This window comes from Osmia lignaria, chromosome 2, assembly GCF_051020975.1.
Source record: "Osmia lignaria lignaria isolate PbOS001 chromosome 2, iyOsmLign1, whole genome shotgun sequence".
NCBI lineage: Eukaryota > Metazoa > Arthropoda > Insecta > Hymenoptera > Megachilidae > Osmia > Osmia lignaria.
The window spans coordinates 9,351,005-10,262,757 of record NC_135033.1 but is presented as its reverse complement, the minus strand read 5'-3'; the positions used below and the strand labels follow the sequence as shown (position 1 = coordinate 10,262,757).

Genomic DNA, 911,753 nt, shown 5'->3' with positions numbered 1-911,753 from the left:
AGAACCTCGTCTCTTTAACGAGAACGTAGCTCTCCTATTCCGTCTCCTTTATCGTGATAAAAATATCTAAACGATGGAAGTTTCACTGAAATCGGTTAAGTTTCTTCGCGTCTAACGATCCACGGGAAGGTTGAAAAATTCGTGATCGAATCGAAGGTTGAATATCGTGGGCGCTCTTAAAATTCCCTCCCACGCTCCCCTCGCCAAATAGCTTCGTCGCTCTATAATTTTCCATTTCTTCGTAAGGATAATCCAGAGTGAAAAGGCACGTCGTTTCATTCAAACTTGCTATTCCGCGAATTTCCAACGTGTTTCCTTAGAAACAAAGCGGTGTGGATGAAAGAAAAATGTCGACGAGCAGAGAACGGCCGTGTCGCATTCCGATTTCGCACACCCTCCGAACCCTCGATTCCGATGCATTTATGCAGTGATGCAGCCGAGACGCGCCTTCCTCAGCAACGGGCCACAGCCGTTTCTTTTTCGTCTGTCGAACACCCATCTTCTCGGTCCCCTTTTTCTCCTCACGGCACCGAGCGTCAAATACAAATTTCACCTGCCACCAGGGCGAAGTCAAAACACGGGAACGACGAAACGTGCCCGCGAAGCGTCGTAGGCTCGTTGTTTTGCAGCAGACGTGGCGCGTTGACACGACCGGCACACGCGTGTTAAGTACAACGCCTCCTTGTTTCGTGCGTTACATCGTGCAATGTAACGCTGTTTCAACACGCCGGGGGTCATTGGTGGCCAGCGACGGCTGCGTCGCGACGTCAGGTCTGGTGCGTAATCAACGCGCGACGCAACGGGTGCGTCGTCATTTCGAATACGCTGGTAATACTCGACGCAACGGGTGCGTCGTGCCTGAAATAACAAAATCCTCAAATTTCAATATCAAAATTTCCATAATATCTAAAAGCCCGATATAGTAATGGTATTGGAAAAAAATTTTAACGATCGATCGATCATCGATAAGTACCCATCACGAGTCATGAATCGGTGATTTATGCATCCTGCCGACTTATGGTCAGGACACGTCGTTGCATCGGTATGACGGCAAGGTGCAAACACCTTCCTTCTGAACTTTTCTTTTTTTTTTTTTACGAGCGTGTGTATCACGGTGAAACGAGCGTTCAATGTGTTTATATTGCGGGGTGGACATTATCGTTGGTGCACGATTCGCGAAGGGAAGCAGAGACAAACGGCGATCGGTGTTGGCCATGGGTAAGTTCAGTGATCCCGTCGTGTTCGAAACGCAGATCAGCCTCGTCCGGCAACGCGAGACACAACTAGCCCTGTTGTATGTATAGCGAGAGAGTACACGGGTCTTTGCCGGGCAACACTCGTGTCGCGAGCGAAGAAGAAAAGGAAAAAAGGAGAGAAGCGAACTCGCGCTCTTACACCGAGAACACGGCCATGACGTGAAAGCAAAAGAAGGCATGCGTTACATCCGAGGCTGGTGAATGTCAATGGCTAGGGCACTTCTTGGAATTTCGACGAAAAATCGATGATCCCGACCGGTGGATCGATCACGAAATCACCAACCTCGTCCGTTCACCTTTCCTCTTTTTAGAAACCATCGAATTCGTTAGATTCTAGCAAAGAATTCGTCCCTCTCTAAGTGTCGCGGTTCAGCCCAGATCAGCGACACTTTCAGGGGTATCGTTGTATTTCATTTAAATTGAATCAAACTTGAACTTGTGCTCAAGATACTTAGGTTCGTTTAATATTTCCGTAATGTGAATGATAGTTATGTTTTTTTAGGTCGATGCATAGGTTGGAGCTATGCATAATTATATTACCATTGTGTCCTTAAATTTATCAAGGCTTCAGCTATGCTAATGTTCTTCGTTTAAGATTAGGGCATAATTCAAGAAACATCATTCTTTTAGAGGACACGTTAAAATAACTCTTCTTTATTACAATGTAAACAATAATGATTTAAAGAGAATGATGGTAATGAGGCTATAAATGTGTTTCATTGTCGCAGCCTTGAAGTTTGAATATTTTAAACGATGCATATTTTCATATTCTTCATTTTATAGCGTATTTATACTAGTTGCTATCAAACATTTTACTTCACATTCGTATCCTTTTTTCTTCGAAATTTAATAACTGTAATCTAGCGCAAAATCGTTTCTCATTCGCACCGATACGAATAACAATCTATCACTTACGTAATCCGCTTGTCTAGTTAATATTTCATCCTGTTATTTTCTCATCACTAACGACACATCGGTTGATCGTAGACAACTAACAAATAAAATTTTCAACGTATCCGTTCGTCTGGCGCAATTAAAGGCAGAGCCAGTAATTACTGGCGATTGTAGAACGCCAGTAATTAATATCCTCTGCAATTAAACGGACACCGTTTTCCGTGAAACAGTTCCAATTCTTCGTTGGAACAACTTCAAGTGTATTTCTATTAGAAAAATTTTCATTTCTCACTATTCCCATCGTTTTCCTGTTTCTATTATTTTCCTTTTTCCGCTGCATCGAGCAACGTATTAATTAAGAATCATCCTGCATTCGCGTAGGCTAGTTATTTACGCGACCAAGGTGAAGTTCAGCAACGATCACGGGAATGTTTCGACGAAGCAAACATTGGCTGAGTGGAGGTTTTCACCGATCTCGTCTGATCGGTTCTGTATCGATCAGCTCGAGGATGGAAAAGTATGATCCTCGAATGCACTCCGGTGCATACTCCGTCTACTCGAAACGCGTGTTTGCTCTGCGTTGAGAGATCGAGAACGGCGTGTTACCGGGACAAAAAGGACCTTGAGAATCCTGCCGGTGTCACCGACATTCCCACAGGAGTCATCCTCTATTATATTTAAATTGGGCGAGCGTGCCTCGCGCCCAATATGCAGCTGCACGTGTGCGCAGTTGCACGTGAGTCAATACGCGGCCACGTAGCCGAGCACGGCCCACGTATCGTTACTTCCATTTTCTCTTTTTTCCCTTCCACCACGACAAAGGATGCACTTTCGTTTGTCATCGGCCGGGTCCCCGTTCGCCGGAAGTGCGGAATGTTAATTGAGCGATGCTGTCTGCGTTAATATTTATGCTAATCGCTCGTATAATTAGGTGACAGGGTTTCTTCAGGATCGTCTCGTTGGATTTTTCGATTCTTCTTTTTTTCCAACACCGAATGTTTGAAGTGATCGGTAGCGTTGTATTCAGTTTTGCGGTGAGATTTGAATATTTAACGAGAAGAAAGTCAACAGAGACGGAGTGTTTTTTAAATGCTTCTTCTTTTGTTACCGAGATTTTAAATAACACCGTTTGTACAGGTATTCGATGTTATCTTTTTCAGTGAAGAATTTTGCCTTTGAGCTCGATGCACTTTTCTTTTATTAGTTATCTTGATTTTTTGAATAAAAGAAAATTTGTTACCTCTCAAACCGAAGAGACTTTTTCATCGAACAACACACAGGCAGAACATTAAATTATACTTTTATTATATTCATAAAAATTAAAATGTACACACCTTATTGTTTAAGTCATACTCGTATCAGCTTCTATACAAGTATCGCAGTATGTATAATATTTAACAATAGAGGTATAGGTACTCTCGAGACGAGACCAGACTTTACGAAACGAATACATGAATTTCCAATTTCGGTTTTCCTTTTTTTTTTTTTTTGGTTGATTTTTTTGTTGGTTTGGAGGAGGAGGGTGATACGGTATTTTGTTTAGCTTACATCCGATAATTATTAATATTATTGACTGCTTACAAAATAATACTATTACACAGTAAGTCATCTCTCGGTTTACGACACAGTTCCGGTGTACTCCACAGAATAATTATATCATTTTAGTCCCGCGGATGGCCTACGAGATCGAATAAAGTTTTATTTCAGTAAGTATATTCTGTCTGCGTTTACGGCGATAAACGGTGGGGGACAAACCGCGCGATTCGCTATAAAAAAATGAAAGGTGAAATAATAAAATAATGATTAGCTTCCTTCGAAGAAGTTACATGGAATATATCACCTACCTACACTTTTAATCATATATTTTCTTAATTTTTTTTCTTTTTCATTACTTTTATCTCTCTTCACCGTCTAAGCACGTCGTGCCACTAGTGCGTACGCCTGCGATCGGATTTTTCTCTGTGCGTCTGATTAACTCTGTGTGATTAAAGGTCCGTTCACTCATTAAACATGATAGACACAACATTATTTAATAATAAAATTGTCATATTCTAAATCGAAGATCATTCAACGAAAAGAGTACTTTTATATTTCCACAAAGAATACAGGTATTTTTAATAATTATTATGCCATACATGTGAACGGACCTTAAGGCACCTGATAACTCGTTCGCTATTAGCATTCAAATATAACATTCTTTTTTTTAATTATAAAATAATATAATTTTGAACCATGTATTTTGTATTTTATATTATTTCCTTTCGATTTTACGACAGAGTTACTAATTGTAATTAATTTTCGCTCTTAGCGAAAGGGTTAATTTTAATAAAAAATGTGAGGCTGATAGCGAACGCGTTAAAAGGCGTCGCTGAAAAGTGATGCTAACTAAGAAAAGAATCATATAGGTAAAATGCATAAACCGTTAAAATGAAACTGGTCCATCAAGCAGTCGGATAAAGGGTGTCGATTAGTTACATATGTTTTGGTACGGTTTGTGTTTACACTCGAGCGAGTGAGCGATCACGTCGTTCAGTTCACAAGCGGTCTCCGGGCAACGTGCACAGTAGCAGCAGCGTGCGCGAGAAAGGTACGATGCTAATTATTATCGATCTAATTAATGGAATCTGAATTTCCGTCGACGCGACGTATTTAATCGTTCTCTTTCTCTCTCTCTCTCTCTCTCTCTCTCTCTCGCTCTCTAACGCGTAACACGAAATAAAAAGTCGCCTAAGCGCCTTTTTCTCATCTATGTATTCTTACTTTATATTACACTGCCAGCTGGATCGTCGCTGCGATCGTGATCGTAACAGTGATTTTACGATTCGTCGGAAACCAGTCATGGAATTAACGTATTTACATCGCACGATTCGCGTGGAACGATTTTTCCATGACCAGCTTCCTTGAATTCCGTGTACATACAGTCAGGTTTCGAGTGATTTGGAAAATTAGTAATTTATCGAGGGTAGAATTTTGATACTTGATTATATAGTAATTAACGATGGAATATTTGGAAAATTTTTCATTCGTGTAATAAAGTTTTCTTGCACTTTTACGATTTCGATCGGAGCAACGTATCGTTACAATTTTAGGACGGTTCAAGTTCGATTTACTTCGTGTTCTTATTTGTCAATGTTTCTTTTTAAATGAAAAAGTTACATAATTCTATATTGCAACAGTAACAAGATCTCAATCTTCATTGAATTTATTTATCTTCAGTGAAAATCATAGTCATCGTTGATTTATCTCTATTTAATAAAAAAATTAATTGCTATTGTCAGTAGTTACGTAAAAAAAAAAAGATTTGTACGTTTAATTGACAGTTCAATGAAGTAAGGAAAGGAAGAAATGATATTTATAATTAATTATGAAATTCAAGTGAAAAGACGGGATAATTTGATCACGCGAGTATAATGAAATAGCAGAACATCCCGGAAATCGTCCTTGTACCGTCCCATAGTCTTATATAAGACATCCGAATAGATATCAATTGAATGGGAACTGACTCTAAACACGTTCTCTGCCTTTAATCACGCAATGCAAAAATAGGCTTTCCTATTTCCGGTCACCTAGGTACCGGAGGGAGTGACACAGCGAATCTACGAATCTACTGAGAATTTCCAAAAAACCTTACAATCTATGTATCGATCATTTTCTTCTCGACTAATTTCTCTTGCTCTGCACATTCGAACAGATGTTATTCTACTTTATAGTAGCGCGAATTCCCGATCCATTGAATTTATATTTTAGCATCTTTAAAGCGGTAATACCGGTATTTAAGCATGTCGAAATATGGAAATACAGGTATTCGAGAGATCCCGAAACCGAAATACCGGTATTCGAGGAGTGCAGAGTATGAAATATCGGTATTTTCGAGCTCCAGAACTGGAAATATAGACGTTCGACCATCCTAAAATAAAGAATACCGGTATTATAGTACTGTAAAATATTAAATATCTCGTTTAAAAGCGTTCAGATTGAAAAAAAAAAACTCCATTAAAGTTAATTCCAAAATACGTGGTTCTTTGAATCGGGAATTCGAGAAGGTACATACAATGAACGAAAATTGCACGGTCGACAACGCTATTTGGTCGCACCAAGTTCGACGTAATGCAATGTACAATGTCAGCCTCCTTAACGTTAATACGCTAACAATAAACGAAGGGACGATGATTGGGAAAGGGAAAGGAAAGGGTTGTGTAATTGGGCCTGAAAGCTGGTGCACATCGTGTACTATAGTATTCTTACATACTGTGTCGATAAACGCCTAAGTACCAGTGTGGTTGATGGTATTTTTTTTTTCTTTGCGCACGTACGTTTTTGTCTTTTGTTATTTGCTCTTTTCATTTTTTTTTTTTCTCTCTTTACATTACATTAAAATATAACACCAATCTCGACTCGCTTACATTATACATATACATGTGTGAGTTTTTTTTTTTTTTTAAATGTATTTTAGCGATGATCGTTCGAACAGTCTCTCACCGTGAAGCGTTTAGAAGAGTTCCGAATTCAATATTAACGTGATTGCACTTTGTCGTAATTGACGACACTGGAAAATCTAGGCTCACTGTGTTAAGCATTCAAAATTTTTCATTAGAGGAAATTTTCAAAGGAATTAAATGCTTGTTTGTGAATCATTTTTGCATAAAGAAAAACAGGCCCAAAAATTATAAAATAAAATTTTTAGACAGTATAATAATTCTTATTATACTACACAAGTAATTGTACAAATATGGCACGAAACGTTTGAAAAATGATAAGTGCATATAGAAAGAGAGTGATGATTAGAGAAACGAGAAGAGTGCAGCGTAAAACAGCAAAGGATTAAGTTTCACAGCCTTTTGTTATTTAGGAGAATAATTCGTGTAGATTTTTTAATATTCGGAGAAACTGGACCCGTGCAAACCATTTGTTTTTATTTTATTATTTTGGAACTTAGACCGTGTCTGGTTGCAGCTGTGTTGGGTAATGTTAAACTCGGAAGTCTTCCAGAGACAGTTCGTAAAACCGATTGGTCGAAAATATTATTTCTAGAATCCGTTACGGGTACAAAGTACAGTTGCGAACGATTATCACATAGATAATTATAACGATAAAAATGGACATTGTCTTATCGTGGGATGGAATAGGCTGTGTAAGCTCCGTCAATGCTAGATGCTCCGCTGCAATTAAAAAATAAACAAAAAGAAAAAATAAAAAAAAATAGATATTTTATAATGTACATAGGGTCGTTCAAAGTTAAACGATCAAATTGTATACAGAATGCAGCCGCATAATTAAAAGAAAAATATTTAAAAAATTCTATTTCTTGATAGTTGCATCAACTCTTAAGTGTTTATCGTATTACATTTAAAAAGAGGAGCTTAGATTTTAGAATGTTTAGAATGAAAATTTATTCTTAATTACAAAAGTCACATAAAGAAATTTGCAAGTTTTATTCACATTGCATAAAATTGAAATAAATATACACCATTCTTTATAATAGCAATGTTTGATTATTTAATTTTTGAGTACCCTGTATGTACATATAAAACAAAAATAAAACAATTGTATAAAACATAGCGTGTAAAAGAAACGATTGCAAGTTGTCGAAACTTTCTCGTTAACCCTTTGAGTGTCAAATATGTTACTTTCATTTATAAAAAATTTTCTCTTTAATAATAAATGAATTCCAATATGTTATTATTATGTAAAAATTTCATGAAGATCACGCGTGATTGTTGAAATATTTCATCTGAAAAATAGTCTGACACTCAGAGGATTAAAATTCAACGAAACGAATAGAAAAAAAGAAACAAATGTAACGTTAAAAGAAAAACTAAAAACCTGTTGTCTGAAACGAAGAATTTTATTATATCCTATGCCAGGCAGGCATGTAGCATCACTGTGACATTTATGAGTCTTAATTTTCTTTCATCTTTAATAATCTTGAATTACCAAAAAATGGACAGAGATATTACCGTTCGATCGCGACGTTTCTTTTCTCGTACAGAGACTCTTCTTCTTTTTTTTTTCTTTTTTAATTCACGTTTGTACGCGAGAACAAGTCCCATTTTTTGTCGCAACAAAGAAACGTCACGTTACGGTGTTTTTTTTTTTAATTATTTATATTCAATAAATATTACGTACAGTAATATGTTCATTATTGATAGCGTTAGTATTGTTCTAATTGGACAGAAGAGTTATTTTCTTTTTTTTGTTCTGCGGTTGTTTCGTGTTGCTGTTGTTCACAATTTCTTTTTTTTCGAATGAATTTATTTGCGACTACACCTTAATCGTTCATTCCTTTACTTTTCTCCACTTCTTTGTTTCGTCTTTGCTTATCCTTCGTTATACTCCACACAATCTATTCCGTGAATTAAAAAAAATACGTTATAGTTATTTGATTTTTCCCTCAGGCGATACATACAGTTGTGATTACATATATTTCGAGAAGAATTCATCTTTTTTTTTTTTCTTTTTATCCTAAAGAAGGGATTACATTTTAATCGATTGAACGAGATGACGTGAATATCGTTAATTCATTTTGTTTCACTGAGCTTAAATCGCATTGAAATCTGTATCAAATATATATATGTATATTATCAGAGTTCCTCGCGATAAACGATTAGAGAAGAAATTAGAAGGGATGGTGCAACGAAGCTTATACAGGAAAAGAAAGAAATCAATATAATTACATAAACGATGAAAGTGTAATAATAAAGCAAGCTCGGTTTTCTTAGTCGTTTTCTTTTCATTGTCTACTTAGCTAAACTTACGAACCTAATATTGCGATCCTATGTAACCATGTTGCATTCGTAGAAGATTGTGTTGGCCTAAGTGTTAACGTAATTAATGTAATTAACATAATCCAAATTAGATTCTTTGCAAATTTGATGCTTTCCAAATTGGACCTTTTAAAAATTCGATGCTTTCCAAATCGAGCCCTTTGTAAATTAAATTCTTTGCAAATTGGAATTTTCTAAATCAGATTCCCTACAAATTGGATTTTTTCTAAATCATACCATTCGCAAATTACATTTTTTCCAATTTGCATTCCTTGCAAATGAAACATTTCCCGAATAGCATATTTTTCTAGAGTTAAGAATCAGAGGCTAATACAAACTTCTTTTTACCATGCAACATCCAAGTTCGACGCATCTATAAATTAACGCGTGTCATGTTCGCGTGTAATAAACGTAATATTTGCCGGGCAAAAAGGGGTATTTATGTTACAATAAAAAGGAACTTAACGGGGTCGCGCTAAAAAAATACAATATGTATATATATATATATGAAACAATTGTATACATATAAAATCTTTAAATTAATCTACACAACAGCGCGGTGATTCGCGGTCTTTATTTTTCTTTAATTCATGAATTTTGGCTGTCCCAGTTATCGATCAATTTTTCTGATTCACTTCTCCACAATTTAAATTACCGCCTGGTAATTTTGGAGAGTGTATCTATTAATTATTATGTATGTATTTGCGTGTGTATTTAAATATGCCAGATACATTCTGATTTTATTTAAATGCGATTGTTGTTTTATGGAATATTTCTCTTTTTTTTTTTTTATTTATCAAAGTCGACTCGCCATCATTCGTCTTTCTCCCTTTCTTCTTAAGAATGTACAATTAAATCGGAAATTAAACGATCACTTCCAGTTTCGTGTAAAAATTAAAATGGCTCGTCAATACCAGTCGGTGAAACGAAAATTGTGGAATGCTTACAGATCGTTCGTTCTTCTCCTTTTTTTTATATATATATATATATATATATATAATTAAACATCGTCGTCGTCGGTGACTGTCGATATATAATTAAGGGCCAACCGTGTATCGACTCCGTTCCTACGCTACTGAAAAAATGCGAAATAGATACTAAATGCTTTTTCCATCTCAACACGTACCATATTATTTTTTTTTTTTTTTTTTTTTTTTTTTAAATCGTTATCGATGGATTCCAATGCTTCGTGTGTGTGTGTGTGTGATACACATTAATGACCTAACGTTTCAAGTAATTATTTATAAGTATTAATAATCCATAGCTGCCCTAAACGTCTAAGGGACTGAAACACTGCTGCTACACATATCAATAGGCATGTAGCAATTAGGATATATTTTTTTTTCTTGTTTTGTTTTCTTTAGTGGCTTAGTAGTAGAACGAAGGTTACGATGAAGCGGTGTGTGATCCGTTTACTTGCCACGTGGAGAGGATCGTGTGCCGGTTGTTGAGAGACCTTCTCCTCGGCTTCGACTTCGGTGCAAGGAATGTAAACCCTCACCTGAAAGAAACACACCCATTTCAAACTAATTAATATTCGTATATAAGTGGTCCCGAGCATTAGCTTTATCGTTGGCATTAATTTTCCTTGAGATATCTATTCGATAGATTTTTATTTCACATACCTCTGCTGACGCTTCTGCGCATCGGTGCAGATTGAGGAAGAGTAAACGTGTAGTTTCTAAGTGCTCTGCCTCGTTTGTCTTGAATTAATTTGTCCACTTTCACGAATATTCCGCATTTTGGTCGACACGTGAAGTACCTATGGCCGTTCACAGCACCATCGTTTTTACCTGAAACATAAATCGAAAACCCCTCTTTAGAAACTCTCCCCTTTCAACTTATAAATAATTCTCATTATCTCTTCTAATATTTAACGCTGGATAAGACAATTTTTAAGCGAAGGAAATCTTACCAGTAGGAGCATCAAGTTCCACTCCTATCCACGTCCCAGACGCGAATTCTGTTGGACCAACGTAAGCTATTACACCTGAATAGCTGTAAGGACGAACCAAAACCGATTCACCAACTATCACCCAGTCTGGTAATAATGTTTCGACTCTGCTCAAGTCGTGTCTCGAACCAAATGTTGAACTCTTTTCGCTTACATCGTCTGTTAACAAAAGACAGACAAGAAATTTTTAATAGATATTCATCAAAGATAAAATAGATCTAATTTTAAAGAATAGTATGTATGTACCATCGATTCTTTCTGAGGAGCTGTTATCACCGTTTTCGTAGGGCATGCTAGGTTGCATTGATTGTTCCAGTCGTGCCGCAGCTTTGCTCTCTGAAACTTGTGGACGGACCATAGGGAATGAAGCTCTGTGCTGAGAACTCGTAGGCCTTCCTGTGTTGGCAGAAGCTTTTCTTCGTCTGACCACCTGGAAATTAGAATTGTAATTCCCAAATTGAGATTTTTCCAATTTGCATTCATTGCATTAAATCCACATAGAATAACTAATTATTCTACCAATCAATAATTACCTTTCCCGGTGGTAATTTTGTGTGCACAACCGAGCTACCCTCCAAAGGACTATCTTCACCGGAATTCGAGGTCTGACTGATTTCCATATCACTTTTCCTTCGATTGCTTAAACTTTGACTCGGTGTATCTTTCTTCTGAACAGTTGCATTCGTCGAGTTGCTATTCGCATCGCTGTCGCTTTTCGTCGACGATACAGGACTGTCCATATCCGCGTCCATGTAGGCACCCGTTTCTTCCAAGTTCTTCCTAGTTCGCTCTGAAATCAATTACACATATTTAATTGAAATATCATTTCGTGACACGAGGAATCTAAAATTTATTACACTGACCCTCGTTACAACTGCTCTCCATCACGTTCAGATTATCCAAAGCGTTCGTCACCTCTCCCATGTATTCCTCCGGCGTTTCCTCCACCAAAGAGCTGTCCATTCGTTCCGGTTTCTTCCCCTCGAGTAGATTCCGATACTCCAGATCTGGCGTTTCGTCAACGCTGATCGATTTCACGCTGATCGAATCCTCGGACGTGAGGTTCGTCGTCGACACAGCTTGGGAACCGTAACCGCTGCTGCTCATGCTTGGCGTGTTGATCTTCGTCGATTGAAGTTCGACAAGAGAATCCAGTGTGCGTGAAGAAGTTAGCGGTTTTACTGGTTTCGCCGGTGCCTGAACGTAATCGTGTGTGACTTGATTGTGACAACGATGGCATTTATTCGTGGTTATGACATGTCTTGGCGATCAACACCACGAGAAGAAACAATCTTACGCGAGATTTTCTCTGATTCTGAAGAACGGTTTCGTTAGAAATTATTTCATCTGAAATAGCTAAATTTTCGTTTATAAAATAGGCAATTTTGTTTAGAAGCTAATATTGTTTTAAAAAAAAAAAAAAAAAGAAAAAAGTTTCACGTTGAATGTTTCTTCTTTGAAAAGAAATTTTTGTTTCAATGCCTTCGAGAGTTTATCAATGGGATCATATTTGCTTTATTTAGTGTCTTTCAAGAATTTCCATGTGTAAGATTGCACGGAGATGGAGTTTTAGTCTTACGGTAAGGGCAAGTCTGACCAATGACGCGCTGTACTACTTGCCCGCGCGCTGCACCGCTTTCAGTAGTACGAGTCAACGATAACTCCCCCTATCTTCTAATACAGGGCTGAGCAAATAGCGGCTCGTTAAGAGTTTTTTGTGGCCCGCCAAGATATTCAGAAAAATCCGCCTTGAACCCAGATTTCCAATAAAACTGCCATTATTTTATTTAATTTATAGTTATTGATTTTTATTTTAAAAGGTACGGCCCTCCGCTAACCTTGGCTTCCGAGCCAAAACAATTGCCCACCCCTGTTCTAATACATAGAATACTTGAAATTTCGCTTCGAGCAAATGTAAAAGTGTACTCTTTTATTAATAATTGAAAAAATCAGTGATGATAGTGAAAATGCAAAGGATTCAAAGTATCTAACTAAAATCTATGTAATAATGATTCCAATATACCAAAGAACGTGTACTACCTGATACGATTCGTATTCCGAGTAATCAGCATCGCTCTTCTCTTCATCCTCGTCGTTGATAGGCGTCGGCAGTTGGTTTCCAACGTTCGAGGTTTCCTCGTGCAGAGTTGTCATTCGTAGGGCCAGTTTACTGCCAACCATATTTGGAGATGCTAAAACGAATATCGATAAATCAGATAGGAATACAGTGACCGATGGGAAGTTCGAATTGTGATTGATCGAATATCAGGGCCGATCTGGCCAATAAAATCAATTCCATTGTTGATTACAATTATTTCTCTTCGCTGGGTCGAACACACATTCTAATGTAATAATCGGGCTTATGAGTCGATCACACTAAGGGTGCCAGGTCGGTTCTGATATACATATTAGTGATAAATATTGAACAAAAGGAGTGTCCATGCCGTTCCTAAAAAAAAAAAATAAATAAATAAAAGGATAAAAATATATTCCACGTATTCGGTTATTTTTCTGATTATTAGGCAATCACTGGTTGATATACAGAGTGCAAGAAAACTTTCTCTTCGCTGTATCGTCCCAGTTTTCAGCTATTCTGTATTTCAATAAGTATAATTTTAAAATTTTCTTTACTTATCATATATTTTCTACATGATACATAGTTGAAGTTTCTTTAATTAGAAGAATATTTCTGTCGAGTGTTTTCCATGTGTAATGAGGTGTGAGTCCAAATCATTCGTCTCGATCGGCAGTTAACTAACAATAAGGCTCAGAAGATTAAGCACATACGTGGAATATAAGGCAGCCTGAAATAAACATAAAACAGAGGTGAAAGAGGTACCGATTATAATTCTAAGCGATATAAAACATCGAACATATACGGAACTATGCACTGCACCATTCGGTACAGTTAGGCTGCAAAGAACGACATTAACTACGAAAGTTTCGATTGAAATAATTTAAAAAAAAGAGAAACAAAGAACAGAAGACCGTGATTCTTAATTACGTATATTTATATATCTATTGTCACACTACATTAATTATTGAAATAAGGAGTAAGGAAACCAAACAGTCTACTAATCACTACTAGAATGATCGAATTGACTCTTTCAGACTTGCAAGCATTTTAGAATTTTTTTCCAAAATAATTTGACGGTAGAATTTGTTAAGAAATTTAGCTAATTTTGCTGTCCACTCAGTTCTTAAAATAAGAAAATATAATTTTCTAAAAAATATGAAATTTCTCACAAAAATAAAATAACTCTACAATGCAGCTGATCAAATATAATTTTAATTATAAAAAATTGATTCTTTTTTTCAAAATAAAAATTGAGCAAGTTTGAAAGAGTGGTCAACAGCGAGTGTCACCTACACTTGGCAGAGGTGGATTGTTGCAGACGTGTCAATGAGTTGAGATTCAGGTTGAGATTCAGGAAAGTTGGTCTCGCTGAAAGGAGATAGACGTACTGATTACACGGCACTCTTTTATATATCATTTTTCTTTCTGGTCGTTCACTAAAAAAAAACACACTACGATCTTTTTTCTCCTCTGAATGGCGAGCCTTTTAATGACAGCCTTTTTTTTCCTCTTTTTACAGGCTTGTACAGTGATCAATCGTGCCTGCAGGCTAGAAGACACTGGATAATGTGAGGCAAACCACACGAAATGTACACTTACACGTCGTTTTCTCGATGGCTGATAAACATTCATTTGCCGATACAATTACTGTACAGGTAAGTGATAACAGAAACTATAAATTTATATTTCTTAATTGTTGTTTCTTTTCTCTTTATTTTATTCTGAGGATCGAACGTTTTCAACTCGCCATTTTAAACACAAATCCAAAATGCACAAATAAAATTTCTAACATTTTTCTAATTTCTAATATTCTGCCTCTCGAGCATAATTTTCAAAGTGACCTCCTTTATGATATAAAATTAAATATGAAACTATAGGAGTCGAATAGTTAAACTTTAATTTATAAATTAATTATCCATATCTTTAATTATCCAATAATTAGAATTTTGAAGTCATATGCATTTTGAATTCGTTATGAATAAATTAACTCGTTTCGAGCCACTCATTTGAGAACATTAAATTTGAAATATTTATCCATACTAATTATTTTTGATACATTATTAATTCAATTAAAAAAAATCTCATACTTAATATTCCCTAATGAGTAACATGAGTCGAAGGGAATTCAAATGAAGAGATTAGTTTAAAGTCAGTGGTGATTGTCTCAGTGTTTTCCAATAAAGATTTGTTATTAATAATATAGTTAATAGCGTTAGACAGATTCTATACCTTCACAAAGCATGCTTGACTAATTCTTCAAACGATCATCTCATGCATTACTAATTACTGTTTAATTGTTTCCTAATTATTTCGTTGACTTTAAACTAATTCCTCTTTCAGACAAAGAAAATGGGAATCTTGCTAATCATACTTCATCATAAACTTATATATATACAAAAACAATAAAAATATAATTTGTTATATTTTTTCCCATTTTCTTATTTAATTATAAAAGCATCAGCTTTTTTTTCCTTAATTCTTCTGAAAAACAATTCAATATCTTCAACGAATAATTTCTTTAATTATCTATTTTAATATCAATGAATTCCAAATTGTTTTTCAAAAGTGAATATCCACCTAAATCATTAATCGTATAAATAAATATTTATGTATGTATATTATGTACACATATATGATACAGTTATCCTACATCTGTTTCTAAAAAGAAATTTGCTCGATAGCACATTCACAGATAGTGACAGTGAAATTAGAACAACTTTACAAGCGACTCTCTTCTCATTTCTTTTTCATTTCTTTCTCTTTTTTTTTAAGTTGGTCCACTTTGAATTCAGAATTCTTAACATACAGAAGAAAATATGATAATTCATTGAACCCGATTAAACGCATTCGTGCGCGTTCAACGAATTAACCAGATATAGAAAGAAAACTATAGAAATCATTTCTATTCTAATAGAAAAGAATTGTTTCATATATCCATGCTTTCAATTTTTAAAAGATCCGTAGATTCGGTAGATTAAATTCGTGAATACAGTGCCGGTGAAACAAAAAGAATAAATGATTTCTACGGTGTGGTGATTCTTTTCCTGATATGTTTTTAAGTTCAATCATTTGATATGATTCGATCAGCACAGATCATCGCATAAGAGAAAAATAAAATTTTTGTGAGCGAAGATACGATTCAGTGACTAGCTGGATGCTTGGTACATTGAAAAACGCATTCGCATGCAAATACGTTGATGGATAGATAGCGTTGCTCACGATTGCAAATGCACAGCATAAACATCATTATTCAGATAGAAAAACATTAACAATGTTCAGAACTGGAGTTTCGAATTTTCGCGACACTTTTCAAATACACAGAAACGCGGAAAAATATTCAAATTTAAAATAATAATTAAGAGAAATTAATTACGCCTAAAGGCAGGGAATTAATTTATTTTCAGAATAAGGTTCCAAGTTCTGAACATTATCAATGTTACAAAAGAAACATCGTCGATCAGGCTAGAAGCATACTTTTTGATAAACCTAATAAAATTAAAACAGACAAACAGACAGACAGACTCAACCACTCACGAGACATATGTATACTAAAATAAAGTCGTCACTGCCTGTAACGGCATCGATTATTAAATATCAATCAAGACTCCATTTTACCTGAGTTCAGAATGGAGCCTTGCGTGGGCCGAAATAGTTGTAGAAGTAGTAGAGACGTAGTGTTAAAACAGAGGAACAGAAGAGACAAGTTGCATACATTAATCTTGTTGACCTCAGTTATTTTTCTATAAAATTCGCTATTCTTATAACAGCTCGTTAGAAAAATGAAAGACAGTCTTAGATACCGTAATTATAAGTGGTGGAGCTTAAGTGTCGTTGCTAAAAAAACGCTAGGCGAATTCTTGGAAAGAAACCACCCTAAAGTGTCCTCAGGTTTTTAATAAAATTTTGGATATCGATAGATAAGAAAAAAATATTATGTTCAGAATACATATGAATAAATAATTTTTATTTTTTCCCACTCATTCGATAACGCGTCAGTAATAAATATCCGACCACGCGATATTGCGTGTTCAATTGCCAGTGTTTAGAGATTTTGGCACACATCGAACGGTTGGTTTCTTGGCTCTTGTAATACTAAATCAAAAAACAGTAGAAGTCACGAATCACTGGCACTAAGAATATTTAAAAGAAATAAATTCAAGAAAATTTTAAGTAGCATCAGTGTTAAATTAATTCAGTAAAGTGGCAAGTGAAAAATTTTAATTAAAAAGTGTAGTCTGCATCCAAAATAATAAAAAGAAGGATTTTATATACCATGATCTATCAACATGCAAAAGCTGATTAAAATCTGAGGGAGGTACATGGGGTGGTTTCCTTATCAGAAAGAATCAAGTTTCTTTCCTTTTTTTTTCTTTTACCATGCTCAACTCTCTTTTAGCCGCAACGATGATAATCGCGGTTTATGTATGGTACGTTTCTAAAGAAGCTGTAACAATTAAGATGGGTCCAACAGATTGTGCGAAAAAGTTGAACATAGCGTGGTGACATAACAATATGATAGAAGCTGTAAATAGAATAAATACGAGATTCCAGTGTAATGGTGTTGGCTAATTGGGAAATCGGTATTCGCTAAACATTTTGTAAGGACTGTGATCAGAATGTCTTTTGATTGTGTCTGTTCTAAGTGACTGCTGTTTCCTTGCACCCTGTCTAATTTTATTGCATTTTAATTTGAAAATTAAACTTTGCAAAAATAGATAGAAAATTCATTTTTTGGTTGCTCATAAATATTTGAGAACTCAGTTCAATTGTTATTTAATAAAAGGAAAAGAAAGTGCCATTTCTTACATAAGTACAACAGAATTGTTTTTTCAGTGACAAAAATATTAAATAAAAATTTGTCTATGTAAAAATTTAGAGACCTAATGCAAGGAAACGCAAACGATGGATGACATGAATTTTAACAACAAAAAAACCCAAAGAACCAAAAGGGAAACAGATGAAATGGTTATTCTCCAATATCCAATACAAAAGGAATACATAACAGTGGAATTTTCGAACAATCAAAACTAGGGTAAAATTGTAAAAAGTGACTAAATATATATCATGGCAAGGTGATAATATATATGTATATATATATATATATAAATATCAAAAAACACTGCATAAGCCACATTTCAAAAAATGAATTAATAGAAATCTCTTTGGTTGAATGTTATTTAAGAAAGCGAAAAATCAAGGCAACGAGAAGTGATTCAATAATCTCTCTAAGGCTAAGGTTCTTAATTAAAAAACACAGTGCCATTAAAATTCATCAAAGCGTTATTATCCATTTGATAATAATTCAATCGTGATCAAAGCAAACTAAGATGTTGCATTCATTAATAATGATGAGATCTCGCATAAGATAGTAAAAAAAAAAAGAAAAAAACAAGTTGTCAATTCTCCAACGAAAACATTGAAACGAATTTCAATAATAAATTCATGGGGGAAGGGGGTAAAAGTAGCAATCCATTTAGCGATAATAATTCTGCGTCTGATAGCAAGCTTCTCGTATAAAAAAAAAAAAATCAGCGTGATTAAATAAAAATAGTTGTCCTTTGCTATTTCATAAAACTCTTCTAACGTTTCCAACGTTCATGGCAAAAATAATGCTTGCAGAGCAACAGAACTTTCCTTGCACATAATCTTGAAATTACCTTTTTGTTGTCGTACTTTATGGTAGTACCGTTGGTTATTGTTAAAGTTATTATGAACAATAGTAAACGTGTTAATTCGATGTTACCATTTTGAAAGGATAATTAAGAGTGATGTAATAATCGTTCGTAATTGAAAATGGATTACTACAGAAAAACGAACGGTGAAACTAATACATATGAAAATGAGAAGATGAATGTATGAGTGAATTCTGTGTGAATAATAAGAGAAAGAATTTTTCGTTGATCGTTTAGTATCGTTTTATTAATAGTACCAATTAATTTCTTCATCTTCTATGATTTCTTATATCTCATAATTGTGTGCTAATCATCAACACCTTATCAACCTAATTAATTGACTAAGAATCTATGACTCAATTAAAATAAAAAGTTATTCATTTCTAAAGTTACAATGCTTATTTATTTGATTTGCAAATGGTAGGATAAGGTGTTAACAATCGTCTGGATAATTTCATTTACTCAAGAAATCATAGAATATTTATTTACTGAATTTACGTGAAAATGTATCACTATCGAATTCAATAAGTGAAAGGTGAATGCATGCTTACCGATTCCGAATGGCTTCGATGGGGTGGACACAAAGTTCTCCTCGTTCCTTGTATGACCCGTGGACGCACGTCGAGAGTGTAATAAACCGTTTAATTCGGTATTGAGATCGGTTACGCTCTCGGAACGTGTCACGTTCAAAGAATCCATCGACGTGTCGGATCTCATGATCTGCAAGCAACAGCGTGTCGTATCATTCACGTTTCTAGGTAATCTGGTTACCGTTGTTCAATGCATTCTCTAAATAAATCTAAATAAATCAATGTTGAATTTGAACGAGGAACAAATAAAATAAAATATGATCCAATAATTATTTAATCAAAAAACAAAATAAAATAAAAAAACAAATGAACTGAACTAAAGGATATAAAATCTATTTAATGTAATATAAAATTAAGAAAGAAAAAACAAATTAAACGAAAAGCATACAGTGCGTCCAAGACGGCGAAGAGGCAGTAGTACCTGCGAGAAGTTGGGTACACTTGCTGTCTTGCGCATAAGTGGTTGCCCTTGTGCTTGCAGCAGTTCTTTCACAGCAACACTTTGTCGTAATCGGTCTAAGGTCAAGATACTTTCCACCGCAGAAACACCACGTGTGTATTTTTCTAAGCAAACATCAGAAGCGTTAATTTCCGGGCTACTATTCTAAAATCACCCCTAATGACACCCCTGAGTCATATAGAATTCTTCATTAAAATTTCCCTTACCAATGTACGTTTCGCCATCGCACAAACTATTATCTTCACCGCTCGCTGCTATTTGAGCCAAACTCTCACGGTCCTCCAGTTCTTCGCTCGCCTTTGGTATGTTAGATACAACTTCGTAAGTGACGCCAGTTTGGGTCAAACAGTCTGTCCGAACAATTTTCTTGAAGATTCTGTCCGTGATGCTCTGTCTTTTGTATATGTTTAAGGCCAATCGTTTACGTAGCACCAGATCCATTGGCGCGGGATGCGACAGACGTACCGTTGTTTTTAGAATCAGGAAAACTCGCTCGTTAGCTGAAATATAATTTTTGTTGTAGAAGGAAAAAGTTTCGGATGATCGATAATTTAATGGATCATAAAATATAGCAACCCACCATCTGTAACTTTGTTCAGGTGTATGTTGTCGTGTATACTGGAGTCCCAAGCAGCAATGGCACACACGTCCTTTTCTACGTGTCGAATTATTGGTAAACTGTAAAATTTATTCCCGTGTTCCTTGGGCAAGATAGAGTTCAACCCTGTCACAGAAACCTCCTCTCCGGACTGGTGAGTGGAGAGGTCGTCAGCTGTACATATTAACATAAGGGGTGATTTATGGTAACAGAAACTTTCAATAGCTATAAAGAATGTTGAAAGTACCATTGAGATCAAGAAAGAGAACTGGAATGTGTGGTTCCATGCCTGCAGGAGGATTCCAATCAGCAGGAGCACCTGGAATTCCTGATCCTGCTGCAGGAACTAACACCGCGTTTCTTTCCTCTGTCAAACTGACCCACTGATCCACCAGGCTCTGTTCCCTTTCAATATCTTGCTCCGTTTTATCTGTACACACAAAATTTCATCAGGTTATGCAATGATTGTTTAACTAATCAGCGTATCTTTCTGATAAGCATACCCTGTTTGTTGATCAACTTCTGTATCTGTTGATCCAAGTATTGTCTCCTTCTCATCAACGCCTCGCTCCATTTCTCTCTTAATATTCTTAAGTCTTCATCTTGATAACTGTCCAACGGAATTTGCAGACGATTCCTTACAGACACACTGCCGACGGCTATGTTTAATATCGACTGACAAATTATTGGCAATGTTCCTGAGTTTTGTACTGGTTTCACGCGAACTTGTATTCGCCGTTGTTGCCCTTGCCGTAACTGATAAATACCCCCTTAAAAAAGGAACAACAGGCTTTGGTCTTCGGTTCTCAATTTAATTATTCATCTGAAACACTTACCTGTCCACATATCTTGTTTCACTACTACGTCAACTGGTGAATATTCTCCTTGTTCGTTCAATTCTTGAATCTCTACCCACAGTTCAATCTTCCTCGTTAATTCGGACCATCTATCAGCCAGTGATCTAGCTTTGGCTAATTGTTGTTCAACTTCCCAGCCAGGTTTGCTTCTCGAGAAACCGGCGCTTCGGTGTCCCCAAACTTCTATGCTTAAGGCCCCTTCTGCGATTCGAAAAATTGAATATCGTATAAATTTTGTTAGGATTTTATGATAGAATTTTCGATTCTCAGAATGGTCCCTTTACCAGAACAGTGTTCCATGAACTCTTCCGTGATGGGCACGTTAAAATCCGTCGTGTGATCAAACTTGAACACCAAAGAGTCTCTCTGTCCCATTTGACAATTGGAATTAAGCTGTTCGGTGTTATCCACCGCCGGCACCACTATTGGTTCTGGATGTCCATAAAACATATACTGACAAAACACAAAATGACTGAGGGACAACGGTAAACCGGTGGCTTGTTTGATGGTCACGCGACAGGTGATGTGACTCGATCCGGAGTAATCTTCGGGTTCCGACGAGGTACTGTCAGCCGATGATTCCGATGCAGCCTCGCAGATACGATCCTGAGGGAAATGGCCGGATATGCGACTAATCTCGACCTGGAGTCGTCCAGCGACTTCTCCCTGTTGGCTGATTATCGGGGTGTGATAGTCTAACCGTACGTCGTGAAACAGAACCTCTAAGAAAATATTCGCTACTCCGATTAGATTATGGTTCTCCTGGGACTCGTAGAAAGGATCTTGCGTTTTCCCCGGTACCTCGTCCTGTTGAAAATAGAAATGTTTATTCATTCTTTCATTTTCAATTTCACGTCAAGTCGATCAGCTTCGCTTCTGACAGCGTTATAATTGAGCTGAAAATTTACCTTCATGACAGGTGGTCGTTGACAATTGGGATCTTTTCTGTCCTCGTACATATCCCGCATGTCGACTAATTTGTTTTCTAATTTCTCCATCGTCCACACTTGGCTGCCCGTGTTCATTCTCTTCACTAGAATCGCTGGTTCGCTGACGAATGCTCCACGCTGAAAAAATACACTCTGCATGTCGGAGAGTGTGAAAAGTAAAAGAAACAGAAATAAATAAACGAACATAAAAGAACAAAATAATAGCAATGAAAATATAGAACAAAGAAAAGTATTCATAAATAATAAAAGAAAATTTGTAACATAATAGATATATGGAAACGTTTCTTCTCAGAAATCTTAATAGCAAACCATGAAAATTTCAAGAAACACCCGACAAGACTAATGATACATTAGTTTTTCTCGTATATTTTACCTTTCTATTTGGACTTAAATTATTCGGCGGAATTTGTAAAGTGACGCTAAACTTGGTCTGTTTCCCCATTTCCTCAGCCAAGAAGTTAGCCTCCTGCACCAAAGCGTTCGCCTTCAGTATGTCAGCTTTTAATTGACCTAAACTCCTCTTGAACATCTCGTCCCTCTCCTGCGCCCATTTCTCCACACGCATTTGAGTGGTCGGTGTGCAAGCGTGCATTTTACCGCTTTGACTACCCCTCAGTGGGTCGTACGGTACGTACGGCGAGTACGGTGTCGAAGGAGACAAAATATTGCGAAGCTGTTGAAACTGTCGCTCGTATTCCTGCCTCTGCTTCTCCAGTGCAACCTGAAGTTGAAACAAAAATATTTCTATATTCATTTCAGCAGATACATGGTCACAGTAGCTTGGATTAGAAATTCAGTGAATAATTTAATATTCCAAGTGATAGTTCAACATTCTTAACTAAAAACAGAAGTTGAAAAATGAATTTAACTTAAATTAACACCAGAAACATTTAACGAAGAAGTAGACCAATACCGAAGACAATAGGAATCTTGAAAAGGATTTTAAAAAGCAGAAGTTTCAAGCATACCTGCTTATCTTCCTCGTGCTGCTTTTCTAGTCTCGCGATGGCTCTTTGAATAGGATCGTTCGACAGCTCGTTAAGCATCAATTCTTCTCGGGCAAAGTTGTAATCAATATTCTGAGCGGGTGTTTGAGGCTCGCTGTTAATTGCTGCGAACGTAGACTCGATAAGAAGGCAATTTCCTTTTTTTTATTTTTTTATTCAATTAATCAGACTCGAGGAAACATTACCTGTTGCACTTCTCGGACAGTTCACCCGGAAGAAATGATGATTGCCCCATACGATCCTATCCCCGTGTAGTAAGGGTGTTTTCTCCACCACCTGGGTGCCGTTTACGAAACACCTAGCACCGTTTAATGGCGTCATGTAGAGGCCAGATTCTTCTATCGTGATGACACAGTGTTCAGGGAGGATACCTAATCCGTGTAATTGAATATCCTGCTCGGTTTTCGCCGAACGACCTCCCACCAGAGTCCTTTCCTACAAAGTACATCAGGCTTTAATTTGTTAGAAATACCATTTTCTTTTATTTCATCTGAGAACATCCAATCGTACTTTTAGGTAGTAAACCAACAACTCGTTCAAACTAGGATCGTCGTTCAGATTGACGAGGTAATACTTGTTCTTCTCCACTTGGATACCAGAAGCTTGAACGCTGATCCCCATTTTCTCCAGGGCTTGCTGCCTTTCGTGCTGCAACCTCTCCGTTTTTACCAGCTTCTCTTCCCACGTTTGAGACATCTCCTTCATTAATCGTTCCGATTCAGACAGCTTCTCCGTGATGTCTGTGCGTTGTTGGCCCACTATCGAACCTTGTCCCTTTTGTTTAAGAAAAAGAGAAGAAGAATTTTGATCAAAGTTCTGTCTTTACTCGATGATCGAGTAATAATAGTTCAATGGAAAACGGATGAAAGGTCTCTATATACAGTGGGTCTGTCTTTCAATATGCCTATAATTAAAATTTTTGAAAATTTCGGCTTTTCATCTAAGAACGTGACTAGTTATAACATACTTAAATTTACAAATGTCATATTTTAAATTTTCATTATAAACTCACATAAAAAAGTTGACAAATTATCCTTCATTATTTTTTTTTCACGATTTCGACAAACTGTAATTTTTTAAAACAACAAAATTACATATCTTAGTAAATTAATTTTTATAGCTTCTCAAAAAGCCTCAAGTCATATGGTCGAATTTTAAACGAGGTACTCTGTTTTAAATAATGTACAAATACTTTTTGAACCCACTGTATATACTACAGCGATGGTGCTAATGACCATTAGTTCGTTTGAACGCGTCTCGATGACTCACAGTCGCGTGTAACAGCATCTCCTTCAACGTTTCCACTTCCTGTCTCAATTCCCGTATGATCCTAGCGTTCGGATCCTCGTTGACCACCGCGTGATTCACGATCCTCTTCGCTCTGTCCGCGTATCGAAGAGTAGAAAGGGTTTCCTCGTAGTTATCCGCCGCTGGAGATATAGTAGCCACCATCACTGTTTTACTGTTTCCACCGAGATTATCCTGAATTTCAAATAACCCATTCAATATTTATGAATCTGAACCCGTTCACAGCCACTGACGTAATTTCTATTTGATTTCTATGGAAATTCTCTTTGCAGTCAATTTGATCGATTTCTCTTGGATTTTAGTATTATTTTATATTATATCGATACCTTTAACAGCCACGTGAGAACAGAATCCCTGTACGGCACAAATTTGTCCTTATTCTTATTACTTCCGGAATTCTGATCCGCCAGCTTTGAAATGACTAGACCCAACGTCGTTAGGGATCTGGAAATATTTTTATAATATTATATAGAAATATTATCCTCTGCTTGGAAAATATTTTATTTTCAAACAAAGGATTTTTACTTGTTTATATTGCTTCCTTCTTTAAGCCTATCGCCCACTGCCCCAGTTTTCACAGCCCTTTCGCTCCCCGCTAAATCCACCAAACTCATCCGGGATACCTTCTCCCCGCTCACCCCGCTCTTCGAATCCGTCAATGTCTGCGTAAGGATCACGGAGAAGACCGCGTGAGAACGAGAACTCTCGGAATTCATATTTGTCGCTGCCACCGTTCTCGATTTATTCCCCTCCGCCATCAGATTGTCAATGTCCTGTCGAATTAACGATCAATTTATTTACGGTTTAAAAATCGCGATGGTGTTCGATGATGAAAAATTGAAAGGAAGAAATGAAAATTATTAATCCTAGTTCACAGTCGATAGAGCAAATTGAAACATATCACGCGTTACTGGTATGTACGAAACGTGTTTGTTGCATAAAACAGCTAACCACTACCTTCGATCCATGTAAAACGACCTGATTTTACTTTCTGAAAGGATCGTGTATCATTATCTTCGTTCAGTTTAATGTTCCTACCTCGGCTGGACGATCAGTAAAAGTCAGTCGATCGATCGATCACGATCCTGACGATCCATTGTTTCCTCTTTAATTCATTCATGAATACAATTTACACGATATCGTACAATCGATGGATCATTCGAGGTGTTAATTCATCGTTAATCATTCGAAGCTATCGTCGTTCGAATATTGATAAAATAATAAGACTCTGAGATTTTGAAATCGTCGAATTTTATTTTCAATTGCCAAACTGATATTGCTGTTTGATATTTGATACTCGGTCGGAGCAGAATTGTCTTTTGCTATAGAATTCGATCACGCAGAATGTTGTATCGTTAGAGAAATTAAATTGCTGAAGCACTGCAACGACAGATATTGATCAACAACAGTTTCGCTTTGGAACTGAGCCAATTGTCGGTCAAAACAAGTGATAAAGAGACATTACGCCGTTTTGTGGAGAAAATGTACAAATGTATATCGATGATCATCGAAACAGAGATATGGTTAAATGATACCGTTCGCAGTGATCTAGGTTTCCTTGTTAATATTCATTTTGGTTTAGTCAATGGATTATCGCATACCTGAAAGGATGTGACTGCGAGTTGACTAAGTCCATCCACGTACGGTCCTAGGACATTGTGTTCCCTCACTTTGAGCGACTGTTTGTTCGGCTTTGGATCAAGCAGGTCGTGCACCTTTTCGTTGTAGATCTCCATATACGATACTTCAACCTTGTACGTGAGTTCTAAACTCTGTTGTTTCGCGATCATGTCGAATAAGTTGTCACAAAGACGTGGTATGATGCCTTTGTTCTCGCCGCTTCCCATCATCGTGTACGATTTCCCAGACCCTTGAAAGAAATCATTCCAAAATCCCATTAACACCTTCGTTACGTTACGCGAGTGACTCTTCAATTTTCATAGGATCGCAGATTACAGAAATTTATAAATTTCCAAATTTCCAGGTCCTCAAATTGCTAAGTTCTCAAATTACCAAATTTCTAAATTTCTAGGTTTCAAATTTCCAAGTTCTGGAATTACCAAATTTCTAGGTTCCCAAATTACCAAATATCTAAATTTCTAGGTTTCAAATTTCCAAGTTCCCGAATTACCAAATTTTCAGGTCCTCAAATTTCTAAGTTCTCAAATTAGGGAACTAGGTAATTTAGGAATTTGAAAGCACCAAACTCGTTCACTTTGGGATAAAATGAGTTTCTTCTACTATATCGTCATCTCCAAGAATCCTCCGCTCCTAACTCGCTCTTTGGCAATATAACGAGCGTCTACCCAAGGGAAACAGATAAAGCAAGTATTTGCAATGCCTACGAAGCAAAGTTTAACCCTCAATTGACACTACACCGTATTCTCAACCCTTAACAGGTTTCTCATTCTCAACTTCTTGCCAAGTTATCTTCGTCTTCGAGTCGATAAGTGCTTTGAGAGGATGATAAGTCGAGAGGTTAAATCCGATTCGTCGATGTCAAGCGAGCACCTAAGTGAATAAGAAAGACCCGCTAGAGCCTTTAGAAGTGTATAATCTGATTCTTTTTTTTTCTTCTCTCTTCTCTTCTCTCCTAGAATATACAAGCACGATTGTTCACGCGACAACGTTAGTCGTCGCTTCGGTCAATGTCTCTCTGTGTAAGATCAACCCACGTTTACCGTCGTTGGCCCCTCTAATTGCATTACTCGTCGCGTTCAACTATACACGAGCAGACAGTTATTGCGTCGGGGTTGGAACTCTGCTCTTATCAACAGGAATTAAATGGTACGGGGAACCTAAATGGGGATCGACGCTGAAAATCTCTTACAAAACTGTTTCAATTTCATATTTTTCCAGATAAAGATTTTTACAATTCTTCAATTTTCTAATTGATACACTATCGATTGATTTATTTCACACCACAATTACACAAATTTTTGAAGAACAGGTAATTCGTAGATCCATGAATTTAGGGCTATCTAATCATTTTTAATTACTATACAGATATAATAGTGTTAGTGTGATTTTTGGAAAAAGGGTTGATTTCGAAACTCACCGGTTTGCCCATAAGCGAAGATGCAGGCGTTGTAACCCTGGAATGCATTGTCCAAAATATCACGTCCCAGGGCGTCGAACACCACCTCCTGGCTCGCGAAATTTTCTGCACTTGGGTCCAGCGAATGGAAACAATGATCGAACGCGAACGTTTTCGGTTTGTTCCTGCAATTAGACAAATCAAGAAAATATATCATTTTCATTCATGAAATATATCGCGATCAATATGTGGCTTCAGATTTATTCCGAAAAGGGTTAGGGTTAATATGCATAAAAATTGTTAAGACAACTTGATTTTTCTAAATACTTAAAATTACTTGTTTCTTTATTCCGCCAAATATTAACACGTCAGTGATGGAATTAAAGCGTCACAGCTTTAATGCAGTCGCGATATTAATCCATATGTTTGCAATAATGGAAGTCCCAGGAGGTGCAGCGCGGAACAATCACATTGTATCAATAATTACATACATCTCACGGTATCTTTCATCAATTTATAGACGCCTGGGATTTCAGCAGCAGGAAAGCTGGGAATGTTGTCACGTAAAGGGGTTGATTACAAACCCTTTCCCTGCTAAAAGTATTTTCTCTATTAAATCCACTTTTTCTCGAGGGAGTAAAATGAAACGCTCAGATATTAATTGCAATCTTTTTATAATATTCCAATAATTATCCGCGATACAATGTACAATCTTATATTAATTACTCGTTAGATCAAATTATTATAAAGTGCCACTTATGGTATATCAATTTCCAGCTTAAAAATTAAGGAAAATTATTGCACAAAATTTTGATAAATTTTTTTATATATGAAATAATTGAAATAATGAATGGCTGATTTAATCCTTACGTAATAAAGCCAAGTGAACATTAGACGGAAGGTAAAGGTAGAAGAAATGGGATCAGATGGGAAGTGACAAAGCAATCTTATTTTTATGTCCTTGTTGAATTATTAGAAAAGTTGTCGTTTTCCATTGCACGGGAAATACGAAGGCTTGCACGCTGGAAATGAAAACGATTTCCTCTTGTCCTGGATATCAAAGAGCACGACCCTGTCTCAACGTCAAAAAGCTCGATCCCGTTGAAAACGAACGACGTTCTACGCATCGACTCCCTATTGATTTCCCGTCGTATTTTCTACCCGAGTAATCAGTTTCCATCGGCTTTTCCGATTCTCCTCGCGGAAAAAAAAAAACTGGAACGTTTAGTTCACCGGCGAATCATTACGGCTTTATTACTTAAGAAAGCTTGAAACTTGTTAGACCGAACAGGCCGAGTAATTAATGAAAGGGACCAAGAAATGGCAATTGAAAGCTGAATTTCTATCTCTACCCTTCTTCATTTTTTATTTAAAATGACGTTTGTGACTTCATATTTTATGTCGAAGAATTGTTTCAAACTTTTCAGTTACTGTTTATTATAATTAATGATCAGCCATTTTATATAGCAAAAATTAATTAAGCGTTTATGTAGTTATTTTCTTCAGTCTTTAAGCTTTAAATTGATATATCGTAAGCGCTGTTTCGTGATACTTTTATGTCATGAAATTGTCTTAGAATTTTTACGTTCTACAATGTGGTACTTGTGCGTTGCGATCCACGATCGCTCATTCCGTATTAAGAATATTAACGAAACCTTTATATAGTCATTTTCATTAGATTTTAAACTTTAAATTGATATATCGTGAGTGCCGTTTCGCGATACTTTTATGTCACGAAATTGTGTCAGACTTTATCCGATATTGTACTTCGACATTGCGAAAGATGTACAGTGAACGGTTCATCGATAATACTGAAAAATTTACCATCTCGTTGATGTACACTTTCCAACTCTGTTCTCGTCCCTTCGATGTTTTATGTAAATCCAATATTTCCAATTTTTTTACACGCTTTACTTGGACGGTACTCGTTGCAAAATCAGCGACGAAAAAACCCTTGCCGAGTTAAATGAATACGATTTCATCTGAAATAGTCGTGAAAGCCTCCCATTTCGAATCGAATGAATGCCGGGGAAAAAAAAAAAAAACGCCGGGCTTCTTTAATATGCATGGAAATTCCGAGTGGCTGTTTGATTCATTCAACCGAGCCGAATTTAAATTCAGATTACGCTTTTCTTTACATCTCTCGCTCCGTTGTTTTGTCTGTTTAAACTCTGTTCAAAACGATTAAGTTTACTGAACGAACAATTCTCTGATAGTAAAAGCAATTTTATTTTTCACCAAAAATTTGTCAACGCGGAACCTTTCCTTTTTAATTTATCATTTTCCATCAAATTACTATAAAATATTCATTATTCGTTATAACGAATCGTGCATAGATTTATTAAAAATAAAATCGAAATAACAAGAATCAAGTATTCTCCTTCTCTAAAAAAAAAAAATAAATAAAACTCGTTTTATATTTAATGATGCTCGCAATTCAAATTAGTTTGATTACTCGATCGATCGACGTTAATCGAAATTCCCCTAATGGTATCGTGTATAATAAAAGTTTCCGTTCTATCACCGAACCAGGCTATGTATTAAGAGCAAACATAATTAGTTGAGCTAGTGATGTCGCCAGCTAAAAGTTTACCCGTGACATTCTAATTGCGAACGCAGATAAACAAGGAGAAAAAGCAAACGCGTACAGTTTCTCAGCAGCGGGACAAAATTAATGGGGACAGGTGTGGGATCGATACTGATCCAGGTGTATCTAGAATTTTTTTTCTATTTTTTTTTTTTCAACACGATTCTAATACTTACCTGAATAAAAATTTCTATTTGCTAATCTTATATTATTGATGGCATTGTTTTCTGTTAATTTACTATACTTCGCTGTATTCAACGCGTTTAATAATTCATCGGTCACGCACGATATTTCCTCCCTAAACTCGGACCTTTCGTTCAACTTTGAACTTTCATTCGATTAGCAAGAAAACTAGCCAGAGGTACTCGAAAGTTTTCGGATCGGAAATTTTACGGGACACCATAGACCTCGGTAAACGATTTCGCGTAGTTTGAAATCGATTGGAAAGTTTGTTGGAAAGGACGAGTGGCAGTAAGCAACGGTCGTTTCCCTGCGTTTTCATCGGGCGATAAAACTTTCTCGATCGGCCCTGGCGAACGTGCCAACAGACGTCCTCTTGGTCGTGTCTAGCCAGAATTGTTTCGCCGATCGGCGAGGATATCAACGTTTTAATGGCGTCTTAAATCTGAGAAAACAACGGCGCCACGCGAGAACAGAGAAAAGTAGTTTGCATAATTACCGGTGGCACGCGTTTCATTGCTACGATTAAACCCTTCTCCTCCTCTAAGATAGAAAAGTTTCGGAAGAGTAACGATCCTTATATTCTTCCAGCGAATCTTACCAACTGAAAATGTTCCACTTGAACGGATAGTTTCCAGAGGAATGTGCCATTATTAGGTTGTTGCATATGAAATGGCTAATTTCGAAATAGGGAGAAATTCATGACTTAAAAGTACCGCCAAATGGCACTTGTCGTCTATCAAATTAAAGCTTAAGATTTAAGGAAAATTGCTGTATAAGAATTTCATCGATATTCTTAGCAGAAATTAGTTGAGGTTTCGTTAGAACATTAATTTTAATTAAAAAATAAATATATTCTGGCCTCTTTTAAAAACTTTTGTAACATTGCAAATTAGCTGCACCTTTTTTCACATTGATTAGACAAATATTTAACCAACTGGCAAACATCCTCCACTTCCAATATTTCCACTCTTATATCAAAAGTGTTCCAACTCGTCTGAATCATACACGTACACATCGAAAAATACCTGTCTCGCGTCCAAAGATTCCCTCGTCGATAATATCAGGGGGATGACACAGAGGGGTCGTTCACTCCCGAAACCTTCCCAGGGGTGGAGAGGAAAAAAAAAGGGCAGGGCGTAGTGGAAGAAGGCTCACGAAAACACTTGGCACACGCAAATTGGGCCGACCTCGACGGCTCCAAGAGATTCGTTTTCGCGTTTCTGGCACGATGTTTGCGAGACTTGTGTGCTAAAGTAGACGCAGGCCGCTCGATAGTCCCTGTTTTAATCGAGACCGAGTTCCTAACGGGTTGCACAGAAGGGTTGACCATCGCGTGACCGTACCCCTTCGACCTCCATTCTACCCAGTGTCCATTAAATCACTACCGTATGTTTCTGTTTTATTAATGGTGTTGTTTTCTGACTTTATCTGATGGTCAAAGAATTTTTCATAAGCCCGATGGATTTTTATGGAAATTTAATTATCTTAGGAGACCCATACATGATATTTAAAGTTACTTTCAATAGAATGAACTCACCCTTCGACCTCCATTCTACCCAGTGTCCATTAAATCACTATCGTATGTTTCTGTTTTATTAATGGTGCTGTTTTCTGACTTTATTTGATGGTCAAAGAATTTTCTCATAAGATAATTAGAGTTACTTTCAATAGAATGAATTCACCCTGTATAGCGATGATCTTTCAGAAAGGGATAGAATTTTTATTAACACCCCATGCGAATGGAAAATATAGCTTTTCTAATATAGGTGAGCTTGAACGGCCTTCGACACGCGAACCACTGCAGTGGTCAGACGATAAGTAGTAAAGGTGTACAGGTGGTCAGACGTAACCGAATTGAGTGATTCACTGCTCTAGTTCGAATCTTTACGAGCCCTTTCGTCGGCCCATATTTCTTCGCTCGTGGTATTCTTAGTACGATTCATAGAAAATGAAAAAAAGAAAAGAAATACAGTGAAACCTCTATAAGTCGTCATTTTAAAATTTACATGGTTTTTACTCCGCTTAAGTCGTCAAAATTTCTTGATCCCTTGAGTGACGACTTATCGAGGTTTTAAATTGAAAACGAAAAGGTTGTAAAAGAACAATTTGCAAGAATTTCAATTAGAGAGACAATAGGTGGAAGCCGACTAGTGGTAGTCGCACAATTGGCTCGACAAAACGAATTATCCATGGTGGAAGGCTAGGCTTTCGAAGGGACGGATGCAAATCGGTGAAAGCGGGGGCCGATGAAGATCGCTGCAGGCGGGTCGGAAGTGGCAGGGTGAACGGTGAATCGGGGCTTTAACGAAGGTAAACTTAATTAAGGTAGTTGTCGCTGTCGCAGCACAGGCTGCGTAGGCACAGGACCAATAAATCCGGCATTTCGTTTCAGTAATACAACAAACCTTTCGTCCAACACCTCTGGAACTTACATTTCTTATTTTTCGTTATTAAAATATTCATTTACAAAATATTAGTATCTCAGAATTTTTAAATAATTTTAACTTTCATTAATCCTCGGGCGGCGGACCATGGAGAGAGCCCCAATTTTAATTCAATTTTATATTTCATATTATTTTGGCTCTTCGAAAATTAAATCTGAAAAATCATTCTCTTTTTCTATCCCAGCTTCGAAAGTCATAGAAATAAATGATCAACTCGAAGACTTTTCACTCTTAGCACGGAATCGGTTAATACCGATCCGATAAAGCAGGACGATGTTTAATGTTTCAAACTCTTATGAATAAAGGATGAAAGGGGAAAGTTGTGCCGGTCGATGGAGGCGTTTTTTCAGGGACGCTTCTATCTTTCTGTCCATTCCAGTCGATAGATAGGTCGGTATAAAACGAAAGGAGGGGTTGAAAATCAGCCCTAGTGTCTTTGAATTTTCATCTATCCCCGTGAAAAATGTTCGAACGCGTTACACTGCGAAACTTTCTGCTCTCGTTCATTTTATTTATTTCGCTTTTTATTGGAAATAGCGATAGTCAATTCTGATGACGAATACAGGGGATTTCCACTGACGATGAGTCAGAGTTTTCACATTTTCTCTGATCGTGCGATAATTTCTGGTCGATAAACGTGGGTTGGATTTCAAATTAATTTTTTACTCGCGTGTGGCGAACAATTATCGACGTTCTTTAGATAAGTAATTTGATTGTACTATTTAGAACAATAGATTGAGATTTAGGATTCCCAAGGAACATCGGTTATTTTTAATTATTTTAACAGCTTGATCCGTTGCATCGAGTTGTCTAATAGGAAAGGAGTAACAGGTAGGTGGCGATACAGCCTTGATCGATCGTGTGAGAACGCATCAGCGTTGCACCGGAAGTGGAGTGAAGAGCATTTAGTAGGTAAATTACGTGGACTATGGGTTTCATTTGCATCGAAGGACGTCGTTCATCGTCGTGGTGAGGAAAGATTTTTATTTCGATGAAATGGGTGGTGAATTAAATAAATCTTGGAACTAATTAATCTTTGAATTCTTTATTATCAAACTATGATTACATCCTTTCTATAAAATACAATAATATTGCGTACAATTTTCTACCTTTCGGATTTAATTTAAATTTAAAATACAAGGAACTGAAGGAAAGGGATTACGTAAAGGATGAACAGAGACATTGTATTATTCATTAGCTGTTATAAATAAGCGAAATCCCGGGCAGAGAATTTCCCAACAAAATAAGGGAAATCCTATGCGGAAAATACAGTCATTTAAGGTTACCCGGTATCAGGGTGAAATGGAAAAATTCTTGATCCTTGTAAAAGAGCACGCGCTTCGTGAGGTGAATTCATTAAATCGAAATAAAGGGGTTGAAACACGTCCTCAAACTGCGGCATAATTTAAACGTGGCATTATAATTGCGCGATACTTTGACCAAAGAAATTTTTTTTTTTTATTTTACTTCGGCCTTTATGCTTCGAATCGTTCAAGGTTGTTTTTTTCTTCTTATACGCGTCGTGAAAACGATTCTGCATGCAAATTTAAAGCTTCCAGGTTAAAATGAATTCACGTTAAATATCAAATGAATTTTAAACAAGTTTAGATTAAAATACCGATAAACAGTATTTCTTCAACAATTCAGTATTCGCTTATTTATCTCTTTGACCACCGTTCAGTGGAATAAAACAGGTTTATAAAATCGGGGGTTGATCGATTCTCACCCGAGAAAATACTTCTTTAGAATGAAACAATCGAACAGAAACAACAATGATACGACCACTTTGAAAAGCCTCGCGATACAATGTCTCGTTAGCATAGATACACTTTACCAGTCTGGCAAAGCTTTGTACCCTTTCCAAAGATTCTTCTTTTTTCCTTTCCATTCTCCCTCCTCTAATTCTGCACGTCGAGGCGCCGTTTGAAAGCGTCGCAAAGCACAAGGTGTTCCTTTTTTCACTGAAGAAACTTGTGGCAAGCTCTGTGTCAAGTATCTGATCTCTTGTTCGTCGCCAAGGAGTTTTTTGGCCCTCTGCCAGCCCTCTCCTACGCTAATATCTACTCCTCTCCGTTACTCGATTCGTATGCTAACTTTCTATCCGAAAGTTGTTGTCAAATTGTTAGTGATAAATTTCAGAATTTCACGATAATGCGAATTCCATTATTAACACTATCATTTCCTGTCACGCTATTTCGTGTTTCGACTCTGATAGCTTTACCACCAAAACTGGTGGGGCCGTTATCAACGATTTTCAGATATTGATTTCAACGATTTTCAGATATTGATTTCAATCATTTTCAGATATTGGCCGTAAGGACCGCCGGCGTCAGGAGTGGGAGCTCCTCTTGCACGCAGCTCGGTATCGGCCACATCCTAGCGGGTGGAAGGGCCCGGCGGCCCACGTTAGGGAGTGGGTTTTTAGAGGGTAGTATATCACCCCTTCCGGGTGGTCCCACACTGCCTGGGCCCCCTTAGCCGAATACTGCGACAGGGCGGAGCACCCACGCGTACGTAAAAGTATTTTCCCCTCCATTATCCAACGGTGTCGGCCACATTCTTCGGTGGAGGGCTCCGGATTAATACACATAAGCTCCAGGAGTCCTTTAACCCCAGTGTTGGTCGCCGTGGGATTTTAATCAGTAGGAATAAAGGTAGCTGGCTGTGGCACCGTTATCAACCGTTCTACCTAGAGCGAAGTGAAACAGCATCAGTCTTATAGCGACCGCCGAGGGGTGCAGATCTACCTGCTAAACATAAGTACTTACATGTATCTATGTATATTTTATTTTCTACTTACATCCATTTAATTTGCTGTATTTATCTTCTTTGCTTATTGAATAAACTCATTAGGAGGACGAACGTGTTGATTTTATTACTCCCATGTGCATCCTTTACATCTCTGCTTTCCTTACATCCCTGCAACCCTTACATCTCTGCATTCCTTACACCCGTGCATTCCTTACTTCCCCGCATCCCTTACATGCCTATATCCCTTATATCACTGCATCCTTTATTCCTTATAACCCTGCATTCCACCAATCACTCTATTCCCTCCAATCTGCGGTGCCTTTCATCCCTTTATCACTTATATTCTTGAAATAACGCTTTCGGCGTTCGTAACAGCGCCCTCTAGCGGCAAAAATGTGAACTAAAATTTCGATGTTGAATCAGCGCCATCTGGTTTTGGAAAAAGGAACTAAATCAGGGTCCATTTTTGGCCCTCTAGCGGCAAAAATGTGAACTAAAGTTTCGATGTCGGATCAGCGCCATCTGGTTTTGGAAAAAGGAACTAAATCAGGGTCCATTTTTGGCCCTCTAGCGGCAAAAATGTGAACTAAAGTTTCGATGTCGGATCAGCGCCATCTGGTTTTGGAAAAAGGAACTAAATCAGGGTCCATTTCTGGCCCTCTAGCGGCAAAAATGTGAACTAAAATTTCGATGTCGGGTCAGCGCCATCTGGTTTTGGAAAAAGGAACTAAATCAGGATCTATCTCTGGCCCTCTAGCGGCAAAAATGTGAACTAAAATTTCGATGTCGGATCAGCGCCATCTGGTTTTGGAAAAAGGAACTAAATCAGGATCCATTTCTGGCCCTCTAGCGGCAAAAATGTGAACTAAAATTTCGAGGTCGGGTCAGCGCCATCTAGCGGGCAAAATTTGAACTAAATTTTGAACGATTTTTCTCTCTATGGTCCAGGAACACAAGAGATGTAGGGATGTAAGAGATATATGCAGAGATGTAAGGGATACTGAGATGTAAGGGATGCAAAGATGTAAGAGTTGCAAAGATGTAAGGGATGCAAAGATGTAAGGGTTGCAATGATGTAAGGGATGCTGAGATGTAAGGGATGCAGGGATATACGCAATGCAGGGATATGGGAGATGCAGGGAAACTAAGAATTCAGGGGTGTAAGAGATGTAGATGTGTAAGGGATGAACAGATGTAAAAGATGCAGGGATTTAAGGGATGTAAGCGATGCAGAGATACGGGGATATTGTGATTTATATGTAGACCTCGCGAGGAAAAAAATTACGTGCATTAAATAAATAATTCAGAACGGAAATTGTGTAAGTTAAACAAATAACGCGGAAAGGAAATTGGGTAATTAAATAAATAACTCAGTTGCTCTTTTAAAATGATTTACCAACTCCCATGAAGTGAATACAAGTTTGTCTTACAATTATTTTAATAATGTTTCGATCTTATACTAGTATTCATTAATTTATAAAAATTGAAGTCATACGGAGTCCAAATTGTGTCTTCAGTTGTCAGTGCGATGTGTGGTAAAACTGACACGACGATGATGCCGGCTGTGCTCTCTGCGTGTAGTCGTAACCTCATCTGGGGGTGTTTGGGACCCCATCAAATCATGACACCTCGATTTTCTTGTATCTGTGTAGTCACTGGCGTGTGTGACGATATAAACGTAGCGCCAAATTATAAATAATAACTAAATAACTAAATAACTTTAAATTTCACTAACAAAGCACTTCCACCGGAAACTGCAGCCGATGCAATTTTTCAACGTCTGAAAGACGCACGGAATATCTAATTTCTCGCGATAACGAGACGGTCTAAGGTTGTTCATGGAAATCAGCAAATTCCACATCAGTTTCGTGCATCCCAACAAAGTGCATACGAGTCGCCACGCGACAGCCATTCACTACCTTAATCCTCTACACTGTTGGCAATGATTCAAACGCGTTGCTGGATCAGCAATACGACTGGCAACAGCCATCGAATCGACGCCAAAAATCTACTCTTGTCCCAGCCTGATGAATCTTCTACCTGTTTTCCAGGAGAGTTAGGTGATTCGTCACGCCATTCTGATTTACCGTGCAACTATCTTTTTGTTCAAGCTTCCTTTTGTTTTATGCTTGTCTGACAGGTGAAATACATTCAGGGTGATTCATGAGGATCTAACACCTTGGACCATTCACATGGAAGATAATTTATTATCCGAATAATTATTAAATTTATAAAAGATTTATTAATTTTTACTATAATGGAATTAAAAAAAAGAATCAACGTTCATTTTGTAATATTCAATTAGAATTAATTCACTTACAATAATTATAGATCATTATCACCGCCACACCCTAATCTAATAATTTACTGAAACAAGTATCATTCGCTAACTGGGAGGGACAGACATCAAGTTTCACTTCCGTTCTTATCTTCATCAGCCAGCCACTCTCACGTTCCCTCGGCCCCTTCTTCTTCGATCATGATCGCGTTAATGATCGCATCGCGTTAACATCATCCCTAAATGCATCGACTGCTTCGAGCGGGTCATCTTTCACGGGACGCTGAATTCAATTAACCGTAAGACGATCGTGTCGAAGCGTCGCGTCGCTGTGAAAGCGCATGTACATAGATCGTAGATCAGAAGGGGCTGTAAATCGAGCCCCGCAATATGCCTAACCCACCCCATAAATCCATGTGCGCCAGCACACCTGACCCCTGACCTTTCCCAGGATACGATTTTATTGAATTCCAACCCTTGCCCCACCAACCCCTGGCTCCTAAACGATTTTCCACCGAATTGTTTCCGATTTAATCGAATCCTCCTATCTTCTCCAATTTTTTCCCCTACTTTAATGAAATATTTAACCTACTTTCCTATCGTCTTTCTAATAAAAAGTTGACTGCGGTTTTTCGATGACACCGGGCTGGCTAACTGATATGAAAGTTGTAAAGGGTAATTAATAAATTCTTCGAATATTACTTGCTAATTACCTATTTAATTAAAATACATTCTTCAAGATATCGTTTTAATTAGAATCTCAACTATTTCCGTAAATATAATAATAATATGTTAATAGAATACAGAAAGGAAACACAAAATGCATCTTAGAAATTAAAGTGCAGTCTTTGGATGCAGTTGGTGTGCATTTGAAAATATTTCAAACAACTGCAATTATAAATTTTCTTTTATACAGCGTTAAACTTTCGTAATAATACCAATTGTGAAATAAAAAGAATTATTTTTTATCGTTTCCAGAATCATGCAACGAGGCTGCCGTTCCAAAAGTCTAGGGAGTCGAGAGGGCGTCAGAGAACAATGCCAAACGAGTTCGTTGCACCGTTCCAAAAAAGAAGGCACTCGGTGAGAAAAGAGCACAAGCTGTTGCCCGTAGAAACAGAGGATGCCTCTCGGTGTGTGTACACGGAAGTAACGATGGACGTACGGTTGTTTGCTTTTGCATTCATCAAAGTCTCACCCCGATGCATGGATGCATCGGATTCCGATTGAATCCACAGAGAAACGGGCCGAGAAATTCGTGGTATATTTATCGCCCAGCATGCTATGCTCTTTTATGCGACAAAAGTAAACCCTACGAGATAACCTGGCTGATGTTGCTTCCCTTTCAGTTATTATACTAATGGATACCCTTTGAATTATTGTAACTCGTCTGTATTAAATTGAGAAATAAATTTACAATGTTTTTATTAAATATTATCATTGGTTTATTATTATCTCTCCCTGGTCCGTCCTCTGAAAGTTCTGTATTAAATTGAATAATAAATTTACAATATTTTTATTAAATATTATCACTGGTTTATTATTATCTCTCCCTGGTCCGTCCTCTGAAAATTCATTCCAGCAGCACTTAGGTAAATCGAAAATTGTAATTTATGAAGAATTTGTTAAATTTCTGGTTAAATTGAAGAATAAATTTAACCCTTAATCGAAGTCTGAGCGAAGGAAAGAAACCACTTATCTCCCTACCTTTTTCTCAGAGACCTAAACCTGAAACGGTCATCTCGTATCACCGAATGGAAATCCTTTAATATCACGAGATTGAGGACGGGGCTTAAACCCTGGCAAGATCGACTAGGCCGAATAAACGTGAATCGCTAACTCCCACACCGTGGACCAAGCTTCTGACTTTTATCCGGTATTAAGCTGGCTTTTTCATTAAAAGAGAGCCGTGAACAGCCGGCCTATTAAAAGCGATAGAGTTCCTCCGATACCACGCTGGAACTCGATTTTTAACCAACGATCTTTCTTGATTTAAAATGCAAAAAGTTCTGAGATTTTCATTGAAAAAAAAAAAAGAAATAAAAATATTATATATCAAAGAATTCATAGCAATTATAATTTTTCACGAATCATTTAACCAATTGAAAATCGAAGAAAATGTTTCTGATTGAAAGCCTCGTCAAGTATTTCCCGGATGAAAGAGAAAAAAAGAGAAACGTGTTTTAGAAAGTTGGTTCGATTTCGAAAAAAAAGTTTTTTTTTTTCACGGTCTATCTAGCGGAAGCCGGGAGAAGTTTGACTCGGCTCGTTCAGAGGTGAGCCGCGCGTAATTAACCCAGATTCTTAATTAGTATACGCAACTTCGTGACCCCGTGGATTTTCCAGCGTCGTTTTCCCCCTGTAAAAGAAACCCTAAAACCTCTGTCTCGTGTGAATTTAACACGTTCAGATTCTCAAAGAGCATATGTAATTATACGAAATTAAAGTCGAGTGACTTTAAAATTTATAAATCTTTCGTTTGTATTGTATACGAGAAACTGAAATAATGAAATTGCTGTTTAAACGTTCAAACGTCGTCGGACCACAATGAAAATGAACAGATTCGATTGAAATTGGCGAACTTCCAGTTGAACGTCGACTGAGATCACGTTTTCTTCGTTCATTCACTGATTTTCATTTTGCTTTTCGTATTTCGGGAAACTCGTGAGACGAATCGTTGAGCTTGTTGGCTTTTACAGGAAATTTCACCCTTTAATTTCACTCTTAACAATCGAATTCGACGTTCTATTATTTTATTTTAATAGACGGGACAAGTCCCATTAGTGTACATAAATGAATTTTACATAATTTTACAAATATTATTTTTTTTATTTATTTGTTAATAAACGGGATTAACCCTTTTGGTATAAAATTTAAGAAAAATCATTTTTAAACGAAAACCTTCGTGCCTATAAAATTATACTGTAAACTAAATGGATGAAAGTTTTGTTATTTATGCTTCTATATTTTTCACGCGTCGATCTTTTCGAAGGATCGATCGTTTCAGGAAAAAATCTGATAACACCGCTCGATGCAACACCACTATGCACCATTATTTTTGCGTAGCCCGATGCAATAGTGTGCATTACTATGCGGTTATGCGGTCATCGAAGCGTGCTGCAACCACGCTCTACGGGCATTCGTCGTGTATCGATCTCGTTTCGATGAAAATAGAACGAAATGCAAAGAAACACGCGGCTACGATGGGATTTTTCTTATTTCAATTCATAGGAACCTTTCGTCGCATTATATCGCAGATCCTATTTTTATATTTGTAAATTGGAAAATTTATTCAAAGAAATTGTCTGCGAAACGAACCTCACTGTTCAGAAATCTCTTATATAATCCCGAGGAGTGCAATCTCGAGACTTCCGTTTCCTTCGAGCAGCAGATCAAATTATCAAGGAGACAAATCGAACGCGAGGCCGGATAATTTTCGATCGTTCAGATTCAATCCGTTCGAGTGTTAGCGTGGACGGAGGAGGGTTTACGTATCGTTTTCGAGGCTCGATGGAAAGTAGAACGGCCTGGATTCGTCCAGGAAGCGGAGCAGTTCCGATAAGACTGCTTCCTCTATGTACAACCACCCCCTCTCCCTGACTAAGGAAATTTATTCGAGGAAGGGGAGGCGTCGGGGTGAGTAGTTTAAAACGATGTCGCTATGTGGGTCAACCTTCTGGAAAAGGGGCCAGGTGTATCGGTTGTTCGAGAAATGCCAGAAAAGGATTTCAACCCTGTTATACATACATTGCGTGCCACCCGACGCCATTCTTATCGCCTAACCCTTCCGCGAAACATTATACCGAGAAAGGGGGGACGAAAAATTTACATGAGAGACATCGGACTGTTTGGACGTAATTTTTGTTTCACGAAATTGATTATTGGAAAAAGAAATTTTTCATTTGGCATTATAAGAGATGGTCTGAATTGTCAAAGGTGATTAGAGATTAGTAGAATACCCTTTTATTATAATTATAATTCAATTTGGAATTAAATTGGAAATAATATGAAGTATAGAAATAAATTAGAATTGTGGCTCTCTCCATGGTCCGCCATTCGAGAGTTAAAAAACGCGTTAGATTAGGAAAAAGAATATAACTATGTAATAACTTGGCATTGGAAATTAATATTAAATTAAAATTTCTAATTAGTGTGGAATTGGCATTGGTATATTAATTACTAATAACCTCTTCTTTTTTGTTGTTTGATAATTGAGGAGAAAATACTTTTACCTAGCACTGATAATTAATAGGAACTTGAACGCGAGCTCGAAATATAATAAAAAGATAAACTTTCCAAGGAAGAGGATAAATTTTGAAAGGTAGGTCGAAATATTCATAGAAATGTCGCCTATTGCAACGGAACAGCCTATTTGTTCATCCCCCTTTCTCGCACATACACAACCCCCTGTAAGCGTGAAAAGGATCCCCGTTGAATCTCGCGAGCTTTTCAGACGATCTCCAGGAAGATTAAATGCGATCATCCTCTTTCCCTTTTCCCTGTGGTGACGCGGCGAAAACCGAGGCTCTTCCCTTCATTTTCGCGGCCCGTTTGTGCCCGTACGAGCTGACGAACTGCAATTTGCATTGTGCCGGATGAAAGTGCGCACAGGAAGCGGTGCGACGTTGCGAAGGAAATGAAACTCCGCCGATTAAGAGAGTGTTTTTCGCCTACTTCAACTATCCTCGTCCTTATTACATTTTTACTGGGTCGCAGAGATATTCAAATGAATTTTAAACCCTCTTTACCTTCGATTCTTATTATTCTTATTTCTCCGCCTAGCCATTCCCTCCATTTGGAAATTAATATTAAATTAGAATTCCTAACTAGTGTGAAATTGGCATTAGTATATTAATTACTAATAACCATTTTTTTTTTTTTCTGTTTGATAATGAAGGGGAAAATACTTTTACATACGCGTGGGTGCTCCTCCTGTCGCACTTAATTTTATTTAAACTTCCCTGCCCTCTTTTCATCCTTTATTTATCAACTTCAAGAAAGGGAAGAAAATTTAAACGTCTCTCTAGACTTTTGTCGGTACAACGGAAATTCGAAGGTTTAATCGTACTTCCGATTTAAACGGATGAGGCTGCAAATGACATAACGCGTAACTCTTTACAATTACATCGATACAAAGCGACAAAGTGATACAAACATGCTTCTTCCGGCGATTGTCCCTACCACGATCATTACACCGTACTACGTGAACAGATTTACAATCGATCCTGATCAATGGCGATCGGGTAACAAGTTTCGTTTTCAGGAAATTAACCCTTTGACAATGAGAATTTTCAGAAAATGAAAATACCTCGCTAGGATGATTCAATGTTTTTCAACGCATGGGGATTCGCAGGATTTTTTTAGAAGAGGGGGCATGATATAAAATATCACTTCTAGATTAAAAAATGTATGCTTTATATTTATACACCTCTTAGAGATACGAGATAGTTCGAAACGAAGGAGACAATAAATGCTGTATTCGACATCCGACTCTTTCTCTATTCGGGGGGGGGGGGCAAGTGCCCCGATTGTCCCCCCTTGCGGACGCTCATGTTTTAACGTCATAATTGAAGAAATTGGGACAAGAAATTGTTTGCAAGTTATTCCGAACTTTGGAATATCCAACAGGACGTATTTACCGTAATCGAGTTACATATTTCTGACCTACATTTCCCGTGAACTTTCCACGAACCGAGAAGCTCCTGACGAGGAGATACAATGGAACGAGGCAAGTTTGAATTCCCAGAAAATTGGTGGATTCAGGTCCGTGGGACAACGTCAGCCTACGGCTCTACGAGTTTCCATTTTCACTCTACCGTGAAATTAATTCAATCCCTGCCTCTTTCCCCCTCGCCGCGTTTTCCCAGTACACGACGAAAGACTCGATTAAGTGGACTTCTCTGGATGGAAAACCTATTCTTCCAGAAATCGTTCAACCTTTCTCCCCTTTAATCGTTTCTATTGTTTCTATTCATCGACGTTTATCGTTTTCATTAGACGATTGGAAAATTTTCAGAGAAAAATAGTTGCAATTCATTTTTCCTAGTATATCAGAGATTAATAATGTCGTCGAGTTGATTTTCTTCTTTTTACCTTTGTCGATGGTCAGCCGTGCGAACGCGAACGCGAACGCGTGCAAATCGAACGACAATCATCGTGGAAACTCGAGCGTGAAGTATGCGAAAACCGTGTGATTACTGTGTAATTAGATGCACGCGTGATTACCTCGATCGTTTTGTCAGCACGGTCTATGATTTAACGTTTAGTTTAACCGTGAAACGATCACGCGTCGAACGACTGGCCTGTGACTGTTTCAGAATATTCAAGAAACGAGACAAAAAGGAAAATAAATGAAACGAAAATGAGAAATATTTTTTAAGTTTTTATTATTTAGATATCGGGGAACTGTAACATTTTAAAACACCTACGCGTATGGATTTTAATATATTAATCATTTGAAAATGAATAATTATGATTAGTTTGGAAAATGAAAAATTAAAGACACCTGGAGGATAACGTATACAGTTATTGACCCTTGTATAATAATTGTCTATTTTCCTAAATTCTATTTGAAACACAAAAGTTTCGAAAATTAAAATAATATAAAGGATAGAAATAAATTAGAATTTTGGCTCTCTCCATGGTCCGCCGTCCGAGTGTTAAATAACGCGTTAAATTATATTTGTTACTCTATTAAGAAAAGGATCAATCGTTGTGCAAGGTTCAACAACTGTTACCCTATCGAGATTCTAACTAGAAGACCATTCCTTCTAACAGAGACTGTTTGATCAACTCATTCAAAGCATCAATTCTCGATAGGAAAACGACCAAGAGAAGGGGTTAACAGCTTCATGATTTTTTCGTTCACCGAACCGTACCATCGTAATTACCTTCTAACTACGACGAACACTGTGAAAGTAGAACTCGTCAACCGTTCTTCCTTTTTTCCTTCGATAATTACTTCGGACGAGTGTCGTTCGCGTTTTAACTGCATCATTTCTCCATTAGAAAGAATCATAGAAACAGTGGTAGACAGATTCGTTCGATTTACTGATATAACAGGTGTCTTTATCATGATGAAAGAATAATAATAAAAATAGTAATTTGGTTTAAATTCGAACAAACTTACGTAAAACTCTTACTCGCTGGTTCGTTCGATCACTCACCTGAAACATAAAAAGAATTCTTCTATTAGTATTAGTTATTAATTATTCATTTGTTAAAAAGAAAAATTAATCCCTAGATTACCCTAAGTTTCACCGATAAAAAATATCTCAACAGAATATTCCAGTGAACAATAAATTAAAAACATTAATTTACTAAAACATTGACATTAATGAAGTTAACGCCCACGGGTTGTATAATTAATAGATAAAAATTATCATTCCAAAGTGTTAAATGAAATGTTAAAGTCATACAAACAGAGTTCATTCGAGTTACATTCCTTCGTTTCGATAATCTCAATTAAAATTCTATTTTATTAAACGAAAGGGAGTTTCGTTTCTGTTTTATCGCGAGACGTAGCTCGTTAATCGTTCGTCGAGCTTTCTCAAATAATGTAAACAAGAGGGTGCTGTTTATCAGAATAAAGAGAAGAAGAGTTGAACGAATGGAAATGCGAAAATACACGATGGAATCAATCTGTTTCTCGCTTCATTTAAGAATTTACCAATGGAAGAGTTTCTAAGTACCGTAGATTAATAAGACATTTAATCTACACCTTGACTGAAATAGTGAAAATTTGCACGTTCACGAGTTCTGGATAAGAGAGACGATATCATTCCATAAAACCATGTTTAACCCTTCAAATGCAAATCCTTTTCGAAAAGGAAACCTCAATTCCGCGTGGCAAAAGGCGAGCTAGCGTATCCCAGCCTCTCGCCGCGCCGTCTCGATCTCTTATTTTTCCAGCTGGAAAAGATGCGATGGAAAATGCACGAGGAAGTATCCGCGATCGGGGTTCTCGAGCGTATTCGAAATTCATCGAAAGAATGTAAATTCGCTTAAGTGAAACGTGCTTTTCTGCTTTCTCTTACACTCGACTAGAATATTTATAATTAACTCATAAATATTCATCCATCGTCGATGAATTATAATAAATTAAGAAAGTCGAATCCTTTCGATAAATCGATATCAAGATTATTTGAAGAAATGGATGAAAGGAAATTAATGGGTCAAGGAAATGTACGCAACGTGTTCAAAGCGCGACAATGACTGTCTCTCTGTGTAAAAGAAACAAACGGTGGCCACCGTTACTGTCGCTTTTAATGTGCCTTTGGAACCGCGCCGGCTGTCACTGAAACTATTCCAACCATTTGTACGTATAATTAAGCCTGGCTTTCCATATCCACCGCTCGTAATGCTTTTAGTTCAGCAACGAAACCTGCTGCTTGCCCAGCTTCATCCATCTTCAAATATCCTAGCTGAAATTTTCCTCTCTCCATACATCTTTGTCTTCTTACAATTTTTCTCTGCAAATTAGTCTAAATTAATAGAGAATAGCAATAGCAGAATACAGAGACGTTGGGTTTCAAAATTGGCTCAGTGTCAAAGTGTTGAAGAATTTTTCAAGAATATTTGAAGTACCAATTTTCACCAACATTCGTACTCCTCGATAAAATATTCTATGTAGCATAGAATATGATGGAGGACGATAACGTTGGTTCGACGAACTCTTGGAGGGGAAAAAAGAAAAGTCAATAGCTGCCGTGCTCTCGTGGGCTGAAGAAAAATAATCCTTTTCTACGTGTGGGTCTGCCAGAAGATGTAGGCGGCAGACAAGTTTGTCTGGATTATTTAAAAAAAAAAAACTGTTTCCGAATTAAGTTCGTTTTAATTATCACGGGAAAAGTTTATCGATTGAACTTTTCCCAAGGGAAAGGGAAAAGATGAATCTAAGAAGAGCGACTAATTTTAGAATAAATGTATTTTTAGGTTACCGCGATAAAAAGAAAATTGAGGGAATAAAATTCGCAGAAAATTCCAATTGCTATTAAACAGAGAAAATCTAATCCTCTGCGACAATTGGCCGTTTGATTAATCCTTATTCGATAACCACTGTCATCGTTTCAACGAATTAACACGACCGGCTAATTAAGCTTCTCTCTATACGAAACAGCTGTTTTGCATTCGCTGGCTGCGAGCCATTCGTTATCGGACCGCCATGCTTCGTCTCATTATACTTTCATTCGAGCCTCGATTTTCTTTTGCACTTCGACCGATCGATTACGTTCCATCTTCATTATCGCGTCTTATTAACCAGTCGATTGATCGTCCAAATTGCGCCGGCCAAATGGAAAGAAAATTCTTTTCAAAAATTACTTCGTAGATACAGTAAACTTGGCAATTCTAAAGAACGGGGAATTATCGAGCGTCTATGATTACTTTAAATAATTAATTATTTCTTAAAACAAGTTAATAATTTTATATTAATAATAAAATGAATTATATTTTATCTATCGTATATACTATTTTTATCAAATTTTTTCATTAATAACAAACAAAAACAAATATATTTATAACAAAATATTTATAAAATAATCTAAATCTTTATTATTTTAATATTTAATGTTAATTATGAAAAAAAAATTTTTTTCACCCAAGTGGATTCGAACCTGGGAACCAAAGATTTGAAGCTCTATACATATAGAATGCATGGAAGAAAGAATTAAAAGGATTAATGAGAGAAAAGCAATCAAGACAAAGATCAATCTAAAGAGCGTGTCAAACTTTTTCTAATAACAATAGAGACACGACCTTATTTCACAATCTTTCACGCGTTCCGAATGGATCAAAGGTGGATTGAGAACGATAGAGCTGCCGCTAGGAAACCCTAGAATCGTCTCAGTCCACCGAACCTATCCTAACGTCGTTGCTCAATTTCCCAGAACAACGGAGAACCGTCGCCGAATGATGCTTTTCGTTTCGAATGGGAAACGTTGCGGCAGACATCTCGATAAATTTCTCAACCTCGAAACAGAACTGGAAATTGATTAACCAGAGAGCCCCGGGGCTAACGTTCATCGAAATTCGATAAATGCTCCTTCTCCAATCTCGAAACGATCGCTTTGTTACAAATAACCAAGTTAAATAAGTTTTCGTTATGATTTTCACCATGCAGATTATTTTCTCCTAATTAGACTTTAAAAGACGAAAAATAACATTAGCGGATTTAATGGGAAAAATTGTCATTTTATTGTTTCTGGAGTTTAGTGTGGTTTGGGGCTTTCAAGAAACTGAAAACTGGGAATTAGAAAATTAGGATTTGGAATTTTGAAAATTGTAAATTAGGCTTTGGAAAATTAGAAAAATTGAAAATTGAAAAGTTGGAAAATGGAATTTGAAAAATTGCAAATTAAAATTTTTTAAATTGAGAAGTGAAGTTTGATAAATTCCAAAATTCGAACTGAAATAGCACAAGAAGAATAAATTACTACAACCCTCGCGAATGATTCCTTTTCAAGGGACAGCCCTTAATAGCGAACAGCAGACACAAACGTGTTGCTGGCCTAAATACCAGCTGGGTTTGACGTTAATTTAACGGCACGAGGGCACATGGGTGGCAGGTGGGCGTTTCAATATGTTCAACCTAGAGAATCCTGCACCTTCGGGCTACTCGAACAAAACGCAAGGTCTTCGTGGTTCCAAATTAATGGAGAGAACAACCCCGAGGGTAATGATGCATCGATGTCTACGGAATGACGCGGAAAATGGTCCGCTGAATACTACTGCCTAATCACGAGATCTTTCAATCGATCGTCTATCAAACTCCATTTCAAAAGGAGTTCTTCTAATTTAGATATTGAAAAAGAAAATTATTTAAAAATAATCGAGGGAGGATGAAAGTTATGAAATATCATGAAACATAAGCAGGGTGATAGAACTTTCGATCGGATAACAGGGAAAGTTCGATTAAAGCGTCGAGTTTCCTTTGCTCGAACCTCCTTCGGGAGTCGGCGAAATGAGGCTCTCTTTAATGGACTTAACGCGCTGACACAATTGCCGGCTAAGGAGACAGGGCGTCGTGTGTCGTCGCGACGAGCCTGGATCCGGGATATGAAGTTCTAACAAGCACGATATATAAGAAACGAGGGGGTGAAATATCGTGTGAAACGCAAAGACACATTCCACAGCCAAATTTTCTTGCAAGTTCCACCATAAATTCTTACCATCTTTATGATGATATTCAGAATAAAATATTGAATCTAACAAATATTAAAAAATGACTCTCAAAAAATTTTACAAATTAAATCAACAATCCTTGAAAGAAAAATAGAATAAAACGAGTGTAATGAAACTTAAATTCTGTGCACGCGTGAACACTTTACATTTAAATTAAAATGAAATCTGAGATTTTAATTAAGCACGAAAGGGATGGAACAACGAACCACGGAGTACCGTGGTTGTTTTATCAAGAAAGCAACCGAATGGAAAGCAACTGGTCTCTCGAAACAGGGTTAGAAAAAACCGTAGCAAAGGCGACGGGGAAAACTCTTCAGATCCCTTCAGACTGGTCCCAGAAAGCGTATGTATACGAAACGAAAGCCGTTCTCTACCTCGAACACCCTCGCGACGTCCCTCGAAGAGGCTGACTCGGAACAAAGGGACGGGTAGCAGAGGTTGACCCGTCGCTTTGCTTCCTTTATCTTGCCAGCAGAGGGGTAAAAGTAGGAATAATGGTGGCACAGTATGCAAAGGAGAGTAGAGACAAAAGAAGAGAAGCGAATCAAAGGGAGACAGCGAGGAAAACTCGCCAGGCTAGTTCTCCTAACTACCACCTTCTTTTTTTCCCTCTTCTTCTTCTGCTCCACTTTTCGAGTTCCCATCCCCCTTCAACCCCTTCGAAGAAGGCACTTGACACGCGTGCTAAGTGTACGGAACCCTCCTTGGCCTCCCTGACCATGTCACAAACCCAGGCCCGTTACAACCCCTTCAGAATCGAGTCATCGATCCTCCTCCTTCTTCTACGTCTCGTCTGGCAGAGACTCTAATCATCATAGTCTAATGAGTCACCTCTTGATTAACATCAACGCGATCAACAGGGTAGTGTCTTCGAGTTAACGAGCACTTCTGACATACATTATTCGTGCCACCTTCGAGATTCAACCGACGCTGATGAAGGGGTTGGAGATGGAACTGGGAGATACAGAGCTGGGTAGAATTTAGAGGGAAAATATGTGTATCAAATATTTGAAATTTTTCATATTTTAATATTTCCTAATTGAAAAGATGCAAGTACCAGGCAGATTCATTTTTATTAATTTTATAGGGACTGAAAAAAAATGTTTAAAAAATTCTTTTTTAATATATAATGAAGTGTGAAATTCTAGAAAAAATGGAGCTGCCTGGTTCTTGTACCCAACCCTTCAATTCTACTTGAAAGTCATAAAATATGTAGCAAAATTTTCTGGAAATTTTATAAAGAAAAATTGTTCAAATATTTAACACGTTGATTGCTATGTATAATAGAACGCGTTAGAGCTCTAATTAATTACGAATGACCCTTCCACGATAATTAAAACGTTCAGGAAACTCTGAAAGAATTTTCCGCACTGAAATTCTTTATAAAATCGAATAAAATGAATTTTTTAAACCGAACGATCTTTCGAACATGATTTATCTGTCGCCAGTGACAATGCAGTCAGAAAGAAGTTCTAATATACCGTTTACGAAGACAAATAGCCTGGCACATATTTTAACAAGATCTCTCGCGTGACAAAAATAGCGAGGAAGCTAGAAAAAAAAAATACAACAGACAGAGAAAATTGATCGAACAAGGGGTGAAATATTGACGAGCAAAAATCGTTCTCGTAAGGGATCGTCTTTTTCCACGTATCAAATCCCCGAAAATAGCGTTCGCCGAAGCAAACGCACGGGTGTGGACTCTGAAACGTTATTCCCGCTGAAAGGGTTCGTGACTACCTTTTATTGACCCCTGGGAGAATCTTCTCCTCGAGAGCTGAATCAGGTTAGCTAGCTGAATAAATTTTCCTGGTGTACAAGATTTCGTTTCGACGACAACCAGTTTCTACCACTGATACGTTTCAGAGAGGGATGAAAATTATTCGGGAGAATTTTGCCCCTCGATAGATAGCTTACAGTAATCTCTTTCACTATATCACCAGCTCCAGCGAGTTTCCATTCACGCTAGTAACGCTTTCCTACTTAGAGACTTTGGAAGGAGCTCTTTCTATACTACCAACTTACTCTAAGAATTTTAACCAGCGATATAGCGAGCATTCGGAACACAAAGACACTCGTATCCTGGCTCCGAAATGAGCGAATTTTCGCATGAAAACTAAAGCTCTCCATTGCCAGAAACTTTAGTTTAAAACCCATTCGGGAAGTTCCCGGGATATAACATCAGCCGAAGTAACAAGCTCCGCTTCTACGGAAGGAAACGAGCCGCGACGGTAACAGAATGTTCACCCTCGTTCCGTGGAATTAGACGGGACACAAGAGTCAGGAAGTGGATGAAGGAAAAAGTGAAAAAAAAAAAAAAAAAGTATATAGGGCATCAGGGTCGTCCTTCAATTCCTACAATTTTCGTCCTCGACCCGACCGAATCCCGCATTAAACGTCCTCCCACCCGTTTCGCCCTTTTTACGCTACTGGCCTGCTTTCGTAAGCCACCGCAAAACCCTGTTCGCATCCCTTTTACCAGCGTATCTAACGAGGATGAGAAGGAAGAAAAAGGATTCGGTGAAACGGAAATCCTCGGATAATCGCTTTTGCATCAGATCGACGCATGGCGCAAAGTTCAAGAAACGGCGGACCATGGAGAGAGCCCCGATACCCTTCTATGCGTTTTGTAATTTTGGCTCGCGATTGACTCAGCCAAAGTTCTTCCACTTTTCAACCAAAAATCTTATTTTTATATGGAACACTATTCGATTCAGGAAGAAAGCAACAGTTCCCTTTTCTCTTCGCAAATGCGAACGAGAGAAGGAAGTCGTCGCGCTATAACATTCCAGCAGGCAAGAAGTTTGCCGGAAATTGAATCGCGTAACTAAGACAGAGCCAGACGCCCGTGACAATAGCAAAGGTACGCTTCTCGACCGATTCAATTTCCAAGTTGCACGTACGAAGAGAAGTTGGTTGCTCGCTTCGTGGACGACAACTTTCACCAATCATAAAGCCGTGAAAGTCTAAACTCGATACTAATATCCATACGATTCGTGTAACGGATGTACTTTGCCTACAATTTCTCTTGCGTAGACTATGATTTTCTACTTTGTTCAAATTTAACACGCGTTTATATTAGTATAACTTCATGACACACCGGGTGCGTCTTATACTTTGAACATAAATGACGCACCATATGCGTCGCTCGCTAAATAACCAACTAGATAACGAATCTCTTATCACGAATGCTTCGTACAGTCAGACATTATCTAAAATTACTCGTTCTACGTGATTCCTACGAGCTTGTCAGTCATTACCATCCACCCAACCTTTCCGCTTAATATGTACGCCCGTATGTCGTACACGACGTAAATGGGTGCAGATTCTATTTACACGACTGCTTCGCGGAAACTCTCACCCTTTCCTCGCTGAAACTAATAACGCAGTTAAACCCGGTTCTCGGTGTACAGGCGACGGTGGCGATGCCGGAACGTTTGGCACAGTTTCTTTCCGTGCGTTTATTGCCATGGAATTTTCACCGTGGAAGAAGCGGCATAGACGTTCTATACATAGTTCCAGCTAGAGTAAATACTTGTGCTCTCGCAATAAACCTTCGTGTTATTGGCAGAACTTACTATTATGCATCGGATTACTGGTTCTCTTTGGCACCATGATGCGTGGTTTATGCGTGGTGTGGGTGGATGTAGTATATGACACACGTGGTGCGTCGTCTATTTTACGGTGTATATGGCATATGACGCATAAGGTGCGTCATCGATATCAAACTCATTCTAGAAACATTACTCCTGATAAAAAATATTAATCAAGACACCAAGAGTGCCAAGTCGCTAATGTACATACTTGCGAATTTTTATCCCTTCGCGCATGAAAATATCCGCGACGGTGAAGTGGTTCTCCTGGCGCCATCGCGTTCAACGAGCTTTCCAGTTTTCGAATGTTAGTCGTTCTTTATCCGGATCCCCTTGTCCGGAACGTGGCTGCGTTTTTATTGAAGGTAGCCGTGTTTACTGGTTAAGCCGAGAGACGAGGGTGGAATACGCAACGGTCTCGCCGGTCGAGGGGGATGAAATTTGTCGGAGGTTTATGACACGGTCGCGAAAACGCGGCTATTTCTGGGTTAAGAGATTCGGTTTTTCCCCCGATGCGCTGCTACGCCCTTCTATTTGCGAGAGACTCGAGTTGCTTGTAAAGCGTCGAGTTCGCGTTGAATTACCTCGTACGATGTTGCTACCACCGTCGAATACGTGTCTCTTTTAGTTAATTTTCGAGCGTTTTCAGTTTGGATTTTATGTTCAGGAGTGTTTTCAGTTTTATTTCGTATCGTTTCAACTCTGATTTTTACGACATTTACGAAATTATTATGAATTCTATATGTTAAGTACAGGACGCACCTGGTGCGTCATTAATACTATCGCATACAGAGTACAGGACGCACGCGGTGTGTCATCGATTAATTTTAAATACACAGTACCTAAGTATCTAAAAATCTAAATACTCAAATGCCTAAATACTTAAATTTAACTTCAATTTTAATTAACTTTCAATACATTTCAACTCCTTTCAAGAAAGTATCCGATTATCCAATTGCTTGAAAATCGTGAGAAAATTCTGAATCGAGCCGATCCACGTAAATAGTAATGATCGGGATAGGTAAGAAGCGGCTAGTCGTATAGAAACAGAAAGGCGTGTTTGCATCGAACGTCAGCAGCGAATGAGTCACAATGAGCCCATACATCGGACAAGATACTATCCGGAAAGCCGCTTTACACGTCTGATGCTGTTTCACGAGGCTGTTTGCTAACAAAAATGCACCTGAACAGTGCGACGTTTTCAACAAAGACCAATTATTTATCGCTACAGGCTGAACGAACAATGAATGCTCGAAACGTTGAATCACTTGGGTGTTAGTCAGAGTTACGTGGCAACCGAAATTACTCTTCCTGTTGCCTTGTGCTTTGCTGTTTAATACAAGAAGCTGTTCGATTTTAATTGAACTTTAGTGAAGTGAAATTCTTTTTGCAGCTACCATTTACAAGGAAAACGAGCGTGCAATAATTATTTTATAATGGCAATTTACTACCACCAATTACCTCCATCAACCTGATCATCGATAATCCTTAATTGACTATTTGTTAGAAAATAATTACCAAGATAATGAACCCTACTTTCTTTAGTATTAATAATGAGCAAGCACTTAGGTTAAATGAAGAAATAAAACGTATTCTGACTAATTACAATTTTAACGTGTCATTCTGACACTGAAGATAATTAAAATTTATAAACTTCAGATTAAAGAACTCGATAATTTATTCAGAATTTCTGACGATCTAAGCTGACAGAACTTCGAGCAAACTATTTAATCCGATTAAAACCGATTTGCAATTCAGTTTCCTCTATTTATTTTATAGAGTTTGATAGTTTGGTAAAAATGATACAAACAGCTGTTCAACCACGTGACTAGATACTTAGCCATTTCTATTTCATTGTTGGACGTAATTGAAAAGCATTGTGCTCGACTTATTACATAACTCGTTTGATTACGTAAGAATTGAGTTTGGTTACGCTTTGAAGGTGAGGAAGAAAAAGGAAAAGGTATACACGTGTGCCGAGGAAATGAGTCAGAATTCGGAAATTCACGGCAATTGTTGAAGGAAGATTTCTATTCTGCATTGACGAAAGGTATTAGAATTCAGAAATAGTGGTGGGAATTATTTAACGTGGTCACTGTCAGAGTTAGGAATAGGTATTTGGGTACTTGGGTGCTTAAAAACCTAGATTCTTAGGTATTTGGATACTTGGGTGCTTTGGAACTTGAGTATGTAGTTAGGCATTTGAATACATGGAGATCTAGATATTTATGTACCTGGATACTTAAATATTTGGGTATTTCAACACCTAAATACTTAAACACATGAGCACATAAATAATCCACGAATGGGTTAAAAGAGAAAGTAACTTGATTTTCTATACGTTCTTTTCTATTTCCTCGACATTTAATGATCATAATCACAGATTCATCGTATAACTGTTATGAAAGAGATTGCGAACTAGGTGAAAAGCAAGCCTGTTTTCTTACTCGAACCTTAAACACGCTCGTTTTTCCTCGACAAATGAAAGCGCGAATGATCGCAATGTTTCATGTGAAAAGATTGCTGTAAAGTGAATTTCTAACTAGAAAATCATATTCTATTTTGCTATAATGTTGAAGTTTAATTCAACAAACAAAATCGTTAATTTTCCATTGAAGCAAACAAGAAATGATTTTCAATCGGGATATTTCGAAACAAAATTCACTGATAATTGAACGTACAATACAGTGTTAATCTGACAAATTTTCAATCAGAAAATCGTACGATCAATTAAAATGTATCACTTTCAACCAATCGTGGATTTATTAAATATAGATATACCAATATTATTTTTACCTCCACTATTTCATCCTGAATAATATATCATTTGGCTTTAATTATTGCTTGATTGTCAGCGCGTTTATTATGACACAAAGGATATTGAGAATTTTAATTGCCTAATTAAACATCTATTGCACGAAGTTATTGATAGCCCCATTTTCCCAGTGAACACTTGAAAAGGAATATTATTTATTTTTCTTGTTTTATAAAATAACTGTGGAATCTAGTATCGTGTATATTTCTAATAGTCATTTCCATTCGTATGTTTAATTTACATTAATTAAATCCAGCCTTGCGTCAGATATTCAAAATTCAAACAAAACTACACCAGCAACTTTCTCTTTATTATATTACACTGTGCTGCACCAGAATTCAAATTCACCACAATTGTTACCCATTTCAAAGAGAATGTTCCAATTCGAAGGAAGATCTGCGTGTGCTTACTAACGAATCCTACACCCCGCTGAATCTCTTCTTTTTTATTATATTACAATTAATGAAAACAAGGGTGGAGGGATATTACAAAATGGAATTGTGTAAAAAATGAATTACAGAATGCACAATTCTATTCTTGCCAATATGAAATTATTTTAACCAAAGTCGATGTAAGACTTCATATATGGGGCGCAAGGATCTTGAAAATTTCTAGACGACGTCGTTTGAAAATGTTTTACGAGAAGGAAAACAAGCGAACCGTCCATGACACGGATGGATTCATAAAAATTGCAACGGACGAGTTTAGAAACTGATCGATGCCGGGAGAAACAATCTTGCTGCTCAACTTCTTCATCTGCTCGACTCTCGATAAAACGTCCAATTGCATTTTTACAAACCGACAAGTGTCTCATATATTTTTTATTTTACGATTTTTTGAAACATCTAAGAATCTGAAAAATCATTTCAAACAGGCAAGAATAAAATGAAACATTTTTTCTTAATTCTTTCAATGTGTTAGTGGCGCGTGTCGCTTTTAACAATGAAAGGGTTAAACTCAGCTACGATTACAACGCAACGAAACCGCTATCAAGTATTGAACTTGATCCAGTCACCAGTGGCTCGTTATTCGCGATGCAAGGTCCGACTTCTAACGAGCCAACACGCGCATGAGTTAATAATTATGCGCTTTTTTTTTTTTCTAACCGTCATGCCTGTTTATCATATCTAAAGTAACGTCGAGAAATCTTACGCACGCCCACTCGCGGTTACCGCAACGCTGGTAATTAACACGTGGGATAATTAATCGTGAATAATCGGAACACGAAGGGCAGTTTCCGTAAAACGTTTCCCTAGTACTATCTTATCTTGTCTAACTTTCTTTTGCATGATTACACAGGTATAGTCCCCGGGGTTGAAAAACTTTAGTCAATTAATTTCTCACACGTGCGCTCGTGAAAATATCAAGTTTTGATTAATAAATTATTGGAAAATTTTATAAATAAAAATTTAAGTAGCTATACGAAAATTGAACAGTTAATTAGCAAGAGGTTAATTAATTAATTAACTTCCCACACGTGTACTCGTGAAAGTGTTAAATTTTGATTAATAAATTTTTGGAAAATTTTAGAAATTAAAACTGAAGTAATTGAAGGGTTAATTAACGAGTGCAGTACAAAAATAGGAAGTGGTTGAAATTTAAGGAACACAACTCGTCTATCGAATACCTAGTCTCAAATGATTCAGAACGCGGTGAATCATCGATGCAGATCGGAGAAAGCTACAAGCAGTTTATATACTTTCCGAATCGAACTATTTCAAGTTGAAGGATCCAGACCATGAAAGATAAACGATACTTCCGTTAACATTAATACACGCCAGAACTGGCAACCTGTCTAGGACTTTCTATCCTCTCGGACCTGCTATATCTCCCTCAAGATTCATGGGCTCGACGTCAGCTTCGATTCCGAGGAATCAGCGAAATAGGACGAACCGCTAGATGCCTGTTACATTTTTGCAGAATCTTTTTCATAGGCCAGTTTCATACAGAAACGTTTCGAAAAAAAATATATAAAACAGACCTACTTTGCATATCTCGTATGCTCATCTTGTATTTTGTACTTCTTTAGAATTCTGAATATTCTTTAGTACACAGAATTTTGTTTTGAAACGATGATTTAGAATCTACATGATAATCCTACATTTTTATTCTACTTATTTGTTTTTTATTATTTAAAGAATATTCAGATTTATGTTTCCGTGTAAGTTTCCAGAAATTCTTTGACAATATTTCATATTGTAATGTAAAATGAAATGGAAAAATATTTTAGAAAAAGAAATAAATAAATGTTAATTCAAATTTTCCCGCGTGAACGTTTATACGCAATTGGTCCGCCCCCGCCCTATATATATAAGGCCCCTTCGCTACACTGTCAGTATCCCCTGGAACGCCAAGGAGTAAAGATGGAAGACCGGGGCATCGCCATTTTTCCCGGGGAAGCCTGATTTGATCTCAAGTGTACAGAATAAAAAATTTGTAAATTTATCTAAGTTTAATAAAGCGTTAAATTTTCCTTTTGTCTCATAATGAAACCTTCCGACCCAGTATCCAGCTCTCGAAATTATTATTCCAAAGCGTGCATACTCGTTGAATAATTTCAACGAGCAGCCGCACAATAGTGCTATGGATCCCGTGTGAATGGCCTGACGGAGAATCGTTCAATTATGCAATAACCATTCGTCCAACTTCGACGGAGGCACGAAACAAAGCTTCTCTATTCAACTGAAATTTTCCTTTTCCAATTTTCCTCTTAACCGATCGTAATCGAACGTCGTAGATTCTGACAGGACAGATCTACGAGGTTAGATATAAAAATTCGACAGGGTAGATTTCGAAAAATCAAAGGGTTAACAAGTTCGAAACCGGGGTAACAGGTGCACCCTTACTTCTGTGATTTATCGAGGGTAGATATACCCAAAACGGACCGAGTATATTAAGATCAAATCCAAACGAATTGTATCGATCTTTCGCGTCATGTCTCTGCGAACATTGCCGGCACTCGAGGCTCTTTCGAAATGCACTTTTGTCCCGGTTGATATGGGAAATCGTTCGAGGACGTGTCATTGCAAAGTTTCGGGGAAAACAAGAGCTGACGCTATCTACGCTCACGCGTGGGAGACGGTGGCACCGTTTCGATGCTGAACAACGTATTGTTTCACGGTTTACAACGATATCAATAATCTTTGCCAGCGAGAATTTCACACAAGAAAATTATTCTATCGCTGCTATGATACGGCACGTGGAACTCTATTTATATCTTACACGACTGTTATTCAAATTCAGGTTTTCCTCGACCTTTTCTAAAAAAATATTATATCCTGATCGTTAAGTTGAACCGTGGGTAATCCCAGAGATGATGAAATGAAAATTACAAATTAAACGTCGAGGAATGAGGTGGAATTGAAAATCACTCACCGTTCGATTTTGTCCATCGTGGTGGGATGCTGCAAGACGGTTTGCTGTCCGGACATTTCGACCACGCATTGTGTACCGAGTTCCAGCTCTGAAACAAAGAAAAATACAATGTTAGTCCAATTGAAAATATAGGAACTTCACGGAATATGAAATGAAAATTTACGTATATGTACGTTCTGGCGATAAGTACCCGTATATATACGCTAATGAGACAAATGTGCAGCGTCTGTACGGATGAGACGCGATCGAACGAGAATCCTTCTAACGGCAAAGGGAAAAAAAAAAAGAAGCGATGAAGCAACGACAGACAAAAGGAGGGATGATCGAAAGAAGCAAGGTACGATACAAGGAAGCCATGCATGTAGTAACGTCTTATGACAGTCGCGAGTCATAACGCTCATAACATTCAACTCAGCGTGCATACGTAATCGTGTAAGGCAGCAAATCCATACTAAACGACCGCTCGCCTTAACTTTATTCAAACGCTCGTCCGGCCGCACAGATCGATCCGAGTAACACATGTGTTCATTCATGACTCACTGATCGCTTCGTACGAACCTTCTTACACTTTGAAATTTTCTACCAACTTCGCTTTTTACCTCCATCCATCGCTATTATCGATCCATTCCTTTACCTCGTTTAACACATTCGCTTGCCACGGTGGGACTCCCGTTCTCGTGCCATTTCATCACAGAAAATTATTACAAAATAATAATTGCGATACGTCGATTTAAAGTTTCAAGTCTCGTGTACGTCACTGTACAAACGTTTTTTCAAAATTTTCAATGTAAAACAAATGATTGTTGATTGTATCGAATGATTGACTGTCAGAAATGAAATAATAACTCTTTGCGATTTAAAGAAAAAATTCATGGCATCGTTTTTTATCGAACATTATCACGAGGAAGAAAATTAATTAGCAGAGGACCCATTGACATTTCCATCGGTGTTCATTGACTGGATGTTCACGCGCGAGCGCGTGTCGTACGCGGCGATTTATCGAGCGTGTCCACGCATAGCGAGTACCGTCTTAGAACTTCTAATTGCTTTTGTTACCGGATGTGTCACCGCTTTGATTGATTATATTAGATGATAGGGAACTTCTTATCCAAGTAATTAGCGAGTGATTGTATATTTCATCGAACGCCAGTGGACGATGGGTGAATTATGGAAAATTATTTATATGGAATTATTCCATGAGTGGACCACGAATGGAACTTGAATTATTTCAATTCTGTCTTAACCCTTCAAGAATAATGAACAATGCTCCACTGATTAAATGGTTCAAGTCTCCTCACCGAAAATAATGCAACAAAAAAAAAGAAGGAAAATTTCCTCCTTAATTTCATTCATTCCTCTTTTTGCATAAGGTTAATGCTCCAGCTCGGTGCAATTAGATATATCTTTTAATTTCGTTGTACCCTCGTAAAATGTCGGTCGACGGTACAGAGGATAAAAAAGGAAATTTTAGAGAATAAAAGGAAAGAAACTTGTTCCAAAGTCTAATTAATTGAAGGAAGCACCAGTTCCTACTCTTTTCGAGGACACAAGAAAGGTATCGAAGCAAACCGTCCAGCGACTAATGAAAATTGAAGAAAGAATTAATGGAACGTGTTAATTGGCTTCTGGAGACACAAACCACCTGTGATGATACTAAAAATGCACAGTTACTTTATTTAACGCTTCCAATATCCTGTGACCCACATAAATATACATCTAAAAGAAAAATATATTTCTGAGGCGAATAATTGCAATTTCCATGATTGCCTCTTATCGATCACCTCATCATTTTCCTTCCAAAGAATTTTCCTCTCAGATTGCTTCGAGAAGCGAACCAAGGATCTCGAGGCATCTTAAGTAAACACGGTTTTCGTTTTCTTCGAATCCATCTGCTGATCCAGGTAGACAGGTGTTTCATACTGGTTTCAGGTCCTCGTTACGCGAGGCACTCGTGGTAGAAATTCGAATATTTTTAACCCTTTGCTAGTCTCAACTGTACTAGATTCTTTATTTTTTAATATTTATATCAGGCCTCCAATGTTAGTTGATATACGTATGAAAATATATCATTCTACGTTTAGAAAGATATTTAAGTGCTCAGTTTTTGCTGTGCCACCGAGTATATACACTGGCTTTAAAAAAATATTCAGGTACAACAAGGTGTATGTACTGTACATAAGGGAAGGCAAAGTAAAGCCTCTTCTCTGGTAAAAAGTAAACGCGTACACACAGGGAAATTGCGGTTCTCTTTTTCAAAGGGTGTGTTTCCATGTCCTTTCTCTATTTCACCCGGGCTTTTTTTTTACAAGCGGTTAAATAGAGTAGCTGCTCTTTGCGAAATACGAAAAGGTATCCATAAGTTTTCATAAAAAATTTCGATCAAAATATGTTTTCTTACTGCAAAAATGAACGACTTGAGAAAAAATGAAATTGATAAATAAATGACCTTAAATAAACTGCTATTTCAAGAAACGATAACGATATCTATGAGTAACCGCAATGATACCAATGATAGAATTATGAATAATATTTGTTATAATTAGTCTGAAAGAGTAGATTTAATATTGAACTTGTGATTTTTCAAAAAATGAATTTTATAAAATGATTCTATGAACATTGAGGGTAATTTTCAACCCTTGGATGATTATATTATTTTTGGTACGTGCTAGCAAAGAATATTCTCTTCCATCTTCAGTTCAAGTGGTGTTATTTTTTAACCCCACTTGAAATGATTCTGGGTTTCAAAGAAAGAAACGCAGACATGCTTCTTGAGAAGGGCTTGAAAATTATCCTAAATTAAATTAAAATTCAGGCTTTCTCCATGGTCCGCCATCCGAGAGTTCAACAGAGTATTTGTTAACAATTCAAAATTTTTCTCTGTTTAAGGAATTTCATTGCAATACTGCTTTTGCAATACGATCGATCGAAGCCTCTTATTACTTTCTGAAGTTGTTGCAATAATTAAAGTATATAGTTGGAGTTCTTGATAACACTCGAGTTTCTTATCAACCAGTAAATTGAGCCTGAACCGCTGTCGCTGTAGCTTCAATTATTAGTAAATTTATTTTTCATTTTCCGAGTACTCTATCATGCCCAATTATTTCTCAATAATTTATCATCTAAATTATTAGGTATACCAATTCATTCGGGGTCTTTTCATTTTAATTGCAACATTTTTTTAATAACTCCTCCACAATATCTATAAATTCGGCAGTCTTTCATCATACCTCAAAGAAAATTGAAACTGAAGTACCGTTCCCGTGAAATCGTTGTTAAAATCAGTTCAGCGAAACTTCCACGAGAAATTATTCACCTGTCGCCTCGTGTATCTATCGAGATATCACGAAATCACTGATAACGGAACGCGTTTATCAGCGACGCTAAAGTATTCCACGTTTTTTCACGATAACCTTTACCTGCTCGATAGACTTAACGGATCTATTGATACGTGGCGCTAACGTGAAATATCATCGTTCTTTTTCGAAATTTCAACGCTAAATATCCGCTCATGCGATATCGCGAGCTTTTTAGAGACGGTAACCGTGTGCCGTAACATTCGATCGTCGCCTATTTACCACGCGATACCGCGTGAACGGCGTCGAACGCGTTAACGAAGGGTGAAGAGAATCGGTAGCTTTGAACCCGCGGAAACCTTCCTCGGAATCCTTGGCCCAGATATTCGCACGTGATCGAATGCCTGGTCAGCGTTTGCGCGTATATGATCGAACGAGCCGTTATAGGATGATAGATAAAATGATGACACACCGTGAAAATCACTCGTCTGTGTTCCTCGAAATGCCTGCTCGAGCTTTTCACTGATTAACGAGTTTATCAAACAAGAGGGTCCTTTAAGGTTTTGATAACCCCGGGGCCCGAGATATCCTAATCCGCTCCTATATGTAACTATAGCAGTCTTATTTTTCCCTATGAGAAAAATTGTTGTCTAGGGTGCAAATGCTTCTCTTAGTTACAATCAAGAGTAGGAAAAACCACCCTCCATTTGCACTTAATTTTAAGGGAACCGAGAGAGAGCCTAATTTAACCCATTAGCTGCCACATATATGTATAATTTATCCGGCCAAAAATTTCAAAAAAAAAAATTTTGCAGTTAATGGGTTAAAACCTATCATTTCCCCATATAATATGATAAAGAGAAATAACTTAAAGACTAAGTTCTTTTGATAATTATTCCATTATACAAGATACGAGGTATTAGTCACCGATGACCTCCCACAGTCGATGTGTTAATACTACGATGTTGACATTATTCATGTATTCATTGTACGCGCGTAAAATTCACGGGCAATGCTAATGACGATGTTTAATGACGTACGCTCATTAACCCTTTTTCTACTAGAAACGACTGTAGTCTGTCGCGGAATGGTCACCGGCTGTGATAATTAAAAAAGAATGTTTGCAAATCAGATCTTATGTGATAGTTTGGCTAAACTTTAGAAATCCAATGGTTCAAAAGTTATAAATATGTAAATTTCGACATTTTTAATATACTTTCAAGGTTAGTTCGACGCTATATTAATCAATGATCTGTCCACTTAATGATATTGCTATCTGCAGACAGAAGCACGTGGGCGACGTTCATTTTGGCGGAATAATTCAAATGTCTATCTACGTGAATTTGCGCGGCTTAGGTTAGGTTAGTTCTTTTAACAGCGTTCTGATACTCGACTCCGCGGACCAATCATGTTACAGATAGAAAACAATATGGCGTCAGACTAACCTGTAAGATACGCTAAAAACCCTCAATTTTAGATACACCTAACTTTTAAACCGCTGAATTCTTAAAGTTAGAAAATACATTTTTGGATTCTACGCATGGCAAATAAAAAGATTAATAATTTCGTGTACCTTAAAATAAAGCTTAACCTAGAAGATAATATATTACACAAATATTGTGCAAAGTTTGCCGCAGTTATATTAACGAAAATAGAAATGGTATATCGAATGCTGGTAGCGAATGTGTTAACGATATGCTAATCACGAGACGAACATTACCGCGTTACGTCAAAACGATCGTTGATAAACGTGGAGACGCTATCTACCTGCTGGTATCTCCTACCTAGAATACGGTAAAACGAACAAAAACGAAAGCAGAAAAACTTAGCCAGCTGTCAGCTGTTTGGTAAAAGAGAAAAAAGACATGGCAACAATAAGAAGGACGCCTTATTTTTTCCTCAAACTTACAAAACTAATTCGCGATAAATCATACTCGCGTTATCGCTCTCAAACGTCACTTGAATTGTTTACCAAAGATACACAAAGCAAAGAGGAAAATTATACAAACAAAAATTATTTATTTATTGAAAATTAAATTTTAAACAATTTTTAAAATGAAGTTATCTTGGTTCAATGATTTTCTAAGCTAGCAAGTCAACAACGGTCTGAAGGAAAATCAAACATTAACGCACACCGTTTTGTTTTTATCGAGTCGCACTGATAATCTTCACTAGAGATAATGAAGTATTTCTTTTTTTTTAAAGAACTCAGCCTGTTTCTGATCGGTGAAAATTCAATGTCCGAAGGTCGTGGAGAGTAACGTCACCGCTGGCATTTTGGTCACATGTTTGTTCTTTGTCACGCGGTTTTGCCGTGCGACAGATGAACAGGTACGGTGCGAGATCGTTTTGCAGGAATGCGTGAAAACGGGTGGACAAAAGACCGTGAACGCTTGAAAATCTTCCACGGATCTCGCTTGCTGCGGTATCGGTATTAACAAGTGTACAAGCAAGGGAGAAGAAAACGTCGCGGATGTATGATCGTAGAATCTATACTTTGGACAAAGAAGCGACAAAGATTCAACTAGTAAACACTAGAGAAGTGGGTCTTTGAAGAGGAGGGTTTGCAATCTACACTTTATGCACGCTTCCTTTTCATCGGGACACGAAGCTTTAGATAAGAGGAACATTAAATGATAACGAAGCAGTTAATCGTTTAGCAGGTGTAAAAGAGCGATTCGTGTATACAGACCGGATGGGAAAACGTCATTCTGTCAAAACGTACTCCGATCGTAGAACGGTATCAAAGGTCGATTTCGAAATCGTCAATGGATAATACATTACTCAGAGCATGCACGATGATTAACGTTACGATAATGGGAGAAAGTATAGGAGAGACAGTATAATGATTTCTTTGAAAATTACATACCTCTGCGATTGAACGGCCGAACCCGAACGGCAACCTTTATTTTATCCGTAGCCATGATTTCACACCGGTAACGCACACTGTATAATTCCTCGATCACAAGGAACTAGCTCGATGCTTTTGTATACACAAATATAATATTCACACGATCTTCATAGCGCTACATTATTCTCAACCCATACCGCGAACTTTTCATATTTTCAAACGACACTACGTCTCACCGAGCCCATGACACACTTCGCCATATTGCTTGAAACTCGTCGTGCGCCAGACGACGGTCGTCCGTCCTATCGAGTGAACGTACTTTCGAGAACTGCCGCTAGGAACGCTTGCGAGCCTCGCCGCTGTGACGTCACGCCGGTGGTAGGGAGAGCGCCTAGTGGGGGAACATTGAACCGCGTTATTTGAAACGCCCATTTCAATGACGTGTATATTAAACTTTATTTATTTAATAAACCTCCCTATTATCTATAATTTATCATTTATTTTTTTGAAAGAATTTCTTTATTATTACATATGTATATAATACCTACTTTGATTCGCGTGTACAAGAATTTTATGGCTTAAAAGTAATCTAAATAATTGGAAATTAGTATTAATTTATTAAATATCGAATTTCATAATGTTTGCTTGAAATTTATAAATGACTGGAGAATATTACCTTGCGTAGGTCTTGCAAAAAACATGAAATTCGCTTATTTTATGAAAAAACTTGATTTTCTACTTACTTAATTTCACCATTTACCGTCAGATGGTGATGCTATGTTTTTAAAGCGCGCATTTGCGTTTTATTTGACGTGTACCTACGATCTTTTTATATATTTAAATGTAATTGTGATTTTTTAAAATTATTCATGTAATACTCTTACGTATTGTTTATAGTATGTAAGTTTTATTAAATTAAATGCGCCAAACTAACTTACTATTCAGTTCCCTCCAAAACTAAAACTCGATCAGTCTGCACTTATATACGTTCCCGCGTTATGATAAAACTATGAGAACAATGAATGTAATTATATGATAATGTAATTGTACTGAAATACAAATAAAACAGTAGATAAGCAATAAACATTTTGGATCAAATCTTTTCATTTGTTATTAAGGTATTACAAAAGAATGTAGGTTAAAGTTGCACTTGATATCTACTTTGTAGTGTTAAAGGCAGCATACTGAAACAATTTAATTTAGTAACACACTTATATTTTATTTTACAGATGTTGTAAATGGTGGTTCCTTCACGAGAAGACAATCAAGATCAGTAAACAATGATTATTAAACTAGTCAAAGTAATAAGTTGTTCTTCTGAACATCCATCTTACCCTGTATCAAATCTTCTTCAGCATCGTTCAAATGGGGGGTGGAGATGTGCTAAACCTGGAGAAATGCTTGCTACTGTTGTCTTTCAGTTGGCAGAACCATCGTGTATCACAGGATTAGATATTGGTAATTATCGTAGTTGTGTGATAATTGTTACTGCTTCTACATCAGCAGAACCTGACAAATGGGTCCCAATTGTAAACCATCAATTTCTGACACACGACGAAGCTGCAAATGGTAAATTCAGAGATCAAGTGCAAATATTCACAAAGAAGGAACTTAATCCAGAAACGATAAAAATAAAATTTGACCGTGTCAAAGTAACTTGTATGCAGTCTGCAAATTTAAAAGAGTTATTTGGCTTATCTTTCATTGTATTGAAAACAGAAGTTGTGGTTGATTTAGGATTGGATGTATTTGGAAGATTTAAACTGAAACAGCCAGAAGAGAACAATGCTAAATCATCTCTGAATGATTTCAAAGAGAAATACTTAAAAATGATTGATAACAAGAAAACAGATTACAAAGGAAGTTTACTTGCAAAAGTCAAAGAAACTGGGATGAGTAATTTTTCTAAGAGACAAGAAGAGGACAGGGAACCAATGAAAAGACCTTTATTAGAAAAACTGGAGGCAGGAAAAGCTGAAGAAGTGTTTGGAAAGAAAGATACAGATTCAGCTTCATTGAATAGCTCTAAAGTCAAAGATGAAAAAACTACAACTGATGAACCAGTAGTGAGAACTCCATTTGGGGATGTTGTACCTTCACCCTCATCCAAAACAAATAAAAAGGACACAAAAAATGAAAATGAAGCTCACAGTAAAAATTCTAGGAAACGTTCCTTAACTCCGGAAGAAAGTTCGTCAAAAGAAAACATAATTAAAAAGAAGCAAAATTGCCCTCAGTGCCAAGATGAATCAGAAAACAAAATTTGTAAAAATTGTGGAAAGGTGCCTCCACCCAAGCCTGTAGATAGACCAGAAAGACCTGCAAAGAAGAATGCTGTGAAGGCACAGAAACCAAAAAAACCATTTTCTAAACTTTTTGAGGATGTTTCATTTTCACTCAGTGGATATGTTAATCCACAAAGGGATGAAATAAGGAAAAAAGCTCTTCAAATGGGAGCAAGGTACATTGCTGATCCTAATACAACTAATAAAAAATGTACCCATCTGATTTGTGCCTTTAAAAATACTCCAAAGTATCAACAGTTAAAAGGCCATTCTAAAATTGTTTCACATGATTTCATTGAAGATTGTTTTAATGAAAAAATAAGGTAAAACTATTTTTATTATTCTAATCATTGAATGAAAAGCAATAAACTCATATGTACATTAAACAATATTTGTACAGATTTCCGTGGAGGCGTTATGCTTTGGATAGAAAAGCAAGAGCTGAACCTGAAAGTGAAGAAGAAATAGTAGGTAGTTCATCACCACCAAGAACATCTAATGTATTTGAAGAAGATACTGATTCGGATTCTAATTATTGAATAATCGTTCATTCATTTTGCTACATACAAAAAATAACTGCTGGCACAGAATTTTACTCAATATGTACATAATTAATTAATTTTCATGTAAAAATATTTTATTTGCGGATGAAATGTAATGAATCTGTTAATATAATCTCAATTTTTGTAAGCTTTAAAATACAAGTGAATAACTATAAAATGTATTTTAATAAAAATTGTTTCCTAACTTTTGATATTCTAATAAACATTTGAAAGCATTATGATTCAACTTCAGGGATTCGTTTGTTTTACGTCACGATCAATTGTCATTAAACAAACTAATTTTATTAACAAAATGTTGAAAAATCTAACGTAAATTAAGAATATGAAATTCGATATTAATTTTAAACTCGGCGATATGTAACTTAAATTATTCAAGTATTGCACTTGTTTCCGGAAATCAAAGCAGTCGCATGCAACTGTCAATGGCGTAAACTGGAGAACTTCAAAACTGTCCATCATACACGATCAAAATGGTTGATGAAAATAATACGTTTGGTTTTGAGCTTATGCAATCGATATATGATAATCAGATAGCGAAAAAAGAGGATGTTTTAATATTATTTGTTCACTGGTATCTGATAAAACATGGATTCAGATGCCTCGGGCTTGGTGATTCAGTAAGTTACGTTGAAAATACATTTACGCGCAATGTCGCGCAATACAAACGTTTTGTCTAATAATCTTTTATATTGTTTGTTACTATAATTAAAAAGCCAGAACTATTGTATTGTTTTATACAGAATTTGTAGTACGTCATTTGTAAAGGTTATATCGTTATTTTTGCAAATCTGTCAGACTAATAAATTGTCTTCTAAAAATGAAATTTTTAATGTAATCACCTACTGTCATTGCGTAATTTGAGCAATTTTACACTCTAATAGGCATATATAAAACCTAGAAATATGATTCTTAATGAACATATGTTTGTTTCTTTCAGAAAGCATTTAATGATTCAGAGAAAGGCTGCGAATTATTGCCAGAAGGATGGAATACACGTCCAAATTACACATTTCGTTATATAAACAATAAAAAATTATATATATTGCATGGTATAAAATCTGATGAGGATCTGCTTATAAATCTATTGGTAATTAAAAATTTGTATTTATATATTAGTATTGTTATTGATACCAGATTCTATGAATAATAATGAAAGTTATTAATATTTTACTTTACAGAAGGTTGATGATCAACATGTATCCAGTGCACAGTTTCCGATAAATCAAATTGTAAATAATCTTCATGGACCATTGGAATCTTTAATATCTTCCTATCAAAGCGTCATAAATATAATTCAAAAGGAACTTATTGATCCTGTGCTTCCTAATAACACTGCAGAAGGTTCTACTCAGACAACATCAGTATGGAGAGAACCACGCAGTACTGATTCTTACAGTACTCCTGATCCTTTAAGGGTAGGACCAGGGGGGTCACGTCCTTCATCTGTACCTGGTTTACGGTAATATTCGCATCGATTCATAGAATATGAATATGTATAATTTTTGCCTGAAAAAGGAGAATTTAAAAAATACATATCGTAATAAGGGATGACAGGGAAATGATCGAAGAATCGATGCGACTTAAATATAATAAATTAGTAAATAATACGTAAAACATCTTTACAGACCTCTCGTGATGATATAAACCTGGAAGACATTTTATCACAGTTCGAAATTTGAATTTCTGTCATCTATTTTCAAGCACAAAAAAGATCAATCCCTTATTTCTGAAAATTATTTGAATTAGAATTCTTAATTTTAGCAAGTACAGTTGATCCTACAAGTATTAAGGGTACAAAAGTTTTCATTCTCTCCATGATCTGTTTATAATGATAAATTAGCTATTATTTTTGTATAATCTTTCAAATTCTTTGATTAATAATTAATTATTAAAGTAATCACAATTTTATCTAATAAAATGTATGTTTGTTTCAAAGGGATCCTGCTACGGATCCTTTGAACGTAGGATCTGCCGATTTAAATCCATTCGCTCGTGGGGGCGGTGGCATGATCTATGATCCATTTCCACCGCTTCGTAATCCGGTTATTCCACGAAGACCGGCTTTAGGAGTTCCTGGAAGACTGCCACCGTAAGTTGGAAACCATAACAGCAATACAGTAAGCGCTTGATAATTTCCCGAATGCAGAGAATTATCAAACGCTTACTGTACGATATTTTATTATAATTTCTTTTCTTACAATATATCATAAAAATGTATTTATATTGCAGAGGAGCAGTTCCTCCTCATGCAAGGTTCGATCCTTTTGGTCCTCCTGATATTGAACAACCCAGACCACGACAGGATCCAGATAATGATCATTTACCTCCTCCCGGATACGATGACATGTTCATGTAAAACTAAAACAATGTACTGACAGGAAATATATATATATCAGTTTAACGTGTAGTTTTGTACACAACTATCGATCTTTATCTAATTTTGTATAAAAAAAAAATAGAAAACAACGATATTTAAATAAAGCATTTCTGTTGTTTGTAAAAACAATGTCATGATATAGAAATATTTTATTTCGTCAATGTAAGAAGTGACATGAAAACATGGCTTCTTCACAAAACGACTTCCATTCTTTTTTTATTTCATTACTGATGTTTTACAATATAACAAAATTCATCATTTATAATTTAATTCAATTTCATTAATACAGCGGTAGGTAGGAAATTACATTAACAAATTAAATACAATAATAATATAGTAATTCTTGTTTAAATTGCGCTAACTCGTTAAATTTATTTTTTTCCTTAATCGATTCGAAAAAGAGTGACTTGTTCTTATCCCGTTTACGTCGGTTCAAAATAGAGGATATTTTCTTTGCTACCTAAGTTGTTTCTGTTCTCAGTATTCGTATGAGTCGAAAACATTTTTATTCGAACGTAAAGTAAATGAAAAAATAATTTCCATAGTCGCCATTGTTAAAAAATATGGCAATTAAACGAAAAAGTTATATATACCCTTATATTTTTTTAATGGATCGTTCCTCTGGATAATAAAATAAAAATCTGACACAACGTTTCGATTCAATTCTTCGAGAATAAAAATACTCTGCGAGTACGGGAGATATTAAATATTCAGATCAAAATACATTCCTAAATACAATTTCACAATAAGATCTACCAATGCCCATTTGATTTGAAACAGTGAATCACACGATTCTTGTTAGTCCTGAAAAAGATTTCGAATATATTATATCATTTTCCCAGGTAGCTCGTTTCACTAAGCCCGATTCATTTAATCCTCTTCTAATTTTCAACCATTTTTTTTTTCTCGCGAAAATTGTATCACAGATAAAAAATATTCACTCATATATGTATATTTATATATATATATATACGTAATTACTTCTGACAGAGAAGTACATCTCGCTTGAAGAAGTGAATCGACGTGCAAAATTAAATTTCACATTTTTAAAAATTCGTTGGTAACTTTTCTTTCTTTTTTCTCAATGAATCCTAAGGTATACCTAATTTAAAGTATCATCATCTTACTTTAAAAGGGCTATTATTGAGAAACAAAAACAAACATTAGCAATCATGATAATTGTAAAGAGTAAACTAAATATTAATAATAATATTAAAAATAAATTGAACAAGTAAAAATTATTCGTTCAATTTCGGATCTAAGGCTTGATAAGTTTCTTTTTTCTTATAAGAATGTCCCTCGTCCCATCCTCTGGTAAAAAATATTGCAGTGTTTTTTTTTAACATTACAAAAAAGGAGCTGTACCAGGTTCAAATTTCATTCCTAGTCTGCGATCACAGTGAATGTACTTGGTTTACCTAAAAAAGAATAATTATGCACAAAAATGGCAAATCTTTGATCACTGGTGACGCAACAATCGCGCAATTAATTGATTAGTCAGTTTCGTAGAAAAATGTCATACCTTACATGCTAATCATGAAAAGAAAACTAACGATACAAACAGCTAACGACAGTTCACATCACTCTTGTACACAATTCTCTGCCAAGTACGAAAATATTAAAAACAATTCACATATCATAAATACATTGTAGAAACGTGCGTACATTCACGTTAAATCGACAGACGCATGAAATGAATCTAAGTATTATATTCATTATTTTAGGAGCGAATCTTCTTTTTTTTTCCTTCTATTTTTTTTTTGAACACAGTTTAGTGTGGCGTACAGCGTCATCGACAATTTTACCAAAATTCGTGAATTACCATTACAATAGATGCTTCACACAAAACGCGTATGCAGCCTTTTAAAATTTGTCGAATAAAAGTGGATGTTTAAAAATATTTTGGTGAAATTGTCGTTAAGCTACGATAAAAGTGATATATAACTCTGGTGTGATTTACTTCACTTTGTTTCGCAATATTTCGATATTTCAAGTTAACGCAGATTTCAAGTCCAGTAGAAGTTAAGAATACCCATCAGTTTGGCATGCCACTGGAAATGCAACGCAATATTTTTTTCTATTGTATATTGTGCTAAAATGTTTCCGAACTGATACTCAAAGATTTGATCTACCTATGAATCCATGTATTATTGATTGTATTTTGCAATATCTCCTTAACAGATGCAGCAGTAATTAAAATATACATTGTAGTTCAACGCTAATTGGTTAATTTAAATGTTGCAACTGCAACATACTGCGAAATACTTGCGAACTATTTCAAGTGAAAATAATATATTGCATAAACCACGCACTGTTAAGGAGATACGTTTTGTAATGAATACGTTACTCCGATCTTTATCTGAAAAAAATCATGTAAGTATCATGTTATAATTTCTCATTCTAGTTATATGCAAAACACCTGTAAAAAAAATCTGGTCACAGTAATCTAAAGGCAAACACATTAAATCACTTTAAAAAGTGTTGACAAGATATTTATGCATTTTTCTGTAATCAATCTTACTGGGAAAACGTAACTTTTTATTGCACTAATATCTCTAAACTACGCTTCATCATGACGGCTGTGTACACTCGCAGTACTGAAAAAACCATCCTTCTTACAAAGAAAAAAAAGAAATCATGCTAATTTCCACGTCCTTGCTTCGTTTTTAAAATATTTAACATAAATAACGTATTAACTACTGTTTACAAATTAATTAATCAATTAATTAATTAAGTATTGCATGTTTTATTATCTTGGACCAAGTAAATGCAGCCTTCTAGAATACCTATACGTAATAATGTTAAACGAGGCACCCAAAGTATTACCGTATAACGCATAAAGTTGATCCAATTTATTTTATTGTACAAATCACGATCAGATCCATTCTAATTTAATTAACTGTTCTGATCACGTGCAAGAAGGTCTCCCCGTTCGTTCTGCAACGTTAATTTAGTATAAAACATAAATACAAAAATTTTCGTAAAACGAAGAATGCAAATAAATCACTTTTCAACTGTTCGATTTAGAGAATAAGACAACGAAAGAGTATGCCTGTAAAAATTTCTTTAGTTTAAGTAGTTCGGTTGCATTTCCATTGATAGGCCTTTCAGAACAGAGTCGATACAATTATGTCTCTTGTTATCAGGCGCGAAAACCTATACAATTAGATATACCAATCAGTATGAATTAGTAACTTTTCACAGAAAAAAAAAGGAAAAAAAAAATCGTTTGATCTATTGGACACAGCAGGAGTTCTTTTGTCCATTTTTGAGCTTCAACCGAGATTTGGGACGATACTTTTCAAGATAGGCCAGCTGCTTCGAATTGATGGCGCCTCGTCTTTTACTGGAACAAACGAAGAAAATTCTCTTATAGGTATTTTTATACGCGCGACGAAGTTTCTCGGAGAAGTTGAATAATCGCGGCATCGATAACTTACTCCCTGATTAACGTGACTGCATCCTCGTACTTTAATCCAAGCTCGATAAGAGCAAGCGCAACTAAAACCGGTGCTCTACCGAGTCCTGCAACGCAATGCACCGCCACGCATGCATCAGGTGACTCGCGGAATCGATTTTTTAGCAGTTCAAACCATTCATCGATGACCTAATAATAAGAATTTATTTATTCCCATCGAAATTTATTGCATTTCCTACACTCATTTCATAGTAACGGTGTATTTACTTCGTTCGGTGGAAAAGTGCCATCGTCAAACACCAAGTCCACCACGTTGATCCCTTCAGCTTTAAGTTCCTCAACTTTGTACGTTGGTTCGCACACCCTCACTACTTCTTTTACATTGTGCTTTTTCAGTTCCTGAAACAATGATGATGTTTAATAATTTCCAATCTCGTAGATTCATTTTACAATATTAAGGAGCCTACTTGAATAAAAGTATGAATGGTCTGATCATTGGGCCGATCAGTGATGAGGAACTTCATGTTTTTGTATTCAATCTCGGCGGGCTCGGGTCTGATATCCTTCACCCTCATGTTGCTCATTTCCTCTTGGACAACAAGCGATAAATAAAAAAACTCCTACTCCTGTGTGTATTCTTCTATAATTTCTTCAAATGACTTCTTTGTACGACACTGTTTCTCTTTATTTCTGCAATGTGTGCCACACTATACCCAAGCGATAAAGGCTGAATTTGACAACTTAGCCCATAGATGTCAGTCTTATAAAGTTGTTTTTCATTTAACTAATTGAATACTTTGTTATTTTTTTACAGAGGACAGAACAATGGGTTTACATGTAGACCTCGGAAAGGGTTGGTAGGGTGCGAATTTCACTGAAAGAGTGAGGGCTACGTTACATTAGGCGTTCTTGATATGCGATTGATTCCCACTTGGGATCCTCGACTACAATTCGGAAGATTATCTGAAAAGAAAAAGATACATTTGTCAGTAATAGTTCGTGCAAATGTTTATCTTATGAAAATGTTAGTAGTATTAACTCTTACCTATTTGGCACTGGGTGCGCCTGAATCAGGTGCGCTCAGTATCTACAATTCTTGCATTTAATTATGTAAATTAACAATTGATTCTATTTAATTCTTCTATGTTTCGTATGATGACTAGCTGATGATTTTTTCTTTTTTTTGTTTTTAACTTTGAGGCAACGATCCCAATATTATCAAATTTTCCTTTGCCTGATTATGATGTTTTGTTTTTTTTTTTTCTTTTTTCCTTTAATAATACCTAGTTGATTCTAGGATGTTTGGGCGTGTCTCTCTATTTGTGTTGAGCCTGGCAGTATTCTGCGCTATCCAGCTGAAACTCCATGTATGTGAGGATGCACTCACCAGGAAACTGCAACAGAAATAGAAATGAAATATTAATTAAAGGAACCCTTTATAAGAGCGCCAAAGATTTATCAATGGCGCTAGTTGCGCCCGATCTTGGCTGAGATATTCGAAACGTTTCACCAGGCGCCGAACAAAAACGAATTTTCTTTATCTTTGGCACAAGCGTTCTGTACCTATGCCAAACGAAACAGACAGTTGAAAACGTGTAAGAGTCGAAGAAGTACTTCCGTCATTTTATGAATCTGATTTGAGGGGGTTTGCGCTGATCGCAAATAGAAATGTCTAGGTCACCATTCCGAGATCATAACGCGATGTTACCTACAGCTGATACACTCGCGAAAGTCAGAATATGTCATTAAATATTTGATTTTAATTTTATAACACTAAAGAAGAATAAAATGTTTCATGTATTGCAGGGCCGGCCCTGAGATTTAGGGGGTCCGAGATTGAGTACCTCAAATAAAATTTATAAAATTAACATTAAAGCTTGGATAACTAATTTAGATTTCTAGTTACCTTTTTCAAATTCAAATCTTCGAAAAAATATATAGATTTAAAAATACTAAACTTTGTTAACACTTTCTTCTTTCAGAAACTTTATAATCGCAATCACTTCCCATTTCCGTTTCAGTGGAGACTCGACCGCATAGTTGGATTAGCTCGATCGCGTAAGTGAAAATAAGCTCTCGACTGACAGGACGTCTCTTTACGTTTGTAAATTTGAAACGCACATCGAAATAAATATAGGCATCGATACAATCAGAGGGGAGACGAATTGCACACCGGCGTCGTTCCGTCAGGATGTCGAGACGATTTACGAAATACCCTTTTTACGTAACGAAAGCTTCTTCCGAAGCCGAAGACGGCTGTCTTCATCTTCGAACTTGCTACGACAATCGGATGACGGATAGGAAGAGAAAGTGAGAGCGCTCGAATCGACGTACCGGAATAACCCGAATAATTGGCAGCCGGTATATGATCAGTCACGAGTGCTACTCTGCACTTTACAACGATGCTTCGTTTCAAGGTCGAATCCATCTTGCCAATCTTACAATTGTCGATTATTCGATTCTCTACAACCCTTTGCTCCAAAATATCTAACACGGTATATTCCACTGGATTCGAAATCTTAAATATCGTCACGCGCCCCTAGGCCCTAGGGATTTTGATACTTCGACTGGCACGGCGGCCGTCGGTGAAAGTATTCAAAGATCAGAAAGATGTATTAAAAGCTCGCATTGTTAAAGGAAAAGGTTTTAAAAGTAATGGGGTAAAGCGTGTCAACGAATGGATGTGTGTAGAGGTCGCCACGTATCCGTCGTTTTACCGTTAGCACCTTCGGTGGAAGGCTGGTGGAAAAAAAAGATTCACTGAAATCAACCTAGAAACCTACTTCCTCGACATAGAATACGTTAGCCCCAGTGAAAACGAGTACGAACTCGTCGCAGACACCGTTTATCTTTTTTTTTTTTTTCTTTTACTCTCGAGACAAGTGAAACTTACGAGCAGCATACATTTAGTTGGTTATAGATCAACTCTAATATGTATACGCTAACAGTATGGCGTTATATGAACTCGAGCAGTTGGTGTCCGCTAACGCCATAACGAAAATTTCATTGCATCATTTTTTAGGTTATAATGAAAATAATTATTTATATCTGAATACTTAATTTTTCTACAATTTTACGAGAAATTTGTGCACCAACGTTAATGCGGCAAAATTCAAATTGAAATCGCAAAGTGAATGCAAGGTTTTCTAATTCACCATTGTTTCCATCATACAAAGAATGCGTTGCTATACCAAGCTACGTGTGAATTCAATGAATACACGAGAAATGCATACAGGTGTTCCTCATATTCAAACAAGATAAGTCGTTTGCAACGAGGGGCTGGCTCATTATGGCCGCGAGCGTGTAAATTAAGGCCGTGAAAATCTCAGGACGGCGCGTCGATATAGGAGGGAACAAGAACGACGGATACATTGAACTTTCGCGTAGCTATTTTCATCGAAGTGTAATTCAGCGAACTATAAATACGCGACACGCTGAAACACTCTACACATCACGGACAATTCCGCGATCTAGGCTGGGGACGTCGTTCACGGAACCGTGGAATTCTTTTTCAATTTGCTTATCGACACCTTCGATACGACCATTTCCGTATCGAAGGATATAGGTATATCTATCTTCTATGCGACAAATGAAATACCGAGTAGAGAAAGATTCTCTAGGTCTAATAAGAAAATCAATAAGGGTCTAAAGGCCAGTGTTCATATTCAAGGTGGCAATTTCAATGTATAAGCGGCTACAAGTGAATCAATCGTTAAGAATATCTATATCTTAATTAAAATATAATTATAACGTGTTTCTTAACCCTCGGATGGCGGACCATGGAGAGACCCCCCACCCAAGACGGCGGACCACGGAGAGAGCTACAAATCTTAATTTAATTTTGTATTTCATATTATTTTCTTTTTGTTTAACAACGATACATTTAACTGTAGTTTAATTATTGTAGTGGGAGTAACAACCTTGAGACATAAATCTTTAGTTAAAGCTATAAGACACGACACTCACTAGTGGTTTAGCCTCGTGACACTGGATGATGCAAAGCCGGCCGATTTTAACGCAACGAAATGCGTTCGATGCGCGTCAGACCGTCAGACCGGGAATTTTAATGACTGGACGGGATGGATAGTCATCAATTTACTCGCTTTTGATCGCCACTCAAGAAATAAATTTCATCGCGAAGCTAACACCGATAACCGAATATCTTTCCCTCTTTCGCGAGAACTGATAAAATTTTGCAGCTAAATATAGTTGTGCGCCAAGTTTCCCAGCGAATAATTCTTCCTCTCTCCCACTCTTTTCTTTATCATCAACGTTCTGACGATACTAATTGAAGCTACGATTTGATATAATTTCACGGATCTTTAATACCTGATGAACTAATAGAAAATATTGATTTATGTACAAGGAAAAAGATAAGATTCCTGTTTCCCTTGTGTTTTACAGTGTGCCAATAAAACAAATATTTTCTCAATCTGATAATAGAGATTATTTTAATCCCTTTCCTATTTGATTATCATTTTCCGCAAAGATTACCAAGCAGGAAAATGATTTTCTTAAAACAAAATTAGTCTGATCGAAATTTTGGGACACTCTACGTTGCATCTTTCGAAACAACGGTTAAAATAGATACTTTCTACAGGAAACTTCCACGATTCGTCACGCGTTCCGTCTCGTATTATCGTGGAAAAAAATACGGCTCATCGATGATGGATCAGCGTTGTATATTTGCTTGATCGATCAGCGAAACAATGGATTTTTAAATACAAAACTTTCCAAATTGTCGCGGAACATAGTTTGGGAAACCCTGCTTTATAGGATTCGATGCAACTGACGACGCACCGTATGCGTCATACGCTATCTGATGCAACTGATGCACCATCCGTCCAATGCATTCATACATGACTTATGCACTTGACGACGTACCACGTGTGTTCTACTCCGTCTATACAGTGCAACTGACGAGACATACGGTGCGTCCTGCTCCACCCGTTCGATGTAATCAATGACGCACCAGATGCGTCCAACTCTACACGATACAATCAATGACACACCCAATGTGTCCCGCGCTGTCCGACGCAACGGAGCGTAGAATTTTAAAGAAAATTTTTGTTGTTAATCAGAGTTATGTGGAGTGTACAGGACTGATACAAAGGTTTGCCTACGACGCTATGGGATATTTATGGTTCTTCAACGGAACCATACGCCCCGATCGTTTTTCGAAAAGGAAAAGGTCCCGTATCGCACCAGGCAATAAAGAAAGTATTGCGTTATAATAACAGGACAAGTTGTCTCCAAGCACAACAATTTTCTTCATCTAATCATCATTTTATCTCGTTTCTACAACTTTCCTCCTCCGAGATCTCGAAAGCAACAGACGAAAAGCCGTCGTTAAGCGCAATACAAATGCGTAAATTCGATGGGATAATAGTAAACAAAATTTTATCAACCGTTGAGGGTTTAAGCTGTCGGTACCCGTTGCACTTTATCTCCTTCTGTCAGCGTTTCCCTTGCCTAGATATTTTAAGCCGAACTAGCGAACTTTAAATATAGCCTCTCTCTCGCTAACGCTGTTTACCCTCGAACTTTCGTCTCGTCCGCGAGATTAATTTTTACGTCAAGTATCGACGCTTCTGTGCATTGTTTCGCGGAAGTTCGCCGGAATACTTGGTATAACAAGTAGAAAATATAATTTCGACACGTGTCGGGAAGGGAGAAATGTATGTTGTTAGCGATCCCAGAATTGGCGATGGAACAATTTGGCACGCGAAACGTGCAACACGAACCGACAGAAAAATATCTATGTTGTGTTATGTCACAAGATAATACCCTACGCGTGGTCGACATTGTTCTTTGCACATCATCGACGAACAAGGACGCTGCTTTGCGCGATACAAGCCGATTAAACGACAAAAATTTATCGCGATATTTTATTCTAAAGGAGGATCAGCTTGTTGGGATATCGTTTGAATGCTACAAATGGAAAACCTTCACACAGGCTCAAATTAAGCTTCGCGAAAGTTACAGAAACCAGTGTGATGTTAAACAAGGAAATCCATTGTTAATTATCGCGGGAAGAGAATTCACGGGTCAAGAGTCATTGCGAATTATCACCGTTGGAGAGTTTATCGGGGATACGCAAGAAAGAAAACGCCTATGATGAAAATGAAATTTTCTGCTCAATGGAGGAACATTATTTCAATTAAGGTTGGCAAAAAACTTGAGGAAATTCTACTATTAATATCCCTCTACAATCCTGCAAAAAGAATTTCGTAATTTAACCCTTGCGGGATTAAATTAAAACAGGGGCTCTCTCCAGGGTCCGCCGTCCGAGAGTGAAAGGTTTAACACGAATTTCGTTTCAAGTTACCAAATTAATTTTTCATTTCTGAGTTTATTGTTAATTAGAGGAGAGCGAGAAACAGATATACACATCAAACCTTGAAACTAATCTGATTCTGATGTCATACTCTTTATATCAGCTTCATTTTTTTCGTATTTGTATCTTCATGGTGCTTATCTAAAGAAACGAAGAAGCCGAATAACCCGTGCAAATATTTTACACCTGTCGAGAAATGATATGTACGAGTTTTTGTGAAGTGCTCGATAACAGTGATAAACTAGGTATTTGATTTATCGACGTCTTTTCACGGTCACGATCAAAATCCAATTTGAAGTCTGACGTGTTTGCTCGATGCTGAATAAAATGAAATTTAAATATAAAAGATAGTCATAACTTGTATCGCATAAAATTGTAAAAATAAAAATTGCAGAAGCCGATGACCGATGATTAACCACAGTGGCAAATGACATAATGATAGAAATTTCAATATCTAATTAAAAGTTTCTCATCGCACATTATTATGATTACTTCATCTTTTAATTAGAATGAATCATCGATACAGATTCTTGAAAATTTTACTGAACTAGGGATACACATACATCACAAATGATTCATTATGATAAACTAAAAGTTCTCTTATCCGTTCTAATTCAACTGAATTGATGCAATACTTAAAAAACAAATAGTATATAAAATTAAAGCATGAATGGATGGAAAAACTGGCACGTTTACCATGAAACGGTGCGCATGGTCCTGACATCTGCAACGTGCTCTATATTTATTCAAAAACACGTGTTTACTGAATTGACCCGTCTTCACCCTTCATCTATAAATAACTATTTCTTTTGTCATCGACCATTGTATTCACAGATCTACGGGGCAGCATATTACTTTCATCCTATAAAAGGTTACGAATTCAATGAAAATTCAACAATACATATTTGTCCGTTTTAATTATAGACCAAACATTCCAAGTCGCAGCTTTCATTGACTCGTCATCGTGGAAAATTGATTTTCCGGACAATTAACGTGTCGATATGCTGGCGCTTCTATTCCACCATGATTATGTCATCGAACGACACAGGAAGCGTAGAAGAAACGCGACGAACCAGTTTACTGCGGTAACACGAAGAATCTGAAACGGTCCCCGATCGAATGACAATATTTTCACAACGAGTTATGAAGTTTCAAGATCACGCGCCGATCGCGTATCAATGCGTCACGGGCTCAAATTACGCGTCAATAACAATATAATAAAATATTTCAAAGAAAAACTTGCTACGCGTTTTATAGAATTTATGCGATTCAATAGAGTACGCACCATATGCGTCATACGTTCAATGCAACAGATGACGCACCGGGTGTGTCATAAGTTAACCATCCCACGCAACAGACGACGCACCGCGTCAGTCTCGTGAAGCAACTACGAACAGGGTCAAATCTGACCCTAATACGATGCTTAAAGGTTAAGCGCAAACGTTAGGGGTCAGGCGCAAGTTCAATGTGCTTGAAGAAGAAGCGCGGCGATAAAAATGGCGTCCGATTACTTGGATGTACCGATCGGTAATTTAAGCCCCGATAAACAGCAAATGGATACCGTGCGGCGACCACGCACACACCCACGTGCCGATTCTACATTTAGCCAGAAACGAGCAGACGTTTCTTCGCGGAGAGAAAAATCGGTCGATCGATCACGCGTTGAACACACCAGAGAGACGGCTTTAGCGAGGACGGTATAACGCGACGAGAAAACACGTCGAGACTTGTTAAGAAAAAAAGCAGACAGAAGGAGCCGGTGGTAGGGACGGCGCTTATTTAATTTTACTTTTTGCAACGTATGTATTCGTGATAAAAGAGACTTACGTGAAAAATGAATTACCGTGGTCAGCTGATATTCAAAGTTCGAGAGAGAAAAAATGACGGTAAGGCGTTAACAGATCGTACAGTGCCACTTGAAACGCAGCCATCGAAGTTGCATCGAATCACGTTCGTTCGCGAACGCTCGTTCACCGAGGAATGCCAGATACGAAGGAAAAATGGCGCGACAAGTGGCCGGGCCTGTTGTAATCAACACTTTCGTTTAAACAATTCCCCTTAATAATCGATGCCTGTTAACGCTTATGAGGTAACGAGGTCTCGCAATGCCAAGGAATGCGTGCGACCCGTATGCACCGCGACTCATGAATGAAACCATCGGTGTACCGTTCAGGTGAAAATTCCGCCACGTGACCAACAATAGAGAGCGAAGAAAGTGTCGTAACAATGAGAAACGTACCTTAAGGTCATTTGACGACGAGCCACGCAATCAGCGTGACAAAAGGTGTACGTTTAGCCTCCGTACCCTTGCTGCACAGCGAATACGACAGGAAAATACGTTACAACACACAGAAGTGAACTCGCGCGTCACAGAGTTGTTCAAGCGTTCGAGAAACGACGTGAGGGGTAGCACACACGGTACACGCCGAGAAGTCACATCTTACGAGCAGGCACTTGCACACAGTGTGTGTCGTACACGATGAGATTTCACTTGGTCAGGAATCCCCGTAGGGTCATAAAAAAAACACGCTCTCTCTAGAGAGAGGTTTGAGAGAGAGAAAAAGAGACGGACGAACTTCCAGCAACTTCAAGAGGTCTACAACACAACAACAATCGCTCACCCGTATCTCGAGAAACTTCGTTTGAGGATTCGCGCGCACAAGACACGGTCAACGGACGGCGGCGGAAAACTTTGCACGGAATTAATGTCGATTGAAGCAGAAGGCGTACAACGAGCCGGGAGGCCCAGCAAACTCGCAGACAATTCGAATATCACGTTCACGTCGTGACGGTCGCATCGAATCTGGGCCAGCAGTAGCGCGCCGATGAAAATAGCACAGCCGACGAGACAGCTTCGCCTTCCTCGCACGCTCGCCCCTCTTTTACTGTTCTATGTCGCGCGCGCTCTTATCCCCACCACCGCCACGACCGTGACGCTTCACCTCGCCGCCGCGCCGACCAATCACGGCTCTCCGTTGCCCCAGTGACGTCATTCGTGGCGAATAGCGATCGCTTCGAACAACGTCTGAGCGCAAACAAACTCGAGAGAGTAATCTTGGTTTACCTTGCGTAATTTATGACCCGGAATCCAGCTGAACTTGACTCGAATACGCGACAACGTTCAAATATTTGAACTTGCTTGGATGCTGGGAGTTGATTTCAAAAATTCGATTGCTCTGAGTAACTAGTAACTTGCGTAATGGAATGAACTTATTACGTGATTTGTTTGAATCATGTAATAGATTTCTTTAAAATCTTAATGAGTTCGATCTTTTTTAAATTTCACGTATATGTTACCTATAATATTTCAAGTTTTCTCACGAATAATTGTGATAATCGTAGTATCGATAGGACTCAATTTGGTTCAATGAAACAAATTATGTTCCACTTGAATTTTTAGCACTTTACAACTTCGACCTCTAGATATCTCCACCGATAATTATGTAATTCCATGATATCTATATATAAAAAGTAACTTATCGCTTACGTACTTAACTAAATTATAAGAAATTAATTGATCTTTTAAATTGTTCACTTTACCTCTCTGTAGAATATTGAATATTTCAACAATGAAATAGTTAACACGAGAACCTTGTAAGATTTATTCTCACAAATAAAAGTTAATTCTTCATATTGATTTACAACAAAATAGATCCTAACTTTTCTTAATTGTTCACCCATTACGAGACATTTTTTTATAATTGCATAATGATTGATGTCTAACTTAATATTAAGATTCGGAAGATTTCAAGCATGCCCCACAATAACTTTTCTATTCATGGTGACATTAAAATTAAACAATCCGATCACTACAATAATTAATATTGATAAAGAAGTGGAAATCAGAAATCGCCTGATTTTAAGCGAAAATCAATTAAGATAGAGCGACATTACGTCGCCTAAACTTTAACCAGTCCAGACGGGTCGACATCGAAATATACGATTCCACGTGTTCCGATATAGATTATCACCGATAGTTTCCAATTCATAAATAACGTCGCATGTTTCTTCGTTAATACCCGTACGATTTTAATATGACAGTTTGCTAGCTGTAAATATTGTTACAAGATGAAGGTACTAGGAAAGTTATAAATTTACAATAAGTGCTAATTTGATGCCAAAGAAGAAACTTTGAATATTTAATGAATCGAGTTTAATTAAACCGAGGCTTTTATTTTACTCAAATTTTGAATACCAAAAACAATTAAATTTTAGGTAAAATTGATGGGTTTATTGTTAACTTATTATCTTGTCTATACAATATCGACCACCTAATTTCTCTAAGTGTATAATTTTAATTAAAATCTGATCCACGCGTGATACGCTCCATTGCTAAGAGGTAATCTTAAGTAAGGATCTCTTATCTTCCACCTTTTTATTGTCAAACAATCACACTGTAGTGCTGCAAATATGATTTTTGCTTGCATATAATATTTAACGAGCAAATATAAACAAGAAGTAGATGCCACTTAAAAAAAAATTGAAAATTGCATGTTTGTTTTATATAAAAATACCTGTAATGTATATTTATCAATAGAGAAATAATACTTCTTTTTTCTTTTCTATATAAAAGAATATCTAATAGCACTAATTCAAAAGGATGCTCAGTATATTTATAAAAAAAGCTATAGAATATACTGTCAAGTAATTATAGAATACTGACACTTTATAGAATATCAAATAATATTTTTATAACGTTTAAAAATATTCTGAACTTTCATTCCATTTGTAGCCTTATGCCTTTTTAATTACTATTTTAAACTTGAACACTTTCCCGCGCTTGTGTGTTTGAAAAGTGGTGCGACTTTTAAAAATAAATCTTCAATTAAAAGAAGAGGAATCGAATTCGATTCGATTTTTTTTTCCACGTTATGTTTTCCCAGAAGAAAAATATTATTCTTTTGGTAAAACTGTTACGATGTTTTTCAGACGAACCACGTAATATTACATTTTAAAAATTGTTAAAACATTGAAGTTTTCAAACATCAGCTTCGAGGAAACAAAAAATTATTCGAGCAAGCTGTAAGCCTGTGTGTAAAGCATGCTAGAATCTTCCGTTTGTACAAGTTTTGTAAAAGTAAATGGTTGCAGTACCAGCCTGTTTTTGTAATCTAAATATGCCATTCTCTGACGTAGCATTACGTTCCTAAAAATAAGTCAATGTCGCGAATCTTTGACGTAAATTTACGTTTGTCTGGGAACAATTTATACCCATTAAAAAATTATATTAAATTCTGAAACTTCTTAACAAGTGTTTGAATTGGTAGCATTATAAACACGGTACCTTTGCGGAACATCAACGTTATGCAAACTAAATTTAACGCCTGATTATGTGATACATTCCGACACGCTGTGTTTGTTGAACACTGACATTATGTTAATTAAATTTAACACGCGATTAACTGATCAATTCTAACACGATACCGGCTATCGATTTCTTGTTAACTAAATTTAACGCTATACCGAATTCTCCGAATCAAGTCGAGTTAATTTTAATATTATTAAAATTATATAATTTCAAAATTATATTATAAAATTATTATCGAGTGAAACTGTTTAATCTTGCTAATATGCAAAACATCCATGCAATATCAAGAAGAATAATTATGGAAAGATAAAGGAAATCGAAGGCTTTCTTTTATCGTCTACGATCAAATATACATATATCTACTCTTATCTACTTGTTACACCTAACTATTGTATCATAGAATACGAATTGATAAGCCGAAAGAATAGTGTAAAATTTAGAAAATGATAACGATAAATTAAAATTCTGGCTCTCTCCATGGTCCGCCATCCAAAGGGTTAAAACCTTTGACGATAAAGCCACCCTTCCACCATCATGGTCTACGAAAATAATACGTTTCTATCTCTCTTCCCCCCTTTATATAAGAATTTGAATGCTTGACAAATTTTCCACTCCTACAGTCTCGTCGGCGGCAATATAACGAGAGTCTACTGTATCATCATTCATAAATCATCGAATTCCAGGTACAATCTTCACCCGGTTCTAAAGTTCTCGATGCACTCTGTATAGCTTTCGAAAAAAATCCTCGGTGAATCATGATAAGTGTGTCAACGTGCACGATAGCCGTACACGGCTGACCCTTTCGAAGTTGCACGCTATTGCATGGTGTTGCATAAGATTGCATAGTTTTCTACACTGAATGTATTGCGCAGGCCTAATAAACTTCTATTATCAAGCATATTATTTCGTGGTCGTCGCAATATTTACGTGTAAGACGCACATGGTGCGTCGTCCTCTCTATGACGCACAAGGTGCGTCCCACGCTGTTTATTCAGCGCAACAGATGGCATAAGTTGCACAGATTATACGTTACGTATAATCTGATTAATAAAAGAAATATTTAGAAAAATTCTTCAACTGTATATCAACTGCGATAAGCCTAAAGAAACAGATTATCTTTCCCCATAGAAATAATGTTTATGATAAAATTAGGTGAATCCACCTTGACCATTTACGTAGTCGAGTTTAGATCAATGTCGTCCTTGAGGAAAATTCGATTCAAAAGTGACCTTCTGGTAATTGTCCGAAAGAAACAAATTTAGCTCGCGTAACAAAACCTTAGGTGAACCAAACACAAATTGTTGGTCCGTGTTGGGTAAGCCTCTATCGGATATTTATAAATAGCCTCTTCGAAGGGATTAACCGATGCGTGGAAAACAGCCACGTGAAACAACGAAATGATAAGCTTTTTCAGAGAAGAACGTAGCGAAGAAAAAAGAAAAAAAAATTGCAGAAATAAAATCTATTACTCAACCCTTTTCCGAACTACTCCTTTTCATCTTCGAAAACAATCAATCAGTATAATGATCGTTCGGAACGCCCTTTATCATCGAAAAGTATCTGGCGAAACGAAACTCCTCTCAGGCTTCAGCGAGTTTCGTGACGTCGCGGCTAGAGGGTGGCAATGGGTGCAACAGCATTCGGGGGTGGCGCGTGGGCGTAGCAGGATGACGTCGGAACTACGTCACGAACGGTTACGTCATAGTTTGGGATGGTGCGTGGGAGTTTCGATTCGAAGCGGGGACGAAAGGGGGGACGATTCGACTACCCCTACACCTTTCTCATCCCCTGTTCTCCTGTCGTTCGCGAGCCTTCCATCGCACCCTCGCCGTTCCAGACGACCAACAGGGGATTGAACGAGCGTAGGGCGACGAACCGCGGCCATTAGGCTCTGTTCACAGCGAAATCCTTTCAATTAAAATTTCATTGATCGCCCATTTGCCACTTTAAAAAGACTATCGTCAGAAATTTTCTAACGTTTCTAGATTGAAAATTTCAGCATTTCTTTCATTTATAATTTATCCTTCACAAAGGATTTATGAAATCGATTTGAAAGTATCAGAAAAATAATATACCTGTACTTGTTTCGTTGTTCTTGAAGTGTTTTATTCGCGAAAGCTTGTTTCGTTTACGAGGAAAGAAGTCACGGAACCGAGGTGATGGTTCGAATCGATATCCCAAGTAGGACACTGGGTTATTCGGTGAACGATGATAAGGGCCACCTCGAACCAAGGATCACGGCCGATAATGGTAAGAGTCATCGTAGAAAAATGTTAGAAATAACTCTGCGGGCCTAGCCCAGAATAGACGTCCGTGAGGTTGAGGTAAAACGTGGACTTTGAGAAAACGCGAGAAGGTTTCGAAGGAAACTTTTACCATTTCATCATACCCTGGTAGGAGGGTCGAATTTTTCGAATAGAATAAAGAAAATGCAGTACTTGGAAGGCTTGAATAAAATTCACGAAACAAGATTAATACGTTCAGATAAAACCACATTCGCAATTTTAATTGCAAACGATTAATACTAATTTCAGAGATATTCCAACAAAGCGTGTTTATCAGGACAGATAATCGTAACGACAAACAAAACAGGTGGTATTAAAAAATGGATAAGAATTTGATCTCATCGATTAGAACCTTTTAATCTAACAGAATGATTTGAAATAATTTAGAGCTAACGAAACCTCGATATTTGATGAAGGATTATAAAGTACTTAAAGGATTACTTTTAATAAGCTTCGAAATCTTTTGTGTGATGGCTTTAGAAAGTTAGCAGACCAAAGTTAAATCCTAATTTTACACGATTGTTAACTAAGAATTAATTAATACATAAAGGGGTGGTTAGTGAGACAGTGAAAATTCAACTCTCTGACGACGGACCATGGAGAGAGCTCCAATTCTAAGAATAATTTTACAAAGACGACTACTATTATCATCAGTTTCACTATTTAGCTTCATACTGTTGCACTACACATTCAACACTACATTACTGTGTTATATCTAAAGTGTTCTAACAAAATTTCTCTAGGGACATATCGTCGTATCGTGTAATCTTTCGTTTAAAAGTTCATGCTGAGTTCACTGAAATATTTTACTCGAAATATCGCTTCAAATCAAATATAATTTTCAATAAAAAGTATCATACAAATTTCAAAATAAAAAGCAGGCTTTCTAATAGAATAAAAAATAAATTAGTTCCCCTTAGGTGCATTTGTAATAAACTTAATATGTACTTAAGTGCACCTTGCTATCGTCAATGTAAGGTGCACAAGATCATGTTACGGATCACTGATTATGAAGCACAGGTTCTGATTGATCAACCGGTCAATTACAGATGTTCCAACATTAATTGGGATCCCGTGCAATAATAAACAAAGTGGTGTTGCAAAAATCATACAATGTTACCCTTTTCAGCTCTATTGTCCTAACATTTAGAGGCCCAAAAGCAGGGAAATAAGACATTTTAACTGAGAGAAATAGATTCTCGTACATTTACTATACTTCATCGTGTATTATACTAAACGGAACTAACCCTCCCTAAATTCGAACGTTAACAGCATTAGCATCCCCCTCTGTAATCGAAGTTGACGGGGAGCTTGCAGACACAGGCGATCGTTAAGCAAGGTCAGTGACACCGGTCATCCACCCGTCTGGCATTGAATATCCTTTTCGACTTCTATTCCTCTTTCCCAGGGTCAGAATATTCGTATTTCGCGAATAAAACGTTATGGAATAACTAGGAGTTTTTTATTACCTGACAGCGAGCGAGCTTACGTGTTCAGCATTTTTAACAGGAAAAAGCAAAAGGAGTTGGTATCTTAAAATGGGTCGATCAATATCCCAGGATTTAAGAAAGTTGTTTACCTGAAACGAGAAAAAAATAAAAATTAGTTAAGTGCCTTTAAAATTAAGCTTTCTTAAATTTTAAATTTCAATATCTTCCTGCGCTTTTGTGTATTTGAAAAATGGCCCGAAAATAGGATAACAATAACGATTGTTGAAGGATATTCTTGAAAATATAAGAATTACTGCGAAACGAATGAAATTGAGTCAGTGTGGTTGAGTAATACAGTGTATAAAGGGTTAAAAGTCGAGGACCATTCATTTTACTTCAATTCATTTCATTTATCCAGTTTCAAGTGACGTCAACTAAGGTATCGCGTCGGATCAACAAACGAGTAACAGAATTTCTGAAGAGGCTCGCCGCGACCACTTTAATTATCCCGTTTGTTCGATTCATAATCGAGACGAGACATCAGAAGGAAGCGACGAGCTCTCAGTTCCCTGTGGATGCTATTAAACCGCCACGGGCAAAAATGGAGCCGGTTAAAAATAAGAAACCCGTTCAACAGGTTTCGAAATCGTTGCCGAGATTTTTACAGACCTCCAGCTATCACAAAACGTTTCGTTCATCGGAGCAGCGCGTTATCGATTCACGGAAACGAGGCCTGGGTTAAGCATACCAGCGGTCGAATCAGACTTCCCTAGGGAAAATAGCGATATAGGGGAAACGGGAATTCTCAAGATCTTAATTTTGACGATATTAATATTAAAAATAATTTAGAAAGAAAATAATACAATTTTTAATTATTAAATATAAAATTTAATAAGTTTCAATTCAAATTTTCCCGCACAAGCTTTTATTCGCAAATGGCGGTCCGCCACAGGCCTATATATATGAGGCCCACCCACTCCATAGTCAGTCTCCCCAGGGATGCCGATGGGGAAGGATGGGAATCGGGGGCATCGCCATTTTTTTTTCATTTTTGGGAAAACAAGAATTTTTAAAATTTTCTTATTGTTAAAATAAGGAAAATATTTTATTTTCTCATTACGAAAGGTGTTCAAAGATAAATAAAAAGATAGAAAAAATATTGGCGCAATTGTGTAACGATGATAATTATCGCGTAGGTGGTAATTTTCACCATTGCGTCAATAAAACCAAACGCACGAGATCGTAATGTGCAACAGATGCTAATGAAAATGTTCTTTCGTACTTTTCCGAGACAATTTAAACGTTCCCATATTGCAGTAATGTATCAATTCACCGCGCATTCAGATTAGGTACACCAGCTGTTTCTATTGTTGCCAGACTAATTACCCGCAGTTAACAGTTTAATTGACGGGTTACGTAAGAGCAAACAATTATATACGGACATTATCGAGGAAGAATCATCGTCGGAATGATAAGTATCAAGAAACTTTGTTGATTTATTTGATTCTCAATTGTTTGTTATTCTGATAATATGCAAGAAATTGAAACGAAGAAGGAAATAAAATTAAGTTATTCTTCTGAGTTGAAAACTATGTCACGGATGTGATCCAACGCTCCCCTAATTAACCTAATTAATAAGTGAAATTCAAAAACTCTCACCTAGTTCGGATTTCAAGTAACCAGCCTTTCAATTAGCCGCGCAGTTGAAAGGTACACGCGCAAGCACTTTGTTGGCCGATGGTAAACGACGAAACAACGTATTTTTCACGAATTCAATCGCCCGTCGTTTGCTCGGCAAACAAAGCTCGTCGAGTGGGTGGAAAAACGAAGAAAATGAGGGCAAAATGTGTATAAAACTGCACGACTAGTCACCGAGACGGCACGAAAGCAACTTTTTCCTCGTTGTCTGCATCGAATGAATCTCATCAGAGGTCAGAAAATAACTGGTCGCTGACCTAACACGCTTGATTTTAGTCTGGAAACTTCAGAAAATCGCTTTCCATTTTTATCTTCTCAAGATAAAACCTTTCAACCCTTTCGAAGACACGCTAACCCTGAGATGTTCAAAAATAGACAAAAATTTAGATTTTCTGCAATTGCGAAATTTCTCATTGCTCCAAATTTAACTCTATTAATTTACATAAGTTACGGTTCCTAAAACCTTCAGACCTCTATAAATTTCAACAGTGAAACGATATTTGAAACGAAATCGCAACGTGTTCGTCGCGTACAATATACAACGTCCACTCGAAATGGTTGCCAACCCATCACTTCGGACACCCGTCTCTATCGGGTTTATTACCGTGTTTGTATAACACTACGATCTCGAATGACAAAAACAAAGGTGTTTGCACGTGAAACATCATCCACGCTTGTTGCGTCTCCGTTTAGAAAAGCAGCAAGGGTGGTCCGTCGACAGAACTCCCTTTATCGGCACCACCGAATCGTGTGTCAACAATGAAACGCTTTTGAAGTGCCGAAATTTCAACTGTTTAATCCTATTTATTTATCTTTCAGCTATTGCGGTATCGCGGTGGAAAAGATGGTAAGGAAGAAGGAAGGTTCGAGGGGAGCAACAGGCACCTCTGTCTCCGGTGAAATAGTAGCGCGAAATTGAAAAGAAGCAAAAAGGGAAGGCGACGCGTGAAAGCGAGAGTAGCTATGCGACCGTCTATTTTCGAGAGCTCTTTGTCTTTCCCTTTCGGGGCACAGGTGTGTCTCGTCGAGGGCGTTTCTTTCGCCGCGACTTTTCACCTCGTTCGACGAACGTTATCGCGTGTTTCGGGTAGATAGGACACAATGTTACCATAAATTGATTCGACGGCGACGTGGGTGGTAGCCCGACGCGGATCGCTTTACAAGTGCTCGAGCTGCACCCAGTGCAACGATCCTGTTTCCTATCAGAAATATCTGTATAATTTTCTATTATTCTAAACAAAATTGTTTGCTTTTCAATTTATAATATAGCAAACTCTTATAGACAATGATAGTGGAAGGATAGCACTAGCATGCTTTGATCCTCCGACGGCGGACCATGGAGAGAGCCCCAAGACGGAGTCTATTGTGTAATAGATTTTTAGCACAAAAAATCCTGCCTCTTTCCCTTTCACCAGAATGCTTCCAAATTTCACAGCTACCATACGACAAAGTGTTTTCGCTCCTTTCTTTCACGAACGACGGCAATAGGTTTTCCGAAGCGGAAGCTGTTAGATGCACCGACGAATCCCGAAGGTGGGCATGGATAAACCCGAATAATGCATCCCGGAGGAATGGTTTATGACCGAAGAAGCCTTGCTCTTTTCTTTCCACGCAGATCTGACACGTGTACGAAGAGAAAAGTGGCACCCAAAGGGTCCCAAGGAAATTTGTTAGAAATTTGTCTTCTAGATAAGATTAAACACCCCGGGGGAGGATGCGTTAAACGCTTTCAAAATAAAAATTTTGAAGTGAAAAATAAATTATAGACTTCCTCCAACGTTCAATCCACCTATATGTAATCTTTCTAACAATAATTTTCCTTGGAAACTAACCAACCTTTTTCCCAGAAAAAAGAAGAAGAAAAGGTCATCGCGTACGAAGAGGAGTGAAAAAGAAGTTTGAAGAATCGTAACCAAAGAAGCTTGCTCGAATGATGATGCACACGGGTAACCCGTGGACCCGTCTGCTCTTGATAGTAATTTAAATCTGACACGTGGCTGTGATAAAGGAAAGAAGAAGCGTCTTGGAGAATAATCTCGAACCGGAGGGTGGTTGGTCGCGTTCGCCAGTGGAAAAACGAGACCAAGACGAGAGATATATCAACCCTGAACACTCTTCGTGTTACGTGCACTCTGATGAACGCGCGTGTGCACACATTGTACCTATTTCGCGCTTCGTTTGCTCTTTTTTTCTGTCTAATCATTCTATTGCTGAGAAACCTTCGAGATGAAGGTGAAGGCTACGGAACGAGGCTCTTTTCTCGAAGTTGCCGGTATTATTTCTTATTTTCGCCTTATATAGAAGAAAAATTAACCCTCTGGTGTATTATCTTATAAATCTTTGCTGGATAAAATAATATCTATAATTTTGCCTTCGGAGGGCGGACCATGGGGAGAGACCCAATTTTAACTTAATTTCGTTAGAATTCTTCTTCTTTTGAACGGTTAAATTAGTAATTATCTCGAGGAACATTTGCCCGTTTGAAAGGAGGCGACATTCAACGTACATTGTTATCGATTTTGAATGGGATACGCGTTGAAACGTGCGTTTTGTCGCGTAACATACGATATTGTGGTTAATGAGGAGCAACACGGTTAGAATTCTAGTATTAGCTTCGCGTTAGCCACTCCTCGCTTCCTGTTCCGACCGTTCACCGTTATGTAATGTAACGCAATTTACATAACAGGAAACTAGGTTCTATTCAGCGAGTTGTAGGCGTTATTGAAAGCTGTTATCACGTATCGACAACGATATGTAAAGCTGAACGATCAGCCCCCAGAAGAGATTCACGCAGAAATGGAACATTTCAATTGACGCGAATAAATTTTAATTAAATCGGAATCAATCGCCAAATTGATTAACTTCAAAAAATTAAAAATTTATCGATCAATTGCTTTGGAGCTACAATTTAAAAAAATTCATAAATTGAACGACGGAGCCGGGTCGATTCTGACCCAGACCTAGAAAATATGTCACGTGGCACAATTTTATGAATGAAAATCCACCATGCTCCATTTCCTTTCATTTTCATCCATCCTGGTTGAAAATAAAATAAAATAAACCTGTACTCGTTCCCAATCGCATTCTACGTCTACTCCGACCGGTAATTAAGCTTCTACATCGTCCTTTATTTCGTATCAATCGATCGTCAACCTTGACACATTTTTCACTCATTTTATGCGTTCTGGTTTCGCAAGGTTGCCTTGAAACTAAAAGGAAGCACGTGGGACCCGTATAACAATGGCTGAACTTTACAACTCTTCCACGGATAAAAATTCGATAAGGAAACGGTTACTTCCAAAAAATGACAAATTCATACAAGCTAACCGAAAGGTACTTACGAGCGTGTAAATACGTGACACGCGTGTATTCGCAATGGTAACGAGCACCTATGTATCGGCAACAAAGAACAATAGCCCGGGAGGTGAAACAAAGGGAGCGTTTAGAAAACACTGACGAAACAATCGAGTGAATGCCGATCGATAGCCTGCGTATCTCCCAGCCCCGTTTAAACTCTGACTATTAGTTTTACCCGCGAAAATCGCCATTTGATATTCCATAGAGAAGGATAAACTAAATTGTAACAAACAATAGAAATTCGATAAAAAAATTTTTAAAAGGACCGGTATTTAATTGATATGATCGAAACCGATAATGAGATACACGGTCGACGCTGAACGCGTTGATAAGAGCAATTTTTTAGAATTGTAATTGTTCACAATACTTTCTGACGGTCAAGACAATGAGATGCAAGATTCAGTGACGTGTGCTGAATTTAATAAGCATCACATAAGTGAAATACGACCAGCCGTAATCCGATGTCCCGCGTAAACTAGATGCGCACGTGGTCTTGTAAAGTGACACGCCAAAGAGATAACAAGATTTCTATTCAGAAAAATCATGCTCTATGTTATACGACTCCGTAAGTCCTAGATGAATTCTCTGAATGTACATCTACAAGAGTTTGCAATTAGAAAAATTTCCTGGATATGCCGTTCTACAATTTTTCCCGCGGGAACTGTACGGTAACAAGCACCGTGGGCTTCTCCTGGGAGAATGACGGTGCAACAGAGATGGCCCCATATATATAGGAGACTGTGGACCAATCACGTGCGCGCAACGTTTACGGGAGATTTGATTGGATGTTTATTGCACTATTCATACTCCTTGGTTACAAATTATATTTTGTGATATTTATTCATTGAAAATTGTATGTAATAATAAAAATATCTTTAAAATTAAGATTTAGAGAATTTTTTTTAAAATAATTTTCTTAAGGAAGTTTATTTTGCTTGGTACTACACCATTTTGTTTAACTTGATTGCTGTAAACGGATGTAGAGGAAATGCAACACCGAGTTGCTAATATTTTTTATTTAAGGAACCAGATGATATTCCATGCGTAACCGCATCCTAACTTACATGGCTTTGTAACAGTTGCACGAGGCGCAAGGTGTCTTGTAATAATGCGATTCGTATTTATCGTTCCCACTGACGTCAATCGAAATACGCACAAGCATGTATGAAAATAATTTCTGCCACTGGTGTGCTTATATTTTATCAGAAAAAATGAATACAACCGTATTTCCTAATATCATGAATGCCGAATATAATACTTAACCTAACCTAGACTGAAGTCGACTATTAAATTATAAATGCTACTCCTTCTCTATAATTTTTGTGCCAGTCGGTGACATTCATTTGGTGCCACTTGTGCTCGAAATAATTGCAAATTAATGGACTGCGGAATGGTTGAAAGATGCACGCACGACCTTGCGTTTCTTGACGTCATTCGACTGGTGAAACACGTTGGGGACCATAAATGTATTCTAATTTATTAACATGGCCGTCGAGCAAGAACAAACCCGCAACGGCCTGACATTATTTTGGTTTCACGTTTTTCAAACGATTCATAGAAACCAACTGGTTCGTTCGTGACCCAAGTATCCTGCGATATATCGATCTGATATCGACAATCGATATCGATTTCGATTCCTTACGATTTTCAATAAACAGGAAATTTTATCGAAATGTAATTTCACGCGACACGCGATAGCAGTACAACGTGAATCATTTCGCAGAATGACGCAAAATCATGACATTGGTCAACCTGATAATTTCGAAGCAACCAGTATATCTATACAATATGTTTTACATTTCTCCCCGATAATCGTTCGATCAATTCTTTCCAAGTTCAAATACAACCTATACTTCGATGTATCAAACTTTGTAGTCAAAAAATAACATACACGTTGTAATAAATGTATTCATTCAATAAATACATCCACAAGCTATGACGTTAAAATCTTTGACTACTTAACCTATAAATGTAATGTGCCACGCTTGCCAGTGAACGTTAAATTTTCGTTTCAGTTCATAGTATGAAATGGATTTATAATTAACTTTAATTTATGTAACAGGAAATTGTCACTCACAGCTAGAAAGCGGAAGTCCCTTTTGTAACCAGATGCTCCAATGAACGATTGCTAACGCGAGGACAACGACCGTCTTCGTCCAGTTAAAATCGATCTCGCGATCATCGTAACGACCCATTAAACGCGAGATCACAAACTTTGCGAGAAATACACATCCACACGTTTTTCCTTCGTTTGAAACCGAACTCGCGTGATTCTGCCATCTTAATTCGCGCGTAAGGAAACAACGACGTCGAGGCTAGCTACCGTGGCAGGATATCGCGGCGGTTGAAAGCGATTCGATTTCCGCGTGAAACGGGTGTGTCCGCGCGATCGATCATCGTGGATCGTTGTAATAAGTGTCCACGATGCGATGCAAAACAGAAGCACGCGTGCCCCCGGCGTGCACTCCGCGTGTTATCCATCCGTCGTTCACCACTAGCCCCGACCGCCTGTCACTCGGTACACGGGCAACGGAACGCGTTTTTCAGCCCCCACAATCGTCTGAACGAAGGAATGAAGGACTACTCCATCATAGGTATAGCCTTTCGGCGCATGGCATGCCGTGTCGTCCGGAATCGTTCACGGAATTTGCGGCTGGTTGCCGTGAAACAATGCGGACGGTCTGGCGTGAAAGTTTTCTCGAGGGAAACAGGTCGGGGATGATCGACGAAAAGAAACGCGTCTTTTCGACGCCTACCAATGGCTAGGGATTATTTCGAAACGAAGGGAAGAACGAATGGGCTGGCTATGGTGGCGGCGGCTTTCGACGGGACGCCAGAGTTCGTCGTCCGCGCACACACGCATTTCAAAGCGTGTACAAGGCGAGGGGCCGATTCGTGTACGCAAAAGCGTGTGCGCGCGCGCGCGCACACGTACGCATGAGGTCGCAAACCGAGTAACACACGTAATGCGAATATGTATAATCTACATATATATATATATATAATACACACACACGCGCACGCACATATACAAAGAGAAGCACGCAGCCAGACGAAGGACACGCGCGTGTAACACGACGGCTGCCGCGAATGCAACGATCGACTTTTTCGTCAAACGGTCAGCCACTCGACGCGAGAACACGTTTTTGTCGGACGAATTACCTTTCTACGATACGTATTTCGTTTAAACACTCACCTGAATCGCCATACACATTGAATATGGAAGGTACGGTGGGGCGTTCGTTAGCGAAAACGCGACTCCGTAGCTGACAGAACACACTGAACACTCACGTACGTCCGCACGCTAAAGAAGCCTGTGGACAACTGACGGAAATGGCCGAACAAGGCCGCGAGGTGGCTACAGGCGTCCCGTAACGCGATTGGTCACCCGTGGCGCGCAACATTTGAACGGTCGCCTGGTGACGCACGCGATTTTGCCGACCAACAAAGTTGCGAAACGTTATCTTCGTCTGGTTTTTTTCTTATTGACCAATGGGTGACAGTTTATGCTCTCTGGCTGATCAAACGAAATTAATCGTTGCATCGTTTTCTAAGAAAGTCCTATATCGTAGATACGATGTTGTAATAATTACACCGACCTGCAACAATTTTTTTTTAGAGTTAATATACGTCGAATGCTAGTTCGATTAAATTTCGCGCCTTGCAACGCCCCGAATAATTATTATACATCGACGACACGTGCGCGAACCTGGCTATTTTTATTTGTTTGACGTAGGTCACCCGTACAAGGCGTGTCTAATGAACAGCGCACAAAGAATGTGCAAGTCTGATAGAGGGATAATTTTATAAAATAATTTTTAAAGAATATATCTCTTTAAATAGGCGTTCCTTTTTATAAGTATGATTCAATGGAATGATACGGTAATCTTTTCGAAGAAAAGTAACGTTAGTCATGCAATATTGTTCCGGTAATACTACGTCGCTTTCCAAGAAACAATTGTAATCATTAAACTTGATCAAAGCAATGACAAAAACATGAATTTACACTTTTTTAAAATAAATTTCCCTCCTTTTTAATTTAATAATATTAATAAGGTATAGGGTTTAACAGTTTTCAAAACATTTATTCATTGTAAATACATTGTTTGTGCCTTACTTCTGAGAGAGGGAAATAAAAAGTTAAGTTTCGACCAGCGGTGCGAAATAACAACCACGATCATCGTCGTCGTTATTTTCCAATCACCGGGTCGAGGGAGAAGAATGAAATAAAAATTAATTTTTCCGAATGAATCAGTGTTCGTTATCGAACCTAAGGAAGAGATTCACGTGTTCGATACGAAAACAGAGAAAATTCTCTCTAGAGAATAAAATAAAAACCACAAAACAGTGTCTTCTCGACCGCGCACGCACAACATACTTTTCTATGTAGGATTTTAAAATTATGTTAATCGAGGAAACGATAAATCAATCGACAATACGAGATTCTCTTACATCTAACATGATTTTTATAATATATATATATATATTTTTTTCTCTGCAAATTACGATCGTCCGTCACCATTGATTTTCACGCGCCACTTGTACCATCGTCAGCGTTCCTTATGAATTACGCTTCTTTTTTTTTTTAATCTTTCATTTTTTTAAGGCATATTATTTCGAGTGTTCAACAACGGGATCGATTATGATCTTTCCATCGATTCGCGTATCAAAAAAGATTGATTTCTGATGGACAAACCACACCGAACAGGTGATTTGCTCGCCGACTAAATTCAAGCGATCTCTTTTTGTAAGAATTCGTACAATATTCGAAATATAACAAAGTAACGTACAGTGTGTATGCGTGTGTATGTGTCCTTGTTCGTGTAATGAAATGGCATCGCTTTAGAAATTGCTGGAATCAAACTAAAATGCTTTCAGACTCATTCAACATAATCCTTTTCACCATTTTCAGACAAACTGTGGCCACATGGATATAAATAAAATCCTCCTTCCTAAGAATTTTAATCATTCCATATTGTTTTGAATCTTAATTGATCGTTCAAGGCTGCATTCTGCATTCTTTTATATTTTTCCCAAATTTTGTTGTTATAGAATTTGATCAAAAATTGCTATATCTACAAATTTAATTAAGAAAGGAAAATAGAATTGTAATTTTGTTATAAATGTTACTCAAATTTATAATATGGGGCCTTTTATAATTTTCTAAAATTGCAAGTCTACATTTTGTAGAATTTACAAAATGTACATCAAAGTGTTAAATTAAGAAACCATTACAGAACAATATTAATTTAAGATGATCTCCATTAATGGGCTCAGTCAGAAGCAGCCTTGGACGATAATTAACTTCAATTTTCGAGGCCCAAAGTATTTGACTCGCAGAAAAGATCGAATTCATTAAACGGGCCTCTTTCACGAATTGTACAAAGAAAATATAATCGTTTATCATTCTTAGCCGATCGTAAACACTCGACATGGTGTACCTCTAAATTTTCTTTACTGAGCTTTTATAATATATCTCTGAATTCATAATTCTCAGGACACTCATCTCGTCTCTCCTCCCATAAGCAAACGGGTATTGCTTTTTTTTTCTTTTTCACGAAACTTCGCATAGAACCATTTCTATTCATATCTTTATATCACTCTTATCAGTACCGTTCTAACACGTCTCATATTGTTCTGTTTATATATTATGGTCCCTACAAAAAATACATTACATCTATAAGCAGTTTATATTAATCATATACAATAGTCAATATCTATGTACACAACATTCTTTAATTTAATTTTCATCGTTATATTTGTTTTAGAACTTCCTACCTAATACTTTAAACGCAACCCTCTCTAAACTCTGTTATATATATATATTTTTTTTGTTATAATTTTCTTTTTCTTTTATTATTTCGCTTCTGTTCCTTTTTTTAACTGTAACTTGGGAATGTATTACGTACAATAAATCAAAATCGTACGACCGAAAAAGAAAGGAAAAAGAAACAGAAACAGATATCGTTCCTGATTAAACGTTTAATAAGCTACAAATAAACGTAATTAAACTAACTAACTAAAGATGAGTATACTAGTATAATAGATAATCAAAGCGCTGTAATAATAACAATAATTATAGAAATAATGATGGATAAATGAAATTGAGAATAGATATTTGTATGAACAAGTTCCGTGCCGCTTGAAATTGAAGATTCATGGCAAACCAGCATTCAAAAATATATAATGCTTGGTTGTAATAAAACTATAATTATACTATGAGTTTCTTTCACTTTGTTTCAATCTTCGATCATATTAACCCTGGTATCAAACCATCGGCGACGCAGGACGCATTTTAAAATATAAGAAACACGATTTTTGCACGCTCGCATGATTCGCTACAAAATATATAATACCGAGAAAATTATGTATAAAAAAAAAAAAAAAAAATTATTTAAGTAACACGATTTAAATATTGCGCGGGAGGCGATCGAATCGTTCGCACCCTCTCGACTAAAAAAATATCCTCGTAGAAACAGAACCGTGTGATTATTTGTTCGACGATCGCAGCTCCTAATTGAATCGCGTACTTTACACGTAACGCGTACTCTTTCATCCCGATTTTGCTCGATAGAAAATCGTTCTAACTACTTTTCTATGTACAGTTGCGGCGGATGACGTGAACAATTGACATCCCTCCTAATCACTCGACAAGACAATACGTGAAGGCTGATTTATATCATTTGTTTAGATAAATAGCATTTTGTAGAAAAAATAATTTTATAATATTAGCCAGGTTTCAATTTAAATAACAAGAGTGTGTAGTATAACAAGAAATTATAAAATTCCTTTGGATTTGTAAATGGTATCAATTTTCATTTTTTTATGTAATATTAGCGATTGTAAGAATACTATTTATCTGAATAAATAATATAATTCAGTGTGGAAATTGCAAATGAAATTTGATTCGACGCGCATTCCTTTCCCGCTTTCTTTCATAATTTCCTTTTCTATTATTCACAGCACATATTTCCCTTCTTTAAATCCTCTACACCCGTCCGGCAAAGCCTATCGTTCGACTTTGTTTCTATATCACAAAGTAGTTATGTATAATATAATAAGTTCTTGACAATACGCGGTTTAGGAGAGATCATCACGGCCTCTTAAAATCATTCGAACGATCGACCCTGCGGACGTTACACGATCGTGCATACATCAAAATTTTCCCTCTAAAATATATATATATATATATATATAATAGAGTAGCGTGTAACTACACATTTTGAAAAATTGACAGTGACGCGGGTCAAACAGCGTGCGAGATATATCGGTACATATGGTTAAGTGTTTAAACGTAAGTAAATGCTGTAGACAACGTCAGCATATTAGTTTATCGAGACCGTGTAAAAATTAAGACTATACTCTTTCATTTCTCTTCGCTTCATCCTAATTTAAGCATAATATGTGTGTGTATATATATATATATATTTATCTTGTAAAACGATTTCATACCCCGAAGCGACTGAGAAAAACGGTTGAAATCATGAATTTCATGCGAATAGAGTTCTCTTATTTATCAATCTGGTTAAAACGTTTTTCGTGGTAAAATTTCTTCGGTTCAACGTTATTTTGCTTAAAACAAAATTGAGCTGATAGGAGTAACATTATATTTTTTCTTAATTTTCTCTCTTAAGCTAGGATTCCTTTTTTTTTGTTTTTTTTTCTTTTTTTTTTTTTGTTTGCACTTACTCGTGTCTCTTCTCTATATATCTTTCCACTGAATCAAACGGTGCTTCTTACACCCTATAGAATTTCATTTTCCTGAGTGAGTTTTCTTTTTTCTACATAGTTTCTTTCATTGTTTTGTTACATCGAAATTGATACGAGAGGCATTCAGGTACAAAACAACGAGCGGACTCTCCTTAAGAAGAAGCGAGTCCAATGGTGTAAAATCGGATTTCCTCGATTGACCCATGCGAGGCCATCGTTCGTCAACTAAACCTCGATTGTTCCTCTTACATACATCCTTTCGTTTCGTTGCTTGGAAGCATAATTCGCTCCTACGCAGAGGACACGAAGTGTATACGAGAAAACGAAAATAATGATTCGCACGCTTGCATTCGAAGTTCCGAAAGCTTCTTAACTTTGTAGTATCGCTCGATACGGATCGTTTCGGAAGGAAAGAAACGTTAGAGATCGTGTGTCGCTTCGTTAAAAAAAAAAGAAAAAAAAAAACGAAGAAAAGAAAGCGTGATTTTGTCGACGTTCCGTTTGCGAAGAATAAAAATGTACGGCTATTGCATCGTGTCAAAAAATTATCTTGTAAACGAGTTTACAATCTTACGATCGTCGTGTTAAATTCTATTTTTTTTTTTTTTGTTCTTTTTCTTATACATCGCTACACGTTAAATTGACTACTTCATTTTTTTTTCTTTTGTTTCATGAGAAAGCCTAACGCTATAGTTATAAAATAAATCGCAGCTCTCGATCTGCAATTATAATGATATTCATATTTATAGATAGTTAAATCTATCGTTCGCTTAATCAGTTATATTTTTTTTGTTTGTTTGTTAAATATACGTTTCTCTAGTCTTGTATTTCTTAAGGCAGGAATTTTTATATTTACAGTGTATCTCTTTTGTCCTTGTTGGTCATTCCTTTCCTAATTTTTCCTTTCGCTCGTTTTTCTTTTTTTTTTTTTCTTCAAACCGTGCAAGACTCTTTTCATCGAAACTCGTTTCAGGCAGCGCTTTTTTTTTTAAGTTAATTTCAAGCTGCTTTGACAGAAACGAGCTGTAGTTCACCTATTAAGTTCCTACTTATTGACATATATATCGCATCACCGTAAAAATGTACACCCTAGTGATATATATATATATATATTAGTTCCTAAAAAATAGCCAAACCATAGAAGACAAATCTGTGGCAAATCATTTCGTCCGATAAAACCAGTGTATTTCCTTTTTCACGCAAAAATATTTGTCATTCGGCGCGCTGAATGTATGCGAGAACAGACGATTCACTTAACACCTTCAACGTAATTTAAATCTGTATTTCGATAATGTACGGAACGATATGAGATAATTCTTTGTCTTTCGAACTTGTTAAAAAAGTATATTAGCACCATACGCGTGTGTGTGTGTGTGTACAAATCACTCGAGCACATTTTATTCAAAGTTATAATATTTTACCCCCTTAGAACCCTTTGCGCTTCAAACAAGTATCTCAGGTACAATGATTTAGTTTTGAACTACATTCAGAAAATTTGTACCAGTTTTAGTATTGAAATAATGAAAAATATTCGCGAACTTGTTATTTTTCATAATCTATATTTTCTGTAACGATCATTTTAAAATTAACCAGAATAAATGTACTATCCTGTTTGGAAAAATCGAAGTGCAAAGGGTTAATAATATAGGTACCTTGTACAGAGAGTTAAAAAAGTAATAATTATGACTTACAGAGGCGATTCTCCGCACCATCTATAATTTGCAAAGGAACTCAGGTCTAAAATTAATTAGGACCCTGAAACTGAAGCTCCAAGAGTAGTGTACCTCTACTCATTCCACTCTTTTAAAGATGAAAGATTCTAAAGTAACTAAGATTCTATCAGAATAAACTGCTACAGTTGTGCAGAATTTTTATGGCCTTATTTCAATTTCCTGTAATACTATAGACTTTATAGGCTTCATAGTATACACACTATAATACTCTATTCTACTCTATAAGGTAGAGCTGTAAGGGGTCATGCAATAAATAAAACCCCATTCACAAAAAACGCTACCATCACTTACCTAGATAACCTATTACGAAGGTGTCAGGTGTAAGCACGAAGAATTCTAAAATAAACAAGCATAGGTTATGTCTCAACCTTTTGCTTGATAATTTTTCACAGTGTCTGCTGCTTCTACATTTACCTATTTACTGCTCGGGTGATTGAACTGACGAAGAAAATTGATATGTAGTACTTAAATCGCCCTCAGCGATCCTAAATTCGGTACACTGTATTCAGAGGTACAATTGAAACTTAACCGTGCCATAATTGAAGTAAGGCCCTGTAATCAGGAATCAATAAGTAGAATAAATAGAGTTAAACTAAAATTGGACCTTCGATTCTAGAGGTGTCTGAAGGTTCGTCGTTTCTGTAAGCCATGATCATCATCTTCTTAACGTCTGATAGTTGACCTTAAAACAATTTGCCACAGACTCGTGTTATCACCACTTTGATATATTCAATTGCATAGCCACTAACACGAGATAAACATTAAACGTTCCGTACAAGCTTCTCCGTTTGACCAGCGGTCAATGGTTTCACCTCAGTGTCTGGCTCTTCCATAGCTAGAGGTGCTTGCCTCGTGTCGGGAACATCAACGTTCATCGAGTTCTTCGATCGATTCCCTGTCTCCGTCGAATCCTGCGTTTGATTCGACGAGCCAGTCTCCTCAAGATTCGTCGATTTCGTAGGCTCCGTTGGTGACGAGATCGATGACGGTGTAGGTACCTCCGAGTTAGGAGAAACACCGTCCACATCTCCAGTGTTGTGATGATGCGGTTTCTCTTCGAACACTGCAACATTCCGGGATAAATAATATCCAACTGCCAATTGCTACCTTACCTTACCACCTTACCAATTGGAAATAAATATTCTCTAATCAAGTGGACTTAACTAACAGCATACTCACATTTGTCAAGACTGATAATTGACCCTACAAACTCGTTAACAGTGAAAGACGGCGCTTGGTCTTCCATCTGTCTTCTCCTCCTAACCAGCCACCAATCAATAAGGAACAAAGCCAGAGCTAAAATCTTAATGCCGGCACAAAGTCCAACATATCTGAAAACATTGAAAATGATTCGAATCAGTTGATTTATCGACTCCACTTGTTTCAAAGAGCTTCATAACAAAAATACCTATATCTAAATTGCTCGATGTCGTAAAGAAGACATCGTCCACCTTTCTCTCCACAAGTGCTTTTCCAAAGTAAGCACGTAGAGTCAATTAAGTTACCGAATAAAATAGGAGCAGGTATGTAACCGAACAGTCTGAAGATTACGAATTGCATGCCCAAAGCAAACGACCTCTCTTCTTCCGAGACTGACCTATATTGAAAGAGAATGTTCAAAGTCACATATATAAAAAAAATACAGTTTTAATAACTGCGTATAACTGTACATGGATAAAATTCAAACTAACCGCAACACTATCATTAATAGAGGCATCTGAGTGATAGCAACGATAAAAGTCATAAAGAAAAGTAAGATTAAGAAAGGGAATATAGTTCTGCATGGCGAAGTGCAGGGACCAGCAGTGGCTACCGGTACCACAGTGACTTCTGCGAATTCTGGTGCTGCGGGAGGCAACAATGTTAAATTTCCATGTATACCTGAAATGAAAATAGAAAATTGAAAGTTAATACAGAGAGCTTATAAACTAAACTCTGCCGGAAGTTTTGTATCAAACTTACATGCGCAATTAGTGAAATTTGATTTCGAACTGAAGGCAGTGCAGCCTGCATGACAAGGGCTGAAATAGGTGAGACCGTTGTTTCCACAGACCGGCTCGACGTCTGTCATTCGACATTCGCAACCAAAGTTGCATGCGGCAGTGAGATTAACTTGAAAGGGCTCCGGGCCCTTCGTGCTGCTGTTGAAGTACGGAATAGTGGTCCCAGCCATCTTAACGTTGTCACAACCGAGGAAAAAGAGGAGGCCATAGCACACCAGGCATATGATGTTCGATACGAGAACGAACTGAACCGCTCCTTTCGGTCTTAATTCTAAACGTTTGAGCAAACATCCGCCAAAGAAGATTCCAATACAGGCACCCGGTATTGCTATAGAGCCGGTGAACACACTGGCTTGACTTTTTCCCAGACTGAACTGAGTCTCCAGGTATTTGGGGAGGAAAACAACGAAGCCAGAAACGATCACTAGCTCCATACATGCTCCCAAACACGTTACCACGTACACTGGATTGCACACCAGCCTCCACATACTTCTAGGAATATCTGTAAAAGAAATTTAAATTCCACTTTCGACAATTCGCTCCCAATTTTCAATCATTTCAATATCGGGATAACTAGGATTCTTTTAGAGGTTGGGGTTTCTTAGCTTTATTAACAGAATTGTGAATAAAATCGAGAAGCTTTCTGGGATTTAATGAAAGGTATACAAGATAGCACCTTTCACATCTTTCCCGTAACCACTATCATCGAGTTTCTCCTTTTTTGGTTCCTTGCATGGTTCCTTCTCCTTCTGCGACGCCGATTTAGTTTTCTCGATGATTCGTATTTTCTCCTTCTCTCGTTGCAGAGTTTTTGGAAAACTGAAGAACGGAATTGCGACCAGAATCAAGAGTAAACCGCAGAGTAAGAATCCTCCCCACCACATGCCAACCCACCTATGATCACCTGGATCTACATATAATTAATTAGTAATAAAATTCTTTTATAAAATTGGAAGTTAACTGGATATTTTTCTGATTACCTATACTAATTATTGTTCCAGAAAAGGAATCCATATGAAATGATAACAAATAAGCTCCAAGAAGGAAACCTAAAACTGGTCCAAATGCTGCCATACTGTACATACAACCTGAAACAATGAAACAAATGATTGGTGTTATTTAATATTGCACGCATCGAGTTCGTGATATTTTTTTAAATAACATACATTCTTACCAATATACAATGAAGCACTTTCTGGTCGAACATGATCATCTATGTAAGTGGTACCAAGGGTAAACAAAGGAGAACCACCACAGCCTAATAATAACTGAGCAAGTACAAATAACATAACAGGGCCAGCTGTAGATGGAGATCCTTGAATGCAATTATCACCTCTTAAATTGTTGTGCGGGGCCAAAGGTGGAGATGATAATCCAGACGATAAACGACCTATGAAAGCAGGCGAATTGTCTTTTTTTTTCATTCAATATCAAACTTATTACAGATACACTGATTAATGTTTTCATTAATTATACTCTCAAGCTAACGTAAATTGGTATTAAAAATTTACCCAATCCCATGTCCTGTTCACGTAACGAGACCCCACGACAAATATTATCAGAACTGGAATTATTCGCGGCTGTCATCAAATTGGGTTCAGCTGTGAAATGTGGCACCATAAAGATCATCGATCCCAGTCCCATTATAACAGCGCCTGAAACAGCCATCAATCTATTCAAATTTCCATAAATAAATGGAAGATGCAGCGCACTTCCAAATACTTGTTTTTCGAAAATAAACCTATCTATGACAGAGAAGTTTATTATATAATTTGATTTCCTTACCAATCGCTATCCACACAGGTATATGCCTCCGGCTACCTAGATAGCTGACGAAGATGACGGTGATGACATTTCCAATTTCGTAGGAGCTAGCAATGACGCCTGAAAGGCTGGACGGGATTTCGAACCTCTTCTCAATGGTTGTGATCACAGAATTAATGTAACCTGAACTAAGTGCTTGTTGCAGCGTTACGAGAAACGAGAGAAGGAACACAAACACCTACAACAAAAACCATACAGTTTCTTAGCAACAGTTTAAGCCTTGAACATTGTAGCCTGGGTCAATCGTGATCCAAACTTATAAAACCTATACAATGATAATTTTTAATAATTTTCAAAGGAACAGGGTAAAATTTAGAAAATGAAAATAACGTGAAATATAAAATTAAATTAAAATAGGGGCTCTCTTCGTGGTCCGCCATCCGAGAGTTAATTGCTGTGGGTGTCTATCTTTACAAATTAATTAATTTTCACGCTTTTTTAACGTGAAACGATATTGTCAATCGTTATATAATTTACCTTGTATATCTGACTACGGACAAAAACAATTTTTTTCAAATTAAATTTAATTGGGATTGTGTAGGAAGTTCGTGTTGCTTTTGAACGAGGAGTATCTATTGTACTGGAAAAATAATAGTTCGGCTGTTCGCTGAACACAGTGGACGTCAGGAAGGATCATCGTTAATGCGGGTTAATTAAACCTTGAACCACGGATGATGGAAGACACGTGTTCAGGTAAATCAAACAAGTTGTGTGATGTATTTTCACTGTGGTGTTACGAGTGTCGCAAAGTCTCTGTGTATTTCAAATACTTGTGCACACAAGTGGATTAAAAATACGTACGATAAGATTGTGAACATCTGCAATCTCCATGGAATAGGAACAGAATTGTCGTTTTTTTAAAACACGTTTCGGTACATGTGAGTGAATGTTGTCACAAGATTTTTTTTATATTCAAAGCAAAGTATTTTTTTCAGCTGCATTGGAACATCTTTTGAAAGCCTAACATTAATAGTTATTTATTGTAACCTTTGGAGGAAGGAAAGAATTTTAAATTTCAAATTTAAAAAATTTAATATTCATTTATTTTTTTCAGAAGTGAACTCAGAAATGTATTCTCGTGGATTTTTAATGAAACAAAAATGTTTCATTCATCTTGGAAGAATTCTTGAATTTCTTGTATTAAAAAAAATTTAGATTTATCATTCATTTATAAAAGCAACGTAATATTTTTGATCAACATTTTTAATTGAAAGAAGGAAAACAAATCCAGATAAAAGTCTTCCCTTCTATAATGAATTACAAAAAAACTCATTCGGTTGATAATACCGATTTTTGCTTATATCCTTGCTGCCGGATCAAACGATTAAACCCGATTAGATAAGCAGCAGGTTTATCGATTCGATACTATTGTACCCTTGAGTGCATTTTAACTAACGAAGGTAAAACGCCGCATTAACGATGATGAGAACAGGATAAAACGTTTTTCTGATAATGTTCTGCTACGCTTAATAAAACAGTGGAAACGAAAATGTTTGGAGAGTAGCGTTAGAGAACCTATCCTAGTTTGATTTTTCAGGCAAGTACAATCATTGTACTTGCATAACAAAGCGTTTGCTTTTAACAAATTAATGACACTTGGAAATTTTAGACTTTTAAAAATTTCGAATACAGTAAAACCTCGATAAGTCGTCACTCAAAGAAGCGAGAAATTTTGACGACTTAAACGGAGTAAAAACCATGTAAATTTTTTAATGACGAGAAAAGGAAAATGACGACTTATAGAGGTATAACTGTATTTACATTAACAATCGTTATCGATAACGTTAGCCCAACTTTCGATGACTTAAAATCTTCGACGGAATGTCAGCTACATTTCAATGTCGTGTATCCTTTCCAATGGTGACTCACGACACCTGGTTTGTACATCCGTGAGTACGCCGTACACGGTTAAGTCCGCTATGATACATCATCGAAACAAAAGCTATTAACAGAACTGGCCCTGAAATTTCGGGGATCCGTGGCGAGCTCCGAAAAAGGGTCCCTTCACATATACGACTTGAAAAAAAGGACCTCAAATAAAATTTATAAAATTTATAAAATTAACATTAAAGCTTGGATAACTAATTTAGATTTGCATTCAAGTAAACACTACTCTTCTTGCATTCTTAGACGCAAAATCGTCTTATGGGGGCCATGGACCTTGGGGGACCCTAGCTATTAACTGGTACATTGGAAATGGATCATTTTGCAACTAGATTCTCAAACGAACTCGTTTAATTAAAATTAGCGGGTTAAATTAATCCTACATCATTCTCGAGTTAAAAATAAAAAGATGAATTACAACTTAACGAACCTTTATTCCGGCGAATCTCTGTATAAAGGCCGGCCTGCAGCTCAGGATTCCACAGTCCTTCGAATCCGGATTAAATGGTGGAGTTTGTGGTCTCTCTTTCTCCGTTCTGAATTCGTCGCAAAAAATAGAAACTTGTTAAAGATATGTAGATAATAAAGAAGGAAATGAGAAACAGGTATGCTAATTTCATTGATCCTTTGATTGCAATAAAATTATTAATTTTTTTCTTTAATTTATAGAATCATTTGATTATTCCAGCTAAAGTTATTCAAATTAAGTTAACCAGCTGTAATTCCATCAATCCTAATTCATATCTATTTTTATTCAAACTCGAGCAAGTTACTTGGCGTTACTTCAAATCCTTATTTAAAACAAATCCTGAGCGCATCAAGTGAGATAATTCTCAAAAGGAAATCTGACTCTCAAGCTTCGTGTCCTTCTATCTTCTCAGATCGTATCTCGCAAGTATTGTGCGTAATTGTTTAAAAATAAATCACAGTCCTTGTAAAGGTAATTTATTGCAATCTAAGGATCAGAGAACATAAAATGATTGAGAGACTTAGAATCAAAGGGATGCAACAAAAATATAATGTTATAAATAATTTGATTAATTAGAGTTAGTACAAACGATACAAATTAAACATTAAATTTTTGTTCCAATCGATGCTGTTTTATCCGTTAGTTACAAAAAACGATAGGAGATTCGTGCTGTGTTTACCTGTCCACCATGGAAGCACTTGGATTCCTGCTGTGACATTTGATGATAAAATCTCTGAAAAAGTGTAAGAAGAAGATACGGGAAGCATGAATATCTCGTGCCAAATGACGCACAATGAATGCGTGCATACAATGTGTTAATTAGAAATTTTCACAAATGTTAAACGTTTAATATCTACAATAGGCCACCGGTGAGGCATGTATTAAAAATCCCAATCACAGTCGTCGAATGATTACAAAATTCTCGATTTCGCGATCAAAGAAGAAGTTTGAACGGATAGTAACAATTACAAAAGAGTTTGTAATCTATTTCGTGCACGATAAATGTGTCACGGTCGTACTTTCACTGTTTGCTATTTCAGAAGGGAATTACATTGCAATTTTCAAGGGAGACTCATTCGTACGCCATTTCTGTACGGAAATTTGGCAAGAGAACGGTGCGTGCTGCAAACATTTTTGATTTCGTAATAAAGATGATCACCGAAATATTTTTCGTCACTCGACAACAATGGCTTTCTCTTTTTCTATTTCTCTCTATTTCGTCCAAGAATGATCACGTTTTGCTCGCGTTAGTTGGTTTAACGTAACTCACAATCGTTATTTTACATAATCTACTTAGCGGATTCAGTGAGCAGAAACTGTTTAACTCTTCTCGCAGTGGAACGGAACGAATAGCTTTGTCGGAAACATTACATTTATTGATTCAACTTAAAATGTACTGCATTTTTTAAATACAAAATTTTATTAAAATTCGAAGATTTTATTTTTATTTATTCTGTATACAATAACGAATTTGATTCGAGGCAAATAAAACAGTTTCGAGCTAAACGCGTCGCCCGAGGCTGCTGCTAAATTGTGAAAGGGTTAAAAGCTCGAACGTACACTCGATGAAAGAAAATGCTTTCGAATGTGGTGGAAATATAATCACGGGCCTTTGTACTATCCTCGAATACTGAATGAAATGAGGGTACTATCGTAAATCTTTGTATGCTTTCTCGCTTTCTGCCAGGAACAAAAGGCATCGTGATCCTTTGCATTCAAACTGTTTCCAGATTAGTTCAGATTCATTAATTGTATAAAAAAGGTGGTATAAACTCGAGGAATATTTAACCAGAAATAATTACCTCTGGTTTCCCTTTCAATCGTTGAAATTTCATAAATAATAATATTATATAATAATAAGGAGGTGTGAAATATGTCGAAAGTGTGCGACAGATTCCGTACAAGTGAGAAATTAGTTCACAGAGCAAAGGAAAACCGATTACTCGAAGCAGAACAGCTGCATTTGCTAATTAATCTTCCGAAGAAACACTTTCCTTTCGTTGGTTTATTGTTTACTCTACCAAGAAGTGTAACGATAGCTTTAAATGTAATCCACTCCATTAACTGCGGTGTTAAGCTAACTATTTAAATTTTTAAATCAAATAATTATATAGTAAAAAAAAATGGAGAATAAAAAGTGTTAGCAATGAATTATTCCACCGTTTAATTTCACTCATCATCAGCTGTGTGACGCAACAACGATCATTCATGAATCACCGTGCAATTCATGCACCTCTTCAACAATGCCCGAGATTTTTGGCAATGGCGCATCGAAATGTCTCTTACCTATGATCCACGAGGCCAGAACTGGGATTTCTACTGTGACACCTGATCACAGTGTCGTGGGTCAGTCTGCTACCGGTAGCCTGTAATGGGTCCGTAGTTTCGTCAGTGGCTGTCCCCGTGCTCTCCGCGTAAAGCCCCGTCATCGCGTACATGCTTTCGTTTCTTCGATGCCCGGCATGATAATTGCTGCCAGACTCGGACCTGAAAAAAAAAAACGTGAGAACGGGAGGGTCAGTGGACAACGTTCCATTTAACCCCTTCGTTCCAAACGCCCTATACAGGATGCCTCAAAAGATGTAAACCATGAACCATAACGCACGGTACTTATCGTTAGAAATTATTCCCTCTGTCTCGAGTGGAACTTTGATTTATTTTGAAAAAGCGTTGTAACTTGAAATGAGTTTTGGAATGAAACTGAAAGAAAGAGGGTTTCATTTGCTGGAAAGTAAATTACATAGCACGGTTCTTCTATAATGGTATCAGTAAAAGGAAGATCTCTACAGCCTGACAAATGTAATTTTCAGTGCTTCTGTTAACGAATAAGGGTGAAAAGGGAAAAGAATCGTAGAAGCCTCTGAAACACGTTGAACCTCTATTTAAACATTACACGTAGACCCCTTTAAGGATCGTATTGCTTAGGAGGGTAACAGGAACCTCCCCCGTCTTACTCGAATTATCTCTCGAAAAATATCAGTGCAATGGGTACGTAAGAAAAATTCGACAATTTTTATTAATGCAATTAATTTCGAGACGTCCTGGGAATATTCTGGTAAGCGTGAAAATTGACGAGTAACGCTGCTTTCAACTTTGTTCCATTCGAAGTGGGGAACAAAGAGGAGCGGACCAAATTCCCTGGTCCGCGAAGAACAGCCTCCTCGAGTGGCGAGAAATTCTGTTCACGGTGTAAAATTCACCTTTTGTGCCCGAAACCACCGCCGCTCTCGTTCCTCTTGTGACCACTCTCGGATCGTTTGTGGCCAAAGGCACTGGATATGCTCTCGGCCCGCTTGTGACCGCTCTCGGAACGTTTGTGGCCGATGAAACCACCGCCGGACTCGGTGCGTTTGTGGGCGAACATGCTCGAACTCGAGCCGTTCCTCTTGTGCCCGCTTGTAGACGCCATCTCGTCCTTACCTACCGCTTCCTTTCCTCCCTCGGCTTCCTTTCTAACCAGTTCGCCGAATTACCGCTTCCAACACCACATTTTTCGCCTCGTGCTTCCGCTGCCTGAAAACACAAAACGTTTCATTGTTAAATAAAATTATTCAAACCCACCCCGTTAATTCACTCTAAACAGTGAGTGAAATAAAAATTTCCAGTTGGTAATCAACACTAAATAGATCCGTCAAAATAGGTATAGCATATATGGATTTTTGGAACTAAGGAGTTGGAGGGGAAGGAATTAGTATTTGTATACATTTCATAATTCTATTAAAAACCAACATATGTTTTAAAAAAAACATATATATAGCATTTTTCTATATATATAGCAATAAAATCGTAAATGAGTCGAATTGACTCGGCAATCTAACAGATTTCGGTGAAAGCGGTGGTGTAATTCGTTTCGTTCACTTCTACCGGGACGACGAAACCTGTGTACGAGCCATTGAAAAAGCGAATCCGCGTGTCGACTACGTTTGATGCAATCGTGAGATCAATTGACATCTCTATATTGAACGGTTCAACGAACCTGCTTCCGTAAGGTCAGGGCCGTTCAGCAAGGCGAGCGAGCCGCGAGTAAGTAGAAACTCTGTCATCTTCGTTAGAAAGAGTCACGGATAACTGTATCTGCTCAGTTGCGCCTGTCTAGCATGTAGTTTCCAGCTAACTCGAGGTGAATTCCATTGTAAAACAACAGGAATTGTTACAAGACAAAAGAGACGCGGTGGTCCGCCATAGGGGTATATATAGGGAGTCCCATCCGATGCATTGTCATTGCACCCGAGGATGCCAACGGGGTAGGACGATGCTAGGAAGGAAGAAATTTTTTTTGTCGCGAAAGTAACAAACATTTCGATTAAACTCGCGTAATTATCGAGGTATGTAAATGCCTCGCGACTCGGTCCTGTCGACGTCGCATCGATTAATTCGACGCCAATTAAAGTTCCTAAACCGACGAACTCCGGATCGGTCCAACTTCCGCAACTAATCGTTTTGGCCGCTCGTTTTCTGCGTTAATCGACCCTGATTTATTTTCGTGATCGACCCGCCCCGATCGCCATTTTTGGCACAATCGCGAATCTGCCACGTGTCTTTCTATATCAAGATCCATCGAAAAGTTTTTACAACGTACGCGGCTATAAAAGTACTTTTTTCAACTTCGTGCCTAGTTTTTAAAGGTTGCGAAGAGACGAAAATAGATCTAGAAATATATCTATCAGAGGGGAGGTTGATATACGTTGATGTAAAATAATAAAATTAATATAGATATCTTTCTCCAACGTCCCGTATGTTGCATCAAGGAATTTCTGGGTAAATTGGATAGAAGTATCATCTAGCTAGTAGGACACTTATGTAGTTGTTTAAAAATCAATTGGTTGCACAAGGACACTTTCTCGACAGTGAACAGCGTCACGAGTGTCTTCTTTTACAATCTCGGGAGAAATTTTAACTATTTCTCAATAAATTCGGAGAATTTACGTAATTAATGATAAATCATTTTTTTTAATGACTGAGAATCGAGGCCGAAAAAGAAATGTACAGAAATTTTAAAAGTTCGTAAAATTATCCCCCCAATAATTAACTGAATTGCGAATTAATTATTCTAATTTTCTCCATTATTTTAGGTGTGAAAGGGAATAATTTACATGAAATAACCGGGTTCTTTAAACGACGACCATCGGTTTTATCAGCCAACAAGACACGTGGAACACGTTTTTTTACAGATGATCGATCACCCGCGACCTTGATTTCGTACTAATGAAAAATTGAAGGAGGCTATGTTGCGCAGTATAGACAGCTAACGAATTCAAAGTCAGGTATAGGAAGCACAGTGGCTGCCTTGGCTGAAACTGCATCAGCTGTTGACGTTTCATCGACTTCCGGTCAGGTCTGCTGGTTAATGTTTAAAAGGCTCTATGAGAAGTGTGAAACATTGTTTCTAAACTGAAACTACAGTTTATAAATTTGAGAATAAAAATCATACTTAACGATGTTGCGTCAAATAATTACGTCATTATTTGTTGAAACTGGTAATCAGCCGTTTTATATTAACATTCTTAAGGAAATATTTATGTAATAATTATCGTGAAACTTGAAACTTCAAACTGATATATCGTAAGCGATATTTTATGATACTTTTATGTCATCAAATTGTATCAGACTGCTTATGTCTTGGACTGGTCTGATATACAACAGTCTAGTACATACGTCAATGTATGACTTGATTGTGTATATGAGTCATCGAACGAATTATCTCTAGAATATAACATTCGCCTGTTATTGGTTTGTACAGATTGCGAATAAACGTGAAAAAGAAGAAGAACAGATTGTCGAGTAAACGCGTCCGGTACAGTTATGTTGCGAATATTTGCGCTGATGAGAAAATGTATAGAAAGGAATAAAGCTGTTAACGGGAGCCATGTTCAGTCTCGTTTTAGAAACACTTTCAGCTGGCCCAGTCGGAGCACCGTTAAATTCAACAGAGATCCTTTTTTATTGTACCGTTCGATGTGTTGATTTTCGAACAGTCTCGATTCATCGTTCGCCAATTATATTGGCTCGACGAGATTCTTCTGGAAGCTTTAGACGAACCCGTGTTTCTTTCGAGAATATTTAATTATGGATACCCAGAAATATGGATTGACCTCATCAGCCTCCTAAGATTCTAAAATTGTACTGTCCTCCGCTCACGAGAAGTCATGCCGAACGGCACAGGGGAAGACGGGGTAGTACGCACACATCGAGTAACCCCCTACTTTTATACCAGCCTAATTGGTACACGCGACCGCTTCGACCAATCATACGTCGCGACCGAAAATACGCGCGGGCTGGGGTGGGGCGCGACCAATCATATTGCCTTATTTTCATAAGACTGCTTATTAGTGGTCGATACATTTTTAAAATTTTGAAATTCTAATATCCTAATATTTTAATACGTATTCTGAGATTCTAAAATTCTAATAATAAAATTCTAAGATTCTAAGATTCTAAGATTCTAAAATTCTAAGATTCTAAAATTCTAAAATTCTAATAATAAAATTCTAAGATTCTAAGAACCCCATTGCTAATGACTTAGAAACGAATGGAAGGCAACCTCTATTAAAAATAAAGCAATCACCGCAATGAACGGTTCACGGTCTTGATTGATGGAGCAAAGTGACTATGAATTAAAGGTAGAGACTCGTCGCATTTTTCCCTGTAACCCAGTTCCTGACCTTCGATCCGTTATTCCCATTGCCGGTAGGATATCGTGCGAGTGCAGGCTGGAAAAGTGTGCTCGGATTCGGCGAGAAGTTGAAATACGGCGTTGCGGTAGGATATCGTGCGGTTCGCGGCCGACCGAAAGGCTGACCTAGTGCCCAACCCATCGCTACCAACTTGAAGACCTTCCAGCACGCGAGGAACCATTCGATCTACACGTGTAACGATGAACGGTCACTGCTAGCGATGGGATTCGAACCATCTCAAGACACGTTCGATCAAACGTTATTAACCCTTTCAATGCTATCCTCAAATATAGTCACCCTCTATATCACTGAAAATACAAACGAGTTTCTATCACGAAATTTCAGAAATTTTCAAATTTTATTACTTTAAGTTACGTAACTAGACAGGTTCATTACCATACACGGGCGCCGCTTAAATTTCCATAAGAATCCATAAATTAGCATAATTTTTAATTACAGACTAAAATTTTACACTCGAGTAACGAGGCCTCCTTTCTCTAAAAAAAAAAAAAAAAGATCTGAATTTGAAATTTCATACAATTAATGTTATGTAAAAATTCTCAGCAAAAACGAATAACACGCGAACGAATCGAACAAACGTCAGTGATGATAATTGGCCGATGAAGAACAGAAAACTTGCTTAATTACGCGAATCACGAACAACGGCATAGTCTGAGAAAAGTTCGGCAAACTTTCGTCAGCTCGAGGCTAAACAATGGGTAACATCGAGAATGAGACGTGGCTCGTAACGGGACACCCGGTATATGTACATCGACCAGGCCGGAAACTTTTGGCACCGCGATAATATATCGCAATACGGTACTGCAGAAAAATGTAATGCGACGACCTGCTGGGTTCATATAGATTACCTAATGTACCTGTACGGTTGGAACTCGCTAATTCCCTGTTTGAAACACCGGAGACCCAAATAAAGGGAATTACCGAGCACCTACTCTACCTGGGTCATAAGACATTTATTGATCCTCGATAAATCATTATGATCGTATATATGCACCTTTTTGAAGGTACACAGATGCAACATTATTAATATTAATGACTAGCTATAAAACCGTCGCATAGAAATCAGTTGACCCGCAGTTGATTGCACGGTTAATTTATATTTAACCATTTGCATTATAACAGGGTTTCTCCATTGAATTTGCCCCCGTTTTATATTGTATGAAATATAATATCGTACATATGTCAATATTATATTTCAGAGCGAGAAATGCATAAATAAAAATTTTAAATCATTTACATATGGTAGGAAGATGTAAAGTAGGTTTAAACAATTTTCTTTCTTTCTATGGAATTTCATCTCGTTTCATTTGAAATTCTTCTTGTTCCAAAGAAGTGTTGCAAATTTGGTAAAATTTCAAAATTCTATAAATATACATCAAATCATTATTCTTCGTCCCGCTAAGAGAAGGTAATTTTTGCGCAAACATCAAAGGATCAAGTGAACGTAAGCGACCGTAATATAATAATTCAATTTGATGATATAACGAAGACGAGCAACGTGACATTGAATCGTGTAAGGAAGTACGAAACGTCAGCGAAAATCCGTGAGACATCGCGAACGACAATCATTTTAGTTACATAAACGTGTCAAACGAGGAACTATTTACGGGAAATAACTTTTATCCGATTCTTCTGAATACTTGGATAATCCTAGAAGATAATCTCGTTAAGACACTTTTCACGAATAGTTTCCTTTAACGCGACGACCATAATCAGGCCAACATTTAATTACGCAAGAGCGGAAAGTATAAATGGTTCTAATTGTTAATTAAATCAAATTTCTAACTTCCAAACATAATTTTTCGTACAATTATTTTCATATTCGAAAGATTATCACTTACGAATGTCTACGAAGGATTTCCATGCTACTTTTACGACTAATTAAACCACCGTCCGAGTGTTTAATGTACATGAACTGAATCGTTGTGTTCAGGAATGAGCGAACGATTCGCTCGATGCCTCTCTAAATATAAATCGTTTCCTTGAGAAACTCGTACCCGAGTGTCTCACAATTACACGGGTTACTGAAATCTCTTCATTAGCGGCTGAACAAGAACCGTTCTCGTTGCTAATGTGGATCAGCCGCGACGGATGTGAACAAGATCCAATGATTTCAATGAATCCCGACGCTTATCCTACGTCGTTCAAAGTTTTTATAGGTTTCTTTTTAAATTCCGAATATTTTTCAAAGGTATCATAGAATTTTCCAATGCTACCCCTTTAGAATATTATTAATTCCAAATTTGATAGCTATATAATTTTGCATAACTGAAAGATTCTAAAGGTAAGCTGTGAAATCTTCAGAAATCTCTCTCGCTTTTCTGGAAGGAATAGCAAGGTATTCTGGTGAATTTGCGAATCGAGCACAGGTAGGAAGACGACAAAAGAACCGTTCGACTTTTGCGAGAAAAGGCGGATCCGTTCTGTTCGGGTTGAATCTCGAGCAGTTTAAGCTGCTTAGATTGCCTTTGAACGGGAAAACAGCTATAATTCAAGTCTATTGAAATTGGATAAAGGTCTCCCTAATGTTTCCGTAACGATCGACAATTGTTGCTTGTCGAATGAAAATTTGATTACTCCAATCGCAATGTATAGCGAAACGTTTTCAATTTATAAAATTTAACCCTTAAACGGCCGAGTGTGGTCTCTCTCCATGGTCCGCCGTCCGCGAGGGTTAATTACACAGGACATTACCCTAAATAAATCAGCGATACTTCTATTATTTAGAAGTCACGAATTGCTACACGAATTGTGTACGATTGTTCTCGCTCGATGCTTTTTCACGGTCGACGACAAAACAACAGAGCTATCGAAGAAAATTACAATAGGAGCTGAACGCGAAAGAGCTGGGAAACAATCGCGTTTTTTCTTCTCTTTTTTTTTTTTACAACATATCGACAACGTGACTTGTTACAGTCGATACGAAGAGAGAGAGAGGACAAAAAAGGAGATTAATTAATGGAGCACAGAGGAAAATCTCGTTCGGTTCTTTCCACGATCGTTAGCCGTGCGATAAAAACCATGGCGCAATCAACTTCGTCCACGCATTAATCTCGTTAACTTTTACAAACTACTGATCTGGAATTAGAATAGGAACGTAGAACAGGATACGCTCCATTAATTTTTTGAATTATAAAAATTAATGATTAGTTTCATCTCATCTGTTCAACAGATGCACCTAATCAGTCACCAGTTGGACGCTGGTAAAACCTTCGGTACGTTCCATAATTTCAAGTGGTTGCTTGAAACATCGCATCCGGATACCTGATTCATAGCAAATGAATCCGGGGAACGCGTTCCTTAAGGTGAGCAACACGGACCTACCGAAATAAGCGAAGGAAATAACTGTAAAGCGATCATTGAATCGCTTTCGTCTGACACGATGACGAGGTCGATGATTCGCAGCTAGGCATAAAGGAATAAAAGAAAAAATATTTATCTCGGTCCTCGGCAAAATTCCCGTTCATAGTTCATTAGCCTCTACTTCAAATTAGCATTATAAAAAGGGAGCAGAGTGCTCTTGCGTACACTTAATAATTGTAAGTGTACCAAACCCTACCCAGCTGGAGGTTTGATAACGCGATATCAAACTTTTTATTCGGCTTCCTTCACTGGTAGGTGCACCCCATCAAGGGTTTTCGGTGCCTTTGGACCGGTGCCAAAACTCGCTCTGTACAATGCTAATTCCTGATCGCAATGTCTCGCGGTGCCAGGCGAAATTATGCGGCTCGCTCTGCCAACCTTATAATGCTTTATAGCCGGTGTTCGAACACTGCCACAACCGGCTTATCGTATCCGACGTCAATTCAACGAAAATACTGTTTTCATTTACGTAGTTGGCTACCCATCACCGGATACAAACACGATTGGCAAATAATTTTTTTTCTTTCTCCCAATTATAACATGGATCATAACGCTACTTAATTTTATTACCGAATAATTTACAGTATTATGTAAAACAGAGTTTGTAACAAAGTATTCGTTTAATAACATTTATACAAATGCTTTTGTCTTCTATCAAACACGAAAAACATGTTTTCGATACAAAGAAACAGATGTTTTTTATGTTGCCTGATAACAATTGATAACAGTTCAATAGTTTGGAATAAAAAGATAACACTTGTATTTCATTTCTTTAGAATGTACAGTACCGAGCATGATAGTCTTCTCCAAAGAAAATGGGATTGCCCCCTCCTGAGAGGTCCCATCCCTTCCCTTCGGCGGTCCCGAAGAGAATGAGGACGTAGAAAAGATATTCCCATATATATAGGTTATCGCTCCTCAGCGCATGCGTATAAGCGTTGACACGGAAAAATTTGAATTGCATCGAAGGTATTGAATAATGCAGCGTATGTAACGCCCATATAGAATAATACTTTATTTATATCGTGAATGAAAATTTCTAATTAATTCTTAAGTCGTTCGCGCTAACAGCGTAGAACTGGTATTACGTTTTCATTAGCACGAGAATCCTTAATTGACAACAACTTTCACGCCTACGAAGCTGTAACCTCGGTAAACATTTCGCGGAAAGACAAAGCTTTCGTTACTATTTTCCATGAATCGAGAAGGTTTACTTATTTCATTCCTACAGATTACGGATAAAACTTTGTTAATGAAGTTCAGTTTATCGACAGACTGAAGTAATTAACCACCGCGTGAAAGTTCATCGGGTTTTCTATAAATTACTCCGATAAAACGTAACCTCGCTCATAAGCTGATACTATTGATTTATTAGTTTGTTAACATAATTAAAACCAATTAAAATAAAATCAATAGAAAATAGAAAACTCTGATCGTTAACAGCCCTTCGATATAGCACCAATAATTTCAACCTCCCTTTGTCCTCGTTAATTACTGTAATCCATTTCTTCTATTGTAAGGAGATAAATGCCCGTTCGCGTTTGAATACAAATAAATGTCTTGTATTAAAGGCTGGTTCGTGGAAAATCGTAAACAATGAAAGCACATAAAGGCTTATCTATCGCTTCGCTAGCAGATTCATCGGAAACGATCAATATTTTACCACACCATCCGCAAACTGTTCGAATTAATCACTTTGAAACATCTCTGCCTTGCTCCAATTAACTAAAACTGTGATCTATCTACATCGAATATTAGTGATCAAGCCATGCTGTTTCGATTGAAAAATATACCTTAATGAAAAATTTAATAAAGCGGTACATTCTGTGATTACACTAGTCTAGCTTACCGAGCAACCTTAGTTTACAGGATACAGGGTGTGATTAAAGGGTTAAAAATAATGACTTTAGGAGATTGAAAAAAAGTTGCTACGTTCGAAGGAGATAGGAGGTCGTAACGATGCGTGGGTACCACGTACCTCACACGTGTGTATACAATAGAGAAGCTGAGATTCTTGTTGGTACTGTTACGTGGGAGGCCTTTTGAATCTTTTTCTTTCACGACGGCTCGACTTATTTTTAAAACGACATACCACCCTGCCGGACAAACGACATTTCTCCTTCATAGGTCGATTGAAAAAAAAAAAGAAGCTTTGATGGAATGTGATCAACCATTGCTTATTTTGACTGTGTAACCATACGTGTGCCCACGTAAATAGTCTTCCAGAGGAACGTAATGATCAATGAAAAATTTCATAAATTAAATGAATCTAATCAGTTACTTTCTATGATAACTAAATAGATGTTTCTATTAGACGTATTCTTATGTGTGCGATAATATAATTCATAACTGGGTAGATGTGAATCAGATCTCCTTAGAAACTGACGTATCACTCAAGAGTGAAGAAATGGAGATTATGCAATGAATGTTGCTTTGACCTAATTTTTATTTTTACAGAGGATTGGCAAACATGAAACATTGTATATCTTCTAGATTGAAATGCTTTGGAAAAATAATTTATTTTCATTGCTTCGATACGAAATTGTATTTTAATTGTAATTAATAGTACCATAGAATTTCCTTTTTTTTTTTTTTTTTTATTTTCAATATTCTAAGCTTCTCTATGGGTTCATCAATTTCCTTTAAATTCGCAGCAAATGCTCTTAAATTATGTCACTGTTATTCTTACCAATGGTACCGTAATATATCTCGCTTAATGACGACCACATTAGCTGTTCGTTCATTCTGAGCCCATTCCACGGTTACCAGTTACCATTTTATTGCCACCATCCCGGCAAATGTACGGAAAGTTAGCGTGTATGTATAAACGATTATGGGTTGAAAATAGGGCAAGCGACAAGCAACAGCAATTTTCCAATTCTGATTTTTCTATCATTATTTCCCTTCTGTTCTGGGCATATCGATTCTCGCATCGTTAACCTACCGAGTCTCGATAAATTATCCTCAACCTCGACCTACGTGCATTCGATTGCCAAGAGAAAACACGAGATTACGGTAACCGGTGAACTTTCACTAACAGAACTGCTGATCGACTTTAAATACCGTCATCGTGAGTTTTCTATTCGTTTACGAGGTTCTTCGCGTGGAACCGAAGTTTTTACCAAGAGATTAGCGACACGAGAAGAATACGAACCCTAATTTTAATTAATTAAGCCCTAAATCCCTACAGATCCACCGAAAGTAGATCAGGCTTTCCCAGGAAAAATGGTGATCTCCTGGGCGCCCGTCCTTCCCCTTCGGCGCCGCCGAGGAGAATGACGATGGGTGGGAGGAGGCCTCATATATATAGACCTATGGCGGACCACCACTTGCGACTAAACGCCCACGCGGGAAAATTTGAATTACTCTGTTTATTTGTACTTATCAGTTACATACTAAATTGTATAATATTTAATAATTAACTCTCATATAATAGTCGCACGATTAAAGATTAATAGATTAAAAACTGACCTGTGAAAGTGATTTCCAGCTGTTTAAATATGGATTTTGTACCATCCTCTTTGAAGACCCGATAAACGCTAAACAAAGAAGAGTATTTTTGACTGACCTTCTTTGTGTCTATCAGACTTTCTCAGAAACGATAAGGTTCTTTCTAAGAACGAGAAATCACAGAACGCTAACAGTTGTAATCAATTCAGAAGCTAATGAAATCTTTGGACGCGAACGAATGGTCGTCTGGTATGATGACGATCCGAAAGCGTCAGCTGTTACGCAAACGGTGCTGGTTTACGAAGAATCGTGAAAAGAAAATTACGGGACACTCTCCTGGATCGATTCAATAACCGATCGACCTTAGCCTCCTTTCACGATGGAATGGGGAAATCGGCAATTATGGCGAACTTGTACTTTCGCCGCGTGCGTGTTACATAGCACGCGTACATACCACCGTAACAGGTAAATACGACAGGTGGTCATGTCATTTGAACAACATTCAGTGGTAACTGTTTCGGACATCTCTTTGAGAATAATATTGCGATGACATCTGGAACAAAGGAGCTTTAAATACCAGATTCCTTTTTCAACCAGAATACACCATAGAGTTTTAATTAATTTTGAAATATTTCTCGTGTCATTTTTCAAATACAGAAGCGCGAGAAAATATTCAAATTTAAAATAGTAATTAAGAAGATTCACACCTGATCCTTATCTCGAAATAAATATTAACACTGTCTGTTCGTGTAAGAAATAATAACGAACCGATCCGAATCGTTCAAAGACACAAAAGAGAAGTTAGACCTAGTTCAGATTGTTTTCTGGTTAATCAGAACTAATTATCCGAATCGAGGCTAGGATATGAAGCTTAGGTGGATATCGTGGAGCATGATGCAACGGCTTATAATGCTTCCAGCGGATAGCTACATGCGTGGATCTGGAACAGGAATGTTTCCGTACGATTGCCGAGCAATTTATCTGGAATTTTTCCCAAGCAAAGAACACGTCGATGGATAACAATTACCGCGGGCTGACAGAAGACAAACGTTTCCTGTGTCGCGGAGAATTTTTGTTGCTTTGTTAACGGTGGAACAACTGGTGCTGCTTACAAAATAGTGTGCACATGAAATTTTCCATTAACATATTAATACCTGAATTTACCGTGCCTTCTGTTCCTACAAATTTTCTTTATCTTTTCCAAACAAAGAGAATTTTATTGTTCTTCGAATGGTTTGTTTTGCCCAACTTGGAAACACTCCATAAAATTTCTTTCCAGCCATAAAGGAAATTGTTCTAGTACTAAAACTAGGAAGGTACCAGCACACAATTCACCATCGTCGACTCGTAATAAATATTCCTTGGTGAATAACTGATTTCTTTGCCTGGCACAGCAGCGAACGACAGTGGAAGAGCATGAATAGCCCCGGTGCAATCGGGTGTTAAATATACGCCTATAGAATATTTTTAGGCGTAGCTTTGCCTGAAATCGTTTATTCTATTCTAAGGAATATAACGCGAAGTGTAGTCGTCCGTGAAGCAAGTATTCAGTACTCGATAAACATTTATTTCAATCACCAAATTCATGACTCTGATTCTTTTGTTGATAATTCTGAACTGATAGAAGAGAACCAACTCCAAATACGGTAATTTCGTATTTTGAATGCAGCGATGGGAAACTGCATCCGAGGAGTGCACCGACATGCAAATCGATTTTTGCAAACTACGATGAAATTGTTTACGATAATTGAAGCAAACTATCCGGAGGAATTATAATTAGCAAAACTGCTTTCGCGATCTGATATTCGCGGGGAAATTTCAGGTATATTACCTGGGAAATTGAGTTGCAGCTTTTCCAGTGGCAACGCTGATCAGTAAACGGATATTGAATTTTCGAAGCATTACGTCGGGATTGTGGGATGTAATCATTGATTAATTGCTAATCAGAACCAGAATTAAATCATAATTAAACTATGAAAATGGCGGCTAGTAACATCCTAGGATTCTAACATTCTATTGATTAGCAAACAACATTTCTACCGATTTTTTCCATTTTTTTTTAAGCCAGACTCAAATTACTCTATGGTTTCTTGTTGATGTTACAGGTGCAATCAGTGTCCAGCACGGAAATCACTATTTCTTAGTGGTCGATCGAAACGCGGCTTTGTGAAAGGAAAAGTTTCCCGTAAAAGAACGAAGCCCTTGAAATTCTTTCTCTATACCGACGTTGATCCCTGGCGATCGTTTTTTCACGGGAAGATGGATTATCCTGAAGGCGAGTAGGCGTTCGAACGTTTTGTGAAAGGAGGCGGACGCGTAACATACGAACGGTTATCCTGTCCTTTCAAAACGAACGTTCTAGATACAAATATTATTCGAAGTGAATCGATACCAATAATAAAATGGTTGTGTCTTTATTGGTTCTACTTTGATCAATACCGCTGGACAATTGCTCCCTCACGATTGATTGTTAGAAATTTTCATTGATTATAAAACATGATATTAATTTTAAAAATTTATCGCAACGTATAAGCATTATATTGTAACACTTTTGTGTCACGAAATCGGGTTATAATCAATGTACATGTTTCCCAATCGGCCATTTGATATGCAACAAGGCGAGATCCTGGAGGGAAGTTAACAATGAGAATTTTGAAGAAGTCAATCTCATTACTTTCTTTACATACCACGTATGACAATCTACTATCCTCAATTTTTCAACACGAGAACCAGGTCAAATTCTCGCTATCTCTGAAACACAACGAGGCCATGTTTGCATCGTCATCATACTGATACACTGATTAATTTGTATCGTTCAGCAATCGTTGAAAGCTTCGAGAAGCCATGCTTATGAAACGAGAATTATTTTTTAATAATATTGACAAAGTTTCGTTTTGTCGAGACAACTTTAGTTTTGATATTTTTTTTGATTAAATATTGCAATCAGTCAATTAACAATTGTTACTTCTGCGAAAGCGACGTCGTATGACCATCAAACTGAGCGTTAAAAAAATAAGAGCTACGTCTAATTTTCTCGAGCATAACGGCCTGTCGTGAAAGTCATCGCAAATACAATGACAATGGCGGTATTTCGAGCTTGACTCGATTAATGCTGACCACGCACCACACTGGAATTAGCTTAGTCGTTTCTTCTATTCCCTTTCATAAATACCGCGAACCTTTATACAGTATGTACAGCGCCGAGCAATGTAGCCTTCCCTTGGGAATATGGCGGAAAGAAAGAATTTTCAAAATCCTAATTCTGAAGATATTAATTTAGAAAAAGTTAACATAATTTTGTAATTTTAAATATTATAACATTTATACTTATTATTATTAGTAGGATTTTTCCCTAGGGAAGGCTACATTGCTCGGTGCTGTACAATATCAATCATAGTGTCCGTTCGTCTAGTGTATTTTGTAATTTCAAATAAATTATTGAATATTCTAAAACTTTTATCAGATGATTATGTTAATTATTTTGACGCTTTTATTACATAATTAGATTTATCCAAGTCAGTGCTTTTTCACTAAACGAACGGACACTATGATTGATATTGTACATATATCACAAAGAGAAAAATTCCCAAGTCTGCTTTATTAGCTTGGCGAAACAAGTGTCTCTGCACACTCTTTACGAAAATACATTACATAATGAAGAAATACACGACACGATAATGAAAGAATTGTTCAGGCATAGGTATACGTGACTTTCAGTTTCAATGGTGTCAGAGACGTCGAAAGTTTCGACGAGTTTGATTGCTAAATCGCAAGTCGAGGCGACGTCTTCCCACGATGCACGTACACCGTGGAATTAATAGAAGTTTCTGATAAATTTTCTCAGACCTAAAATCGCAATTTTTCTTTCTAAATTATATTTTGTTACCGACCGATTCGCGCCAATAGTAGCGACCGCTTACTATTCGCCGGAAACGGAAGAACTTGACCTTCTCCCTTTTCCGTGTTACTAGAACCATGACGGACCGTTGCGAATAAAATCTCCCTGCATTTCATCTACAGGATTCATGAGCTGACGCACCGTGAAACCTGAACCTCAACCTTGCACGTTGAACGGACACGCGTTTTTAACGACAGGTTACTGGTATCGTATCGAATGATAACAGCTGGCTGCTGAAAATTAACCTCTCGAAAAAGAACGCGACATCCTTTGTTCCTAATATCGACGATCATATGCTACCTTCCCATATGCGAAGGGGCACTGCACTTTGTCGCAGCGTGGCCGACGGAAGACGCCGTTACCCTACCGTTAATTACAAAAAATACATTGAAAAACCTCAGTAACATTGAAAATGTATAGAATATGACGCTACAACTCTTCTAATTTACAAAAACTCTTCTAATTTAATAATAACACTGGCACTGAGGATACACGTTTCCCGCGAAATTTGAATTTTGAGGTTAGGATCCGGAAATTCTAGATTATTCTATACCGATTCATACATATAGAAAAACTTGGTTTTTTCTCTATGTTTCATCTCCCTTGAATGATATTAAAAAAATTGGGATAGGTAAATTGTAAAATTGTGAAGCACGACAAAGAGAAAAGATGGCTCGCGTTTTTAACAATAGCAGGACGCAACGGTTAACCGGCCTGGTACTAGTCAACTAATTAAGCCGCCACACCGAGTTGTCAGTTCGTTAATTGGTAGACCGATTAAAAGCACCGTTGAACGCCTTGGATATCGTTTCGCATAGGGCAAGGTCAGAGTCCTAAGGACTGTACCAGACGACCGACGATACAGCCGGATTCCTCTTACCCGGTAATCCGTCGCGGTGACAGAGAACGGAGCGGATGTAAAAATAGTCTTACAGACGCCGAGGTTCAAGACCTCGATGTATAGATAACGACAGTACTACGATAATCTTATCCATGTGGAATTACGGCACAGCTGTGTTTTTGCGTGTAAACAACAGGAGAGAGGCGAACGAGATACCGTTGACGTGCGAAAACATTCGAATTTTGTGAACATAGGTCTACCTCTCTCTTGTCTCGAGGATGGCTGTGACATGGGAGAGTTTCCGTTCCCTGTGTTTACCACAAATACGTGCAAACGCACACACTGCGTAAAGAAGATATAAATCTAAGGGAGAACCGTGCGCGAGATAACAAAACGCGGTTCACTCGAGTTCGAGGGGTTTCGTATGCAGGAGGAGACAACAAAAGATAACGAACGATAAGAATCTCTTTCTCAACAGGCGATACCTGTACGGAATCTCGCAACCGGATTACGAAAAGTTTCTTCTGACCTATTTCTGAAGATGCTGCACAACACACTTCCGGGGAGTTTTTTTTTTCTTCGCTTGAAAAATATACGCCGTGTACGCGAATAGCATGAAACATTCGTCGCTCGGAGAAGCGTCTAGAGATTCGTGTTTTTCGTTTTGAATTCTGATCTTGAAAAGTAGAAGTGTAGGTAATTTCACGGACACGAAATGTAGACGTTTGTTTCAGGAGGATTCGAAAAAGGTCACTTGACTTTGCGAATAAGTTGAATGTTTTCTAACGTACACGATACGAGAGAGCGAGATGCAACGAATGCTTAAATAGATGCTGTCGTAAACTTACCGAAAGGACGCTTGAAGCACCTCACGAAACTCCTTTGTATCCAGGGCAGTGAAAAATCCTCGTGGTGACACCGCGATTAACGAGTTTTGCATACATCTAAACACACTCACTAACACTAAGAGCAGAGCACTAAACGAATTTTCGCACACGTCCGCCTTGACCTCACGATCTGACCGGTAGATCGGCAAGAATTTCACGAAAATCACATTGATAACGTTCGACCGTCAGCTTGCTTCGGAGATCATAGACCAGCTGTGTTTTTGCCCGACCATTGAGGAACTCGTGCATGCGCACTAGGCTCACCGACGCCATCTTAACTTTCTCGGGAGTAGGAAAATATACCGCGCGTAATTTGAACTGGATTGCTTAGAACAGCCGATTAGTTTATCAGTACTACTTTGTTAACATACGTTATTAATTTTTTTAAATTGATTATCCGAATTCTTAAGGACAATACTACTGTTATATTTGTATTTATTATTACGCGAGAAGGTTTTTGATATTTTTAACACATTTCATTCTGTAAACGTAATGAATGCTTTAGGTTATTAATAAATGTGTAACATTAAAATAGCATCGGGCAAATTAATACTTCAGGAACTATAAATTTAAATATCAATATTACTATGTATATGAAAGCACATTCCTTTAAAAATAATAAGCTATTTATACTTTGATTACGTATTGTCGACATTTTAGCAAATTCGTTTTGAATGAAAAAGTTGAATGAGATGAAATAGATGTAAGTAACAAAATGTTCTATATGTAATAGAAAAAATGTGAAAATGTGTTTCATAAGTAAAAAGATCGGGCCCCTCCGGGATTTGAACCCGGGACCTCCTGCACCCAAAGCAGGAATCATACCCCTAGACCAAGAGGCCTCGTTTGTAAGTGCTGTAATAGCAGTGTTGATAAAGAACAAACTCATGTACTTTTATTTATATATATAAATTATGTCTATAATCTTAATTTGAAAACCCACCTTATAATAATACTATTGTGTTGAAAATATTTATAAAAACATACGATAAATCATTAGCGTCACACATTTTTGAGTTACATATTTGAAAGTCCTCATATACGTACCTCTAATAAAATGCACATACCCATACTAGCACAAAGCTCAGTTATTTAAATTAAACACTTATACATTGAGTTTTCAACACTTAATTTTCATTTTTAAACTTAGAAATGTGCAATTTGCAAACAGTACCTGTTCCGTTATCTAACGGGGAACGGAGAAACTAACGAAACTAACGAATCAAAAAACTTCTTTTTTTCCAAGCAATTAAAAATGCTCATACGCTATTGAAATAAATAAAATATCCTACAATCTGCATATAGTTAAAATAATACCATCACACTATAATTAAAACGTTAAATTTGACAATTAGAACACGTGCACTTACCGGAAACAAGAATTCCGCAGCCATCTAGTGGCAGCCTACAGGTACTAACCATGTTGCTCACTAGTTTTTTAATTTTGTCATAAACATTACTTCCAATTTTATGGATAAAGGCATAATTGTAACAGGTATGATTAATGTACTTACATTATTTATTCTTTATGAGGGATACTTCATTAAAAATGATACAAGGATTATTAATTCGTGTATTTTTTATAAATGTATATTCACAATAATAATTAATTGATATTTTCGTGATATTAATCTTTTTGTAAGCGATAACATTATACAAGGAGTGATATAAATTTTATAAAAAGGAATTTCTTTCAGACTTATCCCTGTGGAACAACAATTTACAATTTAATTGTTGAAAGTAACAATTACACCTTACAAATAAGAGGAATACCGAGATGTGTGACCATTTTCTTTTTCTCAGACATCAACTGCTACCATCTGTGGTAAATATCTTCCCTTCGGATTTAATTGACAATCGTTAAATACCACATTTATAATTATAGGATATTGGCATAATAAAAATCACATTCAGAACAGACAATAGTATAATTGTAGACAATTTTGTAAGTCTTTTTCGATTCGCATATAACTGCTGCTATTAATTTCTATATCATATTACAAACAGCATAATGATATACATCTTAAGTTAATACTTGTCAGTACATTTTTATTGATATCAAAATCTAACGAATAATTATATCAAGTTAAGAAATACCGTTCAATAAACATCGAAAAAGGACTACAAAGTGCACTTGCCAATTGTTTCTCACACTTGGTACTTATAGTTTTCACATGTAGAACAGGATATATATTTCTTATCGAATTTCGATAATAAAAACAATTATCTGCGCTTTTTTACAATAGTTCTGGCAGTGAACAGCTCTTACAACACACCCTATATATTGCTATTTGTATAAATGTATCTGTACAATCCTAAACAGTTGTCGAACTAAATCGTCTCACTTGAGTAGCGTAGTTTAGTTCGCTACCACCATGTTTTTATATTTTAAATTTCCCGTTAATATGCAAATTTTATTTGCACTTCCCTTATAGTAAGAATAAATTAGTGTACCTGTTACAAATCCTTTATAAAATACTTACGAGTGAAATAGCGTTTTCCCCGGTAATCGTAAACGATGACTACTAAAGAATAATAATATTAAATAAATACCCGTCTACTTAATTTACATCGTACATCTGCTTACTTACACCGTAGCGAAATATAAACACAGTTATCAAACACGTTCATATGTATATACATACATTACATTGATTAGTCAATATATCCACATATGAAATTTAAGTTTTTGCTATTAAAAGTACACAGCTGCGCACTTGATTAAAAATGCATTAATTCAAATTGAAACACTTTCGCGCGTAACTCCACCCGCCCCTACGTAATCTATAAATGTGGCGCAGTTACATTGATTATAAAATGTAAATGTTTATTGAAATTATACTTTTACTGTGTATATACGCTAAACTGTTTCAAATACCGTTCCATTACGAAAATATTTATGGTATCGTCTTGGCGTCCTTGCTTAACTACATCTGAAAAAACCAGATGTCGCACCATTGACATTTATCGTTAGTGATCTCTGAGCAGTCTAGGTTGCAAACGGTGTTTCCCTCCATTTTCGAATAAGTCAAGAACAAACACGTTGTCTTGAAACAGCAGTTATTTTCTTCGGTAAGCTGTATCAATATTAAAAATCTTTCATTAATACAAGATTATTTACTATATCGAATTCAATGGAATGCGGTATTGCGTTTTACGCGTCAATTATAGGATTTATTGTCGCCGGCGTGGTCGGTGTTTCGTGTGATGTATCGTTTAACATTAACGTCGTCGTTGGTTCTTCCCTTGAATTTTGATCAGCTTGTCTGCTTCCAGGTGGAATATACGTCCACCAGGCTAAGAAAAAGAAAAGAAGGGATGCTGCCTTGCCGATAAAAGCTAACGCCAGCATGTACCTGAAAAGAAGTTCAACAATGGTAAGTGCTTTATACGTATTTGCATACAACATTTACCCTGCTTTTAAAAATCATCCGGTGCAAACCTGCTCATATATAAATTGTCATAAACGAGGCAAGCTCCTCTGCCCTCGCATGTCTCGTTCCACAAGATACAAGTATCGTCTATAAGAGCACCAAAAACCATGGGTGCTGGTATGGTGCCCAGTATCCTAACTTTAATCCACTGAATACCCAAAGCGAACGACCTTTGGTCGTCTCGAACGACCCGAAGGGTCGCCGATAGTGCTGGCATGGTGCAGAGAAATGTAATAAGCATATTGCAAAAGGCTAGGGCTATAAAGGGCCACAGATAGGAACACGACGTGTTGCAAGTTGTATTTATCGCCTCGTAGGTTATAACATCGCTTCCGGTAGTTAAGTTAATCGGTGGTGCGCGTATGCAGGCGCAGTCCGAGTATACCTGTGAAATAAAAAATTCAATTTCCTTGAATCCACCTTGATTTTTAATTTATATTCAAAGCGAGATTTCGCAACAAAATCCTCGGCAATGTTTTACCAACATAATATACGATTCCAACGAGCAAAGTGTATATTTGTATGCATACTAAATAAGATAAGGAATGTTACTGACTTCGACATCGTTTATTCGCGTTTCCTGATAACATCCTGCATGGCACGGGGAATAGTACGTGATTCCATCCACACCGCATATTGGACTAAATTCTGATCTTGAACAACCGCAGTTGTTATTGCACGCGTCATCCAACGAGAAAGATTTTCTGAAAAATTATTCGATTATTATTTAAAACCTATATTCGTATATTATGAGTTAGACGTATAAACCCTTAAGCGACGTACTTGGTCTGGCCTGAATAGGGTACCGTAACTCCAGCAAAGTTCAAATTCGGGCAATTTAAAACGAAACACAAAGTGAAAGCGATACAGGAAGCGGTGGCCAGCAGACAGAACTTCAAAATGCCCGAACAGGGCAGATTAAAGCGTTTTATGAGATAACCACCGAGAAAGGTACCCCCGCCGCCTGCAGGCACGGTCACCAAACCTAAAAACAAAAAATCAAACGCTTTCATTTACGCGACTCGCGTGCAGGAGCTTTTGAAATTTCATGGAATCGCGTTCAAATACTGCTGGATCGTAAATATCCCTGGGGATCGAGTATGCAAAAACACGTATAACACCGGTATACACTACTGCTCAAAAGCCATTCAGGATTTACAGGTATTTAATATTTAAGCTGTTTTCAAATTGTCATCAAAAGAGACAGAAAATACGAACCTTTCAATGGAATTTCTAAAGCTTCTGAGAGACAATATATGTTCGATCGATAAAAATGAAAAAACGTTTAGCTATTTAGCGTAAAATATGGTCGATCGTAGGTGTAACCAGGGGTGGGAACGATTTTGATTGATTATAACAGAAAGTTTCAATATTATTCACCCATTAGTAACGCGGCTGAGCTAGCGCTGACGTTGAATTGATTTTCGATCAGCTTCGGTAGAAACGCAGCGAAACCAGCTATAAGTAATCCTTCACTTGCACCTGCCAGGTTCAACATGAAAAAGCCCGGATTACCGAGCAGATCGGTCAGTGCTCGTGGCAGTTCGCGTATTTTTGAAAATGCCTCCCCGCTTTCGCTCGAGGGCGATTGCTTCGATTGTTTCTCGTGCGCTTCCGATACTCTTTCCTTGGCTAATTCCTCGGAACCTAGAAAAGTGAAAAGGCTAATTTTCCTAGCATTTCATCAAAATGCTCTGTTTTCAATAAAAAAAATAATGTTCCGGTACCTGGCAACGCGGGAGGAAACGCCAAGATCGGTATAGCAATGACGAAACACAAAACCGCAGCCCCTAGAAAACCTATCCACCATGCTCCGACCCACACGTTACTGTCCGGTGTTAAACCAATTCTGAAATGATCGCAGAGTTCGTTAGAAAAGAAACGCATTAGTGTAACTAGACGTTACGAAGCAAAGGGTTAAACGTTTTAAAGCGCGGCCGATATTAAGGGAAACCCGGTGAAAAAGTAGGACGCGGTGTACGTAAATAAAAGAACGGCGAAGGTTTCCCTGTGAAAAATGTAATTATCCTGAAACAGTAGCAACGGTTTCGTTCCAACGCTTGGATAGAACGGAATTACTTCTCCGGCATAGAAGTTCCGGCTTAACCGACCGATTTCCTCGCGCTTTTTTAATTGCGCCCGCTCAGAAATTCCCAACCGACCACCAGGCTTCTGCAACTTTTCCGACAAATTGCCGGTCCACGAGTATGTACAGTCGAAAGCTATTTCCTTTTTTGCACGCGTTCCTGGACCGCAACTACCCCTATCTCTCTCTGTTGCCTCGATAATTTTCCCTCCGGGTAAAAGTACGGTAATATCCGGCCGACCAGACGTTCGTGACAATCATAATCTTCGAGACTAAACGAGGATATCTCTTTTGTTCCTCGATCGCGTCAATTTTCGGCTAAATTTTTCATTAGACCCTCGTTAGATCATTTTCTTAATTACGGGGTTGAAATTGACACGAACCCATTGCTACTGACGATCACAAGAGATTCCTTGGAAATCTCGACGACAAATATAGGATACGCTATCTCGGCAAGGAAAGCGAAAAGTGAGAAGGTGGAAAACTGTGAAAAGTAGTTGGGAACGAGCTTTGAGCAAGTTGTGCTCGATGCAGCATCTGCCGTCTCAGGGAAAACTCTTTTCATTTGCCTGCGAAATTAAACGCGCCGCATATACGATCTACTCTCAGACGTAAGCTTGCACAGCCGGAAGTGGCCGTAACGCAAGCAGTTACCCTTTCCTTTTTCTTCCTCTTCGTACCATTTCGAACAGACGTCGCGTTGGAAGGAAAATGTAATTGCACTCGTCAAGAAATGCTATTAATTTTATTATCATATCAAAAGCGTTCGTTCTTTGATGCTGGAAAGGAATCGATGAGAAACGAGACGATTTATTTGCTAATTATTAAATTGCATCTCCCTCTGTTTCCAATAAAATCAATCATCTTTACTTCGAAGTTCTTCGAAACTTGGAATCTTTACGGATAATATTATTATATTTTATTATTATTTCTCGATTCATTTATGCTCTAATGTTCTACCGATAAACGAAGCAGATATTAGCTTCTTCGGATGAAAGTTGCGTTTACTTCCGACAGGCTGGACTCGTTTTTTAACAGCAAAACCCGACCCAAGAGGTGATTGATTGCCCGGAAATGGCTGACTAACCGTGCGATCATCCCTTAGCAAACTTAACCGCATTTGCTACACTGACACCAAGATCATCCTACTTTTCTATCCATAAGCTTCAAAAAAGAAAAAATAGATAAGAATAGTAGCACTTCTGATAAATTAAGCAATTTTACTTGTAATCAAGACACAAAACCGTTGTATATCCACCTCTGGAAAAAGATTCCTACCGAAATACATCCCAGTTTATCTGTAACACGGTACACAAGAGAAATGACGGAAAAAAGCATACGGGAAGCGAAATCGATAGTCGAGCCATTTTAAAGTAAGATTCGAAAGGATGGAAACCGTTGTTGGAAATACTTTACACGGTCGACAATTCGATTTACCATGGTATGCGCGACGGTGGTATACGTCTGAGCGATAAAATAGGCAAAAAATCAAATGGGGGCGGTGGAGGAAAGAAAAGAGAGAGGGAAGGATGGTGGGTACAGGAACGACGGTTAATTCGATTCTCACGTGCATCGCGGTGGTTGGAGTGACTCAACGAAAGGGCTCGGGACGTTCCGTAGGGAGCCGAGTAGACAAATGGAACTTGATTGTCCTCTAAGTGTCGGGGGATGAAGTGACAGTTTTGAAGGGTAACATCGGCGTCATCGTCAAACATTGGTTCACCGCTTGACATTTTCCCCATGGGGTGTGCGTGTACCACGGGGTTACATGCACTATTAATCGCGGCCCATTATATGCTCTAATGGGCTGCCGGGATATTTTCAACGGGGTAGATCCTCCATCTTTTAAGACGCGCCCCCCCCCAGACATTCATAATCGAACCCTTTCTATTAAGGAATTTTGGAAATTACGAAAATTTCACGGACGCCTTTCCCGGATGGTCTAACGAATTGAAACAAATTAATTGGTACTGCGAGACGCGACGATAAAGAGGGGAAAAAAGAACATCGAAACGGGCATCCTCATTATCGTCTAAAGGACAAGAATCCAGTAATTAAACGTCGCAAACACGTCTAACGATGTTTCCTCCTCGCTCCGGGGAAACGTCCTTTCAAGGCAGAGATGGATTATAAAAAAATTCGATACACACCGGGTTCTGTTTGCAGAGCGTTGCAAAAAGATTAATCAAATTTTTGAATAATTTTAGCTGATCTGAAATTGCTCTTTTTGTTCCAATTTTTTGATCACTAAAAATGTCCCGAGTCTGGTAAACCCGTCACGAGGATCAGGAACAGGATATACTTGCGTTCCACCGGATGTCAGTTATTCCATAGAGCACACACGTTTCTCGTGTAACCGGAACACGAGTGCATACCCGCACACCTATCTGTCGGACAGATCGGAGCAAACAGCCGATAAATCCTGGCGAGAATTTAATAAAGTTGCCGTGACGCGCGGCTAAACTCTCCCCTCGGAGAGGAGGGGAAAAAAAAGCGGGAAACGTGTTGAACGTGGCAACGAGAGGCGACAAATTCCGATGGTGCAACCCATTACGCGTCATTCCCTATCGGCATTCGACCGCTATGAACCCCTTTACATCGTGAAACGCATAATGAACGCGGACAACCTTCCAGTCATTGTTCGTCCGCTGTAATTCTTTTTACTTGCTCCGCGAAGGCGTAGCAATTAAAATTTCCTGATGACAGAGAAAATATTTAGAAGAAATATGAATTCACACTCACTCGGACGGGTCCACCGTGAGGAAATCCGTGTACAGCTTCAACAGTTCGCCTCCAATTACGTAGCCTAACGCGGGTCCTATTATGGCCATCGTGTAGAAAATTCCTAAACAGAAGACATGTTTCTTGAAAAATTCAGATCTCAATAATGTAGGCGTTTAGTGGAAGGGGAAGGCGGTGAGTCTCCCCGGGCGCCCTTAGCTTGGGTCGGCGACCGCCAGGTGGCAGCGGGATTTGGGTCCTTTCTCGCTGGCGGTCCCCCGGCATGAGTTCCAAAAAGCGGAATTATAGGCGTCCGGGGCAGGGATCGTCTGTCGTCTGGCAATTTCAATTTTTTGAGTGTTTTGGAGATCTAAAAAATTCCTTACCCACGTATACAGAGGACATTTTCTTCGACACGTTCTCGTCTATGTAGGTGACACCTAGAGTGTAAAAAGGAGCGGAACCCGCACCGTGAAGAAGTTGGGCCATTAGGAAGATAATTAAGTACAATCCACTGTACGGCTCCTGGTCTGTTTGACCCATGGATCCATTACAGGATATCTGAATAATGGGAACGCAAATACGAGTTTATGGTTTATTAATAAATTGAAAATTATTTGAGATGCTCACTGAACGGGACGAGGTGTTATTCACCCTCTGGCACATGTTTTCTGATTGCTGGCCACCTCTGTAGGGTCCGGCAAGGTAATGGGGTGACGCGAATAGCAGACTTCCTATGCCTAAGACTAGAACTCCTATACCTATATACCTGAAAAATAAATTCATCTGTAAAATTTTGTCTCGATCGGAGGGTATCGATCTCCTCGAGGGTTATCGATTATCGATTAAGGATCGAACCGTCGAGGATACACGGGCGAGGGTAGAAAGTGTCGAGGCAAAGGAACGAAATGGAGATTAACGTCGACACTGTCGGCCCGGCTGACGTTAAGATTAATATTTATGAGAACTGCCGGGTTGAACTGATATCAGTATTAATATTAATAGGCAGGACAATGGCCTGTACACGGGCATACGTATATTTCATTATATAATCAGTCCCTTGTTATTTCACCATTCTGAAATAATGTAACTTTTTAACATAATGTTTATGAGAATACTTTTTATCTATCCTGGCATTTTATAGAAAATTTTCATCAATAATTTATCATTCATTCGTTTTTGTCTTATTGTTAGTATTCTTCGTGTTTGAAGGGGTTGGTGTTGCAGATACATGTTTCAAAACTAAAGGATTTAATTATTCATATTGTAAGTGTAGAATTTCTTGGTACCTTGGTTTCGATGCTTTCGAACGTCCACCCAGATAACTAACTGGGACAAGGATCAGAAAACTAGCTATGTCGTATCCTCCTGCTATCAGACCAGTTTGCGACGACCTCAAACCGAATCTCCTCTCTATCGTGGTGATAACGACGTTTACAAAACCGTTCACCACCATTCCTGTAAAATAATATTTTGAAAAATATCAAAGCTGAGATCTGGAAAATATTCCATTTCCATGACGCAATAGAATGATCTGTTAATTATGTAATAAATTTCTTAGACACGATCAACCGGTTAGACGAGAGGAATTAATGATTATGCAATTCAGTTCTTAGACTATGAACTGAAAAATATTATTTCTAACCAGAAAATAAAGGTTAGAAATAGCTGATTTCATTTTCAATCTGTCAATCACCAACACATGGTGACTTCTTTTTGATTTATTTTATTTACTTCACAAATGAATGATCCTTTTTCAATTGATAAGAGTTCGATTTCAAATTCAAAATCAATTACTCCAAGGCTATTTTCAAATCCAGTTCAAACCATCAATTATTTAAATCTCTAATTATATTCAATCGTACACGTAAAAGTGAATACTCCAGGTCATACGTTCGCTTCATTGATTTCGTTGCAGTTCGAAAATAGCCGTTCAATCGATACTCGAGGATTTTAATAATATCCTCGATCCGTGTCCTCGTTCTCAGCCAGCGATAACGTCGGTCCAGGATAAAAGCTGTCCTCTCCCGTTTTGATCCTCTGTATTCGGCAAAGCAAATCCGCGTGCCGCGTGTAAACGAATCAGAAAGGGTAAACTAATTGAATTACGTCTCCCCTCTGCGACCCGGTATCCGCTCACCCTTCAAGAAATCGTTCTCTCGTACGTAAATCTATTAAACACTTCTTTCTCACGAATATACAGCGCTAATCGACCCCCCCTTCAACCCTCGATCGAACTCGTTCGATATAATTCGAAACTGCAAACAAACCATAGACGGGGCGTCGAATTACAAATAGAGAGGCAGGACACACGGTGTGCCATCGTATCGACTGACAAAAGCATTCATCTGTTTTTGATAAAAATCATTTTTGTTCGTGGAATTCTGCCGAAGGACCCTCGTTGTCCTTTGGAAATTTAACAATTTTAGTGATAATCTATTGCAATATTGCAAAATAATAAATTTTCTAGGGGATCAATTGATATCTTCTCAATAATGATCGATAATATCGTTAAGACGAGCGAAGCAGAATGTAACGCAACATCCGGTCCTCGTCAAGCCGGAAAATTAACCAGCTTCGTTTCCCATTGTCCGGTTAATAGGAGAATTTTAATTAAATTCGGCCCGCCGAGCAATGGACAATTTGTTTCTCCAGCTGCGCGAGCACCAGGATCTCGATACGTGTACGTGCGTGCACTTAGGCCTGGCGAACTTACAATTCTCGACTTATACAGACTATTGCCGGCTGCCTATTGTCCAGCAATTTGTTCAATCCCGTTCGTAGCAGAGAAGGCACGAACCTCCACAGGACGATTTCTTTTGTCGTGCCCCGAAGAAGGCAGAAGGGGCACGAACAAACTTGTTTAAACTAAGTACCTCTACGCTCTGCACTGTTGTTCGCCCTTTTCTTTAACTTCCCCCCCCCCCCTCCCTCCCTCCCTCCCTCTTCATCTTCACTGTAACATCACCCTACCTCGACCTTCGTTTCCTATACGAGTTCGTCTGTCTCCCTTCGGTCGACGTTCACCACCCTCGAACGTGCGTCAACCTCCTGCCAGCGTGCCGGAAAACTCGATTTCCGGTTATCGTCAGTCACCGTCGACTCGCCCTGCCATCCCTTTCGGATCTCCCCGTGAAAGCCTCGAAATTGCATTCGAATGCACGGCTATTAGTAACGCCAAACGGCGATATCGAGTCAATCAGCATACGCTTTCGATGGAGAGAGAAACCGGTTGGATTATGTGGGAAAAAATCAGCGTAGATTTGTTCCCGGTATCGGAGATATTCCGTTTGACGAATGTGACAGAGAGTTTCAGGACAGAGTGGTCTTTCGATGCGCTCGTCGTCGATGGATTTTTAATTGATCGAGATTTTAATTTATGACAGAGTGCTTCATTTTAAATAAAATTTGGATATAACGTGATACTGGAAAAAGTATTAGATATGTTTTTTTTTTTTTTTTTATGTAAATAGCCAAATTTTTTCTAAGGGGTGGAAATAGTCGTTACTTGTTTTTCATATGATTTCCTGTAATTATTAAATCAAATTTATATTTCATACCTTGTATTGCACCTGTCCAACACAGCCAGAATAACGCCCATTTCGCGGTTCGAAATTTCTGCAAGGAGATGGGCCTGAACCATAACCAGCCACACTTTGGATTATCCGTCGACCTGTCCGATTCCTTCGGCGCGTCCGGCTTTATTTCCGGTTTCCTCGGACCGTCTCCGAACTGTTCCGGAAAACTAGACAGTGTCTCGTGCATGTCCGGCACCGCCGACTGTAAATCATATTATTCAAATGATACCTTCACCGCCCAATTGTGTCGATTAATCTTGAGACTAATAAATGATTATTAAGGATAATTAATCGAAGCTTATGCGGGTAGATTCTGATATTGAATTACAAGGGAATTATTTAAATTACTAATTGATGAAAGAAATTCATTTATACCTATGTTTGCGATCGTTTTCAAACAGGTTAGAATTGCAAATACACTCGAGGTAATTAATTATTGGAAATTATCTGGAGGATAGCAAACAACTCGAACTAATGCATTCCTAGTTTCCAGTTTAATGTCTCATATTTTATCGTCGTATCTCCGACGTGAACTCGTCGGAGCTTAACACGTTGAAATGATAAAGTCATATAAATACGATGTTTAACAGGTTATATTTAGTGAATTAATCTATGACTCATTCGATATAATTAGGTCATTACAAATGAAATTAGCAATTTAACTAGAAAGTTGTCAACAAATAAGTAAATTCAAATTTTCCCGCGTAAACGTGACAGGGCCCACTCCCCTCCACAGTCAGTTCTCCCCGGGATGTCGACGGGGAAGGTTGGGAAACAGGGAGATCACTGTTTTTCCCGAGGAAAATTAATTTAATCGCAAGCGAGATAAAAAAACAACGTTATTTATGGAATGACCCGATATCTCGCCTCCTAATTTTCTAATCAGGTCATCGAACAGTTTCCAATCACGTTCCCTTCTAAAATAAACATCGATTCAATTCAGAGCACTTACGCTGAATGAAAATTTATCCCTCATGATTGTTGCTCGCTTTTCTCTCTTTAAGAACAACACGAAGAACCACCTTCTTCAATCTATCGGTCCGATCGCGACATTTTTCCCTCTCCTCTTCGACCGCTAATTAATTCTTCTTATCAAAAACGATGAAAGTCTTCTAAATGGTCCCAAAGGAAAGTTCCCTCGTGACGATCAAAAATCCATAGAGCGTGTCTCGTTTCACGAGGTTGTTTCTCATCGCGAGAGAAAGTGATCGCGTGGCGTATTGAAAACGGAACTTCCGGTCGTTGGTCACGCTCCGTTGTCCGTGAAGCTGAGAGTAACCGCGAGAAAACTCTCCATAATTATCCTCGGATCAAATGAATTCGTTTTTTCGCGAGGAGGAAAAGCTTGCTTTATCGATGCTCTGTCATTTGTCAAACTTCCTGATAGCAGACTGCATCCGTTTCCGATACAACGCGTCTTACAGCAAAAAAGGCTGGAAAAGTTACTAGGAACGATTTTTCTCTCTCATCGAGTGGCATCGTTTATAAATCCTTCGGAAAGGTAGATAAGCGAACAACCACCTACTGTTTCACCTTATCTCGCATGAAATATTCACGAGGAAAAATTTATAATTCTCCTCGGATCGCACTGAATTTTAATCTCCTCTGTTTTCTTTTTCATTGATCACAGGAACGATCTTAATTGCACCGTCACCTTCTGAGACGCTTTTCACACTTGCACTGAATTTTCTATTTTATTATCTCTGACACTAATTTTCCATTTTTATTTGCAAGTTTCACTATTCTATCATACCAATTTCAATTTTCACCCTTTAATGATTTTCTACTAGTTACCGAAACCTAATCACCGCCAGATTCATCGGCAAGTTCAACAGGCGATCGAGCACGACGTTGTTTCGTTCGAAACGGTTCGGAGTGCAATTTTGACCCGTACCGACTAAGGCCGCGTGTCGCACGCGACTGAGGATCGTGAGCTCGTGCTCTCAGAGTTTTCCTCGCGAGTTAAAACGCCGTATATGCTACTACTACCGCTACTCCGATACGACAGACACCTTCTGTCCTTCTCTTTCCTTTCCCTCTCCAACCTTTCCTATACATCTTTCTCTCTTCGATGCTATCTACCTCCTCCGTTACACTTTGTCCGTGTTTCTCCCACCTTTTCATCCCCCTCCCGATATATTTCTCTCCCTCTCACGCTTGCTCGCTCTTTTTCATCTTCATCTACCCTTCGCGCACCCTACAGACTACCTTTCCACCCCTGTTGAACCACCCCTACTAGCTGTTGCTTCGGTCAAGAAGCGAAAAAAACAGCTCGCGCGCAGCGATCTGATAAGACTCATTAATTCGCGTTAATTGCAGCGATAAGGCGACCGGGTGGTATTCTGAGAACTGTAAGTTGTTTAATCGCATGGTCGGATTTGATCTTCTTTCTTCTTTGAATAATTTTATTTTATATTTCATATTATTCAAGTAAAATTGTCAAACTGCACCAAAAATAATCAATGTAGAATGAATTGCACAACAAGTAACAGGGTGGAGGAGATTAAAACCACGGTAGAATGAAACGAAACAGATATCGTCGTTGCGTAAATTGCTTTCCTCGACTTTTGACCGCAGTAAAACGAACAATCGGTAAACGAACTAAATAGATAGGACGCAACATCGCCGTCGGATGAGACCGATAACCAGAGTTCAAACTTTACCATTACTATTTTCCTAGCTTGCCCGCGTAACGAGTCTCTTAATGTGCTGTTGTATCGAGAAACGCATTTGTCTTCCGGCGTTCCATTAACGAACCAAGCCGGTTGCTGGTCGATTTCAGACACCAGCACCGGTGAAACGAGCGAAAAGGTGAACGCGATAAGGGTCACGGGAGGACAGTAGCTACTTACACGCGGTTCGAGGAGAAGCATGAGCGAGAAAAACGGTAGAGAAGCGAAGGGAATATTTTATAGAGACTTCCGTACGCCACGAACTTTCTCATATTTCAAGACGAGGTAGGTCAGGCATGGTATCAACCTTCGGGGACGTGTTTCGAATTTATGACGGTAATAACCCAAGTATGCAGACTCGAAAAGTTCCGAATAAATCATGCCTGATAATATTGGTCATCTTCGAGGGCCACCTAGCTTTGAGATTTTGTAATTATTAGGAAAACGTAAGTCGATGGAGAATCCTGTTCCGAGTTCTTAAATGAAAGTCACTACAGTGGCTTAATTATAATTGAGCTGTCTGATAAGGTGGTGCAAAGATGATTAATCTCTGTTATAAAAAAGATTGTTTAAATTTCTTAGGAAAGGGAATTTTTTTAATAAAAATAGACGCGGCTATTCTGTGACCTCTGAATCTTGGTTGCTTTTTGTCGGATGGAATCTTCTTGTAAAAACGCGATCAGAGCCGCGTGGGCGTCAACCCGGGAAGTAGATATTTGAGAAAACACAGGGGGATAAATTACTGCTGTATAGCTGGCGCAGGAAGTGGCTCTGAGGATGACTTTAATTATGCGGCTGGAATTACCATCGTTTATATGAATAATTTTTGTTGCATTTTAAGTCGATGGTTCCATGACCCTAAGGCTCTAAATTTCCACAGTTCCAAAATTCCAAAAAGCAAAGTTTCTCCATCAAACTTTCACGAAAGCCCCTAATTTACCAACGTGCAAATAACACGAAAGAGACATTTGAAAAAGCAGCGTTCCAACGATGTTTCTGCCACGTTCCATGGAATACGGGAAATCTAAACAGCGTGATCGCCGAAGGCGACGAATCGAATATGTCGCGTTCATTAAATGGACATTCGTGGACGACTTGTTTGACCAACGGGCAGACATTAACGTGTGCTCGAAGAAAAAAACGCAATATACGAGCCGCATCGGCGTGTACCGGTTTCACAATGGGAACGGCGTGTGTCCAGATTCGTTTGCTCAACGCAAACGTGGATCGTGCGCGTTTGAAAAGCGGAGAGGGATAAATACCCTTTCGGACAGAGCAACCGGGGCACACGTTATGCCACGCGACCGTCTCGACATAAATTTCATGGATTTAATAAAGATCCATGGCTTCCGTTTTCGGGGGGGCCAGTTCACCGCCATCGTTCCGCCTCCACTGATGCAGCATTGCTGTTTCAAGCATGGAATCGACGATGCGAAAATATTATACAATTCTACTTTTCCGTTTTTTAAATTTATCATAGAATTTGAAGGATTATAATATACAAAAAAGGGAAGAAATTTCAACCCCTTGTGATATATCAATCTTGATACAATACCTGTATTCAGAAATTTTTAATTTTATTATAATATATTTTAATTAAGTTATATTAATAGCAAAAGTTAGCTTGATACATCGTATGTTTACGGCGCGTGTCACGTCTCTACACCCGTGGGTGGCCCTCAGCGTTTAAAGGAAGTTTTCAATAATTTCCTATTGAATTTATTAACGCCTACGCGTTAGGTTTCAGGGGCACGCGTTAAGTGATATGTCCCTTATATTATGTTGCTCTTCTGACAATTTACTTATTTAAAGTTTAGAAAACAAGAAACGGTAAAAGCATTTATTTCAGTTTGACAAGTTTCTTGAAATCAGGTCGATCTGTTCTGTACCCATCCGATAAATAGAATATTTTATAAGATCATGATGGATCGTAGTAGATGGTTTTTTAAAAATGGAACATTATCGATTTTACCGTGCAACAAATAATAGACGACCATTCCATTTAATCTCTAAATAAAAATCGAATGATATAAATTTCAGGAGAAAAATTCTTTTCTCCTTTCCCTAAAAACAACAAACAGCTGGTTCATTATCTCACCCTCGTTACGTTCACCAAAAAAGAATAAAAGAAACACTAGTTGCAATAAAGCGTATGTTCCCCTCCACCCATGGTTTTAATTAATCGATAGCAATACCCAAGGTACCGACACGGTTTCTCTTCTTCCCTCCGGTAACAGATAAGACCGCGAAAGAAAAAAGGGGTGCACGTTCCGGTGTAAAATATTTCTTCGTTCAAGTCGCGACGATCGTCGAGTGGCGAGCGACTCTGCGAGAGAAAAGCGGCAACGATATTCTTACACGGCTGGGTGTAATGGAATACATTTCTGCACTTCTCTGCTCTCCGTTTTCCTCCGGTTCCGCCGTTTCTCGTCCCTCGTTTCGCCGCTCTTTCGGCCGCACTCAACGGCTCGCTCGGTTCGAAATGAAAACGAGCCTCAAAAGAGCTTTGTACGCGTTTCCGTCACGTTCGATATTCGTGCGTTCTTTTACGCCGTCACGTTTCCCGTCCTGCAAGGATTTCTCGCCGCGGAGAAAGAAACAGAGAGAGCCCTGCTTTCTTTTTTTTTTTCTTCAGCAACATCTACCGACTGACGTTTGTCGCCTAAATTTCTTTTCTTCCGATCCCTTTCTCCTTTTGTCCCGGGCTTTCTTTTCGAATCGAAGCTCGCGAGGGTGGCATCGTAATTAATATTCGCCGAGAAAGCTCGCGAGTAATGAGCGACCCTTTCTGTCCTTCGTTCTCCTTGAAAAGTGGACTCCAGGGTTGCAGCCTCCCTTGATCCACCGATGGATTTTCTGAAATTTTCTAAAATATTCTGGTATGTATTTATTTAAAAAAAAAGGTTTTTAGTTTCTTGGTAGGGGAACCACTGTGCATTTTCAACCCCCTCGTTGCGCTTTCGTATTACAACACCTAGCGGAAAGTTTCCGCGGATGTTTGCCCGCGTAACGGGTGGCTGTGGCCCACACCGGTGCATTCCTAACGACTCCATTCAGAAGTAACTCGATTCGTGGGCGAGTATAAAGTGAGCACGTCAAACAGCTTGTTAATCCAGATTAAATGGCAACCGAGCGGCAAGCAGCGTTTCTCGCAAAACCCGCTGCCAATTATTTTGTCGGCCGTTTCTCTTGAATCGTTCGTTCGCCACTCTGTCCCCGGCTTTTTCCCATCCTCTGTCGTTTTCATCGACTAACGAATGCTGCAACGAGCCTCTCTCTCTTTCTCTCCCCCAGATTCTCATTTTCCATTTCACACGGGACAATGGCGCGCTCGCTACTTGTCGTTGCTCCTTTCAAAGAAAAATCCAACGTGGAAAAAAAAAGAAAAAAAAAATAGATACCCGGACGATTGATTGAAATTTTGCGGTCGATCGTGATTAATGAGCGCCACCGTGGACTTCTTCTATTTCTTCCATTCCCTTTTGATTTTCTAGTCTTCTCTGCTTTCGAGTACACAGTTTGTTTCCCGCTTTCGCGTGCACGGGACCGGTTCACCGGTGAGCCGATCAACGCGCTTGTTTCTCGGAATTCAAAGGGTTTTCGATTCGCCGCGTTGATATCGAGTGGAAAATGAAGCTTCGTTTTCCCAGAGAATTCGGTGACTTTTCCAATCGGATCGAAGAGAAAGCTCGTGCAGTGTGTTTGGTCACTTGGACTATATTGGATTGAAAGGTCGTGCTTCCCAGAAATCATTTATTCAATCGCTTTCATCCTCTAATTATTTATTTGTAAATACTACCATCAAAATTATGGAACGTTATTTTTTGGAAAAAGATCCAGAATGGAACAGGTTCGAAAGTTTAATCCGTTCTGATCCTAGCGTTCTTTGAAAACGCACCTGTGCACCCTTTGTCACGATATCGTCAATCCTAATCCTACTTTCGTAATCGTCGCCCCGTCGTTCCCACGGATTCTTTTATTTTTTTTTTTGGCCGCGGCCCATTAATTTCGACGATGCTCGTCCTCCATCCGCCCATCCAGCTTCCTTTCTAACCATTATTTTTCTCTTCGACATCTTCGTGATGGCGTACCGCTACTCCTCGTAATTGCAGCACAATCGTGGCCCGCAGGCATTAACCGCGCACGACTACTATCACGGGAACAAACGGCTCGGCGAAACCGTCTCGTTCGCCACTGATAATACCGAAGGCAACGATAACAATGGCCGAGCGATGGGAAAAAATGGCTGGGTAGAGGAGGTGACGCTGTCTAAAGTATGTGGACCGCTTGAAATTTTCGTCCTATATTCCGTCGACAGATTAGACGAACAATCGTGTTGGAAAAAATTGGAACCTTCGTCGAGCGAGAACGAATAATGTCATTTTTTTCCGGCGTTTTCGAAGTAAAATGGTTGAAAAGTTAATTTATCAGATTCTAAGAAGAGATTCCTAATTTTTGGGGAGTGCTACGTCCCTGAGGGATAAAATTATTTTAGAATTTTAGAACAATAAGGGTTCCATTTTTTTTTGGAAGGGGGTAGATTCACAAATTTTTCAAATCACCCAACACCATCGCAATTAGAATCTGGAAATTGCAGTTCGATCGAATCAGTCTCCATCAACCGCACCTCCCTCAACCACGGAAATGAACAATTACTCTGTTCATCTTCTCCCATAAAACACTCACAAATAGAACAACAACATGATTCTTTCATCAACAATTTTATCGTGAAAGAAAGGAAACATTTTCTCGTTTTTCTTTTGTGCGGGGGATGTATCGAGGACGGCGCGAACTGCTTTCACAGGCTCCTCTTAAATGAAAACTAGCATCGAGATCCCAGAGCTGAATAAAAGAGGGCTTCGTAAGCTTGGAACGAGTTTACGTTGCACCGTATTGTGCTAGCCATTCAAGCTGTTCCCTTGCAATACACGTCGCCAAAGAATTCGGCTTGACTTTTATCCGTAACCGCTTTCAGCTAAGAAATATTTTTTGGTCAAACATCCTGCTTGATTCTTCTTATCTTTTGGATTTTTCAATAGCCTCATTGTTCATTTACTGTTACCGAAATCTTGGGAAACTTGGAGAAACACGTGGTCTGTTATTTAATAAAGAAATTATGACTTTTTAATGGAGTAGCTTTACGATTCAGGGGGAGAAATTAAATAATTCATAAGGGTAACTTCTTTTTTTCAAACTCCACCATCAGGGACTTTTCAGATGATTACTTTGAAAATGATTCGAGTAAAATGTTGGCTTGGGAAACACTGTTTCGCTCTATCTCTCCAAGGTGTTTTTCGCAGATTTTTTCCCGAACAAACAAAGTTCCTCCTAATCTCGCGGTTGATAAGCCAACAGTTTTGCCAAGCTGGCGTCTTTTCACGGGATATCCCATGGGTATAAACAACTGCAATATCTTGCTACGTTTTACCTATCCCAGTGGCTTCTGGCTTCGTGAAAATTTGCATTAGACTTGCCTGAAATTTGCATAAACGCATAGACACTGTTTTCAAACTTCCCTCTATTCTCTCGTGAAAAGAAATACTAATATTTGTTTCTATTTAACTTTCCATAAGTGTTATGTCTTTCTTAAAATTTGCAATAATATTTATTCAATTAATAATCTTGCAATTTACCTGTGTTTTAGGAGCATCGTAGGCAAGATTATCGACCCCAGCCATGATTCTTCTGAAAAATAAGAAAACATCGAAGTAAGTAAATATATTTATTCGTACAATGTTCATACTGCAAAGAGAAATTCAGTGCATTCTCGAATGGTAAGACAATTGTTGAGAAGTGCGAATGAACCGTAATGGAGCCAGTAACAATCGAAGTAACAAGGTAATAGATGCTCTGGTTAAATTATTATGCAGACCATATGGAATGTCTTCGGTCAAAGTCTCGAAGGGTTTAGCTTTTCTCAAGGACGAAATTATTACTCGAAATTAACAATTAAAGTATACTTTGACCCTCGTTAGTTGTTCAGCATACGCCAAGTTTTAAATTAAATATCGGAAATTTATGCCTCATTATCTTGCTCGATGTACATAAACAAAAATATCTCTCAGGCGATCAATAGGTTGTTCTTATACTGACAACGATGCTATACGACAGTAACACACAGACGAGCAGCGTGTTTATCGAGAAACTCACTTTCCCCAAGAACATCGTGAGCAAAGCCGTATTTCCGTCTTTAGTACGTTCTCTCGTAACGGGATATAATCACGAAGGTATTGAAGAGCAGACGTTCTGTTTCTGCATTACTAACCTAATTGTTACTTCCGGATGTATAAACATTTATTTACAAATTTAGATCATCGACAGATGATCGTACAACGAAATTTTCACAGAGAGATTAATTGACATTATCAATTTTTTGAAATAAAGTAGCTAGAAATGTGGGAGTACACAAGTGGTAATATATTTCTAGTAGAATACACGAAACCATGAAAGATTAATGTTTCTTTCTCCTGCCATTTTACAATAATTAACGAGAGAGACTGGAAATTTGTAGACGTAGTATCGCATATATTCAGGGAGAATCTGCTTTATCTGTCGACATTAATTTTAAATGTTTAAACTTTACGGTTCTAAAACAAAAATTGAAGAATGGATTGCAAAAAAAAAAAAAAAAAAAAAAAAAAAAAACAGCCTTGCTTCTTCGAAGTCCAAGAGCAGACTGACTGACCTCCGCGCGATGCAAGCAGCTTTATCAGATGCATCTGGCCCATTTACCTAGAGCTGGAGTAACGAGCTCTCTGATTGGCGGAGTACGGACGAGAAGACAAGCGCAGCTATCTGATTGGTCTGAAGCGTTTATTCGGTAGCACTTGTAGGAGTAGCGTATCGTAATATGACAGGCGCGAGTTTATAATTCTACGCGGAATTTATACCATCGAAATGATTGTACATCAAAAGATATTTCCTTCCTTAATCTCGTTATACCACACAGCCATTCACCATTCTAATCCGTTGTTTCGTGCTTTTTATCATCGAAAGAAGCGTCCCAGGGATTCGTGCTTTATCGCGAAAGAGAAACTGCATTCGAATCGAGCCTTGCTGACAGCACATTTTATTTATCGCTACCCATTGCACGACCTTCTTGTTGCTTTCATTTCGTTTCGTACACAACGTGACAGGAAGACTGAAAAATATTGCACGGGTACGAAAGAATTTTCAAAGTAAACAGATAATAATGTGCACTGTAGAGAAATGAAAAATTCTAAGAAAATAACACTGTTAATAAAACTAGGGAACTTGAAATAGACTTGACTCGCCCTCAAAAAGCCCTAATTATATCAATGACTAATTAAAGGGTTAAAAATTATTTATCTCTTACCTGAGACTCGATCACCTTTTCACGATCTTCTATCAGTTTATATCAATTCCATGAATGAACACATCACGAATAAGTAAAATTACAGCACATGTATCACGATATCATGAAACAAGGTACACCGTGTTCCTTGACGATGTTTTCAGCTTGCTCGTTAAGGTGACAAGCAAATGTGACTGGAATTTCCGGGACGATGCTTAATTGTATCACACTGCTGGGACGGATCGACACGTTAATTAATTCGCGTCCGCTCGTCGCGTTTCTTCTTCTTTTTCTCGGTGATGTCGCTAATTAGCGAGCTGACAACCACCACGAAGACATGTACGTCTATTCCGACCGTTGTTCTGCTTATAGATCCAAGTTTGTTGCCCCGTGCTCTCTGATGAAAATAGATCTGCTAATCGCGGTAGCGACATTAATGTCACGGTCTACCTTCTCTTCTATCATCACTAGTTCGAATTAAATCATTGCACTTATCGTTAGGTCTCGGTCAAATCGAACTCGACACTATATTTTTAGAGTAGTAGAATCTTTTTAGAACGAACTGTTAATTTTATAACAGAGATCGCTAGTTTCGTGCCAGTTGGCTGTACATCTTGACCATGGTAAAGTAGAATCGATCTGCTACGTCCTTTTACTATTCTATAGAATTATACTAAGACAGAATTAATTTATCATCAAAAATCAATTCTTTCGCTCTCGAAAATGAAATAACTTTACTGTAGGCCTTTCAAACCTCATCAAACTCCAATAATCCTTCTCAAACTTCTTATTCAAATCACTTCATTTTAGAAAATGCACAGTGCTCTATTTCTTTATATAAAGAAGACCTTTATGGAGGTAAACAATTCTCAAGTTATTGTCGATAACTCTTCGCATTGTTTTGGATCGATGTCACACCGTCGAATCTCGTCTCGATCTTTTCTTCTTCTCACGATTTCTGTTGTGAACCGAGCACATCGACGGTGTCTTACTGACTGACTAAAGTCAGCGAAGACACGACGAGCAGGGCTGTTTGCATAAGTATACAATCGTTGAACGACACTTTCAAGGTAGCTAGAATGTGTTCCTAGATATTTAGGTTTCACCAGGCTCGATAATGACCGGTGATGATGACGAAATTCTTGCTGAATCCTCGGATTCTAATTAACATTTCTGCCTTTTCAACCATTCGCAACTATCACTTTCAGGTTCACAACTTTCTTTTCGTAGCTTTTACAATTTGGAATATTTTTCAGATTTAATTTCAACGTCGAATATTTATCTTTATTTTAATCGCATATTCATATAAGAGAACAAATTACCGCCTCTAAGAATGATTTACAAAACGTGAGACTATCTTACGTAGATACAAATGATTAATTAACGTTCGTTAAGGAGACTTCTAATTTTACAGATATCGCGGAACGTTCAAGAAGGAGGTAATTACGGTAGATTAAATTGTCGTGCAATTCTAAGCTTTCAGAGGCGAATTTTAATTAAACATTCCAGCAGATATTCACGTGTATACTGTGTCACGCTGGTGGTTGCATTTCGATGAATGCTACAGTATTTTATTAATTACAACACTCGAATGTTATTATTAACAATTTGTTTATCGCGTAGCGAATTTCGAAACGTACGATATAACATTGCTAAACGAAACTTGTTTGAAGCTTATCATATCACAAATTAGCTTACGTTATATTATTTGATAATAATTGATAATTAAAGAATCATATAATATGAACATATTTCAACATTGAATAACCAGAGATCTGATTTAACGCCAGAATGAAATTGTCTATTTAAATTTCTCCTATATTATACGTTTACGATATTCCATTATTCGTCCAAGCTTCTTTATGCATTATTCAAGCAAGTTTCACGAGCAAATTAATTGCCATCATTTTTCAGGCTTGATTTAAAGCTGATCATTTTTAAAGTAATTTCATTAAAAATTATTAAACAATGCTCTCGCGTAATTCACGTTGTACGATGATTATAACAAGTTTGTACTGTATCGTAAAGTAGGCAAAATCTAGATTCGTTTAAATGGCATAAAAATAAACAACGTAAACCACGAATAGGATAACGATTAGGAGCTAAGGGCACACCTGAAACCAATCGAGTCACCTCCAAATAGTACAAGTATTGTCCTTGCTAGCTGTGATAATGGTATCACCATTGTACGAGAATGCACAGCTGAAAACATCGTCTGTATGGCCTTCCAAGGTTTGCACGCAACGATTGTTATCTAAAGACCATAATTTCGATGTTCTATCCGAGGATGAGGTCAGCAAATGTTGCCCGTTTGGACTGAAACACACTGATTTCGAATTTTTAGATATAATCAAATGTGTATCGCATTAATTTTCTGGGATAATTATAAATTATCTTTTCATCAGTTATTGATATAATAGAAAGGGTTAAAGGGTTTTACCTTTCGAGACTTCATCGCGATGACCTTTCATGGAAGCCAATTCCTGAAAAGAAGCTACCACGTCCCAGACCCGGGACGTGGTATCACTGCTCGCAGTCGCCAGCTTTTTCCCCTTGTTATCGAAGGTCAAGTCCAGGACCTCGTCGTCGTGACCTCGGAGAGTCGCCAAGCACGAGTTCATCCTGGTATCCCAGACTTTTGCTGTTTTGTCCATAGACGAAGATGCAATTAACGAGCAGTCGAAATTGTAGATGCAATTTGATAACTCTGAACGGTGTCCTATTAGTACACTCGTTCTCCTGAAGATATAATAAATTTCAGGACTTCGAAATTTCTAAGAATCCTTATTACACCTAGGGCAATGACCTTATAAGCGAAACTAAATTGAATCTACCTTAGAGTTCTTACGTCCCAGATGCTGACAGTACCGTCAAAAGAACCTGTTATTATTTGATTTCCGTCGTTGTTAAAGTGCAGAGCGATCACTTCCGCCGTATGACCCTTTAACGTTCCAACTTCGTCGCCTGTGAAAAATATGAAATATTAATTCTCTGCTTTCGCGGATGAAAGGAATTGTACCTGTTGCTAATTGGAAAATTTTCGACGTCATATCCAGAGATGCTGTCGCGATTTTGTTGTGGGAGGGTGAAAATTTTGCGACCACTACTTCACCCTCGTGACCCCACATTGTCGTTAAACAATGACCCGTTCGAGAGCACCAAATCCTCGCTGTTCTATCGAAAGAACCTGTTACGATTTTGTCGCTGAAAAATAAATGAAATATTTGTTTTTAACGTTGAAAACTATCGAGCCGAAACGATGAACGATCAATGAATTTTTGTCCGTCTTATTATTTAATTAAAGAAGTCAATGCCTTCTTTTATTACGAATTAAACGAAGTGTCGGAGAAAGGGTATATGTTCGTTTCCGGTCGACGATGGTACAAATGAACGGTAAGAGGAATACTTAAATTAGACGTACGAAGTCGGGTTGTTGAAGGACACGGCGTAGACCACATTCTTATGGCCTTCGAGAGTAAGAAGCTCTTTTCCACTCTCAATGTCCCAAACTTTACACGTTCTGTCGTAGCTGCCTGTCAGGCATCTGTAAAAATAAAAACGATAGTTAGTGTTTCAAAGAAATAACGATTTCCGATATTAATCTAGGAAAAAAGAATTTATTTCTAGAGATACACCGAGTAACAAAGAGGCTATCCTCTTCGTTGAAACTTCTCCGAGAATGTACAGAGTAATTCTGAAATGGATGGTCAAACTTTGGGTACTTGTTTCACTCATATTAAGGATGAAAAACGGTCCATGAAGCTAATGGTAAAAGTACTTCTTACTTTTCGAGCGGAATTCCGTGACAAATTTTTTCAAAAAGTTATCTTAGATGAATAGCGGGAAGAAACTCTTATCATTTGTAATATTTCAATTCTATAAAATTAAAATTATTGCAAAATTTGACCATTTATTTTCAAACAACCCTGTAGACGTGAGACGTATTTGAAATAGCGATAGAGAGTGTAATTAACATTTCGAGGTGGCCATTTTTATTTTTTCACAAATTCTTGTTTAAAATTTCATAATTTTACACCGTCAAGGTGTTGAAACTTTGAATCAATGCTGAAACAATGTTAACCGAGAGTACCTTTTACCTAGTTTATCGAACGCGATATTCGTAAGGGGTAGAAGATGGGTCTGCAAGGTTCTGTATTTGTAGTAGCGTTTCGCGTTTGTGTCGCAAACTTTTGCTTGTAGCTTCTGCAGGGTCTCCACTAACTGCTCCATTACACTTTCGGTTATTACGGGCTCCGTCGCTTTTATGCTCTCCGCTAATGCTCTTATGTCCGTTCTGCAAAACGACACGTATACAGCTTCCATTACTTCCCTTCCCAGTAATTATACAACAGTGATTTTATTTTTTATTTCTTGTTAAATAATTTTATGTTTAAACTCGAGGTTCTAATATAATTAAAAGTATTTAATTACTCTGTTGATAGATCCAGAAGATCGATCATCTTCGTCTTGACGTCACCGCCCTGTACGTACTCCAAGGCGAGACCTAAAACGGCACCAAGAAAGAGGAAAAACAGATTGCGATTCCAAAATTGGCGCTGTTGGATTGGTATACCTGGGGGGAAATAACGAAGCAAAAATTTCAACAGCTTCATGTGGACATCCCAATTAAGCGTCGCGTCCGGTGTTTTAGACAGCAGCAGGATTGCCACCGCCGGGTTTTAATTATAAAACGTAATCGGTATAGCGCGACTGCGAGTCGCACGAAACTGTGGAGGTTTGTTTTTTCTGCGGTTGACAGTGTAGTGATCCGCATCCGTCGGTCGCTAACTGCCGACTGCCTTTGTCCTATCAAGTAATCGCAAAAATAGACGAATTTCAGTGCTAAGCGTTGCCAAGGCACGCTTGATCGATTCTACTCCTTTATCGTGTCGGAATCTCGTGACTAATTACCAGCACGGGATCCTGAACAACGCGGGAAGTATCTGAATGATCGTATACAGTCACGATTACGATGTTAGAAATTTTGATGGATTTTTTGTTTGACAGAAGGTCGTACACTGAGTTGCATGTATCTTTTGTTTTAATGAACGTGAGAATAAGTGTTTTGTTATTGATTTGGATTTTATTTTGTGCATTTTCTAATTTTGTATCGATGCGCATTTTGAAAAGAGTACCCCTACCGCCATCGGTGGCGAGTGGCGGAACTGATAGTGCAAAATGGACATGTCGATATGTTAGCGACTGTCGGTTAATTGGATGTCTTTTAAAAATATTTTTTTATTTTCACACAGTTATTCACATTTATATAAAATAATTATTCTTATTTCGTGATTATTTGAAAAGGAATTGAAATGGAAAGAAAAACAGTATCGTATTATATAATCGTTGATTGCACATTGGTAAATTATCCTTTTAATTATAAACAGCTATACATTATATAATAGTATGTAAGTATTTTTTCTATCTTTTACCAATTTCAATTTATACATCAAGTTTCATTTATGTAATGAAATATAATGCTTCCTCGAGCGGTAGCCCCTGCTCGAGGGTTTCACAGGTTCGCAGCTGCGCAGGTGTATCGCCGGCACCTTCTCATTAACATCTTGGCCAAAAAGCCAGTCACGCCAGTAGAAGGATCTGGTACGGTCAAGTCATCCTATTGATCTTCATTCGCTAATACGTTTCGAACTTACGATAAGCTGTTTGATATCGGATACCCTTTGTAATCTGACGAACCAAGGAAGTGATCGTTGAACAGGACGATGCAATGGGCGAGGGCAAAAGCGACCGTTCCAGCAAAAGGTAACGTCTTATCCTACTTACTTACTTCGAATAGCTTCGGCGGGAAACGAATTGCAGGCTATCGAACTCCTAAGGTTTAACGAACTTCTGAGGAAGAGACTTCCTCAAAAGCTATTTATAGAACTCGCTACTCTGTCTGCTTTTATGACCTCCTTACTCTTACTCGTTCAATGAAATTTTCTGGATTTATTAAGTGATCCATGACAAGAATAATAGTATCCCTCATTTATGCCTAATTGCTTCCCAAGAATGTGAAAAATATCCTTGAAATCCAATGGACACCCTTTATTCTTATAAGCATAAAAAAAAATATTTTTCTTTGCTAATAATAATTTGATGTTACCCGAAGATTGAAGAATATTGATCCTGAGGGGAATTCGGTGAAAGTAGATGTTAAATATGGAAATTGAGGGTTTCTAGAGGTTCGCTCGAATTATCATATAAATTTATGGTGGATTCGTGTTTTCGTGGCGATCGAACAACGAAAGTAAATTCGAAATCATTTCTAATATTAGAGGATTCGTGTGGCTGACACAGATATCTTTAATCGCTATGCAAATATTTTCACGATTATTTAGGATTACTTAAATGTATCAATTGTACTGAATCGCTTAAAAAGATTTCAAACAATAGATCAAATGAATACCGATAACGAGTGTCTGTAATCTATACGTTCGAATCGAAGTTTAATTTCCTGTCCTCGGTAAAAGCATCCCCCACTTCAGCTATTCATCATTCAAATAAGCGTTAAGTGCTTCCATGAGGTCTTCAAGTTATATCACACTCTAGATGGGTGTTCAATTAACGATAAATTAAATTTTACATTTTCTAATTTTCAATTCTTTTGAGGAGGGCCTGTCCTCTTTCCTGAAAAATGAAAACTGGTCTCCAAATATTCCAAACAAGCAACAACGATGTTCGATTGTCTCAATACGATTAGCGGAAAGCTTTCTAAAGCACGTGGCCTCCTTACTTCTTTAAAGTATACTCGCGTGCAAACATTGCCAACGAAATGCATTGGGAGATCAAATCACGCAAACCGGTAAAATTACTGACCATACCAGCTGGAAGAGCTGCGTGTGCGTGTGTCAACGCGCCAGTGACTATTATTTGTCCGTTCGAGTCAGAATGAACGAAAATCGGGGTCACCGGGCCATCACGTTGGACCCCACGTCGCGTTCTCCACCCTCGTGGCTAATAATTCGGCACACGAAACGGATACCGATGTAAAGAAGATAAGTCAAATTCGGATAGTAGTTATTTCTAGAAATATAAAAAATAATAGAGGCTCAGTTGCTCGATGTTTCTTCATCGCAATGTGTCCAAAAGTAATGGCAGCGATGGGATTCGAACCCATGCCTCCGAAGAGACTGGTGCCTTAAACCAGCGCCTTAGACCGCTCGGCCACGCTACCTTTTGCCAACCCTGTTTGTTTATTGCAAATTACATATAATTAATTTTTTTTATTAAATTAAGGACGAAATTGAAATTGTTCGAAAGGAGCTGATTAAGATAAAGAACGGGTAGACGATTAAGAGAGACACGTTCAGAATTTCAGTGTAAAGCACGCTTTCGTTTAAAGTCTGGATAGAATCCAAATCCGTATCAATAATGAACAAATGTCTGGTATCGGGGCCAATTTGTAAGAGCACCGTAATTGTGTGCCAATCACGAAGGAACGTTAGTCAATTACACTCGATTCCTTATTTTGTAGGTCATGTTAGGGTATTGATTATTGAATGGGCATTTCTTTCAATTAATTACTCTCAAAAATTCTCATTTTTTTTTTTTCAATCTTATAGCATTTTAAAAAAGCACAGTAGGATGAAAGATAATAAGAAATATGTTTTGCATATTTTATCTTTTATAGATGATGCTGACTGCCCCGGAAATTAAAATAAAAATGTTTCTTATCTACAGAAACGATTACTTCTTGGAGAGTAGTCTGAAATCAAAAGCAAAAATAGCAGTAGATAAAATATTAATATTTTTATTACCCTCGATACCACCTGAAAAGTTATTTAATTTTGTTTAAATAAAATTTAATTTAGAGAATAATTTAGAATACCCCCTATGTGATAGCTGAGACTGTACTTGAATTTTGATAAGGTAGACCAATTTAATAATACTTTAGCTATCATCGATGATGTCCGGGGTAATACCTAAACGCTTCCGTGCACTTCAGTCGTTACGTTACAACGAAATTTCTTTTTCAGACCGCTCTTCGTAGATCGATGCGTCGTGTCTAGGAGGCTTGCTGTGTAAAGGCATTTAGCTTCGTACCACCCTTTTCCTGTCCCTCGTTTCACCCTCTTCGCGCAGCCCCGCCGCCCTCTTCATCATTCCACAGCTTCAGTCGAAAACCACTGAAAGATTTCAGTCCGTTCCGGGCATCCACCCGGGTCGGTGCTCCATCATTTCACGTTTACTTCGTATCAGAGTCACGACAAAACATTATTTTTACCAGCAAGTTGAAAATATGATCAGACACGATATTAAATCTATTTGGGAATTATTTTACTTAATTAGATATTTTACTTAATATCATTTTGTATTGAATTGAAATGAAACTGAAAGCAAAAAGCCGGCTCTTAAAGTCACACGTGCATACGTGCAAAGTATAAACAAGTAGAGATTATTTTTTGGATCCACGGCAAAGTCGACGTAAAATGAAATAATGCTCCAAAGGGGTGTGAAATTATTTATTTTTAATATCGTTTTTAATATCTTCCCAGGCAAAGGTCCTCCCAGAGAGCCAACAAGTCATCCTCGGACAGTGAGCTAGCGCAGGGTAAAAACAAAGGGCGGAAAAGCAAATCGAAGGAAAAATGGCCCTTACTCGAAGGGCTGACGGTCGATGAATTGGTTCGTTATCGAAGAAGACGCGTCGAAGGACAACCGAAAGACAACCTTGGAGTTTGTCCTGAAACGGAAGGCAATGATCTCGTCTCCGAATATGGTGAGGCGTTTCGTGCGAAAGGCGAGGAATCTCTAAAGGTTAGCGTTGTCCAGATATTTTTTCAAAGATGTTTGTGAAATTATCGAAAAATGAAATATGTAATCTAGTTTGGATCATTGGCGTAATTGGGTAGGGACCAAGGTGGACCATAAATGTCGACTAGCCCCCTCGCTATTCCCCAATTCCAAAGCTCCTAATTACGCCATTGATTAACGTATACAATGTACTTCTAAATTCATTAAGCAACAATTTTCCAATTCATAGATGTACCCCTTACCGTAGGAAAGTATCTGGTTGGAAAGAAGCGAACGACTCGAGGATCTTCCGTTAAAGGATTTCGAAGAAGGTGGAAACAACACGGATGAAGAAGATCTTGATGAACAAGATATAGAAAATATTGAGCTTCCAAGTGAATATAAAGAAATAGAAACTGCTGGGGTACAGAACAACGATAATACAATGGAGACTGATAATGCAAATTCTAAAATTATAAGCCATACCAATCAACCGTCTTTAACTAGAAGGTAAACTTGACATTCGTTGCTGTCTATAAGCATTAGGATACTTGCAACTGCTGTTAGTAATTTAGAATTCCTGTTATTCTATATTGGATCGATTGGATAAGATAATTGGATAAATTTAAAAATCTATAATTCTATAGTTTTAAGACTCTAAAGTTCTAGTTATGCCAATGGCCATAATACTATTCCTTCCTCTACCATGTTAGTCTCTAATAATTTCTTATATAAATTAACAGTTTAATAGGTTGAATTAATTTGAATTATAAAATAACAGGAGAGGTGCATTAAAACGAAACGGAGAACCCTACCCCGATACGGAAACGTATTCGTCGTACGTGGCTTACGAAGGTCAGCATAGACCCGAACTCGCCCGTAGACCTACCTCGTTAAAGATGGAAGGTGATATGGACACGATGACTGAAAAATGTGAAAAATTCATCGAATGGTTAAACGTCAGTCGACCGGAACTTCTGCGTGTACCGACGCACCTGAAACTCGAGGGTAACTTTGAAAGCTCCACGGAAAATCATGATAAGTATGTGCCGTTTGTAGGGGTACGAAGACCGGAATTATTGAGACGGAATACGAATTTGAAATTAGAAGGGGAATTTAATTTCGTAAAGGAGTATGCTGATGAATTCAAGAGACACGATAATAAAGGTAACTCTTGCAAATTACGCCAACGTATATGCCATAAATTTATTTTGTATTATTATTCTGTGTTACAGAACGTTTGCCACCAAAGAAATCCGATAATCACTTAAAGGCTGAAAAGAATCTTCACAAAGAGAACAATACTGATAAGATGAATAACAATTCTCGTGGTAAAGAAGTGCAATTAACCATCGAGTCGAAGAAACATATAGTAGAAGAAGAAGATAAAAAACAGAAAAAAGAAATGGAGATGGATATGTTGATTTCAAAGTTAGAAGATCTGAAGAGTGAACCGCTGGAAATTCCAGAATACAAGGACGCGTACAAGGCAAATTTACAATTTCTTTTTATGCCATATTAATTTTGCTATTAGAATTATAAAAAAATGAGAAATGTTTTACACGCAGGATTTCCCTAGAGAGAGACCTAAGATCGTAAAACCTGAAGATGAAATAGGACGAGCAGATGGCTCTAAAATATCCTCGTCTCCTACGCACAAATTTTCGGCGAAAATTGATCAGGATCCGGAATATAAATCTAAATACTTGGATTATCAAAGAGATTATCCTGTCTACCGGAAACCACCACCATCCGTGAGATCGACGCTGATTCCTACGGAACATAGCCCTCGTTTTGTTAGACAAGGATCTAGGAGACACGATTATGAGCTTACCAGCGAGGTACAATCTCAGTACGTTCCTTACGGTCGTATACCAAGAGTTGAAACTCTAAAAATGCCAGCCAACTTACGTCTAGAAGGGAATATAGACCTTGAGCCAGAATATAGAACAGCTTATTGCACAAAACGTGATTATCAGTTATGCACCGAACCGAGAATGCATCGTAGACGAGACCGTAGTTTAAGTGCTTCCAGACATAAAGAGAATTATTGGATAAATAGTAACGTAGAACAATTTGGTTATAAGAATGCAGCCCAAGATCAAAACGCGTTTCAAATAGTAAACACTCGGGTACACGAGGATACCATTTGCGAAAAACCACCGCCACCAACCAGTCGAAGGTTTGTGTATAAATCTAAATTAATTGATATAGAAATAATTGAAATAAGAATAATTGTTATATAGAGGTTCAAGATCTTCCCACAACCAAGTTCAAAGAGCAATGCAATCAGGTATGGTGGAGTGTAATACAAAAGATCGATCAACCAGCCCGACTTATCGACTTCACGTGTGTAATGTTGACGATGAACAGGGAGGTTTCCGACGCAGACGATCGCCACTTCAGTCTTCCGGAAGGATGTATAATCCTTCACCTAACCATGTACTTCAAAGTGATACTACCAGACCATATTCTCCTAGTTTTGGAAAATCCGCTAAGCAACACAGTAATGATCAATCATTTGTTATTTTGGATAATCGAATTTTCGACAGGAACAAAAATGAAATTCGTAGAAGACGAGCAGATAGGAATTATAATATCGATAGTATACTTTCTCATTCTAAAGGGAAAACTAGGACATCAACAAATTGGATGCCACCGTGGTACGATAGTACAAATACTATTTAAAGCATTATAAACAATCTTTGTTTGCAACAATTAAAGAATAAAAAATAGCATCGTAGCTTTCTTCTAGTATAGATTTTTGAGCCTCCTGTAAGTTCGACCCGATAATTATGTGTAGGCACTTCATTAATATTCTTAGTAAAAAATGGCTGAATGCCAATTACAATAAAACAATAAATATAACTTGCAATTTTCAGTCTCTTTTATGAATATTTTAAACATTTGCGATTGTAAATTGAAGAATTTGTAGTTTACTTTTATTTTAAGATTTTATTTATTTAAGGCTTAATATTTGTAAATCGTTGCTATTTTACGATTAATCCCAATTTACCCCAAAAGAGTAAATTATTAAATTATTATTAGAGGACCATTTTCCCTAAAGAGCCGCCAAATTCGTATACGAATTTCAACCTTAACTGAGCATGCGCAGATTAATTCGATTTGTATACTTTTGCCTACCTTCACGTTCCTTACCGCAAAACTATAATAAGAGTTTCGTTGGAATTGTGTGCGAGTTTTTACGACTAGAAAAACATTAAATTTCAAAGGTTTCTCAAAAATCGAATAGTTAACAACAAATACTTAAAAAAATGTCAGACCCAGAACTTGAAGCAATAAGGCAGCATCGATTAGCTCAGTTGCAATCTCAATATAAGGTAAATCAAGTATATGATTTCTGTCAAATACAGATTATTTTTAAATATTATAAATAACAAATTATATAACTATAGAGATGAATCAAAATAATAATTTATCGTATGTAAGATCATTAGAATATCAATTTGACACTCTAGTATAGTTTCAGTTCTGTGTGATTAAACTTATCTTGTTGATGTTATTTCATTAAAATTAACCTATTTATGATTGTTATTTAATTTTACTTCATTTAGCCTGGCAATGCAGAGAATAAACAAGCAATGGAAGAGAAAGTGCAACAGATGCAAGAGATGAGAAATTCAATTCTAACCCAAGTATTAGATCAGTCAGCCAGAGCAAGATGTATGTTAATATGGTATCATTTTATATATTCAGTTATATGCAATACATATTTCTGTTTTAGTAAATACATTATCTCTTGGAAAACCTGAAAAGGGTAAAATGGTAGAAGATATGTTATTAAGCATGGCACAGCGAGGTCAGTTACCTGGTAAACTTGGAGAGAAAGAACTTATTAATTTGCTTGAAAGTATAAATCAGCAAACACAACAGAGAACTGTTGTTAAGGTAGTCATGATATTTAACATATTTGCTTTGTCTTTTGGAAAGAAGTGAAATTAATGATAAAAACTAAATTTCAGTTTGACAGGAGAAGAGCAGCATTGGATTCTGATGATGAAGATTTATAACACTTATAATTGTTACGTGGTTTATGAAGCAGTGACAAAGCTTTTCTGATTTACTTTTTTGAATAACAATTGAGGTAACAATACACAACTATACGCTTAATTAGCTGTACATTTTTATTTTTTACAATATATTGAAATAAAAAGGAAAAAATTATGTATTGAATTAATGTTAATATTAATTTAGGTGTCATTTTCAATTATGTGTATTATAACTTGTTAATTATTTCCATTTATTTAATTTTGTTCGTTTTATTTGAGATTATTATTTAAAAAAAAGATTTAAAGTATCACCTTTCTTTATTTAATATAAATAAATACATATTCAAATCACACAATAGTTTTCTGTTTTTAAGAAAAATCGTTTTTAGATGCTTTAAATCGAGCATCTAAAAAAATTTATATGTGGCAACTTACATAAACATTTCGTAGTATTTCAATATATTTATACAAACAAATATACATTTTTGGTTTCAAATACAATTTCACGGAACATTATTTACCATTCATATTCTTTACATAATTTTTTAATACGTTTTATATTTCATTTACTTACAATACAAGACAAATCCTCGGAGAGATTTAAAAAAGCTTGTTTAATTGTATAATTAGTATTGTCTTGCGAAAGTTCCGTTTACCCAAGATAATTTATTTTTAATATTATTCTATCTAACGTATAGAATATTTTCACTTTGTCAACTACGTAAACAATCGATATTACAATTTTTTACACCGAAAAATAATATCAGAAATTCAGATTTTTTTATAAATTCGAACTAAATAAAATTATGAAATGTAAAAAGCTAAATAAAATATACATCCTCTTTTCTTTAAAAAATTTCTTAAGTCTAATACAACAATACAAGAACCAATTAGTTTTATTGTTAGTCTTTTTTCATATGATTTGCTCCTGGATGATCTACAAAATCACGTAATTAAGATACATGTACAATTTAAATATATGTACATACCAATTTTAAAAGAAAAAGGTTTACCTTCTTCATCATCGTCTGCATCTAAAATATCTGGACAACAGATACCATAACATATTAACGATAAAAATCCAGCTGGTAAACCAAATAAAACCATTGTCAAGATGGGATTACCCATCCACATCGCTGTAAGAGTTGTTTTTAGTTCGAACCATGATCTATAAATACGTATTAACCAACTGTTTCCGCCATATCGCTAAAAATTGAAATTTTATTATTAATCTTCTATAATAGCACTTCAGTATACAAAGATAATTCTTTATCTACCGGAGCACTTTCATTCCGAATCTGCTCTAGAAACAACTCTATCACGTGAGGTGTCAGTTTTTCTGTTTCGTCCTCTGGAATGTGATGGTGGTTTGTTGTAGTGTTAATAACAATTAAACTTGGTAATGGCAAAACCATCATTGCTATACTATTGACTAAATCAGGACTAGCTATCCAACCAAACTGAAAATGACTGTACAAAAAACGGAATTACAGTTAGTACTTGCAATGAAAATTTAATAAAAATATAACTATAATGGCACTTACTCGTGATATTTTTCTCGTTTACTTTTAATTATAGATTCTACCATATCTTTGAACTGTGTCATATGGGGAGGTACTTCTTCTAACTGATTTTCCTCTACCACTGCCAAGACCAGATTTTTATTTGTTAGAAATAATTGATTTATATTTCCTCGTGTAACTTTCGGAAATGTAGGGAAACGTTCTGCGTTTATCCATTTGTATACTGTTTCATTTAATTTTTCTATATCAACTATATCATGACCTATATCGTGAAGTCTTAAGATTAGTTAGTTGATATATATTTTGTAAATCACAAATCTTTTATATGTATTACCAGTAAAATTATAATGCAAATTTTCTTTGTAAACGAACAATGCCGGAGTCTTTTTTACAGGAGCATGCTGACTGACAACATTTGGATGAGACTGATAGAAAAATGCATGTGGCTGAAACACATCTGCGGTCTTATGGTAAAATTCCTAAACATATAAATTTTTATAATTCATATTTTATATTAATTGACTAGTGAGGTATAAATTAAATTACCCATAATAATCCAGATCTTTCTCCAACGTACAAGAAATATAAATCGCGTTCGTTTTTTATTGTTTCAAAACTTTGAGTTTTTGTTATTTCTTGAACAGGTGGACCACTTACTCTCAATGCAAATTTTACTATTTCATCTCGCGTTCTATCCCCGTGATATACAAATTCTTGCTCACCTTTTAAACTGAATATAAATAAATGAATAAATGTATATTGTTATAGATACTGAATTTATAATATAGTAATGAATTTAACTTTTCTTCTTACAACAGAATTGTTGGAAATCCTTTAACTTTAAATGCATGAGCTACACTTGTAAATCTAGTACAATCAACCCGGCCTACTCTTATAGATGTTGCATGTAAATGTTGTGCAACATGAGCCCAAATTGGTTCCAAACGTTTACAGTGTGCACACCATGGTGCATACATCTAGAAAACAATACATGAAGTTTATAAATAATAATTTTACATTTATATGTAACTTATGTGTTTATACCATTACTAGCCATTGTCCATCTTTATGGATGTCCAAGAACCTACAAGATAAAAGCTTCAGTAAGAACATCAAGGTGCTTCGCATTAATAACAGTAGTACTTTGGTACTGAGTTTTACAAAATTTTTAAAGTAGAGTTAATCATTTTGTACCTGTCACTTAACTCCAGTACACGTGATGCTGTTATCTCAGTGAAAATACCTGGAAAATTTGTTTACATTTCAATAATATAAATTATACTTCTACTATATTGGAGGTGCTGAACATTAAACAGCACTGAATTATCGATCGATCACGTTTGAAGGTTATAAAATGTACTTTATAATAAATTTTTTATCATCGAAGGGAATTGCAGTTGACAAATAGTTAATGTAAAGAAATGTATATTCACCATAGAGGGTTGCGACGAGCACGAATTTCGTTATTGTTACCATTGCAGCAACAGGACTCTTAATCGGAGAAAACCTGCTTCTTTTACCGTGTAAGGTCCAAAATATTACGTTTAAATGATTTATTTTCATATAATCATAATGATTAACATTTTTAGTTGTGTAAATTGCAACGAGAATAAAATTTAGCACATCTTTAACATGTTTTCGTTTTACAACGCCACACGATCCTCATGCCGGCTCCTTCTGAACCATCCTGAATGCTGACTTTTGTATTTTAAATCCGATGTACGAGGTCTTTATCCACGTATGAAATGCATAGAGAGGGGAATAAAAAATGCACTAATTGCAAATTTAAAATAGGTGTATACCTTTCACAGAGATTATCGAAAACTACGAAACTGAAAGGCGATCAAGTGAAGAAGCAGCCACAGAAATTTTTATCATATTTGTTTTAATATGTTATTTAAAACAATGTGGTGAAATTCAATTACAAAATATTATTAATTGAATCATTCTGCGTAATTGTGTTACCATACCAATTATTAATCTTCAGGGAATTATTCACGCTGCAAAATAAATTAATTGGTAAGTTGAATGCTAATGAAAAATGATATTTATAGAAACAGGAATTTATTTATACATTTTATAAATAAACATTGTGCACCTCGATCGAATATATGCAAATAAAATTATAAATCTTTGTCGGTTGCAAATATGAGCGTATAAAAATGTTACGAGTTATCAGATTTGATTCGTATCTTCGGTTTCCGGATTGGATTCATCATCATCAAAATCCTGAAAGATTTTTAATTTATCTCTTTCGCTAAAAATAATTGAAAGTCATATATTTTTTGTTTATAAATTTTGAACAACTCACGTATCAATTTAATCGATAATTGAACTATCAGTAAGATCGTTAAGTAACATTATTAGAAAAATATAGAACGAATGGACGATATTGAAGAAGAGCATAATGAAGAATATGTATACATAGCAAAAAAATAAGAAAGGTATGAAAATAATGGTAACACCAATAGTTGCCAATGTTGTCAATATACTACCCATATTATCTTTTCTTTCACGAAATTCAATTTTTGATTGTAACGAATTTAGTATTAGATCGAATTTTCTAACTTCTTATTTTTTACATACTTAATGGAACATATTTTGTAATCAAAAAATTGCATACCTCTTCTTCGTTTATCGTACCTATTGTATTGATATCGATCAAGTTAAATAAGAGTATAAAATAAATTGTGAGTGCTGCGTTAGCTAAATTCGTTAGGTATAAAGAATATAAATATGTTATATATAAGAATGGAAGAACAACTAATTTCAAGTAAATTATAATTATTCCTCGTAAAAAGTGTCCCATATCCGAGATGTAAAGATTCTGTGTAGACATCGGGTTATTTAACTAGCTTCACTTATTTTTCAATCGGTACCGATTCATGTTCGCCGGAAATAAAAAAATTTTTTATTTTGAAATGTATAAAAAAATATACACATAAATAGATATAAGAAATAATAAGAACACACATCTCGCAAATTATTAATTTATGTAAATATAATATACTGAATAATGTAAAGGTACTGTATATTGAATAAAATATTCAATACGAGCCGTGGTACCCAAGGTAGACTTCAAAAAATCATCGCGAACTCAGTGTTTTAATAAATTATTTTAAATCTATCTTCTTTCTAGGCTTTGGTATAGGGACTTCATTCTCTATAGTAAAAGTTGCATTGCTAGCCACTGAACTATCACTGTCAGAACGTTTTGCAACATTTGATTCATTTTCTGTATCACTTAAATCTCTATCCTCAATTATTTTTATTGATTCTTTATCGATTCTTTCTACAACATAAGTCCCAGTACTACCAGATGAATTCGAATCATCATTCTTAAAACGATTATTCTTATGAAAAACTAATGACTTAGAATTATGTTCTTTGGGTTGAATAATGAAACTGGATTCCATATTTTCATGTGGTTTAGTTTTCACACTTTCACAGTGAACTTTAGACTTCTGATAGTTTATTGCACTATCAGAGAAAGTCTTTGCATGATCGTCTTTAGATAGACCATGGCTTCCTATTTCTTTAGCGCTTTTTGATCTCTTCTTCCATTTTGTATCTTCCAACGTTTTGAGTTCTATTATTTCCTGTTTATCACTGCTCGTCGCAGTTGATTCCATATAAGAATTCTCATTATTTAAATATGCTGATTTGTTTTTTTTTGATTTAGTTCTATTATTCTCTACGTTTTCGCTCAAACTCGTTAAGGGTTTACTTATACTTGTTTCTTGAATGAGATTCCATCCAGACTCCACATCACCCGGTGATCTTGATGTATTCGATAAAATTCTATCAATCTTCTCAATGATATTATACAAACGACTAGCACTTTTACTTTTTAACGTTTGTCCAGCTTCGTTTAATCGCTGAAGTTTTATTCTTGCATTGCTGTACTTATCACCTTTCTCTGAAGAAGCACCATCAGGTGATTTATAAAGACTAGAATTGTAACTATGACTAGACTGTAAGCTTCTTTCTTTTGAAGCATTCTCTGGTATTTCATCTTTATCCTTCAATCGTGCTTGCTCTCTAGATCTTACAGAGGTATTTAAAAATCTTACTGAAATATCGTTGTTGTTTACAGTACTCTCAGTCTCTCCAAATATTTTTAAACCTACATCTTCTCCAGTGGCGTCTCTATTAAATCGTAAAACTTTCACTGGCGCAGCATTGCCAAAAGTTGAAAAGGCTAATACATGATCGTAAGGATGATAGTCCACACAAGTAACAGCTCGACAGTTTCTGTCAAAGGTATATTCAGCGAGCAAGTTTCCAGTTTCTAAATTCCATACGTTCAACGAGGAGTCTTCACCACCGCAAAGTATCAGACCGCCACAAGGAGAAATACAAGCTGTTGATTGTATCCTATAAGTAATATTTGAAATAAACACAATACAGTTTTTAATACAGACTTTAAGTAATAATTAAGAAGACGTAATGCTTAAATACCTCTGATTATTTAATTCATTGTACTTTTGTAATACTACACCAGTTGCAAGATCCAACATCCTCAATCCATTGTTTCTCGAATGAACAAGAAGCCTGGATTCTAAAGGGTGTAAAACAATGGTATTGATTATGATTCCATCAATATCTCTAACTCGTATCTTTCTTGATATGTGCCATTCTTTTCTAGACGAAATTTTCCGACTTTTCTTTACTGTCCATACTATTATTATCCCAACGCTATCTGCGGTTAATAAGTTACTGTTCTTCTGAAAGCACATAGAATTTACAAAACCCTCGTGGCCTTCTAATTCTTGGCTGAGGTGACGATTTTTTAACTTTTTATCTTGTATCCAAATACGTGCTATCTGATCGTAACATCCTGTTGCTACTATAGAAGGATTTTCAGGATCAAATTTACCACAGTACACGTACAACGGATGAGGCATCATCTAGGACAAAGGAAATCCAGTTTTAATTTAACTTCTGCTTCTTCTAAACGTGGATATTTAACCAAGTACTTGCTAACTTCTATATGTTGTACAATTTGATTTTCTACATCCCAGATACGAGCTGTTTGATCAGATGAAACAGAAAGTAGATATTTGTCGTCGTTAGACCAGTTTAGAGAATAAACGAAAGTGTTGTGTCCTGAAAATCGAACATGGATCTTCTTCGTTTCCACCTAACAACAATTATTATTATTATTGTTACAATTACAATCATAGTGTTTTGTAGCTGCATTTACCTCGTAGACAATGATAGGATAATCGTGTTCCTCGGAGAAACTACAAGCCAAATATTTACCCTCGTTGCTGAAAACAACGTAGAAACACCCATTCTCACTAGTATCGGTTTCAAAAATAGTTTCATTTGGTATTTTGCAAGATTGCGCTGCTAATCTTGTCCATTTTGGTAAATTTATTAAGTCTGAAGAACGTACGGATGTCTTTTGTGTTTCGTTTGACGCTTTTGATAAATCATGTAAAGATAACTGCTGGTAGAAAACAGGTTCTAATTTAGGTGGTTCGATGGATGCTAGAGTAATAAATAAGCTGCTGGGATATTTATCTCTGGTGTTTGATTTCCACCATGTGTACACCTGTGAACGATAAATTATTATTAGAAACTGAAATTCCAAGTCATGTAGGGCATGTTAATTTTACTTACTTCACACGTATGAAGATTTTCGAATTTTCTCAAGTTTTGTCGAGGTTTATACAGCTGTAATCGAACTTTTTTATTAATATGTAATACATTATTTCGTCCGACGGGTTTCAGAAAAGCCCATGCAACTTTGCACCAGCAACCTTCGTGTCCTATGAAAATAATTCAAATAACATTCGATTTTATACATAGAAAAGAATTTTAAAACATATAAAACCTACCAAATTTATCGTAATTAAAGCTTGCTTCGGCGAAACTCAAAAGATCAACGATTTCAAAAAGAATTACCACTTGTTCGTTGTCCACCTTCAAAAGTGCATCGAAATCATGTTCAAAGACCAGCTCCTCCTCCCACACTGGTATCATAGATTTATTCTCTTTAAAATCAAATTTACCAGTTATCATAGGCTGTAAATATGTAGCAGTACCATGTTCGCATTTCAAATATTTCCCATTCTCAGCATTTACAATGTGAACCTTTACCATAGGATGTTTTGTTATATAATCAACCTCTAACATATCCGCTCTATGGATCGTTACAGATATATACTTTGTATCAGTCTTTTTCTTCTTCTTTTTCTTTTTTGTGTCCTCCTCGACACGAATGGACGGAGTATGCGAAGAAGAAGAAACATTTTTACTAACACTTTTCTTCTTATCCTTTCTGCTTTGTGATCTAGAGTGATGCTCCCTTCTTCTCCTATTAGATTTTAATTTATTCTCATAACAAGCTTCTGTTGAACGATTCTCATCAAGATCCTCGTTTTCAGTGGAGGATATTATACATTCGCTAGAATTTCTTAGACGATCCTTATCGTATCTTAAACGATCCTTCTTAAAGTCATCCTCAGACTCAAACACCGAATGCTGTTTACGATTCCTTTTACTTTTTCCCTTTATAAATTCTTCTGAAGAATAATTATCATCAACTTCTTCCGAGCTCTGTGAACTATTTGAATTATCTGAGGCATCATTTTTATTGGAATGTTTCTTCTTATTTCTTCCAATAAAATTATTGAACCGCTTGTTATCTACTGCTACATTGTTCATGGAGTCGTTTAAATTTTCTACTTCATTTGAAGGATTTTTATTGCTAGAGGAATCTTGAGAACTTGGATTGTCAACTACAAGAAGCTCATCTTCCAACTGATCAACTTCTTTAATTTCAATCTTTGGGTCTTCGCGATTGTGATCGGTTTCTATTCTAAGAATTTCCTCGTTCTCTAAAAGAAACGCTTTATTATCGTAAACGGAGAATGATTTTTGAGTCGATGGTTGTCGTATCGCTGGCAATGATCTCTTTCTTCTGTTCCAGGGAACATTTCTCGCTTCCGGTAAACGGATCACACTGTTGTCTTTCGACCAACGCTTTCTTGCCGGCTTCTTCAACTCCTCCACAGGACTTTTTATCGTAGCCCATTGCTTTCTGCTATAAGATTTTTCCTCAACGTTTTGTTTATCCTTTTTATAAGTTGAAGACTCTTGAAATTCTTCGATTATATCTAACGAATCGATAATTTTTATATCATCCTGTTCTTCTTCAAAGCTTTCACGTTTAGACGGACTAATATTTGATCTTCTATTTCTTTTATTCGTTTTGGAAAATAATTTTAAATTATTCAAAGATATGTCTGCAGCTTTTTTATGTGACTCAATATTTTCAATATGTCTCTCTTCTTTATATTCTCTATGAATATCTACAATAATATCCACTGACTTTGATGCCAGTTTTGATAAATCTGAAGAATCCGCATTACTTAATTTCTTTGTTTTATTTGTGTTGAATTTTTGCATTTCATGATTGGATTTGTTTATAAATGATGTTAAATTCATGTTGTCTAAATGCTGCTTTATCTTCTCCTACTTTACTCCAAAGTGAATCTTGTAAGTCAAGTTGCCATGATAAGTTGTTTTCTTGAGATAAGAAGAAAGTTCTAAGGAATCATTATATCGTGTACAGAATCTGCTTCCACTGTTAAAGGAAAATAAACATGAATTTACAAATAATTTATATTTTATTGCATTTTTTGAAAAGCACATTTACAACATAAAGATTTTGTATGATACAAAAGAAATTGAAGCAACTGAAATACCGCTTACTTGTTTTTCCTTTATCCAAGTAGTACAGTAATAGAAATTAATTCAACATCTTCTTTTCTGCTAGTACTTACATTGAAATTATTTTATTGATACATAGTTTCCCAGTCAATACTGAGTTTTATATACAGAGGTATTGTAATTATCTGTCTTCATTTTCGTGAAAATTCCTTCTGCTGATACATAAATTAATATGATTGATTAGCTCTTTTACATCAATAAGCTTCATCATTTAAAGTTGCTGCCATACCTAAAATAATAACTACAGATAAGTAGTAGAAGACTGTGCCAGGGACCCCGAAGTACCAGTGACCATCTCTGCATACCGACCTGATATCATATTGGGGTATTAAGGACCCCACAACGCCGATAAGTATCTTTGCATACCAATAATATAGCATCCGGGGTGCCAGGGACCCCGGAGTACCAGTGACCATCTCTGCATACCGACCTGATATCATATTGGGGCATCAAGAACCCCAAAACGCCGGTAAATATCTTTGCATACCAATAATATAGCATCCGGGGTGCCAGGGACCCCGAAGTACCAGTGACCATCTCTGCATACCGACCTGATATCATATTGGGGTATTAAGGACCCCATAACGCCGGTAAGTATCTTTGCATATCAATAATATAGCATGCGGGGTGCCAGGGACCCCGAAGCACCGGTGACTATCTCTGCATACCGACATGATATCATCTTGGGGTGTCAGAAACCCCGAAGCACCAGTGACACTCTTTGCTTACCGACCCTAGGCATTCGGGGTATCTGAGACCCCGAGGTACCTGGTAACGCTGCATACTGATAATATGCCACCGGGGTGTCAGGGACCCCGAAGCAAGTAGCGAAATATAAGACCTAAAAACGAACAAATCGTGAAACTCGCTTGTTCGGGATAGTGATGGGTACGACCGGATCTAGCGAAATATAAGACCTAAAATCGAACAAATCGTGAAACTCTCTTGTTCGAAATAGTGATGGGTACGACCGGATCTGTAGCGCATGCGCACTACAATTATTTATTATAAAACAAACTTGGAAATAATTAGGAAATTATTCACTCACAAACAATTATAGATATATATACATATTTATTTACAGTTCAATATTATTACATTCAAAATTAGTTTTGGACAAAGCTTTATGTTTAATTTATCAATATAAATCTATTTAAAGGCGTCATGATCAGTGATAATTTGATACTATAATTATAATTACAAAACAAATCATTTATAACAGTTTTTTAACTGATTACTTCATTTGTTTCTTCTTTTAGCATTTCCTAATAAAGAATAATAAATTTGTTAATCAAAATAAGGTCTTAATACTTGATTTGATGTAAAACTATATGTTTTAATGGCAATTTATTTATACTTACTGCTTTAATAGCTGTTTCATAGTCTTCTTCACAATGCTTTAATATATTATTTACATTTGAATTAAGGCATTGGGAACTTACTTTTTCTTCTGTTCTTGTATTTATTGTTGAAGAATCAATTTCAACATTGGCATTTCGAAGGGATTTCATTTTTAATCTTAATTCTCTGTTCTTAGCTTCTATTACTTTTTCCCTGCGTGTCTCTCTGTCGAGAAGCTATAAATTTTAATAAGATTAGTTTTATAATAGTAGTATTTAGTACAGCACTACAATTTTGACGACACTTACTGCTGTAAATAGAAGCTTATCATTTTTTTGATTAGTTGTCAATGCTTCTGAGAATTCGAGTAAAAATACTGTTCCTTTTTTATTAGCAACTGCAGCTAATTGTCCTTCTTCGTGCGGTTTTATGTAAGTTAAAACTTCATCACAAACCTAATATGTATTATTTTAAAGATATTAATAACGAATATAAATAGTAATTAAAGAAACATACTTTCATGCTAAGAATTGGAGAATCTTGTTGAATCAGTAGATCCCATACATCCAGAGTTCCATCCATTTTTATTAAAAAAAATACAGAAAATCGGGTTACACTCCATGCTCCACCTGTTAAGAAATCTCTGTGACCACTAAAAAATAATTTTAATAACGTTTTAATAGATAGTTTTCATGAACGTTAATAAGACAAAATAAAAAATTTTAAACACATTTACGATGTCCAAGCAATACAAGATTCCTTGCAATCTTCAGACCATATTCTCGTTGTCCAATCGCCAACAGTCAGAAAATTTTTAACAAAAGTTGGATTTCTTTCTAGACTTATTACAGGTCCATATTGTGCTTTGAATTTAGTTGCAATTTTCTCAGCTGGAGTTTTACCTTTACGATTTCCTGATATTACTATTCCTAAAAATATAAAATATTTTTATATGCAACAAACTTGAAAATACTAAATTAGACTTAAAATTATTTTACCATTTTCAAGACCACACATAAAACGTGTACCCATAGATGGTTCGAACTGCAATGCTGAAATTCCAATTGCTTTATCAACATTTTGATTATCAGGCTTGCATAAATCTATTACCAATGTTTCTGTAGGTGCTTGTAATTTTCTTATATCCCACCACATTATCTAAAATTCATACTCACTGTTATATACTTATAATATTGTATATTTCTTTTAAGTACTTTATTTTACCTGTCCATCTTTTGAAGCACTAAAAAATTCAGTATTAGTTTTAGAATTTATCCATAGGACTTCATTACACACATCTCTGTGACTAGACTGAATTAAACTTGTTTCAACTGGTTCTGATCCTTTCCTGATATCCCAACAAGCTACTTGTCCAGTCGTTAATCCGCTGATCAATAGATTGCTATCTTTGGGATTGTATTCAACTGTTAAACTTGGACAACATGATTTCAGTACTATATAAGGTGTATTTGGATTTTCTACAAATTCAGGATATAGTCATTTGAGCTCTTTGATTCACGTATTTTCAAAGTATCTAACTTACCCACATCCCAAATGTATGATAAGGGTTTGTCATTAACTCCAGTTCTAAAATTATCAGTACAATAACTAGCTGCAAAACGATTTCCTTGATCTGGTGACCAGGAAAGATGTGTTACTCGTCTCTTTATTGGTAACACATCACGATATACATTAACTGTCCGTGAGTATGCTCTTTGTACTAAGGAAGTTGGTTTCATATAACTAAAATACTGTTCATAGATGTTACAAGCATTATTTTGTAATACACATTGTTCCATTGGCTAGAACGAATATATTATTAGTATTAAGCTGTAATAAAGTATTAAATATAATGGAAAATGTAATTACAGGTAACAATTGAAGCATTGTGTGAATGTACAATTCATCTTTTTCTATTTTACGCTTATATCTCACTGTCTGTTCTGTATCCTTCACATTTAAATCCTTTGGCCAGCCACCTTCAGAATGATACATTCCACTAGATTTAAATTTTGCAGTATTTGTGTTTACCTAAAAAATATTAATGACAATAGAATTATGTGACATAATAGCATCTATACATATACATATATCATATAACTTTAATCTGTACCTCATGAAGAGAATATATTTTGCCATATTGAGTTCCTTGCGTTGAGGGATCTACTCGAATATAATTATTCATGTACTCCGAATGTGGTTTGATATCAGCTTCTACTTTCTGATAATTTGAAAAGTTACATTGCTTTCCAAACTGCTGTCGCTTTTTTGTATAAGTATAATTTACATTCATGTTCTTATATTTTAATATAATAAATGCGAGGTTTTAATAATTTATTACAAAACACTTTATTGAAATTAACTGTATTTCTTTTTTTTTTTTTCAAAAGCTTTGATATAATTTTTAACTTAATATCATAATTATGTTACTTATTTAATATTAAAGAATTACACTGACTGAGATACTGTATTAAAAATCTGCATATAATATCTATTAAAACTTGTGTGATTGAGACCAATACACTCAATGACTGTATATATCTATGCTTCTTAGTTACTATAGTAACGTCTAGATTAATTTATAGACTTCTCAATTAAATTTCTTGAAATCTTTATTTATTTGTGCTTACTAATACTGGAATTTTTGGATTTAAACCCTGATACAGAATATAAATCATTTTATACATTTTAATATATTCTGATTGTGTAGAATCAGAAAACATTTTCATATTAGGAAGTACTTCTTTTAAAAGCATGTCAATTAAACTTTTAGAATAATGTATATGTTGTAACTGTTGTAGTAATTCAAAGAAAGATAATAAGTAATTTTTATTTGTATAACATATACAACACATCATTGACAATCCTAAAAGAAAATAACGGAATGTATATAATATTTACACTTAAAAAGAAAAAAGAAACTATACCTTTAAAATTTCTAATGTAGGAAAGATCCCATATTCCATTTGACATCCATTCTTTTAAATTAAGAACAGGACATAGTGGTATTTTTTGCACATTTGATTTCAAAATATGAGCATTATCAAACTCTTTCATTCCAAACGTTTTCCATGTAGATTGTAATTCAGTATGAATTTTTTTAATAGCACTAGAGTTTAATATTTCTTCTCCGTCTTTGGAAAAAAGAATTTGAAAGAAAGACATGTATTTAGTAAGTAAAATTATATCATGAGATTTTTGTACTGAAGTTTTTTGTATAACTTTGTCCTGCAACAAACATATATGTACACATATCTATATACGTCGATATATAAATTTTATTTTTATAATAGTATGGAATTCGTCGCTTACCGTTTCATTAAATTTCATTAAAAATTTATTGACCATCTTTTGGCGTTTTTCATTATTAACTGACTTTTTTGAAAATTCAGTGTTTAAGTATGTATGATAAATTTTTAACGGTTTAATTATTTCTCCGGGAATATTAGATGCATTAATACTGTCTACAACATCAACAGTTACAAAATTTCGTTCATATTTAGATTGTGAAATTACATCTTCATGTGATGGACATTTTGTACTATGCATATCAGAAAATGAATTATTAGAGTTAGATGAAACTTTTTGTATTAAATATTTCAATTCACTGGTTGATGTTGCAGAAAATCTATCATCAGATTTAGTACATCTTAACTGCACAGAGAAAATCACATATTCCAAAATTATTAATTAGGAATATACAATATACTGATATAGGAAGCAATTCATGTATGTTCATCCATAAAATTACCTTTGACATGGAATTAATGGATTTAGTATTCTCTCCCACCTTACAATTATTATTATTATGCTTGTTTATTTCACTCTTATTTTTAATATTGCTTTTGTTTATTACAAGAAAGTTTTTAGTTGACATTAATTTTCCTGAGCGAGCTATCAATTGTTTATCATAACTTTTTATCTCCTCACTATTTTTTATATCTTCCCTTGCTACTTTACTTATTGATCCTTTACTTAAATTTATTTTTAGGGTATCTTGCTTCACAGCATTAGTATCTTTGTTAAAAAGTAATTTTTTATTGGTAGTGTTTAAAGTTTTTTTTCGTTTTTGTTCTCTGTTATCTAAATTGAGCAACAGATATAATAATTAATCTTCTATTTAATGAGAGCAATGTTTAAAAAAATGTTACCAGCTGTTTGGGGATTATAAATTTTAGACACACTAAGACATTTCGAATTTTTTCCTTTTGTTACATTAAAATATAGTTTTTCTCGTAATTCCTGTGTTTGTAGTAATGTTCTACTAATTCCTGCAGCTATTTCTTCAACTTCAGTTTCAGCCTTTTATATAAAAATAAAATTAGTAGATATAATTTTATAATAATGGATCACATAAAATAATTATTTATGATAGTCTTACGTTAGAACAAGTGCAAATGTTTTTACTAAGCTCTTGTTGATTATTAACTTCCTTGCGCCATGGTTTTAAAACGAAGATAGCTTCATTACAGTTTGACTTTAACACATGTTTTACATCTTCTGTAAATACAAATGCTTGATGCAAGAATCCAATTAATTCTGAAAGGTCGAATGTTTGTTTCGTTTTCATCGTCAAATCTTCTTGTTCCTAATGAAGAAAAAAAAAATGAGTAAAGAAGAGATAATTAATCATTTAATAATATACAGTAAATTATCATTAAAACATTGCATATCGCTCAAAGTGTTAACTGCACTCCTTTTACTATCGTACTACATATAATATTATATATATATATATATATATATATATATATATATATATGAGTACAAAGTATTTATATTTTACGGTTTCTCTTAATATATATGTTAAATTGTTAACCATTAAATTATTATCAACTGAACTATGTATTATTTATTGAAATCTGTTTATGGGAATGGTATAACTATAAATATCGTACATATTTATATATTAATAAAATTTCTTTTACAAAATTTTTACTTATTTGAACTAAAGAAACCATCAAAATCGCTTCTATTTTAAATGTTTACAAAATTATGAAATGGTAGAGAATTTTAAATGCTGTAAATGGAAATGTATTTGTGAATCATAAATTTTAGTAAAACAACTCTTTAGAGTTCCTACTTTATCATAATCGAGACAATAATTTTTATTATATATATGTTGTATGAGCGCATACGTGTATATATTTAATAAAAAACGAAATTTTCTTATAAAAATAAAATACGATTCACAACTTTACAAGAATCTTAGCTTAATAATTTTTCACGAGTTCACCTTCATACATTCAACATCACAAGATACAGATATTGTATCCGATATTAGATTCCAAAAAGTAAAAATAAAAATTCACACAAAAGAAAGATAAGAATGATACGAGTGGCACAATCGCCTTACTCCTAAATTGTATTTTGATATAGACGTTACGTTTGTATTACATGTATATGTAAAATACATTTGAAGTATAACACATATAAAATAAATTGTTTTATCCAACTATGTGCAATTTATCACATCAGATACTCAGTCATATGGAGCACACATCGGAATAGAATTTGCCAATCGTATGCACATTTGTTCTCATATACATGTATATATATTTCATACATACATACATACAAGATGATTTTAATAGCAAGTCATGCTCTGGTGAAAGTGAAAACAGAAAAAAAGATTGTTTTTTCTACCATCACTTTAACAGAGTTATAGCTCAGCCAAATTATTAAAATCATCCTATACCAACAAACCGTATGTAAAACTGCAAAGAAATACTTAATAAGTACTTGTACACTGAATAACCAATCAACTGAAGTCTGAAATAACAAAATGATGATGAATGATTAAAAAGTTTCCTATAAATTAATATCTTTCAAGCAGAAATACAAAGTTTATAAACAGCAAGTACAAGTTAAGTCTCTTTATGATGATGTATGTTTTATAATTCATCTTTTCTTGGCACATCATCATCTTCATCTTCCTCTTGAGCCTGCAAAAAACAAATGTTACAATTTTGTAATAAATATAAAAACTGGATTGATATTGATTAAATGCGTATACGAACTTCTTCAGCAGCCTGACCGTAAGTTCCGCCAGATTCAATAAACTTAGAAAGTCCTTCAAGTGTTCTCTCACCATTGTATTCTACAGCCTATAAGTTAATATTATTTGTAATCATATTCATATCGCTAAAAGTTGATGAAAAAGAAAGCAAAATCCTTACTTCATTAGTTTCCTTTTTGAAGAGAGTAATCGTAGGGTAATTAATAATCGTTATATTTTCTAATTCATTTTCAGTAGCATCCATTTTTGCTATGACTAAATCTTCACTATCTTTGTATTTTTCTCCAAGCTAAAAATATATTAAACTTATTCCTTTTGAAGATTTCTATTTACTATGAAAATAAAATATATTGTAGTATAACATACTGCTTCATATATAGGAGCTAATTGCTGGCAGTGTCCACACCATGGAGCATAAAATTCAACTAAAACGTCCTTGTTTTTATCAAATGCAACTTCGTGGAAGTTAGTACTAACAAGAACTTTTACGGGGTTCTTATCCCAATCCTCAGGTAATTGTTGTGTAAGCAAATCTCTTGTTAATTTATCCTCAACAAAATCAGTTACAAATTGCATAACACTTTCACTAGTTAATTCAGGTTTCTCAGGTTTATACTTGATCATATCTCTTTCCAGTTTGATGATCCTCATGGTGGGTGCTGCATCTTTCTTCATACCAAAGAATTCCAAGATCCTCGAGTGATCATCCTCATCAGTATTAATTGTTACAAACAAAACCTGGATAGATGTATTTCAATAACGTATTAATATTACCGTTATCAATATATGTTAAATTTTCACGTATTTACCTCTCCACGGAATTTCTTAGCTGGTTCCTTAACATGTTCTATGTATTCTTCAAAATGACCAGCTTCTTTACTAAGGAAGAGAAGACAGTGACTCTTGACATCACCATTGAATATTTTTTGTGCAGTCTCTTGATTAAAATCAACAACTATAGGCAATGAATGTACAGAAATAAAGCTTTGTAATTTTTTAACATCAAGTTCGTCGTTGTACTCATCTCTGCCCTCATCAAACTGAAATTCATATTAATGAAATAGAATACTAAGTTACTGGATAATTAATAATAATTATAGTTAATTACCTTCTTGAACAATATAACTTTGCCATCTTCTACTTCATATTCCTTGAAAACTTCCTCATTACTACTTATACCAAATGCATGATCATGAACAGCATTAGCAACTTCTAAAAACACCTTTGCTCCTTCAGATTCTGTATCCTAATTCATGCAATGAAAAATCAGTATTCATGTTAATATTTTATAACATAATTATATTATTTTAAATAGAATATAAATAAGATTAAAACCTTGAAAAATCCAACAATTGCAACATTATTTGCTTCAATAAATGATTTAACATCTTCAACTGTTGGTAAATCTTTAGCAGCTGGACCAGCTTTCTTTGTTACCCAATTTATAATATCATCTGCTTTACGACCACCACTATAATCAATGACATGGCCTTTACGATAAAACTTAAGGGTGGGATAACCACGAAGTCCGTGTTTCTCAGCTAATTGTGTCTCTACAGTTGCATCAACTTTAGCTAATTTTATAGGAGAATCAGTTTCTTGCAATTTCTTTGCTGCCTTGGCATATTCAGGTGCCAAAGCTTTGCAATGTCCACACCATGGAGCATCTATAATATGAAAAATTAACAATTAACAAATAAATTAAATTGACAAATATAATTGGATATATATTAGTAAGTTTCCTTATTTTTCTAATTACTATGCTACTACAGATAATCAATTATAAATTGTAGCACACTGTTTTCATAAAATTATTCTAATAAAAGAGGAATACCGTAAATATAAATAAATAATTCATATGTAAATTCTGAATTCAAAATTCATTGATTCATATATCAATCATATCAAGTAAGAAATTTTAATATTGTCAACAAGTGTAATCAATCTTAAGAACCGGCATCTAAATGGTGACGTGTAAGCGTTTAGCATCTGGATCAACTTCAATCATATTTTGAACATGTATATAAAAGGAACGAATAAAATAACGATTCTATTGAAGTTTAAATGCAACTGAAACTGTTTGAAACGATCGATTATTACTTACAAAATTCAATAAGTATGTAATCATTTTGTTCGATAGCCTCCTCAATATTGTCTTTCGTCAGCACTAAAACCTCATCTTCGGTTTCAATTTTAGCAAGAGTAGCAACAAAGAATGATATTACAGTGAACGTTAACACAAAGAACTTCATGTTTAAATGAAGATAAATATTATTTGTAGATGATTAACTCTGCGGCAAGTAACAAAGACTTGTCGTTCTTATTAAAAAACTGAATTTGCCGTTATAATATTGAAATTATAGACACCAACACCATTCGTTGAGGAATACGAATAAAGTGATCAACTACAGTGATGTTGAGAACTATACAGTCAGTAGATCGTGGTTAATGCGTGGCATCACCATTCATCGTGGGAGTTGCTGATTGGCTAACATTACATTTCAGAATCTGGTAGGATGTTAACGCGAGATTACTATAGAACGTTTGATTCATCATCTCGTTCTCTATTAATGATATGAGTTTCTTATTTTATAGGAGAGATAAACATATTTTGTATTTTTTATATGGATCCAAGTTCACGATAATATTTGTTTATTACTATATATATTTATGTTATCATGGTCACATGTGTGCAACGAAAAAGAAAACAAATGATACTAATCTGCACTATTTAAAAAAAATAATAGGTTGTAATGGCTAACTGATTTTGTTACTTTACAATGATTACTTAGTAATTAATAAAAAAAAGTATATAAGAACTATTTTTTTGTTTTATACTCTCTCTATATATATAATTGAACATTTTGTCACTGTAAAATTTAATAAGTAAAAAGAAATTTAAAACTATGTACAGCACATTTTATTCAAATTTGATTTTGAAGAAAATTATTCAATTTTTATAGAAATGTTACTACATTTATATATATATATGTGATATATGTATGTACATACATACAATATGTATATATCAGTTCTAGTTTAGTTACTTCTTTTATAGTTAGTTTATTTGACTTAGGTTGAGATAATGCAAAACTTTTTCTTTTTTTGACTTTTCAAATTTTTTAAAATTGTATATAAATAATTTTAATGTTTGTCACATGTATTTTACATTTTAAATGTTGTTAATCTTATGAATTAAAATTTCATTAGTTTAGAAGACAAAATAATGCACTTATATGTATGTAATATGTGAAAACATTTTTCAAAATCAAAAATAATTTTGAAAATATGTATTTGTATGCAATAATGCATTATATAACTGCAATTAAAATATATAACTGTCTAAATGAATAGAATAAAGTCACAGTTTAGTTGTTTGCAGATAGTGGAGCTGTCTTGCATTATCTTTAAAATAAGGAAATTGATCTGAATTTGTTGGCAAAGATGACATCGTATACAGTAACATCTGAAATATTTACAGAAAATAACAATTCTTCTATAAAAATAAAAAATAATTGTAAGTTCATTGTTCACCATTATTTTTCTTATTATTTTTGTGTTCTTATAAATACATATATTGTAACACATATATATAACATGTTTCTAGGTGCAATAACTAACTTTATTTTTAAGTATCCATCTTATATGATAAAACCAAAATATATCAATGAAGGTATAATTTATGACAAAGATGATGACATAGATGTAAATAGGCAACAAAAAGGAAAATTAGGAATAGGTATAGTATTGATTTCTATAATTGACTGTATGCCTTAAAATTGCTTAACTGCTCAATACATGAAATCATATGTTTAATATTTATAGAACACTACATATCTACAGAATTGCAACATGTTGGATTACAAGTATGGCGAGGTGCCCTGTTATTAGCTGATTATGTTTTATCCAATCCTGATTTGTTTAAAGATAAAGTAGTTTTAGAATTAGGTGCTGGAGTTGGCTTAACTAGCATAGTAGCCAGTTTTCTGGCTAAAGAAGTAATTTGTACAGGTAATAAAAATAGTAATCCTGTTCTATTAAAATTAAACATTAACATAAAAATATTAAACATTATTTTTATATTTTAGATGTTGATATCAAAGGGATATTGAAATTAATACGTAGAAATTTTATACGAAATAATACTTATGTTAAATCTAAACTTTATATTAAAGAATTAGATTTTTTAAATTTAAAATGGCCAACATTTTATGAAGAAAGAATAAATGAAGCAACCATTATTTTAGCTGCAGATGGTGAGTAATGAACTTACAGATTTAGAATAAAAATATAAATAAATTATTGATAAAATCTTATATTTACAGTAATTTATGATGAAAATATAACAAACGGATTCGTCCAAACATTAGCAAAACTTCTGAATTCAGAAACATCAAAAACTGTCTACATTTCTTTGGAGAAAAGATACGTATTTACTACAGCTAACATGGATACTAGTGCACCAATGTTTGAAGAATTTCTAAACTGTATTGAAAAACAGCAATTCAATTGGCATATTGAATATATTAAAATAGATTTTCCACAATACTTTAAATATGATAGAGTAAAACAAATGATTCTTATAAAAATAGAAAACAAATAAGTGAAATAACTTAATATATGATAGTAATATGCATGTACATATATGAACTATAATTTCAAACAGTATTAAATAAAAGGTTTAAGAAAATGTACGTGATCTAGGATATAGCTAATGGCAATAAGAAAATAATTTACATTTTCATTCATTTGTTTAATCATGATAAAAGTATATGCAATTTTATAAAAGGATGTATATATTTTTAAAATAATAAATACTTATATTTTTATGTATGTATTAAAATCATTATTATTTATAATCGTAATAATGTTAAAACATATGATACCTTAATTAACTGTAAATTGATTTCTGTATAGATGTAAGAATTCAACTGTCAAAGGAAGTTATTTAATTACCAATAGCACTGTGTAATTTATTATTACGTTTAGAAGAATAAAGAAAGAATTTTGACGATTTCAAATAAAAATGTAAATATTTTAAGTTATTAGGTTTCCATATTTATTGTATTTTTTTTGTATTTACAGCCTAGAATAAGTAGTAATATTAATGGACAGTGATTAAAGTCGTTCGAAGAGAACGAGATTTACTAAAAATCAATACTTGCTATGTACTTAAACAAGATCAAAAACTTCAGCTAATTAAATTACAAAGAAACGTCACGTACTTCGTACGGGAATGTAAACGTTTCTTCGAACGATTATCGGCAGTAAAGTTGCGTATATTACACTTAGGATAAGTTAATTGTAATATACTAAATTTCATCCACAAGTTTGTCTGAGAGAACGACAATCGGCAAACGAATTATGTTAACTAAAATTTTTTCAACGCATAAGTGAGTACAAATACTCAGTTGAAAAAAAATAAAACACTAATTGGCGATAGTCACTCTCACATTCAGATTTTTCTTGCTTCATAAAGGCACTTTTATATAACACTTCATTCCTCATTTTTTGGGTAAAACTTATAATTTACAGCCTCAGTTTTATATGGAATTAAATTTACAAGGTATATCTGAAGTAATTGTACCAAGGTCCCATCTTTCAAGAGATTATGTACTAGCTTTTCTAATTTCGTATTAACTTTAGACATTAAATTCATCTATCAAATAATTTAAATGAACATTACACAAGAACTACAATTGTTTTATCGTATAAAAGAATAAGCTATCATATCTAAGTATGAATTCAGTGCCCTTGTTTTCTGTAATTCTGTTTTTAAAATTGTAAGTATACGAGGCAATACAATTTTATTTAAGCAAATAAAAAGCTTTAGAAAATTGGAAACATAAAAAGCATTATTGACTAGACCAAGAAAGAACGGGTATATTATATTTTTATGAAATTAGGTTTTCGATTACGTATGTTCAAAAAAATAAATTTTTTTTTTTGTATCCACATTCAATTATTTCCAAATTTTAGTTAAAACTATGGGAATTGTTTACATTATTTTTTCCTTTCTTTTAAAATTTGTTGCATACTTCATTTTTACAATTACAATTTTCAAATTCATAGAAAATTCATCTAATGGCTAGAGCAATGATTATCAAATATTAGCTAAATGTCAATCATCCTAATTATAATTATATTCTTTGCAACAAATACCGTACAAACGCGTGCGCAATTAGGTTTCTCTCGGTTAAGGACAAGTGTAGGAGAAGGAAGATGCTTCCCATCGGACTCACCGTTATTTTTTATGTGCAGAATAGGTAACTTCCTATCATCGTCTCCCACGCTTCTTAAACCACTAAATGGCTTCTTCCCCTACACTTCTCTTACATCTTCATTTAGCCGACAAAAGCCTTCGTTGCACGCGGCTGTACAAAAATGTACAATTAGTAGCGTATGCATACTGATTACTAATAGCTACTTCCACTTTGGGGTGGTTTTTGGTTAGCATTACCACTATTTGATACTGGATCCAAAATCAATTTTCTTCTATGATACTCGGTAGTCGCATTTTCACTGGCCATTGACTTTCGACGTAAAAGTGTCGTATTCTCTGAAATCTGAATTATCGAATTTGTACTTTTACGCCGAGTTGGTATATCACTCGCTTGTCTTCGTCCTATTTCATTTTGATTGGATATCCCATTAGTGATTGACACTGTTGTAGAACTTTTACTATTAGTAGTATTCGTTATACAAACTGTAGAAGCAGTTTTATTCGCACCGCTTTGCATTGATGTAAATGTATTAGCATTTTTATTAATAGAGTTTTGTATTGTACTATTATGATTTACAGTCTTATTCGATGTTGTCGACATCATGTTAGCATGTTTAGTAATAGTATTGTGGATAGATACCGTTGTTTTCACGGATTGCGAATTTGGTGAACCAAGAGGTAAAGAGGTTTTACGTCTTGCATTAGAATTTGATACGTCACTATTAAAATTTACTTTAGCAGTTGTACTATTTTGTTTAGTATCTAAAGATGCATGAAAACCTGAACTAAGCCATTTTTCAACTTGAGCTTCGTGCGATTTTTGTAAAACTTTTCGAATATCACTATTTTCACCTCCTTCCTTCATTATCTCTTGTAATTTTTGAATTGTTTGATATAAAACCACAGGGCTAATTAAGCCAAAATCAAACAAACTACACATATGTAGAACAAAATTACGATACAAATTTTTCATGAGCAATTCCTTTCCTTTAGTTTCTAGAAACATTTGGCAAGCCAATGGTATTTGACAGTCTCCTACATAGCCATATTTCATAACGTGTAAATTCCACATTTTCATAAGTTCTTTTTCTCCTTCGTTTACGTCTGTAAAATCATCGATCATCATCATCGTTTTAGTTTGCAACCATTTTGGATCGTTTTCTCCTTCAGAATCAATATCCATTTCTTTTGGATATATAGGCAAACATGTGACAGTATGATGATATAATCTAAAAAAAATTTGCATGTTATATTTCTTTGATTGTATAATAATTGGTAAAAGATATATTTATTATTTCTACCTATTATGTCCTGTAATGTAAGGTCTTTGGCTTTCGTACTCATTTTCATCAAGCTCCAGAAATTCTGAAAGACTTGGTTTAGTTCTTTTTGGGCGACATACTAAAATATTTGTTACACTTGTACGTCTTGTTGGCCCTGTTCTGGAAAAAGCTACGCTAGAAGGTTGTGATATCAATTCATGAGGGCTTCCTGCATAGGAGCCATCATAGCATTCGTTTATTGCTACATCTATACGAGCACCTTGTGGAATTGGCTATTAAAATAAATATGATTTATTTTACAATAGTTTTGTAAAATTAAATATGACATGTACTGTAATGGACACCTACCACATATGTGAATGTAAATCGTGAATGACATAGTTTTAAGTGTTTTAACAACGAATAGAGCTTTCCACAATCTAACGAACACCAAGGGCAATGTAAATCTTCGCAAGCTTCTGTTTGTTGACGACTATTATTATTGTACAGGAACTGGTAAACTATTTGCTGAGTACCCGTAGAAGTGTCCAACTTTTCACTGGGTGTTGTCATTCTTGAAGAGTTAAGAGGACTAGGTGTTGGCAGTGTAGAATTGTTATTATTGTTAATACTACTATTATTATTTGTGGAAGAACGTTCTAGACCAGCTAAAACAAGGATATGAAATATAAGTTATATTTTTCATCTCGGATTTACTTTCATACGACGTAGAAATAACTTACTATTTACTGATCGATTTTCTTTATTATCACCGTTTGGTGCTGTATGTATCGGAGATGGTCTATCAACTAAACCAGTACTCGGTTCAGTCGTCCAATTAAGTCGAAACTTTAATGTTGGTCCTTTGCTAAATACTTCAAAAGGACCGCATTCTTTGATGTCAGGTACAGACTCCCAAGAGCTGTGCTTCTTTGGGCTAGATCGAATATTGGTTTGTACTTCTTGTAAACCTAATTCATAATCGCCATCGGTCAACAAACATCTATTATGTTTATCATATACTATCAGTTCAGAACCATACAATTTTACTTCTTCTCCTGAAGTTTTAATTGAACCAGTAGAAGACTTACGACGTTTTTGAGCCGGTTCTGAAAAATCAAAACAAATACTGTGAAACTATATTATGTAAATTAATATATGATAAGGTTTTACCTACCATCTAAATCACAGTTATGCATAAGGCAGCCAGTATTTGATGTACAATAAACTCTAAGTAAAAGCATATAGGTCTTTGCTACATGACCATTATTTAAACTGAAGCTCTCATTAGGTATAGATATAGTAGGTACTTTTGGAGGTGGTTGATTTTCACAAGGATTTATTGGAACTTCGCTTGTACCAACAGAAACCTGAAATAAAAAATAATTAAAACACTTGTAGCAATAATTATTAGTTTTACTTATTTTGGTTTTTATTAATTACTAAGTTTAAGAAATCATACTTGCCTGCATAATTGGTGAACTCACATCTTTTCGTTTTTTGTGACATATTTTCAACAACAATGTTTCTACTTTTACTGGATCTTGAGGTATTTCAACTAAATATCATTGCATTATCGTAAAATAAAATTTAATTAATGGAATTGAAACTTACATATAATTAATATAAAAATTTTAACCAATTTTGATACATGTTTACCTTTCTTATCATAAAAACCTAAAAAAGTAAGAGTCATATATCCACGAACACCTGGGTTTTCCTCTTGTTTGTTTTTTGACATTAATTTTTCCAATATCATGTCAGTTTTAAATCCTCTTCGAGACTTATGACTTCTGGACATACGTTGCTTCATGTAAGTTAAATTTCTATATAGAAATATTGGCTAAAAAAATTACATAAGGTATTTAAATATAAGCATATAAAAATGTGAGACAGAAAACAATCAGTAACTTCAAAAATCTATAATTTATTAAACTGAATTTAAGTTAAATTATAAAATAATAAATCTGTATACCTACCATGTACAATTATTAAAAACAAGTACATAGAAAGTATCAAAATATTTGAATAACTATAATTGCAATGTATTGAAACCATAAAAAAATAGTTCACTAAACTGTTGGTACAAAAACCTGCACCCAATACATGTTTTCGTTCGCTTCTTGTAATTATAAATAAATATTTATCATTTTACTTTTTATCTGGGATGTACATTATATTAAAACGTTAGAATATTCAGTTAACACTTTGAGGATAAAATAAACTATAAATAATTATAAATTAACATATAATATAAAATATAAATTAATTGATTTTTACTCACTGAAATTTGGTTTCTTGTGCGTAAAAATCGATAAATCTGGGTTGGCTCTGAAAAATAATATAAATACATTATAAAATAAAAAATTAATAATACAGATTAAATATACATTTAACTATACATAATATATAAATTTAAATATTATCTTTATGAACATAGTTATATTTTATTGCATAATAAAGTGGATAGTGTAATTAAGTTCCGCTAGGTGGCCCGTAGGTTAACGTCGTTCTCGAAAGTGAAAGGATTAATGGAGAAGCTTAAAAAGCCGAATAGAGAAATGTACAGCCGATCCTTCAGTAGGTTAAACAGGGAGGTGATGACACGGTTTTTCTTGTTTTCATACGAGAAGCCTGCATGTTTTACGACGAAGCAGGTTAAACCTTTCTGATCCCTTAATTTTCAAATCGCATGATATTAAATCAACAAAACATTTTTAATATTATATAAAAACTTAAAAAAATATTATGGATTAGTTACATTCTATAGCTGCATATTTTATGAAAGTGAAAATTATTGTGTGAATTTTAATTATAAATGTAATATATGGAAACAACGTACGAACGCTAGCAGAATTTACCAGTATTCAAATTTAAATTACAAATGCATTAAAGGGAATTGTGAAAACTTACATATCGGAAGCCTCGAATACATGACACACCGACCATTAAAGTGTTAATAAAAATTATAAATAAAAGAATAAATGTACAACTTAAATGCAATCATCCATTAATGTAAAAATATTAACCTAAAACTTTGCAACCAAGAGTTTTAGCTGACATTTTAATACAAGAAATATTTAACATAGATCTTAGATGTTTAATTTTTATTTAACTGTAGCTTGACAATTATTGAATTGGCTGGTTTACAATTTTTTCTGTTTATTGCTACAATTCAATTTAACACTTATATTATGTTCATCCTTTTTCTTTACTTATAACAATTTTTATAAAAGATATTACACTATAAAGAGTGGACGAAAAGTCGCTTTACCCATCATAACTAATACAATATAAGAAAAGTAAAAACTTATAAATTCTCAATAGAGTGAAGCGATTTTTTTGGCCACCCTGTAAGAATTTATGTCAACTTTAATTAATATTCTTGAAATATATATTTTTATATTTCAAATAATATTAGTTTATGTGATTTTTGTAACAATTTAAAAAACGTGTAGTCTTATCAATATCAAAACAGTATTACACGTAAAAAGATTGATAATATTGAAAAAAAATTAATGTAATAATATATACAATCCTCTCGTGTATATTAAATATATTTCATTCAATCCAGGTTTATCTAACTAAAAAACTATAAACATGATAAAAGAATGACAGGTGTCGGTATGAATTGACGTAAAAGGAGGGAACGAAAAGTAGCGACGCGAGAATCGGCGCTTGGTACATTCTAAGCAAATGGGGTTATGTACGATTACAGTTAACATTGATAATAAATATTCACAAGAAAAGCAATTGTTAGCCGTTCAATCGTTAAATTTCTTGATATTAACTGATATTAAATCACGACAAAACATGGAAAAGGAAAATTATATCTGTAAATTCTTACTTTCGAAGGCCTGCAGGAATAGCTCATGATCTGCTTGTATTTGATCCATTCGAGGACCTCTTTGTCCATCCACTTCTTTCTCCCGCTTTTTCGGCGGCATTTTCACGTGATTTGTTATTAAATATCCTAAGAAAACTTATTTTGTCACGTGAAAATACAATGACAATACCCGCCCCGCGCGAAATCTGCGGCGCTCAGCCTGCAACTAAAGCGCACTCTTATATCACTATTAATTACTAACACGACCAATCATTTGTTTATCAGCGCCAAATGTAAATGCCTTATTGTAACAAACGTATATTATAAATATATCCTGCTATTATTATATTATTTATTGATATTAATAGTATAAAGACAAAAAAAAATTAGTATAACTTTTATATCATTTTAAGCATTCTTCTTAACCGATGTTTATGATATATATTCTGACAGGTGTCATAACAAAAATGTATACATATGTTATAATCTATAATTTAAAATATTCTTTATTATATAAAGAATAATTAATAATTTTATGCAGAACATATTTACTTCGTTTTAGGATTATTAAAATTTTCTAAAATTTCTTCTTTTATTTTTATGTCATTTCATTTATTAATTAAATTTGTGTTTATTTTATCTACAAAATATGTGAAACTTTAGTATATAAGATAATATGATTAAATATAAAAACTATAAATGCAATTAAAGTATTGGAAAATATGATACAACTGTATATATATCTATACAGAAGAATACAATATGTATTTGCATTATATACATTATGTGCATATTTATACACATAACTTTAAACAACATTTTATTAATATAAAGATTAGTGAAATTCTTTTTTAATACTTTTTTTGAATTGATGAAACATGGAACATGTATCAAAAATAAAAATACTGGTTATTCATCCATCGAACGTAAGCGAAAGCGCAAATGAATTATACGCTTTCAATAACCTATTCCCGTACATTTTCGTGTTACAAGTAAATAGTGACCTTAAAAATTAGATTACTTTTTGTTGATGCATTTCTTGAAGTTATATTTTACATTTCCGTACTGTAATTTAAACTAGGATAATTTTTTACTACACTTAATGATATTTACAATAAAATTTTAATTTGTTTTATATTATAAAAACATGAAATATAACATATTTCGTATTACAAATGTACAATTTGTGCAGAAACGGTTTTTTAAAAAACTTCAAGTAAGAGTTAGATTTGCACCTAGTCCAACTGGTATGTAAAGTGGTTATTTAACTTATGTCTTTTAACAATTTACTGTAAAATAAATTTGGAGCTGTATTAATTTTTATTCTATTATTATAAGGGACCTTGTTTTTTTATAAACAATTTATTGCCAATGTATATGAAATATTATATTTTATTTCTAGGTTTGTTACATATAGGAAGTTTACGAACTGCATTGTATAACTATTTATTTGCTCGTTCTAATAATGGCTCATTTATCTTGCGGATCGAAGATACAGATCAAGCTAGATCTGTACCTGGAGCAATAGAAAAAATTGAAAATGATTTATTGTGGGCTGGGATTATACCTGATGAGGATCCAATAAGAGGTGGACCTGTTGGGCCTTATATACAATCAAAACGACTTGAAATATATAAGTATGTTGTCTAAATGTAATGTTTTTTTTATATATAAGCAGAAGTTGGAAAGATTATCTTTAAGAACTGTGAAGAGGTAAGGAATATTGCTTCCCATTTTTGCTTCTAACACATACATTTATTGCTACTACTATGTTAAAATAAAATAAAATGATCACTTATCACTTTGTTCTTAGAGATAATGCTACAGTAATGCACTAACCCAGTCACTGTTGTATTTCTATTAAAAGTAATGCAGTATTAAATGAAGGATGGTATTTGAAACTTGCTTTTATGCTGCTAAATATTTTTTAGCTTATTTAAGATTAATCTTCAAATTGTCTTTAATATATTATTTAAATTATTTACATTCTTAATATCCAATTAAAACTTTAATGCACAACTCATTAAATTATAGGGAAGAAGTGCTTAAACTAATAAATAATCAATCTGCATATTACTGTTTCTGCACAAAAGACAGATTGCAGTTATTGAGAAGAGAAGCTATAAAATGTGGACAAGTGCCTAGATATGATAATAGATGTCGACATTTAAGTCAGGATGAAGTAAAACAAAAACTCAATAAGGGAGATCCTTATTGTATTAGATTTAAAGTACAGTAAAATACTATTAAATAATATTATCTTACTTAACTGTAATTTCATAGGGTCATTCTTGTACATCATTGCAGTTATCTTCTGGGACAGAAAGTTTTGATGATATAATATATGGTAAAATAGAACATGATATTGCAAGCAGGGAAGGGGATCCAATTATTATTAAAGCAGATGGTTATCCAACTTATCATTTTGCAAATGTTGTTGATGATCATCTGATGGGAATATCCCATGTGCTACGAGGAATTGAGTGGCAAGTATCCACTCCCAAACATATAATGATGTACAAGTAAGTATAATGATTACTCTATATTCACATCTCCTAAATTTCTAAGTTTCTAAAAGTTTTGAACATTATTTACTATTTATTTTAATAAAATTTATGATAAAATTCTATTTTTATAGAGCATTTAATTGGACCCCTCCAGTATATGGACATTTACCATTAATACTAAATCCCGATGGAACAAAGCTATCAAAAAGACAAAACGATATAGACATTGCATATTTTAGAAAAGAAGGGATTTTTCCATTAGCAGTTCTAAATTTCGTTATTCATGCAGGTGGTGGTTTTGATAACAAAGGTGGAGCTTATTATATTGATAGTTATGAAGAACTTATTAAACAAGTATGGTTTTATATTAAAGTTTTAAAATATTTAAAATTAAACATTAGAAAAAGTTTAATAAATCATCTTATTTTATTCTATTTTTGGATTGTTTCAGTTTGATATTTCCAAAATAAAAGTGGCTTCTAATAAGCTTTTATCTGAAAAGTTATTAGAATTTAATAAGTTAGAAATATCGAAACTATTAGCAAATGAGAAAAATAATAAATTTTTAGTTGAAAGAATTAAGAACCTAGTCATGGAAGCATTTCCGGAAAAGTATGGAATTATTTTTGCACATACTTTTTGTTATTATTATTATTTAATGCTTATCAAATATTTGAAAACATCGTTACAGAAAAATTGATGAAACTTTGCATTTAAATGATCATCATGTAATTAAAACATTGAAATGGGCACAGAATAGAATATCTAAGTTAAGTGATCTAGTATCTCCACATCTGGCCTTTATATGGATACTTCCAACCACATCTGTAGATAAAATTCATTCAGAATATTCAGGTATAATTTTTATTTTTTGGACTTCATTATATAATAAAACTTACTATTTTTCGTTACAGACGTACTTAAAATATTAAAGGACAAATTGCTTGAAACTGATGCTGAACATTTTAACAAAACATGGATAAATAGTTACTTAAAAGAATTTGCTAATGAGCATGGAGTTCCATTTCCAACATTGATGAAACATCTACGTCTTATTGTTAGCGGTTTAAAGGTAAATATTAAATATTGCAATTATTAATTTCAAATTATTTTATACAGCAAGAATTTTTATATTTTTAGGAGGGTCCGCCAGTTGGTGAAATGATGGAAATTTTAGGAAAAGATACTATATTATTTAGAATAAATCGCTATATTTCCTGAAATTAAACATACCGTTAATAAATTTTTCCATGAGCAATATAATGAAATTTTATAGATATAACATCGAATAGAAAATGTTTAAATAGAATAAAAAGCTTAAATATCTAGTCACTTTTTTTAATGAAGTTTATGGAACACCAATCTTTTTTGTGTATGTTGAAAACCATCAAACCATTATGTATATATAAAATAGACCACTCTAAGTGCCATCAATTTGTCTTTAAAGTTATTAAATATATACGTTTTTTTTATTATTGCAATAATATTTCTATATTAGTTTGATTCATTTTAACACAAAATGTACAGTTTTCACGATGTACATTAATTACAGTTGTAAATATGACGAATATACGTTTAAATAATCTCAGACAATAATTACAGACAAAATATTAATTCAAATATTGAGTATTGGACAAGGATTAAAACGCGTGCATAACTGTAATATTATTTATTTTTTTTAAGTATATTGAAAGATGTTGGATATACATAGAAGTACATAACAATCAAATATTTAACATTATATAATACTGTAATATTGTTACCTGAATATAACTTTGAATTTCGGCTATAAGTAGTCTTAAATGAATATCACATGCAAGTTACTTTTCTGATTGACTATTATTTACAATATCAGATACACAGTTTGGAATGCATAATACAATTTTGTTGTGCATTATAACATCATGTCAGTTAATGAAATACATTCAAGATTAGAAAATTTAAGAATAGGCACTTTTGTCTTTGCAGTTTTATATTGAAATTAATTAATTCTTTTATATATATATACATCCATACATACATATACACGCATTTACATAAAAGAGTTAATTAATTTTTGGGATTTGAATTGAGCATATATAATAAGATTCAAAAAGACAAGATTACAAAGTACTACATCAAATTATATAGTTTGGAAAAATTTGTTGTTATATTGCCAACATTATTACTTTATAGTTTTTATTCTAAAAAGAATGGCTAACACTAAATTAATATCAATTAGATGGTTTCAAAAAATTAAAAAATATGATATACCATATGCTGCTATGTTGAGTTATTGATTTCTTTCTTAATATACTTTTAATATTTTTAGTTTATTGATTAATAAAGTTCAATATGTTTCGTAAATTATTTGTACTACTAATCAAAATGATAAATGATAGGTATTGCTAAGCTGGATAAGCTTCAATAAGATTACTGATATTTAGTAAGAAGAATTTTTTTAATTTCATTGTTGCACAGCTGTAAAATTACATCACAAAGGAGGAACTATATAAAAACATCTGCTTTTGTTTTATATGTAAATACATTACCTAGTGATATACAATAATGTAAGATAACAGTAAAAAAGAAAAAATAATTGTAACTTTGTTACTTGTAAATTTTAAAAAACCACACTTTTTTTGTAGAGATATAGAATTTTTATAAAAAAGAGTAAACTCATACATTTTTTTGCTTAATTCTGGTTACACAATCATAATTTATAAATCAATAAGAAATTAAACCGTTTTTAACATGGAGATTATGCAGATGTTATTACATAGCTTAATATTTGGATATTTAATGACTAGTAAAAGTTATGAAAATTAAATAAATATATATATATATATACACAAGTAGGATTTAAACACTGTAATATATAGTGTACAGATAATTAAGAAGTAATAGATTCTGATGCCATTTCTGCTCTAATGATTCAGACAATAATAATACATCTTTGAAAGATAACAATTGTCTATTTGTGTCTATAAATTAGTAGTAATAAAAGTACTGGCAATAGCCATTAGGTAGTGCAATACTATTAGTTTTATGTGCTTATTTATAAGAAATTATCTTCTACTTAATAAATGTACTATTTAGAAGAATTTCATATATTTAAATTTTGTCAATCGCGCCTTCCTACTTTGCCTTTATACTAATGGCATCCTCTTCAAACATACTTACATCTTAAAAATTTGTTTTCTCTTTCTTTTCCAGTAAATTTGTACATGATATTTTTATTGCCATTGGCGGGTGTTTTACACACGTTCTTTTTACTTTATCATTGTCAATGTCATTATTATCATTATCATGATTGTTAATTTATTTTTTCAATTGTTATACAGAGCGGTGCACGTAACAGTTACAAGTAATAACTACTTTTGAAGTGTAATTAGAAAAAAAAATGTTGCAGGAAGAAGGTGAATAGTTCAAAATGTAAATATGTACATATATAGTTCTATTTAAAAAAATAATGCAATCGTTAAAATGCAAAAAATGTATGATCCTACAAATGTAATACTATTTGAACCATTCATCTGGTTTTTTTTTAACGTTGTTTTCTAATTATACCACAAAAAAGCTATGATTTGCAACGGTTACATAGTTTACCCTGATCATACTGATTAAATCTCACTTTCATTAGATATTGTTATGTATTAAAAATGTTTCTTTGAGTATAATTCAAATGTGATAAAATACTGTAAGTACGAAGTATTGAACATAAAAAAAAATTTCAGAACATTTTACACGTATACAGTGGGATATATATTGTAAATATATGTATGATTAATTTTGTATGATTAAGCACATGTGCACATATATGTATATGTGTATATACTTTATATAATATAGTTTAATATAGATTATGTGAAATTTTAAATATAAACATAATAACAATTGATTTTAGTTTACTGTTAACATTTTATGCACACAGTTGTATTAAATTTAAATATAGTTTTATTTTAAAAGTATCTTGTGTATATATTGTGTATATATATACATACATACAGTACATACACATTTATACTTTTACGTAAAAAATTAAAGTCACATCAAATTAATGTAAATTGCAAATAGATTGTACTTATATAAATTATATAATTGACAATACTTATTTCATACCTAATATTTAGAATGTAATTTTTAAATATATTAATACTGTTTTAAGTAAACTTAACATAATATATTCCGAAATTCTAAATATTTATCAAATTTATCATTATTTATCAAATGTAAAAATTGTCAAATAAAATGCATAAACACGTATTTCTAAACTTATATATGATTTACATTAATACGTAATTTTTAAAGTCTTTAATTTTTGTACAATATACAAAGGAATAAATATAAATGATACTGTTAATTAAATTACTTTTTAATAAATTATTATACTATTAAAATTTTACTCATTTTATAAATGCATAATGAATAATTACGTTTGTGTTGTCATTGCATTTAAAGGTATTGTATTAAGTATGGATATAGCATGCTTAACATGAAGTCAATTTAACAATTTGGCACTAATAACATTATTTTGTCACGGAGCAGTGTAGAAAATAATTTTTTTTTTTTTATAACACCGTTACGTCACAGTAAGTGTCCCTTTTTATCAGAATATCTACATTTTGTTTATATTGCATATTTAGTATTACATAATGTTTGCGATAACAGCGTAAATACCCACTTATTTTTCTACTTTCAAATGATTTCTGTGCACCAAAAAAATGTAGTATCATTAATGTATCTCCGTAATTCTGTATTTTCAGATAATTATTAACTAATATAATATATTATCTATTGATTGTATGATTTATACTTTGAAATATTGAATTAAGTGTCATATAACTAATTATTTAGATCATTAATAGCTTGCAAGATTCTTTTAACGTGTCCTACTTTAGTAATACCAAGTTCTTTGAGATCTCTACGGGCTAATGATAATAATTCCCTACCTCGTATATCATGAGACACGAATTTATCAGTATATTCAACCAACTGTAGACTTTCTAGCCAAGTGCAAACTTCTTGTACTCCCCATGTAGTAACTTGTTCCCGAACAGGGTGTGCACCAGAATTACCTCCTGAACGTCGGAATTTTAACCAAAACAAACCTTTGTGTCGATTCTTTTTATCTCCCTTTTAAAAAATAAAAAAACATTGATAAATTCATATTACGTCGATTTCAGTACATATTGTACATATTATATCAAATACTAGTAATCAAATAAATTTACAAATTTAAAAACATATACCTGTTCATCTGATGGTAAATTTTGTAAGTATACTAATCCTGTACCACCTTCATCAAATGTACATTTTTTTAATTCTTGTTCCATACTGGCCAGTGAAAAAGATAAGTTATTCTCCAAACCTTCTCGTAATTTCTGTGTTATATAAATTGAAATATTAGTAAACTTTCGCAAAAATATAAAACTATAAAATATTTACCAAATTATGTGCTTTATCCCTAAGTAATTCGCACGAATCTTCGTAAAGTTGTCTTGCGCTTGATACCAATTCTGTTACAACCGGCCTTAAATTGTTCTGTTAAATAATATTTGATGCAATTGATTTGTATTTATATTTAAAAAATATTAAAAATTTAATTATAACAAAACTACTAACTCCCTGTAATATTTTTCCATCTGGATGAACTTGTTCAAGTGCCTGGGCTGTTCTTGCTGCGACTTGATACAAATCAGCTTCCAAGCTTGGATGTGATATAATAAGAAGCTTCACCCATTTAACTAAAGTTGTAACAACTTCAATAAAACCCAGTAAAATATACATTTCTTCTTCGTTCAAATGTGATGGTTTACCGATTACTGGTAAATGAGACTTTGATTGTGATTGCAATTGTAATTGTGCACTGTTTATGGTAGACACTGAATGGGATATTGCATTAAGTGTATTGCGTTGTTTTTCCTCCCATGTTTTTAAAGATGTTTCCAATGCCTGCATTTTAAAGTCTATATTGTAATTACTTTTAAACATGCATACACCTAACGGTATCATCAATCAATGTTACTTACTCGATTTCGGTAAAGCATTTGCATACGATTTTTATGTATAATGCGTATAATACCGGGCCTCTGAATCCATGCCTCACCATCAACTTGTATGGGTACTCCTTCCTCTCCCAAAATATTAATTTGAACCGTTTGACACTGTGCAATTCTATGATGCTGCAAATTAATAAGTCGTGATGCAGCCATTTGAACAGAACCAAACACAGCCACAACTTCTAATATGCGATCGTCAAACGAAGGCGCTAGAAACAGGTCTCCTTCTTTCGTGCCTCCCCAAAAATTTGTGCCACCCATAAAACTATAATAGAATATGATTTAGTAAAGTATAAATATATATAATTGTTTCTGTATTTATACCTTGGAATGTTTAATACAACGATTCCTTGTAAAGACGGTAATGGTATACGTTGACCATCACATTCTAATTGTACTCTTTGTTCAAGATTTTTATATGTTTTTTGTAACAATTGTTTGGATCCTAACACACCATACCACATATAGTTCTTTGCCCGTGATCGGCATTTCTCAGGATGTTCTTCTCTTTTATGATGAAAATCAAGACTAATTTTTGCATCTATACCAATTCCAAAATAGTTGTTCATAACACAACGTTCAAAGTAACCTTCCCTGTATTAATTAAAGAAACAATTAATTCTATATATGATATAGACATAATAGATTTAGTTAGTTTCAATGTAACTCACATCAAAGTTTCATCAGGATCCATTAATGGTGACACTGCTGCACAAAGTGCATCTGCATTTGCAAGCAATGCTTGACTAATGAGACCTGTTCCTCCACTGACATCTGCAATTGGATAATTTTCATTAAAAAAAAAATATCTAAAGCATGTTAAATACGTATTAAATAATTTAACAAATATCTATAAAAATGTTTAAGTTGACTATTTCGCATGATTCTAATTACAATACATATACAGAAAGATATATACTGCAAAAAAGCGAAACGTTTACTTACTTGGCCACATAGGTAACTGAACTAAAGGATTAATAATTGGAAGTTTTTTAACATCTTCAGTTTTGTCAACAGATTTTACTCTTTCATGGCGTAAACTTGCATTGGAACCATCAAATCTTGCAGCTGTAGCAGCTAAAGATACTACTTCTGATGCTTTTATCAAACTTCCACTGCTAATTCGTCGAGTTGCTTGCGGAGAAAAACCTGATTCTGGTAGCTCTACACTTACTAATTATTTATGAAACCGATTAATAAACACATAATAAATAATTTATACACTAAAATAAAAATCCTCAACAATAAGAAATACAACTACAATGAAAAAATCGGGGATGGAAATGCAGAGTATTTTATACAAAAAAGGATATGTATAAGTTATAAAGTTATTGCTTATTTAATATTAAGCAACTAGGAAGCATTTTCGAAAAGATTACTGGTCTATGAATTAATGTATGAAATGTTCGTTTCCTCACATTTTTCCATGCTTTCATCATTATATCGTCTTAAATACGGACTCATTTTATATCCTCCGTCTGAATCATGTTGACTTTCAATTGATGCCGATGGACTAGGAGGATTAATTATAACACTTATCGATGGTGGAAAATTATTAGGTTTTTCATTTGTTGTAGTAGTATCTGAAGAAACATTAAAGCAACATACAGGACTTAATAAATCAGACGTTTTGCCATCTCGAGAATCTTTTAATTGGTTAATATCATTACTGTTCTGTCCAGATGATCCTATGTTATGCTTGCTTTTATTCTAATGGAAATTAATATAAGATTTAAGTTATATCTGTGCACATTTAAAATAAAAACTATATAAATGAAAAAAAATATATATATCTAAGTAAACAATTTACCTCAGTTTCTATAACAGAGTTCTTTGTTGTTTGCTTTCTAAATGATCGTTTAGCGATATCATTGCCTTCAACGAACTGAGCTATGCTACAATATTTCTGTGGTTTTTCCATTTGCTCTGGCTCAAGACCCTCTCTTACAGAGTCATATTTTTCTCCAATATTTGTGCTATTCACATCTTGTCCAAGAGAACTTAAATCATCGTTTAAACTTTCAGAATTTTGTACGTCGCTAGGAAGTATGTCTGAATTATCAGGAGAATCAATGTGCCCGATATCAGAACTATCAGACCTTTTTGTAGAATCAAATATGTCGCTATTTATACGAGCTAAAATAAATACATCAGAAAATTTACAAATTTTTTTTTATAATTATCTAAACTTTTATTGATACACTTACCAATTTCACTTTCACTATTTCGTATCATATAATTCTTAAAATCCAAAGTATCAGAAATTGTACTATCTGTACTAATGATACTATTACTACAGCTACCTCTATTTGTATCAGTTTTAATTCTATTTTCAAATTTCTGAGTATGTTCTGGGGATATATGTCTAGATTGAAATGACTCTGTGTCAGGAGAAATGATAGTATCTTGCATAGTAGCATCATCTGAAGGCGAGCTCGTATCAAAGGTAGTTCTTGTAACACTAACTTGAAAATCTGAAGAAATTTCTATGTTATTAGATTCAGATAATTGTTGATCATTAGACACAAAATTTTCTATTTCTTGCTGATTGTTCATAGACTGAACTGTAGGCATATCGAAATCAAGAGAACTGAAAGCATAAGTCAATAAAAATAATTTTCATTTTCTGTTATTAATTTATATATGATGTCAAAATTAAGGTACCTACGCTTGTGGTAAATTTTCACTGTTTCGTCTACTATCAGCAAAACCATCGGGAGCGGGTAATGTTAATAGCTCTTCAGGTTGAGAATCTCTCCTAAGATCAGGTATCGGACTTAAAAAAGCTACATTAGGAGTAGGGCTATTACATGTTAAGTTATCTATATTTTGTATAGAATCTATTAATGGTTCAATAGATAAATTATCAACATGGTCCACTTTTAAACCAGGAATATCCAGTTGTTTTTTACCTATAATATATATTTTTTTATTTATAAAACCCAACAATAAATGATCAAAAGGATTATCGTTATATAAACTTACTTGATATTGAATTTAACACAGTACTATCATCTAATGAAATACTTGTATTTGGTATCTTAGTAGTATGTTTTGTGTCTGTATTAATTTGATCATCCATAGCCACTTGGGCATACTCCACTAGATGTCTTATTATCCGTTTCAAACTATTTGCTCTACAATTCAATAAAGATGACTAAACATTTTATTCAGTGTCCCAAGATAAGTACCATTTGAAATAGCACTTAAGCTACTGATTCTAATAATAGAAATATACCAGACAACGTAATATTTAGATAAAGCATCAATTTCAAATGTTTATGCTTCTAATCAAAAAATAAATTAAATACTAATGAATCAATCAAGGTGTAATGTACCTTGATATTACACTTTCTTTTTCCGTAAGTTGCCTTGTTCTTTGAAGTCTTTTTAAATTTGTTATGTCTTTTTCTGGCTTTTCTAGCACTCCTTTCTCATAGCTATCAGGTGAGACAGAAATGTCAGTATTTAAAGTAATATTAACGACGTCTTCTAAATGTTCAGTTAAGTAACGTTCTTCTTTACATAATGTTTGTAACAATAAATCAAGCTTGTTTTGAAGTATTTTACATTTATCATCCATTTGTTGGTCCTCGGAGTTTACATTCTCCCTTATATATGTTGCAAAATCTTTTACTGTGTCGCACAGAATTCTGTAAATAAAATTTTTCATCTCATTATTTACCACGTCATATTTAATATACTACAATAGTGTATCCTTTGTAAAACACTTACCTAATACTAGACATAACTACGTTTTCCTGATCTGACTCCAAAATGCTTGTTAGGTGAGTAATAACATTATTCTCATATTGATGAGCAATGTTTGACTTTAACATCGTATTAGATGGACTTAACTCATTTTTTGGGCATGGTAAAGATATGCTACGTTCAAAAGTCATGATACTCCATCGATCAAGCATTTTTGTGCCCGCCTTTTCATATTTTTCTAACAATTGGGGTAAATGAGCATCATCATCACAAGAGGACCCCCAACCCAATACACGTGCCAAATCATTTCCTGTTCCCAAAGGTAGCACTCCAACTTGACACTGCTTCTATTTTAAATTTTTATGTGAAAAAAAAAAAAAAAATAATTATATTAAAAAATTTACGAAAACATACATTAAAAAGTAGATAACAATTATACATGTGTATAAAAATCCCAAAGTTTATGTAACAATTTATTACTGCCATGTAAATAATTATTTGATACGTATTTACGTATTTAGAAGGCAAAAATTATAAATACGAATAAATTACATAAGCTTTAAGAAATAATTTCTATTACTGAGTATGAAAACTTTTATTTCTTATACAACATACATTGCAAATAAGCAAAGCAATAATGAAACATTCAGAAAGAGATTTTTGGAAAAGAATATATTGTATAAGTTTACCAAATGCTTTTCAACATAATCACCATTTACTGCAATACATTTTTCCAACTGCTCAATCCACTTTTGAATGCCATTAAAACAGAATTTCCTGAGTATCCAGAGTACCAGAACTTTATGCTTACCGAAATAAAGATAGAAGTTTCAATTGAAATAAACCTTGTGGTAGAATGTCTCCGTGTAGTGTACAGGGAATTCCAATATAACTTCTTTAAAAATTTGAAAAGAAAAAAGACTTTCAACTTAACTTTATTCTCTGACTCAAAAATTGATGAAGGTAATAAAAAAACTTCATTGATTTCCAATATTTGTTGGTTAAAAAATGTAATTTGGAGAAGGATAAATGTTTCTGAACAATAAACATATTTCTTAAATTACAAATAAAGAATATATAAAAAAAAAATCATAATAGTAACATTTCATCTTATAATAATAAATATTCATACTATTTATTTAAAACATTCAAGAATTCTAAAGAAATGCGTGCTTGTTTTACACTTACCATCTACAAATAAAGTTAATGAAGCTTCACGCATACAAAGAATCCTAATACCAAACACCAGTATCATCTGAAATAAAATTATAAAAGAGACACGCCATGCTGTGGAAAATATTAAAGCTTTCTATTATTGTTCACTTAATCCTTCTGTGATACATAAATAATCTGTCTGATTATTTATAAACAATAAACATGAAACCTTAATTAAAAGGAAAGTAATAGGTGCAAAATATATAGAACTCTTTAGAACCTATCTTTTTTTTATTAAAACTTTGAAAAACATACAAAATATATACAATAATCCCAAACATATCAAAATAACTTTTTAAAACAAAATAATATCCTTCATTTCCTCGACCACTTCAAACACTGAATGCTAATCCATTAGAGTATCTGTGGGAAAAATTAAATTGGCAAATACTATAACACCAGTAATATACAAATTTAATTTTTACAACTGTATTAAAACAGAAGCATAGTAAAATTTCTATAACTATGTTAGAAATAAATAAAAAATGAGTGACATGGATACTATAATTACTTATTAAAGGACCAAATGTTTCGTTAGTTTTAAATGTATATTGCATTTTGTATTAGCAACAAAACATTAAGTTAAATTTTAGTAAAAGTAAACTGTAAATTATTTATTAATTGTAACAAGTAGAATATTTAATTATTTATATATTGACTAATTAACATAAGTCACACCTATTTCACATGATTCTGAATTGTACTGAATAGTAATTGAATCTGCACAAAAGGATTAAGCAAACTACAGTATAAAAATATATGAAAGGATATTATAACATTCTAAACAATCATAATAAAATGTTCATGCTGATGTATGTGCACATGAACAAATTTCAGTATAAATTCTAGAGAGCATTACAACCCCTACATAGCATAACCATATTTAATATAAATCTCTCTATATATATACAGAACGTGATTAAAATTGAAATTCATGCAATTAGTTAATATTTACAAAACCAAAAAATCATGTAATTTCCTACTTACATGCATCCCTAAACGGTCAATTTCCGAAAGAACCCAACCAACAGATCCATCCCCGCTGCATACCAAAATCCGAAATGGATCGAAATGACGAAATAATCTCAACCTATTTTATAAAAAGTTATTAATACATAAAAGTTAATTAATATGAAATTACCAAATAATTTACAACAAACCTTACCCTGGTCCTGGTCCTCCTTTTATAAGATCAAATACTTGTGCTGGATTTAATAATTGTTTGAATCTTCTAAGAAATTTAACACCTTGATTGTCACCAGATTTACTATTTACAAATACTAAAAGTGGACTGCATCCAATAGGTCTAGTAGCTTCCCAAGCTTCATCGCTACCTATTGAATATCAATGTACACCATTTAAAATTAATCTAAAATATGTTTATTACTTTCCACAGTAATGAATAATACTGTATTTCGAATGATTGTCAGCTTGAAACCTAATCGCAACTACTAAACAATTTTGAAAAAACAATACAACAATAAAAGTGTGGAGTTCAGGAAAATTCCCGGCAAGCCGAGGGGTTTTGGGATCGTATTTCCCAGTAAAAGTTTAAGTTTCACTTTGCTCCTATTAGATGTATTATCACAATTTTATGAATAATGTTACCTATACTATGCAATGCTGTCGGAGGAACTACACTCAATTTAGCTGGTCCTAATGGACATTTAACACCTATGACAGGTCTACATGCTGTATGTACTGTAGCTCTACACCATAAACATCTCCAATCTTGAAGTCTAAATAAATGAAGTAAGAAATGAATAAAAACTTTATAAACTAATTAATACACGATTGCTATAACAAGAATTTATACCTGAGTACAGAGCCACAAGTTTTCTCACATACTGAACATTTTGAGGACACAGGTAAATTGCCTTCCATCCACTGATGAGGCATAGTAATGTTCTAAATAAAAAAAAAAAATTGAATTTTACTTACATATTATTATTTGCACTTGTTTGTTTCTATAAGTTGAATTATATATTTTATACATACCCCATCTTGGTCCTCAATAATGTCCTTACCAATGGATGCCAATGTGGTCCACTTGCAATTATTTATTGCTTTTATACTACATCGTTTGTGAACCTTATATTTGCATATTTCACAACTCAAACCATGAGATGTAACACCTATGATACACGAATTAATACTTACGTATTATTTCTAATATTAATATCTAGAAAGTAGAAATTAATAATAAAATAAAAATTAATTGAAATAAATTAATTTATACAATTTAATAATTATTTCTTTGATGTTTCTGAATGTTACAAGCTGATACTTAACATAAAAGTTGCACATTTATTTGAAAAATAAATTTGATTTGTTGTAACCAATTTTAGGAAATTGAAATAATTAAAATAATAAAAAATTATAAATGAATGAATCAATATTTATATTTACCATAAAGAGCATCTCTGCAAACATTACAGTATGTTGGTCTTGCATGACTTGTTGCATACCAATGATGATTACCATTTAGCATTTCGGCAATATCAGAATCTGTTTGAGGACGATTCTCTGTTACTGTTCTTATTGCATTCAACCAATCTTCCATTTCTTGTCTACTTTCACCACAGAGAACCAATGATCGAAATGGAGTTATCACCTAACAATGAATATATAATTTGTTATTACAATGCAAACATTATAACTAAAATGATTAAACTAAATTTACACTTTATTCGATAACTTTTTACTGCTATAATTAAATGCATGTATTTCAAATTACTATCTTCAACAAAATATTTATGAAACAAGTGTTACATTATTATATGATAAAAATAAGGATAAGATGCATTGTTCTCCAATGCACAAAGAATTAATTGCCTATAACATGATTTATTATGAAATACTATACAGATATAACAAATACAATAATAAGTGAAATATTTAGACTGAAACATTAACCATCACATAAATCTATCAAATTAACCTCGCACACGTATTTTTTGTCGTAAAATGAAATATTACCTTGAATCGAGAACGAGTTCTCTGTTGCTTTGGTGACATTTGAATTGTAATTTCAGACACAACATTTGAATGCGTATGATTTGTACGTATCTTGAACAATTACAAACATTACATTTAAATAACAAAAAACGACTTTTGAACATACGAAAAGTATTATAGGAAAATGCATAGACCATCGGAACAACCAAAGCAATAGTTGTATGCGCGATGCTCTTTTCTTCTTCTTCAAGCCATTGCTGTGTCCTATTTTCCATGGCGCATGTCATGTCACCTCGTTTATAAATAAACATCTAAACGAAAACGACATACATTATCGTAGCCTTATTATAAACATAATTTCTTTCAACAGCATTTTTTTCTTAAAAGCCATTTAGTGGAAGAAAGTAATTCAGAAAACGCAGAAAAAGAGAAGGAAATACCTATTCAATGTTTAAGGGTCGAGCATTCAAAAAGGGGTTCAATAGTACCAATATAAATATACATATATTTTACTTTCAGATATTGATTATATAATTAATCTCAATTTCGAAAAAGGTAGTGTTTAAAAACTTACGGAATTTATTAAAATCAATAAGAAACGCATTTATAATTAAACGTAAAAGAAATTGGATTGATTATATCTAATACACACAGTTTATGATATTTATTTATAATACAATAAAAATACTATATTTTACAAATTTATTTAAAGAATTAATGGAACATTTGTATTAACATTAAGTAAATTGCACTAAAATGTATAAGGTTTCTTATGCTTGTTATATATTCATTTTATATGCAATATAAAATAATATATAAATATAATTATACATGAAACAACTTATACATTATATTCTTCAATATCAAAACTTTAAGCAGGAGAATAAAGTGATTAAAAAATTACAATTAAATAAACACTTCAGGGAAGAATAGAATCCCGCCGTGACGGCTTACGTCGATCGAGCGCTCTTTTTAATACATTTTCAATCCGTTAGTGGCGCAAATATCACATTTTTCTGATGATAAACTACTTGCTGATTAGTTCTCGCATGTTTCCGATAGATGGCGTTCCCTTGTTTCGAAAAATCGATCGGTAAGTTGTCGAGTAGTTTGAGCCATTTTCGCATAGATGGCGCTAGGATCGAATTTTAAATATTTTAATTTATGGCGGTCTTTTTAAATCACGAGTTTGTGAATATAAGTTTGTCAAACAATTATTTAAATAATTTTCTGATCTTGTGCTGATTTTAACTGATTTCTAAAAAATAGAATCAAAGGCAGTCAAAACTGTTTTCAGTTAGGAGTGCCAGGTATAGAAGAAGAGGAATTGGTAAAACGTGCACGACTATAATACTAACTGTGCTCTGTATGTATGTACATACAAACCTATCCTCACCTCGGGGTGTCTGAGACCCTAAAAATCATGACCTATCAAAAAGAAAAGGCATGTTCAGTCTTTTTGTATCTGTAGTCACTGCTTTCAGAGAAAAGATTAGAAATTAGTCAGTATCGTGTATATGGTTATACTCTTGAATAGATTGGCATTTGGTGGATTGTAACGTTACAATTAATTAATACAATATATAATAATGATCTTGTTAGAGATACATAACAGAATACTAGAGGAAACATTAACTAATAAAATAAAAAATGCTTTGTCAGGGTAAGTAAAATGTTTCCTTTTTTAAGTTTCAGATGTTTTACATATTTCTAAGATAAAAGTTAGAGATTACAAAGTTTGGGCGGTGTCCGTTTTAAATATTAATAATTTTTGTTTATTATAATATGAGGAAATTTGTTCCAGTTAAGCAGGTATAAGTCTCTGTTCAAGTTAAGGCAAAGGTTTTAAACTCAACAATATTTATTTGTATTATGTCAAACAATTTTTATAACATCTATTATGCTTGATTCTTTAACTATTAATAAGAATATTTTGATAGCAAATATATGCTTTTTACTTAATATAATTGTTGTTTTTTTTCAGTCACAAGCCAGAATCTACAGACGTTGTTATAGCAGATTTTGATGGAGTTTTATTTCATATTTCTAACTTGAGTGGTGATAAGTCAAAAATTAGAGTAAGTACAAATAGAGTATGAATAATTTTCTTTACATAATAAGTTATTTGTAGTACAATCAGCTGTGTAATATATTTGATTATATTTTGTTAATGTATTTAATTTTTAATAGATAAGTATTTTACTTAAATTTTATAAACAATTACAAGAACATGGAGCTGATGAATTACTTAAACGTGAATATGGCTCTTATCTGATAGCTCCTGAAAGTGGTAAGTAATTCAACTGGGAAACCATCAGATATGTATAATTATTCTATATGTAGCTATCTAAATAAATTTGTTATTTCTCTTCTTAGGCTACAATGTTTCTGTATTAATAGATTTGGAAAATTTGCCAGATGATTGGGAATCATTGGTTAAGAAAATTGCACTTTTAAAAAGACATTGTTTTGCTAGTGTTTTTGAAAAGTATTTTGACTTCCAAGAAGAGTATTATGATTCACCAGGTACACAGTTACAGAAGAGGGCAGTCATTCAATATAGAGATAAAGAAACAATGTAAGAGCATTCTTTTATTCTATAATGAAGCATAGTATAAGTAAAAAATAAAAACATATATTTCATATTAAGGTATGTTGAAGCTAAAAGTGATAGAGTAACAGTGGTATTTAGCACAATATTTAAAGACGAAGATGATATGGTTATTGGAAAGTTATTTATGCAAGAGTTGAAAGAAGGAAGGCGTGCAAGTCACACGGCTCCACAAGTTCTATTTAATCATCGCGAACCACCGCTCGAATTACAAGACTCTGAAGCAGCAGTTGGAGATTGCATTGGATACATTACATTTGGTAAATATTTTAATCTGTAAGAATAAATAGAGTTGTACAAGAAATATATTAAAATCATATGTTTATCTCTTACTTTTATCCTTTCTATTTTTATAGTATTATTTCCAAGACATACAAACAGGGAAGCTCGTAATAATACCATTGACTTAATACACATGTTTAGAAATTACTTGCACTATCATATTAAATGTAGTAAAGTATACATTCATTCAAGAATGCGCACCAAAACCACAGACTTTTTAAAGGTATTAAATCGAGCGAGGTCTCAGTCGAAAAATACTGAAAAGAAGACAATTACGTAAGTATATATTTCAAAACTATTTATTCGTTGGAATTTCGTGAATATGCTACGTTTCCTGTGAACATTTTTATATTTAAAAATGTTATATTTTACAGGGGTCGAACGTTCATTAGAAAGGAATGAGTGCAAACGTAAAGTTACATTCCTAATATTGTTTTACTAAAGGATAAATGACAGAAGATTCATTTATCTTTATAGATTTGCTAGAATCTCATTGATTTTCTGGCAAAACATATTGTTTGTAATGGAAGGTTTTAACCCATAAAATTAATGAGTTAGAAACTTCTGGTATTTGAGTTTTATCACTCATTGTCTCTAAACAGTACAATGTTCTGTAGAGAAGACTATATTGCTGTAAACATACTCGAATTGTTATATATGCAGCAACGAATGCATGATTAAAAAGTCATTTTATATTGAAATTCTTAAAGTAATGCTACAAGAATACACATAAAGTCTTCAGAGAAATCAGGGAATATACTATAAACGAAGTTAAGAGTTTATCTTCTGTTCCACTATTTCTGTACGTGAAAAGTACTGTTAACTTCAGAATATGTACAATTGCATGTTCTGTTTCTTTTTAAAGCATAAATGTATTTTGTGTTTATTCATTTTACGGAAATTATTTTCTATTTAGGTCCACGTATAACGAAAAATAAAAGTAAAAAAAAACGCGTGGATGTTATAAACTAATACATTGATATATCATTTGTATGTTTAACATAGCACTGTGTTTTTGGATAAATTATTTTTATTGTCCATACTCTTATTAACGTATAATTATTGTAAAATAATAAAAGTATTAATTCTGTACAATAGGTAAAATAATTATGAAACCTATGTTCATATTAATTGAGGAATACTTATCTAGCTTTATTACGAGAATAATTAACGTTATTGATTTGTAAATCGTAAATGATTGTAAGGGTTGGATTAGGACGCAAACAAGGGTGTGCCAAATGACTGGTATTCATTAATAACCACACCCTTTTATTTAACACTGCCGCGAAAGCTACAGTATGTGTCTCTTACAGTTTCAGTGAGAAGTGTTCTTTTAGATAGAGTATACTGCAATATCTTTTCCAAAACTTTGTTATAATAATTGTTTTTATACTTTATAATTAAATGAATTTGAACTTTTCAATGTTAGTACAAATTTTGTATTATTCAGACTAATGTGTATTATAAATTGCCATCGAATTTTTATCATAATTAAAAGTATACACTCTTTATGATGTGTTGTTAATACAGTATTTTAAGTAAAGCATATCGTTAATCATACTTAAAGGTACAATTATATATTATTTTAAATATCTTTTTTTTTTACTACTTCATCAAATTTATTTGAAACAAATAAAACTTATTAAACAACTAAAATTTTTCAGTTATTATGAAGAAAATGGATGAGGCAACTATCACATCGATTTTGTCTTCCTCATCTTTTTCACCATGTTCGCCTAATGAAATAGCTATACGTCCAGGAGACTGTGTCGAAGGTGGTGTTGAAGAATGGTTAGAAGATGAAGCATTACCAGGGTTTCGTGTTTGGCAACTTGCTGGCATTATTCTTTCTATCTTACTTAGCGTACTCATTGGACTTTGTTGTTGCTTTCGATTCAGAGTACCACGAACTAAGCAAGAAATAGAAGCTGATTATGTTAGAAAGAAGATAACAAAAAGCTTTAGACATGAATTATCCAAAATTAGTAATACAGAAATGGACGATATGGATTTGAAGAAAGGTAAAGAAACACTGCTTAAAAAGTGATATCAGTATACAGAAATGTTAATTACTCTTAATAAATATACTTTTTTTATCTATTATTAGCGTTATGTAAAATCCAAAATAAGTTTGAGATGGAAAATCATGAAGTTCAGAGGGATCAAGAAACAACTTATGAAAGTATACATGGATTAAGATCAAGATTCAGTGCAATGTTTAACAGGATTCACTTCACTAAAGAAGAACATATTAATACTGATACTATAATTTAGTTAATTTACAGGGATAAAATTAACTACTATATGTATTTAATTTCAAATAATTAAGTTCTGTTGAATGTAATAGAATTGAAGAAACAATATATAAGTAAATTCTATACAATATTAAGTGACTAAATATAATCTTTATTTCATGATTAAAATACAGAAATCAAGTCACCTTACATGCAACAATAATCTATAGCAAAAGATAATACACTTTGGAAAGCACTTAATGGGACTATGATGTATATTACCTACCACATTATGCTTTATTCGTTTATATAATTAGCCGGTTAGTACTGTTAAAAGTGCAGATTTTTTGTTACTATCATTAAATCAAATAACTTTTTATAAATTATATGCAATGTAAGTGAAAAGAAGAGACAATTATAGTACAAACTTTATACGATCGTTAATGACTAAAGATAATTGTTATATATTTTTTAATGATATTGTTAACATTATTCTTGCGCTTATGCAGTCAAACATTATTTACATAAGAACCAAAGTCATTTAGATGAGCTACAATTCTTATTGTCTCTCTCTCTCTCTATCTTTCTTTCTCTTTACCTCCTTTTTGAAAAATCAAATATTCTTATACTTTACTGCATATTCTGATAATTATAAAATTGTTCTTTATAACAATGATAAAATAACAAGTTCTGGAAATATAAAATAAAACATAATGGAATGTACGTACTCATAAAAAAACATTTATTGTTCAATAAATATAAAATTAATAGTATAACTGCAAAACTAAATCAAACATACATTTGTAGAGAGTATCACGGACAAGAATAAACTAGCAAAAAAGAGATAACAAAATGTCAATGTTATTGATAAAAATCTGAAAACTCAAGAATATAAATTAAGAAGAAAAAAAAAAGTAAAACTCATCTAATCCTTCTTTTTAATATGAATTTGTTTGCAAATATAAATTATATTTCTCACAGAGAAATAAAATTTTGTAGAAGAAACATGACGTCATATACACATCGCTCACACAACGCTATACACGCACGCATATAGGAATGATTTGATTAATCATAGTACCTTAACTACTTTAATGCTTCTTCCATTTCAGAAAATGAATCTAAATCAATTTAATAAAGAAATCTAGATTCTTAATCTATATTTTTTTACGTTGTACAACACCAACTGGTGTATTATTTTCATATTTTTAATAATATCACATATAGTAGTTATTCACATGGAATATTTTAATTATATTTTAATGTACGCATTAAAAAGTCTAATATTTTCAGAAACTCGTATGGACCAATAAGATTTTTCTTTTATAAATAACATCCAATTAAGAACATTATGGATGTTTAATATTTAAAAACCAGAGGAAATATATTTAACTAATTAATGAGTTTTCCATTTTAAAAAAATGTTTCTTTTTAATCTGCTTGTATATATCTACTTCTTTAAAAGAAGTAATTTAACATAAGTTTTTTAATTGCTATTGTTTCTCATTAGATCCATACTGTAACTTAATTTTTGATTTTAGTATAATAAATTTCTATAAGTAATACCGCTATAAGGGGCGAGATTGTAATAGAATTGTTCATTTGGAGCAAAAGGTGTGTGGTTTCATTCTACTTATAAATTAGCAAACAGTAGGAAAAAGCTTCATGGACTAGAGGATCCAATAAAATCATAATATACAATATACACATTATTCAAAAAGAATTTCAAATGATTGTATATTGTGCAAAAAGATTTTCATAAAGTGAAAGAACTACTTATGCTTTTTTTAAATCTACCTGCATGCGTTCTTTCGGTACATTCCTATTTATAGTAACAAAGAGGTACAGACTGATTGACATATAAGTGTAACAATGACAGGATACCTCTAATTGATGAAGATTGGGAACTCACTACGAGGTAAGAGGTTTTCAATAGAATTTTAGCATTTAATTGCGCTACAAGACCACTAGCAACGATAATGCTAAATGGTCATTTAAGCGTACCTTCACGAGATTTTATTTCTCCACCATGAGAATTTCATTTTCGGGCTTAAGTACTGAAAGCTGATCACCGTTTGCGGAATCAACGACAATATTGGTAAGAAGTTTCCACAAGTACGACTTTTTGGTTCATCGTCTAGCGATTCTGTTACAGGCTCGCTCATAATATTATGATGAGGCGTGGAATACGGATACGGTGTTGAAAGTGGATTACAAGTAATATGTACCTCCCCCATGTTCCATTTATTTTTAGTATCACTCGAGTCGTTTCCTTGAGTTGTTTCCAAAAGACATGAGAAAGGTACCTTTTTATCTGTGGAGGTGATGGAACAATTAGAAATATTAATTATACGATTTTCTGATGCTGAAACATTAGTTTTACGATGATTAAGCGCTGAATGATCTAATACAAAGTTTGATAAGTTCATAGATTTTAAAGATGCTTTTCTATAGACTTTTGATCGTGTGAGGGGTTTGATCGTTAATTGTGGTGACGATACTGATCGTACAGAGTAAGGATTAGTACCTCTATTAACATCCATATGGTTCTGCGTAAGGTGCGAATCACTACTATTTGTATTTAAGCACTTATTTTTTATAGATACATCGGGATTAATGGATTCGGGTGTGGATGTAATTACTGGATTCGTGGGTTGTGTAATATTTGACACAATATTTCCTTGGGTAATTACAGAATTTTGTATAGTGCACTCGTTAGATTTTCTTTCATTATTATCTTTTATATATTGAGTAGATACAAGATCATGGTTTTTGTAAATACTTGCAGGTTTTAATATACGTATTATAGATTGATTATTATATTTCTTTGCTTCGTTTATGGAATTGGATAAAGATAAAGAGGTTTGAGAAAGTTTTGTGCGCGCTTCATTTGTTCCTAACTGATTAGGATCGAATGAAGCGTCCATGAACCCTCAGCTTGGAAATCTTGAGTAAAATGCACAGGTCAAATCATAATTCTTGAAGCGGCAATATTGAACATCTGTACGCAACCAATCGCCAGAACATTTGAGATAATCAGTTTGCTCCAAATCACGTGGACAACTAGCAGCTATTGATTCTTTGTTAGCAAAGATAGTAACAACGAATTTTTGTGGTTTAAAAGTATTCAGCACACGTCGTATTATTTCCTCGTACGATGTTTCTGGAATGTTACTCTCAAATGAAACATAGGAAAATTCTGGTTCTGGTGTAATGTGAATAGTCATGTAATTTCCCTGTAAAATATTATTATTTGTACATGGGACACACTAATTGGAATTAATAAAGATGCAAATTAGCCAATTTTTAACAGAAGTACTTACATTTTTAGATACTCCGTTCATTGAATATCCACACGGTTCAAACAAAAAATCGTCTATAATCATATTTGGAATAAGTTTATCAATTCCTGACTTCTGAGTTGCTTCATCTGCTGAAGAGCATACTTCTCTAGTGAAAAGAGCCATTACTTCTGGGTCCAAATGAGTCATGAGGATTTCTAAAGTTTGATCTGGTTCTGAAGGTTCATCTACTGATTTTTCTCTGTTTAAAGTATATAAGTACCAACAATCTGAATCTACAGAGCCCAGACAATAGGCTTCCCCATCTAAAAGAAAGAAAATGTGTCAATTAAATTTTATTTGACAATTTTTCTTTGTAATAATCATATCCATTACAGTGAAACTTAGATGTATGTAATATGAAGAAACATAATTACCAGGAAAGAATGTATCTAGCAAAGCAACTTCTTCTTCAAATGCTTGATGCGGGGATATCTGTAACTCCGGTTTTTTATAATTTTTTCGTGAATAAAATACATTCTGAAACAATTATGTCAATATAGTATAAATTTCTTCTGGTTTCATTTCTATTTTTTTTCTTTTTACCAAAGAAATGAATGGTTTAATCATGGAATAGTTAAAATAAAAGTAACTGGAACATATACAAATAAAATAACATAGGAGATACTAAATTTGAAATGATTTTGGACAAATGTATTTCATGTATAGTATCATGGGTAAGAGAGATCAATAAACCAAGAGGTAGAGATGTATCCTGTATACTAGAGGTTTCCTATATATAGACATCACTTATCCATGCACTAGGTCAAGTTATATAGCTAAGTACTTTCAACTTCAATTGGTTTACAGTAAGTGATAATTGTTGTAAGCAACAATTATAAATATTATATACATATATGTATATTTACACTGTACTGTTCTTGAATAGAAAAATAAGTGTTACCAAAATTGATATTTTTAACCAACTGATGTTTTAACATAAAAATATTAACTGGCTGCTCAACTGAAAGAAAATCTTACCTAAAAGGATTACTTAATACAATTGAATCAATAACAAAGCAATTAATAATACAAAGTAAACAATAATAAGACAAACTGTATACCTCCACTTCTTCATATCCAGTATATTCTTTGACAAGCTCTAAAAGGGGTTCCAAGCATTGAAGTGGTGTAGTTGTACCACATGTTTTCAATATAAGTCTGCGCTTTGATAGGAACATACTGCTCTCACTGTAAAATAATAATTTATATTTATATAATATTTAACTAACATAAGTCAATATTGGTTTTTCTTATATAATATTGTAATATTTTGTATAATTTATATTATAAATATATAAGCAAATAAAAAGTATGCAAAAATCTGAATGAATTTAAATGAATATTAAATTATGTTAATTTCTATGCACATAATCTATTAACATATTTATTTAAATTTAAATATAAAAACTTCCTGCTTATTTTCATTATTAAAAGCTATTAAATGTTAGAAGGAATTTTAAACAATTTTAACGAATCTTTATTTACATAGGCCAATGTTTCAAATTCAGCTAAAAAGTTTACGTTATTACGTCTTCTCGTATGACATCATCGTTAATCAATATTTCAGAATAATGACGGATAAAATACAAGTTTAGTTTCTAAAATCTACAATTTATTATGTCTTCCCTACCGAATATATTGCTCTCAAGGCTAGTGATAAAGAATTACAAAAAAAGCATGAACATAGTTTTAATAAAGATAAGTTGAAAGAAACTATGGTTGAAAAAAAAATTTCAAGCATTTTATTAAAAATCATTTTGATCCTTTCACACATGTTTTTGGTGCAAATAATGGATCGAAGGTTATCAAAGAATGAAGGATATTAAAAGACATTTATTTGGCTTCTACTGTAAAATTATTTTTAGCTCGAGATTTAGATGGTATTACGCGTGGATACAGGGAAGTGAAAATTTTGCAAATGTATCTAACATTGTAAATATTAAATAAAAAATACGATTTTATAGTTACATTAATGTACAAAGAAAGGAAAAATTCAATTGCAATTGTCAAATCACCATCCTTTGATTTTTATTTTCATCAACACGTGACTTCTTAATCAATTTAAAATCTTTCCGCATTTTAAATCGAAAGTATGCAAATATCGTGATTTTTTTCTAGAATATATTAAATACCCCATCGGGTTATCGGCAATATTTCGTATAAACATTGACCCTAGATTTTCTCCCTACAAATGCAAGATAAATGAAATACACGAAGCGGATTTATTAGTCGGAACGAAACGTGGTGATAAGCGGCAGACAGATAAAACGGTAAAGTACAGTGACCATAGGCAAGATAATTGTGATACTGATTGGAAACGATAAAATGCAAACATTAACGGATAAAATACTGACTTTTTCCTTAATTACAAAGCTGAGTAATCAGCTTCAACGTTTCATTTCTTTTACATTTCCTGCAAAACAACAAATTTATTTTTTCAAAGTAAGAAACTTTCACCGTTTGAACATAGAATTTCTTCGAACACTCTTTAGGGTACCTCGAATACGGCAATGTTAACTTTGTTACAAAATTATTTTCTATTCTCTCTTATTACTACATTACTTAAATATAACTTTCAATCTTTTGTTTTAGAATATCGAGTCACGCTAGACACATTTGCAGCATTTAATTTTCGTTCTAATTATAATTTGTAAATCTGAAGATTGCCAAGGACAAGTTACGACTTTATGCATCCAATCAGTAAATAGCTAATTAAAAAGTATACAATTATTAAAAACAGGTATAATATACATATTACCTTCGTACAAAAAAAATTTCTTTTACAAAGAACATACATCCTATCTCGAACACATGATTTGTTAAGAAATGTATGATTAAATTATTCACGCTAGACTAATGATGCATAGATTGATTTAACATATACAGCAGAGTTTAAGTCAATGATTCTTAACTTATTTTGGTCATCATACGTTAGAATGTTATTTTCTCATTTAAGTCTGCAGGTAATGTTAAAAATCTTTAAAGATTAAATGAAGCCAAAAGAATAACAGAATCGCATAAGAGAGAAGCATAAAAGAAAGCGAGCATCAAGATACGAATAACTATTATGAACAATTTCAACAGATTCGAAATCCTCGCTGGTTGAAAACTAACGGGCTTAATTAAATATTTATATAATATTATTACCTGAGGACGTAAGCGTCCACTTGCTCGGTTCGGCAAATACTGATTATCTCACAACGAACGATCTTTAGTAACGACTGCCATTTCCATCTAAAAAAAGAAAACAATTCATGTTTACTAATCCTACGTTTCCATCAATTCAAGCCCACTCTATTTACTTAAAACTGTGGTGCAAAATTGAGTCTATTATAAAATCGTATATCTCTGATATGTACTATGAAATATAAAGAATAAAATAAAAATAAAATATAGAGATAGAGAAAAAGTAATTAAAATTCAATACAATGATAAACGTTGACTCAATTCTGCTCCGTACGGTATGTGAACATATTATGTATGTATAAATGTTTAAGACTATTGAAGGAGACGAAGAAAGTAATATGAGCTACACTGAAACGTAAATCGTCACCGATGAAAATTTGTAACACCGATAACAGTCCGGCTGGGCTAGCCAAAATAAACAGAACGAATCTACAAACGAGTCAGCACTTACCAATGTTAGAAAGAAGAGATTATTGTGGTTCCCGTGTATGAAGAATTGATAAGAAGAATTCCTTAAGTTATCCTTCTCAGATTTTAATAAACATTCGCGTGTTTATATAGATCCTGTTACGTGCTACGATGCTTTATTTCAATCTATCCACACAATAAGCTACTGAACACTATTCCAGTAATTATGCGATATTAAATTAAATTAAAATTATGCAAAGTTATCGCATGAATTGTAGTCTACATCTTCAATGAAGACTATTCGAGTGACCTACTTATCAGTGGGTCAAATGTGGGTACAACGTGTCACAGAAGAGCGTGTATTCAAATTTCTACAGACAAAGAACTTGAACTTTTGGGAAATTTAAAGAAGACAGAGGTTCAGATTAGCCTTCGAAGATGCAGCCACGCAAGGCATAAAGTTCATTGCATGAAAGCTAGCATATATGATTAGCGATAAGACAAAAGAAATCATGATTTAACTGAAAAACACAAGCCGTTGAACTTCAAACGGGCTTTTCGAAAAGGTGTGCATTGACGTGTCAGGCTTAAATTGTCGGATTACCTTGAAATTTAAAATGAACATTGAGAAAAATGTTCGCGTACAAAGAAACAGTTTTTTTCTAATTTACGTAATTCACAAATTTGTATACAATGAACTCTTCTTTTTATTCATTCAAAGCGACTCGACACTTATCATCTCTTTTCGATGATTTTAGCTTTGAGTCCCAAACTAATCTCAAATTATAAAATACCATTTTCCCGAGCATAATATTTATCTACAGATTACAATAGAATACAAGGGCTGCACGTGTTTTAATCGTTACATATCAATTATTTTTATGACACTCGAAATAGCTATAGATAAGTAATCAGATATTGCATCAATTTATTTACGGGTTAAATTTGATCCCTTAAGACGGATCCTTTGATACAGGGTAAATTTGGCCTGTAATGATGTTATTATAATTGTATAGAGAATTTAAAATGTATACAGATACAGTGTCAATCATGGTAGGGGTCTCCAGGGAGAATGATGATGAAGGGAAACTGCCCCTCAGTATACAGAAGTCTGTGGCTCTACTAAATTTTATAATATTTAATCACTGAAAATTATATTCATTGTACAAAGGTTAATCAGTTGTTTAGAAACTTTCGGTGGATAAAGACTTGTGCTCCAAAAAAAAATTATAAGAAGAGAGTGTATGGGAGTCTGATATCGGTAATAATCAAAGAACACGTTGAGATATGAAGCATGAATTCTAAGAATATTTTAAATTACACAACTTCGTCGTCGTATTAACCAGGAAATCGGTTCCGACAAGCTAATGAAGTAAATGAAAAAAATATTTAGATAAGCAATTCAATGAAGTGATGACTAGTTGAACACGTTAACACGTTTTGATAGTTTCTTACCGAATTATCTACAACTGCTGACTATACATTGTTTAATAATACAGAATTCATATAATCTAACTGTTTATTCTATTTCAGGAAAATGAAGAAAATGAGCGAAAACGATTATTCATTCTGAGGATATTATGATTAATACATTCCACGCATTTACGTTTAGATAAGATATTCTTGTTATTTGTATCAATTTTGCAAAATTTTAGCATTTTTTATATACATTCAATAATGGATAATTATAGCACTACATATAAAATAATATTTTTGTATTGTAATACTATTTCTATTATAGTTAAATTTGTGTGATAAATACCAAAGAGATATGTAAGGATCACGTGTCAAAGAAGATAAAATGACGAAACGATCTACGTGTGTGAAAAAGAAAATGAAATCCAAATGTCAAATCTTAAAAATAAAATTTGTTTCTTCGTGGTGTCGAATTTGATTTGTTTTCTGTGAAAACGGAAACCGATATTTATTTTACGCGCGCGATGTGTAAATATTGTATTTTATTTGTGTATAATAATTTACGCACTGCGTTTTAAAGATAGAATAACAAAACGTGTTAAAAGTAACAATAATGTATTAAATGTTTAATACTGATAATGTGAAATAGTGTATGTGTATTTACACGTGTTACGATCCGGTTTAAATTACGCGCCTGGAAGTTCGGCCATCTTTAATTGCTCATATCTTGAATACGTAGCCGCAGATTAACAAAATGATCCCATTTCTTCTAGTATCTTTTTAGCTGAGTAATGAAATAACTGATTATATAAAATAAAAAATTATTTTCTATATGAACTAATAATTTTATATGAAATATTAAAATAGCGGTTTATTTCAGACAATTCTTATTTCTCTCAATTGGTTTTTGTAAAAATTATAATTGTCTAAAGCGTTTAAATAATATGTAATTATTTTTCTTTTCTCGTTGAAGGGAATGGAAATAAAATAATTACCCTGACTATTTTCTTTGTTCATAAAATATTTTCAAAGAATTTCTGTATATGATTTGATATGTGTAAATTGTACAAATATATTTTAAACAACTAGCGCTATGCGTTTCTCGAAAGTACTACGCTAAGTAATAATATGTAAAATTTGATAATAAAACACTAGGGAATTTTAATTAGATGTTGCGACTAAAAATAGCAAGAGATATTTATAAAATATTATAAGCTTTCAGAGGTAAGTTTAATTTATTTGCTCGTGAGAAAGTAATCGACGCGATGAGAACTGCCATTGGCGTTTATACTATCTACAACTTCCATGGTTTCGAATTTATCTATGAATTACATTATTTCGTTAAATAGACCTCTAATACATAATATATTCTGGAAGAATATTACTAATATCAGAATGATACCATGGACAAAAGCATCGTTTCACTTTGTGTATATGATATCATTCATTATCCTAATATCAAACATTAACTACAGCCTACTATTATACAATTCTCATTTAACAGCATATTAAAACTATAATTCAATGATCTCGTAATGGAATTGACTAAAACCAACGTGTTCTGCGAAAAATATAATAGTTGGTCATATTCAATTACAAGAAAAGGAAAAGAGTATAAAGTATGTGTATTTGTAACACTGGTCATTCTTGAATCAATGTTTATTCCAAATGCTACTAAAATCCTAGAAAAAAAGGATAGCATCGGCGTTTATATCTATTTATATTCAATTTAAAATAAGGAGAAAAGTGATGTATATACACATCACAGTCACGTAGCCTCACTTTAAGCGCTCGGTATTACTGGAACAAGAAGGTGGGCGCATCGATCTTCGCCAAAAAACGCGACATATACACGCTACTGTACAATTCAATGTATTCAATATTAGCATGTCGTCGGATTACACCTTATTAACTAAATAATGGTTTTCTTTTTAACTAAACATTTGATAGAATGTTCAAGGATCGAATGAAAAGAAAATCACAATGACTTTCATAAAATATTAGAATTTCATAGTTGTTCCTTCCAAAAATTGACACACGTGAGAAACTAATTTTCAAGCAAGTGTTAGGTTAAGCACACTAATGATTATCCGAACATATCGCGAGGTACCGGCGATATACGATCATGGTTGCCAGGCCGGTTTTATTTGATCAAAACATTTATTTCAATTAAAGTACGTGTCATTAATAAATTGTTAAGATTTACGATACTTCGAATTATATTACGTTTTAGTAAATTAAATGCAATTTAAATAAAACTGAAAATCACGAAATTTTGACTAATTCCTCCATAGGGATACTATTATACGAAAATGAAAAATTATTCTAACATCCTATATGAATAGAGAATTTTTAATGAAAATATGGAATTGGATGGATAGCTAAATAGATTTTAGGAATTGAATGTTTTAACTTACTGTGGAATTTGCCTGAGATCGCCCTGCTTTCTGTTTATGCTATTGCTGCTTGTGAACCAAATCTCGAGCAGTTTCTCCACGCCTTCGAAGAATTGTACACTGTCGGCGGGGTCGTCTTTGGTAGTTGCCATCTTTTAGAGGCACTAAATTTGATTCACAATTACGATATATGTGAAAACAAGCAGAAATTGTTTCGTTGAGTTTGTGTTTCGCTCCAAATGTATGATGAACCACTCCTCTCAACGAACTTTGCTTTACTACTGAGAACAAGTGAACGAGCAATCATATTGGCGGTGATCTCTATCTTTCTCCCTCTATTTCGCGTGCGCAGTATAGTGACTTCTATCCTTCTATCTCTTTCTCTTTCGTATGGCGTCCTTTTCTAATTGGACCACTAGCTAGACCAATCACATATCACATTTAACGCAGGCGCGGTCATATCATTATATTTCAAATAATACATATTTCAAGAATATGCTAAAAATGAAAAACTTTATCTTTTTAATATAAATTATAGAAAATTATAGAGTATATCTTTTAACGAATTCAAATATTAATTAAATGAATACCTAACCAACAAATATACGCTTCTATATTCGTTGACCTATGAATACCTAACATATTGTTATAAATATTTCATAAAAGCAATAATAACCAACAAGTATTAAATAAAAAATGTTTAGATGAAGTAATAAAATCTATTGCATGTTGATAAAAAGTACATTTCAGAATCAAATTTAAATGTTATTCGTTCAAAATTAATTGTTACACAATTACTGTATGATATAAATTTATCTATTTTATTTTTTTCTTTTTCTTAGGAATAAATTTTTGTTTCTGGTTTCCTTGTTTTTTAATTAATACATCATCACTCATTGGTTCGATAATTTTTCCCAGGGTAGTTTTAACAGGAGGTTTGATTAATTTCTGAAATGAATTTTCTGGTACAAAGTTTCTACCAATTGGCATTCTCAGACTAGCTTCATAATCTTGAACAGTTGTAAACGGATGCGGCAACTCGTTAACCAAATGTTCCTTTATTTTAGACTTCTCTTCTTCAAATATTATTACATCACCTTTATTCTCATCCTTACGAGGTATATCTTTTGGTACTTTTATAATAAGGCGTTTTCTTTTACGTCTTGATGCCTTTACATTCTTTCCACCCCAATTACCCCAACCTGGTAGAGTTAAGTCAATGTCTTTCGGTCGAGACTGTTCTACCTAAATATAAAATTTATACGTTTTAAAAACAATTAATAAACAACTAATGTATAATAAAAACGTACCTCTTGTTCTTTTTCTTTTCTAAATTCTTCTACAACATCATCGTCCGCAAACGCTTCACTTATTACATTATACCTTTCTTCTTCATCTTCAACATCATCCAAAGCGTCATTACCTTCTAAAATATCAGCTGGGATATCTGTCTTTAATTGCTTAGGTTTTACATTTATGTACTTATTTGGATCTATTTCTACTTCAGACGTGTTTGATTTATTTACAGATAATACATTATCGTATTTAATATTTTTAGAATTCTGTAATTCAGTATCTAATTCTAAACTTCCGTTAGTGATACTTTCGATTAAAGATGAATCTATGATAGGTCTCCGATTTTTAGCTTGAATTTCAAGTCCATCAAAATGATCTTTTTCGTCCTCGATAATATTCTTAAACTTACTCTTTCTTTTAGCTGTGATATATTTTTGAGTAACCTGTTGCAATTTCAATTCAATCTGATCATTCATTTTGTCTTCCATAACATCAAACATTTTATTTATTTTTTCAGTGTTCGAGTGACCAGATGTTAAAGAATTAGATACATTCGGTGCATGATTATTTTCTAAGAATTCCACATTCCAAGCGGAAGTAGCTGTAATATTATTTGATGCGTGTAAATTAGCTTTTTTATCCATTTTCTTATTGTTGTTAGATAATTTCCTCTTTATAGTGATATTAGATGAACTATGTTTTATAGTTTCAGCATTAAAAGCCAATATTTTTTCATTCTTCTTATGGTTTTGTTTTTTAAATGACTCCACATTACAAGTACTATTTTGATCTGTAATTTAATAATGAAGTTTATTTACCTTAAAATGTAAATATCTTTTTCACTAAACAAGGTGCCCCACTTAACTTGAACATGTTAAATATCTCTGTAGTTGATAATGTAAAAAATTATTTAAAAGTAAACATTAACAATGTTATACAAAACCCAAAGAACCATACATTTCGAAAATTGTTCCGGGCTCAAATTAAGCAGAACACTATTTATATATTTTTAATTCTTTAAACATGCCTTGAAAAGTAGAAGTCTTTAAATGGTCTAATGGAGTTATTTGATTATTTGATTTCTGTTTTGGTATTTCTTGAACGTGTTGAATTTTTGGAGATTCTGTTTTAGACACAGTGTTGTAATGTAATGTAATGTTGGAAATATTAGAATCTTTTAAATTTTTTGAAGAAATTTCTGTTTGTTTATTTTCAATTTCAATTTTGTTTTTATTAATGGTATCTGACTGTTGATTTTTGAATTGGCTCTTTTGATCATCCCAATATTTACGATAACTGCTAATAAATTGATCGATTTCTGATTCACTTTTAGTGTTATTAATCCATGGATTTTCTTTGTCATTGGATGATCGCAAATATGCAGTGTAATTTATACTCTCGTCCTCTTCTTCATCATCTTCTTCTCTATCAGTCGATTTTTTTAACTTTTGTGTTAATTCTCGGCTAATTGATAATTGTTGTGCAAGTTCTTGTCTGGTCTAGTAGTAAAAAAATGGAAGTATTATCAAATAATATTTCAAAATGTTTTTTATATGTACTTACTTCTTTATCATACTTTGCCATAATTAGCTTTGATTTAGCCCATTTCCCTGTATTTTTATGTCTTAGTGACATTCGTTCTTCTGCTCTAGTTTTATCTAACTGCTCAAGCTTTTCCAATGCAGCTTCTGGATTAGTTTTTTGTAACTGCTCAAATTCTTTTAATTGTAGTTTTATTTTCTCTTTCTTTTGAACACGGTGAAATTTTTTACTTTTAATTTTGTTTTGACGACGAGCCCTTGCTTCTTTATAAGACTAAAAACGGATAATATTAAATTTTAGAATAGAACTATTTTGACAATAATTTAAATTACTGTAATATAAATATCCAAACCTGTTGTGCCCTAATTCTGGCTGCTTCTTTTCTTCTCATAATAACTTCGTTTAATGTCAATTTTAATGTATCCTCTTTCTGTTCAATATTTTCCTTTTGTGGTTCCAATAAAGCAAGCTCTTTTTCTAAGTCTGACTGTATCCTAAATCTTTTAACAAATTCTTTAGATGGTTCTAATTTCATTGATGGTTGGTTTAAAGGAAAGTGAAGGGTTTCTGCTGTTCTGTTTTTTGTTATTATAGCATTCCATTTCTTTAATTCTTTCTTTGCATTTTCAAAACCAACTATGCGTTTTATCTAAAGATAAATTAAAAACATTTGTATAATTTTGTCTCTTTATAGCAACATTTTAAAATACTGAATATAATAATATTTTATTATACAGTCAATGCTTATTATACTGCTTCTTTTACAGCCCTATAGCCAGCAATATAGCAATAATTTATTGCAGTTGGATAAGGTACAATAAGACAAAATATTCTTACTCTTTCTGCAGCAGGTTTTTCCAAGGGTTTCTGCAGAACACGGATCTTTCTTTTCGCAGATTCTAGGCTTTTAGTAACATCAAGATGATGACCCTTTTTACCTAACACCTTAGCTAAATCATGTACTCGAACAGTATCTAAATCAGATACTCCACTTTTTACCAAATGAAATTCTGATACTTCTAATGTAGGTTCACTTCTTTCTGCCTTTTTAACCCTAACAAAGATTTAAAAGACATAATTATTTTATTTTTATTATGGGTTACTATAGGTTAAGTATCAGTTATTGTTATTTACCTTTGTCCTTTATCAAGCTGCGATACCGCATCAAGTAATTTAGAATGAAATTTTGATACATCTTGCTCTGTATCGTCTAAAAATTCTAAATCACTCATTTTTCTATTTTTCTGTATCAAAATTCAAAAACACATGCTTCCGTCCCGGAAGCAGAATAAACCTATAGTCATGAAAGAATTAACACGTTGAATCCGAAGGCGCTCCCTACTCACAAAATAAGAAAAATGTGGAAATTTTTCAATATATAATTAATTCCCTAGTATTTATTTATGAATGTAGGAATATTACAATTAATATTGTTGGTATATATATTTTTGAACATTATAACCTTTAAACCGCTTTGTGAGTTGACATTAAAGAGCAACTTTTTAATTAAGGTTATATTTTGATTATTATTTATTAAAAGATATTATGAAATGTGAACTTTTTCTTATCATATATATAAAATGAATTTACTTATAATATCAACTGTAAGTTGTGTGTTAGAATATGTTATTCCAGCTTTAATTAAATACGTAAGTATTAAAATATAGGTGATTTTATATTCTTAATCATATTCTTTTATTAATTGTTAGTTTTATTGCAGATTACGTCCCGTTTTTATACAATGAATAAACAAGATATAGAATTACGAAATGAGTTAATTAACTTGAAACAGGAAATGACTGGGATATCTATTGTAGATGAATTTTCAAAGTATGCAAAACTTCAACGTAGATATAATAAATTAGAAAGTACCGTAAAAGAACAAGGTAAAATAATTGCATTATATATAAAATATTAATAAATAATTGTCAAATTCATATGTTCATTATAGCAAGTAATATTTTTCAGTAAATGAGCGACTGTCTTCCAGAAAAAAAGTACAAATGTATTTGACATATGGTTTCCGCTTATTAAATGTAAGTACCACTTTTTTATTTGTTTTATATGACTTTAGTATATGTAAAAAGTTATCATTTAATTTTACAGGGTTTATTCATGATAATTTTACTATATCAGCATAAAAATAAACCTGTAATAACTTTACCAAAAGGTACATTATGGCCAATACAAAGTTTATTAAGTTGGCCATCTTATCAAGAAGATTCAATTTCTTTGTTTATGTGGCTAATAATTGCTAAATTAGTTATATCTACATGTAAAAAAATTGATGTAACATAATATTAAAATTTCAGGAAATTAAATTGTTTATACACAATAGAATAAAGATTTTTCAATATATGCATGTATGTACATGAATTTACCAAAATATTTAATCAAATATAAATCAGTGTTTTAAACAAGGATAATAAGTTTTACAAATGTAATAGCAAAAAAGTGACTGTATTTCGTAAAAGCTTGAGTAAAGTACATAATATATAATAATGAAATATATTTGCATAATTACTGATAAGTAATAATTCTAAATTTTAACCTAGATTTTAACAAAATTTCTGTATGTATGACAATTAATACATTTATATTTCATATAACGTAGCAAACAATATATTATTTATCTATTTTTTAGAGTATTTATGAAACATCTATTTCATAGAACCCATAAAAGAATTTATAGTTTCTTCCGTTAATTGTTTTAGGGAAATATTTATTATTTCATCAATATCCTTACTGTTTTAATTTAGCTTTCATGTTTCATTAATTTTTATTCTTTTTAGTGACATTATGCTTTAACATTGTGACACATATCTAAATGTTATATATATAAATTGGTATCATGGGAAATTTCAATAATGCAAAAATTTAATTTTCTTTATAACTTAAATGTTGAATTACTAAATAAGGAATAAACACGTTGTCCACAAAATATTTTTTAATAACAAATTGAATCATCTCACGATTTTAATAGTTTTAAGCACCAATAGTAACTAATAAATGTTCGAATTGTTATATTATTACAGCACAATTTTGTGCTTATTTTATCACATTCAGATAAACATTGATTGAAAATATTTTATACATGACATATGTTATAAGACAGTTAATGAAATTGTAAATAAAAAAAAAAAACATATTAACTTAATTTTTAAACAAAACATTTTCAAAAACCAGTAAAATCAAACAAGCAATATGCATATCACATAGTGGTATGTTCAACAAGTCAAGTTAAACAAATACGATGCTTGTAACATTGATAATATAAACAGAAAGGTATTTGAAACATTTCAAAGAGAATATTACAGATATCAATTATCTTCTCAAACGTTTTAACATATCCATAAGTAAATGCAATAATGTGTCATGTAAATGTTATCTTCAATGTAGTATTAATTTCAAACATAGTTTGTGTAAGTTAATATGTAAAATACTGAAGTTATGTGATTGTATGTAAAAAAAAAAAATTAAATCAACAGCATTTAACAATGTTGTAATATAACGAACATTCTATGAAAAATTTATAATAATTTAGGATAGCTTAATGTTTTTATTTCATTTTCCGTTGACAGTTCTTTTTTAACCACAGTTGCGTATTTATCTTCAAGGCATATTAATTTTTTAATTAATTCTCGCTCTCCTAATTTCGTTATAAACATTATTTATACAAAATTATTATGTTTTCGTATTATGCTATATAGTTCTGTTTCAAGAATTAACATTAAAACAAAAAGAAAATATTTAAATTTAAATAAGTTACATAGTAACCATTATAAAAATATGTTTTCTTACCACCTAAGTACTTAAATTAACGATAAACTTTTTTCGTACTATATTTAAACATCGAAAAAAAAAATGCATTAAGGTTGTCATAACAACAATGAAGTATAAAGGAAATTAGAAGAGCGAGATTATAATAATATCTCTCCCTTCCTTAACTTTTATTTTGTTAGATTATTTTAAAGCAGATCAAATATTTATAAGTGATTATTTACTTTTTTTCGTAAATACTGCTTTGTATCATGTTACGAGAAATATTTAAGCGATTTGATATGAAGTACAGAGCAATTTATAGCATATTCATTTTTTTATGGATATTTTTATAATTAACATATATGCACTGTACTATGAATGTAAAACAATTAAAATGTTAAAAACTGAAATTCATTCTAAAATAACTTTTGATGATGTTATACAATCACATAGTACAAATGCATCAACAAAAGTGTTATTTTATACGAATACATGATGAAATATTTATGATAAGAGAAATTCAACTGACTTATGTTTTAGTAATATCCATTGGTGAGCCGCCAGTTGCATTTGTAGTTGCGTTTGCAGCGATTGGTGGACCAGTTGGACTTACAATTGTTGGTGGAATTGCAGGTTTAACAAATCTATCTGATGTGCGTCTATTAGACATTACCACATGGGCCTGTTTGTCAATAATGAAATATTAAAAGTTAATATGAACTTACAATATTTTACGTTTTGAATTTGTTATTTATATTATTAATAATACTACTGACATTTTATTTGATGGATTATTTGACTATAATTAAATATAACTCACAGTGGAAGGAGGCGATGAACTTGCAAATGGAACTGTAGTATGCTGACCACAAGCATAACATCGATTTGTATTAAATCCTTCTCTGGTCGCTGAACCTATTAAAATAACATAAAAGTATTTAAATTTTTGTATAAAATAATTACAATAATATTTGGAGAATAGTAAATTGTTATAGTTACCTGGACTTAATGGTCTAGAGGAACTAGGTGAAGGATTATACGGTACAGGGCTAGAAACAGTACGATTTCTTATGTTTACACCAGACATCACGATTTCATTATAGTGCCGTTCTTCTTCCATTTCCAAACTAATAAACAGGTAAAGTTTCAGATTAAAATAAAACACTTTTACAATTTTTATAATGCAATTATTTACCTAGATTCTGATTCTGAAAGATGTCTACATAAAGCTTCGCGACGTTCTACTTCCAACTGCAATTTTCTTTGAAGTCTCAAGTTTTCTTCACGAATTTGTTTCTCTTCGTTCACATATCGTTGCATTTTCTCTGTATCTAATTTGAAAAATAACATACATTAGACAATATATAAACCATATTTGTTATTAGTTCAATTGAATTCATATTTCTGTATGATAAAATTTCTTACGTTCTTGTTGCGAGATGAGCAATGTATGTCTTAGTCGGGCTACTTCGCTTCTTAAAGTTTGAATATGTGTACTTAGACTAGTAGCAGTATCACCATTATTAATTTCTCTCGGTGAAGCGGGATCCGATACAGGTTGATCTAATTTTATTTGAAGCATTCGTTTCTCTGCCTCTAATTTATCCATTCTTTTCCACAATTTGTTTACTAATGCTTCTTGCTCTTGCTCAAGTGTATTTTCAAGTTCAACTTTCTCTCTGCGTAATTGCTCTAAATTGCTTTGTTTAGCAAGTGTTTCAGCTTCAAGCTTTTCTATTTTTCTCATTAGTTTATTTACAAGACATTCTTGCTCTTGTTCTAAGGTTTGTTCCAAACGACATTTCTCTTGACGCAATTGATTTAACTTTCTTGACAGATCATTTGTTAAGCATTCTTCTTCTTGTTCATAATGATGTGCTAATGTTTCCTTTTCTTTCTTAAGTGCCTGAATTTTCTTTAATAATGTATTACTTATAAATTCTTCTTCCTGTTCAGCTTTAGCTTGCTATAATATAATCCAATAAACAAAACAATAATATTACTACAATATATATATGAACAAATTAGTGTTAAATGTAATTTTTTAAATTATTTTTAAATTACAAAGTACATTTATAATACAATATGGAAATTAACATAATAGGAAATGTGCATGTATATGTATATTAATATTACAGAAATTTTTTATTACAAGTTAACAGAATAACATTTATATTCAAATCTACAGATTAATAAACTTTTCAATACAATTATTTCATCATTTCAAATTAATGAAAAATAAATCTAATTTGTATATTGAACAATATTATGCAAAATAACATTCATTACATAAATTGAAACTGTATGTCATTGATTCGTACTTCATGTGTCAATACAGAAACCATAACTGAATGAAAAATTAAAATCTAATTGTAATAAATCTGAGAAACAATAAAATCAAAAAAATAAATCTTTCTTCCAAAACATTCTGTTTCATATTAAATAAATGACTATAATTTCGAATGAAATTATTAACTACTTATATATAACAACAGAAAATATTGAATATGAAATAGTATATGTAATCAATAACTGTGTCGATATATTACGAATTGAAATACTAAAAATACAAAAGCAACTTACTATGATGACAGAGGCTTGACGAAGACCACGATTCTCCTCCTGCAACGCCTTTACTCTTAATTTATACGTTTCAAGCTCAACTTTAAGAACTCGATTATGCTGTTGCAATGATTCAATTCTTTTTTGAAGTTGTTCTCTAGTTACAGGAGACGGTGGCATCATTATCGGTCCTCCGTCAATTGAGCTTGAGTCGCTTTCAGATGCGCTATCACGGTCAGCCATTTTTCTTAGACAAAAATTTCTTAAAAAAGAACTTACTATTCTTTCCTTTTCATTGCACGCTCAAGTGAACACGTACAATACGTTTTCTTTAACACGTAAATATGCAGTTTTTCGTTAGAACTTCATTACTTTATGAGAAAAAAGCGTTATATTACTGCATACTACCGCACAACATGTGCTCTACCATAGAACGAATCAGCTGTTTGATTCTCCATGAATTACTTGAAAAGAAGATGTCAAATTGTACTTTGAAACTGTAATTCCCTAGAGTTTAGATGACTTTTTATGAAAAATATGTTTTAAATAATGATTAAAGCAAATTACAAATTAAATTCATTACGATATCTTCATTATTTCAAACATTAATCAAGTGTTTCTAAAGAAATTTATAAAAATTGCAAACAGGGCGGAACACATATTACTCTGCAACTTCAAGCTCCATAAACAAAGAAATAAGAAAGTTGTTTTGTGATGGACGGTTTGTAAGAAATTTGTTTATTTATTATTGAGGTTATAATTTTTTTAAATAAACATGGATGCAGATTTTGAAGAATTATCAAATGATACAAATCTCATTGCAAGAGTTACACAATTTCATGATGCAGCGATGAGAATCGAAGATACAATTAAAATGGCTACAGATCCAGAAATATATGAAAAACTCTCTGATGAAGATAAAATTCAGTATGATCTATTGATGTCTTATTGTTTAAATAGTACGTTTTGGATGTACTTGCGTGCAGAAGGTAGAATGTATTTTTTGTTTTTATATTGATAATTTATCTATTTTTTATTTATATTTTATATTCGTTTAATTAGGAGTGGACCCAGCAAAACATCAAATAAGATCTGAAAATGAACGATTGAAAAAGTCTATGGCACGTGCAAAACAGATCAGTGATAGAAATAGTCTTATGCCTAGAGTGAATAAAGATGTTGCAAAAAGATTTGTAAGAAATTCATTATGGGAAATAAATAAGAAAAAATGACATGAATGCATTTGAACTTGGATCATAAATTAAAGTGGTTTAAATTGTTTAATGCAAAATACTTAAAATATCATATATGTTCTATTATGTACATATTTTTGTATTTAAAGAAAGAAACAATTTCATGTATTGTATAATGTACTAGGCTCTACACAAACTCTATATTATACACTGGACATGTCATAAGTATATATAAGACACTTTTTACATTTGTTTACCATTGTAACCTTGATAAACTTTGCGATCTCGTACAAGTCAAAAATACTTCGAAATGAGAATGATTGTAACAGTAAAGTACATGAAAAATATATTTTTGCTTTGATACAAAATTTTTCATACACTTTTTTCTTTTTTATTAAACAAAGAAGATACAATAATATAAGAAAAGTTGAGTCATATTTGTTTTCATAAAACAGTGAACATAGTTTAAATATATTATCATTTCAAGTAAAGGATAAAAATTCTGAAAGAATTTTACATTTCACAACAATGGATCAGTAAGTAATTTATTAATCATGCGCATGGTTATATGTATGGTTATAATTTCATGTTTTAAGGATAAATAAATGCTTGGAAGAATTAAGAATACAATCTTCAGGACAGCATAATGAAAAACAAGAGAACTATGTGGCTGGAAAAATTAATAATGTTATTAAAACATTAGACATAGTAATTGTAAAACCATATTCTTCTAAATATCTTTTATATTTTGGAAGTCCTTTGTTTTTGAGCTGTTTAAATTATTCAGATTGTAAATCAGACTATGCATTGTTAGGCTACATAGATGATATTTTTGGATCTATTGCAGAACCTATGTATTCTGTAAGTGTAAAATGTGATCTAACAAAGATTTTGGATGTTGAGGCTTCAGTATATTATTTTCCTAATAATTCAAGTACAACACATATGTATGTGGAGTATATGCTAGATGAAACTATAAATAAAGAAAAATATAATATTAGAATGTTATCATCAATTTGATGTAGAAGACACTTTCTTTTACATTTTTTGTACCATTACTTATATACATTCTATTGAAATTTTTCAGTTATAGAACTTGTTTTGTATAGAGATTGTAGAAGATTAAAACTAAATTGCCATCAAATGGTTTATTTTTTTTAATGATTTGTGATCATTTCGTCATGATAATAAACATAGTACGAAATAATAATTGCTTTTATTTTTTAATATAATTCACCTATCAGACTATTTAACTCTTCAACCTATAATTTAGATCAATTTTCAATTTATATACCCATATATACATACATGATATAATTATAGATTGTGTAATTATATAAAGATGTGTTCTATAGAATACATATTTCTAAAATATAACATATTTTAAAAATCATCTGGCACGTATTATACAGTTATTAACTATATAACATGTCATCTGTTAAAGCGCTAGTGTCTACAATTGGTTCACAGTACCGTTAAAGCGTGCTTCGCAGTGCTTTGCAGCCGCTACTGCTTGGGAAGTTCCCGTCGTTCTTTATAACGTATTGTTTATTATAATTTTAAACATTAATGACAACTTTTAGAAAGTTCATACACGCCATAATAAAATTTGAATCTGTATTTTTATGTTTAGTAAGTTCTTTTCCATTTAAATACGTAACACATTAAATTTTCATTCTGTTTGACTAACTGCCACGTATATACATAAATGTACATATAAATATACAAAAGCAAAAATTATGTCAAACGAAACTTCTGAAATCCCAAATAAACGAATAATGACGGTATGTATCGACTAAACAAGTTCTACATATATTTAAATATATTTTATGTCATAGTATATTGTTAATTTTTGTTTTAATAAATGTATTTTTTTTTATATAAGTAAATGCATTTATGTTTATGTGTAAAAGAATAAATAAAGATATTTAAATAGTTAGAAATTTTTAAAAATAATTTTTTTAAGTTTCTTGTTTAATATCTTATGTTATAAAGAATTCCTTTTTTTAGACTTGTTCTAACGTATCAGAGCAAGCACATCATGTATCAAGAGCAAAAAGAGGCCAAGCAATAGGAAGCGTAAGAGGCTTTCGAGGATGCACAGTTTGGTTAACAGGGCTTTCTGGTGCTGGAAAAACTTCTATAGCTTTCCAAGTTGAAGCTATTTTAGTTAATCATGGAATTGCTGCTTATGGCCTTGATGGAGATAACGTAAGGAGTGGTTTAAACTGCAACCTTGGTTTCAGCAAAGAAGATAGGAAAGAGAACATAAGGAGAGTTGCAGAAGTAGCTAAATTATTTGCTGATAGCGGTCAAATTTGTTTATGTAGTTTTGTATCACCGTTCGAAGAAGACAGGCAAATGGCAAGACAAATTCATAAAATGTCTGATCTTCCATTTTTCGAGATCTTCGTCGATACGCCCCTTAATGTATGCGAAGCTAGGGACACGAAAGGATTATATAAAAAGGCGCGTCAAGGAGCTATTAAAGGCTTTACTGGAATAGATCAAATGTATGAGAGACCAGTAAACCCTGATTTAGTGGTAACCACTGAAAACTGTACTCCAGAAGAATCAGCTGCAACAGTTATAGATCTTCTGGAGAAACAGTGTATTATACCAGTGCTTCAAAAACCAACAATACCGATACGGGAGTTATTCGTTCCAGAATCACGAATATCTTCTGGCAAAGCAGAAGCAACTACTCTTCAGAGCTTAGAAATTAGTGAAATAGATGTACAATGGCTACAGGTTTTAGCAGAAGGTTGGGCTGCTCCTCTCACTGGTTTCATGCGGGAAGATCAATATTTACAGGTATGAATTTTTCTAATGATGAAATATAAAATTATAATAAAAACATAAAATACTTAAACAATATTTTTAGACCCAACATTTAAAATGTCTCCTTGATGGAGATAAGGAAGTTAATCAATCTGTTCCCATAGTTCTTGCGATACACACGGAAGATAAGGAGCGTTTGGATGGGCTTTCGGCTTTCACGCTAAAGTACAAAAATAAAGCACTTGCAATATTACGTAGGCCGGAATTTTATTTCCATAGGAAAGAAGAAAGATGTGGATGGCAATTTGGTACTAATAATTTGGGCCATCCGTATGTAAAAATGATTCATGATTCTGGAGATTGGTTAGTAGGTGGTGATATTGAAGTTTTTAAAAGAATTAGATGGCATGATGGTCTGGATAAATATAGACTTACACCGAATGAAATCAGAACGAAATGTAAAAAAATGAAAGCTGATGCTGTATTTGCATTTCAACTTAGAAATCCTATACATAATGGTCATGCATTATTGATGCAAGTATGTTGATTTATTATTTACATATATATTTTATATAATAAATCTTTCCATTTTTTTCTACTTTTCTATAGGATACTAAAAAGCATTTATTAGAAGAAAGAGGATTTAAAAATCCTGTACTACTTTTACATCCTTTGGGTGGTTGGACAAAAGATGATGATGTACCGTTACATACTAGAATTCTTCAACATGAGGCAGTACTAAGTGAAGGTGTTCTAGATAGTAATTCTACTTTATTAGCAATTTTTCCAAGTCCAATGATGTATGCTGGACCAGTTGAGGTATGAGTTATACGTATATAACTACAGTACTTTTCTCCGATTTATAATTTTCTGTTTATTATTAGGTACAGTGGCATGCAAAAGCTAGAATGAATGCAGGTGCTAATTTTTACATTGTTGGAAGAGACCCAGCTGGTATACCACATCCTAACAAAACTGTAACCTTAGATGGAAATCTTTATGATCCTACTCATGGAGCTCGAGTTCTGTCAATAGCTCGAGGTTTGCAAGATCTGGAGATCATTCCATTTAAAGTTGCAGCGTATGATAAAAGGCATAAAAAAATGTCCTTTTTTGATACAGAACGGAAAGGAGATTTCGAATTTATATCAGGAACAAAAATGCGTAGTATGTATTTTACATATATATATCTAAAATGTAATAGAATTTCAAAGAATAATATTTATAATATTCTTTTACAGCTTTAGCAAAAGTAGGTGAAAATCCACCAAGTGGTTTTATGTCGCCTAAAGCATGGAGTGTTCTTGCACAATACTATCAAAATTTAGAAAAGTAAAAATTATAATTGGTTATAATAGAACAATATTGGTACTTTAATTGTTAAGGATAATAAGTACAATAACGTTTTCTTTTATCGAAACGTTCATTAAGATTTAGTTTTTGAATTATTAACAAAAAACGTCAACCAATTAGAGCGCGCATAAGGCGCATGCTCACGCGCAGGAGTATCGAGTGTCGGTTACGAACCGACGCGGTTTCCGAGTAGTTTGTTTCCGACCATGGTCGAGGCCGGTTGTCATTGCGAATATTCCCGCGGCTGATGCCGCTCTGATTAGTCAGTGTTTTTAATTAATAATTTAAATACTAAGCTTTAGCCAGCATTTTGGTAAAGGAAACAGTTGTTCAGAATCACCCCAACTACCACCCCCTGAAAGGATGTTCAACCATAGCCGGACACCCTGTACATTTGTATGTATATTTGTACATTTTTCTTGTATAGTACAAGGATTTTAATATTTACCTCTGCATCAAATAAGTTAATACTTATTTGCATTTATTTTTAACGTAACATATATATGTTTTTATTTTGTATAAAATACAAAATGTAATACACACTTTATTTGAATATACATAAAGTGTTTATATTTATTAAAAGAATTGTATATTGTCAACTTCAAATTATACATAATTGGAATATAAATTTATTATACGTATGCAGTAAAAATTTTTTAAATGCAACATCAAATAGAAAAATATTTGATATTCAAATTCTTTTATTGCTACAATAAAATACAGATAAGATTGATGGACAAAAAGATGAATAATGTAAGAAAATAAATATAGAAATTAAAATGTGCAATTTCGTTACAATTAGGAAGAAAACAAATTTGCTAATGTATAAACTTATAGTAATGTGTGTAGTTGGAAGATGAAAAGTATTCTTGTCATTATAATTCAATTAATCATGCAGTATTTCATAATAGATTTAGTAAATATTAAATTTTCTAATGTAGCACGTAGAAATAACAAATTTAATGGCAATTTTGCAACAATAAGAAAATGAAGATTTTTAGTAGCAAAAAATCTTCTAATTCATAATAATATAAAAATGAAATATCATTATAAAGTAATGCAAATGGTTTATTAACTAATTATACTTAATTACACCTAAGTGATGTTTAAACTAATGAGCGTTAATTTTGTAATGTATAAAATTTTTGTCTTAAACGTACAAAGTTATATTTGAAATATATATTATATGAACGTATATTACATATTGGACGATTTTCCTATGCAATCAAAAAAAGAAACCAAAAGTATTTGAGAAAATATTGGATCCTTTTTTTCACTTTGCTATATTTATAAAATGCATGAATAATGGGTAAAAATAGTTATCACCCATAGTTCATAAATTAGGGAATGAAAAACACTAATGAAAAAGCTTATGTAATTAGTAAATGTGACAAACTAAAGAAATTTCAATCGTATAGTTCACAAATAGGCATATGGTTATGAATAATGTCAATTTTATTAATATCGTGAAATTTATATTTGTATTATTAAGTAAAATACTTGTTTATCTTTTATAGATTTGTACAAAATACTTTATATCCATACTACAGATATTTTTATTCATTATTTATAATGAAACAAAAAATTTTGTATTGAAAGCATTACGAGGATAAAATCTGTTGTATCATTATTTTTTACAATCTTAGCGTGATTTTACTAAGTATCTTCATACAGTAAAATAATCTTACAAAACTGCAACCTTAATAGCAAAATGTTATTTTGACCTTTGGGTGTATAGTTAATATCCTAAAAAGTTTGAAATCTATATATGTTTCAAGGAAATATACATTTTTAGAATATGCTGTATTTGGGAATGTGATTTACTTCCTACAATTTATCCCAAATAAACAGTTTTTTAAGTGTATAATTAACCACAATAAAGTTGATTATTTTTTCTTTACAAAGAATATCGTATATATAGAATACGATACTAAATTCAATTATTATACATAATAGATGCTGTAGCTAAATTGACCTCTGTATTTGCATCAGACAGATCAGGTAAAGACAGCATAACTGGGATCACTTGGATTTTTCCTGAATCATCTTCTTGCTGCAAATGAACTACAGCACCTGATTGTAATATTTCATTTGTCATCATTTCATCTGTTATTATTTCTGCCGGTTCAATATTGTCCGCCGTTACTTCTTCAGTATAGACAGTGGTATCTTCCATGTTCATTATAACTTCCGCTGCATCCGAAGCTTCTCTAGACGTTTCTTCATATTCCTATTAAAAAGATGGGTGCATTATTAAAATTTTAATTAAAATATTAAATACTGAATATAAAATATAAAATTATGATTATAAATAATTAATACCTGTTCATATACTTGTTCATATTCTTCAGTTATTTCTTGTTCTTCAAACTTTACTATTTCCTGTTCTTCAAACTTAACTATCTGTTCTTCCTCGTACTGTTGATCTGTTTGCTCTTCGTATTCGCCCTCGACAATCTGATGTTCTGCATTAGTTAAACTTTCTTGTTCGTGTTCAGAACAGGAAGAATCTTCCTGGACTTTAGGTTTAATATTTCTCCCAGGTACTATTCTTTTGAATCCAGATCCTCCTAAACTTTCGTGTCTTCTCTCATGTTTGTTTTTGTCACCTAAATATTTAAAACGTTGCCTACACACACTACAAGAGTATGGTCGTTCATTAGTATGAGTCCTTTCATGACATACAAGAGCACTAACTTGTTTACATCTCCAAGGACAATATCTACATTGCAACGGTCTTTCATCACTGTGTCTATTCTGGTGATGTTTAATCAATTGTATTTTCGTTTTCAAGTTAAATCCACAAATTTCACACGTATATGGTCTCTCTTCAGAATGAGATATCATATGTGTCTTCAACCTGAGCTGATTCACAAATCTCTTGGGACAATGTGGACACGGTAATGTTCCTTCTAATCTGTTATGAGTCACCATCATATGGTGTCTTAATCTTACTTCAGAAGTGAATGTTAATTCACAATCTAAACACTTCATTGGATCTTTCTCCATATGAGTGTTTTTAATATGCGTTCTTAAAATCATTTCTGTTTTAAATGTTTTATTACAGTGATAACACGACACTCTTTTCTTTTCCGGTGCTCCATCCGTGTCTTCTTTTACAACACCAGGAAGAGACTCATTGTGTATATGAGACATGTGCCATTCCAATGATCTAGTCGAGATCATTGATCTGTTACATATGTGACATGTATACTGTCTACCATCCTTGTGAACTCGATTTCTATGTATAACAAGTGTCGAGTGGTTTGGAAACTTTTCACCACATACTTGACATGAACATTCTTTTAATCCTCTACTATCAGTTTTCTCGTGTACTCTCATATGCAATCTTAAGCCATCTCGCCTATTGAATCCAACACCACAAGTGTCACAACGGTACTGACGTTGATCTTCATGAATTCTTACATGTTGTTTCAAAGTTGAGCTATTCTTAAACATTTTGTCACAGTGTGGACATTGAATGGTATACGCTTTATGAGTATGCATATGCTTAGAAAGACTATAAAATGGAACTAATTTATGACAAACTGGGCATTCTCTTTTATTGCCAACCGGTTGATGTTTACGTATTCTATGATGTCTAAGACTCGCAGGATTTTTAAAGTCTGCTCCGCAATCCTCGCATAAATAGGCCCTTAATGTTGTATGTACTGACTTTAAATGAAAGCTCAGCTTCTGTTTGAATGCAAATTTTTTCGGACACTTTGGGCATTGATATATTTTCTCCCAGCTCATGTGTTGGGTTTTTACATGCTGATCTAGAGTTCCTTGATGTTTAAACTTTTCACCGCATACATCGCATAATTGTCCATACATATTATCGCAATGTTTCTGCTCATGCTGGCGTTTCTTTCCCTTTGAATCTAACATCACTTCACAGTATTTACATAATAACTTTTTTATGCAAACTACGCTGTGATTTCGTTTTGCCTTATTAGTTGGAAATTCTTCCATACAATCTTCGCAAAAATGCATAATTTTATAATCGTGCATCTTTAAATGCTCCTCGAGAATATCTTTAGAAGCAAATGTTTCTGGACAATAATCACATTCCAGATAATTTTCTTCTGGAATGTAATCTGCTGGTTGACTTTCGTCTATTAAATCAGGCAAATTGTTTTTAAGCACTGCATTATTTCTATCCTCATAAAGGGAAATAATGTCTTCGTCTTTTAATCTTGTAATTACGATTTTACGTTGCTTTAAATAATCTTGAAAATCCTGTAAATTTTTTTCTTTCTCCCCTAAAATTCTTGCCAATTTTTCAATATTTCCTTCTGTATAAGATTCGTCAAGTTCTTTCTGCAAAGATTCTTTTTTCTTCTTTGCTTCCTCCCATTTTAGTTTAAGCTTTGCTAAACGTGATAAATACTCCTCGGTATTTACATATGATTTTTCATTAACGGATTTTTCTTTTTCTGGTTCCGCCGCAGTATCCGTAATATCATTTTCAATTTTTGGAGTACAATCATCTTCATCTTTAATAAATTGTACGTTTACAGTTGATTCGTTTTCCGCATGCGGAGTAGGTTTCTGGCTATCTTGACTTTCGTTACGTTTGAAGTAACGAGTTTGAGGTTCTTCGGTCTTTATAGGGAGCGAAATACTAGCATGCCCACCTAATACCTTCTCCCGTTTTTTCTTATATTCTTCTATTTGTTCTTCTATGATCTGTTCTCTTATTTCAGACTTTTTTGTCCGTTCTGGAAACAAATCCTTTTCTTTTGTAACAAGTGTTTCGTACCGTTTAAAAATTTTATCCATCGGTTTAATTTCAAAAGGCTTTTTTCCCAAACATTTGTCATCTTTTTTCTCTAACGGTTTATCCATTTTTTTTACTTTCACTAATAATATTTCATTCGGTTTAGATCCCTTTACTGTAACATACATGATTCCATCTTCCTGGGTACTATTAATGTTCAAAGAATTATTTACATCTAACTTTTGTACTTTAAAATCTTTATGACCACCATTTTTATCAGAAACACCAGACTGATTTTCATCTGTTTCTTCAGACAAGTCTTTTCTAGTTTGTAATAAAAGTCTTCGTTTTAATATGTTCGGTTGTTTCGTGGATTCTTTTGTACTTTCAGCATTACATGCGGTCTCAGTTCTAATTATATTTTGTGGTTCACAAGAATGATTATTACCTTCTGTATCTTCTATTTTAATGTATGCTTTTAGAGATGAATCATACTTATATGTTGTTTGATTACAATCAGTACTTTCATTATCTGGAGCTGAGTTATAATCGCAAAGAAACATTGATGGAGGATATTGTCTTGGAATATTTTCTTTCTGAATATTTCGTCTTTTTACAGCTGGTGTTTGTACAACTACTTCATCATCAGATTCTGCTGCATCAGAACTATCAGGTTGAAAAGGAGGATCATCCGGATCAAACTCTTCTATAGATTCATTATCACTGTTTTCTTCAATTATCATTTCTTCAAAAACTTCAACTTCAGGCTTTTCTAACTCTTCAACATTCACTTTTCCTATTTTTATACAGTGTAAATTATCTTTCACTGGAATATCCTCAGGTACTTTTTGTACAAGTACCTCTTCATTATGTTCCTTACTTGTAGATGGATTGAGGAAATTATCTTCCACAATATTCTCTACATGTTTCTCAATACGTTCTACAGATTGCATCTTCTTTGCTTCTAGATTTCTTGTTGCTGTCTCAGTCAGAGTAAAATGAATGGACTTTAATTTAACTTCTGCTTTCTTAATTTGCATAAAAAATTTATAACTCATTTTCAAATCACAAATACAGTCCATACACATTTGAGTGGATAAACTGTCATATGAATTTATTTCTTCCAAGTGTTTAATCTGTTGACTTAATCTCATCTGAATACCTTTCTCACTAAAAATATCAACTAATGGAAACTTTAAACCAGCACAAGTCCTACAATATTTTTTCAATTCTTGTTTAGTTTGCTCCAATATAGATAATTTTTTTTGTGCAGATATTTTGTTGTGCAACGAAATTTTAGTTAACTCATTCAAACTATTAGCATCGTGAGTCAATAATTTCACACGTGGTGTTATCTTCTTTAATTCATTTATGTCTTTAACTTGTCCAAATGTTTCTTTAGTGGATTTACACAGGGGTTTAATATCACTGTCATATGCATTTTGACTGTTACTATCACTAGATTCAAAATTATCTGGTTTTACTTCGCTATAATTATGATCCTTGTTATTAATTTCAATGCGCTGCATCTTTGATCCACTTATTTAAATTTTTTTCATTGTACATATATATGTCCTAAATATGTATGCGCAGAAATTTTATGACCTGAATAAAGAAATACAAAATATAATTTTAATTCATACTTTAAGAATTTTATATAACATGACATTATAAATAAAAATATCTGGCTTACCGTTTTATCATGCTGTTTATGCATGTTGTATGTTAACTACTGTATATATTGTATATCATTATTACAAACTCATTGATTCATACAAAATTGATAAAAATATGTTCAAACAACTTAATATATATTATCGTTACTTAAGAGCTGTAGTAGTTATCGATATTTCCAAAGTTCTAAATTCTACACTGTTATTTGTAAAATTGATAATATTTTGAATCTGTTCTCTTAAAAATGATTTAATATCTTTATTATCAGCATACGACAAATACGAAATTACATTTTCATAATCGCAGGTATTCATTTTTCATTTAAAATTGAGGTTAAGTAAATATAATCATAAGGAGTGTGTACTCCTGCACATAAACATAATGAAAACGTGATCGGTGTATGTTACACCGATTTTTAAATTTCTTAAATTTTACCTTACAATACTCGTCGTACGGAAGAGTAATAACGTTATTCAAAAGTTTTTCCAAACTCTCGCTAATATAATTTCTTTGTAATGTTATCCAGATGGCGCCGTTTAATGGCGCCTATGGCGTATGTTATTTTCGACCTACGCAACGGACATTCTACAGTTCCGAAATTCATGACTAGTTTTCAATAGTCATAGAGTATTTTTGTATACAATTATAACGCATTACAAAGATTCATCATAGAGTAGAATTCGAGTAATATAACTTTCGTGAATAAAAACGATTAATCTACGCGCACTAGGGAACGAGAATTCGTGCCACGTTCAACTATCGTGTTCTGAAATTCCTTTACTGATGCTATGACGTTGTTAAATTCGTAATGGCCGCGATTCTATCTTTCGTATTAAAAATACAAATGATAAAAAATTTAATTTAACTGTCATAGCACCCGTATATAGAACGATAAAATATGATTTTAATAAAGAAACAAAATTTATGTTTTCTTTATTTATTTTATTAACAGATTCAGATGTTTATCGCATGCTCGTGTAAGCAGCCGCGAAATGATGATATTTGAAAGGCTGAAATTGAAAATTTAGTAGCTTTAATTGTTTTAAATAGAACGGCAAAAATAACAGTAAAATACTTATAAGAAAATAAATAGAAAATAAATAACATAATAAAATGTGCAGGTATTGGCTCAAATTTTTAGGTTTCTTTTAATTATTATTCGTTCAACGAGATCATACTTGTTATACGACGAGTTTCGTTCGTTCTGCGCATGTTAGCTCTGATTGGCTTAAGCATGCCTCGTCTGCGCAAGCGCCCCGGGATATTGCGCATATACCCAGCGATCTTATATTCAGTATACTCTTCGACCTTTGACGTTGTTAGTTCTTTGTTCCTTGTATTCAAATATTTTTGTGCACCATGTATACGACCACGAAGTTAGAGGCAAGAGTGGAGGGCCTTCCTGAGCTGCGTGAACAGGTATGGTCTTTCGTTAAATGAATAACAAAATTTGTGTTAAAGTGTACTACAACTCTGTATTTTCTTTAGCATTTATTTAAGATATTTTATTTATAAACACATAACATGTATTTAAACAATAAGGGTATTTTAAAATAGAAGTATTGAAATTGTTTCACAATATTTCAATGATCACAAACTTTTATGCAGCGAGGTCGAATATTATTCTAAACTTAAAAAGACAAGGAACGGTACAGTCGAACTGCATGAATTATTTAACTGAAACTACGTTATTTCTTATATAAAATTGGTCCTCCATCTTCATTTCTAATATAGTGATTTTTTATTAATAAAAGAAATAGCAACATCGGTAAAAATATAGATTTAGATTGTTACTTTTTAAAATATATATCACAATTGTATATTACAAAAGATTATGAAACCTAATAATATACTCAACATTATCACATATTAAATTTGGTAATTTACAAATCGAATCTATGATTTGTAAATTGAAATGAAAAGAGTTTCATAATGTTTGTCATTAATCAACAGTAATCGCTGTAAATTAATGATATCTATAGTTTTCATATCTTGAAAATATGTTTCTCAAACACAAATTTCATTTTGCAAGAGTAGTGAACATTCAGGAATACTAAATTTTCACTGTATTTTTTTTTTAAATGTTCCGTGATAATACTGTTTGTTCCTTTTTTTGTTTGCAAGCAGTAATACCCTTACTCTTAAAAATGTAATTCTTTTTGTTCAACTTCCACTTACTTTCCAAAATTCACTTTGTGCTCGAGCAACATGTTATTTTCCGGAGGCAACGCAAGGCATGCTCTTAACATATTTTCAATCGCAGCTCGTTGTCTAAATAATGCATTTACTACTGGTGTTCCTGGGGGTACTAATGGTGCTTTGCATAGATATGATAGTATGGAAAGTACACTGTGAAATCCAACAAATTCGTCCTCCGTATCCGCTTCTTTAAAGGTCATGCGTGAGCAAAGTTCCGCCAAAAGAACCAAGTCTAAAATGATTGGACTAGCTAACAAAGAGTCCTCACACGTGTTGTGTATTACAATTGTGTTCTGTCCTCCAAGTAAGATTTCTGATGTGTACTCATCCATTGCCCGTTTACTATCACCTACCAAAAGACGAACTAATTAGTCTCATATTTCATCTCATATCTCTGAATGACATGGTAGTCAGCATATTAATACATATGCATATTTTACCATACATACCAACATATGGAACATATTTAATAACAACACAATGATCTGGCTTCTCTCCAGGTTTGTAGAGAATTCTATTTGATTGTACCATGTCATCTACGACATTACTTTTTGAAATCTGAAAAAAGATTAGATTCCATTGTTAATATAAATTACATTTAAGTTGAGCTTAGTAAATAAATTACCTCTTTTGATCGAAATTGTTGAGGGGCAGATAAATTATATCCATCATTATTTCCAAGGTGGTTGTAACTAACGATTGATACTGGTTTAATACCAGCAGACACTAGAAAATCTACAAGCACAGATTTCAGTTTTGTCTGGCCAGATTTAAAGTCATCACCACTAATAAATGTTTTATGTTTTTCTGCTAATTCCAAGGCTCCTGGCACAAAAGTGTTCTGAGGAGAGCCATTGATATATGTACACTGGAAAAACACGAAGTATATTTTAATATATATTACTGACAACACAGTTGTTAATAGAAAAGAAAAAAATGAACAGTTCTCTTACTCCTTCCAAAGCTGCTGCAACAGCAAAAACAGTACTGGGACTAATTTCTGGGTGGTTTTCTTTTATAGCTTTTAATAAATTTTCTGCTGTATCATTTATACCTGGAATGATCTCCGAAAATCGTTCAGTATTAGCAGTCCACAGTATAATTACTTGATCTAATTTCTTAGCTGCTTTAAAGTCTGCAATGTCTTTTCTAATCTGTTCTAAGTGTTCAAATTTTGTACCAGAAATTAAATTATTTGCTCTTTTCTCCTGGAAATATAAAAGCCATTTAAAAATTTAAATTTGCTTGTAATTAATATATCAATAAATATTCATATAGATTAAATAGTAACACAGAACAAAATAAACTAAGAACACTTTACCTGATTAGAGGCAATAAAATCAGGATAATATGTACTTTTTCTTGGTTTCATATGCATCATGTGTGGTATTAATTGCTTTTGTAAGTTAATGTCTAAGACCTTTGCACGTTGCATAGCATCAGCTAAATTCATGCTTGAAATATCCCAGCCATCAAGTTCAATATCATCTGGGTTAACCATTGGAAGCATCCAAGACATTGGAACAAAGACATCTTCTTTGTTTCTTTTTCCCAATCTGACAGTAGATGCTTGAACTAACGATCCGTACCTAGATATTTAAATAAAAAGCATACATAAATGTGTTATTTTATTTAAATATAAAATAATATTACAGTTAGAATGATAAATACCAATTTGCTTTTTGAATGCCATTCTTTGTTTCCCATGTCAAGTTAAGTTTATTTGCTAATAATGCTGCAGTAATAGTTGTACCATTATTTCCACCCCATCCTACTAACATTAATCCAAGTTTTGGAACTTTCAGTTGCGTTCTAATCAGCAACTTTGTTGACACAGGTGTCACCTATTATAATAAATACATGTTTATATTCTGTAATATATTAGTTTCAAGCGTTTAAAATAAATAATATTACGCGTAGTAATTGTTAGTATTTGTATCCAAGCATTTTTCTGCTAGTACACAGTGGTGTACAACACAGCATTTTCAAAAAGTGAAAAATTCATTTCCAAAATTAAAATCATAGCGTTTGAGCAGCTGTTCATTTTTTTATTATATTTGTTCCTTTTCCCTAAAAAAGAATTTTTCAATACAAAACCTGTAAGTTTGATATTTATACAATTTTTTTTTTTTTTTTTTCGAAAAAACCTTCCAACCTTCAAAATATTTATTAAAGTATTAGCATCTTTTCTTGATTAAATGTATTTAATATAGAAATTGATTCAGTTATAAATTTAAATTTCTGTTACTCATTGGACAAGACGAATTAATCATTATAATTTATTAAGGTTTTATCGCATATGCGTAAAGCAAAGCCGATACATTGGAAATGCAGAAAACTGTAAACTACTAGAAGCGGTTATTTTAAAGATTTTTCTTAGTACTGTTATTATTGCAAATAGTGCAGCTTTATGTTCTATCTTAATATTATTCTTCCAAAATGTTGCGAAAATGAATTTTCGCAGTGAAGAATCGTTCTACGCAAAAATATGTTTCCCTACAAGAAAAGAAATAACATTTGCTTAGAATCACAATCCATCTAGTGGAAACTCGCTAAATTATTATTGGTCAGGTTTACCGCTAAATGTAATTACTCGATGACAATTTCAAAATGTAATGAAACCTGTTGTTACACCCATAAAAATAATTGCAGCTAAAAAGAAACATAGTTGTAGAAGAAACGTTTTTATATGCTTACCGTATATTTCATATCGTCGTCTTCCTTAACATTCGTTGTTTGATACTCGTACTGTGCCTCCATATAATCTTCTGTGTACTTCACCTTCGGCGAATCGACGCGAATTTTCAAAGCCATTTTGTATGATATTAAATTTAAACACTGACCGTAAGAGTTATGAATTAGATTTTCGAAAAATTTCTTTGGAAAATATGTGTTTCTTTAGGAATATCGAGTTCAAGGATTATAGATCGATTGGAATGAAACTGACGGTAGTGAATTGATGTATATACCAACGGTAAAGCTAAGGTACCGATCAGTACAATTGCTTTTTATAAAATAATTGTTTTTCGACAACTTATACGTGATATTTGCAATGCAAAGAATAAAGGAAGAATTCGTAGTCAAAACGAACGTAAATAACACTCGAAGGTGAATATCCAAAACGTCGTGTTCGTAGCTGAAACGTAAATGTCGGGAGAACGAACAAGCATGCGCTTTAAAAGAAATGGCGCGGCAGCCCCCTTCCACCCCCAGTTTAACTGGAACCTATTATATTTGGTTACTGCTGGCTTTTTATCAAGCTAACTGATCTAACATAAACTAAACATATGCTTCGTTTGCAACTTCTTCGTCTTCTTTCTTATATTTTTTTCTCCTATCATCTTATAGTCACATCCTGTTTTTACTTTATCTTCTAAATGTGTGTTAGTTGAATATTTTGACGCTTTCAATCGTTTCTCATACGTATGTGTACGTATTTCTCCAACGTTCTTTCGTTTTCCTTTTTTATCGAATCTTATTTTAAATTCCACCTTCAACCGTGTTTATACCGTTTCTGCGTTACAAATTATTCATAAATGTTATTTTAGGTAAATTAATTATCTTATCATGCAGGGAACGTATAATATTCATTTCTCTTCCGCGTTTTGTAATTGTTATAGGATACACAGAAGATCTCGAATATTTGTAACATTTTAACGTGTCATTTTATTTATAATTTTTTTTCTTATATTATATGTATATTATACATTATAGTACATTTTTTAAAACTGCATCCATAAGTTTATTTTAATATAAATAATAAAACTATTTTAAACAGTTCCATTATCAGAAACGATATCTCCTTGTTGCCGTACAACTTCCGGAATACAAACAGATGTTATATCCTCCAATGATTTTTGTTCTGATAATCGATTAGTTATCAGTTTAATTCACCTTAAATAATGCATAAATACGTTTTGTATTTTAAACGATCATTGTTGGCCGGTCTGTGAACTGTTCAATTACATCACGTGTAGCTGGAATGCATAGATTGTTTCAATCAATTGGCACTCGGTGCCTCTGGAACTTTCATAATGGGAGAATTATGTTGCCAGGCCATTCGTAAGACGACCCTCGACAAACGATTATGAACTATAATCTGTTTACAAAGGCTGATTTTATCCAACTCAACGCTACCATTCGAGCCGTTTCGTTTTCATCCCAAGAAACAAGCATCATTACCTATATAATGTACATAACAAGCGTCGTCGTATGGCTGGAAGTGTTCCGGATCGATCAGTATTCGAAATATAATACTGATAACAATCTGCTGATATCGACACGTCCGTTACGACAGTAGAAACGTTCTCCAGTTAACCAGAAACACTATTTTCCCTATAAATATCTGAAAATGGATCAATAAGTTAACACGTTCAACTTGGCAAATGATAATCAGAAATTCTATTTCTCATATATTCAAATAATCATCCAAGAATTTTAATCCGTAAGATTTTAAAATTACGTAAATTTCAAGTAATTCATCTGTAATAAAAAAAGAAGTTTAATCCTATCTTGTGCAATTAAAAAGAAAACAAAGAATTCTTTGAAACAGCCAAGTTTATTTCATAAGGCATCATTGAGGAAATAACATAATGCCTTATTTCAGATAGTCTGTCCTTTCATATGGTAAAATGTTCATCTTTCATTTAATAATCGTAAAGGGTTACGTAATTTGAATGATATAAAAATTAATTCTACTTTATCTTGTTATGTATTTCAATTTTACTTTAAATATTTACTTTTAAAAATAAATTGAAGTATTGGAATAAATTGGTACCAATTGATATGAAGATGGTGTCTCACCATCTTTAATGATTGTTCCGATATATGTATTTAAATGTTTATAATGAATTAGAAATTTATATCGGTATATTCAGGAGTATCTTCTTTCTTTTAAATCAATTTTCTTAAATATTGAGGGTGACGGAGAAAAACATTTTGCAGATACGTAATCAGTGCATAAGTCTAGAAAGAACAGATACCTACTAGACAATATTATTAAATTGTACTTAATTAATTTATTTACTTTACAAATGAGATTACGTAAACCTGTCTTAAATATTAAATGGAATTTAACCGACAGTTCAGTCCATCATTCGTGAAGGGTGATAGTTGAACTCTGTCCAATACTTAAAGTAAATTGAAGTAGAATTGGACTGTGGGAACGACCATCATCATACATGTACCAACATAATAGTCATCAACAACTACCTTCAAGTTCCGTATCCCTTCAATTTGAAATTTATGAATACTAAAATGTTTTTATATATGAAAAGTTTCATAAGATTCGCAATATTTTAATGATTTCAATATAAGAATTTATTTAAAAAAAACAAAATGTTTCCAATTGAGATTGTTTCATTTTTCTTTTATTACTTTAATTTTCTTCTATTCATAATTATAAGTAACATTATGCTTAGATATTATGTAGTACGTATTTAAATATTTATGTATTAAAATCAATCAAAAAATGTATTTATTGATAATCGTTTTATGTATATAAATATATAGTATACAAAAGAATAGTTTAATATAATTTTATAACAATTAATCTTCTTCAATATGCAATAAACAATTTCATGTTTATATACTCTTATGTATACAGGTAAAAAAAAGAGAAACATTTTTGTTAGGTTAGAATATTATTTGCAATCGTGTTTTGACAATGTTATTAGTAACAATCCATTTAGCTATGATAATATCTCATGACAATTTACATATAATAAATGAAACAAAAACTATTGTATACATATTTGTATATTTTTCTTAAGATTATTTTATATAAATGTATAATAATGTATAACATGGCCACAAAAAGATGTCAAACTTAGTAATATTTTAGACGATTACAATAATTGGTTTCAACATTTCAATGAATGTATCACTACAATATATTTATTTATATCGAATTAAAAGATGTAAATGCAGAAAATGATAAAAAGTCAAAATTAATTTCACTTTCAATGCATAACACAGCTAGGATCTCACAACGTCATTACTCTTAATTTTACAAATTTACAATCTATTATACTTCTACTTAACATCTCTTTATCTTCAGTTTATTATTACTAAATACATCGCAAGCAAAATGAATTCATTAGTACATATTAAATAAAATTGTCACAGAAATTCATATCTTGCTTATTTCAATAATGCGTTACATTGTATAAACATATTTAAACGTTCAAAATCGTTTTAAAAATTAGTATCGTATATATTCAATTTTTATACATTTAAATAAAGATTGAAATTTCAATTCATTACATATAATGTAAAATGTAAAAGAATAACTACGTGTTGCGTTTTGTAAGTTCAGTATGTTACCATTTTTTCATGCAAATATTTTTCAATAATTTAATCTTGAACATATACGATACATACATTTGAATATCTCAATTTTATATACTCTGCATAAAGAGTCTTTGGTTATAAATTTTTGTTCTCAGAGCAAGGGAGACTCTTATAAAACATCTTGTATTTAAGCACCATCTTTCACACAAGATGCAAATTTTTTATATTTTTATAATGCAAATTCAGTTTCTAGTTAACCATGAAAAAGCTTTAAGAATTAAGTACGTCAATGTTAATGCATATAAAATTTTGTCTCTTTGTTGACGTTGTAACATATCAAGTTCAATAGCCATTACACGTCGATTTAATTTTCCTACTTGTCGACGTAAATGCTGTATCTCTTCACTAGGTGGCAGAGACACATCGAGTGCGCTATATGAGGGAGTTTGTTCTCTGAAAAGCAATAGTTCATATCAATTTTTGAAAAGAAAAATAGGTGTAGTTCTGTAGACAAATAAATAAATTTATACCTGACATGCCTAACTATTTGTGTTTCTGTAGGATATTGTCCATGAGATCTAGAGGATACTGAATCCTTAGCCTCTGTTAAATATGAGTTTGGATCTTCTTCATCAACAGCAGGGAAATAGTGATTATCCAATGTCAAGATTCTTGGAGGAGTCTATTGATAACATACAAAATTATATATTGCTTTATAACATATGATCTGTTAAAAGATTTTATTTGCATTTAAAAATATTTACCTGTACTCTAACTAAGCCTGGTTCAGGTGGTAATACTGCATTCTCTAATGTAATTTCTCTAGGAGGTGCTTTTGTTCCTACATGTTGCTCTTGTCCTATGTTACAAATTAATTATATCTTGTATTATTTTAATAAGATTATTGTTATTTAATTATTTAATTATTGATATACCCATATCAATGGGTATTAAAAAATATTGTTCTTCATATTTACCAACAACTAAAATTCTATCTGGAACATGCATCTCAAATTTTTCTGCTGCGACCATCTGATTCCAGCTAGAGCCATTTGTACCAGCTACTTCTTCATCCGTGTAATCACCGCTCACACGAATACTCTTTGGCACACGCATCTTCTTATTAATGTCCAAAGTAAAATTTGGGTCATAAAAATTGTCAGCTTCTCCATTAAAAATAGGACTATGTGCTTTTGACATTTTACTAAAAAATAAAAAACAAAACTTCAACTTAATCTTAAGTGTTATCAAAACATAAGAATCAATATGGTTAAACAATATAACAAAATCAAATTAACTGCATATTATTATTTGGAAAAATAAATGTAAGATGCTTGAAAGAAACAATGAAACATTTGTCAAGCATAATAAACCATATTTCATCAAGTGAAATACAGATTTACATATATATTTTTTTATTACTAGTGAACTAGATAACTAAATAATAAAGTAAATTATATCTGATTAGCTCTTTAACAGTATAATTATAGTAAAAGAATGCGATGACGACACAAAAGAACATTTACTTTAACCGTTGTGTAATAACAACACAACCCAAAAAGCTGTGCCATACATAAAATTTGTTAATAATAATTAACAGCAAACAGATATAAATATTGGAAACATTAATCTTACAGGTAGCTTACCTTTCAAAGCTTAACTTTTTATACTTTCTCAATCGGTGAACACAAATTCTTAGGTGAAGTTAGCCGTATAATCACAGTGTATAATGTCGTATGCTAAATCAGTGCCGTTCACAAGACCCTTTAGGGAGCTTTTGCAAAGCAAGGTGATCCTCATATGCATGTGTGTCCACATATATTTATTACCCAATCTCACGTAGAGATTAGATATGTATTTGTTTGAAGTAGATTGAGAGAACCACATAATTGAGAAATTGTTAGTCTGTGTTAGAAAGACTGAAAAGAAAGGAGAATTTTGGGAACCATAGGGGCTCTCCTATGTACAGCACTGTTGAGAACTGTAGCAATATAATAATCGATTTCAATCAAACTCCCGCCAAAATGACTAAAAGCACCTGCCATTGAAACCTCTAATAGTTGTTTTCATTTTCTTCTTTTTGTATATAAAATAAGAATCTTTATAACTTTTAATAGTTATTATTTGTAATACTTTCTGGCACTCTAATTCTGCGAGAAACATGAGTGATGCACAATGTAAGTGTTTAAAAACTGGTTGCATTAATACCGCTTTTTCATTAAACATTAACATTTAATAAAATATATTACAAATTTGTTTAGCACCCTCAGCAAGCAGAAGTAAACGTCAAAAGATTGATAAAACTGGAAGGCTATCAGCTTTAGAAAAATTAAGACAATTGAAAGGTAGTAAACATAAATATGAGGTTGATGAATTGGAAAATGTTTATGAAGAAGTTGATGAGAAAGAATATACTAAAACTGTAATAGAAAGACAACATGATGATTGGATTATTGATGATGGTAATAACTTTAATATGTTTATAATTGTATGACAAATAACAAGGTTAATGATTATTAAATTATTCTTTGTTTTAAAAGGAAACAGTGGTTATGTAGAGGATGGTAGAGAAATTTTTGATGATGATTTAGATGATGAAAGCATACAAGAAGCAAGAAAGCATAAGGTCACAGGACCTAAAAAAGCTAAAAAGGATAATGAGAAGAAAAGGAAAGGAAATATTCAAAGTATGATAATGAACATGTCTTCTAAAAAGAAACATGATGTTGGACTGGATCATGATAATATCTTAGGAGATTTAATGTCTGAATTGAAAAAGAATGATACTCCAAAGAAACCAGAATCAAGAACTGTCAAAAATAAATTCTGTGTTAACACTCAGTCAAATAAAACGTAATCAATTTTGTTTTATATATTTAATAGAAAGTTATATTTTAATATATATGATGTTAAAATGAATTGTGATTTTAGAAATACTTGTCCAGAACAAAAACTACAGTCAATTTTGGAATCTGATAAAATACAATATCATAATCAGACTGATGATGATTTAATAATGTTTGATAAACCAAGGAAGACAAATGTATTTAAACAAACAGAATCAATTTGTCAAATACAAAGTACTTCAAATCAATCTAGCAGTCAGATAATTACAGATGATGATGAAATTATTGATAATTTAAACACAACAGTATCAGATGTAAATTCAAAAGAGAATGCTAAAAATACAAGTAGTAGTCAAGTAATTGAAAGTGAAAGTGAAGATCTTAGTCAATTTATTAGTGATGTAAGTTCTCTTCATGTTCTATTATGGATTTTAAAATAAACAATTAATGTCATACTTGTTGCAGTTCAATACAGATTTTGAAAGTAAACATGTTGATCATGTTGAGAAGTCAGTACCATCTGTCATTCAAAAAAACGAAAAAAATAAAATGCTTAATCAACCGGAATGTAAGAAAGACATTGAAACAGAAATATTTGATTCCGAAAGTTTTAGTAAGATGTTAGATAGTGACTTTGAAATACAAACTCCAAATATTGAAGTATCTACAAATACTACCGAAGTGCCTTTACCACTTGTAACTAATGCAAATAAAGAAGAAGTATTTAGATTCTATTGGTGGGATGCATATGAAGATCCATACAAACAGCCTGGAATTGTGTACTTGTTTGGAAAAGTTTTTGTACCATCTATAAAAGAATATCGTTCTTGCTGTATAACAGTAAAAAATATTCCGCGAAGAATTTATCTTCTTCCTAGAGCATATGTATGTATGAACATATTTTCTGTTACAATTTAAATTTAATAATAATGATACAAATTTCAGATAAAAACTTCTTCAGAGGAAAATAATGAAGAACAAGCAAATACGATAGAAAATGTATATAAAGAATTTAATCAATTTGCAAATAAAGTAGGAATAAAAGAATTTCGTTGCAGTAAAGTTCTAAAAAATTATGCTTTTGAGCAGGAAGGCACTCCAGCAAAGTCTGAGTACTTAGAAGTAAGATACTCTGCTCATTATCCAGTCATGCCTTCTGATTATTCTGGATTATCGATAGAACGTGTTTTTGGAACAACTGTAAATGCTTTAGAATTATTTCTGATAGAAAGAAATATAAAAGGTCCATGTTGGTTAGATATTAAGTGTCCATTGCCTACTGGTGTACAGACCAGCTGGTGCAACGTAAAGGTATAATTTAATTTTTTTTTATACAAATTGGTGAAATATTATATATTGACGATGTATTGCGCAATATAATAGGTAAATTGTATGAAAATGGAAAACATATCTGTTTTCTCCGAGTGTCAAACATTACCACCGTTAATAATGATGACTTTGAATGTACGAACTTGTTTGAATGCTAAATCACAACAAAATGAGGTAGTTATGGTTGCTATACTCATACATTATAAATATCATATTGATAAAGAACCACCAAAACCACCGTTTCAACAACATATTTGCCGTACGTCAATTATTTTAATTTAACATTATAAATATGTGTCTTTCATGTGTAATAAATACATTGTTTCAAATAGTAATTACACATCCGCGCGACATTCCTTGGCCAAGACAAGCGCGAGAAATATTGTCAAATATTTCATATACTAAAGTAATGAAATTTGAAACAGAAACAGATTTACTTGAAGAATTATTAAAAATAATTAATACAACAGATTCGGACTGTTTAATTGGATATGATTGTGGCTTTCAATTTGATATATTAATGCATAGAATGATAACATTAAAAGTTTCAAATTGGAGTAGACTTGGAAGACTAAGACGTTCGGCACCTCCTTTTATCAAGGTATAATACTGAAACATCTTTACAATGAGTTGTATAGAAAAATAAATAAAAAACTATTTTCAGGGAAAGATAAACTTAAATCAAGTGATAGCTGGGCGTCCTACTTGTGACATACAAGTTTCAGCTAAAGAATTGAATCTCAAAGTTAGAAGTTATGATTTGCCATCTCTTTGTACTGCGGTATATATTTAACAATTTTTGAATGTTATATAAATCTTTACTAATATTTATTTGAATGAAATAATTATTTTCGTAGGTATTAAAAAAGAAAGAAAATGAATGTAAAGAAATAAAACCAGGCGAATGTGCATCATTTTACAATACAACAAATAAAATAGACAATTTAATTAAGATAACATTAACAGAAGCATTGTATATTTTGTCCATAGTTTTTGAACTCAATGTTCTTCCACTTGCATTGCAAATTACGTGTATTGCCGGTAGATATAGTGCACCGATGACAAGATGTTCCATGAGACAAATGCAAATGCGTGCTTCTCATGGGACATCTTGTCATCGGTGCACAGTACATGTACATGTTTCAAACAGTGAAGTTCTATATACAGCAGATTTGTTATAAAAATAATATTTATTTAGGAAATATTATATCAAGAACGCTAACAGCAGGACGTGCCGAGAGGAATGAATATTTATTGTTACATGCTTTTCATTTAAAACAATACATAACACCTGATAAACGAATTACAAAAAAAGTAAAAGGTGATGAAGGTATGTATTCAATTTTTAAACATTTGTTTATGATATAGTTATAAGTAATTAATACTATTTATCCAGAACATACGGGTAGAAAGAAAGCCGCTTATGCTGGTGGCTTAGTTCTTGAACCAAAAAAAGGATTTTATGATAAACTTATTTTATTAATGGATTTTAACTCTTTGTATCCCAGTATAATTCAGGAATATAATTTATGTTTTACTACTGTACCTGGAGCTGCATATGCTGATAGTGCGGTAAATTTATTTATTTATTACTGATCGGATACGTAATATGCTTTCATTTATAATCATATATATGCAGGACTTATCTATACCTGAGTCAGGTTTGGAACCAGGAATAATTCCAACCGAAATTCGAAAATTAGTTGAAAGTAGAGGAGAGGTGAAGAAATTAATGAAAACGCCAAATATTTCACCCGAATTAAAAATGCAATATAATATTAGACAACTGGCTTTGAAACTTACAGCTAATTCTATGTACGGTTGCTTGGGTGCAACTCATTGTAGATTTTATGCCAAAGGACTTGCTGCTTTAGTAACAGGTAGAACATAGAATAAAATTTTATACTTATTTTATACTTATATATACAGATTTTATACTTATCTTTTAAATATTATTCTAGCAAAAGGACGAGAAATTCTACAACATACAAAAAGTCTAGTTGAAAAATTGAATTATGAAGTCATATATGGAGATACCGATTCCATAATGATAAACACAAATATATTAGATTATGAAGAAGTTGTTGTTGTTGGAAGAAAGGTACTATATTGTTAACATAAATATTTAATTCGCTTAATATTAATCAAACTTATATTTAGATTAAGCAAGAGGTCAACAAGTTGTATAAACGGGTAGAGTTAGATATTGATGGCGTTTTTCGATATTTATTACTTCTACAAAAGAAAAAATATGCTGCGGTTACAATGACAAAATTGCCTAATGGGCAAATAGAATTATCCCAAGAACATAAAGGTTTAGATATTGTACGAAGAGATTGGTGTCAGTTAGCTTGTGATGTTGGGAGGTAAGTAAAACCTTTTAATAATTTAATAAAATAAAAAATTAAATAACTATATTTAATGATTGTTAGAAAAATTTTGGATCAACTTCTTTCTGATCAATCAAATGAAAATCGATTGGAACAAATTTTCCACTTGTTACAAAATGTTGCCAAAAATGTTCGAGAAAATCAAGTTTCATTATCATCGTTAGTTATAACAAAACAATTATCAAAAAATCCACATGAATATCCAGATGCTAAACAAGCTCACGTACAAGTTGCTTTAAGATTAAACAAAGAAGGAGGTAGGATGTGGAAAGTTGGCGATACTGTTCCATATATTATATGTGACGTATGTGTTTATTAACGTTATTAACGTTTAAATTTATTAGTATCTATATTAAACATATAAGCATTTTACTAGGATGGAACAGATAAGTCTGCAACTGAAAGAGCATATCATATTGATGAATATAAGAAGAGTGATACTTTAAAAATAGATGTCAATTATTATTTGCTAAGTCAAGTTTTTCCTATTGCTCTGCGAATTTGTGAACCAATCGAAGGAATTGATGATGTTTTGCTAGCTGAAAATTTGGGTAAATTTTCATCATCTTATATAAATTATTACACATATACTATAAATAAAAACTTTCACACCAGGTTTGGAAAAAATTTATAAATCTAAAAGAATAATACACGAAGAAGAAAACAATGATATACCGTTATTGGTAAATGATGACAGATTTAAGTATTGTCTTCCTCTGAAATTCAATTGTACAAATGAAAAATGTCAATCAGAAATTATAATTAAGGATATTCTAACTAAAATAGTGAGAAATTATCAATTTTTATTCATATATTTTGTATTTTATAAATAAATATTTTACACAGTTTTTAATTATAGACATTTTACAGCCTACTGGTAATCAGTTATCACTTGCTTCCTGTTCAAACCCGGACTGTAGAGTACAACCGTGGACATATGTTAATGCTATACAAAATGCGATGACACTCGCTGTACGAGAAGCAATTTCTGAATATTATGTGGGCTTGTTAGAGTGTGAAAATCCATTGTGTGGTGAACAGACACAAATACTCCCGTTAGGTTTTTGTAAAAAATATCCGACTTGTAGAAAATGTGCAGATGCTGATTTACATAGGGTGGTAAGATAAAAAGTTAATTATTGCTCTTAAGTTCTTCAAATATATCAGAAAATAAAATATTACTTCCTAAAGTTTTCAGAAACAAAACTTTATAATCAAATGTGCTTTTATCTTCATCTTTTTGATGTAAGTCAGCCAAAGTACAAAAGTGAGTATTTGTAGTTTTTTGATAAAGAACAAACGCATAACAAAAAATAATAAATACATACGTTTGTAGATTTATTGTCTCAGCGTCCACAGGGTATGAGAGAAGCATATGATTCTTTGAAGGAAGCAATGGAAAAAATACTTAGGCGAAATGGATTTTCTGTTGTATGTTTGGATACAATATTTTCATGTACTAATTCACAACAAAAAACACCAAGTTTACATAGAAGTACTTTAGATATATCAGATGGATCAGATGATGAAATGGTAAGTAAACAATAAATAATAAATTTTCAGTATAAATAAAAAAATTAATTATAAAATTAATTTCTTTTATTTCAGTGAAAATAATCTGTTATATGATCCAACCTATATTTATTATAAAAACAAAGGCTTCTTCTTTTAAACATCTTATAATTAACTTTGCATTGTTATATTTGAATGTTACTTTTTTAAATACTTATAACTGAAATATAAATATCTTTTTACATATTTTTAATATTATAAGGAATAAATCAAGTTTTAAAAGTTCGCTGTATATTTATACTTTCTAACAAGTTTTAATAATGATATCAGGTATACTTTATTTGCGTGTATTTAGACGTAAAAAGAAAAGTACTTCAGAATTATCTAGTTTTGTATATTTATCTTAAAATAAATAATATATCAAGATAAATTTACAACATTATTTAATATTTTTAACGAATTTTTATATCAATAAATACATCAATATTTTGATATTGATTTTGCTCTTATAATATCAAGATATTCTGTTAGCTAACCAGAAACATATTTCAAGTTTATTATTTACTATATGGTGGTAAACCAAACACTTCAGGTTGAAATTCTTCAAGACTATTTATTATTAATGTTGGATTTTCAATATAATGTTTTGGTAACCTTGGATCTGGAACCATGATAACTTGCATTCCAGCACTAAGTGCAGCCTTTACACCATTTGGAGCATCTTCAAATACAAGGCACTGAAAGAATAATTGTTGGTTTAATGATAATAGTAAAATAAAATCTATAAAGGTATAAACATGAATTATATCAAACCATTGAAGGATCAGGATTATCAGGAAAACGTTTGGCAGCAACCAAAAAGATATCTGGTGCTGGTTTACCCTGAACAACATCAGGATCAGAACCTCCAAGAACTTTATGATCAAACAAATCAAACAACTCTGTCCATCTTTGAGTTTTTAATTTAAAGTTCTCTTTGTTTGAACTGGTAGCTAATGCAATTGGAACATTATTTTCTTTTAAATGTCTTAACAATCGTTCAGCACCTATATTCAGGTAAATTTTAACATAATAATTTATTGCAATTCTATTAATGTAACTTATTTTTATAACTTACCAGGCATAAGATTAGCAGAGGGAAACAATTCATGATATATTTGTACTATCTCAGTTTCAAACTCTTCTACTGTCATAGGTAAATCTAACATTTCAATTGTAACTTGGGCAATAGCTTTAGTTTTAAAGCCCATAATTTTTGCTTTGTGCTCCCATGTAAATTCTTTTCCATAGCGATTTACAATATGATTAAAGGCTTCAGAGTAAAGTGTTTCTGTATCTATTGACATTTTAATAAGAGATTACATCATTAATACATGTACTATATACAAATCATTTAATTCGCTTATAATTTATAATTTATATATTAATTTGTAGAAACTGTGTTGAAGGTAGTTTTAAAATTTGATTTTTCTTTAACAAAAATTATATGCATATCTTTTTATATACAAGGGTGTATGTACAAATTCTAACACAGCTTCTCAAAGTTAGGAGTAAAGCACGTACAAACTCACGCATGATGAGTGCTTTTTTAACCCTTTCATTGACAGTAGAATCCGCTCATACAGATGCATGGTGCATTTTAATTTATATTCCTCATATTTCTTAATAATTGCCATTGACATTTTATTCATTACTACACGTGCATAGACAAAACAAAATTACTATATTCGCATAAATATAACATTCATATACAGGTTAATTTCTGATATACAAATTATTATATGATCAATTTTGCAATACACATGTTCAAAACATTTTTTCTGATATGATCTGTACATTATTTGTGTTAAACAGAAATTATCTTTAACGAATAATTGAATTATTATAACAAAGTTCACGTAACTTCATAAAGTACAAACCGCTTACCAAGTAACAATCCGTCCATATCAAAAATACAATGTGTAACATTTTTATACTGATTTCCCGACATTTTTCAATTGATTTTATATAATTATTAGAACTTTATATTGTTGAACAATTTTACTGTTAAACCAATGAAACTTATACAATTTATGTGATAATTATTAACGCTACTCGCGCCGTGCCGAATTTGGAGTGAATTATGTAATACATATAGTATATGATATAATTCCAACAATTTGATTGGTTTCACAATTATTTTATATCATTTTCTTTGTTTGCATAATAGAATATATGTATTACATTCTCCTATAATCAGGATTATATTTACACATGTTACATATAATATACATATAATAAAATCTTTATTTACAACTAAACAACGATAACAATATTAATACAAATATTTCTCAACCATATCATTACTAACTATATTATATTTATTTATAAATAATGTATTTTTTATTATCGTACATTTTTCATAATATCTTAGACAATATAATTACTCTATAACTGTTAGGAATATGAAAATCGATGAAAATGGTTTATACTCTGATGATTCTTGCTAAAACTTTCAAGTTCTGCTTAGAATGACGATTTTTGGTAATGTTGTTTCCTTGTCGATCAACGGATGACTGTTGATTACAGAGAACCAATCAGAACGATCCACGAAAAGTTATATGGTTATAAAGAGTGAAGTAGAGAATAGAGCGATTGAACTTTATAAGAGGAGGTTGTATACGTTTTAATCATATATCTGACAGATTTATCCAGTGAATAGTTTTACAGAAGAAACTGTAAATATATGATTACTTTACTAAGAAACATGCAAGCATTTTTAGGTACGTTTTCTAACTCAATATACATACTCGTATATACTATTATCTTTTATAACTGTATCGTTAGGTTTTAACCGGTAGATGTTTATTTATCCACGTCAAATATTTATTTTTATTCGACTTTATGCAATATTTCAATACTTTTCCTTACGCTATTTCCGTTCAAATTAATCATTTTTATGCTTCTGTTACTTATAGGTATCCTAATATTAATTACTGGAGCTCATTCTCTGTACTCCTCCAATTCCCATGTTATAGATCTAAAACCAAACAATTTTGATAATTTGGTATTAAACAGTGATAATGTATGGATAGTGGAATTTTATGCCCCATGGTGTGGACATTGTCAACAGTTAACACCTGAATATGATAAAGCTGCCACTGCTTTAAAAGTAAGTTTTATTCTTGCAATTTATGTTTGTTTTATTGATTCTTTATTGATATGATGTTTTGTAAATGTGTATGATGAATAGGGTATTGTAAAAGTTGGTGCAGTAAATGCGGATGAGCATAAATCTCTTGGGTCAAAATATGGAATTCAAGGTTTTCCAACAATTAAGATTTTCAGTGTTGATAGTAAACCAGAAGACTATAATGGGCCAAGAACTGCAGCTGGAATTGTTGATGCTGCTTTGAATGCAGTTAGTCAGAAAGCACGTAGAGCTTTAGGTGGGAAAAGAAATGGTGGAGATTCTAAGGTAAATCTAGGTAATATATAATGAAAATGGAAAAAATAGTTAATAAATATTAACAGGTCTTCTATTTTTCTTATAGTCTAAAGATTCCAAAGATGTAATCGAATTAACAGATGATAATTTTGATAAAATGGTGATGAATTCAGAAGACATGTGGTTAGTTGAGTTTTATGCACCATGGTGTGGTCACTGCAAACATTTAGCTCCCACCTGGGCATCTGCAGCTACAGAGCTGAAAGGAAAAGTGAAATTGGGTGCTATTGATGCTACTGTAAACAGAGTTAAAGTTAGTAATTTATCTTAAGATTAATCTTACTTAAAATTATATGTTATTTTACATATGAAATATTAATATTACAGGCTAGTCAATATGAAATAAAAGGATATCCTACTATCAAATACTTTGCACCTGGTAAAAAGTCGTTTGATTCTGTACAAGAATATGATGGTGGCCGTACAGGTAGCGACATTGTAAATTGGGCACTAGAGAAATTGGCCGAAAATGTCCCAGCGCCAGAAGTAGTTCAAATTGTAAATGAAAAAAGTTTAAGAGACGCATGCGAAGACAAACCATTGTGTGTTGTTTCAGTTTTACCACATATCTTAGATTGTCAGTCAGAATGTAGAAATCAATATTTAAAGATTTTGAATAATCTTGGAGAAAAATATAAACAAAAGATGTGGGGGTATGGATAAAACCTTTCAATATTTACTAAATGGAGAAATTTATATCTCATAAAAATATATTTTTCTTAATAGGTGGGTTTGGGCTGAAGCCGGTGCTCAGCCTTATATTGAAGAAGCATTAGAAATTGGAGGTTTTGGTTATCCAGCATTAGCTGCTGTAAATATAAAGAAAATGAAATATTCATTACTGAAAGGTAGTTTTTCGTATGATGGTATAAATGAATTCTTGCGAGATCTAAGTTATGGACGAGGTGGTACAGCTCCTTTAAAAGGAGCTCAGTTACCTAAAATTCTGGAAACAACACCGTGGGATGGTAAAGATGCTGAACCTCCCCAAGAAGAAGACATTGATCTCAGTGATGTAGATCTTGACGAGAAGGACGAACTGTAATTACAAAATCCGGTTTTTCTCAGAAACGTGTGCACCATCATATAAATGTGTTAGTAAAAATAATTCGATACTTATTTTTATATAACATCATTATTCTGAGTTAATACAACTGCATATTAATGTACAATAATGTAGCATCATTTCTATGATATCAGGAATATTCTTTCCATCTAAAACATTATATTATCATCCTGTTAGTCACGTATCAGTCCTCAGGAACCTTACATGTATTACATTAAGCGCTTAGATCAATTCTTCCACCGAAGCTAATTTGAAAAAACTTTAGTCTGTTCATTCCGGTAAAACTGAATATAACCTGTTTTAAAATGAAATTAAACTGATACTTCGTTTTTATTGTGTAGGAAACATGCATTATTAGGAATGCGTCCGAATATTTTTAAGCAATTATTTGTACATTTTTTAAATGGTAGATTATACGAAGTTGTAAGACTTCATATTAAAAGAAAAACATGTATTTGTCCTCTAATTGTATTTAAACTAAAACTTTTTTATGAAAATGTTGTAAACGTAAAATAACAATACATAAAATATTAATGTGCATTCCATAAGATACTTTAGTTCTCCCTACAATGGGACCAAAGTAATTACTCTCATTATATACACAGTACTAATTTTTAGGTTTATTGAGATCTCATTATTTGACTGAGTTATGTCACGTCTTCCATCGTGATTATAGCAACAAACTTTATACCGTTACTTAAATTTATAACATAAAATGTGTTTATACTTTTCGAGAATTTAATCATTTTCTAATTGTAATCCTAGTTTAAGTTTTTATTAAATAAATTTCACTATAAACTTGTAATACATTTTATTGCTCTTTTGTGTAATTTAGTTTTTTATATGTTGATTCTAGTTTTTAGAAATCAGTTAAAATCTGCACAAGACCAAAAAATTATTAAAATAATTGTTTGATGAACTTATATTTTAAAAAGACCGCCATAAATTAAATTTTTTAAATTCGATCCCACCGCCATCTATACAAAAACGTCGGAAACTACTCGACAGTTTACCGATCCAGTTCCCGCAACAAAGGAACGCTAGCGCCACCTATTAAAAAACATCGGAAACTATTTGTAGACTAGTTTCCACTGTTTTTTAATAGGTGGCGCTAGCGTTCGTTTGTTGCGGGAACTGGATCGGTAAACTGTCGAGTAGTTTCCGACGTTTTTGTATAGATGGCGGTGGGATCGAATTTAAAAATTTTAATTTATGGCGGTCTTTTTAAAATATAAGTTTGTCAAATAATTATGTTAAGGGTGTTAAAATTGTTAAAGGGAACCAAAATTGTGTATTTTCAGTTGTAAATGCAAGGCACGATAGAAGAAGAACTGGTAAAACTGGTACGACCGTCACAGTACATGTAGACTTAAGCTTGCCTGAGGGTTCCTAGGAACCCCATAATCAGTCTTTGTATCTGCGGTTACTGCTCGATAGGATCTGTAGTCACTGCAAAATGCTATTTTCAAAAGGTTAAGATCTTTAAATAATGATTAACTTTTGTATTCACTTGCATTGTAAGTTTGTAATGTCATATCAAGCGTTCTGATTTACTGCTACTAAGTTTTGTAATAAAAATGGGCACAAAAACATTAAATGACATTCACAATGATATCAAGCAATTAATAACAACAATAACTTCTTTTGAGGTAAAGTTTATTTTAAATAATCTATTTTAAATTAAGATTATGAACACGATTTTACGAATAATCATAAAAAATAATATATTTTTATTAATCCTGTTATATTTTTAGGAAAATGAAGAAGGATTTAAAATTTGTGAAAGGTTTTGTATGGTAAATATTAAACATCATCGATACCTATCTGTTAATAGCACTACTACAAAAGAAGCAATTAAAGCTCTGATCACAAAGTTTTCAATTCATGGAAAATATGATGTAGCAAAAAAATTCAAGGAACTTGTTGATATATTTTTATCTAGTTTTGATTTTGAACAACATCCACAATATGATTTGCAATGGTGTTTATTAACTCTACTATTGGAATTAGCTAAAGAAACTCATAAATCAGATTTAGAATGTTTAACATTAATACGTGGAGAATTTACTTTCAATGTAACAAGTGAAAATGAAAAGGAAGTTCCAGATGAGATTGATTGGGCTGAATATTTAAAAGAAGGTCATGAAAATTTTTTTGATGACTATAAAAGTGATACAGAAAGTGTAAATATTTTTCATTGGATACACTGAAAATATACTATGCGATATACCATGTTTGTATAAAATGTTTTTAACAGGAATGGTCAGAAGATGAAGAAGATACTGACAATTTGAGTACAAATTTTGAAAGATCTACAGGTGTTACAAATACAGATAAAACAATATGCATACCAAATACTGAGAAAGAAATAAATAAATTATCATTAGCATTAAATGAGGAGCTTAAATCTAAAAACTGGTTACTATCAAATGTTCAAAATACATGGTGGAATGAATTACAGTGGAGGAAATATCCAGTTAAAAGTAGAGTCTGTGATGCTCATCTTTGTGAAATTTGGTACTTATTTTATTTAATTTTGCTTTAACAATGTATTCAAATATTTTTCATTTACAATTAGTAATGTTAAATAGGCATAAAGCAATAGAAGGAGATTTTTACTCAATTGGAACACTTAGTGAATATTCAGTGTGTAGAGAATTGTTGTGGATGTTTCATGCTCCAATGCATATGGTAGTGTTTCAAAAAAGTGGAGAAGCAAAATTTTCCATCCATTCCAATATATCTATACCCAGTTTAACAACTGTAAGTATATAAAAGTAATTTATCAAAATCTGTTTAATAAAAATATAAATTCTGATTACTCAAAAATGTTAGTCCTAACAAATTTTAGGTTGCTTTTAACAGTATTCTCTTACCATTTTGTGAACATTTTTCAATAATATATGATATAGAAAAATTTGGAACCGATTTATATGTAGAACAGGATGGTTTAAATAAAAAACCACCTTTGACTTATGAAACATACAATTCAATTCTTAAACAACACATAATGAAATTTAAATCTGAAATAATTGATATAGAAAAAGAACTTATGAAACAAGGTATAGTCAAAACTTTTATAAATATAAAAAGTTTCTAAAATTTGTGATGCTAATTACACTGATTTTTAGATAAAACCTATACACTTTTATCTTTATCATCAGTCTTGAAAAAAAATTTATACAATTTAAAAATTTTACATCAAGTTCACAAAAAGGCTGTATGTAATTGGAGGATTTATCCGAATTGGAAATGCGCATCAAAATTATTGTCGTCTTTGTATTTCGAAATACAGAAATCACATAATCAAGAAAGAACAAATATTTGTATCAGTTTATATTTATCTAGTCTTACTGTATATTTAAATATAATTGACACGTGGTTAAGCGAAGGACGATTTGAAGATTGGAGGGAGGAATTTATAATTGTCAGGTAAGAATGTTAAATATAAAAAGAAATTAAGAATAATAAATCGTAATTGTGTTTTCATTTTAGAGTATTGAATGATATAGCGTTAGAAAACACTGAGCAATATGAAACATTTTCTTTGAGACCTTTGGATGGCATATGTTTATCAGATCCTATAATGCGATTTTTAATAAGAAAAGTACAACATATTGGTCAAAGTATTGAGTTATTAGTATCTCTAGATCGTATTTCAGATATATGGAAAATTAATATTGGAAATGATGGTATAGAATACTTTTTATTTTACTGTTCATATAATAATAATTACTACAATACTTAATATTTTTGATAGGAACAAAACCATCCCTAGTTGAAGAATTTTATACTAAATTAGATGTGGAAATTTCTAAGTATAGTAAATGTAAACCACATAAAGAAATACCTTCAATTAATGAAGATGAAGTGAAAGAAGATAAGCATAATGAAGACATAGATAAAAATATCATACAACAATTAACTGAATTTAACAATCCATTTTTATTAAAAGCTTTAGAAGATTATCTACCTTCTGAATTATTAAACAAAAGTAGCACTGATACTTTTATAGCTAAATGTCAAAGTAACAAAGTAAAGAGTAACAATATATTTAAAAGGTATTTTTGTAAGTTTAAGAAGCATTTTACTGGAGATGTTTTATTTTAAATATAAAATATAATCTTTTAGACTTGAAGAAGTATCAGATTATATATTGCCATTCCGAAAAATATTAGAAAATATTTTAGCAGAGATTTTAGTTTCACGTTATAATGGTGCCAGTAGATTAGTGAAACAGATGATGTCAGAAGAATATAAATTGGAATCACATTTAACATTAATGAGATCTGTTTACATGATGGAAGCTGGTCATATCATGAACAAATTTTATCAAAAATTATTTCACGAGGTACAAATAATACATCTGTTTTTTATTCAACTTTTATTATGTATGTTTCATATTAAATTTTATTTAGATTGAAACCAACCAAATGTGGAATAACTCGTATTTTCTATCGTGTATACTTGAAGAAATCCTTTCTCAATGGTGGCCGAATTCAAGTTCGCGTTGGTCTATTACAGTTTCTAATACACCTACAAATCAAGTATTAACGGCTGTAGATAACATAACATTACATTATACTATAGGCTGGCCTATGAATATTATTTTAAATGAAAAAACTTTTATTAAGTATAATGAGATATTTAGGTTTCAGTTAAAATTAAAGTGGGCTTTATGGACGTTAAATAATTTAAGATTTAGCGGTAAGATTTGATAGGAAACATTTATTTCATGCTTTGCAAATAGCATAGTGAATTTTGATATGTTTTTAGATTTAGAAGGATCAAAATCAATGTATAAAAAGAATAAATTAGAACAATTTCATATAAGACGAATTGAAAGTTTGCGATTTTGTTTATTACATGCAATTAGCTCAATACATACGTATTTATCAGGTCAAGTGCTACAAAATTTAAGTATCATATTAGAGAAATCTTTAATGCAAACTGATAGCCTTGATGCAATTGTATCAGGTAAATTAATCTACAAGTTCTTAAATTTATTGATATTTAAATACATATTTCAAGGATATATTCTAATTGCAGTTCATAATGAATATTTGAAAAAAGTTCATGAACATTGTTTGCTAACAACGGAATATGAAGATTTGATGGCTACTATAAATAATGTATGTACATACCGTTTTGTCATTTGAAATTGTATGTAATTCATTCTTATTAATTTGTATGTTTATTTCAGTTAATTGAAATGTGTAGTCATGTTCGATCTCGATGGAATTATAAAAAGTTAATGTTTATCAGTGAAGAATTAGATGTATTGGAAAGTAGCTATAATAAATATCACACGTATCTTGCTTTAGCTCTACACAATGCGATACAGAATAAAGATGCGAGTTACTGTAAGTATAAAGCTATTTTAATAGTTTCATACAATACATAAATCGTGAAATTAGATATTTGGTAATTACAAAAATGTATGTTAATTGAAATCATTAAATTTTTTAAATTACTTTATTTTCAGTGACTGGTTTAAGCTCGGCATTTAACTGCAATATGTCACGTGTTTAACGCTAATACGCTTACATATTAAGTTTTCATAATTCTTTAGCATTGTGTCTATAAAGAAAAAGTAATGCCGTAGTAAACATATATTACCATTAGAAATTTTTTAATTATTTTTTATATTAATTAATAATATGTATTTATTGTTATCTTTACTAATGTTATAGAATGTGTTCATTCCTTGTATATTTCTACAAATTTTGATATTTATAATTTATATAGTATAATCAGTATGATTATAAATATCGTATTAAATAATTTACAAATCTTTTGTAAAGTAAAAATAAATTTTATTTAAATTTTTTTTTAAACTCATTACCTCCCTTCCAGAATCCAACCCAATTCCTGTAAATTCGTTTTCAGATGATTTAATGCTACAGTATCACATTAGCACAAAAGATGAATCGATAGAAAATGATAATCTTGTTTATCCATTTAATAATTTTAATCAGAGTTTATTAATTGAAATAGCCTATCAACATTTACCTCCATCAGGGCTATCTATTCCAATTCCAAGAATAATTCATAAAACAAACTGGAATAGAAACAGGTAAAGATAAGAACAAAGAACTAACAGTAAAATATATAAATATTTAAAGGTTTAAAATTTAAATGTTTCAGCTTCAATTCTGAACATTCCTTACCTAATGATATTAGTCTAAATGAATATGAACAAACGTTTTCGTACATACGGTGGTATCAATTAGAAGAAAGTATGGTTACATTTGATCTGTTGTCCACGCAAACTTTATATGAAGAAATGAAGGATCTTATTGATGATGATAATTCAGAAACTACGTGATAATAAATTGAAACAATTAATTTAGTAAATAATAATTTATTTTAATAGATATTAATGGCGTATATATATACATTTACGTGATTTGTTTAATGCAATTTCATTAAAAAAGTTGATAAGAAATAATAAAGTAATTACATCTTTTATTAAGTAAATACCTATGAAATTAAGGTATAGATAACAAGATCGTGACTTATTCGCAGCATGTAAAATAAAATGGAAAATTGATATGAACAATCTTCGTTTTTGTTTAAAAATTTAGATAAAATATTTTGTATACAAAAATTAACTCTGTGCAATTACAACAGTACCATTTTGTCCCATTGTTCCACTTTGTGATACTGTAGGTGCATTTGAGGTCTCATTAATAGGTGGTGTTGAATGATTATTTACATTTGTGGCTGTTATAGTTTTATTACGCAATTCAAAGACTTGCTGTATAGCTTTTCGAAAACAGAGAAAGTTATAATCAATTACACCTGCAAATTTAAAGAAAAATTATTAAAAATTTTTAATAATTCATATTTTTACGTTATTCAGGAATAATGTATTATTATAATTACATTACCTTGCCTATCGAAATTATCTTCGCGTAAAATACAAACTAGGGCCAAGAATTTATTAACTTCTCTTAGATACAAAATTGTTCCATTGTTTAGTTTAATTAGGCTAGAACTCTGATTATCAAATGCTGCAGCCTCTAAATCTTCTCTTAAACTAAAATTAATATAAAGTCAATCACATGATATATATATATATAGATATAATGGTTTCATATAAAAATTATTAAGGCATACCCATATATACAAGATACATCAATAACAACATCAATCATATCACAGCAAAGCTCATAACTTTGCATGTCTACAGGAGAGCTATCAGTAGCAATATAAATTTTAGATACTACATCAAATAAAAATGCCTTTTCAATTGCAGAATTCTGTAAAAAAATGGTGTATGATTTTGTCAAGAAATAGAATAAAAGGAGTTATAATTATTTTTCTTACTGATATGAGTATGTTAAGTAAATTTTCTAGAGTTGGTAACTGTGGTATCAGCTTTTGAACAACTTTACTAAATGCTTCAAATATACTATGATCATATATAGATGTCAAATGAAAGCTCAAATGTATCTGATCGCATCCTGAAATATATGAAAATTTTCATATGTTGTTAATGAAATAAAAATGATTTTTTAGCTGCTTTTGTTTACCAGAATCTGCAAGGTCATCATTTGCTCTAGTATGTATGTCTCTTTGTGTTTCCATTTTGCAATCATCAGACAAACCATCAACTTTGTGTATGAACACCTCAAATTTTATTGCCTGATTAACTTTGTATGCTTTTGTGACTGTTAAATGAAGTTTATTAAGTGCTTCCATGTAATCATCTTGAGCATCAATTACAAAAACCAATGCTCCACAACCACCAAATATCATATCACTGTCAAAAGTAGGATCAAAGAAGTCAATTTGTCCTGGAAAGTCCCAAATTTGAAATTGAACAAAACTAGAGTTACTTATATCATCCTTAATAATCTTATTTGTGCTTTCCAAGAATAATGTTTCATTTGGTGACATTTTATGAAAGACTACTTTTTGTATTGATGATTTTCCACTTCTAAAATAATCATTCATTTCATTTAATCAATAATTGATGAAATAATATTGCAATTTTTAAATATGGTTAAAATCTAAATACCTTCTAAGTCCCATTAAAAGTATTCTAGGTTTTTGTTCCCCTGCCAAGGGATCCATTGATTCTTCTGTTTCTCCATCGAATGGAGCATATCCAAAATCTTTAGGGAAAGAACCTACATCATAACCTGCTTGATATTGATCATCATCATCCTATAATAATAATATTATTTTAAAAATTATAACAAGTATTGAGTAATTATAATATTTTTAATATAGATTGTTTGCACACTATAAGAACTACTAAACATTGAACAAATAACTTGAAAGTTATTTAAATGGTACTCAGATAATAAAGAAAAATAGTGTTAAGTAAAAATAATTTTATCAATAAATGAAATGAACTACTTACCATATTCTTACTTTATGTATTTTAAATTATCTTTGTATCAAGGCAGACTACTATTTCCAGAAATTCTCACAATACTACAAATATATTGTGTGTTAATAACAATTAAAAATCAGTACAAATTAGACATATATTTGCAAGTGCGTGGAACCATACTAAATTATATACAGTAATTATTTGATACAATATCAATACACATATCAGTATGACACATCCATACACAAAAATAAATATTCATTTTCAATCATTTAACTAATTGTAAATGAAGTTTGTCATTCATTAGAATAACATTGATCATACTTTGTATTAATTGATTACAATGATCATCTTCATAGTAAGTACATGATTAAAGGAGTACAAATTACAAAATATAAGAATGTATTATAATAACTTTATTATTATACGTGATTACAGTACTGAATAAACGGTGTAATGAAAATAGACACGAATACAAATTACCAATCGTGCAACTACATATTTCTCTAACTATATCACCATTTTTCTAACAGTACTTGTAACTTACTTCACGTATCTCATGTGTTTCTGTTTGCGCGAAAAACGTGTAAAACGGAATGAAATAAACGTGAAGAGCAACGAAATTTTACGAAGACACAATTGCATAAAATATTATAGTAAAACATGAAAGTGATTGTCGCAACTGTGTAGTTATATTTTATAAGCTAAAAAGCTAGGAAATGGCAGAAATTTCGAATTCCACTGTGTTTACAAACGATGCATCCTCTACTGGTGCTTCCGATCTTCTTCAACAAGCGTTCCAACAAGTTGTTGATGATGATGATCAGAACAATGAATTCGTCGCATTTTTACAAAATGACGACAATGATTCTCAAACCATTCACTTGACTCCGGAACAGGCAGCGGCCTTAGGGTTAACTTTCGAGGTAAATTCGGGTGAGGAGGTTATGTATCAACAGGATCAAGATAATACCATTTCAACTCTACAACAGAATGTTTCAACAAAGAATAACATTAATATACAGGACCAAAATTCATTATCTTCTCAAGATTCTATGCCAATTGATCAGTTAAATTATCAACCAGAAGAAGTACACAAGTCTAATGTTAATGAATTGATTAAAACAGAATGTATTGATTTCCAAGAATGGCATATGCAAAAAGTGTCCGATAATGAACATCTTCAAGTTCAAAAATTTGATAATGATTTATCATTAGAAGAAGTAAGCTTACATGATCAAAATCATGAAACTCAATTGATTGAACATCAAAATAATATGATTCAACAGAATTCAGGTACACAGACAATAGTTTTAGAACAATCTAAGGTACATGCAGTAAAGACAGATGTTGCACATATTAAAAATATTCATGAGAATGATTTACAATATACTATTGAAGATAGCATAGCACAAAATCAACTTAATACAATACCTAATTCTCAGGCACAAATCTTACAGAAACTGCCTGTGATTTTACCATCTTCACAATTTATTATAAAACCTGCACAAACTATACTCAAGCCAGCTAAAAATATTAGATTATTTCAAGGTTCAAACAAACTTACTAATGCCACTGTTAATCCTATTAGTACTGTACATTCGCTTAATGCCAATTCTAATCCTAATTCTGTATTACTTTCAAAGGCAACTATATTAAATAACTTGTCCCCACAAATAATAAAAGCCACTCCCATAACAGCTCAGTTATTAAATACCAGTGGTATATCTGCACAGCTTTTGAACACTTCTCAGATAATAACGGGTACTTGTGAAATACAGAATCAGTCTGTCAGTACACCGCATATTACTAATACTATAGTAAATTCAATGTCTGGAACAACACAGAATCTTGTTACTTCGCAAATACGTTTATCGCCGATTGTAAAAACATCTCAACCTCTTCAGAGAGGAAATGTTCAACAATTTTTAACTCCGGTGCTAAAAGGTACATCAAATGTGCTTCCAAAGACTAACCAAATTATAAACAATACAAGTGTAGCAACAGCTATTCCTGCACAATTTTTGAAGTCAGTACAAATTCAGCCCCAATTAATTAAAACAAAAGCCACGATTAGTAAGAAAACTGCTATAGCAACTGGAATGCCAAAAGCTACAGTTAATTCAAGCGCACCGGTTGTGCTTCGTGCTGCATCAATCGTTAAAAGTCAAGATTTGAAAACCGCAACGACAAGTTCTACATCTATTTTAAAACCAACTCAAATTTCTTCAACACCAATATCTATCTTGAAACCTCAAGCAAAAATTGCATTTAATAATTCAACCAAGCAAAATGTAACTGTGACTACTCAAAATGATACTAACATTTCAAACAACTCTGTAAATGTTTCACCAAAATCATCTATTGTACAACAAGCTGGTGTACTCGAATCTGGTAAACCACTGCAGAATGAGGCTATTAAACATAAACTTAATCTCATAGTAAATGGCACAAATCTTAAAATGAATAAAAAAATTAAAACTACTCCAATTAAATCAACAGTACTAAGTGAATCTTCGGACGCATCTAAACCACTTGGCTCTAGTGAGAATCCAATACAAATAGTTCAACAAGGACAAACATTTCATAGGTATTTAAATAATTCATGTATAATACGTTTTTAGTTCTTTTTTAATGACACTGTTTATATTTATTTCAGTATGCAACGTTTGACACCAACACAGTTGAAACAAATAGCACATGTATTGCAACAACGCAGTCAAGAAGCAGCTGCTTCAAATGAAAGAGTTGTATATAGGTTAGTACATACATATATAATGTATTAACCTTTATAACTAAACAATTAATATGTCTTCAGAGTTGTATTTCCTGAAGAACTGGATTTGCGAATTAGAAATCCTAATAACTTATTAAAAAGCCGTGGTGGAAAAAGAGGCAGACCAAAAAAAAGTGCTGTTAGACCTTCTTCCTTGCTACCACCTAAGCCACCACCGATTCCTGATGAAGAACAAGAAGAAATAAAAGTATAAACGATTTACGCCTTTCATAAATAAAAATGATTCTGCGATTTTAATGTAATAATATTTTCTTTAGGATGAAAGAAAAAAGGTTGTAGCCAGAACACGATCTGGCAGACTTTCTCGGCCTCCAAGGCACATGGTACGAGATTACAAACATTTACATCATTTAGATTTCCTGCAACCTGATTTAGACGATTCAGACGGTGGTTACAGTGATTATAATACTAATAACGATAAACTTGAAGAAGAAGAATCTCCTAAGGAATTATTAACAGGCTTAGAAGTACCAAAACGTAAAATATCAGATCATTTTAGATGTCCTACGTGTAATAAAATATATTTAGGACGCACTCGTATGGCGAGGCACTTTGAAATGCATCCTGATCATGGTAGTCCCGAACAACTACCTCCCCCAACGCCTGAACCTGAATTAAAACAAAGCGGAGGGCAAGATCCTTTGAAACGTAAGGGAAAGAAGCGGGGCCCTTGGGCATACGTTACACCGGAAGCTAAGTCAGAAAGACGTCAGATAAAGTTAAGAGAAGCTATTTCTGTATGCGAAGATCTTGAGATAATAAAGATAGCAGCAAAGCCAGTACTTAATGCACAATCACTGTTTGATCTGTTAGTACTGAAATCAGAAAATAATGTAAGAAATTTTTTGGATGAATTAAAACAATTAATGGATAAGATACGGGAAAAGGCTGGAACAATGTTAACAAGTACGAATAGCGACGAAGAATCAAATAAGGATTTGATTGACATCAGTGAAGAATCTCTTTGTGATGCTTTGGGTCTTAATCCTGGTTTATATAAAATTAATAACGAAGCTCTGAAGAAGGTTGAGACTCCTATTTGTAGTACATATGATAGCCGGGAACCTCCGCACAAGTTACAAAAAATAGACAATTCTGAGGATGGTAAAGAAAATTTGGAAGAACGAATGTCTAGTGGATTTTCTGAAAGTTCAGATCTCAGTGTCTCAGACTTTCTGACTGATAGAAGAAGCGAGGCTGTAACAAATCCTACTTGTCCAGAGGTACTCTCTGCTTTAACTTTGATGAGAAGAAATCCAAGTCCTGTAAATAGTACAGAGAATAATAAATCTAACAACATCTCGAAACTTTTAATCTCAAATCCAGAGATTCAGAATCAAATATCAGATAATCCCGGTTTTCAAAAGGTCGATATCAGTTCGTCAAAAATTTCGAACTATCAAAAATCAGAAATTCGTAAAGAAAGTTTTACGAAATTAGGGAACAGTTTAGGATCAACAGACTTCTGTAAAGTTGATGGTAATTATGAACAATCTAAGTTAGAGCATATAGAGCAAACTTTCATTAAATTAGAACCGCCAGAACAGGGTTTTGTTAAGTTAGAAAATGGTGCTATGGAAACTTATCCAAAACAAGAAACTGCACATTTTGAGAACAGTATAGAAAATAGCACTCAGAACTTGGCTAAAGGGTTTCAAAAGTTAGTCTCGAAAATAATTCCTATGACTTCGTCGGATATGAATTGCATTAAAACTGTATCATCTGATACAAGTTCTAAAGTAATGCCTGCTACATCTAGTTGCAAAATTTCAGACAACCTAACTATGCTTCAAGATACGGTACCAATAATTTCCAATAATTGTGATACTAATATATTTGGTAGTTCAGAAAATTTGGATATGTCAAAAATAACTCAGTACGACCATATTGCACACTTAGATATTTTAAGTACAAGTGGAGTGATAGACAAAAATCTATTAATCGATGAAAAATTAGTTGAACAACTGCATCTAGTAGATCAATCAAATTTAGTCGATGAATTAGTATCGGAACGACTAAAAAATATTATGCCAGATAATATATTAGAAAATAATTTGATACCAAATAATTCAAATTTAGACGCGGATCTTGATTTCGAAGCGTTAAGCGAAGAATTTAATAGGAATACCAGAAGTTGATTCTTGGATAATTTCCAGCAAGATGTTCCTAAAGAAATTGAATTAATATGTATAGTGTATAATAATGTTAAACTTATTATACAATTGAAATTGTATAATATGTATGCATATAATTACACAATGGTGTAGATATTTTTTTATAGAATTTCTGACAGTATAACAATAACACTGTAACTTCCATAATTGAACAGAGAATATCAAATATTAAAGTAATATAATACATTATTCTCATATGTGTATGTAAATAAGACTGTTTCTGTTATATTTATTGTGGATAATGTATATGTCGTATTCAGAAATGACATTAAAAAAGTATTCATAGCATATAAAGAAACTTTACTATGTTGTATATTTTTTCAGTGTAAACGAATTTTTATTATTACACATAAATATTTTTTTTTATTTTTCGGTGAACGGTCTTTATAATCATACACATAATGCAGTGAATATTTTCAGTTTAAGATTAGTTTGTAAAAAGACTCGTATGTAATTGAATCAAGAAGTAAGGAACTAAATCTACTAGAATGATGAATTGCATATTATAAAACACGCATGCACTCATTCATACAACTCCCACTCCCACATTCAGACATACGTGTATATATATATATTTTCTGTAAATATAATTTTTCGTAGTTATTAGTTATACAATCAGATGAAAATATATTATCATAATTTTTTTTAGTTACAGTACTATTAAAATGATCATGCACAAATTATTTTCTGAATCAATTTTAGCTTTCTGCACCTATGATTGCATTAATTTTTTAATGATATTTAACAATATTTACTACTTTCAGTGACTATGTAAATTGATAAATAAAATAAATTATATTTATACTGTATTAATAATTTTATTACGTTGAAAAGATAAACAAATAATAACATTGAAAATTACAAATAACTATTAATGAATTACACTGAATTGTCTACAGCTTTCGTATAAAATATTATACAACTAAAAATACTTTAAACATCAAGAAAATAATTCCATCCACATTGTTATAGCATTTATGTATAGCAGAAATGATTAATTTTGTATCTATCTGTAAATATGTATTATACATATATAAACAATGTATTGATACAATTAAAGGTTAATGGTACTAGTAGCATTAGATTAATGACAAACTATAATCAATTGCAATTTATCATAAACTACATAATTTTAGTTCCTTGTGTTGAAGATACAATTTGTCTACATATGTAAACCAATGTATACCACATTCATACTACTTTTTTGTGATCTCAGATACCAATTACAAATAAAATTTCACAACTTGATCAGAATTTTAACTATACATTTCAATTACATACTTCTTTTTTTGTAAAATTATATAAATGGTGTTTGAAAAGCCACAAATAAATGATCATTCTGTTAATCTTTGTTTTATTTCAATAGTTATAAGTTATTATATAAATACAAAAAAAAATAATTATAAACATGGAATCGTTTTTAAAATAAGAAGATACTTACCCAAATAAATACCAACAATAATTATCTATGCCCAGTTTCTATCAATAATGATTCCAAAGATATTGTCAAATTTTCTGGTATTAATGATTGATGCACCCAGGTAGCAAGAAACAACATTTTCCAGGATTCTGTGTAATAATGAGCTACATCTTCCAGAATTTTACGTTTTATCTTTGCTTCTTGAAAGTATGTGTTGTATATTAATTCTGCTACTTGTTCTAAAAAACAGATACATAAATTACCATTTTATACCACATATGTTTATGAAATAATTTTATATTTATTTGAAAGATAGCATATAGCTCTTTATTAATGGAACATGATCATATATACCAAATTTTATATTTGGCCATGTTACAAATAGCTTATCCTTGTGTGTTTCTAAAGATGCTGTTACTTTTATTTGATACGCAATATCACCTAGACTCTTCACAGTATTATCCTGTGGAAAAAAGTCTGCTTAAATTGTTTCTCTTTTAATACAAAGATGTATATTTAAAACATGTTTTACCAGTGCATCACAAACATCTTCCAATTTATCGCATAATTCTTGTAGAGTTTGAGAATACGATTCATCTTGTTTTAGCTGAGATATGTTTTTTAATAATGTTACTCCTTGTAAATGAAATGTATTCCAGTTTTGTATATTTCCATGAATATCTGCAGCTAAATCTCGTATATGACGAACAGAACCTGTTAAGTTTCTTCCTTGTGTTGATTTTGGAGATGAAATTTCTGTAAGTTTAATTGAAAAAAGGTTTTTATATTCGTTCCTAAATTACATATAATTTTTAATACAAATTGTTTGTGCTTATTTACGTAAGAATTATTTGAAAGAATAATTAATTACTTACTACTGACAGGTGAAAATTGTTCTTTGTTCATTATGCCTGTACAAGCCTCTTTCTTATTAATATCACCTGTTGTGATAAAATTGAATTATTGTTTGCAAATACAAAATTAATGAAATAAAAGAAACAATAATTCATATATAATACTTATGTAATCAAAAATAAAATATAACAAGAAGAAAGTTTCTTGTAGTAATTATTACATATGTAAAATATTGTGTGATGATACAAAATACGAGTATATGATTACTATCGATATTACATACTAATAAATCGTAAAAATTAGAGATTAAGTTTTCTATTTACAATAATATATTTACAAAAGGTTCGAAATACCATCTTACTGGTTATTTATTATGAAATAAAGTATTATGGAGAAGCAACCAATGACAATAGTGCTTCTAAACAATCTGCTTATGAAGATATTAATTATAAGAATAACACAAAATATTACAACATTTTAAATATAATCTAATTGTGTTAGACATGTAAAATATACAATCGATCGTGTTTTCTTTTAAATTTTTACAATAATTGTAGAGAATTTGCCTTGTATTTAAAAAATGTTGAAAGTATATCATGCAGATGGCGCAATGATACACTTATGCGGTAAAATTGAATTTAAAATTAGATGCGCGCAATTTAAAAGCAACGGACAAGCATGCGAAATATTAATATACAAAAAAGTGACTGTCCTTTCATACAAAATTAGATTTTAAATAAATTGTACACTAAATAAGGTACAATGTATTCTTAACTTTAACATTTTTCAAGATATACATTTTCTTTCAATATATTAAATATAAAGAAATTTTAATTAACAATGATACATATAATGTCATGAGAAAATCAAATGAGAATTAAACTGCGTATAATTGTCCCCGTCGTCGTTCCTGGAAATATGACATTGACAATATAACTTAAAAATAAATGCAGCATAATGCATGCCGATTGTTTCCAGTTTGATCAGTAACCAAATTAAGAATCTTAAATATCTTGGTTAAAGTTCAAAGTACGAAAGGAATGTTACACACGTGATAAGACAAAAGTCAGGAACGTCTGTTCGATGCATCGTGTTGGCTCTGTTACTTTTGTTCGAGGAACGGCCGGGGAACAAGGTCACGCAGGTAAAATGGCAGTCGCCGAGCGAACTACGACCGCGTCTCGATCGTAACTCCGTGACTTGATAAACGAAGAAGAATGAACGTGTTTCTTGTATTTCGAGAATTTGTTTCGAAACCGGCCTCTCGTTCACGGGCCACGCAATAACGTACCGGCATCTCTTGGCCGTGGTTTCTCGAGGCTCGACCAATCTGGTTAGGCGTATTCCAAACGAGTCGCTGCGAACACGATTCAGGTTCTCCCGTGTTCGTGCAAATCTACCGGTGTAAGATCGGAATCGATCAAGCCACAACGAAGCTTTCGAGTCGCGGAAGGAAGTGGAAAGTTTCATACTTGTGAGACGTGTCCGTCGTCGAAACCGGATTCGTTTGGTTAGCAGTCGGAAGAGGCTGGATGGTGCTCGACTTTTTTCGGTGATTCGAATTTGGAACAGTTCTTTTTCGAACAGGTGCGAAAGAAAAGAGTTCCGACCGGTGACGTAACTACGCGGAATGATAATAGATACAGAGGTTAACCGCTTGCGTTCACGATCAGATAAACAGATCGAAATCGTGCTTCGTGTTCGACAACTCGTATCAAAAGGTGCGCCCAATAAAAGGTTTCGCTGGTGTTCGGTACTCTGTGCGAGATCTTCACTGTTACAACAATGAAAATGGAGGTAAGTGTCCTGGATGGATTGTCTTTGATATACTATAAAACGATTATTTCCAATCAACAATATATATCATATGAATTAACTTCCTTTTTAAAGCGCGCAACACCTGACCGACGCTCAGGTGTCACTGTATTCAATATTTATGTCTAACGTTAGGTACCGTTTGAATTGATCGGTTGGTAGAGCGGTACTTTTCGATGCTAATGAAACGAAGAAACGATATTAGAATTGGTAATTTCTCTGACGAATTTTTAAGAAGATAACTTCGAACAGACGTCGCGTATCATTTGTCTAAACAGAATTCAAAGATGCAGGGAATTCAGTCGTTCGCGAACGACTGGTCGGACGGCTATTCAAATCAGTTTGTACGCTAGTTTAGAATGAGAGCATTTATTTTCAGAAAAACGGTGACGATGATAATAATAATATCGAGTCTGATGGAAATTTGATCATATACCGGAAAAGGAGGGTTCAGATGAAAAATGCTAATTAACGGTAGCGATAAGTTTACAGTTTGTGGACAAAATTTATCCATACGCAAACTTATCGTTAACCTCGTGATTGCACTTGTACGCGTTGAGAAAAGAACCGGTATTGTACAGCTCCTCGACATAACGTAACAGAGCAATTTTTTACACGCGACGAATTATGTAGCTCGTGATAGGACGCAAGACCTGAGGTGTTTCACACCGTACTCGCAAATTGGTACCGTTTGAATATTTATTAAATTCCGCGGGCTTAATTGCTGCAACTTGAAGAGTTGCGTTTCACGGCTACATTCGATGCTGGTTTAATTTAATTACATATAAGGTATGTGGGTCGTCGTCGTCGACTGTAAACGTGGTTAGTCCCGTTTCTAAAAGCAGTTCGACAGATGTTTCGATGATAAAGGTAGAAGAAATTAAAACAGCTGTTGCGCTCCCGTTTTCTTAACGACGATGACAGTGTTTGAGGAAACAGGCCCATATACACTACCGTCAAAAAGTTTGGATACACTCTTCAAAATAAATATCTCATTTAAAATTGGACCAAATGACTTGAGATTTTTTGAGAAGTTATACAAATTAATTTACTAACAATAAGATATACGCTTTTGTCGTTTTAAAAAATTACAATTTATCAAAATCGGGAAAGAAATAGTAAAAGGCAATTTTTTAACTTTCTTGACTCACATAAAAAAGTTAAAAAATTGCCTTTTACTATTTCTTTCCCGATTTTGATAAATTGTAATTTTTTAAAACGACAAAACTACATATCTTAGCAAATTAACTTGGATAGATTCTCGAGAAACCTCAAGTCATTTGGTCCAATTTTAAACGAAGCATTCTGTTTTAAACAGTGTGCGAATACTTCTGCGTATAGCTGTATATTTCTTTCTTAACAAATCAGCAGTGGTTCCCAATTTTGAAAGAAGCTAGTTTCATCTACAGACGAATATTGTTTTATTATATTTATAATAAAAAAATATCTCGATCAATCCCTTCAGAACAGTTATTCCTAATTCAATTAATTACATATCTTGATCATTTTTACCGGGTGAATCTTTGAAACTAAAGATTGTAAGATTGTACTTATAATCCTTCGTTGAAATCGAGCGTGTATCATCGAACAGGAATTTTAAGTCGGTCATCGATACAGATAAAAACGGGGGATTCTATCGAAAGAAGACTCGTGGCTCATTTTTCTCTTCCCATTTTTCTTGTTTCTTTTTTTTTTTTTTAGAAAGGAAACAGACACGAGTTACAGTTAAGCAGTCGTACTAGTCGGTGTTCAGTTTTCAATGAGCAGCATTCCTAACTGCTCGAGTACAGCTGCTCACCTGGAAACCCTTCAAGAACTCGTTTCAGTAATATTCGGTTCCTACGCGGAAGCGCGGGTGAAACACCTGAGTGAACTTGTTTCCTACCTGTGAACCACAAAACCACCGGTTTCTTTCTTTCGGACACATATTCTGATAAATATTCATTTAATCGTCGCGATGGGAATGGTACAAGTGAAATGATTCGATGATACCGTAAAACTGTGATGAAATCGTGTTCGAAGTTTCTAAGGTAATTGTCATAGAGATGATCCGTTTCACTGCGCTTCTAATTATTCATGCCTAACGCATCTTACGATTTGCATTGAATGAGATCGTTCTCTTCGCGTGAGAACTCTTGCTAAACCGATAAAAAAACGTTCGAATCGCCTTTTCTGTATAACGCAGGGGAACGAACTGAATTTCATGGATGAAAGAAATACCGCGGTTAAAGTACAGTAATTGTTCTACTTAACGTCTAATTTATGAACAACACTAGGACTTTTAATCTATTACATCGGTGAAATATTTTATTCAGTAAAAATGCGAAGTAATGTCAATAAAAAATATTTATCTTAAATTGTAGAAAAGAAGATATTTCGAATCAGAATCTTATCGTTATTTATTGTCTAGTGAGTCACCTGAGAGGCTCGTTGAAACGAAATTCGCCATGCGATCATCTGTCGATCGGTAATAAAATTGACCTTGATTTTCATACACGTTTCCTCGTTTCAAAGCGTTAAATGAAAAATATCAATTGGGTGATATTCTTTATTAATGTCTCTCTTCAACCAGTCAGTGAAAATCAAACAACAGTCATCGATTGCGATATCAATTGATAAAACTAGATTAAGAACGGTCAGCGTAGATAAAGCGTAAACTAACAGTTCGATTGTTCGTTGAAACAAAGTCCGACAAGACACGGATTCGTGTTACCCGTTCGGTAAGTTGGAAAAACAATTTCTCATTCGGTTCTCGTTTTAAACGGTCAACAACAAACATACAATAGAAGGTGTGCATCTTATTTATTCTTCCGAAAAGTGAAGTAATAATTAAGATAGTTCTTAGCCAATGCATTGGATTTCTTGTATAATGCAAAGATTTTCAAATATCCATTATTAATTAAGATGGATCCCTTAAAGAATAATCTTAAATCATGTAAACAAGCCACGTTTATGATAGACGTTCGTTATCGATCAAAAAATCTAATTATCCTGGTTGCGATAAAAGTTTTGATGGATCGCAATCGGTGAACACGAACGCCGTGACAGGTTTAATCGCACGGCGGTTTTGTTCGGCTAGTTTTCTGGAATTTGCTTCCCGTTAGCGGGACGCAAAGGTAGCCTGGAATTTGATTCGTCTCGTGGTTTCTATTTTTTTTTTCTCTCTGTATCTCTCCCTACGGACAAGTCTCGCCAAGGATCCAGGGACCCTCTAGTACCGCATTGAAAATCCCTCGACCGCGAAGGTGTACGGAAAGCGACGTTTAGACCCGGTCGCACGGTTCACGTTGAAATTAGAATGAAGGTCCAGAGGGTCAGATTGCGTAGCCGTTAATCCGACTTGAAACACTGACTTCTGTAATTACGAGGATCATCACGAATCGCAATCATCCGACGTGCGGTTGAACGAACCCTTGCATCTGCTAAGATGCAAGGTAATTTTTCATAGGAATATGATGTAATCACTGTTATTAGCGTAACTAGGGATCCAGGCTGAAAATGTGGATTTCTTCTGGTTAATCGAATTCCATTTGGTTGCATACGCAGGCGGAGCATAGGTTGGAGCAGCTGAAGAAGGCGACTGACAGAATACAGAAAGAGATCGAAGAGGTCACGGAGAGGGAGCACGAGCTGAGGAACGTGGGCAGCATTAAAACCACATCCCACGAGACGGTTGATTCCAAGGTACGCCGCGACGTACACTCAGGTGCAACGCGGGCTTCTCTTGGTTAAGGGATGGGAAAAGCCTCCCATCATATGCTTTTGATCTTGGGAGAATCCTGTATTTGCTAAGGTTCTTTTAAGTTCTTCCAGAGTCCTCCTGATACCTTCTCCGTTAACTACGAGAAGCCTACATTTCCCCTGAACGTAAACCTCGATTATGAGTAAGTATAGAGGAAGGAGCTTCCCACCACTTGCCGTCATTAACATAGAACCTCCTATCTTTACAGATAAAGAATATGGACAAATAAGGCGAGTGATGGATTCTTCCTTCCCCTACACTTCCCTTAACTAAGAAAAGCCTTAGTTTCACGATACTGTACATACGTATATTCTTGCTCAAGGTCGTTGAATGAAAGAGAGAAAAAGTATACGGCTGATGGTATCCTTATAGGGACGAAATGCATCAGATCATCGTATAGGAGATGTCCGTGAACGACAAGGACGATTATATACGCTCGGTTACCGATTTAATGATTCACGATCCGTACAGTATTTCAATCTTGTTAGCCGCGTGACCGGAATAATTTTCATCTTTCGTCTTTAAAATATTTCTTCTCCTAACGAGTATCGCGATATCTCACGCAGAGTTCTTCTTTTTAAATATTTCTTTAATATAGTTTGAAAGCAAAGGACAGAAAACGAATCTGTTGTTAAACTATAGTAAATTTTGTTATTGCTTTAGCAATACAACGAATCTATTTTATTATTATGTTTATAATCGCAGTGAAATTGCAATACATAAATGCGTACATTTATTTTCGTAACACTGTTGGATTTTGATGGACGTATCTTATCTGCTGATACGTTAAAGTGTATGTAATGCCGTTTACCGTAGAACTGTCTTTTTCGTACATGACGCGGCTATTGTCGCCGATAATAATGATTAAAAATGCAGTTTTCCTATCTATGCTCGCGAAGAGTCTACCGTAAGTTACAAAGGTTGTTTTATTTAGTACGCGTTACGCTTTCTCGCACGCTCTATTTAAAATAACTGAAAATAATAGATAACAAATTCGGGCGTTACAGGTACGACGAATGCCGCAAGCTTTAACTTCAGGAAAGTTAAAGAGGACAACGTCCACCCCGCAAATTCTGGAAGCAGTTAGTTTAACTCCATCGACACCACCTTTAACACCAAAGATGACGAACGGAGTGATATCCAGTCGCACAACACCGACACCTTTACGTTTCGCGACAGCGCCCAGCCAAAAAGGGTTGATGCATAGGTATACATTTACTCGTTAATTCTATCGATATTCTACTCGGCACGTTCAAATCAGAAGCATCCAATATTTACTTGTGCCAATTTCATAGGTTTCTGGCTACCCGAGGGAAAATTTACAAACCGAAATCCACTGTTAACGACACACTGACACCACCTACCACACCTACTATCACACTGAATCCATTGAGTATTAAAGCTTTCAACAAGAGTCTGGAAATTCAATTTGAACCGGACGACGAACCTAAGAAGCCGCCGGTCAGGAAAGGATACGTTCCGGTGGAAGAAAAAATTCAGAAAGAATTGCATGAAATGAAAGAGCGAGAAAATGAGCTCAGGTACCGATCTGTTTTGTTAACGCGTTAAATACCGTAGAGGTATTCATTACAGGAAGAAAAGAAACATAAGTGTATCGTTGTCTTTAGATTTTTTTTGTACTTTAGGAGTATTAATACATTATATTTACAATATCATTTTTCTTACAATTATGCGTTATCGGATCTAATGTATCATTGAGGTAAATTATGAGGTGATGCTTATATACAGTACCTTCGTTTATTCAGAAAATCATAAAGTACGTGTACGTATTTTTAGATTAATGCGGTCGCAGATGCTGGCGAAATCTCAACCAAATTTATTAGATATTGGTAATGACAATGATTCGGACATATATGATGGTTCGAGCTCTTTAAGAAGTGGCACCTCGTCTAACACTTTAAATGAGGATGAAGTAGAAAAGGAAGCTAAAGGAAAGCACAAGGTATACAAATATTTATTTTTATAACGTGTCAAATACGTATTTCTCATACGTTAAAATGTTTTAACTGATATGTATATTCAATAATTCATTAGCCTAATCCACGACGCCGAAGCACCCTCATCGCGCAATGGGAAAATTTGATAGCTGCAAAAAAGGAATCGAACGATAAGAACAATGAGAACGATTTAAATTTCTAAAAAGTTTCTACGCATTGTAAAAACTAAACAATCAATTTTTATCATCGTTCTTTGAAAGTCGCTAACGGGTATGGTAAGATCAGCTGAAACATTTCCATTACCCTCAGCATTCGAACCTAACACAGTACCACCCTTACCATACTGATATTTATCAGTCTGATAAAACAACCTTTTTCATATCAGTATGTAACTCACCATAAGTATAATACGATAAGCATATAATGTTTTATTCTTAAAATAATTATACGCATCATGCATTTTCGGGCGACGCAACAATGCATGTCACGATTTATAAAAATACTTAACAACAGGCACACCAATACACGTATTAAGCGAAAACTTATCATAATGACGATCGATGTATCTACCGCAGTGTTGTTGTCGGTGTCCATATCAGTTCCAGTAAAATCCATAATTTAATCAAAATTTTTACTATATTTTCTTGTTGGTCTTTTTTTAATTTTTTTGATCCACTTGGTTTTGATCTGTTGTATTTTTTTCTTCATCAGAGAGTTCGAATTATATGTATTTACCTTTAGTTGGGTATTGTCTCTGGAGCTGTGTGGAGAAGACTGATATGAAGCTAAACATTTAAGTTATATTTATACTACCTGCTGCTGCCGCCGCATGTCCTTCTCCACGTAGATTTTTATAGCTTACAAATGCGCGCGTGCGACAATGGGTTTTCATTTTTAAAGTATGTTTTATGCCAATATTATTGGTTTTGTTCATCTGTTCAACTTGCGTACTAATTTATTTAAGAATACGATAAATATTTATTCAAAAGTGAAAAATTTACCTGATTAATTATATATTATATTTAATGTTTTCTTTTTTTAGAAGCTTTCAGTATTAAAGAATAAGCTACACTAAAAGTAAAATTATCCCTATTATTTTTAAGTATTACAAGCATATATATCTCATATATTTGCTTGTTAATTGTAATATATCTATTACTATACATATTATATGTATTTTTAACTATGTATTATGTACTTAATCAGTTGTAAGGAATAATTACATATATGTATGTTTGATTTATTTGCATATGTGATAGTATAATTCTAATTACATATAAGGATAAACGATTAGTTTGTGCAATCATTCTTGAGTTAATAAGATGTGTATGTTAAACTTTGTTTCCTTTCTTTTCTCCTAAATATATTAAAGATAAGTACAAAATAAATCCTTTGTACTTGTTCCATTTTTACCACACCTCGCACTGGTAAATAAAAAGACACAATTTTGACTCCCTTTGATTCTATTTTTTTAGAAATCAGTCAAAATCAACACAAAATCGATAAATTATTCAAATAATTGTTTGACGAACTTTTATTTTAAAAAGACCGCCATAGATTAAATTTTTAAAAATTCGACCATAGCGCCATCTATACGAAAATGGCTCAAGCTACTCGACAACTTACCGATCGACTTTCCGAAAGGTCGGGGTCGGTAATGTTGCCGACTAGTTTCCGCAAGTTCTCGATAGATGGCGTCAGTATTCCCGTTTCCACACTCCAAGCAGCCATTAACACGAATTATTTTAGTGTGGGACTAATATTGACGTCTGTGCACGTGTTTTGAAGCGACAGATAAGAGCTATGGATATTTCAAATAAAAAGAAAATGACAGATGACGAGATTGCAATTTCTTTACTAACAAATGTTATTGAAGATGAAAGTAAATATAAAATTAAGAATATGCCATTTATGTATGAAATTAGGTTATATTTTATCATTTATGTATATTAATTAAGTCACTTTACTTTCTCTGTTTCAGCTGTTGAAATATCACACTACATAAAAAGCATATTAAATGGACAATATGAACATGTTATTAATGATGAATTACCTTCAAGACTGTGTACAATATTATCTGATACTGATAATTTTGATAAAATAGTGAATGAGAGTATAAAGAAAGAAGACACGCATAATTTATGGCTAAGCATTGGAGTAGCTTCATTATTATACTTTGTTCAATGCAATTGGACAGGCCCTCAAGTAACTGGGGACATTGAATGGTTAAAAGTTAAAAGAAAGGATGTACTTAAAGATTTATCTTTGCATGATGAATGCAATGCAAATGTTAAAATGCCAGAACTCCTTTATTTTTCTAAGATAATATTCTCTAATAAATTGTTACAAAATACTCATAAAAGCTGTATTTGGTGGCTGTTGAGAGTGAAACTTTTGCATCAATTTATATTAAATGAAAATTCTGGTGTACTATATGAGGAGGCAGAAGAGTTAATTATTCAGATTAATAATTTGCCATTATTGAAACATGTCTATTGTAAAACCTTGTTTTATATTGAGGCTGCACAGTTCTATTTCTATTATAGAAGAATACAACAATCAGAAAAATATCTTGAACTTGCTATAGAAGCAGCTAAATTAAATTTAAAGCTAGAAGGTGTATTGGGTAAACGTACAAAGTATCAACAAGAAGACAAGGCTCAACTATTTTTAAAAGTAGATACAGGAGATAATCAGTTTCCTTCTAGAGATTGTAAAGATTTACCAAAATCTTTGGAATTAAATGATGATGTCAGATTGGAACATATTAAGTTTGCAGAAAATATAAAAAATGTACAATTAGGAACAATTGAAGAAGCAATAATATTAGCTAAATAGTAAGTATATATTTTATATTTTATTAAAACATTAATAAGAATAAGTGTATTTAATTACAAATTTTGTTTTTAATAGTACTCAGTTGCAACTATCACAACCAAAGGATAAATTAACAGATGAAGAATTGAAACCTTATTTAACCGTGAGTATGTTTATCTTTATTATATTTAAATTAATTACTGAAAAAGATTATTTTATAGGCAGTAATAGATAGTACAAAGAATTGGTCCTTAAAAATGGCTGCTCTTTATTATCGGTGTGTATTAGAATTCACTGATAAAAGAGCCATTGAACGATCGATGATGCAAATGGAGTATTTGATACACGAATTGAAAAATTCAAAAGTTTCCGTTACAAATAGGATAGATATGTTTTTTGCAAGTGGAGTGAAACCAATTTGGCACTTGGAACAGATGTGGGCACAATTAATGTTAAGTCTTGGATTAGTAAAAGGAGCTTTAGATGTGTTTTTGAAGCTAGAGTTATGGGAAGAAGTTGTTACTTGTTATAATCTGTTGGAATTGAAACATAAAGTACATTTCCTTAATTTATATAAAACATTTATATATATATATATATATATATGCAATGAACAAATGCACACTTTGTTAATAATTCTAGGCAGAAGAAATTATTCGCCAAGAAATATGCAAAAAGCCAACACCTAAGTTATGGTGTTTACTAGGTGATACAACTCAAGATCCCAGTTTTTATGAAATAGCATGGAAGCTGTCTAATGAAAGAAGTAGTCGAGCTCAAAAACATTGGGGATTTTTCTATTTTACAAAGAAAAATGTTAGTATATAATTATTGTAAAATCATGTATATATATTAAATTCTACTGTTTAATCATTTAAATAAGTGCATTCTATTGTTTTATTTTCCAGTATAAAGAAGCTATACCACATTTAAAATTATCAGTTGAATTAAATAATATTCAGGAGGACGTTTGGATAAGACTTGGCTTTGCTGCTTTGGAAACAGAAGATTGGAAATTAGCAGTAACAGCATATAAACGTTACTGTGCTTTAGAACAAACGGTGTGTATGGTTCCTTAGAAACACTTATTCAATATCAAATATTCAAGAATAAAAAATTTTATAAATTAATTATAGACATTTGAGGCATGGAATAACTTGGCAAAAGCTTATATAAAACTTGGTGATAAACCAAAAGCTTGGAAATCTCTTCAAGATGCTATCAAGTGTAATTACGATCGTTGGCAAATTTGGGATAATTTAATGATCGTTAGCATTGATTTAGGACATTTCTCAGAAGTAAGAATAGATATTACTTTTAAGAATAAAATAATTAAACCTTTTCTATTAAAAGTTAACAATTTTTTAATATTTTTGTAGGTAATTCGATGTTATCATCGTATTTTGGACCTCAAAAATCATCATTTAGACGTTCAAATTCTTGATATACTAACCAATGCTATACTAAATAATATAAATGATTCAGAGGGAAACCCAGCGCAGAGATTGCTTCCCAAAGTTTTAGAATTATTTGGAAGAATTAGTTCCTTCGTACATAATAATTCAGATGTATGGAGAATGTACGGAAACCTTACCGCACTTAAAAATGCAGATACCGATGATGAAAAAGCGGTGCAGTATTTGCAACAAGCGCATCGAGCTGCCGTTTCAGATCTTAAATGGTTTCAGAAGGAAGAATCAACTACAAAAATATTGCAATTATGTTGTACATTAGCAGAAATGTATTTGCAGTGTGCTTCCAAATGCGAGGATAAGAAAAGGAGAACACTATTAGGAAGTGCAAAACTATCTCTTCAAAGTGTCGTAAAAAAAGTTAAAGATCAACAGTGGGACAATGACAAAATTTCTACATCCTTACAGAAAGTCGAAGAATACTTAAATACTGTAATAATTGAGTTAGAAAAAATGAAATTGAACAATTTATAGACATTAAATACTATATATGCGTTTATATATTTTATGTTTTATTTTATAATATTACAAAATTACAAATATGTATTTTATATAATAATTTTATGTAGATACTATACTCATTGTCCCCTTGGTGCCAATCAAAAATTCGACTCCTCCATCTATGTAATAACGGCAGAAACTACTCGGCAATTTACCGACTGCAGGATGGTCGATCGATAAGCCAGCAAGTTATCGACTTGCGGAGTAAGTTGTTGAATAGTTTGGACCGTTTTTGCATAGATGGCGCTAGGATCAAATTTCAGGTCTTCTGATTATCTTCTACTATCTATAGTCGCTGTTTGCTACAACCTGTTTGAGGAGAAAGGATACGGAGTGAATATAAACCCGACATTCTGTTGGATGGAATTATTTTTTCGTCGAAGCTCACATAAATCTCAACAACTCGGATTATCAAATATATTTAAATTTATTTTTATTCTTGAAAATACGATAGTTGACCTTGCGCAAAGGTACTTTAACTATTTCTTATATTTTATTTTAAAAAATAGAGTAACAGACATTTTGCAAATTGTGATTTGTTTATAATAAAACATTTATAATCAAATAATTTCTAATTCCAATTAATGTTCTTTTTAGATGGCATTTACAGGAAAAGTTGTGCTAATAACTGGAGCTAGTTCTGGAATTGGAGCAGCAACTGCAATACATTTTGCTCAACTTGGAGCAGAACTAGCATTATCAGGACGTAATGCACAAAACTTGAATGCAGTTAGTGAAAAATGTAAACCTAACAAAACATTTATGGTAACTGGTGAACTAACTAATGAGGCTGATGTTAAAAATATTGTTGAATCTGTTGTCAAACATTATGGTAAATTAGATATTTTAGTTAATAATGCTGGTGTATTAGAAAATGGATCAATAGAAAATCTTTCATTAGAACAACATGATAGGTATAAATTTATTTTTGAAAATTAAATTTCATGAAAGGAACATGAAAACAATATACATTTTGCAGAATATTTAATGTGAATGTACGCTCATTGATGCACATGACAATGTTGGCTGTTCCACATATAACAAAAACTAAAGGTAATATTGTAAATGTATCAAGTGTGGCTGGACTAAGAGCATTCCCAGGTATTTTATCATATTGTATGAGTAAAGCAGCAGTTGATCAATTTACCAGATGTGTCGCCCTTGAACTTGCACCAAAACAAGTATGTATTATAATTTTAAATTATTATCTTTAATACAAATTTATATTTATACAAATTTACTATTTGATTTATAGGTACGAGTAAATGCTGTAAATCCAGGTGTTGTAATAACTAATCTGCATAAAAGTAGTGGTATGACAGATGAACAACTAAAGACATTCTTTGAGGGTTCTAAACAAACCCATGCACTAGGCAGACCAGGCAATACTTCTGAGATTGCAAAAGCAATTGCATATTTAGCTAGTGATGATGCTAGCTTTGTTACAGGTGTAACATTATCTGTAGATGGAGGAAGACATGTTATGTGTCCTCGTTAAGAATATTGCATTATTTAAAAGTGTTATATTCATACATTTTATAAAACTGTTTAATATGTAAGAACTTAATGTTCCTAATGAATGTAATAAATTATGAGTTATGAATTACCTAAATTATTATTTTATAATCATTTAGTTTTTACAGTGTATTGTATAATTGGTAAATAACAATTATTTTTAGATTTTAGATTTCTTTTTAAATTTAAGTGAAAAACATACTAATATAATTTTCTGAGAAGTCATACTGTCGTTTCATAATACATCAATTAAATATAATTCTTGCATGGACTGAAGTTTTTATTACTAACTCAGATATCAATTATCAACGAAACGTACATAAAAAATATTCACTGATAACCCGTACCATATGTTCGATATTTGTTCATGAAACGAGGAGCTGAGGATAAAATTTTATATAGGTATATTACAAACAATTAACTTTCATTTTATAAAACCGAAGAATATGCTGTGTTATATATTAGTTATTTTAAAGGAAATTCTTATACAGTTATGAAACAAATTTACATTAACTGATATGCAAACTACGTCACCTAACCAATTCTTTATCTTCTGTTAAGAACACTTAAGACTATATATATAGTATGAAGCATTAAACGTATGACAATAGTAACAAGTTAAACGCGGCATTAATTGTAAAATACATATATTATGTGTACCGAAAACTTACCGTATTTTTTATCTGGATTGGTGGTCAAAGGTTTCGGCCGAGGTTCCAAATCTTTAGGAATACCAACAGGTAAAGCCTGAAATCGGAATTTTAATTAATGAATTACACAATTTATCAATTAACAGAAAACAATAATTATTTTAACATTGTACAAGGTAGTCTAGAATCTTGCATGTGATCAATTTCTAACGAAAACGCCAAGTATTTGTTCTACGCATACCTATTGGCGGGAACATATAAAAGATGGAAAATCGATCTATAATACACAATTTTGTTTTTTGCATAATGTTTTTTCATAGCAAATATTGAAGATAAAGTAGTTGAAGCTTTACCTGATGATTTTAATACTGGAGTTTATTATGGATGGGCTTCTATAGACGGAAATGTTTATAAAATGGTTGCAAGTATTGGTTGGAACCCATTCTATAAAAATGAAAAGAAGACAGTAGTATGAATTTGAATACATTTTATATATTATTCAACATTTAATATTTAAAAATTTCAAATGATTAGAAAATATTATTATTTTAGGAAGTACATTTTCTTCACAAATTTGAAAATGATTTTTATGGAAAGCTAATTAAAGTAACTTTCCTGGGTTATATACGACCCCAACAAGATTATACTTCCGTTGGTAAGTATATAATTACGTAACAACCGTTTAAAAAAATTAAATGATATATTTTGTTCTTTTAGGGGAATTAATTAAAGCAATAGAAAATGATATTACAATTGCTGAACAACAACTGGAGCAGCCACAAAATAAGGCTTATAAAAATAACAAATTTTTTACAGAATAACATATTCGTATTTGTTGATATTAATGCATAAAAACGTACTTTTATAGAATTGACGATATTTTCTTATTTTAAACATAGTTTAAAATAAATTTGTTAGACAATATGTGGCAGTATTAAAATATGTAAACTTTATGAAAGTAAATTCACCATAAAAAAATATTAATCAGTAAATCGAATGATTTAATAATTTATACATATAATTATTTGTATTTTATTCATTGAATAATATTTGTACATTTATCTATATAGTACAAGATAAATAAAAGTACAAAATTATTTTTATATACGTACTTTTACAAAATAAATTGTAACAATATGAATATTTAATTCATATCTTGTGTTGTTGTTGGTGGAGGAGGTGGTGGCGGTGGTGGTGGTAAAGGTACCCATGGCATTCTCATTCTCATAGGAATCTGAGACTGCCAAGGCATATTTGAATTTTGAAATCTTACATTTGAAGATGAATTTGGACGATTTTGAAATGATAAATATCCTGGAGAAATTCTTGGAGGTACATTAAAAGGTATTCTAGGATTTAAAGGTGCCGTTGTATCGTCTTCGTTATAATAATTATGCGAACTATAAAAGTTTTGATTCATGCTATTCACATATTGCATTGATTGCATCGAAGATGTTCCATATCCATACTGTTCGTTATTCTCTGAATGTACATTTTGTGGCCAATTCTGATAATGTGACCACAGATTTTGAGACTGATTTGCAGCATGAGGAAAAGGAAATTGTTGGCACTCTCCTCGTGGGTAATATCCTTTTCTATTTTTTTGTGTATTTCTGCTCCATGGATGATTTGATTGCCACCCAGTAGTAGGATCTAAAAATATAAATATTATGTAAATTTGTAATTAAATATATGTGCTGCTACACAGGCAACTTACTTGAAGTACGTTTACGTTTAAGTGGAATATCAGTTTCATTCGAATTATTCGTTTGTTTTGCCTTTAATTTTTCATAATACGCTCGTTCTTCTTCATCATCTGAAAATTCTGGCGGTTCATCTGCATTTGCATCAATACCTTTAATTCTGTAATGATTATATGTCATAAAGTCCATTCGGTTTATTATATGTTAAAATAAAAAGAAGATCGTTATTTAGACTTACTTCATTATTTCATGCAAAAATACCAAAGAAGTATATTCGGTATTAGGACAATAATAAACAGTCATTCCCACTTTAATATCACATTTTTCTATGTGTTCAGAATTATTGAACCGCACACAATAATGAGGCTCGCTCACTTGTCCAAAAACATCAAATATTTTACCTAAAGCTCTTTGCCCCCTTTCAACAAATAAGACTGTGTCTAAATTTAATGTTGGTTTACCAGCTTTTGGTTTTACAACTACTAACTGTTCAACCATCCATGCAACCTGAAATTTTTATTTGTTTTACTACATTAATTTATTTGTTTGTTAATTTATAATTAATAAATACCTCGCCTAATGGATCGCATAATACTTCAGGTACACTAATTTGTAATTCTTCAATTGGTGGTAAATCATCAAATTCACTCTTCATTTCATTACTCTTCTGTCCTTTTGTTTTATTTTTTTCACCTTTTCTACGAATTTTAAGAAGTTACTCCTTGGTTTCATTACATAAAAAATTATAAGGTAACTTACTTATTTGTATTGTCATCACTGTCTGATTCATCTAATTGAATTGATATTGAAGAACTACTGCTACTAGTAGAATCATCTTCATAATCACTGTTTTCACTAAACAAAATTTCTTTGTTTTGTCTGTAAGTTTGCATCTGTGTCCCTTTTAAGGACACATTTTGATTATTTTCATGTGTATCAGAAATATCTTCTATTTCTGAATCTGAATTATTATATTCCACAGCAATACTATTAAGAGAAGATACCTTATCATTTGCTGTTAAAAATATAATGTATTTTAATTAAAAATTACAGTTCTAAATGATATAAGAAAATACATTTTATACACTTACTTTTGACTGCATTGTTTTCATACACAATGCAAACATCGTTGTCTTTGATACTTGGACTTTTCAGTAAAGGATAATTCTTATTCTGAACATGTTTTTCACTTTGAGTTACATTTAAGAGTTCAATGATTTCTTGTTGTTTATTTGTATCACTTTTTTCATTACTATTTTGTTTACTTACAACATTTTCATCAAGTAAAACTACTTCACAATTACTTGTGATTTGACTTATTTCAGAAACACAATTTTCAATGTTTACTTGTTCTGCTGATGAGAGTGTTTCAGTAACATTTGATGTACTATTACCTTTTTCAATGTTTAATATTTCCTTAGATGATTTGTCACTTAAACTTTTATTATTTATTATTTTCTCAACTATAACCTCATCTAGATCCATTGTAATTCTATATAATTTTCGTTTAATTTCAAGTATTAAATTCAATAATAACAATTTGTAAAAAGAAATTTCATACTAAAACATAATGATATTAGAAACTCTACAGAACAATGTATTTCTCCTAAGTAAACTTATAAACCTTACAGAAACACATTCATTAGAAGCAACCACGTGTATACATACCTATTCGAATACGACTTCATGTCGCTGACTGAAGCGTTCCATTTATTTTGAGAAACTATTTTTAAATATTAAACATAAACTATATTTAAATATTATAACAAAATAGTAAATATTTTGATTTTCTAATTCATTATTCTCTTTTTAATTCATCTAATTAAATTATATGAAATGTGTATCTAATTGTGTAATAATTTTGTAGAAGAAATACTTTTGTATAGTAAAAACTATATAGATTCATATATTTATTTAAGTTTATACTTAGAAATTTGTTTATATTGTCTAATAATTTTAATTATACTGTACACTTACTTCTGCAGAATAATACCATAATCACAACATTTTTTTTATAAGCACATAATTAGTATTAAATACATTTATAATATATTACATTCTATTCTCTTGTTATTACATTAACAATTGTCTGTATAATTTTTTTTCCATTTTGATAATTTAAAAGATTTAAAAGAGGATCTTTCATCTTTTGTTCCAATAATTTAGACAATTCCATTCTTACTCTTTGTAAAAGTTGGGCCACCTGAATAAGATAAAAATAATATTTGAAATGTAAATAAAATATTTCATTTGCATTTTTGTTTAATATTAATATTCTTACCCTATGTGATTCAACGCTGAGTAAAATCCAACCATCTTCTAATGACACAATAAATATTCCATTATGTAGCTCTACATTTAACTCATAGCCAGAAAATAAAATTAATGGTAAAAGTGGTACCATTGAAACTTCTTTAATAAATACTTTGCTTGTCTTCATTTTTTCTTGAAATACTAGATATGGACTAGGGAAATGACCAACATGGAAGTTGACAGAAGATGGATGAATATTGACAAAACCATCATTTTTAGTTTGGAATCTAAGTTCCTTAGGCTTTGGCTGCATTGGTACTGCTCCAACAGATTGTACTTGAAAGGATTTTTCCGGAGTAAAAACTTTAACTACATTAGGATAAAGAGCTGCACAAAGTAAACCTTGTAGAAGTTTATAATTGTCATTGTTGACATTAAGTTCATATCCAGTAATTTCCAAAATTTTATCGATGTTCGGCTGCCGTTTAGGTAAATCAATAGGAATAAATCCAAGCGAAACTAATAATTCTAAGAATTGATACTTCATATCTGCCAAAGTATGCAATGTACGCACAGATAAATAATTTTCATTAGCAAAAACTTGTCCTGCATTATTACTGCGTGAACATGATTCCAACCATTTCTGTTAAATGAATAGGATAAATATAAATATCTTTTCCATGTTATAATAAATATTTACACATATATGTTTACCTTATAAGCCTTAAGAATAGTTAATTGATCAGAATTAGCTGTAATAAATTCTTCTTTAATTTCAATTTTGTGTCTTTTATCAAATGGTATATTAAATGGATTTTTATAAGATAAATAAGCTGCAATAGTAAGTGCAGAATCTAGGCAACAAAATATTGCTCCAAATAATATTAATTTCCCAATCCGTATATTTACAGGCAGCATCGCAAGGTGATGGCCTAATGGTGTCAATGTATATTCAGAATTAAATGCACCAACATCTTGTAAACGTTTGATTGCATTAGAAATACTTTCAGTTGTTAATGGCTCTATCATTTTACCTGCAAATACAATAATAATGATAATTAAACTGTATATAAAAGCATAAAAAAATGAAATAATTATCGTTATTACCTAAAATTTTGTGAAAGTCTACTTTTTTCCCTTTATGTAAAAGTTGGATACGTAGTAATAAAGGTTCTAACGGAATCCTTAATATTTCAGGTACTGATTGGGCTGTAAACTGGTACTTAAATCTGGTAAAATAAAACATTTTTAATAGAACACTTACTTGTTTATTACCACAGAATGTAATGCATTCAGTAATACCTGTACGAAGTATATAAATGAATACAAATTCCGGGCATTACACGGCCAGCACGACCTTTTCTTTGTACTGCATTTGCTCGCGATACCCAGCATGTTTCTAAACTTTCTATGTTTTGATTTGAATTGAATCTAGTCTCCTTCATTTTCCCACTATCAATTACAAATACACAATCATCTATAGTAATAGATGTCTCAGCTAAATTAGTGCTTAGCACAATTTTTCTAACATTTCCAGTTTTTTTAAAAACTAAATTTTGCTCCTCATTTGACAAAGATGAATGTAATGGTATAACAATAAATTTTCCAGTTTTTGGTGAAAGTTGCTGATTCTCGTTCAACAAATCTTTTAATGAAATAATTTCAGCAAATCCAGGTAAAAATACCTAAAATTATAATAGTTCATATAACAGATGTACATATAATTTGTATACTTAGGAAAGTATACTTACTAAAATGGAACCTGTTTTTGGATAATTATGGTCTCCAAAAATAATCCATTCTAATGTTGCCTCTATAAGTTCAAAATTTATTCTATCATGATCCATAACATATAAATTTTTATGCGTTTGTTTGTTGTAATCATAATATCTAGAGACAATCTGTATTAATGATAAACTTTCATCCTGAACGAATTCTCTGGGTGCAGGAGCAGTAGGACCTTCAATTTCTGCAATTTCTAAATCTGTTTGCAGTTGCATCCAGTCACCTCTAATTTTACGTGTAAATTTTGAATTTTCCTCAAGTATATAATTTATTTTTTCAAATACATCTTCCAAAAAAATTTGCTCTACAGGAAATGTTTTTCCTGGAATGTGTAAAATAGGAGCTTCTTTGAAGTATGAAGAAAAGATCTCTGGTTTAAGCGTTGCACTCATGAGTATTACTTTTAAATTCGAATTTTTAGATAATAATTCCTTTAGAAGCATCAGTAGGAAGTCACTAGATAAAAAATAATAATATTTGAGTAAAGAATAAATGAAGTGGTATAATAAATAACTTACCTTTCTGCACTTCTTTCATGAACTTCGTCTACAATAATATGTGTCACATCGGATAATTCTGGATTAACAGATAATCTTTGTAACAAAATTCCAATTGTACAAAATGTTAATCTCGTTTTGCTGGAAATTTTGCTCTCTAATCGAATTTGATATCCTATCGTGTCACCTATTTGTTCATCTCTTTCTGATGCAACTCTTTCAGCAACTCCTACTGCGCTTATTCTTCGAGGTTGTGTACATATTATATTAATATGTTCTTTAGACTTCGATCTATTAAGAATCCAATTGTCTAATAAAAATTGTGGTACCTAAAAAATTATACAATGTAAGTTCAATACAAGATTAATTAAATTCATAATATCCTGATTACCTGTGTACTTTTACCACATCCTGTTTCACCTGAAATTATAGTAACCTGATTTTTATATATCACTTCTAAAATGTTATCCATTTTAGACCAAGCAGGCAGTGTTTTTCGGATTTCTTGCATTTTTTTGTATCTGTGGTTTGTTTGTCTTTCTTTAAAACTTTCTTGGATAATATCATCTTTTTTTAATGTCTCTTCCCATGTAATGTTATCTCTATTTTTTCTACTAATAGAACCTAATTCATGGTGTGTAACCTCATGTACAATATTTTCATTTTCCAATTGCTTTGGAAACAGTAATTCGCTTTGATCTAGAAACTGTTCTTTATTTTCTTCTAAATATTCTTTTATTTCGTATTCATTCTCCAGAAGAGATATTACTGAAAAGATAGAAGGAGTTCCATCTGCGGATAACGATAATGCTTCGTCGTACAATCTTCTTGCTATTCTTAAGCATTTTATACTAGGAAATGTACCAATCTCTTTATAAAAATAGAAATATGGTGGTTCATATGGATATTTACAACCTATTAACATATTAATAACAGTATTTTGTAAAATAAAATATTTAAAGTATTGTAATTAATTGATTTAAGTGATTTATACCTTCAGGAAATCTTATTTCCAAAGTAAAATATGGATGTTCCTTTTCCATTTTTAATGCTTGTGGTTGCTGATGCGAAAATCTACATTTATTACCAAATCTGCATGTCTTACGAAGAAAAAATTTACAAACTTCTTTCTCTTTTTCTTTCTTTGGTTGTTGTTTGACCGTTCTGATTTCCTTTTCTATTTCATCATTTCTCACTAAATAGTCCAATTCAACATTTACTATCCAAATCTGATTTCTTATTACTTCAATAAACATATCTCCATAAATAGATTCAAGTGCTTCTTTTTCTTCCTGTTGCTTTTCTAATAAATCTGTGACATCAATATCATCAAGTATCTTATTCTTTGGAATATTTTCAAGCCCATAATATTTATAAAATAAAATCTCTAAAGATTTTCCCACATCATCTTCTGCATGCATTAATGCTTCAACACAATGTGACTGATGAAAACTAAAAATAAAATAACAATATTTATAATGTACATTATAATTATTAAGAACTTATTTTTATTATTTACTACTTACCCATAACTTGTAAGTTTAGATGTAGCAAATTGTCTAACGATTTGTTTTTGAGTATTAGGTTTATCATCCTTAGAAGAATAATCAACTATTTCTTTAATAACTAAGTTACCTCTTTCCATCCAATATTGTTTGCTTAAGTTTGATTTCTTATCTTCAAATTCTGACGCATTGGAAAGTTTAAAACTCTATTCAAAAGTTATATTGTTTTCCCATAATATGTTTTACAGAAAAATACATAGAAATACATTTAAAAGAATTATGCAATGTACATACCGAACCATAAATATGTTTCAAAGTATCAAAAAGTTGTCGCTCAGATTCTTCTGACATTCTTAAAGTTTGCATTTCAACTTTAAATTTATCTGAACCATGGAAATTATTACTTTTTTCTTTATTTCTTCCTGATCTGTTAAATGCACATAGATTTGATTAATATCAATTTTTATTATAAACTAATTGGAACATATAGGATACTTCATTGATGAACAATTCTAGACTCACGTGACATCTTTCTCCAAATTTCCTTCTAATGTAATATCTTCCATTAATTGAATAGTAGTATGATCCATTTTTTAATATTCAATATAAACTTACTGTATATAAATAAATGTAAGAATAGTTTTATACACTTCCTCTGTTATTTATAAAACGTCGAGGTTAAGAAATGTTAAATGTGTAACAATGACAGATAGAAATAATTGAAAGAATCCGTTTCTGTTTATTAAATTCCTAATTACACATAAAATAACTAGTTGATTAAGGTGTCAAAATCTAATTATTTATATATGTTTTGCTATTTCAAGAAATAATATTAAATGTTGAAAAAATAAATAGAAATTTATTTATATAGTTTTTAATTTATTTCTATATATTATATTATCTTAAATGATTCATGATTTGTTTTCAATCTGATGAATAACTGCTTTGTTATAACCACAAAGTAGCAAAACATTTCCTTCTGGGTGCCATCGAGCATCTAACGCTATAATATTTCGCGGAGTTGGTATGCACCTTGCACTACTTGGTGTCCATTCAAACATGTGCGCGCATTCGCAAAATATTAACATATGAGCACGTGTGGGATTCCACTTCACAGCTAAGAAAACAAATTCATTATAATATGAACAATATTTTTACAATAAAAATGAACAAGATACATACACGTAATGTTATTTTCAAGAAGCAAATAATCAAGATAATCCTCGTTAATATTCCAAACCCATAATGTTGTAGGGTAAAGTTGGTGTTTTATAGCCAAATATTGGCCGCAAAAACTAAATACTAAAATATCAAATTTAGCAACTGAAAGCCTGTCGATATTATCCTTTTTACCAATTTTTATATTTATTGGTCTTTCCGATTTCTCTTCCACTATAATTATTTTTTCATTAACGTTAGCGATAGTTATAAAAAGTTTTATATCTATAATGATGTTACTTACGGATATGTTTATCATAAAAGCTAATATTTTTATTTGTCTGTACTATAACATCTTTGTATACTTTGTTCAAATAATTTTCTTTAATTACTGGGTCAAGATGTAACTGTAAAAGTGGTTTCCATGTTACGTGATTTAATAATACGACCTGCACAAAAATTGATGTTATTTATTAACTACGCATTTATAAATAAATAAAAATGCATACCATTTCATTAAATCCTGCTACAGCTAATAACTGTCCATTGGGCATCCACGTTACATTTTCAATTCCTTTTAATTCTTTTTCATAGGTGTATTCTATTTCAGATGAATTTGAAATTTGCGCAGGACAAAATACCGCGATATCTCTTTCTAATTTATTTGAATAAATAATTAACTTTGCTTCATCGCTAAAGGAACACCATATACATAACAATTCGCTATTTGGCGACCAGCATATTCCATCGATACTATTCAAACGTCCACATATTAATTTCTAAAATTAAAAAATTCGAAATAATATATTTGAAAAATTTACAGAAGAAATTTTCTTTTATGTCTAGGAATTTTCGCGTTAAAAAGGTATCATCTTTTAAAATGAATAAAAACAGCGGCGTGCATGGCGTATTGTTAGTTCTCTAAGGTTAGATTATATGTTCACAATCACTTTATGTATTAATTAAAAATAAAAAAGATAATGACAGCATCTTATATATCATGTGCCTGTAATCGGGTCCCACATTCTACTGATTGGGGCAAAAATGGACTTATTTGTTATGCAGCATGTCATGCAGTTGCAATTTATGATCCATTTGTTTCAAAAATTGGCAAAGTAACAAATACACTTTACCGACATAAAGAGCGTATTAATACTTTACGATGGATTAAGCATAGAAACTTACAAGCTGAATTTGAAATATTATCCAGTTCAGTAGATGGAACAGCTATTATATGGAGCAAAATTGATGAACATTACAGACATACGTCTATTATAGAACATGGTGACATTCTGACATTTAGTAATTCACTGTACCTTTCTGATGATAATTTTCACATTAATGAAAGCTTTCCAAAACTGTTGATATGTACTGGATCAGTAAAAGGAGATTTAAAATTATGGTTGAGAAAGACATGTGGCACTGTAGAATGCTTTCAAACACTTACATTTGGAACAAAGCTTCCAATAGAAGCTTGTTTTTATCATCTACCAACAACAAATTTACCATTTTTAGCTGTTGCAATTGAAAATTCAACAATTGAATTATATGTACCTACTTACAATGTTCCAAAAGATAGTAATTTCATAAAAGTACAAGTTCTAATTGGACATGAAGATTGGGTAAGATGTATGGATTTTAGTTGGGATACAGAAAATAGTATTTTGTTGGCAAGTGGATCTCAAGATGCTATGATACGTTTATGGAAAATATCTGTAAACAAAACAGAATTATTAAATGATGAGTTAAGTCAAAAAGAACAAATATTTGTAGTTAATGATAGAAAGTACAACATCACTTTGGAGTCTGTATTATGTGGCCATGATGGCTGGATTTATGGCGTACATTGGTATCCACAGCAGTCAAATAAGAATAATTTAAAATTATTGTCTTGCTCGTTAGATAAATCTATGATTATATGGGAATTAGATGAAGTAACTGGAATTTGGTCTGAAAAAGTAAGAGTCGGTGAAGTTGGTGGTAATTTAATGGGTTTTTATGGATGTAAATTTAGTGGGAATGGATTGAATATATTGGCACACGGTTATCAAGGATCTTTTCATATTTGGGAATATTCAGATGATGCAAAAAATTGGATCCCAAGGTCGGTACCAAGTGGTCATTTTGCAGAAGTAGTTGACCTTAGCTGGGAACCAAATGGAAGGTACATATATCTAAAATTAAGATCAGATAAACTTGGTAATATTTAATTTTATGTTACAGGTTTCTTGTAACTGCAAGTACAGATCAAACAACAAGAATCTATGCACCTTGGCAAAATGAAAAAACAGAATTTTGGCACGAAATTGGACGCCCACAAATTCATGGATATGACATGTCCTGTTTAGTCATGTTAACTCCCTGCATGTATGCTTCAGGGGCAGAAGAAAAGGTTGTGCGTATATTTACAGCTTCAGCAGCATTCAAGAACTGTTTAATGAAAATTGCCAATGTTGATGATTTTAAAAATATGGTAGCTGATAGTGCATCAGTACCTGCTCTTGGATTAACCAACAAAGCAACATTCGATGATAATAATAAAATAAAGACTGCAAATCATGATTTGAAAAATGAAAATTATATTCCTCCAACAGAAGAAGAGTTAATGCAAAATACATTATGGCCAGAGGTACAAAAACTATATGGTCATGGATATGAAATATTTTCTATAGCTGCTAGACACGATGGATCATTATTAGCAACTGCATGTAAATCAACATCATTCGAATATTCTGCAATATTATTATGGAACACAAATACATGGACACAAACTCAAAAACTCGTGTCTCACCAGCTAACAGTAACACAAATGGAATTTTCACCAAATGATATATATTTAGTATCTGTATCTAGAGACAGAAGGTGGTCGTTATTTAAATTCGACGATAATATGTATACCTTAATTGCAGCCAGTTCAAAGAAAGATAATCTTCATAGTCGTATAATATGGTGTTGTTCATGGACATATGATTCATCTTTCTTTGCGACTGGTTCTAGAGACGGAAAAATCGGAATTTGGAATCCAAATTTTAGAGATAATAAGATTATTCCAACTACAAGTTTAGATTTGAAAAGTTCTGTAACAGCACTTGCTTTCTCTTTACAAAATATTTCAGAAAATTCTCACGTTTTAGCAATAGGATTCGAAACAGGGTACATAGAAATACAAAAGATAAAAAGATCTTTTGATAATTGTGTATGGGAAAAATATATTGTACTTGATTCATCTCAAGCACATCATTTAACTGTAAAAAGGCTTAAATTTCGACCACAAAAGGAACATTTAAATACCTTACAACTAGCAAGCTGTGGATCTGATCATACTGTTAAAATATACAATATAAATATTTCAAAATTAAAAGATTTATAAAATAATTGCATTTTTATATAATAAAGTAAACAATTTTAATTATATTTAACTACTTACTTTATCTAATTTCCATCTATCAGTCTTGTAAATTTCTATTTGATCTTCACCTTCATTTGAAATTACTACTGCTAATTTCTTACCATTTGGACTTATATATAATTTTTTATAAGAAGACTTTACATTTTGTATGTGAGTTACGCTCAAATTTTCCAAGGACCATATTGATATCTGAATCTAATCCAATAATTTTAATGATTATATATATTAATATTAAAATTATGTATTTACTTACATTGAAATCTGAGAATGTTAGAATGTGTCTATTATCAGGAGACCAGTTAACGCTTTCTAAACCATCACTGCCTTCTGTAAGCTTAAATCTCCATTCAGGGTAATAAATAGAATACACCTGAATAATAGCTTTTTTAATATTTGCACATACAATGTACTCACTATTTTTGGACCACTCCAAATACTGTGATAGAACAGAAGACAATTGTCTTGTTATAAAGTATTTTATTCCTTATAATAGTACTAAATATTTACAAATATAAAATATTAATGTATAAATTTGTCAAACATTAGATCATTTGAATTCCTACTTCCTCTACATCGTCATTTTCCCTAAAAAAGTCTATTTTGCTCAATACTGTTTGTTTAATTTCATATGCACTAACCTCAATTATACTTGGAAATATGAACGAATGAACAGTAGCTGCGGTTTTGCTACTTTTAATGATTAAATTCGCTTGATATGCAACTGCGAAAAATTGTCCATCTATAGAAAAATAACATAACTGATTATTCACCCGTATAAAACCATTTTCTGCTTCTGATGACATTGCGGCTTCCTTAAATAAAATTTATACAATACAAATACATCCCAAACCAATTCCACCATCCCACCATTGTGAGACACGATGATGATGATGATGAAGTGGATAACGATTCTAGCATATCTGCAATAAGTACGTTTTTTAATATGAAAATAGTAATTTTAATATTATATATAACTGATATAAAATTATTTTAGCAAAATGTAAGAAAAAAGAAAAATCGCATGAACTTAAATCAAGTTCTGGTTTTGATGAATCAATCTAATCTCAAAGACGATGTATGTATTCCGATTTCTGTAAACAAACAATTACTTTTTTATGTATGATTGTTACTATTTTTATTAGCTACTGTAAATCTACCTATGTCAAGTGTAAGATCAATCCGAAATAAGGGTATCGATTTAGCATTGCCGCGTCCGAAGAAAAATAAACAGGCTGTAACACCAGTATGTTCTCCAAAAATATCTTCAGTTATCTCAGTTTAACTAAGGCTAAAAAGGAAAGTATAATAAATAAGTACATGCAAATCGATTTTTTAATTATTTTAATAAAAATAATGATAAAATACCTTTTGCAGTGTATCTATTTTCTTAACCGTACCAAATGGTAAAGACAGTAAAAAAATGGACTTTATTAGAATTTTAATTTAATTTGACTTACTTAATTATTTTTGACCCTAAGTTTTTATCTCACAGTATTATCGTGTTCATTGATAATTAGTTTTAAAAAATATTTATTTAGATGAAAATTATAAATACGTAAAGTAACAGTTAGATGGTTGATGGTACTATATTACAACATAGTATCTTTATATATATATATCACATTTAAAAGATTAAACAGAAATTAATGTAATTAATTACATTAAAATGTTTTACAGTTTTCTCCTATTACTGTAAAATAAGTTCATACATTTATGTATGCTAGCTGAACTATAATGGTAATTAGGACACTGTATTTTATTATGCATTTGTATACAACAGATACACTGTATGACACTATTACTCTGTGAGAAAGACTAGTGTAAAAATCTTGTATATTAACAGATGTTTGACACGTGTATCACTAATATCGAAACAGATTTGTAAAATTTAGTTATCGTTATACCAAATCACGACTAATGCTACGTTTAAACGTCATAGAACGTACTTCAGTTCCAGGCTTTCCTGATTTACAAGAATTAGAAGCATTAGGATTAGGAGTAGGACTTTGAGAAAGAGATGCTCGTTCATCGTTAGTACTAGATTTTTCTCGTTCTAATCTTTGTTTACTAAATTTTCCCATTCCTGGGCGATAAATTTCCATGGCAGGACGATCCTGTTAACATTTCTTTTTTTTATTAAAAATATTCTAGAAATGAAATTTTTGTAATACGGTAATAATAATAAAAATATACCTTATTTCGAATCCTACGTTCTAATCGAGGATCTTTCTTGTCTTTTTCTTTTTCTTCGATTTCAGTCTTTTGTAAATTATTTTGATCCCCGCCATCTAAAGACTTGTGTCGCCTTAAATAATTCCCATCTCCTGTACCACCTTCTCCCCCACTTTCAAGTGAACTACGCCTCTTTGTAACTTTCGAATCTTTCTTTTCCTGAGAATCATCATTCTCGTTACTATCTTTATTAATATTTTCATTAGATTTTGATTTTTCAATATCTTTATTACTTTCATCTATCGTTGATGTAGTTTCTGTAAATAATTTAATAAACATTATTATAAAGAGTCGACAAATAATTATCAATATCTCTGTTTGATACCTGTTTTCTTCTGCTCTTTCATTTGTTCAATATCTTGGATAGAATTTTCTAGTAAAAGCTTGTTTTCATTATTTTCCTGTTTCTCTCTGATTTTAGTGACTTCAGTATCACTTACGGATCCCCCTCTGTCTTTATTTTCATGTAAATCAACTTGGGACTCTTTTCTTGGAAAATCTTCGTCTTCAATTCTTGACTTTATGCTACTTTCCATATCAACATTAAACTCTACATTTTGTTTTTTGGTTTCTGCAAGTCTTTTCTTCTCTTGTCGCATTTTCTCGTAGCTTTTACCCCTTTTTTCCTCGATTTTTCGATCCCTGAAATCTTTAATATCCTCTTTGAAATCATATTTTCTATCATTGCCATCAATTCTTCTATCATCCTTTATTCCATCTCTCTCATCGCGCCTTCCGTATAGTTTTTTGTCCTCATGACGTCTTTGATGTTTTATTTCTCTATCCTTATTTCTATCCTCAATTCTTTCTCTATATCCTTTTGTTATTGACTTCGAATCACGATCACGCGGTATTTTTTCACGTAATTTATCTTCTTTCTTAATACGATTTTTCAAATCTTTCGGTGAAAGCTTATCTCTTTCCTCTTTATTCTCTTTATTATCTTTACACATTTCCTTATCGAGATCTGGATTTTTCAATACCTACAACAAAATGAAATTTTTATTTTAAATAATGTATCTTTTTATTTAAATTTGTATATCAGTGAAACTTTGTGACATATCAATCTATGTAATGAATTACAGTAAAGAAACAAAGACCTTTAATATTTTTTTCTAAAAACAATTTCTCTTACAAAATTTAATGTATACAAACTAAACAATAACAAATCAATTACATTATAATAAATCCATATAAATTTGACATACAATAGTAAACAGAAACAATAATAGCATTGAACTAAATCGCACAAATAGCAAATAATTCATTTCCCCTCGTGACTTTTTAACGTACAGTAAATAAATACATAACGTAAATTTCCCTGCTAATGATTTGCAGTTCCCGTTTCATGAATTTTTACGATACGCTGGCAATCTTGATTCACAAATTACTTTGAAAGGATAAAGTTTCTGATAATCGAACATAGCACTGCAACTTCTCGACTTTGATACTTCTGCCGGTATTTGCATTTTCCATGTTTTATGCAGATTAGTGAATTGAGATTTTGATAATGCAGAAAAATAATTTTTATTGTTAACGTAATGAGATGCATATTTAGTATTATTATAAATATAATTATTTGTAATGTTATTCCAATGATTATAATTATTCTTCCTATAATTAGCATCTTTATCTTTATAATTTTTCTCATAAATGTAAAATAATCTCGGCTGTTTATTAGTATAATGCCAGCGCTCATTAACACGAGTCATACTTCTAACACAGTTTATGTATACTTCTGTATTTTCGTTTCTGTAAAATTGTTGTTGCACGTTTAATGAACTTTTGCTCGCTTGTGTTATGTTCTCTGTTCCATTAGTAGAAATTTCTTCTTTTTGTTCACGAGTTATACTTTTAGTAGAATATTCAAAAAATACATCTTCTACCTTGCCAGTTGGAGAAGTAGAAAGGAAGGAATACTTGCTCTGGTTATCTTCAATATTATATACGGACTGTAGGGTGAAAAGATTAGTATCAGCAAATACAGTAGAGAATATAATACTTAAAATTTATGATTAAACCTTTCATCATATATTTCTTTAATTGCTGTTTCATTCTATACTGTATTTGTCATATTTAGAATTAGTTCAATCTGGATCAGGCAATGATAAATGAAGATAACACAAGATATATCACCTTAGATATAATAGGATCTTCTTTCGTCCGTCTTCTTTCTAAATCTCTTCGTCGTCTTTCTTCGCGTTTTTCATCTCTTAGACGCTGCTTTTCTTGCTTACGTTGTTTTAGATATTCCAAAAGAGGTGTAGTTGTAACTTTTTTTGGTGTATCTATTTGTGACAAATATTAATTTATAAGAATTCGTTTTACACCATAATGTTGTTTGATCATATTTAAATAACTTACTATCAGGTGGTTGATATGAGTACTCTGTTTTTGGTTGTGCTACATTAGATTCAGCTTCTTGATTTTTAAGACTTTCTAAGAAGCTTATATAATAAGGATCAGATTCTATTGTACCACATTTTAAATCTTTCTTTTTCCCTACTCTTTTCTTTGGTAACCTTTGAAATGGTGCAAATTCTACTACTGCTGGATATTCTGTGCCTTTTGAGTCGACGAATACATAATTATCAAATTTTTCTCTGAACATAAAGATGTCTTGTTGTTCAATAAAATTGATATATGCACGTGAAAATGAAAATTGTCCCATGTCAGCTTTGACAAAATAAAGGTAATCATGTTCTGGTAATGGAGAAACTTGCTCCAGGAATTGATCCTGAGTCATAGTTGGAGGTAATCTTCTTATTACTACCTATAAATATATATCATTGTTTTTCATTCTTAGCTAATATATAAGAAATTATTTCTAACAATAATTACAAAGACATTTATGAATGACCACCATCGCATAAGTATTTCTTATTTTTTAATTCAAAAAGTGGGACAACTATATAACTTGTTAAATTTGTTTTCATTTTAATAATATTATCATAATTGTCCATATCCAAAATATAAATTATTTTATAAAATCTGATAAAGTATTTTACACAAGATTCATACATAAATAATACTTTTTTACAAAATTATGTTATAAATCGAACATAAGATTTCGATTTTCAATCTGCTGAATACAAGACATTACATGTAGTCAAAACATATTTTATGTTTGTAATAAAAGGGCTGATAAATTTCTAGTGTCATTTTAATTGAATATACCTTTGTCATAGGCCGGCATTTCTCTTTTTTATTATCTTTAATTTTTCCAACATCTGGAGAACTAGTTTGTGCTTCATTTTGTGCGGCTGACTCAGATTGTTGTGTTTCCTCGGTCATTGTCATCTACATTTATTTAATTTCTTGATAACTAAGATCTATTCAGTGTCAGTTCAATTCACTCTGGTTTAAAATAATATTCAAAGCATGCAATTTTCTTTGAAATATCAAAATAAACGTTTCCGTTTACAAAGTTTTCGCGGCCATCTTGATTCACTTAACCATAAAGGAAGAAAACTATTGGTTAGAGAAAAAAAACTTTCATTTAATGGGGAATTTTTTAAATATACGTCTAGGGAATTATTAATTAAAACCTAAGATAAAACAGTTGTTGAAATCTACAATTTTTATAAAACAATTTATTGTCTAACTTTTAAATATTTAGATTAATTTATGATACATGTCATAATTTACATCATAAATAATACTTGGCAATATGCATTGAGATAATGTTTTCTTAGACCATTATAAAATAAACATAGAAGTATAAAAAGAAATTTCATAGGTTCATATATTTACACGCAAATAAAATTTACAGTCTTCTATAATTATCACGCTGTTGCGATTGAGATCCTGATGTTAAAGTTGAATAAATAAACGGTAAAATTGATGCTAACGCTAGACAAAGACCTATTACTGGTCGATACCACACCCAAGCAAAACCAATTACTAGTAAACTAATAGACATAGATACCGACATTGTTAAAGATTCAACTGCAATAATTCCACATAAGAACGTCGAATTTAAAATTACTGTTCTCAATATATTTGCTAAACACGTTGCTGCTAAAAATAAAACCAGCCAGCCAAGTCCTCTGAAATAGTAATTCATTATTTAATCACCTAAATTCAAGAAAATGACGGAATGTTTAAACATATTCAGATTACAAACAAGGGTTACCTAATACTCCATGTACGCCAATAATTGTGTACATGTTCTAGATGAAACATTTGATCTACTGACATTTTATGCTTCCTTTGGAGTAAAATTTCTTCTCCATGTGATGCAACATACGGTACAATAGTTCCCTTTTGTAACATACCAACTATAGAATATAAATCTCCCCCTTTCCCTGCATACGAAAATTGTATGCGTATATCCCCTACCTATAAATAAAAGTATAACATTTAAATCTACAGAAGATTTAACATTGCATGAGAATTGCAATAACAAAAATTATACCTGTGGGTTCCATAAATCAGCACTGTGATAGTACAAACCAGAATGCATTTTAATATCTTTACGTTCTGGTCTCTCATCACTAGTAACTTCTACAAAATCATTGAATCTTTTTTTTAACTCAGTTCCCAGAGTAAAGGCTCCAATTTTAACTTCATCTGCAATTTGCACCTGACTTTTAATAGGCATTTCTTTTGGATTATGATGACCAGTTCGGATGTAAAAATGATCAGAATCAACAAGTTTATCCTTCCATTCAGTTGTATAATAATAATGTTTCTCTTCCTCTGTCACTCCACCAAAACTGATGTACAAACATTACTATGACACAGATGAAGTAATAAATAGGTTTATAGATTTAGTTGTAGAAATTACCTTCTTTCTTCTTCTATCTCAACCCACTGATACATTTGAACTCTGCGTTTTAATTTCACACTTGATACAATTACTCCATAATCAGGTTCAGTTAATGGTTCTGATATTTTTAAAGCTCCTGATAAATATATCAAACGTCCTTCATATTCAGGTAATACTTTCATTGAATTTGGAAGTACTGCTACATTACGCAAAGCTTCATCTAAAGAATGTGCTACTTTCACTGCTCTTCCCTATAATTTTATAAGCATATTCTTGTTGTTCACATTTATTCATTTGCTAAGATACACAAATATTCACAAACCTCATTCCAAAATAAAAGGCACATGCCAGTTGCAAACATAATAAGTCCAATGATAGCAGTGAGCCATGACTCTCTAAATTGCTCAGAGACTGTCATTGGAACATTTATTTGGGGAGGCTGTCTTCCATTAACTCGATTTTGATGAATGGGTTCGGTGTTTGCCCTTTGAGGTTGCCCATTTTGCTAAAATTATATTTTTTATATTTAAACTATATTATTCTATATGAATTGTATATAATATATACAAATATTTATGTGGATTGAATATTACATACTACACGCAATAGGTGTTATTGCATTAATAAATATACACATATATAGATAAATGTTAAGTTAAATAACTGTTTAAAATTTTGACACGTGCTTTTTATGCTTACATTTGCGCGATACATTTTAATAGATTACATTACGTGACAATTACAATATTCAACTTGTTTATTAAAACTGATAGTTACAATATTTTGAATGGAGTTCTAAATAAATGTTTAACGTGCATACATTGATGTCCCATTTATTCACGAATTGGTACATCCAAAATTACACCATAAATATTACTATTACATCGTGTATATATATTAAATATAAATGTATGCAATTACACAATTTTGCTGCAATTTCGATGATGCTATGAATCACGTGCAAATCACTGCAAATGCATTGCAGTGACTACAAATGCAACAAACTGGACATGTTTTTATTCTCAAGGATCATGATTTTGGGGTCCTAGACACCCCTAGTTGAGATTAACGATAAGTGTGCATTTACAGAGCATAGTTGGTATGACAGTCGCTCTTCTACCACATCTCACATTAACAACTAAAAAAACACAGTTTTAATTCTATTTTTTAGAAACCAGTTAAAATCTGCAAAAAACCAAAAATTATTAAAGTAATTGTATTTTTAAAAGACCGCCATAAATTATTATCAAAATTCGATGCCAGCGCACTCTATACCGAAATGGCTGAAACTGCTCGACAACTTATCGACCGGTAAGCGAGTGTCAGGAAACTGGTCGGTAAGTTGTTGAGTAGTTTCAGCCGTTTTGGTATAGATGGCGCTGGAATCAAAATGTAAAAATACTTAATTGATGGCGGTCTTTTTAAAATACAAACTTTTGACTGATTTCTAAAAAATAGAGTCAGAGAAGGTCAGAATTGTATCATTGTATCTTTCCATTTACAATTTACTTTTGTAATTAATTTATAATTAACGCGTGACACCATCAATGGCTTTATAATGAACTTGCGTTAACTTGCGTTAGTCTGTTGCAATGCGAAATGTTTCACGTTTTTATACTAAAATAAAGCAGATAGCGCTCGTTTTCAAGGCATAGATTCAAGATCCGTATAAAAACGCATGTCCAGCCTTGTGTCACCTACGAAGCATATTCGTTCCGGGTTCCGGTGTTAGTTGTCCGACGTGGTTCGATGTTACTTAAGTTTGTATAAGCTTAAAATATTAGAATAGAATATGCCTATAATATGAAGTGGATAGTAATTTCGTGTATTTTATGTATATTTGGATGTTTCAAAGAGTTTAGACCTTCAGAATCTTTCGTTACCGATTATTTAACAGGACCATGGAAAAATTTTACAAATGTTCAAGTAAATATCGAGTTTTTTTGTATATAGTAGTTATATGTAATTACAGAAATTGTTACTTCAAAAAATAAATTTATTTATTTAAAAATAAATGATGAATTTCTGTTATTAAATTCTTTATTTTTAATTATCATTCATTTTTTTTATATATTACATAGTAATTACAGGATCATCATTATTTTTCAGGTAAATCAAGAAATTTTTCCTGTTGCAACATATTCTTATTTTGCAACATTAGTTGTTACATTTTTAGTAACAGATTTTGTACGATATAAGCCTATCATTATTTTGTGTGGTTTCTCTGGTGCTATCACATTTCTTTTGATAATGCTTGGAAAAGATATATTAACTATACAAATTGTGGAGTTCTTTTATGGCTTGTTTTTGTCTACAGAAGTGGCTTACTATACATATATTTATGCTAAAGTTGATAGGAAACATTATCAGGAAGTAACTAGTCATACAAAAGCAGCATCTCTTTTTGGTCGTTGTATGTCTGGTATTGTTGCACAATTGACAGTCTCTTTTGATATATTAGATTATCATCAGTTGAATTATATTACAGTATCAGGTATTTATTAAAGTAATAATTTTTAGACTGATGTGAAATAGTTCATTTTTATCCTAATAACTTAAATATTAAGAAAGAAATTTATGAATTAAAAATATTCAAAAGCTATGTAAATTATAGATATTTACAATATCTTTTTATGAAAAATGTAAAATTTATTTTCTAGCTACTTCATTTGCAACAATATGGGCATGTTTTTTACCTTCTGTTGGTCAGTCCATTTATTTTCATAAAGAAAATGAAAATTATGAAAATCATGATTCTTTAAGTAATAATGAAACAGTATCACAATCATACAGTTTAAGTGAAGTATTACATAGACCAGAACAGCACAATAACAACAATTCTCCCAGTACAAATATTTCATTGATACGTAAAATAAAACAAGCTTATATTTTATTATGGAAAGATTTTTTGCAAGCATATTCAAATAATCATGTTGTAAAATGGTCAATATGGTGGTCATTTTCTACTTGTGGATATTTACAAATTATCAGTTATATACAATTACTTTGGCAAACTGGTGTATCACATGGAGATAGGATTTATAATGGAGCTGTAGATTCTTTATACACTATCATAGGTGAGCAAATATCCTGTATGCTTTACACTCAATATAGTTTTTTAGATACATAACATGTAACTTTAGATGCTTAGAACAATGTAAACACTATAAACAATATTCAGTTCAATTAGAATTATTTAAATCTTTTTTCATTGAACTTTCATATTTTTATATCGCAATTTAAATTAAAAAAAGAAGTAATATCCTTGTTTTTATTACTAGGTACAGCTACTGTTTTTTTCATTGGAAAGATACCATTTAATTGGTCTCTGATAGGAGATGTAGTAGTATCATTCATGTCATTTGTGGAAGGTACTTTATTATTAATTTCATCATATAGTTACAATATTTGGTTATTGTATGGTGCTTATATAATATTTGGAATTATTTACCATACAATGGCTACTGTTGCAAGGTATAATCTTAATGAAATTTAATTAAAAAAGGTGCAGTATTTCAATAAAAAGAAAATAGTATCCTAATTTATCATGTAATTTTATCATTTACAGCTTTGAAATTGCAAAATGTATATCAGAAGATAGTTATGGTTTAATATTTGGTGTAAATACCTTTATTTCGCTATTATTACAAACTATATTAACCCTTATTGTAGTAACTGGAAATTTAAATTTAAATATAAGATCTCAGGTAAGATTGGAAGTGAAATTTTTTAAAATTTTTTGTTTAATATGTAGTATATTAAATTAGTGTATCTATTATTTGTTTTATCATGGTATTAGTTACATGTATATCTGTAGTGTTAAAACCTATATTGTATCTTCTTTCAGTACTTTGTTTATGGTGGTTACTTTATTGTGATAGCAATACTATATACAATAATAGGCATTTTTAATATTGTAAAACACTGTAGAAGAGGTACAGAATTCAATATTTGGGTAAATAATGAGAATACCACAGTAGAAGTACGTCCGTAAGAAGAAGTAAAATCATCCAAATTTTACAGCTCTGGTTGATACTGTAATTATTTATAAATTTTAAATATATTGCTCCTTTTACAGGTGCAATATTTACTTAGATAATAATAGAAAATGTAGTATTATTTATATTTAATAGATAATCGTTCAAAAACAGTACAAATTTTTATTGTTATACTGTTCATTTTGAAGTATAGATGAATGAACTTTTACCTGTTAAATGTATTTCCTAAAAACACTTAATTATTATGTACTTATAGATGCATATCTTTATTGATAAGATATGCCCAATTTATAGTATTAAATATAATATTTTTTCACAGATTAAAAAAGAATGTAGTATAAATTACATAAATGTTACTATTAAATTATTTAATTAGAAAATGTGCAGTGTATATAGATGAAATATACAAAACATCGATATTGTTAAATTTTCGAAGGAAAATCATTTAAAAATATTATACTTTATTAATTGTTATGTTTAAAGAATATACTGAAATTTATTTTTATAGAGAACATGGTTTTTTTAAAAGAAAAATACATTTCCTACTTTAAAGTGATCCTATTTTTCTTTAAATATCTTTATTTACTCTTAATTTTCTTTTACAGAAAGTAAAAGTAATTTTATTGTATTTAAAACGTCTTCTCTGCACTTCTAGGAAATAAAATATTTTGTAACAATTTTTTTGAACAATGTTATTGTTATTCTTAATTGAGAAACACACTTACAGATGAGAATGTTTGAAATAAACATTTACCCAATTCACGACGAGGATTTGAATTTTTATCAAAGTGTTTAAACAATTTCCACCAAACTATACAATCCTGTATGCTTTGTTCAAAATCTCGATCAATGCGATCGGTTGTTTCGTTTCGTACAATAGATACAACAGAATTCATTGATTCGTCTTGAATTAATTTTGAAAACATACAAGGATAGTCATCGCAATCATTTTTATTAGAATGCAATTTATCTAGTAATGAACTGTCTTTTAAGCATATTTGCAATATCTGTAACAATTTATATTAAAGGTCGAATTTTTAGATATTTAAAAAAAAAAAATTATGTACGAGTGTTTACCCGGTCTTGGGGGACAATAACGGGATACGCTTCGAACAAACTCGTATCTAACTTATCAAAATCTCTATTTGTGTCAATGTTTGATGTTTTAGAAATACGACCATCATTTACTGATAACATTAATCCTGTCCCTAATCAAGAGTACGTAAAAACTGTGATAAATTACTGAATGATATATAGATAACATCTAAGGTTAATTATGAAATCAAATCGTTTACCACGATAGTGTAAGATCATTATGTATACTATCACTATTATCATTATAAAAATATGTTGCTATTAAATGAAAAAAGAAATTTAAAATTATATGCGAATTTGATGCAAATTTATCGGTTTGTTAAATATTTTCTTTGCAATATAAGAATTTAAAAAGAAAACTATCGGGGTAATATACTTCGAGTTCGTTTTAATTGTAACACGAAAATAGGAAGTGTTAGAATCGTTTTAGTACATGTCTATACAATTTTAATTATTTTTATTTACAATAAATAAACAAGAAAACGTAAAATTTTCAGATTTAAGGTTCATCGTATGTATGAAGTATGAAGTATTTATCGAATTATGTGTTTAAAAAATTTTCAAACTTAAGAGAATACATACATACGCGCCTTTGTTATTTACCCCTTCTGTATAATATTTCAATAAAATGATTGTTCAAAATTATTCAAACATACAAGATGGTGTACACGTGGTAAGCACCAGGATGAATATGCTGGCAAACATCCCGACACGTTACGGTAAGTTTTCGGATGTAGATAGGATGAAAGTTAATTCAACAAAGTAATTTTGAACATATTGGTTAGGACTTAATCGATGTATTGTGGTATTTATTTAATGAATAATATTGTATTTTTTGTTATTATAGCATAATGAGCAGCAAGGTAAATGCTGGCTGCAAAACTGTTGTTGCACGAACTAATAAAAATATATTGGAAAATAAGCAACATTTGGTAATTCAAAGTTTTTAATGTAAACATTTTTAGGGTTATAATTGTATTTTGTTATACTGATAATACTTGTGTATTGTATTTGTAGCCCACATCTGAAACATCTCAAGAAGGTCTTATATTATATGATAATTGTAATACTTTAATAGAAGTTTGCGTTAAAACTAAGGGTCGTAAACGTACATCAACCATGGTTAGCAGCAGTTCACCTAGTCATAAAGGAATAGAGGCAAAAAAACGACCTAGTAGTAGTGGTGATTCTCACCAAAGCTGGGGTGGAATTTTGAGAGAACAAAATCGGGCAGCTCTAAAGCAAGGTTTGCAACAATTAACCAAAAGAGCATCAGGTTCAAAGTCATCAAAATGTGGAAGTGAATCTAGAGAAACTAAAAAGCATTCCTTAAATCATCAGAAGCATGAAGTCAGCATTTATTTAAATATTTAATAATATACTTACATAAAGACATTAAAAAATTAATTTGAAAATATTAATTTTTTTACTATAGCATAAACACTTGGATGAAATTCCTGTAAAACAATCAGTTTCTCAAAAGAGAATTGAAGATCATATGAAATCCACACCATGTACTACAGTTCCATCAAGTACCTCTATACCAAGTACTATGCAAGCTATAATGGTTTGTGACAAAGGTGTGCAGTGTGGTGGAATACTAGATTATTCTGATGAGAAATATGGTGTATTAAATCCAGTTCGTACATTAAACTTTCTGATGACAGAATTGAAACATTTAGTAAAAGATGAGAGAGCTAATAAAATTTTAAATGATATGGAACAAATACTCTTTAGAATTCCAATAGAACCAGGAAAACCATTTCCTGTGGTAAGATTAATAAATAAAAAAATAAAAAACATTAATTATCTATTTAATATACTAAGAACGGGTAATTTGTAATAGGATCCAGAAGCTAAGGCACTTTGTACAAAATTAGAAGCTACTACAATTCAGTTGGAGGAGACAAGTAGAAAAATGAATGCAATGTGCGAATCATTACGCGAGGAAAGAGATTCATTGCAAAGGTATAAGTTTTTTATAAATACTTACATTCCGAATTATTATACTTACATAATTTTGTTTATACTAGGCAAGTTCATAAACAAGTATTACTGTTAAACGAATCTCGCGAAAGACAGTTAGATTTGGAGAGCACTATGAAAACGTTGAAACAAGAACTAGAAGAAGCAATAAAAATAGCCCAAACTAGAGATAAAACGATAAGTGAATTAAAAAAAGAGATAAAGGGATATGAATTTTCGCAAAATGTCGTAGCAGATTTGAGGATTAATCTAGCCGAACAAACGGAACTTGCAAGACAAAGGCATTTAGAAGTGCAATATTTAACTCTTGAGAAAGACAAATTTTTTGCCTTATCTTCATATAAAGATTCTTTATTGATCGAACTTCGTAATGCTATCAAGTTAGTTGTATCATCATTAAGCTTTAATTAATCCTGTTGGCTTTATAAAATAATTATTTTAATTTTATATCACAGAGAGTTGCAAAATCACATCGCGGATCAATTAAGTGGTTTAAAGAATATCTGTATTCCCGCAGAAGATGCCAATCTACATATTTCATTGGTTCACGGAGGTCTTGCATGTTCATCGCCTACATCTATGTCTTCACAAGATTCTAATGCACCTACTTCTTGGCACGATATGTCAGACGTTTCTTTGTCTACAGTGGATCATAATCCGCCTAAAAATGGGAATGTACAAAGATTTACACAAAAAACGAACAAAGCATTAACTGTTTCGGAAAGTCAAATGAAAAATTCGGATAAGAAACGAACGAAGAATGTTAGGGAATCACAGACTAAAGATTCTGTCAATTTAGAGTTTATTAGCTTACCCGGAGGAGAATCTTCTCACACACTTTTACCTTCTTACAAGGATCTTGGTTATACAGAAATTAGCCAATCTGGTAAGTACATTCGATATGTAGATATTAAAAATACTGTCGTAAATTAAGAGTATAATATTTCTTTCAGTTAACAAGGGGAAGGAAGACGTAGTAACAACGATTGGTAATGAGAAAAATGATGGTTTACGGAACTCTAAGAGTATCGGTAAAATATCATCGTCGGAACATTCAAATTTGTCTCCCGAGAAAGAAATTCGTGTAAAAGATCCACCTAAATCTCAACAATCTTTGGAGCTAAATAAAAAACAAAGTTCCGGGAAAAAGTTGCATTCAGCAGAGGATGTTGCTAACACTTTAAAAAACAATTTACCTCACAATTTAATAGGTTCTAGTATAACGGAACAGTTTCAAAATATGTTCCATGACATTAGGGTTCAAAGTAGAATGCCAGTTAATGTACCAAGTCCACCAAGGAATTATCCCCATCCTGATTGGAGCGATAGTACTTTACCTAGTATTAGTACCGCTTCAGAATTAAATGTGATACAATTGAATGACACTTAAGATTATATTAACTTTTTCAGCAAAGTAATATCAAACATCGTTACGCAATTAAATTATTCTTTATCTAAAAACAAAGTTTTAACAAACATATAAATCGAATTATATTTTTGTGACCTCGACAATTTTACAGTATATTTTTAAATAATAATTTACAAGAGATACATATAGTATAAACTGTATCAATTTTTGGCTCAAAATGTATTTTCCTACTAATATATGGTGTGTATATATATATATATGTATGTGTTTATTTTTGATTTTGATTTATAAGTAAAATTTGTACACAATAATATATATATATATGATTTAAAAAAATATTGTTTATAGGTACAAGTTACATTATTGATTAAAAAAGATGATACAAGAGGTGTAAGAAGTTACATGTAACATAAATGTTACAGTTATATTAATTGTACATAAGCGAAGGAAACCCTTCGGGGTAACACATTGGTGTTAATACCAAAGCACATAGTGTGGTATTGTTATTTATATAATGTGAAATTAAATTTGTATTTTGTTTATAAACATGATGATGCATTTCATTGACAATGCATGAAAGATAGCATAAGACTGCACATTTCTAAGAAATTATTGATAATTTAATTGATATTTTGATAAATAAAAAGAGATGCGTTCGGTTGTAACAAACAGTTATTCTTCATATTCTCAATCTACAGTCGGCAAATTCTTGCTAAGAAACCAGAAGGACATAATATAAATATGGCATGAAAACCCAGATGTATATATATATATATATATATATATTTTATCACATATGTATATATACAAGTAAAGTATAATACTTATATTTTGTAAGTCTTTATAGGATTAAAAGGGAACATTTTAGTACACGTAAAACATTCATCAATTTTGCATAAAGACGTCTTTAAGTACATATACATGTTTCCCAGTAAGCGTGTACATGTATACTCTCTTTTCTCCACGAAAAATTCGATCATTCTTTTTATTTATTTATTTTTTTTCTTTCTAGAGACCGAGAAACGTTCATTTACTAACAACTATCATAATACAAATACAGTCCTAACATTCGATACGTGTAAAATAAGTAATGTTAATCTCGAAACGATAAGGACTGTCTCTGTATTTGAACGACTTCGATGAAGATTGCGATAAAACGTGAAATATTAAAAATGTTTATTTATACGCGTTCGATTTCACGAACGAACCTTCCTCGATTAAATTTCAAACAGACTTCCACTCTATTCTCAATATGTTTTTTATTTTTTCTTTAAATCCATGGAAAATTACAAATACGAATTCTCACGACATTTTTTTCATTCTTTCATCGAATTGAAAAAAAAAATCACATTGCATTCGAAAACGATGCGAAACACTTGCACTCTCGAAGAAAATTCCTTCGTATTCGCGAAAGATTAAAGTTCCCTTGTCGGATACGTATACTTTCACGTACAGGTCAGTACGATTTTTCTTACGGCATACTCGAGGTGTCTTAAAAACATAAACTATTCAATTTATTACTGTTTCCCGATGGTCATCGTGATTAACCTTAGAAACAGTTATTCTTAACTCATGATATAAAAGTTTTCTTACCCTAAGAAGAATGTAGAAATCGAAGATCGCAATTACATAGTAACAATTTTTTGAATTGAAACTCCCGCGATAACTCGAAACCCTTATCGATCGATATTTCGATAAATTCTTTCTTCTTTACAGTGGAGGAAATGTACAGAGCAGACGCGTCCTCGTGGTTGCCGTGAATTCGAAAAATCTTTCGTCAAAGTACATAAATACTTGGGTTCGTATATTATTTCATTATTTGTCGTACGAAATTACCAACCTTTCGGTAATAATCTACGATTAAATCACGAATCACAAACGTTTCGTTATTTTTTTATGTATTGTTATCGTAATGACTCTGAGGTAATTACGTATGTTCGTAATTTAAGAAAAAAATCAGCATTCATTCAACATTATTCTGAATTCTTTTCGGGAAATATATCTTCAAATCTTATTTCGTATTGTAAAATGAAATTTTCGTATAATCCCACTTTGTATCGATCATCCCATCGGGGATCGTGAGGTTAATTAACATCGATTACCATTTGGACAAGCGTTTGGCAGTTACAGAAGAATAAAAATTTTGAAACTGCTTTGCGCTTGTCTTGTTGATCATCAATGTTATGTATAGAAGGTAGTCGCACGTGCTGTTTACATTTGAATCTAGACGCGAGGCGGTCGGCTCATTGTAAAGCGGGTCAAAACAAAATGGCTTTACGAACACGCAGTTGGCTACGGCGCGTGTTTGGATACGAATCGTTCGAGTCGAATAGCGTACGAAATTGCGTTTAATTGTGTCAAATCGGTAGTACTTTCGCGACCAGGTTACTTAAAAGTGTTGAAATAGTATATTTATAAATCGCGAACGTGTTTTTCGCGTGTGTAAAGTTTGTGAACAAGGAAAACCGAGGATAGATGAACCGACCACACAGCCATGGTTACTTCCGGCATATCCTTCGAGGGGCCACAGACATCGAAGGGTAAGTAAAGGCAAAATTACTTAACAATTAAATAGATTGCAACTAACAGCACATTGAAAACCTTCACGTATTACGTAAATATGTATATTTGTGTCTATGTATGGTGTGTATGCGTGTGTTTGGATATAGCTACCTTAAACACATACGTTACAATGTTTTCATTTTTTTCATTTTGCTGATCGATTTTCGCTTTTGATTTTCATTTAGTCCCATGAATTATAACGAAAGTATACAATAGGTGAAACGTATTATATTGGAACAAATGATTTTGAAGCGTTTTTTAGACGCTTCGGTTTGATTTACTTTTCGTCGTCATTTTCGCCGCCATATCCGCCATCTTGCTTAAATCGAATTTCATCGGACAATGTTCCTTTTTGGTTCATACGCTGTTTTTGTATTTTCTCATGATCTAAGAAAAGAATAATAGGAAAAATGTTGCGCACAGTATGATCACATAAAGATTGTGTTCTGTATATGTGTGAAACGATCGACGTTTATACAATAATAATATCACTAGCGTAGACTGCATCTGTTGTGTCGTTCATACAACTGCGTATATTACAATAAACGATCGTCGAGTAGAAATCGTAAAATCTTGAGTGTGTCGATTAAAAATGAATCCTAGCCGACTTTGTTCAATATCCTACTTAAATAGTTTCAACTATGAAATATGCTTGAATATAGCTCAGATATCGGAAGTGATATAGTGGGCTGTTGTAAAAATAAAAATTTAACATTTGTCATCTTGAGGTTGCATATGGAAGGACATGTTTTATTGTTTATTGTACGTTATATACTGCTTTGTTCGGTGTAAAAATATAAAGCATTTCGATTACAGACTTCGTATGTACGGGCGTTGCCATTGTTACCAAGTAATCGGCAGTTATTTACGATAATCTCTTTTTCCTTGATGCAGAGTTGCACTTATTTCAATCAAACCAATAAACTGATCTTTTAAATCTATTCAGGTTAGGTTAACCTAATATTCTTCATAGGGAAGAATTTTCGTAAATTGACGTTTCAATAAAATTCCATTACTAGTGACATCACTTATCGAATTCGTAAAGTAATCTATAACAGTGTTACCGATCGATAATTTTTTCTATAAAAAATTTTTTTTCATAAAACAAAATTTAACCAGTCAAAGGGCCTTGCTACTAGGAAAATGTAGAAATACAAAAGCAACATTTCTGTTGTTGTATAGGCAAGTTTGAAAAAATTTGAAAGAAAACAGGTTAATTAATCGATTAAACTATGAGGGAAGTCTATCAAAAATGTATCCTCAGTGCAACCCAGTTTCAAGAAATAGTCTCTAACTCTCTCTCTCTCTCTTTCTCTCTCTCTCACTTTCGTTCATCTAACAATGGCCCAGGCTATGGAGTTTAATAATTGCTTTTACGTGGCAATGATAACAATATGCGTGTATAACAAATGTACTTAGAAACGGTTTCACTTGTGCTATTACTGCTCTCTGGCGATAAAAATCAGATATCATTGTTCAACTGTTGGCTCGTAACAAGGGGCTGAGGGGGTAGAGTTTGTTGCTCTTTTACTGCGAGTTTATAAACACTATACACTTCCTGATTGTGCGCCCAAAACATGGCGTACGGACCCGTGAACAACGACGACTGGTCACAGTCCGTCAGGCGCGCAACAAGACACGCATTCAACTTAATGTAGATTACTTATAGTTAAATGTGTTGATTCAATAAATGTTTATGTATCAAAGGTGGCCAAACTACGGCTTTTTAATAGCCTTACTATTACGCATTTATTTATGCATTTATGAAATATAAAAGTAAACAAAACAAGAAATTAATGAGCAACTTCAATAAGAAATTAGTAAAAACTGTATTTACTTTATTAAAATATATGCTTTCTCATGGAAAGATTTGACCACTATTAGTACATACATTTATTAGACAATGTATCCACATATTAATAAAAGCATATTTTGCTAACAAACTTGTATACCAATCTGTGATCTTTAATGTGGATACATTGACTAATAAATGATTTGCTGAACCAACACTTTTACTGTGATATATTCACTATTCTTTGTTCTCCTCCAGTTTGTTCTTTTTCTTCCCTTAAATCCGAAGAACGTTCGTGTTTCTCGTATTGTAAAATTAACGAACCTGTGGTCCTATATATTAATGATTCCCATTTTTTTTTTTTTTTTTTAATTCTTTAAACTGTTTCCTTTTTGGGTTTCTGCGTATACCAAGAGAGATTCGCGCAATATAGTATCGTGATTAACATCGACGCATAAATAAAGTTTTCGTATTTTTTTCTTTTTTACATTTACTTACCAAAAACACTAATTCCCACGCTCGCAAGTCTCGATAGCTTGGTCTCCGTGTCGTATTGTTCTCGGTCTTTTGTATACCGGGTATCCCGAAACGAATCTTACCCGAGATATCTTTTAAACGGTAACGAACACAGAGAAACAAATTTTCTCAGTTTTTTTTTTTCGCGATCGTTTAATTAAAATATCAGGGCACATTTATTTCGCGACACCCTGTACGTCGTATACATATATATATATATATTATAATATATTCTTTAATTCGCCTTTTCTACCAGCGAAAATGGACATTGAAAATTTCGTAAATTCTTTTTCTTCGTTTCTCGATCGATGTATCCCAATACTTTATTGCTGTACAGCGCGTATATATACATATGTATATATATATACGTATAGAAATATTTTTCTCGTGCATTCTAAAAATGATTAATCGTATCGAAACCGTGAAGACTTGAGATCGAAAAATCGATAAAGCTCGAGGAATTAAACTGAAAGGAAATGTTGACTGTACGTGTATACTGTGTGTAGGTGTGGAAAAATTTCGTTGAATGGACGGCCAAACGAAAATTAGCAATGTCTTTGTGAACACGTGTTCGGAAACAAGCGTACCTTATTAATAATAATAACGAATACAGTCTCTAGTTCTAGTTGAGAGAATAAAAAATCGCCGCTAATCTTCGTTCCAGCGATCCACCCTTAACGATAATCAGTCGATGTGTGTTTTAACCCTTGGACAGTGGATAGAGCGATGCCAGCTCAAATATGATCCGACGAAATTTTATAATAATCAAAAGAAAATATATATTTCTTCATAGTTTCTGATACTTCGATATACTAATTAATTTCTAATGTTTACTTTCGAATAATCGTAGCGTTATGTACTGGATCTCGAGCGAGCCAACATTCGTCGTCCAAGGGTTAATTTAAATAACGCGCATTCGCCTCCCTTCTTTCCTTAACCCTACTATTATTACACGATAACATTTTGATTAAATGACACGTGTCGCGACGCGTGCAATCTCACGAGGGAAACCGTCTTAATTATCGAATAAAATAAAAAGAAACAGAGATGATGAACATCGTGGCGCGTGGAAAAGTTGAACAATCCTCTTGCAAGACAGATTTCAGGCCAGCACAGAAACAGCATTTCGATTGTTACGGCGTATACTGTGATTTTCGAAAATGTGTACAGGACGATTAAAAAACAATTTAAAAAAAAGGAACAGCACTTTGATTGATTTTCACAGAAACCAAAATTAAAGTTGCAAAGATACGATAAAATTTTCCAATATTATACTTTTATAATTATTATTATTTAAAATTGCGATAAGTACGTCTATCAAAAATATAAATGAAAAAAGAAAAAAAAAAAAAGAAAAGAACTGTGAGGGGTAGAAAGGATAGAAAATTAAATCAATGACCCTGAAGTTTTTCAATCATCCTGTACAATAAAATGTCGCTATTCTCAGGTGAAGCCTGACTATTGTTGATCGTTCAAAGGTGATGGTATCGAATGATTAGCATAAAAAGAATGATTGTGCGTGTCGCGAGCAATCGAGTCCGTCAGATTCCTCGCCTGTCCGTTATCGGTAGAATATAATGCAACGTATCAAAAATATGCTGAGAATCTTTGAACCGAGGTGTTTCACTTTGTAATTAGTTACGCGACGGCAAACCGTGGCAACGGTTTAGTCTAATTAAGAATGGAAGCATGCTGAACGAAACCGTTTCCGTCTCGCTCAAAAATCTTCTCTTCTCTCAGGATTGTCACTTTCTCGCGTTCTCTTATCGATACATTGTCGGAACGAGCATTGAAAACAGTCATTTAAATCCTACGTATTATTCATTACTCTGTATATCACACACATCCATTCTTTCTTCTATCTTACACCTCTTTTCGCATAAGTCACACTGAATTACGTATTCTTCGGTAGAGCGTGGAAGATGCTTGCAAAGTTCGGAGCACCTGCGCGATATTACTATGTACACAACGCTGTGGTAACAAAATGTTAACGAAAAGTCATTCATACCTCCTCTTTTTCGTTTACAATACGATCCATAAGTATTTGGATACGTTTTCACCAGAGTTACTGTTATAATAATTATATAGAATAATAAATTGAAAGCTTGGTTTTTGGGAAATTTAAAATGTTGAACAATTCCCGGCCATTTGTTGGTAAGACTTGTAACATAAAATTCGTGTCTATAATGTTAATTGATATAAATTCATTTAGGGAGGATTTCATTAGAATAACAATCGAGTCAGCTTTCAGCAAATACTTATGGACGATAATGTACATCATTTTCTTTGATTCTTTTCATTTTGTTCGCGCCTCGCTACGACCCTTACATTATTAATACGTATAATTTGATTTAGCGCGTTTGTTGCTTCCTCGCAACAATCGACGTCGTATCGCCTTATAAAAATTGGACCTGTTTCATTTCATTTTTTTTTTTTTTTATTTTTATCGTCTACGATCCGCTAATTCCTCCTCGATTCTCGCGGAAATCTTTTCTATATCTTACGATTCATTGACGATTTTGCGGTTCGTACCAATCACAACGTTCCTTTAATTCTATAACAACGAAACAACGTTAGAAACGGATTTAAGAGGAAACAGACGGTAGCCTTCCGACCGATAAGACTTTTGCTTGGTATATTATTAGACTACAGTTAACAATGCGATTGTAAGCTATGAGATCTATGGTAAATGATTGCCATTCATCCTTTCGTTACATACAAAGGGTGATCAGAAATAATATTCTGAAGAATTTAATTTAAGTCATAATGAAATGGACTACAACTTTTCTGTTAAAATAGCCGATAAAAATAGATAGTAAATCACACGATAGATTCTGCAACGAAAGAATCAATGGAACAAACAGTTTTTGTTCAACAGACGAGACAGTTTTACGGATAAACGATAAATGTATGTAGATGTTATCGGTCGAAAGGTTCGAATGTTTCTTAAAGAATTGGTCTAGCCTACGGACGAGAAAACAATTTTTACGGCTAAGAGAATTAACAATGGTGTTTCTTGGTATCGTATCGGCAAGCCCGTTTTATACGAGGAATATCTCTCAACGATGAATCAGTGGATACGAATAAATGGAAACTTTTCTTCTCGTATGAAAACTCTGGAATAATAGAAAACGAAAAGAGGAAAAGAAAGAATGCATCGATATAAAACGGGCCTGGTGTTCGTTAAAATTCTATTCATTTACAATACGTGTCCGCGTTCCACCCTTTGCGAGCATTTTATGGTTTACCTTCAATAACTACGCTTTCACACAATTATCGTATTTCTTATCTTTTAAATACGAGACTCTGCCGCGACGATTTTAATCGACAACGCGGCCGACGCGACGCGACGCGACGCGACGCGACGCGTTATCAGCTGTTTGAACATCTTGATTGCGGATTTGAAGTTACCCTTTCATGTCCGTCCGCATCCGTATGCCTTTTCTATCATTTTCAGAATTTTTCTCACTTTTCTTAACGGTAAACTTATTTGAAAGCAACGTTTGGAGTTGCTTTTTTTTCCTCTATTATTTTAATCACAGAACTATCGCATTTAAATTTAAGTATTTGTCCGTCCTCTAAAGAATAAATCACCGTATATGTTGTATGCCGGTGGCTGATTTTCCCCTCTCTACGTGTCCGTTCCACGTTACTTCCATTTAGATACGCGCGTATTTCGAGCGTACAATTTCGAGCGCGCAGCTTGAGTTCTCCGACTCGTGGCTACACGGCTCGGAGTAGAAAAACGTTGAGAGTTCGATTCGAAGGTCGGCAGGAGTTTCATTGGCAGGTAGCCGGGGTATGCAAGGCGAAAAACCGACCGGTACATAAACAGTTTGACAGACTGGGAGGGACAAACGCTCGGCACCGTGACCCTGCGAAAACAAAGCGTATCGATCACCGAGTCAGCCTGATTGACTCGTACGTCGCACCAGCCTGGCTAATGATCCACCAAGGACAACCCTAGTCGCAAAAGATCGCGTTCCTGATCGTTGCTCGCTGAACAAAGCGTGCGTTTCGTTATTCCACCTTGTTCGTTTACACTTTGGAACTTTAGGGAACGACCCTTAGCCTTTATTTTCATTTCAATTGTTCATTCATTAATGTTTTTCGACATCGGACGAAAGAATTCTCGATGATTCCCATGAAATATGTCGATCGACAAACGAGACGACGAGAGATTAAACATTAACGGTCTGTTTTCGTGGCTGATTAACCTGTTGCTCGCAGGTTGTTTGTCGCTGGTTGAATACGAATAGATTTAATCGGACTAGCAAAATCAGAGGGATATTATGCGAAACTTTTGCGTAACAAGTTGGAGAGCAAGAAGCGTCCCTTCGCGGTACACGTGTTATCCGAACTACCCTTTATCATCGCCTAGGGTTGCGACGATTACGCTGGAATTATGCATGGGATTTCATTAAGCGCGTTCCCTCGTGCAAATGATGATTGTAATTAAAGTTACGACGAATTTGCTATCAAAACTGGTCGATCAGATTTTTCTTTCTCAAGAGTGGTAGAAAGAAAAGGAATTTTACTCTGGAACAGTGATAATTAAAATGACACAAATTTCCAAATAATTATTAGAAAGAGATGCGACGAAGATAAATTAGATTCATTTGGATATCGGAAGGATCCTTGAGCGCGGATGCTGTCGGTAACGCTTTCTAGTTGAGCAACACGCTTAGAAAGCTCGTTGGTACACGTGTAAAAAAAAAAACCAACGATGTCCCTGGTTTAACTAGTTCGAATTTTGTGGCGTGGTTAATTTATGCAATTGGAACGATCGCGTTTCCGAACGAACGACCGATCATTTTCAAGCCTATTAAAGAGAGGAGATACTTGTTGGAACGGCGCCATCTCTAGCGCGCCACTTTCAAACGGAGAGCGAGACGGGGAAAGGGAATAAAAAGGCGGAAAAAGCAAAGAAGATAGCGAAAGGACGAAAGGAATGACGCGAATAGATTTCGCACGATGCCGATCCATGGTTTTCGTGGTCGTTTCGTGTGTTTAGATTTCTCCGTTATGCGTTGCATAATCCCGTGGCCGGGACCCCTGGTCGAGCAACAACAAGAAAGGGAAAGAAAGAAAGGAAAGAAAGAAAGAAAGAAAGAAAGAAAGGAAGGAAGAAGTCGGGAATGGAAGACGGGGGCGAGGGAGAAGAAAGAAAAACAAAGTTGGAGCAGGAAGTGGCTGGCGTAAAAAGAAAAGCCCCGGTAGCTGGTCCGTGGCGAGCAAGCGAGTGGAGTGGAGTAGTAGGCCAAGTGGAAGTTCCTCCGAGTTGCTCTCCTCTCTTCCGACAGAGAGAGAGAGAGAGAGAGAGAGAGAGAGAGAGAGAGAAGGATGCCGACCTTTTATTTCGTTCAAGAGAGTAACTGTCAGCCGGGTATTTCGCGTGGAGGCAAAATAAAGTATAAAGGGTGTTTGCTGCGTCGTATATACGCGAATCCAAGTATGGACCAACTTCTCCCACTCTGACCTCAGGATCGTCTCGACCACCTTTCGTCCTCTCTTCACCCAGACCTTTCTTCTCAGTCTCTCTTATTATTCCATCCTCCTCTCTCTATTCGCGTCTGGCATCTTTCTTCGTCTACTCTCCCGTTGCCACTCCTTTTTTATTCTGAACACTCTCCGGGTTCCTTTAGCCTTGCAGACGCTTCTGGCAGACGAGGCGCGTTTTGTTCTCAACTTCCTTAATTTCACCTTCCGGGGGCCCCACGGAACATCACTTCGTCCCTTCTTTTTTTCCCCCCCTCGCTCGGTCGTTTGGTTATCGATAGAGACAAGGCCGATCGAGAGGAGTAATCGCGGTAGGCTTCGAGTGAGTTTTGCTTTCAACTCGTGCTGAGAACTCTGATGACTGTAATTAGCCGCGCGACTAGGCCTCCATCCGTACACGTTGCCTCGTTTCGTATAATCACTCGAAATGACGGGGATGATCCTCTTCCGTGGAAAACCCTATTTCTGCTCCCAGTTGCGTTCGCCCTAATCGAATTTATCCCTTCGAACAGGGACTACTTGGAACGCAATTGTTTTACGGTGCCGCGTCCTGGCAGAATATAGAATATCCTGGTGACGCGTTAGAGGACTATTCTCCATCGCGTTCCATCGAGGAGGGTCGTAACCCGATTATCACCAGTGTCGCCGATGCACCGGTTTACCTACCGGTAGATGCAATCAGAGGATCGGAATGTTTTTTCACGGGGACGAGCAGCAGCGGGCAAGGAGATGGTTCTTTCTCGCGGGGCTGCTGTTGCGCCGAAAAGGAATTTTGCTCACGTGACCAGGGGAGGACGAGTACGCGGCGAGTTGCGAGCCGTCGCGACGATCGTCGTGGCAAGTTCACGAACCTTGAACCCTTCTTTAGCCCGTCGACTCGTTTCGAGAGGGCCGCGTGACTGGCGATCTCCGGATGATTAGCTTTCCGTACGGGACCAGTCTTCTTCCGTGCCTTTTTTCCCCGTCTCCATTTCATTCCATCCGTGTCTCTTTTTACCACCGATACCCCTCGAGCAACTCGATGCTGCTGAAAAATCATGGATCCATTTTCAAGGCGCAAGATGGTACAATTATGGGATTAAATGTCGATGCGTAGGGAGACAGACGGACAGACACCGGTGACTCATGGAGTCGCAGGAAAACAGAGATCTCCGGTGCGTTCACGATCGATCCCCCATCTGCACGCTGCGGCAGCGAAAGAGGAGAAAGGGAAAACGACGTGACCGCGAAAACACGAATACCATAGGAATGTCACGAAAACAATGTCGGCCACCTGACCCGCGGCCCCCAAGCGCATCTGTCTCCTTCTCTTGCGTCGATTACAAGTTTTCTTGGCCGCCACGCCGCGAGGAACGTCACGAATCGCCAGACCCCCGACGAGACTGCGAGATTGAGAAACGCTGTCGAAGAACGAGACGGGCCGACTCAAGGCCGAACCATGGTCCCACTCCCCCGCCAACCCAAGAGTCCGAGTCAAGGGCGTTCCCCCCCCCCCCCCCCCCACCTACCCGCCCAGTTATGAGTCGGGAGACCCAGCAGAGTCTCCCTGCTTCTCCCTCTCGTCTCTTCGTCGGGGCCCCTTCTCTCTTCGTGGCTAGCCAGACTCTTTCTCCGGGTTACTCTTGTCCCTCTACGATTATCCACTCTCTCCTCTGTTTATCGTGTAATTTTTTTCTTCAACCATCTCCATCGTACCCTCCACTCGTTGCTGTTTTCTTTGCAGATAAGGAGTGAATGGGAACTCGAGGATTAGTCATTTTGATGATCAGTTTGGAAAGTGTTTCCACCTAGGGGTGAATCTTCCTCGTCGCATCAGCTGCGATTTTCACGTTTATTCCGCGCTCTTCTCGGAAGAGGCTCCTTGTTTGGGGCCGTTTCTGCGTCTCTCCTCCCGTTCTCCCTGTGTTCGTGGTGTCCCGCGTGAAACGACGCCTTCCTTTTTTCTGCGTCGCTTTTTGGCCCGTCTCGGGTTCATCGTAACGCCCTGCTCCGTCGTAATTGTAATCACTTTGTCCCGAGATCGTTACACTGTTCGATTCGCGTTTCGAGCTGGGTTCACCGATTGCCGATATCGTTGCGAGCGTTGCCTCTCTCGTCGGCTGGATTCTTCCCTTCCCCGGTCAACATTCTTCATCCGCGTGCAGTCCCGACGGGTTTTCGGGCGTGCACGATGATCCATCATTCTTCGCGCCGTTCAAATGCCCCTCTCGTTCGCTCTTGTCCTTCGACTTACGTTTCGCGCAGCACCGAGTCCTGGATTAGTTCTCTTTGCCTCAGTACGATCCTTTTTTTATTTCACACTGTTAATTATACTAATTTTTCTCGCGACTCAAACGCTTTGATCGATCCAAAATGACGGTCATTGTCTCCATTTTTGCACTTTTTGCGATTTTTTTTATCACCAAAGATGGTCCGCTCCATAATACCGTGTATTTTTTGGATGTTCGGTAAATAGACTGCCGCTCGGATGAGAAACGGAACCGGTTCCTTGGTACCACACGAATAAATCATGCATCGATTAGAAGACTTGCTAGTAGAAAGAAGTTGCCCTCGGGTGTGATTGAACTTTCCATCGTTCCGAAATTTGTTAACATTATCGATCGATTAAATTCCTTGATGAGACAACACCGTTTCTTATTATTTATATAATTCGTTGCTTTTAACTTTTGCCGTCAACGACCCAGATCGTTGACGAAAGGTTAAAATCCAACGGTGATAGTTGATCTTGAATCGATGTAAATCGTGCAGGTGAACGGACAGAGCAATGAAATCGGCAAGGACCGGGTAATTACCAGCCGATACGTATATACTCGTCGTTTCATTCGTTTTCTTTCTTGGTTAAAATTTCGCTGCACTCATTCTTGCATCACCTTGCCGGCCACGGCTGGCCACGGCGGGCCCCGCTGGGCCCAGGACTCCATTCAAGGACACAATATTCAGAAACCGAAAGTGCGATCACGCGAAAATCTAACGTCCCGCCGAACCGGTCTAACCGGATTCGGTTCTGCGGCTGGTTAAGATGGTACGGCGATCGGTGGAGCCGCGTAAACTCGTTCCTCCGTCATTTTCGGCAATAACAACATTAACGCACCCGCTCGCCGGATTACGCTCGTGAGAATTCGACACGGAGTCTTATCGTTCCTCGATTACCACCGCGGTCCGTGTCAAAGGTCGATCCTCGGTATCGACCGTGACCGTCGTCGATCGTTATCGTACCTTATCGTTCACAGACTTCTTCTTTTTGCTATTCTCCATAATTTACATACGTATAATTTCATACGATCATCAAGCTGAATCTTTTTCAATAAATTGATCAATTTCAGTGGTCTTCGTAGAATCGCTTTTAAAACGGTTCTCCACATCTGTCCAAAATAATGAATAACGTCGTTCCTTAAAAAATCCCAAGATCCTCAGATCGGATTTTCCCTCTGGATCGGCAGAGGTCGAAGAGAGGTAAAGAAGATGCTTGAACGCATCGAAAGGTCGGATCGATCGAGAAGTTGGGAAGAGCGATTGAAGAAGGTGCGCGGGCCAGACATAACGAGTTTGAGAAACTCTGCCGTCTGCGAGGAGGTGCACGACTGCACTTGACTTTCCAACTTCACCAGCGGCATGCACGGGCTACGAAAGTCAGCCGTCTCTCCCTGCGAGATTCCTTGTAACGCCACGGGAAAGGGGTCGAAATTGAAACGGGCGAGGGATCGAACGGATAGAAGATCGAATCGAAAAGGGTCTCGAAGATTAACCCTTCAAGTGTTACAATGGACGTGTAAACACGTCCGACAATTGAACCGATGCTAACATTGTGGAGCAGTTGATACGGAGTCGTTATACCGATTACTCTCTGCCGGCGATTTAATTGCCTGCCCTTCGATTCTTGAACGGAAACTTTTCGAAATAAATTCCTAAATCCTTTGACTCGGTCCGAACTTACGGCGATGAGTAAGAAGCAAGGGGTTAAGGTCAATCGCGAACGTTTTTCCGACATTTTCCAAGGAAGGCAAATGGTTTCTGTGCCCGCAACAGATTTGAACGCACCATTCCGCGTAATGAAGTTTAACGTCTTCTTTCGAGCTGCGCGGCTGTATTTAGCCGGTAAGTAAGAGGAACGCGTTTGTATGAGTGTGTAAGCAAGCCACGGTGCAAATAATCCAAATCAAGAGCGAACCCGCGTTCTGACAAGTGGCTGTTCTGACGTGGCCGTGCAAAACTGGTTGCACCAGCGATGGAACTGTTTCCGAGCCCGCTTTGCCGCTCGTTCCCAGGATTTACGACGCGCCGAATTTATTCCCGGCGAATTCGATTCGACGCGGACGAACGTTCAATTATTCCTCGCCTGTCTCCCTTGGATTTCGTACGACTCGACGCTTAAAATGCGTCTCTCCTCCTTTGTTTCTTGAATAATTATTAGAAAAAATACCGAAGGTAAACGTAGAGTACCTTTTTTTAAAAATGAAAGTTCAGATCTCAGAATTCTAGACGGAATACTCTCGGTGGGATAGCTTCGACTTGGCTCCCAGTCGTTCGTTCTGTTAATTATAATTCGAATGGCGTACGATGTATCATCGAAGTAGGATAGCTTTAGATTGGTTACACTAGTAGGATTAGATGGATCGAGCAGGGACGAAAAGAGATAGGGAACAGGAATTTTGATCGGTATCTTTGAGTGTTTGTCGAGTTCGAAGCGAATCGGATCCGTGCCATCGCGAAGACACTCGTCAGTCACAAAATATTAAGTACCCGGTTCCATTGTAATTTTGCATGTGACTTGAACAGCAACGAGAACTGTACCTAGACTCAACCAAACTAAGGAAAAGATTATTAAAAAAAAAAAAAAAAGAAATGAAATTATATTTTTTGTCGCTTACGCGTTGTTACCGTTAACGCCTTACCAACTGAAAGCTCATTAAGAGCTTTCGTCAATTAACAAACCTTTGATCGTTAAAGATTCTTCTCTAAATCAATGGAAATAATGAAATTGCTACAATTAACGCGTTAACTGATACAGTGGAAATGGCCGTGTGTAGTGCGTCACGGTATAATTGCAATTATTCAGAATACGATCGTTTTGTTTTTCGATTTGAAAAAAAACTGCTGTACACCGCTGCGATCGGCGAAATTTTTTAAAATTAATCAAATGGTAGGTAAGGTGTTGAACGGTGTATAAAAAGAAACTCTCGAGCTGGATAATAATCGAATGAAAAGCAGAAAAGAAAGAAGCGCAATGAAGATTAAAATACATAAGAAAATAGATTTTATTCAGAATTTATTGAGTGATTTTGCGAGGAGTTTTCTTCTGTATGTTTTTTCACTGATTTTTTTTTTTTTTTTTTATTTAAAAAAAAGGAAAGATATACTTTGTTATATCGTTTTCGTTCTCTCTCTCTCTCTCTCACACACTCTCTCTCCCTATCTTTCTCTCTGTTTCGTTAAAATACGTTACAAAAAAAAACAGTGGCTGATTCGCGATGATTCGAAGAGAGATCGAATAGAGAAAAATACAACGGGATGAAACGAAATTTTGAGCTAAAAAAAGAAACAAATATTAAGGAAAACAAAACACAAAGAGGTCAGTCTTGGCTCAGTGGTTCGCTGCTCTCGTTGTAAAATATCGTATAAAATCGTACATACAAAAAAAAAAAAAAAAAAACACGACACAATACATCACCGGCGCCACACGCGTCCGCTCGGTGATCCCTTGTCTATCTTTTCACTTCCTCCTTTCTTCCCTATTATTTTTACTGTTTTTCTGTATTTTTCTTTTTTTTCCATTTTAACTCTTTACATTTACGATCGTGCGAGTTCCTTGTGTATACATATAAAAAAATCTATATATATATATTTATATCTTATTTATACGTACACGTACATAAATAAGAGACGAGTTACGCGTGCGTTGAAACACTAAGTACACGCGAAACAAATCTGATGATCACAGGAGCGACGGGAAGGAAACGGATGGACGAAATGCACGCGACGAAAAAAGAAGAAAAAAAAAAAAAAAAAAAAAGAAAAAAAATGCAGAGAGACAGGAATTTTCGGTTTTGTCGAGCTTACAAAAACGCGCGAACGGTTTATCGTCGCGTTATAAAGGTGGAAAAACACCGATAACGTATCGATTATTATCGACAGTTTTCATTATCCACCTTTATTAGAACATTCGACGAATTAACAGAAATGAATAGCAAATGTTTTCCAACTTGGACGCGAAATTTCTTTTTACCTCTTCCCCGTTCCCTCGTTATTTTCGTTTCGCTTTTCAATATAAAACTCGTATAATAGTTTTCAACGCATCGCGACACGATCCTAAAGTGTGTACGTACGCACATCCGTAACGTATTGCACCTGCATCGGCGTCCGCATCGAAGGTTTTTAAAGCTAAATTTTGAAAACGAGATCTCGCGGTGTGGTGGCGACGTTATTGTTACGTCGCCGCTTATAAATCAACCCTTTCGCTGTTAATTGCGAAAGGATTAACGATACAACTCGTGTATAAGACGGTCGTGAACGGTGTGTTGGTGAAATGAAAAACAAAAGAAGAGAACGAACGCGAGCAGAACGTAACTAGAATATAAAAGAGAGGAATCGACAAGAGAAAAAGAGAGATGCGTGTCACGGGTCGTGTCATCCTGTCGCGAGGCTTGGTTCTACGGAACCGTAGCCCTGAGTCTTATCAAAGGGGGGTAGGGAGGATGGAAAAAGAAAAACAATAATTTACATAATCGTTATAGGTAAATATATAAAGCTTATAACCTAATCTATGTTGAGCATTCAGTGGACGACGAGGATGACACGAGCCAACAACGGTTACACTCTCCAAGTTTCGATAGCACACAACCGAAAATCTAGCTGGATGAGACAAGAGAAAACAAAATTACAAAAAATTACAATAATAATAGTAATAATAATAATAATAATAATAATAATAATAAAGGGGATAAAAACAAAATTCGAGAAACACTGATCGCCTTGTTCTTCCCTTCTGGTTTACGTATACAGACGTATATGTGGTTGTACGTGTATGCACGTGACGTTTCCGGTCGTCGGAAAACGTTGCGATCCATTTCCTTTCAGGAAAATTATTGAAATAATTTAAAAAATAAAAGATACATCCTAATTCTGCCAACGTGCCTAACGTTTATAAATAGTTGAACGACGTCTACTATCGCGAAATAGTTATTCGATCGACGCCGGGACGACAATTTTCCCTCCCCGTACAGCGTCGTACAAAGAGGCCAGGACAAGAACGTTTCGTCGAGGCCGGATAATCCACGATTACTCGTCGTGCCATACTGTACACATTACAATAGAGAAGTCGCTTATAAATAAACATTAGAGCAATAACATCGTATACGTGTCGACGATAACAATCTCGTGGATCATCCGATCGGCCGCTACCCTTATCTTGACTTTTCTTCTCAAAGTCTTATCTTCTTCTTTTCTCTTATTATCGCTATAGTGAATCGATATCACAGTACCTGTATTGCCACCCACCCACAAATTTTTTTTTCTTTTTCTTTTTCTTCCCCTTTTGATTCGACAACGACGGTCGAACGAACGTGTTTCGTCGATCGAAATGGCACCACACAAGCTTCTGACGTCGTCCAACCAGTTTCGAGTCGGTTCGCAACGAGTTCTGGCGACCCGCATGTGTACGTGTGTGAGAACTTAAAAATAAAAAATAACGTGTCCCTGTGGTCGGTGCCAGGATCAGCTGGCTATCGCGCGTTTTGCAAAGTACGGTTCGCGACTTGTATAAAATATTTATATTTATATATATATATATATATATATATATATTTATGTATATAAAGATTAAACAGTTTAAAACCAATCCGACAACGTTTTCTTTCGCGACACACTATAAATAAATATATAGTATGTATATCACACGACCGATTTTGTGACTGCGAGATTAAGAGTATAATTAAGCATAAGCACTAGTAGTCGATTAACAAAATTAAAAAGAAAGGGGGCAGAACGAAACGAGAGGCACGAAACAATCTCTAACAAAGGGTACGATGAAAATGTGTGTTTGCGTGGGTGGAAACGATGGTGGAAAAGTAAAAAAACTCTATAAAAAAAAAAAAAAAAAGAAATAGGGAAAGAACGATACCAACCACTGCACCGTATGCAAAATCTCTCGCGAAAGAAACTTAATAATAATTAATAATTAATAGCGGTAATAATAATAAGATATGAGATGATATATCGCTACATCGAGTACGACGAGTTAGAACAAATAATAATAATAATATATATATAAAAAAAACAAGGATTCATTCGTATCTACAATTTGTTTACAACAATTAGTCGTTTTTCTCTTTTCCCCTTCTCGTCCCTTGGCAACCGAGGGTCGCAAATACTCAAAAGAAATTTATAAAAAATTTATAACAGTAAACGCAAGTAAATGCAAATGCAAATTAAAAACAAAATTCTAGCTGAGGGATTGTAAAATTGGTGGCAAATGTCTGACTACACACAGCTATTTCTACTGCGACCGTCAACCCGTACAAAACACGAACAAAAGAATAACAAAATTTGCTGTCACGAATTTTAAAACGGGACAGAAGACCAACCAGCCACGTTAATGAAGATGTTTACACGCTCGTGTTCGATTAATGAACGTTTTCAATGAATGATTGTCTTTTCGATAGAGCACGGCAATGTTTACTCGTCCGCCGACAAACACCTAATAAACCAATTATTATTTCGTCGACGAATTATATTTTCGCACGTTTCACGGGAAAATCGTTCTGTCACCGGGCTTGGAAAGATTGAATTATTGTTTCCACACGTGGCACGTATTTTTCGACGGACCAACAAAAAAAAAAGTGAAAAAAAAAAAAAGAGAGAGAGGAAACACAATTCGTGGATGACCGAAAGTTTTTCACGAGCGATCATTAGCCGTTCGTTTCTTTTTTAGTGGTGTCGATTGACTACAGTCGAAAAGGATGATCTGGAAATTATGAGGATACTCGTAAAATTTAATAACCTCGTGAAAAGGCATACGGATATCGACGATCGACGCGGTTTTCCGTCGAATTAAACCACAGTAGAAGTCGATGATTCGAAAACATGTAACGAGGAGGGTCGTAAAAATCTGCGAGAGTTGATTTAAAAGAATACCGTAACGATAATACCCGCGAATCACGAGAAAACATCGCTTCTTTATCTTAAGAAGATGAAACCTTTCCTCTTGATCCACCTTCGGTGTTTTGATTTTTATGCGCGTTCCCGGTTAACGAGATAAAAGAAAGAAAAAAGAGAACAACGAGTACAATAAAAAAGAAAAAACAACGGTTAAAAAACGCTTATTAAACGAACGATCACATCGTCGTCGTATCTTCCCCCCAGCTTTTTGGCGCCCCTGTTCATCTTGTTTTTTTGCATTTTTTGTTTTCTTCAACTTATAATATATATAAGTAGATTCTCTAATAATTTAATGAGTCGATTAACGTGGCGCCTGACGACACGATCTTCATTCATTCATTCTTCTTCTTTTTTTTCCACGATTTCTTATTTCTTCTTCGTCTTCTTTTGCATCATTCTTATTTCATCTCTAATCCGCTCACTTTCCTTTGTTCTTTTCTTTTCTTCATCTTATTCCACTTCTTTTTAGTACTGTATCAGAGTATCGATAATTGCAGTTCTCAATATAATTAATTAATTAATATACCATCCTAAAATACGGTCAAATCACTGCCGCGAGCAGCAATTCCGAGGCACTACGAACAGGCCACAGAGAATATGGCCGCACAATTATTCATCTTCAGATCATCTCTGTGTCTAAATGATAAAAGACTAACTGTAGAACGCCTAATATACGTATAATCGTAATTATATACTTATGCATCTCGTCATCTATAGTTTATAGATCATATATATATATATTTATATATATATAATGTACAATAATTAGAGAGATCACACGTCTTAATATAGAAATTTAAAAGACTATTCTCTAGTACGTTGAAATTTTCTTCAATATTTTGTGTGTGTTTGTGTTCGTGTGTGTTCCTTACTTTTCTTCATCATTTTCTTTCATTTTTTTATTTTTTTTATCATAATATTGCCACGAAATATTTATTCATTTCTTCCTTCTTTTTTTTACCGGTTGATGTGATGATAAATTGCGTTATTATTATTATTACTATTATCATTATTATTAAGTTTCAGATGAGCGGACTCTTGTGAAAGTCTTTTCTTCGTTTTCTTCATTTTCTTCTTTTCCTCCTTCTATTCTCGACTGTTTCATTTTTTTTTTTTTTATCTCGAGCTATACTCTCTATCGACTAAACCCTACTTACGCTACTCTACGGTGTCTCAGCCTTCTTCCACGTTCCCTCCTCTTTCGTTTTTTTTTTCTTGTTTTCATTGTCGCTTACCTAGTGTTATAATTCAGCACCAATCTGATTTTAAAACCGATTCAAAATATCATCATTATAGTTAATAGAATAATATAACCTGTCGTATAAATATACATTCAAATATTACTATAGTATACAAGAGTCGTACCCTCCCCTTTTTGCACAACTAGCGTCGTCGTCAAAAACTTGTCGTACCTCGAAGAGAGAAAAAAAAGCAAAAAAAAAAAAAAAATTATGGCTCAGCACACTGGGGGGATACACCGTCCTCGTAAATCCTGCCTAATCTCTCTTCTTCTTCTTCTTCTTCTTCTTCATCCTTTTGCACATTTTTCTCCCACACTCTTTCTTTCTTTTTTTCCTTTACCTTCTTTTATTTCTTTGCTGTTACTTCTTCAATTTTTGCCTTCTTTTTTCTTGTGTATCTCTTCAACGATCCTTTACCCACTCTCGTATCCTCTTCGTCCTTCTTCCACCCCCGCGTTCGAGCATCTCTTTCTCTCCTTCTTTCACACACGTAAAGCATTCACGCACTCACGCACTTCTTTTTCGCGCCATTTCAACGTGCTCTTCTTCTTCCTTTTTTTTTTTTTTTTACCTTTCCCCGTTTTATTTGTTCGTCGAAGTGAACGGCTTTACATATTTACAGGCATTCCTCTCGTGGTCTTGTATTCACCTTCCTCTATCGAGGCAAACGTATCTCACATTTTGCTGCTTCTTCTTTCGCATTCTGTTGCTTTCCATTTCTTTGTCTCTTTAAAGATAGGCAAGTTAAATATCGTATCACAATCGTTTAGATTTTTCTTTTTGTTTCATTCGGGCAATGTTCTGATCGAGATGGAACATTAATATTAACACCCCCCCCCCCATGTGTCTTTACGAAACACGGCGTATACGAGTATGCGTGTTTTCGTGTGTCTGTAGTGATGTGTATTTATGAGCGGTGCGACGAACGACACCTCGGACGGCCTGCCTGCGCGCTGAACCACCGAACTCTCTCAAGCTATTCGCGTATCCACGAAAAAAACGCGACAAGGTACGTCGTTAATTCATTTAATATATATAAAAAATACGTATCGGGGGGGAGGTTTAGGGGAATAGACGAGATTCTTCGTTGGTTGATTCACTCAATCGACGCCGGTGATGTGCTCGACGGTGAACGACGAGAAAGGCTTGCCGCACCAAGCATGCCCTCCTCTTTCCCTCTCGAATCCTTCGACAGTCGCGTAGCTCGTTGGATATATCCCACTGGATTTACTTTCTATCTTGCTTAAACTATCTATAGTCATTGTGTTACGCCGTGGTAGAACACGGTCTCGGTTGGCTGCGTCCGGTGAAGCAGAGTATTCGTCAGGTAACGATGATCGGTGATCAGAGAACAGTTGCTTATCGTAAGTGTACTATGGCGATCTCCGCGACTGTTGGTCTACGTTCGTCGAAGGAAAGGTGATCGGGCGCGTTAGAAGTGGGGTAGCATCGTTGATGGAAAGAATGGCAAACCGGTCGATCACCGTCGAGCTCAGGACTAGCTGGCCGTGAGGGGTCCCGAGGCTGCGCGAAGCAATGGAACGAGGAAAGTAAGCGAATCGCGAAACGAAAAGAAAGAGCCTAGTAAATGCACGATAAATGTCACGGGTAGTGTTGCTGGATCGGCTGCTGGCTGCATCGGTGCGGCGCGACACTGGACGTGGTTGCTGCTGCTGCTGCTGCTGCTGCGACTGCTGCCGCTGTCGCGTCGCTCTGTAACGCGTGACCGAAGCATCGCTGAAACCTCAGCGGTATTCCTGCTTGCTAGTAGGCGGCAGGATGGACGGTTAGTCACTGCGGCGGCAGACCAGTCGGTGGTTTGAACTCGCCGGCAACGGATACACCGTTCGCCTGAGCCGGGAACTGCGCCGTCGACACTGGCGGTTGATGATTGAACGCGGGCGCGTAACATTGCGGGAAATAGAGCTCCGGCTTGACGACCGTAGGCGTGAGACCTCGGGGCACCGGTACTGGACCTAAACCGGCCGGTGTACCGGGTGGTTTCGAATCGCTGCTCGAGTTCCTACGCACCTTGGCCGCGTGCGGGTTCATATGGTTGTCGATGTGCTTCTTGACCTCGGGTTCGGTGGCGAAACGCCGCCTACAGTTCGGCATCGGACAGCAGAACGGTCGGTCACCCTGATGGGTGCGCGTATGCTGGTCCAGTATCGCCTTCTGACGAAAATCTTTGCCGCACTGTTGACACTTGTACGGTTTCTCGCCGGTATGGATACGTAAATGTTGATTCAAGATGGTGCGTTGACGGAAATTACGTCCGCAGTAGACGCACCCGTACGGCTTTTCGTTCGTGTGTATGCGAAGGTGTTGGGTCAGGTGGGACTGTTGCCTGAACCTCTTACCACACTCCGGGCAGGGATACGGTCTCGACTCGATGTGTATGCAACCGTGCTGCAGCAACGTGGACTTTTGCTTGAACTCCTTCTGACAGATCGGACATCGTACGTACAACGGCATCCCCGCGGAGCGACCGTGTTGTATCACGTCCGGTAAACAGCTCTTGGTGCCGCCCTGTTGCTTGATATACTGGAGAGCACCGAAGCTGCCGGTGCCAGCGGGACCGAAGACCGCGTGATTGCCACCCTTCGGGTCCTTGAAGTAGGCGGGATATTGGATGGAATTCGCGTCCGGCGCCGGGCTGAACGCTCCCGACTGGGTGTCCGTGTCACCGAACGTCGATGCAACTTCCTCTTTGCCCTCCTCAGGCGGGAACGGCACGTCCTGCGGCCAGAGCGTCGGCGTCATCCCGTTCTTGAAGATCAGATGCGGGCTCACGTCTGCAACAAACATACGAATCTGTTCATCCTCGGCCTACCAGGCGGACTCTGGTAGCGGAGGAATATTTTTGTTAGTTGCCCGGACTACGGTACTACGCGCGGCCACTAAACATACTAACTACAACGCCCCACGGTTGGAAGAATCAGGAATCGCGACGAATGCACCAAAAGTACCCAACAAGCTTTTTTGCCCTTTCGTTTTCGTTTTCGTTTCTCTTTTTATCTTTTTATCTTTTTATCTTTTTATCTTTTATCATTCTTCAGATACGAATAGAGTAGTCGCGATCTAGGGAAGTTAATGAAGCAACGCGAGACTTACGGTCGTTGACCGATTAGGGATAACCAGGTCCGAGATCCACCTCCTCCACCTTCGCGATAGGATGCGTTTAGTAGGGAAGTTAGCTGGAAGTGAGGTGGCGTTAAAAGTAGATGCGATAATTATAGTTGCGTTAAGTATCGTGGTCGAATCGAACGATATAGAGGGCGGTAGAATTAGATGGATCAGATTAGACTGAGGATGCGGGAGATCGGAGAGGGAGGCTGCTATATCTCACAGCTCACCAGCACTCTTGCGTCCATCGGCCGACGCGACGTGGCCGATGTTTCGATCGATTTTCAACGAATTCGCGCGTTCGATCGTGTGATTGATTCGTTTCGAAACGAACAAACACCCGCGAATCGCGTCTGTCCGCTGGGAACCGACAATGGGTACCAGGAGGGGAAGGGGGATAGGGAATACGATAAGCAGATAAAAACTAGCTGGATGAAAGAACGCAAAAACAAAAGGGGGATGATTGGTTAGTTAGCTGAAAGATGATCGTCGAACGAAACGAATGGCGAATGGATGAAATACGATGATGCGACAAGTATCGAACGGTATTATATTCTATTTTCTCAAATGATGACGATGAGAGAGATGACGATGGTGTGGCGGCGATAGTAACAGTAAAGAACCGGTGAATGGGTCATGTGTGGTTGTGGTGGACGCCCTCTGGGAGTCTGGGAGGCAGAGAGAAATGCTCGCCTTGGTGTGTGCGGACGTGCTGATTCAGGATCGCCTTCTGACGGAAGTGTTTTCCGCACTCCGGACATTGGTATGGCTTCTCACCCGAGTGGATGCGCAGATGCTGGTTGAGGATCGCACGCTGCCGGAACGTACGCTCGCAGTAAACGCAAGCGTACGGCTTCTCGTTCGCGTGTATGCGAAGGTGCTGCGTTAGATGCGATTGTTGCCTGAACCGCTTCCCGCACTCTGGACACCCGTATGGCCGACTGTCCGTATGGATCCGCTCGTGTTGTAGTAGCGTCGACTTCTGTTTAAAATCTTTCCCGCAAGTCAGACACTTGAACAAACGTAGATCGCTGTTCGCTCCTTTTCCCGACTTGCCGCTCTGTTGGACGATGTCCGGCAAACCGGTGCTCATGTTCGGTGCCCCGGGGCTCGCGTATTGATGAGGATCCAATGTGGGCCCACCGTCTCCTTGGCCGAGGGACGTAAGCATTACGCCAGGTTGTTTTAAATAATGTAACGCGGAGAAACCACTCGGTGTGAGCATGTGTGGGGGTACGGATGGCGATGGATGGGGCCTGGTCTCTTTGAAATAGTGCTGTGGATACTGCTGCAGCTCTCCAGCGCCAGGAAAACAGTCGGTACGGTCCACTTCGTGCGGCGTTAGTTGTTGTTGAGGCGAATGATCTTGTTGTTGAGTCTGTTGTTGTTGCTGTTGCTGCTGCTGCTGCTGCTGTTGCTGTTGAACTTGCTGCTGCTGCTGCTGTTGTTGTTGCTGCTGCTGCTGCTGTTGTTGCACTTGCTGTTGCGTTTGTTGCTGCTGCTGCTGCTGCTGTTGTTGTTGCTGTTGCTGCTGTTGTTGAGAGGTGGCTTGACTCGATTGTATGTCGTCGTCGGGTGGGGTTAAGGCTTGAGGCTCAGGCGGTGCCGAGGGGTACGGTGAGGGCACGGGAGAGGCCAACGAAGGCGGGGGACCGCTTTCTCCTTCGACAGGAGGACCACAGGCCTGCTGTGGACTGCCGGACGAGGAGGAGCCCTGCTGTTGCTGTTGTTGCTGTTGCTGCGGATACAGTCCCCCGTCCTGGAGAGATCCCGGCCCCGGGCCCCATTGCCCCTGGGGTCTCTCCATGTTGTCCTTGTACAATACGTAGGGCGCGCCAGTATCTGCAATCAGACAAGTCGAACGAACCTTTATCGATGCGTGCTCGTGAAAAGTAACAAGCGTCCGGTTTTATTCTTTGTTCGCTAACGGGAATCGTTCGGCATCCGATCGACCGGATTCGTCGTTAGGCTCGAACCTACTATGTATCTACGCCTTTGTACCGAAATTTTTCATCGATTATCTAATCTGTCTTCGAGGTTTTAGCAAAGGTTCCTTTGGGTTAATTCTTTCGAAAGTGGGAGAACTGCACGGAAACGCAGGTCTTGCTTCGTCAAGTTTCAGCCTGATTTGGTTGATTCGATTCGCAAAACGAAAAAAGAGGGAATCAGGGGTTGTCATGTGTCTTCTTGTCGAGGCGACGAACGATCGTTCGAAGCCCGATCGTATCGCGTTTAATCTACGGCCAGCTAATCGCGTTTCTTTCGCGGCCAAAGTAACATTCGCGCGGTTTGAAACATTGTGTCGGATCGGTTCACCGGGCGTACGCTTTCTACCACGTTGAATCGACCACGTTCCTGGTCACGCATGGTCAGATACGTCCGGTTCGAGCTTCGCAAGTTCAACGGCTGTTATGCAGGTCGGATGAACGCAGGGATACACGTCCCTGCGAATGATTTATGAAGTGTTCCTCTGTGTATCTGCGATGTCGAATCTCCCTGCCCTTCTGTCCGCGTCAAAAAAAGTCCGCTTTCTATCTCTTTCCTTCGTCTTACCTTCCCCCGCCATCTTCTCGTCTCCCTTCGTTCTCTTTGAATACGAAAGAAGTCTAAATGATTCCAGCGACTCTATTCAACAGGTTCGGATCCTGTATTTAGAATCACAGAAAGTTGGATAACCAGATAGTCATTCGAATTACTGTATCAATGAAAAGCCGAGCTTGATTCACGCACCTGATAGAAAACAGTACCGAGAAGTCAAGTGTCCATTGGCAGGACCTGGATAAAATCTCTCCGCGGTATCACCGCCACAAAACCACAAAGACACTTGCTTTACTTAGAGAGTTTCTATCCGAGGTGAGCAAACTCGAGAAGAAAGAAATCGAAGCGAAGGATGAAGTTCAAGTTCAACAGCTTCTCTCTTAGCTAGACCAGCAAGAAATCGAAGAAGTCTTGAAAGTATAAAACGAATCGGGATGGAAATAATTGCAAACATAATGCAGAAGCATAATTAAGAGGCTCGTGGACGACACGCGGTCACCGCTATCACGTCCAGCTGCGTTACGATGAAAACAACGAACGGCGGCGCATCTCGTGATTACGGAATTCGCGTTATGCAACGTTACAACAAAGTGTTTCTCCGTTTTATCGGATTAATTACCTCGCTCTTTATACTCCAACTCTTTCGTTTATCCGCGGTCGGTCAACGCTTGCCGGTATATATACGCCGGTCCGTTCGCGAGTGCCTCTTTCAGGCTGTCTTTTGTTTTTTTCCCTCGGTGCACTGACGCATCGACGGATTATCTTAGCCCGTTCGTTTATTAATATGTCGGAGCCCGCGCTTTCTTTAATATCTCTTTCTTTCGAGCCTTGTATTCCGCTGTTTGCCAACCGAAGGGAAAGAGCACGTATCTATTCGCGGCGGTAGACACGCTCGCTTTTGTTGCTCGTCCACGGACGATACGGTTTCAGCGGTGACAAGTGTTATTGAACCTACAGGCGGAAAAAAGATACGACAGCCACGCGGACAGTTCGACCGCGAGCGTTAATTGTTGCAATAACGACGGTGAACGATCGGCGAGCCGCGAAACCAGCACGCGACTAAGCAAGTTGTAGAAAAAGATCGCTGGCAGGGCGCGTAAAACAGAAAAACCATGTGCTCTGATTAAAAATTTCATTACTTTAGAAACGTTAGACGCATCTTCTTGATTACACCGGGGGCTCTTTCAAGATCATTTAATTAATCTTCTCGTCTTTGGTAATTAAACGAAGCAGCGGTATTAAAGCTTCGTTTGAACTTGCATAAATCAGATAAATCGTGGAACGTGCATCAGTTCGTCGAGCAGACGGTATCAAAAGACATGTGTAACAATCGAACGGCATCGGATTGATTCCTTTCGTTCGCGTTCAGAGATAGAGAAGGAAAGAAAGATGGCATGCGAGGGTTCGGATTAATCGCGAATCGATCGCAGAATCGCAGCCGATTTGACATTAATGGTCGTCGCGTGTTCCATCTTCCTCGACGGAACGTTTAAACGTTCGTCAAACATTTCTTTTTCCATTTTTTCTTCTTTCTTTTTTTAACCTATTCTGGCGGAGAAAAGTGGTAACACTTTTTTCAAACACGATCCTAGATTCATATTCAGAAATTTTGGATGTTTTTTCGTGGTGGAGCACACGACTGCGATTCATTTTTTTTTTACCCGCTACCACGTTTTTATTTCCTTATCGCGCGACGTCAGGATTGATCGCTTGCATCTACATAACATTATCGCTTATTTATTCCGCCGGCTGTTACTGAAACGGTCTCTCGTATCATTAATTACGTTAATGAGTTTGCACGAACGTGCACGTACTTGCGTGTTACGTCTGTACGCGTGCGGAAGTAAACGTGTGTGCGTGTATTCGCACTCGCGACCCGTAATCAATAAACAAGTCGTATGATTCGTATTAAGGAGACTCGCCAGTCGAACCCAGCTTCTTTTTTTTTTCTTTTCTACTTTCGATGCGTTTCGGAAATCGCGACAGGATGCAATTTCACCCCATCGTTAGGGAAAGATATCTCAATTTGTTTGAAAATAATTTTCCGTGAAAATGGAATGAAATTTGTCATCTGAAATCACAAGAAAAATCGGAAGAAAAATGAAATTTTGTGTAAGCAAGTTGTTAATGAAACAGGTTACACGGATGCGTTCAAACGTTTCGAATTATTCGGAGAATAACCGAGAAGGAAAACTTTGTTATATTTTTTATGCAAATTCCGCGGTCAGATTCAAGCATTTTTATTGCATCGTATGGAAATATACGATAAAAACAAACGCGCCAATTGATTTTGTATACCGATAGTTTTTCCAGTTCGCAAACTACTAATATTTTTCTTGGAATTGCTACCGTTTTTTTAACGAAGAGTGAATCGATCAATCCGATCGAAATGAGGAAAAATATTGTTTGCATAATTTTTCTGGTTATTTTCGACGATTATCCTATTGCAACACGGGGAAATATACGAAAAGGATAAATACGGATGACGATCTTGATCTCTCATTAGTCTTGTTTGAAATTTTTATGCACAAAGAACGAAACTAAATTCTGAATGTAAAACACATCGATTATTTATTTACGAAGCGATATTATGTTTCCATTGGTGAAAAATTTTCTGCCTTCGTTAAAAAGCTTTTATCGAAACGGAATGTGTTACATCGGTTTACATAACTAGTCCGGTATGCTTCGATATCTCGTTCCAAAAATATTATGTTCTCTAGAAAGCGATAATCTGTACAATGCGTGTTCGTTTATCAAACATTTCATTAGGGGGAGAGATTTTATTTTTTGAATTTTTAGCTAAGCGAAACAAGTTGAAGCGAGTTAGAGGAAACGTAGTAGCGAAGTTTAATCTGCTTTTCAAGGCATTACAGGCCGAATGCGGCGGTGCAATTTTAAACGAGTGCACACTCCCGCCAATTCGAGTCGGCCGCGTCGAAGGTTGATATACAGATTTCGCGGTGAAGGTCGGTTTACAATATCCGGTATCCGAGGCTCGGTATTCCGCGAGGTATCTATCTTGCTTTCTCTTCGACGCTCGCTGGTCTCGACGATGCACCAGACTGCGCAAAAATAATTCTCCTCCTCTTACGAAAGGTACCAACGAGGCTTTTCATCAAACGATATGGAAAAATTATATAACGTTAGTAGATTATGAAATAATTTCGTGGTAACATTACGAACAGGCTTAATCAATTGTTATTAATTCGTAATAAGCTGAACAGATTACGACGTTGTAATATTTGTTTCGTTCGGTCAGCGGTTCGATTATTTCGAGAAACGTATTTTGAAGCGGTACCGTAACACGATTCCGAGGTTAATCAATTGTCGTTAATTTGTATAATGTAAACAGATTATTGGACGGGAATTAATCGGTTCGTTCGAGAGTACAGGTGATTGTATAATTATCTTGAAAGGTTTATTTCGGTGCCACTTTACGGTTTCAGGATAATCAATCGTTGTTGCTTCAGCAACCCTTATTTTTATAACAAAGATAACGTATCGTGTATCGCCATAATTTATTCTCTTATGAATATAGCTGTAAAGTTATTAGAATATTCTTAAACGAACGCTCGTTCATCGGGACGAATCTCTTTTAATTCTCAAAGAGTTTTCAATTGGAATTCATTGAGACGCTAACGTCTAACTATATTTACGAACAGCCGATACGTTCATTTATTTATTCATTCGATGATGTAGAAAGTTGTCTAATTTATTGGCGAAACAACGGAAGACAGGTAATATTTTTATCGAGGACGTTTAATTTCATAGAGATTCCTTGGCTGCCCGGTGAAACCGGTTGCACGCCAAAACCTTTTATTCACGCACACGCCGTATTTGTTCGTATTTTCTTTCCATCGGGATAGCTTGCAAAAACGCGGTTCCTCGTACAACAGGTACTGTTCCACGATTGTCCCATCGGTACTCTTCGACAGCGAGGACGATTCAGGTGAGAGGAATGCGTCGCGAAGTGACCTTTGAATGAAGTTGCAGAAAATATGGATGAAAACAACGTTAAAAGGAAACGTTATTCGATGTCCGGACAGGGAATCCTGTTTTTCGTTTGGACACGTGGAAAATAATTGCCGATCCTTTCTCGCGATTCAATTTATAAGACGGATATTTATTTTATGATTTCACTCATTTTTTATTTTGGATGCCGGAACCGCGAGCAGAAAGTAATTGAACCGGTCGTTAGCGTTTCGCGCGTAGACAAAACAACGCGGTCTGCTGATTTTGTTGTCGGGAAAAGCGGGTTACACGCCATTAGTCTCCTCGTAAAGAACGACTCATTTTCTATTTCATTTACAAAAGTTTCGATAAGTTTGATTTTGATAAACTTTGCCGCAGAAACGCAATTCTCCGTTTCGCACGAGAAAATATAACCGAAAGAGCCGTGTCAATTGAAGACGTTAAGTTAAAGTATCTGATGGGACGGGTTCTTTCTCGTCCAATTAAATTTTCAGATGCTGTTGATCGCGGCTTGTTTGCTCATCGAGAGTCAATAGTTCGCATCAGGAGCCTCTGAACACGCGTTATCCGGCTGCCACGAAATAAAACGATTATTTGTCTCCACACCATCGACCCATTATCCCGATGCTTTCTACGCGAAAATCATCCCCCTTTCGCCCAGCACGATTCCCCGAAACCGATTATTACCAGTCGCGCGACCAACGCGAACCAAATGATTCTTTAACGAGATTTCGATCGCGAATCGCGACAACGCTCGCGGTGCATTAATATTTCGCCACGTTTCATTGATTTTGCAAATTGCACCTCCCTCCGAACCGATCGAACAAAGCCAGGAAAATGAGAGAAAAAGGAGACACATTACGTTGATTTCCATTTTTCTGTCTAATGAATCGTTGTTTCCCTACCCTTTTAACCCTTTATATTCGACCATCAGTCCGTTTCATTCGATTTTTCGTCGAATTACATGAAATTCGTAATTGTAAATAAAAATTTCCCACTATGGGACGTGGAAAATGTACGGTGTATTGTTTCAAAATTGCACCGATACATGGAAGGTTAACGATAAAAAGCAGAAGGGGCTGGTAAGGCGAAGGGGCTGCTGGAATCGAGCGTTAATAACGCGAGAGCAACGAATCGACACAAATTTGATAGAATTTTTTCCGCTCTGTTGCCGGTCATCGAATTATCGAGTAGCAATTGTCGCGTGTTATAAATTCGAAATCGTCGCTAATGAAGCGACCCGTTCCCTCGGGATTTCATTCCCGTGTAAAAACGAGAAGTACCGAGCGAGGATCGGGTTGAAGGAGGTGTCGAGGCCGATTTCTCGAAGGTCGTGCATCCGAGTTGGCCGCGATCTTTCGGCGAATAGAAGCGACTCGGTTTAACGAGGATGAATTGGACAAACGAGGCGAACCAGCTTCACAGAACCATCGCGCAAGAAGCGACCGAATTGCTGGAAATCTACCGCAAAAATCACCTTCTCCACGCATCCGGAGAACACTTTCGCGATATTCCTTTCGAGTTGCACGCGTTTATACGCTCTCGCCGAATCGATTGCTTTTTCCTCAACGAGATTGTTGAAGCTTTTGTGCTGAAAACTTCTCTTACCGCCTGTAAGCGTGAAAATATGAAGACTGTTATTGGATGTTCCATTGGAGAATCCATCTTTACCGTTCCGTTCGTAATCTTTCGACACTATTTGTCACGCGAATACAAACTTTAAACGTTCCTGTGATTTATTATGGTTTCGATCAAATCGTTGCTTGCCAATGATAGTGGCATAACTCAAAAAATTTCTAATTTTCCTTTATCGCATTCTTCTAAAGGTTATATCTCTTGTTTTCTTTTACGTTGCTTTTTATATAATTTTGAATAATTGCATTTGCAAATTACAACTACGGAAGTGCAACATTTTCATCTACGACTTTTTTTTTCTAACTTGAAACAGAGGCACAGCCTGACCCAGTTGCCAGGATCACCCTGAATATTTATCAGTGAAACGTTGATGAAACTTTCAAGCGAACTTCAAAAAATCTTCACTAGCTTCGTTAGCGATTTTCTTGCCAAGATTCTTCCTGTTCTTCCTGTTCAATCTTTCTGTGTAACACTAACTGATAACGCTATCAAAGTTGCTTGTGTTTACGATTCTCTATCGTCGATTCAGCAATCAACGATGCTTTTCTTCTTATTTCTCTTATTCCTTAATTCTAATCGCTTATCTCGCAAGATTTTCACGAAGTCCCCTCGCAAAATGTATTTCCTCAACAAAAAAAAAAAGTTTCAAAAACACTGCTCCATTTTTCTAATTGAAATACCTTTACTTTTGGTAATTAATACACTAGTCGAAATTCTTCTTTAATTCTTTAGAAAATTGTATAATTGACGGATTCTCGTTTCGTTCACACCGGATGCTTTGACAATAGACAGAGGAGTCGAGGAACAGTTGAACAGACACTTGTGTCAACAGATTTGCACGGATCGCGAAGAAATCTTGGCGACAGAAACGGAATGGCTAATTGCAAGAAAGCCGCGTTCAAAGATTTCCTTTGCATTCACGGGACGTGAATTTTTCATCTGCACTCTTTTTCATTTTTTTTTTTTTCTTTCTTTATTTTTTCTGGCCAAGCACGAACGCTGTCTTCTTTCGTTCCTCTTTGCTGTTCGTTTTTCTTTCATAATGGAACGACAGAGTTTCTTTTTTTTCGAAGACGTTCCTTCAGGATAATTCAAGACGAACACGAACGTGAGAATTCTTTTACCATTTCTTTTTTATTTTCTTCGGTAGATGCTTTTACTCGTAGGTCGAAGTACCGAGTACCCGGGTCCAGACTCGATAGCCCTAGCTTAGAAGAATCGGCTTATGAATAATTCGCGATATAATTACACGGATGTTGGACGCGGCTACCAGCTGCATCCGATTGAACGTGACCCTTTTCGATCCTCGATGCCCTTTTCGCTAGGAACAACGGTTACGTTAGCCAAGTTCATTGAATGCTAAAGGCTAGAGGCGCGATAATTGCCATCCGGAGACAAAGTGGACTTTGACGAGGAACTGCACGCGGCTGGCCGATTAGAAAGCACTACGTTACGAGCGAGATTATTGAGAAACTGTTGGAGAAAAATATGCAAGCTTTTGTGTCGATGAAATTTCGAGAGGAACCGAGGACCAAAAAAGTAGCGATCCTCTGAAAAGATTCAAACGATTTTCTTCGACGAGCAAACCAGTTGTCAATGAGGATAGAAAAAAAAAAAAAAGAAGAGGAAAGAAGTATCGATGAAAATTCACTGAACACACAATTCGATGCACGAGGGGTGAGATTCCACCGAAGATTCGATAGAAAAGTTTCCCGTAAGGAAGTTCCGGTTAACTTACGCGAAACAACGAATCGAGGATGCATTTTCCATCCCCCTGGAAACGGTTCTCTCGATTATCAACAACGAAATTTCATTGCTAGCATCTTCTAAATAAAAGATTCCGTACGCTTTTGGGATGGTATAAAAGTAGACGAATTTTCCCGCCAAAACAGCGAGTATATATTTCAATGATACTTTCGTGAAAATTTCTCCTGTATTTACTTGGCACAATTTTAAGAAAACGATGTTGAATCGACTTATCCACTTGGGCGATATCGTTGAACCCCTTTAAGAGAAGAACACGTCCCGTAGCCTTACAAAGGGATGCGAGCGGAAGTTGAAGAGGAAAAAAGGAAAGATCAGAGAGGAGAGGAGAAGAAGTGATCTTCGAATTCGATTTGACGCCGTGTAAAAGAAATTTTCCTAGCATCCTAACGGAGGATATTCGTTCGATGCTTTGCCGTGCTCGAACAAACGAGTGTCATTGATTTTTCGGAAATGACTGGACGATTACGCGGTCGGAGACGACGTCTTTACGATTTGTTTTGGCGGCGTGGAACGCGCGAAGAGAAACGAGAGAGGGTTGGAAAGGAAAACGGCAACGAACAGAGAAGAGGGGTTGGAAAAGGGAACGAACGAGGGGGTAACAAAGTGAAACGAAGAGAGAACGAGAGAGCGAAGGAAAGAGGTAGGGTGGGACAGGTGGATAGAAGGAGAAAGATCGAAAGAGAAAGAGAGAGAGAGAGAGAGTAGGAAATGGCTCGTGGTTACGCATGCGCGCTTTTTTCGTCAGACAGCATTTTTAAAGATTTTTCCTCCCGTAGCAGCTTGCAGATTTAAGTCGCCAGGTCGATCCCGTCGATTCTCGAATGCCCCGAACGCTGCCTGCACTTCGTTACACCACGCGTCCGCCCATTGCGACTCGATGGAATATTTTTTCCCCCTTTTTTCATTATTATACCGTCATTCTTTTATTCTTCCTACGGAAAAAAGTTCGTATGGACGAACAGCAAGGATTTTGGACGACGCGACTGTGGGAATTTTCACGATTTTCAACTTTTTCTTCGTTCGATCGTTAAATCATGGCAAATTTTATCATAAAAATTTCAGAATTTTATTTTACGTTATCATTGTTTCATTCTTGAGTTCAATTTTGTGTGCAGCAAAGAGGACTTTGAAAAATTTCAAAATTCTGCTTCAATCATTACAGGAATATCTGGATTTAATTTCTGAAATTGTGAATCAGAATACTAATTTATTCGTTTATAATCATTTCATCGAATTCATTTTCTGGTAGCAGTGACGAGTTACTACACGGACAGTTTGTGTGTTAATATTCTGTGCTGCAGCTTCTGATCAATATGACACTTGAAATTCTCCTTTAGTGTGTTCTACGATCGTCTTTGAATATTCATAAGTTTCGATGTGACGAGTGGTTATGGTCAATTTTAGAATGTCTACAATTACTCACACCCTTGATATTCGAAATTCATTATTGGAAGGGTAGTTAATATATCGAAAGGATATTTGATTTTCAAGTATTTCGACATTTTTTTCAAGCAACGACTATAGAGGACAGGATGCTCGGCGAAGAAGGCGTGGAATTCCGCCACTTTTGCCGTTGCTTCTGATCAATATGACACTCGAAATTCTCTTGTAACCCTTCATAATATTCTATAGCGATCCTTTAATCAGTGTGAAATTCTCCTTGGTACAAGTTCTATTATACCTACTCAAAACATTGAAAATATGTTATTTTCAATTATACCATCGAACAGATCATTTTGATTTAGCAAAGATATTAAAAACAGAGAGCCTTAGGCATTCCTCTTTCATTGAAAATTAATGTCAATCCTGCAGGCAGTCAAAAATCGCCGTGCAAACAAATGTTAGCGAATATACATGCAATTTGTAGCGTTTGATCGAATTGAATAAAGTTGTATTTGAACAGTTGTTCAAGATGATGCAGCTGTTAAACTGGTGAACGATGTCAGTGATCAAATAGCAATCAGTAGACACTTTGTTTTCTTATCTCGGCGATTTCATCGAAATGATTTTCGTTCGTTCGATACGAAAATAAAATAATTCTGTTAGGTAACGGAGAATAAAAATAATTTAGTTTCGGATAGATTGAAACTGAACAGCAAGGTTAAACGTTTCCCTCTTGTGCGTACCACTTGAACCAGTTACAACTTTCGACGGACGCATTATTCGGAATAAATTGTTCGGTTTTACGCGGGATTTCATGCTGTTCCCTCATTGAAATTTTTCTCGGTAATTTTCGTCGCTTTGCCGCAGAATCGTGCTCGATTACACCGGTCCCGTTTTGCCACAATTTAATTACTGTCTGTAATCTTTCGCGTTTCACTTTCACCACCTCTCATTCTGCCTTTATTAAAATTCAATTTTAATCTCGATTTTGTACTCGCAGAAACAAGAGTTTCATTCATCGCCGACGTGTTTCATTTACCGTTTCAAATCGCGAACAGTTTAAGAAAGAAAAAACGAGTAAAGTTGCACGAGAAAGTAGCAGAACTTTTTTTTTCTTTTCTTCATAGTATCTTGTTCAATTATAATCTTTGAAAAATATATAAATTATTCCGGATAAACGTTCTAAGGAAACTTTCCCTCTTTTCGGTCGATTTCAACTTTCAAATTGTGCTTCTTTTGTATACTCTAATTATCTGCTTTCGATCAAAATTCAAGTTATTCACTTTTTGGATGATTTCATTAGCTTGGCAATTAAATTCGCAAATACTATAATACCTAACAGAAACGATCGTATCTCTAATAATTAGTGCCAGTTAAATAGTTTCATCGGAAAAAAATCTGACCATCATAGAAATTAGTTGGTAATTTAACTAGAAACGTTAATTAACCGTTTTCGATGAATTACCTCGAAGATTGTGGCTATAATTCTTCTCTATGAAACTATATAATACGATTCAATCTTTCTGCTACTAAATCGGGTAGAAGTCTTAAATCTGGCTATCCTTTCGATAATTGGGGTGTCTCATCTCTCGAGTCTTAACGAGGATCCAATTAAATCCAAGACGCGTAGGTACACGAAGAAGAAGAAGAAGAAGAAGAAGAAGAAGAAGAAGAAGAAGAAGAGGAGGAGGAAGACTCATGACAAAATTTACGAGGGACTTTGTCCAGCTGGTGATCGCAAAATCGCCAGCAACTAGAGTTCTGTTTGCTCTCGAAAGTGCTCGGTTAATTGAGCGAGTGAAAGCTGGTTCGCGGGCTCAAAAGTGAAGGCGCTGTCTCGATATGCGTACAATAAAAGAAAAATATATATCGGATGTTGCGACCGAGGGAAAATCTAGTCCACGCATCCTGGATCGTCGAAGGATTATCATCGAACGCCACTCCTGAATCGTGAAAACGTTGATCCATCATCTTCTTCTCGATTCATAAATTACAATCAATTATCTACAATGTAATATAGTCGCTAATTTGTAGCTACTTTGATTAGTAGAAAAATATGAAGGCAAGACAAGATCTACGATCGATACTAAGCGTATGCATCGAGCACGTCTCGGCTATCCGATTACGTTCGACGGACCACGTGCGTGAAACGTGCCTGACGTCTTCAGCGCGTGAAAAGTACTTGCTATTCCAACTTGGGAACTATAGACGGAAAATTTTACGACTGTCTTTTCCTATGGTCCACGAAATAGGAGAGAAAAATGTTGATGGTTAAATGGAATCATTCAGAATTTTCTCTATTTTTTATTTCTTGGAGTTACATAATAGATTCGGTTAATTGGCGGCTCGATAAGTTATCATCGAACAGATGACTCGTTTCTGTTCCTATTCTCATTCAAGTTCCTCATCGACGTAGGTTCGGTCGTTTCGTCCGCGTCCTTGCAGTGTCGTCGCCGACTGGTCGGAGTATCGGTCGTTTAAGATTCTCCGTGAACGCGGCTGATTTAATCGTGCGCGGATAACAATACCCGCGGCTGCACGCGACTCGGCATATTGAACTTTCGCGTCGTGAGGAGAAACAGAAATGGTCGTTTACCGGCGATAACCGCCTATTGGCGAGGCCCGTGCAGGCGCTAGAACTCCAGACGACCGACGAGACTGAACGCGAATCGTTTAGAAATCACTTTGTTCCTTAAATTCGACGATTACCATCGGTTTTTCTTTTCTTTTTTTTTTTTTTTTTTTTTTTCTATCCTACGAAGGCGTACGGTCGCGTTGGTCGAAGAGCGCGAGGAAAGGATGCAAAGGCGATCGATGGATATCCTGTGTGGGATTAGACGGAATGGAAGGGGTAGGATTTTGTTATTCGACGGGGATGATGGGGGCGACGAAGAGAAACGGAGAACACGCGCGACGGGTAGAAACGGTTGTATCGGCAGGAGGCGCACTCAGGAGTTAAAATCACTCGTCGCTCGCGGAAAACATTCATTTGCAAGAGCAAACATTCCTCGCTATTTATCGAGTGTCAGAGGGAATACCTGCGGCCCATTTTCGTATCGAGCGTCGAAGGGACCCGATGAGAGGAGAGCGAGAGAGGAGCACGGTGGACGCGAGGGTTGGGTTGGGCTGCGGGGGGGGGAGGGGGAGGAAAAGAGAGGGAAAAAAACAGGAATCGAGCGCAACAAAAACATAACTTTTCCGCGATGGCGGCGCGAAGGGTGCTCGAGAAACGAGTGGTCCTTCTCTAGTATTCCATTGGTGTTATATAGCTCGTCAGATCGAATGTTTGTTTTCAGAAAAATAGACAGAAACGAGAGGAGAGAGCGAGCACCGGCGATGTTAACACCGTTCGACCCCTCGCGCGCCCACCGGCCTCCTCTTCTAGTACGCATTCACGAAGCCCAAAACGTCGCGTGCTTTTTTTCCCCGCTTTGTCCCGCGTCTTTTGTTATTCCCCACCGGTCGAGGCTTCGTTTTTTAACACTTTGCTAGATCGAGCCTACCTTCCCTGTCAACGATCCACCGATGATCAACCCCGAAACAACCCCGAACGCGCGATACACGCTAGGCGTTGAAAATTTATGAAAATCCGGTAGCGAGACGATGTTTCTCATCGGTGAAAGGTCTTCCGATAGAAAGGATTCGCCGCCGACTTTATTCCGTTCGATCGAATCCTCTCGTTTCGTAAGACGCGCGGTTGTTCCGCTAGAAACGGAGCCAAGAATCGCCCTTGTATCCGAAGGAATAAGAGCACAGCTTATCGGTACGCTTAGAGACGTACGAAAACGAAAACACGAGCGGAGCCTGCTGATTGCTGGTACAGTCGTTTCTGGCGTCGATTCGAGGCAAGGTTAAGCGAGATCGTGGAAATCGATAGAGATCCACGACGCGCGGCTTCTCCTCGTACCGTGCCTGATAAATCAACGATTTATTCCCATCGAAGATACCGAGCCGTTCTCTGAACCATCGTTCATCCTCCGACGAAATACAGAGCGGAGATCAGTTGCGCGATCGAAACGAGCGCAGATTTTCTGCTCGAAACAGAAAGCAGTCGTTCCCGCGCCCGCCTCTTCGTTGATACGAAGCAACGCTCTCCGCTTCTCTTATCGTCAGAAGTCACACGATAAACCCGTCGACGTTTATTCTCCAAATATACTCGCGTCTCTGTTTCTCTCCTCGCGAATCTCTCGCCGAGAGATCGATGCTAATTGCGTGGCCTATTCAACAGGGAGGGCCTTGTTTCAATAACGAGAAATTTCAGAAAAATTCTCAATTCGATCGGGATTAAGGTTCTTTTACTCGCTGCACTTCTATACCTGTAGAATTTGGATTTTTTCAATATTCCAAGGATTTGATTTTTAAATTTTACAGGATGCGCATGCATCGATCGTATCGCTGTTAATGAGCTACCGATTACAACCAATGCCGTGGAGATAAATACTTTCGATAACGAATCGCATCTGATCCAGTTGCAATTTCGAATTCAGAGCCGTCGTTTTCGTGAATGTTAATTGCATAGTATTCCAGGTGGCTGTTTCATTTGAAATGTGCCGTATGCATTAACACGTTCGCTGCGAACCGAGGGGCTGCGGACGTTCGCCGGGTGAATGAAATAAATATTAATATTAATATCATTAGTATTAATGTTGATAGTATTAATTGAGTGTGACGCGGATACGCGTCGGACACAGGCGGCCGCGATCCCTTTTTACATTATTATTCTTAGCCGAATTAACGATGCGAATTATACATTGAAAAATGAACATCCCGTGATATACGAAATCAAAGTGTTATTCGAATTAATCATCGATCATCGATGACACCCATAGCGATGAACGCTGAGCCCAAAAAACGGTCAGTTTTTTTCAACATCCTTCTCGATACGTTGTTTTGTTTGTTTGAAACGGTGGATCGTATAGTGTGCGATTATTATTCTCGCGTAGGGTTCGTCGGTTATCGGTCGTTTAATGATCGTACGCAAATCGGAGCGCGAGTCGATGCTGTGTGTTCGAGGCGAGTTTGATGATAAGCGACGCGTTTCTCGGATACAACGGCGAGGGAAAAAAGTATGAATTCAGACGAAGGGAAAGAAAGAAAAGGATTATAAAAAGAAAGAAAGAAAGCAAGTGTGTTGGTAAGAAATCGATTGAGAAAAGTTGAAGGTGACAAGTACCTCTGAAATAAGCAAAGTTCCACAGACCGATCATTTGGAGTTATGCTGGTCCAAGTTGGGAAGCCAGGTTAGCGTGGCTAAACGAGAATCGATCGTTTTATTCGTCGCGATTGACTTTATACCGTCCAATAACGATCCAAGATCACCGATCGATGCCGATATCCTCGTCATGTCAAACGACGAAAATGATCCTGTTTCCGATGATGACGACGATGACGACGACCGATGACGACGACGACGACGACGACGACGGCAAAGTGGAATATCACGATAAACCTACAGCAGAGATAACGTTCACTCTTGCCAGTCTGATAGCTTTCTTCTCTCTCTCTCCATCTCTCTTTTTCTCCTTCGTTTTTCCCCCTTTTTTCCTTTTCCTTTTATTTCTACACGAAACTAGATTATAAATCGACGCTTTCGTGGAACGAAAACAAGTGAATCACTTTACTTTCGCCGCGAACAGATTCCTTTGCACAGGTGCGCGACGCGCTCCTCCTTCAGACACTTTGAAAACGTTCAAAATCTTCTTCTCGTCGTTCACTCGGCGTTTAGGTACAATGAATAAATCAGTTTCACGGTTTGTTTTACAACGATCCTATGAAAAGACTTTGGGAGCCGGGCGCGAATCGCCCGAAAGGAATACACTAACGAGATGAAAACAATCTCCGCGAGGTTCCGTAGAGTCGGCGACGCTTATAAATTTAAACGAGAACCGCGCTTCGCGGATATATTTGAATGGAACGACACTCGGGCACCGTTCGCGAGGATCGAAACTCGTTCTCGGAGCGAATTCGGTTTCAGCCTTGAAGGTTCCGCGGAGTCGGCGACGCACGGCGCGGCGTGCGCGTATTCGAACGGACCGCGGATTTTCGTCGATCGAAAACACTCGGGTAACTGGTTGTTCGCGAGGAAATCTCGATTCGGGCACGAGCAGTAACGTTCGTATCCTCTTTATTGGCACACGATCGAGCCGTCGAAGCAACTGGTCACTGATTCGGTTCGCGTCTCGCGTGGTCGACACGAATGCACTCCGTTGCGATCAAACGCATCGTCGCTGAACCGGTGATTCACGTGCACCACGATCGGCGATCACAGCCGGCCGATCATCGTTGCTAGCTGCCGCCAGCCAGCCAACGTCTCACGAGGGCCGTTCTCTCTGTCGGTCACGAACAGCACGATCATCGCACGAGTCCTTCTCTCCCGTCAGCAACGTTCACCTTGACCAGACGACGACGGGATAGCGATCAGCGCTGGCTGACAGAAACCGACTCTTAGCGCACGGGATTCGAAACCGATCGGAAACGAAAGAAATTTAAAATACCATTCGACTTTAAAACGACTAATCCGAGAAACGCGAGGCGCGAGATCTCGTCGAAAAAATCATCGAGTAACCCTCGAAAAACTGATTTGCTCTCAGAGCCGAGAGAGAGAAGAGCGTGTTTCGTCACTCGGCGCTGGCCAGACGATAATTTCAGAGGCGATTAGATGACCCAACGGCGACGATAGTGTAACGAGACCGTATTTTGCGGATCAGTATGATCTCTCTCTTTCTCTTTTTACTCGCACGTTTGCTCTTTCGCTCTCTGTCTCCCTTCCACTTTATCTCTCTCTCTCTCTTTCCCTTATCCCTCCTACCACCTATCCCCTCCCCGTCTCTCTTTCTCTCACTTTTTCCTTTCTCGCGTTTTGCAAATCGCCGGAGCAGACGATCGCATCGTCGGATACCGAGATTCTTCACGGTCCTTCTCCTTCTTTCTTTTCCTTTCTTTCGTTCCTTAGCGATCCCCCTTTCTCTACCTAACTCGAATCTAACAACACGTTTTCGAACACTCTCTTGTTTTGCACGAGACGATCGTCGTGACGACGTGACGCGACGCGAGGCGGCGCGAAGCAGCGTGGTTCAAGCAAAGAGCACACACTAGTTTAGAGTAGCAGGCACGTGTCTAGCCAGCGGCGTGTTTTAATCGGCGTTGGAGGAGCACTTCTCCGCTAGTAGGTGCCGGCCGGGGTAGCCTCTGTCTGTCGCGTGTACCCTACACGCGCTGCTACATGTGTGCACGCGTGTATACATTGTGGGGGAGACGGTGGATCAGGAGGGAGCACAGACAGAGAGACCGAGAGAGAGAATAGCAGAGTAATGTGTATGTGCACGGAGGAGCGTAACGCGCGCGTGTAAGAGAGAGCCGTAGAGCGAGGAAAAGGAGGGAGGGCGGGAAGATTCGAAACCGCGCGTAGATCGCGGCGCGCGCTCGCGATGACGTCGTCGTTTTGGCAAAACGTGGACGACGCACAGGTGGGCAAAACGGTCGCGTCTGCATGATTTTCTACCGATGCACACGTTCGAGCATGGGTAAAGAACGGAGACACGACGATGCGTGTTAGCTGGTACTCACCGGAGTTGTAATATTCCTTAAAGTAGCGTGTCGCCGCACGTTGGACGATCGAGTAATACAAGTTCACGTATGACGTCGACTGGTTCTGTGCCGAGAGCGCCATTTACACTGTTTATTCGTCGCGCGTTTCTTCACAATATACCTTTTTCTCTATTCTTTCTATCAAACTCTTCTCGCCGGTTTTCGTTCCGGGACAGAGCGACGTTACGTGGATGCGTGTTACCGCGCCGTTCGTCTATACATGTATGTATACGTGGGTGGCAAAGTGTCGTAGAAAAGCGTATATAACGTAGATCCGAAGCGCGCACGTTCGCGTGATCACGGCGGGCAAGATGTGACGTGACGAACGACAAACGCGCGAAACGTGTGTCTTGCTCGTTCGGCTCTCGGTATTTCTTCTCTCTTCAGCTCCTTTCGCGCGTTCCTTCTTTTCCTCTTTGCCGATTCTTTATTACGTCGCGATCCCTCCGTGTAAACGAGATCGTTTCGAATCACGAGCGTAAAAAAAAACTCCGCCGGAAAATAAAATAAAATAAAAAAAAATTAAAAAAAAAAAAAAAACAAAAACGAAGAACAACTTTTCTTCTTCTCCTCCTCCTCCTCCTACTACTCCACCTCGACCGGTCCTCCCTTTCGATCACGTTTTTCCGGTACGGCCTTCAAGCAGCGAGACGGTCTCGCATGCCGGCTAGAGGCCCGCGACTTTGATCCTCGGCACACTCGCTTTCGGGTTACCCGCGCCGGTAGACACAAACTCGGTAGACTCGGCCTGAGCCCCCCCGAGTAACTCGCCAAGACCGAGACACTGGCGAGCTGCAGCGTTGCCACACTTCCGTCGCCGCGGTGCGCGTCCACGGAGTGGGGATTTCTGGACTGGTTCGGCTTTGGGATGGTAGACAGCGTCGTCGGGTGGAGGACGAGCGGAGAAGGTGCCGGCGTTGAACGAGAGTGGTGATGGTGGCAGGGGCGGATTCACGCGAGTCCGGTTCCTCTCCGTGAACCGAGATCCTTGATCGTGGCCACGGGACGAAAACCCCTCTAGGAACCCCCCTTTTTCACCGTCGCTACTGCACCAGTCCTAACCGGCACGGCAAATTGGGGTAGCGTGACGGGCAAAATTTCGATCGTTCGCATGCAGACGATTGCCGGTCAACGAGTTCCTCTTGATTTTCTGGTTAATTGGATGCCAGAGAGTTTATACTTTGTTCGCGGCTTAATTACAGATCCGTCAGACTCCTGGTGCGTTCTGGTCCCTCGGTGGGCAGGGTCGCGCTCCGGGGATCGGTTTAAGTAATTTTCGAAAATTACCAGCTCCCGTGTGCACGCCTCGGGAAAAGGATCTCTATCGCCGATTTGTATCGCGTCTCGGCTAAGGAAAAGTTTGAAAGTTAGGATGATTATATTTTTGGAGGAGGTCATTTATGGAATAAAATGGTATCTCTGTTTGGTACCGATCGAGGACGATCGGCCGAGAAATCGGCGCGAGAATCCAAGGGCGGCAAAACTCGAAGCTCGCCCCTGGCGGATGGAACGGAGGGTGGTGGCGACGGCGGTGGTGGTGGCGTCGGCGGCGGTGACCGCGTCAGAGGAGAGTGGGCCACGGAGGAGAGGAGGCGCCGTGAGCCAGAGAAAGGGAGACGGACCGAGAGAGGATCGAAAGGAGTCGGAGAGAGACAGTTATGTCCGTTGCACGAACGTAGAAGGGGGTTTGATAGCGCGTCGGGTGGGGGCAGCCAGTCGGTTGGTGGGGGTGTTTCGGCGGAGAAGAGTGTCCTCGGTGGGAGATCCTCCAGTCTTTTTCCCTCTTCCCTCCGCGGTTGCCCTCCCTTCTTCGTCTCTCGCTCCCTGGCCGATGTAGTACCCCTGGTTGCGCGGTGCGCCGTGATGCATCGCGCTGCCGGCCGCCTCTGCGAGTCACAAGGTATGCTCGTGCCACGAATACGAACTGCCTCTCCCAAATCAATATCAGTCGTCGAAAAAAAACGCGACTCGGCACCTATAATTGCCGAACTTCCGCGATAACCGTCTCTTCTCTCTGTCGGCCGTCTCTGGCCGCCGCCTCACCGCCTCGCCGTCACGGGGGCGACACAACCGCCCCTAACGGCTACGTTAGGTTAGGTTCACGCGCTAGCTTGATTAGGGCCTCCCTCCGTGCACCCGTAACACGCACGTTTCCCGCCACCCAATGTCCGCGCACGATGATTTCACTGACTATGCTGGAGGCTGCTCGTGTAGCCACGTGCACCCAACGCGACACGTTCGCGCTTCGTCGTTCGAAGGTTATGCCTGATGCTGCTGCTGCTGCTGCTGCTGCTGCAGGGAAAACAAAGCGGCTGCTGGCGCTTTCGCTCGCACAAAGCCGCGTTATCCTCTTGTCGTTGTTTCGCAGCTCAGTTTCCCAAACTGATCTCATCGAGCACGTTACGATCCCAGTTTCGTTTGGTAAAGATTCTTGCCGCATCCCGGATGTTTTTTCGACGGCGTGGCATTCGGGCAAACATCGCGGAATAAACCATTATTGTGATGCTCGCGGGCAAGCTTGACAATGCACCGTTGTGCCGAGCCGATTGTGAGTTATCGCCCGCTGTAACGGCGGTGTACGATAACAACGCTATTCGAACGAGCTTTTACCCAGGGACGTCCGAAGCGTAGGAATCGAGTTTTCCCTCTGCACTTGCAGGATGCAAATGCTAGGTCCACGCGCGTTCTGATCGTTCTCAAAGTGTCTGACGTTTTTAAATCGCAACGAAAGACACCAGAGAAGAAAGGGAAAAGCTCGTAGAAAGCGAAGAGAAGAAGAAGAAGAAGAAGAAGAAGAAGAGGACGAAGAAGAATGGAAAGCAGCGGAGCAACGTACCGGCCGAAGTTCTCGGCCACGAAACGAATTTAACGATCGCTCTGGCACATGGAAAGAGAGAGCCCGCAGGAGGAATGCCGTCGGTGGCTAGATGGCTGCGCTGCCGTCCCGAAAGACGCGACCAGCAGAGGAAGAAAAGTGCGCTTTAGCAGCAGCAGCAGCAGCAGCAGCAGCAGCATCACGGCTCTGCAGCCGTGGGCCGCCTATATTTATCCGAGGATGCAATATTTGGCTGCGTCTTCTAGAGACTCGACCGGCCACATTCGTCCCAACTTCGAACGCGCGGATGGGCGCATGAACGAACGCAGCCTCGGAGCATCAGCCTACACCTATCTCTTTCTTTCCTTCTCATTCTCTCGCTTTTTCCCCTTTCTCTCCTTTCTCTCTCTTTCTCTCCTCCCTCCTCCCTCCTCTCACGATCTTTCTTTCTCTCTTTTTTTTTTTTCCTCCTCTTTCCTCGTGTCCTTCTTCATCCGCCTCCTCTCTTCTCTGCTCCTTCTTCAGCTTTATCACAATGAGCGACCGCGTGTGCGTGTCCGTGTCGTTAGGCAGTAGCTGTCGGTGCAGGCGTGGTTGGTTCCTTGCCCTCTGTCGCGTATTTATATCTAGCGAGTAGAGCGAATGCATTGCGGCTCGCTTCTTGTTTGCCGGCTCCGCTCGCTTCTCTCTTTCTTCGTTTCGACGACGATGCTCGCGGTCGACTCGCTGCGCTGGTCCACTCGCCGTCTCGCTTACACGCCGCCGCGGCCCTCGTCAAACCTGCTCCGAGCAACGTTAACGCCTAGCGCCGGCTAATCACCGGGATACGCCGATTTTTCTTTCTCTCTACGATCTACTTACCCGTTCCTACCGATATTTCCCCCATTTTCTTCTACCCTTAATCGTTTTTCAAACGAACCTATTCGAAATGAAAATATTTGTAGAAAATGACTCCTGGTTCGATAGGGGTTTCATTTGCAAACGTTCCGCAACGATCGTCTTTAGGAGAAACGAAGAGAGCCGGTCGGAAACGAATGGAGAACGCGTACGCTGCAAAAAGTGGACCACGAGAACGGTCTTATTGGTCTTTGGTTCCATTATAACATCCTTGGTCGCGTATTACCATTCACTTTTTGTTCTAGCCGGTCCTATGGTGCCCCGTTAAATCCGCTCTAGAACGAGCACGTCTCGCTTAGCGGTTCGCGTGACGAGTTATAATTTCCAACAGTGTTGCGAAGAAGCAGCCCAGAATGTCTCGATTTGAAAGGCATCCATAATTTTACGACATCCGGCGTCGCACGGTTGACGCGTCCATCAGCATCGCAACCGTGGGTATTAAAAGAACGTGTAATCGTGAGATTACCCGGTTATCCAACTGCTTCTGCTCGCTTCTTCTATCATCCGTTTCGATTCCCCGATTCGAGGAAACCATAGATTAATTATGTTTTTTCCCCGTCTAGAAGTATCCCATCGCGGCGTTTCGTTGAACCGCTCTGGAAATGTATGCTCCTTATACAGGGTCACCGTAAACTCTACCTTGTACCGCGAAATTACAGTGATCGGTAAGCTGGAGCGCGAAATAAGAATAGAATGTTTCGTGGATGGGGCTCGTAAGCAACGGAAATTCGAAACGATTATCTGTGTACTTTGGCTCGATGTTATAGTATAGTAGAACCATCAATGGATCAAAGTAGTTGGCGTTTGTGAAAATGGAACGGCGAAATAGATACATAGAGCGTTCTTCTTCTTCGATATTCAAATTATTATTAATATTTGGATCAAGATACAGTTATCTCTAAAATCAATAACCCTCGTCGAATCATCCGTGTCCGTCATCGAATTTCGTGTCACCGATGGTACTTTTCCAAAGCGCGCCGTTTCTCGCTAATGAGCCAGTCGATTTATTTTTCACCTCAGACAGGCTATTTAGCACTGAAAACTCTGGTTTTCTTGCCTCGGTCGTGGAACGGATTTCTCCCAGCAATCGACGCGTTCGATTATTGGTAATTAAGCAGTCGCGTTTACCGCGAGATAAACGAAGGGGCAATGGCTCGTAGTCCCGGCCGATCGTATAAACATTCATTGCGTTTCCGATCTCGTCTACGCGCAGCGACGAGGAAAGTTTGTCTCTCGCCTCGTCTGCCCGCGATCCGCCTGATCTACTGAAAACGAGCACGATACCCTTTCCGAGGAAATCAGACGGGAGAAAGAAAGATGCACACGCATTTCTTACACGTGTTTCTTCCTTCGTTTATTGCAACTTAAAGCTTAATCCATAACACGTATCCCGAAGAAAGGAGAAAAAGATAGGGGATAGGGTGAAAGACTGTTAGAAAAAAAAAAAAATGACAAGTTGTCGTGGCTGTAAGGAAAGAACGACGGAAGGAATCGTGCCTCTTTAAAGTATCGGGAGCAATCTCCCCCCGGTTGCCACTGTTACAATTTCAAACAGTCCTGGGTTTCATTTATTTTTTATCGGGGAGAAGTTTGTTGACCTTGCAGTGCGAAACGCCAGGAATACATTGGAGCAGGCAGGAAAGTGGGGTAGAGTAGACGAGGAGGATGGCGGTGGTGGTGATAGTGGTGGTGGCGATGCTGGCGAATACCGACGGAGGGGGTAAGGGACGTCAGGGTTGCGAGCCAACGATGGTGAGGGTTGTTAGAGAAAGAGTGGGATGAATCGGACGGTGAGCAAGTTATTTCGCGCGAAATGTACATTGGCCGAATTTGGCTCGCTGATTTTTCTTTTCTCCTCGCCTCTTTCTTCCCATGCGTTCGCTAAATTTCTCTTACTACGCGTTTCTAGTACGCCTCCTTGTAATATCGGTTATCAAGGATAATAATTTTCTAATCCGATATTTAAATCTGTCATTTCCAATTATATACTAACATAAATTTGATTTATCTTTTCAGAACTGGGGCAGCGGATATCGAAGATCTTCATCGGTAAGCGAATGCACTTATAAAACAAGTAATCATTTTTCAAAGTCACTTTAAGAAAGTAAGTACTCGCGTTGAAGTGTGCAAGATTAAGATAGAAGAAGTTTATCATCGACGATTACCGGGACAATGATAACGCGACGATGAAGGATAATGATACCCGAGATGTTATTACGCGTACAAATAATGGCGGATTTGATACACCGTCGTAATTATCGTGATTCCCTGTAATATCCGCAATGTCTCCCCGATGTCTCGCTTATTAATCACGGCGTTACAATGTTGCACGACATTATGTATCTCGCAGAAACGATCGCGTCCCGTTCGTGAAACACGGCCACTAAATTAAAACCGTCCTTGGCGAGGGAACGTGTTTTTCGCGGGACGATCCGGCGACTAGCGATGAATCAAACTAATTAAATCGTTCTCCCACGCGGTACGATTATTCTCTTTGAAATCGCGACCAGCCTGTATAGCTGGGATTCATTCTTCGACAACGCGCTCGTAAGCGTTGCTCGTTTTTCGATGCTGGTCCCAAGAGCCTCGAGTAATCGAAGGACGTAACCCAGTTTCGTTGGGATAATCGTAATCGTAATAAACACGTTCTGCGCAAAAATACGCAACTGGTTCGAATACGAAAACAGCCAGAAGCATTGTTCGTCTGGTTCGCTGGATGAGCCAGTGAATTTTCGACAGTTTTTGGGTCACTCGGCGAACCGATGGCTAAAATTGAAAGTACAGGGGGCTTAAAAGCGAGCCTAACCACGGGTTAGGTTAGTCGTTTGGTGTTCGCGTGTCTGTGTCCGGTCTGGCCCCACGCGTATCTTAAGCTCCGCTCGTTCGGCTCTTTCGCGAGTTTTTTGACTACACGAACGAATCTCCGGGGAACTCTTTTGGCCGGCACGCCGGTTGAAACCGAATTTAGAGCGTGTAGTGGTAGTGAAAAGGAGTAGCCGTCTGAAGAGAAGGGCAAGGAAGAAAAAGAGAGGATCTCTCTTGCTCGTAGCCGCAAACTCGCGGCTGAACGGGCAGCATAGGAGATTCGTTATACGGCGGCGTGCAGGATGAAAGATACGGCCGTACGACGAAACGAAGGAAAATTATGAGCGGGTGCTAACGCGAAGTAATATTTAATGCGGCAGAAAATTTTGCCCCGTGCGGACCAACGTTGCGAAATACTCGTGATTTTTCTCCTTTCTTTTTTATTCCCTCTCATCCACCGTCTGTTCTTTATTTATTTTATTATTCTTTTTCTCGTTTTCGTACACGTCGTTGGTGGTGCCTCGAAGTGCCGTGCCGGTAATTAATGGCGTTAATATGTTTAACAAAGGCAATTAATATCCAGGATTGGCAAACAAACGAGGGAAGCGGAAAACGCGGGACGCGTTGGTCGGAAACGAAACAGCCCACGGTTTTAAGCTGTAAATTTATGACGAACCAGACGATTGACGTGTTCTGATAATTAACACGTAATAGCATACCGTTAATATTTCTTCTACAATTGCATATCCTGCAATATTCATGCGTTCCTCTTTTTTCTTTTTTTTTTTTTTTTCGCCGTTCCACTACTGGTTGCATAATAACCCGCTCATTAACTTTGCAATCAGATCGAACCGTGTGTTGGCGATCTTACGTGAATAACCGCGCTTCTTTTATTATTCCTACATTGTGTCTATTCTTCTAAACGTATTCATAACGCAACTAGCGCGCGCTTTAGCACCGATTACAGCGATGGCCGTCGGGATTCGCTCGATTTTTGCCGCTCGAAATTTTCGCTTCGCGGAGTTTGCCTACTGCTCGCAGAGTAGTAGGGTAAAGTCATGCAAACACTTAATCATTTTCGTAGTCAAACAAATCAACACCTAATCAGTTCCGCTAGGGGTGAGATTTACGGTACCACTTTCCAGGATCAAAATGAAATCTTAGGCGTGTGACAAATTACGTTCCTCTTCTTTCGTTCCACTGTTATGCTATAAAGAAAAGTAATCCAATGGTACAATAATTAAATCGCATCGCAGTAAACGATCAAGTGGTCGTCCGGGGAAGGCAACATTGAAGAAGAAGGAGAAGAAGAAGAAGAAGAAGACTGAACGGGGCCGAAGTGAAGGGAGTAGTAAAAGAAAGAAGGAAAGAGAGAGAGAGAGAGAGAGAAAGAGGGAGGAAAAAAAGGAGAGAGGTAGCTATGGTGGCTTCGTGTGCATAATTGTCGTGATTATGGGTGTGTGTGTCGGTTCGGCCCGTCTAGGTGCATACACGCATTCGGTTCTCTAGATGCAGCTGATCCTTGGTGCGTGTGTAACGGCGCAGCATCAGCGATGCAACGGAAGCGTTGGCAACCGCGCAACGGCGCAGACCGATGCGCAGCATCATTATCTGGAGCGCTGCTTAGCGAAGAGCATCATCCATGTTGCTCGTTAACTCGCGTGCATCTCATATGAATAAACTTCTTTAATTATCGCGAGTCGACCGTCGCGGTCGGGGGAAGCAACGCTCGTCTTGCCTTGCCTTGCCTTGCCTTGCCTTGCCTTGCCTTGCCTCGCCTCGCCAAGCCACGCCATGTCGTTTCAACGAATTCCTTTCTAGTCTCCGCCGCGGCCTCCTCGAAACCGCCTTCGCCATTGGCACACTTTGCCTTTCGTTCGGGGATTGTACCGGCCTTTTTTCGCCTGCTTTACAGCCACCAGAGTCTTACGCTTTCGTATCGGCCCCGGCACGCGTCTCGGTTGCGCGCTATCCAGCGCGCGCATCCGCTGCCGCGAAACCGGGCGACGCGGGAAAAATTTGAAATTCAAACGCCCTTCCGTGCGTTGGTTATTAGATTGGAAGGAAAGCGGTGTGCAGATAGTATTTTGGGGTAAAATTTGTGTTCGAATCCGTCGCGTTGTTTCAATTTCCACGGGCGAGTGGCGCAGTTTTGCTGCAGTCCACCGAGAGGATCAATGTAACGCGTTTACGTGTTTTCCTCTTGATAACGCGCCGAAATCGATGCCGGTAATTACGTAGAAAACTCTGCGTGTCGTCGATAGAGAGCTACTTTGCCGGGATTATTTTGCGTGGAAACGGGCCGGCACGCATGATTGCCAGACATTTTCTTCCTTAATGATCGACCGTGCTAGTTACGTCGCGAGCACCTTCGAGGAACTTGCGTAACTTTGGTAATTACAAATCTTCTATCGTTGTTATTATTATCATTACCCCGCTGGGTTCTTTCCTAGACGCGTAACAGGCCACGCGAACACCACTTATCTCCTATCGATCATCGTACTTTCACATTTTTCACGAAACTCTTGTAACAGCTTCGGGTGAAACGAATGTTTAATCAGATTTATTGGTATTCTTCTTTTTTCTTTTATTATTGATTTCAAAATCTAAACAGCGTTCGAATGCAATTTGAAATCAGGAAATGAAAAGGAAAGAGCGCAGTGATCCAGGCGAAAAACTTGGCTTGTACAACGGTACAGGATTTTTCGTTAGCCAATATTTTAATTAGTGGTGGATCGGTCGGTTCCACGGTGTCTGGGGAGGGTAGAGGTGGAAAAGGCCGTTCCATCGAACGTCCAAAAAATCGAGGATTAAAATTCATTTAGCATTAACAACGACTCCCGTCGAACGCACTCCGTGTAAAGGCTGCTCCCTGAATCTATATTCAGCACCGGTTCCACCTCTCGGTTACCATAGCTAGCCGGAGAGCTAACGGCTTCTCGATTTTTGTGGGATTTTATCAGGCAACGGGCAGCAGAGCTACGCCCGCCGATGCGTATATGCACGAGCTTGCGCGCAAAGAGGAGCAACACGAGGAAAAATAATAATAAAAGAGAGTGAGAGAGAGAGAGAGAGAGAGAGAGAGAGAGGGGGCAAAAAAGAGAGCAAAGGGAAAGAGGAAAGCATAAGCTATGCGATAAAAAAAAGGGACAGTTAGAGGAGAAAGGAGGAACGAAGAAGAGGAGATGGAGACGAAGAGAGAGGAAAAAATGGAGAAGCAACGTGAAAACAAGAATCCATGCGGCTATTGCGGCTTCCGTTACGCCGCGACGCGGCGTAGAGATGCTGTTGCTGGTTCGTTCGATCTCTGCGAGTCCAGAAACGAAGCCAGGACGATGCTTCGAACCGGTTTCCAACTCTCGATCGCGTAAACGAAGTGACAGCCTTTTCGAAACAGGCTTTCCCGCCCTTCGATCGTTCGCGAAACGGTGCAGGAACCCGTAACGATTTATCTTTTACACGTGTTCGCCATTTCAATTGCAAGGGTTTCTATAGTTTCATCTAAAACTCCCATGACCGAGGGAAAGTATTCGTATTTCTTTTCTCGTAAGGGAAGTATCCCACCATTTGCCTTCAATCTTGGGAGAAGCCGATTCATTCATAAACATTCATTTTAATCAATACGAGCAATTATTTTCGATGAGGAGGAGCAAAGAAACTCGAATCACAGGATGCACGTCCTCGATTAATCGGTTCGAAATCAAACTTTTCCATGCGAATTATTCTCGAGATAAACACGGGTTTAGTCGATTTCCTAGCGAATAATCGATCTCTCCAGTGATTAATCCAGTTTTCTTGCAGGCTCGATCGTTCGATTGGCCACGGCTCGTCTCGATTGACACGCCGATCGCTCGTTAACTCCGTTATTGCTAATCGATCGATCAGATCGACGTGTACGAAGCACGTAGCGAATCACGGAGGGAAGGGAAGATAAAGAATAAGCAATCATACGCAGAAGTTATCCTCGATCATCGTTTTTACGATTTCGTACACAGAACGCAAGGTTCGAGGGTAATTTAGATCGACTGCCGATCGAGTTATTCTCATTCTTGAATTAATCTCAACTTCAGTAATTACTCGGGACAGGATGTTTCGGCTGGAAGATAACGCGGTTCAACTTTCTAATCGTAAACGCGGACAGGGCTGGCCTGGAGCCGCGGAAACTGTTTACGCTTCGATACATGCCTTTTTGCCTTATCATTCTACACTTTATGCTCTTTTGTATAACTTACTATGGTAGTTGCACGCGTTACGACCCATCTAAGCTTTCATTGTGCCGGATTTTTCTAGGAAATGATTAAATTCTCAGGTAGAGAGAGTAATTAACCGTGTGATAGGTTGACAATTCGACCAGTTATCCGTGATTCTTTGTTGCGATTTGACTGACCGAATAAGAAAGAGGCGTCGGATAAAATTCCTCAACAACCGGCACAACGGATTACGTTATATTATAGTTGTATAACAAGCAGCGCGTAACACTCTTAATTTTCTCCAGTTTGTACGGTAATGATATACGTACGGGCGATTTGACGTAGCCGAAAAAGAAGCAACGAGATTTCGTTTCCTGCGAGCGCCATTGCATCGCATCGCATCGCATCGCATCGTCTCGAGGTTTGCTTTCTTCTTTTTTTTCCCTTTGCAACGCGTCAATCTCATTCGCGTAAATTTCGCCGCTTGCACACGATGTTCCTGCTGCTTCTGGTCTGCCGTTCGAGCAACAACTTCGACATGGCAACGAGAGAGAAATGCGTAAACACGAACCAACCAGCAACGTTGTTCCGTGAAACGAAGAAGAAGAAGAAGAAGAAGAAGAAGAAGAAGAAGAAGAAGAAGAAGAAGAAGAAGAAGAAGAAGCTGCCAATAGTTGTTGCGCCGGTGCATTCCCGTTCTACAAAGTTAATTACGTGGCTGACGCTCGTTAGCGAAAAAAATCCAAAGGCGATAAATCATAGTGATAACTGAAATACATTTCTGCTCTGCTAAGCGTAAGTGGCGTATCTCTGAAATGTTCTGCTCTGCTCTTCGTTTTCAAGACATTAACGGGTCTATCTTTCTCTCTCTTTTTCCCCCTTGTCTCGCGAAATCCTTGTTACGGTGTTGTTTCGAGTGGCGCCTAGGATGTTTGATTAAAAAAAGAAATATTCATCGGCACTGCCAATTACTTTCCAACCGTCTCGATAATATCGTCACGCTAACACTCGATACTCGCGTCTCGTTTAATATTCTAAACGCAAGCTCTACGCTTATCAGCTTGTAACTCGGTTCATTCCACGCGGATCTGCCTCGAAACACGTTCGCAAGCATGAATTACCCGCATTACCACCGGAAAGCCCTCCAGTTATAACAGTTTACTCGCGACCGAACCAATGATGTCGCGAATTTTTCCTCGAGACTATCAATTTGAATGGCCTCGTAGATGAAACTATGCTTTGAGGATCACCAATACCGTTATATCTGCTTCGAATCTAGGATTTAGGATCCAAGAGACTCGGTATCTGTAGGAAAGCATGGTGTTAGGAATAAGTTGACAAAGGGCCTTGACTTACAGAGCCTACAGCTCAAGTACCGTGCGTCGCCGACCTTCTGAACGGAGCATAGTGCTAGGCTTAGACGAAATCTTAAGTCTCAGAGCCTTAAATTACATCGATCCGTTACAAATGACGAGCAAAACAACACTCTGAACGTACAATTTGCGGCGATATCGAACGCGGTTGTTCGATAGACGTCGAAAGTCTTGCGCAGGAACGCGTGCAAGCATATAATTACGCGCACGGGCGAGGGGACAGGCTAACGAAGTCTGCATCGTGGATACGCCGAACGACACGATACGAAAACTGCTCTGACGCGGAGGGTTAAGGGAGGAAAGCGGCCATGAAGCGAGAGACGAAGACTAGAGGTGACAGAGGAGAAACTAGTCGGAAGAAAAAAGATAGGAACGTTCTGTGAGATAGGAGGCGGGTGAGAAGAGGGTGGAAACGGAGAAGATATTCTTGGCAACGACTGCGATGCAACAACTGTCCCCATCCGTCATCTACCAGGCAGTGCAAGAGGCCCACGGGAACACGCTGCCCGTCCCTCTTCTTAGTTCCCGAACCAGAAGAGGGGAAACGACTGTAATCATCGAGATCTCGGCTAATGACACTACGCTACCGACTCTCATTACGACGTTGTCGTCGCACGAATTTCCGAGATTAGTCGGGAAAACGGCCTGTCTACATCAAAGTCTCGAAGGAGATGCTCGAAGAAGCGTCTTTGGATGTTCGAGAAAGTGGATGCTAGATTTACAAGCTCCAACCGTTACACCTGTTTCTGGATGAAAATTATTATCGTCCAGTAGCAGTACTCGGTAGAATAGCCGTCCAGAGGGAGATTTCCATCGAGTTTCCATCATCCTCGATGACTAGATGAAAATTTGGATAAAATTCTTACGTGTATTCCGGTCGTTCGAGTTCCAATCATGATCGCGCTTCCATCGGCTACCATTTATCATCCCTGTATCGGTAGATAACACTCTCGATATCCATCGATACGTCCAGTAGAAGCAGACCGATAGAAAGAGAAGACAAGTGGAGAACAGCTCGGCAATGTCAAGTTCATCGGTTCTAAATCGACATTCCAATCCCTGCTCCATCATACGAGACGGATCAGGCATAGTCAAACATCATCTTCGCTCTTATCCGTCTCTGATTCTGATAGTCAACCGAACATACGCACACGTTGATTGACCGATCAGAAATCAGGAAAAAATATCCTCTTTCTTGCTTGTCACGAAGAAAATCTTCAGACGAAGAAGATAAAAAAGAAGACTAGAGAAAATGATTCGCGGATCTGAACCTACGGCAATCGTGTCGCGACTCTAAATCCGTCCTCTGCGCACGATCTTATTTTAGCGAGGCGTCGGCTGGTCAGAATTCACCCCTAGAAACGGTCCGAATGGAATTCTATTCCAGTTCGACGAACTCTCGTCGGTCGTCGGCGACGCAACCCGTGCACGCGTCAAACTCTCCGCGTCCAGTGTTAAGGACAGCCAGAAGAAGCTTATTCACCGTCGCTTCTCTCTATTTTCCAATTGAAAATAATTCTCTCCTACTTTACGTCCGATGAAACTTAACGAATTCATCTAAATTAATTACCCTTTCCGGCATCAATTTCGTCGGTGTATAATTACCAGCTCGGCGAGTTAATAAATCAACGAGGAATAATTCAAATGCCATCGCGCGGCACTGACCTTCTTCATTCGAAGTGACTTATCAAACATGCTGGAAAAGTTGTTCGATTAACAGCTAGGATATCTTGCGATAAAATTGTTAGTTTGTATGGCTCGATTATCCGTCGCTGAACGTTGGGTCGACTGTGGTGGATCCCTGGCCATTCGATCATCTACGCTCGATGCGTGTGGAACGAGTCTAGGCGTTCTAGTAATGGGTTCGGGCGGGTGTGTCGATCCGCTCGGGCTAAGGTAAGCCGGTTAAGAGAGCGTTCGAAAAGAAAGAAGCCGACGATCGGTCATCCCGATGCATATACGCGTTCCTGATGCGAACACACCGGACGCATGGACGTTCAAAGAGAGTGTAATGGTGAAGGTGTATACCTCACGCACACGCGCTTCTCCTTTTTTTATGTGAAATCGCTGAACCGCTCCACTAGGTCTCGGAAATTGAAATAGCGTTATCCGACGACGAGTAACCGTATCTGGCTAAATAATTAATCGCCTGCCTTAGAGACCCCTGAACGCAAAAGTCCATTGTAATCGATAAGTCGAAGAAATTGAATGGTAAAAAGATGGAAAACTGGCGAACAGGAAAGCATCCATAGAGAAAAGTCGATCGAAATTGTACGATCGATAGAGACGCGAACGATCGTACAGCGAACATTTTGCATCGTCCGATATGTTATTAAGTAATTATCCTTGAATTATGATCAAGACGAAGTAGTTTCGAAGTAAATTGGACATCGTCCGGCTGCCGTCGGCGTGGATCTTAGAAAAATGATTTTTAATCGAACGCTGATATTAAGCTCAGCACGGTGCTGTAATAAATCCGCGACTATCCTCGATACCGCGGAATCTCTGGCGAAATTACGACCGACTGGCCATGGGATTAATTGCGTTCTCGGTACCTTTTAAGCCGCACCGCCACCATCCCTCCTCCTCGCCATTTAATTTCTATAAAAGTGTTCAGAGAATTATATGTCATCGATTCGATACTTTTTTTATGTACCTTTAATTACATTATTAAACACCAACCATGAAGGAGGTTCCTTCGTTCCATAAATTAGAATATTATTAAAAATATTATTCCGAGTTGGAATTTTTTTTTTTTTTTTTTTTTTTTCCTTTTAACTACGGTTCGGCATCGTTATTGCAATTAAAGCGTTGATAAGGGTTGATAAGGATGTTATAATAATAAAAGTGACGAGCAGAGTGAACGCAAAGGAAGACGGCGAAAGGGATGATTTATCGTCGAGGATATGGCGCATATATAGCGGAAATTTAACCGGTATACCGAGCCGAATCTAGCGCATTGTCACACTTAACCGTAGCCTTTCGAGACCGACACGCCTAGCCGAGTTTAATGAACTTCTACGATCGTCCGGCGATGGCTGTTCGCGCTCGAACTAGCCGCGGGAATAAGCCGTTATCCGAAGGCCTGACCTACGCCGAAGATTTCGAGCAACGTAACTCATCATTATCTAGATAATACGCGGGGCACCGTGTATGTACTCTGCTGCTGTTGCAAGATGAATCACATCCACGCCCGATGGGATGCACTCGCGGACTCTCCACGCGAGTGCTTTCACGTTCGCGGCACGCTTTCCATCCTATGCTGAATTCTTCGCCCAACTATCGGTCACTCGGTACATCAGCTGCACAGACTTTCTACGTTTTCTTTTCGATCCTGACTAGATGACAAAAATCATTTAAAAATGTTTTTTAACATCAAACTCGAGGATTTCTATATCCGCTGATATCGGAGCAGTGATAGTCAGTCAGGCAAGGCAACAGTGGATGTTCAACGTGTCCTGGTAAGACAGGAGAAGAAAAAGAAGAAGAAGAAGAAGAAGAAGAAGAAGAAGAGGAAGAACTAAACGCACACATAGAACAGTGTCTCTACATTGAAAGTTCTCTATAATCCAGCGACTGATTACTCGGTCGTGTCGTGCCCGCCCATTCTCCGGCTGAATTTTTCCTGCTCCCTTTCCTCTCACCCTCCATCGCGATTCTCCTCCTTCCAGATCTTTTTCTCTTCGCCAACTGCAGGCGTGTAACCGTTGTAATTAGTAACTATCCCCGTTTAAACGTTTCTAAACCATGTATGCATATACACGCATAGAAAAGAGAAAGAGATAGAGAGAGAAAAGTGTGCCTCCGATAGTAGCGGATCGACGGACGGATCCAGAGGAAAGGGGATGGTGGTCGATGGAAAAAGGGGATGGCAGGAGAGAACGGTCGATCATACGAGTGAAAAGGTATCAGAGAAAGATGGTATACCCGGAGAGAGGAAAAGTAGAGAGAAGAAGGGTGGTGGATATGGTGGTGGTGGTTGGTGGTGGTGGTGGTGGTGGTGGTGAGCAAACCACACGGCGTCGTAGCTGCATAACTACGCGCTTATTGCACTATTTTCACCATGAACCGATACACGTGTGCTGGAATACCCCCTCCAACGATGGCTACCGCGCATTTGCCTGCTGCAGGATCAAATAGGAGGGCACGGAAGATCGACGCGCGCGCGATCAGAGAGGGGGATGAAAAGGAGCAAGACTCGTGTACCGAGCGAACCGTGGAGGAGGGGGCAGAGGTAAAGTTAAACGCCTCGTCCTGTCGAAGGATCAACAGGCGTCGAGGACGTATGTTCGATTTGGAAAATGCTGAGAGAAAGGAGCGACGAGGGTAGCCGAGGAGAGGGCTGGCTTCGCCGGAAGACGTAAGACTGGTTGATGTTGGAACGCTGATTTGCTTTTCCTCTTTTACTCTTTTCCACCTTTTTTATCCGCGACACGCCGATCCGCTCTCCTTCTAACGGGAATATCCTCACCTCGAACAGGGACACTTCAATTATGCAAACTTCTCGCTACGATACGGATACACGCTACGACAAGAACTGTTGGTAGTTTTAGGGTTATTGATTCGAATCTGAGGATAGGAACTTATCAGAGAGAAAAAAGAAAGCGAATCTTTTTCTTATCTTCCACTTCTTCACCCTCTTAACCCGGTGCGCTCTTCTTGTTTCGCCAAAGGTTCTCGTCTTTCTCTCGTGGCAGCTTCGTTCGCATGCTTCGTCTTCTTCTTTTGCCAGGGCAGTTCTGTTTCTGGCCTGGGTTTTTTGCTCGTTCCCAACCGGGGACAGATCGGTTTCTTGCGGTGTTCCCGAGCCGATTGCGTGCGTAAGTATCGGGCCAGTCGCGATGGTTAATGAACTTACCTTAGCCAGAGCCTCGTGTTTCAAGCGACGCGTCGCGACGTGCGCCCAACAGGGTCGCCCCGTGTCCTTGCTCAGCATCCTTTTCTCAAATCAAATCGGATAGGAGCGTATAAAGTTTTATAAGTTCGAGTCGATCCATCGAACCTGTTATTTCCGTCGCCAAGACGAATCGATTCGAAGCAGGAGAGGCATCGTTGTCGCGTTCGAAAGGATCGAATCGGTTTCCTAGCTGACGAGCGTGGTTAATCGTCGATCGGGATCGTTGACGCGGCTTCGGCGACCCGTTCCATTTCTTTCTAGTAAATCGAAAGATTTCGTTTCCGTTTTTAAGGAAATTCTCTCCGTTAACACTAGTGAAATTGCTTCCGAGTTAATAATTACGATAGGAGAGCGAAATATCCGTTGATTTCTAAACCGAGAACACGCGTGTTTCGTTCTTTCGCGACGCTCGATAAAAAGCATCGGTGGAGATCCACTTTCACGTCCGCGGCGAGATGCTCACACCCGTCGATCATTTGTAAGCCCGGGGAACGTACAAATCACCGGTGAGACGAGTCGTCGAGAAACGAAAGAAACCCGAAACATCGTCGGATCATTACGCACCACGCAAGAACAGAGCCACTTCTACTTGCTGCAGATAGTAAGAAACTAGGAATACTACTAGGCTCGATCCTCGTTCGAAGAAGATTCTTAGATCATCGGGCAACTCGGAGGGATACGCGAAGGGACCGAAGGACTTCATTGTGGAGTGAAAGACGGTCAGACAGTCGCGTTGTCCGAGCCGTGCGATCGGCGAAACGGATGTCGATCGGTGGAAGTGGATCGTTTGCAACGGAGTAAATCTGAATAGTCATACGAGTGGAATGGTAGAAGCGGGCAATGGTTCAGAAGCTGAACGCTTCCGTGTGCCAGCAACGACGCCGTGGGCGATGCGGTCCGTACGACTCTTCTCGACGAGATGCTGTCCGTCGCGGTTCTTCACCTTGAGCACACGCTGCTCTCGTCGAGCGTATCCAACTGGAACACCTGCAGCGCGAAAATTTTTGGCGTGGTTTCCCGCGACCTATTCGACGATTCCATCGACGTGTTAGTCGAATTCCGTACGAATAATTAATTTCATAACTTTTTTTTTTTTTTCTTTTTTTTTATTCTTTCGTTGTTGCATTGGAAATCGACTCGTCGCGTCGACTTAAAAAGCGTCTAAGCCCTCGCTCTCTCGGATCCAAACATTTTTAATCCCGCGTTGATCGATAACGCCATTAAGCCAGCCTCTTCAGCGCAATTCAAAGTCTACGGTTTTACGTCGAGCCGGGTGTTCCGCGAACCGAATTACCAGCACGTCCGAAGGAATGCGCGTGGAAGAGTGATTTCGATCACCGGGCGACGAGTGGCCGCAAAATCGAGCACCATCTAATATCCCCCCGAGCACCGTTAATAAAACAGTAATATGGAAAGGCGTGCATAGGTGCGTGTGCAACGGAAACGGTGCTCCTTCTTTCCCTAGGCTTACTCTCGCGATATTACGTTAATATCGTAAGTACGAGAACCGATAGGAGAGCTAATACCGTGGAGAGATTACGCGGCAGCAAGTTAGCCTGTAGCTATACTCCGGTAAATACAAGGTGTCGAATATTAGCGAAATTCTCCTTGGGAAATATTATATTCGCGACGTTAAAGCTTTGCGCTCGATGATCATTTCGCAACGACTAATGACAGTCAATCACCCTTTAATCAAAAAGGTTAATCACCCTTGGTAAGATAATTTTCCGTGACACCCTGTATAATGGTACTGGGATCGCGCGGATGAACGCGAGAGAGTAGAAGTGTAGGTTGGGCAAAAAGCAAGCAGGCAAGTGAGCAAGCAAACGGCCAAGCAAGGAGGAAGGGCGTCGGCCGGCCTCGCGAAGCGCCACTCGGTCAAGCTCACTGCCATCATCTAGAATCTAGATAGCCAACAGCCGCCGCCACACAACCAGTCTCTGTCTATACTATACGTACGCGTTAACCGTGTACCAGCTTCTAGGACTGCCGGTCAACCTTGCCTTGCCTTACCTTGCCTTGCCTTGCCTTGCCTTGCCTTGCCTTACCTTGCCTTTCTTTTCGTTCGAGGGACGTCGAGAGAGAAAGAGAGAGGAGAAGGAGGACCCTATTTACATCTTTGTTTCTCCCCTTGAACTCTTTCTCTCGGTTGGCGGCAACTCGTCGCCACGGTATGCAGAAACCTCGACGTCCGTCGAGAACGGCGACGGTTTCTGAACCGATGCCCAGGGAAAACGTATATGTAGCTTTCTGGCGCTCGATCCTTGTCCCTGTGTACCGGGGACCTGTTTTCTTGTTGCTCGGTATTAATCATAGCTCAGCGAACAGAAACCTTCCCCCTGGTTATTGATGAACGAATCTCGCTGCCTCTTGTGAGTTTTTTATTAACTGCTACCTGAAGATTGCTTGTTTTTAACCATTCTTACGTAGACAATGTTCGTTTGGATAATTTGAGGACGTTTTGATTGGTTATTGAAGAACTTAATCCTTGAGTCGTTGGTCATCTCTAAGTTTTTCAATTATTATTCCTGTAATTGCTAAAATTTCTATTTGGTAGAGTACCCAAATACCCATTTCTATATTTTCCTAATTAATTTCCCAGATCTTTGTGAAAATATTAGAAAATCGCTTAGAATGCGTAGATTATCAGAGTCAGAGCTCATCCGGCTTCTAAACTTCTTTCCTATCCCCGTGTTATCAACGGTACTTCTGTTATCGTATTCACGTATCGGGAACGATCCGCAGCAGGATCGCAGCTTTTCATCGTTTGATATTTAGCTAATATCGATGCCTGGTAACCGGCCCGTTTGTCACGGTGCAATGAGTTTCGCGGTCTGCACGCGTGTTCGAGCCGGAGTAGCTGCAGCCTCGCCCAGATCCCGTGGAATTTTCATTCGACCGACAGCAGGCTTTTTAAGCCGGTCAGATCCGGAGGGGCAAAGGAAAGAAAGAAAAAAGAAAAAACGGTCGCAGCGAGTGTAAAAAGAAGATTCACGATTAAAAGGTTCTCGGGTAGACGTCGTTGATCTTGACGGCGCGAAGAACGCTCGCGTAAATATATTTTATTAAGGCTGCAATAATATCAATTATCGCGGTGGATGGCTGGCCGGCAAAAACATGATTTATCGTAATAACATCCCTCGACCGCTCGACGTATTTATAAGAGGCGGCCATCGCGCGACGATGAAGTTTTCCTTGGATAGAAACAAATTGAACTGATTTTTCTATCCTCTACTGTCCGGCTTGCTTAAAATGCGCGGTGCACTAACGACGATGCGATTATCAAGATTATCTTGGAAATTATCAAGCCAAGACCATAGTTTGATTGAGAAGTTGCACAGCCATGCTTCCATCGTATTTCGACGGAAGTTCGATAGCTGGGTAGCCGCTTTCTCGTTTTCCTTTCGAGACACTTACCAACTCTCTCTCTCTTAATATTTCCAATAACTTAACAGAGGATCGATATAGTCAACCCTATATATTTTTAACAATTTTTATTTTTACCCTAAACCCGAGAGAAAATGAATTCTCTTGTTCAGAGAGAGTTGGGGTAGATCGTAACACGATCGGCGTAGTTGAAAACTGATATAAATTAGTCTGACGACCAACCGGGGGCATTTATGATAATGAGTCTCATTAATATCGCATGAGCCAGATAATGCCGACTTGTTGTATACCGTATTTTTTCATGTCGCCCCCTCCCCCCGCGACCCCCTTGGACCTTCCGTTGTTTGCGCTCAAAGCACAATTATGCGGCATTAGGTTTCCACGAGAGAGGCGAACCTTGATTTGGGGCAACAGGTGCACACAATACGCATGCATAATGCACACCCAGCACATGTAAACTGTCCTGCACGAGGCGGTGCACCCACACCAAATTGGCGTTATTAAATTTACATATACGAGGGAGGTGCTCGCGCGTTCCGACGCGAATTAAGCGATTCTTTCTTCCGTTTTCTTTTTCACCTCTCTTCCTGTCTCTTCTACCGTCTCTTCTGACGGTGACCCGTTATCCGGACACCTACCACCTCGAGGACGTCGGTAATTAAAGCGTTTAACCGTGATTTATGATTCGATCGATAGATCCTCGTTAAGTTCAACACGGAAATCCATGAAATCTTAACGACGGGAGCTTGGCACAGGTGTCATCGAAGAAACACGACCATGATCGCAGCCGCGGACGCGTTTCCAATCGGTTCGATGTATATTTAGCGCGTGTCGCGTCTAATTCGGCATTCGGTTCGTCGAGGAATGACTAATTCGACGATTTCGTAGACGCGAACGTTGCTCGACGCGACGCGACGTTTCAAAGGGATTTTCGCGTGGCGTGTCGAGGGAAGGGTAGGAATTTGACCCGTTGAACTGGATAGTGGTCACGAGCAGAAAGAGTAGCGTGAGTATCGGAAGCTTTGGCAGTGGCTCATGGTCAAACGGATCGGAAAAAGTTGTCTCGTGGCCAGTTGCCAAAATTACTTTCCCACTGTTCGATTAATTTTCAAGTTAACGCGTTGCGTGGCTGGCTCGTTTCTAAAGAAAACTCGCTTCTCTTCTAACTTGAAATATTCTAATCCCATAACCAGAATATGCAATTCAGTAAATGCCTCTTGCCGAGGATTAGACTTCCCTGACTCGTTTCCCATTGAATTTGCATCGAAACTCTCATTACGAATAACCGTGCAGACTTAATAGCGAGCTTAATCAAACATAACACCATGATTACTAGTTAGATGCGTTTATTTCTCGAGCCAAGTACACTAAAAAATGTAATACAAATGCGTATATATATATTTAATAATGCATAAGATGAAAAGTTGAGGTTCGGATAGAAAATCTGTGTTCACTTTTGAGGCGAAGCTCGATGGCGGAGTACCGTCGAGGAGTTCGTCTTGATTTAAATGCGTGCGAGGACTATGGTGGCGTTGCGTGGCGTGCACTTGTATGCGTGCTACTAGAATAGCAATGCCGAGTTATTTTCAGGTGACACTTCGGAGCGAAGAGGATTCGTGCGAGTAATGTCACTCATAGGCTTTTTCAACTCGTTTAAAACATCTCCGCTTGTATTGCTCGCGCTGATCGATGCGTGGATTCTCTTCAACGTCCGATCGATCCTTTTCTTTCTCTTCTTCTTCTTCTTCTTCTTCTTCTTCTTCTTCTTCTTCTTCTTCTTATTCTTATTCTTCTTGGAAATTCGATCCAACCGCTCGAACGAAGTTTCTGAAATTCATTTGTATCGATCACGAAACAAAATAAAATTACACCCATAGGTTGAATCGCAAAAAGTAGATATTCTTCGTATAAAATTCCGCCCTTTAGTGCCGCGATTACGAACACGAAATTATCGTTGACCGTGGAAACAGTTGCTCGGCAAATAATAAACAGCGATTAAAGTAAAAGCGTGTCCGTATGATACGTGAAAAGGGGCGACCGGTAATTAATCTGCCGCGGCTAATCCGCCGCGGACGCGGCCGCGCGCGCTGGAAACAAGAGAAAGCATTCCTGGAGAACGCGGTGTATGGCAGGTCGAATCGCGTTGTAAAGTGAATGCACGCACGGTCGCATACATAAATGCAAATAACACACGTGTGATGGCAAAGCGGAGCGTGCAAGTATCACGACTAACCTGTTGCGCGTCATTCATTTTGGTACTGATCCAGTCAACGTTTGTTTGAAAATCAATCCCGCCCGTCTGTCGGCCAGCTGATGAAACCGACCAATATTTTGTAAAGCCCCCCAATCGGCTCGGTATCACCGTCAAACGGCTGTTATCCTTCGAACCGACAAATTTTCTGATCAAATCATTTCTATCACCGCGATCAATAAAATTAATGTACCTTTTTTACGGCCGGCGAATGTTCAATTTGCATAAATATGCGAGATGAAACGATTATTAAAACATCTATAAATTATTTAGCGTCCAGATAGGCGCCAATAGCGATAAAAAGATGAACGCAGGTTCATCCCGTTAAGGTGATCACCGTTAGAAAAAGTTGCGAATCGAGCGGAAAAATGGGAACAGATGATCCCTTTCTCTAATCGTTTCTTGCGCAACGATCCTCGAGTAATCGATGGCAAGAAACTTATTTATCGCATCAGAAGCGTACCGGTTCCTACTTTCGATCCCATTAAAACGCAATTGGCATACGATGACCGTCTATTCTGTCCTGCCGATGGAAACGTTATCGCGTTTAACATCGAGGTAATTCGATAAAAAAAAAAAAATAATGCAAGGACGTCGCGCCGCTATTTGCACCGCGAGATACAAAAGTCCGCTCGAAAGAGAAGTGGTCTCGTTACCGTTGACTCACGCTCTGTAAGTCTAAAAATACGCGACGAGCGTCGTGGAAAAGCGTCGAATAAAAAGTGGAAGCGTCGCTTCTGGTATTGGAGTAATCGTAATCCGCTGGTTAATCGCGTTTGCGTCGCGGCGCTAATCGTCCACGAAAGACGGTACTCCATTTTTAAAGTGCACCGTACTTTGATGTTCACCGAATCGATGCCTCTTATAATTATCTATTCCCTTTCATATCGGAAAAGGGATTAATGACCATTTTTCAAATTCTAATTAATAGAAAATAACTGCCGGTATAAAAAGAGAGTGGTAGTTGAAATTTCTACGAGCTCGTGATAGCGGTGGATTCGCGAACGCGTCTGAAAGGAAGGTAACGATGACGGTCAGCTCGCGTGCAGGAAAAAGCGGAAACGAGATTAATAATGCAGATGAAACGTCGAACAATTGTATCCTTTGTGTCGGTCGCGTTCGCGCTCGATTTACCTCGCCCGATAGAATCACTCGGTTCTTCGTGCGGAGAGAACGTTCGAAAGAAAGGTCCATTCGTGTTTTCTAAAAAAGAAAATTAGAAGAATTTGAATTTCTCTAATGTTAGATATTTTACGAACGAAAAACACAAAGGTGACACGAGGGTCTTTGTCCAAGAAACTGATCGTTATTCCATGCCTGTGCTTACGTCGTTCGTTACGTTTACCTACTTCCGGAGTTTGTCGGTCGAAAGATAAGCGAAAGTTCGGAAAGTTCGGTGGCGCGGAAGGAAAACGGGAGGAAAATCGGCCGAGTCGAGTGAGAAATTATCGTAGACGGAAAAGAGGAGAGGGATCGGTTATCGGTAATTGCGATCGTCACCTCAACAGACGTCAAGAGACGTTTCCTTCCTCTTTTCCGGTATGCCAACTTCCTTCCCGCCTCGGTCCAAGAAACCACGCCATCGATACGATACGAGCAGCCAGGATTTCTAGAAGTCCCCTTGGATGCAACTCCGCTTGTCGCCTCGAGCATCGACCCACACAGATCGCAATCTCTCTCTCTTTTTCCGCGAAATATCGACGCGTTCGGTTTCGATACCAGACGCTTTTCGAAATTTGCCCGATCTTTCGAGGCGACGATTTTTCTTACTCCCCGGATTGCCCGCCAAATTGAAGTCCCATGGAAACTCGGAGCAAAGAAACGTTTGAATGAAATGGATTTTCAAATGGAAAATGGAAAATTGAGAGGGGAATGAAAGATACAAACGTAGAGAAGCAATGTTTCTGTTTCGAATTAAGAATATAAAGATGCAAATATTCGTTCAGAATTGGATAATATTATCTTATTAACCCATCGACGATATTTACGTATTCGCGAATGTTAATCATAGTTAGTTGTAGAGAACGATTAACAGGCGGGTAAGGAAAGTTCCCTTAAGTCGATATAACTTCTAGCTTCGCAGCGCTTTCATGAAACTATTTAGCCACTTCCATCGACGACCAAGAAAGTGATTGGATAACTTCGTCGCTAAACGAGGAACACAATTAAAGTTACAATTAAGATACTAATCGAACCGGTCCCTCTCGCGTCATTCACTCGTCGCGATTTTCAAAGAACGACCTGTCGTTTGGCTCGTTCTTCCAAGGAAACTCGTCAAATCGTCCGAATAAATTCGTTTAAATTATACTAAACAATTTTTATTCAACATTTTTTGCTACTTTTCTTATTGCTTATAGCTAACTGGATTATCGTTATGGTATTCGTCGAATGACGCGTGCCAATCGATCGCTACTAAATAATTCATTTATTATTCTTTCAATGCTTTCAAGATTAATTTATATTCCACTGTATTTCGATATTAATTCTCTGATAAAATCTGAGAATTGAGAATTTCCAAAGGTGCCGACGGCTATCTAACTTGCGAAAGAATACTCTACTGCGTATTGACGAATAGGGATGAAATCAAGAATAGATTCCCAAACATATTTTTGCGATATTCTTGGATCCCGTTTCTAGCGGTCACTCTACTTTTCTGCGTAATTACTTCGAACACGGAAGTTAACCCGCGTCAGCGTGTATAATTTTCGTATCACCTCGGCGTGATACAACCGTTTCTCGATTTCTCTCTACGTAACGAGCTATGATCTCCTTAAAATGACAGATGACATAACGAGACAGTTTTTTTCCCACGAAAACGGGACGCGCGACACCGGCTCGAAACGAGACGAAAATTCTCACCGCTAGCTTTCAAATATTAAGAGCGAACGGAGATATCTGTGCGGCAGCGAAACGCAATCAGAATAGTAATTAAGGATTCGGTTAACGCTCGAAGCGCGAGCGTAGAACGCAACCCAATTTAAACACACAAAAGTGCACGCTGTGCTAGCGAGGGGAGTAGAAGGAAAAAGAGGACGGGTGGAACGAGGAGATGCAACGGCAGGGTGGAAAAGGGAGGACCCGTTTCTTCGTGTCGTACGGGTGCGCGCGTGTGTGCAGACGACGCGAGATTCGGTCGCGTTCCCGCGCGAAATCGAGTCGCGAGCGCGCGCGTGTTAGAGGCAGCCGCTGCCAAAATCTCCTTTCTTCAGCGAAGCAAATTTATTTCCCCGTTTCATTACTATTCGAGGCTACTATTTTTTTCTTTTTGTTTTTACAACGAACGCGTTGCAAATTCGAGCAAAAACTGGAAACGGATTTTCACGAGTCATCGGTCCTCTTAATTGGTTTCCGAGTGCGATGATGTCAGGCTTGCAAAAAAATTCGACGCAACTCGAACCCGTTGGAACGTCGCGACGCGGCGAGGTTAGGGCGCGAGCACGCGCCCGCGCCCGCGCCCGCGTCCGGCTGCGCACGCACACTCGGCCGCTTTTTTTCACGAGGTCCTTGCACATTGTCAGGCGTACGCAAAACCCGACTCCCTCTCTGGGGTGCCCTCTCTTATACGTGCATTCTTTCGATCACGCGTGTACGTGTCGTGTATGCACACGCGTGCACACAGCTATCGGGGGGGACGCGTGTGCGCGTTCGTGTCGGAGACGATGCATCGCGCCACGCCGCGAACTCGGCTCTGAAAAGTAGGGGAAGAGGGAGAATTCCTGCGCCCTCCTCCCTCTCTCTCTCTCTCTCCTTGGTCCTCCGTTGCTGTCGTCTCTGCTTGCCCCTCTGGCTACTCTTCCTGTCCTCCCCTCGGTCCTCGGTCGCTCTCCTCTCTACCTACACCCTCCGTCGTCGCTGCTGGTCGACGAGGTGGACGGTGGCGCGCGCGAGACGCGCTTACACCATCAGGCCGTGGGGCCGTTTCGAGAGAGTAGCAGCAGGTGGACCAAAGGGGTCGGCGAGGGACAGGGAAGGAGGAGGACTAGGGTAGCAGGAGGAAAGCAAGAGGGAATCAAGTGGAAGAAGGAGAGAGGGAGAAAGATCCGGCGGTGGCCAATGGGACGGAGGCTGGGAACCCCGAGCGGGAAGATCCGACAACGTCGCCGTGCAGTTTTTGTTTACCGCGCGCGCTCCGAGGAGAGCGCGTAAGCTGCTCCTGCAGCAGCAGCACCACTAGCAATGCTTGCACCAGCAACGATAGTAGCGACGGGGAGAAGCCAGCAACCAGAAGCACGCCACGTCTCTCCCCGTCCTTTTCCATCCTTCTTCCCTTCTTTCCTCTTTATCCATCTCGCGCTTCCGTTCCTCTCTCTCCTCTCTCGCGCTCTTCCTGCCCGTTGCTCTTGCTACGGTTCGACTCCTCCCGTCGGACACCGTGACCACAGATATAGGGTAGCAGGCTGTCTCCACGGACACACGGGTCGGAAAGAGAACGAGAAACGGTGGAAATGGTGGCCACGATTTTGATGTTAGTCGATAAAATTATCCCCGTTTCTTTCGTTCGCGATGCTCATCCTCCTTTCGCGTCGTCCCGGACGCCGCGACGCGAGTCCTGTCCACGCGTCTAGCCTCGTCCCATCGAATTATCGTCTCGCGGATGGAACACCGCGAGATCCCGTTCGAGATTTTGCTCCAGCTCCGGCGCGACCTCCAGCGTTTTAATTAAAATAATTAAATCGCGAGGGTTGCCGCGCGGGCGCAGACCGATGGCCGAGCGTCGCGGAAGGAAAAGTAATTAAAAGGAACGCCGTCGGCTTTTCCAGCAAGTTACGCGGCCGTTTCCCGATTTCAGGTACCCTCGATGATGTATGACCGCCGCTTCGGGTACCGGTTTTCCCTCGCCGCTAGCCGCGACGCATCGCTTCGTAAAAACTTGATTGATAGTACTGTTGCCGTGCTAAGTTTCCTCCGCGATATTAGAATCATTCGTACCGTGAACTCGTATCGTTTTTCGGAGTTAACGAGCGAAATCGTCGCTTCTTTGCGCATAAGCGGTGAACCTGATGAATGGCGCTTTGCACTTTCCTCTATCTCTATCCCGATGACTTTGTAGCTTTAGATTATTTCATAACGATTACTTGTGGTTTGCTACTGTGATTCGCGATGAATTCACTATTCATTTTAGGATGATCCTTTGCGGAGCTGTAAATCCTAGTCGTAACGTTAAGCAAGCAGTTGGCCAAAGGCTAATTCGTTTCAACAAGCCTCTCCCGATGATGAAATTTATGATATCACTCGAAATTTAGGGCAGAGACGCGTCTTAGCTGGCTTATCGCAGCGGCGCCTTTTGCTGACGAGAGATCCGCGAGCGTGGTTAACGATTTTCGACTGCACCCGGTCGAGATCGAAAGATTGCGCGGGTACCTTCTTAATTTATGGTCGAAGCGGGTAACATTTCTCAGCCACCCTCGCCGGGACCTGGCCATAACTCCAAGATCGGCGCCAGATTCAACGTGGAACGAAGGGAATTTTGCCAAACCTGATGCAGATTGATGGGATCTTTTAGCCGATGAACCGCGGAAACCGTGTCCTCTCGCGGATTCTGGAAACATAGCTTCTAATCATTTCTTTACTAATTTTCTACTTAAATGATTTAGAAAAGAAAAATATCGAGAACTTACCTCATTTTCTTCTCTTCTCCTCCTTCGGTTTTCTTTCAATTTCTTTTCACTGTTCGGATTCCTTAAACGCTTTTCTTCTTGCGTTTAATCCTCTTAAACGTGTCGCTCTTTAAGTTTCAGTTACTTTAAATGTTTCTGTCTTCTTGAATTCCTTTTTTGAGAACAGAAAGGAATTCCTGGTCCGTTTTTTTAGATTTCTTCCTTCTTAGAAAAATGTGGAAGTCCTTGTGTTTGAAGAACACATTCTTCGATCATTAAATCATTTACAAAGTGGGAAAAGTTTCACCAAAAAATATAACGATTGTGAATAATCCCATAGTCACGATGTTTCCTACGGCCTACGCACATTCGTTTTTACTGCGTCATTCACCGCGTTATTAATCGAAATGTCAGTTTTTAATTCTAACTAAAAGCCAATTGACTATATTTTCCAAATACCCGTGAAACTGACGAATATCAAACACTAAATACTGAATTTCAATATCAACATTTTTCCAATCGAATCACGTAAATCTTTCAATAAACAAGAGGGTGATTGTTTTTTTTTCTTTATTTCGGATCGCTTTAACTTCATCCCTCGAAGTTGAAGTGTTCTTCATCGATCGAACGTTTAGGAAGCTCCGACTGAAGTTTCATTTTCCAATCGAACTCGAAACAAAGCCGAATGACGATTGTCGAGACGGATCAGGAAAGTTTTCGGACAATCTTTTTACAAGCGAACAAAAAAGGTATCTCGAAGAAGAGTAAATTTAGCCGGTGTAATATTTTACTAGGACAGTGAAGCAGTGGCGAGTGAACTGCTCGTTTTACAATCTTCCGGAGTGTTCTTCCTTTCGTCGTTTGCACCCTTCCCCGTTGGCCAGTTCTTCGAACCAACTTTTTGAATGTAAAATGCCACACTTCCTTAAGTAAAGCCATTTTACGTTGCGATGAATTCACCAACGACATTTTCAGCCGGCATGAATCGTTGCTATTCATGAATTATTTCGTCGACATTTGGCAAGACGAGGTAAGAAGCGGAAGGAGGAGGAAGAAGAGAAAAAGAGATACAAGAAGGCGGGCTGGTTGACGAAAATTTTTTTTCAAAAACAACCCGCCTCCAAAGTGTCGTCGTCCCGTAATGATATATTTTCTTTAACAACGCGCGTGTAAAGCGGAGGAGTTAACAAGGTTGAAAATGAATAGAATCATTCGTAGATGAAGCACCTGGACCCGCGCGTCCATACAATTTCGCTGTGAAAACTTCTTTAGAAAGCCGACAAAAAAATTGGGAAGCTCTTCCGTAGAAGATAACGGAAGCATCTCTTGCCGAGAAAAAAGAAGGCAATAAATTAAATAGCAATTGCTTTTCATCCGCGGATAGATGCTGGAAATGAAGGAATTCATGAAAGGATAAAAAAGTCTTTCGACGAAACGGAAGATTACTATGCGTAGAATTTCCAAATGAAAGCTATTGCTAGAAAATCTGATTGCAGGAAAAAATGGAGAAAAATCGGGCAAGCGAAATGTCGAGATGGCAAAAGAGGCGCGTAAGTTGGCGTCGCGCGAGCCGCAAAGTCGCCGGAACGTTTCGCAGCTGCGGGTGGTAGAACGTTGCTATAAATTACCGGTGCACCTCGAATAGACTCCTCGTGTGGCGAAAATCTCGTATTCCTGTGTCTGCCGTTGCTTCTCGCGTTCTTGCTGGCCCTGTTTGTCGTGTCAGGGCCGATTGAGCCTCGACGTTCCAGAGAAAGTAGCCAAGGGACCAATTGTCTAACTTCACCGAAATTTCTAATTAAAATTTCGATGCATTCTACGTACGAGTTCATCGCGATTACCGTGACATTCATACGCGGATGCCACCTAAATTTCTAATTTCATTTCATGAGAAAGGGCAAGATTTTCGTAGACGGCTAATTTTCGAGTAAATCGAATGGCGGTAAGAATTGTGGTTTCGTTCGCTTGAACGTTTACGGGTTTTTTCTTTTTTTGTACGTTCAACCGTTACTTTTCGTTACTTTACACAGCTGTTCAGGTAGGAAATGCGATTCGCGCTCGGTGCAAAGTCGAGATAATCGTTCTCGATGACACGCATCGCCGGCCACCGATGATCGGGAACCGCTTTCGCGTTTCCTGTGCGTCTCTATTCACCGCTCGATTATGCTCATTTCAAGCCGTCGAGGTGTGTTTATGACGCATTGTTGCTTTTCCCGTGGGGGGAAAGCTTGTGTCCGATCGTTTCAAAATTGAATTGTTGGACAATCCAGATCGTAGGGAATAACAACTTATACTCGACGGCTGTAAATCTTCTCCATCTCCTACTTATTATTTCTATAGATAAGTGTTCAAATAACCTGTACATCCGCCTATCATTTTAAGAACTTCTCTTTAACAACATTACCATTAGAGATCATTCTGCAAAAAATGAACCGAACAACATTCGGTCGAATAATCGCATGCAGAGCAATTAACACGTTAAACGAAAGAACATCAGAAAAGCTCGTCCCATGGCGAGTTAAATTTAACGATCCAAGCTCCCTCCTCTTCATCAGTTAGGTGGTATCTGGTGGAAAATAAAACACGACGCCGCGGAAATTCGGCCTAATTGTGGAAACACTGCGCAATTAGCCGGAAAAGGGAGCGGCGGCGAACTTCTCCACCGCTAGTAATAATCTCTCTCTTTGACTCCTCTTTCTCTCTCCCTCTCTCCCTCTCTCTCTCTCTCTCTCTCTCTCTCTTTGTCAGTGGAAGTTGCGATGCTCGAAACAAATTTAAAGGAGGCCTGCCGCGAACCTACGAATCATCGTTTGTACGCTTTCGACTTTCGAAGACGGGACGAGGACGGAAAGTAAGGTAGGCGAACGAAGAAGAAGAAGAAGAAGAAGAAGAAGAAGAAGAAGAAGAAGAAGAAGAAGAGGGAGAGGAAAGATGTCATCAACCTCGGAAGGCTCGCCGTGGACGGTGACTAACTGTGCAAAGTTTAACCCTTCTCCCTAGAACCTCCCCGACGCGGACAGAGAAATGTCGCGTATGCAAATCGTTGCCGAGGAGGTGAATGGTCAGCTGGAAAAGGAGAAGGCAATCGAATGTTTTTTGGCCGAAAGGAAACTGGAACGCGCGTACCAGGCGAATACGTTTCTATCCCATTGAAATTTCTTTGGATAGCGGAATGAGTGGAGCATAAATTGTTGATTGTGTTTCGTTGGCAGCATTATCGAAGGAATAGTAAATCTATTATTTCGAAACGAAATAAATTAGCGAGGACATCCTATATACGTTATTCAAGAGGATGCATTTATACCAACTCCCTTATAACGACGACCAATACAAAGTGCGCATCATTATCGCGCGACGAATGGTGTTTTGAGAAAAAAGAAATTTTTTTCAAAGAGAGCCGCATTTTCGGGGCGAGGCTGCCTTAATTGCTCGCTTTCGACGAGAACGCCCCGCGAATCTCGCCGGTCCGACGATAGCTCGAGGTTCGTCGGCACGACGCGACGCGACGGGGTGCGGATCGATAGAAAAATGCGCGACTTTTCGGCAAGTCGACGCAACTAGTTTCGGCAAGTTAACGCCGGAACGAACGAGACGGGGTGAGCGTATGTAAATTAGAACGACGCTCCTCGAACTTTTCCGAATTTCCAAAGTTTCACGCTATTCTCTGCCGCACGAAAGTTCACGCACAATCCAACACGTTCGTCCATTCGCTTCTTTTTTATCCTTCCTCGCGTACGTTGACTGACGTTCATGAAAAAAAAGGGGCTCGTAAAGTTTGTTTCACGAAGAACTCGCTGAAACATGTAAAAAGAGAACAGAGCTTTAAATTTTCAAGTTTCTTTAAATGACTCGAACGAGCACAACCACCCTCGATAAGGTAAATAAAGCAATTAAGCAACTTGAAGATATTTCGATCGCCATAAAAAATGTCTAACATTTTGCTATTCAGACATCTCTGTACTCCGCTAAATAAAATGTATTTTCCCGGAGATTGTCTCGAATCTCGAGTGAAAAAAAGAAACGCGTACAACAACAAAGGAAACAAACACAGGCGAGTTCTGGAGAAGAAAGCTCTTGCTCGAATGCAAGCTACCGTTTTTCCCTGGCGATTCCGTGGATCCGAATGGCTCAAGAGGCTGAATAACCGAACGGCGATACAGCAGCCTTGATAAAGAGACAATATAACGCAGAGCAACAGTTCCGTCGTCGCTTTGCTAACCTTCTCCCCGTCTACGGGACAAGTATAAAGGAATTTTTCCCTTAAGGAAATCGTACAGGGGCTGCTTGTTACAACGAGACGATGCTTTTGAATAAAAAAAAAAAAAAAAAAAACCTCGAACGCTTTTGCCTGCCGGCCAACGAACCGGTCACGATGCACTCGGAAGCTACGGTTTTTCATCTACCGCCATCGAAAAGTATACTACATTCGACTTTCCCCGTTAAAACAAAAGGTACGTTCGGTTGCTTTTGTGCGAAAACAAGAAAAAAGGTAAACATCTCTGGGTTAGGGAAAAACAAAAAAAGAAATAAAAAAAAGGAAAGGAGAGAGAACCGATTTTTCCTCTCGCGGGGCTTTTCGCTACTCTTTCCATCCGTTTTCCTCCGAGTCGGTTTCGAGTAGAGGGCTGGTGTCATGAATAAAAGCGGCCACGATCAACGGCTGCCTCGAGACGAAAGGTATTACCCTTCTTTCTCCGTAAACAATGCCGCTCGTTTTTCCATTTAACAGGGGCGGGAGAAGTTATTCATAAGCCCTTCAAAAGAATCGTCGACGAGCCAAGCGGAAGGGTTGAAAAGGGTTAAGAGGGTCAGAGAAAGATCGGACAACGACGGAGGGAAAGGAGTCAGGGAGTACTCGAGCGAAGTTGGTCAGCAGGATGAACCAAGGAACACAGACTACGACTACGACGACGGCGACGCCGACGACGCCGACGACGACGACGAGGAGGAGTGAGCCAGCAGGGAGAGACAGTAGTCCATCTTGCTCTTCCTCTATCTCCCTTGCTCTTTTCTATCTCTCTCTTATCGCCCTGTTCCCGTCCACGTCCCTCCTTTTTCTCTCCCCTGTTGACTGTGCGAACAATGCGCGGAAAAGTGTGCGATAAGAGAAAAAAATGGACCGCTGCCATTATGGAGTTCAGGGCCACTCGAGTTGTTTTGCTTCCACCTCCGCAAAGGAGCCTCGTACAGAGGCAACTGTGCTGAATGAATCAGTGAGCGAGAGGGAAGGATGTTGAAGGAGGAGCAGCCTGGAGAAGGGAGCCAAGGCCTGGAGGATGAGAAAGGGAAAGGGAAAGGAAAAAGGAGGAGGAGGAGGAGGGTGCTTTCACCACTAGTGGCCTAGACTTCTTCTTCTTCTTCTTCGTCTTCTTCCGTCTCCTTCTTACGGTCCCGTTGCCGTTTCTTCGTGTCTACCACCGAGTTTTCTATGCATTTGCAAACTGCCACAATTGTTTCTCTTCCACCCTTCTTTCTCTTTCTCTTTCTCTTTCTCGGTTTCATGGTTACTCGAATACCACAGCAACCCCCTCGGATACCCAGCGTCTTTGTTTCCCGCCTACTTTCTAACCTCCCCCGCTTTTACCTCCAACTCGTGTGTATTCATCGTTCGCAGCATGCTTTTCTTCGTAGCCGCACCGTGCGGTCTGTAACTTGGAAACTGCTCGAGAGCCCCCGGGGATGAGATGATTTACGCGGGGTGATACTTCTTGATTAGAGGTCGCTGTGTTATACTTTCGCGCCGCTTACCGGATCTCGTTGCCTCCGTTCCGACTCGGGAATTATCGCGATACCAGACCGCCTTTCTTACTCTTATTCTTTAGAACGAGAACACGGCGAGCACTTGTACGCGTCGTTGGGAAATACGTCGAACTGTTAGCCGAACTATCGCGGAAGAAATTCCGAACTTTAAGACCGTCCATTCTTTTCAATGAAATCTAGCAAGTAGTGGGTATAAATTGGTATGAGAAAATATTTTATGCGCTAATAGAGCTATTTGAATCGTTCATAGATTCTTGCTGTGCTTAATTAAACCAAGGAAATCTGGAACTTAATTTACGGTTCGTGCCCCTGTAGCGATGCAACGGAGCGCGTATGCAACGGAGTAAAGTGGGTTGCGGCTTTTCAGGCGCTGATTCGTATCGTGTTGCAATATGAAATTCAATCCTTTTTAAAATTATTAATTAATCTGCAAATAGAAATTATTTAGAAAATCCTTATCCACGATTTTTTTCGAAGTAAAAGAATACACTAAAGAAGTGTAACATCGTTTTGGTCTACAAAGAGACATGGACGGGGGTGTATGAAGTGGCGGCCGCGGAGGCGCAGGAATTACCATAATCCTCAACGTTAGCGTTGCGCGCGCGTGTTGGATAAAAAAAAATGCATCGTCCAGCGGTCGTTATTGGGGAATACAGGGTTCTGGTTAGGTTCAGGAGAGCCGGTTACATCGGCCGCCGGACAAAAGGGCTTTGTCGAGTAGAGACAGTGACAGTGATCAGACCGTGATGAGTGACAATGACGTCGGTCGGCTGTGCTGCAGCCCATTATTCCACCTGGCAGAAAGCTTTCCAGTTTGGCACACATCGAGTATCCAAGCGATCACTTATTATAATCATGCCGACCGTGTTGTTGCCGTTGCCGTTGCCGTTGTGTTGTTGTTGTTGTTGTTGTAGTTGTTGGCCATGGTTGACATCAGTGCTAAAAGAGGGTGTGGAGGATGACGAGGGGGTTGGAACGGGATGATCACTATTGGCTGATCAGCTTCGTCTCTCTCTCTTTCTCTCTTCCTCTTCTCGATCAACTGCTCTGATTAGTGATTAGCGCGAAATCGCGGCAGCTCGTTCGTACATCGCCCGGATGGTTGCCAGTCTCGGTTCACTGGCTTCATTCTTCTCTCCTAAGCTATTTAATTAATGCTGAATTCTAAAAATACCGACCGTCGTTCCTGCCGCCCCTTTTGCCCGCTGGACAACCGAGTAACGAACGTTGTTCGCTGCACAGGGAAAAAAAAACGTTTATTCGATGCTAGAATAACCCTTTCGACAGACATCGACATGCTACCCCTGCCTTTTGTAATCGCAGAGATCGTGTCGCCTCGGTTGCCTTCTAACGCTCTTTCCCGACGTTTCTTTGAACTAAAACAAAGCTAAGTTGCACCTGAAACACACACGGTGTTCGTGTACTCGTAGGTAGTACTATTGCAGCTCCTAAGTATAGCTCTTATGTTCGAACGAGCAGCTAAGTAGACGCGTTAACACGGTATTAACCTTTCAGCCAGGTGAGTCACTCGAACGCGGTCGGATTCGCTTTTCGCGTGTTATTAAGCGGAGAGCTGAAACGCGTGCTGCATCCCTAATCTGGTACGCTCGCAGCCGCACCAAATGATCGGGAAACGCGCCGCGCCGTTTGTCCGTAACCACCTCGTTAAGTCTAACAGTCATTGTTTGAGAAAATTGATGTTCGCTTCGAAGTAACGTCAGAATGAAACGCTTCCGAGGCGTATAGTTTGCTTAAGATTGCACAAGCATTAATTTCAACGTTAGAATTCCCCATCAAATCACGTCCACTTACGACGAGGAAAGGAAATAAAATACAACGAATAACGATCGGAGATCTCTATTAGTCAACGGTCCCTTTCAAACCTCTCGCGTATCTCTTACCGATTGATTTTTCTATTCAACGAGACACGAACCTTCGAGCAGTTCAAAGGATAATCGTACCAATTACGATATGCCGCGTTTCACGATCGATCCACTTGCAGCGATCCCAATTACGACCGGGGGATCCCTTGAACGCGACGAAAATCCGCTCAAAGGAGCCTAAAACCCACCCCGTTGAAAATACATCAACCTGTCCCTCTCTCTCTCTCTCTCTCTCTCTCTCTCTGTCTCTGTATCCACCCTTCGAATCTCTCGCATCCCCGTGAGTAATTGAATCCTCAAAAATTCCAACACCGAGGCGACCCGCAGGTCATCGACTTTGCTTCTCTGAATAGCGCCACGTAACCCAAAGGACGCGTCCCTCGAAGAAGGCTCGTGGGACGTACCGGATTTATTGCATAACAACCCCTGAGTCGGCTGGTGAACCCTTGGAAGTTGCGTAGGTCCGACGGTAGAGGGTGCTGGATAGGCTCGATGATCTACTTGTTGAATGGCGAGGAGAGGAGGCAGGATATTTCTGAATGAACGAACGACTGAATGGGCCGCCGCACATGGCATAGGGTGCCTACTTGACACCGATCCGTAACCTCAACAATCGAGACCGCCTGTCTTCGACTGCTACTGCTGACCTCCTCCCTCCACGTTCTTCCGTTTCTTACAAATACGCCGGCGTATCGGACAATTATCGGTACGCGACCCTTTTCTTTCGTCGCACCTTTTATAGAACAAGATAAACAGATTGTTGAATATGCATTGTGTGTTTACGCAATTAGCTCAACGTCGCGATGAAAAACAGGAAATCCCTGCGACTTGTTAGTCAGTCGTAGGTTAACAAACAAGGAAACTGTTTCTTCGTTATGATGTAAAAGGATAATTGGTCATTTTCAGATTGGCAATCGATACAAACGAAATGGGTCTCGGAAAGAGATATCGTCGCTGTTATCATGGAAACTGAAAAGTTAACCCCGAGAAGCTTCCTCTCATCTTATCGTACCCGGTCATAATAGTTGGTAAGTAGTTTAAGTCGTTTATCGGTTCCTACCAGCATACCAATTATCTCCAGCCAGATGTTGAGAATTTTGAGGCTTGCTAAAACTTTTCGATCGCGTTACTACGGAAAGTCCAAGACAATGTGTCCCTTGATACCTCCTCACAAGATTACCCATCAAAGTTAATCGATGCCACTTTCGATTCGAATAACTTTCCAAGGGAGCATTATCATTTGGAAAGCGCCATTTATAGAAATCGAAATTAATCGGCCAACGAACTTTATTCTCCTTTCTACTAAATTTATGTTTTTCTCTTTTTAAACAAATGAGAAGAACAAAGTAACGGAAGAAAAACAGATTTGTTAGTTCAAACAAGATTGTCCTCGGTTGCGGTTTAAGCGGTCGTAAAAAAGGCAAGAATAGAAGACGATTTAGCGCGAGAACGTAACGCGTAAACGCGAAATCAATTGGAGAAATAAAAATCTCGAGACGTCTGAAACGACGCGACGGTCACGGTGCGTTGACACGCGTTTACGACCGCCCTTATCCACGAGGAAATCCACTTATCCTTTTAACGTGTCCCGACAACTCGGCAACGATCGTCGTTAAAATCCGTTTAACCCTCGCGCGACGAATTAAGCATCGACCTCGTTAACTCGAAATTAAATCGCCCCCGTGATCGTGCGACGAAATTAAAAACAAAATCGAGAACAGCGTATAACAACAAACTAAAAGAAGAAAATAAAAACGACCCGATAAGCGTTCGAAGATCGCTTATCGCTGTTCATCTAACCCCAAATAAAAATGAAAAAAAAAAAAAAATAAAAAAACCGAAGTGGAAATCGAAGAAATCCGAACAGACGTGCTCGTCGATGCCACTTAAACGGGGTTAAATCGTTTCCGGATGAACCCTTCTCTTCGAACATCTTCAACGAAAGGAAGGGGGGTGGCATCGCGACGCGAGCCGGAAGGCAAGCGTCGAGGGTAAAAGATCGTCATGCACCATCATCCGAAACTCTTTTGAATATTTTCGTAGAATAAAAAAAAAAAAAAAAAAAAAAAAAACAGAAGAGATAAAACGTGGAGGACGAACCGAAGGTAGGATGAGAAGAGAGAGAGAGAGAGAGAGAGAGAGAGAGAGAGAGAGAGAGAGAGGAGGAATGAAGAGGGTTGGAAGGTAGCGATGGTGTGGGATAAATGTGGGTGGTGAAGGGGGTGTTAGCCGGGGCGGAGACGGTGCATTACGACCGGGACAGGGCATGGCATGGCTAGCTCAGGAAAGTACAGGATGTGAGAGGAGGGGTAGTTGATGCAGGAGGGCGGTTGCCCCAGTAAAAATCGATCCTCCCCACTCTTTTCCTACTTTTTCCCCTAGAGAGGTTCGCAACCATGAGAGGATGGGGCTACGAGGGTGGTAGTCAGGGGGTGGACCACCAGGGGTGGTCGTGGTGGAACGAAGGGGGGTGGAGGGCTTGCAGGGTTACCTACAGTGGCTCACGAAAGTATTCGAACGCATGCAGTTAAAAAGTTTTTCAACAAGAAAAACATACATTTAGACTTTAGTTTTCAACGTAATGTTAGAAATGATATAAGACACACGTGGTAGGATTACAGAAGATCTCTCACCTAAGATCTTATTTATTTTTAACATGGAAAAATTCGAGTCTATTACGATATTATTAATTATAATTTTTTAATTTTTTTTAAATGAAGAATATTTTGAAAATTTTTCTAGATAAAAAAAGTAATACATCCTCGATGTTTTCTAACTGATGAGGTCGAGAAGCCTTCCCCTTAACCTTTCTAGGGGTAAGGTGCACTATACAGAACCAACTGCACCCTTCTTCATAGAATCACCCTAATACTTGCGCAAACGTCCATCCTATTTGTGTGTTGATCCACGTGGTTACCACTGAGAAGCGTATACGTATGCGTGCACAGCATACCTCATTGACGACTGCAAACGCCTCGAACTTTTGCAGCGTCTTCACTTTCGTGATGTTTATGACGGCGAAACGGTGTCAAAGCGTCGAGACTCGTGGGAATGAAACAACGAAAGCGAGACTCCCTGTGACGTTACTTTGACGGCTGTTTTCAGTTCTGACGGGATTTCTAGTAGATCCTCCCCTATCAGGAACACCCTTAGCAAAGATCCCCGTCGTGTTAACACGTCTATACGTATCACTTGTTGGAGAAATTCAGATGGCGAAGTTATTATCGTTTGTATCCCTTGTTAGAACATTTCGATGGATTAAATTACCTGTAACATTCCATGAATTTTATAAGGGGATGAAATTTAGTATATACTCGTGAATCCTAGTCGGTTTCGATAGAAAAGTTTCAGGGTTAATGGAATCAATTCGCGAGGCAAAAGTTTGAAAATATTTGAATGAATCGAATTAAAAAAGTATCCAAAGTTGGCCGGGTATTCTGAAGCTCCCCGATCGTAAAGCAGCGTTTCAGCGAGACACGGAAAGACGGACGAAACAAAGGAACAATCCGAAAGTTAAACACAAAGTTAATTACCATTAAAGCAACATCAACAATCGCGAGAAGCAAAATGCAAATAGTCATGAAAGTTTGAAAAAATATGAGCAACACCGTTCGAATCGGTTTCCTCGTGGCGGCAGGGGATTAATATTCCTTATCGAGTTGAAAGTTGCGATCTAGCTACGCGTTCGCGGTCCGCGACCTCACAGGGGGGGTGGTAGATAAACGATAATTACACTTAACTGCACGTGAGCCAACGGTAACCGTCATTTACTTGGTCAACGATTTTCATCGATGAATTAAAAACAAAGGGGGAAAAGAAAGAAAGAAAGAAGGTAGCGACGACGATCAAGAGACGATTTGAAAAGGTTGGCCCATTTGTTGCTCTCTTGTAGAAAACTACCCTTTACAGGATTTCCAAAGATAAAAAGGTGCTCGACTCGGTTCGTAGTTCAAGATCAGAACGAGACGATGAAAAGAAAACTTTGCTTCGCGGCAATGACAAACACCTTAACCAGATTTCATCCCCCCCCCCCCCCCCCCCCCCCCCCCCCCCTCCTTTGGTATGCTACCCTTTGCAAACAGAAAGAGATCATAAACTCTATCCCATTCACGGAACAACACAGTGAAAAGTCGCACCGATTCCGTGGAGAAACATTGCGATTCAGTGGCCTAGAACTTCTCCGAGGAACCGAGAAACTCTACGCGACCCCAAAAAGAAAACGCATAAACCTAGCCTCGCTCGTATATTTCTTGGCGAGCCAAAAATTTTCCTGATCCCCCGACGATATCCAACAACCGTGTGCCACTGTACCCGGTGCAAACTTGTGTCGGTGTATCTGTGTGCTTCTAACCCCGTGTCTGTGCGGGTGCACACGCGATAGTCGTGTGGTTCCACGTTGAAGAGGGTGAACGGTTCGCGCGCACCACCCTCCGTGTAGGTGCACAAGCTGGCACGAGGGGTGGACGCGTGTGAGTGTCGGGTTGCAGTTGTATGCGGAAGCGCCGCCTCCGCCGTCGCGGCGCTTCTGTCGTCCGCTGCAACGATGAAAAATTACCCAGAAGCAGGGTTGAAAGAGGGAAAAAGAGGAAGAGACATGGAAAGGTGGGACATGGTTGAAAGAGAGAAGAAGAAGAGGAAGCGCGATGGAGGGAGGGGGAGTGAGAGTGAGAGAGGGAGATAGAGACGGGGGCAGAAAGAAAGAGGCTGCTGGTGAACAGAGGACCGGCGGAAAAGAGGGAAAGAGAAGAGGATAGACGAAGCGGTTTTTTCTCTAGACCCCGAGCCCGAGTCGTCTAGCGCTGAGTTCGCGAGCCTGACAGACAGCTGCAGCGGAGCCCTGATATATCGACCGGGCCACCTAACCAACTACCCGCACTCACTATTATACACCTGGCCACACACACATGTACACTGGGGGCGAGGGGGAGGGGTAGGGGGCCAGGCCACGCGGGTAGACATGCTGGCGTGTACGAAAAAAAGCCGGCACACAACCACCAGCCTCTCTTCCCTAGGTGGGAGCCACTCTTTACGCTCTTATACACTCAAACACGTACACACCGAATTTTCTCTCTCCTCTCTTCCTTCCTCTCTTTTTCTTTTTTTTTTCTTTTTTTTTTTTTTCATCCACCGCGTTCTCTTCACCCTGTTCTCTCTGTCTCCGAACAACCCTTCCTCTTTCTCTCTCTTTCTTTCTCTTCTTCGGTTAGCCCCATCCTACCGGTCTACTGTCTTCATCCCACACCAACACCCTTGCCAACGGTATATATACCCAGTCTCTCTATCTTTCTTTCGCTTGCTCGTTGCCGCTTCTATCGTGGAAAAAGGGTGGTTGCTAGAGCGAAAAAGGGTGGCCTCCGGTGGGATGGCTGGGGTGAGTAGAACAGGCCGGAGGATCAGCCAGCTAGGAAGGGGAGAGAGACCGGTACCAAACCGGGGGTGGACAAGACGAGCGGTGGGTGCAGCGAACGGAGCCCAGTCAGCTCCAGGATAATTAGATCCTTTACAGGTTACCAATGATTGATAGTCTTCGAAATACGTACCTACCACCCTCGCTCTCACCCCCGTTGCCTTTTTCTTGCACGAGTACGTGGTCGTCGACGTGCACGTGCACTTATACAACCGAACGAAAAATGTACAGGTGTGTATATACGTATGGTGTGTACACACGTGTGTATACGGACATAGGGAGCATGTACGGTTTCGTAGCTCGTACGTCGAACTGTGCGAGAGACCATCGGGAGAGGGTGGATGTGTACGATAAATGCGAAATCCCCTTCAGGGACGATTACGTCCTACTGAGCTTCGGCTGGGTCATGACCGACCCTCCACCTACACCCCCCTTTTCTCTTAGCTATATCGCCTTGTCTGAGGGAAAAAAGAGCTACGGAATTGTTGGACTTCGCCACTTGGCTGCACCAACGACGACGACGACGACGACGACGACGACGACGTCGACGATCGGCAAACACCATAGAATTCGATCGATTCTTTTCACCGAGACATCGTTCCGAAGGAATCGTCTTAAACGATCATTCCCGTGCCACGCTTACGAACAAGCATCCGGCTGGTTTTAGGACGAGCCAACGGTACCGGCAGAACCTTCTGTATTGAAGTTTCTACTCCGGATGAATGGGCTACTTCTGTTTTTCTTCTTCCTTTGCGTGGCTGTTTCTTTAACGTTCTACTCTTACAAGGCCGGTTATTCGATCGTTCTCTCCTCATTCTGATTCTTCTCTTCGAGAGTTTTTACTCTCAATGAATCGAGTGCTTTTACTTTTTTCTTTTTTTGTTTCATTTTCACCACTCTTTCTTCAACGTTCTATCTTTAGAGGGATGCTTGTCGGACAATTGGTACTGTTGCGAAATAATGAGAGTAAAAATAAAGAGATTGAAGGGGTTCCTGTGTAGGAACGAACAAGTTGAAGAGGAGAAAGTTACCACGCGACCAAGTTACGCGTCTCATACATATTTATCATTTCACTTGTTCATCCACTTTTTCATCAACGATAAAAAGAGAAAAGAGAAACGATATCCCGCGTGTGTAGGACCCGTTTGTTCTAATAGTTTTTATTTGCCGCACGGGCCCGCTTCAATACCGGTTGAATGGGCGCGCAAATACCATAAACTTCATCAAATCACGGTTTTCGATATTAAATTTATCATCGGCATTGATTGCTTACAATGCACCGGTGTCAACCGGTTTTCAATAGATCCGAGACAAACGAGATCCCGATGAAACGCGGGAGTACCGCTTAATTCTTCGTGTTTTTATCCGGCTAAATAGTTAAGTGATCGCTGGCACGCGCGTTTCTCTTATTCTGGACGAGGATAAGAGCGTTCTATTATCACGAGCATTCGATTGCTTGCGCGGTTGCTCGTTAATCCTTGATTCACGTGAAACCGATCGATGACGTCAAGTATGAATAGCTGAAAGAAAGGAAAGGAAAAAAGAAGCAACGGGACACATTTTACCCTAAATCGACGAGTAAAGCGTATGCTCCTTGACGTCAAAGAGAAAACGCGTCGCCATTGGTATCTGATTAGCCGATCAACGCGTATCCGTTGACGTCAACCGGTCGGTTGATTTCGCGGTATAAACTCGTCGTATTTTGAAAATCAAAGGACGAAATAGATGGACGCGTAACAATGCGTGAGTGAATCGATATCTCAATACTGAATAGAGAAAGTTGTCGATAAATGAGCGAATTCTGTTATTTTCTATATCTTACGTCGAAACAATCCAAAGATAATTATCATTGCTTATCGAATTAATTTGAATATGATTAACCCTTTGAGGTCGGCAGATTTCTCTGCTGGGAGTACCCCACAGCTAGTCGGGGAATATTTAGTTTTCCAGAATCATTTTATATTGCACTGAATCAATAATATATTGCGCGATAGTGAAATAACGCGTGGGATATGCGAAATGTCTCAATTGCTCTTTCGAGACGTGTCGGACGATCATGAATAATAAAATCATGATAAATCTTCTGTGGGTCATTTCATGCGAAATCAGATACCTTTTGGAGCACCATGTGGGATTTTGCCCAAATTGAAATATGTTGTAGGTTTTAGTGATATATAAACGTGTCTCGACGGATTTTAATTATTTTAAGGATTTTAATTATTTTAATTGAAAAATTTTTATTAGGTATTCCCATATCTCCACTGTAAGTTTCTAAACGCTCACTTTTATCAGTTTGTTGAAATATGTTGTATAATTTATTGAAAAAATGTGAGTACTATATTTCAAACAGCTGTAAAAATTTTTTAAAATCCTTCGAGATACGTTTATACATTACTAGAAACTACAAGAAATCTAAATTTGAGCAATATCCGACATGATGCTCCAAAAGGTGTCCGATTTCGCATGGAATGCCCCTATGACATTTGCGAAGTGTCATCTCTGTAGTGACACCGACCACAAAAAGTTAAAAAACAGGCTGAAAGAGGTATGTAAGTGGATATACTACTAAGCGACTGTCATCAAAACTTTCTCTGAATCACTATTTCAAAGATGACAAACATGTTAATAGTGACTAATTTGCTATAAATTTCAATGGTATGTTCTATTTAGACTTTCATAATATATAGAATATATAGAGTTATGCAAATTCATCGCCGGAAACCCCGAAACCGGTATAATGGTCGACCATCTCGCGAGCCAAGTATCGCACCCATCGTTGGTTAATTACTAAATCTAATGGGATTGTTCGCATAATGAGTGTCGTCGGTGGCGAGCCGACGCGACGATGTCCATCAAACAGGCCGGACGAGCAACTTTTTCAACCGGTCGGAAATTAAAGTAGCTCGTCGAGACGTTTTACGGCACCCCTTCCGTTTCCCTTTTTCTCCCTCTACGATCGTTCTGTTCGTTTTGTCAATTACCTCGATCGTCCACACCCCATCCTCCTGCTGTTGTAAGGTGCTCGTTACCAACGTTCAAATGAGTCCAGGACGAGTGCGTCAAGTATTTGGTTTTTCCTTCTTTCCTAACTTCGATTTTACAGTTTTCTTGACGCACTCGTCGATCGACATATCGCACACGGTAACTCGTTCCTAGTTAATGGTACGTTGATCCTTGATGGATGAGTAATAATTTATTTATAGTAAAATCGCCAGAATATCATCCGCATATTTTAGAAGAATTAAGTAAAAACATTGAAACATTTTCGTTTCTGCTAATATTTACTGTTTGTAAACGGAATAGTTGTTCGATGAGTTTCCTTTGTTCAAGGAAATTATAATAAACGATATTTCAGGAGTTTTAATTGAAGCTTGTACCTACCAAGGGTGAAGCTCTCCAGAGAAGCAAACAACAGTAACAAAATAGAAAAAAGATAAAAATATGAAAGTTTCGCGTTCCTATTTGCACCGGGGAAAAATATAAAATTTCAGTGTACCGAGCCGCAAAAGAAGCGGGAAATACGCCGTTCGTGTTTCCGCTCGTTATGAACCCTTTAACGGCCGTTATTCTTTCGAAATCCGATACCAGAAAAACTGTTTCCCCTCCCTCGCCCTTCCTTCCTATCGATACCTTCGCCTCTCTGCGCCGTTAATTGAAAATATTTTTCACCGGCCAGCGACAATGTGGAATAAAATCGATGGAAATTTCCTCGTAAGACGGTCTCCATTTATAACGACTGCACAGACTTTGTATTTATTCGTGTTTTTATTTCATTAAAATATCATTTGCAAAGAATAATTTTCAAAATATTGCGCTAAATAAGATTTTCAAGGGAACTTATTTTCTCCATTAAGAATATCGATAAAACGTTCATACAGTCATTTTTATTAAACTTTAAACTTTAAATTGATATATCACAAATGTCATTTATGCGTTAGACTTTCTACCGTTTGAAGCCATTATTAATATCTGTACGCGCATTGAACTTTAATCCTCCAGTAATCAATGATTAACACAAGAAAGCAATCGAATTTTATTCACCTTTCTGTGGTAACAAAGAAACGAAAGAAATAGGGTGCTGCGTAAACAGTAAAAGGAGTTGCATGAAGGTGGTAACACGATTATCCATCATCGACGGCGCGGCATCCCCGTGAGGAATTGCGGCTAGGCTAGCAAGGATAAAACGCCTTTCCCGTGTTCCTCGCTTTCCTGTTTTCCGCGAATACACACCGATGACGTTTCGGCCATTTCTCTTTCTCCGTAACCTCCGTGAATTGTCGCTGAAGTTCAATCAGGATGATACTGTTAAATTATATACAATTTAAGAATACGTACAGACATCTGAAGACAGGAGGAAATGAGTTACCGGTGACGTCAAACCTAAGGTGAACATAAGAAAGGTAGAAGGGGGTACAGATGCGGTGGCATCAACCTACGCGCAATGATCATCAAAAATCCCATGATGGGGAGAGGAAGAGTTCACTTTTACTTAAAACTATAAAAGCCAGGACGCTTTGCATTCATCCTCAAACAATCATCGAAGTTTGACCAAACCTCATCTAGTCCGTCCATTCCGGTCTAACATAATATAATAATAGACAATTGTGCGCCAACATCAAATTAAGGTACAAAACGCTTGTGCAAATATCGAAGAAGCAATCTGAAGATGTGTTCCAACCAAAGCCTGTCGCTTATCAAAGGAGCCTTCCTGTGCGTGTTGCTGATCTCTTTCATGGAGAAACAACTGAACTCAGAAGCCAAACCATCAGAGAAACAGAACCTAACAATGAATGAATTCAAGAATAATCAACATACCTATAAGGTGGAAGACTTGCAGGAGACGTCAAGTTGCACTTACGTCGTCGAACCTGTCAGTAAACGTAATTATCGATTTGCCGAAATGGAAGAATTGTACGACATCAAGTGCAGGAATCTCAGTCGACCTTGCTCAGATACGAAACGGCCGCAGTACATGTGCTTGCAAACTTCCAAGATAATATACAAAAAGAATTCGAAGGAAGGCATGGAGATCTTCACTGGTTGTGTCTGCGCTTACAATCGCAATGGCAGCAATAAAACCAGTATTAATAATATTAATTCGTAATTCCGCTATGCGTGTTATTTATATTTAGTACTTATTGATTAACATTCCAGATTAGTATTATAGTTGGCTAATAACTCCAAACTCAAAACCCTCGATTCGATTTAAAATTAGACATTTGTTAAGTTAAGGATTAGATTAGGTTTTATTCGATCCTTGACAGTTTCAATTTAATTTCTTATTTTTCAAGTCTTTCATTTGACAAATGTTAAGGGTTAAGCGCGTTAAGTACCATATTGTTTCCTCTGTAGTCGTAAGTCACCACCGTTTTTGTTCCTAAATCTGTTACAGTAATGTTTCACTTACAAGATATTTGTTCCAACGATACCTATAGTCGTAATACCATGTTATAACACAGTTGCAAGACAATCACCATTATAAGTTAGTGAACGAGTGAAAAATACTCAGTGACGTACTATTACAGCGGGGAAAATCTTGTTTTGCTCAATACTCGATACTCCACGGACAAATATACCCGTGCAATATGTATTATATAATTAACGATAATTATGAAAATAATGTTTATGCGCTTTATCGGCGAAGCAATGTATCAAACATAATATTTATTTATTTATTTATTTATTTATTTATTTATTTATTTATTTATTTATTTATTTATTTATTTATATATATATTTCTGTGAATCTCTTCCATGACTATAAATGTGATAAAGGTATATTTTTTGTACTCTTACCAATCATCTTTCAATGGTGAAATTAATATACAACTGATCGATTGATATTTACTTGCTTTTTATACATTTATTTAATAAAATACAATATCTTTTTGCTCAAAAACCTGTACTATTTCTTTCATATAGAACCACATGTTATCGACTTAATAAGTGGAAATTTGCGTCCCTATAATTCAAATAAAGATTAATACAAGTATAATAAAATGAATAATATATTAATTGTTAACGTCGTTTGTAGATGTTAAGTAATTTATTCATCTCAGCGCAATCCACAACCTGATGGAACTTCTTGCTCGATGTTCAAGCTATCTTTTTCCTTAATTTATTTAATTGACAGCTGATAGTACTCACTTTACATTTCTTCATTTATATTTGTACGTCACACTACGTTACACGTTATACGTTACTCTTCTACATAGTTATAACAGTTTTGTGTACGCGCACTAACGACATATCATTATGACCCTGATTGATACTTCTAATTTGTGAAATTATTCCATCGTAACGCAAAGTAGATTTCCTTCTAGCTTATTTTTTAAAACTCAACAAACTGGTTCTCGCCAAAAATATCCACCATTTCGGAATCAAATTCGAATTGAACTTTATTGACAAGGAATCCGTACGTTCGTCAGGTGTGATTGTTGGAGATACCGTTCGTTTGTTTCTGTGCAGTTACAACGGTATTAAACGCGTAATTCGATTTCAACGAATTAACCCTTTGACTATACGCTAAAAATCCGATTCGTTTGGTAGTGGAAAGCGTATGTCATTCGAGAATACGCAACGAAACAAAATTCCATTTTATTATATGCTACCATAGGAGTGGAGTTCAATTATTACATTTCATAGATTGCAAATATTCTCTATATTCTTTTATCCATAGAATTATTTATTACGATTGAACAAATATCCGAGGATCGCGCGGCGTCCGCGTTGATCGTGATTGATCTACCACGGATCCGCCGGTGATTCATTCGCCGAGTTCGAATATCGATCGATAACAATCATCGAACGAAATAGTCGGAATCTGTTATGATACAGAGGAAAATTGTAATTATTTAATTCGAACGACCTGTTTCCTGTACCGTCGAAGAGCGAGTAACTTTCATGGTGAAAACGAGATAAGTTGCAACACACGCACTGTGCGGGCGCAACTCGCGTGCTGCTTCAGGGAATTCCCTGGGAACACGCGTCCACTCCCACTCGCGACTGTATCAGCTTGTAACGGCACGGGGTCGACTGCGTCACACTCGTGTGGCAAGTGGATGTCGCACGAGGAAGATTCCCACCTTAGCCATTCTAAGGAAAGAATCATTTCGGTAGAAAAGAACAGTTTACATATTCATTAATCTTGCATACTTTTCGTCTTCTCAAATCGATAAAATTTTTGCAAAAAAACACATAACACAGATCACCTCACGATCGTTTCATTGAATCCGAGGATAGGGAAACAATGTTGCGTTCGTGACATGATTCTTAGAATATCCTTGATCAACCAAATTCACTTTCCATTTTGTTTTTCTACCGGCGCACCTCGTATCGCGATAAATATACTTACGTATGTACAAGGAGAACTTTTGCATATTAATAGATCATGCTAGTACGAATCATTCTATATTTAGTTTTCAAATTAAACGACTGAGATTAGCAAGATTACTTTTAATTGAACCTCACAATGAAACCTTCGATCCTTGAATGTATCATATTCTGTTGGCTGAACTTCCGAATAGTTCCCATACCCGATTTTCTTGACATCCTCCTGAGTAACATTCAAAATGTTTAAGTCAGCGATTATTGTTTATTCAAAAGTTATTAACAAAGAAAGATCGATATACATATGCACCGCAATTTGGGAAAAGCCCCCACACCCGATCACCTTGACCTTGATATATGTTATGGAGACAAGGTGATTGGGTGCGGGGACTTTTTCCATATTGCCACGCATATATCGATCTTATTTTGTTAATAACTTTTGAATAAACAATAATCGCCGACTTAAACCTATTGAATGTTACTCAGGAGTCATATTGAATATATATCAAAGTCAAGAAAATCGGGTGTGGGAGCTATTCGGAAGTTTATTCATTCTGTTAAACGAGCAACTTCGTAAACCGGTTATCAATATCTTCTCACGTATACTTTCATTTCACTTTCACGCTTATATTAAAATGAAATTAGGATTCTTCTTTCTCAAAAAACAATCTATTTTATTCAATAAATATTTCATCGAATGATTAACAAGGGGAATAATTTGAACGGAACATTGTAATAAGAACAGAGAAACAATAAACAAACGTAAGTTTGATTCATTCGACGAACAAATCTGGCGACAAATCGCTCCTGGTCGGAAAGCTTGCGTGTGTACCGCTTTTCAGCACAGATTCCGTAGCGACCATGCAAGCTCTTCGGATACATTCGTTCATCGAAAGGTTTGGGTGATAAGCTTTGAAGTATGCAAAAGCACCCAGAAATGCATCTCCGGCTCCCTAGGAAACAATTTTGATCATGTTTCGGATGACAATTTCATTATTTAAACAGAGCAAGAATCAACGAGTATACTGTTGTGTCTACTGGCTGAACACGCGTGGTAGGGACCAATTTAACGCTTCTGTCGTCCTGGGATGCATACGCTGCTCCTTGCTCTCCAAGAGTAAGTATTACCGTATTGCAACCTTTATCTAACAATATGTTGATTGCCTGTTCCATGCTCGAAGATCCCACAAGCTCCACTCCGGTCATAGCCTCTGCCTAGAAATGCAAGCATTAATGTATGTACCGATCGAGATCAATCCTGGGCCGATTCTAATTAATTAAAAAAAATATTCTGTTATCATTGTGAAGTGTTTGCTTTCTCAAACAGTTACGTGACGCTAACTTGCAGCGGTATCATATGAGCCGATTCACGAATACCTCAGTTTCGTTAACACAGAATACATCGCAAAGTTTCAACAATTCCGGATCAATTTTTTTTGTAACAGGAGCTCCATTCACTATCGACAGACCTGTTGAATTACATTACGTGTAGTTATTAACGTGATTTCTTGAGAGAACAACGATCATTTCGAGATGCGACCAACCATGGTACTTAAAAAGCCTTAAAGCGTGTAATGTAGTTTCTATAGGTGTCTCGAATTGGCATAGTAAAACGTTGGCGCCCTTAATAACGTCAACTGCAGAGTCCACGTGTTCCGGACTTAAAGCAGCGTTTGATCCTAATACAGCTACTATGCAATTCTCACCTGAAATTCAATTTCATGAGAACGATTTTATTTAAAAAGTTGTTAAAGGTATAGAGACAGTTTCTAAATGCAGTTTATTGCTTACCATTGTCAGCAACAGTTATATGTGCTATTCCACTGTGTTGATTTGGTTGTATTTGGACATGAGAAGCATTTATGTTTTCCTTCTTAAATATCTTTAAATATTCTTGAGCATATATGTCACAACCTAACTGTATGAAAAATGTATTAGAATAAGATTTGCTCGAGTTAATTGTTTAAAAAATGGAATGTTTATTAGAATCATACAGAAGCAACAATTGCTGTCGAAGCACCAAGTTTGTTAGCTACTATACATTGGTTGGCACCTTTACCTCCATACTTTATCTCATAATTATGACCAATTAATGTTTCACCAGGTTTCGGTAAACTTGGAGAAAAGCTGCAACAGATAAACCAGTTAAACTCAACAAATTACTGAATTAAAATGAGTAAGTGATTCTGTACGAACCATTAAAAGATTATATACTTATGATATTATTATTACTTACCAAGTAAAATCAATCATACATGAACCCACGACAACAATTCTTGGAGACATTTTTAATAATTGATTTGATCAGTGAATTGTGTTTCTACGCAGAAAACTCTTTAAAGGTTATGTAAGTACAGACTTTCGTTCAGAAAGTACTATTCTTAATAAGAAAACGAAAAATATTCTTATGAAAGATTAAAAGTCGCTATCTGCTTTTATCGCAATTATCGCATAAACCAACAAAGACATTGAAACGATAAACAATTTGTTTCGACACATACATAACCTAATTTCTGTATAAATATATTTCATAAAAACAATAAATTCAGTTTTCAGTAAAATTAGTTTAACAATAATATATAAATACAATTGTATTATTAAAAATTTAAAGTTTATTAATCATAATATTTCCAAAATACATACATACATATTTCACTAAACCTTAAAACTACATATGACCCTTATCAATTTATATATTATATACATACATATATGTACATATCGGGATTGATATAATTAACTTTCACAGTCTAAAATTTATTATCATAATCAGTCATGGAAAATAACAAGAGTTCACTAAAAAAAAAGTAATAAAATGACGACTGATACACATTTTCCTTAAATTATGTAAACATACATAACACATTTCAGAACACTGTTCTATTGCCATCTATCAATATATAAATGAACTTTTTAGTTGAGACAACCGATTATTTTCCATCAGTAAAACGATTTTCTAAACAAAATGTTTATCTAAACAAAATGCAAAAAAATTTGAGGGACGTGTTCAGGAGGCTCTAAAGAATATTAGTCTGATCCTTATATTATCCAAATCGTTAAAAAGTTATAAAATATTGAAATTGCTGTCTGTCAACGGTCAAGAAAATGGCGGATCGGACTCATCTATATTGATTTATTCGTAATATAAACATTTCTGCCAATAGTTTGTCCAAATAGGCACCAGACTAATATTCTTTGTGTCGGATAAAATAAAACGAGCACCCAACACGATTTCGTTGATTGTTCACACGCGAAAGACGTCAGCAAGGTAAAACAGACCAGAAATTTAGTTTCTAGTCCATTCTGTAGGGCGCAGTTCGTTCGTTTGATTAATAAATAATTGTAAAATTAAAAATAATAATTAAATAATTTTTAATAAAATAATTAAACAAAATTTTGCAATATACCCACGCGGAAATGTAAAGAAATAAACAATTTAAATAGATATAACAATAATTTGATTAATAAACAATTGTAAAATATAAAATATAAAATAATAATTAAACAAATATTAACAAATATTAACAAATATCAGATAGAAATAGTTAAATCTGCGGAACCGGTGAAGCGGAACGTCACGCTTGATTGCGCGCGCCGCGCGCCGGTACATGCGCGACCCGTACAGAGGTCAAATCTAATCAGTCTTATCGCGACCGCTGAAGGATACGGATATCTGTCAAACATATACCGGTACGGGTTCATACCATGGATATTCGTGCATGGATTTATCAGTGTATTATCACAAGTGTTACTGTGTTTGCCTATAGTGTTTCCTATAGTGTTTCCCATGTGCTTTGGAATATTTATACGGATATATTAGTTCGTTTTATGGAGTGGTACCCTATGTGTTTTACTACAATTTTGCAAATATTTTATGGTGTTCTATGGTTTTGATCCTCATGTGTTTTGGGATGTATTTATTTGCATGTGTTTTACCGTATTTTATGATGTGGTTATTCCCATATAGTTTTGCATGCATATTTTTAAATTATAGTATATATTAGCATATTAACTACAACAAATTGAGAGAAAACATATATCATTCAAGAATCGTGATTTTTATGCTTTCAGATGAGTGCTTTGGCCAGTGGGGATACCGTTTCTTTTACGAGCCAACAGACGAGCTAATAAGATGCGTGGCGAGAGCAGTGGTACAAGTCAACGATCGGTGAGTCGCATGCTTTAAAGTTCCTCCGGTTCCCATCATGTCGTAGGACGAATGGTCCGTAGCGACACGGGAATTGGTTGTAATTATTATTTTTTGAGCGAGCATAGTGACACACGAATATCACTGTATCATTTTATACAATGATAATCGTGCAAATTGCTTTTTTGTGTATTTTATGCCTTAGCTCAGGATAGGGTTTTCTTGTACATATTTACATATATAGATTTCGAGTTTAAAAATGTACAGAAGTCGGATGACCCTCCGACTTCACAATACACTTTCTTTTTTATATGTACAAGAATTTATTTCGCGATGAGCGGATTTCAATATCAAAGTAATAAGCATGAATACTATTAATTATTGTAACTACTTACTTTGATAACGAAATCGCTCTTGAAATTGAAACGTTTATCCGATTTTACTCGTGATATTGGCATCAGTTTAGTATATGGGCTGGCCCCCAGGGGGGTCGGTATTTGCTCTTCAAGCATTGTATAAAGTTCCCCTTTCGTATTTGAAATTCATTCTGTCACGTTCACAATTCTCGACCCTAAACACTCATCATTCGCACTTCAGCCTCACGAACTCTATCACATAATCATTTATCCACCCGCATACCGTTGTGTAGTGAAATATTACCCCGTTAGGATTTTTAAGTTAAAGTAGTGTTGCGAAAAATTTTCAACGCGAGAGTAAATATTACCCCGTTCGAATTTTCAAGTTTAAGTAGTGTTGCGAAAAATTTTCAACGCGAGAGTAAATATTACCCCGTTAGTTCTGTTCTGTTTTAGGGTGGGTCACTAACGTAGCCACCTCCACGTGGTGTGACCTGGTAATTGATATCGTTTTCTAAAGATAACTTTTAGAAAGCAATATCAAGCTAAGAGCTACGATATCTTATATCACTACATTCCCTATATTCCTGCATCTCGTATATGCCGGCATTCCTTATACCTTGGCATCCCTTACATTTTTGCATCCCATACGTCTGTACCCTTTATATCTCTGTATCCCTTACACCCCTGAATTCTCCCTGCATCTCCTGTATCCTTTCAACCCTTATAAATAAATATATTATAAATAATATACTTATGGCCACTGGTTCGAGTAAATTTAAGTAAAGGTAAGTAAAGGTAAGTAAAGTCTCGCGAAAAATAATTTAAAATCTAAATTTTTTCAAAATTAAGTTTCTTCTTTTACCACCAGAGGGCGCTGATTCCACATCGAAATTTTAGTTCACATTTTTGCCGCCAGAGGACCAAAAAGGGAGCATGATTTAGTTCCTTTTTTCGCCACCAGATGGCGCTGATTCGACATCGAGATTTTAGTTCACATTTTTGCCGCCAGAGGGCCAGAAATGGAGCGCGATTTAGTCCCTTTTTTCGCCACCAGATGGCGCTGATTCGACATCGAGATTTTAGTTCACATTCTTGCCGCCAGAGGGCCAGAAATGGAGCATGATTTAGTTCCCTTTTTCGCCTCCAGATGGCGCTGATTCGACATCGAAATTTTAGTTCACATTTTTGCCGCCAGAGGGCCAGAAATGGAGCATGATTTAGTTCCTTTTTTCGCAACCAGAGAGCGCTGATTCGACATCGAGATTTTAGTTCGAATTTTTGCCGCTAGGGGGCGCTGTGGTGGCGAAAAAAGGAACCTACCTACCTTTACTTACCTTTACTTGAAGCAGTCTTTATAATATATTTATTATAAGGGATGCAGAGATGTAAAGAATGCAGGGATGAAAACAATGTAGGGATGAAACGAGTGTAGGGATGAAAAGAGTGTAGGGATGAAAAGAATGTAGGGATGAAAGGAATGTAGGGATGGAAAGAATGTAGGGATGATAAGAATGTAGGGATTTAAGGGATGAAGAGATGTAAGGAATGTAGGGATGAAAAGAATGTAGGGATGATAATAATGCTGGGATTTAAGTGATGATAAGAATGTAGGGATTTGAGGGATGAAGAGATGTAAGGAATGTAGGATTGAAAAGTACTTAGGGATTTAAGGGATGTAGCGATGTAAGGAATGCAGGGATGTAAGGGTTACTGAGATGGCCTTGGCCTATAATGAGGGATGAAATTATATAAATAACTGGAAAAAGTAAAATAAATGGGGTCCTCAGCTGAGACCCACAAGAGGGATATAATCATAAATGTTATTCCCCTTCGATGAGCTTACTTAATAAGCAAAAAAAATTAAATGATGTAAATTAAATAAATTCTGGAAAAAAATTATACTGGTGTGCCCTCTTCATACGGACCTGATATTATCCAGGGGTGTTAGAGACCCCTCTGCGCCAATTACGCCCTGTGCGTAACGATCTGATATCGTATTGTGGGATTAAGGACCCCAAAACGCCGGTAAGTATCTTTGCATACCAATAATACAGCATCCGGGGTCCCAGGGACCCCGAAGTACCAGTGACCATCTCTGCATACCGACCTGATATCATATTGGGGTATTAAAGACCCCAAAACGCCGGTAAGTATGTTTGCATACCAATAATATAACATCCGGGGTGCCAGGGACCCCGAAGTACCAGTGACCATCTCTGCATACCGACCTGATATCATATTGGGGTATTAAGGACCCCAAAACGCCGGTAAGTATCTTTGTATATCAATAATATAGCATCCGGGGTGCCAGGGACCCCGAAGCACCAGTGACTATCTCTCTATACCGACATGATATGATTTTGGGGTGTCAGGAACCCCGCAGCACCGGTGACTCTGTTTGCATACCGACATTTTGGAATCCGGGGTGTCAGGGACCCCGAAGCATCGATGATACTGCTTACCGACACTACGGCATTCGGGGTATCTGAGACCCCGTCGTACCAGTGACGCTACATACTGATATTATGCCACCGGGGTGTCAGGGACCCCGAAGCAACTAGCGAAATATAAGAACGAAAAACGAACACGTCATGAAACTCACTTGTTCGGAATAGTGATGGGTTTGACCGGATCTAGCGAAATATAAGAACGGAAAACGAACAAATCGTGAAACTCACTTGTTTGGGATAGTGATGGGTTTGACCGAATCTAGCGAAATATAAGACCTAAAAACGAACAAATCGTGAAACTCACTTGTTCGAGGTAGTGATGGGTGCGACCGGATCTGTAGCGCATGCGCACTACCATTATTGATTATAAAACAAACTTATAAATAATTAAGAAAGTATTCACTTACAAACAATGAAAATGATATATTTATAAATCACAAGCGATTTCCAATCAATTACAGTTATCAGTTATCACAAAATCTGTTTATTGTAAAAAATTACTAAAAAGTTTCGGTTTATTTCATGAAATAAAATTGCTAATTACAAAAGAACGATTTACAAACGAAATAGACTAAGAAAAATTAAAAATAATCATATTTTATTACTCCTTCCGGCTAGCTTCATGTAGGTCCCTCTGGATACCTGCCTGATATCACCTTGGGGTGTCAAAGGACCCCGAAGCATCGTCGACACTTTTTGCATACCGACATTATGGTACACGGGGTGTCAAGGACCCCGAAGCGCCGGTAACGCTCTGTAGTTACCGGCATGATATCATCCTGGGATGTTAGGGACCCCTAAGCATCGGTAACACTTTTTGCATATCGACATTTTGGCATACGGGGTGTCAGGGACCCCGTCGCATGAATATCCCTCCCTGCATTACCGACCTGATATCATCTTGGGGTGTCAGGGACCCCGTAGCACCGATACTGTATATCAACATATCATCTTGGGATATCAGGGACCCCGGTGCTTACCTGACGCCAGTACCGTAACGAGAGTATGGAACGCCTGTGGCAAGTACCTAACTTACGCCACCCCGTAACGCAATAATGACAAAAAAATTAAAAATTGTAATGCAACAAGTTAAATTTTACTAAATGCTGTATATATACCGGTAATTAATTTAAATGATTGTTGAATAATAATGTTGAAATCATTGTGTTATTCAATTTATAGAATTAAATCAAGAAAAGTAAGTAGTATATGTGTATTCATCTTTTCTTGTCTTCATAACCTTTTTCTACATAAAAATCTATTTCAACAATACAATATATATATTTAAATGCTTTTATCAGTTAGTGATATGATGCAATATACATAATGATTTATTGTATTAGAGTTTGTGGATTCAGCAGTTGAAACTATGTTCAACACTAGCAAAAGAAAATATAGAAAAGAACAATGAAAGCACCGATCAATTGTTAGAAAAAGAAAATGAAATTTTAAAAGTAATAAATAAAAGTAAATTAACACAATTGAAAAGGTTAGTATACATTATATTATTTAATTTCTAATCAATAAGTATTGTATAATTACAATTTGTAGTTTGTTTATTATATTGCTGTATTATTTTCACAGACACATTGAACTTCCCTATGCTGAGATGATAATATCATGTCGTGACACAAATGGATCCTATAAATCATTAAATGATTTACTATTAAGGAATAAATTAGAGTCTGATATATTGAATACATTTTGTCATTCAATTTTGAATTACAATTCTAAGCTGAATAAATACAAGAAATATAAAGTAACTCCTGAAATAAAAAATATACAGGTGCAAATATACTAGAATAAAAAGTAATAAGATACTATTTTGATTTAATATTAATTTATTTTAATATTACTTCTTGACAATAAAGTAACTATATATATTAATATGATTTTCAAAATTGTTTTAGATACCAAAAACTACATTGGGTATACATGTAGGGCATACTTTATTAAGCTGGGCATTAGTAACCAACACTTTTGAAGTGTTAGAGTGGGATTGCATTCCTTGGTTTGAGAAGGATCCTCGAAGCAATTGTTATGACATTATCAAATTAGTAAATGTCTTAAAGTTGATATGTAAAAATGTAATTGAATGTTTTCTTTAAGTATCATCTGTATTTTAGATAGGATCTATTATTCCAAAATTACCCACATGCGATAGCTATGTAACCGAAGATGTTCGTCTGTGGCACATAACAAATAAAAATATGGTGTACTGTCAAAAACAGTTAACTATTGCAATCATGGCTTGTCTAAAAGTAATAGAAAATCAGAGTATGTTAATAGTATTAATGATATTTAAAAAATTATGAACGATATTTTATATTTACTATAACATTAATTTTATAAAATGAACTTTCTAGAATTAGGTGCTTCATCGGCACCAGTAAACAGCGTATATGTATTACCACCTCGTGGATCAGCAATATTTTATAATCTTATTGTTGGTTTTGAAGTAGTATCTCCAGATTATGTTATAAGAAAGTTTATAAATAATGATAAGAAGGCAAATAATGATGAATTCACAGAGGTATACTTAAACGATGCATTGAAAAATAAATACTTAACAGCGATCGCAGATCAACGAGAACAAATGAGTTGGTCTCTTTTAAAGGCTGCAATGTTTGTACAATTAGTTAAACAGTCTACATCAGTTTAATAAAGAGAGAATGAAAGTAATAATAAAGTCTATTATGTTTCAAAACCTTGTCACCTTATGTTAAAAAAAAAGAAAGAATCAGGGAACTTTGTATAAAGTAACAAAATGAACGTGTACAGGTCCATTCATTTATTATATATTAATTTTCATTATACTATCTATTCATAGTACACCGTACGTCTAATATTTCTCGCTTCTCGAATACAAACTCATCTCGAACAAATAAACAGACAAGTAAACGATTCGTCAGAATGGTAGCAGTAAAGAGTTCCATTTACCGAAGCACCCGTACCATTATGAGCGATGAGTAAGCATACGAGAGCAAGCGATGACTGTTTTGTGAACATAGTCAACAAATTTATACGGTCAACTAAAAATATACAGGTTTGAACAATATTTTTGTGCTCAAATTTACAACGTCAAATTAGGTACGTTCGTTCGATAAAAAAAAAAAAAAAAGAAAAAGAGAAACACCGCTACTAAATCCGGCAGTGATGCTGTAGAAGAAGCATGTAGCTACGTATCATCGTCTAATCGAGTATGGGTAAAGCGCACCACGGTTCTCCACTTGCATGTATCCGAAACGATAATTTTTCGGGTACAATTCACATAATGGTGTTTCCGTAGAACAATAATTTGAAGTAACAACAATTGATTTAACGCAAACATTAGATCTCATGCACCTTTGGTAGGACATTGAATCCAATCGCGTGTGCTAATGCGTCTTGTATACATATTTCCCTTAAATTAAACCGAATCCCTTCAGATAAATAACAATACATACGAAGGAATTAGCAGAGTATCTGATTATTCTTATATTTCCTTAGATATCGATATCTGATGATTGGGATTTACACGTTGCAACGAATTAACGAGATTTTCATTATAACGCCAATTTTTCACGGTGGATATCATTTATGTTTACAAACGATGCTTACTTACCCGAGTTTTTCGATCGCACATATACAATTATTATATCTATGAATCGAATAATCAGAAGTATCAACCAGTTATCTCCTTATTCACTTTCATCGTCGATGGACTACTATTCTTTACCCTTCCAATTCACTAGGGCTGTCGTCGAAGCACGACGATAGAGATACAATACGCTATTATAATTATCCTATGTGATTGCACGCACCTCTTTCAAGTGTTTTTACTCGCAATCGCATCGCTGCCAGGTTAACGCAATTATAATCGTTAAAGTAATACCCGATCAGACCAGCTGGAAACGAGTCTCGACATATATATTATATATATATATATGTAGATTGACATATCTAATATATATAATTCTGTGTATATAATATATCTATATGTATATAATACGTATGTGCACGTCTGTTACGTTATAACACATCGTGAAACGAAAAACCGTTAAGTACGTTAATAATAATTACTATTCCTTTGTTTGTTTGTTTTTTTTTTTTATAGTTTACAACGCTTTCTTTTTCGTTTTTTAAATCTTCTTTTCTCTCTCTCTCTCTCTCTCTCTCTCTCTCTCTCTCTCTTCTTTCTCTCGCATAACCGGAGATGATCTTACGCAAGCGTATACGTGTATAAAATCTAAATCCAGCTTAAAACGTACACATCTCTCGTGGACCGCGCATCGGAAGCGATATACAATTGGCTCGCCTCGAATATGCAAAACAATCACGGTTTGAGCATCAAAAAATATAACAGGGAGGGCAGAAGTGTGTATGTGTGTGCATGTGGATCACGAAAAGTAACTACCACTAAAATTATGCTAACTTAAAACAGCAAATAGTACGATCAATTTATTTAGCATATCATCGAATATCGTGATCTTTTTACTAGTAGACATTTTCTTTCTTTCTCTCTCTCTCTCTCTCTCTCTCTCCTCAATAAATACCAAGTGCAATTGCAGTGACATCATTTTCACGCATACAAAAATCAACATATACTTCAACGAAAGCACCTTAATAATTTCTACAATTAAAAATAAAATATTTCATTCGGTTGTTATGCACCCAGGTGCAACGTAGGCTTCTCGATCCTTGGAGAACCTGAGGAGCGCCTTACATGGAACCTCCTGTCTTTGCAGACAAAGAATATGAACAAATTCCTTCTTTTACGCTTTTCTTTAAAGCAAACCTAAGTTGCACGAAACTATACAGACAATTGTGTTCATCAAGAGAGTTACTTGACGATGATAGAGGACGATTGTCGATACGCAATCGAGTCGAATTACTCGTATTGCTTTTAGTGTATTCACCGGTCAAGAGTTCGAAGATTTTTGACTGATGCAAACGTTAAGGCTATTATATTTGATAGGAAGTTCTTGCACGGACAATGGGGTCGCGTGGGTGGCGACAACGAGACGGTGAAATTTACATCTTTAACTTATTATTTTATACACACACATACACATACGCACAGACGATCGTGAGCACGTTTGATACGCGTGGAATCACCGCGTGTAGTAAGGCGAATGATTTTTCAAAAAAATTTTTTTTTTCCCCCACAGAACTAGAGATAACACGAGAAGGATTCGTATGAGAAAGGGAGAGAAAAGCGCTAGGAAAATAGTCACGAGCTTCCTTTTTTCATTTTTTTTTTCTTCTAAAGATACTTGGTCCAACGCCAAGAGACTGTTACACTTAGATACGTGCAAGAATGAGTTTATCTGGAACGGATGTTCGATAGTAATACACCTGGAAATTGTACGCGAGGGGAATGGTGTTCTACTCGTGATGCGATTTCGACTAGACTGGTGACGATAGATATGGAATCGCGTCGATTTGAAGCAACCTGGCACGCTTCAAACGAGCATAACACGAATAAAGGAACCGATGGCACACACTTGAAGTGTACCTATTACAAATTATGTAACATTCATTCGCAACGCGCTTTTGGATCAGTTGTTACATCTACCGCTCGATTACCTTCAATGACAACGACACGAAACAGGACGACGGTTCATGCAAATCAAGTATAATAAATTACTGGCTCGGTCGTCGCATACACACATACACGCACACAAGAGCGACACATAGGAGAGAGACAGACCACACTATTAGATACACACATAGTAAAGTTGAATCGGGCCGACTCTAATTAAGCGTTTATACATTTAATTCATTGAATCTGTCGCCTCCGCACAGATAAGTACTTTTGTTTAAATGTACAGGGTGTTTTGTACCAGCTGCGACCCATTTCAATGGTGTACAACAAATCATATTTTATTATTTCTTTTTTTTTTTTTTTTTTTTTAATTTTTTTTTTGTCCCATGTGTTACAAAATACCCTGTACACTTTTCAATTCAGTGTGCAATATACATGTATGTTTTTCTTGATAATTGCCCGATTATTTTTTCCTATCTACTCGACACGTTAACGCGATCGGAACTTCTAATCACCTTTCATTAACGATGCAATCAACGATCGACCCTCGAGTGGCGGAGCCGGATCAATTGTGACCCAGACCTCGGGACCCATGGGCAAGGGTACCCCCGAATAGAATTAGAGGAGATTTTTAAACAAAGGCGATTTAAAATTTAGAATTATGTTAAATTAAACTTTCATTCGCCACCGTCCGAGGGTTGAAGTTTGGTCGAGATAATTCCTGAATACGACGATACAATTTTTCTAAATTCTCTTTTTATTTCTCTCTTCCTTCTAATCTGCTGTTTCTGTTCGTTTGGAAGCTGCCGCGACGAGAGGAGACGTCTTTTCAGCGCAAATATAGACTTAAGATGAAAGGAATGAGATACACCGCCGAAAATAATATCACAGCCTGGAGACACGGTGGAAGACTAAGAAACACGGTTAAAGGGTTCGTTAAACTCGAGAGAAATTTAACAGAATGGCACGTACGTTCGATAGAATATTACTCAACGAGGTTGCAACGATATAATCTTAAATAATACATTCGTTGACAAAAGAAAAGGAACTGGAACATATAATCGTTCAAAAACAATGGCTCGACGACGCGGAATACGTTCGCTCTCTTTGCTTTCGATACGCTAGTCTTCTCCTCCTTCTCTCCTGTGATTGTGATATTATTTGGAAAGTTGACCACTTATATAAGTGAGTTTCAGTCGCACGATGAATACATAGCATATATATTTTTTTCTTTTCTTTCTTTCTTTCGTAGTTAATAATAAAAATTACACGTACGACCGTATCGCGAGAAGAAAACACGACGGTCGTTAAAAAAGTGACTAGCAACACGCACTTGTTCGCACAACGTTTAAATTAGTTTGAAACTGCTTTTTATCACGATGCCAGACGTATATTATACATGTATAACGTGTACCATAGACGCGTAACAAAAATAGGTTCATAGGTTTCTTTTTGGTCGATATTCGTTAACAGGATTCACCAATAAGACACACATGAACAGGTTGAAGACCAGAATGCTCACCCATCTCTTTTACACTGTCGTATAATGTGCTTTTTTTCTCTCCTTTTAATTAGTATACAGCGAGTATAAAGATCTTGATAGATAAAAATACGACGGAATTAGAAAAAACGTGGTTCTTATTTGTTTGTTTCGTTTAGCACCTTGCGATCGATCGCAACACCAGGTGTCTATTATAATTGTACAATATAATCACGTGAAAACATATGGTTGCGCATTCGAGTCTACAATGAGAAGATAGCTGGTTCAATTAATTAGTGTTTCTTTATACTTTTTTGCTTTCCGCGATAATGGGACAAAAATTTGGAAAATAAACCAATTCGTTCACGCAAATTACGTAACTGCGAATGTTGTAAACGATAAGTAAAGCGTGTTATCGATGATATGATTGGCATTTTTTTTTTCTATTGAAAATGAAAAAAAGAAAGAAAATAAGTATAATATATAGTTTCGCGATTGAAAAAATACGACGATGTGCGCTACACAGCAAGCATTCTATTTCGAATCGTAACAAACGATAGTAAGCGATAACAAATATAGATAATATACGCACAGATAGATATTATAATGATGCGCGTATACATCTATATATATATATATATATATATATACATATATGAACAATTAAATAAATCTTTGTTGTATTGTGCGCCACACACGACTGATGCATGTCTCGTAATACTTTCTTTTTTTCTCTGATCGATGCAAAGAGCAAAAACTGATTAAACTAGGAACATGGGAATTAGGAAAATCGTTCTGTTAAATGTAATGACAGAGAGATACTTTCAACCGAGAAATTGTTACACGGAAATATCGAAAGTGTTTTCAAACGATATCCTCCTTTCCCTCCACCACCTTTCTCACCGAAGGATGAACATAAATGCTTGTACGTTCTTTATAGAAAATAATTACTGTTTCCCACGTTTAAAAAATTGCAGTATCATAGGTACTAAGTAATTGCTCTAACTTGCCTGTTGTGCTCTTTGCCTTTTTTTGTTAAATATTTCAATCTTTCTAGCACAGCTTTATAGCTGTGATTCGTGGAAATACACCGGTGACCAAGAATTATTACTATTATTTTTTTTGTTTATCCAGTGTATTTCCATGTTAACATTTCTTTTTTTTCATAACTAAGCTAATAGTTCGACGATAAGCTATCAATAAAAATTCTCCTTCTACTTGGTGAAGAGAATGTAACGCAAGACACTTGAGCAGTATCTTGATCATCTTCGATGGGATCGTGAACGATCGTCGAAGCGATTATCGAAATAATTATAATCAATCCGATCCTTAAGATTGAAACAACAGCTCCCAAGAGGTGTCAAGTATAAGAATAAAGAATGACGTTGAAAGGTACATCGTCTGAGAACTGTGTGCGAGGAATCTGGTGATACGTTGCCATCACTTCGAGTATTTCCATTCTCTGTTCTTCGTTTTTTATATCTTTCATTTTCTATGATTCAATGAAAATCTTACTTAATACTCAGACTTCTATCTTGTTAACGTTTCGAGCACACGACAAGATAAGCTAATACTTCTTGATCCGATGCAGTCTTAAGAGAGTTCACTTCAGTACTGTGATGCAGACACGAACAATCGAGATGCCTACAGTTTTGTTTCTTTTTCGAGCTTTTTTTTTTTTCGTGTGTTTGTGTTTTGTTTGTGTATTTATGTATGTGTGTGTGTATGTGTGTGTGTGTGTGTGTGTGTGTGTGTTATAGGTACAAACTTGGTAACTATTAACGACGATTCTTACTGGTACACGTCTAAGTGAACAGTCATTACGAAAGTCGACTCGAGATGATGCTTGAAAACATGCGGATGAGATTCATAAAGTGGGTGGTACAAGTTTGTGCTCATTTTACATGACTGTACGAAAGATTGTTGTCTACCTTTAGTACAGCAGTGCAACGTATCACTGTCGGCTAACAGTTCATCGGATATCGGTAATATTAGCCTTGCTGCCAAAGATTTTGACTAGCTGATCCTCGTAATCGTCGAAATTACGCTTCATAAGCTCCATGCAAGGCCCAAGTAGGCGTTCGAAAGCTTCAACGTCCAAAACTGAAAAAGTTATTTTAGAAAAATCATGTGTCTCGTGACCTGATAATCAATTGCCTCGCGTATCTCTAACGATCTATTCAGTAGAGAAATTTCTAACGTTTCAACGTTGATTGTATTACAAAATATAGAGACAAATTGATAGTATCAAGTTACCGCAGAAATTCAATCTATAAAGGTCTTCTAAATCCAAACCACGTAGGGGTCCTCGACCAATTTTTCGCCCACGCTAGCTCAAAGTTCAACAAAAGGTAATTTCGTTGGCATTTAGAATATTGGAGATACGTTTACCAATGTATAGAACTTCTGCGGTAATTCGTCTAAATTTGGCTACTTCTTGTCTTAATATTTCTTTAAGCTTACGCTCGAGCGAGGGTGGAGATAAGGAAAAAACTTACAGGCCAGCTTTATGTCGCCCACAGCGTAGGCCGAAGCAGCGCGAGGTTTGTGTGTCACGAGCGCTAATTCGCCCAAATAACCACCAGCGGGAACTCTGTTAATCTGCGGCATCAAATAGAATACCAAATGACATCTATACAATTGACAATGTAATTAAAGTGCTAGTCTCCTGGCAGCCATCGTACCAGTCTCACCGTACCGAGCTATGTAGGTCGATTATCGTCGCAATTACATTACGCGATGGAAAATGAAAAACGAATAAGTTAACGTACCTCGATCTCGCGACCGAAATCACCGAGTATGGTGATCCTGACGACGCCGTCTTCGACGAAGTACATCCCATCGGCCGTGTCACCCTGTTTAATTATTTGTTCACCGTCTGAGTACTGTTTCGGTAGCAGAGCATCCGCCAGATTCATGCGTTCGTACGACTGATGATAAAAGAAAATCCGAAAATCAATACCATCAAAGTTACAGTTTAAACAAAAGCAATTCATTCTGTTGGGTTTATTTGCAAAAAACTTGCCTCGAGGGATTTAAGCATCGGGACCTTGTTGATAAGATCCTCGTACATCTTACGCTTCTTGTAGGCTGACTTGAGAAGAATACGCCGGAAGGTGTGTCTGTCCATAGCCCATAATGTACCGGACGTGATGGCCTTGATACTAGCTGCTCTTGGCATATTGTAGAGAAGTGCCAGTTCACCAAAAGCACCACGATCATCGTACGTGTGTATCATGGATTTTGCGCCCGATTGATCCTTAACGTACACCTCGAACTTTCCTCTGAAACCAACAACGACGACCATTGAATCATCCCAATTGTTTCCCATGAGCGAGTTTCATCGCTTTGTTCTCCCGTCTCTCGCTTTGTTCAATGAAATTAATTGATACTTCGAATGCCGTGGGAATTATTGGTTACCATTGGACGTTATATCGATAATACGAGAGGATAAATTAACAAATTAAATTGAAGAACTGCATCTCCAATTAATAATTTTTTATTATACCGCGTAATCAAGACACCGAGGTCTAATTCGCCGCTGCGTTCAACGCGTCCGATGGAAATTAAACGACCAACCAGGAATATTTTACCTTTCGATGACGTAGAAGTTGTCACCGTCATCACCTTGCCGGATAATGTATTCTCCCGGCTGTACGCTCTTCTCGAACATCGCGTCCAGCACGTCCGCCATTTGTTCCTGCAAAAGAATTCGCGCGATGCGTGTGTATGCGTGACTTGAATATTTCATGACTAGCAAACTTCTATTCTGTTTTCTAATATTAGAGAACAACGACGATAATTGTCCCGTAATTTTCAACTCGCTTGATATTCACCGTTCTCGGCTTCGAGTCGTATCTTAACTCATATCCGGTCAAGGTGAGTCCAATGGACTCGTAACATTTTTTTATTTTTTTTTTTTTCCTTTTAAATTATACATGTGCATTATATCGTAATCTTTATCTCAAAACTATGAATGCGTAAATCTTCATTTTTTTAGTTAAGCATTGGAATAAATGTATTCCTTTTCTAATTATCGCATAGATAAAATACATTGTATAACCAGGACAAAAGTATCCAAGGATACGATACATTAAAAATACCTTTTAAAGCGAACATTTGAAAAGCGCAGCATAGAAATGCAAAGAATCTAAGGCCGTTTGCCTCGTGACGTTCTTTTCTATTTCTAATCGTTTCAAAGCTACAGCCAGCGTCCCAGTTAGACACGGGATATCCTGGTATATGATTTAAAAGCGGTAAACGTTCCATACCCCGCGATAGTTAACGAGGAATTGAACGATCTCCAAGAGAAATTAAAAGTAACCGCCGCCGGGAAGAGTGACACCATCGTTACAGGTTTATATTTGTCCTCGGTGTAACTTGGCCTCCTCTTCCCAAGCATCTGAACTAGCGACGGGATGCAGTCCAATATGTAAATAGTTAGAAATTCAAATGAATCTCAATACCCATGTTTCACTTGATAGAGTTCAAAGCACTCGTAAAAGGTTTTAATCTATCGCGTTTAAATTTGGGTCTACTTAAACGTACGGCTTTTCTCAAAATATTTATAGAGTGCGAATGTCTGAATCTACTTGTAAGACACTTGAGACGATCGCTAGTTTAGATCTCAGGTTGAGCAGATTACACGTATTGGCATTTCCACGAGTTGGCGCGAACCCTGGTCGCACTGTATTCCTATTTTGATTACGCACGAACATCTGTACGTAGGTGCACGAGTGCGTACTATGTTTAACTTACCTCGTCTAGGGCCCGAAACAGAAGAATATTCTTGACACTCTCGCTGAGCCTCTGTCGTTGCTCGTCGCTCTTCGGATGCACCATCTGCAACCAATGAATCGTCGTTAGTCATACAAAACGGGATCAAAGTTTTATGTATTTATGTAACAGAAATATTTCGAGTGTAACTGTTCTAATAAAACTCTCACCAATTCATTGTTTATCGTCTAATTAATACGCATGTACCGTCTTGGTCTTTTCCCTTTTTCCAATTACCGACTAACAAACGGGGAATAATTGAGTGTATAAACACGCTCGCTCAAAGTGGCCGCGTGGATTGTTCAGAAATTACGATCGTCACACGGCACGCATCGATATTATAACTTAATTGCAGCATGATCGATCGATAACGCTAGGCCTGAATATACGTGTCCGTTATAAAAAGAAAGGGTTTTCCATTAGATACGCGTGGGTAAATTGCACAGTACGGTAAGTTTAAAAAAAAAAAAAAAGGAAGAAAAATCGAGCTCTAACGATCTTACGTTTCGTTTACCAGCAGCCGATACGACAGTGAGAAAAATAAAATGTGACGACTCCCCGTTGAATTATTATGGTGGTACGAGTTTAGATTATCTTCTAGCTTGAAGGGTACTATCGATGTTCATAGGAAACGATACGTCGAAGGTTACTATTATTGCTCGGCCACAGATGTTCTGCATCCTCGATCGGCTTTTTTTAGAAATTCAAACCGAGGATAAACAAATCTAAATCGTGTTTCGTTTCGTGTTCTCTGACCTTTTCATTCGGACGGCGGCGCTGGCCAGTTTTAAAAAACGTCAATCGATCTTTCATTGTTTTTATCGTAGCTCTGTTTTTCCTTTTTTCCTTTATCTCTAGAAGAGGCTTCGGGTTTCAACCATTAGCTTGCTTTGTTTGCCTCGTCGAACACCTGTTACTATGTATTGCAAAAGTAACGAGTTCTTTGCTGATCTACAACACGGCTGTTACGTGTTCTCCTAGTAAGAAGTAGCGCTTCAATTGATTCATCTGCATCCTAATAGCGAGATAATGTTGAACGCCAGTTTGAACGCGTGCAATTAACGATTTCACAAAGTTTCTCGGTGTATCTAGTTTGCAAAATCACAGCGTAGAGAGTTAAAGTTTTGTTGAAGATGAAACGACAAACTTAAAACACAGACCCTGCTCCGAGTGTTGGGTGACGTTATCTAATTACTCAGATTGAAACAGGATGGAAATTGAAAACCTTAGCAGAAGTAGATTTTCGAGCTGGGTCATCAAACGGAACAAGATAAACGTTACAACTAAACGTCCACTAAAAACAGAATGGTCAATTATGAATAATGAAAACGAAAATATGTAACTTACTCTAGCAGGAATTTGCTATCGATAAATCAAACGCTATGACTAGAAAGAAAAATGATGAATTTAACGTTTCTCGCATGATGGAACTTTTGTTGTACCTTGTTGAGCAATTAAGTCGTTCGAGTAAATGACCCTCTAACTATTTTAAGCTGCGTATCACGTTTTTACACAAGGAATAATCAAATCGGCTACCTTCTACGTATGCGTGTGCATCTACGCGTACAGAGGAACATATTGCGTGATTCTGCTTGAAAGAACGTCTATATACGACTCTCTTGCATATCATTTTCCCCGGTTTCCGTTGGATCACCCGGTACGTTCGGATGCTTCTTCGATCAATTTGAACAGCCTCAGGTTCCCGATAATCGAGATCCAACGCTGCCTTTTGAAATGCTTTCGAGCAGTACGATCCCGATCTGACGGCCTTACCCGTCTCCCTCTTTCTTGCCGTCTCTCACCATTTACGAACACACGTTCACGTGTACGTACGTATATGAGATACATATGTAAGTCACGTCGGTACCAGGTTATCGAACACGCGCTCTGACGTCACAAAGGTACATCGCTCGCATCGCCGAGCAAAGTAAATCATCTCGTTTCGTCACCCGCACAGCCTGAGTACGGTGTTTCGATGGGAAAAAAAAAAAGAAAAAGTTACATTCTATATTTCAGGAACGATATATACGGTGATCGTCACGGGTATATTCAGAGGATATAAAATACTGGCCTCAGTCGAAACGGTAACGTCTTCTGGGAACCACGTGCGGTTTCTTTCTCGAGCGATCCATCCACTCGTTCTGTTATTATTCGAACGAGTCATAAAGCATCCATATTTAGCTTTTATACGCTCCGTCCACGTGTCTGTCCTGTGTACGTATACATGTGTGTACAGATGGATAGAATCATACGTGAAACCCGTTTAGTTAAACCCTATCCCTTGTACTGTTCCGATATACCGGAGTAAAGGGATTTTTTCGATCCCTCCAATACTCGAACGTATTTAACTCTGAAAGACCCTAAAGCAAGCGCTCTTTGAATCGTCCTCCGCATCGTGGTCGATTCTTGCCGTGTGGTCCGATTAAAACTGAATCAATCGATTATCGATTCGATATGGCACGAGGATATACTATCGACAACACGGTTCCTTGCGTAATGTGCCGAAAAAGTATAATAAGGAATGTAGGGGAATGAAAAACGAATGTCACTGAAAACAATGAAGAAACAAACAACAGGAATTTAGAAAGGAAGAAATTAACGCACCTTGACTCCATCGTCTTCTTCGTCTTCTTCAGGATTGTAAGCTTCGGCGAACACACTCTTCCTTCTGGTCGCGAACCTTCCGATCGGCGGTTCTGTAAGGAACGAAATAAATTTCAGTGTATAATTGTAAAATGTAAAACTGGACGGGCTGTTTTTTCTTTTTTTTTTTCTTTTTTTTTTTTTTTTTTTTTTATCTTCAAGGTACAAGTTCTAAAAATATTCCAACGAATCATAGATTACACGCGACAGTAATTGGAAAGAAAATAAATTTGAAATTTTTAAATTTGAAATTCGATAGAAAAACTTTGATCCAACACGGTTTCAACGCATACCGGTTTCCATTTGATATAATGCGTATGCAAATTTTTCACAAAGTCACACAAGAATCACTGAACACACCGCTGATATTTCTGACACAAAAGTTGTAGTAAAGTTTCGGAAGTTGATAGATTGTCGCTAAAGCGCGGTAAAAATCATAAAACGTAAGGTATATCGCACGGGTACCAGAGGAATACTGGACGCGATGGGAAGTCGCATCCCGAATGAAAATTCGCTGGCTTACCTTCATCGACGGACTCGTCCGGCGTAGAAGAGCAGGTCTGCGCAGGGGCCGGAATTATCTGAGTTTGACGGCTTTCCCGAAGTTGCGTGAAAAAACCTACGGCATAGTCGATAATATCCACTGGTTGCTCCAACAGATAGCTAATCGTGAACTCCAACAGAATGTCCCGTAGCTCGTCTGGCACTGTAATCTTGCCAGCGTTACGTTGACAACTCATTTTTTTCTTATACACCGACGAAAAAAAAATTGTTCAAACACCGCACACTACAATGGCATACACGCCGGTAACAGGCTTGGCAATGAATTCGAAACTAAAGTCTAATTGTATCGCCGCGGGTACGACGTTAGATACGATTCGATGTGTCACTTGTCAAATACCGAAATTTCTATCACGTACCGTAGCGAGAGGCCAAGAGAACGTAAGCCCCACGCGTTCCACCCACTTTCGCGCTGGGCTACACTCTCGGCACAGCTTAAACGCTTATCCGGTTTTGCCGAATCGTTTTGCCCCCTTTCGTCATCAACTTTCAACGATTTTTTTCTCCGACACTACATAAAGCTGCGCGTAACATACGACGGGCCAAATTCAGGGATGCGACCCAGTCGCAAAGATGGCGACTATTTCAAGGCGCGGGTCTTAACGTTAGCAGAAGGATCACGATAGATGTTTCATTGCTAAGCCCCAGGCAAATTTCATATTATTGCAACGAATGCAATTACATGAATTCTTGATCAATATTCGATTCTATGTCGCGATTATACGATTGTACGACTTTTAAAAATTATATTTATATACAGAATTCATTTAACCAATGAAACTTTTACTATTTGATATATCGCTCTGTGCAACAGTTCTCTTATTGGGTAACGAACATTTCGATTGTAACACAGTTGAACGCGTGTTGTGTATACGGTTTGACGAGTAATTATTTCTATTTCCTTGTCCTTAAGTCTAATTCTCATTGTTGCGCAACGCCCCCTACAGATATTTGTACGAACCAATTTCTGCTAAATTTGGATTTCGTAAGCGATTCTGTGTTCAAAGAGAGATATTTTTAGCCATGCTTCTAGTTAACACGTGCAACTTTCTGCGTGAAAAATAGAAGTAGTGTTAAATAACGTAGAGTTTATTTGTAACGATTATTTCGGTACTCACTGCAGATAATCCTCGATAGTATTTTAATGTCAATCTGATATATTGACGTTTATTCCTTGGGAACAATAGGTTCACGAATATTTGGTTAACTCAGTGTAAACAAAGATAAACGCTCAATACAAAAAATGGCGGGAAAAGAGCAATTCGATGAATTTTTAGGTGGTTCTGAAAAACTACCAACTCAGGTACACATTATGAAACTCGTTTCCTCCAGAGCTAGTGAAATCGCCGCAATGACATATTCTATAGGTATGTCGCGTGATATTGTTATTAAAACGTAAACTAATTTCAAGAATTTCTACCATTAGTTGTCAATTACCATACGTTCGAGTATATACCGTCGAATTAAAATTATTTATTTGCAGAAAATCCTCAACAAACGAAACTGGTTTTTCAAAAGCTTCCCGTCTACATGCGCAGGCGCATTATGTCTCATAACGTAAAACGGTTACCGCGCAGATTAAGGGAGGCACATTTGAATCAAATGATTAAATCCGGATTGCCGCCCAAAATTAAAAGGCCGTCGCGTAAATATCGTAGACGACCTCGCAACTTATTATCGGAGTACAATCGAAGACAACGAAGCAAAATTTGGCTGGAGACTCACATTTGGCATGCCAAACGTTTTCATATGACAGAAAAATGGGGCTACAGAATCGCGAGCTATGCAAATGATAAATGTTTTAAGGCCAATTACCGTGCTGTTGCTAAGCACTGCTTGATGCAAGATATTTCTTATTATACGTGTATTGAAATAAATGGTCCAGAGGAAATGTTAAAGGATACCTTAAGAAGTCATTGCAACCCGTACGAATTAACATTTGCCGCGAAAATTTTTATCACTGGTGTTCGAGAAGGCACTGTAATGTTTTTTAAAAAAAATGGTTATCCTAGATTTCCAATTGGTCATGTACACTTTTTATGGAGATCGAATCAATCTAATTCGAGAACAATTTGGATCTGGGTCCATCCGTCTTTTCTTGATGATTTTGTTGCCGAAATTATATGCAGTTTCGAATTTAAATCAAACGAAACTGAAAATGATTATTTTAACGAGCAGAATTGTAATATGAGTATTCATAAAAATACTTTAAATCGATTTCGATTTTACGGTCCGCTGACGATCAGCGTTCTAACAAATGCTCTTCATTTACCGAGATTCGATAAAGGTTTATTTTCTGCAAAAAATTATGAAAATGTGATAGAAACTGAGAAAGACCAAATGGATTATGAAGAAGAAATTCAAGAACCTAATAAGTCATGGCACATTGAATATTATGAAAATCAAGAAAATATCGAGTATTTAAAAATTCAAAGACAATTATGGGATGTATTGAAAACATTACAGTCTCCTAGTCAGTTGCCACCAAATATTGTTCTTGGTTTTACAGTCTTAGATCCAAGATTTCACCTGCCTCAGAAAAGAATTAAAGTGCAGAGAGATGTACAGGCAATTGAAATGATGCCAGTGCCTCCTACAAATGCAAATTCAAGCCCAATTTGGGAGAAAGAGATACGAAAAAAAGTTAGTAAAGGTTGTGTAACAACAAGTGCAATCAATAAGTTAAGAAGCAAGTGTTTAGTACCAGGTGTAGATAATGATAAATACTTTGACGAAGGAATCATGGCAAAGATCCCTATACTTATAATTCAGAAACCTGGAATTGGTAATACAGGTAATCTTTGGTAGCATTTTAATTTCAGCATAAATATATTTCAGACTAATGAACATGTTATTTTTATAGGCTTAAGTTCCAGTATAGATATTGTACTACCAGCTAATTGGGCAATGCCATTTTGGCTTTCATGTATATTTCGTTGTGTAAGAGTTGGTGCACTCAGAGAATCACAATCTATAGCATTTGAATATGGAAAGATGCAGTCATCAGATATCAATGACCCAGACACACCTGCTTATGCACGAGAAGCATTAAGTACCAAGTTGGAATTAAGAGAAAAATATTTTCGTTATCCACCGAACAGGCGCGTAAATTTTATTAAACTTGGAATTTCTAGTCCTTTCTTTTGCGAATGGAAACTCTTAATGAAAGAATGGGCAGATACAGAAGAATTTTTTGTACTAAGAAATCGTAAATTATTAAATTTGTTACAAAAAAGTTTACCAGTTAAAGAAACTAATAGAAGAAAGTATAATAAATCGAGTAGCCGTATAACAGATCTTACCGTACACGATGCATTTATAGATAAAAATTGTCTGGTTCGTGTTAAAATATCTATTTTACAAAAAGGATGCCCTAAAAGATTTGCAATGATATGTATGCCAACAGTAGAGGACGTAAACAAGTTTCAACAAAATAGAAAATGGTCAGGTCCAGTTGAAAAATTGAATAATGATCCGAATGAAACTGTTCGAAAAAATTTACGAAAAACTCACTTAACTTGTTTGAAACGTTTGAAAAGACAAAGGATACGTTGTAGAAAGACATTAACTAATAACTTGAGCAAGATGTTAAGTAAAAGCTTCCTAGCTATCGATTACGAAAATAAAATCAAAAATTTATTAAAAATAAGTCACACAATGGTGTGTAAGAACTACGAAAAGATGTCACAGTTGTATCTTCCAGACTGTACGAATGTACGGCATTCCTGTGATAGAGAAATTATGGGCTATCTAACTATGGGCGATTTCTCCTTTGCAGAAGCAAAAGGCATAGGTTTTGGATATGTAACATTAAATTCCTTAATTGATCTGATTAACAAAAAATACAATTTCGTTCTTGTCAGAAACATTCAAACAAGGCAGTATAGAATTGCTAGCTTAGATATAATAAGTTAACAAATGTAAACGAGTTATTATTAATGAGAATGTAATATGAAATGTAATGAAACATAATGAACGGCGCACTGTTTTTAAGATTTGTTTTTTGAAATGTATATATGTACATAGTTCTTATCTTAATAAAAAATGTTCACTACCGAGAGAAGTTATAACCATTGCTATTACTGATAACGTAGATAAACAGTAAGAGATTAGATACAATACATGTGTGTATTTATCATTAAGTCTGATAAGGAGTTGTAGAAAGTCTATTAGAAAGGTTGGCATTATTGAGGTATTATTTGATTATAACCTGGTTAGAACATTATTTACATTTGGTCAAATAAGCTTTTGCAAAGATCGCATAAAAATGACACGGGTAGCTGTGGTAAGTATATACATCATAATTTATATAGTCTAAAAATCATATACAAATATTAAATCATTTTTATAACCATATGCATTGCTCATTATTTCGACCTTTTAGGTAACTGGAGGAAATAAAGGCATTGGATTTGCCATTGTAAAAGCGCTTTGTAAACGATTTGATGGAGACGTATATTTAACTGCACGTAATATTACTCTTGGGCAAAATGCTGTTAAAGAATTAGAGGGGCAGGGTTTAACACCAAAGTTCCATCAACTTGATGTTACAGATGAAAATAGTATTTCTGTTTTGCGTGATTATTTACAGAAAACATACGGAGGACTTGATGTTTTGGTCAACAATGCTGCAATTGCATTTAAAGTAATTATTCGTTAATTTACTATATGGTTTTTTTTTTTGTAAATATGTATATACATTTTGTTTTGTGTATAGACGAAGGCTACAGAACCCTTTTCTCTGCAAGCTGAAGAAACAATAAGAGTAAATTATTTTGGCTTAAGAAAAGTTTGTAGCATACTTTATCCACTCTTGAAACCACACGCACGTGTAGTGCATTTATCGAGTTCTGCTGGCCGTTTATCATTAATTCCTGATGAATCATTGCGTAAACGATTTTCTGATCCAACTCTTACTGAAGAGGAATTAGATAACATCATGCGTGAATTTGTTAAGTATGTTGAATTATAAAATTAATTAATTAATATGTTGTCATAGGTTATACATTCTAACATTATGGTCAAAATGTCCTTTCAGTGCTGCTAAAGCAAATACACATTTGGAAAATGGTTGGGCAAATTCTGCATATGTAGCAAGCAAAGTGGGAGTGTCTGCTTTAGCTAGAGTTCATCAAAGGATGTTTGATTCAGATTCTAGAGAAGATCTTGTAGTAAATTCTGTACATCCTGGTTATGTAGACACTGACATGACTAGCCACAAGGGAACTTTAGCACCTGATCAAGGTGCTGAAGCTCCCGTATTCTGTGCATTACTGCCAGAAAATACAGATATAAAAGGTAAATATATTTGGTATGACAAATCATTGGTAGATTGGACAAAAGATGCATAAATTCAAAATAATTTGATTTGGCATTATATACATTTATATACTTGTTATCTGTATCAAAACATTAATAAATATTCTATCACATTATTTTATATTTCTAAATGTTTCTGCATTTTAGTCACATCTATATGATTTAACATTCCTGTTCTTCATACAGCATAGCATTCACAATGAAAAATCAAATTTCTTAATACTACATATAAATTCACATAAAATTATAACTTGTACGCTTATGTATTATTGTTGACTTCAGTAATATAAAATAAATGATTTTTAATTCTATTAACACTATGAACTATCTTGCTTGAACTGCCGCTTCTTTCCGTGCAGCATCTTGTAATAATTGGGTATCCACCTCATCTCCTGGTAATTGTACATATCGTACTACCGATCCACGAATAAAACAGTTTTTTACGGACAACTAAAATATAATTTCAGTTCGTATCATAACCTTTTCCATACTAAGCTTAAAATAAAGATTATGGAAGTTACAAACCATGTGAGGGTATTTATCCGGGTCTGTTACACTTATATCAGTTAATTTTATGTTAAGATACTGATCTACGGAATGCAGAGTGCCGCAAATACTGGAAACAAAGACTATTAGATTATATTTTTCAACATTGTTAGACAATTTTTTTCTGCTGAACTCACCTGAGGTCATTTTTTAATTCTACAACCACGTCCTTTCCAATTAAGGACTTAAAGAATGAATAGAATAACTATAAAATATAATGAAATAAAGTGGCATGATATTGTTAAAAAATAGATAAAGGTTAACCCGCCAAACGGCAAACCATAAACTTACCATCTTGAACCAGTAAAAAAAATATTTAATTGCTGTTTTTCGACTGTACTATTTAATTAACATAATGCAAAAATGATTATTATTTAAATCGAAGATTAAGTACGATTCTATTACTAACAAAGTTTTTATAACGACTCCGTATACGTTAGGAGTTTGGAATCGTTTCGTTGTATACCGGTTCCAATGTTTTTCTTAACCGGTGATTTTAATAAAAAATAGTAATCTTTATTTTAACTTATGAGTAAACTATATATACTTATTGATAAAATTTTAGATAAAAGATAAAAGTTAAAATGTTATTCGATAACATTATACCGGTGACTGATTGTATTTACTATATAAAACATTTCAACTGTATCCTACATTTCATTTGCTCATGTTATACTTGCTGATTGGAGTTCTCTTATATTACCTACACCTCAACCAATCGTTCTTTGTACAATAGACTTAAGGAATTTCGTCAATAACGTTTTGTCAAAATACATTTTAGCATACGTTGTTGTGCTTGTGTGGGTGGTTTAAATATAATCTGAATTATTTGTTGGTGAACTGATTTATAAAAATATGTTACCTACACAGTAAGATCACCGTTTTGCGGTTGGTAACAGAAGGGCGTTGACATTTAATCAAAAAGGCAAAACGCGAAGATGCGTCTGTGACATTAATTCGCTAGTAACGATTACATTTTATTCTTACAGTCGATTTTAGATTAATTAATTGAGAAACATGTCAATTAATTTAACAAAAAATAAAGACGCTTTGGTGGGTGCTTGGCAGAACGTAGTCGACGATAAATCGTCTACTAACTGGTAGGCTTGCACTTTCTTCCTTTTATGCTATTTCATCGTCCCGGCTATGCCCATTCACACGAGTCATAGAAAGAACACAAATGTTCAATTAAATTTATCAATAAATAGTTTTCCTATGTTTCATAAATCCTATTTTCACCTTTATCGATCGATATAAGTAGCGTAAGGCACGCGATTAGTGCTTACAGTAGCGAAATATGTATTCTATAATGTTCGTAGATGCATGCATTAAAGAACTGTATTTAAATTTTTTTAAATGAAATAGAAACATTTCTTTGTAAGGAAGATCAATAATACTTTGAAAATTTTACAAACATTATAAAGTACATTAATCAGGTAAATGTTATTCATAGGGCTGTATTTGGATATGAAGGACAAACTAACAACTTAAAAGTTGTTGGTACAGGCAATGGTGGTTTAGAAGAAATGATTGACCGTTTAGATAGTAGTCATATCATGTATGCCTTTTGCCGAGTAATAGATACTAAAACCAGTTTGCCAAAATGTCTTTTAATAAATTGGGTAAGAATATGAAAATGAGGGGCTTTTTAAATTGTACTTGAAGTAATAATAATACCACAACATTAATTCTATATTGTAATATATATTTCAGCAAGGGGAAGGAGCACCAATTGTTAGAAAGGGTACATGTGCAAATCATATTAGAGATGTAGAAAAATTATTGAAAGGTGCGCATATAACGCTTACTGCTCGTTCTGAAGATGATGTTGAAGTAGATTCCATTATGGAAAAACTTGCTAGAGCAACAGCTTCTGCTTATAAATTTAATGAGCCTCGTGGTGAAAATGAGGGTAATACAGCCCCAGTTGGTACCACATATCGCAGGTACATATCTATGCTGTGTTGTATATAATTATATTAGAACTCTGGATTAGAAGAAAATGTATATTGCAGAGTAATTCCTGAACAAGAAATAAATGCAAGCGAACGTGATCAATTTTGGCAAAGAGAAGAAATGGAGGAGAAAAAAAGACTAGAACAGGAGCGTCTTAAATGCGAAAAAGAACGTCAAAGACTTGAAGAAGAAATAAAATCTAGAGAGGAAAAGGAAGCGTTGCTCAGAGAACAGAAGGTAAATAAATGTATTTACAATGTTGTATTGCATTTAAAAAATATCGATGTTTTTATAGGTCACTGCTAAGGAAAATTCAATAGCACGACAAAAATTGGCTGAGCAACGTGCCGAAGCGGCAAACAATTTTCGTAATCAACTAGCAGCAAGTCAACATTATAGCAATGATACCGATGATGATCATAAATCACGAAGCGAAGAATTGCGACGGCAAAGGAGTAAAGAGACGCAGCAACTGATATCTCAAAGAACGATAAATGCGCGAGCCATTTTTGAACAAAATTCAGCGGCTGGTCAGATGAAGTCATCTTCGGCACAACAACAATACGTACCGAAGAACAGTCACGTAGAAGCGGCGAAAAGGGCATTTGAGGAAAATCAACAACAGGAATTATCTCATACAATGGTACAAGAGGAAGTAAAAACGGAACCGAATAAAACGCATAATGTAGATACAGTAGTTAATGCTGCCTCGAATATATCTTTAATTCAAACACAGTCTCAAGAAACGAAAGTAGCAGAGACACAACAGGAACCTGAGCAGGCATCATTGATGAAAGAAGTAGTTACTGAAAATGAATTATATAGCCAAATGGATGGCCAGTACTTATATTTTGATCCAAATAATGAAGGAATGAAAGCAAGAGCCTTATATGATTATCAGGCAGCTGATGATACAGAAATTACTTTCGATCCCGGAGATATTATTACGCACATAGATGCTATTGACGAAGGGTGGTGGCAAGGTCTTGGACCTGATGGAACCTATGGACTTTTTCCTGCTAATTATGTTGAAGTTATCGAATATAACACAACATGATAAGAAATGTACTTGTGAAAATAGATTGTCCCCTTTTCTAATTGAAAAGACACTATATTTGCTTTTTGCATATAACAAGTGATATTCAGTATTTTTGTGGTTCTGGTGACTGCACTTCTTTTTTTCGATAAAAACGTTGGACGTTATTTATGTAGGCACGACGTATCCCGAGGAATGTAAGAGAATGAATTATGTTTTAAGTATTTAATGCACATTCAGTAACGAAGGAATTTAATATTTCTAATAACGAGCACGCGAAAAACGAATATTGTTGATATTTTAGCGGACAAGTTATTAAAAGTGAATAGTCTCACAATGCCAGCTCATAAATAAATGGCGAAGTACGTCTTCCCATATTCAACGTCACAAATTAAATAAATTAGTGGCAAACAATATATCTTTTTATAACGTTCTACGTCGAAAATCGATGCGCTCATAAAAATAGCGTGTTTAACAATTTAGCAAATACCCTTAAACATATTAAACTTATTTAGGAATATGTTTAATTCTTTAAATAATAAATTAAATTTGTTATAGTATACATTTGACGATATTTTAGCCTGAAATACCTTTTCATTTCATCAATTTTGCATCATATAACAAAATACGAATTTTCATTTCATACGGACACGTTGGAATTAAGAATCAATATTAAATCGATTGTATTAAACTTATTTTACTATATGACATAGAAATTTTTACAGGTGAGTGATTTTATCGAGTTAAAATAGAATCACAATATCGATCTTACATAAATAAAATAAGTAAAATCATCTGCGATAATTTTGATTTTGAGTTCCACTTCCACTACCCCCAGCATGACTTAAAAATGCTAAATGTCCCTTTGGACATTTATTTGCATAATGACCTTTAGTTCCACACTTGTAACAAGTTACTTCCTCGAGCGGTTTTTGAGGACCCCGCGGAGGAGGTCCATTGTGCATATTCATATGATGTGCTGCATGAGAATTACCTTCTATTTCTTGTCTAACTTGAGCTTCACGCACATCAGGTGGCATTTTATTACAATAAATAGCTTTGTGCCCACCCTCTCCACAAAAATGACAAGTAATCATTACCTTTTTACCCTCTTTAGGCTGCATATCTTGTACCGCTGGTAATTCAAATCTTGGGCTATAATAGAAATCATTATAGTATACCTTAAATCTAATAGAAATTCAAATAAAAAGTTAAACTTGTGATGAACTTACTGCATGAATTTACAATTTGGACCATCAGGACAAAACCCAGCTAAATATGCCATACATAAAACACGACGCACGTGTCGATGTCTGCATAGTGGTCCATGTCTACAGAATCCTCTATCGTACCAAGGACAATCTCTAACTTTTGTTTCTGGATCGATGTGTAAGAATGGGCATTCCTTATTGTGACAAGCATCTAACAATTCATAACTGATTTTAACATACCTATACTGGGGGAACTTAATAATACCATTAAAAGGAAAAAGTATTAAAAAAATATAGGAAAGAGCTTATTTACAGGCTTATGATAAATGTATACTTAAATGGTAAATAAATTTTATCATGTTTCAACTATACTTACTGAACCTAGAATAAAAGTAACATTCTGGCATTTTTGTCATATCATATTCATGTAAAAATTCACATTGATCACCCTTCTTACAAAGGCCTCTTAACCAATGTTTGCATACAATTGTACGATCTCCTCTTACATGCCGAAATGGACAAGAGGCTCCTTTAACACAAGTTCCTCTTGGATAAAATTGGCATACTGCAGCAGTAGATTCTAAAAAATAAAACATTTTGAAAGCTGATATTAAATAAATTAACAGTAACTAAATGTAATGTAAATATAAATAAAAAGCAATAATATTGTATAAAAAATTATTAATGAAATACACAGTTTTTATTTAATACACAAACAACAGTGATATTCATTATTTTTAATTAAACTATTTCGATATATTTATACTGTTAGCTTTCTTTACATTCATGGCATAACCTAGGTAAGTGTGTTAACAATACACATAATTATTACGTACTGTCCATTCCTGTAAAAGGTAAAGGAAGAGCTCCATACTGTTCATCGAGAGCAACTTCAATATCAAATCGCATATTATCTACGTTTGCCACTATACACTCCATTATTATTTCAAGTTTTCCAACAGTCACAGTCAAATCAATCGTTTTCTGAATACACAACAGTCATTTCCATTTGTAAGATACTCTATAGTTTAATATTCATTTTCGGTTAGTTATGTGTATTTTAAAATTAGTTTTTTATCATTTCTCATTGAAAAATAATCGCGATTTGCACTATTTGTCATATAAAGAAAATTTTATAAGCATCACGTCTTGTTCTATGCAGAGAAACATCATTCCACACGTGTGTTGATAATAATCAGTGACTAACTGAAAGCGTCATCGCAGTTAAACGTTAGCGCTCTCTGTAAATTCTCGTCTACTATTATCTACTAAACGTTCTCGAAATAGAAATTCTCAATTTTTATCTAGTTTACGTTAATTACCTTTTTATTGTTAATTTACTGAAAAGGCTCATAAAGAGAATGAAACTTTAAAAAGACTGCCACAAATTAAAATTTTTAAAAATTCGATCCTGACGCCATCTATACAAAAACGTCGCAAACTACTCGACAACTTACCGATTGATCTGAGGGAAACACTAGCACCACCTATCAAAAAGTAGCGGAACCTTCCTGTCGAGTAGTTTGCGACGTTTTTGTATAGATGGCGCAGGGATCGAATTTAAAAAGTTTATGGCGGTTTTTTTAAAATACAAGTTTGTGAATACAAGTTTTTCAAGCAATTATTTTAATGATTTATCGGTCTTTTGCTGATTTTACTGATTTCTAAAAATAATAGAATCAAATGGAGTCAAAATTGTGTATTTTCATTTGTGATTGCGACTGTGCTCTATACATCCTGACTAAACCTCACTTGGGGTTGTCTGGGACCCCCAAAATAATGATTCCTCAAGAACCAAGGAATGTTCAGTCTTTTTGTATCTGTAATCACGGCGTTACATCATGTAACACCGTAGTTTGGAGGGGGGGCGTTGCCAACTACTTCCGGAATGAAGAACCGTCCACTTTTTGGTACACGCGCAATGGAGAAAGAGCCATTTTGTTCGAAGAAACAACGTGGCAGCCGGTGTACCCGGTATTCTTGTAACCATGAATATTCGTAAGTATTATCTAACTTTATACTATTTTAAAAGTTTTTCCTAATGTATGTGAAAACGCGAACAAAACTATAGTATTCATACATCTTAAATGTATCATCTTACGAACCTACTGACCACGTTTTTCTAACGTGAATGCAATTGATTGTTTGAATAATTAGCACAACTTGACTATAACTTCTACTGGTTTAAAAGTATAAAATAACATCCACGCTTTAATACAAATTTGTAAATACTTAGTAGAAATGAAATTATTATATTCGACGCTACGCGGTAACTAAGCGAGTGCATGGATCCATTTCGATCCGTATGATACGCATAACTTGGTAATTCCACAAAACGTTGATCATAAGAAGATAAAATTATAAACAGTTTATTCCCTTCTTTTTCAGGCCTACTGTTATTAATTACCGTCACGTATGTAACTGTCTGCCTCTCAGCGGTAGAATTACTACAGTCAACAAATTCTTACCTAACAAAGGCTGATAGTGCACATTTAAAGAAAATTCTTGAACCAGGTTTAACATCAAATGATTTATCATTTGTATACTATGCTGTCCATGGTTATGGATTTCTTGGAGAAGCTTTACCAAACAAGCAGGTTAGATAAGTGCACGAGTATAAGCATGTACATAGATATGTATGTAACTGTAAACTTGCCAATTTATGATGAAGAAATGCAGTAATTGACATATAATGATGTTTAGATTAGTCTTACTGACAAACTTTCTATATTAATATGCTCAAAGGATTAATTTGATGAAAACTTTATAAGATGAATATGTTTCAGGCTATCTGTGATTATCTAACAAAAGTTACAGAAGGTGACAATCTTACAACTGAGAATGCATTTTACATTGCATCTATATGGAAAACTATTGGAAGTTGTAAACAAAAACCTGCATCATCTATTGTAAAGGTATATACTTTTCTTCCTTACCTTTGTCTCTCTCTCCCTCTCTACCTCACTTTCAAACATAATGATGTTTTAAAAACTTTCGTTCTACTGCAATTATACATTGAAGAAAACTATTTTTACTGAATAAAAATAATAATATAAATTTTGTATCCTTTTCTTTACATTACAAATATCAAAGAGAAAATTCTTATTTGTTTAACCAGGTACTTATGAGTACAATAGAAAAAGATACTTCCAGTATTATGGAATTATATTATGCAGTAGATGGACTGACTGCTTTATCCGAGAAATTGCCGCGCGACAAGGTTGACAAAGTAATCAAAGCAGTACAAAGTACCCTCCAAAAAGATGACAATTTATGGAAGTACGATTTATATTATTAATATGCTCAGTCTCTTAGTATTATAGGTTTTTTCAAATGAGTATTTTACGAACAGCCTAGGTTACACTTTTCACATCGCCTCGGATCTAGGAACAAGTGGTTCGTTCGCGTTGAATCGTATCGAAGATGCAATTATACAGGCTGACGAAGTAGATGGAAAATATTTACAATTTGAGGGTGGTCTTTCTGTGACTAGTAAGTATCTGATCCACTGCAGTTAATATTTTGTAGATACGTGATTGATTTTTTCTCGTAATAAATTATTTATTTATTAGGTTTCTTAGTAAATGGTATATTTAAACTTTCCAACACATTGAAGAAGAAACCACCATTAACATCTCAGCAAACTGTTAAACTGGCTAATTATCTTCTGTCACGTCGTTCCGTACAGACACCCAGAGGTGTTACCAATTTACTCTCAGCGTTAACGACTTTATCAAACAATGATTACGAAAAGCCAATCTGCGTAACACTAGCCAACGAAGGAATTAGCATTTCTACTCAGCAGCCTTCGGTCACTGTGAAAGTTTGCGACCTTCTTGGCAATCCGCTTGTCAGCGCACCGAAAGTGGTCGCGAACTCGGCAACGAGAGTCGGTGACGACGTTGCCATTTTGAGTAAAGAAAATTTCCAGCCCTCACCAAGCGACAAGTAATTATCAACGCTTTCTCTAATCTTCCCCAATACTTTACCGACTTTGTTTCATATTTATTTCAAAGTTGGTTATACCTTGGGGTATAATAATTGTTGATTCTACCCTTTGACCTTTTTTCATTCAAATTATGGAAAGGTCAAGAAAGTTAACGAACAAGTATAACTTTATCTTATAAACGGAAATCATTTGAAACATCGTTTCATAAATGTATTGAATCTTAGAACGTTGTTTGCGCTGAATTTGATGGAGAAAAAACCGGAACGTGGATTTTATAAAATATCCGTCGCGGCAGGATCTGTGACGAATACTGTCACGGTAAAAGTTCTTTGCGAAGTGGTAGTTGATTACTTGGAAATCGGTACTGCCGACGCCGATCAAACTACTCAGCCAAAGCTTACACGGTAATTTATATTCATCGAATAATCAGCTTACTATCGTTGCTTTCTTAAAAATTCAAAGCACATTGTACATTTTATGCTTAATTAATTTCAGAGCGACATATCCAAAGAAATTGTCTGAAAAAATAGAGGCCGATTCTCAACAGAAGTTGGTAATGCGATTTTTGTTCAAAGATGGTACTACTAAGAAACCTATGCGCACCCATCAGACCTTTGTGCGACTTTCTTCGGTGCCTGATTCGAACAACGATAAGAAGGAACGTGAAATTCTGTTAGTTGCCGAACCAGATGCATCGCATCTTTATAAATTCGATATGGTAATTGCGCACTTGTTTCTTTTATCGTTATATTTGATTTCTACCGAAATTCTTCAAGAAATACTATTTCCCTATCCGAAACGTTTCAGCCAGTAGGAAGTATGGCAGCAAATTTTGATTATCAAAGCGGGGATTACAATGTGGAGTTGATCGTTGGCGATGCAGTATTAAGTAATCCTTTCCAGTGGAAAATTGCAACGGTCAGTTTAAAATTCCCTGAACCGACTTCGATCGAACGAGCAGACAAGAGTGTCTCTAAATACAAGTCCAATATTTACGAGACTAAACCGGAGATAAAGGTACGAAACGTACTTTTATTATTTCACTGAAGATAAAAACAAAGGTAGAAACCAATGCTCGTTAGTGACAGCATTTCGTCTGCGATTCTGTCACCTCCTTATCATTGGGATAGAAAACGTTATCGTCAGATACGTATTACATTTAACGTTCAGTACTTTGAACGTTAATCGTTGGTCTGTTCTGACGAACATTTTTTAAGAGGATCAATATTAAATTAGCAATAAGTTAGCAGTACATAGAGAAGCGTCAGATTAATTTTCATTTTTGTATGTTGTTTCAGCACATGTTCCGCGAGCGCGAAAAGAGACCTCCTGCATTTGTGTCCAATTTATTCAGCGGTTTGTGCTTAGCTCCGGTTCTTTTGTTACTGATTTTGTGGGCCAAACTTGGAGTGAACATATCAAATTTCCCAATTTCGGTTAGCGCGCTTACATTCCACCTTGGACTGGGCAGTGAGTATTATTAGACACACATCATCGCGAAGCGATTTTTGCCTAGGATATAAGCAAATTAACGCTTATTAATTAATTTGTTTTCTACTAGGCATAAAGTAAAAGATGAATTTTTCGCAAATGTAACTATGTTTTAGGTTGCATTTGTAGCCCAATATTCACGACATTGTTATCTTTTTAAGTGGGCTTAAATCGTGGAGCGATTGCAAGTTGTCGTTGAGCAGTCTATCAATAACTTTGATCTGTTACAGGTATTTTCGTGCTTTTCGGAATATTTTGGTTGAAGCTGAACATGTTCGTCACTCTTCGATATCTTCTTGGCCTTGGTGTCGTTACCTTCCTCGCAGGCAACAAAATGTTATCGCGTATAGCACATAGACACAAATTACGTTAAAATGTGTTACAGGGCGCAATAAAATGTTTGCCTATTTTAATGAAATCATTCATCGAACGGAGAGAAGAAATCGGGGGAATAACGTAATCGGATCGATTACGATGCAACATTAATTTTATAACACAAGATCATCGACTGTGCGATAGAGCGATGATATTTTCTATCGCAGTTAGGCGTAAGCAAGATAGTTTTTAAAATAATTTCTGTAGCGATTCTCGGTGTTATCGAGCAAGATTAAACATATTCAGTGCGCACCTACCATTCCATTGCTCTTGTTATCCGTTAACCGTTGATGTATGTGTGGTCTTCAAGAGTATGTGTAAAAAACAACTTGAACAAAATATACAAATTCTTTACATTTCGTCGTACGATTCCTTATTTTTAAAACCATCATCCACGAAGGTGTTGCATTTTTGATATAAAAACAGTCACATAGCTGTTGGTTTTAGCAAGTAGAGATAGTGCTTAATCGATTTCCGTAGATCCCTCGCTTCCGTCAATAATTGATCTCTTTCGACGTGTAATTGTGTGGCGATTAATTGCGCGAGACCTAGACGATGCCAAAATTTGATCGTATTTTCATAGTCTTCCAAAGCCTAGAAATGTTACTATTTACTTTAGTACGTGTACGGATCATAGATATGTAATAAAATGAATCGGTTTCTAACCATTTGAAGCGAAAAACCTTTGATTTGCGGCAAAGGGGTTTGTTGAATTTCATCGATAACATAATTACTCATGGTTTGAATGATTTTTTCGTCTTGAGTTTCGTATCTCCGACATATCTGTAAGTACGTGAGCATACGTTCGGCCTTGTTTATCAATTTATTAAATCGTTCTAAAGTTGCATCGTATTCCCTGGACATCACCGTTGCTTTACGTTTATCTTCCTCCCTTCCTGTTAAATTATTCAGGGAGCATGTAAAGTTTTTTCTTATTTAGATTTTAAAGATAAAATTATTCGCATACCGAGGACAAAATGCTTATTTTTCTTTCGATAGGTAGCGTGAAAGAAATCCGACTGCTGGATGACTTCTTGTAGTTCCGTTGTAGCGTCGACCTTGTAAGAATGGATATTATCTCGAAATTTTGCGATCTCATCGAGAAGAAATGCGGTACGCTGCCACTGCCGAATTATTTCCTGTCGATCGGACTCGTCCTTCCTTCGAATCGCTTCGTAAGCTTTCCGTCGATCCACGGTACCTATACCCGGGGGGTGGGCGAGACGCGTACGATCAATCGAAAGGGGTTCGTTTAATAAAAGTCTCCTTAACAATCACGTACTTTTGCGATAGTCGGTGAAAATGTTTCGTAAATCATTCCAATGATCTTCGAGCTGTTTTTGAAGCAGACCGCTGATTATTCTTCTTTCGTTTTGTCCATCCTCCGTAAAGGTATCGATCTTACCTTAGCCATTTCAAGGTCATTCGAAATGTGTAATAAGAGAGGGGAACAGCCGTGTATCACAAGTAGATAGATAATTAATAAATCTCACCTACCGATCGCAACACTTTTAGCAATATTTGCCGCATTTTCGTCTCGACGATTTACACGCCATACGGTTTTATGTAAACCATTTTCATATGCGTTCCGAGAGTGATCGATTCTTTCGAATTCACGGTTTTTTGCTGCCAACGCTTCCTCGATATTTCGATGAAATATGTCATCGATGCCTTTCAACCGGGCCTCGTGTATCTGGAGAGATCGATCGAACGTTTCCACGCGTGCACCGTTCGCACGACGACGCTGGTCCTCGAGTTCTTGTAAGCTGTCCAGCAGTAAACTAATACTATAAAAAAGCATAAGGAATTTCCGTGATTAATTAATTTTTTTCCCCGCTTTTTTGCGCTCCCGCAGTCTCTGAGATTGCAAATGTACCTGTAGTCCTTGAGATCGAACGTACGCTCCACCGTTTGCCAAGCTATTTCCACGTTCCTTCCGATGTCTGGCAGCTTAATCTGCGTAAGCGTCTCTCGCCAAAGGCGGCGGTAACGTTCCGTATTCAAAATTCCAAGCTTCATCTCGTGCAGAAGCATTTCTTGTTTGGGATCCCGTACGATTTCCTCATCTTTCTTTGCTTTCTTTTTCTTCTGTGCCTTTCGCTTCCGTTTTACAGGCATTTTGATTCGCCTGTCTCATAAACTGTTCTTCCCTCGATACACAAGTGTATTATACAATAAAAACACAGAAGAATAATGTAAGGAACACGGTCGAACAGATGATGGACAAGTTTTGCAATGCTGCAGCATTCGCGAAAGAATCATTGGTCCAAAGAAGGCATGCTAATTGACACTTGCCCACCGAAGTTTGCTTCAACTTAAAGCCTGAACGTTAGTGAATCGAGCTGGAGAGGGATAGAGAGACTCGTGGCATGTTCAAGGTCGTCAAAAGCAAAGAGAATCGATCAACACAGCATCGACCAGTGAAAGCTGATGGTCAGTAACGCATCCGTCTCTCTTTTCTCCAGTTTTCAACGGATAAATCACATCGTTCTTTACGCGATTCAAGAATGAACGGATCCTGATTTACGAAGCGAACCACGGCAACGGCCGTTAATTAACCACGGCGTCGTAATAAATAAACAAGCGATTTAATGAGAGGTTAATGATCCCGTTCATCCACGATCATCCTTGTTTTTTCTTCAAAGGTTTCAACCGGTTGGGAGGCGAGTCCAACTACGAAGGATCAAAAGTAGGGGGAAATGGTTAAGCAAAGACGATGCTTGATAAGTCCGAAGAGGAGGAGATCCGCGAAATCCGGTTTTAAAATTAGAATGATCCTAGTAGAAGGGATAAAATCTGGACTTCCCGCGTATAAAAGTCTTCCGCTTTAAAGCCCGCGAACATTTTCCTCGTAAAATCAATTCCGACGAAGTTAGTGTTTCTTCTTCCATTCTTTCGCAAATACATTCTATGTAAAACATTAATTTCACTTGTAACTTTCTCAGATGAATCCGCGTTACGTTCTCGTGCTGGTGGTGATGTTGCTGATCGAGTGTTTGCATGCTCGATCATTGATCGCGCCGGAAGAGGATCCGTCGATCAGGCGAGAGGATCAAGCAGAGGAGACGGCGGTTTATCGAGTGAAAAGAGCTCCAATCGGTAAACTTGCTTTGCTAGGAGGAGCAGCCCTCCTTGGAAAGAAGGCTCTTTTACTCGGCGGTGCTGCGGTAGGAGCTAAAGCCGTGGTTGGGGCAGGACTTCTCGGAGCAGGCTTGTACAAAGCTAAACAGTGAGTAGAATCATTGTTCGCAATGCTTTTCAAATTACACGCATTGCTTTCGTTGTTTCTTGTAGCTTCGCGGGTGGTTACTCTGGCGGGTACAGCGGTGGTTATTCTGGCGGCTACGGCGGTGGTTATGAAAGCGTCTATACGAGCGGATACGGGCATTACAACCATGGGCCTTCTGTTTACGTAGAAGAATCAGCTTGGTATTAATAATGACCGATAGTGTTCATGGATGTTTGTTTGGGTTTATACAGAGAAGAAATTCTATGCAATAGTCAGACGCAACCACCTGAAAAGGGAAACGCAAAGTTAGATCTCAAGTTTCTTTTTGCAATCTGAAATAGAATTGAACATTAACATTCAAATTTTGTTATTATTATCATTTCCGAGTTTTCCTAAATAAAAGGAACAGTCTACGAATATACCCACGCATAGTTCTTGATCTCTTCACTTCAAACGTTCAAAGTGTATGTAACCGCTAACGTTTACGTTCAAAGAATACCACTGTACGTGGCGAATTTCACCCGTGACGTGTTGTAACGTGTTGTAATTGACGGTAGTCAATTTCGACGAGCGACGATTCGGTAAAAACCGTCGGCGTGAGTTTGAAAACTCGAGTATGGTGAGAATTGGGTAACCCGTTCGTTGGGAGGTAAGACACGCGGTCAAAAATATTGCGTGATGGATTTCCATTGACGAATACGCAATGACTCGAAACGATGCAAGAGTACGAAATCGAAATCGAAATTGAAATTGAAATGGAAATCCGAATGGCAATCGGAACGTAACTACTTCAAAGTATTAGGGAATCTATCCGTAGCTATCGACATTATCCATTCATGGTCGCACTCTTTGCTATTTGTCCTGCGATTCGATAAGTTTCTATGATTTTTTTTTTAACGAAAGAAGCGGGGTGGGAGACCCGGATTAGATTGGTCAACGGAATACGATAGGATAAAAGACGATTCATTATTATTCAATGATCGTTTGTCGAGTTCGTGGTACGAGTGAACACATAGCCGCAACCAGCAGTCACGTACGTACGTACATACTTTAATTTACTTACGTCGAATGTAATGGGTTTGGAACGCGGATCATCGATCTCATTTCCCCGGCTCTCATAAATGGTCACGTACTGGATTACGTTTTACTATTGTTACGTATCGATTCATTGTCATTGTTCTAATCCATCCTTTTCCTCTATGCAGCAGGCTAATGAAACGTTTAGAGCTGTTTGAGAAAAAAAAAAAAAAAAAAAAAAAAAAATGAAAACGATAAAACAGGGTAGAATAGTACCATTATCGTGATAATAATTTAAAATAGAAAATTGAAAGATTATATTAAAAAAATAATTATCAATATCTCTACCAGGGTACCATGTTAAATACCACTATTTTTATTGTGCCAGTCTATTACAGGACAGCATAAAACAAAATGAACCTGATTTCTTTGTAAATTTTCCAATTTGATATCAGGATGAGAAAGTTATCGGCAAATTTTCATTGTTGCCGCAAAGGAATGCTAATCTTCAAATTGGCAATATCTATACCCGAATCGTATAACGAACTTGTTGCAATTGGTTCACCTCCAATATCGAACATCGGAGGAACGCGGATAGAATCGTATTGATAGGTGGGAGAATTGGGTGGTCGAAGGTAGGCGCGTCTCTATAAAATCAAAGGGGGCTATCGAAATGGTATCACACGAGACAACGCTCTCTTTACGTTCCTGATCATCGCTAACCCGTTCGATAAACCCAGAAGACACAATGGTAAGACAAACCAACGAACATTACATTGGACGTAAGTAAAAAATTGTAAGTGCGTATGCAATTAAATTGTTCCACTCGACAGGTGCATCTATCCAGCGTTGCAATTCTTGCAATTACGTGCTGTTGTTTGGTGATGTTCACCAAAGCCGAAGACGACAGCTCGTTGTCGGAACAGAGTCAATCAACGCTGTTAAATTACGATGCTGGTGAAATAAGGGGAAGCGATGAAGGGGATGCAACAGCCCCTTTAAACAGGCAAAAAAGAACGCTTTTCTTGAAAAAGAAATTGATCGGTGCTGGTCTCCTAGGATTCGGTTTGGGCATCGCGAAAGGGTAAGCGATTTTTCTCTACATACATACCACCAGTAATTCCTGTTGGAAATGTTTTAAACGTCTTCTCATTTGTACATCTGATTTCAGGTACAAAGCAGGATATTATTCGGCACCGGAAGTACGCCACGTGTATCTGTCGCCACCCCCGGCGTCCACGAAATACGTTGAATACGTTGAGAAGCCTGTTTACATTGAAAGAATAATCGAAAGGCCTGCTCCAGTTTATAAACCTGTACACGTTGAATACAGAGAGTCTTCTCCTTACGGGTGAGCATCGTTTATCATGGACTGTCTCTTCTATTAGAGGAGTATGAACAAAATTGTAATTTTAATTTTGTCACCTCTGTTTCAAGGAGCTGGTAACATGAAAAGCGCATGTTGATTATGATGGATATTTGGGACGATTGCTGTGGAGTTAAAGATAAGAGAGCGTATAATATATTGTAAATACAAAGAGCGAATAATATACGTATGTTTGTATTTCTGTTGAAATTTTGTCTTTTCTCTTTTTTTTTCCCTCTTTCTAACACATATCTCTATAATTTAAATTCATACAATCCGAGCAAAATGTTGCTCAAACTCGTTGTTGAAAAACAACGTTACTTTAGAAAGATAAAAAGTTCTCTAAACATTCATTTTATATTTCATCCTCGATAGTATCATCGTAGAAGATAAAGAACACGGACATATATAGCACATTAATTTCCCTAAAGGCATTCAAAAAAACATACTTGCATTTACTTGCATTTTACACCTTATACCGATCAAGTATTCTTCTCTTTCTTTTTTTTTTTTCTCATTTATTTTCACGGTAAGAAGCTTTGTCAATGTCGGTATAATTTATTAACAGGACGTTCAATTTAATACCATGATCTCGTCACAAACAAACGAACTTATTGAAAATTTTCCCACACAAATTTGTCCATTCGTGTACATATTCCGTGATTATATACACTTATTCATATATAATTAACATAAATTATTGCATGATCACACGAGACACGTTCGCGTGTGCCCTGTTGGAATTCATTTGCCATATATTTTATGCATGGTATGCGATATCAACTAATATTCTTATCATTAATTTCGATATATTCGTAGAATTCGCGTAATTGTAGGACGAGGGGAAACGCGGAAAAAACCAAGAAAATCGTGTTCCCCTTCATGATGAGATATCGAATTATTGTCTACGATTCGAACGTGATGGTATGGTTGTACCAATAAGAAAAACTAAGTAAAAGAAACAAGAAAAAAAAGAGAGAAAGACATAACTTAAAATCATAGATGTATCAAAAATTCCTTTCACAGCAGATTTGTATAGAAATAAACATAAGAGTAATTATTCGAGTCGTTTGAATAATAAGAAATAAAGAATTGAAATAATAAAAAAATTGATATACCCACAAACGTTTGTACGTAATAGAGATTGTCATCCGCGATAACGAGTGTAAACTTTTTCCCTCTGAATTTTCATTTTGTCCAATTGTCGATCCACGACTGAAAAATTGTAGAGAAACGGTGATGGACAGACGAAAAATAAACATACATATCGTTTTCGCATCGATGGATTTTTGCAACGAGTTCCTGCTCGTCTTGCAAAACAGGGCGATTCGATGCTTGTCACGAAATGTTCACGATTTTTCGATACATGACGATTGTCTTGTTTCAGCGACATTGAATCTTAATGGTGATCGATCTGAATGCTCTTAACGTAACGTCAAAGATTCTACAGAGAGGGATACCGAAGCTGCCTGTCTATAATGTTGCAAGAGAGGAGCCGGGGTTGAAGGAACTTCTTCGATGCGTTCCAAATCGTTTGCCGCGCCAGCGCTGTTTTGTTTATACAGTCTAGGTGTGTTCAGATTTTGTTGCTGCTGTTGTCGTTGTTGCTGATGGTAACTGGTTTGCTCGATGAAGCTAGCGCAAACAGCATCATCAGGCCGATCCAAACTGAACTGTCTTTTCAAGAAACGACACCCTGTACTTCTCCCTAGGGTAGACAAGAAACGGGGGAAGACAAAGAAAAGTTACACCACCTGGTAGAGTATGAAGGAAAGAAAAATAAAGTATAAAAACGATGAGATTTACCATACTGTTCGTTGGGAGAAAGGCATCTGTAATGATTATACGGGGTGCTTAAGTCATTCTCGTCGATGTAGCCAGTTATTCTTCGATGTCTCGGAGGTGCTGGCCTGTAGGGGTTCGTGGCTGAGCTTGAAATCGATGCGAGGGAAGTGGTAGACGCGCCAAGAACCGTCGTGTCCGTATAAAATATGCTGGATGCTCCAAGAGACGCTTGATTATCGCCGGAGGTGTTTTTCGTTACGTTACTCGAATCCACGTTACCGGTTCCTCTTTCGTTCGACTTATCTTTCAACGAAACGGTGGAGATATTTGTCGGTGATTTTCCAGAAGAATTCGGACCGCTAGCTTTATCATCCTCGATGGATACTGCAACGTTACGCGTTCTCGTGTCATCCTCGTTATTCTTGTTCGCGTTAGCACCTATCTCACCACTGTCCGATTTCCCGTCGATTCTTTCCTTCGCCTCTGCCTGTGGCGCGCTCGTTTCATCATTAGTGGTCAGATCCTCCAATATCAGACTCTCGTTTAGCCTTTCGTTGAAACAGATCGAAACTAGTTAAGCAGTGGGTTTTGATGAAAGAATACATTTGGACATTATACATGTGTCAGGCTATCATGCACACATATATTTCTATCATTCACCCTGCTGTTTGTTAACGTTCACTTACCTATTGTTTTCCCTGAAGATGGCGGCAGTATGGCAACAGATAAAAGCATTAAAAATCTGAAAAGCAAACATCTCGAATAAAGATCTACCAAAACATCTATATGCAAATGCAATGAACGTTACCGGGGTTGTTAATGTTGAAGAATGTTCGAATCTACTTTTGTTTACTCACTCACCTCATAGTCGCAGGGTTTTACAAAATATTCAGGAGGATTGAAAAAAAATTGAACGAAATTGAACCGACCCGAACTGAACTGAATGAAGTGAACCGAACACACACAAACGTGCATCAGCGAAAAGACTTACCCGAAAATTGGCGGCGTTGGAAGTTCCTTATCGAAACCTTGCTTTCCTAGCAACCAATAAGTAGGCATCCTTCCTTTGCCTTTCACTTCCGTTGAGCCACGATATTCAATGTGATATCCGCCCACCTGAGTGAGTCGATCTCTGGTCGCTTGACTCAAGTGTATACGCCAGGGTGCACCGGTTGATTCCATTCTGGACGCGGTGTTCACGGTATCACCGAACAAGCAATATCTTGGCATCGTTAAGCCAACCACACCGGCACAACACGGACCTACACGTTTAGGAAAGGATTAATTAGGACTAAATTGATTAGTTTATAATCAGTTTCCAACCGTAACGACACTTAACCGGTGTGAAGGCCAATTCGGAGTCTCAGTTGAGTATTTGGCAGGTGTTTCACTTTGAACTTTCCACTCTGATGAAGTAAATCGAGCGCCATCGTAGCTATCTGTGCAGCATGGTCAGGTATTCTTACCGGACAGCCACCTACGACCATGTAAGCGTCTCCAATAGTTTCGACCTGTAACGTTAGAAAAAGTTGTTAAAGTACTTAATATTTAAATATATTAATTTCAATCACCTTATACACAGTGTACGCGTTAATGGTTGCATCGAAACAGGTATAAAGATCGTTTAGAAGATCGACCACTTGAAACGGGGTGGAATGCGCGGAAATGGTGGTGAAACCAACAATGTCCGAAAAATAAATTGTCACTTCTCGAAATTCCTCAGGATCGACAGGCATGCCCAGTTTCAATTTTTCAGCAACGGAACTGTAATAAAATTCCAGGAATCTTAGCAAACAAATCATCGGCATTCGAACCGATACGTGTAGAATAGTGCACCTCGGTAACATTCGATTCAATAACTGTTCCGTTTTCTTCTTTTCCATGTCCAACTGTTCCGTACGTTCGCGTATAAGTTCCTCCAGATTGTTCGAGTACTTCTCCAACATTTGAAACATCGTATCGACAAAATTGACTTTTCTGAAAATGATAATTATAATAGGGACAATTGTCTTTGGGAAAACGAGGAAATTTTACCTTCCATGGTTGAGTTTCTTGAAAAGATCGTGAACGTCGTCGAAATCGGGTCTCATATCGGCCGCTTCTGCCCAACATTGACGCATAATATGTATCGCTTCGGGAGGCGCGGCGCCTTTGCTTACCGAAGGTCTGATCAACGGTGGTGGTTTCATTACTTTTTCGATTATCTCTGTGGCAACGCATAAAAACACTACGCGTTAAAAAACCTCCTTTGAACTACCTTTCCCTTTTGTTATTATCATAAACTTTAAGTATTCATTTCTTATCGGTTACCTTCCGGGGAGAGAGAAAGCATGCAGAACGGTTCTCCACGAACTACCACTTCCTGCATGATAATGCCAAAACTGTAAACATCTCCAGGTTGAGTTCCCCTTTTTCGTACATTCGGTTGCCTTAACAACTCGGGTGCCGTCCATAACAGATCTGCCAGCAAAGATATAAAATCATCGATTCATAAAGGACAAAATGGTACAACAAATATCGCACCTCGAGCGGTTTTTGCCGGAGGAACAATGTTCTGCGCTTCGTAGAAAGCGGGTAATCCGTAATCGGTCACTTTGAGAACCCAACGAGCGTCGATCACACAGTTTCGCGAAGTTAAATAACCGTGTACTCGCACTGGCGTTCCATGAAGATATCTCATACCCTTTTGAACAGAAATCGTCAATTAAGAAAATGAGCGAGATGGTAGCTGCCTCTGTGTTGATTAAATATTTCGAAACGATTATTTACTCGCACAAGATCGGTGAGTAAGGACAATCTGAAAGACCAATCGAGCTTGATCTCATCCTGCACCAACACATCTTCCAATGATCCCCTCGAACAGTACTCGTAGACGAGACAAGGCCTCGTCGGCTCGTTCAAACATCCTATCAGGGGATTCAGATTTTCGTGACGCAATCCGTGGATCTAAGAAACACGATGTGTCGTAAAACGTGGAATGTTGTAACCTTTAACTTGACTCGAAAGATATCCTTACCATCACCAGCACGTCCATAGCTTTGCTCTTTAATTCAAACGTTCCCTGACCTGGCAGTTCTTTTAGTTGTACCAAATCACCCTGACGAATCGTAAGACATATAAGTATTAATCGTAAACGTATAAACACTGGAATCGGTTCGCGTATGCTCACGTTGTATCTGGCACGCGGGTCTTTGAAGAAACCGTGACGACTGAGGTTCCCGGTGCTTGTCTTCAAGCATGGTTTCAACGAGGACACGCTTCCCAATTGGAGTAGATCCGGCTTCTCCACGTCGGGACCACCGAATTCTTGAAGTTGTTGCAACCAACAGCACAGCATCGTTTCGATGCTCTCGTCCACCTGTAATATTGTTTTATCGGACGGTATCGTCGACAACGTCTTCGTGTACATACATACAACCAGTCGAGCATTCTTTGTCCTCTTATGCCGTAAACGGTCCTCCGCGACTCACCCTTCTAGCATCCAGCTGAGGAGCCACTTGAGGAAATACGAAATCCGACGTGGTTAATATGATCTTGTACGGCCCTTTCGACATCCGTCTCGTAACCAGCCTTTTCCTACAATTTAAACGTTTCAACTGCAATTACCATACGATATATGATAAAATTTAGTAAAATGTCTCGTACCTAATTAGAAGAGCTGCCAATATCGCGACCACGGTAAGCAACATCGATCCCAGAACGATGCTCACGATGTGCGCGATACGAAAGGCTGATTCGTCCGAAGTATCCTCTGAAAGAAAATATCTTGATGTATCAATAAAACTCAATACGACGATATTTCATTTATTTCCTGAATCCTTTACCCGTGCAATCGAAAATGGCGTACACATTGCCGTCTACGTTACACTTGAAAAGATCGGTATCCGTCGTATCGCGAAACGCTACGGCGTTAGTAGATAATCTCCTGACGGATAACTTTTCTCGTCTCTCGATAGTGATCATGATGGGCTTCCAAACATCGTTGCGCCAATCCAGCAAAACATACGTATAAATTTTGTTATTGAAGGCATTTATACTGGAATTGTCGTCGTATAGTAAGATGTTGAGAGTTTCGTTCAGACGGTCCATCAGCGTCGGTACCATGTACTCTTGTACGCCCTCGTACAATTTCTCTACATCGTATCTGTGGACAAAAGCGTCTTTTCAATTTTCACCTTGTTTCAACTACCCCTGATAAATTGGACAACGATAATATACCTATAATCGAGTGGCGTGATTGTCAGTAATCTTTCTAGGAAAGCAGAGCTTAAATTCTTTGGCGGAAAGAATCGACGTTCATCGTTTTGTTCGTTCTCCGAAGTTTGTAATTTCTGCTGTAACAGTCGTCGTCGCCTCCTTCGACGTCGTCGTCTTCGTCGTTGCGGTTGTTGTTGATGTTCCTGTTCCTCTTCTTCCTCTTCTTCCTCCTCTCCTCTTTCTTCTTTATATTCTTCTTCCTCGTCATCTTGTTGCTTCTCTTGTTCACCCACTTGCTCGCGACTATCAACGCTCAATTGTTCGTGCGACGCGTTCAATGTTGAAAAATTCCAGGATAATAAGTCGGAAAACGTAACGGACGTGGTGGAATCGAGGCTGTAAGCCGACGAATTAGTGTTCGGTAGAAAGAGATCATCGTCGACGGTGTGTACGATCATGATCATGGAGTTCCATACGGAATTGGAAGACTGCTGCGCGATGTCCAGCTCGATGAGAACACGAGACGTCAGATCGTTCTCCTCAGACGTGGGAAGGCATAATATGGTAACTGTGGAGAATCGGATACGAAGAGAAGTTTGAAGAACTTCAAAGTGGAGCTTGTAGGGAGAAACGAACTCACCTCTACGAGAGATGTTGTAAGCAGGACGAAGAATTTGCCGAATCTCTTGAAACGATGCTCTGTATGGTATTATTGCGCGATACCGCAATACACTTCCTATGCTTCGAAGAGAATTCAAGAGAACTCTCTCTAGACTTAACCATGGTTCGCGATCTGTAATTGGAATTTGCAAACGATCCATCCAAATTCAAACAATTTTTCTAATTGCAAGCAGCAAATTTACCTGTTCCTATTACCATTACACTCTTCCATTGTAAATGAATCAGCATCTCTGCTAAGGCTTTCGCTATCATTGGTAAGGAGGGAGATAATCTGACGACGGACGAGAATTCTCTTTCTTCCAAATCTGTCTGAAACAAACATTGACCAAGTCATTGTGGGTACATGAGATGTAAGCTCCGGGTATTCCCTCAATCGAGGGATGTCTAAGACTTCAACATTTATTCATCCATCGCAGAGTTATTGTTTAATTGCTTACTAAGGGACAGGTCCATGTGAAAAGTGGTATGTTCCAGAGGCGTGCAAGTTTAACAGTAACTTCGCACATTGGCGAATCAAGCGCGGCTACCAAAGCTTTCACCCTTCTTTGTCCAAGTACTCGTAACAAGGCATCGAGACCCCAGGTTCTTGTTTCGCAGGATTCTACAATTTTGGAAACTCAATTACGCCGTTTAGTTACTACGACAGGAAAGTATAATAGAAAAATAAAAAAACATACGAGAGGAGGGTATAATGGTAATTTGTACGTCGAAGTTAGATCGATCCAAGTAATCTTGGATATCCGTCGAATTCGTCTCAATGTCGTCGCAGTATTCTCTCAAAAACACCATTATTTCCGTTTGAAATTGATCATCGTTGGCTTCGGTTGTAGTCGGTACGTAAGAAACGCATGGAATTTGTTCGCTATTCAAAGGAAGCAAATAGCCGGGCAGGATCACCATTGAGATCCACGACCAGAGCCAGCGGAAAGAGTTTCCGGCCATGTGCCTGCAACCCTATTTACCGCTCGCCCACGCTTATCCTCCTTTGATAGTCTATTGACCCGTATCTATTTGTCTCCGTATTCGTCTTCTGCTACTATCCTTGCTGCGTACGAAAAGAAAAAAAAAACACAAGATCATTTGTAAAATCGACGGAGATCCTTCGTATCCGGTCATTTTTTATTATTCGAAAGAAAAACTTTTCAATACTCGCTACGTTATTGACGTAGAACGATCATTGATTCCTTCAAATATACATATATATACATTCTACCGCAGTCAAATAATTTTTCCGCGCTGTACAGATTTTATTTATGGCGAGATCGATTTAACAAGCGCGGAAGTCCGGAACGACGCAGGATAAACCGAGTTACTAGAGCATGCACGATCTTTTCGTACAAAAAGGTCTACATAATCTCATTACGGTAAATTAATTCGCTGTAAACATTTTCCACCGCATTTAATATTCACCGTTACTAAAAATATTTTTCAACGATCTTTCGCAGCTGCTGTTGCCCTGGCTGTTCATAATAAAAACACTTTGCCGTTGTAACTTAATGGATCTAAATAATTAAAAATGCTTGAAATTTTTATCGGACAGAGATAGATAACGAATGGATGAATGATGTACGAAAACGAAGAGGAAAGAATTCTCTGTTCGATTGATAAATTGCATCGGTACCGATCGCGATCAATGTAGCTCAATAGCTAGCAGTGATAAAGAATCTACGAATAGACTCTTCGGATAACGTTGAATACTGGGCGAAGTTAATAAACTGGAATAAAGGAATGCAAAAGTTGTACATCTTTTAGAAGTACCATTTGATATGTAGCATTGTCGATTGTCGCTTTTCGATTATTTCTATTAAAATAATGAAAGAATTATCAAGGAAGTATTGGTCTCGCAGTTATGCAAATCGGTCAGTCCAATGTTACTTCGATGCCTGATTAAAAAACACGACGGTAGAAAAATATTGTTTAAGTAATTTTGATTGAAAACGTTGGAAATACTAGCATTTAGACGAAAAGAATTAATCGGTTCGTTATAAGATTCGAATCACTCAGGTTTCAGTTAAGGCTGATGTACCGTGAAAAGTTTACGGCGGGACAAAGCAAGTACAAGTAGGTAATTAAAAGTTTACGCTCATTGTCAGCTCGACGATTCGTCTTACCGTTTGTCTGTTCGCGAGAAAGAACAACGATGAAATAGTTCCCTCTTCTTTTGCTTGCGTATGTACCAGAAGGGGATGCGTGATGTCAAAGACGTTTTGAAAATACGCATATCGTGACTAACCGACAACAAAGTTACGTTTTCGTATTTCGAACGTCCTCGATTTCTAATGTAAAACGAATAAAATACGCGTGTCAAAGCGGAAAAGATCGAAATGAAAAGAACACAAACGTTTTGGACAATCCGAACGCCACGGCGTTCGGTATCGAACTAACGTCGCGAATGCTACCCCTCTACTACACATGCTCCGCGTGACGTTATCACGAGGGAGCAAACGGTTGCTCGCGTCCCGGGGAGCCGAGGACGAACACCATCACGCAGATCCGCCCGCACCCGTTTCGTTTCTCGTTGCTATTACACCCTTCTCCAGCTTCCTATTATTCACCATTCCACCCTCTAAACTATCCTTTACCTCGTCCCTCCTTTTTCCTCTTAATAATCTTATCGAAATGTTACTTTCTATTTGGCCAAATCTGAAAGAAGTCTAGCTATATCTAACAGTTTATACATACATATACATAGTAAAGGATATGCTTTGAAAATTACCTAAAATTTACATTTTGAAACGAAAAATATTGATATAAAATTATGTTAATAGACACTGATTCATCCGGATTATAGAGGTTCGCCCTTCTTCCTCTTAAGGTGTTGACGGCTCCTCCTCTATAGGCCTCTTATAAAATATTTATTCATATACTCTTTAACAACAAATGGGAACCTATTATCTGCTGTGTAATGGTAGGAAACCTGTTATCTGTCGAGTAATAGGTACCTATCTTTGCATAACGTTAAAATTATGTTATTACTGCACTGTTAATCAAAGGAAGGAAATAATTGAATAATTTGTGTAGTAATAAAATAGATAACATTTAATATGTGTATTTTATATAATTTTACTTGCATGTCAAATAATACATAATTCCCAAAGTGTCTTTTAAATGATATTAATTCAGATTTTCTTTTCAAAGGATGTTTAAAGAACAATGCAAGTATGGGAGTTAGAAACATAATGTATGTAGCTGTATGTATAGCCTGTTATAATTGGAATAACAATCATGCAATGATGTTATATTTGTGTATATACCTATGTGCATTTTATATGTTTACCTTAGATGTAGAAAGCATATATAGCGTACTTTATTTCAAATATGAAAACAATACAATAGGGATATTTTATTGGTCCTGTGCTTGTATATAAAAGTGCAGAGGAGCAATTCTTTATGTTTAAAATGGGCACCCCATCATTTTTTAGTAATTCTAGATATATTACCTTACATGAGAAAGTGTCATATATCAGATACACGTTTTCTTTGTCCATACATGTAAGTATATCTGCATATGCATACGTAAAGAGGGTTTGCTTAATATTAACAATACAAACTTGCATATGCATTCATAAGAATGTATACATCTACCAAGTATTGTCCAAAATGGACTTGTATGTCATATTGTTACTATAAACATTTGATCTAAATATATTATTATACGACATAGATGTTAGAGGAATCGATTTTAAAATATTACCAATTGATTGTCATTCAGGGGACTACATGGGACCTTCTATCATACTAATTTTCATTGTACAATAATAAATGCTGCGTCCCAAGCACAAAAGTGCCAGTAGAAATGCACCTAGAGAAAAGACTAGAATTATAACAATAAAAATTGTGTACTTATTACGATAATTAATGCTTATATCGAGAAAATAGATCAGATAAAGATCATTTCTTATACTTACCAACATAAGCTACATAAATTCCACCGCTAGTTTTCACATATGTATGTGTACCAACCTGTAAACGAACATAATATTAGGATTAACGACCTCTCGTTAGGAAAAGTATGAATGAAAATAATAAAATAAAGTCCATTTCTGACAGTTCCTTATGAGCTATATAAAATATTTATTGAATAATTTTATAAAAATATATTATGATAATACTTACAGTCACAGCTATTGCAATTACTAGGACTATTATTCCAACAATAATGAATGCAATACCTCGACCTCTAGCAAAATCTGGACCAACAGAAGATATTTTTCGACAATGTGGACATCGAGCCAAAGCATTATTCAAAGTATTAAACTAAGGGATATAAAATGGTGCATGTTAATTAAAATGTACTCCTGTATGAAGAATATATTCCCATTTGATTCTTACCAAAAATGTGTCATGACAGTGAGCACAGCATACCCTACACATTCCAGGCATGGAAAGAACAGGTGGTGTAATTGGACTTGGAGCAAGATTAATAATACGTTTACAATTTGGCCTTGGACAAGCGATACGTTGTGAAGAGCTCTTACAAATTAGTAAACAATTACAGGGACAACGAACATACTTCTTTCCTGGTGGTGCATTTCGTATGGGCTAGAAAAATAATAAATACTTTTATTATCAATTCATTGTTGTTCACTACAGTGAATTTGTTTATGAACATACTGTAGCTTCATTGCATTGACCACATTTGACAACATGTTGGTCCTTTTTACCAGATATATCTATCATAGCCTGACAAACTCTACAAGTAACCATAGGCATACCACCTGATTGAGTGCATGATTCATATGGAGGTGGTAACTCATCAGGACCTATTGCAGGTACTACTGCACTGACCGTCAACTGCGTCTCATCTAATGTTAAATATAATGGATAAATCAAGGAACTGGATTAAACAAATTTAATCCTTGCACAACTGAGATCAAATATTATTTACCCAAATCACTCGCTTGTGAATTGTAAATGACATTATCGTTATTTAACAACGGCTGCCGTTCACCATTCCTCCCGTCACCCATGTCGGTCTATTAATTTACCCTTAACGACAACAATTTATTTCGAGTATTGTTTGACAGTACTCCCGGTACTCCGATGACAAGGATGACAAAATACAAATTTTTCTAACACCTTCCGTGGTTCTGCCTGTTTGTAGAACAGAAACCGTTCTCTACAATGGATATGTCCCGTACTAATACATTGTCGATCATTAATAGATTGGTTTAGGAATTCGACGAGCACTTTGACATTTTTCCACGTTGGCTGCCCTGTTACTCAATAAATAGTGATGTTTTCGATGTGGTTAAGGTTATTCCGTTCTGTTTTTTTTAATAATAACAAAGATCACTATTAGTTAAATAACGCTATCATGAGAGTCGAAGATTCTTCCGAGAACTAATGTAATCTGCTTATGAAGCATAATACTACGTTTATCAAACGTTATACTGACACACTTTAACCATATAATACGATCACTTCTTGTCCGCAACTGCATTCCCCAACGTTTACACGGCTTTTCAAAAGTTTGATTGCTATTATATATCGTTAAAGCGGAAGTATTCGATCATTGGAGATGTATTATCTATATATATACGTATTATCTATACATTTATGTAAGCATTCGTGATACACATAAGCAGCATGTGTAACATCTTTTAACTTTTTTTGTTTTGTATAAACATAAACAAGTGATATGGAAAAAGTAACTCATTTATGGAACATAAATCAGTTCATAACAAAATTGAATTGTTCGCAAAGTAAAAAGTTGCAAACATTTTACATGTAAGTTATAGATGATTTTTGTAATCTTAGGTTTAATATGTACATGTATTAAACAATTTTATTGTATTTCAGAGAGAAATGTAAAAGAATAAGCAAAGGAATACTATTACCATCTCAAAATTTTAGTCCCTCTGTGATGTGTCCATATTGTGGATCACTTTGGAATACAGTAAAACATAGTATTCGATTACTACAAGGTAAACCACTTTCTAAATCTGTTAAGAAGATTATACATTCTATGAACAATAATGAAAAAAGAATACCTAAAGTTCAAAGAAATCTGGTAGAAAAATGCTTAAAAAATAAAAGAAATAAGTTGCTACTGAAATGTTCAGTTTGCTTAGAAAGTACAAAACTACCTTTTGATAAGCCACAGAGGATAAGAATACAGAAACCTAGTTTAGAAATTGATAAAAGTGTGCAAAAACGAAGAAAGAAAAGAACCAAAGATAAAACTGCTGGTTTAAATATTTCTGGAATTTCGAATTTGAGTACAGACAGAATTGAGGAAGAATTAAAAGAAACAAACACAAGAAAAGTAGGAGGTACTACAAACTTTATTACACCAACTCCAAAGTTAAAGAAACTAAACATAAATAGATTAAAAGATATTGTGAATCAAGGTGCAACACCTCCAAAGAGAAAGAGTCTACATAGTTTCTTAACAGAACTCTGTTAGAAATTAATTTATTATCAAAGTATTTTATAAAAGTTCTATTACTTATTATATAAGGAATATTTGACACATTTTTTTATTAAAAAAAAAAGAAAAGAAAAAATTATCATTCTTGTATTGTAATTCAAAAATTTCTATCCTCAATTGACAAAATCGACTCTTGTACGTGCATGAATCATTAAATAATTGTCAATTTTTATTTCCTGTAATTGTAAACTGTTCTCTACAGCATTATCCATATAATAAAATAAATACACTATACATCATGCATCAAGAGTGAATCATACAAAGTCGCGCGTTAATTGTTCTTCTATTTACTCCAGTGGAATCTCTTTTCGTACAACCTGTAAGATAATCAAACGTTATATTCTCTTTAATTAACCATAAAAAATTATATCTTATTAACGATGTAATTCATCCACAGAGCGGTTGTTTGATGTAAGGTAATGAAAACAAAAAGGAATAGGAGGTGAAAACTGAATACTGACTTAACAATTCCCGACCGTTTTCAGCGGTATTACACGTATGCACGTTTTTCGACTGTGAAAGTCATGCGCGAAGGTCTACTTTCATGCATTTCGTGTTAATTCGGTCAGTGTGTCGAGGTAGAAGAAGAGAGGAGAGGAGTTGTTAGTCACCTGAATGCACGCCTCGAGATAATCCCGCTCGGACATTTCCTGGTCCTTCGCAGGGGGAACTTTTCCCCGACGGCGCAGTTCTTGCTTGGCGTCGTTCAAGTCAAAGATCGCCACGGGATCCAGTTTGCCCTTCAGTACCAGGCCCGCCAAGTATTCAATGTAGTGCTGCCTGCGGGGAAAAGTACCCAGAATTTAGTCGTGCCACGCACGATTCTTTTTCGTTTACCTCGATCAAGTCCATCCTGTAATGTTCTGGATCACGACCATACCAGTTTGATGGCAACTTTATCCCTGCGCGTCTGACACAAGTCTCAAGATCGTCTATATTTAGCAACGAAAGTGGTTCCAGTTGGGTTTGCCGGATCAATCGGACTAGATACTCGATATAGTGAATCCTGAATATCGAAGGACACGTTAAGAGGAGACTATGATAGGAAATCATTTCTTTCTTTTAACATCTCCAAGTATTCTCTTTGTTGTCATGTCTATTGTTTTAATGAGGAAGAAAAGAAAGGTCGCCTTGAAGATGCTAAAAGAATTGTCCCATGCAGTAAGTTCCGGAAACGGAGTTGGTCTTTGATGTTCCTTGTAGCAATCAAATGGCTGTTCAAGGTCATTATAAAGTACACTCGTCTTATTAATTACTGTATCATTAGTTATTCAGCCTTTGTGTTCTCCTTCACAAAGCAGCTGAATCACGCTGCGAGAGTACGAAAGAAATTACGTCATCGTCACAATGGAAAAAGTAATCTTTTAAGTAGCCAATTCATTTTTTGGTACAGCATCAAATTAATACCAGACTTAATGCATATTCATTAATACCTAACGAAGAAGGGTGTATAAGATGATCAAAAAGGTGTTGCTAATAACCCATGCAAAAGTTTGACAGAATTACCTGCAGAGACCAGCGTGTCCCTCGACCACGTCCGAGTTGCATATCGCGTCCACGACACCGGTGGGAGTTTCTTTCTGCAACTGCACTTTGCACTTGCGTTCCCCGGCCGGACCGTCTGTATCGTACTCGATTCCATTATCTTTTAACAGCTGTTGCAACTGCGCCGGCTCCTTGTCGCGAAGATAAAAGAGACAGTTTCGCGGATGATGAGCGTGAAGGCCCAGTTTCGCGCAATAAGGACTGACCGAGCATTTCGCTCCCATCATGAATGCCTTGCCACAACCGCAGCAAAACTCGTATTTGCATTGACTGCACGTGAAGTGCATGCAACCTGCAGGGGGAATTTGTGATCCAATAATTATGTTAAACATGGTCCACTTAAAGACACCGACGAAGAAGATCCTATTCAACGTAAGGATAATGGTATTTTGTTAAATCCACTCACCTCCTCGTGACAAAGAATAACGAAATTTACATTTAGGACAATCTATCCCATTATCAGCCAGGTGTTTGGCTAAGCCTGCGGCTTGATTATCCGGGTCGTTCTGGTCTTTCCAAGCGGCGAATTGCTCGCACGTAATTCCTTGGTGCTGTTTCTCCCACTGAAAGTGAAATTGATCATTCCGGAGGATGTAATTTCCGTTTACCCCTTTCGCTTCGCCGCGTTTACTCTTAAATTTCCTAAGATACGTACCGGTCTTCGACATTGCGCGCAGGTGACCGATCGACAATCGGGACAAATTAATCGTTTCTGATCCGGATCCGCGTAAAATCCGCTCGAGCACTAAAAGCAACATACATCAGATTACTCGAGGTGCTGAAGGATAGAGAGGTTCGAATATCCTGCACAAAGGGAACACCTGAATGCACCACTTGAAATTGGGATCCTGCATCAGCGTTCTATCCCTCAGTTTCCTCTGGAAGAGTTCGTGAATAGGAGGATCTAAAAGTGTCTTCAGCTGTATGTCCAGATTACTGAAGTACTCGAGCACCTCGTCCTCGTTCGCGTCCTTCAGATTAGGTTCCTTGCAGAACGGGCAAACCGCGTCGGTGATGTTCCTGTCGCTGATCTGAATGGTGAAGTAATTCTTCGCGCACTCGTTGCAGCATCGATGCACGCACTTCAGCATCGACACCATCTGAAACGATACAAGTTCATTAGAAGCCGCTCTTCAGGGATTAAACTTGATACAATTACCTGACTCATCGCAAAACGACCGGTGCAGAGCTCGCATTCTTGTTGCAAGAAAGCCAACGCCGATTCCACGCTGGAGCATTCTTTGGCCGCTTGAAGAGCCTCGACGTCTCCGAATTTCAGGGCCAGCAAACTGGCGGCCACTTCCGCTTCGTCGTAATTCGACGCTTTACCTTCGGCCAACAGACGACGCGCTATTCTCTGCAAACGCAAACGGAACCTTTCGAACTTGAACGTAAAAGGGTCGAATAAATGATTCGAGCGCCCTGAAACGGATAGATGGACAATGGTACACGCGAATAGAGGACATGCAAAACGACGAAGAGACTAACACCAACGTCTAGAAACGAGCTCTCGACGCGTTAACGATGACATCGTGATCGAAATGTTAATATCGTGCTTACTCGTTAACGTGCGAGCCGCAGGAAGTATTAAGGAACGTTAATGCGTTAATGGGACGCACAGCGAGGAATGCAAAACGAATTTTCCGTCGAGTCTTCTTCGTTTCGACGGTCAGCTAACTGGATGATGGAAAAATTGTGTCTTGCGATATTAAATTAAACTCCAGTCGCGGTTTCCTCGTGAACGGTACAAACCTCGAATTCTAATCTATTCAAGCAATTATTCTTTTTTTTTTTGCTGAAGCAATAAGCAAATCATTAGTCAAAACAAAAAAAAATCAAAATAGGAGCACTTACCTTACGGACAGTTTCTAGTTAAAAAAAGAAAAAAAATCAGCTTAAGATTACAGTCAAAACAGGGTTATCAAATTGTAAAGGGTTGCTTTTTGCTCTTCGTTTTTTGTTTTTCGGTCACTTGATACGTTTCGAGCTGTTTGTAGACATTGGCCGACAATTGATTCTGACAACTGACGTCTACTGACCTCCCGTTCCGTTTTGGGAGATACCCCTGTCGTCGAGTTGCCGCTTCTACTTTCCACGTACTCCCTTTCTGATTTCTCTTCGCCCTCGAACCGATGAATACAACTGGCTACCAGGGAGAATCGTTTCTTCGACGTTTCTCCCTGATCCAACCCCCTATCGCAGCCTGTACTCGCTCTACGATTCCCTTTCGTTCGTTTCTCATTCATCCCTTTCGATATTTTCACCTCACCCTTCGAAACAATCTTCTTCCGCACCTCCCCCATACAATTATTACTTCTTTCAAGCTTCTTTTTATTGTTAGTCTTAGCAGATTTCTTTTTAACAGTGTCACTCGAAGAGGTACCATTTTTTGGTACCTCAAGGGTGATTTTATCTAATTTGTAAGTCTTCTGTTCGTCGGCTTTCAAAGTTTCATCCTCGGATGTTTCGTCATTAAAACTTCGTTCTTCATCCTCCTGTAATTCCTCTTCTTCGTCGAGCGACCAGTCTTTCACGTCCGCGTAAGTTTCGCTGGAATTAGAGGTGTCCCGAGCCTCGATATCGCTGACGGACTCGTTCTCGGATCCCTCGAACTCCGAGTCGGATATCTTAGCCTTGATCGCGTTGATGGTCTCTTGGAGGAGGATCTCGGCGTCGGTTAATTCCTCCATGCTGTCCAAAGCGTTGTCGGAAAATTGTTTTTCCGTGCTGGATATGTCGGATTCGGCGGCGCTTTCGAATTCGGACGTGGCATTGTCCGAGGTCTCGTCCACCGAGTATTCTTCGCTCGATTCGCTGTTACTCGAGTCCAAATCATCGGATAACACCGGATCTTCCTTAGACACGATTACCTCAGCGTTGCTCTTCGAGTCTACCTGGGATTTCTTTTCATTTCCAGGTTCTTTGCCCGCAGGAATCTGGATGGTAGGATTTTTTACAGCTTCCATCTTCTTATTCTCGGAATCATCATTGATTTTCACCGCTGTGACTTGTAGTCGAGATCCAATCTTCGAAACGCTCTCCGGAGCAATTTTTCTTCCGGTCTTCTGACTGGACGCCACGGTGTTGTTTAAACTACCGGTACATACTCTATTGGAAATTTGCTGTGGACTCTTGGAAGTCGGTTGCCGAAGATGACGTCTCGCAGTGAACACAGGTATCCTCGAGAGGAAAGATTTTGGTTTCGAATTCTCTTTCACCCTCGGCGGTTCGTTAGATTTCCTGTCGTTGGACTGCATAATTGATTTCTTAATCTGCTCGCAACCCTTCGACAACGTCCTCAGGATCGTCGATCTCTTTTCAGGCGTTTTCAAGGTAGAACTCTTTGGAATTTGCTTTTGTTTCGTCCACGAAGCTTTCGCTTTGCTCGCGACATTTTCGACGAGGACCTTCGAGCTGCCCTTTACCGGGCTCTCCTTTGGGCTCCGCCTGAACAGGGTCGGTCTGCGGGTTACTTCGCTGACCTCTTTCACTTTTGCGGCCGTTCTGCATCGCGGGCTAATTTTTCCGAAATTTCGTCGCGGTATACCGGTCGGTTTTTTCACCACTTTCACGGGAGACCTCCTTCTGGCGACCTTCTTCGCCGGAGATTTGGATCTCTCCTTCGTCGGCACCTTTTTCTCAACTTCGTTCGCATCGACTTCATTATTATTACCAATGTTAATTTCGCTTTCTCTTGTAATCGTAACAACTTCCTCGATTACGCTCTCCGTTTGTGACTTCATCGATTCCTCGTCAGCCGAACTGATTTTATTCTCCGGAACGTTGATTGGCGCACAATCGTTCACCGCAATCATCGGGGATTCTGTTATTTTGATCTCTATGATTTCAGCTACTCCGGGGGGCACGTCGTTAACATGGATCTCATCGAGAAGACCGTTCTCTGTTTCATTTTCGTTAGAAAGAGGAAGAGGTAACGATTGGGACGTATTATTATTCGAATCTTTTGCAATACTTTCATCTTCGCAGGAAGGTTTGCCAAGATTTTCACACAGTTTGGGATCTGAACGAAGGGGTTCGATTTTTCTGCTCGAGTTCGATTCGTTAGAGGATGTATCGGTTAGGTTATTAGGAGCAACCGGGCTTGCTGGAATTTTGTTAGTATTCGTAGAATTCGGCTTGTTAACGACCGATTCGGCGGCCGAAGTATGCGAGTTTGACGAGGGACCGGTAATACGAGGGCCACTTGAAATAGTTAAAATTGTCGTTCCGGTATTCGCGAGTGCTTTCCAAGCTTTATTTGCATCGAGGCTGTTTGATATCGAGCAAGGTACCGAGGACAGAACCACCGTCTTTGAATCGTTCGTTTCAATTATTTCCTTCGAATCCTGCTCCGGAATTGTTGAAGCATCGTTATTGGCTTCATTGGAAGATGGGTTTTTTCTTAGTTCATCGATTTTCTCGCTGGACGTTGATGTTGATTGATCATTCCGTTCTGTTTTTGACTGAACATTAATTTGCTGAAGGTTTTCTTCAGAATCGAGGGACTTGATTCCAGAAGTTATTGGACGAGTATCGATTTTATCCTTGGGGATATGATACGCGACAGAGATAGGCTGTTCCACTTTTTCGGATACGTGCAACGGAGTTTTTAATATTTCTTGGACAATTAGTTTAGGTTTGTTGGAAATTTCAAGCTTTTTGGATTCTCTCGAGTGCTCGAGAGTATTTTCATTGGGTTTGGAGGAAATTTCGTGTGGAATACTTTCAGAATCCTTTGAAGTTTCAGAGGCTACTGTTTTCAGATCGGTAGAAACTTCTTCAGTAACGTTTTTCGAATCCTCTGAAATTTCAGGATTTACAGAAACTTCAACAAGGATTTCAGAATCCTTTGAAATTTCTTGCTCGACATTTTTAAAATCCTCTGAAATTTCAAAATCCTGAAGATCCTTTTCGATACCCATTTTCAGATTCTCAGAAAATTCCCGCTCGTCTAATTTCTTTTCAACGTTAGAAGGCTCGATAGTGATAGTTAAACACGTTACAGGCAAATTAGTCGTATTACTTTGAAGCAATTTGTGCTCTGAATTAACCAGAGAGCGTTCGTTATCAGCAACCAAACTGGCATCAATTAATTTCATACGCTTATCATCGGCGACCCTAGTTCCTATGTTAGATGATTCACCGACACACGACGATGACGTTTCGCTAGATAATGATTGCGCGCCAATGGTCTCGTTGTGTCTCATTACGTTATCAGTCGTGAATGATTGGTCGTTCAAAGATGCATTGTTAGCTCGAGAATCTTTGATGTCGTTCACGGAAGAGCTGTCTACTTCCTTTGACGATGACGATGGATCATGAATTTCAGAACTTCCGTCGAGACGATCACGACCGGATGAATCGTTCTCGATCGACGATACCATACCTCGTCGAACGTTCGACACCATGTCTTCTTTAACTTCCGGAGAACTTACTTTGTACACCGCGGCTTCTTTTATTTCTTCCCGCGATTGCGTTACTTTCGCGTCGTCATTTGGAATCCGACTATTGTCAAATGTCTCCGCTATCGTTTCTTCTTCTACCCTACTAGAACCGCTATTGTCTTTCTCTTGTGTACCTACCCTTTCAAGATCGCGTAGTCTCTCGATGTCTTCAGCAGTCGTCGCAGGCTCCACCGTGATTTCAGCCCCCCCTTCTTTCGTTACAATTTCTTTTTCTTCAATTTTATTTTCCACCGTTTCGGTGGAAATTTGAACAGGCTCGATATTCAATCTTTTCGGTGAAAGCATCTGCATTGCTGATATAAATGGACCCAACAGTTGCTCTGGCAATGATTTCACAGCGGATATCAGTGCTTCTACAGTGGCCACTTGTGTTTCGCTGCTCTTCTGCGAACTCTCTTCATTAGCATTATCAATAATTAATTGTTCAGAATTTTGTTGCATCACAGGATCATTTTCTACTTTATTTGATTTATTCGTTGATTCGTCAACATTTGGAGTTTCAGAAGAGGATTTGGGTACATTAATTATGTTCTGCTGGGATTTATCTTGTTGGTTTGTTAAATCAGATTGCTGATTTTCCGACGAATTTTCTGCCACGTTAGATTGCAAGGGAATGCTCGATGAAGAGGAATCTTTATCCGCGTCCAGTGTCCTTTGTTGAGGATCTGAAACCTTTTGGGACGTTTCGCCTTCTTTCGAGCGTGAAGGAGCAGCTTTATCTACTTGCACGCTGCTTTCCAGAGGATCTGAACTCTTTTGGGATATCGTTTCGTTTTCTTTAACGCGCGAATCAAGCGATTCTTTGTCTTTTCTTTCGTCTACTTCTACATCCACACTTTCTACGCTTACTTTCGAAACTACATCGTTTGCTTTGAATTCTACATTTGACTTATCTTTTCTCACACTTGAGCCGGAGACGGGTTTTTCTTCTGAATTTTCCTTCTCCTCAAGATTTTCTGTTTCTTTTCTCTCATTATTTGTGACTGAATTTACCTTCGCTGTTTCATCGTTCGAATTTTCTTGCAGCAAATTTTCTGCAACACTCTTTTGTACATTTATTTCCTCAACTATCGTTTCATTTTCTACTTCTTTCTGTTTGTCAGAAACTAGAATTATATCCACCGTTTCCTTTTCATTTAAATTTCTCAGGGAATCGTTATTTTGAATAATTTGATCAGCTTTTTTAACAACTGAAGTTTCATTTTTTATTAGTGGATCATTTTTACCCTTATCGGAAATAAAAATTTCTATTTTCTCTTTTCCTTTTAAATGATCATTTTGAATACTGTCTTTGATCTCGATAGGTTCGTTCGCTTTCTCAACCATAACATCATTATTAATCATCGGTGTTTCGATTTCATTTTCGAGGGGTCTCTTCGACTGCTCGTTCTCCAATGTCTGAACGTGAACAGTGTCGGCTAGATCGAGGTGTTGTGCGGCCCTTGGGACCAGATTTGGATTAATTAGAATTCGATGGTCAGCGTTACTTTCATACAGATTATCAGGCTTATTACCGAGCGTGTTCAGGGGGTCTTTGTCAAGTTGCCAGTTATCGGTCAGTTGTCTGAGGGCTGCCAGTTGCTTTTGAAAGTCGGCCTGCAACGCGACGAAATTTTCAACGATTGGTGATATTACCTGCTTCCTGGCTTCCGAGTCCGACACGTTGGAAACCTGTTCGGAAACACCCTCTCCACCACCGACCGCACCTGCCGCATCTATAACAATCAACATTTCCTGATTACTTTTGGACAATCGGAGAAAGCAGAACGGCAATGTTCGCCGAACCTTCCCGCGGTGCAGCCTCGTCGTTTTCCACCCCGACCGGAGGACCCCAGATCCTCATCAAGAAAGGCTTCAATTGATTCTTTTGCAGCTCGAACAAAGCCGCGTCCTCGGCACCGGCGTTGTTCTCCAACGCTTTCACCACTTCCGGCATAACGAAGTTGCCTTTCTTCATGATTTCCTCGCACTGTCAAAAGTTATTTCAATTTCTCGTCAACGCGTCTCTCAGAAACATCCCTTAAATCCTTTACCTTTAACTGTCTACGTTGAATCGCCATCGCGACAGCGTTCCAAACGTCTCCTTTCGTCAGTCTTAAAGCTTCTTTCGCTTCTGCGGCCGAAAGCATCCCTACATTGTTCTCTTTCAGTTCTTTTCCTTGAGTGGTCGCCAGAACCTGCACCGTTTCCACTAGATGAGGCCATTGCGTCTTCAGCCAGTCGATAGGGTTGCTGGAACCCTGCGACAAAGCCACCTGAACGTCATCCGTCGAGTATCCGTGTCTCTCGGCCTCTCGCAGAAGCTCCACGATCTCCAGACCTTGACGGGTCAGCGTTGAAACGGTCTGCGAACTGGGGCCAGCCTCCAGGAATCTCGGCTGACTGGATTCCTGAAACACCAGCGAAATTCGTCTGTCGATAATCGAAACGATTAAACGACGAAGAAGCGCAATGAAAGATACGATGCAGGATCGATGAACAAGAAGGATTCGATCGTCGTAAGATGTACCTTCTGTTACAGGCTTAAGACTATATTAAGACTATTCTATAATAAATCACACATTGTGTATTTCAGGGATGATCGTTGGAAGTACAGGTGAATATCAGTGAATGTATCCTGTCTACGTTCACACCGAGGCTACGGAATTTTTCATTAACGAATAGTGTTAAATCGTGGCGAGGATTAGCTCGGATTGAAAACCAATGATTCTCGAGGGATAGCTGACAAGTTTACCCTGGAACGATAATAAAGGTGGGTCGAGTCGATGGAGTTTCGTCGCGTGCGGTCCCTGCTAGGAGCGGCGATCAGTTGCTGAAGATATTGTTCCTGGATCGTGTGAGGATAGAGCTCTGGACTGTTCGCGAATCTGCTTTGTTCCTGGAACAGACGCTCCGTATCGTTCTTTTTATTAAATCATTGAAATATTAATAAACGACAGTGTCTCTCCCTTTTGTATCATTGAAATTTTTCTTCCAATCTCTAAGCGATCAAAGAAACATTCAAGTTTGAAAACTTTAGCTTTAGATGAAAGGAAGTTCACGAATCTACGTATTGATTTTTCGTTTTACCTCTGCGTCGCTGTCCTCATAATACAATAATCCCTTCGAGGCGGATGCAGCTCTTACGAAAGCTGCGCTTCCTCTCACTGGAAGATAGTCGTACGTCTGGAAAAGTATATTCCCAGTCCAATAACATTCAAGTTCCTTCTTTTCTTTACTCGAAACGACAGTTTCTATTTTTTTCCTTACGAAATAAAATACACCCGTCTTACTTGAGTGGAGATGCTCTGAGGCGGCGGCGAGGTTCCGGTGGAAACCGAATGGGTTTTGGAAATTTTTTCGAGCATCGGTCGTTTCGTTGCTTCCTGACTTGTTCTTCTATCGTTCGCAATATCAACGTTATCGGCAGACTCTGGTACACTGTTCGTTCCTACTGTGGACTCATTTTTCGTTACCGAAGAGTATTCAACGGGAGGATTTTCTTGCGTATCTGTAAATTTAATCAGATCATTCTTTTGGAAACATATGTTTTTAACACAGGTAGGTTTGGACTAGGCTTAGAAATTTTTCAAGGATACAGCTAATGGTTCATTAAAACAGATTTTCAAAATTACCTTTACGACGAAAGGGTTAAACTTCAATCCAGAGAGGATTCAAAGGAACTTGCACGAGGAACTCGATCAACTGATTTTGGATATGGAAAGAACAGTAGCCAAATGCACGCTCGTGCTTGAAACTAGCTCCTCTTGAATGAATAATAAGTACGTCAGACATGGATCGAACACTGGATGAGAATAAAAAAAATGAGAGAGAGTGGCTTCATTTCAAATACGACTATGCATTTGGTTTCCACCGGGCGTGTACGAAACAGTTTGCACGTCTCTTTATTATTCATCCAAGGGTATACATCGACAAAGGACAATCTATTCGTTCTTGACTTTCGTAAAAAAAAAAAAAAAAAAAAAGAAGAAGGTGGACCAGGAGAAGGAGAAACATTCAAGAGAACAGGTACAAATAATCGTGATCACTTATTCGATTTGGTACCAAAGGAAAAGCTGATTTTGCGTCTTGCTCTACCTTTGTTCTTTGCAGAACCGCTATCTCCACTTTCCTCGCTGTTCGAAATTTTTAGCAAGCTCGTTCGTTTTTCCAAATCGGAACTCGGATTGCTCACGTTGCTCGACGTGGTCGCTGACTCGCTTTTAGAAGGTTCGCTGATTGCGCTTGGGACATCCTCGGAATTTTCAGGGTTACTCGGCGGTAACGCACTGCTCTTAGTTTTGCAACAAACCACGCAAACGCGATCGTTCACGTCGTTTATGAAGGTGCAATGCTCGCAGGCCCATTCCTCTTTCGGTATCTCCATCGCGATCCTCTCGCTGACATTTTTCGGTGACTTCGAACGATCCTCTATCGTTTCGCGTTTCCCTTCTTTTCTCCGAATCTCTTCTTGATTCCTGCTACCGGGTCTCGACGTCTGTTTATCATCGCTCTGAGGAATTCTCCTAGGGACAGACTCGCGAGACGGTGTTTTCCTGCTGCTCTGATTATCAGAAGCTCGTTTGGCGGGAGATTGATCAATTTCATCGACGGAAACGTCTCTTTTCGAAGGTGTCTCCCGATCTCGGGACGGATCGCGGCTTCTTTGATTTCTCGAGGAAGGACGAGGCACGAGCTCGTCATTATTTTCTGCTTCCCGGTTTCTTCTGGAGGACACGTCTCGCGAGGTAGTCTTCCTGGGTGTTTGCGTGTCGCTGTCGATGGAGGATCTTCGGGAATCTCGGCGAGAGGATCTCTCAAAGTCGTCCAATCTTACGTCCCTTCGTACTGAGGAGGCTCTTTTCACCGGAACATCGTCTTCTTTCCGTCTAGCTGATATTTCTGCCTTCTCGAAATGATCGTCGGAGGAGCTGGTGACCCTGGACGATCGAGCTGGTAAGGTGGACCTTCGATCCGACGATTCCTCGTCGGTGCTTCGTCTTCGACGATAGCTACCGTTTGGAACGCGATCCAATCGCGAATCTAGTTTCGAGAGTCTGCGTTCGTCTTGGTCGTAACGTCGACGAGAATTGGTGGTGTTTTGCAGCGGCGGGTACTGTTTGCTAGAGTGACCCTCGGACCATTGATCCTCGGTGCTCGTCATCCTCTCTTCCGACATTAAGCGCCTGAGAGCAATATTATTAATAATATTAATAAAAATTGCCAAAATTACTGTCGCGAATTTCAACTTACTCGCGACGGCTCCTGGGTAACAAATTCCTATCGTCCTCGTGATAGCTCCTCTGTCTGGCGCTCCTGGACACGCTTCCCCGTCTGCTTCTCGAGCTGCGCGAAAGCCTGTCGTCAAAGTCCGATTCGCCGGAATCCTCGGAGCTCGCGTCGGACGGCGATCCTTGCGATCTTCTGGATCGCGATCTCGAGGCTAACGATTTCCTGGATTTCATACTGGGCGAGGGCGAGGCAGCCCTGGATCTTCTGCTCGATTTTAAGCTTCTCGCGGGACTGTGCGCTCTCGACAGAGAGCCTGGATAATGCGGTGGAAGCATTTGCGACGGAGGATATCCCATGGGATATGCCCACATTGCTGGGTGGTTCAAACTCATCGTCGAACCACCCATGGTCATGTCCCATGGGGGATTCGGTGGGTACCACATTAGGGGCACGCCTCCTGGGCCCAGATGAGCCATCGATTGTGTCTGAAGAATAAAATAATCGGCCACGGTTAGATGTTCTTGCGAAATTCGAGGTGTAAATTCAAATTACCTGATGCATTCCAGGATTCCACATTTGAGGCGAGGATAAATCGCAAACGCTGGTCGACTGCATCATAGATCTAGGCGGGGGCGGAGGTGGAACCGGAGGCGGCAGTTTCGGGCTGCCTAAGCTAACTGGCCTTGCGTTCAACGCGTCTCTCGAAATGTCGGAGGAAGTGTGTCTTCTTCTGTTCGCGTCCTGAGCTCTCATCGCTTCTTGGTATTTTCTGTACCTCTCCTGAACATTCGCAGAAGGATTTCATGTTTCGTACTCCAATTTCGAGGAGTTCCCTCCTCGTTAGAGAAGCTCACCTGAAGAGTAGACATCTTGTCGGTGCCTGTTCCCGATGTAGATCCATCGATAGAGGGTGAGTTGACGGCGTGCATGGATTTCGATACGGTTTTCGCGTCTAAGGTAGCCGAGAGTGGCCGGCCGGTATTCGGTAGATTTCGCTTCAAGCTGCCGACCCTCTCGATCAAGGAGAGATTCGTGGATCCCTGGTTTTGCGTCGATTTAGCCTAAGCGCGAAACCTGAACTTTATTACACGATCGGGACTGTAACCGTAGTCGTCACGTGTCGTCGTATTTCTCATCTTTGAAAATTCTTTGTTCTCTTTCGTTTCTCTTTTTTTGTTTTTTGTTTTTGTTTTTGTTTTTTTTTTTTTTTTTTTAACAGGACGGCGACGAGAGGAAGGTATTCGAATGAAAAAGGGTTGGCGCGTCTTCACGGCTGAAGGTAGCTCGAGCAGGGCTAAAATTAAATTGCGTCGACAGGCGAGGCTAAATCGATGATAAACAAAGCGTTAGTAGACAAAGTTAAATGAAATAAAACGACAGTGTTCCTGATGCTGAATCAAGACCACTTGCAACTTAAATAATACAAATTATAAATAAACATTGGGTTAATTTGTGCGATGCTGTAAGCTGAAACTAATGTACATCGTGTGCATGTTAAATGAACAGTGAAAAAAAAAAAGAAATAAATAAAAGTAAGGCGCATCGAAACACCCTGTTCACCGTAATCATTCGTCCTGCCATATTCACCGTGGTGTTAATTGTTTTAATCAAAGCTCACATATGATGTACGAAAGGCAGGAAGCTCAAAATTGTTTAATATCTCGTCTTTTGCAGCCATTGATCGTCGAATCGACAGTGTGAAAGAGTGAACAGGTTCAGTGAATACGGCAGTAGTGTTTTGCGGTAACGTGGTGTATTAAAAAGAAACAACGACAATATACAATAAAATCTGTCAGTATCTTGAGAAACAACTTAAACATCTATATAAAAATTCCTTCACGCGACTAACGGTTGCGCTAAATAACAATCATCGTTGCCTCGGTGTGACGTGTTCCCTTTTCCCTCTAGAAACAAATCGGCCGTCGTTCGAGAAGTCTAAGTACATGATATAAACAACTAACAACAATTAACAAATAACATCTCCAAGTAGATTTCGTCGAGGACGATACGAATCACCGGAGACAAAGTTGCGACTGATGGTTGTTCATTAGTCAGGTTAACAGAACAAAGGGTAAATGCATGAAATTTTAAAGGGATGGGCGTCTACCGCGGGCGAGTGACATCGGATGAGAAAATTTAGGAATCGGTAATGCCCGCCTTACTACTCGCTGCTTTAAGAAGATAAAAAAATATGATTCGCGACTCTCGCAACCTGGTTTCCGCTGATCTCGAACGAATTTCGTAGCGAGCCCCTGATTCGACTCGGTATCGCCTTGAGGTCGACGAGGCGAGGTGAGCCTGAAAGAAAATTCACGAAAAGGGATGAAAGCGTCAGGCCAGGTTGCATCCTACCTGAGCGTTCTTGCGATTTCGTCTGGGCGGAGGGATCGGTGGTGGACTCGACAGGTTCTCCCCTTTCGGTGGCAAAGGCGGTCGCGTTTTCGTCGCGAATTCCGTCAGGATTCTTCTTCGTACGTGGCCTTTTCTCTTCGGGTGCTTATGGTTCATGTCGTCGCAGGCCTCGCAGTAATTGCCGTTGCAGATGTCGCAACGTGCGAACACGTTCTCCGTGCCGCATAATGCACACTTGCCGACGTTCGGTGTCGAGGACTTTAGAGGTTGCGGTCGGGTGGGAAATTCGATGATCTCGTAGTCCGGGTCACCACAGTCTCCGGAGAGCGAGGGTGGAGGTATCTTCGGTGGGGTCGGTGGTCGTCGTTGCTGATGTTGTTCCGTTTCCTTCTGCTGCTGCGCCTTTCGGTAACCGAAACGTTTTCTAGTTATTCTACTCGATGGGACGAGGGAGGGAAAAATGTTGAAGTTAGGGTGTGTTCGTACGCACCATTACCCAGTGGGGCATGGACCTTGCCATGCGCAAACGGGTCGATGGGTTCGAGATGGCCATCGGGCGCCATTTTTCAGCTCCCGGGTTCTGGAACAGATTTCAACCTTTGGAGAAACGTTTCGCACGCGGATCACGACAGATTTTTTTACATGCAATTTCGAATTGGGCTGACAAGCTGGCAGCGTCGATGACTCGTGTTCGGCTGCCAAGCAATGCCAACCGTGAATTCATGTCATCGCACCTTGGACGAACCGTCGGTGAATGCGATTTCGCAGACGCACAATCGAGATTTTTCGAGTGGATCATCGAGAAAGCGTGACGTCACTGGGCCGGAAGCGGCCAAAATCGAATCTATTTCTGGGGATAAAAAAATCCTGTTCCGCGTCTAGAAATAAAACCGAGCCGAATGGCACGCGACACCGGTTCGTACGAATGCACAGAAATTCGCAAGCGAATGATCGATCGTTCGCTCAAACGTATCAAGGATAATGTTCGTGTTTGTTTGAACAAGTTAACTCGATACGAATGAAATTTTATTTATTTATAAAAAGCAGGAAAGGAATAAATCGATCGTTCATCGTTCGGTTGCGATGAGACTATTCCCTGGGTGGAAGAAAAAATAATTTCACGATTCCAGTCCAGTTGAGTTCCACATGCATGAATTAGAATCTCGAATTAGAGCCATACGTATCTTTAGAACGTTCGCCCCTTCTGTTCTTCCCGACGGTTCACACTCTTTTGTTCTATGCTGCTGTCCGATCTACTATGCGAGCAACAAACCGTCTAATTTCCAAGAATTACAAAATTAGATCGCGCCACGATAGCTACAAACCTTCTTCACTATCCACAGATACAGCTAGAGAAATGAATTCTAACAAGAGTAAATTTTAACAATTTCTTCGCCTGTCATAATCATAACAAGTTTACTCGAAAACGAAGAGCCTTTTGATACAAAAGAATCTATTTACTCTATCAGACGCTATTTTTTGATGAAATTGCAAAAGTCTAGAAAAGTTGGAAACGTTCCAAACTCTAGCCCCTGCCCACCAGACATCTTCTATAAACAATTTTTTCAACCACGTAATAATATCTCCTTGGAAACTTCATCATCTTTCGGTTAATGATCCTACAAACTTCAATTTAAATTCAATCTTGAAGGCGTTTAAAATCTAAAGACTCGTTTAATAGCTGGTGATCGAACATGTTTTGTTGACACGTGTCACGAATCGCGTATCCCTGCGGAAGTAGGCGAAGTTGAATCCCAATCAACTAAATTAAGTTTCTAAGCTCGTTTCCCTCACAGTTTAGCGCAAGTAGAATGAGATCCAGATGCTTTCGCCGCGATAACAGTCATCATAATCCCGTGTCTTTATAAACAAACTTCGTTTCAGCTATGAAATTCGTCACTTTTTCTCGATACGATAGTAACGATAATACGAGGATTGCCTTATTTTTTAACTGTATTCGCAAAATTATGAATTACGAAGGTTTACAAATAGGGATTCGAAGGCGTCACATTTATAACTCCAGTAGTTCGCTACTCGTGTTAACGCGACGAGTGAAGGGTTTAAGAGTGTTACACTCTAAGGGTGGTAATGGAATTGTTAAAGGATAAGCTAGCAATATTTATCCCTAAGATAACAAACTTATTTAGAAGGTCTTAATGAATTTCGCGAGAACGAAACGCGTTTCGAACTATCGAGGAAATGGAGGATGTCCACGCGGTGGAGAGCGGTTCCAGGCCGATGCACCATGTTATCGAGAACAGCACTAAGAAAACAAAGGACGCACTGTGGCACGTATCGTATCGTATCGTATCGTATCGTATCGTATCGTATCGTTACGTACGGCCATGATGCGACGGATAATGCACTCGTGAAAGGAAGATCGCACTCACATTCATGTGGGACCACACGAAGGCGATTTCTCCGATTTTCCTCGGCAACTGGTCGTCACGGTACTGGCTGCTTCCGAGCGTTCGGCAACGTTCGCCTAGAAGGAGAGCTGGTTGCATCGCCACCAGCCGAAATCTATTTCCGTAACGTGGCTGCTGGACCGATGCCACCGTTTTACCCAAGTCTCCCCGTTCGCGTAAATATATCAGGAGACGACGGCACGCAACTTCTCTAGACCGACTTCTCTTCAGGGTATACGAAACCCGGTCGCGCCTCTTTTGAACGGCGCTCTACAGGGATCTTGATCTTGTTTTTCGTTCGCTCGAATTCCACGGGCAACGTCGGCGAAATTGGGACGTTCGCGATATTCGTGGCACACGTCGGGCTACGGTTAGGTTTAACGAACCTTTTTCTCCCTCGATTTTCCACGGAAAAACGACATGTTTTTGATTTTGTAAAGCGAACGCGAAACCTGTTAAAATACTCGCGATGCTTCTCTCGCGGAGAAGAAAGAAACGTTCGATAAAGGTACAAATTATCGGCATTCCATTCACGGTAATTCATTGGTCGGCCAAGGAAGAGGGGAAGAAAAAGTATAAGGAATGCTCGAAAGGCGGAACGTACGAGCTGGAAGTCGTAAAACTAAATGCAGTCAAGTGTAATTACATGCTAACTGTGCTCCTTCTTATATTTGCATCTGTATTATATCGAGGTTGCATCATCGCTTACAACTCGCTTCCCACGTGCGTAGAAACGCTCGCACTCGCGTGGGCATCAAATGCCGGATTACGTTAGAACTTTGACTTCTTTCCTTCTCCTTTCAAAACACGAGAAACGGCACGAAAACCGCCGACAATTTATCGACTCGAGATCGTTATCTTAACAATTCATTTCAATAATTTATCTACCTGTTTTCCATTGAAACGAGGAAAGGTTTGCACACCTACGGTATATCCACCTTTTAGATGATCTCATTTCAGATATCTTTATTTTCTTTTATCATAATAATTCTTTTGCTACACTTGCCTTCTTTTCCTCCAAAAAAACAGTCGAATACTATTATGAAATCATTTAGATTTTCGAAGACAGTAGCCGACTTTCTCGATGAACGTACGGTTCATCGTCTGGCTAAAAAGTCCACGCACATTCCACCGAATTGTGTTCCCAATGCGTAAGTGAAAGTTGCGGAGATAAAAGAAGTAGGCGAAAAAACGATGCCAAAGCAAACAGAAAGTCACGCTCTTCCATCGTTTACAATTAACCGTAGAAAATTGCAATAAATCGAACAAGTTGTATCGGTGTACGGAATATCGTGTATCGCGTGGCATGGTTCACGGGAGGATTTCAAAGTGATCGCGTCGAGCATATCCTAAAACGGCGCCCACCAATCTCGCCGAGCATACCCACCACTCGTTCTCAGCTTTCTTTTTTCCCATCGGGTATCGATCAGCCGTTCGAATGAAAGTAGTGAATCGAGACCGCGTTCCAGCAACCTCGAGAAATTACTAGGGCCTGAAATAATCATCCATTATTAACCCTAGAGTGGGCGCGTACAGTATATCCGACTGACGCGATGATTAATGTTAAATATTACAGTCATTATCGAACCTGCAGAGATCAATAAGGCTTTAGTTGATTATTTTCACTTGGGAAATAATATTTCTTATCTATTAGCCGATGATACCAGGGTATTTAGATTACAAGATCGATTCAATGAAAAATAGCAAGTTTTGCCTTTGAAATTTCATTCGATCCCTCGGATCGATGATCTTCGTGTTTACTCCTGACACTATCCGCCTAAATTAGGTCTTAAAAAGGAAGCCGTAAGAGGCAGTAAAGAAGAAAAGAAAGCAAATTCGTTCGCAACAAAACGTTTCCCAAGGAACATGTGCGAGTATCGGTACAGGTGAGAGAGAAAGAGAGAGAGACAGAGTATCGCCAGGTGAGCTCACGTAAAACAGTGATACCTACACACCGGTTCAGGCCACGGTTCTCCAACGATAGCGCCACCTGAGAGCCAGAACGGTCCCTCAAAATGGCCGTCCCTCTCACCTCAGATCTTCCTGGAACGTCGAAGGAAGCAGGTGGCGATATTCAGGTTCGAGCTCTCGCGTGGCCGCCTCGCTTGGTGGCGAGACCTCATTTTCCAGGTGGCGGACACACGAAAACCGTGGCAGAAAACGTTCTTACGCGTGGTAGCGAAGGTCGAGAAGCAACCGGAACAGCCGTGTGTAACCGTGAACCAACAACGATCCGAACCATCAACGAAACTACCATCGTAGTTTCAGCCTTGCCTCTCGACTAATTTGTCGGCAGGTGAATCTATTCCTGGAATCTTCCTACGTCCTTCTGTGCGACTATTCGACAAGGTGCGCGCGAGCGCACGCGCGCAAAACACGAGGTCCTCTTCGGCACCTGGTGACTTCAATGCCTGGCGCGGCGGTAACCGGAACAGGAAAACTCGCCCGTGGATATTGTGTACGATTTTTTCGCAGTGTCGTGCTTCCTGCTAGGTGAACACGCCTCTTCGGATATCGAGTAAATCGTGCCCGATCGAGGAACACGGAAGAAACAATAAAGAAACTCGCGAAGAGATGGTCGAGCCACACCGGGAGCAGCGTCGAGGTTTCTCGTGGAGCACGCTCGCGGATATGGAAGCATGAGAACGTGAGTATCGTTGCTACCAACTGGGAAAGAAGGGAATCTGGCCTTGCCTCAGCATTTTTCCATCCAGCTACAATTGTTTGCTCCCAACAATGACTGCTTCGATATTTGCCTGGAGAACATTCCTGCCCAGAGACACGATCTTTCATAGCGTTCCCCCGAGCTGAATTTCTTTCCATTCACTTAATTCGCGTACCACGGTGATCGGTACACGTGTTTGACAAATCTGATGCGTCCCGAACTGGTTCTCGTTGGTTCATCAGAATTGCAATTCGCTTCTTGGCATCGATAATGGCATTAGTCAAAAATAATTGAAATGTCTATTCAGTAGAGAATCATGGATTGATTGTTTCATTGTAGTTGAATATTGACCAGGTAACTTTGCTCAAATTGACCCAGATATATCGGAGAAGGAATTAGTTTTGAAGGAAAAAGTGCGGAAGATTGGCAAGAGGCGAATTCAAATTTAAGGATGACGGCGAGTCGTGCAACTTGTACCAGGCACGTTCGATGTGCCCGTTCAATGGAATGCCTGTTATTCACCGGTACTTTCGCGCGTTAAGTAACCAGACAAACTGTCGCAAACACGGGAACACGCCTTTTTTCCAGGGGGACAAGGATGCCGTTAACTCCGTCAGCTCGCGTCCACCTATCTACGTATTCTCTTCGATTCACCTGGATAAAGTTTCTCGTTTCTTTGACTCTCGATACACGCCAGTTCCTTTTTCTTCTTTTTTTTCTTTCTTTTTATTCCCTCGGTCGCGCGTGCGTGTCGGTGTGCGCGCACGCGAGTGCATGCATAGGTGTGTATACACGCGTGGAGCGTAAATACCTAGGAGAAGGTGGGTCAAAATGGGGACACACCGGTGTTCGAGCCGAGCGTTATCCGAGTGATAAACGAGGCGAGGAATGCGATAAATAATTTTCACGCGCGTGACGTCGCGAATTTTCGACGGATCGTGTCATCGGGCCGAGATGCATATCATTTTCAACGGACGGGAATGAAAAGGGGAACGGAAGCGGGAACGACGCGAGGGGTCGTTCCGAAACGTAGAAAACATCGATATTGCGTCGACGAAATCGTTCGAGCCTGGCGAGCCGTTCGATGAATGAAAAGCGACGGACCTCCGTAATTGGAAGCGTCGCGTTTTACGGCGATCGTTACGATTTCCTCTTGCCAGGAGATTGCGTAACGCGGCGCGATTGAAATGCACGCAACGAGTTGCTGATTTATTCGCGTGCCACGGGAAAAATACGATCTCTGTGGATGGAGAAAAATGAAGGGAAATGGAGCGACCGATGACGAGGGGGAAATTTATGAGCATACCGGTACGTCGACGGACACAAATCGATCCTGCCCGTTTCTTCGTTAACCCGACGATACGAATGAACCTAATTATCACCCGTATGAAGATTCTTAATACTTCCGCGTTCGTTACGTTTCTAGTTCACGAGCTTTCGCAGGTAAACGAAATCATAAAGAGACACTTGCCCTAAAGAAAGCTACCGCGCGTCTGTCGCGAAACGAAATGCTTTCTCCGGATAAGACACTCGTGCGCGTTCTCCGGAAGAAGAGTCATCCAGCGCGTTTCCTTGCCACGGATTTACTCGCGGGCTGAAAATCATCGGGATCGAGGGGCAGCGGTTGAAAAAAAGAATCAGTGCGTGTCGTTGCGAGCGGAAAAGCAGGATTCGTTGATGCGTGAGAGGAACTATCCTGCGTTTATTACGGTATTGTTGTGTGCACGCTCGCTAACGTTGTGACGTAATCGCCATTGTGGTCGTGCAACGGTGCAGAATTCGTGGAACCGTCGGAAGAAGAGAAGAAAAGAGAAAAAAAAAAGGGAAAACCTCGATCGTTTTATGTAACAGGATCGATTAGGCGAATCGGTGATACCGGGGCTAATAATTTTCGAAAAATTAGCCACGGTTCATTTAGAAAGTTTTCGCGTCCGACCACGCTCGGACTTTCGTCTCCGCGCGGATACGCTTTTCTCCTCGATCGCTTCGATGATGTAATTTCAAAGTTGAAGGAGATCGAAGAGGCGTGCGTGAACGTAGGTAAGACGGGAAACGAGCATGAATGAAATACGCTTTTTTTCTTTTTTTAAACGGAGGTCATCGTGGATACGAGAGAACAGTATGGAAGAGTTAACGAGGACGCGCGGTTCGTTCACACGGGCGAAAATTTCGATGACGTTATGTGTATACCGATGGAATGAACCTATCGCCAGTTACATGGCCAGGACGCGTGCAAGGAGATCGCGAAATCTGTTGTAATTATCCGTTCGTTAGGTCGCCCACTATGAAAAGTATTGGCAACGATTCGTTGCAAAAGCAGGAAAGTGTTGGCGGCACGATTATTTTTTTTTCTTTTTTTTCATTTTTTTGCCAACGTCGATGCGTTTAGTTGATCCTTTAATCGCTCACGATCGTGATGCTATCGCCAGCTGGATTTTCTACCACAACTTATCTGTGTTTCTTTCTCTTTCTTGGACATCCTGGCAAACGTAATTATCGAGAGTTGGGAAACAGCCTCGGTCTGATTCGCGCGAGACTTTTGCATTACGGTAATTACCTCCAATTAAGGCACGCGTTTTGCCAGTATCGTTGAATTTATGAAACGTTCCTGCACTTTGTAAAAGGAGAAGATCGAGCTGACACGTTTTCTAGTTTCATCTGATATCGGATCAATGTTATTCAAGTTAGAAACGAGCCGGTCTAGTCGAATCGTGACGCGTTTGTTTAACAAAATTACCGACTCGTGTTTCTTCGAGTAAGATTGTATAATTGTTCGCTGCACGCGATTCATTGCCCACTTTTTCTTTGCGAACGAATCAAATTACCCAACCTGATGTCTTCATTTCTACGAGTATATGAAATATTAAATTGTAGAAATTGGGACATTTGCTTTGAACGGTACGCGATAGGAGCATTTTATTTTCCAGTGCTCCGGCGTTAAAGATTTAACTATTGACCCCGAATCCGAGCGGCAGAAAAACTGAACGGTGCTGTTCGAAAACGGACAGAGCCTTTCAGTCACGAGTAGTCGCGGCTCGCAACGATTCGCCCGACCGCGTTGAAAATTTGCGATCCGGTCGATCGGGTCCGCGTCTATTACCGATCTCGCTCGCTTTTTCCCCGATATTCTCGCCTATCTCGCTGACTCGAAGTCGTTTTACTTGCCAAGGTCGCACGTGCTGGCTTCCAGAGCGGATTGAAGGCAGCAGATCGATCGGGTTCTATCTAGATCAGTAGCTGAACAAGAGGATACCTCGTTCCGAGACGATGTATCGGCCGAATTTCTACGAGAGCACGTGTCTGAGATGCGCTCAGACCGTGTACCAGGTGGACAGAGTTGGTCCGCTGAAGGATTTCACCTTCTTTCACGCGGGTTGCTTCAAATGTGCGATCTGCGGTACCAAGTTGACCCTGAAGACCTATTACAACAACCAGCACACGATCAACGACAAAGAGGTGTACTGCAGCAGTCACGTACCGAAACCGGGTCCGGGAACCTTGGACGGATCCTGCGTGGGCATCAGGAGCGCCCTGAACGTGCCCAGGAGCGGTTACGTCAACGAGCAGATCAGAGCTGGCGGCGCGTCACCCCGAGGGGTTTATCCGCCTTGGTGAGAAATCATTCCTTCTTCTTTTTTTTTTTTTGTTTTTCATTTTCTTTTTTACATTTAATTATGTTCCTTTGTCACTGTTCTATCTCGTTATCGTAGCTGCATCACGAACGGAAGAAAAAATACCGATCGGTATTCGTGTCGCATTCCAGTCCACTGGAATTGTTCAGCCTTTTGTCGAGCAAAGGCGGCTCGATGAAATAACAGTAACCATAATAAGGAAATTAGTAACACGTAACGCGAAGGGGCAGCTAGTTGCAATGGAAACGAGGCCGGTTATTTGCATTCTCTCCTTTGTACGTACCGCTTACTACCGGAAGTAATAGGCGCTTCGACGTCGAGGCTCGCGTATCAGGAAAAGTGTCGTGTCCTCTCGTGACACGTCGCGGGAACGTGTAATTTTCGAACGAGCGCAACGTGATCAGCGCTTAATTAAACCTTCTTAAATCGCGTTTGACGATTCCAAGGACGTGGCTGGTCGTACGTAACCGGTATCGTTATTCCAAAAGTTACAGGTTGAATTACGATGATGCTAACGCAACAGTGAATCACCATAGTAACCTCTGATAACGAAAGGGTTAAAGTTCATGCTTCTTTTTCCTTTTAGAAGAATTACAAAACGGTTGCGATCAGGAGAAAATGAACGGTTCTTTTACGTTTCCTGTGTTTTAATGGGATACTCCGGAAAGTCGATCGACTTGCCTCGCGTTCGGTTTCACCACTTTCCCTTTGGTGTTAAATCGAGATCCTCGTTTAAATGGAGTATCGAAGGTATTCTTTTTTTTTGAAGAATTTCAAGATGGTATTTAGTCTACTGTGGCGGTCAAAGTAGCAGAGAAATTGCAGAGAAGCTTCTTCGAAAGTTACCATTTTACGTTCTACTTTAGTTAGAAAGGAGTGTGATGAAAATTAATCCTCCCCTTTCTAGTATGGAAATTAACAAATCGCTCACGTATCTCGGACACTTTTCAACAAGTTCACGAGTCGTGCTGAATTTTTCTCACGAACCACGACGCGACAATTATTTCCTACAAACACACTTTGCTCCCCGGTGATCCTCGAGTTCCATATACATAGGCGACGGTCGACTCGGTTGGTTCATCTTCGTTACATAACGCATCGCCACATTGGCCTTAATCCGAGCGAGCAAAGTCAGAAACCGCGATTCCTCGCAAGAAGTGCACTTGCTCTTCGACCGGAATGTCAATGGCTGACCCGATTTCCTGGAAATAACTAGCCTCTTCTCTTGAGATTCTTCGTTGACCATGCGTTCAATCTTCGATCGATAAAGAAAGATATCTTTTTCTCTTTTAAATTACACCGACTTCCTTGGCTTGGAATTCCGAATAATAAATAACAGAAGGGAGAAAAGCTTAAACTTGACGGTACCAAGCGAAGGACCCGAGCGATGGCAATTTAGCGAAACACCTTTAATCCAGATTAATCGAGGATAGAGATTCGAATCGAATTAAAATTGCTATGAAATTACTAAACCACAATCGTCCGTTCGGTTAATTCCACGACGAAGACTCCGTATTAACCAGCTTTTACCGTAATTACGGCTGGCGGCTTTAAAAAACGAGCCAACCAACCAACGACCTGTTGCGGCGTTCGGGAAATCAGGCAGCAAACGACGCGCAGGAAGAAGAAGCGCGATTCTATCCTTGCTGATTTCTCGAATCAATTATTTCTTGACTAATCGATTTCTTAATCACCTGATCGAAGAATCCAAGAAATCACGTAACAGTCGCATCGGTTATGTGAAAATCCAGCGTCGATCGGTTAAATGAATGTGTTACACCTCTGGCTCGTTCTCTCCTCCGGGGTTCATTCACTCCCGACGATGCTTCTCCTCCTCCTCTCTGTCTCGCGTGAACGCGCGCTCCTTATGTAAGCCGGAGGCAGCTCACGAAACGCGGCTACGAGAAATTCTTCGAGATTTCTTGCGCGTTGCACGACGACGGAGAAAACGATCCGGACGATAAATCAACGCGTCGAGATTTCGGCAGCTCGTGCACAAACGACTTTCGAAAACCGTCAGTCGAGCAGGGAATTTGCAATCCTCTCATTTCTTCGTCCTCGAATATCCGGTCCATTTGTATCATCAGTTACGTCGTTATACCCCTTTACACGATATCGATCTTTAATCGATCAGCTTAGAGAATAGAAACCGCGAGAAAGGCCGGAAACTCTAATTCTTGAAGATGCTAACCTACTTTTTTCCTCCACGATTTGCGTAGAATCGTGGCATTTGCATGGTAAACACCGGAAGTGGTAATAACTATGCGAAGGAATCACGGTTAGCAGAGGTTCTTCTAGGAAAGAGTAGCAAGTCGAAGAGTAGACGACCGACTTTTGATCGATTCTTTTCTATTTGTCGCGAGGAGAAGCTAGTTTCGTCGTTACTTGGACGATCCCTAGCCCCCTTGAAGACCCGTTGCATCATTTTGTTGCAGCTACGATAATGTAGACTCGCCTAATTGTGCCAGGCACCTGAACGGACACGGTTCACCACCAGCCACGAATTCCTCGCAACGGGACGTCCACGGGAACTCGGCAGGAGGAGGAGGAGGTGGATCCTCGCCGTACAACCATAATTATTCCGGGGACGGAAGCTACCAGTATGGCAGATTCGATGCGAGCGCCCTTCACATCGCCCATGCCCTTAAGCAGACCGAGCTACAAAAGGGTTACAGCAAGGCACGCGAGAAACCCATCGATTATTATCTGGTGAGTCATTCTCATAGTTGGTGAAATCATTCGTCACGGTCAACGCCATATTAGGTGCGAGTTACCTATTCCGTTCGCGAATCCGCGCCAATTAAAAGGCATCGGGTTAATTACCGCCACGCTCGGCATCGTTTTATCGAAATTATTACTAGCTCGCTGCTTTGCTCTCGTAAAACGCGTTCCCACTCTACGGATCGGATACAAAGTGTGTTGCAGAGTTACCCCGAATTTCATTCGATCGTTTCGTAAAAGCTCATGAATACTTCGGAAAAGAGAATAAAGTCTCTTCAGTGGAAACGATCCAATTGTAAAATGCTGGAATTTTAATTGTTTCAACATTCTTTCGAAGCACGGAGGATGTTATTTGAATTACAACATTTCTGGACTACTTAGCTTCAATTACTCTCCGCTAATTAGGATTACGAACATTCCATCACCATTGAATTCGTTCACAGGTGTTTTCCTCGAGTCGTACGTAGGCGATTATCGAATTCCATTATGATTAATCGTGAAAATTCGTCGATGCTGCTGATAATATGTCCACATCTTTGCGCAGCTAATTAAACCACATTCGAATGAACGTTAACCGTAAGCGAGGCGGTAGAGATCGCGCGCAAGATGCAGTCAAATATCCGGTTCAGCTCGTTCTCTCGCGTGGCACAATAAAATCAGGTATTTCGAGGGTGTTCAACGACGCGTAGAAGATCGGCGATCGGTGATTAACCAGGGCGAGAGACGGCAAGCGGGTGAATGGATTTTAATGGAAAATCCTCGTTTAGCCGAATTTCCGAGGCGTACAGGTAGGAATGCGAGGGCGATGCATTCCGTGTCAGCTTCGGTGACTTTCGTGGCGGTGCGCGCGAAATCGGCTTGACAAGCGAGGAATGCGTACCGCGGCGAAAACGGACTCTACATGAAAATGAGATTGTCGTTGCTTTTCCCATCGGGCCGACATAATATAAGAAGGTCGAGCCGCTAGTCGCTCCACTATCCGTGCGCGTTTTCTCCTCAATCCGCTTTCGCGGATCCCGCGGATCCGACACGAAACCTCTCCCACTGTTAGCTATTATAATAATACGCGTCAAAAATTCTCGCTTCTATTTTCTAGACGAAAAGAAAAGAAAGAAAAAAAAAAAAAAAAAAAAATTGGAAATTTGCTCGTAAAGCATCGATCGGTGATTTTCTTCTCTCCGCAAGAACGCTCGCCGATTTCTACGATTCGCGGAACGATGGTTTCCTCGAGGATCGGTTCGACTCGTTCGAGCGGACAATTTCGTCTTCCCCGGACGACTATTCGATCGCAAGAAACTCGGCGTCGTAGCCCCGTGAAGCGTAAACGATCGCAAAAATTACTCTCCCCAAGAAGTCAACCGCTTCTGTCGATCCTTCGTTTTCGCGTTCCTTCCTCGCGTATTCCGTCAACGTTTCACGCGACTGATAGACTTTCTTACACGCTTCCAAGGTATCCGAGAACAATAACGATTGAACGTTCTCGTGAACGTAGCTCGTACTGTTACTACGGAAGAAAGCGTGTTCCGTCTTCTTTTCTCTGGGTTGGCCTCTACACGCGAAGAAAAGCCCGCAGAATCGTTTCCGCTTGCGGTACTCTACTGCGCTTGATAGTTAATTAGAGAATCGTAGCTGGCCTGCGGAAAGCGTTTCCACCAGAGAAACAGAGAGAGTGAGAGAGACGGAAGGATTTTTACCGTGCGCGTATCCTGTTAAGGAACAATTGTGGCTTACCTCTCACGCGTCTTTGCGAACAAACAACCCATACATGCTAATTGCAATCACTGTCGCGGTCAATGGTATACGAGACTCGATCGATTTTATTGTTACTTTCTTCTGCACTTTTTCGCTGCTACTTCGAATCGAGCGGTTTCCAGCTCGAAATGGAATGTTGCATGGAAACGAGATTAGAGTCGTTTGATAATGGAATTATATCGGGCGCAAAATATCATTTTCGGCATCTCAATTTGAAGTTTAAGCTTTTCTAAAACTAACCGATCTAAAACTTCACCGAAAGTGGAAAATACATTTTCCCTCGTGTACAGAGATGTAGATAAAGCTTCTCCATTTATTTGTTTGCTTTAAATTTTAATTTACCACTCCATACCGCCCTGCTAATCATCATTAGTTTTAATAAGAACGTTCCTTGTGGGTGGTAGAAAAATTTTCTTATCTCGCGGTTGAAAACAGGAAGCGGATAATCTTGTGAAACAATGTTTGAGTTTAATTAAGAATAAGTGTGATAAAAATCTGGTGTTTGCAAGCGAATAGAAGGAATTAACAGGGAGGGAGAGATTTTCTTGAATATCGATCAGATGGAACAAGCTTTTATCGAGAGTAGTCATTATCGATACGCGTCGAGGAGTTTGAATCGACGGGCAATTTTCGTCTTAGAAGGTAAACATTTTTTATTTGAGGGGAAAAAGCAAACAGAAGCAAGAGGATTCGCGATGAAATCGCGCGAGGGAGCATCGAAGAAAATTAGTCGATTACTCGAATTAATCTCATTAGCAGAGTTTTTTAATAACTCGTCAAAGTACAAATGAGCATATTTTTATCTGTCCCAAGAAACGTTCCTCTAAACAGGAACTATTAGAATTCTGTCGAGTGGAATGTTGATTAACCAGTCGGTGATGGGGGAAAAAGTTAAAGGAAATTACTTCTTCAATGACACGAGTAAACAGATTGACCGAATTAATCCTTTTAACGTGCTTTCTCGTCGTCTCGAGGGCAAACAAGACTTTTACCAGACCTGTTCGAGCATTAGCAACAAACGAACGACGATCACTGATTTCAAAATAGAAACTTCTCAATTGTTGCGAGGAATCCGGTCTCGGAAAAGAAAAGAAAAAGAAAGAAAGAGTAATTGCACCTGTCGCTGCAACGGACTGACGCTCGTCAAAGCAATTTTAGCAAATTCAACCGCAACCTTCTGTATAAGGTGTTTCAATAAACAACATCGAATTTTCTGTGTTTGAAATGTCAATGGACTCCAAGATTGTCCTTATTTATGGTTATTCCACGCAACAACCTGTAATGTCGTGTCGTAACCGTAACGCAAGCTTAGATTAGAGAAAATCGCTTGAGCAATGCCAGACCAAACTCGAAGAAGCTCTTTTTAGCGCGGATTCGCTTCGTTTCGTCATTTCTACGAGACGAGATCGTGGGAACGAATCGACGAACGGTAGATGTCCACGTTGGGATCGTCCCGTGGATCGTGGAACGCGCGTGGTTTCCGGCGCGACTGCCGTCGGAACGAAAGCAGAAACGCGGCGTGAAAGTAAACCGTACAAAAACTGGACGAACACCGGCTATGGGACGTTTAGGAACGGCCTCGACCTTTTGATAAACGAACGCGTTTCGTTTTAATTCCACCTACATCTGAATGAAACCCGTTCGAATTCAAAATTATTGTAATTCGTAATTTTCTAATTACCAGGATCGGGATGAGCAAACGCGTTTGGAGATGAAACATCGCAAAGAAGAGGACGATTTGTATCGGAAGTTTGCTCATCATCGCGAGGAGGAGGACAGACGGATTCGAGAAGAATTCAGGGTACGTAGTTTCGATTATTTGATCCGATTCGAGATTAAAATGTCGCGTTTCTCTATTGATCAGGACGAATGGGAGAAGGAATTGGAACAGCTATCGGCAAGATGGGAACGCGAAAAAGGCGGAAGAGTTCGAACCCAACAGTTCCAGCAAGAGAAGGAGGACTTGGAGAAGAACATGACTCTCCGCAGGGACAAGAAGAAGGAAAGTCTGACGCGCAAAATGTTGGAGCACGAACGGTACTCATTACCTAATTAAACTGATTCTATTCTGCGCTACTTGAAGTACATCGAGGGTTTAAGATGGGGTCAATGTTGTTGCATCAATCGACCTACCTTAACTTAATGTTTGTTTTAGGAAAAGTGCCATTTTTGTTTAATTTTTGGTATCGTAGAAAATATTTTTAATAGAACAGAGCCTTTGAATGTAGAGGAGAGATGATGACTAAAGTTTAAGGGCCAGAATGAGTCACCTATATTGGGATTTCAAATATCTTTTTTATTTCTGATGATACGACTTCATTAAAAGTGAATTACGTACATAAAATCTAGAGTCTGACCCCTCTAATCAATATCCTTCTCAGTCACTTCGTCGTATCATGCAGAACAATAGAAATATTTTAAATTCCCGTCGAGGCAAGAAATCAATGTCCCATGCGTCGATGGGAAGCCAGACGCAGGATCGTTACAAATTAAAGCATTTTCGGTGTACTTTGTCTCCCTGTCGCGAATCGAACACAATTGGCACAATTAGAAATTCCTCGTTAATACCATCGGCGAAGTTCTCGCAATCTGACCCGCGGCTATTTATTTAAATTCGTATCCCGAATTGCCAGCTTTGTTCTGAAATTTCCAGAAGAGACGGAAACCTCGACAATTCTCGTTCGTACAAGTTCTGATGAATTTCTAGGGCCGCGACCGCGGCGTTGGTGGAGAAACAAAGCTCGGAGATGTTGGAGCTGATCAACGAGGCGAGAAGCGAATATATGCGTCAGGAGAGCCTGTATCTCGACGAAGGGGATGGTTATACCCAGGAAGCACCGCCTATGCCTTATCCGTCGCGAGCACCACCCCCGCAACCTCCAGCCCTAGCCAAGTATCACATCTACAATGATCCTCTGGAGTTTGCTGACATGGATCAGATAGCTATTTCGGTAAGCCAGCTGATCTCCCTTTCAGCCTTGAATCCTGCTGTAAATGTAATATCGACGAGCCTAACCACGCTTACAACCTCGGAATTTTAAACGATCCTTCGTATCCGCCGCCATATTTTCATATATTCCCTGCCTTTATCCGATCTGCGTGCACGACCAGTCCATCGGTAATCGATTTACGATCATTCTTTCATTCAACCCCTAACTTTACCTACGACTTTCAGTGGTGGCCATTTTTACGATCGAGGATAGAGCTGGTTAAGGGGTGACTCGTGAAATTACACACTGTTAAAGTTTAAGGACACTTTGGATAATTCTAACGTATCAAGGGTTGTTCGGCTACCTTTAACCCTTCTGTTTTCCTTCCAATAAATCAGGTAGCTCAAGAAGACCAGAAAACGTTCACGGATTTAGTGCGACAGTTGGTGAGCAGATGCGGATCGGATATAGAAAAAGCTAGGACAATATTCCGATGGATCACCGTGAAGAATTTGAACACCATGCAGTTCGACGAGAATCTGCGAGGAGACACGCCTATGGGTTTGCTCCGGGGGATCAAACACGGGACGGAAAGTTACCATGTTCTGTTCAAACGACTGTGCAGGTACGGTTTCGATCCTTACTTAATTATAAAAACTTGCAAACAGTTGTTCGGCAGGGTTTCTTTTGATTTCACAGCTACGCAGGTTTGCATTGCGTGGTGATAAAGGGTTACAGCAAGTCGGCCGGGTATCAGCCAGGGGTTTGTTTCGAAGACAATAGATTCCGTAACAGTTGGAACGCGGTTTACGTAGCTGGTGCGTGGAGATTCGTTCAGTGTAACTGGGGGGCACGACATCTCGTCAATGCCAAAGAAGTTCCTCGTCCTGGTCAACCGAAGGCCAAGAACGATAGTCTCAGGTGAATCTTTTTAAAACAATATTTGTCTATTCAAACTAAATAATTACTCAATCTATAATAATGATCCACAGATACGAATACGACGATCATTACTTCCTGACCGATCCACGCGAATTCATATACGAGTTCTTCCCTCTTCAAGAGGAATGGCAATTGCTGAAGCAACCGATTTCTCTCAAAGACTTCGAAGAATTGCCTTTCGTCCGATCGTTGTTCTTCAGGTAAACTGAACAATTATTTAAATTATGTAACCGGTCGGTTTGATCTGCAAATGTTTGTCTAGTTAATTTCTCCTTGCACGTTCCGTTCGTGCACCATCCAGAGGAAAAAAGAGACGATTTATGTAAATTTCGACAGGTACGGTCTTTACTTTCCGGATACGAACACGAATGCCGTTATGTACACGGATTCAACGGGTGCTGCGACCGTCAGGATAGCCATGCCGGCACACATGCAGTCGTCCCTGATTTTCCACTACAATTTGAAATTTTACGACAACGACGGCGACGGATACGACGGTGTGTCGTTGAAGCGATTCGTCATGCAGGTAATTCGCGGCCAACAACTTCTTCGGGGGGGTCAAACGAAAAAAACACTTTTTTTTTCCCACGACATTTCTACGGTTAATTACACGGACAACATCATATTGGTGTTAAACTAATTAGGGAAATACGTTGAAAGGAGGAGATCCTTGATGAGAGAGTTTTAAGAGTGAAAGCTACTAATTAATTGCTTGAAATTGAAATTAATTGACCAACGGGAGGAACTTGCGATACCGCTCACCGATTATTGACGTTTGATATTTGCAATAATAATAATAATGTTTGCCAATATCGAACCCTATTTGAAGAGTTCAAGTTGGGCTGAAATATATTTCTGAAGTTTTCTGAAAATCGATGGATGTAACGGTTAAAAAATGTCTGTTCACAGTCTGTCGTTGGGAATATAGTCGCGTTCCGGGTGCACGCCCCATGTTCGGGGGCTTTTCTTCTCGATATATTCGCAAACGCTGTAACGCCCAAAGAATACTTAACCGGCGAGCCCATGAAGTTCAAGAGCGTGTGCAAATTTAAGATCGCCTGCGAGGAATTGCAAACAGTTATGGTGCCATTACCAGACTGTGCGAGCGGGGAATGGGGTCCCACGAAAGCCACCAGACTGTTTGGCCTCATACCGATTACTCATCAGGTACGTACGAATCACCTGCCATTCAAATTCACTTATATAAAGTTAATTGTTATTTTTTTTTTTTAAATATAAACACAGGAAGCTTTGGTGTTTGCTGGTCGCGAATTAGAGATTCAATTCCGAATGTCGAGACCCTTGACCGATTTCATGGCGACGTTGCATAAAAATGGAATCGAAGAGAAACGATTATCCAAATACGTGGCGCATTCGATCGCCGACGACGACATGGTAACTTTCTTCATCAACTTCCCAGAAGAGGGTCAATACGGTCTGGACATTTACACCAGGGAATCGACCAGCCCCGCCAATGTACCTCACGACATCACCGGTGAAAAACATTTACTCACGCATTGCTGCAAATATCTGATCAATTCCAGTAACAGGAATTAACAAGTATCATCTTGGAAGATCATCTCACGTGATTATGGACTAAAAGGTGCTGCAAGTTCTTTTCTCGAGTGACGTGTAAGAACTAATTCGCGAGATTAGCCTTTGCTTGCCAGTTAAAGTACACTTAAAGGTGACGAGCATAAAAGGTGGTGTTGAAGAAAGCAAAGAAACGGTACAATTGCTTCTTTCTTTTTTTTTTTTTTTCATTTTGAAAGGTGCAAAGAACTTTGAAAGACGTAAGAACAATTCCGAGCCGACGCGCTACCTCCACGTTCTTTGTAGTTTAATAACGATAAGCCTGTTGTGCGAGTCTGGGTCGCGATCGACCCTGCTAGCATCGTTCGAGGGTTAATCGTTCGTCGATTTTTCCACGATCGTTTTGTATCGTTTGTGTTTGTTCTCGCGGGAAAGTTGGCAATTAAAAGTTAACCAGCTTTGCGGCTCCCTCTGACCGAATTAATCAAACTTTCTCGCCTGGGCTCGAAGCATTAATCCCAATTATCCCGAGCTCGTTTTAATTCAATCCCGGGGATCCCGTTTTGTCCCGTTCGTTCGAGTGGTTGCACGGAAATCGGATCAACAATTTATTTGATCGCACGAGGTGCTTTGTGTATATAAAGTATGCACACGATCGTTTCAATTTTTTCTTATTTTAATAAAGTCGACATTCTCCTTTCGGTGAATACGCGTGCTTTTATACTATTTAACGATGATTCACGTGTAGCATTCCTTTCTCTTTTGTTGCAAACGATCGTTACCGCAAAATTATGCTTGTTCTCGATGATGAGGACGATATCATGGGAATACGCGATCTTTCAGGGATCGTTTTAGGTGTAAAAGGCTTTTAAAAATGTACAATTTTGCGGCCACGGTGGTTTTTCAAGTTCAGGTGCTATATATTGCTAGCTGCACGATTCTAGTTATTCCTTGTTTACGAAAAAAGCGTGGAAATGCTAAATTTTTTATATATACTTTTATGAAAAATTTTTTTTGTTGAAGTAATTTGTTCGAACGCTTTGAAATTTCCACGTTTTTGATAGTGTAAGAATCACAAGTTACGTCGAGACCCAAGGAAAATTGTTTCTATCATTAATAGGCTATATAATTGTTAATTTTTGTAATATTAATATTATTTTTCTTTGTCTTTGTTGTTATTTGAAATTATAACGACGCTTGCGTAAGAATGCTTTCTCGATTCGCGTGGAATAAAGTATAACTCGAGCTTAATATTATCTCATTGTTTCTATGTAACGAGCATGTAAATTAATTTTTATACATATTACAGATGTGTAATAACTCGTGTTATTGTAAAAAAGCAATTAATAAAATCTAATTTTGTGGAAATTCAGTAATATTTCTTTAAACAATTTACTTAACTAAAAAGAAATAATGGAAATATAATTCTTACCTTTTCTACTGACGATTGTAGCGCATTCAAAATTTCCCGCTATTAGTTCATCGCGTCCCTGCCAGGCGGCAGCAGTTCCCACAGTTCTTTTTCCGCGCCAAAACGTAGTCGGTGCCTGCGCAGTAAAACGTATTAATTAAAACATTAATTCGTCGCAAAGTACTTAAAAACGTATCGATTTATGAACAAACGCGAAGTTTTATTCGTTCGAATGTAAATTCAGTGCCCTGGTCAACTATTTGCTGCGAATTCAGATGAAAGGTTAATCACGCCCCATGAACGACAACGAGACCGGTGAGTTTGCCAACTTTTTACGTCATAACTTTAAAATTACACTTTGATAGAACGAAATATGGTCATAAAAGTTGAACATCATTACCAATGATTACTATTCGATCAAAGAAACAACGAATACCGATTCATACTTTTCGAATTCCAAAATATATTAACTTACGTATTCCCGTACTTCTTCCGTCCGCCATTGCACTTTGATCTCACGTGGTCGCGCTTGAAATACACTCGTAACTGAAATTCCGTTCATAGCTGACCGCATTACGATGTTCTCTTATAATTATGAAAAATTTCACGACCGTACGTTTATTAAATGTCGTTTCCGGTTTGTCGTGTTTCGTATGTGCATACACGGTCCGACGACACGGGCATATCGTAGATATACACGTTCTCGCTGATGCTTGCACACAGTGTGTAGGGCTTTGGAAAATCAATTTCCAACATTTACGAGCAATTAATAGAGTCGAGAGCGGCCAGACGGTTATCGATTTTCCTGATATCTGATATTAGAGGAACGTGTTTGAAAGTTAAACGTCCACGGCGTCACGTGACGTCGTGGCGCCGCGACGCCGTTATACGATGCATACGAGACAGCGCGCTCTGTCGGTATATGCGATAAAATTATACTTTATAAAACACTGCCCTCTGCACCGAAAAACCGACTGCCCTCTTGCACTATATGTATAGAATTCTACTCTCTCTCTGTATGGATTTACGGATACATATTTATCAGCAACCTGAACGATTTATTCGCTGAACCGTGCGACTAGCACGATTGCATACCGTGATCAGTATCTAGAAGAAAATTCGTCCAGAATATAGGTTACTTTAACTTTCTCAAGTTTAGGTGTTGAAAAACTATAATTTAAAATAAATCTTTTATTTTTTAACGATCCATTTTGCATAAGTACTTACTATTCGTCCAAACGACAAGTTCGGAAGCGAAAAGAGGGGGGATAGCTAAAACTTATCTTCTTTCGAAGCCGCTAATTAAATAGCCACCAATTCTGGCTGTCCCTTTAGCGGCAACTTCCGGAATACGTCCAGCCGGAATTGGACGGGGACGGGAAAAAAGTTTTTCTATCTCGAGCGCCACTTCGTGATTTATAGCCGGCTAAATGGGCCATTGTAATTGCAGATGAGGCTATTTACTATTGTCGTTTGTATTATTGTAAATGACAGCGAAGACGGTACACGAGAATGGTATCGCTGTTAACTGAAACAATGGCTTTTCGTCATCGGAATGTCTCGTACTAATAATTTCAGCAGACGAGTTAGGAAATATTAATGAATTTTTTCTGAATTTAAGATTGATTTATGTTAACGACCAACTTCGTACTTTTTTGTCAATCTTTGGAATCGTTACACGTAGATTTCGCCCCACGTTTTAATTTACTTGTCGCACGTTCTTGGTCATGAGAATGTCCTTGCCAGCGCAAATGTTTGCTCTTCAGCGAGCAAACTATAGTTTTGCAAGATAAATATTTTTCGACACACTTTCACCAAACAGGCGTTCGAGAAATTCGTTTACTCTTTCCTACAGGCGTGTTTAAATTTTTTAAGTGCAATTTGCATTTTTTGCAAATTTGCAATTTGCAGTTCGGTTCTCATCGTCGGATTAGGGAAGGCAGAGGTGGTGGGCGGGTGGCGGGCAAAAATGGTGCTCTCTCGAAAAGGCAATAGCTTTTACGCGAGCGTGCGAGCGTGTATTTCAAGCGGACGGTGTCGTCCACGAACGACGGCCACACCTCCGGTCGGGCCTCCGCGAAATTTTAATGCGCTCGCGAAGAAAAAGTTGCCAGAGACGTGAACGCGAGCCTCTGATCCCAGCACGGCAACAATCGACGATAAATAAACCTTTGTACAAGATGGGGGACCAGGTTCGCAATTATTCGGAGGTGTGCCGGGGATGAAGGGCACGGGGATGCGTCAACTTTCGCGAGAATCATACTATATGACCGAGGTTGTTACCGCGGATGCTTGATGGGAGATTGAATGTAACGTTAACCGGGACCACTTCCTGTGGGGGTGGAAGAGTATCTCTTGCTTGGTATAATTCACGGGTTGAATGTTAAATGGCCTCTGTGCCCGGGGATTTGGAAACTTCTTCGAACATCCAATTTTTAATTATTCAGATTTCAAAAACGGTTCCACTGATTGCAAAATGCAACAAAACATTTCTAATCCGCGTTTCGAGATATGCCGTATAATACGAGGGCAACCCCCCTCGCGCCTTGCCGAGATAGCGAAAGAGCAAAGGGAAAACGTCGTTCGGAGGGTTGTGCGCGTCGGAATATCGGGCATCGAAGTGGCGCGATGTTTTCGAGGGTGGCGTGACCACGGTACCGTGAGTCACGCGCGAAACGACTTTAACCCCCGCCGCGATCCTCGCGAATCCGACGCCGACGTCGGCGTCGTTTATTTGTAATACCCACGGCACGATACGACCGCGTTCACCCTCCTCGTCCTAGATAAGACCGCGTTTTCACGCTCCGCCATAGACATAGATATTTGACGTTGCATACCCACGGACGGTTCATTCTTTTTCTCCCCCTTTTTATTCGTCTGCAACGATTCTGACAGTCGGTGAGTAGACGAAATCGAACGGTGCATTATTTATGGGAAGTGGAAGTAATCTGGCACGTTTACGAGTTTCGAGATAGGGGATGATAATTAGCGTTGGGTAGACGTGCCTGCTTTGGGGGGTTACACTCTGCTTATTTTTTCATTCGAAATATTCGTTTAAAACGTAGAGATGTGTTTTTCAAATGATACAACATTTTTGTATCGTGGCTTGAAATTTGATTATCAAAAGAACTTTGTTCTGTTGCATAAAAATTCAAAGATCGAGTTTTATAATTAAGCTTGATTCGTGATATTTTAGATGGCACGGATTTTTCGTGCTTCTAAATAGACGTGTATCATCAGGTTTGCTTTCAAACTGGCTTGCAGCTAGCATAAACAGATTGAAAAATAAATATTGCTTTATCTGATGTACGCAATGTGTACGTTTGCTCGCTGTTTTATTTCGATGTATGAAGTTTAAGGGGAAAAACAGGCGAATTAAATATTGGCCTGATTCGTGAGGAACTAAAAATTGTAGTTAAATATTTCGACGCTTTCGAGAAGTATTTTCTCCAAGTTCCACGCATTTGTCGAGTATAGGAAAACGAGATAAAGATTCCATTTCCCTTTTAACCTGAAATACGGCTCCCTTATATCTTCACGATTATTTATGTTTCGATGCATAAACCGAGCTCAAAGCTCGGTTACTTAATAAATAATCGTTTCATATAGGATTTCCGCCAAGTCGCATCCCCTTAAATCATCATTAAAAATAAACGCGGGTCATAGAGATCCATGCTTGAGCTTGCGGAAAAGAGATTCTTCAAATTAAGTAAACCGAAGGAAGAATCTCGTAGCGTAAAATACACAGGTGGATAAATAAATGAAATCTCTGCTCTCCTCTCTTTCCGTTTTCTCTCGACTGAAGAAACAAAATCATAAAATTCAGTTTTTATCTCCCTCTAGTAAATCGATGATTAAAAACAGTTTTTGCGGGCAGTTATGTTTGAATAACAAATACCTCCTCGTTTTTAATTAATAGCATTCGGATCGAACAGAAATTTATTCGTAAAATATTTTGGTGGGTAAATAAACGTATATCCGCCGGTGGGTTTACCGAAATTTCTGCTATGTATCATTTCTATCTTTTATTTGTGAAATTTGTTGCCTTTAATAGTTATTCAGCTTTCACTTTTTGGAAAATTCGTCGATTCAAGCTATTTATCGTCCCACGTAATTTTTCATCGGCTCTATTCACGATCGAAAGGGGTGAGAAGCTCTCTCGATTCTCCTATCCACGCAGAAAACCGCCCCTGTTATCTTTGACCGGTTCGAGTATCGGCTGCACCCGATCGCGAACGAATCCCAGATCGATCCGATCGATTGACCGCGGATTCTCTCGATTCGTACGACGATAACGCATCCGTTTCCTCGTCGTGGCCACGAATTTTCTTTCGAGTCGTGTCAGAATACTGCCGAGCATCGTTTCCCGTCGGCTGGAGCTTAGAAAAAGCTGCGACCGCGATTGGACCGCAAGATTGCACCCTGCCGAAACGAAGCGTGCGTGTCTCGGATCGCACGGACCTTTTCCTCTCCCTCGGCAATCTTTCCTCACTTTCTTTTCATCCAGCTCGTCCGGACTGTTCTTGGCAGCGGCGGCAGATGCTGCCGGAATTTCAGCGATCGCTGCTGATAAGCTGGCGAGAGGAAATAGAAAACAAGAAGGCTCGCTCCTTTGTGTGGTAAAGCAGATGCGCCCCGCCGCTTAGATAGCGACAAAGAGGATTTCATTTTACGCTATCTAAAATGTTAAACATCCAAGAACTACCATCGTCCACGAAAAAATAACACTCGAACAATTATGGCGCAAAGGGTATAGAACGTACGAAGGAGAGAGCAGGAAGAATATTAAATTAATGAACACGTTCGTTGATGCCGCGTGACGGGGCTGTTAAAAATTCTAAGACGCTCGTTGGTTGGCTACGTGGCTCGGATGAAGTCCATTTGGCCGGTCGTCACGACGGCATTATGCAAAAACGAATCTTATTTTCCGGCTAATAGCGAGCCACGGGGAAAAACGGGGCACGCCTTCCTGGTCACTATTATGGCGATATAATGTACTGAGACGGCTGAGACTTTTTATGGCGGTGCGTGCGAAATTTATGTGCAATATGTGGCTCATCGTTTCAACGAAAGCCGAGGATAAGGTGGAGCAACGCGAGGAGAGAGAGAGAGAGAGAGAAAGATATAAAAAGGAACAAAGGGATAGGAAGTCACGAAACACACGGTGCATAATGTCGACGACAAGAACATTCCGAAAAAACGACTGAAATATTACAACTGTCGAGATTTATGAGACGGTAAATACATTCTCGGTGTATATTTAATTGGATCTCTCCCCGGTTCGCCTCGTTTCACCCTCAACCACTGCTACGAGGGGGACCAGGTCGGAATAGTTCGAACGTTTCTCGATTGCCTCGCGAATTTCCATAATCGTTCGTATTTATCGCAAAAATTCGACCGTCTCGCTCGTTTTCACGGAACTGTCTCGGCAAGGTCAACAATCTGCATCGTTAAAATGCAGGGAACGAGGGAAACCCGGCGAAATTTCGTTTCATCCAGCCGCATGCTAAGCACGGAATTTTTGTAAGACTTTATTACCGGTAACAACGTTTGTAGAAAGTTCCGTTGGGGGAGAGAAAAGAAACCTGGTTGACGTTCGTTTCGCGTTAACGATACCGTTCGTTCAAATACAATCGTGAAATTCAATTTTGTTTCATCGTTCGTACAAATTTTAGCGAGAAGCTTTCATCGATATTGATTATTTATCGATGGAATTTTAATTGCATAATTTTGTATCTTAAATAAGGGTTAAGAATACGTGCATTGGAAAGCAAGATACGTAAGAGTTTCCTCGAAAAATTCTTCTGGAAATAGCGTGTGCGTCGAGACGACTATTTTGTACATGCAACGATATTCCATGCGATTTAGCTATCACGAAATGTCCTTATGTAAGTTTGCTAGCCAGGCTGACTCGAAGTGCATTGTTTTCCAAAGTATTCCTCGGGTATGCGAAACGATTCGAAGCATCCGATTATTTAACTAAAATGTGGTCGAATAAGATGCAAAAAAATTCTTCAGAAAAGCACATTACCTCTTACAACATTCCCAGCTATCATTTCTCATTTCTTAATTAAAGAAACTGATTAGCCACAGATGGCTAACATGATTTCCCAGTGAAAATACATACTGGGATTATACGAATTTCGATATCCCCTTTGTTGCATCTTCAATCAGAATTTCTTCTTATTCGTTCCAAAACGTCCCTTTAAATTTGCTACACCGATCTCGTACGCAATCAGCTAGAGAACTGGTTGATTTATATTAAAGCGAACGGAGGAAAGAAACTATCAACGCGCTGATCGAGTACAAGAATCTTTGGTTAATGTTTTATCCGGTCCGCAACGAGATTTTTATGAAAACGGAATAATTGCTATCCATCTGGTCCGCGCTTCGGGCCGACGTTTACCATAATATCCAGGACATCCGATTTAAATTCGCCGAAGTATGCGAGCACGAACGAGGGAAGTTAGGTTTTTAGAAGAGCACAAAGGACCGATTGGTAAAAACTTTCAGACGACCAGGAATTTCGTCCGAACACGTAGGGGATAATCGGGTAAACACTCGAAGGATCGGAGAGAAAAGATATTTATACGCGAAACGCGTGGATTTTTCTGATTTCATCGATGCGCATTGAAAATAAAATTAAAATTCGTTAATCGTAGGCCATCAGTGTCGACATAAATGTTCTTGTTCGTCAGTCGGATGGTCATGCAAAAATAATGCGGAAAGTTTCGTGGTTCGCTTTAATTAGATACGCGATGAGTCAACGTCAGTTATCCGTCAACGTTACTTGCATAATAATATCCTTCGAATATTTGTCCTACTTCGTTTGAAGTCTGCTGATCACTCGCGAAATTATTCGCCCTCTATCGATCAGATTCCTCGACGTCACCCTGTGCTATAAAGTTTCAGGGAAAGGAAGGAGAATTCTTTTGCTTCTCCTATGAAACATTTAACAGTCTCTCATATATTTTGCATATGCATCGAAAAATGTGTCCGGACGCTTGCATTTCGGAATCGTGTCACCGGTGACTAAAAAGAAAAAAAAGGAAGAATAATTTTGCGAGTTTCAAAAATCCGAGGAAACATTAAAATGGTCGCTTAAAGTTTCACCATTTTTACAACGTCGGCTCGGGATCCCTTTTTACTTTCTTCTCTAATTAAGAAGCCGCAAATAAAAATATTCTATAGTAACCGAGGAGCAAGGAACCAGAAATGGAAACGCGCTTTTTTAACGAGTCCTGCTTGAAATTGTAGTTCTTGACGAGCTGTTGAAAAAAGAAACGCCCGTTTCCGAGATAAATAAAGTTAGAGATCGAGATTCCGAGATGTTCGGATCGATAAGAGAGGCTGGAATCGACACGGTATCGCGGCGAAAAGTATTAATAAAATTTACATTTATTTCGGTAAGCGGTTGGCAAAATTTTCGAGCCGGTCTTCTTATTTTATCTTCTCTCGAATCACCCATCGCGGAATACTAAAATATCAAGGATTTGAGATCGAACCGTATCTTGTTTTTACCTTTCGTCTGGGTCACCCTGTATACGTTTACCGAAGCGTGTCCATCAAAGCCGGAAGCACCCCTCCGACCCGTTCATTTGCATATTAAAAAGAGAAACGCCCAGTGTTTCGGGCGCAGCACGCCCCCTCGCAAGCGAAAAATATCAATCAGTCCGGTACGAAAGGTCGAACCGTGGGTCATCGTTGACCCACGCGGCCCGTTAACCGTCAAACGATCCACGAGATTAACGATTTAACGCCGATCGAGGACGCGTTGGCCAGGGAAATAAATCGGCAAATAGTAAGCAAGTAAATATTCCGCTGGCTGGAAAATTAACCATCGGTGAATGAATTTAGGGGAGGTCATGACGGACGTCAGGGATGTTTGTTCTGCCTGGGAAATGACAGCTGACCCGCAATCCCGGGTGCTTCGAATCGCTTTGCCGAGAGGGACAGAGAGGGCTCGCGAGTGACAGAGACGGATAGCTGAGGGTGAATCCTTTCTGAACGATATAATGGCTCCAAGTGCCATCGACGGAAATGAATCTTTCGCTCGCGAACAGAGTAATGCACTCTTCATTATCTAATGCCGACCCGATCCCGATCGGCACTTTAAGGATTATTTGGAAAATCCTAAATCGTTGAAATCGTTTTGCACCCTTTTCCCAAAAATCGCAACCAGACTGCGAAATATATCTAAAATTATATTAAAGTTCGCTCCACGCAAAAATTCTAGTTATTCCAATGCAGACGAGTTAAATATAAAAATTTCTTCGATATAAAAAGGTACATCAAGAAACGTGATTTCCTCGTACAGTATTCACCGTAAATTCCATCGGGCCATCGGGCGCATAATCAATCTTCTTTCGATCGATGTTAATATAATGCCCAAGCACTGCATCTTATTACGTGTCCATCGGTATCGAGACGCGACAAAAAGGAAAAGTGGATATTCCTCAGCGGGTAGTCGTTTACGATAATAAAAATTTCGACAGTCCATCGTGCGCGTGGCGTCTCATTAGACGGTATAAAGACTTAATATGATCTCATTATGGGATAACGTAAGAGCCATCAAAATCTATCTAATCCGTCGAAGAGCGTCGCTTGAAATAAACGGAAATTAGCGCTCGCGTTAAATAGCCAGCTGGACGATAATTTACACCTTTGAACGTTTTATGTTACTCGCCTGGTCGCGAGTTGCGCGCAAAGATGTCGGCGGGACGGACACACGAATAAATTAGACGTTTGAAAATTAACAAGCCCTCGATAACCTTTCGGCTGTATCGAGGAAAAAGAGAGAGAGAGAGAGAGAGAGAGAGAGAGAGAGAGAGAGAAAGAAAAGAAAGATGGAAATATTTATGAGCAGTGGAAGACCTTTCGAAAATTGTCGATGTCCTAAACAGGTTTGAACGTGGCGTCAGATCAGGCGCGAGATAAAACAGCGTCGGTCATCGGTTGATTCGCTTTCTGCCGATCAACATCTCGGCGAGTCATTTCGGGTTGGCCACCGATGGGAACACGGTGAATAGTTTGATTCGCGCCGGAAACCGGTTTTTATCGAACCGTATCCGCCTACTCCACCATCTTTTTTCGTCCGACAATTTGCCTGCACGTCGATGCTTTTCGCGCCGATTGATTTGCCCGGACGTGTGGCCAAAGGGTTTTTCAATTTTCACACCTACCCGTCCGATAATTGACCGTTTCTCTTTCGTTCCTTCCTTCTTCCTTTTCTCGTGGGTGTTCCGAGTCTCCTAGTCTCTTCTTACGTTATTGTAACAGAAATTCAATTAAAAATTACTATCTGCTATTCGAATAATAAATCGATCGTAGAGTGCAATAGTGAGAAACATTGATTTGTTTGCCAACGTCTTGTCGCGATACAGATTCAACTATTCTTCTTCTGAAAGAAAAAGATTTGATCATGCTTGTTACCTTTCAATACTTTCCTTTTGTCATATCGGGGTAGATGCAAATTGATCGGGGAACAGAGTGCACGTTCAAGATAGTATCGTCGATAAAACAGTGGAAAAAGAAGAAAGAAAAATGAAAGAAATACAAGTCGAAGGAATGTCGAAGGAAGGAAAAATTGACAGGTACACGGTGTTCGCTACAAAGCGTATTGTTCCCCTGTACGTTGCATCTGCTGACTTCTTTCTTAATATAAATCAACGGCCACCAAAGTTCTTCCGATTCGTGCCATTTTTCCGTGCGCGCGTGAAACAAACTTGATCTCTTTGTTGTTTCGTATTTTTATTTTAACGCCGGAACGTATTCGTCGTATAATATTTGTCTCGCTCGGCAAACAGGAATACGTGATCCGTGCAATTCGTAATGATTACGGAAAAATATGATTTATAATATTCATTGTCGAAGAAAAATATTCGCCAATGTTTTGCGCCATCGGCGAGTAATGGGAGGAAAACAAAAAGTCACGTAGCTATATCAGAGAATCCAAGGATGAGATTCACTCGAATGGACAATTCGTTTTTTTTTTTTTTTTTTTTTCTTTCAAAGCACACCTCGCTTCCTGGTGACCGTGGCTTAAGTAACAAGCTTCTGGTAACCATAGACCTCCGTCGGAGAGACGACTTCGCGTTTATGGTTTACGGGTGCTATAGGCAGTTCGGGCCCCTTGGGTGGGCCCACAGATGCGTGAAGAGAAGAAAGGAAAGGGAAACATTGTGCGTCACAACAAACTCCATCGGTGTTTCTATACAACCCCGAAAAGTCCCCGAGATTTTCGAACGGAGAATAAATATTTCTGCTGGTTATGGGAGGAGTCGGAGTTTGTGGATTTGAGGGATCGCGAAACGACTTTAAACGGTTTCGAGGGATGACACTTCCGGTTTGCTGATGGAATTAACCTACTCGAAACGAATGAAAGGATAAATAACAGAGAATATTACATATTTTTTCAAAAATTCGACGAATGAAAGGTTACAACAGATGGTTGTTCTTGTTGACTCACCCCCCATTGATTTCGAGGGATTCTTTTAGTAAAATATTTCTTGTCGAGGCTACCAGATGTAAACAGTTCCTTTCTCAAGGCTGCAAAGTTTCGCCAACATTGCAGGTAGCTGCACCAGGTTCTAGGATGACACTGATACTCAATACTACCTTAAGAAACGTTCTGACACCGACAGTGGCCTTGAAAGTTTGAAATATTGAACGACTAAGCTACCCTTAGGTTCTCAGACAAACGCGAGATACTGTGACACGATCTGGGAACGCGTTTCTCTATTCCCTTTTTACCCTTCTTCCGAAATTCTCTTTCGTGAATGCGTCGCGACGCGAAGCTGCGACTGGAGTAAAAAGAAAATCGTCTTGTAGGATAATGTTACTTGAAGTTTCAAAATTTCAGAGATTATTTCTCTTCTCCCCTTATTTTTTTCATTTCTAACGAAGATGAAAGTAGCGTTCCATTCATTACGCTCTAATTTGACCGCGATCAGGGTTGCCTTTCATATTGTCCTGGATCCCCCTGGAACTCGTTCGTGTTTCTCGTAACTCAGTGGGTGCTCCCTATACACGCGATCGTCTAATAGGAAACATAACCGTTTCCTCTCTGGAACATCCAGGACTCGGAGATAAACGATTCGTCTCGGACACGGTGCTTCCTTTCAGGACGTTGCGTTTCAACGACGGAAGAAGGGTTACACACCTCTTTTTCTTACGTCTACCTCATCCTTTTTTTTCCCTTCTCCTTCGCTCGTTCTACTTCTCTTTTTTTATTTACCTCGAGGGCATTTCCATCGCAGTGGGGGTGTCCAGTCTCGAAGTTGCTCACAATGAGAGCTAAATTCGAGGTTCTCTCTCTCTCTCTCTCTCTCTCTTTCTCTCTCGGAGACCTTAACCAAAGAGAAGATAGTCAGATAGGGGGCATATAAAGGAGAAAGAATCTGCAACAATGAGGCAACAATGAACCGACGTGCACCCTGCTGCCTGTCAACCGGTGGACTTGTGCATTTTGTGGGAAGCCCATTTATATATTTTCCTAACATACCTGACCACCGTGGACAGAGTTTCTCAAGCTTTCTTGCCCGTCGAACCGTGACAAAAATCTATAATTTAATAGCCAGACCAGCGCGAGGATCGTTATTAACGCGTGAACGAGCATCCTTCGAAACGTAATTACATAGGTGAGCTGAAAAATTCGATTGGACCGTGCTAGACGATAAATTCGCTACGTTTCCTTGTTTTCTCTAGTATCAGTTTACTTCCCTCCTCGGTAAAATTGTTAAAACATAGGAAATAACGTTATTTAATAACGCGAGGGTGAATTCAAAATTGCTTAGTTAGTATAGACTAGTATAATTCTACGTTTCGTGCTTTGAATGTAAAACATGGTCTTAATTACTCAGAAACTTTCAGTCAGAGAAGATTAAAGTTGAACTAAAGCGGCAAAAGGAAGCGTGGTTACCTAATCCGAGAAGCTCCTTTCGGTTTTCAAGCTTCTAATAATTATTTAAATATCCTTCTAAACCCATTCAAAATTCATTTCGAATATGATCAGGAAAAATCACGAGATCGTTTCACGACAGGGGTTTGCATTCTTGTACAGTTTTTCGAATGACTTTGGTAATTTTGAAAAATTCTCCAGTTGAGTATCGCTGGTTTCGTTTGTTAAAAGGCACGATATGGAATAATAGGATTACATAAACAACGGCAACAAGGTATTGTGGCGGGAAGGTAGGCAGGCAAGGAAGGCAAGGAGGAGGTAGAGCATGGAAGATGGTACAGTTGGCCAGGGAGAGACATTCGCCAGATTGCGTTCGGTATTGAGCCGGATACTTTGTGGATTTCGGACAATAAAACCACCACCACCACATCTGACCGGCAACGACATCGGGTGTCGTCGTCGCTTTTAGTCAGCTACCCTTCGACCGCGTACTTTTATTCAAGTAGCGACACGCCGGTGCTTTCTATAAGGGCGCCACCGCAGCGTCACCATCACCACCCCACAGGGGACTTTTCCATGGTTAGATGCATCCTCTCCACCCTAGTGTCGTCGATGGCCGGTGCATTGTCAAAATATTGGCGTCGATCGGATCGCGGTAGCTTTTGTGCCTTCGTCTCATGCCCCGACCTGACTTTTTCCAACGTTTCCCTCCCTTTCCCCAATTTTCTCAAAGACCCGATCCCTTCCACCCTTCTTCTCTACGATTCTCTACCTTTTCTCTCGCGTACGCGTGTCTCCTCGCTCTTTTCCATTGGATTTTTCCCGCAGACTCGCGCCATTCCACACACCTTTGTCCCGGAACGGCGATCGACACGAGGTGCTTCAAGATCCACGTAGATCTATCGGTTCCTCGAGCTACGAATTTGTGATCTCACGGGGAAGCATTGTCGGTTTGCATGAATCGCGCGAAGAAGATAAATGGTGGATCTTCCTATTGTTGCTATTCTCTTTCAACGAAATTTCCGAAAGTTGACGTAGGAACAAATTTCCAAGTATCCGTATTCCGTCGTTCGATAGTTATTAACATTCATCGTATATTTCCGTGTAATTTTCTCGTTTCGTTTGAAATAATCGATCGAAGCTGTAGCCAGTGGCCTAGGAACTCGGATACGCGTATCGTATTCACCCATTGTTTCTAATACACTTGACGAAGCAGGAACATTGCGTACCAACACTACGATTTTGTTGTTACACATGTGCGGTGTACCAATAATTTTCAGTACATTAGCTGGCTGTACTGATAACGGCTTAATGATTGTCGTCTTCTTACGAACAGACGTTGTCAGAGAATGCGAAAATAATTATTACCTACTGAAATAGATTCTTGAAACGCTTCTTTCTTTTCCTCGCTAACGACACTGTTCTCAGATTTGTCGTTTATAAACTACCGTATACTATTTAAAAGCGTTGTTAGAGGAAAGATAAACAGCGACGATATTCAAAGAGAGAGAATAAGAACAATTAATTTTACCGAGTAAACGGGCGAACGGGAAAAGTCGCAACCGGAGGCAATAAGACGCTTATCGCGTGCGTTTTTTTTTTTTTCTTCTCTTTTCTTTTTCTCACCCGCGTTCCATCGTCTCCTAGAAATTCAAAGAGACGAGAACGACGCTAAAAAGGGGCTCCATAGAAATCGCTTATCGTTCATCGTTTACAAACGTCCCTCGGCAGACCGCAAACTGCCGGCCATAACCGCGTCGCGGTCGAAACAGTTTCACCAAACGTACACGCGAAAGCCTGTGTATGTACACCAGCTAGCGTTGACGTTTCTTACGTCATGTGGGGAACAACAAATATCAATTACCAGGACGAGCATCTTCTGCTTGTTCGGAGAGTTTCTGTGGTGAACACCGACGTGTCTTCATCTCGCTTGCCAGAGGTGTTTGTCGAGTTCCTTTAGAAACGTCTTTTCTTTTTTTTTCTCTCTTGAAAATTACTTTCGTAATTGCTGCCGCTACGGTGGAAGGAAACAATTCGTGTGGCACATGGCTAGGATAATGCTTCCTACTGTTAGGGATTTTATTTTTTCTCCGTTTCAAACATTAAGCTTCGCAAACACGTAAATTTACATCACCTCGCTCGTTCTACGACAATTGTACGTAAGATCCATTGTCTTTTCTAAGGTGTGCCAGAGTCTCATAATCGTTGCATCGAATAGAAACCGATCGAATCGTATGTATTCTTGGCACGACGAACCCCTTTGTTGAAATGATCGCACAATCTTTACCCGACGATTATAATTATAATTGATACACTGCACGCGACGCGTACACGCTTCGATGACTATTAATAAGCGACGGAGCGTCTAATTGGCTTGGTAAGCGAGCACAAGTATCGTCCATACCGTGGCATTCCCCTTTCTCGATGAAACCTCTTTAGGGCAATCATGAACTGGTCCCCGCCATAAGCGGCTTCGCTAAACGATTCACGCTGTTTGCCGCCGGTATTAGCCGCATTAAACACCGCCTCGCACGGTCTCATCTGCATGAACCATCTGACATACGGCCGATTGAAACGATTCCCGCCCCATCTGCCGCCCTTTTTCACCCCGTTCCTTCTACTCCCTACGGCCCTTGGCGAGCCGATGAAAGCGAGATCAGGGCCGTAGAACGCGAGCCGATTCGCATTCCAAAATTCCACTCGCATCGGATTTCATTCGCCCTCGCTTCCGCCCACAGAAACGATATTTAACCAGGCACAAGCGTTATGAGACAATCTGGACGCCGATCGAGGCACGTGCGAATTTTTTTCTCTAATTAGAGCGTTCTCGCGCAAATCGGTTTTCTTCGTTCTTGAAATTCTTTCGGTTCACCTGATCGTTATTCGTACAATTACGAGGTGTCACGAAAATTCGTAGAAACCTGCGCTAACAATGAGTCACAGAAGATCCCGACTTCCTAATGTACCCTCGTTTATCGTTAATTTGAAACGTATACACACTGCAATAGAATGTCTAAGAGATGACTATCTTCAAACATCATTAACATTTCCCTCGAAGCGGAATCGATCGTTCGATTCTTAAAATATGACTGACGTAGAAAAGTGGAGAAAGAAAGAATGGTAGAACTAAGGGATGACGTTAGAAGAAACATTTCGTAACGCCACATTCTTCATCGACCGTTTAAGAAGGTTTCCCACGTGAAGCGTTCGAAGCGGTTAATCCGTCATTTCCATAGGGGTTCGTAAGAGAAAGGCAAAGAATATTCGAGGAAGGAAATATCGTGGTAGAAATGGGTTAAAATATTAGCCGCGACAAGGTTGCTCATCGAGCGAAGAGAATACCCGTGGCCTTTTCATCATTTTGTTTCTTTGGCCCGTTGAAGGGACCAGCTTCGGCGTATACGGTGTGACGGATGCCAGAGTATTTCTTTGGTAAACGTCTCGCGTTCTTCTTGTACCGGCCGGTGGCGTATTCCTTCCTTTGTTCCGCCCGGTATACGTACGAACCGTGACAAAACGCGACGGACTTAAGAAAGTCCCCGCGTTTTGTCACGCGGCAACATTTGGACGACATTCGTGGCAAACGAGTCGTGACGACACCGGGGCCAATTCCTCGGCTGAAAAGAATATTCACAATGCCCGTTCCGCGGCTCATCCTTTATTTTTAACGTGTTCTATCCACGACGGATACCATCGCCTGCTTAACGCGCACCTTCAACCACGCCGCGTGATAATGAATAACCACCGAACGAACGAACGCTTTCGTCGCATGAAACCAGCATCCTTTTCTCTTATTTCTAATTCTTACCTTTTGTACACGCGTTTGAAATTCTAAGGATTTCATTCGAACGTTTCTTACAATCGTAGGATTATTATTGGTGTTAAAACGATGAGAGGTTTTCGTGGATGAATGGTTCAAGAGAACCAATTTGGCCTTCAGGTTTTAATTGATTTAGGACTAATTATGATTATATTTCTATTGAAAGGTACGTGATTACCTGTTAGCTTCGAGACGTACAGAGGGAGATAGGTGTTGCAACAACTGATGAGATTGTAGGGTTTCCAAAAAATGTCAATCGAATTTGCTTGCGATAATAATTGCCGATATTCGTTTTGGAAAACTTTCGTACGCGTATTGACTCGAGGAAGGCCCAAGAACGAATAAATACGATCCCGCTTCGACTTGGTTTTCGCCGCGTGCCGATAAACCGAGTGTTTATGCAAAGGGATTATCCCTTCCTCGAGCATCCAGGCGTAGCAAATTTCAGCCAAACGATTACCTATAGATTTTCAAATAGTATTACGCGACAATTAGTAATGTCACTGATGTAAATAACTATTACATTTGATTCGGACGCGTAACAGTAATGTCGTTAATTAGTACATGCTTATCAGGGGGCGATGCCTTTATCGCGTCGTGAGTCATCGGTGACCCACGGAGAACTTGTTTCAAGCTAATTGATATATTCTCTGTTACGAAACGTTTCGTAATATCCTTAAGTGATATATAATTATCATATAGAATGCGCTTGTCATGATTTAGTGCAACGATAACTTTTTGTCACCATCGAACATTTTCAGAATTTTCCACTCGATGTTAAATTTAAGATTCTTTAGGGTATCGTGTATCAAGAGTACATAGAAAAAAAAAGGATTATTGTCGGTGGAGCGTGGCGGTTTAAGAGATAATAATTGTCCCTAATGATCGAAGCGGTAGCACGATACGCTCCTGGGTCTCAAGCAGGGCACACAAATGTTAAACAAGTAACAACCCTTCGCGATGAAGCGCGCCCCACTGTGGTCCCTTTTTTTCTCTTCCTCCTCGACCCTTCAATTTAATCAGCCTCATTCAGTGTACCGCGAAACAACCTGCCACATGGTGGCCATTGTAGTACGTTGGATATTATTAACGACACACACTCAGCACGAATCGTTTCGTCAATCTCCTGCTCCGCGTCTTCCTCTTCACCTCTCTTCCATTTCTTTTTTCTTTATTCTCGTTCCGCCTCTACGTAGATATACTATCACCACCGTGAATAAACATCGAAACCACCATATGCACTCTTGTGCCTTCTTTGTTGTTGCATTAGTGTCATTTATCCACCCTATGCGGTCGCGTGACTAAAATTTCCCGCAATAACGACCACCACTTTCAACCCCATCGGGACACGCGTCCTCCTCGAAAACCCGCAATGTTTATTTTATTTATTCTTTATTCGGGTATCGATATAGGTACAGTAGCGGGGTTGTAATTCGTCGAAAACGGTGGTCAAGGTGTTGTTCGGTTATTGCAATTAATATTCCATGTTTGTTACGTTCATTTTAATAACACAAACACCATGGCTCGGTGTATATTGATTCCGCGATCGTATTTTATCGAAACTAGCGGATTTTCGTTATTATAACAGGGGGATATGTTTTTGTTTATTCAAAGGGTCAATCGAAAGCTATTGAATGCAATTATTCTGAGGCTTTTGTTTATTCAACCCAGTCTATTGGGAAATGCTTCTGTTTATTTGAACATTAGATAAATTATTTGCAATTTCGAAATACTATCAATTTCAATCATAAAATCGTGATTCCCCAAGGATTCATTTACGTAAGATGTAAACGTTTCATGGACACGTTAGAATCATTCGTTACGTCAGAAAATACAAGCTCGCGTTTTTGTTCAGGATATATTTGGTCACCGTTAGAGTTACAAAGAATCTTCAATCCTTTAAAGACTTCGACTTGGATCTAGCGTGGCCGGCATTCCGGAACTGTGTCCCATCAAATTTAATGGCCGCAATAGAGGACACGGCACTTGTAAAATAAATTACGCTGTTTTCTTTTTTCTTCTTCTTCGTCGTCGTCGTTTTTTAACGACCGTCGCGTCTTAATGTTACAATAAACGTCCACGGGGTGACTGATTGATACTCACAATAGAAACTGGCTGCTAGTCGAAATGATCGATATCATCTTGCGCGGACAATATGAGCACGGTTTACAACCGATGCCAGCATGAGAGTCATTTTTTAAACGGCTAGTTTCTCGCCCGTATCGGCTGTAGATCGATGGGAAATCATATGGATTCCAGATATTTTACGAGTCGAGTCGTATTCAGTGGATGGAAGAAATCAATCATCAATTCTTTGAAAATTAATGAACTTTTGTTTAATTATTGATTTGTCATAGGATTAATAGGCATTCGTGATTATGGTGCTTGAATTTTTGATACATATATCATAACATAATTGCTCGAAATAGAGTACGATACAATGAAGTCTGAACATTACCCTAAATAGTTTTTAACGACCGAGTCATCGATCAGGATCAAGTTAGGGGCCGATTCTTTGACGAAAACTCGTCGATTGTCGTAGTAAATTCATTAGACAGGTGGGAAAGTGGTGAAACGATTAAAGGATAGTTTACTGGATGCTGGTACGAAGACAAATCGAACGGAATCGAATGTCAGACCGCGATCGTTAATCATCCCAAGTGCCACAGTCATCTTCGTCATTATCATAATTGTTGGCTGCCACGGCGCGGAGCCGATTGATTCGTCGATTTTCACCGATGCATTCTATCGCATTCAATATTCAATCGAGAATTAAATCGATTTTATAATCGTGCTCGTTAGAGAGATCCATGCTGTTGCATGGATCGTTATTGAACGATCACAGTGATTGTATTTTCCCTTTCGATTATTTTCAATTTCGCGTGTCGGTGGATGTATCGATCACTGTTGCAAAATATTTTTTTAAACTCGTGAGAATAATATTATGAAAATAATAGATGAGGGTATTCGTTTGACACGCATCCGCGGATAAAATAACGCTCTTCCAGGTAGTCGGGTTGAAAAGGGGGCACAGGGTGGGTCCTTAAACCCTTTGTCAGGGTTGGCTAACAGGATGAGAGCAACGGTGCTTGTTCTATAACTACTTTGACACGTTCCCCGTCGTTGTTGTCAGTGAGTTTCGCCTTAAAGAACGGCGGGATGTCGTGTACCTCTCAGCGGTACATCGGCGTCCCGTGGTTCCTTAGCACGAAACGCTTGAAAACGCTCGAAAACCAGCGAGATATCGAGCCGATGTCGCTCACCTGACCCACTGATGGATCGGATTTATGCGAATAACAAAAATCTGATGGCTCCTTCAGACACAATCGGCGATCGATCAATGTAAAAATAACATTGGAAGGATACCCACTTATTTCGTGACTTCGTTTCGATATTCAGAGCTTTTGATGTTTGAAAATATTTGGAGTTCTCTAATAATCATTTGAAAATTTAATTAAGACGGATTTGATCTTCGAGCCGAATTGCAAAGAAGCGCATTCAAAGATGCACCGTGGCTTTCTCCTCGGTGAGGCGCATTTTTGTTCCCACGCAATATCGGAAACGATTTCACGAGGATAAAGTAATTAGCGATGATATCGCGAGATTGAACCGTTGGAAACACGTGCATCGCCCGTAGAACGATGAATTTACTTTATTACGCGGGTCAGATAAACCATACTGGGAAATATTACATGGGTACATCGGATTTTCGGTGTAATCAAGTTCGGAACAGTTTTATCGTTCATTATACGCAATGGGCTGTCGATGAGTAGATTATCGGAGTCGTTTAATGAATTTCATCGATATCGCGTTCGGTTGTTATCGTCGTAGCTAATGCGATTCCTTGTCACTCGTTAACTGACCGTTTAATTATTTTATACGTAACGTTTGTACCCGATAATGCACCGACCCTCGGATGATGTTTCACGAGTTGTCGAAAAATGGTAAAATTTGTGTGATGAGTGAAGAACCAGAAAGCCTTAAATCTTCTCTCCGAGGTAGATTTGTATGTACACGCGCGCGGATTTACGTTGAACCATTTATAGGGGTGCAGCAACACCGGGATCGTTGTCCGCGAATCAAAACGGAGCATTTGCGAGTCGATATTTCGGGGGCGCTGACATTGTTGCACCCCGTCGAGATGCCATTAATCCGACACTCTCCGCGGCGGCATCTCGCAATCTGTGTCATCCACGGGGATGCAACATCACCGATTCGTATCTTGGTTATACGTACCAGGGACTAGGGTGCTTTTCATTGCAAAAATATCTCCAGCCATCCTTCGAAAAGTTATTTCAAGATAGCAATTGGGGAGAAGATAACTGTCGTGATGGAAGAGGGTGTATCTATTGCAGTGACGTGTTTCTTGCTCCAAATTGATTTCAACAAAATAAGTTTCGGTTAAGGTAGAATCTTTTCGAGTGTCATTAATGGAACGAAGGAGTCGAGGACGTCTTCGATAAACCTTTCGGAGAAGTTAGGTTTCTCGGTGTACCCGATCGGGGGTTGGTACGTTCGTTGTCGGGCAACTTGTGCATCGAATAGCTTCGAAATAGCCGATAGATATTTACCTCCGGGCGTGCCAAGTATTCTCGAAATTACATGAAACTCCCCGGATATCCGGGGCCTCGCGTGATCCGTGAACGACGCCGGGAATTCGAGTAGCTCGCCGCCAGGGAAGCTCTCAGACCTTCCGCGCGGATTCATCGGTATCTTCGACGCGTCTCGATCCTCTATCTAACATAGCAAGTATTACCCTTTAAATATTCATCCTTTTGTAATCTTAGAGTGATTGCGATCCATTCGGAGGTGTCGTCAGGTTATTCGATCGGTTTAGACGAGCCATCTGGCAAGCAGCGACCGATTGCCGAAAATTAACGGCTGCACCAGGTAGATACGTCGAAGAGGCACGCGTGTGCACTCGCGTGCATCCTGGTGCACGCAACGTTGACGGGGCGATGAAACGATGCATACAGGGGCGGTCTTGCAGGCGGTCTTTCCACCAGCAAAGCTCCGCCTGCGAACATTGCTACAGTGCATGCACGAGAAACGTCACGGTGTCGGTCACGGTGCATCTGCCGACACGTTTCAGGTATCCGAGGATGCAACTTGCCACGTGTCGCGACCCAGTCGTTGGTATGCAACGAACGACCGATCGTAAGGCGCGCGAGAATTTCATAAGCGCGTCGATCATACGATTCCACCTACAAGTTATCAACAATGTTAATATTTTCATCATCCCTCTTCCAATCTACAACCCATTTACAATAGCCTTTCTCTGATACAATAAGATCATAATCGAATCTCGTTCACGGTGCTCCGGCAACGAGCAAACAATCGGCACTGAAGGTGAAAGTAGAAATTCACTCTCCAGTCACGTTCTCCACAAATCAGATCAGTTACTTGTACAATTTTCAACGCGATACACAATTGCGATGTCTTAGCAGAATTATTCCTTGGAAACAATAATCTAGAGAAGAAGAAAGAGAGAACAATAACGTGTCCACCCGGTTTGCTCGCAGAGGGTTGAATGTATTTTCAATTCCGTTCTCGTTTCGAACTCAAAGTAATCATAATAATTCGATTAGATAAAAATACGATTGTACAGTTGGTGACTTCTATTGAAACTTTCTACCGGATAGCATTCAGGTGTCCTGTATGCTAATGTTCCGGTGCATCATGACACGATGCAGTTTTCCTCGTTGAACCAGCCCAGATGAGCCACGAGTGAAAGTGCACCGCGTTCGGTCGCCTGCTGGTCGTCAGTTGGATCGATCGATTCTACACGGAAATCCTTAGGTCCCGTGGAATGGCCGATAGACGACTTCCGTCGACCGATCGGATATACACGTATAGCTGGCCGTTTGCTGCCCTATCTACGGAGATTCTCGCTAACCTTGCCTCGCTAAAGAGGATTTCACGGCGAACCGTTTCGCGCTACTTCCACGGGATTTGCCCTGCCAAGCAAAGGATTAGATTTTCCGGAGAAAATTCTGGTGTTTGAGGTAGACGCGAGAGCAGGATATTAAAGAGGATATATCAAGCGTTATTGCGCCAGTTCACCGTGGTTATTCGAATAAATTTTCTCGATGAAACGTTGCGGAAAAGGTTTCAGGTTGTTGCCACGAAATATCTCGGCCATATTCGAGCTTGTATACCGTTGCTGTTGTTAGTTTACAAGTTTCCATAGGGAAATAGAATTTCAGTCTCTTTCTGCAAACAATTTCAATTTTCTTCCACGGTAGAATACATTAGGAAGACGGATATCTGATTTCTTCTTTTAAATTATGTACAAAAGTTGACTGGAAAGTCCTCGACGAAAAGTCCTCAAATCAACATAAAGAATTGAATTTCTTTCGGAAATCTTTGTTGTAAGTAAATTATTGCAAGCACTTTAGAAACATCGTACGGATACCTTCTTTATTATTTAAAATCGATTTATCGTCCATTGTGGGAGCGTCCAATAAAAACGAACGAATCTTCAAAGGGACGTAGAATTTATTTCTCGAGTTATTATATTAGCTGTCCGGTTCGTTGTTAGCAACGAAATTGAAAGCTGGCAAGTATCGCATCCTCGAATACACCGGGTCGTAACGAGGAACGATTTATGCCTCAATATATTCTCCATGTACGGTCAAGCTACTTTTTTCACGTCGCTTCGAAAACGCTTTATTGTTACACGATCGAAGAATAGAGCCGGTGTAACGAGGCAGGTTAGAAATCGTGAACCGTTCGAGGAAGAAAGTGTGCCACGAAACCGCCTCTTCGTTCCTTGTAAATCTAATGAAACTGTAAACTTCACTGGACCACCTGTAACCCGTCTGCTTGCGGCACGTTGATGAAATCGACCTGTTAAGCGATAAAGTCAACGACCAAACTAAAGTAATGCTCCTTCTTTCGTCCGACGCGACGCTCGGAGTTTCGTGGAATTTTTCTAATTCCATTTGTTATTTCGAGTTACTCGTATGTCATCGAATGGCGAACTTTCTAACGTTTCGAAAACGTTATCGTTCATTCGTCTGATCGGTGTATTTTGGAATTCAAATGTTCAACGGAGACGTAGCAAACACCTAAGCCATTGTTATCTCGAACTGGTTATCTTCTCTGTTAGTCCAAGCAATTCTCGTTAATGCGTTCCCGATCCTCCGCGATTAGCTTAAGCAGCCGAATAACGGCGAGTACTTACGTCACCGACGCGTTTGAAATTTTCCTCGAGTACCTCTTCGGGTACTTCGAGAAACGCGATACGCGCCGAATTGTCAGGGTAGTTTTGAAAAATTCAATGGTTACGTAAGCTATTACGAGGGTTGTATCGGATTTAAAATGATTTTCAACGATTTCAACGACGCTGAACGGTGAAAGAAAATAGAAACAACTTGATTAAGCGATTTCAAGTTTCACCGGTCCGAAAGCGAGTTTGACCGAGTTGATCAAGGATTCCAATTGGCACGCGAGTCGGTTAATCTTTGACCGGGATCACCAGGAAGTGATATCACCTTGACAACCCGTAAATACGTAATGAAGTGTGGAAACGCGGCGTGCTCGGCTCCGTGAACGCCTCCATTCGTCATTGTGCGCGCCATGCCGTGCCTTCGAATTTATAATCCCACGTCCTCGTCCGGCACACTTCTGCTCTGATTCATCGTCTTACCTGTGCTCTTATATCTCTTACTTTATACATACTTTCTTTCGTACGAATGTAAGAAGAATAATGATGTTGATAAAGTTTGCCGGTTGAGATCGGATCATATTACACGTCAAAGTGAATAAATGAAAAAAATCGCTTGTGTAATATTTATCGAACTTCTATCTTGTACTTTCAAAGTTTGAAAAATTTCTAATTTTTCCGGGGATTCCTGGCATAGTTTGAGGACCGCAGAATAGATGGCGCCACGTACCTGGCTAATGTAATTCCTCGAAACTACCCCTAACGTGAAAAGAACGTTTCGATTTTAAAAAAGGAACTTTTTCGGTACGGTATTTTCAATTCATTCGCGTTAGGATGAGTATTGATACCTGTTTACATTTGTAAAGCTGGAAGTTGCGTTTCTGGATCACACGGAGGGGAAACGAAGAGGTGTTAATCTTTCTGGATCGCATTGAATGGGAGACGGTAATGGGTGTTAACACGTTCGGTCAGCATCCCTGGCAGACTTTTAAGTATTATCGCTCACGAAACTTGTCTAACGTACAAATACCGTGTTACTACTAAGTGTGTACTCGTTTTTATCAAATTGGAGTGATAATAGGAAACTCTTTTTCTTTCGAGGGTTGAAAGAAATATTATAAAATAGAATAGATTTTTAACTTTTCCGTGCTCGTGCATTATCCCGATGAATCTTCCTTTGTCGTTCATTAAAATTCTTGATGATAACAGATTACGACCTCACAGAATCTTATCCCCCTAATGATCTCTGAATCCTCGCGATGGGAAATTAGGCAATTAAGCGAATAGTTTAGTGAAACGCATCCTTCGAATTCTCAGTGTTTCATATTTCTTCCCTTACGCATACTTTCTTCGCCGTTCATTCATAACGCTCGTTCGAGCTAGCACGTTCGATTAATTATACCTTATCCAAGCGTAGCAGCGATTCCCGTTCGCGCAATTACAAAGTACCATTAAGCTTTCTTTTCAAATAGAAAACCGTATTTTTCTTTCCAACGATCTGAACACGGTTTCTCGTTCGCTCTGAAAGAAACCTAAAAACTTTCAACTTCGACCATCCCTCCGTTGAACTCTGCCACTCGCGAGGCGGTAACCCGAACAACAAGGTGTGTTTCATCGTTCGATCGTGAAAAAACTTGTTAGAAAAGTCCTGCCTCTGTTCCCCCACTCTGGCTAACCGGAAGTGTCAAAGTACAAATGATGGTTGAAAAGAAAGGCGGTGGGGCGAGATACAACAAATCACGAGGGTTGTCCGTTCGAAAGCGTAAGAGGACGAGGAAACGGCGAGGAGACAACCCCGTTGAAGAGTTGTTCTCGAGTGAAGAAGCCCGAGGGAAAGGGGAGGGAAGCCTGGAAGACGGGGAGAGGCGCGCCGCCGGTTGATAAATGCGCGTCCGTACTCCTAGGAACCAGTTTGGTGTTTACCTAGTAAGTAGTGTTGTCAGTCAGCTGGTTTGTTGCATCTTCGCCGAGGAAGTCTCTTTCGCTCTTCACCGTTTCGACTGACGGTGGCTGGTTGTGTGCGCGCGTTTACGGAGCGGAGCCGAGTCGGACCGGGCCGGGTATTTACTATAGCGGCGCGGTGTAGCGTATTCAACGGGAGGGAATTGAGTCGGGGAGAGCGTTGGAGGGATAGATGGTCCGGGTGGTGGAGGTAAAATTGGCCCATGGTGGGGTGAAGAGTGGGGGGTTGGTGCACGCCGCTAGTCATACAGGGTGCGTGAGCGTCGTTGGAATAGGGATTCGGCGTCGGAGTCAGTTGCCGTCCGACGTTCTTGGTGGAATGTCGACGTCGCGTTTGGATCCAAGTCCGTACAAGTCGCGCACGTACTTTCTCACGAGGAGCAACGCGCGCTCTTAACGAGTTTTTACACGCGATACGAACCGTCCTCGCGATCTCGTGGTTATGACAGATCGGTGTTCGCGTTCCTCGTTCGAGCACCAACACCGTCGTCGGACTAGTTCGACTAGCGTTCTCGATTATTAGTGTATCGGTCAGTGTGAGATCGTATCCCTGCCGACGGCGGAGGACATCCAAGTTACGCTCTGATTTTTCTTCCGTCGTTCGCGCGTTTGGAAACCGATCGAACGAAGTGGTGTTGTGTCGAGTGACTATGAGTGCGTGACGACGGTACGAGGTTGTTAACCGATCGCAAAGCAAGTCCAGTTGTTTCGAAGAAGACGACGAGAATGGAATCGACGCAGCGGCGTCCGTTGGCCCTGTTGGGGATCGTCTGGTGTCTGTTGGCCAGCAGTGGTCCGATCCACGGACGAAGCATCACAAGCCTAGAGGCACCGAGCGGCTGCGAGTGGAAAAAGGACGGAGACGAGGGAGAGAAAGAGCTCGGGTGTAGGGTCAGGACTATCGCAAACGTGCCCGGTCTAATTGGCAATCTCTCTACTATTCAAGTGGACTCGATCAGCTCTTTGGCGTTGGAATGCAGCGACGTGTTGTTCTTCGAGAGTCAAATAGACGGCCCCCGCGGTTTCTTCTCGCCGCTGCCACGGTTGCAGAAGCTTCGCGTGGATTACTGCAAGATCCGCAACCTGCCGGCCGGTGTATTCTCCTCGGCGCACAATTTGAGAAGTTTATCCGTGAGAACGCACAACGGCGACTGGTCGGCCATGACTTTGGAGCTACACCGTGACTCGCTTCGCGGTCTCACCAGCTTGCAGCATCTCGATCTCTCGGACAATAATCTCTGGACCCTGCCGTCCGAATTGTTCTGCCCGGTCCAGAGTCTGGCCACTCTGAACTTGACGCGCAACAAGTTACAGGACATGGAATCGCTCGGCTTCGCCGACTGGGTGGAATCGTGCACGCCTAGCCTGGAGGTGTTGGATCTGAGCAACAACGACCTCGCCGCGTTACCGGATCGAGTTCTGAGCAATTTGCGAAGCCTAACGGTGCTGAGGTTACAGGAGAACGCGATCGACGCGGTGGATGATCACGCGCTCGCCGGTCTGACCGCGCTTCGTTCGTTAAACATGTCCAGCAACAAATTGGTCGCTTTGCCGCCGGAATTGTTTTCGAAGACCAGAGAATTGAGAGAACTGATCTTGAGCAACAATTCGTTGACGGTGTTGGCACCGGGACTCTTGGACAATCTCGCCGAACTGCAAGTACTGGATTTGAGCAGCAACGAATTGACGAATCACTGGGTGAATCGAGACACATTCTCGCGATTGGTACGACTCGTGATTCTCGATCTGTCTTTCAACGGGCTGTCTAGAATCGACGGCCACGTGTTCAAGGGCCTGTACAGCCTTCAGATTCTGAAGCTCGAGCACAACGACGTCGAGATCCTGATAGACGGATGCTTCGGTTCATTGACCAATCTACACTCTCTGACCCTGTCGCACAATCGGATCGCCAGGTTCGATCCAGGACACACGATCGGGCTGAACACTCTCGGCCAACTATTCCTGGACACGAACAAACTGAGGACGTTGCATCGTCACGTGTTCGACAACCTGACCGGCTTGCAAGATCTCTCGCTGAGCGGCAATTACCTCACGGAGATCCCGTACGCGGTTCGCGTGCTACGTTCGCTCAAGACCCTCGACCTTGGCAACAACCACGTGTCCAGAATCGACAACGACTCGTTCGCCGGTCTCAGCGAACTGTACGGTCTACGATTGGTGGACAACAAGCTGGAGAACGTGTCGCGTGACGCGTTTTCCGCGTTACCGGCTCTTCAAGTGTTGAATCTAGCGAACAATTATATCCGTCACGTGGAGCAGAGCGCGTTCGCGAGCAACACGGTGTTGCGCGCCATCAGGCTGGACGGGAATCAGCTAACGGAGATCCGCGGTGCGTTCACCAGCCTCTCCACCCTGGTCTGGCTGAACGTCTCGGACAATAAGTTGCTCTGGTTCGACTACAGTCATTTGCCGACCAGCATAGAGTGGCTCGACATACACGCGAATCAGATAAGCGAGCTGGGAAATTATTACACGGTGCGGAACACGTTGCGTATAAAGATGCTGGACGCGAGCTACAACCAAATCAGCGAGATAGCCGAGTCGAACGTGCCGGACAGCGTGGAAACGTTGTTCCTGAACAACAACAAAATACGCACGGTCGCCTCCGGTACGTTCCAACAGAAGAGGAGCCTCCAGAAAGTGGTGTTGTACGGTAACGAGATAAGGAATCTCGATGTGACCGGTCTGGCGTTGCAAACGGTACCGGACGACGTTGAACTGCCTGAATTTTACATCGGTAACAATCCGATCTTGTGCGACTGCACGATGGAGTGGTTGCCGCGGATCAACGAGATGGCCCGTCTTCGGCAATATCCTCGCGTGATGGATCTCGATTCGGTCACCTGCGATATGGTTCACGCTCGCGCCACTCCGCGACGACCTCTGCGATCGTTGAAACCTAAGGACTTTCTCTGCCGATACGACGCGCATTGTTTCGCCCTCTGCCATTGTTGCGACTTCGACGCGTGCGACTGCGAGATGACGTGCCCGGACAATTGTTCGTGTTATCACGACCACAGCTGGTCGAGCAACGTGGTGGACTGTTCGAACGCCGGTTACAAACACGTGCCGGAACGGATACCGATGGACGCTACGGAGATCTATCTGGACGGGAACGAGCTTGGCGATCTGGGCAGCCACGTGTTCATCGGTAAGCGTCGCTTGGAGGTGTTGTACTTGAACAACAGCGGGATCGCGGCGCTTCACAATTTCACGTTCAACGGTGTGGGCGCGTTGCGCGTCCTTCACCTCGAGGACAATGCCCTCCGCGAGTTGCGCGGCTTCGAGTTCGATCAGCTGGAACGAATGTCCGAATTGTATCTGGATCACAACGCGATCGCGACCGTCGGCAACACGACCTTTCGAAAAATGAAGAATCTCGAGGTGTTGAGGTTGGACAGCAATCGTATCGTCGACTTTCGACCGTGGGAAGCGTTGCCGAGCGTCGGTGACAGAGCGAAAGTCGCTCTCGAAGGAAACGCGTGGAGCTGCGAGTGCAGCAACGCGGCTAAATTGCGCGGTTGGTTGGCCGAGCATCGCGGCGATCCGGAGAAGATGTACTGCCGCGACGGCGTCGAGACTCTCGCTCAGGCTATGAAGCGTTGCGGCGATCCGTCAACCGAGGCTGTCAGCCGTGGAATTCAGGAGATCCCTCTGCTAGGTGGTAACTTTGTCCCGCTTTTAGCCGGCGCCTTAGTGGCTGTGATCGCGATTTGCCTCTTCGTCGCGCTCGCGTTCGCGTTTCGCCAAGACGTTCGTCTCTGGGCTCACGCGCGATACGGTCTACGACTTGGGAAAATGACCACGCCGCCGGACGAGGAGCGGGATCGTCTCTACGACGGATACATCGTCTACAGCGAACGCGACGAGGACTTTGTCTCCAGGTTCCTGGCTGCCGAACTGGAGCAATCGGGATTGGCACTCTGCCTTCACTGGCGTGATTTGCCACCGGCGAGACCGCAGGAAGCGGTGCCACCGGCAGCGGCAGCCGCCAGACGCATCGTCATCATCTTCTCCCCTGTCTTCCTCGCGAACGAGTGGCAACACGCGGAATTTCGAGCCGCCCTGAGGACCGCGCTCGAGAACATCAGACCAAGTTCGAGGAAGAGGCGCGTGCTCGTGTTGCTGGCCACCGATGCGCCCGCCCGTGATCCGGAACTCCAGCTGTTGCTACAGACCTGCACCGTCGTCATGTGGGGCGAGAAAAGGTTCTGGGAGAAGCTTCGTTTCGCCATGCCCGATTCCGTTGGCAAACGGCGGGACAGCAAGAAGGTGAACGATCGAAATCGCAAACCGACTCGGTACACCGCCGCCCCGTCAGCCGGCGACGTCTGGAGCAAGCCTAATGGCGTTTTGGTCGCGCCGGTGCACGCACCCACGCCCACGCCCACCCAGTCCACCTATGTCAGCTCCGCGTCCAGCAGGACCGAGGACGAGGACAGCGGCGCGGAACATCAACACCAGCTTCAGCATCAACTCCAACACGGTGGTTATAGCGCGTTGCACACAGGAAACGCGCGGCCAGCTAGCCTCTCGTCCAGGGGCAGCCATCTATACAGTACCATACCGGAACCACCGGTACCAACGGCACCTCCTGGCGAGGTCTTGACGCATCCGGCCAATCCTCGTACTTATTTCGTCTAGTACAAACGATCCGCTTCCATCGTCCATCGTCGACTGATCGAGGCTGCGATTGTAAAAAGTTCGTTGTAGACCTGCGAGCGAGGAAACGGTGAGACGATGGCAATGATGATGATGATGATGTTGTAGGTATTTGTACAGTGTCGTTCGTTGCTCGCGATGGATCGACCAACGTTTACGCGAATCGTGTCGATCCGTTTGCTCTTCCACTAGAAAATCGGTCGCGAAATCTTGTTCGCGCTCAACGAAACGAGAGACTTTATCGCGACGAGGGTATCGCCTCGCGAGAAAATTACGCCAATAGACGCGAGGCTTTCGCTCTTTCGTTTACCTCGACGTACGTAAAGGTGTTTGACGATCGACGAACAGATAGATTTATTTAACTCTGCTGATCTGATTTGCACTGCTCGATTTCTGGCATACGTTTTCTTTATCCGGACTAGTCAACCTTGTTTCAAAGTTACGAATTCTTCTCTTGATATGAATAAAAGCTAAGAGAACTGCAGGGTTAAATATTTACTCCTTTGTAAAATATAGGACACCGTGATCGAGTCATTTATTTTTACCTACCAGCCGAGAGGAGAGATCATTTCCTTGCGCAAAGATCTATACTTCTACGAATAATAAATAATGTATATGTGTACGTACACAGTGATACGCGAAGAGAGTAAGCTTTAGGTGATACATAATGGCAGTCAATGAGGACATAGATTGTAATTATTATTCTCGTCGGTGATTAGAGCCTAACACGGACGTACGCAACCCCGGTTCGAAGTAGATTGTTATAGTTCTTCTTCGTTGTTGTTGTTGTTGCACGATTAATGGTCCAGGACACGTGTTCGCGCTGTATATTTTCCGATTCGAACGATACAGAGAAAGATCGTGGAGAAAAGTGAGTGGGAAAGGCTCGAATTCGAAATTTTCAACGTTGTCGAAAGTTTCTCGCGCGAAACGAGGAGGATTTCGATCAGCGGTTTGAAAAATAGCTGTTTCTCGTTTCGTCAGTTTCACCCGCGACCGCACATCTCGATCGATCGATCGCCAATGCGACGCACCAGCTGTTTCGCTTTCTCATCGACCATCTCGTTATTTATTTTACGTTCGACGAGAATTTTCCTCGATTACTCGTGATTTCGTTTTTCTTTCACAAACTTTGACTATCGATACCCGTTTAACGCGTTGGTTCACTTTACTTTCGTTCTTTATTCTTTCGTTACCCATTATTATACATTATTCTTTCTGATTTAAGCACCTTGCTCGAAGTAATCGAAACGTCGTCGACTTTAGTTGAAAAATTCTTTTATTTATAGACTTGGAAACCAATGTCTCCGAATTGTTTCGAGCAGAGTTGTTAAACGTTCGCAAGCCCGTGTTCAAACATTGAATTCTATCGTTTTTTAAAGTTATATAAACGGTTAAGAACTCGGTATTCCTTACGTTTCGTTTTCTTGAAAGATGTTACACAAACCCCAAGTTTTCGATTGTTCGCTGGGAAAACGCGGAAGCTCGTGTTTCAGAAATTTTCCGAGGGAATCTGTATTTATGTTTCCAGGTTCATTTTATTTCCAAGACGATCGAATGCGTTTCAATTTCTGATTCCGAGTATACTTTTTTTAAACACTCCAAGGGTACAGCTGAACGTTACATATAATAATATTTAAAATTCTCTTCAAGTTCTTTCGTACGAAATTCGCGGTGTCGGTCACTGGTGATCATCGATAATAATTAGCGCGTCGATGGAAAGAGAAAAAGAAATAAGACGAGAATGATACGTCGTCGCGTGTGCTCCAAATTCTCGGGACGACTTGTTCTTCGTACTAATCGTATATATATATATATATATATATATATATTTTTCTTTCTTCCCTCGAGAAACGGAGCAATCGCGATCCTAGTTCTCATTCCTGTCGCTCGTTCGTCAATTCATTAGTTAGCGAATGGAGGGATATGATAATCGATATGAATCGTGTTTGATTAATTCGAGAGAAAAGACGTCTAGCGAGACAAAGCACACCTCGTTCCTAAGATTCACGACTGTCTTGGAGAAAGCAACGGTCGCCAAACGCTTATTAGTTTGTAAGTGGATCCTCCTGTAAATAATTGTGTATATCTAATGAAAAACATTGTAAATAATTCACGCGCACACTTGTCGAGCACATCAAGGTGGCCAGGCACTTGTACCTACAAAAATATAGGGCTGGTCTCGTACGAGGGCCGTGTCACGACTAATTCGAACAATTTGCGAATTCTGTACTCTATTGTTGTAAATACGCTCATCGGATCACGCATATACTATATATAAATATTGTATTCACGATCTGTTACGTGATTATTAAATTAATTGCCACTTTCCATTTCAGCAAAGAACCATGAGAAAATAAACACGTTTGTTTTGTAAAAAAAATAAAAAGAGAGATTTAAATATTCTTTGATTCCTTGGTCAGTTCCCTTTGAAAAATTAGAAATTCTCCGAGATAAGGGTAGTTTTTTGAGAATACAGCGAACCGACAGCTCGTCGAAAACTTTCCATCGAGAAAATTGAAATTCCGACGTGGTTTTAATTCACCACGACGTTAATAGCTTCCTCCTCAACCTGTTTCGATCTTGATTTCGATCGTCCAGAATGCGTCCGCGTTAATCCAAACCGTCCCTAAGTTTTCCCACGCGCGCGTTAAATAAACGCGGACGTTAAGCGAGCCAGACGGCTTGGAAAAAGAAAGGAAGGTATGGAAAGACGAGGAGGAAGAAACGAACGAAAGAGCGCGGTCGGGAAAGGGGTGGTGGTGGCTCGAAGATAAGCAGTACGCGGAATAATTTATCGCATTACTCGTATCGCGGAAAACTGCGACGCTTCTGGAAATAAAATGTTAAATACGGCGGTTACATGTACCGTCGCCAAGAACACCTTTATCACCACGGTCCACCGAGCAAAATAGACCTTTCCACGAGGCTAGCCGTGATAACACCGGAAACAACCCCATCTCCTCCCCAAAAAGAATTACGGTGCCGCGATTCTCGACGCCGCAACTGCGAAAATATTAACCCTTTACTTACCCTCTGTCCTAGTCGTCTGGCAATGTTTTACGTTTCTTCCCTTTTTCGCTCTTTTCCTTTTCGTAGAGAAATTAGATCTTGATTAAAGTTTTTTATCGATCTAGTTAGTCTGAAACGACGAGCAACGGAGACGCGAATCAATCGACACTGATCGCGATTGGCTGCAACCCCTTAGGTTTGCCGTTTCGAACGTGGCCAAGAGGGCAACGAACACTCCGACTCGAGGAATTTCGCGTTACACGGTCAGGTCACGTTCCCGAGCGAGATTCGAGGGCATAACTTACGGTTCGCCCGTAAGAGGATGCCGTGGATCGGCTTTTTAGAGGGTCGTCCTCCGTGGACCCTGGCAAAGTAATAGTTTTATCGTGGAGCAAGCACGAACCAGAGAAATCCCAAAACGCTGCGACTAATTTATTTTTTATATTCACTCTAAAAGCGATTCGAATGAAATTGACAAATTAGGGTGGAATTTTTCAATCTCTCCGAAAGACGAAAAGCATTAAATTATCGATCCGATTAACACACGGACGACGGTTCGCTTTGACTGTTAAACGCGTCCACACGAGCCACTATTCCGCTCGATATCAGGCTGCTCTTATTATTATTCCATTTGCTCGCGGCACAGCACGGCCGGCAAATGTAATTTGCTCGAGAGCATCCCACCGAAGTCGTAATCTCATTAACCATGCTAGGCGACCCGCCACTTTTCTAGCATTCGTGGCCGGTGGTCATTCAAATATTTCACTAGCAACCACCTTTCTGCACGCTTAACCCTTTCTTCGCGTAACCACCGCTTACGCGATGATCGAGATACAGTCACGGAAAAATATATATATTTTTAATCGTTTCTACGAATCGAACGTTAAAATAACCTTTATTCCCTTTATTTAAAGATCCTCGAAACGTTCGTGGATAGATTCGATACAAGAATGATGAGATGGAAATTTCCCGGTGCCATGCCGTGTTTAAGAGCAATATTCCGTACAACGATGATTTCGACGTGATTTTAGCAGTGTTTCGAGCTTCTAAATTAATCAAGAGTACAATGGCAGAGATTTCAATCGTTTACACACGAGTTTAATGAAAAATCGACCGTTCTCCTTTCCGTTCGGTCGTACACGCTCGACGGAACGCTAGAACAAATTGAACGGCTGTAATTGGAAACTGATACCGTCCCTCATTATACTCTCCTTATCGGTTTTAATATACTCTCATTGTTTCCGGGTTGCTTTAATCATCTTCCGTGAAATGCGCGAAGAAACTTGATGCAACAACATTCTCGTTCCGGACTCCGGTTGCCCATGGGATTCGTTCGACGTCGAGGACGTCCATGGTCGGCAGATAAACGCGTTCGAAAGAGGGAAAGGAAGCGAGTCCCGGGTCTGAAGGAGCTGATAGCCTCGTTGTCCGTGATAGCCAGAGGTACAGGTCGGTGTTATCGCGAACACCGGTACCCTGTACGCCACAATTTCGAGGCTCATTTATTTACCGCCTGGTTCACGGTCGCCTCCACCTACCGAAAGACCCTTCCTCAGTCAACATCGCAGTTCGTTTCATTTTTATTTCGATCGTTTCCGCGACCGATGGAATAAGCGGAGGCGCCGCTGCATCAATCAACTGTCGAACGAGAGGCCGCTAATTGCACCGGCCACAATATCTTGATCAATCGAGCGTGGGGCGTTGGAATTAATTCGAACGATGACGTGCTCGCCGGAACGATGTCGGCTAATGTAGTCCGAGGACGAAGAGAGTAGAGTGGCCGGTCAGATAGGCTATCTTAAACGACCAGTTTTCTCTTGCTCTTCGCCAACGGAAATAAGAAACGTTTCTCCCATCCCTGGATAAAACGAACAAATTGCACCCCCCGCCGCGAGTTTGGCGCCTGCCCCGACTACCCTGCTGTTAATACGATTCCGAGATAAATTTGCAACGCGTCTCCGCGCGACGATAAGCAATTTTATCGGTTCTGATGGATTCTATTAGCCAGGCCACGGGGAACTTTCGTCCTCGTCTACCTTCTGTCGCCTGCATCGATCACCCGAAAGGATTATTTCTTATTTTCCGAGTTTCTTTGTTTCGCGGATTAAACAATTTCATTATTTCACCTTCGATGTAATAATTGTTTGCATATTGCAATTTGATACCGTATAAATTGTATCGGCGATGTGTAAATTCAATTCGTTTGGAAGATAGAACGTATTATTCACCGATACGTAAATGGTAATTACAAGGGTGTAATTAACATATATCAGCTACACGAACACCGACATCATATCTGTACCTTTACATTTTAATCAATATTATTAACGCAGAATTTAATTGAAAATTGCTCGTTACGCGATCATAGTGAAACGAAAGAAGTACACGAAAAATAAAAAAGGAAAAATTCTCTGTGTAATGTTTACGAGCGTGCTCTACCTGAACCAGAGGCTTCTCGAGTCGTCAACAATAACACTCGAGCATCGCGTTTATTTTGACCTAGGCGTTCTCGAGGAGCGACCAACATCGACATTCGTAATTGTATCGTGGCGTGCGTTGTCAGTTTGTCGCGGAACGTCGTGTACGACGGTACGGGGTGTAAGGTTTTCGAAAGTCATCGTCGCACCACGGGTTCAGACCACGATTACCAAGTTATTCTGTATTAAGTGGCCATTCTATCGCCCTCCTCCGGCATACCTTATTAGGACTGATTACGCCATAACGGCCGTCAACTCAATTCCCCGGCTCTCGGTCGTCGTCGTCACGTGTACAACGTTGACGAGTCGAAAAACTGCATCGTAACAGCCGTGTTGGAGAGCTAACGCCGTCTTATCGTGTTTTTTTCCATGTGAAAGGTGTGAAATGGCTGCCTGCTCGAGCCCTGGGTGTCACTCGTCCTCCAATCGGTGTACACTGGAAGCCGGATTATCGGGACACTCCGTTTAACCGATCATCCTTATATCTCGTACACGCATCTGGACGCTGAGGAAACTTGCTTGAAGGTGAAGACGCGGTGCTGTATCGTCAAGGTAAGTCTTTCTTTTTAAATATTTTGCATGCGCCTATGTACGATAACGAATTTATAACGTATGATTTCGAGCGAAGATAAACGAAGAATTTTCATTTCGAAATCTTCCATCGGGTTTAGCTCCACCGAGAGCGCATTCATTCTCGGCGAACAACAATGTTTTGCGGCTTAAAAGCAACAATTCCCGTGGTAAAAAGAAAGTCGAGGAGGAAAAATTTGCTATCGTTTGCGAGCGATTCGATCGGCAACGAACGGCCGACTCTTCGAATAAGGTGCGAGAAAACGGTTGCAAGGAGGAACGATAAAGGGTCTAGGCGAAACGATAACAACGAAAACGTTGGATCGTATTTAATTTAGGAAAAGCATTTTCATGGTGCCCGCAAGCGTTTGCACCGTGAAATATTATAAGTGTCAGCTAGCAGACACAATGGACCCGAAAGCTTACCATAAAAATGCGACTCCGGTATAACCCTCTGCCACTATGGCCTGTGTTCCCCTGTCGACTCGGCTAAACGACCGGCAAAATCAATATCGAATATAAACAAGCAACACGTTCGAATCGAAGCAATTCTAATAAGGCAATTTTAATAATAACCCAGCCCACCCTTCGCGTGCCCATTCATTACTTTCGTATGAACGAATTCGATCAGCCAAACGATCCGGTTTACCGTTAACTTTGTAGACCTCGATTAGACATCTGTTGCTATCATTTCGGTTCACTGACTAGCAGAATTTTAATGAAATTTTCCACTTGCTGTTTTGCATAATTAACGCGGTATTAATATTATTCGGTAGAATTTTCTTCTCTCTATAGAATAGAAGCATTATTATTCGAAAAGATTTCGTTAGCGGGCATAGAAGCGGTGAAACAATTCGTTTCATCGACACTCTAATTGCTTTCCGTCAGACTGAACAGGGTCGAGCAAAGAACTCGTTTCAAATGGTCGGGTAAAGCGGGAGAGAAGCTACGACCGTGTCGTAACTTACCTTAAGGCTCTCAAAGTAATTTCGATGCAGTGGCAAGTGTCGCAGAGATGCACCCCTACGGCTAAATCCTCGCGACATTTCGGCGCTCTCGATTAACGTAACGTTGAACACCAGCAACATCGGCTACCTTGCCTGCTAATATTAATTAAACGAGCTCGGTCATCTTTATTAACGCGTTCCATGCTCGTTTCGCCACGTTCTACCTTCTACGCAGCTAAAATCGTGACAATAGCTTTGGGAAGTATTAACAATTCGTAATTTTCAACTATATCCGGCTAACAAACGGGTCATTTGCGAAGCGACCTAGAGTTGTTAACGTTCGAGCGAATAGCAGGAGGGTAATTACGATTAATACGGGTTGGAAAGGAATATTTTAACGGAATTAATTTCTTGAAATAAATAATATAACAAATTGATCGATCGCGAAAACGATTAAAAAGAATAAAGGAGGATTGAAAAGAAAGAAGAGGTAGAGTAAAGAATAGCCGGAGGAAAAACGGTGACGATGCTTAATTCGCAGAAAGGCCACTTATTAGCCCTAGACGCCTTCTATCCCGAAGAGCACTCGTGAACGTCGCGACTATCGCTTCAATTGTCGAAGACAAAAGGGCCGGCTGCGAAGGTAAAGGGCGTTCGCTCTCGTTGGATGCTCTTCGAATAAAACGGACCATTTGGCAAGGGCCGGGATAAGGGTGAGAGAACGAAGGGTAAATATGCAAGAGCACCCCACGTTGGTCGCTTTCTTCCTTCGAGGAAAGAGGACGGATAGAGTTTGAAACTTTACTTCGAAACGCTTTACTCTCGGTAGTTGTGTTATTACAGGCAACCCCCGTAACTTCTCTTTCTCTTTCTCTTTCTCTTTCTCTTTCTCTCTCTTAAACGACGAAATATCAGCGTCAGCGTGTAGATTCTTCGAAATTACCGCACGACGCGTTTCCGAGCGCGACATTAGGAGAAAACCGGTGTGAAAATTCCACAGCCAGCAGCAGGAAATTTCCTTTTCCTTCGATTATCCCTTAGCGAAAGTCGACGCTGGTTAATTTATTATCGGCGGATCGCGCGCGCAACCGGGCTCCAATTATATGTTTCGACGGTCGTGAGGAAAACGTGGAAACCCTTATAAATAGGAAATTTCCAACGTGGGGTAGACGGGAGGACAAAGTTACGTCGTCGACGGTATTTCGCGAAAATTCCAGCTTAAAATTATCCTGAACCGAGAATTTCACTTGGTAAGGCCAGCTGATGTAAATATGGTGCAGCCTGGAACTAGGGGAGAGAGAGGAAATTCTTAACGTGCCGTCGTAAGACACGTATCGTTTCAATATAGCGAATTCGTCCACCGTCTTTCCGTTCGTACCTTCCTCGATTCTCGGCGAACAATAACGTTCGTCGATAATTAAATTTTCTTTCGATTATCCGCAGCATCGGAAACTCCGCGGAGATCCGATAAAACCTTGCGAGGAATAAATTACCCTCCGGCTAGAGGAAAAATATGTAGATTCGTAAAGGAAAAAAAAAAAAAAGAAATGTCGATCAACTTTCGAGATGTTTAATATTTCATAAAAGATTGCGTTGAACGACAGACGTTTAATTACAAAGTGTTCTTTTATTGCGGACCAGCTAGAAGTTTTCAAACTAGCGTTTCCGTTCGAAATCCGCGGGAAAGGAGGAGAACTCGAAAGACCATACGTCATAATTAAACAGAGTCGTGGGACAGGACCACCCGGATCGTGGGCCACCCCTATCCATTAGGCTCTATTAAATCAAAACGAACGACCAGCGAATAGCTACGGTCGGGCGTGTTCGTGAAATCGACCGTTTCGGATCGTGAATTGGCTGCCGATCTATCCACTCGATCGAAACGTTGCTCGCTGAAATAATTGGAAGTTGCATACTCCCTTGTTTTCTTCTCACCAACTGATTTATAGTTTGTTACACCGCGAGGGGTAGATAAAAGTTTCCTTTGTATCGCTTCATTGATTTCGTTGAAATTTTACACGCGTCACAATAGTAGAAAATCCCCTTAACAATGAGATCGTATGCTAATGTCTCGGAGGTTAACCGAGTGTTGATTGTAAGGTGATTTTATTGGGGGGAAAATGAATCAGCAGATTTTGAGTAATTGCTCGAGATTTGAAGCTCGTTTGCACGGGAAACGTGTTGCGTGCCGAAGTTAGATGGTTTGCAAATGAAGTTTGTAAAAATCGTGAAGCGAATGGTAAAGTTACTTCATTGAATATCTCAATGAAACCTCGATGAAAATAGAATTGAATGTTATATTGATTAAGTTACACCGAATGTTTTATTAAATTATGCTAACGAAATGGGAATTTACGAGTTTCTGAAAGTTAATTAGATCGCTTGATTAACGGCTTGAGAAAGTAATCAACGTTTTATCGCGCATGTATGACAAGCGGAAACATAGCTCAAGATTTATAGGCTTTCTAAAATTAACATTTCAAAGTGTTCCCTATATTCGTTAGTGTAATGAAAATTGGAAACCCGTTACAATTGACAAAATCAATTGCTCTTATAAATTTGAAATGAAAAACAAAGCAACCTCGTGTACAAATGCAAGATGTTCATAGAAAAGACCATGTGTCAGGGAAACGTGTTTCAAATTTTCACCTAGGACGTAACAATAAGTGGAAGGTGGAAAAAACGTCTGTTTCTCAGCGAATTATTCAGCGTGTCGGGTCGAAGTACAGATTTCAATGCGTCACCGTGTTGCCTGGTGGATCCGTCAGGGCCGGCGAAACGTTGTCACGGTAGCCGAATTTCGAAGCGATTTCCTCCTCCACAGATCTCGCCGACAATGATCCCAGATGCACGCGTGCAACTGACGTCCCGTTCCTTTCCTTTCGCTACCAGCCAAGGTAGAGGGTGGTTCATAGAAGCGAGCCTCGTGGTATCCGGTTAAATTGGTCACGGACCGGAACACGTGTTCCCTGCGATCCCTGACGAATCGTAGCTGCGTTTTTCCCACAGAAAGAAGAGCGTGTTCCTGCAACCTCGTACAGTTTGCTCGAGAAAAATTTTATTATTAATATAGTATATATATTTTTTAACAAGTTTCGTGCTCCCTGCTCGAAGTACAATGGGGATCTTGACTATCTGGTCACAAAGCGGACTCGAGACGGGCAAATATTGCTCGAGTGTCACCGTAAGATGGCAAATATTTTCTTTCTCGTCGCTTGGGAAACACGATGTTACGCCACTTCGCTTCGCGAGACTGTATACATCGGGTGTCGCGCCAAACAGGGGATGTTGGAAGCGTTTGCTGTTTGCTCTAGGCTACTTCTCGCGAGATCATTTTTTCCCTTCCTATCTTGAACGTTTCTATACTGAAGAAAGAATAATTTCGTTTCGCAACAATTTTCTGTAGAAGAAAAATAAAGGTGGCAACTGATGTAATTACGAGGTCAAAGGGTTAATTATTCGATGGGAACGAGGACACGTGTCAAGCGTTAACGAGATGACCCGATAACGCAAATTAAATGGCACACCGAATCGCTTGTTAAAGGACAAACTTATTAGAAAGCTCGTCAGTTTTCTTCGCGGTTTTTCTTTCTTTTCTTTCATCGAGACGCGGATAGGAAACGTGCTGCGGAATACATTTTTCCGAGACTTTCGTGGAGATGGGAAAACGACTTTTCAGAAAATTCGCAAGGAATTCCTAATTTTCCAATAAGGAGTTAACAATCGCTTTGTTTGTCAAATCGTTTTAATGAATAAAAATTAAAAACGTCCATAAATTGTATGAGAAGAAGGGAAGAGAAGAGAGGAAGTTTCGAAAAATCGTTTTCTAACGAAATACGAGTCGAATAGGTGGCTCGAAAGGGCAGCTGTTCGATCGTGAACCGACCGTTCCGTGCAGATCCTGAAGGAAAGCCTCGGTTCCGATGGCGAAAGCCAAGTCCTGATGGAAACTGACTGTGGCAGCGATCTGCCAGTGACTGGAATCTCTCGGACGTTGGAATGAACAGGCAAAAGGACAAACTTCATGGGAGATGCCCCGTGAGCGGGCGAGACGAACTCGGATTAGACATGGGTTATGGGGGTCTCTGCGCCACCCGGCTTTTCGGCTTCCATTCACTTCAGGATCCCTCTCGAGTGGATACACCGACTGCCTCCGTCCAATGCCTTTTTCTCGACAAAATTCACGGGAAAACGAGGAATTTCCTCCTGATCTCCTTACAATTCCTTAACTTTTTACTGGATCAGTCAATGTTAACACTTGGAATTTTGTTTCATAGAAAATCACGTTCTTCGTTTAACTTTGTAAGACTTTTTTAGCATTTCATACTTGTAGAATGATATCAGCGTTTGAAATAGACAATGGCTCGTTCTGAAGCAGGAAGCAGAGGAAAATCCATGCAAGAGAGAACGTGCCAGGTTTACCTGACGCACCTGATTACGAGTGAACGACCCTGTTTATACATACAAAACGGTAGCTGAAACGTTGATCGGTTTCTAAAAGAGCAACGCCGAGTTGCGGGTAAAATTAGCGTGAACAGCCTCTTACCACGCTTCAGCCAGCTTTCGCTCTGCTTAGATACCGATAAGTTCGGGTTAAACACACCCTCTGTAAACCTTTCATTCACCTTTTCATTTCTCTCCATTGATTCCGTTAACAACGTGAAATCAGCCTTTTCTTATAGAAACTATTCGAAAAAAAGTACCTATAATTGATTCGGTCGATTCAATTTCCTTTTCCTTTGACAAAAAATTTGGTGCAACGTTTCCTCGGGTTTAATAGAGTTTATTTGGAAAGTTCCTGGTTTTTCTATAATCGTATCGCGATATTTTATTCTCGAAACAAGTTCAACTCGAAAATTTTCGAGTACTTTAACTATAACGATTGTACGCTGCTCTCGTGACGATGCAGGCTTTCGATCAATCCCAATTTCCCGGAAGGAAACAAGGTAAATGGCACTGCATCGAATGAGAGAGCAGGCTGCACCAGTCCGAGTGAATTAGGGAGTCAGACCCACTATTGTGGGAATCGAGCAAATGATAGATGAACCGTCACCTGAGAACCGAGACAGTGATCGTTTGGATCATGAGAAAGAACCGTAGAATAGATCGTGGTGTTCGACAACGAAGGGTAAAAGGTACCAATGGAAGACCAGAGGAGCTAATGTTCTTCAGAATGTTGAACGTTTAAAGTACCTATTAGCAGAAGTAGCATATAAAAGCTTTCCAATTAATGAAAATCCTCTTAGTTGGAAGAAAGAAAAATAATTGCATCGACACCCTTCCAAAGGGTACCAGAAACGGAGGCGATCCGCGCGTTTAATTGCAAGGAAAGGATCGTCATTCGTAGGAGGGAAAACGCGCGAAAGGTGAACGCCAGTAAATCACAGGATCAAGCAGCCGGGTTTCCGCGGTCGCCGCTATTATCCCTTTCTGAGAAATGTTTAACTGAATTGCCGTCGGTAAATCGATGCTGCAGTTAGGCATTCCATCCGTCAGCCCGTTCGTTTCGCGTTGGGAACGCGAGTTGCCCTGTCAAATAAAAGGCTATATTTCGAAGCGGCTCGCGTTTCCCGGATCGGACGATCCATTTTCGCGAAGCAATTACTCGGTCGCCGTGAGGCCAGAGCTGGCTCGTCGTTAACTTTCGACGCTCGTCGATTCTCCGCCTCTGCTTCTGCCGTGTTGAAAACGTTTCACGATCCCGTTGCCGCAACCGACGCGAACGGAGAGAAAAGAAGAAGAGAAAACTGGCAAGCTGAAAAACTCGAAGGTCGGCTAACGGCGGATAAGCGAGACAAATCGTGGTCCGGCCACGAAGAGCCTGGAAAGCGTGACGATTAACGCCGTGGCTACGCGACACAATCGAATCCGAGCTCGAGCTTTCCGGCTAAACACGCGTGAAGTCCCTCGAATCCGCGGCGAAACGACAAAGGAACCTCCTAGCCCCAGGTCTCTTCTGACCTACGAAAAGTTTCGGACCTGACGTCTAACTACGAAATGACTCCTCAATTTTCGCTTCCCTTCAAACTCTGAAGGATATTAGAGAATATCTTCGGGGATCGATAGTGGATCGTTCTTGTAGCTCTGTTAAATCATTTTTAATATCTACCTTGATCGTCGTAGTTTGATAGAAAATCAAATATTCTTATTGTAGGGGGGAGAGAAAAATGGTGTCATATAATTTTACACGCCACGATAAATCATCGATTTTAAATCATCGAGCCGTGATTAATGATGGTGACCGGTTAAACGTGATTTATGCTCGGTTATTCTCACATTCACAGACAATACCTACAACCGCGTTATGTATGATAATTGAATAGGTTAAACGCGTTAAACTGAAAGTTGGAATTTTCGTTGAAAGTCTGCCAGAGTTTCCTGAAAATCGTAGGAAAATTCTTTGGTGACCCGAATTTTCGTGGTAACTAAAACGATCCAGCCGAATTTCCAGACGTTTCGATTGCATGGAACCCTCTGCCTGTTGGTAGTTTCCGTTTCCGGTTCGTCGCGAACGTTTGCCCGCACAAAGCGTTTCCCCGAGATCCAATCTAATTTCTCTGGAAAACGTTTAACAGGTTCCTCAAACGTAGCGAGCTGCGGCGTCGCGACGTCTTAATGGAACGTCAGGTTTATTCTGCGCGCTGGGAATGCTCGTTGCACCGGAAGTGGCATGGAAGTTCGCCTTCTTAATGGGTTGCTCGACGACCCGACCCGGTTTATCGCGTTCGATTTTTCGCGCCTGGTCGAACGCGACAAAAACTCGTCGGATCAAAGAAACACAGAGAAGGAGGAGAAGGGACACGATGGAATAAGAAAGGAGGAAAGAAATAAAGAAAGCGACGAGCGGCGAACAAAATGAAATTGATGGCGTAGACGTCGCGTTTCCGGTCCGCCTTTTCGATCGAGACGCGCGCGACCACGCGACCAAAGAAGATGGAAGACGATGGCTTTTTCGGACGATCGTCCAAAGAATTGGAACACGCGCACACCGCCACAGAAAGTGTCTCGAAACATTCGTTTCAATTTAATCCGTGAATCGGATCAGACGAGTTTTAAATGATTCTTCGTTTAAGCATGACGAATTAATTTCGAGCAAAAATATCGATCCCAGTGATTTCTTGCAGACCGATCCTTCGAGTTCGAACGAAACACTGAACTGGATTACTCTAGATTTTTAGTTTATTTTCTTGGAATTATTTCTCTGCGAGACTTTCTTAATTATACGTCTGATATTATTTCTCTGGTGTACATACCATTCGTAAATCCTGCGAGAACGCGCAAAAATAAACGATACTCCAACTTAAGGAAAACAAAGAGACCCCGGACCCTCGTATAATTTAATTAGTAAGTTCGCGGTTAAATCATTCGCGCAGGTGTATCGCGAACTCTGCTTATTTACTTGCCAAGAAATCTGAAAGGAAAGCGTGAAAGAAAGCTCGTAGAAAATGAAAGCAGATTACTCGGCAAAAACGAAAGGTATCCTCGATGGTTAATTGATTTGACAGGGAGCCATGGCGAAAGCGTAATCGCGCAAAGTTCCGCGAAAAGAGGATCGAAAGGAAACAAGGGAGTCCCATTGACCGCGATTAACGCATATCGAGTTTCTTGCGTGGAGTTGATCGCGGTTTAAAAATCGAGGAAATCGGCGAAGAAAGCATCCTAAGAATCAAGTAAAAACGCGTCACGTCCCTGCGATCTTACCTATGCCGCAGGGGACCACCCGCGCGCAACCTGCGTCAATTTCTTTTCTTTACATCCCACCTACTCCGCCCCTTTCTTCCTTCTTATTCTTTTTCTTCTTCTTCTTCTTCTTCTTCTTCTTCTTATTCGTCGATCGTTCTCCGCCCGTTCGACGATTTCTCTTCACCTCGATATTTGAAGAACCTAGGGAGATCTTGAAGAATTTTAGCACCCTAAAGAGACGCGCTAAAATTCGAAATTATCCGATTTAAAAATACCTAGCATTCGAATTCCACGAACTGAACGCATTTGTTTTGAAATTGACTCGGATTTTCTACAAATCTTCATCTCCTCCGCCCTTCTTCTTGACTCGTCCCCTTCGGTTTCGTCCCCTTTGCCGATTTACGAGTCGGGTAGAAAGTAGAAATGGACAGCCGGCTCCTTTTCTGGGGCAACGTGTCGCACGTGGTTCCTGTGTCGGAGTCGTCTTTCGATGCTGACCGTGTTCGACGCCACCCGCGCCGACGCAACGTCCGACGAGATAATAGAAAATGGTAATAATATATTGCATCGTAAAGCAGGATGAAATATAACGGGCCCTGTGTCTTTCTTTTTCTCCTCTTCTTCTTTTTCGGATGTCCGCTCGATACATGGGAGACGGTAGACGGTTCGCGAGCTCGGGGTGCCTCGTATATTCCGCCCTGTAATCCGGCCGTTCGATGGAAACAGTTTTGACTTTTCTGTGCTTCACTTTACCGGCTGCTTCGAAATGATTTTTAACCCGGGTATAAATTATATTCGGATTTCAGACACGCGCTGATTGGTTAGGTTCGAAAGGATTTATGGGGATAATTATTGTTTCAACGATAAGACTGTTGTTATGTTTCTTTTTAATTTACGCAGAAATAGAAGGAAACTCGTGTTGTTTTTCATCGTATTTTTCAGCGAGAAACTGGAAAACAAGATAACTCAGGGTAAAAGAGAATAGTAGAAAATATTTTCGATGGCAATTTCGATCATTCGCCGGCGGCCGGGTTATAATTCCGTGGACTTTCATTTCACGCCCGGCCAACAAATGTCCCGTGGCACAGCTGTTTTTGACAAATCCAGTAATCATATTTCATTCCCCGCCGGCGAAAGTTCACCGGCTAGCATCGACTGGCCGTATTCAACGATTTTCAACAATCGACCACGCGTTATCGCACGGGCAAGTTTGCGCGATTTTCATCCTCGCCGAAGAGAAAACGAAATAAAATCGACGAGAGAAAACGCTTCGCACCGAAAGTTCCTTTTTTTTTTTTTTTTTTTTTTTTTTTTAATTTTCAAACGAAAGAATTTCGCGTCCTTTCGTCGACGTATCCTCAACATTTTCATTCCACTAGCTTCGCCGATATTCTTGAAACGAGAACGAAAGTTCCTCCTTTGTTAAGATTAACTCGGGGATCGTCCGCGTGATAAATTTCGATTACGTGGTCGCGGCAAGCCTTGGAAGGAAAAGGGTTGCGTCTCGGCATAGGAGGTGGTCGGTGACCGGAATAATTAGGATCAACGGAAAAGAGAATATCTAAGCGTGTCACGTAAGCCGAGAGGGTTTCCAAAGGAGCCAACCCTGGCACAAATGTATTCACAGCGGGGTGGTCCAAGCGTGCGGTAAGAGTCAAAAGACATTACCACAAAAGGCCGCGGAAACGGCCCCTCAAAAAGGGGCAGTACCGTTCTTCCGCTGACAATTAGGAAGCCGGATTAGTATAACGAGTTTTCCTGCCGTTTACGTACGAGATGCGTCGCGTTAAGACTTCTAAATGTCGACTGGAGAACCGCGTTACATTGCCACGAGGATCCGGGGGAGAAACACCCTTTTCTTTCAGTTAGCTTGAATATCAAACTCACCGAAGGAAGTGCAAAATGAAAATTTAAACAATCTCTTTTGCGTTCTCGAGTAGAATTATTTTTTGCCCGAGTATGTTATTCGAGCCATCTCGAAACGGGTGGAACACGGATTGGTTGGCAAAGTTGGTCACACTCGATTCTCGTCGCGCATCGATACGATCGAACAGGACGCAATTCTCTTTGTCGTCGAGATATTGCTTCTCGAAGCGATTGCAGGACGCTCGGATCGAGCAATCGCGAGATTGCCGCGGTTTTTCCGACTCGTCGATACGCGTCGATGAGTCGGCCGCTTCCGCGACTCTTTACCTTATTCACGGCCGCGTTTTCATACAACCATCCTCTCCTACGGCTCGTACCACGGCCAGAGGGATCGCCGTGGTTGGTCTTTGCGAGAGAAGAAGAAGAAGAAGAAGAGAAAAAAAGGGAAAAGAACCCATAGTGGAAATTGCTGTTACGGCTGCTCGACTGAAAGCCGGTGCACGCTTCTTCTGCGAACGGCAGAAAGAGAGAAGAGCGATCAGCATCTTCCCTCGCAGCGTACTACTCGTACCCCTGACCATTATCCCGGCCCATGGATCTAGCATGCTACTCGAGTGACGTTGTCAGCCGAAGAATTCGAAAATGAAAGTCCCATGTTTCGCGGAATCGAATGAAATCCGTGGAAAGAAACGGCAGACAATCTTGTCGCTTCGTACGATTGTGCATGAAATTCTGTTTGAAAGCTTTGCAATTGAGCAGAGGAGTTATTGAAAATTGATACCCGCGGCGACAATGGACCCTAATCTCGTTAAGTAGCGTTTGTTTCGACACGGCTTACGGATCTGACGAGAGTACCGTTCAGGAAGATCGAAGAACAGGCAGGTCGTGACGAGGGAACGAAGGTACTTTGGCAAAAATTGCCAAGAAAAATGGTACCTGGGTTGACCTTTTAATCTTCACGGACATCGTACGGTCCGTTCGTTAGCTCCGCGATACGAGTTTCGGATGTAATAAACGTTATTGATAGAGATTCACGAGGCAGATGATTACGAGTAACAGACACCTGTCAATTCGACGTTCCTTTAAAAGCGTTGCCCATCGTCGTCCAGCACCGATGAATCACTGAACCAGCTGATTTCCAAAAATGGCCAACGTTGTATATAATTATTTCGAGATACGATACGTACTTGGCGACAAGCGTACCCTCGCGTACGAATCTTCCTACGTAAAATCAAGATAAATGATAAATCAACTTTTCGACACTGAAAAATTCAAGATTATCGCGATCTTCTTTTTTTTTCTGTTTTTCATTTTTACACACCACGAGTTATAAGCTTTGCAAATCTTAAATACAAAAGTTTGACTCGCTCGAACGGCGCGATAATGAGGGAAAATTTATATTATTGGGAAACTTACGTTACAACTTTCTCGATAAGTTTGCTAACGGTACAAAGTTTGGCATCATTATTACGCGATAAGCGATCAAAATCGACGTACGATCATCGAACGAGCTAAATCGAGGGTAAACAAAAAGGATAAAGAAAAGCGGAGCAACGAAAGGTTCGAAGAGAGAAGGATCAGTGGGCACGGACCACGGACGCCTGTTAAAAATGGCCGGCGTAAAGTGCACGGAGCGTGCAATGGTAACCGGGTGGAGGATCGGAAATACGAAAGAGGGGCCTTGGTAAAACGGCGAACGCACGAAGAGGAGGGCAGAGAGTCGTTAGCTGCCCCGGGCCATGGCCGCCATATTTTATTACTTAAACGGCATGCCGGGTAGGTTGTTTGTTGGTTAAACAAGGAATTAATGCCGCGGTAATCTGTCATTACGGATACTCGTGTAGAAGGATCCGTGGTTGCATGCCGTTCTCTCTTCTACATTTTTCTCTCCTTTCTTTTCACTCGAAACGCATCTCTTTCTACTCGATCCTCGCTGTTTCTCCCGTGCCCCGCATAATTCCCGATTAGTTGCTTACAAAAATAGACCCCGTTACAAAAAATTGTCCCCTTTCTCGTCGCTTGATACGCACCGAGTGCGCGACGAATCTTTCTTTTACACCGTATATTTTCAAACAATCGACTTTTTAAAATCAAATACTATGCATGTAAAAGGGAAATTTCCGGTGGATCTTAAACATCAGGATGGAAAGGCTGAACGCTGCGGCCGGAACGCTGGTATTTGTCGAAAGCAGTGTTAACGCGGTGATTACGCCTCCTCCTGCCAATTACCAGACTCTTGCTCGGTTGCTATACCGTGATAATAATCGACTATCCGTCCAGTATAGCCGAGCCTCTTCGTGTTATTCAATCGCTACGTTCAACACGCGAACTCGTGTATTCGAATCGACCACTCTGCTTAGAAAGACCAAGTCTTCCCGATAATCTTACACCCGGCTATTAGCTGAATTTCGATGGAACGCGATTGAGTCGTTTTCGTTTACCATCCGTTTCGATATTCTGGAACTAGGATTTTTCTCCGTTTCTGCCGCGGTGACAAAGTTTTCAACGATACGGTGTCTCGATATGGGATATCTGTTAGGTAAATTGGTTGAAACTAGGCTATCTCATTTCCACGTGTCGCGGAGGCGAGAAAATTCTTTAAGTGCCCGTCGGGAGTTAGAATGTTTAGAAAGTAAAAAGTCGGCGTGGATGTGTATACACGTGTCGGAATGGCTTAGTGGCTGTTTGTAAGTGTGTTTACGTGTACACGAGGGTGAGTCTTCTTAAGGGCTAACGATGCGTGGTAAGTGAGAGATTTAGGGCGAAGCCGTTGCAGGGCAGCCAGAGACTTTCGAAAGAGCATTAACGTGAGTGCTTAGAAGGAGCACATTTTCTTGCTAGATTTATCGCTGTTATTTAATCCTCCCGTTTTACCTACCATTGTTTCTCACGATACCAAACAACTTATTCAGCTTGCCGTATATCAAATTCCGTAAAAGGTCCAACACGATTCGATGACTAATAGTGTTTGCTTTGACTGAAAATTGTCGTTCGTTAAATTCTGATAAATAATTCTATGAAAAAAAAAAAGAGGAAAAAGAAAATAAAGGTTCAAGCCAACACGATATCCTTCATCCGTTTGACATTAACAACGACACGTGGCTGTTAGAGGAGGAAAATCTGTCAATTTTCGGGATCGACGTATCGAAATTGATTAAGAGGCTCGTTAACGAGTCTCGGGGCAATGTTTAGAAACGTTTCGACACAGTGTTGATCGAGGTAGAAGAGGATGTGCCTGGTTGAAAACGTCACCAGAAATAATCGACGTCTAGCCCCGAAGGCGATACCGATCGTATTGGGAACGAGCAGCTAATTGTAGCGAACAAGCGGCGCACGCTGCTCGACTGGGCTCTAAATGCAGGAAATAATGCATTTCGTGAGCCAGTCAATCGGTCATCTTATTATGGGGACTCATCGAACGATGAGTAGGTATGACTTTGCTGGCCGGATCATCGGCTACGGACAATTTAATTGTTCGAACTCTGAGTGGATAGCAGCTGCTTTCTCTTCACCTAACAAGCCGGTAATAACCCGTCTCCTCCACCTATTCTTCTTTTTCTCTAACGTTCTTCCGTTCTTCCTTTGCCACGCTATAATATCCTGCTCTCGAACATTCTTAGATACTTAACGTCGTTTATCTACTTTTATGATCTAATTGGTACCGTTAACGCGAAAGAAATTTAACGTTAGATTAGGGATAATAAAAAATTGGAAACTTTATTAGGATGACAGTATGGAAAAGTAACCTTGAGTGGCAACAATTGTTTGCTATAGACAGTAAGAATGAAGTTAAAAGGGGCATAAGCGTGAAGCTGGGATTTACAAACGATCGCCGGGCTGTCCGTGAAACAGCAGGTGCTCTCGTCAAAGAAATCGAACAAAATAACGCTCTCCAGCCACGTTCCTCTCTTCCTAATTCCATCTTAATCAGCAGGATCGTTCGCTTTGATCCGACTGAGACTGAAGAGACTGAAGAGACGTGGGTCCGTTCTCCGCGTCAGGAATCGGTCGTTCACGCGTATAAAAGCCGAAAGAGAGAAGATAATCCTCTTGGATACCTTTGGACGCGTCGTTTCGTTGGCAACGGGAAAAGAGGTAGAAAATTTTACTCTCGGCAATCGAGTTGATTTGCCAGCCTTCGTCGAGTACCATTAACTTTATTGATATTTATACTTCTAAAGTTCTACCGAATCATATTCCAGGAATCCTGTTCGTATCAAAGTTATATTTAAACTATTCCTAATCAAACTGCGTAACTTATTTGCGCGTCTTATCGTTCTTTGTTTAAATAAACACATCCTGAAGACTCGGTATGACCTCGATACCGGTTACTCGTATTTCGACGAATTGTAAGGGAACGAATATAAGTTCCGGCTGATTGGCTATCCTAATAAATTTCATAGCGAGTGTAATTACCTCTCGTGTAGCTCTATCTGATCGATAATCGTTAACGATCGGCCGAAAGGGTCGCTGAAAGAAATGCAGGAACCGAGGCCAAAGCCCGGCACGGGTTCTCCTCTCTGGAAAGTGCATCAGAGCTCGCGATACCTTTCCGCGGAATAATGCGAATTATAGGGGCACCGAAGCAGCCGGGGCAGCGATACATCGGTCCGGGAATAATGTAAAATAAGTTTGCGAACAGGTAATGGCCCTTTACTTTACTTTGCCATCCTTTGAGATAAGAATCTCCTGCGGCGAATCGCGTTCCGTTGCACTCCGAAAGCTCGCGTCGAAGAAGCCCGCAATTATCCGACAGAGAGATCGATGCATGTTCCTTGTGTTTCTCTTGCCCCCCTTTGCTCACCTTTACCATCCCAAAAAAGGATCCTCTCGTTGTTTCCTGTCGAAGTACACGGCTTTATGATTCCGATAACGCCGCGTACTGGGTCGGAATTCCGAGGAATAGAAAGGAAAAGTATTTTTAAACCAAACAGGGCTTAAGAAAATTAATTCATCTTTTCGAAATTCGATGCGTTCGTTTTGGCTGGAATTTTCAGAGACACGCGCGACAAAAATGAAAGTGAACTGGATAGGAGGAAAAGAGAAAGAGAAAGATAGAGGCTCGTATATAATAATACAGGTCGTGATCGTTTCCCTGGGCAACATTAATAGTACTTATCTTCCGTACAGCGTACACTATACGTGGTAATTACCGTCCAATCTTGGAAGGACCACCGGGTCTCTACGATATAACTCTTGCCAGTTTGCTACTTGAAGCCGTGCGTGTTCGTTTTTCGACGAATCCCTTTTTGTACCATCTTCTTTATTTTTCTTCTTCCTTTCCTTCGTTCTGCTATCTTCTATCTTCGTTCCACGAGTCCTATGAGAGGGGCTCGAAACGAGCCTGGATTTAAATTTAATTCAACGCTTTCACGTACCGTCACGATAACGAGCCACTGACAGCCGATTATAATAATCATCGTAGGAGAAAAGTATCTCGTGGGGATGCGTTTCAGGGCCGAACAGAGCTGTAAAGTCGACAGATTAACCCGTCAACCCGGTGTCCAATTCGTTTCAACTTGCTGCGTTTCTACATCGAATCGCTGGCCCCTCGAATCGAAGAATAATTAAATATTCATCGGGGTAATTGATATTTCGTGATATTTCATGGTATTTGGACAATTTCTTATTAACCTTTTCGTAACTATCCAATATACCATTCGATACACCCCTAAAATTATGAACAAAAAATTTAGAAAAAGTGTCCTTCTACTCGTAATAACGTTTCTGCGTTGCCTTTCAACCTTGAATATCTCGTTTCTAAGGTCCCATACAGCTTTTACAGCGAGATAATTGCCTGATTACGATTTCTAACAGCGTCCCAAGCCTCAAAGCTGTTCAGAGCGAACAAATGAAAGGAAGAAAAGGGGTTCGAGGGAAAACAATATTTGAGATCCTTTCGCCAAACAACTGGCAACTCGTAGGGAAGGTTACAGGTATTTATACACGAGGAAAAAATTAGGAGGCCCGTAAACTTTCTTCGTGACGAGCTTGTCGAGTGTTCGAAGTCAGATCGGTGGAAGTAACAGGCAACAATAAAAGTTACAACTTAGCCGTAAGGTTAGGGTTAGAATAACGGTGGACGAGCTCTGGTTGCTTGTTTAGGACGGAAGTCTAGTGGCGGCGTTTCCTTAAAATCGTCGGAAATTACTGACCAATCGTTTGTTTGGACGGTGCAAGGCGTAAACGGGACCGTTAACGAAAAGCGTTCACCTCCATAAAACGGCATAATGATGGACGTTAAAACGATTTTCTTGCCAGGTCCGGTCAAAATGTCCTATTTAACAATGAAATACGACCGTCCGTGGCAGATGCAACGTAATAAAATTGTAATAAGTGACTTCGGACACGTGCGTGGTAAACATTTCGAAAGCCATAAATAATAGCAATTTAAATTTTCAACTTTGAAGCAAAAATGAAAACGAACGCTTTCCCATAGAAAGGATGATGCGAACACGTTAATGGTGAGAAGAAATGTAGAGCGAGGGAAGCGAAGGGAGTGTTGGGGTGCGATAGCTTCTATCAGCGACTTCTTGCTCGAGAGGTTCGTTAACGGCCGCGTGAAACACACAACATTCCAAGTATTTATCGGCTTCCCATTAATAGTCGAGCCATGGTGTGTCGCACAGTTGCTCCTCGCTCGAGTGGAGACCACTTAAGGGGCTGAGAGAAGTAGAGTAGCTAGCAAGGTGCAAGGATACACGAAAGACGATGATCGCCGCCAGCTGTTGTCTCTTCTCTGGATCCAACGTGAACGGAAGCGTTAACAACGAGCTATATCTACAAAGGAGCATGGTGTCGAGAAAGACCCCGAAGGCGAAGAATAAAGTTCTCATCTAATGATATTTGAGGCGAAAATTCGAAGTTTCGCCGACCTTCCGGAGCATCGCGTTATCTCGGTAGCAGCTAAAACACAACCCGGATCCACTCGAAAACTTTCAGTCTGTTCGACGAAAGGTTGATCTTGTTAAATATGAATACCGGAAGGCAACGTGTAGCTCGATCCTGTTGCTGTCTAACAAACGTCGACGAACAGGAAGCGGAAGAGGGACACTTTTTCCTCGCGAACAGTGTTTATTGATTGTAATGGCGGTCTAAGTAGTCTCGCGAGACGTGGATTCTTGGAATATTGATTTTCTTCCATCGAACTTGTTTCGAATTTCCCGAGGAAATTGTTTTATCAACCTACATCCATAAGTTTCTTAACTTACTCGGTCGATCATTAAAATCATCGAGATTCAATTCACTTTCCACTCGAAGCTTCCATACCCAATTTCGTACGATCGATAGGGAAAGATCAAACGCAACGACAAGCTTGTTTTCAACAACAAATTATACGCTAGACGGGATAGAGGATCGAGAGAGGTGCGAAGAAAGAAAAAAAAAAAAAACAAAGAAGAGAATGCTCAGGAGGGTGGATGGATGAAAAGGAAACAAAAGATCGACCAGTTTTCCAGCATCATCCGTGGGGTTCTCTGTTTTAATGGCAGTCGAACCACTCCCATGGCCCGCGAGTACCTGAAATATCGATCTAGACAGGAACATCTTGAATTCTGGTGGCCAGGTAAGAGGCAACGGTGTACACCGATTGCTCGCAAGGAAACGATAAGGCTCCCTCCATCCTCCTCCCTCTATCTTCCCTCTTCCAGGCTATTCTCAAGTGGGCCAATGTGAACGGGCCTTTGTGATGGCATAACGAGCGTGGAGAGCCTCTCCCATGCCCCGTGTAATCTGGTCTTGGGGTAATTGTACGTTATACCGTCCGGAGAGGCTAGCGAGAGAGCTTGCGAAAAATCACGGCTCATTCGGAAACCTGGGTGCAAGCCTCTCTTCTCGTGCTGCTCGACGAACACGAAGAAGCTGAGAAAGACTGGAGGAAGGAGTAGAAGAGGAGGAAGAAAATGATGGGTAAAGGAAGGACGAAAGAGAAGATAAGTGGAAGCGGGAAGAACACAAAGACACAGGAGGAGGAAGAAGGGAGAGAAGGTAAAGAGTAGATGGGAAGAAAGAGAATATGGCGAAAGCGGGAAGGAGATAGGAAGTGTGTGTGTGAGAATGCTATCAGCGGACTCTTCTCGACCCAAGGACCACACCGCGAGACCACCGTGCGTGCCTTCTCTTCTCTTCGCCAATATATCCGCGATCAAACATCCAAGCGAGTGGGTAAATACGTGAGTTGCTATGATCGAACCAATTTCCTTACTGTCCCGCCAAATTGGAACAGTTACGCTGAACGTCACGTCCTCCTCCTCCTCCACGAATCGTAGACGCGAAACGCGAAGGGACCCGGACCCGGACCCGGCCGACGACGAATCGATAACGTTGCGAACGAGATCAACTACGGAGGACAATTTTCAACGGATGAGCAATCGATTATTTGAACCGGCGCGTGGGCGTTATACGTGTCTCGAAGTTCACTTGTGAGTTTAGAAATGCCCTGGGCAAGACAATCGTGCTGACAGATAGACAGTTTGCGGATACCGAGATAGAGACAAAGAGCTTGCGGTTTCCTTCCACCAGATATGCACCGTTTCTTCTGAGTAACTTATCTGCATTTTTTCTCGCTACTTTCTCTTATCTCATTTTTCCTATCACCGGATTATTTGCGTTTAGTTTCACCGTAAAGTTACATACTTTTGTGGAATATTTCTTATTTCCAATGGAGTTGATAGATCGCTTTCTCCGATACTTGGGGGATGAATTTTTGGAAACACGATTCTTGTACCATAAACGTGATGCATCATTGTATTTGATATGTAATTATAGGATCACTTATCCAGACTTTGTTGGCTAGAAAGGTGTCTTTTACTTTAGAAGCCTTCAGTCTGCAACGCGAGCTAAACGTATCCGATGCTTGGCTCATTTTCTTGAATTATCTAGAAACACGAACCCCTTATTGCCGTGAATACAGTGTAGCATGGCATAGCGTTCGGCTAACATTGCAAAGTCATAAAGCTCGTGTGAAATTCAGAGAAAAAAATTACTCCCTGCTTTTTTAAATAAATTTTTTATCTATCGTTGATCTATTTACGAATCAAACGCGATAAATAAATTAAATAATTCAAAGAACTTTGGATAGTTTATTTTCGTAATTCCAAGTAATCCAAGTAGTTTCATTGCTTGAATAATTTAAAGAGCAAAAAATATCAAACCGTCTACGAGATAAATTATTCGAGTAATCTTAAAATTCAATAAATAATTAAAGATATTCCAGTTGCTTCGTAATTCTTGTCTCCTAAATAGCGACTGCTATTCGACAACCCCTTTTGAAGGTGGTAAATGTCGACGAGAGTAGGACTCGTTAAGATAGTGGAGGCAATCGATCGGGCACGGTTGCGCGAGAAGCGAATACGAAGAGACAAGAAAGGGATGAGTCTCGCTAATAAATACACCGTCAGGAGAAAACATAAACGTCCTTATCCTCGTAGACGGCTAGCGACAACGTAATAAGCGAAGACGAACGCGAACGCGAGTCAGCCCGAGGGGCTGGTGGCCGGATGCTAGCTCGCCGGACACTCTCGTTTCCACGACGAGGACCGCTCGTCCAATTACTGATTAACGATCTCGCCTCCGTAGAAAATAATTATAAAAGTTCGAAGAATGCCACTTAACCCCGGGGGCGCATAGCGCGACACCGATAGAAGAGGAGCAAGAACCAGCTAGTCTCCTTTCCGCTTGCTCCCCACGATAATCCCGACCTACGACCCTCCGGCAAAAGGTACATCGCTTTCGATCGAGCAACCACCTATAAAGCGATAAATCGCGGCAAAGCCACGTTCTGACCCGTCCCTTTTGATGGTTCTGTTCCTCTCCTCCTCGGCTGCACGCCGCGGCTCGTTTTAATGATGCGACCAGAAGAGCGTCGCATCGGAAACGTGTCCTCCGGTTAACCGAATGCATCGATACCCTTCCTGATTTCCGGGTTACACCGACGTACAGGATTCTCGGTAGATGATAAATTATTTGAAAAATCAAATTTGCTTTACACTCGAGTTAATGAAAGATACCCCTAGTCGTACTTTGATCCCACTGATTCGTCACGGCTCGTTTCTTCATCGAGTTTCGCGAGAAGCTTTGAAAGAAAGGGACAACATCTTAACGTAATGTTGCTGTAGTTAATCTCTGGAGTTACGGCTGTTTTTCTTGCTCTTTGTTGCCGTAAAGTTCGCAGATAAAGAGATCGGGAAGACAAACGGTACCGATAGCAACGCGAAGACAAAGTATCACCCTTATCTATGATTTGTGTGTATATAGGATAAAAGACATAACCGTGGGTTAGAATAGTTAGACTTTTCATCGTTTCAAAGTTAATAAAAATTGCGAGGTTGAGGTGTTTGATATGCCAGCCGATTCGTTCGTGTAATTGTTTTGTAACTTCCATGCAGCCCGCGAACTTGCACGCGTGCATATTTTTAATTCGATTCAATTTGCTTGTTTAAATTCTGAGACGAGATATCGTGTCGATGAAACGACCGGAGAATCGCTTAACGCATCCTGGGGGCTATCGCCGCGAATTTCATTCGTTCTTAGGAAATGTCGAGCGATAGGCTTCTCTAATCTCTTCCAGCAACACAGGATACTATATGATTTTAATAATTTCCCAGATAATTGATAAATTTGTCTCTCGTACGAATACAAGCGACCATTGTTCGACCCTCTATGAAACAACTGCTCATTATTCCTCCGTAGAAATTACTCTGCCATTGAAAGTTTTTCTATTTTTCTTAATTGCTCTGAAATATAGAATCGCGATGATCAGCTTCTTCTTAGGATCTTTTTACCTTTTCCAAGAATTTTGCCAAAGTCGAAAGCAAACTGTTGGGAAACTCGAGCCTCCAGGTTTTCCGTTAACCAAGAAAAGGGCCACGTTGCAATCCGAGCGTACACGAGCCATCGAATTCGATTGCTGGCCTCGCACGTACGATTGCAAATCAACGAGAATCCGACCCAGGTGTTTTCCGTGCACGTACAACACGCGTTTCCTTTTACGTGGCTCGCACCATCCACGCACACAATCGCGAAACCGTGTATACTCTTGCGCCAATCTTAATACCGTCATTTTTCGGACTCGCCGATAATTCCGACTAGAGATAGTCTCACGAAGATAAGCTGTGTGTACCTCCTTCGACGCAGGTGCCTCGCGGGCCGATTCACGCGAAAGGGGTTGAGGCCGATGGAACGGCACAAAAGAGAGAGAGAAAGAGAGTATAGGGGTATCCGTATAGGTAGAGAAGACAACAAGCGGCCAACGTAGTCCGTATCCCTTTGTTCGACGCGTGGCAAGATAAATTCAGCTAATAAATGACCGGGGGCTATTTACCGTGGCGGTAGCGCCTCGTTATCCGGCTCAGGGCCGTATATATACACTCGCACACAGTCGCACGGTGTTTTGCAGCATTTTGAGCACGACTCAGTATCGGTAAGAGGCCGATAAATCTTGAGCCTCTCCGCTCCTCCGGGCTCCAGAGTCATCCTGCTCTCCGTGAGATGCTCCGCTCTGTCCTCCCTTTTATCTTTTCCCTCCTTCTTTCTCCGTTCCTCTCAACTGACTGAGAGGAAGCGGGCTATAATGGAGAGTATCGGTGCACGGAGCTTGGTACACGGCTGGAAATCCTTCGCTATACTAGTGGTCATCGAAGCTATAGACGTTCGTGTGCGAGGGTTGTACTTGTGTATGTACGTAGAGAGAGAGAGAGAGAGAGAGAGTACAGTTATGTCCGATACTTAGGAGGGCGGGTGGGTGCTGGTCGTGAGGACGCTGGCCGCTATCGCGAAATCAGCGTCCGTCTTAATTATCGCCCTTAGTGTCCTCTACCCTCTCCCTTTCTCTCCTCTCGACTTTTCAGCTTCCTCTCTGCACCTTCTTCCCAGATGCCCCCTGCCTCTTTCTCTTTCCCTCTCGCCCGCTTGCCGGCGATCTCACGGTCTTCTTCTCTACCGCGAACACCTTTAGCAGTAGGACAATATCTGCAACGGCGAGCCGCGATACATCAGCTTGTTGCGGAGCGTGATAGGGCGAGGCGGATGGAATTCGCAAAAATCCGTGAAACATCCGGAGGGAGAGGTGATTCCGAGGCGGTGTCATGTCGCCTTGTAGTGGATTTTAGATAACGTCCAGAACTATGCTACGAGAGACTGCCTCGCGAGGGCTTACCTCCAAACAAGGCAAGTCCCCTATCTTTTTCAGCTCATCTGTTTTTCTCCGCTTGATAAAAGGTACGCGCCCCGTACCGCAATAGAGAGCCACGAAACGGTGCGTTTTTCGCTTTCCGCAAATTTGTTTAACGATAAGTTGACTCGAGGGGAATCGATCGCAGAGATTGTTCTATTTGGAATTTCAACGGTTCTTGAAATAGTAAAATGGAACAGCGTAACACCTGGCCATTAACCAAATCCGAATTCCTCCATTTAGGTAATTCGAGGCTCGAAACGAAGTCTGCGGGTTAAATATCCTCTGTCAGAGCAGTTTGAACCGGGCATCGGCGGGACCGTGAATGGCCGCAAGTATTTATCGAAATTACACGAGAAGCTTCGAGGAATGCGGCCCGAAAACGTTCCCTTTTTTCGATCGACTCTATCGACGCGACGCGATGGCCAGGGAAAGGGGTCGTTTTAATAATTCACCGGTGGAACCGATAGCAGTCGCGGAAAATAAAGATGTAGGCCCGGGACGGCCATTTTTCCTCGTTAATTGAAGGAAGCAAGCCCTTTTGCTTGGTAGATCACGATAAGCTTCGAGATCCACCAACCAAACAACAGCAACACACCGAGGGGAGCACGGTTTCTGCAAGAGAGGAGCGGCTTCTTCGTTCACCTTCCTTTACCGTGTACAGCCTGCTTCCTGTCTGCTAACCATTTCTCTTTCCACCGTGTACGAATACATCCTTGTGCATTGTGCCCACGATAATGACGAAGAACGAGGGAAGAAAATTATCTATTATCCCTGAAGGAGAAGGAGAAGGAGAAGGAGGAGGTTGATCTTCGACCGGCTGAATCTTGCAACGGAGCACCACCGTTCTCCTATCCTCCTATCGTGAATTTCAAATCTTCTTAAGGGAATTGCATGCCTTTTCTATCCTAACATATTCAAACATTACCGCTTTATTTACACTCGGCTGCAACATAGATTTTCTCAGGCTTTAGACGAAAAATAAGCGTACGTATTTTCGAGAATTCAAAGAGATTCTAAATTATAAAGAGTACTTTGCAAGTAAATAAATCGCGTTTACAACGCGATACCGCGGTGACACGCAAGATGGTAGGAACAGACAGATGTGTTCTAGTAGACTAAAAGCAACTCCTTTGATCGATATAATCCACAATTCGTACGTTGCGCAGCATACTTTCGAGGGATTAAATGCACGGTACAGCCACGTGCAGCCGGTCATCACCGATGACAAAAGTTCCGTTGCAAATCGAACGTTCACCCTCGATACCTTCGACACGTGAGAAGCGTCTAATTAACCGGCCCGACCGTTCGCCGGCCTCAATTAGGCCAATTAATTCGTCTCGTTACGGTGCCGCGCGCATTTGCATCCCCCGCGTTTTTCACCAGCTCAGGCCACTCCGTTTCTGTTCTTCTATTTAATTGCTCTAGAAATTTTCTTCGAACCTTCGTCACGACGTACCGATTTTTTCGTACCATAATTCCTAAAGGTTTCAGGTATCCCCGTGAGAATCCTTTTTTGAGCCAGCCTGTATAGAAAGATTTTCCGCAGCAATTGGAACTTTTGTCGTGGCACGTTCATCAACGGATTTCTTTGAACGTGCTCGCAGGGGGCACGTAGCGACGGGAACTTTAATTCAATCAGAAAGGATCGGGGAGCGTGTGCGCGAAATCGCGTACCATAATTCCCATCCTGGCCGGGCTATCGGCTTTGCTGAAAACTGTCTCGAACTCGTCTCCGCCGATTCCCGACAGTCTGGAAAGTTCCGGCATTACGGCCAGCATTTTTCCTTTTAGCCTGTGAGATCCCCCCCTACCGTTCCGGATTAAAACCCGACGAATGACCAGCGAAAATAGCAAAACTGTCTGCGCTTGCTTTGTATCCCGAAAGAGCCGGTCGCTTGCTTGGATTATCCTCTCTTACTTTTTTTCTTCGGGATACTAATTCCTTTGTTGATTTCGAAAAACCGATTAAACGAACTTTGATACGGTTTCGAGTTAATTACGCGCGTTAACGAATTCTTCTCGGTATTTTATAAAATATGGAAAATCTCGAGCTGCCCCGTGGGATTCAAGTAGGGCGCGCACCCTATTCGAGAAGGTTTAGCTTTTTTATAGGGCCGAATTACATACACGATTCACGAATATGTCGCTGGAAAACGGAAATCCCTTGTCGTCGCGAGCCGTTCGATGAAAGGCGTACGATATCGAATAACTCGAATTTTCCCAGACGGAATACGTTTTATGATTCATACTGTACCGTGTTATTTGCGAGGGGGATCCTTTTTCCAGAAGATTTCTCGAAAGATTATGCGAACGTTTACCGTAGCGCAGATCAAACATGCTCGCGTAAATTCGATACGGAAAATCATTTATTAAACATCGGGAGCCTTCTGTTCCGGTAAAATATCCTTGCTGAAATACGAAATATTCTGCACGGTTTTAATTACAATATTGTACGATGAAATTCAGTGACGAGGTGTGTACAGAATTGAACGAGGTAACTCGACGATGCAGTTGTTCGCGTAATAATTACCAGCATATTACATTCTCTACGTATAAATCGATTTTCCTATTGTCGTTATTGCTTTAAGCTGGCTCGCACGGTTGACTGTGCACTTTTAATTACTCTCGTTTAATGTACCTGTATCATAGTGTAGGTTACTTAATCTCGGTAACCTGGTTTCTTTTCCTCTAAATTAATGAATTAAGATTAACGAGAGGAACGTGGAAAGCTTTCGAAGTTGGCACACTTCCACTCGTTACCTTAGAAATGAATAATTTCTGGTGTCATGTCGGTTATCGATGGCCCATGCTCGGGGTTCGCAAGTTTATTAACTTTCTTCGTTGCCAGTTATCTCGGTGACTCGCCTCAGATTAATAATTTATAAATAAATAGGGAATCGACGAGATAACGCGACCGACTGCAGTACGAAGCGAATACCCTCGGACGCGAAATGATATTCGATGTGTAATAATAAAACTGCTCGAGGTGGCCGTGTACGCTTCCGTCACGGATCACGAAAAAAATGCTAATTCCATTCTGGCGAACGATTCGACGAGTTTAACACGCGATCGCTAATTTCTTTTAGCCCGCTGACACGTCGCGACGCCTTTAACGAGCGTAATATGCTAATTCCTCGAGAGACCGTTCGTATTGTATTTTGTTAATTCACCGTACACTGTTAACCCTTTAACGTGACTTTGGTACACAGACGAATTTCATTTCAGAATTTATCGATAGCTTTTTATAATCTCAAGAGAATTATAAAGACAGCCGTCGCTGTAAAAAATACAAAAGATATATTTCCCTTTTATCTGAACCCAGTAAATAGTCTCTGATGAATTATCCAAATGTAACCATCGGAGCATCTCGGTAGAAGAAAAAGAAGAAAAAGAAGAAAAAGAAGAAAAGTATATTTCCCGATTCTTTCGAACGCGACAAAGGAAGAAAAGTGCCGGGCACGAGTTCGATCGTCGCCAGGAATCGAAACCCATCGATCCCTACCTGTTTCCCCGTTGGAAAGATCGAATCTCTTGGAAGACAGAACGGTCAGCCGAAGAGGTTTCACAATATTGTCGATGCCAAGGGCTGCGATTCGAGGGGGTTGGTACAGAGGGGGCAACCCTCGTCACCGCAAAACTCGAGTGAAAATCGAATTCTCAGGGCATCGAATGACAATTTGGCCCTTCGAACGGATAAACCCAACTAGCCTGAGCGAGATAGAAAGCGACGACAGGAGAAGGGAAAAAAAGAGATAACGACGACGGGGAGGAAGGTGGTTGAAGGAAAAGAGAAACGATGTCGTCTAACGTTGTCGAAGAGATGTTATCATCGCGGAGGAGGTTACAGCACGACAGGGGCGTAAGCGATGAAAAGGTGCCCGGTACTAAGCACAGTCTAACAATCGTGTCGCGCATTCTTCTCTCTCTTTCTCTCATTCGACGATCCGCTCGGTCCGATAGTTTCGACAGAGTTGCAATTTGCTCGATGCGCTCTGAACGCCCTTTCTCCTCCTCTTAAAGGATCCTCCACAACGGCTCGCCACGACAATGAGATTCTTATCGGGATCAGAAACGTTTCCTACAGACCTTCTCTCGCTCGTCTCCTTATGCAGCTGTATCCACGACAATTGTATTTCCACCGTACGTGTACGGTCTTACCTTGTTACGCTTCTGTCTTTTCCTCTATGGCGAAACTTTTAGATAAAGCTCCGATCGATTCGGGTAAAAATGCAATTTTCAATGGGCTCGCGCTACTGCTGCCGCGTTCTTCCGGGTAAATCGAGGGAATTGGATGGAAACATCGAAACGTGTGGTGGTTTGTTCGATAGGAAAGGTACAGGAATTGTAGCGATTTCTTATGATAAGATCTGGCAAAGGTCGTTTAATCGCCAAACTATTTATTTGCAATGGTCGTTGATTTCGTTTAAATAACACATCTTGATTATAGTTGTGCATCTATGTATACGTTGGACGTATCAGAGAACAGGAGCACGTATGCAATTTAGGTCAACGAATATAATTCAAAGTGTTGGAAATTACAACAATAGACTCCCCAAACTAGCGCGCCTTCGTTTCACGGGCTGACACGAATAACGGCGCGCTCGTATCTTTACAATTTTCCATTATTATCCGGCAGTCGCGTTAAAAATAACACTGTTAATCCTTCATTTACCTCGAAACATTCTCGTTCGCTCTCGATAATTTCCTACCTGTGAACGTTTCATTCGAGCGTAAGGGAAATGAAATGAAAAGCGTATCGACGAGTGGGTAGAAATCGCGTCGCGTTCTCTGTATTTCGTTGCTGAAATACGAGCTATTCCGAGTCGGATCGTTTCGCGGGGAATAAATTGTTGGCCGATCGTATCCTCCGCGGTGGCGAGGCACGCGATACTTTTCCCCGGTTGTTCGCAAAAAGAAGTGAAAAAGGAAAAAGGAAAGACGGGGAAGAGAATCGTATAGAGCACCGACGGTCTCGCCAAAAGCGTCTTCAACTTCTCGTTTCTCCGGCTGGTTTCACCGAGCCAAAAGAAACGCTTTACAATGGGGCCGGGGTTGTCTCCTCACCGGCGACTCGGCCCATTATTTATTAAAGATCCATTCTTTTTATCAGCGGGGGATAGTTTCTCTGCTCCTGTCTTTCACGGACAGCCCACCGCCCTGCAACGCTTGGAAAACTTTTACAGCGTGGAAAAGAGATTGGTTACAACGTACCGAATACCTATACAACCCTCTTCCTCTTCTTTCTTTCCTCTGATGGACTTTACAGAAGATTCAGCGGAGACTTTGGTCTGATCGATAGCGATCTTATTAATTTTACCATTTCGTGAAAAATTTCTTAAAAGCATAAGAAAGGCTGGAATTCATTAACAGCGAGGTTCGAGAAGAAACGTGTCTATCATCGGCCACGTGTACCCACTTTTACAAATTGAATAGGCTAATAAAATTTTCTGATCTACTTTCAAGATTCTAGTGGAAAGTTGAACATGTTCATCGAAGTAGAAAACTTTTCGATAACAACGTTTAACGCTTAAATTATTCCCCATTATGTATTCGATCCTGCTTAACCGGCGACGTGTCATTTCGATGGCCAACGAAAGTAATGAAAAATATACCGTGTAAATGTTTGCTCCGTTCGCCGAGTCACTGTTGTTTTTGCGACTGAATGATTGCCGGGTGAAAATCAAGCCGTGTAATTAAATCCGTTCGGATATTTGCTGCGAACACATTCGCGTATCGTGTATGATTTTAATGACAGTTTATAAACATCGTGTAAAGTATCGGGCAGGTGAAAATTTACTTCGATCCGTATCGTTCCCTTCCCTTGTAAAGGCAAATTTTTCTTTCGATAAACAATGCAGTGTATCTATCGCTGTCGACGTTTTCGCGCAAGTTTTTCACGAGTGTTCGCTGAAAAGTCGGAAGCGAGTGTACACTTCCGGAGAACGTCCATAGCGACGGGGGGTGAAAAAAAAAAGTTGGCCGATGCTTTCATCGAGCCTCGCCTAAGTGCACCGTAACATCCTCGCTCATTAACCTCTGAATGATTATCCCATAACGCTTTACCTATTGGCTGAAGCTCGCCAGGCTAATGCCAGGGATAGGGCGGATCGATATTGCGACTAAATTAAACGTCGAGTCCGAGTAAACTTCTCGAGAACGCAATGTGCCACGGTAATTTCATTCGAGAATACTCGCTTTTTATTATCATCCCCTGGATAAACTGCTTCGATTATCCCGTCACGCGATTACCTCGAACGTTCAATGAACAAGGCAAAGTATTGTAGACGTCTTACAATAGGAAAATTAAATTGGATAATTAGTAGAATAGCTAACGAAGAGAAGTTGTTAAAAAAAATAATATTCAGAATCGAAACGTTTGAAATGTTAACGAAAGTCTCGAAGGTTTGCCACGCGAAAGGGTTAATTGTACGAAACGAAAGGAGGCACGTAAATAATTTTTCGAGAAACATTGCTATCCTCGTTAACCTTGCAATCCCTGATACTTAGTTCTCTGGTTACTGGCCCGGTGAAACCGACTGTTCGCTCTTTACGAGCCCGAGTGTAGTAATGAAACATTCCTTTCTTTGCGAGTCAACAACGCTGAGCAGTTAATGCCAGTGTAATCGTTTATTTGAAAGAACTTATTTGAAATTTAAAACACCGGCTGCAACGTGTACAATTAACAGTTAAAGTTATTCAATTTTCCTCGCTAACTGCACCACCACAATCATTTAGCGTCATTGATGTTTAGATTGTTCGAATGTTGAACGGTAATGCTACCGGTGTAATATTAATAGTACCGACGGTCAATGTAAATGACGTTGCTGATACCGTAGGTATTAATATTATTTCAGGTCTGACTTACGCGAAGCCCGTATTAATGTACTGTAATGTAACTTCTGTTGCCTTGCAACTGATGTATGCGCGTAATAAATCATCGTGAATCTTATTTGGACGAGCAGACACTGGCTCGTTCAACAGGTCTAATTTGCGAACCATCGTCCCACGATAACTTCACGTGGAGAACCTTCCTGGTCAGGGTTTATTATTTATTTTACTCGACGCTAGATACACCCCGGTCTCATTTTCAAAAGCCAACCCAACCTCTGTCTAATTACATTTAATCACGAGACCTCGAGTACTCGCGTTCGCAAGGTTCGACGATTTTGAATTTTATTTCATTATACCGCGCTATTGATACAATATAAGTTTAAGTACACGACCGCCTGTTTAACGAGAGTGCCAGCCGGATTGGCTGGCGGTTAAATACATTTTTTATCTTTATGGAGTGGTACAGCCTTTTAATGTCTTCTTCGAGTGGCCGGCGCGTTTTAACGAGGCAATGAAAACGCGTTGCCAAAAAGATAAAAGAACTATTACACGCGATTCGTTGTTAAACTCTTGTTACCAGTCACTGGAACTGCTACCGTCGCTTGCACCCTGCGTTTTTCACCGATTAAATCGTTCTATGAATTGCTTGCCAGAGAACACTCGTAAATCGGTCGGACGGACAAGGATCTTAATCGAGGATCGTTTAATAAATATACAAATTATTCCTTTTTTTTTTCTTTTTTATTGAGAAACGAATATAAGTTTCGAGCGAAAGATTGAGCAAAAAATATTAGCGGAGGAACAAATCCGTACGGACGTATCTAAGCGAGAACACAACGATTCATGGATCGCGATCGCGATCGTTCCCATTCATCCGCGTGATTCGTGTTTCCCCTTTGATATCTCTTTGGCATTCACGGCTGCTCGTGTTCAATGGCGAAGATAAATCGAATCCTTTAAGAAAAATTGCCCCCCGGTCCTTGGAACGAATTTTATCTAGCTGCTAAGCCATCGATACCGATCCACCTATCTCTCTTTACGTACATTAATAACCCCGCGACTTCGTTAGCGGCTACCCTTTTTATCTGTCGCGATAACAAGTTGGACCGAACTTTTGGTCAATAGGAAGTTGGAAAATAACTTTCCCGAACGAAAGGAACCCTCGAAAATCTCGTGGAATCTTTGATGAATTTGTAACGCAAAGTTTCTTGCTAATTAATTATTGATATCACTTTCCTTTGAGTTCCAAGGCATCCGTCAAAGTATTAAGAAAATGAATGAAAACTTCGTAAGAAGTAAATCAATTATATTTCACGCTACGATACTTGGATTCAGCGAAAGGCTCAATGTTGCGCACGAATCGACGTGCAACGATAAATATACAGGTATTTTCATTATCGAACGCCGACAGCCAGCCGCTCGTAAAGTCTTCGCGAAACGAGCCACGATGATTTACTATGTTTTTTCTTTTTCTTTTTCCTGTCTATCCCTGCGTTCGCCTCGCTCTAGCTTCCTCGTCTACACCGCTTGTTTCTTTGCCGTCGAACAAGGATCTTATAAATTTGCCTAACAATACGAGAACGTCTATATTCGTGTAGATTCCCCTAAAAGTCCTAGAAAAAGAAATATATGGTGGAGGCGGTGCCACGCCTCGTTTATTCTTCCTGAAACCGCTGTCATTCCTCCAGCTGGCTCGGACCTTCGATGCCTTCTCCACTTCTCCACCCATTCTGGCCTGTATTTCTAATTACAGGCCGCCGCGTTTTTCTTCGACCTCGAGATGCAACGGTCAGAGTTTGAGAACAGCCTTCTAAATAGCATTAGAAAGAAAAATTAGAGATTTTATTCTCGTATGCTTCAGCCGGCGCCAATTAGCAACTTGTCCCTCCGCTTGATCGAACGTTTCTACTTCGCTGAAAAAGATATTAATTTTTAGTGTTACATCAACTACACCTTGGGAACGTTACAATTGTCGGTATTATAAATTGTCAAGTACGATTCAATGGTTTCGAAAAAGTTTTGATGGACGGAGCCGAATGAAATTCAACGAGAGCGGCTCTGAAGCTCGTTTGCATGACTTTATTGCACGAATCGCTGGCAATATTAAATCGCATGAATATTTAAAGATACGTCTACGTTTGTCAGGCAAACTTCCCTTATATTATTACCCTCTTTTTTAGCTCCATTAAACGCGCTTTTAATCGACCCGCTAAGCTGTCGCAACTTCGCCTGCCTCGGCTTTTAAACGGACCGCCTCGATTTCTTCGTCTTCGTTGAAAACTTTTCTGCAACAAAGTTTCGCCTTAATTATTCATCGATTTCGATGCCCCACGCCCTCCACTTGTATCCGATAATTCGATCGCGCAATCGTTTCACGTTCGAACGAGTTATTATATTCTCCTGGTATGAAACTTGTCGGTTCGCTTGTTCGTACCTCGACTCGCAACTGAAGAGGTAATCATTACGAGGTAATTGCATAATTACGTACAGATCGAGCGTTTATACGTAATTAAATGATTTCCAGCGTCTTTTTGTCAACTTGAAAACCGTGTGAACGAAATAACAACGAGTCACCGTGATAGAAAGCATCCTAACAAGATGCATAAAAGGAGATTGACGTATTAAATCGCGTTTTAGTCTTCGATCGAGGTACGCGTTAACAGTGTCAGAGCGAATATTAAAAAACTCGGACAGAAAGCGTGGAGCAATTATACGGAGAATTAATGAGCGGCTACGTTTTGCTTCGCGTCCGTCGCGTTGTTTATGTTGCAACGCGAACAAAGTCCTGGCAGGTATCCGAGACGAGAACGTTCGAAAAGCACTTAAAAATATTGTTCTTGCCCCGCCTAGAGAGTGGCGAGGTTGCTTTAAACATTTTGCCTTGAATTCGGCCCTCGTTCGAACTACGTTTAAGGGCGTGGACTAAGTAGCCCGTCGACCCGTCGTTTATTCCCTGTTTAGTATCCCTCTTTTTCTCCTTTCATTCTTTCCTTCCTTCCTCCTTTTGTTTTTTCGTTAATTGCAGCTCCGAAGCAACGTACCAGGGGAGCACGCTTCTCACCTGTTGCAAACGTATAAATATTACAAGGCCGGCGCACCGGTTCTTGTCTACGATTCGCCTAGTTCCATAAACCAACGAGATAATCATCGCGTCTGTCGCGAACGGGGACGCAAATTCAAATGACCCCGGTCGTTTGTTTTCCTCGTTAAACGGGAGAAGCGTTCGAGCCGGAAATTAATACGCCCCCGTACGAAAGGGTTTTATAATCGGCGAAAAGGGGGGGAGTCTCTCTACCTGCACGGATATCGGCTGTTTCGAGCGTAGGAACGCGGCGAAAAGAAAAGGAGAATCGATTATCCATCGGTGAATTATGATAATTGCACGTTTAATTCGTGGTAGTTTTATTCGGGGGGACGGTGGAGAACGGTTGGCGCGTGGTAGAGAAACGAACCTTGGCTTCTCGAAAGAGGAAGCTCTTTGCACGCGACCGTGTTAATTTTAAAACCATCCAGGCTAGAAACATTTTCAGACGAACGAAGGTGGAATTGTTTATGATTTGTGTTTACGTCAAACCTGCCTACGATTTTCCTAAATTAATTGAGCCTGCACATTCGTCGCCTGCGTCTAAAAAGGGGCAACCCGATAAGGTGTTCAATTATTCGAAAACTGATTACAATCTAAAACGGTACATCAATCAGCTGATAAAATTGTATGTTCTTCAGACGGAAATAATAAGGAAATTACGTCAATCGCTCTAAAACTGAAATAGCAACGATACAGTTAAAGAATAGATACATCAATAAAATAGTTTGATTTGTTTCTACAAACGGCATAGAGCTCTTTCCGGCGTCGACGTTTGTAACGTGATTCCCGAGTGAAACACTGACGTCAACACCGGACAATTGACGTACCTATCGGCCACGATATCAATTTAGAGATAGATCGGAAATGGAGGCAATTAAACTTTCAGGATAGGGCCAGGTATCCCCCAAATCGTTTCTAATCTTTCGATCTCCGCATTGTCCTAGGCCAACCCTGTTTGGTATACCTCTTCCTTTCTCTATTTTATGTCCTTCTATTTATTCTGTCTTAGGTTAGATTTTTCCTAAGAATGAAAAATCCTTAACACCACTACCCTTCGTCAAATTAGGGTGAAATATTTCTCGACACCTGCGTTAATTCTTCTCCGATCACCTAGAGGGTTAATCTTTCGATCTCCACAACCCTTGGAATTCCTTCTCTGTTGGCGCACAGGATCTCTTCGTCTCTCTTCCTGTCCATTTATTTCCTCTGTCTGTGCAGCGAGCGTTGGCTCGGTCGTCAGGATCGGTGTATCAGATTTCCGATGACCGTGGCATACGTACTCGGCCGAAGGTAGATTAGATTTTAATAATGCAATTTGGGTTTACGGCGGTACGTAGTCGAATGAAGGAAGGAAGGAAGGAAGGAAGGAAGGAAGGAAGGAAGGAAGGAAAGGGGGTTGGTGCGAAAGAGAAACGTAGAGGATTGAAGCGCAGGGTTTGCGCTGGTTGGTCCGACTGTAAAACGAGCCGGTTTTCGCCCCGAGGAAGCAAACCAGAACGGGACTACGGGCTCTGGTAATTGTTAGAATTTGATTGGGCCTCGACGTAGCAGCGAGCAACTGCCGCAAACGTGTGCGGTTCGCCTCTGTTGGCATCGGCTATGAGTTCCAATGTCCCCGGGCTGTTCGCGTAGCTGCGTGCGAATGCGAATTTCAAGCCTTTCCTGGGAAATTGATAATAGAGCTAGGCTGCAGGGTAAGGGGCTGCAAGTACGATAAGGGATGGATAGGAAATCGTTGCGAGAATCGCGGTTGTACTCGCAGACATTCAGGATACGTATGGTGAAATCGGTCAGGACCTAAAGCGACGCGAAATTTAATCGTGGAAACAACAGTTTAGGGGAAGATAAGGAGCTTCCTTGAAACGGCATTAAACGTTAAAATTGGGGCTGCCATTGCGAGCAGTTGGATAAGGATGATGCTATCGGGGGGTGAAATTTCTGTTCGCGAACGCAGAAACCATTTTTAATTCTCGATCCTGCTTTCAGTTTCATACACGCTCTGTTTCTTCCGCGAGGTACCTTTTGTTTCTCTGATTCTCGAATATTTCCAGCCGCGTTCCATATTTTAATTTGCATGAAGATTCGTTCAGAGAGGGGACATCGAAACTTTGGAAAAATATTTGTCCTGATCGTTAATTGGTAGTATCAGTGATGCATCTGCTAACGAGGCGTATAATGCAATCGTCTGCTAGCGAATGATTAAAACATCATCGTTTATTGAAATAATGTGAACCGATAGTAGTGGCGCGTTGGTAACGATGATTTTAAACGGGTCGTCGAGGGTATATTAACATGGTTCGAAGTCGGAATGAAATTGCGAATTTAGTCACGCGCGTTGCACAATCTACCTGGTGAACTTGATCTCGTTATTATGAACCGTCCCCGCGTAATATGATCGACGGCCAACGGAATCACGGCTCGCTTCCGGCGACGGGTGTTTGATTTATGCGAGCCAGGTACGAAATTTCAAATCCCGAGTTACACTCTCTGGCGAAAACCCGATCGGCGCAGTTTACGATGATCGCGTGCGTACTTGGTGTTTTGCATTTCGTACATCTCCGCTTCCATTTACTTGATTCGGCCCGGTGCACCGCCCTTAACGACCCGGTCCCCCGTTAAATTACGCTAAATTATTAAAATATGATAATCTGCGGGCAAATTGCGCGCGGCCAGATGAAATCTTCGCCCTTCGTTAAAAACGTCATCGGGCTCGTTAAGGTCGATATTGATGTAGCGTTGATCGAGAACGGCTAACGATACAGCTTACCCACCGCCCCCTACGAAAATGTTCAATTCGACGCAATCGTTCGAGTCACTTTTCACGAATAAATATTACTTTTGCTCGTTGACAATTTTATTCGATAAAAATATTACGTATAACTCTAATCTCGACGACTTCTCCGAAGTGGATGCCAATTAAAAAAATTCGTTCCAAATATATTATATTAATTTAATTTACCGTAACTCTGCTGATTCATGTGCATCTACCAAGTTTCTACGACGAAAAAATTGTACTTTCCTATAATAATGAGGATTACGTAGCAAAATCGAAGCGTGGCGCTCATTAAAAGGTAATTAAGGTCATCCAGGTAAGGATGATCAGAGAATTATCTCGAGAGATATTATCTCGAGAAAACCTGCCCCATACGAATTATTTCGGTTTAATCAATCGACGCAGCTCGAAAAACGTGCAAGTTCTAGGTTAACCTGAGAAACATGTTCCATATTAGATATTTTTACACAAATTCACAAAGAAGAAACCACCTTGACCGTTTCTCCTCGACCGTCACTGTTTCTCGCGTTCCAACTGCAAATAGATTCACAGGCTATCGATTACCAATCGAAGTGAAAATAAATTTTAAGAAACGAAAACCCTTCTAGAATCCAATATCGGATAATACCGATATAAGCTCGTTCCTTATTACTTAATAACGTTTACCTGCTCGTTTCCAATCCAATTAGCGACATAGTAAATGAGTCAAATTTGATTACGAATCAAACCAACTCTTGGTAGCTATACAAATTAGCCAACATCTCAACGAAATAAGTCGAATGCAATCGAGCGATAGAATCGAAGAATGGTAGGAGGACCATTTTCGTGCATCCTGGTCGAATGTTGGTGGGCGAATTGAAAGAAGAGGCAGGATACTCTGTGGTGGCTCGGCGAAAGGGCAAGGAGGAGAGAAAAAGAAAAGCGAGGATTAAAAAAATAAGACGAAGAAGAAGAAGAAGAAGCGACGAGGAAGGGTAGAAGGATGGAACGGGGTGCAGGATAAGGAGAAAGAGATAGAGAGGCGCAAGTGCGGTAGCAGGAACGGTCGGATAATTTATTATGGCATTACTCAGTGGCGGACACCTGAATGGCCAATGGGGAGGGCCACGTATGTGTGGCTGGCCGGTGTGTCCGGTGCCTGGTGCTCGCATAGTTGATATTATTTAGCCGGAACGGGCGCGAACGAGGGAGATAGAAGGAACGGGAGGTGGGAGAGAATGCACCTTAGCCGTGGCCTAAGGTCCCGCAACGCATAGATCATCCGGAGGCCGGGTATACCGGTTTCGTGTCACGTGCATCCACCATTCGACTCTGTGAATTTGCGGACACGACCGACAGAGAGAGAAAGAGAGAGAGAGAGAGAGAGAGAGAGAGAAGTAACTGCACACGTTCGTGGAAGACCGCCACGTCGAGGGCTGTGAACACCAGCGGGGATTTCGTTGCTCATTGATATGGACGAAGACCTGGCTCGACTGAGATTAACCGACACGCGTGTTGCGCAATACGTCTTGTTAGCGGTGCACGCTGTTGCTTGCATATCCGCTCTGCACCGGCTAAATTAACGCGTCTTCCAGGGACCGGTTAAACGTGCCGTCAGGAGAACCATCAGAGCTGATTTTTCACGCGATTCCGGATGAACCTCTTAAAAAGAAAACCGGGATGGATGATAAATAAATTCCAATTAAATTATATTCAAACGCAACCCTTCCAACCGCAAATAAATAAAAAAAAAAAGTAGAAATCCATATCCTGACGAAGGATGTCGTGAATAGCGTGGGTGAGCAGGGTGGGTTTCGAAGAAAACTTTACGATCAACCGGGCGGTTTTCTATTTGTTTTAAAAAGGGACTCGTAAAAGGTTGGCCGGTTGCTCGGTCGGCTGGCATAAAATGGCCCAGTGGGTGTGAAGGGCTGACAGGCCGGGGTTATACGGACCATCAAGGTTGCACAATCTGTCATAGAGGGTTTGGTGGGGCGGCAACCTGTTGCTTCATTGTTACTCCGAGAGAAGGTGCATGGTAGCCCGTGCGTATATAAACTGCCTTTTCTCCTAACGGTTGCACACAAGAGCCGACCATAACGTGTCGCGGTGTGTCGCACATCCGAACCGACTCATTTTCGCCGACGCTCGCGCCACCAGAAGCTGTTTGTCATTCTCCTGAAAACGTCGCTTAATCCCGCGCCTTTCTTCGCCACCTTCAACGAGTCGCGGGAAATGAAACACCCTTGGAGAGAAAAAGATAGACAATACTAGACACGAGTAATTATCACCCCCTTCAACGTGATCGCCATTTCACGATTCAGGGTACCGTCGTAATTTTTTACATTCAATTTTTATTCCCGCGATGCACTCACGAAAGTAAGGAAAGGAAGAATTGGTTTCTGCGAATGAGCCAAGGGTTCCAGCGATCAGCGATGAAATTGCATAAAGGCGATAATTGCATCGTAAAGGAAAAAAAGGGGGGGCTCCGTCTGGTAGGAGCAAGTAATTGGCTTTTCGTCGCGTGTTTGCCGAAGCACGACGTCCTGTTTCATTAAACTGTTCGACCCGAGCTGCTGGGAGCCGATTCGGTAAGGATTCACGGTTCGATGATCACAACGTCACCGTGGATCAAAAGCTCCACTCTGAATATATCACGTCTGTCGGGAAAGTTCGTCGATTTTTGCTCGCCACCTTCATTTCGCCAGCTTTCAGAGAATTTCTTCTCTCTGTCTACCCCGTCCGTCTGTTCAACCACTCCCTCGAAATTCAACAGAGGCTTTTATTAAAATTATAATCGTCCTATCGGTACGTTGCTCCGCGAAATCGTTTAGGGAGGAAACGAATGCACTTGAAATGCAGTCGCACCGACACTGTGTTGCATTTCGCGGCCATGACAGACACGCATTCCGTGTCTTTATTGGGTTCACTGCACCATGAAATTGGCTACTTTCACCTTCGCTTGTATATATAATGTTTAATCGAATCCTAGTTCGAATCATCGGAATTTCCTCTTAGACACCGGCTTGCACGACGTCGCAGCGCTTTAGTCACGCATCGGGGCACTTTAATATGGGACACTGATTATATGTACGTGTATCGCGTTCAGAACCGTTCAGCCTTATCGTAGAATTACCGTCGAAGATTGCTTTCGAGGTGTTTGAAAAAAGAAATAACAGGATGACGTTATTTACGTTTCTATTTTTTCCCCTTTCAAACGTCACGAGGCGTTGCTTTTTCCTTTTCCTTCGGTGTATCAAAGAATTTAATAAGCGACACGGATTTCAACTGGTCAAGCTTATTGTCCACGTAGACTCGTTTCTCTGAAAACGACAAACTTCCAAGATCCTCCCCCGTTAACACACGCTTGGAAAGTTTGCACTTTCTGGATGAAACTTGGAAATATTTTTTGTAACCTAAGGTGTTGAAAGCCAGCAACGTGTTTGATTATTGACTCACGTCCGTTCGCATTTTATTCTTTCCTCTGTTTATTTTTAATTACATACTTCGTTATCTCAGTTCTCACATATTCAAACGTTGTCTCCTTTGTTTCGTGTCCCGTATCTTTTCTTTGTTGTACAACGATCTTACATAATGTTTACAACAGGATAAAAAAAATACAATGGCTCTTAAATTTTGTGGTGTAAAGAACAAATTGACCAAGTTCTACTTTCACGAAGTAACACTATGAATTAAAATCTGATAGATTGACAAACTGATTGTTAACGATAAAAGAAGAAAGAAGCACGAGGACAAGTGGTTGTGTTGTTGCACAAGCGGCAAACTATTATCACAAACAATTATCCTATCCGTCCCACTTCAATCCATAAATAGCTACTTCCTCGAAAAACACGGGAAACGAAGAGACGTGTTATTAAACAGTCATTAAGAGTCTGGAGATGAACCGGATAAGGATATCGTTGACGAAACCACCCAGAGTGACAAAATTACAAGGCGAAATATTGAAAGTCTTCGTAACAGATTTTCAACCCTTGGTAGTTTGAAACTAAGATAAAAAATATAGTTAAATTTCTCGTGTAAGAAAGGTGGAATATTTTGCAAAATATCTTAAGCTATATTGTCAAAGTGGGAAGAGCGTGGTATCTGTAAGTCCGAAGGGATTCGCTAGCGCTTGCACCCCCCTGATACGTACCGGTTACCGTCGAACCGGGCCAGAATAGCGCTTATCAAAAGCACAGCTTCCGGCCGGAAACGCTCGAAACTTCTCCCTCGACGCACTTAAGAATCTAATAAACGGTATCGCGACCGGTCCGCAGCCGACCGCATGCGTTAAGACTTCTCGCTTATTTGCCCATGCATTCTCGTTTCCAGCGCCGCTGGATGACGGAGTTCAACGAGTTTCCCCGTTAATTCGTAGTTGAAGGGTTTTCCGAGGGCATACGCAGGTCCAAGGGAAAAGGCCGAGATACCATCTGAACCGTGGTGGTTCTTGCCTTTCCTATGAAAGCAGCATTCCATCTTTCCTTTTTTATTTTTCATTAACTTCAGTAGCAATTTCCACTCTTTTAATTTGTAGATTGCAAACCCTCGGTAACCGTGGTACTTAGGTACTTCCAAAATTTTTCTTAATAAGGACTAACCAAACAGACGTTTTGTGTTTCAGATTAACTGGATGTAAACTGGGCATTCTTCCAAACGCTTATCGATCACAGACGACACGTGCCTCTACAAACTGGGTAAGTCATGAAATCTTCAAGAATACCAGTCTCTCTTCGAAGTAATTTAACGCGGTACAGAAGCAGTAACCCAAGCTGTGCCCAACCGTAGGGTTTATAACCCTGCTATTCCGTCTATATCGCGAACCTCTTGTTTGACTTTGCAATTGCACCGCGCCGTCCGGCGAAATGCAACTCCTTCAAACGTGTTTCACCAGGCAATACGGTGAAAAAGACCGGCCGGCTAACTTTTTTCCTAACGAAAATTTCAAAGCAGCTTTTCCGGCTGGCTACCCCAAAAGAGACCGGTTTTTAAGTAATCCCCGGAAAAAAGGGGTTTGTTTGCGCGAAAGGTACAGAGGCTCGAAACAGATTAAACACCGGTGATTTTTCTGAACAATATTCTGCTTGATGCTTAGAGAAGCGTTAATTATAAAGACACTCGACCCAGAAGGTAGCCGAGGGGGGGCGCGTTTCCGTTTCAGCTGGCAGGAAGTAACCGCAATGAAAATCGCGAGTCGACGGCGACGAAACGGCAACGGTCGGATGATAAAAACTTTGTAAACGCGGTAGCAAGGCAAAAAGGTCAGTAACGTGGCGGGGGAGAGAGAGTATTGATCCGGCTGGCCGCGGCCCAATTACAATATTTTATTGAACTATAACCGTGCTCGGTTGTCGAACGCAGAAAACTGTAACGCCGTTTATCGCCTCGTTGCAACAGATTCGAAAAGGAAATCGCAAGGTTCGTTGTCGATCTCGTATGAAACCGATCGACGATCGAGTCTAACTTTCAGGGGTTGAAGGGGTGTTGAAAATAGAAAAAATGTAGACAAAGAATTTTTCAAAGTTCAAATTTCCAACACTTCTGCGACTAACTGGGGTTTCAAAGGGTTAAGAAACAGAGTTATCAGCCAAAGGTACGTCGCTATGGCCATAAATTAGGTATAGACGTGAATTAAAGAGGATGTAAACGGAGCAAGGACCGGCAGATGGACTTTTAAAGCGGCTCACGTTCGGAGAACCGGTTAGATCATGATGCCGGTGGTGGTGGCGGTGGAGATCCGCTTTGGATGCTCTCTTTTCGGCTGGAAAGGGGCTGAAGTATGCCTGGCCATTATCATCGATGTTGCAGTTCAATTTTGCCAGTCGGTGGGGGCAAGTCTGTGCAACGTAAGTGAGACGGCTACCCTGTGGTTAGGGTGTGACGAACGAGTGTACGTGTCAGCACTGCAAACCACCCTCATTTAATTTGCTGAGAGCCACTGTATATCAGCCAGGTTCCTCCGTTTGCTTTCGGATGGAAAGGGGGCGGAAAACTTTGCTGCGAGCCTCGTTTATCTCTTCGTCGCTCGATTACAATAAAGACTTCGGTTCTCTTTCTTCTCTGTACGGATACGCGGACAATTTGCGCGTAATCGCGTCACGATACACCTCTTCGCGAACCATTGCGATGGTTTATCGATGAAAAGTTTCGAAAAGAACAAGCTGGTATTACTAGGTTAAGGAATTGGTTATTATTGAAATTGTTGCGATTAAAAGTATCCGGCTCAAGAATTTTTATATTCAGATTGAAAATTTGATCAGTGCCGACAGGTATAAATGAAGTTATTTAAGACATTCGTTATTTAGTAGGTATTAATTATTAACGTTCGTCAAAGTCACCTGCTGATTAAAGAATATTTCGTTATCCGAAAGATTGAAATGATTGTTTTTGCATGGAGAAGCGAGAAATCTGTTTCAATTCTCGAATATTTTAAAAATGTTTTATTAATTTTTTGCGCGGTTCCTCGTTATTTTAACAATTTTTCATATTCATCCCGGAAATTTTAAGAGCGTTCACTGTGACGAATGAAACCATCCGCTTAATTTACTTCCAAGCCAAATCGAAGCTATTCGTTAGTAATAATGTATCAAATATTAATTATAGGTAACGTCTATCAGTTCAAAAGAATTAATTATCTAATTATCCATGTTAAGCGCTTTGCGTCATAGAAATTCCATAATTTTGACGCGCGTTGTTACCGGATATCTCTTTGTCCTTTCGTTTAATGCGCCATGCAAAACGATATTCGTTTTTCGTTCTCGTATTAATTAACGCGGATTGGATAATCGCGATTCCCGCTGTAATTCCGCTAAAATCGCGGACGATGGTTGCGAACGCGAGGAAAAACGGGGACGACCGTGTAACATCTGATAGAAACGTTTCCCGCGGCAAATTTCATTTCGGCCGAATATCATTTAACGCGAAAGTCGCAAACTCTGGATTAAATTTCCGCCACCGTTCTCTTTCCCTTCGTCCCCTACGCTTCTCTCTTTCTATCCCAGCCGGATATCGCCAACCGCACGCGGTAAATCCGAGAAGCGTGCCAAACAGGCAAACTTATAAAACGCGTTTACCCGCCGCGACATTTTAATCTATTAACGCGATCGAATCGCGCAGTGATGATTCGAGAAATTAAAACGGCAAGTTCCACGCGTTTTGCGTTCAATTTCGAAAATTGAGATAGGCCACATTTCGGCCGGCACCGTTCTTCAACTCATCGATACAATTATAATTCGTCTGTCGAAAGTTTGCCCCGCTCGAATTTCGTTCGCCCGTGACAAAAGAGAACTACGCTGCGGGCGACGATTCTCGAAATTGAATCTGAAAAGTAAATCGAATCGAGAGGATGACAGCCGCGATATATTGAATTAAATAACTCGGTTATCGTCGAATAAAAAAAAAAAGAAAAAACGATTAAAAAAAAGTGAAAATGTTATTGCGCACATTTCGCGTGCATTTTTGACGAATTTCTAGCTGGTTAGAGGTTTCGTAATTTGAATTCGCCGGCGCGCTTTTCCGCATAATTTTTACTTGAAATTACACCGACCAGCAAGCTCGCGGGACCATTCTAATTAAATTTGCGGTGCCGTTTATCAATCCGAATAAAGTACGGTTTTCAGGCCGGTGCGTGCCGTGAATTTTCACCGTTTCGTACCGGCTGCTTGCACGATTTCCCGAATTTTCATCGGTTCGATAGATTTTTTAACGACGCCACCGGCCGCCGCGCGATAACAACGTTAAGGTGAACAAAATCGAAAGAGATTTCGATCGATGTAAGCGTTTGTTCTCCTTCCGGCAGGAAATTCGTTCGAACCGATACGAGCTTTCGGCGATTCTTTTTTTTTTTTTCTCTCCCTCCTCATGCTGTTTGTGATTTATTTGACATCAAAATTGAATTTCCAGGACAATCTCGCGTCTCGCCTTCTTTTCACCTGCTACGATCGAAATCAACGAATAACGCAAAAGGTTTTTACCTTGTAAATTGGCGGGATATTTCAGAGAGTTCGCCCTCTTCTAAAATATTAAATTAAGGAGAAGTTGAAAGGACGTTCTCAAATTCGATCGATTCGAGGAGGAAAACGTAGCAATTAGCGGGAATAAGAACAATCGCTTCTTGAATACTGTTTGAAAGCATCGCTTTAATAATTTTCAATTGGAACACAGTCGGATGGGAAAGGTTCGTTCAGCATCCGCAGCTGATAATATTAAGATGTACGTCGGATTAATGGGATATTAAATCGGTGATGAAATTAATCGCGATGTTGATCAAACGTCGAAACAGCAGTAAAAAGGACGCAGGGTACACGGTGAGGCCACGTTAATTCGCCAATTACTCGGCCGGGAAATGGACTTTTATTAAACGTAGAACAAATTAAGCTGCTTTACAGCGAATTACGAAAGTTAATTGAATATCCTTTCGCTATAATGATAATTCCTTTGGCTGTAATGCTACAAAAGCCCGTTGAAAGAACCGGTAGGATGAGTTTCCCTAGCGTCGAGAGCTAACCGGCGAGTTTTCAAATCCCACTTTATTTTTCAATATCAAATATTTAATGCTCTTCCCTCGTTTACGACGTTCAATAAACATTCTCAATTATTAATAACGACAACAAAGTGCACAATTACCTAGCTTCAATGCATCACCGTCGGAGACAATGAGGCTATGTTTTGCCTTGACCACTTTGTTCGCAACGATCCCGCAGCTCCCATTTCGCGCAAATTGAATTTTTCAATAATTTATACTTCGAAAACCAGGCAATCGGTTCTTAAAGCAATACTAAACGTACACTTTATGAACGGAAGCGAAGATAACTTGTTGAAATTCTCCATCTAAATCGGTCATAATTGTATCGGTTATTCTTAAACAGCGAAATGAGGTATAATAAGTTTAAACGAAATCGTTTCGAAACGATGGCTCGTTAGGGGAGAGGGTGCACGAGATTCGAATTGACGCGAATTCGCATGCGATTCTAATTTTCCTAATTGCCTGACGAGCGGTGCCTTTCGTACGGCTGAAAATAAAGTCGTCACCGTTCATTTTTAATCGTTTCAACTTTATCGCGAAGCTACGAGGGGGATACGTGGTCTCGGGTTACGTGGTCGTTGGCGTTATAAACGTGCCGGGAGCGAGCAATTTCGCGAAATTATGGCGATCCGGCTGCCCGGTTACGTCGCACTCGTGGAAACGGCCATTAATATCGAGCGTGCTACCTTTAAAGTATGTAGCTGCTTTCTCGTCTTTCTACCCTCTCTAACCAGCCGCGCGGATATCAAGCTATCAGTTTTAAGTTGACCGAACAAACCGTTCGCACACGAACACCCCTGCGTTTCGCCGTCTTTCGGATCGCGAGCTTCAAACGTCCCGTTCTTTCCCACCTTTCCCTCGTTTCTCTTTCTTTATTTTCTTTTTTCTTCTTCGTTTTTATCCGATCGCTGGCAAACGAAAGCAACGCGCGAGAAGAGGAAGAAAAGAAACGTCGAAGCTCGATCAAAGAAGAATTAAAGCTTTTTAATTCACGGTACATCGGGAGCCGTTCGATCGGAAGCAATATCGGTGATTTAGTTACGTTCGCACGTGAATCCGCGAGAACGATTCCAAAGAACCGACTTTATCGCTGTTAATCATCCTGGAAATTGATGAATTTACCGAGTTTACCTGCTATACATATAATTCGATCTCTCTCTTTTAATTCATCGCTCGGCCACGTAACGTCTATAAAAATGTGAAATTTATAGAATTTCAGGGTAATTTTTCTATAGATTCTCCGAAAGAATCCTCGCCCTTCTTTTTCCACTTTCCGACAATAGTCCCTCCCTGACAGGTAAAACATTCGATGTCATAATTAAAACGACGTTCTTTTTTCCCCCCAGATCTGGGTTAAAGCTTGAAAACCGTATTCACCAGTCCCAAAAGTGTGACTTTTAATCAGTTCTCTCGGTAGACAGTTCTACTTCGGAATGAAAGGAGATTTCGGTGTAACGAGGGAAACGTTACATTAAAAAATCAATATACCAGCAGGTGTCGATCTTGGCTGATAATTTCGCAGGTAATATCGCGAGGAAATGTTGCATTCGTGAACTTTGGAAGTTGGTAATCGAAGTTCCTCCCGGTCTCTTCCTCGACGCGTTAGGAACAGCCTGCCGAGTGTTTTGAAAACTTTTCCACCCTGCAACGTTTCGATAAAACTTGAAACAGTTCTACGCGTAGATACAGTCGCGCGAACGTGTTACGGAATTCCGTTTCGTTTCCAGCACGACGAGCCGTTACGAATTTCATTATCCACCAGAGTCCACGCTCGTCCATCCCTTCGATATTCCCTTCTGTTATTTTATTTTCTCCGCCAACGCAACGTATCTAGGCGTTGACAATTTTCACCTACTTTCACGAACAACGCTGGCCTTTGTTTCTTATTTACATCGCGCCCTTTTAAACGGGATCTATTCTCATCTCGACACACGGTGCAAGCAGCACGTGTCGTTCGTTGTCGGGCATATCGCGCGACACTCATTCAGATTCAACGAAACGAGGATAAGTTTTTACGTAAAGGATGAATGAAGTCATTACGCGTAACGTTAGCAAGGTCTCGTTTATAATGCGCATCAATTATCCGCACCCTTATACGCTCTAACGAGTTGGAGTACAACATAAATTCCATAACAGGCAGCGTCTTAGAAGTTCGCGAAGCGTGGAAAATCGACGCGTACCTTCTCGTTTTCGTTCTTTCAACGTTGTTCGGTAAGTTGCCAGCCTCGCTACGATTCGTAGGGAAGTATTTTTTAAATTCTATCGAGCATCAACCGTGGAGCGATATTAATGTAGAAAAGTGTAATTGGCGAAGGGAATATTCTTCCTTTGGATGAAAAGAAAAAGAAGGAAAGCTTTTTCGTCGCAACAAAGTTAGCCGTAGCGGAGTAATAAGATTATTCGTAGGCAAAGATTAATGGTTCGAGCTTTGGCAAAAAATATGATGATTTTAAGTTAGCCTTCGGGGCCGGTTGTAGTCGAAACTCTCTTTTAGTACCTCTCTTAACTTTCTAATGCTTTTTACGTGGCCTGTACCAGCCACTATCAGCGCTAACAGCAAGTTATGAATACAGAGCTAGGTTTCTAAGTGCATTAAATATGCAGCTCTGATAACGGGAAAAGAGATTAAGGAAGGTATATAGGGTGGCCAGCGTACAGGTATGCGGTGGCGCGTTTTATGGCTCGACACTAACGACTTCAAATGAAGGGAAATACAGTGAGACTGCGTAGAAATAACAAGCTTTGCGAACTTCCCGCGATATTGTCTTTTACAACCACCTTGCGCAACACTCGCGTTAAATAACACCGAACGTTTACGCAACATCGTTTTACATCGACGATCCTCTTTAATCGACGAGCGATACCCTTTTTATTAAATTATCCTCGGCTAATATCGACGGCTACGTTTTTCTTTCTTCAATTATCAGGCATTGTTCTTTCAATTTAAGATAGCTGTTTTTAAATAGAATTAACACGATTTTTTACCCTTTTTCTAACTCTCCCTTATCTACCTTTCCGATACGCTTCACGCGTCTCCTCGCTCGGAACAACGTCTCCGGACGTTATCTCCCTGTTTCTTCGTTGAAACGACGAGCCGATAGCACGCTGGCGATGACAATGTCAATTACCGACAGCTCGTACGCCGGTGCTACGTCGATCCGCGTAAAAACAGTCGTCGTTCCCTGTAATTCACGCGGAACATCCTTTATTCCCGTCACGCGCCGCGAAAGCGACACCGACAAAATGCTAATTCGCGTCGAATTGAATCCTCCGTCAGTTTCCTTTCGAAAGAGAAACTCTCGTTCCGCGGATAAGCCTGGAAAACTCGCCGGTTAGTCATCGTTCTGGATACATGAAGCGATCGAACAACGGATTCGAAGAAGCTACCCGTTAAATTGCTTCCCGAAATTCGTTCGCCAATGACAAGTAACTTTCTATCGCGAAGGAAGTTGGATAAGAAGAACAAACAGGGGACAAGAAGTCTTCGCGATTCGCCATCAATCATCCTCATGCCATTCGGACCAATAGACGCCGTCGTGCTTCTCGCTTCTAACGATCAAAGAAGACGAAGAGTTGAAGGTTGTAGAGGAGACTTTGTCAGTTCCGTAAATCGGTCATCGGCTATGCACACTCTACTGTAATAGAGGAAGCTTTGTTAAAGACAAAGGGAATTTTACGACAAAAGCTGCCAGTCGCAGATTATTCCTGACCGAGACGTTTCGAATCAGTGTACTCGCTTAAAACAAAGTGTGTGACACGCTTCTTTTTCTTAAATTATGTATCATCGAACGGTTAATTAAACGCGAACGATTTGACGAGGTCGACTAATGTCTCGTTAAATATTCAAAGGAAGAAAAAGCGAGGAGGAAGCGAATGAACAAATTACGAAAGCAGCTCGTTATTCGTATTCGTGAACAGGCTAAATTCAATTTGATAATGTTGCCCGGCGATGCAATAACTTTCAACGAAGTCCCCGAGGGAAAGTTGCAGCGCGTGCACTCGCCTTCAATCTGCTCGTTGGTGAAATTGCGAAAGCCACCAGTTTCCTTCCTCTCCCTTGATTTTCGATCGCCAACCGATGAGGAGCGAGACGGAAAAGCAAAAGGACCAGCTAGTGTTTTACGTGCCCAGGGAAAACTTTCCATTAGGAAGTCTCGCGACGGTACAATTCTTGATAATATAACGCAACCAATATGTAAAGTTACCAAGTGCAAACGAAAGAAAGGAGATACAGAACGGCATAATCGTCGATTCGATCAGCTTCGAGAGCTTCGAAGTCTATTGATTTATTTTACGATGATCGTAAACTCGATCGGATCGGATCGGTTCGGTTCTCGCGTTCCTCGCGTTCCGGCGTGTAAGTCATCGCGCGATCGGCTCCGCGAAAGAGACAAGACAAGCGGATAGGAAATAAAAGAAAATCGAGAGAAAAGGAAGTCTCGGTTCGAAAAGCGCGCTTGCCCTCTCGCGACAAGTCCGAAAGATATATCGTCGCGCGTATATTTACGAGGAGCCGGAGTTATAAATCACGGGTTCGTCTGCTTACCAGAACGCCGATGGAAATGGTAGCATCTTTCTCTAACCCGGGTGCATCAGCTTCGAACCATCTCGCTCGTACGAGCCACCCCGTCACCGGCCAATGCCGGCCTAATGGTTTTTCGATAATTGTGTAACTGTTTCACATTGCTGGCCGGTGAAACACAGCCACTGTAAACGCTTTAGCCCGTTTAACGAGCCTGCTCTGACACGATCCCCTGGCCCTCTCGTCTACCTTCTACCTGCGATATACCTCCGCGTTCTCCATCCATTTCCATTCCGTCTCTCTTCTGACGCATACGCGAAACCCGGGACGGAATGAGAATCACCTTGGCACGCTTACCGTCACGCCCCTTGTTTCCCTCGCATTTTCCTCCGCCGATTATCGCCGATACGATCGCCCTGCTTTTCGTTTCCTCTCGCCGATTCGAGGAACTTGCCTCAACTTTTCGCTCTAACAAGCTAATCGAGCGAGATGTTGAAGAGAAGTCGAAGGGGATGAAAATTATCGTGTATACTGTAGAAAAATTCACTTCCAACGAGGTTATTGCTTTTCGGATATAAATTGGTGGCTATAAAAGATCGAGGAGGGATGAAAAAGTTCGATATTAACAAAAGTGCGTCGAAGTGATTGCCCGTGAAGAAGTTGCAGGATTCTGCAAGGGAGAAAAGCGTGCGTTATGGTCGACGGGTGGCATAATAGTTAGCGAAATCTCTCGAGCTCGTCAGAAGGTATAGTTGGGGAGGAATTATCGTGGCGAACGGCCGTAAATCGTGGCGCGTTTGCAACTTGGCGCTGCCACAGAGTAAATAAAACCGTTTTCTCCCCGTTGTGTAACTCTTTTCCCCACCGATAAATATTTACGACCGCGACGGGCAAACGAGCTTTATTATGTTCCGAGCAAGTCGAATGGGATCTCTCCTTAAAATTCTTGTCAGCCTAGTTGAAGCGCGTGTTCGAAAGGGAGACCGAAACAGCTACAATGGTTATACGGTTCGTTGTAAATCTTAATTCCTCCCCGCTTGCATTTCTCAAACATACATCATCGACCGGGTTCTCGGCTTATCTTTAGTGGCCCGGTGTAAAGTCCCACTTATAAAGGTGTTTCCGACAACCTTCGAGGACCGAACTATGCCCCTTTTTGTCCTCTCTTCATTTTATCTGCGTCTACATACAAGCTTTCGACGTTTCTTTCCTTCTTTTACGGCGACACAGTTTAACCGCATCGATGATTCTAGCGAAGACGCGAGCGTCGTTGCGGTATTAATTTAATTAAAAAATTCTGTTATCGTCGAATAGATTGGTAAAGAAATCGAATTGGCAGGAGGATTGACGTAAGTAGCAGGCAACGGATCGCACGCGAGGAGCGCTTTCCATCGCGAATATCACAATTCATGTTCGGCAAGCGGATCGGGAGGAACATTTCTGCCGGATCCGCGTTGTATCCGCCTTGGGTTACGGGCTGCCAATAATTTATAATGAAACGCCATATCTTTTGTTGGCCCGAGAAATTGATTATTGCCTGTTGTTTCCTCGCCAGCGAATCAAATTTCACGCTTGTAAATCATGTGGGTTTAATATCGGCTCGGTGGTGTTGCACCGGCATCCAGCAAATAACCCTCTTTCCTTTTTTTTTTCCCTCCCACCTATCTTGACCGAACGCTCTCATCCTTCGCTTTAGTTTGACGTAGCGCACCCTCGCCATCCTTGCTCCACCCTTCCCATTCGTACAACGCTTTTTTCCATCATCCTCCTTTCTCGATCGCTATTATACCGTTTCGCGAGCTTTCTTGCTATCGACGAGTGTTTGCGCCGTTCCGACCTTGCCCACTAATGGTCCCGGCGAGAAGTATCGCGTTGTCGATATAAACGTCCCCTCGACCCCCTGGTCGCGATAAACACTTTTTGTCGTTGGCGATTTCCCAACATCCACCTGTCCATTCTTGCCGGACCGATTAAGTCCTCCGATCTATCGGGTTACCTTGGACGTTTTTATCGACGGATAAATGGAGTCGCGAGCAAATCGAGACGAATCGAATCTGTTGGAATTTAAAAAGTCGCTCGTTTCGATAGAGATACACGCGTGAACTATAAGAAGCCAGTGCGCCAGTCGGAAATGAACGCGAGGAAAAAAATGTCAAATGCAATGTCATCGAACGAGAAGGATGGAAGGAAAATGGGTTAATGCGGGGTAATGGAGGTCCTATTGTACTCGAAGCGGTATTGGAAATTGCAAGAGCCCCATATTCGTTGAAATATCTTGATGAGCGATAAAATAGTGTGCAGGTCCTTTTTTTTATATTTTAGTTAAAGCTCATTTGAAAAGAGACTGAAAGAAATTCTTTAGTCGTTTCGAGTCTCGAATAGCTGCATAGTAATGCTTATATTCTCTAACTGGCTGTAATTGGCGTAGAAAAATTCTGAAAGTAGGTTCAATGCTTCAATTTCCTGAACACCTGACGATATCGTTTCTAACGAGGCAGAATTATGCAACACGATTCCGTAATTTCACCTCTGGCAAACGTTTCATTTCAAATTACCCGAGCCATTTAACTGTCCGACAAGCAAAACCGTTTCGCTCGGTTCTCGTTCTACCGATCGTGGACGCAATTACACCGAGATTACTCCGAAAAATCGGTGCAACAACGAAACGATTTGTTCCCCTCTACACTTTCATCGTCGAAATGATATTTCCTTCTTCTTTATCCTACGTTCCTCGCTACCGAACGCGACAAAGACGACGCGACGTTCAGTGAACCGCAAAGTGTCCCGAGCCACGATCCTTTCGATCCTTCATCTACGACCAACCGGTAAGCCCATTGTTCTCGACAATGAACGGGCAACGTTATAAATACGAATAAAGCGGAACATGCAAGTGCAGAAATCGTGCGATCGATCTATCCACCGCTTATCGCTCTCCAACCATCGAGCCTCTTAATTGACGCTTGCGCAACGTCACCTCTCTACGCTTTGCTAACTAATGTCGCAGCGAATACCGGGCAAAAACAGGGCCACTGTATAAATCATAACGCGTGTTCTCTGTTGGCCAAGCGGTTAACAAAGTTCAAAGGAAATTTCATTAGCGACTTTATCGAAAACCGGTTCGCCATCGACTGTCAATCAAACGCGACTAATCGTGTTCCGGTCTGAATTCGAGCCACGTTATCGTCCTTTTCGATCGCGATCGCGGTTTTCTATATATATATATATATTTTTTTTTTTTTTTTCAAACAGAGGAACGAAACGGTATGTCAGAAATTTAGCGGGGAGTCGGTCAAATTCCGCATACCAGATTTCCTACAAATTGCATTTAATCCTCGGAGCATGGAGCGGAATACAACTCGACGCTCCTGTGCCCGAGTCACCTGAATTCCGTAAAATGATCTTTGAAACGAGCACCTACGACGATTCTAAAGGTGTAGTACCAGCGAATTGTGAACGGGCTCGGAATGAATCGACGCGTTAAAGAATGGCCTCGACGCTCAATGAACGGTTGACGATTTTCAACGGAGAATCATAGTGACTGTGCGTTTGATACGATGAATGCGATCGTTGTTGCCTTCCTTTGGCGAAAACACGATTCGCGGAATCGATGACGAGGGACCGCAATTTCAAGTTAAAGATAAACTTTATTCGCTGCCTTGGAAAAGGGAATTCTTCTAATCGTCGCGAAATAGAATGTCGCAGCGAAAGAGAACTCTTTCGTGGCTCGACCTTGACCCGGTGTCGTTCGATAGGTTTGACCTGGAACAAAGTGAAATCAGGGCAAAAGAGGATCGAATCCGGGGAACAGAGCCAGAAATGATGCATAATCCTCTGCATGGCGGTTTTAAACTCTCGCTACGTGTACGCAGCCGATTAGCGCGGATGGCGTTCTGTCGACGATAATCCGAGATTATTGTTATCGACGTGGATCACGCGGCAACACACTCGACGCTCGCGCTAATGCTACCAATTTATCGTTAATTGATAAACGAGTTAATCAAGAATGTTTCTTCTCGAGGGAAAATCATTGTGAAAACGTTTTTCAAAGAATATCGCGTAGCGAGCTAACTTCTCTGGAACGTGTGGAACAATTGAGAAGGGATCAAAGTAGGACACGGGTAGCCGAAATGAAATTCTTGAGATGGGTTAAAGGATACTCGACACTCCGAGAGCAGGTGAAAAATTTAAGATTTTCTTTCGTGAAAGGTCGAAAAGACATCGATATGTTTTTTAAATGAGGGACGAACGGTCGGTGAAACTAACTTTTCCCTATAAATCTACTGGAAATAGATACATTGGATATTTCAGAAGATCGATCGGTGGATTAGATGAACCTAAAAAAAAAGAAATGAATTTTCATAAGTTTGTATACGAAAAGAAATTTAACTTTTCACGGACAAACAGATACAGCTGAATTCTCGGCCCGGTAGTTCGCGGGAAACGCAACTTTACGCGAGAACAAATGACCCAGCAAACGTTACAGCGGCAAACAAATTCTGCTCGAAATGAATTTTACAGGCCGTTAAAAAAGAATGTTGTTTCATCGCGTTCCGGTTAAGCGAACAGCATCGTTTTTGATCGTGCCCCGGCAAAAACGAACCGCGAAACGGAAATTATTACGCACGATCCACGGGTACGCTTGCTCGATTAGCATAGATCCCGTTTCGTCAGCGGTAATCGAAGCTTATTGTTATTCGCTCGGATAGCTCGAAGGCCAGTTATATTTACTCGAGACTCTGCTTGATCACCGATTGTCCGCGCGAATCGTATGCTAAGATAACGACGATCGCAACCACGGCGCGCCTTCGACCTCCCGCGAAAATGGAACGAACGATTTTTATGCATGGAAAATCGGTATCGATCAATGGAGCGACATACCTGTTCCCTGAATGCAATAAATCACCTTAAGACACTGGATTGTTTTTCACGCGAATAAGATCGTTGTTATTGCGGCTGCGATCGTTCGATCGCACCCTCGTGTTCTCGAGGGCGTAGAAAACGCTCGGTGGGTGACAATAAGCGCCCAGTCATCGCGAAAGTATTAATATCGCGCCGTAAACGACGTCACTATTAACCCTTTACACTCGAGGGTGATTCACGCTCGCTCGTCAGTTCGTCGCGCGACAATTAACAAAATTATTAGCTGCAACGTAAATAAGTATCTCTTCTGTCGGCAACGATATTTTCGCGAATAATACGAATGGTTCACGGTCCACTTTGCGATGTACGAGGAATACAAAACGATCGACATCGAACACACACACACACCCACCCCTGTCTCCCTTTTATTTTACGAGTGTATTTGTATTCGACTCGATTTGTTTCCCGTCCTGCGTTTCACGCGTGACGCAGAAGGCCAATATGACATATTCAGTTTCCGGATCGTTAATAGCTCGGATATGAATTTTTCAGTTGACCGGATTTCGAATTGGATGTTGAACGGTTACCGGTCCGACTGAATCTGTCGGATGCATAGAGAACGTCCTCGCAACGTCGCGTCCTTTTGATTTACCGTTCTTTAACCGCTTTACTTCTTTCTAATGAAATTGTCGATAATATTACGTTAATTACGATCGATTCGATCCACGAATCACCAGTTCTGTAGATATTCAATTGTTAATAAACGAGAGTCACTCGATATCTAAATTTCATGGATAAAATTGGTTAGGCAAAGTACAGCGAACGGACGATCCAGTTGCCTGGACAATTTGATTTCGACCGGTCGCGATAGGGGTAGTTTTCGACGAAAGGTTGGATCGTGGACGAAGTTAACTGGAAGACAAAGTTGGCAAACTGAGTTTCCGTATTGTTGGCCGGGCACAGTTGCAATTTCTGCCATACCAGCCGAAGAAGGCGACGAAGCTATTGTTTGCAAAACGTGCGCACGATAGCTTTTATCGTCGCCGCGTTCAGCCTCGTGTTCGTTATGCAAGCGGATAACGCGAGTCCCGGCTCGTTTATTCGTATTTATTCCAGGGTGCGTCGGTTCCTTGGCCAAAATCGGTTCGACAATCGGGGCCCAAGTTAAACCCGCTGAATCCTTGACTCGAATCTCGTGGGATTGTAAACTCGAGGCCCAAAGCTTTTGTTCGAACTCCGTATATTCGGTAAATGTAAAAGGATCATTATAAAATATTTTATTAATCGATAAACATCGATGAATGTGCGATGGTAGGAGCGTAAGAAAACAGTGCCCGTTTGGTAACAATCGGAGGATCGAGCAATCGGGTCGGTTAATTGGGCACAAATTGGCCCTTTTACGATCGATCGATCGGTCCCGATAATCGGTCAGCATCCAGCCCGTAAAACGTCGCTTTTACGACGGCGATAAATCGCGAATGGTAATTGATAGCGGCGCTTACAATGCGCGGTTAACAATGCTTTACGGAACGGTGGAAAGACCGTCGCCGAGGGTACCCGGGGCCAGGAAGTTGGTATTGGCGCAAGGACGTGGAAACAAGGACACGGTTTCAGGTGGACGCGAACTGCCCTGCATCCAACAATGGCCCGGCTACAGGAGCAGCAACAATGCCTCCCTCCACCCCGCCCCGGTAGCTGAGGCCACTTTGGTTAATTAATTGCCGGCCTCTTTGTTGACGAACGTGATTGCTCCGACACCGATCCCCATATTCCCCTGCTTTCTGCCTGAATTAATTAACAACAATTCGCCTGCCGCGCTAAAAGTGGTTAATTTCGAGTCTGGCCTGACCCAGAGAAGGTAGCGAGAAACGCAAGCTTCGTGTAATTTTCCACCTAGAGATATTCGCCGGAGGAAAGAGAAAAGTAATTACGTTCGTTTGTGTGACCGGGATCGCTATTAATTCGTGATTCCTCCTAGAGAATACCCACCGCGGCCGCGTAGCAATTCCACGTGATAATTGGAATCAAAGGGAAGCCGAAAGAGCTGAGAATTTCCTCTCGACTCCTCTTGTATTAAGGATCAATTAGACCGGTAACGATGTAATAGAGTTGGACTTCATTTTTTCTTAATCAGCGATTGTATCAGCTTTACTCTTTAACTTGTTAGGCATGGTTATTTATATTTTCAATTTAAATATTCTCAAAGCTGTATCTATAAAACTACTCGAGATTCCTCTAATTGAGAACTAGTACAAACTAGTCCAATAGCCGCGCGTCATCAAAGCCGAGGTAATTACGAGTCTCGCGACGATGAAATGTAAACGATCGTAAAACAGAAGGAAAGGTATTTCCATCGATTTCCATTTCTTCCTGTCTCATCGAAAGGACCCGACATGACGCGAAACGTGCGACGAGGAGAAAGGGTGGAGAAACAACGTCTGAAAAACGAAAGGGGAAAAAAAATGTAATTACAACGGGGAATGATAATGAAGTTTACATTTTAATAACCCGCCGTGTCGCCAGATGGTCTCGAATGCAATATTAATACATTCCCCTCGCTGCGTTTGCAGCTACCGTGCGAAAAGCTCGTGTGTGTGTCTGTGTGTGCGCTCACCCCCTGAACATCCCTGTAGAACGCGAACACAAATAAACAAAGAGAAAGAGAGAGCATCCGTAGAGGAAGAATAAGGCGAAGAGAATGTACGTGAGGCGAGGTGTTATTGCATTTCGCAAAGAATGCAGTCCACGGCGTCATAATATATTTGCACGGACCGGAGCGACCCGGGGCTACACGGGGACGCGTCAACGCGAGGCTTCCCGACGCCGACGACGACGACGACGACGACACGAATCTAATTTATAAGTTATGAGTCTGTCCTCTGCCGACGATCGTCCCGTGGCATTTTTTTCGCAGATGCCTGGCCCACGGCCGACTTTCAATTTGCAACTGTATACCATCTCGCCAAGCGAAACAGCGACGGCTCGTAACGAGGCAGATTTACCGAGCATGTTCCTATCTCGTTGTCTGGCAGATTTGTACGCGTGTGCAACGGACGCGCAATATCGTCACTTGCTCGTTTCGGAGGAAAAAAACACGGGGGGGTAGTTTTATTTAGAGAAGAAACGTCCGCCGCGATGTTCTTTTTATCCTCTCGGTAGAATTTGAACGTCGGAAGAGATTCGAATTTTTGCTCGATACCACGCAGACTGGGAACGATGGGAAAATTATCTGGCAACGAGGAGTTTCGAATATCAAGCGGGTACACTAATAATGCCGCAACATCTTTGAGATCTGCCTTTGAAAATCATTTAACGAGCGACGTGACGATAGCCGAGTTTCCCAGGATCCGAGGCAGGGATCGTGATGGTATTCGACGATACCCAGCCGTAACGTTTCTAAACCGTGCAACCATTAATGAGGATGGGTAGACTGTCTTTCGTACTATGTAGCACCGTTTCGAGCTATCGGCTGTATCTAAGAATACCGAAGGAAAAGATAGAGAAAAAGAAAGAGAAAGAGGAACGGCACGCGATCAGCCCTCTAACTAGGATCCACGTAGGCGTTCCGACAAGATTTTCCTGTAATTATCGAATCTCGTCTCGGGAGGAGAGAGAAAAAAAAGGAAGGAGGAAGAAGAAGAACAAGAAGCGGCAGTTGCGAAAGTAAATGGCTGACGGCAAGAAGTAAGTGGCTGGAATGATTAGAGAGCAGCAGCGGAAGATACCGTTCATTAAGTCATTTTGCACAGTCGAACCTCCGCCCACTGGAGGAGGGTTAGCCGGCCGAGGCGGGCGTGCAAAAGCAAACTGGCTGCCAACTTGCTTTTGTAAAAAAGTAACATTAGCTACAGCGAAGCCTAGGGCAGGCTAAATCTCCATCTTCTTCATCGGGCCTTCGTCTCGGATCATCCTCACCCTCTCGCTACCTCGGCCCACCGTGCTTTTCCCTCCTTCGTTCATTCGCTTATACTGTGTCCCAACGCCGCCTTTCACCCGCCTCCCCTCTCTTTACGCGTCAACTCGTACCAACCTATTTAGGGCTGCGCTCGTCGCCTCGATGCTAATTAACCTCCTCTCCGACAGTTTACCGAACTCCGCGAACGTTCGTTGCGATTTTCTGATCCTGTTCGATCCCTCATCGAGTATTTAGCATCCTTGTAACTCGCTTGAAAAGAGTAATTTGCCGCTTGTCGAAGGTAAACGCGCGAGGATCGAGAGGGCGGAGAGGAGGGGGTCGCGCGAATAGCGTCGGGCAATTGCGGCCGACCTGATGGCCATTATCATATTCCTCGCGTATCATATCGAATTTATGGCTAATAAAGGCCGATCGAATAACAGGCTTGCCGGGTCTCGAAAGATTCGAGGGAGTACGGAGGTGGTAGAAGCCAGCCAGGTCCCCAGGTTCTTCCTTTTCTCCCGCCTCGATTCGTTCGCCACCATCCGACCAGTTGGCTCGCTTTATAGTCATGCCAGTTGGCAATGGTGGCAATTGATATGCACGCCATTGATATATGGGTGCATATTTCACAAGGTTGGCAGAGCCACGAGTTCTCTCCGGTTTGTTATCTCGCCCGTTTCTATCCGGACCTTCTCTGTTTCGCTTCTCTCCTTTTTTTTTTTCTTTCCCTTCCCACTTCTTTGAACCCTTTGCTTGGCCAAGCCGGAGCCAAATCGGCTACCAATACGCGCAATGAATTATAACCGGTCCTTTGTTAAGCTGCTTGACGCGTCTTTGATTGGAAGCCCGTTGCTTTCACGAAAAAAAAAAATGAACGGTCAGTCGAGCTTACGCGAAACATACGACAGACCTTTCACCCCCGACCAAAGACCTCTCCAATAATAATTTGTCCATGGACGAACGAAATTTACCTACCTTCTACCCTGGATCCCTGTAGAAAGTCGTCACTTTTCTTTGTCAAAGACTGGAAAATCTGAACTCCGCGTATGCATATTTGTCCCTTAAATACCGGATGATATAAATCGCGATACGTTCCTGGAAACGAGTTGGTACATAGCCGCGACGTGTTTCCGCATTGTTTCGAACAGATCGGAGGGGTAGAAACGGCGACGAAATAAAACGCGTCGCCATCTATGATGGCCAACTTATAAAGCGGATTATCGGAGCGAGTTCTCTATTGAATAAATTCATGAGCACCGCGTCGCTACGGTACAATCGGCTATAAATTACGCCTGGGCCATTTTTGTCAATATTCATAACGCGCGTAGTCGCGTGACGTTCGCACTCGATACAACTTGCCGAGATTCCTGCCGACTTAGAAAGCAAACGCGAACGACGATCTTATCGATCGAATTCGGTGCTGGTTTAGAGATCGGTTTCCAGTTAGAGAATTCAGTAACATTCTCGGGCAATAAATTCTCGGGAAACGTAAGAATGGCCTTTTCGTTTGACGTGGCACGTACGAGGGCAGGTTCGTGAGTACAGAAAAATGTCACCAACGTTATCAGGAGTCACGCATTCCCAGAAGGCTTATCATCGGCTACCGACCTAATTATAATTGCCGTTCTGTGTTCCTCAGGCTCGTAATGATAATAAATACGTTTCACTGTATTTTTTACATTATACACGCGGCGGAGTCGATGAATACCTGGAAGACGCGAATATGTACTCTGCGGGGGTGTTTCACGAAGGCACATATAGAAAAAAGAAAAAAGGAATCTGTAATGCGGAGCGGCGTAACGCGAGATACATAATTTCCAGGGAACACGTATAGCTTAATCTTTGGTTAAAAAGACGAGGGCAAGAGGGAAAAAGAAAATCTTCGAAGAAAAAGAAAAATCAGAGCGTATATCGTTCCACGGCGAACTCTACTATCTAACGTTGCACGCGATACACTGCTTTATTTTAAGCCGGTCGTTTAACCTTTAGACAGCTTTTTAATTTCCCGTCAACTGAAAGGTCTCTGCTTGTCCATTATTGCATTCGCGATAATTAGATTGCATTCACTCAAATTATGATCGACCAGGGACGAGAGTTTCGCGATATTTTGACAAGGTCCGTGGAAATGCGTTTTACGGTAAAAGAGATGCTGCATTCCGAGGTAGTCCTCGAGGAACGATAACGATCGTAGAAAGGTCGTTTATCGAGGGAAGCTTGTTCTGAAAGTAGAAAGCAAGAAGAAGAAGTCGAGCAGCAGGGTGCGGTTTGATGTGGTGTTTAACCGCGGCTGAAGGTACACCCATTAAATCAATGGCAAACCTTCTGGCCTGCTTTCCGGCAAGAAAACTTCAAAAGACGTTTCTGCCAGGGAATACGTGTGCCAGGCAGAAAGGATACGGTACACATCGGGTTCGCATTTTATGAACCGGTAGGAAGATAGGATTTCCGTACCGCTGATTTGGTTTCTACTTCCAGATTTTACTTTTTTCCTTTCTTTTTTGATTTACAAACGCAAAAGGCTAAGAAGACGACTTATCCGCGGAACGGGCACCGTGATCCGTGAAAATAAGTCAGATAAGTCTGAAAAGAAGAGAAAGAGACGGCAAAGGAAATGGTAGAGAGGATATCAAAGACCGGGACTGACGCAAGAATACTTCCTGCCGATGTCTAAGGCTATCGATTTTTGAAGACCGTGCTTCGCTTTCGTTATAGATCCAGCCCCGAGACAACCGGAATAAACCGAAGGGAACGTGTCCCTCAACGACAAAGGGAATCCTTTGATCGAAAGAATCAACCGGCAAGACAACTCTAAACGAATTATTATTGGAACCTCCGTGTCAGTGTGCGTAGTCGTAGACGTCAGACGATTTCGTATGCCGACAATTTCAGTAAATTCCTAACCGCTTCTAATATCAAACGTTCCCCGTTCGTCTGAAGGAAAAGCATGCCCAGCTAAGCGTTGCTGATGAATCTAATTAGCAGGTCGCAAACGAAACACGCAACTTCTCTTTTCCTTCAAGTTTATGCTCCTCGAAAGCGTTTACGAGTCTCGGAGAATTCAATCTTCCATACGTAGGAACACTTTAGCTCGTTCGACTCTTGAGTGAATCAAACGTTAACAGAAACGGGATCAAGTTCAGTGAACACTCGAAAAAATATTTCTATGATACATAAGTTACTTTCGAGAATCTTAGATACTTTGAAACGTTTCGAAATCTTAATAAGAGTTTCAATCTCTTATAATACACTTCAACTTTCTTTCCCGCAAAACGTTTCCTCGAAACACTGCTCGGAGTCTGTCCAACAACTTCTGTCCCAACATTCTTCAAGGATATCCTTAAAGAAACAGCAGACGCGCTTGTACGCGAAGAGCGAGCGGAATCGTAGGAGAGGAAGAGGGTAGGGCAATCTAATTAAAATATCATTCGCTTGTACGATTGAAGCTCCGAAAGCCGGCTCGTGCACCAACAACTCCACGTTTTTCTCGTCCGCGTTTAATCCGCGTGAGTGCACGACAGAGAGAGCACAGCTGCGAGCGAACGCAGGCTAAAGAATCCGTGCCCGACGCGATGCGAACCGCGTCTCCTCGAACATCCGTGGGATTAGCGTGGCGACGTTGTTCTAAGTTCGGGACATGTTTGGAGAACGCTGCGGAGGGCTGTGCGTGGGCGTATGGCGAAAAGCCAACGCCAGACAGCCACTCCGTTTCCTCCGAGTCGTCCAGACAAATCGTTCTGTCTACAGGTTGGCTCAAAAAATATGTAGATAGAATCGAAAAAGGGGTAGCAGTGATATTAATTAAAAAATTGAAAATCTGGTACGCGAATAGTGCTATAGTTAATTCTTCCCCAATGCTCTCGTTTAATTAAATTTTAATTAAATTATTAAGGAAAAACATAGTTCCACCTGCTATGAATCACCCAGTATAAACGGTGTCCACGTAACGTTCGTATGGGTGCACGGTTCGTGAACATAGACCGTGGTATCCGCACGTGTCGTCGTCAACACGGCCACCGGATGGCCGGCATTCGAGGGATATGTAAGATTCCAACCGCCCACATGACGACAAATTGTTGCTCAGCTGATCGAGCCGACCCTCGGCTCGTTCAAACTTTAAATCTTTTTCCGACGGTTTCTGTACGAGCCAGCCCCCTCGATACACATTCGTATCGCGTGTGTGATTCATGCCACACACCGTTCCCCGTAATGACAGTACGCTGGCAAATTGCTGGCTCCGGCACGGTTCCCGATGATTTATCAACCATCGCCATCCGTGCGTCGCCGCGATTCTTCAACTTGCGATAACGCCGATCCAATTCTTTGATTTCCGATCAAATTGCTTGATCGAAGATTTAATTGGAAAATAACCATCCTTGTGTACTCTAATTTCTCGGTGATGCGCACATGGGTTAAAGAAAGTTTTGAAAACATTAAATCAGAAAAAGGGTTTCGTAAGAGAAGCATGAGAATCATATGTCGCATCGATGAGAAAAAAAGAGGAAAATTAATCGTAGTTAAGTCAGCATCGCGGAGGCACACTTTTTCATAGTAGAAGTGACGCGTGGGTGCTCGGAGCATAGACTGTTCGTCTATCTATGTGTGTATGTTGGAACACCGCCACGTCCGCATAACGTTCACACGATGCAATATTTCAGAAGGAGGATCCTATTAGGCAAGCAAGTGGTTTCACATCCTTCCATGCGGTTCCCTGTAATCACTGGGCACACGTGATAAGCCAACCAGCAAAGCTTGCTTTCAGCGCATAATTACGCGTGCTGGTTCAACGGTGACTCGTAATAATCAACTCGATATAATTTAATTAGCAAACCGTTTAATCGTGATCGAGATGCCTCGCTCTAACTATTATATTATTTTCTATACGCATGAACCGTCGTTAAACGATCGCGATGTAAATCATGATTTTGTATCGCGTTCTAAATGAAGCGTAATTAATTATTATTTTCAAACGAATGCAATGTAATTTTAGGAAAACTACGATAAGGATATCGCTCTAATCACGGGTATCACTGTTAATGCGTTCGATAACGGATACGCGATGGGGGAGTGAATAAAAAGTTTTCGAAAGAAAGAGGAACGTCGCGGCGTTAATCCCTGGATCTTTGAACGAGGACGGGGCTAAGAAATAATTCTCTCGGTTTTTGCGCGTGTAGTTACGAGGGAATTAGGGGACACTAATTTATACCGTAGACAGAGGAGAAAAAGCCGCGAATGTACTCGGGAAGCAAGCGTACTTTAACCAGCCGAGAGATAATCCAGAGTCTTACGGAGCCGAGGACGGATGACGAGATACGCTTTACGACTTCTCCGTCAAACTTTGACGGGAACAGAACGAACGATCTGTACACGGCTCTTACCCACCACGCCGCGCCATCAACATTTTATTCTTGGCTGGTGTCTTATAAATAAATACGGCGCGTTTGCAACGCGAGGCCCTAAATCAACCGAGCGAACGATCGAACCGCTCGTCAGTTCCCTTTTGTTTTTTCCGAACGGCTCTGCCCAGAAACGGGGGAATAAAAATATCCAGCACGAATATTAGGCTGTAAAATGACTGTGTCTCTCGCTTTATGGGCCACCTTGAAGACTGTGAATGGAAAGCGACACAATCCTTCGTCACGAGTCTTCCCATATTTGATCGTTAATTAGAGATTAGAAATTATCAACGCGTGATTAACATTTATCCACCGTAAAATGATAATTTAATCACGGTTTTACGGCACCATTAAACTCTATGCCATTTATCTGGATACTAAATAAAGCACTCGAATCGGTAATAAAGATACGCGAATCTGATCCGTGACTAATACCTGTGATTTTTATAACTGAGAAACAAAGGTAGAATTTTTATGAAGATTCGATAGAACAAAAGACTTTTAATCCATCAAAATTTGTTAATTAGAAAAGATCTCCTTTACAGAGGAGAAATGCCTGCAGGACACAAAGTTTCCACCCCCTGCTACCTCGAAAGAATGAAAATTAGGTCACGCGTCTGATGAGTCTAATTTCTACAAAGTTCTATTAAAATCAGAACCAGCCATTCTGATAGGTTTCCACGATAGTTTGCAAGCTTTTAAGGGACGAAGGGATCGATCGATCGGTAATCCCTTTCACCGGTCACGATAATAGCTCTGTTATGGCTGTGGTCATTAGACTACCGGATACCTACACCGTATATTCATAAAAGAGTCCTTAGGATCGCGTGCAAGATTGAGCGGCAGTCGAGCACGAAAATATGATTCGAGTGGAAGGGTAGGCGCGCATTTTATCAAGGACCGTTTCTATCTCGTCGAGAGATCGTGACGTATCGATGCGGCCCTATCGACGCGATCGTTCACTGTCACCGCTCGCGTGATCCTCTTATTTTTTTATTTTTCCCTTTCGAATTCGTGCATGATGCTTCGTTGGTCCCCTTCTCGAACCCCTTGAAACGGTACCGAGTATAGGTGTATCCCATCAGAATTTCTCTCTTCTTTTCTTTCATTAATTACTCGCCTTAAAAAGGCCAGGATAGTAGCGAAAGGTTAAACCCACTGACTTCTGCTGATCATCCGACTTTTAACGAGGCGCTGACGGATCCTGAAGGGGTTGTAATTCACGGGGTGCGAACCGATGGGTCGGGCGAACCAGACACCCCCCGGTGAAAGTACGCGGACTTTTGTGCACTCGCTCGCGGTATGCTTTTGAAGTAGACTCCCCGCCTACTGTTTTAACAGCTCCGACCCATTTTATACCTGGGTGTCAGGAACCACGGCCTGATATTACGTACGAGGGGGAGGGAATTGCGTCTTTGATGTCGCGACGCGCTCGTATTTCGCGCTGCTAGTCATTTCGCTAATTCTTCGTCGTCAGCTACCAACCGTCTGCTAATTGAGTCTTCGACCCTGTTAATTCGGTCGCGAACTCCTCGAGAAACCTTTGTCGCGATCGAGGAGGGAAGAATCGAAGAACGCGTAAGGAAAAAGGCACGATCCTTTGATTCGAAACAAAAGAATCATCCGGGCTCGAAATAACGTCGTCATCAATCATCGAACACGTAACAAAGCTCGCGGCAAGCTGACGCGCTATAACGTTGAACCGTCTCACAGTCCCGACGGCGCTGCATCTCGTAATGATCCGTAAAATCCGACCGTTCTCGCATAAATTTCCATATTTCCGTCCGTCGAGTATCACGCTTTCTCCTCGTATCCAGCCTGCCGTGCTGCAATACACCGAGTACCCTCTTCTCTTAGTAGTTCTGTGTGTGTGTGTGCGCGCATACACCATCGTGACGCAACAACAACAACAACAACAACAACAACAACACTCTGTAAAGAGGATCGTAGCTTAGTACTCCCAGGCCCAAGACCTGCTCGCGAACGATGCACAGACGGAACAATGCAAATAAGCCAATTACGTCAATCCTGAGAAATCGTCGAGCAAAGAATGAGCAAAGGGAAGTGGAATAAAAGGAAATCAAAGGCAAGGTAGAGAGATCGCGAAGGGCCACGCCAGCACCAATACAAGCAGAAAATGCAACAGAATGCATGCGCGATGCATTAGGTAATGATATCGGCATTATGGCCGGAGCGTGGAACGAACGATATGACGAACGGGCCGAGGGATTGGATGAGGGACCCATCGGGCCCCATCGAGCCCCATCGAGCCCCATCGAGCCCCATCGAAGGAGGGCCAAGGGGTAATTATACAAGCAAACAAGGGGCGGTCCCAGCAAGATTATAGGGTTCCTCGTAGCTGCCCCTTCGCCCTGTCCCTTCTGGCCCCGACGTTTGCCCGTAATTACAGGGCCAAACTGCTCTCCCTGCTCGTTCTCCCCTCTCTCCCTCGAATCTCTCCTCCAGAGATGCCACCCGCTAGTCTTCTTCCTCTTACACCTCTTGTTTCTCATTTTTCCACGTCTATCGATATCGGTGATTAGCGATGGGATAGGGATTCGGTTCGATATGCATTCAAGAATCTCATTGTCAATCAATTCCGATAGAAATTGCTTTCAAAACTACAGAATAATTAATTAATGGAATTTTCTTTTATTTTCCTGTTTCGTTTCATTCGATTATACTGAATTAGCGATACCGATCATCGATCGAGCAAGCAACAGTGCTTGTTGCGTTGATCGTTTCCAGTCGAGTTGAAGTTAATTCGAGAAGGAGGACGAATGATTTCGGACGGTCAGGTTGTTCGAGTCTGCCAAGGTAGATTGCACCGAGCGCGGGTTTATTTTGAAGAGACCGAATGCACGAGTGTATGTACGTACAGGAATTCAATTTGTTCCTTCGTCGCAATTACAGAGCCAAATTGTTCTTCGTGGCATCCCGAGCCGTACGTCTTTCGCCAATCCTTGGAAATACCGGCGGGGCTAATCTCGCCTTTTTCCTTCCATCTCGTCTTTCTTCCACGCGTCCTCGTCAAGCGGTTAGAAACTTTTGTCAAACTAACCGACGATTTTCGCGAAGGTTCTCGCTAATGAAATCTACGTTCATCCATTATTTTCTGTTTTTAAGCGGTTGTAATTAAAGTGGTCGGGGATTTATTTTTCAAAGTAGGTATACCTATTAATTTCTGGAGTAAAACGAGAGACACTCTGTGTAATTTGAACGAAACGAGCATCGCACAACGAAGCCAGACAATCTTTCATTATTTCGAAAGGCATTTTCACGCATCCCCCGCTGCGAAATGTATTTTCGGCCGAGCTTTCCATTCACTTTTGTTTCGCCGATGCTGCAGTATTTTTTAGAACGGATACCCGCCGAGATTTTATCTCGGGCTGCAACGTTGATCATCTCCGGAATTGTTTTTATTACCGATGCATAAAGAACGCGTTCATTTATCAAATGAAACAAGCTTTGCATCAGTTGTTTTACTTTGGAGAAATAACGGTGACGATGAAGCCTGGAGGAATGGACGAGTAAACACGGTTGTATTACAGGAAAGTTGCACTCTGTAATCAGTGGCTGGTTTAATTACCTTTAATTTGCCAACGAAATTTATGCAATTCCATCGGCCACCCCGGCGTGTACCGCGTTGTCGATGTATTAATTTTAAATCGCACCGCGTAACAACTTTACGATCATTGCATAATGGATCGAACGATAAACGAAACGTGATTTACAGCCGCGTAATAAAATGCATTTTATAGTTGGCGCGACGACGACAGCTGCAACGGGGCTGCTATATGCATTTCGGTGAACCGGACCGAGAGACCGATGACGAACAAAGAGGGAAGCGGTTTTTACCGCTTGTAGTTTCGTGATAAAAACCGCTAGCACCGTGTCTTTCGATGTTTCGATTAAATATTCATTCTCATTCAAGCGAGACACTTGTTGCTTACAAATAGAAACCATTCGCTGTGTACCATTTTCAACCGGTAAACAACGAGTCAATGAATGCAACGAACTGCAACCAGTTCGATCGATGCAACTCGAGATGCAATGAAATAAAGTAAAAAAAAAATTCATAGAGTAACCGAGACAGATTCGTGTTTCTCCGATTGAATAATAAGTGCAAAGAATATTCTATCGTTAATTTCTTTTCGAATAATCGACCGCGACGGATGAGAAAGTAGAGACAATAAATAAATTGAAAAAATACAGACGCGTACAGGTTTTCGCGTTAAAGGTAAGAACTGGTGCGCGAATCCGTAAAAGCGTGCAACCATTTCCGCTGACTTGTTAGCATGTAAGACACTCAATGAAGTAAAAAGCGTACATTTACGTCAAAGTGCAGGCTCGCAGTAGAAAGGAGACTGATAATGCTTTATTCATACCCCGCATTTGACTTCTTATCCTTTTTCAACCTCGAGTGCCTTCCCCTTATGAAATACAACCTCTTTTTTCCGTGCCATAGAAAACAATATATGGCTTGTAGCTGTGCTTAGAGAATTCTCTTACAATTCAAACCTCCGTGAATAGCTACTGTAACTACCGATGAATTAACTACTCGACGGAGCTGAAGTTTCATTCATAAGAAAATGAAACTAATTAAGGCGTTATCCGCGTTACGGTTCTGATTATTTTTCTTTTATTCCCAGTTATTTGGAAACAACAAAATTTTAAATAGAAAATTTTAATACTCGTACCTTGGAAAATTGACTCGGAACGCTACTCCCCTCGAATTTCCTCTGATATCGTGCAACAACCGTGAAATCTGGTTTTGTATTTACCACGTCAGCTCGCGTTTCCGTGAAAATTGATGACGGAACATGCGGGCATTTCGGCAGGAGGCATCGGTATTGGCAATACCAATACCGTCTGCATCTGAAGTTCAACTTAACAAGCGGGGGAGACAAACTTCCACGGAATCCTGCATCGCGTTGACGGTTTCTGTTCAGACTAGCTCGTTCACTTCGCCGTCTAACTTCGACCTACTTTTCCTCTCGGTTTCAACTCTATCGGGAGCGTGGCAGTCACGAAACCGGCAGCGCAATTTAAATATTTTATATGCAAGGCAAACATATTTTAAAAAGTGCGTTGATTCAGTTAATTAGCCCGACCGACATCCTGAAAATTGTACAACCAACTGCTGTTTTATCTTTGATAAACTTGTTTTCGTTTTTCCTTTTTCCTTTAATCGGTCGACGTTCTCAAAATTTACCTCTTTAATTTTATTTTCATTAATTTTCTTTTTTTTTAAATTCTACTGAAACAACAAAATAATTAGAAACAAAGCAACGCGCGTTTTATGGTGAACGATAAATATTCCGGATGGTTCCGTAGGAATATTCGTCTTGGCACGGTTATCTGGCAAGCAACGAATCCAGGGGACGTTTATTTTTGCACTCGATAGACCGATAATTCATAGCTACCGTAGAGATTACGTTGCATCGCCATTGAAATCGCGGATCGATCTCCGTTAGAGATCCATTAGAAGTTCCATTAGAAAATTCCTGTACACCGAATATCGCGAATAACGAGGCGGGGGGGTTGGTTAATCTAAATCGGCTGGCGTGGTTGCATTTGCAGATTGCGTCGCCGAGAAAACGGGATAAAACATTTACGCAGAGCCGGGGAAAAAAGTTGCGTGTAAAGTAGGAAAAATATGGGACAGGGATAAAGCGAGCGACGTCGAGACAAGCTTTTCGAGGGTAGGGCTCGTCTCGGTGCGGCTGAAAAGGGCGAGCGTAGACGAGAAGAGGAAGACGAGAATGGAAGTGGAATTCTCGGATGAAATTTCTTGGCGCATAACACGAACGTACCAGCATCGTTCGGCTACATGCTCTATGTATGTGCAAGCCGAATTACGGTCTCTCTCTTTCTCTCTTCTCTCATTTGAATAAACGTAGCCGAACGACACAGAGCGTACTCGTCTTTGTTTTACGAGCGGACGAAACGGTGACAAGGGAAACGGTCCGGCTAACATCCGAAAGAGGCGTTAGACGTTGTGAAACGTGAAATATAAATAAGAAAAAAAAGGCAGGGAAGAGCGAGGGGTTAGGGCACGAGACAGGCGGAGCAACGACCACGATCCCGGGTCCCAGAACAACAAAGTATCTCTGTCAGGATAACGCGAAACGTGGGTGGATCATTTTGTGTATACGCGTCACGCGACTCTCTCCGTTCCTACCTCTGCTAGGACTGGGGAATGTGGGTTCAAAAACCGCATATCGGGAATACGATTCACCTTGTATTCCCTGATCGAGTGATACGAAGAGGGAACCGAAGAAGGACGCGGCGGATCCTGGCTGATTTGAAGAAAGCACCGGATACACTGGCTGAGGGAAACGAAGCCTGATACGTCGCGTCGAGAGAATACCCTTTCAAAGGATCCTCCGCGTCTATACTTTTCACGATATCTCTCGATTTCAGCTCGAGATTAAAAATATCATCGAGACTCTGCGAATGTTGTTTAATTATTCCCGTTTGAACGAACCTTGATTCTTGATTCGCGAAGAATAAAATCAGCGACCAGCTACGATATTTACCTGATACAAAATTTAACCCCAGAGAACTGGCTTACTCCTTTCGACGCAGTAGTTGTTTCTCAACTACCTACCACTGAGAATTTTCAATTTAGAGTTCTGGTTTCGGAATAATCCGATGCGAATGGTAGAAAAGATTTTATTTTCATTTTGCAAAATTCGAACGGCGAATTTTAATGAAAGTTCCATTGAATTACGACGAGTCTGTCTCCTCGGCTGGGAAAGTAAGAAGAGAAATTTACTGGAATCATAATTGTGTTGGGCAAAGATTGCCTGCAAGCCAGGCCAGGATATCGTACATAAAATTCTTTTTTACGCGGTTGCGGGACGATCGCAGGCCTACACCGTCGTGAATCGTGTACAATATTAAACAGACAAGCAGGAATATTACAGGAGCGGCGTGGGGTAAATTCGCATGGTTATTTTATGCGCTGCGGACACGGCGTTTCACTGGCCCCGAACGAACGTGTGTCTGTCCCGGCCGACTCGACAACTCCATCCACCTTTCCATTATCGCGTCTCCTCGTGATCTATCAATCTTCAGCCGCCGCCGTCGTAATAACAACTGGGCCAATTTGCATGCGAACCTCCGCATTAAGGGCCCCGCACCGGTGTATCGCAACTATGCTCGTAAGAAACGAAAGCGTCGATTGGAATTCATCGGCGTTACAGCGATCCTCTTTGCTAATTTTCACCGACTCGATTCCCTCGGTTAGACGAATTCCAAGGAGAAACCGACAAGCGATCGTCGTTTCTTACCGATCTCTTCTTCTTTTCCCTCTGGCCGAATAACGCGGAGGAAGCATGCCGCGGAACACGGCAATTTCTTCGACGGGGAAAGCGCGTTGGAATCGCGGCGGTGTTGGAATTTTACGAGGTTACCAGGCGCAGAAAAGCATTTATTATTTGCGGTCTTAGAAGCGATCCTCGTTATCCTCGTTACCAAAGGCGAGCGCCTCGACAAGAAGCCTTGGCCAACAGAAGAAGAAGAAGAAGTCGAAAAGCGGTCTCTCTGGCTCCGAGAGGGGAAAAAGGAGAGGCTGCGAAGCTGAGGAACGAGCCAGAGGAACGTAGAACGGAGAGGAAGAGAAAACAATAAGACGAAAAGAGGTGGCTGAGGAGGTTGAGGAGGGTTGAAGAGGAAGAAGAGGAAAGAGTAGATAGGTACTGGCGGCGGAGTAATAACGGACTGCTCACCATGATTATAGAGCACGAGGCAGCCGGTACGTTGCTTAAATCAACAGAGAACAGAGCCGGAGGTTTCACCTGCCGAATCAATTTTTACCTCGTTTCGTGTCTACCCCTCCTGTTCTCTCGCTCCGTCCTTCTCCTTCTAACCTACCCGTTATGCAGACGCTCTTCACCCTGCATTATACCGAGCGTGACCGGTTTTCCTGCTTACCGATTGCTTTTTCACCGGATAGCAGAACTGAAATCCTCCAACCCTTTCGCATCGCGTCCACGGACCTTGCTTTTTTCTCTCGACCTCGACGGAGATGAAATTGCTCGCGGATAGGTCGGACGACTTTTCAAGGACGATATTAATATTCCTCACGAACGCGTTTATTTGTCATCATCGAACGGACAAGGAAATTATCGACTCGTTCGTTGATTATCAAACGAGCCGCGAAACCCTCGGACGGCGGACCAGGGAGAGAGCCACGTATCGATACAAATATTCTTTCGAATGGAAATTCAATTTTCCTTTCGTTCGTGTAGAAGGTGTTTCATAAACAGTCTGGCAAAGAACGTGGCTACGTGTATTGGTTAATTTATAATGGCTTCGTTTTAGCGTGTACAACACATTCGCGATTTCTGTGGACTTTGTTAGTCGAGTGTGCTACGGATAAGCTGCTGACAAGCAACCTTAACGATCACCCAGTTTCTAAGTTTACTTAGAAGCTGCTCGAAGTAATTCGTTCCGTAGTCTTGCAACGAGTACACCGAGGGAAGGAAAATTTCGCAAATGTACATCTTGTTAAGTAACACTCGCCGGTGATATTTAACTTCTAATAGCGTCCTATACCCGGCTCGGAAGCGATGGAAGATAATCGAAGTTTCTTTTTCAAATCCTAATTAAATAAATAAGAAATCCTGTATTTTTTCCAACGACTAACCCTACAGCACCGTTTCTTTGAATCTTCCTGTACGCGTACGCCCCCGACGAACAGGATATACATCCTTTTAATTCAATTAGCTTCTGTTTCTTTGACAGCGTCCCTTTTATATCAAACGCATCTAACCGCCCATCCCCTTCAGTGCCGGGCTATCCAGCTACTTCGACTGCATTACGTTTCATTTTCATTAAAACGCAGAAAAGTTGTTTGTTTGACGTGAAGCAAAACGAAAGGGAAAAAGGAACACGCATCTAAAGGTAGCAACAACAACAACGCGAACCGTAGAAACGAGGAAGCACTGTTGAAAGTTATCGGTCGAGGCAGAAAGGATCGACGCAACAACACCATCTTCTTTCGAGCAAGGTTTAAAAGCTTCCCGCGACATTATCCGGCAAAACTTTCCGACGGTCCAACGAACATTTCGAAATTTACGAATGCCGGCTACATTATTCAGGGGCGCGAGAAGGGGGGGCACAATACGGTTTCCTTATTTCCTGTCGAGGAAGAGAGATCCGTACTCGGACTACCTTTCTTTGCGTCGTCGTCTAAGACGAGACAACACGGTCAGGTTTATGCGAGGACATGAAACCAGCCGTGGGCAGGATATCGACGACTACCCTTTCCCTTTTCTCCCCCTCTCGCAGTCATGAATTTTCTCTATTCGCGGTTTATGACCTCTTTTCGTTCCGGGAACAACGACGCTTTTCACGTCCTCCAGCGGCCAAAGTATTCGCAGACTGGCCGTCTTCAAGCACGTACTTGACTTCGGTCTGCGGCTTCGTCGTTAGACGAGGATACGACCGCGATACCCACGCGAATAGTCCTCTTCGACCGCTCTATACATCTGTCCGCCGGCGAATTGATTCCCCTCGAATCGGTGATTTCGAAAAAGTCGTCTCGTTCGATCGTAAATTACCGAACGACAGCTGGTTGACGCTAGAACGATCGATTTTCGATGAATTCATTTTCATATTCGTTAGAAGAATAAATCAATAAATGGGACGAAGGAGAGGATCTTTTCATCCGAATTTCATCTGAGGAATTATCTCGTGGTGCCAGCTTATGCAGCATCGGTCGAAACGGGCACTCGTTATCGCGCTTTCGGAATTGTACCGATAACGAAAGCTATTCGAACGGGAGAGCCATCCCGAAGGATATTCGGCCCGCGAATTAGCGATAGTTCGATGGTAGGAAATTTTATTCGCTGCTATTATCGTCGAAGGGGATTCGGTTCGGCGAGCCTCGGTTTCGAATACAGCTGGGGAAATTTCATCGGCTAATGTTATTATCACGGCCGTGACGAGTCGGAATCGATTATTAATAACGCGTTAACGCGTGCAACGGAACGTCGAGCGTCGCTTTCCGCTCGCGCGCCGCGAGATCTGACCGGAAGTGAAAACTCACGGCGCGAAATAACGCGAGATCCGTTCGACCTGCCGGTTATCAGACGCGACGAGCCGATGGAGATGCATTAAGCGAACATTAGCTTTTCGGTAACCTCCCTTTCCGTCCCCTCCGCCGTACACCCACACACGATAACAAACCGGAGAGAAATCGGTGTGTACACAGAGCGCGAGCGACTTCGATCCGCTCGCAGCTGCCGATTCGCTCGAATCGCACGTGCGCCGGACAGCTTAAGTAAATTGGAGCGCGAGTTGCAAATTTACTCGTGCTAGCCGCGCCATTTCATACGCGGCACTGCTAGAGATTCGAAAGCACGGAATAGTCCAACAGCTGCCTCGACAAGGCTTTCGATTAATCGAACGAGATCAAGACCCCGGCGAAATTGTCCATTTAGATTTTTCGATCGTTTATCAATCAACTCTGCTGAGTTTCCCTATAATGGATCTTGAATTATCGAATTCGTTCTATATTATAGAAATAAATAACTGAGAATCCTATCAATTTCCTGATTAAAAGCAATGAAAAAAGACGAGACTGAATAAGGGAGGGAAAGGAGGAAGGAACTCAATAAAAAGGTGTTTCCCGGGTAGACGGGTCAGGCTGAAAGGTGCTTTGGGGTTTCCGAAGGGGAGATATGATAGCCAGCTCATGACGGTCCCCGACGAGATCCTCGTTGCGGCTCCGTCGTCTCCAGTCTACCGTGAAATGCATTACGTATGCATCGCGCTATCACGCTAGGAATCCCGAGGCCAGACATTCGCTAATTCACGCGCGCGCACCATCACTCGGGATTTCCTCGAGCGGAAACTGGTCCACGCCGGAAGACGTATAAGTCGAGCATTATGAATTCTCGCTCGTGCTCCGGCCACTTTGTTCGCGCTTTTTCATCCCTTTTCTTTATTGAAATCGACCATCCCGCTACGAGGGAAGAGAAATTAATCGCGAATGCCACGCGGATACGACGGAACGAGATAGATCGATCCCAACGCCCTGTACGGCTTCCTAATTAGTTGGCCGATCTAGAACGATCTGACGTGGAAAATTTCATTCGTTTCAGGAAATCGTTTCGATCTTCCATCGGTGCGCTTTGTCATAGTTGAACCGAAGAAACAGGGATTTGGATAGTTTTCGGATTCGTCCGGAAAATCTCGTTAAACTAACAAACGTGTATCTTTTTGCGGTTCGAAGTGATTCTTCTTCCATCATTATCAGATTATTACCGTTATGTTTGCGCTTTTCAGTATAATTGTAGGTCAAATGTTCGTCGCGGATGAAGCTGTTCTGACTGCAAAGTCCTATAAATCAAGATCAAAGGGAGATCGTCCATAGATTTCTGCAAGTAACCCAGTCGGCAGCTAGCCGGACAGTGGCTAATAATTAATCAGATTAGGACCTATTATGCCTATGTGCATGCACGTCCATTTCGAGTGTAATCAGAGCGCGCAGGGTCAATACGACAAGGCTCCGGAACGGTGACGGTGAATTCAGATTCATTATTCACCGGTGTTTGATCACTTTAACCCGTTTCTTAATAAACCACGATCAACTCGAGACAGAGATACTCTTACTTCGGTTTTCAATATTTTTCTTTCATTTCGAGGAAGTTACTCGCGAAACTTCTGTTTCCAAATATCATTCTGGCTGACTCGAGTTTAAAAGTGACCTGTAGTTGAAAAGTTCATCGTCGCAATTTTCATTTTCTTCCTAACAAAATTATATCATTTTTTCGTCCCTTTCATCGTTTCTACAGTGTACAACTGAAATTGTACAAATTTCAAGTAATTCGATTCGCACAATAGAGAATACATAAATGATGGGCAAACATAAGAGTATAATGTTCCTGCGGAGAACTTGAAATGGTAACGGTACAATGGAACACGAGGAGAAAGTAATCGTACAATGGGAAAATAGGCGTACACCGTGGTCGCGATCGATCCCATTACATTTATAATTGTTCAACGATAGCCGATCACCGCTATTATGGTCGTGCTGAAAATGTGTCTGTAGGTTAGTCGGAAATCTGGATCGACCTCGGGATGACGTCGGTTTAAATCAAATTAATTGTGGTTTAGCCAGCATTGCTCGATGATAGAAAGCTCGATTGTAATCGCGCGCGAAATTAAATATGCAATTGCGAACGGTGCCAAATGGTGTGGCGTGTTTCAACATTTATTGACTTACCAATATTAATAGATAATTGAGGCTGGGATACACCGTGTGCTCCGTAATTAGCGGATCCATCTTACCTTTTACTTAAAAAGACAATATCAAAATTTCAAGGTACTAAAACAAACTGTCGAGATGTTTTCACCATCTTCGTGCCACCCTTTTATTTCATACTTTTGATAAATCTCTATTTTTCCTTCCGTGCTTTTTTCTTTCTTTCTTTCTTCCGCCTCCTACAACCTTCTTTTCTTTTTTTTTTAATAAAAACGACACTTGCTTGCCGGTCCGTTAGGTCACGAACATCCCCTTCGCGGGCGATATTTATGCCCTTACGTCACGAGAGAAATATCGTACGACGAGAATCTTGCGAGAACGCGCGGGTGCAGAAAGCGTGTGTACATACGTACAAGTATGCATTCAACCAAGTGTAAGAACACATAGACGTGGAACGGTTACAGGCAACTGTGTGCCGCGTGTTTTTGTCCGTGCGTTAATTAAACTCGAACTTCAGCAACCGAGTGCACACCGAGAGAGCCAGACGTAATTTTCCGCTGCGTGACCATTCCGCTTTGATCCTCGGCTTGAACCTATTCCGGTCACTTTTCAGGCCAACCCGAAAATGTTTTGCACCCCAAGTTTCGGAAGTTCGCTCGTTACTTTGCCCTGGAAACGCATCGCGATCGAGGTTAACTCGATCACCCGTGTATTTTCACCGATAACCCGGCTATCGTTCCGTCGAAAAGATCGATCCATTATTTGCATGATTCGGTAATTCATCGATTTATTCTGATAGAGAAAAAAAAATCGATGATTTTTGTGGAACCTTTCGAGGCACCTTGTATATGGTGTAACGGAGCACCTTGTTCGGAGCGCACGGTCGCGCCGTATTTCACTGAAATAAAGGGAGGCCATAATCGATCAGTTGGATGTTGAAAAGCGGCCCGAGCAATTTCGCGCGGTGATATATACAGTTCGACCTGTGTTACCTCGGCGAAGAGGCCAACTTGCACCATCGAACGTCAGGTCAAATGCAAAGAAGCCGTTACAACACTTTGCATCTCGAGCAACTTTCTAATTTCTCAATCACCCCGAAAAATATCGGTCTATATGTATCCGGAAAGTTTCCCTCTCTTTCCCCTCGTTATGAAACCGTTTGAACGCTCTGTTCCTTCGGACCGAAGAACTTGTTTCGCGTCGAAGGCTGGTGAAAACAAATTCGTGTGTCCGGCATCGATAAAACGAGGAGAAAAAATCGCCGCTGTCCGGGCCGGTCAAAGGAACGACCTGTAAGAAGAGTTAACAGGCAACATTTCTCATGGCGAACCGTGCCATAATCAATCCGTTGGATGTTGAAAAGAAGCCCGAGCTATCTCGCCTAAGGATCCGAAAGCAGCTTTCGCGTATTCCTCGTTAACGAACGCGCGAAAATTTCCGCGACTTCGAACTGTTTTTATTCGTCGAAATGGTATGAAATTAACGATCGTTTTTATTCGTCAAACTGTCTCGTGGAAAGCTTGAAACGCGTATATCGGAATGAAAGGATGACGTTTGGTTGGCGTGCACGAGCCGCGAGATTGGAAAAATGTACATTCCACGAACCGCGATATTTTTCCGCGATACGACCAACGGGATCGATGGAATAATAAAAATAGCCGTTTTTATTTATTCGCGAAATTGTAATAGTTTCCCTGTTTGTACACCGCGATCGGTTTCTATGTTTCTATGTTCATTCCCCCAAAAAGACAAAAGATTTAATTGGCAATGGAAAGATCAACGTCCATCGCTCGCGGAGCTAATTGTACCGATAACAAAAAGGGAAACGCGATTGTTCAAGAGCGGGGAAAAAAAGAGGAAAGTCAAGCGATCACGGCTTTATCGTGGATCGCGTTAGAAGGAAAATCCGATCGAGGGATATAAAATCCTTGCTATTTCCATCCAATTAGCACGCGTAATCCCTTTCTATCAGGGAAAAGTTCGATGTAGCGTCCGGTAGGATCGATCGAATCGTTGACGGAAGGAAGAAACTGGCTGGGTGAATCCCCGTTCGGACGAGGAGAAGTGTGAGAAATGACTTTCGGAAGAGACGGGAACACGTATACGGAGAGAAAAGAAGGAACCATAATCGATCCGGCGTGCGCTGAAAGAAAGGAGGCGCGAGCTATCTCGCGTTCTCGTCGCTGGAAGAGAAGAAGGAGCAACGATGTGTCCAAGACTTCAGGGATGGTGTTGCGGCCTCTCTCGCAGCGGGAAGTCGAAAGTTCGTGCAGAAGGGACTACGTCGGCGTGGTTGCCGGTTAACTAGATGCCAGCCGAGATTCCACGGTGAAGGGTTGGACGGACGGTGCTGGCGGAGGTAATCATAAAGCTACGAGACGGGGCCAGAACGTCGAGGAAGAAGAGGAACGGGAAGAGAAAGAAGGTCGAAGAAAATAAGGAGAAAGAGTTGGAAGAGGAAGAGGAGAGGATGGCCCGAGGGCTGCCAGTGCGGCCTGGAAGCGTGTCAGTAAATTTAACTTAACCGAATGCCAGGGCATAAACCCTTTCTTTTCTCTTTTTTTTTTTTTCAACTCCCCTCTTGACCGCTTCTTCTGCATCTTCTGCATCTTTCAAATAAGTTCTGCCGCTCGTCGGTACGCGTCGATCGGCGAAACCTTCCTCGTTACGGAGCCGAAAGGAAATTTTCTATAAACAGACTACAGGGAAAGGGTTGGAAGCGTTGGGTACTTTTTGTAATAAAATCTAATAGGAACGATGGGAAAAAGAAGAAAATCGAGCGACACTGTTTCGTGGAAGATTTATTGACTGAACAATTTAACAAAGGTCCATTGTTAATTCATTGCTCGGTGTTAGACTCGGTGGGTCTGGTTCAGGCTTCGGTCGAAGGATAATTTATTCAGGCAATCGGAATTCAACCGAAACAGAAGAATCTACGCATACTGCAGCGACTACATACCGTCTCGACGCATACCACCTTCGTCTCTTTAACTGCCTTCCTTCCTGTTACTTTAACTGGCCACTCCACGAGTCTACCACGAACCATCTCCGCCTATCCCCCTAAACTGTTCCTCATCGTTCAGCCTTTTCGAACCGGGTCGGGTCCTGAGCAACCCGAATTACACACCGCCACGATCACCAGGATGCTTGCTTCGTTCTCACTTTGGAGATGGTTATCGCCTCATCGACGACCTACGACGAAGGAGGAGCACGTCGCGTCGCTCCACGAAGGTCGGAGGTTGAACGTTGCTCGATCGACAGCTGCCACGAACTCGCCTCCACCTCCTACGTGGCTGAGATTCCACGGCAAGTCACTCGATGCTTTTTCTGTTGCTCGATCTTGCTCGATCTTGCTCGATCTTGCTCGACGAGAAAACGCATCCTCCGTCCCGTCTTAGCCGCAAGATTTTAAGTCGATCGAGAAGGCGACGAAGAGAACGGAAATAATTACGAAACGATCCGACGATGCGAATATCAACAATGGGAAGATCGAGAGATTCCGATGGGCTGGCCAGAAATTTCGCGCTCTTTTAATTACTTCCCGTGAGAGCTGGAAAAAGGCCTATCGATTTCCGTCCCACCGTAATTGAGCTCTGGCTATCTTTCTCCGCTTCGCCGTTTTTTAATCCCTTTAAACCGCCCGAAGAAATAGGGTTTGCGGTTTGGCGTGTTTGCTAAATAAACGGGACGCTCCCGCCTCTTTTCATGCTCCCCGCAGAAAGACAGCACACATTCGTGCTTCGTACATCGCGGTCCATTAAGCGGCTAATAAGTGGACAGAGGCTGGCTTACCGGCTAACACGCGCTCCACCTTCTCTTCCTCCCTTTTCCTTTTCTCACCACCATCGTCATTCCGCTTTTTTATACTTTTTTTTACATACTTTCTTCCATTCTCTTCCATGGCGCTTGTACATTTCTCGTCTTTCTCCCAAACCGTGATCGTTGTTTATCCCTGATTTCAAACCCTCCCTTTCTTTGTCCCACGCGACCATTCGACCTTAACTCCCTTCCGTCTCTGTCATTTCTCACGAATAGCCGCGGCAAGCTGCGTTATTTGTACTGCGATAGCACACTCTCGCTCGGGTAGATTAGGGAGAACGAAGAAGAACAGAGAGTGTAAAGAGAAAGGGAGAGGAGAATGGTGCGGGATCGGTGAGACGGTGTGTTCGAAGGGACCCATGGTCCCTACCGAAGTTTGTTACTCCTTTTGCATCCAATTAAGTCTCGCGCAATAACTTAGCTTACACGAGACGCCGATACCGAACGAACTACCCTCGCCTTCCTTCCCGTCACCGCAGCTGGATACGGAACAATGTATATTCCGATTCTGAATTTCGGCACAATGGAAGTTCATGGAACTGCGTATATTTCAATTGAAACTTCCGGTAGGCCGTGCGCCGCGTCCTCGTATTAATCGAGGCCGATTTGTAGCGACCACGCTCGAACCCCCTCGAAGATTCTTCGTCTCGAAGGAACCGACCGATTCGAAGCAATTAAGGGATCGTTTTTCAAGAATTTCAGGAAATTCATTTAAGGAAACTTTGAAAGGTTTAAAGCGTTTGTATCGCTTTCGAAAAATCAAAAGTTCGCCAGTGGTAATTATTATTTTGCCGATAGGAAGTGACCGATATCAGTGGAAAACGGTGGCCTCGCTTCGGACAGTGGAGAGAATACGTATCAGTTTCGAAAGCCGATACACAATATCGCAAGAAAGTTAGCGGGTCAGTTATTGACAGTAGCGGACCGCCGACCATTATTACCAGCATCCAGTCCGAAATTCATAAACGTTTCGCAAGCTTGTCGTCCAAGGGTGCAGAAGTTTTAATGCAAACAACGAAAGCAAGCGAAACTATTCGCAGCCGAGCGCATCATCGCTTTAAGATTCGAGTATACGGCAAGTTCATCCAACAGGCCGGAAGTAGAAGATAGTAGGTCAGTTATCGGCACCTCTGGACCGTTGTTACAACGAGCTACGAGCATAGTTGCGAGAAACCTCTTGTGCACCAGTCTCGTGCAATAATTTAGGAGTAGCCGGATACCGATATTGCAGGGACTAACTGCCTCTCTCTCTCTCTCTCTCTCTCTCTCTCTCTCGCTCTGTTTAGCTCCTTGGTACCAGGAACAATATGCGCTAACCGCTTCGAATCTTATCCTTAATGCCTCGGCTTAATGTACGCCCGTATACATATATCGATCTCGTTGATCGAGCTGGCTGGTATGCACTAACAATTTCGTAAATTCGTGAGAAAGTTAATTAAACAAGTCTCGGACTACCGTGGCCGGATGTAAACGTACCAAGTCATTCGGTTGTACGAAAGATTAATTAGGTGAAGAAGGGATACTTCATTTTTCTACTTGGAAATTTGGAAATTTGGAAATTTTCTTACGACTACCGTCGCCGGATTTTCGGTTTTACGAAAGACTAATTAGGCGAAAAAGCGATACTTAATTTTTCTCCTCAGGAATTTTAGAATTTGGGAATTTTCTTTAAGGAAAAGAAGAAAACAATCGCTTAATGGATTTACAGATTTATTTGTCGCGGTGGTCGCTATTTCGTTAAATCTCGATTGGTTCGTACCCGTTGACTTTTAATTATCAGCAGGCACGAGTCGAAGCGAAGGAAAGTAAAGCACGCGATGTAACGATGTTTGAACGCATTGCGAGGTGGAATTCGTACGGGCAATAGGAATGGTTATTAAAGCTGATGAACGGGCAACGGCATAGCCCCGATTCTTTTTTGCTGTCAATAAAGTTGGCCGGCTGACAATGAGAAGCAACGAGCCCATATAAGCTGGTAACTGACCGCGAAATTAACCTCACTTTAGAGAGGTATGCGTGCTCGCTCGATCCTGCCACTTCGTGTTATTTATTAACTGCAACAGCGTCCAACGAAAGTTGTTTAAATTGGGACAGATTGGCGTGACGTTCCTTGGAAAGGCGAATAAAACGCTTCGTGATAACGTCCCTAACTCATGAATATGTCGCGTCGTTCTCTGGGTTTTCTTTTTTTTTTTTTTTTTTTTTTTTCATTTTTTTTGACCCGTCCAGCATCAACCCTTTCGAGTTATTTAATAATTACAAGAAGAACGATCTGAGAAGTTTAAAATAAAGGAAAAATAGCGTTTTCGTCGACCTCGTTATAAAACTAACATAATTTCCGACTAAAAACATCACGCCAAGCGGTGGAATCAGAAAAAATGTAGCAAGGTATTATTCAAATAAGAACAAATTTGCGTACTCGACCACTTACCTTTATTACATTTTAAAAAAATACCAGAGAACAATGTGGAGAAATCAGAAATGCAAAAAATGAGCTCGAATAAAAAGCATTAAAATAAGAAATTCGTGTTATAAATATTTAACGCGTGGACATTAAATTGAAAGTATGACACGGACGGTTTTACGGAAATTACCCCATAAGGGTATAAGAAACGGGGAACGTAAGTCATTAAGGTACCGTCGAACAATCTAATTGACAACGAAATTAATGCAGTCAGGGCCAATTTATTTATCGCTTACTTCTGAAAGCTCCTGCTGACACTGACCGGTTGCATTCGTTATTAGAGGCAAATACGATAATGATTAATGTGAAAACCGGTTCGACGATGCAACAACTTAGAAAAAGCGACCGAATATGGTCGCTGTTATAGCCGGCACACGAGAAAGTAATTCAAATTACTCGCGCCTCGGCACGGATGAACCCTTTCGGGTGGTATCGTTTCGTGTCCTTCTTTAACGATGAATTTTGCAGGCTAGTTAATTACACTGGCGAGAATACGGCTAACTAGATTTCAGATCGAGCTTTCTGATCCCCGACAAATCCAGGATGTTCACCTCTGATGCCGCGCCGGAGGCTAATTAAAATTAATAACAGCTAATTTTTCCTTGTTAATCGAGAATGCTCGACGGCTAAATTCGAAACGCAAACATAATCCAGCGTTATAATTCAATAATCGAGTTTCGTACGGCTGACCCAAACCTAAGACACAACGGACAGTTTCCGTGTTAATTAGAAAGGCAATTCTCCGCAGGGCTCTTAACGATTGTAATGCATAGCATCAGAGATAGAAACGTCAGATGCAGGACGTCGAGCAATCCATCACCGAGCCATTTCCTGCCCGCCTGTCTGTACAATGTAGTCGAGCAGGCTGGAAATTCATCGAAAAACCACGATCCATTTCTTCGTCGCTTAATCGAACGGCGTGTCACAAGCGTTAGCCTTCGAGCCGTGAACGTTAGGGTCATTTTCACCGAGTATCTATTTTATACGTCAGAAACTTAGTCGACGCGACTCCGTATCATTCATCTTTCAAGAATGAACCGGCAAAGGTCGTCCGGTTAAACGGAGACAAAACAGAGCAACGAACCTCTTAAGGCATCGCTGCTTTGCATCGAAATTGTTCTACAAGTTCGTGCTTACCGACCCTCCGCTCTCTTATTAGCCGAAGCAAAATAGCAGGGAATAGTTCCCTCGCCCACCCCCGTTTTTCTCCGATTTCATTCGTGTTAATCGAAACGCGGAAACTTGGTAGGAAGCGTGCTTAAAAATTTCTGAACGTACGCGACGATAGCGCAGCGCGATAACGCGCTCCACCTCGGAAAGAGAATTCCTAATGCGACACGGATAAACCACTTGGCAGATAGTTTCGCAATCTCGAACCGAGCGGAGTCGACAATTCAAGATAGACTCCTCTGTCTTGTCTGTCGCGCGGTTCGAACTTACCCGCGAAGCGTAAACAGATCAAAAGAAAGAAGGAGGAAGTTGTTTCGCGTAAACAAGAAGATTCATTCGCGGCTGCACTCGAATTTATTCCAAATTAATATTTCCCTAATGCGATCTTTGTTTTTCATCGAATTGCATTCAATTCGCGGTCAGCACCGCCTGCAATTAATTCCCTGTTAGATATTGGACTCGCGTGACAGCAACGCGATTAAATTTCGCAAAGAGGTGTCTCTTCACAAATTTCCTTGTCGATCTCTCATCCCTTCTCAAGGATCTTCGCCTGCAAACAGCAATGCATTTTGATAGCCCATTGTTAGAGGAATGGGAAGGGTGGAGGGAAGGGAGCAGAGAGCATCGAAAAGTTTCGAGAGGGCGTTTCGGAATGGACACATAACGGCGGAGTTTGCCTTATTCATGAGTTCCATGGTATTCCAAGCCTGGTATAACTGATGGAAGACGGGGTTGTAAGGCCACGATGGCCATGTACCAAAGTTGTATCAACGAACGGGCTCAGTCCTCACCGCGTAACGATGATAATATGCTACGTGCCTCGTGTCTGAAACGACAACTATCCGAACTGAATACAACCTCTCCCTGTAATCGTACATCCCTCCCGCCTCCACCCACCCGAAGCTTGTTTGTCTGCTCGTACCACCCAGTAGATGCTTCGACACCCACTGTTCCTATATACGAGGCTCCATCGAATATAAACTAGAATTTATATTCTTCTTTTTGCTAAATTAAAAGGTCATAAATATGTTTCGAAATATTTTCGAGGGGCACACTGTCCTTTTTTTCTCGGTGCTTTGTAACAGAAACTCGTTGGTTCGTAGTGGAGAGGCAGGATCGATCGACGTCGATTAGACCGAGAAATTGCTCTCGCCGATACGAGCAATTCTTTTCCTCTGAATTCGTAGCCGACCTCTCGCCTCCCTGCTGCAATTACACGCGCCTGCCTTTAATGAATCGAACCATTGTACGGGGAATCGATGAATTCTTACGAATATCGTATCGATATACGCGACGCTTCCACCCGTCAAATTTATTAAATAATTATTCGACGATATTCGGTTGTGACAACGTTCGAATTTATCTAGAAAATATCCTCGGCAAAGCAAACGCAAACCCGATTCCCTCCGAAAGATTAATTGCGATCGTTTCGTCGAGAAAGGCGAGCATTCAATAATAAACGGATTTCTTGGGGATGCAAATGAAGTATGCATGCGAGGCACGTTTGAATATTCGGAAAGGCGGAGGACCGTATCGGTGCGCCTTTGATATCGCATGAATTTTTCCAGACCCCCTGAGAAAAATCACGTTGGCCGAGGCTCGCCGAGAGGCGGATAACTCAGAAAGAATAACATAACGTTCGCTGATTCGTATGCCGGTGCTGTCTAAGGATTTTTAGGACACTCGGCGCGGCGGTTCGTTCTTAGTCACACGTCGGTAAGGGAATCGGTACGTGACATTAAGCAGTAATGCCACGTGGCACGACCGTCCACACGGCACGGAACAACTTGAAATAGTATTACGGTTGCTCCCATGTCACGCCACTACCACTTCTGTACGGTTTGTCCACCTTCAAACAGCCTCATCCCGAATGTACAGTATAATATGTCACGGGCCGCTTGACAAAGAACCAAAAGGAACCACCGGAAAGGGAATAAAATTCCTTTGCGTGAATTTTAATTGTCCGTTTCAGTAAAAAAATAAAAAAGAAAGAGGAAACAACAACAAGTACGACCACCACGGTCGACGAACAAACTGTCGGTACTGCTCGATATCCTACTCGACAATATTTTTCTCCGCGCTCTTTTTTTCCTCTCTTTTTTTTTTTATTTCACAGTTTAATTTATAGAGTGGATAACTGGAGCCTCTCTCTGACACACAATGACAAGTCCGAAACGCTCGAAAAACGGAGTGGAAGTTGTTTACTATAAAACGGGTTGACCAACCTGTGTTTACCTTCGACGAGGGGAAAAAAAAAAATAAAAAATGAGAAATGGTTTTTCCAATATCGTCGAATGATCGCGCGCCGGCAACGCGTGAAATTTATCTAGCCCACGGCAGCGGCCTCGATAAATAGATCTCTCGATATTCACTCGATTTTAAATGTAAATAGACCAGAAATCACGAACGATGTTCAGCTGGATCGTTCTTTGCGAAACGAAAAATATACAATCGAGTGCAGGCATCCCTTATACGGAGAACTACCCAAGTGTTACAGTCACTTATTAATGAAACTTTGCCAGCTTGTTGAGCTCGTAGAGCTGAACACGCCTATACCCCGTTTGGTCGGCACACATACAAATGGTTAACTCTGTAGTTATTCAAAATAGATTATAGAATTTTAGTTTAGAATTATATAGAATTTTAATTATTCAAGAAGAGACAAATTATCATTGAAAAAAAAAAAAAAAAAAATTGTTGGGAACCAAGGATTTGAACCGAGGACCTTCAGATTGCGAGTCATGTGTTTAACCACGGAGCGGATCCATGACTCGCAATCTGAAGGTCCTCGGTTCAAATCCTTGGTTCCCAACAATTTTTTTTTTTTTTTTTTATGATAATTTTTATGTAATAGTTATTCAAAAAGAGACAAATTATCATTAAAAAAAAAAAAAAAAATGTTGGGAACCAAGGATTTGAACCGTGGATCTCTAGATTGCGAGTTGTATGTGTGAGTTTGTCTCAAAAGGGGGTATAGGCGTGATCAACTCGACGAGCTTTACAAGCTGGCAAAGTTTGTTAGAAATTTTAAGGGAAAGAATTTGTATGTTTTCATTTCCCTCGTTTCACCCACGTAAATCACGTTGCACCCAAGTGTACACGCGACCTAAATAACATCGACGACCCTGTTTGGCAGCCACGTGTACCTTGCCTAATTCCCTCGCTACGTGTAAATATGTGCTTCCAATTATCATCGATATTAATTACGCGTTTGCCCTAGCGAATGATTTTATTAACGAGACGCGGTTGAAAGCGAAGTTGAATTTCTGCGTGACCGAAAATAAGGAAGAAATTCATAGAGCGAGAGAAGAGTCTTTAGCCGATTAATCTCGAATTGGTTGCGCGTATTGTACAGAGTGGAACGTATACACTCGTCTTTCTATTCTTCTACAAATGAAAGCACGCAGGCAGCAATGCCGTTCCCAGGGATTTGCCAGAAATTCATTTCATTTTTTTTCTCTCTCAAAGAGACACGAACGTGCTGGAAAGATTAAACTTCCCTTCTTTTTTTGAAAAAATAAAAACACCTCGGTCACGGAAATTGCGTGCACCGATGAGACGAGAAGATAACGATATAACATTTCAGTGAACGATAAATAAAAAATATAAATTTAGGTAAACTTCTATAAATTTTTTAGCTAAAATACCTTCCTGTACAGAGGGTTAACAATGTCCTGGGCGAATTACGAACCTGGTTACCTTAACTTACAATCGGTAACGGCTTTGAAGTAGACCGCATCCTTATCGCTTTGATTGACGTCCCCTTTTCGTGGTGCTAGAGGCATATTTACATGAAAATAAATGCACCTTGCCAGAACTAACCAGGAACACGTACAACGGGGGTGAAACGGAAAGGACGATGGATTCGATTCGACTCGTGAAATCAAGCCAGCCCGAACGGCTGGTAAAATAATTCTACAGGTCGTTTGGAAATGAAAAACGAGTGGGAAGAAATACGAGAATAATCATGATCGAGAGATAGCCGGTGCAATATTTTTCCTTCTTCCAACAAGAGCGAAGCTCGTCTAACTCGAAGAGAGACATTACGCTAGTTTCCGATGTATAAACCTTGTTGTTTCGATGCACAAAGGGTTATTATGATCGCGGTAGGTTCGGTCCGGATAAATAGCGGCAAACAAACTTATCGCGAAATCGTGATTCGCGATCGCGTTTTGCACATAATAGCCGTCATAGCGTACGACAGTGGAAATAACGCGGAAAAGCCGTGCGCGGAACGGCTTACGGCCGTATTGTCTGACAAATATAGTCGGGAGTGCATAGGACGTTGCGTTTCTAGATTTACATATCATGAGCCTCGATCGCATTGTACGATACGAAAGAGCCACGATGTTTCGATGTTAATTTATAACCGTTGATTTTATGATCGAACTCGTTCAGCTCGTACGAAAGAATTCGCGCAACGTAGGACAGATTTACAGAGTATCGCTGCGTCATAAATCGAGGGAGGAAGCGCTATTAGCCGAACGTGTCGTTCGTTAAGCGTACCGGGGTGTGGAATTTTAATTATTTCAAACGATCGGCACTCGTATTGTATCGAAGATGGAAATTATCGAGCGGAATCGGTAGACCGGTTCGCACGATCAATTTTTCCCCTTCGACAAACGTAACAGCCATCACCTTCGAACAGAAATTTAATTGAAATCGGCTGGCGAGGCAAGGAGGCGAGCTGACCGTCTAATGGGATCGTGGCTGAATTTATCAATCGAAAAATCGGACGCATCGAATTAAAGAAGGGATCGAAAGCACGTGAAACGCGATGACACAGCCGTTAGTCACGGCCCTTCCGAGAGGCATTAGCTCTCCGATCCGCTCGGCTACATGCTCGAGCGCGATTTTCGAAAAGGTTCGACCGGTTCCGTGAGCGAAACCTACGTAATCTCGCCAGTCGTGACAGAGCCGCGTTAAGGTGCGCATCCATCGGCGCGTGTCGTCGGGGGGATAACAATAGAGGACATTTGGCGAACCGTTCGCTGGGATACCGGTGTTAGACACACCTTAAGAACGTATCCGGTGTGTTTGTGTGGGTGTACACGTGCTGACAACACGTTTAACCACGCGTGCACGTATCGCGCGCGTATGTGTGTGTGTGTGTAGGAAGGTGAGCAGAGCTATCTAGGCTGAACCTTTCGAGGTTGACTTCTTGAGACAGTGGAGCGGAAACAGGAGACGTATAGCATGGGCTCCGCGAGGCGAGTTAATCCCTTGAGACAACTGGGAGCCATGGCGTGGAATGGGAATGCCGAGGGAAAGCCGCTGGTGTATTCTCACTCGCTACTCGACAATGTTATTATTACGCTCCCTCCGTCCGCATTACGCGGCATAATTTATGTTGCTCTTTACGTATAGCGTAACGCGAGCAACTTGTCCTTTTCACGTGTACACACGCCGTAATAAATGCATATAATACACTCTATGACCGTAATCATTCACTCGTGTGATAAACACCGGGACACTACGTTCGAGGATCCAAGCTTCCCCGGCAAAAGCTGCTTTTTGCCACCCCCGTTCGCGTCTTGTCGTCGGGAGAACAACTAGGACACGAGTACGTCCCGTTAATTTTTAATCGTACGCGTAAGTACATCCTTCAGCAGTAGAAAGTGTCATTTCTCCTTGGATAAAGCGAATAAATTAATCTTATCGTTGGACTATGATACTCGAAATTCGAAATGGTTATTCGTGAAGATAATTAGAATTCCCCGAGTGCGATTCACCCCTGAAAGCATCTTTTTTCCACCTTTCCCTCGTATCCGTCCCTTTGATCTACTTCGCAGCAGCAAATCTACTCGGCTCGCCAGTACACGCACACACGTGCTGTCTATTTGCGGCCAGCGTAATAATTCTTATCCGCGAAACAGTCGGGCTGGCACCACGCGATATTATTTCATGTGCTTAGGCGTCAACAGGATCGTAAATAGCAACGTCAGACGCCGACGCCCGCCCCCGTGGTTTCCAGTGACCGACGCGTCGCGTCACCAGTCGCACCATCAGAATCGAGATGTTCCTTCCAATCACGAAAATGATCACGAATAGCCAAAGAAGAGGAAAAAAGAATAATCTAAATAGAAATTGTCAATTCGCGTTTGATCGCAGAAGGGTAGATCGAGGGGGGAAATCGTCATGAAAAGTCCGTCTGCTTTCTGGCCGATCGTTTGGCTGACAAGAAGTAGCCGAGTTTAACCGGTGCTTTTCGTAGCCGTATAATTTCTCCGTGTTGAATGTAAATTCATCCTCCTTCACCCTCCTCTCCCGGAGGGTACACCGTCCTCGAGTACGTCCCTGTGCTCGCGTGACTATGACCGCGACCACGAGCGAATTTATACCGAAACCACCAAAACGTGACAACGAGCAGGAACGTTGCTGACGACCGGCAAGTAGAGGGAAGTAGAGAGAGTAGCAGAGGGACGGGACGAGTCTTAAATTCACATTAAACATTCATCGGGATAGAGGTTGCTGACAGCAGGCCGATGGAACGGAGATACGGGCATTCCTGATCGAGCTAATGCGATACTGAAAACTGGTCGAGGTCTTTCGCTGTCGACTTTTTCTTTTGTTCGGCTTCCCTCTAAGTCCCGGCTAACGTTCGTTTCTACGAGCTTCCATCAAAAATTCCTCCGCTACTTTGCGGACAAAAACATCCCCCTTGTTAAAAATATATTTATACGATGGTTCCTTTCTCAACCCGCTCGAATCCGATTCCCTGCTGCTGAAATTTCTTTTCCCTTTAAATCGCAACTAAACGTTTTGAAAGAAACGTATCTATAACAAAATACCCACGCATCGATGCATCCACTTGGCTAAGTAAAAACACCGACTCTCCAGCGAGTTGCAAACGTATCTTCTGCAAAAAGCACGGAATAAACGCGTTTCCACGGCATCGAAGCGATCTTGAAATTAAACCGCGACGCTGATAGCGGGCACAGAGCGATTAGATCTCGGCGCAACAACGGCGTCTTGGAAGAAAGTAATTCACGAGCCGAGCGGAGCGGATAAGAAACCGAGAAAAGTACATATATTTATTCCGTTTCTCGCGGTCGGCTAACGCGAACGTTAGCGTTACGACGACTGAACCGTGTAATAACGAGATGCGAGCTATCACGGCAGTGTAATACGAAGACGGGATAGGTGGCGACAAATATCAGCATCAGAACGGGCACAAAGAACGGGCAAAAGACGCGTAGAGAAGCTGAACCGAGCCGAGAAGCAGATGGATAAACTCGTTGCACAGATCGTTTAGCCATCGCCCGCGGCTTTTTCTGATTGCTTCTCTCTCTGCCTTCTTTAGCCCGTGATATTATACCGAGCAATTGAATTTCTTACACCCCGCTAAGTGCTTCCCGCTACCATCGTTTCCGTCCCCCTTTCGCTCCGCGTTCATCTCGACTTCCAACTCGTTACATCCACCGAAATTTAATCAATCGACATTTTAAACCCGCTATCGATAGACCCGCCGCGCAAACGAGAATTCAGAGTAATTCTCTGCCAACCTACCGTGAGGAAATAAAGGTCGCGATTTAACCCCGGTCTAAAGCAGACCGATTCCATTATCCAATTTCTCTCCGCGATCTCGTTATCCCGCTTGAAAAACGAACCGTACGCGACAACCGATCGCACTCCTATACCTTGCATTATTAACTGGAATTAATTATTCGATGATACAAAAATTCGTTCTGAAGGGGGTTCCAGATGATTTTCCAGGAGCACGTGCGTCACTTCCCTTACGGCTTTTTAATTACTCTTTTCCCCGAAGCGAACGACTATCGAAAGCCAGGAATACGTAGAAAATCGTCTTGGACTATTTTTAAGATCCACCCCTACGCGCAAGATGGCGCCTATTTATTTTCCCGCTAAAAGTAGTCGCCTTTCTCTACGCGCCATCGCATCCGTCATTTCTCCTCTTCTCTCCTCGTTTCTCCTATAAGTTCAAGGTAATCGAACTCTCTTGTTTATTTACGCCTGTCCTCGAATATAATTCATCGGTGCCCTCGTCGGTTCTTATTTGTAAACGGGAGCTCTTGCTGCGAGGTTGTACGCCAAACGCGGTCGTTGCGAATTTATACAAAGGATCTTTTAATACCTGTCACTTTAAGATAACAGACTAGGATTTATTAATTGCTGGTGTATTTTCATTCTTCCAACATTCCTGGGTGTCTATATTTTTAATTTGCATTCGCGCCTTATTATTAGATACCTGTTGAACCGCTAACGAGCGACAATTAAGAAGCGTTTCCGCGAGGCTGGAGAGGAGAAGGATTAAAAGGGGACGAGGGCGAGGATAGTGGGATATTTTTGGTGGAGCCCTAAATTTCGAAGCGACCGCTACTCGCGCGATTAACAACACGTTGCGAGCGATTTGTCGGCGTTCCAGCACGAAGAAGCATCGCCACGGTCCCCGACGAAAACGAGCGCTACTATTTTTGTGCCTTCTTCCATGAGATACGCTCGTCGAGACGCGATTAGTGCTTCCAGAGACGGCCGGGACCATCTCCGCTGGTGATGTATTTAAAGGATCAATTTTACAACGGGCTATTATGCTGTACGTGTCGCGTTCGAACAGTTGTTCTTTCAGCTCGGTGAAAATAGCGACACCCGAGGGTAGAATCGTGTTGAAACTGTTTTTTCAATTTGTTCGATCATATCGTGATCAACCTTTCATTATTTTCGAAAGCTATCGTAAACGATCGCCGTAAGAAATACGGTTATCAGGTGTAGAATCCAAGAGTGAAATTAATATATCATTCGTGGAACAAGGCGTGTTACGTACGCTCAGGGTACAACACACATGGCTTCGATAAACTTCCACGAAACGACGCAGCTTCTTGAAACGAGCCGAGTTTCGCACATTTCCTGCACGTATGCATACGTAGACCGAAAGCCACCCTCGCAGACGAAGGGAAGTTTGAACGCGAACAGCTGCTCGACTCGAACGCGTATCAGAAATTCATTTGTCCCGGCTGAAGTTGAGGATATAATTACTTTCAATTAAAGTGCTACGAGCTTGTAATATTTATCTCCGCCCCGATTCAATTAGTTCCTCGTTTAAACTGTCCACCAATTTTCCTTGTTATCGTATCATTTAATTGAAACTACATCGAGACACCCTTTCGACGAATAGGTCTTCCTTAAATTACGTACGATTTCGATCGATGAAAAAACAATGAGAAATATTGATTGAGATTATTTTTAAAACGCGTCATCGGGACTTTGAACGCGTCGATGTTGCATGAAAGTTTCAGCAGCGTCGAGGAAGCCCCGCGACGTTCAACCCTGTACGTTCTGATCGGCTTAGCTCGCGTGTTACAAGGACGCCTGTATAATCGAAGACGAGCGGAGAAAGTTTCGGTGCAATGTGGCTTTCATCACCGCAGGGAAAGACCGTTGCTCGAGAAATGAGACCCGGTGACGTAGCAGCACGCTGCGAACACGTTAATTGGACAGGTATTATTAACAAGACCCCCTAATTATCCTCTAGTTTTTATTCCATAACCGATAGACGAAGATTAGCGATCGATCTACCGAAAGTCACGGTAAATTTCTTATAAAGATAGTTAGAAATATTGCGAGGAGAGGGGAAAATGAAGCAATTAATATTGCAGAATCAATAGAGGTAGCACGCTTCGCGACAAAGACGTCGGCCCAGTATGAAAACGATCGGTGAAAGTTTGATGAAAGGCTTAGCAAGGGTTACCCTAAAGCTCCCCTTTCGCTGTTCCTCCTCGTTGACCAACAGAAATATGCCCGAAGAATTTTCGCGATTGCCAGAACAACGAAGGATCTGGCATTCGGTCATGCCTAATAAACGTTTCGTCCTTCTCCGTCCCGTGTTCCCGGAATTCCAGTCGAAGGGATTCCCGAATTCCATGTATTCCCATCCACGAAGTCGTAACGATTCCTGGAGAACCGAGGGAGACATCCAGCCAAGAAAAAAGAGAAAGAAAATACGAAACGACTGGGTGCACCCTTTGGTTAGCGAGGAACAGGGAAACCACGGGAACAAAAATCGTCTGAAGTCCACCGACCAAGAGCGACTGATTCGTGTCGCTCATTTCGGGCGTGAAAGAAAAGATAACACCTTCCCTGACTCTGGCCCGTGATCGTAAATTTTTACAACGACTACTCGGTGTCGACGTCTCACGAAATTCCCGAATCACCGGCGAAAAATCGAGAGGACCATCTCGAACGCTTCCGACCTGATGCTTATCGGAGAACCCTCGATTGTCTCGTTTATTATGCGAAAGGTGGGTCTAATTTGGCCGAGCCTGGTCATCTTTAATCGCCAATTAATCGATGTTAATCGGAGAAAAAATAATTTTTGAAACGTCTAAAAGACACTTTGACGCTTTGATGGAGACGTTAAAAGGGAAGCGTCGACGTCGTGTCCGATCCCGGTGAAAATCTCATTTTCGACCTTTGTACCTTTTCTCCTTGACGGCCGGGTTGCCGGTAGATTTTGGTCGAGGGATTGGACCATCTCCACGGTGGAAATATCAAGAGCAGCCGGTATTATTGGGCAAGATGAAGTTATTTGGGTTAGGTCGGGTCGGGTTGCGTTATTGTCTGTCCGGCTTCGAACTAGCTCGCGTAATCATAGAGCAAAGCTCCTGATCCTCCTACTCGCTTGTGTATATGTCTCCACTATATTTTATATATCTATACATACAGGTAAGACGCAAAATGTTACGTTTCCTTCCCGTTCCCGGCTTTTCCTTCCACGACCGGCTGAAATTGAAAAATGAAATTGATTCCGGCCCGGCCTTTGCAGCCTCGTGCACGCTCTTATTAGATCTATTTTCTTCGGCCACGGCTATGGTCGTAAAGTTAAAGCGATTAAAGAGCACGCGGTAAAGGTTCTTCTATTTTTTTTCTTCTTTATCACCTACATACTATACTCGCAGGATCGGCCGTAATTATTTTACGACGGTGAATATTAACGTTTAATTTGAAAGAGTATGAAACGAGCAACGAATTAAGGGGATAAAAATGTATACCGAAATTACAGATCTCATTCGGATGAAATTTACTCTTCAGATTTTTCTATAATCCAGTGGAAAAATTATGTAATGGTAGGGGTATAAAATAAAGAACATAAAATCGAAGAGAAAACGCGACAGATAATTGGTGGTCGATCAATCGAGCCGGAAAATTCGAAGGTAATAAAAGGCGGTCAGCGAGGCAAGAACTAACGGAGAGGGTGAAACTGGACGGTCTTGGTGAGGTGTAAAAAAATCAAAAACGACCGGGACACGCCGCGTCCTGGTCCCCCTCTGATCGAGCGCGTAAAAAAGCGAAAACATCGATGGGAGTAAAAAACAATACCCTTGGCGAAACAAAACTCGAAAGCTGGCGTCGCGACCGACACGGGTATCGCTTAAAAAAGAAGGAATCATCCTGCCGGTGAACATGGCAACAATTTATTAAGGTATCCTTTTCCAGCGGGGCTGACAAGTGCCGGACAAATTGAGCGTGCGTTAACTCGATGGATGAATACATTCCGGTTGATGCGAATGGTAGGACTTCAGTGACTCTCAGTCGGCATTAATATTCTCCGTTATCTCCCTGAAATTACAGCTATCAGACACGGAAATTAGCGATAAGAATCATGATCTCGTTTCTGCGATAGCTGAAACGAGCGATGGAGCTCGATAGCGCCAGTCAATCGTCAGAAGGAAGTTTACTAGGAATTATTTTACCAAGATGAAAGCCTAAGGGAAAGCGGAGAACAGGCGGTAGAAAAGTCGATTTCTTCTCGACATGTGGCCCGATGAAGCTCGATCGGTGAAAACATCTGTTGAACGAGAAAAATCCGAGACATCGTTCGAGCGCAACGGGCATATTTATTTCGGTGATTCCCTTTCGACGAGGAGGCTAAAAATTGAATGCCTCCATAAATCATCGCCGATAAGAGAACGTGTTCTTAATGTGAGGACATCACCGCTACCAGGACCCAAAGTTTCACCCTGTCCTTGTATCCTTACCCTACCCTCCCCCCTTTTTCTTTCTAACCCCTTTTCTGGACCACCTCGCGTCCCCGGTTTCACCTTTCCTCTTTCTCTGTCCCATCGAGTGTATCGTTGTACAGGATCTACCACACCAGCCACGCACGCGGCACCGCGGCGGGTTTCTGTTTCTTCTCTGTGTGTATCCTTCGCCGCGGGATCAGATAAAAAGCGGAAGATGGGAAAGCGAGTAGTGGAAGGAACTCGGTTTAGTTTGTCACGATCGTTTAAAGGACGGCCGGCCATGGGGAAGAAGGAACGTGGCCGACGAAGGAAGAGGCGAGGATTTATTGGACTTGTCGCGGAGAAGAATCAAGACTCGTTGTGCTTGCCACGAGACCAGTCCTCTACCAGAAAGCCAATTAAATCGGTCGACAGTCCCAAAAGAGATTCTCACTCCCGTCCAGCTCCTAAGTCTCTCTTTCTTTCTTATACTCTTCTTCCCCTTCGCCCCGCTGTGACCTTTAATCCTTCTCGCGCGAATTTAAATCGCGCGTCCTATCTGCCGACCCGATACGACATGCCTCGCGACTAATGTCCAGCCAGCCGAGAGAAGGTTGGACGACTGTCCGTATTTTCGAGAGATTGATCGGTGCTTCGCTAAAAACACGATCTCTCTTCTCGGCGAGACTTCACTGGAACCGGTGCATTTCGAACTCCTTCCCGCGCTCGCAGCTTCGTTCATCGACGGGTCAAAGGCAATAAGGTAAATTACCCCTCGAACAGTCGTTGTTCAAGAGAAACGGACTGAACAACGGGACAGGCTAGAGTCGGTTGAATTATTCGCGATACTTGGTCAACGAGATCGTTTCTAACTGTTAGCGGTTTTCGAGACGAGGATAACGGTGCCTCGCTACCACAAATCGCTCTGTCCACTGAACGTCTAACGTGTATTCAAATACGATCCATCGATTTTATGATTCTCGTTGCTGGAATCAAGCCATTCCCGGTCTGATCGAAAGTGTCAGAAAAAAAAATTCATTCGTTGAGATTTTGACCCACTAAACGTGTGGCCTGTACGAAAGTGATAGAAAGTCTAAACGCTAACGATTTTCAATCTTAGAAACGGGTTGGTTAATAAAGAGAATAGAAATCTGCGTAAAGTCGTCAGGGGTGAAGGAAAGTTTAAGCGTAGCTTATCTTTCGAAATCCGTTTCACAAAGGTGTTAGTGAATTTTTCATCGGGAAAGCGTCGCCTCAAAGGAGGCAGCCTCTTTTCACCGAGAGAGGAGCAGACACTTTGCAGAAAGGTGCGTAGATTTTTTTTCGCTAGCTCGTTTCGGCGCATTCCTTTGCGTAGCGAGGGGGCGAAAGGAGCGGGAGATATCGGGGGTCTTTGAATGCGAGACCGCGGAATAATTTATATGGAAAGTGAGAGAGAGAGAGAGAGTGAGACGCTTCTTGAGGAAGCATTGTGCTTCGACTTGAATTAAACATCACCCCGTTGACTGTGAGGTTCTGGCTGTGCCTCTTGGCGATGTCGTGACTAGAAGCTCCGGGATAAAGGGGAATCAATAGGGGCGGCAGGAAGTAGGGCTGCTACTATACAAACAGCCAAGGTATTCCGTATCCCGTGGGCCGTACCTGCGTAACGAGACAGAAACGACCACTTGCTCTCCTATCGGTACCGATTTATTAATATTACCCGGATCCCTTACAAATTTCGATGTTCCCAAAAAGTCCTAGTCTGTATCGAAATTCCTTAATTGTAACAATCAATACCTTTTCGTTAGCAGAAACAGTTCAAAGATTATATTGAAACGAACTCCTTGCTCGGGAGTGCAATTTATTCGATTCCCTTGTCAAGTACCAATTCAGTGTACAAATTAACAAACAGGTTGGCTGATTTGTAGAACACAGATAGTCAGTTGAAAGGAGCGAAATCGAGTATTTCCCCCAGCGGTCGTAACAGACCGGTGAAAAAAGGTTCGCTTTATTGGAAGAACAAAAGTCGCAAATTAAAAAGCAGCGCCGAAAGATTTACGTCTTTGACTTGTATTACGTCGGAACGAGGGAACGTCGGGTAAATACGATAAAACGGCAAGAAATTTTCTCTGTTCGTTTCTTTCTCTTTCTCGTGGAATGAACGTTGCATGAAATAAATGCGCTTGATGAACCGGCACAATGCACCGCACGAGAGATGCATTTTTCAGCCGTTAATAAGAGATAACTCGCGGAGCGCACGTGTTTGATTTGCATTTTACTTTGCACGTCGAAAAGTCCTTATCAATTTCAAACGTTCACCACATCGAACGAACCAGCGAGCCGGTTACCAGCTGGACACTTATCGTTGACCTAAATAACTACGGATTTACGTTCTATGCCCGCTCGTAATAATGCTATACCGTTGGGACACGATTTTCTTTCGAAGCTTAACCCTCGAGCCGGGTCAATCGTGACCCAGACCTACGAAAATTTACAACGATTCGTATTCTTTCGAATTAATAAAGTTGGCAATTTTTGCTGCCTCAGAGGGCAGATGATTCGAAATGGCACGTGGCGATGCGAGAAAAATCTGCCATCGAGTTAACAAGTTGCGATACGAAACGTGGTGCGTTCCGTTCACCGATCGAACCATGAGCAACCATCTGCCCCGGGTGAAAAAAGGGCACAGCTTGGTCGACTCTTAAGTTTCACGTGGCTCTCCTGGAAGCTCGTGAAAGATAAAGTTGACTGATGTGCCAGCTCGTGTCGTTGGATCTGATTTTTTTATTTCCACACTTGGAAAGCGACACCACCCTTATCTGAAACGTCTGCCGTCGACCAGACGTTGAAAAGGCGACGATAGCCGACTGACGAGGAAACGTATCGACGCGTCCGTCTCCCGTTTGATAGAAGAACCATAGAAAATTTCGGCACGTCTAATAGGTCTAACGAAATACCAACAAGCCTCCTATTCTCCAGGCTACGAGGATATCGTGAGAGAGTATTTTCCTAACCTCGGGCGAAATTCTTCTTTTCGACGGTCGGTCGCGATCGGGAACCTGTTCAAATACGTCCGGGAAAGAAAGTTGACGCGTCCTTGCGATTCCATGGAAACTAATCCCAGTGTTTGAGCGGGTGAAAAGCGTGGAGGAACCGGGACCAAGTTTTTCCACCGGTCTATTCCTACCCAAGTGCTTCCGCGGAGTAAAGAAAGAGCATCCTGAAATAATATTTGAGCGATTTCGTTGTTCGGGAATCTGGTCGAGACGCGCAGGAACAAATGAGCAACAAATATGTATACAAGTCACTCGACGAACGAGAGGCAGACCGCAGCTGCCTGCACGCCGAAGAGGATCCCTCCTTCATTTGCATCCAGCTTGTCCGCGGTTTCACGTTGCGTATTCGTACCGTTCGGCGAATTGCTCAGGTGCGACAGAATGAAAATAATAACGAGCAGGTGCGGCTGGCCTAATTAAATTTCCCGCCTAACGCGCGCCGCTTCGCGATCGTACGTTACCGGCAATCTCGAAAAAAATTTTTTTCCCTCGGTTTCTTTCTTTTTCGAGACCATATGTCTCGGCACGCGATATTTTACCGTCGCATCGTGTTACCATTTTTTTCCAGCTACGCCCTTACCCCCTTGTTTTTAAACGACAGATTGAAACGAAAGCGGTGGATCGAAGCTCGCGTGAAAGCCGTCCACTTTCTTTAACTGTTTTCCATCGTTCGACTTGGCTGTAATTTTGATGTTTAACTAGGAGCTTAGCTTTGTCTACCCTCGGATTAAAAATCAGCCAGTCATCACCAAGTCCCGCGTAAGGAATATAAATTTATGGATGATAAAGTTTGACGAGGACGATGGGAAAGGAGCACGTCCTGCAATGGTTTCAATGCGCCCGGAGGCGTTTTACTTTTCGAAGAACTTTGTTTTCTCACCGAAATTCCGGCTGGCAGCTGCAACAACAGCATCGAGGCTATGCCTATCCTTTCACTGCAACTTTACCTTTATAAACCGAGTGGAAGTTCGGGGACAAAGTACGGCCGCGGAATAACAGGAAGATACGGAATCCTGTTCGCAGTTCGCAGCCGTACCTATATCATTTTTTTTCTTCTTCTTCCCTTTTTTCTCTTTCCCGAGTTAAGTACGAGCAACCTTGGTCGAGGAAATTTCGAAAGTTTACTTTCGTTGAGCCGCGCCACCGGCGATATTGAAACGCGCCGCAGAGAAAAGCGTCGACGATCGAGCATCTCAAGTCCGAAGGGACGAACAATACCGAAGAATTTAACCCCTTTCTTACTCGTAACGATTCCCTTGAAACGTGATCAATTTAATTATCAAAGGATTAAATGCGAACGCGTGCCCTTCGAAAGGGTTCCATTTAAAAAAAATACGATAAACGTGAAATTTCATGAACGTTACTCTCGTCCGATTCTCGCTCGATACATAAAATTATTATTTGAAAAGCTCTTCTCATAATGTCGAGAACATTTGCTTTCCCGACTAAATATTTGCTCCGCTAGCCGCGGGACGATTTTAACATCTCAAAACACACACGCGTATACACCCATCGGTCCGCTATGACGAACCGTATTTTTTTTTTTTTTTTTATTTTTTTTATTTGAAAAACCTTGTATTCCATTGTGTACTCAAGAATGGTCTCCACGCACGCGGCTCGTGTACAATGCATAGAGAACCAACGAGAGTCCATTGTTTCTATTGTTTGTCTACGCGTTGCTCCGCGTTGTCTACGAATCTTTCGTTTAAAACACGAATTTCCATACGGTTTTCGTGGTTCCTGCTGAGACTGTTTATCTTTTCTTCACCGTTCTCCCTCCGTTCCCCTTTCGTCCCGTACAAATGATCGTCCGTTCCCTAAACGGAATTCAACCATTTACCGTATCGTTAAACACCCATTCTCCCCCGTGTCTATGGGCGACAATCAGACCGGCAATTCCTAAACCAGCCGTTAACCAGAATCTCTATCGTCGATACACACCACGTGGCCGACAGACAACACCGAACGCGGCAACAAAGCCTCGTCTCGGGAGAAGATTCGTGGAAATCGGCAACGAACAATCGGCACAATCAACGAGCAACCCTCTGCGCGTAGCTTCCGCGACGATTCGCGTCCCCTGCCTCTACCCGGCCAGACCATCGTCTCCCCCGAAAAGATGCCGTGAAAAGTGCGAAAAGTTCGCTTTCTGCTCGACCAGCATCCGACGATTATCGCCCCGGGGGTTGTGTCCACGTTCTCCCTGCTTGTAACACGCTCGTACACACACAGATGGTTCCTGCGGATGAACGATGAAAAGAGGAGGCAGGAAAACGTGAAGAAGAGGGAGGCGCGAGCGTACAGATCATAAATTATCGGGCGACAACAATGGGAAGAGGAATCCTCCGTATCTGCATGGCGACACCAGAGCCGAAAGGGCAAATATTTACACTGGCCGGTGGCAAAACTCGAAAGTAATAGATTCGAGATGACTTTTCATTTAAACGAGCACAAAAGGTAGCGTAGCCTCCTCGCAGCCACCCGCTGGCTTGCGGCCTGCCAGGACACAATGTCCTTTCTCTCCTGCCGGCCGGTCTGCCGCAACTCCACGGCACCCTGAACCATTTCCATGCAACGCATCCGGCCTGGGGGCTACGAAATGTCGCTTTGTAGGCCAGCCGTTTGTCAAACGAACGGACGCTAATTGTTATTGCTCGCTAATTTCCTGGATACGGATCCCAAACTTTCCTCGATGTTCGTGCGGAAAATACACGCGCCCTATTCGAGACGCGTCACCCAACGTTAGCCTGTATTAATATTCATTTTGTCACGGTGTTTGTTAACTCGGCCCTTTTCACGATCCCTCGAGTTTCGATATTCGAGAAGATACAGAGTACTTAAAGGGTCCATTATTAGAAGGATAAATGAACTCTATAAAATAAATTGCGAAACGGAGAAAACGAACGGCAATTGCCGATACGTGTCCGGGTTACGTTCGATAGGAAAACATTTTACGGGAAAGCTGTTTGTCGCTGGCAGATAATTGTTATCGCTTACCGATTTTCCAGATGTCACCGGCTTTGAAATCTGAAAAGGGAAATATCTGTCCCCGATACGTTCCGAGAGATTTATCGAGGAAAGGGAAACGGAGTTCGATTAAAAGTCACCTTTTCATTTCAATAACATTAACACGAGCAACTGGTTTACAGGTGGAGCTGATTTCCAAGGCGGTAACGAACGCGTTCACAAGCTACTGTCCCGCCTACAAACACGAAGGATCAAAGGATCGTTGCAAAGGATGACAGAACTTGCACGATCTTTGCGGAACCACCAACGTTACCGACAAAGACGCTTTGTCGACCAGCCTCGTTTACGCGCAAGGTAAACGCTAATTATTATCTCTCGCTAATTTCACAGGTGTCGCGAACATTGAGGAATAATTGTGAAAGGCAACCGCAACGAGAAATGTTTTTGAAAAAGCGATTTAATTACCGAGTCGTTAAGTGTAATTAATCAAATTCTGTTTCATAACTATTACCAACGAAAGTATAGAACACGTTTCGGCATTAATCGTCGTGAAACAGTCTGTTCCTCGTCGAAGTTACACGCCACCCCCCCCGATACATTACGACTTCCTGAAAGGTGATCAACACCCTGACACGTAACACACGAGAACGTGTGTAAGGTCCTCGAGTACGCGCGAAGAGGGGAAAAAAAAAGGAGCTGAGAAATCGTTATTACTGTTTCAGAGACGGCAGAGACAGCGGAACAGCTGTCCTTGACATTGAACATACTGCGGTATGCGTCCACGCTTCCGGTCGAACGTGATCGCGGAGGTGTGAGAGCAGCTGTGACTTTTAACGAAGAACATCCAACTTCTGACCTCGTCGTCATCGATACTTTTTGCACCGTGACCTCCTATAGAAGAAGAAACATCCTCGACGACGTCCTGACATTTCCCAGCCCATCGATTTTGTCCCTTTGTGAATTTATAGAGCCTGCTCTCCGGAACTTACTTTCTCGCCTGGCTTTCTATCCTCCTTATTCTCACTCGATAACCACTCTCGACAATGCTAATTAAGTAGGGAATTTTGCATTTAATATGATTCGAAAAAAAAGAATTCTCAAAGAGCCGAGCTTTATGATTACTTATAAAAATTCATGTTTCAGCCGCATATGAATGACACGAGCAAAGTGTTGAAACGGACTCTGAAAACCCTTGGAAAATAAGCTCTATCCGTTCTCCTTTCGATCCTTCATATCTTCAAAGGTTATTCAAAGCATCGCTATCGCGGCGATGTCGAAGAGAATTTTCGGTCTATTTTCTATAGCGAGATGGTACATCGTTTGACGCATCGACGAAAGTGTCCGGATGGTAAGGGAAGAAAATGCAGGATACCACGAGGTATGTACTTACTTTATCCTATGTCTCGGAACAAGGAGAAAGATGCCAACGGACGGATCAAATTCCTTGAGGAGGAAGTGTTTGAAGAGGACGGGCCTGTACAGAGCCGGTCGGTTGCTAATGGCTCTGCACACTGTGGCTCGAAAACATGCGACGCGCCACGTAATGTTCGCATACAGATACCTTAGACCGAGTATTAATGCGATAACTAACAATAACAAGGTTCAACCCTCTCTGGTGGGCCTTGGAACGGTACGAAACCCTGTGAAACCTCCGTCTATGTGTTTTCGTGATTCCGGTGCGGCTAGCCTCCGGCAGAGACCTAGGCTCCCTTTATAGGTCGGGACACGACACACACGGACAACTTTGATCGTCGTGTTACACTGTGGCGAACCAGCGATACAGTCGACGCTGGATAATCCCTTTTCGAGTAGGGACCGAAGGGTACTTTACCTCCGGCCAGGTTTGCCCTCGTTCAACAATCCCTCCTCGACGTTCTTTCTCGCCTTAGGACACCGAAAACACCCACTCTCCACGCCGAGATTTCCCTTCTCATTATTATAATAGATGGAACGCGTCGTTTCAAACCGCGAGAAACCCCTGACGCTTCTATCGTTCAACGACAAAATTTCCTTCCTCCTCTCGATTAGCTTTCGGACAAGATCATTGGTACCTAATTAGGATTCTTCATTTTTACTTATTCGTTTTTAAGTGGACACGTGTTTCTAGGAGTTTCTAATATATGCAAATGTTGGATTAATCGCGTTAATCGGTACCGATGTAATTACAAGTCTCCCTCGTTTGACAATCCCTCCGTCCTGACGATCTCACTCGCCTTAGGGTATCCAGAGTAAGATTTCATTCCAGGATTACGCTTTCTCATTATCATTATTAACGAAACTCGCGTTTCTTTGCTCGCAGAAAATTGAGCTTTAATTATCTTCGCACAAATGCACCGTGTTTCGGTGCATTTTTACAAATTCCAGATTTGTAACAAACCTGCGCGAAGGTCAACGCGGCTCCGGGTTGAAATGGGGGTGAAAAGTTTGCCGCCATCGTGTGCGATTTCGTAGACCGATAAGGGAGAAGTTTTTTCCTCCAAGAATTCATAATTTTATTAGGAAAAAATCTGCCTCCATTCCGAGGGTCGTTCCCGTCTCGTGAAAGTTTGACACGCTCGCTATCGCTCGCAACTTTCGGCGCGATAAAGCTCGCTAAATTCGAAATTACCTCGAAGAAAGCTCGCTCCTTCCTTTCCGAGTTTCTGGCAATTAGACTTCTTTTCGTTCGGTCGCAAGAGCGAAAGTTTCTTATACTGGGAAGATTGAAAAATCAGCCGCGAGGAATCTTTCTTTTTCTGGTCTCGAACGAGCCGGAGGAAATGTTTGATCGTCGCGTTACAGTTTGGTTAACCGGCACGACCGATACGAAGGGAGAGGATAATCTCTTTTCTGAAGAGAGATTCCGAATCCCTGTAGTAGTAGTCTCACCTCGAGGCAGGCAGGTGCTCGACCACGTATACACAGAGCACCCTTTTTTAACATTCTTCTGGTCCCGGCTGAAGACGGTTCTCGGTGACATTGTTGACCCTCTGCCACATGGCGTTTCGCATATGGCGCACGTTCTACGTGTCGGTTATTTTTTATACACATCTCGTAGATGAAATTCAGCACGCGGCAAGGTGGATAGAAGAGGCCGACAGATTGGAGGCTGGCGTCGCGAATTTAATCGAACGAATTCACTGACTTCGGTTAATTTCGTCGAAAATTTCAGGAAAGACAAGACACGAGACACGTGCAACGCTCAGAATTGGAATATAAAAAATAAAATGTATGAAGTATGAAATATCGAAATATGATCCCGGTAAATGGGAATCGCGTCTCGGGGTAAATGAAAAAATACGGTTATCTGGTTGTAGCCGATAAAAGTAGGAAACTTCAACCCCATTACGTATGCCGGCTACGATTCCCTTCGATGCATCCGCTCTAAGGTTTCTTACTTGTTCCGTAAGTAGAGCCGGAAAAGGATTAATATAAGCACGGAAGAGGGTAAAGTCAATCGTGTGAAGTCTCGCGTAAAGTGGTGTTCGTCCATGGAAATCGTGGTAGTTTAATCAGAAAACTGCAGGGAACGGGGCTAACGTAAGTACCCTCCATCGGTGGAATGTAGGGGCATTTAAGTAGATGGAGGGTATAGACCCCTGTCTACTCAATTTGCTTTCAACCCGAGGGACCTCCCCGATATATATCCCAATATTCCCGGTAACAATGATGAATCACTGCAGAGCAGCTCTTGCACAAGAAGTTGCACATCCACTGCGCTTGTAACGTCTCTCTGCACACACACTCTCTCTCTCTCCCTTGTCCCCTTGAATACTCACGGACTTGGTTTAACCGTAATAATGCGTTCCAGTACTTGGTACAGTTACGTAAAGACAGGACTGACGTAACCAGTCGGATAAATAAGTGCATCTCGTAGCATTAATGCTTACTCTGAAAACTTTCCGAGTATTTGCTTTCGCAATATGAAAAGAACCGGTGCGGCGAAAAAACGAGAGATCTCTTATCCCGCGTTCGTGCTAGCGTTAGGGGTTGCTCGCGTAGACGTCGAGTAATTTTAATTAAGATCTCTAGTTAAAAAGTAGAATTTATATATTTCAACTCGGATGTATATACGCGTTTCGCATCGATTTCGAAATTGGCGATCATCCATAAAACGATACGGTATCGGTGCTTTTAATCTCTCCGGCTCGCCACATAAAATACAGGGGACATGTATAATGCATGACAAATCATTCTTCCCTTGTTTGCCGACCGCGTAATCGCGTGTATGCAGCCAGCCGATCGTTATATTTCTTTCGCGAAAGCCCGTTCCCTGTCCAACTCGAACCTTTCTCTCAGCATTTCGTTAAATCTTCATTTACAGTCGCGACGTTTCATCTCGCGACAAGCAGGGAGCCGCGAAAGGGAAGCGTCGAAGAAGAAGAAGAAAAGAGACGAACGCGACTATTTATTGGCACGATAAATCAAGAGCCGAGGCCGCGTACGCGGCGACCAATTAGCGTTGGATGTTAAGATCGTTGGGTCAGAGCCCATGTAATAATGACGAATCAGTTCGGAGCCGGTCCGCTGGCATAGCTGACTGCCTCTCTTATTAATAAATTCGCTTCCCATGCGACGTCCTATGAATCATTCGATAGGCAACAGGGGAGATTCTATTAGACTGATTGCTTTATGCTTCCATGCTTCAACTCGCGCCTATTCGTCTTCCTTCCTTAGGACCAACAAATTCGTTATCCCTAAACCAGCCCATTTTTATTCTATCCGACCGAGTAACCGGTAAGATATTCGAATCAAAGAGGGTACACGCGCTAAGAGATTGAAAAATTTTCAATTTCTCTGATGAGTTTTTATCCTGAATAGCGTGAATTTTAATCGTGATACGATTGTGCAGCGTGTTAATTGAGAGAGGAAATATTTAATTAAAAATCGTCAAACGAATTCACGCGTGACACTCGATGCCCCTTGATGCGACGCATCGTTTCATCCCTGTTCGACCTAGTTTTAAACTTGATCGTGTTCATTTTGAAAACCACCGAGTGGATCGCGAGCGGAACACGGGCGGACCGCGAACGGATCGTGATTTAACTTCCCTTATCCCCGAAAACTCGTACCGCTCGCACCGAGATGGTAGTTATCTTCCGTTAAATCATACCTCATCCTTGGCTGGGATTAACTCCCCTAATTTATTGACTCGCTTTCAAACAGGGGCCCTTCAAATCCCCGTGACTCGAGGTTAACATTGTTTTGCAGGGGCGAACCTCGTACAAGGATATGCTAAGTCATCGTACAGTCAAGCACCGGTACTAATATACATACCACATGTTTGTAATCGTTGCTGACAAGATACTTTATGCATATTCGTTACGGGCAGAATAATTGACGAATCGTCGTACCGATAAGAGGTAATTAGAAACACCGAATACATTATGCTACGTTCGAGTTTGAATTAGACCTTATTGATCAAAATCGAGTAACTTATAAATTTTCTGTTTTTGCTTTCGAACGATTGCACGATTCAACCCCCATAAACTATAGTTGACGAGTAATTATTGAAAAGTAAATTTGAATACTTTCATTTCACCAGTATTCACGGTAAGAATAGGTGATATTTTTAAAATAATCGTTCATTAATTAACGCGTACGTTCAATCCCTGGTGTTATTCGCGCGCAGTAGCCACTAGCGCTACCTGTCGAGAAATCACGCAACTATTTTACCCGCAATATCATCTTCAAATTTTCGCGCTATAAAACGAATCGTGCATAAATCAATAAAACCCTGAAAAATTAATAATTACAGACATGGTAAAATGAAAAGGCAGGTTAAATATTCTGAGATGTAGTTTTATTCGTATGCGAACAAAAATGATCCATTAAGATATGTCGCTGGCATCGTTTAAAGTATAACATACACGCACGTTTACATAATTTCATTGTCGTCCCATTACATGATATAAAAATTGTTGTTACATCATCGCGATAAATAGAGTTGAGGTTTTACATTCGACCCTTTAAACTTCGAAGCGAGCACATCCTTATATACAAAATATTCTTCATATTATTTATTACTATAAGTATGTTCGAGTAGAGATATGAGTATGAAAATTTCAAGTAAAATTGATCGCGAAAATTTTTTCGTCTCTTCTTTTTTTTTTAAATACGCGTTTAACACTTTCTCGTTGCCGGCAGCAGCTCAAAATTCCCGCAAACGTTTCGCAAAATTTATTATCATAGTCTTACGTGTAAAAATTTCGTGACAACCCTTCCCCGTCTTTTTAAGCACCAGATACCTCATAAGGTTTTATATCTTCACCGATCTGCACGATTTCACAAAATAAATACTGGGCTCGATTCCTTACAAAATATATGTATCAGAATATTACACTTAATGTAAATGTACATGATAAAACGCGTAAAAAATATACCATGAGTTCCTCTATCGAGAGGCACTAACGACAAGGAACACAGAAGTGTTACATAGATCATGCAATGTTCATACATTATCATATATTCAATTTTGCACTTGTTAGAAGATTCGTTTGTCATTCGATACCTGACAAACATTTTAGTCTTAATTTTCCACTCGAGAATTAATCCCCTAAGATACGTGTAGGTATAACCGGGAAACATCTGATGCAGATGAAATCATGTAATAAACATTAAAATCGTTTTGCGATAAATCAACATATCGTAAATATTTATGCGATGATTAATTTTAACAAGAATAAAAAGAAAATTTGCTACCTTCATTTTTAGCCGACTCTCAACAGAATGTAAAATATTAAAAACGTGATTATTTTAAATCAAAATTTCGTATATACAGATTGCAGATACGCCTACACGTATCTTAATATATCTCGCAGAATTTTCAAACACATTTACACACACGATACGCATACGTACGATTTGTGTTTGTGCGGATTCAATTAATTATCCCTACAATTATAGTTACAGGCAGAAACTATACTAAATCAGTTGGGGATTGCTAACGAAATACAATCTAATACTCGCTTAAAACTATTACGTTAATTAAAAGAAAAAAAGGTCGCGTCGTACTGTAAAATGTACGCGGAGATACTTTTGCCTTTAATTGGTACAACCATTAAACGGTTGGCACGTTGTCATCGAATGAGAGTAGAAATAGAAATTACACGTCTACGTATGACTTCTTTTATAGAATTTTGAAATAATCATTTTCTCTACGATGACCGATTAAAATGTAAAAAAGTTGCTTGACGTTGTCCTTTTAGCAGCACACTTTATTGATATAAAAATTCATTACGTGCCGCACCTGTGCCCAATTGATCTTATACGTACACACGAAAAGCAGATCATTGCAATGTGATTTAAATCATTTAAATATACATATATATCGTTCCTTTTTTTCTTTTTATTTATTTATTTTTTTTTTTTGTTTAAATTTCTCATTTGCGAGTACGTGCTCGTATTTACATTCAGTATTGTAGGTATTAACAATCGCTAAATAGTCGAGTAGTTAATTAATTCGAATAGTGGATGGAATGAGAGTATTGTCAATTAAAAATTAGGATATCACGGATCCTCGTGGGATTCCGAGTTTAATGATTCCACTATTCTTTAAAAAGTAAAGCGTTCGAATGATATATACTTTACATTCACGGTATACACAAATTACCAACTATAATATTTGCACGTTTACAGTGTTTTAAACACATATACTTTGTTATAATTAAACATATAATAATCCCGTGTAACTATTCGCTGCAATCGCTCTGTTAAAAGCAAAGAGGAGTAACTTAATAGAATTATGCATTCTTATAACATTTCATGTTATCATCAGCTCCTATTTATACTTTACAACACGTCTATTTAGATGTAATTAAACATTTTTTTTTTAGATAATTAGTGTGTGTGTAACATTAAGCCATGCTATAAGCAAAGTTATTGCGATGTGCTTGTATTTAGAAATAGCTATTCATTACAATTTAATTATTCATTTAACACTATACATATACACATCTTTTTATATATATGTATATGTATATATATTGTACTTTGCATGCTATTTTAATATTTCAAATAATGCAAGTATAAAATTATTAAACATGAACACTGATTCTTAATAAAGGAAATGCCACTCAACAAGCACATACAATAAGCTCACGATAGCTAAATTATTCTCAATAGTAAGTTGTTCTTAAATTTGAGTATATTTTCTTTTCTTTGTTGCAAAGGTCACTTAAAGTACAGGACATTGGATTTTTTTTTTTTTTTCATATTTACAACCTAATATTTCTAAATCATATTTATCGTAAATAAGGTACAACATAATATTATGTGCCAAGAAAATCTTTTTTTGTTCACATTAATGCACAAAACAACTATTTTTTAATTAGCTTCCAAGCAGTTATTTATAGGTAGATAAGGTCTTGGTATAATTTTATATTATTTGTATATATTTCGAGATATTTTTTCATTTACAATGTAGCTTGTATTATTCAAAATTAGCTTTGTTCCTTAGATGTTGTTCGTTTAATTTACTTTTTTATTATCAAAGTATAGTAGAGTTAAATCCTTTATTTCATATATGACAGATATTTTTTTTTTTTTTTTGTTTCATATTCAGTACTATTGAAGCTTAGAAAGTGCATTGATAATATTATGTATTAAATAATATATTTAAATTATTTGTTTTTCATCAGCTATATTTTCACCAGTCAGTTTCGAAATTCGCTGCACTCTGATACAGATATAATGTGTATATTGTGGCACATAATTTTATATTGGTATTATATTTATTAATGTATTTATTATTAATATCGAAGCTTTCCAAGACGATATAACTTTCCGTTTATTTGTGATAGAATAAAAGTACATTATATTTTACTTGGACATAGTAATCTGAGCACATATCTGAGTATTTCTCAAAATGTTCATTACAGTAAAGATCTATCATATGAAAGATACTTGAAAGTACACTAGTTATAGTGTAATAATATATATATTGGAGTATACAACTTGACTGCTTAATCTTGAACCCCGGTAGGGTTTCAAGATTAAGTGTTATAGCTGTATTTGTAAAGAAACAATAAAATATATGTAAATTTAATATTGCGTGACCTCAAAATCAAAATATTTTATTATTTTCAACTTTCGCACAATTAACTCATTAAAATATGCTTACAATTTTACAGGAAGCTCTTACATTTTTCTTCATTTTCAGTATGTTAAACGTTAAATATGTTATAAATCAATTTTCACGAGGAAAGACTTTCAGTATCAATTTGAAGAATGTAATGATTTATTCTTAAATTATGCGAAATTCATGCATGAATTTTATTGTTTCAAACATTTCTAAATAATATTTAAATTTTTAGCATAAAAATATCTTTTATCGATCACAATACGAAAAATAGTATTTGAGATTCTTTTTTTTTCTAAATATGACTACATTTGCATATTCTTCACTATAATTCGTAAAATTACAATGAAGAAAATTGAGCTAACATTTGTTGGAACGTTGTTGTTCCAACAGTAGTAGACATTTGACTAATACTGTTGAATAAAGCATCTGCCTGCAAATTTTCTGGCAACCTAGTAAGAAACTGTGCTCCATGTACAAAATCCATCTTTAATAATTCTTCTTGATACAGGTGTAACACACCAAGTGCTGTTCTAAAGAGGAACTCATCCCCATCTCTGAGAAAAACATCCCAGATTCTACATGCAACATCCAGAGGCATCGCTTTGGCATATACAGTATATAGCCAATCCAACAAATATAAATCTGGGCTAAGACCAGCTACTGTAAAATGAGAAAAAATTTTTGGCAATTTATGTGCAAGTGCACTAGAATACACCTTGTAGTAAATATCCATTTGCTTTTGATCCAGTGTGAAAGCAGCTCTGTGGCAAGGATGATTTAATAAATTAGCAAAGCAAGTAAAGGCATCTGGAGGTTCCATGTTTAATGATAATACAGCACCTATAAAACTCATACCTTGCACGTAACCTACATCAGGTCTATAAACTGCATAGGCTGCCAAAATACCTTGAAGACTATGAGATAGTGGTCCACCTTCTTGAAAGACACATAAGCTGGGAAACGTACGAGACACGTCTAATTTGATTGCAGCTAATGGTTCACTTATAGAATTTGACATTGCTCTGTCTAAACATATGTTATAAAGGTGTGCTGTTATATTTAAATTATTTGGAATAGCTAATTTCCATACTTTGCCACGAATACTCGGTGGAAGACCACGCCACCATAATTCGCGTACTTTCTTGGAATTTTTAACACTTTCGAATTTAGGAAGAATATGTACATTCCAAGTATTAGAGTCTTCTGCTAATCGTTCTTCTTCTTTAAGCTGTAATTCTCTTTGGTGTTTACGCTCTTTCTCTTCTCTTAATTCCCTCTTTCTTATGGCTTCTAAAATAGCATTATATTGCTTACGATGACGTTCTTCCTCTGTTGCATTCTTAGCTGGTAAGTTTGCTGGTCTAGGCTGTTGAATTAAGGCTAAACTTCCTCCTACTTTATCTATATTTCTTGATGGGCTACTTGTAGGTGTGGATTGTTGAGAATCTTTGTTTTTCCATAAGAAAACATTTTTTGAGAAGAGCGTATTCAATCCCCAACGCTTAGACTTTTCAGCCTTTTCACCAGTTTGCTGATCATCAGAACTCAGAAAACTGCCAGAAGGAGACACTTCACTAAGGGAAGACACAGTACTGCTACAAGATCTTGGTAAACTGTTTCTAGGACTACTACTTGCACTACCACATTCCAATTTGTTATATTTATCTTCTTCAACTTTAAAATTTTCATTTAATGATTCTTCCTTATAATCACATGGAGAATCCAAATACTGTGATTTATAATCAAGTTGTGGTTCATTAGATTCTTCCAAAGAATATATTTGTTTTGTAGTAGGATTGTAAGCTAGAGACATGCTCTCCAATGCATGGCTCAAACTAGTTCCAGCAACTCCTACAGATACTATATTACCAGCATCATACCATTTATTTTCTCGTATATGGACACATAATGCTTTTGTTTTAACAACAGGCACAGAAGCCACATCGCATGCCAAAGCTTCATTAACATTCACACTGTTACAAGATATGGAATTTCCATTCAATGACACCAACTGTTGTTTACCAATCTTTGGAACAATATTATTTGCAACATAACAATTGGAATCGCGTCCAGCTACTTTCAGTACTTGGTAATTGTTTGACATATTGCCACAATGAGATACAATACACGGAGAAACATTCTGCGATGTAATAGGATAATTATTTCCATTTATATGTTGAGATGCAGGATTCTTCATGATTGGTGCCCCTTTCTTAATCTTATTAATACATTAAATGTTTCTGTACTAAGGGCAAACCAACAAAAAATCAGATTTGCATACAGGATGTCTATAAACTTGTATTTATGCATATTTTCTCATTGCTTTTGAATAATGTGATTGAACATATATCACTGATATTTATAAGAATAACAATTAACTTTGACATTCTTATTGCGTTATAGTAATTCTTCTTATAAAATCGTCTCAGATAACCATTACATCATGAAATTTGCTCCTTCATTGATAACGATGAAAAACAAATTCTGACCTTAAATTTTTCAATCAAATTGATTATCCATTGTAAAGAATGGTCCTTTCTTCAACTTTTATGTTCGCACAATTTTCGTTGTGTTCAATAGGTTAAGATGCATTCAGACAAAATACTTTTGCTTCATAAGCAAAAACAGTGACACACGTAAGTGTGGTATAATTCCATTGATAAATATTTAATATAATGATACTTGTGTAGTGCGAGAGAAACTGGACCCTTGATTAGACTGACAAACAATATATGTATGTGTATGCATCAGTATGCATACAACACACAGAAAAGAAATGTTACATTTCTTATTTCTAATTGTAACAAACGCGTTCAATAAACTTTGAACTGATATTTTAATTAGAATCAAATTATTCTAATTTTTGACAATGCAGTAAGCCACGACGGAAACTTGAAACGCGTGGTCACTGATCTTTACTACCGTGACTTTAATGAAGTCACGTGATCCGATACCATTTCCCATCATTACATTGACATTTGCAACCTTTTTACTTATAAATAATTATTTATTAAAGAACAATAATGATAAAAAAGTAAAAAATTCAATGTAAAAAATAAAGACATATTGTTCTTTTAAGATCATTCTTTATTTCATTGAGGCTGATCTTTTTGTTATGAATGCATATTAACTATTTATAGACAATTTGACATTTTATACATTGAAGACAATTAAACAATTATAAATAAGACAATTAAATTTAGTAACTTTACAACGCAACGAATGTTGAAAGATGTTGAATGACAACTTTTTTATAGTTGAAGACTGCACTTTAACTTATAATAAAAGTCCCTAGGAGAACTGTCTCAAAACAGCTGATTGTAGAAATTGATGAAAACGAAAAATTGTATTAATTGAAACGCTATTAAAAAGTAGGTTAAAAAAGGTCAAATATCAGTCGCGTCATTGTCAAGTCTCAATAAACAGTTGTGATTATTTTAGTGAAATATAATTGTTAAGTGTGAATTTTTTTAACATAACAGATGTTTATTGTAAGAAATGTCACAAATTGATATCCAGGATTTATTTGATAAAAGCAGGTAAAATAACTATTTATATGCAACAAATATAAATAATATTATATTAATAATAGTAATGATCTGTCATATTTTTAATAATAAATAATATTGTAAAGGTTCAGTAGTATATGTAATCAACTTTCTAAAATAATGAATTTCATCATCATATGGATACTTTTTAATTGAATAAGTATAATATTGGAAATATAACTATATTAATACTAATGTATAAAATTGCAAATTATGTATGAAAAATGTTATTTATAACAAATTGCATTGCATAAGAATAGTTTGAAAATATATTCCTGTTATATATATATATATATATATATATTACTTATTTTGCAATAGCATAAATATAACAGGAACAGTTGTTTTATTTATAGAGATGAAAATATTCATGAAAAATGTGTTCAGATTTTGATGAGTATCAAGTAAAATATATTTCATATTATTCTCATCTTACTAGTAATTTAATTAATAGCAATTTAAACATTATAATATTTAAATAAAATACATTATTTAGGTTTCCCAGTGGTTGGCATCTTGTGACTATATTTTTGTATACCCCAGTGGGTCTTTTACTTGTATTACTAAGATTATTAACTGCTTTACAACTTTGGCTCCTTGCAACTCTATTACCTGACTGTAATAATCTAAGAAATTTTTTAAGTCATGGATTTAGTTTTGCTTTTGGAATTGTGGTGAAGATTCCTGAAGGTGAAGTTAAAAACAAGCAATCGAGAATTATAATTGCTAATAATGTCTCTGTCTTGGATCACTTTGTACTATACAAAGCTACGCAAGCGCTAAGTCCCAGTATATGGGAATTACCACCAATGCTTAGCAAGACACTGGGTCTACAAATGATGGATATGACTAATAAAGAAACTTTAATTGCCAATATAAAACAGTTTCTTTCAACATCAAAGTGCAACATTGCATTGCAACCTGAATTTGGTACAACCAATAGTCGTGTTGCCTTGCTAAAATTCAATTCTTGGCCATTTACCATAGAAACATCTGTTCAACCAGTTGCAATCAAAGCATGGAGGCCAGAATTTACATCTATTCGTTTTTCTTCATTGGCATCGACATGGTGGACTGATGTCTTTTGGTTTATGTTTGTTCCTTATACAGTCTTCACAATTAAGTACCTGAAAATCAAACAAAATGCAGATCCTGAAGTACTAGTAAGGGAAATAGAAAAAGATATAGCAACTAGTCTTGGACTTAAGACAAGTTCTCATACCGTATCAGATAAAGCAGAATTTGAAAAACGCTGCATTATAGAAAAAACACAAAATAGAAGACTTAATAGAAGTTCTCCAAATTCACAAATCATACATAGTATTGAGATACAGAGAATGGTACAGCAAGTCAGTGAAGTGCTTCCATTGGTCCCTCATAATGTGATTCTTAGAGACCTTTGTATGTAAACAAATAATTATTTTAATTGTAATTATTAACATATCGTGTTAATCGTTTTTAAATCTAAAAATATTAACTTATTACTTTTACAGTAAAAACACGTAATGTTGATATTACAATTGCCAATATACTAGATGGCATAGTTACTTATACTCCAGATTCAACTCAAGCAACAGCTACACCATCAGTATCATTGAATCAATTACAAATAAGTACAGTTAAGGATAACAGTAATGTAGGATCTTCTTCCTTCCAGGAAAGAAAAGCTAAAATGATCAGAGAAGCTAGAGAAAGGTATATTCAGAAACATGGACTTAAAAATTGCTGACATTCTTATTGCAGTTATGTTCTGGTTATTGTATCTTTATTAAAAACAACTATATATTGTTTTTGTCATATGTGTATTTACTATTACATAATGTGAATATAATTTTATTTCTAAAATATAATAATACATTTTATAATTACCTACCCTTTTATATACACATATTATAATACTATTATTATCAGCAATTTCTGGAAGACATGTTTTTATTTCATATATGTTTAACTGTTATTGATATTAATTATGTAAGTAAAATAAAGCTTGTTTATATATGTGCTTTACACAAAAATTAATAAAAATGTATAAGAAAAATAGAAAGAAGAATGCATAAATAATTATACTATATTATTTGTAACATTATTATAGCTTATAAACTATGGAAGACATTCAGTTTCACAAACAGTACATTGTGCTAAAACAACATACTATTATTACTTAATTATTCCTGATTACCAAAAATTACTTAGCAAAAATAAAGAAAAATTAAAAAAAAAATTACTTAATACTTTTTGATCTAGTTTATAAAACTAGATCAGAAGTATCAATGCCACCCATATATTTATACGAAAACCCGATATATTGGCTCTAGAGTATTAAAAGGAGTAACAAAATATATTAACGATTAATATTTCCAATACATACATATTTCAAATCAAGGAAATCATCAACACCATGTTTAGAACCTTCTCTTCCTAAACCTGATTCTTTTACTCCTCCAAAAGCAGCTTCAGCACAAGAAATTAATCCTTCATTCACACCAACCATTCCAACTTCTAATTTTCTTGCTACTCGAAATATTTGTGATATATCTTGTGAATAAAAGTAACCTGCTAAACCAACAGGTGTATCATTAGCTTTTTGTATAACTTCCTCTTCAGTTTCAAATTTATTAATGACAGCTACTGGTCCGAAAATTTCTTTGTTATATATTTCCATATCGTTAGATACATTTGTTATAAGTGTAGGGGCATAGAACAATGGTCCTAATTCAGGTAGTGGCTTACCACCACAATGTACTTTTGCTCCCTTTTGCACTGCATCAGTAACTAGTCTGTGTACCATATTCAATTGGCTCTCTTTAATGAGAGGACCATGTGTAACTTCTTTTTTACTACCATCACCCATTTTAATGTCACTTTCAATTTTTGATAGAAACATTTCAATAAATTTATCAAATTGACTAGCTTGTACAAAAAATCTGTTTGCAGAAACACATGTCTGGCCGGCATTACGAAATTTACTTGCCATAGCACCTGATACAGCTACATCCAAATTAGCAGTATCAAAAATAATAAATGGTGCATTACCTCCTAATTCAAGGCTAAGTCGTTTCATAGTTGAAGCACACTGTTGATACAATAGTTTTCCTACAGCTGTTGAACCAGTGAATGATAAAACTCTTACTTTTGGATTCTCACATAATTCTTTACCAACAGCAACAGAATTCTGTAGGCTTGTTGTAAGTACATTTAAAGTTCCATCAGGAATACCTGCTTTTTCAGCAAGATCAGCTAATGCTAAAGCAGTAAGTGGTGTATCTTCGGATGGTTTAATTACACATGTACATCCAGCAGCAAGAGCAGCAGCTGCTTTACGGGTGATCATAGCATGTGGAAAATTCCATGGTGTGATCAAAGCAGCTACTCCAACTGGTTGCTTTAACAAAAAAAGTTCTCTAGTAGGTACTGGTGGTTGCAATTCTTCTCCAGTAATTCGTCTACATTCTTCTGAAAACCATTCCACAAATGAATTTCCATATTTAATTTCTGCTTTAGATTCATTAAGAGACTTTCCATTTTCTTTAGTCAAAATTTGTGCCAAATCATCAGCATGTTTCACCATTAGATTATACCAATTTCTAAGTAAATCACTTCTTTCTTTTGCAGTTGTTTTACTGAATGTTTTAAAAGCTGCAGATGCTGCATTGATTGCTACTCGAGTATCCTCAACATTCATATCAGGAACATTATTAATAACAGATTTATCAACCGGATTATAAATGGGGAATGTATTTTTACTTATTGCACTTATCCATTTTCCATTTACATATGCTAAATCTCTTAGCAAATTCAGTGAAATACGATTAGCATTATGAATCATTATGATGGTAATCTGAAATCATATACTTAGTTCAAGACATGGCATCAAATAAATTAATATTAAACAAAATGTTGTAACATTGTTGTTACAATATGATTATTAAAATACTGTTATTTATAGATCAACAATCTATAAATTATATATGTATTTATAAATTTATATACACGTATGAAATACTAATACAGTTTAACACTTACCTTTGAACAAAAGAAGGAAAACAACTTATATTTTCGATCTAATATGAAATTCGTTTATGAGCGGTTATTTTCAAGTGATATTATCAATGCATGTTATCAATTTCATCTGCAAATTGTCCTTATATAACTTGTCGCTACTTTACTCTGATTAAGGGTGTTATATACGTTTCAGTGTATTCTTTGATATGCCATATACATAGCCGGCGCACCGGCGTCCCTCAGTCAATAAAAGTGTTATCGGGTTTAATATTTTTACAGCAAGATCACATTCAAAAAAGTAAGAAATATATAAGTATTTTGTACATTATGAGTACAAATACGAAAAGAACTATTTATGTAGGTAGGGAACTATTTACTAAACTTACTTTTATCAATGTAACCTATTTTAACCTGTATAATACATGTTGGAATTTATACTACATATTTTATTCATTATTTTAGGGGGCCTAGCTGAGGAAGTTGACGAAAAAATATTACATGCGGCATTTATACCTTTTGGTGAAATAGTTGATGTACAAATACCATTAGACTATGAATCAGAAAAGCATAGAGGATTTGCTTTCATTGAATTTGAAAGTGCAGAGGATGCAGCAACAGCAATTGATAATATGGTACATGTTTAAAACAGCATACATATCTGTGTGAGTTATTTAATAACATAGTTTTGCATAAAAAATAATGCATATTGCATTTTCATTCATTGTTATAAGATCTATAGATACATGAAGTAAATATTGATTCCATTTATCTAATCATTGTTGTATTGATTATATTGATTATATATTAAAATCACTTAATCCATACATCTGTCAAACTTTATCTTTAACAAACAGAATGATTCTGAGCTGTTTGGACGAACAATAAGGGTAAACATTGCAAAACCACAAAAAATAAAAGAAGGTTCATCAAAACCTGTTTGGGCTGATGATGCATGGTTACAAGAACATGCAGGTGAAACACTTAAAAGTGATGATAATGCAAATTCAGCAGATGCAGTTCAATGCAAAAAAGGAAAACAAAATCCTCAAGTCTATTTTGATATTACTATTGGAAAACAAGAAGTAGGTAGAATTATTATGATGCTGAGAGCTGATGTAGTACCAAAAACTGCTGAAAATTTTCGTGCTCTTTGTACACATGAAAAAGGATATGGATACCAAGGAAGCATATTTCATAGAATTATTCCGGAATTTGTATCCTTTATTTATTCTCATTCCTTTTTTTTTTATAAAATAAAATTACAAAAATATCCTTATATAAAATGTAGATGTGTCAAGGAGGAGATTTTACAAATCATAATGGAACAGGAGGTAAATCAATCTATGGAAATAAATTTGATGACGAAAATTTTGAATTAAAACATACTGGACCTGGTACTTTATCAATGGCAAATTCTGGTCCAAATACAAATGGATCTCAATTCTTCATATGTGCTGCACGTACAGATTGGCTAGATGGAAAACATGTAGTATTTGGGCATGTTCTGAGTGGCTTAGATGTTCTAAAGAAAATGGAAAAATGTGGAACTAAATCAGGCACTCCTACTCAAAAAATTGTTATAACAGCTTGTGGAGAATTAACTTAAACCATTTTTAAAATTTATCATTTCGTAATAATTGTAACATAAATCTTATGTGAATTAAAAAATTCAAATATTTTAATAAATCCAAAGCATGGTTTAGTATTTCTTGTAACTATTATGCTTTTGATGGTACAAGGAGTCTATGCCCGTAATAATTAAAACTAACAATAAGTTGTGGTTAAAGAGGGATTCGTAAAGGTAAAATAATCTCATTTAGGGGTATTTAGGACCCCAAAAAATCATACCCCTCGAGAACAAAGACATTGTCTAGTCTTTCTTTATCTGTAGTCACTGTCTGTATTCGACAGATTTTTTTATTATTATTATTGTTTTAATTAACAAATTGTTATTACAGAATTCATGTACCATATCTTTTATACCAGTTTTAAAACGTTACATATTATTACAGGTTAATTTGAAAATTTATAATATATTTTGAATACATGAAATATATAAAATTGAACCGCTGCTTATATGAATACAGGAACGGAGGAACGAATACAGTGTGTTCATGTGTTCTAAGTTATCGTGTGGTATCATCGAAAACTCTAGAGTCTCTAAATTTTCACGCTTTTACAAGAAAAATTTGATCCTGTGATCTATTATTATATCGTGCTACTACAAACAAACTACTTAATAAAACTTTCGAAAGGAAGCGAACTCCACTAATTCAGTGGATTGTTCTCAAAACGGGAGTAAGAAATGGTAATTCACCTTTTGTTTTGATATTTGTTTACTCGTAATCGACTTCTCATTCTTTTATAATTAAATTTTCTTACTGTTTCTCTTTTATATTAACAATTAAAAGTTTGTTTCCGACCGAATTTAAACCTGTGAAAGAATTTATATACTTGGTTTTAGATTTGACAGTATTTTTCTGTATTTTGTATTCATTTCATGCCGGTTACAGAAATGAAAAACATTTATTTTCAGAATAATGCATTATTATTATTATTATTATTATAAATTAAAATCCTTAATCAGTGTGTATTTCTTGATCATTATTTTTGCTTTCAAAATACACATAACCAATAAAATTTGGTGTAAATAATATGTTATTTGTTTTATTAGTAACTCAGTTGTGTTTCTTTAAAGTAACAAATTAGTAAATACATAGTTTAAATAGAATTATGTTGATGTTTACAGGTACAAAACAAAATATAATACATATTTTTATTTTCAGTCTCACACAATATTACTCGTACAACCAGGCAATAGACCTGAAACAAGAACTTATTCTGATTATGAAAGCGTCAATGAATGTATGGAAGGTAACAATATTTTTTAGTATATTATTCTATTAACATCATACATCATACAAGTAAATTAAATAATTATTGAATCTTTACATTTAAATATAATAAAATAAAAGTATGGTACAATAGATACAAATCAAAGAATACAAATTATATTTTTTTTTAATACAGGGGTGTGTAAAATTTATGAAGAGCATTTAAAAAGGCGGAATCCAAATACACCAACCATAACATACGACATCAGCCAGCTATTTGACTTTGTTGACCAACTTACAGATTTATCATGTCTTGTTTATCAAAAATCTACAAACACATATGCTCCCTACAACAAGGACTGGATTAAAGAGAAAATATATGCTTTACTACGTCGAGCTGCTGGACATAGCGAATAATTAATGAATAAAAAATAGATATATGCTTTTTATGTATAAGATAACTTAAGTTTAAGTAAAGATCTATATTACCGTTTGTAATAATAAATATATAATCTAAAAATATTTTAAACTTTGAACTATTTACAGTGAATTCATCAAACTGCGGTGATAAATTCTTGATCATAGTTCAAAACTTCGTCATTAGATGGCTATGATCGCGTTGTCTGACGGTTTCTAAAATTACCATTCTTAGGGGTAGAGTGCGCAACGAAACACTGACACAGACCAGGAGCGGATTTAGAAACTTTGCTTAAGAGGGAGAAATAATGGTATATAAGTTTTTTGTACACGATTTCAATCTTATTTATATTTTATTTATCAACATTTTTATCGAATAGTAACTTAATCAAATTCATATTATCATTCCCCATAGCCCCGCTCTGGATTCGCTACTGAGCGACATCGGTATTTCAAATCACGAGACAAGTCAAATTCCCATAAGATGATTAGTGTATTCTATATATACTTCCTCTGTGACGATAATAATTGTCAACCACACAGCTATATAATAAAAGTACAACAAAAATGAAGTATATTAAATTTTAGAAGAACATATTTTATACGAAACATATTAAACATTATATTTATATTGATATTATTTGCATAAAAAGATACTTTTATGCAGAATATGATTACATTAAAGTATATTTTCTGCAAGTAATTTTGATGTGATTTATGTATGTATATTAGCAGTAGACACAATGTTCAATCACCTATTGATACATGCGCTTACGCAGATATTGCATATATATACATACATAAATATCTACATTGAACATAGTAATATAAAAGAAGGTAAATTGTACATATCGCACACTGTTTTACGCATTGCGTTTGTGCATGTTTGTGCACCAGTGTCTATCGTTAAATGCAGCAGTTTTACCAAGACAGAAAAAAGCTAAAGTTATATAAGATAACGGGCAGTGAACGAACATGTTTGATAAAGGAAGAGCTCTGCATCAATTTTAGATAACGTTGAACTACTGCAGAAAAACGATTGCTTCACTTGTCAGTCACTTCTGAACGTTGCATTGAATTGCATATATAAAGCAATATCTTTTATTTAAATTAATAACGTTATCTAAATTACTGTTTGCAAATAACAAATTTACAAATAATTTAATATTTTCTGTTGATAAGTTGTTACTGTGTTATAATATTAAGTTTTTTCAATGGAAACTATTCGATAGTATTTAACAGCGGAAATCATTGTATTTCGTACACTTTAAATGTTATTAGATATCTATATACGTGTAAAATATCTGAGATTTTCATAATTACACAGGTTGAAAAAAATTTTACAATAAATACGAGACCGGCAGGATGTCTAATAGCAGGAGTGAAGTTGATCCTTTCAGCGAGATACCGATGGAATTCCAAAGTTGCGAAGGTAAATTTATAAATATTCTTTTTAATTATCTCTACAAATATTATTATTGTATAAATGCGAAAAACATGAAATGTACTTCTTTATTTATAGTGAATGTCATCTATGTGAAATTAATTTGTATGCGCAAAATATTTGCAACTCTTTGTCTATATACAAAATTCAGTTAGAACGTGTAGTGATTGCGCAAAAGTGCTGCAGATAAAATTCTTTTTAATGTTTGTCTATATTATTTGATTAATATGTAATAAAATTTAATCGAATTCATATGAATTTGAATGTCTTATAAGGTTTATAAGGAAAATTAATTAAAACGAAAAAACATATGTATTTTTGGAAAGATGGTTTCAATATGGTTTCCTTAATATTTATGTAAATTATTATATTTGATTATTTTTTATCACATATTTTTAAATTAATAAAATATAAAAATAGGAATTCTAAAGTAATAACATAATTTTTAAATAAGAATTAATAACAGAAGTTAAACATTATATTAATTATAAACTTTAATATTTAAAGGAGTTACACAGGTTCCTACAGAATCACAATCAAAAACTGAAACAGGGAATGTAACAAATGAACCAATATATGCAGAACCTTTAACGCCAGAACAAGTACGATGGTTTTATAGAGATGGTATTGATAAAAGATGGGTAAAATTCTGTGGATATGACAGTTTAAGAATTGAAAATGCTTGGAGAAATTATCAAAATTTGCTTAGCAAATGTGATAATACAATTCAGAATACTCTTCCTGTTGAAAAAATTGTAGTTAAAGGAGGAATGTATGATGTGGAACTTGATAAAATGAAATGTGTTTCTATCTACTGCCCAGGTACGTATTTTATTTTATTGAATCACTGTAATATGAGACAATTTAAAAATTAAAATTTGTGAGAAATGTATTACAATAATTCAGCAAATAAGGTATTATTTTATGTTACTTCTTCATCATGTAATGAATAGACTTTGCGCTGCACTTATTTTTTTGACTCAAGCAGCATATGTGTTATCTGTATTATATAGATTGCTTTGTCCTTGAGTTTATTAAGATAAATTATATTTCACCATGATCAGTTAAAGCATAATACAATATAAATATAATTAACATTCACTAATTTTATTTACAGGTGAAGAATGGGAAATTATGAGAGGTACTTGGTATTATGATGGTAGTTGGATACCTCTAGAATTAGAACAATCTAAAATTATAGAAGAAGTACATCTTAATCTCTTTCAAAAGCAACCTCCAGGTCAATTTAGTTCAGAATGTGATACTTCTTCTCAATCTTACAAAAGTATGTTTTTAATTATTTAGTTGAATATTTATGTCGATATAATGTAATTCTAATTAACATATTTTCTAATTCAGTATTACACACAGAACATTTCCCTGAGTTCCATGTTGATTGGCATAGCATAAATGATGTGACATTGTACAGTGAATATACACACAGTAAATTAATGCGTAGCGTTACATCAAAGCTGGGCTTTGCAAAAAGTAAGTATCTTCTCACAATTTATTCATAATGTAGTAAAGGTGTCGTCTAATATTTGTAAATGATAATTACAGCAACAGGTTATCAGCTAAGAAGGGGCTATAAAGTTGGTGCAGTAATGGAAGATAAACCTAATGATATTAATCATCTAGTATTTGTAGTCCATGGAATTGGTCAGAAAAGAGATACTGGAAAAATTATACGTAATACGACATCGTATGTAAATTATAATTTGTTGCGTATATTTATAATAAGGTTTTCAAAAAATTAATTACATTTAATATTGAAACAGGTTTAGAGATTGTGTAGATTGGTTAAAACAAAAATATTTTCCTAATTCTAATAATAGAGTAGAATTTTTCCCCGTTGAATGGCGATCTTCATTAAAGCTTGATGGTGGTAAGGGAGTAATCTATAAGTTTTTTTGTAGCTATATATTTTTTTTTGCAATATATTTCATATTTTATAAATATTCTTTCAGATATAGTAGATGCTATTACGCCATATAGCGTATTAAGTATACGACATTTACTAAATACATCGGCGATGGATATTCTTTATTATACAAGTCCTCTTTATGGCGGAGAAGTAAGAGCTGGTTTACAAAGAGAGTTAAATAGGTTGTACTTTATGTTTGCAAGTCGACATCCTGGGTGGAAGGGAAAAGTGTCAATTTTAGCACATTCCTTAGGATGTGTGATTGTTTATGATATTGTCACAGGTTGGATGGGTCCAGATACCAGACCTCCATCTCCGGAAACCCAAGAAATTTTAATACAACGATTACAGTTTCCTGTAAGCATTCATTTCTAATAATGTATTATCTTACAAAGAAGTATAAAAAAAAACCTGAGACTAAACCTTTTTGATAATTGCAGATTGAAAATTTGTTTTGTTTGGGTTCCCCGTTATCTGTATTTCTTGCGCTACGTACCCGTACGCCGTCTAATAAAACGGATGTAATGCCACAAGGTTTATGTAAAAGATTTTACAATATATTTCATTGGTCCGATCCTGTAGCTTATAGAATGGAACCTCTTCTAGAAAGAGGTTACAGCAAAATTGAACCTGTTCTTATTCCACCGTATGGAGGAGTTGAGCGTCAACAAACGGAACAGGCACCTCCAACAATGAGTAGTGCTGAAGACAATTTTTCTCCTACAGGTATATTCACTGTTTTCAGAATAATAATTTTTTAAGAATTTTATATATCTAAATTGATATGACAGAAACCGATGAAAGAGAAGAAGTTCCAGTAGATATATCTAATCGCGCTGTAGATAAGGGTTGGAGTCTTTGGGGTTTAGTGCGAGCTGGTTGGAATGCCAAAGAGGGTGTTTCTTCACCAATTCAACCAGGTCAAGGTAAAAATACCAGTTTTAATCAACGTTACAAATTGTATAATAAATATTTTATTTAAGTATTGTTTTAATATTTATTAGAATTAACGCAGCGATTGGATTACGTACTTCGAGCAAGTTTAGGAAGAAATTATTTATATACAGTAGCAGCGCATACAACATACTGGAGTAATTACGACGTAGCTTACTTTGTGTTGACAAAACTTTTCCCAACGTTAGAAACATGATGTTGGTTTGTATATTTAGTATGGAATTTTATTAGGTTCTATTGAAGTTTACTAGTCGGATGTAGGCCTTCAAAATCGAATGTTAAAAACAGGCCTACCATCAAAACAATCTGTGATAATAAAAAAAAAAACGATACAATAATGTAATAGATTCTATGTAATCGTTTTATATTGCTCGCATAATTTAAGATTAATGTGGTCGAGTTTCACAGTTTAAAAATTTACATATTTTTATATATTTTATGAGATAACTTGTTTACATTTAGTGTGTTAATATAACTACAGAAGTAATCTCATCTTTACTTACTAATTTTTGTTGAAAAGAATAAATTTTGCATTTTATATTGAATATGATAACATTTGTCTAGAATCTTACATTGAAAAATTGTAATTTATTTTTCTTAGTTATAATATTAATTTCGCGTTGTCAACAATAAGTATAATGCTGTAATATAAATATCTTATTACAGTATACAACATATTAAAATTATGATCGCGTTATATATAAAGATTACTAAAAAAAATAATTAATAATAATTGATAATTTAGAGTAACCAATTTGTGCCGTAATAAAATTAGAAAATGTCTTTTTGTATTACGCGGCGCAAATTTTTTTTGCAAAAAGTTGTTGATATACAGCTGTAATATATGTATGTTTTATTACATACATATGTTGTTAAACAGATTTTATTTTGTTACAAATATTTATATATTTTATTAATATCAGTATAGTATATGTATGTACATGTATATAGGAAAGATAGGAAAAAAAGATACATAAAATTAATTTGATTTGTTCGAAACTAAAATTCATATTCACCAAATGTTTCTTTTATTTAACATACTAATATTCCATTTTATTATAAAAAGTGAAACTCGTCCTCCATCCTGAAAGTTTACTGGAAATACGGTAAAGAACAACTTAATTATATCGACCAAGAGCAGTGCGCAAATCAAATAAAATATCGATATTTGTCTTGTGCAGTTATCTTTGAATCTATTAAATGACAAAGTTTTCCATTAAAGTTATTTTATAGATATATTTTGTCAATGCTAATTGTAACAGTATTGTTATCGTTATTAGTTTTAGCAACAATTTTTGATATGTACAAACTTCTGTTATAACTAATTGTAATTTTTGTGTTATCAACTTTCACAAGATTCTGTTTTCATGTACTGCTTTATAACATTTTTTTAAATTTTCTATTTGACAAAAATGTTTCTTCTATTAATTTTTTACTTAGCTACAAAATTATAAACAGTGTAATACAGCAAGTATATGTATATTACTTTGTAATATTTAGTTCGAAATAACATATTAATGTAGTATATACATTGGTAGGTGCTAAGAATTTGTTGAACTATTTATAAATTGAAAAATCCGTCAATATATTCAAATTTTGATGGTTTTATCATATTTATAGAAACGACTAAATTGGTGCTGTCCATAACTAGATTCTTTTCATGGTTTTATCTACTCTTATGCGCTATTAGTAGAAACAGAAAACATATCATTGCTGAAAATAGTTATGTTTAGTATAATAATACATATTTCTCACGGATGAAGTGATATCTGCCAGTTATAATATACTACAGTAACAGCTACAAAAGAGTAGAAGAAGTAGTTTATTGTGTTTCATAACTAATAATAAGTTGGGCAGCACAGTATTAAATAGTACTTTAGAAAACTTGTATACAAATGTGTTCACATTACAATGTTACAAATTGAAACGATCAGTTTATAGAAAATTTAATAACAATGCACTTCTTAATGATTATTATATAAAATAAGGAGCTTTGTCCATAATATACAATTTGGTAGTATGACAATAATACTAAAGAATTTCTCAAATTACAATTATATCGAATTTTAAAAACAGAGCACGTAATAATACGCGTGTAGGAAACATTTTTTGAATTACTAGCGCAAAAGACGTGTAAATTGAAACTAAAATATTACTAATAAAGTATATACATTGTTATATTAATAAAGTCTCAAGTTTAATGTTTTAATAAGATATTTAATAATAACTTTAAATTCATATGAAACCAGAGTTATTAGAATATTTCATTAAAACTTATTTAACTTTAGGAATTCATTCAACAGAATTCTCAACAGACTTTCTTAAATTCAAAATTTAGTACCATATACATCTTATATGAATATATTATAATATGAATATGTATGTTAATCACAACTTTTACCTTAATAAAAGAGACATTGTATGCATTCCTACATACTTAAATGTTATTATGTTACCTACAAACGTTTCTTTTTTATGCAGTATGCAAATTGTATGCACATACATAAGTAATTTTCTTGCATTTGTTGACTTTGGCATCGTTTTAGGTACTCAATATGCATAATTATGTATAATTAGAATCTATTATTAGTACCCTTGCGCAATAATAATTAAAAAAGTTTAAACTTTTCAAGTAGGGAATGGATGCATATGTAACTCGTTATCAAATAAATTTATTTTGAAACGATATAATGTATAAATATAGATTTTAACTTTTCATTATGGCTAATCTAAATTTCCAGATTTTCACGAACGAAGTAAATTGATTTATATAGAATGAAAATATTAAATTCAAGCGGGCATCAGGAGTTGCCTATTTACAGGGGAAATAAGGAGAAGGAATCTCCCACCACTTGCTTAACTCGCTTTTGTTTTTTACTTGGGAAAGTGAAATAGAAGCAGCAGTAGAAATCAGCCATCCTCTTCTCACACATAGAAAACGAGCGAGTCGGGTGAGTAGTGGGAGATTCCTTCTCCTCCTTTCCCATATAATTGAGCGAATCCTAGGGCTTGTAACTGCAACTTGCACCTCCGTATTTATGCGCATTCCAAGAAAAAATTATTCAGTATTTTATTTTTAAGTGATCTTGCACTTTGAACTGTAAAAAAAGGTGTTATATAATTGATAAATATAGTTGAATAATAAAATTTGACTATACTTCGTAACAGAAATTGTATTCATATGCCGGACAATACCTATTCCAATTGCCGGTGTTCACGATGTGATTTGTATAATGTACAAATAACGTTTTTTTAATCAAAAAAAGTAGATTTTATATTCACAATTTCTAAAAGTCATGTTTTTTTTGTAAAACTGACGAACTGGTTGTACTGTGCATATATAGATGTTATGACATTAACGTATGATAAACGTGAAAGATTCATATGATTTGGAATACTTCATATGAGAAAACACAAGAAATAACGGTATTTTATTAAATATATTTATATAAATTAGTTGTGTAACTTTAATATAAGTGTTTTTGAGTGTGTTTATGCAAAATTTGTTTAACAAACGTATAATTATGTACAAGTATATTGTGTGACATATTTATTAACATATATATTATATTTACAGCATAATGAACCATATACAAAATAGTAATTTAATTGCTGCTGCCATCGGTGTGACCGTTGGTGTTATAAGTGCAGCTGGTATTTTTATTTATCATAAAATTTTGGAAAACCAACAGCATACCAGTACAGTTGGTAATTTAGATGCTGCTAATAAAAAGATTGTTGAATTGCAAAAAGAGTTGGAAGCATTAAGGTATATTTTTAAATATAAATACTTATTATTTAATACTTATTAAGTGTTACTTAAACTTAATACATATCACTACTTTCTTTTACTCAAGGTTACAGCAAAGTCAACAAAAGAAGAAACGAAAAATTTCACGAAAATTTACCTCAAATGACAGCACTTATACAGTAACAGATAATGACACAGATATCGATGCCTTTTCCACAGCAGACACAGATATTGGTGATGATGAATTCTATGACTGCTCTGATAGCGAAAGTGTTATTGGTGATAATGATATGAGGTTAGTTTAGTAGTACAATTACGTATAATATAAATCAGTTGAAGTTATATGAATAGCACGTACGAGAATCTGTAATTTATTCTAGTAAAAATGTGAATCCACTTCCTGAAGAAAAAACATCTTAAGAATATTCCAATTGTAATGTTTCATTCATGATTTAAAGCATGATTACTTGTACTAATTTGGAAAGTTAGAATTTGATCGTTTTGGCAAGTAAAATTTATTTTAAAAATGTAGAAGGAAGAGATTATATGTTCAAAATATAGGATCTCAGAAGAACTGAACCAGCTGGATGTAATTCTGAAGGAGATCGACGAAGATGTGAGTGAACAGTTTAATATCAATGTATACTATAAGCTACAGACACTGGTAAAATCTCATGAAGATAATGTAGAAGTAGTATGGAGATTCGCGAGAGCTTGTTACGATCATGCAGAGGCCGTAAACGATACAAATATTAAAAGAACACTACTCCTTGAAGGTGAATATAAAATATAATTTCATCCTATAATACAATAAAACTAATAATTTATTATTACAGGAATTGAACACTGTGAGAAAGTTATTGAAGTTCAAAATCCTCATTTATTCAAGTGGTATGCTATACTTGTAGGATTAAATGGAGATTATTTATCAACAGCTGAAAAGATAAAGAATGGTGTTCGGTTTAAAAATTATGTAGAAATGGCCTTAGACATGCGGCCAAATGATTCTGAATTGCATTACCTTTTAGGAAGATTTAAATACGAAATAGCCAATTTAAGTTGGCTTGAGAAAAAGGTTTATTTTCTGATCTTAAATATTAAATAATATTGAATGTTTGTTCGGAAATTTTCAGTAATCTTTTCATTTTTGTGTAGGTAGCGGCAACATTATTTTCCGAAGTTCCAAGTGCTTCTTATGAAGAGGCACTTGATCGTTTTGAAACGGCAGCAAAGCTTGGACATAAAACCCCACAATCGCAATTATATATTAGCAAGTGTTATATTGCATTAAAGCAATATTCACGTGCAGTTGATTGTTTAAAAGAAATTTTAGATCAACCCTCATTAATAACTGAGGATGAAAAAGTACACGCTGAAGCGAGTAAACTTTATAACAAATATTTTGGATATTGTTCATAGCAACAAAAAATGTATCTGTACATCCCATTTGCATTTAGTAGTCGTGCTACCCTTTCTATCTTTCTCGCATACGCGCGCACGTACACGAAAAAAGAAATAACAAAATATAGCCTATTCTAAACAGTAACATTAAATAGCTTGTAACAAATGATTATATGAAACACAAGTACTATAAAACTTTGGAAAACATTTTATCTACTATAGCAGATATTACAAACATTTTATTTAAAGTTTTGTGAAAAAAATGTAATTTGTAAACATTTGTATAAGAAAGTACATATTAGTGGTGGAAAATTTTGTAAATGGTTAGCGATATGTACCTTATTTGTATAAGTTAGTAAATAACATTTTATATACATATACATATTGATTGAGGCTACTGGATTTAGTTATTTTCTTAAAAACGGTTTGTAGAATTTATTACTGTTGATATTTATTATATAAATTTTCTAAATAATACTTATATATGATAAGAGTAATGACACATTTTTATATAGTTAAATTGCAGTAACTTTTCTGAATATTTTTTATTGAACATTCCATTAAAAATATTTCATTAAAATTATAATTGAAATCAATTTTTGTTAATGTTTATATAATCTATGCAATGCGTAGTAGCTGGTGTGATGTTAATTAAAAATTCTTATGTTGTGCTTAAAATATTCAAGGAAGATATTGATAAATAATACGTTTGATTATATAAATATGAAACAATCGTTTTTAAGATACTTTACAATGTTTTCATTAATGCAATTGAAATTCTGTATTAGAAAAATTTAAATATAAAACTGGTATTAAAAATTTTTAATATAATCAACTACAACCACTATGTACAATGACTAACTTTACTTCTTTAACATAATAATTTAAAGGAAAAATTTATAGGGGAAAAGCTAAAGTTTTATAGAGAATTATGAACATTTCCCTTGTTTTAGCAGATCAATAATGGTCCAACACAGCATCCCAGAGCTCAGTAGGCATTGGGTGGAGAATGGGGTGAAAGGGGTAAAGTATAGAGAAGCCCCTCTAGTAAGATAGAAGAGAAGCCAGAGAAAACATTTGAGAAAGAGTTAGTGGACACTGAATGCTTGAAAAAAGTGGTTCATTCAGAATATACACATGATCAAGTAAGTTCTATTATTTAAATCATAATTATATTTTAATCTGTGTAATGTATTTTATTTCCATCCTTTGTTAAGTGTCAATTTATAAATATAATTCTAAAAATCTATTTATAAATTCATAGGTATTTTATTATTAATAAAACATTATTTCTTTTAGTTTTTACATTGTAATTCAATAATATGATATAGATCTCTGCTAAAGACATTTGAATAAAAACCTAATTTCAATTTTCATAAGTACTCTTATACATGACATATATAAACAAGTATTTTGTTATGTTTTCTTTTAGATATATAAGACACAGTTTAAGATGCGTGGACTTATACGTGGAACTTTATACTGTGCACTATGGTATGGCAGTGTAGTAGCTGGTTTTTTATTTATTGCTTGCCCTATGTTACCACTGTTATTCTTTAGTCCTCCGAAATTTCGGAAATGCGGTGATCGTTTGTTTTCCTGTTGGGAACTTTATTCTACAGTTAGTAAAAATATAGTACAATAAAATAACTTATCCTAATTTCTTACTTCTTTAAGTTTAAACGTATACTATATAAATAAACCAATGTTTTTTAAAATATTTTAGGCTCTTTTAAAAGTATTCGGTGTAAAAATTTTGGTGTCAGGAGATCACATATCCCCAAATGAATCAGCTATACTTGTTATGAATCACAGGACACGAGTAGATTGGAATTTTTTATGGGCTGCAATGTATCAGGCCTGTTTGCCTAGTATAGCAACCCATAGATTGAAATTTGTTTTAAAGGATCCTATACGACATATTCCAGGCCCAGGTAAAGTGATGATAATAATAACAAAATACTAATCCTATAAAACAATGCATAGCATTTTATAGAATTATTGTATAACAGGATGGATAATGCAGATGAATGGTTTCCTTTATATAACTCGTCACTGGGAAGAAGATCAAAGCCGACTATCACGTACCTTGGATTACTTAGTGGCCCTAGATAGACGTTCTCAATTACTTATATTTCCAGAGGGAACTGATTTGACTAAAACTAGCAAAGAAAAATCAGACAGATACGCTTTGCAACATGACCTACCAAAATATTCTTTTACGCTTCACCCGAAAACGACAGGATTTAGTTATCTAGTACAGCACCTTCAACAAGCAGACTACCTTGACGCTATATATGATTTAACTATCGCATATCCAGATTATATTCCGCAATCTGAATTAGATTTACTCAGAGGTAAACTGCCGAGTGAGGTACATTTTAATATTAAACGAATACCATCATCTGATATGCCAACACAAGAGTTGACACTAAGACAATGGTTAGAAGAAAGGTGGTCCAATAAGGAGGAAGTCTTGAAACAATTTTATGAAGAAAAGACTTTTCCTTCTGAAATTTGGCCATTAACAAGACTGCTTCCTTTACAAGTTGCATTTGGTTTCTGGAGTATTTTAACAGGTATCATTTTTTATTAATCGTTACAAATCCATAGTAATAATTTATAGGAATTCATGGTATTATTTCTGTTTCAGGTGCTGCAGTAATTTTACTTGTCATTTCACCATTGTTTCAATTATGGGCATTGATTCATTCAACTTTCTTTGTTGCTCTATCATTCTTCACTACTGGTTTTAGCCAACTTGAAATTGGATGGTACTGGCGTTGGAAAACGCATTTATTAACAAAAATGTGTAGTTATTAAAATTCAAAGAGCGATATTTAATGTGAGTACACTTCGTTATTAAATTAAAGTGTTCATTTTTTTTCGTGACATTGCAGTAATTGCTATATTATATGGTATATGTAGAAACACGTATTTGATAAAAGCGAATCTAAGTGGATTAATATAAAAACAGATTGCTTTTTAATACTGACTGAAATACTTACATTCTGTGCAACAATAATCATATTATTCTAAAATTATAAAACGAAGGTATTAATATAACGTACAAACTGAAAAATGATGCAACTGGTAAAGTTACAATAAATTTATTGAAATGTTATAATCGAACTTAGCCCTCTGTAGATTATTTGATTAAAAAATAAGTAGTATATGTATTATACATTTTGAAATTCTAGACGGACAAAAAGTTATTAAAATAATTTTGTGATTTCCTACTTTGTGATATTTCTTGACAATATCGATCAATTACATCTTTTTTTTGAGAATACAGTTTAATTTATATATTAGTATAATACAATATTGTGAACTATAGAGGGTTGAAATCAGTTGACAAATTTTTTAAACAAAAATATTTTAACACACATACAATGGAATAACGTATGTATTCAGTATTAATATATATGTGATGCAGTTTCAAATTACAGAAACATTTTTTCAGAATCACTGTCAAATTTTTCTGTAACTTGGAAATACCTGATGTTTATGCATGGAATTATGTGTAAAAAATAATTAGTACATAAATAGTAGATATAAATAGTCGAGATTCTAGATATCGTGATTGATTCAAAAACGTTGATTTAATACTAACAACAATCAGTTTTGAATTAAATATATTTTTACAGTCATTTTTAAACTTTATAAATATAACTGTACCAAAATATTGAATGGCTTTTTGTTGAAACTTTTATGAAGTGGAGTGGACTCCAATAAATTTTTGAGGAGACAGATTTTCTTTGCTATTAGTAATCTGTATAGTAGCTTTTAAATGAAGTTAGTTTTTGACATCTACAATTTTATGAAAATCTTTGATATGTCTCTATAATAATTTCAACATTATAGATGAATATTCTTTTGAATATTCCTTCTGAATTAAAAAAAAAGAATATTAAAATCAACCTAGCTAACAATGAATACAGTGCCTCATTATCTCATATTCCAGAGCACAAATGTAAATATGTGTCTTAAAAAAATTACTAATGGGAAAAATTCCTAAATATTAAAAAGTTTTAAAATTCGAGGTATGAGATAGTTATGCACTTTCTTAAATAATTATTCTTCAAATGCATTTTAATAATATATGGTTTTTAGTTTATTTGCTAAATGAAACAACATAATAAATTTTATTATGTATTCATTTAATAAAATTAATCGTAAAATAAAAATATGTAATTAATGTAAGTATTTGAATGAAATGTATAGTACAGGATAAAAATGTTAAATGTATAACTGTAATAGCAGGTGAAACTCTATTTTTCTATAGCAGTATGGAAGTTCTAAATATAAGTAAAAGTGAATTCATGTGCCAAAACAAATACGTGTATTAATCTACCTTTATGAATGTTATTCAGAAATAATAGAGAAATAGTAATTTCGAAGGCGTATTTTAAGGGATGTTTATTCAAAACATTGTCAGTTTTTAATTATCAAATTGATATTAATGTAAGTTTTATTTGCACTATTCAGTAGAATAGTACAAAGAATTTTGATGTTATCAGATTGTTCACAAATTGTACTCTATGTTTATTGTATAGTGTAAAAAATTGTTCTAGTCAATGAAATTAAAAATTTAGATTTACTGTATATCCTTATAAAAATTAACAGAATCAAAATAATATAAGTTTCTCACTGTATTTCGTATAGTGACAAATATAAAGTTTTATTGTTGTATAAATGTGTACGAAATTAGTATAGAATTGTGTAAATAAATAAGACATATATATATATAATGTACTCTTGTATCATCATTTAGGTTCAGCATTTATTTGCAACAAGACCGAAAAATTATTAGAATAATTATTTGACAAACTTATATGTTGAAAAGACCGCCTAGAATGAAGTATTTTTAAAGTTCGACAATTGCGCCATCTATACAAAAGCGGCAGAAACTACTCAACAAATTATCGACTGAACTTCCGACAGTCGGTAATCATCCCTTCGGCAGTCGGTAGGTTAACGAATAGTTTGCGCCGCTTTTATATAGATGGCGCAATGGCCGACGGGTTGGGGTGTTAAGGACCCCGAAGCACAGATGATGCTCTACATATCGACATTATGGCATCCGGGGTATCAGGGACCCCGATGCATCGATGGAGCTTTCTGCATACCGCTCTTATATTATCTTGGGGTGTCAGGGACCCCAGATGATTCGATCTGTATACCGACATATCATCCTGGGGTGTCAGAGACCCCGATGACTGCATACCGATATATCATCCGGGGTGTTAAGGACCCCGACGCATCGAAGGCGCTCTCTGCATACCGCCCTGATATCATCTTGGGGTGTCAGGGACCCCGAAGCACAGTCGACACTACATATGTACCAACATTATGGCACCCGGGGTATCGGGGACCCCGATGCATCGATGGCGCTTTCTGCATACCGCTCTTATATTATCTTGGGGTGTCAGGGACCCCAGATGATTCGATCTGTATACCGACATATCATCCTGGGGTGTCAGAGACCCCGATGACTGCATACCGATATATCATCCGGGGTGTTAAGGACCCCGACGCATCGAAGGCGCTCTCTGCATACCGCCCTGATATCATCTTGGGGTGTCAGGGACCCCGAAGCACAGTCGACACTCTACATATGTACCAACATTATGGCATCCGGGGTATCAAGGACCCCGAAGCCAAATTTATGTAAGATTGTACAAACACCTAACATCGGAAATCGGAATAAACAAAAGCAGGTTCATTAAAGAGAATAAGAAAATGCAATAACTGTTTTGGAATTCATCTATTTATTTGCTTCATTAACAGATAATCATATATTTTTATGACTAAATCAAATATCTTAAATAATCTTTCTTTTATAAAATGGATTTATAGGGCTTGGTATAGGACTTGCTTTTAGAACGCCTGCACTTGGTTTTCTGTTTGCATCAAACGGTATACCTGGACTTTTTTGAATCTGTAAAATATATTCAGATGTATGTTGAGCTGTATTACGTTGAAGAGCAATTTTCACTCGTTTTTTAGGGTTTGAATCAGCACTTATTTTATGTCGCATTTTCGCGCTTGTTGTTCTCTGTAATGTAAAAAAATATTAAGAAATAAATACGATAATTTAAATTAAGTTAATTAAATAATACAGGATGTAAGTTAAATAAATAACATTCAACTTACACTCTTTTCATTTTCTAATTTTTTTAATACGGGTACTAACCACGTTGGTTGTTTGGTCAATATATTATTTTTTTCACTATTCGAATCACTTCCATTACTTAGTGATAACGATGAAGATGAATCTATATTATCAGAAACATCCCATTTGTCAGAAATTGTAAGCATCGTTGACTTCTTCCTTTTGACCGGTGAAATATTTAAAATACTTGCACTCGTAGTTTTATTTCCTTTTAATTTTAACTTTTTACATTTCTTAACTAAAGGTGGTGATTCTTTTTTAAATTTAAAATTACTATTCTTTCGAATCATTTCTGCTGTATTGCATTTTTTATTCTTCAAATCAATCGTGTCTTCATTTGATTCTTCTGAATTTATTAAATTATCGGTATCACTCATTTTAGATTGTACCTTCTTTTTCTTTTTTACAATTTTTTCATTTACTTTTGTAGTACTATTTTCAGCATTAACATTTTCCAACCCTTCTTCGGTGGATTCATCTTTCTCGTCTTGTATCAGTTGTTCATTTTGTTTCCTTTTAAGTTTTTGTGGCTTATCGGAATACAGTTCTTCTTGAAATTCTAAAAACCGCTTTGCAGCTAACTTTGTATTCGTATCTCTTTTCCGCATTTCCGGAATTACTACTTCCTTCACACCCACTGGCATTTTACCTTGTGATAATTCTTCAAATCTATAAAACGTATATTATTAAAAAATGTAATACCCTCCTGTTTTTTTATACAAATAATACCTACTCATTAATCAGACGTCGTAGTTGTCTACGCGACCTTGCTGTCGACGAAGGATGAAACTTATACTGAGATAATAATTCAGCAATCTTTTTGGGATTGAAAAGTATCTGTGGTAATTCAACGTCTACTCTACCAGCTCTTGGATCTAATGGTTTGTTTATGTGACACTGATTTTGAAAAGAATTCTCTTCTTCTACTTCATCATTACCTTCTATTTCCTCATCAGATACTTCAATTTTATCCATGACATCAATAGAACCAGTAGGAAATCCTGCCTATATAAGAATAATGATACATAGTTATGAAGCAACTATCAGTCTTAATAATTTCGATTTTTCAATACTCACAGCTCTCCAAGCTTTAAATTTGTCCATATAATCCATGCCAATATCTGACTGAAAGATTAAATATCTAAAAATATGTTTCATAACATGCCCAATTCGTCTTCCATCATCCATCCTTATAAAATATGTAACAAACGGTTTTATAAGTACTGTAACCACATCTTCTGATATGTTTCCTTCACTGATCTATAAAATTATATATTTTCAGTTAGATATTTATTACATTTAATATTTAATAACTTTACTTTTTAAAACTATATACCTTTGCAAGTTCTTCTAAGAACACCTCTGTTAAATGCATGTTAAATCCAATACATACTTGTGGATTGATCAAACAATTTTCAATTATTTCAGAGATATCTTTTATCCATTCCATATCCCAATTTTGGTTTTTACACATTTGAAATGTTTGCCTAATTACCCTCCTAGCCAGCTATAGGAATAAAGAATATTTCAACATACGATGACATTAAAAGTTTATCAAATAAAATATATATTGTAATATTTACCATGGAAAATTTATCTAACCTATACTGATCTATACCAATCCATTCTATACCTAATGTTTCTAGAGCACATGTAGTATATAACAATACTACATCCTTAGAATTGAAACAGTGCACCAATTTACTAAGAGATTCTGCTAATTCTTCTTGAATCAGTGGTTTATCCGACATCCACATACAATAGAATAAGCCTTTCCATAATCGCATAAAATCTAATTTTGTAAATGCTAAGAAAGAAACAATATTAATGACAATGATATCAATTTAATACATTTTCAATTTCAATCAATACTAAAAATTAACTTACCGAAAGAACTTACAGATCGAACTGTCAACCATTTTCTTAAATTTTTCAGTACTCTCTCTCGGACTCTTTTATCATTACTTGATAATAAACGAACAAATTTAATTTCTTGAACAATAACAACTACCTTTTTATCTTTTACATCAGTTGGAGTTACTTGTTTTTTCTCCTTCTGTTGTACTTGTTGCACTGCTTTTCGTAATGATGCACGTGCATTCCGCTGCACCTTTTTAACCGCCATTCGTAAAAGTAACAAATCTTTTTTAATATACAATTATTTTTAGTTTACAATTGTTTATTTATAGCCTATATTTATGTTTATACATAACTGTGGGACACAGTACGAGACACTCGAAATTGCATTGCTTTTATCAATAACATAAACCGAACGTCCATCGTGAGTTCAGGTTCAAGTCCTCTAAACTAACGTATTTCGTGCCTAACCTGGTCACCACAAATAAAAAAGACTGGTTATGATTTTAGGGATCCTAGACACCCCGAGTGTGTTGAGGAGGCTGATGGCGCATGCGCAGCGATATATAAATTAATCTTGTGTATCCCTTGCAATCCTTGTACTTACATACATTCCTTGCATGCTTTGCTTATCTGCTGCACGGTTTGCATCCTTTGCAACCTTTACATCCCTTGCATGCTTTGCTTATCCGTTGCACGGTTTGCATCCTTGGCATCCTTTACATCCCTTGCATCCTTTACATCCCTTGCATCCTTAACATCCCTTGCGTGCTTTGCTTATCCGTTGCACGGTTTGCACCATTTGCATCCTTTACAATCATTGCATCCTTTACATCCCTTGCATGCTTTGCTTACCCGTTGCACGGTTTGCATCCTTTGCATCCTTTGCATATTCGTTGCGTATCCATTGCATCCCTTGCATCCCTTGCATATCCTTTGCATCCTTTGCATATCCTTCGATCTAAATTTTTTCGAAAAATAGCGCCCTCTAGCGGCAAAAATGCGAACTAAAATCTCGACCTCGAATCAGCGCCATCTGATGTCGAAAAAAGGAACTAAAGCATGCTCGATTTTGGCCCCCCTAGCGGCAAAAATGCGAACTAAAATTTCGATGTCGAATCAGCGCCCTCTGGTGGCGAAAAAAGGAACTAAAGCATGCTCGATTTTTGGCCCTCTAGCGGCAAAAATGCGAACTAAAATCTCGACGTCGAATCAGCGCCCTCTGGTGGCGAAAAAAGGAACTAAAGCATGCTCGATTTTTGGCCCTCTAGCGGCAAAAATGTGAACTAAAATTTCGATGTCGAATCAGCGCCCTCTGGTGGCGAAAAAAGGAACCAAATCATGCTCCATTTTTGGCCCTCTAGCGGCAAAAATGCGAACTAAAATCTCGACGTCGAATCAGCGCCATCTGGTGGCGAAAAAAGGAACTAAAGCATGCTCGATTTTTGGCCCTCTAGCGGCAAAAATGTGAACTAAAATTTCGATGTCGAATCAGCGCCCTCTGGTGGCGAAAAAAGGAACTAAATCATGCTCCATTTTTGGCCCTCTAGTGGCAAAAATGCGAACTAAAATCTCGACGTCGAACCAGCGCCATCTGGTGGCGAAAGAAGGAACTACTTACCTTTACTTACCTTTACTTACCTTTACTTATCTTTACTCGAATCAGTCTTTATAATATATTTATTATATGGGATGCAGAGATGTAAGGAATGTAGGGATGAAAGGAATGTTGGGATGAAAAGAATGTAGGGATGAAAAGAGTGTAGGGATGAAAAGGGATGCGCATTTCAGTTTAAAGATGGATGCAAAGGATGCAAAGGATGCCAAGGGTATGCAAAGGATGCAAGAAGTGCAAGGAGTGCAAGGAGTGCAAGGAATGCAAGGAATGCAAAGGATGCAAAGGATACGGAGATGAAAGGAAGGCAGTGATGTAAGGATACAGGGATACAGTGATTTAATGGTAGTCACCGCGAGGCTCATAAAAAGAATGAAGAAATAAATATCTGTGAAGGGAGGCCTTGGTCCATAAAGAGGTGTAGGATAATAAGTAGTTAGGGAGCGTGGGTCTTGGCCCATAAAGAAGGATAAAATAATTAATAACTGGAAAAAATGAAATAAAAGGAATGGTCGGCCGAAACCCAAAAATGGGATAAAATCATAAATACCCCTTTGATGAGCTTATTTAATAAGCAAAGAAAATAAATAAGGTAAATTAAATAAACTCCGAGAGGAAATTAGAGGTATATGTATGTTTGACAAGTTGATCCGCATCCCTCGGCTGTCGGTATAGAACTAAGGAGGTCTTTCTGATATTGAGAAGTAATTACTCAAGTAAATAAATAAATAAATAACTGAGAAGAGAAATTACGGAGATTAGATAAATAACTTAGAAATTAAATTTAGAATCAAAGGGAGTGAAAATTGGATCTTTTGAGATGTCAGTCTGAGGCGCGGTAAAAAAGGGACTAGTAAAACACATACGATTATCATACTGGCTGTGCTCTCTACGTGCAGATATAATTTCATCTTGCGGTGTCTGGAACCCCATAAATCATGACCTTTCGAAAACAGAGGCATGCTAGTCTTGTTGGATCTACAGTCACTGGTTACAGCACGAAATACGGTAGTTTGGAGTACGTGCATGGGTTACAAAACTTAACGTAGAGCGCTTTCAGTTCTACCAATAGTAATCGTTATAAATTTTATTAGATTTTTAATTGAAAATACTAACTTTCTTTTAAATTAGGAACAGAATGTTGCACATAAATAGTTTTCCAATTATTCTATACAATTACACAATTCATTGAAAATTGTTTACTTGATTCTATATGTGTGTATTTTTAATCAACTAGAAACTGGACTTAATAATCTCTTCAGCATTTTGGCGAAATATCTAAATGCAAGAAATTAATGCACCTGACGCGCAACTTTTTTCCTCAGAATGAAAGATTATATTAATATTCTGTAAACAATATCGTTGTACGTTTATGTTCAATAAATCAAACAACGATGAATAAGGTACAATTTTGTTTTCGATCATTGGAAAAGAAATTAACAATTTTGATAATTTACAAAGAACAATTTTCAGAATTTCATTATTATTTTTTTAAGTATTTCTAAATATTTCATTGTATATTATGAACGCATGTTTATTTAACATAAGCTGATTAAGTTAGAATCCTTATAATTATATAAAAAACGTAAATTTATTTTGACATATAAATTAAAGAATCATTAAAAATGTTTGTGTACATTCGTGATATTTAAACATATTCTTTTTAGATGCCACGATATCCATCAGATTGTAAAGTCTATGTAGGAGATTTAGGAAGTAGCGCAACAAAAGAAGAATTAGAAGATGCATTTTCTTATTATGGATCATTAAGAAATGTATGGGTAGCCAGAAATCCACCTGGATTTGCTTTTGTTGAATTTGAAGATGCCAGAGATGCAGAAGATGCGATAAGAGGACTGGACGGAAGAACTATATGTGGAAGACGAGCCCGTGTAGAACCATCCAATGGTAGAAGATTAAGAGACAGAGGATATTTCAGAAGAGGTATCGGAAGATTATTTCATCCTGAAGACAGATGTTATGAATGTGGCGAAAAAGGTCACTATGCTAGAAATTGTCAACGTCTTAGAAATATTCGTAAAAAGAGGTAAGTATTAAAAATAATTGTTTGAAGTAAATCTTTATGGCATGCAAAAAAATATCAGACAAGTAAGCAAGAAATATATATGATACATAATTTTGTTTAAGAATGCTTAAATGTACAATGAGATTAATTCAAAGTAATAATATTTCTGTAAAGTTCAGATTTGAATATCCTCGATGCAAGTATTTAACAGTACTTAAAAATATGTTTGTAACATGTAATAGTACTTTGTAATAACAGATAGTACAAGTTATACAGTATCAAGAATGATACTGATGTAATACTGCCCATTTTTATAGGAGATGCAGCTGAACAGGCATACACATGAGAAATGTGTTGCTACTGAGATTCTCGTGAGATTCGCCTTGGGTTCGCTTTGTGACGCTACGTAGTTACAGCGTAGAATTCTACGAGCAACAGGGGGAAACTTGGCCGATGGAGTGGCTAGTTCTGCAAACTACAATTCTAATTAACATCACCTTAAACTGAAAGCTTTTGAACATCAGTGTTAACGGTATCTCTGGTGTATTTTTTTTTTTTTTGTAGCGTCACTGTTTCTACCGAATTATTATGATAGATCTAGTGGTCACTGAGAAACTAACTTTGAACCATCTCATCTAGCCACTCTTCGTCCATACATCTGATATTAATGTACTTTCATCTGCATAACTGCTCATCTGTTCCTCTTTCCTGGTATTATCATTACATATTATACACTTATTTGCAAAGAGAGTACATAAATAATATTAGAAAGGAATAAGCATTATCGATTCTTTATATTGTTATACAAATTGTAAAAAGTTTACAAGATATTGACATTTAAGCAATTGAAGACTGGAAATCAGTATAGCTGGATAATGAAGACTGACTAAAAGAAAGAAATTATTATATACATAAATTTTCACGTTTACTATTTTTATGTGAACATGAAATAAATTGTATATTTACATTTTTCCTGAGTACTTGTCATAATTTTTGCAAGCCCAATAATTTGCTAAATCGTATCAAATATATTTTATATTATGTTTATGGTAGAAATACAAGATAATTAAATTCAGAAAAAATTTATAACATTGCAGACCGTTGTGATACAATTATTATTTTAATAAAACATTTATTTTAGATCTTACTCGAGGTCTTATTCACGGTCAAAATCACAATCAAGATCACGGTCTCGTTCACGTTCTCGTTCAAGATCAAGAAGTAAGCATTCAAGATCTTCGTCCCGTAGCCGTTCTCATAGTAGAAGCGACTATGTCAAAGAAAAACGTCGTAATAAACGGAAATCCGATTCCAAAGATAATAGTCCGCGCAGAAGTAGATCTAAATCTGTTTCTAGATCTCGCAGCAAATAATATGGTGTGTATTCTTTTAAAAAAAAAGTCGTTTTTATGTTGGTAATTATTCGTTCTCTCAATTACAATGTTTTAAACATAATTTCGTTTAATCCTTTGAAACGTATATGCATTTAAAATATGTCATTTATGTACTCGTATTATTGTTAACAATTACTAAAACAAATTAAAGTATTAATACACACCTTAAGCATTTATAAAGTATTTATCAAGCATTTACTTTCATTTTTATTCTTGCTAGAAGTATTTACAATGATAGTAGTAGAAATTACTTTTTTTAAATACGTTCTGTATTAATCATTCTTTCTATATTAGAAAGATCTGATTTTTTAATTCTAAAAATATATAATTTTTATCATAATAATATTAAAGAATTCATGACTATCAAATGTAATGCACATCGCTTCTGAAACTAATATAAATGATACCGTCTACGAGGATACGTTGCATACGTAAGGAATGTTTAAATTCCCAAGAAGCAATACCTATATGTTACGTCGGATCGTAGAGAGGTAAGGAAAATCAGAAAGTGGGGTAAAGAGTGAAAAAAGAAAAGAATACGTAGCGATGTATGTAATTTCTTGTTCATACGATCTTTTGTAGCGAGTCGAGAAGCCTTGTAAGTTATTTAAAATATCTTCATACGTACGAACTATGTTTTAAAAAACTCATACTTTTATTTTTCAGTATACGTTATTTACCTCAACTATTAAAAAATTCAACATACAGTAATATAACATTTTAATCTTGTTCTCTATTTCTTAATTAACAGTTTGCATGAAATATGGTTCCAGTATTTCGTTTAATTTATTCCAAACAGTGTGAAATTAACTACACTTGATTTTGAATGTGACTTGTCAATCTTTTAAAATATATTATAATTACCATTTTTATAGAAAGATAAGTTGTATCTAAATGATAGGTAAGGTTTTACTATGTTTTACAAGGCATGTGAGTGCAATAATTTAAAAAATTATTTTAATAGTACATTCTGCATGTTAAGCGGGTAACATTTTTGTTTTATATTTTAATACCGCTAAACTTTGGATTAAAAATATAACAGAAAAAGGATTTCTTTTTTCTAGAAGAGTACAATTTATAAAATAGTGGAATGAAAAGGTAAATATGTTCTTTCTGAAAGTCATAAAAATTTAAAAGAACAAATAAAAATATGTATTATATAAATTAATGTATTTAAATAAAAATAACACTTGAAATTCACTTTCTAGGGTATCAGATATATAGAAAATTCCTTGGATCCACCGCTGGAGGGTTTTAAGAAGTGGGGTAAGGTGTAAGGGTGGGGAAACTTAAGAAGAAGGAGAGGGGAAGCATAGAGATCTGTAGCGACGCTTCGTAAGCACTCATTTGGTTTTCAGTCACGTATTTGTGATTCAACGGTCTGTTTTATGAGTCGTTTTTACGCTTATATATTTATACAACATTTATAATTTGCACATCTTGATCGTATGCTTGATAGTACATCAAAGAAAGCAATGAAAAGAACAGGAATATTGAAATACAAAAAAAAAGTAGTAGCAATGATTTTAGTAAAGTAGATCACGGTGTGAAGCTATCCTGTTAAAAAGCGTCGAGCCAATTACCCGAGAATCAGGTTCAATTAAAAGGCGAGCGACAATCGTCACGATGACTGCTGCATACACGAACAATTCTACCAGCCAGGAACAAAACGTAGAGACAGCCGGTATAATTAATAAAACATTGAACGGCAAGAAAGAGCAAGTGACGCCTGAGGAAAACACTGAAATTACTTCAGCAGAAATGATAAAGGTTGCAACAGGTGGCCAGGATCAACAAGAAATCCCTGTTAATCAGGAGAGATCTTCGCTTTGCGTAGAAGAATTAAACGAACAGAAAGATGAAGACAGCGGGGAATATAAGAAATCTATTGAAAATCGCGAATATCTCGACGATACCGACGCAAACGAAGATGTGATTTCTAATACGAATGAAATGAAAAATGAAGTGTCGAAAGATTGTGAGCCGAGTGCTTCGAAATCGCTCTCTAATTTGAAAGTCGAGGCTTTTCTCATCGAGTGTGACTCTCAAGACGCGATGTCGAGAACACGTGGAAACGATTTCTATCCGAAGGATAGTTTCAAATTACAAGAACTGCAGACCTCGGTGGAGAATATTATTACAGAGACAAGCGATATTTCGAATAATCCTGAAAGTTATAACGGATCGTTCGAGGATATTGATATTTTTAACGATCCCGACGAGACATACGATCCGGAAAGTGAACTGAATTTTCACGAAGCCGTACGTGCAGGGAACGCCAAGTGCATCGCGGCGCTTCTTGCAAGTGACTCGGTACAAAACCTGGACGAACCGGATTGGAATGTTTCAGGTGATCCACCTCTGCTAGTGGCTGCTACAAATCATTGTTTGCCCGTTCTTAGGTAAGAAATTTTACCCGATAAGTTAAATATTCCTCAAATTTTTCACTCTTCTAATATTTTTTTCTGCAGGATTTTTGTAATATTATATTTTGATTGAATTCGAAAAAAAAAAAAATTCTGATAATATAAAAGACAAAAATTATTGTTCTTGTTTCACAATGTATTAAATAAAAATTCAAATATTTTACAGGGATAAGTTGAACGATCTAATTTTATCGATTTTACCGAATTCTAATTTTGTCCTTTCGATTCTACCGGGGAATCTGCTGACGTCGTAAAAAAATATCCGAACATCGAAATCATTTCGCGTAGTTTTACTCGTGAATCATTCTTAAGAATTTTTACCGTGGAAGTTGCTGAATATTCGTGAAAAGGTTTTTGCTTACACGCCACACTATACCTTTCTTGCCCCATACTGTTACCAGATGTTCGAAACTGTTCTGTTCCCGAAAGAGTTTTCGAATCTAATTTCACAGATACGCGAAGAAAAAAGAATTTTTCACAAGAACAATATAAAATCATAATTTTGTAATCTATATAAAATATCGTTTCAATAATTTAATAAATAATTTAAATAAAACCTATTTTCCAAATAAAAATATATTACAATTTGAATTTGATAAAATGAAGAGTAAATAAAAATTAATAATAAAATGTTTAATTCATAGTTTACTACTTGCGAACGGATGTGATCCAGCTGTGCGTTCCCCTCGAGGTGAAACAGCGCTTCATCGAGTGATCTTAAATGGAGGACCAGGAAACGTATTACAATTCGTGGGAGAACTTCTGAAACATGGTTGTCCGTCAGGCGTTAAAGAAGCTGGAGGTGGTCTGACTGCGTTGCACGTATTAACTAGACAATTAGCTCATGCTCAAGGATCGAAGAGTTTACATCATAACTTCGAAGCAGCTCTGAAGACCCTTGATTTATTAGCACGCGCTGGCCCGGTAAACGCGAAGGATCACCAAGGCCGTAGCGCCCTCCATATTTTAGCTTCCTCCACTATCTTCGGTACCAATAATCCTATATTAGAAATCTATAGCTACAATGCTGAAATATTATTTTATTTAACCCTGCTGCCTCCCTTTGAGCTTATACGACCCCTAATGAAAATTACATTTTCATATTACCTTTTATAATCCTTAACAGCAGGGTTAAAGTAGACACGTTGAATTGCAGAAAATAATATTTCTCATTTTCATTTCTGTACTTTGTCCAACTGATACACATCTGTTCACTTACAGACAACAACCACAGAACAGAAATTGAAGCGTTAATTGAAACATTGTTGGCTGCTGGCGCCGATCCCTCATTGAAGAACGACCGTGGAGAAACTCCTTTACACGAGTGCCTTGAGTGCGGTGCTTTAAACATCGCGTTTTTACTTATATCGCATACACCGGCCGGTATAATGTCACGTTATGGCGAAACTCCGTTGCACATTGCCTCTAGAAAAAATTATGTCGACATGGTTGCAAAATTGTTGGAACACGGAGAGGATCCTAGTGTACAAGATGCCGGTGGTAATACACCGTTGCATCTAGCTTCTGCGAGAGGTTTTCATCAAACTGTTTCTCTGTTAGTTACGTCGCCACTTGCACAACTAGAGAAACTCAATACCGAAGGGTTGACTGCCCTTCAAGTAGCCGCTGAAAGTGGTTTCGTTAATGCAGTAAGATTATTGTTAAAAGCGGGCGCTGATCCGAGCCAAACGGTTCATTATTCCACGACGATTCTTCATCGTCATCCTGATATCTCGATTTTAATAGATCATGAAATGAGTAGACGTCGTCAACTCGCAGCTTGATTTCATAACAAATCCAATCAGATATTCTACTGAATTGAATTTTGTTTTTTAACAGGATTTGGGACTTAGTTAAATTGATCGCAAAATCGATTATTCTAATAATCATATTATTAATATTCACTGTGTTACATGAAACAGACATTGATAAATTTTCAATCATTGTTGATATTGACCTTTTTATGGTGCTTACTTTTATAGCAGTGAATAAAATATCTACTTTAAATTTGTTATTGTTTCACACAATTAGAAATATCTTATCAATAATTTAAATAGTACTACAATAGAAAAATGTGTAGCCTGTCTTTAATAAGTTTCGTTAATCTTTTTATAGGACACAAAATTCAATAACTATATTTTTAGATAGGAATTTGCTGAAAAATATTAAAATTAGATAATCATTTTGAAGTATTTTTAAAAAAGTACAATTTGTGTTTATATATATAAACTTATTATAAATCATTGTAATTCATATGTATATATACTTTCTTGTTATCGAATTATAAGTAATAGTATTTTTTTATTGCTCAATACTGTCTAGTATTCAAATATTTCAAACTAGAACAGGAATAATTAAAATTAGATTAATGCCATGATTTTTGGCTGTGGATGAAAGTGCCTTTTAAAGACTGTGTGATATCGAAATATACGATTAAAATAAAAATGATTATTATCAACTCAAATATTGTCTTATTAATCATACCTGAAAACTTCTTATCATCACAAACTAGAAAACGGAAATTCGTGCAAGAATTTCTTAGTATTCACGAAATTGATATTAAATGCTTCAGTAACTAATATTAAATAACTGATGTTACTTATTACATACTTGAGTATCTAATAGTAATTAATACTCACTTATTACATTCATATTCTATAATTAAAAGTTTAAATCAATGATCCCATTCTTTTACTTCGAGATCTTTTAACTCTAGCCGGAGCTGAAATAAAATTGTACAAATATAATATCCATAGATTTAACATAAAAAAGAAATAAAAATAGTTACGTTTTTCTGAAATTTCCCACGATGTAAGATATGGGCTTGTACTTATTTTCTCTTTATTATTCTTCGCTCTACTTCGTCTAACGTGGGGAGTCATCGGAAGTGTTGATTTATTTAAAACAGAATCATTATTAACCTTCTCTGTAACAAATCACGTATGTTAAAAAATACAGTTATAGAAAATAAAGTATTGTTAAAAATTGCCCATACCAGAAAATTTTACACTTCGACGAGATCTTCGACGAGATGGCTTATCGCCGTTTACATTTAGGGAATTCTGTAAATCCTCTTTTCCCTTATTTTCAGCAGTAATTTTAGCAGAACTCCTTCTTGTTTTCACTGATGGAGTTTTATTTTTGTTATATTCTGATTCAAATACATCGATAGACATTTTTCTGGAAGATTTACTGGGTGTAGGTGTGTTTGCCGAAGTAATAATTCTATTCCTTAAAACTCTTATGCTTTCATTGTATTCACTTCTCTCTTTATTATACATAGACATGCGTTCATTTAAGACTATATTTTCTATATCTTCTGGACTTTTGTCCACAGCATTTTGTCTTCTTAAATTTCTTTGTGAGGATGGTGTATTGATATTTTTGTTCAATGAAGTTGTAAATGGTTCTTCCATTTTTAATATTTTTACAAAGGGTGATATAAATCCACTTATTCTGGTAGGTGACATACTTTGTAGAGCTACTCTGCCAAATAATAACATATGAGGCAATCCTGCTGGAGGTTTGAATTTGTAATCTGCAGGTGCAAAAGATTCTGGTCTCTTTTGTTTTTTATTTACAGACTTTTTATTTTTAGGGGAACGGTTTGTTGCTTTTTTTGTAAGAGCTTTATTCATTAATCTTTTCTCAGTTGCTCTTGTTACTCTTTTTGGTGGAGATGCAGGAGGTTCAGTCTGATTACGTACCATTTTACGAGTTACAGGCTGTAGAGCAGATTGATTACTTATTGGAGAATGTATTTTATGACGAACCACTCCAACTACAAAAGGTGGTTTCTTTTTCATTTGTTCAAGCTTTCTGCGTCTCTCGCGTTCAGCTTTCCATTTCATTAATCTAATGAGACGATTGTTGACTGCAGGAACCATTTGTGTTTCTGAAAGTAAATTACAGTTAGATTATAAACAATGACGATAAATTTTGAAAATACCAAGAATCTCTGTACAAACTTTTATTCCTTGGACTATTAGGCATAGAAATGGAAATGTTTCTGTTTGCATTAAAAGTCTTTGCTCTCCGATTCTTACGCGATTCTTCGCGATTCTCAGCCCGAAGAAATCGGCCTTCCTCTGTGTTTCCCAAACCAAATTTCCTCGCTTTATACTGTTGTTTTAAAGTTGACATTTTATTTAATACGTAAACACTTCAGATTACAATTAAAATACTTTATTACTCCAACAACAGATCTTAACCAAATTTAACTGAAAGCAATTTGAATTACCACACGACGCGATCAGACGCGATGTTATACCAGTGTTACCAACCATGTAATACTAAATTGTAAATTTCTGAACCGGATCCGGATATCACGTGGCTAAGAAACTAATGGCGTTAGGCGGCAGTTTATTGGAATTTGACTTTCAATAATATTTCCAATCGTTTGATAAATATTTCGAAATTATCTATTTTTCCTATAATCATTATAATGCATCCAATAAAGAACAAGAGTACCTATCAAAAATTAATGCTACAAATAGCTAGCTTTCTGCCACAAAAATTGCGTCCTGTCTTTTTACATCCTACAGGTTGAATTTTACCAAGCAAGTTTTATTAAAAGACTTCATATAATATTGATAATCCTTTAATTAATAGGACCTACCACGGTATTTTTTTGGGGACCAACTTTTAAGTGGTGTTTAGTAATTGCAGGAATAGGAGATATTAATAGACCTCCAAATACGATTTCTTTGTATCAAACTGCAAGTCTTATGCTCACAGGTGCTATATGGTCCAGGTATCTTGTTTTCAATAATTATAAATTTTATATAAATAATTTACGTCAATTAGTAGTTATTTATCTGTTAGATATTCATTGGTAATTATCCCAAAGAACTATAATCTATTAAGTGTAAACGCGTTTACCAGCATGACCGGAATGTATAATTTTATACGAGGACTTTTGTATCAATTGAAGCATAGAGCCGAATAATAAATAATGTACATACAAATATATATTATAAAAAAGATTTACAAACGTTCATGGTTTTATTTATTTATTTCACGGTTACGCTGACTATTCGTATATCGTCATAAGGTTTATCAGTTTTTGGATTTGTTTTTACTTGACTAATGTTCTGTACAACTTCCATCCCCTTTACTACTCTGCCAAATACAGTATGTTTGTTGTCCAACCATGGCTAAAAAGTTATAAAAATGTTATGTCAGCCGATATACAGGATATAATAAAAATGTTACACTAAGCTCTCCCCTAACTTACAGTTGGTGTCAAAGTAATGAAAAACTGGCTGCCATTTGTATTTGGTCCAGCATTGGCCATACTTAAAGTGTACGGTCTATCATGTTTTAAGTGTGGCCTAAATTCATCCTCAAATTCACCTCCCCATATACTTTCTCCACCAGTACCAGTACCAGTAGGATCACCAGTCTGAATCATGAATCCCTTAATTACTCTATGAAATATGTGTCCATTGAAATAACCATTCTTTGCATGGACACAGAAATTCTCCACCGTTTTCGGAACGTCTTTCCCGAAAAGATTCAGGTGAATATCTCCAAAAGCTGTATGAACAATAGCAGTATCGTATATCTTTTGTACATTAGTAGTTTCTGTAGATGAAATAATGTCTTCTTTCGATGGTCTTTCATTGAAAACATCTCTATCACATTCTTGACTTTTAGTATCTTCTGGTTCTCTTCTTGTAAACATATAAAACCTATTCTTTTTGTAAGCTGTACAAAAGAGAGTTGGATCTGGACGATTCATTTCTAATGTGGGATTCTCTGAAGCTTCCATTTCTACAGTTACAGCAGCGGATTTTCTAGTTTTTCCCTGTGAATATTTCAATCATAATAAATAAAAAATGAAACACGAATTAGAACGTGTTAAAGATATAGAAATACATAAGTACCTGAAATAAAGCGAGTTGCATAGGACGAATATTTTCAGGTTTTCCCATAATTTTGATACATCGATTTGTGTATAAATTTACAAGTTTTACACCTAACATCGTACTATATAAAATCATATAACCAGATTCATCAAAAACTATATTTCCTAAATTTGTTTCTGTCTTGTCTAATTCTCTTTCTACTGCCATTCTGAAAATCATAATAGTAGTTTAGTCGTTTTAGTTATTTAATATATATATTTAAATAACATTACCTTCGTCCAAACTCCATATTTGGTAGTTGTTGTGTCGTTTGTTGCAATTCAGTAAATCTTTGTAACGTTTCGTCAAATACTCTATACAATTTTCCAGTACGAAAATTAAAGACTCTAACTTTTCTGTCTCCACTGAGAGAAGCAAATTTTTTGCCATCCGGCGATACCGCTAAACCACACGGGTAGGTTTTATTTTTTGCAAATTCAAACAGATCAGTATCCAGTTTGGAATCAAATGACACACATTTAGGAAATTTATATTCCATTTTCGGTCCTGTCCAGTATTCTAAAATGCCTGCTTTGTCCACAGAAATACATGTTTCATATACAGGATTGTACTGTCAACAATTAACATTTATATAGAAACAAATTTATATAAAAGAACTGATAAAACTATAATAGTAATATTAATTTTTCTTACTTTCATAGCAACAACAGGTTTAGTGTGTAGTTTTTCAAACACATGTAATGGTATACTAGTTCCCTGTCCATCATAAATAAAGATTTTATTTGATTCTTGAGCAGAAACTGCTATAGCAGGTATTGCATCACCAGGGGAATATACCCACTCGCAGCAAAGTGGTACAAAATTTAGCTTTATCATATTGATCATATCTTAAATAAAATTATTCTGATTAATATACAGATCAATTTAAAATAGATTCATCAAGAAAATACTTACCAAAATTAATGACGTCAAAAATTTTCATTGTTTTATCTAAACTGACTGTACATGCATGAACTCCATTACAACTAGCTGCCATAGATTGTATAGTCGTTAAATGTGCACGAAAATGTTTGACAAATTCTATAAGCTCTTCTTGTTTTTTCCAAAATTTAACATGGCCATCACAACTAGCAGTTAATACAAAATTTGATCTGTAATGATAAAAACCAAAGATTATTTTAAGATTACTTTTATCTTGAAGTATTAAAGTTTATTACAAATGTTAATAAATACTAACTTTGTTACCACAATATGAGTAATTACATCTCTATGCATGTATGATTTCTCATAACACTCGCAACATGGTAAATTGTCTGTGTATACTTGTTCATATTCCAAAACTGAAACAAAAAATTTAAAGTTAGTTCATATCCTTTCCATAACAATGTTAAAATTCTATACCCTACAGGAGAATAATACTTGAATAACATTCAAATGTTAAGAAAAATTTGGAGGAATGAACCTTTGTGCTTTTTTTGAGGTGCAGCTTCTGAAGGTAATGGACCTACCCAATCTTCATCATTGTCACTTTCATGCTCTCTTTTAATATTTGACATTGTTATAAAAACAGAAAAAAGTTTACCAAATTATATTACAGACGTGTTTTGAATACAATTTGTATGTACATACATATAACCAACGTGATTTTTCTACTTCATCTTTCTGTGGCGCTTCGGTAGTTGATAATATGTGTGAAGTTAACTGCTAGCAGATTATAATTATATGGCAAAAAAGTAAAGAATAATCATAATTTCTGTATCACAAGCAATCACAAGACTGTTTACTGTTGAAAGAGTCATCATTTACATTAAAACCAACTGATACTCTTGTATGCACCAAAACATTTCTAACATGTATCTGATACTGTTTAATAATCGATGAATAGGTTATTGTATTTCACTTACATTCCCTATATAAAGTTGTATTATGTTTATGATTCATCAAATGCTGTAGAATAACCTCGATATGAAATTTGACATTTGACCACGTACTCGACGTATGTGAATGATATACTGCTATCACAAAAGCAGTGGAAGTCATTTGATTACATGACTATATTATACTATTTAATGGTTTGTTATAGGACAGATCATCTACTCTACCAATAATTTGTAACAAGTTAAAGAAATAATTATTTAAATTAATTTTACATCAATTTTAAGTTTAATATTCTCAAGTCAAAATGAAGAAGAAGGTATGTAGATTTTTGTATTTATATAACATTTTACTTTCTTATATCAAATCATCTGTTTTACTTACTGATGTAATATTAATATAAATGATATTTTAGGTGCTGTTAATGGGTAAAAGTGGCTCAGGGAAAACAAGTATGCGTAGCATAATATTTGCCAATTACATTGCTCGTGATACTCGTCGTCTTGGAGCAACAAGTTAATATTAGTTTCATTATTTCATTGAATATTATTGTTAAAATTAAATACTTATTCAATGGTATCTCTTACAGTTGATGTAGAACACAGTCATGTTCGATTTCTTGGTAACTTGGTGCTGAATCTTTGGGATTGTGGTGGTCAAGAAGCATTTATGGAAAATTATTTTGCATCACAGCGTGACAATATATTTAGAAATGTAGAAGTTTTGATATATGTTTTTGATGTTGAATCAAGAGAATTGGATAAAGATATGCATTACTATCAAAGTTGCTTAGAGGCAATATTGCAAAATAGTCCAGAAGCAAAAATATTCTGTTTAGTACATAAAATGGATTTAGTACAAGAAGATCAACGAGATATAATATTTAGAGAGAGAGAAGAAGATTTGAAAAGACTTAGTAAGCCACTTGAATGTACTTGTTTTAGAACCAGTATATGGGATGAAACATTATACCGGTATGCTATTATTAATATATGATAATTTCAGTTCATATTATTTCAAGGTTTCACATAAATTATTATATTTAGGGCCTGGTCTTCAATTGTATACATGTTGATCCCTAATGTAAAAGAGCTTGAACAAAGTTTGCAACAATTTACAAACATTATTGATGCAGATGAAGTACTCTTGTTTGAAAGAGCAACGTTTTTAGTAATTAGTTATTGTCAAAGGCAACATCATAGGGATGTGCATCGATTTGAAAAAGTGTCGAATATAATAAAACAGTTTAAATTAAGTTGCAGGTAAATTTTAAGAAAAGTACTAATTATAATTTAGATCAATTATAATTTGCAAATATATTTACAAATCATACTTTCAGCAAATTAGCAGCTCAGTTTCAAAGCATGGAAGTTAGAAATACAAATTTCGCAGCCTTTATCGATGTATTTACGTCAAATACATACGTAATGGTTATTATGTCGGATCCCGCTATTCGTAAGTGTTTGTAACTTAAATCTTTCTTTTTAAAAGCACTGACATTTTTTTCATATTGTTTCAGCATCAGCAGCAACGTTAATTAATATCCGTAATGCACGAAAACATTTCGAGAAACTGGAGCGTGCTAGTCAAAGCTCAGCATTAAGTAGATAGAAATCAGCTCGACCCAGGCGCGTTGTCACCCGGGTCCAAACTATTAATCATTATTAAATTAAATAATTTCTCTTCAGAAGGAAGCCAGCAGATTGAAAATGCAGTTGCATGAGAACTTTCGTTTTCTACTAATCAAACTGAATTAATTTTTGTTAATGAAGTAATAATTTCAGTATACAATTTTTAACATACCATTATTAATAGTACAAGATCCTTAAGATAACTCGTATTATTTTCCAGAAGAAAAATTTCAATTCCTTCTAATTTTCTTAATACAAAACCTCAACGAATACATACGTAAAATTATTGATAAGTATGTACGCTAATGGTGAATGACAGAAATAAATTCCCGCTGACTTGAAATTGTGCGCTATTGATATTGTACTGGGTGAACATATATTATTGTTTATTCATGGTAAATACTCTTTTGGTTATTAGATAACATATGGTTTCTTTTCCTGATTCTACATACGTTATTATGTCTTGTTTCTGTATAGCAATTATTCTAATCTGTTATAAAAAGATCTATTTTCCTACATTACATTCATATAATAATAATAACAATAATAATAATGTATTTTATAATATATATGTTGTATCATAATACTTAGATTCTCTTGCAACATCAATAAAATAAATTGATCGTGATTATTTTCTTGAATTGCGATGGTATTCATATTGGATTATATACTATAACTTGTACAAAGTTTTGATTCTATGGAACCTTTTACGCAAAAAAGACAGATATTAAATTTATATAAGTTTATTTAGTCTTATTTACTAAGAAAAAATGAAAGAAAAAAGATATTGAATAATAATTGCTTAAATATGTATCGGTAATTTGTATTTTTTATCTGTACAAATAAACATGAAACAAAATTATAGAAAAAAAAATTTTTTTATATAGTGTTTCAATAAAGAGATACGATAATTATGTAATATCTACTTAATCTGTTCTTGTAAGATAAATGAATTTCAAATTGCCGCCTTAATAATGGCGGTCGTGTATTGTCATCATTGCAGGTGATAAAGCCTAGTCAAAGTGTCTATAAACACAATTATGGATAGAATAATCAAAGGAATAATACAGTATAGAAAATGGCATAGGGAAGGGATGGTGAAACAATTTCAAAAAGTTCGAGATCATCCCGAGGTATGTTAAACTTATTTTCCTAAGTTCTTTCTTATCAGCTTATAGACATTTTTTGTGGCACTTTCACGTGTTAATATATATTAATAATTTATGTATATCAAGTGGAAAACTATTTGTAACAGTATTTTGTATATTAATTATAATAAAGTATAGTTAAATTCAATCAAAAATATTCTTTTTATATGTTGCATTAATATTTACTGTAAAAAAGGACACTTCTTTTTTTTCTATGATCTTACCACGTCCTTGAACTAAAGTGTCGCTAATAAGAAAAATGGAATGCACACGTGTATTTTATAGCGCGAAATGCAAATAAATTTAAGAATTCTTTCATCGATTAAATCAATTTAATTATTTATTTTATATGTATTTGAATTTATATTGCATATCTATATGTATATGTATGTATATATTGAATATTACTAACTTATAATAAAATGATATTTACTTCAAATCTGTATTAATTATTACATTAACACTTACAAACTTAATTAATTTGTATTTTTATTTTTATCACAGCCGAAAGCAGTATTTTTTACATGCATGGATTCTCGGATGATTCCAACTAGGTTTACGGAAACAAACGTTGGAGACATGTTTGTCGGTATGTTTAAATATTTCATTTGCTCAATTTTTTTCTTTTTTATCGTGAAATTTATATTTTTCAGTCAGAAATGCCGGTAACATTATTCCTCATCCTCAACATTTTGTAGACGAATTAACAATGTGCGAACCAGCGGCTTTAGAACTTGGTTGTGTGGTAAACGACATAAGGCATATTATAGTATGCGGGCATAGCGATTGCAAAGCTATGAATTTATTGTACGCGTTACGAGACGAAGAATTCGCATCCAAAGTATGCATTTGATAGTATCGTATGACTTTATTTTTCATTTTTTCAATCTATTTATGGTAATTGTGATGTGTAGGTGAACAGGAGGATATCGCCATTAAGAGCATGGCTATGCGCGCACGCTAGTAGCAGTTTAGCGAAGTTTCAACAACTCGAAATCAGTGGCTTCGATCAGCCGATACTTTTTCAAGCTGAAACGCCATTACGGAAGTTCGTGGCCTATATCGATCCCGAAAATAAGTTCGCCATAGAGGATAAATTATCTCAAGTTAGTCAAAGTATAATTAGCAAATGTAAAAGACGAACTTATTTGAAAACGTATAAACATACATAATGTCTGTTTCAATTTCAGGTAAATACTTTGCAGCAATTGCAAAACATAGCTTCTTATGGGTTTTTGAAGAAGCGCCTGGAGAGGCACGATTTACACATTCACGCTCTGTGGTTCGATATTTATACCGGTGATATTTATTACTTTAGTCGGGCTAATAAAAGATTCGTTGAAATAAACGAATTAACCGAAACGCCTTTACTTGGAGAAATTAAGAAATACTATTCATAAATTATTTTATGCTTAACACGTTCGTCATCAGTATTTTATTTTATATGGGAAGTCGACGTCGTTATACATACGCGAGGCTGGTAGCGAACGAGTTAAGCAGTAGTTTTCATCAAGGAGGAATTTCAACATTTCGTGGATTAAGACTGAATAACGTCTGAGGACGTTTGATCGTAGAATAATTAGATTCTCGTTCAGTCGAAGATCTTTATAATGTACCTGGATACGAAAGCAACAAACTCTCGCCTTCTTTTTCTATTGAGATTCATGACCATGAATAAAGGAAGATTATTGTTATATTATTGATAAATATTTATACTTCACGTCGATATATAGATGGTTTAAAACACATTATTATTTATATAGAAATTCGCACATAGCATGTGTTCATATAAAGATATAAGGATGCCTGGATAAAATGATTTTTTTCGATGAATATATTATAATGGTAAAATATTTTTTATATCGTTATATGTTACGTACGATTTTCATGTATGTATATGTATATTTTTTTAACATTTTATAAAAATTGTGTATATACTGAAAGTAACTTATATGTACTTACTACGGTAATAGTAAAAAATACATATTTCTTGTTATTGGGATGTTCGCTTTGATTCATTTAACGATCCACTTGGTTTCTCAGCGATCTGGTTCGGTATACTTTTACGCTTGAATCGCGCAAAGTTTGAAGTCGAGGTATAAGGAGTCGGAGGACGTACCGTACTGACGAATGGATGCTTTCGTGGCCAGGCGAACTAGAGCGTGCCACTCCCGAAAGAGAAAGCAAAACAACGAACTAAGGTGCAGAATTAGGATGATGGTAAATATGGTATCGGACGTTCAAGTCGATACGTTCAGACACAGTACGATTCAAACAATGCGAATGTAACTTATGCTATTTGCGATTGGAATTCTTTTCTAGTATCCTTCCTATCTACTCTTGAATTCTTATAAAACATATATGTCTGAAAATGTCACAATGGTAAAAGAAAACAGTTCCTAATTAAGGAATATAAAACGTCCAGGTAGTTTGGTAACTCAGGGAACTGAATGCAAATTTGCAATTTCTCCTTTTAGTTCCATAATTCAATATATACATAAAACTTGCATAAATCGTTCGGAGAAGTATGTCTTCTATAATTTACGAGTAACATCGCATCCACAAGCGTGTTACGAGTCACGAATACAATTCGTGAATGCCTGTAAGTTAGACGCGAAAAATGGCTCGAGTTGCTCACGCTTTTCAGTATGTTTCACGGTAAAAGTGAAGAGGATTTTGCTTCTGTGTCTAGGGGAATCGTCGAGTTGGTCCGGTTAGGCCGGTCTACCGAGTGTGACGAGCACCTATACCGCGGTTTGCCGAGCAACCGGAAGGTGGGGAGATCCAAGAATTTCCTTGGTCTCACAGGAGACACCGCGTCTCTTTCCATCGATGTGTCTCGCACCCCACGAATCACCGTTGGCACACTGGCCTGAATCACACCGGGGTATCTATGACAGTGGCAACAGGTGTGCGTACGTGTATTAAAAAGTAAAATCATCCTGCATTTTATTCTTCTCATCGTAAGTGAGATTTAGAGCGAGACATATTTTATGCGACCAGCGTTTTGTTCATCTACGAGCGAGTGATTATTTAATATCGTATTCATAGATAACCGTAACGTTCAATCGAACTGCTGTTACAGACGATGCAAAGGGGATGGCGCAATAGCGGGCATAAGGCATTCGGCAGATTTCCTTTTGAAAACCTGTCGAGACACAATGACGGTATCGCAACAAACGTTTTAAACCGTGCACAGCGGCGAGTTTCCGCGGAGAATGCCGCATTCGAATTGGATTCGGTTACGAAATTCAGGTGCACGGTAGTCTTCCGGACCGTTTACCTGGATGGATGAACAATGTTGTTTACAGCTGAGGATTGCGTAGTTTTGCGGGCCAAGGGTCGAATTACCGAGTTTACCGAAGCCGCGGGGGTCGAAGCAGGAAGTCAAAGGCGAGAATCGACAGCTTTTCAACCCTCCGTTCACCGCAATTCTACCGCGCACCTCGCTTCCGCCTTCCTGTCTACTCTACGTTAAGTGCCGGAACGGGGTTCATTGAAAATTTCGGTGAAATATTGCTCGGCAACTTTGTTTTTAAATATTTTCTATAAATCCATTTCGATAACGTAGAGCGTACGAATTTCGGCTCGGCTGGATAATTAATTACACGGATACGACTTAGTTAATTTTTCTATGGTCAACGAGCGTTCCTTGCCACGAAACAGTGCTCGTATAAGAATAAGGTTTCGGAAAAATATACGACCGTAACGAAGTAGTAATGCCACCGGGGGCTGTAGCGTGTTATGCTTCGGCACACACCACTGGCCACGCACTCTTTTTCTTCGATCGGTCTAAAACGAAAGAACAAAAAGAAAAGAGAGGAAAAAAGGAAGCAGAGATCGGTGCGAAATCGTGACATCGTCACCATCTCTCATTACACTTCGATTGATAGATCCGTTTGAAAATTTCGCGAAAAGCATTTTTTTTTTTTTTGAAGTCAACGATTCGCCTTTCTCAATAATCGCAATCGCATTCCTTCTTTTTTTTTCTTTCTTCCTTTTTCTCAGCTGAGTCATTGATTATCCAGCCTTTCGATGTATACGCTGATATTGCGTAAACGCCTTAATTTATTTCCTTTATTAAGTATACTAGATTTTGAGTTTCTGCTAAAAGATTAGCGAAGTGAAGTTTTGCAAGTTCGACGTTGCTAAATACCCTATCCTGTTCTTTTTATTCTATGTTCCGTAAAATATGCAAAAATTGTTGAATTTGTATAAATGAAAATTTCAAGCATGATAATGTTACGTTAAAAAAGGAACAGCGTGTTTCTTCGTTATTCGACCCATTTATCTTTCTTGCTTGTACGTTTCGAAAGGTGTTCGATTAATCAATCAAAGAACACTGTGTTAAGAAATCAATCATCCATTTAAATATCCTAAGATTCACAATAATGTATAATATCAGAAAATGCAATAATAAACGAGTTATTTTCAAACCGTTCGACTTAATTTGTTTAAATCCCTGAACCAAGCGTGTCAAAATCAAAATCAAGATTATAAACCATAAATTTTCACGACGGTTTACGCATCCTATTACTTTAATTGGTCTCAAGAAATCGGATAGAAGGAGAAGATTCTTTTCTCGGTGGCTGGTCGAGCCAGAATCCTTACGTGTCCGTGTTCCCGTTTCGAAGCCTTGTGTTTCGTGCTCGAGTAAAAGTGAGTCCCAGATAAACGGTATGTAATGCCGTAAATATATCTCGTAACACACGAAAAAAAAAAAAAAAAAAAAAAGAAAAGAAAAAACGTGGTTCCGTGAATTGTTCGTGACGAACCGAAGGGGTGAAAAACGAGAAAAAGAATATCTAATTAGGTGGAGTACAGGATGAGCCTGGTCCTTTTGCCAAAAATGATTAAACTAGAAATAGATATTTAAATGAAAATGCAATATGCAATTTAATTAATTATTTTTTCTATCTGGCTCATCCTGGACAAAATTTTAACTACGCCAATGGGTATGAACTATCGTTTGCTCTTTTCTTCCTCCTTCGGATACTATTAATGCGCATCGTTGGATTTAGGTCGAGGAAGTCACGAGTGGTGCGAGTTTGACACAATTTTCTCTGCTCGTCCGGTCGAATGTCAAGGTGTAGGTCTTCGTCATCGGGTCTCGCGTGTGTGTCCTATTCGCCGTCTCGAAATGCCCGAAATTCTAAGCACGACCGTTAGGCTAACGTTTAACTGTATAATCGTGGCGCAACTTGTACGAAAAAGAAACTTCTATCTTTCTTCGTCTGTTCCTCTAGCGATCTCGCTTCGCCCTTCGGCGAATTAATGAGCTCAACATCGTGGATACCCGTGTCAGAAATCGTTTCACGACTCCTCAGTAGAGTAGTAGGTCCCTTCTGTTAACCCTTTCGTGACCGAATTAATTATTTAAGAAATTCTGACACGAATCGACGACACCGCGATGTAATAATATATTTACCGCGGATACGGGTGTTCCTATTGTACATAGAATATTTTATATCGTCGAAGCATGATGCGTAAGTAACTCGATATTGCATCAACGAAATCACTCGGCAAAGGGGAAAATAGAAGCGGTGATTTTGAGAAAAAAGGCGAACGAAAGGAACGATCGTGACCAATCGTCCAGGTCGGTGCCCAATTCCTCGGTAGCGTAGATAAGTAGGTATCCTCGAGTGCTCTCAGCAACTCTAGAACCAGGTTTTTCTAAGCGTTTAAGTAAGATTTTTGCGCTCCGATTTTATATAACGTCGTTCCCTTGTAACCGCCACACGTTGCGCCACGGTATCGCGTAAAATATGCTCGTTCGCTTTGCTATCCGCGACCATATCCACCTTGGCTACCTTACATTTACGGACCGATTCGAATAAAAATCGTTGCGAATATACTGGATGGTTGTTACTCTATCGTCGTTGATGTCCTCTCGCGTGTTAGCTAAGCGTGCAAGTGAAAGCACAAGTTAGAAGAATTACGGGGACGGCACGAAATCGACGAAAGGATTAACGCCGTTTCCTTGAATGATCAAACTTGACATCGTTTTACACTTCGACTGGCGCGTTATCTTATTTTTAATTACCCTTCGATTACCCTCCTTTTTTTTTTTTTCAGCAACCGTAACCCTTTGGCGAAACACGTTCGAAAGATGTTTCATAACAATCGGACTGTTCACCGGTAGAGTCATGGCACGGCACATTCGTGGGTTCGTTGCACTGTCTGTTGTTGCAACATTTTATAATTAGGCCGTAGCTACGCCGCCGTTACGTTCTGCGAGTGCCGGGCAAAAATAGACGATATCATTGGGGGACATTCGACACACCGCGCCGCCGTGAATTGGCCAATTGCCGATCTACAACAAATACGATCATTTTTCCTTGCCGGGAACCGAAGCGAAACGATCAGCGGAGTCCTTCGTTAGTTCGCAACGTTCCATACCGCAAGGACTTATCAAGGACGTTCTACATATTTAGAAAGAAAAAAGCAAAAAAAAATGAAAAAATAAAAGTTCACTTAAATTACCATTCTATTCCATCTCCGTTGCGTTAGCTGAAAAATAATCATCTTCTTTTGTTAAGACATCGATACGCGATCATGATCGTAGAGATCATAGAGAAATCAACTTCCGATCGATCTAATCTCTTCTCCTCCCCTTGACTGATAAAGGGACACGAACCGGTAGACGCGTGTACCGGTGCGTAGGTCGTCGCTGCGTGAGCGTACAAGTTCAAGAACAATGGCACTTCACGATCTGTATAATGTAGGTACAATTTTGCCAGCCTACAGTGGCGGCTTATTGTGGCGGCGGCGGTGGTAGTGGGCAGCTCTCGTACCACTGACCTACAAACACACTTACCTATGTTATACTATGCTGCTATATACACTGCTGTTCAAAAGTATCGAGCATATAATAGTTACAAATTAGACATGATTTTCAATAGAATTATTCGAATCTCCGTTTCAAAATACATTGACGGTATGTTTCTAACGAAACCATAGTAAGCATTATTAAAGAGGTCTGATTAATTGAAAAACAAGAGGAGTATTCGAAACTTTTGAACAACATTGTACGGTAATGTCGTTATACCTTTAATGCCGGTACACACGCGTTTCCGCTTGGTAAGGCGCTTGTATACGTCGTCCTTGGAAGATTTACTCGCGGACCTGATCGCACTCCTGATGGGGCTTCGCGAATTTTTCATTCGGACCTGTGGACCGAAAGTAGTCTTACATCAGTAGGGAGATTTATAATAATTAAATGGAAAATTTGGAAAAATATTTACAGAGTATCTATAAAGAACAATAGGAGCTTATAATGGTATAGGATAAACGGAAATTCATATTTCAGTAAACTAGCGCGAAGAAACACGAATCCGTGAAGATAAATTACCGCGTAACTGTTCCAACAGAAAATGGACGCGTTCTATACTCCCGCGTTTTACTCTCAATCTCGATTGACCCACTTGGTAAACAGGACAAACTGGAAGAGCAAGGCTGGGGTCCTGCATAACACGAAGAAAGAGAAGGCCGATTCGACTCGACGCTTTTTTTTCTTCTTTTTTTTTTTTTACTATCGTCGCGAATCGCCAAGACGAGGATGAGGCAGGAGACAGGAAGCAACGAGACGGAAGAGGAAACTCGTGTTTAAAATCTTAGCCAATTCGTTATCGCAGCCACGGGTTTGGATACCGCGACCCACTCTTGGTTTCTGATGCCAAACAAACTGGAAACAATCTCCTTCCTTTCCGTCTTCTCTTCTTCCCGAACGTTCAGTTTGTGCTCCAATTGACCCGGCTACCGAGAACAAAAGCTTAGTCTATCCTGATAAATCGCCAACCGGATATAATCGCGCGCGACGTGGCTGAGCACGGAGAGAATTAAAAAGACGGCACGAGAGATCGGTAGTCGTGTACATACGCAATTATGCCAGTGTACAAGTTTCGAAATAAATTGTTAATTTTCGATGAATTTTACGTACAATAATTAGTCGCCTCCGACGAGACACTTTGTTCTCGTTTCCTTTCGCAATGCCGTTCGTTCTACATCGAGTTAACGTGATAATTAATAAAAAGCGAAAAAAAAAAAAAAAGAAAAACCTACGCTCGATCCTCTGCTTCTTTTATCGTGGAATTTAGGACACTTTTTTGCCGACGATACTTGATAAAAAGACTTTACGATACAAACTTATTTTTACGATCCAGCAACTGTACATACCAGAATCAAACTAGTCGTCCTTGTTCCGTCTTTCTTCATTTATTTTATGAACTCAGTCATCCCAGGACCATGCCTTTTTAAACAGCTCTATTTTTGAATAAACACAAGGTGAAATTTAATACCGCCTAGATTCATGAACCCTTACCTAGTTAATTTTGGAAATTTTCGAAATCGGGATGGTGGTCGACTCGATTGCGTGTAACACACCGTTGTGCCCAAATTTCTCCCCCCCCCCCCCCCCCCCCCCCCCCCCCTCCCTTCTGTATACCGAAATCCGGAACCTCGTTTTGGTGTACGGGGGCCGCTACACTCCACGGAATGTCCTCATTTTTTTCGGGGGGCCTCGGGGCTTCGAGGGCCGCGTGACTTCCTCAACGTAAGAACCGGGAAGCAAGATGTATCTACGCGTCTCGTCCCTTCCGAAATTTTGTCTACGTGTTCTGCCACTACTATTTTATTTTTCCCGTTCGCTGCCGAACCTGATCGAACCATCAGGTGTCGCTAAAGAACGGCTGTTAGACAGGTGTTACAATCCCATTACTCAAAGGATACAATTTTTCTTAATCCGATTACCATTTCAAATTTGCACGCGATAAGTCGATCCGGCACGCGGTACCGAATGAGCGGTCATACATCTTCGAGAAGTAACGACGAAAGGAATTGTTGAAAATAAAAAAGGAAGCAATACGCTTCGCGCATATTTATGTAACGATAGCAATGGCTCTGTACCGAGGCAGCGTGTAACGGCAATGCGAGTAAGTTTCCTCGTAAGTTCGTGTAACATCCGTGTCGTTCGCCACCCAGGTTACTATCTATCCCCTCTGCCTCTTCTTCTTCTTCTTCTTCTTCTTACTATCATCACGCATGTACACTATCACGTACACCTGGCTACGTGTAGCCACGTGTGCGTCACACTTAACGCCTATCTCTAGTGATGGACGAATGTGGTAAGGATAGAGCTCGATGTGTTCGACGCGTATACCACGAAGAAGTTTCACTCGGTTGTTCGCTTCGACTCCGATTTCTCGGTGTATCGTGTACTTACGTATATACGAGCAGCTGTTTTAATCGGAGAACGGCCAGCCAAGTCCTTGGCAAGGCCGATCAAGACATCATCGCCTTTTTCCAATTAGCACACTTCTGGTAATCGGTTCCTACGAACGGACAAACGAATAGCTGTCATTTAACTAAAATTAGTTCTTCTTTCCCTTCGTGAAATTCGGATGGAACTTACGCGATATTGTTTATTACGCTGTGGAATAGGAGTTTGAAAATACCGCAGACTGTGAAAGGGAAGAGCGGTTTCGATTTTGGAAATTTATGACACCTGGGACCTGGGCGCACCTTGTATTAGCAGGCACTGGTCAAAATTCAATTGGCTACGTGCACAGCTTCCTGGCTGTCGTAAAATCCGATGAAAGGATGCTCGGTGGCCACATCTAGGCCCACAGACAGTTTTCAGCCGATTTACTACGGTCAAGTTTTACAACGGTACCCTGCCGTTTCTCGCCCCCGCGTAATAGGTACAATCTTTTTGCATTGTTTAAATGAAAAATCAGCGAATCTAAATTTAAAAATGAAAATAATAAAAATTACTCCGCGCGCGATAAATGATCTTATGAAAAAATTGATAGCTTCAAATTTTACCCAAAAAATTGTTCCCAGGAAATTGGGGGTATCTGCGATAGTAATCTGCGAAGTACGCAAAAGTGTACTTTTTACGACGTTTTATGACATTATTCGAAGAAGCACATTATCCCCTGGTCAAGGTCTCGAGATGCATTCTGTCAGGTGTAGGTACCGGGCAGTTAATGGTTGTCCAGTGGCCACATCGAGGGCCACAAAACCGTTCATCCTCGCAAAACCACCGTAAATTTTCAGTCGCGTTTACTCTGGAAAACCGAAATCTTCTTCTGTCCTGTCGGCCAAGAATCGTCGCAAGATTTAAGTGTCATCGAGATCCGTGGAATTATTTACAACCAGATGTTTCAAACTACCTGAACGAAATTCATCTGAAACGGAAGTTGGACCATTTTATTCGAACTTCCTCGAACGTTACAGTTTCTAACAAAAGACGCCTGTTCAATTCCTCCGAGAAATGAAAATCTTCGCCTAGCTCATAGAATACAATTACTTAAAGCACCGTTCACACATGATCGTTTCGCAGACGTCGGTCTACGTGTGCGAACCTACTTTCTTAGCGTAATAAATTTTTGATATCTCCTCGTAACGATCGATGGTCCATCGGTGTCGACTTTCTTCCACGCATAAGTGCCGCGATTAAATGACGATGCGTGTTTCTTGAAAACAAAATCTAGTGTCAACGAAGAATTTATATACGGTTCAGATCTTTGTCCGCCAAGTCTGAGGGTTGGTCCACTTTCGTAGGAGAAGCACAATTGAGATGGCAGTGCTAGACGTCCACGGTGGCATCGCGAATTCGTGTTTGGTGTTTCGAAAGAATTGAAAAGACCGTGCCGAATGTCGCATGGCAAAATATTTTAGGTCGCGTAGCATGGAAACTGTGACCGTAAGAAATCGCGTCTCGCAATATTTAGACTCGTACTACTTGCAACGGGCGGCCGAGCGACGCGACGCCGACGGCCGATTATTCACGCACCTTTTCTTCCCGCCATTTTTCGGCCTGCACCCGGAAGAGGATTCCTTTCGGGTCGTTGGACCAACAATAAAGGAAGTCTTGCTGAGTTTCACAGTTCAACATTTTCCTTGTCCTCTCCTTGTCTACGTGGAAAACTTCCGGGTGGTCTGGAAACGCATTTTCCTTCCAATTATAATTCGCGATCTCGCGATCTTTACATTTCAAGTCATCTAATTGCGAGCTTCTTTTTGCAAATCAAGAAACAACGTTGATTTGTTCGACCTCTGCGAGTTTTATTACCTTCCACCTTGAAGTGCGTGCGAAGTGTCGGTTGAATCGTTTTAAACGACCACCCGAGTCGCCTCGATTTCTGTAATTGTTTCCTTATGGGGTCCTTGTTACGAGCAATGACACGAGGCCGACTGAATTGTTCAAATTAAAAACTATCCTTCGTGGATTTTTACAGAAGATAATAATCTATGTTCAACATACATTTTTTATCTGGAAGTTGGAACGCGATGACCCAGAAATAGGAAGACTGTTGGATCTAATTCCTCTTCTTTTAGGGAAGTTCATAAAATATGGCACGCTTCCTTCACTATTTAAACAAGGGTCGTTACGGGAAAACACGAAGAATTGCGTTAACACCTCGTAACATGTGGAGGAGCAATATTTTGAGAGACCTTTCCAAAGAACGAGACAAAATGAAGGTAAATATTTGGAGGCAGCCGGTCACGCGTGCCATTCTCGACGCGTGACCATTGTAAATTATGAAAGATTCGTAATAAATCTTTGACACACGTGTTTCTTCTCGGTGCCTGCCACGTTCCGGGTCATATTGCTCACGTGTCCATCCATTGCCACTTTGTACCCAAATTCGTCCTCTCATCAACGACCAACGTTGCAGGTAAGCATCGAAGAAACAGCTGTTTTAGTCGCGTGAAAAATAATTACTGAACAGCAGAATTTTTATTATATCATTCTGGACACGGTTTCTAATTATGAATAGAAAATTTAATTAATAATTCACATCTTCGTATATTAAAAATAAGATTAATTAATAGGATTTTGGTATTTATACGTGTTCGTTCATTGAATTGTCGAGAAAGGTTGGCGTACTGCTGGGACGCCCCCAGAACGTAAGGGTGGCAAAATATTTTGACAGCGCCACCTCGAGACACCCCGAGCGTAGAAAATTTATGGCACCGGGGGTTAAGGTTGCCTGAGATCGGTACAACCTTCCGAGCATCATTTCGTACCGTTAGAATTTGCGATTTTATTGCTACCAATAAATACGTCCTTGCGCTGCCGTTTTCCTGACTTTTACAGACAATCACGAGTGATCCTTACTTATGCCCTCTTTTCAGAGACAATTCTTGCGTCGATCCTTTAAGCAGGACCTTGAAGAGAACCTTCTTCCTTGCCATTAGAATAAATCAAAACGCACAACAATTTCGTATTTCGCGATTGAAATTCATCATTCGGAATCTTTTAATCGTAAGATCAATATAATCGATAACCGATCGCTCCCAAGGCGTTAATGAAAATCTCCTCGATGGATAGAAAACGTCGGCTCCCATTGTAATTTCAATCGGTACTGAATCTTCGGATAAGTCTCTCACGGTTCACATACTTTAAAATAAACTTGCAAACAATTAGGTCGATCTGGTTAGCGATCTTCGCTAAGGAGGAACGCGGTCGAGTGGTACCACTAGTCGCAACAACGAAAGTGTAACCGACTTGTGCCACGAAGTGGGGCCTTAGAATCGAGGGAAAAAGAGGGGCCCCCGATGTAACGAGCATCGTAGCTGGTTACATTGCGTCAAAGAAAAATGCCCTCACCGACGGTTGCCAACCGTTTGGGGGGCGGCGACGGACCGCTTCGACGCCTAATTAATCGAAAGTTATACAACAATTATTATGACGCAAATCGCTGCGATCCGTGGCGAGTGCGACTGTTATGCGGTGCCTCGGCCGTATTGCAATCACCGTGGCTAATTAAAAGTTCGATTCGAGGAGGATCATGGCAACGGAGAATCGCGAATGCGTTAACAGGGATACTTTCAAAAATGTACGCATATTTTTGGGCAACCGACCGTCGCGTCGTAAAGTAACGAATTGTACCGGGTAAACGGCGGGATTAGGTTTTAACTTCGGGAGAAAAAAATTTGTTGACCCAAGATCCTTTCGTCACCTGGAGTTCTATCGTCGAGGACCGTGTCGATAGGTCGGTTTACTGTATTTTGCAAACTAGCGGTAACCTGTATTTTTTCTTCAACATTCCCGAAAGTCCCGTTTTTCATCTGCCCGAAAACGGACACGATTGTCACGGATTTGTAGGGTAACTGTAAAAGGGTTTCCCGTTCAAGGGTTACATTTTTTTTTTTTACACAATCGACATTCGCATACCTGGTTGTACATTTTACTGCCTTTAAGAAACGGATGGACTTTGGCGTAATTTCGAGTTGCGTGTAAAAAATTTTTCCTTCCCCTGTAATCCGAATTTCTGATGTAATTTTTAACTCGAAATAAAAATATATCGTCCTAACTGAAGAAGCGTACGAAAGGGTACGCGTGCATGCGCTTTTACTTGTTTCCCTGCCCGTTCGCTTGCGGGCAGTTGCGTGTGTGTTTCTCTGTGGATGTGCCCAGGTGAAGGTAAAAAAAAAAAAATTACAAAATTCGGGTCTCCAATTAAATTCAAAACTCGTGCACCGACGAGCCGTAGTAAACGCGAATTCCTCGTTGACCAATTCACGTTAAACCCTCATCTCTATCTCTGTTTAAATCTTGATAGTATTTCTATAATGCAACAAGTTCGTTAAACGCGTCTACTTTACATTCATTAATCATAACCCGAGTCTTAATATCGAAAGAATCGTAATTGAATTTGGCACCACCACCGGTTACGGTTCGGCCAATATAATGCCGGGTCAAAATTGACCCGATGCTGGTTGGTGGAGGGTTAATAACCGTCGATAGAGGATCCACGAAATATCGTGCAGGTGATGGAAGAAGAGCAGTGAGAGGAAAAAGAGGTGGAGGAGGAGGTGGAGGAGGAGGAGGAGAATGAGAATCTGGGGGTAGGAGTTAGTTGAAGGTGGGGGGTCCACGGTACCCCCGGCTCGGTACGCAAGGAGGCCTGTCGAAGTAGGGGCCCCTGTCGGTCGGTACCGCGTAAGACCCCTCGCAGTAAGGGCCCACAGGCCATCCAGTTCGTTTCTTCCTCGCCTACTTTTAGGAATTAGTCGCATCTCGTCCGGCGCCAGGCGAGCGAGGCCTCTCTCTTATTCCTACGATCGACAAGGCCTCCCTCCTCTCTTTCTTTCTCTCTTTCTCTCTCTTCCTCTCTCTGTCTCTCTACCTCCCCGTCTCACTCCCTCTCTCTCCCTTCTTTCACTCTCCTTTACCTATCTCTCTCTCTTTCTCTCTCTTTGTCTATCATTCTTTCTTCCTATCCGTCCACACGACTTCGACCTTATCAACCGGAACGTCTACGAACAAGTCTACGAAGAGTGGTGTTCGGAACCGGAAGAAGCGTTCGACGTCCTCGTTGGACGAAATTTTCTCGCGACAAGTGATCGTGACCGGCGGAAAGCGTCGGTGAGCCAACACTGTGTACACACGATATTGCTCACGATTCGGCTAGCGGACGAGATCGTAAAATAAAAAAAAAAAAAAAAAAAAAAAAAAAAAAATAAGTAAGGAAAGGTGGACAGGAGTAGCCGATGAAGTGTACCGGGAGGCTGATGAACGATCGACAGTGTTCGCGGTGGCAACGGAGGACACTGGGGACAAGGTCAAGGACCCTGTTCCACGGCAATTCCACTTCCTGATCGACGCTGAAATTCGTCCGTCGCGACGCGAGATCGGTCGTGGAAGGACGCCAGGGCCGGAAGCGAGGCAGAACGCGCTCGGATACTCGAGAAACAGAAGAAAAGGAAGACCGCAGTGAAAGTTTCGTGGTCCTATCTTGGCTTCCGGTTTTCTCGATCGATCTATCAGTGCGTGTATCGATAGACAGAACTTATTCGGTGATCTTGTGACCCCTCCACCTTTCGTCGTTTCCTTTTTTTTTTTTTCTTCCTATTTTTCAAAAGGAATACATTTTTCTTCGGCTCTTTTACACCATTCCCTCGGTGTTCCGCCGTGAGAGGTGAATCTTGTACAAAGTGATCTTGTAATAATCGACGAGAAGGAAACGGATCCACGGGTGAACAGTGTCTCGTTCTGTGAATAGATTTATAAGAGGAGGTCCTGAGGACATCAACAATTCCACTCTGGATACCACGCTGCTCATATGTAAGTCCCGTTTCCTTTTCTATTCCCTTTTATACCCCTTCACGTCATAGTATAAATAATACAAAAAAAAAAGGCAAAGAATCATTTCGAATGGAGCTAGGCTAGGCTAGACATCGTTGCATTTTTAGCGAATCGATTCACTGTACAGAATTTCTTGTACCACATACGTCACTCGAGTTACCACGCTTTCTAACGATAGAACCCGTGTCTCGTATTCGCGATCGAAGTTGCTAATACCGGCCGACTTTATTCTTTTTTTTTTTTTTTCTACCATCATTTTAGAAAGAAATTCACCAAGTCTGACGAGCATCGTCGTGTGAAAGAGGATTAAATAAGTCGACGTGGCTAGTTATCCTTGGCCTTTCTTTCGCAATTCTCGTAAGGAAGGTCAGGTCTACTCGTTTGAACCGAGCGGAATTCCGTTCGGAAATTCTTTCCAGTGTCACTGCCCCTGCGACCCAGTAACTCGCTCGAAATCTCAACGACCCCATCGACGGATTTTCCTTCGTTACCGCGAGCATTTCGCGTACGGTTGAAAAAGAAATTCCCAAACACGATGGAAATATCGTTATCCTTTGGTTCGCTTTCGAGAGGCCGCTTCGCAACGTGTCAGTGGGAGCTGGCACTAAAACCTAACAGTAACGGGTACTGGTAACCGTGTCATAAAGGAGGATCCTCGCCAGCACGAAAGCATTTCGGTATTTCGGACCGCGTGCACCCAAAGTAATTCGACGATCGAAATTTCACGGTGAAATAATTTTCGATCGCAGCACGCGAATCTCTGTACGTTCTGTTAGGAGTCGGAAAAAAAAAAAAAAAACGTACGAAGACTATCATCGTCCACGAGATTGCATCATGAATGAAATCATATATTCAGTTAGGAAATTCAGTGGAACAGGTGAAGGGTGTCAAAATTCTAACCCGTTGAATAATAACGAGGTGTAAAACCGTTTCTGGAAGAAATTTATTTAACCAGGTATCACGGTTCGCGATCTGCCGCGTGTCGCAATGGCCGCTAGACGTTTCGAGTTTCTCGCTGTTTCCAGAACAACAAATCACACCAGTGTCCGGGGTACGATCTGGACCACTTTGTATCGAATAAATTCTGCTCTTCTGTCATAGAGGTATTCTAGATTCCAATTTCATCGAGAATCAGAGGTGGAGAATCGCCCTTGACCAAACACGGTCGACGATTAGTCGTAATTAACGCGTACGTTCCTTGTCGGTGATCATTTGACATTTCGAAGCCGACACGGTTCTTAGGGGGGGCATAGGACTACGGAAAATCGACGAAGACGAAGGAGGCTGCTGCTTTGCGGTGAAATTTCACCGAAGTGGCTTCCTTGCCTCTCGCGAATACCGCAGGTTGTAGATATCTCGCTAAGGAGTTACTCACGATTGGCTCGAGCCCAGTGTCAGTGTCAACTCGTGCTCGGAACTCGTTGATTTTCAATTCTAAAGTTTTTGGGAAATCGAATGGAAAATTGGTAGGAAGAAAGAGAAGGAGCAGACTCTATTTTTACGAAACGATGAAACCAGAATAAGAACAGATTATTCGTGGCAAGATGGGGAAGGAGACGCGAGTCTCTCCCCGTAAGGAGAGGGAGATTCAAGTCTCTCGTTGTAAGAGAGAAAATAAAAGAAGGATCGGAGAAAAGAGAGAGAATTACGAGAGGAGAAGAAAGGGAACGCAAGAGGGAGAAGAGAGAAAGAAGAATCGAGGAGAGAAGGACGAGAGAATAACAGTGTAGTGGGGTTCTGTTCCTAGTGGTATCGCGGTGGCTGGAGAGTAGGTCAGTGTACCACATTAACCGGTATTCCCAGCAGAGAAGGGGGGCTTCCGACTCGTCAGTTCCGCAAGCGTTTATAGATACTCGCAGTTATACGTCCACGCTCGCTTCGCTTTTGATCCATCAATTTTATCGCTTTTTCAACGATATACGAGTACCGATACCTTGCAGGGTTTCCGACCATCGTCCATCCCACCATCGAAGAAGAAAACTTGTCTTACCGTGTAATTCGGTATTCTGTCTCCCGCCTCGTCGCTTCAGAGTTCTTATTTTTTTTTTTGTAAAAAGAATAAAAATTTCGTTCCATCGACGACCCAGATTGTCCGCGGAGGGTTAACCTTTACCTTAATGGTTGCCGCACTTTCTCCGTTGGCAGCGCGGTACCAGGTTCGTCGGTACGCACCTATGAGCTACGATGCATTTTGATGTCGACACTCGGTCGAATACCGGAGCAATTTCCCTGCTGGGAATCACTTTTCGTTGATAATTTCACGATTTTTCATGGTACCTTTGCCAACTGTCTTAAGACAGCTAAAGTTCTTTCTCTCACGTTCGATCAATTCTTTTCTTTTATTGGTAATTGCATGGAAATCATGATCGTCGATCGAAAATCGTCACGTACGATCGGCAAAGTACGTTTTACAGAATATTAACGAGTCATTACGAGATTCATGGACTGAAAGATAAGGTAGTTTACCGTAGGAATGCGAAGCATTACAAGCGGCGCACGTTTTTGCCGGCATTCTAATCTCCGATTTCCATACGTCGCAACCGAGTTTCCGCTTTATTTTTCGATCGATCTTCGAAGGAAAGTCGATCGGTTATCGCCTGGTTTTCTTCCGATTAACCAACGAAACCCACATAATTGACGCTAATCGTACAACGAGTACTAATGAACGCGTTAAATATAACCGCGATTCGAATATACCGCTATAACAGATAACAGATAATACCCTCATTTAACGTATCTGCCTTTGAAACGTATTAATGCGAAAGCTGCCGGCAACGCTGATCGTTCTACACCGTCCTGCATTCCTCGACTCTGTACGATCCCTCGACCTAACTTCTAAATCGACTTCCGTCGTTAAGAAAGAAATATTACTCAAGAGACTAGAATTTCTTTCGAGGCTACTCGAGAAGGGACGAGGAATGAAAGTTGGTCCCGCGATCGTCGCGATATTTCGTACATTTTAAAAAGCGAAATAACCAGGTCGATCTCGTAAATTTATCGTTCAAACCGGACGACGGAAGAAGGATGGAAGCGTCTCCGTACGCGGGGACGATCGACGAGGCATTACCGGTGGTGCTACCACCGCGAGATGCAGAGGGTATGACTCGTTTCCTCTATGTGGGTCATCTGCGTGGGGAAGCGCGATTCGCACGCGCCATTTTTCGCAACGAAAAGGAAAGCCATGGCTCACGCAGCTAGCAAAATCCGACTGGTTTTGCGTAGGCCTCCTCTCCGTCGAGGCGCAACGCTTAACGGTGCTTCGACCTACTTCCGTTCCCCACTGTAACCTCCCGCGATCGGATATAGTTTAACCGGCGTATAGTGGCGCGAACAAGTGCCATCGTCACGTGACCGGACGCCATCTTCTTTTTCGAGTCTTTCCGAAATCCTGGACTCGATCCTGGAATGCCTTTATTCCACCTAATAATCCCTAAGGTTACGATCGCAGATATACACCGAATAAAGATAAGAATGGCATTTAGTTATTAAACGCTGGAGGGATCGTGTTTGATTAGCCTTCGAAAGATAACGAGGGTATTTCATGGTTTTCCGGAATGCCGTTACCTATCGAGTGTCTTTCGATGTCGAAGAAGACAATTGTTCTGAGATAGGGGATATCGTTGACGGGACGGGTCGGGTCAAAAGTGGGCCAGGACGTAAACCGCAGCTCGCACGCGCCATTTTTCACAACGAAAAGGAAAGCCATCCGGACAAAATCTAGCCGATTTGCGTAGGATTCGACCGTGCAGTGGGCTGTAACGGTGCTCCGGCCTACTTTGGTCCCCCACTATACGTGAGCGCGAACGCGATCGCGGTATAGTTTCGTCGTATAGTCACGGATACAAGTGTCCGTGATGGTACGTGTACGGACCAACGATGCAGGTTCTCCTTCGTTCGCGTACTAAACGTATGCATCGATGGCCATTTCGTTTCAACCGGTTCCCATATTTCTATGATACATCAAATTAATACCGATAAATTGATCCTATCCTCGGTTGACGATCTTCTCCATCACCGTGAGATTCTAACAGATACGGCGGCTACCGTTTCCGTCAATGGTAATAATTTAACGAACAGCCATAAGCGGATACGCGGATCGACGATACGGTTGCCCGCAAATCGATGCAGCCGAATTGGTCTTTGGCACGGCGTGCGGATACCCGGTGATCCCATTGATAAGTGGTTCACCGAGACATTGTCGTAGGCCCGAAAAAGTGGGACCTTCGGCGAGCCACGAGCAGCCGGTTTCCACGAACGCTGGTGGTGGCTGTTGGGTCTGACGGTCGAGGCCTCACGAGCATCGAATCCACGCCATTGGATAACGGTACCCCGGTGAACACGTCACGGGCCGAGCAGAGTGTTCCCTTCTCCTGCCGCGGTGCCTGAGTGTGCCTGAGTGTACCTGGGGCCCCAGAAGTGGGGCCCTCCAACGCCGTCTACCCATCCACTGGCACAATCGACAAGGACGGCGTCTAAACCGACGACAAGGACGGACACGGCACCGGCGTGTTCGGCGAGAAACACGCTCGGTGGGGCAGAAAAAGAATGGCAGGACAAGGTGGAGGGAAAAAGAAGGAACCTCGTGGTGGGCATAGCCGGACCATACGTACGTGCCGACCATTTGCATGATTCCCATGACGTGCTCTTACGGCCACGCGGATGTGTCAATCGGAACGGGGAAAGAGAAAGAGCCGATTCGCGTTTTTCGTCCCAGCATGCGCGGGGATCGTCGTTACCTTCGTTAGAATGCAAACAAACGTCCTTTTGTGCGCTCCTCGTCGAGAGATACCATCGTCGTTGCCGAGTATACTAAACGTTACCGTAATTTTACCAAAAATTCTTTACCTTTGCTCCGTTATCGTAACGTCCATATTACCAGAACGACGCTCGAGGCTGTTTCGATCTGTACAGGGTAGCCTGAACTTTCTATCGAGAAGATGGTCGCGCATACCTCGGCCTTGTCTTTCCTTGAATGAATATCTTCTTTTTCCATTTTTTTTTCCCCCTGCTTCTTTCTTCTTTTCATTCCACGACTGTCGATAGTGGACAGGAGGCTATTTACAACACGAAAATGTATTTTTAAACGCGGCAATTTGGTTGGTCGTGTGTACCCAGCCGTGGCTGGCTAGCGTGCCACTAACCTAGTTAGCGAGAGCAAGTCTTTCTTCTCAAGAGAAGTGGTATCTGCCTACTTAACTTTACGATGCATTACCGGTGTACATGTGTGCTTGTACCTGCGTAAAATTATTGTTTATAAAGTATAGAACAGTTGATTCACTAGTCTTAATTAACGTACCTATTTATTACTATTGTCACTGGTTAGAATTTCATGTAGTAAAAGCGTGACTTACGTGACTTAACCCTTTGAAAAGATTGCCAGCATTCCTATGGAAAATCGAAATTCATGTTACAGGTCCCCGCGGGGCCGTTGGCGGTTGCAGCACCCCCGGCAGTAGAGTGGATCCCTGGTGGAATCCTGGTTCCCTCTTCCCCTCGACCCCTGGGCCCCCAAGGATCGACGAGGGGGCACCGGATAACGGTAGCGGTGGTTTTCAATTCTGTAGTCCACCGAATCGTAACGCGAATAGTCCATCATCGCACCAGTCTCAACAACAGCACCAGCAGCAACATCATCATCATCATCATCATCACCATCGTTCGAATCAACGCCATCATCAGAATCAATCGAACGCGAACAGGAACGTCTGTCCGAGCTACAGCATCGGGCCGGGTTGCTCGTCTTCGTGCTCGTCGTCGAGCCTCGGTCGTCAGGTGGATACGGTAGGGCGAGGTACTGATGCCGTAGGTTCGCCAAACAGCGTATACGGCATCGGCTCGTCGTCACCGGAACCCTGTTCGGCAAGCAACCTAATACTTTCGGCGCTCTTGACCACCACGTCGTCGACGGAGGGCCGTAATCAAGCGTCGCGTGCTGGTCCGGTGACCAGCAGCGGGCACAGCGGCGCGTTACCAGCCGTCTCGACCACGTCGCTAACATCCACCAGCACCGGTCGTAACATAGGCGCCGTTGGCGTCACCTCGCCAGATTCCTTAAACGGAATCCTATCGTCTCTAAACGTTCGGATCAAGACGGAGGAGTATTCGAAAATCCGTTCGGAGGAGCGAAGAACGACAAGCGCTATATTTTCATCAGCGTCAACGTCGTTGTCTTCGTCCTCGACGTCCACCTTCAACGCTTCTCTGTTAAGCTCGTTGCTGTCGACATCGCGGATCTCGACGGCCCCCTGCAGGAACGACAACGACGAGGACATTCTGCCGCGATCGTGCATCAAACTCGAGTATCCGTCCGCGGATACGCAACGGAATCAGGAACAGCAAGAGGAACAGAACCCGGTGCGCAACATCAAGGTAGAATACCCTCTAAGTCAATCGTCGCAGGACGTTCTGGATACCGGCGAGGAGGAAGAATTAACCGCCACGTCGCCGTACGACATAATCGCCGGCCAAGCCAGGTGCCTGTCGAAACATACCGGCGGCAAGAGTCAAACAAGTTCCTTGGTCAAAGACGTGATCGTACCACCCTGTACCGGCGGAGTTTCACCAAACTCCGACATCGTGATCGAGATGAAGTACGAGACTCAATCGGGTCCACCGGCAGCGCCGCCGCATCTCACGTCCACCGGGGTCGAGCCGCCTCACAGTAGCCAGGGAACTGGGATCGTGGTCGGTGGATCACCTGCCGAAGTGGTCGGCGTGGACAGTCTACTTTTGTCGCCGTGGGGAGCGACTGGACCGGATTTCCTGGAACCTCCCGATGTCAAGCAAACGGCAGCTGGTCTGCAGGATGCGTGGGACACTCTTCTCCTCGGTTCATCGGTCGGCGTAGCATCGGCCCAGTCGTTGGCCGAGTTAAAACCTCTTCCACCCTTCACGGGTTACACGGGACACCTGAGCATCAATGGAATACCCGGTCATCATTATCACACGATAGCCTCGTCCGCGCAGAGGCCCTCCTTACCTTCCTCTTCACCGACATCTTCCTCGAATCAGGAATACTACGAGTCTCCCGTCGTATCATCCAGCACGCCGTGCCCTCAGGGTAGTCAAAAGCAACAACAACAGCAGCATCACCAACACCAGCAGCAGCAGCAACAGCAACAACAGCAGCAGCAGCAGCAGCAGCAGCAGCAGCAACAACAACAGCACCATCATCATCACCAACAGCAACAGCTGCCGCAATCCACTCAGCAAGTAGATTACGACATCGAGGACATAGCGGAGATCATCGGTTCCGCGATCGCCGACACGACGGTTCCTGGTGGTGGAAATGGGCCAGGCTCGGAGCACGATCCGGACGCGTCGCGCGACTGGATCGACATCGCCGAGTGGATCGACACCGCATGCTCGCCCAAGGCCCAAGAAACAACCTCGCCCAGCCCTTACTCGCAGATATACGCGACGGCGACGCCATCCACCCAGAGCCAACAACACGGTTCGACATTGCAGAGTCTGCTGACGCACGGTTACGCGCCTCTGCTCAACGCCAGGCTACAATCCGCGAGTGCCGGTCTTCAAAATGCCTCCTGCGGTGAAACCCCCTCATCGACCAGTCCCTATCCACCTGTCAGTCCACCCGGCAGAGTCTCTACCTCGTGTAGTCCGGATCACTTGTTGCACTCTTCGTTCGCCGCACCCTCGCATCCGAGAAAAAGGTCGCGACCCACACCGGGCTCCCAGAATCCCTCGAAGAAGAGTCCTGGGACAGGCGCGACCGCGCTACCCTACGGCACCGAGTCCGGCTTGATCGGCGGCAAGGAGAAACCCGTCCACAGGTGCTCCATCTGCAACAGAGGATTCCTGAATAAGAGCAACATCAAGGTACACCTGAGAACGCACACGGGCGAGAAACCGTTCAGGTGCGAGGTGTGCGGCAAAGCGTTCCGACAAAAGGCGCATCTGATCAAGCATCAACAAATACACAAGAGGATCGGCAGGGATTAGATTCGCGCAGCTTCTTTTTCTCAGAGAATGCTTTGAGTGTACCTAACATATTACTGTAAGTACCTAAATGGCAATGTGGATCGGAAGTGAGCCTGATCGGGAAGAAACGTTCACGATTCGAGGACGCTTGAAACTTTTGCATTATCGAGGAACGCCGCAGGGCCCGACTTTAACCGGATGTTCAACGTGGTAACACGAGGAAGACGACAAGAGTGCAAAGTTCTGCAGGTGCAATAATCGATGACGATCGGGACACTGGTAGATGGGTATGAAGCCCTTTTTATCGAAACTCGAGCAACGCGACGGTTCTCTTTCGCGGGGCCACGTTATGTTACGAGGAATACGATCAAACGGAAGTGAGATGATCTCTCGTGCTGTGTTAATATTGACGACGTTATAAGTGAGTGAAACCCACTGTAACACCGTGTGTAAATATCGCTAAATAGGGCACACGCGTATGCGGGTACGTGCGTATATGTACACGTAGAAGAAGAAATATGCCGAACGTTCGAACATAGAGAGTATATATATACATATGCATATAGATAGTTAGATTGTAACATATATAAAATATTAGACGTAGGAAGGAAGTGACGAAAACTACGAGAGGCGGGGCCAAGCGTATGGACCTCGCTTAGGATGTACCTAAGCTCTTCCAAATACGTTACTCTTTATTTTTATTTTATTACTTTTTTTTCCTTTTTTTTTTTTTCAGAATAGATTCTATCGCTTGTTCTCTTATTTATAATGCTTTTATATTATATGTATACTTTCACGGTCTCATTATCCGCAGTCCTTTCTCTCTTTCTATTGTTATTTATTTTCATCCGATCCCCACCCCCATCCAACTTCCCCTACTTTCTGTCGGTTTTTTTACCTTTGTAAGATAGTCGATTGTTATTTAAGTTTTTCATCCCTCACTTATCCCCCTATTTTTAGCTTTTCTTCTTCATCTTGACGCACCGTATGTAACATGTACGACGACATTCATTTTCGAAGATACGACTCGACGTTCTTCCCCTGTATTCAATGGTCGTGTCTGTCGAGGCTTGTTTACGGGTTCTTTCTTTTTCTTTTTTTTAAATTTAATTGCAATCGAAAGAATGATGTATTTAGTTTTACCGTTACATTCGAATCGTCGTCAAGGACGAATTAAGAGCCTTCGATGGATCGACCGACGGAGGGTGACACCCGTTATGCTTTCTAAACCGCAATTACTTTCAAAGAAATACTCATTAGCTTTTGTTCGATAGGCCGATAACCCTCTAACGTTAATTTATAATTCGAGATCGTCCTTCCTTACTCGATCCACGAATTCTCGTTGGCATTTGTTTGTCTCCTGTGTTGTCGGTGGCTGCGGAATTTGTAATTTGTATAAAGTCAGAAGATGTGGATTATTTATAAAAGAAATGTTCGATTAAATGATTGTTACCGTAATACGAAACTGAGAATTTCTTTCTAAACAAAAACATCCCCTCGTATCCTTCTAACGGAATTCTAACGATCCCCCTCAGAAATAAAAAATTACCATCCCCTGTGTTTTCTTTCCTAATCGACTGACAACGTTAATTTTCCCAGGGATGAATTTCACTACCCTTGGAGGAAATTTTTTTAAAATTCCATTGCACTGCCGTTCGAGGGGTAAGAAAAGAGGATTTCCCTGAAGGGGTTAACGCGCGATCGCTCGTATTTACCTTATCGCGGGTAATGACCATTCGCGAGGATAAAAGTTAGCCATTTCGTGGAAGCTTAATCGAAGCGGAACGCATACGACATTGGCAAGGTGAAAGTTAGCAAGTTTTCGGTCCGAAATATGCAGGCGAGTGTAATACTTGACGAAACGAACCCTCGGTGTATTTATGGGACTAGCCAATCGGGAAGCGGGCAAAGATGTTGGCTCCTCCGTTGCGTGTTCCGCGTATCCGGATCTCCTCTCACGCGTACGTGCTCCTTTTCTTACTTTTATTTCACTTTAAGTATGGCAGCGTCTCGAAGAGACCCACGGCCGGATTCTGCGTACACCTCACGTGCCATCGTTCGTATCGCGTGTCTCGATTTCTCGAAAACAGACTTCTTTTGATCATCCTTTAATTACTGTCATTGTCCGTAAATAATTTCAGAATCTAGAAAGTCTTTAACGAGAGTTGATCGTCGAGGATCGCTGGTAACCTGCGAACGAATAAAAAAAAAAAAATGTGAGCTTAAATTTTTCTCGAATCCCATGAAACTTCCTTTTCTCTGTCGCGCGGAATCGTACTACCCATAAGGGTCAGAGAATAATCTGCGTACACCCACACGGAGGCTGCGAGGACGCGTCAAATTACACGAGACGAGGAGAAGAATCAGCTTCGAACAAAGGACTCGAGACAGCTTCCGTAACGAATTATACGAACGGTGCATCGGTTAGAATAAAGACTACGACCTCCATTGTTAAATGTAATAATATAACGGGGTTACGGTCCTAAAGGTTATGCCCGGAATACTATGGGGCACCGGAAATAAGAGAAGAAGAAACTATCGGTAGAGTAATACGCTACCGTTGTGATCATTTCCCAAGGAGAGAAATCCTCGCCCTTGGTACCGGAAGGGTTTCTGTACACACTTTTGGTTTCCGGTATTCGTTTATTTCGAAAAGAAATGAAAACGATGATTGGAAGCGGTTCCGTCACGCAGAGTAGTTGAGGAAGGTAGGCATTTTCGAGGATGGAAGATCGAGGCTCGATTATAGCCTGGTCAGCAGAGACAATGGACATCCTCTTGTACGCGAGGAGTTGCATCGTCCAGTAAACGCGGTAGATGATATACCGTGTTGGAAGTCAGTGTAGAACCTCCTTAAAGAAAGTCTTTCACCGTGTACACGGACACGGTAAAAGGGGGAGTGCCTTGTCAGGAGGGGAAGGAGGAGACTTTAGGTGGTGGAAGGACAAAGAGAAACGACGAAGGAGGAGCACGATGTTACACTACGTTGGTATACTTGGTCGTCGGTGCCAGGCAGCGATGTTCCACTTACACGGCACACTTAGCAACCCGACTCGGTTCAGGATCCTGAAGAGTGGCTCTATTCTACGGCTCCGATCGGCGTCGTTTTACTACTCAGCCGTGTATCATCGGGCTTGGAAATTTTTTTTCTATCTATTTTCAATCTACATCGAGGGGGACATGAAAATTTGGAAAATTTCATGGAATATTATATAACGAATTTCTTAATAACCTTCTGTTTCAGATAATGTTTCTATCGTCTAACCGAGGAAGAGATTCTCGATCGTTTGAATGCAAAATACAGAGGAGAAATTATTTTGTTACCAGCTGAACGTAATCTACGAACCACTTCTCACAGCTTGGAGGTTCTAGGGCAACGGATTGTTTCGATAGATGAAACGTGCGAAATGATTAACATAACAATTGCGTGTCGCTGAATGACGGCAATACGTTTACTGATCCAGTGGGTTGCGTTTTTCTACCCGCGATCTTTCGACACGTTAATTTATAATTACACCGCGAATCTTTATCTTTTGTGTGTTTTTTTTTTTTTGTTTCTTTCTTGAAAAATTTCGAAATAAAATTGCAAGTCATCGAACCGACGACGATGGAATCGACGAGGCTCGGTGTCGAAGAATTATGCAGGAACTGGGCCAAGTCGAAATTTGACACACTTCTGGTCGCGTGTACGAATTCGAACTGGTCCCTTGTTCTTCGGGCTAACGACACCGCACGATTCGTATTGACGCCTTCCTGTGAACGTACCAAGGTGTTTGACAAAGTCGCGTCGCGCGATGAAACAGCAAGATATTTCGAATTCCCGCTGAGAAATCGAAATTACGTCGAATCCGCTCGTTACAAGTTCGACACGCTTTCGACCATTTAAAGAAAGTTCCGACGCGAAAAATTCAGCCAGACACTCGAAATCCGTCAGACCTTTCCAACAAAATCTCCGTCGTTTCGTTTCGAATGGGAATAAGTGAAATTTCATCGGTAAACTAGATAGCAAATGAAATATTTGCAATTATAAAGAATAACACGTTGGTTTGTTTTTACTCGACGAACCAATCGCACCGGCGAGATCGGGAAAATGAATTTCGCAAATGGACGAATAATTAAAGACGATTTGGATCATGTGAGTGGTACGGTTCACACAATTACGTGTTTTGAACTCCTTCTCAATGGACGTCACTAGGTATATGTGTTAGACAAAAAGATGCTCTGCGACAGACGCGTGTACACAGACGAGGGAGCATCATACTTCTGACTCCGTAATAGGATTCTCTATTCCCGTGGTAAAGTTCCCATCGTCTGGTCTATCGTTCCTCGCTCTTTTCAGCGCAACTTCACCTGGAGATCGTGTCAAAAGATTCGCGACACATTAGGTCGCGGTCGGATGAAAATGAAAAAGAAGAACAACACCTACTGGTTTTTATTCCATCGAAAAATTTACCTCCTCCTCGTTTATCATTGAAAATAATAGACCTACTTCGAGAATCCCGAAATAAGAAAATTTGTCGATGCAATTGAGCCAGCTCGTAATATTAACGTCGTACGTGAAACAATTCGTAATGTACTGGAAGAAAAAGAAAAAAGCAGGCTATAATGGCGGTGTTGCGAGGAGAAAGCCTTTCATCGGTCGTACCAAGCTTGCACGAGGTGTGCAAAGATTTTTTTTTAACCGAAAACGAAGATAGTTTTATCTACTTCTGAGAAAAAGAAATTCAACGTGACAAATAACCCGCGAGACTCACGCCAGTTCCTAATTAAGGGGTCATTAAGCGCAAGCTTACGAGTTACTGTTCGAGGATATGCCTTTCTGAAAATTAGAAAGAAATGGTGAGGCGAACCGAAATGAAATACAGTTAAGAATTCGTGGTACGTGGAATGGCTATATCTAGCTGTTCTTGCCCTTATCTGATGCTCTATTTCAAGAAGAATTCCTAATTACTAAGATGAACAGTGATATCAGCATGGTTTCAACCCTTTTGTAACGAGGAGGACGTCTCATTAGACTATCAGAAATTAAAAAATACAATCAGCCAACGATTCCGAATAATTAGCGATAGTTTGAAGATAGAGGCTTGAAGATATCTTAATTGATCTAATGCTAACGAGGTAAACGATTACAGCCTATCGGAATATGTTTGAATTTCCAAAATAGAATTACTATCCAGGTGTACCATCATTTTAGGATCCGACTCCTCGAGACGGTAATTCATTTCGATGGCACAGGTAATAATTAATTTAGATGAATACACACATCGGTTGTTTTCGGCTTGTGTACTTACACGCAGCGCGCAAAGAAGCTCGAACGCGGCTAATGGGCCGAGCTCATGTCGCGGCTCGCTTAACGATCAAGTTCGATTTCTCTTGGCATCGTGGTTACCGTGCGTGCACACGCACGGTGAAAACTGTATGTACACGGGGTACCGTCGAAAATTATCGTCGTTTAGCTGAATACGTGAACGGACCACCTTCCGCGATTAGTAGCTTCTTAGGTGACGATCGCTGATACCGATTGAATTCAAATCTTTCCCCGTTCACCATCAACTTTGAACGTGGAAGACATATTTCTATTAAAACGTGTTATTTTGTACTCTAGATTTTGCGCCTATTGTATAATGTACACTCTCGAGCAACATAGACGATTTTTAGTTGAGAAGAAGAAGGGGAAGGATTCCTCCCCCTACTTATTCTAACTTCACACCTGAATTATAATACTTTGATATATTAATAAAATGATGTTTCTTTTGTTTTCATAAAATTATTAGCTATTGTGTTGGTACAGGTAAACGCGTGAGAGCGCAGCGTTACACGTGTGTGGGTCGTCTATGGAGGTACAGCAAGCAGGGGGCTCGAGTTGAGCGTGCTGTGTTCTCTCGTGCTCCTCGTGCTGGTGGGACCTTGTTTCATGACCCACATAAAGCAAGGCCGTTAACACTATTCACGGCTCGCGTACGTATGGGTGCGGGCCCCACGTGCCCTCTCCCCTCCACTCGCCACCCTAATCTTCCAGCTAAACTATCGGAGGGGCATGACACGTCTCTTCGATACGCTACCTGTATGTACACTGTTCTCCATAAGTATTGGGATAATAGTAACTTTTATTGATTATGTAATTATTTACTTGAACTACTGAATTTTTGATATTTTATATGAGATAATATCTAAGGACGCCTGATGTGTTTAAAAAAAACTTATGATTTATTAAATATTCCTAGGATATATCTGATGCTAGGGATCCCTAGATGCTATTAAGTATAAGTGCAGGATCAATTTTAATTTCAAATCATTGTATAATAAATTGAAATGTAATTTTGAAATGTAAAAATAATATGAATGAAAAAGGAAAAAATGATACTACTGAAATGATAACGTTACTATTAAAATAGTAATCGAAGGTAAACCGAAAGTTAAGCGCAGCCCTGATAAAAAGTCGCCTCCTGCGTCCTGCTCATGCACTTATGTGGCACTAACAACGTGTGTGAGTGCCTGGACAAGTTAGTAGGTCACACAGATGCGAGTCGAGCTCAAGTATAATTGTGTGCGACGCACACGAGAACCTGAAGCAGCACATTATCATACCCATGGAGAACCGTGACTCCAAACGAGGCTTCACGAGGCACCTTGATCTTGACTGGATGCAAGGTCCATTTCGCTGTCGTCGCACATTCAATATGGCATTACTGCTATCTGCTTTCGTCTTATTCACATTACTCACGTTAAACAAATGTTACGCGTACAACGACATAAATAGAAAAGAAATTTTCTAACATAACGTACTGTGAACATCAATTTCGAACTCGAAATTAATCTCATATTATATTCTAATAGGGATAGTATAGTATTTTATATTATTATTAATTTTTTTTAATTAGGACAGGATTTTTGTGGATCCTAACTTTTTCTTTTCTACAGAATCATAATTAATCGAAGAAGACTTAAAGATTTATTAGATATCCCTAGTGAACGCTTAATTCTAGGTATCCCTAGATATTCTTAGATATAAATATAAGATTAATTTTACATTATAAATCGACATATAATAAATTGAAATACGATTTTTATTCGAGATTTATTATTCAATTTACCAATGGTTTTCCTATGTACCATTTTTTGAATATCCACTTAACGTTTCAAGTACTACTGCTGCCATCTGAGGGGAACGCTCTTTACTAAATGGTAATCCTGAGGAACTCCGGAAACGATGTGCTAAATTTGCATTATTCTTACGTCCGGCTTTTGCATTTCTGCAGATGGTATCGAGAAAGTCAAAATTTGAATAATCGATTCTCCGTGTTAAAACATACTCTGAAATTTTACCATCCTTCAACGAACGTTACGTATAAATGGGCTTTTCGTTCAATGAAAGACATTAGCATTACATGATGAATAAAAAATCTAAGATTATTTTTCCCTATCTTTTCAAAATAAAATCTATCCTACCAAATAGTAAAACAAAACGATATTTTTGGAAAATTGGAAAACTTGTTATTTGGGAGACAACCCTTTAACCCTTTGGGAAAACGGGGCAGGGTAGATAGTCGTGGAGAAGTTCCTATTTTATTGATTGACCTGAATTCACAGGAAGAGCTGTGTATACCCTAGAAATTCCTACTTTCTGCCACTATTGCACGCGATCTGTAATTATTGACCAATTCCTGGCACGAGACCTGTCCGAATAACAAAGTTCCAAAAGTTGCATTACAGTATGTAGGTCATGATACGAAAAGTAAGAACGAATCCTAAGTTTCGAAGGGATTCCCTTTATTGTTCCTCGAACCCTTCTCGTACAATAATTCTCACAATTTCAATTTTTCTATGAGACATTTATCACGATAATAGGTCACTAAATATCAAAGTACTTTAGTCCTGATTACTCGTCGACACGTATACAAATATATGTATATTTTTCTGCTAAATTTTTGATACGTAGAATAGAAATGGTAATAAAAGTACGAAGATACATTTCGTATCGGTATGGCACGTTCTTGATATAAGAATCGTGTTCAATCTTTCGAATGTGTAACCATTCAAATTCATCGAATATTTTTCGCGATTGAATTATCAATGACCAACACAAAATACCACAGGGACCATTTACACACACCCTAAGTTTTGCACCATTTGCAGAATGATTTCGACAGGAAGCAGAAGAAGGTTTTTTTTATAAAACGTAATGTTATGAAACCGTTTTATTGACATTATTTGTTTTTAAATATTCGACGTGGAACTCTTTAACGATACTTTATTCCTATTACCTTTCGGTGTTTGTTAAATGTATTTACAAAATATGCCGGTTTCTAAATTTGTGCGAATCTGGAACAATTAACTTCGCAAAGATGTTCGTTCGATTTCATTAATCGGACGACATTACCTTATTCTCGAATTAACTTTGTAAGTACACACACTCTCAAACTGGTATTAGATTTTGGAAAGGAAAAAAGAATTATCGAGGAATTGTTAAATGATGTAACAGATGTTAACAACACGTTGGCTGCCATTGGAATTCACTGGGGGCTTGAAATGCAATGCAACTAAATAATTAAAATAAAAAACGAGATGAAACGTTTTCAATACCATCATTAAATTGAAAGCTTCAATCTGGAAATTGAAATTAGCTAATTTATAAACGTTTCTACGAGGTCCTTCGTAAGAAAATGACCATCATATTAATGACCAATTAATTGAATAATTATTACTGCACACTTGTCCATCTTCACTGGGGCAGTCAACGTGTAAACCTTCACTTCAAATTCCTAATTACTAGACACACCTATTAAATTACCATCCACTATTTGTATAAAATACAAAACCGTTTGATTCTAAACAATTCGACGAAACAATACACGTTCTCTCAAAACCACGATGCGTTTCATTCTATGGAATCAATAAACACAGATACAACAGCGTACCAAGGACTCTCCTTATTGATCAAACAAAACGAACATCATAGGAATCGATTATCATCCCTCATTATAAAGCTTCCTAACTCGAAGAAAATTGTCTAACGATGACGACAACATGACGAGTGAACAACAAACTATCTACATTGTCGTTAGTCAATACCAAAGAACCATCCAACTTTCGTGAACATTTGGAAGGAGCTTTTTTTCAAACGATAACACCCTGTTGAGCCAACAGTTGTTTCCGTTGATGAAGACTCGGTGATTCGCCATCGATCTCGATGGTTTTAACACCGTCGAAGGACTTGGATGTTTTTAAATTATTCAGAGCTTTCAGACAATTGTTTGTAGTCATCTCTAAGGACTTGGAACTCTTTAGGGACGCGTTCGCTAGTTTCTTGATAGTCTCTGAGATGGGACACTTGATGAAGTCTGCTTTTTCCTTTTCTTTCACCTCCTTCGATTCCATTTCTTCTTCTTTCTTTTCTTCCTGTTTAGCATCTTTGGAACCTTCGTGTTTCGATCCTCTGAGGACATCCTGCGATTCTGTTTGCCCTTGATTTAACTCAACTTTCTTATTGTTGTTATTGCGTTCCTCCTCGTCCTCTTTACGATCATCTTGAGTCAAAAAAGACTTTGGTGGTGCTTCGACGTAGCCACTCTCGTCGCTATCGACTTCCTCGTCGAGAGAATCTAAAGTTAGAAAGGGAGATTCGTCGTTTGGCAACAACTCTTCGCTCATCCTGCCAGGGTACTTTTCCATGGTCCGTCTCTCCCTCTCCTGAGGATCCTCCAACCTACGCAATATCTCACCCCTTGGCCTGTAATCGACTACGTCATCGAAATCCTCGGCATCCTCGAAATCGAACACGTGGGAGGCTGGTTCTTCTATCTCTTCGTCTTCCTCCATCGATTCGTCCTCTTCGTGACGAGACGGAAACCTCTTGCGACCGATCATCACATTGCGACGGTGGAAACGGGGACTTCCGGCGCAGGTCATGAAATTTGGTGAACCCTCAGAGTTTCTCCGAGGTCCTGCACCGCGACCGATACTCTCGTCGCTGAACATCACTCTTCTGTCCGTTCGTGGCTCCGTTCCGTCACCTTTAATTAAAAATTAAAACATTTTGTCAGATGATTACTTACTGAAAAACACTCTTAAATGTTCGATGAAGCTAAGTCCACTTGGAATAAAAATTCCAACGTAAAATAATGACCTGCAGCGTGATGATCCTCCGCACCCGGGGCTCTTTCTTCGCTGGTCGCGGTGCTCGCTGTCTCACATCCGCTGGATATACTTCCATTCTCATCGGAGGACTCGCGATGCAAAGCATCGAGCAAACGAGCGAGTCTCCAGCTGTCTTGATCTTGCCAGCTGCGTGCCACGTTCTCCAAGCTCCTCAATTCCTCGAGGATTCTTTGTTGCTCTATCTCTTCGGCAACGATGTCCTCTTCGATCGCTGATAATTTCGGCGCGCTCTTCGACCTCTCCAGAGGAGGTCGATAATTCTGACCTCCGGTACTGAGAAGCAACTTTCGTCGTGGTAAGGAAGGGTTCTCGTACAGAGCACTTGCTAGGGATAATCTAAACAGAAAAATAAAAAAAAAAAGAACTAGATCAACCCTACTACTCGTCACTGCATACGATGCATTTGAAAAATCCTTCGACCCCGCACGACTTTAGATTCAACCTGAATCACGACTCGATCACGTACATCGTGATTTATGAATGCGACCTAAATTGTTTCATCGTGAAGAGGTCGCGGCCTTACGGTAGTAGCTGCTGTTTACTGGCACACAGACCGGCGCGGTGCCCGATTTCTCTGCTAATCGAATCGATCCAAGAATCTAGTATCCAACGTTTTCTTATTGTAAGAATGATTAAACGTTTCCTGCCGCTCACGGCTATAATTTATGCAGTGAAAGCATATTTATCAATTGACGGCGTTGACGACGATCGATCCTGCTACCGGTCTTAATTAACTTTCAACATTCTCTATTACCAGTTCTCGATTTTCATATTGAAAATTAATCATCTCACCGTAATCTCCGATCGAATTTACTTGCCTAGCATTTTGTCTGGAGACCTTGTCCCGCCGGAATTCTAGAAGAGCTTGCTGTAGCCTGGTGTTCAAAGTCGAGGCCAGCCTTCTGGCGGTGGATTCCTTGTTGCATAAGGCCGCGTGGCACCTGAGCTCCGGCCTCAACCTGCGACCCTCGTGCCGATACACCCAGACGAAGAGCCGCGGGTGGGAAGCTGGTGCCGTGCAATAGGTCACCCTATGAGCCCAGTACTCCGTAAGACCGTGATCCTTGGTCGTCGCGGTCAAACCGCCGTTCGTGACCGTCAACCTCATCGACACGTCCGGTCGGCTGCTGCTAACGTAATTGCGCCATAAGGTCGACACCGGTTTCTCCACGCAGCCCTCACCTACGATTTCGATCAATCATTCTTATCAAACCGTACCAATGTCGTTTCTCTTATATTTCTTCCGGGGTAATCGCTCGGAACAATTATCAGCTTTTCATTTTTATGTATACAACTTCGGTGTCGCTAATAATTGCAGCCTTCAATAATAACAATGCTATTTACCTCGTAACAGCTGTTACGTCTTCTAAGATAGTACTTATATTATTGTTACGGCATATCGTTATTATTCAATGTTACCATTCTACTGTTATTAAGAAAGGCATCAGCGAGTAACAGTAATCGAGAAACAAAAGCTGTCTTCTGCGCTAGTTTTACCGTCCGTTTTCAGCGTACAATTACGCGTAATACAATTGCACGGTGCATAATACCTATTACTTGTATTGCAACCGTGAAAATAAAATGTTTCCCTCGGGTTAAAACTCGGGATGGATTCTAAAAATGAGGCTGTTTTGTTCTTGGTAAATACATGAATTATTTTAACGCGACTCCACTGGCGCAGTGAAAATGTCCATGTATGGTTAGACGCTTTATAATTGAGCTTTCCATTAACTACTTTTTCGACGTTCTAACAATAAATTCTAGTATCCTGACCTTCGGTACAGTTCGATTCGCCGTTCTCCGTTCAACGTTGGATCGCGTTACCAATTTAGAGATACAGGAAACGATGGTACAGTTACTTAAAGACTGTTAGAAAGCGATGAAAGGATAAGAAAGAGAGGGAGTTAATCGGGAAGAAAAGAAGACGCTCAGGGTGTTGTTTGTACCGAGAAACAGGTGAACCTTAGTAAATGCGCGCAGAGGGTTAAGCATTAGTGAAATAAAAATAGATAGGTAAATCATTGTAATCGTTACAATTTTACAACTGTCCTTGGCAACGTTCTCGTACGCTTTACCCTTGAGGCAAGACATCAACATGTTTATAAGGTATAAAAATTAGAATAATTTTTTTCTATCTATTAGAAACTTCAAATGTCGATTGCCGTGTGCATAACTAATGTCAAGTGATAAATGAGAATATTAATTTGTTTACAAATGATAGGAATCATGTGACAATTTTACATAATCTTGCTTTACACAGAAGTGGTAATGCCATTTTTCTTAAGGAAAGCTAGAATCTTGAGTTACAGTTGATTTAATTTAATTCAATTCCCATAGAAATGCGCTAACCGTAAATGTACCAACGTGGAATCACAAATTCGGTCAGAAGTGTCGAGAGATAACGGGTTTGAATTTGAAGATAATCAAGATACGTAACGTTGGAAATCGCGGTGGATTATAAAGTAATATACCAGCGTTAACTTGAATACAATCGATAAAAGTGAACCGTGTGAAAAAATCATGAAACTTGAAATCATTAGTCGGGGGCCTGTTCTCACAATCAGATTAGCGGGACGGGTAAAGTTTAGCGTTCTTGCGCTTTTTGTTTTTTAACCAGCTCGGTATTTTTCCACACATTTTCCACTCGAAGTCTCGTAACGATAACATTCGTTTGTTTACGAGCAATTCGACTAGAAGGCAATGTTATTATTTTCAAGTGGAAATTTTTATTTACTCGAGTGTCGTCGGCTACTTTTTTTAAAGTTAGACTCTTGATATTTGAAAATCGATATCGCGGCAATAAATTTTCGAGAGAAAGCGACGACCGATCCGTTTGACAATGATCGTCACGATCGAGCGACGTGAATGTTCCCGTAGCGGAAAAACGTACGATCTGGAACGACACGGAACAGGAAGCTACGGAAAGGCAGGGCGAGTGTGGAGAACGACCGCTACACCGTAATACCCTGTTCGGTATTATCCAATTAAAGGTAATGCTGGTAGCCCGTTCATTTTTCTTCCGTTACCTCGGACACTTCTGTTGGCCCTGTTCACCGAGTTGATCGCGTTTTCCAGAAAATTGCATTCTCGCGTTTGGCATCGTTCGAACTCGTCGAAAAGAACAGAACTAATCATTTCCCAAGTTTTCCCAGGGAAAGTGGTAATACCCCTAAGTACCACCCTTCCCCTCGGGCATCCCCGGGAGGAATGACGATGCACCGCAGGGGGCCCCTTATATATAGACCTGCGGCGCGCCTCCACCTGCGCAGACGCTTCTGCGCAGCTCCACTTGCATAGAGACTTCTGCGCGCGGACATTTGAATTGATATTTACTTCGCTGTTCGTACTTTACACTTGTATACTAAATTGTATATTTAATAATTAATAAAAATGATATTATTCTGTTTCTAAATCACTCTTACTTCCCCTAGTTGACTTATTCAGTAATTAGTAGAATAGGTGATAGAGACTCGTTTGTCAAATAACTAGCCTAGTTTATCTAAATACGTAACAGTAGATACCTTGACTATGGTATAATGTTTTTTTACCTCGACGAAGAGATATAAATAATTCATCGCGGACAACGTAACATAAATTCCATGGATACGTTGGACGAAAAATTTGAAAATATCAATGATCGTCAGGATTAATGATATATCGCGTATACGTCACAGCCGTAAATATTACAAGGGATACTTGTTTCTGATTTATTTTGATTGATGAAACCTGATAAAAAATGCAAATCGAAACTATGACGTCGGCTGGTATGCATACAAGTAACGCATATTAAAGTCTCCGACATTTAAATTTGAAATTTCATGTTGCAATTGTGTTGCAAGTATTTAGAAAAAATGTCAGCGGTACCGAAACGACGGATCGTTTCAACAGACCAGCTCTTTGAAGACATTATATTTCTTCTAGGAAATAAAGGAAATCCAGCTAAGCATAAAAAAAAACGCAATAAAGAAGCAAATGGAATTTTCTCATAATCAGTAGGAAAAATCGTTTCATCAATCACGTAGATGAATTATCATTTACATGTAATAAGATTGCCATCGTTTAACTCCCGACATTTATTTTAGCTGGCTATGTGCGCGTTTCTTCAGAAATCTACGTACCTATCAGTTTCAATTATGAAGAAACAATATTGCCGACGATAACAGCGTTTCATTTTGCGTAACTGATCTTCCTTTCTGACAAAGTTCTTTGTTTCAGTATTTCGTACGAATTTTTATTTATAGAAAGTGTTTTAATCATTCTTGGGCAAACCGGGCTGTTTATTTATCTTTCCCAATTAATCCTTGAAACATTTGACTCTCGGAACGATTATGTATTAAAGTAGAGCCCTCGATAAGCATCCCAGGTTGCCCAAGAAAATTGCAAACACTAGGAGGTTAAAATCAACTATCGGTGGAAGAATAATTCAACCTTGTTGAAAACCACACTTCTAGTATCCAACAGAGTAAAAAGCGATTGAATGGATGGCATAAGTAAGCGATGATGTGTATATTTTTGAACAGCGTTAAGCACCTATCTGTATCATGACCATCTGTGTTCTACGAAATGAAAATATCCTAACTCGACGTGCTTTTATTATTATCAAAGAAAATCTACGGTAGTTAATGGAAATATACAGGGTGCATTGATCACTCAGTATGGATATCACGTTTCAAAGAGCATTACTTTGTTCATAAAATTCATATCATGAGATACAATGATTGTCAAATTTTGTCACATTTTCTGGTTTGTCCCCAAACTTTTCCTCTTACTCCAACGAATAAATTCCACGAACTTGTGCCGTATGTTCTGAACGGTTACACTGTTTGTAGAATAAAATTGCAGGGTTTTTACATGCGGTCCACGTACGAAAGTTAGAGGATTTCAGATTTTTAAGCAGCGACCTACGTGACCATCGTCTCGTTTCTTTTTTTCCTCCTCGTTTCACTGCCAGGTCTATGTATTTTCGTTTGTAACAAACTCCGCAAAAGCGTTCGATCATTTCGCGAATGATTATTTGGAAGATCGTTACCGAGAGAAATTCTCGAAAACCATCAAATTAAATTTAAACTCTGCAATTTTTCAAACAACCAAAGGTTAAATCCACACATTATGATCGACCCTGTATCATTGTCTACTTAATTAGCCTGTTTCTACCGTGACAGGGAACGCGTTGCCAGTCTATATTACCAGACGTTTCGATTGAGAGGAAAGGATATCTAAATTTTGAGTTCGTAGCAAGGTATTCGTGGCATTGGCCACTCGTCCAATTCGCATTAACAGTTTCCAGTTTTGCTTCGAACTCGTTCTCGTTCACCTTCGCGCCACTTTGGAGAAGAATGCAAATAGATCCGACCAAATATCGTGGTATTCTATGTGTTAATAAAAAAAAAAAAGCCGATAGAACCACCCTTGGCAAACTTTCCTCTTCAAATAAATTCTATTTGAATAAAAATTACAAGAATCATCGATTTCATTCGATCGCATCGAGTCGACGTTATTTCTCTTTTTATTTCCCCGCGTTCCCAAGAAAGTCGGCGCATCGGCGGTGGTCGGTTTCGCGGAAAGTAAAACGCTTCGTGTCTGTTCGATTCTCGAAAGTCCGCTCTTCCGTTCGAAGGGAAAACTGAGAACGTCTGGCCACCGGAGACAGGCAGGAATTAATCGCGACAAAATAGGCGGTTGCGAATAAACGTACCGTAATAATGGCGTTCCCGATGATTAAGGCCGACCCAGTCCAAGACAAAGGTATGCAGAGAAAGTAGGAGTCCCCTCCGTGTACGCCTATGGCCGGTCGTTGCACCGTACGCTTCTTTTTTAATTTTTATTTTTTAACCCATTCATTCCCGGAGATCCCGCGATATATATTTTAAATATATTATTATATTAAAGAAAAGTAATAGTTAAATATCCGCCCACGCGATTTCGCGGGCTGAATTCACGAATTGGTTACAGAGTGGGGCACACAACGACCGACCCGGTAAGCATTCTAAAGGAAATAATGGAAGTAGGAAAGCATGAATCCGAAGAAGGGGTTAAGTGGTGTTAGCGAGTGATCGCTCGAGGGGATCAAATAATTGCCTTAAGGGTATGCGAGTCACCCGGGTCTGTTTTATTAGTACGTGCGGTGGTTTCTTTTTTAAGACAGCCGTTACTGGCACCACTAATGGATCGAACGTATGATTGCGCTAGTTAGACGCGTTGACCTTGCTCGTCGGCTAACTGCAAGAAATATTGCGCACTTCCGGCTGGTCATTCATGTCTATTCGCTTTGCGATTCAGAATGCGAACTGTAGGTAGACGCGGTTGTCTCTACAAGTCTTGGTTAATTGCTGTTTGCCAGAGGAGTTTAATTAACCGGTCGCGTGCTAGGGGGCTAACCGAACTACGTAATAATTAAGGAGCCAGAAAAGGTCCGTCGATAATTAACGGGACTGGTCCCTCCAAAAATTCACACATACCTAAGAGCTTTCTTTCCTTTCTCTAATTAACATTCCTAATCTAACGCCCGAGGCTCTGAAGTATTTAAAGATACGTAAAAGATTGAGGGGACCAAATTAAAATCTTCCAAATGCGAAAGACAATTGCGAAAAGTTGTATTGTTCCGAGCGTATGGTGAGCGAGAAGATTAATCAAGGTGGCTCGCAGGGGAACGCGTTAAGCCTTAATGACCAGTCAGCGCGACTTAAAGACAAAGAGAATCAGATAAAAGACCGATTCGCTTACCCTTGGCCCATCCAGTGAGAACGTTCCCAAGATAAGCGACCTTATAACAAGGGTCGTACTCGGTGATCGAGGCATTACCCCTGTGCCTTCTCCAGAGTCTACCAAGTCCTCTCTTCAACGACCTCAAAGTCTTCTGACCAAATTCTTTACCGGTAATCGGGTTCTGACCCGACCCGGTGCTGTCGTTCTCTTCGTCCACAGGATCAGCGACCACGTCGCCCATCGTCTTCATGGTTCTTTCTATCTACACTTTGTATGTACAATTATTTCGAATAGTCTTTCTACGTCTATCTATCAAGATTCACTTTCAGTTGGATAATTCTTCGATTCGTCGACCAACTACATGGTGCGTTGCAATTTCCCTGGTAGCTGAAGAGCAAAAGCAACTCGACCTTTCCAGGGTGCTGCTGGCTTGCCCGAGCTAAGATAGCCGACCAGGTGGATGAGCTCTATCGAGGTCACGACCGGTGCCGCTGATCGAGAGAGGTTGTGAAACTCGAATAAATCTCTCTCGATGCCGAGTTGCTTGCTCGACCACTGGCTGTACGCGTTACTTCTTCCACACCTTCAAGGACGACCTCTCGTTGCTGTTCTCACGTACGAAGGAAGGTCGCTGGTTCTCACGAAAAGCCGGAGATATCTTCCGGTACCTCCTTCCGTTCCTTCTAGCCAGTAACTGCGACCACGGTTCTTCGGCTTCTGAAACATAAACGCAACCCCCTGAACGTTAGTCTATCATTCGATTACCAGGCACGCAGCAGCCTCGCGAGTTGTATAAAATATGATATTCCCTTAACGAAACCCATCCTCTATTTTCTGAACTATGATAATTATATAAAATATAAATGATGGATATTATAGGAGAACGAGAGTGCGCCAAGTTCGATAAATAAAGTGATGTAATGGTATCGTTGACAAGAATTATTCGCGGATTTGATAAAAATCGTCTGCTGCGAAATTTAAAGGCTAAAATGCAATGCGAACGATAACGGTAATTATATCGAAGGTAGTATTTTACAGTTTTCGTTGAATACGGCAGCGAGCCGTACATAAATACTCAGGTACGACGTGTTAGGCGAACAGGTGCGAAACCGGTATACATACGTTCAGAAAATACAGTGATAGTATATTAGGAAGTAAACAGTGGACGCGAGTTACGTTAAATGTAATTCCCTTGTCCCATAATTTCGAATACGGTCTAACAAACGGGACACGCATCCGTGATTTGTAACTTATTCTCTCGTGGATGAGCTTTTTATTTTACAGTTACACAGCTGGATGTTCTTTTCTTTTTTTCCACCATTAAATCTGAAAATATTTATTCATCCGTCGAGATAATAATTTAAATTCATATTACTGAATTATATTGCCAAGTTAATAACTTTCAAAAAAATGAAGCTTTCAGACGGGACAACCGCATCAGCGCTATTTTTGTAAAATCGGCAAAAAATGAAGATACGAGCTGTACAAATTTAGACATAAAAATAACGCCAAGTTCTTAACATTTCTCGGATACAACCGTGCAATTTACACGTTCAACTGAACTTTTAGCGCGTTTCCTTCGATAAAATAAAATTCTATTTAAAATACAAATATCAATATTGATTTAATTCATTCTTAACTCGTATCGACGTTCATCCTTCAGACATTTCTGAACGGTTAAAAAGGTATGCATACAGATTTCACTCAACAATTTTGAATGAATATTTATCATACTAATTGCAAGCAGAACGATTGGAAAGTTAAAGAACACCGATATGTCAATAAGTAATTTACACCTCAGAGTTGGCAATTTTGATGGCCGCCCGCGGAGACAGGTGTTCAATATTCAACCTTGAAACATTTTCAAAAACATCAAAATTATTCGGGTCAAATCGCTTAATAAACTTTTGCTTTCGAAAAGGAAATAAATGGGATTTTTTCTAGGGGAACCTACCATGCTCGGCACTGTTCATAAATTCGTATCGATTAACGAAATAATCCAAGTTTCTTACGATTACCGTATCCATTCATTTAATAGACAAAGAGGATACTTTCCGGTTTAATGAAGACTCCTACGTACAATATGCTCGTCTACTGTCAATAACACGCGCGAGCATATAGCAACAGGACAAAAGCGTAATGTAATTTTCCGAACGACCTTCCATATAGGTTTTGCGTCGAACTGACATTAACCACGTTGGACCGATTTTCAAGCACACGACACGCGAACGATAAGCACGTGACAAACGTACAGTGTATTGTATGTATTTTCAAATAAATACCACCATCTTCGTTCAAGGAAATTGAAGAATTAGTTGCTAGGAACGTGAAGGAAAATTTTCCTCGTACAAACCAATTTGCTACGACCATTTTCATAATTATGTTAAAAATATTTCATAGTTTAAGCGAAATTGGGCAATTCTACTGATCTCGGACAACAGTTCTAATTACGCCAATGGCTGTGACTTCATTGAGTTAAACATAGTAGCGATCGATCGTCGGAGCTTGATAAATAATTGATTTATTATTGACTGTGCTATTCTCAAGGAGACAATGCATTATAGACACTGACCTCGTTAGGTTGTTAGACTGTCGCGTTTGGAGAATTCTAGGGAACCCTAGGAGAGCCCAAGGCAGGCTTCCCTAGGGAAATAACGCTACAAGGGAAAAAGAAGTCCTACCAGTGAAATGCGGGTTGCAAAGGGTTAATTACAACGTGCTAAATGGGTCTTATAAGTTAATAAACGTTCACTTAACTGTGGGATGCGTTAAACAAAAGGATTACGAGAACAGAGGCGAGTAAACGTAAAAGTTGGTACACGGTTTGATGAATTTCCAGCCCAAGGCTTTCTCACTTGCACTTTGGTATTAGACCGAACCGTACAAATCGGCTACGTTAACTTATCTTACCGGAAATTACGGTTTTCAACGGAAGTCTTGCGGTCAGTCTACTACGAAATGTTGCTTAATACTCGTAAGAATCGTGCTACGATGTTTGGAAAGAGTCTGAACCATCCCTATCGCCATCCTTCAAATGTTATGCTTTATCGTTCACAAGCATTATAATTAATTATTGTCAGAATTTTTACGGCGCATTATCGCCACGTCCAAAAATCTCATGGAACCTTGAAACATCGACGCAGTGTATAATAAACCAAGGCACGTAGATATACTAGTGCCATTTTTCACCTACGCTACTCGTTCAAAAAAAGACATTCCAACATCGTTTAAACGACACGTGTATGTACATACGTCCCTGAAGCAATGATAACAGAATATAGAAAAAATTCATGTTTCTTTCTGCAAAAATGATATTTAATAATGCTAAGTGAAAAAAGTCACATAAAACAGTGATGTGATCAAGTTGAACTTGGGACGTGTGCATTTATCTCCACATTTCTTTTAGTTTCTACCATCTGATTGACAGTGGAAACAAAAAACTGTTGACAACTATGTATAGTAATTGCCATAGCCACGCTATGTTCAAGTTTTTTGAACTGGTTAGTTAACGTTTGAATGAGGCATTCAAATATCATTGAATAGCTGTGAGAAAAAAAATTGAAGAGAATTTTCAAATAAAGAGTTTAAATTTACAAATCGAATCTTAAGTTTTGCAATTATTTTATAATATGAGAACAATTTACTGACCTTTGATAGCGCAGTGTAAGTGTTTTATTGCACCTAACACGTCACTACTAATTGCTAATAATTGATTATCTTATCGTTAATCACGTGATGTAAAAACTACAATATTAAAAGTTGTTGTAAAAATGATTGGTTATCTGTATCCAGATGTTACACGATTTTAATCAGACCTCTATCTTTCATTGTACATAAGTACATTTTATTTTAAACATAGAAATGTAATTTCAAAAATATTCCATTCAATTCAAAGTGCACGTAAAATGAAGATATGCAGAAAATAGTTCGATTTCGTGACTATTAAGTGTCTCTAACGACTTACTTGGCCTTTGAAATTATTACTCATCAAAGATAACAAAAACAAATTCAAATTTGAATTAAAATACTTATGTTTTATCGAATACACATTTGAAATAAACGTTCCTCGGAACGAGTTATACGAAATACTTTTTTCTATTAATCAAGGAAACTGTTGGATAACTTCTGTTAATTACAGGTCATTTAATTGGAGATTTGCAAAGATGTTCTCGATCGAAGCAACACGAATGCAGTGCAATTACCGGGTATCATTAAATCGCAAAGTATCGGTCGACGATTCGATCTGTCGATGATCGTACGCGTTACCAATGAATAATGATATAATCGACGATTATATTTGACCCTGTCGTCGTTATAAATGACATTTTTTCTTATTCTTCGCGGTCTTTGGTAATCCTTGGTCAAGGATCTGCATACTGTTTGCAACGTGAATCAACTGTCACGATTTTATCAAAGGAGGCGTATTCTTATCACGATAATCAACGATTGATATACCGATTGTCAAGATCAAGTATAAAAACACTAGGACACAGTGACCTCCAGTTTTTCCATGAAACAACGAGACTTGGGTTCTCAAAATTTAGGTGACCTCGAACGTGTACGGGATCGGTAAACTCGCTTGACATTGCAAGAAGAGAATTTGATTTTTAACTCTACCTTTCAAATGGAAAATAATTTCTTTTGCAAGTAGTCACTAGTTATCATTCTAAACAGAAAATATGGAAGAATGCGTGACGAATAAAGCAGGGAATACTTAACCAAGATCTCGTAAATAGTGAAAGGATTAAATGAATTTAATGACCTAAGATTGAACAGAAAAAAATGATTGCTCCTGGTGCTTACTTTCTCCGTCTAAATCGCTTGATAATGCAAAAACTTTCGCGTTAATATTTAAGGTTTCTTAATCATACAAAATATTTCAAGAAAGAGATATCAGTTTTATCAAATGGTTTAATTAATTAATCCTTCAAATCTTTACGTCATATTAACTTTCGATTAGGCTATTTATAGAACTTGATCGATACCGATCGATTATCAATGAAATTTACAACGATCATACGATGCTTGTAAACAAAATTTTTGGAAAATTACTAATCCTTTTATAAATTAAATTAAATTTTATCTGAATCATACGTTTATGAAAATCATTGATGTCTTAATTCAAGGGGCTGTTTTCTTGATAAATCCACTATTTCGCGTGGCTAATACACACCAGAATTTATCTACCTCTCTCTGAAGAATTTAAATATGCAGAAGATAGATAAACAGGTAGTTATGCTAATTCCCTGACTGTGTTTGAAACTCTGCCAAATCCTACCTCCTGTAAATTATGCAAAAATGTTTTTGTGTCCGATCACCGATTGTTGACGAATTAAAAGATATTAAACTCATTTTTATTCGCCTTCTTAATTCCTAATTCGACTTTTATGAAAATTGTATTAAACTGCCGATTAACATCGCGACCTTTTCAGGCGTTTTGATTAAAAACTGGCAAAATGAAAAATTCGGAAACGATATCTTGCGATTAGTACCAGCAGGATATTCTCGGACATGGAAGCCGATTTTTCAGCGTTTTCGCAATCGTTGTTTTAGCATACAATCGTGGGAGGTTCCGGTACAGGGGGTATGCTCCATTTCCCTTCGTCTCATCTTCCATCATTCCCGCTTTTCTCTTCCATGTTTCCAACCACCGCGATAATTACCGTGAGGAAAATACTGCCGCTATTTGTTGCTTTTTTTTTCCCCTGTCCTTCCACGCTTTTCTCGTTTCTTTGTTTCCCTTCGAGCCGCTTTCGCGAGAAAAGAGGGTACCAATGGAAACGCGCTGGTACCGTTGGAAATTTTCCTTCTCATCGTGAAACTTTGTCGGCACATGGCCAGACTAATCAAAGTCCGAGGAAAATGCTTCTCGTCGAACGAGAAAAAAGTGCTCTAGGTAAACATTTCTTTCGAGAAGACAGAAAATGTTTTATTTCGAATAGGTAGAAGCTTTGAAACTACTACTCCAGTGGACAGAATGTTTCCTCTGAAAATTCAAACGCCTAACTCTCGAACGGAAGTGTCCGACCATTTCTTCGAATGTTACGTACATTTTTCATTACACAAGGAACAACAAAATTAACAAGCAGATACACTGGTATAACGAGCCACGTCGTGCTCACTCGAAGGCCGTTGACTCTGCGAAACTTTCGCCTAGCACTTTCATGTGGAGCATGAAGACTTGTCTCGGACATATCCAGACAAAAAACGAAGACATTTAATCGAATATTAAAATTCATTACGTTCGTCACTGGCCTTTTATCATTTCCAAATATCATCTATCGCGAATTGAATATTCCTAAAGCTATAAACTTCATTTTATAGACTTAATACTTTGAATATTGATTAATCATTTATGTAATCAATTTCAATGAAGCTTGAGCTTTAAATATGGATTCCTCGTTTGAAATATAAACACCTATCGAAATATCGTAGCCATTTTTAGTATCCAATGGTGATTATAGCCACCCTTAAGTCAGGGTGAAGAAGAAATAACACAGCAAGGAACTGTTTGATTGTAAGAGTTAAAATGAATCAAGCCCCTCCCTATTGGTTCCCTATCGAGCCTCGAATTGACGATCGCGTTAGGAAATAAACTCTGACCCCGTGGCAATCAATTAAACAGGGAAGAAGAATTCCTCGAAGAGAGCGGGCGAATCTTCTCAAGGAAGGAAGTAAAGGAAACCGAGCTTCGTGCCGAGACTTTCTCACGAAGGAGGCATCTGCTATCGCGAATCTCTTTCGCTGGATCCTAATTGCGATCTCTTACGAGGCTGCCGCCTACGAGTCAACCGCAGTCATTTAAATTTGTGTCATTACGCGTCGGGCTATTCTTCTTGGACGTGAGACGAGAACCGCGTTAAAGTCTCCTCGGTTCTTTGATTCTCACAATCTCGTCACGCGTCATCGTGCTTTATACTTTCGTCGAATGATTCTTCGTTAAGCAACAACCGACGCGCTTCTTCGCTTTGCGTAATAGAGAAGAGCATTGTTTCAAGATCGTTGGTAGGTAACTCGGTTATTAGACGAATTATGAAATTCCCTCGATTCCTTTACGATATCTCGTATATATCTCGTAAGTTCTCTAGACACTGGCGCGGCGTCGAAATCGATCACAGTGATCGGATGTCCTCGATTGAAAAATCGTACGACAAACGAGCACCGTATAAAGGAGTCGCGCTTGTGCCCGGCTAACAAAAATCAAGACCACTTTCTACACCCGTTCGATCCAGTTACAATATACCTTTCTGGTGCGGTTATAAAGAGATCCAGTCGCAACATCATCCTTCGTACGCATCTTCGTGTCTTCCATTGTCTTTTATCTTAACCTTGGTACCAACAGATCATTGGTACCTTGGATACCTTCGAAACGGTGCATGGATTATATTCGAAGAAATGGTAAGAAATTTTGCGAAGGAACTTAAAGTCAGACGTTGAGGAAGAGACTCGGTTAAAACGAATTTATCTTAGACAATTTATCAGAAAAATGAACACTACTAGGATGGTACGAAGGATGTTAAGTTTTGCTCGAATCTGTCGCTGGCTAGCAATTTGCTTTGAAAAAATGATTGCGGTGAACGTGGTGACCTCGAAGCAAGAGTCAAGATCATTTCCTGCAGAATTTCTTTCTGTATATATATATATATATATATTTCGTATCTCGACAAGGTTACGGAAAGATCGTCCACGCGAGGTCGTCGTCCCCAAACTCGTTTATAGAATTTTACCACAACGAGGACAACGCAGAGTTTAGTGTCTTTTTTAGATCGTGTCTTTTAGATTAGTGTCTATTTTAGTCATCGAAGACTAAAGCGAACCGTGGATGTAACTTTGTAAAAATGGTACTTTAGAAGGACCATCGGAGGTTATTCTTTGCGTATCGCGTTAATTCGACAGTCAAGGTCTTTGATTCCACGGATCAAAGTTCTGCAGGGGAGCTGACCTTTTGGTTCACGACACTGCGTTGGATATTTAGCTAATTTTACCGTCGAGCTGTAACGCGCGAAGAGGAGGGTCCTTTGAACGAACGTATTAGCGTCAATAAAAGCTGATGCTCGCGTGAGCGTGCTAAGAGACGACCGCGATGGCATAGTTGAAGATGGGATTAATAAAACGCTTCTGAAGAATGTCTTCACCGATTGCTAGACAATCGTACGCCGATAAAGCGAATAAACGTTTTACTTGCGTGTCACACACTTGACAGCTCTTACCTTTCGCGATTCTTTCGTTACGGAACACTGGCTGCACCCACCTGTTCCTGCATGGCGAGAGTTCAAGGCTAGGGGCACGAGGCCTCGAATGGGGGACAAATTTCCTCTTGTTTTTCACCGTCCATTAGAGACAACGCGGACATTCCACGTCGAATCGTACGCAATTTGCCCGCCATGTTCAATCTCATCAGATTCGCACCACTTCTAACATTTTTACCTTCGAATATCAACATTTTTCTTAGATTTCGTAGAACTAACGTTTCGAAAGCATAAGCTACAAATCGTGTATCTTCCGCGTCGTTTGCAACGGTGCGGTCGTTAAGCGAACCGATTAGTCGTTAGTTCCGCCTACGAGGATACGATACACCGTCGATCCTGTATACGTTCGCGTTGAGATCTTCACGGATGAAAATGATAAACATCTCGTTGGATTTGAGTTAGATCCCGGAAAATATTCCCACGAATTTTTATCGGTTAACCCAGTTCGCCTCTCGTTCACCACGGGCGTCTTTTATGTAGCCCCATGAAATCCAAATTAGCTCGATGAAAATCGACGGAGGAATTCGAGCCGGCACAGTTACCACCGGCAATAAGCGAAATAGAATTTTCAAACCGGATCGAAATCCGTTGTAACTGGAAGGTACCCGGTTCACTCGGTGGAACGAATGAAAAATACCCGTTATTTTGTGAAAAGATTACTCGCTACCCTGCTGTGCGATACCTTCCGACCCATTCGGTTTCAATTGCCGAACGAAGGTGTGTTATCGCTTCGATTGTTTTTCTTTAACGCTTTGGCGGTGGGTGTGGTCCCTTGTTTGTGACTTTGATACGCGTTTTTTTACCAAAATTATATTTTATAAAAGGGTAGATTGATAATAGGATCACTGCTACTTTAAATCTAACCCTCCGAGCGCGGACCACGGAGAGAGCGACGAATGAAATTCCTTCTGTTGATTACGAACTCGAACATATTAATCTATAATTTTTCTTTAACAAGCCTAAGTAATTCTTTCTTTCGATCGATACGATTATGCCCCCCGATAAAGATCGCACGATTTTTCTCGATCGGTTTGTTTGCCCGTTCTTCTTCCTACTTATCGTATATCTTCGTACCTGGAGGCTGTTCATGCTAACGGAATCGATCGGTAAGAATTTTTATGATCCCCCATACAATTTGCATGAGGAGCGTTTAAGAGAAAAGGAGAGGTAAAAGCAGATGTTTAGCGGCCGAGAACAAGGGAAGAGGAGAGAGAAAAGTATAATAACCGTGCGGGAAACATAACAGGTAGAGGGAAGGAAAAAATATGGGAGCCAAGAAAAAGAGGTGGAAGAATGGAACGATCAAAGATTAACGCCAAAGTGGGAAGGTTCGGATGATTGTTGGTAAAGAGAAAATAGGCCACCGATTACATACTCTCTTGATGAATGTCCCAATAAGAACGGACAAGTGTAAGAAAATTTGTATTTTCCTCGAGCTAACTACAACAGGCAAATGTAATTACTATTTATTTCATGGTCTAATGTTCGCCCGATTTTTTTTAAAACAATTAATTAACTCTTCCTTGTACGACGAAAAAGTCTGAAAGTCTGAAGATCCTCTGCATTGTTTCTTCGACTAAACGCCTTTCGAACGTCGCAAAAACGAATCACGCGATCGTTACGGTTTTATTAAGAACTTTTAATTCACGCGATTAACTTTCTAATACCGCGTACCTTTTCCACCGGCAATGAAAGCGTTTAACTAATGAAATATTTAAATAAAAAAAAATTAAGAAAACAAATACAAAACTTCCGACTTGTTACACAGTGAATACCGAGTGATCGAAGCTCAGGTGACAGAATTTTCAATAGAAACACGTGTAAGAAAGGAACAAAGTTTCCTGCAGCTGCAGTTCCCTACCGGAAGAAGATTAAGAAAGTTTAGTCACGCGGTTTGTATCCTATGCAATTTCCAATGCGCTTTGCTGTCGCTTGCGATTGAAATGATCGAAGGCACGCATTTGTTATTAGAGAAAGTCACGTTGATGGCGAAAAGGAAACTCATTTTACATTCGCCTCTCGGCATACCAACGCGATAATTGCCAAGAGCTAAGATAAACCTGGTTTTTCAGAAAGAAATCTCTTCGTAAATAGCCTGGTATTTCGTGTAATAACGCGGTGGTTACTTTTGATACAATGTAGCCGCGCGAATCGCTAGCACTTTGGTAGGAAAAGAGGAAAGAAAAAAGTAGAATACATAATTCAGTAGCGACGAACGCTTAGCAATTTCAATTTACATCGAGACGTTCATGGATCCTAAGAAGGGTGGGATGGAAATTGTTATCACCGGTACGAGACTAACATCGGAATAAATTAACGCGTACGAGGCCGACGGTGAACAGCTTCATCGTGTGTAATCGCGAAAAAATCCGTAATACGACGACGTCCCGTGGTGGATGCCGCCTCTATCTGTTCGTGAGTTCGTGTCGTTAATGCATAATGCACCGGTGCATCGTTGCATATACCGGGACACGATCGTTTTCTCGATCGTTAATCGATCGCAGCAGCATTAGATTAAAGGGACGATGGTGGTTGCAGCTGCGCAAATTATGTCTCGCGGCATCCACTCGTTTTCACCCTACAATGCATCCCCGGGTAAATAAAAAAATCATTTCGAGTTTCACGGATTTTACTTGCTCTCTTTACGGGTAGACTGGTAAAATAAAAAAAAATTGGAGCATATGCGTACGTGTCGTTCAAGATGAGAATCTTGTTTGCATGTAGTAATAACAAATCTTACCGAGAACCAGTCGAACAGAGTATGTAATTATTTTCATTTCTTCCGTTTGCGTCTGGGTATCGCGTTAATAACAGTTTCAAGATACAGAAATATTCATTAGAATTCAATGAATTTCGATGATCGTTAACCGGAATGAAAAATGTATACAGTAGTACCTCGGTATACCTTAATCCGAATAGGACGTATACCAAATCAATCTTTCCCTTACTTGTATGATCAGTCAATTAATAATACATCAACTCCGAATATAATTGATTATTAATTTAATTTTTCCTCTGAGATAATTATTTAAAAATGACGCAAAATTTATGTCGAACAGAAGTCGTATACCGAGGTACATACCACTGTGTTTTAATACCCTAATCGTGTTAACAAGTCGGATGCCACGTTGTTATTACACTTAAACCCCCGAACGATAGCATTTAAACTTACATTTGCTACATAAGATATCACCGCGTCTAATTTGCACTACAAGCATTATCGTACCAAACTATGTACATATACTTATTATTACGTTTAAAAGGAATGCTCGGTTGACTTTCGCGCGAGGAGCGTTAAATCACTCGCCGGCAAATAGCATATCGAATTAATAAGCACCGGTCAAGTACGTCAGTTCGATAACCGACAAAGTTACAGTGTACCGGTTTAACGTTAAAATATTCATTAGGCGTAACGACAGCCCTGATAGCCTCCACGTGTGGACGTGGTTCTAACGTAACGGGCATGCGGAACACGATAATGCACAAGAATCGCGTCATGCCACGTTCACAAAAGCCACATTCCCCTCGACACTAGACCAATTCCTAAGCTAGCTAGCAGGATTTCTACTGCCATTTTACTGCCATCCTTTTCATTTCCGCCTGGTGATTATCTTTACGGTCACCTTGCAGTTCGCCATTGTCTCATCTTTTATATTCTCCGCTATGAGTAATCGTCGGCTTATCATTCGATATCTACGATCGTATTGTGTTTTTTTTTTTTTTTTACATTCCTACGAGATATCTTAACGATACGGATAATAGATCTGAAAATTAGACTAAAGAGGCACGTTTTTTGAAAAAATTTCGCTCGCGGGATGAAACCAACGGTTGTACAGGAAATCGAGAGACCACGGCGGAAAAGCATGGCGTGAAAAATCTCGATAAAAGAGAAAGCCATTGAACCTACGGAGCGGTCATAAACGCGAGGAATGCAGATTCACGTTCCGCGATGCAATTACCGGGATCGTCTTGTTAATTCGTCGAGGCGAACAAATAAGAAGCGACCTAGCTACAATTAATCGCTAATGGGCTTCTAAGACGAGCTACCCCCTTATTTTTTTCCTTACACCGACACCGAATTCATTTTCGTTGTGTATACAACGGAACGAGCTCTCCTAGGGGAGTCTTAATGACCCGGGTTAATGACTCGTGTGATCTGAACGAAATAGACGTTCATTTGTCTCACGAAGAAAATGAAAAAAAGACGCCTTTTCAAGAAGAATTTTAATATTAAATTGAATCTTTATAGGAGGAAGAAAACGTCGATCGATATCGGAGAAGATAAAGAAACAAAACGTTTGTTTTCGTATCGAATCAAAGATTCCATTTTTCCTGTATACTTTTTCGCGAGACGCGAGAAATAGCGGGCATAACTGTTGTGCAAAGTCCTTATCTCGTTGTCAGTCTACCGTAAACTTGACTTTACGAGGCAGCCTCGACGCATAAGCTTTTTCGCGGTTTCCTCTGCATTTCGCCTGGTCTCGGCAACGTAACGGTTCCTAGCTGGCGACTTGTCGACTTCGTACACGCCGGAAGATCGAATCGAGAAAGTATGCCATGGAAAAGCATTCTTTTCTTTCGTAGCTAAAAATGAATTCTAACCGAATTCCATGCAGTTCGTAACAGAGTCACTGCGGAAGGATAGAATGAAAACGAAACGCGAGACTGCTCTCGTATTTTACACCAGCATGGAAAGTCGATAGTAAATATGTACCGAGATGATATGTTACTCAGAATTCTACGAATTTTCTCAAGAATGTTAGGTTACTGTTTATCGATTCCTCGGTATTCCAAGACCATTAGTAACATTAAGTAGTCTAGTGTACTTGGAATCTATAACAGTTACCTTGGCACTTAGAATTCTACAAATATCCTAGGAAAAATTTCAATTTTCCTTCCCTTTTACCACGATTTTGTCAATAAAGAAATTCTATATCAAACACGGCGACATTCCGATCGAAATTTCGATCCAACCAACCTGCGCCGCGCCGCCGATTGCAACTCGCGTTAACTTCCGTGGTTAATTACATCACGGCCAATGACGTAAGGCAGGAATCATCTGCATGAAAAGCTGATGGTATGTGCGAAATTATCCAGGAATATTTTCGCAATGATCATCGCGTACCGATTCCCGCTGCCCGTGCACCGTAACAAATTACGCGACGATTCGACCGTTACAATTAGACGATGTATCATCGCGTTTAGGGCTCGTTATTAACCGACGGACGTGGGTATCGTGAAATGTATATTCATAGGTGTACTGTACAGCCTGCACGGATATAACGGCACCTAACAACATCACGCTCGAATCGGCTTGCAACAAATATTATATCCAGAACGAGAACATTTGAAAACGTTTTATCTCTTTATTACTTGAAAATGAAAACTACCCTGTCGATGGTGGATCGTCGTAAATCGAGAGTTTATTAGAGGAAGAGAATGCTAAGAGGTACTTTCCAACTGCACCGTACATCAGTGTCTTAATATTTATTAAGTTTATAATACAGTAGCCAAGGAAAGCCTGAGAATATTAGGAATAGATGAAAATGCTTCGGATAAATGTCTGATACGAAAGAGGACATAATCCGATGTCAACAATGCATATAGGAATTTATAGTTAAGTGACGTTGAGTCACAATTCCATGGTTATCTATTGATCTACTTTAAACTAGGGGTAATCAGAGACCCCACCTGCTAACGCTGATATTTCTGCCCTGGGGGCAGATATTCGCGTAACAAACGTTAATCAAACGGTTTCGCAACGTCCAGAAGCAATGAATTCGTTGTGATAGAAAACTTTTAGATTCTCTGCTCGTTAACTCTGCGTATCGTCGCGGTGTCTATGTTAATTAAATTGCACAAAAGTTTCATATTAATTATAGCTCAAAAAAAGAATTTTTAAAAAACAAACCAAAACATGTTTCTTTCGAATCTTTATCGAATTTATCTGATCAGGAAATCTACGCATGCCACGTAACCAGCAATGTGATAATGTAATACAATTAAATATAGATAAAATACGAAAATAATTTACCCGATGTTACGATTTGATTTGATTTGATTCGTTTTAATGATACCGATATATCAGCGCAAATTAATTATAGAAATCTTGATTACAGAACCGTTCGAATTCTTTGGAATATTCTTTTGTTGCAGAAATATTCTAGTATGATTTCTAAAGACCATAATTTAACGTATTATATAATAATAATATCGAAGTTGTACAATGAACAAAATTAAAACAATTCCCTGATAGAATATAGAGATACAAAACACACGACACTCAAGGACATGACGAGTTTCGATGCTGACTATTATAGGAGAAACAATACGCTATTACGTGATATTTTTGCAGGTGGATTCAATTGGAAAACAAATCCCACTTTATACACGACAAATTGTGTACACGTTGTCTGGACACGTAGACAAATAAAGTCACGTTAATTTCAACATACTTTATTAATTTTAATGAAAGGATGATTTAGAAAGAAAAATAATGTAATTTTTAATTATCAAGTATTATAGAATTTAGTATGAATAATAAATAAATGGCAATTCAAATTTTCCTGCGTAGATTTTTATGATAGGGTCAAACTTCTATATTTATATATCCCTCCCCCACATTGTCAGTTTCCTTAGGGATGCCTATGGGAAAGGGTGAGAATCCAGGACGTCACCTAAATATTATTTTAATAAACTAATTGTAAGATATCAATTTGAAAATTAATCGATCGTACCCTTAATAATTAATATTTTAGTATGTCTGACTAAACACGTCTATTTCTACTGCGGCAGTCAACGCGCAAAACTGACCCTTTACAAACACTATGTACCTACATAATTAGAGGTGATTTAAATTTGGTCAATATATAGCAGTTTGAACATATTAACGACTATCACGCAAATCAAACAGATTATCGTCCACGATACAAACACATGGCCCGACGATAAAGAGCTTAATACTTCATTCGCTACTTTTAGCCTGGAGAATTATTATTAGATTGACGATAGCAAAAACGTGCTGCTTCGGTTATTCCTATCATTATCTCCAATATTATTATATCAATCTGAAGAAATATCTCGAATGATAAAATATACTCTAATTCTATTTTTAAAAATTTATATAATAACCAATGACAGTTGTTCTTAAAATTATAAACAATGCACCTAAAATCTATCAGTGGCGATTCGAAAGCTCAATCGTAATCGGTCTACTTTAAATTCGGAGCTCCTGTACCGCTGACATGTACGAATTACGAATAAAAAATTCCTACCTTTTTCTCGTTACCGGAAGGATAATGTTCCTTAGTACCACTGCTTGGCTGTCACGCGTTCTAAGCACAAAATATTTAGTCACAATGAACGCAGAAACGATAACGTTCATACGGTTGCGAAAATTATAGCGAACGCGAAAGATATGTTACCCGCGCTACGGTCGAAGACCAACTGACGCGATCGGGCGCTCTCGCGCGACGTTCGAGTCTGACTACGGACGGCGCCTAACTACTCGCCACGCGATTGGTCGATCCTCGACCACCTTGCGCCAATAGCAAGGAGCGATACTAATGATATTTTTATCTTAAAAGATTAATTATTTAACACAAAATAATAAGAAATCATTTTTAACCATTTTAATAATTAATCTTATTGATATCAAAATTTCAATTTCTTCTTATTATTTATATTAATATTCAAATTATTCGAAGGTTAAATAAATATAATTTTTCAAATATTTCTTGAATAAAATAATATTTTTTGGAATGTTTGACCGTTCCTTTTGATACGAACTGTATGTACGTCCATTGTCCGCATTTCTGCGACCAGGAACAATACAGGCGGAACTGGTACCGAACGTATATCTTTCTTTCTTTTTCTTTTTTGGAACGAATGAATGAGATGTGTTTGGCTCACGTTCCAAATCTCTGTTACGCTAGACTCGGGAAGGTAATGGGAGTTTGCGAAAGTGGTTGCCCGTGTTTGAACGTTGCTAATTTGATTTGATAGAACCAGTGTCAAGGAAAGCGTAACGGGTCGTGGTGATTGGACGGGTTATTGATTACGATAAATTATATCTTTATTAACACGGTGGAACGAAATGAAATAAATAAACATCTCGGTGGTCCGTTCACGGTGGACTGTTTAACACGGCAGGAACACCGTGACCGATGCACAAAGCATGCAAATAAAGAAATGAATTCTTTGAAAGAAAGCTCGCAACGTTACATCATTCAGAATTTTGCACAGCGACAAAGAATAACAACTTTCGCCGTCCATCGTTTGTAATTTGGAGAAAGTGTACGACGTTTCTTTCTCTTTAAGAAGATATTCCCCTTTCTCAGATGAAAAAAAAAAATCAATTTCCAATAATCAAAAATATAATCTCAGAAGAATCAGTCACAAAAGTCAGGCCAGAACAATTAAGAAAATTCGAAGATCAGAATATCAATTTTAAAAAAAAGAAAAAAAAGAAATGGAAGTTCCATTTAATCCTTTTCGAACAGAGAAATCGTTCTGTTTAATTGAACGCGCAGTGTCTCGTCCATCGTGGAATGAAAGTTTGCTTTGACGATTCTAATCCTTTTTTCATCGATTCGGTCACGCGTGTATATCGTACAAGTTTTCACATTTCATTCGAAACGGATTGTCGCTAATGCTCGGGTACATTCACCTGCAGCTTGTTAATATATACGTATTATTGCAAAAGCAACGAAATCGCGAATTCCGTGCTGCCTGTCGAATATCGCGCGAAAGGCGCTGCCTTCCACGTAGTAACGATAAGTGCTTGCGAGCTGAATGTTAAATAAAATAGAAACGACGATTTTCACTCGTTTGCAAAATACCGGCGCTATTCATTTTCTATTCGATACGTTTCCACGAGGAAAGTCGAAGAAACTCGCCTGTCTAATGCAACTACAAACTGCACAAGAATAGAAATGATAGGGGAAGTAAAGGTGTTTCTGGGAATGGATCAGCCACTTCAGATTTCTAATTTTTTTTAATGTTAAATAATTATGCAACTATAAAATGCAAAGAACACATAGGAAGTGTATCTTATAAATGCTTCGGTTATTTTGAATGTTAATTAACTAGTGGGAAGTTGTTAATCATGCATTATAAAGAGTTTCTTGCCTTCTCTTAAAATGACACTACGGTCTACCATCAGTATCAGATAATTCTAGAAATATTGATGAAACCTTGCCGAATATTTTAGTCGTTTCGAACTACATTTAAAAATATCGTTCATTTTTAAATCACATCCTCTGAATAAAGTTACGAAACTGACCTTACTTGAAGGCGAACGTAACATCATTGAATTAGATTATCTGATAGCAAATTCTCGTGCTATTCGCTTCACGTTGCGTGCCTTTCTTATCGTGCACAATCATCCATTATTATGACCAATGATATTTATAATGCGCATGTTTACCCGAATCATGTCAACTATTGCTCGCTACCGTGCTTAATTAACCGACGAGTTGCGAATTAATTAAATGTTTCGTCTGAACTTTGTATGTTTTTTTTTTCCTCGCTCATTAGCATGCGACGATAAATATCCAAAACTGGAAATTATAAACACTCGCGAGTTCTTAAACAATTCGAGCATATTCGAGCTCTGAATTTTCGTGGAACCATTTAAAGGCTTGAATTTTTTTAATTAAAAGCATGCAAAATTATTCTAAGTTTAATTAGCGACGAGTAAACCGCGTTTAATGTATATGCATTTATGATACATTAAAAGGAGAAAAAACACGGAAATTATATACTATGTACCTATAAGTAATCGCAAGAAATTCTTCATAACGCATAAAATATGTAAAAATAATTGATATTTATCGATTATTAACGATTGGATATCACGGTTAAAGAGGATGATTACTGATAAAAGAAATGGCATCAAAATCGACGTGTATCAGTTGCATAATATTCCTTGTAAGATGAATGAGATTACACATGGAATGATGCAGCCAAGTAACACGAGCTCAAGAATAAGTCATGATTCAGAGTGATCCACGAGACCTTCCAATTTGGCTAATTGTCTCATGGGGTCAACTCGATTACGCGAGGTTACCTCTCTGTCTGACAATTTCTCCTCATGCCCTTCACCTTTCTCTGATTTGATTAAAAATTAAACTTCGTTGTCCAAATAACAAGAGAAGTTGAAAATAAATATTCAAATCGTGCGATTTATTATTTTCTGATAATTCAGGAAAAGGTAAACTAATTCACGAAACTGTTCCAACTTTATTGCAAAAATAAGATAAAAGCATCTTGACGCAATTTCCAGTGCAATAATTGTTATCATTTGCGATGACGAATCGTTTAAGATGCACACGATTCTTAGAATTACTATTGTAGAAAGAAGTCTAACGGTTGAACAAGTAAAGAACAAAAGGTTCATCGACGTCATCATTGAAGATTGAGTATTCGATAAACGTAGAAACTTCCGTGTAATCGGTGTACAAGAACCTTGTGTTTATTTATTATTTTTGTACTATCTGTTATATTTCTGATATCTTACATATTTCATTTTTGTGTTTGGTGAAAGGGACCAATTCACATTTCGAAAGGACCCAGGCCCATCCTACCTCTATCTAATTACTCCAATCATTGATTACGGTGTTATAGTGAAAGCATAAAAATAAGAAACTCGTTGCTCTTACGGCAATTTCAAGAAATTAGTTACCTAGTCTCGATCAAATACCGTGCCAGAGAATTATATCGACCTTGTCCTAACACCAAGGTGGTAACTGTTTCGTATTCTGTTACGGATACACTGTCATGGCTAGAATGCCGGATAGTTGCACAAGGTACTATCTTAAAAGCATTAAACGCGTGTAAAAATCCAAGGAAATTCACGAAGAAGACTCACGAAAAAAACTGGAAACTTCAAAAAGTGGAAAACTTAGATTTGAAGATTGAAAAATTGAAAACTCCTAAATTTAAAAAGTGGAAAATTCAGATTTGGAAAACTGAAAACTGAAAATAAATCACTGATTCGTTATATTAATCTTTAATTTATGGATACGTTTATGCAAATATCCAACACATTATCTTGCATGAGTAATAATAAACGAGATTTAGTAAACATCAGATACTGTAATTATAATACATTTGAAATTCATATGTATTACACGATATCGTTCATACGAATAACACTTTGCTACTAACGATAAATAAGATATGAATTGGTTATAAAATATAACTGTTAATTACTTAAATATATAAAACGTATAAAACAAAGTTCAAGTACACGGAAGTTACGTACAAAAAAAGGCAGATACAACTGAGTTGAAGGTAAACGTACGAATGATCTCATTTATGCATGAAAAATTGATAATGCTAATCATGTTTAAACACCGTTTTATCCTTTCAATATTTATCAGCATACGGAAGTCTTTGGTTAAATATGACCCGTTTAATGTGATCACATACAGTAAAATTCCGTTATAATTTGCAAATGACATTCGCAAAGGAATATGAAAATTTATAGAAATTAAAATCGATAATATGAATTGTAAGAAGAAAAAAATTCCAAAGGAATTCGAACACCGTATGATCCTCTTATGCAAACAATAACCGCAAATACCATTTAATCCCAACTGCAACACATGGTTTGAAATAGAAAAACAAAGAATTGCTAAAATACACCTGAGGATAATAAAGTCACGCAACGCCATTTGCGTTAATGTACTTCAATTTCTGTTTCACATATTTAAATTATAAATTTTATAAAGATTTCCCAATGTTAAAATTTCGTGATTGTAAATTCAATCACGATTAACAGTAGAGTTTTTGATTTCGAAATTTTCTTACGTATAAGAGCTTCGGTGAAAGTAGTGCAGTTGGGTGAAAGTCAAATCTACCGCTTTAAACCTCTCATATATAAAGATAAGTAATTAAATAAAAGATTAGGTCGTTGGAACGTTTAATTAGGAGCTGTTTCCTAAGATCACCGGATATAAGTTGTAACTGGAAACTCGTTTTATCGTATATTCAAGAAACTACCCTAATAATGTATTTTGCATTTCTCCCGTTGAAATTATATGTTAAGCTATGCTCTTATCGATATTTCTACCAGAAATCAAAACCAAATAGCATATTATCGGATTAAGATATCTTTGTCGTAATCGTAATTGCTATAATAATCTTCAGACGCTAGATAAACAGCTAAGGTATTATTTGATTAACCCTTTCGCCAGACAGTTTACATGTGAAATTATGTAATTCAACGTACCTAGGTACATATAATTTTAATGATAAAATTTCATTAAAAATAACGTTTAATAGCACTAATATTATCATAACACACAGTAGAAAATGAAAAACTTAAATAAAGTATGCCGCATTACTCGCGGCCATTTCTACTGTGGCCGCCAACGTGCTAACCCTCTACCGCGATGGAGTCTCACAAGCACATTAAAAGTAATAATTTTACGAGACTATAACATTACATCTCTTTCAAATAACGTAAAAAATTACGCTTAAAGATTTTGTAATGTCCTCAGAATGATACGAAGTTGTTAATGCATTCTAGCCTAGCGAAAAAGTACTGATTTACTGAACCAGGGATTACGCCCTTTTCTTTCTGAATTTTTCTATACTTACAAGTAAATACTGGTAGTAAACATGTTTAAGTATGTAATCAATGCAATAACAACAAACTAATGTCTGCCCGTTTTATCTGATGTGTACACATTTTACGTAGATTTGATCAAATAATGTTCATGTTTTAAAACAAAATGTATCGAAAACGAAAATATTATAATAAGAGTAAAAACAAAAGCGAAAGACAACATCAGAGGTCGTGGGCACAGCAAAAGGCACGTATTTACCTGCACGAGTCGCTTCGCGTCGCTGCAATCGCGATCGTCGATCCCCACGGCTATGTTGGGTCCCCGCATTCCACCTGTCAGAAGGTGGGTCCACTCTCTCACGGAGGGTAAAGGAAGCAAAGAAGTCACTAACGGCATGAAAAACGGATCGTGTCTCGAAACTTTCTTTCCTAACTATCTTTCTTAACCGCCCTCGACAAGTGGCCAGTTTTCAATATGGCTGTACGCACACAGTCCATTTCGCTATTCCCTATCCTTTACGTACCTCTTTAATGTCCATTTTTCATTAACGATTCGCGCCGCATTCCTGTACGGTTCGATGAAAATCCCAATCGAGGATCGATTCAAAGCATCGCCGGTGATGATTCTTCGAAAAAGATCCTTCTGTTGTTTCCCATCGAATGTTCACCAAAGTACCGAATCCTGCGTACTTGCAAAACCACGCGTGGGTATGGAATGTAAACGGGGATATCGAGATAATCGTTAAAGAAAACCGGTAGAAAGTACTTTCCCACGATCACTTGCGCACAAACGTTAAATACACTACTGTTCGTATCGTGTTTGTTAGAAAAAAGAGAAAAACGATTTCACAGGACTTCTTGTACAACCAAAATCCAAACAAACTGTCGTCCGAGTAACGTTCTCCACAACGTAACTGAACGCCGGTAGGTAGGGGAACTGATCGGAGGAAGAACGAGTGCCTGAAGCGAGTCCCAGAAGGGGTGGGGGGAGATAGAATGTCGGAAGAAGAAAAGGAGTGGGGGAAGACCTTTCTGTCAGGAAGAAAGATAGACAGTAGGCGTTATAGGGCCCAATATAATTGAATAGGTAGTTTGAACAGGGAAGCAAGTTCAAAAACCTATTCATAATTTAAATCACTGCGAATCCTTACGCACTGATTTAGATGATATTTTATGGACCTAATCATATTTGAGGGTGGTTTACCTCCGTAATATTAAAGGGTTGAACAAAGTAGATGTTATTCTTGTACATTCGAGTACAAGCTAATTCCCCGAGTTCGTGTTCACGATGCGTGACCAACATTTCATTTTTTCACTCATTACCGGACAGAAGTACTTTACCGTCTCAAATCATCCATTACTAAGAATAAAAGATGTTTACAAAGTATTTAACCCATAGCGATAAGAAAAAAAGACTGTTATTATAACTACTATAAAAAAAAGCAAACAGAATGATAGCTCGTGAGAAGAAATATTTGAACCGTCACCACCAAGTACACCGCAAAATTACATAATAATTCCTTTTACGATTGAGGCCAATCGTGTTGCGTAAAAGATTCACAACGTTTGCTATGCTCTAACTACTTCTAACAAAGTGAGCTTTCCAAGTGACCCACTCAGATTTTAATGAGTTTTTGCATATTGATGGAGCATGTTATTGCGGATCTATCTATGTACGCTTCTGAGCATCAATAGTTTAGAAGAAATTTGATATTAAAATTCTAACACCAGAATAAAGCTCGTTTTTCCGCACGAGTTGAAATCTCGCGAGGAAACTTCTAATTTTATCTGTTTTTAAATAACTATATAATTGTATTGATTTATAAATAAATGTAATGTTGAAATATAAATTTGAAATATAATGCAATTCACCAAATGAACACAATTATACAATTTTTAAAAAAGAATGCAATTTGAAATTTTTTGCGGCAATTTAAATTCATGCGCCTGGAAACAGTGCACCATTCATACACGCTAACCTTTCTAGAATTAATTGTCAAATTGCATTTATTACTCATTTAAATCTTTGTTACTAGTTCTTATTAATACTGCTCTATAGAAATAAAAATATCATTAATGATTTTTATTCATTGTAAAAGATTTTAATTATATTGATGTACCTAACCTTATCGTCAAAGTTACTTAAAACACGCGTGGAGTTACAGAAATAAAATGACAACAATTACGGAATTAATTAGTTTCTTTGATCATAATTCAAAGGAATATGAAGAATTCTTGCAGGATTTGATATGTCTAAATGGAGATATACCATTTGATATAGAAGAAGTAAAAATAAATTTCTTAAATTAATTGTAGACTTTAGAGTTATGTGTTGATAGTTATGTTGTACATGTTTAATAGCATTTTGACATAAACATACTCCATTTTTATTTGGAAATTATACCATGTTGATATATTTCTCTTATTCCAGGTTGACAAAGCACAAAATGCCATTCTATCAACAGTAAATCATCATTTAAACCGTTCACATTCTCGTTATAATGGTTTATTAATTTTGGATAAGATTTTACCACAATGCTCAAAAGATGTGCTTTTAAAATACTGTATGCTATGGATTTCAAAAGCAACTCAAGTACTAGAAAGTATTCATAGTTCTCCACAAGAATTATCTATTTCCTGCAAAGTTCTTGGACACTTAATTGTCCGATCAAAAGATATTCCTGATATACACAAACAAGTATCAATGCAAAATGTGAAACAACTCATTAATGTAATCAGTAATTTAAGTTCAGAAAAAAAATGTGGCCCGGTGTATTATTTAGCTGCTACATTATTACATCAATATCCAGAAGTTTGTGAACGTTTGCAGGTAATGAAATTTCTAATAAGGTAAACAAAATTTCATGGAAAATATTATATACCTTTTAATTGCAGGTATCTATTAAAAAAATTATTCTATTACAAATTGATTCCTCTGAAGAAAATTTAGTTAATGCAAGTGCAAAATGTTATACTCTGTTAGCAAAAGCAACAGAACGCTCATTTAAGCCACCAGCCTTAAAACCTGCTTATACTGCTTGGACATATAATCAAGCACTTATTTGTAATAGTTTACATAGTATAATGGATGAACTATTTTCTAATTTAATAGAATTAGAAAATGTTGACATTTGGGATAAGCTGGAATTACCCAGTATATCAGAGGAGAATGTTATTCAATTTTATTTTAAACAAAAATTTAGGTTTCTAAATTTGTGCACTTATTTATCATACATGTTACGGTAAGAGAATAGTACACAAGTTTAAAGAATATGTCTAAAGATTCTATTTAAATATTTTAAAATTAAAAATATTATACAGGGGATTTGGTAAAAAAAATTCAGTATTTCCCCATGAGATTTTGAAGGTTTTATGCAGAGGACTAGCAGTACAACCTTCAAACTTAAAGAATCAAAACTCTGTCCGAGAGCAAATGTTATATCTTCTTTTACCACACTTGCATATTGCATTGTTCAACGTGTTAGATGCATTAATTAGCGGGTAAGAATTTGATGAAGTTACAATAATTCAAAATACATTTTACGTTTCTAAGTTTCAAATGTTTAGATTTAAAGAACAATTAATACCATTCGGATCGAGAATATTGCAACTGTTTCTTCAAACGCTACAGTGGACAGAAACAGTTCTAGAACATCAAATAACGATTAGCGGCAATAAACCATTTAGAAATGTAAGGATAATTGTTTATAAATGTCTCAACTCTTGGTTGATGCATACTAATGCTCTATCAGGTATAGAAACAATTTCCGATGAATATCTACCTTCTATATTAAAAGATATAGTACCAGAAAAAGATCGTGTTTTATTAACCGTAAGTTTATTATATTCGAAGAATCTTATTTTATATTAATAGAATATAAAATTGGCATTACTTGAAATATATTTCAATGTTATTGTTGTAAAGATTCAACGAAACAATAATTTATCAAAAAGAGCTTTAAAACGTTTACGAGATAATCAATATGAAAAAAGTACATATTTGACTAATGGAACCGGTTCTAGTAAAGAATATAATTTAGACACAGATGTATGTGAAGCTGCTCTTAATGTGTTACAAAATGTATTTTTCAATGGTGGAACTCTTTTAAAGCAAACATTTTTTAAGGTAAATTTTTCAGCGATCGATGTACCGATATCTGATATTCAATGATTTAATGATAATATTTCTTTCAGACTGTACAAAATACTATAATACCCCTTTTATACGATTGTTATTTAAATTCTTCAGAACAAAAATTTTATAAAGAACATCCTGAATGTCGTTTGCTACTACTACGAGTTTTGAGAGTTTTGCAAATGAATCCACACCCTTTAGTACCTTTACCTACACAATATTCTCTAGAAATATTTGAAATGGCTTTAAATGATAATAATCTATACGTTACCCAAGAAGCCAAGATAGCGTTAGCGGAAATTGAAAAGATCGTACATCCTCATACTCCATCTATACAGCTGACTCAAGTAGAGTAAGTTAAAAAAAATATTTCTAAATATACATTTAACGACATTTAATACATTTAATATTAAACATGTTTTCTGTATTTTTCAGGACTACTGAAAAAGAATTTATTGCCGATCAACCTGTACAAGATCAAGATGAAACAACAGAGAATGATGATACTGTGGATACTGTAGAAGAAGATATGATACCGTCATCGAATAAAAAATTAAAAGTAACAAATTTACGCGTTGACGAGATTGAAAAATCCATTGCTAACAATACCACTGAAGAAACAAACGAAAATATCTTAGAGAAATCGAACAGTTTAATAGAAGAAGAAATGACAGTTGAAGTACAAGATACAACTATTGTAGAAAGTGAAAAACTACCGATAACGTGCGATAAACCGTTAAATAAAGTTGATTCGATACCAGTTGTAATTGATAAACCGGAAATTAAAGAATCAGTATCATCCGTACAAAAGATTATGGAAAATGAAGGTATCAGCAATGAAGATATGAACACAATAGAAGAAACTAATCATAATTTAGAAACCCCTTCTGAATTGACTGAAGCGAATAAGGAAGATTTATCGTCAGACAAAGAAAATGAAGAAGAAATGTTACTTCAATTATTTCAAGATGTGCCAAAAGATAATAACTAATTACATTTATTTAATGTAATTGTATTATAAAGCAAATGTATTGTTACCTTATTGCTCAGTGTTGTGCATCTTCTTATACAAATGATTTGCGTGGCTATATCCCAAATTTCGAAATATACCTCCTTTCCTGTTCTTCGTATTTGAAGGAATATTGATACCAATAGGTATTGTTTTGTTAGTTAAAACAGTAGAATTAGGTATAGCGTCCGAAACTCTTTCGTTCAGGGCTTGAATAGGATTTTCGATCGTATTTTTAGCTTTTTCAGCACTTTTATCAATAAGATCTAAAGTAGTTTTGAAATAACTACATGTAGATGATTGTAATCGTTTTACAAGACCTGTCTATAGTGCTATTTCACAGAATCTAGAATTTGTAAAGCAATATTTATAACACTATTGGTAATAATTTAATTACTCGACAACAGCATTTGATCACCTGAACTGTTTCATTAGATGAGGAGTTGAGGTAATGCTGATAAACGAATTGGTATCACTGGAGAAAGCTGATGTTAAGTTCGAAAATAAACTACCGTTTTGCGATTGAAAAGCTACGTTTGGCTTTCCATTTCTAGCAAATTCAGCTATGAGGTTCGTGAAAGCTTCTTCCACGCGTTTATCTTCTTCATCTGATTCATCAACGTTTTGTATCGCTTCTCCGGTAATAGTGTTCTGTTTAAAGATATATCCAAGATCATCACCGTGACTAGTGATGCCTAAAAAGAATTATGTATCCTGACATACCTGTAATATAAGTTAACAAATTCTCATTTAAACGCATACCGTCTAAAGCCTGGCTCGCTGTTGCTATAGGCGACCCTATCAAAAAATCTCTACCGCATTTTCGTTTTCCATTGTGATCAAAGCTGTACAAAAAAGCTTCAGATTTCTTGGCCCAGTGCTCGACGGTCAAAAATGCAGGAACATTATACAAAGAATCTCCAATAGCTTCGGCTACTTTAGAAATATTAAGGGAACTATTCTTCTTATTAAAAACATTCAAATATTTAGTGAATGCTTCTGGCGCGAAATTCGTTCTGTTTTCAAAATTTGGTACAGTATTTTGTAAAACTGGTATAAGATATTTGTTAAGAAAATTTGGATTTCTTTGCAATTTATTTTCGATTTCAGCTCTGTAATCTCCAAATATTGCTCCTCCTACTTCGTTGCTCATAACTCCAGTCAGCAACGGTATCTTTGGAAAATCTCCTTTCAAAGAGTCTTCCGGAGTATCGACGTTCAGATTGGGAAGAAATCTTTGGCAAGAAAAGATCCAATGAGGAAATGGTATTTTAAAAGCTTCAAAAACTGATCATACCTTTCATCGTCGCTACCCTCGATAACGGGGCCAGGACCTAGTATATTCGATAAACTAGAAACAAAACCTTGAATGCCAGAACGAATTGTTTCCAAACTGGAATCAGTTTGAATTAATTTATCAACTGGTATCTCTCGAAGGCAACGAACCATTTCGATTACATTATCCGTAGGACATTCATTTTTGGAAGCTATATATTGCGCGGTTGATGAAGGGTCTTTGTCGATTGCGAAGTGAGATAAAATTGATCCTGACATAGCGATTAGACCGCTAAATGCACCTACAAATTAATAACACAAATGAGGAAAAAAATATACATATTCTTAGCTTTATATTATTTACCTTTCGATAATTTGGACAATGTTAACATAAAAGCTGAACTGGCCCCTGTACCATGGCCAAATGCGATAATTTTTTTCGGATTGCCGCCAAAATATTGAATATAATTTTTCACCCATCTTACAGCCAACATCATGTCAAATATACCATTATTACCCGGCAATTCTTGCGTACCGCTACTTAAAAATCCTACGAATAATATAAATGTTATTTATAATACTACGTAAGTAAAAAAAAAAATGCCCTATTTTACTTACCGAGTGAACCTAATCTATATTGAATGGACACGACCACAACTTTTTTTCTAATGATATTTCTCATTTCGTATTGACAAGCGGAACCCCTTCTAAAGCCGCCACCATGGATCCAAATCAATACCGGATATCCGTTACTGGCATCTGGTAGCATGGGTGTAAAAACGTTTAAGAAAAGACAATCTTCACTTCCTACAATTCCTTGGCGACCAAATGGATTAGGTTGAGGACACGGAGGACCCCATTTTGTAGCATTAATATCACCTTCCAAGTGTAAAGGCACAGCTCTCTGAAAAATAATTTTTTTTTTCTAAGCAAAGGTGGAATAAATTCTTGGAAAACTATAAGCGTAATTTGAGTTAAGATAACAGTATCGTGCAGGATACGCCAGCTGATAAATTGATGCGCATTAATTATCATAGTATCGCAGCATCCTTTGTATTCTTAGCATGTAAATATAACAAAAACATAAATAAAAGATTTAACAAAGATAACAAATGGCTTACTTGAAATCGATATTGACCTACTGGAGGTAGTCCAAATCGGATACCACGAAAAACATAAAATCCTTTATTCGAATCTCGAGAACCATAAATACGTGCTTGTCGATTGTTGCGTGTCACATAAACGACAGGATCATCGATTACAGGTTGTGCAGCTGGTCTGCCACCAACAATTCTCTTCTGTCTTTTTAAATTATGTGGTGTAACCACCACTAACGTGTATAAAAAAATGATCAGAATAACGCAACTACGTCTGTACATTTTGAACGCGTATACAACAATAAGTAGGAAATCAAATGTTTTAGCGGGTAAGCAGTGCAGCCAATTTCAGTTTCACATGTTGGATCACTTCCGCTAGTGTCTTTCTCTATTCGATATCGGTTCACTTGGTATGTGAGCTGTGCTTGCCCTTGCCTTAAAATCGTGTTATATCTGTTAAAATACAATGCATCTAATGATATATAATTCTAATTAGAATAAGTTTAATTATTTTGTACATATTACCGTAAATATTTTAGTTTCACAAGCGAAAATTATATTATAATTCTGTTGTTTTGTTTCGAGGTTATGTTTTTTATGAAAAGCAGCTCATACTATCACGTTTTGTCGTAAGCTTGACATTGTAGTAATAAGCAATTTAGCCTTTTTTTATATTTCTTGTGCAGGTTTTAAACCATGGGTCGAGTAATTCGTGCTCAGCGTAAAGGTGCTGGATCTGTCTTCAGATCCCATACGAAAAGGAGAAAGGGAGCACCTAAACTCCGTTCCTTAGATTTCTCTGAAAGGCATGGGTACATTAAAGGTGTTGTAAAGGTATGTATGATTAATTAAATTTTAAAGTTATTCCAGATACTTATCTTTGTTATTCTGTAATAACAAAGTATATACATGATGATTAGTGTTTCACCTACTCCTGATTGAAAATGAAGAATGATCACTAGAGGCTCTTTCTGAGAACCTAATACATTTTACTCATATAGTAATTATTTAAGGTGGTTTGTTAAAACAGCTATTTTATTTTTATAGGATATTCTTCATGACCCTGGCCGTGGAGCACCTTTGGCTGTTGTGCATTTCCGTGACCCATACAAATTCAAAACACGTAAAGAATTATTTATTGCACCTGAAGGAATGTACACTGGACAGTTCCTTTACTGTGGAAAAAAAGGTATAAAATTGTATACAATATGATATGTAAATAAATATTCTATAAAAATTTTTTTCTTACAGCAAATCTTCAAATTGGAAATGTGATGCCTGTTGGTCAAATGCCTGAGGGTACCATTGTTTGTAATTTGGAGGAAAAGACTGGTGATAGAGGTAGATTGGCTAGGGCTTCAGGAAACTATGCCACAGTTATAGCTCACAATCCTGATACAAAGAAAACCAGGGTAAAATTACCATCTGGTGCCAAAAAAGTAATTCCATCTAACAACAGAGCAATGGTTGGCATTGTTGCTGGTGGTGGACGAATTGATAAACCAATTCTTAAAGCTGGCCGTGCTTATCACAAGTACAAGGCAAAGAGGAATTGCTGGCCTAAGGTAAAATATTTAATGATATGTATAAAATTTGGATGTAAAAGTAGATATTTTCTAATGATGCCTTAAGACATTTGAAACCTGAATAACTTGTGTTGAAAATTATTTAACTGAGGAACTCTGAGGTTTTGTTATGTATTGCATAGTACTCTCAGTACATTTGTTTAAGACCATGCTTTTTCTTTACAGGTTCGTGGTGTTGCTATGAACCCTGTTGAGCATCCTCACGGTGGTGGTAATCATCAACATATTGGTAAAGCTTCCACAGTTAAGCGTGGAACCAGCGCTGGTCGTAAGATTGGTCTTATTGCTGCGCGTCGTACAGGAAGAATTAGGGGAGGAAAGACCGACACGAAGAAAGACGATTAGATTGAACATTGATTAAATTTTGAAACTTCTACAATAAAACATTTAAAAATGGAGCATTTTGTTGTAAAATTATTTATATCCTGTTTTGAGAATTTCCATTTCCCCTTTAATTTTCTCCAAGGAAACTGACTGTGCTCGATGCTGTACATACAAACTAAAAAAATATAAACAATTTCCTCTATGACTGTTTCCGTTTATAATAGTCACAAATCTTACAATCCTTTTAATACAACATTAAACTACGTCATAAGATCATAAAAATCTAAATTTTTTATATATCATATTTTTTGTACTATAATATTTAGCTTATATGTTATTATAATCAGAATTATATATCATTTCAATATAGAAATAAAATTAATTGTATATATATTGAGCAAGTTATTTTGTGTAAAAATTTGTTTGCATTGATCAAATTGTATAATCCCGTTCATGTCATTTCATTGTTCGTAAGAATATTCATTTACAATTTACATATTTATATATGTAAAATATGTATTAAAAATCTGTAAATATTCATCAAAAATATATAATTGCATTTTTTATAATTTAGATGTTTTTAATGGCAGTCTATATACAGGGAGATTCTCTCGGCGCGCAACACAATAGCCGCCCCGCACAATGGAACCCTGCTGTGTTTGCGGGCAAAAAGCCCAGGTCAAGTCGTCGGACCTAAAACACACAGAGCAGTCTTGGGTCCGGCGACTTGACCTCCTGGGCTTTTTGCCCGCAAACACAGCAGGGTTCCATTGTGCGGGGCGGTTATTGTGTTGCGCGCCGAGAGAATCTCCCTGTATATGTATATAGTATCCACGATTTCAAAAATAAAATTGCACTTCGAGTATAGCGATTGCTACACTTTATCACATTCCTCCGTTTTGTTTCTTTGTTGAGTATCATTCAATTCTTGAGTATCATTAGATTTCAAATGAACCAAGGGTATTTCTACATCAATATCTTTGGTATCTTTTCGAGCATTTTCATCGGGAGGAATTAATCGCTTATTTATAATTTGCAGCCATAACATACATAATATTAAAATTAAACCAGTAATACCCACTGTATGATATAACCCAAAACGAGTATAAATCACACTAACAACTATTGGACCTAAGACACGAGATGCGCATCCAGCACCTGTCATAAATCCCATCCAAACACCTTGCGGCCGTGGTCCTAATACTTTACTAAATATAGTTTGTATTAAAGTAACACCTAATGGATAACCTATAGTTGTAAATCCAAACCCAATAAGGCACTGTGTAATCGTGAGTTGTGGTGTATAAAAACACCATTTTTGAGTATTTGGACATCCTAAGCTTTCCGTACTATTAGAGTCTGTCGTCATATTACTAAATGCTGTAAAATATAAAAACTGATATCAAATTAAAAAAAAAAGATGTTACACGTAAAATAAATCTTTAGACACAAACACATCAGATTTAAAAATTATCTATAAAATAATTATATTGGTACTTACATTCTACATAAGCAATTTTAGGAGGATCAGGTCCCCATGGAATATAAAGTATTCTTCCTATTACCATAAATAAAAATCCACCCCACAACATCATCTTACGTTCGTTAAATCTAAAAATAATTTAGAAATAAATATAAATCTTTTATAATATATTTATATAAGTTATACCTTTTGCATAAAGGTTCAATCATAACAAACGTGACACAGGATGCAATAGCTCCAACACTCATTACTATACCAATATAGTACACAGCTTCCGTTTCTGACCAAGCAAACTGATCCATAATTAAAGAAGTACCAAGTCTACAAGAGAACAAAAAACTGTAAAATGTGATACATGCATACGAAAAATTATGTAAATAAACAATTAATGTACTAACGTTTCAATAAGAACGAAATTAAATACTAAGACAAAGAAAGCACAAATCAATGTCCATGATGCCACATAGTCAGGTTTTATAGACTTCAGCGTTTCTTCTTCTGTAGTTAATAAACAAATTGATTGGTAAGATAACTAAAAATCTATTTATTTATATTGTTACCTAATTTTTTACCTGTTTCTTTCCCTTCATTTCGTATCGCTTCACGTATAGCAATCCTATGTTCCGTGAAATTCCATGGAAGAAATAAAGCAAAATTAAGAATTCCCATTACAACATTTATCCAACCAGTCATAGTGTACATATTAACAGGTAAATTTATAAAATATAAACCATTCTCTCCAAGAGGCGTGACTGCAGCTTGTAAACCAGGTCCTACCACAAATCCTAATACCTATCAAGTTTTAAAACAGATCATATGGCAAGTGTTATTAACATGTATTGGAAGGAAATATCAAATTACATTACCTGTGCAAAAGACACCATAGAAACAGCACGTGTTCTCTCTACAAATTTCGTAGCTGCAGAGAGATAAGACCTTGCTACTGCAATATTAGCTAAAAATTAAATGTTTATACATTACACAAATGATTGTTACTATTATTATTTTATTTGGTAATAGTAACATTGAACAAATTATTAACCAGAGCTAACTCCAACCAAGAATCTAGCAGCTATCATGTACATCTTTCTATTGCCTGGTAGAATTTCAAGAACACTATACATTCCTGATGCAAATACAAAAAGAGCTATTGTCGTTAAAAAAGGTAGTCTCATTGATTTTCTTTTGTCTCCCCACCATCCTACCAGAGGAGAAAATAGCATTTGTCCTAAGGGATTAGCTGCAACCACATATCCCATAAACTCTTTACTAGCTTTTTTATCTAACTGTAACATTATTACATTATTATACATTATAATTTATATTCCCTCCTCTACTTACTTTATGAAGATACGGCCATACTCCAGTAATTATAATACTGAAGCCAAGGGACATGAGAAACATAGTAAAGTAAATTGCATAAATGCTTCTCCATCTCTCTTTTCTTTCGACAACAGTTTCTAGGTCATCATCCACAGGAATAGTGTTTCTATATCAAAGGAATATTAATGTTTTAGTAACAGAAAAAATTAAATACTCAGACACATTTTATTTTATTTCACCTTCTATGAAGAAGCTTCTTGCACCAATCCATTAAAAGTTAAAACATAAAAATGATATAATTATAAATATCTTATCTTCAATGCGAATTTGTAAGACTTAATCCCCTTTGATCTGAAAAATAATAAAATATGATTTTACAATGAAACATAAATTTAAGATATTTTATTGTACATATGTATTAATTTCGACTTAATTATTGTATCCTAATAATTAAATACCGTGTATGCTATAAAATTCTTGTAACAATTCTATTAATTTCATTAATAATCTTACTTTTACTTCATCAAATTTTACTTTAAAATATATGCACACATATATTCAGTATGCAGTTTTATATTTACTATTTCAAAAACAAAAGATATAATATTACTTATTCTTATAAAAGATGAAGAAAAAAGATTAAATATTATTTTGAAATTAGAATTATAGATAGAATATACTATAACATGTTCTTTACGATTGATAACTTTCTTTAAAAATGTGCGCACACACACAGCGCTTCCGAGTATCCCAATCACAGTAAATCTGTCACTGCAAACTTAAAAACGTTTGAACCCTACGTCATCGCAGATGTTTGTGGAATTTATTCGTATCAGACTTTTTCACGCATTAATCATAGTAGTAATTTAAATTGTAAATTATATTGATGAATAAAATGTAATTGTAACGCTCAGTTAAGCAACATTGTAACTATGAAGTACGTATTTTTTCATTCACTCACTGATAAATATTGATCGTAACTTTAGCGTGACTAAGTACTTTATTAGCTAGCAATCTTTCTTTCAATTGAAAGCATATACTTACATATTTAAACACACGATAGACGCATAACATGGCTTTCCTTTGTTCAATCAAGTCCAATATAATCTGATAAAAACTAAAGAAACACATGTTTTACACCTTACAAATGTAACAGCTGATCAGCTCAATATATATTATGAACATTTAAATTTCTATTATTGCTGCTATTGTATATAAACTTGTTATTAACGTAATACTTTATTTTCAGCCGACGCTTATACATATGTATTGTGCCGTTTGAATCATTCTATCAAATACATTAGTATGTTAAAGATCACACGGTGTTAAAAGTCTTCACATATTGCATATCATACAGTTAAAAAATAGGTCAAACTTCGGTTTAGGGGACCAAAAATTAATAAATAAATCATTTAAATAATTTGTTATCAAAATAAATATATATCGTATAAATTTACATAATAATAATTTCATTCGAATTGATTTCATAAATGTATTCAATGAAATTAATATTTTATTTCTGAACTTTTCAATAAATGATCAATGCCGTTTATCATGCTAGAATATTCAGACTGTTAGTTTTAACACTGAATAAATAGGTGATTTTCTTGAATATTTATTGTTTGCTATAAAATCGTTGTGATTACATAACCTAATACATCGGTCTATGTTCAAAATTTATATTAAAAAAAAATGTATTTATATGAGTACAAATGTCAATGTAATGTATAATTATAAAGGAAACAATATATATATATAAGAATATTAATTATGTCCTCTGCCCCTTTATTAAGATGAATGTCTCGGTGGGTAATTTCGTGTTCTGTGCCAACTTTGATTATGCGAAAACCGTCCATGTGATCTGCGCTCCCTGCTATACCAAAAATCAACAATTGGTGGTGTTTTCATATTAACATTTTTCTTTTTCATAAAGTCACTATCCTTTTCTGTATAACGATCTTTGAATTCTTCTTCACATTCTACCAAAAATTTTTGTTGTTCGTCTGTTAACTCTTGTCCTTCCATTTTCTTATTGTATATTTATTAATAAAAATAGTATTCAGCTGTAATGCATAATTAGGTATACAAACTTAAACAATTTACAAAATAATTAATTACATGCATAAGTTATGTTTATACTTACGTCAGAGATATGAATGTTGTACTGATTGAGTTATGAATAATACATCTGTGGAATCGTATTATTTAAAGAATGTTGTTTATCCTAATGTTAATTAATTGATTACATTCCATATAAAATTTATTCTTACAATATATAAAGTAGATGCACGCAAGACGAAAATAATGTTACAATTAATGGATAACCTATTTACTTTAGGTTAGGAGTGCTACATTTATGAACCTTTATTGTAACCTTCAATTTCGACCGTATACATTTGGTTCAAAACAATTCTTATAATTATTATATCATTATAGTTCCATGTTATTTATTTTACTAAAAACCAATTATTTTTATTAATATATTTGCATACATTGCATAACATTATATTGAAAAAAAAACCAGCAAATCTAACAGCAGTATAAGACAATAAAGTTTTTGTGTAAAAATTTATGTCTATACCGCAGTTCACCAGAGTCCATAACTGCGACGCGCAGGTTGGAAGATGGTGGGGGAACGCAGCGAGCTCTCTGCTAATCGCTTTCCACTTCGTTTGGGAGTATCGCCAATCAGGGCGAAGATGCGCACTGGAGAAACGCGAAGAACGTAAACTGGTCTTTTCGCATTTATGGACTCTGGTGAACTGCGGTATACTCATCTTATTAATTACATCGGTTTCCAAAATTACACTGCAATATATTGACATAGTATAAAAACAAGATTCAATTACATGAATACTTCTAAACAAAAAATATAACAGAAGTAAAAGTTCATTAAATTTTGTAAAACATTTAATTACAAGTTCTCACATGACAAATCATCAAATAAATTTTAAGTTATTTTTAATTTATTAAGACATTTTATATATGCTAAATAATTATAACTTTCTTGCTTAATACATTTTTATACATATTTTTACATTTTCTCAGCATTATACATATTTTTATGCTCAATATTTGTACATGTTTTCAATAAAAAATAAAATTTAGAACTTTTACTTTATTACTTATAAACGTAAATTATTTGATAGTTACGTTTATAAAAATCTAAACAAATATTTATTTTACAAAACCATTTATATTCTTCATTTTACATTTTTATTAAAAAAAGTAACTTGGTTAAATTAAAAAATTCTGGAAAGATAATTCATAAATGACGCTAATATATAAAAAGAAATTTTAAACATATCATTGAATATTTACAGTTAATTTACATGACTGGTTTCATAATTTGTTTTTTGTTTATCATATATACACGTAACCTTCTTTGTTTAAACATAAAACAGCTTGTATCTAAATTGTGCATAGATAATTCACGTGTACCCGCTTTGCATTTTATTCAAAATCCACAGTAACTACCTGCTTATGAGACTTATTATAAATAATATTACTCTAAGTAATACGATTTATAATACTAATACATATTTCTAAAGGCAATCTGCTTTACATCTATAAAATTATATAAACATATTGTAGCGTGATTTTTATAAGTGATCAAAAATACTACTGTAATAAAATGATACTTGTACAATTGGAAGTTTCGTTAGTGTAAAAAATAAATTTTTGAAACCTCCAATTTAATATAATGGTAGGCCATTTAAATTTGTGATCTTAATTTTTAATAAACGTTCTCCCGTCAATCATTGTTAATCATTATTTTCCAAAATAATGTATATACAACTTCACGATGGTTCACGATAGTTCACCGATTGGTGCATTTTGTAACCATAAATCATGTATAAAATTATATAAATCATCACTGACGGCCACCTGTGTAAATATTTTCATCATGATCATTAATTTTTACTTGCAAGGAAAGCATATAAGAAATACGTGATACTTAAATTGTTTTCCTTGCTAATGAATTTTTAAGTATTTATCTGAAAAAGGACTTACTTTGTATGGTGTAGGATTTAAATTTCTTTTATGATCATTTCTAAGTGTTCTTAAAGATTCCTGAACTCTATTACGTATTTCTTGTAATGTTAATAATGGTTGACACAATTTACCATTTTTCCAGTATACCTACATATAATTATTGTAATAATTGTTTCCATCATTAAAATAACAACAAAGTAAATATAATAAATTACCTTGTGTAATGGTTCTACTCGCGTAGGAATAACATAAGCTCTTTTTGATTCTTGGAACGGATGTCTACAAAGAACTTTCTGTTTTACTTGCGGGGCTTCTTCCGTTGATCTTTGCAACAGATCAATTAACGCATATCCATCCGCTCCGTATAATCTAAACGCATCTTTTCTTCCTGGTATTGTCACTTTACCAACTTCCTGGCTGAGCTTAATTCTAGGTTGACCATTGATTTCAACCATTTTATAAACACAGCCTAATGCAGGCTGTCTTTGACACGTTACCAAATGTGTTCCAATTCCAAAGCAATCAATTTTATGACTCTAGAAAAAAAATGACCTTTAACAATTTTGTTACTAAACAAATGTTCATTTTTTTCAGATATATTTATTTACCTGTTCATTTAAACTTAAAATAGTTTCTTCATTTATATCATTTGATGCACAGATTGTCAATTTTCCAAACCAAGGTATATTGTATTTGACAGCAATTCTTTCAAATATATCCCTTGCAGTATTACTCAAGTATGCTAAATCTCCGCTGTCAATTCTTATACCAACTGCTTTATAACCCAAGTCATTTAGAGCTAGTGCCACTGCACAGAAGTTTAGTAGCCCACTCCTAAGTAGAAGATTTAGTCATAAGATATACAAAATTTATACAACCGAAAAAGTATGTTATTAATGATACATGCATTTAGACAATATTACCACAGAATCTCTGAAACACAAAAATGTTCATAGACTTGTTTCGTTTCTTAAAAACCTCGCTACAATAAATTCTACATTTAACAGTATATAAATAATATACACGCATTATAATGATTTTATCTAAATGGAAACTTAAGTTAAATAATATTAATATCTACTGGCATGATTAGTACTTTATCTTAGGTATGAAACATGCACTACCATTAAGTATAAATACACGAAGTCTTAAATAAAGAGTTTGAATAGTTAATTAAAATTACATGCAAGCTTTTAATTTCAAAAACTTACTATAATGTTTATTGTTTTAAGAATATTTTTGTAATTACAAAATAGGATTTAATCACACGATTCTTTAGACGTTTACGGTTCTGATTGTTATAATAATAATACTGTTTTTTAGTTAAATGGCTGAATTGGGAAGGGTACTATATAAGGTCGTATACTTGTGACAAAAACAGTACAAAACTTTACAAATTTTTTAACGAAGTAACTTACTATTCCCTTGATCTTCTGTTATAGTTGTACAAAACAAAAAAAAAAAAAAAAAAGAGCATGAAATAATGAAATCTGCCCGCTTTACAGAATGATGTTTTTATTTATAAATTAACTAAACTCAGTAGAATAACAATTCATGATTTTGCATTCTTTTATATATCAGTGTTTTTCGTGTGACTAGTAATTAATGTAAGATTAAATAAAATGAATATTTAATTAAATGAAATTTTAGTAACCAAATGATTAATTGTAAATAAAAAAATAGTGATTTATTCTGCAAAGCAGACAAAGAGGATAATATCGTACCTCACATAGAGCTCACCCAATTCGCCTCGTCTTAAAAAGCCATTCTTGTGATGTGAAGTCGATTCTGATATAATTGGATTGTTTCTGACACCATTTTGGGCATGTGTATTGGACCCATTTGCTAGACGTTTATTCTTTACATTTAGGCTGGCTATACATGCCTGTCTCTTGGCTGAGGCTTCGACGCTATAAACACACTCCTGTTAGGCTAAGTGTGTATATGTTTCATCATGCCTGCTTTGTGAATTTGTAATTAGAATTACTAATAGATTTACCGAACCCAATGATATATATATTTTTTTGTCAAAAGTGAAATTAATCATTGTCCTATAACGTTTAATTTTGGTTCTCGTATACATATACATATATATGTATAATATTTCTAATATTTCGATATTTGCAGGCACTCCTTGTTTCAATATTTTATATTCATGCATATTAAAAAGAGGAGAAAATAATATCTACAGCATAATAAATCATTAAATAAATTATCACAACCTTACAATTAACAAAATATTCCACAACTACATTAATACTAAATATTGCATACTGTTCGATACATTAAACTAATAAGAAAATGAGGCAGTGCACATTTAAATTAAATACAAATGCATACATGCAAATAGAGACATTAATGTTAGAAATAGATTACAAGTACAATATCTACTTACATATGCGAAACATACAAAAGAAAAAATTGATATATTTCAGAAACAAGAAATGTTGAATGAACGAATAAAATATGAATGAAATGAACACAATACCATACCTTTTCACATCATATGTGTCTACAAGAGCAACAAATCGTTGTGGGAAAGCAATGGCATAACTAATCAAAGCAGCTAACTCTCCACTAGAAGCCTCAGAAACTAGTGTTCCTACATCAGCTGCAATGGAATCCCGATGTTTGTAAGCTAATTCTAGAAGATCATAAACCTTTTCTGTTTCTTTATGTACCAAATTCTGAAAAAGATAAAAGACATTAACATTAAACATAATTTTTCTCGTATTAAATCGTTTAAAATACTTACTTTTTCCTGCAAGTCATCAATGCTAGTGAAGGATGTAATGTATGCGTGCGCGTGTGTACCGCTTACAGGAATATTATACAGTTTTCCTGCCAAAACATTACTTGTCCCATCGAAACCACCTGAAAAATAATTCATTCATGCTCATATTCTTATTTATAGCTTCATTGTAGTTTCAATACTTGTAGTATTGTAAATATTGAATAAAGATATAATAAATATTGTACCTATATAACTATATTTAGAGGCACTTAAACCACCATCAGGACCCTGAGCTCTTCGAAGACCAAATTCTAGCAATGTTATATTTTTCCCAGCAACCATACGATATCTGGCTGCATTTGTAGCCATTAAACTTGCATAGTTAACTAAGGTTAACAGTGTTGTTTCCAAAAGTTGTACCATTATTAATGGACCTTCTACTCTTAGTAATGGTATTCTGCATAACATATCAATTTGTATTCAAGTTTTAACTTATTAAGATTTGATGTTTCATCAAATATGTAATGTTGATAAGCATTCGAACATTAACTCTAACTGCTGTCTTAAGATCAAGAAAGTTTCCTAAACGATGACAATGATGACGATGATTAACATAACTAGACAACACCTGCATGATACATGCAACTTCCATAGAGATTATACTAACCTTGGAAAAGCAACTGAACCTTCTTCCATAGCGTATATTGTGACATCTTTTGGGGTAAGGCCTTTTAAATATTCAAAAAATCTTTGATCCACCGATGATGGCATTATTGACTTCAAGTATTTAATATCTGCATGTTAAGGTTTCATTAATATATTTTACAATATAAAGGATATCTTAAATATGTAAAAGTTCATATTATTTAAATGATAAAATATTAAAATATATGTATATACATACCACTACAAGAATAACGAAATTTCTCTAAAAACTTAATACATTCCTCCAGGCCAGCAAAGATTGTAAATTCTCCTTGAAAAGGATTTTTACGAAAATATAAATCAAATACAGCATGATCATTTATTTTGCCACTTTTCCAATAAGCGTATGCCATTGTGATCTGATATAAATCTAAAATAAAATGTTTATATTGTAAATGAAACAATGTGCTAATAAATAAATATTGTGACATAATCAAACAACTAACATTTTGTATTGTTAAGCGTTTTTAAGTTGTATTAGATTAAAAGAAAAGAATTTTAAAACAAAAAGTTACAAAAATTTCCTATTAAAATTATTATAGACGGTTCACGTGGATCATATTTTGAAACAACACGTGTTACATCATTAGTTAATATATACATATATGTATATATATATAGAATAAAACTATAAGATAAAATAGTCCGGCGTGTTTTGAGGTTATTTTTCGGAACAATGTTTTTGAACTTGGTTCATTAACGTTGCATAAATTTACATCATAAGTACCTGTCAAAAGTGGTTGAACCACACAATTTTGACGCGAGTGACACCATGATATACCCTCGTCATCTGACATTTTCTTTCAAATTTTAGTAGACACAACTTAAAACGGTACGATTGAAAGAAAAAAAAAAATATTGCAATAGTTTCATCCAACAGCGACGAACGTTACCAGCAGTCACTGAACGACAATCGGTCAGGCACCGTTACCGACGAACTAACATGTTTCGACGGTGAACTTCGTATTATAGGTCTCCGTGTACTCCCAGAATCGATAGGAACGTTTGAAGGACGTTACGAACGACGCGACCTGTTATTCCGCCATTCCCACCAATAGTAAAGACTTTTCTTAAAAAATTACTAGGAAGCCTGTTATAATTTTCGATCAAGAACGCAAACGCGTAGAAAGTGTATTACAGGTTTTATTACTGCACTCTACCATCGACTTTTTATTTCATTTGCCTCCTTCCTTTACTATTCCCCCTCCTCTGTATGTGAGTTGCAACTAATCGACTCTTCAAAAATTCAAATGAAATTGTAGATTTGAATTACTTTATATGCATTATTTGTTATAAAATTTAATTTATTTTTAATTTGCTTCATTTTAATATTTATCCTATAATCTGTACGGTTAAAGAATTGAAATTTCATCTTCCTAAATAACATTCTATTTTGTTATAATGGTATATAAAGGATATCTTTATATAACAATTATTTCTTTTTTTGGCATCAACACTAAGTTATTAGTATTATTATCATTGGTGACAGTATGTATCATTGCATTAATTACAATAACGTTATCGAAACAGAACTCCTTGAAAAGAATTTACAATTTCTCTGAAAGCTTGAGCAATAACTAAATCTTTCTTCTTTGAATAAAACAAACAAGATAATATTTATCCTTCGGTACATAAGCGTCATCATAAAAAGATCGTTTTTAATACCTCTAGATTTGTTAGTCTAGACAAGACTTTTAGATGCGTTTCGTTTTGCATGCTGTTCTAATTTTTTTTTTTTTTGGTTTTAAAGATAGAATCACGTCAAACGGTACCATGGTACAGAAAATATAATTATAGCATCGGTACTCGTGGCGATGGGAGAATTCTTCGATTAAACACGTACATCGTTAGGGGCAACATGTTTATATACAATGACGACCTTGCTGTAATGATAACAGCATTGCAGCTGTTCTTCTTTGGACATGGGAAACTTTTAAAATTGGGAAAATTAGAGTGTAACTGTGAAACATATAATCGCGTGCTTGGCTGACGTGTGATGCAACTTCAAACATAGATTCCTTCCGTGCTTGTGGCCGAGTTAATTACTCCTTCACTTGAACTGTTCGCGCCGCTTGCGCAATACCGTTCCACGATTTCTCTGAAATTGAATCATTTTTCAACGATTATGTCTGTAAACAGAAGAACTGCGTCTGATGTTTTACTTACTGTTGACTCAATGATAAACAAAAAGCTGAAAGAAATAATTCATTATTATTGTAAATTTCAGTATTGAAAACTCTACTGTCTAGCCTCTTTTCTATCACATAACAGAGACCTCAACACACATTAAATATAATACCGGGAAAAATAGAACTCGTGATATCTATTCGAGCGTAGTTTATCAAATGTTTCATAACATTAATCTTCCGTTACGCGTACGAGTTGTTTTATTCAGATTCAGTGATAATTCTCGATCGCTACGCATCTAAGATACCGAATGAACTTTAACCCTTTGACTGTGGCGCGATCACGGAAAAGTCCATCAATACGGACGGCGCGTTATTTGCTTGTCGATCGTTGCCACTGGTCGGATAAAACTATTAGTTCCCTATTCAATCAATTGGTGAAACAGTAAAGATGTTGTAGAAAGAAAAATGCGAAGGGCGTGTATACACGCCTTTCGTATATTTTGATAGACTCGTGAGAGCGTGTATACACGCCTTTCGTAGTCAAAGGGTTAAACGCTTTCTAACTTTTCTAATCGCTATAAATTTTAATTCCTAAGTTATATACATATGTATATCGATAGAGTAAGTGGTATATTAGCATTATTACATTGCTGTGGCGGGAGTAGGTTAATGATAGAGTTACTTAGCGCGCTGTTATCTCACCCTACTTTGTCACTCATTTATCCAATCGTTCACAGGAGTAAACAGATTTTTCCCCTCTAAACTTATATCCTCTATATTATTCAACGTTCATTTATTGAAATGACTACACTGTTGAAGTGTTTTCTCGTTCAGTTATACTGTATCAAACAATTGATTGAAAACAATGACGAGCGCTATCAACTCCTTGTCCGATAAGTGCAATTTTCCGTTGACCTAGACTTTAATTCAGTTTACAAGCGTGACAGAATAGCTGTATCAATATAACTTTTCTTTTATCAATATAAACAACATTCTAGTTTGTTGTCATCCAATGCAACCTTCATTTTCTAATCCTTCTGACCCCTTTCCTCCATTTATATATGGGAGTGAACAAAGTAGGACAAGATTCTAATTTAACTCGACCAGAATTTCTCGGATACACGCGATGCTCGAATTTACTTTTGAATGCAATCGCAGAGTTTCGAAACTTGTTTGCAAATAAAAAAACAATGTATTGCAAATTCATGCTACTACAATAATTTAAGCAAAAAAAAAGGGAATAGAAAAATAGTGAATTAGGAGTGTCGGATTCAGAAGTCTTGCTTGGGTGACACCGAGTAGAAGTTTTTATACAATTATTTTATTAAGTGTCACAATCGATATTATCGAAAATTCATATTGTAATTCTACATGAAACTATCCAGTGTTTATCTGCCAAAGTACACTACGTTTATTCACTGATTACTGGCACTTCTGAGATATCGTTAATCGCTAATTAAACACTAATCGCCCTTGTTACGAGGACTTTATAAAAATACTCAATTTTTGACCCCCTACAGCGAGAGCTGAGCAAACTTTAATTAATGAAATGTATATTTCTGAATTAAAAAATTAAAAAATGAAATGAGGTCCTTTTAATTATTGAAATAAGAATTACAATATTTTTTTTTGGAAGGAATGGCATTTGGCAGTCTTAAGAGGTAGAATAAAAGTGAAAGGAATATGAAAATTTGCTCATCCCTGCTTTAAGAACTAGATGTAAAAATTGAGCCATAAGAGTGAGATCATAAACGATCCTGCTTCTTCTTTTTTCCTGTATCTTTTTATCAAAAATTGATTATTTTTTTTTGCGCGCGCGTACACAATTATTCGTATTTAATTAATGATATAATTGGCAAGCATACGCAAAGATGTAATTGCAAAATATATATTGTATTTCTAAATAAGCTAGAGTGACCCGTGCATCGAAGCTTTCGCATTTAATCGATCATTACTTGGACTACATTTTTAATTCATAAAATCAGGATAATCCTTTTAACCCGGTTGTGCTCTTCACTTATATACGCTTTCATTTTGTAATTACTTGAAATGTGTTATATTTTATCAAGTTTGAAAATAATTTATTCCTAAGAAAAATGTAAGATACTAGAGAAGTAAATGCCTAAATGGAAGTAGAAACGTAATCTTCGACTGAGGATTAAACGATATTTGAATAACGAATTCGATGATATATCTTTCATATTTCCTTTGGTCCATTTCATTTTCATTAAGGCGAAAGCTTGATCACCCTTTTTACTACACTAACGTAGCAACGCGATTACATGTGAATTTTTATTAATCGTAGTTACTACTTGTCAATAACGTAATTATCGTCGTATATGTTTCCATTATCGAACATTCTCGTCTTGGACTATCCAGCACGTGTGCGAATGTATACGATACATACGGAAGCACAGGCTATGATCTCTACAAATTACAGTGGTTCCACGCTAAAACCTATCTAAAATTTCCTAAGGGCTACTCAGACTTTAGTTAACATTCAGTTTAATCATAATTCTGCTTAAAAGAATAACATTATGATCGCTTATAACGTTATTTATGGCTCCTACGGTTTGTTTATAATTAATTACTTAATACTGCATCCGAATAAACTAGACTCATCCGATGTCGTTCAGCTACTTCTTATGCTTACACTTTACTCTAATTTGACACAGAATTTTAGTATACAGTCTTAACGTTATTTAATTATGATAATTATGTACTGTGCTAAAAATATGCCGTGATCTACAAAATTTCTTTCATTCTCTCGAAGAATGTCTCCTTTTTTTCTCTTTGTTCTTTTGGTCATTTACGGCTTTTTGTATATAAGTATCTTATTTAATACTTGCTGTCAGACAGCTCTTTGTAATGGACAAAATACGTAACACGTTTTCTTTTAGAACCTTCATCACCGCTCAAATTCATTTTTGACAATAAAGAAATAAAATCGCATTAGTAGTATATAAGAAGTATAAAATAATTTGAACGTTCAATCTTTTGTGCTATCACTTAATACTTTTAAAAAATATTAATCCCCCATTTGTACCTAAATATAAAAAAAAAGAAAGAGAAAATTCATACTTAATTGAGGACTAACTTTTGAGCGCACGCAATCTTCATCCTTTTCTTTTATATCTACGATATTCAACCCATCGGACACGAATGAACTTGTATTCCTACGAATATATCGCCGATTTATAAAAAATCACAGTTATCTTACACTTACTTTTTTTCTACTAAACAGTTATTAACTTCCTCTAGATAAATTATAAGAAATATCATTTTAATCCTAAACTTTTTAAGGCTTAATACTTTATTGTATTCATTACCGATGGGTCTTGATACTAATTTAAAAAATAATACTGTTTCAATTGAATGATGATATTGATATCGTATCGCTTAAACTAAACTCATGTGTTATGTATAATTTTCAAATGTTGAGTTACAAAATTGTTCCTAAGAAATGGTATCAAGGCAATCTAAATAGAATTTCTACCCTTAAAGATGAAGAAGAAAATGTATACAAGTTAAATATTGATAAGTGAGTAAAAAATACAAATTTCTTATTCTGACTAGAGAGTTAAAAACCTATTGTTATTATCACTTGTACTATATATGAGTTAATAAATAATAATTATTAAATGTATCAACAACAATGGAAGTATATGTTCAGTAACATTGATAAGTTAAAAAATTAAAAAAAATATATATTTCTCTCTATTTTATATATAAATAAGTTACGCGATAAGAGCAAACAACCAAGTGCTTGTTAACAACAGTAACGTATCTAACACTAACGCTTAAATGAATCAATTAAAGGATACAAAATTTCCGTTGCTTCTTACGTTTAGCACCATTGATATTCAAAACTGAAGCTCATTTTTCTCGTGATAGCTAATATATTATATTAATTCGATCATTCATAAATTGTTACGTTTCTCTAAAACCAATCTTCGTATTGGCTACCCATGGTTCATCTCATTAAATCTGCAGCTCTTTGTCTATCACGATGCACCTCCCGAGGATGCATTCTTTTACGATGTGAGAAACAATTTCCAGAACTCGCAAAAGCTTTTGGACAATATGGACATTGATAAGGCCTTGCACCTGTATGTTGGTTTATGTGAAATTTTAAATCTTGATTTCTCTTAAACGTTTTATCACAAAGAGGACACGCGTGTGGCCTCAAGTTTGAATGTGTTATACTATGAGCGCGTAATGTAGAATTTGTTGGATAAACTCTTCCACATACATTACATGGAAATTGTATCCTACCATGGTATTCTTTGTGTTTGAATAAATTTGACTGTGTTTTAAAACTGAAAAACAATTAATAATATTATTACGAGTTATTTTACAAAATGTTTTATTAATGAAGTAACTGTAATACCCACATTCTTCCGCATATATCACAACCGTATTTTCCTTTAGGCCGATGAGTTTCCAAATGTACTTTTAGATTTCCTTTAGTAGAAATTTTTTTACTACAAATTGGACAGATAAAGTTACCAGACGAATTATTATCAGTGTTCATGTGGAGTACACCATTTGTAGAATAAACTTGTTGAGATTTTAAAATAGGCTTTCCTTCGGGTCGTTTATCTTTAGGCAAATGAGACCATAAATGATTTTGTAGACCAATTTGAGATATAAAGGATCTAGCACAAATTGTGCATTCATGAGGTTTTGTTAATGCATTAGAAACAACATCTTCGCTATCTTCTTGTGATCTATCATTATCTTCTTCCTTCTCTTCTTTCTTTATTTCATCAATTCTATAAGAAACATATTCTCTAATATATAGATCATTTCAAAGCTTATTGACAGTAGCTGAAACATTCTTACTTATTTATTAACGATAATGGTTCTGAAGTATTTATCCTTGTTGAGTTTTCTTCAATGTCTGAATCTTCTGAAGTTTCTGATGCTGAATGTTCCATTCCACACTGTAAAAATATCATTGGATCTACTTTGACTTCCATTTCTTCCATACTTGGTGTATGACACTTATCTTCTTGTGATAATAATTCTGATGGTCCCAAAGGCTCACCTTCAGCTAAAATTTCTATTGCCCCCTGTAAAATAATGTATATTTAGTATATATCCATAAGCTAATTTATTATAAGTAAGAATCATAATTTACTTTTGTTAATATTGTATGCAATAATCCCCGATCCTCTATTCTCTTTGTTGTATCTTGCATATCCTTAACACTTTCCATTTCTACATCTTGAACAAAACTTACATTGTCAGTACTACTATATAATTGTGATTTTAATTTTTCTTGTGTCCTATATGCCATCATTGCAAAGCGGTGAATGCTTTCTAATCTTTTTATACATGTAGCACATACCATTTTTGATAATTTATCTTCAGATGACACCTAAAACATAATAATAGAATATTAATAATCACAATTATATTAATAATAAAACATTAAAAGAACAAGTGAAACGTGAACGAAAAATTTAAAAAATTGTTTATGATACATAATTAAAAATTAATATAAAATTGTTTTATTTGTAAGATTTATTTATTAAATAAAATTCAATTTTAATCTTATAGTATTAATTAAACTTCTTGTTATTGGTTGTGAAATTTTTATTTAACATTAATATTATGTAAAAGATTTCGTACATAATTTTTTTTTTAAATACTACGCATTACTTATGAACATCCTATATATTGAATTATATTTATAGATGCGCCAGTTATATAGCGCATACAGTATACTTATTGTAATCAATAAAATGCTAATTTTTAACACTTCTACATTTTTACTAAAATGAATAATTCTACGTTACGGTTTTGATATATTCTACACTTTTAAGTTAAACACACGTACACAAGGATTAATTAAATAAATTTTCATTTATTTTACATCGACATGTAAAATTAAATGTATAATTCATTTAAAATATGTCACTTTTTGTAAACACTCACGATTTAACAATGCTATTGATTTAAAATTCTTATACAATTAATTAATATAAATATAAAATTTTATTTTCAACACTAAATATTCATAATTAATTCTATTAAACATAATGAATTTACTTGTCTTTCGTTATCTTCCTTATACATATACGTATTTCCATCTTTTCCATACATAAAAAGGGCGAATACAAGTTATAACTTGATAAAAATCTATACATTTTATATAAGAACATTAAAAATAAAGTAATTAACAATTAACGTTTAATCATACCTGGTGTACAAAGCTATACTCGATTAATTACGAGATCTTGTTTTTATAATCATTATTAAATTTTACATTATTTATTAATGAATTACAAATTACTTCTATTTGAAATAATTAAATGACGTACATGATCTTTAATTTTCAATTTTCTAAATAATAGGTAAAATTTCAAAATTTTATACAAATTTTCAAATTTCGAATATAAATAGGGTACGAGAAATGATTGAGCGCGAAGGATCGGAAGAGAATTTCAATCGAGATTTTGAAAAAAAAATCTGCACACAGCATCCAATCTAATCGCGTGTATACATATAGTGCGCATACAAGTGATCCCGCTAATTCACATGGAGCACAGGCAGACTTACCAAGATGTACAGATATTTTCGTATTTTGGTCTGCAGGTAGTGCCGTCTACCATCCTCGGCGAAAATGTGGACCCCGTCGTTTCTTGGTATGTCACTAGCACAAATTCGACAGTGCAGCTCGTCCTCTCGATCGCGCTCAAAATCGCGACCCGCCGTACCCATTTCAAAAAAAAAAAAAAAAAGAAAAAACAAAAGAGCAAACTGACAAGATACCACCACGATAAAATGACGTTGTTTTTCACAATTAATACATATGTAAACACGCTTAAAAAATGATTAATGTTAAACGATTTCACGTGATCCCTTTCACAATATTAAATTCATTGCTTATGTTATTTCCCCCCCACCCTCTTTCGTTATCTTAGCACCTCGATGAAAAACGTCGAAAATGTTCGATATAAAACTTTCAGCAATGCATCGTTATGACATGCCAGCGTGTCTGAGAGGGTTGATTATTCTAACGATTTTTTTTTACTTATGAGTCTCCCGGATTGGGTGAGATTACTTCGACACAACGTTGACGCTTTAAAAGCGACGTCGGCGCCGGGCGTCGGCGTCTCTCCCGAAACGAGTGCTCAATACAAAATATATAATAGCATTCGTCGATTTGAAAAACATATGTATATAACCAATTGTTTTATTTATGGATTTCACTCATATTAAACGATATTACCACTAATATGTTACAATATACCTTTTGCAGCGTTTGTTCGTTATTTAAACGAGAATTTCATGTTTCTTGTAAAATATATAATATTTGTACTGATAAAATACTACTTCTTGCTATAAATAAAGAATAAAATGTATCAGCGCGGCACTCTTAATTGGTCCGCCATCTTCTTTCACCCATTTGGCTGTACTTTCTATTTACTTCTTTAATGATTCCTTAAAACTGTTTCGTATTCCGTAACTTAATAAAATCGCAAGTTTCTCCTGTTAGAAGTTAATCTCGATCCATAGATTTTTTAGAAGTTAATCGGTGTCAATGAATTTAAAGATAATTTTTCCAAACTTTCCCGCCATTTTTCTGATTGTGTATTACTACGCGCCTAAAGGGTGGGATAAATGTGAACGTTTTTGTCACTACAGAAAGTAGTTCCAAGTACTTCCGAACGAACAGCCTCCCCCTGGAACATTCTACGTCCCCATTTAAAAAAATCAATACTTAATAATTAGCAATTAATACTGTTCAAGTATATATGATTGCTGTCATCTCTTCTGTCATTTTTACTGAAGCTAGCGTTTTTTTTATGCATATCTGTATGAGTAAATTAATAGCTATTAGCATTCCACTAATTTTTACATGTATGTAATAAAAATATTGTACCTAATATGTATTAAGAAATAAATAGTAATGAAATTGATGTATTTTACATTATTACTTCAAACTTTTGTACTAATAATATGCTGTTTCTATTTCACAAAACATACAAATATTTTAGAATATAACAATATATGTTAATTAATTAATGATTCAGTTAAATAGATACAGTAATAAAATTATGTCGTACCGAATAATTTTTCGCGCCATTTACTGTCACTTGCCAAATTTTAGTCTTCTAGCGACATCTATCAAATCAGCACTAGACTCAATTACTACATTACCCAATCCTGGAAATACTTTATATTTTACAGATACCTATAAACCATTGATTAATTTTCCTTCAATGTGTTAATTATTAAAAACATATTAAACCACTGAAGTAAAGTTGGTACGGAATATCAATTTTTCTTAACAAGTTGTATCCTAAAATATTGCTCCCCATTTGCTTCCTCGGAATCTAAAATTGCTCCAATAAACAGCGGAACACAGTTTTCTTAAATAGTTAGTCGCTAAAGCGAGTCGGTTCGTTAATTAACCAGTAAAATGAATAATGAGTTTGATTCGAAAGTCGATTGTCAAAATAATTAATTATACTTAAATGAGTTATTAATAATTTTGTACCTCTTGGCATACCTCCTTCTGACAATGGTGGGGTATAGTCGTTGATATCGAAACAATCTGCTGTTACGTATATGTAAAAGAATATATTTATTAAATATTAACTGAAAATAAACATCATAAACTGGTCAATTTACAAATATTAATGATTTATTCTTGTTATTTTTTAACATTTTATAAAGCATTGTGAAATTACCATTGTCCTAACATTTAGCTTTATTTTGAATTGGTAAAAATAACTTGAATTCAGCAGGCAACTCATCTTCAGAATATAATCTATCAGAGAAGTATACTCTTCGTATTCTACAATTTGCATGAATTTGAACTCTTAATGTTTCTACATAATTGGTTCCATATGCACGTCTAGTGAAGTCAGCTAAGTTAAATTGGATTTGATTCCATCCATCGTCTAATCTCATTGGCATTGTACAAATAAATGGTTTTACTCTAGTTGTAGATTGGTAATTACTAGCACGAAATCTACGGCGTACATTTTTATCATCAATTACCTAGAGGAAAATAATTTATTAAAATTTGTTGTTTAAGAATATTTTCAGCTGCAATTAAATAATCAACTGCTCTTTACCTGAACCTCAAATGTAAAATATTTCTTTAAATTCTTAATTATCATGACCAAAAATGGTAACTTTATTCCTAAAGTTTTTCTTGGATCTGCAGGGCAGGTAATATATGTGGTACTGACATTGCTACCCAATATTTCCAGTACTAAACTTTGTATATCATTGTCTGTAATTCGTTTTATGTGTCCATTTCTTACTTTCTTATCCCAAATTTGTAGAGGCTTGCTGCCAATGCTATACAAAATTGATAAAAACCCACTTTGAAATGTGTTTTTAAACATGTTCACTTATTTATTTCACTTCTGGTAGTTCCTTTTTATTTCTCCTAACAATTTGTTTTTTTCCAAAGTATATACCTGTAGAAGTTGAAAAATATTATATTTCAGTTTTTGTTTACAACTTAACCTTCCACTGCTTTATACTTCGAGACTCACTGAGAAGTTACATGTTTTAGGTAATATTATTTTCGATGCAGCATAACCCACATAGCACTCAACATTATTTAATGGTTAAAATTATTTGTTCTTTAATTCGACATGTTCTTTGAAAAATTTGAATTGCTAAATAACTTTAGCTGCGAACATAACCTACAATATTTGTGTTTGATCAATGGTGTCACTGATTTGGTAGGGAATCAAAAATCGATTGATTTCGATTGTATCGAATTTGAATTCTCGTTATCGAAAATTTCAATTTGACTTACAATTAGCTTTGATAGATTTACAATAATTGTGAATGACGAAAATATAAAAATACAAATGTAATTCCATTACGTAAATTATTGAAAATAGACGTAATACAATGTTAACGTTTTTACATTCGTTTATTGATGTCAAATACAAACCGATAAAGTTTAAATAAGCAGTAGATATCTACGTATTAAACAATCACTTTTTTAAAACGGAGTTAACGATTTTTCGGCATAAAAAACTTTATCAGTGTAAAATCTTTACTGCCATGATCTACCTTGCAAATTTTTTCGATAAGATCGTTCTGTTTTAATCGACGTTTCTGAAAATCACATTTTACAACTGTACTCTCTGAAGGAATGAATAAGAGAAACAAAGTAACTAACTTATTTTACGCACAACTTTCATTTTCTATACCACAACATTAAAAACAATAATCGTATATCATAATCACCTTTGATTCATTATTAAAAAAAAAAGGATGTTCTAATCATTTTTTCTTTTCCAATATAAACATGTAAAGCATTACATGACAAAATTAACGTAACGGTTCAATGTTTAAACAAAAAATTCTGGATAACTATGCATGTTTTAGTTTGCTTTTACCGAAATTATTTCCTTAACTATCGGTACATGATCGCTCAGATAAACTTAATTCTTGAAAATCTTATAAGCTGTTACTTTTGTACATACATATCAATAAATTAAAGCACAAAAAGGCAATACTTATGTTGTTATCGTTTTATAGCTTACAATCTAGTAACAAATCAAGCGTATAGATATCAATGCCAATGTTACATTCGCCCGATAGTTACAGATTTAAGTGGAAAGCATTGCATTGTAAAATAAGTGTTTAGAACATGACCTTTTTTTTATTTGTTATCTCTTGGAATCACATTTATCATCATATTCCTTCGAGATACTTCCACCTTCGCACATCTTAGTAATTAATACTTTATTCACTTATTGTTACGACTAACTATTGTATTACAGTTTACGCGGATAAAATAGGTCCTGCAACAGGGTTATATCTCCGTAGGATTCATGTTTCCTTTCTTTTTCTTTATCGAAAGAAAAAATCAAACTATCAGAAACATGTTGTCGCTATTTTATCATTGTTTTTTTTTTTCTATTTAGAACAGCGAATCCCACGTGAAGAAGGAAGGCCCACCTAGAAGCGATATCTCAGAAAAAGGAACATTCATTAACTCGTCCCCGAGCAACCTATAAATTATTTCGGAAGGTATCGCGTACGAACTATCTGAAAGAAAAAAATTATTGATAATAATACAGGCAATCCTTCTCTTTCTTTACCTCCGTGATACAGAGCATGTTACAGATCGTGGGTGTAAGCAATCAATTATATATTACTGAAATTTAACAGTCGTTTGTATAAGTTTCCCTTTTTTTTTTTTTTTTTTTTTTTACGGTTCATTAACATTCAAAAAATCCTATTGAATAATGTTATGAGGATAATGAATGCAAGATAAGTTTTTTTGAGAAACAGGATACCGTATTCTTCCTTGTTCATAAATAGTCTATCTCTTGACCTTATCTTCATTCATTATCAGATACTTTTCTTTTTTGTCTCCAGCATTATTTTAGTATCGTTATAAATCGTCGGCAATAAGACAAAATTCGACAACGTTGTTTTATTGGTTTCTTGATTAAGATAAAATCAAATTGTGCCTCTTCCTAATAATTGTGACGCAACGAGACAAATTTTGAATTATTACCATTTTGACTACAATTTCCAATACATCCAAATCATCTTTAATTTTTTTTTCTATTTTTTTTGTCATTTTTTTTTTTCCTTTTTTCTTGTTTACTGGATAACGGATGTATGAAAATCTGAATGTCCTTTACTTCTCAATACCTTGTAAAACACGAATATAACCCCAGAGTGCTTCTAGGCCCCGTAGAAAAGCAAATTGGGGCAATAATATGAATATATCGTGTTACCTTTTTTCAATTTTATAAATTCGAAAACGAAAGCTTGTAATATAATCGAATATACTTGAAGGGTCTCCAACCAGTTTCTAAATCTTTATCTTGTGTTTTGTCATATATTTATTCTTAATATTTTAATTAAGATCATTATTATTCAGTTATCGCATTATTAACTGAACAAAGCGATACAAATCAAAAGCATTGATTTATCTGTATCTTTGTCGCAAATTATAAAGAATTAATTACTTAGTTGGAGACGCTTAATACACGTTAACACACTAAAACTTTGAACTCAATTTAGTTTCGAAGAAATCATTATTAAAGATTTGAAACGATGAAAAATTCTGATACGTAATACGATGATTTTGTTAAAATTATTTTTAGATCCATAAATTATTTCGCTGATTCATGCGTACTCGCATTAGGTAATAAGACATAACAGACATTCTATTTGCAAGAAATGAGAAAGCCAAGGATTAAATAGAGAAATTAAGAGATGGCCGCATTTCATCTCAGATTTCAATATTTTCACTTAATGTTTCTACGATGTTTTTCATGATCATAAACCACAATATTTTGGAAAATGACCATTTCAATTACGAAATCGAAACAATTTACGTTCATCAGTTGTGATCCTATCAATGAAATTGTTATAATAAATAGAATCGATAATCACTGTTAGGATCACAATTTTGATCAAGCACCAATAATCCCTCTTGTCTCGAGATGTTACTATATTTTCAAGCGCAGAAAAGTAATTTAAATTATATATTCCATTAGATGATTATATACGCAAAGCCTACGTTTTTTTTACCACACTCGCAATTATCGCAGAGATCTATTTCCATAGATTGCTGCGATCAACTATTTCTTGTAAAAGAAAAGGAAGAAAAATATTTCTGGATACTTATCAATGATTCATTTTTATTGGTGCTTGAGCATTTTCTCGTGCAATTAAGGCACTGCAAAAGATTGATTCCTCATAAAAAGCTACTGATCTCTAAAATTCGCGATCCATTATGTTAAAGAAGCAATGGCGTAACATACGAAGACCGAGAGTCATCGGTGATTCAATGTGTTTGAAGTTACCGTGTAATAAGGCCCAGAGAGATAGATTGAGAAGAGTCATTTTCCCTCCGAATAGTTCATTCAACAACTGTAATATATGTAAATACATTAATGAAAGTAAAACATATGATTAAAAATACATAAAAATATTTTAGAAGGAATACATCAAAAACAACACATTAATGAAAATAGAAAATTATAATCTTGATAACGAAAAAAAAAAAAAATTAAAAACAATAAAATAATGATAATTAAAGGCTTGTGCTCATTTATCTAATAAATTAAGGAAAATTTAATTAAACTGTTAATCTTAAGAACTTTACAGTTCCAAAAATCTTACATGATTTACTATCATGTAATTTCACTATAGGTTTAATTTCAATATCATTATTAAAATTAGGCAATACTAACATTAATATTAAATCTATGATGAAATTATGGACTTTTTAATGATCTTTCCTAAATATTCTCATTTTCATTAATGACTGTATGAAACATCTTTAAGTTAATTTTCCTTTGCAATGCCTTAAAGGGGCAATGTAAATTAAACTTATCAGTAAGCCTATCTTAAATACTATATAATTACTTATCAATAGCTCCATCCATTATATTGTTTTTAACTTGAATGCTAATGTGTATTCCATCTCCAGACGCACCTTTATCTTTTTTCGGTTGTGAATTGGATCCATTATCGAGACCCAGCTTACTTAAAGTACGCAGGGCTTTTAATGCAGCTTGATTACGGCTTGCAGTTCTTGTCGGTCCATTTCCATGACACACTTGTGGCGGATCAGTACTTAATGTCACGAGCGATAGATATTCCTTATTCACTGCTCCCTGAAATCATCATACAAAATAAGCGTAATTTTTTTTAATTGATTAAATTATTTCGATACAGATTTTAACACTTGCGATTACATGTTATCTGTTCGTATAATATTATCTACCTTAGGAAAATCATTGAACTCCACGCTGAAGTTAAATAACCGAGAAAGATATTTCAATTGATCTTTGGGAGAAACAGTGGCTGGGTTTTGTTGCTGTTGTCCTCGTAGTTCTTCAGCAATAATCTGTACACTAGGTCCGCTACCTAATTTAGATTCCTGACCTCCGTCCACTAATAAAAGTCCAGGTACTAACTGACGTCCAATAGTTCCTGATTAAAGTCAATCAATTTTCAAAATGCTCATGTACAACAAATAACATGTATACCATGATTAATTATTACTATATAGTATCTTTTTATGTCTCACCTCCTACTGGTTGATGAGATTGAGTATCATTAATTTGTTCATCTTCTAAGAAAGTAACTTTCCTAGGTTTCTGTTCTGTGTTTTCGCTTTCTCCTGTTTTGATCGATGGCTTTGTGGGCTGTGGCTGTGGTTTACTGTAACCTAATTGGGTTAGAAGAGCTTCTGCCGCGGCTCTTTTAGCTAACTTCTTGTTAGGGCCTAGTCCTTGTGCAGAATGCTGTCCCATAGTAACTTCAATAACGAATTCCCTTCGTCTTGATGCACCTTTTTCTTCGATCAAATTATAAACAGGTTCTTTCTCTCGCTTAGCTTGTTGTATCTGAACCAATCGGGAAACTGGATTTACTTCTTCCGTACCCTCGGATTCGGATCGCGGTTCTTGATAATCTTTTATCAGATTTCGTGACTTTTTTTTTGTTGCTGGGGGTTTACGTTTCATTCGCCTCGGACGATTTTGAATAGTTTCGGGTAATGGAGGCAGGCGATTAAGCTCTTCTAGCATAAATTCTGCCGCGTGTCTTTTTGACACCTAAATTACAATAATGGATACATGAAAAATGGAAATTCAATAATACACAAAACTTTATGTTCTAAATGCAGAAGACTTACTTTCTTCGAAGGTCCTTCTCCGAACGTAACTTTATCTCCAACAGTACACTTCGTCCTGAATGTCCGAATATGAGGTTTACCGATTTCTGACACAACTTCAAAACTAACAGGTAAGCCATGTTTTAATGCTTTCTCATAAACCAATGATACAGGGCTTTTCAATTCAGCAATCGGATCTTTAGTTTCACCTAATGTACCGTTCTCACCGGTAGTACAAGTATTCGCTACTTCTTCCGGTATTGGCAATTGGCGCAATTGTTCTAAAGCTTTACTCGCTGCATTATGTCGTGCTGCTTGACCTGTCACACCTCTTCCAATGAATTCACGTTCTCCTACCTACATATTATTATATTGAATAAAATTTGAAACTATTTATATAATTTATAGTATATCGAAATTCTGATTACTTTTTTACCTTTAATGATACAATATACAATTGGGGTTCCGCGTGAAAACCACGATTGTATGTAGGAAAACGTGGATTAAATATTCGAGGAAGATGACCTAAATTATGTGTAAGATATGGCTGTGATCCTGGTACTGGAGCCAATAGGAAACTATAAACAGTAGGTTCTCCTCTTTTCATAGCTAAAGCATTTAATTCAACAGTCGGTGGTAAATTTCCTGTAATAAATAATCTTGCTTTCAAATTTAAAAAATTCATATTTGGTTGTACCATTTATAAGAGGTAATACGCAGAAATTACCAGAACCACTGAAACATTTTCCTGGATGTCCAACTCTCATTGCCTTTCTGGGTTTCGGCAAAGGGCGTCGATACCAGGTCTTTGTTAACGCTTCAGTTGCAGCACTATGTTGAGCTTTCTTTATACTAGAACCTTCAGCAACATACTCTTCTTGTCCTAGCTTTAGTGTTACCGTGAATCGTTTCTTGTGCGCTGGTCCTTGTTCATTAGTCAACCTATATTGATGCTGAATTTTGTTAAAACGTGCTAACTCATTTAATAAGCACATCGGTGTTTTTTCTTTCATGTTTGCCAAAGCTGAATCAGTCACATTAATGTGATTTTGTGTAGGTGAATTCTGATCTCTGGACTCTCCATTTGTATCATTTGTAGGTGGTTTATTTGGTTCTATGCTTTGCGATTGATGAACATGTTGCTGAGAGGGTGGAGGAGTTTGTTGATTATTTTGTTGTAGCTGATATTGTGGTGGTTGAACATTTGGATTTTGTAGAGTCACAGAGACAGTATTTGCTTGATCTTTTAAACTAACACTAACCATGGTACCTAAAAAGACACGGACTAAATTAGTATTATAACTCTAAACTTAACTTATCAACATACGCGAGTAAGTTTATCTAGTACTACCATTTGCATTATGTGCATTCATGCCCATCAACATTGGTTGCCTTGGATTTCCATGTGGTGGTCCAGGGTGTTGCATATGATGAATGTGTTGTTGATGGGGGGGCATGGACAGTATTTGTTGATGTGGATTCCGATGCGATAGCGGATGCTGCGGCTGATGTAAAGGGGCCATATTTGCCTGCTGCATGGGACGCATCGGACCACCCATTCTGATGAAACATCAAATAGAATAAATATGCATATAAAATTTGATAGTGAATAATCATTTTATACTTGCATTATGTCTGGAATAAAAGCATATAATTGTATATTACATAATGCTCTAAGATTATTAAATAATACTAATTTACTTATATAGGTATTTCATAAAGTTGTGATGTTATTTTAAATGATCCATTACAAACCTGTTATGATCTCGAAGTTGGTTTTGCATTGTATGATGTTGATGGCGTAACATCATGTAAAATATTATGCAAAACCTGAAATTGAAACAATAATGTGTAAAATATAATATAAAATATCATATATTTTAAGTTGAGATGATACACTTACAACAAAAGTTTCTTTTTTATATAAATGTTAACATTCTAAAATTAAGAATTAATTTTCAAAATAACTCATATGTAATTCATATTTAGAAAGCATAGACCTATAATTTTCTTATTTTAAGATGAGACAATATATTGTAGAAAAATCAGTTCACAGTTTTGAAAACAACAACTAAACTTGACAGTATTTATGAATATATACTGTGCTATCCTTATCATAAATAGAATTTAGAAAATTGATTCATAGGCATTACATGTAACGTCGTTAATCATAAGAAAAGTTTCTTTTCTCTAAATGAACTAGTCAATAGACAATGGGCTTGGCCCGGCTATTTGGCAGAGAAACTATGCGGTCAGTTTTTCTTACCGAAGTTTATTCTATTTCACGAAAATTTTCCGGTTATTCAACAGCGAAATTTCCAGCGAAACAGATTTGCCACTTTAAGGAACACTGCCAGGCCCTTTATGCGGCTATTGGCAAACAGTAAAGAAAAATCGTCTGTAGACTAAAATGCGGCCATTTTGATGTGAGCCTCTCGGCCACCGTCTCTCATCCCTTCCAAAGGACATCCTACTTGCCAATTTTTTTATAAGTCTGCAATATCGATTGTAATTATCGATACTTTTCATTTCTTTAAATTATGAACTATTAACATTAATTTTCTAACTTATTTCTAAAAGCAGTTTTATATTATAACATATTGAAATCGAATATTTCATTGTCCTTCATCATTAACACGATATGTAAGATTAATGAAATATAATTAAGTTCTGCAATTCTTACACTTTAAAAATACTTAATTTTTTCATTATATGTGATAGTAAAAATATTATATAATTGTTTTATAAACAAAATAAAGTTGTATATATAAATTTTTTAAAGGATAAGCCTGAAATAGAAATATTTTAATGAAGTTTGTCTACAAAAGCTAACTATACCGCAGTTCACCAGAGTCCATAACTGCGACGCGCAGGTTGGAAGATGGTGGGGGAACGCAGCGAGCTCTCTGCTAATCGCTTTCCACTTCGTTTGGGAGTATCGCCAATCAGGGCGAAGATGCGCACTGGAGAAGCGCGAAGAACGAAAATTGGTCTTTTCGCAGTTATGGACTCTGATGAACTGCGGTATATATTCATATGATGTATCGGTTATAATTTGTTATATTCTTTATTATTTCTTATACTCTTGTTCTATGCATCTCAATCGTATCAAAATTAATTTGAAATCAAATTTAGAGTGATAAATACTACAAAATATGTACTAAACATAACCTACATTTGTGCGAATGTATTGCTCGGTATATATATTATAGGATAATATTAATTTCTTAGAATTATATTTTATGTAGAAATAATGAATCATAAAATAATTTTTCAATGATGCTTTAATTTATTTTTTTAACTTATTTGCTATGTTTCTTTTTTTAAAATATAAACGTAAAAATGGAACAATCATTTCAATATGAATTTTGTTAATAGTATTAACCATTAATACATATCTATTTACAGCAATATATGTACAACAATGCACATACTAATACATTAGGTATAATGAAAAAAATATTTAATTCAATGTATTTTGATCAATACAATAAAAGTGTATGTAACATGGATACAGAAAATTATAATTTGACCTGAATTGAGAAATAAATTGAAGACATTTGCTCAGTACAAATTATTATTTGCAAAATTTAATGGACATCAGGGTATAAATAAAATTGTAAAAATTACTCTTTAGTTTCTATTTTTTAAATACATAATTTAAGTTCTAAAGGTGTAAAAGTATTAAATTTATAGTTCTCTAATTTTTCCACTTTTTTTATGAAAAAAATGATAATCAAATACTTTTTTTTATAAATTTACAAGATTCATTATTTTAATGAAAATACTATATAGCAGTTTTTATTCTTTTGACATTTTTGACAACACTGTCTTCAATTAATTTGCTTGAATAAATTCTGATAGAATAAAAAATTACTATTTGTATAACAAAAGTTATATAATTATATTACTTATTCTATCATTTTCTTCTCCTTATGATCTATTAATTCATCATAGAATCGCACTTTGTGTTATATTCATTCAACTTCCTTATTAATTTCTCTTTGGAGCCAATAAGCGTCTAGCATCATTGTCTTTAAGACTCAGCTAAGCTCCATTATTATAAAATAATTTATTAAACGTTTAACGATTTCAATTAATAAATACTATTTGATATACAATTTCACTACTAAATTTACAAAGAGTAGAGTATAGATATTTAGTGTCCCTATAAAAAAATGTCAGGCTGATTATCTTACTTGAGATTTATTATTTAAATATAAAAGGGCAATAAACATGATTTTTATATAAAAGTAGATTTTAATATAATCGAAAACGTATTTAAAAATCAGTCTTACAACTGATACTAGAAATTTTTAAAAGCCCCTTTATCTTTAAATTTAATATACATATATGTAATTTAATGATAGAGATATGTTACAGTTTATTAGCATGACTTAACATGACTTTTTAAAAAGTTTCTTCAATATTTACATAAATTGCTTGATCAATGTGTTTCTGATGTACATGAACTATTTATAATTTATGAACCTGATCAATTTGTAAGATAATCTTCCTGATAATTAAGTCTAGGACATATCTACCTAATATTTGGTCAAATCACTATGACTCCTTATACATAGACAATAACAAGTAACTTTGACTTTAGTTTTAAAAGTATGTTTATGAATCATTGCTATTTCTGTGTATTTTTTCAACCCACTTCCATCCAATATCAAACAAATTTCTATAAAAATTAAGTATGAAACATACAAATTTTATTTTTCTTACATTAAAAACGTTCAATTTTGATTTTGAAAAAAACTTATACATCCTTCCATGCAAGTCTTTGCAATTTATTGGAATGAAAAAATTTTCTAAAGATTATATGCTACCATTTATTACTGTTTTCATTAACAATTTTATGTATATTTATTGCCGTTTCGACATACTGTTTTATAAAATAACTTTTTAAACTAATATTAACTTAAAACGTTGCCAAAGTGGGTTAAAAATAAATACAAATTTTCTTTAGATTAATTTCAATAGCATTAGGCACTGTCAACCCCTCATTGAAAATTTTTTAATAATTTCAGTACTAGGTACTAAATATAAATATTTGTTTTTATGACAGTTTGTAAAGCTAACATTGTATATATTGAATATCAGAAAAAAGATGTATTATGAGCAAACAAGTTCTATTTTTAAAGTTTTTTAATTTAGTGAATTACATAATCAAATATAGTATACTTCTCTTACTTACAAAATGTAAAATTTTACAATTCTTTTTTTAACAGAAGATATGTATTTAACTTCTAAAAATTCGTACTTAAGCGTCTTTTCATTTGTTTATAGAAATTACACTTGAATTTAACTTTACAGTATTAACAACGTATATAACAAAATCTACAGAGCATATTACGTACTGATGAATTTGGTTTTTCATTTGAGTTCTGGATGACAATACTGTATACTAAATCTTTTATGGAAAAAAGATGAAGATAACACAAAAAATCTACCTATTTTCCTTTAGAACTTATATACTTTTGATTGTGCAGCTGGTAGAACGGCGCTATTTGATTAATATTGTACTTTTTTGGGGTATTATATTTACATGAATTTGTTTACAAAATATAGAAATTTGGATGATTAATAATTATTATTAAAGAAATAAACCCAAATCAAAAGAGTCTCAAATGCCTGCATTCGAGAAGTGAATAAAATCTCAGATAATATTCTACAAATCAACGTGCTGTTATTTTTATTAACGTTAAGTGAAAAAGTTTAAAAATAATTACATTTTATATAGTACACTAACAATTTAAAATAATAAGCTTGAAATATTTATAAATGTTACCTATGGAAAAACTTTAAAATTAACAATTCTGAATATTTAATGAACACAATTATAAAATACATTTGTAAAATCACTGAATCGATACTGAACAGAATTTATTATCGTAACAAACGTTCTGATCTTAGTTAGAAAACGAAATAATACATTACTTCTACCAACTGTACAGTCATAAACTGAAAAAAAAACAAGTAAAACAAAACACTGAAGCTATGTATCCCTGGTTGACATCCAAAATGCTATTTTCTTTCATTTAGATTTAACAATTATTATCACTTCACATGCCTTGGCAACATACATCCTTAAACACTAATTCGCTTAACGTTTTACAGATGTACGACTTGCTTGTTAGGGTACCTTGTATCCTATTTATACTTTCTGCATTATTTATCGAATTCTTATTCTTTCTTATCGAAATAATGCCCTGATTATGCAATGAAATCTTAGCTTATTTTTGTGGCACCATTGTGATTCACTTTGTGGTTTACAGTCCAGTTATCCTCTTGTATAGTTTTCAAATACTCTTCTAGTAACGATGCCAAATTACGTCTTTTAAATCGTAATGATTCTTTCACGATATCTCGCAAAAATGCAAGTCGTATATCTAGAGTCCCTTGAATTTGGTGTAAATGTGAAAATAGTGTCGCATAATCTGTAACAAGATTACAAAACGTTTATAAATACTACCGTATCATGATTTTTATGTTACCGTTTAATATATATCAAAGTACATTTCAACTTACTTGTACCTCTTCTCCGTACTTCTTTATAAACAAGTTCTCGAACGGACAAATTGTGTTTTCTAATATCTTCCAACTCTTTTTTCGTTAAAGCTTTTTCTTTTTCTACTTTAGTCTCGCATTTCTCTTCGACATGATTGGACAACCTTTCTTCGACTAAATTTTCAACCTTCACACTATTTTCAACACAATCGTTAAGAGGTAGTTTGTTACATTCGTTTTTAATATTTTCGTTCTTTTCTGTTTTCCCTTCGATCTTAGAAGCCTCGATGTTATTGACTATCGGTGTCAAAGTCGGCGGAGCGTCCATATGATTGTTAGTATGTTCTACTGGAATTGGTTCAAAAACTGGTATCGTCGGCATTTCTGCTACTCCGTTTACTAATTTCTCTGGTAAATTCACACACGGTGTACTCGATACACTAGGCGTTGAGTTCACGGTAGTTGGTGTAACTTGATTTGAATCAGCAGTTGGAATCACTTGATTTTTTGTTTCGTCGACCCATGGTACCGGTGAGTTTGGTGGAGTATTTGTAGGTGTATACGACGGTCTTCGTACTACCACGTCTTTAGGAATTGGACCCGGTTTCCGTTTGTTTGGTGGTGGCTTCGAAGCTAACGAACCTCCTCCATCTGAAGCGGGCATGGTACGTTTCAGACCGCTCTTCGATGCCGAAGATGTTGCGCCAACCATATCAATATCCGCTTCGTCAACCATCATTCTTTTATCTATCTTGAAAGGATTACCTAAAATGAAACCACGAGTAATTAAATCATCTGAACACGAACCCTTTAAACGACTTTGGTTCTTAAGTTCTAATTACCAAACATATGTTGTCTAACAGGAGCACTTTCAATTTCCCTTAAAGGCGGAGTCATACGTTTCAAATATTCTTGATAATTTCCCATTTGAGCTAGGGGCATCGAATGAACATAATCATCATCGAGTAATTTCGTATGTAACAAACCAGGTTGCAGAAAATTTGCGCGCATTCTAACAACTTGATCTAAAAGAGATTTCCGCGGAACATCAAACGCGTTCCTGTAACTGTGCGCGCCACGCTGTTGATTTCTAACTAATCCAACTACAAAGCCACCAAACTCATTTAGTTGATCCCTCAATCCCGTAAATTTGTCTTGTAATAATGGATGTGATACCTAACGAAACAAGAAATTAAATTATAAAATAACGTGAACTATTTTTATAATAAGCGATTCATTCTTTTAAAGAGACATTTACCAAGTCTTTCTTTAAAGGAGTTCTAGGTATAACTCTTACACCTTCCGTTATCGTCGTTGTACTACCATTTACTAAATTTTTCGACATATTGGCAGTAGCGAGTTGTTTAGAAAGAACCTCGTTACAAAGTCTGTCGAATTCAATTTTAGCTTGATTCTTCAGTCGTTTTAAATAATTTAACACGCTATAGGACAAAGAGTTATCCATATTATCAGGTATTAACGTTTGTGCTAAGGGCGCAGGAGCACCCATCCTAGTTAAAGCTCTTCTGAGGGACTGTAAAACAATAAAATGTTATTGAATATACAATAAGTTTAATTACCTAATTATTTGAGATTAATTAAAAACTTACCGCTGCATAATAAGTGGGCATGGTTCTCATGTAATTTTGAAACTGTGTTCGCCATTCGTTTGTTGGCTTCAATCTGTGCACTTTGAAAAGTTCTTCCAACAAAGGTAAAAGAACTGGATAATTGTATGGCATAACAAAAAGATTCACACACGTTAAGTTGGTACTTGCTTTTAAATATCCAAATGGATGGCCCACGTCACTTGATTTATATGAATTAGCTACAAAAACTTGCCAACAAATTGTTGGTTGTTTTCTAGCCAGTATATATTGCGTTAAAGGGCTCGGTTCCAATTCGTATTTGTCAAATGGAAGATTTTCTATCACCATAGGCTCTTGACTGGTACAAGTAAATTTCACGTTTGGATGTGCTGACCTAGGAGGCAAAGAACTAGCACTAAGGTCAGGCCAAAAACTTTCTGGAATCGGCCAGAATCCAACTGCAAAACCTTTCTGTGCGGATCTTGGAACGTAAATCAGTCTTCTACAAGAATGCCATGCGGTATTTCCTGGTACTGTTGGATTAAGAGGGTAATTTCGCGTTCCATTCACTGTACTGTTTTCGTCTTCGTTTTCATCGTCGTCTGCGTGTTGTGCTTCATTGGTTAAAGGTGGAGGATCGGGTCCAATTTTTTCAAAATTTATTACCACACCAGACTGTACCTTTTGTACCAATGAATCTATACACTGCATCATCATTCTGAAAGATGTTATACAATACGAACGACCTACAATAAATAATGAATTATTTAAATCGGTATTTTTTACATATAAGAACCTGATACATTGTACTACCAGCAAAAAAATATTAAATACCTCCTGTAACTTCACACATAGCGTCTATAGGAGAAGAATCACTTGCCACTAAACCAGTATCTCTCTCAACAGCTGGTGTTCCAGATAAACGTAATACCAAAGAAAATAATCTTTGATCCCATCTAAATGGCTCTTTTGTTAGCTCAGATCCAGGTATAGGAGAATGCATCGGCAATGTAAACTTTTAACAAAAATTTAAATGTTTAGTACATTTTCGATCTTACTTGTATCTTTTAGATAATTAAAACTCACATCTTGATTGACTCCGCTATTAGTTGTATATTTTCCTCCATCTGTAATGACAACAATTACCGATGGTTCCAAATAAAAAGGGCATCTTCCTTGACCGTACGTATCTATGCCTGTCTGCATCCGATTTATATTCAAAACATCTAAAGCATGTTTTAAAGCAGCACCTAATGTTGTCAGTCCGACGCATTGTAAATTTTTAAGTTCATTCATAAAAGTTGCTAAATTTTCCTTCCAGCCAGCCTAGAATAAAAAAAATATTTTCATTTATAAGAGTGACACAAATGTTGTTTGCATTTCCTGTCACTGTGACAAAAGTATAAGATTATATATTATTAAAACATTATTTGTATTAAAAATGTTTTAATTGGAATTCTTTATTTTTAACAAATATGATGATAAGGTTAATGGCTCAAGAAAGATACAAAATTGCAACTTGTTATCAGGTATGTACTTCTGTCACTAAAGTTCTGCAATAATAGAGGAGCGAAAAGAACCTCCATGTAACATTAAGACAATAAAGAATAGCTATAAGAAATTTACATTTATTATTTATCCAAATCTTATCAATTTCCATCCAATATATCTTAATTCTTTATTGTCTCAAGTACCGCTAACACATGGAAAACTCTTTTTTTACTTCTCTACCATTATTAAACCGGTGACAGTACCTTAATCCTTATAACAATTTTCAACCTTGGCCTGTTCTTGAACCATGAGCCTGACCACTGCTAAACCCTGAAATAAAAAAAATCTCAACTTCAGATTACAATAGATCTAATTTTAATGCATGACTAAACAACGTATAATTAGATTATGAGAATTGTTTTGTAACAATAATGATAGTAAGAAGGAAAACATTGATAAGATCAAGTGAATGAAAATTTCAGGAAGGTAAGAGGAAAATTGATTTAATCATTGGCTACAGATTTCATAAATTTGGCGCGCATGTATTCAATAGAGAAAGACCCTCGTGGGTAGGCTCCCCACCCCGCGCGTTACTACCCACAATACTGTTCTTCCGTAACGGTGGACGGAAGATACGGCAAGTGCACGAATGCATTTTGTTGCCTTCTTACTGCATATTAATTATTCACCAACCAAAGAGCACAAATAATACAGCAATCAACACAAATACATCGACCCGTAACGTGAAACAATGAATCATGGATGCATTTGAAAGGGAAACTGAAAAACATTCAAAAGGAAAATTAACACGTAAAACCTTATGTACGGGACACTGTACTTATGGCAGCTAACGTAGAGAGCGTACGTGTGCATGTGTGTGAGAGAGATAAAAAGATCTTATAAATAAGAGAGAGAGAGAGAGAGAAAGAGAAGGAAAGGGAGAGAAAGAAGGACAAAAAGTACGAAAGATGCGAACGTAAAGGCAGTGAAATACGAAGAAAACATACCTTGATATTCTGGGGCGGATCTTCGAAGGTCAGGAGCATGTAACGATCTCCACGGCTTTCCGGTGATCTTTGTCTTACCTAAAAAATGGATTATCGTTAAATAATAATGACGACAGAAATGAAACATCGTGCCGTTTTTATACACGCTGCTATTCTCGATGATGGTGTACGAGTTGACGACTTGGCAACCACGATAATCGTACCTCCCGGCCGGGAAAGCTGTGTGACTGGCGTACCTTCACGAAAGTCTCCACGGCGCTCTTAGCTACATCCAAAAGTGTGGGTCGCCCGCCCAAATATGCCCTCTGATTCATGGAGGCCGACGTGTCGATCAAAAAGACTATTATGGTCATCTTCGCGAGGCGAACCCGCTCGTTCTCGAGGTCGTAACTGCGGCCCGAGACCTCCCGTAGTCAGAACTAGCTAGCTAAGAGTCCTACGACGGCGTGGCGCATAGCTGCTTCGACCATTGAACGCTCCCGAATACGTTCTCTGAAAAACTTCTTTTATCGTAACGGCGCCCGCTTCGCTCTTACTCTCTTTCGATCTGTTTCTTTTTCTTTTCTCTCTATCTCTCCCTCTTTCTATATGTGTGTATGTACGATATATATGTATATATATATATAAGTATTTAGTATATATGTATGTTTTTTTCTTTTTCTCTACACCGAACAGAATCTACTGCTACGCCGCGGACCTCTGGTGCTCGAATGTGCCTAGTGGACAGCGGCACAGGACAGCAGCTGAAACGCAACCACGAGATCGCGAGTCGCGAGTCGGACAGGTCTGTCTGCCAGCCTGTCCGCTTGTTCTCTCGTACGTTCCTCTCTTTTCCTTTCCCTATTCTCTAACCCTTGCTTTCTTTCTCTTTTCATCTATTCTCCTTCTCTCTCTAACGTTACTCGACGCCCTCTATCTTTTCTGTTTCGTATCTATCGTTCTGTCGTTTTCGACCTGCCATCTTTCTTCTTATCACGCATGTGAAACTATCTTTTTTCTTTTTTGATCGTTCCTTCTCTTTCAGTTCAACGAGAATAAACGAAACTCTTTCTCTCTCTCTCTTTCTGGATTTCGTTCATCTTTGTTGACGATAGTTTCATCTTTCTTGTAGTTACACTGCGTCGCAAGTCACGTGACATTGTGAAGCTTTTTTTCTATTGGTTATACCCTTTCTACCATGGCTTCGACATTACTTAGCTGAAATGTGATGCATTTCTAAGTTGTGTGAATACATGTATCGTACTCCTGTTTACTTCTATCGAATAGAGTGGTCGGTTTCTATATTTTTACATGTAACGATAGGTTCACGCGATATGGTAAAGCTAGGTTTGTTTCGGTCCTTCAACAGTAGGTATAGGTTTCCATGTGTGTATGCGTGCATACATGCAACCAACCAATCGCATACTTCAGGATGCACTATTTAATCCTCAAACCCTATATTCAATGTAAAATTAATTCACGTCATAATGTACTCAAAACTGATAAATTCTTACAAATACGTATATTAAAGTCTTCTTCGGTAGAGACTGAATCAAATAATACAATTTAGCAAATCATACAAATTTCTAATGATTGTTAATAAATACAAAGAAATTGGCTTAACATGATTTTAGCGGAATCGTTTTCATATAAACAGGCTTTGAAAGATTTTGGCGGTACAACAACCATTAGCATTAACATGTCTCGTACTTAAGTGAGTTCCTAATTGTAAAAATATAAAGAAACGTGTTCATTTGTAATTGTTCCTGACGTTATATTTCTCTTACGTTTGCTGGAATTTGCACATAAGAAATTAATATTTTAAGAAAATAATAAGGGTTGTAGAGTACTTGAATAAAAGCAGTCATTTTAATTCAGTATGATATCCGCTACTGTACGAAACACTGAAACTTATGAGACAGAGAAACAAACAAAGGTTGAGGATATCCAAGTACAACAAATATCTGTAAACAACTGTATTGAGGAAGAAAATAAAAATACAGGTAAGTTGTTTAAATATAATTGTGGTAACATACAGAAAAGTTGTAAATAATAAAGAAAAATAAAATTTAATTTTCATTCTTCAGTGATTGAAAACATGATACTTCAAGAAACAAGCAATGATAGAAGAAAACTTCGTAATGGAAAGTATGTTAATGTAGAAATGTCTAATTTAAGTAAAATTAATGGTGATATCACTAAAAATCGTTCACCACAACAAAAAACTCAACCAAAAAGATTCAATAAAAGAAGAAGCAATGTAACCGAAGAGTTAGAAACAAATGTTCCTATGTTAATAGACGATGAAAATCTAACACCGAATATTGAATCAAACATTAACTTAAATGAACAAGAAGATTTAGGCGATGAACCTGAAAGTAATATGCTAAAAAAGACCAAAACAGACAATAATAATGTACATATTAAAAGACCTATAATATCGCATCAGAAACCTATTAATGTACAACAGAAATGTGAATATTGTTGTCAGAAACTAACAAGCACAGATCTGAAAATATACCCAGGCCATCCTAATGGAGCTATAGAAGAAATGATTGCATTAACAGATCCTAAATTATCCTTATTCACAGGAGAGGAAACTATGGTTTATGAAGGTGATGAAAGACCACAAAACAAAATAACTCACTTTTGTGTGTATGATAAAAATGGACACTTATGTTCTTTTGATACTGGCTTAATTGAAAAGAATGTTGTACTTTATTTTTCTGGTTATATGAAACCTATTTACGAGGAGAACCCATCCCCAGAGGGTGGTATGCCCACAAAAGATATAGGTCCGATAAATGAATGGTGGGTGTCAGGGTTTGATGGTGGTGAATTAGCCCTTATAGGATTTAACACAGCATTTGCAGAATATATATTAATGGAACCAGCCGAAGCGTACGCGCCATTTATGGATTCTGTGAGAGAAAAAATTTATATGAGCAAAATAGTTATAGAATTTTTGTTGGACGAAGTCAATCCTACTTATGAAGATTTATTACATAGATTACAAACCATAGTTCCACCAAAAGGATTAGCTAGATTCACAGAGGATTCTTTGTTACGATACGCGCAATTTATTTGCGATCAAGTAATATCTTTTGACGCATCCGCAAGACCAGAAGATTCTCTCTTGATTACAAGTCCATGTATGAGAGCGTTGATAACGCTTGCAGGTGTGACATTAAAGAAAAGAATTGCGTTGCGCGGAACCCACTCGAAAGATCAAAAGAAGAAAATTACTTGGACCAAAGCCACAACTACGAAATTAGTTAATAATATGTTTGAAACATTCTTCTCCGATCAAATAGCCACAAATGGTGATAAAGAAATATCGGGACCTAAAAGACAAAGATGCGGGATATGCGAGATTTGCCAACAACCAGATTGTGGAGTTTGTACAGCTTGCAAAGACATGATTAAATTTGGTGGGTCTGGTAGAAGTAAGCAAGCCTGCAACATGAGAAGGTGTCCAAATATGGCTATACAAGAAGCTAATGATTCGGATCCAGAAGATGATGATCTCAATGATATGCTAATAGAAAATGTTAAGATTACTCAAAAAATGATTTTGAAAGAATTCAAACATGTCGAAAAAGAAATTACATGGGTGGGAGAAGCAATTATAGATGATGGCAGAAGAACATTCTATAACTCGGTTATTGTCGTTGATGAAGAAATAAAAGCAAATGATTATGTACTGATTGAATCGAATGATCCCACGGTTCCATTACAAATAGCTAAAGTCATATATATGTGGGAGGATAAAAATGGTGCAAAATTGTGTCATGCAAATTGGTTCAGAAGGGGTAGCGATACTGTACTCGGTGAAACATCAGACCCCTTAGAATTGTTTTTACTCGATGAATGTGACAATGTACCATTCGCTTCAATTAAGTCTAAGGCTACTGTTATTTATAAAGCTAGTCCTAACAACTGGAGTGAATTGGGTAATTATACTGCCTGTTATTGGGAACATTATAAATTATCTGTGTTTTAAATGCCCATTAATTATACATTTCAGGAAATGCAGATATACTACCAGAAGATGAAATACAAAATAAAGATGGAAAAACATTTTTTTATCAAAAGAAGTATACACCGGAGACTGCTCGTTTTGAAGATCCATCTCCGGATCCTATATGTCCGCGAAAAGAAATCAGTCACCGATTTTGCCCCGCTTGTGTGCGATTTACAACGTTACAGTGTTACTATACACCAAAGGTTTTTGATCGAGGAGAAGAGAAAAGTAGTAAAGAAGTAATATATAACATGGTAAAATATAAAGGCGAAGAATTTACAGTTGGATCGTCTGTATTTTTAATGCCTGGAGCTATAAAATATAAATATACATCTATATCTCACATTTCTACGAAACCAAAGAAAGGACAAGTAGACGAAGATATGTATCCTGAATATTACCGAAAATCATCGGATCATGTAAAAGGATCAAATTATGATACACCTGAACCATTCCATATTGGATATATAAACGCGATATATGCAAAAACTAATAGTAAATTAGTTGCAGCTTCTGACATATGGATTAAAATAAATAAAATGTACCGGCCAGAAAATACGCACAAAGGACTTTCACTGATGCAACAAGTTGATCTTAATATGCTCTACTGGAGTGACGAGGGTAAAATATTATAATAATAAATATAATCCTTACAGGAATATGTATATTGATAAATCTAATTTTAATTTAAACATTTCAGTTTGCGACGTGAAATTTTCGGATGTAGCAGGAAAATGTTACTTGATGTATTCAGAAAATTTAGATCAGTCCGTAGAAGAATGGACTTCCACTGGTCCAAATCGCTTTTACTTCTCGCAAGCTTATAACGTCCCGGAGAAAACTTTTGTTGACCCACCAAATCATGCTATGAATATTGGGAAATTGGGGAAAGGAAAAGGAAAAGGAAAAGCAAAATACAAAAATAAGAAATTAGAAACTAATGATAATAAGAAAGTAATAAATAAACCCATAGATTATTGCACTGTGCCAAAAAAACTGAGGACACTAGATGTCTTTGCTGGTTGTGGTGGTTAGTGTAAAACTTGTTACTTTTTTTTTGCAATTGCTGAATACTCTACTTTTAATTAATATTTTTATTGCAGGATTATCTGAAGGATTAAGACAAGCTGGTATTGTAGATAATCAATGGGCGATTGAAAAAGATGAACCAGCTGCATGTGCATACAGGCTTAATAATCCTAATACAACGGTATTTTGTGAAGATTGTAATGTACTTTTGCGAATGGTTATGAATGTAAGTATAATTGTTAATATAGAATAAGTAACAAGTTTCAAGAATATATTTGTATTATTTTTGTAGGGTGAACTTTGCGATAATAGCGGACAACGTTTACCTCAAAAGGGGGAAGTAGAATTGTTATGTGGTGGGCCACCGTGCCAAGGTTTCAGTGGCATGAATCGTTTTAATTCGCGGCAATACTCATTATTTAAGAATTCTTTAGTAGTATCGTCTTTGTCTTATTGTGATTATTACAGACCAAAATTCTTTATTATGGAAAATGTTAGAAATTTTGTATCTTTTAAAAAAAGTATGGTACTTAAATTAACATTAAGGTGCCTTGTGCGAATGGGTTACCAATGTACATTTGGTATTCTGCAAGCTGGGAATTACGGTATTCCGCAAACAAGAAGAAGGTGAGAAATATTTAAATTCTATTGATTAAATGTTTAATTATTTATATTTCTAATTTTCATTTATGTATTTTTAGGTTGATTATATTAGCTGCTGCTCCTGGAGAAATCCTTCCAACATATCCAGAACCAACTCATGTGTTTAGTAAACGAGCATGCCAGTTAAGTGTTATCGTGGATAACAAAAAGGTAAGATATAATTGTTATTTAATATAAACTTGAATTATCTGTATAAATACCTTAATATTTTTTTTATTTTTTTCATAGTATTCATCGAACTGTGATTGGACAGAATCAGCGCCGTACAGAACAATCAGTGTTCGTGATGCGATGTCTGATTTACCTAATATCCGAAATGGATGGAATACAGAAGAGATGACTTATGGCGATGAACCAATATCTCACTTTCAAAGAAAAGTAAATTATTAAGTGTTCACTAATATTAACATACAAGTATTAATTCATGAAATATATCGCATTTACCTTTAGGTAAGGCCTAAAGAACCTGATGCTATATTGAGAGATCATATCTGTAAAGATATGGCACCTCTGGTTGAAGCACGAATAGCGCATATTCCAACTGCTAGCGGATCTGATTGGCGAGATTTACCAAATATTGCAGTACGTTTGAGCGATGGAACATACTCAAAGAAACTGTAAATAAATTAAATTCATATGTGTTACAAGAAAATAATTAATTTGATGAATAATAACTTGTTTGTGTTGTAGAGAATATACTTATCATGATAAAAAAGCGGGTAGAAGTTCTACTGGAGCATTTCGTGGTGTATGTAGTTGTTGTACGGGCAGAACATGCGACCCAATGGATCGGCAATATAACACTTTGATTCCTTGGTGTTTACCTCACACTGGTAAACGTCACAATCACTGGGCAGGCTTGTACGGTAGATTGGAGTGGGATGGATTTTTTGGTACTACTATTACTAATCCAGAACCTATGGGTAAACAGGTACGTGATAAATATTTTTTGTTGTATTAAATTATCTTCTATTTTAACTCTTATTTGACTATTCAATATTTTCATTGATTAACAGGGTCGTGTTTTGCATCCTGAACAAACAAGAGTTGTGAGTATAAGAGAATGCGCCAGATCGCAAGGTTTCCCAGACTCTTTTCGATTTTATGGAAACATACTTGATAAACATCGGCAAATCGGCAACGCAGTTCCGCCACCATTAGGTGCTGCTTTGGGTTTTGAAATTAGAAAGTGTTTAAGAAATGAAAATATTGATCAATCAGCCAACAACTTAAATGGTTTTAGTGATTGATAGCATTTTAAACGTTTTTTATAATTAAATGCTACACCTAAGTTTAATGGTAGAATAAGTTATAGATTATTTTTTTATCTACATACATTTATCATCATGTGTTCATTAAAAATATGTAGATGCTTTTATTCTTTACATGATCAAAAGTATTATGTAACACATATGCAGTATGCAATATTAAAGTTTAACAAGTGGAATTAAAAGGTCGAAAGCAGTATTTTAAATTAAATGATTAGATTCTGAAAAATTCGTATATATCGAGAACCTTATATGATATGTACATATTGTATCTTTTTATAACTATAAGCTAAACATAATATTGTTTATCAACATACTTTTAAAAGGAAAGTACTGATAAATAAAGTTTTCAAAGAACATCAGAAATATTCATTATGAAATAAAAATTCATCATTGTTTTTATCTATTTGTATTGTATGTACATAAATAAACAAAATTTATTTTATCTTTCAAGTATAAACTTAAATATATCTTGTTTATATACTTCCTTTATTACATAAATAATAAAAATTAATTTCACACCCATTCACAGCAATTCACAGTCATTCAAAATCACTTCATGAATTGGTGTATTTAAAAGAGCAATATTTGGGTTACATGTCTAAATAATTTAAGCAATATTTAAGAAATCTTTTTCTGTCAATATGTGGGCAGATACTATTTTAATTGTATTTATAAGTATCTGTACAGCTTTATTAGGAGAAGGTAAAAAATTTCTTTTATTTATTGTTTTCTTAGGTTTGAGGTTATTTTCTTATTTCCATATTACATTTTTCACTTATATTTAAATTGTTTATAGGTTTAACATGGCTAATGGTTTATAGAACAGAAAAATATCAGAAGTTAAAATCTGAAGTAGAAAAACAAAGTAAAAAATGTAAGTTCTTGAATCATAGTAGTATTAATTATACATAAAATTGCTTAGTAATTTAAATAAATTTTAAACTGTTGTTTAATATAATTCATTCCAGTGGAAAAGAGGAAAGAAGCGCACGGGGATTCATTAGACAAACAGCAAAAGAAAAAGATTGAAAGAGAGGAAGAAAGATTAAAAAATAATAATAGAGACTTATCTCTTGTAAAAATGAAATCAATGTTTGCAATTGGGTTTGCATTTACTGCTCTTTTAAGCATGTTTAATAGCATATTTGATGGAAGAGTTGTGGCAAGGTTGCCTTTTGTTCCAATTAGTTGGATACAAGGTTTATCTCATAGGAACCTTCCAGGTGATGATTATACAGAGTGTTCATTTATTTTTCTTTATATACTGTGTACCATGAGCATTAGACAGGTAAACACATATTTTTCATTAACACTTACATCTAATTTAATTGAATATTTGATTTGACATGTTTTTGCTTAAAATAGATATTGTTATTTACAGAATATTCAAAAACTACTTGGATTTGCTCCATCTAGAACAGCAAGTAAACAGAGTGGAAGTATTTTTGGCCCTCCACCACAACAATTTAAATGAATTTAGAAAAATTTTATAAATTAATTACATATTTGCCATTCTACTACACTTAATGAATGACTGATAATGAAAGAGAAGTTTTCATATAGATTAAAATTGAAGCTTAATATATTATAATATATACTTAATGTATATATTATCTTTTTAAAGATATTTAGCATACATACAATAAATATATATTTAATACTGATTTTTTTTTAATTTGTATATAATACATTGTTTTAATAAACATTAAAGGATTGTTGATAACTAATTATTTGTTAATGTTTCTGAATGTGAAAAAATATGATTTTTATAGAAACATAAAAATGTAACGATAATCAGAAATATTTAAAAATATTAATGAAAACATAATAATAAAATGTTTAAATATATTGTAAAGGGAGTCTTTTAATTAGTATAATAATGCAATATATTTTAGAAAATAGGTATGACTCATGTATTCCATCAAGCAGTTCTTATACAACAATCAATGTTATATACAAACATAACAATCAATCATATACAAAAAATAACCACTACCCTTAATTCGTAAAAAATATTTAATACAATAGTATGCTTGCGATCTCGTTTTATAGAGAACAAGTTCACATTTATAAATGAACGTGTACTCAACAAATATTAGATCGTTTCGCATTGAACTATTTCAAATTATACATACACGTTTTTACTAAAAAGTTGCCTTCTTTTATATTATTACATAGTATTTTAAGCCTAAAACAGTCTCTTGTTATTAGAGCTAGCGACATTTTATACAAAATGGTACAATTATAATATTTACAATCAATCTACGTACACGACTAAATGTAAGATATCTTAATTTAATAAAAAGTTATTTAACTCATTATTTGAACTTTTGGTGTTACAATTTTACGTTGTATATTACCCTCAATTCATTTTTAACAGTATTTTAATTACATATATTCATTAGTAGAAAGCGATTAGACACCCATCTGGCAATCTGAAAGACAAATGCTTCTTATATTGGAATTTGCACTTCCTGCTCATTAGCGTCATACACTTTGAAATCATCACTGGTCATGCCAATAAGATTAAAATCCACGACGATTCCCGTACAGTTTAGTTTTTATTATAATTAGTTCATTCATATTTTTCGGCAGTGGCTACTCTCTGTAAATTATGAACGTAAAAGGAAGACATGTTAATCGAGATTTTGCTTCTACATGACTCCAATTGTTAATATATTATAAAAAAACAGATAGATAAAAAATATCTCTGACATTATTGCAGACCTTTTTTTAAATATCTGTCTAAAATTATAATAAAAAGTAACGTGTAGGAACCTCTTGCCGTCCAGCAGCCGACGAACCTATTGTTCTCCTTTCATTGTCATTTTGGATTCGAAGTAGTTTTTCGATATTAAAATTCTGCACGTATTACTCGTGAAAAATAAACTTATCACGACATTCTTTTGTAATATTCAGTTTCCATATTACACGATGCAAAGAAATCGAAAGTTATTTGTATATAGTTCAATCTTGTGAAAATATACATGGTATAAATGTCATATTATTTGCCTGATCCTTCGTAATAATAGAAAATTGCACATTATAATCAATTTCCTCGACTAATATAAGCTTGTATCGAATACAATTTGATATCTTCCGTACGATTGTTCATTCTTATTCGTTCACTTTCAGTAAAGCGAACACTTATATTATGCTACCCATGGAAATTCCAATAAATCCTTCGATCACTTCAACTGATTTCAAAACGGTGGACAGTTCACTCCAGGATGAAGATACTGACATTTATCACCAACCCGGCAGTAACCATTTTTCGAAAATTGTCTACACACGGGAGGTTGCTTTCCACTTCCCCTCCATCCACCGCCTCCTCTCCATCCACCTCCTCTGGGTGGAGGTCCTCCACCACCTCTGTACCAACCAGGCCCAGGAACACCTCTACCTCTACCATGCATCGGGCCACCACCCCTAGGCCCCTGAAAGTTAGGCCCAGGACCATACAAAGGACCAGGTGGTCCTTGAAAATTATTTGGATTCATATTATTAAATCCCATGTCTTCTGGCCCCATCATACCATAACCTTCTTGTTGCTGATTGTACATAGGCGGCGGTCCCAACATTCCAGGTGGTACCATTGGACCACCTTCCATTCCAGGTGGAAATGCATTTGGCATGTTTCCCATTGGATTCATACCCATTGCATCTGGTACAACTACTTTTCCATCACCAGTTCTCCAACCTCCTCCTCCAGCGGACATTGGACCTCCCATTTCTGGACCTAATGGACCCATGTGAGAAGGTGGCATCATCTGCTGAGACATTTGAGGAATTGGTCCCATTGAGGTCTGGGGACCCATAGGTGCCATCACTGGTTGTTGATTATGAGGGAACGAGGAATAGTGGAAGCTCGAAACTGGAGGCGTCTGAGGTTGCAATTGAGGTTTTGGTTCTGGCCACGGCATGGAAGTAAAGTCTTTTTCACTTTCCTTGTTTCCCGTGAGATCGTCCAAAGGAATGGTTTTAGGTTCACTATATACATGGTGACGTTCTTCATCAGGCTCTGCTGCCGAGTCTGGAATCCTGCAATTCAAATATATTACATAAAGAAAAACATTTTTATATAATTATTTCTCGTGGTACTCGCATCAGTGAGTACAGTTTATAAGTTGCGACTACTACTACTATTGGTCTAGAGTACTCATTTTTAATGTAGCATGCATATATTATTTTTCACACGACTATCAAAATTAATATTCATGTGTTCCGTGCATGCAACCGTACTTCATTTCACAACTGAAGTATATACTTACATGCTTCGGTTGAAGTACAGCGCTTGTAAAATGCCTTTCTCCCGAGCATACTGAATATCTTTTTCTCTGCTATCTTTTCCGGACTCTACTAAGGCAGGAGGTAGATCGATCGGAATTAAAGGTTTCCACCTTGTTCTCTCTTCCATCAGATCTTCAGTACCTAGAAAATCATTAAATTTTACATAAGATTTGAAATATTTCAGATCAATAAATATTTGATTATGATTCTTATAACTTACTTAATTTCCTAGCCATCTGGAATGCTTCCCTCTCATTTTGCTTTTCCATTTGTTTCATATCGGTGAATGTTTTCGTTACGTTCACTCTTTCCGTTTCATCCAATTCGAAATAACGAACCGATTCCAAATCCGTCTTCCATTTCAATGATTTCTTCGGCCCTTTGCGTTTTTGAAGCAACAAAACGCTTCTTAGACCATCGACGTAACGTATTTCTGGATAAGAACCGGAGTTCTCTTTCTTCGCGGAATCGGACATGGAAGACGTATCCTCCGGGGAATCGGAGGTCTTTTCTTCTGCATCATCGTCAGGTGTTGGTGCTGAACAATAGATAAATATATTTTTATATACACCATTGAAAATAACATATTCAATAGCAAGAACTTTTTAATAATAATTAATTAACTTACTGTTACTTCCATCATCGTCAACATCCGCTTTAAATATCCTGTTTTCTTTCTCATCGGAAGTCTCTTCTTTCTCTTTCTTAACATCATCGTCCGAGTTCTCTTTCTCTTTCTGCTCTTTATCTTCATCTGTTTCCAAAGTGTCTTGATAGAACTGCAATAAAAATGACGTGTTTTTTAAATATGTAAATTCAATACTATCGAATAATTGTCAGAAAATTATTCTTTTTTATTTAAAGTATACTGCTGGTTTTACGATGATTATAATTAACGTATACGTACCTTAAAGTTAGGCTTGACAACTACAGGTGATTTTTCATCGGCACTTGGTGGTGAGGTGGGTGGAGGTGTAACATCACGATTATCGTTACTGGCAGTTTCCTGTTTCTTTGCTTCCGACGGACCATCCTTCGTGATTGATGTCCTTCGCTTCCTCTTTCGCGGCTCTTTGCTTTTCGTCGACGCGGTCAAAGCATCCATAAACATATCGCTTTCTTGCAAAACCATTGCTGAAAAATAATAATAAAAATCATCAGTTTTATCATTCCGGCAAAATGACCCTGAAAATCTGCAAAACATTCAGAAGTAAATAGAATTTTGCGTGAATATTGATATTAAGATCCGACTCCTTCATCGAGCTGAAAACAAGTAACATTTTAAGCGATGATCGAATAAGAATGATATCTACAGGGAATCTGTAACAAAAATACAATCATTGTTTTTAATAAATACAAGAAACATTATGTTACAACAAAGTTAGAAAAACGAAGGATTATCGTGATTCAATCTTCGATAAAGTATTTTTTTTTAAGTACAAAGATGCGTTCTGATGTAATTCAAGATTTAACGAAGAGAAACAATGTTGAATTAAATAGGTAAACTCATCCGTGAAAGAAGATTATATTAATAAATGATTTGTAATGCAAATGAATCAATGTAATTCGATCTGGATCAGTTACTTTCGATCCACTAGATCATCGGTATTCTTTTTTCAAAGTTTCAAGTAAAAGGGGAAGCTAAGATAAACGCGTAACATCGTTTAAAGTTCATAAGTGTGACGAATGATAAACGTAAATATTAATTTAGAAAACATCGTAAATTTTCACCTTTTTTTTACAATCTACATTTGAATATGATTTTTTTTATCGCTAATGAAGTATATAATCACATGGAAAATGATTTTAAACGAAAACAACAATTGTTCAATTGATACCAAAAGCGTTTCGCTTCTTCCACGATTAGCGTGGAAGTATCTATTTTTTAAAATTTTGTACGATGTAGTAATCTGTTATGCATTAATTATGTAAATTTACAGTCTCTTCGTGAATGCATATTTTGATAACATACAGAAACAATAACTTGCTTAACATCTTTTTTTTTTATTTTCTCAAGATACGTTATTTGAAGATTAATTTTTGCATCGAACAATAATGAACAGTTGTATACAACGTGAAAATTTGACGTCCAAATTTGGTTTGTTTATAACAAAGTGACATTACGCAGTGTAACTGGATACGCAATAAAATTTAAGTGTATATATCTAAAGAAAATGCAAAAAAAAAAGATATTGAATTGATAATAAATCACACTGATAATCGTATAAATATCCTTGAAACGCATTCGGTAAAAGTGATAATAGTAAACTGGGGAATAATATACGGGTTTTAATTGTACGGCTCCAATTTTATTTCCATAAACCTTTAAAATTACGCTCGTGAGTAATTTACTTCGTTTCAAAGGCGTTTTGCAAAAGTCGTACGTATACATTTAACTAATTTATTAACGATAAATAAACATTTCGTCTCGTTGTATAATAGTCGCCCGAAAAGAGTGATATACAGTCGTGGTTCGAACAAATAATTATTTAAATTTTACGCAATCGATCCATCAATGATAATTCAATAAAGCTTCCTATCTTCTTCAATATTTTAAAGAAATATAATAACAAAGACTGGAAGATTGTTTTTATCTTTCTCGAGAAATTAGGCAATCACAAACTACTAAACATTCGTAAAAATAAATAACAATGTAAACGTAATTACAATAACATAAATAAAATTTGAATTCGCACATATTTAAATTTAATATAACTATCTTCGTTCATTTGAAATCAGCGATACAAAAATGAATTAACAAACACATTTCATTTTGAATTACTATTTCGTAATACGATAAAATGTTAGAGAACGCATACATATTTTTTTTTTAGAAATCTATGTTTTCGATATGCAAGAAAAAAGAGAAACAAAAAGGAATCGAATAAATGAAAGTATAGATAGTAGCTTGAATAATAAAGCGAGCTACTACATCATTCTTTCAAGTATATCATTTTCAAATTCAAATTGAAATAGGTACCGCATGACGAAAGAATCGTCCACGAATGGCGCGGATCTAAATATGTTGAATGGTTAATATAACGCGTAGCATAATGCACTGCTACAAGAAACAGAGTCTGGCCCTATACGCGATTGCTGACCTAAAGACCATCGCAAAAACATCAGCCTCGGTACTCCACGGAGTACCCAAGAAGCGCGCCGCGCCGTTGCGCAACTCCGTCGTAACTTCCGCCTATTCTCTCCTTCATCGTGTCTAATTCAAATAGACGATTTTTAAATAAAGAGTTTCCTTCGTAATATTCAAATTCAAATCATTGGCTTTCGATATATATCAACGCGGCAATTTTGTTTTGAATATTCTTTGATTAAAGATTGAACTGCAAGATAAATGTTTTCAGTAGCTGATATGGTATACTACATATATACTGGAGTAATTGGAAAATACTCTTGGAGCAAATAAAATCAAAACTACCTGTTATTCAGAGAAGTTTCGTACATAGTAGCATGCCTTTTCATCGATCAACCCTGTTTCAATGAATTAAATATGAAATTCTTTTTTGAAAGGATATGTAAAACTTGATTCTGATAATAAATTCTAGAAATAAATAACAGAATACGCTTGTACGGAACACAAGCATTAAATTTCCTGTCTGCTCTTCTTTTATATCTTTTTCTTTGTCCCATTCCAGTAACATTTTCAACACGATTGTTAATGCGCGATTACTGGCAAGGAAGAAGACCTTCTTCGCCATGTCGACGTTGTCATTGGAAATAGACGAATTACACGTCGTAAGGAGAGGCCCGTTGATCCTAAGGGGCGGCTTGTTCGGAAGACGTCGAGTCGGTATGCAGCGTTGTATTTTTTCATGCATTTATTGGAAGTGCTTTTGTTCCACGATATTCCGCCGCATTCTTTCTTTATACGAATTTCCTTCAAACGTCGTGCCACGCTTTTCTATTCGCTTCTCCATGTATTCGTCCATACATACAATTTACTTTCTTCTCCTCTTTCTCGCTCTTTTTCCATCTCATTCTCTCTCTTTCTCCATTTCTCTCCCTCTCTCCCATTCTCTCTCATTCTTTCTCACGTTCAGAAGGATATCTTGGGACCATAACGCCCGATGCAAATTTCAATTCTCTCTGATGAACGCAATTGATTCTGGCGAATTCACTGTGAATTAAATAATATTATAGAATTGAAATTGGTGTATCTCTCATAATAATTTTGCTTCCCTTGTGCAGCGGACACTCGAAATGGTATCATAATGTTTAAGTAGTACATATAAAATGATTAAACGTTGAAAGATTATCAAAATAGCCAGAAACCTTGTAATTTCAGTTTTGGTATGATTTCATGTAAACAAACTAAAAATATATATATAATAAATGAAAGTATTAATCTCATCTAGTATAACTTTACTATCTCAATCAGATTGTTCCAATGTATGATACCATTTTGAGAGTCATGAGTTGCACTTCGAATTTTGTACAATTAGTCACCGAGAGGATGGAAATCTGGATGGGCTCACGGAATTGAGTGTTTTGCTTTATCAAGCATTCAGTGAGCAAGATGTATAGCAGAAACCCAAGAGTTAAATATTTCCAGATTTCTGATCAATTTATTTAAATGCTTAATAGGGTGTACATGTACAAGGGAAGAAGTATGGACAGACAAGAGTTGGTTTGTTTCCTTACCTAGACAGATTAGTAATATCCGTGGTGACTTCTATTGATGTAACGTTTGTTGGAGAACGGTAAAACACACACCCCGAAAAAATATATGTATATCGATAGGAACACACCTTTTTTTTTTTTGTTTTATCCAAGTATTCTTAGAGGAAACTGCACAATTAAATGCTGATACGTCGCTTATTAAAAAGTATTTTGATTCTATGAATTTACCGCGTGGCACTAGCTTTGAAATATTTTGTACGATATTTAATTAATACTTTATCGAAGATTACCTGCTAGATCTTCTTAATATAGCAAATAAATCGATGCTCAAGGAGGTGATCCTACTGTCTTCGTTCTTCTAAACGTGATGTTAGATATCGAGGCAAGCACAAGAGATCCGTTCGATCCACTTCCATGTGGGTCGATAGATACGTTTTCTTATACCTTCTACAATATTCTAATAATTTGTAGGAAAGTAATACAGGGTGTCCTAGTACATACTATAAACTAAAATATATATGCCTGAAAGAAATCCTGAATTAATAAAATAAGAAAACTATATATGAATGTAGTAAATGAAGTGAAATATCAATATTCACGCAACAGACAAAGTATATAAATATATATAGTTTGCTCGTGATTCTCCTGGAGCCAACCACCTGCAAACTCAATATTAAGAAGTTAGTAAAGAACGGTATAATAGAACAAATTGATATTCAAAGACTAGTTATTTTAAGTTGAATTTAGAATAATTGAACTAGTTAGATAAACATATTTAATTTTTAATTTCTGAAAAAAATATAATCATAAAAATAAAATCAGGAAAACTGCAATATACATATGAAATATTAAATCTTTTCACATTGTATAACATGAAATAATTTGAAAGCAAAAATAATACAGTCTATTAGTTTAAATTTGATTAACATTATGATTACATGTTACACATAATTTCTATACTTTATATACTGTTGTTATTTGAACTTAACAAAAGTGTATATACATTTTCTGTTATATAATATCACCAATAATTGAGAAAAAAAGCTAATTTTTAAATTTAAAGTACCTAGTCTTGGAACATCAGTATCAGATAAGAATTTAAGATAATATGTATCTTTGTCTCTAAAGAATTAAAGTTAACTTGTAGAAAAAAGTATATACATGTACTTGCAAAGAAAAGTTTTAAATACAATATTTGATATATTGAATAATACTTACGTTTTGGTTTTGGTGGTATTAATTTGATGCCTCCTTTCTTTTCTTCGCTCGGGGGTGTTGTTGGCGAGTCCAATGATAATTTAGCTCGTTTATCCGCCGTTGGAATAGCGTCTCTAAGTGGAGATGGCCTCTTTAAAACAGGTAATTTTTGTGGTATAACCTTTTTATCAATGATAGGATTTGGTTTTTTTGCTGATCTAGGTGGAGGAGGTTTGACTTCTTCCTCCAGACCTGTTGATCGGAATTTAGAGTTAAATGTTTTCACAGTCTTTGGTCGTGATGTAGAATCCTGAGAATTTTTCCTACTCTCGATAGAAATAGAAATATTCTTTTTTTCTGGCATTGCAACGATTTTCTTTGAATCAGTCTTATTTTCTTTAGAACTATCCCGTGAATCGGTCGACGATTTTCTTACAGCTGCATCCCCCGATTTTTCTTCTTCCGATTTCTTCTTAGGTATTTTCCCCAACTTTGAACTCAGCGCCTGTCCTTGTACTTTTTCTAAAGTTGCTTTGTCCTTCTCTGCCTGATCCTTCTTCTGTTTTTCTTTCTCTCGTTCTTTATCAGATTTACTTTTACTAGAACTATGTTTACTAGATGAATTGGATGAATGATGTTTATCCTTGTCCTTGGAAGACTTATCCTTGGAACTAGAACTTTTCGAACTACTACTACTAGAGCTAGAGCGATGACTACTGGATTTGTAAGATGCGGAACTACTACGATGCGAACTGGAACTTGAGGTATGTTTAGAAGAACTTTTAGAAGATGAAGACGAGCTATGATGATTTTTCTTATCAGAACTACTAGACTTTTTGTCATCTTTCTTAGTAGAGTCCCGATTTTCTTTATTACTAGACTTACTACTTTCACTACTACCATTATCTTTAATGTCTTTATTGTCCCTACTTTTAACAACATCCACATCAAGACTGTCCGTGGAATCTACTACAGTTTGTTTCACTTCACTCGAAACTTGGTCTAATTTTTCAGATCGTACAACATCCGCTTCACAATCTTGCCCACTGACTACACCATCACTAAGTTCTGTAGATGTTGCTTCCTCCTCGGAGTTCTCTTTCACAGGAAGCGTATTATCCACAATATCTCCGTTAATGTCTACGTTTGTACTGTTTGCATTTAAAACACTAGTAATATTTGCAGCATCCGTCTCCACTTTTGTAAGAATTTGTTTCCCTTCACGAATTGTAATTTTATACACAGGAACTGGAGATTGAGAAGATGTAGATACCACAACGAAAGATGGCTTTTTTGATTGCTGAGTTGATAATTGTTGTTGTATTTGCACCTGCTGAGGTTTACTAACAACTTGCAACTGTAATGATTGTACAGTTGACCTCTCTTGTAACTGATGCTGTTGCTCTTGTGATTGTTGTTGCTGAACATGGGATACTGCGATAGTTGATGTAGAATTTGGAATAAATTGTAGATCTTGCACCTGAACTGTTGCATTTTCAGAACCATCAGAACCTTGAATACCACAATGAATGGAATACTGTTGTTGCTGTGGCTGTGTCGATTGGGAAACTAAACTTTGTCCCAAAGTTCCAGGAGTTTGTACTGGAATAGTCATGATTTGTGCTGGTACAGAATTTGGTGCAGCTTCTCCTTTCACTATTTTTAACCACTGCTCAACTAATCGGCTAGCCAACACTCTAACACCTTGATGACTGCCTTCTTTTGATAAACCTTTTATCAGTTTCGGGCAATTGTTGCTTTTTAATCTTTCAATATCTACTGGGCATAATAACAGCAGTTCAAGAAGTTCTTGAATAAGAGCCCAATTTTTTGCAAGAATACCATCAGTTAGCCACATGTGAATGAGATTCCATCCTCCAGCACCCATGAACCTAAACAGAGATAAAACAAATTGTCCATGTTGTAAATTGTTCTGGGCAGTATCACTTTTTTAAAGAATACATCAAATATTTCAAATAAATAAAATTGTGGGACTCTCATCAGTGAGTACAATCCATACATCGAACTGTTCATTGGTTTGGAGTTCCTATTTTTTTTAATCTAGCATACATATTATAAATTACACAGGTATACATGGTATGAACATCTGTGTATACCAGTATGCAATATAAAGAATTTTACTTTTTACATAAATATTTGTCCAATTGAAGCAAATATTATCTATTTGATGTAGGAAATATTGATATATCAAGTTAGAAAGAACATATATACTTACTGGCTAAGTAAATCAGTATTTGTAGTTTTTAATATTTGGATGTAAATGCATTTTGAAACTAGTTTCTTTGAAAACTTTGTCATTAAATTAGTCAATCGATGAACTTCTTCTTTACTTTTAATACCTCCAGTTGGCCCCAATAAAACGCTAAGACATTTCAATAAAGATAGAGGATCTATACGTGGCTGAAAAAGCACATGTAAAATGTCATATATGTTGAAGTTTCAAAAGATTATGTAACAATATAAAAGATTCATCCAATAAAATTCAAATGTTTTTAATGAAATGTCATGAATTTATTTAGACTTTTAGTATCATCATACTTGTGTAAATGACTTTTTAAAATATTCAACAATTTCTATTCCTCTGAATAAACATCTGCTAGAAAGAATATCTTTTCAAAACGTATACTATTTCATAACCTTTCACATTATGTAACAATATTATGCATTACACTAAAACATTTCAATTTGAGTGGAAAATATGTCGAAAGAACATACAAACATAATAGAAAAGCGATACGATCATTTACCTTCACCATTTTATTACTCAATAGGAGCATTAACAAAATAAATTACATTAATTTTTAAATAATCTCTCATTAAACTATCTATTTACATCGTGCGGCGAATATCGAAAGTTGCTAATGCCAGAAATAGAATAGGAGGTCACACAGGCGAAGGTTATTGATCCTACCGCTTTCCCCTTCCACTACATACATATCAATCGTAATTCATCGCACATGGCGCCCTCTTTCAAGAAATTTATCAAGCAAGGGGGAAAGTAATTGATTGCAACAAAAAACTAGACTTACCATTTTGATGTTATTCTTGACGATTTAACGCATATCGAAGTACAAACAAAGGATCATGACGCAAATCTGTAATGAAACACAAAAATATTCGTTCTTTTAATGGTGCAATGTCAACACATTTCTTCAAGGCTAAGTATACACGACACCGCCATATTGTTCAAAATTCTTAAGAGTATAGATTTATAAATAACTCAAAAAATCCACATCTACGAATAAAAGAATTATTTTGAAGAACATCGTTACCTAAGCCTAAAATATATTTTCACCGATAATCGTTCATTAAAGTCAAATTCTTGAAACGCTTCGTTACTCTCATCGTCCTTTCATTCAACTAACTGTACAAAGAATCTATCCTCACAAAAACGGAGATAATAATCGATAGGATTTTTGTACAGTTTTTGTTATTTTAATTGTTTCGTTATTTTTGCATTCCCTAATCAGAAAAATCTATAAATACTGCAGTTATGCAAAAGCTACAAATAGTAAAACTATCAATGTGAGAGGTAAGCTCTTCAGTTAACGGTGATCACTGGATGGTCAACTGGCGAATCTCTTCCTGCGCAATACTTCTGCGCATATCCTCCCACCCAGAATGGTTACACAACCAACCAATCACATTTCGAATCCCTTTTAACGTCAGCCAATAACTGTTATGACCCCACCCTTTCACTTGACATCACCGAGCAACTTCTATTTATAGCTCACCATGATGATCCATTTATATTAAAATTTTTACCAAAATCGTAGTTTTCTTAGGCATATGCAATCACTAACACTTTTTATAGCGTTCAAATAATATTCGATTATCACTCTTGCAATTTTAACATAAAATAGATACCTTGCATGCAATTTTCAGCGTGAAAACCCGACAATCCCAACGATACAACGAAGTTACATCACTACTGCATTAATAGTTCTATGCTGCCTATCCCTCAAATATTTTAATATTAATTTTTGTCTATTTTTATTATATCCAATACGAAATATATATAGCTGTGTGATAAAAATATAATGAAAACTGTACCAGATTCTGCTAGTTATTCGAAATGAAACGCTGTCAAAAAAAACTTCGGCTTTTTTGAACGACAGAAAAGCCACTCACATTTGATTAACAATTAAATCCTTTTTATGGAAAATAAATGTTCACAGGAGTGTATAAGAAATTTAACATTTCCTATACACGAGAACGACGTGGCCCTACGCTTTGATGAAAATAGGCTACGCATCGGCAAACGCTACAAGATTGTCCAAAATCCGTAAATATCTTCTTCTTCAGCTGCCATCTGTAATCAAACATTGTTTAAATTTTACTTTTATTACCTTAATGTTGATTTTCTTGTGATATCTTGTTGAACAATTCCGAAATTTACTTTTAACTTAAATAAAATTATTCTCACCTAACTACGTAGAAGCTGCTGTTACGCCCAAGTCGGAAGTGTCTTGTTTTCGTCATCTGAGTCAAATGATACTTTATTTTATTACATATTATACTGACATTATGGACAGTTAATTACAAATATATATCTATAAAATATTAAAACTATTTAATTTAATAATAATCAATTTGTTAATCGTTAAAAAAATTTTAATGTAATGAAATAATGATTCTTTTGACTAACTCAATATGAACTAAGATTGTTCCTAGTCATATCAGCAACTTTATAAAATACAGTTTATTAACAATTCATGATATATTTTAGATAATACATGTTTTTATAGGAAAAAAATATTTTTGTATATGTTCGTAAAAGATTTTTGTAATCTAGTAATGAAACGGTTTTCAGCATTTGTTTTGTAATATTTTATAAGACCTGTTTGAATTACTACGGAATCAATTAGAGCAAAGAAATATAAAAATTAATAATAAAAAATATTATAACCATAATTTAATAACTCTGAAAATGCGAAATTAATAATTCTAACTGTATCTTAATTGACTATTTTCTCTTACCAATGAATTTCCGGGTCTCAATTTTATCATATGAAAGTAGGAATGCTGGGTAATTATATATATTAGTGCTATAGATTTTTTGAAAAGAAATATATAAATAAAAATATAATGTCATTGATATTAAATAAGTTGTTCTTAGCTGGATCAGTTTGGCGAACCACCTTAAGTGCAAAAGTAAGGGTTATTAAAGTAATTATTATCTATGTTTATACATTTGAAATTATATTTTAGGTTACACCTGTGAAATTTGTACATTCTACGTTTGTACATTTTGTCGAAGAAGTAGAAGGAACAGAACAATCTAAAAAAATTGATCCTTCAAAAGATAGAAGTAAAATTATTCCTGTTGAAACTAGTATAAAATATTTAGAGAGTAGTGGTAAGCTTTTATATGATATGAATTCTTCTCCATATATTGTTGATCATATGGTTAAAACTGTATTTTAGCTTATAAAACAACTTATGGGAATGATCCAGTATGGAAACCTTACAGACGCAATTTTAAAGGACAATTTGCACCAAGGAGGACAAGGAAAATGTGCATTGTAATTATCCTTAAAATAAATTGAAATTGTTCTGATTATTATAAATGTTATGATAGTTTCATACATATTTTTAGAGAAATGGAGTAATTAGCACTGGTAGTCCTTGTCCAATCTGCAGAGACGAATATCTGGTTCTTGATTACCGTAATATTGAACTGTTAAAGCAATTTGTTTCTCAATACACTGGAGAAACTTTAGATCCTAGGTAAGTTTTACTTTTCTAAGGACTAAAACAAAAAATATTAGCATACAGTACAGTTACTATTGCCTTCTTTTTCTTTTCTACAGTTGTACTGGTCTTTGTCAAAGAGCACACAAGGATCTTCTTGTTGCTTTAATGAAAGCAAAGGAGTATGGTTTATTAATACATGATGTTCCTTATAGATATTACGATTATTTGGAGTGGAAAAATTAATCATTAAACTTTTAATTGCGTTTAAAAATTTGTATTTAAAAAGTAAGAGCCTAACAATGAATAAAAAAGAAATAAATTGTACATTTGCCATAGTAGGTGGTGGTATTGCAGGAGTGTCCTGTGCTGAGAGCATAGGTTTCATAGCACCAGAGGAAAATACCATTTTAATTACAGCAAGTCCTTTGATAAAAGCAGTTACAAATATAGTCCCACTTGGTAAGACTTTAATGCAGTTTGATGTAGAAGAAAAGGATACAGAAACATTGACAAAGACACATGATTCTTTAAAAGTTATTCATGACTTTGTAATAAAAGTAAATATTGCGAATAAACAGCTAGAAACAAAAAATGGGAGAGTTATAAATTATAAAATGTTATGCCTTTGCAATGGTGGCAGGCCCAAGCTTATAGCAGAAGATAATGATTTTGTATTAGGAATAAGAGACACAGAATCAATTGTTAAATTTTCGGAAAAAATAAAAAATGCACGAAAAATTGTTATAATTGGAAATGGAGGCATTGCTACCGAAATTGTTCACGAAGTGGATGGTGTTGAAATGGTATGGGTAATTAAAGATAAACATATTTCTGCAACATTTGTTGATCCCGGAGCTGCCGAATTTTTCATGGGTAAAGTATATAGAACCGATAAATCAACAAATGTTAATATTAAATCTCCAACTAAGAGAATGAGATACAGAATATCTGATACCACAGCTGTAAAAGATGGACCAGCTTTGGGTCCAGATTGGCATAATAATATCGATATAAAAGGCACTTATCTTAAATCTTCAAAAGTGGAAATAGAATACGAATGTGAATTTGTTAAAATTCTTAATCAATCAGAACAAAAAGAATTTGATCCTCAGCAAAACTGGCCTATATATGTTGAATTAACAAACGGAAAGATTATTGGTTGTGATTTTATTGTGTCAGCAACAGGTGTAATACCAAATTCTGACCTAACTGGTTTAGAAAGTGTTAGAAAAGGAGAAGATGGAGGACTATTAGTAGATTGGAAACTAGAAACTTCAGAACAAGGCATATATGCTGCAGGAGATGTATGCACTGCAGGGTGGGAGTTAGCTGAACATTGGTTTCAAATGAGATTGTGGACTCAAGCTCACCAAATGGGACGATATGCGGCAAAAGCAATGGTTTCGAAATTAAGAAATGAAGAGTTTTTACAGGATTTTTGTTTTGAACTTTTCACACATGTTACAAAATTTTTCGGTTATAAAATAGTTTTACTTGGTTTGTTTAATGGACAGAAATTAAATAATAAATATGAAGTACTATTACGTATGACTAAAGGACATGAATACATAAAACTCATACTAAAAAATGGTAAAATGCAAGGAGCAGTGTTGATTGGAGATACTGATTTGGAAGAAATGTGTGAGAATTTAATACTTGATCAATTGGATTTAACCGATTATGGACAAGATTTATTAAATCCCGATATTGATATCGAAGATTATTTCGATTAATAATATATTAGAAACGCTCTTTGTTTCATATTATTACAGTTAATATTGCGAAGAGTATAAAATGTTTGTATGTACTCAACTATGTAAGACTTTAATTATAGTTCTTATTTATTATCAGTCCGTGACATGTACAAAATGTACATGAAACAATTACATTAATAAAAAAAACAAATATTGATTTATGTATTATGCAACTATTAGTCTTTTGTTAAAATGTAAAAAATATACTTCGATAGAATAGTACCATAGTTTTACACGTTTTATATAAATTTATGTTGATAATGAAAAAAAAGTATCCTATGTACTTAGATACAGATACATTAACATTACACAACATATTGTGAGTAATAAGAAATAAAATAATACAATTAAATATCAATACAGTTAAACGTACTTCTTTGTTTCATTTAACAGTGTTTGGTTATATAGTTAATATATACAACCATTTTTTATCTAACATCTTTTTTTAATATTCATCCATAAGTAATTTTTCTTTTACTAAGTCAGATCTTGTTTTGATTTATCTGTAAATCTTACGCTTTTGTGAACAATTTTATCAGAAGCTGTAGATTTTGTTGGCGTAATAGATTTTCTATTGCAATTTTCAGAAAGTACGTTATCGGATTTTTCAGCTGTACTACAATTCCGAGTAGAGTTTACGATTTCGGCTGTATCTTCGTTTAAGTTTCTCGCTTCTAGAACCTCACGCAAATTATTGATAATAATTTGCATATTATTAAGCGATTCTATGACTAACTGAACTCCGTCATTTCCATCACACAATTTACGTAAAGTTTTTGTCGCCAGTTCCATTTGCACGAGACAAGTATTTATAATTTCCTGTTCTTTACAGGAATGAAAGGTTTGACCGGCACACGGATTTTCAAATACAGACGTATCCAATGAAAGTTGTTGCAGACTCTCGTTTAAATGTTTCTTTACCGGTGTCATGTTTATTGAAATTCGACTACTATTTAAGGAGTCTTCGAAAGTTTCCGTATTTTCGTACGGTTCCCAAATTTCATCTGTTGTATGTAATTCTTTCACTGAATCTTCTATATCGTAATCCCGTAAGTGGTGAATCCACTCTAGAAATCGCATTGGTTCCCAGAGTGTTTCTTTCATACAGTCTCTATTTCGTATACGAATTACTGGTTTTAAACTTTTATTTACAATTATTTGTTGTTGATCAAATTCCTAAAAAGATAATAGCTGATTATATAACTACACAAAAAGTAATCACTGAAAAATAAGACACGTGCGGTTGACACGTACGTAATTAAAACCAACTTCTCTACACCGTTCGGTAGCTTCCTTTACTAATAATTGCGTTTCATGCAAACTAATACCACCGTAATTTATTGCTTCTGTACTTGCTTTCATTTTGAGAGCAAATTCAGCATCTGCTGCTTTCTCGTTTAAAATGCTTTCCAATTCTTGTAAAAATGTTGTTTTATACGGTGCAACAGAATCTTTCTTTGGTTCCACTTGCAATTGTTTTAATCTATTATTCGTTTCAACTTCGGTCGCAAGTAATTCCTTTTCCAATTCCAGTTCCTTTTTCCTTTCATAAATTTGTTCCAATGCTATCTTTTGTTCCTCAACCGTCGAACCAAGAATCTCGATTTTACGTTCGTACGATAATCTTTGAGATCCCAATTGCATCTCAGCTTCTCGTTTAGCATTTTCCAATTCTTTTATCGCTTTCTGTTTACTCTCTTCCAATTCTGCTCTCAGTCTATATAAATACAAAACAATAAAACAACGTTAAATATCTATCACGAAAGTTGAATATTGTTGGTGAATAAACAAAATTGCAGGGTTCATACTTCTCCTCTTGCACTTTAAGAATTTCCTGATGAGCAAATTCGTAATCTACTGCTTGCGTAGAAATTTGAGTATTGTTAAAGTCATCGTACGGATTTAATACTTTGAAATAATGATTGCCGCCGATTACTAATCGATCGCCATGCTTTAGGGCAACTTTACCAGTTACGACCTATAACGAAACGAAGAATTTATTTAAAATAATTAACATGAAAAAATAATAATGATAAGATAAATGTAAACTACCTGTCCATTGACGTACGTGTCCCCTTCCATTTCTGACGACAACGTAAGTTTCCCATTATTGTTTTCAATGGTGCTGTTAAATATATAAAAGACAATTAAAAGAAAGTATAAGACAGTAATTTCAATTATCCATGTAGAAAACTCATTCATAAAATTATACATATAACTTGTTAAATTTCTAAACATCAAACAGAAGAAATGATGTTTAGTTTGGAAATATTCATACCATAAAACCAACACTTATATGGCGCAAAAGTCCATCATGCAGTTTTATGTAGAATATCTGTTAAACGGTATCACATCATAAACGAAGATAAGGAACATGCATTAATAAAAGATAAACGATGGAGAAAAACAAAAGTTAGACATTTCTTTCCTATACCATGAATCGTTAAAGCAGCAGTTAAAGAAAATGTGCAACATGCACGAGACAATGAAAAAGACGAAGACAAATGGATAACGCAAACAAGCCCAACAGATGCATCTCTTCAAACCATTGAACCACAAACGACCCATAAACTAACCAGTGCAAAGGCCTAACCAGTGGTCCATCCAACATGATGTCCAAATTTTTGGAAGAACTTTGATTCCCAAGATTCTTTCCGATACGAACCAATCCTGGAGGAATCAGATACAAAAGTGTACCGGATAACATTGGATCGGCCGCGAGATTTATGAGACAAGGTTGCTTATCCTTCTCGTGAAAATCAATCTCAATAGCAATACCACATTGACGTAAATACTTTAATTCAGAAATCTTTTTTTCCTCAGCATCCCGTAATTTTGTTTGCCATACCCTGAAATTATATGTAACTGAATATTAAGTTCTTCATTGTGTTAAGTTCTTCACTTCTCCAGCAGAGTTTATTCAAACTTCAATGTAATATTCAGTAGGCGTTTATTATAAATTTTTGTGCTTTCCAATGTAAATTTTCAACTTTAACTTTTGTCTAAGCAAGCAAGTATGTTTCTATATTTCCTTTAACCATTCTCTTTATGTATCAGTGCATTAAAAACTATAAGAAACGCCTACTGTACATCTGAAAGAAATTAAATTTTATTAAACAGGGTTATTCATAGAGAGATCTTTAATGAAGTATTGTCATAATAAATGAACTTACATTTGAGAGGTCGCAAGTTGTTCCTCGGTTTTCTTCAACTGATTTTTCAATTTATCAATCTCATCTTGTTTCTGCTTAACTTCATCGTCATTTTGAGCGGTTGTTTCAAAGAGCCGACGAGGCAAAACACCAAGTTGCTTTTCGTATCCCTCGCGAACACCTCGTAATCTCAACACCTCTGCTTTCAGTTCACTAATTACAAGATTATAATTATATAGGTTTTTTAATAAACCCATCGGGGTTAATTTGTCAAGAATAAATTATATCGACAAACTGCGACATACTTTTGTTTTTTTTCAAGCTCTATAAATCTACTTATGCTAGGGCCACATCTGCGTCTAATGTAACATACACGAATTATAACCATGGATTAACGCGCTAATCTTATAACAGCATTGTTAATGATAGCTCGGGTGGCGGTCTTTTTTCTTACATCAAAGAGTTAATGCATAAAATCTACATAAAAATGTAAAACCAAGCGCGTAATTTTTTTCTCGCATTAATTGACTCGTTTATCGCCGTTGGACGATAACGTAGATGTGACTCCAACATTACTGGAACATCATTAAAATTTATAATTACAGTATCTTATTGAATTTTTATAGCAGACGTTAATAATAGCAATTGAAAGAAATAAACGTCATCAATATTGATATTGCGAAGTAATTTTACTCGCTCGTTCGACACATAATTATGTGCGTATTACCGAATTAATCTTTCATGAGGATCTTCGTTAATTCGGACTCGATTAACAATGGCTCTAGCTTGACACGCATAACGAAGCGTTGCAAGTGTTTCTTCGATGTGAATGTTAGCCGGTGATACAGTTCCAAGCATCGCTGTTTTTGAGTTCCCTCCAAGACTTTCCTGGGAATTAAAAGAAAACAGAAATACATTAGCAAATAACAATCATTCACTCTGATAGTTAATTCTGTTTAATATAAAGAAGAGTTAAGTTCACTGAAGACAAACTCAATTGCTAGACCGTGAGGCACCAATTAAGTCCGCCAATCAACAGAGTAATTATATCTTATCATACTAATCACACCCGTTAAGTTTTGCAAATTTGATCCAACTAAATCTTAATTCTTTCTGCGCATAAATAATCCTTATCAACATCCTGCTTGATAAGACAATGTGATCTTAAAAAAAGAAAAGGTACGATTGCGGTTTAATCCTTCACGAGTAATATTTGCTTTTATCGATCACACTTTGACGTTTCTTTCTCAAACGTTATCCTGCTATAATAAATAAAATGATAAGACAGCAGATAAAAGATGGAATTTCTTATTGCTATGTGTACACAAAGGTGTGTTAATCAGTACCACTGGGTTTACAACCGACGATAAAAAAATCATTCTTTTATATTCCTACATTCTTTCCTTTTTTTCTCTCTTTTTGTTACTAATTACTGGAATTTTTATTCATCCTTGAACTCGTTTATTAGTGCTACGTAAAGACGTTTGAATTTCACACAATAACAAGACAACTCGAACTATACTTTATTGGTCCTTGTTAATCGGCATTAAATTATTATCAATTTATTCCGGTAGTAAAGGAAATGCTGATAACTTATCTGAAATAAAATTCGCTTCTTAACATGTATTTCTAACACATTTTTCAAGTAAGCTCGTTACGTAGAAAGAAAAAACTTTCATGTGATCATTTTACGAAGAATTGCATAAACGTAAATACGTTCTCTTCGATTACATAAGAAATTTCATTATGCAAAATACAATATTCCCTCGTGATTAATTAGCTATTTACCGTTTTAGAAATATCAAAATTATTTAATTAATCGTAACATGTTTTATACGTTCATTTGATTTATGATAAAAAAATTAAGTTAACAGTACGTATTCACCATTTTTATCAAGTACACGATGATTATTATTGAACTTGCACCTATTACTATAGGTATGTTCATATCGTAAGGTGATAATTAAAAGAACGGTTTCTCACAAAGATCTTTAAGATACGTACGTACGTATGTACGACGTACCAAGAGATAGTGAGCACTCGACGAGTTTCAAGTATCATCAATTGTTAATAACAACCTTGAAGTACTCATAGAATAAAAGATCTTCATCTTCTCTAAAACGCAATACACCAAGGTGAAACAATGCAAATAATATAGAAAAATACTACAGCGTTATCGGACGGTCTATTATTTATCTAGCTGTATAAATAATTTAATTTATCCACTTCAAAGAATTTGTTCATTTATCGCCAACTTAGAATAACAAACTCTGAACAATTATCTAATTTCAAATAATCCTTTGTTACCATATTGTCGATATTGTACGAAATTGTCATATAAATGAAAAATGATCGAACATGCTCGGCGGGGATTAAGGGCGGTGGACATTTCTCGAGTGAAGCGTATGTATATAAAAAAATTATTTTCAAAGTCTGCAAGAAACAAAGTTGCACTTTAAAAGTGCAGTTGAATAAAGAAAAATAAGAGCTGAAAAACATTGAAGGAAAATACCGTAAAGGGATATAGTTGGAAAATGCGATCGAAGTTGTAAAATTTGCAAGAGTTTCGCGAAGGTGATTGGAGGAGAAGGAGAGGGATCGTATCGGTACCGAAGGGCGTAACAACGAGGAGAGGAGCAGAGGGACAAAGAACCGATGGAGGGGAAAAGCCGACTCATAAACATTGCGTGCTCAGCGTCTCGTACTCTTTAGTTTAAAGCAAAACACCGCAGCATTTCGAGCAGAACGCGATCTCATTTTTTACAGACCACTTGCATTCCTTTATTATTATTTGCAATTGTGCAACAACGTTGATAGTTTTGCCAGTAATTAGCTACCAGAAAGAAAGGAGACCGGAAGCAAAGTTCCTCTACCTAAACTGGTGAAACTGCGTGCTTTCATTGGCTGGGAAAATCAACGTAATTAACAGATCATTTGAACCGCTTTCTTCGTTTGTTTTTTAAACAATAGAAGAAGAACCGTCGGGTAATGCAAGATTCCTATATCAACGGTGAAAGAAGATTCAAAAGTATCTTGATGAAAATAAGAGTCAACTGAAGAAATCGAAGAAGAACATACACGGGATTTTTCACGAAAAGTAGATAGAAAGTCCACTATTCTGTGAGAAAACTTCGACGAGGATGGATCTGGTTTACATTCCTGAGGTCTTGACCTACGGCTTTTTCAGGGCTCCTCAATACCGTGACTACGAGCAGCCCTGGAATACAGATTACTTCAGTTATGGTACGTTTTAATCGAACCTATACCAATCGATTTCATTTATTTATTATCATTCTCTCTTCGTAAATAAATACAATGAGGTCTTTCATTGTTTGAAATCTTTAAAAAAAAATGTTGAAAAAATATCGAGGTACTTATCTATATTACCCACGAAAGACTATTAATAATTATTACAATGTTCATTCACGGTAAGTAAATGTTTATAAAGACTCGAGTTCTTCGTCAGCTTGTTTTTTACTATGATTCAACAATGGATTGTATTATTCTTTTCTGTAAACACGTTTAGCAACGATAGTATCTCGACAGAAGCACGCGATACAAAAGTGTATATCATTTTCTTTATAATTTTAAAACATTTACATTTACCCAAGAAATTAGCATGATTTACTGTTATCTCGTGAATTATGTTCCCCCTTTATGTTCAACTCCTGTTATGAACATTACAATGGATATTAATGATGAGTATCGACACACAATACCGATTTCATCATGCACTTCCTGTTTCGTAAAAGAAAATGAAATGCCAGAGATCGATCAAATTTTCATTTATCGAAACGTATCCACAGTTCAACGATAATTAAATAATATAACATGATCGATCAAATTAACTGATTAACGTTGCTCAATTCGAGACCGTATCATCAAGTAGAATAAAACTAAATTTTCATATTTTGAATTGAATGATGCATACAGGAATAACTCCCAGGTATTTCTACGCAACGAGTTACCCCTTCCACTCTGCTTCCGGCGAGGAACTGGTTGCCTAAAGCAAAGGTGCAGTCGCTGCATTATTTGCCATGCATTCTGTTCTAAAATTATCGTCGTCATCATCGTCGTCATTATTTGTCGTCAAAAATCAATTTCTAATCTTGAAACTGTAAATTCAATCGTAGGTTAAGCTATAAAAGGTACGTTTCAGACAAATAATGACATACGCAGCATCAAAACAAACTAAATACATCGTAGATCTTGAAAAACATGTTTACGATTCCTAGGATTACGAATGTAGTCAGTCGAGACAGTAATAGAATACGCAAATGATCATAGTAGTAATATCTGTCGAATTTATATTTTATTACGACTTTTTATCGAATAAGAAGCGATATTAGCACGTATATTTATATACGAGGATAATATCCAGTACGATTCTTAAAATACTTCTCGCAACAAACGTAATATAATCAATGGGAATAAATACAGTTAAGAAATATTTACCGCTTGATAAAGAATAAGTGTGCGATAAATGAATTTTGTACGGCAATGTAATCCATATAGATTGAGGAAAACACGGATATTTCGATATTCTGCATACACAAGCAGCCTTGCGATAATCGCTTTCGAAGCATTTCACTTTCAAAACCGGAATTTCTACTCGTCCAATTTGCATATTTTATTTTTGTATACCTAACTTCTGTATACGAAAGAAATAATAGCGATGATTAACATCGATCTAGACAAGAATGTCACTGTGAAATTAATTTTTTCATTGATGCTTAAGAAAAAGAAAGAAACAGTTTGACTTTGTGCTTATTACTCTGAAAGTGGGTCAAGGTATTGCTCGATGCGATTTAAATATACGAACAAATGCGTAGAAGTTCTAGATATTATTTTTTTTTAAATATTTTCATCTTGTTTTTTAATCGTACTATAATCTGATGATAATAAAACGTAAAAGGGGCATAGTACGAGTTGGAGAGGTAGCTACGTGTAACGCACCATACTGCGCCGTTCAATGGAACGTGCTACGTGCAAGAAGGCACGATAGCAGCATTCGAAAAAGTCTCTTGACCCTTACCTAATAATAACACGTTCACCATCACAGGGAAGCCAACTGTGTATATGTACTACGATACAGTATAACTGTAACTATTCAGAATTAGTGTCTACTACTTTAACGCATATTTAAAATTTTGTTAAATTTCCTTTTTCGATACCGTTCAAAGAATATTTCTTTCTTGCTAAATAGATTAAAAGAAGATGACGGAGAAATAAAATTATTTTTCAGATAAATCAACACAAGCGCACTCGCAACGATTACCGCAACAACATCATCAACAAAAGCTATCATCGAAGGAGAATTGTTATTTGTGTCGAGAAAATAAAAGAAGAAGCCTAGCCGCTTATATCAGGGGAAAATCGCGAAAGGGTTCTTGCCATGAGATCCACGAAGAAGAAGAAGACGATGTCGATAGTATTAAAGAAGAGAATACAAGCAATGATCACACGTCGAAACAAATATTAAAAAATGGTAATGAACGTTCAGTGATCAACGATAAAAATGAAAGAAAGTAAAGTGTTGTTTATGCAACGATACCTTTTCTGACAAATCGTGTTAAACTCATAGGACATATTTTATATGTCGTAACTTTAGAATTATAACTATTATTTATTTAGAATAGGTATTTTTATAAAGAGTAACATTTTCAATTTACACCTGTATCGATAGTAGCTATAGTATCATCACTTCATGCATAAGTAATAACTTATTTTCATATTTTATGATCACATCTTACGGTCAAATATATTTTGTTAATGAATAACAAACAATAAAATAATTGTTTGATTTAATAGTATTTTTTTTTTTATTAATAATATAATATTCCTTACCTTTAGCAGCCATGTAAGAACAGATTCACGATACGGAACAAATCCTCGTTTGCGATTATTTGTATTTTCAGCAAGGGATGCGATTACTTTTCCTAATGTGAGCAATGATTTATTAATTGACACACCTTCCTGTAAATTACAGTAATTCATTTTGTTAGATAAATACAGTAATGTAATAGGAAAAATTTTAACATGACGTAACAAACCTTTAATCTATCTCCACTCGCACAAGTTTGACTTAATCTCTCACTACCGGCCAGATCAACTAAATTGATTTTGCTACGACGGCTAGCATCTACAGATTCATTATTCAATTGACTATTTATTTGTGTCTGTGTTAATATAATACTAAATATACTATGAGATCTTGAACTTTTTTCATTCATTCCAGTTGCAGCTGTAGCTCTTTGTGAATTGCCCACTTTAAGCCAAGTCTAGACGAAATGTATTTATAGTAACATAGGAATAATTTTAATACACTTACAGGTAATAATATTAACATACCTGCAAATCTTTATAGTTTTGTACACAATGCTGACTTAAATCAACAATATATGGACCAAAAACAGGGTGTTCTCTCACTTTAAGAGGAGCACTTTTTACTCCATTGTTAACAGTGGTTAAAAGATCATGTATCTTCTCGTTATAAATTTCAAAATAACTAATTTCTACTGTAATTTTATTATTTACACTGGCAGATATTCTTGTAAATATATCTTGACAAAATCTTGGAATAATACCAATTTCGTCGTCTAATAGCACTGTATTTATTTGTAAAGATTCTTGACCCATCATACTATAACTTTTACCAGAGCCTGTTTGTCCATAAGCAAACAAACAAACGTTATACCCTTCAAAAGCATTTTGTACTAATGGTAGAACCATATTTTTGAATACAGTTTCTTGACTGGCATGACCAGATTCGCTTGAATCTGCATATGATACAAAACAATGATCATACATGAAAGTATGTTGAATAGATTCACAAGTGACAGTAATATTTTGACCATTTACTTGTATAATTGATGTAACTTTTGAATCATTCAGTTCTCTAAAATAATACAAGATATGAAAAACATTATAACGTTGGATCATCTTAAAAATGTATGTATAAGTACAAAAACTTACTTTGAATTTAAGGGTCTAACACGTATTCCTACAGTCAAATTACTGCTTTCTCCTTCATAGACTGTTTGATCTTCTACACCAAGCTCATTTGATTTACTACTTGGTATTTCTACTTGCACAGCACTAAAGCAGTCAGGAGTAGCTTCAGACAAAATATTGTCATTAAAATAACGTTTTATAGGTGTTCTATGCGAAGGCAAGATATTCATTCTTGTACTGCTTGTAGCAGTACGTGTTTTGTATTGCTTAGGAGTATTAAAATTCATGTTTGAAGTTTTATCATGTAAGATCGAAGTAGATGTAGTTTTTGTTGAAGTTTTACACTTTTCATCAGGTATTACTTCTTCAGTAAATAAAACTTGCTTTTTACGAAGTACATTCATAGATTTTGAATGATTCAAACTTACACCATAAGGTGTACTTGTCAATTTTGAATTCTCCATTATGACATCATCAAATAACATTTGGCGTTTTTCATGGTTTGAACATTTACTTTCATTTTGATTTTGAATACCCTTATGAGATGTATCAAGTATGTCAGAACATCTGTCTTCTCTAAAAATAATAATATATGATTAAAATAAATATTTTTGAATAGTAATGTGATAAGATAAGACGGTATTACATAGTCACCTTTTATTAAGAAAATTAGTGTTTTCTTTGTTAAAATTAATAGGTGAACTTGAGAAAATAGCATCACAAAAACCATGCCCCGTAGATTTTAAGGTATTATGTGACATGTTAGTGAGATATGCAAAATTCTTTCAAACAAGGAACATTTGTACGATGAAAATTTTGTTTTTCATTAACTAACCTCATCAAATCCCGCGTTTTGACAAAATCAGACATATTTCTTGAATTATTTCAGCCAATCACAAGTTGTACTACCCATATAACCAATTTTTTTCGTAGCAACGGTTAAAAGATGAAATGAATTTTTACCAAAATTAGATAACATTTAGTGATTTAATACACACTAACGTTACATGCTTATATATGAACAGTAAATTTGTTTTCAAATTAATAAATTTACCAAATTTTGTTTATAATTTACTGTTATCATTACTACTTCAAAGTAATCTTTTGAATTTAAAATTCACAAGTTTTCATGCTGGCCAATATTTCAAGTCAATACTACCAACATTTCTGTACCGTTTTGAAAAAACTAACCTATATAAACCTTATGTATACCGCGAAAAGACCAGTTTTCGTTTTTCGCGCATCTCCAGTACGCATCTTCGCCCTGATTGGCGATACTCTCAAACGAAGTGGAAAGCGATTAGCAGAGAGCTCGCTGCGTTCCCCCACCATCTTCCAACCTGCGCGTCGCAGTTATGGACTCTGGTGAACTGCGGTATATGTTGATAACGTTCCATTTTCTGACGTGGCCAAAGTTTTTTATCTTGTATAAAATAATAACAAAGTTTTGACATTTTTATGCACGTATGTTAATAATACACCAACGACAATACGTAGATTAGTTATGTTTTGATCAGTTTGTGCAGAATTGTAGAAATGACTACGATAACAGAGGATAACCAAAAAAGCCAGAAGAATAAATGGATTTCAAAAATTTTACTTGGCACATTTATTCTACTTATATTCCTAAATTTACCAACTCTTTGTCAAGCTCATGATCATGACGAGCCACCAAGTTTTAAATATTCCGAAAAAGCTAATTCTCGCCAGATGCAAGATGGTGTGGGTGTATCTAAAGTTATAGATCATCATTCACATGGACATAATGATCATGATCATAATCATGATCATCAAGAGAAATCAGTTTTATCTGATGAGGCTTATAAGGAAGTTATTGTTAAAGCTGTTACATCAACTTTAATCATATCAGCAGCCCCATTTTTTGTTCTGTTTCTTGTACCATTAGACAATACTAAAGAATGTGAATCAGTGCTAAAGATATTGTTAAGTTTTGCATCTGGTGGCTTACTAGGAGATGCATTTTTGCATTTAATTCCTCATGCTTTAGTTCCTCATGTACATGAATCTGAAGAAACTCATTCGCATACACATTCTCATGATCATGACAATGAAGAAGTTAAACATGTACATGATATATCTGTTGGATTATGTGTATTGTTAGGTATAGTGGTGTTTTTAATTGTTGAGAAAGCAGTACGAATTATAAAAACTGACCACAGTCATGTGCATGTACATAATGTCAAAGAAAATAAAAATATTAAATCACAGAAAAGTTCTAAAGAAAAAGAATCTAAGAAACCTGAAAATGAAATAAAAATTGCTGGATATTTAAATTTAGTCGCAGATTTCTTACATAACTTCACAGATGGTCTTGCTATTGGAGCTAGTTATTTAGCGGGGAAAAATATTGGGTATATTACCACATTCACAATTTTACTACACGAAGTACCTCATGAAATAGGAGATTTTGCTATTTTGATACAAAGTGGTTATAGCAAAAGAAAAGTAAGATATTAAAAGAACAATTAGCAAATTTTTTATTTAATAAATTATATAATATGGTTGTTATTTGCAGGCTATGATGCTTCAACTTACTACTGCAATAGGTGCTTTGTTAGGGACTTATGTATCATTACTTGCAGAAGGCATGGGTAAGAATGAACTATTACAAGTTAGAACTTATTTAATATTTGATTAAAATGTAACTTTAATTTATAGGTGACATTGCAACTATGTGGATACTTCCATTTACAGCTGGAGGATTTATTTATATAGCAACAGTTTCTGTAATACCAGAACTCTTAACTGATACTAATTTTAGACAGTCTGTGAAAGAAGTTATTGCATTACTCTTCGGTGTATATATGATGGTTTTCATAGCAAAGTATGAATAGATTTCTTCAATACATTGTGATCATTAATCAAGGATTTATTTCCATTTCCATTTGTATTCGTTAAAGACTACTAATGGAACAAATATATTGCATAACATGAATACCAGTGAAAAAAAAATCGTTATATATCTATTACAAATTTTAACAAGGAAAAGGTCAATGAATATAAAAAAGAATTCAATTTTTGTTAGATATCATTTATATTATATAAGGTGTTCGGCTACGGATGAGTATCCTTACTGGAGGTGGTAGCTGGGGTGATTCTGAACAAACGAGCATTTTGATAAAAGAAAAAGTTGTTTAAAATCAAAGGTTGCCCACTCGTAGGCGAGTACTCTGTATGTAAATAAAAATAGAAAAATTGCAACTCCAATCAATATTAAAATTATATAACGTAATTCCAGAAAAAATGATATTATCATTTATGAAAGTACTGTAATAATTTATTATATAAAATTATAAATGAATTAGTCTTATAAAAAATAATGTAATCAAATATTTCATACTCAATATATTTGTCGTAAATGTAGATATTGAATTCACTAACATACTGATTTTTTAGTACAGACCATTTTGCATTCAATTACTTATTATAGCATATCTAAAACATCGTTTTAAAAAATGATTTGTGCTATAAAGTGATATATTTTTTGCATTGAACTTATTTAATTTTGTACGACTATTAATTCTGGCAATAAGCATATAACTGCTGTAAATGAAAATAAAAATTATATCTTTTCTACATCAGTGGAATGCATATATTTTCTACAATGACAAGAATTACATTTTTAATTTGAATCAAATCACTACTAATTATTATAAAATAGCTGTTATTTTTATTCAAATCAGGACATATATTTACATATCAAATTTATAGTATCTAAACGATACTAGCTAATTTAGCTACTAGCTGGTGTACCTAAATTGATTCTAAGACATCACACTTTGTATTCTTTCAAGACATTTTTCTGCTTCTGCCACAGATTCATTATCTTTCTTAGCTTTTGCTAATTTCTTTCCTTCATTACAATTCTTTTTTGCTTCTTCATGTAATCCTTTAGCAAACAATGCATTTCCCAAATTGATATGAACAGAACTTAAATCATCCATGTCTGGAAACTTTTTTCCTACAAATATAATAATTCAGTTTGATGCAATTGAAAATTATTATAATAATCTGTATCTGTGTCAATATTACCTAGTTCTAATGCTTTAGATAAATATTCAATAGCTTGGTCATATTTTTGTAACATGTAATTGACACTTCCTAAATTACACAGCAAAATAACAGTCTCTTCGTGTTCTTCACCATTTATTTTTATGCATATTTGGTAAGCTTGATTAAAATACTTAAGAGCTTCAACATAATGTGAGTGTGAGAAAAGCATAGATGCATACCATTCTAAATTTACACCTAATAATTGTAACACATCTTGATTCTCACTATCTTTAGCTAAGTGATTTTTTAAATTATTCAAACAAAATTTGAAGCCTTTTTCTGCTTTTCTATGTTCATAAAATATACGATATGTTATTTAATGTAAAATGAAGAAAAGAAAAAGTTATAGAAATTTTTCTTAAGATTGCTTACTCTAAATCTCCTGTTTTGCTGCTTATGTCAGCAATTTTAAGACTAATATGTATGACTGCTAAATCATCTTCTGGAACTCCCTTAGATATTAATCTTTGTAAAACTGACACAAATAAGTTTTCTGCTTTTTTAAAATGATTTGTATCGTATGCTAAATTTGCCATTATATCATATACATAAGTTATACCATCATAATGTTGTAAAGTTTGTGCTTGCCTTAAAGCAACATGTAGCATTTGCTCTGCTTTTTCAAATTCCTTTTTCTATAACAGCAAAATAATCATTACTTATTTATAAAATAAGATCAAAATAATATAGCTCATTATCTAACCTGAATTAATAAAATTGATCGTTTGATTGTCATTTTTAATTCTTCAACCTCATCTTTTTCTTCCTTAGAACCAAATAAGTTAAATAAAATACTGCTTGAGATAATAAAATAATTAATTTGTGATGAATTTTTTTGATTATAGTTTTTATAATGTTTTGTTTTATTAATTTGTGGCAAATATGTTGTAAATATACCTTTCCTTAAATTTAACAGACAAATATTTGCAGCAGTATAATTAGATTTTATGCGTACTTGAGCATATCTGAATGTGTTTGTAATTATCCTTTGACAATACATTGTATTGAATTTTGAATTTTTTACAATTTCTTAATAATGATACTAACCACACTTTAATATACAATTTTTTTAGCAATACATATGCATCCATTCAGTATCTACAATAATATTATAAGAAATAATTCTGTGCAACTCATTATCAGTCAAGTATGTATGTGTTTAACTGCTGAAATACATACTTATGAGTGCAAGATGGATCAATCACTATTGACATCTCAATTATTTCTGATACTATAAAATTATTGAATAAATGTTGTTGTATAAAAGTAGAACTAACTCATAGTAGCAAGATTCCTGTATAAATCATAACAATATAAGTAAATTAGCAAGTATACATGTAATACAATTATATATATATACATAACATGTTTATTCACTTTACATATATGGTTAGTAATAATTTTGCTAGTGTATATACATATATATACTTATACACACATAGATAGATATATAGATATATTCAATATGAAACTATACTAAAAATGTATCTAATTCCAATAAAAATTGTCTATGGACTCTTTGCAATGGTGTAACCATTCATTATTAAAGGCTAGAAATAGTAATACATACATAATGCTATATAAACACATAAAGTTGAGGTCAAATTAACACATTCATAACAATCGAACAGGCAAATGTATCGTATGTGTCGTATGGTTTTCCTTGCCCCACCCTTCTTTTTCGTATCGTAATGCTGCACACCTTGATTTCGTGTATTACGTACCTTTTCACCTCACGGATATGAGATAGGTCATATCACAACAGGTAATAAAATTAACCATATATTTGTTCTATATACAATAAATACAACATTTATGTATTTTTTAGTGACTACACTTTCGATAATAAGAATTGTAAATAAATATTCAAGTGAAGTTTTGTTTCTATGTATAAATATTTCAATCTTTGTGTATACTTTATATTATATATTTCTTTATGTAAGAAGGATAATCAAAATAATATTTAATACAATGATTTAACTGTTAATTATTTTAGAAAGGTACTTTATATTTTAATATATGTTTATATTATAATTTATATGTTCATGGGCACTCCCTGTTTTTTTTTTTTAAACCATTATTTGTAAACATTCATCATTATGTATGATATATTTTATAAATATTTAACTAAATTAATATTAATCATATAAATAAACAAGAAGGAACAATTAGTTCATTGTGGGTTAAGGAAATAGGCCATTTTAAAATTAATGATTGTACATATATTTTTTTATATATCACATTAAATGTTTCTATACATTTTTATTAATTTTTTTATTACTTCTTCAGTGAAAATGAGTTCACAGGACACAACTGATAATGTACCAACAGTTAATTCACCTGATATATCCTCAAGAACAAAAAATTGGGTCCAATTTGAAGATGAAACACCTGTTAAAGATAATGGTAGTATGGAAGAAAAAACTAAAGTAAATACACCAGCTGTAATAAAACCAGAATCAGTTACAGTAAATGTTGAGAAAATTGGAAAAACTGTTGATAAATTAGATAATCAACAAACAAAAAACAATGAGTATAAAGGTGCTGTGATATCAACTGAATCCGTCCAGATTAATTTAGATAGGTCAGGTCTAAGTAGGTCTGTCACATCTGAAAGTCCAGATCTTAATTTGCCGTCCGAAGTAAAAATTTCTGATCCTAAAAGTGCTTCTCTTAAAACCATTGATCTCCGTGATGTATCCAATGGTAGAAGCACTATAAATAATATTATAAGCACACCTATTGGAAATATTAGACAAGGTTTTGCAAATGGGGATACTATAGTTACTCTTTTACCAGTTAATACTAGATGGCCATGGATTACTCCTGCCAAGTTTCGACCAGAATTAGTACCAGAAGAATTAATGGCTCAGGGCTTAACGGTAAACATTTAATAAAATTATATCATTTAATATCCAATTACTAAATAATGAATAGTATTATCTATTATTGAATTTAAAAAATATTTTCTTTCCGTATGTGATGTTTGCATTATTTTACAGTTATATGTAAATTATTGTAATATATTTATTGCAGCTTACAGTAGAAGATTACGTACATATTATGGAGTTGCTTGTGAATGATGTACGTTTTAATATGTACAATGTATGCTACAAAAGAATCCTTGTTCTTTGGATATTCACTGCATTTATTGTATTGCTTGGCTTATTATTTTCTGGAGTAACTGGTCTTACTTTATTTGGCCTCGGCATTATGTGGTTAGTCCTAAATGCTGCTGCAATATTCTTTTGCATGTTTATCAAGATAAAATTAAATCATAATCTTGAGAAATGTATGGCTCAAGTGAACAAGCATTTACTTCGACATAAAATATTGCTTGGATTGGATGATAGAGGGAAGATTTCTTGTCACAAAGTCAATCTCTGTTTTATATATTTTGATACTACAGATTGCATCGTAAGTGTAATTAAATATGCAATTTACTTAAATAGTTAGGGCTTAATATGTTTTGTGATAACTTATTTTATTTAGTGTATTTTATTGATATACAAAAATATTTGCTTTTGATACAAACAGAACATTTATTTGCCAAAGTGTATTGAATGTAAGGAACATTTATTTTATAACAGAAAAAGTTACAAGAAGTTATAGAACGTGAAGAACGCGAGGGTAGAATAATCGGTGAAGATGGAAATTCTGAAATGCGTAGAAAGAGGGAATTGCAACAGCGAATGGATATTGACGATAGTGATATTGTTATCCAAGGCAGTACTACTACTAGAATTTCTCGTAAACAGGTAAGCATCTTTTAGCAGGTAATCGTATTTTAGTTAAGTTTATTAATTTATTTTAATTTTTTACATTTGTTGTTATATTTTTAAATTCTTATTACAATTCTTTTTGTTACTCTCTTGTAAAATGAAATAAAAACTATTAGGGTAAAAGTGAACAAGTATTCTGCCGTTATGTACAACGTTGGGCAAAGGATTATTTACGTCGACGTTTGGATTGGACAGTTGACGAAGAAGGTGGAAATCCTTCTTCACCTCGCCATTTAGCATCAGCTTTATGTCCATGTCAATATATAGAAGAATGGCTACGTAATAAGCCACATGTTCAGGGCAGAGATTTTTGTCCTTCCTGGAGTAGTTTTCTTAAAGATAGAGGCATTTAAATCAAAATTGTTGAATGTGCACATAAAAACTGATAACAGTATTGCTTATAGCAATTTAAAACAGTTTTTAAAAACTTACACTTTAGTTGATTATAATTATTTTAATATCACGTTCATGATTAACATTTTCTTCAAAGAGAACTTTAAATACGAAATATCATATATTAAAAACAATAGAAATTAAATAGTTTTGTAACTATATTTGTAGATAACATAGATAATATTATTAAAACCGAATAAATAATCAAAATTTATATTCATGAAAGTTAATGAAAATAAGTCGCGCTAGATATTAAAACTACTTACTTATCATTTAGTACTTAATTATATAAGATTTTCGCTTTTAGAATTATTAATTACAATTAAATTTTTATATCATATTGATATTAAGGAAGAATTTTTACTCATATTTTTATTGTAAATTGGATCACTAATAGTGATAATATTTAAAGTTCTTTTACATGAAATTTAATATGGTTTTAATTTTAAATAATTAATTTGATGCCACTTTGTATTATATTATTTTGATGAAATTTGAATAATTTGCACACATGTGTACATGTTACAAGTTTGCTTTTAATATTTTTTCTTAGTGCATAACTTGTATATAATATTTAAATATTATATAATCCGAAATTGCACATTTGATATTGTACTTAATGACTGTGTGAAATGGTGAATGATATAAGATTTGTGACAAAATGATAAATTATGTAATTTATAACAGTAGTTAAAAACTGAGTGTACATAGTATGTCTTTTACGTATAGCAGACTTTTCAGCTTTACAGATGAGTTTGTTGTTAATGTATAAAACATAAATTTATTAATTTAGCTCTAGGTACTGAATGATGATGGTATGTGTTGACAGGAACGGGCGGAGTTGCTGTTGCTGAGGTATGCATCTCGATGGGCACATCACTTTGTGCGCCGCAGACTTGATCTGGTTATAGACTCACAGGAACGAAATAGAGACATCGCCGGTCTGTCTGTTCCACCACGACATTGTGTCTCCGCCCGTTGTCCTTGTCAATTCATTGAGGACCATCTCAAATACAAGCCTAGAGGCAAGTTAATATTTCGTACGTTTTTTCTGATGCCGAATTTTGATGGTAAATAACTAAGATCAATTGTTTAATTACAATTCCAGATAATTTGATCAGTTGATTGTATGTTCCTATCTACTTTTTATTACACATCTATCAAACACTTTTACTACCAGTTATACTTAAAATTATTTTTTTATCGTTAGCTATAATATAGTATCATAGAATTTTTTGTATTTTACATACAAAGAAGTCATATTTTTTCAATTTTTTGTTTATTGTAATTTGCTTTTAACTAATCTAAATAACATTCACCACTTTACAACATATAGTAGCACATTATGTTAAATATAAAAAATGTTAAAGAGATAGATTATACATAACATTAATACTTGAAAAAAGAAACGATATAATCATTCCATTGTTACTACATTATTATTCATAAATTCAAATGTTTCAAAATTCTGAAGACATTTACTAAATGTTATGCATATCATATATATATAACATATATTTTTTTAATACATGTTATATTGCTTTCAACTATTGATACTAGAAAACCATACATAAATTATGTATGAATTGGAAGATTTTAATCTGTTAAAGTTAAATTTTATTTTTATGTTTAAAAAGAAATTCTTGCATTTTAGTTACTACAATTTATTATTATTACAAGTAAAGACCTGATATTAAAGCAGCTAGAAACATTTTATATAATTGTTTATACATATATTTTATAATTATTGTCTATGATAAATCGTCATAATAATGTTGTAAAAGGCATACAATGTTGAACTTACATATCTGAATTCCGTCCTAATTGAATATATCAATACATTATATGAGAATGTAATTAATATATTGTATACTTTTATATTATGTTAAAAAAAAATACATAATATTTGTAAATGAATAAGGCTATTCTACTTTTATATAACAAAAATGTAAAGCATTTTGATATCATTGTTAAAAATGTTATAAATAAAGATAAGTATATGATATATGTTTTCTTGGTGGAGGTATGATTGTATTCATGTAAAAAACTATTTCATTAAAGTAATAGTTATTGCACATAAAATATATTGTTAGTTTTAGTTACCAAATGTACCTACAAAGTTCAATGTATACGTATTTTTCTAAAATATAGGTATTTGTTACTAACCACTGACTAATCCAGGGATATTACTTGCATGCAGCTGGACAAAAGATAGTATGCTTTGATATTTTATCTCGGTCACACACTGTGAACACATGAATATCATTCACAAACTGGTACAGGTGTAAGTATAGCTTGACTTGTATCTTTCTGATATACATGTATGCTTAAACAAACACATTACATTTTATTAAAATATATTCATTTATGTATGTATGTACAAATTGGTATGTTTATGTTTTCTAATCATAGAAATTGTAGCACTTTTTTTTGTAGAAAGTTTAGTTATTAACCATATAATCTTTTAAGTCATTTGAATCAAATTACTAATTTTAAATATTTGCCCAATTTTTTCAGGATATCCACCTGGCTTTACATGGTGTGCTTATCTTAGTGACCCATTTGTTAGGTATGATGTTACATTAGGTATCCCTAATTAACAGTGTCAATGATTTAATTAATGCACAACAGTATTTATAAGATATTGTTTAACGAAATAATCGTATCAACACCTATTACTTTACTTATTGTTGATAGTGATTTTTAATATTATTAAGGTATAAGCACAAGAGAATAGTAGATACTTGGTAGTGTATGATAAACTCTTATAGAACCAATGCACCCATAAAATATATATTTTTATATAGTTAATTAATTTTAACTGTTTCTGAAATTCAAGTTTACACTATAGAATTTATCATAAATATATGCAAAGCTAAATAGAAGTTATTAACATTTTTTAGTGCAACTAGAGTGCCTTCTATAAATGCTATGACTTTTGTTACTATTAAAAATTATAGGATTTACAATTAAGAGAATTTTCTAATTGTGAAATTGTATGTTATATTAAATTTCATGTATCAAATTATTCAGATATTTACCATATTAAGTCTATGTGCATACAGAAATACATATACATAAAGTAAGATAGCAGCTATTACATATATGTAGCATTTATTTTTATACAGTATTAATTATATGTATATGTTATAATGTTCTAAGTATTTTATATAAATGAATATATTATTTACATATATATCAATCATTCAGAAATGACTACAATCATTTTGTATAAACAAATAAGTTGTATTTTGTTATATTAATGATTAAGAAAATATTAAATAAGAAATAAATATATTGTATTTACGTTTTTTTCATAAAAAATAATCAACAATTTCATGTTACTAATGCAGCTTGTGCTTGTTTTCTAATATCATCTGCAAGTCTTCTTATTTCATTGTTATCTGTTTGCAACTGTTCTTCTTTGCTTTTAAGCATATTTTCTAAATGTTTTAATCGTTGTTTCATATTTAAATACATTTTCATTTTATGATACGTATCAGAAATATTTGCATTCATTTGACTTTCTTCAGTAATTTCATCTAAAAATAAATTTTTTTAAATTATAATCTAAAACAAGGTTACGTTTCTTTATCATTTTCTTAACAGTTCTTTAATCATTACATTAATAATTAATATGCAAATGATAAAACCTTTATTTATTATTTTGAATGCGACATCATCCATAGCAGCATTATTTAGATCTTCCAACACATGTTCAGAGTTCGGAATGTGTGGTCTTGGGGGTAAATTATTCTTCTTATTGCTAAACATATGTAATTTGATAACGCCACACTTATTATATTTTATTTTACTTTAATTATTGAAAATCCAGACAACACATTAATCATACGTGTAGCAGTAACTATAGATAGTCACTGATAGTCACTGCGTGTACTGTTTATGTATGTACCAACAGTAACTACAGATCCAACAATACCAGATATGCCTTTGTTCTCGAGAAGTCCTGATTTTTGGGGTCCCAGGCACCCCGCGTGGACTTACAATTAGATCGGGTACCTAATTTATCAATTCTTCTTTCATCACATCTCTCACTGTCAACTGGAAAGACACTCGTTTCAACTTTCTTTGATTCTACTTTTTTAGGAATCAATCAAGACCAGCAAGAGGTCGAAAAATTATTAAAATAATTGTTTGACAAACTTGTATTCATAAACTTGTGTTTTAAAAAGACTGCTATAAATGGTTTTTTAAATTCTATATAACGTCACCTATACAAAAGTGGCTCAAACTACTCGGCGACTTACCGATTGATTTTCTAGGGGAACACTAGCGCCATCTATCAAAGAGCAGCTGAAGCTACGCGTCAACTTACCGACTGCACGGCCGATAAGTCGGTAAATAGTTCCGCTACTTTCTAATAGATGGCGATATTGTTCCTTTAGAAAATCAATCGGTAAGTCGTCGAGTAGTTCGAGCTATTCTTGTATAGATGGCGCTACGGTCGAAAATAGAAGTACAACCCCCTAAATACTTCCTTAACGTCCGAAGACAAACTGACGGGCTAAAGCATGAAGCGGATATTTATAGTGCCGAATCTCCCCGTCATTCAATGCCGCGACCAAATACTACTATTTACGTGAATTATTAACTACAGATCCACCAAGACCTGACATGTTTTGTAATTGATATAGTAATTCTTATTGTTAATTCGATACACTGACAATTAGTTATAGGGTATATATCACATTTTTATACTAGGATGGATCAGATGGCGTTTGTTTTCAAGGCACAATTCAGGACCCTCTTCGAAAACAAAGGCATATCTAGTCTTATTGAATCTGTAGTCACTGGTTTCAATCTTCTCCCATTGAAATATCCTATATAAACAGCATTGAATATATATGTATATGTAATACACCATATAGATACGCTGTTTGCTACATTTTCGCTTCATTTTAAAACATCATCCAATTTATCAGGTACTTAATAAATTCAATGACAAATTTTTAATATCTTCAATTTATAAACTGGATAATTTATTTTAATATTGTTATTTCTGTATGATACTTATCTGTACATCAAGTGCCATCGACCAATTCTGTTGAGTTTCATGATATCGCGCAGTATTCAAACTTCACTGAAAATTCTACCGGTAACGAACTATTCTTTGTAGGACGCATATGTTTTTTAGTTATTTGAAATTAATAATTAATATAATTATTGAATCAGATAGATTATTTACAGTTCAATAAGAAAACATTCAAGAAAAGTAGTCTTACATTCTTATTATATATAGTGTTGATATTAATAATACTTTTCTTAGCGTTTGTTTAGGTGCACAAACGTGACTAACATGCCGCCAAAACGGAAAGCAATCCCAAAGGTTAGATAATTATGCGATTTATTTACATAAAGTTATTATTACGTAGTATTAAAATATTCAGCTTCATAAATGTATAATTTTTATATGAATGTATATGTAATGTTTCAATTAATATTAAACTCTATGCCGGTATTTTTGTAAACATAAAGAAAATTAAGAAAATACATTTTTATTCTATTTTGAGTTAGGTAACTGCTATTGAAGGTAAAAATGAAAAGAAGAAAGGAGTTACAAAGTCCCAAGAAACACCTAGCAAGAGATCTAAACGCAGTGCAAGTGATATTGAAGAACCTGCAGTAAAACGTGCCAAAACAGAACCAAAAACGTTTATGAATAAAACAGATACAGATTTGAATGAAACTAATTTTGATTGTGAAAAGTTAAATGCTGAAGGAAATAAATATAACTTAAAAATTGTCAGCTGGAATGTTTCTGGTATAAGGGCACTCATCAAAGTTTGTATAATTCCTGTATGATTTTACCGTATGCTTTTTCAATAGTTTCATAATGTTTTATCATTATATTTATGCAGAAAAGTGGAATGCAATATATTATGAAAGAAAATGCAGACATAGTTTCATTACAAGAAACCAAATGTGATAAAAACAAGTTACCAGAAGAAGTTAAATTAAAGGGATATCATTATTATTTCCATGATAGTAAGTTTTAATAATGTATTGTAAATTTACATGTAAAATATTAAACTGTTCATACACTACAAATAGGTAAAAAACCTGGATATTGTGGAGTTGCATTATATACAAAACAGAAACCAATGAATGTAGAGTATGGTTTAAATAATTCTGAGTTTGATGATGAAGGTAGAATGATTACAGCTGAATATCCGAATTTTTATTTACTTAATGTTTGTAAGTTATTCAGGTTTTAACACCTTTTAAATTTCATTTTTTTATATTGATATTTAATGTATTTAACAATTGTATATAATAGATGTACCTAATGCTGGTCAGAAATTAGTAACACTACCAAAAAGATTGCAATGGAATGAGGTCTTTAAGAACTATGTCAAGCAATTGGATAAGAAAAAGCTAGTAATTATTTGTGGTGATATGAATGTTGCTCATGAAGAAATAGGTAATAATATTTTGCAGTACTTTTTATAAATAATTTTATAAACTTGTAAACTTTAACTTTGTCATATTTTAGACATTGCAAATCCTAAAACAAATGCAAAAAATGCTGGCTTTACTAAAGAAGAACGAGAGGGTATGACAGATTTTCTAGCTCAAGGGTTTGTGGATACATTTAGATTTTTATATCCTGACAAAGCTGGTGTTTATACATTCTGGTCATATTTTGCTAATGCACGTAGTAAAAATATAGGATGGTGAGTACTTAACAAATAAATGATACGAATTTCAATATTGATAGTATTGATTAAAAAATATCCTTTCTTATATAGGAGACTGGATTATTTTTTGGTATCAGAACGAATTAAAAACAAAGTTTGTGACAATGTTGTAAGAGATAAGGTATATGGCAGTGACCATTGTCCCATTGTGCTTTTCATTAATATTTAAGAAATTGAATTTTTTTGTTTAAATTATATTTAATCGTATGGATGTAATTTATTCATTTTCTTTATTTTTATACATTTTGTCTTTTAAAAATAAAATTTCAGTTATAAAACATTCTCATCGTTTATTTAGACTATAAGGAAAACTAGTAATTTTTCTAAATGAACTGTTGTTAATATGATATGTATGCCATTTCGTATCTTTTATAAATTTTACAATATCAAGTAAAGTAGGCTTTACTAAGGAAAAGAAATTCTCAAAATCCTAATTTTGACAATACTATAGTCCAGTAAACATATACTGACTCGTCTCGTTTGACGGACTGTAGTATTAAGATAATACAATTTTAAATTATTACATATTATAAATAACTGAAAAGCACGAATAACAAAGTGAATATTAATTCAAATTTTTCCGCGTCAGAGTTTGTATATAAGAGGTGGGGCGCCACAGCCCCTGTATGTAGAGAGCCTCTTTCGCTCCTTTGTCAGTATTCTTGGCGATGCCTATCTGAAGGGGCGATAACCTGGAACGTCGCCAGTTCCCTGTGGTTCCCTGGGAATACCTAGGAAGCCTACCATGCTTAGTGTTGTACAAAATAAACTTAATATGCTGATTTGTATAGTATGGTCATATAGTATAGTAGTCAGTCATATATTCTATAGAAAAATGTAAACATATTGTACCTTATTGTTGTGCATTCTGAAAAACAAGGTGGAGGTAGTGTATATATATATATATATATATATATATACATACACACATATATATATACGTGCATACAGAAATAAAAATGAAGCGGTAAATTTAATTGTAGTTAAAGATGACATCGGTAACACGGAACATTATTAAATTACATAAATATGAGATTTTCGTTTACTTCTTTTTGTGGACAAATGCTATCTTGTATTCAATTTATAAAGTGTCTTTAATTAGTACTTGTAAGTATTTAAGCGTATTTTGTTTGAAGAGACATGAATTTAATATTTCGATATTTTATAAACTGAATAGTATTCATAAATTTTAGATTTTGATAATTATAACGATGTATATGGTGATTTTGCACCAGGATGGTCATGGATTGGAAAAAAACAAGATATTTCTGATCAAGAATGGAAAATATGGATACCATTAATGATTAAATTAATACCATGGATATTTATCCACCATTTAGTTAGTTTGATTATTAAGACTGTCTCAAATATTACGGTATGACTTTTTGGTATTTCATTTATTTTATAATTTGTGTTTTGCCTTTTTTACTTATAATATTATATATCTTTACAGCTGTTATGTTCTTGGTATACCTTTATGTCTATTTCATTTTTGCATTTTTTAATTGGAACATTAGGTACATTATGTATATTTATACAATTAAGTGTGCTATACATTTTAACATATAAACAGAGTAGATTAATTATATGGTTGATAAATATGATATTTTTATTTCTGATACATTTTCTAAAAATTCCGGATGGTACCTTTCAAAGTACATTCAAATTTAATGATGAAGAGCATTACCTTTTAACTCTTATAATGTGTTGGATTCAATTAAGAAGCATTAGTTATAGCATAGATAATATGAACAAACATTTAAAAAGTGACTGTGATGAGATGCTTTATTTTTTTAACAACTTTTTATACAAATTAGCATACTGCTTGTATCTACCAACATTATCCTTAGGACCATTGATTTTATATCATGAATTCATGGATTCTGTATGTATAATTTTAGTTTATATTGAAAAGTAGAATTTTGTTTAATGATTCAAAATAAATCATATTCTAATTTTCACAGATAAAAGAAACATTTCAATTTTGGAAATTAGAGGATTTCGGAAATTTTTTTTTCAGAATAATTAAATATATTTTTTGGATAGAATTTACAAATCTTTGTTTACATTTTCTCTATTTCAATGTTATGCAGTATCATCCTGAGGTAAAAGTACAGCTTTTGATATAATAACTGTATTAAAACTTATTTAACTTTTTTTTATATTATATTAGGTTGTTGAAATTGTGAATCCATGGGCTTTATATGGATTAGGATATTGTATGGGACAATTTTTCTTAATGAAATATGTTGTGGTGTATGGACTTAATCATACTTTGTGTGCAATAGATAATATAAAAGCACCTTCTCAACCTAAATGTATAGCAAGGATTCATTTGTATTCTGATATGTGGAAATATTTTGATAAAGGTTTATATAAGTTTTTAATAAGGTATGATCCTTGTAGCTGAATAATATAGAAAATATAATGTAATCAAAATTTTCAATAAATTTATTTTTCAGATACATTTATGTGCCATTGTTAAAATCAAATTATAATAAACTGTTTGCTTCATTTTTGTGCTTCACATTTGTCTTTGTATGGCATGGAATGCAAATAAATATCTTTATTTGGGCAGCCCTTAATTTTATAGGGTTAAATATTGAAAGTGTAATGAAGTCATTTGGAAGACAAAAATATTATCTAAGTATAAAGAAAAAATATCTGTCGCAAATTAATGCCAGACGATTCGATTGTATTTTAGCAAGTCCCCTTTTAGCTGTATCAGTAATATCTAATTTTTACTTTTTTGCTGGAGAAGAAATTGGAAATATTTATGTCTACAGATTATTGCATGGTACCATTCTATTATACTTTAGATGCAAAAGGAAGAACTTATTGCAAAATTTGGAATTAGTAAAAATTTTGTTTTGTTACAGATCCTTGGTCCACTACATTTACTTTACTCTTTTTTTTATATTGTTGTTGTCAAGTATCTACAGATATAAAAAATTGGGAACTACAAAAATGTCAGAATATATTATAGTATTACAAAGAAGAAATTGAATATCTTGCATTTGGGAGAGTAAATCACTTTTAAATTACATTCCGAAGTAATTTTTTAATGTTTTATTAAGTACAAAAAGAGTATAAAAATACAGTATATAATTAAAATTACTCTTCATATTAACATCGTTATAATCGTTTAATATTTATTATAATAATAAAAAATTAGTAAAGAGTATGTTTGAATATTTTGTTGTATAGTTATTACAACATTAGTTTCGTATTATATAATATGTATAATAATCAATTGTATGATACATACAAGGCACATTATTTTTCACAGTGTACAATTGGTAATGTAAAATAATTTTTTACTTATTACTTTTGTTTCATACAATGAATAAACAACTGACTTTTGTAAATATTGCATTCTACATTTCTATAGAATTACATCTTGGTTCAGAAGAGTATTTATATCTTCAAAACTGTTGATAATTATTAGTTATGTGAAATGATTTAAGAAATACGAATTCTTAAATTGTAATCTTTTAAACAAACTTTGAATTATAGATATTGATTTTAACGATTCAGTATTTAATTGATTGTGATAAAGATATTTTCAACCAATATTTACAATTATTACTCGAATAAAAAATATGCTTATTTTTCTACAAACATTCTATATCTACATTCTTGTAAGCTTTTAATACGTATATTTAAATCATATTACACAGAGTTTGATTTGTAAAGTATTTTTTTTAAGTGTATATTGATACCAAAATTAATTCACAACTAATTATTAAATATCATTCTGTCTTATGCAAAAACTGTTTATCATTATGTAGAATATCTATTCTGTATTGTATCTTATGCATCATTTGTAATAGCTATGAATTATTGCTATGTAATTATACTGTTATATTATTATAAAAACATTGAGAATATGATGCCAAATAAACGATAATTTGTATACGGAAGACACGTTTGAGCTATATTTGAAAAAATTATGGTAATTTAAGTATTTAAAGACAAAAATATAAACCCAATGAAAATTATTATATACATTTTTGTATACTGCAATATATGTTGTAAACATATATGATTTGCAGCTAGATTGGAAAATTGATCGGTCACACAAGCTTCCTGTTTGTTTAAACAAATTAGAAATTTGTACTATGCTTTTAAATATTTGGCACATAAATAATTGTTATTGCTATTAAGTAACCGTATCTTATGCTAATATACTTAAGTGAATCAAATTTGTAATAATTTCATCATATACATATATATGTAGGATTAATATTGTAGATTAATTAAGATTTATAGCTGCAATGTTTGGAATGGCTAATAAATAAAGATTTTATAATATATAATAAGATACTTCTTAAACAATTCAAAAATAACATTATTTCTCAAGAAACAAAATAAATGCATTTTAATTCATATTTTTAAACTTTATACAGGGTGTTCGGCTAGAAGTGGGTATCGTTCCAGAGGGTGGTAATTAGCTACTATCCCTATCAAGAATGCCCACCTCTAACAGAACATCTTGGATATAAGGTATGCTAATACTGTGCACTTTATATATTCTAAATCATGTAAAAATATTTTATTAAATTCATTTTTTATAAAAAGTCCTTTTTTAATATGTCCTCTTTTTCTAGTAAAAAATATTAAATCTACATTGTTTTAACAATATTTACATGTACAAAAGTTTAGAGTATTATTTTAATGTAACCATACTATCATACATATTTATTAGCTATACAAAAATTTCTTTTAATTTTAAAACCATATTGCTCTTAATATGAAATATCTTTGATTTTACGAAAATAAGGTGAAAAACTCTTTAAATTTATTTTCTATTATTATTAAATGTTACTTACTTGTTTCAAATATTTGTTTTAGTTTCACTTTCTGCAGCATTATTTTGGTCAATTTTAAAAATACTATTTTGTAGTGCATCACTTGTTAATAACAAAATTGTATTTTCATTTTCATTTTGTTTTATATTAATAGCTTGAACATGTTTATTCAATAATGTAAATTTCTGGTGTTTGTTCACTTGAATTTTCGATTTATTTTTAAGATCATCATTAATTTTAAGCGATTGTGGAAGCACATTCACGCATTTATTTTGTATTATTATACTGGTTAAAGGTTCATTATGAATATACAAACTTTGTTCACCTTGATTTAATAATTTTTGATTCTTTTCAAGAATATAATTTGAAGAAGTTATTACTCCATTTTTAATTAAATTTTTTACAATAGTTTGATAGTTACTTAAATTTTTATCTGCTGGTACTAAACTATCTTTAGTTGTTGATGATGTTCTATTAACAACAATATTTGCTTCTTCTAAAGTACTTGAATTTATTGCATTTTTCGATACATCAATCTTATGCACTTGCATTTCTTGACAAGATTTATAATCAAGCATGATAACATTACCGTTTTCTTTCTCGTATTTTATATTTTCTTGAGTAACAGTCATTTGTTTATTGCTATTTTCATCCTGTTTTTGAATATGAATGTTTTCTTGTATCAGTTTTCTTCCTGATTCTTTTATATCGTGTGTATATTTAATTTTTCGTTCGTTCATAGAATTATTTAACGATTCATTGTAATCATTTGTTTTCGAATCTTCTATTATTTGTATGTAATTCTTAAATTGATTTTCCGAAAATTCTAGATTTTCATGAACTTCTATATTATTTCTACTTTTTGTATTATTAACTATATTACTATACTCTACTTTAATATACGACGGTGCTTCGTTTATATTATGATAAATTAATTCCGATTGATCAGTGTTATCATGATATACAATGTGTTCACTTTCATCTTGAACTAACGATGTGTCTTGTATTTTATCCGTGAATTCTTCTGTAAAACAATTGTCATTCTTATTAGAAACGCTATTTACAGTTATTTCAGTCTCTGCAGATTCAGTCTTATTTAAATGAGATTCTGGAGAAATCTCGTATGTTTCAAAACAATTCTTAATAATTTGAACTGCATCGTGTGGCTCCCAATTTTTTTCACTGTTATCAATATCTTCATTTACGATATATTCTTCAGTTTCAGTATCGTGCAGTTGGTCGTTATCATTTTGGTAATGCATAATCGCTTTTGGTGCAATTATACCCTCATTCGCTACATGGTCCTTGTTTGTATCATATTTTTTCCTTCTATTAGTTCGAACTTTCTGAAAATCTTCTTCGGAAAGATGTAACAACTCTCCAGTAGTTGTTAAAACTTTACCATGTCTCGTTTTTAAATGACGTTTGTAGGTATTTCTCGTTTTAAATCTAAGTGATGTAAACACAAATTTTATATTACATTATAATATTTACAATATATAATGTAAATCATTACTTACCGTTGTCCACAATCATCACATCCAAACGGTGCTTCTCCAGTGTGTCTACGTCTATGTTCTCTAAAATGCGATGGATGCCTAAATTTCTTTCCACAATCACCGCACGTAAATCGTGTTTGATTTTGATGAATCAACATGTGATATTTTAAACTGTGTCTCCTTGTAAAAACTGCTCTGCATATGCGACATTCGTAAGGTTTTATTCCCGCATGACTTCTATAATGCGATACTAATGTTGTAGGTGCTGTAAAACTTCGCGGTGGATTGCAAATCCGACATTCAAGATTACTTCCGGTTGGATTTCCTTTTTTCTTAATGCGATCCATAAAAGCTAATGCCATTTCTCTTTCCTCTTTACTAGTCCCTATAAATTTGGCTTTTCCTTTGGGTTTAGTACTTGTCATTTCTGCACTTTTATTACCACCTTCATTTAACCATGATATTTCTGCAAGTAAGTTAAGATGTAATAAAGATAGAAAACAGTATTAAAATCATATCCAAGTATCATATATTTACCTGGTAAATAAATAGTTTCAGATTTCCCATTAACTTTTTCTGACAATTTTTGAGTAATGTGAGGATATTCTTTCATATGAACACTATCAGTACCAACAACCATAAGTACGATCTATATAAAAAAAATTATATATCATATTCAAAACTTTCAAATTATGCGCTCATCTTTTGTATCGACACTTACATTTTCATTTGCAGTATTTTCAAAGGTATCATGAAAAGATACTTCCTTTGTGTTAGGAATTTCATCTTTTAAACGTTCGAAATAGCTATGATCACCAAGAACTTTGAAATCTGCTCTATCTGTATCCTTTTGCTCAGAATTATGTAATTTTTTGGAATTTTCTACTTTTTCAACATTTTTATTTTTGTCTAATTCTTTAAAAGTAGAATCATTCAATAAAATATTTCTCAAATAATTTGTAGAATTTTCAATAATATTTTTATTCTCCTTATTCAATGCCTCTTGTGGTTTCCTTGTCTGTTGAAATTTATTTTTCTTACTTTGAGCACTTGTTTTATAATTTTTGTAACTCACTGACTTTGCTGTAAAATTCTTATCTATAAAGCAATATTATAAATATGTTATTTTTTTATTATAATTGTTTCTGCTTGTAGGAACATAGTTATATTTACTTACAAGCATCCTTGTTTGTTTTTAAATATTCTAAATGTTCTGCTAAGTGTGCTTTAATTGACATTCTTGCCCTTCCCTCACTTGCAAAACTAGTATATTTTTGTCCACACCCAACAACTAGAGCACACGTATAAGAGTATTGCCTTTTTAATTCATCGCTTGTAAAAATAGAAAACTGTTTAACTAATTGTGATGCAGGCATGGACAAAAGCTGTGGCACAGTAAAGAATGATTCATAAGTCTTTCTTTTTATGTAATCTGTTTTTGACTTGCATTGTGATGTTAATAATGATTTACTATATTTCTTTTCCGAATGTAATGTTTGAGAAGCAACTTCTGCCAGCATATCTAATAAAGCAGCAGGACTATCGCTTCCCACAATACCTGAAATTAATGAAATTTAGTTTTTTTCATTTATACATTTGTAATAAACTTTTTTACTATGTAATAAACTTTCAAATTTTAATTAGCAATTACATTTAGTACATTTTCATCTTATTTGTCATGTTGATTATTAATGTTCTTACAATAATAATAAATATGTTCTTCCATTAGTATTATGACCTATGACAGTTGAAAATTATTCTTAAATTTTCAGAAACGATAGTAAAATTATATATGTTTTTAATATAGAACATAGTGAAATTCGCTGAAAAAATAAGAGTTTTCAGTCTTTTCATATGTGAAAACAAAGTTCTAATTTTCAAGCATCATTCTAGCAGACGCCATAAGGACGCCCAGCAGACGGTTTTTCAATTCATCTTTATTATAATGTTTAAAACAATATATATTTTTGTATTAATACGGATATATTGGAGAAACAATAAGTTTTAGTACATAAAATAAATAAAAATGTACCTCTGTTGTATGAATTAGAAGTATATTCATGGTTTGTTTTGGTGTTCATTATGGCATTCGTATTCGCGGCGTGTCTTCATTCCACTGTCTTCTCTACAACATACCTACATAACAGGTTCCTTCTTGTTGCTTCCTTGTTTGCCTTCTTTCTTGTCAATCCTGAAAACAGTATTACCAATCTACATATAAAATAAAAATTTTATGCCACATAATGTACATACACAAATTGTATATATAAGGGATGTATATGTGTATGTACCTGCATATGAATGTGTCTACTTTCAAGTATGTGTGCTCTTTTTTGTATTTTTATGAATTGTTAACAAATGTGAATTTTGGTTTCTTTATACAATTTTTATTAATTATGTAAAAGTGGTGTGTATATTGAGTATGTAAATTAATGTTATATGTAAATTTATTTTTAAACACATAAAGTTTACTACTGTTAACCACTGTTTTATTTAAATATATGTATTATATATGTATATTTGTAAGAGAGTTTCAAGGAGCAATGAATAAAACTAATTTTTACTCAAATTAAATGTAGTGTACATTTGTATATAGTACAGGTTGTGATCAGGGTAAGAGATACAAACTTTATGATTATAAATTCTTAAGTGTTTTATTGTATTGAGATAGAAATTTCTAACCCCTCATAAAAGAAATACATGTATAATATTATACGTATTATAGATAGAATATCATATGTATGTACTAAGTTTATTTAAAGGGTTTATCATTTCATTGTGACTTTATGAACAATTCGTTTACTAATTTTTACATCAGTGTAATTTATTACAGCTACCTATTGATTCATTTTTAATCATATCAGTATCAAATATGTCTTTAATGATATCTTGCTTTTTCTTCATATGAGTAGGCAAACCATGGAATAAATTCTCTGTAATTTGTTTTCTGTTTGTCATATGCTTTTTATGATCTGGGCTGAAAAATTCAATATTTTCATTATCATCAATAGCTTTCATTGATGCTAATAACTGTTCTTTGATATAATTAGCTGGTTTTAGTTGAGTACTAATTTTATTTGTAGTATTAACATCTACAGATGTATTAGGAATTGAATTAGAATCATATGATTTTACATCATTTAATAATGTCTCAACATTTTTTGATTCTGTATTTATATCTTGCTTATTTAATTTATTCTTTGTTTCTACATCACTGTTTTCAATCAGAATATTTTTGCTTCTTATTTCTATTTCACTTGTTTCTATTTTATTTATATCTTCTTTTTCATCCAAGTTTTTAGAAACATTTAATGGATCCTTTGTAGATGTTGTTTGCAAATCTTTAAAAAGATTTTCATTTACATGAGGCATCTTTGATTCTAATTCATTATAAGTTATGAATGATGCGGCATTTTGATTCCATAGTTCATCTTTTGATTTTAATGTTTGTAACAATGATTCAGTTTCAAAGTCATTTTGTGTTATATGACTATATTCTTGTCTTTTAGTTTGATCAAGTATATACTTCTCAACATTTTCTGAATTTGTATCTTCTTGTTCAGTATGTGCTACATTATATTGATCACCTGCATTTTTAATTTGTATTTGATCATCACATATAGAAGATATTAATTTAAGTGTATCATTTTGATTGTTTATTAGAAAGTGATGTTTAACTGACTCTTCTTGGAGTTCAAATTCTGTTTCTGAATTACTTTTGTAAGAATCTTTTCTATCCTGTACTTTAAATTTATCTTTATATTCAGAAAATATTAACTCTTTTAAATGTTCAGTATCATCTGTGTTGCTAATTAATCTAAAAAGTAATAAATAATAATTACCATTAGAGATATCAATCTATTAACATAAAAGAAAATAACAAAGAAAATACAAACCTTTTGTGTAGTTGTCTGGAATTAGCTGTATTAACATAATTATTTTTGAAATTTTCACTTTCATTTTCACTACCACTATTTGCAGATGAATCAGAAAGTTCTTTATCCAATGTCTTGTTTAAGTTCTGATATTTTTTATTTTTATATATTTTTTTCAATTTATCTGTATTCATTTCATACTGCCAATTAACATTTTCCTCTTGCTTTCTTGACTCTTGTAAATTTTGTAAGTTTATTGAAATCTTTGAATTTTCATTTACTGTGAAATCTGGTTCTTTAAATTTTTCTTCTGAATCATTTGATGAAGTTCTTCTGTGTAATGATTTTTGGAGACGATACTTTCTTACTTGTTCCAAATTTGCCATTGTTTCTGACCTTACAGAATTCAAGGTTTGATTTGAATTCACTTCTTCATTCTCTTTGATATTTTTATCATTTAATTCAGATGAATGAAGTACAGGCTAAAAGTAGTAAAAATAGAATTTTTTAATTGTTTAAAAAGAATTATAAATATTTAAAAATTATGTTATAGGACTGATTCTTACCAAGGTATTATCTTGTACATCTATTTGCCATTTTTTACATTTATCTGGTAATTTCAATGGATTTGATGAGCTGGAAAGTATTACAGAGTAAGAACATGATAAGTAAGAGAACTAATTTAATACTATATTTATCACATACCTAATATCTCTTAAATTTGTGAGAGATTGTGTACCAAGACGTCTATTTTTACTACGAAATAATAATTGCAATTGCCCGCTAGAATATAATCTATGTTCTCTATTATCTAGTAAATTTTCTAAGCCTCTTAATTTTTCTGTTGCTTCATCTAAATTTTTTTGTGTCTCTTTTCGCTTAGAAATTTCCGTGTGTAATTGATGTTTTAAACTTTTACTTTCAAGAGTCAATTTTCTGTGTAATGTCTAATAAGGCATTAAAATATATGAACAGTAGGCAAGACATTGTATAATATTATTAAACTTTTCATTTACCTGTATAGTATCTTGCTGTTGCTGTATTCTATGATGTAAATCTGAAACTTGCAGTTGTAATTTATCCCTTTCTTCTAAATTACGATCTTTACTGAGTTGTAACAAATGTTTATTTTGACACTATAGAAATAATGTATAAACATTAATTTCCAATACTTCTGGATAATATGTTAAAAACATATTAATCAGTATTCACCTGCAGTTGTTGAAGTTCATATTCCTTTTCCTTCAATAAATCACATGTTTCCTTTTGTAGAGCTTTTAACTTTTTATATTTAATTTGAAGTACTCTCAGTTCCTCATGATGTGAATTAATGATTCTTGGAAGTTCAGCATTTGTTCCTTCGTAACGTTTTAATGCTGAATCTTGCCTCTTTTGTAGGGATTTTAATAATTTGTTTTCATTACTTAATTCCTGTAGAAAAAGACATATTGAATACATTGAACATACCTGTAATTAATATAAGCTTTTAATGTATAAATGGCTTTGTAATGGTTTCATATCTTATTTCATTTATATAATGATGATTAAAATTATTACATTTAATTGATAATGTGCATCAGCTAATTGATTTTGCAGTTCTTTAATGCGTAACATTTTTGCTGATAGAACTCTTTGTTCAATGCTACTTTTATTAAGTTTTGATTGTTCAGAAAAATGTTGCTGTCGAATATTAACTTGATATGGCTGACCTGTACATAGTTTAAGAATAAATTATATATTCATAAAAAGTTTTAAACATTTAGAATACATATGATAATATAACAGTATATACAAACCAAGTAAAGGATGCAAGTTTTTCTTCTTAGATGAAAGACATGTTATATTTTTTTGTGGCAAACTACATTTAGTTTCCACTGATTTCCCTAAATTAGAATTTTGTTTTCTGTAAATTATATATGAATATATTGTGTTAAAATGTTTCAAAAATATTTATTTCCTGTTTATTTGTTTTAATTTTTACTTAAATATATGTGACTTTATAGAAACAGTTATGTCAGAATATTTGTAAAGTGTTTGATATTGTTTTGATTACCTATTGAGGTTTTTATGGGTATTAAAATGTACTACAGGTAATGTAGGTACTTCAGTTTGCATTTTATATATGACAATTCTACATCACAGCTAATATCTCAAACATATGTAATACTTGTATTTAATAAAACAAAGTATTATAGCTTTGTCCAAAACTTATTGAAGACTAATCAGCATCCATAATTGTTTTTAAATGGTTGCTAAGGTAACAGGCACATAACATTTCACTAATCAATGTGTTTTGAAACTATATAAAGTCAACTCAATTGAAGTGGATAAAAACTGAAATTCTTTCAAATTATTTTATTTTCTTTCATTTATGGCATATTAATTATATAAAACGTTAGAAAAATCTTCCACTTAATACTTTATCCATTAGTCATACACGGATTTAAAATACTTTTATTTTTATAAATCTGTATACAATTATATTACAGAAATACAACTTAGTTACAAGTACTTGATCTTTTAAAAATACCAGATATTTGTACATATATAAGTAGATATGTGCACAGCACATACATTATTGTTACAACCTGTGTAAATTAAGTTTACAATACTAAATATACTTAATCGTTGCTACTTGTATTTATAATGTACAATGAAATAAATAACAATTTTTTAACATTTTGAAATGTTCCTATATTAAAATGAGAAAAAATGTGAATATGTAATTAGAATTGTATTAGAAGTATTATATGTAGTATATCCTGTTCATGGCGTTGTATTGTACATGTTATATTAAACACTCAAGTTCGTTAAAAAAGAAAAAAAAATAAACTTTCATTTCACGTTTAATTTCTTGAATACTATTTTTTCATTATTTGTTTTTAAATTGAATATTACGTTAACATGTTTACCTGTATGTTATACGATACTTGTTTTAAACTCCAGGAGTTCTATGATTATTTTCTTTTTCTTTATTATTAGATTTGAGCATTCCCATATGCTGTGTTTTCCATAATTTACTATAGAAAGAATTTGGCGTAGCTAGCAAACAATCATGTGTTCCTCTCTCAATTAAACTACCATTGGCTAGTACTAAAATTTCATCTGAATCCATGACTGTAGATAAACGATGGGCAATAACGATGGACGTACGCCCGGTGGTTGCTCTGCGTAATGCTTCAAGGATATGCTGTGAAGATATTATTGTTAAATGTGTATCAATAGTATTTAAATTACGTTGGAAGAACTTACATATTCTGTGATAGAATCTAAAGACGACGTGGCCTCGTCAAAGATTAATATTGGACTGTTTTTCAAAATTGCTCTAGCAATTGCAACCCGCTGTTTTTCACCGCCGCTTAATTTTAAACCACGTTCACCAACTGGTGTATCGTATCCTTTTGGCCATTTAAGAATGGAATCGTGTAAATTTGCCATTTTGGCAGCTTCATAAACTTCTTCCTTTGATTTAGATAAATTTCCATAATGAAGATTATAAAAGATACTTTCGTGAAAGAGAACTGTATCCTGAAATGATGTTTCGAAGTTAATATTTCAAGATCGTTTTTCATTATATCGATTCACTTACCTGCGGAACAATTGCTATTGATTTTCTTAAAATATCTAAATCAACGTCTTGAATATTGTAACCATTAATGTGAACACTGCCAGATTGTGGTTCAAAAAATCGGTATAACAATCTTACTAATGTTGTTTTACTAAAAATATACACTGTCACTTAATATTTTCTAAAAATCTAAATTATTTAAATGATACTTCAAACTTACCCAGAACCAGATCCTCCAACAATAGCAATTTTTTTACCACTTGGTATAGTAAAATTCATATCTTTAAAAATAGGTTTACCCTCAACGTATTGAAAATTAAGATTTCTGAATTCAATATTTGAATTCTTTGAGTTTAAGTGCAACTGTATTGCATTCTCTTTGGACTGATATTACATTGTAAAATATATTCATTATTTACATATTATTATGTTTCTTATGGTTTTAAAATAAAATATATATACCTTAATAGCTGTATCCATTGTCATCAATGTAAACATAGTTTGCATATCAATAAGAGCTTGTCTAACTTCGCGATATACTGATCCTAGAAATCCCAAAGGAACTGATAGTTGAAATAAAAGCCCATTGACCATTACTAAATCTCCAACCGTCATAGTACCTACAAAGATTTTCATATTACGTATATTTTTATATCTCAGATATTTTCGATATAAAGAAAACTGTACCTTGTGTAATATTTTGAGCTGCTAATACCATTATCAAACTTAAGGCAGCACTGAATATGGCATTTTGTCCAAAATTTAGCAGTGCTAAACTAGTGTTTGTTTTAAGTGATGCAGCTTCGTACTTTTTCAATGATTCATCATATCTTTGTGCTTCAAATTTTTCATTGTTAAAATACTAACATAAAAAGTATTGTTTTTAATTGTTTATCTAATAAAGACGATATACTTTTATATATACATAGTTATTAATCACAAGAATAGTAGACTTTATATAGTACCTTTACTGTTTCATAATTAATAAGTGAATCTACTGCTTTATTGCTTGCTTCATTCTCTGCTTGATTCATATAAACTCTAAACTTGGTTCGCCACTGTGTAATAGCTAATGTAAATATAGCATAAATTCCTACACAACCAAGAGCAATACTTGCATATTCTCCACCACATTTTAAATATAGTACTGTACTGACTAAGGATAATTCAAAGACAGTGGGTATAATATTAAATACCATTGCATTTAGTACAAAATTTATACCTCGGCTGCCTCTATCTATTGTCTACAAAAATGTTATATAGGTAATAACAAGTGAAAACAATTAATAGAAACTTTTGAAAAATCAAAATTTATGTTACTTTTGATAATGCTCCAGTTTGTCTATTCAAATGAAAAGCCATGTCTAAATTGTGCAAATGTAAAAAGACATTTTTGGCTATTTTTCGAATAGAATGTTGTGCAACTTTTGCAAAAACTGCATTGCGTAATTCACTGAATCCAGCCGCCCCTGCGCGTGCTATTCCATCTGTTTGATAAGAAATTAGCTGTTAATTTTTAATTATAGTATTATTTCTTAAACAATTTAATATACGTACATCCTATAAGTAATGTTGTTGCTGCAGTTACAACTGTTTCTGGTGCAGTATCTAGACTTAAAATAGCATTGCCAGTACTTGCTATATGTTGAGAATTGATAGCATCTATTGCATATTTGAAAATAAAAGGGACACAAACATTTAAAACCTTTGCACCAATAAGTAAACTAACAGCAACTTTAACTCTGTTCCTTATTTCTGGATCATCCTACAAATAGACATAGATGTATTACTGTAACATTAATAAAATGTTTAAGATGACTTACTCTAGGCCAAATATACTGAAGCATTGCTTTTATCATATCCGATGAAGTAACTGGTTCTTTTTCTTGTAAATCAATACTTTCTTGACTTAAACTGGATACACCAGGATGAAAACAATCTCTTTTTTGTTGACCTGATTTCCCTTCCCTAAATCCAGGAATTGGTAGTGGAAACTTTATTGGTGTAATAAATTTTAAATGTAATGCACTTTTTTTCTGTGTACGATGAATTGCACTTCCACTAAAACACTATAAAAATATTTATTTAGAAATTTATAAGCAATTTTATATGATTTTCAGTAAGATCTTAATTACAATGTTATTTAAAAACGTTAATAGTTTAGAAAAGAGAATATAAAAATATTTTAATAAGTATAAATAAACGAAAACCTTATTTATATTACAACAGATGGTTATTAATTTTTTTTAATGTTAAATGAAATAACTACCTAATTATTAGAAAATTACACAAAACTCAGTAAAAACATAACAATTTATTAAAATGCTACAAAATTATAAATCATATACCTATATTATATAATATTTTTTATGTATACATATTGTAAATTGTTTTTAATTTTACATTACTTTTATACAAAAGTTATTATATGATTCAATTAATATTTCAATATATTCTTCTATAAAACTTATTGCAATGGAAAAGCATTGTGTACAATTCTTAAGTGTTTTCATATCTTCTAATTGATGCACTAATTGGTTCTTTTTTAGATTAAAAATTTGTATTGCTATATCACATGTACTTATTATATCATCACAAGTAAGAGAATTTCCATATAGTTTTGTACTCCAATATTTTTTTTGTAATTTTGTACTTAATATGAATAATGTAGATATTGCATTATAATTCAATCCTTGTCTTATAAATGCCATATTTTTTTGTAAATGATTAGAAATTATAAAATCTAATTTGATCTTTGGAATATTGAAACAAGTTTCTATGTCAGAAATATCAAAATGAACTTCATCTAAGGGATTATTTGGTATAAAAAAGCCATAATGAATATACAACTTAAGACTATTATGTGCACCATAATTGATAAAAACTTGTGATCCTTTATTAAATGATTTTAATGTGGTGAGTTGATAAAATTTATTACCATATTCATTTATAATAATAGATGTATCTATGGCAGTATAAATATCATGATTAAATAAATCCAAAAAAGGAACTAAAGCTAAGTTATTAGGATGTTTCACATTAATAGTAATATTCTGATTTGTTTCTATGTGGTTTGAATCTATGTACACAGTTCTTGTATTAACAATATAATATGCCCATTTATATCTTTCAAATGTTATTATTTTTTTAAGATGAACATTACAATGAGAACAATTACCTTTATTATTTGAATCTAAATTATTTATAGATTGAATTAACAACTTAAAGTCATTACATACTTTATGACATTCATACATATAATTCAAAATAAGTGGTGGTAATAGATTTTTTTCTTTGTTTGTACAAAAATCTGGATTTGTTAAAATTCTTGGAAGACTATTAATGTAATGGTACCATTTTGATGTATTTCCTAAATGTGATTCGTATATAATAAATACAGATAATAAATATTGGGCACTATATTGTTTAGTTTCTGAAAATAACTCTGTCACATTGCTTTGAGATAAAGTAGATGTGGTTATTAATATTTCATATGGTATTTTCATCAATATATCATTGATTTTAATATCCTTCATTGTTTTCAACCCTCTACCAGTAACAGAAAAATTATATGGGATTAAATGAGAAACTGATAAACAATTATTTGTTAATAACCAAGATTTTAGATGCATCAGATTTTCATTCTCAGATGCATAGTCTTCCCAGTTTTCATTTATTGCTTTGAGATTTAATTTCTTCTTTTGGAGACGTTTTCTTGATGTTCTACCCATTATGTATATATCTGTAGAATCAATAAAAAAAAAGTTGCTTTGAAATAAATAACAGTCTAATTACTGTTACATAATTAATTTGCTTTTAAGCTATGTACTTTTATCATTGATTAGTGGAGCATTTATTATATGTCATTTACATAATGAACATAAATTATATAAAAACCATATAGCTTCTATTACTGATTTAATAGTTGAAATCTTTAATATTTCTTAACATATGCTAAAGTAACTATAATAAAAGTATTAACATTTATTAGGTAATTAATACTTCAAAGAAGCACCATTACAAATCTTTTACCATTACTTTGTAAAGATAATATAAATTAGGAAATATTACCCTAAGTCCAAGGGCAGGATACAATGGATTATGTATGCTTGTGTTAGAAAAAAACCATTCTGAACAAATTTGTCTTCTTGATTTAATTGCACATACTGTAAATGATTTGATCCAAGGTTTTCTTTGATTGTATCCAGATTGTAGCAGACGACGACATAATACAATGCTTAACATTATACCAAATATTTATTCACAAATGGAAGTGCAAAAATGAAATTCGCAAATTAGGTTATTTTATCATATTAGGGAGGCAAATTTGTGTCACACTGCTAAATTGTATAACTACATCTGTAATCATTGACTGTATATAACCTTTAAGTATCACTATATGTATGTATATATATAAATTATATATATGTGTAGTGACTACGGATATAAGAGCACAATTGATATTACAGTTGTGCCTGTCTTACCAGTCCCTCTTCTACCATATCTTGCACTCACAACTAAAAAGACACAGTTTTGACTCCCTTTGATTCTATTTCTTTTAGCACAAGACCGAAAAATTATTTAAATAATTGTTTGATAACCTTGCATTTTAAAATGACTGTCATAAATGATTTTTGAAATTCGATCCTAGCGCCATCTATACAAAATTGGCTGAAACTACTCGAATATTTACCGACCCGTCGGCAATCGCTAATTTGCTAATTTATCGAGCAGGTGGTAAGTTGTTGAATAGTTTCCGCCGGTTTTGTATAGATGGCGCTGAGATCGAATTTGAATATTTTTACAAGATTATATATTTTTATAAGATTTATGTTTTCTATAGCCACTGGTATATATTACAACATATATGGATAAGAGAGGGCATTCGAATTGATTCGAATGATCAGTACAGTGCAAAGCGGAATAAATTAACGAAGAAAAGTTGTATATATTATTTCAATTAGTTCTTCGTTTCAAAGTTGTACTTGGAATTATTTAAAATATGGCTCCTAGAAAACATATATTGGATCTATTGCAAATGATTTATTCTCAATCGTGAGTATATCATAATAATGAGTTTTAATAGAATCAGTAAGAGTAGTAATATTCAATATGTTTATATAATATTGAAAAACTTTTATATAATTTAGACAAAATTGGCATATACTGTATATTTAATAATTAATATTTGACTTAATTCCAATGAATACCAATTTTTATTAATGAAGAATATTGTTTTATAGGTGTAAATGTCCAGCTCATGGAAATCCAGGAGGCACAACTATGCATGAATTAACAAAAGCTTGCAGTACAGTAACAAATGCTACACCAACAAAAGAATATGCATTTGAGGCATGCATTCTAAAGTTTAAAAAAAATATATATAATACCTTTTTAAAGTATAATATTACATAGTGAGGTCAATTATGTCATAGGTCATAAGGATTGCAAAATATAAGAAACACTAAAGTCTTATTCAGATAATGAATGTTTTTGAATTAACTATGCGTATTATAACATGATAACTTGAGACAGTAATCTAAAGCTTATATACATTAATCTCCATCAGTTTTACAAGTAATCAGCAATGTTTCAATTATTACATTTTTAAGGAATAAGCATTTAATTATAATAAAATTTATTACACTGAATAAAAGGAAAACATAATGCAAAAATTAGATCTTGCAAAAGATAAAATATTTTTGGTCAATTGTAGATGGCCTGTTCTACAGTACGATATGGTGTTGGTGTTACTAAAGAGTTGGGTATGGATATGCAAAATATTGGATCAAAAACTGTTTGCTTGATGACAGATCCAAATCTTGTGAATCTGCCACCTGTTAAAACTGCTATGGATAGTCTTACTAAATATGGTATTCAAGCTACAGTTTATGATAATGTACGTGTTGAGCCTACAGAGCAAAGTCTCAAGGATGCCATTGAGTTTGCTAAACGCGGCAACTTCGACACTTTTATAGCGGTGAGGCACTAAAGAATTCATTGATTTTAAACTAATCATTCAAATGTTACAATTCAGAAATCAATGCTATAAAACTATAAAAACGTTTTTTTTTTATTAGGTAGGTGGAGGTTCAGTAATAGATACCTGTAAGGCGGCAAATCTTTATAGTTGTGATCCACAAGCAGATTTCCTGGATTACGTGAATGCACCCATTGGCAAAGGGAAGCCAATTGTAGTACCATTAAAACCATTAATAGCGGTACCTACTACATCCGGTACAGGGTCGGAAACAACCGGTGTTTCTATTTTTGATTATCAACCACTTAAAGCCAAGACTGGTATTGCTAATAGGCAAGTCGCTTTTCATAGTTTCTTTTAGATTTAGTTTATGAATCTACTTTACTCAAGTTACCTATGATTATTATGTATTTTAAGAATTTTAATTGCAATAGAGCTCTGAGGCCTACTTTGGGTCTTATAGATCCACAGCACACATTGAGCATGCCAGAAAGAGTATGTGCTTATTCTGGTTTTGATGTACTTTGCCATGCTCTTGAATCTTTTACTGCATTGCCATACACAGAAAGAACACCTTGTCCTTCAAACCCAATTCTTAGGCCAGCTTATCAAGGTAGCAATCCTGTCAGTGATGTGTGGTCGAAGTATGCCCTTCAAACAATGCGCAAGTAAATAAGCGTATTTTTTATTAAGAATAAAACGCAGATCATAATAAAAGAGTATAAAAATAATATTTGTATGTACCCTTTTTTATATAGATATTTCCAAAGGGCAGTATACAACCAAGATGATCTTGAAGCCAGAAGTCACATGCATCTTGCAAGTACTATGGCAGGTGTTGGATTTGGTAATGCTGGAGTTCATCTTTGCCATGCGTTATCTTATCCTATTAGTGGAAATGCACGAAGTTTTCAACCTAAGGTAAATTTAACATAAATTCCATTAAACAGAGGTTTCATGTATTGCTTATTTCAGGGTTACAGCAAGGATCATCCAATAGTACCGCATGGTCTTTCAGTTGTCATATCAGCACCCGCAGTGTTTTCATTCACTGGAGATGCGTGCGCCGAAAGACACTTGGAAGCTGCTGAATTACTCGGTGCTGATATTCATCAAGCAAAGAGAAGCGATGCTGGGAAGATATTAGCAGATACTGTAAGAGGGTATATGCAAATAATGAAGATTGAAAATGGTTTAACCACATTAGGATTCAAGAAGGAAGACATTCCTACCTTAGTTGAAGGGACGTTACCCCAGGTAATACATATCCATTTATTAGTAACTTATATACAACGGATAGAAATGATAGGTCACAAAGAAAGTTTATAATAGTGATTTATTGGTCACCATACATGAATGATTACAATTAAGTAAATTCACCATATGTTTAACATTACATATTTTTATGCATGATGAATTTACAATTGTGATATTGTAATAGATATTTTATAATTATTGATTCAATATTTATTTTCGTATGATCATACGTTTATAACTATATACGTATATGTTATACATTTTACTATCTTAAATTTACTAATTTATTAATTAATTGTTTGCAGCATCGTATTACAAAATTAGCGCCACGAGAACAATCTAAAGAAGATCTTTCGCAATTATTTGAAAATTCATTTACGATTTACTAAGGAGAAATGGTATATACTTTCTTACTGTATTAGATATAACTAGATACAAATAAAGGGCTAATTTTTCATAGTTTTAACTTTTATGTCAAAATTTTCTTAATTTTAACTTTCCTTTTACTCTATGCTAATGAAGTTACATAAACGATTATATGTTTGAACTAGTAGATTAAAAATTATAAATAAAACATTAAAGATCTAAAACATTCACAAATTAATTATTAACCAGAGTATATTACATGCATTTTGTACGGCATTTACAAAGTCATCTATTCATTAGAAATCCTTGAAAAAGCGTTCATCGTTGTTTACAACGATGAAAAGGATCTCCGTGATCGATGACTTACAGTCTAGTACTTGATTATTAAGAAATCATTTTTTCTATAATAATGTTAGATAAATTTCAGTTAATTTTAGATTTCGTCAATCAAAATATTCAATTCGAACCTACGCCAAATACATCGCACATTAATTAAAAAATAATATTTTTTTTCAACCGAAAACGAAGATAAGCTACAGATATGAGTTAATCTGAAGCAGTCAGATATTATTACGCAGATTTGATAAATTCTTGAACATTCTTCCTATGAAATTTAATATAAATTTATAAACTTAATGAACTTAAATATAAATAGATAACGTAAATAAATGCCATCGAAAAATGTAGGACCAAATAAAACTTGTACATTTTCTTTTACAAACTAATTTTTATATCTTGTAATTATTTTTAGAAAAATATTGTATATAAAATTCATTATCAATGTTTCTCTCAAAGTAATAGAAATAATAATATTTGTGCAGTCATCTGGATTGGTATTAAATTATTGAAATTTATAGATATTATTTACGTAACACATTTATTATCTAGGTAGTTGTTATTCTAATTGTATTTAAACATAAATAATATTAAAAATGTTCAATGATATCGATTGCGACTGTAAAAGAATTTATATTACAATTTTCTTTAATTTGAGAGAAGATAACATTGATGATGGATATATTTGACGCTTACAAATATTTTTCTAAATAATCACGTTAACTAAATATAGAATGTAAAAGAAATTTCATGGTACTTTGTTATTTCGCATAATTATTATTTTTTTTTCCCGCTGTTTCGTTTGTCATAATAAAGATTATGAATATAGTATAATAATTTCAACTTAGGAACATCCATTGTCAGGCCGAAGAGAGAATTATTCTAAAATTCGTACATTATAAAAATCAATTAATTTTGGTTTTACTGTACCGTATTGTGTACTATTATATATTTTTAAATTAATTACCTGAGATATGTAACAAATATATTTTCATCGATCTTCTATGTCGTCCAGATTTTATTATATGTTTCATTTTGCAAATTATTTATATTTGTTAGGATCACGCATCATCAAAAGTTCTTAATGACATTAAAATTATTTACTTCTTTTCTACAAATACCGAACACTATAAATGTTTGATAAAATATATATAAATTATTAAAAATGGTGATTTACTTACTGTCGAGCCTCTTTAATGTAATAGCAGTGATGGTACGGGACATTTTGCTATCCCTTCAAACTGACTTCCTTTACCGTAAACGTGAGACTAATCATTTGCTTCTAATTCTCTGTTCTAGTAATGTTGATGCCTGTTTTTCATTCTCAGCATTAAACTGCTTAGCGTTTCACAATGGCTTCGACACTTCAAGATTGCAAAAACAATAAATAAATAATGTTATGAATTCAGACTATGTATTCATTGAGGGATAAGCAACGTTAAATTTCAAATAATTTGAAACGATTCGAAGCCACTTCGCAGTTTAATTTTCTTATGAAACTATACAAATTAATGTTATAAAAGATCATTTTAGAAGTTTTGAATTCTGTAAGCAAATTCGCACTATTGATTGCTTGACGTTCGTAACAACTGAAATTCTATATAGAATTTTTAAATATTTTAAAGTAATATTATTGACATTTAGTTAATAATTTTATCCCAAAGTTATGGCTGTTGTAGGAATTAATGGATTCGGAAGAATAGGTAGAATGTGCTTACGTACTTGCATAGAAAAGGATATAACGGTAAAGATGAACTGTTGAAAATACAGATAGTTTTATGTAAAATAGACATAAATTGTTTCTTCTACTCAATCAGGTTAACTTGATTAACGATCCATATATTTCAACTGATTACATGATATATTTGTTTAAATACGATTCAACTCATGGAGCTTATCCTTTAAAATTAGAATGCGAAGATGGACATATTATTATTGCAGGTACGTTCATTTATACCAATAAAATTTGTTAACTACATATTTAAAGACTGTAATTTATTGTTTTGAAGATAAGAAAATCGCTACGTCCCAAGAAAAGCATCCATGTAAAATAAATTGGAAAGGTGCGGGTGTAACGTATGTAATCGATGCTACAGGAGTATTCAATACTATAGAAAAAGCAAGCGTAAGAAACTTCCTTACAACTTGGAAATTAAACACCGGGATTGTAAAATAATTATACTGTACTTAACTGATTATAGTTACATATGGATGGTGGAGCGAAAAGGGTAGTAATTACCGCACCCTCGATCGATGCACCGATGATGGTTTATGGTGTAAATCATACTTGTTACGAGTCGTCGAGAAGTAAAGTAGTATCAGCCGCCTCCTGTACGACAAATTGTGCAGCCCCCATTATTAAAGTAATGCACGATAAATTTGAAGTTATTGAAGTAATGATCAGCAGCGTGCATGCTTTGACATCAATGCAAAGAACTTTAGATGGTCCCATAGAAAAAGGAAAGGTAGCTGTTAAATATTATATAACATTATCAATATTTTTTGTAAAATAATATTCTGTAATTCGTTTGTATGGTAGCTATGGAGAAATGGTAGGGGTGCACTTCAAAATATTATTCCAACATCTTCAGGTGCGGCTAAATCGTTAGACAAAATTATTCCTGACCTTAAAGGAAAAATTTCGGCGATTGCTTTCAGGGTACCAATCTCGAATGTTTCTTTATGTGATATGACCTTTAGGTAACAAACATATTAATAGGATCTACTTTTAATCTATCTACAGAGTCCATTTTTAAATTTTAGAGTTAACACACCAGTGACATATGAAGAAGTAAAGGAAGCAATGAAATCAGCATCGGAAAACGAATTAAAGGATATATTAGGATATACAGAAGAGGATTGCGTATCATCTGATTTTAATAACACGTGTTATTCATGCGTTTTTGACGCTAAAGCTGGGATTCCCCAAACAAGCACGTTCATTAAAATTATTGCGTGGTAATTAACGTGTATTTTAAATTATATTTTTCTATATAACAATATATGCTAATTAAGTGTCTAAAATATGAATTTTACAGGTATGACAATGAATATGGTTATGCGCATCGTGTGACGGATTTGATAAAATATATGCATCGAGTCGATTCTGGTGATGTACCAGTAGCTTCAGAGAATGTAGAAAAAACCGAAGATGAATAATTTGTTAATTAGTAAGAATATATTATAAAACTATATATTTTTAATATTTTACATAAAAGGAAATTATTGCTATAAGTTTTATGATTTCTATCGATTTTATTTCACTTAATACCTCTTCTTCTGGAAAAGTAAAGAGTAAATTTACAAAATATATGTGCGTAAATATTATTTTATTCAGTTTTTTAACAAACAATGTAGATCAGCATTTAAATTGAGCGGCCGTTGGATACGCCAATACAATTTTGTATTCACGTGATCCGAGTGTGGCCGATGATGTACGAAACCAAAAAACGGTTACGGCGCATACGCCTAAACCGATGACTGTTATATTAACGTTTTCTGCCCTTCAAATGACACTGCTTTCGTGGTAACGGTTGCGTACGGATCATTTTACAGGTGAGTATCCCAAATTTTTCACTTTAATCTAGTTAATCTTTCTAGTGAATTAACAGATTTTTCATTATTTCTTATTAGTTGTATCCCATAATAAACTACAATCATCAATTTCCATGTCAGGATTTACTAATAGAACAACTGAGAATTATTCTGTTCCTATATCCAGAATTATGTAGCATCTATCTACGTGTTCATACCGGCTAATATGACGTCATTAAAAGTACTTTATTGCAATAATTCGTCTATAATAAGCTACGAAACTAAAGATGTTTTAGTAACAGTGTGCTAAATAATTTCTACGTATATATATATGTATACTCGAGGTTATTGTTCCTAGAAGTCACTCGGCATTTTATTTTAAAAGGACTTGTCTAACATATCGTATAAGATATGTAGAGTTTCTATTGGTTAATTATGATCATGTTATCATTAGTACGTTGAGATTACTAGAAAAGTTTATTAATTTAGATTTAATTATGAATCAATCAAGAAAAATCATAAAGTTTAAGCTTCAATGATTGTTAAAATTTGAATGCCAAATCTTTGGGTTCGTTAATCAAATGTTACATCATTTTATTTAAATATGATTAAAAATCATATTGAATATTGAACAAAAAGTTACTAATTGTAACCTATTAACCATGTACTTATATACATATATACGTATATACGTATGTCATGTAAAAGGTCACGTTTATTTTCAAGAACAAGATGGAAGGGAAACAGTGAGATTTTTTTGACCTTGATTGACCTTTAAGTTTGCACGAGGTCTATATATAATAAAAATATTTCAACTATAGCGAACTGTTTAATTTCTAGATAATATTATGATTTAATGACTCGAATGTATTACAGTAATTTTTAATGTCAGCAGATAATAAAATTATTTAATATTAAATTGTCATTTTTTATCTCAATTTTCTATGTAATGCGATAATTGCAACAAAACACGAGCGGAATAGTAACAGATTCAATTTGTAAATGGATTATTAAAATTATGTATTAATTTAATATTTTTGATGCCGAGAAAATAAAAAATAATTTTACGATTACATTATAATAACAAAATTCGAATTATAAAATAAAAGCTATATAACTTAAACGTCGTTTGAGGTTAATTCGTTCATAATGAGATCGATTTTATTTGCTTATATGACCCAAAAATTAATTTTTAAACGTCAAAGGATATTTACTGAACTCAGAACATGTTATCGACAATTATGTCGTTCATTTTCTAGTTGCACAGAAGACGACGAGGACGAGATGAGTAAAATTGGAATTAACGGATTCGGCCGTATTGGCCGCCTTGTACTTAGAGCTTCCCTTGAACACGGTGCTCAGGTATGTTACATAATTTGTTTAATACAGTTTCCTTTTCCATATTTCCATATATAATTTTAATAGGTTGTTGCCATCAATGATCCCTTCATTGGTTTGGACTACATGGTATACATGTTCAAATATGATTCTACCCATGGTAGATTCAAGGGAGAAGTCAAGGCTGAAAATGGTTGCATAGTTGTAAATGGTAATAAAATTGCTGTGTTCAGTGAACGCGAACCAAAAGCTATTCCATGGGGCAAGGCAGGAGCTGAATATGTTGTGGAATCCACTGGTGTCTTTACTACCATAGAAAAGGCCTCTGTATGTAGAAATTTATGTAGATGTAAACAAATTTAAGGGTATATTACATATATAAAATATTTATATTGTTTTTACAGGCCCATTTGGAAGGTGGTGCTAAGAAGGTTATCATCTCTGCACCATCTGCTGATGCACCAATGTTTGTTGTTGGTGTTAACCTGGATGCTTATGACCCATCCTATAAAGTAATCTCCAATGCTTCTTGCACCACCAACTGTTTAGCTCCTCTTGCTAAAGTTGTTCATGATAACTTTGAAATCGTTGAAGGTCTTATGACCACTGTACATGCTATCACTGCCACTCAAAAAACTGTGGATGGACCTTCTGGAAAAGTATATACTTGTTTTAATGTTATTACCTCTTGTGTCATAATTTTCAATTTTGTTATATGTAATTTTGTTTCATTTATAGTTATGGAGAGACGGTCGTGGTGCTGCCCAAAACATTATCCCCGCCGCAACTGGAGCAGCTAAAGCTGTTGGTAAAGTCATTCCAGCTCTTAATGGAAAATTAACTGGTATGGCATTCCGTGTACCGGTACATAATGTATCGGTGGTTGACTTAACGGTCAGACTTGCCAAACCAGCAAACTATGATGCTATTAAAGCTAAAATAAAGGAAGCTGCCCAAGGACCTATGAAAGGAATTCTAGAATATACCGAAGATGATGTAGTGTCCTCTGATTTTATTGGTGACAGCCACTCCAGTATTTTCGATGCTAAAGCTGGCATACCTTTGAACGATACTTTCGTTAAATTAATTTCGTGGTACGATAACGAATATGGTTACTCCAACCGCGTGATTGATCTGATTAAGTATATTCAAACGAAAGACAACTAAAGTTTTACGTACGTTCTTATGTAATACTTTCGTAAATGTTTCTGTGTGATAGTGATCTATCATATAAAACATATCGTTGTATGGATTTCAGATTAAATAACGTTATGTTTAGCTGGTAGCATTTCCAAAAACTGAAAAATATGAAATTTGAGGGTACTCCAGCGTACGTTTTCTCTCGCACAGTAGAATTACAGTTAGTATTGGATTAGACGTTTATCGTCCAAACAAGTACAAAACAGCAGGCTTTGTTATTATCGCTTAATTCAAGATTTTTGTTTTTAATTTTTAAATGTATTCGTAAATGATGAAAAACAAGAAATATAAATGCAAGTAATAACGTGTATGCGTGAAAAGTTACATAGTCGTGTATGTAACATAAATTATTATATTCTCATGTTGTATTAGCTAAGTACAATGTTACATTTAATTGATTTCTATTGTTCATTCATTCAACCTTCACAACAGAGACCTCAAAATACTTGGGGTTTGTTTCTGTAACATTAATATTATGTACCATTCATACATTGACATCAATAAAAATTGTTATGAAACTAAGAGAATGCTTTATTCGATTCTTCAGTTAATTGTTTGCATATATCGTTACATTTTTACAGAATTATATGGACAAAAGGAATGAGTAAAATAACAGTTAACTTTTATATACTTTTTACACGCTATCTTTACAGAATTTTCTATACACATACAAAAAGACCTTTTCATGATTGTTGATCAAAATATTTCTAAATAGTTTCAATAACAACAGGATAGTTTCTAGCAATCAGTAGTGGCTGTAATATTAAAATATCGTATTGTATGGCACGAGGAATTACGTTATTTAACGGTTCTCAACAACAATTAAGTCATAATGATAAATTCAAACCACTCTCAAAGGGATTTTATCAGTAATATATTCGTGTAATTTGTATAAGGAATATAATAGATACTTCATAATATGGTGTGAAATAATATTCTTTATAATCGAACAATAACCAAACTGAAGTCCAATTAGAACAATACATTAATCAAGTCAAGTTATTAACAATTTGAGAAGTCTTTAAATATTCTGCTTCAGCAGATTTCATTTTATCTCATTCCTTGTTCTAATTCTATTAGCTATGTACAATTATATCACGAAATAAAATACATTTTATAACAGTTTCTTTTTCAGGAATATCGATTTGCTCTATATGCCATGCTCTGAAAAATTTGATTGTACAGCGATACGAAAATACAGTTTTATTTTGTCTTCGTAAACAATAAACATCTATCACTCATTTTTAATAGTATCTTTCTATAGTTTTGCAGTGTACAATAATCATCAAGCTTTGACTATTGCTCGATGTAAATGTTCAACGTTTTAAAAGATTTTTTTTCAGTATATAAAGAACTACTTTTTAGCAATTTAGAACAATACTATGCATAAAAAATAGAAACTTTTTTAAAAATGATTATCTGTTTTGTAATGTTAACATTTGGTTACTCTAATTATTACGAATATACGAAACTTTATCGCAAAAAGAAAACTAGACTAGTACGACATATGAAATACTCGATTTTATAATGAATTCAGGAGAAATCGGTAATTCACAGTTTGGAACTTTTACAAATATTAACAAATTACATCATGTTAAGAGTAAAAGTTTTGCACGTAGGTTTATACGTTCTTGGAGTGCGCTAGCTAATTCTCGTGTTAATTCTTCACAGACTAATCGGAGTTCAGCGTTTTTTTCTCGTAATTCTTGCAATGTTAATTTTTTTGATTCCTCTAACTCATCTTTAGGTGTGTCTTCTTCTCCTCCTTCCCGCTCTGCAAGACAAACAATAGATGAATTTTTATTGATTCGTAGGAAATTTCTTGATAATTAAATATAATTAGAATAAAAAACTTACTTGGACTGGGTTTTCTATAAATATGAAATGCACCACAGACACCGGTAAATTGCTGTGATTGGGGGGGTACTGTTTCCAAAGGTAGATTTTCAGGTAGTTCGCTCTTTGGAGAAAAGTGAGAAAAATCAGCAATAAAACTCTGATTTTCGTTTAAAGTTTTTTGTCCTTCTCCCTCACTTTTTTGACCAACCAATTTTCGAGGTGAAGTCTGTAGTAGAGATATGTGACAAAATTTTCTTTAAAGCAATAATTTTGCCTACGTTCGTTTACTTTCCGAATGAAAAATATACAATTCGTAATATGTGTAATATAATGCAGTATCTACTGTATAGATCCATAAGAAGCAGCTTAATTAAATGTAGGACTGGTCATTAATAATTTTAGTTTCATCATTTGATAATCGAAGAGTAAGAATACTTACGATTCCCGGAGAGATTCTTGGTGGAACTAGTGGAGGTGCTCCAAGGAAACTTTGACCATTTTTCCCTACAAGAACGCGCACAGTTTGAAGCGTAAAACTTTGCTTTCACAGCCACAGATGAAAAGTATCGCAGAGTATTGGTAGCAACATATACCTAATTTATTAAGATCAAGACTAGAACTTCTTGCATGTGTTCTATATGGTCTGGGTGGTGGTGGAGGCGGTGGTTCCTTCTTTGGAGTTACAATAATAGCTTCTTCAGGAGGTGGAGGTGGTTTTTTAATAAGAGGTCGTTGCACCAATGTACTTGCAGTGCGTTGGAGATCATCATCTCCCAATGTAGTGCAGTTGGTATTGTTACCATTTGCTCCGGAAGCAAGAATCGCTGCTTCGGGTGTTAAGCGTAACGGTACAGGATGCAGAATTTTAGGATCTTTTTCGACGGCGGACTTTTGAAAATCGAAATTTACTAATTGTAGACCTGGACTAGTAAGAGAACTACTAGTTCCAGTTGGAGAGTCAACAAATTTTGTCCATTCTTTATTTTTCTCCTGAGTACTGGTGGAATTAGGTGGAGTCTTTTGAGTAGTTGTAGTTGCTGGAATAGTTGGTGGACCAGTTTTTTGCTTGAGCAAAGGAATTAATAAAGGTGGAGGTAATACATCAGGTAGAGGCACATGATTCCTTCGTAACACAACAAGATGCATAGCCACAAAAAATTCTTGTAAACTTAATGCTCCATCTCTAGTTATATCTGCTAGCTGCCAAATGCGACTAAGTTCTCCTAAAGGAAGTCCAGACTTTTCAAAGAATGTCCTTGCTATGGGACCATGCAACAGCCCCTCAGGATCAAGTTGTAGTTGTGCAAACTGAGCTGCATAATATTCACGTTGTTCGTCACTAATTATCCACACTTCTTCTGGTGGAAATCCTGAGCCATCACCATCTCCTTCACCTTCATCACTGCTGTGACGTTCTGAACTTTCTTCTTCAGTTCCTAATAACTGCCTCTGTTCTTCTGATACTAATAATCCTTGCCAACCACTAGATACAGAGTCTAATATTGTTTCACCATGTATATCGCTATTCCTTTCCTGTGTGACACTATTTGTTGGTGTTGGTGAATCTGTACTAGCACCAGTTTCTCTTGGAGACTCTGCTTCGCTTTCACTTTCTGTAGTGCTTTCAGGAGCATGATGTCTACTTTTCATAGCATTGTTAGAATCAGAATTTTTTCTACTATCTTTATCTCCCGACATTGGCCAAGTAAATCTTGGCAAAGTTATTATATCCAAAGGCATAGTAATAATGTCTTTATGAATGCTAAGCCCTGCTTGATGAGCTGCTACAAGTTTCAGTAGTGCATAGAACTGTTTTCTTCCAAGATGAGTGCCAATGTATGCTGCTTCAGCCCCAAAACATATATCCAATATCTGCAAATAATACAAATTTATTCCATGTATCTCTGTTTTAAATGTACATTGATAATTAACAAGATATCAGTGTCTGCATTATTCAGATAACAACTAATGAATATTAAACATCATTTACTTTTCTTAATTATTACATTTATTAAAAATAATTACCTTCACTTATAATTTTTATTTAATTCTAACCTTCACCAACATTTACAATTTACCGATTTCGTAGTGTGTTATGACACATTAAATACTCACCTTGATGCAATTAAAGACACTGTACGGTTTCGATATTTTGATCAGAAGTGTGACAGAAAACCAACAGCTGACATACTACATGTAAAGAATAGACGTAATTTACCTCCATCGTGACAGCTCCTGGTAAATTAGCGGAACGCAGTAGCTCAGCAACTTTGATCACCGGCACATTATCGCTGTCAGGATGTTCACAGCAATAACTGAAAATGTCTTCGTAATACTGATGTTCGGTCATTGTTAAATGAAGGCTCGCCATCGTGATTGAGTCCCAATCCATCTTGGCGACAACTCGGAGCAGAGCAATGAACCGCTTCTATACTCGTTACGTATAAACTGGGTCCGTTCTCTTTTCTGTAGTCTCTTCCTCTCGCTCTCTCTCTTTCTCTTTTTCTCCTTCTTCGTTGTTCTTCCGTTCTTGACACGGTCTACTACTTTACAGGATAGCCGTGATCACTGTGGTCACATCGCACGATATGATTTCGAAGAATCTCTTGAGAATACGAGACACAGCATTAAAAGATTACATGCGCCGGAACATAGCGAAATTACCGCTTGACCGCCATCTTTCTGTTCTCTTGGTTTTGACATTACTATAACCTATATATGTAAACTACCTGCATAACTCAACCAGAGAAGAACAAAGGGTGCTTACATTCGGAGTTTTGTTTGCATCAGGTATGGTGCTGCGCCATGCAGCTAACTCTTGCAAAAGAGTGGAAATCTATAAAAAACATCCATATTAGCGTATTCAAGAATCCATCGACATCCACTTTAGCATATACAAGAACCCATGGACTTCTATAAATAACTAAAACTTAAAACAAGAGGCGTGTTGTAACGAAGCTGACAAGGTAGATTATTTAGTTTTTTCTTCTATATTTATTTAAATATTTATTTCTATATTAGTTCTGAATTATACAACTTTAAATTTCCACCAATGGCAGTCGTCTTCCCATTTCGCCCAATCAGAATCGGCGTTATCGATGATGTGTGCATGTCTGACTCATTACGTCACTTCCTTCCGCAACTAAGAGGTGAGTGCACGCGTCTGTAACAAAGTGAGATCAAATTGTATTAAAATATTACATTAAACTGTGTATTAGGTACCAGAAGTACGAAAAACAGAAGGTAAATTTGAAGAGAAGTCAAGATTCATGTTTTCTGACATCAATTCCACGTGGTCTACAGAGAAGCTTAAGGTGAAACAGCAGCTGAATTACTTTTCTTTTATATCAATAATTTCTTGAATATTATTACATCTTTTTATGTTTTCAATACATTTTTTCTACAATTTATTGTTGTAAACTGATTTCTTAGTTTTTGACTATTTTGCCGGTATAGATATGAATTAAAATATTATTTTTCTCATTCACTCTGGTTTTATGTCGATAATTTTTTAAGTACTTCTAATAACATGTTTTTTCTACTTTTTTTCCTATATTTTGGTGCTTTAAGTTGAAAAAAAGTAATTTTGACTTTATTTCAATATGGCGTCGATAATTTTCAACGAAGCTTTATATTAGTGTTAAAGTTTCGAAGCAATTCGAAGTTTCTACCAACGGCTCTGATTGGTCATCCATTATGGCGTCCTCCCATTTCGACCAATCAGATTCGTCGGTTGGACGGTTAGTGAACAGAGTGTGGCGTAGTACTGCATTCCCCCCTCGAAGCTTCGACGGTTTTGCACGCGACTGCAACAGGTAAGCTTAAATCATCTTCAAATATTAAATTAAATTGCCTTTTGGGTGTTGGAAGTACAAAAAGCAGAAAGAAACGTCGAAGGGAAGTCTAGATTCTTGATTTTTTACATTAATTCGGCTGTTTGTTCAAAAATACGTGAGTTGAAAATTCTTGTTCTTGTCGCGAATTCACAATGAGACTGGAACAGCAGAATCTGAATTACTTTCCCTTTTATTTCGTTAATTTCTTAAACATTATTGAATGTGTTTGCTACTGTTTCCCATGATTTACTGTTTTGAATTGTTAAAACTTACAACCACGTGTCGATTTTAATAAGGCAGTTCAATAACCTCTTTCCTTGAGCATCGTAATATTACAAGATCTGTTCGTCTACCTGCTTCGGTATCGGCCGAACAATGCCGAATGTTACCGATTGGTCTTCGAGGGGTAGGAAGGTCTCGCCATTTGTCTCGCGACGTCGTGGTGATAAGACGTGTTGAGAACGTCCTTTCTTACGTGCCGGTAGTAGATAATAGGTACGCACAGCATATCTATTCAAATATTTTGCATAAATTATAAAGTTCGATCGTTTGTTAATCATAATTATATTGCTGTTGTTTAAATTTTAATTACATAAATTTGTATTTCTTATTTGTTACAGATATTTGGTTGGTATTGAAACATCGTCATGACACTTGATATTGGTTTGCAACAATTTCATAAAGAATTGGTAACATTTTGATTTATTGTAATCAATTGTTAATATTTATTATCACTTTTTTTGTTGAGTCGTTGTAAGCATTTTTAATAATTAATTGGTACTAAGGTCAAGGAAAAGAAGATTAGAGGAATTTTTTTTTATCGATTAATACAAAAGGGATCATTAATTTTTCATTTTATTAAATAATTTCGTGCAGTAATTTAATACATGTGTTTTAAATTAGAATAAAATTGAAACAATTTGTATTTTACTGCAGTCGATTGTTTCTCTTCTGCAATTATTAATTTAATTTTCATTATTTTAAACAATTTGTTTTTGTTAAATCATAGTAATTATATTATAATATACAGTTTTCGGTGCAAATTTAAATTGAAATAGAATCACGTTAATAAATCACATGCTGTTTAAGCATAATTAATTTTCGGACTTCATTTATTGAAAAGAATTTAGATAATTTATAAATCAGGACCTAATAGAATCTTTAACAATTTTTGGTATGCTTAGAACCTTAACAACGGAAATCCTCTACTTTAATAGAATAGTCTATTATCTTTATTACAAAATGATTTTCTATCGATGTAATATTCATTGAAATAATTACCAGCAGTTATTTAAAACATTTCATTTCAATCTAGGATCAATATTCAGTTTTAACAACATTTGTGTTCGTTGAAGATATTTTACGAACACAGATATTTTCATTTACAAGTCATTAATAACCATACAACAGTATTTCCCTAACCAACACTCAATAGAAAGAATGTTGTTTTTGTATACATATTTCCACCCATCCCCAACCTCCATGCTAATCTTTTCTTCCAGGAATTGTTGTGGCCGCGCGCAAGGCGGTCGGTAGAGTCAGTGTTTGTACGTACATACTTTCAATGTTTTGATTTTGTCAAGGGTGAACTGGCCCTGAATAGAGTTGCGTTTATACAATTAGGAATCACGCGAAAGTAGAGTCAGTGTTTGCTGCGTAATATAAAATATTTTCTAGAGCATCGCGGCTCTGATTTACTTTTTTCCATCGCGAAAGTAGAGTCTACAATTGTTCGCCGAAAATTATTCACGGTCGCGTTACTAGTACTTTATATCTATATTTTTATTTTTAATTTTTTTTTTTAATTGTTCGATATATCCGGTATTAGAGTTAGTGCACCACTGAAGAGGAGTCTTGGGCGATGCTCCGCAAGGAAAGAGTGTAAGTATCTTATTACTTTATTCAATTGCTTTTAATTAAAATAGAATAATTTACAATTTCAAAACTTGATAATTGACAGTTTTTTTTAAACTGCTAATACTTTATAAAATCGAAACTTATATATAATTTTATTAGAATAAAAACTGATAATTTGCAAAATTAACCGTAATTCTTTTTTGTTTTGTTACAGATGAATTTTTTGATTTTGCCGAGTTGCTGGACATCCCGATGGCTTTCTTCACGACTTCCGTCTTGGTACGTCACTTAATTGCTTTTTATTAAAATAGAATAATTTACAATTTTAACACTTGATAATTGAGATTTCTTATTAATTGCTAATATTTTATAAAATTCAATTTCATATATAATTTTATTAGAATAAAAATTTATAATTTTCAAAATTAACCGTAATTCTTCTTTTTTTGTTACAGATGAATTTCTTCACGACTTCCGTCTTCTCCTACAAGGCAGCTTCCTACCTGGTGTTTGACTGTCGGAAGAAGAGTATATCTGCGAACGGTGAGTCGCATGTTTTATGGTTCCTCCAGTGCCCATTCATGTCGTAGGACGAATGGTCCGAATCGACACGGGTTACTGGTTGTATACGTGGTTGACGAGCATAGTGACCATGGGTATGATTATACATACCCATGAGTAGTAACATTTTTATTGTGTTTCATTTCATTTAACTTAGGCTAGGTCTTCTTGCACTCCGCGTTTTAATATCATTTCAATTCCACATATTCCAATAGATATTTATGAAATATATGAATACTTTTAAATGATACAATTTTATAATAAAATGTGGAATATGAAGTATTTTAATATAGAAAGAATTTTCTTTATTTTTTCTTTAACGAAGAAGTCAGACACCGTCTGATTTAGTTATTGCAAAGATTCAAATTGATATAATATTGGTAATATAATATGTATACTGGAGATACATATTAATGATTCCTTTACTCTTAAATTTAGTTACATTTTGTACATTGTAAATTCAAATATAGTTTGAGAATTTTTTACAAGTAGTAAAATCTCATTCATTCTAAATCGAAATTTAGCTTATTTACACGTTCATAAAAAATTGAACAATTTATGTGCAAGAAGACAATTCGTGACGGGTAGATTTCCAAGTCAGAGTGATCTATTTCAACACATTTTGCGTATTCTTGAAAAGTTACTCTGAGGAGGGAGTCGCCCGAGGATGTTTTAATTATTTTAATTTTCATAATAAATCCTTTTTTCATTGCAAAGAATTCTTAATCAGTCATTTTGCTTTTAATAAAATATCAAATTCAATTTTGACATTAAATTCCTTTTTATTAGAGTTTTGCCTTTATTAAATTAGTGTTGCGAGAAATTTCCGACGCGAGAGTAAATATGACGATGCACTGACTAGTATTCGGTGGGAATCCTTTTGGTTTTTAATTTCAATCCCATGTATTATTTAATTAATCAAATTAGTTACAAGGATTCCGCGGCATAAGACCGTGAACACCATCTCTGGGAGATATACCCATGCATTACTAGGCCTTTGCAGGCGCAGCTTTAGAATACGGAACATATGAAAATATGTTACCATATTCTAAACTGTAGTCCTTTTGTCTATACTATGGGCGTCCGTCAATCTGACACCGTTGGATGCAACGTGTTGGACGGGCGGGTAGCGCTCTTAGCGAAGGGGTGCATCCTGTCCTGGCGTTACGACGTCCAGGCGGGGTGGGTGGTATGTAGCGTCTGGCGCAAGTCTAGGGGGCGTGAGACCCTTCGTTGCCAGCTGATATTAGCAGTGCACCATGTTTGCGTCATAGTTGCTCTATTATACTTTTCTGTATTTGTTATTAAAGCTTTATATTTACAAAGTCGAGTCACTTTTATTAAAATAGTGAAATATTAGCCCGTTAGATGTTTGTGTACTAATCATGTTTCTAGATCAGGATTTTCAGGTTTAACCCCTTCCGTGTTTATTGCCAAAGCCCATTCACGTGCCCAGGTGCTACTTGGATGGGTAGAGGCAATGGGCACGATGACCTAGTTCATAAGAATAATAATTAATAAGCGGCTGGCATTGTGTTAGTATATCGTGCACGACGTAATCTCCACATATGGTGTGTGTGTTTTTAGGCTGTGGAATTGCGTCGGTTTAATAACTTTTTCATTTAACTTTTAATTTGAAATAATATTTTATTCAACAAGATGTACGATGAAAGTACAAACCAAATATTATTACCATTACTGTTACTATATTGCCATTACTATTACCAAGATTATTACCATTATTATGAAATATTCTATACCAAAGCAGTTAATTAAATTTTTTAATTATCATTATACGCAATGATTGCTAGCCTTGCCAGACGATTTCAGTGAAAAATGGTACGTACCGTAGAGTGTGATGTGAGATGAAACTCGGGTGACGGAGGCGTCCCGGGACGTTCTCTCTAGTTTAGGCTTTTGCGCCCGGGTGGAGTGTACGGGGGTCGTGGAATGAATTTTTGTGAGAATGTGATTTTGCCCTTTTTAAATATAGCGTTAGGTAGGTAGGTAGTATACCTTCTGGTGTGTGTGATAGATTGTAAGTAGGTAGGGCCGGGACAGGTTGTCACAGTCTCTTGGTCGGGTAGGCGCGATTTCGCGTGATCAACCTGTATCTGGAATATATTTGAAGAATTGACGATACTATCGATACGAACGGAGTATGTCGTTCGCCTTCGATTCTATCTGTACAATTTTTCAAATTTTTCGCGACTTCATAAGTCGCACAAGTTCTGCTCGAGCACGGCACGTGTGCACGAACAACGATTTATATAAAGTCCTTTTTCGTCCACGTGTCAATTAGAGTTTCGCGATTTTTCTTTTTTGTTGATTGCTTTTTTTTTGTTTTGCGAATTTGCAAGTCTCGAGCTTTAGATATAAGTTTCAGGTGGGTGGACCGCCCGAAGAAAGAAAAGGCTATATGCCGAAGCGCCCCGACAAACTGTCTTTCAAGAGGGGAACTACTAATGATTTTGCATCCTTTTGGAAAAAAGGATGGGAAATCATTATCGTTACTACTTTGTCACTGTGCTCGCCTGTAGTTGTAGTTTTGTAATTTCAGGACAAGAGGGGGCCCGTGACCCCCATGATTTTGGGCAAATCGCGTTTTCAATTTAGTGTTGCGAATATTGACCACGGTTCAATTTAGTGTTGCGAATGAATATCGATCACGGTTCAATTTAATGTTGCGTGTGCATGATTATCGCGATTTTCATTTAGTGTTGCGAACTTTAAGTATCGCGTTTCTTTCTTGCATTGCTTTAAAATAGAATTTAACTTTTCTATGTTAATTGCTTTAAGATTTTTGAAAGTTTTGCTTTTTAATGTTGATTGCTTTAGTGTTGCGAGTAAAAAATTCACGGTTTGAGAATCCCCCTTTTTTGCATTTTAATTGCATGTCTATTAAAGATAGCGTTGCGAATGATATTAGCGCGATTGTTTCCCAGTGTTGCGACTTATAAATACGCGGTTGCTTTGCATTAGTTTATAGAGTTCCCTGCTAATTAGTGTTGCAGTAATGAATATTCGCGTTTTGCATTAGAGTTGCGATATATGATGAAATGCCCAAAAACGATCCAGTGGAGTTGCCATGGTCCATAAGGCAACTATGGACCAGCTGCCGTGATACAGCCTTGGATTGGCTGTACCCCTTTTTTAGATTAGTGTTGCGTCTTACAAAATTCGGTAGATTTTACTAGTGTTGCGTTACAGTTCGCGTTTTCTCTTTTTTTCTTTTTTTCAGCTTAGTGTTGCGTATAATGGAGCAGCCTTCACGCGTACGCTTTTGTACATATTATATAATTAATGAAATTAGTGTTGCGAGTAAAAAATTCACGGTTTGAGAATCCCCTTTTCTGTATTTTAATTGCATGTCTGTTAAAGATAGCGTTGCGAATGACATTAGCGCGATTGTTTCCCAGTGTTGCGACTTATAAATACGCGATTGCTTTGCATTAGTTCATAGAGTTCCCTGCTAATTAGTGTTGCGGTAATGAATATTCGCGGTTTGCATTAGACATGCCCAAAAACGATCCAGTGGAGTTGCCATGGTCCATAAGGCAAATATGGACCAGCTGCCGTGGTACAGCCTTGGATTGGCTGTACCCCTTTTTTAGATTAGTGTTGCGTCTTACAAAATTCGGTAGATTTGAGTAGCGTTGCGTTACAGTTCGCGTTTTTTCTTCTTTTCTTTTTTTCAGCTTAGCGTTGCGCATAATGGAGCAGCCTTCACGCGTACGCTTTTGTACATATTATATAATTAATGAAATTAGTGTTGCGAATGAATTCGCGATTGTTATTAAATTTTTTACTTTTTTGCATTTATTAAATTAGTGGAAGTAACTATGACTAACATTCGGTGGGAATCCATTGCTAGGCAAGGATTCCGCGGCATAAGACCGTGAACACCATCTCTGGGAGATATACCCATGCATTACTAGGCCTTTGCAGGCGCAGTTTTAGAATACGGAACATATGAAAATATGTTACCATATTCTAAACTGTAGTCCTTTTGTCTATACTATGGGCGTCCGTCAATCTGACACCGTTGGATGCAACGTGTTGGACGGGCGGGTAGCGCTCTTAGCGAAGGGGTGCATCCTGTCCTGGCGTTACGACGTCCAGGCGGGGTGGGTGGTATGTAGCGTCTGGCGTAAGTCTAGGGGGCGTGAAACCCTTCGTTGCCAGCCGATGTTTTGTCATAGTTCAGAATGTTTGCAATTTTAAAATTAGTGTTGCGTGTGATTTCGGTTTGTTTTATAGGGTTTGCTTAGGGATTGCTCTTATGGGCAGTCAAACTTTTCTTTTCAGGTTCCCCTGTACCATCCCTCCCACTGCCACGCCCCCATTCTTTTTTCTTCCCATTTTTTAATTTTGAAAATTTTGAGCATTCGGTTATTGGAAATACTGTTAAATAATATATGAATTTAATTTTTCAGAATATTATTAGATATGATAAAGTTTTAAAGAGAACTTTATTCAAAGTTTTTTTTAAAATGGAAATTCATTTTATTTTTTGATAATTGGTGATAATTTATTTCAAGGAATATTTGTTCATTCGAGATAGCTTATTAAAATTTTATTTTACTTTATTTAAACAAAAGTAGTGGATAATTGTTGTTCGAGTTGTTCAGTTTTAATTTTTGATCGCGATGTTTCGTTTCATGCTTACGGAGAAGCTAATTAAATTACTTTTATAAATTTTCAAATTCTTTTCCTGAAAAGCAAAGTCCTCTTGCGATTTTCTTTTCAGTTTTTCCATTTACAATAAATTTGCATTGAAAGGTGTATTGAATAATATAATGCAATAAAGTCAAGTAGAGTCATGGCTGTATGTACGTATATTGCAGTAAAAGATAGTTGTTTCAATTAAAATATCGTGTACTGTTTGTTAACAAATGAACGAATGTTAAATACTATAAAATGATAAACAATTAATCCTTTTAAATCAAATCACTTAATGAGTGACGATATATTTTTCTAAATCTTTTTTTTTCTTTATTTTGGTACCGAAATTGAATTGATGTTCCTTCTTTTTATTGGAAATATGAGTCATTAACAATGACTCTGATTTTTGTGAAATTTTGTGTGTACTAATGCATCTTCTTTCTAGCTATTAAACTTTTTGTTTTGATATGGATTCAATTAATAAGTTTCTGTTGCAGAGAAATATCTCAGGACGTATTTTGGTAATTAATCCTTTTTAGTTTGTTTCAAGAAGTATTCTGGTATTAAGGTAATACGAGTCTTAGTATGTTTGAAAATTGTATCTAATCCTGTTCGTATTAAGGTAATATCCGCCTTATTATTTTTGAAAATTGTATCTAATCTTTCGTAGTTTCTTTCAGGAAGTATTCTGGTGAGGACGACAAATCAACAAATTCAACACATATTTATTTATGTACAGCCCTTTAAATTTTTATATAAACACGTTGTAAGTTTATGGTTTTGTAGAATGATTATATCTTAATGACTTTATGGTCATTAAGTATAATCGTCAAACACTGCAGTGTTTAATTAGGAAGCGTTAGATTTAAGCGAATTTTTAATATAATTACGAGCGCTCGTTTAGTTAGGCATTCTTAGTAATATAAGTATGTAGGATAAATATGCAATTGCATATTTATTAATTACAGATCTGTAATAAAAGTCAAAATTAAAAAATATTGAGATAGGAATAAAAATCAAAAATCTACGTAAATATATGTATAGATAAGTAGATAGGTAGGTAGTGAATAAAAATAATGCTCCTTTTGATGTTCGTTTGCATAACAGTCAAAAACGTTTTGCAAATGTGCATCAAGAGGATGATGGTATTGAATAAAAATAAAAATTTGCATAAATGGAGGGTGGATGGGATGAGGTAGGGCGGGTCTCCACCCGCAGCAACCTCCTCGTGGTGAGACCTGGGCAATCGTTATTATTTGATGACTAATTAATAACTGCACCATTATTTCTATGGTATATTTATTAATTATGCAGCAAATAATACGAGCGAATTGGCTGCGAGTTTTGTTGCTTGCTTTTCTATTTTATTTCTGCTTTTTTTTTCAGCAACTGTGCCTTTGAGGTGTCGAGAATTAAGTGTAAGAACATCTGTGGTAAAGTGTGCAATTACAAAATATAATTTTACGAAAAGGTAATTATGCTGGACGGTATTGTTCAATTATAGTACAATAGAACGTGATAATATATTAGTACAAACGGTAATGGAGCTGTATAACTTACCGACGCATGTCACATAGGAATCTATGTTTCTTGTATATGCTAACCTGGTTGTCGTTTACACATTTCTTCTCTTTTGTAATAGAACTCGTATAATAGTGGTAAAGCGGGATCTTCGAATATTTTTTGCCATTTTTATTTAATAAATCTTCATCTGTTCGACAGTACAATTTAATATTATAATACTTATCATCATTCGTTACCGTTCAATTCTCATTATACACCGATCGTGTTATAAATGAAAAATTATTTCATTCCTATAATACTTCAATTATTTGTACTTAACGGAGTAAGTTACTTTGCGAAAGAAAAATTGTAAAAAAAAAAAAAAATGCTTACGATAACAAAGATACGAACTGATGCGTGACTAGAACGCGGTTAATATAATCGAGTCTTAGAGATATACATTTGACTTTGAATCCATCGGTTTCATAAATTCGATGCGATCGATTAGTTTCCTTTTTAATCTAAGGGTAATATAAATTGTAGGTGTATAACAAAACATCAGGCACAATAGTCTTCTTTTCTATAAGGTTCGATGTCGCACAGAGATATGAAATCATATACTTTCTGTAATCGAAGGGGACGGACTTTTCTTCGCGTTACTATAACGTCGTGTTACCGACTTTTGTTCAGTAGTTTTAAATCGATGAAATACCGGCGAACTTTCCCTTGGACTTCCGCTAATGTCATCAAAGTCCCAGCTAGCAAAATGTTCTTCAAATAATTCTTCAAGTTTCTTCGACAACGTCTCGATCGTTTTCACTCGGTCATGATCGTTCTAGAACGAAATTGATTCGTTAGTAATTAGACTAATTAATTGATTGTATTTGTAAAAAGTCAACGAACCTTATGGTATAATCTTGAATTATAAACGATACGACGGAAGTCTCTAACTGCGTGTTCTACTTTATGATAGATCCGATTCTTCAGTTTGTACTCGACAGTTTCGAGAAACATCGGACTTTTGATAACTTTACAATAGTCTTCGATCTAAAGGGTTTCATCAATATTTTAGCATATTTAATTAAACATAGATAGAGCGTTGTACGAATGAACTAACTGTGTGCGCAGAAGAAAGATCGTTGTTTCTGGAAGATGGACACTTGAAAATTTCTGCCTCCTCCATTTGCCAAACCGCTTGATGGATCATTTCTAGCTTACTCAGAGCAAGAGGGCTAAGGCTCTGTTTTCTCTTCGAACTGTACCATACAGACCAACCTCGATCGCTTTTTCCATCTAAGAATTCAATATACTCGGCATTCTCTTTTTTTCTACCGTGTTTCATGCCAATTACAGATTTGGATGTTTCTTGGGGATCATCGATATTACAATTTCTCGTCGTCTTTTTCCCAGGAAATTTGCACAGTTTGTTGTGCAACAGACGGTAGGATTTTTCCAAATCTTTTCGTTGACATTTGCGCGCAGATATTGCCGACGCATTAGCGATATTTAATTTTCCTTTTTTGCTAAATTCTTTCTTCTCTGTGAAGGATGCGCTCAAGGAAGTGCAACGTCTTACAGTCTCGGAATAAGTGGCTTTTCCAGTGATTCGATCGCTTTTCTCCGATGTTTTCATTCGATCGCTGGTCACTGAACTTTGTTTCAAGCAAGTAGTTTCTTCCACGTTTTTGATCATTGTTATTGCGTTTACATCGCCATTGGTCATCGATGAAACCGCTGCGGTTTGCTCGTTTTCCGTCACCGAACTGTTCGACGATTCCGAGCTATGTCGTTTGGTGGTATTTTTTCGTCGTTTCTGTTTGTTCGCCATACTAACGTTGTTCAAAGTTCTAATTAACCACGAGTCCGTTTTTACGTTCATTTTACTAGAACCTGTTAACGGGCAGCTGCATAAAATATTGCGATATTTAATGCTGGAAGAACGGAAGTGTTTTCTTGTATAGGTCATCGAATTTATGTTATAATTTTTCTCAAGTGTGTTTTAAGAGTTTGATACAACATTTCCCGGTGAAAATCTTTATTATCACGTAATGCTCTGTTTCCTTTCGCATCTATCGATTCAATATTCAATATTAATAAAGATAATATTTTTTGAAATTTCCGTCCTTCTAGTATTAAAACAATTAGATGGCGTTAATGTTACTTGACGCGTAGGGAAGTGAAAAAGAAATACTTTATAAAAGAATTCGGTGGTTCTGTTTAAGTAATATCTTCGAAATGGTCAGTGATATCGATAAATATTCAAGTGAATGGAAATCTTTACACGATTGATTCGATATCATCAACAGTTTCGAAAATATTCTCACGAATACTTGATATTTTCTACGATTATAATTTTTACCATTTTTATTTTCAGAAGACCGAGAAATCTCGTTGATACTCGTGTTGGGAGAAAGACGATAAGTTGATTCGGACTCGTCCTCGGACGCTTCGTAACTTGAAACACCGCCGCAAACATCTTTGTCATCTTTCACAGTTTTCGCGAAGGTTTCTTTTAATTTTTCTTGGTTGCGCGTTAGCTGCGACGTCGAGTCGCCGTTATCATTTTCTTTTATACGTTCCGGTTCCTCGCTAACGTCAGTCAACTGGCTTTCTTTCTTCTTCGAATCAGTATCTTTTTTCACGTTTAATGCTTCCAAGAGAATTTCAGCGGAAGCACATGCCGCTTTCCAAGTGACATCCTCGGATACGGTGTAATTGGTGGTATCGGGACGTTTCAAAATTCTAGGCGAATTATCGAGAGAAAATGCAGACGAGGGGACGATAGGACTGGCCGGAAAGGGTAGTTTCGTTATTGTACCCGTGGAACTGGTGGTGGTAACGGATGTTGCGATGGATCGAGGCAAAGGTGTCGACGATGTAGCCGCGCAATATGTCTTTTCTTTATTGCTGTAATGATTCCGATGATTAGCGGAAGATTCGCCGACCGCGTTTCGTGAATTGTCCAAACGACGATTCGATCTTCTCTGATGCCTTTTCTTTGGAACGTTGTAACTTCCTGGTTTCATGTACACTCGAACGTCCTCGGAGCTGTCGTATTCTTCCGGAACTTGCTGTACTTGGATCCGGTTATTGATCAGATTATAAGCGTTCCACGGTGCCGTTTGAATGCTTTGCATATTTTGTAACGTTTGGAATTGACAATTGGCATCGATTTGTAATTGTCTGATACAATTACCAAGGTCCTTTGACGTTTCGTGACGAGCGGCTGTTCGCGAGGTTACATTTTCCATATTCCCATCGGCGAGATTCATAAACGACATTTGACGATTATCAGAATTTCTTATACTGGCGAACCACGCGGACAGATTGGCAGTCATCTCCTCGGACGATTTTTCCGGTACACTTGGCTCAATCTGACTGAGCAACGTCATTTTATCTTTTGGAACTGCTGCTAATTGCAGTTGACTGGTCGACGATTTACCAACGTAAATTAAATCCATATTCCCTTTGCTTCCGTGATTCTGATCGATATTCTTCGAATGTTTGTGACCATAATCTACCGTGTAAGAAGGAGAAATGGCATAATTGGGATAAAAATGTTCGGCCTCGTTATTCGAGGTAAAATACATTGATTGCTGGCTAATCGAAGGGTTCAGAAACGACGATTCCATCTTTGATAAACATTTCTGGGCATAACTGGACTCGTAATTTTCATCCAGTTGTCGTTGTTGTAATCGAAAAATGGAATCGACATTCTCCCGTGGCGACGAACCGTTTTCACCCAGTTCTTCCTTCTTATCCTTAAACGTCCACTGCCTGGATGGCTCCTGGTTACTTTCCGTCAGAACTTTGCTTCTCAGGTGAAAAAATTCCGCGTTCAATGATTGCGCGGACGTGTCGGTCTTTGCGCTGGACGGATTTCCTCTCGAACGAAATCTACCGTTCGATTGAGTTCCAGATTCCACGTGCCCTGGGAAAATATCACCCACGGATTTCGTGCTGTCTATTGTCGTTACATTCTCATTGTCAGTAATAGTCCACTTACTTCGCAATTTTGTTTCTTTCTCAGACGACTGTCTCGGTTGATTAACGTTGTACTGGCCGAAATTTCGCAGACTTCCGCTTCTCGGCAACTGAGCGACATTGAACGGCGGGTCTTGATCGTTCCTTTTGTTAACCGATTCTTGTTTCATGCCCGAAGACGGATCAAACAAGTCGTGGTTCGTGTAAACTGAAACGTCACCTGGAAAAGAGGTTCCAAATGATTCTGGTTTTTGCTCGACCGTAGAAGTATCACCGTTCTCTTCGAGTTTCATAAACGTTTGGACAATCTGATTAAGCAGCTCGTGCGTGTTCTCTTCCCATTGTTGAAAGCATCTAATCAATTCGCAATTGAGCTTGTCGTCTAAACTCGGATAATGTTGCTTGTTTAAATAATTGTCGAGGATAAGCCAACCGTTACTGATTCGTAACAAGGCGTTTATCAGATCGCTGACGAATACACGATCCCCGGCGAAGATCGGAAAGCACGTCGATGATTTCGTAACAGCCGTTTTAGTGGCGGTGGAAAGGTTTCTTAGCCAACCGAATTTTGGATTAATTTTGCAATTATTATTTAAAACGACCTCGGCTTCCGTGCATCCCCAGTAAATAACTTTTCGCAACAATTCTGGGTACTGGGCTCGATCGATGTTTGCTCCATCCGTTTGCACGGCTTTCGACGTGCTGGTTCCGTAATCCACGCAAAAATCGGTAAACCATGTGTTTTTGTTCGAAATAGTGTCACCAGCGCCATTGAACAACGGTGCCGAATCGGATTTATCATTCTTCGTTTCATCTTTACCGATGTCGTTGGAAGATGTGTTGCAAAGCGCCGAGACCATTTTCTCAGCTTCGATGGTGAAATCGAAGCTGGCAGAAGATTCGTCGGAATAATGTTCTTCTTGGGTTTTCGTAGGTACATTTGGAACAGCTTTCTCTAAAGGGTACGCCGTGGTTTCTGGTTTTGCGTCATTCGCACTTGGCTTTATGTCCAATAAATTATTAGCAGACGAGGTGGTCGGTTGCGATGACCATTCACTGTAACTCTCTACAGCTATTGATGGAATTTGAGAATCGTTCACTGCTGGTAATCGGTTTTTACCGCATTTAAATGTTGCGATGTCGAAGGTGGCGGAGGTGGTCGCAGATTTATCTCTTTGCAGATTTCCAAAGACCAAGTTCACCGGAGGATTGGGAAAGATTTGATTCGATTGAGACGTTTGAACCGGGCTCGTGATTTGATTCGAATAATTTGCTGGGGATGCGTAAGGATTCGGGTTATGAAATTGATACAGCGGATTGGTATTGATGGTTTGCAAGTTGCAAGTGTTTGTGGATGAAACATTGTAATAGGAACCATGTGACAGTTGTTCCTGTTGCTGTTGCTGTTGTCGATCTTGGAGTAGGCAAAATGTTTGAACATCTGGAGACTTGAAGTAAGCTTGTGGTACTAAAGTGATTCCAGAATTGTACTGATCCCCAGAAAAGGAACCATGGGTGTAGGTTGAGGAGGCAATTAAAAACGAGGCAGTTGGTGCAGGCACCGGAGCAGTATTTGTTGTTTGATCAAACAGAACCAAAGACTTCGGGTTGTAGGATAGTTGTTGCTGAATATGTTGCTGTTGTTGCTGACAATATTCTGGATTTCGTACGAGTTTATTCTTGGGTGGCCATCTGCTGCTTTTGCCTATATTCATGGATGGGTTTGTACGAGAATCTTAGAAAACTGAAATCATTATTTAAAATAAATATAACATATTCGATACTACAATCAGTAGAAATATTTTCCTTTAATTTTTCAAAATAGAAGGATTCTAACTATTGTTTTTAGAGGTGAATTATATAATATATGGAGATTATATAAAAAGAAACGTATTTACACCTTGTATGTGTAAAGGAACAGGAGTAGTCAATGCAGCATTACGACGTGCTCCTGAATAAATACAAGACGGATGCAAACTAGTTCCACATGGTTGAAGAGTCAATGTTGGATTAGGGATAGGACCGTAAAGAATTTGTTGCTGTTGTTGTTGCGGATGTACAATGGGCGAGGGTGTTGACGTAGGTGGAACGGCTGATTGTATAGACGATCGGTTATGTCGTGTAGCTGTTGGGTGCATGATCCATCTAACGCCAACTTAAAAATAATCTTCTTTCTCTTTGGACCTATTTAGCTCCTAATTGAAGATTGAAATAAAATTGTAACAGATGCTCTTAACAAATGGAATGAATCTAGGCACATGCCATGTTAGTTGACATGTTATTAACCTAAGCACATTATTTATTTATATCTTATTTTCTATACAGATATAAGGAATAGCTTTAACTTTACCTGATATCCGAATAGTTATTCACTCTTCTTGAATAAACCATTTGCGTTTTATTGTGCGAGCAACAAGGCAAATGAGGAGAAAATAATTGACAAACCGGAAGACTGTATGTACGATACGATTTAAAATAGGTAAAATGAGTTTAAATAAATATTTTACGTAGAAAATTGGAAGAAAGGGAAAGATTTGAATAATTAACAAATGGAATTGCTATTAAATTAAGGAACACGTAGTTGATCCACAACTTCTTAAAAATCACTTCACCCTGTTTCTCGGTTTAATGAATGTACACGTTAGCATTTTCTTGCTCGGCGTTTTCTGTACTTTTCTTTCACGGAAAATCGGATCAAAATTTCATGTAAATCAGAAGCGGTGAAACACTTATGTACATACTGAAGGGCGAATGATAATGTATGGAATGAAAAAGTCAACGAACACCGTGAAGAAAAATGGCAGATAACTAGTTATTGACTTGAAACAAAAATTTTCTGTCTGGAACAATGAAACGAGAAAAAAAAATTTGACGTACGGTTAAAGCATTTTTCTCTACGGTGAATGAATTTTTAATACAAACGTTAATTACGTACAAGAAAACTAATTAAGAAATTATAATTACTCAGCGACTATTTAATTTCTTATGACTTATAAAAAATTCTACCTTACAGTTTAAACAATGGGATGAAGGAAAATTAATAGACGCGTTAGTTTCCGCAACGACAACCCTGATATATTTTCCTCGCTTTGCAAAAACATTTCATACAGATGTTCTTTTTCCCATTCTTTCGCGAACGTTGTCACAACATATTGACTTTTAACAAGTTGCGTAATTGTTACTTGTGTGTTATATCATTCTTAAGCTCTACGCAAAAAATTGTCGAGTGAACACAATGCGACTGTTGTCACACCTTCAGCACCCTATATTGGAGTTTCTCAAGAAGAATTATGCATGATCAAGGAGTGCTCGCCAAGCTGTTCGACGTATCGCAAAAAGTACCAAAAATTGTACCGTTCCTGAATACCTGTACAATTGGAAAAAGATTCTGGAAGAATTTCAGAATAAATATCGAGCAGAGAAATCAATTCTATGCCAAATTGTTCGATATTTTTTTTTTTTTCTTTGAAAAACAATCTATGGGAAACGATTTGATCGTATATCCACCATCAAGATTCGAAAAGAGAGTGATAATGAATTGAATTTTCTTCCATAGTGAGTTGAGTTCAAAATGAACAGGCAATCAGGAACAGTGTGCACGTTTTATCTCTAGAACTACGATAATGTTTAACCAATGGACAAGAGGAAGCCACTGCACTGTCTCTAGAATTTCCTTTCAACATTCCTTCTCATATTCGCCAACGTTTTGTTTACCGATAGATAACGCAAGAATATTTGGCCGCTTCAACAACGATTTTTTCACTTTGAAATTTTTGTTACCCGATACCAGAGATTAGGTTGTACTTTCTTTGACAATGAGAGACTCGTTCCGTTATCCATCCGTATACTTCTGTTTCTCGAAGAACGCGAAGTCGAAGCTGCCTGTAGGTAGGTACTAACAATCTCGAACCCATCTCTTCGTAGACTGTTCGTTAATAGGTTTAATTTCCTTGAAACTAATTACGAATGAATGCTAGTAAAACAGTGCCGAGTACACAGGACAGGATTAATGATTTCGGCGGCAGGATGTTCGGTGTCGCCGTATTGCAATAATCATCCAAACACGAGCACACCTCTTGACGGCCACCGAAACCGCTTCGTTGATAACATCGTTTCTTGTAATTCGATTCGTCCCATCCGCAGCCTCTTATAATTCGAGTATCAGGTGGTACTGTTTCGAATAACATTAAAATAAGGTAAATTGACATTTTCTTTAAATTGTCTCAAGATCAATGAAATAACTTACGTCCGTTAACGCTAAACTCAATCACTTGCTTGATCTTTCTGCACATCGTGTATTTAGCACCGTCTTTGAGATCGGCGCAATCTTTCTTCAGGGCATCAGGAGGGACATCATCAGCGCATCGGCTGTCAGTGTGACTGTTACAAAGGTAACATTTTATCGCGTTTATACCTGAAAAATCACAAATAATAAACAATTATTAATATTTCCAGCATCGATCAGACTTTAAAGGGGAAATACAATGAAGAATCATTAATATTAAAATTTTCTTTCAGTTTCGTCAGTATGTATATTATTCGAAGCACGAGGCTGTGACCATTATTGGCTGACTGATAAGAGGGGTCAGCGTGAGACGAAGATAATACGACGATCAATCGTTTTATTCTAAAGAGTCGTACGTGTTTAAATTATTCTTACGTGTTTAAATGTAACAGTTTGCAATTGTATGATTAGTTATCACTGTCTATATACAACTATCTACATATATAGGTTAAATTTTATTTTTCAATTAACAGGTGCTGCACCTGTTTGTTTTAAAAAGTACTCGTATTTTAAAATAATTAGTTTGATGAAATACAAATGGAACTTTGTAGAGATGTTTGTTGCCCCGTGAAACAGAAAGTTCATCGTCCTCGAGACCCTAACTGATATAAAAATCAATGCAGCTACCTGCCCTAGAAAAGCGTAACCACAATAAGTTGACTGCTTGTCCGCGCATTCTAATCTTGTTTCCACGATCATTCACCGTTCCAAACATGACATAATATAAAAACATAAATGTTTTCACTGCAACAGAAACACGTGCAATAGCAGCATAGTACAAACTGTAGAATAATAGATTTTTGTTTTAAAGCTTTTGTGTTTTATATTAAACATGAGAGTAATGTTGGGAAGATGGATTGAAGATAGAAAATATTATTGGCTTAAATTCTAGATGTTGAAACGTTCTTTTAATAATAAATGAAAAAGAAAGGCGATTCACGGTTCGGTCAAAATTTAGTGCAGACGTAATTCTTGTGCGCATAGCTCATCGCCATTGATTTTGGACGTGTCTACGTCGAGAATCACGTTCCCTTCAATCATTTTCATTTTTCGAAACACTTGTTTTTTTGGATTATTTCATTCCGAAGATTGCCTGTATTAACACTTGCGTTTGAACAATTTTAAAAAGTATTTAGTTCTTTTTATTTCAATCAAATAATTTAAATGGGCAATTTTTTGTAAACAGATAAGAAATGTGACCCAAATTCACGATAACACAATGAAACGAAATAGCATTAATCGTTGGTAGAAAGAATACTCGATATTAATCAATATACCTTGTAGCACGATTCAATCAATTCTCACACACCGTTAGGATCAAATTAACCGTAAATGAAAATCCAATAATTTCTGAAGGAAACGTTCTGTTTAGAAGAAATCTATTACAAGATACACGAAGAATATTTGGAAAAGTATCGGAATAGCGCAGAAGGATTAACGAGGGTGGTAAAGGGATGGTAAATGAGGCAAAGTAGGTTTAAACGCAGGACGCGGAGGATCGATAAGGAAGTCTGGTTAAACCGCCCTAATTGTTGAACCAAGCACACTCTAGGCATAACGGGTAGACGCTTACCACAAAAACTGAAAATGACCAGGAGGCACAAGACGAGGACGAGTGAATGTCTCATGTTGGTATCGGTTATCCTTCCACGTCCCTCAACGATCAAACTCCGTTCCTCTCGCGGTCACCGTGGTAGCTTTACACGCGACCCGTACGCCGCTCGGCCAGTCGAAACCGGAAGTTAGAGAAAGAGAGAGAAAGCGGCTAGATCAAGGGTTGACGAGGCCAACCATTCGGCCCCGACAGCTGCTGAAGCACTGTTCACGGTGGCCGTTTGACGACACGGTTTCAGCGCAAGTCCGCAACCAAGGCGACGATGCTCGCAGCACTGGCAGAACCATGAATATGTACGTGACTGCGCTCGAAGAACATCCGTGGTCGGCAAAGAGGTGGCGAGAGGACAGGAAAAACCGACTGAACTGTTCGTTACGAATAATCCAAGGCCCAAACGATCTAACCACGACCGAGGGAAAGTTTCGTACGTGGATCGTGATTCTGATATACTCGTCCTTAATCGTTGCTCGTTTTCCACCCTTAGGGAAATCAATATTTTTCACCGACCAATCGAGAAGGGATGGCCATCAATTCATTTATTATCGTGGTTCAGTGATTCTGGATCTCTTGAAAAATATACTTTAATCATCTGAATGAAGGATAATTTGGTCACAATTACTTTTGAAAATACGAGTCACTCGAATGCAAATTGTAACATAGAATACATGCAACTGGTGATGTAGAAACATTATAATTAATTGAAATCAAAATTCAACAAGACCAGAGTGATAGCAGTCATAGACGATTTGAAAATTTCCTATGGATTCTGTTAAAACCAGTGCATCCTGTTGTCCCAGAGCTTCAGACGTTAGGAATTAATTTTACAATTAATTTACAACTTAATTTATAAAAGAAACTTTAGGTAGGATTGTTTTGACGGATAAAGCAGGGCTTCAAGTTAAATAGGGAAGGCCGTGGGCGGTACGAAGAGCTTTATGCTCAAATAGAGCGTAAAGTGGTGGTTTGGAACACTCTAAGTGGATAATATCCCTTTTCCTGTGACACACTGAACGTCATGAAATGTCATGGAAGCTAGTGTAATAAGTTGCACGCGAACAATACGGAAAGGAATGTGGAAGATATCCTTCCATGTTGCTATTAGGCCTATCATATCATGTGCCCCAGTTCTTATTTTTCCCTTTAATTCGTAACAGAGAGAGAAAGAGTATTTGCAACAGTCTTTTTCCTTTTCCATTCATAACAGTAAAGAAGTATCTTTCCATTACTATATGATGTTACTGTATCATTAAATGTTGCATTTATACGGCTGTATAAAAAAATCTTGATTCGACAGAGAAACAGAAAATGTATTCGTCTCTGTTGAAAATTATATTTGGGATATAATTTTCACTATGCGTTACTTATCATGTGTTTAACATGTTTAGCAACATACCGTGTCCCTGACACATCTTTGACGATTATGTTCTACACGGTAAATATTTCGTTCTTTCTTAACACGAAGAATTAACGTTACAAGTACATTGTAATTATACGTAACAAATGTTTAGTTAATTAATTATTGATTCCAGAAACAGTTTCGATAGAAGCGAAATAATATAAAAGCGTGTTGCGTATAAAATATAACATTAACCTTGAATGGTTGAGTAGAGTTATCTTGTAAATGGATAGCGGTCTGAGTAAATGAGATATAAAGTATAGAGTTCCATTTAAAGAAGTGACGATGACATTGAAATGTTTAACAAGCCTCCACTTCCGGTACCGGCACATGCATCAGGTGATGCTCTAATAAAAATTTTTTTTTGACTATTACCACTTTAAAGCTATAGCTTGTCCCAATTGCACGGGACACCCTGAATAAATTGCAGGATAGCTAACTGAACAGTTCAATGACACTCGAGCGTTCGATTTCAGACGAGAATTTAGGGACTAATTATTTCGTGAATTACCAAAATCGAAACCTATCGATTTTATTTGTTACGTTCATACTGGAATAGTATTTTGTAAGTTTATAAAACGGAGGACGTAACAAATTGTTAGATTGTATTAATTGTTTTTATTGAACGTCAGTCAAGCTTATCAGCAATTTTTCTAACACATAAATCAAGTAATATATTTAATTATGTGAATACAGAGAGAGGAAGGAAATTTTTCATTGTAATGAACGATTCATTTGTAAAGGTATTATAACCTAACTTACCAGACACGATGATTATTTTTATTAATTATAATATACATCATTATGTTTTAGAGATTAAAAGAAGAATTGTATCAAGGTACCTGAAGTTATGATTTATTTCCACGAACAAAATTACTATTTCATACAATCGGTTGGTGTTAATGCTGCACATATGTTTTCCACCTTTTTAATCAGGAAGTTTAAACATAAATGTAAAACAAATTGATGATGCAAATGAAACTAAATGCGCTACGAGTATTATTACTTTTGTTTCTATTTCAAAGAGGTAAGTTCCATGAAGCAAATGCACTTATCTTTCGTTGATAAAGAAGGATGTGTTGATGTTAACTGTTAATGAAGTAGATAGTAAATAAATGCGGTAAATTTTAATTATTCTTTGTGAATATAAAAGTAAATAAAACAGAAGCATTTAGAGAGTCAGTTATCAAATTCATTGGAATTTGATCTTGCACGAATTTAAGAATAAAGTTAAGAGTCTAATTGTTTATTATTGTTACTATGAACAAGAAGAATCGAAAGCTACCAAATGTTATCAGTGTGAAAGTAGAAAGGACCAAGATTGTACCGTCGACAAGGTAGATATGAAACATTTGAAGACGTGTCCACTGTCTAAACCGTTTTGTCGTAAAGCTGTATACATATGTAAGTTGAAACGTTTAAAAAGATTGAATTTTCAGAAAATTAAATTTTCAAGTTTGATTTACAGATCACTTCATGAACTCCCGGGAATACGTAACTGTGCGTGAATGTGCGAAATGGCGAAATACCGATAAGGAATGTTACAGAGGGCGTTATACGCGTGACACTTATCAGTTGGTCTGCGAATGCAAAGGAGTAGGATGCAATCGGTCAACTAGATACTCATCGAGCGATATCATTTTTCTTTATATTTTCTGTCCAATAATTGTTCTTTTTGTTTTAACTCCCACGTGACCTAAGCTTAGACGAGGGAAAACTTTCCCAGAAGATATGATCTGTTGCGTGTGAAATATAAAATGATCCAGTATACATATATGTTAAAAAAACGTTAATAAGATTTCGGAAGCAAGAAGTATCAGGCAGAAATAATTTTTCTAATAAAAAAGAAAAAGATTATGTAAAATCTAAAGGCTAGTTTGTGTATTTGAAATATTAGGTACCATTGATTCTTGGCGTTCAGCCAATAGAAGCTTTTATATTAGATGAAAACGAGTGAGATAAGTACCAATTGAATAAAAATGAGCATCAGAAAGGTATGATGAATTAGAAGCAACTTCTTGAAATTTAAAGAAACAGTATTATTTATAAAATATAAAAATAACACGAGGATTGTATTGCTTTAGGATGAAGTTGAAAATCGACGGGGGCACTCGGTTATTCCCATTGATTTCATGGTAAATTATCGAGAACAAACGATATCCCAACTGACCAACAACGTTATTCTTATTATTATGTTCACTCGCTGGAACTTTCCAGGGAACCCATTTCGTGGGTGTTGTCGGCTGATTTATCAACAAGAGAAAACTTTCTTGGTCCTATAATGTCCTCCGCGATACGAAATTCCTTTCAAGCACAGGACATTTCTCTTATTTGAACCCACCTTCATATTCGTTGATATACACGCACTTGATCGAGTTCTAAATTAACTGTTCGATTGCAAAAGGGTATTCAGGCTTCTCCGATATCTTCTAATCTTCTTCTAGTATCCCTAATATTTTTATTGTGTCAAAATAGAAACGCGTTTCAGAATTTTCCTGACGCCTCGCAAAAATGATCGTACGTTAATCTTCCAACGGCGTATAAAAAGGTTATCAAAACGTAGATCTCGTAAAATATTCGTATTGAGTGACAGATGATAAATGTAACAGGCGACTGGTTATGTCCAAGATTCGCAAATGTAGGTAGTGTACGGTCGTTCTTCCTCGTCCTCCATCAACACAGCGTCTCCGACCCTCTTTCCTAGACGGTATTATTATTATTTGGGTCGCGGCAATGTGGCGCCAAGCGTCCTGACGCTTCTCGAACACTTTTCACCATTTCATTATTGCACGCTAGCAATTTCTGTTTTCGAATTACAGTCACAATTTTGAATTTTCCTTTTGTTTTGTTTTTTTCTTCCTTTATTTATTCAAACAATTGATACTAGATTCGTAGCACTAACCAGAGACCCCTCGCGACAGTCAACTTGTGTTAAATTGAAAAATGAACCGATCATATTCTGAGCATGTAATCGCAGTTATAGCATGTCTTACCGCACACGGCTATTTCCACTGAGGCGGTGAACGTGTTAACTAAATTAACGCGTTAATTGCCACAGTAAAAATAGCCAAGAACAACACACCGTAATATGATTATCGACACGTTAAATGCCGACACGTTGTTATTCAGAATACAATCGCTTTTCTTTTCTTTTTTTTTTTCCAAGTAATTTTGTAAAGAGTAGGCTTAATACATGTAACAGGTATCCTAGAATATTATCACGTATTCATTAAAAATTTATTAAAAATTGTTGTACCATATGTTTGATTAGTTTCAACTGTTTCTTCGTCGTAAATAACACAAAGATATTTGTTGTTTTAAAATGATTGTACCGAATGCACGTTGAATGTATGCCAAAGACATTATCCGCATTATAGGACATTTCTCGCGAGGATAATTTGTTATTGCGATAACGGACACCATAGAGTTGGTATTTCTTTGGAACAAGGTTTATCGGTTCTTTGTTCTGGATATTGCATTTTTGCTATTTAGAATATACTGTTTACTCCGGACTTGATTGAAAGTACATAGATGAATTTGCACGTTCGATTACTGAATAATTTATGACCTTAAAAAGGCAGTTATTCAAACAGTACATTCGCCCAAAAGGAATAATCGATGAGAAAATAAACTAAATTGATTATTTAATCCGATAAAGTGTAATTGAGAAATTTTCATTGTCTTTGACATAATGAATTTTAATCTTTATAGTTAGGTGTGGTTATCGTTTCGTTCTTAACACTTGAGAGGAAGAAACTAAAGAGTGAGATGCAGTGAGGGTGGTAACCATTAAATAAGTTCTTCACGTGCCACCCATTTATTACCAGATCCACTATTTAGTATTAAAGGCGTTATTCTTGTAAAGTGTGGTTGGCCAGCATCTCGCTGAAATCGTATTTTTCTTTCTCCTTTTCAAAGGGGTATAACGTTAACAAGCAAATTAGATAAAAATAAAGGATGACTGTTCAATCTTGAAGGAAATTTCCTTGAAAGCAAAATAAGTATTTTAAATAGATTAAGCTATCGAACGTAATTGCGAGTAAAAGAAGAATGCGTTGAATTCTCTTAGTAATTGCTAAACCCAAAACTGAGCTAGACGGCGACGACGGCGTCCTAGATAGGCGCCGTGGCGCCAGGCGTCTCTCGTTTTCATCTTTCTCCTTTATCCGTTTTCTTTACTGTGATACCGATTTACCGTAGAAACGGAGTTTACTCACACTCCCCTGTACAGTGGAAAAATGATATAAGAATGATTAGTGATGTT

General features: G+C 36.9%; 119 protein-coding genes, 6 long non-coding RNA genes and 2 other non-coding genes across 295 annotated transcripts; 63 read left to right on the top strand and 64 right to left on the bottom strand.

Annotated features, from left to right (window-relative positions):
• Positions 1–9,893: 9,893 nt before the first annotated feature.
• Positions 9,894–65,113, bottom strand: LOC117608427 (Kinesin heavy chain 73). Of its 8 annotated transcripts, none has more exons than XM_076692568.1 (29): positions 64,794–65,113; positions 58,632–58,719; positions 27,446–27,609; positions 25,989–26,257; positions 24,913–25,160; positions 24,714–24,831; positions 24,349–24,561; positions 23,590–23,853; positions 23,265–23,514; positions 23,041–23,183; positions 22,446–22,793; positions 22,031–22,204; positions 21,407–21,929; positions 21,102–21,323; positions 20,769–21,035; positions 20,513–20,695; positions 20,248–20,439; positions 19,874–20,167; positions 19,596–19,771; positions 19,169–19,337; positions 16,561–16,578; positions 14,239–14,313; positions 12,909–13,060; positions 11,732–12,065; positions 11,402–11,658; positions 11,115–11,298; positions 10,830–11,027; positions 10,540–10,707; positions 9,894–10,415 (listed from the first exon to the last, which is right to left on the bottom strand). In XM_076692568.1, exons 1-29 carry the CDS (start codon positions 64,846–64,848, stop codon positions 10,327–10,329), a joined length of 5,835 nt encoding a protein of 1,944 aa, XP_076548683.1. In that variant the 5' UTR covers positions 64,849–65,113; the 3' UTR covers positions 9,894–10,326. The 8 variants fall into 8 exon arrangements, with proteins under 8 accessions (XP_076548683.1, XP_076548685.1, XP_076548690.1 ...); XM_076692570.1 differs by having other exon boundaries at positions 22,031–22,189; XM_076692575.1 differs by having other exon boundaries at positions 19,629–19,771; positions 64,794–65,112.
• A 412-nt stretch (positions 65,114–65,525) lies between these two features.
• XRCC1 (DNA repair protein XRCC1) lies at positions 65,526–67,747 on the top strand. Of its 4 annotated transcripts, none has more exons than XM_076692626.1 (3): positions 65,526–65,618; positions 66,005–67,383; positions 67,461–67,747. In XM_076692626.1, exons 2-3 carry the CDS (start codon positions 66,056–66,058, stop codon positions 67,597–67,599), a joined length of 1,467 nt encoding a protein of 488 aa, XP_076548741.1. In that variant the 5' UTR covers positions 65,526–65,618; positions 66,005–66,055; the 3' UTR covers positions 67,600–67,747. The 4 variants fall into 4 exon arrangements, with proteins under 4 accessions (XP_076548741.1, XP_076548739.1, XP_076548737.1 ...); XM_076692624.1 differs by having other exon boundaries at positions 65,547–65,799; XM_076692622.1 differs by having other exon boundaries at positions 65,547–65,893.
• A 152-nt stretch (positions 67,748–67,899) lies between these two features.
• Positions 67,900–70,089, top strand: PI31 (Proteasome inhibitor 31 kDa). Its single transcript, XM_034333542.2, has 5 exons — positions 67,900–68,240; positions 68,561–68,710; positions 68,802–69,082; positions 69,560–69,712; positions 69,853–70,089. The coding sequence occupies exons 1-5, from the start codon at positions 68,094–68,096 to the stop codon at positions 69,977–69,979; spliced, it is 858 nt and encodes a 285-aa protein (XP_034189433.1). The 5' UTR covers positions 67,900–68,093; the 3' UTR covers positions 69,980–70,089.
• Positions 70,090–71,733: 1,644 nt separating this feature from the next.
• On the bottom strand, positions 71,734–74,605 carry LOC117608433 (PRL-1 phosphatase). The gene is made up of 5 exons (XM_076692650.1): positions 74,464–74,605; positions 73,886–74,381; positions 73,686–73,817; positions 73,441–73,607; positions 71,734–73,346 (listed from the first exon to the last, which is right to left on the bottom strand). The coding sequence occupies exons 2-5, from the start codon at positions 74,000–74,002 to the stop codon at positions 73,235–73,237; spliced, it is 528 nt and encodes a 175-aa protein (XP_076548765.1). The 5' UTR covers positions 74,003–74,381; positions 74,464–74,605; the 3' UTR covers positions 71,734–73,234.
• A 59-nt stretch (positions 74,606–74,664) lies between these two features.
• On the bottom strand, positions 74,665–128,831 carry LOC117608428 (Organic anion transporting polypeptide 30B). The gene is given in 15 exon segments (XM_076692606.1): positions 74,665–74,812; positions 97,030–104,339; positions 104,456–104,607; positions 104,685–104,873; positions 104,968–105,781; positions 105,956–106,189; positions 106,260–106,367; positions 106,454–106,669; positions 106,791–106,934; positions 107,065–107,281; positions 109,418–109,523; positions 110,136–110,189; positions 111,743–111,943; positions 112,657–112,969; positions 128,552–128,831. Coding segments are annotated over 13 exon segments (2,946 nt in total). The 5' UTR covers positions 112,866–112,969; positions 128,552–128,831; the 3' UTR covers positions 74,665–74,812; positions 97,030–104,037.
• Positions 128,832–129,360: 529 nt separating this feature from the next.
• On the bottom strand, positions 129,361–129,432 carry TRNAP-UGG (transfer RNA proline (anticodon UGG)). Its single transcript has one exon. It is a non-coding gene; the product is annotated as a tRNA-Pro (tRNA).
• Positions 129,433–130,414: 982 nt separating this feature from the next.
• On the bottom strand, positions 130,415–148,774 carry Oatp26F (Organic anion transporting polypeptide 26F). 2 transcript variants are annotated; one of them, XM_076691948.1, is made up of 12 exons: positions 148,715–148,774; positions 140,392–140,611; positions 138,121–138,289; positions 137,462–137,600; positions 137,218–137,392; positions 136,853–136,955; positions 133,752–133,873; positions 133,405–133,671; positions 132,808–133,009; positions 132,581–132,728; positions 132,033–132,409; positions 130,415–131,946 (listed from the first exon to the last, which is right to left on the bottom strand). In XM_076691948.1, exons 1-12 carry the CDS (start codon positions 148,757–148,759, stop codon positions 131,745–131,747), a joined length of 2,169 nt encoding a protein of 722 aa, XP_076548063.1. In that variant the 5' UTR covers positions 148,760–148,774; the 3' UTR covers positions 130,415–131,744. The 2 variants fall into 2 exon arrangements, with proteins under 2 accessions (XP_076548063.1, XP_076548067.1); XM_076691952.1 differs by lacking the exons at positions 140,392–140,611; positions 148,715–148,774 and adding an exon at positions 138,697–139,039.
• Positions 140,527–155,107, bottom strand: LOC143306040 (uncharacterized). Of its 5 annotated transcripts, none has more exons than XM_076691973.1 (10): positions 154,970–155,107; positions 154,828–154,900; positions 154,487–154,690; positions 153,818–153,940; positions 153,416–153,600; positions 153,231–153,360; positions 152,837–153,135; positions 150,418–152,722; positions 148,715–148,766; positions 140,527–140,611 (listed from the first exon to the last, which is right to left on the bottom strand). In XM_076691973.1, exons 1-8 carry the CDS (start codon positions 155,007–155,009, stop codon positions 152,526–152,528), a joined length of 1,251 nt encoding a protein of 416 aa, XP_076548088.1. In that variant the 5' UTR covers positions 155,010–155,107; the 3' UTR covers positions 140,527–140,611; positions 148,715–148,766; positions 150,418–152,525. The 5 variants fall into 5 exon arrangements, with proteins under 5 accessions (XP_076548088.1, XP_076548080.1, XP_076548083.1 ...); XM_076691968.1 differs by lacking the exon at positions 140,527–140,611 and adding exons at positions 147,534–148,176; positions 148,262–148,555 and having other exon boundaries at positions 154,828–155,009; XM_076691965.1 differs by having other exon boundaries at positions 154,828–155,009.
• A 236-nt stretch (positions 155,108–155,343) lies between these two features.
• LOC117608536 (uncharacterized) lies at positions 155,344–162,131 on the top strand. 2 transcript variants are annotated; one of them, XM_034333793.2, is made up of 8 exons: positions 155,344–155,804; positions 155,893–156,159; positions 158,895–159,156; positions 159,401–159,642; positions 159,914–160,299; positions 160,368–160,621; positions 160,701–161,314; positions 161,379–162,131. In XM_034333793.2, exons 2-8 carry the CDS (start codon positions 156,125–156,127, stop codon positions 161,818–161,820), a joined length of 2,235 nt encoding a protein of 744 aa, XP_034189684.2. In that variant the 5' UTR covers positions 155,344–155,804; positions 155,893–156,124; the 3' UTR covers positions 161,821–162,131. The 2 variants fall into 2 exon arrangements, with proteins under 2 accessions (XP_034189684.2, XP_034189685.2); XM_034333794.2 differs by having other exon boundaries at positions 155,344–156,159.
• On the bottom strand, positions 157,492–157,573 carry TRNAL-AAG (transfer RNA leucine (anticodon AAG)). Its single transcript has one exon. It is a non-coding gene; the product is annotated as a tRNA-Leu (tRNA).
• A 130-nt stretch (positions 162,132–162,261) lies between the features above and the next one.
• PDCD-5 (programmed cell death 5) lies at positions 162,262–163,356 on the top strand. The gene is made up of 4 exons (XM_034333801.2): positions 162,262–162,473; positions 162,708–162,816; positions 162,878–163,041; positions 163,116–163,356. Exons 1-4 carry the CDS (start codon positions 162,408–162,410, stop codon positions 163,161–163,163), a joined length of 387 nt encoding a protein of 128 aa, XP_034189692.1. The 5' UTR covers positions 162,262–162,407; the 3' UTR covers positions 163,164–163,356.
• A 116-nt stretch (positions 163,357–163,472) lies between these two features.
• On the bottom strand, positions 163,473–167,111 carry Tmx3 (Thioredoxin-related transmembrane protein 3). Of its 3 annotated transcripts, XM_034334295.2 has the most exons (13): positions 166,977–167,111; positions 166,740–166,894; positions 166,468–166,665; positions 166,099–166,393; positions 165,860–165,908; positions 165,710–165,749; positions 165,479–165,642; positions 165,212–165,395; positions 165,000–165,144; positions 164,687–164,927; positions 164,420–164,612; positions 164,156–164,348; positions 163,473–164,079 (listed from the first exon to the last, which is right to left on the bottom strand). In XM_034334295.2, the coding sequence occupies exons 4-13, from the start codon at positions 166,226–166,228 to the stop codon at positions 164,045–164,047; spliced, it is 1,374 nt and encodes a 457-aa protein (XP_034190186.2). In that variant the 5' UTR covers positions 166,229–166,393; positions 166,468–166,665; positions 166,740–166,894; positions 166,977–167,111; the 3' UTR covers positions 163,473–164,044. The 3 variants fall into 3 exon arrangements, with proteins under 3 accessions (XP_034190186.2, XP_076548073.1, XP_034190185.2); XM_076691958.1 differs by having other exon boundaries at positions 166,099–166,665; XM_034334294.2 differs by having other exon boundaries at positions 166,099–166,665; positions 166,764–166,894.
• A 498-nt stretch (positions 167,112–167,609) lies between these two features.
• Positions 167,610–172,688, bottom strand: LOC117608732 (uncharacterized). Of its 2 annotated transcripts, none has more exons than XM_034334287.2 (7): positions 172,391–172,688; positions 170,512–172,262; positions 170,294–170,442; positions 169,872–170,225; positions 169,653–169,808; positions 169,127–169,575; positions 167,610–169,042 (listed from the first exon to the last, which is right to left on the bottom strand). In XM_034334287.2, exons 2-7 carry the CDS (start codon positions 172,121–172,123, stop codon positions 167,779–167,781), a joined length of 3,984 nt encoding a protein of 1,327 aa, XP_034190178.2. In that variant the 5' UTR covers positions 172,124–172,262; positions 172,391–172,688; the 3' UTR covers positions 167,610–167,778. The 2 variants fall into 2 exon arrangements, with proteins under 2 accessions (XP_034190178.2, XP_034190179.2); XM_034334288.2 differs by having other exon boundaries at positions 172,462–172,688.
• An 843-nt stretch (positions 172,689–173,531) lies between these two features.
• Positions 173,532–176,188, bottom strand: LOC117608734 (dynein, axonemal, intermediate chain 2). 2 transcript variants are annotated; one of them, XM_034334290.2, is made up of 10 exons: positions 175,863–176,188; positions 175,619–175,780; positions 175,293–175,551; positions 174,974–175,227; positions 174,748–174,907; positions 174,486–174,678; positions 174,266–174,401; positions 174,058–174,204; positions 173,770–173,985; positions 173,532–173,673 (listed from the first exon to the last, which is right to left on the bottom strand). In XM_034334290.2, exons 1-10 carry the CDS (start codon positions 176,040–176,042, stop codon positions 173,635–173,637), a joined length of 1,746 nt encoding a protein of 581 aa, XP_034190181.2. In that variant the 5' UTR covers positions 176,043–176,188; the 3' UTR covers positions 173,532–173,634. The 2 variants fall into 2 exon arrangements, with proteins under 2 accessions (XP_034190181.2, XP_034190182.2); XM_034334291.2 differs by having other exon boundaries at positions 174,974–175,155.
• A 9-nt stretch (positions 176,189–176,197) lies between these two features.
• On the bottom strand, positions 176,198–177,894 carry LOC143306041 (uncharacterized). Its single transcript, XM_076691975.1, has 4 exons — positions 177,501–177,894; positions 177,062–177,403; positions 176,677–176,977; positions 176,198–176,615 (listed from the first exon to the last, which is right to left on the bottom strand). The coding sequence occupies exons 1-4, from the start codon at positions 177,624–177,626 to the stop codon at positions 176,362–176,364; spliced, it is 1,023 nt and encodes a 340-aa protein (XP_076548090.1). The 5' UTR covers positions 177,627–177,894; the 3' UTR covers positions 176,198–176,361.
• Positions 177,895–179,026: 1,132 nt separating this feature from the next.
• Pdi (protein disulfide isomerase) lies at positions 179,027–182,165 on the bottom strand. The gene is made up of 8 exons (XM_034334292.2): positions 181,873–182,165; positions 181,104–181,435; positions 180,877–181,014; positions 180,578–180,808; positions 180,135–180,506; positions 179,929–180,057; positions 179,770–179,856; positions 179,027–179,694 (listed from the first exon to the last, which is right to left on the bottom strand). The coding sequence occupies exons 1-8, from the start codon at positions 182,018–182,020 to the stop codon at positions 179,644–179,646; spliced, it is 1,488 nt and encodes a 495-aa protein (XP_034190183.1). The 5' UTR covers positions 182,021–182,165; the 3' UTR covers positions 179,027–179,643.
• On the top strand, positions 182,138–185,026 carry LOC117608738 (methyltransferase-like protein 22). 4 transcript variants are annotated; one of them, XM_034334297.2, is made up of 7 exons: positions 182,158–182,279; positions 182,364–182,515; positions 183,151–183,285; positions 183,376–183,507; positions 183,594–183,779; positions 183,857–184,024; positions 184,094–185,026. In XM_034334297.2, exons 3-7 carry the CDS (start codon positions 183,213–183,215, stop codon positions 184,369–184,371), a joined length of 837 nt encoding a protein of 278 aa, XP_034190188.2. In that variant the 5' UTR covers positions 182,158–182,279; positions 182,364–182,515; positions 183,151–183,212; the 3' UTR covers positions 184,372–185,026. The 4 variants fall into 4 exon arrangements, with proteins under 4 accessions (XP_034190187.2, XP_034190188.2, XP_076548092.1 ...); XM_034334296.2 differs by lacking the exon at positions 182,364–182,515 and having other exon boundaries at positions 182,138–182,279; XM_076691977.1 differs by lacking the exons at positions 182,158–182,279; positions 182,364–182,515 and adding an exon at positions 182,559–182,576.
• Positions 185,027–185,179: 153 nt separating this feature from the next.
• Su(z)12 (Polycomb protein Su(z)12) lies at positions 185,180–191,321 on the bottom strand. Its single transcript, XM_034334289.2, has 9 exons — positions 191,101–191,321; positions 189,538–189,584; positions 188,913–189,096; positions 188,720–188,811; positions 188,431–188,623; positions 187,997–188,362; positions 187,623–187,921; positions 187,293–187,546; positions 185,180–187,220 (listed from the first exon to the last, which is right to left on the bottom strand). Exons 1-9 carry the CDS (start codon positions 191,198–191,200, stop codon positions 186,185–186,187), a joined length of 2,571 nt encoding a protein of 856 aa, XP_034190180.2. The 5' UTR covers positions 191,201–191,321; the 3' UTR covers positions 185,180–186,184.
• A 531-nt stretch (positions 191,322–191,852) lies between these two features.
• On the top strand, positions 191,853–195,738 carry GluRS-m (putative glutamate--tRNA ligase, mitochondrial). 3 transcript variants are annotated; one of them, XM_034333847.2, is made up of 9 exons: positions 191,853–192,005; positions 192,482–192,716; positions 193,114–193,309; positions 193,387–193,601; positions 193,718–193,940; positions 194,038–194,198; positions 194,278–194,441; positions 194,501–194,658; positions 194,727–195,720. In XM_034333847.2, exons 1-9 carry the CDS (start codon positions 191,951–191,953, stop codon positions 194,805–194,807), a joined length of 1,488 nt encoding a protein of 495 aa, XP_034189738.2. In that variant the 5' UTR covers positions 191,853–191,950; the 3' UTR covers positions 194,808–195,720. The 3 variants fall into 3 exon arrangements, with proteins under 3 accessions (XP_034189738.2, XP_034189739.2, XP_034189737.2); XM_034333848.2 differs by having other exon boundaries at positions 191,872–192,326; positions 194,706–195,738; XM_034333846.2 differs by having other exon boundaries at positions 191,874–192,326; positions 194,727–195,717.
• A 2,380-nt stretch (positions 195,739–198,118) lies between these two features.
• On the bottom strand, positions 198,119–207,810 carry LOC117608549 (diacylglycerol kinase eta). 8 transcript variants are annotated; one of them, XM_034333830.2, is made up of 23 exons: positions 207,533–207,810; positions 206,963–207,167; positions 206,552–206,688; positions 206,370–206,461; positions 206,162–206,292; positions 205,719–205,887; positions 205,541–205,643; positions 203,363–203,685; positions 202,966–203,280; positions 202,613–202,764; positions 202,296–202,539; positions 201,835–202,217; positions 201,438–201,763; positions 201,298–201,337; positions 201,046–201,210; positions 200,573–200,800; positions 200,299–200,401; positions 199,952–200,221; positions 199,598–199,892; positions 199,191–199,520; positions 199,014–199,109; positions 198,818–198,949; positions 198,119–198,701 (listed from the first exon to the last, which is right to left on the bottom strand). In XM_034333830.2, the coding sequence occupies exons 1-23, from the start codon at positions 207,569–207,571 to the stop codon at positions 198,411–198,413; spliced, it is 4,569 nt and encodes a 1,522-aa protein (XP_034189721.2). In that variant the 5' UTR covers positions 207,572–207,810; the 3' UTR covers positions 198,119–198,410. The 8 variants fall into 8 exon arrangements, with proteins under 8 accessions (XP_034189721.2, XP_034189719.2, XP_034189720.2 ...); XM_034333828.2 differs by having other exon boundaries at positions 201,046–201,337; positions 207,533–207,809; XM_034333829.2 differs by having other exon boundaries at positions 201,046–201,337; positions 203,363–203,682; positions 207,533–207,809.
• A 1,149-nt stretch (positions 207,811–208,959) lies between these two features.
• Positions 208,960–211,324, top strand: Arpc2 (Actin-related protein 2/3 complex, subunit 2). Its single transcript, XM_034334078.2, has 7 exons — positions 208,960–209,174; positions 209,496–209,589; positions 209,702–209,801; positions 209,888–210,089; positions 210,162–210,382; positions 210,479–210,680; positions 210,779–211,324. The coding sequence occupies exons 1-7, from the start codon at positions 209,101–209,103 to the stop codon at positions 210,804–210,806; spliced, it is 921 nt and encodes a 306-aa protein (XP_034189969.1). The 5' UTR covers positions 208,960–209,100; the 3' UTR covers positions 210,807–211,324.
• A 209-nt stretch (positions 211,325–211,533) lies between these two features.
• LOC117608648 (uncharacterized) lies at positions 211,534–213,558 on the top strand. Its single transcript, XM_034334083.2, has 3 exons — positions 211,534–211,971; positions 212,069–212,425; positions 212,512–213,558. The coding sequence occupies exons 2-3, from the start codon at positions 212,074–212,076 to the stop codon at positions 212,676–212,678; spliced, it is 519 nt and encodes a 172-aa protein (XP_034189974.1). The 5' UTR covers positions 211,534–211,971; positions 212,069–212,073; the 3' UTR covers positions 212,679–213,558.
• LOC117608645 (uncharacterized) lies at positions 213,541–215,565 on the bottom strand. Of its 2 annotated transcripts, XM_034334079.2 has the most exons (2): positions 215,166–215,565; positions 213,541–214,952 (listed from the first exon to the last, which is right to left on the bottom strand). In XM_034334079.2, exons 1-2 carry the CDS (start codon positions 215,563–215,565, stop codon positions 214,645–214,647), a joined length of 708 nt encoding a protein of 235 aa, XP_034189970.1. In that variant the 3' UTR covers positions 213,541–214,644. The 2 variants fall into 2 exon arrangements, with proteins under 2 accessions (XP_034189970.1, XP_076546931.1); XM_076690816.1 differs by having other exon boundaries at positions 213,541–215,565.
• Positions 215,359–223,697, bottom strand: SamDC (S-adenosylmethionine decarboxylase). 2 transcript variants are annotated; one of them, XM_034334076.2, is made up of 6 exons: positions 223,410–223,693; positions 219,130–219,216; positions 217,044–217,170; positions 216,357–216,459; positions 215,962–216,245; positions 215,359–215,874 (listed from the first exon to the last, which is right to left on the bottom strand). In XM_034334076.2, exons 1-6 carry the CDS (start codon positions 223,538–223,540, stop codon positions 215,572–215,574), a joined length of 1,035 nt encoding a protein of 344 aa, XP_034189967.1. In that variant the 5' UTR covers positions 223,541–223,693; the 3' UTR covers positions 215,359–215,571. The 2 variants fall into 2 exon arrangements, with proteins under 2 accessions (XP_034189967.1, XP_034189968.1); XM_034334077.2 differs by lacking the exon at positions 219,130–219,216 and having other exon boundaries at positions 223,410–223,697.
• A 421-nt stretch (positions 223,698–224,118) lies between these two features.
• LOC117608638 (U3 small nucleolar RNA-associated protein 14 homolog A) lies at positions 224,119–227,649 on the bottom strand. Its single transcript, XM_034334066.2, has 7 exons — positions 227,361–227,649; positions 227,064–227,280; positions 226,579–226,875; positions 226,248–226,499; positions 225,712–226,183; positions 224,699–225,474; positions 224,119–224,633 (listed from the first exon to the last, which is right to left on the bottom strand). Exons 1-7 carry the CDS (start codon positions 227,456–227,458, stop codon positions 224,205–224,207), a joined length of 2,541 nt encoding a protein of 846 aa, XP_034189957.2. The 5' UTR covers positions 227,459–227,649; the 3' UTR covers positions 224,119–224,204.
• A 27-nt stretch (positions 227,650–227,676) lies between these two features.
• On the top strand, positions 227,677–229,246 carry LOC117608650 (guided entry of tail-anchored proteins factor 1). 2 transcript variants are annotated; one of them, XM_076690831.1, is made up of 4 exons: positions 227,677–227,875; positions 227,947–228,094; positions 228,195–228,262; positions 228,333–229,246. In XM_076690831.1, the coding sequence occupies exons 1-4, from the start codon at positions 227,807–227,809 to the stop codon at positions 228,522–228,524; spliced, it is 477 nt and encodes a 158-aa protein (XP_076546946.1). In that variant the 5' UTR covers positions 227,677–227,806; the 3' UTR covers positions 228,525–229,246. The 2 variants fall into 2 exon arrangements, with proteins under 2 accessions (XP_076546946.1, XP_034189975.2); XM_034334084.2 differs by having other exon boundaries at positions 227,947–228,112.
• LOC117608641 (coiled-coil domain-containing protein 6) lies at positions 229,149–232,979 on the bottom strand. 2 transcript variants are annotated; one of them, XM_034334073.2, is made up of 6 exons: positions 232,572–232,975; positions 231,414–231,954; positions 231,184–231,319; positions 230,988–231,115; positions 230,809–230,903; positions 229,149–230,670 (listed from the first exon to the last, which is right to left on the bottom strand). In XM_034334073.2, the coding sequence occupies exons 1-6, from the start codon at positions 232,791–232,793 to the stop codon at positions 230,518–230,520; spliced, it is 1,275 nt and encodes a 424-aa protein (XP_034189964.2). In that variant the 5' UTR covers positions 232,794–232,975; the 3' UTR covers positions 229,149–230,517. The 2 variants fall into 2 exon arrangements, with proteins under 2 accessions (XP_034189964.2, XP_034189963.2); XM_034334072.2 differs by having other exon boundaries at positions 230,809–231,115; positions 232,572–232,979.
• A 136-nt stretch (positions 232,980–233,115) lies between these two features.
• LOC117608652 (nuclear nucleic acid-binding protein C1D) lies at positions 233,116–234,053 on the top strand. Its single transcript, XM_034334086.2, has 2 exons — positions 233,116–233,539; positions 233,613–234,053. The coding sequence occupies exons 1-2, from the start codon at positions 233,326–233,328 to the stop codon at positions 233,780–233,782; spliced, it is 384 nt and encodes a 127-aa protein (XP_034189977.1). The 5' UTR covers positions 233,116–233,325; the 3' UTR covers positions 233,783–234,053.
• Positions 234,054–234,145: 92 nt separating this feature from the next.
• LOC117608651 (uncharacterized) lies at positions 234,146–234,875 on the top strand. The gene is made up of 2 exons (XM_034334085.2): positions 234,146–234,279; positions 234,340–234,875. Exons 1-2 carry the CDS (start codon positions 234,272–234,274, stop codon positions 234,761–234,763), a joined length of 432 nt encoding a protein of 143 aa, XP_034189976.1. The 5' UTR covers positions 234,146–234,271; the 3' UTR covers positions 234,764–234,875.
• A 302-nt stretch (positions 234,876–235,177) lies between these two features.
• Positions 235,178–238,852, top strand: Papss (3'-phosphoadenosine 5'-phosphosulfate synthase). 2 transcript variants are annotated; one of them, XM_076690799.1, is made up of 6 exons: positions 235,178–235,375; positions 235,754–236,557; positions 236,628–237,062; positions 237,134–237,343; positions 237,409–237,691; positions 237,766–238,852. In XM_076690799.1, the coding sequence occupies exons 1-6, from the start codon at positions 235,313–235,315 to the stop codon at positions 237,858–237,860; spliced, it is 1,890 nt and encodes a 629-aa protein (XP_076546914.1). In that variant the 5' UTR covers positions 235,178–235,312; the 3' UTR covers positions 237,861–238,852. The 2 variants fall into 2 exon arrangements, with proteins under 2 accessions (XP_076546914.1, XP_076546918.1); XM_076690803.1 differs by having other exon boundaries at positions 235,207–235,527.
• Positions 238,853–239,482: 630 nt separating this feature from the next.
• Positions 239,483–245,039, bottom strand: LOC117608637 (uncharacterized). The gene is made up of 3 exons (XM_034334065.2): positions 244,294–245,039; positions 240,200–244,205; positions 239,483–240,107 (listed from the first exon to the last, which is right to left on the bottom strand). The coding sequence occupies exons 2-3, from the start codon at positions 244,127–244,129 to the stop codon at positions 239,814–239,816; spliced, it is 4,224 nt and encodes a 1,407-aa protein (XP_034189956.2). The 5' UTR covers positions 244,130–244,205; positions 244,294–245,039; the 3' UTR covers positions 239,483–239,813.
• A 1,288-nt stretch (positions 245,040–246,327) lies between these two features.
• On the bottom strand, positions 246,328–249,639 carry Inos (Inositol-3-phosphate synthase). 2 transcript variants are annotated; one of them, XM_034334071.2, is made up of 8 exons: positions 248,629–248,779; positions 248,388–248,543; positions 248,145–248,317; positions 247,795–248,062; positions 247,427–247,681; positions 247,099–247,341; positions 246,923–247,031; positions 246,328–246,822 (listed from the first exon to the last, which is right to left on the bottom strand). In XM_034334071.2, the coding sequence occupies exons 3-8, from the start codon at positions 248,252–248,254 to the stop codon at positions 246,449–246,451; spliced, it is 1,359 nt and encodes a 452-aa protein (XP_034189962.1). In that variant the 5' UTR covers positions 248,255–248,317; positions 248,388–248,543; positions 248,629–248,779; the 3' UTR covers positions 246,328–246,448. The 2 variants fall into 2 exon arrangements, with proteins under 2 accessions (XP_034189962.1, XP_034189961.1); XM_034334070.2 differs by lacking the exons at positions 248,388–248,543; positions 248,629–248,779 and adding an exon at positions 249,171–249,639.
• Positions 249,640–252,621: 2,982 nt separating this feature from the next.
• Tango11 (transport and golgi organization 11) lies at positions 252,622–254,561 on the bottom strand. Its single transcript, XM_034334082.2, has 5 exons — positions 254,411–254,561; positions 253,742–253,968; positions 253,529–253,623; positions 253,295–253,446; positions 252,622–253,217 (listed from the first exon to the last, which is right to left on the bottom strand). Exons 2-5 carry the CDS (start codon positions 253,962–253,964, stop codon positions 253,007–253,009), a joined length of 681 nt encoding a protein of 226 aa, XP_034189973.1. The 5' UTR covers positions 253,965–253,968; positions 254,411–254,561; the 3' UTR covers positions 252,622–253,006.
• Positions 254,562–254,775: 214 nt separating this feature from the next.
• Positions 254,776–261,082, top strand: DNApol-alpha180 (DNA polymerase alpha catalytic subunit). Of its 2 annotated transcripts, XM_034334063.2 has the most exons (22): positions 254,776–254,941; positions 255,026–255,226; positions 255,305–255,617; positions 255,696–256,011; positions 256,076–256,495; positions 256,556–256,921; positions 256,994–257,198; positions 257,272–257,540; positions 257,604–257,720; positions 257,797–257,980; positions 258,138–258,269; positions 258,336–258,511; positions 258,579–258,819; positions 258,901–259,040; positions 259,100–259,305; positions 259,372–259,633; positions 259,706–259,880; positions 259,945–260,114; positions 260,200–260,448; positions 260,521–260,596; positions 260,666–260,862; positions 260,938–261,082. In XM_034334063.2, exons 1-22 carry the CDS (start codon positions 254,926–254,928, stop codon positions 260,938–260,940), a joined length of 4,434 nt encoding a protein of 1,477 aa, XP_034189954.2. In that variant the 5' UTR covers positions 254,776–254,925; the 3' UTR covers positions 260,941–261,082. The 2 variants fall into 2 exon arrangements, with proteins under 2 accessions (XP_034189954.2, XP_034189955.2); XM_034334064.2 differs by lacking the exons at positions 260,521–260,596; positions 260,666–260,862; positions 260,938–261,082 and having other exon boundaries at positions 260,189–260,448.
• Positions 261,083–261,145: 63 nt separating this feature from the next.
• LOC117608646 (pseudouridine-5'-phosphatase) lies at positions 261,146–262,979 on the bottom strand. 2 transcript variants are annotated; one of them, XM_076690819.1, is made up of 4 exons: positions 262,413–262,540; positions 261,959–262,177; positions 261,655–261,887; positions 261,146–261,578 (listed from the first exon to the last, which is right to left on the bottom strand). In XM_076690819.1, exons 1-4 carry the CDS (start codon positions 262,414–262,416, stop codon positions 261,399–261,401), a joined length of 636 nt encoding a protein of 211 aa, XP_076546934.1. In that variant the 5' UTR covers positions 262,417–262,540; the 3' UTR covers positions 261,146–261,398. The 2 variants fall into 2 exon arrangements, with proteins under 2 accessions (XP_076546934.1, XP_034189971.2); XM_034334080.2 differs by lacking the exon at positions 262,413–262,540 and adding an exon at positions 262,768–262,979 and having other exon boundaries at positions 261,156–261,578.
• Positions 262,980–263,361: 382 nt separating this feature from the next.
• Positions 263,362–266,144, top strand: CaBP1 (Protein disulfide-isomerase A6 homolog CaBP1). The gene is made up of 6 exons (XM_034334074.2): positions 263,362–263,603; positions 263,799–263,992; positions 264,074–264,298; positions 264,375–264,581; positions 264,656–264,981; positions 265,055–266,144. The coding sequence occupies exons 1-6, from the start codon at positions 263,567–263,569 to the stop codon at positions 265,371–265,373; spliced, it is 1,308 nt and encodes a 435-aa protein (XP_034189965.1). The 5' UTR covers positions 263,362–263,566; the 3' UTR covers positions 265,374–266,144.
• Positions 266,145–266,804: 660 nt separating this feature from the next.
• On the top strand, positions 266,805–271,785 carry Grip128 (gamma-tubulin complex component 5). 2 transcript variants are annotated; one of them, XM_034334256.2, is made up of 15 exons: positions 266,805–267,043; positions 267,149–267,577; positions 267,652–267,911; positions 267,986–268,157; positions 268,246–268,456; positions 268,526–268,826; positions 268,890–269,086; positions 269,155–269,455; positions 269,526–269,745; positions 269,813–270,101; positions 270,171–270,371; positions 270,444–270,526; positions 270,598–270,757; positions 271,284–271,470; positions 271,542–271,785. In XM_034334256.2, the coding sequence occupies exons 1-15, from the start codon at positions 266,972–266,974 to the stop codon at positions 271,720–271,722; spliced, it is 3,264 nt and encodes a 1,087-aa protein (XP_034190147.2). In that variant the 5' UTR covers positions 266,805–266,971; the 3' UTR covers positions 271,723–271,785. The 2 variants fall into 2 exon arrangements, with proteins under 2 accessions (XP_034190147.2, XP_034190148.2); XM_034334257.2 differs by lacking the exons at positions 271,284–271,470; positions 271,542–271,785 and adding an exon at positions 270,880–271,060 and having other exon boundaries at positions 266,806–267,043.
• A 70-nt stretch (positions 271,786–271,855) lies between these two features.
• Positions 271,856–274,119, bottom strand: RagC-D (Ras-related GTP binding C/D). 3 transcript variants are annotated; one of them, XM_034334258.2, is made up of 8 exons: positions 274,066–274,119; positions 273,769–273,842; positions 273,421–273,569; positions 272,933–273,339; positions 272,727–272,863; positions 272,517–272,659; positions 272,288–272,436; positions 271,856–272,198 (listed from the first exon to the last, which is right to left on the bottom strand). In XM_034334258.2, the coding sequence occupies exons 2-8, from the start codon at positions 273,769–273,771 to the stop codon at positions 272,005–272,007; spliced, it is 1,182 nt and encodes a 393-aa protein (XP_034190149.1). In that variant the 5' UTR covers positions 273,772–273,842; positions 274,066–274,119; the 3' UTR covers positions 271,856–272,004. The 3 variants fall into 3 exon arrangements, with proteins under 3 accessions (XP_034190149.1, XP_034190150.1, XP_076547290.1); XM_034334259.2 differs by lacking the exon at positions 274,066–274,119 and adding an exon at positions 273,922–273,939; XM_076691175.1 differs by lacking the exon at positions 274,066–274,119 and having other exon boundaries at positions 273,769–273,996.
• A 341-nt stretch (positions 274,120–274,460) lies between these two features.
• LOC117608725 (uncharacterized) lies at positions 274,461–279,525 on the top strand. Its single transcript, XM_034334254.2, has 4 exons — positions 274,461–276,331; positions 276,401–276,499; positions 276,560–276,725; positions 276,796–279,525. Exons 1-4 carry the CDS (start codon positions 274,461–274,463, stop codon positions 278,674–278,676), a joined length of 4,017 nt encoding a protein of 1,338 aa, XP_034190145.2. The 3' UTR covers positions 278,677–279,525.
• On the bottom strand, positions 274,593–295,538 carry LOC117608730 (cyclin-dependent kinase 2-interacting protein-like). Of its 13 annotated transcripts, none has more exons than XM_034334270.2 (6): positions 281,325–281,514; positions 281,008–281,073; positions 280,665–280,888; positions 280,487–280,595; positions 280,154–280,371; positions 274,593–274,724 (listed from the first exon to the last, which is right to left on the bottom strand). In XM_034334270.2, the coding sequence occupies exons 1-5, from the start codon at positions 281,341–281,343 to the stop codon at positions 280,175–280,177; spliced, it is 615 nt and encodes a 204-aa protein (XP_034190161.1). In that variant the 5' UTR covers positions 281,344–281,514; the 3' UTR covers positions 274,593–274,724; positions 280,154–280,174. The 13 variants fall into 13 exon arrangements, with proteins under 13 accessions (XP_034190161.1, XP_076547351.1, XP_076547338.1 ...); XM_076691236.1 differs by lacking the exons at positions 274,593–274,724; positions 281,325–281,514 and adding exons at positions 276,560–276,699; positions 295,479–295,538; XM_076691223.1 differs by lacking the exons at positions 274,593–274,724; positions 281,325–281,514 and adding exons at positions 276,560–276,699; positions 282,460–282,591.
• Positions 282,643–289,613, top strand: mdu (mitotic spindle positioning protein meduse). 7 transcript variants are annotated; one of them, XM_076691183.1, is made up of 7 exons: positions 282,643–282,784; positions 286,349–286,486; positions 286,753–286,774; positions 287,552–287,751; positions 287,840–288,085; positions 288,342–288,507; positions 288,600–289,613. In XM_076691183.1, the coding sequence occupies exons 4-7, from the start codon at positions 287,561–287,563 to the stop codon at positions 288,702–288,704; spliced, it is 708 nt and encodes a 235-aa protein (XP_076547298.1). In that variant the 5' UTR covers positions 282,643–282,784; positions 286,349–286,486; positions 286,753–286,774; positions 287,552–287,560; the 3' UTR covers positions 288,705–289,613. The 7 variants fall into 7 exon arrangements, with proteins under 7 accessions (XP_076547298.1, XP_034190151.1, XP_034190154.1 ...); XM_034334263.2 differs by lacking the exon at positions 286,753–286,774 and adding an exon at positions 285,990–286,236 and having other exon boundaries at positions 282,652–282,784; positions 288,600–289,612; XM_034334261.2 differs by lacking the exon at positions 286,753–286,774 and adding an exon at positions 285,990–286,259 and having other exon boundaries at positions 282,652–282,784; positions 288,600–289,612.
• LOC117608729 (tetratricopeptide repeat protein 27-like) lies at positions 290,207–293,300 on the top strand. Its single transcript, XM_034334269.2, has 8 exons — positions 290,207–290,384; positions 290,484–291,339; positions 291,416–291,482; positions 291,541–291,873; positions 291,962–292,135; positions 292,228–292,380; positions 292,456–292,617; positions 292,699–293,300. The coding sequence occupies exons 1-8, from the start codon at positions 290,306–290,308 to the stop codon at positions 293,263–293,265; spliced, it is 2,391 nt and encodes a 796-aa protein (XP_034190160.2). The 5' UTR covers positions 290,207–290,305; the 3' UTR covers positions 293,266–293,300.
• On the top strand, positions 293,586–294,894 carry LOC143305219 (3-oxoacyl-[acyl-carrier-protein] reductase FabG-like). Its single transcript, XM_034334268.2, has 4 exons — positions 293,586–293,762; positions 293,890–294,206; positions 294,272–294,473; positions 294,548–294,894. The coding sequence occupies exons 2-4, from the start codon at positions 293,890–293,892 to the stop codon at positions 294,788–294,790; spliced, it is 762 nt and encodes a 253-aa protein (XP_034190159.2). The 5' UTR covers positions 293,586–293,762; the 3' UTR covers positions 294,791–294,894.
• On the top strand, positions 295,110–296,430 carry Rfk (Riboflavin kinase). Of its 2 annotated transcripts, XM_034334286.2 has the most exons (5): positions 295,110–295,209; positions 295,369–295,547; positions 295,778–295,926; positions 296,010–296,112; positions 296,175–296,430. In XM_034334286.2, exons 2-5 carry the CDS (start codon positions 295,460–295,462, stop codon positions 296,276–296,278), a joined length of 444 nt encoding a protein of 147 aa, XP_034190177.1. In that variant the 5' UTR covers positions 295,110–295,209; positions 295,369–295,459; the 3' UTR covers positions 296,279–296,430. The 2 variants fall into 2 exon arrangements, with proteins under 2 accessions (XP_034190177.1, XP_034190175.1); XM_034334284.2 differs by lacking the exon at positions 295,110–295,209 and having other exon boundaries at positions 295,235–295,547.
• Positions 296,431–296,490: 60 nt separating this feature from the next.
• On the bottom strand, positions 296,491–298,989 carry LOC117608458 (uncharacterized). Its single transcript, XM_034333618.2, has 6 exons — positions 298,252–298,989; positions 297,920–298,175; positions 297,732–297,858; positions 297,399–297,667; positions 297,175–297,320; positions 296,491–297,110 (listed from the first exon to the last, which is right to left on the bottom strand). The coding sequence occupies exons 1-6, from the start codon at positions 298,643–298,645 to the stop codon at positions 296,602–296,604; spliced, it is 1,701 nt and encodes a 566-aa protein (XP_034189509.2). The 5' UTR covers positions 298,646–298,989; the 3' UTR covers positions 296,491–296,601.
• A 165-nt stretch (positions 298,990–299,154) lies between these two features.
• LOC117608455 (putative ATP-dependent RNA helicase DHX57) lies at positions 299,155–303,944 on the bottom strand. 2 transcript variants are annotated; one of them, XM_034333612.2, is made up of 12 exons: positions 303,723–303,944; positions 303,495–303,627; positions 303,222–303,406; positions 302,690–303,147; positions 302,087–302,610; positions 301,717–302,024; positions 301,165–301,654; positions 300,716–301,098; positions 300,521–300,642; positions 300,128–300,447; positions 299,442–300,056; positions 299,155–299,363 (listed from the first exon to the last, which is right to left on the bottom strand). In XM_034333612.2, exons 1-12 carry the CDS (start codon positions 303,788–303,790, stop codon positions 299,220–299,222), a joined length of 3,750 nt encoding a protein of 1,249 aa, XP_034189503.2. In that variant the 5' UTR covers positions 303,791–303,944; the 3' UTR covers positions 299,155–299,219. The 2 variants fall into 2 exon arrangements, with proteins under 2 accessions (XP_034189503.2, XP_034189505.2); XM_034333614.2 differs by lacking the exon at positions 303,723–303,944 and having other exon boundaries at positions 303,222–303,381.
• Positions 303,945–304,039: 95 nt separating this feature from the next.
• Positions 304,040–308,696, bottom strand: LOC117608459 (WD repeat-containing protein WRAP73). 2 transcript variants are annotated; one of them, XM_034333619.2, is made up of 7 exons: positions 308,406–308,696; positions 308,021–308,203; positions 307,786–307,962; positions 304,868–305,137; positions 304,663–304,807; positions 304,383–304,592; positions 304,040–304,317 (listed from the first exon to the last, which is right to left on the bottom strand). In XM_034333619.2, exons 1-7 carry the CDS (start codon positions 308,568–308,570, stop codon positions 304,112–304,114), a joined length of 1,356 nt encoding a protein of 451 aa, XP_034189510.2. In that variant the 5' UTR covers positions 308,571–308,696; the 3' UTR covers positions 304,040–304,111. The 2 variants fall into 2 exon arrangements, with proteins under 2 accessions (XP_034189510.2, XP_034189511.2); XM_034333620.2 differs by having other exon boundaries at positions 308,538–308,690.
• Elp2 (elongator complex protein 2) lies at positions 305,179–307,779 on the top strand. Its single transcript, XM_034333615.2, has 2 exons — positions 305,179–306,522; positions 306,582–307,779. Exons 1-2 carry the CDS (start codon positions 305,339–305,341, stop codon positions 307,726–307,728), a joined length of 2,331 nt encoding a protein of 776 aa, XP_034189506.2. The 5' UTR covers positions 305,179–305,338; the 3' UTR covers positions 307,729–307,779.
• Positions 308,630–310,542, top strand: LOC117608460 (uncharacterized). Its single transcript, XR_004582336.2, has 3 exons — positions 308,630–308,696; positions 308,762–308,842; positions 308,910–310,542. It is a non-coding gene; the product is annotated as an uncharacterized LOC117608460 (long non-coding RNA).
• Positions 308,943–313,468, bottom strand: Upf3 (UPF3 regulator of nonsense mediated mRNA decay). 2 transcript variants are annotated; one of them, XM_034333616.2, is made up of 8 exons: positions 313,177–313,468; positions 312,364–312,772; positions 312,136–312,287; positions 311,886–311,951; positions 310,325–310,982; positions 309,961–310,256; positions 309,133–309,881; positions 308,943–309,055 (listed from the first exon to the last, which is right to left on the bottom strand). In XM_034333616.2, exons 1-7 carry the CDS (start codon positions 313,297–313,299, stop codon positions 309,666–309,668), a joined length of 1,920 nt encoding a protein of 639 aa, XP_034189507.1. In that variant the 5' UTR covers positions 313,300–313,468; the 3' UTR covers positions 308,943–309,055; positions 309,133–309,665. The 2 variants fall into 2 exon arrangements, with proteins under 2 accessions (XP_034189507.1, XP_034189508.1); XM_034333617.2 differs by lacking the exons at positions 308,943–309,055; positions 311,886–311,951 and having other exon boundaries at positions 309,478–309,881.
• Positions 313,469–313,644: 176 nt separating this feature from the next.
• Tmem43 (Transmembrane protein 43) lies at positions 313,645–315,797 on the bottom strand. 5 transcript variants are annotated; one of them, XM_034333874.2, is made up of 6 exons: positions 315,591–315,717; positions 315,093–315,275; positions 314,789–315,021; positions 314,417–314,717; positions 314,135–314,340; positions 313,645–314,048 (listed from the first exon to the last, which is right to left on the bottom strand). In XM_034333874.2, exons 1-6 carry the CDS (start codon positions 315,621–315,623, stop codon positions 313,766–313,768), a joined length of 1,239 nt encoding a protein of 412 aa, XP_034189765.2. In that variant the 5' UTR covers positions 315,624–315,717; the 3' UTR covers positions 313,645–313,765. The 5 variants fall into 5 exon arrangements, with proteins under 5 accessions (XP_034189765.2, XP_034189770.2, XP_034189768.2 ...); XM_034333879.2 differs by having other exon boundaries at positions 313,646–314,048; positions 315,692–315,797; XM_034333877.2 differs by having other exon boundaries at positions 313,646–314,048; positions 315,548–315,685.
• A 567-nt stretch (positions 315,798–316,364) lies between these two features.
• Positions 316,365–319,220, top strand: LOC117608664 (thiamine transporter 2). Of its 2 annotated transcripts, XM_034334111.2 has the most exons (7): positions 316,365–316,696; positions 316,880–317,264; positions 317,431–317,847; positions 318,052–318,244; positions 318,339–318,477; positions 318,618–318,807; positions 319,088–319,220. In XM_034334111.2, exons 1-6 carry the CDS (start codon positions 316,574–316,576, stop codon positions 318,762–318,764), a joined length of 1,404 nt encoding a protein of 467 aa, XP_034190002.2. In that variant the 5' UTR covers positions 316,365–316,573; the 3' UTR covers positions 318,765–318,807; positions 319,088–319,220. The 2 variants fall into 2 exon arrangements, with proteins under 2 accessions (XP_034190002.2, XP_034190001.2); XM_034334110.2 differs by lacking the exon at positions 319,088–319,220 and having other exon boundaries at positions 318,618–319,066.
• Positions 319,221–319,249: 29 nt separating this feature from the next.
• LOC117608665 (uncharacterized) lies at positions 319,250–320,354 on the bottom strand. Its single transcript, XM_034334112.2, has 4 exons — positions 320,064–320,354; positions 319,846–319,976; positions 319,494–319,775; positions 319,250–319,419 (listed from the first exon to the last, which is right to left on the bottom strand). The coding sequence occupies exons 1-4, from the start codon at positions 320,104–320,106 to the stop codon at positions 319,357–319,359; spliced, it is 519 nt and encodes a 172-aa protein (XP_034190003.2). The 5' UTR covers positions 320,107–320,354; the 3' UTR covers positions 319,250–319,356.
• Positions 319,845–323,986, top strand: LOC117608663 (uncharacterized). Of its 2 annotated transcripts, XM_076688919.1 has the most exons (9): positions 319,845–319,986; positions 320,361–320,582; positions 320,711–320,795; positions 320,881–321,213; positions 321,299–321,634; positions 321,710–321,831; positions 321,897–322,229; positions 322,305–322,735; positions 322,803–323,985. In XM_076688919.1, exons 3-9 carry the CDS (start codon positions 320,715–320,717, stop codon positions 323,237–323,239), a joined length of 2,073 nt encoding a protein of 690 aa, XP_076545034.1. In that variant the 5' UTR covers positions 319,845–319,986; positions 320,361–320,582; positions 320,711–320,714; the 3' UTR covers positions 323,240–323,985. The 2 variants fall into 2 exon arrangements, with proteins under 2 accessions (XP_076545034.1, XP_034190000.2); XM_034334109.2 differs by lacking the exon at positions 319,845–319,986 and having other exon boundaries at positions 320,506–320,582; positions 322,803–323,986.
• A 1,485-nt stretch (positions 323,987–325,471) lies between these two features.
• LOC143305412 (uncharacterized) lies at positions 325,472–403,921 on the top strand. The gene is made up of 3 exons (XR_013062325.1): positions 325,472–325,758; positions 371,718–371,750; positions 402,751–403,921. It is a non-coding gene; the product is annotated as an uncharacterized LOC143305412 (long non-coding RNA).
• On the bottom strand, positions 343,625–368,236 carry LOC117608662 (uncharacterized). 3 transcript variants are annotated; one of them, XM_034334108.2, is made up of 3 exons: positions 365,969–368,236; positions 347,885–348,949; positions 343,625–346,776 (listed from the first exon to the last, which is right to left on the bottom strand). In XM_034334108.2, exons 1-3 carry the CDS (start codon positions 366,069–366,071, stop codon positions 345,773–345,775), a joined length of 2,172 nt encoding a protein of 723 aa, XP_034189999.2. In that variant the 5' UTR covers positions 366,072–368,236; the 3' UTR covers positions 343,625–345,772. The 3 variants fall into 3 exon arrangements, with proteins under 3 accessions (XP_034189999.2, XP_034189997.2, XP_034189998.2); XM_034334106.2 differs by having other exon boundaries at positions 347,801–348,949; positions 365,969–368,234; XM_034334107.2 differs by lacking the exon at positions 365,969–368,236 and adding an exon at positions 363,576–365,915 and having other exon boundaries at positions 347,801–348,949.
• Positions 403,922–415,249: 11,328 nt separating the features above from the next.
• Positions 415,250–416,868, bottom strand: LOC117608580 (ribokinase). The gene is made up of 7 exons (XM_034333925.2): positions 416,816–416,868; positions 416,574–416,706; positions 416,371–416,497; positions 416,124–416,285; positions 415,957–416,048; positions 415,606–415,794; positions 415,250–415,532 (listed from the first exon to the last, which is right to left on the bottom strand). Exons 1-7 carry the CDS (start codon positions 416,863–416,865, stop codon positions 415,353–415,355), a joined length of 933 nt encoding a protein of 310 aa, XP_034189816.2. The 5' UTR covers positions 416,866–416,868; the 3' UTR covers positions 415,250–415,352.
• A 5,653-nt stretch (positions 416,869–422,521) lies between these two features.
• LOC117608712 (uncharacterized) lies at positions 422,522–424,672 on the top strand. The gene is made up of 6 exons (XM_034334238.2): positions 422,522–422,733; positions 422,879–423,024; positions 423,120–423,321; positions 423,446–423,592; positions 423,662–423,812; positions 423,902–424,672. The coding sequence occupies exons 1-6, from the start codon at positions 422,686–422,688 to the stop codon at positions 424,195–424,197; spliced, it is 990 nt and encodes a 329-aa protein (XP_034190129.2). The 5' UTR covers positions 422,522–422,685; the 3' UTR covers positions 424,198–424,672.
• Positions 424,673–430,258: 5,586 nt separating this feature from the next.
• On the bottom strand, positions 430,259–437,097 carry Pka-R2 (cAMP-dependent protein kinase type II regulatory subunit). Of its 2 annotated transcripts, none has more exons than XM_034334229.2 (8): positions 436,485–437,097; positions 435,923–436,014; positions 433,301–433,384; positions 432,136–432,242; positions 431,568–431,826; positions 431,314–431,472; positions 431,041–431,143; positions 430,259–430,645 (listed from the first exon to the last, which is right to left on the bottom strand). In XM_034334229.2, exons 1-8 carry the CDS (start codon positions 436,699–436,701, stop codon positions 430,515–430,517), a joined length of 1,152 nt encoding a protein of 383 aa, XP_034190120.1. In that variant the 5' UTR covers positions 436,702–437,097; the 3' UTR covers positions 430,259–430,514. The 2 variants fall into 2 exon arrangements, with proteins under 2 accessions (XP_034190120.1, XP_034190121.1); XM_034334230.2 differs by lacking the exon at positions 436,485–437,097 and adding an exon at positions 436,255–436,411.
• A 136-nt stretch (positions 437,098–437,233) lies between these two features.
• Positions 437,234–440,807, top strand: Pop1 (POP1 ribonuclease P/MRP subunit). Its single transcript, XM_034334213.2, has 3 exons — positions 437,234–437,889; positions 438,006–439,316; positions 439,386–440,807. Exons 1-3 carry the CDS (start codon positions 437,766–437,768, stop codon positions 440,435–440,437), a joined length of 2,487 nt encoding a protein of 828 aa, XP_034190104.2. The 5' UTR covers positions 437,234–437,765; the 3' UTR covers positions 440,438–440,807.
• On the top strand, positions 440,641–442,152 carry LOC117608714 (carbonyl reductase [NADPH] 1). Its single transcript, XM_034334241.2, has 4 exons — positions 440,641–440,807; positions 440,907–441,167; positions 441,240–441,478; positions 441,561–442,152. The coding sequence occupies exons 1-4, from the start codon at positions 440,790–440,792 to the stop codon at positions 441,871–441,873; spliced, it is 831 nt and encodes a 276-aa protein (XP_034190132.1). The 5' UTR covers positions 440,641–440,789; the 3' UTR covers positions 441,874–442,152.
• On the bottom strand, positions 441,599–442,899 carry LOC117608720 (U6 snRNA-associated Sm-like protein LSm2). The gene is made up of 4 exons (XM_034334249.2): positions 442,679–442,899; positions 442,525–442,592; positions 442,367–442,457; positions 441,599–442,291 (listed from the first exon to the last, which is right to left on the bottom strand). The coding sequence occupies exons 1-4, from the start codon at positions 442,679–442,681 to the stop codon at positions 442,166–442,168; spliced, it is 288 nt and encodes a 95-aa protein (XP_034190140.1). The 5' UTR covers positions 442,682–442,899; the 3' UTR covers positions 441,599–442,165.
• A 250-nt stretch (positions 442,900–443,149) lies between these two features.
• On the top strand, positions 443,150–445,889 carry Abp1 (Actin binding protein 1). The gene is made up of 6 exons (XM_034334225.2): positions 443,150–443,275; positions 443,377–443,487; positions 443,841–444,009; positions 444,101–444,333; positions 444,403–444,580; positions 444,639–445,889. Exons 2-6 carry the CDS (start codon positions 443,405–443,407, stop codon positions 445,398–445,400), a joined length of 1,425 nt encoding a protein of 474 aa, XP_034190116.1. The 5' UTR covers positions 443,150–443,275; positions 443,377–443,404; the 3' UTR covers positions 445,401–445,889.
• A 137-nt stretch (positions 445,890–446,026) lies between these two features.
• On the bottom strand, positions 446,027–447,818 carry Clp (cleavage and polyadenylation specificity factor subunit 4). Its single transcript, XM_034334240.2, has 4 exons — positions 447,427–447,818; positions 446,967–447,170; positions 446,612–446,801; positions 446,027–446,534 (listed from the first exon to the last, which is right to left on the bottom strand). Exons 1-4 carry the CDS (start codon positions 447,527–447,529, stop codon positions 446,171–446,173), a joined length of 861 nt encoding a protein of 286 aa, XP_034190131.1. The 5' UTR covers positions 447,530–447,818; the 3' UTR covers positions 446,027–446,170.
• Positions 447,819–448,433: 615 nt separating this feature from the next.
• OstDelta (oligosaccharide transferase delta subunit) lies at positions 448,434–452,705 on the top strand. The gene is made up of 11 exons (XM_034334214.2): positions 448,434–448,588; positions 448,979–449,187; positions 449,377–449,505; positions 449,709–449,869; positions 449,943–450,082; positions 450,163–450,538; positions 450,764–450,943; positions 451,035–451,257; positions 451,347–451,556; positions 451,838–452,009; positions 452,261–452,705. Exons 1-11 carry the CDS (start codon positions 448,579–448,581, stop codon positions 452,401–452,403), a joined length of 1,953 nt encoding a protein of 650 aa, XP_034190105.2. The 5' UTR covers positions 448,434–448,578; the 3' UTR covers positions 452,404–452,705.
• Positions 452,706–452,829: 124 nt separating this feature from the next.
• On the bottom strand, positions 452,830–454,886 carry LOC117608705 (dynein regulatory complex subunit 2). The gene is made up of 6 exons (XM_034334226.2): positions 454,282–454,886; positions 453,903–454,192; positions 453,688–453,810; positions 453,373–453,606; positions 453,072–453,301; positions 452,830–452,999 (listed from the first exon to the last, which is right to left on the bottom strand). The coding sequence occupies exons 1-6, from the start codon at positions 454,521–454,523 to the stop codon at positions 452,832–452,834; spliced, it is 1,287 nt and encodes a 428-aa protein (XP_034190117.2). The 5' UTR covers positions 454,524–454,886; the 3' UTR covers positions 452,830–452,831.
• Positions 454,887–455,135: 249 nt separating this feature from the next.
• Positions 455,136–456,053, top strand: LOC117608718 (uncharacterized). The gene is made up of 3 exons (XM_034334246.2): positions 455,136–455,276; positions 455,351–455,634; positions 455,700–456,053. The coding sequence occupies exons 2-3, from the start codon at positions 455,351–455,353 to the stop codon at positions 455,839–455,841; spliced, it is 426 nt and encodes a 141-aa protein (XP_034190137.2). The 5' UTR covers positions 455,136–455,276; the 3' UTR covers positions 455,842–456,053.
• Positions 456,054–456,553: 500 nt separating this feature from the next.
• On the top strand, positions 456,554–459,126 carry LOC117608717 (uncharacterized). Of its 2 annotated transcripts, none has more exons than XM_034334244.2 (4): positions 456,554–456,667; positions 457,485–457,735; positions 457,823–458,002; positions 458,089–459,126. In XM_034334244.2, the coding sequence occupies exons 1-4, from the start codon at positions 456,611–456,613 to the stop codon at positions 458,096–458,098; spliced, it is 498 nt and encodes a 165-aa protein (XP_034190135.1). In that variant the 5' UTR covers positions 456,554–456,610; the 3' UTR covers positions 458,099–459,126. The 2 variants fall into 2 exon arrangements, with proteins under 2 accessions (XP_034190135.1, XP_034190136.1); XM_034334245.2 differs by lacking the exon at positions 456,554–456,667 and adding an exon at positions 456,852–457,402.
• Positions 457,954–467,318, bottom strand: LOC117608694 (guanylate cyclase 2D). Of its 6 annotated transcripts, none has more exons than XR_013062394.1 (23): positions 466,792–467,318; positions 465,358–465,725; positions 465,118–465,281; positions 464,863–464,989; positions 464,640–464,792; positions 464,021–464,567; positions 463,627–463,946; positions 463,448–463,553; positions 463,273–463,378; positions 462,972–463,160; positions 462,819–462,899; positions 462,572–462,748; positions 462,326–462,485; positions 462,113–462,262; positions 461,837–462,008; positions 461,639–461,779; positions 461,374–461,566; positions 461,142–461,313; positions 460,794–461,064; positions 460,489–460,500; positions 459,824–460,350; positions 459,140–459,725; positions 457,954–458,091 (listed from the first exon to the last, which is right to left on the bottom strand). XR_013062394.1 is itself a non-coding variant. In XM_034334204.2 (22 exons), exons 2-22 carry the CDS (start codon positions 465,620–465,622, stop codon positions 459,442–459,444), a joined length of 4,317 nt encoding a protein of 1,438 aa, XP_034190095.2. In that variant the 5' UTR covers positions 465,623–465,725; positions 466,792–467,318; the 3' UTR covers positions 458,507–459,441. The 6 variants fall into 6 exon arrangements, 3 of the variants coding, with proteins under 3 accessions (XP_034190095.2, XP_034190099.2, XP_034190100.2); XR_013062393.1 differs by having other exon boundaries at positions 457,997–458,142; XM_034334204.2 differs by lacking the exon at positions 457,954–458,091 and having other exon boundaries at positions 458,507–459,725.
• A 645-nt stretch (positions 467,319–467,963) lies between these two features.
• Positions 467,964–469,711, bottom strand: LOC117608715 (type 1 phosphatidylinositol 4,5-bisphosphate 4-phosphatase). The gene is made up of 6 exons (XM_034334242.2): positions 469,569–469,711; positions 469,295–469,485; positions 469,013–469,222; positions 468,797–468,937; positions 468,589–468,643; positions 467,964–468,482 (listed from the first exon to the last, which is right to left on the bottom strand). The coding sequence occupies exons 1-6, from the start codon at positions 469,648–469,650 to the stop codon at positions 468,397–468,399; spliced, it is 765 nt and encodes a 254-aa protein (XP_034190133.1). The 5' UTR covers positions 469,651–469,711; the 3' UTR covers positions 467,964–468,396.
• Positions 469,712–470,271: 560 nt separating this feature from the next.
• LOC117608716 (uncharacterized) lies at positions 470,272–471,133 on the top strand. Its single transcript, XM_034334243.2, has 2 exons — positions 470,272–470,410; positions 470,483–471,133. The coding sequence occupies exons 1-2, from the start codon at positions 470,322–470,324 to the stop codon at positions 471,087–471,089; spliced, it is 696 nt and encodes a 231-aa protein (XP_034190134.2). The 5' UTR covers positions 470,272–470,321; the 3' UTR covers positions 471,090–471,133.
• Positions 471,134–471,259: 126 nt separating this feature from the next.
• LUBEL (Linear Ubiquitin E3 ligase) lies at positions 471,260–506,496 on the bottom strand. 14 transcript variants are annotated; one of them, XM_034334198.2, is made up of 21 exons: positions 506,156–506,496; positions 505,702–505,816; positions 486,177–486,266; positions 485,687–486,082; positions 484,189–484,395; positions 483,887–484,114; positions 483,356–483,819; positions 482,201–483,288; positions 481,396–481,613; positions 481,193–481,288; positions 480,858–481,025; positions 480,157–480,513; positions 479,909–480,092; positions 474,698–479,838; positions 473,818–474,015; positions 473,480–473,758; positions 473,314–473,403; positions 473,065–473,221; positions 472,620–472,950; positions 471,725–471,893; positions 471,260–471,430 (listed from the first exon to the last, which is right to left on the bottom strand). In XM_034334198.2, the coding sequence occupies exons 3-21, from the start codon at positions 486,237–486,239 to the stop codon at positions 471,401–471,403; spliced, it is 9,864 nt and encodes a 3,287-aa protein (XP_034190089.2). In that variant the 5' UTR covers positions 486,240–486,266; positions 505,702–505,816; positions 506,156–506,496; the 3' UTR covers positions 471,260–471,400. The 14 variants fall into 14 exon arrangements, with proteins under 14 accessions (XP_034190089.2, XP_034190091.2, XP_034190085.2 ...); XM_034334200.2 differs by having other exon boundaries at positions 485,687–486,079; XM_034334194.2 differs by having other exon boundaries at positions 485,687–486,088; positions 506,156–506,495.
• Hil (peptidase hillarin) lies at positions 490,601–504,497 on the top strand. Of its 2 annotated transcripts, none has more exons than XM_034334212.2 (12): positions 490,601–490,741; positions 493,929–494,370; positions 496,860–497,100; positions 500,549–500,665; positions 500,729–500,901; positions 501,572–501,815; positions 502,193–502,419; positions 502,494–502,715; positions 502,787–502,936; positions 503,073–503,262; positions 503,646–503,903; positions 503,982–504,497. In XM_034334212.2, exons 2-12 carry the CDS (start codon positions 494,027–494,029, stop codon positions 504,291–504,293), a joined length of 2,478 nt encoding a protein of 825 aa, XP_034190103.2. In that variant the 5' UTR covers positions 490,601–490,741; positions 493,929–494,026; the 3' UTR covers positions 504,294–504,497. The 2 variants fall into 2 exon arrangements, with proteins under 2 accessions (XP_034190103.2, XP_034190102.2); XM_034334211.2 differs by having other exon boundaries at positions 496,827–497,100.
• Positions 505,770–646,387, top strand: LOC143305466 (uncharacterized). Of its 2 annotated transcripts, XR_013062421.1 has the most exons (6): positions 505,770–505,995; positions 541,080–541,253; positions 581,232–581,304; positions 641,619–641,790; positions 642,159–642,490; positions 642,580–646,387. It is a non-coding gene; the product is annotated as an uncharacterized LOC143305466 (long non-coding RNA). The 2 variants fall into 2 exon arrangements; XR_013062420.1 differs by lacking the exon at positions 642,580–646,387 and having other exon boundaries at positions 642,159–642,572.
• Positions 530,786–536,770, top strand: LOC117608695 (toll-like receptor Tollo). The gene has a single exon (XM_034334210.2). The coding sequence runs from the start codon at positions 531,256–531,258 to the stop codon at positions 535,192–535,194; it is 3,939 nt and encodes a 1,312-aa protein (XP_034190101.2). The 5' UTR covers positions 530,786–531,255; the 3' UTR covers positions 535,195–536,770.
• A 2,365-nt stretch (positions 646,388–648,752) lies between the features above and the next one.
• On the bottom strand, positions 648,753–653,598 carry LOC117608700 (TBC1 domain family member 14). The gene has a single exon (XM_034334215.2). The coding sequence runs from the start codon at positions 652,692–652,694 to the stop codon at positions 650,835–650,837; it is 1,860 nt and encodes a 619-aa protein (XP_034190106.2). The 5' UTR covers positions 652,695–653,598; the 3' UTR covers positions 648,753–650,834.
• Positions 653,599–653,764: 166 nt separating this feature from the next.
• Positions 653,765–657,571, top strand: LOC117608706 (lipid droplet-regulating VLDL assembly factor AUP1-like). Its single transcript, XM_034334228.2, has 3 exons — positions 653,765–654,036; positions 654,542–655,446; positions 655,539–657,571. The coding sequence occupies exons 1-3, from the start codon at positions 653,996–653,998 to the stop codon at positions 655,772–655,774; spliced, it is 1,182 nt and encodes a 393-aa protein (XP_034190119.2). The 5' UTR covers positions 653,765–653,995; the 3' UTR covers positions 655,775–657,571.
• Positions 656,387–658,209, bottom strand: Ssadh (succinic semialdehyde dehydrogenase). Its single transcript, XM_034334223.2, has 2 exons — positions 658,069–658,209; positions 656,387–657,883 (listed from the first exon to the last, which is right to left on the bottom strand). The coding sequence occupies exon 2, from the start codon at positions 657,869–657,871 to the stop codon at positions 656,387–656,389; it is 1,485 nt and encodes a 494-aa protein (XP_034190114.1). The 5' UTR covers positions 657,872–657,883; positions 658,069–658,209.
• On the top strand, positions 658,159–660,007 carry LOC117608709 (peptidyl-prolyl cis-trans isomerase E). 3 transcript variants are annotated; one of them, XM_034334234.2, is made up of 4 exons: positions 658,159–658,345; positions 658,510–658,679; positions 658,902–659,261; positions 659,336–660,007. In XM_034334234.2, exons 1-4 carry the CDS (start codon positions 658,159–658,161, stop codon positions 659,651–659,653), a joined length of 1,035 nt encoding a protein of 344 aa, XP_034190125.1. In that variant the 3' UTR covers positions 659,654–660,007. The 3 variants fall into 3 exon arrangements, with proteins under 3 accessions (XP_034190125.1, XP_034190124.1, XP_034190126.1); XM_034334233.2 differs by having other exon boundaries at positions 658,159–658,408; XM_034334235.2 differs by having other exon boundaries at positions 658,264–658,404.
• A 129-nt stretch (positions 660,008–660,136) lies between these two features.
• e(r) (enhancer of rudimentary) lies at positions 660,137–661,403 on the top strand. The gene is made up of 3 exons (XM_034334248.2): positions 660,137–660,355; positions 660,834–660,921; positions 661,078–661,403. Exons 1-3 carry the CDS (start codon positions 660,353–660,355, stop codon positions 661,296–661,298), a joined length of 312 nt encoding a protein of 103 aa, XP_034190139.1. The 5' UTR covers positions 660,137–660,352; the 3' UTR covers positions 661,299–661,403.
• A 63-nt stretch (positions 661,404–661,466) lies between these two features.
• Positions 661,467–666,191, top strand: LOC117608701 (phospholipase DDHD1). 6 transcript variants are annotated; one of them, XM_034334216.2, is made up of 12 exons: positions 661,467–661,609; positions 661,714–661,854; positions 662,626–662,730; positions 663,250–663,564; positions 663,860–664,027; positions 664,102–664,230; positions 664,303–664,444; positions 664,521–664,627; positions 664,710–665,023; positions 665,107–665,392; positions 665,458–665,592; positions 665,671–666,179. In XM_034334216.2, exons 3-12 carry the CDS (start codon positions 662,664–662,666, stop codon positions 665,814–665,816), a joined length of 1,809 nt encoding a protein of 602 aa, XP_034190107.2. In that variant the 5' UTR covers positions 661,467–661,609; positions 661,714–661,854; positions 662,626–662,663; the 3' UTR covers positions 665,817–666,179. The 6 variants fall into 6 exon arrangements, with proteins under 6 accessions (XP_034190107.2, XP_034190111.2, XP_034190112.2 ...); XM_034334220.2 differs by lacking the exon at positions 661,714–661,854 and having other exon boundaries at positions 661,505–661,609; XM_034334221.2 differs by lacking the exons at positions 661,467–661,609; positions 661,714–661,854 and adding an exon at positions 662,111–662,135.
• Positions 666,192–668,300: 2,109 nt separating this feature from the next.
• On the top strand, positions 668,301–670,790 carry LOC117608711 (regulator of microtubule dynamics protein 1). Of its 2 annotated transcripts, none has more exons than XM_034334237.2 (6): positions 668,301–668,571; positions 669,198–669,389; positions 669,478–669,666; positions 669,933–670,147; positions 670,208–670,446; positions 670,527–670,790. In XM_034334237.2, exons 2-6 carry the CDS (start codon positions 669,202–669,204, stop codon positions 670,788–670,790), a joined length of 1,095 nt encoding a protein of 364 aa, XP_034190128.2. In that variant the 5' UTR covers positions 668,301–668,571; positions 669,198–669,201. The 2 variants fall into 2 exon arrangements, with proteins under 2 accessions (XP_034190128.2, XP_034190127.2); XM_034334236.2 differs by lacking the exon at positions 668,301–668,571 and adding an exon at positions 668,712–669,046.
• Positions 670,791–671,750: 960 nt separating this feature from the next.
• LOC117608708 (lysocardiolipin acyltransferase 1) lies at positions 671,751–675,397 on the top strand. Of its 2 annotated transcripts, XM_034334231.2 has the most exons (6): positions 671,751–671,917; positions 672,205–672,393; positions 672,499–672,706; positions 672,785–673,351; positions 673,426–673,617; positions 673,701–675,397. In XM_034334231.2, exons 2-5 carry the CDS (start codon positions 672,226–672,228, stop codon positions 673,593–673,595), a joined length of 1,113 nt encoding a protein of 370 aa, XP_034190122.2. In that variant the 5' UTR covers positions 671,751–671,917; positions 672,205–672,225; the 3' UTR covers positions 673,596–673,617; positions 673,701–675,397. The 2 variants fall into 2 exon arrangements, with proteins under 2 accessions (XP_034190122.2, XP_076545328.1); XM_076689213.1 differs by having other exon boundaries at positions 671,777–671,917; positions 673,426–675,396.
• Positions 675,398–676,524: 1,127 nt separating this feature from the next.
• Positions 676,525–679,278, bottom strand: Nnp-1 (Ribosomal RNA processing protein 1 homolog Nnp-1). Of its 2 annotated transcripts, none has more exons than XM_034333844.2 (7): positions 678,835–679,277; positions 678,531–678,754; positions 678,284–678,454; positions 678,025–678,207; positions 677,681–677,952; positions 676,929–677,616; positions 676,525–676,830 (listed from the first exon to the last, which is right to left on the bottom strand). In XM_034333844.2, the coding sequence occupies exons 1-7, from the start codon at positions 679,070–679,072 to the stop codon at positions 676,597–676,599; spliced, it is 2,010 nt and encodes a 669-aa protein (XP_034189735.2). In that variant the 5' UTR covers positions 679,073–679,277; the 3' UTR covers positions 676,525–676,596. The 2 variants fall into 2 exon arrangements, with proteins under 2 accessions (XP_034189735.2, XP_034189736.2); XM_034333845.2 differs by having other exon boundaries at positions 676,690–676,830; positions 676,969–677,616; positions 678,835–679,278.
• A 2,165-nt stretch (positions 679,279–681,443) lies between these two features.
• Positions 681,444–683,970, top strand: LOC117608594 (serine/arginine-rich splicing factor 7). 2 transcript variants are annotated; one of them, XM_034333960.2, is made up of 3 exons: positions 681,444–681,822; positions 682,087–682,466; positions 682,763–683,485. In XM_034333960.2, the coding sequence occupies exons 1-3, from the start codon at positions 681,814–681,816 to the stop codon at positions 682,773–682,775; spliced, it is 402 nt and encodes a 133-aa protein (XP_034189851.1). In that variant the 5' UTR covers positions 681,444–681,813; the 3' UTR covers positions 682,776–683,485. The 2 variants fall into 2 exon arrangements, with proteins under 2 accessions (XP_034189851.1, XP_034189850.1); XM_034333959.2 differs by lacking the exon at positions 682,763–683,485 and adding an exon at positions 683,587–683,970 and having other exon boundaries at positions 681,448–681,822.
• A 164-nt stretch (positions 683,971–684,134) lies between these two features.
• On the top strand, positions 684,135–688,396 carry LOC117608586 (uncharacterized). The gene is made up of 5 exons (XM_034333940.2): positions 684,135–684,824; positions 684,904–684,937; positions 685,048–686,241; positions 686,910–687,253; positions 687,487–688,396. Exons 3-5 carry the CDS (start codon positions 685,466–685,468, stop codon positions 688,047–688,049), a joined length of 1,683 nt encoding a protein of 560 aa, XP_034189831.1. The 5' UTR covers positions 684,135–684,824; positions 684,904–684,937; positions 685,048–685,465; the 3' UTR covers positions 688,050–688,396.
• Positions 688,397–688,401: 5 nt separating this feature from the next.
• On the bottom strand, positions 688,402–690,555 carry LOC117608589 (uncharacterized). Of its 2 annotated transcripts, XM_034333953.2 has the most exons (5): positions 690,234–690,555; positions 689,261–690,160; positions 689,054–689,191; positions 688,905–688,987; positions 688,402–688,420 (listed from the first exon to the last, which is right to left on the bottom strand). In XM_034333953.2, the coding sequence occupies exons 1-4, from the start codon at positions 690,406–690,408 to the stop codon at positions 688,935–688,937; spliced, it is 1,266 nt and encodes a 421-aa protein (XP_034189844.2). In that variant the 5' UTR covers positions 690,409–690,555; the 3' UTR covers positions 688,402–688,420; positions 688,905–688,934. The 2 variants fall into 2 exon arrangements, with proteins under 2 accessions (XP_034189844.2, XP_034189843.2); XM_034333952.2 differs by lacking the exon at positions 688,402–688,420 and having other exon boundaries at positions 688,455–688,987.
• Positions 690,556–690,887: 332 nt separating this feature from the next.
• Positions 690,888–694,175, bottom strand: LOC117608584 (peptidylprolyl isomerase domain and WD repeat-containing protein 1). Of its 3 annotated transcripts, none has more exons than XM_034333934.2 (8): positions 694,040–694,175; positions 693,373–693,475; positions 693,090–693,286; positions 692,829–693,022; positions 692,408–692,745; positions 692,154–692,343; positions 691,502–692,074; positions 690,888–691,421 (listed from the first exon to the last, which is right to left on the bottom strand). In XM_034333934.2, exons 1-8 carry the CDS (start codon positions 694,173–694,175, stop codon positions 691,278–691,280), a joined length of 1,875 nt encoding a protein of 624 aa, XP_034189825.2. In that variant the 3' UTR covers positions 690,888–691,277. The 3 variants fall into 3 exon arrangements, with proteins under 3 accessions (XP_034189825.2, XP_034189826.2, XP_034189827.2); XM_034333935.2 differs by lacking the exon at positions 694,040–694,175 and adding an exon at positions 693,598–693,768 and having other exon boundaries at positions 690,889–691,421; XM_034333936.2 differs by lacking the exon at positions 694,040–694,175 and adding an exon at positions 693,644–693,768 and having other exon boundaries at positions 690,890–691,421.
• A 14-nt stretch (positions 694,176–694,189) lies between these two features.
• RagA-B (Ras-related GTP binding A/B) lies at positions 694,190–696,391 on the top strand. The gene is made up of 6 exons (XM_034333954.2): positions 694,190–694,329; positions 694,426–694,525; positions 694,600–694,984; positions 695,057–695,272; positions 695,350–695,465; positions 695,530–696,391. The coding sequence occupies exons 1-6, from the start codon at positions 694,318–694,320 to the stop codon at positions 695,619–695,621; spliced, it is 921 nt and encodes a 306-aa protein (XP_034189845.1). The 5' UTR covers positions 694,190–694,317; the 3' UTR covers positions 695,622–696,391.
• Positions 696,392–696,531: 140 nt separating this feature from the next.
• CAHbeta (carbonic anhydrase beta) lies at positions 696,532–700,682 on the top strand. The gene is made up of 5 exons (XM_034333958.2): positions 696,532–696,774; positions 697,294–697,378; positions 697,443–697,630; positions 697,704–697,895; positions 697,980–700,682. The coding sequence occupies exons 1-5, from the start codon at positions 696,682–696,684 to the stop codon at positions 698,187–698,189; spliced, it is 768 nt and encodes a 255-aa protein (XP_034189849.1). The 5' UTR covers positions 696,532–696,681; the 3' UTR covers positions 698,190–700,682.
• Positions 700,683–718,471: 17,789 nt separating this feature from the next.
• Positions 718,472–719,848, top strand: ich (zinc finger protein ichor). The gene has a single exon (XM_034333967.2). It carries the CDS (start codon positions 718,472–718,474, stop codon positions 719,846–719,848), a length of 1,377 nt encoding a protein of 458 aa, XP_034189858.2.
• Positions 719,849–720,908: 1,060 nt separating this feature from the next.
• On the bottom strand, positions 720,909–736,852 carry LOC143305232 (uncharacterized). Its single transcript, XM_076690746.1, has 3 exons — positions 736,709–736,852; positions 729,954–730,321; positions 720,909–729,840 (listed from the first exon to the last, which is right to left on the bottom strand). The coding sequence occupies exons 1-3, from the start codon at positions 736,717–736,719 to the stop codon at positions 728,945–728,947; spliced, it is 1,275 nt and encodes a 424-aa protein (XP_076546861.1). The 5' UTR covers positions 736,720–736,852; the 3' UTR covers positions 720,909–728,944.
• Positions 736,853–736,935: 83 nt separating this feature from the next.
• On the bottom strand, positions 736,936–765,476 carry LOC117608583 (esterase E4). Its single transcript, XM_034333929.2, has 8 exons — positions 765,054–765,476; positions 764,551–764,836; positions 764,297–764,482; positions 763,955–764,234; positions 763,420–763,892; positions 763,076–763,352; positions 762,687–763,003; positions 736,936–737,407 (listed from the first exon to the last, which is right to left on the bottom strand). Exons 1-7 carry the CDS (start codon positions 765,309–765,311, stop codon positions 762,982–762,984), a joined length of 1,782 nt encoding a protein of 593 aa, XP_034189820.2. The 5' UTR covers positions 765,312–765,476; the 3' UTR covers positions 736,936–737,407; positions 762,687–762,981.
• Positions 759,538–762,687, top strand: LOC117608581 (proline-, glutamic acid- and leucine-rich protein 1). The gene is made up of 8 exons (XM_034333926.2): positions 759,538–759,799; positions 759,945–760,343; positions 760,409–760,755; positions 760,835–761,014; positions 761,081–761,345; positions 761,439–761,639; positions 761,708–762,000; positions 762,084–762,687. The coding sequence occupies exons 1-8, from the start codon at positions 759,686–759,688 to the stop codon at positions 762,637–762,639; spliced, it is 2,355 nt and encodes a 784-aa protein (XP_034189817.2). The 5' UTR covers positions 759,538–759,685; the 3' UTR covers positions 762,640–762,687.
• RpL8 (ribosomal protein L8) lies at positions 765,375–767,013 on the top strand. Its single transcript, XM_034333955.2, has 5 exons — positions 765,375–765,439; positions 765,716–765,863; positions 766,077–766,218; positions 766,281–766,594; positions 766,781–767,013. Exons 2-5 carry the CDS (start codon positions 765,726–765,728, stop codon positions 766,958–766,960), a joined length of 774 nt encoding a protein of 257 aa, XP_034189846.1. The 5' UTR covers positions 765,375–765,439; positions 765,716–765,725; the 3' UTR covers positions 766,961–767,013.
• A 712-nt stretch (positions 767,014–767,725) lies between these two features.
• On the bottom strand, positions 767,726–771,000 carry Cln7 (CLN7/MFS domain-containing 8). 7 transcript variants are annotated; one of them, XM_034333941.2, is made up of 10 exons: positions 770,790–771,000; positions 769,985–770,096; positions 769,764–769,911; positions 769,465–769,708; positions 769,289–769,377; positions 768,995–769,214; positions 768,821–768,920; positions 768,609–768,743; positions 768,441–768,550; positions 767,726–768,319 (listed from the first exon to the last, which is right to left on the bottom strand). In XM_034333941.2, the coding sequence occupies exons 2-10, from the start codon at positions 770,014–770,016 to the stop codon at positions 767,814–767,816; spliced, it is 1,584 nt and encodes a 527-aa protein (XP_034189832.2). In that variant the 5' UTR covers positions 770,017–770,096; positions 770,790–771,000; the 3' UTR covers positions 767,726–767,813. The 7 variants fall into 7 exon arrangements, with proteins under 7 accessions (XP_034189832.2, XP_076546853.1, XP_034189834.2 ...); XM_076690738.1 differs by lacking the exon at positions 770,790–771,000 and adding an exon at positions 770,707–770,725; XM_034333943.2 differs by lacking the exon at positions 770,790–771,000 and adding an exon at positions 770,443–770,585.
• Positions 771,001–772,253: 1,253 nt separating this feature from the next.
• Naprt (nicotinate phosphoribosyltransferase) lies at positions 772,254–778,336 on the bottom strand. Of its 3 annotated transcripts, none has more exons than XM_034333937.2 (11): positions 777,908–778,336; positions 777,380–777,550; positions 777,143–777,269; positions 776,721–776,932; positions 776,497–776,615; positions 776,235–776,428; positions 775,466–775,651; positions 774,350–774,575; positions 773,957–774,277; positions 773,760–773,888; positions 772,254–773,633 (listed from the first exon to the last, which is right to left on the bottom strand). In XM_034333937.2, exons 1-11 carry the CDS (start codon positions 777,975–777,977, stop codon positions 773,556–773,558), a joined length of 1,833 nt encoding a protein of 610 aa, XP_034189828.1. In that variant the 5' UTR covers positions 777,978–778,336; the 3' UTR covers positions 772,254–773,555. The 3 variants fall into 3 exon arrangements, with proteins under 3 accessions (XP_034189828.1, XP_034189829.2, XP_034189830.1); XM_034333938.2 differs by lacking the exon at positions 777,908–778,336 and adding an exon at positions 777,627–777,738; XM_034333939.2 differs by lacking the exon at positions 775,466–775,651.
• A 3,940-nt stretch (positions 778,337–782,276) lies between these two features.
• On the bottom strand, positions 782,277–787,210 carry LOC117608588 (uncharacterized). Of its 4 annotated transcripts, none has more exons than XM_034333949.2 (5): positions 786,571–787,210; positions 784,453–784,692; positions 784,155–784,384; positions 783,704–784,084; positions 782,277–783,628 (listed from the first exon to the last, which is right to left on the bottom strand). In XM_034333949.2, the coding sequence occupies exons 2-5, from the start codon at positions 784,663–784,665 to the stop codon at positions 783,283–783,285; spliced, it is 1,170 nt and encodes a 389-aa protein (XP_034189840.1). In that variant the 5' UTR covers positions 784,666–784,692; positions 786,571–787,210; the 3' UTR covers positions 782,277–783,282. The 4 variants fall into 4 exon arrangements, with proteins under 4 accessions (XP_034189840.1, XP_034189839.1, XP_034189842.1 ...); XM_034333948.2 differs by lacking the exon at positions 786,571–787,210 and adding an exon at positions 785,877–786,537; XM_034333951.2 differs by lacking the exon at positions 786,571–787,210 and adding an exon at positions 785,518–785,604.
• Positions 787,211–787,363: 153 nt separating this feature from the next.
• Positions 787,364–790,062, bottom strand: Bug22 (cilia- and flagella-associated protein 20). Of its 2 annotated transcripts, XR_004582376.2 has the most exons (5): positions 788,834–790,062; positions 788,405–788,755; positions 788,015–788,327; positions 787,822–787,922; positions 787,364–787,657 (listed from the first exon to the last, which is right to left on the bottom strand). XR_004582376.2 is itself a non-coding variant. In XM_034333961.2 (3 exons), exons 2-3 carry the CDS (start codon positions 788,678–788,680, stop codon positions 788,022–788,024), a joined length of 582 nt encoding a protein of 193 aa, XP_034189852.1. In that variant the 5' UTR covers positions 788,681–788,755; positions 788,834–790,062; the 3' UTR covers positions 787,931–788,021. The 2 variants fall into 2 exon arrangements, 1 of the variants encoding a protein (XP_034189852.1); XM_034333961.2 differs by lacking the exons at positions 787,364–787,657; positions 787,822–787,922 and having other exon boundaries at positions 787,931–788,327.
• A 141-nt stretch (positions 790,063–790,203) lies between these two features.
• On the bottom strand, positions 790,204–796,404 carry stau (double-stranded RNA-binding protein Staufen). 3 transcript variants are annotated; one of them, XM_034333927.2, is made up of 10 exons: positions 796,214–796,404; positions 795,703–795,777; positions 795,299–795,507; positions 794,675–795,217; positions 794,384–794,592; positions 793,969–794,304; positions 793,360–793,888; positions 793,054–793,262; positions 792,693–792,943; positions 790,204–792,194 (listed from the first exon to the last, which is right to left on the bottom strand). In XM_034333927.2, the coding sequence occupies exons 2-10, from the start codon at positions 795,756–795,758 to the stop codon at positions 792,188–792,190; spliced, it is 2,349 nt and encodes a 782-aa protein (XP_034189818.2). In that variant the 5' UTR covers positions 795,759–795,777; positions 796,214–796,404; the 3' UTR covers positions 790,204–792,187. The 3 variants fall into 3 exon arrangements, with proteins under 3 accessions (XP_034189818.2, XP_034189819.2, XP_076546826.1); XM_034333928.2 differs by having other exon boundaries at positions 792,763–792,943; positions 796,214–796,403; XM_076690711.1 differs by lacking the exon at positions 790,204–792,194 and having other exon boundaries at positions 792,515–792,943.
• A 2,720-nt stretch (positions 796,405–799,124) lies between these two features.
• Positions 799,125–805,353, bottom strand: IntS6 (integrator complex subunit 6). 6 transcript variants are annotated; one of them, XM_034333773.2, is made up of 10 exons: positions 804,754–805,353; positions 804,551–804,628; positions 803,832–803,873; positions 803,139–803,378; positions 802,887–803,067; positions 802,074–802,798; positions 801,722–801,997; positions 801,306–801,639; positions 800,485–801,228; positions 799,125–800,393 (listed from the first exon to the last, which is right to left on the bottom strand). In XM_034333773.2, exons 1-10 carry the CDS (start codon positions 804,901–804,903, stop codon positions 800,185–800,187), a joined length of 2,979 nt encoding a protein of 992 aa, XP_034189664.2. In that variant the 5' UTR covers positions 804,904–805,353; the 3' UTR covers positions 799,125–800,184. The 6 variants fall into 6 exon arrangements, with proteins under 6 accessions (XP_034189664.2, XP_034189665.2, XP_034189666.2 ...); XM_034333774.2 differs by having other exon boundaries at positions 799,129–800,393; positions 804,787–805,353; XM_034333775.2 differs by lacking the exon at positions 803,832–803,873 and having other exon boundaries at positions 799,131–800,393; positions 804,754–805,352.
• A 367-nt stretch (positions 805,354–805,720) lies between these two features.
• Positions 805,721–811,814, top strand: LOC117608525 (DNA (cytosine-5)-methyltransferase PliMCI). Its single transcript, XM_034333772.2, has 11 exons — positions 805,721–806,532; positions 806,617–808,482; positions 808,557–809,174; positions 809,254–809,583; positions 809,657–809,808; positions 809,875–810,209; positions 810,284–810,395; positions 810,474–810,623; positions 810,696–810,862; positions 810,936–811,176; positions 811,262–811,814. The coding sequence occupies exons 1-11, from the start codon at positions 806,409–806,411 to the stop codon at positions 811,493–811,495; spliced, it is 4,329 nt and encodes a 1,442-aa protein (XP_034189663.2). The 5' UTR covers positions 805,721–806,408; the 3' UTR covers positions 811,496–811,814.
• A 218-nt stretch (positions 811,815–812,032) lies between these two features.
• On the top strand, positions 812,033–813,178 carry LOC117608528 (calcium load-activated calcium channel). The gene is made up of 4 exons (XM_034333779.2): positions 812,033–812,218; positions 812,313–812,390; positions 812,485–812,804; positions 812,898–813,178. The coding sequence occupies exons 1-4, from the start codon at positions 812,158–812,160 to the stop codon at positions 812,988–812,990; spliced, it is 552 nt and encodes a 183-aa protein (XP_034189670.1). The 5' UTR covers positions 812,033–812,157; the 3' UTR covers positions 812,991–813,178.
• Positions 813,179–813,362: 184 nt separating this feature from the next.
• On the bottom strand, positions 813,363–826,235 carry PNUTS (Phosphatase 1 nuclear targeting subunit). 12 transcript variants are annotated; one of them, XM_034333752.2, is made up of 11 exons: positions 826,086–826,235; positions 824,932–825,971; positions 824,689–824,754; positions 824,407–824,585; positions 823,875–824,059; positions 821,660–823,530; positions 816,714–816,940; positions 816,435–816,585; positions 816,027–816,344; positions 815,788–815,947; positions 813,363–815,557 (listed from the first exon to the last, which is right to left on the bottom strand). In XM_034333752.2, the coding sequence occupies exons 4-11, from the start codon at positions 824,434–824,436 to the stop codon at positions 814,720–814,722; spliced, it is 3,780 nt and encodes a 1,259-aa protein (XP_034189643.1). In that variant the 5' UTR covers positions 824,437–824,585; positions 824,689–824,754; positions 824,932–825,971; positions 826,086–826,235; the 3' UTR covers positions 813,363–814,719. The 12 variants fall into 12 exon arrangements, with proteins under 12 accessions (XP_034189643.1, XP_034189644.1, XP_034189645.1 ...); XM_034333753.2 differs by having other exon boundaries at positions 825,713–825,971; XM_034333754.2 differs by having other exon boundaries at positions 825,791–825,971.
• Positions 826,236–826,640: 405 nt separating this feature from the next.
• On the top strand, positions 826,641–827,612 carry mRpS18B (mitochondrial ribosomal protein S18B). Its single transcript, XM_034334148.2, has 5 exons — positions 826,641–826,813; positions 826,871–827,018; positions 827,087–827,184; positions 827,259–827,389; positions 827,473–827,612. Exons 1-5 carry the CDS (start codon positions 826,748–826,750, stop codon positions 827,597–827,599), a joined length of 570 nt encoding a protein of 189 aa, XP_034190039.2. The 5' UTR covers positions 826,641–826,747; the 3' UTR covers positions 827,600–827,612.
• A 43-nt stretch (positions 827,613–827,655) lies between these two features.
• On the top strand, positions 827,656–829,089 carry Pyroxd1 (pyridine nucleotide-disulfide oxidoreductase domain 1). The gene has a single exon (XM_034334129.2). It carries the CDS (start codon positions 827,656–827,658, stop codon positions 829,087–829,089), a length of 1,434 nt encoding a protein of 477 aa, XP_034190020.2.
• neb (kinesin family member nebbish) lies at positions 828,512–840,201 on the bottom strand. 3 transcript variants are annotated; one of them, XM_034334115.2, is made up of 12 exons: positions 840,052–840,201; positions 839,238–839,792; positions 838,614–839,160; positions 838,316–838,543; positions 838,110–838,238; positions 832,990–833,150; positions 832,284–832,475; positions 831,687–831,959; positions 831,163–831,235; positions 830,919–831,088; positions 830,365–830,827; positions 828,512–830,286 (listed from the first exon to the last, which is right to left on the bottom strand). In XM_034334115.2, exons 1-12 carry the CDS (start codon positions 840,084–840,086, stop codon positions 829,588–829,590), a joined length of 3,525 nt encoding a protein of 1,174 aa, XP_034190006.2. In that variant the 5' UTR covers positions 840,087–840,201; the 3' UTR covers positions 828,512–829,587. The 3 variants fall into 3 exon arrangements, with proteins under 3 accessions (XP_034190006.2, XP_034190005.2, XP_034190007.2); XM_034334114.2 differs by having other exon boundaries at positions 839,871–840,167; XM_034334116.2 differs by lacking the exon at positions 831,687–831,959 and having other exon boundaries at positions 839,871–840,169.
• Positions 834,962–838,099, top strand: LOC117608680 (uncharacterized). Its single transcript, XM_034334149.2, has 2 exons — positions 834,962–835,505; positions 837,508–838,099. Exons 1-2 carry the CDS (start codon positions 835,403–835,405, stop codon positions 837,792–837,794), a joined length of 390 nt encoding a protein of 129 aa, XP_034190040.2. The 5' UTR covers positions 834,962–835,402; the 3' UTR covers positions 837,795–838,099.
• Positions 840,202–840,463: 262 nt separating the features above from the next.
• On the top strand, positions 840,464–842,819 carry Catsup (zinc transporter catecholamines up). The gene is made up of 3 exons (XM_034334140.2): positions 840,464–841,682; positions 841,753–841,828; positions 841,896–842,819. Exons 1-3 carry the CDS (start codon positions 840,753–840,755, stop codon positions 842,069–842,071), a joined length of 1,182 nt encoding a protein of 393 aa, XP_034190031.1. The 5' UTR covers positions 840,464–840,752; the 3' UTR covers positions 842,072–842,819.
• On the bottom strand, positions 840,946–845,001 carry Ttc19 (tetratricopeptide repeat domain 19). Its single transcript, XM_034334146.2, has 6 exons — positions 844,861–845,001; positions 844,470–844,584; positions 843,994–844,388; positions 843,663–843,925; positions 843,270–843,577; positions 840,946–843,198 (listed from the first exon to the last, which is right to left on the bottom strand). Exons 3-6 carry the CDS (start codon positions 844,288–844,290, stop codon positions 843,002–843,004), a joined length of 1,065 nt encoding a protein of 354 aa, XP_034190037.1. The 5' UTR covers positions 844,291–844,388; positions 844,470–844,584; positions 844,861–845,001; the 3' UTR covers positions 840,946–843,001.
• Positions 844,915–850,114, top strand: LOC117608674 (uncharacterized). 7 transcript variants are annotated; one of them, XR_004582389.2, is made up of 7 exons: positions 844,915–845,055; positions 845,580–846,172; positions 846,327–846,707; positions 846,881–847,048; positions 848,295–848,490; positions 849,617–849,749; positions 849,983–850,114. XR_004582389.2 is itself a non-coding variant. In XM_034334133.2 (6 exons), exons 2-6 carry the CDS (start codon positions 845,585–845,587, stop codon positions 850,063–850,065), a joined length of 1,416 nt encoding a protein of 471 aa, XP_034190024.2. In that variant the 5' UTR covers positions 844,915–845,055; positions 845,580–845,584; the 3' UTR covers positions 850,066–850,114. The 7 variants fall into 7 exon arrangements, 6 of the variants coding, with proteins under 6 accessions (XP_034190024.2, XP_034190030.1, XP_034190027.1 ...); XM_034334133.2 differs by lacking the exon at positions 849,617–849,749; XM_034334139.2 differs by lacking the exons at positions 849,617–849,749; positions 849,983–850,114 and adding an exon at positions 848,574–848,826.
• On the bottom strand, positions 849,585–851,372 carry LOC117608681 (uncharacterized). Of its 2 annotated transcripts, XM_076690639.1 has the most exons (3): positions 851,119–851,372; positions 850,773–851,007; positions 849,585–849,710 (listed from the first exon to the last, which is right to left on the bottom strand). In XM_076690639.1, exons 1-2 carry the CDS (start codon positions 851,237–851,239, stop codon positions 850,802–850,804), a joined length of 327 nt encoding a protein of 108 aa, XP_076546754.1. In that variant the 5' UTR covers positions 851,240–851,372; the 3' UTR covers positions 849,585–849,710; positions 850,773–850,801. The 2 variants fall into 2 exon arrangements, with proteins under 2 accessions (XP_076546754.1, XP_034190042.1); XM_034334151.2 differs by lacking the exon at positions 849,585–849,710 and having other exon boundaries at positions 850,550–851,007.
• Positions 851,373–852,211: 839 nt separating this feature from the next.
• Positions 852,212–854,451, top strand: Rrp1 (Recombination repair protein 1). Of its 6 annotated transcripts, XM_034334141.2 has the most exons (9): positions 852,212–852,408; positions 852,513–852,581; positions 852,753–852,812; positions 853,001–853,267; positions 853,345–853,471; positions 853,538–853,681; positions 853,764–853,907; positions 853,980–854,160; positions 854,236–854,451. In XM_034334141.2, the coding sequence occupies exons 2-9, from the start codon at positions 852,540–852,542 to the stop codon at positions 854,351–854,353; spliced, it is 1,083 nt and encodes a 360-aa protein (XP_034190032.1). In that variant the 5' UTR covers positions 852,212–852,408; positions 852,513–852,539; the 3' UTR covers positions 854,354–854,451. The 6 variants fall into 6 exon arrangements, with proteins under 6 accessions (XP_034190032.1, XP_076546718.1, XP_034190034.1 ...); XM_076690603.1 differs by lacking the exon at positions 852,513–852,581 and having other exon boundaries at positions 852,216–852,408; positions 852,764–852,812; positions 854,236–854,447; XM_034334143.2 differs by lacking the exon at positions 852,513–852,581 and having other exon boundaries at positions 852,216–852,408; positions 854,236–854,447.
• Positions 854,452–854,566: 115 nt separating this feature from the next.
• Positions 854,567–862,933, bottom strand: LOC117608667 (uncharacterized). 3 transcript variants are annotated; one of them, XM_034334117.2, is made up of 8 exons: positions 862,786–862,933; positions 862,527–862,685; positions 861,672–862,052; positions 861,216–861,592; positions 861,032–861,143; positions 860,516–860,960; positions 859,017–860,444; positions 854,567–854,915 (listed from the first exon to the last, which is right to left on the bottom strand). In XM_034334117.2, the coding sequence occupies exons 2-7, from the start codon at positions 862,573–862,575 to the stop codon at positions 859,022–859,024; spliced, it is 2,787 nt and encodes a 928-aa protein (XP_034190008.2). In that variant the 5' UTR covers positions 862,576–862,685; positions 862,786–862,933; the 3' UTR covers positions 854,567–854,915; positions 859,017–859,021. The 3 variants fall into 3 exon arrangements, with proteins under 3 accessions (XP_034190008.2, XP_034190010.2, XP_034190009.2); XM_034334119.2 differs by lacking the exon at positions 862,786–862,933 and having other exon boundaries at positions 861,672–861,879; positions 861,966–862,052; positions 862,527–862,557; XM_034334118.2 differs by having other exon boundaries at positions 862,527–862,892.
• On the top strand, positions 854,909–857,316 carry rasp (protein-cysteine N-palmitoyltransferase Rasp). Of its 3 annotated transcripts, none has more exons than XM_076690576.1 (8): positions 854,909–855,064; positions 855,168–855,291; positions 855,378–855,559; positions 855,638–856,069; positions 856,149–856,289; positions 856,358–856,575; positions 856,647–856,981; positions 857,042–857,316. In XM_076690576.1, exons 2-8 carry the CDS (start codon positions 855,174–855,176, stop codon positions 857,188–857,190), a joined length of 1,575 nt encoding a protein of 524 aa, XP_076546691.1. In that variant the 5' UTR covers positions 854,909–855,064; positions 855,168–855,173; the 3' UTR covers positions 857,191–857,316. The 3 variants fall into 3 exon arrangements, with proteins under 3 accessions (XP_076546691.1, XP_034190019.1, XP_034190018.2); XM_034334128.2 differs by having other exon boundaries at positions 854,909–855,070; positions 857,064–857,316; XM_034334127.2 differs by having other exon boundaries at positions 854,909–855,070.
• A 223-nt stretch (positions 862,934–863,156) lies between the features above and the next one.
• On the bottom strand, positions 863,157–866,661 carry LOC117608668 (uncharacterized). The gene is made up of 9 exons (XM_034334120.2): positions 866,423–866,661; positions 866,166–866,272; positions 865,927–866,078; positions 865,582–865,800; positions 865,386–865,505; positions 865,075–865,316; positions 864,936–865,005; positions 864,391–864,851; positions 863,157–864,311 (listed from the first exon to the last, which is right to left on the bottom strand). The coding sequence occupies exons 1-9, from the start codon at positions 866,482–866,484 to the stop codon at positions 863,309–863,311; spliced, it is 2,436 nt and encodes an 811-aa protein (XP_034190011.2). The 5' UTR covers positions 866,485–866,661; the 3' UTR covers positions 863,157–863,308.
• Positions 866,662–867,076: 415 nt separating this feature from the next.
• Positions 867,077–872,569, bottom strand: ABCB7 (ATP binding cassette subfamily B member 7). Of its 4 annotated transcripts, XM_034334125.2 has the most exons (12): positions 872,009–872,146; positions 871,553–871,679; positions 869,761–870,006; positions 869,495–869,702; positions 869,258–869,424; positions 868,903–869,181; positions 868,625–868,799; positions 868,400–868,557; positions 868,158–868,321; positions 867,959–868,088; positions 867,622–867,897; positions 867,078–867,559 (listed from the first exon to the last, which is right to left on the bottom strand). In XM_034334125.2, exons 3-12 carry the CDS (start codon positions 869,794–869,796, stop codon positions 867,305–867,307), a joined length of 1,848 nt encoding a protein of 615 aa, XP_034190016.1. In that variant the 5' UTR covers positions 869,797–870,006; positions 871,553–871,679; positions 872,009–872,146; the 3' UTR covers positions 867,078–867,304. The 4 variants fall into 4 exon arrangements, with proteins under 4 accessions (XP_034190015.1, XP_034190014.1, XP_034190016.1 ...); XM_034334124.2 differs by lacking the exons at positions 871,553–871,679; positions 872,009–872,146 and adding an exon at positions 872,422–872,569 and having other exon boundaries at positions 867,077–867,559; XM_034334123.2 differs by lacking the exon at positions 871,553–871,679 and having other exon boundaries at positions 867,077–867,559; positions 872,105–872,415.
• LOC143305771 (SET domain-containing protein 4-like) lies at positions 870,322–871,540 on the bottom strand. The gene has a single exon (XM_076690596.1). It carries the CDS (start codon positions 871,471–871,473, stop codon positions 870,337–870,339), a length of 1,137 nt encoding a protein of 378 aa, XP_076546711.1. The 5' UTR covers positions 871,474–871,540; the 3' UTR covers positions 870,322–870,336.
• A 176-nt stretch (positions 872,570–872,745) lies between the features above and the next one.
• On the top strand, positions 872,746–876,203 carry LOC117608672 (Type III alcohol dehydrogenase). Of its 2 annotated transcripts, XM_034334130.2 has the most exons (8): positions 872,746–872,992; positions 873,181–873,289; positions 873,654–873,917; positions 874,018–874,250; positions 874,352–874,585; positions 874,676–874,838; positions 874,893–875,174; positions 875,480–876,202. In XM_034334130.2, the coding sequence occupies exons 1-8, from the start codon at positions 872,940–872,942 to the stop codon at positions 875,561–875,563; spliced, it is 1,422 nt and encodes a 473-aa protein (XP_034190021.2). In that variant the 5' UTR covers positions 872,746–872,939; the 3' UTR covers positions 875,564–876,202. The 2 variants fall into 2 exon arrangements, with proteins under 2 accessions (XP_034190021.2, XP_034190023.2); XM_034334132.2 differs by lacking the exons at positions 872,746–872,992; positions 873,181–873,289 and adding an exon at positions 873,319–873,514 and having other exon boundaries at positions 875,480–876,203.
• Positions 876,204–876,653: 450 nt separating this feature from the next.
• Positions 876,654–877,223, bottom strand: LOC117608620 (uncharacterized). The gene is made up of 3 exons (XR_004582385.2): positions 877,058–877,223; positions 876,844–876,987; positions 876,654–876,758 (listed from the first exon to the last, which is right to left on the bottom strand). It is a non-coding gene; the product is annotated as an uncharacterized LOC117608620 (long non-coding RNA).
• A 9-nt stretch (positions 877,224–877,232) lies between these two features.
• Positions 877,233–879,372, top strand: LOC117608615 (glyceraldehyde-3-phosphate dehydrogenase). Its single transcript, XM_034334010.2, has 8 exons — positions 877,233–877,620; positions 877,694–877,817; positions 877,886–878,001; positions 878,078–878,341; positions 878,416–878,576; positions 878,640–878,834; positions 878,915–879,046; positions 879,234–879,372. Exons 1-7 carry the CDS (start codon positions 877,543–877,545, stop codon positions 879,033–879,035), a joined length of 1,059 nt encoding a protein of 352 aa, XP_034189901.2. The 5' UTR covers positions 877,233–877,542; the 3' UTR covers positions 879,036–879,046; positions 879,234–879,372.
• On the top strand, positions 879,312–882,346 carry LOC117608616 (glyceraldehyde-3-phosphate dehydrogenase). Its single transcript, XM_034334011.2, has 5 exons — positions 879,312–879,431; positions 880,670–880,772; positions 880,836–881,075; positions 881,153–881,407; positions 881,487–882,346. Exons 2-5 carry the CDS (start codon positions 880,695–880,697, stop codon positions 881,913–881,915), a joined length of 1,002 nt encoding a protein of 333 aa, XP_034189902.2. The 5' UTR covers positions 879,312–879,431; positions 880,670–880,694; the 3' UTR covers positions 881,916–882,346.
• On the bottom strand, positions 882,283–886,467 carry Reps (RALBP1 associated Eps domain containing). 4 transcript variants are annotated; one of them, XM_034333987.2, is made up of 5 exons: positions 886,006–886,467; positions 884,381–885,659; positions 884,227–884,291; positions 883,806–883,908; positions 882,283–883,722 (listed from the first exon to the last, which is right to left on the bottom strand). In XM_034333987.2, exons 1-5 carry the CDS (start codon positions 886,177–886,179, stop codon positions 883,538–883,540), a joined length of 1,806 nt encoding a protein of 601 aa, XP_034189878.1. In that variant the 5' UTR covers positions 886,180–886,467; the 3' UTR covers positions 882,283–883,537. The 4 variants fall into 4 exon arrangements, with proteins under 4 accessions (XP_034189878.1, XP_034189877.1, XP_034189879.1 ...); XM_034333986.2 differs by having other exon boundaries at positions 883,806–884,013; positions 886,006–886,465; XM_034333988.2 differs by having other exon boundaries at positions 883,806–884,013; positions 885,903–886,044.
• A 95-nt stretch (positions 886,468–886,562) lies between these two features.
• LOC117608621 (uncharacterized) lies at positions 886,563–887,230 on the top strand. 2 transcript variants are annotated; one of them, XR_004582386.2, is made up of 3 exons: positions 886,563–886,753; positions 886,847–886,936; positions 887,006–887,230. It is a non-coding gene; the product is annotated as an uncharacterized LOC117608621 (long non-coding RNA). The 2 variants fall into 2 exon arrangements; XR_013062922.1 differs by having other exon boundaries at positions 886,809–886,936.
• A 9,084-nt stretch (positions 887,231–896,314) lies between these two features.
• Positions 896,315–903,106, bottom strand: LOC117607070 (uncharacterized). Of its 4 annotated transcripts, none has more exons than XM_034330283.2 (7): positions 902,544–903,106; positions 902,094–902,388; positions 900,216–901,898; positions 898,569–900,140; positions 897,327–898,099; positions 897,113–897,256; positions 896,318–897,044 (listed from the first exon to the last, which is right to left on the bottom strand). In XM_034330283.2, the coding sequence occupies exons 2-7, from the start codon at positions 902,329–902,331 to the stop codon at positions 896,823–896,825; spliced, it is 4,632 nt and encodes a 1,543-aa protein (XP_034186174.2). In that variant the 5' UTR covers positions 902,332–902,388; positions 902,544–903,106; the 3' UTR covers positions 896,318–896,822. The 4 variants fall into 4 exon arrangements, with proteins under 4 accessions (XP_034186177.2, XP_034186173.2, XP_034186174.2 ...); XM_034330284.2 differs by having other exon boundaries at positions 896,320–897,044; positions 898,569–899,726; positions 899,943–901,898; XM_034330282.2 differs by having other exon boundaries at positions 896,316–897,044; positions 898,569–901,898.
• Positions 903,107–903,909: 803 nt separating this feature from the next.
• On the bottom strand, positions 903,910–906,343 carry LOC117607089 (uncharacterized). Its single transcript, XM_034330351.2, has 3 exons — positions 906,052–906,343; positions 904,440–904,607; positions 903,910–904,364 (listed from the first exon to the last, which is right to left on the bottom strand). The coding sequence occupies exons 1-3, from the start codon at positions 906,104–906,106 to the stop codon at positions 904,150–904,152; spliced, it is 438 nt and encodes a 145-aa protein (XP_034186242.1). The 5' UTR covers positions 906,107–906,343; the 3' UTR covers positions 903,910–904,149.
• A 109-nt stretch (positions 906,344–906,452) lies between these two features.
• Positions 906,453–908,893, top strand: LOC117607094 (uncharacterized). Its single transcript, XR_004582129.2, has 3 exons — positions 906,453–908,232; positions 908,303–908,516; positions 908,762–908,893. It is a non-coding gene; the product is annotated as an uncharacterized LOC117607094 (long non-coding RNA).
• The last annotated feature ends 2,860 nt before the right edge of the window (positions 908,894–911,753 follow it).

Excerpts from the sequence above, each read along its gene's own strand:
- LOC117608701 (XM_034334216.2), top strand. The coding sequence starts at position 662,664 with ATGTCTAATAGCAGGAGTGAAGTTGATCCTTTCAGCGAGATACCGATG. Across the intron at positions 665,024-665,106 it reads TACAACGATTACAGTTTCCT|ATTGAAAATTTGTTTTGTTT; the intron begins GTAAGCATTCAT and ends TGATAATTGCAG. Across the intron at positions 665,593-665,670 it reads ACCAATTCAACCAGGTCAAG|AATTAACGCAGCGATTGGAT; the intron begins GTAAAAATACCA and ends AATATTTATTAG.
- IntS6 (XM_034333773.2), bottom strand. The coding sequence starts at position 804,903 with ATGACCATAATAGTCTTTTTGATCGACACGTCGGCCTCCATGAATCAG. Across the intron at positions 803,874-804,550 it reads ATCCGCCCCAGAATATCAAG|GGTTTAGCAGTGGTCAGGCT; the intron begins GTATGTTTTCTT and ends TTTTTATTTCAG. Across the intron at positions 801,229-801,305 it reads TGTTAGACAACATATGTTTG|GTAATCCTTTCAAGATAGAT; the intron begins GTAATTAGAACT and ends GTTTCATTTTAG.
- LOC117608725 (XM_034334254.2), top strand. The coding sequence starts at position 274,461 with ATGGCAGAAATTTCGAATTCCACTGTGTTTACAAACGATGCATCCTCT. Across the intron at positions 276,332-276,400 it reads CAAGGACAAACATTTCATAG|TATGCAACGTTTGACACCAA; the intron begins GTATTTAAATAA and ends TATTTATTTCAG. Across the intron at positions 276,500-276,559 it reads AATGAAAGAGTTGTATATAG|AGTTGTATTTCCTGAAGAAC; the intron begins GTTAGTACATAC and ends ATATGTCTTCAG.
- Inos (XM_034334070.2), bottom strand. The coding sequence starts at position 249,287 with ATGGCTTTGAAAATTCGCGTCGATTCGCCGAAGGTGAAGTACACAGAA. Across the intron at positions 248,063-248,144 it reads GGCATTCAAAAAGCAAATTG|GTACGGATCGTTAGTTCAAG; the intron begins GTATTTATCATT and ends TTAAATATCTAG. Across the intron at positions 247,342-247,426 it reads TTGCAGCAGCTTTGGAAGGA|TGTACATATATCAATGGCTC; the intron begins GTAAGAGAACTG and ends GTGTTTTTCCAG.
- LOC117607089 (XM_034330351.2), bottom strand. The coding sequence starts at position 906,106 with ATGAGACATTCACTCGTCCTCGTCTTGTGCCTCCTGGTCATTTTCAGT. Across the intron at positions 904,608-906,051 it reads GGTCATTTTCAGTTTTTGTG|GTATAAACGCGATAAAATGT; the intron begins GTAAGCGTCTAC and ends GTGATTTTTCAG. Across the intron at positions 904,365-904,439 it reads TGAGTTTAGCGTTAACGGAC|TACCACCTGATACTCGAATT; the intron begins GTAAGTTATTTC and ends TATTCGAAACAG.
- XRCC1 (XM_076692626.1), top strand. The coding sequence starts at position 66,056 with ATGATTATTAAACTAGTCAAAGTAATAAGTTGTTCTTCTGAACATCCA. Across the intron at positions 67,384-67,460 it reads TGTTTTAATGAAAAAATAAG|ATTTCCGTGGAGGCGTTATG; the intron begins GTAAAACTATTT and ends ATATTTGTACAG.
- Arpc2 (XM_034334078.2), top strand. The coding sequence starts at position 209,101 with ATGATCTTGTTAGAGATACATAACAGAATACTAGAGGAAACATTAACT. Across the intron at positions 209,802-209,887 it reads TCTGATAGCTCCTGAAAGTG|GCTACAATGTTTCTGTATTA; the intron begins GTAAGTAATTCA and ends TTCTCTTCTTAG. Across the intron at positions 210,383-210,478 it reads CATTGGATACATTACATTTG|TATTATTTCCAAGACATACA; the intron begins GTAAATATTTTA and ends CTATTTTTATAG.
- RagC-D (XM_034334258.2), bottom strand. Across the intron at positions 273,340-273,420 it reads CTTTTAATGGGACTTAGAAG|AAGTGGAAAATCATCAATAC; the intron begins GTATTTAGATTT and ends TGATTATTTTAG. Across the intron at positions 272,864-272,932 it reads TGATGACCTTGCAGATTCTG|GATGCGATCAGATACATTTG; the intron begins GTAAACAAAAGC and ends CATATATTTCAG.
- rasp (XM_076690576.1), top strand. The coding sequence starts at position 855,174 with ATGACATCGGTAACACGGAACATTATTAAATTACATAAATATGAGATT. Across the intron at positions 856,290-856,357 it reads TTATGCAGTATCATCCTGAG|GTTGTTGAAATTGTGAATCC; the intron begins GTAAAAGTACAG and ends ATATTATATTAG. Across the intron at positions 856,982-857,041 it reads TGTCTACAGATTATTGCATG|TAAAAATTTTGTTTTGTTAC; the intron begins GTACCATTCTAT and ends ATTTGGAATTAG.
- LOC117608427 (XM_076692568.1), bottom strand. The coding sequence starts at position 64,848 with ATGGCTACGGATAAAATAAAGGTTGCCGTTCGGGTTCGGCCGTTCAAT. Across the intron at positions 24,832-24,912 it reads GAAGGAAGCAATATAAACAA|ATCCCTAACGACGTTGGGTC; the intron begins GTAAAAATCCTT and ends AAATATTTCCAG. Across the intron at positions 24,562-24,713 it reads TTCTCACGTGGCTGTTAAAG|GATAATCTCGGTGGAAACAG; the intron begins GTATCGATATAA and ends TTTGAAATTCAG.
- LOC117608672 (XM_034334130.2), top strand. The coding sequence starts at position 872,940 with ATGGCTCCTAGAAAACATATATTGGATCTATTGCAAATGATTTATTCT. Across the intron at positions 874,586-874,675 it reads GCCCTTCAAACAATGCGCAA|ATATTTCCAAAGGGCAGTAT; the intron begins GTAAATAAGCGT and ends TTTTTTATATAG. Across the intron at positions 874,839-874,892 it reads CACGAAGTTTTCAACCTAAG|GGTTACAGCAAGGATCATCC; the intron begins GTAAATTTAACA and ends TGCTTATTTCAG.
- Pyroxd1 (XM_034334129.2), top strand. The coding sequence starts at position 827,656 with ATGAATAAAAAAGAAATAAATTGTACATTTGCCATAGTAGGTGGTGGT.
- LOC117608662 (XM_034334106.2), bottom strand. The coding sequence starts at position 366,071 with ATGGCGCTCTCGGCACAGAACCAGTCGACGTCATACGTGAACTTGTAT. Across the intron at positions 348,950-365,968 it reads TAAGGAATATTACAACTCCG|ATACTGGCGCGCCCTACGTA; the intron begins GTGAGTACCAGC and ends GTCTGATTGCAG. Across the intron at positions 346,777-347,800 it reads GCACGTCCGCACACACCAAG|ACGTGAGCCCGCATCTGATC; the intron begins GCGAGCATTTCT and ends TGTTTGTTGCAG.
- LOC117608458 (XM_034333618.2), bottom strand. The coding sequence starts at position 298,645 with ATGGATCTAGATGAGGTTATAGTTGAGAAAATAATAAATAATAAAAGT. Across the intron at positions 298,176-298,251 it reads TGAAAACAATGCAGTCAAAA|CAAATGATAAGGTATCTTCT; the intron begins GTAAGTGTATAA and ends TATTTTTAACAG. Across the intron at positions 297,321-297,398 it reads TTTTTGCATGAAATAATGAA|AATTAAAGGTATTGATGCAA; the intron begins GTAAGTCTAAAT and ends TAATCATTACAG.
- LOC117608549 (XM_034333828.2), bottom strand. The coding sequence starts at position 207,571 with ATGTCACCAAAGCAACAGAGAACTCGTTCTCGATTCAAG. Across the intron at positions 206,293-206,369 it reads ACTTGTGGCTCTGTACTCAG|ACTTCAAGATTGGAGATGTT; the intron begins GTATAAATTCTT and ends TCATTTATTTAG. Across the intron at positions 205,644-205,718 it reads AAAGGAGGACCAGGACCAGG|GTTGAGATTATTTCGTCATT; the intron begins GTAAGGTTTGTT and ends TTTATAAAATAG.
- LOC117608648 (XM_034334083.2), top strand. The coding sequence starts at position 212,074 with ATGAAGAAAATGGATGAGGCAACTATCACATCGATTTTGTCTTCCTCA. Across the intron at positions 212,426-212,511 it reads CGATATGGATTTGAAGAAAG|CGTTATGTAAAATCCAAAAT; the intron begins GTAAAGAAACAC and ends ATCTATTATTAG.
- LOC117608665 (XM_034334112.2), bottom strand. The coding sequence starts at position 320,106 with ATGATAATAGTGATAGTATACATAATGATCTTACACTATCGTG. Across the intron at positions 319,977-320,063 it reads AATGATCTTACACTATCGTG|GGACAGGATTAATGTTATCA; the intron begins GTAAACGATTTG and ends ACTCTTGATTAG. Across the intron at positions 319,776-319,845 it reads TTATTGTCCCCCAAGACCGG|ATATTGCAAATATGCTTAAA; the intron begins GTAAACACTCGT and ends AAATTGTTACAG.
- LOC117608732 (XM_034334287.2), bottom strand. The coding sequence starts at position 172,123 with ATGAATTTAACATCATTTATAAACAAATCCAATCATGAAATGCAAAAA. Across the intron at positions 170,226-170,293 it reads AAAATCTTCATACGTGTGAA|GTGTACACATGGTGGAAATC; the intron begins GTAAGTAAAATT and ends TATCGTTCACAG. Across the intron at positions 169,809-169,871 it reads ATCCTATCATTGTCTACGAG|GTGGAAACGAAGAAGATCCA; the intron begins GTAAATGCAGCT and ends AATTGTTGTTAG.
- LOC117608433 (XM_076692650.1), bottom strand. The coding sequence starts at position 74,002 with ATGAGCAACATGAGGGTGAAGGATATCAGACCCGAGCCCGCCGAGATT. Across the intron at positions 73,818-73,885 it reads CCATTCATACTTTTATTCAA|GAACTGAAAAAGCACAATGT; the intron begins GTAGGCTCCTTA and ends TCATTGTTTCAG. Across the intron at positions 73,608-73,685 it reads GCACTTTTCCACCGAACGAA|GTCATCGATGAATGGTTTGA; the intron begins GTAAATACACCG and ends TCTTATTATTAG.
- LOC117608580 (XM_034333925.2), bottom strand. The coding sequence starts at position 416,865 with ATGTCTCCAAGAATTGTTGTCGTGGGTTCATGTATGATTGATTTTACT. Across the intron at positions 416,286-416,370 it reads TATAACTGTTGCTGACAATG|GTGAGAATTGCATAGTAGCT; the intron begins GTAAGCAATAAA and ends ATTGAATTTCAG. Across the intron at positions 415,533-415,605 it reads TTCAGCCAGTAGACACAACA|GGAGCCGGAGATGCATTTCT; the intron begins GTATACTCGTTG and ends ATTGTTTCCTAG.
- LOC117608715 (XM_034334242.2), bottom strand. The coding sequence starts at position 469,650 with ATGGGTGACGGGAGGAATGGTGAACGGCAGCCGTTGTTAAATAACGAT. Across the intron at positions 469,486-469,568 it reads TTCACAAGCGAGTGATTTGG|ATGAGACGCAGTTGACGGTC; the intron begins GTAAATAATATT and ends ATTTAACATTAG. Across the intron at positions 468,644-468,796 it reads TAATTGCAATAGCTGTGACT|GTTGGTACACATACATATGT; the intron begins GTAAGTATTATC and ends GTTCGTTTACAG.
- LOC117608536 (XM_034333793.2), top strand. The coding sequence starts at position 156,125 with ATGGGCGAGGGCAAAAGCGACCGTTCCAGCAAAAG. Across the intron at positions 156,160-158,894 it reads AGCGACCGTTCCAGCAAAAG|GCAAAGGTCCTCCCAGAGAG; the intron begins GTAACGTCTTAT and ends ATATCTTCCCAG. Across the intron at positions 160,622-160,700 it reads AATACAAGGACGCGTACAAG|GATTTCCCTAGAGAGAGACC; the intron begins GCAAATTTACAA and ends TTTTACACGCAG.
- LOC117608588 (XM_034333948.2), bottom strand. The coding sequence starts at position 786,038 with ATGGGTACGGCGGGTCGCGATTTTGAGCGCGATCGAGAGGACGAGCTG. Across the intron at positions 784,385-784,452 it reads TGCATACAATATTAACAAAA|GGGGCAATAGAAATTTTAGC; the intron begins GTAAATTATGAT and ends ATTATTTTACAG. Across the intron at positions 783,629-783,703 it reads TGTGATATATGCGGAAGAAT|TTTTAAAACACAGTCAAATT; the intron begins GTGGGTATTACA and ends ATTGTTTTTCAG.
- LOC117608709 (XM_034334233.2), top strand. The coding sequence starts at position 658,159 with ATGTTATCAATTTCATCTGCAAATTGTCCTTATATAACTTGTCGCTAC. Across the intron at positions 658,409-658,509 it reads GAAAAGAACTATTTATGTAG|GGGGCCTAGCTGAGGAAGTT; the intron begins GTAGGGAACTAT and ends TCATTATTTTAG. Across the intron at positions 658,680-658,901 it reads CAACAGCAATTGATAATATG|AATGATTCTGAGCTGTTTGG; the intron begins GTACATGTTTAA and ends TTTAACAAACAG.
- PI31 (XM_034333542.2), top strand. The coding sequence starts at position 68,094 with ATGGTTGATGAAAATAATACGTTTGGTTTTGAGCTTATGCAATCGATA. Across the intron at positions 68,241-68,560 it reads GCCTCGGGCTTGGTGATTCA|AAAGCATTTAATGATTCAGA; the intron begins GTAAGTTACGTT and ends TGTTTCTTTCAG. Across the intron at positions 68,711-68,801 it reads ATCTGCTTATAAATCTATTG|AAGGTTGATGATCAACATGT; the intron begins GTAATTAAAAAT and ends TTTACTTTACAG.
- LOC117608718 (XM_034334246.2), top strand. The coding sequence starts at position 455,351 with ATGAATCCGCGTTACGTTCTCGTGCTGGTGGTGATGTTGCTGATCGAG. Across the intron at positions 455,635-455,699 it reads GGCTTGTACAAAGCTAAACA|CTTCGCGGGTGGTTACTCTG; the intron begins GTGAGTAGAATC and ends TGTTTCTTGTAG.
- LOC117608525 (XM_034333772.2), top strand. The coding sequence starts at position 806,409 with ATGATATCCGCTACTGTACGAAACACTGAAACTTATGAGACAGAGAAA. Across the intron at positions 806,533-806,616 it reads GGAAGAAAATAAAAATACAG|TGATTGAAAACATGATACTT; the intron begins GTAAGTTGTTTA and ends TTCATTCTTCAG. Across the intron at positions 809,584-809,656 it reads TGTCTTTGCTGGTTGTGGTG|GATTATCTGAAGGATTAAGA; the intron begins GTTAGTGTAAAA and ends TTTTTATTGCAG.
- Rrp1 (XM_034334141.2), top strand. The coding sequence starts at position 852,540 with ATGATATCGCGCAGTATTCAAACTTCACTGAAAATTCTACCG. Across the intron at positions 852,813-853,000 it reads AACGGAAAGCAATCCCAAAG|GTAACTGCTATTGAAGGTAA; the intron begins GTTAGATAATTA and ends ATTTTGAGTTAG. Across the intron at positions 853,472-853,537 it reads TCATTATTATTTCCATGATA|GTAAAAAACCTGGATATTGT; the intron begins GTAAGTTTTAAT and ends CACTACAAATAG.
- LOC117608646 (XM_034334080.2), bottom strand. The coding sequence starts at position 262,831 with ATGTCGGGAAATCAGTATAAAAATGTTACACATTGTATTTTTGATATG. Across the intron at positions 262,178-262,767 it reads TATGGACGGATTGTTACTTG|ATACAGAAACACTTTACTCT; the intron begins GTAAGCGGTTTG and ends AAATGTCAATAG. Across the intron at positions 261,888-261,958 it reads CTCTGCTAATCTTATGCCTG|GTGCTGAACGATTGTTAAGA; the intron begins GTAAGTTATAAA and ends ACCTGAATATAG.
- LOC117608720 (XM_034334249.2), bottom strand. Across the intron at positions 442,458-442,524 it reads GAATTAAAAAATGACCTCAG|TATTTGCGGCACTCTGCATT; the intron begins GTGAGTTCAGCA and ends CTTTGTTTCCAG. Across the intron at positions 442,292-442,366 it reads CGGATAAATACCCTCACATG|TTGTCCGTAAAAAACTGTTT; the intron begins GTTTGTAACTTC and ends ATTATATTTTAG.
- LOC117608637 (XM_034334065.2), bottom strand. The coding sequence starts at position 244,129 with ATGCAGCGCATTGAAATTAATAACAAGGATCATAATTATAGCGAAGTA. Across the intron at positions 240,108-240,199 it reads ATGAACAAGTATATGAACAG|GAATATGAAGAAACGTCTAG; the intron begins GTATTAATTATT and ends TCTTTTTAATAG.
- ABCB7 (XM_034334121.2), bottom strand. The coding sequence starts at position 872,182 with ATGTTAAGCATTGTATTATGTCGTCGTCTGCTACAATCTGGATACAAT. Across the intron at positions 869,425-869,494 it reads AACAACATTACTTATAGGAT|ATGGAATAGCACGCGCAGGG; the intron begins GTACGTATATTA and ends CTTATCAAACAG. Across the intron at positions 868,322-868,399 it reads CAATGGATACAGCTATTAAG|TCCAAAGAGAATGCAATACA; the intron begins GTATATATATTT and ends ATGTAATATCAG.
- Pop1 (XM_034334213.2), top strand. The coding sequence starts at position 437,766 with ATGGCGGGAAAAGAGCAATTCGATGAATTTTTAGGTGGTTCTGAAAAA. Across the intron at positions 437,890-438,005 it reads CGCAATGACATATTCTATAG|AAAATCCTCAACAAACGAAA; the intron begins GTATGTCGCGTG and ends ATTTATTTGCAG. Across the intron at positions 439,317-439,385 it reads ACCTGGAATTGGTAATACAG|GCTTAAGTTCCAGTATAGAT; the intron begins GTAATCTTTGGT and ends TTATTTTTATAG.
- LOC117608716 (XM_034334243.2), top strand. The coding sequence starts at position 470,322 with ATGGAAAAAGTAACTCATTTATGGAACATAAATCAGTTCATAACAAAA. Across the intron at positions 470,411-470,482 it reads AAGTTGCAAACATTTTACAT|AGAGAAATGTAAAAGAATAA; the intron begins GTAAGTTATAGA and ends ATTGTATTTCAG.
- Tmem43 (XM_034333874.2), bottom strand. The coding sequence starts at position 315,623 with ATGTACCAATTCGTGAATAAATGGGACATCAAT. Across the intron at positions 315,022-315,092 it reads GCCTTTTATTTTGGAATGAG|GGAAGAGCAGTGAAAGTAGC; the intron begins GTTTGTGAATAT and ends ATAAAATTATAG. Across the intron at positions 314,049-314,134 it reads TGGCGTACATGGAGTATTAG|AGGACTTGGCTGGCTGGTTT; the intron begins GTAACCCTTGTT and ends TTACTATTTCAG.
- LOC117608708 (XM_034334231.2), top strand. The coding sequence starts at position 672,226 with ATGCGTGGACTTATACGTGGAACTTTATACTGTGCACTATGGTATGGC. Across the intron at positions 672,394-672,498 it reads GTTGGGAACTTTATTCTACA|GCTCTTTTAAAAGTATTCGG; the intron begins GTTAGTAAAAAT and ends AAAATATTTTAG. Across the intron at positions 673,352-673,425 it reads TTTCTGGAGTATTTTAACAG|GTGCTGCAGTAATTTTACTT; the intron begins GTATCATTTTTT and ends TTTCTGTTTCAG.
- LOC117608616 (XM_034334011.2), top strand. The coding sequence starts at position 880,695 with ATGAGTAAAATTGGAATTAACGGATTCGGCCGTATTGGCCGCCTTGTA. Across the intron at positions 880,773-880,835 it reads CCCTTGAACACGGTGCTCAG|GTTGTTGCCATCAATGATCC; the intron begins GTATGTTACATA and ends TAATTTTAATAG. Across the intron at positions 881,076-881,152 it reads CTACCATAGAAAAGGCCTCT|GCCCATTTGGAAGGTGGTGC; the intron begins GTATGTAGAAAT and ends TTGTTTTTACAG.
- Tmx3 (XM_076691958.1), bottom strand. The coding sequence starts at position 166,228 with ATGAAAATAAATCATTTAAACGTAATATTTTGGACCTTACACGGTAAA. Across the intron at positions 164,613-164,686 it reads AAACGAGAAAAATATCACGA|TCATTTTCAGTTTGGTTGGA; the intron begins GTAAGTGCCATT and ends TTTTTTGTACAG. Across the intron at positions 164,080-164,155 it reads TGCAGACGATGATGAAGAAG|ATCATCCAGGAGCAAATCAT; the intron begins GTAAACCTTTTT and ends GTGATTTTGTAG.
- Papss (XM_076690799.1), top strand. The coding sequence starts at position 235,313 with ATGACAACTTTTAGAAAGTTCATACACGCCATAATAAAATTTGAATCT. Across the intron at positions 235,376-235,753 it reads AATCTGTATTTTTATGTTTA|ACTTGTTCTAACGTATCAGA; the intron begins GTAAGTTCTTTT and ends TCCTTTTTTTAG. Across the intron at positions 236,558-236,627 it reads GGGAAGATCAATATTTACAG|ACCCAACATTTAAAATGTCT; the intron begins GTATGAATTTTT and ends CAATATTTTTAG.
- LUBEL (XM_076689110.1), bottom strand. Across the intron at positions 483,820-483,886 it reads GGAATCCTGGAATGCATCAG|ACACAATCGATGGCTCATCT; the intron begins GTAATTTGAATT and ends TTTATTCTTCAG. Across the intron at positions 479,839-479,908 it reads CGAGGCTGCACCGCGGGAAG|ATGCGGCAGGTGCGGTCGGT; the intron begins GTTCGGCGAACA and ends TGATTGTTATAG.
- LOC117608714 (XM_034334241.2), top strand. Across the intron at positions 441,168-441,239 it reads ATGCTGCAATTGCATTTAAA|ACGAAGGCTACAGAACCCTT; the intron begins GTAATTATTCGT and ends TTTTGTGTATAG. Across the intron at positions 441,479-441,560 it reads ATCATGCGTGAATTTGTTAA|TGCTGCTAAAGCAAATACAC; the intron begins GTATGTTGAATT and ends ATGTCCTTTCAG.
- mdu (XM_034334260.2), top strand. Across the intron at positions 288,086-288,341 it reads GAGCGAGAAAATGAGCTCAG|ATTAATGCGGTCGCAGATGC; the intron begins GTACCGATCTGT and ends ACGTATTTTTAG. Across the intron at positions 288,508-288,599 it reads AAGCTAAAGGAAAGCACAAG|CCTAATCCACGACGCCGAAG; the intron begins GTATACAAATAT and ends ATAATTCATTAG.
- LOC117608717 (XM_034334244.2), top strand. The coding sequence starts at position 456,611 with ATGATCGTTTGTCGAGTTCGTGGTACGAGTGAACACATAGCCGCAACC. Across the intron at positions 456,668-457,484 it reads TAGCCGCAACCAGCAGTCAC|GTGCATCTATCCAGCGTTGC; the intron begins GTACGTACGTAC and ends TCCACTCGACAG. Across the intron at positions 457,736-457,822 it reads GGTTTGGGCATCGCGAAAGG|GTACAAAGCAGGATATTATT; the intron begins GTAAGCGATTTT and ends ATCTGATTTCAG.
- Naprt (XM_034333937.2), bottom strand. The coding sequence starts at position 777,977 with ATGTCAGATGACGAGGGTATATCATGGTGTCACTCGCGTCAAAATTGT. Across the intron at positions 776,429-776,496 it reads TTGATGACTTGCAGGAAAAA|AATTTGGTACATAAAGAAAC; the intron begins GTAAGTATTTTA and ends TATCTTTTTCAG. Across the intron at positions 775,652-776,234 it reads GACACATATGATGTGAAAAG|CGTCGAAGCCTCAGCCAAGA; the intron begins GTATGGTATTGT and ends GTGTGTTTATAG.
- LOC117608663 (XM_034334109.2), top strand. The coding sequence starts at position 320,715 with ATGAGCAGCAAGGTAAATGCTGGCTGCAAAACTGTTGTTGCACGAACT. Across the intron at positions 321,214-321,298 it reads TAAATCATCAGAAGCATGAA|CATAAACACTTGGATGAAAT; the intron begins GTCAGCATTTAT and ends TTTTTACTATAG. Across the intron at positions 322,736-322,802 it reads TACAGAAATTAGCCAATCTG|TTAACAAGGGGAAGGAAGAC; the intron begins GTAAGTACATTC and ends TATTTCTTTCAG.
- LOC117608594 (XM_034333959.2), top strand. Across the intron at positions 682,467-683,586 it reads AGAAATATTCGTAAAAAGAG|ATCTTACTCGAGGTCTTATT; the intron begins GTAAGTATTAAA and ends CATTTATTTTAG.
- Abp1 (XM_034334225.2), top strand. The coding sequence starts at position 443,405 with ATGTCAATTAATTTAACAAAAAATAAAGACGCTTTGGTGGGTGCTTGG. Across the intron at positions 443,488-443,840 it reads GATAAATCGTCTACTAACTG|GGCTGTATTTGGATATGAAG; the intron begins GTAGGCTTGCAC and ends TGTTATTCATAG. Across the intron at positions 444,010-444,100 it reads AATGTCTTTTAATAAATTGG|CAAGGGGAAGGAGCACCAAT; the intron begins GTAAGAATATGA and ends TATATATTTCAG.
- Catsup (XM_034334140.2), top strand. The coding sequence starts at position 840,753 with ATGACTACGATAACAGAGGATAACCAAAAAAGCCAGAAGAATAAATGG. Across the intron at positions 841,683-841,752 it reads GTGGTTATAGCAAAAGAAAA|GCTATGATGCTTCAACTTAC; the intron begins GTAAGATATTAA and ends TGTTATTTGCAG. Across the intron at positions 841,829-841,895 it reads ATTACTTGCAGAAGGCATGG|GTGACATTGCAACTATGTGG; the intron begins GTAAGAATGAAC and ends TTTAATTTATAG.
- LOC117608581 (XM_034333926.2), top strand. The coding sequence starts at position 759,686 with ATGACAACAATTACGGAATTAATTAGTTTCTTTGATCATAATTCAAAG. Across the intron at positions 760,756-760,834 it reads TATTTATCATACATGTTACG|GGGATTTGGTAAAAAAAATT; the intron begins GTAAGAGAATAG and ends AATATTATACAG. Across the intron at positions 761,346-761,438 it reads AAGATCGTGTTTTATTAACC|ATTCAACGAAACAATAATTT; the intron begins GTAAGTTTATTA and ends ATTGTTGTAAAG.
- Tango11 (XM_034334082.2), bottom strand. The coding sequence starts at position 253,964 with ATGTCAAAAGCACATAGTCCTATTTTTAATGGAGAAGCTGACAATTTT. Across the intron at positions 253,447-253,528 it reads CAGGCTTAGTTAGAGTACAG|ACTCCTCCAAGAATCTTGAC; the intron begins GTAAATATTTTT and ends TGTTATCAATAG. Across the intron at positions 253,218-253,294 it reads CAAATAGTTAGGCATGTCAG|AGAACAAACTCCCTCATATA; the intron begins GTATAAATTTAT and ends ATTGCTTTTCAG.
- LOC117608528 (XM_034333779.2), top strand. The coding sequence starts at position 812,158 with ATGTGGGCAGATACTATTTTAATTGTATTTATAAGTATCTGTACAGCT. Across the intron at positions 812,219-812,312 it reads TACAGCTTTATTAGGAGAAG|GTTTAACATGGCTAATGGTT; the intron begins GTAAAAAATTTC and ends AATTGTTTATAG. Across the intron at positions 812,805-812,897 it reads GTACCATGAGCATTAGACAG|AATATTCAAAAACTACTTGG; the intron begins GTAAACACATAT and ends TGTTATTTACAG.
- Cln7 (XM_034333941.2), bottom strand. The coding sequence starts at position 770,016 with ATGGATTGGTGCAAGAAGCTTCTTCATAGAAG. Across the intron at positions 769,912-769,984 it reads AAGAAGCTTCTTCATAGAAG|AAACACTATTCCTGTGGATG; the intron begins GTGAAATAAAAT and ends CCTTTGATATAG. Across the intron at positions 768,744-768,820 it reads AATTTCGTTCTTATTGAAAC|ACTTGGTACTTCTTTAATTA; the intron begins GTTAGTACATTA and ends GTTCTCTTGTAG.
- LOC117608695 (XM_034334210.2), top strand. The coding sequence starts at position 531,256 with ATGGAATCGACGCAGCGGCGTCCGTTGGCCCTGTTGGGGATCGTCTGG.
- stau (XM_034333927.2), bottom strand. The coding sequence starts at position 795,758 with ATGATGTTACGCCATCAACATCATACAATGCAAAACCAACTTCGAGAT. Across the intron at positions 795,508-795,702 it reads CAACTTCGAGATCATAACAG|AATGGGTGGTCCGATGCGTC; the intron begins GTTTGTAATGGA and ends ATGTTTCATCAG. Across the intron at positions 793,889-793,968 it reads GAGAAGGACCTTCGAAGAAA|GTGTCAAAAAGACACGCGGC; the intron begins GTAAGTCTTCTG and ends ATTGTAATTTAG.
- LOC117608455 (XM_034333612.2), bottom strand. The coding sequence starts at position 303,790 with ATGGATCATACTACTATTCAATTAATGGAAGATATTACATTAGAAGGA. Across the intron at positions 303,148-303,221 it reads TCTAAACTTACAAGTTATGG|TTTTCATCAGTCACATTGTG; the intron begins GTAAGTAGTAAA and ends TTTTATTTTTAG. Across the intron at positions 300,643-300,715 it reads CATTTATATACTTCGTACAG|ATTTAAGTACCAGTTTACAG; the intron begins GTATTACTGAAT and ends TTATTTTACCAG.
- LOC117608738 (XM_034334296.2), top strand. The coding sequence starts at position 183,213 with ATGACATCGTATACAGTAACATCTGAAATATTTACAGAAAATAACAAT. Across the intron at positions 183,286-183,375 it reads TATAAAAATAAAAAATAATT|GTGCAATAACTAACTTTATT; the intron begins GTAAGTTCATTG and ends ACATGTTTCTAG. Across the intron at positions 184,025-184,093 it reads CATTATTTTAGCTGCAGATG|TAATTTATGATGAAAATATA; the intron begins GTGAGTAATGAA and ends TTATATTTACAG.
- LOC117608705 (XM_034334226.2), bottom strand. The coding sequence starts at position 454,523 with ATGCCTGTAAAACGGAAGCGAAAGGCACAGAAGAAAAAGAAAGCAAAG. Across the intron at positions 453,607-453,687 it reads TTTCACCGACTATCGCAAAA|GTACCGTGGATCGACGGAAA; the intron begins GTACGTGATTGT and ends CCCCGGGTATAG. Across the intron at positions 453,302-453,372 it reads AAATAAGCATTTTGTCCTCG|GAAGGGAGGAAGATAAACGT; the intron begins GTATGCGAATAA and ends ATAATTTAACAG.
- LOC117608680 (XM_034334149.2), top strand. The coding sequence starts at position 835,403 with ATGGATCTGGTTTACATTCCTGAGGTCTTGACCTACGGCTTTTTCAGG. Across the intron at positions 835,506-837,507 it reads TACAGATTACTTCAGTTATG|ATAAATCAACACAAGCGCAC; the intron begins GTACGTTTTAAT and ends ATTATTTTTCAG.
- LOC143305219 (XM_034334268.2), top strand. The coding sequence starts at position 293,890 with ATGGCATTTACAGGAAAAGTTGTGCTAATAACTGGAGCTAGTTCTGGA. Across the intron at positions 294,207-294,271 it reads TCATTAGAACAACATGATAG|AATATTTAATGTGAATGTAC; the intron begins GTATAAATTTAT and ends TACATTTTGCAG. Across the intron at positions 294,474-294,547 it reads TTGAACTTGCACCAAAACAA|GTACGAGTAAATGCTGTAAA; the intron begins GTATGTATTATA and ends TTTGATTTATAG.
- LOC117608583 (XM_034333929.2), bottom strand. The coding sequence starts at position 765,311 with ATGTACAGACGTAGTTGCGTTATTCTGATCATTTTTTTATACACGTTA. Across the intron at positions 764,235-764,296 it reads ATTGTCCAAATTATCGAAAG|GTGCATTTAGCGGTCTAATC; the intron begins GTAAATAATATA and ends ATTAATTTGTAG. Across the intron at positions 763,004-763,075 it reads CATCTAATGAAACAGTTCAG|ATTCTGTGAAATAGCACTAT; the intron begins GTGATCAAATGC and ends TACAAATTCTAG.
- LOC117608712 (XM_034334238.2), top strand. The coding sequence starts at position 422,686 with ATGTTGAAATCATTGTGTTATTCAATTTATAGAATTAAATCAAGAAAA. Across the intron at positions 423,025-423,119 it reads AAATTAACACAATTGAAAAG|ACACATTGAACTTCCCTATG; the intron begins GTTAGTATACAT and ends TTATTTTCACAG. Across the intron at positions 423,813-423,901 it reads AAAAGTAATAGAAAATCAGA|AATTAGGTGCTTCATCGGCA; the intron begins GTATGTTAATAG and ends TGAACTTTCTAG.
- LOC117608694 (XM_034334204.2), bottom strand. The coding sequence starts at position 465,622 with ATGGCCGGAAACTCTTTCCGCTGGCTCTGGTCGTGGATCTCAATGGTG. Across the intron at positions 462,009-462,112 it reads GCTTTCTCTCTCCCCGGAAG|AGATAATCGAAAAAGTAATG; the intron begins GTAACCGATAAG and ends GCGTTGCCACAG. Across the intron at positions 461,065-461,141 it reads CCGAATTGGCCTTCACACCG|GTCCGTGTTGTGCCGGTGTG; the intron begins GTTAAGTGTCGT and ends CTAAACGTGTAG.
- LOC117608734 (XM_034334290.2), bottom strand. The coding sequence starts at position 176,042 with ATGAATGTAAATTATACTTATACAAAAAAGCGACAGCAGTTTGGAAAG. Across the intron at positions 175,552-175,618 it reads CAATGCTTCAATTGTTACCT|CCAATGGAACAATGTGTATT; the intron begins GTAATTACATTT and ends TATTCGTTCTAG. Across the intron at positions 173,674-173,769 it reads ATGAAACAGCTATTAAAGCA|GAAATGCTAAAAGAAGAAAC; the intron begins GTAAGTATAAAT and ends ATTCTTTATTAG.
- LOC117608729 (XM_034334269.2), top strand. The coding sequence starts at position 290,306 with ATGGATATTTCAAATAAAAAGAAAATGACAGATGACGAGATTGCAATT. Across the intron at positions 290,385-290,483 it reads AAATGTTATTGAAGATGAAA|CTGTTGAAATATCACACTAC; the intron begins GTAAATATAAAA and ends TCTCTGTTTCAG. Across the intron at positions 291,874-291,961 it reads TGTTGGAATTGAAACATAAA|GCAGAAGAAATTATTCGCCA; the intron begins GTACATTTCCTT and ends TAATAATTCTAG.
- LOC117608641 (XM_034334072.2), bottom strand. The coding sequence starts at position 232,793 with ATGGCTGACCGTGATAGCGCATCTGAAAGCGACTCAAGCTCAATTGAC. Across the intron at positions 231,116-231,183 it reads CTTTCAGAATCAGAATCTAG|TTTGGAAATGGAAGAAGAAC; the intron begins GTAAATAATTGC and ends CCTGTTTATTAG. Across the intron at positions 230,671-230,808 it reads GTTCATCGCCTCCTTCCACT|GCCCATGTGGTAATGTCTAA; the intron begins GTGAGTTATATT and ends ATTGACAAACAG.
- DNApol-alpha180 (XM_034334063.2), top strand. Across the intron at positions 257,721-257,796 it reads TGCCATCTCTTTGTACTGCG|GTATTAAAAAAGAAAGAAAA; the intron begins GTATATATTTAA and ends TTATTTTCGTAG. Across the intron at positions 257,981-258,137 it reads GCAAATTACGTGTATTGCCG|GAAATATTATATCAAGAACG; the intron begins GTAGATATAGTG and ends ATATTTATTTAG.
- Nnp-1 (XM_034333844.2), bottom strand. The coding sequence starts at position 679,072 with ATGGCGGTTAAAAAGGTGCAGCGGAATGCACGTGCATCATTACGAAAA. Across the intron at positions 678,208-678,283 it reads TCTTAGAAGAACTTGCAAAG|ATCAGTGAAGGAAACATATC; the intron begins GTATATAGTTTT and ends ATAATTTTATAG. Across the intron at positions 677,953-678,024 it reads AATTTAAAGCTTGGAGAGCT|GCAGGATTTCCTACTGGTTC; the intron begins GTGAGTATTGAA and ends ATTCTTATATAG.
- LOC117608674 (XM_034334133.2), top strand. The coding sequence starts at position 845,585 with ATGAGTTCACAGGACACAACTGATAATGTACCAACAGTTAATTCACCT. Across the intron at positions 846,173-846,326 it reads TAATGGCTCAGGGCTTAACG|CTTACAGTAGAAGATTACGT; the intron begins GTAAACATTTAA and ends TATTTATTGCAG. Across the intron at positions 846,708-846,880 it reads TTGATACTACAGATTGCATC|AAAAAGTTACAAGAAGTTAT; the intron begins GTAAGTGTAATT and ends ATTTTATAACAG.
- RagA-B (XM_034333954.2), top strand. Across the intron at positions 695,273-695,349 it reads CAGTTTAAATTAAGTTGCAG|CAAATTAGCAGCTCAGTTTC; the intron begins GTAAATTTTAAG and ends TCATACTTTCAG. Across the intron at positions 695,466-695,529 it reads TATGTCGGATCCCGCTATTC|CATCAGCAGCAACGTTAATT; the intron begins GTAAGTGTTTGT and ends ATATTGTTTCAG.
- LOC143306040 (XM_076691965.1), bottom strand. The coding sequence starts at position 155,009 with ATGAAGCTGTTGAAATTTTTGCTTCGTTATTTCCCCCCAGGTATACCA. Across the intron at positions 153,941-154,486 it reads TTCGATAAACTAGGTAAAAG|ATGCCTGACAGGCAGCTACG; the intron begins GTACTCTCGGTT and ends TTATTTTTACAG. Across the intron at positions 153,136-153,230 it reads TGGGACGTAAGAACTCTAAG|GAGAACGAGTGTACTAATAG; the intron begins GTAGATTCAATT and ends TTATATCTTCAG.
- LOC117608589 (XM_034333953.2), bottom strand. The coding sequence starts at position 690,408 with ATGTCAACTTTAAAACAACAGTATAAAGCGAGGAAATTTGGTTTGGGA. Across the intron at positions 689,192-689,260 it reads TCGAAGTGTAAAATTTTCTG|AGAAGGTTAATAATGATTCT; the intron begins GTATGGGCAATT and ends GATTTGTTACAG. Across the intron at positions 688,988-689,053 it reads GTGGGAAATTTCAGAAAAAC|CTCCGGCTAGAGTTAAAAGA; the intron begins GTAACTATTTTT and ends ATTTTATTTCAG.
- Pka-R2 (XM_034334229.2), bottom strand. The coding sequence starts at position 436,701 with ATGAGTTGTCAACGTAACGCTGGCAAGATTACAGTGCCAGACGAGCTA. Across the intron at positions 432,243-433,300 it reads TGTTTCGGGCCCTAGACGAG|GAACAAATGGCGGACGTGCT; the intron begins GTAAGTTAAACA and ends ATTCTTTTGCAG. Across the intron at positions 431,144-431,313 it reads ATTTCGGTCGCGAGATCGAG|ATTAACAGAGTTCCCGCTGG; the intron begins GTACGTTAACTT and ends TTGATGCCGCAG.
- OstDelta (XM_034334214.2), top strand. Across the intron at positions 451,258-451,346 it reads ATCTTTATAAATTCGATATG|CCAGTAGGAAGTATGGCAGC; the intron begins GTAATTGCGCAC and ends GAAACGTTTCAG. Across the intron at positions 451,557-451,837 it reads AGACTAAACCGGAGATAAAG|CACATGTTCCGCGAGCGCGA; the intron begins GTACGAAACGTA and ends ATGTTGTTTCAG.
- LOC117608730 (XM_034334270.2), bottom strand. Across the intron at positions 280,889-281,007 it reads ACAATTTTCACCTGTCAGTA|AAATTTCATCTCCAAAATCA; the intron begins GTAAGTAATTAA and ends TTAAACTTACAG. Across the intron at positions 280,372-280,486 it reads ATGGCCAAATATAAAATTTG|AACAAGTAGCAGAATTAATA; the intron begins GTATATATGATC and ends TCTGTTTTTTAG.
- Oatp26F (XM_076691948.1), bottom strand. The coding sequence starts at position 148,759 with ATGGCTGGGGTCGATAATCTTGCCTACGATGCTCCTAAAACACAG. Across the intron at positions 133,874-136,852 it reads CTCACGGTGGACCCGTCCGA|AATTGGTTTAACACCGGACA; the intron begins GTGAGTGTGAAT and ends CGATCATTTCAG. Across the intron at positions 132,410-132,580 it reads CGCGAATAAACGATGTCGAA|GTATACTCGGACTGCGCCTG; the intron begins GTCAGTAACATT and ends TTTATTTCACAG.
- LOC117608711 (XM_034334237.2), top strand. The coding sequence starts at position 669,202 with ATGAACCATATACAAAATAGTAATTTAATTGCTGCTGCCATCGGTGTG. Across the intron at positions 669,390-669,477 it reads AAAGAGTTGGAAGCATTAAG|GTTACAGCAAAGTCAACAAA; the intron begins GTATATTTTTAA and ends CTTTTACTCAAG. Across the intron at positions 670,148-670,207 it reads AAGAACACTACTCCTTGAAG|GAATTGAACACTGTGAGAAA; the intron begins GTGAATATAAAA and ends TTATTATTACAG.
- LOC117608650 (XM_034334084.2), top strand. The coding sequence starts at position 227,807 with ATGAATTTACTTATAATATCAACTGTAAGTTGTGTGTTAGAATATGTT. Across the intron at positions 228,113-228,194 it reads AAGTACCGTAAAAGAACAAG|TAAATGAGCGACTGTCTTCC; the intron begins GTAAAATAATTG and ends AATATTTTTCAG. Across the intron at positions 228,263-228,332 it reads ATGGTTTCCGCTTATTAAAT|GGTTTATTCATGATAATTTT; the intron begins GTAAGTACCACT and ends TTAATTTTACAG.
- CAHbeta (XM_034333958.2), top strand. The coding sequence starts at position 696,682 with ATGGATAGAATAATCAAAGGAATAATACAGTATAGAAAATGGCATAGG. Across the intron at positions 696,775-697,293 it reads AAGTTCGAGATCATCCCGAG|CCGAAAGCAGTATTTTTTAC; the intron begins GTATGTTAAACT and ends TTTTTATCACAG. Across the intron at positions 697,631-697,703 it reads ACGAAGAATTCGCATCCAAA|GTGAACAGGAGGATATCGCC; the intron begins GTATGCATTTGA and ends TGTGATGTGTAG.
- GluRS-m (XM_034333846.2), top strand. The coding sequence starts at position 192,227 with ATGAAATATAACATATTTCGTATTACAAATGTACAATTTGTGCAGAAA. Across the intron at positions 193,602-193,717 it reads AAACATATAATGATGTACAA|AGCATTTAATTGGACCCCTC; the intron begins GTAAGTATAATG and ends CTATTTTTATAG. Across the intron at positions 193,941-194,037 it reads ATGAAGAACTTATTAAACAA|TTTGATATTTCCAAAATAAA; the intron begins GTATGGTTTTAT and ends GGATTGTTTCAG.
- LOC117608459 (XM_034333619.2), bottom strand. The coding sequence starts at position 308,570 with ATGTCATCAGAAGCAGAAAATGGTTTTATACGGGTGAATAATCAGTTA. Across the intron at positions 305,138-307,785 it reads ATAGATGGAAATTAGATAAA|AAATTAATATGTGGACGTTT; the intron begins GTAAGTAGTTAA and ends TTTTAATTTTAG. Across the intron at positions 304,318-304,382 it reads TCTTGAAAATAACATTACGT|CTGTGAAGTGGAATCCCACA; the intron begins GTATGTATCTTG and ends TTGTTTTCTTAG.
- LOC143305232 (XM_076690746.1), bottom strand. Across the intron at positions 729,841-729,953 it reads GGAGGATCATCACGCTGCAG|GTGACGGAACGGAGCCACGA; the intron begins GTCATTATTTTA and ends TTTTAATTAAAG.
- ich (XM_034333967.2), top strand. The coding sequence starts at position 718,472 with ATGAAGTACGAGACTCAATCGGGTCCACCGGCAGCGCCGCCGCATCTC.
- LOC117607070 (XM_034330282.2), bottom strand. The coding sequence starts at position 902,331 with ATGCACCCAACAGCTACACGACATAACCGATCGTCTATACAATCAGCC. Across the intron at positions 898,100-898,568 it reads GTCTTCTGAAAATAAAAATG|GTTCTAGTAAAATGAACGTA; the intron begins GTAAAAATTATA and ends GCCCGTTAACAG. Across the intron at positions 897,045-897,112 it reads ATTCAAGATTATACCATAAG|AACGATCATGACCGAGTGAA; the intron begins GTTCGTTGACTT and ends ATTTCGTTCTAG.
- LOC117608586 (XM_034333940.2), top strand. The coding sequence starts at position 685,466 with ATGACTGCTGCATACACGAACAATTCTACCAGCCAGGAACAAAACGTA. Across the intron at positions 686,242-686,909 it reads CATTGTTTGCCCGTTCTTAG|TTTACTACTTGCGAACGGAT; the intron begins GTAAGAAATTTT and ends TTTAATTCATAG. Across the intron at positions 687,254-687,486 it reads AGCTTCCTCCACTATCTTCG|ACAACAACCACAGAACAGAA; the intron begins GTACCAATAATC and ends GTTCACTTACAG.
- Clp (XM_034334240.2), bottom strand. The coding sequence starts at position 447,529 with ATGGAGTGTATAGTGGCAAACGTAGATAATATGCGATTTGATATTGAA. Across the intron at positions 447,171-447,426 it reads ACCTTTTACAGGAATGGACA|AATCTACTGCTGCAGTATGC; the intron begins GTACGTAATAAT and ends TTTATTTTTTAG. Across the intron at positions 446,802-446,966 it reads TTACTTTTATTCTAGGTTCA|ATGCTTGTCACAATAAGGAA; the intron begins GTAAGTATAGTT and ends ATGAATTGTTAG.
- LOC117608638 (XM_034334066.2), bottom strand. The coding sequence starts at position 227,458 with ATGAGTGATTTAGAATTTTTAGACGATACAGAGCAAGATGTATCAAAA. Across the intron at positions 226,184-226,247 it reads TGGCAAAGTATGATAAAGAA|ACCAGACAAGAACTTGCACA; the intron begins GTAAGTACATAT and ends TTTTACTACTAG. Across the intron at positions 225,475-225,711 it reads AAAGACTTCTACTTTTCAAG|ATCAAAATAGTACTTGTAAT; the intron begins GCATGTTTAAAG and ends ATTAAATTACAG.
- Bug22 (XM_034333961.2), bottom strand. The coding sequence starts at position 788,680 with ATGTTTAAAAACACATTTCAAAGTGGGTTTTTATCAATTTTGTATAGC. Across the intron at positions 788,328-788,404 it reads ATTTTACATTTGAGGTTCAG|GTAATTGATGATAAAAATGT; the intron begins GTAAAGAGCAGT and ends ATTTTCCTCTAG.
- LOC117608668 (XM_034334120.2), bottom strand. The coding sequence starts at position 866,484 with ATGCAAACTGAAGTACCTACATTACCTGTAGTACATTTTAATACCCAT. Across the intron at positions 865,506-865,581 it reads ATGAACTTCAACAACTGCAG|TGTCAAAATAAACATTTGTT; the intron begins GTGAATACTGAT and ends TTATTTCTATAG. Across the intron at positions 865,317-865,385 it reads AACAGCAAGATACTATACAG|ACATTACACAGAAAATTGAC; the intron begins GTAAATGAAAAG and ends ATGCCTTATTAG.
- SamDC (XM_034334076.2), bottom strand. The coding sequence starts at position 223,540 with ATGGCAACTACCAAAGACGACCCCGCCGACAGTGTACAATTCTTCGAA. Across the intron at positions 216,460-217,043 it reads CTGGATATGAAGAAGTGGAG|AATGTATTTTATTCACGAAA; the intron begins GTATACAGTTTG and ends TAATTGTTTCAG. Across the intron at positions 215,875-215,961 it reads TGAACGGAGTATCTAAAAAT|GGAAATTACATGACTATTCA; the intron begins GTAAGTACTTCT and ends AATATTTTACAG.
- Pdi (XM_034334292.2), bottom strand. The coding sequence starts at position 182,020 with ATGAAGTTCTTTGTGTTAACGTTCACTGTAATATCATTCTTTGTTGCT. Across the intron at positions 181,436-181,872 it reads TTACATACTTATTGAATTTT|ATGCTCCATGGTGTGGACAT; the intron begins GTAAGTAATAAT and ends TTCATATTATAG. Across the intron at positions 180,809-180,876 it reads AAGTTATATTGTTCAAGAAG|TTTGATGAGGGCAGAGATGA; the intron begins GTAATTAACTAT and ends TATGAATTTCAG.
- Grip128 (XM_034334256.2), top strand. The coding sequence starts at position 266,972 with ATGGGCACAAAAACATTAAATGACATTCACAATGATATCAAGCAATTA. Across the intron at positions 267,578-267,651 it reads ATAAAAGTGATACAGAAAGT|GAATGGTCAGAAGATGAAGA; the intron begins GTAAATATTTTT and ends TGTTTTTAACAG. Across the intron at positions 269,746-269,812 it reads ATCAAAAATTATTTCACGAG|ATTGAAACCAACCAAATGTG; the intron begins GTACAAATAATA and ends AATTTTATTTAG.
- LOC143305771 (XM_076690596.1), bottom strand. The coding sequence starts at position 871,473 with ATGAAGGATATTAAAATCAATGATATATTGATGAAAATACCATATGAA.
- LOC117608700 (XM_034334215.2), bottom strand. The coding sequence starts at position 652,694 with ATGAAGAATCCTGCATCTCAACATATAAATGGAAATAATTATCCTATT.
- LOC117608652 (XM_034334086.2), top strand. The coding sequence starts at position 233,326 with ATGGATGCAGATTTTGAAGAATTATCAAATGATACAAATCTCATTGCA. Across the intron at positions 233,540-233,612 it reads GATGTACTTGCGTGCAGAAG|GAGTGGACCCAGCAAAACAT; the intron begins GTAGAATGTATT and ends TCGTTTAATTAG.
- LOC117608681 (XM_076690639.1), bottom strand. The coding sequence starts at position 851,239 with ATGTTTAGCAATAAGAAGAATAATTTACCCCCAAGACCACACATTCCG. Across the intron at positions 851,008-851,118 it reads ATTCAAAATAATAAATAAAG|ATGAAATTACTGAAGAAAGT; the intron begins GTTTTATCATTT and ends ATTTATTTTTAG.
- Rfk (XM_034334286.2), top strand. The coding sequence starts at position 295,460 with ATGTGTACCGAAAACTTACCGTATTTTTTATCTGGATTGGTGGTCAAA. Across the intron at positions 295,548-295,777 it reads ATCTTTAGGAATACCAACAG|CAAATATTGAAGATAAAGTA; the intron begins GTAAAGCCTGAA and ends GTTTTTTCATAG. Across the intron at positions 296,113-296,174 it reads ACAAGATTATACTTCCGTTG|GGGAATTAATTAAAGCAATA; the intron begins GTAAGTATATAA and ends TTGTTCTTTTAG.
- LOC117608645 (XM_076690816.1), bottom strand. The coding sequence starts at position 215,565 with ATGGACGCTTCATTCGATCCTAATCAGTTAGGAACAAATGAAGCGCGC.
- Ssadh (XM_034334223.2), bottom strand. The coding sequence starts at position 657,871 with ATGATTCATAATGCTAATCGTATTTCACTGAATTTGCTAAGAGATTTA.
- PNUTS (XM_034333752.2), bottom strand. The coding sequence starts at position 824,436 with ATGCTCCTATTGAGTAATAAAATGGTGAAG. Across the intron at positions 824,060-824,406 it reads TGAGTAATAAAATGGTGAAG|CCACGTATAGATCCTCTATC; the intron begins GTAAATGATCGT and ends GTGCTTTTTCAG. Across the intron at positions 816,586-816,713 it reads TTGTCAAGCCTAACTTTAAG|TTCTATCAAGACACTTTGGA; the intron begins GTACGTATACGT and ends TTTTTATTGCAG.
- LOC117608584 (XM_034333934.2), bottom strand. The coding sequence starts at position 694,175 with ATGACTTCCACTGCTTTTGTGATAGCAGTATATCATTCACATACGTCG. Across the intron at positions 693,023-693,089 it reads TTTTGACGTCATTAATTTTG|ATATGATCAATATGATAAAG; the intron begins GTAAGTATTTTC and ends ATTTTATTTAAG. Across the intron at positions 692,344-692,407 it reads AATATGGAGTTTGGACGAAG|AATGGCAGTAGAAAGAGAAT; the intron begins GTAATGTTATTT and ends TATGATTTTCAG.
- LOC117608706 (XM_034334228.2), top strand. The coding sequence starts at position 653,996 with ATGTCACAAATTGATATCCAGGATTTATTTGATAAAAGCAG. Across the intron at positions 654,037-654,541 it reads GATTTATTTGATAAAAGCAG|GTTTCCCAGTGGTTGGCATC; the intron begins GTAAAATAACTA and ends TACATTATTTAG. Across the intron at positions 655,447-655,538 it reads TGTGATTCTTAGAGACCTTT|TAAAAACACGTAATGTTGAT; the intron begins GTATGTAAACAA and ends TTACTTTTACAG.
- LOC143306041 (XM_076691975.1), bottom strand. The coding sequence starts at position 177,626 with ATGTCAACTAAAAACTTTCTTGTAATAAACAAAAGCAATATTAAAAAT. Across the intron at positions 177,404-177,500 it reads CCATTAATTCCATGTCAAAG|TTAAGATGTACTAAATCTGA; the intron begins GTAATTTTATGG and ends TTCTCTGTGCAG. Across the intron at positions 176,616-176,676 it reads CTACATTAGAAATTTTAAAG|GATTGTCAATGATGTGTTGT; the intron begins GTATAGTTTCTT and ends ATTTTCTTTTAG.
- LOC117608664 (XM_034334111.2), top strand. The coding sequence starts at position 316,574 with ATGAAGTGGATAGTAATTTCGTGTATTTTATGTATATTTGGATGTTTC. Across the intron at positions 316,697-316,879 it reads AAAATTTTACAAATGTTCAA|GTAAATCAAGAAATTTTTCC; the intron begins GTAAATATCGAG and ends ATTATTTTTCAG. Across the intron at positions 318,478-318,617 it reads ATTTAAATATAAGATCTCAG|TACTTTGTTTATGGTGGTTA; the intron begins GTAAGATTGGAA and ends ATCTTCTTTCAG.
- Upf3 (XM_034333616.2), bottom strand. The coding sequence starts at position 313,299 with ATGACAATGACCGAGGAAACACAACAATCTGAGTCAGCCGCACAAAAT. Across the intron at positions 311,952-312,135 it reads AAGATCCTATTATATCTAAG|TCCGTATATAATATTGAAGA; the intron begins GTGATATATCTT and ends TTCACCCTACAG. Across the intron at positions 310,983-311,885 it reads CTACTTCTCCAACTGGCAAG|GTATTGAAAAATCCAGATCT; the intron begins GTAGAAGATGTA and ends ATTTTGTTGTAG.
- LOC117608615 (XM_034334010.2), top strand. The coding sequence starts at position 877,543 with ATGGCTGTTGTAGGAATTAATGGATTCGGAAGAATAGGTAGAATGTGC. Across the intron at positions 877,818-877,885 it reads TGGACATATTATTATTGCAG|ATAAGAAAATCGCTACGTCC; the intron begins GTACGTTCATTT and ends ATTGTTTTGAAG. Across the intron at positions 878,835-878,914 it reads TTCATTAAAATTATTGCGTG|GTATGACAATGAATATGGTT; the intron begins GTAATTAACGTG and ends TGAATTTTACAG.
- Reps (XM_034333986.2), bottom strand. The coding sequence starts at position 886,179 with ATGGATTGGGACTCAATCACGATGGCGAGCCTTCATTTAACAATGACC. Across the intron at positions 885,660-886,005 it reads CAGGAGCTGTCACGATGGAG|ATATTGGATATATGTTTTGG; the intron begins GTAAATTACGTC and ends TATTATTTGCAG. Across the intron at positions 884,014-884,226 it reads CAAGAATCTCTCCGGGAATC|ACTTCACCTCGAAAATTGGT; the intron begins GTAAGTATTCTT and ends TCTCTACTACAG.
- Elp2 (XM_034333615.2), top strand. The coding sequence starts at position 305,339 with ATGACAGCATCTTATATATCATGTGCCTGTAATCGGGTCCCACATTCT. Across the intron at positions 306,523-306,581 it reads AGCTGGGAACCAAATGGAAG|GTTTCTTGTAACTGCAAGTA; the intron begins GTACATATATCT and ends TTTATGTTACAG.
- Hil (XM_034334211.2), top strand. The coding sequence starts at position 494,027 with ATGTATCGGCCGAATTTCTACGAGAGCACGTGTCTGAGATGCGCTCAG. Across the intron at positions 501,816-502,192 it reads TGGATCAGATAGCTATTTCG|GTAGCTCAAGAAGACCAGAA; the intron begins GTAAGCCAGCTG and ends CCAATAAATCAG. Across the intron at positions 503,904-503,981 it reads TCATACCGATTACTCATCAG|GAAGCTTTGGTGTTTGCTGG; the intron begins GTACGTACGAAT and ends ATATAAACACAG.
- RpL8 (XM_034333955.2), top strand. The coding sequence starts at position 765,726 with ATGGGTCGAGTAATTCGTGCTCAGCGTAAAGGTGCTGGATCTGTCTTC. Across the intron at positions 765,864-766,076 it reads ACATTAAAGGTGTTGTAAAG|GATATTCTTCATGACCCTGG; the intron begins GTATGTATGATT and ends TTATTTTTATAG. Across the intron at positions 766,595-766,780 it reads AGAGGAATTGCTGGCCTAAG|GTTCGTGGTGTTGCTATGAA; the intron begins GTAAAATATTTA and ends TTTTCTTTACAG.
- CaBP1 (XM_034334074.2), top strand. The coding sequence starts at position 263,567 with ATGATTACTTTACTAAGAAACATGCAAGCATTTTTAG. Across the intron at positions 263,993-264,073 it reads AAGCTGCCACTGCTTTAAAA|GGTATTGTAAAAGTTGGTGC; the intron begins GTAAGTTTTATT and ends TATGATGAATAG. Across the intron at positions 264,299-264,374 it reads GAAATGGTGGAGATTCTAAG|TCTAAAGATTCCAAAGATGT; the intron begins GTAAATCTAGGT and ends TTTTTCTTATAG.
- neb (XM_034334114.2), bottom strand. The coding sequence starts at position 839,977 with ATGTCACATAATACCTTAAAATCTACGGGGCATGGTTTTTGTGATGCT. Across the intron at positions 833,151-838,109 it reads TTCTTACATGGCTGCTAAAG|GAAAGTCTTGGAGGGAACTC; the intron begins GTAAGGAATATT and ends TTTAATTCCCAG. Across the intron at positions 832,476-832,989 it reads CCTCATGAAAGATTAATTCG|TGAACTGAAAGCAGAGGTGT; the intron begins GTAATACGCACA and ends TCTTGTAATTAG.
- PDCD-5 (XM_034333801.2), top strand. The coding sequence starts at position 162,408 with ATGTCAGACCCAGAACTTGAAGCAATAAGGCAGCATCGATTAGCTCAG. Across the intron at positions 162,474-162,707 it reads AGTTGCAATCTCAATATAAG|CCTGGCAATGCAGAGAATAA; the intron begins GTAAATCAAGTA and ends TACTTCATTTAG. Across the intron at positions 163,042-163,115 it reads AACAGAGAACTGTTGTTAAG|TTTGACAGGAGAAGAGCAGC; the intron begins GTAGTCATGATA and ends ACTAAATTTCAG.
- mRpS18B (XM_034334148.2), top strand. The coding sequence starts at position 826,748 with ATGTCATTGATATTAAATAAGTTGTTCTTAGCTGGATCAGTTTGGCGA. Across the intron at positions 827,019-827,086 it reads AAAATATTTAGAGAGTAGTG|CTTATAAAACAACTTATGGG; the intron begins GTAAGCTTTTAT and ends ACTGTATTTTAG. Across the intron at positions 827,185-827,258 it reads GGACAAGGAAAATGTGCATT|AGAAATGGAGTAATTAGCAC; the intron begins GTAATTATCCTT and ends ACATATTTTTAG.
- LOC117608667 (XM_034334117.2), bottom strand. The coding sequence starts at position 862,575 with ATGAACACCAAAACAAACCATGAATATACTTCTAATTCATACAACAGA. Across the intron at positions 862,053-862,526 it reads TTCTAATTCATACAACAGAG|GTATTGTGGGAAGCGATAGT; the intron begins GTACATTTTTAT and ends CATTAATTTCAG. Across the intron at positions 861,593-861,671 it reads AAAAACAAACAAGGATGCTT|ATAAGAATTTTACAGCAAAG; the intron begins GTAAGTAAATAT and ends ATTGCTTTATAG.
- Ttc19 (XM_034334146.2), bottom strand. The coding sequence starts at position 844,290 with ATGTATTGTCAAAGGATAATTACAAACACATTCAGATATGCTCAAGTA. Across the intron at positions 843,926-843,993 it reads GATCAATTTTATTAATTCAG|AAAAAGGAATTTGAAAAAGC; the intron begins GTTAGATAATGA and ends TTGCTGTTATAG. Across the intron at positions 843,578-843,662 it reads AGCAAAACAGGAGATTTAGA|AAAAGCAGAAAAAGGCTTCA; the intron begins GTAAGCAATCTT and ends TTATGAACATAG.